This window comes from Diabrotica virgifera, chromosome 5, assembly GCF_917563875.1.
Source record: "Diabrotica virgifera virgifera chromosome 5, PGI_DIABVI_V3a".
Classification (NCBI taxonomy): Eukaryota; Metazoa; Arthropoda; class Insecta; order Coleoptera; family Chrysomelidae; genus Diabrotica; species Diabrotica virgifera.
In genome coordinates this window covers 241814162-242774460 of record NC_065447.1, presented here as the reverse complement: position 1 = coordinate 242774460, position 960299 = coordinate 241814162, and the positions used below count along the sequence as shown (strand labels likewise).

At 33.0% G+C, this 960299-nt stretch overlaps 17 protein-coding genes and 4 long non-coding RNA genes across 28 annotated transcripts; 11 read left to right on the top strand and 10 right to left on the bottom strand.

Annotated features, from left to right (window-relative positions):
- The first annotated feature begins 35888 nt into the window (after window positions 1-35888).
- LOC114325116 (beta-1,4-glucuronyltransferase 1) lies at window positions 35889-68051 on the top strand. Its single transcript, XM_050650960.1, has 5 exons — window positions 35889-36504; window positions 48795-49106; window positions 55005-55271; window positions 62471-62737; window positions 67574-68051. The coding sequence occupies exons 1-4, from the start codon at window positions 36025-36027 to the stop codon at window positions 62708-62710; spliced, it is 1299 nt and encodes a 432-aa protein (XP_050506917.1). The 5' UTR covers window positions 35889-36024; the 3' UTR covers window positions 62711-62737; window positions 67574-68051.
- Window positions 68052-73815: 5764 nt separating this feature from the next.
- Window positions 73816-89580, top strand: LOC114325117 (ribulose-phosphate 3-epimerase). The gene is made up of 3 exons (XM_028273060.2): window positions 73816-74125; window positions 75800-76132; window positions 87141-89580. The coding sequence occupies exons 1-3, from the start codon at window positions 73844-73846 to the stop codon at window positions 87255-87257; spliced, it is 732 nt and encodes a 243-aa protein (XP_028128861.1). The 5' UTR covers window positions 73816-73843; the 3' UTR covers window positions 87258-89580.
- A 12968-nt stretch (window positions 89581-102548) lies between these two features.
- LOC114325120 (putative methyltransferase C9orf114) lies at window positions 102549-106194 on the bottom strand. The gene is made up of 3 exons (XM_028273061.1): window positions 105543-106194; window positions 103076-103342; window positions 102549-103012 (listed from the first exon to the last, which is right to left on the bottom strand). Exons 1-3 carry the CDS (start codon window positions 106079-106081, stop codon window positions 102634-102636), a joined length of 1185 nt encoding a protein of 394 aa, XP_028128862.1. The 5' UTR covers window positions 106082-106194; the 3' UTR covers window positions 102549-102633.
- A 2519-nt stretch (window positions 106195-108713) lies between these two features.
- On the top strand, window positions 108714-141081 carry LOC114325089 (general transcription factor IIH subunit 1). Its single transcript, XM_050650955.1, has 9 exons — window positions 108714-108977; window positions 115410-115582; window positions 116861-117026; window positions 117510-117711; window positions 118032-118263; window positions 124153-124371; window positions 127571-127793; window positions 129703-129878; window positions 135701-141081. The coding sequence occupies exons 1-9, from the start codon at window positions 108824-108826 to the stop codon at window positions 135815-135817; spliced, it is 1662 nt and encodes a 553-aa protein (XP_050506912.1). The 5' UTR covers window positions 108714-108823; the 3' UTR covers window positions 135818-141081.
- Window positions 109317-111999, top strand: LOC126884749 (piggyBac transposable element-derived protein 4-like). The gene is made up of 2 exons (XM_050650954.1): window positions 109317-109392; window positions 109921-111999. Exons 1-2 carry the CDS (start codon window positions 109320-109322, stop codon window positions 111903-111905), a joined length of 2058 nt encoding a protein of 685 aa, XP_050506911.1. The 5' UTR covers window positions 109317-109319; the 3' UTR covers window positions 111906-111999.
- A 2284-nt stretch (window positions 141082-143365) lies between the features above and the next one.
- On the bottom strand, window positions 143366-223189 carry LOC114325121 (lipid storage droplets surface-binding protein 1). Of its 3 annotated transcripts, XM_028273062.2 has the most exons (9): window positions 191621-191796; window positions 186675-186842; window positions 183226-183350; window positions 173904-174089; window positions 169376-169589; window positions 161752-161933; window positions 160892-161149; window positions 154043-154153; window positions 143366-143690 (listed from the first exon to the last, which is right to left on the bottom strand). In XM_028273062.2, exons 2-9 carry the CDS (start codon window positions 186835-186837, stop codon window positions 143553-143555), a joined length of 1377 nt encoding a protein of 458 aa, XP_028128863.2. In that variant the 5' UTR covers window positions 186838-186842; window positions 191621-191796; the 3' UTR covers window positions 143366-143552. The 3 variants fall into 3 exon arrangements, with proteins under 3 accessions (XP_028128863.2, XP_028128866.2, XP_028128864.2); XM_028273065.2 differs by lacking the exons at window positions 186675-186842; window positions 191621-191796 and adding an exon at window positions 222995-223189; XM_028273063.2 differs by lacking the exon at window positions 154043-154153.
- A 7245-nt stretch (window positions 223190-230434) lies between these two features.
- On the top strand, window positions 230435-462484 carry LOC114325122 (cadherin-23). Of its 2 annotated transcripts, none has more exons than XM_050650944.1 (31): window positions 230435-230620; window positions 242401-242457; window positions 255219-255383; window positions 270894-271117; window positions 283445-283549; window positions 304455-304592; window positions 305248-305370; window positions 318764-318845; window positions 322433-322764; window positions 328377-328556; window positions 342578-342774; window positions 345418-345628; window positions 350911-351089; window positions 360609-360790; window positions 372749-372914; window positions 379638-379797; window positions 388737-388869; window positions 391533-391703; window positions 394197-394318; window positions 403498-403734; window positions 407570-407701; window positions 420003-420144; window positions 421986-422089; window positions 425613-426026; window positions 433384-433485; window positions 437946-438174; window positions 443187-443296; window positions 452227-452420; window positions 454366-454566; window positions 456393-456572; window positions 462204-462484. In XM_050650944.1, exons 2-31 carry the CDS (start codon window positions 242403-242405, stop codon window positions 462298-462300), a joined length of 5067 nt encoding a protein of 1688 aa, XP_050506901.1. In that variant the 5' UTR covers window positions 230435-230620; window positions 242401-242402; the 3' UTR covers window positions 462301-462484. The 2 variants fall into 2 exon arrangements, with proteins under 2 accessions (XP_050506901.1, XP_050506902.1); XM_050650945.1 differs by having other exon boundaries at window positions 230466-230494.
- Window positions 462485-465229: 2745 nt separating this feature from the next.
- On the top strand, window positions 465230-600052 carry LOC114325124 (uncharacterized). Of its 2 annotated transcripts, XM_028273071.2 has the most exons (6): window positions 465230-465399; window positions 541247-541503; window positions 542161-542322; window positions 549406-549539; window positions 555670-555878; window positions 599824-600052. In XM_028273071.2, the coding sequence occupies exons 1-6, from the start codon at window positions 465288-465290 to the stop codon at window positions 599826-599828; spliced, it is 879 nt and encodes a 292-aa protein (XP_028128872.1). In that variant the 5' UTR covers window positions 465230-465287; the 3' UTR covers window positions 599829-600052. The 2 variants fall into 2 exon arrangements, with proteins under 2 accessions (XP_028128872.1, XP_028128870.1); XM_028273069.2 differs by lacking the exon at window positions 599824-600052 and having other exon boundaries at window positions 555670-561357.
- LOC114325123 (delta(24)-sterol reductase-like) lies at window positions 470265-507603 on the bottom strand. Its single transcript, XM_028273068.1, has 6 exons — window positions 507315-507603; window positions 490488-490643; window positions 480811-481299; window positions 476241-476384; window positions 474535-474914; window positions 470265-470435 (listed from the first exon to the last, which is right to left on the bottom strand). Exons 1-6 carry the CDS (start codon window positions 507486-507488, stop codon window positions 470282-470284), a joined length of 1497 nt encoding a protein of 498 aa, XP_028128869.1. The 5' UTR covers window positions 507489-507603; the 3' UTR covers window positions 470265-470281.
- LOC114325127 (uncharacterized) lies at window positions 562350-564023 on the top strand. Its single transcript, XR_003651636.2, has 2 exons — window positions 562350-562679; window positions 563565-564023. It is a non-coding gene; the product is annotated as an uncharacterized LOC114325127 (long non-coding RNA).
- Window positions 568298-570088, bottom strand: LOC126884748 (uncharacterized). Its single transcript, XR_007698144.1, has 2 exons — window positions 569623-570088; window positions 568298-568753 (listed from the first exon to the last, which is right to left on the bottom strand). It is a non-coding gene; the product is annotated as an uncharacterized LOC126884748 (long non-coding RNA).
- Window positions 582304-584480, bottom strand: LOC114325125 (uncharacterized). The gene is made up of 2 exons (XM_028273072.2): window positions 584254-584480; window positions 582304-583401 (listed from the first exon to the last, which is right to left on the bottom strand). Exons 1-2 carry the CDS (start codon window positions 584384-584386, stop codon window positions 582638-582640), a joined length of 897 nt encoding a protein of 298 aa, XP_028128873.1. The 5' UTR covers window positions 584387-584480; the 3' UTR covers window positions 582304-582637.
- On the top strand, window positions 584820-590476 carry LOC114331376 (uncharacterized). The gene is made up of 2 exons (XR_003652629.2): window positions 584820-584948; window positions 590358-590476. It is a non-coding gene; the product is annotated as an uncharacterized LOC114331376 (long non-coding RNA).
- An 11357-nt stretch (window positions 600053-611409) lies between the features above and the next one.
- Window positions 611410-653976, bottom strand: LOC114331967 (leucine-rich repeat-containing protein 20). Of its 3 annotated transcripts, none has more exons than XM_028281660.2 (3): window positions 653570-653976; window positions 616378-616689; window positions 611410-615270 (listed from the first exon to the last, which is right to left on the bottom strand). In XM_028281660.2, exons 1-3 carry the CDS (start codon window positions 653733-653735, stop codon window positions 615107-615109), a joined length of 642 nt encoding a protein of 213 aa, XP_028137461.1. In that variant the 5' UTR covers window positions 653736-653976; the 3' UTR covers window positions 611410-615106. The 3 variants fall into 3 exon arrangements, with proteins under 3 accessions (XP_028137461.1, XP_050506900.1, XP_028137462.1); XM_050650943.1 differs by lacking the exon at window positions 653570-653976 and adding an exon at window positions 630731-630957; XM_028281661.2 differs by lacking the exon at window positions 653570-653976 and adding an exon at window positions 630745-630945.
- Window positions 653977-657555: 3579 nt separating this feature from the next.
- On the bottom strand, window positions 657556-732684 carry LOC114331965 (cAMP-dependent protein kinase catalytic subunit 1-like). Of its 2 annotated transcripts, none has more exons than XM_028281659.2 (5): window positions 732344-732684; window positions 720580-720867; window positions 714005-714245; window positions 706543-706761; window positions 657556-657908 (listed from the first exon to the last, which is right to left on the bottom strand). In XM_028281659.2, exons 1-5 carry the CDS (start codon window positions 732654-732656, stop codon window positions 657881-657883), a joined length of 1089 nt encoding a protein of 362 aa, XP_028137460.1. In that variant the 5' UTR covers window positions 732657-732684; the 3' UTR covers window positions 657556-657880. The 2 variants fall into 2 exon arrangements, with proteins under 2 accessions (XP_028137460.1, XP_028137459.1); XM_028281658.2 differs by lacking the exon at window positions 657556-657908 and adding an exon at window positions 693659-693814.
- Window positions 732685-746220: 13536 nt separating this feature from the next.
- LOC114331960 (ATP-dependent helicase brm) lies at window positions 746221-801655 on the bottom strand. The gene is made up of 17 exons (XM_028281653.2): window positions 801503-801655; window positions 800287-800440; window positions 799636-799849; window positions 799311-799468; window positions 798954-799225; window positions 784879-785207; window positions 781009-781420; window positions 778141-778433; window positions 777906-778083; window positions 777488-777730; window positions 774402-774772; window positions 767692-768007; window positions 765568-765801; window positions 764990-765274; window positions 762845-763047; window positions 750885-751011; window positions 746221-749197 (listed from the first exon to the last, which is right to left on the bottom strand). The coding sequence occupies exons 2-17, from the start codon at window positions 800414-800416 to the stop codon at window positions 748763-748765; spliced, it is 4200 nt and encodes a 1399-aa protein (XP_028137454.1). The 5' UTR covers window positions 800417-800440; window positions 801503-801655; the 3' UTR covers window positions 746221-748762.
- Window positions 801656-805453: 3798 nt separating this feature from the next.
- Window positions 805454-820100, top strand: LOC114331961 (kynurenine formamidase). The gene is made up of 4 exons (XM_028281654.2): window positions 805454-805699; window positions 817080-817181; window positions 817811-818030; window positions 819405-820100. The coding sequence occupies exons 1-4, from the start codon at window positions 805594-805596 to the stop codon at window positions 819844-819846; spliced, it is 870 nt and encodes a 289-aa protein (XP_028137455.1). The 5' UTR covers window positions 805454-805593; the 3' UTR covers window positions 819847-820100.
- Window positions 820101-820759: 659 nt separating this feature from the next.
- On the bottom strand, window positions 820760-834528 carry LOC114331962 (uncharacterized). Its single transcript, XM_028281655.2, has 3 exons — window positions 834103-834528; window positions 825365-825778; window positions 820760-820987 (listed from the first exon to the last, which is right to left on the bottom strand). Exons 1-3 carry the CDS (start codon window positions 834382-834384, stop codon window positions 820820-820822), a joined length of 864 nt encoding a protein of 287 aa, XP_028137456.1. The 5' UTR covers window positions 834385-834528; the 3' UTR covers window positions 820760-820819.
- Window positions 834529-834625: 97 nt separating this feature from the next.
- On the top strand, window positions 834626-955321 carry LOC114331958 (ATP-dependent helicase brm-like). Its single transcript, XM_028281650.2, has 19 exons — window positions 834626-834775; window positions 836918-837833; window positions 910129-910376; window positions 911730-912072; window positions 920116-920318; window positions 922678-923145; window positions 923205-923397; window positions 924841-925078; window positions 927348-927699; window positions 927791-927968; window positions 928933-929175; window positions 929243-929409; window positions 931779-931967; window positions 933077-933407; window positions 933467-933697; window positions 944716-945012; window positions 947011-947222; window positions 950289-950415; window positions 951870-955321. Exons 2-19 carry the CDS (start codon window positions 836925-836927, stop codon window positions 952215-952217), a joined length of 5277 nt encoding a protein of 1758 aa, XP_028137451.1. The 5' UTR covers window positions 834626-834775; window positions 836918-836924; the 3' UTR covers window positions 952218-955321.
- On the bottom strand, window positions 837845-890751 carry LOC114331963 (uncharacterized). The gene is made up of 6 exons (XM_050650940.1): window positions 890592-890751; window positions 875566-875693; window positions 848098-848357; window positions 844620-844725; window positions 841281-841432; window positions 837845-838084 (listed from the first exon to the last, which is right to left on the bottom strand). The coding sequence occupies exons 1-6, from the start codon at window positions 890649-890651 to the stop codon at window positions 837945-837947; spliced, it is 846 nt and encodes a 281-aa protein (XP_050506897.1). The 5' UTR covers window positions 890652-890751; the 3' UTR covers window positions 837845-837944.
- LOC126884747 (uncharacterized) lies at window positions 849070-856345 on the top strand. Its single transcript, XR_007698143.1, has 2 exons — window positions 849070-853687; window positions 855525-856345. It is a non-coding gene; the product is annotated as an uncharacterized LOC126884747 (long non-coding RNA).
- Window positions 955322-960299: the final 4978 nt, after the last annotated feature.

The window sequence follows — 960299 nt, the reverse complement described above, 5'->3', positions numbered from 1 at the left end:
GAATTTGGGAACGGTCAACCAGCCACTATCCCCTGTCGTACGCCTCTGGTAGTAGCTAGAAACGTTTATTTATCTTAATTTAGTAGGGTGTACAGTGCCTACACTTTCTGTCAAGTATGATAAGGATACGCCAAATAGTTTTAAAGTACTGGGTACAAATAATTTTTAAATTTTAATCATACTGCCGTCATCATCTGCAGAGAGATCACATTTGAGTAAATGTTTTTGTTTAAATGTCTAGCCGTTGAAAACTATTTAGATTTTTTTTGTTTTCTACTTTATATACATAATAAATATCATAGAATTCATATTTATACATAATATTGGCAAAATATATATTATTTACTCTAAAAACTCATGTTACTGCGTTCTTTCTAAGTATACTACATAAATTAACTTCTTCCTCCTTAGGAAGAATGCAGTACTGCGTTTGCGCTAAGCATTTTTTATTTTATAATACAGTAGACTCGCTCTATAACGAACACGGTTACTACGAGGTTTCGCTTATAACGAGGTACACTAGATGTCCCATGAAATTCCTATTGAACTGAACACCTCTATAATGAGGCATATTTGGATATAACGAGGAAAAATGAAATCGTAAAATATGTATCTTTATTATTCTTTATCTATTTTTAGCGCTGTAATGGCTATCAGTAAAATAAATACCTACCTCAACTAGGTACCGGTATAAAATTCCCAACATCTGTGCGGTTATCGAGGGTAGTGCTTTAATACCCTCCACTCCTTTAATAATCCACCGCCTACCTATAATAAACTTCTTCCTGTTCTGTTTATCTATTGGCCGATACTGAATATTGTAAAAAAGTTAATAGTTTATGATGGCGAAGCCTTATTGTCGAGGAAACAATATTTAGCATTTTATATTGATCCGAATTGCATTACTATAGAAAGTTAATGGGGTTTTCCCGTGGGTAAATAAATAAATAAAATAAATATTTTAGACAACTATATATTATGTAATGTATGCACAATATTATTGTTGTCTGATATAACGAGATCCGCGTATAACGAGGTAATTAGTCTGCCATTTCAGTTCTCGTTATAGAGGGAGTCTACTGTATAATAAATACAATATAACGATGAAAAAGGAGAACAAAAAACATTTTTTATAAAGTGTGTCATGAAAATGGACAAAAAAAGTGCTGGATATAATTTTGGAATTAATAAGTTTGCCGCTAAACGATTAACATTTACGATTAAGTTTATTTTTAATTATTAATTATTATTGACATTGATTTAACTATGTATGTACTTTTATACCACATTTTTTATTTGAAAATTCTACGACCTACGGCGACCAAATTACTTCGTACCAAAATTCGTATTTCGAACAAACTTTATATTTGCGCTGTTTAAAATGCCTGATGTAACATAACATAATAATACAATGTCGCAACAACAACAATATACATGCACATAGGAAACTCCGCTATACCTCAGGAAACTTCACATTTAGTGAAAGTATTTGTCTCACTTAGTAGTACCGCATTGTTTTTAGAACCACACATTATTTCTTGATCACCAACAACTCAAACATATGTGTTTAGATTTTCTGTTGATAAAGAAAAAATAGCCTTCTGCAGTATTAACTTTGTTCTATTTGACATATTTAAAAAATTATATCAAACAACGGTTCTCGTTGAAAAATGGCAACAAACTAACCTTATTAAAAATTTTACGCATTCTGTAAAAATCTGTCAAATGCTTAGGCAGAACGCCGCTTTTTCTAAGTATTTTTCAGATGACGCATTTATTCTAAGTATCCATGAACATTTTTGCAGATACGGCATAAAATGCGTTGTGTTTAATGTATTTTGGCTTAACTTACGTCATTTTTAGTAAGCAAATAAGATAGATATGCACATTTGGGTTAGAAAAATGTATAAATCTAATTTTTTCAGATTTTTGCAGATACGGCGTTTTCGCTAAGCACGGCAGCATATGAATCATATTATCATAAATTAATCAAAATAACTGTGCCGTTTCATATTTAACTTCAAATATCAATATAGTGTCCAAAAATTTTTTATTAAATTAAATTATTTGACAAAAAAAGAAGTAGAAGGACACCCTGTATAAATAATTATGTAAATGTTTACATTACTGAATAGAGAATTGAAGAACCTTTCAAATGAGCTACCACACGACCCCTATTCTCATTTAAAAAAATCATCGACTACGTCATCACGCCCAGACGGATGACGTCACTAGTATACCATATATGTCACAATATCATAACTTAAAAATAAAAATCGACCTGTTTCGGGATTTTTCCTTAAAGTCGCCGGTTTACGAAATAACGAATTTATTCCTTTCATTTGCACCATACTGTCAGTGGAAAATAGTGTCGCGCAAGCTTGATTAGCAATTAAAAAACAAAGGAGTTTTGAATATTGTATTGCAAAAAAACTCTTCGGGATTTCATCAATTGATGTTTAAAGAATATCTACCTACCTTGGCAACATTCAAATTTTCAGTTTTTCACATAGTTTTTGAGGGTTAAAAATGGCCGATTTCGCAATTTTTCAATTTTTAATCGCTTATATGTCGAAAACTATCAACTTTAAAGAAAAGTCACTAAAGACCTTTTCTGTTTGGAATGATCCAAAAAACTTTTTTTCATGCAAAACAAATAATTTTAGGAAAAAAACAAAAAAAAAGTTTAAAAAATTTTTGACCACCTTTTGGTCCTGGCAACATGCAAATTTGTTAAAAGGAGTCCTTTTTGAGTAAGATTGTGCAAAAAATCCGAATCAGAATATTTTTCCCAGCGGATACGCAGTGGCTTTCTGGACTAATATTAGAATTTAGGTATAGGAAACATTACACAAAAAATATCCAGTATTTCTTAAGGACTTCAAACCTCCTCCTAACATGCTCCTCGTAACATTCAACGTGTTGGTTTGTTTATTTCTATTATAGTGAATCTTTATTATGATTTTAGTATAGGCTAAGAATAAAAAACCGCTAAACGCCGTAAAAATGAGTGGCGCATACAATATTCCAGCTACAAACGAGCTGATATGAGTTTTACGTGGCGCGAAACTGTATTTTCATTTTGATGAAAATAAAATTCTAGTTATATTTTAAAAGATTTTTTCCATAATATTGCTAAATTCGAAATAAAACGCGCCACAAAAGAGTAACTTTGATACAGTTTGTATTTTGAGGCTCTATTGTGTCGCATTTTACTTTAAATTTAGCAAACATTATGGAAAAAATCTTTCAAAATAAAACTAGAATTTTATTTTCCATCAAAATGAAAATACAGTTTTGCGCCACTTAAAACTCATATCAGCTCTTTTGTAGCTGGAATATTGTATGCGCCACTCATTTTTACGGTGTTTAGAGGTTTTTTATTCTTGTATCAGGAGCTTTTCAAAGTTTTTTTATAAATTAAATGTATGAAGTTGAATGTAATGTTTTTCGATTACACGTTAAGCGTTATAAATGGTCGCCTTTGTCGCATTCTCTCCCAAATGATCTAGTAGTTTCGACACCAGACTTGTAATAAGACAATCCGAGTTCATATCCCAGCCATCCTAATAATTATTATGGCCGGCAAATGAACTCGTATTGCACGATTACTCTTAGCATCGTAACTACTACAACTACATAAACCATTTCGGCGATAATGGTTAAATGGATTATACTTTTGCACTTCGATTACTTTTGAACGGCTTAACCGATTTTGATCATTAAACATGAGTTTTAAACGTATTGACAAGTAGTATCTGATGCATGCCAGGTCAAGTATGATAACTGAAGGTATTACAGGAATTATTGAACTTGAAAAACCGTTTTCCCCATAAGAAATAGATTTGATCGTACTTATCAAGCCTATAACTTAAAAATTCGAATTTTGCCAGATATGAGGTATCCACTGTTAGATGCGTCGAGAGTCCTCCTACAAACGCTCAGTTATTGGCGTAATTCGTAGGTTGAAATTTTGAGTAATTGTCAAAAAACCAAAATTTTCAAAGTTTGGTTTTTTAGTTTTTCGGCTATAATGAGCAGTGTGTATATCTGATCCTAACCGCTTAGGCACTATTTGAAAGCTTAACTCAACGCTATTGATTTAGTGTATTTGCGGTTTTCCTGTCTCGAACCTAAGATATATACGCCCAAAAAATTTTTTTTTGAAATGTTTATTCAGCAATCTGTTAAAAATTCTAACAATAAGCGTCTTTAAGGTTTGAAGTAAAAAAAATTGACGTTAGAGAGGTAAGTCCAATGACTGGACCTCTAGTATGGAACAAACATGACATTCCGATAATATGCTACATACAAACATACGCCCAAAAAATATGCCATTTTATATCTACCAAGCTCTATACTGACATATCTATAGTATAACCGATTTTCAAAATTAGACATGCGTTGGAAAGGTAATGATCAGTACTATCAGAAGCCGCAAAGGCCGGACTTAAATTATTGAAATTTTTGGGAGTTTTGGGGACGAGAACGAAAAACAGACCCTAAATGGGAAGGGCCGTAAAATCCACACCCTTGGACCAAAATTGAGAGTTGACTTATGAACGGGCGAGTCTTTTCCTAGACTTTAAGATGGGATTTGGTCCGATTTTCAAATCAGTCAGATTTAGAAATTATTGAATTAAATTATTGAAATTTTTGGGAGTTTTGGGGACGAGAACGAAAAACAGACCCTAAATGGGAAGGGCCGTAAAATCCACACCCTTGGACCAAAATTGAGAGTTGACCTATGAATGGGCGAGTCTTTTCCTAGACTTTAAGATGGGATTTGGTCCGATTTTCAATTCAGTCAGATTTAGAAATTATTGAAATTTTTGGGAGTTTTGGGGACGAGAACGAAAAACAGACCCTAAATGGGAAGGGCCGTAAAATCCACACCCTTGGACCAAAATTGAGAGTTGACCTATGAATGGGCGAGTCTTTTCCTAGACTTTAAGATGGGATTTGGTCCGATTTTCAATTCAGTCAGATTTAGAAAATCTAAAATTTTGTGTATAGATAGTGTCGCAAGTAGAGGTATTGTGCGCCACTGACGAGAACTGCCGTTCTCTGGTAATATGAAAAATGTTTGTTTTGTGTTTTAAAATATAAACATATAAAATACTATTTAACAGATAATGAAAAATACGTCTGTTTGATAAAAATATTTTTATACAGGGTGTTTCATTAATAATTGTCCATATAGTAACTGGAGAAACCTTAGCACAAAATACGAAGATTTAACCTAAAACACTTTAATAAAATGTGGTTCCTTACTGAGTTACAGGGTGTTTTATCTAAAATATTAAAAATTATTTTTGCTCAGCATTTTAAAAGTATTCGAGGTATCCGTTTCATACTTGGCAGAAAGTGCGAATACTAGACACCCTACTAAATTATGATAAACAAGCGTTTCTAGCTACTATCAGAGGCGTACGACAGGGGATGGTGAATGGTTGACCCTTCTCAAATTCTACGCCACTGGAGGAATTACTATTTTAGTGCGATTTTTAGATTCTCCAATACTTTCTACGTAAATAATATACTCTCCATTGGTAACGATAAAGTCATTAGTTTTCAAGATATTTTAAGTTAAATATGAAATGGCACAATTATTTTGATTAATTTATAATATGATTCATATGATTAAAATTTAAAAATTATTTGTACCCAGTACTTTAAAACTATTTGGCTTATCCTTATCATACTTGGCAGAAAGTGTAGGTACTGTACACCCTACTAAATTAAGATAAATAAACGTTTCTAGCTACTACGAGAGGCGTACGACAGGGGATAGTGGCTGGTTGACCCTTCCCAAATTCTACGCCACTGACGAAATTGCTATTTTCGTGTAATTTTTTTATTTTGCAATACTTTTTATGTAAATAATATACTCTTCATTCGTAACGATAAAATGATTAGTTTTCGAGATATTTGAAATTAAAAATTAAGCGACACAATACATTAATCAAAATAACCGTGTCGTTTCATTTTTAACTTCAAAGATCTCGAAAACTAATCACTTTATCGTTACGAATGAAGGGTATATTATTTTCATAGAAAGTACTGGAGAATCCAAAAATTTAACTAAAATAGCAATTTCGCCAGTGGCGTAGAATTTGGAAAGGGTCAACCATTCACTTTCCCCCGTCGTACGCCTCTGGTAATAGCCACAAACGTTTGTTTAACATAATTTAGTCGTTTGTACAGTACCTTTACTTCCTGCCAAGTATGAAAGGGATACGTCGAATAGTTTTAAAATGCTGAGCAAAAATAATTTTTAAATTTTTAGATAAAACACCCTGTAACTCAGTAAGGAACAACATTTTATTTAAGTGTTTTAGGTTAAATCTTCGTATTTTGTGCTAAGGTTTCTCCAGTTACTATAAGGACAATTATTAATGAAACACCCTGTATATTAATTTCCGTACTTATACAGTGAGCACGTAAAGGTTGGAATAAATTCATTTTCTCGAGAATGACCAATTTTGGAAAAAAATCACTAAACAGGTCAATTTTTATTTTTAAATTATGAGTTTTTGGCGTACGTATCATACTAGTGACGTCATCCATCTGGGAGTGATGACGTCTTTGATGATTTTTTTAAATGGGAATAGGGGTCGTGTGACAGCTCATTTGAAAGGCAATTTAATTCTCTATTCAGTAATATAAATATTTACATAATTATTTATACAGGGTGTCCAAGAAAACATTTTTTTAAATTTAATTTATTGACATAAAAAGAAGAATGCATGTAATTTATTTACTCCAAAATACATTTTACTGCTCTCAGAAAACAGAAAAAAATGTTTATTTGAAAAATATTCATTGCTTTTCGCTTAAATTAAATGTTCAAACTGTCCAGAGGAAGGTGGGTGGCGGCTTTGATATTGAATTTAAGCAAAAAACAATATTCATTTGTCAAATAAACATTATTTCCTGTTTTCTGATAGCAGTAAAATGTATTGTGAGTTAAATAAATTACACACATTCTTCTTTTTATGTCAATAAATTTAATTAAAAAAATTTTTTTTGGACACTCTGTATAAATAAATATATTAATATTTATATTACTGAATAGAGAATTAAATTACCTTTGAAAAGAGCTATCCCACGACCCCTATTCTCATTAAAAAAATTTTAAGATGACGTCATCACGCCCAGATGGGTGACGTCACTAGTATGATACATATGCCAAAAAGTCGTAATTTAAAAATAAAAATTAACCTGTTTTGGGATTTTTTTCCAAAATCGTCCATTCTCGAGAAAATGAATTTATTCCAATCTTTACGTGCTCACTGTATATTCAACTATGTATTATATAAAATATTGCTGTAAAATGAATTTTTAAATGTTTTGAAATACCTATTATTACGCAATGTTATACTATTGAAAAGGCTAACGAAAATAAAATAACAAGACGCACAGAAGAAAAAAGAAACTTAATAGGAGGCAAATAATAAAGTCTATTAAAATTGGATTCGGGAATATGATAACAATAGAAATATGCAAGCAATAACGCTAGAAATGAAAAAATATGGATTACACATAGCTCTCCAGGAAATTCGATATACAGATCAAGGAAAAATTAAGGAACAAAAATTTACCATATTATTATAATATTCGGGAGAATAGTACATAGTACATCCAAGGTTGGTGAAAAATACAGGGGTCAAGAAACCAACGATCATATGGTATTCATTGATCTTTAGAAAGCTACTTATAACAAAAACTGGAACAATGGAGACATGCTCTTGAGAAAAAAGGTTTAAAACTTAGTAGGGCAGAGTATTTGGAATGTTCGTTTAAAGATGGACTTATTACAAACAAACTACAAATAAAATGTTATCTTTGGATAGTAAAATGATTGTGAAAGTGAGAGTTTTAAATACCTAGGATCGATATTACAGAGTAATGCGGAAATAGATGGAGATGCATGCAGTAGAATTAGGGCTGGATGGATGAAGTGGAAAGAAGCGAGTGGTGTGTTGTGTGACAGAAAAATTCCAATGAAGCTGAAGGGAAAATTCTATAAAACAGCCATAAGACCGACTATGATGTACGGCACTGAATACTGGGCAGTTACCAAAAAAGAGGAACAACGAATACCTGTGGTGGAAATGAGAATGCTTAGGTGGATGAGTGGAGTAACAAGAAAGGATACAATTAAGGGGAAATCTAGGGGTGGCACCAATTGATGCCAAAATGAGGAAGTATAGGTTAAGATGGTTTGGGTCATGTTCAACGTCGAGACGTTAATCAATACGAAGAATTGCTGAACTGCGGGTTCCTGGAAGAAACAGGAGAGGAAGACCTGGGGGGAGACGTTCATGACCCAAGATAGAAACTTACTGAGAAAAGTAATTAGGGAAGCTGACTCCGCATAGGTATAATGGCAAAGAGTATGTTGATGATATACTATTTGGGAGAAAACAAACAGGAGAAAATGGAACAGCCTTTATGGTGAATAAAAGAATGAGATAAAAAGTAATACAATACAAAGCAGTTAATGGAAAAATATACTATATCAGAATAGAGAACAAACAAGCAAAACATATCGATACTCAACTGGTACGCCCCTACAGAAGAAACAACCTAAGAAGATAAATTAGCTGTTTATGATATCCTAGAAGCATTTCATTAATACTAAATTATGTTAAATAATCGTTTCTGGCTTCTACCAGATGCGTACGACAGGTGAAAGTGAATGGTTGACCCTTTCCAAATTCTACGCCACTGACGGAACTGCTATTTTAGCATAATTGTATGTCAATACGTTGTATGTAAATAATGTACTGTTTATTCATAGCGATAAAGGATAAAGTCATTAGTTTTTGAGATATGTGAAGTTAAAAATGAAACGGCACAATTATTTTGAATAATGTTTTACGCCACTTCGTTTTTAGTTTCAAATATCTCGGAAACTAATGACTTTATCGTTACGAATGAAGAGTATATTATTTACATAGAAAGTATTGGAGAATGGAAAAATTTTACTAAAATAGCAATTCCGCTAGTGGCGTAGAATTTGGGAAGGGTCAACCATTTCACAGAAACGTTTGTTTAACTTAATTTAGTAGGGTGTACAGTACCTACACTTGCTGCCAAGTATGGCAAGGATTATTGTCAAATGGTTTTTAGTAACTAAAATGAAATGCAAAAAATTGAATTTTGCATCGCACAAACCGTTAAGTTTAGCGAGATGAATGTAGAATACCTTTTTTAAGTAAAATTAATAGTGGAATAAAAGTTTTTATCTCAAAATTATGTACAATGGGGGATAATAAAATTGAACGTAGGTATTAAATGAGCGCTGAAAGACGTATGTGGCGCCCTCTGGATAATATATAATTTTTGGTAGGGAATTTAGGTTTTTCCTCCTAAAAATCTCCCACTTACCGAATTTCGTGTTGATATCCCATACCTGTCAGAAAATATTCAAAAATAAATAAAATACCTAATAGGTACAGTCGGAAAAATAAAAGAATACCCATGAACGATCACATCAATCACTTATTTTGTATAGGGTTTTTCATCGACTGTCATTTGTTTCGAGCTTCTGTCATGTGTCACATAATATTGATATATCTACGCCATACGTCTTTGGTTTGTATCATTGATATATACCGATAACGTATGACGTAGATATATTAATATTATGTGACACATGACAGAAGCTCGAAACAAATGACTGTGAATGAAAAGCCCTATTTGCTAGCTTTTTCTATAACAAACCATAGAGGTATGTATTAACATAGAGGGAGCCTGCCTTCCGCGCTTCCTGACGACAATAGATCTCATGGACTGGTTTGCTGCAACTCTTTCTAACACATTGTATCGAAAATCTATGATGACATCCAGTGTGAATATAGGCACGGAAGAGGAGGAAAACTGTAGCAGCTTTACTATGCGTAAGAGTGAAACAGCACTAATCCAAATAAAAAAGATGGTGTCGTCACTTCGCTCTGAATGACACTCTCTCTATGCTAATATTTAACTCTATGTAACAAACGTGCTTGTTATTTATAGAAAAATACAGCAGATACAAAATAAGTGATTGATGTGATCGTTCAGGGCTTTTCATTCACAGTCATTTGTTTCGAGCTTCTGTCATTTGTCACAAAATATTAATATATCTACGTCATACGTTATTGATATAACCAATGATACAAACCAAAGACATATGACGTAGATATCATAGAGGTATATATTAACATAGAGGGAGCCTACCTTCCGCGCTTCCTGACGACAAGATCTCATGGACTGGTTTGCTGCATCTCTTTCTAACACATTGTATCGAAAATCTATGATGACATTCAGTCTGAATATAGGCACGGAAGAGGAGGACAACTGTAGCAGCTTTACTATGCGTAAGAGTGAAACAGCACTAATCCAAAGAAAAAAGATGGTGTCGTCACTTCGCTCTGAATGACACTCTCTCTATGCTAATATATAACTCTATGGTAGATATATTAATATTATGTGACACATGACAGAAGCTGGAAACAAATGACAATCGATGAAAAGCCCTATTCTTTCATTTTTCCGACTGTAGTTTAACTTTGACAACCTGCATTTCGGTTATTATCAACTTTCGTACTTAGGTAAATTAGCTTAAATCGACTAATTTTAAGCTTAGAAATCTTAAGTTAAGCTATGGCCTATTTATTACCAAACACCCTGTATATAAACTAACAAAAAAAGTTTTAGAAAAATATAAGCTTGTTTGAATTTTTACGAAACAATGCAAGTTTTCGTTCTATGTTGACTCCCCTAAACATATTTCAAAAAGGAACTATGTATTATAATAAATACATTATTGGAAGGAAATTCCAACATATTTCTTGAATAGTTCACTCAGGTATTCGTTGACATATTTACATACATTAATGGAATTCATTTAGTTATATTTATTATCTAATTTTACGTACTATTGCCGTGTTTGTTCTAATAAACATTAACAAAGGGTTTTTGGTATTGTTTAAATCTAGTGAAAATAAATAATTTTACTTAAACAATAAAATCAAGTGTCCGTGCAACAGAAATCTATAAATATTTGCGCTAAAATTGGTTTCTAGAATGTTTCCAAAATAGAATAGTTTTAAAGAAATATTATTCAGGAAGTGAAGTCACCAAATGCCTGTATATTACCGTGCGTCGTGACCATTTTTAAATGTTTTTACTTCATTGGTATTGTAGAAATTTTTGTTTAACCCTATAATCCGCGATTTTCTGCATTTTCACAAAAAATATATCGCTAATCCGGAAAAAAAGTGACCCAACTCAAAAAAATTCATAAATCGAGCTATCTTGTTAATTTGACCTATAATTTTATCAGACAAAATGTCACGTAGATGTTTACTTCCAGCTTCGAAAGATGGCGGTGGTGTCAATTCCTTTGACGGTAAAATGAATAGTTTTATTCCAGAACAATGACACTTTTCAGTTATGATCTGACATTCGACGTGAACTTATCGTTATTTATCACAAAACCGCACGGACCAATATTTTAAAAGAAAAGTGACATAACTCAAAATTTTGATCTTTTTTATCAGTTATATATACAGGGTGCTTCATCTTATTCGCCTCGGTCTCTGTACGGAAAACCACTGGATATTTAAAAAAAATTTCTTCACAGAAATATACAGGGCCTTTAATACTACAACCTAAAAATAATGTGAATTATACAGGGTGTTCCAAAAAAGAGTGGTATATCAAAGTTATATTTTTTCTTACGGAATGCCCTATATCTGACGACATTATTAAATTGACCTTAAAAAATAAGCTATACTTTCATAAGGGTTCCCTATACCTAAATACAGGGTGTTTTGATTTATTTCGATTTTTATAAAAATGTAAGGTTTTAGAAAAAAATAAATATCTACGAATCTAAGAAGCAGTAACAAATTCTTTCTTGGATCTTAATAATAGACTATTTAGCATACTTAAACAGATGCTTATTGCAACAAAATTTCTTACAGGGTGGTCAAAATATGAGATTGTTCTATTAACAAATTCAAGCTGTAATAACTTACTTATTATAAATGGAACACCCTATATCTTGCTAGTCTATCGCGTAGAAAATTTAATTAGCTTTCAATTCTTATTAGGGTTTCCTATACCTATCTCCCTTAATTTTTTAAAAATTTAAAGATTTCCTAATTTGTAAGCTTTAAAAATTAGAATTAAGTACCTATGTCGTGTTTATGTACAACACATCACCAACACCGGCAATATACTTACGACAAGATACTGTCATTAATAAAATTGTCATTGTTATCATGTAATCATCACACAGAGTGTTGTATTATTTTAGTTGATTTTGGGCTACATGTGACATTGAATAATATGTTTATATTAAACTGCAAACCCTATATTAGATGCCGTATTCTGGAAGATATTTAAATTATATTTCATTCCGTATAAATATTTTCCATATCTTAACCCAACGGTTATTAAGTAAATTTAAGAACACCACTTTTTGTTTGAATCTTTGAATCGCAATTACAAACAATTAAATGCAATGGCTACTTTGACGAAAACGAGCCTATTGTACAAAAATATGTAAAAATGGGTATTTACAGAATAACATGGAATTTATATTTACAGAATAACACGTGTATTGAGAATTACATGGAATTCTAGAGATTTTAAATATCTTCCATTATAAAGAATAGAATATCGAGTATGGCATTTAAAATAAGAACACTCTGTGTGATTAAATATTAATAATGTGAATTTTATTAATGAAACTATCTTGACTAAGATATTTAAGTATATTGGCGGTGTTGATGATGTGTTATACATAACCACGACATAGGTATTTAATTCTAATTTTTAAAGCTTACAAATTAGGAAATCTTTAAATATTTAAAAAATGAAGGGAGATAGGTATAGGAAACCCTAATAAGAATTGAAAGCTAAGTAAATTTTATACGCGATAGACTAGTAAGATACAGGGTGTTCCATTTAAAATAAGTAAGTTATTACAGCTTGAATTTGTTAATAGAACAATCTAATATTTTGACCACCCTGTAAAAAATAGGTATAGGGAACCCTAATACAAATTGAAAGCTAAGTAAATTTTCTACGCGATAGACCAGTAAGATACAGGGTGTTCCATTTAAAATAAGTAAGTTATTACAGCTTGAATTTGTTAATAGAACAATCTCATATTTTGACCACCCTGTAAGAAATTTTGTTGCAATAAGCATCTGTTTAAGTATGCTACATAGTCTGTTATTAAGATCCAAGAAATAATTTGTTACTGCTTCTTAGATTCGTAGATATTTATTTTTTTTCTAAAACCTTACATTTTTATAAAAATCGAAATAAATCAAAACACCCTGTATTTAGGTATAGGGAACCCTTATGAAAGTATAGCTTATTTTTTAAGGTTAATTCAATAATGTCATCAGATATAGGGCATTCCATAAGAAAAAATATAACTTTGATATACCACTCTTTCTTGGAGCACCCTGTATAATTCACATAGTTTTTAGATTGTAGTATTAAAGGCCGTGTATATTTCTGTGAAGAAATTTTTTTAAAATATCAAGTGGTTTTCCGTACAGATACCGAGGCGAATAAGATGAACCACCCTGTATATATATATATATATATATATATATATATATATATATATATATATATATATATATATATATATATATATATATATATATATCAGTTCTTCGATTAGAATTTATAAATTTTATCAGTTACCGTTTAAACCTTACAGTTAAATTAAGATCTAAAAAATCTATTTTTGTCTCTCCTGAAAATGTTCTTTTTTGAGTTGGGACACTTTTCTGCCAGATAAGCGATATGCGTGTAATTTGTGTGTTGGGTTCTATATTGAGGTATAAAAAATAATATAAAAAATGTAGCTATTAAAAACCCTTATTAAAAAAAGGATTGTAGTATATGTGATACATAGCGTAGGTATAGCGTTTAAACAAGAATAAAAAACCGGTAAACGCCATAAAAATGAATGGCGCACACAATATTTCAGCTACAAAATAAATATTATGTGGCGCAAAAATTTTCATCAAAATTTTCATTTTGATGGAAAATAAAATTCTAGTTTTATTTTGAAAGATATTTGCTAAAGTACCCCGCACAAACCTTATGGAAATTAGGTTCCAGTGGATTTTGTTCATACTTTATGAAAATACTCTTTGAAGCATCCTGATAAAAAGTTCTCATGGGCACAACTCAATCGTATGAAGGATTTTCAAGATATAGAGACACAAACTCGGAAAATTATAAGATTTACTGGGTATTCCAATTCCCTGAGTTACTGCTTTTCTGGCAACATGTAGAAGTTTACATCAAGGAAAAGTACTAGTAGTCTAGGATTTTTTCCTGGCTATCCAATGGCGACCTTTACTTTGACCTTGACCTTCAACGGACATCATCTTCTAGAGTTTCGAGGGTTTTCAGCATTAAATTGATATAAACAGATTACTCATGGGTTTTTGGCATCGCTAAACACGAATATGCCATCAGAATATTGACCTCCGGAGGACGTGGTCACCAGGGCTACTGCAAGGGACATCATCTTCTAGAGTTTCGATGGTTTTCGGTATTTAATTACAGTTGTAATTAAGTACAGATTTTTTGTTGGCACTGTAATATACTTGCTTATACACTGCATCCCTCGGTAGACCGCAAGCTGTATAGTAGAAACATTATCATATTTATAATATCTTATATTATTATGTGTAATATAAGTTAAGTTGACCGATAGAATATTATGTTTACTTGTATTACAGCTTCAGTATATACGTGGTGTACTAATACATATTTATTATGACGATTAGAACTCTTTCAACTCTTTGAATCGTTGTATCTCAAAAACGGTGGCTCTTACGAAAAAAAGTATTAAGATATTTTTTATAGATAATTATCTAATCTACATTTTTGTTAGAACTAATTTTATGATAAATCTTACTGTTTCGCTGAAAATCGCTAAAAACCATATTTGGTGACCTTTGACCCTGCGTAAATTTTTTAGCTCGGGTCGGATTTATGAGGACTTTTTATATTTTATTTATGATAGTATTTTGAACAATCCTCCCAATTTTCAGCTTGATGGTAATTTTTGTAACCTCACTCCTATTTTTGAGTCTAACTAGACCGGTCTATGGTAGGTGCATGGTAGTTTGGCGATAGACTGAGAAATCAGGACCGTACGCGCTTCGTTTCAACAATCATTACTCATTAATTTAACTGAGTTATATAAGGGAATAAACAAACAAATTAATTCTTGGGTCTTAGAGCGTTAAAAATGTGTTAAAATTCCAAAGTCCTTCATCAATTATTAGTTTAAAAGTTATTTAATTTTTTTTATCCCAAATAACTTTCTTGAAATGCCATAAGTCAAAAACAAATGAACCTACAATGACTTTATGAATAGCATAAGAAAGAGATATTCTATCAAAAGGATTAAAAAAAGATAATAATACAGGGTGTTTGGTAACGAATGTTACCTTAAATTACTGAGGTTAAAATAGGTCGATTTAAGCTAATTTACTTTAATACGAAAGTTGATAATAACCGAAATACAGGGCGAAGTTTAACTTTTATTTTATTTATTCTTGACTATTTCCAGCCAGACATGGAATAACAACGCGAAATTTGGTAAGCGGGGTTTTTAGGACGAGAAATCTAAATTCGCCACCAAAAATGTATTACCCATGTATTACCCAGAGGGGTAATAAAACTTTTATTCCCTTAATACTTTTACTTAAAAAATATATACTACATTCATCTCGCTAAACTAAACTGTTTTCGAGATAAACGCATTGTAAATCTGCGATGCAAAATAATTTTTTGCAGTTACACCCCAATAATATCATTGTAGTTACACCCCAGCAAAAAAGAATGTGTGTGTACTTTGTACGCACGTAAGAAGTTATACTTCTATTATATGATTTAAACGAAATTAATATACTTTTTATTTATATTTTGTTTAAATATTAAACTAATTTATACTTACTACTTCTCAAACATTTTTATTAGAACAGTGCCAAAAATTAAAATAATAAAAGAATAAAACACACACAAACACATTAAACAAGCCACAAATGATATCTGAACATTAATTGTCGAAATTTTTTTTAACTAAATACGTATTTTCTGAAAATACAATTATATAATAAATATACTTACAATCATAAAATGTATTAAAAAAAACAAAAAAGAAAGTTTCTATTGGGACTCGAACCAGCGCTGATAAGAGCGGTTGGTATTGGAATTCATTCGCCTTCTCCGCTTAGCCACGGTCACTATGTGTCATTATTTACGAAGATCGACTAACTAAACGGATTAAACTTGTGATATTTTGAAAATTGATCAAATTATTTTAATTTTGAATTGAAATGATTTAGAATTGAAAAAATACAACAAAACATAGAGTAAAAAAACAATATATTAGGTGAATATTGAAGAAATTTTGATGGTAATCAAATTATATAAATAAAAGTATTACATACTATGTATTTTGGCAGATCAAATAGGTAGGTTTATACCCATGATACATTTACAATTATTACGTACCTGTTGCTTTTAAAAACTATTTAAAAGTCACTACAATATTATAAACTTTTTTGTTTCTGTCCTCACAACAATAAAACTAATATATTATACATTTGTTTACCTTTACCTTTACCTCCAAACCACAGCTGCCATATCGGATAATTTTTGACATGTCATTTGAACATCCAATCAGAACAAATTATAATGCGCATGCGCCGGGCTGATAGGTTTTAACATATAAAAAAATCACCCTCTATCGCCGGTAAAGAAGTATAACTTCAAAAAAAAACTAAAAACCATAATAACTTCCAAAAATGTATTTAAAATTCCTTCAAATGGGATTTGCGATGCAATGACATAAATATGTGAACTTGCACAATTATTATGGTTTCAAGTTTATTTTTCCGGTGTAACTATAATGATATTATGCAAAAAGTTATGATGTATCGCAGATTTAAAATGTGATTATTTCGAAAACGGTTGAGTTTAGCGAGATGAATGTAGTATATCTTTTTTAAGTAAAAATATACGGTGTTCCAGGCTGAAGTTTTTGCTTTGGTGGCCTGCATTGATGAAATAATTGATGAGGACCCTAAAGCTAAGAGAATCAACATTTACACAGATAGCCAATCGGCTATTCTGGCTGTAAAGAACCCTCTCACCAAATCAAAACTGGTGAGAAACTGCAAAGATCTCCTCAATAACCTGGCAAAAGACAACAAAGTGTCTTTAATATGGGTGCCGGGTCATGAAGGGGTGCATGGGAACGAACGAGCAGATATGTTAGCGAAACAAGGCTCGAGAAAAACTTTTGAAGGCCCAGAACCTTTCTGTGGCATCACTAAAGATGCTATGAAAAACGAGGTTCAGAAATGGCTGATAAAGAATCATCAAAATAAATGGAGAACCACTCAAGGGCAAATCCAGACTAAAAAAATAATCAAGAATATTGATAAAAAACTCTCGAACAGTTTGATGAACCTCAATAAACGAGAGATCAAAACGGTCACTGAAATGGTGACTGGACATTGTCGTTTAAGAAATCACCTATACAAACTAGGTAAGGTGAATGAACCATGGTGCAGAAAGTGCGAAATGGAAGAAGAAACTGCCATACACATACTATGCTATTGCAGTGTGCTAGGTGATGTAAGGCAGAACTTCACTGGTCAAATGAGGTTTGAACCAGAAGAGATCTTAAAACTACCAATAAGAAAACTGTTGGCCTTCGTTGAGGCCACAGGACTTATTAAAGTTTAAGGAGAAGAACAGGGTTTGGTACAAAGGTCTTATGACCAAGTGCCAGAGACTAACGAGTCTCGCCTGAGTTAAGAAGAAGAAGAAGAGAAGTAAAAATATTAATAGGATAAAAATTTGGATTCAAATAGTATGTAGAGTGGGGATAAAAAAAATTAAACGTATTAAATGAGCGCTGAAAGACGTATGTGGCGCCCTCTGGATAATACATCATTTTTGCCTATCGAATTTAGATTTTTCTTCCCAAAAACCTCCGTTTACCAAATTTCGTGTTATTATCCCGTGCCTGTTAGGAAATATTCAAGAATAAATAAAATAAAAGTTTAACTTTGACACCCTGTATTTCGGTTATTATCAACTTTCGTACTAAAGTAAGTTAGCTTAAATCGACTTATTTTAAGCTCAGGAATCTAAGGTTAAGTTATAGCCCATTTGTTACCAAACACCCTGTATAAGTAATAAAAATTTAAATTCTTGTATTTTATATAAAATAAAACTTTTAACAAACCAAAAATAATTAAAATTAATAATAACAATTTATAACCAAATAAATTTCAATTAATTTTTAAATTGGTATTTTTAATCAAACAATAAAAAATACAATTGTTACAACAAAAAATTAGTTACGGTCATGGTAAATTAGGTTACGGTTGCCAGCGAAAAGCTGGCATTTTTTTATAAATTAAAAAATTGTCCTACGATAATTATTTGGGACGAAGTTAGTCACTTTTTTTTTAATTGAAAAAGATTGTATGACTTGTACCTACACACTTCTAAGTAGGTCAAACCGGCAAACAGGTGTATGTTCTCAAAAAAATTGATAGTGTGTAAAATTTTTTTTTTATTTATTAGTCAGCTAATTTTAATTAATTAATAATTAATTTATTAATAATTAATAATTAATTTTTATTAATTGGTAGGGGAGCCCAAGCAGGGATTTTTGCAGTTACTCGAGCGTGTCAGATTATCATATGGGGAGAAACCTCGTACCCTGCAGATGTACCTCTACCATATACAGTAGAACCCCGCAAATCCGAATCCCGCAAATCCGAACTTTCGGCAAATCCGAACCAACGGAAAGTGAAAAAAAAATTTTAAAATTCAAGATAAAAATTTAAAAACATGTTTATTATGTGAGAAAATAATTACGTAAGATGCTAGCTACAGTATTAAACACTGCAACACTAATGGGTGAATAAAAGCGTTGAGTTAGACTAAACACAATCAATAAAGGAATGTGCATAATACACATTTCCCATGGTATACTATGAACGAAAACATTGAAAAAGATAAGAAACATGAGAAACATAGTGCAATCAATAACCAGATTACAAATTAAATGAATCATTTACAGGGCCGAATTCCCATGTCCCGTGACGAAACAAAACTACTGGCGTTAGCGATTTAATATTTCAGTAATCTAAATATTTTTCAGCTTTAGAATATTGGAGGCATAAACGTGCGGATAAAGTTTCATAAAGGGGTCGGTGGCAGTCCAAATCTTTTAAAAATCATCTTCGTTAGCTTCTTAGGCTAACTTTCGGATAATCCGAACTTTTCGGAATCCGAACAGGCTGTCCCCCCAATTAGTTCGGATTTGCGGGGTTCTACTGTATTGGCTCTTAACACAGGGGTGTTCGTTAAGGGGGGCCCGAAAAAAGAAATCTATCCTTAAAAATACTCGAAATTGTCAGATTAAGATAAGTTAAGTACATGCAAAAGACTGTATATTTCAAAAATCTGACGATTTGAGCGGGGCTTAAGGAAATGGGCGAGTCAAAAATTTCACAAAAAAAAGCGAATATTTCGCGAAATGAACGTCAGATCCAAAAACTAAAAAGTGCGTTTTCAATATTTTTAAAAAATCTATCGAATGATACCAAACATGACCCCCACGGAGAGGGGTGGGGGTAAATTTAAAATTTTAAATACAAATCCCGCGATATTTCGCAAAATAAATATCAGATCGAAAAACTGCAAAATACACTAATTCAATATTTTTGAAAAATCTATCGAATGGTACCAAACACGACCGCCCGCGGAGGTGGGGTGGGGGTTACTTTAAAATCTTAAATAGGAGCCCCAAATTTTTATTGCAGATTTGGATTCTCTACTTAAAAATAAGCAACTTTTATTCGAAACATTTTTTCGAATTATGGATAGATGGCGCTATAATCGGAAAAAACTATTGTTGGAAATGGAAAATTAAATTAAAAAATGGAAAGTCCCCACTAAAATGGAAAATTTTACTTATAGGTCTGGATCCCGCGTATGAAAAAAAAGTTGATTAATAGCAAGCTGAAAATTTGTTAATTGCTTAAGGGTGTCTACTCGGATAAACTTTGATATATGGGAACACTGGAACAGGGGCAGATTTAATTGTGGAACAGGTTAAAAATTTGGAACGGTCACACCACGAAAACGGCACATTTATTTTGTCCGACAGAACAGACTTAAACTCTCCGAACAGAGATTAAACTGTCATGCAAATAGCAGCTATCACCAAAAGGGCGTTTTAATGAGTGGAACATGTAGAATATGTCAAATGACAGGAATTATGACAAGTGATAAATAGCAGTCTGATTTTTGCATGAGAGTTTAATCTCTGTTCGGAGAGTTTAAGTCTGTTCTGTCGGACAAAATAAATGTGCCGTTTTCGTGGTGTGACCGTTCCAAATTTTTAACCTGTTCCACAATTAAAACTGCCCCTGTTCCAGTGTTCCCATATATCAAAGTTTATCCGACTAGACACCCTTAAGCTATTAACAAATTTTCAGCTTGCTATTAATCAACTTTTTTTTCATACGCGGGATCCAGACCTATTAATTTTTTTTGGTTTTAGGACCTAATAATCACAACCCAATAGGTCCCCACAGCGCTCAAGTGACTGCACATTTAGCATACGTTGCTCCCCTACCATGAAAGTAGCTCCCCTACTTTCAACACATTACGTGCCATCATCAGAGCTTCGTCCTATTATAAATCCTTCATAGAATTGCCAAACAATACATTAAAAAACATAGATACTGGCAAAGCTACAGATCTCGGATATAAAAGCTTCTTAAAATTAATAAATTCACATCTAAATTCTTTCTAGTTTAAAAAAGACAACATGGCTGCGTCAAACCATTGTGAGTTTGACCTTGACGCAGCCAAAAAACTAATAAAAGAAGTAGAACTAATCAAATAATAAAAAGAATGTGTGTGTACTTTGTACGCACGTAAGAAGTTATACTTCTATTATATGATTTCTTAAAAATAAATATACTTTAAACAGTTTGTTTTAATTTTTTTAAACACCAAACTAATTTTCTGCTTACCGCTTTCCAAAAAAAAGTATAGGATTGCTCCGGACTCGAACTCAAGACCTCTCGATCTCTGGCCGAATGCTATACCAAACACGCTACGAGGACTGTGTCTGTATCGGTTCGGACGTACCTAATGACAATTCACGTAACAAACAGACGGAGGTTAGGTATAATAAATATACAATAAATGTTTTAATATTATTCATCTTACTCCTGAAGAAGACAAATCCAAAGACACAAAAATTATAATAAATATATATACTAAAAACACTAATATATTTTTTCACACCTTTTCTTGCACTGATATATTTATACATAATTTGAAAGATTTAGCAACTAAACGCCATACTGTCTGTGTGCGCATGCGCGCAGTATTATGAAATTTTACTCTCAATTGCGCCTAAAGAAGTATAACTTCAATAATTATTTCGCTGTGAACCGAAACAAGAGCCGTCTTATTTTAGTTATCTCTTGTTGGGTTGAAACTAGTTATAGACAAGGCGAAAACGGCGGGTTCGTTGGAAAAAATATTCCCATGAGATTTTTTGCATAATTACATTCGTGAGACATCCCAGAATAAGGTTCAAGAAGTCGCCCACGTGAAAAGTGGGCCAAATTTTTTTAACAATTTTTTTTAATCAAATTGCAAAAATCAATATTTTGGCCTGGCCAATTTTTTTGTAGGTTTTTTGGACCATTCTCGATAAAAAAGATCTCTTATAATTTTTCTCTAAAGTTGATCGTTTTCGAGTTATAAGCAATTTAAAATTGAAAAAAAGGAAAAATGGCGATTTTCAAGGCTTAATAGCTCGGTTAAAAGTTATTATGAAAGTCAGAAAGTGACTAAATCAAAGTTTAATGTCCCCCTACAAGATCCCGAAGAAATTCTTGTCATTATTTTATTACTAAGCTGTTATTTTTAAGTAATAATAGTGAGCGCCATGCACGTGGTAGCCGGCAGTAAATGCCGAGTGCGAGAGAGATGCCACTCCGGCAGTCCAATTGTGCATCTTACTTGCACTCACATTTACGGCCGCCTACCACGTGCATGGCGCTCAATATTATTACTTAAAAATAACAGCTTAGTAATGAAACAATGACAAAAATTTCTTCGGTTCGGGATCTTCTAGGGGGCATTAAACTTTGATTTAGTTACTTTCTGACTTTCATAATAATAACTTTTAACCGAGTTATTAAGCCTTGAAAATTGCCATTTTTCGTTTTTTTTTTTTCAATTTTAAATTGCTTATACCTCGAAAACGATCAACTTTAGAGAAAAATTATAAGAGACCTTTTTTATCCAGAATGGTCCAAAAAACCTACAAAAATATTGACCGGGCCAAAAATATTGATTTTTGCAATTTGATTAAAAAAAAATTGTTAAAAAAAATTTGGCCCGCTTTTCACGTGGGCGACTTCTTGAACCTTATTCTGGGATGTCTCACGAATGTAATTATGCAAAAAAATCTCATGGGAATATTTTTCATGGGCATGCACTGAATGTAAACATTAGTTGACAGCGATATCGTCATCGGCAACTTAAGAGATGGCTATTTCCGTTCAGGTTTTGAATATTTTTGGATGACAGTTACTTGTATAATCGCGTAAATTATTCAAATATTTAATTAATTATATTATTATTTCACTATTATTTTCATGGATTATTTTTTCACTAACTATGTGTTCGGTGACTACAGTAATTTATATACTATACAATAAAATCTAATAATCCAGAAAAGAGACAAAGTGATAACGTGATGTTAATAATATATCTACTGTTATTATGGAACGAGTAGATACGTTTTGAATACGTTTAACAATAGGCTATTGATTATGTATTTTAGAAAGGAACTATAACGTTAACGGGGTTTTATTGTTTCATATAGTCAATGGACCTCTAAATATGAAAAAACCGCGGAGTGCTACCATTTAAATGGGTGCGGTTTTGAGAAAGGGGTGAATTAGTCCCTAGGCACAGGGCGAATTAGGGTGAGTTCTATGCACTTTTGGTACAAACACGTCTACAAAAAAATTGTTCTAGGTTAAATTTACTATCGAAATATCACATTTTAAAGTCAAAAGTATTCTTTTTTACAAAAATATATTCAAAAGAAAAGCAAGAAAAAAACACGAAAGATAGCAATCTTGTTTTTCGCCCCATAACTTTTTTCCACGGGGATATAGGTATAGGCATTGCTTCAGAGAAAAATAATTTTCATGCTTCTTTAAAATGACGTTTGGTAGAAGTTTCTAGGATTTATAGTTTCCGAAATATGATTTTTCAAATTTCGCCGCTTACAGCATTTTTGGGCCATTTCCCCATTATTTCGCAAACATTGTTCTGTAACTTTTCTCTACGTAGATTTAGGTATGTGCATTGTTACATATAGGAAGAAAAGTCAATTTCCTTTAAAATGGTCTATTGCAGAAGGCTGTATAATTATTTTTAAGCAAGATATGGTTTTTCAAAGTTTTATACATTTAATGATTTTTGATATATTTCACGATTATTTTTAAATTTCTCATTATAACTTTTTCAACGAAAACTTTTCGTTTATAAATTCGCAAAAGTGTGTGTGTTATTGCGTTGCCACTCCTGAAATATCTAGAGGCCACCTAGCGATGGATTCCTATGTAGTTTTGTCTTTTGAATCCAAATCTGAAAACGGCATTTCGCTATCTCTAACCATCTTCGAGATATCCGACCTCAAAGTAGTCATTGTGACGTCACAAGCCTCCTTTAAATTGTCATTTTCTTCCGACATAGAAACGTCAACTCTACTTTGTTTTCGTTTGACGCAACTAAACGTCAACATAAAATTGAAATGCCAGATAAACAAATTTTATTTATTTATGTATATGTAATGTTAAATTACACTTCACTATTTTCAAGGAAAACTGTTTATTTTGTATTTATTTATTTTTATTAGATATCAAATCTATATTATACGAGGTATGTCAAAAAATATGAAGTTCGATCAAGATTAAAGTGTCTTTATTTTTCACAATAATATTGAAAAGTGTTATTATAAAAAGTTGTTTGGAGTTAAAATCTATGTTCTAATATGCAATTACTTGTACATCCTTCTAAAGATAAAAAAATATTTGAAAATTTTTCTCAAATTACGAATACCAATATCATTTTCATTCATAACTCTTTTATTATTAATTTTACGAAGAAAAGTTATTCTTCATAAAAAGATATGCATGGTCTAAAATATGTACAAGATACAATCATCAAATATCAAATTTTATCAATTTTATTCGAGGTATGTCAAAAAATATGAATTTCGCTCGAGAGTAGAGTACCTTTATAGTTCACAATATTTAAATTAGGATATAATTGAATATTAAAACATAGCATTTAATACTAAACAACTTTTCATAATAGAAATTTTCCATATTATGAATTTAAATACGTAAATAAACAAAGTTTTCGTTATGATAATGCATATATTTTCGCATTTTCAGCTTGTTTATTGTATATTTAGGTATTATACATTGTACAATAAAAAAGAAAGCTTATTTCTTTACTTTGAAATGATGTATTGTAAAAAATTCTAGGACGATCTTTAAACAAGATATGCTTTTTCAAAGTGTGACATACAGTGCGTCCATAAAGTAACGCATAAATTGATTATTTCGTAAACCAGCGACATTAGTGAAAAATCCCGAAACAGGTAGATTTTTATTTTTAGATTCAGATTTTTTGGTATATATATCATACTAGTGACGTCATCCATCTGGGCGTGATGACGTAATCGATGATTTTTTTAAATGAGAATAGGGGTCATGTGATAGCTCATTTGAAAGGGTATTTAATTCTCTATTCACTAAAATAAACATAACCTAATTATTTATACAAGGTGTTAAAAAACATTTTTTTAAATTAAAATAATTGAGACAAAATGAAGAAGGTCTGTAATTTATTTAATTCAAAATACGTTTTACTGTTGTCAGAAAACAGGAAAGAAATGTTTATTTGAGAAATAAATATTGTTTTTTGCTTAAATTCAATGTTAAACCTGCCACCCACCTGTCGCTTGGCAGTTTGAATATTTCGTTTAAGCGAAAATCAATGTTTATTTGTCAAATAAAATTTTTTTCTGTTTACTGACCGTAGCAAAATGTATTTTGAACTAAATAATTACATTATATTCTTCTTTTTGTCTCACTTATTTTAATTAAGAAAATATTTTTTGAACACACTGTATAAATAATTATGTTAATGTTTATATTATTGGATATAGAATTGAATACTCTTTCAAATGAGCTATCACATGACCCTATTCTCATTTAAAAAAATCATCGGTTACGTCATCACGCCCAGATGGATGACGTCACTAGTATGATATATATGCCAAAAAATCGTAATTTAAAAATAAAAATCGACCTGTTTCGGGAATTTTTCCTAAAGTGACCGGTTTACGAAATAACGAATTTATGCGTTACTTTACGGACGACCTGTATACACATGCAATAGGTCCCACTAAGTTGGAACCATATGGAAAACTTTTTTATTATTAATTTTATGAAAAAAAATTATTGTTTATAAAATGCTCTTCATAGTCTAAAACCTAAGAAGCAATCATCAGATATAAAATGTTATTAATAGTATACGAGGTATGTTAAAAAATATGAAGTTCGCTCAAAAGTACCTTTATATTTCACAATATCGAAAAGTCTTATTAAGAAAAGTTATTTGGAATTAAAAATTATGTTATAATTTGCAATTATATTCTTCTAATTGAAAAAAAAAAAATTAAAATTTTTTTCAAATTACGGATACTCTTGGATATCCTACGGATATCTTGTTTAAAAATAGTCCTAGAATTTTTTGTAATACACCATTTTAAAGTAAAGAAAATAAGCTTTTTTATTCCACAATGTATATACCTAAATGTAGAAGAAAAAAGTGAGGAGTTTAAAAAATAATCCTAAAAAATATCAAAAATCAATAAAAGTATAAAACCTTGAAAAGGCATAACTTTCTTAAAAATGGTCGTATAACGTATAACCCTATACAATAGACCATTTTAAAGGTAATTGACTTCTCTTTCGACTAAATATACCATTGTATATACCTAGATATGCGTAGAACAAAGTTACAGAACAATGTTTGCGAAATAATGGGGAAAATGGACCAAAAATGCTGTGAGCGGCGAAATTTTAAAAATTCTATTTCAGAAACTGTAAATCCTAGAGTCTTCTACCAAACATCGTTTTACAGAGGAAGGATGAAAATTATTTTTCCACCTACCTCTACCGAAAGTATACTTTTCCCGACCTGACTGTAGGGAGCAAAGTTGTACTTTTCCTCCCTAGGGAGGAAAAGTAAAAGTGACGTCATGGTATTTCATTCATGAAATATAACTTATTGACGCCCTGTACAATATATATTTTCTATTACGTGAGTAACTACAAATTTTAACTTTTATTTAAATATACTCTGTATTTTGCAGAATGGTAAAAACAGTAAATTGTTATTCTGATTTAACAATGTTTACATTAATAATTTGACTTACATTTGACAGTTGACAGTTATATTGTATCTACTTGTTAGTTTTAGTTCTAATAATTTTGTTGGTTATTTACATAAATAAATTAAGTAAAAATGAAAAAATGACTTGATATTTGAGGAAGGTGGAAAAACCATATGTATAACATGGGAGTAAAGTGTCTTTTCCTCCCTTGAATGATTACTGCCCTCCGCTACGCGTCGGGTAGTAAACTTCATTCTCGGGAGGAAAAGTAGCACTTTCCTCCCTTGTTATACAAATAGCTATTTCGCTAAAGCAATGCCTATACCTATATCCCCGTGGAAAAATGTTATTGGGCCAAAAACAAAATTGCTTTCTTTCGTGTTTTTTTCTTGCTTTTCTTTTGAATATATTTTTGTAAAAAAATATTTTTGACTTTAAAATGTGATATTTCGACAGTAAATTTAACCTGGAACAATTTTCCTGTAGACATGTTTGTACCAAAAGTTCATAGAACTCACGCTAATTTACCCTGTGCCTAGGAACTAATTTACCCTATGCCTAGTGACTAATTCACCCCTTTCTCAAAAACGCACCCATTTAAATGGTAGCACTCCGCGGTTTTTCAAATTTAGAGGTCCATTGACCATACGAGACAATAAAACCCCGTTAACGTTGTAGTTCCTTTTAGCTCTCTTATTTTGAACATAATCAATAGACTACAACTGTAATCTTTGTTTATATGCACTGCATATCTTATTTGAATTTAGTGTAGAGTGCTTTTGGAGCTCCCTGAATTAACTAAAACAAGATGGCTCTTGTTTCGGTTCACAACGAAATGATTATTTATTACTTAGAAGAATGTTCAAGCCGTGGTTAATTGATCACAAAGAGTTGTAATTTTGTTTCTATTTTTTAACTGTTTCTCAAACAGTTGTCTCTTTTCTTGAGTCTAGATTTTCTTGAAAGTGGCGAGTAAAAGATAACAATTATTAATTTTTCTAGCTATGGACATTTTAAAAAGAAGATCAATATTATTTAAAAATAATTATTATCATGATTTTCTCATGTTTGTTTAATCGGTCCAATTTCATTGAACTGTATCGTTATTATAAAAACTACATGATATTAGGAAAAGTTTATACAATTGGTTCTTTTATTTGTTATACCATTAAGGTCATATTTCAAATACCAAACACAAAAATGTAGGTTGCAATGTGAGTACCTATTTATTTTTTTTTGCAGAATAGTTTATTGTTATGAATTTCTGTTGATGTTATTAACATATCGAATAGTAAACAACATTGTCATGACCGTAGGGACAAGGTATTAGATAAAAAAAAAAAATAAAATAAATTGATAACAATTTTTCTTCTGTATATATTCCAAAGCATTTTAACTTTTACGCGATTTAAAAAAAATCACCTTATAACGACGCAATAGGTACCCGTAGTCCATTTACTCACGGTAAAATATTGCAAAATTTCCAAATTTAAAAAAACCGCTTGGATTGACATGAAATTTGGCATACACATGTCAAAGAAAAAGTTATATTGCGCCAATGCGCGCTTTTGCTTTGGGGGTAAGTATCACCCCTTCTCGGATAGTGAAAAACATGCATTCAAAATAAGCCCAGAAGGGGATAAACTGACTAATTCTAAGCAACTTTTGTTCTAGAGACTTTATTCACTAAGTCAAAACTCTTCGAGTTATTTGCAAGTGAATATGTTCATTTTCATAAAAACACGTTTTTAGACGGTTTTTCGCAAATAACTCAAAAAGTAAGTATTTTATGGGAAAAAATATTCTTTGCAAAAATATAGCTTATAAAAAGTGAAAAAAAAAAATGATGTATGTATGAAGTATGTGGACCCAGTAGAACAAGACTATGAGCTAATGAATATCAAATTCCAAATCGAATATTTCAACGTGAAATAACCAAAAAATGAAGCACTTTTCGTGGAAAAATCGTCAGAACTTTTTTAAAGTATTTATAAAAGCTTTTTTAGTTGTTAACAAAGTTTCTAGCGTCAAAAGTGAGTAAGATACTCTCAAAATAAAGTTGGTCCCTTTTTTTTGGTAAAAAATTGTGAAAATCACTCTAATTAGCATCCCAAAAGAAATTAATCGTTACCGCTTCACAAGTTACTTTAGATGTGCATTGTTTATATATTATCTATAAATTTCATCGGTTCAAAGTGCTTGTTTTTGAAAGGGCTGTAGTTGAAAGAACTTGAACGAGTCACTAATCACATATCTTGACCAGTTTTTGTCTTACAGAAACACAAAAATCCAAAATATTTAGAAAAGTAAAACCTACATTTTTTACTAAGTATTTGAGATTTGTGATACCACTAATAATTTTTAAGTTAATATCCGGGAAAAGTTGCGCTCACTTCTGTCACGTAAGCAGTCGCGCAATTAGATTAAATCTAACAATACGAATTTAAATACGAATTTAAAACAAACTTCTATTTTATAATATTTTTATTAACTTGAGATGTTAAAAATATCTATTTCAAACACTTTTAAAGCTAATTGGTTCTTACCAAAGCCGTAAATTCCAGAAAAAAGAACAATAAAAAAATAAAAAAAATACTTACCTACGCATTACCTTACTCAAGGCACTTACGAGTGGAAAGTTATGTTGCAAAATTTTTCATCAAGTTATCACGGAAAATGGTAAAATGTTTTTTCTAACGGCGCTACTGCTCCCGGGTTAAAAAGGCGTTTTTTTTCAAAATTAAAAAAAAAATACTTTTTTAACCAATTTTTTTTTTAAAATAAGCACTTTGAACCGATAAAACTTGCAGATCATATAAACAATACATAATTAAAGTAAATTGTGAAGTGGTAACGCTTAATTTTATTTAGGGTGCTAATTAGGGTTGATTTTCATGATTTTTTTTCCTCAAAAAGTAGGCTATTGGTTATGTATTTTAGAAAGGAACTACAACGTTAACGGGGTTTTATTGTTTCACATATTCAATGGACCTCTAAATATGAAAAACCCGGAGAGTGCTACCATTTAAATGGGTGCGTTTTTGAGAAAGAGGTAAATTAGTCCCTAGGCACAGGGCAAATTAGGGTGAGTTCTGTGCACTTTTGATACAAACAGGTCTACAGGAAAATTGTTCCAGGTTAAATTTACTATCGAAACATCACATTTTAAAGTCAAAAGTATTTTGTTTTACAAAAATATATTCAAAAGAAAAGCAAGAAAAAAACACGAAAGCAAGCAATTTTTTTTTGCCCCATAACTTTTTCCACTGGGATATAGGTATAGACATTGCTTTACAGAAATAAAACTTCCCTCCTTTCTCTTTAAAATGAGGTCTGGTAGAAGTCTCTATGATTTACAGTTTCCAAAATATGATTTTTCAAAGTTCGCCGCTCACAGCGATGTTGGTCCATTTTCCTTGTTGCTTCTCAAACATTGTTCTGTAACTTTTTTCTACGTAACTTTAGGCAGGTATATGCACTGTTCTGTTAGGAAGAAAAGTCAATTACCTTTAAAATGGTCTAATTGTAGAAGACTGTATGACTATTTTTAAGCAAGACATGGTTGTTCAAAATTTTATGCTTTTAATGATTTTTCATATATTTTACGATTATTTTTAAATTTCTCATTATAACTTTTTTTATTGTATATTTAGGTATATACATTGTACAATAAAAAAGAAAGCTTATTTTCTTTAATTTAAAATGGTGTATGTATTGTAAAATATTCTAGGACTATTTTTAAATAAGATATGCTTTTTCAAAATGTGACATATACACATGCAACAGGTCCCACTAAGTTGGAATAATATAGAAAATTTTTTTATTATTAATCAATAATGAATAACCATTCTCAATTTACATGTTTACTCTGATTGGAGTACGAAGGGAACCATTCTCGTTGGAACTTTACCGCGCTGAGCAGATGGGACGTGAATTATAAATTGTACAATTCCCTCATCTTCGTTAGTCTCAGCATCCGTTATGGCTTGCAAATTGTAGATGCCTCGGAGGTGTAACCAGAGAAGGTTCCCATTGTTTTCAGTCTGGTGGGATGTAGAGTAACATGTTGTTTTATATGCCATTAAATTGAAAACTTAGTCTTTTTTTTATTATTAACTTTATGAAAAAAAATCTTTATACAATGTTCTGCATAGTCCAAAACCTAAGATGCATTCATCAGATATAAAATTTTATCAATAGTGTACGAGGTATGTTAAAAAATATGCATTTCGCTCAAGAGTAAAGTACTTTTATATTTCACAATATCGAAAAGTGTTATTAAGAGAAGGTATTTGGAATTAAAAATTATGTTAGAATGAGCAATTATATTCCTCTACTCTAATTGAAAAAAATAAAAAAAAATTTAAAATTTTTCTCAAATTATGGATACCCTTGGATATCCCACGGATATCTTGTTTAAAATTAGTCCTAGAATTTTTTGCACTACACCATTTTAACGTAATGAAAATAAGCTTTTTTTATTCCATAATGTATATATCTAAATGTACAAGAAAAAAGACATACATATGTCGGTTCGCTAAACTCAGACACAACTGGCTAGTGATGTTAGTAAGTAATTTTGCCAATTTGCTAAAATTGGCAAAAAAAATAATTACTAAATAGTTAATAATTACTAAATAGTTAGTAATTTTACCAATTTTGGCAAAATTGACAAAAAACAAAAAAATTACCTACTAAAATCACTAGCCAGTTGTGTCTGAGTTTAGCGAACCGACAATAAGAAATTTAAAAAATAATCATTAAAAATATCAAAAATCATTAAAAGATTAAAAACTTGCAAAAGTGTAACTTACTTAAAAAGAACCGTATAATCTTATACAATAGACCATTTTAAAAGTAATTGACTTCTCTTTCTACTAAATGTACCATGTACCATTGCATATACCTAGAAATGCGTAGAAAAAGTTACAGAACAATGTTTGCGAAATAATGGGTAAAATAACCCAAAAATGCTGTGAGCGGCGAACTTTGAAAAATCCTATTTCAGAAACTATAAATCCTAGAGACCTTTACTAAACTTCATTATAAAGAGTAAGGTTGTAGGTTATTTTTCCCTGAAGTAATGCCTATACCTATATCCCTGTGGAAAAAAGTTATGGGGCAAAAACAAAATTGCTTTCTTTCGTGTTTTTTCTTGCTTTTCTTTTGAATATATTTTTGTAAAAAAAAATATTTTTGACTTTAAAATGTGATATTTGTACAGTAAATTTAACCTGTAACAACCTTCCTGTACACGTGCTTCTACCAAAAGTGCATATAACTCACCCTAATTCACCCTGTGCATAGGGTCTATTTCACCCCTTTCTCAAAATCGCACCCATTTAAATGGTAGCACTCCGCGGTTTTTTAAATTTAGCGATCCATTGACCATATGAGACAATAAAATTTCGTTAACGTTGTAGTTCCTTTTAGCTCTCTTATTTTGAACATAATCAATAGCCTAAAGGGACAAACTTTATTTTCAGTGTAGGTTGCTTAAATCTTTATAGATCTCTAGTCTTCAGTTCATATTCTATAATAAAACTATCGGTTGATTACTCGGAAAAGATGTTTAGTATTCGAGGAGATCTACGCCACTGTTTCATATAATAAAATATTTTCAAATCCTCGCAATACTTAAACTACTTTAAAACAAATATGACAAAAATATATTTATTTTCTCTCCTTGTAAAATTTGTCTTATAGTTCAAAGTTAATCCCTTAATACTTGTTAAGGAAATAAATACCTTTGTATAAAGGTATTATACAGTGTACAGTGACTTTATACAGCGTGTCTACTTAAGTTGGAAACATATGGGAAACTCTTTTGTTATGCATTTTACGAAAAAAAGTTATTCTTTACAAAAAGTTCTGCATGCTCTAAAACCTAAGATTCAATCATCAGATATCAAATTTTTTAAATATTATACGAGGTATGTCAAAAAATATGAACTTCGTTCAAGAGTAAAGTACCTTTATTTCTCTCAATATTGAAAATTTTTATTATGAAAAGTTGTTTGGAAATATAAACTAAGATCAAATATGTAATTACATGCTTCTAATTGGAAAAAAATATTTTCCAAATTTTTCTCAAATATACAGGGTGTCCAGAAACTCTACCGACAAACGAAGACAGGAGATTCCTCAGGTAAATTTAAGATAATTTAACCCAGTTCACTTAGTCCGAAAATGCTTCTTAAGGGAGCTAGAGCTCTTTGAAGATGGCGTCTTGTAATTAGTTTTTCTTAAATACTTCCAGAACGCTTCTATTTAGAAAAACAAAAATTGGTACGCGTATTTATCTTCAAGATATAAATCTAATCCATACATTGCAAATTTCTAGTACCGATCATAGGAGTCCGTTTTGGGTAGGGCAACGGTTATTTTATCGCATAACTTTTTTATCTTTAACTATTATGCATTTCTGACACTGGATTATTAAATTGTGAAGTATTCTAGTACTAAAAGGTACTCTTGTTTTAAATAGGTAGAACACACCGTTTTCTAGAAAAATCGATTTGAAAATTTTTCACTTTCTGAATTACAAAAAAAAATTTCAAAAAAAAAAACTGTTTAGAAAGACGAAAACTGGTACATTTATTTATATTCCAGAGATAAATCTATTTCATTAATTGCCAATTTCTAGTACTGGTCATAGGCGTCCGTTTTGGGTAGGTCAACAGTTATTTTATAGCATAATGTTTTTGTCTTGAATTTTCGAGCATTTTTGACACTAGATTATTAAATTATGAGGTATTCGAGTACTAAAAGTTACTCTTACTTTATGTTGGTAAAATACTTCGTTTTTTGTTGAAAAGTTCTTTAAATTTTTTTTCAAATTCCAAAAAAGAAAAACTTTAGATCTAGAATACGCCGACGATATCTGCCTGTTAGGACAAAGGTTCCAGGATGTGGCCGACCAATTGGAAACACTATCCACTGAGGCCAATAAAATAGGTTTAAAAATCAATATTGGTAAAACCAAATCCATGAGAATAAATGCAAGGAAAAACACGCTATTTAATATCGACAACAAGCAGATTGAAAATGTGGAAAACTTCACGTACCTTGGAAGTGTCATAACAGAAAGCGGAGGTACAGAAGACGATATTCGTATGAGGACACGAAAAGCTCAACAAGCATTCAGCATGCTTAACCCTGTTTGGGGGTCTGGGGAATATACTACAAGGACAAAGATCCGAATATTCCAGTCAAATGTTATGTCTGTTCTACTCTATGTATGTGAAACCTGGAAAGTGACAAAATCCCTTACACAGACAAATTGCAGGTCTTTGTTAACAAATGTCTACGAAGAATTGTCCGTATTTTCTGGCCAAACACCATCAGAAACGAAGATCTGCTACACCTGACCCAACAAAAGAGGGTAGAAAATGAAATAAAATCCAGAAAGTGGGGGTGGATAGGTCACACACTCCGAAAAGATAGTTCCAGTATTGCAAAAACTGTCCTAGGGTGGAATCCCCAAGGAAAGAGAAAAAGAGGTCGCCCAGCACAAACTTGGAGAAGATTCATTATGGACGAGATAAGAAGTCAAGGAAAGTCTTGGAATGAGGTGAAGGCCCTAGCGCAAAATAGAACCCGATGGCGCGTTTTCACTGAAGCTCTATGCTCCACTTAGGAGTTCAAGACCATTATATATAGGGTGAGGCAGATTAAGGGCCTATTAGAAATATCTCGAGAACTAAAGGTAACTGAATTATGAAAATTGGAATAATGGGGTTTTGAAGACTGATCTATTTAATGAAAATATTTTCATCTACTTGGTACTTCCGGTTATACCGGAAGTTGCTTATAACTTCGTTTTTTTAAATGGGATACCCTATATATTTTAACATTTTTGGATTCTCCTCGATTTCTTCTTTCTTAAAATATAATGTTTTGTAACATTATACAGGGTAGGTTAAAAGATAATTACGTTTTCTTATTAATTTCGTAGCAATATTCACACCCTGTAGGATTGTAGTAGTTTGACATAATAAACTCTATTTATGTTCAAATGATTTTCAATATAGTCTACTATTGTTAGCAATTATTAGTATAGCTAAATTTTTAATTTTAGTATACAGGGTGGGTCTAAACTCGGAATGAGTATTTTCTGAGTTTTCTTAAATGGAACACCCTATATTTTAGTATTGTAATTAAATGATATTTCATGGTACTTTTTTATTTCTTAAGCATTCCCTATACCTTACTGCTTTAATTTGTGCTTAATTGTTAATCGCACCAACAATCTTAACTTCGATGGTATTTTGACAGTTCAACCATTATTGGCAATTTTAAGTATCAGTCTAGATTAATATGTATTTATTTCCAAAAAATTATTTGTGATTGAATATTTTCACGGCCAACCTAAAACAATTTCACATATTTTGTATTGCAATTAATGTTTTGCTTGAATCACCAATAACTCACAAATTAAAGCAGTTAGGTATAGGGAGTGCTTAAGTAATTAAAATGTACCATAAAACAACATTTCATTACAATACTAAAATACAGGGTGTTCCATTTAAGAAAACTCAGAAAATACTCATTCCGTGTTTCGACCAACCCTGTATACTAAAACGAAAAATTTAGCTATACTAATAACTGTTAACAATAGAAGACTATATTAAAAATCATTTGAACATAAATAGAGTTTATTATGTCACACACTAGGGTGTGAATGTTGCTACGAAATTAATAAGAAAACGTAATTATCTTTTAACCTACCCTGTATAATATTACAAAACCTTATATTTAAAGAAAGAAGAAATCGAGAAGAATCCAAAAATGTAAAAATATACAGGGTGTCCCATTTAAAAAAACGAAGTTACAATCAACTTCCGGTATAACCGGAAGTAGCAAAGAGACCAAAATATTTTCATTAAATAGTTCACACCTCAAAACCCCTGTATAACAATTTTCATGATTTTCTTACCTTTAGTTCTCGAGATATTTCTAATAGGCCCTTTATCTGCCTCACCCTGTATATATATAACGCTTAATTTTATTTAGGGTGCTAATTAGGGGTGATTTTCATGATTTTTTTTACCTCAAAAAGGGACCAACTTTATTTTCAGTGTAGGTTGCTTAAATATTTATAGATCATCTCTAGTCTTCAGTTCATATTCTATAATAAAACTATCGGTTGATTACTCGGAAAAGATGTTTAGTATTCGAGGAGATCTACGCCACTGTTTCATATAATAAAATATTTTAAAATCCTCGCAATACTTAAACTACTGTAAAACAAATATGACAAAAATATATTTATTTTCGCTCCTTGTAAAATTTGTCGTATAGTTCAAAGTTAATCCCTTAATACTTGTTAAGGAAATAAATACCTTTGTGTTTAGTAGGTACATTATGTAACATTAACAATTTAATGTTATTAAAAACCCCATTGATAACAGAATATTTGCATATTAACTTTAACCATGAGAAAAACTTCTGTTATAAAGCAGCTCATATTACGCAAGCATAAAATACATTTAATTGCCTTTCTCGTTCTTTTTAGTATTTTCACGTTAACGCATATCGCCGTAACTCACATTAAACCTGCAGAACTAAGGACATTAGTTAAATTAAAATGTCAAAATGTGGTGTTAAAACCGGAAATAGAGTATCGTGGGAACTACGTAGTGTTCAAAAATTTTGTGCGCGCCAAAAAGTCGTTCGACTGCGATGAATCTATCACTTTAAGTGCTCCGGGGGATTACAGGTTTCTGGACAACATTGAACCACTTGTAGAAAGATGGCAAGGGCCTATCAGTGTAGCGCTGTATGCTCCTGGATACGACTTTTACAGTACTTTGCAAAGTATCGCTTATTTGAGAAAGTGCTCAAACAATAGCGCTTTAATTAGTGATTTTGTTACCTTTCACCTATTCTTTGACAATCAACATTTTCCAGAACGGGTAAGATCATTATTATTTTATTAAATTATGTAAGTATATGAATTTTTATTTGACTGGGATTGTTGGGTCTAAGATATTTGATTTAATTTTTGTCCAGCTTTCTTTGACCCCATCACTTTCTATGATCCATAAATTTCACTTGTTTTTAATCCTTTTTGGAAATAGATAACTTTTGAATCAGGCTGCAGGCTTTCAAGTTTTATGTTTGTAGTATTTTCTGCTTTTTAATTTCTATTCTATATGTTCATTTTCTTCTTTGTTCAGAAACCTGGACACTCTTTAACAGTGAGGAAAGATTATTATTTTTATCCAGATTTAGCCATACGGCTCACACTCCCTCTAAGGGAAAATTTCGCTCATTCCAGATACCTACCTACGGCTCAAAGGGATTGAGCTCTGGTGGGAGTCTTCAGGGCCCCCGCGAGGCTGAGCGGCTCCCGCGTGCGGTATATAATTTTAGCGCCCTTAAATCTACTATATCCCCTTCGGAAATAAATCAATATTTCTTTATTTTTTACTCATATGTAATAAAACCACAAAAATTGCAAGAACTATTTTTTTTCTTGAAACTGATTTGCTGATGATGGCAAAAAACATATAAAATATTAATATATTGGTTAAGAGCGTAGTTGCAAAATTCCGGGCCAATGCTTTTTAAATGCATTAATTTTTTTTCGAATCCTGAGAAAACTAATATTTACACATTTTTGAAAAATTTAAAGGCAGAATGAAAGATTACATTATTACCGGGGGCCAAAAGTCCCTGAAGACTTCTATAACGTTTATTTTAATATGCTACAGGGGTGAAAAGTATTTAGTAGGATTTTTATTTTTAAATATCTCATTAAAAAAACTTTTTGTTTATTCTAATGGACTTTGGGCCCTTGATATGTAATAATTTAATCTATCACACCGCGTTTAAATTTTTTCAAAATATTAGTTTTCTCAGAATTCGAAAAAAATTGGTACATTTAAAAAACATTGGTCCGAAATTTTGCGCCTACGCCTACACTCTTAAATCTAGAAAGCGGTACCTTAAATACAAATTGAATTAAATGAGTGTTTTTCTAGATTTGACTGCAGAACATTCTTTTATACTACCTACAAAGTCAATTTTATTGACGAGTTCTTGCTATATAGCTAATATTGTCAAACCAGATAATCTTTCCTCTACCATAGTAGAACTCAAATAATTTTTAATAACTTTAATTTTGAAAATGGTGTCTCACCACAACAGCAACATACACAGTTAAAAGTGAGGAGGATTCTTAATGAAATAGTGATATTTGGTAGAGATGTAGTTAGATATTTTCAAATATAGGTATTTTGATTATTAAGAGTTTTTAGTACTTAGTAAGTACAGTTTTTACTGGATCAATTAGCTTTTGTTGAAGAGCAAGACAGATTTTTTAAAATATCATTGTCACTTAATGTAAAAACATGATCATAACCAAACATCACATCAAATCTACTACTTAACGAACTCAGGACTTGATCAATTACCATCATTCACTACTAAATTTAAGCTACGTGCAGCGAAAGGAACAAAAAAAGCTCGAGGATTATCCTACCCTTGTCATACACGCATATTGGTACCGTTATCATACCCTTGACCTCCCATGTCTTTTATATTTAAATTTTGTAATAATTCAACTACAAAATTAAATAACCCTTCCCCTGTAGTGTCAAATATTAAATAACTAATAATTAATAGCTAAAAAACTCTCTTGTGTTTGACCTTTTTTTTAGAATTATCGTTTAATACAACATAAAGCAAAACTAGGTTTATTTGCTTTGTACGACTTGAATATGGGGTACAATCTATAAAATTATTGAATAATATTTGGAACTATGCACCATACCCTAAATATTATTTTTTACTTTAGAAAACATTAATACTGCAAAACAGATATTCGGATATTATATTGTTTTTAAAAATACAATTATTGTAGTAATTATTTATTAACACCAAATATAAAATAAGGTTTTAATTATTTTTTCAGTAATAACACAATATTTGATTTTTGAGATTTCTCTATGAGTCCATGAAAAAATTAAAATTAAAATTGTATAAAAAATGATCTCATTGATAAATATTTGTATTGTTTACCAAACCTTCGGTTTGGCGCCCTTTCGGGGATGCGCCCGCGTGCGTCGCACGCTCGGTTACGGGGGCCCTGGGAGTCTTTCCATGTTATCGAGCCCTAGGTGACTTGATATGTCGGGGTATCTCCCAAAAATGTTCGTACGCTTCTGGACGTCGTGTCGAAAGTAGCACAGCTTTCTGAATGTTCTTGTACAGGGTTCACTTAGAAAAGTACAATAATAGAAAGTACCGAAGGGTACTTGGTACAATATTGTACTTGGTGTATAAATTTTTTATATAAGTAACAGGAAGGCCACTTGTAATGTAAAATGTAGATCTTTAAGACATACTCCACCCATGGAATCTGAACAATATTCTGATACCACATTTCGAAAGCTTCCATTCGATTCAGACATCTTTTCTTAAATGACCAGCGCATTACACCAAAAAAAAAGTCATAAAGGGATCATAAATCATAAATGGGTAACAATTGGACTCTATTCAATTTTGTCCTCGTCATCATCAATGGCGTTACAACTCTTCGTGAGTCTTTGCCACGTTTACTATTGCCTTCCATGTTTATCGGTCCTATACCACCAATTCCCATTGTCTCACTCCCATTTTCTCCAGATCTTCTTTGACTGCATCTTTCCACCTTTTTCTAGGCCCTCCTACAGATTTTCTTCCATCTGGCCTTTCCCATTGTTTATAAGGCGATTGTCGTTACTGAGTATTACATGCCTATCTGAGTCTATTGGCCTTTATTGTAGGGGAGCCCAAGCGGGGATTTTTGCAGTTACTCGAGCGCGTCAGATTATTACATGGGGAGAAACCTTTTACCCTGTAAATGTACCTACCATGAATTGGCTCTTAATACAAATACAGGGGAGTTCGTTAAGGGGGTCCGAAAAAAAAATCTATCCTTATAGTAGGGGAGGAAAGTATGCTAAATGTGCAGTCACTCTAGCGCTTTGGGGACCTATTGGGTAGTGAAGAGTAGGTTCTAAAACCAAAAAAAGTTAAGTAAAGTTTTCCATTTGAGTGGGGACTTTCCATTTTTAATTTAATTTTCCATTTCCTACAATCGTTTTTTCCGATTATAGCGCCATTTAGTACGTTCTTTAACGGTAAAATATTGCAAAACCTCTAAATTTTAAAGAACCGCTTGGATTGACATGAAATTTGGCATACACATAGCTAACACGTCAGAGAAAAAAAGTGATATTGTGCCGATGTGTGCTTTTACTCTGGGGGTGAGTTTCACCCCCTCTTGGGGGTGAAAAAATACATGTCCAAAATGAGTCCGAAAATGGATAAAATGACTAATTTTAAGCAACTTTTGTTCCATAGAGTTTTTTCGCCAAGTCAATACTTTTTGAGTTATTTGCGAGTGAATATCTTCATTTTTCAACAAAATAACCACGCTTTTAGACGGTTTATCGCAAATAACTCAAAAAGTAAGTATTTTCTAGAAAAAAACATTCTTAGCAAAAATTTAGCCTGTAAGAAATTAAAAAAAAATGGTTTATATGTTAGGACTCTATACCTAGTAGAAACAGAGTTACAGCTAATGAAAAATAGGTTCATATTCGTCAAATTCGAAATCGAATAATTCAATGAGAAATAATCAAAAAATGAAGCACTTTTTGGGGAAAACTCATTTAAACTTTTGTAAAGTGTTTAAAAAAGCTTTATTTCTGCTTTATAAAAAAATTTCTAGCATCAAAGTAAACAAGTTACGCTCAAAATAAAGCTGATGCCTTTTGTTTTGATAAAAAAATCGGGAAAATCACCCCCTAATTAGCATATCTAATGAACTTAATCGTTACCACTTCACAAGTTTTTTTACTCGTATATGTATTGTTTATATGATTTGTAGGTCTCATCGGTTCAAAGTTTTTATTTTTGAAAGGACTGCAGTTAAAAGGATTTGAACGAGTCACTAATCACGAGTGTATGCAAATTTAGAAACACCAAATCTTAACCAATTTTTGTCTTACAGAAAAACAAAAAAATAAAAAATATTCAGAAAAGCATACCCGATTTTTTTTGTTCCTTAAGATTTTTGGTATCTCTGACAATTTTGAAGTTATTATGAAACAAAGCATGTTTTTAAAATTAAAATTTTTTGTAAATTATACTTCAAAACCAAATTTTTTCAAAAATAAGCACTTTGAATTAATGAAGCTAACAGATCATATAAATACAACATAAATAAAGTAAGTTGTGAAGCGGTAACGATTAATTAGGGGGTGATCTTCCCGATTTTTTTTTTGTCAAAACGAAAGGGACCAACTTTATTTTGGGCGTAACTTATTTACTTTTGATGCTAGAAATTTTTTATAAAAAAAATAAAGATTTTTTTAACACTTTAAAAAAGTTGTAATGAGTTTTCCCCAAAAACTGCTTCATTTTTTGGATATTTCACGATAAAATATTCGATTTGGAATTTGACGAATATGAACCTATTTTTCATTAGCTATAACTCTGCTTCTGCTAGGTATAGAGCCATAACATATACACCATTTTTTTTCAGTTTTTTACAGGCTATATTTTTGCTAAGAATGTTTTTTTCTAGAAAATACTTATTTTTTGAGTTATTTGCGAAAAACCATCTAAAAACGTGGTTATTTTTTTTGAAAAATAAACATATTCACTCGCAAATAACTCGAAAAGTATTGACTTGGTGAAAAAACTCTACAGAATAAAAGTTGCTTAGAATTAGTCACTTTATCCATTTCCGGACTTATCTTGGACATATATTTTTTCACCCCCTATAGGTGGTGAAATTCACCCCCATGGCAAAAGCACACATCGGCACAATATCACTTTTTTCTTTGACATCTTAGCTATCCGTGTGCCAAATTTCATATCAATTCAAACGGTTCTTTAAAATTTACAGCAAAAACCGTGAAAGAATGTACTAATTTATGCATAATTCGAAAAAATGTTTCAAATAAAAGTTACTTATTTGTACGTAAGGAATCCGAATTTGGAATAAAAAATGGGGGCTCCTATTTAAAATTTTAAAGTAACCCCCAGACCACCTCCGTGGGGGTCGTGTTTGGTGCCATTCGATAGATTTTTTAAAAATATTGAATAAGTGTATTTTTCAGTTTTTCGATCTGATCTTCATTTCGCGGGATTCGTATTTAAAATTTAAAATTTACTCCCCACCCCTCTCCGTGGGGAGTCGTGTTTGGTATCATTCGATAGATTTTTGACAAATATTGAGCACTTATTTTTTAGTTTTTAGATCTATCGTTCATTTCGCGAAATATTCGCTTTTTTCTTGTGAAACTTTGTGACTCATTTCCTTACGCCCCGCCAAATCGTCAGATTTTTGAAATGTACACTGTTTTGCATGTACTTAACTTATCTTATCTTAATCTGACGATTTCGAGTTTTTCTAAGGATACATTTTCTTTTTCGGCCCCCCTTAACGAACACCCCTGTGTTTAGAGCCAATATGGTAGAGGTACATCTACAGTAGGGTGGGCCGAAAAAATATTTTTTTATCCGATCGAAACGGGGTAGGTTTTAAAAGTTGCATTTGGGGTCCTAAAAGAAAACTGCAAAATATTTTTGCTGAAAAAAAATATCTTCAGTCTGCGCATTTGACTTAAAATTTCAGTTTTTTTGGTAAAAAGTAACTTTTTGGAAATAATTTTGTACACATTAACAAATGAGATAGAATGACCGGGTAGCGTTATATATGTTTGTTAACACTAATAGAATAACCCCAAACAGTTTCATTTGTCTTATGCAACATCTGCAGTGTGCACAAGAACCACCAATTTACGTGATTTTAAGGTTAAATACAATATTTTTATACCACTTACCTTTTCTAATATTTGAAGTCTAGTTGTTTTGAAAAGTCTACAGTCAGCTTTTTTCTGTACATTTGTCGAGGAAAATATATCATCATTTATGCAACTCTTCGCTAGTTCATAATGAACTACCCAGGACTCACCACGAGGAGGTGGTTGCATGTCGAGTCCCACCCGTGCCCTCCCTTCCACCGAACCATGAGAGCACGTTGTTCTTTTTGCTTAGGCTTTGAACTCTTTCTTAGAGTCAAACTTAGGCCGTATTGCTCTGTCAAATAGTCTAGTTCTGATTATTTCATCCTTTTTCTTTTCATCGCACACTTGTAGTGCTGATCGTGTGACTTCTTTTACTGCTTTTTCGACAGCTTCCAGATTTAAACAAAGTAGATTTGAGTATGGATCAGAAATATTTATACGACATATGCAGAATAGTTACTAAAGGGGAATCACCACCAGGATTTGGGGATAGAAGTCCTGGAAAGTTGAATCATGCACGGTGGGTGACAACTGCCAATCGTGTACTCCGATTCATCTAGTTCACCATCAGATCAGTTGAAAGATTTAGCCAAATATGTTGCCTTAGTTTATGCTCCAAGGTTCACTATCAAATGCAATCACAAACTGAAGGATGGTTCAAGCAACCTTTGGAAAATGCTGGACTTTTCATTATATATGTCACACGAACAAAAGAAAGTGATTCATAAGTGCATTCAAAATAATGCATACTTAGCACACCCCGAAAATATGCTTGTGGCAATGCTCTCCGATGACAGGGAACACATTCGTCAGCTTGCGATCAGACGAATATTAAAAGCCAGAAGAAAAAACGACAGAGAAAGAGTTCGACTTTTTGAAATTCCTAAAATAAATTTTTGTGCCAAAGAATACGTAGATTTAATTGAATGGCAGTTTATGGATGTAACTGAGCCCCCTGTTACCATGCATCTATCAGAAGAGGACCTCAACAGAATATTGGTTGACGGCGTGTCAGATATTCTTACAGAAGGTGTGCTGGGAAAATTACCAACACATACTCAAGCTGTCGAAAGAGAAGTAAAAGAAGTCACACGATCAGCACTACAAGTGTGCGATGAAAAGAAAAGGGACGAAATAATCAGAACTAGACTATTTGACAGAGCAGTAAGGCCTAAGTTTGACTCTAAGAAAGAGTTCAAAGCCTAAGCAAAAAGAACAACGTGCTCTCATGGTTGGGTGGAAGGAAGGGCACGGGTGGGACTCGACATGCAACCACCTCCTCGTGGTGGGTCCTGGGTAGTTCATTATGAACTAGCGAAGAGTTGCATAAATGATGATATATTTTCGTCGATAAATGTACAGAAAAAAGCTGACTGTAGACTTTTCAAAACAACTAGACTTCAAATATTAGAAAAGGTAAGTGGTATAAAAATATTGTATTTAACCTTAAAATCAAGTAAATTGGTGGTTCTTGCGCACACTGAAGATGTTGCATAAGACAAATGAAACTGTTTGGCGTTATGCTATTAGTGTTAACAAACATATATAACGCTACCCGGTCATTCTATCTCATTTCTTAATGTGTACAAAATTATTTCCAAAAAGTTACCAAAATAACTGAAATTTTAAGTCAAATGCGCAGACTGAAGATATTTTTCTTTTCAGCAAAAATATTTTGCAGTTTTCTTTTAGGACCCCAAATACAACTTTTAAAACCTACCTCGTTTCGATCGGATAAAAAAATATTTTTTCGGCCCACCCTAATCTACAGTTACTGCAAAAATCCCCGCTTGGGCCATTAGAAAAACTCGAAAAGAGTAAACAGTAGCGATCAACAGGTAGCAACAAAATATAACTTCGGGAGATAGTATCATAAACTTTGGCAACAGTGGTAATCTTTGACATTATCTAAGATTAATATTCTGACAATATCATAGTCTCGCTAAATGGAAGTAATAGAAAACGATTTTATTATTAATAAATAGATATTTATAAAAATTAACCAAAATGGGTGAAAATTTTATGTTAAGATAGGTATTTAGAAAGGTATTTGCATGAAATATCTAATAATAAAACAATAATATATAGTCATTTTTTGTTGTGAAGCGAAACAAATTTCGATTTTCGCATAATTTTGGCTCGGTTTTTAATGGATTTTTTCTTGAAAGGTTTCACTTTATTTTTCGTTTGATTTACTTTTTCCATTTTGTTAAACTATTGATAATATTTTTAGAATAAAAAATTCTCCTAAAACTTTATATACTCGCATTAGAATTCGAAATATTTTTACGTAAAATATACTTACCTACCTTCTTCTTCTTAAGGTGCCTATCCGTTCCGGATGTTGGCGACCAGCATGGCTATCCTAACTTTGCTTGCTGCTATTCTGAATAGTCCGGTTGTCGATGTATTAAACCACTTTCTCAGGTTTTGAAGCCAAGATATTCTTCTTCTCCCTGGTCCTCTCTTTCCAAATACCTTGCCTTGAAGAATGAGTTGCAACAAGCCATATCTCTGTTCATTCCTCATAACATGGCCAAGATATTCTAGTTTGCGCTCTTTGATTATGTTAATAATCTCGCATTCCTTGCCTATTCTACGTAGAACCTCAATATTAGTCACACGATCCACCCACGAAATTCTCAAAATGCGCCTGTAACACCACATCTCAAATGCCTCGAGTTTTCTCAAAGAAGCCTCGGAAAGTGTCCAGGCCTCTACTCCGTATAATAACGTAGAAAATACATAGCATCTGATGATAGAGATTTTGGTAGCAAGAGGTAAATCGTGGCTTCTGAAAAGAGACTTCATCATTATGAACGCTGATCTCGCTTTTCCTATGCGTTGTTTTATTTCACTTGAGTGGTCCCACTGGCTGTTTATGTTGGTACCAAGGTATGCGTAGCTGTCGACCCTGTCAATTAGTTGTTGGTTAACCAAAAGCTGTGTATTTAATATTTCGCGCTTACTGACTACCATATACTTTGTTTTTTTCGTATTGAGATCAAGTCCGTTTTCTCTACTTATATCTGATATGCGCGACATTATTCTTTGCAAACCATCTAGACTGTCTGCAAAAACTACAGCGTCGTCGGCATATCTAATGTTGTTCAGACGCACTCCGTTGACTAATACGCCTTCCTGTAGTTCTCCCAGCGCTTGCTCGAAGATACATTCAGAGTATATATTAAACAGCACCGGGGACAGGATGCATCCTTGCCTCACTCCTCTATCTATGGAGACTGCCTCTGTTAATTGGTCTTCCACTTTAATATTGGCAGTTTGGTTGTAATACAAATTATATATGATTCTCAAGTCTCTATCATCTACTCCCGCTTCTTTCAAGATGTTTATGAGTTTATCATGTTTTACTCTATCAAACGCCTTTTTGTAGTCGATAAAACAAATATACACTTCACAGTCAACATCCCTGCATCTTTGCATAAGCACTTGGACAGCGAATAGAGCCTCTCGGGTGCCTAAGGCATCGCGGAATCCAAACTGCGTCCATGATATCTGTTGTTCGCATTTTTTATATATTCTGCCATGTATCACCTTCAGAAACGTTTTGAGTAAGTGGCTCATTAGGCTAATTGTTCTGTAGTCTTCACATGTTTTGGCATTTACTTTTTTGGGTAAAGTTACGAAGGTCGACTTTAACCAGCTTTGGGGTATTTTTCCAGTTACGTATATTTTGTTGAATACGGTTGTTATCCATTTTATTCCTTGTTCATCCATAAGTTTTAGGAATTCTACATAAAACTGGTCAGGCCCTACAGCTTTACCATCTTTAGTTGTTACCTACCTACATATAACTAAAACTCACAATTAACAAAAATCTATTCTTTCATAGAGGTCAACAACTTATACAACAACAAATATACTATAATAAATTACTATCACTACTTTCCTATAAAACAACAATAACGAATTCTTAACTTAACACACTACTGCACTGAACAGCAGACATCGATAAAGATGACAGAACAGATTAGAGAAAATCTGACGCAGGTTTGTCAAAATGACAGTGATAATTTCTCTATGTTGCCTAATTAGTTATTTAGTTATAATATGTTCGATTTCTTGTTAGAAATAAAAAAATTTAGTAGTTCCAAGATTACACATAATCTAGGCATGAGATAAAAAAGTTTATTTGAAGAAAGTTTATTTTTTTTTCTTCTTAATGGCGGTACAGGCTCCTTTTTTCAATATTTTATTTAGTTATAGAGTAATTTCCACGTACTAACATATTTCTGAAATTGGGCTCTGTACCGCCATTCTTTATTATATTACGAATATGTGTGCCAAATATCTCGACAAAATATTCAAAATTAGAGCCGCAATCTTGGAACGCGTTTGTTGGTACCTGTTGATCGCTACTGTAGCCTCTTAAGATAAGGTAAGTTAAGTACATGCAAAACAGTGTATATTTTAAAAATCTGACGATTTGAGCGGGGCGTAAGGAAATGGGCGAGTTAAAAAGTTTCACAAAATAAAGCGAATAATTCGCGAAATGAACGTTAGATCGAAAACCTAAAAAATACGTGTTCAATATTTTTCAAAAATCTATCGAATGATACCAAACATGGCCCCCACGGAGAGTGGTGGGGGTAAATTTAAAATTTTAAATACGAATCCCGCGATATTTTGCGAAATGAACATCAGATCGAAAAACTGAAAAATGCACGTATTCAATATTTTCGAAAAATCTATCGAATGACACCAGACACGACCCCCACGGAATCTTAAATAGGAGCCACCTATTTTTATTGCAGATTTGGATTCCTTACGTAAAAATAAGTAACTTTTATTCGAGACATTTTTTAGAATTATGGATAGATGGCGCTATAATCGAAAAAAACGATTGTTGGAAATGGACAATTAAGTTAAAAAATCCCCCACTTTATGGAAAACTTAACTTTTTTTGGTTTTAGTACCTACTCTTCACAACCTAATAGGTTTCCATGACGCTCGAATAACTGCAAATTTAGCATACTTTACTCCCCTACTATTATATATCTATCTAGGTTCTCCTTTACGAATAGAGGCTCTAACTCCTTATTGTATCTGCGCCTCTATTCCAGTGGCGTAACTAACGCCAATGCAACCAATGCGGTGCATTGGGCGCAGACCTTAAGGGGGCGTAAAAAACTGATATTCTGGAAAAATTTTAGCAAAAAAACATGTTGAAGCAAAACTCCCTGTAGCATCCCGAAAATAAAAAATGTAAAAAAATATTCGTGGTATTTTATTCCGTTAGCGCCATAACAGAAGGGCGACTGTGGGTGGCCGGGCACTCTGTGGATCCACAAAAATAGATTCCGATGATTAACCGTGGGTTCTTATGTGGCGTGGACGTTGCATCACAGACGAGCAACTGTGGCCTGCCACAAATACCCCTAGTTGATGGTATAGAAAATAACTTATATTTCAACAATAACTTTAAAATTTCATGATTCAGGGTCTCTATTAGTCCCAATTACTGCAGCAGTGGAGCTATGTTTTTATTTTCACGGTTCAAATAGATGGCGCATAAATCGTTTAATTTTCGAAATTTTTTTATGAAAATTATTATACATGTACTTCTTTTTCTAATAAATGCTCATGCAAATTTTCAAAACAATTGGTACAGTTCTTTTTTTTTTAGAAATTAACAAAAAAGTATGTGAATTTCGTACTTTTACACTAGGATAGCCCCTTAATTTTACTTTCAATTAATTTTTTGAATAATAATGTTTTTTAATAATTAATTTAAAATTACTGTTATATTTCTTGGAATAATTAATAATTGTTCTCTGATTGGATATTGCTTGTACAATGTCGTGTGTACTGAAATAGTATCCCCTGAAAATACGGAGAAAGATCGTTAGTTTCGTAGGAGGTTGTGTGGGGGGGGGGGGAATAAGTCTGGGAATAGGGGCGCACGAGGAATACTTGCATAGGGGCGCAGGTCAGACTAGTTACGCCACTGCTCTATTCGTTTGTCACGCTGTCTCTGCAAGGGCCATATCATTCGAAGAATTTTACGTTCCCACACCAGCAATTTATTTACTTCTCTTTTTGTTATTTTCCATGTTTAGCTTCCATACGCGACTGCTGGTCGTATTATGGTCTTATATTATCTGGATTTTTGCACCTCGTGAAAAAAGTTTTGACTTCATTAGATGTTGCATTGCAAAGAAAGATCTGTTTCCTGCCATTATTCGCGTTTCAACTTCTCGCTTTATTTTGTTGTCATTTGTGATTGTTGCTCTTAGATATTTAATTTTTTTGACCAATTCGAAGTCCTTTTGTCCTCGTACCTGATGCATATTAAAATATTTCTAATTAAAATAAATAAAGAACACACACTAACATTTTACCCAACTAATTGTATGCCGTATATTTTTTTATTTTAGAATGGATCGGCTTTGATTGAGGCCTATGCGGATTCTTTTGACTGTTCCCAACGTCCACCATATGAAACAAAGACAGACGAGGACATGTACAAGCAGAAAAACAACCTTTTCTATCCCATCAACGTTGCTAGGAACGTAGCAAAGCTGAACGTGCAGACTCATTTCGTGTTCCCTTCTGATATAGAGCTGTATCCCACAAGAAACTTTATCCCGAAATTTTTTGAATTCATTTCTAGAAGTCCGCAGTATTTTACCAGAGATGCGAGAAATGTATTCGTATTTCCTCTTTTTGAGATATTAGCGGATCATAAGGTAAGTGGCGTATTGTAATTATAATGATTGATTAAAGTATTGTTAAATCAATTTCATTTGATCATGTTTAATCATCCCTTACAATGTTTATTGACTTTTTTTCTGTATAGACCAGGGCGCATCTGTAAAAATGTTAGTACATTTGGACATTGAGAAGTGACTCAAATTTTTTTGCAGAAATTGCTTGAAAATAACTCAAATATTAATATTTGAGTTATCCTCCTTCTCAAAAAGGTCCGGAACATTGTTAAAATAATTAAAATGTCAAAAAAATGGGAAAAATTCGATGTTTTTTCCTTTCTGTAAATTTCATTAAGATCGGTTCAATAGATTTTGCAAAATAAATTTTGCAATTCAGCTTTCGCAAAGAAAATTCATTTTTTCAAAATGTAACAGGACTGAAAATAAAGCAGATAGCAAGTTGAAATTTTTTTGCGTATAGAAGTGTACTGTAATTTTTATTTGCAATTTGCAAAATTAAAATCGATTAACTACCACGGCGTCAGGAATTTTTTTAATAAACATTAATTATTGGTGCTACGCGCAGGACAGCGGATAGTTTGCCCTGATTGGACATTCCAATGACCTTTGATAATGATTGATACATTTTAATTTTTATTACATTTCGATATAAATAAATAAATTTGTTTATTGCAAAATAAAAACACATAATCTATCTTTTGAAATAACACTTTTCTTAGCAAAAACTTTCTTTGTTCATATATTTTAACTTAGAAAATAAAAGTTTATTATATTTAAACATATGCAATTGTTTAAACAATATTTCACAAACAATAATAAAATTAGTTTGATTTTTATGGAATTAAAATATTAAAATAACACAAAATATAGAGTAAGAAAATAATATATTAGATACAGATTTTGGAAGATTTGGAAGAAATTTTGTTGGAAATTAACTTGTGTGAATCGAACACCGCTGTCCTGCGCGTAGCATGTTTATTTGAAAAATTTCCTGACGCCGTGGTAATTAATCGATTTTAATTTTGCAAATTGCAAATGAAAGGTACAGTACACTTCTATAAGCAAAAAAAGTTCAACTTGCTATCTGGTTTATTTTCAGTCCTGCAACATTAAAAAAAAATGATTTTTTTTGCGAAAGCTGGATTGCAAAATTTATTTTGCAGAATCTATTAAACCCATCTTAATGAAATTTACAGTATTGTTTTACGATATCATAAAGCTTTTCTGGGTAAAATATGAATGTCCTAAGTGTAGCGTACATGGTTGAAAAACGTAAAATGCGAATACTTGTTTTTGTATGTTTTTTTTCGCAATTATTGCTATTTTGCAACAAGGGTGACTATTTTTTAAATTTTTAACCAATTCTGTTTTGTAGGAAATTTAATTACGCAACTTTTATGTCAGGTCAACTTTTCTCATCAATGAATAGTTTTAAAGTTATAATCAAAAAACCAATAAAAAAATCAAATTTTTCCTTCATATTTTGACATTTTGATTATTTAAACAATGTTCCGGACCTTTTTGAGTGGGAGGATAACTTAAATATTATTATTTGAGTTATTTCCAAGCAATTTTTGCAAAAAAATTTGAGTCACCTCTCAACGTCCATCTCAAAACAGATGCTCCCTGGACTAGCACTCCTTCCTCCTATTATCTATTCCTGTATTATCTGCCTTAGCATTTCATATCGCTGTCCTCTCATTACTTGTCCCATATATTGTAACTTTCTTAAGTCGACTTTACACTACATGATTTATCATATTTATGATTTGGCCCATGACGAGCCGCATGACAATGCTTATAATAAAACACAATGCTTATGACAAAATCATATGACAAATCACATAGTGTAAACATGTAAATTTCACTCCATGACCAAGTCATATGACAAATCACATGATAAATCATGTAATGTAAAGTCCACTTAAATTTTATCGTGTTTATATTTTCGTATTCTTTACTCATTTCTCGCAATACTTCCGTGTTCGTTTTTTTCTGTGTCCAAGCTTAGACAACACCTAATTTCAAAAGTCTGTAACTTATTTGCGTATTCCTGCTTCGTTGTCCAGCTTTCAAGTCCATATTGCAGTATCGAAAACACGTAGCATCCCAAAGCTCTTACTCTTACTCTCAGTTCTAATCTTAGGTCTTTGTTGCAGAGAAGTGCTTTCATGTTTACAAACGCATTTCTTGCTATTTCTATCCTGGCCCTTATTTCTGTTGTTTGATCATTATTGTCTGAAATCCAGGTTCCTAGGTATTTGTATTTATCAACCCTTTCTATTTCTATCGGTACATTTCCCAAATGTATGCTTGTTTGTGTATTTGTTTTCTTAGTTATTATCATGTATTGTATTTGGCCTTTTTATATTCATTTTTAATTCATATTCTTCACAGAGGCTGTTTGTTTTGTTTAGTAGTAATTGTAGTTGTTCAGCAGAGCGTGCCATAATCACGGTGTCATCTGCATATCTTATGTTGTTAATAGATCTTACGTTAATTACTATTGCTTCACTTTGAGATAGTAATGCTTCCTCAAAAATGGCTTTACTATGAACATTAAATGGTAATGGAGACATACTATACATCCCTGCCTAACACCTCTCCTGATTTCAATTTCTGAACTGGGTTCGTTATCTATTATAATTTGTGCTCTTTGATTCCAGTAAAGGTTTGTTGTTATTCGTAAGCTCCTGTTTTCTATGTTTTTTGTCTTTAGAATTTGGACTATTATTTCGTGTCTTACTTAGTCAAATGCGTTTTCAAAATCAACGTAACAAACATTCACATCCACATTCATATCCATGCATCTTTGAGGTATCACATTAAAAGCAAATAACTCCTCTCTGGCATTCAAGTCCCATAAAAATGTGCAGAGAAAAAACAGATAAGTAAAATGAAGAAGAGCATAAGAAAATAACCAAGAATGGTAGAAACGCTGCGCAAGAGTTTAACAATATATAGGAAGAACAAAAAATTTTAATCTTGAAAAACATTGAAATCCTTAAGGGGATGGGTACGTATTTTCGGCTGCAATGCTATTCAAATGGGGATTCATTTTTTTCGAATCCTGAGAAAACTAATATGTATTTTTGAAAAATTTAAACGCAGAATGAAAGATTACGTTATTAGCGAGGGCCGAAAGTCCTTGAGAACTTCTATGTTTATTGTAATAAGTTACAGGGGTAAAAAACTAAGAGAAAATTTAGTGTGATTTTTAATTTCAAATATCTTATTCAAAATATACTTTTTATTTATTCTAAGGGACTTACTGCCCTCGGTAATAATTTAGTCTTTCATTCTGCGTTTAAATTTTTCAAAAGTATTTATTGGTTTTTTCAGGATTCGAAAAAAATTAATACAATGTCCGTGGTAATATTTTCCAAATCTATCTTTGTCTTACAACGCACTCAGACAGTGACCATCAGTGACAATTTTAAATATTTGACATGGCATCGGGAATATTTTGAGTTGTTGATTAAATACTATTGATATAATATAGTGTATTTGATAAATAATTGATTTAAGAGGTGAACTTTAAAAAGTTATTTATTGTGTATTATTTGTGGAAGATCCAAGCAGAGAATACATCAGGATAATATATTCTGTGATCCAAGTATTTTGTTGTTAAAGTACATAGTACATAAATATATTATTAAAAAATCACTTAACACTTTTCCTCTTTACTCGATTGAGTATTAGTTTTTGTTGTACATATAAATTTTTACAATCACTGAATACATAGGTATTGAAAAAATTATCACATTTATTAACTGAATTAATAATTTGCAATTATACAAATAAAACAGTTGTCCAAGAACATTCAAAAGCCATCTCTTTAAAGTTAATCATGACATTGTCAAGTAGAATGACGTTCTAGTCACAGTATAGGAGAATTGCTCCTATACTGTGTTCTAGTAATGTTTACATATCCATACCAGTGTGAATTTTACCACACGTGATTTGCCTTGTAAAGACAGAAAAAGTAGGGAGAGCTGTAAAATATTTGCGAATTATGTACCGATGGCCTTAAAAAATAATGCCAAACAATAAATAGTTGCTACTTTACATTTATATCTTTAATATCTTTCATACTTTGATTTCCTTGAAAATTTGGATTTAGGTAGTATTTCTAAGCTTTGTTAAAACCGACCCTACGCCAAACCGGGTTTTTGCCCTGTTGGGTGAAAACAACTCCAACTAGGGGATGAAATTTTTTTCAATCGAAATAACTATGAAAGTCTGTAAATTAACCAATTCTGAGTAAATTATGTTCTATAATTTTTTTTGTATACATTCCTATATGTAATTGATACTTTCCAAATTATTGCCGATTGAAACTATGCATTTTTCATTGAAAGAACTAACGTTTTAGAACCGATTTTCATGAATAACTTAAAAAAATTTTAATTTTATAGAAAAAATCACTAAAAATAAAATTGTAGCTAATAAAAAACAAAGAGATTCGCGTCGGAAAGGCCTATGTAAACCTAATAGCGACTGAGTTATTGCTCTTTAAAGGATGGTTATTTTCGAAGAACCTCGAAATGGAGAACCTTTAATCTCAAATAGCTCGAATGTGGTGCAATTTTTTGGAAAAACTTAACAGACATCTTTTAAAGCTCATTAAAAATTAAAAAACCTTTCAAATGAGCTCTGATTAAAGTTTTTGCTTCAGAACTGACTGACTTATGATGAAAATAAAGTCGCTCCCTGCTTTTTTTTAAATGCAACAATTAAACCCTCGTTATTACAATCCTAATAGAAATGATTGGCTTCCCACTTGAAATTAACTTTATTTAGGTACAATTGATACGATCCATGTCATTTGACCGGTTTGGAATGCTTAGTTTGGAAAAAAATAGTTGATTAAATCTAAAATGGCATTTTTATAATTTAAACAAAAAGTCCATTTTCTTAAATAAATCGAAAAGTATTCATAATATGAAAAATGTTTCAAATATTAATTGTAGTATTTTTTAGAAAATTTTGATTTTTTTTTTGTTTTTGTATCATAAATACTTTTAGGTTTATTTAAGAAAAATGCACTCTTTTTTAATTATAAAAATATCATTTTCGATTTAAGCAACTATTTTTTATAAACCATGTAGGTATTCCAAACCGGTCAAATCACATGAATCGTATCAATTATACCTAAATGAAGTTAATTTCAAGTGGAAAGCTAATCATTTCTATTCGGATTGTAATAACAAGGGTTTAATTGTTACATTTCAAAAAAGAAAAAGCAGGGAGCGACTTTATGTCATAAGTCAGTCAGTTCTTATGCAAAAAACTTTTTTCAGAGCGCATTTGAAAGGGTTTTAACGATATTTAAAATATGTCCCTTTAGTTTTCACAAAAAATGCAGCACATTCAAGTTATTTGAGATTGAAGGTTCTCCATTTCGAGGTTCTTTGAAAATAACCATCCTTTAAAGAGCAATAACTTAGTCGTTACTTGGTTTAGATAGGTCTTACCGACGCGAATATCTTTGTTTTTTATTAGCTACAATTTTGTTATTAACAAATTTTTTCTAGAAAATTAAATTTTTTTAAGTTATTCATAAAAAACGGTTATAAAACGTGAGTTTTTTAATGAAAAATGCATAGTTTCAATCGCTAATAACTTGGAAAGTATCAACTTTGCAAAAAATTTTATAGAAAAAAATTTATTCAGAATTGGTCAATCTATGGACTTCCATAGGTATTTTGGTTGAAAAAATTTTCATCCCCTAGATGGGGTTGCTTTCACCCCCTGGACAAAAAACCGGTTGGACATAGGGTAAATTTTGAAAAAGAGGGTCAATCGAGCTTAAATCCAAATTGTCATTAAAACAGGGTTGATTCTCAAAATTCCACGGTTTTACAGTTTTTTACCGCTGATGACTGGTCTATACATATTAGATATTTATTTTAGATTCCAGAAACAAAAACGCAGCTTCAAAGAATGTTAAAAGATAAATCCGCTTTTGGTTTTCACTCCAAAGTCTGCGCCGTATGCCACAATCCACCAAAGATGCAATTGTGGATTGAAAGTAACGAGACCCAAAGCGTTGACATTTTTACGTCATGCAAAAGGCAAGGTCGTCAGAAGATTTGGGAGCCGTTCTTCGTTTGTACACAGAAGGAACCTTTGTGGGACGAGAGATTGAATTGGGAAGGCCAAGGCAATAAAATGTGTCAAGTAAGTAAAAAAAAACCGACAGAGTCATGTCTATACAAAAAGAAGAAGAAGAAGAGGTAACTACCTAATCACTGCTGAACGTAGGCCGCCTCCTCATGTTTCCAACCCCGTCTATCTTGCGTCGCTCTTATCCAGTTTGTATTTTGCCTTCTTAAATCGTCAGTCCATCTTGTAGGTGTTTGACCGACGCTTCTCTTGTGTCCCCTTGGTCTCCATTTCAATAACCTCTTTGTCCATCGCCCATCTGTCATTCTGACTATGTGTCCTGGCTATCCTTTCGATGACACTAGTCGCCTTGGTTCTTCTCCTGACCTCTTCGTTTTTTATTCTGTCTCGAAGAGCTTTTCCTAACATGGACCATTCAATTCTTCTCTGTGTGACTCTCACTTTGGTAGCCGAGGTTTTTGTTAAGGTAAGTTTTTCTGCTCCGTATTTTAGGATTGGGAGGACGCACTGACCAAATACCTTTCTCTTTAGGCATGTGAAAAGCTCACTTTTAAAAGTTTCTCTCAGGTTTCCATATGCTACCCACCCAAGACCGATTCTTCTCTTCAGTTCATGAGTCTGATTATCTCTGCCAATCATAATTTTATGTTCCACGTATTTATATCTATTTACGAGTTCTATTTCTTTCCCACCAATGCCGATATTCTGGTTGGATGCCAAAGTACCCCGCACAAACCTTATGGAAATTACGTTCCAGTGGATTTAGTTCATACTTTGGGAAAATACTCTTTGAAGCATTGTGATGAAAAGTTCTCATGGGCACAGCTCGATCGTATGGAGAATTTTCAAGATATAGATGCACAAACTCGGAAAATTATAAGATTTACTGGGTATTCCAATTCTCTGACTTACTGGTTATCTGGCAACATGTAGAAGTTTGGATCAAAGAAAAGTACTAGCAGTCTAGGATTTTTTCCTGACTATCCAATGGCGACCTTTACTTTGACCTTGACCTTCAACGGACGTCGTCTTCTAGAGTTTCGATGGTTTTCGGCATTAAATTGATATAAACAGATTACTCATGGGTTTTTGGGATCGCTAAACACGAATATGCAATCAGAATTAACCTCCGGAGCACGTGGTGGCCAGGGCCACTGTAAGGGACTTCAACTTCTAGAGTTTCGATGGTTTTCGGCATTTAATTGATGCAAATGAATGACTGAAGGATTTTTTGATGTCGCTACACACGAATATGCCACCAGAACCGACTCCCGGAGCACCTGGTTTCCAAGGTCAATGAAAGGGGCTCCTGGAGTTTCGAGGGTCTTCGGTATTACATTAATGCAAACGAATTAGTTATATACGTATTTAACACAAATACGTGATCAGCACAGACACAGGAGCACCTAGTGCCTAAGACAGGTTATCTTCTGGAGTTTCGGAGGAATCAAATGGATTGCTCTTAGATTTTTGGGGTTGCTGAACATGCATACACTATAAGATCCGACCCACGAATCACATTGTGCCTAAGGCACGTCATCTTCTGAATTTTCGAGACGTTTCGGCATTAAATTGATAAAAACGGATTACTTATGGCTTTTTGGGCTCGCTGAACGCTAATACGCCATCAGATCCGACATACGGAGCACCTGATGCCTACAGTTATTCAGCCTCTCGAGTTTCGAGAATTTTCGGCATTAAATTGATACGAATGGATTACTCATGGCTTTTGGAGTTGCTGAACACGAATACGCCATAAGAACATACACCGGAGCACCTATCGCCTAAGGCACGTCATATTCTGGAGTTTTCGTTACTAAATTGATGCAAACGGAGTGCTACACACCGAGTACTTGGAGGTCTTCTGAGTTGCTGTTCAAAGAAAGCATACAAATTGGTCAAAAGTTTTTTTTTTGCCATTTGTAGATTTTTATTAAAATAACTATGTTGTGCTATTCAATTGTTTTAATTACACTGGGGAACACATTTTTTGTTGAGTTAGATCTGACACTTGTTTTTCACTAATTTTTGGCGTCTGAATCTGAGAATGACCTCAGATTTTCTCTATCACGTCAACTTTTTAAACTACAGGATATCCTCAAAAATCATGCATATAAAGGAACGTAAAATAAAAATCAGTTTACAATACAGTTTACAAATCATTTAATTTAAGTTAAATCGAGTTCATACAAATAAAATTGTTTAATAATGAACATTACTGACAAATTAAGAAAAAAATTTGCGTTTATGGCTTTTTCTGGAGTGTTCAGTTTGTGTACATTCGCGCTTGATGCTCCAAAAATAGTCAGCCATCATATGTACATCCCATCTACCTCGGTACCGTGCTTTCATGATGCAACAGAACCAAATAAATTTCCATTATGGAGGAGAACACATTTCAGGCTCCACTTTGAGCTATCTATAAACAGTCTCGAGTCAGATGCGTTATACATAGTTTGAAATTCCCAATTCTTTCATTAAACCACTTACATTATGGCCAAACACAAATCCACCTTCACTTTGAAAATATTGCAGAAATGCCCTTTCTCGTGTTCGAAAATAGGATACCTTGGCACCCTTTTCAAGCAAGTTTTTCTCATTGAGTCGTGATGCTAAGAGCTCTGAAGCTTTTTTGGATAGTCAGATAGACAGTTCAAACACACTAAGCACCCACATAACAATTTCATGTTCTTAGTAGATTCATAGAACATACTTTTCAGAAAAAGTATATACTTAGAATATGCGTAATTACCATTGCGAATGTGCAGAGCATATACTGAGTATATACTACATTACAGTACTTAAACGTTCTATGTATATACTTAGAATGTACTACCGCACTTCTTTTCAGTATATACCAAGAACATACTTTTTAGAAGATTCTAAGGAGGTGCTATAAACCTTCTATTTATATACTTAGAATGTACTATCGCACACATTTTTAGTATATGGGAAGAATATTCCAAGGAAATGCTATATACCTTCTAGTTACATACTTAGAATGTACTAGGGCACATATTTTTAGTATATGGGAAGAATATTCCAAGGAAGTGCTATATACCTTCTATGTACCTATATACTTAGAATGTACTATCGCACATATTGTTAGTATATGGGAAGAATATTCCAAGGATGTGCTATATTTCTCAGAAGTATGTTTTCAACATCACCCAATCTCATCCTAGGTTCTACTAATATATTATATTTACATATTCTAATTGCATATGAGAATGTATTATTACATTCTACAATATTACGTAAAAAGTAAGTATAAAATATATAAACTTTAGTTAGTTATATAGATACCTATGTATAATAAATATTATATGGGTAAGTAGCCTATATATAAAATATAAGTAATATATTTAGTTATTATGTGCACATCAAAATAAAAATGCTGCTTATATAATTATATAATAGCCAAATATATAATATAATATGTATGTAAATTACTAAAATTTATAGGTATCTATATACATTATACATACTTTTACTTACTAGGTATTTAGGAAATATTGAAGTACCAATATGAATTTATTATTTTCAAGCTGCTTTTATGTTCTTAAAATGTTTTAGTCCTTGTAGCTAGAAATACAGTCGCTTCGTCCTCACAGCGTAGACATAAATGCCTTAGCCTTAACTGTACTGGAAACTATTTTCATATTTTGCCTTTTTGTTACCTAGCCCCTTCCCTTGTGCAGGTATAAAATATGCAATGCAAGGGTCAGAATGACAATGAATGGCCGTTTCCGGATTCCCGAAAATTATAGGTAAAAATATTTTTATGGTATAAACTCAAATCAAAATGGTGTATTCATTTCAATTGAAAACGAAACGAGAATTTCTCATTTTTCTTCAATAGAATTAAGTTTTAAACTTTTTTACCATACAATTAAAACGGTTTAAAAAAATGATGAATTAGATAGTTCAGTAGTACCTACCAAAATACCTAAATTTTATTAATTATTCTTAACGCGAAGTTGATAATCTATAGGCTAACATTATTCTTCTTCCTATAGGTACATACAGTATATTCTTTTTAAGATATTTTAAAAGTATATACAAGTATGTGTTAAGCATATACTTTTGCATATACTAACGCATATACTAAGAATATTCGATTAAGGTATATTCTAAGAATAAACTTTTACGAACATTCCGATATACTACGTACACGAATGTGCTCAGTATATTCGGTGCAAGAATATTCTTCGAAGCACATGCAAAGAACATGAAATTTAGAATGTTTTTTATGGTACATGCTATGCTTGTACTACGCATATACTAAAAAGGATATACTTCGACGAATGTTGGTAGGATATGCTTAGAACATGATGCGAACATCATTGTTATGTGGGCAGTTCTATACACTTCAGTAACAAAATACTAAATACTGCTAACCGAAACACAACGTTTCACCACAATATAACAGACATAACTGAATTTAACAGGCAAGTCTAGAAAAATTGCAGTTATCAGAGCGTCATTACTCCCACCAGGAGCCCCACCCCCATAGAAAAAGAACGTGACGTGATAGAAGAAAACTAAGAACAGTTTTGAAATTAGCATGCCTAATTCTATAGAAAACAGCTAAGAAATCTAACTCAACAGAAATTAAGTTTCAAATTGTTCCCCAGTGTTATTTATAAATAATATCAATCCAATTTATATCTGACAATACTTTGACAATTTATCTGACAATTTATATCTGACAATCGTGGTCACTAGATACTCCAGAGTCTTTTATCTAACTCATATTCGTGTTCAGCAACCCCAAAAACACAAGAGTAATCCGCTTACATCAATTTAGAACGGAAAACTCTCGAAACCCCAGAAGATGACATGCCTTAATTAGGCACCAGGTACCCCGGTATCTGTTCTGATGGCGTATTTGTGTTCAGCAGCCCCAAAAACCCATAAGTAATAGCCATCTGCATCAATTTAATACCGAAACCTGTCAAAACTCCGTAAGAAGACCTGCCTTAGATACCAGATGCTCCGAGGGTCAGATCTGATGGCGTATTCATGTTCAGCAGCCCCAAAAACCTGTGAGTAATCAGTTTACATTAATTTAGTAAAGCTCTCGAATCCCCAAAGCATGCCGTGCACCACCAGGTACTCCGATGTCTGTTCTGATGGGGTGTTCGAGTTCAGCAACTCCAAAAACCTACGAGTAATTCGTTTGCATCACTGTAGTACCGAAGACCGAAGACCCTCGAAACTCCAAGAGCCCCTTTCATTGACCTTGGAAGCAGGTCCTCCGAAGGTCAATTCTGATGACATATTCGTGTTTAGCGATCCCAAAAACCCATGAGTAATCTGTTTATATCAATTTAATGCTAAAAACCCTCGAAACTACATATAAAAATGACGTCCGCTGAAGGTCAAGGTCAAAGTAAAGGTCGCCATTGGATAGCCAGGAAAAAATCCTAGACTTCATGTACTTTTCTTTGATCCAAACTTCTATATTATGTTGCTGGATAACCAGCAACTCAGGGAATTGGAATACCCCGTAAATCTTATAATTTTCCGAGTTTGTGCCTTTATATCTTGAAAATCCTCCATACGATCGAGATGTGCCCATGAGAACTTTTTATCGGGATGCTTCAAAAAGTATTTTCCGAAAGTATGAACTAAATCCACTGAGATCTAATTTCCATAAGGTTTGTGCGGAGTGATTTGTCATTATTTTTGTTTTCGAGATGTTTATATTTAAACATACATTTTCTGTAGCTACGAGTTCTTGTACCATCTCTCTTGCCATACCTAGATCCTCAGCTATTATGACTATAAAATATTATCGACGAGGCGTAAAAGTGTTCTAGCATCGTATTAAAAAGTTTAGGTGACATTGGGTCTCCTTGTCTATCCCCCGTTCTATTTTTATGCGATTACTGTTAGTAGGTATGTAATTTGACAGTGGTTGTTGCCTTCTTCTTCTTAAAATTCCATCTCCTATCGTAGGTTGGATATCATAATGGCTATGGTCACTTTATTGGCTGTTGCTCTGAATAGTTGTAATGAACTACAGTTAAACCATTCTCTAAGGTTATTGGATCATTCGTTGCATAATAATTCTCAGCAATTCATATTTTCTCTTCTGGTTATGTGATCCAAATATTCCAGTTTTCTTGGTTTTATACTGTGTAACTCCTTATTTAAACGTCCGTAGCACTTCGAAATTGATAATTCTTTGAACCCACTGAATTTTCAATATTCTTCTGTAACACCACATTTCGAACAATTCTATTTTTCTTACGTGTTGTCTCTTCAATGTCCAAGCTTCCATTCCGTATAGTAATATAGATAATATGTACCATCTTAAAGCCCTCAAACAAAGGCAACTGAAGGTCTTTGTAAACATTTTTCATTTTTATAAATGCTTGCCTTGCAGTTTCAATTCGTACTTTAAGTTCTATGCTTTGATCATTTTTGTCATCAACCCAGGTTCCCAGATATCTGTATGCCTTTACTTTTTCTATTTGGGTTTGCTCTATCATTAACCTTTCATTTCCATGTTGTATTTTTGAAACAATCATAAATTTAGTTTCTTTCTTGTTTATTTTTAGTCCATATCTAATGCAATAATCGTTAATTCTATTTACCAATTCTTGTAGCGATTCCAGGGTGTCAGCCATTATTACGGTGCCATCAGCGAATCTTATGTTATTTACTATTCTTCCGTTTATAGAGATTCCCTCACTTAGTTCCGCTATCGCTTCCTGAAATATGGCTTCACTGTAACACGTTAAACAGTATTGGCGACAGAACACAGCCCTGTCTTACTTCTCTCTTTATATCAATATTCTCGGACTCTTGTTCTTCTATCTTTACATTGGCCTTTTGATTCCAGTATAGATTGATGATAACTCGTAAATCTCGTGTGTCTATATCTCTGCTTTTCAATAATTCTATTAGTTTTTCAAGTAGGACCTTGTCGAATACCTTTTTGAAGTCGATGAAACAGGATTCATATCTAAGCATCTTTGAGAGAGGACAATAACCGCAAAAAATGCTTCTCTTGTTCCAAGTCCTTTGTGGAACCCAAATTGGGTATCATCCATATCATGTTCTAACTTTCTGTATAATCTTCCGTAAATCACCTTTAGAAATATTTTGAGGGTATGGCTTATTAGTGATATTGTCCCGTAGTGATATTGTCGCCTGTAGTCGTTGTTGTCTGTAGGTACCTAAATAAAAAATTGACTATATGATTTTATTTTTTATTTTATTTTATTATTATTTTTTTTCAGGCTTTCCACTTGTGTATGTTAGATTACGATTTCCAAGTATTCGACAACGCATTTCTGATCCACAAACCAGGAGTAAAAAAGAAGAAAGTTCAAAATGTCAAATACCATGACCAACAAACAGTAAACAATAATATCCTAAAGCACATACAAAAAGAATTGACGTCCATTCTTGGTATAACAGAAAGTACTAGTAAATGTATCGTCCATAATATTGGGGTTAAAACTGTGGGTGAAATCTAGAGACGACTTTCCATAAAAACCAAAAGACTAAAGTCCACTTTACATCAACAATAAATTGGACAAGAAATTGACCAAGTTATTCAAGGCCAAATTTGACGTGTAAAAGCACACTTTGACATCTAAGTTTGTTCGTTATAAACTTCACGTGAAGAAATTGACGAAAAAGAAAATTGTTCTATTTTTTCATTTATTTGGCGTGAATTCAGTGTCACCAACCTGTGTCCATTTGGCGGGAAGTGGAAGTAGAGCTGTAGAGCTTTTTGTTTATTATTATTTGTTGAGGTTGAGTCTTTCATGTTCATGACAACATTGACAACCTAAAAATTTTGATTGGAAAATGCATATAAGATAAGGGGGTGGGAAAATGGAAATTAGTGGCTTTTTTGCAGTTCTGTCTGTTAGTTTTTCTCTGGCTGGGTCTCTTTTGTTTAAACAATTATGTAAGTATTATAAAAACGTTTTCAATTTTCTGTATTCTTTAGGAAACGAATTATTTATGCATATTATTACCTGTAAATAGTAGTACCTATTTCCTATTTCTTTTGATTTTTAATTGTAAAGAATAGAAAAATTACCATTCATTTTAATTTTTTAGAATCAGCTGAAAGTGGTCTACAAAAAAACCAGGAAGGAAACGTATTATAGCCTTGTTGTGGCTATGAAAGGCAAAAGAAAGATACTTATAAAAAGTGTATTGACTAGTTGGAAGAAACTCCACATTGTCGATGCATAATAAGATATTACTTTATAAACAAATATCAAGACCTAGGAATGGAACCTGGATAATATAGTCATCAAGAAGATAGCAGGAGGTCATGAGCAACAACAACTTCATAAGTATGAGAATATTGAGGAAATCCAGCTCCTCGATATCTACTACTGGACAAACTAGAAGATTGAAGAGGACAAAGCCTTTTGAACTAGTTTGAGTGATAGGTGATAGTGAAAAGCAGAGCGTAGTGCTTGTGTGCCTGTGTATGTTAGAATAGTGCACGATCTTGTTAGATTAGATAAGAGACGCTATAGGGTAAGCTCTTCATTTTAAGGAACAGTAGTAATTTAGGTTAAATTAAAATTGCTCATTGGTCAGTTATGACCAGATTGTAATTCTCTGATGTTTGGCAAAAAGGGCTGAAGTCAAAATTGCACATCAATAATGTTTTGATGATTTCTGGACCATAAAAAAAGTGTTGCAGACTTAAACTGTATGTACCAATAAAAAGAGCCGATTTTTCTGGTCCAGAAATCATCAAAACATTATCGATGTGCAATTCTGACTTAAGCCCTTTTTCCCAAACATCAGAGAATTGCAATGTACAATTCAATACAAATGAATCATCATCGTAGTGATGATTATGGAAAAAAATATATATATATAGAAATATATATATTTTGTGCAATAAAAATGTTTATATTTATCAAGGATGTATTATTTGGTATGGCCACATATACTTCTGGTATATCGTCGGTGATGTGACAATACCTCCTATCTGCTTTTTCATGAATTTTGTAGGAGACGAAAAACCATTTTTAGGGTCATCTGTTTTCACATGTAAATTTTGACATGTTTTGTAGTAAATAGATAATTGAATTTACTACAAAACATGTCAAAAAATATCATATGAAAACAGGAGGTGACTGTAAAAAAAGTTTTTAGTCTCTCTTACAAAATGGTTAACAGTTAATAGAGAGACAGATAATCGAGGTTCCACTGTATAGTGAAATTTGGACACCCGACACCCCATACAAATTTTATGGGGGTTTTGTTCGTTTAAACCCCCCCCCCCCCCAAACTTTTGTGTAAGTTACAATTGAATTATTATTGTGGTACTATTAAACACAATGTTTTTAAAACTTTTTTGCCTCTTAGTACTTTTTTGAAGTCAGTTTTTATCGTGATATTTTGAATATTTGTCAAATCCACCACATATTTGTATATGGTTAAGTACGATTGTAGAGACTAATAATATGAAAATTTATTTATGATTTACATTTTTAGGTATATTTTGAACCATTTTAAAAAGAAGCCATATCTTGATAAAAAGAGCTTTATCGAAAAAATAGAAAGAGGTAAAAAAGTTTTAAAAACACAGTGTTTAACTAATGGTACCGCAGAAATAATTTAATTGGAACGTACCCAAAAGTTTGGGGGGGTTAAAGGGAACAAAACCCCCATAAAATTTTTATGGGGTGCACAAATTTCACTATAATTTTTCTTTAAGATGTTACTGCAATAATATTGCTTCATGTCCATTTTCAATAAAAAATCTTTAATAGTTTTCGATATATTCGAAAAAATCGAATTTTCATTTTGTATCTTCAAAGGGCTGTAACTTTTTTTGTGTGCATATTTGTACTAAGGTAAGTTAGGTTCATTCAAATTATTTTTGGTCCCAGAATATGTGATTTAATTTACGACCAATCTTTTCGGGACACCCTGTATAATAAATGGGATTAGCTGGCTTAAAAATTCATAATCTACGTTCTGTAGAAAATATACAGTTTTTGGTTTCTTTTTAACTAGATCTTAATATCTAACCAAGCATTTTAAGACCTTTTTATTATTTTTTCGATGATATATTCATGTTTTTAGTTTGTTCAAAATATTCTAGATGATTGTACACTATAATAGATAGCCAACTAAATAAACACAAAAATTTTATTTTTGTTACAGCCTGTATATAAGTTTACCTATATATACAGTGCATTACGCACCACCTTAAAAATTGGGCATTTTTGATGTCTCGAATTTCCTAAACCTGTTGTCCCATCTAAGTGATTTTTTTATAATAATATAGCCTGAGGCTATAGGTTACTGCCTTATGCTTGTCATGCACGGGGAGCTATACTGTAATATATATTATATCACGTCGCTCTCTATAGTAATGAGTGAGCCTGCACATATGGAACCATTAGTTCCCTGTCTGCAGGCTCACTCATTACTATAGAGAGCGATATGATATAATATACATATATTACAGTATAGCTACCAGTGCATGACAAGCTTAAGGATGTAACCTATAGCCTAGGCTATATTATAAAAAAATCACTCAGATGAGACAACAGGTTTAGAAAATTCGAGACATCAAAAATGCCCTATTTTTAAGGTAGTGCGTTAATTTCTTGGAGAAGTGTATTGTAATTTAATGTAAATAATGTAATATCCAATAATTGTAATTTAATATAAGATGTAATATAAGTTCCTTAAAAATATATTTTTTATTTCCCACCATACATTCTCCACAGGTCTAAATATCGATGCTAGACGTCCACCGGAGGTCCTCTCAGGACGTTAGATGGATGTTCGGCAGCAAGACATTGGACCAAACTGGGACATCCTATGAAGGTCCAATTGACATTCACTGAAAGTCCCCTCGGACGTTAGGTAGACGTCCATTGGACGTTTGGCAACGTGGCATTTGGACCAAAATAGGACGTCCTGTTAAGGTCCAATTTACGTCCCCTAGGACGTCCGATTAAGGTCCAATGTACGTCCCTTCGGACCTTAAGTGGACGTCCAACAGACATTCGGTAGCGCGACATTTGGACCAAAATAGGACGTTCCTTGGACGAAAACGGACCTCCCTAAAGTCTGTGAAGGACATCCTTGTGCTATTAGGGATGTAGGTATATAGTATCTTTATTCTATTATATTCTACTCTATTTCAAACCTATTCTATATAAGTATCTACACATTACACCTATTATCATCATCATCATTCTCTTTGCCTTATCCCTATGCAGTGTCGGCTTCCCTAATTGCATTTCTCCACACAATTCTATCTTGAGTCATATCAATGTTAATCCCCTTTACCAACATGTCCTGCCTTATCGTCTTCTTTGGTCTTCCTCTCCTACTCCTTCCAGGAATCTGCACTTCAGCTATTCTTCGTATTGGGTGATTAACGTCTCGATGTTGAACATGACCAAACCATCTTAACCTATGCTCTCTCATTTTGGCATCAATTGGTGCCACACCTAGACTTCCCCTAATATACTCATATCTAATTTTATCCTTCTTTGTCACTCCACTCATCCATCTAAGCATTCTCATTTCCACCACATGCATTCGTTGTTCTGCTTTCTTTTTCACTGCCCAACATTCAGTTCCGCGCATCATAGCCGGTCTTGTGGCTGTTTTATAGAATTTTCCCTTCAGCTTCATTGGAATTTTTCTGTCACAACACACCACTCGCTTCTTTCCACTTCATCCATCCAGCCCTAATTCTACTGCATGCATCTCCATCTATTTCTCCATTACTCTGTAATACCGATCCTAGGTACTTAAAACTATTGCTTTTCACAATCATTTCACCTATTATATTATATTTTACTTTATTCTATACTATATATCTATTCTAATCTATCTATATATTTCATTTAATCTGTTACATTCTACTCTATTCTGTTTTAAATCAAATACTTTATTAGTAAGTATCTACATATATATTACATCTATTCTATTATATTCTACTCTATTCTATTTCAGTTTATTTTATACTATATATCTATTCTAATCTATCTCTCTATTTTATTTATTTTATTAATCTGTTCTATTCTATTCTGTTTCAAATCAAACACTTTACTCAAACAAAGAAACAAACGACATTCAAAAGCTTCTAATAAAAAAATCATTGCATTGGTACTACTGAAAATATTGACATTTTTACAACATTTATTCCAAGTTCCTTCAATTTTTTTGAGGACAAGAAAATTTTGCTTTCAAGAAATTCACGAATTTATTGGCGTCAAGTTAATAACGAACAAACTTGGATGTCAAATTGTGCTTTGAGAACACGTCAAATTTGGCCTTGAATAACTTGGTCAATTTATTGTTCAATTTATTGTTGATGTAAAGTGCACTTAACTGAAGACGATTAACTAACAACGAAAGAACTATTTTCTAACCACAATAAGCATCTTAGGTAGGATGGAAGAGTGTTCCCCAGTACGACAGAGAAGTAGGCACCTCTTTCGATTAGAAAGACATGCCTACTCTAATTAGAAACAATTTTCTCTGCCGTATTGGGGAACAGTTTCAGCTAACCCCAATTTTTTTCTTCTTTTTGCACCATCTTCTACTTAATATCGTTTTGTGATTTCAAAAAGGCTTCATTGCAACGCTGACGAAATTTACAAATTTTCCCAAAGAAATTTTAACAATCGTTAAAAGTATATTTGGAATTTTATTAATTTCTGAATCATTTTGGGGCTTTTTCCTTGCTTCGGATACTCCTGGTAACCAAAAAGTATTATATAGGTACTCAAAAACTGTAAATTATTATTATATTATACTTTAGGCTAGAATATTTTTATAAATAAAATGATATTTTGTATAATATGTAGTAAGTATTATTATCCTAAAGCACATATTCCTGAAAGGGGTCTGTATATCCTCCAGGGGTCTATTTCAACTTGCAGGGGGTCCACAACATCAAGAAAATAAATTGAAAATTGGAAAGACATAGGTCGCTACCTTTTTGTTCTTTTTGCTAACAGCATCGATGATGCAGCATCGCAACTGGAGAAACTATACCTAGTCTCCTTACAAGTTTGATTAAAAATCAACCGTACAAAAACACAAATCATGACAAATCTTGTGTTAAGCGAAAGGATTTCAGTAAATGGCATGCCTATTGAAGAAACCACCTCTTTTAAGTACTTAGGGCATGAGATAGGACTCACTTGGGTGGCATTCTGCAAGCTGAGCTATGCCCTTAAGTCAGAACTGCCTATGTGTCTCAAAAGAAAAGTCTTTGATCAGTGCGTGTTCTCAGTACTTACATATGGTGCAGAAACTAACAATAACCAAGAAAGTAGAAGTAAAATTTGTGTTACCCAAAGAGCCATGAAACGCTCAATGTTTGGAATTTCTCGACGGAGAACAGGAGTGACGGATGCCATATAAAGAATTATGACCCTAAAGTAGAAATGGGCTGGTCACATAGCTAGAATGTCGGATAACAGATCGACACAGCGTGAATTAATAATACACTGGAGACCAAGACAAGAAGCATATCAAAGTAGAGGTCGTCCGCCAACCAGATGGTCTGATGACATAAAACGGATAGACAAACATTGGATGCAAACAGCACAAAACAGAAATGCATGGAAAAGACTGAGGGAGACCTATATCCAGCAGTGGATAGATCCGGGTTAAATGATGATAATGAGGTCGCTACCATGTTGTTTTTGGCAGAATTCGATCATTCTCTCTCCCCTCTCCAAGTCCGAATTCTCCAATCAATCCAGAAACTTATCATTTAACCAACTTAATTTTAAAGTACCTTAAGATAAAATTTCTTCTTCTTTAAGTTACGCGCCTGCATAGTTCAATTGAACTGCATCCAAACCATTCACGAAGATTGCGTAGCCACCAGATTTTGTGGTCTTCCTAAGCTTCTTATGCCTTTGCTTTTCCCTGCGTTATATTCCTTTCATTAATAGTTCGTATTTTTCACCTCTCATAATGTGTCCCAATTAAGTATTCCAATTTCCTGATTTTTATGGAATTTAAAACTTTGATTTGTTTTCCTAGTTGTTCGAGAACTTATGCGTTTGTTTTGCGATCCATCCATGATATTTTCAGAATACGTCGGCAACGCCACATTTTGATTTCTTTCCTGTTTTTAATGTTGGATTGTTTCGGCCTCAACTCCCTACAAACGGGTGGAGAAAATATAACATCGAAGCATTTCTTATCAGGAGCGTTATATTGATATTGCGATTACAGAAAAGTTTTTTCATTCAGTTAAAAATTGACTGTGCTATTTCAATGTGGCATCTTATTTCTTTTGTCTAATCAGTAGGTATCTTCTGTGATCAAGGGCGGTCATAAGGGGGGGGCCATGGGGGCTATGGCCCCCCCAAAGGTGGCAATGCACCTTAAATAAACTTGTCTAGTAACACAGGATAATGTTATGTTAATATATTTTAAATTATTTACTCTGTAAATTAATTATTTTGAATGGATTCACATACGGATTTTGAAATACCTAGATACTGCAATCTGTAATAATGATAATTAATCATAATGCCTGTCTCTTCAACTCTGGTTACGCCAATGCAAGTGCATCGCCTCCCGCGCGAATCCCGACACCGGCGACGTCCAGTGTAGAAACAGAAACATAAGAATGCCTATGTACATATTTTTTATGGAAGTTATATCGTTGTGTATTGTGTAGAAATTTGAACGTTCTGAAGTATCTATCGTCTACCCGATATACACTATCGTATCGTAGTTATAGAGGTGACATAGGTGCAGTGCACTATATATATTGCCGGATTGTAATCATCATTTTATTCCAGGGTGACAGGTGAGTAAAAATCCATAGATAGGTTAGGAATAATTTTCTGTTTGCTAACGGAACGAATACATCAGCAATGAGTACATAATACTCTGCAGTTTTCTCTCGTCCAGCGCAGATGTTCGCTATATAGGATGCTATTTCGAAATACAAAAGTTAATAGATTCCAATTTGAACGAAAAGTGACTGCAAATTATTATTAGGCTCAAATTAAAAAACCTGGGCATATCCATCTCTCGTTTGGCCGGAATCACAAATGTTCTTTTTTTTCAGAAAATGAAGAGGGCAAACAATACGAATACGTTGAATTCGTATTTTTCTGTTGTTCCGAAGAAAGTAATTAAAGATGTGGGTGATAATGGGTCATCCCGGTCATCTTCCTCATCATCTTCTCAACAGAATCTCGTAGTGCCAGAACGACTTACAACAGTATCAACATTACAAACATCAGTTAATAATGAAAATACTCTAAAGCAAGTCGCTGTAGAAAAGTCCAATGAAGTTAGTAACTACGACATTGGTCGAGTTGTTGATGGTTTGAGTGGTTTGGGAGACTTTCAAAAATATAATTATTTGAAAAATACGTGGGTTCCGGAAAAAAACTACTCATTTCCATTTTCTGAACATAACAAAAATAACAAGTTAGTTAAGCGGTACTTGAGATACGATCATCTCCAAAAATATAACTGGATTGCGTTTTCGGACTTGAAGAAAGGACTTTTTTGTAAGCACTGTGCTATCTTCGCAAATTCAGGTGGTAAAAATAAAGCAACAAGTTTGCAAAGTTTGGTTACCACACCAGTTACAAAATTTTCAAAATTATTTGGAATGGATGGTGTGCTAGATAAACATAATACAAATCGATATCACATTGAAGCGGTTTTATCGAGCGATAATTTTATAAAATGTTACGAAAACCGATCTTTAGATATAAGAAATTTGATAGATAGTGCTCGAGCCAGGCAGATAGAGGATAATCGAAATCGGCTCAAACCAATCATTCGATCTATAATTTTTTTAGCCAAACAATGTATACCTTTCCGTGGCCATAGAGATGACGGGCCATTGTTAGAAGAAAGCAATGTGACAAATAATGAGGGAAACTTCCGAGAGCTTCTTCGATTCAGAATCGAAGCAGGAGACAAAACTTTAGAAGAGCATTTAAGAAACACGTCGTCACGTGCCACATATATTAGCAAAAGAACGCAAAATGAGTTGATTGAATGTTGTAAAGACGAAATTTTGTCTGTTATCGTGAAAAAAATTAGTGATGCTAAATATTACAGCATTATGTTTGACGAAACTACTGACATAGCACATGTTTCCCAAATGTCGATTGTTATTAGATACTTAGAAGGTAACAACGTGCGGGAGGATTTTGTGTCATTCATAGATTGTCATTCTGAGAACTATGAGCTCAGTCCCGAAACGTTGGAACCGGTTTTGAATGGTACTATTTTAGGAAAATCAGTGATAAAACAAGTTCAAAAATTTCGTTTACCATTGGAAAATTGTGTAGGAATTTGTACAGACGGATGCAGCGTAATGACATCAAAACAACAAGGAGCCGTCCAAGAAATTAAAAAAGAAATGAATATAGCTGTACGATGTCCATGTTTCAATCATGCTTTAAATTTGAGTTTGTTGAAATCATCAAACGTTCAATGTGTGAGAAATGCTGTAGGGGTAATGAAGGAAATAATATCTTTTTTCAAAGCCTCTTCTAAACGCAATTATGTCCTCAAACAAACATTGGGTGATCAGCTCTCTGGATTGTGTGAAACGCGATGGGTAGAACGGCACGACTCCGTTCTGCAGTTTAAAGCATCGATTGAAAAAATTTTGCAAGCTTTGAATTTGATTTCCGAATGGAACGAAAGAGAATCTTCCAGTAAAGCTAGGACGCATATACTTGCGATCTCATCAAATTGCAGCTTTATTATCACTTTGTTTTGTCTAAATCAAGTACTCGCAATAACGTTACCTCTGAGCAAATTATTGCAACAAAAAATTTGGCTATAAGCTCTACACAGAATGCTGTTCTAAATACGCTGCTTGTTTTGAAAGACAAACGCAACAATGCAGAAACAAATTTCAATGCTTTGCTTAAAGAAATAATGCCATGTCTAGAAAATTTGAATATAGATTTATGTATTCCAAGAGTGAATAAATTCATGAAAAATCGACCTAATCCAGATATTCATTCCTCCACAGAATACTTTCGAATAACGATATATATTCCTTTACTTGAAAGTATCATTTCCGACATTGAGTGTCGTTTCCAGCAAGAAACCATGGATGTATTTAATCTGCAAATATGTGTTCCTGCTATATTAATTCATTCAAATGAAGATGACATCCATTCCGCCGTAGAAATTTTGATTGCAAAATATGGAAGTTTGTTTGAGACAGTTAGAGACGTGCTGAAGTCAACTTTTATTGCAGAGCTACATTTATGGAAAATGAGATGGAAACACAGCAAAGAATCGGAAATTCCGAGCGATGATCTAAATGCTCTCATACAATGTGATGAAATGATGTATCCAATCATTAATAAAATTTTAAAAATATTGTGTACTCTTCCAGTAAGTGTTGCATCTGCAGAGAGGAGTTTTTCAGGACTGAGAAGACTTAAGAGTTGGCTGAGGGCCAATATGGGTGAAGAACGGTTAACTGGCCTTGCACTAATGCATGTCCACAAGGACATTGTTATTAACGAAGACAATATAATAGAACGTTTCGCTAAAAGTGGAGTGAGCCGAAACATAGAGTTCGTCATGTAGAGTATTAGTTTTTTGTTTATAATTTCATTTCATTCGAGTTATTGTTATTTTCTCTTTTCAATATATAAAACATCCCATTCTGCGTTTTGTGTCTGTATTGAAATTGAGAGCTAATATCTAATTGTACAAAATGGCCCCCCCCTGAATTAAGATATATGACCGCCCTTGTCTGTGATCCATATATCTTCGTAGGTATCTAGCTTATCTAGTACCAACCTACTTATCTATAGTGCTTATATCTAGTACCAGCTTTATTTTGATGTATTTGTGCATTTGTAAATATGTACCATGAACTTGGTTTTCTTCAAATTTATTTTTAGTTGCAATGTATAGGTACTATCCTCCATCTGGGGAGGCACCTGATGGAAAATTAACAACATCACACAGGGAGCATAATAATATACAATAATATATTAATCTAAAAATTATATTAACAAGAGAACTCAACATGTCCGAGAAGAGCGAAGTTGGTAGTTGGTATTGGTGTATTGATACATCCTAGGTATGCATCTTTTTCTCATATTCTCGGTATTTACACAGACAAACACAGATACATTTACATGTGCTGACATCTGTTACGCTACCATAAAAACATCAAAAATCTGTGCAAACTGAAATAAATAGTACCTACTTACAAGCCGACAAGCCAGTGCTGGCGCGTGACCTTGGGCGAAAATACTACATAGCGACAAATGCAGAATACAAGAAGGTCAGCCGCCACCTCTCGCTTGTCGCTCTGTACTACCTACTAATGCCGTTTTATAAAACTTTCAATATAAGCTTGAAAGTGTCTGATTCAGTAAAAAGTAAAACCAATTTAAAAATTTTATGGAATTTCATAAAAATTTTTCTTCGTGTAATAGGAAATCTGTTTATAATGGAAAACAAAAAAAAAGATTAATGTATTTACCTAATACAAGATATTGTTCTCCTTCATAGGCTGTAACTAATTTCTTATACAGTTAGCCGTTTCTTATCATTTTCCAATGTCATTAAAGGTTATTTAACTGATTACATAGAAGAGAAGAAGAATTCAAAATTAAATGGTCAAAGTTCATTCATATCTTTGTAGGTTAGTGATCAACAACATGGAAAATAAATTAAAATGCAAAATAGGGCCTTCAATTTTAAACGCAGATCTATCCCAATTATACGTAGAATCACAAAAATTATTAGATAGCGGAGCTGACTATTTACATTTAGATGTTATGGACGGCAACTTTGTTCCTAACCTAACTTTTGGACACCCAGTAGTAAAATGTTTAAGGAAAAAAATACCAAATGCCTTCTTTGAAACACATATGATGGTTGCGAACCCAGAAAAGGTAGGACCCGTCTGTCTTTATGTTAAATATTTTATCTTTCATCTCCAAATGGTCGAACCTAAGTCTGTTTTCCTGTTTGTTTTGTTTTCAAAGCAGTTGGAGTATATATCTAAAGTTTGCAGATCTAATGTTAGGATTCAACTGCAACACATTTGCTTATTGTATTAGATATTAAAAAGAACTTAGTACTGTTCACAACAGTTTAAAATTGAGATCCTAAATATGACTTCTTTTGTGTCAGAAAAGACCATTATTTGGAAACTGTATTTGAACCAATATTAGAGTATATGAATTAACACATTGTGTGCTGCATCGCTCATATATGAGATACACAGATATTTTGCCAGGGGCCACGTCTCTCATTTTTTGATATACACGTATGACTAACTTCCTTGCTGTCGATATCATTGGCCCCTGAGACTATTATCCCAATTAAAGTGTGGCACGCAATGTGTTAAAGGAATTGCCTTAATCTCAGACATTAATTAACTGTATGCCTAAGTTGACTGCTCATCAGTGACATTCGGTTTCCCTCTCCTGTGTGGTTGTCACCCCTGAACAACATGTTTTTAAAAGGTAAGGTAAAGGCAGCAGGCTTACGTCTCTCCGAAGATGACTCCAATAAGAGTTAAAAATCTTCGGTTCAGAGTACTGGACTGCGCTCCGTATTCTAAGTGAAAAATAAGATTGTTTTGCCTTCACATTGCAACTGAATAAAAATGGTATACATTTTTATTTTTATTAGTATTACTCCTATAGAGTAACTAGGTCCATTTTCCATTGGAACTTTACCAAGCTGCAGACAGGGGTTGTGAATTGCATAGTGTAGAATTCCTTCCCTTTTGTCTTCACTGCAGCATCCATCTGGCTTGCATATTGTAGAAGCCTTGGAGGTGTCACCAGGGAAATGGACCAATAAGTTTTCAATTTAAAAATCTTTTAGTAATATTTTTAATATTTTTCAATATTATTAATGTTGCTATTAGGATTGAAAACTTTACCTTTCAATTGCCAGGTGACACTAGTCACCTAATCCATACATGTCAGTTGCAATGTGGGGATAAGCTTTCATGGTTGGTCACTTCGAGTATGGGGCAGCAGGCCTACACCTCTCCGAAGATGACTCCAATAAAAGTCGAAAATCGTCAGTTCAGAGTGCTAGACTGCGCTCCATATTCTAAGTGAAAAATAAGATTGTTTTGCCTTCGCATTGCAACTAAATAAAAATGGTATACATTTTTATTTTTTTCTTAACATGTTTTTACTTACATTCCAACTGCTGGTGTGAATTCAGCATCTGAGAGAAGTACTTAACAAAATATATGCAGTGAATGTGTTACATAATGATAATAAGAAATACGTAATTTATGTCAGGCTTAGATATAAATAATCTTAACAATCAGTGCAAATATTATTAGAATTGAAGATAAGGATTTAACATGTTTGCTACCAAGGGGCTATTGTTTTGTTTATAGTTATTTAAATTGCTGGTATGTGCACTGCAATCCCTGATTCACGGGTAAGATACTGGTCTATGCGAAAAATCAATGTAGTTCATATACGAGTCACTTGGTAGCGAACATGTTAAACATGTTTTCAAACCCATATTTTTGTTATTTTACATCTGATTGCAGCAAAATTATATACTTATTTACAAAGACATTTTGTTTGCAGTGGATTGAACCCATGGCAGAAGCCAATGTTAACTTATACACATTTCACATAGAACCTGTAATAAATGACGTTATAAAAGTGTGTAGGAAAGTAAAAGAAGCAGGTATGAAAGTCGGTTTAGCATTAAAACCAGGCACAGGAATTGAAGATGTTAGGCAATACATAGACCATGCAGATATCATTTTGGTAATGACTGTGGAGCCTGGCTTTGGAGGCCAAAGGTTCATGAGTGATATGATGCCCAAGGTGCAATGGTTGAGGCATAATTATCCACTTTTAGATATTGAAGTAGATGGAGGAGTTGGACTGAGTACAATAACTGCTTGTGCAGAGGTAGGGTATGCGTTTTTCCTATATATTTACATTAACATGTTCCCTGCTACATTGGTCCCATGAGACATTGCCTAAACGTGCATCATTGGTCCCATGGAACACCTTTTTATTTATTTACTTATTACCTGCATTTTTAAATGCACACTAAAAGATCAATGGGCCTAGAAGATATAATTACATTAATTTTGATAAAATAACCAAGTGGCAAGGCTTTAAATACAAAAAAATTATATATGGTGGCCTGTAGAGGCATATATACAGTGCGCTGGAATAAGTGTCCCCCCCCCCCATAATAACTCATTTATTTATAGCACATAAGCAAAACGCTGGGACAGGTTGATTTTTAAAATAATCATAGTATATTATAGCATCAATGTTTCAAACTTTACCCAATCTCTCTTCAGGTGACAGTCATAACTTTAATTTTTTTTAAATGGGAAAGTACATCAAGCGATACCTCATTTAAAAGCTTCTGAAATTTACAAATTACAAAAATGTATAATACTTAGGCAAAAATTCGGTTAAGGCCGGCCGTTGTATGAAAGAGAGGTCCCCAAATGCCGGCGCAACAGAGAGAAAAGATTCTTTCCCGAGAGATGCTGCCTCTATCGGAGAAATAACGCAATAGATATCTAAGCGAGGCCGCAAACGGCAGAATTTTTAGTGAGTCGATAGTTTAGTTAAGTACAGAGAGTATGCAGGTGCGGCCTCGCTAAGATGACTCGAAATCGTTTTATATATCAGGTGCGAACTTTTAATTTTTTAGTAGGCGGTTTAAGGACGGGGTCTCGCTGAAAATTTTACTTGGATAAATACTGTGCTCGTATCTCGTGGTAAAATCTAAACCAAAACTATTGGAGAAATCTATTTTAGTCCATGTGGTGAGACCGCTCCCGTCTGGGAAAATTTCTGATTCGGTTTCTTTGTGGATTCCTATTCAAACATGTCCCCTCTAAACAAATCTGAAGGGTGCCGGGCGGAATTTTTGGGCAGAAACTGTTTAAACAATTTTTATAAACAAATAGAAAAGATCACGTTTTTTTGCCCCGGAACATATATTTTTAAGTTTAGTGGGTCATTCTAAACAAGAAAGGTATCTTGTAATTTTTTTCAAAAATTGATAGTTTTCGAGTTATAGGCGATTTAAAATCTGAAAAGTGCGAAAATGCTCATTTACGAGGCCTAAAAACTCATATTTAAATTAGAACTTTTGAGGTTGCCAGATTCTTAAATTGAAGTTTAAACATTCAGCTTGAAGATTCTAAAGAGTGATTGTGTCTAACCCTAATTTAAACCGTCGTGTTTTAATTGTTAAATATACATGTCCATCCGATTTTTTTGTCGGTGCGGCGCGCTCTATTTCAAAAATCTCCAGTTTTCCTCCAAAAAATATTTTTTCTAGATTTTTTGGGACATTTTAAATAAAATAAGTTTCTTGACATTTTTCTCAAAAGTTAACAGTTTTAAAGTTATAAGCGATTTAAAATCCAAAAATGCGTTTTGGCATTTTTCGGATTTAAATCGCTTATAACTTTAAAACCATTAACTTTGGAGAAAAATGTCAAGAAACTTATTTTATTTAGAATATCACAAAAAATCTAGAAAAAATATTATTTGGAGGAAACTAGAAGATTTTTGAAATAGAGCTCGCCGTACCGGCAAAAAAATCGGATAAACATGCATATAACAACTAAAAAAAAAACGGTATAAATTAAGGTTAGACGCGATCACTCATATGTGGACCATATAGAACAATTTGGTGTTGCAGGAAAACTTTTACTTCGGATGTCTGGGTTAGGCCTTTTTTGGACCAATTATAACATACTACCTCCGTAACTTTGGAACCGTTCATTTTAGAAGGGTTATGCATAGGACCTTTTTTGTTTCAAATTTAATGTAGAACAATTTTGTATAGAAGGTTGTTCATGCTAAATCGCATAGTTTTAGAAATATTGACGAAAAACGTAAAAAACTACGAATTTACCGATTTCTCCCCCCTCTCCCCCCCAAACCCGACGCTCAAAATGGTGTGACTTTTTTCTGAACATTATGTGGACCATATAGAACAATTTGGTGTTGGAGGATAACTTTCACTTTGGATGTCTGGGTATGGGTCTAACTATACCATACTATATTCCCTAAAATAAAATGTTTCATCATAACGGCTGACCTGAGTAAAAATCACTTATTTATAAGTTAAATTTGAATTATAGGCTTGGATCTCGCGTACAAAAAAGAAGTTGATTAATAACAAGCTGAAAATTTTTAACTTAACTGTGTCTAGTCGGACAAACTTTGATGTACGGGAACACTGAAACAGGCGAAGCTTTAATTGTGGAACAGGTTAAAAATTTGGAACATCAGACTACGAAAACGTTCCATGTATTTTGTCTGACAGAACTTCCAACTGATTTGTTACGATTTCATTAAACTCTTATGCAAAAATCAGACTGGTATTATCACCAACTGGGCATTTTAATAAGTTTAACACGAAGAACATGTCAAATGGCAGGAATTATATTTTTGATAAATAGCAATATGATTTTTGCATGAGAGTTTAATGAAACAGTAACAAATCAATTGGAAGTTCTGTTCGAAAAAATACATGGAGCGTTTTCGTAATCTGACGTTCCAAATTTTTAAACTGTTCTACAATTAAAACTTCTCCTATTCTTCTCCTGAAAAAACTTCTCCTGAAAACTTAGTGAAAACAGAGAAAATTTAGTGAATTGCAAATATTTAATTCAAAAGAAACTTTTTATTTATTCTAAGGGACTGTCGGCCCTCGGCAATAACGTTTTCTTTCATTCTGCGTTTAATTTTTTTAAAAATACTTATTAGTTTTCTCAGTATTCGAAAAAAATGAACACATTTAAAACACAGGAAAATTTTGAGAGGCGACATTTTGCGTCTTTCCCCTTAAATTTTTTTGCAACATGAATGAAGCACCCTGTGTATTAAATTAAAAATATACATTCAAGTAAATAAACAATAATATTTTGTTATATCAAAGTTTTCAAACAAATTTTATATAGGGTGTCTGCATAACTAGCAACCATATGGTTTCATATTAATTTTATTAATTATTAATTTTAATTATTATTAATACATTATTAATTTTACGGGAAAAGGTAATACCCAAGTTAAATACATAATCATAATTCATAGAGTATGTGTTTACTTAAGGGTAATTATCATTAGAGTAAAAGATTCACTTTATAGGAGTAAAACTGCTAAGTTGCGTTATGGGTACTAATTTATGTTTCTAGTCGTCAAGGAGTGTGATTTGATGTTTGATTTTCATATGGCAAGCGTAATTCAATCTATCTACATACTTCAAAGAAAAAAATTAGGAAGGGACAATAAAATGTAATATATTTTAGACGGAGTACGTTCAACATTTCAGGACGGGAATAATAATCATTTTTTCAGTAATAACACAATATTTGATTTTTGAGATTTCTCTAGCTGTTCATGAAATAAATAAAATTGTATATAAAAAATGATTATCTCATTTAAAATAAATATTTCTTATTTACCAATCCTTCGGTTTGGCGCCCCATTGGGGTTACGCACGCGTGCACCGCACGCGTTGCACGCCCGGTTACGGGGCCCTGATATTATTCCAAGTACGCAATAATGAACCACCCGCATCCCTCAAAACGGTATTACTCTCTATACAGTACCGAAATTTCCAAAGGAAAGTTTCAAACGGGCCATACCGCTCCTGAATTTTGCACATGTATATAATATTTTTCGTAGCGCCATCTTATACATAATGGCTACATTAACAGAGCTTAGATTCTTACAGATTCCTATACTGTATTCGTATTATATGTCGAATATTTACGTTTCACATGCCAATTTCTATTAATTTCAGAAATTTATTTTAAAAGTACACCACGCAAAAAGTACTTTATTAATTCACATTTTTTTAACGTTATATCCTTCCATTACTTCTACTGTAGTGCTAAACGGAATTTTATCATGAAATTCATTTAAATACTTAAGTAATTTAGATATAAACGCTCTTATATTTATTGAGAAAAAAGCAAAACTTTCACATTTTTTTATAAACAATACACAACAGGTAGGATAACAAAAATATGGCTGGAACTAGCGACATATATTGTTAGTAGGTTAAGCATTTTTCGGTATACATATATGCTCTAGATTATGAGTGGTGTACTTTATAAAGGTGATGGGATCGGCTATACTTATAACATTACCAATGGCCGGCCTTAAATGCTTTTTAAATGCATTATCTTTTTTAGTACTCAGAAAACTAATGAGTATTTTTGAAAAACTTAAATGCAGAATGAAAGATTATATTATAGGTCTGGATCCCGCGTATGAAAAAAAAGTTGATTAATAGCAAGCTGAAAATTTCTTAATAGCTTAAGGGTGTCTAGTCGGATAAACTTTGATATATGCGAACACTGAAACAGGGGCAGTTTTAATTGTGGAACAGGTTAAAAATTTGGAACGGTCAGACCACGAAAACGGCACATTTATTTTGTCCGACAGAACAGACTTAAACTCTCCGAACAGAGATTAAACTCTCATGCAAAAATCAGACTGCTATTTATCACCTGTCATAATTCCTGTCATTTGACATATTCTACATGTTCCTCTCATTAAAACGACCATTTGATGATAAATAGCAGTCTGATTTTTTGCATGAGAGTTTAATCTCTGTTCGAAGAGTTTAAGTCTGTTCTGTCAGACAAAATACATGTGCCGTTATTGTAGTCTGACCGTTCCAAATTTTTAACCTGTTCCACAATTAAAACTGCCCCTGTTCCAGTGTTCCCATATATCAAAGTTTGTCCGACTAGACACCCTTAAGCTATTAACAAATTTTCAGCTTGCTATTAATCAACTTTTTTTTCATACGCGGGATCCAGACCTATTATTACCGAGAGCCGAAAGTCCCTTAGAATAAATAAATGTTTCTTTTGAATGATATATTGAAAATTAAAAATTATACTAAATTTTCTCTTTGTTTTCACCCCTGTAACTTATTAAAATAAACATTATAGAAGTTTTTAGGGACTTCCGGCCGTCAGTAATAATGTAATCCTTCATTCTGCGTTTAAATTTTTCAAAAATTCTTATTAGTTTTCTCAGGATTAAAAAAAAATGAATGCATTTAAAAAGCATTGGAGCGAAATTTTGTGCAAGTATTATACATTTTTGTAATCAGTATTTTAAAAGCTTTTAAATGAGGTGTACCATGATGTACAGCTGGTTCCTAAAAAAAAAAACTGATACGACTCTTAGTAAGATTTGATCATTTTGAGCAGTGTATTTGATTGGTCTGACATTATATTATATTTATTATGACAGACAAATAATAAAATAAACAAACAACAAACAACTGATTACTTTATGTAATAAATTACTTTATTCATAAATTGTAATAATTATTAATGTCTAAATTTTGATATTATTTTGAATTCCTGCATTTTATAAAGAGTATTAATTGGGACCGTGCAAGTTCGGAAAAGCGACACCTATTTCTACGCTCTGAACTTTTATTCGCAATTTTAATTATATTGGCCAATCATATGGTCCTGGTTACTGGATAATTGTCAAGGCCATAGCCCAAAAAAAATAATAAGAAGAAAAAATAAGATTTAGGTTGTGTTATTCAAATGTAAACAATTGTATGTAGTAAATAAAATTAGTTATTAAAATGCAGTATTGCAAGCAAAATACAATTAATTAAATTTACCTTTATATAATAATTACATATCATATCAATATTGTGGAGCAATATATAATTTTTCTTCTTAAATGACAATATGTATGAAATGTACGTCAATTTGACAATTTCAGTTGACAATATGAATTATTTAAGAAAGTTGCAATATTTCTCTGCTATTCGCGCACGATCGTTTCGCGTATCCCTTCCAAGTATTTGCACACCGCGAATAGGTATAAATGATAGTTTTTACATAAAATAGGGTTGTTGTTATTATTTTTTATTATTATTAAGGAATAAAACAAACGACGTAACTCAACAATATATTAAACCAAGAATTGAATATTTCATCATTAAACAAGATTGAACAATTTTCTCATCTGTAAATATTACCCTGTCTCAAAAATCTTGATTTTGTAGCTGATGGTTTAAAGCAAATATAAGTCTTGATTGCTTCTGTTGTGGTGTAAGAGCTTGTTTTTGTGCTACAGTTCTGAAAGTTGTTGTCTTTCTTCCCGGAAACTGTGACATAATTCTTGGCAGTTTTTGCATCTTCAAAAGGATTCTCTTCTAATCTCTCCAAAAGCATACGATTTTCATGAGCATATGATTTTCATCTTTTATTAATATTAAAAACTGTTGTTCTGCTTACGTTAAAATGGTTCGCTACAGCAGATAGTGACCAACCATCTTCTAATTTCGTTACAATTCTTGCTTTTAGTTCTTTGCTAGCATGTAGAGCCATTTTTTGAGGTTGAACAGAATAAGTTATCTGACAAATGTTAAGATTTGGCAGTGCTAGTGACAGTATGCTTTAAGAAAATACGCTTTAAGAGTCATATCAGTTTTTTTTTAGGAACCAGCTGTACTTCCCCAGTAAAAAAATCAAAGTTATGACTTTCACCTGAAGAGGGAGCGCGTAAAGTTCGAAACATTGATGCTATAAATATGTACTGTGATTGTTTTAAAATTTAATCTGTCCGAGCGTTTTGCTTTCGTGCTAAAAATAAATGAGTTAATGTGGGGGTAACACTTATTCCAGCACACTGTATGAAAACATAGCTGGCAGGGAATGCGTTAACTATAGTTTTATGTTTTACAGTATAATTATTTTATTTGACTTGTGTATATTATTTTAATTATTTCCATGTATAAACTGCAATACTTTTTACTATCCAGTACGAGGTTCCAACTGATTGCAATCTTAGTTTTCTTATGAAATGTATACTACTTAGTTTATCAAACAAACAGTTCTAATTATTTAGTTGTTAATTTCATGTATCTTTTGCATGGTCGTCCAATAATTTTTCTGCTGATTGATGATTTATCTCTTGCTATTTTGACCATATCTTCTTCTTCTTAAAGTTCCCTCTCCTATCGGAGGTTGGATATCATAATGGCTATGGTCACTTTGTTGGCTGCTGCTCTGAACAGTTGTAATGAACTACAGTTAAACCATTCTCTAAGGTTCCTCAGCCAGGAGATGCGTCTTCTTTCTATGCTTCTTCCTTGGATCCTTCCTTGCATAATAATTCTCAGCAACTCATATTTTTTCTCCTCTGATAATGTGACCCAAATATTCCATTTTCTAGTTTTTATACTCTTCATAATTTCTAACTCCTTATTTAAACGTCGCGTCGTAGCACTTCAACATTGGTAATCCTTTGAACCCACTGAATTTTCAATATTCTTCTGTAACACCACATTTAGAACGCTTCTATTCTTCTTATGTGTTGTCTCTTCAATGTCCAAGCTTCCAATCAGTATAGCAATATGGAAAATATGTAGCATCTTAAAGCCCTCAATCTGAGAGGCAACTGAAGGTCTTTGTTTGTAAGCAGTGTCTTCATTTTTATAAATGCTTGCCTTACAGTTTCAATTCGGACTTAAATTTCTTGGCTTTGGTCATTTTTGTTATCAACCCAGGTTCCCAGATATTTGTATGTCTTCACTTTTTTTATTTGTGTTTGCTCTATCATTAACCTTTCATTTCCATGTTCTGTTTTTGAGACATCATAAATTTAGTTTTTTATTGTTTATTTTTAGTCCGTATCGAATGCAATAATCGTTAATTCTATCTAGCAATTCTTGTAGCGATTCCAGGGTGTCTGCCATTATCACGGTGTCATCAGCGAATCTTATGTTATTTACTATTCTTCCGTTTATAGAGATTCCATCACTTAGCTCCGCTAAGACCACCATATCGCTTTCGTGACCGACTGACACGATCGTGAGCTTATGTTTATGTGGGTACCAATATCAAAATAAACATATTTTTACTAGGAAAGATGATATCAATATGTTGTGTCTATCCTGTATTATCAGAGTAACTGAAATTATTTAACGAATTCGCGCTTAGTTTGCAATAGAATACCCTATAAAGATGGCTGTGTATTTTGACGACAAAACCCGTAAAGGTAAGTAAAAGATATTTTGTTTTTTATAAGTGTTTATGTTATTGTAACGGGGTTGTGGTATACAGGGTGTTAGTAAATAAGTATGAAAAATTTTAATGACTAATTCTACATGAAAAATTAATGCCAGTTTGCTCTATAAACATATGTCCGCAAATGCTTAGTTTCGGAGATACGGGGTGTTGAAATTTTTATTTCAGACTGCCAATTTATTTATTGCTCTAAGACCAGTTGAGCTATGAAAATGAAATTTGGTGAGTTTTAGGAGGTAGTTATTACGAATTTTATGACATACAATTAAGAATTTTGTATTCATCATTGGCGCGCCTACGGGAAATGGTCTGAATTATTTTAAAGAAAAAAATAGTACGCCACTGAGATATTTCGAATTAGAAATTATTTTTAAATTTCACGTCTAATTTATGATAAAAAACCTCTCTTGCCTTTTTTTCATATGATGCACCGTTTTTATGCAGAAAAATAAAACATCTTGGCGCATATTTTTCATTTCTTAATACATCATCAAGAACTATCCAATATAATAATACTAAACTAGAACAATAACAGAAAATATTACTAATACCATTTCAACTAGGTGCAAAGCTGCAAGAAATGTTTGAAATGATCTCCTTTACAGGTAACAGAAGAATTTTATATTCATCATTGGCGCGCGTACGGGTAATGGTCTGAATTGTTTGAAGAAAAAAATAGTACGCCACTGAGATATGTCAAACTAAAAATCATTTTTGAATTCCTCGTTCAATTGATGACAAAAAATCTTTCTTGCCTTTTTTTCATATGCGGCGCCGTTTTTATGCAAAAAATTAAACATCTTAACGTTTACAAAGTATTTGAACTTAGTTTCTATGCATATGGAAACTACCTCAAATACTTGGTAAGCGTTAAGATGTTTTATTTTTTTGTATAAAAACGGCGCCTCGTATGAAAAAAAGGAAAGAAAGATTTTTTATCGTAAATTGAACGAGGAATTCAAAAATGATTTTTAGTTTGACATATCCCAGTGGCGTACTATTTTTTTCTTCAAAAAATTCAGACCATTACCCGTACCTATGCGCACCGATGATGAATATAAAATTTTTCTGTTATCTGTAAAGGAGATCATTTTAAACATTTCTTGCAGCTTTGCACCTAGTTGAAATCTTATTAGTAATATTTTCTGTTATTGTTCTAGTTTAGTATTATTATACTGGACAGTTCTTGATGATGTATTAAGAAATGAAAATTACGTGCCAGATGTTTTATTTTTCTGCATAAAAACGGTGTATTATATGAAAAAAAGGCAAGAGAGGTTTTTTATCATAAATTAGACGTGGAATTTAAAAATAATTTCTAATTCGAAATATCTCAGTGGCGTACTATTTTTTTCTTTAAAATAATTCAGACCATTTCCCGTAGGCGCGGCAATGATGAATACAAAATTCTGAATTGTATGTCAAAAAATTCGTAATAACTACCTCCTAAAACTCACCAAATTTCATTTTCATAGCTCAACTGGTCTTAGAGCAATAAATAAATTGGCAGTTTGAAATAAAAATTTCAACACCCCGTATCTCCGAAACTAAGCATTTGCGGACATATGTTTATGGAGCAAACTGGTATTAATTTTTCATGTAGAATTAGCCCTTAAAATTTTCATACTTATTTACTAACACCCTGTAGATAAAGTTTCAACTTTAAGATAATAAACAAGATTTAAGAAATTATTGGTTGTTTGTAGAGATCTTGTCCGGTAATATTTGAATATCACGATAGTGAGTTGCTGTCACACTTTCAATTTTCAATAGCAAGAAATTAAAAATACTAAATATTTATTGGTTTGACTTTTTATTAATTTTTCTCTATTTTAATGATAAAAGTATTTTTTCTAATTACAGGGGTGGCTCTCACCCACGATTTGGCTCTAGAGGTGTTAAATGATGGTAACTAGTCCGAAATAGAAGATTAAGATGGCGAAAATGATGTTGCTTTTGACATTCAAATGTTTAAAAATAACACCGATGACAAGGATATTGAAGAAACTGTATTAGATGAAGAACCTGTATTGGATGAAGAACCTGTTCCTTCAACGAGCTCTTCTTCAGCAAAGAGGCAATGGAAAGACATGACATTTCAGTAAAAAATTTTTGTTCTATTTTAGTTAGTATGTAATAGAATATTAAACAATTATAAAAATAATTTTTATTTGGCCCTAATGGTGTTTTACGTTTAATAAAAATGAATTTTTTCATACACTTACGATCCTGCATTCATAGAACATAAGCCGAGAGCGCATGAACGTGACATATCATTTGTGACAGATTCAAACAATGAATTTTTTTTCTGTATTTTTTACACTCTTTTTTTTGGGTACCATATATCGTATTTATTCAAAGGGAAACTTCATTTTCACTAAAAAAAAAAATTCAGGCCTGAAAGGGATATAGGTCTCCCCATCCTGCTTTTGTGATTATTTCATTCCTTTTTTCCATTTAGTGTCCATTCATGTATACATTGTACTTCTAATGTTTTCACTCCCCTTTCTATCTCTCAGCATGTTTCCTGTAATTCTACTCTGTTAACCCATTCGCTGCCTATTGAAGAGGATGGAACTTGGCTAGGAGTCATTCTGTTAAATGGCACCTGACTGAAGTAACCATATCACTCACTGGCAGGAGAACGGCACCTGACTGAAGTAACCACATCACATACTGGCACGTGATCAGCAGCGAATGGGTTAATGGATGTAAAAACTGAGTAATGATGTAAACTAAAAACTCTAGACAAGCTAGTGAAATGACATTTATTTTTAATAATAACAGCTAATAATTTACTGAATGAATATAATGCCTCTATTCTCATTAATTAAACAAGACATTTTTTTTTTCAGGCGGGTGCAAATATGATAGTATCAGGTACAGCAATAATTGAGTCAATCGACCAAGCGGCAGTGATCGCTAGTTTACGTGAAACAGTGGAAAGCTCAATCCACAAATGCAACGTTTAAGTCTGTGAAAAAAAAATGTGATTCATGTTAAGTTTAATCTTTAAACTGTATTGTTGAACAAGCATTCCCTTTACAAAAAAATTGAACAGTTTCAGAAAGATGGTCTAAAACTATAAAAATTACTTTGATATTCCAAATTTTTATTGTTTATATAATCTGATGAAGTGGTTATATGTACTACACAAAAATTTATCTTACATGACATGACAGAAAAAAATCTGTATGACCTGGAAATCCATAATCAAGTATAACAACTTGAAAGCAATGGCTTTAATATAGCGAAAATAAAATTATTGTATGTAATAATAAGAAAATAAATTGATACTGATAACCTTCTTATCAATATAGCAATAATTACATGCATAATTATATCTGAATTTATTAATGACATTTCTGATCACATGGGTGTAATAGCTTCACATTCTTATTTTACTACTCCCTCAAGACGGTCAACAATTTAAAATGGCATCTTCAATTAAGCCCTTTGTATTAAATAACCCCACAAAAGAAGTATGAAGGGTCGTCAGAGAAATTCCATATCTCTGATCCTTGGTTATAATCACTAACATACAGTGGAACCCCGATAAGTCGGCCCCCGATAACCCGTACCGATTTTCATCAGACAAAAATTTCAACAATAAAAATGTATGTAATATAATATCTGAGTGACAATGTGTATTTGTGTAATTTGAACTGTACGATAGTAAAAATGACTCATGGCACACGGCGGCAGAGCGACGTTCATTGTCTCGGATTATCGGAAACAACAGGCACCTCTATTGCTTTATTTATCTCAAACTGTCTTAGCATTGTTTAAAAAGGCCTAAAAGACTATTTAAAAAATCCTTTTTGAACAATGGTCTTAGTCTCCACTGTTCTTAAATAACATAACATCGTTCCAATTGTGACCGTATTGTGTGTAGTACAGTCGTATTGTTCGCTTCCGTTCTGTAATCATGCTTCAATGTTTGCGTGTTGTTTTGTCTACGTAATGGCAACAAAAGGTAAAAATGTTGTAGTAACAATGGAAAAGAGACTAGAAGCATTAGGTAGGATTGATAAAGACGAATCTTTAAAAACAATTGCAGCATCATATGGTGTCGGTACATCTACAGTACCGGATTGGAAGAAAAATAGAACTAAAATCGAAGAATTTTGTTTCAAAATGATAACAAAAGACAGTTTGGACAATCGGTGCAAAGCTGAGAAAGCTAAAAATGAGACTCTCGGCGACGCTTTGTATGTGTGGTTTTGTGCGGAATGGGAACGTGGTTTACCAGTGTCTGGACCAATTATTCACGAAACAGCACTCAATTTCAACCTGATTTTGAACCAAATTTCACTGGAGTCAAGGTGATGGAAAAAACGTCATTGAATACGCCAACTATCTATCGCTGCTAAGTATACCTTATACCTATTTTATTAATTTTTACCATATTCTCCGGCTAACCCGGATTTTCGATAATCCGGATCGGCCGCGGTCCCGATTAATCCGACTTATCGAGGTTCCACTGTATTATTGTTGTCAATTAAAAAACTTCTTATTACTGTTTAGTATGTGTATTAGTTATTTCAGACCTACAAAAAAGAAGTATTACACAAATTTTCTGCTGAGCAACCATTTGGACATTGAACACTTTAAATATTGACAGCTTGGACTAAGCAGATGGCCAGTTGTAGTCTTCAAATAAGTATATTGAAGAATTGCTATAAGTATTGTAGATTTCCATTACTGTATTACAGTATTTGAACAGGAATCTACTCTACTTTCCCACCACTTTGTTTGGAATTGGTAATAGCAGTCCACCATCAGTAATACTTGCATGTCAATTCATTTTAATAATCATGAATATGTACAAGGACAAAGTATGGACAATGGACTTTGTTAAGTATTGTTTTAAGAATGAAATATAATATGTAGCTGCTTACACATACTTCAGTTCATCCATTAACTCTATGAATGACGAACTGTGCTAAAGATTCACCTAGAGGACCCTGTCTGATTTCTCAGCATGATGGTGTTATACTTAATAATTGGGGAGAGTAGAAGTCACCAATATCGTTTCCAAATTCTAACAGTTTAGACCAACTTTTTCGAACGCAGAAACACTTGTTGATACTTGCATTTCCAGTTTTTGTCGTTGATTACTGACATGCTTTTACATTTTTTTAATTGTGGGTAATTATATACAAATTTTGTTACTTGTTGACTAGAAAAATATTTTTTATATTAATAATTTGTTGGTTTTCTTGTTGGTAGGAACGGGGTTACTTAAGTTCTTTTGCAGACTAAAAATATATAATAAAGGGATATATACAAGAATTTTTTGTGTTTTTTTTTGCCTTCGAACATAGCGACGCTACCTATTAAGAGCTAAAGGTCAGTCAAAACACAAACATAACATTGACAAAACAGTATTTAGACTGTACCTCGGAATTTAGAAATACTGAGAAGCATTAGAGTAGAGTAGAATATTTTTATTTGCATAAACTTTTAACATAATTGAGCAAATAACTTCACATTACTAATAATCACATATTAAAAAAAAAATATTTTCATTACATTAAAATATAAACAATACAAATTACATAATAATATATACTGATCAAGGCTGATATGCCAGGTACTCCACCACGGTATCATCATCATCAAACCAATTTACGTCCACTGCTGGACATAGGTCTCCCCCAATTGTTTCCACACTTCACGGTTTTGTGCTGATTTTTGCCAGTTTTTACTAATCCGCCTGATATCATCTGTCCATCGTGTAGGCGGCCTTCCTCTACTTTGTTTATCTTCTCTTGGTCTCCACTCCATCAGCCTTCGTGCCCATCTTGAATCTTTCAGTCTGGCGACGTGTCCTGCCCAGTTCCATTTGAGCCTGGTGATACGTTCTACAACATCTGCGATACCGGTTGTTTGTCTGAGATCTTCATTTCTTATTTTATCCCGTAGAGTTACGCCCAGCATGGATCTTTCCATGCGCCTTTGAGCAACCCGCATTTTCGACGCTGTTGCCTTGGTTAGAGTCAGTGTCTCTGCTCCATATGTCATTACCGGTAGCACACATTGGTCAAACACTTGTCTTTTTAAACCGATCGGTATACTGCTCCTAAATATGTCTCTCAGAGCTCCGTAGGCTGCCCAAGCAAGAGTTAATCTTCTTTTTATTTCGCATGTTTGGTTATCTCTGCCAATTCTAATTTCATGACCCAAGTAAATGTACTTTTCCACTAGTTCGTGGAAATACCACGGTATAGGGCTCAATAATGTTAACCAGGTGTTGAAAAACCGTTCTTTTAAAAGCCTCAAAGCTTGTTTCCCATTGAATGTCAGATGGTAGACTATTGTAAAATTTAACACACGCATACAAAGGTCTTCTCTCTGTTAGAGACAATCTGCGAGGTGGAATTTTCAAATTAAGGCTTCTTGTGTTATATTCATGATTTGGTAGCAGGTGATAAACAAAGTAAAATTTTTAAAGAGGAACATAATACATTCATATTATATTAGACAGATAGCTGAGAAAGTGAGTATATTGAGTGATTTGAATCGGCCTCTACAGGATTCTCCCGCCTTTAATCCTAAGATCACCCGGACTGCCTTTTTTGGACTATGAAAACAGTTTAGCTATCCACTGCAGCACCCCAGAAGATTATTTCATATCGCATAATAGAATAAAAGTTTGCATAATATACCGATAGTAAGATTCCCTGGTCTAAATAGCTTTTCAAAACTCTTAATGAGTAGCAGGCCTCTTTAGGTTTTTTGTCGCATTTTTTATTTGTTCCCCCAAAGACCAAGAAACCTAACTGATCTAGAAGGTTCTGTGTTTTGTGACAGAAGATTGACTGTATTCAGGAACTGTTCTCGTGATTGGCTGGTTCTAAAGTAAACAAATATTGTCTTATCAGTATTAAGCACCAGCCTATTTCCACTGAACCACTGTTCAGCCTTGTCCAGAGTTTGTTCTGCCACTGTGAGGAGTGTTTCTAATGTGTCTTCCCAAAACAGTACATTTGAGTCATCAGCAAAGTTTGAGGAACCACTAACTACCGCATTTGGCAGGTCATTTATATAGACCAAAAGGAGAAAAGGCCCCAAAACACTCCCTTGTGGTATACCTAATTTTAAGTTGATCGGTTCAGAGTAAACCTTGCATCCCTGTTTCTCCAAGCATACTTTTTGTGATATATCTGTAAGAAATGATTTTATCCATTTCAATGCTGGTCCCTGTTGTGGGGGCCTCTAAAAATCTACCCGATCTTAACAAACCCCCGAGATTCGAAATTAAATAAAAGCCTTTGTACTTCTATAATTAGCTGTAAGTCAAAAGAGTGAACAGCTTGCAAAATTATTAAATGGCGAAAAATAAACAGTATATCTCTAAAATGGATAATTATAACACACCGCATATACTAACACTATAATTAAAGTGTTTGTACCGTAATCCGGAATTTCGACGTGCATTACAGTATCTTCGGAACTTACTTATATTTTACCGGCCGACGCGGAAATATTTCCGATGCTCTTCGTTCGGTATATTGAAAAGTTTTTTTTTTTTTTTTTTTCGTGGAATTTATGGCTTTGGTGAGGACCAATTAGCCAGACTATGTTAGATTGTATAAATAGTTTGTGTAAATTGTTTCATAGTATCAAACTTGAGCATGATGTATTCATTTGTTTTGTTAGTAATATGTAGCATTAGTAAAGTGTAAGGTGTTTAATTTTTTTTTTCCTTCCGCGCTAGAGCATCAACCCGGTTCAACGCCGCGGAGGTTTTAGCCCTCTTTGTGTGTATGTTTTTATTTTTTTTTTTGTTTTCTTTTTTTTTGTTTTCTTTTTTTTTGTTTTTTTTTTTGTTTTTTTTTGTTTTTTTTTTGTTTTTTTTTTGTTTTTTTTTGTTTTTTTTTAATTGGTTCATTTTTTTTACTTGGTTTATTTTTTTTATTATTTTTTTTTATTTTTTTTGTATTCACCTTTTTTTTTCCTTTAATGTTTTACATTTAGTTTGTTTTGCAGAATTGCTTACAAAATTGGTTAGTAATTTTACAATTTTAGTTTACAGTTTATGATGTGTTGATGAAGTACATAAAGTATATTATTATTTCCTGAAAAAATAATACAATTTAGGTCTATTGGAAGGTTTATCTTGTAGTGAATTAAGTTTTTATATAGATTATTAATGTTTACAATATTTATTGGACATTCAAGTAAAACATGTACCAATGTACCCATTTTACCACAACTACACAGTGGATCGTCTGTAATTTTTATTTTGTGCTTATAATAAGGTGTTAGTGCATGGTTTGCACGTATTCGATTTATTGTGGCGACAAAGTTTCTGTTTGGTATTTTGTGAAACCATGGTTTTCTGGGGATCCTTGGCTGGTGTTTACAAAAGTTTGTTCCAGTTGTTGATGCACTGTATAGGTTTTGCCACATCTCATTTATTTTGTTCCTTTGATTTAAGAATAAATCGGACGGGGGTAGTTTAAGATTTAGTTCTTCTCCTGATGTTGGAGCTGTTTTTGCTAAGGCATCCACCATTTCATTACCTGTTATGCCTGCGTGTCCCTTTACCCATAGATATATGACGACTTTATTCTTGATGTGTATCTCATTATGTAAATACAGGATTTTTGCTTCAATATGATTAACTGATCTATTTATTTTAACATTTTTAAGTTTATCTACTGCACTTTTGCTGCCCGTACATATTATAAATTTGTCGTGGTTAGAGCCGAGTACGTATTTCATAGCTTGCACTATTGCTGTTAGTTCTGCAGTGTATATGGAAGCTTCCTTGGGTAAAATAAATTTTTTGTCAGTATTTTCCTCAAAATGGTAAAAGGCACAACTGGTATATTCTTTTGACTTTGATCCATCAGTGAATATAGAATCATAGTTTGGCCAGTATTTGTTTTTTGTTTCGTTGAACTTTGTTTGATTGATACTTGCTACTTCTTCACTTTCAAAATAGTAGGTTCTAATTTCACGTGAAAAAATTTGTTCAGGTGAGTAAATTAAAACTGGAGGGAGTTGGTTGGAATAGAGTATATCTGTAATGTCAGCTATTTCTGAGAAAGATTCTACTATGAGGGGGGTTTTCTTGAAGTGCCAGTATCTATGGGTCAAAACTTGAACTGTTAGTGACTGTACACTATTGAGGTAAGAAGTTTTTTTTGAAATGGTTTTTATCATGAATTTTCTGCTCAATAGTTGTCTTCTTAGTTTAAGAGGAGGTTCCACGGCTTCAGCTTGTATAATGTTTATGGGCGTTGACTTAAGATATCCCAGGCAAACTCTTAAGCATTTATTTTGTTGTATCTCGATTTTATTTAGATGTGTATCTGCTGCTGTTCCATAGAGTTGACTTCCATAATCCATTATTGATCGTACCATTGTTTTGTAGAATAGTAGAGCCGTATTTGGGTCTGCTCCCCACTTTGCTCTACAAAACGCTCTTAGGATATTTATAGAATTACTTGTTTTTTTGATAATTTGGTGGATACAGTCCTTCCATAATAGTTTTCTATCTAGATGCAGACCAAGATATTTTACAGAGTTACTAATACAGAGTTTATATTTTCCTATTGTTAATTGTCTTTGATAGTTGTTTCTGTTTCTAGAGAAAATACATATATTGGTTTTGGACTCGGATATGGAAAGTCCCATGTTGTCTAGGTATTTTTGGATTTTTATAAATTCAGTGTTGATATTTTCTATACATTTGTCCTCTGATTTGCTACTGGTGTAAATAACAACATCATCAGCGTATTGAATAATTTTAGACTTTTGTGATATAACATTTTCTATATCCATTGTGTACAGGCTGTAGAGGATTGGGCTCAGGATACTACCTTGTGGTAATCCAGATCTACATATTCTTGATTCCGAAATTTCTTGATTTATCTTTAAGGAAACTGATCGATTAGAGTAAGCTGATTTTATGAAGTTGGCAAAGGAGGTTGGTAGACCAATATTGATGAGCTTCTCTTCTAGTATATTTATTTGAACATTATCATATGCTGAAGTTATATCCAAAAATGTGGCCAAAGTGCTGTATTTGTGTGTGAATCCTAGATAGATGTCATTTACTAGTATCGTTAGGGGTTCCAAGGAAGATCTTCCCTTTCTAAAAGCATATTGTGAGTCAGGTAATATTTTTTCATTTTCTAGCCAATATTCAAGCCTGTTCTTTATCATTCTTTCCATGGTTTTAAATATACACGATGATAAAGCTATGGGTCTATATGAATCTGCATTTCCATTCTGTTTTCCAGGTTTTTTGATAGGTACTATGATGTATTCTTTCCACATCGGTGGAAAAGGAATCCTATTTATCCAAATCGAATTGAACAATTCCAACAGGGCTTTCTTATGGTCTAAGGGCATTTTATGCAACATATTATATGAAATGTTATCCGCCCCGGGAGATTTATTATTTGTTGATTTAATGCAATGATCGAGTTCCCATAATTGAAATAACGATTGTAGGAAAGAAGTGTTCCTATTTACAGTAGCTATTTGTTGAGTAATGTTGTTTTCGACCCATGGAGGTGAGATTTTTGTGTGGAATTCGCTTATCCAGTCTTCTTTGGGGTCCATTAGGGGTTTATTCGCTTGTTTTCGGTTTTTATATCGGTTTACTTTGTTCCACACTTCTTTAATTGGTGTATTTTGATTTAGATTTTGGCAGTAATTTATCCAACTTTTTTTCTTAGTTTCTTTAAAAGTTTTTTTAGCTACTGCATCAAGTCTTTTATATTCTGTTAGATTATTAAGATTTGGAGCCTGTGTGTAGGTTAAGAAAGCTTGTTTTCTTGCTTTAGCAGCTATGTTACAGGTTTCGTTCCACCAGTCCTTTGAGCAATGATTTCTATTTTGTGCGTTTGATTTTCGTAACGGAATTGCTTTGTCGGCAGCTTTGTTAATATTGTCGATAATGCCCATTAGTGATGATTTTGGTTCTGTTGCTTCAAGGGTAGCGGTGTATACATCCCAATTAGCAGCCTTGAGTCTCCATATATTATGTTTTGTCTGTTTAATTTGCGCAGGTGGGATATTCCTTCCAAATTGTATGTGTATTGGTAAGTGATTAGAGCCATAAGGTTCTTCTAAAGTACACCACGTAATTAGTTGTGTCAGATCCTGTGTACAGAGGGTCAAGTCTACAGCTGACTTTTTATTGTTTGCTAATGTAGGTGATCCGTCGTTTATAATTACTAGGTTGCATTGTTCGATAGCTTCCAAAAGAATTTTGCCATAGATATCGTCATATCCATCGTTCCATGCCTAACTATGTGCGTTAAAGTCGCCCCCAATTATGAATGGTTTTGGAATTTGTTCCAAAAAGTTAATCCACTGTTGTAATGATATTCTAGTTCTCGGTTTAAGGTATACTGAAACAAAGTAAATTTTTTTATGTATATATGGAAAATTTACCGAGATACAAGTATGCTCAAAGTTGATTGTAGTTGGAATTGAGACTTCTTGGTATATTAAGTCTGATTTTAATAAAATGGCAGAGCCGCCGTACCCGTCGTCCCGGTCACAGCGAATATTGTTGAAGCCTTTAAAATTATAGTATTTTTCTGCTTTAAACCATGTTTCCGATAGAAGTGCAACGGAGTAGTTGCCCCTATCTAGTAGATATTCTAAGTTATTTTTATTAGAAACTGCCGAGCGGCAGTTCCATTGAAGGATATTTATTGCATGGTTGAGGTCTGAGAATGTGATGACGTGTTTCCATTTATAGTTAATTTGACTAAGTTTTCGAGTTCTTCCTTATTTATGTTTATACTTTTTGTTACTAAAACTTTTGTGACAATTTCTATAACTAATTCTAATATTGAATTTATCATGCTCAAGTCTGAAGGAGATGCAACTGGATTATTATTAATATTTCCCTTATAGTTAATGCTGTCTAATATTCCTCCCGTAGGTAATTGAGATCTAGGGGAAGATATAATTTCATTATGCAAAATTAATGTTGGATCTGGACTATTTGGTCTCTGTCTTTTGAATGTTCGAGAATTTGTACTATTTGAATTATTATTGTAGAATATATTATTAGTTGACATTTTGTTAATTGGATTTGATGGGAATTGGGTGGGTGTATAATTATTGGGATTTAATGGAGGGAAAGTTTTGAGGCAGGAGAGGTTTGTAGTTTGTTCCGTATTTATGGATGTTACTTTTGCATATGAGTTTCTGGGGAACTGTTTGTTTGCGTCTTGATAACTAATATTATTGGAAGACATAGCGTCTTTAATAAGTTTTTGACGCTGAAATTCTTGACACGCGCTTAAATTTGTAGTAAAATGATCCCCCGAACAGTTAAAACATTTTGGAGTGAGATCGGTCTTTTTACAATCTTTTGAGTTGTGGGATTCTTGACATTTATCGCACCTAGCCTTGCTCTTACACTGCCCACCTGTATGTCCAAATCGAAGACAATTAAAGCATAATAGCACCTTTTGTTTGTATGGTTCGACTTCCTTTAGTACCTTGTTGATTGTTATATATTTTGGTAGCACTTGTGACTTAAAACTAACTACGCATGTTTTTGTTGGAATGTATTGAGTACCGTTTTCATCTACTTGTCTTCGATTTAATCTTGTGACTTGAAGGACTTCAAATTTACAGTGTAAATCGTACATTTTTATTCTGTTTTTAACATACTCTACTGAAAATTCTGTGGAAATATCTTTTATTACGCCCTGTCTAACTAAAAGAAACTTAGGAATGTATATGTCTAGATTATTTTTTATAAATATTGCTTCATTTTTTTTAGATATGATATAGTTAGCCGATTTATAATCTTTAAATTTTATACGTATTTTATTTCTTCCTACTGCGTCAATGCTTACAATTTTTTCATCAATTTCTTTAAAATTTGTGATAATAATGTCACCTATCCTTAACGCGTTTAATCTGCCTTTAAAATCGGGTGAATTATTTTCTAAATACGCGTAAAAAGGTCCTAGGTCGTTTTGTCGGTAAAGAAATTCCTCCCTTTTTGTTCCTACTTCTTTGTTAATGTTATTTGTTATTGAAGTGTGTACATTAGCAAAGTCATTATCGATAATGGGTTTATTATTAACAAGTTTTGTGGTACTTATCTGTGTAACTGGAACAAGATTTTGGAATCCTAATAGCTCCTCCTTTGAAGATGTTGCATGTTCTGTATCCATTTGGGTTTCTAAAACATTTTTATCGGGGGCGTCGCCCCCGCTAACTGCACTCATAACTTTTTAATGTTTTTATTCCGATTTCGCTTTTTTATTTGGTGTAATTAATTTACTTTTAAAGTTCACAAAATATTTATTTAAATATCTAATTTATAGACACCGGTTTTAAAAAACAAGCTTCTTTCCTACGCACGTCTGACTACCACGACGAATGGAAGCTAAGTGAAAAAGTTCTCTTAAAAATATGTGTTTTTATTTACGCGGCTCGGAAAATCCGATCACCCGTATCTTGTCTTGTCTGTTCACATACTCCTACGACACTCTCTTACTCTTTCCCAAATTCTCGTTACACATTTCAAGGGTAAATTCTTCCCATCATATAAGCGATTCTGCTGATTCAACGAAACAATATATGTATCTGATGTAATTATTATCAAAACAAACCGATAAGTGGAAGAAGGTTGCTGTGCCCATATTACAAAAATATTCGCAACACAGCGCTTTTAACAATTCTCCATAACTAACGGTTTTGCGTACAGGGTGCACACAAAACAAGCAACAATTAATATATTTAAAATGGCTCGAACACCTGTATTCCATAGGAGAGCATGATCTAGAATCTAGGCTATCAAAAGCACCTAGTGTTTTTTTGACTCTATACTAGTTTTTCTAAAATTTTTGATATAAAATCATAGGTAGCTGTCTTAACTGACCTCCATGCAAGGAAACCGTGCTGCGAACTACTAAATATGTTGTTTGTAGTAAAAAAGTTTTGTAATCTGGACAGTGTAATTGTAACAAATTGCTAAAAATAGCTTGACACCAATAACGATGAAGCTTGTGTAACTATATTTATCATGGAAACTAGTTCATTATTCCTCCTTCCTGTTCTGGCCAGTCCTTTATTGTATATGTTTCTGTATTTAAGCTGATGATGGCTCGTGCTGAGCCGAAACGCGTCCTTTTATGACCTTTTAATAAAAAACTTTGTGGTTCTTCTTCGAGTTTTTGTACTTAATTATACTTACGTTTTTCTGCCCTGTAAATATCTTTATATTCAACATTATTACTAGATAGTGTAAACAAAACATCAAGCCCAGATTTACAATTTTTTATATCATCATTTTGAAAGCACTGTTGAGATTTTTTTTATTTGCTGTATTTATCTCTTTAAGTGGAAAGCATTTTATAAAAATTTTCCGAACTACATTCATGCAAGCATCCCACTGATCATCTACTTCTAATGTCTCAAAAACAGATACCAGTCAACCTTACTCAACATAAGTTTAAGAAAATCTTTAGTCTTCTTGCTAAATATTCGTTTTTTTGTTATATTTGAGCCAAATTTATTTAATTCAAATTTTATCTTTTGAGCAGTATGATCAGATGTATGAGGATTGAATACAACAGAATCAAATATGTCTAGATTTGTAAAAATATTATCTATACAGGATTTTTTTACCTTGTATGCGTGTATAGTCTTTGATGGAAGGTTTAATATCAAAGGAGCTCAAAAACGTTTTTAATGTACCTGGCCACTGACCAACCTACACCATCAAGCAGCATATCCAAATTAAAATCTCCAGCCAGGAAAATGAGTTCTTGTCAACTAGATCACAGAGTATTTGGTCTAGTTTGTCTATTAAAACTTGTGGCTTTTCGGTTCGGTATATGGACAGCACTATGATCTTCTTCCCATCAATTCACACCTCTGCAGCACAACACTCAAACACTGATCTTTCCGATAAGCTTGAAATGTCTTCCCGGGCTTTTGCAATAAACGGTTCTCTGATATATACCGCACTGCCACCATGTTCCTGTGAACTGCCTCTACAATATGAAGATATCAATATAAAAATTTTGGTCGTTACTTCTTTGAGTAACTAGGTCCATTTTTTGATGGAACTTACCAGCTGAACAGACGGGGTCGTGAATTTTAAGTTTTTTGAATTCCCTATTGTCTTCTTCGCTTCAGCATCCATCTGGTTTGCAAATTTTAGAAGCCATGGAGGTGTTACCAAGAAAATGGACCAATAAGTTTTCAATTTAAAAATCTTTTAGTAATATTTTAATATTTTTAAATATTAATAATATTGCTATTAGGATTGAAAACTACTTCATCTTTCAATTGCCAGATGACGCTAGTCACCTAGTCCATTCACGTCAGTTGCGGTGTGGGGGATGAACTCTCTGAACATTGGGCTTTTCAACAATTCTCATTTGTTTTGAGCTCCTGTCATATGTTGTATAATATAATATTAATATACACAGATTATACAACATATGAGTCGTATAATTCCAATATCTGCCAACTCCACTTTTTGCATATTTTGAATTATCTTTGTTTTTAGACAGTCTGTGCAATTTTTTAAATGTTATGTTCATTTTGTGCCTAAAACCGTCAGCTCCCGACTAAATTTAATAGTAACGTTAAGAATTTTTTCCAAAACCCGCCAGCTCCTTTCCCGCCACCAATCTATTCTGAAGATTTCAATATGGCGTTACAGTTCAAAACTGTTTGAATATTGTTGTCTGTAATTTGCATTTAATAATTAAAATAATGGAAGAAATAACTAAACAAGTTGAAAAAGCATATCCTAATAAAAGCAGAAAAAAGAAAAGTTGTTAAATCCACCTGTACTTATATCCAAAATCCGCTAACCCCACTTACTTTCAAAACATGCTAAATCCACTTTTTTATACATAAGTAAATTTTTATCTTTTGTTCTATTAACCAAATTACGTAAATCAGGGTTATCAACAAATTAGAATTACAGTCCCGAATGGGATAATTTTTAATTCATTTAGACAGGTGCTCTGAAATAATAAATACAGTTTTTTGCTTTTTCTGAAAATTTGTTGCTTGTGGATTTAGCGGATATTGGAATTATACGACTCATATGACAGAAGCTCGAAACAAATGAGAATCATTGAACAGCCCTATTGAAAGACTGGATGATAAAATAAAACTTAAAAACTTTAATACCACAAACTATTCAATAAAATACTAATAGACCAGGGCGCATCTGTAAAAATATTAGTACATTTGGACGTTGAGAGGTGACTCAAATTTTTTTGCAGAAATTGCTTGAAAATAAATCAAATAATAATATTTGAGTTATCCTCCCTCTCAAAAAGGTCCGGAACATTGTTTAAATAATCAAAATGTCAAAAAATTAAGGAAAAATTCGAATTTTTTCTTGGTTTTTTGATTATAACTTTAAAAGTATTCATTTCCGAGAAAAGTTGTACTGACATAAAAGTTGCGTAATTAAATTTACTACAATATAGAATTGACTAATAATTTAAAAAATAGTCACCCTTGTTGCAAAATAGCAATAATTGTGAAAAAAACATAAATAAAACAAGTATTCGCATTTTACGTTTTTCAGCCATTTATGCTACACTTAGGACCTTCATATTTCACCCTAAAAAACTTTATGATACAGTAAAACAATACTGTAAAATTCATTAAGATCGGTTTAATAGATTTTGCAATCCAGCTTTCGTAAAAAAAATTCATTTTTTCAAAATGTTACAGGACTGAAAATAAAGCAGATAGCAAGTTGAAAATTTTTTTGCGTATAGAAGTGTACTGTACCTTTCATTTGCAATTTTGAAAAATTAAAATCGATTAACACCACGGCGCTCAGGAACATTTTTAAATAAACATTAATTATTAGTGCTACGCGCAGGACAGCGGATAGTTTGCTCTGATTGGGCATTCCATTGACCTTTGATAATGATTGATACATTTTAATTTTTATTACATTTCGATATATATAAATAAACTTGTTTATTGCAAAATAAAAACACATACTCTATCCTTTGAAATAACAATTTTATTAGCAAAAACTTTCTTTGTTCATATATTTTAACTTAAATAATAAAAGTTTATTATTTTTAAACATATGCAATTGTTTAAACAATATTTCACAAACAATTATAAAATTAGTTTGATTTTTGTGGAATTAAAATATTAAAATACAACAAAATATAGAGTAAGAAAATAATATATTAGATAAAGATTGGAAGAAATTTTTGTTGGAAATCAACTTGTGTGAATCGAACACCGCTGTCCTGCGCGTAGCACCAAAAATTATTGTTTATTCAAAAATTTTCTGACGCCTTTAATTTTGAAAATTGCAAATGAAAGGTACGGTACACTTCTATAAGCAAAAAAAATTTCAACTTGCTATCTGTTTATTTTCAGTCCTGTAACGTTTTGAAAAAATTAATTTTTTGTGCGAAAGCTGGATTGAAAATTTATTTTGCAAAATCTATTGAACCGATCTTAATGAAATTTACAGTATTGTTTTACTGTATCATAAAGTTTTTCTGAATGAAATATCAAGGTCCTAAGTGTAGCATAAATGGTTGAAAAACGTAAAATGCGAATACTTGTTTTTGTATGGTTTTTTCGTAATTATTGCTATTTTGCAACTAGGGTAACTATTTTTTAAACTTTTAACCAATTCTATATTGTAGGAAATTTAATTACGCAACTTTTATGTCAGTACAACTTTTCTCGGAAATGAATACTTTTAAAGTTATAATCAAAAAACGAAGAAAAAAATCGAATTTTTCCTTCAATTTTTGACATTTTGATTATTTAAACAATGTTCCTGACCTTTTTGAGAGGGAGGATAACTCAAATATTATTATTTGATTTATTTTCAAGCAATTTCTGCAAAAAAAATTTGAGTCACCTCTCAAAGTCCATCTCAAAACAGATGCGCCCTGGACTATAATTCTAGTGGGATATTCAAAGCTGATATACATAAATTATGCTGGACAAGTCACTTTGTAAGAATGGATAATGAAAGAACACCTAGTAGAACAGCTTAATGGAACTATGGTGGGACATCAGTTAGTAGGAAGACCAAGGAAGAGGTGGATAGAAGTCAGAACCTATGCTAACAAGATGTTGAGGGTGGACAATTGGAGGAGAGCAGCCAGGAACAGAGATACTTAAAGGCTAATGCTGGGGGAGGCCTGGGCCCAACTTGAGCTGTAGTACTATAGGAAAGACATGAAGTGCTGTCCAGCCTGCACCACCTCAGTAAATTTGCGCTGTAATGAAAAGAGAGTTAATACCTAATAAAACATATTTTTATTTAAAAATGTACACAATTATAAAACTCATTCTTGATAAAATCACTTTAGAGAATATAAAGATCTAATCAAATCTACTGAGAGGGTCTTCTTCTTTCTCTTCCACCTTAGTTTCCATATCTTCAATTTCCTCATTCTTGTCAATGTCATTCTTATGTATACTTACTGGTTTATTTTCAGGGTTTAACTTGGGTCTTAAGGCAGCCAAAGATATTAAAATAGCCTCCTCAGTTCTGATAGTTTTGGATCCCTGTTCTGGAAGGGTGTTCAGGTAATGGTCAAATAGTAATTTTGGATCATCAATATTCAACACTTGATCATTTTCTAGAGCTGCCTCTATACCCTGAAGACCACCAAACATTACTAATAGATTCTTATAAGCCGGACAAGAAAAATCATCTACTGACATTCCTTTATCTGAGGTTCCTACTGATACATCATATCTAAAAGAAAAAAATTGTATTAAAACCATTTAACAAAGAGCTTCCTTGATTTGTTATACATACCCTTCTTTATATGGACACTGTGAAAATACTTTAGACAGAGAAGTGGCTATTCTTACAGTGTACCCCCAATATACTCCCGTTTCTTTTCTCGGAGTGCTTGGGGAAACTATAACACCTTTAAGTTTTTTAGAGTCTTGCTCACTAGGTAGAACTCTCACTGTGCAGCGAATACCAGGAGTGAGTAACTTATCAACATGGACTTCCTTCAATAGACCAACATTAACAAATGAACCACTTTTGGCAGGCTTATTTAGAACAACGCCCTCCCTACAAGAAATAAAAATAATTATCAATAAACGTAAAATGCAGCTAAATAGTCTATTGAGAATATTTACTACATTTATTATGATGCAGAAGAAGATATAATAATAATAGCATTTATTGTCCAACAGAAAACATTTACAGGACAAAATATTACACAAAAAAAATTAAATGAAATATTAGTAATTCATAACATCAAAAATTTTACAAAACTAAATTTGAACGTAAAGAAATAAATTATTAATCACCTAGGTAGATCTTGGCCATACAAATAAGTTGCTTTAAACTGCAGTTAAATATATCGCAGTAAATACTTAAGGCATTAAAATAGCTGCACATGATGAATAGAGGAGAATTCAACATAAGGTTAGTTCTAGCTTCTGTATTTCTGAATGTAATCGAATTTCTTACTGGATAAGACAGAATGTTAAAATTTATTTGTCGAAGGATATTAGGGCTGTCAATGAGATTATGTAGTAGCTTGTACAGGAATACCAGGGAGGCATTAATTCGTCTAAATTCTAATGATACTACGTCCAAATCGCTACATAACTCATTATTGCTGATACCCCTCCTAGGATATATAGGGTAGGTGGGGGCAAAGGTAGGCATTTTCTAAATTTTCATCTCTAGTGAATCTCCTAATGCTTGAATTGGCACAGAGTATAGATGAATAGATGAAAGTGAAATTGATACATTTTGTAATCATATTAGGCAAATGGAAATTCTTCAATATTATTTTTGTAGTGTTGATAACTTTTTGAAAAAAAAATGTAAATGCGTACCTTTGTCCCACCCAATGGGGCAAAAGTACGCATGTGCGTACTTTTGCGGATTTGAGACATTTTGCAATTGAGACCAAATTAGCTGATAGAATATCAAGCTCAACTTGATATTCACTTTGAAGATTGACTTAAAACATGCATTTGCCAAGTCTACCTCACTGGGGGCAAAGGTACGCACTGCGAACGTTTGCCCCATTTCAATGTTCGCAATGCATACCTTTGCCCCATCCGGCAACCAATAATATATCTAACCTCAGATGAAACTATGCACATATGAACTTCAAACTGTCATGTAGAAGAAGACTTTGAACAAAAAACTTTCAACATGCCTAACCAATAATACTCTGAGTTTGAAAGATTAAGATCAATTTTTAAGAAAAATTAGATCAAAAGGTACAAAAATAATTTTTTTCTCATTTTTGTTGTTGTGTTCACCCTGATTGAGCCAAAGTCTCTCATCCAATGCTACTAAGTAGTACAAACATATGCCACAAGATGTTGTCACCAACATATAAGAAGTTACTGAAAAATGTAAGTGCGTACCTTTGCCCTGTGCATACTTTTGCCCCCACCTACTCTACCATTAATTTTGTAAGACAAAAATTTTAAAAATTTACGCTGTACCTGTTCTATAATTTGGATATGTGCATCATAAAATGGTGACCAAATGATAGAGGCATATTCCAGTTTACAGCGTACAAAAGTGTAAAATAATAATTTAATGGCCTTAGTATTAGTGATATTTCGACTATTTCTAATTATAAATCCATAAGATTTAAGTGCTTCTCTAACCTTTATATTAACATGTTCAACAAAAGTGAGTTTGTGATCAAATATAACTCCAAGGTCTTTAATTTTATTCAAACGTTCCAGCTCATTGTCATCAATAATATAAGGATGGTATATAGTAGACTGTTTCCTGGAATAACTAACTACTTTGTACTTATTGGCATTAAGATTCAGATGATTTTCCTTACACCATTCATGTACGCGGTTCAGTTCACTCTGCAGAGAATGACAGTGGTTAAGGTCGCTTATCAATGAATAAATCTTTAAATCATCGGCATAACATAAACATGGTGCAGAAATAGATTCACACAGATCGTTAATGAATAACAAGAACAATAATGGACCTAGATTAGAACCTTGAGAACCCCTGAAGAAGCTAGGAATATATATAAGATATATAGCTAGGAAGATATATAAGACAATGAATGTTAAAGATAGGAAAGTTCAGTGCAAGGACAGGAAGAAATGGAAAAGAGTCACTACAAGAGCAAGCTATAATTAATGACATAGATAGAGAAACAAACCACCTCACTCAAGAATAGGATTTTGAATGCTATGGCGTAAGCTGTAATCCCTACAGATTGTAATCCTTAATTAATGAATCAATATAAGGCAGATAAGGAGAGACATACCTAAACAAAAATTCCTCTTTAGGTCCCAAATGATGAGGCGCATTTAAAGGATTCAACAGTCCACAAAATTTCAAATCATTATGTATGGGAAAAAAGTGTTTCCTTAGATACTGTGGACACTCCAAATATTGCAGTATTCTTCCCAGCTGTATACAGGAATGTCTAGCTGTTACATTACCAGCATCACTATCTAAATTAGATTTCTTTGCAGAAGCCTCGTCTCCATAATCATCAAAAACAACTATTTCGTCTACTTGAAATATACAAGCTGCTCTAGCAATTTGACCAGCTAGATATGTTCGTAATTCTTGGGACTGAGCGTTTTCTAATATCGAACCTGGTACCGCTATTGAAAGCGTCGAAATATTACCTACAGTTACATTTGACTCTTTTAATTTATTATCCACTGCTTCTTTGCGTTTTTTCTTTTCTAGCTTCTTGACTAAATTTTGCTCTTTCCATTTTTTCTTCTCTTCCTTTTTTAATTTATTAACTTCGCTCCAACTTTGCTTTTTCACAGGTGCTGTGGTTGGGACCATAATTCTCAAGTTAATATTTTAATAAATTAAAAACAATAAATAAATAAAACAGTATTTAACTTGCTTAATATAGTGAGGTTAGTTTAAATTTACGTCAGAACTTAGACATGGAAAGAGACGAACAGTCAGAAGTTAGGAAGAGGAACTGAATAATTACAAATAAAAGACCAAGACCAAATATGTCACTCGATTCTAGATCCTGACCCACAACTTTGCGCCGTGTAATTTGGGTTGCCCACTGCGAACTCTTTACATGTCTTCATGTATTTTTCCGCATTCCACGCACTAATTCTTTCCACACCCAACATTTTCGTTGTCAAGAAAATGAAATACCTACTCAAAAAGCAAACGCAGAACTGTGATCAGTAGAAATGATTGAATCGGAAAATTTATCTAACAGCTTCACTGTTCAATTGGTAATTTATACAAAGAGTCTACATTTCTAGTACCACATATACAATACTATTTTAATAATCATGTAACTGCAGTAAATATCGATTTTTATTATAAATAGTCTTTTCAGCGTTTTTCTAAAAACAATTTTAACAGTCACATATGATCATTCACACATGACATAATTAGCATATAAGCAAAATCACATAATATGATTCATTGAATGCGCTTCTCAATTAAAATCTACACGCTGTGAGCTCGTACGTAGAGGGGATATTTACAAATTCACGAGCGCCAGTAGTGGCAAGTCTGTAAACGTTTACCGGAAATTTGACATAAATGTCAAAGTGATTATTTAAAATTAAAATTAAAAACATTAATTATAAAAAATATTAGTTGGTCAAAGCTGTGGTATATATTTTTACCTTAAATATACTTACGTTTTAAATACTGAATTTAAGTTTTTAAGTACACGATAATTGTAAAAGTATCCGAAGTAAGAAATTCATATTTTATCAAAAGAACGTCAAACTGATTAGCAAAATCTTAAAAAAATCGATTACAATTTAATTACTTTTTTGCGTTGTAAATATTCAGCGATAACAATTAAATAATAAATTTAAAAATTACCGGTGACAGTTGAATTAGTAGTCCGCTAGGAGCGACACCAGCGAAGCTCAGAGCGTATACGCTGTGAGCTTGTACGTAGAGGGGATATTTATAAATTCGCGAGCGCCAGTAGTGGCAAGTCTGTAAACGTTTACCGAAAATTTGACATAAATGTCAAAGTGATTAATTTAAAATTAAAATTAAAAACATTAATTATAAAAAATATTAGTTGGTCAAAGCTGTGGTATATATATATTTTTACCTTAAATATTCTTACGTTTTAAATACTGACTTTAAGTTTTTTTAGTGTTCCGTAATATGTAATTATAAATTAATCTATTAATCTTAGCGCCATCTACACGATAATTGTGAAAGTATCCGAAGTGAGAAATTCATATTTTATCAATAGAACGTCAAAATGATTAGCAAAATCTTAAAAAAATCGATTACAATTTAATTACTTTTTTGCGTTGTAAAAATATTAAGCGATAAAAATTAACTAATAAATTTAAAAATTACCGGTGAACGCTGAATTAGTAATCCGCCAGGAGCGACACCAGCGAAGCTCAGAGCGTTGTCGCAGCCCTAGCTTTTCACCGACCTTCAAGTGACTTTACATCAATTGATTTTGAATTTTGAGTCTATAATATACTTTCCCATTTAATAAAATTTGTGTTTTTTATATTATCTAATCGTTGTTTTATTTAAGTCAAGCATGGCCACAGATCAATCTTTATAGTAATAACGTTTCAGTTTCATTTTTAAGTACATCTAAAAAGGTACTAACTACATAATTTAATTTATTCATGCCTTACAACGTGAATTTTTGAAGTGGTTAGATAATGTAGCAAAGTTTTATTATTTCTAAAATTCTTTCATATAGCATGACTTGCTCGAAAACCATTTAAATACCTTTTTCTTTGTAATATCTATAAATTAATAATTTTCCCATTTCTATTTACAGTAGAGCGTCGATAATCCGAACCCTGGTAATCCGAACGATGGCTAATCCGAACGCAAAAAAAATCATAAAATTAAAAAATATGATCACGGACCGAATTTTTGGATTTAATATGACAATATGGGCAAAATATGACCGCGGATTTTTGTTCTGTTTATGCAGAAATACATACAATATATTTGTTTATTATGCAGGTGTTTTATTCCTTGTAACTAAAACGTATGTGGGTACATAATATGTACTATGTTTATGAGCTTTGTATGTATTTTGAACATATGTTCTATAATCCGAACAATTTGATAATCCGAACTACCCCTGTACCAATTACGCCCGGTTTCATAATCAGTTAAAGTGGACATTAAGTTTTAGGTTGGTACCCTTGTCAATGCAATTCATATGGGTAAATGTCAACGTTAAAGTGGACTTTAGTTAATGTTCACTTTAAGTTAATTATGAAACCGGGCGTTAGTTCGGATTATCGACGCTCTACTGTATATGTAATATTTTTTAAATAATTTAAAGGCCCATTTTACCGATTCAAGTTTATATAGGCAACCTAAATTACACGGCGCAAAGTAGTGGGCCAGGATTTAGACAGAATAAAAAATGTGCACAATTTGACAATTTAAACGTCATACGTCATCAAGTTCTGCTGTCATTCTTCAAAAATTCGCAAGGTGGTGTGAGGTTATGTTTGTTATTTTCTTTGGTTTCTAAACACTTTAGATTTTATAAATAAAAACTAAATATTTTTATAACTTCACTTAAATCCTTAAAAGATGGCCACTTCGATGGAAGATGTTTTGTTACAAGTACCTCAAGTTCGATATAAAAAGGGCGACGGGTCGCTTTTCTTAATGGACCAAAGACTTATTTGGATGGTCGAAAATAAAGATACTGTAGTTGTTTCTCACCCCTACGCGGATATAAAATGTAAGATTCATTTTTATTTGATTTGTTTATTAACAGGTTGACTGCCCATGTATAAATAAAAAAAATTGCCCCATATGCCAAGCACATATTAATATTAAACATGCCTTTCTGAAATAATTACTCTTTATTTAAATAAAAAAAAATTCAGAATAATGAAAATTTTTCAAAAAAACCGTTAGCGGGCGTATGCGCCCGCCCGGGCACAGGCGGCATATTTATGCCCGTGGTGCCAGCGGGCGTCGTACTGGCGGTCGCTTATATTCGAGTCTGAACTTGTCAAACAGAGAAGTGCCACAGTGCCAGACCAGACTACTCAGTATATCTTTGACTGTTGTTTGATGTATGTGTTGTGTAACAATGAGTAAACGAAGCAGAAAAATTGTTGAACTTGCTTTGAGAGATGCTGAAATGTCAGGTAATAACGATATTCATTTTTGAAATAGATATTATTTTTTTGAAATCCACGGATTTTTAATTTTTTTGTTATGGTTCTTTTTATGAGGATTTTTCAGTGCGCCACTAACGATAGAAAAAAAGGTAAGTCCGTGATAATATATATTTTAGTGACATGCCATTTTAGTTAAATCTGACAGTTGTCAAATTTTATTTGCAATTGGGCATAAAAACAAATCAATTGTCTTTATTGCATTTATAATATGGTATTTTCTTTGATTTGTATATTCTTATAAATATAAATTGTACAGATTATATTCGTAGATATATTATATAATTAGTAAATAAATTGTTTTCGATTATAGCGTCATCTATCGACAACTAGAATAATCACAGAACTAGAATAATTACCAAAGTAATCACCGACGTGCCTTTTTTTCTGTCATATACAACTTAATGCGTTAGAAAGTTACCGAAAAACTGTGTCGCACTGAAAAATGCTCATGAGAAAAAGCATAGTTACTATATTTCGTATTTTTTATTATTTCAGGTGACGAATCTGACCCCTTTAGTTCACTTGATTCCGATCTTGATCCCATGTTTTTGCCAACCAGTGATGAAGAAATATTATCCAGTTCAGATTTCTCAGACATAGAAGCATCTTCAGACATGTTTTCTCAGAAAATAACATTGTCCAAACCCAAGTCAAATATTAAACGCAAATTGCAATCATCCAAAATCACTTCAAAGAAATTGTGTACGAGGAATGTTTTGGAACAACCAAGCTGTTCTACATCACTTTTGCCCGATGATGCCTCTGAGGAGGAAGAAGAAGTTGCTGATGCTACAGCCACAATTCCATTTACAGCAACAGACGACAATATGTTATCTAAAAATTTGGAAAGGGAACAGAACAATATTTCATCTGAACAATTGGAAGAATTTTTTGATGTTGAAACTTTAGCTCAAACTCAATTAGCAGATACTGACGATATCCAGGAAAATGAGGTTGGAGCAAATCAAAATGTTCTAGAACATACGTGGACGCAGCCAATTGGAAATCATCACGAATTTGAATACTCTGCGGAAGATGGATTATGTGGCAATTACGCTGCAATCCTTATAAATGATTTATCGCCTTATAAGTGTTTTCGTACTTTCGTTGATGATGAAATAATTGACGAGATTGTAAATCAAACAAACTTATATGCTACTCAAATATTGTGTGATTCCAACGATATTACCAATGATTCAAGACTACAGAGATGGGTTCCGACCGATAAAAAAGAAATGATTAGATTTCTTGGTATAGTTGCTTACATGGGTCTGGTAAAAATGCCTTCTTTGGAAAAGTATTGGAGCAACGACGACCTATATAAAAATGTTATTATACCAAAAACTATGTCCCGAAATAGATTTCAGCTGCTTCTTAGAATGTGGCACTTTTCGGATAATGAAAGATGTCCAGAAGGAGATCGTTTATTCAAGGTGCAGCCATTACTAGAAAAACTTATCAAAAATTTTCAAAAAGTTTATACTCCAGGTCGAACATTTTGTGTAGATGAGTCTATCGTTCCATTTCAAGGAAGATTGATATTCAAACAATATATTCCCCAGAAAACGCACAAATACGGAGTAAAACTTTTTAAATTATGCGGTGGCAATGGATATACATGGAATCTACGCATATATGCTGGAAAGGAAACAAGGGAGGGCAACGCTTCTGTACCAACTAACATTGTCATTAATCTCTCAAAGGACCTACTAAATTCAGGACGAACTATTATTGCTGATAACTATTATACAAGTCTTGAACTAACAAATATTTTGTTGGAAAATAAAACACATTATATTGGTACATTGAGAGCTAACCGGCGTGGAAATCCGAAAGATGTCATACTCAAAAAGTTAAAAAGAGGGGAAGTATTTGGACAGGAAAACGAAAAAGGTGTATGCGTCTTGAAGTGGAAAGATAAGAGGGATGTTCTTCTTCTCACTACTAAGCACACTACAGAAACCGTAGCCATACAGCGACGCAGTGGTGTGGTTCATAAACCGAAGGCAATAATTGAATATAATAAAGGAAAGTCATCTATTGACCAATCTGATCAAATGACCTCTTATAATTCATCGTTAAGAAAATCACTAAAGTGGTATCGAAAACTAGCGATAGAATTCATTCTGGGGACAGCGGTTGTAAATTCTCACATAATATACAACCAACTTGCTAACAAAAAAGTAAAAATTACAGAGTTTCGGGAAGAATTAGTGAGATCCCTGCTAACTTATGATGAGATAAATGATGATGAAAGTGAAACAACACAATCGACGTCAACGAAATCAGCACAAATTCATAAGCTACTTAAAAAAGAAGGGCCTTTTAATAAAGCCAGAAGATATTGTAGAGGCTGTTATGCAAAAAAACTTCGTGGAGAAATATCCAAAAATCGTGTAAAAAAAGTTGTGACCTATTGCGATATTTGCGAGGACAAGCCTCACTTTTGTTTGGATTGTTATAATATACATTCAAAGTAGTTATATTAATTTGTTCATAGTATAATGTAGCCTTTTTTCTTGTGTGTAGTAGATTTACTTTAATTTTTTATTAAAAAATAAAAATAAATAAAAATTGTAGTTTTCTTCAATATTTGTCTAGCAATTCTATAACTCGCATTTATATGCGAGCCTTGTATGCCACAGCGGTCGTATACTGTATCTAAAACCATTCTAAATAAGACCGCTGGCAAATATAGACATACAATTTTGTCGAGTGCATAGCGGGCGTATACGCCCGCCGGGGCATATCGGGAAAATTAGGTAGCGGGCGTATACGCCCGCCCTGGCAGTCAACCTGTTAATCTAGTATATCAAAATAAAAAGAACACTAAAACTAATTGAATAATCAGGACAGAGATCATACAAAGATGATGAAACTTCTGTTAAAAAGCTATTTTGTCCATCTATTAGAACTATAGATGACTAAGTATGTGTGACTACCTGTATGATGGTTTTCCTTTAATGCATGTGTAATTAAATAGTTTTACTTACAATCTTAAATTTCTTGACGAATTAAGTCTAGAATTAATAGTGATTACATTCACTGAGAATTCTTAAGCAAATACAGACAATTTAGACACAACATATATCATAAATAGTGTGATGCTCTAACCTTAGTTGAGCCTAGTAGACCATCCTCAGTTCATTTCGCTAGTAATTTCTGCTCATTGCCAATTTGCTGTATCAATCTTCTTGGCGTTCTCATCCACACTGCCCCCCCCCTTCCCAGTTTTGGCCTTTCTCTACTCATATATCCTAATGATACAGCCAATTAGGTGTATAAGAACATACATATTTAAAATATTAATTTTCTCTGTGATTTTGTTTTACATCCCATTGGTTATACATAATCTCTGTTAATAATAAACCGAGTATAAAACTTATACTGAGAATAAATCAGGTCTAGGCAAAATCACTTACAATAAAGATGGAATAATGTAGATATAGGTTATACCTACTTATACTTGATATAAGAACTTAGTCCAAGATTATACCTACCCACACCCTTGTTTAAGTCTGGTATAACTTATTTTCTGAATATCAAAAATCATCAGAGACAAGAATATATATTATTTTTTGATTTGTTTTGTAAGTAGGTAGGTATATAATAAAAAAATGTGTTTGAGAAGTATTGCGGCTGTAGAGGAAGTTGATAATTTAAGTAATTAACATGAAACATTAACATTGGAAAATACACGAAATAGGAAGAATTCAGAATAAAATATTTCTGTATAGACAAAATCACTAGCAATAAACATGGAATAACGTAGATATAGGTTATACTTGATCTAAGAATTTAGTCCAAGATTATACCTATCCACACCCTTGTTTAAGTCTGGTATAACTTATTTTCTGAATATCAAAAGTCATCAGAGACAAGAATATATTATTTTTTGATTTGTTTTGTAAGTAGGTATATAATAAAACAAGCTGAAAATTCGAGCATTATCCTAACGAACACTTTGTTTATTTGTGTATTTAAATTCATAATATGGAAAATTACTATTATGAAAAGTTGTTTAGAATTAAAAATTATGTTTCAATTTGCAATTATATCATTATAATTTAAATGTTGTGAACTATAAAGATACTTTACTCAAAGTTCATATTTTTTATATACCTCGTATAAAATTAATAAAATTTTATATGTGATGGTTGCATCATAAATGTTAGACCATGAAGAGCTTTTTATAAAGAATAACTTTTCTTCGTCAAATTAAAAATGCAAGAGCTATAAATGAAAATGATGATTTTAAAATAAACCTTATTTTCGTTTTCAGCACCATCAAAACCTTAGGTTAGACGAAAATTAGCCATTCACCACACCGTGGTCAGTATTTTGAGAAATAAGCGTTATTTTAAGAGTGCCACTCGTCTATAAAGTCACATAACTTTTTTCTTATTGCTTACTTTGACTTGAAATTTTCCAAAAAACTTCTTCATGAAGTATATTTTATTCCTGTGTTGGTGAAAATTATAAACTAAAAAGTTTGTCACTCAACTTTTTTAAGTAAACATGAAACTAACGAAATCTGATGACAAAATGTTTAAAAATTAACAACTCCTCTTTTAATTTGTTTAAACAGTTTGAATAAAGCACATTGTTATTTAAATACTTCAAAGATGACACAGTAAAATTTTCAAAAGGAAATATTTACAGCAACCAAAGATACAGCGAGGTATAGTCGAAAAATCATTAAAATTGATTTTTCGCATTTTTGCATCAAATTTTATTTTTTAACATGTACCACCAAGTCTAGATAAACATAAACTTCATATTCAGATTGAGATGAGATGAGGCCGTATACTCGTACAAACCTTTGTTTTTAATACATTATTGCTTTCAAAATATACTCAAATTGTATTTTTAAACATCCTATTTATTTTATATAATAATTAAATTCACTATAAAATGTCATTTATATTTTATTAATAGCTAATTTAAAATTTAGTTTGACATTCACGAAGTGTCAAACTTAAATGTAAATACCAAATATCCTATGCTTTGCTTAACAAATTCAGACTAAAACTAGCCTACTTACTAATAGCAACGATTTCAGAAGACGTTTAGTGTGTTGGAAGAAAATAAAAGGATTGTGATGTCACATTTTAGACTTTGAGGTCGGTTATCTTGAAGATGGTTAGAGATATCGAAATGCCGTTTTCAGATTTGAATTCAGAAGACAAAACTACATAAGAGTCCATCAGTAAATCGGCTCTAGGTATTACAGGAGCGGCGATGCAATAACACACAGACTTTGCGAATTTATAAATGAAAAGTTTTCATTGAAAATGTGTTTGAGAGGTGTTTTACAGCTGTAGAGGAAATTGATAATTTAAGTAATTAACATGAAACATTAACATTAGAAAATACACGAAATAGAAAAAATTTTTAAAGAAACAATAAATCCTTTTTCAAAACAGACTAATAAAGAATTCAGAATAAATTATCGGTTTTCTATAGAAGGTGTAAGGTTTTTAGAAAACTTAATAAGATATTCACTTATTGTGGACAAGCGAGGAGGCAGCTTATATCACACAATATTCTTCAAAATATGCTGAAATTAACATATTATATTGCATTTATAAGCAAAGTAAATAAATTTGTTTACTTTTTCTTCACTTTTTTCTCTTTTATTTGAAGCCATTTTATAAAATACTCAAACTCAACATACAAGATAACAAATAACAATATATTTGGTTTCTCAGTTGCAGAGAAAAATCAAAATTGACATATTTTACCCAATATTTTGTTATTTTATGTATTTGTGCAAAAGATTGCTATGTTTCCAAACTATTATTTCAGACTAAAGTGGGAATACTTATAACTAACTTATACAGAGTTTATTTGTAACAAATTATTTTCGTATTATATCTACCTTATACTTAGGATAACCATTCTAGATATAACTACGGAATAACCTTAGAAGACAAGTATTTTATTAGTAAGGCAGAATATCTATAAGAAATATCAAATTTCAGCTCAAAAAATCTCCCCTGAAGGAAAAGCCAAAGTTCAGTTACAAGTAGTTCTTCACAATGGTGTTTCTTCAACATTTCATTTCACTAATAAGTCTGGGATGCCTGCCCAGTTGGCAGATAGAGATAAAATTAAAGAAATGTTACAATCTCTACTACCAAAATTTAAAAGAAAAGTAAGTGTTTTTTTTTTACAAATGATAGGTACTTATAATAGGGCTTTTTATTCACAGTCATTTGTTTCGAGCTTCTGTCAAATGTCGTATAATCCGTGTATATTATTATTATTAAGCTCCAAACAAATGACAATTGATGAAAAGCCCTATAGGGCTTTTCATTGATTGTCATTTGTTTCGAGCTTCTGTCATGTGTCACATAATATTAATATATCTACGCCATACGTCTTTGGTTTGTATCATTGGTACATAGCATGTATATAGCAATAACGTATGACGTAGATATATTAAAATTATGTGACACATGACAGAAGCTCGAAACAAATGACTGTGAATGAAAAGCCCTATTGAAGGATTTGGTGCAACTAACTCCACTTGCACATTGCATAGTTTTGAGGAAAATGTGCATATATTGATCCTAAGGACTATGTTATTAACATTTTTGGTGCAATAACCGTCCACATTGTTCTACATTGAATTTCTTACACACTACGTGTACTGTTTTTGCTCTGTGCAGAGGTATTTTTGAAGGAAAGAAATGCCATAAACTTAATTTTATCAAAAGTGGTCTTTGACCTGTTATTGCACCAAATCCTTCAATTAGGATATATAAGTTACAGTTCAAGTTGATTATCCAGTTGGAGTTCACTATTTCTAGTTTGAGTCAACTCAAACGGCTGGTTTTAGTAAAAGTTGATTTTAAATTTAAAATGAAGATCTTTATTCAACATTTCCTAGTAAAAGTAGACTCCAACTAGAAAAAGTGTACTCTTTCCAATGCCATTTAGTAACAGTTGATTCTTTTTCAATCATTAGGTCAACATTTACTAGTTAAAGTACACTCCAACTGGGTATGTTCAAATCGTGATAAGTAGTTGAAACAGTCAAAACAAAGAGATGCACAGTCATAAAAAAAGCACACGAGATTCAACATTTACTGAATCGATCCAGGAACAGTCAAGTCAAACTAGTAAGAGTTGATTATCTTTTTCCCACGATCTACTTTCACTAACAAGGGTTAGGAATAGTCTACTTCAACTAGTAAAAGTTGAATTAAATGTTTCAAATTAACTCTTACTGCTCATTTTAGTTTGAGTTGACTCAAACTAGGAATAGTCAACTCTGACTGAGAATCAACATGAACTGTATATACAAATATAAACTATAAATTACAAGTAAAAACTATAAATAAGAAATGTGAAAAATATTCTATGGTCTTTTATATTATATTTTATACTGATAATTTGTAGCAGTTGTATAATTTTATAACAATTTCAGGTAGATAGAGAATTAGAAGAAAAAAATAAGTTACTTTCAACTAACCCTGCCTTACTCCAATTGTACAAAGACTTAGTAATGACTGAAGTTGTAACTTCTGAGGAATTTTGGTCTCAGCATGCACAGCAATATACTCAGAAGCAGAAGCAACAACCCCAAGATATTGGTAATTATATCTTCTATGAAATAGAGTTAATAAACAAATAAAAGTATTTTATTTAAATTTTTAATCTATTTACTATCTATCCATCTGGAGAAGAAAAAAGTGCTCTTCCACCATGACACAGTGCACATACTCTCTTTTGGTCAAATTGCTTGACTTGGGCTATGATCTGCTGCCCCATCTATTGTATTTTTGGTATACCCCGGCGACTTTTTTTGTTTCCAAACTTAAGTCACTCGCCGGGTAGAAATTTGAAGGAAGACAGAGAAGAAATCAGGAGACTGTTCTTAGAAATAAATCGCCACTTTTTTAAAATATTCGTTTTTTTTGTAGACTTTTGTAGACTTATCGTGCTACCCTCATATAGTTACTTCATTATTTTTACTTGTACTTTGAATATTACCAAATAACAATATTATGTTTTATTCAGTTTTTTACTGTTTTTTTTAGGAAAAATTAATATTCACACCCTGATAATTCTTTTAGGTGTTTCTGGAGCATTTTTAGCGGATATAAAACCACAGACAGACGGTTGTAATGGCCTTAAATATAACATTACCCCCGATATTATAGAATGTATATTTAAAACATATCCTGCTGTAAAGAAAAAGTATATAGACAATGTCCCTGCCAAACTTAGCGAATCTCAATTTTGGACAAAATTTTTTCAATCACATTATTTTCATAGGTATGAATTTTAAATAAATAGTATTTATAAACCAATATAGTAGGTATATTAGATAAAACCAATAGTATTTATAATAAAACAGTAATTTTACTTGAAACTGCCACCTGTTGTTCGTCTCTTACTGGATTGCTAGAGGAATAATTCTGGAGCTCATGCATGTTTGAAGTTTGAGATTGGTTCATCAAATCACATGGAATCAATTTTTTAAATTGAAACAGTTTTTAAGACATTATGTCTTTTATCAAGTTCATCTCCTATATTTTACTTAAACTCGTACTACATTTACTTTTACATTAATCAATATATTTGTGATATTTTAGAGATAGGAAATATGCAGAAAGCAAAGATATTTTTACTGAATGCGGAAAGTTAGATGACCAAGAAATGAAAAAAGATATTCAAACCGGAGTTAAAGATCCACTAATTAATATAACGGAATTTGAGGACAAAACGATAGATGAAGGATACGGTTTAACTTCTGAAAAACCCGCCAATAGCACCGGAACAGTAAGTCAAGCAATGATCAAAAGGTTTAACCAACACTCTATAATGGTAAGTGGGATTTTATTTTCTTCAGGACTTGGTTTATATTTCTGTGCATAAATATTATGACTTTTTGGTACTTGTTAAGGTATGAAATTAGCTGAAGGCAATCGGATGCCGTTATCTCATTTATTGAAACACTCAGGGTGTTTTTCGATGTCAGTAGCTTCTCTTATGATCCGAAGTTCCCTCTGTACTGTCGAAGGAGAGACTGTTTTGGAGAAAGTAGTATAAGCAGTAATTATATGCCCTTCTATCATTGAAACTCTCAGTCTTCTTATCTCATTAGCTGCCCAATGATCCATAGCTTGAGAAAAATAAATGCGGGGTATAATTCTGAAGTTTACCTGTGGAGGAATGTTTTTTTCTGTTAACCCTTTCGACCCCCTCGGGATACATATGTCCCACTAAAGTTTAAAAATATTTACTGGCTCAAATACGTCCTGATTTAAACGTAGTTTTGCTTTAGTGGTATTATTAGTGCAAAAGCAAGTAAATAAAACTGAATTGACTACACTGGGTGACTTCCTGAGTCAGTTACAGATTTATTTTCACAAGTTCTACGTCACAGAGAATTTGAAACTAAAGTGGAGGATGAACTATCAAACCGTAACAAAATTCAATCAGGAGTCCCACAAGGTAGTATATTGGGTCCACTTCTTTATGTACTGTACACATCCGATTTACCAACCTCTCCACAAACCACCATTGGAAGTTTCGCTGATGACACAGCAATATTTGCAACTGAAGAGGATCCAAGAGCTGCAGTATTAAAACTTCAAGAACACCTAGACCAAATTGGACAGTGGTTAAAGAAATGGAAGATAAAAGCTAATGAAACTAAGTCAACACATATAACTTTCACACTAAGGAAAGACCAATGCCCAAATATTAGCCTTAATCAAGTCAACATACCACAACAGAATATCGTCAAATACCTGGGGCTTCATCTTGATTCTAAATTAAACTGGAAACAACACATTTTAAAGAAGAAGAAACAAATTGAGTTGAGAGTGAAAGAAATTAATTGGCTTATAGTAGATAATCTCGACTCACAATTGAGAACAAACTGCTGATTTATAAAACAGTCATCAAATCTATATGGACGTACGGTATATAACTATGGAGTTGTGCCAGCAAATCAAACACAAAAATTATCCAAAGAACTCAATCAAAAATTCTACGCACCATCACAAATGCCCCGTGGTACATTTCCAACCAAACTCTTCAGTAATTCAAGAAAGAGCCAACAGACACCACGAGAAATTGGAAGGCCACCCCAACCAATTAATATTACCATTACTGCAGCCACTAAACAACAGAAGATTGCGAAGGCTATGGCCCATAGATCTTCGCTGAAACTGAGGTGAAACCGCTGGGTGATGTACCTCATATCGCCATTTTAGTGTACAATACTACATTGATATAAGTTATTGTACTTGTTATCAAATTAACTCATAGAATATGTAATTCTGATTGTTAATAAATGCTTACAAAAAAAAAACAAGTTCTACGTGAATATTTTTCAGCATTTATATCAGTGATACACCTTATTCTAAATATGGTATAGTATTTTGATAGAAATATTCCTGGGTAGATAGAAATATAAACCATTGGGTTTTTTGCAGTGTCAAAACGAGGGCTTTCTGAAAAGAAACTGCAATTTTCAGCCGATAAGCTTTCAGATATTGAAAGGGAACTGGACCGTTTTGAGACATGACGACAGAGACAAAAACTATGAGACAGAGACAACAACACTTGGACCATTTTTTCATAGGCTACCACTGGGATGTACATGTCCCAGTTAACAATACCACTGGGACACATATGTCCCATCTGTCAATGTCAAATCTAAGAAAAAAATCTTATGAAAACATGTTTGCGTAACCTAATTACATACAAAAAAGCTCAGAAATTATAATTTCAACTCCGTTTATTTAAGTAAAAAAAGTGGGGCTGAAAGGGTTAAACATCCGGATATGTTTTATACAATATACCTCATTGTAAAGGCTGTATGACACTATGCATTTTCTTGTATCGTTTCTAATATCGTTTCTGATAACGTTTCTTGTATACATTTTCTTGTATCATTTCTTGTACGTACATTTGTGTCCTGTATGACACTGCAAGTTCTTGTATCGAAAATTGTATGAAATTCGGCACGTGATTGGTCGAAATTTTGTTTGTCACCCTGTGTCACGTTATGGTAGTACTGCATCTACAGACACAGCTGATTTTAAATATTTTATAAAATTTATAAACTTTTATATAATTAACATTTTAATGTTAACCAGAATTTTACGTTGACTGAGGTTGATTATTTGTGTTTTTATTTTGTTTTGATATTTGTGCTAAAATATTTGCATTAGAATTATCTTCAGTTTGATCCAAATTAGGAACTATTGTATTTTCGTCTATTAAAAAATTATGCACCATGAAACCTAAATTTATAGTTTGAACTTTACTAGGAGCTAAATATATGGTTATTAGTAGAACAGTAGTCCATACCAAACGGTATATTAAGTATCAATAAAAGATTTATAAATAATACCTACAAAAACACAAATAAATTCATCAATACATTATCCCATTTTCATTTCAGCCGCCATTATGAGTAAGTAATTATGACATTTTAGATGTTTTACCAGCAGGTTTTACGTTTTTGCTCTTTGCGCAGAAATTGGCGCAGTTCTTGTACAAGAATCTGTGTCTGACTCAAATTCTTGTATCGTTTCTGATATCGTTTCTTGTATCTGTGTATGACACTATGCATTTTTTTGACATATCAGAAACGATATTAGAAATGATACAAGAAAATGTATAGTGTCATACAGCCTTAAGGCTATAAATAATACAGTATGGTGCAAGTGAAAGGAATAAATTCGTTATTTCGTAAACCGGCGACTTTAAGGAAAAATCCCGAAACAGGTCGATTTTTATTTTTAAATTATGATATTTTGGCATATATTTTATACAAGTGACGTCGTCCAGCTGGGCGCGATGACGTAATAGGTGATTTTTTTAAATGATAATAGGGGTCAAGTGATAGCTCATTTGAAAGGTCATTCAATTCTCTATTGAGTAATATAAACATTTACATAAGTATGTGTACAGGCTGTCCAAAAATAATTTTTTAATTAAATTATTTGAAAAAACAGAAGAATGTATGTAATTTATTTAACTCAGAATACATTTTACTGTTGCCCGAAAACAGAAAAAAATTTTTATTTCAGAAATAAACATTGCTTTTCGATTAAATTCAATGTTCAAGCCAGCTCCCGTCATCCACCTGTCTCTTGGAAGTTTGAACATTCAATTTTAACGAAAAGCAACGTTTATTTGTGATATAAACATTTTTGTCTGATTTCTGACAGCAGTAAAATGTATTTTGAATTGAATAAATTACATACATTCTTCTTTTTTTTTGTTGAATAATTTAATTAAACAAAAAATTTTTGGACACCCTGTGTAAATATTTATATTACTGAATAGAGAATTGAATAACCCTTCAAATGAGCTAGCACACCACCACTATTCTCATTTAAAAAAATCATCGATTATGTCATCACGCCCAGATCGATGACGTCACTTGTATAACATATATGCCAAAATATAATTTAAAAATAAAAATCGACATGTTTCGGTATTTTTCCTTAAAGTCGCCTGTTTACGAAATAACGAATTTATTCCTTTCATTTGCACCATACCGTATCAGGGAAGTCAATGAGGATATTTGGCTCCGAATTCCATCCTACTACATCGATTTACTTGATATTTTCAGAATAAGAAGGGAATAGATCAGGAAATAAAGTCTACCCCATGCCGATGTGAGCTTTTATCTTGGGGTGGTTCCCACCCCTTCTTGGGAGTGGAAAATTTTTTGGTTAAAATAACCACGGAAGCGGCCAGAGAACCTAATTATAAGCAAAAACTGTTCTATAATTTTTTTTTTGAAAACTCAACCCTTATAAACAAATTGATGTACAATTTAAAAAAAAATTATAATTTCAAACGGGTATAACTTTAAAACAAATGAAGATAAAGTAATTTAACAAACTTTGTTTGGAAGCCTATTAATAAAGCTTTAAAATGAGATCTTCTAAGTCTCATTTTCATGCGTAGAAGCCGAGTTATGATCAATAAAAGTTCGAAAAATACTTATTTTGCAATTTGCATTGTGCACTACTTTTACAATATCTTGAGTTATAATTGTTGGATTTAAGTTTAGTAAACGTTTTTTTCTTCGTTTTTTATCAACGAACAAATTTTATTTGAAACATTATTTTTTATCTCTTTTAGTTCATGAGCCAGAGCCTTATAAACAATTTGTAAACAATTAAATTGTTTATAACAATTTTTTGACCACTCGGATCGAAATCCACCCTCGAAATTCGTAATCAGCAGCCAAAAATCCATAAGAAACCGTTGAGTTTGTCCATCAGAATTGAAAATTACACTGTGACCCCTCTGGCGCCTAGACTATTTGATATCTTAAGGGCCGGTTGTTCGAACGCTAATCAACATTGATCACTATCAAATATTTAATTACTGTCACAACTGTCAATGTCAACTTTGGTTGGGTTGCTGAAAACATAGTTAATTATAATTATGAGATTAGTTAAATTATTAACATAATTGATTAACCAATTTCATAATTGTCATCAATAATTATGTTTTCGGCAACCCAACCAAAGTTGACATTGACATTTGTGACAGTAATTAAGTATTTGATAGTGATCAATGTTGATTAGCGTTCGAACAACCGGCCCTTAGAGTCTCAGCTATCTCGAATAATTTTACTTTACGGTCATCCTAAATTATTTTGTGCATCCATTGCGTGGATCGTTCTCAGTGCTCATTTCGTCTCGTTTAAACTTAGCAAACCACTTCTCAGCAGTTGATTTTCCTGGTGCAGAATCCGAATAATGTTTATCAAGCCAAGCCTTACTTTCAACAGTATTTTTTTGCCAAAAAGCAATGCTTCACTCAAGATGGTATTCGCGGTGTGCAAGTACTTGGAAGGGATACGAGGAACGATCGTACGCGAATAGTGGAGAAATCTTGCAACTTTCTTAAATAATTCATATTGGCAATTGAAATTGTCAAATTGACGTATATTTCATACCTACTGTCATTGAAGAAGAAAAATTATATGTTGGTCCACAATATTGATATGATATGCAATTATTATATAAAAGTAAATTTAATTAATTATATTTTGCTTGTAGTACTGCATTTTAATAACTAATTTTATTTACTATATACAATTGTTTATCTTTTAATAACATAACCTCGATCTTACTTTTTCTTTTGAGTCACAAATGTGGATTCTGCTGTGCTAGCCGCGCCCCAAAATTCCACACCATATTGCATAATAGTTTGAAATTGAGCAAAATAAACTATTTTTGCCACACAAAAATTTTTATTTTGTCTAATTGCTCTTATGGCATATGTAGCTCTGCTGAGGGTTTTATTAAGTTCAGTTATGTGGTAACTCCAATCAAGTTTGCTGTCTATGTTTATGCCTAAAAATTTAATTGTATGACAAGAAGTAATGCTTGCTTGATCTACTTTAATAACAACATCTTCCACATTTTGATACAAATTAAAACGGATACTTTGTGTTTTACTAATATTCAGAACCAATTTATTGGCGAGAAACCAGTCTGGTATCTCTTCAACTGTAGTAGCGGCACAGGATGTTAATGTATCAGAACTATCGCCTTTAATTACTATACTCATATCATCTGCAAAAAGTGAAAATGTGGTATTCGGGAAACTAGCTACCAAGTCATTGATATAGATAAGAAACAGTGTTGGTCCTAATAATTTATGTTGTAGCCGACGAACTTTTCATAGGCAGATTAGTCTAATTGGTCACATCCTTAATATTTTCAGGTACTAAAATCTTCCAAAAATGCAGGGAACGATAATTTACAACAAAACGGAGCAGACAAGAGTACAATAAATGCCAATGGTGTAAGTGTTAATGGACAGACGAGTAGTGATGGTCCAGTAAATAAGAGGCAGAGGCTGTTAGAAAAAATTACATATGATGATTTAGAAGATACGAATAATGATAGTAATACAAAGAGTGTTCAATTAAATTTATCAAAAGTAAGTGTTTTCTTTTATTATTATTATTTTTAATGAAATAAAATATTCCAGAAGATTGGAGTTTGGCGTTTATAAGCTCTATCCACAAAGATCAAGCTAAAAAGTACAGAGGTATAAGCGTTATTAGCTCATTGGGGAAGTTATACAGTTGATTGATAAAATAATGAATTGAGGACCAAATATGAGGAAGTAAAAGATCAGAGTGGGTTCCATTTCAACAAATTATATCGAAAAAACCAGCTAGAAATTTACCGTCTCATTTAGTTTGGTTGACTTAGATAACGCCTATGATAAGTGTGATACAGTACAAAAGATTATTTGAAATATTGACGAAGCCAGACCTGAGTAACGCATTCATCAACGCTATAGCGAACATGTACATAAATGCAAAAAGTGCCGTTAAAATGGAGAATAAAATTTCAGACGCATTCCCTGTGACAAAAGGCTTAAGACAAGGATGTTCTTTGTCCCCAAAGAAGCATTCAACATCACGAAGAAAAAATACTCGGGGTAGGAAATATAACTTGGAAACAAAGATATAACAACTTTTCTTCGCAGATGATCAAGTGATTATGGCAAACGATGAGAAAGACATGAATTATATGATTCGAAAGTTAACTGAAGAAAACGAAAATTGAGGACTCACAATTAACATAAAGAACACGGAACATCTTAGAATAAAGAATGAAGCAAGAGACCCACAACTCTCAATCAGAGATATAAAAAATGAAATCTTCTTTCATAAACTATCCAAGGTATTACTGTAACTTCATCATTTTCTGACTTATAGTGTTGCAAAAAAAAATTTGGGATAAACAAATTAAGTAACTTTTAAACTCAAATATGAATTAACCGCATCAGCCGCATCATTATTCCAGTTAAATCAGAGAGTGCAGCAAGCACCTCTACCGGTTTCGAAACTTATTAGTCTCTCATCAGAAGGCACATATGCTGCTCTCTGACCCAACTAGGACAAACCCCGGCGTGCAGTCATGGATTGCAAGGAACGAAATGGCAGAGATGCCCTAGCGGCAACTGCTAGCAAAAGACTAAGTTTTCAATCTAATAGCACATAAAACAACACCAGAAAATGTTGTTCCACATCCTACCAGACTGAAAAAAATGAGAACCTTCTCTGGTAACACCTCCGAGACTTCTACAATTTGCAAGCCATAACGGATACTGAGACTAAGGAAGATGAGGGAATTTTACAATTTATAATTCACGTCCCATCTGCTCAGCGCGGTAAAGTTCCAACAAGAATGTTTGCCTTCGTAATCCAATCAGAGTAAACATGTAAATCAAATATGAATGAACCATTTTCAATTTCGTTTTGCAACGAAATTGAAAATGGTTATTCATTTTTGATTTACATTTATTCTGATTGGAGTACGAAGGGAACCATTCTCGTTGGAACTTTACCGCGCTGAGCAGATGGGACGTGAATTATAAATTGTAAAATTCCCTCATCTTTCTTAGTCTCAGTATCCGTTATGGCTTGCAAATTGTAGAAGCCTCGGAGGTGTTACCAGAGAAGGTTCCCGTTGTTTTCAGTCTGGTAGGATGTGGAACAACATTTTTTGGTGTTGTTTTATGTGCTATTAGATTAAAAACTTAGTCTTTTACTAGCAGTTGCCGCTAGGGCATCTCTGCCATTTCGTTCGTTGCAATCCGTGACTGCACGTCGGGGTTTGTCCTAGTTGGGTCAGAGAGAGTAGCATATGTGCCTCCTGATGAGAGACTAATAAGTTTCGAAACCGGTAGAGGTGCGTGCTGCACTCTCTGATTGAACTGGAATAATGATGCGGCTGATGCTGTTAATTCATATTTGAGTTTAAAAGTCATTTAATCTGTTTATCCCAAATAAATTTTTTTTGCAATACCATAAGTCAGAAAATGAAGTTACAATATTACTTTGGATAGTTTATGAAAGAAGAAGATTTGCACTATTAATTTAATTAAAAAAAATAGGCAGAAAATAATTCTAAATATTGCAAAATTATTTTGCAAGAACATGTGAATTAAAAAAAGGGGGGGCTAACTTCGTCGCTTATTGTCCTAGGACAATAATTGTTTTTCTTTCTAAATGTGTATAAAAATTCAGTCTTTCTAAATATGAAAAAATAATTTTTCTACGGGTAACGGTTAAAAAGTTACTCTAATTGTTTATAAGTAAGCAAAAAATCGACATGTTTTTGCAAAATAATTTTATTGGAAAATAATTTTACACTATTTAAAATGACTTTTTGTCATTTTTTTTAATTAGGTAAGTTAATAGTATAAATGTTCTTCTTTCATAAACTGTCCAAAGTGTTACTTTAACCTCATAATTTTTGGGCTTATAGTGTTGCAAAAAAATGAATTTGGGATAAACAAATTAAATAACTTTTGAACTATTTCACCAATTGCTTTGAAACTTAAAATATAATTTAAGCACAAGAAGTCTCAGCATTCCGTGTAATAAGAAGGTTCTAACTTAATTTTTACACAAGTTATGGACATTTATAAAACCTCAAAATTTATGACTTATTTTGCAATTTTACAAGCAACAAATAAGGATAGACATTCAGCGAACACCATATTGAAGCTTTTTATATGATTTATGAGTTTCTTATTCTCAAATTTGTTTAGAATGCTTTACTTTTTAGTAATAAACTAAAAAAGCGAAAATTTACCGTTTTTTGATCTTCATTTGTTTATAACTATGTATATCATCAAACTCGGCTGCAGGAAACATAATATAGGTTATTAATATAGATGTCCATACTACTCAAAAAATTTGGTTTCGGCCTGAAGCAGGATGTGTCACCAGAAAAATCTTATTTCTCTGGACTAGTAGGTACAATAGAATCCAAATAGCATTGTAATGCGAATGAAAAATGAACAATTGTCAAAACTTTCCTTATATGTCCCATGGAATAGAAGAAGAAGAGGAAGACCTGCACTGGAACGGAGCGAAGGAATCAGAGGAATAGTGAGAGATGGAGCCATAAATGAGGAGGAATGGACCGACCGAAAAAGGTGGAGATTGAAATGCTGAATGCGGCAGAGGCTTGTAGGACCTCGTAGATACATAGAAAGAAGTTTTTCCTTTTATTGTCATACCATACTTATACCGCGATTGTATTGTTTTCTGTGTTGTTATTCTACTGTTCTCTTTTCCACTTTCAGCTCATTCACTTACCTTCTTCATTTCCAGGTCGAAAGATATTTACATGGCCCCATGCCAGATTCTTCCACCGATTATTTAAATCCAAACGAAGCTGCTTCAGTATTAAGGGGAGTTATCCAAGAAACGAGGCAATGGGGAGGAAGACATCCGACGACTTCGCTAGTAACACCTGCAGCTGCTGTCGCAGCTTTAGGGGAACTGTCACCAGGAGGCGCTCTAATGAGGGGATTCCAAGAACAGTCATTAGCTCGTAAGTTACTGTATTGTAGAGATACTTCTTAGTAGTGTAGTCACTGAAAGTGGATAGGGGCTATTATCTCCGCGTTGAACCTCCATCGATTTGCATGAAAATTGGTGAGTGGTTAGAGGATATAAGGACCAAAGGTGACATGGTGCCAACTTGCGCTTTTACCTTGGGGGTGGATGCCACCCCTCCTCGGGGTGAAAATTATTTTATTAAAAATAACCCCACAATTCGATAGAGGGACAAATTATAAGCAAAATTCGTTATATAAAGTTATTAAAATAAATCAAAACTTTTTGAGTTATTAAAGATTAAAGATTTTAATTTTTCTTGAGAAAAATGCATGTTTTTAACCGATTTTTCATAAATAACTCAAAAACTATAAGTTTTTACAAAAAAGTTATTATCAAAATTGAGGCTAATAATAAATCAACTAAACTTCTTACTAGAAAAACCTTTCTATGTTAACTAAGAGTAAGTTATAGGTAATTGAATGTATATTTCTTTCGTCGAGTACCCACATCTAAGTATTCAAGCTTAAATACCGACAAGATGATGCATTTTATAACATAAACTTATTAAACATTTGTCAAAGTTCATAGAAATAGCTATCAAATAAGCCCTCGAACAAGTTGATATCATTAAAATTTATGCAGCAAAAATATTTCAAAATGTATCTTTTAAAAATTTTTCCAAAAAATGTTATTGTTTTTTTTTGTAAATAACTCCGTTAATTTTTAAGATATCAGGTTAACCTAAAAACTAATTAAAAGTGATTTCGAGTGCTATTAAAAATGTCGAAATTAGTCTTTTAAACCTCTCACTTTTTTAACAATAAAAGGTTAAATGGCCCCAGTTAAATGGTTCTTGCAGCAAAATTGAAATTTTATACGTTTCTATCTCGGTTATTTTTTACTCTACGGAAATAGTAAAATGGGCAAAGTATTTGGAACAGAAAAAACTAAAATTTAGTTATATATCATTTTTTACGTAAATGAGTATTTTTGAAGTTATTATCAAAAGAAAATGAAAAGTACGATAATTTTAAAAATTCTGATTTTTTTAAATTGTATCTTTTTTTCAAAAATATGCATTCTAAACCGGTGAAAATTGTTGAAATTATTGACTATGTTAACCTAAAAAAATTCTTGTGAGGATTACTACAAATTTTAATTTTTGTGGAAATGGCGTATGTTTTATTTTTCACTTTTTCCTAAAAAAATCGAAAGGGTTCTCTTATTTTCATCATAACTTGCTTAATTTTGATGCTATTAACTTCTACTGGAGCTCATTTGATAGGTACTCCGAAGTGCTTTACAAGTATATTCTATAAAATGCATCGTTTTCCCGTTATGTAAGCTTGAATACTTAGATTTGAGTACTCGTCGAAAAAATATACATTCAATTACCCATAACTCACTTTGAAATAACATTAGTTTAGTTCTTTAAGTGGGGAGTAATTTTTTTATTATCTTTAATTTTGGTAATAATAGTTTTTTTACAAAAGCTTATAGTTTTTGAGTAATACGTGAAAAACAGCTTTAAAACTTTTTAAAAGCTTTTTTTTTAAGAAAAAAATAAAACTTTTGATATTTAATAACTCAAAAAATATTGATTTATGTAATAACTTTATATAACAAATTTTGCTTAGAAGTTGAGCCTCAATCGATTTCTGGTATTTTTTTATTAAAAAAACTTTCACCCCCGAGAAGGGGTGGCATCCACCCCCAGGGTAAAAGCGCAAGTTAGCATCATGTCACCCTTGTTCCTTGAAGTATCTTCTAAGTGCTCACCAATTTTCATGAAAATCAATGAAGGTTCAACGAAATCGGAGGTGAAAACCTTCAGTGACTCCACTATAGACGTTCTTACCAACCTTCTGTTCTGATAGTATTTAATTATATTTTTTTTTTAGAATTGGTACCACCTGATATAGAAAAGGAAGTCCGAAATTTATACTTGGCTCTTTGTGAACTACTAAAACACTTCTGGAAGTGTTTTCCCCCGACAACTCCGAACACAGAAGCAAAACTAATCAAAATGCACGAAGCATTAAATAGGTTTCATACGGCTAAGTTAAAACCCTTCGAAGTAAGTAAAATCACAATAAAGTTGCACTAGAAATAAACAATACAAGACACGTTGAATGTTATGAGGAGCACTTCCAAATCATGATTTACAATGTATCTTCTTCTTAACGCGCCTTATCAAGTCCTCTTGACTTTGGCGATTAACGTGGCGAAACTGTGTCTCGAGCTATTCTAAATAGTTGTTCTGCTTTCTTTATTCCTGTCGACTCCCTGATATTCTTCAACCAAGAGGCCTGCGTTCTATCAATTCCTCTGCGTCCTTCGATTTGACCCATCATAATAAGTTAAAGAATATTATACCGGTTTCCCCTTGCTATGTGTCCAAAATAAGCCATCTTTCTATATTTGATGTTATCAAGCTGCTCGCGGGCAGTATTTGCTCTTTTCAGGACTGCCACATGTGACCGTGGACCTAATAAATAAATAAAGTGGTTACTCAACGGAATAGTGTTGAATATTTCTATCACCATTATTTTCGTCTTGTCTTTATTAATTTTACGGCAAACTTCCAACTTACCTCTTCTCAAGAGAGCTAGTATTTCTTGTTTGTTTTTAATATGAATAAGTGTTGTGTCGGTCAGATGGCTCAGTGGGTTGAGGCGCTCTCGATCGACAAATCTGGCGGATATACGATCGAGGTTCGAGCCCCAGCCCGGTCATTTGAAAAATAAAAAAACAACGTCGTAGTATAAAATTCAATAGAATCTACGACTTGGTCTGGAATAAATTGGTGTCTGATCGGCCTATGGAGGAGCGGCATGGCAAGGGATAAGGCTTGCAGCTTGGTGATACTCCTCCATAGATCCGTACCAAAGGGCGTTGGCGCCTAATAACCGTGTATATATATTACAGAAGTGTAGCTAAATGATAATTTGATACATAGAGAATTGCAGCTGAATTTTGAAAAATTCGAAGTTAATAAAAACGACATTATCAAGTATCTTGGTTGCAGATAGGTTACGACTTACTTGGGAACAACAAATATGACAGATCTGTCACAAAAACCTCCAGCAGTGGATAAGCTTGGAAGAATCGTTAACTTTAAGTCTTCCTGATCATCATATAGTATAATATTCTTATTATTCTCTAATAAACTCTGTAACGGTTAACGTTACGAAATTAGCTCTTTAATTATTTTTATAATTATTTTCTCTTGATCTCTTAATTAATTTCTCTAATTTTCGCGTAATTAACCATTTCTAATTATTATCTTTTATATTTAAAATTTCGTGCAACGATGCCACACCTAATTATGTTGGTATCACTGGTTGACTTGTAATATACGCACATAGCGGAGAATTTGATTTCGTATTTCGAGTCGGAATTTTGGGGAACAGAGAAATTCTGTGTCACTTGTGGTTGGAGATTCAACAAGCATGGATGGGTGGCGAGTGACAAAATTAGGTCAAATTTAGAGGTTAGACCTCATTTTATAGTTAAAATGTGCGAATTTTGAAGTATGGATCACCAAACTTATTGAGGGAAGAAATAAGGAATTAATACAATGGGATTTCTGCATAAAATCATCATGTTACACGGTAACTAGCGATATCTGTTTTTATATTATTTTTTTATAACTGTCAGCAGCCATTTCATTATGATATATAATTTTCCAATTAAATCTTATGTGTAAAGTTATTCAGTGAATTTAGTAGGTATCTTTTAATTATTCCAATATCTTATAATTAATATTCATTCAGAGAAAATCCTAACCTTAATTTTTATCTATTTATCTGTATCTTTGATATATGTATATTTTATTCCAACATCTAATAAGTAGCCTATAGTTATTTTAAAAGAATCAATATCTATTCTGTATTTAAAATCCTAAACCCACATGTCTGTAATGAGAACTCTCACATAAATTTTTGTCAAGGTCAAGTAGTTCAGTAAGTAGAGGTCTCTTTTTGTGTGTAACTAATGAGTTTTTTACATTACTATCTATCAAAAAAAAAACACTTTCCTAGTTTTTCTTCCTTCTTTTCTTTTCTTTGATTTGTTGAAAAACACCTCGAAACACCGAGACGCCAATCTCCAACCATAAGTCACTGGGAGTATGTCATTGGGAACAAGCTTTTGAAGTGTTCCAGCTCCATTTTCGTCTGGACACTTGGAACTACAGGGGGCATGATTTGGCACCATCCTAGTGCTCATTTTCGAGGATGCAGCAGCAACCTTTAGGAGTCGTTTGGGTTTGTTTTGGGAACATTTAGTGTTGTGCTTTGAGTAACTATTGGTTTTATACAGGGTGGTTCATCTTATTCGCCTCGGTCTCTGTACGGAAAACCACTTGATATTTTAAAAAATTTTCTTCACAGAAATATACAGGGCCTTTAATACTACAACCTAAAAATAATGTGAATTATACAGGGTGTTCCAAAAAAGAGTGGTATATCAAAGTTTTATTTTTTCTTATGGAATGCCCTATATCTGATGACATTATTGAATTGACCTTAAAAAATAAGCTATACTTTCATAAGGGTTCCCTATACCTAAATACAGGGGGTTTTGATTTATTTCGATTTTTATAAAAATGTAAGGTTTTAGAAAAAAATAAATATCTACGAATCTAAGAAGCAGTAACAAATTCTTTCTTGGATCTTAATAATAGACTATTTAGCATACTTAAAAAGATGCTCACTGCAACAAAATTTCTTACAGGGTGGTCAAAATATGAGATTGTTCTATTAACAAATTCAAGCTGTAATAACTTACTTATTTTAAATGGAACACCCTGTATCTTACTAGTCTATCGCGTAGAAAATTTACTTAGCTTTCAATTTGTATTAGGGTTTCCTATACCTATCTTTTTACAGGGTGGTCAAAATATTAGATTGTTCTATTAACAAATTCAAGCTGTAATAACTTACTTATTTTTAATGGAACACCCTGTATCTTACTAGTCTATCGAGTACAAAAATTTACTTAGCTTTCAATTGTTATTAGGGTTTCCTATACCTATCTAGCTTCATTTTTTAAATATTTAAAGATTTCCTAATTTGTAAGCTTTAAAAATTAGAATTAAGTACCTATGTCGTGGTTATGTACAACACATCACGAACACCGGCAATATACTTAAATATCTTAGTCAAGATTGTTTCATTAATAAAATTCACATTTTTATCATTTAATCACACAGAGTGTTCTTATTTTAAATGACATACTCGATATTCTATTCTTTATAATGGAAGATATTTAAAATCTCTTCAATTCCATGTTAACATTCTCAATACACATGTTATTCTGTAAATATAAATTCCCATGTTATTCTGTAAATACCCATTTTTACATATTTTTGTACAATAGGCTCGTTTTCGTCAAAGAAGCCATTGCATTTAATTGTTTGTAATTGCGATTTAAAGATTCCAACAAAAAGTGGTGTTCTTAAATTTACTTAATAATCGTTGCGTTAAGATATGGAAAATACTTATACGGAATGAAATATAATTTAAATATCTTCCAGAATACGGCATCTAATATAGGGTATGCAGTTTAAAATAAACATATTATTCAATTTCACATGTAGGCCAAAATCAACTAAAATAATACAACACTCTGTGTGATTACATGATAACAATGAAAATTTTATTATTACTGACAGTATCTTGTCTAAGTATATTGCCGGTGTTGGTGATGTGTTGTACATAAACACGACAGGTACTTATGTAATTCTAATCTTTAAAGCTTACAAATTAGGAAATCTTTAAATATTTAAAAAATTAAGGGAGATAGCTATAGGAAAACCTAATAAGAATTGAAAGCTAAGTAAACTTTCTACTCGATAGACTAGTAAGCTACAGGGTGTTCCATTTAAAATAAGTAAGTTATTACAGCTTGAATTTGTTAATAGAAAAATCTAATATTTTGACCACCCTGTAAAAAGATAGGTATAGGAAACCCTAATACAAATTGAAAGCTAAGCAAATTTTCTACGCGATAGACTAGTAAAATACAGGGTGTTCCATTTAAAATAAGTAAGTTATTACAGCTTGAATTTGTTAATAGAACAATCTCATATTTTGACCACCCTGTAAGAAATTTTGTTGCAATAAGCATCTGTTTAAGTATGCTAAATAGTCTATTATTAAGATCCAAGAAAGAATTTGTTACTGCTTCTTAGATTCGTAGATATTTATTTTTTTCTAAAACCTTACATTTTTATAAAAATCGAAATAAATCAAAACACCCTGTATTTAGGTATAGGGAACCCTTATGAAAGTATAGCTTATTTTTTAAGGTCAATTCAATAATGTCATCAGATATAGGGCATTCCATAAGAAAAAATATAACTTTGATATACCACTCTTTTTTGGAACACCCTGTATAATTCACATTATTTTTAAGTTGTAGTATTAAAGGCCCTGTATATTTCTGTGAAGAAATTTTTTTAAAATATCAAGTGGTTTTCCGTACAGAGACCGAGGCGGATAAGATGAACCACCCTGTATTTCAGACATTACTTTTTCAGATTTAGATTACCTTTGTTTTTTTATATGACATATTTGTATATTAATGTATTAGGTTCCCAAACTATTGTATCTATGGTAAGTTACTTGTGTGCACAAGGTAATCAGGCCTAGAAAATTAGGGTTTTATACTTTACTATTGGTTTGATATTTATTTTGTAATATTACTTGCTTGTTTCCCAAATATTTTATTGTTTATTCGCTTCATTCCATTTGTTCGGTTAATTCGTCGTCTCGGTATTTATCTTAACTTAATTTCTATAACTTTTATTCATTAATTTTGATTAATTCATTATTGTATTTTCTCTTAGTCAGGCTTGTGCCTATTTATTTGTATTATTTTCGTCTTTGTCGGTTTCAATTTAGTGGTACGTAGCAAACGTACTATAACCATTTGGTGGAAGGGACTCATGTGAGTTGTACCCTATATGTAAGTAAGAGGTACTTATATAATTTTGTAACAGGTAACCTTATTGTAGTTATCTCAAATCTAACTTTTGTATAACTTATGTCATTTTAGAGTCACATGTCACATGATATGCACTTTGTGTAACTCAGAGATTGTCAAACATCTAGTAGTTATTTTTAATACTGATTTAATATATTTAATATTTGACAGCAGTGTAAGATACCTGGGAGAGTGATCGAAGATCATTTTCTTGGCGCCCATGATTTGTTAGTGTTATTTAATTTGTTCTTCTTTATCAATTATTCTTCTCTATCTAATTTCAAAACATTATTCTTATCTTAGTATATACCTTTTCTAGTCACCATTATCTATTTTGAGCTACTGTTCTTCGACAGGCATGCAAACGAGCCGTATCCATCCTTGAGTGTCAAGTTGTTCTCTTGCATCTCTTGCTAGCCAACTCTATTCAGTGTGCCTCTGTCTCTTGCCACTTCTACTTCTATCCCTTTTAATTCCCCCATACTAATACTTCTGCACAAGTAGTATTTTTAATACTTCAGTTTTCCTTAGTATTTTTATGACTACTGCAAAAAGTAGTATTTCCCTTACCACCCCATCTCTTCATTTTGTTCTAATAGTTCCCATCTAGTTAGTATCTTTTTCCTTACTTCTGTTGGAGTTTATCACTCTCTTTACTTACACTCCAACAGAAGTTCTTCTTTTTTGTTACAACTCACATCTCTTGTTTAACTATAATATGAAGCAAGCCTAGTCATAAACAGCTTCTCCTTTTGTGGCGTTACAGAAGACTGGAAAACTTGGATTCACTAGCAATCTAAAGGTTTATAGAAACTTATTAATTAAAGTTTTTTTTATCCAACTGTGTAAGTTTTTTGCGTAATTGGAGGCTACAACTCTCTCTTAACTAACCTTGTATTTTTGTTTCAGGATAAGCTGATCCGGGAATTATCTCCTCTATCACATCACCTCACCAAACACCTAAACCAATTGCTGAATGCAGCATATCAAAAATTCAATAATTGGCAAAAGATCAAAGTGCGTTAGCTACAAAACTGCCCATAAAGTAGTATTTTTTAACAAATTGAATATTGCTATAAACGTTAGATAAACAAATATAAACATCTTGAGATCCAAAGTTGTTTGAAAAAATAATGTAAGTCGAATCTTAGTTTTTTATGGCCAACAAACAGAAGTTTACTAATGTTTTGTATTTTTGATCACAGAATGGAAATGTTGACTATTTTTGGAAAAGTGCCTAAAACCGTGCATAAGTACGTAATATGTATAGCCCTTTAAAAATGTTTTATTTATATTTCTTTAAAACTTCACTCTATAGTCTATAGTATAATTCACTATTGCCAACTATTTTAATTAGAGACGAAAAATAATGTATTAGTTGCTTATTTAAACCTTCAGAATGGTATGGGGCATTATCGAAAACTATAACAGGTGGTTCATGTAAACTTTGAAGCAGTTTTTCTTTCAACCATTTCACAATCATCTTCATCTCCGTATTTATGTTATCGTGATAATCAGCCGATTTTGATTTTGACGAAAAAACAAGATCTCCACCAATAAAACTATGTTCTCCACCCGCATGCAATATAATATGTGTCTCTCCCTCAGTATCGGTGTGTTTTATTTTTATACTCTCGTCCTACCAAATACGTTTTATTCCATCTTTATCAAAAATCCACGTTTCGTCTAAATAAAGAAATGAATCGTGTTCTTTTTTTAAAATGATTATAGTTTCTTAAAAACTCGCTTCTCTTTTGAACGACACTAGTTGTTTCACACAAGGCGTTTCTATTGTCTTCCATTTGAAACCTAAACCCAAACTGTTTAAAAACTCTTCAAAAACTTACCATGGAAATTTCGAATGCATTTCCGTCTTTTCATTTTTTAAACACCGTCTGTACAGAAACGTGTTCTTTCGTATTTCAAACTTACAAGTTACAACTCTGAGGAAGATTTTTAGTCTTAGAGTGTGGTCTAGGTTTATATTGTGTGACCTCTACTTCACTATTTACACTTTTTCTGTTTTTCATAACTGACTTGAGTTTTGTCTCATTAATACACAATGCATCGCACACACGCTTATGTATGGATTGAATAGGGAACTTGCACATTTTTTTATTACATAATAATGTTCAGTTTTGTATAAAAATGAGATTTCCAAAATTTCACGCTTCAAAAACTCATAATAACTTGGAAGTACAAATTTAAAGTCTTCTTTATCTTAAAATAGTTCAAACGACCCGTGACGTCACAGAGTTTGACTATGTGGTTCAGTTTATGGTTATATTTACGTATATTCTTCTTTAGTTTATTGGCCTCCACCTAATTGGGTATTTAGCCAGATCGTCGTCGGGGAATAAAGGAAAAATATTTATATTCTAATGACATTTATCGTATGTCATTGTAATAATATATACCAGTTAGTTGACATTGGAGTTTGATACAGTTATTGAAGGAAAGGAAAGAAGGTTTACTATTGAAAATAAAACCATTTTGTAAAAGTACAAATTTTCTATGAATAGTTCAAATAATCAAAAACATTTGTAACGTCACATAACTGTATTTTCTACTGACGTTTATAATGTCTAATTTAAAATTATATATACAATTGGTGTAGAATGTAAACATACAACCCAGTGACGTCACGACGCGTTTTGGGGTGGCTGGTATAAGTTGAATTTTTAGTCGTCTTTAGGGGCAAAACGAAAGACAAACAAAACTTTTTTATTTTTGATACATGTTTTACATTATGTTCTGTTGTGATTTATACCATTTTCTTCGAATTTAAAATTGTATGGAAGTTCCCTATTGTTGACAAAGGACCTCCATTGACTTTTTCGTAAGATAAGCGTAAAAATAACATATTACTTAATAACTGTGGTCGAAACTACAAAGAATTTGATTAAAATTATAAGAACGAACAATTCATTTTGTATTGTTGGCAAAAAACAAAATTTGTGTTGTTTAGTTGCGCCACGTTTTGGTATATACGACGTTCAGCCAAATTTAAATGCATTTTAAATTTCCTGCAAGTTAGACAAGAGTCTTTGCCACCTTTAGTGGTTTCTTTTTCTCCACTGCTTTGACTGTTCTTTAATTACTGATTCCTTTAAAAATGTTCGAATGGCGGTTTATCATTGATAAACGATTCTGCAAATTTTGGTCAACAATGGACAAATGCAGCACCCAAATCCAAGAGCCCAGCAGATGTTACGTACAAACTATTTTACGCTTAACACCAGCGCCCTCTATCGCATCTTTCAATCATAAATTTAGATTTCCCTGTGTATGGTTGGTACAGTATGAATACCATTGCAGGTCATTGTCTACGTCAGAGATCTAAGTTGACATTGTTGACAAATTACAAAAAGGTTACTGAATGGGCATGGACAAATGCAGCACCCAAATCCAAGAGCCCAGCAGATGTTACGTACAAACTATTTTACCCTTAACACTGGCGCCCTCTAGCGCATCTTTCAATCATAAATCTAGATTTCCCTGTGTATGGTTGGTACAGTATGAATACCATTGCAGGTCATTGTCTACGTCAGAGATCTAAGTTGACATTGTTGACAAATTACAAAAAGGTTACTGAATTCATTTTAAATCAAATATATTACATAATTATTGTAGAAGTGGATTATACATTAAAACAAATTAAGATTCAATGTAAATACATAAATAAAAAAAATAGAAACAGAAAACAAGAATTAAGTAATAATCTTACGTTAAAGGAAAAGGTGCAAAATGTCGCCTGTCAAAATTTTCAATGTATTTTAAATTTATTAATTTTTTTCGAATCCTGAGAAAACTAATAAGTATTTTTGAAAAATTTAAACACAGAATGAAAGATTACGTTATTGCCGAGGGCCTAAAGTCCCTTAGAATAAATAAAAAGTTTCTTTTGAATGAAACAAGAATTTGCTATTAAAAATCACATTAAATTTTATCTATTATTGTCACCCCTGTAACTTATTAAAATATACATTATAGAAGTTTTCAGGGACTTTCGACCTCAGTAATAATGTAATCTTTCCATACTGCGTTTAAATTTTTCAAAAATATTTATGTTTTATCGGGATTAAAAAAAATAATACATTTAAAACACATTGGACATTTTGACAGGCGACATTTTGCGCCTATACACTTAAAGTAAATACATAACAAAAACAATAGATATAATTAAACAAATACTTATAGTAAATAATAAAAACAAATCTGAAGTGTCAACATAGTCCATGTGGTAAGACCGCTCCCGTCTGAAAAAATTTCTGATTCGGTTTCTTTGTGGATTCCTATTCAAAAATGTCCCCTTTAAACAAATCTAAAGGGTGCCGGGCGGAATTTTTGGGCAGAAATTGTTTAAACAATTTTTTTAAACAAATACAAAAGATCACGTTTTTTGCTCTGGAACATATTATATTTGTAGGTTTTTTTGGTCATTTTAAACAAGAAAGGTTTCTTGTAATTTTTCTTAAAAATTGATAGTTTTCGAGTTATACGCGATTTAAAATCTGAAAAATGCGAAAATACGCATTTTCGAGGCCTAAAAACTCATATCTAAATTAGTATTTTTGAGGTTGCCAGATACTTAAATTAAAGATTAAACATTCAGCTTCAAGATTCTGAAGAGTGGTTGTGTCTAACCTTAATTTATACCATTGTTTTTTAATTGTTAAATATGCGTGTTTATCCGATTTTTTTGCCGGTGCGGTGAGCTCTATTTCAAAAATCTCCTATTTTCTTCCGAAAAATATTTTTTGTAGATTGTTTGGAATATTCTAAATAAAATAAGTTTCTTGACATTTTTCTCAAAAATTAATAGTTTTAAAGTTATAAGTGATTTAAAATCCGAAAAATGCCAAAAAACGCATTTTTGGATTTTAAATCGCTTATAACTTTAAAACTGTTAACTTTTGAGAAACATGTCAAGAAACTTATTTTATTTAGAATATTCCAAAGAAACTAGAAAAAATATTTTTCGGAGGAAACTAGGAGATTTTTGAAATAGAGCTCGCCGCACCGGCAAAAAAATCGGATAAACACGTATATTTAATAATTAATAAACAACGGTATAAATTAAGGTTAGACGCAATCACTCTTCAGAATCTTGAAGCTGAATGTCTAAACTTCAATTTCAGTATCTGGCAACCTCAAAAATACTAACTTAAATATGAGTTTTTAGGCCTCGAAAATGCGTATTTTCGCATTTTTCAGATTTTGAATCACCTATAACTCAAAACTATCAATTTTTGAGAAAATTTACAAGATACCTTTCTTGTTTAGAATTACACACAAAACTTAAAAATATATATTCCGGAGCAAAAAAACGTGGTCTTTTCTATATGTTTAAAAAAATTGTTTAAACAATTTCTGCCCAAAAATTCCGCCCGGCACCCTTCAGATTTGTTTAAAGGGGACATTTTTGAATAGGAATCCACAAAGAAACCGAATCAGAAATTTTTCCAGACGGGAGCGGTCTCACCACATGGACTAACAAAGCAATTGTAAAATAGGTGTTACCGATTTATTTATGCCAAAATTTCACCTTTGTGTGGTCACAGTTAAAGTCTGTTCCGGACAAATGTGCTTCATACAAACGCTTTATAATCCATTTATCCATTTATACAAATTTAATGAAACAAGTTGTGGTATATTTCTGAAGTTTACATTAATAGACATTTTCAAAAATATGCTCTACGAGGATATAATAAAATATGTCTATTGGCTGTAATTTCTGTGCACTTGGCTAAACGATTCTAAAAAGGAACATACCTACGACTTAAATATTTTGTGTATGTATCATGTGACGTCACTTGCTATGACGTGGATGACGTGCAACGGTATTTATACTCTATGAACCGTATATTATATATTCTTGATATTATCATTCTGTATTTCTATTTAATTCTGCATGGTGCCAAGACAACTGAGTGGCTGGTTAGTCTTTTTTGTAGGATGCATTTAAAATACATAGTGCGTTTTTTCTTTAACTACAACGATCTATTCCGTTGGTTGTGATATTCTCGACATAAAATCATTCACAATGCGAAAGAAGAGAATAAACAGTTTTTATTAGTCAAAATTCTTTTTATCTTCTGTTAGCAAAAACGAATAAGAAATATAGCAATACTACACAGTTTTGCAGTACCTGTTAGAACCATTACGTATAATTGAGATTTTCAGTTGGTACTGCAAAAGTGTGCTATATTTATTGTAAAGATTTTTAAGGTATTATTTATTTTTGTTGTGTATTGTTATAAAATCAATAAAAATTGGTAATATGTAAACGTGTTTTTATTTAATAATATGAAGGGAACGAAAATAAATGTAGAAATTGCGACATAGAATTTAAGAAGTACTTTTGAGCAGGGAGCTGTAAGAAAATTATATAAAATAATGGAAAAATATACAATAGATATTCTTGCTCTGTAAGAAAAGAAACAACTTGTAAATTAAATAATGAAAATATGAGAGAGCACCCACCCTTTTTAGAAAAGGGAATACAGCAAGAAATGGTCGAAATAGCAAAAGAAGAAAAAGTTAAAGACATCAGGCAAGACTAGACTATAAGAAGTTCATCGTGAATGGGAAGGAATGAATATGAGATGAAAAAAATATCAATTAAAAGAAAATACCAGTGTAAAATTGTTTTACCAACTATTACGACATGACTGAATAGACGGCACCTCTACTTCTTCTTTAAGTGCTTTTTTCCAATTGAAGGTTTGATATCATCATCACTATCTTTACTCTATCTACTGCTGCACTCTCAGTTCTAATCTAAGGTCTTTGTTGCAGAGAATGGTTTTCATTTTTACAAACGCATTTCTTGCTATTTCTCTCCTGGTCCTTATTTCTGTTGTTCGATTATTATTATCTGCAATTCAGGTTCCTAGGTATTTGTATTTATTAACTCTTTCTATCAGTAAATTTTCCAAATGTATGTTTGTATATTTATTTTCTTTGTCATAATCATGTATTTTGTCTTTTTTATATTCATTTTAAGTCCATATTTTTTGCAGAAACTGTTTGTTTTGTCTAGCAGTAATTGAAATTGTTTAACAGAGTAATACATCTTCAAAAATGGCTTCACTATATACATCAAATAGTAATGGAGACACAATACATCCTTGCCTAACTCCTCTCCTGATTTCAATTTCTGGACTGATGTCGTTATCTATATATAGACCTGGATCCCGCCTACCAAGAAAAGTTTATTAATAGTAAGCTGAAAATTTGTTAATAGTTTAACGCTTTCTAGTCGGACAAACTTTGATGTCCGGGAACACTGGGACAGGGGAATTTTTAATTGTGGAACAGTTTAAATATTTGAAACGTCAGATTACAAAAACGTCCCATGTATTTTGTCGGACAGAACATCCAATTGATTTGTTACCCTTTCATTAAACTCTCATGCAAAAATCAGACAGCTATATATTACTAACCAACACTATTCCTGCCATTTGACATGTTCTTCGTGTTCCACTCATTAAAATGCCCAGTTGGTGATAAACACCAGTCTAATTTTTTCATGAGAGTTTAATGAAATTTTAACAAATCAATTGGAAGTTCTGTCCGACAAAATACACGGAACGTTTTCGTAGTCTGACGTTCCAAATTTTTAACCCGTTCCACAGTTAAAACTTCCCCTGTTCCAGTGTTACCATACATCAACGTTTTTCCGACTAGACAACGTTAAACTATTAACACATTTTTAGCTTGGTATTAATCAACTTTTTTTTGGTACGCGGGATCCAGGTCTATTTTAATTTGTGCTCTTTGATTTCAGTAAAGGTTTGTTATTCGTAAGTCCCTTTTGTCTATATACCTAGCACCTGTACAGCCAGATCTATAAGTTATATTTTTTATTTTTACATTCCCCCTTATCAGGCTACATACATACATTTTTTTACAATACTGTCTTTTCATTTTATTTTAAGTGTCTCATTGCTTTAAGGTAATAAATTTTCGAAGAAAAATCGAATCCAACAGTACTAGCGACATCTTCCCTAGTTGGTTAAGAACATTTTCACCTCAGTAAAAAAAGGACAAAACATAAAGGCACTGTTTATATAGGGATAGTTGGTCAGCCCGGTCAGCCCAATAGGAAAATTTGTTTGATTCAAATTGAGACAGTCACCAGATGTCCCCACAGTTTCTGTCAGGGTCGCAACGTCAAAATGCATAGACACCAAGTTGGATACGATCCTATTCATAACACCCCAACTCGCATACATATTAAGAAAAATAAATATATATGGAAGAATATATTTAGAAATTGAATTAATGATGCCATGCTATTATATATATGTATAGTAGCAGACATCACTAATTCAATTTTTAAATATACTCTTCTATATAGTTATTTTTCTTAATATGTGTGCGAGTTGGGGTGTTATGAATAAGATCGTATCCAACTTGGTGTCTATGTATTTTGACGTTGCGACCCTGACAGAAATTGTGGGGACATCTGGTGGCTGTCTCAATTTGAATCAAACATAGTTACCTATTGGGCTGACCAACTATCTCCCTATATAAACAATGATAAAGGTTTAGAATAAAACAACCAAATGAGAATAGTCTGTATATTAGTCTAAGTGTGAGATGATATAATCTGAATCTAGTACTTAAAGCTCTATTTGTTAAGGTATCACTACACCTAAAAATGTTTACTTTTAGTACATTAAGGCCCAAATACTATTATATTATATCTTTTACATAATTCGTTATCATAATATATCAATCAGTAAATTTGTTCTTAATTATTTTCAACGCCGTTTGCGTTTTGCTTGGAGTTGACCAGAGTTGCTTTGGGAGTATTGACAGTTATTTGAGGAACGGAAAGCACAGCTTTGGGTCTTTCTCCTCGTTTAGATAAGTCTTCGGCGATTTGTTCCTGAAAAATAAAAAAAAAATAGTCATAATCAGGTGGATTTATTTAATCTGCACAAAAAAGTAAAATAAATAAGCAACATATTATTATTTAAAAATGAGTTCCGTCTATATAGCCCGATCAAAGAACAATCTGACCAAAAAAAAATAGAGGAAGGATGAAAATTTGGGAATAGGTAGTTGAAATTGTCTATTATTATATAAAAAAAAGTTTACAATTCCACATTTGGAAAAATGAAGGGGAATACCCACCTCTCGAAGATGAAAAAAATACATTCAAAATAAGACCGGAATTGGATAAAATGACTAATTCTAAACAACCCTAATAGCACAAGGACGTCCAATGGACGTCCATTGGACGTCCTTCACGGACTTTAGGGACGTCCTTTGGACGTCCGTTTTCGTCCGAGGAACGTCCTTTATACGTCCTATTTTGGTCCAAATGTCGCGCTACCGAACGTCCATTGGACGTCCATCTAAGGTCCGAGGGGACGTATATTGGAACTTAATCGGACGCAAATTGGACCTTAATCGGACGTCCTAGGGGACGTAAATTGGACCTTAATCGGACGTAAATTGGACCTTAATCGGACATAAATTGGACCTTAATCGGACGTCCTAGGGGACGTAAATTGGACCTTAATCGGACGTAAATTGGACCTTAATCGGACGTAAATTGGACCTTAATCGGACATAAATTGGACCTTAATAGGACGTAAATTTGACCTTAATCGGACGTAAATTGGACCTTAATCGGACGTAAATTGGACCTTAATCGGACGTAAATTGGACCTTAATCGGACGTAAATTGGACTTTAATCGGACGTAAATGGGACCTTAAGCGGACGTAAATTGTACCTTAATCGGACGTAAATTGGACCTTAATCGGACGTCCTAGGGGACGTGAATTGGACCTTAACAGGACGTCCAATTTTGGTCCAAAGGCCAAGTTGTTAAACGTCCAATGGAGGTCCACCTAACGTCGGAGGGGACGTTCGGTGGACGTCATTTGGGCATTCATAGGATGTCCCAGTTTGGTCCAATGTCTTGCTGCTGAACATCCATCTAACGTCCTGGAAGGTCATTCGGTGGACGTCTAGCGACGATATTTAGACCTGTGGAGAATGTATTGTGGGAAATAAAAAATATATTTTTTAAGGAACTTATATTTCATCTTATATCAAATTACAATTATTGGATATTACAGTATTTACATTAAATTACAATACACTTCTCCAAGAAATTAACGCACCACCTTAAATATGGGGTATATTTGATGTCTCGTATTTCCTAAACCTGTTGTCCCATCTAAGTGATGTTTTTATAATATTATAGCCTAGGCTATAGGTTACCTCCTTAAGCTTGTCATGCTGTAATATATGTATATTATATCATATCACTCTCTATAGTAATGTGATATAATATATATTACAGTATAGCTCCCTGTGCATGACAAGCATAAGGAGGTAACATATTCTAGGGCCTAGGCTAGAATATTATAAAAAAAATCACTTAGATGCAACAACAGGTTTAGGAAATTCGAGACATCAAAAATGCCCAATTTTTAAGGTGGTGCGTAATGGGCTGTATATACAGGGTGTAACAAAAATACAGGTCATAAATTAAATCACATTATTCTGGGACCAAAAATAGTTCAAATGAACCTAACTTACCTTGTACAAATATGCACATAAAAAGTTACAGCCCTTTGAAATTACAAAATGAAAATGGATTTTTTCGATTATATCGAAAACTATTAGCGATTTTTTATTGAAAATGGACATGTGACATGTGGCATTATTATGGCAGGAATATCTTAAAGAAAAATTATGGTGAAATTTGTGCACCCCATAAAAATTTTATGGGGGTTTTGATCCCTTAAATCCTCCCAAACTTTTGTGTATGTTCCAATTCAATTTTATTATTGTGGTACCATTAGTTAAATTCAATATTTTTGTTTCTTAGTATTTTTCAGATAAGGCAGTTTTTATCGAGTTGCGACTTCTTTTTTAATATGTCCACGTAAAAATTTTATGGGGGTTTTGTTCCTTTAAACCCCCCAAATGTTGTATGTTCCAATTAAACTATTACTGAGGTACCATTAGTTAAACAGAGTGTTTTCAAAACTTTTTTGCCTCTTTGTATTTTTTCGATAAGGCACGTTTTATCGAGTCTGGCTTCTTTTTTAATATGGTTCAAAATATACCTAAAAATGTAAAGCATAAATAATTTTGCATATTATTACCAAGTCTCCATAATCGTACTTAACCATATACAAATATGTGGTGGATTTGACAAATATTCACAATATTTCGATAAAAATTGACTTTTCGAAAAAGCAATAAGAGGCAAAAAAGTTTTTAAAACGTTGTTTAAATGGTAGGTACTACAATAATAATTAAATTGAAACGTGCACAAAAGCACATTGTTTTCGATACATTGGAAAAAATCACTTTTCATTTTGTAACTTCAAATGAGTGATAAAGGCACAGAGACTTAGATCACGAGGTCACATTGAAAGGATGCCAAAAACGAGGACTCCGAAAAGGGTACTAAACTACACTATAGCTTCAAGAAAGAGAAGAGGAAGACCGGAAAATAGATGGAAGCAAGAGGTCGAAAAAGATTTGGAAAGAATGGTGTTACAGGGTCAGAAAAGAAAAATGAATAAGAGGAAGGAATGGAGAAAAATCACATATCAAGCCAGAGAAGATCTCAGTACATAAAGAAACGTGAAAATGAAGAAAAAACAAACTTTTCAAGCCATGGGCCTCTAAGGCCCTTGGTGCTATTAATATATAACTTCAAAGGGCTGTAACTTTTCTTTTGTGCACATTTGTACTAAGGTAAGTTAGGTCCAATCAAACTATTTTTGGTCCCAGGATATGTGATTAAATTTATGACCTGTATTTTTGTTACACCCTGTATATATATAAAGGTTATATTTGGTTCTTGGGACATCAAAGTATATTTTTTAGACATTCCCTGGATATAGTCACTGATGTGACATACCTCCGATTTGTTTTTTCATGAGTTTTGTAAGAGAGACTAAAAACTTTTTTATGGTTACCTCCTGTTTTCATATATTTTTTGACATGTTTTGTAGTAAATTCAACTATCTATTTACTACAAGACATGTCAAAATTTACATGTGAAAGCAGGAGATGATCCTAAAAATGGTTTTTCGTCTCCTACAAAATTCATGAAAAATCAGATAGGAGAATTTGTACATTACAATTCTCTGATGTTTGGGAAAAAGGGCTTAAGTCAGAAATGCACATCGATAATGTTTTGATGATTTCTGGACCAGAAAAATCGGCTCTTTTTATTGGTACATACAGTTTACGTCTACAACAGTTTTTTGCTGGTCCAGAAATCATCAAAACATTAGCAATGTGCAATTCTGACTTACGCCCTTTTTGCCAAACATAAAAAAAGCAATCTGGTCATAACTGACCAATGAGCAATTTTAATTTAACCTAAATTACTAATGTTTCTTAAAATGAAGAGCTTACCCGATAGCGTCTCTTATCTAATCTAACAAGATCGTGCACTATTCTAACATACACAGCCACATCACGCACTATGCTCTGCTTTTCACTATCACCTATCACTCAAACTAGTTCAAAAGGCTTTGTCCTCTTCAATCTTCTAGTTTGCCCAGTAGTATCGAGGAGGATTTCCTCAATATTCTTGTACTTATTTAAGTTGTTTGTCGGGATTCCTGCTATCTTCTTGATGATTATATCCAGGTTCCATTCCTAGGTATTAATATTTGTTTATAAAGTAATAACTTATTATGCATGGACAATGTTGTTTCTTCCAATTAGCCAATACACTTTTTATATCTTTATTTTGGTTATATCTGGTTTTTTGTAGACCACTTTCAGCTGATTCTAAAAAAAATTAAAATGAACGGTAATTTTTCTATTCTTTACAATTAAAAATCAAAATATTTACAGGTAATACATGCATAAATGATTCGTTTCATAAAGAAAATTGAAAACGGATTTTATAATACTTACATAATTGTTTAAGAGATCCAGCCATAGCCAAAACTATTAGCATACTAAACAGTACAGTTGAGTACAGCAAAAAAAGCCACTAATTTCCATTTTTCACCCCCTTATCGATGCATTTTTTTCCAATCAAAATTTTTACTAAATTTTTAGGTTATCTTATGATGAAAATGAAATAATTGATGACTTGATGACCAATGACCACGCGACGCTACATAGATACTCGCGCGGCAAATTTGAAAATGAACGCAAATTGAATAGTAAATGGCCTCTCTTTAGAGTATGGAAAATTTTACCCCTCCAGGAGGACATTGTACTCTTTTCATAGAATATCTTGTGGTAACTTTCCAGCCATAATTTAATCAGATGTTCACGGAATAGAACTTTGATAGTAGAATTCCTGGAATGTTTTGTTGTTAGGGGAAACTTTTATTTTATTTATTCTTGAATATTTCCTGTTGTTAAACATTGTAACCAATAATTTACAAATAAGATTTTCATTACATTACATGAAATCAAAACATGTTTTGGATATTAAACTATATAGTTTTATAATTGTAATAATTTAGTATACAATTTTGAATTAAGATTTAATCTTTCGATCTAATCGATTTAAACTACAGTAAAACTTGTGTTACCGGCCCCCTGCCAACACCGGCCACCTGTACTAACGGCCAGTTTAAAAATTCCCCACACTAATTACAGTAAAACCTGTCAGTAACGGCCGCTAAAAATGAAAAAGCTATTGGCCGATATAGAAAGGTGACCGGTATTGCCAGTTTTTGTAGTCTAGATATAATTGGTTTGGGGAATTTTTAAACTGGCCGTTAGTACAGGTGGCCAGTAACACAGGTTGTACTGTATATCTAGGCTACAAAAACTGGCAATAACGACCACTTTTCTATATCGGCCAATAGTTCTTTCATTTTAGTGGCCGTTAGTGACAGGTTTGACTGTATTTCATTAACGTAAAGTTAACGCAAGTTAATATTTTATTGAATTATTTTGCTATTTGATCTCGTAATTGGTATAATGTGTCCAATATAAGCGTTCATAAAACGTCCGTATTTCGTCCAGTATGGACGTCCAAAGTCGGACGTCCAAAGGACGTCCATATTTATTCCGTCCGAAGGACGTCCATATTTATTCCTTCCGAAGGACGTCCAACATGGGACGTCCGTTTATAGTCCATGGACGTTAGGACCAAAAATGGACCTATTTTGGACGTCCAAATGACGTCGTGTGCTATTAGGGAATTGTCCGTATTTCGTCCAGTATATATACGTCCATATTTGTTCCATCCGAAGGACGTCCAACGTCGGACGTCCATTTTTATTCCGTCCGAAGAATGTCCAACGTCGGACGTCCAAAGGACGTCCATATTTATTCCTTCCGAAGGACGTCCAACGTCGGACGTCCATATTTATTCCTTCCGAAGGACGTCCAACGTCGGACGTCCAAAGGACGTCCATTTTTATTCCGTCCGAAGGACGTCCAACGTCGGACGTCCAAAGGACGTCCATATTTATTCCTTCCGAAGGACGTCCAACGTCGGACGTCCAAAGGACGTCCATTTTTATTCCGTCCGAAGGACGTCCAACGTCGGACGTCCAAAGGACGTCCATATTTATTCCTTCCGAAGGACGTCCAACATGGGACGTCCAAAGGACGTCCATTTATAGTCCATGGACGTTAGGACCAAAAATGGACCTATTTTGGACGTCCATTGGACGTCGTGTGCTATTAGGGAACTTTTCTTCAATATAATTTTTTCGCCAAGTCAATATTTTTCGAGTTATTTGCGAGTGAATATGTTCATGTTTAACAAAATAAAACATATTTTTGGACGGTTTTTTGGAGATAACTCAAAAAGTAAGTATTTTAGCGAAAAAAATATTCTTAGCAAAAATATAGCCCATAAAAAATTGAAAAAAATGGTGTAGGTATACATGAGATCTGTAGACCCAGTAGAAGCAGAGTTGCAGCTAAAGAAAAGTAGGTTCTTCTTCGTCAAATTTCAAATCGAATATTTCAATGTGAAATAACCCAAAAACGGAGCATTTTTAGGGGAAAATTCATTTTAACTTTTTTAAAATGTTTAAAAAAGGTTTATTTTTGTTTTTTTAAAAAAATTTGTAAGTGAATTAAAAATTAAAAGTAAGTGAATTACGCTCAAAATATTGTTAGTCCCTTTTATTTTTTGTTAACAAAATCGCGAAAATCACCCCTTATTTAGCATCACATATAAATTTTAACATTACCACTTCACAAATTACTTTTGTCTATGTATTATTTATATGATCTGTAAGTTTCATCGGTTCAAAGTGCTTCGTTTTGAAAAAGCTGTAGTTTAAATGGCTTGAACGAGTAACTAATCACGAGTTTAGGCAAATTTTGAACAGCCATAGCATAACCAATTTTTGTCTAATAAGAAAACAAAAAATCAAACATATTCAGAAAGGCAAAACGTACATTTTATTACTCCTTGAGATTTTTGGTATTCCTAATTGTTTTTAGGTTAATTCCATAAACAATTACGATTTTTTTCAAAATTAAAAAAATGTTTTATTTTAAACCCATTTTTTTTTCTAAACTGAGCACTTTGAACCAATGAAACTTATAGATAATATAAACAATACATAAGTAAAGTACCGGGTGTCCCAATAAGAATGGCTCTCGGCCATATCTCAGGAACGGTTTATAGTAGAGCTTTGAAATAAAAAAAATTATAACAAAAGTTGCCTCAGGAAAAGCCTGGAAATTATTTTCATAATTGTCGGTCCACCGCTAGAGGGCGTAATTGAATATCAAAAATTAAAAAATCTAAATTTTACAAAATTTTCCTAATGAAGGGGCACTGGAAATCCGATTATTGTATTCTTCATCAAATTCTGCGCATATTTGATTTAACAAGTTTAACTCTACCTTTGCAAATAAGAGGTGGGGGGGTGAGTGGGAACCTTGTTATGAAAAATGGCTGTAAGTCCGGTTCTGCTAAATCAAATTTTGAAAACTGGATCTTGTTGAAGACAGATCTTTTTCTTCAATGTAAGCGTGATAATTTTTAACCATCCTAATAAGTAATAGGCCAGCTGGGAGGCGTTATTTAATTTTTTTCAGAAATCTAGTTTTCTTTGGAAAATATTAAATACAAGTATGCATTTTTAATCATACTTTATAAAATTAGATTAAATTAGCAATAGAATAGCGAAAACCGCGTGTCGATACCTTTTTTATATCTCAAGATATCTTGAGAAACGTGTAAATTTTATACATAACTGTTACTATCACCGGTAAACTAAGTTAATGAAAAGTAGTGTGCTGTGGAAAAAAACAAAATAAAATTTTCCAGATGTCAACGTATAAAAATATAATTAATTAAAACAAAAATATAAAGAGAAACAATACTATTAAAATTAAATATAACACAGAACAAAAAGAACTACTTAGTGACGACCTAAATATTCAAATTGTTGCCCATCATACACTACTCTAGAATACATTATCCAGAGAATACTAAACGCCATTCAAAGCATATCGAGAGCAGAAATTGAGACTGCTGTTCAATCTACTCTTGAAAGAGTAAATGTTTGCAACGAAAATGATGGGCAAAAATTTGAACGTTTATGTCATCACTAAATAGTTGTTTTTATTTCTTTGTAATAGGGCTTTTCAACGCTTCTCATTTGTTTCGAGCCTCTGTCATATGCCGTATAATCCGTGTATATTATTAATATACGAGATATGAACGAGGCTCGAAACAAATGAGAAGCGTTGAAAAGACCTAATATACGTTGACAGCTGGAAAATGTTTCTTTGTTGTTTCCATAGCACACTACTTTTAATGAACTATTTCGTTTACCGGTGACAGTAACAGTTATGTTTTTAAATTTACACGTTTTGTAAGATATCTCGAGATAGAAAAAAGGTATTAACATGCGGTTTTCGCTATTCTGTTGCTAATTTTGTCTAATTTTGTAATATGGTATTAAAAATGCATGTTTCTATTTAATATTTTCCAAGGAACACTAGATTTCTGAAAAAAATTAAATAACGCCTTCTAGCTGGCATATTACTCAGTAAGTTGGTTCGAAATCATAACTTTTACATTGACGAAAAAGATCTGTCTTCAACAAGACCAAGTTTGCAAAATTTGATTAAGCAGAACCGGACTCACAGCCAGTTTTTCATAACAAGGTTCCCACTCACCCCACCTCTTATTTTCAAAGGTAGACCTAAACTTGTCAATTCAAATATGCCTAGAATTTTATGAAGAATACGACGATCGGATTTCCAGTGCACTTTCATTGGGAAAATTTTGTAAAATTTAGATTTTTTAATTTTTGATATTCAATTACGCCCTCTAGCGGTGGTCCCACAATTATAAAAATAATTTCCAGGCTTTTCCTGAGGCAACTTTTGTTATAAAATTTTTTATTTTAAAGCTCTACTATAAACGGTTCCTGAGATATGGCCGAGAGCCATTCTTATTGGGACACCCGGTACATAACCTATAAATCGGTAACGATTAATTTTATTTGAGAAGCTAATTAGAGGGTGATTTTCTCCATTTTTTTACCAAAAAATAAAAGGGACCAACAATATTTTGAGCGTAACTCACTTACTTTTAATGTTACAAGTTTTTTTAAAAAACAAAAATAAACCTTTTTTTAAACACTTAAAAGTTGTAAATAATTTTCCCCGAAAAGTGCTCCGTTTTTTGGTTATTTCATATTGAAATATTCGATTTGGAATTTGACGAGGAAGTACCTACATTTCATTAGCTGCAACTCTGCTTCTACTGGGTCTGCAGATCTCACGCATACACCATTTTTTTCAATTTTTTATAAGCTATATTTTTACTAAGAATATTTTTTTCGCTAAAATACTTACTTTTTGAGTTATCTCCGAAAAACCGTCCAAAAACATTTTTTTTTGTTAAAAATGAACACATTCACTCGCAAATAACTCGAAAAGTATTGACTTAGTAAAAAAACTCTATAGATTTAAAGTTACTTAGAATTAGTCATTTTATCAATTCCGGACTTATTTTCAACGTATATTTTTTAACCCCCGAGAAAAAATTTTTCACCACGTATTTTCCAATTTTTGTAAAATGAAGGGGATGTAGAATTGTAAACTTTTTCTTATATAATAATAGACAATTTCAACTACCTATTCCCAAATTTTCATCCTTCCTTTATTTTTTGGAGGTTTTCGTAAAATTTTGGGTTCCCTGATCGGGCTAATAGTTGACAATAACAACAAATTTATTCTAAATGAGAACGAAATAAGAAAAGAATGGTAGCTGTATATTAGATATCAGAGTTGTTTGAAGATGAGAGAAACAATAATTACCGAATTTTACCAAAATTGTTCTGACGACCAGAGATTATGAAATCAGAGGTAGAAAACGCTATAAAAAATGTTAAAATTAGGAAAAGTTGTGGTCGTCCAGATGATACACCAACTAAGTTGCTGAAGCTAATAGATGAAGAAAACATAAAATAGTAAGAACACTGTTTATGCAATATATAACACCGGAGTGACTCCCATAGACTGGCTCAAGTCCATCTTTGTTAGAATTACCACAATGTTAGAAAATGCTCAGAATATCGATTAATTAAGCTAATGAGCCACATTCAGATTTTCCTAAGAATACTTCACAACCAAATTACACGCAAATGCGAAGAAGAACTCGAGTATACCCAATTTGGTTTTAGAAATGCTATGGAAATCAGGGAGGCACTTTTTGCACTAAACATCATATTACAAAAATACTGTGACCAAAGAAAATATGTATTTGCATACTTCGTGGACTTCGAAAATGCATTCGATAAAGTATAGCATGTAAAATTAATGTATATGCTAAAGAATATAGGAATAAATGACAGATATTCATGTTATTAAAAATTTATACTGGAATCAAACTGCTACCGTAAAAATTGGACCGACAAAATCTCCATATAACGAGAAGTCAGACAAGGTTGCACTTTGTCGCCAACATTGTTCAATGTTTACTCGGACCAGTTATTTAAAATGGCACTTTACAGACAGCCATATGAAATAAAATCAACGGGGAACTACTTAATGTAATTAGATGCGCAGACGATACCGTAATTTTGCCTGATAATGTTGAAGGTATCCAAATCCTGCTTGATCGTATTCACGAAGTAGGGGAGGAAATGGGCATTAAAATAAACTCAAACAAAACAAAATTTTTGGTCGAATCTTTTCCATCGAATCAATCACTTGTAACGACTATTAACTCAAGATCTGCAATAAGTACTACATCAAATATTTTTCTGTATGACGAAAAAAGGTCTTGAAAACTTACCAAATATTCGCTAATTTGATTATTGACGTTCTTTATAGCAAGTGCCAATACGTGAGCCTGAGCTTTTAAAACAGCCACAACTTTTTCTTGAACATTTTCCATATGGACCGTCTAAAGCAAACAATCAAGTACATTATCTTAGTCAAATAAATAAAATAATTTAAAATAGTCCATTCTTTAACGGTAAAATATTGCAAAACCTCTAAATTTTAAATAACCGCTTGGATTGACATGAAATTTGCCATACACATAGCTAACAAGTCAAAGAAAAAAAGTGATATTGTGCCGATATGTGCTTTTGTCTCGGGGGTGGTTTTCAACCCCCTCTTGTGGGTCAAAAAATATTCGTCCAAAGTAAGTCCGGAAATTGATAAACTGACTAATTTTAAGTAACTTTTGTTTTATAGAGTTTTTTCACAAAGTCAATACTTTTCGAGTTATTTGCCAGTGAATATGTTGATTTTTTCAACAAAATAACCACGCTTTTAGACAAGGTTTTTTGCAAATAACTCAAATAGTAAGTATTTTGTCGAAAAAACATTCCTAGCAAAAATATAGCCTGTAAAAAATTTTAAAAAATGGTGTATATAGCACGTTTTTATACCTAGTAGAAGCAGAGTTATAGCTAGGGAGCGGATTTTATGCTAAATGCATATTGCATGCATATTTCGCATATTTAAGAGCTTTACTAAATTTTGCATATTTTTAAAAAAACATGCATATGTTGTGCCTATTAAAAACATTTAAGTCAAAAAAAATTTTTAATTCGACACAAAATATTTCCCCGCACAGGCTGTTCTATTAATTCGAGAACTACCTGAAGAGAGACGGCTCATTCACTGCCTTTTCATTTTTTCTTAGAAAATACCCGATCTTTACACAAAGTACTTATTTAAGGCAAGCGTCCACAGACCCGCATCGTACGCATCGGACGCATCGTACGCAACGGATTTTAGTTTGCCTTGTACAGAAACTTATGTAACCGCGTCCACTGATCCGCATCGTACGGATCGCATTATCGATTGTCAAACTAAAATCCGTTGCGTACGATGCGTACGATGCGGGTCTGTGGACGCTTGACTTTATAGTACGCCGTTATAAAATGATTGTAGGATGTAAAATGATGAAGGATGGTTTACCGGGAAATCCGAATTTTATTTACTTTTATTATATTTAGCAGGTATTACCTACAATTATTATTCTGGTGATTCTTTTAAATCCCCTATTGTTAAGAGAATTTACACATTTAACCATGACCATAGTTTTACGATTTTCTAACGGGAATTGAAATATTCATGCTTTAGATCAGATCCCGTCTTTAAACAGCTTTAAAACTTTGGAGAACATATTTATGCGAAATCTTTAAGGAAAATGTTGAAACTGATTTTGGTGCAGAATATTCGGCTTTAACAAGTTATTTTAAATACGCCCCCAATTACTTCTATTGATGTTGAAAGGAGTTTTTCAAGTTATAAAAATATCAAAGAAAATGTTTCCTCGTAAAAAATTTGGAAAAACACGTTGTAATGAATTACAATGGAAGATATAACAACAATATCACTATATATTATATAGTGATATTGTTGTTTTATTTTAAATAGGTTACTATATTGGTATCAGTTTTTGTAAAAAATGTGACGAAATTGCATATTATATTTAAAATAATGATTTTATTTGAAAGATAATAAATAATATTGCCGCCCCCTATAAAAGAACCCGCTAGAATAGAATAGAACAGAAAATGTGTTAGTTTCTCGAAATGCGCATTTTTTGAATTTGTTTGCATATCTTGCGCATATTTCGTAATTTTTTACTGCATATATATGCGCATATTTCATCAAAATTGATCGCATATAAATCCGCTCCCTAGTTATAGCTAATTAAAAATAGGTTCATATTCGGCAAATTCCAAATGGAATACTTTAAGGTGAAATAACCACAAATGAAGCACATATCGGGGAAAACTCATTACAACTTATTTAAAGTGATTAAAAAAAGTTTCATTTTTGTTTTATAAAAAAATTTCTAGTATTAAAAGTAAACAAGTTACGCTCAAAATAAAGTTAGTCCCTTTTTTTTGGTAAAAAAATCAGGAAAATCACCCCCTAATTAGTATCTCAAATGAACTTAATCGTTACGACTTCACAAGTTTCTTGACCCGTATGATTTGACTTGTATGTTTCTTGACGTGTATGTATTGTTTATATGATCTGTAAGTTTCATCGGTTCAAAGTCCTTATTTTTGAACGGGCTGTAGTTAAAAGGGGTTGAACGAGTCACTGATCACGAATGTATGCAAATTTAGAAACACTAAATCTTAATCAATTATTGTCTAACAGAAAAACAAAAAATACATAATATTCAGAAAAGCAATGCTGGCTTTTTTGTTTGTCGAGATTTTTGGTATCTCTAACAATTTTGTTACTTTCAAAATAACAAGTTATTTTGAAAAAAAGCATATTTTTCCAAATAAAAATTTTAAAAAATTTTATTTTCAAACCAAATTTTTTCCACTTTGAATAGATGAAACTTACAGATCATATAGACACAACGTAAGTAAAATAATTTGTGGAGCGGTAACGACTAATTTCATTTAAGTTGCTAATTAGGGGGTGGCCTTCCAGATTTTTTTTGCCAAAACAAAAGGGACCAACTTTATTTTGAGCGTAACTTGCTTAAATTTAATGCTAGAAACTTTTTATAAAAACAGAAATAAAGCTCTTTTTATTTCAAAAAGTGTTTAATTTTTTGGATACTTCACTTCGAAATATTCTATTTGAAATTTGGTGAATATGAATCTATTTTTCATTGGCTATTACTCTGGATTTACGAGGTCCAGAGACCTAACGCGTACACCATTTTTTTTACTTTTTTATAGGCTATATTTTTAAGAACGTTTTCTTCGTCAAAATACTTACTTTTTGAGTTATTTGCTAAAAACCGTCTAAAAAATTAGTTATTTTGTTGAAAAATAAACATATTCACTCGCAAATAACTCGAAAAGTGTTGACTTGGTGAAAAAGCTCTGTAGAACAAAAGTTACTTAAAATTAGTCAGTTTATCCATTTCCGGACTTATTTTGGACTTTTTTCGGACTATTTTTTCATCCCCAAGAGGGAGTGAAAGTCACCCCAGGGCAAAAGCACACATCGGCACAATATCACTTTTTTTCTCTGACGTGTAAGATATGCGTATGCCAAATTTCATGTCAATATAAGCGGTTCTTTAAAATTCAGAGCAAAATCCGTGAAAGAACGGACTAAAATAAAAGATTTGCGAAGAATATAACTAAACATTAGAAATAGCAGAAGTAAAAGCTGTAAGTTTAAGAATTTTGTAGTTAGAGTAAAATATTAGATGTGTACTTAATACAGTGTGTGTTCCAACTACAGTGGAACCCCGATAAGTCGGCCCCCGATAACCCGGAAGTCCGGCTAACCCAGATCGATTTTCATCAGATAAACATTTTAACAAAAAAAATGTATGTAATATAATATTTGAGAGATAATGGGTATTTGTGTAATTTGAACTATACGATAGTAAAAATGACTCATGGCACAGACCGGCAATTGCCTCGGATTATCGGAAACAACAGGCACCTGTTACTCCTTTATTTATTTCAAACTGTCTTAGCATTGTTTAAAAAAGACTAAAAGACTATTTCAAAATTTCTTTTTTAAACAATGGTCTGCTTAGTCTCCACTATTCTTAAATAACATAACATCGTTTTGTGACCGTATTGTGTGTATACTAAATTTACAATCAAGATGCAGGAGAAACAAACAAACCAAGACACGTTAAATGCTACTAGAAGCAATCCCGAATCCTAATTTAAAATGTATAAACTTTGGAAATCATGATTTGGGATCTACAATGTATATATGTACCGGGTGTCCCAATAAGAATGGCTCTCGGCCATATCTCAGGAACGGTTTATAGTAGAGCTTTGAAATAAAAAATTTTATAACAAAAGTTGCCTCAGGAAAAGCCTGGAAATTATTTTCATAATTGTGGGTCCACCGCTAGAGGGCGTAATTGAATATCAAAAATAAAAAAATCTAAATTTTACAAAATTTTCCTAATGAAGGGGCACTGGAAATCCGATTATTGTATTCTTCATCAAATTCTGCGCATGTTTGATTTAACAAGTTTAACTCTACCTTTGCAAATAAGAGGTGGGGGTGAGTGGGAACCTTGTTATGAAAAAATGGCTGTAAGTCCGGTTCTGCTAAATCAAATTTTGAAAACTGGGTCTTGTTGAAGACAGATCTTTTTCTTCAATGTAAGCGTGATAATATTGAACCATCCTAATAAGTAATAAGCCAGCTGGGAGGCGTTATTTAATTTTTTTCAGAAATCTAGTTTTCTTTGGAAAATATTAAATACAAGTATGCATTTTTAATCATACTTTATAAAATTAGATTAAATTAGCAAGAGAATAGCGAAAACCGCATGTCGATACCTTTTGTCTATCTCAAGATATCTCGAGAAACGTGTAAATTTTATACATAACTGTTACTATCACCGGTAAACTAAGTTAATGAAAAGTAGTGTGCTGTGAAAAAAAAAACAAAATAACATTTTCCAGATGTCAACGTATAAAAATATAATTAATTAAAACAACAATATAAAGAGAAACAATACTATTAAAATTAAATATAACACAGAACAAAAAGAACTACTTAGTGACGACCTAAATATTCAAATTGTTGCCCATCATACACTACTCTAGAATACATTATCCAGAGAATACTAAACGCCATTCAAAGCATATTGAGAGCAGAAATTGAGACTGCTGTTCAATCTACTCTTGAAAGAGTAAATGTTTGCAACGAAAATGATGGGCAAAAATTTGAACGTTTATGTCATCACTAAATAGTTGTTTTTATTTCTTTGTAATAGGGCTTTTCAACGCTTCTCATTTGTTTCGAGCCTCTGTCATATGCCGTATAATCCGTGTATAATATTAATATACGAGATATGAACGAGGCTCGAAACAAATGAGAAGCGTTGAAAAGACCTAATATACGTTGACAGCTGGAAAATGTTTCTTTGTTGTTTCCATAGCACACTACTTTTAATGAATTATTTCGTTTACCGGTGACAGTAACAGCTATGTTTTTAAATTTACACGTTTTGTAAGATATCTCGAGATAGAATAAAGGTATTAACATGTGGTTTTCGCTATTCTGTTGCTAATTTTGTCTAATTTTGTAATATGGTATTAAAAATGCATGTTTGTATTTAATATTTTCCAAGGAACACTAGATTTCTGAAAAAAATTAAATAACGCCTTCTAGCTGGCATATTACTCAGTAAGTTGGTTCGAAATCATAACTTTTACATTGACGAAAAAGATCTGTCTTCAACAAGACCAAGTTTGCAAAATTTGATTAAGCAGAACCGGACTCACAGCCAGTTTTTCATAACAAGGTTCCCACTCACCCCCACCTCTTATTTCCAAAGGTAGACCTAAACTTGTCAAATCAAATATGCGTAGAATTTTATGAAAAATACGACGATCGGATTTCCAGTGCCCCTTCATTAGGAAAATTTCGTAAAATTTAGATTTTTTAATTTTTGATATTCAATTACGCCCTCTAGCGGTGGTCCCACAATTATGAAAATAATTTCCAGGCTTTTCCTGAGGCAACTTTTGTTATAAAATTTTTTATTTCAAAGCTTTACTATAAACGGTTCCTGAGATATGGCCGAGAGCCATTCTTATTGGGACACCCGGTACATTGTAAACTATGATTCGGGAGTGCTTCTAGTAGCATTTAACGTGTCTTGGTTTGTTTATTTCTACTGCATATTGATTGTAAATTTAGTATAGTATAGTCGTATTTTAATTATAACGGAGTCTATCTGTAAGTATACCGTATTTTATTAATTTTTACCATATTCTCCGGCTAACCCGGATTTTAGATAACCCGGATCGGCCGTGGTCCCGATTAATCCGAGTTATCGAGGTTCCACTGTACTAATAAGAATTCATATTTTAAATAGAGGTATTTAACTAAAAGAAAAGAAAAGATGGTTCAGATTTGATTACGGTACAGATGAGCCTCTACTATGTATGTGCTTATACGTATTTCGAAATAACCGCCGTTTCCTCATCGGAGCACCTGGGTAGAAGCACTGAACTGCAATCAAATCCTTTCATCCTTTCCGGGTAATTATCAAAATAATTACCAAAGATGCTACTAGCACCATCTATGAATCAAAAGTCAAATAAGTCAGGAAATAAAATTCGAAATTATTTATCCTCTGAGCTTTTTAAGTTGGAAAAATAAAGCATAACAGAGTGGTGAAATACTCGACAAGGGAAATCTAAAATTGCTCTTCACGTCCTGTCATTCACCGTGATAATAATTTTAGCGAACTATCTATTAGCCTTGCGACATCCAATATTGGACATAGGCCTCCCCTTCGCTCCTCTAATAGCGAACTATTTCCTTTAATATCCACAAAAGTGAATAAAGTATAAACTAGAAGAAAAGAAAAGATGGTTCAGACTTGATTACGGAAACGTAATTGATATACAATAAATACGTATAAGCACATAGTAGAGGCTCTGTTAATTGAGCGATTAATTGAACGATAAGTCTGTTTGAATTCTATAAAAATCTGATTATATTCCCAATACTTTTCAAACATTCGTCAAATAGTAGATTTTTGATCAATAGTCGATCTTCCGGACTTGAAATGAAAATAAAAATGAAAATAATACAATAAATTATAAATAATTCCGCCGGATTAATAATCAATAAAAAAATAACTATAGTTTCTTGGCTATAGTAAGCAGTTATTTTATCAACACTTAAAAAAAAAAACAAGTACCCTTACCTTGACAGCAGAATCCGTCAGAGCTAAGAACTTGTTGACAACAGCACCGATGGAATATGAAATCCTCTTTGGAAGTGTGCTAATCAAGGTGCTTGAGAAATTAATCAGATGAACAACTCTTCTGGCAGATTCCCTGGTCAAGAGTACAATCAACTGCTCGAGATTTTCTGGCCTTGCCTGGTTCTCCGGTTCGTCTTGGCTCAAACTAGCCCACAAATCTTTTCCTTTTTGGTAAGCCAGGACAGGATCAGTAGCAATCTAAAGGAAGTTAAAAATTATTCAGAGGACACCGCACATATCTTATGAAAAATGTAATGTCACTCAAATACAATAAAATTTATTTGAATATGAAATTATAATCCTTTAATATCATTTCGCCAACTCTGAATTTTGATTAATAGTAGCGTAAATTAAAGGCGTAATTAAAATGGCGTAAATTAAAGTTTATAGAAATCAGAATTTTGAAGTCCATAAAAGCGCCATTCATAAATACTATTAGTCTAGTCGCTATTGAAAACAGCTTAATCCAGCTTGAGCTAAGTCGATTAGATGAACTATATACTTTGGTATAATTGACCAAATTATACCTACTATAATATCTATAAGGTATGAGTAAGCCTCTGCCTTAATACCTGCAGAAAGATTTATGAAGTGCCGATTCACAAAATATCTTATCTCTCTCTAGCTCAGGTACATAAGTACCCATTTGATTATAGAATTATTTATGTCAATTTACGCCATTATTAATCAAAATTCAGAGTTGGCGCAATGATATGAAATGATTGTAATTTCATTGAATTTGAGTGACATTACGTTTTCTATAAGATGTGTGTCCTTTATGCGAATGGATCGAATCTTACCAGTTCTAGAACATATGTGAGAACGTGTACTGCTTCGGCACTTTGGTGTTTTAGGGCTTTGACTTCGGCGATTGTTCTTTGAGTCAAGCGTCTTCTAAGCTTTCTTGAAAACCTGTCAGCGTGATGAATTGTGCTAATCGCTTTTCCTTTAGGACCATCCTCAGTAACAGGAACAGAAACTTCTAAAATAAATAGATATTCATCATCTAGATATACTCAACTGATCAAATTTGAAGTAGGCTCTACAAGGATGGTGGCGACCTCCTAAGCTGTTTTGGGAAGTCACCACCCACTAATTAGGACTACATGTTCCTATCATTTTAATTATTGTTGTTCAATGTTTTAATTTATGTTTAACCAGGCAATTTATTTACGCTAATTCTACAGCTGTGGCAGCTCAGGGAAGAACCTTAAATGAAGTCGAAGTGAAACTGACAGATGCCCTGGGAGACTTGGCTCTATACTACGATAAAAACCATCTGAAACCTAATCCCACAAAAACATCAAAATACCTTGGCGTCCGTCTGGATAGAACTCTGTCTTACCGATACCACTGTCAAGATGTCAAGAAGAAAGTAAGTGCCAGAAATAATATCATCCGCAAGCTAACTAATACAAAATGGGGAACACAACCACACACTCTCCGCACTTCTGCTTTAGCATTATGTTTTTCGGCCGCGGAGTTTGGAGCGCCAGTATGGGCAAACTCTGCTCACGCAAAGAACGTCGACGTGGCTCTAAATGAAACGGTTCGTATAATATCGAGTTGCCTGAAACTGACACCTATCGAAGAGGTATACCCCATATCTGGGATTGCTCCACCACCTATCAGGAGGAAGGTCACGTCAGAGGTAGAACGAAAAAAGCAGGAGACGGGCCGAAGACACCCCTTATATGAGCACCAAACTCAACCAAGCAGACTAAGATCTCGTAAAAGCTTTCTGAAAACATCAAGATCCATCCCCGAAGCGCCAGAGACGCGCCGAATACACCTATGGCAAGCGTCCGCTACCGCGACACATTTTCCTCCCTCAGAGGAAATGACTGCTGGACACAATTTAGCGTATCCGACTTGGAAAGCGCTAAACAGACTAAGAACCGGCGTTTCACGTTGTGCTAGTAACCTGAAAAATGGGGATACCAGGAGAACGATACCTGCGACTGTGGCCACGGTTCTTAGACATTACTACGGTTGCCTAAATCGACTAACCAATGAACATTAAGGGTGCGATTACGTCACGAGAGTGTACTGTCATTTGAATCGTAATATGATTTTTTTCGAATCCTGAGAAAACCAAGTATTTTAGAAAAATTTAAACACAGGATGAAAGATTACATTATTGCCGAGGGCGGAAAGCCAGTTAGAATAAACAAGCAGTTTCTATTGAATGAAATATTTGAACTTAAATATCACACTTCTCTTTTATTTTCAGCCCTGTAACTTATTAAAATAAACATTATAGAAGTTTTCAGGGACTTTCGGCCCTCGGTAATAATGTAGTCTTTCATTCTGAGTTTAAATTTTTCAAAAATATTTTTTAGTTTTCTCAGGATTCGAAAAAAATGAATACAATTAAAACACATTGAGAATTTTGACTTGCGTCAAAATTTTGCATTAACTCAATGTAAAATTCTAAACTGTTGAATTCCAGCTTCCCTAATTATTTTACATCAAAAGACATTAGAAACTAGTAGAGGATTGAAATCTGTATTGAAAACAACTGTTAAAATTGGTCTACGTAATTAAACATTCCAAAATTTTGTAAAAATGTAATACATTTTAGTTTTCAGTCCAAACTTAGACCACATACAATGCAATAATGTTCACATTTTTGAACTGTCAATATTTTTATTTTATCATCTATTGTTTAAAAACAATGATAAGATACCCTCAGTTGCGGAGAAAGTATTAATAATAAAGATTTTTTATTCAGTCAATGGTGTGAGCACTGTCAGTTAAATAGTAACGTGTGGCCTAACTTTTACACGCACACCTGTTGTGGCAAATGTATCATATTTTTAAAAATTTTGGAATGCATTTAAATCGTAGAACAATTTTAACTTTTGATTTTAATACAGATTTTAATTCTCTACAAGTATTTCCTCAAGACTTTTGATGTAAAATAATTAGGGAAGCAGGAATTCAACAATTTAGAATTTTACATTGAGTTTCCTATGGCCCTTTTTACGATTCACCACCCGGTATAAAATAAAATGTGTACTATTTGTCTTATTATTTCATAATAACACAAATAATACACATATATACACAATAACACACATTCAATGATCGAAAATCATTTAAAAATATGGGAATGTGAACTCTTGTGACGTAAAGTCAAAAATATAAGTCTCCCCACCACCGTCGGACAAGGCAACCGTAATAAAGTCTAATAACCGTGGACTGTGGCGACGTTCAGACCAGCCGGCATCTACTATCATGCACAGAGATGAGAGAGACCTGCACAGAAGAAGAATTATAGCAAATGACAGGGCCATCTATGTGGCCAACCATTGGAAATACAAAATTTAAAGTTGTTGGTGTTCCGGACACGAAAAGTAAGTAATGTTTTAATTTGCTCAATAGCAAAATAACAGAAGCTCAACTCTACGTCAACCAAATCCTTTTAGTGTAGAGAGAGTGACGCACTACAACTACCTCGGCACAATAATAAATGAAGAATGGACCAACATCTCCGTATCTGCTAAAAAGATAAGAATTGCTAAACGTAAGATGGAAAGGTGAAATTATAATCTTGGGGGACCTAAACAGTAGAACAGGCAAGAAACAGCACAATAAAGTCATAGGCCAATATGGTGAAGAAGCTATAAATGACAATGGTACTAGGCTAATAGCCTTATGCGAACAAAATGATATGAAAATCACAAACGGATTCTTCTAACACCGAGATATCCATAAATATACATGGACACAAAATACCCGAGGGCTGAAATCAATCATAGACTATACAATCATAAGACAAAAGACTAAATTGATTGTACAGGATGTGCGGGTATATAGAGGAGCCACTTGCGGCAGTGACCACCATCTATTAAAAACAAAGCTCACAATAGGAATAGATAGAGCAAGAGATTTAAAAGAAGCTGCAGCGGAAATAGAAAAATTAACAGAAAAGAAATACAACCTAAACAGCTTAGAACAAGAAAGCGTGAGGGATTTATACAGGAGTAGATTAGATAAAAAGTTAGAAACCATGCAATTTACCAGCAATGAAGAGCATTTGCATTATATAAAAACATGTCTTCAGGAAGCAGCAACAGAGGCCCTCGGACTCCAAATAAAAAACCACAGAAAAACTCCGTATTGGTGGGACGAAGAAATAGAACAAGAGATTAAAAATAAAAGAGAGAAGTATAAAAAATTTCTGAACACAAGGACCGACGCCGATAAGGTAGAATACAAGAGGGTCCAAGCTAAAGTGCGAAAAATGATATGCCAAAAGAAGAATGAGGCTTGGGAGCAAAAGTGTAACATGATTAACACACATTTAGGAGGACGGAGAAGTACAGAAAGTTGGAAAGTATTAAAATCGCTACGACAGGAAAAGAAAAGAGATATAATATCAGCAATCACACCGGATCAATGGGACGAATATTTTGAAAAACTCCTAAATGAGGACAGAGCGGAATTTTTAAATAACAGTGATACCAGCAATGTAAATATCTTAGCCTCACCATTACGGGTAACAACAAAAGAAGTAGAAGAAGTATGTAAGTTTTTAAAAAATAACAAAGCACCAGGACCAGGGAACATACCAGCTGAACTAATAAAATATGGCACAACAAAATTATATGAAAACCTGGCTAAACTCTTTCAAAGATGCATCAACGGAGCGGAAATCCCAGAAGAATGGAAGACATCATGGATATCCACCATACATAAAAAAGGCAGACGGGATCAATGTGACAACTACAGAGGCATCGCTGTAACGAACTCGATCAGCCGAATATACGGAAAACTGATTAAAAATAAAATCGAAAACGAATATAAAGATATAGAAGCTGAAGAACAGGCAGGATTCAGGGCAGGGAGATCAACGGTTGACCATCTGTTTTGTATTACACAGATTATTGAGAAGAAACTGGCCGTCAACCAGGAGGTGCATCTGTTATATGTGGACTTAAGAAAAGCGTATGATAGCATCCCACAAAACAAACTATGGGAAGCATTAGAGAAAACCAATATAAGCGCAAATTTAATAACAGCGACGAAACAATTGTATACCAAAACTGCATCAAGGGTGAAAGTTGGAAGCAGGCTATCGAGAGGATTCCAAATTAGCAAAGGCCTAAAACAAGGGTGCTGCCTTTCACCGACATTATTTAAGATCTACCTCGAACAAACTCTAAAACTTTGGAAACGCAAATGCAAAAACATGGGATTACCGATCAGCAACAATACAATATACACTTTGTCATTTGCAGACGACCAACTTGTACTAGCGCAAGACTACGATGATATAGAATATATGACAAGGAAATTAATAGAGGAGTACAAAAAAGGTGGTTTGGAAATAAACATAAAGAAGACTGAATATATGTGTATCGGTGGGACACAGCAGGACCTTACACTGGGGAATGGCGAAATTATTAAACATTGCGACGCATATAAATACCTTGGTATGACCATCACACAAGAAGGAAGCGTAGACCGGATGATAGAAGAAAGAAACAACCAGGGAAGAAAAGCAATTACCCTTCTCAATAGCATCCTCTGGGACCAGTCAATATCAAACAACAACAAACATAGAATATACAATACAATTGTTAAGAGTATAATCACTTACAGCAGTGAAGTATGGCAAATAAAAGAAAGATACAAGAGAAAACTTGAAGCAACAGAAATGGATTTCTGGAGGCGCTCAGCAGGAAAATCAAGATTGGAAAGGGTAACCAACAACAGAATTAGGGAAATAATGAATGTGAAACACACAATAGTAGATGACATTAGTACCAAACAGCTTAGATGGTATGGACACGTACAAAGAATGTCCGAAGAACGACTCCCGAAACAAATCCTAACGTGGACCCCTCATGGTAGACGAAAAAGAGGAAGACCCCGCCTGAGTTGGAGAGAAGGCATAAATCGAGAAATGAGAGAAAGAGAATTGGATGAAGACCTTTGGATGGACCGAAGTGAATGGCGACTAGGCATCGGAAGACGTAGGAGAACGTTTTAAAACCGATATATATATATATAAGATGGAAAGGTCGATGATTGGTGTGTCATTGCGGGACCATATGCCAAACGAAGAACTACGATTGAGAATAGGAGGCACATATGTTGTATGCCAGGTGGCGAAACTTAAATGGAACTGTGCTGGTCATATGGCCCGTCTGACAGATAAGAGATGGACAAAAAGGTTGCTCGAGTGGAGACCAAAAATCGATACCCAGGCAACCAAGTGACGTCAAGAACGTCGAGGAAACGTCAGTATTTGGTTGAATGTATATATACGTGTTAGAACATTACGTCGTATAAACGTCTTTTGTAGGTGATTTTAAATACGTAAGATTATTGACGTTAAAATACGCCTAAAAACACGTTTTCATTTCAGGCAGCCTAAGTCTGAGAGTCTAACGTCACAAAATTGGGAGGAGCTTAAAGACTTATGATTAAGCATTATATTAAGGCAAAATGCTTATGACTCCAAACAATTTCCATAAGAAGTGTTTCATTTATTGTTTAGGTGCTTTGTGTGGTAAAATAAGAATTTTCATTTAGATATTTAGTTGAAGAAACGTGCCAATTAAGAGATTTTCATTAGTTTTTCTCAAGTGAGTAAGTTTAATACAATAATTCTTCTTGAAAACTGTTTGAGGTTATGTTTTAATTTGTTTTGGTGTTTATTTTCTGTTAATGAACTAATGATGTGTTATCGAGTTTAATTAAATTAACAATAAATTATTTATTAGTTTACCTGTTGTTTCAATCTTGACACAGTAAGTACATATAAAAAGTGAAAATTCTATACTTATAGGTATACTTTGATATCATGTATTTAAAAGGTGATAAAAATGACGTCAATTGTGGTGGGACATATTCACGTGACTTTCGACGTCGAAAAAACGTGATAAACTGGCGTGGTTTGGTGATAATTATGACGATTTTCCAACGTTTTGTAAACGTTATTTGGTTGCCTGGGTAAGAAAAGTAGAGGAAGACCACCCACGCAATGGACGGACGATATAACAAGAATGACCACAAATTGTATTCAAAGCGCCCAGGACAGAAGACAGTGGACGGAAATAGGGGAGGCCTATATCCAGCAGTAGATGAATAGGGCTGATTGATGATGTTGATGATGATAGACCAACAACTAAAAGATAAGAGCGTGCGTCAGAAAATCTAGATACAACTTCAACCGGATGGGGGCCTTCTTCAAAAGAGCCACAACCTATCTCTTGGCACAAAAGAAAGAATGCTGCGATGCTACGTCTTTTCTGTCTTTTTATGGTGTTGAATCGTGGACCTTGAATGGAGATACGTGCAGAAAATAGGAAGCATTTGAGATGTGACAACATCGGAGAATACTTAGAATGCTTGTGACTGACCGAGTCACAAATGAGGAGGTCCTCAGAAGAATGAAGAAGAACCTAGAGGTGCAGACCACCATAAAATCTCGAAAGTTACAATACTTCGGACACATTATGCAAAATAAATCCAGATATTCCCTGGTACCCCGTCAAAATAGCCCCGTCAAAAAAGCTCCGACAAAATGGCCCCGACCTAATATCCCGCACACAAAATAGCTCCGACAAAATAGCCGCGGAATAATAGCCTGCCGACAAAATAGCCCCGACAAAATTTCCCCGACAAAATAGCCCCGACAAAAAAGCTCCCTTCAGAATTCATCATGAAATAATTCCTTAAAAATACATTTTTTCGGAAATGGTAATTATCCTCTATTCAGATGTTTATCTTAACCACATTAATAAGAATGGTCTTTTCAGAGAACTCGAGTCCTGCCTCCCTGCCTCTTGGAAGTTTGAACATTTAAGTTAAGCGAAAATCAATGTTTATTTATGATATAAACATTTTTTTGTTTTCGGGCAACAGTAAAATGCATTTTAAATTAAATAAATTAAATACATTCTTCCTTTTTGTCAAATAATTTAAATTAAAAAAAAGTTTTTGGACACCTTGTATAAATAATTATGTAATTGTTTATAAGAGGCTGTTTTAGCCGGGGCTATTTTAGCCGGTGCTGTTTTGACCGAGGCTATTTTGTGTGCGATCTATTTTGTCGGGGCTATTTTGTTTGCGGGCTATTTTGTCGAGGCTATTTTGTGTTTGGGCTATTTTGACGGGGCTGTTTTGACCGGGCTATTTTGACGGGTCACGATATTCCCTCCTACAAGCCATCCTGCAAGGGAAAATATTTTAAAGCGAGGTCCAGCAAGAAGAAGAACGTCCTGGTTAAAGAACTTCAGAACCTGGTTCAACACAACATCTGTGTAGCTTCTCTGCGTTGCTGCACACAGGATAAAGATTGCCATGATGATCGCCAGCATTCGTCACGGATAGGCACATCAAGAACTACAAGCGCCCATGGTTAAAATACGAACAATAAATTAAATAAAATATTACAAATGGTTATACCTTCTGAAGCTTGATCATCCTGAGCCGGCAAATATTTATCGACGTACTTCTCAGCTACAACTAAAGCGCCGTCCAAAGTATCAGCAGCTATGGCAGTGTATTTGCTGGATAATACACTGTTTCCAATCTGCTTCACTGAATCGGCTCTCTTTAAAACAGGCTGAGCTATCTTCGTTCCGACTTCTTGAACGTACTGTTTCGTGTTCCAGTAAATCTAAAAGTTAGAAAAGTGATATAATTGGAATTTGTCTTTTTATCAAGTGAAATACAAATTATTTGAAATAAGAAAATTCATTAGATTTCCAGGAAAACGAAAGATCTGACAACAATTTAAATACCACCATAATATCAGCCGTGTCACAAGACTCTTACACCAAAATCTATAAAAATGGTGGAGGCCGTTTCCGAGATATTTGAAGCGTGCCATACTTAAACCTCTCCCTGTAGATTGAAAATGGAGAGAACAACACAAGCAATATTTTAAAAGTAGGTATACACAAACTGCTTTATTCTTGTTTTTATTTTTAAAGGTTTGTAGGTGCTTTTGAACAAATTCTATAGTGATTTTAGGTCATGCTATTTTTACACTCCAAAATTACTACATATTATTTCGCTCATTAAATTTTTGAAGTTTTGCAAAAATACATGATTAGGTACCCTCTTTCCGGGCGGCAGCAATATTTTTCCTCCAGATTTAGGTAGTAAAGAATAAAAAAATTAGGTTCCAAGAGTTCCGTCAAAATTCAAAATCAACGTTTTAGTTCACCAAAAAGTGGATCATATTTTCTGTGAAATTGGACATATATAATATAGCAAATAATTCCTAATAATAGAAAAAGGATAATTATTATCAGTAGAAAAATAAATTTTACAGAAATCTACACTATTAGTGTACCCAATCTAGTTTTTTTTACACTAGGTACCTTAAATTAGTAAAATATACAAAATAAAATGAGAGTAAATATGGAGAAAAAATAATCGAAAACATTATATTACCTACCTGAGAAATCATTTCTATTCACTTTCAAAAGTATAATAAGTAGACATTACATTTTTATATATCTACTAAACTCTTTATTTACATATCGATTATCGCACAAAGTTTCAAACGGGTATATAATAATTGTGTTGCAAAGTGCGAAACCATGTACTTAACGATATTTTCTATTAATCACATTGCATTTGTAAATTAGTCATTTTGATAATAATTTGCATAAAAATAACCGGCAAAACATCGGGTACTCGCTAACAATTCCTACAGATATACATATATCTGTACAATTAAGGCATATGCACATGCATAAGAATTGCAGTTTAAGAACTGTATCTAGGTAATATAGGTGTGGTTCAAATGAATTAGGAGAGGTAATTAAACGTTATACAGACTAGTAAGGATGTAAGACTCGTCTCAAACTTATATCTCCAACAAAAAGCAACAGTTCGATTTGAAAATGAACTGTCCGAAATCTTCACAGTCGAAAAAGGAGTCAGACAGGGTTGCATACTGTCACCAGCATTATTTAACATATACTCTGAAAACATATTTAGAGAGGCCTTGGACGAATCAGAAGATGGTATTGCAGTAAATGGACAACTTATAAATAATATTAGATATGCAGACGATACAGTATTGCTGGCAGATAGTGCTCAGGGGCTCCAAAGGATCATGGGTAATGTTGTAGAAGCATGTAACAAATACGGCCTAAAACTAAATTGTAAGAGGACACAAATAATGATTATTAGTAAAAACACCAACATAAACTCCCAAATTACCGTAAACAATACACCCCTAGAGAGAGTACAGAAAATATGCTATCTGGGCTGCAGCATTAAGGATACTTGGGATCATAGCTACGAAATAAAAACTCGTATTGAAAAAGCCAGAAGCTCTTTTAACATTCTTAGGAAGATTCTGTGCAACTTGTCTTTAAGTATCAATATAGGTACGCATAATAATTCTTAGATGTTACGTCTTTGGTGTCCTCTAGGTATGGAGTTGAAAGCTGGAGTCTGACAGAAGATGTCATAAAACGGTTAGAGGCGTTTGAAATGTGGTGCTACCGACGTATGCTGAGGGTCTCATATATACACCACACAACTAATATAACTAGTCTCCAGAGGCTAAGAAAAGATAAAAAAATAAATAACACCGTAAAGAACAGAAAATTGGCTTACTTCGGCCACATTATGCGTAACGATAAATACCGACTGCTACAGATGATTCTACAAGGCAAGATTGAGGACAGGAGAGGCCCTGGACGTAGACGTATATCCTGGCTGGCCAATCTTAGGAAGTGAACTGGTCTAACGTCAACTGATCTATTTCGAGCTGCTGTAAATAGAATAAGATGGGTCAATGTGGTAGCCAACATCTCCAGAAGATAGGCTCCTTTAGAAGAACAGACACTAGCATAATCAGGATTAAAAGAAGGTTTACCAATGTGACTGTTATTTCACTCGCGCATCGGTAGTCGTCACATAGGCAGGTTTCATACGCAGTGGTTTATCTTGTCTGTCTGTCTTTCACGGATACACGTGTACACGTCACAACTAGTTCAAAAGTAGGAAAAAGCGTTTGTTTATTACGAGAGGCGGAATCAGAGAGCTTTGCGATACTTACCACTGCATCACGGTACTGCTTTTTAGCTAGTGAGAGAGGATAGAAGAGCGAAAAAAGCGTCTTTTCTTTCCAGGAATCAGAAGAAGAGAGGTTGCCTGCGGGATTCAAGAGAGATTCGCCGTCTTTTTCCATGTGGTAATTAGTGGTTATCATTAAGAGCTAAGAACAAATCGTGTTTTCTTTATGAGAGTCAAAACCAAAGAGAGAGAGAGAGAGAGAGAGAGAGAGAGAGAGAGAGAGAGAGAGAGAGAGTTATTTTCGTTTTCATCGTCCAAGAATATCTGTATTTCTAAAGGAATGGGTTGAGAATGGGGAATTATTATTAAGTGTTGGCTTAGGATGGTAATTATGGATTTAATACAGCGATTTATCTACTTTTTGTATTTATCAAGAACTTACTATTTATTATTAACTAAATTATGCACATTTTCTGATGATTTTGTAATGATACGCCACGAACACGCACCAATACTAGACAGCTCTGGGCTCCACTACCAGCCAAGCGAGGTGAGCGAGGCAGGCCAACTTGAGCAGCAAGGTGTACCGTGTTGAAGTGATTTGCGGCTCGTAATTAAACGGTAGAAAGCGAAGTGAGCGATCTCCCGATAAATTTATGTATTTTAATCGCGTGACTGTTTTGCAACTTTCACTGAGGTGTAAAAATATTTCGGATTGTTATTAATTTTGCTTTTCTTTTACATATGTCTATCCGGGGGGGGGGGGGGGGGACTTCGCGGCGACAAATTGAATCGTATTTTATTTTTATTTCTTTTTGACCTTTACATAATTACATTGAATATACGTATTTTGTTTTAACCTGTGTTTTACTGAGTCTGTCGTCTTAAAAGAACTACCCATCAAAATTGTATGTATGCTAATAGTAAGAGTAAGTTTTAGGGACAGAGTCTGCGACTGGGGACACCTTTCTTATTGCAAAAGAAATGCTTAGTTGGAAACGGAAATTAGGCAAGACAGTGCTACCATGCTATGCCAAGTCTATGATCTTCCATAGATTTTTCACAACACTTTTCCTCATGTACCCACAAATCATCTACGTCTAATTCAAATACCTACCTAATTAGCTGTTTGTCCATGCACCCACAATATATATCCACAATATATTAGAATTGCTTTTTTGCAGATGTAAAATCGGTGTGTTCTTGCGCATGTAACCGTTAATGCGTGACATCACATGGGAACTTTGATTCGAAGCTGTCAATACTTCTTTTTTCAAAGTTTCTCTCCTCAATGGAAATTGCAAACTCTTCTCTGTCTTCAGCTGTTCTTATTAGCTGTTAGAAATTTAGCCCTGTCCATTGTCGGATATCTCTTAGCCATGATAGTCCTTTCCTTTCTAGTCATCTCTTTATCTCGATCTTCCCTTTAACTATTAGTTGAGCATATTGGTTATTTATTTCTCATTATTATTTCTCATGAGGCCTAGGTAGGATGTTTTTCTAACTTTCTCTGTGTTGAAAAGTTTTCGTTCCTTGCCTATTCTATGCAGCACTTCTTCATTCGAAAGAAGAAGTGGACCAGACCCAGGATTTTGACTTTTTTTTAACAAATTTTCATACCAAATTGCTCACAGAACGAATTGGTCTGTATTATCGACGTATCTGATGCTGCTGATATTCTTTATGCCATTCACCTTAACTCCATTCATGAAATCTTCCAGTGCCTCTTTAAATAATAGAAACTTGGCGTACATATTAAACAGCAATGGTGGAACACATCCTTGTCTAACTCGCATCCCAATTTCTTCTTCTGCGGACGTGGAACTTTCGATCCTAACTCTGGCGTTTTGGTTCCAGTATAAGTTTTTTAGTAATTTGATGTATTTCCTATCTAAATTGATTTTAATCATAAATATAAAAATAATAAAATAAAAATATAAAAATCACTTACCATTTCTGGCGGTAAATTGATAGAAGGTACAGTTTGTTCAACAATATCTAGACTTTTGCAAACAATTTGATCTAGAGACGACAAAGGTCCTTTTAGTAGAATCATTGCCGGTGAAGCAGCTTCGTACACTGACTGAGCCGATTGCTCGGCAGTGTCCAAAGTCCAGTGTATCAACGAATTTGATCTCTAAAAAACCAAGCAGTAAGTTAAGATAAGAATAAGTACAACAATATTTAAAAACAATAGTGTTTGACCAGTGCGTACTCCCAATTCTCATATACGCATGCAAAACATGGACCTTGACCAAAGCAAATATGGATAAAATAATAAAGAAACAAAGAGCCATGGAGAGAGCAATGTTAGGGATAAAATTAAAAGACGAAAAGTAAAACAACTGAATAAGAAATAAAACCAGAGTTAGCCAGTGTAAAATAGAGTTTCGCAGGTCATAACGCCAGACAAACGGACAGTAGGTAGAATTTCACGATACATCAATGGAGACTCTGACAGGAAAGAGAACAAGAGAACGACCCCAGATGAGATGGGGAGATGACATTAGAAAGACAGCATGAACACACTGGAAACATAAAGCACAAAACTGAAGCGAATGGAGGAAACTGGGGGAAGCCTAGTTCAAAATTGGACGAATTAAAGGGCGAAAGAAGAAGTTAAGTTACATATATGATGATAAATGATAAATCATTGATTAAATGAACTGAAAGGAGTAAATCTATTATCTGAAAAATTTTAGAAACGGTAATATGTATGAACAATAATTAATATATTATAAAATATAAAAGATTTAGAAGGACCAGCAATAATATTAGCTTTTTCTTAATAAAGATTCTTATCTTTACCATTCTTATCTTTACATTCATTTCCCTTTTTAGCATTCTTATATTTACTAGCAAAAAAATAAAGGGAAAAGAGCTGTTAACCACAATAAAAACAGCCAAAATTGAATACCTCGGTTACATCATGAGGAACAGTGAAAGATATGGACTGCTGCAACTAATCTTGCAGGGAAAAGTAGAAGGAAAGCGGGGACCAGAAAGGCGAAGGATTTCCTGGCTGAAAAATCTACGTACGTGGTTCAACGCAACAATCACAAATCTTTTCAGAGTAGCAGTGTGCAAAGTACCTACAGATTGTCATGAAGGTCGCCAACATCGGAAACGGATAGGTACTACAAGAAGAAGATCTTTACCATTGCTAGACCCCAGCCTGATAATATTATAGAGGAGAATAATCGCTTAGTTGATAGTTTAGCTATTGCTGGCAGTTAGTATGTCAGGTAGGAGCTGCCAATAAATGTCATACAATATCCTAATCGACATATGTTGGTGATACTAATAAATCCTACCCACGATGGGACAGGTAAAGGCAGGTTTCCAGCGCCTTAAAGCTGGTCACCCTTGGTTAAAGTAATGCAACTATAACAAAATAGTGCCTAGTTCCCGTTAGGTTGAGATATGAGCGTCAAACTAACAAATCTATTCTGTAAAAACAAGGATTGCCACATGGAACATCCGATCTTTATACGAAATCAGGAGCTCTCTAAAATTTTGCTCAGTGAACATAATAATATACAAAAGAGAAGTAACATTTATTCAAGAAATTTGATGGATCAAGACTCTAAAACGAAGATCACATAATATTTTATAGTATTGATTCTACAGACCACAAAGTAGGCACTGGTTTCTTAGCCAACTAAAACAAATCGTCAAAAACAGAGAATTGACTATAGCAATTGAGCGACTACCAATGCAAGAAATACAAAAGGATGCCCGAGAAAAAGTTCTTCAAATAACATTAAAAGGGGCTAAAACGGATCCGAAGAAAAAATATTTCATTAGATAGTGATAGTCCCCAGGCTGCGATCTTATAACCAGTAAAATTATTAAACAACTACCCAGGAAAGGAATTGTGTACCTCACTGAATTATTCAATGTAGTATTAAAAACAGCATATTTCTCTCTCCTCTGGAAAGTCGCAAAAATTATACTAATTCCCAAACCAGGTAAGCCTTTGGAAGATGTCAAATCATATCGACCCATAAGCTTACTGCCGATAGTGTCAAAGATCCTAGAAAAACTGATACTCTCAAGAATTCAACCACTCCTATCAGATCGAGAACTAATCCCTGCATACCAGTTTGGATTCAGATCCCAACACGCAACCATAGAACAGGTTCATCGGATATGCAGAACTGTTAATCGAGCATTGGAAGACAAAATGCACTGCACTGCCGCCTTTCTAGACATCTCGCAAGCATTCGATAAAGTCTGGCACACAGGCCTTCTATACAAATTAAAAAAAAATGCTTCCTCTCACTCCTTCCTAATTTTAAAATCCTACCTCCATAACCGTTACTTTTTTTCAACATAGAGATGAGCGCACGTCTCTATTTCCAGTTGGATCCGGAGTTCCACAGGGCAGTGTTCTGGGGCCAGTGTTATACCTATTGTACACAGCGGACTTACCAAAAAACTTTCAAAGCACAACAGCTACATATGCAGATGACACAGCAGTGATGTCAGTACATCAGGACCCACGGATAGCTTTTCAACTTCTGCAAGCCAGCCTCAACAAAATGCAAACTTGGTTAAAACGGTGGCATTTTCAAACAAATGAAACAAAGTCGGTTCATATTACCTTCACAAACCGTAAAGGTCACTGCCCGCCTGTATATATCAACAACCACCAATTAAAACAGCAAGCAATAGTTAAATACCTTGGAATGCACCTGGACCAAAGATTAAACTGGAGAACACACATTTTTATGAAGCGTAAACAACTTGGTCTCAAATTACACAATCTTTACTGGCTGATTGGTCACAAATCATCACTTTCGATGAAAAATAAAGTACTTGTCTACAAAGCAATTTTGAAGCCAATATGGAGTTACGGGATCCAACTTTATGGTACTGCATCAAACTCCAATATCGAAATCTTGGAGAGGTTCCAGTCGAAGGTTCTTCTAATAATCACAAATGCCCCATGGTATGTTGCAAATAATAATATTAGACGCGATCTAGAAATTGCAACAGTAAAAGAAGAAATTACTAACTTCGCACAGAAATAAGAAGACAGACTGACACAACATACAAATGTACTAGCCAGAAACCTGATGAGACCACCAGTCAGACGAAGACTTAGACGAAATACACCTAGTGATTTACCTTCGCGATTTTAGTTATATGTGCCGTAATTCCCGCAGAGACAAACAATTTTATATCTATGTAAAATATTTACAAAGAAAATCATTAATGAATCATTTTCTCCAAGTCACCTACACTAGTGGTCACAACATTTACTCATTGTAACTTGTTTTACAGATTGTAAATAAATTGGGAGGTTAAAAAAAGATAGTGATTAATATAGCAGCGGAGCAATATACAGGAAATAAAGTGCCGCATAGGAAATGCAAGAACGGACTTCAACAACAAAATGAGTGCCATCTTCAAAAGCCACAACATATCCCTAGATACAAAAATGAGACGTTTGAGACAGTGGCGTACTGGAACTTTTTAAGCGGCCCGGTGATTTTATAGCAAAGCGGCCTCCCATCTATTTCTATTATCAGGATGCTTCATTCGTTAGTTATAAAATTAAAAAAACAAAAATATAAATTATTTTTAAATAGAACATAAAACTTTGAATTCAACGAGTTTTTTAATTTGCTATATTTTTTTATTTAATAATAAGCAATCTTACAAATAATCAATGACATTATATGACAATATTGTATGCAGTAAGGCAGAAATCATCATAAAACGATTTGTCTTGATAAAAGCGTTTTTCGATACTTCCAATAATTCCGTCAAAAATGTGCAAGACGTGTTTCCATTTTTTATTCTACAGAGTTTGAAGGAAATTGGAAAACCATAAATATACTTGTATGTATGAAAATAAATCTGTAGCAATCTATTTATGTATATAGTCTCATTCATTTACTTAATTAAACTGTATTTTACAATTAAAAAAAAATTAAATGGTGTTGAAATGTTTTAATAATACACCCACGGACAAAAATATTGCATTAATATTTTGAAATTAACGTGTGGAATTAAATTTTTGGTGCTGCCCCCAGTGTCACAGAAATCAGATTTCTTTTCCGAATGCGATGTTTTAAAGTATTCTATAAATGGTATAAACGGACTTAAATTTGATGTGGGCTATATGGTGGCCAACATAATTTTTAAATTGAATCTCACCAAGGTAAGTATTCACTCTTCTACCGACATAAAGACCTCCGTTATGGTGCATTAACACGAATTTGTTATCCGATATGGCTGGCAAATGGCAAAACATGATTTTCTAAAATGTTTTTAATGTACATATCAGCTGTCATTAACCCAATTACCTCCACAAGTTCGGTAGTATCTCCTTTCCACGAAATACCACTCCATAGCACTATGCCGCCACAATCAAAATTAACGCTTTGTATGAGGTTACATCTGGCATACCGTTCATTATATGGAAGCAAGATTGACAAAACTTCGTCTACAGAAGAGTTGGTGAACAGTATGCCAGTTGTAACCTCATACAGAGCGTTAGGTTTGGTGGTGGCGAATAGTGCTACGGAGCGTTGAAAGGACATACCGAACACGTGGAGGTGATTAGGCGATGCCAACTGACATGTACATTGGAAACATTTTATTAGATCATATCTTGCCATTTGCAAGCCACTGGATATGACATACTGGTTGTGAGATTCAATTTAAAAATTATATTGGCCAGCATATAGCCCAGATCAGATTTAAATCCGATTATAGCATTTATATGACACTTAAAAAAATCGCATTTGGAAAAATACTATTCCTATGATACTGGGGGGCTAAAGATTTGGGGGGTACCACCAAAAATTTCATTTCACATGCATATGAAATATTTTTGTCCGTGAGTATATTATTAGCAAAATTAACAATCAATTAGAAATTAAATATTTTTTTTGTTACATCTAAAATTTTTTGTGAAAAAATCTATTTGACCGGCCTCAAGAGGCCGCGGCCTCTCGGTGATGGCACCGATTCATTTATATGGCCAGCACGCCACTGATTTGAGATGTTATGTTTTCTTTGTATTATTCTACGGAGCGGAGGCATGGACGCTTACAGACACCACTATTAAAAAACTTGAACCATTTGAGATGTGGCTTTATACAAGAATGCTGAGAATATCATGGACAGCATGGATTATGAGCAAGGAAGTTCTAGGAAGAATGAAGAAGGAACCGGAGATTGTGGTTACCATCAAACGCATAAAATTGGAGTATCTGAGACACGTTATGAGAAATCAGCACCGTTACTCTCTGCTGCAATCCATATTGCAAGGTAAAGTCAAAGGTAAGCGCGGATCCAGTAGAAGTAGAATATCATGGCTGCGGAATTTGAGACCATGGTTTAAGAAAACCTCAACGCTGTGTCTAGGTACACGCTAACGTGTACGCAAATAAAAAAGTTAGGTACACGCCAATTAAACTTCATCAAGCCAGTGACGTCATTATTTAGCGTGCGCAGTGACTTTATATTTTTGTACACGCTATTTTGATATGCTTAGTGTTTGTTGTTTCTTTGATAGAAAATATTTTTATTAAGGGAAGGGGAAGGAAAATAAAACTATTCAGATATTTCAAACTTAATTATTGTAATAAAACAATATTTTTATAAAAGTATACAGGGTGAGTCATGAGGAACTGTACATACTCCTACCTCGTATAGAGGCTCCTATGGAGAATAACAAATGACCATTAAAAAGTGTTTGCTCCCATTGTTTAATAATATACAGGGCGAGTTTCGCATTTTGACAGAAACTTGTATTCGTCATAATTTTTGAACGGTCTGATCGATGTATCTCTTATTTTGGTCAATCGTTACACTATTACCACCCAATCAACTGATTTAGTCAAACTAGAAAAAAATCAGGTCCGGCTTTAAAAAATTAGTTCGTTTGGGTCTTAGAAAAAATTTTACCCTGTATACGCTTTTTGAAGACTCTAATATGAATTCTACAAATAAGACAAATGGGCAATTAAAGTGGCATATTTATTTTTTTCCCCACACGATTACTTAATTTTTTATAAAAAAATCAAATTTGACTATGAATTAAAAGTTTGGTAAAGTGAACCATAGATTAAAAAAAATTAACTTTTATTACAAAAATTAATTTTTTTTTAACAAATATTTAATTTATCCTACCACCCAATTAACTGATTTATTCAAACTAGGAAAAAATCAGGTCCGGCTTTAAAAAATTTTTCGTTTGGGTCTTAGAAAAAATTTCACCCTGTATACGCTTTTTGAAAACTCTAATATGAATTTTTCAAATTAGACAAATAGGCAATTAAAATGCCATATTTATTTTTTCCCCACATGATTACTTAATTTTTTATAAAAAAATCAAATTTGACTATGAATAATTATTAAAAGTTTGGTAAAGTGAACCATAGATTTAAAAAAATTAACTTTTATTACAAAAATTAATTTTTTTTAAACAAATTTTAATTTATGTTACCATCCAATCAACTGATTTATTCAAACTAGAAAAAAAATCAGGCCCGGCTTTAAAAAATTAGTTCGTTTTCGTCTTAGAAAAAATTTCACCCTGTATACGCTTTTTGAAAACTATAATCGGAATTTTACAAATTAGACAAATAGGTAATTAAAATGGCGAATTTATTTTTTTCCCCACACGATTACTTAATTTTTTATTAAAAAATCAAATTTGTCAAAATCGGAATTTTAACCTAAAAATGAAAAAAAAAAAAAAAATGAAATCACGGTAACTTGCTACGACTCTGTTCCAATTTAATATTTTTTTTTCTGAAATTTCTACAGCACATATCTCTTACCATTGTGAAGACTATGAAAATTGTTGTAGACTTTCAGTCTTCTTCTCGTAAAAGTTATGAATTTTTAAAAATAAAAGGTGCAGATTCGTGAATTTAAAAGTTAAATCGCAAAAATTAAGTGAAAAAATTTAAAATTTATCTATTTGATCACGTCTATGTTAAACTATAGAGTCCAAAGAGAAGTGTATGGGGAGTTTTAGATCTAGACGTGTTATATAAAAAAAAAATGGTGAAACTTTTGATTTTAAGAAAAACGTTGTTTATTTTTTTTTATTTTTATGGTATAATTGCGATTTTAACAAATTTGATTTTTTAATAAAAAATTAAATAATCGTGTGGGGAAAAATAAATATGCCATTTTAATTGCCTATTTGTCTAATTTGTAAAATTCATATTAGAGTTTTCAAAAAGCGTATACAGGGTGAAATTTTTTCTAAGACCCAAACGAACTAATTTTTTAAAGCCGGACCTGATTTCTCCTTGTTTGAATAAATCAGTTGATTGGGTGGTAAAATAAATTAAATATTTGTTAAAAAAATTAATTCTTGTAATAAAAGTTAATTTTTTTAAATATATGGTTCACTTTACCAAACTTTTAATTCATAGTCAAATTTGATTTTGTTATAAAAAATTTAGTAATCGTGTGGGGAAAAAAATAAATATGCCACTTTAATTGCCTATTTGTCTAATTTGTAAAATTCATCTTAGAGTTTTCAAAAAGCGTATACAGGGTGAACTGTTTTCTAAGACCAAAACGAACTAATTTTTTAAAGCCGGACCTGATTTTTTTCTAGTTTGACTAAATCAGTTGATTAGGTGGTAATAGCACAGCATAGAAAACGCAACAGCAGTGACACACTAGTAGGCGGGAAAAGTTCGCGCACTATTACTGCGCAGATCTTCGGCCATTTTGTGCGTAGTACCAGACAATGTAGAAAATCGACAGTGTTGCCGATTTGTACATAATTATCAGATTTACTTGACATTCATATTTTTTAACATAATTTTATACGTATGCCTGTGGGAATTATGTCAATAATTGGGACATAACACAAAATATTGACGATGAATGGCGATTGTATTGTTAATCTTTTGCATAAATTCCAGAATATATTCAAAAAGAATCTCTTACGGGCAATAAAGTTGGTGACACTGATGAACCAACACATCACATCACCACTGAGATGTACTACGCGAAAAATGGCGACCCTATACTTTTCAACTTCAAAGGCGGCATCAGGGAGTGTCCTTGCTGGTTTCGTTTATTATGCTGTGGTAATAGTGTAACGATTGACCAAAATAAGAGACACATCGATCTGACCTTTCAAAAATTATGACGAATACAATTTTCTGTCAAAATTCGAAACTCGCCCTGTATATTATTAAACAATGGTAGCAGATACTTTTTAATGGTCATTTGTTATTCCCCATAGGGGCCTCTATACGAGGTAGGAGTATGTACAGTTCCTCATGACTCACCCTGTATATTCAAGTTAGCAAAATAAATATTAGTAACATGATAATAATATATACAAAATGCTGCTAAAATAATTTTTATACGTAAGTTAATTATACCAGTTTATATTGGTGTTTATTTTTGTTGTAGTGTTTATTTTTATTTATACAGGGACTTGAACTTGTTACGATTTTCATAGAAAATTGGTTATAACTTTGTAAATACCCTATATAGCATAATAAACCTTTATATTTTTGTGATATGAAAGTTAAGACGATTTCGAACATAAAATAAAATATAGGGTGTTCCATTTAAAAAACATAAGTTTGGTCTGCCACTATATTATCGAACGTCCTGTAACATTCTAACTAATTTTAGTAATTTTGTAATATGAAGTTCAAAGTTTGCTAAAATTTTTGTTACTAACTTTTATTGCTATCTATTACTATAGCGGATCTACTGAGCTTTATCACACTAATCAATCGCCCGTATATTTTATTGTATTACTTCTGCTACCCTTAATCACGAATTTTTGTCTCTTATCTTTTTCATACTGTTTTAGAATGTTGTTAAACTCATTAAAAGAACTAAATAATTGTTCATACTCCATAGCTAATTTTAAAAAAACACTAAACAAGTAAAAAATAAGGAAACTCTTTACAAATCAATATTAAAGTGTAAACATAACGTGATTAGACAAATTCTAACCACACTTACTAGCGATACTTACAGATACTTAATACCACAACATACACGCGGCTCAAATTAGCGTGTACCAAAAAGCCCAGTCATAGTACACGCTAAATAATGACGTCACTGACTTGATGACGTTTAAGCGTGTACCTAACTTTTTTATTTGCGTGCACGTTAGCGTGTACCTAGACACAGCGAAACCTCAACGGAACTGTTTCCAGCCGCAGCGAGCAAGGTTATGATTGCCAATATGATTTCCAACATCCGAAACCGATAGAAACCAGAAGAAGAAGAAGATTAATATAGAATATTCTATTCACCTTAATTTTCATATAGACTCCTTCGGCATAACTCCATCCTGATTCTACAATTGGTATATGAGAGATTCGTGCTACTGATTCTAGATCATTAATATCAAAAGCTTTCTTCTTATGTATTGACGGCACTACAACAAAAAACTATGTATTAGACTAAATTATCTACAATAGCTATATTATAAAACGGTATTGTGAACAAAAAACCTTTGTTGTTTGTAAATTATTAATTCGTGAAGTATTGATTATTCGTGAAAATGAAAGATAGTTTATGTCTTCATTCGATTCAGAGGCGATGCACAATCTCCAGATAGCTGTTTCTGCCTTACGACGTCCTCAGTAGAGCTGCGTGCACACTTCTGTCGAAACCAAACTGTCGATTTAGGTGGAATTTCAAAAATAGTTTAAAATCCTCTTTTAGAACGCTGTAGTAACATCTCTTAAAGAAAAGAGAAAAGTGCCAGATACAAAATTCATTATTAAAATAATAATAAATAATTATTTAAATCTGAAATTTTTTTATTGGAACTCCTTTCTGGCGACATCCTTAATCTGCGACTTTTACAATTTATAAGACAAGTGACAACAAATAAAGAAAGTGAAAAGGACTCTACAATATGCAGCAGTGCCGGTTTAACCTAACTTCAGGCCCTGGGCGCTGGAGGTTTAGGGGCCCCCTTCATTGCTATTCGTTGTCAGTTTTTTAAAAAGAACACAACTGCATTAACTATGTAGGTTTATTGTAAAATTCATAAAATATTTTTTAAACAAGCAAGAAGAATAGCAAACGTAAAAAATAATCCAAAAAATACATTTAAAAACATAAATAAAAAACAGAAAGTTCCACAAAACAACACATGACAAGCAAAAAAACATATTCTAAAAAATACATAAAGACAAAAATTAGATCACTTTTTTTTCTTGACTTGGCATGCGCAAACTGCCATATAATATTATCACAATTCAGTTTCTCTAGTTCTTCATTCTCTATAATATACAATATTGATAATGCGTCTAGGTTTTCTTGATCTAAATTTGACCTTAAATATATTTTTATTCTTTTTAAAGCCGAAAAAGACAGCTCGCCTGAGGCATTAGAAATTGGTATCGTCAAATAAATTTACAGTAAAGTTAAAATATTGGGAAAAGTTGCTTTTACCTCCTAGAAGAATCAAATTTTTCATAAATTCTATGATGTTTATTCAAATTTTGGCATAACGTTACAAAATGGGTAATTTCATTCTGCAAGTTCTCTTTGGTTTCATCAACATCGTTTTTATGTTTCTCGCATAAAGTATTAATTGGCGCCTTGACTTCTTCTTTATCTCTAGATTAAAAAAACATCTAAAAGTTGATGTTACATTCTTGTAGCATTAAATTCGCGATTCTGAAAACAGCGATTAATTTTCTAGACTCTGGATTTTCTGCGACAGCGATTTTTTTGTCGCTGCGACTACAAATCGCAAGTGGAGTGCTAGCCTTAGAGGCCATTGTATAATGCCAAATTGCAATTTTTGTAACTTAACTTTTGAATGTTTGAAAGAGTGTATACCTATTGTTTGGGTATTGGCATTTTCAAGAATAATCTATTCTTTATCTATAAATTAGATTTATGTATATCTATTTTTGCCTTGCGTTTAACTATTTTAAAAGGACTTATTTTGTTCCTATTTTAAAAGAACTTATTTTAAAGCCGAAAAGTTAGATAAATTTTTATTTAAGCCCCACAATTCAAAAAGAAATTATCAGAAACTAAAAAAACTCCGTTTGTGCGATTATTTTGGATACAATTCGAGACATGGTCATTGATTAATAACCTACACAGTTTTTACCCACTACCTGGGTAGTTTTTAATCAATGACATGGCGAAATCTGACAACTTTCTGAACACGGGGGGTCAAACATTGACACGGGGCCCCTGCGGGGCTAGGCTACGGCACTGTGTATAGGCGTGAAGAGATGTAACAATAGAACAAAGGCGTTTGCAGTGTATTGGCGTATCTGCGTATGAGATTTTTTCGGAGAATATGTAAATTATTTAGCTGATTTATTTTTTTATAATTAAAAGAAACGGGCCCCTCCGGGGCCCGGGCCTCTGGGCGCCCGCCCCAAGCGCCCAGTGGATAAAACAGCACTGATATGCAGTCACATTCCGCTTTCATTCGTCTAGGAAAAAAGTCCGAAAGAAAGTTCCCAATAGTCAAGATCTAAGTAAAGATAAAGGTGAAAATGAAAGACAGTTTATGCTTCCTTTCGATTCAGAGGCGATACACAATTTCCAGACAGCTGTTTCTGTCTTGCGACGTCCTCAGTGGAGTGGAATAAGAAAAGTTTCAGATTTAAATAATTATTTATTATTATTTTAATAATGAATTTTGTAACTGGGACTTTTCTATTTTCTTTCTATTGATTATTTATTTGTCGATACCACAATAAATAATAACTAATAAAAGACATAATAAAAGCTCTGTCTGTAGTTTGTATAAATTTTGTTTCGTTTGAGTTTATTTTAATGCCCATTTCCTACTTGGTGAATACGATCAACCAGAGTTTGTAGATCTTCAATGTATTTTCTGACAGAATTATTGTTGTAGAGAGATAAATATCTCACGAATAATTCTAACAAAATCTTAGCTTTACAAATTCTTTAAAATAGGAAATAACCAACTACGACCTTTATTTATAGATTGGTAAAAATAACAAAACATATGATCACTTGTGTACTTGCGAAAGTAGATCACAAAACGGTGTGCATTTGATGACATAATGGTTTTCTGCTAGTTAAGCAATAACATAATATTATACAATTAAATTTGACATAATGAGAGTGTATAGGGCTTTTCATCGATTGTTATTTGTTTCGAGCTTCTGTCATGTGTCACATAATATTAATATATCTACGTCATACGTATTTGGTTTGTATCATTGGTATATACCAATAACGTATGACGTAGATATATTAATATTATGTGACACATGACAGAAGCTCGAAACAAATGACTGTGAATGAAAAGCCCTATATGTGTGTCATAATCATTTGGTATTTGTGATAAATAAAGAGGACGCGAATAGATTGAGGGAGAAGTTAGTTAGATTTGGGGCTAGCCTGAGAGTGACACCTTGGATAGATTACAGTGGTTACTTTACTGTCATCAACTGAGTACTATCCGTATTATTAAAAATGTATTTGGAGAAACAATAAAATATTGATGCGAAATACAGAGTTCCTAACTAACTAACCCTTATGAAGGTAAATCCACCCTTATTTACCATACTGTGTCTTCCGCATGTTTAACTAGGTACATTAAGAAATTCCCTTTTGATTTTTATTATTATTATTTTTTTAAATATACAGTACCATAATTAAACACAAAAGCAACTACTTGTTTATACTTTTTTTGCTAACAAGCTATGATTCCTTTATAAAAAAAGATATCAAGAAGATTCTAACATACATTCATCTTCAGTCTGTACCCCAACTGTAACATAGCATGGTTGTGCAATAACCGGCTTGGTTGTATTTTGTGATGTAGTAGTCAGTTGTTCCAAAATTTCTTTTTCCAAACGTTTAGTTGCATACGATTTTCTTATTCGATTTCTTCGTTTTCTATGAGCCATGTTACCTGAAATATATAAAAGACTTTTTTATACGATCGTTATATTACAAACGGTATACATTAAATATTACATTGAAAAACACACTTCTCTCAATACATTGACAGGACAACAATAATGAGAAGAACAAAAGATGCGATGGAAAAAACTTACGTCGAATGAAGACAAGGTGCAGAAGGTATAGGGCTAGCAATAAATATAAAATAAGACACAATTTCCGGTTCTGACGTATGGCTCAGAAACATGGACATTAACAAAGGCCAACATAAACAAAATAGAAATAACTCAAAGAGAAATGGAAAGATCCATGTTGGGAATAAAACTTCAAGACAGAAAATGAAACAAATGGATAGGAGAGAAAATAAAAGTAAAAAATGTAACAGAACATATCGTAGGCTTACTGCCAAAACCAACTAACTCCACTTTTTGTCGATTCTGAGTTAAGTACGCCTTTGTACTTAATAATTATCAAAGAATGTACTGATGAAACCAGACACTTCAAAGCAGATTTTAAATGTCGGAAACAGAAGGGTCTCAAAACAACTAATTCCAATGATGACACTTTTATTCAGCCAAAAACAGATATGTGCAGTTGTCTGCACATCTCTGTTTAAATAAAATAGTATTTTATCATTTACAATATTCTAGTTCTGCCAAAACAAGACAAGTGCCTGATTTGGAGGAGAGTGATGTTCAAAGTTACTTAGAAGTTGACAACTTTGTACAGCCAAAACCCGACAAGTGCCGAAAAAAAATGTTTTTTGTACTTTTTTTTAACTTTTACTTCATTTTAATAATTTTTTAACAAAATGTTTCGTTTATAATGTTATTTATTTTAATATTTTTCAGTCATTAAATCATTTTTAAATTCAAACGATTTTTCATTTCAAATTAAAGTTTAAAACGTCGATTCCTCAAAACTTTAAAAAGTGGAGTTAATTGGTTTTGGCAGTAAGCCGACGATATATCAGGGTTAAAATGGAGGTTTGCAGGACACAATGCGAAACAGGAAGATAAAAGATGGAATGCTGAAATACAAAACTGTGGACCGTGGACAGGAAGGAGAAGAAGAGGAAGACCTCAGATGCGATGGAAGGATGATATTGTAAAAGCTACAGGAACACAGATATGGAAAGATTTGGGGAAGGCCTATGTCCAAAGTTGGATAGAAATGGGCTAAAGAAGAAGGCAAAATTAATAACACTCGCTTTCATAGGCTGCTTTAAAATCGACAAAGAGATGGTGTGTATATATGTATATTCTAGTGACTTTCCTAAAATGTGGCTATGTGCGCGTATTTAGTGTATAGTCGACTTTCCCGCAGTAAATCCGCATTTGTAATGTCCAATAATATCCTTTGTAAAGAGTTCGTCTCTCAAAAAGTACATAAAACTGGAGATACTATCAATTTATTATCAATGAAAGCATAGAAAAAAAAATTAAAAAATAGTCATCCTTTGGGATCTTAACGTCATAGTATTTAAGCATAAACCAAAACACAAGAATACCCGGCAAAGGACATAATATGATAGGGGACATAAACTAAACATAGAGCCTCTAGAATAGGCCGGAATATTAAATGCAATAACCACAGGGACATTATGGTAGGGGAGCCCAAGCGGGGATTTTTACAGTTACTCGAGAGCGTCAGATTATCATATGGGGAGAAACCTTGTACTCTGTAAATGTACCCCTACCATATATTGGCTCTTAACACAGGAAAGTTCGTTAAGGGGGGCCCGAAAAAAAATCTATCCTTAAAAACACTCGAAATTGTCAGATTAAGATAAGGTAAGTTAAGTACATGCAAAAGAGTGTATTTTTCAAAAATCTGACGATTTGCGGATATGTCGCGAAATGAACGTCAGATCGAAAAACTAAAAAATACGTCTTCAATATTTTTCAAAATCTATCGAATGGTACTAAACATGACACCCACGGTGAAGGGTGAGGGGGGGGGGTAAATTTAAAATTTTAAATACAAACCCCGTGATATTTCGCAAAATGAACATCAGATCGAAAAACTACAAAATACACTTTCAAAATGTTTTTGAAAAATATATCGAATGGTACCAAACACGACCCCCCACGGAGGTGGAGGTGGGTTACTTTAAAATCTTAAATGGGACCCCCAAATTTTTATTGTAGATTTGGATTCTTTACGTAAAAATAAGCAACTTTTATTCGAGACATTTTTTCGAATTATATATAGATGGTGATATAATCGGAAAAACGATTGTTTAAAAAAACGGAAAATTAGATTTAAAAATGGAAAGTCCCCACTAAAATGGAAAATTTTACTTAACTTTTTTTGGTTTTAGGACCTAATAATCACAACCCAATAGGTCCCTATAACTAGGGGTCGGCAAGACAAGAATTCTTGTCTTGATAACAACTTCTTGTCTTGTCTTGAGAAAAAATCAAGAAATTTTATAAAATCTTGTCTTGACGATTTCTTGACACCTTGTATCTTGTCTTGACTCAAGAAATTTCAAGATCTTGAAATTTCTTGATTACCCGGTCTGGTGATTCTTCGGCAACCTTTTTATTGTGTTGCATGCTAACACTGCTTTCACTGACTCGGGCTTCCGACCCCGGGGAGTCCCTGATCTGCATTTGTTTCCTGACGAACGAAAAATTGATGCGCAGTTGCATGCTTTATCCCTTTTAGTTAAGTAAGGTTAAGATTACAAACTGGTAGTCTGTACCGGTTTCGTTATATTTTTGATGCCAGCTTGTGAATATTAGTGATATATAGTACATTATATTAAAATTATTTCCTATTCTACCATGAGTAACATGGACTCTTCAGTAAATAGTATGTCGGCTGAGTCTCTGATTCTGGCTCAGAATACTTACCAAAAAGCAATAGAAAGAAACGTAAGCGCTACGATTTAAGTCAATATGAAATAATCAGTGAGACTGAATACTGAGAATGACAAAAGTGAAACCAGTGAGCAGTGAGACTGTAATGTCTGCGATAGTGGCAACAAAAGGAAAAAGCAGCAGCATTTACCAATGCAGGATAGTGGTAGTAGTAGTACTAGTGGCGATACTGGCACTACAGGAAGAAAAACAATCTTTTTTCCTCCTGTTTTCAAGTTTTCATTATTAGTCAAGATATTTCAAGATTTCTTGTTTTCTTGACAAGAAATCTTGGTATTGACATACAATTTCCTTTTTGTCTTGAAATCTAAAATTACTTCTTGTCTTGATCTTGTCTTGAAATCAAGACAAGATCAAGACAAGATCTTGAAATTTTCAAGAACTTGGCGACCCCTACCTATAACGCTCAAGTGACTGCAAATGTAGCATACTTTGCTCCCCTACCATTAGTGCATAGCATGTATGGGTAGTTTAAATGGAAAAATACTGAAGCAAAAACTGGAAAAATCTATCTCTATCTGTCTCTAAATAAAATCAGGAATGATCAGGCAGCATTTACTGTAGGAAGGTCGTGAATAGATTACATTATATACATGTACACTCCAACAAATAATTTAAAAAGGAATGTACAAAAAATAGACCGGTACATATGGAACTTATACATTTAAAAAAGTCAAAACATTTTTGAAGGTTATGCATACAAGAACATTCAGAAAGGTGAAGGGGATATGAGTAATAGACGGTTTGGCTTTCGTAATGTCTTCGGAACAGTAGAAGCTCTGTATATTTTCACAACTCTTGCCCAAAAATGTCGATACCGACAAAAATATCTTTTCGTTGCATTTATAGACTATGAGAAAGCTTTCGACAAAGTTAAACATAACATTTTCATGGAATGTCGAAAGCGTAAAAGACTCGAAAAAAATGATATTAACATAGTGAGAAATCTCTATTGGAACCGACAGGCTGTGCTAAAATTAGATAGAAATCGCACGGATGTGCAACAGATAAGTAGAGTGAGACTGGGCTGTGTACTTTAACCATTATTATTTAATATATACTTCGAAGAGTTACTTACACAAGCACTTAAAAAACTGTGAAGAAGGGATCAAGATGAATTGTGAAAATATAAATAACATTCGCTATTCTGACGATACAGTCATTATCGCTGAAAATCAGAAAGATCTGCAGACGCTACTAAACACAATTTGTGGTACTGAGGAACAGTTTGGTTTAACAATAAATAAACATAAAGAAAACAAAACCGTGGTGATCAGTAAGAGGGATAAAGTCATAACAAGAGTCCAGACAAAAAAAGAAGATATTAAACAAGTAGTCAAAATGAAATACTTAGAAGTCTGGATTACGGAAGATCTAAATCCGAAATCAGTTGCATAACCAAAATAAAGTAACTCGGAGACCAAGTAACCACAGACTCAATCTGCAAATACGATATCGGATGGTAAAAAAATGTTATATTCGCTCTATTCTTCTTTATGTGCCGCAGCTTGAACTGTTAATGTCGACTTAATGAGAAAGCTGGAAGCTTTTGAGATGTGGTTTTTTAGGAGAATTTTGAAAATACCGATCATATTACGAACGAAATGGTGTTGCACAGAATGGGAAGAGATAAGAGAACTTGTGATCACCATTAAAAGGAGAAAAACAGCATATTTGGGGCTCATACTTAGAAATGTTGTTATAGCTTATTATGAAGGGTAAAATCGAAGAAAAAAGGGGTTCTAGAAGACGGCAAACATCCTGGCTGAAAAACATTCGCGACTGGACCTGCTTAAACACACAGATGCTTTTAACAACAGAAGATAGAGAAGAAGATAATGAATCTTTGAACGAATAATTAAGTTAATAATTTATTTAAGTTAAAAAAATAATTACTTACCTCCTCTAAAAATATCCTATGTATTTAGTAACCACACAACGATCACTCACTATTAATTCATAAAACGTATCAGCTTTGGAAGAATATTTATCTTAACAAAAATTAGAGTCATTACTTAAATTAAAGTGTTACCTCATTATACTCGTCTTTCTATAAAACTTTGTAATATTGTTTACTTATTCAAACCGGCGATAATACATAAGTCAAAATATTTTCCTGGCGGCTAAAAACATTACAATGAATTTCACAAAAGATTAGATAAACTTTTCTAGATATTTTTAAATTTTGAATAAGCACTTTTTTTTCTTTTTGTTTTATTAGTAACCAATAATAATATATGGCTTCTACTATTTCGGCGACTTTAAAACAGTACTTCCGGTTGCAGCTCAAAAAACGGAAGTCCTAGGTCAAATTTTTTACCTTGAGTACCCTCCTTGGATTATAAGCTTTTATTCGACACCGCATTTGTCATTATTTCTGGTTTAATGACGAAGAAGTTGTGTTTAGAATTTCTTCGCATAATTCAAGGTTTTCACATTTTTTAGAAATGAATGAAAACAATAATACAAAATTTATATTTCATTTACTGTATTAGTAAAGTAATCAATCCTACAGTTGCCAAAAAAACAATCAGATATTATTAGTTTTACTAAAATTCAAAATTTAAATGCATTATTTTTCAAAAATGTTTCATAAAATTATTGGACACTATAGTTGCAGAAAAAAAAAACGACCAAAAACAGGTAGCATTAAATCCGAACCCCGAAAGTGTCGTAGGTTTTCTAAACGTACCCTAAAGGAATATAATTGGTGACCCTGCCTTACGGTGTCGAGCAGTGGCGTGCGGTTACTTTTTCGGAAGGGGAAGCGATTCAATAAGGATATAAAAATATTTTCTTAAGGGTTGAGGGTCGAGCCACTTCCCACCTGATAACACTCTGATGCGCTATAGGGGCTCTCTATCAGCAAAGTGCTTATGTGAGACGTCCTGGGTACACACTAAATCCTACCCCGATCAATGCGTGAGGCACTCTATTCCCGCTATTTCTAGTGACTAGTGACCTATCATTGATCTATATTGCTAGCTCGGGCCTTGAGTCCTCGCGCCGGGCTTTGTTTCCTAAAGAAGAGTTCTATTTAAAAAAAATTATATTCCGAGGCATTTTCCACAACACACAACTTTTAACAATATGACACTTATTTATACTTGAGGTCTATTCTCCTATCAACTTCTGATAATTGTTGAATGCAGTCTTTTTCAATGGATAATAGGGCTAAATTTCGCTTCTTGAATTTCTTTTAAACTCTTAATTTGAAACTTTTAATGCATTTTAATAATGAAAAACTTCGTTCAACTGATGCAGTTGTGGCTGGGATAGTTAGTACCTACCACTTCACACAACTTGACCACTTCACACAGTGACTTGTTTAAACCACTAGTTATCACGAGTTATACCCAGATTTCTGGGTATTTCTTTATCACTAATGTCAGTTGTTTCATAAATGACACTTAACTGAGAATGCAAAGCTGGGATATCAAAAGATTTTCATTATTTAATCGTAGTGAAATAAATTCCTCTGTGGGAAATTTTGATGAATTATAATTAGAAATATTAAGATTATATATAATTCTACAAATTTTAAATCGTTAAAATTTTGAAAGTTAGAATTAATTTGTTATAGAATATTATCAAAAGGTCTCTCTGTTGCCGACATTATCAATCTTCATTATTTTTCTTTCATGTTCAAACCCCATATTTTCAGTTTTATCCCAAATATTTTTAAACTGCTCTCGTTTTTTAGTTATCGTATGTATTAATAAAGTCATCAATTTGTTTTATACAAAATGCAATGTCATTTGACTTCATCTGTAAAATGTCAAATAAAAGATCAGTAAAAGGAAAGATATCTGCATAAAATTTAAATCGAAATACATATTCTTTAAGCGAATGTACATGTACGTACCTAACCACCGCTGCAGCAGTAACAATCGGAAGGCGCTAAGATGCGCTAGGACTATCGCTTCCAGAGAGTACCAAAATTCGCGCGACTAGTGGGTTGCGGTCATTGAACCCTGACCAATTTTTAAACCGGACAACTGCTTAACAAGCGGCGATTTTGAGATGCGCTTCTGTCAGGAATGGACCGAATATGTAGTTGAATTGTGTGCATATTGATTTCGTTAGTACGCGATTAATTTTTAATATTTTTCAATGTGTATGCCTAGGTAATATGTAGATTACTTGGATTAGGGAAAAGTTTTTGTTATTAAATAGGTATTAATTAATAATATATATATTTTCTTATATCGAAGTAGGTATAGGGAAGCGGCGCTTCCCCCGCTTCCATGGACCGCACGCCTCTGGTGTCGAGGTAAGTGGAGAAATCAGACGTCACCATGCCTTTCGGTCAGTAGATAGTCTCTCTGCCTTTCTCTACCCAATATTGCCTGCTTGTCTCTTCGTCGTTTTTATCTGATGTACCTTTCCATACCCTCTTTACAGTTATACGTTCACGCATTCTCGCCGTATGGTCGAACCATGATAACTGTTTCGTTTCAAGTCTTTCTAATGTCATTCCGATACCGCACCTTTCACGCATTTTTTCGTTTCTTATACGATCACATCTGGTCACCCCGGTTACCGCTCGCAAATATCGCATTTCGCATGCTTGAATTTTACTACGAATTTTGTAGTTCACTCTTCAAGTTTAATTTTAACTCTTATTTAATGCATAATATAATTTTGTTGCACTCACTACCCCGCTATTTATTTCTGGTTCTATACAGTCCGAAAAATGAAAGAATACCCATGAACGATCGTATCAATCACTTATTTTGTATTTGCTGTCTTTTTCTATAAATAACAAACGTTTGTTATAGAAAAAGATAACAAATACAAAATAAGTGATTGATGTGATCGTTCATGGGTATTCTTTCTTTTTTCCTACAGTATTTCCTTGTCCATTCATTGTTGATCCTATATATTTGAAATCCTCTATATGTATAATAGTCTCATCATTTAGCCTCACATTAATTTGTATTTTCTTGAGTTTTCGATATTACTAAAGCTTTTGTTTTTTCAATATTTATTTTCATTCCGAATTTCTTAAGAGCTTCATTACAAATAATATTCACATTCACTTGCAAGTATTTTTCTGATGTTGCCACAATTACCAGGTAATTGGTATACCTATATCAACTCTGACACGTATACTTGGTAAAGTAGATATATACACTTCAACCCTAGTTCTGTTTATCTTACACCTACATTCTTTTACAATTTCATCCATTAGAGTGATGAATAAGAAAGGACTTAGGACATCACCTTGTCTTATCCACGTCCTTGTGTAGAATTTAAATACAAGAGGTGATGACCAAAGACTCACAACTGCATGGAATCCAATTCTACAGAAAAATGTATGTTGGCGAACCAGACCCCGCCCACTCACTAACGTACAGAATCAATCACCAGAAGTGCTGGAAGGTATTTAAGCTGAGCGTACAGCAGCCTAGAACGGCCTAGCCTAGAACAATGGTTTTTCTAAAAACAAAAATTATTCAACGCTGAGTCAAACTCGGAAAACCACAGAAATCACATATATACTCCCACGGAAACCTTGAATCCAATATATATTATATACCTTTTATATTTTCGTGGGCCGGATAGCTCAAGCGGTAGGATGTCTGACTTCCTACTCAGGCTTAATGTCTACAGGCCCCAGGCCAACTCAGCCCGAATAAAATTAATATCTTGGGTAAAACCAGGGGTAGCACTGGCCCTGTTACCAGGGTTGCCAGATGATTTTTTTAATTCCCTAGAATTATTGCAAAAATTTCCCTAGATTTCCCTAACAACTTGACAACCATTTTTACCCTAGAATTCCCTATATATTTTCAATATGCGCATGCGCATTACAAAATTGGGCATTGGATAAGGTCGACTTTTTCTATCTGAACAGCCAATGCGCAAGCGTACTGTCTCTGGGTAATTTCAGGATGACCTCCGCGATTAGACCCAGTATTTTTTTGTATATGTTACGAGCAAAGCCCGAAATTGTACAATCCTAGCATTGTACGGAAAATATTGTACACTTCTAGCATTGTACTCCCAAACTGAAAAATGTCCGAAATGGTCAAAATTAAAAATGATCGAAACACTGATCGATTCGAATCGATTATTGTTGACAAGTGACACACCAAATCAAAAATCGAACATTTATGGTTATCTAATAATCTAGTAATATTATTATGGTTAATGGTAGAACCCAATCCCAGAGAAATCTCTTCGTGGATTTTATATATTATGGATAATAATTTAATCCTACAACCCAGAAATCAGAAATCCTGATTAATTATAAATTTATAACATAACCTTATTGATGTTTGTTTGCCCTTGATAACAAATTAATAAATGGGGAATAATCGATAATCGTAAAAATCGATATCTGTCATATTCTCTTCACTTCTAAATTTTGACGCATCGCTGGGATTCCCCGAATTCGCGAATAAAACGATTTTCATGTAGATAATATATGTGCAATTTTATAAAGCTTAAAAAATCAAACAGATTTTTTAAAATCGTCTAACAAATGTTAAGAATTCCCTAGATTTTTCATAGAATTGAATAAAATTTGCTTTTTCCCTAAGCTGGCTCAAAATTCCCTAGGTTTAGGGAAAATTCCCTAGGTCTGGTAACCCTGCCTGTTACCTTCCGTGTATACCGTAGGCTCTAGAGCAGGGGTTCCCAAGCTTTTTTGTACCACGCCCCCTTTTGTTGAAATGAAAGCTTCTCGCCCCCCCTCCCTTTACAATAAATTGTATGCGCCTAAATAGGAACAAAACAAAAACAAATAAGTATTAGCTTGAAAACAAAACATTTATTTATTCTGCCATAAGATACAACAATATCAGTTTCCATAAAATATAAAAATATTAATAAAAGAAAAATAGATTAGGTTGGTTAGTGAGATGGATGTGCTTGCATTTTATTTACTAGTATGCTTATTCGTGGCTCAGTTTTAGTAAGTGCACAGCAGAAGTTACTAGCAACATCAAGTTTATTTCGATACTTTGTTTTAATTGCCACAAGTGTTGAAAATCGGACAAATAGTTTCTTGAAAAAGGCAAATATACATGAAGAGCTTCCCGTGATACACTAAGATACACTTTGAAATATTTTAACCAAAATGAAGGTTTGTCCATTATAACAAAGTATTTTGCATAGGAATCATGCAAAAAATCATTTGGATTTATTTGCAAAGCATCTTCTTGAAGTGATTCAGGCAGGGAGTCTATGTTGACATGGAATGGATCAGTAGACATTCTGTAAATAAAATTGTCACAAGTATTTTGGAAGTATTTCTGAAACTCTTCAATTAGGCTCTCCAAATGGTTTGATATTTGGATTTTCAAAACTTGATCTTTCATAAATGTCCTTGAAGCGTGTTTCTTCTGAGATTGGCTCTACTTTAGGGAAATTTGAATAATTTAAGGAGTTTGCTGATATTTTACGCCTTCAAAGTTGAGTAACTAAGCCTCCATCACAATGAGTAACTACTGACTATAAGTCTGACTGATAAATACTGTCTGACAAATAAGCCAATATTATTTGGGTACAATGTTTTTTTGAAGGTCATGTTTAGCTCAGTTTGCTTTTGATGTTTCAAGTTGATTACTGCATCTCAAAGGTTAAATAATCTTGCCAACATGTTTCCTTCTGAGAGCCATCGTACTTCTGTATGAAGTAGCAGTGTTTTGTGATCACTTTCTAAATCTTTACAAAGAGTTTTAAACAGTCGAGTATTCAACGCACTGTTTTTTATGTATGTAGGTACTTCACTACTTTAATACACAACTTTGAGACAGCCATAAGTTCATTTGAAAGGGTTTTTGCTGTCAAGGCTTGTCGATGTATAAAACAATGTATCCCAATCACATCAGCATTTTTCTCTATTACTAATTGCAAATAGCCTGAGCGAAAACCAAACAATTAACTGATAACATTGTGCTATGTCAGTACTCTCGTCTAGCTGAATAGCAAAAAATGGTGATTATTTTACTGCATCATAAACCTGGTTTTGTATGTCTTCGGTCATATCATTAATACGGCGTTTCACAGTGTTGTCGAAAAGAGGTGTTTGAGGTATTTTGCTTACTCTGCGTTACCAGACACAGTTTAACAAGCGGTTAATTTTGAATTTTAGAAAAATAACTAAATCTATTTTAATGTTCAACTTGTCTCGCGCCCCCCCTGATATGACCTCACGTCCCCCAGGGGGGCGCGCTTCCCAATTTGGGAACCCCTGCTCTAGAGATAGCAGACTTCTCTGCTATAATCCCAAAGCCGCGTCAGCGGTTTAAAACGGGAGACTATTATTATATTATTATTTTATTTTTTCAGTAAATTTTAAAAGTAAAATAAATATTATACACGAATATAATTGATGTTTATTCTATGAAATGAAGTAATTGTAATCAAAACTTATTTGAACTTGGTGTTCTCGGTGTCAGCATTGAGCATGTTTTCAGTCATAACAAATTAGCAGTTTTTATAAACAACTTATTTTATAGTAGTTATCGAATCATAGTTCAAGTTTCAATTTTTTTAACGACTAGTGATTCCGATGTATATTATCACTATGTACTGGATGGACTTTGGAAGCATGATGATTTATGAGCACACAACATTGGTGGCAACAGACAGCAAAGCCGTGGATATTTCCCAAATGACACAGATAACATAACATCCTTAAAACTTTTCTGTAGTAATTAATGTGCCATAATTGTAACATAGTCACAACAATATTTTTTAAATGGACTCTCTTTGATAACTTATGATGCCCGTACACTAATGTATAAAAATATGTTTAATCTATGTACTCTTTTATTTTCATCCTGGCTCCTTTTCCCAGAAACAGAAACAGTTTATTGATTCTACGGAATTCTCGTATAACTTACGAGTTTAGTACCGTTTTAGACATTTGGTACCCGCAACATCAGTATTCGTGGGAAAGAAACAGAACTCGTAGATAGATATAAATACCTGGGACATGAAAACTTACGATTGTCAGGGATAAACAGACTCATGAACTGAAGAGAAGAATCGGTCTTGGGTGGATAGCATATGGAAAACTGAGGGAAACTTTTAAAAGTGAGCTACCTACATGCCTGAAGAAAAAGGTATTTGATAATAAAGGTATTTGCGTCCTCCCGGTCTTGACATACGGATCAGAAACACTTACCTTAACAACTAAAGCTTTGGCTACCAAACTAAGAGTCACACAAAGAAGAATGGAGCGGTACATGTTGGGAATAATTCTGCGAGACAAAATCAAAGACGAAGAAATCAAGAGAAGAACAAAGGTGACTGACGTAATCGAAAGGATAGCCAGGTTGAAGTGGAGATGGGCAGGACACATAGCCAGAATGACAGATGGGCTATGGACAAAGAGCTTATTGGAATAGAGACCAAGAGAAGAAAGAAGAAGCGTCGGTCGACCGCCTACAAAATGGACTGACGATTTAAGACGGCGAAATAAAAACTGGATGAGAGCGGCGCAAGATAGACGGGGTTGGAAACAGGACGAAGAGGCCTATGTTCAGCAGTGGAATTTTAAGGCTGGATGATGATGATTAGAGACTTGATCTCTAAAACGAGACGAACACGCTGAATTTTGCTGAAAATGTCAATTTTGGGACCCCAACAACAGTTGTCACCTAAACTCTGCCATGTAAGGTTCTACCTTCAATTTTCCAACCAATATGGTTGATGTCATGTGATGCCAGGGGTTAATCTGGAAATATTTTAAACATCTTTCAAAATCAGATAATATAATGTAATCCCAACTGTTTAAAATCAATTTAAGGGTTTTTACCCGTACATTTTGGTGTCTTAAAGCATGTAAACCTGTGATAACACTGATGATGGAATATTGATTTCGAAAACGTTTTGTGATACAGCCCTTTTTCGGGATTTTAAATACATATACCTTTTACAAAATAAGCTTTTTATTTTTTTGGAGAAATTAACATGTTAAATTTTCTGATGGTTAAATTAAATTGGTGCAACATACTGGATGTAAAGGATGTAACATTGATATAAAATTTATACTACAGCCAACGGTCAAATGTGAAAATTGGAAGTGTCAGAAGAAATGGATATAAGGAGAAGGGTCAGGCAGGGTTGCATACTGTCGCCGTTATTATTTAATGTTTATTCTGAAGAAATCATAGAAGAAGCTTTGATAAACGAGAAAGTCGGCATGAAAGTAAATGGAAGTTTAATTAATAACATTAGGTACGATACAGTCATAATAGCCGACAACTTTGAAGACTTAGAAAGAATAATAAACAAAATATTAAGATATAGTGGAGAATACCCTCTTAACATCAAAAAACCAAATTTATGAAAATTAGCAAGAACAACAATACAAACAAAATATTAACGGTAGGGGACCAGCAGAGAATAAAAAATATACTTAGGTTCTTGGGAACCATAATCACAGAAAATAACGATTATACTGCAGAAATAAGAAAGAATTGAAAAAGCACGTGCCCTAACAACACAAAACATTTCAGGAATGTACTATCGAAGTTCTATTAATGTTTACATGTCCTGAATATTCAAGGAACATTCGGTGAACATTTGATTAAATTATTGGTGGAATGTTACCACAAGACATTATATGAATATACTACCAATATTTTAAGAGAGGCCATTTACTATTCAATTTGCGTTCATTTTCAAATTTGCCGCGCGTGTATCTATGTAAGGTGGCGTGGTCATCAAATTTCATGACTCATGATAACCTAAAAATCTCTGATTGGAAAATGCATAGATAAAGAATATTGGGAAAATGGAAATTAGTGGGTTTTTTTGCTGTTCCTGTCTGCGTTAGTTTTGCTTTGGCTGGATCTCTGTTGTTTATACACTAACAATTACGTAAGTATTATAAAATCCGTTTTCAATTTTCTATATTCTTTATGAAGCGAATATTTATGCATACCTATTATTACCTGTAAATAGTACCTATTTCTTTTGATTTTTAATTGTAAAGAATAGAAAAATTACCATTCATTTTAATTTTTTTTAGAATCAGCTGAAAGTGGTCTACAAAAAAACCAGGAAGGAAACGTATAGTCTTGTGGCTATGAAAGGCAAAAGAAAGATATAAAAAGTGTATTGGCTAGTTGGAAGAAACTCCACATTGTCGATGCATAATAAGTTATTACTTTATAAACAAATATTAAGACCTGTATGGATGCCCACTATAGGGGTGTATTAGACCAAGTAATATAAAAATCATACAAAGATTTCCGACCAAAATACTGAGAAATATTTTAGATGTTCCTTGGTGTGTGACAAACAGTGATCTAAATAAGGACCTAGGAATGGAACCTAGATATAATGATCAAGAAGATGGCAGGAAGTCACGAGCAACAACTTCATAAGTACGAGAATATTGAGGAAATCCAGCTCCTCGATATACTGGGCAAACTAGAAGATTGAAGAGGACAAAGCCTTTTGAACTAGTTTGAGTGATAGGTGATAGCGAAAAGCAGGGCATAGTGATTGTGTGCCTGTGTATGTTAGAATAGTGCACGATCTTGTTAGATTAGATAAGAGACGCTATGGGGTAAGCTCCTCATTTGAAGGAACAGTAGTAATTTAGGTTAAATTAAAATTGCTCATTGGTCAGTTATGACCAGATTGTAATTGTAATGTACAATTCAATACAATGAATCATCATCGTAGTGATGATTATGGGAAAAAATATATGACAAGATTTTGTGCAATAAAAATGTTTATATTTATCAAGGATGTATTCTTTGGTATGGCCACATATACTTCTAGTATATCGTCGGTGATGTGACAATACCTCCTATCTGCTTTTTCATGAATTTTGTAGGAGACGAAAAACCATTTTTAGGGTCATCTCCTGTTTTCACATGTAAATTTTGACATGTTTTGTAGTAAAAAGATAGTTGAATTTACTACAAAACATGTCAAAAAATATCATATGAAAACAGGAGGTGACTGTAAAAAAAGTTTTTACTCTCTCTTACAAAACTCATGAAAAAACAAATCGCAAGTATTATGTCACATCAGCGACTATATCCAGGGAATGTCTAAAAAATATACTGTGAATGTCCAAAGAACATTCGTAGACATTCATGGAATGTTCCAATAAGACATTCATGGAATGTTCCAATAAGACATTCAGGGAATGTTTAAAGTGTTGACAGAGGACTTTCCTGGGACATTCAGGGGACGTTCTTGTGCTTTTGATGACATTCCAGGAATGTGTTCAATGTCCTGTGTGTACATTCTAGGAACGTACATGTATTGTTTGGTGTTATTAGGGTGAGAACTTCGTGAATATGAAAAATATTTTATGCAGCAAAGATCTAACATTGGCCCTCAGAATAAGACTAAATGTTATGTACACAGTATGCTTTACCATGGAGCTGAATTATGAACATTAAACCGAAATGACGCAAGATCGGTAAGACCGTAAGATCGATCATGACGTACGCAATAGAAACAAGATGTGACACAGTAGAAACCAAGAGGATACTGCGAACATCAGAAATAAGAACGTTGAGGTCAATAACTGGGAAAACACTGAGAGACAGAATACCGAACGACAGAATAAGAGATCTTTGTAACATACAAGATATAGTACGGTGGGGAAGACAGAGACGACGAGAGTGGAATCAGCACGTGACGAGAATGGACAGCGAGAGAATAGCCCGTATAGGCAGGGATTCGAAGCCAACAGGCAAGAGACCAATAGGAAGGCCCTTTAAAAGGTGGCGAGATAGCTGGCAGTCAACATCACAGCTACGAATCAAGCTCAAAATCGGTTAAGAACAGGCAAAGAGGCCTAATATAAGAAAAAAAGACGAAGAAACCGAAATGCATTAAATCGACTTAACGCGTTTGAAATATGGACATTTAAGAAACTGTTAAGGATTTCATGGGTAGATAGAGTCACGAATATAGAAGTGTTAGGAGAATAGGCAGAGAGAGGGAAATTGAAAACACAATAAAAGAAAGGAAATTACAATGTCTCAGATATGTGATAAAAGGTGAAAGATATAACATCTTGAGACTCACAATTCAAGGAAAAAATAGAGGGTAGGAGAAGCGTAGGAAGGATACGCCTTTCCTGGTTGAAGAATCTGAGGGAATGGTTTCGTTTCAGCTCAATGCAATTATTCAGAGCAGCTGCCTCGAAGGTCAGAAAAGCCATGATGATTGCCAATCTTCATCGCGGAGATGGCACTTAAAAGAAGAAGAAGCATACGTTGTAAATCCTCTTCACTTGAGAAATTAGTATTGCATCGTCTGCATAGCAGATTATTTTATGCTGTTTTTCTACCATTTGGACCATTTGGTATCCTTTTTTAGTTCGTGTTTTTTTATTAAGGTATGTGCAGGTAATAACGCCAGCTTGGTAATATCGCCAACTCGTGATTTCTCAGAAAGTACGTTTGCTAAATAATAAATGGCAACATGGATATGTTCCTCATAGTTTTCTAAATCACGTGATCATATTTGCGATGACCTTAGATTCGCCAGCGGTGTTTATGACAGTTGAGTATCAGTGTTCGGTGTAGAAGGAGTACCGTTTATAATTTTACATCTTTTGTGTTTATTAGATTGGAGCGGCGTTATTGATTAGTAATATTATATTTGATTTCAGTGATTTGTACTTTGTTTCCTAAGGAATAAAATGATGCATTCAGATTTTTTAGATAGTTTTGCTTATCTTCGAAAACCACATTACGAACAATTTATGTGCATGTCGGTAATATCGCCAAGTCCAATTAATGGTAATAACGCCTTGGCGTTACCATCCCTTCTTGGAGTTTTGGTTGCCTTGGCAACTTTCTCCAGATACGTCGAAGGTTGGAAAAATTAAAAAGCGCTCTGCCATAGAGTCATCGACAAGCAACAGTGATTCTGATGATATAAAGTTAGGTGAGATGGAAACATCAGATGAAGAAAAACATGACACCTCATTTTCAGATATGCTAACCACTCCAGATTATGGTACAAAAATGTTTTTGTTCTTAAATACTTACTTATTGTTATTTTTCAGCAAATATATAATTTTGAAGTATAATGTTTAATTGTTAGACCGTATTGCATTCGAAATAATAGGTTGGCGATATTGCCAACAAGGGTTGGAAATATCGCCAAAGATGACTTTTTTTTTAAATTGTCCAGTAAAGGTGTAAAAATACCCAATTTATTTTTTTAATGGATTCTACGTAATTTCAAGTAGTTCATTGAACAGCTCAAGTTGTGACATCTCTTTTAATATGACCCACTATCCAACAAAAAATTCTAAACCTTAGCTTGGCGATATTACCTTCAGATACCTTATTTCATCCTTGATCAGGTTGGTCAATAGAGCACTCAGGGAATTTCCCTGTCTTATTCCACTAGCAGCTTTAATTGGGTCAGTTAGTTCTTCTTCCAATTTTAGTTTTATTGTGTTTTTCTGGTAGATATTTTTGATAGTTTGAATTATTCCTCGAGGTATCTCTCTTGCGTACGATAGATGGATAACGTCCTTTAATTTGACCCAGTCAAATACCTTCTTGAGGTCTACAAAACATAAAAATATACCTGTTTGTTGTATTCTAATGATTTCTCTTGAACTTGCTTCATAAATAGATATAGCGTCGGTGCATGATCTTCCCGAACTAAAAGCTTGTTGTTCTTCTGCCAATGTTGTAATCTCATTCAGTTCAAATAGTTATTAAATAAAGAAAATAAGAGGTAGTTATTATAATTTATTTATAAAACATGTCTTAAGATAAGCAAATTGGAAAACAAATGAGCTAAGATAGGTGCTTTTAAATAGTTTGATTATCATCCGAAGCCACGTGATTTTTAATGGTATGGATAATATCAAGGTTTTTGTAAAACGTGAACAACGAAAACTATATTTACAAAAATGTTGCCGAATGATATATGTATGCTTTCACAATGCTGCATTATTTAAATTTAAGATAATTAGTTATTTATTGTTATCTAATTGTAAATGTTTAGGTGCAATGTTATACTACGACCTATAAAATCTATTGGCTATGCTATTCTTTAGTACATTCATATTTTTAAGTATATGAAGTTTTATTTGTATTCACTTTTGTGGATAAAAAAGGAATTAGTTCTCTAAACATTGTTATCACGGTGAATGGCAGCTCGTGGATGCAATTATAGATCCCTCTACCGACTAATTCATCACTCTGTTTTGCCTTATTCTTACATCTTCAAAGGCATCAGATGATAACAATTCGAATTTTGGTTCTTGCCTCTTTTGACTAACTATATTAGATAAGTTATTTAACATTTAGCGAGTGCTGTTCTAGAACGAAGGAAACAGACTCAGTATGAATACATAAAATATAAATGGTTAAGGGGGTAGAAGCAAAATCTTGATCCAATGCTACTTAAATGCATTCATTTATTTCGAATCCTAAGAAAACTAATAAATATTTTTTAAAAATTTAAACGCAGAATGAAAGATTACATTATTACCGAGGGCCGAAAGTCCCTTAAAATAAACAAAAAGTTTCTTTTGAATGAAATATTTGAATTCACACTAAATATCACACTAAATTTTCCCTTTTTTCACCGCTCAAACTTATTAAAATAAACATGGAAGTTTTTAGGGAATTTCGGCTCTCGGTAATAATGTAATCTTTCATTTTTCGTTTAAATTATTCAAAAATACTTATTAGTTTTCCCAGGAATCGAAAGAAATGAATGCATTTAAATAGCATTGGACCAAGATTTTGCGCTTACCCACTTAATCAGTGGGTATAAACAATAAAACGTTGAAAAACTTTTGTTTTCAATATTTACACGAATTTTTTCACAAATTATTGACACTATAGCTGTTTCGGGAAAGTGCGTTTCTCAAGTGATGTGTTTTTACTACGCTTCTACAGTCTATATATATAATCTTTAGTTGAAGAAGTTGAGAAGTGGGAGCTGTTTGTCTCAAGTTGGCCATTAGGAATTCTATATGTATCTTTTAATGTATTAATTTTCACAGATTCTAATAAGGATAGCTTTATTTTAAATATGGAGAATTTGAAATTGGTCAATAAAACAATGATTACGATCTAGACGGTGCAGTGGTTACGTAGAATTTATTTTTGAAGTTATACTTCTTTACGGGCGTAATGACGGTGAAATTTTATATGGTAAAACCTAGCGACCGGGCGCATGCGCATTATAACTTTGTTCTGATTGGATGTTCAAATGACATGACAAAAATTATCCAATATGGCAGCTGTGGGACTGTGGTTTGGTTATAATGTATGCTTGTTGCGTTTTAAAATTTGTAGGAAGAGAAACAACAAACAAAAAGTTAGTTAATGGTTATACTGCCTTTTTAAATAGTTTTCATATTATATTTTTGGACTTATTTACATAGAAGAGATGATTGTTGCATGCCAATGTGAAAGCTCATCAAACTGTGACTAGTAGGTATGAGTGCCGCAGATCTCGCTTATTCAAAGCTAAAGAATCTTTCACTGGTAAGTGTTTTATAAATAGTTGATCAAATTTTGTTATGATATTTGAACATAGCCACTTTGCACGACGCAAGTGATTGCGAAATTTATTAGTCGTTATACGGGCTCCGATACCTACCTTGAACCTACCAAAATACATAAGTAGTATGTAATACTTTTATTTACATAATTTGATTACCATCAAAATGTCTATCAATATTCACCTAATATATTGTTTTATTACTCTATGTTTTGTTGTATTTTTTCAATTCTAAATCATTTCAATTCAAAATCAAAATAATTTGATTTACATAAGTTAAAAATGTCAAAAGGTTAATCTGTTTAGTTAGACGATCTTCGCACATAATGACAAGCTGTCTCTGTGGCGAAGTTTTAATGCGAGTGAATCCCAATACAACGCAAATACCAGCCGCGTGGTAAGTTGGTTCGAATCCCAATAGAAACTTTTATTTTTTTATTTTTTTTATACATTTTATGATTGTAAGTATATTTATTATATAATTTTATTTTCAGAAAATACGTATTTAGTTAAAAATTTTTCCGACAATTAATGTTCAGAAATCATTTGTGGCATTTTTAATGTGTTTGTGTGTGTTTTATTTTTTTATTATTTTAATTTTTGGCACTGTTTTAATAAAAATGTTTGAGAAGTAGTAAGTATAAATTAATTTAATATTTAAATAAAATATAAATAAAAAGTATATTAATTTCGTTTATAATCATATAATCATATAATAGAAGTATAACTTCTTACGTGCGTACAAAGTACACACACATTCTTTTTTTTATTGAAAGACCTTTTGTGTTGTGCTATACGTTTGTTATAGGTAGTACCAGTTTGACCAATGTAAGTTTTTGGGCAGTCACTCATGTACAGTTGTATACACATACACCACTGTCTAAGTGCTTTTTCTTTTGGCTCTTGGTATTCTTAATATAATTGTTTAAGTTTTTGTTTGTCCTGAAACCTGTATTTTTCATTAAAAATCCAATATCTTTATTTCTTTATAAATAATTTCATGCTCATGCATTTACAATAATTTACTCATATAAAGATACATACTAATGTTCTTCCCCTATAACTTTTCCCTTGCGTTACGATTCATTTTCAAACAAATTAAGTCAAAACATAAAGTGAAACGTACGCCGATGTGTGTAGTATATAGTATACAGTATACAAAATGTTTACCTATATGTGGTATGCAATCGGTGTAACACAGAGGTCCCCAAACAATTTTTTCTCGTAGACCACTTTAAAAAATTTACTGGTTTCGGTGGACCCCTGCTGCTACATTTTTAAAATCGCGAATGAATTCCGCCGTTGCGTTAGCCGCTATCTTGATTTTAAAGGAGAACCGTTTTTGCTCAATATCTCTGCGCTTTTTACCTTTTCGACAAAAAGTGTAAGGACTGAAATTGTTGAAAATATGACTTCCTTTAATTGCTTTTATTTTCTGAGTTATGGGGGAAATAGTGACAGTTAGAGCATAATTATTGAATTATCTCGTTTATTTAGTTTTAGAACAAAAATGTATCTATACAAAAATGGAGAGATTTAAATTTTATACAATTTTGATCTCTTTCATTTTGTTGCTAAAATCAATATTTCAGGTAGTATGTATGTGGTAAAGACGCGAGCATAAGACCTGATTGGTTTGATAGCAGTGGTTCTTGTTCAAAATCTCCGTCATTTTCAACTTTTCGACGAAAATAGTAGGAACTAAAATTAGTCCAAATAAATCGCGTTTACAATAATTATTACAATTTTTTTTAACCATTTTTTTCGTACGGTCGATATTTTCTGAGTTAATTGTACTTACAGTAGACACCTATAGTTTTGACTCTGAAATTATTCCACGTATTTTGTTTTGTATTGTAAAACTATACAAATTCTTTTAACCACTTAAAGTTCTGTGTTTTGGCTATCTGTGGTCAAATTTTCAGTCAAATCGAAGGAGATGTATTTTGGCAATGGAGGAAAATGTAAAAAACGGGATTTTAACGTTTTCTTCATTAAAATTTGATGAAGAACTTGTTTTTAATGAAAATAACTTGTTATAATGCGTTATAATGACATTTTTGAGTCCCTACTATTAAAACATAATTTTTTTATTAATATTTTACGATAGAAAATGCAAATTTGTTTAAATAAATACCAAATCCCTATAAAATTTTCGTGGACCCCCACTTACAACTTGTGAACCCCCAGTTTTATTTCACGCCAACGTAGACCCCCATTGAGTTCCTCGTGGACCCCTAGGGGTTCACCTGGACCAGTCAGGGAATCACTGGTGTAACAGATCATTCCGTGAAAAGCCTAGTCATTACATGTATTGCCGACAAACGCTGTATTACAATCATTATTACTTTGTTTGACTGAAATTATGCGTCATTTCAGGAACTGCCGTCAACGGTTTAGGCAAACGGTGATACCGCCCGAATGATTGAACGTTACAACGTCTGACGGTTGTATGTTTAGTCAATTCAGTCGTCGAATTAAGATTTTATCACATATCTAGTTTTAAGTGTTTATTATTATAATATAAATATGGATATCCACAAGAGTGTATTTTATGAAAAAGTAAACCAATATTATCAAGTGAATAAATACCAAAAAGCCGTGGAATTATAATGAAGCGAGTGAGTAAATGGCTGAACATACAACCGTCAGACGCTGTAACGTTCAATCATTCTGCTGGTATCACCGTTTGCCTAAACCGTAGACGGCAGTCCCTGAAATGACGCATAATTTCAGTCAAACGTAATAATGATTGTAACACAGCGTTTGTCGGCAATACCTATAATGACTAGGCTTTTCACGGAACGACATGTTGCCGATTGCCTACCTACGACATAATAAATATCGACGTTCGTTTCACTTTATGTTTTGACTTAATTTGTTTAAAAATGAATCGTGACACATGGGAAAAGTTATAGCGGACGAACTATAATAAAGACTTAATAATTATAGATTTTATTTGTACAGTAAACAAAAACAAAGAAAAATATTTCTGACAAGTAATGATGTAGCTTCTACTTGTACAATAAACATGGCCATTATGAAAAAGTCATACTCAAATGTTTTGGCAACACTGACGTCAGAAATCGTGAATGACGTACGCGTGTTTTTGTAGTAAAAAAACTATATATTATAAAAGTATTTGCAAACTTGCTTAAGTAAACAAAATTAAAATCAACTAAATTTAAAATAGAAATAAAGTTAAATGAATTATCAATTACCACCTATATTGTCAACAATCCTGCCATGGTTTACGTCAGTATAAAATGATACCATTATCCATTATATTTTTTCATTGACCTTGCAATAAAAAAAACAAAGTAGTTTTAATTTTAGATTGTATCAAATCTCAATTGACGTTCTGTGATATTTTTTACTCGTCAAAATAGTGACACGAAGCTCTGAATGGAATATATGAATATGGCAAATATTAGCGTCTCTTTGTAAATACAACAAAGTCGACTTTACTAAGTAACAAGACATTTACTCAAGAGAAACACTACATATTAAACCATATCTGATTGCGAAATCAACTGTATCATACCGATAGCCTTATTTGTCGAGGCATTTAAGCTAAATAAAGAAAATTAGCATTTAAAAAAGGGCCAAAGGAGTTTACAGGGTTGGCCACTCAAAAAACTCAATTAATTTTGAAAAACTTAAAACAATTTGACCACAAATTAAACAAATAATTCAAAAATGATTTTTAATTTGAATAATTTCAGTGGCCTACCTACTATTGTTTCTACTAAATTAATTGAGACCATTACTGCAAAAAAGAACATATTGTTCAAACTACAGGGTATCAAGTATCTTAAATTCACTCTCAAGACTCTATGGAAAAATAATAAAAATATTGAAAAAAATATGACAGATGTAAAAGAACAAAATGTCTGTGGTGAAGGCAGATCATGTATAGATAGCATTTTTCTAGCAGGTTATTTAGAAAAGGTTAGCCGACAACTCTCTTACTCATATATAATCGTTGAATATTTGACAAAAGCATTCGATAGTGTTCCACTTTCAATATTCTGGATAGCAATGAAAAAATAAGGAATAAACAAAAAATATATAAAAGCAGTACCAACACTTTACAAAAAGATGACGACAAATATTAGAAATGTCAACCAGAAATTATTAACCAGAAAAAGTCTCATTAGCAAAGATCCCAGGCTGCTGCCTACTACTTAGACTTCAAAATATCTCTTAATGAGGCACTTTCAGTATGTCGAAGGAAGTGCTGCAATATAGGCATCCCAATTAAAGACCAGATTCCAGCGGAAGACGAAAGTGACATAAACTACATGCTAAGAAGACTGGAAGATGAGTACGCCAAGTGAACAATTAATATACAAAAAGCTTAGTATTTATTAGCAGGGAAAAACCAGAAAGCCTGCAAGCTCAAATGGAAGAACTACATATATAGTAAACTGACACTTCAGATACTTGGGAGTACAAATAACATCAAAAGCAGAAATTAACGAAAAATTTAGAATCCCGGAATTAACATTTCAGGATTCCAGATTCCAAGTAAGATCAGCTACTAGACAGTTAAATGAACCACTGTGGAGTCATAAAAAAGCAAAAGAAAATAGAAGAATTTTTAAAACAACAATAGAAAGTGTTGGGCTATACGTCGCATAACTCTGTGACATAAAGTAATCAAAAATTTAGGTCATGGAAATATTGGAGACGATCTTCACGGTTTATTAGACTTGATCTGGTCAGGAACGAAGATATTAGACACAATTGAGGCCCCTGGAACACAAGGGGTGCAAGTGTCAAGTTCTAGACAAATTTAAAAATCTAGGTACATACTAGTTAGCATGTTTTCAATGACATGTCATTTTTGATCATGCTATTGTTTCCTTCATGTAGAAAGTTTGCAGCCACCATGTTTTCTGTGTTTGGTAGTCCATTTTTGTGTTTATTCCAATTTCCTAAAAATTGTCACTTACACCCCTTGTGTTCTAGAGCGTGACAAGACATCTCGTAACGCGATAGTTCGTAACCGGACAATTCGTAATGGAAAACTCGTAACAGCGACAGTTTCTAACGGCGACACTTCGTAACGCGACAGTTCGTAACTATACAAATTCGTAACTGACAATTCGTAACGTCAAAATGGAATTATTCTGTTTATTTTTGTTAACGTCAAAACTAACTGTTATTACAGTTACAATTAAAATTATGTTTATCAATTTAACGAAATAGTAGGTACCTGGATAAATATGTTAAACGCATTTTATATTTCGTGTTTCAGAATAAGTTAAAAGTCTGTAAACACATACAAACTAAATATTTAAATACATACAAACTTTTAACAATATTTTTAAAAGTTTATCATTCTTATTGCTCCTTAAATTTGCATATACCTACTTAGACAAATGTTTTTCTGAAGCTATTTCCTTGTGGCATTTTTATAATAAAGTATTTTTTTAATGGGAAATAAGCCACAATTTTACAAAAAAAAAAAAAAAATGAATTTATTAACGTTTCGACGCCCAAGTCGGGTGTCGTTGTCAAAATACAAAATAATACTAAATAAACAAAAATGTTGTTGCTTAGTAAAAAATTCTTCTAATAATTTATTTAACTGACTCATTTATATCGGCAATTCAGTCATGTATTATACATTTTAAAGTAGAAAGACTTTAAAATGATATTGCCAATATTGATGAGTTGCGTTCCTGGGACGACTTTACTAAAAGATAGTTCATTCGATTACATGAAATCAACCCCAACTCAAGAATATCCGCCACAAAAAATCATAGCATGTGATCTGTCTTTAAAAAGACAACCAAATGCAAATTTATAACGAAACGTTAATAAATTCATTTTTTTGGTAAAATTGTGGCTTATTTCCCATTAAAAATACTTCATTACTTGGACAAAGGAATAATGAAGTAATTCGTGAAATCTTTAAGCTGACAACCGTCTTTAGACATTCCTAACTTTCTAAGTAAACTTTTTTGTAAGTAAAGTATTTTATTTAAATAATTTTTATTTGCGTGTTTAAATACTTTTATTACATTCTAAAACACAAAATATGAAATACCTTAAAATGTTTATCCGGATACTGATTCGTTAAATTGATAGACATAATTTCATTTATAACTGTAACAACAGTAGTTTCCACGTTAACAAAAATAAACAGCATAATTCAATTTGGACGTTACGAATTGTCCGTTACGAACTGTCGCGTTACGAGATGTCATGGAACCGTTCTAGAGGCCTCAATTAGATTAGAACAATAATAGAAGCCAAATGACTAAACTGGTATGAACACCTGCAGAGAATGCCTAAAAATAGATGGCCAAAAATATAGACAAATAGTAGAAGACAACTAAATACACCAGGGAGGTCCTGGAAAGAAGATTTTGAAGATGAAATAACCGTTAGGGCTTTTCCAATGTTCTATTCGAAGGTCTAATTTAATGTGTGGTTATAATAATTATGTGGACGTGTGTAATATTTATGTGAGAATTTATAAATAGTTTATAAATAAATTTGAACAGATATTGATAACATTTATCTGATGACAAAATAATTAAAATGCATAAAATAAATTTCGACCACGAGTCAGGATTCTGTTAACCGAGTACTATAGTATCAAGCGGCGCCGCTAGGAGGAGCTTCTCCAACAATGCGTCTCAGAATACTTTAAGAACACTTGGTCATTTTGTACTCTAAACCGAGTAAAGCATAAAAAAGAAAAAGAAAATAATCGTTTTCGTTTTGATTCAATTCGAGTCTCTTGCCATCCTCTGACACGGTGTTTCTGGATCTTTATCCTTTATCAAAGAGGCTATTGCAAGTAGACTGAATTGAATCAACTCGAGACGAAGAAGAACTGCATTTATTAAAATATCTGCAGTATATTGTGGTTAGACTGTCCTCTAACGGGGAATGACAAAATAAATAAAATAAATTTCGACCACGAGTCAGGATTCTGTTAACCGATACTATAGTATCTCGGTTAACAGAATCCTGACTCGTGGTCGAAATTTATTTTATTTATTTTGTCATTCCCCGTTAGAGGACAGTCTAACCACAATATACTGCAGATATTTTAATAAATGCAGTTCTTCTTCGTCTCGAGTTGATTCAATTCAGTCTACTTGCAATAGCCTCTTTGATAAAGGATAAAGATCCAGAAACACCGTGTCAGAGGATGGCAAGAGACTCGAATTGAATCAAAACGAAAACGATTATTTTCTTTTTCTTTTTCATGCTTTACTCGGTTTAGGGCCAATTTCTCATATCGAGTTCAACTCCAGTTTAACCTGAACTTCTAGTAAACGTCAGTTTAAAGTCAAAATCGTCTTTCTCAATTCACGATCAACCGATGGCAGTTTAAACTTGAACGATCCTTGAACGGTGGAATTCGGCCGTTCAAAGATTTCAGAACTAAGTTCAGATGATTCCATGGACTACGCATGCGTTGTATTAACACGAACCGCTGTCATAATATAAATATATCCTATTTTATTATATTAAGCCCAACGATAAACGATAACATTATTTTTGTTTTTATAATATTTATTTATAATTATTAAAATGACTATTTGACTATAAATACTTAAAATTTAACTTTATTCAAAAACAGCATAAAAATGGTAGTTCAAAATGGCGACAGTTTTTTACCTTTTGCCATCTATTGGCATTTCTCGAAAACTGTAGAACGAGCGCTGACATGAACGGGCAATGAGAAATGCATTTCAAACAAAACCACAGATCACGGGTGAACCTGGTTCAACTGAACCATAGATTAACGCAGGTATGAGAAATCGACCCTTAGAGTACAAAATGACCAAGTGTTCTTAAAGTATTCTGAGACGCATTGTTGGAGAAGCTCCTCCTAGCGGCGCCGCTTGATACTATAGTATCTCGGTTAACAGAATCCTGACTCGTGGTCGAAATTTATTTTATTTATTTTGTCATTCCCCGTTAGAGGACAGTCTAACCACAATATACTGCAGATATTTTAATAAATGCAGTTCTTCTTCGTCTCGAGTTGATTCAATTCAGTCTACTTGCAATAGCCTCTTTGATAAAGGATAAAGATCCAGAAACACCGTGTCAGAGGATGGCAAGAGACTCGAATTGAATCAAAACGAAAACGATTATTTTCTTTTTCTTTTTCATGCTTTACTCGGTTTAGAGTACAAAATGACCAAGTGTTCTTAAAGTATTCTGAGACGCATTGTTGGAGAAGCTCCTCCTAGCGGCGCCGCTTGATACTATAGTATCTCGGTTAACAGAATCCTGACTCGTGGTCGAAATTTATTTTATTTATTTTGTCATTTCCCGTTAGAGGACAGTCTAACCACAATATACTGCAGATATTTTAATAAATGCAGTTCTTCTTCGTCTCGAGTTGATTCAATTCAGTCTACTTGCAATAGCCTCTTTGATAAAGGATAAAGATCCAGAAACACCGTGTCAGAGGATGGCAAGAGACTCGAGTTGAATCAAAACGAAAACGATTATTTTCTTTTTCAATTAAAATGCATTTTTTTATATAGGTAATATTAAATATATAGTCTAGTCGCAAAATATGGGGTCCCGTGGGCAATTTTAAGTCGCCGCGATTTGATGGTGGTATTATAGGTTTTTTGGGTCGCTGAATCCAATGTAAGTGATCTGGAAGCCCAAATGTGGTGCGTTTAATTGTTATTAACAAATTGTTTGTTGTGTTTAAGGAATTATTAGAAGCCCTGTAAATAAATGGATAGTGTTAAAGTCTTCTCTGGTGTACTTTCGGTCGTTGAATCGAATGCGACTAGTCGCGATTACTCAAAATATGTTCTTATTTTGTTAATAACAAAATAATTGTTTATTCGCCGAAAAGCTCGAAGTGCTATCTACAGCAAGCTTGTAGTCTTTTTCATAGTATTTTTATACGCTTAATCGATTGTCACTAGTCGTCATAGCTTTAACCACGTTCCGACTTTGTTATTAATAAATTATTGCAAAAATAACGGTTATAGTCAGTGGCGTGCTGGAACTTTTCATGCGGCCCGGTGATTTTATAGAAAAACGGCCTCCCATTCTCATTTTACCTTTAAATCAAACATTAAACTTTGGATTCAATGATTTGCTTTTAATTTGTTATATTTTTTATTTAAGAATAAGCAATCTTACCAATAATAAATTACATGTGTGACAATACTGTATGCAGTAAGGCAGAAACCATAATTTCCAGAATAAATATAATATGAATTTGTTGTAATTAAGATAAAGGTAAAATAAAATTTTGAGAAATTTTCAGCTATGTATTAAGTTGAATTTTAGTGAATCAATTATACAAGAGACTACAAATACAAGTACAGTGCAAATACTGCAATTTAACAATATTTAAAATGTTAATACAACGCAATAATCTCAACATTATTTTGCAATTATTTTATAAAATAATTACTTAACTCTTGATCAATAATTTTCGCATTGAAGTAGATTTTTGAGCAGATTCGTGGATTATTTCATCATTTTTAAGCTCATACAAAGCTTCTTTTTCTATAGCCATTAGCATAAATGTTTCCAAGTGATCTTGTGTTAAAGAACTTTTTAACAGATTTTTTATCAACTTCTTTCACAAGATACTTGTGTCACTGAAAGAGTTAATAAATGCTTTTATACTATTTAAATTTGGGTAAGCACACTGATATAAGTCCTTATGCAAAACAGCGTAACAGCAAGCTATACAATCTTTACACTTTTTAGTACCACACGGAGGTGAAGTTTTCACGATATCGACAACATTGTTATTTGTTACTTCGTGTTCATTATCACTTGGGTTAATAATATCACCCTTCATATTTTCTGTAGACTGAACATATTCATCATTAACTCGATCTTTTATAATTTTAGTATTTTGCAAAATCCTATTTTTAATACAATCCATTTATCAGCAAAATCCACTAGTTCTTTTATAATTGCAGTCGCACATATGGTAGGATAGAAATTTCTTAATTTTTCAGTAAATTATTTAAATGCCCTTAAAGGTACACCTACCATTTTTTATTGTATCAAATTTTTTAGTATGTAGAGTGCTTATATTATAACGATTTGTCTTGATCAAATCATTTTTCGATACTTCCAATAATTCGGTCAAAAATGTGCAAGACGTTTTTCCATTTTTTATTCTGCAGAGTACATAATATACATGTTTGAAGGAAATTGGAAAATATACCAATATTATTATTATTATACTTATATGCATGAAAATAAATATTATCTCCAGCAATCTATCTATGCATAGGTATAGAGTCTGAGTCATATACTCAAACTGTATTTTACAAATTAAAAAAAATTTAAATTTTTTTGAAATGTTTTATTAATATTATTGGCAAAGTTAACATTCGATTAGAAATTAAAAAATATTTTTTTTGTTACATCTAAAATTTTTTGTAAAAAAAACCTATTTGACCGGCCTCAAGAGGCCGCGGCCTCTCGGTGATTGCACCGATTCATTTATATGGCCAGCACGCCACTGGTTATAGTACATTCACTCACGGTTTTTGCTCTAGATTTAAAAAAAACCACTTGAATTGACATGAAATTTGGCATACACGTATCTAACATGTGAAGCAAAACAAGTGATATTGTACCGATGTCTGCTTTTACCCTGGGGGTGAGTTTCACCCCTTTCTGGGGGTTGAAAAAATAAACCTTTAAAATAATATAAGGAAGTGGATAAACTCACTAATTCTAAGCAACTTTTGTTCTATACAGTTTTTTCACTAGGTAAGTCAATACTTTTTGAGTTATTTGGTTTTTTTGTTGAAAAATGAACATATCTACTCGTAAATAACTCGAAAACTATTGACTTAGTGAAAAAACTGTATAAAACAAAAGTTGCTTAGAATTAATCAGTTTATCCACTTCCGGACTTATTTTAAAGGTTTCTTTTTTCACCCCCGAAACGGTGTGAAAGTCACCCCCAAGGTAAAAGCACACATCGGCACAATATCACTTGTTTTGTTTGCCATGTTAGCTACGTGCATGCCAAGTTTCATGTCATTCCAAGTGGTTTTTTAAAATTCAGAGCAAAAACCGTGAGTAAACGTACTATAAACCGTTATTTTTGCAATAATTTATTAATAACAAAGTCGGAACGTGGTTTAAGCTATCATGACTAGTGACAATCGATTTAGCGTATAAAATACTATGAAAAATACTACAAACTTGCTGTAGATAACGCATTTCGAGCTTTTCGGCGAATAAACAATTGTTTTGTTATTAACAAAATAAGAACACATTTTGAGTAATCGCGACTAGTCGCATTCAATTCAACGACCAAAAATACACCAGGGAAGACCTTAACACTATCAATTTATTTACAGGGCTTCTCATAATTCCTGAAAAACACCTAATTTTACCATAATTTGTTAATAACAATTAAACGCACCACATTTGGGCTTCCAGACCACTTCCACTGGATTCGGCGACCCAAAAAACCTATAATACCACCATCAAATCGCGGCGACCTAAAAGTGTCCACGGGACCCCCTATGTTGCGACTAGACTAATAGATATGGGATAATATAAATCTAGATAAATGGGTAGAAAATAGATAAATAAATTTAGTATAAAATTTTTTTTGGGATTTTACAAATCATAAAGGAGAAATAAAAAAAAAACAAAAAAAATATAGTCTAGGCGCCAGCTAGGTCTTTTCGCGCGCGTATCTTTTCACTGCGAGTCGATCTTGTGCCAAAAATAAACCTATGAAAATTTTCCCAAGCTCAAAATATTCTTTTGAATTCATTTATCATTACTGTTAAGTAATTTAAGTATAAATAGGTATTGCTTAAATTTGCTTAAAATGCTTATAAACAAATTAATTTTCAAAATTTTTAAGCAAATTGCAACTTTAAACCGGTATAACTTTAATCAAATAAAGATAAACTAATTTAACAAATTTCGTTTAAAACTCTATAAATTAAGCTTTAAAATAAAACTTTGTAAAGCTCATTAGAATGTGTCAAAGCCGAGTTACTATTGAAAAAACTTTGAAAAATTCAAATTTTGCAATATCTCGAGTTCTAATTATTATTGGATTAAAGTTTAGTGAACGCCATTTTCTTTATTTTTATTAAAAGGATAAACTGGATTTGAAAACTTTTTTTTATCTCTTTTAGTTGATGAGATAAGGCCTTATAAAGAATTTTTTAACAATTAAATTGTTTATAACAATTATTGTTTGACCACTCGGATCGAAATCCACCCTCGAAATTCGTAATCCGTAACCAAAAATACATGAAAAACTTGGGTGGACCATTTAGAATTGAAAAGGACACGATGACCCTTATTTGGCGCCTAGGGCCTAGTAGTCCAGGATGTATCGTCGCCCCCGTTAGGTAAATTATTCCGATTCGTTTTTTTGCAAAAACTTACTCAAAAAGAGGTCCTTATAACAAATCCGCAGGGTGCCAGGAGGTATCGCGGTCGGAAAATTGTTTAAATATTTTTTTAAACAAATTAAAAAAATCCATTTTTTACGTTAGACAAACAGTTTTTAGATTCTTTGGGTCATCCTGAGTAAAAAAGGTCTCCTGTGATTTTTCTCTAGAATTGATTGTTGTGGAGTTATACGCAATTTAAAATTTGAAAAACGCGAAAAAGGGCATTTTCAAGGCTTAATAACTCTAGTCCTGTCGCCAGGGGACAGGACTAGTCCTTAATTCAGATGGACTAACGCAAGATTTTTCTATGTATTTTGACCCGTAGAACACGAATTTTTTGGGTAACAGTTGATCCGGATGTCGATAAGACTGTTATAAACAAAGAACTTGAGGAATTACATAACAGCGATTTTTCGCAAAACAAAACATTTTTTTGTATTTTCTGGGTGATTCTCAGCAAAAAATGTTCCTACAAGTTTTTTTGTAGGATGCATAGTTTTCGAGATAAACGCGGTTGAACTTTCAAAAAATCGAAAAAGTGCAATTTTTGAACTCATCTAACTTTTGACTAAAAAATAAAATAGCAATTTTGCTCACTGCATTTGAAAGTTCAAGTCAAATTCTATCGATTTTGATTATTTGCATTGCTAAAAATTAATTTTTTATTGTTAAACAAAGCTATAAACACATAGTGTTTTCCGTGCCTAATGCATGCGTTTTAAGAGGTTACAGTAGCGATCAACAGGTAGCAACAAACGCATTCCAAGATTTTGGCTCTAATTTTGAATATTTTGTCGAGATATTTGGCACACATATTCGTAATATATTAAAGAATGGCGGTACAGAGCCCAATTTCAGAAATATGTTAGTACGTGGAAATTACTCTATAACTAAATAAAATATTGAAAAAAGGAGCCTGTACCGCCATTAAGAAGAAAAAAAAACTTTCTTCAAATAAACTTTTTTATCCCATGCCTAGATTTTGTGTAATCTTGGAAATACTAAAATTTTTTATTTCTAACAAGAAATCGAACATATTATAACTAAATAACTAATTAGGCAACATAGAGAAATTATCAGTCATTTTGACAAACCTGCGTCAGATTTTCTCTAATGTATTCTGTCATCTTTATCGATATCTGTTCAGCGCAGTAGTGTGTTAATTTAAGAATTCGTTATTGTTGTTTCATAGGAAAGTAGTGTTTATTGATAGTTAATTTATTATATATTTGTTGTTGTTGTATAAGTTGTTGGCCTCTTTGAAAGAATATATTGTTGTTAATTGTGAGTTTTAGTTATATGTAGGTCGGTAAGTATATTTTACGTAAAAATATTTCGAATTCCAATGCGAGTATATAAAGTTTTAGGAGGATTTTTTATTCTAAAAATATTATCAATAGTTTAACAAAATGGAAAAAGTAAATCAAACGAAAAATAAAGTGAAACCTTCCAAGAAAACGTCTATTAAAAACCGTGCCAAAATTATGCGAAAATCAAAATTTGTTTCGCTTCACAACAAAAAATGATTATAGGTCTGGATCCCACGTATGAAAAAAAAGTTGATTAATAGCAAGCTGAAAATTTGTTAATAGCTTATAGTCGGATAAACTTTGATATATGGGAACACTGGAACAGGGGCAGTTTTAATTGTGGAACCGGTTAAAAATTTGGAACGGTCAGATCACAAAAACGGCACATTTATTTTGTCCGACAGAACAGACTTAAACTCTCCGAACAGAGATTAAACTCTCAAGCAAAAATCAGACTGCTATTTATCACCTGTTATAATTCCTGTCATTTGACATATTTTACGTGTTCCACTCATTAAAACGCCCATTTGGTAATAAATAGCAGTCTGATTTTTACATGAGAGTTTAATCTCTGTTTGGAGAGTTTAAGTCTGTTCTGTCGGACAAAATACATGTGCCGTTTTCGTGGTCTGGCAGTTCCAAATTTTTAACCTGTTCCACAATTAAAACTTCCCCTGTTCCAGTGTTCCCATATATCAAAGTTTGTCCGACTAGACACCCTTAAGCTATTAACAAATTGTCAGCTTGCTATTAATCAACTTTTTTTTCATACGCGGGATCCAGACGTATTATTTATTATTGTTTTATTATTAGATATTTCATGCAAATACCTTTCTAAATACCTATCTTAACATAAAATTTTCACCCATTTTGGTTTATTTTTATAAATATCTATTTATTAGATAATAATAAAATCGTCTTCTAGTACTTCCGTTTAGCGCGACTATGATATTGTCAAAATATTAATCTTAGATAATGTCAAAGATTACCACTGTTGCCAAAGTTTATGATACTATCTCCCGAAGTTATATTTTGTTGCTACCTGTTGATCGCTACTGTTTACTCTTAATGTACTTAATCTACGTAGAAATTGTCAGTATGCGCGCCTACTCGTTCGATTTCAAAAAATAAGAAATGCATTGAAGACATCATTCAAGCACTATGTGTTTACAGCTTTGTTTAACAATAAAAAAATTAATTTTTAGCAATGAAGATAATCAAAACCGATAGAATTTGACTTGAACTTTCAAATGCGGTAAGCAGAATTGCTATTTTATTTTTCAATCAAAAGTTATTCGGGTTCAAAAATTGCAATTTTTCGATTTTTTGAAACTTCAACCTCGTTTATATCGAAAACTATGCATCCTACGAAAAAACTTGTAAAAACATTTTTTGCTTAGAATGACCCAAGAAATACAAAAAAATGTTTTTCCGCAAATCGCCAGGAAATTTTGACATTCCTGTCAAAATTTCTTGAAGAAAAAGTCAGGACTTCCTTACTGTAAGGAAATGTCATTTCCTTACTGTAAGGAAATGATATTTCCGTACAGTTGTTAGTGTAATGATATTAGTAAAATGATATTTCCATAGTAACCCAAGTAATTTTATTAGGAATTTCAAAGCACCATTTATTTGGGAATAAAATTATCGCGTTTTTTTTTAAATCAATCAATATCTGTCGAATTTTAAACGATTTGCGGAAAAATAGTATGTTTACCTCGTAGGAAAAGCCACATTCCTGGACTCTGTGTTGCTAAGTCTCGGCTTGCGCCTCGACTTAGCAATCTTCACAGTCGTCCAGGAATGTTAAGCTTTTCCTACCCGGTAAACAATGTACTATTGTTTTGCGAAAAATCGCTGTTATGCGATTCCTCAAATTCTTTGTTTATAACAATCTTATCGACATCCGGATCAACTGTTACCTAAAAAATTCGTATTCTACGGGTCAAAATACATAAAAAGAAGTTGAATAACTCCATCTGAATTAAGGAGGCCGTTGTAGTCATTGTTAATAATTAAAATAACAGCCTACAGATGATCCAAAACCCTTTTCTCAGTCCGTCATTAATTTGCCCGACGTCATATATGATCTTAAGAAGGTCACGAATCGCTGCATGACATTTAAGTTGAATTTGACAGTTGTCAGAATATTTGTATTTATGTTTATATAAATATCAATATTTATATAAATATTTGCCAGAATATTAATATTTAAAATATTTTAAGGAAAAATAAATAAATATAGAATACAATTTCACTATGAATGTCCGAATACACCAATGACATAAAATATTTATATTTACGTCGTTGACAAATTTCTAACCTAGAATTAAAATTTTGTCATTTTATCCGTTAACGGTAGATTACTTTTGTTTCAAATTATCTTTATTCGCATCATGGATTGGTTATCTATTTAGAGTATTGTAACTGTCACCAATTATACATCTAGTCGCTTTAATATTATGGAAATATGTACCCTTCAACGAATACATAATTTTCGAAATTGTATGTATAATAATCACAGACGTATGTTTTTTGTCACTTCGAGCTTAATGGGTTAGAGCGAATTCACAAACTATGACGCACTGAAAAAAGGGTTTGGGTATCATCTGTAGGTACCTACTAATAAATTAATGACATACATTTTTTGACTTTCGGATTTTGTAGGAGGGGCTTTAAACTTTGATTTGGTCACTATCTGACTTTCATAATAATAATTTTTAATCCAGTTATTAAGCCTTGAAAATGGCCATTTTCGCGTTTTTTAAATTTTAAATCGCATAGGACTCGACGACAATCAATTTTGAAGAAATATCACAAGATACATTTTTTTCTCGGAATGACCAAAAGAATCCCAAAAAAATTTGATTGAAGTGGAAAAATTGATTTTTTGAATTTGTTGGCACCTCCCGTCACCCTGTAGATTTGTTATAAAGGACTCTTTTTGAGTAAGTTTGTGGCAAAAACCCAATCGGAATAATTTACCTAACGGGGGCGAGCATTTACCTGGACTATAGACTAAGACATTTTAAATAAATAATAAAGTTTAGCCAACTTAATAAAAAATAGACTTACTGTTGCCGGTGTTCACTGCACTATTCAGTCTTAATTACTCACTTGATTTACCAACGACTTGTGGTAACTGAGAGACCTCTTGACTTATGATAATGCTACCCTTTCTAACCTTTCTTATCTGCATTAAAATGATCCGAAGTGAGAACAAATTTTATTGTTGCCTTACGTGAAATTGTTTTTCAAGACAAGAGAGTGCTTGGATAGTGGTCAGGTCGATATGTATACATGGTGGCGCATCGAAAAAGAAACGGACGAGCTTTTGGACACGTAATTAATTTTTAATGACTCGCATAGCTCAGGCGGTAGCATGTCTGATTTCCACGCAGGTACGCCTGGGTTCGAAACCCACCGCGCGCCGGCGAGAACATCTAGATATTTTTAAAATGTCTATAAGCCAAAGGTCGACTCAGTCTGAATAAAAATGAGTCTGAATGTGCTTGCTGCACTCTCTGATTGGACTAGAATATGGTTCGGCTGTATTTTCGTTTTGCAACGAAATTGAAAATGGTTATTCATTTTTGATTTACATTTACTCTGATTGAAGTATGAAGGGAGCCATTCTCGTTGGAACTTTACCGCGGTGAGCAGATGGGACGTGCATTGTAAATTGTAGAATTCCCTCATCTTCCTTAGTCTCATCATCCGTATGGCTTGCAAATTGTAGAAGCCTCGAAGGTGTAACCAGAGAAGGTTCCCATTGTTTTCATTCTGGTGGGATGTAGAATAGCATTATGTTGTTTTATATGCCATTAGAGTGAAAACTTAGTCTTTTTCCTAGCAGTTGCCGCTAGGGCATCTATGCCATTTCGTTCGTTGCAATCCGGGACTGCACGCTGGGGGTTTGTTTTGATTGGATCAGAGAGAGCAGCATATGTGCCTCCTGATGAGAGACTAATAAGTTTCGAAACCGGTAGAGGTGCTTGCTGCACTCTCTGATTGGACTAGAATATGGTTCGGCTGTATTTTCGTTTTGCAACGAAATTAAAATGGTTATTCATTTTTAAAAATGAGTACCTTGGGTAAAACCAGGGGTAATAATAGGCGGTTTAAGCGTAGCACTGGCCCTGTTACCTTCCTTGTATACCGTAGGCCCTAGATATAGCAGACTACCCTGCTATACTCCCAAAGCCACAATAAAACGGGAGACTATTATTATTATAGCAATGCTTTGCTACAATTTAACACCTGTGGCGGACACCGGTGTCAGACACCAATGTCTTAGAGCCCCCGCAAACTGCAGACTTTTTATCGGTCGATAGTTTAGTCGCTCTGGGCTATTAGTGCGCATACCGAGCCAACTAAACAGTCGGGTTGGTGAAGAATAGAATCTCCAGAAAATTGCTAAATGCAAGAATGCAGGGAAAAAGACCTGTTGGAAGACCTAAAAAGAGATGGGAAGTCGATGAGGATGCCAGGAACTTCCTGAGAATGCGTTCATGGAAAAGAACAGCGGTAAATCGAAATGATTGGAGAAGCTTGTTGAAGGAGGCCAAGGCTCGATTTGGGCTGTAGTGCCATTGGATGGATGGACCTTGGGGAAAACCAGGGGTAATACCAGGCGGTTTAAGCGTAGCACTGACCCTGTTACCTTCCATATATACCGTAGGCCCTAGATATAGCAAGCTACCCTGCTATAATCACAAAGCAGTGTTAGCGGTATAAAACTGGAGACTATTAATATTAATTAATTTTTAGCAACGCAGGTACTGGTCCAAAATTGTTATGATTCGAGGAAGGACGTATTCCTATATTTTTATATTACGAAAAGGCGTTTGATCGTGTCCAACACCACAAGTTAATGCAGATCTTCAAGAAACTTGATATAGACCAACAAGACATAATATGCATCGAAAACTTGTACTGGTATCAAAGATCACAATTAAAAATAGCCAATTCTATATCCAAACCCATATATATATATATATATATATATATATATATATATATATATATATATATATATATATATATATATATATATATATATATATATATATATAAGAAGGGGTGTTCGACAGGGATTTGTGCTTCCCCTCTTTTATTCGAAATGTATTCGGAAGACATATAGACCGGTCAAGTTAGACTCAAAAATAGGAGTGAGGCTATAATAATTACCATCAAGCTGAAAATTGGCAGGATTGTTCAAAATACCATCATAAATGAAATCTAAAAGTCCTCATAAATCCGACCCTTGCTAAAAAATTTACGCGGGGTCAAAGGTCACCAAATGTGGTTTTTAGCGATTTTCAGCGAAACGGTAAGTTTTGTCGTAAAATTAGTTCTAACAAAAAATGTAGGTTAGATATTTATCTATAAGAAATATCTTAATAGTTTTTTCCTAATAGCCACTGTTTTTGAGATACAACGATTCAAAGAGTTGAAAGACTTCTAATCGTCATAGTCATAATATATGTATTAGTGCACCAGGTATATACATCACTGAAGCTGTAATACAACTAAACATAATATTCTATCGGTCAACTTAACTTATATTACACATAATAATATAAGATTATAAATATGATAATGTTTCTACTATACAGCTTGCGGTCTACCGAGGGATTGAGGGATGCAATGTATAAGCTGTATTATATTACAGTGCCAACAAAAAAATCTTTACAAAGTTAATGTAACGCGAAAATAATAAGAATTATTTGAATTTTACGGCTTAAGGCTATGGGTACATAATTCGCAAATATTTTACGGGTATCCCTACTTTTTCTGTCTTTACACGGCAAATTACGTGTAGTAAAATTCACACTGGTATGGATATGTAAACATTACTAGAATGTCATTCTACTGAAAATGTCATCATTAATTTAAAGAGATGGCTTTTGAATGTTCTTGGATAACTGTTATTTTTATAATTGCAAATTATTAATTCAGTTAATAAATGTGATAATTTTTTTACTAACTATGTGTTCAGTGATTGTAATAATTTATTTGTACAACAAAAACTAATACTCAATCGAGAAAAGAGGAAAAATGTTAAAGTGATTCTTTAATAATATATTGTTATTATGGAACGCTTACAATTTTGAACATCTTTACAACAAAATACTTGGATCACAGAATATATTATCCTGATGTATTCTCTGCTTGGATCTTCCACAAATAATACACAATAAATAACTTTTTATTAAGTTCACGTCTTAAATCAATTATGTATCAAATACAATATATATCAATAATATTTAATCAATAACTCAAATATTCCCGATGCAATGTTAAATATTTAAAATTGTCACTGATTGTCAGTGTCTGACTGACAATATATGCTGACAATATTATATTCGGCTGAGTGCGTTGTAAGACAAAGATAGATTTGGAAAATATTACCACGGCATTGTGTTCATTTTTTTCGAATCCTGAAAAAATCAATCAATATTTTTGAAAAATTTAAACGCAGAATGAAAGACTAAATTATTACCGAGGGCCGAAAGTCTCTTAGAATAAATAAAAAGTTTATTTTGAATGAGATATTTGAAATTAAAAATCACACTAAATTTTCTCTTAGCTTTTCACCCCTGTAACTTATTAAAATAAACATTATAGAAGTTCTCAGGGACTTTCGGCCCTCGCTAATAACGTAAACTTTCGTTCTGCGTTTAAATATTTCAAAAATACTTATCAGTTTTCTCAGGATTCGAAAAAAATGAATCCCCATTTGAATAGCATTGCAGCCGAAAATACGTACCGATCCTCTTAATCCCAACAAAAATAGTAAATTGATATGTACGGCGTCATTTTGGTCCCAGAGTTACTGTCGTATTTGATGGCTATAATGATTTTACGCGAAATATTAAAGATGCAGAACAACGTCGTAGAACTTTAGCAACATCTTCATCTTCTAATATTGTATTTGATCAATCTATGACAGTATCTACCACTCAACACAAATTTCTTGCAAATACTCACAACAAATCTCCGTTGATATCAATGCTGAAAGATAAGTTTATTGCTGAAAATATATCGGTAAAACAAGCTAATAATGATGCTGACGTAATGATAATTGAAACAGCCATAGAGCAATTCAATTTAACAAATACAACTATTGTTGATGGTGAAGATGTAGACTTGCTCGTATTACTCACTGGTAGAACTCCAATCGAAAAAACTATCTTTTTTTTTAAACCTGGAAAAGCTCAACACCAATCGGAAATATATTCATCGAAAAGTTTATCTACTTTTGCAAAATGTCAAAATCATATACTATTTTTACACACAATAACTGGCTGTGATACGACATCTGTATTTTTCAGGAGGGGTAAAACGACTGTTTTTAAAATGTTTGAAAAACAAGATTTACTTGCATGTGCTGAAGTTTAAAAAAAAACTAATTCAACTCCACAAGAAGTTATTTCCAACGGAATTAGCTTTCTTCTCTCTATGTATGGAGCGCCTAAGAAAACTACGTGCTTAGATAAGTTTCGATATGCATGTTTTTTTTTTAAAAGTACTTGAAACAAAAAACAAGTGCAGTTAATTATCTTGTCTTCCTCCAACCTCAGCGGCTGCTCATCAACATCTTTTTAGGGTATATTACCAAGTTCAAGTGTGGCTTGGTTATCAGCTAGATCCAAAAGACTGGGGATGGAAATTAGTCGACAGTTCATTAGAACCAATTCAAACTTTACTCCCCCCTGCGCCGGAAAATCTCCTCAACACAATTTTTTGCAATTGTAAAAAGGGATGTAGCGCTAAATGTGGTTGCAAAAAAGTTGGACTGTTTTGTTCGGTAGCATGCACTAATTGTCAAAACCGGTCGTGCTCCAATGTTGAATCACCAACAATTGAGGATTCATTTGATTCTATCGAGGAGCCATGCGATGTGTCATTATTAGGACAATTTACTTGCACCCAGGATGAACAAGAAGAAGAAGAAGAAGAAGAACTAGAAGATGAAGAAGAGGAAGAAGAACAATGAGAAGAAGAACAAGGGAAGCAGAAGTATTAGAAAATTATGAACCAGTTTGATAAATTTCCCTTTTTTTAATTTATACCGCTTTATATAACTTTTATCATTTTTAACCCTTGCCAATATCAATTAAATAGCTTTAAAATAAACAGAATCATAACAGATCCGTGGAATAGGCCTACTGGGGAAACCACGTTAAAAAAATCCGCTAAGTACACTACCTCAAAGGAGGTGTTTTAAACGTTTGCGCATATTATGACGATTAGCACTTTTTGAATCATTATATCTCAAAAACGGTGGCTCTCAGGAAAAAAAGTAATAAGACATTTTTTATAGATAATTATCTAATCTACATTTTTTGTTAGCACTAATTTTACGATAAAACTTACCGTTTCGCTGAAAATCGCTAAAAACCATGTTTGGTGACCTTTGACCTAGCGTAAAATTTTTAGCACGGGTCGGATTTATGAGGACTTTTTAGATTTCATTTATGATGATATTTTGAACAATTCTGCCAATTTTCAGCTTGATGGTAATTTTTGTAGCCTCGGATGCGTAAGTTGACCGGAGTAATATTTCAAGAATCTATTAAAGATGCAGAGATGGGAATCATCGTAATGTCATTTTGGAACTACTAAAATTTTTTATTTCATTAGTAGTTCCAAAATTACACAAAATCTAGACATCGGATAAAAAAATTTATTTGAAGAAAGTGTATTTCTTTGTTCTTCTTAATGGCGGTACAGGCTCGTTTTTATAGACAACAGCCGGGTTCCAACTGGGGACCTCTCGATCTGCAGTCTAATGCCATTTAGGCACCATCAATTTGTAGATATCGATTTATTAACGTACTTTAAAATATCATTGCAGTAGTCACATTTTTAAAATAGTTTGAAATTAAAAAAAAAATTATTTATCCATACAGCGTGATTGGTCAGTAAAGCTTTGTAGATCCATTATATTTAATAGATAGTAATAAAAGTTAATAACAAAAATTGTAGCCAACTTTGATTACATATTGATAATCAATAATCGTAAATTGTAAGTTTTAGACAATTATTCAGTCATGGCTTACTTAAAATTTGGAAAGATTTAGACCCGTAATTATTAATAATTTTGCTCTGAAAAATGAAAATATCTCGAAAACTAATAAATTTACACATAGTGAATGTTATACAAAAATTATAGTATGGTAATGGTACTTTTCGATAATGATATAAAATACAGGGTATTCTATTTAAAATTACTGAGAAAATAATGTACTTGCGTTTTGTCTCACCCTGTATTCAATATAAACAAAATTAGCAAAACAAACATTTACGAAAATTTTGACAATAAATAAAAAAATATGACGTCAATAAACCATTGACCTTGTGCTTGCTTTTATTTATACAGGTAGTTAAACTTGTTACGATTTTCATATAAAATTGGTTATAACTTTATAAATACCCCGTATAACATACCAAACCTTTATATTCTTGTAATCGAAAAGTTATGAGGATTTCGAATATAAAATAAAATACAGGGTGCTCTATTAAAAAAAAAAAACAAAAGTTTGGTCTGCCACTATTTTATCGAACATCCTGTAACATTCTAGCTAATTTTGTAATGTGAAGCTCACAGTTAGCTACAATTTTTGTTATTAAGTATTATCGCTATCTATTACTATAACGGATCTACGGAGCTTCACCCCACTAATAGTTAATCACCCTGTATAATGGCAGTTAAATATTGCATTGTTAGCTAGTTCTAAGCTATCCTGAAAATTTCAGGTGTCTAGGTAGCCTAGAACTATTTTTAAAATGGATTACAAAATTTGCGGAGTCCGTGACACCAACCAAGCCAAGTATATAAAAAGATTTTAAATAGTCAGCTATCTGGATCTTTGAGTGTCCCGAGAAAATCCTTATTACCCTGGACTAATGCTGAACGTGAGCCTTCGAGACCACATAACAAACCAACAAATCAGACAAAGATCAGGAGTTCAAGACGTCATCGAAAGACACTTAAGTGGAATGGGCAGGGCCCTTAATAGGCCGGGAACTTAATAGTCAGGGAACTTAATAGTCAATACCACGCCACGGGCCACGGACATTCCACCTCAATGGGCGCCTTGCCTTAGCTTGAACACAAGATGGACGGTGGACATGACGAATCATGGATCGGAGGAGCAGAAACTATAAAAGAAGTCGATGACGTCCACCGACTAGATGGACCGACGACATAAAAAGAGTACCGAGAAACTGGCTACAAGCGGTCCAGTGTAGAGAACACTGGAAATAATTGAGGGAGGCCTATGTCTAGCAGTGTACGTGATTGGCTGATTGATGAGGGGAATCTTAACCTGCGGTTTATCTGGATTTATATTATGCATCGCCTCAGTAAATAAAATTGAAGATAATCAGAATATTTGTTTAATACAATTATTAATTTTGAACATATCCACAAAATACTCTTTATTATCTTATCGAGTTTTTATCGATATAATCACTTTATACTGCATAAATTAATATTGGCACTGGTTATCGACATTTTTGTGTCATCACTTAGAGCATATCGAAAGATAATAAAGTTAATCACAGGTATAAAACTTTTTTCATGAAATCTGTAAAATATTTAGCACTAAACTATTTGTTTTTGTGAGAGTTACAAGTGAGAGGGTGTTTTGTAAATGATGTGGATTGTTTGATACCCTTAAAAAACATCAAGTAAGTATATGAAACATTTAAGATATAAACTGAACCATATTATATATGATATCTCTATTAATAGACTAGATTGTCTCCAAAAAAATGGTCAAAAGGTTGTAAAAAGTTAAATGGTTTATTGTTTCGTATGATACCTTTGTTTCATATCTATCTCTATCTTCGAGCCTTAATCTATCCATCTTTGGACACAGACCTACCCTTCTCTTTTACACTGGTTTCTATCAAGCGTTGTGGTCATCCATCTGAATTCGGCATGCTTTTTGAGGTCGTCGCTCCATCTCATCTGAGGTCTTCTTCTTCCTCTCTTATGTTCCCATGGTCTCCAGTAGATTATTTGCTTGTTCCATCTTTCATCTGATTGTCGGATTGTGTGTCCTGCAAGTTTCCATTTGAGTTTTGCCACCTGTTCCTGAACGTTTTTCACTCTTGTTACTCCTCTGATCCAGACGTTTCTCTTGCGATCTTTAAGTTTTAAGGCTGATTCTCACTATCATGCAAGGCAAGTGCTCGGCATGGGCAAGGCATCGGCTTGGCAAGATACATTTTACATAAAATCTTATGAACTTCACGGGATTAAATTCATTCTATGCGTGCCAGGCAACGGCAAGCAACGGGCTTTGCATGCGACGTTCTTTTCGAAACAATCTTTGCCTAGCATGTGCCGTGAAGGTCACGAGAGTGTGAAGACCTTACCGCCAAGCAATCTGCAATCTTGGTTGTTTAAAATCAGTTTTATAAAGACGATAGAGAAAAGAAGTATTTTGTTTTTGAAGAGTTTCCTCAATATGCGTCAATTTTTCTTCTTCTTTTGGCATCATAACTCTGGATGGGTCTTTACCTGTCTGGCTATGTCCTTCCATTCGGATTTCTCTTGTGTACTTTTTCTCCATTGTCTTATGTTCATGGTTTTCATGTCGTCTTCCACGTCATCCATCCCTCTCGTTCTGGCTCTTTCTTTTTTTTCGCCTTCCTATCGGCTTCCATTGTAATATTTTCTTTGTTGTTTATTCATTGTCTTTTCTCTGCACATGTCCCAGCCATGACAGTCTTTGACTTTTCACAAATTGTACAATATCGTAACCTTCATTCAATTTATTAACCTCGTTGTTTCTACTGATTCTCCATGTGCCGTCTTCTGCTTGCACCGGGCCATATACTTTTCTCAGTATTTTTCTGTCGAATGTACTGAGTTGGGCTTCATCCCTTTTCGTCATTGCTCAGGTTTCACAACCATACGGGTCTAATCAATGTTCTGTAGACAGTCATTTTGATTCTTTTGTCTAATATTTTCGATGTCATCAATCTTTTAATAGCATAGTATGTACGATTCCCCTCTGGAAATACGTGCATTAATTTCGATCCTTACGGAATTCTTCTGATTTCTGTGCCCAGATGTTTGAAGGCATCCACACGTTCAAGAGTATAGTTGTCTATTGTGATATAATTTTCATTGCCAGTTGTTCTTTTGATGGCCATGTCATTCGTTTTTGCTTCATTTATTTAAAGCTCCCTGTTTCGTGCTTCAGGATCAATGTTTTTGAACGCTTCAGTTAGTCGTGTTAAAGTGGAGAACTGCATCGTCTGCATATGCAGTAATTTGTACTGTTTTGGTGTTTCATTGGTTTTTCTGATGGGTGACTCAAGAACTAGGTTGAATATTATGGTTCAATATGCTGCCATAAGCTGTTAAATTCATTCACTGTCATTCGGTTATATTTAAAAAAATTTGTCTGATCGTCTTAAAGTGCGGAGTGTAAGGTTGCAAATTCTCCTTCTTTTGTGCGTTTCTTTAGCATTTTAAGCACCCAACAACGTCTTTATCCATTTCTGCAATATTTGTTTCCATTTTCTGTTTCCTCGTCTAATATTAGAGCAATTTTTATTAACGTTCAATTTCAACTTTGTTCACTACACAAAGCAACCAACCCTGCTTCACGCCTTTCGCAGTGTGAATTGGCTCCGAAAACCTTGCCCGTGCCTTGGCGTTGCCGGTTCGGTTCCTTTCACGTCTAATGAGAATCAGGCTTTATATGCAGCATCTGTCTTTCCATCTTTGCGCTTTTGCCACTTTATCGATATTCTCCTTTGTAAGTGTCCAAACTTGGGAGCCATGTGTGAAAACAGGAAGTATAAACTGGTTAAAAATTCTCGTTCTAAGATATTGGGGGTATTTTTTGTTTTTTTTAAATATTGCTTACGAAGGAACGAAGTTAAAAGGAGAAATTTAAAACATACCCTTATAGTTTATATTCTCAATTATTGTTTTCACTAAATCCAGTGGTATTCCCCTGTCATAATAAAAGTATCGCGTCTCTAATTCCTACTCTATTCATCGCCTAATAATAGATTATTTTCCTTTTTTTTTTTTGGCAGACATAACTCTGACTGTTTTTTTTTCAATACGCTTTCAGTAAGTTGTTCCATCGTTTGGTCGTCTTCCCACTGATCGTATTCCTACAGGGGGACCCGTTTCTCGTCGTCCTTGCTATTCTATTTGTTGTCATTCGGCTTATGTGGTTCCGTTCTACTCGCCTCATCCAGTTATTAATATTCTCCACATTGCATTTCTGTCGTATATCTGTACTTCTAACTCTATCCCATAGATAGAGTCTCTCCATCGATTTTTCGATTAGTTTTCATTTCTGCCATTTCTAGCATTCTTGTTGTCCTCTCCGTATCAGGTATGTCATTATTGGTCTGATAACTGTTTTGTAAATTCTGCCTTTCATTTATTCTCCAATAGCTTTATTTCTCCATATTGTTTCATACAGGCAACCTGCGGCTCTGTTTGTTCTATTCACTTGCTCTTCCACTTCTGTTTCGAGCTTTCCGTAACTAGGTAGTGCGATTCCTAGATATTTAAACTCCTATTCTCTCTCCTATTTAAACTCACTTGTTCTATTACTATTACTTGTTCTATTTTATTACGATACTAATAGCAGAAAATATTATAGATCTACAAATCATTTTAGATAGGTTGTTTCAATGAGTGAAGAATTTGGTCTGCCACTAATTATAAAGAAAACAAAGTTCATGGTTATATAAAAAAAATATTAGAAACGTAGATACACGTATATAATAAGACGATCGAACGAGTTCAGAATTGTAACTTATTTAGTATTGTAACAGAATTTAGCGACAAACATTAATGAAAAAAACCATTATACCAAAGAAATCAGAGTTAGAATAGAAAAGGCCAGAAGTGCATTCAATAATACGAAACAAATATTATGTAGTAGAGACCTCAGCCTAAATCTTAGAAAACGAGTACTAAAGTGTTATGTATTTTCTGTTCTTTTCTATGGTGTGGAGACATGGATCCTTAACCCTTAAACGCCCAACCTTTTTTAGGTTCCATGTACGCCCAAGGGTGGGTAAAAAATGTCCACCTCGAAAATAGCTAATATATTTATTGAGAGTTGTTGGAAATGGATTAAACTTAAGAATCTTATGCTTAATAAACACAGCATCTTCTAAAATATTAATATAAACAATTTACAAACCTTACAACAAAATTACAATGTACATCAAAATTAACATACCAGTAAAAGCCAGTTATTCAGATTTGTCGATTTTCTCCACATTCTTCCTTTCAGCCTCTTCATTGGCGGATAATTATGTGTATTATGTAATTATACGTCGATAATTATGTGGATTATGTTCCTACCAACGAGCATAGAAACCTTTAGTAACAAGTTTTACCAAGTGTGTACTTTTTATGCCCACCCATATTTAACTCAAGATACTACTTTTATTTTCAAAAATATCGGTAGAACCAATTGAACATTCGATAAAAGGCTGTATTTTTAACAATAAATAATTTTTGGAAAATTTTTGAACACGTAATAAACATGTTACAAGGGAATACGCATTAGGTGGACATTTTTTACCCACCCTTGGGCGTTTAAGGGTTAATAAACAATGTCTCAATAGATTGGAAGCATTTGAAATGTGGACATATCGAAGAATGATGAAAATCTCCTGGACAGACAGAATAACCAAGGAAGAAGTACTAAGAAGAATAGAGAACAGCACGGAGCTACTGGATGTCATCAAAATAAGAAAACTGCAATATTTCGGTCATATAACACATGGTGACAGATATGAACTCATAAAATTAATAATGCAGAGAAAGATTCAAGGAAGGCCCTGCATAGGTAGAAGAAAAATGTCCTGGTTGAGAAATCTCAGAGAATGTTTTGGATGCAGCTCAACAGGGATGTTCACAAAAAATTAAAAAGTCATTTCAAACATGTAAAACGATTAAGAAACACCCTAGGAATAATTGTCCAAAATTTCAACAAAATTGAAAAAGCCTTTCTATAAAAAATCTTTATTAGAAATCTAGCAATATTTTAAATTTCAAGAACGCTTCTCTATTGGCCTGACGTCACTAGTTGCATACCCCAAGCGCGCGCCATTCTCATAGTGTTACTGTTTACCTGTTTGACGTTTCAGGTCATTTTATTTTGTTCTCTTCTTGTTTTATCAGGGTTAAAGTGGAGTTTTATAGTGAATTTGTTTAGTTTAAAGTGGATAGACTGTTTGTAAGGACATATTTTGGGTTTTACAAAAATAAACAAATAAAATGGAAGAAGGTTTTCAGAAAGCCGATTCGTATAAACTACCGACTGTAGTGTAGATGTAACAGTGGTGTATGATTTATTGGCATCTTGTAAAAAAATAAATCTACCACAGCTTTACTGAGTGTATATTCCATATAATTTTCCATGTCTTCTTTAAGCTAAAAAAATTAATGCTTAATACTCCACAAAAAAAAAATAGAGAAAGTTTTATGCATGCATTGTACGCATGCATATTGTATACATATATTGGCTGATTATTACTTTACCTTGGTTAGGTGTATTAAAAATTATTTTTATTCTTCTTCATGTGCCTTGTCCGTTGTAGACGTTGGCTATCATCATGGCAATTTTAATTTCATTTGAGGCGTTTCTGAATAACTCGATCGATTTTTGTCCAAATCATTGGCGTAAGTTTTTAAGTCATGGGTGTCTTTTCTTCCGGGTCCGCGTTTGCTCTCTATTTTACCTTGCGTTATCAGTTGGAGTTTACGATATTTATCATGCCTCATGATATGACCGAAATATTTAAGATTTCGTTTCTTAATTGTAAAAGATATTTCTTTTTGTTTTCCCATTCGACGCAATACCTGTACGTTGGTGTGGGTCGCCCAGGATATTTTGAGGATACGTGGGTACACCCACATCTCGAATTTCTCTAGCTTTTTCATTAATGTTTCCATTATTGTCCAGGCCTCTGCGCCATATAGCAAGACCGGAAATAATAACATTTTAGCAGCCGCATTTTTAGTGGGAGAGATATTATGTCGCAATGGGTGAAAATATTTCTCATGCATGTTGTTAAATGTTGCTATTATGTCCTTTTCAACTCTAGATCTTATTTCGGTTGTTTCGTATTTCGAGTTGACAACTGTTCCAAGGTAAAAAATATTTTTGAATTTGGGTATTATACATTTTCATTTCAACCAATCTTTTCACTAAATTAAATATAAAGTCATACCTACATCCACATGTAGTTATTTCAAGGTTTACTTTTACTGTATGTATTATTAGAATCCCGTTTTTAGGAATATCCCAGTTTAAGGAATACAAATTTGAGGTCCCGAAACTTTTTCATTTACTCTTTAAGGGGGTAGGTGCAAAATCTTGGTCCAATGCTATTTAAATTCATTCATTTTTTTCGAATCCTGAGAAAACTAATAAGTATTTTTGAAAAATGTAAATGCAGAAAGAACAATTACATTATTACCAAGGGCCGAAAGTCTCTGGAAAACTTCTATAATGTTTATTTTATTAAGTTAGTTCTTTAAGTTAGTTATTTTAAGTTCTAGCTGCAACAAACCATTTCTTTTTCTGTTTTAAATTGGCTGGAAGGGTAATAAAAATCTTGTCAGAACTGTTTTTTGATGTATTTACACACCCAGGAACAAAACACCACTTATTTGTCATTATTTTTAATAATTAAATACGTAAAAAACTGCGCACATTCAAATACACTGAGTAAATAAGTATACAAAACTAGTCGTCGATCAAAGACGTTACGACTGCTGACGTCACAGACCATAGCCTCGCTGCAGGGTACCGTTTTTCTAGCCTCCAAGAAAATCAACATTATGAACTCATTTATCTTAAAAAATATACATTTTTAAACAGTTTTATGATTGTTACGTTTTTATATACCTTGTAATCTATTGAATTTAACTATATTTAAAAATTAGTGAACATCCCTACTGAACTCTTTCGTGCGGTAGTGTCAAAAGTTAGAATAACAATGATGATTGTCAACCTTTGTCACGGAGATGGCACCTAAAGAAGAAAAATTGTTCTATTATTTGACTCTCCAGCTCTAATTTACGTCTAAGTAATTTGCTCTTATACCATGCATTTTGTCTTTTGTGGGGAAATTAATATGTTAAATTTTTTGGCAGTTACATATATTAAATTGATGCCGCATACGTTGTAAATGATCTTCCCTTTGAGATATTACCTTTGCGTTTTCTGCATAGCAGATTACTAAGTTGTTTTTCTTACATTTGGTATCCTTTTTTAGTTCTTACTTTTTTATTATTTTATCTATGATTAGGTTAAACAATAGAGAACTCATGGAATCCCTCTGTCTTATACCATTGCCAGCTTCAATTGGGTCAGTTAGTTCTTCTTCTATTTTTACTTTTATTTCATTAATACTAGATTTTACTGCTAAATTAAGAGTAGTACAGAAAACATAGTCCTATCCATACTGGGAGTAAATGTATCCAGAACAAAAATAAGAAAAATAACTATTGATGGTATTGATGTTACTGATAGTGCTTTTTCTTTGAACTACTGGTTTATAGTTTTGGAACGACTTTCTAATTAATTGCTCTTGATCTACAGGTTTATTTTTACAGGACTTTTTTTTTTTATTTTTGTGAGAAAAATAATTTAAATTACTAAACAATGAAATATAAATATATAAAAAATCAAGTATATTCTATATTTATCAGTGAGTAACAGATATCTTATCAAAAATGTTTCCTTTGATCTGATACAAATCTTGAAACAAAGATATTTTCAACAATGATTACAAGGAAATAATCTTAAATTGATAGATTAAGTATCCGAATAGATTTTTTATAAAAATCTTAATAAGCTTTGTTTTTTATTAAATCATACATAAAGGGTGTTTTCAAATTATCGTATTCGAAATAAGTTCGGGTATGAATTTGATAAATTTGAAAACTGGGACTAGCAATTTTACGCACTAGTGCCAGTTCTGAGGAAAAAAGAATTGTCCCACGAAACAAAAATTAAAATATATAATACGATTGTAATACCGACGATACTGTATACGAGCGAAAATTGGACTTTACAGAAAAAGCATACCTAATAGTAGGATAAATGCAATTGAGATGGGACATCTACGAGCTATAGCCGGAAAGACCAAATGGGATAGAATAAGAAATGAGGCAATAAGAGGGATAACTAAACAGGAACCAATAATGAATAAAATAATAAAGAGACAATTAAACTGGTATGGACATCTGATGAGAATGAAACCTAGTAGACTAACAAGGAAAATTCACGAAACAAAGAATATTACAAAAAAGAAAAAAGGCAAAAAAATGGATACAGCAAATAGTAGATGCGGGAAAAATTAAACAGAAAACGCTTGAAGAAATGAAACTATTAGCACAAGACAGAAAATAATGGAAGAGATGGGTGAATATGTAGCTAAACTAAACCCAAATCCGACACCTGAAAGGGTATAAGGAAGGGGAGAAAGAAAGAAAGAAAACTGGGACTAGAAATTAGAACCAGAGTATTGAGATGCTACGTATTCTCTGTCATTTTATATGGAGTTAAAGCATGAAAATTGCGGACGCAACTGAAAAAATACTATAAATACAGGGTGTCCCAAAAGTAGTGGAACGGTCGAATATTTCGCGAACTAAACATCGGATCGAAAAACTGAAAAATACGTGTTCAATCATTTTCAAAAATCTATTCAATGACACCAAACACCAACCCCCACTACACCCCCTGGAGATGGGGTGGAGGGTAACTTTAAAATTCAAATGGAAACCCCTAGTTTTTCTTGCAGATTTGGATTTTTTACGTAAAAGTAAGCAACTTTTATTCAAGACATTTTTTCGAACTGTGGATAGATGGCGCTATAATTGAGAAAAACGATTTATCCTGATACCATAGGTAAATTATAAAAACGATCTAATATCTCGAGAAATACACTTCCAAATGAGAAACCAAAAGAAAGATTTTTAATACTTTTCGAAAACCTATCGAATAACACTAAACATTACCCTCCAACCCCCTGGAAGTGGGGTGGGGGGTAACTTTAAAATCTTAAGTAGCAACCCACACTTTTTATTACAGATTCGGATTCGTCATGAAAAATTAAGCAACATTTATTCGAAACATTTTTTAGATTTGTTGATAGATGGCGCTTTAATTGGAAAAATACGATTTATTAGCGCTATCTATCAGCAATTTTAAAAAATGTTTCGAATAATTGTTGCTTAATTTTTCATGACGAATTCGAACCTGCAATAAAAAGTGGGGGTTGCTATTTAAGATTTTAAATTTACCCTCTACCCCGTCTCCAGGGGGTGGGTTGGAGGGTCATTTTTGGTGTTTATCGATAGGTTTTCGAAAAATATTAAAAACCTGTTTTTTGGTTTCTCATTTGGAAGTGTATTTCTCGAGATATTAGACCGTTTCTATAATTTACCTATGGTATCAAGATAAATCGTTTTTCCCAATTGGGCCTTGTTATGCAAAAAGCAACTAACCCACATTTTTGAGGAAAACAAGATAATGTCACATATCGATTTAAAAATGTGTATTCTACATTGTGTAAAAAGCAATCAAGCCATCCTAAATTTAAAACCGTGAAAAATACTACTCCAAATTATTTCTGTTTAATAATAGTTCACTTAAGATTTCGCATAAGACAACCAACCCACTTGGATTGTTTGTGTGACTGAACCAACTGAACATATTATTACATTGCACTGTCGAAAAGTACCAACCAAGTGGGTTGATATTGTTATGCCGATTACGGTTCCTGGAATGTTGCATTTTTTTGTTTTTTTTTACGTGTAGGTCGTACTGACCAATATTAGTTCGTGCTAAAATATTTGTTGTGTTATATCTATTAATATAAACAAATCTGTGAATCTTGAATGTGAAAAATACGTTTAAATCAAAAACTGTCAAAATAATTAAAGCGGCTCGCGAAAGGTTATGTTTATCTTACTTTTTAAATATTATGGTTTGTTGTTTAGGCTGATTATCGCATATTTTTTTCTTTGTATTGATATTATGTTTAATAGTAGAAATTCTACTGTATGGTTTTACCGAGTTGACTGAAATTATTCGGTTTTGTTCATTGATTTTGTGGGTTGGTTGGATTTTACAGATTGCATTTTATTATATTCTAGATCAAGAATTTGCGAATTCTGATTTAATGGAAATGGAATTAAAAATTCACAAGGAAAAAGTTTTCCTGTAGCTGTCTGTATACCATATTATCACAAAAAATTAATTAAAATCCTTTTTAAAAGGTATATGTATATATATTTTATTAAAATTCCCTTAAAGGGTTATGGAAGAAATGCAGAACGTTTTCGATCTAAATATGCTAAGCCACATACAAATTTACAAATAGTTTCCAAAAAGTTAATATTAAAAAGAATATTCGGGGAAGGCCTTATGCTAATGGAACTGTTTATGAAGCTTTGGTACCACCACTATGGCCACAAGGTAAACCCATAGCCCACCCAAAGTTAAAGAACCTTAATGAGATGATCCACCTAATTTCATCTGATTCTTTGGAGTTCTATACTAATCTTATAGGCAGCAACAAAATAATCGAGGATATGTAGATGGCTTTAACACCGAAGAGCTTCATTTTGACATTGAAAAATTGGTAACGTTGATCAGTATAGTATAATAAATAAGATGAAAACTTTATAATTATCTGTAAAATTTTTATTTTTATAAATAAAACATTAAAAACAAAAGTTTTTTCGATAATTTCTTGAACAGCAAAAAGAAACCAACCCTTAATATGGCTATTTTTTTTTGTAAAAATTTATTAGGATAATTTTGATACAGCTATAATAAAATTTCTTTAAAATTAAACTATTGATTAGTGAAGTTATCGTTTAAAAAAATATGACGGAAAATTAAATATTTAGAAAAATATAAAAAGTTAATTTTCTCTTAATTTATAAATTGAGGGTTGGTTGCTTTTTGTTTAACATGGCCCAATTATAGCGCCATCTATCCACAGTTCGAAAAAATGTCTTGAATAAAAGTTGCTTACTTTTACGTAACGAATCCAAATTTGCAAGAAAAACTAGTGGGTTCCAATTGAGATTTTAAAGTTACCCCCACCCCACCTCCAGGGGGTGTAGTGGGGGTTGGTGTTTGGTGTCATTGGATAGATTTTTGAAAATGATTGAAGACGTATTTTTCAGTTCTTCGATCCGATGTTTAGTTCGCGAAATATTCGACCGTTCCACTACTTTTGGGACACCCTATATATAATATACAGGGTGTAACAAAAATACAGGTCATAAATTTAATCGCATATTCTGGGACCAAAAATAGTTCGATTGAACTTAACTTACCTTAGTACAAATATACACGGAAAAAAAGTTACAGCCCTTTGAAATTACAAAATGAAAATCGATTTTTTCCAATATATCGAGAACTATTAGATATTTTTTATTGAAAATGAACATGTTGTATTCTTATGGCAGTAGTATTTTAAGAAAAAAATATAATGAAATTTGGACACCCCATAAAAATTTAATGGGGGTTTGGTTCCTTTAAACCCCCCCACTCTTTTGTGTACGCTCTAATTTAATTATAATTGTAGAGCCATTAGTTAAACACAAGTTTTTAAAAAATTTTTTGTCTCTTAGTAATTTTTTCAAAAGTCAGTTTTTTTCGAGATATTTGAATATTTGTCAAATCCACCACAGATTTGTATATGGTAAAGTACGGTTATGGAGACTTGGTAATAATATGAAAATTTATTTATGATTTACATTTTTAAGTATATTTTGAACCATAATAAAAAAGAAGCCACATCTCGATAAAAGATGCTTTATCAAAAAAATACAAAGAGGCAAAAAAGTTTTAAAACCACTGTGTTTAACTAATGGTACCGCAGTAATAGTTTAATTGGAACGTACACAAACATTTGGGGGGTTTAAAGGAACAAAACCCTCATAACATTTTTATGTAAACATATTAAAAAAGAAGCCGCAACTCGATAAAAACTGCCTTATCGAAAAAATACTAAGAGGCAAAAAAGATTTAAAAATATTGAATTTAACTAATGGAACCAAAATAATAATTTATTTGGAACGGACACAAAAGTTTGGGGGGTTTAAGGGAACAAAACCCCCATAAAATTTTTATGGGGTGCACAAATTTCACTATAATTTTTCTTTAAGATGTTCTTTCCATAATAATGCTACATGTCCATTTTCAACAAAAAACCTCTAATAGTTTTCGATATATTCAAAAAAATCGATTTTCATTTTGTAACTTCAAAGGGCTGTAACTTCTTTTGTGTCCATATTTGTACTAAGGTAAGTTAGGTTAATTCGAACTATTTTTGGTCCCAGAATATGTGGTTTAATTTATGACCTGTATTTTTGTTACACCCTGTATATATAGGTACAATGATTTTTAGTTATTGTTTTTTATTTTTTCTTTTAGAAATGGCTACGAGAAATCTATGTTTATGTATGCTTATTTGGATGCCACTCTTTGAGGGTAAGTATAAAGCATCAGTTATCGACTATAAACGAAATTTTGCCACTCCTACATTTGGGCTTACCCCTAAAACCTTCTCTAGTAGGGGGAGAAAAACGGAAAACATTGATTTACCAATAATCTGTACGCCGTGGAAAAAAGTGTTTCCAACAAAACATGTACTTACTTACTCCCTGGCGTTACAACCCTTCCTGAGCAATCTGCCACCACTCTTCTCTGTCTTGAGCAATCTCCAGTTCTCGATGGACACAAAAAATTATATTAAAAAAATATTCGGATAGCTGGGATATGAACTCAGATTGCCCGATCACAAGTTTATTGTCGTAACCACTACATCATTTCGGCTATAATGGTTTAGTGATTTTTAACTCTTAACGTGTAATCGAGAAACATTATATTCAAGTTTATGTATTTAGTTTACAAACAACTTAAAAAGCTTCTGATACAAGAATGAAACAGCTATGAGTGGCACTCACAATATTCCACCTACAAAAGAGCTGACATGAATATAGTCTAGGGCGCATCTGTTTTGAGATGGACGTTGAGAGGTGACTCATAGTTTTTTTGCAGAAATTGCTTCAAAGTAACTCAAATAATAATATTTGAGTTATCCTCCCACTCAAAATGGTCCGGAACATTGTTTAAATAATCAAAATGTCAAAATATGAAGGAAAAATTCGATTTTTTTCTTCGTTTTTTTGATTATAACTTTCAAAGTATTTACTTCTAAAAAAATTGGACTGACATAAAAGTTGTGTAATTAATTTTCCTACAATATAGGATTGCTTAAAAATTTTAAAAATTGTCATCCTTGTTGCAAAATAGCAATAATTGCGAAAAAACCATAAAAAAAACAAGTAGTCGTATTTTACGTTTTTTACGCATTTAGGCTACACTTAGGACCTTTATATTTTACAGAAAAAAACTTTATGATATAGTAAAACAATACTGTAAATTTGATTAAGATCGGTTCAAAATATTTTGCAAAATAAATTTTGCAATCCAGCCTTCGCAAAAGAAATTCATTTTTTCAAAATGTTGCAGGACTGAAAATAAAGTAGATAGCAAGTTGACATTTTCTTTACATATAGAAGCATACTGTTCCTTTTATTTGCAATTTTCAAAATCACAGCGCCAGGAATTTTTTTAAATAAACATTAATTTTTGGTGCTACGCGCAGGACAGCGGTGTTCGATTCAAAAATTTTTTGGTGTTGATTTCCACCAAAATTTTTTCCAATCTTTATCTAATGTATTATTTTCTTACTCTATATTTTGTTGTATTTTAATATTTTATTTCCACGAAAATCAAACTAATTTGATTATTGTTTGTGAAATATTGTTTAAACAATTGAATATGTTTAAAAATAATAAACTTTTATTCTATAAGTTAAAATATATGAACAAAGAAAGTTTTTGCTAAAAAAAGTGTTATTTCAAAAGACAGAGTATGTGTTTTTATTTTCCAATAAACAAATTTATTTGTTTATATCGAAATGTACCAAAAATTAAAATTTATCAATCATTATTAAAGGTCATTGGAATGCCCAATGAGAGCAAACTATCCGCTGTCCTGCGCGTATTACCAAAAATTAATGTTTATTTAAAAAATTCCTGACGCCGTGGTGGTTAACCGATTTTAATTTTGCAAATTGGAAATGAAAGGTACAGTACTCTTCTATATGTAAAAAAAATTCAACTTGCTGTCTGCTTTATATCCAGTCCTGCAACATTTTGAAAAAATGAATTTTTTGCGAAAGCTGGATTGCAAAATTTATTTTGCAAAATCTATTAAACCGATCTTAATGAAATCCACAGTATTTTTTAACTATGTCATAAAGTTTTTCTGGTTAAAACATAAACGTACTAAGTGTAGCATAAGTGGTTGAAAAACGTAAAAGGCGAATACTTTTAATATTGCTATTTTTCAACAAGTGTGACAATTTTTAAAATATTTAATTAATCCTACATTGTAGAAAATTTAATTACGCAACTTTTATGTTGATCCAACTTTTCTCGGAAATGAATACTTTTAAAGTTATAATCAAAAAACGAAGAAATTTTTTTTTATTATTTAAACAATGTTCCAGACCTTTTTAAATGAAAGGATAACTCAAATATTATTGTATGAGTTATTTTCAAACAATTTCTGCAAAAAAATATGAGTCACCTCTCAACGTCCAAATGTACTAATATTTTTACAAATGCGCCTGGTCTAATATTACGTTGCGCAAAAATGTATGTTCCTTTTGATGGAAAATAAAATTATTAGTCTAATTTTGAATGATACTTCCATAATATTTACTAAAGAAGTAAAACGCGAAACAAAACAGCTTCAAACTGTAAACTTTATCAAAGGTACTGTGTTGTGGCACGTTTAACTTCAAATTTAGAAAATATTATGGAAAAATATTTTAAAATAAATCCATAATTTTATTTTCCATCAAAAAAAACATTTTTCATCACATAATATTCATATCAATTCTTTTGTAGCTGGAATCTTATGTGCGCCACTATTGTTACCACTTTTAGCAGTTTTTTATTCTTGTAGTTCATTCCCACGTAAAATAGTAAATTATAATGGTAATCACCTCTATAGTGAGCCTAGTATTGGTAGATCTATCAAAATAAACAGGCTGCGGTGGCTAGGACACTTTTAGAGAAAATAAATGAGATGGAGCCGTCGAAATACATTTATAACCAAAGACCGGATGGAGTGAGGAGAAAATTCAATCCCAGAGCAGGATATAAGGACCAGATGGAAGACGACTTACGAGTATTAGGAATACTAAATTGTAAAACCAAGGTGAAGGATGCGGGAAGGAATGGAACGTGATTCTGGAAAAGGCCAAGACCCCCATGGGTTGTAGAGCCAATGATGATGATAAATCGCCTGACATACATTGATAAATTGAATATTGATAATACTTTACCATCAATCAATTGTTTTTTTCGAAAAAATAAACAATCATTTTTATTTATTTATTTGTTGGCTAAAGAAAGAATAAGGAATAAAGATAAATAAACATTATCCTTTCGTTGCAAAACGAAACCAAAGCCGTCTTATATTTCAGTTCGCTTAGAGAGCGCTACAAGCACTCTGACCGAACGGTTTTAAAACTCGTTAGTTTTTCATCAGAGAATGCATACCTAGCTATCTCTAAACCAACTGAAATAATTCGGAACACTAGCCTCGAATTGCAACTAACGAAATGGTATGGGCAAGTCAATGTTTTCAATCTAATAAAATATAAAATAATATTAAATTAAGAACCTTATTGATGCCATTTTCCTGGTTACACCTCCGTGACTTCTAAAAATGCAAGCCAAACGGATGCTGTAGCAAAAAAGATGAAGGAATTCACATACACCCATACCTCGCTATACGGCCGCTCTGTATACGTCATTTCGCTATAACGGCCCTGTTCAATTACGGCACGGTTTCGATTTACGGCCTAAAATGTTTCGCTATAACGGCCCCATGTTGTAATTCTCGAGCAAACGCAATCTCGATGCACACTCTTTTCTATTTCCACTTGGTTATGCATAATTTGAAAATAAAACGAGATGAGGCCGCATCTAAAGAATAACATTTTAAAGGGAATTATAGAAAAAGGTGGTTATAAACTTGAACAAGTGTTTAACGTAGACAAAACAGGACTTTGTTGGAAGCAAAGGCCTGATCGCACGTACATTTCAAAAACCGAAAAATCTGCGCCTGCGCCTAAAACCACTTTTAATTTGTCCAAAAATCCAAGGCCTATTACAGGACTAAATAAAAATCATTTACCCGTTATATGGAGATACAATAAGAAAGCTTGTAGTCCTGTCGCCAGGGGGGGTACAACGGCCTCGTTAATTCAGATGGACTTACTCAAGTTTTTTTTATGTATTTTGACCCGTAGAACACGAATTTTTTGGGTAACAGTTGATCCGGATGTCGATAAGATTGTTATAGACCAAGAACTTGAGGAATCAAATAACAGCGATTTTTGGCAAAACAAAACAATATTTTGTATTTTTTGGGCCATTTTAAGTAAAAAATATTTCTACAAGTTTTTTCGTAGGATGCACAGTTTTCGAGATAAGCGCGGTTGAACTTTAAAAAAATCGAAAAATTGCAATTTTTGAACCCGAATAACTTTTGATTAAAAAATAAAATAGCAAGTCTGCTTACCGCATTTGAAAGTTTAAGTCAAATTATATCGGTTTTGATTATTTGCATTGGTAAAAATTTATTTTTTTATTGTTTAACAAAGCTATAAACACGTAGGGTTTCCCGTGCTTTTACATGCGTTTTAACGCATGTAACGTAGAAATAGTCTTGATTGCACTAGTACCTATTCTACCTACTCGTTCGATTTTAAATGAGAAATCATAGAAACATCACTCACGCACTAGTTGTTTGTAGCTTTGTTTAACAATAACACAATAAATTTTTAGCAATGCAAATAATCAAAACCGACATAATTTGACTTGAACTTTCAAAGGCGCTAAGCAGAATTGCTATTTTATTTTTTAATCAAAAGTTATTCGGGTTTAAAAATTGCAGTTTATCGATTTTTTGAAAGTTCAACCGCGTTTATCTCGAAAACTGTGCATCCTACTAAAAAACTTGTAGAAATATTTTTTGCTTAAAATGACCCAAAAAATACAAAATATTGTTTTGTTTTGCCAAAAATCGCTGTTATTTGATTCCTCAAGTTCTTGGTCTAAAACAATCTTATCGACATCCGGATCAACTGTTACCCAAAAAATTCGTGTTCTACGGGTCAAAATACATAAAAAAAACTTGGGTAAGTCCAGCTGAATTAACGAGGCCGTTGTACCCCCCCTGGCGACAGGACTATTGGAGTTTGTAGATTATTTTTGGTTTTTGGAATCTATTATTATTTTATATACCAGTGTATGTGTTTTTTTTTGTATGTATTTTTGATTTATTTAAATAAAATAAACAGATAAAATGCATTTTTAACGACAAACGCTGTAACATATTTAACAGGAACCAATCCCATTAAATTTTTATGAATTTGTATTAGAATAATTGATTCGTTATACGGCATTTCGCTTTGCGGCCATGTTTCGTGGAACGTATCTAGGCCGTAAAGCGAGGTATGGGTGTATTTGCAATTCACATCTCATCTGTCCAGCGCGGAAAAGTTCTAACGAAAACTGGACCCCCATATACTCAGATAGGAGTATCAACTAATAGAAATTAAAATGAATAAACATTTTCATATCGTTGCAAAACGAAACCAAAGCCGTCTTATATGCATTGAAATCCAGATCCCGTAATTTTCTGAGCATTATAAAGTGATGGTCCAAGAGCTGTGAGACATTTTTGAGTAGGTATTTTAGGCAACCTGAAAATTTTTCAGGTGACTCTTCCATGATAGCCTAATACAAAAATGCCGGTCTGGCTGGAGGGTAGCGGTTATTTTCCCCAAAGATCCCCCCCAAAGTTAAAAAAAGGGTAAAAATTGTTATTACAAAAAATATCATTGACGTGACTTTAAAGTAAATTTAAATATTCGAATATAAAGAAAATAAACAGGCCAGGCGATTTGAGGGCGATTTTAACTCTGCAAGATACTTGCATGGGCGCCCCAGGATTATTTTCAGGGGATGCATCTGAACTTCAGAAGATTTCATCTGAATCTATACATACTATTAACGAGTATAAAATATACAACTATACATGCAAAGCTATGCACATTCCTTCCGGACAGGGAAGTACAATTATTATTTTTTGACAGGGTATTTTTTTAATATCAAAAATAAATATTCTAAAAAAGACAGAATTTTTTTTGGTGAAATTTTCCAACTGCCATGTGATCAAACAAATTACGCGTACATATAAATGAAAAGCGCTATAGGTAAGCAGCAGTGTGAGAAAGAGCGTATACCGATAGCTGTTTGCGTTCTCTGTTGTACCTGAGCGAGTCCGTTCGCTCTAGAAAAATCACGTGACCTGGCGATCCCATGTTGTTGTGTCTCGAAACGTTAGAGTAATTATTATATATTATAGTTTTTTAAGTAACTTTTTCTTAATTAAAGGAAAATAATACGTACTATACAATAGATTTTGCAAATATGATCGAAAAAGACAGATTTATTATTATAAATATATAGGTAGAAAAGTATAAAAGTATAAACTAAATTAATTCTGTGTCCGAATCTTGTACTTCTTCTTCAAATTCCTCATCTGTGCTTAAATATTCACTGTCTTTTTCTTCGTCAGACTCCCCTCGAGACTCAGATTCCTCTTCTACATGATCTGTAAATAGTTGTAATATGTATTTAGAATTAATTAAAAATTAATTAGCGATCATTTAATTGAATTACTACGTATTCTCTGTCCTTTTATACGGAGTCGAAGCCTGGACAATCACGGGCGCATCTGAAGAAAGACTTGCCATTGTTGAGATGTGCTGTTATTGAATAATGTAAAAAATATCATGAACACAACACGTAACAAACACGGAAACATTAAGAAAGATGAAAAAGGCAAAAGAAATACTCAACACTATAAAGGAAAGAAAGATGAGCCAAAATAAATATTCATTCTCTTCTTCTTCGTCAGACTCCCCTCGAGACTCAGATTCCTCTTCTACCTGATCTGTAAATAGTTGTAAATATGTATTTAGAATTAATTAAAAATTAATGTATAACTAATACTTAATACTTTTCCTTATATTATAAATTACATCATGTTTTTTATTTCTTAGTATATGACCAAAGTAGCTCATTTTTCCTTCATTCATAGTGTTGAGTATTTTTTTGACTTTTTATCTTTATTAATGTTTCCGTGTTTGTTACGTGTTGCGTCCATGATATTTTTTACATTATTCGATAACACCACATCTCAACAATGGCAAGTCTATCTTCAGATGCGCCCGTGATTCTCCAGGCTTCGACTCCGTATAAAAGGACAGAGAATACGTAGCAACTCAATTAATTAATCACTAATTAATTTTTAATTAATTCTAAATACATATTACAACTATTTGCAGATCATGTAGAAGAGGAATCTGAGTCTCAAGGGGAGTCTGACGAAGAAGAAGACAGTGAATATTTAAGCTCAGATGAGGAGTTTGAAGAAGAAGTACAAGATTCGGACACAGAATCAATTTAGTTTATACTTTTATACTTTTCTACCTATATCTTTATAATAATAAATCTGTCTTTTTCTATTATATTTGCAAAATCTATTGTATAGTACGTATTATTTTCCTTTAATTAAGAAAAAGTTAAAGTAAACACCATCTATCTATCGCCCGTCGGCAAATTCAAACAAAAATATAACTCCAGACCATCTTTGACCACCTTTAGTCCAGACAAATTAATATATGTATTTAATATATTTTTACCACCAAAAATGAGATGTTTTAATCAAATATTGCTTCAAATATAATCTGCAGAATAATTTTGAATCACGTTCCGCTAATGAACTTGCTTTTTTGTCCTTAAAAGTAGAAAAAAGTTTCAATTCTATTGCTTAATATTTCATCTAAATATAATCGTCTAACAATTTTAACTGTACTAATGCCCAAGTATACATTTTCAAGTGTTAAACTTGATTGATTTACAATGAGTAACCCGGTTGTAAAAATACCGGCGTGTGCTTAATCAAAGGGACATTGATTTACTCGAATTTCATAACAATACAAATGTTATCTGTTTGAATTTGCCGACGGGCGAAATATCTATGGACCCGACTTTACTTAAAAAACTATAATATATAATAATTACTCTGACGTTTCGAAGCACAACAACATGGGATCGCCAGGTCACGTGATTTTTCTCGAGCGAACGGACTCGCTCAGGTACAACAGAGGACGCAAACAGCTATCGGTATACGCTCTTTCTCACACTCCTGTTTACCTATAGCGCTTTTCATTTATATGCACGCGTAATTTGTTCGATCACATGGCAGTTGGAAAATTTCACCAAAAAAAACCTGTCTTTGTAGAATATTTATTTTTAATATTAAAAAATACCCTGTCAAAATAATAATTGTACTTCCCTGTCCTGAAGGAATGTACATAGCTTTGCATGTATAGTTGTATATTTTATACTCGTTAATAGTATGTACAGATTCAGATGAAATCTTCTGAAGTTCAGATGCATCCCCTGAAAATAATCCTGGGGCGCCCATGCAAGTATCTTGCAGAGTTAAAATCGCCCTCAAATCGCCTGGCCTGTTTATTTTCTTTATATTTGAATATTTAAATTTACTTTAAAGTCACGTTAATGATATTTTTTGTAATAACAATTTTTACCCTTTTTTTTAACTTTGGGGGGGATGTTTGGGGAAAATAACCGCTACCCTCCAGCCAGACCGGCATTTTTGTATTAGGCTATCATGGAAGAGTCACCTGAAAAATTTTCAGGTTGCCTAAAATACCTACTCAAAAATGTCTCACAGCTCTTATACTATGAGTACAAGGACATATCTACATAATTCTTTTTTTTTTTTTGTAATTACATCTCTAATTTTCCGTACAATTCTCGTAGACTCTGCCGATAAGGTAGAGTGGTGTTGAGAAACTACGGCGTGTCCGTATTTTAGGAGCCCCCTCTTTCATTCTACATGTATTTTAGGGTGATGATCCGAATATGAGGTTTGCGGACAAAATTTCGTGACGCAACATTAAAAAAAAAGAATGTGTGTGTACTTTGTACGCACTTAAGAAGTTATACTTCTAGTATAATATAATTTCAACGAAATAAATATACCTACTTAACAGTTACAATACAAAAAATTAACAATAATTACCAAAAATGAACCAAAACTTAACAATGCCAAATATTAAAAAAAAAAAGAAAAAAGTATGAATCGTCCGGGATTTGAACCCGCAATCTCGCGATTTTTTGATCTCTGGTCCAATGCTCTACCAACAAGGCCATCAAGCCGCATGCTACTTACCTTTCAGATATACATAATTATACATCACGGTGACAAGTGAAATATAAAAATAGATGTTTTATTATTTTACGCCCAAGAAAGACAAATCCAAAGACACAAAATTATAATAAAAAACCTTTTAAACCACCTTTTTCAAATTGCGCAAGTTGTATTATTAATATTAATGTTAATAAATGAAATATAAATATTATGACGTTTCACAATTTGACAATTCACTTTTAACTGCAGTGCCTTAAAAATTTTAAAGCACTAGTGCGTTAAAGTAGCATTTTTAACGCTCCTATGGAGTCCTAAAAATTGCATTTGTAACACGTTTGTAGAAAAATATATTTAAAAACACTAATATATTCTTTAGACACCTTTTCTGGACTGATACATACATAAATTAAAGAAGTATAACTTCAAAAATATAATATGAAAACTATTTAAAAAGGCAGTATAACTATTAACTAACCTTTGTTGTTTCTCTTCCCACAAATTTTAAAACGCAACAACCATACATAACCAAACCATCAACCGTCCAAACCACAGCTGCGCTACAGCTGCCATATTGGATAATTTTTGACATATCATTTGAACATCCAATCAGAACAAAGTTATAATGCGCATTCGCCCGGATCGTAGGTTTTAACATATAAAAATTCACCCTCATATCGCGCGTAAAGAAGTATAACTTCAAAAATCGCGAAAAAAGCGAAAAATTTCTGCTTTTTTCCGTTTTTTTTTGCTTACATCTTAAAAACTATTAACTCTTAGTAAATGGTCTATAAACAGAAATTAAAGTACTTAAAATTCTCTACAAATATCACTATTTAGTTTTTTTCAGACGAACTGTTTGGTCTAAAGTCTAAAGTGTAAATCTCATATGATATGCATTAGCTTCTTTGAAAGCTTTCATGGTTGGTTGCAAGTCTGTCTGCTTCTGCAGGACTTGAAATTTCAGTTACCCCTGATTAAACAATGTAGAAATATGAAGAGAAGTATCCATTCTCAAATGTGGTCTCGAGGTAAGAAAGTAGAAAACTCAAAGAGGTACCACAAAAATGTATATTATAAAAATGTCATACAAGGACGCGTTTCGGCTCTTACCGAGCCATCATCAGCTTGAAATACAGGAGCAAAGTCTAAAACTGTCCAGACCAGGAAGGAGGAAGAATATAATAGCTTACATTGTATTGGGTTCTTTAGGTTTCATTCTAAGTTATAAGTAGTGTATTAGACATTAAGGGTATAAAAATTCATTTTAAGATTTAAATGACTTCCTCTTTGATAGAAACCATCTTGCGAACAGCTGTTCTGTTCGCAAGATGGTTTCTCTCAAAGAGGAAGTCATTTAAATCTTAAAATGAATTTTTATACCCTTAATGTCTAATACACTACTTATAACTTAGAATGAAACCTAAAGAACCCAATACAATGTAAGCTATTAGATTCTTCCTCCTTCCTGGTCTGGACAGTTTTAGACTTTGCTCCTGTATTTCAAGCTGATGATGGCTCGGTAAGAGCCGAAACGCGTCCTTGTATGACATTTTTATAATATACATTTTTGTGGTACCTCTTTGAGTTTTCTACTTTCTTAATGTAGAAATAGTATAACAATCACTCCATGCTCCATTAGGATTTTCTCAGCAACCAGATGGGGGTTGTAGAGACTTTGCAAATTCTTTCCTTTTTCTGCTTACAGAAAAAATACGTCTTGGGATAAGTTCCGAGTCTGTGTGTGCGATGCCATCCATTAACAATTTTCAGTGCTTTATTAAAATTTTGCACAAGTACGCGGTGGTGTGTGTTGTTTTTACGCGGTCCGTAACACTTCCATAAAACCCAACATATAAATAATTCAATAAAAAAGCTTTTGTTTTTTTCCAAAATTTAATGTTGACTCGTTTCCCGTAGTAGACAATATAAATACCTGGGTAAAGAACAGAAAAGAAGAGTGGAATGAGCACATAAGCAGGATGTCTGAATCAAGGATAGTAAGAATAGCCAGGGACAAGTCACCGTTAGGCAGGAGAAGTATAGGACGCCCAAGGAAAAGATGGAATGACAACTTAGGGGCAGAATGAAAGGCACCGTTGAAGAAAAACAGGCAGTACTGCCTATATAAAAGAAGAAGAAGAAGAAGAAGACTCGTTTCCCTGACCAGTCGTTAACCATTGCTTCTTTTTCTTAATAGACGAATAAATTTTTAACATTTCTCCCGCCTAAAAAGCGAGTGTTGCAAAGATCGCTGAAAATAGCCCTTTCTCAACTCGCACTTTAGAGCGAACGGTTTGTCTGAAAAAAAAACTAAATAGTGGTATTTGTAGAGAATTTTAGGTAATTAATTTTAATGGAATAAAAATATATACTATTTTTATTCAGTTGCAATGCGAAGGCAAAACTGTCTTAATCTTCACTTAGTTCAGAGAGCGCAAACCAGCACTCTAAATCGACGATTTTCGACTCTAATTGGAGTCATCATCAGAGGGGCGTAGGTTTGCTGCTCTCTACCCCAAGTGATGAAACTCCGAGAGCGTATCCCCGCATTGCAACTGACGTTTATGGAGTAGGTGTCTAGCGACATCTGTCAACTGGAAGTCAAAGTTTTCAACCTAACAGAAATATTAAAAACATTGAAAAATATTAAAAATATTAATAAAATATATTTAATTGAAAACTTATTGGTCCATTTTCCTGGTAACACCTCCATGGCTTCTAAAAATTGCAAGCCAGATGGATGCTGAAGCGAAGAAGACAAGAGGGAATTTAAAAACTTACAATTAACAATCCCGTCTGTTCAGCTGGTAAATTCCAACGGAAAATGGACCTAGATACTCAAAGGAGTAAAACTAATATAAAATTTTATTTTTATTTCATTTTATATTAGTTTTACTCATTTGAGTAACTAGCTCCATTTTCCGTTGGAATTTACCAGCTGAACAGACGCGGTCGTGAATTATAAGTTTTTGAATTCCGTCTTGTCTTCTTCGCTTCAGCATCCATCTGGCTTGTAATTTTTAGAAGCCATGGATGTGTTACCAGGAAAATGGACCAATAAGTTTTCAATTAAATATCTTTTAGGAATATTTTTAATATTTTTCAACGGTTTTAATAGTTCTATTTGGTTGAAAACTTTGACTTTCAGTTGCCAGATGTCGCTAGACACCTACTCCATAAACGTCAGTTGCAATGCGGGGATAAGCTCTCGGAGTTTCATCACTTGAGGCAGAGAGCAGTAAAACTACGCCTCTCTGATGATGACTCCACTTAGAGTCGAAAATCGTCGATATATTTTTATTTCATTTTATATTAGTTTTACTCCTTTGAGTAACTAGGTCCATTTTCCGTTGGAATTTACCAGCTGAACAGACGGGGTCGTGAATTGTAAGATTTTGAATTCCCTCTTGTCTTCTTCGCTTCAGCATCCATCTGGCTTGGAATTTTTGGAAGCCATGGAAGTGTTACCAGGGAAATGGATCAATAAGTTTTCAATTAAAAATCTTTTAGGAATATTTTTAATATTTCTATTAGGTTGAAAACTTTGACTTTAATTTATGTTGACAGACCATTTACTAAAAGATAATAGTTTTCGAGATTTAAACAAGAAAACGAGAAAAAGGCAAAAATTTTTCGCTTTTTCCGCGATTTTTTCAATGTTGCGTCACGAAATTTTGTCCGCACACGTCATATTCGGATTAAGTACCCTAATATACATGTAGAATGTAAGAAATCAGAACTACCCCAAAACTTTCCTAGTCAAAAACACAATTTAACTGAATTAAGTATAAAGATTAGCCTCTGTTGATTGAAATTTGTAAGTTTTTTGTTTTTGCCTACATTTACTTTTTTAGGCATAGTTGGCGACGTCGCCTTTGGCATTGCACAAATTCCTGGTGGTAAGGCAACAGTAGAAGATTTGAAAAAAGGGAAATACTTACTTAACATGGAAGAAAATAATCATGGCGGCGTAATACCAACTCCACTTTTTACTATTACAGGGGTGGACAACACTGATTGTAAGTAACATTATCTTATACAGGAACTAATTAAAAAACGTATGAAGGTTCGGTCTCACTTATCTGGATCAGTAAGGGAGACCGGGGCTAGTTATCACATTTTTTGGTTCAGGCTCTGTAACTCAGATATTTTTTATTTTTTTTTTAACCAAACTTTCTCCAAATAATGAGTTGGTATGTAGGCTACCCATTCATATTCTTTTAAAATATTAGGTTTCAGCAGTTAAAATGGTAAGATGGTTTAACCTTCGACAGGATTTGTGTGACAATATGCCCCTAGATGGGGCATGTTGTCACAGTAACTGGGGCAAACTGTCACAGTATTACAAAAATAAAGTAAATAAGTTTAACGCGTTTAAGAAGAACAAGTGATAAGAAGAACGGGTTTCCCTCTAGTGCATTTCACAGTAGCTACACAATGCGTGGAATGCCACGATACAACATTGGAGACCTTACCAAAGTAAACGACCGAGAGGAAGACCACAGATGAGATGGGTTGATGATATTAAAAGAGTAGCCGGAACGAATTGGAAATATGTTGCTCAGGATAGAGACCGATGGAAGGAGTTGGGAGAGGCCTATGTCCAAACGTGGACGATAGAAGGCTAAGAAGAAGAAGAAGACACAATGCTTGACGAACGCTAGAAAGAGCTCCTCATTAATCCTTCCCGAGGGATTTGCACCCTCAATGAAGGTGGCGCCATTCCGAGAAAATGCTCCTTAAAATGGGCTTGTGTGAATAGGAAGAGTGGTGGCACAGAATTACCAGTTGGAACCACAGCTACGTCCAATGTAGTAAGTGTATCTCTCTTCGCAGATGTCAAACTTTCAATTTGTCTAAAACCTCGCCTGGCAACTATGCGATTCGGTCTTTGTACCGTGACGATCCCTGTCTCATCCCGGTTATCTATGTCACAAGGATTAAACTTGCATCTGTCCAACACCTTTACCAGGTTGTCAAAAAAAAGGTAGCGTTTGTTCTATTAAAACTTGTAGCTCTAGAAAGACTTGTTTGTGGGTTATGCAATCCGCAATGACAGAGTAGGATGTCTTTTTAGAAAAGCCGAAGACCAATCTATTCTATATTTGTGGTAATGGTTTATTTAGTGCTTCTCCATAATAGTGCTTCAACAATAGGTCTAAAAATGAACATCAGTAAGACCAAATGTATGACAAATTTAGTTCCCAACGAACACCTGACCATCCAAAATCAAGTGGTAGAATTGACAGAAAAGTACATATATCTCGGTCACGAAATCAGAATAGGCAAGGACAATCAGACTTGCGAATTTCAACGATGAATAACACTTGCTTGGGTGGCGTATGGTTCACTAAGAGACATCTTTAAGAGCAACATCCCGACAGCTATGAAACGGAAGACATTTGACCAATGCGTTCTTCCTATTATGACATACGGAGCAGAAACTCTCACGCTCACAAAAACAACAGCACTAAAAAAGCGAGTGGCACAAAGGCGCATGGAAAGATCGATTCTCAGCGTGACAAAAAAGACAAAATAAGGAACCAAGACTTAAGGAAAAGAACAGGTATCACTGATGTCGTTGAACGTATAGCCAAGCTGAAATGTAATTGGGCAGGTCACATAGCTCGACTGAAGGACTCAAGATGGACCAGAAAACTAATTGACTGGCGCCCAAGAGAAGACAAACGCAGCAGAGGACGACCACCAACACACTGGATGGACGACATAAATCGAATATCCAAGAAATGGCAACAAGAAGCACAGAACCGTGAAGAGTGGCGAAGAATGGGAGAGACCTATGTCCAGCAGTGGACAGAAGAGGTTGTATGATGATGATGATGATGATCTCCATAATCATAAGGGAGTTTTCTTACTTCAATAGGTGTTAAACCAAAGTACCTAGGTATCAGAAACTTTTTCAATTATTTTTCGAGTTTGATTTCCTCCCTCTCACAGAACACGAGTCGAGGTTTTCTGTATCCCATTTGGAAAGTTCTATTGGTCTCTGACGTTCTTTTAATTCTCGTTTCTTTACAGAGCGAAAACGTTTTGATTTAATATTTGTAACCCCTTTAGGGGCTTTTTAAATAAATATACCTTTTATATATGTATCGGTTTTAGAACGTCTTTCGACGTTGTCCGATGCCTAACTTCCATGTCCTTCTATCATCCCATTGGCCATCTCTAAGATCCCTTGCACTCATTGCTTTGGTTACCCCTTCTTTCCATGTCTTTTTGGGTCTTCCTCGTTTTTTGCGGTTTGGTGGTACCCACTGCATGATCTTTTTGGGCAATCTTGTGTCTTCCATTCTTTGAACATGACCATACCAAATCAACTGTTTCTTCTCAATGTCTGTTGTTAAGTAGCCATCTATTCCAATTCGTCGTCTTACTTCCTCATTTCGAACTCTTTCACTACGGGATATACCTAACGATCTTCTAAACACATCCATTTCTACAGCTTCTAATTTTTTCTTGTTGTTCTCGGTTATTCTCCAAGTTTCTGCTCCGTAAAGTAGGCTGCTTTTAATAAGTGTTTCATAGATATTGTATTTTCGCTGTATTCCTATTTCGGAGCTCCAAAGTATTCCATTTAGGCAGCCATTTGTTCTTCTAGCTTGTGTTACCCTTTTCTTTATTTCCTCATCGTCTTTTCCCGTTCTATCGAAGATTACTCCCAGGTACATGTATTCACTACAGTATGTGATTTGTTCATTATCCTCTAGTTCGATATTGGATAACTCAGCTCCTATGGGTAGGTATTTAGTTTTTCCCACATCAATTTCCAAGTCCCACTGTTCATATTCCTCCTTTAGTTTTATTGCCATATACTGTAGGTCGTCTTTATCATTAGCCATGACCACTTGGTCATCAGCAAATTGTAAGGTATATAAACAAACCTCTCCGAGGTCTATACCCATACCGTGGCATTTACGTTTCCACTGGTTTAGTGCTTTTGCAACATATATCTTGAACAAAGTTGGTGAAATACAGCAACCCTTGTTAACTATGAACTTTTTAGATAGTGTGTTGCCAATTTTTACTTGTGATGTAGAATTTTCATATAGATTTTTTAAGGCGTTGACTAGAGTGTAGCTGATGTTAGTTTCTTGTAATGATTTCCACAATTTAGTCACAGGAACGCTGTCGTATGCTTTACGGAGGTCAACAAACATGAGATGGGTCTCTTGATTGGTTGCTGATTTTTTTTCAATTAATTGTTTTAGGCAGAAGACATTATCTGTGCAAGTCCTTCCAGCGCGGAAACCAGCCTGTTCTTCTTCTTCTTGTTCCCTATACTCCATCTCAATGAGATTTCTAAGAATGCGCCCGTTATTAAATATACCTTTTACCAAGACAAATTTTCCATTAAATTTACTTGTAATTAATGGTAGACAGCCAGCTGCAGGAAATTTTTCCTTGTAAATGTTCTTTTAATAAATTTTGCTAAACTCCGATTAAATGTATACCAAAATCTCGTGCCGCTTTCCTAATAGATATTACATGTTCCTCATTTCTTACAGCTTCTGCTGCTCTCAAGTAAACATCCAAAGGAGTAACTCGATTGGTCTTTCGCTTGTATGTTCTAACCATCTAAAAGTAATTAGGGATCAAAAGCAATAAAAATTGTTTATTACATTATAAAAATATTAAGTTTTACTGCGCCGCTAACAAAAGCAGAATCTGAGAAATAATTTATCTTATTTGTACACGGATTATTAGTGCAGTCACTGAAGGTTTTCACCTCCGATTTCGTTGAACCTCCATCGATTTTCATGAAAATTGGTGAGTAGTTAGAAGATACCTCAAGAAACAAAGGTAACATGATGTCAACTTGCGCTTTTACACTGGGGGTGGATGCCACCCCTTCTCGGGGGTGAAAATTATTTCAGTAAAAATAATACCAAAAATCGATAGAGGGACAAATTCTACGCAAAATTTGTTATACAAAGTTATTAATATAAATCAATACTTTTTGAGTTATTAAAGATCAAATATTTTATTTTTTCGTAAAAATGCATGTTTTAAAGCTGTTATTCACGTATAACTCAAAAACTATAAGCTTTTGCAAAAAAGTTATAATTACCAAAATTACAGACAATAAAAAATTGAATACAATTCCTATTTAAAGAACTACACTAATGTTAATTCAAAGTGAGTTATGGGAAATTGAAGGTATATTTTTTTCGATGAGTCCGCAGATCTATGTATTCAAGCTTAAATAACGGGAAATGAAAATATCTCGAAAACTAATAAATTTGGGCATAGGGAATGTTATATAAAAATTAAAGTACGTTAATGTTAGTTTTCAATAATGATATAAAATACAGGGTGTTCCATTTAACATTACTGAGAAAATAATGTACTTGCGTTTTGACTCACCCTGTATTTGATATAAAGAAAATTAGCAATATTAATAATTCTTAAAACTTTTGACAATAAATAAAAAATATGGCATTAATAAACCATTGCTGTTGTGCTTATTTTTATTTATACAGGGAGTTGAACTTGTTACGATTTTCATATAAAAGTGGTTATAACTTTGTAAATACCCTGTATAACATTACAAACCTTTATATTTTTGTGATGCAGTTTATAAAATATACCTACTAAGCACTTGTCAAAGTACTTCGGAATACCTATCAAATGAGCTCCAGAAGAAGTCATCAAAATTAAGCAAGTTATGATGAAAATAAAAGACCGTTTCGAATTTTTTTGGAAAAAATGAAAAATAAAACATACGCCATTTCCACAAATATTAAAATGTATACAGGATGATTGATTAGTAGGGTAAAGCTCAATAGCTCCGCTATAGTAATAGATAGCAATAAAAGTTAATAACAAAAATTTTAGCCACCTTTGAGCTTCACATTACAAAATTAGTTAGAATGTTACAGGGTGTTCGATAACACAGTGGCAGACCAAACTTATGTTTTTTAAATGGAACACCCTATAATTTATTTTAAATTCGAAATCCTGTTAACTTCTCCATCACAAAAATATAAAGGTTTGTTATGTTATACAGGGTATTTACAAAGTTATAACCAATTTTATATGAAAATCGTAACAAGTTCAACTCCCTGTATAAATAAAAATAAGCAAAACAACAATGGTTTATTAATGCCATATTTTTTAACGTATTGTCAAAATTTTCAAGAATGGTCGATATTTCTAATTTTCTTTATATCAAATACAGGGTGAGTCAAAACGCAAGTACATTATTTTCTCAGTAGTTTTAAATGGAACACCCTGTATTTTATATCACTATTGAAAATTACCATTACCGTACTTTAATTTTTAGATAACATTCCCTATGTCTAAATTTATTAGTTTTCGAGATATTTTCATTTTTCAATGGACCAGTAGCGTGGCCACCCAAATCACCAGAATTTAATAAACTGGACTGATATTTTTGGGGTTACGTTAATAATGAAGTTTATAAAATGCGTCCAACAACAAGGGATGAGATGAAAAATAGAATACAAATTGTATTTTGATGTGTTAATTTACAAATCCTCCGTAGAGTAAGTAGCTCATTCAATGATCGTTTTTAGGCGTACATAAATGTGTTAGGAGATAATTTTGAACACCTTATGTAATTAAATATTAAAAATATTTTATTAAAAGTAGCTTCTAATTTTTTCAAACATGTTTTTTTGCAAAATGTATTACTGATAAATTTGTTTTGTTCTTTATTTGTTACATTGTTACATTTACATAAAAAGTAGTGTTTAATTGTCTTCACAAAATATTGTATTTTGTGTTTGTGTTTTTTTGTAAAATTTATTACTAATTTTCTTTGTTTATTTGTTGCATTTACATAAAAAGGTAGTTTTTAATTGTTTCAAAAATGTTGTTTTTTTGTTTGTTAAATGTATTACTAATAAATTATTTTTATTTCTTTATTTGCTACAGTGTTACATTGATTACCGGATTGATAATCGGTAATCTTCAATTGTCAATTCAGTCATGGGTTACTTAAAATTTAGATAAATTTAAACACCTAAAATAATTTGCTCTGAAAAATGAAAATATCTCGAAAACTAATAAATTTGGGTATAGGGAATGTTATATAAAAATTAAAGTACGTTAATGTTACTTTTCAATAATGATATAAAATATAGGGTGTTCTATTTAACATTACTGAGAAAATAATGTACTTGCGTTTTGACTCACCCTGTATTTGATGTAAAGAAAATTAGCAATATCAATAATTCTTAAAAACTCTGACAATAAATAAAAAAATATGGCATTGATAAACCATTGCTGTTGTGCTTATTTTTATACAGGGAGTTGAACTTGTTACGATTTTCATATAAAATTGGTTATAACTTTGTAAATATCCTGTATAACATAACAAACCTTTATATTTTTGTGATGGAGAAGTTAACAGGATTTTGAATTTAAAATAAAATATAGGGTGTTCCATTTAAAAAAACATAAGTTAGGTCTTCCACTGTGTTATCGAACACCCTGTAACATTCTAACTAATTTTGTAATGTGAAGCTCAAAGGTGGCCAAAATTTTTGTTATTAACTTTTATTGCTATCTATTACTATAGCGGAGCTATTGAGCTTTACCCTACTAATCAATCACCCTGTAGAACTCCTTACCTTACATGAATTTCTTTATATTAGCCTAAGTAATGATTTCAACAATTTTGGCCAGTTTAGAATGCATATTTTTGAAAAAACTATATAATTTTAAAAAATCAGAATTTTTCAAATTATCATTTTTATTTTCTTTTAATAATAACTCCAAAAATACAAAAATATAAGAAAAAAATAACATAACCAAACTTTAGTTTTTTCTGTATCAAATACTATTTGAATTTCACCTCCTTTACTATTTCTACCCGTGTTGAGCTGGCCCCCCCCCCCCACTTGCAAAAATCAAAAAACAAATAGCCCTGATTTATGAGCTATTTATGAGCTCTCATATTCCGCAAACTAAAAATTTTGAGCTCGTTCCACTGAGCAGGAATTTGATACCTCAGTGGGGGGGGGGCTGTGAGTCAGCCCCCCCCCCACTACTTAAAAATAGGAATATTGAATCGGTGTTTGCGGCAGAATTACGAGCTATTTATGAGCTCTTGAAATTATATAGTTTCGATTTTTGAGCTCATCCCCTTCACCCCCAAACAACCCTTTAATTGATTTAACTTAAGAGAAAAATGCTGAGAAAACTTAAAATATATCGTATTGCGGATATAATTTCTATAGCTTATATACTCTAAGAATAAACTATTAAATCACGTGCATTTCGATTATTGAGCTACAACCCCTTCGCAAGAAAACCACCCTATCTTTCCGGCTTAAGAGAAAGTTGTACTTAAAATGCATTAAACTATTATTTGCGACTACATATCATTGAATAATTTATAAGCTTCCAAATTACGCGCATTTAGATCAGTAAATTGCAATTTATTGTGTATAGTGCAGTCACTAAAGGTAAAAATCAACGATTATCTTCAATTTCGGTGAACCTTCATCGATTTTCACGAAAATTGGTCAGTGGTTAGAGGATACGTCAAGAAACAAAGGTGACATGGTAACACATTGCGCCTTTACCCTGAGGGTGGATACCGCCCCTTCTCGTGGGTGAAAATTATTTTATTAAAAATAACTGCACAAATCAATAAAAGAACAAATTAAAAACAAAATTTATTATATAAAGTTAATAAAATAAGTCAATATTTTTAAGTTATTAAAAATCAAAGATTTTAATTATTCGTGAAAAAAAATGCATGTTATGAAGCGGTTTTTCTAAATCACCGAAAAACTGTAAGTTTTTACAAAAAAGATAATAGTAGTTTAATTCGTATAGCTTATATTCTAAGAATAAACTCTTAAATCACGCGCCTTTCGATTATAGAGCTACAACCCCTTCTCAAGAAAACCATCCCATATTCCCAGCTTAAGAAAGAGTTGTACTTAAAATAATTTAAATTAATTATTTGGCGACTACATCTCATTTAATAATTTATGAGCTTGCAAAATTACGCATCTCAATTATTGAATTGCCATTTTCTTTCTATAGTGCAGTCACTGAAGGTAAAAATCAACTATGACCTTCGATTTCGGTAAATCTTCATTCATTTTCACGATTAACAATAACAACTTGGGGTTTTAACCTGGGGTATATGTCACCCCTTCTCGGGGGTGAAAATTACTTTATTAAAAATAACCCCACAAATCGAGAGAGGGACAAATTGTAAGCAAAATTTGTTATAGAATGCGATTAAAATAAATGAATACTTTTTGATTTATTAAAGATCAAATATTTTAATTTTTGTGAAAGAAATTGCATGCTTTAAAGCGATTTTTCATAAATAACTCAAAAACTGTAAGTTTTTACAAAAAAGTGTTCATCACTAAAATTGAAGCTAATAAAAAATATAATAAATTGCTTACTTGAAAAACCCTTTAATGTTAATTTAAAGTAAGTTATTGGTAATTAAATGTATATTTTTTTCTGCGACTGTTCAAATCTAAGGATTCAAGCTTAAATAACGCGAAAGAGATGCATTTTATAACACTTAGGTACTAAATACTTGTCAAAGTACTTAGAAGTACCTATCAAAAATTAGCTCCAGAAAAAGTTGATAGCATCAAAATCCGCTCACCAATTTTCGTGAAAATTAATGGAGATTTACCGAAATCGAAGGTCATAGTTGATTTTTACCTTCAGTGACTGCATTATAGAAAGAAAATGGCAATTCAATAATTGAGATGCGTATATTTTGCGAGCTCATAAATTATTAAACGATATCTAGTCGCCAAATAATTTATTTAAATTATTTTAAGTACAACTCTCTCTTAAGCCGGGAATATGGGATGGTTTTCTTGCGAAGGGGTTGTAGTTTAATAATCAAAAGGCCGTGATTTAAGAGTTTATTCTTAGAATATAAGCTAAACGAATAAAACTACTATTAACTTTTTTGTAAAAACTTACAGTTTTTCAGTGATTTATGAAAAACCGCTTCAAAACATGCATTTTTTTCACGAATTAAAATTTTTGATCTTTATAACTTAAAAAGTATTGACTTAATTTAATAACTTTATATGATAAATTTTGCTTATAATTTGTTCTTTTATAGATTTGTGCAGTTATTTTTTATAAAATAATTTTCACCCCCTAGAAGGGGCGGTATCCACCCTCAGGGTAAAGGTGCAAGGTGGTACCATGTCCCCTTTGTTTCTTGAGGTATCCTCTAACCACTGACCAATTTTCGTAAAAATCGATGAAGGTTCACCGAAATTGAAGGTAATCGTTGATTTTTACTTTCAGTGACTGCACTATACAAAATAAATTGCAATTTACTGATATGAATGCGCGTAATTTGGAACCTTATAAATTATTCAATGATATGTAGTCGCCAAATAATTAATTTAATGCATTTCAAGTACAACTTTCTCTTAAGCCGGGAAGATAGGGTGGTTTTCTTGCGAAGGGGTTGTAGCTCAATAATCGAAATACACGTGATTTAATAGTTTATTCTTAGAGTATATACGCTATAGGAATTATATCCGCAATACGATATATTTTAAGTTTTCTCAGCATTTTTCTCTTAAGTTAAATCAATTAAAGGGTTGTTTGGGGGTGAAGGGGATGAGCTAAAAAATCGAAACTATATAATTTCAAGAGCTCATAATTAGCTCGTAATTCTGCCGCAAACACCGATTCAATATTCCTATTTTGAAGTAGTGGGTATCCTAAGGTATCAAATTCCTGCTCAGTGGAACGAGCTCAAAATTTTTAGTTTGCGGAATATGAGAGCTCATAAATAGCTCATAAATCAGGGCTATTTGTTTTTTGATTTTTGCAAGTGGGGGGGCCAGCTCAACATGGGTACTATTTCTGTAGGGTACAAAATAATCGAGATAGAAACGTTTAAAGCTTAAATTTTGCTGCGAGAACCATGTAACCGGGTCCATTTAACCTTTTATTTTAAAAAAAGTAAGGGGTTTAAAGATTAAATTCAACGTGATTTAAAAGCCCTTAGTTTTAGCTTTCAAATGGTTTTTAGGTAAATCTGATATCTCAAAATTATAGGAGTTATTAAAAAAAAACAATAACATTTTTTGGAAAAGATTTAAAAAAATAATTTTAAAAATTTTTTGGAGCATAAATTTTAATGCTATCAACTTGTTCGGGAGCTCATTTGATAGATATTTTTAAATACTTTGACAAATCTTTAATAAGTTTATGTTATAAAATGCATCATTTTCCCGTTATTTAAGCTGGAATACTTAGATTTGGGTAGTCGCCGAAAGAAATATATATTCAATTACCTATAACTCACTTTTAGTTAACACTAAAAGGTTTTTCTGGTAAGAAATTGATTTCATTTTTTATTAACTTCAATTTTGGTAATAATAACTTTTTTGTAAAAACTTATAGGTTTTGAGTTATTTATAAAAAATCGGTTAAAAACATCCATTTTTTTCACGAAAAATTGAAATATTTAATCTTTAATAACTCAAAAAGTTTTGATTTGTTTTAATAACTTTATATAACAAATATTGCTTAGTGTTAGTCCCTCTATCGAATTGTGGGGTTATTTTTAATAAAATAATTTTCACCCACCAGAAGGGGTGGCATCCACCCTCAGGGTAAAAGCGCAAGTTGGCACCAAGTCACCTTTGTTTCTTGAGATATTGTCTAACGACTCAAAAATTTTCATTCAAATCGATGAAGGTTCAACGAAATCAGAGGTAAATAGCTCATATCCACCTTCAGTGACTGCACTATATAGTCTCAGAACGGCAACACTATTGTTGTGTAAGCAAGTAGGTATAGTTCGTCCGATATAACTTTTCCCATGCGTTAAGATTAATTTTCAAACAAATTAAGTCAAAACATAAAGTGAAACGAACGTCGATGTGTATATACATTTTGTATACTGTATACTGTATACTATATACTACACACATCGGCGTACGTTTCACTTATGTTTTGAATTAATTTGTTTGAAAATGAATCGTGACGCTTGGGAAAAGTTACAGCCGACGAACAATACCTGTAGAACAATCATTTATGCCCGATTTCACCAACGATACCTAAATATTTAAGAATTACCTAAGTGGGTTTAGGTACTTCCTAACTCTAAAACGGATTTCCCCATACGATAAGAATTGCCTAAACCGCTTAAGCATTACCTTACGTTAGGATACGGATTTCGATCTCCCTAAACTTCAGGTATTACTTATCGTTGACAGTCGGGTTATATTTTTACAATTTTGACTAATGTACTTGTGACGTTTGTCAATAATTTGCTTCTTACCTTAATTTTTCTGTTATTCTGTAATATTAGGTATATTATTAGTTGTAATTTTGTATTTTCTTTTATATTATTAATATAATATGTGTTGTAAAATATAGAAAATCCTTTGGAGTTTTTTACAGGTCTGTTGACAAAATTATGTAGATATTCTTGTTCTCATGATCATTTTTCAGTGCGTCATTAATTATGACGTCATATACTGTATTGGGTGTGTCGAGACTTATTTCATGTAATTATTGACAAATCTGACAGATGCTAGAATCGTACTTAGCCATAGGTGAAAAGCTGGTGGAATTAAACTAATTAGTAATTTAGTATATTTGATTTTTCACAATATGTTAAGAGGATCGGTACGTCTTTTCGTCTGCAATGCTATTCAAATGGGGATTCATTTTTTTCGAATCCTGAGAAAACTAATAAGTATTTTTAAAAAATTTAAACGCAGAATGAAAGATTACGTTATTAGCGAGGGCCGAAAGTCCCTGAGAACTTCTATAATGTTTATTTTAATAAGTTACAGGGGTGAAAAACTAAGAGAAAATTTAGTGTTATTTTTAATTTCAAATATCTCAGTCAAAATAAACTTTTTATTAATTCTAAGGGACTTTCGGCCCTCGGTAATAATTTAGTCTTTCATTCTGCGTTTAGATTTTTCAAAAATATTTATTGGTTTTTTCAGGATTCGAAAAAAATAGACACAATGTCCGTGGTAATATTTTCCAAATCTATCTTTGTCATACAACGCACTTAGTCGAATAGAATATTGTCAGTCAGACACTGACAATCAGTGACAATTTTAAATAATTATTTGACATGAGTCGGGAATATTTTTAGTTGTTGATTAAATAATATTGATATAATAGTGTATTTAATAAATAATTGATTTAAGAGGTAAACTTTATAAAAAGTTATTTATTGTAAATTATTTATGAAAGATAGAAGCAGAGAATACATTAAGATATATTCTGTGATCCAAGTATTTTGTTGTTAAAGATGTTCAAAATTTTAAGCGTTCCACAGTAACAATATATTATTAAAAAATCACTTTAACACTTTTCCTCTTTTCTCGATTGAGTATTAGTTTTTGTTGTAGGTACATATAAATTATTACAATCACTGAATACATAGCTAGTGAAAAAATTATCACATTTATTAACTGAATTAATAATTTGCAATTATACAAAAAATAACAGTTATCCAAGAACATTCAAAAGCCATCTCTTTAAGCTAGTTATGACATTGTCAAGTAGAATGACATTCTAGTAATATGTACATATCCATACCAGTGTGAATTTTACTACACGTAATTTGCCATGTAAAGACAGAAAAGGTAGGGATAGCCGTAAAATATTTGCGAATTATGTACCCATAGCCTTAACATGTAGGTATTTTTTATAAAGGGGAATCAAATTAAAAAGTAAACAATACTGTTAATTAAATTTATAAATATGGAAACATTAAAAAATGACACAAAACTATCTATTAATTGTGTTTTTATCTCCTTCTCTAGGTGCTATCTCCGCTTCAAAAGTTGGCAGTCATCAGAGCGATCTTTATTTCTGAAACCGCGGCTCTAAATAATTCATTGTTATTACATCCAAACCAGTTCCTAAGGTTCTTCAGCCATGAGTTACGTCTCCTTACTATAGATCTTTTTCTTGCATAATGACCTGGAGTATTACATATACATCTCTTATCACATGTCCCATATATCTCAGTTTTCTTCTTATTTGTTAGTTCTTCTCGTTCCTTATGCGTAAGTCTCATTACCTCCACGTTGGCTATTCTATCTACTCATGAGATATTTAGCACTCTTCGGTAGATCTCAAATGTCTCTAGTCTCCTCACGCCAATGACTAACTTTTAACGAACTAAATTCTAAACCAAAACACAAAAAAATGCACAAAGACGTTGTGAAACACAAGGGAAGTCGAATTCGAAATTTCAAAATGACAGGTACACAAAATACTGACCTGAATAATAACCGTCACTTGACTCTTTGACACTTCTAAAAAATGGCCAAAATGAACGAAGTTTTCGTCAAATGTTCGTAAGTAATAAGTGTATTTGATTGGCTAGAAAAAACGCGCATTCTAAATATCAACGAATCAAACGTAGGTTAGGAATAGACATCTTATGTATATAACCATTGTAATGCTGCATTATTTTTGTGTTTAATCACGGAGCTACCGCTTTTTCCGTCTCATCTAACTTAATGCATTAGAGAGAAATCGAAAAACTCTGACGCACTGAAAAATGATCATGAGAACAAGAATACTACCTAACAAATTAGTGTTGTGTTTCAAAAACCCATTCATGATATAACTAAAAGTGTGTCATTAAAAAATTAATAATAAAAAGCAATTTTCAACATATATTATTTATTTTAATATTATTTCATTAATGACAATTCAACTAACTTCAATTTTTCGTCATATGTGAAATTTACAACTCTTTTCTTTTCCTCCATTTCACTGTACATATACAAATAACATACAAGACTATAATTTATTATATACGAACTTCGTGCATAAATAACTAACTACTAAATAAAATAACTATAACAGTACAAAACTCAATAAAACCGAATTGTCAAACAAACAATAATGACAAATAATCGAAAAAGTAAGGAAATGTCATCTTATTCTTCTTTTTATTTATCAAAAATTGTTCAAACGTACCCTAGGTAATACCTAGGAAAGCATTTCCTAGATAAGCAGTTCTTTTAGTTGTGAAATGCGATTATTCCTAAGTATTGACTTAAGAAGTTCTTATCGATAAGAATTACTTAATAAGGCAACTGTTTAGGTATCGTTGGTGAAATCGGGCATTAATCATGTAGGTTTTAAATCGATTTTTTACAAATACGTTTACTTTTGACAAATTTATAAATGATTTATCCCGTATTCTGCAGGAATCTAACTTGATTTTAATACAATCCAAAATCATTTCAACAGATTTAAATGCTGCGGGGCAAGTTGTCACAGTGACATCTTGCCCCGTGTAATTTGTGACAACTAGCCTCACATAACCTTACGTAATTGAATGTCATATAAAAAATATATTTTGCTGAGAACGTTAAAAGAAAAAGAGCTGTTAACCACAATAAAAACAGCCAAAATCGAATACCTTGGTCACATCATGAGCAACAGCGAAAGATATGGACTGCTGCAACTAATCTTGCAAGAAGAAGTAGAAGGAAAGCGAGGACCACGAAGGCGAATGATTTCCTGGCTGAAGAATCTACGTACGTGGTTCAACACAACAACCACAAATATTTTAAGAGAAGCAGTGTGCAAAGTACAGATTGCCATGATGGCCGCCAACATCGAAAATGGATAGGCACTACAAGAAGAAAAAGAATAGATGCTGAATTCAATATGTTGCTATTAATCTAAGAGCTGGGAGCGGATTTTGTGCGTGATAAGTAATATAGAAAAACTATACGTGGATATGTTGAATTAGTTGTGTACATGACTTTCACCAACGGCCGGAAACCAGAGTGGGGGCCGAGGGTAGTTATAAGGGGTAAAAGTCGCGGTTTTTATTATTTTTTTTATGACGCTCATGATCGAGATAGTGCACCAAAATTTGGGAATAAGTAGGTTATGACGTACCTAAGTAAAATCTCTAGGATCATGGTCTGCTTATTCCCAAATTTTGGTCCACTATCTCAATCACGAACGTCGCAAAAAACCCTTTATATTTTTTATATTCACCCCTACCCCCACACGTTTGTCGGCTACGCAGCGTTCCGCCCCTAGAGATTTTACTTAGTTACGTCATGACCTACTTATTCCCAGATTTTGGTGCACTTGCTCGATCATGAGCGTCATAAAAAATAATAAAAACCGCGACTTTGACCCCTTATAACTACCCTCGGCCCCCACTCTGGTTTCCGGCCGTTGCGTTAGTAAAAGTCATGTACACAACTAATCCAACATATCTCCGTATAGTTTTTCCATATTACTTATCACGCACAAAATCCGCTTCTATCTCTCCGACTATATCAGAAACCATTAATATGCTTTATTTGAAAACTATAAATTTAGCTGATTTTTAAAATGAAAGAATTAAATGTTGTTTTTTGTTTTGTAGATGTTTTCATAATAGATAAGAGTTCTTGATATTTTTCGTAACTCATTCTCAGATAAATTTAGTCTTGGTGATCGATTAAATTAGAACTAAATTAAATTTTGATTAAAATTAAATTTTATTTAACTAACTGAATATTTTTCAGGTCCTAACTTGAATGTTGAATTTACTCAAGGCATGAAGTTTAAGTTTTCGATTAATGAAAGTTGTATATTCTATGCTGAACAGACATTTGACTACGAATCGAATGAAAGATCATACAATTTCAGAATTTCAAAGTCCGTAAATGACGAGATAGATATTGCATTCAGTATCAAAAATATCGATGATGAACCTCCACAATTAGGAACGTTTAAATGCAACTTTAATGTAAGTACCACTTCTGTAAGATATATACATACGTTACACATTGTTATCATTTTCTTTGACTTTATTCATAGGCAAATACGCCAGGGAAATAAGGCAAAAATATACCATGTTCCCGACACTTGAGCAGCCAGGTTGCAAATAGGTTTTTTGGGTACTATACAGTGCTAGTCAAAAGTCCGTACCCCCCCTCGTATCTTTTGAACGGTTATACTTATAATAGTGAAATTTAGAGGGAGGAAATAAACGGATGTAGGCGTCTTAACTAGTCATGACAGGTGACGTAATAGTGACAGATGACGTTGCAGCGCCACCATGACAGATAATTTTAAATGGGACCTTATGGCAAGTGATACCTCGTTTGAAAGGTATTGAAAATACCTATTCAGTAATACTAATTTTGTTTGAGTTTAAGCTAATTTTGATGAATAAATGAAATAATATAAAATTGTAGTTTCGCATTTAATTAATAAAAATTCAAACCTCCGCCTATGATTACTTGTCAAAAGGGTTGACGTTGACGTAAAAACTATTAGAGAACTGGAAAACGTGAACTTTTTTAACAAAAAAACCATAGGCGGACATTTGAATTTTTATTAATTAAATGCGAAACTACAATTTTATATTTATTTCATTTATTTACCAAAATCAAAATCAATTTATATCCGAAAAAATTAGTATGGCTGAATAGGTATTTTGAATATCTTTCAAACGAGGTATTACTTGCCATAAGATCCCATTTAAAATTATCTGTCACAGTGGCGCTGTAAAGTCATCTGTCACTATTACGTCACCTGTCATGACTAGCTAAGAAGCCTACGTCCGTTTATTTCCTCCCTCCAAATTTCACGATTATAGGTATAACCGTTCAAAAGATACGAGGGGGGTACGGACTTTTGACTAGCACTGTATACCTAATATATTATAAATACAAAAATGCCCGTCACAGTTCGGACGAGAATTTTAGTTCTTAACAAATAAGTGTCAAAAATGGCAGTTTTTTCGTTTAAGTCGCCACAGGTAAAAATACGGTAATTAAATATCTTATTTATAGTATCTTTCTTTTAGTAGATGAGCAAATATTAAAAATGGCAGTTTTTGAATTTTGTTTTGATCATTTCTTCATTCGGAAATTTCAAAATAAAACTAAAATTTACAAAATAAAAAATTTGCTTTAACTTTTGTGAAAATGGCCTTAAGACTTTCATATTGCATGAAAAGTTGAGTCAAATAGTCCATATAATGCACAAAAAAGTTTAAACGATTCGTCAATTAGTTTAAATTTTATTCAATTTGTTTATTCCAAAGAGCTTTTTTTTGCAATATTATTGTTCAGAAAATAAGAATTATATAGCAGTTCTGTGGAAACCACGTGAAATAAGAATAGTTATATTTTCAACGAATTTAAAAAAAATCAATAAAAAGTCGTTTTTATCATTCTGAAAACATTTTACTAAAGTAGAGTCATTTTTGGCTTATAAACAATTTGAATAACTTTGTTAATATTGACTATATTTTTGACTAAAAACTACTTTTGGATTTAAAAAGCTGGTATTTTTACACGAATTTTCAAAAAAAACTTTTTGCCTAGGTGAATTACGGTCAAAGATAGCCACTTTCTTTATTTAATTCACAGCTACTTTGTTTATAACAACTAAGCAACCTAACTAGCGCCATTTTGAAGCTTAAGATATATAGTTTATTTGTAAAAGTTTGAATAAACTTTGAATTTCAACAAAGTGGTTAATAAAGCTTTAAAATTACGTAATAACGAAATCGATTCGTGGACGGTGGAGGGGAACTATTAAAATCCGTGCACTCAAAAAATGAAATTTATTCTTCAAACATATGCTGCGATTAATATCTCCGATTGATTGTATCTTGTTGATTGATTTTGATCATAATTTTTTCAATTTGTATTTACTCGTAGTCTTGTAGAGTACGTTATGTACACATATCCCCACCTAAAGTTACACAATGTTAGGGGGATCCCCTTATCACTCAGGGATATCAAAAATAGATTACGACCGATTCTAAGACCTACCGAATATTCATATACCGGGTGGTGAATCGGAAAACGGGCCATAGGAAACTCAATGTAAAATTCTAAACTGTTGAATTCCTGCTTCCCTAATTATGTTACATCAAAAGTCATGAGAAGTTATTTGTAGAGGATTGAAATCTGTATTAAAAACAGAAGTTACAATTGTTCTACGATTTAAACACATTCCAAAATTTTGAAAAATATAATGTATTTACCGCAGTAGGTATGTGTGGGTATGTTAGGCCACACGTTACTATTTAACTGACAGTGAGCACATTATTGACTGAAGAAAATATCTTTATTATTAATATTTTCTCCTTAACTAAGGGTATCTTATCAACTTTATTGTGTTTTAAACAAAAAATGATAAAATAATTAAAAAAATTGACAGTTCTAATTGTTAATATAATAAATTCATTGTCAACAAATGCAATCTTATACACATTATTGTATTGTGTGTGGCCTAGCTTTGGCGTATTACTCTGAAAATTGTATTATATTTTTACAAAATTTTGAATAATTATTGTTCATAGAACAATATTAACAGTTGTTTTCAATAGAGAATTCAATTCTCTACAAATAGTTTCTGATGACTTTTGATGTAAAATAATTAGGGAAGCAGGAATTTAACAGCTTAGAATTTTACATTGAGTTTCCTATGGCCCGCTTTCCAATTCACCACCCGGTATAATTTCATAAAAATTGGTCAAGCGGTCTCAGAAGAGTATGGCATTTAACACTGTGACAGGAGAATTTTATAGAAGTCAATATATAGATGGCTATTAAAAAATGGGGGTTGGTGATAGAAGAGTGAAAATTAAGGGTTGTATTGATTTTTCAATTCTACACGATAAAAAATTAAAGTAGACAATTTTGTCCAAAAAAAATTAAAAAAAATGTCAGGGGTGCTACCCCTCTTATAATTTATGGGTATGAAAAATAGATTAAAACCTACTCTCAGTCCTACAGGATATACGTGTAAAATTTCATAAAAATCGGTCTAGCCGTTTCGGAGGAGTATGGTAACTAACACTATTACAGGAGAATTTTATGTATATAGAAGTAACTGTGAATTAAATAATAAAAGTGGCTAACTTTGACCGCATTTAACCTAGACGAAAAGTTTTTTTTTGAAAATTCGTGTAAAAATACCAGCTTTTAAAATCCCAAAGTAGATTGACTCTACAGTCAATATTAACAAATCTGTTCAAATTGCTTTTAAGCCAAAAATGACTGTACTTAAGTAAAATGTTTTCGGAATGATAAAAATGACTGTTGATTGATTTTTTTAATTCTTTGAAAAGATAAGTGTTCTTTCATGTAGTTTTCACAGAATTGCTCTATCGTTATTAATTTCTGAGCAATAACATTGCAAAAAAGCTCTTTGGGATAAACAAATTGAATAAAATTTAAGCTAATTGACGAATCCTCTTGAAATTCTTTGTGCATGATATGTACTGGTTGTCTCAACTCTTCGTCCAATATCAAAGTCATAAGTTCATTTTCGCAAAAGTTATAGCAAATTTTTTATTTTCGAAATTTTGGTTTTATTTTGCAATTAGCGAAGCAACAAATGATCGGACCAAAATTCAAAAACTGCCATTTTGAACCTTTGCTCATCTACTAAAAGATGAATGTTCTAAATAAGCTATTTAATTACCTGTAACGATTTAAACAAAAAACCTGCCATTTTTGACACTTATTTGTTAATAACTAAAATTCTCGTCCGATCTGTGATGGGCATTTTTGTATTTATAATGTACAGTGGAACCTCGATAACTCGGATTAATCGGGACCACGACCGATCCGGGTTATCGAAAATCCGAGATAGCCGGAGAATATGGTAAAAATTAATAAAATACGGTATACTTACAGATAAACTCCGTTAGAATTGAAATAACATGAAATATTTTTGAAATTGAAATAACATGAAATATTTTTATAAATATGCACAGTACATATTACCTACTCATTACAATTCTAAAAAAAACCAAACCCAAACAATACAAGACACACAATACTAAAGACCATTGTTTATAAAATAATTTTTTAAATAGTCTTTCCTAAACAATGCTGACAGTTTGAAATAAAAAGGAATATATACTGCAGACAGCTGGCTGTTGTTTCTGCGGCGTGTACTATGAGTAATTTTTAATCTCGTGTTCAAATTACACACATAAGTACACGACACAGAGAGTCTAGACACATTATCTCTCAAATATTATATTACATACACTTTTATTGTTGAAAGGATTGTCTGATAATTAACTATTTTGATTGGAAATAAGCCACAATTAAATTGAAAAATACAAAATATTGAAAATCAAAATGTTTATCTGATGAAAATCGGTCCGGGTTAGCCGGACTTCCGGGTTATCGGGGGCCGACTTATCGGGGTTCCACTGTATTAGGTATATAGACCAGGGCGCATCTGTAAAAATATTAGTACATTTGGACGTTGAGAGGTGACTCAAATTTTTTTGCAGAAATTGCTTGAAAATTAATCAAATAATAATATTTGAGCTATCCTCCCTCTCAAAAAGGTCCGGAACATTGTTAAAATAATCAAAATGTCAAAAAATTAAGGAAAAATTCGATTTTTTTCTTCGTTTTTTGATTATAACTTTAAAAGTATTCATTTTCGAGAAAAGTTGTACTAACATAAAAGTTGCGTAATTAAATTTCCTATAACATAGAATTGGTTAAAAATTAAAAAAATAGTCACCCTTGTTGCAAAATAGCAATAATTGCGAAAAAACCATACAAAAACAAGTATTGGCATTTTACGTTTTTCAACCATTAATGCTAGACTTAGGACCTTCATATTTCACCCAGAAAAACTTTATGATACAGTAAAACAATACTGTAAATTTAATTAAGATCGGTTTAATAGATTTTGCAAAATAAATTTTACAATCCAGCTTTCGCAAAAAAAATTCATTTTTTCAAAATGTTACAGGACTGAAAATAAAGCAGATAGCAAGTTGAATTTTTTTTGCGTATAAAAGTGTACTGTACCTTTCTATTGCAATTTTGCAAAATTAAAATAGATTAACACCACGGCGTCAGGAATTTTTTTAAATAAACATTAATTATTGGTGCCACGCGCAGGACAGCGGATAGTTTGTGTGATTGGGCATTCCAATGACCTTTGATAATGATTGATACATTTTAATTTTTATTACATTTCGATATAAATAAATAAATTTGTTTATTGCAAAATAAAAACACATACTCTATCCTTTGAAATAACACTTTTATTAGCAAAAACTTTCTTTGTTCAAATATTTTAACTTAGAGAATAAAAGTTTATTATTTTTAAACATATGCAATTGTTAAAACAATATTTCACAAACAATAATACAATTAGTTTGATTTTTGTGAAATTAAAATATTAAAATACAACAAAATATAGAGTAAGAAAATAATATATTAGATAAAGATTGGAAGAAATTTTGGTGGAAATCAACTTGTGTGAATCGAACACCGCTGTCCTGCGCGTAGCACCAAAAATTAATGTTTATTTAAAAAATTTTCTGACGCCGTGGTAATTAATCGATTTTAATTTTGAAAATTGTAAATGAAAGGTACAGTACACTTCTATAAGGAAAAAAAAATTCAACTTGCTATCTGCTTTATTTTCAGTCCTGTAACATTTTGAAAAAATGGATATTTTTTGCGAAAGCTGGATTGCAAAATTTATTTTGCAAAATCTATTGAACCGATCTTAACGAAATTTACAGTATTGTTTTACTGTATCATAAAGTTTTTCTGGGTGAAATATGAAGGTCCTAAGTGTGGCATAAATGGTTGAAAAACGTAAAATGCGAATACTTGTTTTTGTATGGTTTTTTCGCAATTATTGCTATTTTGCAACTAGGGTAACTATTTTTTAAATTTTTAACCAATTCTATATTGTAGTAAATTTAATTACGCAACTTTTATGTTAGTACAACTTTTCTCGGAAATGACTACTTTTAAAGTTATAATAAAAAAACGAAGAAAAAAATCGAATTTTTCCTTAATTTTTTGCCATTTTGATTATTTAAACAATGTTCCGGACCTTTTTGAGAGGGAGGATAACTCAAATATTATTGTTTGATTTATTTTCAAGCAATTTCTGCAAAAAAATTTGAGTCACCTCTCAACGTCCATCTCAAAACAGATGCGCCCTGGACTAATATAGTACCCAAAAATCCTATTTGCAACCTGGCTGCTCAAGTGTCCCGACAAAAACCTTATTTCTCTGGACTAAAAATCGCCTTCCCTAATTACATTTTTTCATAAGTTTATATCTTGGGTCGTACCAATATCAGTACCCTTTACCGATATGACCTGCGTAATCGTCTTCTCTCAAGTCTCCTTTGGTATTTATCTCTTACTCCTCCCAGGTACCCGCAGATCAACAATTCCTCGTATTTGGTGATTAAAGTCTCGACGCTGAACATGACCAAACCATCCTAAACTATGCTCCCTCATTTTGGAATCAGTTGGTGCCACCTCTAGACTTCTCCTAATTTACTCATTCTGAATTTTATCCTTCTTTGTCGCTCCACTCATCCGTCTAAGCCTTCTTATTTCCACTATATACACCAGTTGTTTCTCTTTATTTTCAACTCTCTTCAAATCTCATCAAAACCTTAATAAATATACAGGGTGCGCCAAACCTCTGGTCTTCTTTGATTACGGCTAAACTATGAGATATACAAAAACATGTTTATAACAAAACTAATGTGTATCAAAGAGGTCTATAATTTAAAATTATTTTCATTTATACAGGGTGAGTCAGAACGACGGTATGAACCAAAGTTGTATTTTTTTAAATGGAACACCCTGTATATTAAATCATTTTTGAATATATTATTTAAAAATATGAAAAATTTGTATAAGGTCTTATAGGCCTAAAGTTAATAATTTTCAAAATATTTACATCTTTATTGAGAAAAATGGTAATATTTATAGGGTTGTGGATTATGTTTCCAAGGAAATAAAAATTTAGGTGATAGGTCAAAGTTTTTAAAATACAATGTTATTTTTAAATAATTTAATATTTTTTACTTTTAGCCATAAAATATACAGTGTGATCACTATTTGAAAATACAAAATTTTCTCATTTTTTTTAAATGGGACACCCTGTATATTAGTTTTGCGTTTGGTAGTAAATATTACAACCTTTCTTTTGGTATGAGGTTTATGTACCTAGCGTGTTTCGTTTTGTAGATATTTTAAAAAAACTATAGATTTTACGTTTTTGCGGATTTTCTATTTAAAAATTTTTTTGCAAAAAAAAAAATTATAATCTGGTTTTAGAAACATACACTAAAATATAAAATATGAAAATAAAAACGTAATTAAAGATTAAAATAAATCGTATGCTAGTACAATTCAATTGAATTTAATAACTTTAAATTATTTTACAAAAAATATTTTACCTTATTAATGAATACATAAATTAGTTACTAAATTAAATAAACAACCAAATTTTAAATCAATCGTAGTAATTCTTCTACCGCAGCAACTTTCCTGTACCAAATTAATTGTTAGTTATATTGTATTTACGAGTAAGATCAGTTAATAACTTTTTAATTTAACTACATCTTGAGAACGTATAAAGTATGCTTTGAAACAAATGAACGTTATGGAAGTATATTAAGAAGTAAATAGTATCTATGTACCTACTCGTGTCACAAAAGCTGGTAATAATTTCTAATGGTTTCGCCCAAAACAAAAGTCATATCCAAAAATTTTTCGGTTACAAAATTAAAATTTAAAATATAAAAAATTGTTACAAAAATTTCAACTACAAAAGTATTACCAGTTTTTGTGACACCAGTAAATACTATTTATATTAATAAATAATTTGGATGATACATTTAACATTCATTTGTTTCAAAGCATACTTTATAATAATTTTTATATTCTCAAGATGTATGTAAGTAAATTTAAAAGGCAAATTAAAAGTTTAACTAAATACAATTTAACTAACAATTAATTTGGTACAGGAAAGTTGCTGTAGTAGAAAAATTACTACGGTTGATTTAAAATTTGGTTGTTTATTTAATTTAGTAACTAATTTATGCATTCATTAATATGGTAAAATATTTTTTATAAAATAATTTAAAGTTATTAAATTCAATTGAATCGTACTAGCATACGATTTATTTTAATCTTTAATTACGTTTTTATTTTCATATTTTATATTTTAGTGTATGTTTCTAAAACCAGATTATAATTATTTTTTTTGTAAAAAAAATTTTAAATAAAAAATCCGCAAACACGTAAAATCTATAGTTTTTTTAAAATATCTACAAAACGAAACATGCTAGGTACATACAACCTTATACCAAAAGAAAGGTTGTAATATTTACTACAAAACGCAAAACTAATATACAGGGTGTCCCATTAAAAAAAATGAGAAAATTTTGTATTTGCAAATAGTGATCACACTGTATATTTTATGGCTAAAAGTAAAAAATATTAAATTATTTAAAAATAACACTATATTTTAAAAACTTTGACCTATCACGTAAATTTTTATTTCCTTGGAAACATAATCCACAACCCTATAAATATTACCATTTTTCTCAATAAAAATGTAAATATTTCGAAAATTATTAACTTTAGGCCTATAAGACCTTATACAAATTTTTCATATTTTTAAATAATATATCAAAAATGATTTAATATACAGGGTGTTCCATTTAAAAAAATTAAACTTTGGTTCATACCGTCGTTCTGACTCACCCTGTATAATTGTAAATAATTTTAAATTATAGACCTCTTTGATACACATTAGTTTTGTTATAAACATTTTTTTGCATATCTCATAGTTTAGCCGTAATCAAAGAAGACCAGAGGTTTGGCGCACCCTGTATAGATTCGGGTTAGAACGTCCTGTGACCTTGTCCGATGCCCAATTGCCACCGCTTCCTATCATTACCTATCTATATCATCTTCTAACTCCTTCCATCCACGATTTCTTTGGTCTTTCTTGTTTAATGTGTTCCGGTGGTATCCATTTTGTTACTTTCTTCGGTAGCCTTTCTTCTGCCATTCTTTGTCATGCCCATAACTTGTAACCTGATTTCTCTCTATTTAGTCAGTCACAGTTTCTTTTAGACCCATTTCTTCCTTTATTGTATTGTTTCGAACCCTATCAAGTTTCGTTTGTCTAGCTGCTCTTCTTAATGCATTCATTTCTGTGGCTTCTATTTTCCTTATTTGATATTCTTTAAGACGCCATGTTTCAGATCCGTACAGCAGTGTGTTTTTTATCATTGTGTCATATATTCACAATATTATTTGCTTTCCTATTTCAGTACTCCGTGATATTCCATAGATTTAATTAATTTTCTAGCTTTATTTATCCTACAGTTTATCTCTGCGTCATCCGTTCCTTCTTTGTTATAATTTATTCTCAGGTATTTAAAGTCTTCACATCATTTTATTGTTTTATTGTTTTATTGTTTTTTTTAGTTATAGGTCAGTAGTTTCCTGACCTACGCAGAGGTTCAAACAACGTCTTTTCTATGTTCACTATCAGGCCCCACTTTTTAAATTCCTCATTCAATTTTCGTGTCATGTACTCGAGATCCTTTGTGTCATTTGCACATATTACTTGATCATCAGCAAATTGGAGGGTATACAAGTAAGTGTCATCGTCCACCTGTGTGCCCATTCCTTTGCATTTCAATTTTCACTGTTGGAGAGCTTTACCAACATAGATTTTAAAAAGTGTCGGTGATATGCAGAATCTCTGTCTTACGCCTTTATTGACTCTGAATGGATCCGATATTCTGTTGGCTAATTTTATCTGGGCTTCCATGTTGTATATATTCTGAACAGCCTTTATGACTGTATGATTGATTGAAGTTTCCTGGAGTATCTACCTACCTGCCATAGTTTCTGGTTAGGGATGTTATCATATGCTTTTTCTAAATCTATGAATGTAAGGTGTGTTGATATTTTCCGTACTAGTTTCTTCTCTATAATTTGTTTTAAGCAGAACACGTTGCCTGTGCAAGATCTACCAGCTCGAAACCCGCATTGCTCTTCTTCTTCTTCTGGGTTTTTGTATTCCTCTTCGATCACATCTGATTATTCTTCCATATATACCTCACCGTTTTCGTTTTACTGATAGCCTTCGGTAGTTATTGCAGTCTAATTTGTTACCTTTATTATGTATCGAGGTTATGACAGCTGTTTTCCATTCCTCTGGGATGTTTTCTCCATTGACGTATTTTTTGAATATGTATGCAAGACATCTAAACAATTTCTGCTTTCCGTTTTTTATTAATTCTGCTGATATTCCGCCGGGGCCTGGGATTTTCCATTTTTAAGCTGTTTTACTGCTTTAGTCACTACTGCTACATCAATTAGTTACTTGTTCACCTTCTATATTTATTTCATTTTGTGCTTGTTCTTTGTATTCTGTTATTTCGGTATGTAAATTCTTATAATGATCTATCCATTTTATTGTTGGTATTAGCTGCATTGGGTTGTAGGATTTTTTATCAACTTTCGCAGTGTTAATGAATATCTATGCTTCACTGCATTGTCTACCTCCGATAGAAGTATCTATGTACAGTAGATTCGCGATTATCCGAGGTATCTGGGACCGTGACTACCTCGGATATCGAAAAATTCGGTTAACACTGAGTTTGGTTATGATGATAGAAAAACACATAAATAACCATAACTGTGGATATTTTAATCACAAAACTAATAACTTTTACTGTCTGTAAAAGATAAAAACATTTACCTTATCAATATTACTGTTTAAAAAAATATTTGATTGATTTTTGCGTAAGCTTCATTCCTGTTTCCTCATTAAATTTTCGTGTCGAGTACTCAAGATCCTCTTTGTCGTTTGCACATATTACTTGATCATCAGCAAATTGGAGGGTATACAAGCAAGTGTCATCGTCCACTTGTGTGCCCATTCCTTTGCATTTCAAGTTCCATTGTTAGAGAGCTTTACCAACATAGATTTTAAAAAGTGTCACACAGCACTCCTTTCGTACGCCTTTATTGACTCTGAATGGTTTCGATATTCTGTTGCCTAATTTTATCTCGGCTTCTATGTTGTATATATTCTGAAAAGCGTTTATGATTGATTGAAGTTTCCTGGAGTACCTGTCATAGTTTCGACTTAGAAATGTTATCATATGCTTTTTCTAAATCTATGAATGTAAGGTGTGTTGATCTATTCCGTGCTAGTTTCTTCTCTATAATTTGTTTTAAGCAGAACACGTTGTCTGTGCAAGATCTACCAGCTCGAAACCCGCACTTCTCTTCTTTTTCTGGGTTTTTTATTCTTCTTCGATCATATCTCTGATTATATTCTTCCAAATATTCTACTCACCTTTTTCGTTACTGATAGCCTTCGGTAGTTATTGCAGTCTAATTTGTTACCTTTTTTATGTTATGTTATGAAAGCTGTTTTCCACTCCTTTGGGATGCTGTCTTCATTGACGTACTTTGTGAATGTGTTTGTAAGTGATCTAAACAATTTCTGTGTTCCGTTTTTTATCCATTCTGCTGATATTCCGCCGGGGGATTTTCCATTTTTAAGCTGATTTACCGCTTTAGTCACTACTGCTAAATCAATTAGTACTTGTTCGCCTTCTGTATTTACTTCATTTTGTGCTTGTTCTTTGTGTTCTGTTCTTTGTTCGGTAAGTAAATTCTTATAAATAATCTATCCATTTTTTGTTGGTATTAGCTTTATTGGGTTTTATGGTACAATTTTTTTTCAACTTTATATAATATATACTAAGGATTTCCACAGTTTTCACTGTATTCCTTCACTCAACCGTTCTCTCCAGCTCTTTCTGTCTTGCCAGTCCCCTTCCTGTAGATTTCCTCTCTCCATTGCTTCGTCTACTTCATCTCTGAAGGATCTTCGGGATCTGCCTTTCTATCGGCTCCACTCTGTTATTCGGTTTATCCAAGATTTTGGTCTGCTCTTCTGACATGTCCGCACCAGGTTAACCTCTTCTGTTCGATGTAGTCTATTATGTCTGAGTTCACTCCCATTCTTCTCTTTATATCTATGTTATTTATTCTATCTCTTCCAGTTTATCAACTTTTAACTTTCCCAGTGTTAATGGATCTCCACGCTTCACTGCATTGTCTACCTCCGATATAAGTATCTATATCTTTATTCCATGTTTCTCTTTTTCCTCGCGTATTTCTTTGGTCTTGTGTATTTTTCTTTTCTTTGGATTTTTTGAGATTCTCACCTTAATATATGTAACTTAATATTCATTATTTATATTTTTTAGGAACAATTAGACTATAGTCTTGATGACACACCATGCAATACTACATTGCATGATCCCGACGGATGGCTGGCACAAGAGAAAATTTTAATATTCATCGACACTAAGGTTAGAAAGGTTTTTAAATGGTGTTTTTGTGGGTGGCATGTTTAAGTTATTTTGCATTTATGTATATGCGATTAAGCCACATTTTTTAAAACGTTTTTATATATACTTGGTTTAGTGTTTGTCACTATGTCACTATGCCCACAAATTTTTTAATCCATTTTAAACATAGTTTTAGGCTACCTAGGCACCTGTAATTTTCAGAATAGCTCAGAACTAGCTAACAATGCAATATTTAAGTGCTATTATATGGATACATCGATTTTTTTAATTTCAAACTATTTTAAAAATGTGACTAATGCAATGATATTTAGATTCCATTTTAAAGTAGGTCAACAAATCGATAAAAACGAATTGATGGTGGCTCAGTGATAGAGCATTAGACTGCAGATCGAGAGGTCCAGAGTTCGAAACCCGGTTGTTGCGTATCTTTTTTGAATTTTTTTAATAAATAATTAAAAGTTAATATACTTAAAATTCATAATAAGTCAATTATTATATAAATATTATAATATACAGTGATAATCGCGCTAATAATTGGCAAAATAACGCAAAAGATGGAATCATAATACATTGCGGAACAAAAAGAGATGAAACTAGTGGAGGTGGAAACTATCGTTATCAACGTATAAATAATTAACATTACATTACATAGTTTCCCACCTTTAAGGTAGAATTCCGCACCAAGCGACCGAGATAGGAGACCGCGACAGGCGACAGATAGGCGAGGTCTCCTCACGACTGCTCTCAATGCAATTATATTAGGGTAGGTCTGCAGCCCGCGACCGAGACCAGCGACCAACTATCGCCTATCGCGACCTATCTGTCACCTGTCGCGGTCTCCTGTCTCGGTCGCTTGGTGCGGAATTCTACCTTTAGACGTGGGAGATGAAAAGAGATGAAACTAGTGGAGGTGGAAACGTTATCGTTATAAACGTATAAATAATTAACATTACATTACATAGTTTCCCACCTTTAGACGTCTGTGACAGGTATTTTATAAAATTCTACTGTCACAGTGACAGTTTTCATACTCCTCTGATTTGTCTAAAGGTGGGAAACTATATAATATAATGTTACTTTATACGTTTATAACGATCATTTCCACCTCCACTAGTCTAATCTCTTTTTGTTTCGCAATGGATTATGTTTTCCATCTTTTGCGTTATTTTGCCGGTTATTAGCGCGCTCATCAGTGTATACCATTTTAAATATTTTTTCTATGGATGCTATAAAATGTGCAACATCTCTCACTACTTAAATATATTCAAAACGAACAATTTCTCACGCAATGAGAAAAGTCGGCCATTGCAGTGAGAAATATTTTTTCTCACGGGTTCTCCTACGGTTTCCATACATATGATCACCGTTTCCATGATAACATGCACAATACAAACACAATTATTAATGTTGTCAAACAAAATGTGTCGAAGCAAAACTTACCAGGAATTACCTTTCATAACTACTCGAAAATAACTGTTAACTGGAATTTTAAATAAATAACGTATATAAATTTTAAGAATATTAACCACCTACTTGTATTTTAATTCAATTTATGCATATAATATACCTAAGAGCACCTAAATTATTTAATTTTGAAGTTTTAACTCTTAACAAAACCGCATCCACAGAAAAAGTACAGTCTACAACACATGAGAAAATGACATATTTCTCCCTCGCTTGATTTGCGGCCCTTGCCTCGTGCCTCGGCTCGTGCCAACAAACTTCTGCGCTCGTGAGAAATATGTCTTTTTTCTCACTTGTTGTACAATATACTATTCTTTGATTTATATGAGTTTAAATTCGCTAGTGAAAATTTGTCTCTAAAAAAGTCGATTACAAAATTCTTTCATCTAATCTATGTCATATTATGTATAAGGTTTTAGTTTGTGAAAACTGTCATTATAGATAGCAGTGCGTGAAGCGTTTAAAGTGTGCGTGAAGTAACAATGTATTTTAAATGGGATTTACTTTTTCGCACACTTTCAATGGGTTTTTTGGCACACTTTCATATAATCAAATAATATCCTTAACTTTCGCGTTGTCATGGTGATGACAATATGAGCAATGACTTACAACAAAATTTTTGACAGTTTTGTGGTTTGAAGGATTTTTAAATGTCAAAGTTCTAAAAATTGTAGAATAGAAAATTCCAGTGACGAATAGTTACAGTTTTTTTACTTGTTTATCGTAGAAACAAATATTGTATGGAACTGTGCGAGAAGTACTTTTTGCGAACTTACGCGATGTAAGCACTCGCTCCGTTGTCGCTCGTGCTTTAAACATCGCGTGCGTTCGCAAAAAGCATACTTCACGAACTGTTTCATAAATAACTATTGTGACATAGAAATTGAAACAACAAAATTGTTAATAATTTTATATTGGGTCCTATAAATAATGAAAACGTTTTATTATAAAAAGTTCTTTTTATAAAAGTGTAATTATTCTATTTCTTTACTGCAATTTACAATCTACTCAACATGTTTACAAGAGTTTACAAATAGTCGAGGAAATGAAGCTGAAAAAATGGCAAAACCTCGCAATTTTTTCGTCCAGCATAGATTTGTACAAAAATTTGGGATTAGGCTCATTACACCCTCTAGTTCATTTTCTATATTGAGCCGTTATACGCTTTTGGTTTTTTAAGGGTGAAAACTACCCCTAATCGTAAAAAATTATAAAATAACATTTTAAACTTTATATTGTCAACATTTGGTTCTTACTAGTTACATAATGATTGTTTTATGCTTTAAGATATACTATCATAATATTTCAACCTTTAAAACCAACCTTGTTGGAGCTATATATAAAAAATTTACTTATCCTAAAAGAATAATTTCGTCTTGCATCGATTTACATAAAAATTTGGGATTAGGATCATCTCACCCTGTACGTCATATTCTATATCATGCTTAAGGGCGTTGATTACACTGGAGAACAATTTGAGACTGAATTTCTGTTGAGTTAGATTTCTTAGCTGTTTTCTATAGAATTAGGTATGCTGGTTTCAAAACTGTTTTTAGTTTTCTTCTATCACGTCAGGTTCGTTTTCTATGTGGGTGGGAGGAATGACGCGCTGATAACTGCAACTGGTCTAGACATGCCTGTTTCTGTTCAGTTAGGTCTGTTATACTCAGTTAATATTGTGGTAAAACGTTGTGTGTCGGTTAGCAGTATTTAGTATTTTGTTGCTGAAGTGTATAGAACTACTTAGTGTGTTTGAACTGAATCGTTTAATTATGGCTACCTCTGCTCCTACACGTCGTAAGTGCGAAAACAGGCCCCATTCGTTTTGTTATATATGTGGCAGTTTTACCATTCCCAGTCAAAGGACAAACATCAGTACATTTGTCAGACAAGCATATTTTGCCTATTTCAAACTGAAACCTGATGATCAAGATAAAGCATCGGAACCTCATAAGTGAGATAGGGGCACTCAATGGGCACCTCAGTTTAAAAAGTTGACGTGATAGACAAAATCTGAGGTTATTCTCAGATTCAGACGCCAAAAATTAGTGAAAAACAAGTGTCAGATCTAACTCAACAAAAAGTGTGTTCTCCAGTGTTATTTTTAGGGGTGTAAACTACCCCTTATTGTCAAAAATTATATAAAAACATTGTAAACTTTAATATGGGTAAAGTTTGGTTTGATTGGTTAAATAATGATTGTTTTATACTTTACGATATAATATCATAATATTTAAACCCTTAAAAACCACCCTTAATAACATTACAGTTTTTATAAGTAGATATTTTAATAGATCTATACAGAAAAAAAGTAGAATTAAAGAATTACAAATGCATTTATTTATACAAAAATATGAATTTACAAATATGTAAAAATACAAATACAAATAGTTTTTTAGTCATCTTCCAGTATACGAACCGGTTCTGTGGTATTATAAATATATTGAAAATTATCCATAAGCGAACTATCCGAATTTTTCGAAAAAAAAATTTTGTTTTATAAACATAGCTCCTTTATTTTTGGCAATAAGAAGTTTTTTCAAAAATGACTTTGTAGGATTTTTGAAGAGTTATAAGATTGTGTAAGACTAACTAAATTCCGTAAGATCCCTTAGTTTTTAATTAGGGTGGGTTTAAATTGCTCGAATAAGGGGATGTTTGCTCGTAAATAGATGTTTTAAACAGCTATATCTCGCTAACTGTTTACTGTAATGAAAATCTATGCACAAGTAATTTTTAGTTATTAAAAAAGCTACAATTTAGTAATCTTTAATTTTTTTAATCAAGTATATTCAAATGGTACATAAGCCACAATTTTACCTAAAAATGATTTTATTAACGTTTCGACGTTTATTATATATTCCCATTTGAATATACTTGATTATAAAAATGCCACAAGAAAATAGCTTCAGAACAACATTTAATTTTTTTTGTATCTCCAGTATTTTCGAAGATATTTTGAAGTAAAAGGTGAAAAAATGGGAAATTCCAAAAATTAATGTTTCTTTAAACTCCAATTTTTCTAAAATTAGGCCTTTTAAATAGATCAAACTTCTTGGGTGTATTGATAATACAAATATAAAAGGAATTACAGACAGGTAAAGACCAATTTTTACTTAGGAGGGTAGTTAGTGGGTCGTTTCACTGATTTTTTTCATAGAGAAAAGCAGGTAGGTACCAACCTTTTTTTGATCATAAGTCGCTTAGTTTTCAGGCTAGAAACTTTTATTATTATTTTTTGAAAGGCCTAACTGTATACTTGAAAAAATATTATTTAAGTTTTCCTCGAAAAATGCAAAGTTTTTCAGTTATTTTACTTTGAATGTTTCAAATTATGCATTTGACGAAAAAAGCTAACTTTTAACATGCCGTATCTCGGTTTGTATTGGTCTTAAAGATGTTACAGAAAAATAGTTTGGTTTTTGTTACTAAAAGATACAATTTTGATATCCACAGTTTTATTGATTAAATGCATATTTTTCGAGGTATTCTCAAAAAACCCTCTAAAAAAGTAGATTTTTTCATCGAAAAACCGTTACTTTCAAGCGCGAATAACTAGAAAAATATTAGTTTTACGAAGAAAATGTAAAAAACATTATTTTCTTAGAATTACTTTTTACATCCATTTACACGGTTAAAATGTAATAAAAAATTTCCACCCCCCGAGATGGGGTGGCAACCACCCCCAAGGTTTTAGCGGATCCTTGGACTATTCCCTACCTTCTGTGAAAATTTCAAGTAAATCCATGCTGGACGAAAAAATTGCGAGCCAAAATGCTTCATTTCCTCGACTAAAACTACTCTTGTAATAGGCAAATTAACGAAGCACTAAAAAGCCCAAAACCTAGGAATTTTGTGCAGTAAGATGAATCGTCATGCAACTTTTTGCATTCGATTCGAGAGAGTGTCAGGAAATTTTGTGAGCTAAATTGATCTCCGGGAGACTAAAATTGCATTTTGTGCAAAATGCATTTTCAAAGTACATCTTCAAGAGATGGAAAATAAAAAATTTAGAACTCGGGAAATATGACGGAATGAGTTCAATTTTTATCCTCAAGGGTTTTGGAGGTCGCTGAACACGAATTTGATGACGGCGCTGGTCTCCGAGTTACCTGGTGCCCAGGGTGGGGTTCGTTGCCTGAAGTTTTATGTTATAATCATTCAAAATCAGTCAATAACCATAACTCGGGAGTTTTCGGGGTCGCTGAGCACGAATTTCATGACAGCGATGATCACCGAGGTACCTGGTGCCAGGGTGAAATTCGTCACCTGGAGTTATATACCACCAGCTCAATAAGAAACAACAAACCATGGTTTTGTCAAGAAGTCAAAGAACTCGCAGAACAAAAGAGAAAATGCTATCTGTGTTACAAAAGCACTGGAACGCAGGAACAACGCACCATCTATGTAGAAACAAGAAACAGAATAAATTCGCGAATAAAAGCAATAAAAAGAGAGCACTGGAGCAAGTTCACAAGTGATATGGATCACGACATCTATGGCGCACAGAGGAAAGTTTGAAAAATGCTAAAAAACAGAAAAAAACCAGTAACTGAATTTGTACAGGCAAAAGGGATACCAACTGAAACATCTGAAAAATATTTCAGAGAACTCTACAAAGGTGAAGACTCCAATGACGAACACGATTACAATACAGAAGACGGGTATATCACTAAAGAAACTGAAGTAGAAGCGAGAATGAAGATCTTAAAAAATAGACGATCGCCAGGTACTGATAGAATACCTAACGAACTGCTGAAATACGGCGGTCAGAAACTCACTAATTATCTCACAACATTGTTTAACAAAATCTTAGACAGAGCAGAGATACCACAAGGTTGGCACACCAGTATCACAATACCGATTTTTAAGAAAGGACAAAGATCATGCCCGGACAACTACAGAGGAATAACTTTCTTAAATACGACAATGAAGTTATTCATAGGCATACTCAAGGATAAATTAGAATCACAGATAAAGAACAGAGAAGAACAGCAAGGCTTCAGAAAAGACAGGTCGACGATGGACGCAATATTTGTCATGAAACAAGTGAAAGAGAAGTCGATAGAATATAACAAACCTGCATATTATATTTGCTTCGTAGACCTAACGAAAGCATTTGATAGAGTAAGACTTAGCGATATAATAAAGAAAATTAAAAAAAAAAGGATACCGGAAAAAATGGTTGAAGTGATAAAACTAATGAATTAATTATTTATATGGGAAATAAGCCACAATTAAAATGAAAAAAATAATTTTATTAACGTTTCGACGCCCAAATCGGGTGCCATTGTCAAAATACAAAATATTACTAAAATAAACAAAAGAGTTGTTGCTAAGCAAAAAAAATTCTTCTAATAATTTATTTAATCTCACTCATTTATATTGGCAATTCAGACATATATTATACATTTTAAAGTAGAAGCCCTTAAAATGATATTGCTAATATTTATGAGTTGCGTTCCTGGGACGACTTACTGAAAGATAGTTCATTCGATTACATGAAATCAACCCCAACTCAAGAATATCCGTCATAGGCCTGGATCCCGCGTAAGAAAGAAAAGTTGATTAATAGCAAGCTGAAAATTTGTTAATAGCTTAACGGTGTCTAGTCGGACAAACTTTGATGCACGGGAACACTGGAACAGGGGAAGTTTTAATTGTGGAGCATGATAAACGTGCCGTCCTGACAAGTTTATGATTGTGAAAAATAGCAACTTGTTTTTAAGTTTATTCGATAGCCAACGTTATGTTATATATGCGAAAATTTTTGTCCGACAAAAATGTTGGGCATTTTAACGAGTCCGACACGTAGAACATGTCACATCACAGGAATTATGTTGGTGATGAATAGCAGTCTGATTTTTGCATGAGAGTTTAATGAAAGGTTAAAAAAGCAATTGGAAGTTCTGTCCGACAAAATTAATGGGAAGTTTTCGTAGTCGGACATTCTAAACAAGTAAGATATAGACAAAAATTCTGGTGATAAATAGCTTTCCGACAAAGATGAAATTTAATTAAGTAAATTATTCCTTACCAAGAATGACTGTTGTCGGAAAAAAATAAGGGGTAGATTTTGTAGTCGGACAATTTAAAAAAATAATTTTTGAAATTTCAATAAGGGGTGATTATTCTATGTCAAAAGTACCTGCAATCAATTACAATCGATATCTTTCGATTTATCTCAACATCATTTAGATATCTCACTGTAATACATTTATAGTAGATCAGGCAAATTATATTATGGATTAAGTGGTCTAGCTATCTTTGTCTGCCACATGCGCGGGATCGCTTGGTTAAAAGATATAGATAGACCACCTATCGACTTTTTGCACTGTATTCCCTGTCTACCCTTATGTCTATGAATACATTTCCATTTAAGAAAAACTGTCACTTTTGACAATAATTCATAATAAATTGCAATCGTAATTTCAAATTTAAACTAATCGATTTATTTTGGCAGCAAATTATTTCTTGTCATGTGACATATTAATTACATTATTATTTCATTTGTAGAAAGTTGAGAAAAATTACGTTATACAATTTTAATAATAATTTATTTAGGTACCCTTTTTCAATCAAGCAAAGCATTATAGCACGAAGAATGATATTCAAAAGAACTTTCACAATTATCTGGCAACTGAACCTCATTGAATTGATGACCAAGTATTTTACTAACTTTGTAAAATGTTCGAAAATTACTCAAAAATGTTACGTTGAATGGTTTCACTTTCGATCTGGCGACTTAAAATTTAAACTGTTGACACTCAAAAATAGACACAAAAACACTCCATAGTTAATATAAATTTTATTTTCCAACACACGTGGCAAACAGAAACTCAGAGACCATGTACCTTCAAATACTACTTTGTATAGCACAAAGTGTCACAGTGACAAATGCAGCCTTCTAATACATACTTCTAAGCATAATGTGTCATATTTACGTCTATTCTTATAAGCACCGAAGTTTTAGACTCTTCACATTTTTCAATGTCGTTTACAGGGTTAAGATTTGAGTATGGAAAAAAATGTATACAACGTTTTTTGTAGGAAATTTTCCGTACTTTCTGATGCGCCTAATTAGAAAACTCTAAGAGATTGCTTTCACATGTTCTTTGACATTTTTTATTGTCATTTTGAGAATATCTAGAACAAACTCCACCCAAAAAAATAATTCTTTTGCAATATATATGTTACAGTTCAAGTTGATTATCCAGTTGGAGTTGACTTCAACTAGTTGGAGTCGACTCTAACGGCTGGTTTCAGTAAAAGTTGATTATAAATATAAAATGAAGATTTATATTCAACATTTACTAGTAAAAGTAGACTCCAACTAGGAAAAGTATACTCTTCCCAATGCCATTTAGTAAAAGTTGATTCTGATTCACAAAAACAGCCGATTCTAGAAATTAAATGTTACTGAATATGTTCAAATTAGTCTAGGCTGTATCGTCGCCCCCGTTAGGTAAATTATTCCAGTTCGATTTTTTTTGCACAAACTTACTAAAAAAGAGGTCCTCTTCGACCAAATAACGAATCCACAGGGTGTCAGATGGTACTGTGGTCGAAAAATTGTTTAAACAATTTTTTTAAACAAACTCACAAAAAAAATTTATTTAGGACAATTTTCTTTACATCATTTGGGTCATTCGGAGCAAAAGAGGTCTTTTGTGATTTTTCTGTAAAATTTTGTTGTTCTCGAGTTATACGCGATTTAAAATTTGCAAAATACGAAAATCACCATTTTCAAGGCTTAATAACTCAGTTAAAAATTATTTGCATTTTTAACACTTTTTAGCACTTTTTAGCACTTTTAACAAATTTGCATGTTGCCAGGACCAAAAGTTGGTCAAAAATTTTTTAAACGTTTTTTTTTTTGTTTTTTTCCTAAAATATTTTTTTTTCATGGAACAAAATTTTTTTAGGTTTTATGGATCATTCCAAACAGATAAGCTCTTTAGTGACTTTTCTCTAAAGTTGATAGTTTTTGACATATAAGCGATTAAAAATTGAAAATTTGCGAAATCGGCCATTTTTAACCCTCAAAAACTATGTGAAAAACTGAAAATTTGAATGTTGCCAAGGTAGGTAGATATTCTTTAAACATCGATTGATGAAATCACGAAGAGTTTTTTGCAATAATATATCAAAAACCCCTTTGTTTTTTAATTGCCAATCAAGTGTGCGCGACACTATTTTCCACTGTTGCATGTGTATGCAGTATGGTGCAAATGAAGGGAATAAATTCGTTATTTCGTAAACCGGCGACTTCAAGGAAAATCCCGAAACAGGTCGATTTATATTTTTAAGTTATGATATTGTGACATATATGGTATACTAGTGACGTCATCCATCTGAGCGTGATGACGTAATCGATGATTTTTTTAAATGAGAATAGTGGTCGTGTGCTAGCTCATTTGAAAGGTTCTTCAATTATCTATTCAGTAATATAAATATTTACATAATTATTTATACAGGGTGTCCAAAAATTTAATTTTTTTGTCAATTTGCCAAATGATTTAATTTAATAAAAAATTTTTGGACACCCTGTATAAATAATTATGTACATGTTTATATTACTGAATAGAGAATTGAAGAACCTTTCAAATGAGCCAGCACACGACCCGTATTCTCATTTAAAAAAATCATCGATTACGTCATCACGCCCAGATGGATGACGTCACTAGTATACCATATATGTCACAATATCATAACTTAAAAATAAAAATCGACCTGTTTCGGGATTTTTGCTTAAAGTCGCTGGTTTACGAAATAACGAATTTATTCCTTTCATTTGCACCATACTGCATACACATGCAACGGTGGAAAATAGTGTCGCGCACGCTTGATTGGCAATTAAAAAACAAAGGGGTTGTTGACATTGTATTGCAAAAAACTCTTCGGGATTTCATCAATCGATGTTTAAAGAATATCTACCTACCTTGGCAACATTCAAATTTTCAGTTTTTCACATAGTTTTTGAGGGTTAAAAATGGCCGATTTCGCCATTTTTCAATTTTTAATCGCTTATATGTCAAAAACTGTCATTTTTAGAGAAAAGTCACTAAAGACCTTTTCTGTTTGGAATGATCAAAAAAACCTAAAAAAATTTTGTTCCATGCAAAAAAAATAATTTTAGGAAAAAACAAAAAAAAAACGTTTAAAAAATTTTTGACCAACTTTTGGTCCTGGCAACATGCAAATTTGTTAAAAGGGGTCCTTTTTGAGTAAGATTGTGCAAAAAATCCGAATTAGAATATTTTTCCTAGCGGATGCGCAGTGGCTTTCTGGACTAATTATGAAAGTCCGAAAGTCACCAAATAAAATTTTAACGACCCCCCTACAAGATACTGAAGAAGTTTTTGTTATTATTTTATTACTAAGCGGTTATTTTTAATTATTAACAATGAGCGCTAGGAGCGTATTGATGCAGCTATCAATGTGAGTGCGAGTGAGATGCACCATTGCACCATTTTGACATTTAAAAATTCAAACTTCTGTCAAACCACAAAACTGTCAAAACTTTTTTGTAATTTATAGCTCACATGTCATCACCATGACAAGTCGAAAATTCTTCTTCTTGTGGTGCTTTCTCCTTTAGTGGAGGTTAGCGACTACACTGGCAAATCTGTCTCTGTCCAATGCGGATCTAAACAAAGATGTTGAATCAAGGCCGGTCCAGTTTCTGATATTTCTAAACCATGAAATCTGGCGCCTACCGGGACCCCGTTTTCCTTCACTCTTACCCTGGATGATCAGTTGTGTGAGGCGGTACTTTTCGTTTCTCATTATGTGTCCCAGGTAGCTAACTTTTCTGACTTTAATGATTTTTAGCAGTTCCCTATCTCTACCTATTCTCCTCAGAACATATTCGTTGGTGGTGTGCGTTGTCCAAGGTATTTTCAAGTCTCTTCTATAAAGCCAGAGTTCAAAGGCGTCCAACTTGTTCATCAGTGTTTTGTTGTGTCTAGGCCTCCGTTCCATACAAAAGTATTGACCACACATAGCAATGCAGAAAATGACATCTAAGGCTGATATTAATGCTACTGTTACAAAATAAGCTTTTCATTTTGATAAACCCCTGTCGGGCTACCTCTATTCTCGTTCTTGACTTCTTGTTTTTAATCAAGTTGATTGTTGAACCAGCAACCAAGATATTTGTACTGGCTTACGTATTCAAGCTGTTGGTGTTTCACATATTTATTGGAAGAGGTAAATTTTTGTTCCTTGATATTCTTATAACTTTGGTTTTTGCAGTATTGATCTTCATCCCCATTTTTTCACAACTCTCAGTAACCCTATCCAACAGTATCTGCAGACTATGGTCCGAATCAGCCATTAATACTGTGTCATCTGCATAGCGGATGTTATTTACTCTCTCACCGTTTATCCTAATTCCTTCTGAAGGGTGCGATAAAGAGTTCGCAAATATTACCTCAGAGTAGACGTTAAAAGTATGGGTGATAGCAGTGCCGGTTTAACCTAACTTCGGGCCCTGGGCGCTGGAGGTTTAGGGGCCCCCTTCATTGCTATTCCTTGTCAATTTTTTAACAAGAAAACACATGCATTAACTATAATGGATTATTATAAAATCCATAAAGTAATTTTTTTAAACAAGCAAGAAGAATAGCAAACGTAAAAAATAATCCAAAAAATACTTTTAAAAACATAAATAAAAAACAGAAAGTACCACAAAACAACACAAAACAAAACATGGAAAGCAAAAAAACATATTCTAAAAAATACATAAAGACAAAAATTAGATCACTTTTTTTCTTGATTTGGCATCTCGCAAACTGCCATATAATATTATCACAATTCAGTTTCTCCAGTTCTTCATTCTCTATATACAATAGTGATAGTGCGTCTAGGTTTTTTGATCCAAATTTGACCTTAAATATGTTTTTATCCTTTTTAAAGCCGAAAAAGACCGCTCACCTGACGCGTCAAATAAATTTGCAGTTAAGTTAAGATATTGGGAAAAGTTGCCTTTACATCCTGGATGACATCAAATTTTTCATAAATTATATGTTTATTCAAATTTTGGCATAACGTTACAAAATGGGTAATTTCATTATGCAAGTTCTTTTTGGTTTCATCAACATCGTTTTTATGTTTCTCGCATAAAGTATTAATTGACGTTTTGACTTCTTCTTTATCTAGAGTAAAAAAACATTTAAAAGCCAAATTTTCTGCGACAGCGATTTTTTTTGTTGCCGCGACTACAAATCGCAAGTGGAGTGCTAGCCTTAGAGGCCACTATATAATGCCAAATTGCAATTTTTGTAATCGCTTTACTCTTGAAGGTTTGAAAGAGTGTGTATGAAAGAAGTACACAATATGAAAGAGGTACACAGTGGAAGTATGAAAAATAGTAAGTATGAAAATATGAAAGGAAGTGTGAAAGAGGTACACAATAGTGTACCTATTGTTTGGGTATTGGCATTTACGAGAATAATCTATTTAGTGGAGTCACTGAAGGTGGATATGAGCTATTACTTCCGATTTCGTTGAACCTCCATGGATTTGCATGAAAATTGGTGAGTGGTTAGAGGATATCTCAAGGAATAAAGATGACATGGTGCCAACTTGCGCTTTTACCCTGGGGGTGGATGCCACCCCTTCTCGGGGGTAAAAATTATTTTATTAAAAATAACCCCATAATTCGATAGAGGGACAAATTTTAAGCAAAATTTGTTATATAAAGTTATTAAAATAAATCAAAACTTTTTAAGTTATTAAAGATCAAAGATTTTAATTTTTCTTGAGAAATATGCATGTTTTTAACCAATTTTTTATCAATAACTCAAAATGTGTAAGTTTTTACAAAAAAGTTGTTATTATCAAAATTGAAGCTAATAAAAAAAGAAATAAACATCTTACTAGAAAAACCTTTTATTATTAACTAAAAGTGAGTTATAAGTAATTGAATGTATATTTTTTTCGGCGAGTAAAAAACTCTAAGTATTCAAGCTGAAATAACGGGACATTGATGCATTTTATAACATAAACTTATTAAACATTTGTCAAAGTACTTAAAAATATCTATCAAATGAGCCCCCGAACATATTGATAGCGTTAAAATTTATGTTCCAAAATTTTTTCAAAATTTATCTTTTAAAAATTTTTCCAAGAAATGTTATTGTTTTTTTTTTAATAACTCCGTTCATGGTTACGATATCAGGTTTATCTAAAAACTGTTTGAAAGCTAATTCCAAGTACTATTTAAGCACGTTAAACCTAATCCTTTAAACCCCTTATTTTTTAAAAATAAAACGATAAATGGCCCCGGTTGCATGGTTCCCACAGCAAAATTTAAGATTTAAACGTTTCTATCTCGGTTAGTTTTTACCCTATAAAAATAGTGAAACAAGTGAAATATTTGGCACAGAAAAAACTAAAATTTGGTTATATATAATTTTTTACGTATATTGAGTATTTTGGAATATTATCAAAAGAATATGAAAATTACAATAATTTTAAAAATTATGATTTTTTAAAATTATATCTTTTTTTCAAAAATATACATTCTAAACCGGTCAAAATTATCGAAAACATTACCTATGCTAATATAAAGAAGTTCTTCTAAGGATTACTATAAATTTTAATTTTTGTGGAAATGGCGTATGTTTTATTTTTCACTTTTTCCTAAAAAATTCGATACGGTTCTTTTATTTTCATTATAACTTACTTAATTTTGACGCTATTACCTTGTTCTGAAGCTCATTTGATAGGTATTCCGAAGTTCTTTGACAAAAGTTTAACAGGAATATTTTATACATTGCATCGTTTTCCCGTTATTTACGCTTGAATACTTAGATTTGAATACTCGTCGAAAAAAATACACATTCAATTGCCAATAACTCACTTTGAACTAGCATTAGTTATTTCTTTATGTGAGGAATGTATTCAATTTTTTATTATCTTCAATTTCAGTAATAACAACTTTTTTGTAAAAGCTTATAGTTTTTGATTTATACGTGAAAACCCGATTTAAAACATGCATTTTTTTAAGAAAAAATAAAATTTTTGATCTTTAATAACTCAAAAAGTATTGATTTATATTAATAACTTTATATACAAAATTTGGCTTAGCATTTGTCCCTATATCGATTTATGGTATTATTTTTAATAAAATAATTTTCACCCCCGAGAAGGGATGGCATCCACCCCCAGGGTAAAAGCGCAAGTTCGCATCATGTCACTTTTGTTCCTTCAGGTATCCTCTAATTACTCACCAATTTTCATGAAAATCGATGGAGGTTCAACGAAATCGGAGGTGAAAACCTTCAGTGACTGCATTAATTCTTTATCTATAAATTAGGTGTATGGATATCTATTTTTGAATTTCGTTTAACTATTTTAAAAGAACTTATTTTGTTCATATTTTAAAAGAACTTATTAGAAAATAAGAAAATCTACGGTTTCGTTTTAATTCAAATCTGTCTCCCTCCATCGAAATTCATTTCACTTATTTTAAAGCCGAAAAGTGAGATACCTATTATTATTTAAGCCACACAATTCAAAATGAAATTATTAGAAACTAAAAAACTCCGTTTATGCGATTATTTTGGATACAATTCGAGGTATAGCTAAATCTGGCAACTTTCTGTAGTTTTTGGAAAAGGGCCCCGCCACAAACACTGACACGGGCCCCTGTGAGGCTAGGCTACGCCACTGTGTATAGGCGTGAAAAGATGTAACAATAGAACATAGGCTTTTGCAGTGTATTGGCGTATCTGCATATAAGATTTTTTCAGGTAATATATTTTTCGGATAGATTATTTAGCGTATTTATTTTTTTATAATTCAAAGGGACGGGCCCCGGGCCCCTGGGCGCCCGCCCCAAGCGCCCAGTGGATAAACCGGCACTGGGTGATAGCACACAAACCTGTCTAACACCTCGTTGTATTTCAATTGGCCTTGACGTATTACCATTGGTCTTTATGATTGCTGTCTGATTCCAATAAATGGCCTCTATAATTTTAGAATCTCTTTTGTCTACTCCGATGTCATTCAATCTTTCTATCAAGGTCTTGTGCTTCACCCTATCGAACGCTTTCTCAAAATCTATGAAACAGATAAAAAGGTCTGCTTGCTGATCTTTGTATCTTTGTGCCAGAGTTTGAAGACAGAATATTGCTTCTCGTGTCCCCATACCTTTCCTGAAGCCAAATTGTTCTTGACCGGTGACCTCATCACATTTTTTATAATATATTCTGTTCTGTATGATACGCAAGAAAAGCTTCAGAATGTTATTTAATAGACTTATAAGGCGGAAGTCCTGGCATAATTTGGCGTTCTTCTTTTTAGGCAGTGGTATGAAGACTGATTCAAGCCATATTTTAGGGATAGTCCCTGTATTGTAAACAGTATTAAATAGTCCAAGAAGAAGGTCTAAGTTTTCCTCGTTGATTAACTTCAATAGCTCAGCTGGTATTTCATCTTTTCCTACAGATTTGTTGTTTTTTAGTTGACGTAGAGCATATTCCAGTTCGGACTTTAGTATTGGAAGACCTTCGTCGTTTTCGGTATTTAATGTAGGAGGTTCTCTGATGTCATAGAAGAGTTCCTTTATATAGTCTTCCTACATGTTTATTTGTTCTTCAGGGCTTGAAATCAGTTTGCCTTCTGCGTTGATTAGATTATTTGGTCCTTGTGAGTATGTCGTGCCTGTGAATTCCTTATACAGATGGAAGTCATCATGTTTTTTATATAAGTTTTCGATTTCTTCACATTGTTCCGTTATCCATTTTTCTTTTGCAATTTTTATTTTTTGTTTAATGGTTCTATTTAATGCTTTGTACATTGCTTTGTGCTGTTTGCATTTTCTTCTTTCATCCATTAAATCCAATATTTCCTCTGTCATCCATCTTTGCTTCCGTGGTCGCTGTTTTGTGAGCATTTCAGTTGCCCTTGTAAGGGCGTGTCTGATTTCCTCCCGAAGGCGAAAGTTAAGGATGTTTAATTATATGACAGTGTGCTAAAAAACAGTGCGAAAAAGTAAAACCCATTTAAAATACATTGTTACTTCAGACACACCTTAAACTCTTCATCTACTGCTATCTATATTTACAATTTTCACACAATAAAACCTTTACATTTTTACATAATATGAGATACAGTAGATAAAAATTATTTTTGTGAATTTGGTTAACAAAAATTGGTTAAACAATTTTTCGACCGCGGTACCGCGTGTGTATTTGTTATAAGGATTGTTATACGGGTGTATTTCTTTGAGTAAGTTTGTGCAAAAAATCGAATCAGAATAATTTACCTAACGGGGGCGACGTTACAGACTGTACTAATAAGTAGTTGAAACGGTCAAAACAAAGAAACGCACACTCATCAAAAATGCACTTGAGATTCTCGTATAATCAACATTTACTGAATCGATCCAGGAAGAGTCAACTCCAACTAGTAAAAGTTGATTTAAATTTTTAAAATCAACTTTTACTGCTCATTTCAGTTGGAGTTGACTCCAACTAGTTGGAGTCAACTCTAACTGAGAATCAACTTGAACTGTAACATATACATGCATTGATACTTACCTTACTGTTTTTGGAGTGAGCATGTATATATATGCACATGCAAATATGTGAATATAAATAATAATATACAACCAAAATAGCTTTATCAATATGTGACTAAGTCATTCTGAATAAATGTTTTTTGTTTATTTCCTTCGATTTGCCCAAACTTTTTGTCCGACATATAACTTTTTGCGTTACAAAATATAATTTCTACATAAACAAATCAAAATTAGCTTGCTATTTATCACCAACATTTTTGTCTATATCTTACATGTTTAGAATGTCCGACTAGGAAAATTTCCCATTCATTTTGTCCGACAGAACTTCCAATTGCTTTTTTAACGTTTCATTAAACTCTCATGCAAAAATCAGACTGCTATTCATCACCAACATAGTTCCTGTGATGTGACATGTTCTACGTGTCGGACTCGTTAAAATGCCCAACCTTTTTGTCGGACAAACATTTTTTCATATATTATATAACGTTGGCTATTGAATAAACTTAAAAACAACTTGCTATTTTTCACCATCATAAACTTGTCAGGACGACACGTTTATCATGCTCCACCATTAAAAGTTCCCCTGTTTCAGTGTTCACGTGCATCAATGTTTGTCCGACTAGACACCGTTAAGCTATTAACAAATTTTCAGCTTGCTATTAATCAACTTTTTTTTCTTACGCGGGATCCAGGTCTATCATAAAAAATTATAGCATGTGATCTGTCTTTAAAAAGACAACCAAATGCAACGACAGTAAAATTCTCGCGTTAAAGACTTCATAGTAAATCACAAGGGAAAACCAGGAAAAACCCTGTGATACTATTCCGACATCGTAAGTATTTGGTCTTACATTAATTTACTCTCAAAAAATAATACCAAATTCTGACTTGTAACATGTTTAAATAATAAATAATATTAATAATACTAGATATATAAGTAATACTAAAATATAAAATATGTACTAGCTCGATATTATTGACTTACTAATCTTGGTATTTTCTTTCTATTGACTTCCTCTTTCAGTATGGGTAACATTATATAACATTATATAACATTCAGTATATTTTTCTTATATATCTAGTATTATTAATATTATTTATAATTTAAACATGTTACAAGTCAGAATTTGGTATTATTTTTTGAGAGTAAATTAATGTAAGACCAAATACTTACGATGTCGGGATAGTATCACAGGGTTTTTCCTGGTTTTCCCTTATGATTTACTATGAAGTCTCTAACGCGAGAATTTTACTGTCGTTGCATTTGGTTGTCTTTTTAAAGACAGATCACATGTTATAATTTTTTATGACGGATATTCTTGAGTTGGGGTTGATTTCATGTAATCGAATGAACTATCTTTCAGTAAGTCGTCCCAGGAACGCAACTCATAAATATTAGCAATATCATTTTAAAGTCTTCTACTTTAAAATGTATAATATATGTCTGAATTGCCAATATAAATGAGTGAGATTAAATAAATTATTAGAAGAATTTTTTTTTGCTTAGCAACAACACTTTTGTTTATTTTAGTAATATTTTGTATTTTGAAAACGGCACCCGATTTGGGCGTCGAAACGTTAATAAAATTATTTTTTTCATTTTAATTGTGGCTTATTTCCCATATAAATAATTAATCATAAAGATGCCACAAGGAAATAGCTTCAGAACAACATTAAAAAACTAATGAACAATAACAACACGACAAAAATTAAAACAAACGACACCACTACGGCCAACATACCAACACCAGAAAGAATCAGGCAGGGAGACAGCCTCAGTCCATTTCTATTCAATATGCTAATGGATGAAATAATAGAAGATGTGGAATCGCTACAACTAGGATACAGACTCGGCCACAGTAGAATCAGTATAGTGTGCTATGCGGATGACTCAGACCTGATGGCAGAGAACGAGGATGACCTACAAAGACAACTTTATCGATTCTATCAAGCATGTCGACGACTCAACATGAACATATCCACGCAGAAAACAAAATGCATTACCATTGCGAAAGACCCAATTAGATGCAAGCTAGTGGTAGAGGGGAAACCCATAGAACAGATAAACCAGTTCAATTATCTAGGCGTAGAGTTATCAAGTTATCATAACCCAGCGAGAGACATAAGAGGACAAATTAACAAGGCCGCTGTCTTGTCCGGATGTTTGAGAGATTTGGTCTGGAATAACCCATATATGAGAATGGACAGCAAAGTTAGAATTTATAAAACTTGCATCAGACCTGTTATGACCTACGGCATTGAATCAATAGAAGACAAACATAAAACCAAAAGCATGCTACGAACAGCCGAAATGAAGACACTAAGAGCAATAGCAGGGAAGACAAGAAGAGATAGAATACGAAACAACATCATCAGGGAACAATGTAACGTGCAAGATGTAGTCAGATGGGGCAGGCAAAGACGAAGAGAATGGTTCAGTCATGTAAAAAGAATGGAGGAGCACAGACTACCAAGAATTGCTCTAGAAGGGAAACCAGCAGGCAAGCGTCCACCGGGGAAACCACCAAAAAGATGGACAGATAGCTGGCAGTCTACCTCTCAAGAAATACTTCAACGTCGGAATTAACAGATCGACAGATTTACAACAAGTATAAGAAGAAGAAGAAGAAGGAGTTTTATGGCATTCGAAATCCTGAGGTACCTGGTGCCAAGGGTGAAACTCGTCACCTGGAGTTTTATGTCATTCAAAATCAGTCAATAACCATTACTCGAGGGGTTTGGAGTCGCTGAGCACGAATTTCATGAGATAGACTCCGAGGTACCTGGTGCCCAGTGTGGAACTCGTCGCCTGTAGTGTTATGTTACACTCATTCAAAATCAGTCAATAACCATTACTCGGAAGTTTTGTGGGTCATTGAGCACGAATTTCATGACAGAAAAGAATTTTTAACAAATGACCAGACGATTTTTCTCTGGATGTAAGAGATTTTTTGATGTCTGGAGATAAAGTGACTTATTTATGATGGATTTGGTTGTTTTTTTAGCTAGGCAGTGGGATCGTTTGGGACGCGTTTGTATTCTGTAGAATTGAGAAGTTTGAACATGTTGTCGAAATAATTAGAAGAGTTGATAATGACGGTGCATTACCTTTGTCAGCCGGAAGGATAACAATGTCTGGGTTGGAAGGAAGATGAAAAATACCTTCTTCAGTTTGACAAATAATTTTCTCAGTTGGGATCAAAAGTGGAGTGACGGAAAAATTGCAACCTTTTGAGAGAGCTTTGGTGGCTGGATTGGATATGTGAATATCTGAGAAATTACGTACAACAGTAGAAGGTTGTTGATTTAAAGGGGCTGTAGATTTTGCTGAGAGATAAGTTGGGCCAGTTTGCGTTTATGGGTTTGGGTTTTGATGTCAGAAATGTGTTGGGCTTCTTGGTGAGAAAGGCGATCGAAAGTGTTCCATAATAATGGATGCATATTGTGAGAATGGATGTCATTATAGGTTTTGAAAAGTCGGGAATTTGTTGTGTCTATGTTGCATCGGGTGGAATGAATTGATTTTCGGAAATGCGAAAAACCAGTTCTAAGAATTTTGAAAATGAATGTGTGATGTTTAACTTGAAGAGATTTTGGAATGACTTGATTGTCATGACATGATTTGAGAAAAGCAAGGTCACAGAGAAGACGGTATTTGCGTGTAAGAAGAGTAGAAAAGGATTTAGTAATAATGAAAATTTCCTCCCCGTAGAGCGAATGAAATGTTCGGAAAGGTTTTCGCGGTCAAATGAATAAAAATTACTAAGTTCTCGGGAACAACCGCGTTGAAAATTTAAAACTCGACGTTTCGGCACCCATTTTTATATATTTTATATTTATTTAAGTTTAAATTATGCCAACTAAACAGAAGGTTTGACAAAATAGATAATTTTAAATTAATCTTTTTAGGATGAAGATATATTCGCAATTGATTTGCGAAAGCCTCTACCAAATGATACTGAGACAGACACCTACGTTTTTATGTATCTCTTAAAGCAACTTAATTATGAGGATACCAATTTTTATCAGTTTACAGTGCAAGCAAATGTAAGAAATATTTTTGTATATTATCTAATCAACACTTTTAACTACAGTAGACTGTCTCTATAACGAACACGGCTATTACGAGTTTTCGCTTATAACGAGGTACACTAGACGTCCCATGAAATTCTTACTGAACTATAACCCCTCTATAACGAGGCATTTTTGGTTATAACGAGGAAAAATGAAATCGAAGAATATGTTTCTTTACCTGTTTTTGGCGTGGTGATGGCCATAAATAAATACCATAACTGCCTGTATATAGGAATGTCCAACATCTGTGTGCTTATTGAGACCCGTGCTGTAATAAATTCCACCGCCTGTAATAAACTTCTTCCTTCTTGTTATCTATCGACCGATATTGAATATTGTAAGAAATTTACAATTTACGATGGCCAAATTTCATTGTTGAGTTCGACCATAGATACCGAATAAACTACGTAAGAGGCACCAAAACATTTCAGTGGTGGTGGTGCGCACAATATTATTGTTGTCTGATATAACAAGATCCGCTTATAACGAGGTAATTAGTCCGCCATATCAGTCCTCGATATAGAGGGAGTCTACTGTATTAAGTTTTCACCAAATTTCGAAATTTTTTCATCTTTCTGTATCTCTGTTAATAATAAAATTGTATAAATTTATTTTTTTTTATTTTTAGGATTCTGGAGGTAATCTTTCACCACAAGAAAGTGCTGTGGTAAATGTTATCAACATTAGAAGTAGACCTCCAAAATGGTCAAAAATAACATTATTTGATCAATTTGACGAACTGACCGAACAAGTAAGTTACAATCAATATACTGATTGATCCTCAATTAAAATCATCATTAGATTTAAAAATACATATTATATCCAATATATCTATACAAATACACACATCAAAATGGTCTAGGCAGGGGTGGGCAAAGTGCGGCCAGCGGGCCGCATGCGGCCCTTTAGACATTTTTTTGCGGCCCTCGGAAAAAAGTGAATTATTTTTATTTAAAGATTCTTTTTTAATTATTCCTAATATTGTCTTCTTCTTCTTCTTCTTCTTCTTCTTCTTCTTCTTCTTCTTGTAATAGGACTATGTCCTGTTTCTTCTGTTACAGTCTTTGCTGCGATCCGGAGCTCCAACTCTCGTACCATCGTTTTTTGGGTCTTCCTATGGGTCGCTTGGTGTTGGGCTTCTGTGTTTTCGCCCAATGCGCCATACGTTCAGGGTCCATCCGATCTACGTGGTCTCTCCACATGCGTCGTCGCGCTCTTGTCCATCTCACTACGTCTTGAACGCCTAGCTCTCTCAATGTGTCTTCGTTTCGTATTCTATCTCTGAGTGTGATACCTCTTATGGATCTTAGGGTTTTCATCTCTGTTGTTCTCATTATTTGTTTGGTCTTTGTTTTCTCGGCCCTTGTCTCAGCTGCGTATGTCAGTACGGGTCTAACACATGTCTTATAAATGCGGACTTTGCTTTCGGTGCTCATATATTTATTCCGCCAGATTATATCCCTCAGGAAACCAGATATTCTCGCTGCTTTCGTTGCCTGCTGTTTTGATTCTTGCCACAGATGCCTGTCGCTAGATATTTCCACACCTAAGTATCTGCAATCCATTACCTGTTCGATTATATGGTCGTCCACTACTAATTTACATCTATCTACTAATTTACATCCTAATATTGTAATATTGATAATTAAATATACTTAGATAGATAATGCAGATATTAATGAACACTTTCGCAGCGGGTGATTTTTCCGCAAACTTTCAACATAACGCGGACAATTATTTGGGTTCTTGGCACAGATTTGTCGGCTCATCCATGAAATTTTAACAAATGGAAATCATATTTTTGAAGTAGTCAGGAACTGTGTGGAAAATTTTAAATTAACCCTTAACGACCTAGTAAGTGTAACAACTGACGGAGCACCAAATTTTAAGAGGAACAAATATTGTAATGTTGAGAAAACTTCAAGATTACGTTCTTGAACAATTTCCAGAACATGATTTATTATTTTTTTACTGCATAATCCATCAGCAGACTATGATTTTTTTTGTGGCGGATATTCTTGAGTTGGGATTGATTTTATGTAATCGAATGAACTATCTTTTAGTAAAGTCGTCCCAGGAACGCAACTCATCAATATTGGCAATATCATTTTAAAGTCGTCTACTTTAAAATGTATAATACGTGTCTGAATTGCCGATATAAATGAGTCAGATTAAATAAATTATTAGAAGAATTTTTTACTAAGCAACAACATTTTTGTTTATTTAGTATTATTTTGTATTTTGACAACGACAACCGACTTGGGCGTCGAAACGTTAATAAAATCATTTTTAGGTAAAATTGTGGCTTATTTCCCATTTGAATATACTTGATTATAAAAATGCCACAAGAAAATAGCTTCAGAACAACATAAAGAACATTTTCACCCGTAAATAACTCGAAAAGTATTGACTTGACCACTTCGACGGTGACACCGAAAATTACACGGTATCGCCGTATTTTACGTTCATTTATGGGGGCTATAACACATATAAGTTTTTGATACACAAGTCGTATTTCGTAATTGGGGGTCCATTTAAAGGGGCCCCCATTTCCAATTCTGCGGGGGGGGCCCCGACGGAGTTTGTTACGCCACTGCTCGCTATGTGACCTGCCTAATTTCATTTCAGCTTGCCTATACGTTCGACGACATCAGTGATACCTTATTTTGTCTTTTTTCTCACGCCGAGAATCGATCTTTACATGCGCCTTTGTGGCACTCGCATTTTTAGTGCCATTGTTTTTGTGAGCGTGAGAGTTTCTGCTCCGCATGTCATAATAGGAAGAACGCATTGGTCAAATGTCTTCCGTTTCATATCTATCGGGATGTTGCTCTTAAAGATGTCTATTAGCGTTGATTGAGGTATTGGAGGGCCAATACCTCAATCCTGTATGTGTGTCCAAGAAAAGCCAACAACTTTAGTGTAAAGCAACTCATAATTTATTGTGGCCATTAAAAAATATGTTTCGAAAATTTGTTAAGAATTTCATGAAATATAAAACATGTGTACACTATTTCAATCGAGGATTGTAATTAATGTAGACTCTCAAATAAAACAAACGCAAACTGGAATCCGCTCAGTTTATGTAATCGTTGATTAATCGATGGAATTTTGAATCGAATGACAGTTACATTATATCAAACTACAAAAAAGTTGTTTTCAACAATGTAACTAATGTAAACTAACTTAGTACCATATTTGGAATATAAGCTTTCATTTGACACCTTATTTGTCATTCTACCTGGTATAATGACGGAGGACTTACGTTCGCGGCCGGGACAGACAGACAGACAGCCTAGGTCAAATGTCTCAATTTTAGTACCATCCTTGAATTATCAGCTTTCATTTGACACCTCATTTGACATTCTAACTGGTATAGTGACGAAGTAATTATATTCGCAATCACACGGACAGACAACCATGGTCAAATTTCTCACTTTTAGTATAATAATCCTTGGATTATAAGCTTTCATTTGACACCTCGTTTGTCATTCTACCTGGTATAGTGACGGAGGAGTTATGTTCGTGGTCGGATGGACAGACGGACAGAGAGCCTAGGTCAAATTTCTCACCATTAATACCTTCCTTGGATTATTAGCTTTCATTTGACACCTCGTTTGTCATTCTACCTGGTAAAATGACGGAGGAGTTATATTCTCAATAGGACGGACAGATGCACAGACAGCCTAGGTCAAATTTCTCATCTTTTTTACCATCTTTGGATTATAAGCTTTCATTTGATACCTCGTTTGTCATTCTACCTGGTATAGTGACGGAGGAGTTATGTTCGTGGTCGGATGGACAGACGGACAGAGAGCCCAGGTCAAATTTCTCACCTTTAGTACCATCCTTGGATTATCAGCTTTAATTTGACACCTCATTTGTCATTATACTTGGTATACTGACACAGGAGTTATATTCGCGGTCTGATAGACAGAGAGCCTAGATCAAATTTCTCACTTTTTGCACCATCCTTGGATTATAAGCTTTCAGTTGACACCTCATTTGTCATTCTACTAGGTATCATAACGGAGGAGTTATATTCGAGGTCGGACGGACAGACTGCCTATTAGGTCAAATGTCTCACCTTTAGTACCATAATTACTGAAGGTAATCCTTCAAGGTAAAGTATTCGGAAAGCGAGGAATTGGGAGAAGAAGAATATCATGGTTAAAGAACCTGAGGAAATGGTTCTCCACAACAACAACTAATCTATTTAAAGCATCAGTTAATAAAATAATTATAGCCAGAATGATCGCCAATATTCGAAACGAATAGGCACTAAAAGAAGAAGAAAGTACCATAATTGGATTATAAGCTTTCATTTGACACCTCATTTGTCATTTCACCTGGTATAATGACGGAGGAGTTATATTTGCGGTCGGACGGACAGAGAGCCTAAATCAAATTTCTCACTTTTAGTACCATCCTTGGATTATAAGCTTTCATTTGACACCTCATTTGTCATTCTACCTGGCATAATGACGGAGGAGTTATATTCGCGGGCGGACGGACAGACAGACAGACAACCTAGGTCAAATTTCTCACCTTCAGTACCATCCTTGGATTATAAGCTTTCATATGACACCTCATTTGTCATTCTACCCGGTATAATGACGGAGGAGTTATATTCGCGGTCGGACGCGGTCAGACAGATGCACGTGGATAATTCAAAGTTTTCACATTTTTTCAATATTGGTGCAAACAAAAATCGAATGACAGTTACATATATATGAAACTATAAAAATATTGTTTTAAACAATTGAAGGGGTGGGTGCAATAACCAGGCAGCTCCACTTTTTTACGAAAATGAGATTTTTAGTGATTTACTCTTAAAAAAATCGGCCGATCGTTCCCTGCAACAATCGGGTATCTCTTAATAACGGCACATAAATGGCAACGATATTTGGAGCTACCTTGCTTTCGGTTTGTAGCAAGAACCGGGCAGTTCCTGGAGCTGCCTGGTTCTTGCACTTAACTGTTGGCAAAATAATATAATAGAAAATATAGAAAAGATATAAAAATATGCATGGAATATAAAAAATAAGTTTGATATCTTCATGTATTTGTTTAGTTTCTTTTGAATTTTATGTAATAATACAATAATTTTAATATTTTTTTTAATCTTTCTATAAAGATTTAAGAGAAAAAACTGCTTTGGCTAAGGAAGATCCCAGAGTTGAAGTCATGTCATTTGATTTTGAACAAAACATGCCCTTGCCACATGTTTCTTCTGATGACGTGTTCTACAAGCGCCAGTTGTGGTTTTATCCATTTTGCATCCATAAGGGCAGCGTTTCGAAGAGTTACTGTTATGTTTTCGATGAAATAACGGGTCGGAAATCTCCAAATGAAGTGATAAGTTGCTTACACGATTTTATTAATAACTACATTGATCCGCAGGTAACAACCCTTTACGTTTTTAGTGACAACTGTGCTGCGCAGAACAACTCCGTTCTTGTTCACTTTTGGCAATCTCTTCTATTGCATGGAAGATTCAAGAGGATAAGACATCGTTATCCCGGACCTGGGCATAGTTTTTTGCCCTGTGGCAGGTCGTTTGCTCTGGTGGAAAAAGAAAAAAGAAAGACAGAAAGAGTTTATCTGCCAGAGGAATGGAGTCGCATGATAGCAAATACCAGTAAGAAGTTTATTGTGAAAACTGTTAAACAAGATATGATTCTAAACTATAAAGAAGTTCTGGAGCCATTTTTTAAGAAAAGCAATATTAAAAATAGATTTGGTGCAAAATTTACCATATCGAAATATAAAGTTATCGAATTTAGTGATGCACATAGAGAGACTGTTATGTGCTCAGAGTCAGCGAATGGTTTTGTGACTGAGGATTTCGTTCTTCTAAAGAAATCTTGTGTACTGATTTTTCCACAAGTACACAATACGGTTTATAATGCCCCGTTGGCTTTGAAAAGGGATAAGCTATTAAATGTCATGGAATTGGCCAGACAGTATGTTGGCGAGGCTGAAATGTGCTACTACCAACAACTTGTTTCTGTAGAGCCAGAAGAATGCCAAACTTCCGAAACTGAAGATGAACACTAGTAACCTAAGAAGAATATTACCTGTTTTTTAAGTTTTCATATTCCACTGATTAGTTTGTATTTTGATAATAATGTAATAAGGACATTTTATTTAGTTTCTTTACTTTTTGTATCCAAATAACATATAAATAAACCTAAAACTATTTTTTTTTGTATATTTTTGGCAAAGCAGCTCCATTTTTTTTTATTTTATTAAAGTATGATATTAATAATATTTACAAAAACTACGTAAAAACTTTATCTTTACATGCTTTCACCGCAGGAAAAAAAATAATCAAAAATAAACTAATTTTGAATTTTTAGGAGGTTTTTTTCGATTTCCCACAAGTTTTAAAATATGGAGCTACCTGGTTATTGCACCCACCCCTTCAATTGTAACTAATTTTTTTGAAATACATAACAAGGCCATTATTCATATTTCCTTGAGGAATATTTCCAAAACATTTAGAACTGGCAACGCTGCCGAGGAAGCTTTTGATGCCGCGGAAGCGAGGAAGTTTGTAGCGTTTTGTGGTCAAATCCAAAAATAATTCGAGTAGAATGTTAACAGATTTCTTTATCGTTCTAAGGGTAAGAGATTCACATATCTGTTCACTAGGTGGCTTTTGGCCTGCCATCTATGAGGCGAAAATAGCAAAGGCCTCGTTTTCTTGGGTAGCATGAGATATCTTTCCTCCAATACCCCAATCAACGCTATTAGTGAACCATACGCCACTCAAGCAAGTGTTATTCGTCGTTGAAATTCACAGGTCTGATTATCCTTGCTTATTCTGATTTCATTACCGAGATGTAATATGTACTTTTTTGTCAATTCAACCACTTGATTTTGGATGGTTATAGTCTAAGAGCTAGTGAACCCTCCGACTAACGGTCGTTCTGTAAGGCTAGAAATTTGTCTAGTGATAATTCATAGCACACCAAGGCTAAAAACCATGACCTGGCAGGCATCAGCCGTGCACGTGTATCTACAAGGTGAATCTAAAAGTGCAAATTTAGGGGATAAAATAAACTTTCTCCTGTAAAGTTTAAATTTAAGTAAGTGTTTGAGTAACTGTTGAGAAGAAATGTGTAAAATGACAGACGATTCTGAAGAGCATAAGACCTTGCCAGGCGAGGGGAAAGATTAGGGGTTTTTCCTAAAATTATTCTTTTTACATTGAAAAATTTTTTTTTAGGTTTTTTGAATCATTCCCAACAGAAAAGGTCTTTAGAGATTTTTCTCTTAAGTTGATAGTTTTTGTTATATAAGCGATTGAAAATTTTGAAAATAACGAAATCGGCCATTTTTAACCCTAAATCGGACATTTATCTAAAAATTTCAAAGTTGCCAAGGTAGGTAGATATTCTTTAAACATTTATTGATGAAATCCCAAAGAGTTTTTTGCAATAAAATATCGAAAACCTCTTTGTTTTTTTAATTGCTAATCAAGCGGGCGCGACACTGTATTATAAATGGGGACGTTTGAGTTGGCATAAATTCATTATCTCGAGAATGGGCAAATTTCAAGAGAAATCCTCAGACAGGTCGATTTTTATTTTTGAATTAGGACTTTTTGGCATATATATAATACTAGTGACGTCATCCATCTGGGCGTGATGACGTAATCGATGATTTTTTTAAACACGAGTAGGGGTTGTGTTATATCTCATTTGAAAGGTTATTTAATTCTCTATTCAGTAATATAAAAATTAACATAACTATTTATACGGGGTGTACAAAAAAGATTGTTCTTCTATTTGTCAAATTTAATCAAAGTTAATTTAATAAAAAAAAAATTTTTGTACTCCTGTATGAATAATTATATTAATGGTTATATTAGTGAATAGAGAATTCAATAAACTTTCAAATGAGCTATAACACAACCCCTACTCTCATTTAAAAAAATCATCGGTTACGTCATCACGCTCAGATGGATGACGTCACTAGTATTATATATATGCCAAAAAGTCCTTAGTTAAAAATAAAAATCGACCTGTCTGAGGATTTCTCTTGAAATTTGCCCATTCTCGAGATAATAAATTTATGCCAACTCAAACGTCCTCACTTATACTACAGTGTCGCGCCCGCTTGATTAGCAATTAAAAAACAAAGGGGTTTCCGATATTGTATTGCAAAAAACTCTTTAGGATTTCATCAATCAATATTTAAAGAATATCTACCTTGGCAACTTTGAAATTTTTAGATAAATGTCCGATTTAGGGTTAAAAATGGCTGATTTCGCAATTTTCAAAATTTTCAATCGCTTGTATAACAAGAACTATTAACTTAAGAGAAAAATCACTAAAAACATTTTCTGTTTGGAATGATTCAAAAAACCTAAAAAAAATTGTTCGATGCAAAAAGAATAATTTTAGGAAAAACCCCTAATCTTTCCCCTCGCCTGGCAAGGTCTTATGCTCTTCAGAATCGCCTGTTATTTTACACATTTCTTCTAAATGACTTACTCAAACACATACTTAAATTTAAACCTTACAGGAGAAAGTTTATTTTACCCCCTAAAGGACATCGCACACATCTCATGGAAAATATAATGTCACTCAAATTCAATAAAATTTATATGAATATATTCGTTTCAATTTAACGATCAATTCTTATCATTGCGCCAACTCTTAATTATGATTAATTACGGCGCAAATTGCAATTAAAGTTTATCGAAATCACATTTTTGGAGTCTATAAACGTGTCAGTTATAATCACTATTGCTCTGGGTGCTATTCAAAACAGCTTAAACCCCGCTGGGCCTAAGCGGATTAGTGAAACTATTATAATAAGATGCTTAAGAGCTCGAGAAGATTTATGAACTAACTATAATTTGGGTATTTTAAAATATTTTTTCTCTCTCTAACTTATGTACCTACCCATTTGATTTCAGATTGATTTATATCAATTTCTGCTCTTATTATTGAAAATTAAGAGTTGGCGCAATGATAAGAATTGATCGTTAAATTGAAACGAATATATTCATATAAATTTTATTGAATTTGAGTGACATTATATTTTCCATAAGATGTGTGCGATGTCCTTTGCACTTTTCGATTCACCTGGTAGATACACGTGCACCGCTGATGCCTGCCAGATCATGGTTTTTAGCCTTGGTGTGCTATGAATTATCACTAGACAAATTTCTAGCCTTACAGGACGACCGTTAGTCGGAGGGTTCACTAGCTCTTAGACTATTAGGTTTTCGCTGGGAACTAAATTTGTCATACATTTGGTCTTACTGATGTTCCTTTTTAGACCTATTGTTGAAGATACGTTTTCTAATAATTCTTGTAGCATTTGTTGTGCTTCACCCAGATCTTCGGTAATAAGTACTATATCGTCAGCAAAACGCAGATGAATGTTCAATTATCTGCATAATGCTGAATCATAGGTTGGACATATCTTATCATAATTTACTATATCGGTTTGTCTCTTTGTTGGTCTTAAAAAAAAGGTAAATTTTTTGAAATTGATCTATTCAACTTAAAAGTATATTCAGTACAATTTTTGCTGCAAGTCTAGTTAGAATTTTTTTTTATTGTTGTTTTAACTAAGTTGATATAAAGAAAAAACAACTAGATCCGGAAACAGAGCTACGAGCTACGAGATATTGGTATGAAACCGATGAACATGCGCGACGTGGTAGAAGCTGTGCATTCTATCACAAGTACTGTAGGACGGTTATGGCAGCGTTTTCAAGAAACTGGTAATATAAGGAAAGATACATTGGTCCAACAAGAGCAACACAACCGGTACATAACACAAGACAGGTTTGTTCGCCTTAAGGCATTAAGGATTCCCAATGTTGCTGCTAGCCAGCTAAGAAGTGAGCTTCAAAATATTCATGGCGTTAATGTATCTGCCCAAACTGTTAGGAATAGGTTCTTCTTCTTCTTAAAGTTCCATCTCCTATCGGAGGTTGGATATCATAATGGCTATGGTCACTTTGTTGGCTGCTGCTCTGAACAGTTGTAATGTACTACAGTTAAACCATTCTCTAAGGTTCCTCAGCCAGGAGATGCGTCTTCTTCCTATGCTTCTTCTTCCTTAGATCCTTCCTTGCATAATAACTCTCAGCAACTCATATTTTTCTCCTCTGGTAATGTGACCCGAATATTCCAGTTTTCTTGTTTTTATACTGTTCATAATTTCTAACGCCTTTAATAAACGTCGTAGCACTTCAACATTGGTAATCCTTTGAACCCACTGAATTTTCAATATTCTTCTGTAACACCACATTTCGAACGCTTCTATTTTTCTTATGTGTTGTCTCTTCAATGTCCAAGCTTCCATTCCCTATAATAATATAGAAAATATGTAGCATCTTAGGGCCCTCAATCTGAGAGGCAACTGAAGGTCTTTGTTTGTAAGCAGTGTCTTCATTTTTATAAATGCTTACCTTGCAGTTTCAATTCGGACTTTAATTTCTTTGCTTTGGTCCTTTTTGTCATCAACCAAGGTTCCCAGATATTTGTATGTCTTTACTTTTTCTATTTGGGTTTGTTCTAGTATTAACCTTTCATTTCCATGTTGTGTTTTTGAGACAATCATAAATTTAGTTTTTTACTTTATCGTACTATTACGTAGTATATATAGTATAATAGATAAAGTTATAGGATCGTGCAAAAAAAATTTTTCAGATTTCACTTTTTTTTGACGTTTTGAGTCCCCCTGAGTCTAAAAAGCAAATAAAAAAACATGTCGGAAGTATGTACGTACGTACGTACGTATGTACATACGTACGTATGTCACCACCGCTCAGCAAAAACTACCGGACCGATTTTGATAAAATTCGGTATGAGTAAGTTTAAGAGAATTTTGTCGTGAAACTAAGCTTTAAAAAAAAAACCTCTCAAAGGGGGGCCGAAATAGGGGGGTTATTTAGGGCCCATTTTTGCAAATTTTGACCGAAATGAATGAAATTCAACTCAAAGTAAGCTCATCGATAGGTAAATAAAAATACGGAATTTGACAATTCCAAATTCAAAATGGCGGCCAGCATGGCCGACCGCCCACCCGACACATTTCCCTACCTATCTAAAAACTTGTTTAAGATAAGTTTAATTTGAAAAAGTCGTTATATAGCCTAAAGATGGGGCTATAAGAAGGATGTTATCGTTTTTTAGAGAAAGTTACGGGTTGCCTATATTTAAGGGGTCAAAATTTGACATAAATTTGAACTAGATTTTCTCAAAAATGGCTCCAAGGAATTTTTTTATTTTTTGCTATGTTTTTGATATCCTCTCAGTACATTGAACGACATTAGTCAGATTTCTTAACTCCCCATAGGAGGGGAGTTATGAATTTTTTATAAATAAATATTCGAGTGCCCGTAACTTCCTTCTTAATATAAACTAAAATTTCAAATTTGGCAGACATATATGGTACTTTATTATCTATTATTACAATAATTATCTTTCCAATGACATAAAATTCATTGCTGTAGCTCAAAAACTCGAAAAGTTACGGTAAATAGAAATTTTGTTATAATCTTATGTGTGTCCTCTCTCACGCGATCATAGCAGAGCATTATTATTGTAGGGCAGTCAATGAGGGTATTTGGCTCCGAATTCCATCCTACTACATTGATGTACTTGATATTTTCACAGTAAGTAGGAAATAGCTCAAGAAACAAAATATACCCTATATGCTATGGCGCTTTTATCTTGGGGCGGTTCCCACTTCTTCAAGGGGGTGGAAAATTTGTTAGTCAAAATAAGCACGGCAGTGGCTAAAGAACCTATTTCTAAGCAAAAACTGGTCTATACTTTTTTTTGAGAACTCAATACTTTTTGAGTTATGCGTAGTTGAAAATTGGCCATTTTCATTGAAAAATGACACCTTTTCGGACGGATTTTTTGTGAATACCTTAAAAACTATGAATCGAACTAAAAACATTATATAAAATATTTTTGTAGCTTATAAAATAACAAAGAGATTCGTTCCATCATGAATCTTTTAGTTATAATACAAAAAGAGATATGGTAGGTGAAAATAGTTTGTTTTTTGGTGCATGCTCAAATTGGTGTATTCAACTTGAAATAACAGAGGAACGGTAGGTTTTAGGTGTATAATGCTACCAACACCTTTTGTAGTGTTTGAAAAGGCCCTTAAAACGAGCACCGTTAAATGTCGGTTACATACAAACTAAGCGAGATATGGTGCAAAAAAATATATGAATAATGTACTTTAAGGAAAAATGAAAAGTATATACATTTAACTCCCCATCCACCATAATTTAAATGCATTGTTTTTCTTTTGCAATACCTTTTAATATAGTGTTATTTCTACTTTCAAAAAGTTGAACGGGTTTAAAATGAATGAATGGTAGAATGAATTTTTAAATTTTCTTAAAAATCTTCCTTTTTCTCCATGTAATTCGAAAATAAAAATATTTCACCCCTGAGAAGTGGTGGGAACCTCCCCCATGATAAAAGCGCCATAGTATATATATATAGGATAGACTTTGAATTAGGAGATTGGGCTACTCCCAAAATTTCATTACAATCCATGCAGTAGGATAGAATTCGGAGATAATATCTTGTTCTTAATCTCGCGCATTGACTGGCGTAATCGAAATAGAATGAAATGCAAATATTGTAAACTATTAATTTCTCAGAAAAATTAACTAATTTGAAATGAAAGTATGACTATAATATTCTATTGATTTATGCAATAATCTATACATCTATAGTGTGTCCCCGAAATATGGCATCGAACATTTACTCAAATGCAGGAATTAATGATGCGTAGAACCATAAAATACTTTCAAGTACAGAAGGTGTTTCTAAAATATCAAAATAACGAGTAACTTTGTTATTTTTATAGAATGCCAGTATCTAGTATCATAACGATAATTAATAGATCGGTACGATAAAGTTCTCGGGCGGCCCTTCCGTCCAGCGTTTTTCTTGTTTATTTTGAGTCCATATCGAATGCAATAATCATTAATTCTATTTAACAATTCTTGTAGCGATTCCAGGGTGTCTGCCATTATAACGGTGTCATCAGCGAATATTAGGTTATTTACTATTCTTTCGTTTATAGAGATTCCATCACTTAGTTCCGCTATCGCTTCCTGAAATATGGCTTCACTGTACACGTTAAACAGTAGCGGCGACAGAACACAACCCTGTCTTACTCCTCTGTTTATATCAATATTCTCGGACTCTTGTTCTTCTATCTTTATATTGGCCTTTTGATTCCAATACAGATTGATGAAAATTCGTAAGTCTCGTCTGTCTATATCTCTGTTTTTCAATAATTCTATTAGTTTTTCATGTCGGACTCTGTCGAAGGCTTTTTCGAAGTCAATGAAACAGGAATAAATATCCAGGTTCATATCTAAGCATCTTTGAGAGAGGACATTAAACTCAAACAATGCCTCTCTTGTTCCAAGGCCTTTGCGGAACCCAAATTGGGTATCATCCATATCATCTAGATTTCTGTATAATCTTCCATGAATCACCTTTAGAAATATTTTGAGGGTATGGCTTATTAGTGATATTGTCCTAGAGTCTGAACAACCTTTGGCATATATTGTTTTTGGTATTGTTACAAAGGTGGACACCAACCATTCCTGAGGGATTTTTCCGGTTTAATATACTTCATTAAACAGATCCAGTAGTACAGGTAGATGAATAGGTTGCATGAGGGTAATCTTCACGCTAGACGTCCCATTTGAGTTCCAGTATTCTTCCGAGGGAATCGCACAAGGAGATTAAAATCAGTCTAATAACATTAAATTTGGCAAGAACGAGAATGGGCAAACAATATGTTAACCGATGGAACCAGGTTTGGTTTACGACCCGGTTCACGGAGATCGAGGGCGTGGCGAACACGTGGCTACGCATCTCGCTTGAAAACCGTTCAAAAAGTTGACAGACATCAACGAGGAACTTTGATGGTTTGGACTAAAGTTTCAATAAGTTTTGAATGAATATCATATTCTTGAATCTATTGTTTGTCCATATACTTCACAACTCGAACAAAATTTGTTATGCCAAAGACCAATGCCAAGACTCTTTGATAAAAATTGAAATGATTACATTTCTATAAAGAAGACTTTTCATCAGTTTGTATTCATTTACGATTTTTTGCAGGATTACGATATACAAGCTTTAGATGGAGATACTGGAATTCATGCAGATATTTGTTATGCAAAACTAGGTGAAGATTTACCAGGTGAGTAAGTATACCTACTAAGAAGGAACAAAGTATTTATGTTTCGCATTTAATAATTAATATACCTAAGCACTATGGTAACTATAAGCAATTTAAATATTATGTTTATCTATATAAGTATTTACCATTAAGTATGTGTTTATATTAACTAAGGCTTCCACAACTCCATTCCTTCACTCAACCGTTCTCTCCAGTTCTTTATGTTTTGCCAGTCCCTTCCTGTAGATTTCTTCTCTCCATTGCTTCGTTCACTTTATCTCTGAAGGATCTTCGGGGTCTGCCTCTCTTTCTTCTTTCTATCGGCCTCCACTCTGTTATTCTATTTATCCAACGATTTTGGTCTGCTCTTCTGACATGTCCGTACCAGGTTAATCTCTTCTGTTTGATGTGTCCATAATATCTGCGTTCTCTCCCATTCTTTTCTTAACATCTATGTTATTTATTCTATCTCTTCTTGTTCCTCTGCAGCTTCTCCTTAGAAATTCCATCTCTATTGCTTTTATTTTGTTTTTGGGTTTTTTGTTAATTGTCCAATTTTCACACCCATAGGTGGTGATACTTCTTGTAGTGGAGTTATATATTCTTCTTTTTGTTTTTATGCAGATGTTCTTATTGCACAGTAGGGGGTTAAATTTTCGTATGCAGTCTCTTGTTTGTCCAAGTCTATTTTTTATACCTTTTTCCGTTGTCCCTTTTTTGATATTATAAAATCTAAATACTTGTACTTGTCTGTTTCTCTGTTTTGTTTACCTTCGTCTATTCCCAGCTGTTTTATTTCTGTATTCTCCGTTGTTGGGTATTCAGTTTTCTCTAGGATTCTTTCCATCACATTCTTTGTATATTCCTCTTCCAGTTTTATCATCATAAAATCAAGGCCATTGTTTTAGTTTATGATTTTTTCTGTCTTTTTCAATATCTTCCAGGTTTTCATTTAACCAGTCATCTTTCTTCTTTTTATCTGTTGCGCTAACTTTGTTTTTCGCTATTTTGTAGACGTGAAAGAGTGATAAACGCTATTAATGTTTTATTTTTAACTTCTACAAATTATGATCATTTTATATTTTTTATAGAAATTACATAAACGTCACTATGAATAAAACCACCAAATTAGGCCATATACACGTTAATCCCATCGATAGAGATAAGGATGATCTTACACTATAGCATTTCAATCTTTCTGCCCATGTTTGTGATGCCCCAGAGTATTTTACTGTAAATAATCATCATCAATGGTGCTACAGCCCTATGAAAGAGCCTCGACATTCCCAAGTCTATTACGCCAGTCAGTCCTATCCATTGCCAACCGTTGCCAGTTTGATGCGCCTATTTTTCTCCCATCCTCATCTACACCATCTTTCCATCTGAGTTTTGGCCTACCCCTATTTCTACTTGCCACAGGTTGTGACATAATGATTCTTCTAAGAGGGTCGTTCTGCTCTGATCTTGCTAGATGTCCTGCCCATCTTAGTCTTCCTATTGTTATAAGAGATACTACGTCTTTACCACCAAATATATGTTTATATCTGTGGTATACCTCGTAGTTGTACCTCCTCCTCCAAACACCATTTTCACAGATGCCACCGAATATTTCTCTCAGGATCCTTCGTTCAAATATAAGCAGAAGGTTTTCATCTGCCTTAGAGATCGTCCATGTCTCCGATCCATATGTCAACACTGGTTGTATAAGGGTTTTGTATATGATTATTTTTGTTGTTTGGCTTAAGTTTCTGCTTCCCATATGTCGACTCAGTCCAAAATAGCATTTGTTTGCTAGGATTATCCTTCGCTTGATTTCTTTCGTCATGACGTTCTCCTTGGTTATCAGGGAGCCTAAACCGGTGAATTTGTCCATCACTTCAAAGGTAAGGTTATCAACCATGAATTGGTGACCGATGTTTCTGGCTCTATTGTTGGGTGTTGATGCCATCATCTTAGTTTTCTCCTCGTTTACTTGCAGGCTCATATTTTTTGAGGCATTTGAGAAGATGGTATACATTTCTTCTAGCTTGCGTGTTGTGCAGGCAACTAGGTCCACGTCATCTGCATATGCTAAAATTTGGGATGATTTATTAAAAATATTTCCTCTGTTGTCTATTCGGGCATCTCTGACCGCCTTTTCCAGAGCTGTGTTGAAGAGGAGACACGCCAGCGCATCTCCCCGTCGCAGCCAAATATGCGTTTCAAACGCCTGTGATTGTTCGCCCTGTATTTCGACTTTGTAGCCTTAACCAATCTTATCAATTTATAAGGGACGTGGAATTCATCCATGGGTTCATACAATTTATTTCTTAGGACACTATCATAGGCCGATTAAGAATCCACGAAAAGATGGTATGTGTCGATATTGAATTCATTGGGTTTTTCCAGTATTTGCCTTAGCACTTTTGTTGATCGACCAGGTCTAAAACCACTTTGATATTCTCCAAGAAGCTCCTCTAAATGTGCACTTATGCGACCATATAAGATACTCGAAAATATTTTGTATGCTGTATTAAGGAGGGTTATTCCCCTATAGTTTCTACATTCCAATTGATCACCCTTTTTGTGTAGCGGACAAACTATTCCAATACACCACTCTTCCGGGATTTGTTCCTTATTCCAGGCTCTCAGTATTATTATATTTTATTAGTCAGTTTGTGGTTGTTTTAGTTTAGTTTATAATTTTTTCTGTCTTTTTAACAGGTTGACTGCCAGGCGGTCGTATACGACCGACAGTTCAATAAGTACTTCATGCCACGGCGGTCGTATACGACCGATTTGATACAGTCTGTGATATAGTTCCTGTTTTGCCAGAGGTCGTGTAGAGAAGCGGATTTATTGTAGTATTCGACCGCTGTGGCATACAGTCGTCCCATATACATGTATCAGTTTTCATTTTGGCACTATAGGGGAGATTGGATGATATCGAAATTTTCACATGTGTTTATTTTGAGTAAAAAATATAAAAATGTAAAAAATATTAATTATTCCAAACTAAATAGCATAAAAAAGTTAAATAGAACATGAAAGAAATTAAAAATTATCAGTTATTTGGAATGTTTGTTGAAACAATGGTAAGTGTCACAGTAAGTTACTACTTTTTTGACCTGATTTTGTGTTGCATTTCCCCGAATCTTCTCTTTATAACAAGCATTACTGTATTTTTCATTTTATCATATGGATTTTTCACCAAAGTATGAATTTGCATAGATCTCGAAACGAACAGAACGACCGCCTGAACGACCGCTTGGCACCACGGGAATAAGTATGTCGGCTATGCTCGCCGGCGGTCGTATTCGACCGCTCACATATTTTTTAAAAAATTGGGACTAATTAATAAAATTAGCGAAACATTAATAATGGAAATATTTCAGTTGGTTTCCAGATGCACTTTTTTTAACTTGACAGCATGAACTTTTTTTAAACATTTATTGTGGCAGTCAAACTGTTATATCTCTCAGTTTTTCATTTAATCAGTCATTCTTCTTTTTATTTGTTGCGTTGGCTTTGTTTCTCCCTATTTTGTATTCTTGAAAGAGTGTTAAATGCTATTGTTTTTTTTTATTTTTGATTACTACAAATTATGATCATTTTATATTTTGTTATAGACAATTACATAAACGTCAGTACCGATAAAACCAATAAAAAAGGCCATATTCACGTTAATCCCATTGATAGAGATAAGGATGATCTAACACTATACCATTTTAACATTTCTGCCTATGTTTGTGATGCCCCAGACTATTTTACTGTAAATACAGTGCAGTATTACATCATCGATATTGACAATAATCCTCCCAGGATAGTTGAAAATGTTGGGGATGACGGAAAGAACACAACATTTGACGATGATAACGACCATAAAAATGTTACACTAAGTTATTTGGAAAATTATTCGAGATCGTATAATTTTAGCACAACCATTACAGATAGAGATACGGTAAGTAGATATAGTTGTGCTAGCAACCTAAGAGAGTAATTAATATACAGCTCAGTGGAGTACTATTCATGGAAATGTGTACTTAAATAAACAAGGGATTATTCCATATAACAGGTAGATCCCTTGTTGATAGAATTTCACACCATGAAGAATAGCACCCCGCTGAGCTGAATATTAATGAACCTTTTATATACAGGGTGAGGCAGATAAAGGGCCTATTAGAAATATCTCTAGAACTAAAGGTAAGAGAATCATGAAAATTAGAACACAGGGGTTTTGAGGTGTGAACTATTTACTATCGAACAAGCGAGACGTGGCGCGTGACCTTGTCGTATTGTGCATTTATCGCTGTGTATTTTCGGGCAAGGTCAGCCGCCAGGACTCGTTTGCCAGATAGTAATGAAAATATTTTGGTCTCTTTGCTACTTCCGGTTAAACAGGAAGTTGATTGTAACTTCGTTTTTTAAATGGGACACCCTGTATATTTTTACTTTTTTGGATTCCCCTCGATTTCTTCTTTCTTATATTATGAGGTTTTGTAATATTATACGGGGTAGGTAGTTTAAAAGATAATTACGTTTTCTTATTAATTTCGTAGCAACATTCACACCCAGTAGAATTGTAGGAGTTTGACATAATAAACTCTATTTATGTTCAAATGATTTTTAATATACCTAGTCTACTATTGTTAACAATTATTGGTATAGTTAAAATTTTCATTTTAGTATACAGGGTTGGTCGAAACTCGGAATGAGTATTTTCTGACTTTTCTTAAACTCGGAATGAGTATTTTAGTATTGTAATGAAATGTTATTTTATGGTACTTTTTAATTTCTTAAGCATTCCCTATACCTAACTGCTTTAATTTGTGAGTTATTGGTGATTCCTGCCAAACATCAACTACAACACAAAATACGTGAAATTTTATTAGGTTGGCCGTGAAAATATTCAATCACAAATAATTTTTCGGAAATAAATACATATTAATCTAGACTAGACTGATACTTAAAATTGCCAATAATGGTTGAGCTATCAAAGTACCTACGTAGTTAATATTGTTGGTGCGATTAACAATTAAGCACAAATTAAAGCAGTTAGGTATAGGGAATACTTAAGAAGTAAGAAAGTACCATAAAATATCATTTCATTACAATACTAAAATATAGGGTGTTCCATTTAAGAAAACTCAGAAAATACTCATTCCGAGTTTCGACCCACCCTGTATACTAGAATTAAAAATTTAGCTATGTTAATAATTCTTAACAATAGTACACTATATTAAAAATTATTTTAACATAAATAGAGATTTTGATCTCAAACTACTACAATTCTACAGGGTGTGAAAGTTGCTACGAAATCAATAAAAAAACGTAATTATCTTTTAAACTACCTACCCTGTATAATATTACAAAACCTCATATTTTAATAAAGAAGAAATCAAGGAGAATCCAAAAATTGAAAAATATAGGTACAGGGTGTCCGATTTAAAAAAACGAAGTTATAAGCAACTTCTGGTATAACCGAAAGTACCAAATAGATGAAAATATTTTCATTAAATAGATCAGTCTTTAAAACCCCTTCATTCCAATTTTCATGAATCAGTTGCATTTAGTTCTCGAGATATTTCTAATAGGCCCTTTACCTGCCTCACCCTATATAGTTCTGCTGAGCTGCGTGCCATTGTCCGAGTTGTGAAATTATATAAAAAAAAAAGGTTTAATTTTATGAAACAGGTAATAGATCCATTGTTTATGGAATTTCTCAACTCTGACAATAGCACCCCGCTCAGCTGAATATTAATGACTTTCTTAAATAGTTAGCCAGACTTTACTTCTGCATTTCGTCAATCACTTATATAAGCCCTGACGACTATACAGGGTGTTTGGAAACGAATGGGCCATAGCTTAACATTAGATTCTTGCGGTTAAAATAGGTCGTAATAAGCTAACTTACTTTAGTAAGAAAGTTGATAATAACCGAAATACAGGGTGTCAAAGTTAAACTTTTATTTTATTTATTCTTAAGTATTTCCTGAGAGGTATAGGATAAAAACACCAAATTTGGTAAACGGGGGTTTTTTGACAAGAAAGCTAAATTCGTCACCAAAAATTATGTATTACCTAGACGGCGTCACATACGTCTTTCAGCGCTCATTTAATACGTTCAATTTTTTTTATCTCCCACTCTACATACTTTTTGAATCAAAAGTTTTATTCTCTTAATATTTTTACTTAAAAAAGATATAGGTACTACATCTATCTCGCCAAACTCATCCGTTTCCGAGATAAACGCATTTTAAATCATCGATGCAAAATAAACCATAATAATTGAAGACCCTGGTGCAAGAAGGGGATAAGTACCAAATTCTGCCAAAGCGAGATAGGTGCTTTTTTAGGTTGAAAAGTAACTGTTCTTGACTGGCGCAAGTATAGGAGATGTACAGGTAATATATACTGAAATTATAAGAGAAAACTACTTATCCCCTGGTATGGTCGGGTGCAAGAACGGTATAAGAAATGTGTAACTTATCCCGTTCTTGCAGCAAATTTTGAATTACTTTTTATATGTGTGTTATTCGTTATTCTGCCCACTATTGCACCGGTGCGCGGTGGCTTGCCGCGATTGGGTAAGGTACCGGTATCTGCACGAGCCACGAACGCGATCTAAGTCACGTAGTCACCGAGAAACTGTTGGAGAGTTAACATAGTGCTAGTACGAGAGGTACGGTTTAGTAAAATATCGAGGATTTTTTTATTATTACTAGATCATAGGATATTATTATGAGTTCAAATAGTGAGGATGAACCATTTCAAAGTTCGATGATGAGTCTGATTAATTAATTTTATTTTATTAAAACGTTTATAATGGATACCTGTTTGTATAAGAAATAGACTTTCTGTTAAAATTTGCGTTGCTTTATTTTATATTCATTTTTATTAATAAGTAGTTCACATTTAATAATAAAGTATTTCTTCTGAAAATGGGTTTTAATGTAACTTATCCCCTTTTTGCACCTGCTGTAAACTACAGTACAAAAATGGCTTAAACATATCCTATTATTGCACCAAATTTTTTTTTCCTTAATAGCATTGTTGTTTGGCTGTAGAATGGCGGCAAAATCATTTATACCTGTTGTATTAGTTCGGCCCTACTTCATGAACAACATAAATTTTAAATTAAAAAATAAAACTTTTTTTGCTTCTCCTGTAAAATTTACATCCCATTTACATTTATCCCCTTCTTGCATCAGGGTCTTCAATTTCCAAAAATGTATCGCAAATTCCTTTATAGTCCAGGAACCGAAGCTTTTCACCTCGCAATTTTTACACAATGGATCGATTTGCTTGAAGATTTGCGAATAAGTAGTGGATAGTCCAAGGATCAAAATCTATATGATACCGAAAGGCGCTTTTACCATGGGGGTGGTTGCCACCCTATTTCGGGGGTGGAAATTTTATATTATATTTTGACCGCAAAAGCTGATAAAAACGTTCATTCTAAGCAAAAAAATGTTCTATAGATTTTTTTGATAAAATTAATAGTTTTCGATTTATTCGCTATTGAAAATGTTAGTTGTATATCGAAAAAATCAATGTTTTCGATATACTCATTTACGATTCATAGGTGTGGATCCCGCGTATGAAAAAAAAGTTGATTAATAGCAAGCTGAAAATTTGTTAATAGCTTAAGGGTGTATAGTCGGACAAACTTTGATATATAGGAACGAAGTTTTAATTGTGGAACAGGTTAAAAATTTGGAACGGTTAGACTAAGAAAACGTCACATGCATTTTGTCCGACAGAACTTTCAATTGATTTTTACCCTTTCATTAAACTCTCATGCAAAAATCAGGCTGCTATTTATCACCAAATGGGAATTATAATGAGTGGAACACATAGAATATGTCAAATGACAGGAATTATGACAGGTGATAAATAGCAGTCTGATTTTTGCATGAGAGTTTAATGAAAGGGTAACAAATCAACTGGAAGTTCTGTCGGACAAAATACATGTGAAGTTTTCGTGGTCTGACCGTTCCAAATTTTTAACCTGTTCCACAATTAAAACTTACCCTGTTCCAGTGTTCCCATATATTAAAATTTGTCCGACTAGACACCCTTAAGCTATTAACAAATTTTCAGCTTGCTATTAATCAACTTTTTTTTCATACGCGGGATCCAGACCTATCACTCAATTTTTGCCGTAGACAAAATTTTTTCAAACCAAGTTCTTGGGAATTAAATAACCTACAATTTCATATTGAAACATTTTTTCGTATCTCTGATGCTAATCTTTCTATTCTGAAGAAAATGTCATTTTTTACCAAACTACAAAAATTCGTTATTCGCTTTTAACTCCAATTTTTTTAAAAACTAATCATTCTAAGCCAGTCAAACTTCTAGAATCCATTAATAATATAATACATATATAAAGAAGAATGAATAAGGCCAATGACTAAAAACACCGCTAACTTACATAATTATGCTTCCAATTGGATTTCTCCTTTTTTTTTTCAAAAAAAATATGTTAATTTTTTAACCCGTAACTTTTTATTTTTTATCTTAGAAAGTTTGTTAAAAAAGAATTTTGTATTTTTTACAAGATCTATAAGCCTATAGGTATTAAATCTTTTTAAATTTCTCAGTCGCAGAAAGAGGTGACTTTGAAAGGGTTGGTAAAGGTGGTTTTTGCATGTTATTACAAGTTTTAATTGTCAATAGCTCACTCAATTTTTGCCGTAGAAAAGATTCTTCCAAACCGGTTTCTTGGGAATTAAATAGGCTACAATTTTATATTTTAACATTTTTTCGTATTTCTGATGGTAATCTTTCTATTCTGAAGAAAAGGCCATTTTTCCAAACTACAAAAATTCGTTATTCGCTTTTAACTCCAGTTTTTTTAAAACTAATGAATCTAAGCCGGTCAAACTGCTAGAACCTATTAATAATACATAAATAAAGAAGGCCAAATAAGGTCAATGACTAATTTGAATTAGGGGACTGACATTCTTTTCATTATACCTAAGTCACTTAATTTTTGAGCTAGAGACTTTTTTTATTTCTGGAGATAGATATTTTTAAATACTTTAAATTAGTTTGAACAAGTTTTCCTCGAAAAATGCATAGTTTTCCCGTCTTTTGACTTTGAAACTACAATATTTAGCATTTGACGAAGAAGAGCAAACATATAATAAGTATAGCTCGATTACTATTATTGGTCTTGAAGAAAACTAAAAAAAAACGGTTTTGTTAATTTTTTCAAAAGGTACTTTTGATTTTTTCGATATAAAACTAACACTTTTGATAGCGAATAAATCGAAAACTATTACTTTTATCAAAAAAATGTATAGAACGTTTTTTGCTTATAATGAATGTTTTTACCAACTTTTGCGATCAAATTATAATAAAAAATTTCCACCCCCGAGATGGTAAAAGCGTCTTTCGGCATCATATAGATTTTGATCGTTGGAGTATCCACAACTTATTCTCAAATTTTCAAGCAAATCGATCCATTCTGTAAAAATTGCGAGGTTTTGTCCTATTTTAAGCTTCATTACTTGGACTCATAATCTTGTTTAATAAATTATTAATACATTTTTCTATTAATTTTAGGGCGAAAACGCGCAATTCACTGTAAGTCTCGAAAATGTTGAGGGTTCTACGGTTGATTATACACAACCCTATCTAATAGTACCGGACAATGCTTACAAGACAGGATCATTCATAATAAGCGTGAAAAATAAGACCTTCCTGGATTTCGAGAACGACACTTGGAAAAAGCATTCCTATTATGTAAGAAATTCTATAATTTAGCATATATTATGGTGTGTCTCATATACAGGGTGTAACACAAAGGTAGGTCATAAATTGAATCACATATTCTAGGACCAAAAATACACTGCGGTGCAAGAAAATCGGTCCACTAAAAATTTGGTCATTTTTGATGTTTCGAATTTTCTAAACATGTTGTCCGATTGAAGTGAATTTTTACCACGTTATAGTCTTATTCATTGACAATATATCTGTAATAATATTGTTGCTAGACAGTCAAACTATCATTGTATACCGGGTGTACGAATCAAACTGTATTTTTTTCTCAAAGTTCGCATCACCCTGTGGGCTATTCTAGCATTTATAAAATACTGAAATTAAAACCCAACTATAGCCTCAAGTTCTATTAACATTTTGCCTTTCGATTCATTCGCTTATGTTGGATAATAAAAAAGTTAGGTACTTTAACAACTGGCCATGTTCGTCATCAGTACAGGGTGTTTTTAAAATATTTGCGCAAAACTTTAAGGGGTTATTGTACATGAGAAAATAATGACAATTTGCTTTATAATCATATGTCCGCAAACGCTTCGTTTCCGAGATAAGGGATGTTCAATTTTTTTTACAAACTGATGATTTACTTATTGCTTTAAAACCAGTTGAGATATGCAACTCAAATTCGGTGGGTTTTAAGACGTAGTTATTGCACATTTTTTGACATACAATTAAGAATTTAATATTCACCAGTGGCGCGCAAACGGGTCCCAGCAAACAGACTTGAGCCCAATTACGTGATAATTACGTTAAATTTACGGCAAATTTCAACGAATACGTAACTCGGTGATTTATGACGGGAAAAAAAACGTATTTCAGTGCCAAATCATACACCTATATATTAGTGCTTTCTTTATACATGTTTGACATTAGAATAATATAAAATCATAATGACGAATATAGTACATGTTTTTTATAATATTTGTGAATTTTGGTTACATCGCAAAGGTACGTTTATTTCACGTAATAATCACGAAACAGAAATAACTTCCGTTGGTTAAATTTTGAGAAATATTTTGGAAACAAAATTTTACAACGGTGTTGGTTAAATACGTATCGCTTGAATTTTACTCATTGTATTTTATGGACGTCGAAAAATTAGATGTATTTCACGTAAAAGTAATGTAAATAACACCAATATTTAAACAAAAAGTTTATGATTTCGCTTTTAAGATCATTTAGCATAACTATTTCAATCCAACCTTGATTTGAAGCTATTTTTTTCTTTAAAAATATCACAGGAGCTAAAATGATATTGAGTCTTATTTTCAAATCGCGCGCGGTGATGAAGTACTACCAAGCCTTTCTCCTCCTTTAAATACCATCACGTGACTATAACATAGTTGGTTCGAAAACTAAATTAATCGATTTATCGAATAATAGATACGTTTCGATAGGATTATTTTTTTATATTATTCTGGCATTGAAATAGATTTGTAGTAAGACCAATTAGTTAATAGTAGAAGAAATTTAAAAACAAAAAAAATTCGTAATACTAATTTAAAGTAAGTAGAATAGTTTAACTGTAATTTAAAAATAATCGATTTTTATAATCGATGATCATTACCTCTAATATCAGCTTCTCTGGCTTCTCACATTCACAGCAGACCCCCACAGGGGTGTGCTGTGCTCACATTTGTCACAACAAAAAGTGAAACGTGAAGAGCTTTACTTCCCTCGTTTTATTTTGGGCGGGTTTATTTATAATAATGTCTTTCGTATTAACGTTTACCTCACTGCTCGAGGGTTGAAGTGCCATGATGTAATTAGAAAAAACAAGAAAGTGTCGAAGTGTCCTCCTCGAAATAAAAAGTGACCTGTGTTGTGTTTTGTGTTGGCAAATTTTTTAATGTGTCTTTAGGTCGGTACCATTTTTGGTTCATTATCTTGTATAATAATTATACAGGACAAATGTTTTAAAGTCTCTAAATTCTACTAAATAAATACATTGTTAATACTTTATATGCTTGTTTTATTTATATCATATTATGAGGATAATAATTACGTGATTCATAAGTTAATTAAGGTCGAATTATTTACGTGAACCGAGGACGTATCTTTCACGTGAATACTAATATATACATTCCCTAAAAGATACGTTAATCAACACGTATTTGCAACGTGAATTTCCCGAAAGATTTTATTGCTATTTAAGGTAAATAACACGTCTATTGAAGACGAGTTATTCACGTAATTTAAAGACGTATTTTCAATGTGACATTCCAACCAAATTTTCACGTAAAATTCACGTAAGCAATTTACGTATATTGGTGACAAATGTACCCAAAATTCACGTAATTAACACGTCGGTCTGTTTGCTGGGGTATTATGACCGATAATATTACCCGTACGCACGCCAATGGTGAATATAAAATTCTTAATTGTATGCCAAAAAAATGGCACTACGTTTTAAAACCCACCGAATTTGATCTGCATATCTCAACTGGTTTTAAAGCAATAAATAAATCGTCAGTTTGTAAAAAAACATTGAACATCCCGTATCTCGGAAACGAAGCGTTTGCGGACATATGCCCCGAAAATTACCCCTTAAAGTTCGTCGCACTTATTTAGAAACACCCTGTACTGATGACGAACATGCTCAGTTGTTAGTACCTAACTTTTTTATTATTCAACATAAGCGAATGAATCGAAAGATAAAATGTTAAGAAAACCTGAGGCTATAGTTGGGTTTTAATTTCAGTATTTTATAAATGCTAGAATAGTCCACAGGGTGATGCGAACTTTGAGAAAAAAACACAGTTTGATTCGTACACCCGGTATACAATGACAGTTTAACTGTCTAGCAACAATATTATTACATCGATATTGTCAATGGATAAGGCTATAATATGGTAAAAAATCACTTAAATCGGACAACAGGTTTAGGAACTTCAAAACATCAAAAATGACCAAATTTTTAGTGGATCGATTTTTTTGCACCGCAGTGTAGTTCGATTACACCTAACTTACCTTAGTACAAATGATCGCATAAAAAAGTTACAACCCTTTGAAGTTACAAAATGAAAATCTATTTTTTTCAGTATATCGAAAACTGTTTTTGAAGTTATACTTCTTTACGCTCGCGAGTGAAATTTTATAATGCCGGGCGCATGCGCACACAGACAGTATGTAGTTCGTTGCTAATCTTTCAAGATATGTATGTATCAGCGCTGTCAGCGCAAATAAGTCATTAAAAGGATATATTAGTGTTTTTAGTAAATGTATTATTTATTATAATTTTTGTGTCTTTGGATTTGTCTTCCTCGGGAATTAGATATTTTATAATATTAGTAAGTATATTATAAATATAAGTATTTTTGTAAACTTCAATTATTGGTCCATTTAATTTGTCAGTATGTATGAGAAATCTTTTAACCTGTCAAAGCAAAGGTAATATAGCTCAGTGGTCGAGCGTGTGATCGGAGATCGAGAGGTCCCGGGTTCAAATCCCGGACGATTTATATATTTTTTTTTAATTTTTGGTAGGTAATATTTTTAATAAAATTTTTTAAGAAGTGGTAGATAAGAAAGTTAGTTTAATATTTAAATAAAATACAAATAACCTGTTAAGTATATTTATTTCTTTGAAATTATATAATAGAAGTATAACTTCTTACGTGCGTACAAAGTACACACACATTTTTTTTTTATTGTTGAGATTTTATATTATTATTGAAAATGGATTGTGGCTTTCTTATGGCAGGAACATCTTAAAAAAAAGAATGTGTGTTTGTACTTTGTACGGACGTAAGAAGTTATACTTTAGGCCAGGGTAATAAGACAAAAATATACCCTGTTCGTGACACCTCAGCAGCCAGGGTACTGAAGCGTTTTTTCAACAAGTAATACCTATAGGAACAAATTGTAACTATTTCCTGCGTAGGATCTGGCGGCCATTTTTATTTATAAACAATTAACTGTCAAAAAATGGCATTTTTCCCTTTTTTTTTCAAATCAATGGAAAACAGTGAAACTTATGATTTTTTTAGTACAAATATCTTTGAGATTATGGAAAAAGCTTTAAAATGACATATTACAAAGTTTGATATACTCATTTATTGTTAATATAATTGCGAAAAAAGGTCGGAATTGCAAAAAAAATTATTTTCGCAATAACTGCTGTAAAAATTAGTGTAGGTACAGGTTTGAAATTTTTGTCAAATGAGGGTAATTTGGTGCTTAATATGTGATAAAAATTTCAAAGCGATTCATTCAATTGTTTAAATTTTATTCGAATTGTTTATCTCAGGGAGCATTTTTTTTGCAATAACATAAGTCAGAAAAAAATGACGTTAGAACCATTCCACAGGTGTCAAATGGAAGAGCATGAGCTATATTTTCAACTTGGTTTAAAGAAAGCGAATAAAAAATGCATTTATTAGTAATAAATAATTATGCAAAAGTATCGTAAATCTTTCCTTATAAACTTTTTGAAAAACTTTTTTCAAAAAAATTAACTTTTTCACCCTATTTTAAGTCCACAACTACCAAGTAATGTTATTTATATCATAATTGATAATAAAATGTAATTAATATATATAATTTCTTATATAACAAAATAAAAAGTTGATAAGGAAAGATTTACGATTCTTTTGCATAATTATTTATTACCAATTTTATTCGCTTTTTTTTAAACCAAGTTGAAAATATAGCTCCTACTCTTTCATTTGACACCTGTGGAATGGTTCTAGCGTCATTTTTTTCTGACTTATGTTATTGCAAAAAAAATGCTCTCTGTGATAAACAATTTGAATAAAATTTAAACAATTGAATGAATCGCTTTTAAATTTTTATCACATATTAGGCACAAAAGAACCCTTATATGACAAAAATTTCAAAGCTGTACACTAATTTTTACAACAGATATTGCGAAATTAATTTTTTTGCAATTCCGACCTTTTTTCGCAGTTATATTAACAATAAATAAGTATATCAAACTTTGTAATACGTCATTTTAAAGCATTTTCCATAATCTCAAAGATATTTGGTCTAAAAAAACTATAAGTTTCACTGTTTTCCATTGATTTAAAAAAAAAAGGGAAAAATGCCATTTTTTAACACTAAATTGTTTATAAATAAAAATGGCCGTCAGATCCTACGCAGGAAATAGTTACAATTTGCTCTTATAGGTACTACCTGTCGAAAAAACGCTTCAGTACCCTGGCTGCTCGAGTGTCATGGAAAAAACCGTATTACCCTGGACTACTTCTATTATATGATTTCAACGAAATAAATATATTTCGAACAGTGTATTTATATTTTATTTAAAGATTAAACTAATTTTAATACTTGCTACTTTTCAAACCTTTTCAAACATTTTTATTAAAACAATACCAAAAATTTAAAGAAAAAATAGAAAACACCCGGATTCGAACCGGGGACCTCTTGATCTCCATTCAAACGATCTACCACTTAGCTATACTCCTTTTATTTGTGCGGGTGCGGACTACAAGATTTCTCAGACATAGTGTCAAATAGACCAAGTGAAAAATAAAAATTCTTTAACTTTAAATATTACTTATTATCTTATTTCCGATAGCCGATAGGGGAGCCAATGCTGATTCGGATCACATTTTGGTGATAGGCGACATGACATTGAAGATACTTAAAGACAAAAACGACAGAAAGAAAATAAAGAGGTGGAATAGGTCAAAACTAAACACAGATAATGCAAACAGAAAATTCTGCACTAAGTTGTAAGAAAAACTACTAGTCCTAAAACCATCGGACATAGATGAAACATGGGAAGACATAAAAGATAGTATTTTAACAGCAGCAGAGGAGACGATAGGACTAATGAAAGACAATAAAAGAAAATATTGGTACGATGAAGAATGCGAGCAAGCTAGTAAAGGCAAGGACCAAGCAAGACACAGGTGGTTGGCCACAGGGAAACAAGAAGATCTCCTACACTATAAAGAGAAAAAGAAAGAGTCAGACAAATGTTGCAGAACTAAAAAGAAGAAATGGATTGAAGACTTACTACTGGAACTCGAATCTAATAGTAACGATAATGCAAGACTATATAAACACAAAAAAGCACATAATAAGAAAAAGATACCGGCACATATTGGAAAAAAGGAATGGGAAGCACACTATAGAGATTTGTTCAAAAAGAAAGGCGATGCTAAAAATGCAGAAAATGAAGAACAAACAGAAAATAGGAATGAAGAACAATCAGAGCCTCCCTCATACAACGAAGCATTGGCGACCATAAACAGATTAAAGACAAGGAAAGCAGCAGGACCAGACGACATTATAAATGAGTTCTTCAAGAAAGGGGGAGAGGAACTAGCCCACAGAATCCACAAGCTGATAGAACGAATATGGGAAGAAGAACGCATGCCGAACGACTGGAATTGCGGTCTGATAACACCAATCCCTAAAAAAGGTGACAAGACGAAATGCACTTACTACAGGGGAATCACGCTATTAAATACAATGTACAAAATATTAACTAATTTGATCAGACAAAGAATAGAAAAAGAAACGAGAACAAAAATAGGTGAATACCAACATGGATTGAGAGAAGGTAAGTCAACAATAGATGCAATACAAATTGTAACGCAAATCGTCGGAAAAAGTTACGAGCATGGAATAGATCTACATATACTGTTTATTGACTACAAGCAAGCCTTTGACAGTGTAATAAGGGAGGAGCTAATTAATCATATGAAGCAACTAGGCATTCAAGAAAAACTAGTAATAAGTCTCACGAAAATGACGATGAAGGAATCCAATGCACGAATCTTAACAAGGGAAGGCCCGTCAGATGAAGTACAAATGGAGGTAGGTGTCAGACAGGAAGACTCCCTATCAACAACATTATTTAACATTGTCATAGAGGGTGCAGTAAGAGCAGCCAAAATTAGGGGAACAATTATCGAATCGTCAGCCCAACTGATAGCGTATGCAGACGATATTGCACTGGTTACTAGAGATTTAAAAACCATGCAGAATATAATATTAATACTAGATAAAGAAGCAAAGAAGAGAGGGCTAGTAATAAACCAAAGCAAAACGAAATACCTCAAGTGCTCAAGAGAGAATACGAACATCGAGGAAGAAAGTTAGCTTGGAGCATATACATTTGAAAGAGTACACCGTTTCAAATATTTGGGAGTGATGGTGAATGACAGAAATGATAGAACGGATGAAATATATGAACGTATCCTACTGGGTAATAAAACCTATTGGAACTACCAAAAATTCTTGAAAGAAAAACACATTAGTAAGACAACCAAATTAAAAATTTACAAGACTGCAATCAGGCCAGCGATCACCTATGGTGCAGAGAAGATGTGCCTAACATAAAAAGATGAAATGAGATTAGAAATCTTAGAGAGAAAGATAATTCGACGAATAATGGGACCGGTGAGGATAAGTGTAGGCTAATTTAGAAGATTAACAAATGAAGAAATTAAAGAAGTTATCCAGGGTGAAGACATAATCAAGTTCGTGAAGGCGCAGAGGCTCAGGTGGCTGGGACACACAGAAAGAGCTAACCCAGACTCTACGCTAAAGCGAATAACTGGCTGGAGACCAACAACAAAGAGACCAAAGGGAAGACCCAAAACAAGATGGGGAGATCAAGTCTTAGGAGACATAAAGAAGCTGAGAATCTACAATTGGAAGGAGCGTTGTAAGGACTGGAAAGAATGGAGGAAAGTTGTAGACAAAGCCAAGTCACACAGGCTGCTATAATAATAAAAGACAACAGCGGACTGATTCTCCGCAACAAATAAATCAGAGAGCACAAAAGGGCGGCAAACACTCCGCCAGGAGTGAATAAGCCATGATGATGATGATGATCTTATTCCCGAGGTAGACAAATCCAAAGATACAAATATTAAAATAAATATATTTACTGAAAATACTACTATATTGTTTTCACATATTTTTTGGACTATAATACATACATAGTAACTTAAAACATTTAGCAACGAACTCCATACTGTCTGTGTGCGCATGCGCGCAGAATAATAAAAATTCACTACCAATCGCGCCTAAAAAGTAACGGCGAAATTTATGCACCCCATTAAAATTTTTGGGGGTTTTGTTCCCTTAGACCTCCCTCCCAGATGTTTGTGTACGTTCCAATTAAATTATTATTGTGCTACCATAAGTTAACAATGTTTTTAAAACTTTTTGCCTCTTAGTAATTTTTAGGTATGCCAGCTTTTATCGAAATGCGGCTTCTTTTTTAAAATATTTCAAAATTTCTGAATACCTTGCAAAATGTAAATTTAAATAAATTTTCGCACTATTACTAGGTCTCTTATTTAACTATTAATCTATTTAATATCTATTTAATAATCTTACTTTACTATTTACAAATTTGTGGTGGATTTTACAAATTTTCAAAATATATCGATAAAAACAGTTTATGATATATTGTAAAAAATCGATTTGAATTTTGTAACTTCAAAGGGCTGCAACTTTTTTATAATAAGTACACATAAGGTAAAGTAGGTTCAATCAAACCATTTTTGATCCCAGATTATGTGATTTAGTATATGACCTACCTTTTTGTCTTTTTTTAAGATGACTGCAGGTCTGATTTTTTATTTTATGTATTTTATCAAAAAATATATTTCTGCTTTTTTACAATTATATTCCCCATTTCTCCAACTATTTTTTGGAATTTTCCCCATTTTTTAGACTTTAAAATAGATCAAATCAAGGTTTTTTTTTATAGGTTATATATTATAGGTATATAGTTTGAAGTAAATGAGATTTATGTATATAGGAGAAACAGAATGCATAAAACTAAAAGGATAAATTCACCAAGGAGACTCGCTCAGCCCATTGATATTCAATATCAGTGGCGGCTGGTCTGTAAGTGAAGGGGGAGGTCATATCCGGTGGTTCAAGATTTTTTTGGAAAAACAAGACCTACAAATCCCATTTTAAATAATTTCTTATTCCATCATCTGTATTGGTTTCTTATAACTTATTTTGCAATATGTTGTTTAAATTTAAGCGTATCTTTATTTGACAAATAAATATGAAATAAGTAAAAGGAACAAGTCTTCATTACTAATTTTCAAATAAATCAGATAAATAGTATGATATAATATGTAATTATAACAGCCAGAATATCAACAAACTACTTAAACTCAAAACCTAAAATAGATAAAAACTTACATTTTTATGCGGATTTAAAAAGTAAATCGATTCTTCTGGCCTTAGATTTTGCGAAATGATCGATCACTTGCTCGTTGAAATTTGTGATCCTTCGAATTAAAGATTTCTCCATAGTTACCATAGCTAAAGCACACAACCTGTCCTCTCCCATAGTATTTCTTAAAAACGTCTTATGCGTTTTAACGTAGAAAAGCAACGTTCACTTTCCACTGTAGTCATCGGCAAAGTACATAAAACGTTCAATAATTTTACACATTCAGAAAAGGTATCACATAAATTGTTATTTATGAGTAACTGTAGAATTGAAATAATCCCTCTGTTTTTATCAAAATCTTCACGATCATACATCACTTCAAACGTTCATTAAAATTTAATTTCATTTGGCGTTGGAGTTCATTTATACTAACCACTACCGACATTTTATAAAAATCTATAATAAAATAATATTAATCTCACGAACGCACTTAACTTAACTTTGTAAATTCCGAACTAATCTTACTCCCTGCGTAGATAGTCACGTCTCAACCGTAGATAAGATAGAAACTGAGAGATTTTAGTCTCAACAACGAAAACGATACCTACGGTCTACGGTCAATGACCACGATTTGGTACCAACTTGCATATAAGTGCGTATTTTCGTGAACGTTCGGATTCCCAGTGCTGTATTCTCACAGTGAGGTCAATAAATTTCTTGACCATCGTGAATGTTCGTATTTAGCTGTTTAAGAGTAATATTGCGGTAGTTTCAGTCAAAGATAAATTTGGCTTTTCGGTACCGTCAAACAGCTCGTATTTCATGTTTATTTATGGGTAATCTTTTGGCGGCATCTTTGTCGCTATATTTTACAACAACAAAATGACTGAAAAGTCAATACAATAAAAGCAAAATTTAACTTTGAACGATACTATTGTATTCCGAACATTTTTAACACAGAAAATTTTCTTTTTTTAAGGAAATAATTGTATTAAAATCGTTTGATTGTACAATTATTACAGGGAGGTCATTGACCAATTGACCTAAAGGGATAACCGCCACTGTTCAATATGGTGATGAATCAAATAATTCACGAAGTAAGAAAACGACATGGATACCACATGGGAACGCATAAAATCACGATATTATGCTTTGCCGATGATCCAGTACTAATTGCTGATAATGATGATGACCTACAAAGGAAGGTCAACATCTTCAATATCACAGCACAAGCAGCAAAAGCAGCAAGAGTAAATGGTTGCCTCCGAGAAACCAAATGGAGAAACAAATATCGGACCACGGAAAGCAAACTAAAATTATACAAGATAAGAGTATGGCCAATCCTAATATGTGCAGCGGGAACAAAGACCGATATAAGAGAGACGAAACAACAAATCAACAATATCGAAAGCATTAAGATCAATAGAGGGCATATCATTAAGTGACAGACAAAGCAACAGAAGTATACACGAACAATGCAAAATTCAAAATATTAACAGGTGGATAAAAACAAGAAAAAAAACTTAAACGAACACGTAAGCCGAATGGGACCAAATAGATTAGCGAACATCTGTAAAAACAACAAGCCATACAGCAGAAGGAAGGCCGTTGGAAGGCCGCCGAAAAGGTAGAAAGATAGTATACAGTCAACAACAAGTGAAACAGAATAAGAGGCAGACAAACAGGAGTAATCCTAGTCGCACGAAGAAGAAGAAGACCTTCGATAGAAGATGAAACTTAAAAAAGAAGCAGTAAAGAAGAAGAAGAAGAAGAAGAAGAAGAAGATGTTGCCATGGTAACTTTAAAACACTCGCGTTTTTGAAAGTTGAATTTAAATACGCTGAGGCGTACGTTAAATAAGCAAAATGGGTTAGGTACCAATAAAAAATAATATAGGTAATACACTCTTAAATGCCGTGCTGTTGCTAAAAATTTGTAAGTGTAAAAAGTGCTAAAAGTTGAGTTATAAGTTTTTTATGCCTGGTTGCACCAACAAATCTTAGGCTCCAGCTTAGCTAAGCTCAGCTTATAGATCCATAATTTTCGATTTTTATCTAAGCACGTTTTAACTGAGACGAAATATAAGATGCAATCCACGTGATTGATCTTAGGCTCAATGGTGCAACGCATATGTTTAGTAAGCGGAGCTTAACGCCCGTCTTAAGTTTAAGATATGTTGGTGCAATCAGGCATTAGTTATTCAAATTTTTCAAAAGTTGGAATTGCCACCGCACATCTTGATTTTTGAAGTTATTCTTCTTTTGGCGCGGTTGAAAGTAAAATTTTATAAATCTGCGCGCATACGCACACAGACAGTATGGCGTTTAGTTGCTAATCTTTCAAAATAGGTATTGTTATGATCTGCTTTCTATTACTTTTATATTAATTATTATTTACTTGATCAATTATTTAATTAACGCAAATCATACATAAAAATTAAGAAAGAATCTCAGGGTGCCTTTTTATAATATAAAAAAAATATCTAAATTATCTTATATTATACTTATCTTCTCTCGTGGTTTCAGTATCTCTTAGTTAATCCTTATGGGGATAAAATAGGAAAAGGAAATAAATAGAAAAATCATAAATAAAAACATACAATTACCTTTATTATCAAAAGCAATGTTCTGTAAAGGACATCGCACACATCTTATGGAAAATATAATGTCACTCAAATTCAATAAAATTTATACGATTAGATTCGTTTTAATATAACGATCAATTCTTATCATTGCGCCAACTCTTAATTATGATTAATTACGGCGCAAATTGCAATTAAAGTTTATCGAAATCACATTTTTGGAGTCCATAAAATGTTAGTTTACAATCATTATTGCTCTGAGTGCTATTCATAACAGCTTAAATCCCGCTGGGCATAAGCGGATTAGTGAAACTAATCCGCTGATTTATGGAGTACCGAAAATCTGGGTATTTTAAAATATTTTTTCTCTCTCTAACTTATGTACCCACCCATTTGATTTCAGATTTATTTATATCAATTTCTGCTCTTATTTTTGAAAATAGAGAGTTGGCGCAATGATAAGATTTGATCGCTAATTTAAAACGAATCTATTGGTATAAATTTTATTGAATTTGAGTGACATTATATTTTCCATAAGATGTGTGCGATGTCCTTTATCAATTAAATTCTGTGGGCATAACTTTCCAAAAGAAACTTTTACCATATAAATTAATCTAATTCAAACAAATATTTATCGCTTTGTTCTTGATACCATTAATAAACCCAGCTAAACAAACAAATTTGGTATTCGCAAAATTACTTACACTTCCTATTAAATTTTTGAAATGTTGGAATCTTAAATTCATATGATTTTACGTAAAAAAATTAACTTCTAATTATAAAAGAAATCTATCACATAGGTTATTGACTGACCTTTTTGATTCACACACAATGATGTCTCCTCTTGACCCAAACAGCTCCTCCTTGTTGATTATGTTAGGCTACCAATCAAAGCCCTCTCCGTTCTCAGCAAACAATCCCGCAGGAAACCAGCAACTATTTCTCCAAAACACAAGCCAGGCTTCCTTTGACCAGGACTCGTTCAATAAACTCCAAATCTCTCTCCTCTCTTTCTCTCAACAATAATCTCCTGAGACCCAAGTATCTTTTTTACTTGGTGTCACAAATAATTTTAATAACGATAATTCTTGTAACTTACTCTCTTGGACTTTACAGAATCAAAGAGGTATTTCTTCTCGATTTGATTTGTCTCTCTTTCCACTTTTCAGCTACTCTCACTTATCAAACACAACCACTAGTACTTGCTTCTGAACTACTCACGAAAACTTTTGACTGCTCCTCTCGGCTGCCGGTAACACAATGATCTTTTCTTTTCCAAACTGTCTCAACATTCCAACAAAACTTTCCCCATTCCAAATTTCCAAGCCAATCAGAAACATTTCTCTCTCCCCATTCTTTTTTTCATTCGAAACACCCACTCATAATTTCAAAAATATTCCTACCATCATAACAAATTTCTTTCGGGAAATTCTACAAAATTTACTCGGGGTTAAACAAAAAGAGATTAAAATTCCAAACTTTCTTTACCTTAATTTTCTAAGAACTAATAATTACATCTACCTGTGGTTCTACATTTTCCGTAAACAATCTGTTTAAAATAATAATCCTAAATAACTTTCACTTCACTTTTATTTACAAATGTTTTTAATATTCTTCTTGGAAAGATTCATTAAGGAGAAACCACCTTGCGTGAAAGCTAACTTCTAATAAATATTTACAAATCAATATACAGGGTGTATCAAATTTATGTGCCGGCGATATATTAAAAAATTAGATTTTTATTCTATCTTTGATTGCCAAATTGATACACAATAGTATGTATGTATATTATGTAGATATCAGCGCAAATAAGTCATTAAAAGAATATTAGTGTTTTTAGTAAATCTATTTATTTATTATAATTTTTGGATTTGTCTTTCTCAGTAGTAAGATAATAAAATAAATTATGCAGGTATAACATTTTTATATGTCTATTTGTCACCGTGTTGTGTAATTATATCCGAAACTTACATGTCCCTTCAAGTGGCTCGCTGGCGTAGTTGGTAGAGCGGTGGGTCAGAGAACGGAAGCACACGGAAGGTCGCGGGTTCCAATCCTGGACGATTCATATTTTTTTTTTTAATTTTTGGTTGTTTTAATAAAAAATTTTTGAAAGTAGTAGATAAGAAAGTTAGTTTAATATTTAAATGAAATACAAATAACCGGTTAAGTATATTCACTTCGTTGAAATTATATAATAGAAGAATAACTTCTTACGTGCGTACAAAGTACACACACATTCTTTTTTTAATTTCACTTATATTAATTGAAATAAAATATTTTTAGGTTGTTTCCAATGGAAAAAAAGACAAATCAAAGACTGACAGAATGTTAATATCAGTCTCACTAGAAGACTATAACGATGAACTTCCTATTTTCGAGAAAGAATCATACACAACAGAAATAAATGAGACTGTTGCGAACGGCACTCAAATACTATACACCCATGCAACAGACAGAGATGCAGAAGATTTCGAACTGAAGTAAGTATTATTTTGCAATGTCAGCTATTCCCTGTGAGCTTCGCTGGTATCGCCACCTAGCGGATGACTAGTATAACTTCGGTTGGAAATTTAAAGACAAATGTTGTTCTGAAGCTATTTTCTTGTGGCATTTTTACAATTTTAACTATTTATAATGGAAAATAAGCCACAATATTATTAAAAAATGATTTTTATTAACGTTTCGACGCCCAAATCGGGTGCCGTTGTCAAAAATGTATTTTGACAACGGCACCCGATTTGGGCGTCGAAACGTTAATAAAAATCATTTTTTAATAATATTGTGGCTTATTTCCCATTATAAATAGTTAAAAGTTTAAAGACAAAATAAAAAAAAGCAAATAATTGTTTCAAACTTATTATTTAATTCGTATCGTGTAATAATTTACAACGCAAAGGAGTAATTAAATTGTAATCGATAATTAAAGTAAGTACAGACTTTTTTTTGGCTTGGACTATATTATTATTCATTATGATTATTTTTAAGATTTTGCTTATCGTTTTGAAGTTATGTTGCAGCTAATATCAGAAAACATTTATTCTGCAAAAGATTATAACAATTTAACAGAATAACAGTATGTATAATACTTACATAAAAATTAAATTATCCACTTATTACATTTAAATAAACAATTAAGAGCGTAAACGTAAAAAATTTGACCAACGCTTTTTTAATGCATTAATTTTGCTTCTCTCTGAAAACTTCTATAATGTTTATTTTAATAAGTTATAGGGGTGAAAAAGACGAGGAAATTGAGTGTGATTTTTTATTTCAAATATATCTTTCAAAAAAACTTTTTGTTTATTCTATTTCAGCCCTCGCAAATAATGCAAATTGTTTGCTTAACGACAGGAAATCTGTAAAATACACAGTTACTATTGTAACCAGTATTTTAAGACTGTTTAATACAACAACTTTCGTGAGCCACTTAATAAAAATTATATGCAAATCTTAATGCAGCAGAACGTCAAATTTCCAATAAAAGTTCACTGACTTGTCACTACTGGCGCTCGCGAACTTTTAATTATCCCCTCTACCTACGAGCTCACAGCGGAGAACAGTCAGATATGGTTCGTACAGTATAAATTCCGATGCACGTCATCCGCGTCGTAGCAAGTGACGTCACAGGATACCAACAAAAATAATTATTTAAGTCGTAGGTCTGCTTCTTCTCAAAATCTTTTAGCCAAGTACATTAGAATTACAGCCACTAGGAATATTTTATTATAGAAATAATATTTGAAGATTTCTATTGATGTAAACTTAAAGAAATACACCATAATTTGTTTCATTTAATTTGTATAAGTGGACTGTAAAGTGTTTTTATAAAGCACATTTGTCCGGATCACACCTTCACTCTGATCGAACGAAGGTGACATTTTGGGTTAAATTGGTAAGGCTTATTTGACAGTTGTGGTATTGATACTTTAGGGGCCGGTTGTTCGAACGCTAATCAAAAATGGAATCAACTGATCATTATCAAATATTTAATTACTGTCACCAACTGTCAATGTCAACTTTAATTGGGTTGCTGAAAACATAATTGATTACAATTATGAGATTAATTGATTAGTTAATCAATTATGTTAATAATTGTTATGTTAATTAATAATTAATAATTGATTACAATCAACTGATTGGCGTACGAACAACGGATTTTGTTATTTGATGATTGTTAAGGAGACTTGATCAACTTCTTGATTAGCTTTCGAACAACCGGCCCTAGGTTTGTTTTTCTTATTATATCTAATTATATCGTTTCTATCTATATATAATTATAACATATTTTTTATAATAATATAAATATAATATGCAGTAAGCATCATGCTACTAAATACATGGGTAGGTACCCGTACCCATATGGACTAATCCGGTCCGTTCTCAGATGTGACTTTCATCCCTTTCGTGTTACTGTCAAGAAACTATTTAAAATAATTGCTTTTCTATACAAAAAATACATTAATTAATAGTATTGCTACTCTGCTTTAAAATAACTTTATTCAAACACCAAGAATATTATGTACATTACTTTAAAACTTCTAGGGCCGGTTGTTCGAACGCTAATCAAAAATGGAATCAACTGATCATTATCAAATATTTAATTACTGGCACCAACTGTCAATGTCAACTTTGTTTGGGTTGCTGAAAACATAATTGATTACAATTATGAGATTAATTGATTAGTTAATCAATTATGTTAATAATTGTTATGTTATATAATAATTAATAATTAATTAATCAATCAATTATGTCAATTATCATAATGATAATTAACATAATTAATTACAAGTAACTGATTGGCGTACGAACAACGGATCTTGTTATTTGATGGTTGTTAAGGGGACTTGATTATAATCAACTTCTTGATTAGCGTTAGGACAACCGACCTAAACTTTTACAACTTTAACAAAATGACAACTATAAACGTCAAATACAGCTGATTTATTATTTGTCAACTTTCTATGTTAATATTCCGTTTATATATGTACATTTTCTTACGTTCTAAACGTCACTAGACATAAAAATATACATTGCAACAAGTGAAGGGTCCAGGACTGTAATAGCTCAATGTTCCTGTGTATCTAGTAGGGTGGCGGTTACTGTACATATATTTTTCTTTTTAGAATGAATATAGTTGGAACTTATGCTGAGAATAGGCTAAGTATTGATAAAGATGGAAATATTAAAGTAAAGGTAGTCAATGCCTTCGATTACGATGTCTTAAATTCTGTGTATTTCCAAGTAACCGCAACAGATAAGGTTAATCATGTGACTAGAGTACCAGTAACGATTAACATTTTGGATGTTAATAATAAAGCTCCCGTAATAAATCAAGTAAGAAATTAATGAAACTACCTAAAAAATTTATCTATCTATCAAGCTATACGCTCCCGAGGAAACTGAAGCTGTTTTCACTTGAAGATCTTTTTGTGGGGGATCATCCCATTCTGAGTTTAGTTTTACACCGGCGGAAATGAGGTCAATTTTGTTACTCGGGGGTTTTTGGGTCGCTGAAAACGAATATGACATCGGAAGTGATCTCTAGAGTACCTGGTGCCCAGGGTACCTACTGTTTACCTCGTCTTCTGGAGTTTTCGGCAAATTCATTAAAAAAATTAGTCAAAAATCATTACTCAGGGGGTTTTTGGGGTCGCTGACGACGAATAAGACATCTTCGGTGTACCTGGTGTCTAGGGTACCTACTGTTTATCTCGTGACTTATGATTTTTGACTAGTTTTTAACCCGCCGTTACACGCGTCTTCTATTGTGACGTGGTTGCACGCGTATGAGCGTCGCCCTCACCTACATAAGTTCGACTTATTTCGAGGAAGAATGAATGTCAACATGTATAATATAAAATGGGTTGTACTCTCATATTATAGAAAGTCTCGTAAACCAATTTTTTTATTAATTTAACAAAACAAAAGTAAAAATAATATACATAGATCAAAAGCAAGTTTTCTTAATTTTCAATTTCAGCAAGCCACTGAAGAAATTAACGTTCTTTACGCGAATTCATTTTACTAAAAATACAAATTAAAATTAACAACTGTTCTGAAGCTATTTCTTTGTGGTATTTATGTAATTAACTATTAATATTTTATTATTAATATTTATTATTATTTTAATATTAACTATTAATTATTAATATTTTGTATTTTGATAATGACGTCCGAGGTGGATTTCGAAACGTCAATAAAATCAATTTTTCAAGTTAAATTGTGGCTTATTTCCCAATTAGAATAGGTAAATTTAAAAATGGGTTCTTAACCAGTGGCGCACCTAGAATTTTCCTCTGGGGGGGAGGGGGGTTAGCTTGGGAACCGAAAGTTTTTTGTATTATTTGTGAAAGACAAGTTACATTTTCCTACTTTCTTTTATATATATTTCTATATGCTCTGGGTGGGATTTTAACCCCCAAACCCCCCGCTCGGTGTGCCACTGTTCCTAACCTAATTCAAACAATAATATTTTAATTAAACCTACCTAAATATTAAATAAAAACCTAAAAGTTTCTTTGAGATAACAGAAAAAGTGATTTCACCGTGATTGCACGCGCAGTGAGGAATTCCCTCACTTAAAGAGTCTCTTCTTTCAACTATCACACAGCACACTGACCGCCTGAAATATTCTATAACTATTTCATACCCTCTCAGGAACCATGCTAAAGGCATTCCTGGGTGCTTAAGGTTATCGTATTAGTTTACACAATTTCATTGGTTATAAACAAATATGGTGAGGGATTCCCTCATAGCGCGTGTAATGGCGGGTTAAATACATTTGCCGAAAAGTCCAGTGTACGAGGTAAACAGTAGGTTCCGTGGGCACCAGTTACTCCAGAGATCACTTTCGTCAGAGACCCCAGAAAGCACCGAGTAATGAATTTTGACTAATTTTTTTAATGAATTTGTCGTAAACTCCAGAAAACGAGGTAAACAGTAGGTACCCTGGGTACCAGGTGCTCCGTAGATCACTTCCGATGTCATATTCGTCGTCAGCGACCCAAAAACACCCGAGTAATGATTTTTGACTAATTTTCTAATGAATTTGCCGAAAACTCCAGAAGACGAGGTAAATAGTAGATACCCTGGGCACTAGGTACTCCGGGGATCACTTACGACATTATATTCGTTTTCAGCGACCCGAGAAACCACTGAGTAACAAAATTGAACTCATTTGCGCCGATAATTGACGAGTTCTAAATTTTTTTTATTGTCTCTTTGAGGTGCACTTTAAGAATTAATTTTTTGTATGCAGTTTTTCAATATTATCTCATGGCTAGGGATCACAAAGTTTCCTGGCGCATTCACGAATCGAATGCAAAAAGAATTATTAATATCCGTCTTGTCGTTTTTTTTCGGAGGTAAGGCTGATTTTAGTGCTTTATTGCTTCGTCTATTAATTTTCAGTTATTTTATGTTAAATCTCTTTCTATTAATATACAGTGTGTCCACGGTTGGGGTGCCCAAGAGGAAAAACTTTTTTATTTTCAATTTTAGCGAAAAATGTCATTCTTCATAAAAAGTTTTGCTTGTTTTAAAACGGCATAAAATGAAATAAAATTCAAGATTTTCAAAATCTGCTTAATTTTGTAGCCAATTTTATCTAAATCCCTATAAATTTTTGCACTAAGTTCGAAATAATAACAATAATCTAGTGATGCCAAGCTACAATGTAGGTTAGTAAGTTATCAACTCCGATAAATTATTTGCAAATTGTCATTTCTTTGACAGTTTTAAGCGTTCAACAAAGAATTTATCTTGTGAACTATCATTATTGATCAATAGTCTAGTAAAATAAAATTACACTACATGTAAAACAAAATGTAAATTCGTACAGGTTGAAACAAATTTTATATCAAAGTTTAGGTGGGTACAAAAGATATTTTCAAGAAAGTATCCAAATCACACAAGGGGATCATTCTTTAAATAATTAAAAAGGGGTCATTTTTGCAAAAAAATTACTTTTTTAACTGCTGAGGCCATTAAATTACTAATGAAGGTCTATAGGATTATAGTCCGCAAAGTTGAAGGGTTAGTCTTTCACATATAACTTACTAAATTAAATTTGACCCCCTATTTATTTAAATAATTATACATGAAAATTTAAAAACAAATTTGCAAAAAAATATTTTTAGCCTTTTAAATAAGCACTATAAAATATCTTATTTTACAGGAGAAGTTGCACTATGTTATCAGTATTAACCAAAAAAAAATTAGTCCAAAAATATTTAATATTTTTTGAGATATTGAATTTGTTTATTAAATGTTACTCTATTTTCAATTGCAAAAACGCGGTTGTTGCCAAAGAAATATTCACCTGTATTAAATCTTATTAGTTTTATTTTTATATATGTTTTCGATAAATGTATTGATAAATTCAAATTTCAATTAAACTTCCCCCTAAAATGACATTTGAAAATTATTCAAATTTGTTTATAATTTGTTTTTTTAATGACGTCGCGGGGATTAAATATTTTGAAATGCCGTTTCGATAATTCGGTTTCTGGGAATTTTTCACTAATTAACAAATTTTTTTGTCTTTTTTTCCTCTTCTTTTTTTTCATGGAGTTATATTACTACGGGCCCTTTTAGGGTTAAGTTTCATTAAGAATGTCGAATCTCTAAGTTATAGATTCTAGACCTAAAAATATTAAGATTGGTCTAAAATCACTTAAATAAAATGTGGCTGGTTACTGAGTTACAGGGTGTTTAATTTAAAAATTAAAAATTATTTTTACCAAGTACTTTCAAACTATTTGACGCATCCTTATCATACTTGTGGGTACTATACAGTCTACTAAATTGTGACAAATAAAAGCTTCTAGCTACTACCAGAAGCGTACGACAGGGGATAGTTAATGGTTGACCCTTTCCAAATTCTACGCCACTGAGGGAATTACTATTTTAGCGAAATTTTTCGATTCTCCAATACTTTATATGTAAATAATATACTCTTTACTGGTAACGATTAAGTCATTAGTTTTCGAGATATTGGACGTTAAAAATGAAACGGCATAGTTATTTTGATTCATTCATTCATTCATTTTAAACTTCCAATATCTCTCAAACTGATGACTTTATCGATACCAATAAAGTTATTTACATACAAAGTATTGGAGAATCGAAAAATTTTGTTAAAATAGTAATTCACTCAGTGGCGTAGAATTTGGGAAGGGTCAATCATTCACTATTCCCTGTCGTACGCCTCTGGCACTAGCTAGAAACGTTTATTAATCACAGTTTAGTAGGGTGTATAATAGCCACACTTTCTGCCAAGTACGATAAGGATACGTTAAATAGTTTTAAAGTAATTGGTAACAATAATTTTTAAATTTTTAAATAAAACACCCCGTAACTCAGTAAGTAGCCACATTTTATTTAAGAGATTTTAGTTAAATCTTAATATTTTTAGGTCTACAATCTAGATCTCATAGACTCGACACTCTTAATAAAATTTAACCCTAAAAGGGCCCGTAGTAATATAACTCCAAGGAAAAAAAGAAGAAAAAAAAACGACAAAAAAATTGTGTTAATTAGTAAAAAATTCCCAGGAACCCAATTATCGAAACGGCATTTTAAAATACTTAATCCCCGCGACGTTATTAAAAAAACAAATTATAAACAAATTTGTATGATTTTCAAATGCCATTTTAGGGGGGAGTTTAATTGAAATTTGAATGTATACAATTGTCGACAATATACATAAAAATAAAAATAATGAGATCTTAAGCAGGTGAATATTTCTTTGGCAACAACCGCGTTTTTGCAATTGAAAATATAGTAACATTTAATAAACAACTTCAATATCTCAAAAAATATTAAATATTTTTTGACCAATTTTTTTTTGCTTAATACTGGTAACATAGCTCAACTTAGTCTGTAAAATAAGATATTTTATAGTGCTTGTTTAAAACGTTAAAAATAATTATTTGCGAATTTGTTTTTTAAGTTTTATATACAATTATTTAAATAAATAGGGGGTCAAATTTAATTTAATAAGTCTTATGTGAAAGATTTACCCTTCAGCTTTGTAGAAAAAAATCCCATAGAACTTCATTGATAAGTGAATTACCTCAGCAGTTAAAAAAGTATTTTTTTTTTTGCAAAAATGACCCCTTTTTAATTATTTAAACAATGATCCCCTTGTATGATTTGGATACTTTCTTGAAAATATCTTTTGTACCCACCTAAACTTTGATATAAAATTTGTTTTAACCTGTACGAATTTACATTTTGACTTTTTTTTATTTTATTAGGCTACAAGATTTTGCTTAACATTTTCGAAAAAAAAATGACAATTCGCAAATTCTTTATCGGAGTTGACAGTTATTAAGGTACATTGTAGCTTAGCAACACTAGATTATTGTTATGATTTTGAACTTAGTGCAAAAATTTATAGAGATTTACATAAAATTGCCTACAAAATTAAGCAGGTTTTGAAAAACTTGAATTTTATTTCGTTTTATGGGGTTTTAGAACAAGCAAAACTTTTTATCAAGAAGAACATTTTTCGCTAAAATTGAAAATAAAAAAGTTTTTCCTCTTGGGCACCCCATCCGTGGATACACTGCATTTGTAATACGTGCAGATAAGACGCTGTCATTTATTTTTAGGTGGACCATATACAAATCGAAGAAAACCAACAAAACGGTGTAGTGCTAAATGTAACAATAACAGCTACGGATGTAGATACCACGGCTAATCTGACTGCTACTATAAATTGGGAAGATTCCAAAGTTACCAAAACTAATGGTGCTGTAGTAAAAACTGACGCTGTAATAAAAGCTATGCAGTAAGTCTATTGGTTGAAGGATTAAAATTTCAAAACATAAATATACAGTTGATAAATTTTGTCATCATCATCGGGACAAATCGGGATTTAGGGTTGTAGATCGGGACAAATTAACAACAATATCCCAGTAAATGACCGTTCTGGAGTGTAATTTTCATAGTCAACTCCGAATTGCATGAAAATCTAGTTTTAGGTTCTATTTACTGTCTACTTCAAAGTTGAACTTGTACCATTGGTTGCTTTTACTTGGGGGGTGACAGTTACAGTTAACCCGTCTCGGGGATAAAAAACCGCGCGTTTAAAGTAAGTCCCAAAATGGATCAACTGATTAACTATAAGAAACAAGTCGATACTTTTGAAGTAATTTTATCGAAAAAAATATTCTTAGCAAAAATGTAGCTTTTAAAAAAGCAAAAAAAAATTGATTTTCAGAAAGTCTATAAAACCAGTAAAAGCAAAGTTGTAGCTCATCAAAAGTACGTTCGTATTCCTCAAATTCCAAATCGAATTTTTCAACTTGAAATAACCAAAAAATTAAGCAATTTTCAGGCAAAACCAATTAAAATTTTTTAAATTTTGTTTTATATAAAAGTCTCTAGCATTAAACTAAGCGAGTTGCTCTCAAAAATAAACATGGCTTCTTAAAAAAAAAATCGTGAAAATCTCCCCCTATTTAGCACGATAAATAAAATTAATCGTTACCGCTTTACCATTTACTTTATTTATGTATTGTTTATACGATCTGTAAGATTTACCGGTTGGGAGTGCTTAGTTTTGAAAAAAATTGGTTTTATAGTAAAAAGAGTTTTCCTAAAATATTGGAAAATGCCCTTTTTTCAAAATAACTTAAAAAGTATTAGGGATACTAAAAATCTCAAGGAGTAAAAAGAAGGTAGGTTTTGCTTTTATAAATATGATAGATTCATTTTGTTTTTCTGTAAGACAAAAATTGGTTAAAATATGGCTGTTCATATTTTGCATACACTCGTGATAAGTGACTCGTTCAGGCCCTTTCAATCGTGTAAAAAATACATAAGTAAAGTAAATTATTTGTAAAGCGGTAACGATTAATTTCATTTGGGGTGCTAAGTAGGGGGAGATTTTCACGAATATTTTACCAAAAAAAAAGGAGTCTACTTGATCTTGAGCATAAGTCGCTTAGTTTTGATGCTAGAAACTTTTTTAAAACATAGAATAAAGCTTTACTAAAAAAGTTTTAATTGGTTTTTCCCGAAAAGTGTTTAATTTATTGGTTATTTCACGTTGAAATATTTTATTTGGAATTTGACGAATAAGAACGTATTTTTCATGAGCTACAACTTTGCTTTAGCTGGGTCTATAGACTTGACAAGTTCACAATTTTTTTCATTTTTCTATAATATGTTCCATTTTTGCTAAGAATATTTTTTTCGATCAAATACTTTTTGATTTATTTGTGAAAATCGCCTGAAAAAGTGATTTGTTTGTCGAAAAATAAACATTTTCAATCGTAAATAACTCGAATTAAAAGTATTCGAGTATTAACTAAGTCACAATTCTATAGAACTAAAATTGCTTAGAATTAGTCAATTTATCCACCTCCGGACTTATTTTAAACGCGCGGTTTTTTACCCCCAACTAGGGGTGACTGTCACCCCCCGAGTAAAAGCAACCGACGGTACAAGCCGACCAAATTTTCATGCAATTCGGAGTTGATCCTGAAAATTACACAGTATCGCCATGTACATAATAATAATAATCAGACGAAATTACAAAAAAAAAATCGTAGATTAAGTAAACTATTTTGCCGCTTTTATGAGTGCCTTGTTTTTATAACATAGTTATAAAATTCACTGCAAGTCCACCTGAAATTGGTTTTCGTGGGTGAAAATCGGGACATTTAGTGTCCCGATCAGGTACAAATCGGTACGCGTCCCCAGACCCCTGAAAATCGGGACGTCCCGCGCAAATCGGGACACCTGGTAACGCTACCTGTCATTCACTTGATGTCATCAGTCCATCTTGTTTGAAACCTGCCTCTACTTTTTTTGCTTGCCCTTGGTCGTCATTCGAGAACTGGCTTCTAGTCTAGGCGCCAAATAGAGGTCACCGTGTCCTTTTCAATTCTGAAGGACCAATTCAACGGTTTCTTATGGATTTTTGGCTGCTGATTACGAATTTCGAGGGTGAGTTTCGACCCGAGTGGTCAAAAATTGTTATAAACAATTTATTTGTTTATAAGGCTCTGGCTCATAAACTAAAAGAGCTAAAAAAGAATGTTTCAAATAAAATTTGTTCGTTAATAAAAAACTAAAAAAAAAACGTTTACTAAACTTAAATCCAACAATTAAGTAGCTCACTTTCAAAATTCGTTATGTCCAACAATATAAAAAAATGAGATAAGTTTGCCATTTTGTAGAGTAATTCCAGAGGAACATTTTAGTGTATTCATTTGACTGCAAAGTCCGCTAAAACCAAAAGAAATAAATGAGGAAAATCTACAAACCGCTGCAAAACTCGTTATGTCACTCTCTCAGGCTGCCACAAAACTCGTCATGTCCATTTCCACAAAACAGCTTCAAAACCCGTCATGTCCTATTCAAATGTATCCATCATACAAGGCAACTGCATCAGAACTCGTTTAGTCCAATAGTTGTCAAGATTTTGTTTTTCAGATATTTTGTAGTTTCATACCTATTTACTAGCCTAAAAATTATACTATGTTGGTAATACAACATAACAGCTGTAGTTTGCAATGCAGATGATGCGGAATATTTCGTATTCTTCTCTGATAACTGAGAAGAAGAATCTATCCTCTTATTCGTGTTTATTCCCGGTGTTAGTTGCAATAATCAATTATTAGCATTATAGTTAAATAATGAACCCATTAACTGTTCAACCAGTTCCTTCAGGATGTGGAAGAAAGAAGAGCAAAAACGTAGAAAACTGTAAAAGAACTAAAGCTAAAGTAGCAAGGTAGCATGTCCAATACTGCTGCAAAACTCGTTAACTTCTCTAAACTGCTGCAAATATCGTTATGTCAAAAAGTTTATTTGCTTTTTTTGCTAAACCTTCAATGTGAGATTTGTGCCATCAAGTACTTATAATAAGCTATTTTTAACACTTAAAATAAAAATAAATTCAAAATATTGTGTGCTAAAATAAACTAGCCACAGTTTTTTGCAGTTTCTCAAACTTTTGTTTATACGGACATAACGAGTTTTGAAACTGAGCTACTCAATTAGAACTCAAGATATTGTAAAATTAGTGCACAATGCAAATTGTAAAATACGTATTTTTTGAAGCTTTATCGATCGTAACTCAACTTCTACGCATGAAAATGAACCATTTTAAAACTTCATTAATAGGCTTCCAAACAGAGTTCGTTAACTTACATGATCTTCATTTGTTTTAAAGTTATACCCATTTGAAGAAATAATTTTCTTAAAAAAATTGTACATTAATTTGTTTATAAGGGTTTCAAGCAAATTTAAGCTATAAACATTTATACTTTAATTAACAATAATAATAGAAGAACGTAAAAGGAACATTTTGAGCTTACGAAAATGTTTGTAAGTTTATTTTTGGCCAAGATATCGATATTTTAATAGTACGCTCCGAGGCGCAAGATCGGCTCACCGCGCAAGTTTCATGCGCTAACTTATCGATGCAAATAATAATTTCTATGTATATATACATTATCTTCATTTTTCATTTTTGAAGATCCTAATAAAATTTTATCCTATAATTCTTATAATTAAATCATCATACTGTAACCTCGTAACACCTTTCATTCTATTTACTTTGTCTTCTATTTTTTTGTACTAAATGAGAAAAAAACATTAAAAACTAATATTTCAGATATAGAACTACAAAGTAAGTTGATATTATTTACTAATATGTACTATTTTTTACAAACTTTTTGTTTCATGCATCTGAATCGAGATATACAGGGAGTCAGAGCTTTTTTACATCTGCATAAGTTCTTAGAGCAATTTTTACAGTTACATTGTGGTACTAAGTCTTTTCTTGTACGCAGTAAAACTAAAACTTTCTGGGGCTTCAGAGTCTAATTATTTATATGATATAGATATAATCTATATCATGTAGATATCCAGTGGATAGTGGATAGTGTCCATATAAAGTGGATCTATTTTTTTTGCAGCATCATCAAGGCACGTCAATTGTGTGTATGCCGCCACAACATAAATGCTCGTTTTATATGCATTGATGAAGCTGCAAAATACCTAGATCCATTTTTATATGAATATCACATTTTGGCTCATTTGCATGCGTAGAAGCCGAGTTACGATCGATAAAGCGTCGAAAAATACTTGACTGTGAGCCGATGTTGCGCCTCATAGCGCGCCATTAAAATATCGATATCTTAACCAAAAATAAACTTACAAACATTTTCTGAAGCTCAGATTGTTTCTTTTGAGTTCTTCTATCATTATTGTTAATTAAAGTATAAATGTTTACAGCTCAAATTTACTTGAAACCCTTATAAACAAATTAATGTACAATTTTTTAAAGAAAATTAAAACTTCAAACGGGTATAATTTTAAAACAAATGAAGATAAAGTAACTTAACAAAGTTTGTTTGGAAGCCTATTAATAGAGCTTTAAAACGAGATCTTCTAAGGCTCATTTGCATGCGTAGAAGCCGAGTTACGATCGATAAAGCTTCGAAAAATACTTGTTTTCCTATTTGCAATTTGCATTGTGTACTAATTTTACAATATCTTGAGTTATAATTGTTGGATTTAAGTTTAGTGAACGTTTTTTTCATCGTTTTTTATTAACGAACAAATTTTATTTGAAACATTCTTTTTGTCTCTTTTAGTTTATGAGCCAGAGCCTTATAAACAATTTATAAACAATTGTTTATAACAATTTTTTCACCACTCGGATCGAAATCCACCCTCGAAATTCGTAGTCAGCAGCCAAAAATCCAAAAGAAACCGTTAAGTTTGTCCATCAGAATTGAAAAGAACACGGTGACCCCTCTGGCGCGTAGACTATTCGTCCAACGGTTGTCTTCCATTCTGCCTATGTGTCCTGAACAGTTCCATTTTAACATGACAATCTTCTGGATCACATCTGTTACTTTTGACCGTCTTTTTACTCTTCATTCGATTTGTGATCACTGAGCTTTCACATGTTTAGCATTTCTCCATTTCAGAGCTCTCTCAGTCACTTGAAGTTTGTAGACTACGCTGTTGTTAAAAGCCCATGTTTCAGTTTCATTTCAGAACTGGCAATACGTACCTTCTGATTTAAGGTTTTTGCCTTTAAAGTATTTGGAAAGTTTGATTTAAATACTGTTTGAAATCGACCAAATGCTGCTCATGCTAAGGAACATCTATTTAAATCAGCCTTTAGGTTAAGCTTTGACAGTTCTGTTTTTTGTCGTAAGCATAATATATACGACTCAACCTTCCATATATTAATATTGTGTAGAGTTATATTCTCAGTTATATCTAGAGATTCGTTGGTTAGATATTTAGCTTTTGCTGGATTTATTTTTAACCTTATTTCTTTTGATTTAGTAAGTACGTGTCTAATATCATTTCCTGCAATTCTATGTATTTTGCTATTAGCATAACATCAGCGGCAAATCTCAGATGGGTTGAGGTTTTCGTCGTCTATTGTCACTCCTTTATTTGTCTATTCCAAAGTTCGAAACATAATATATTATCTTCTATAGCTAAAGTAAATGGTTTGGGTGAGATATAATCTCCTTGTCTAACTCCTCTTTGTAGTTTTTTTTGTATTATGTATTTTTCCCTGTACCACTTTATAGTGGAGTCAATGAAGGTGGATATGAGTTATTACCTCAGATTTCGTTGAACCTCCATTGATTTTCATAAAAATTGGTGAGTGGTTAAAGGATACCTCAAGGAACAAAGGTGATATAGTGCCAACTTGCGCTTTTTGCATTTTAGGGGTGAAATACACCCCTTTTACAAAAATTATTTTTTAGATTTCTGAAAGTGCAGTAACTGTAACTTTTCACTTCCTATTTTGTTGAACCTTCATAGATTTTCATGAAAATCGGTAAGTAGTTAGAGGATACCTCAAGCAATAAAAGATATATAGCATCAACTTGCGGTTTTGCATTTTAGGGGTGTAATACACCCCTACTTTTTAAATTGTAAAAATTGCAGATTTCCGCATTATGGCGCAAGTAATCTCGTTTAATTAAGAAAAATAAATATTTTTTTTATATTTATGTGCATGAATTACATTTTTTTTAATTTTTCAAACCTTATAGCAACCAAAAATCCGAAAATTAACAAGTCGAAAATCACGAAAACCTTATTCTTCTATATTTCTGAAAGTGTAGTCACTGAATGTTTTCACCCACGATTTCTTTGAACCTTCATCGATTTTCATGAAAATTGTTGATTAGTTAGAGGATATTTCAAAAAACAAAAGTGATATGGCACCAAGTTGCGCTTTCTGCATTTTAGGGGTGAAATCCACCTTTTTTTTTAATGATAAAAATGCAGATTTCAGCATTCTGGCTCGAGCAATCTCGTTTAATTAAGTAAAATAAATATTTTTTTACATTTATGTGCATGATTTATAATTTTTATTAATTTTTTAAACATTATAGCAACCAAAAATCAGAAAATTAGCAAATCGACAATCACGAAAAAAATTAATCTTTTATATTTCCAAAAAGGCAGTCACTGAAGGTTTTCACCCCTGATTTCGTTGAACCTCCATCAATTTTCATGAAAATTGGTAAGTAGTTAGAGGATACCTCAAGAAACAAAAATGATGTGGTACCAACTTGCGCTTTTATCCTGGGGGTGGATGTTACCCCTTCTCATGGGTGAACACTATTTTATTAAAAATAACCCCATAATTAGATAGAAAAGTAAATTCTAAGCAAACTTTCTTTTATCAAGTTTATAAATTTTTTATTTAAATAATATTTCATAATTTAATAAAATATTATTGGTACAGTAAAACCTGACAATAACGGCCACTAAAAATAGAAAACAATTGGCCGTTATAGAAATGTGGCCGCTAATGCTAGGTTTCCTTTTCCATAAATACATAAACTATAATTGAAAATTTATTTATTTTAGTAATTAAAGCAAATCTAATTAAATATAATTCTACAAACAAACGAAACATACTAAAACTAAATTCAATTTACTACAATATAAAACAATATCTATACGAAAAAACAACTACAAGAAAAACAGAATTTTTGTTTGTTTTACATTTTTTTAGATAAACGAAACATACTAAAACTAATTTAATATAGGTAATACATAATATAAAACAACATACTATAGCTACTACGAAAAATACGCTTATCACTAAAGTATCGTCGTGCTTCCATGCTATATTCAACAAAACCAACTTGGTAGGGCCTTTAATTAGATATCGCAAATCACTTTGGCTGATTTTGTCTGCATATATATTATGTTTGAGGAATCCCTTTTTTTTTGTGAGACTGGATATAGGTCATTTCTCAAGTATGAATTCACATTCATGGTATATCGTTGCTATACAGGGATAATAATCTGTGCAATTATGGTACAGGCTACGTTAAATATGAAGTAAATGTGGAAGATATACGCTGGTTATTCATTTCAATTTAATTTGATTGTTTTTTAATCGTTTACAATATTTAAAATAATTAATGACATAAAGTTAGGGATTTCAAAAATAAATTCAGTTCTCACTAGCAGGGTGGGAAATAATAAAGTGCCATACAATAGCATTTCATTACAATGCTCATTACAGGCATTACAGGCTGCTCCGTTTGAGAAAACTCATGCTCTCAAACTTTGAGAAAACACTCATTCAGTTTCGACCAACCCTCTATTAGCTAATATTAAACGTTTTGCTAGATTAATAATTTTTAACAATAATAGATTATATTAAAAATCATTTTAACATAAATTGATTTTCTGATGTTAAATCACTACAATTATACAGGGGGTGAATATTGCTATGAAATTTGAAAATAAAAACGTAATTATCTTTTAAACTACTTCGTATAACATCACAAAACCTGATATTTTAAGAAATAAAACATAGAGGAGAATCCAAAAATGTAAAAATATGTTCCATTAAACAAAAGATAATTTTGTTTCACCCTGTCAATATGGGTGGCCCTGTATATTTGGAAATGTATTTAAATTCGGATATTATCTATGCCCCAATCTCACCTAAATAAACTTTTTTCGTATCTCCTACAACAAACGACTAATTGGACTTCCCACAACCTGTATACATACAAAATCTCCGCTATAAAAGTTTTTCAAAGAAAATGTTATTGGTTTTTTTAAAATAACTCCGTTAAATTTTGAAATATGAGATTTATCCAAAAACCATTACAAAGCTAAGTAAAAGTTCTATAACACTGTATTAAACATAATTTTCTAAATGCTTTATTTTTTTTTTAAATACAAGGTGAAAGGGCCCCGGTTACATGGTCCTCGCAGTAAAATTTAGGATTTAAATGTTTCTATCTCGGTTATTTTTTGTCGTAAAAAAATATTAAAAAAAGAAAAAGCTTAAATAAAGTTAAAACTAAAATTTTGTTCTCTACCATTTTTTAAGTATATCGAGTATTTTTGGAGTTATTATCAAAAGAAAATGAAATTCACGAAAATTTGAAAAATTCAAATTTTTTTTAATCGTATTTTTTTTTTAAAACTATGCATTCTAAACCGGTCAAAATTGTTGAAGTTATTACTCATGTTAAAATAAATAAAGTTTTAAATGGGTTACTATAAATTTTAATTTTTGTGGAAATGAAGTATGTTTAATTTTTCATTCTTCCCTAAAAAATCTGAAAGGGTCCTCTTATTTCCATCATAACTTGCTTAATTTTGATGCTATCGACTTCTTATATAGCTTTTTGATAGTTACCTTTAAGTACTTTATTAAAATGTTTAATATCTATATTTAACAAAGTGCATCGTTTTCCTGTTATTTAAGCTTGAATACTAAGATTTGAGTACTCGCGGAAAAAAATATACATTCAATTGCATATAACTCACTTCGTATATGTAATAAAGGATTTTTCGAATAAGGAGCTTATTTATTTTTATATTATCTTCGATTTTGGTAATAACAACTTTTTTGAAGAAACTTATGGTTTTTGAGTTATTTATGAAAAACTGCTTTATAACATGGATTTTTTTCAGGAAAAATCAAAACTTTTGATCTTTAATAACTCAAAAACTATTGATTTATTGAAATAACTTTATATAACAAATTTTACTTATAATTTGTCGCTCTATCGACTTATGGTATTATTTTTAATAAAATAATTTCCACCCCCGAGAAGGGGTGGCATCCCCTCCCAGAGTAAAAGCGCAAGTTGGCACCATGTCACCTTTGTTTCTTGAGGTATCCTCTACATACTTACCAATTTTCATGAAAATCGATGGAGGTTCAACGAAATCGGAGGTGAAAACCTTCATTGACTCCACTATTTAATTTTAAATACCAATAGTGTATAGGTATAGTTTAACTTTTCTCTATATTTATATTATGTTTTAGATTTTTAGAGATAGAAAATACACAAACAGATGACGGTCTGGAAATGAAACTAAAGGTAATAAATAATAATGACGATAATCCAGACAAGCCAGATTTTGAAACTTTCGATACATTGTATTTAAGTATAGTTGTTGAAGACCGTAATACTGATCCTGATTTTGAACAAAATCGATATACAGAAGGTAAGTAAAGTCTGGCCAACTATCTAAGAGAGTCATTAATTTTCAGCTGAGCGGGGTGCTATTGACAAAGTTGACAAATTCCATAAACAATGGATCTACCAGTTTTTTTTAAATTGAACCTTTGGCTATATAATTTCAGAACTTGGACAATGGCACCCCACTCAGCAGAACTATACAGGGTGTTTCATTAATAATTATCCATATAGTAACTGGAGAAACCTTAGCACAAAATACGAAGATTTAACCTAAAACGCTTACATAAAATGTGGTTCCTGACTAAGTTACAAGGTGTTTTATCTAAAAATTTAAAAATTAATTTTTGCTCAGCATTTTAAATCTATTTGACGTATCCCTTTCATACTTGGCAAAAAGTGCGACTACTATACACGCTACTAAATTATGATAAAAAACTTTTATAGCTACTACCAGAGACGTACGACAGGGGATAGTGGATGGTTGACCCTTCTCAAATTCTACGCCACTGGAGGAATTACTATTTTAGTGCCATTTTTAGATTGTCCAATACTTTCTACGTACATAATGTACTCTTCTTTGGTAACGATAAAGTCATTAGTTTTCGAGATATTTGAAGTTAAATATGAAACGGCACATTTATTTTGATTAATTTACAATATGATTCATATGATTAAAATTTAAAAATTATTTGTACCAAGTACTTTAAAACTATTTGGCGCATCCTTATAATACTTGGCAGAAAGTGTAGATACTGTACACCGTACTAAATTAAGATAAACAAACGTTTCTAGCTACCACCAGAGGCGTACGACAGGGATATTTTAGTGTAATTTTTTGATTTTCCAATACTTTTTATATAAATAATATACTCTTCATTTATAATCAAATTATTCGTTTTTGAGATATTTATAATTAACAATGAAGCGACACAATACATTAATCAAAATAAACGTATCGTTTCATTTTTAACTTCAGATATCTCGAAAATTAATGATTTTATCGTTACGAATTAAGGGCGTATTATTGGAGAATCCAAAAATTGAACTAAAATAGCAAATCCGCCAGTGGCGGAGAATTTGGAAAGGGTCAACCATTCACTTTCCCCCGTCTTAAACGTTTGTTTAACATAATTTAGTAGTTTGTACAGTACCTATACTTCCTGCCAAGTATGCAACGGATACGTTGAATAGGTTTAAAATTCTGAGCAAAAATACTTTTTAAATTTTTAGATAAAACACCCTGTCACTCAGTAAGGAAGCACATTTTATTTAAGTATTTTAGGTTAAATCTTCGTCAAATTTCTATCAAAAGTACCCCGCTGAGCTGAATATGAATGACTCTCTTAGTTTGCTAGCACAACTATACTATTAGTTTTTTTTGATGTTATATACAGAGTGCGTCAAACCTCTGGTTTTCTTTTGTTATTGCTTAACTTTGGTATATAAAGAATGATTTTAACAAAACTAATGTATATCAATGATTTCTCCAATTTAAAATTATTTTACAATATACAGAGTGTTTGGTAAAGAATGGACCATATCTTAACTTCAGATTCCTGAGGTTAAAATACGTCGATTTAAGCTAACTTACCTTAGTACGAAAGTTGATAATAACCTATATACAGGGTGTCAAATTTAAACTTTTATTTTATTTATCCTTGTATATTTGCTGACGGGCATGGGATAATAACCATATTACGACGAGAAATCTAAATTCTCCACCAAAAATGATGTACAGTAGAACCCCGATTATCCGTGTGCGGATTATCCGGGCTGCGGATTATCCGTGCTATGATTTTTTATTACTCAAATTGCATTTTTGAGGTTTTATCAAAGTAGCGTGACATCAAATCACTCGATTTAAACCCTATACGCCGAGATGGAGACTCATAATGAAAGATTTATTTTTTCTGTTATCAATTTATGGTAGGTACTTAAGGATGTATATATACAGTCCCTGGCCATATTATGACCACCCATGAATTTTTACAAAAATCAACTATTCCACTAGGCCTGTTTTGTTTAAAATATGATTTTTACATTTAATTTTGTTATGTAATGTTAATGTTGTACATTAACTATGTACATTAACTATATTATATTTAATAATAAACACCAAAATATTACATGTTTATATACTTTTAATAATCTGTTGAACTTCTGACCTTAATCAGATGAAACATATTTGGGAGCTTAAATCGAGAAATTTTCGATGAAAAGGTCACTAACGAAATTGTTTTGATTAAAGGACTGACATATCATTGAAACAACAATGACAAATTAAAGCAAAAAAATTTAACTGCATTCAAAATATGCCAAGACGGATACAAGCGGTATTCAAAGTTAAAGGTGACTCAACAAAATATTGAAAAAATAAAAATATGTTATATTTTTATATGTTTTATTGGTATTTATTATTAAATATGATACATTTAACAATAAACAACAATAAACCATTCGAAAATATCACTTATTTTTATTTTTTTAATATTTTGCTGAGCCCCCTCTAACTTTTGATTGCTGCTAGTACCCGTCTTGGCATACTTTAAATGCAGCTAAATTTTTTTTGCTTCAATTTGTCATTGTGGTTTCAACGAAATGTTAGTTCTTTAATCAAAACAATTTCGTTAGTGACCTTTTCATCGGAAATTTCTCGATTTAAAACCTCCCAAATATTTTCCATGATTAAGGTCATGTAATATTTTCGAATATTTTATTGCTGTTTATTATTAAATATATTATAGTTGTGTGTGTGAGAGAGATTCTGGCATCAGACAAAATTTATTTGCCACAAAACATGTAAATTCTTAATTACATTAAATGATTTCATATTGTCTATTTCTAAACTATACCGCTATTTTTGAATTTCTGATAAAATTAATGATGGAATCTAGTACCATCATTAATTTTATCAGAAATTCCAAAATAGCGGTATAGTTTAGAAATAGACAATATGAAATCATTTATAATATAATCATATATTATAGTTAAATAGTTAATGCTTAACATTAACATTGCATAACAAAAACAAAATTAAATTTAAAAATCATATTTTAAACAAAATCTACCTAGTAGAATAGTTGATTTTTGTAAAAATTCAAGGTGGTCATAATAATATGGCCAGGGACCAGTGCTGGTTTAACCTAACTTCGGGCCCTGGGCGCTGAATATTTAGGGGCCCCCTTAATTGCTATTCGTTGTCAGATTTTTTACAAAAAAACACATTCATGTATTTATACCCGTAAAATCCATTCACAATTTTTAGCAAACAAGAAGAATAGCAAACGTAAAAATATTCCAAAAAATACATTTAAAAATGTATAAAAAAAACAGAAAGTTACACAAAAAAAACACATGACAAACAAAAAAATATATTCTAAAAAATACATATGACAAAAATTAGATCACTTTTTGCTTGACTGCTTGATTAGCAATCTGTCAGATAATACTATCACAATTCAGTTGCTCCAGGTCTTCATTTTCTATAATACAATAGTGATATGCGTCTAGATTTTCTTGACCCAAATTTGACGTTAAATATATTTTTGTTCTTTTTAAAGCCGAAAAAGACCGCTCACCTGATGCATTAGAAGTTGGTATCGTGAAATAAACATGCAATAAAGGTAAAATATTGGGAAATGTTACCTTTAGGTACTACAATCTTTATATCCTGGATGATACCAAATTTTATAAATGTTTATTTAACTTTTGGCATAATGTTATAGAATGAGTAATTTCATTATGCAAGTTCTCTTTGGTTTCATCAACATATTTTTTATATTTCACATATAAAGTATTAATTGACGTCTTGACTGCTTCTTTATCTAGCGTAGAAAATCATCTGATGTAACATCTTTGTAGCATATATCCTCGTCTTCGCAAAAAAATATTTTTGGTTCTAGTTCAATTTCGCTTGACATATTTTTTACGTCTTCAACAAATCTCAAAATAGATGTCATTATTTCTACTCCAATTGACACGTTTAAGTCCACAGTTTCTTCACGTTCACGTATTGCTTTTGCATTAACTTGTTCCAAAGTTTTTGTCCAAATCAGTGTCAATACAGCTGTCTCAAAGATTTTATTCTGCAGTGCCTTGGCTTCATTATTTATTGCTAATTTTTCGTCTCTGTTATTGCTTAACTGGAAAAAATAGGTTTGATGGATCCCTAGTTTTGAACTAAAGCATTTACAGCGTCAAAAGTTTCTACAAGCTTTGATTTCATTACTTCCAAAAATTCATTGCAAATTTGGTGAGACAGATAGCTAACTGAATCTTTTCATTTATTCGCATTCCGTTGTAAATGCTCAGCTAAGAAGTAGTCAAATTTAGCGAAGTATACAAGACAACTGTAGTTTCCTTTATGGCGACTCGTTAAATCCTCATTGCATCAACGGAAAGGTAGTCCTTGAGAAGCAAGTCATTTAGTAGTGACAATAACTCTTCTTAGGACGTTTATTCAATAGTTAGCTTAGCATTTTACTTGCTCTTTCAAGACAGCGTCTATAACTCCAATCAATGATGATCTTGTTATTAATGTAACCATAGAGTTCAGAGGAAATTTACTTTCTTCGTGAGATTTGAGCTAAATATTCAAATGTTTCCAGTGGATCCATCCAAACTCAGTTAAACTATATTTTCAATTGAAAATAATTTGCACGGGTAACAATAAACAGCTTTAACACTTGCGCCGTATATTAGCCAATCTCTCTTTTCTTTGAATCCATTGGGGTTTCCTCTATAAAAGTTGCTTTTATTTAATCTTCTATAATAAGCTTTTTCTCCATCTTCAAACATTTTTTATAACGTTCTAAGAAATCACTTTTTGGTTTAAAAGTTTGCAGTTTTTATAAAGTTATCAGTCTTAAAATCAGACCATTTCGAAATCGCAGGTATTTGGTCGTTTTTTTTTCTATTTTGGAAAATACGTAGATTATTTAGCGGACTTTACTTTTCTATTAGTATCACTTAGGAATAGAGGTGAAAATAAGAAATGCTCACAAGCTAGGCGAAAAAACATGTCTAATTGAATTAGAAAACCAAGAGGAAAAAAGAAAAATAATGGAAAAAAAGTACAAGCTAAAAGAAATTAAAGAGCACAAGGTATATATCAACGAAGATACAACCATAAAAGAACGAGATATACAGAAAACAATTAGAAACATTGCCCAGGAAGAAAGAAATAAAGGAAATGAAGTCAAAATTGGAGTAAAAAAAATATGGGTAAATAACATCGAATGGAAGTGGAACGACAAAGAGGGCACAATGATCAAAACAGCATCAAAAAACTAACAAATAACTGTACCATAGGAATAACGTTGACGAAACAAGCACAGAAAAAGGATAGTGATAATACAAAAAAAGGAAACAAGAGGAAAAAAACAAAAACCGGACCAGTGGTGTCATGGCAAAATTAGCAGTGCCGGAACGCACTGCTAATTTTTGTTTACAAAACCTAAATTCTATATTTCTTTTTCTTTCTTTTCTTAACCAGTGTGGGAACGGCGTTCCCACGCGTTCCCACACCATGACACCACTGAACCGGACCAAAAAACAAGAAAACATGTCGAAAAGAATACTTACTTTTAGGAACATGGAATGTAAGAGGCACATATGGCGAAGGTAAACTTAAACATCTTGCGAGAGAAATCGAAAAGTTCCAATTTGACATAGTAGCCTTGCAGGAGACGAAACAGCTGGGAAATGATATATTAGAAATAGAAGATACATTGTTTTTTAACAGCGGTGGAAAGAATCGAATATTAGGCACAGGTTTTATGATAAGAAAAGAACTAAAAGAAGCAATAGTAGAGTTTAAACCGATATCAGACCGCATATGTACTATCAGGATCAAAGGAAAATACCAAAAAATCACCCTCATAAATATTCACGCTCCATCCGAAGAAAAAGATAATGATGTTAAAGAATGTTTCTACAGTGAACTAAACAGAACAATCGAAAGTATACCCAGATATGATATGAAAATTATTTTAGGCGACGCTAATGGCAAAATAGGGAAGGAAGAAGTGTTTAGACCGACAATAGGAAAGCATAGCAAACACAATGAAACTAATGAGAACGGACAATTTCTCATAGATTTCGCAAGAGAAAAAAATATGATCATAATGAGCACATATTTTGAAAGAAAAGAAATACATAAGGAAACATGGATATCACCAGATAGAAAGACTAAAAACCAAATAGATCACGTGCTGATTGAAAAAGAAGAACAGCAATGTATAAAGAAGATAAGAACATACAGAGGACCAGATGCCGACTCTGATCATTACATGGTGGGCATCAAAATGAAACAACTGATACCAGAAAACAAAAACAAAATAAAGGTAAAGAATTATATAAATAAACCAATTCGATTAGCAACAAAGAAAGAGCAAGAAACGTATGGGGAAACAATGGAAAGAGAACTAAAAAAGATACAAACAGAAGAACGAACAGAAAACAACTGGGACATCATAAAGCAAGTAATGAACAAAGCAGCAAAAGAGTGTAATAAACAGGAGAATAAAAAGAGAAAGGAGTGGTTCGACATAGAATGCCAAAACGAAATAGAACTAAGAAAATCATTAAGGATGGAAATGATAATGAAAGAAACGACAGAGACGAAGAATAAATATATAGAGCAAAGAAATAAAGTAAAGAGATTGCTGAGAGAAAAGAAGAGAAAACACGTAGAAAATAAGCTAAAAGAAATAGAAGAGAACTACAGAAATAAAGAAATAAGAAACCTGTATCAAGGTGCCAGAAATGAGAAAAGAGGATACCAACAAAAACCAATATTCGTTAAAAACAAAGCGGGGAATAATATAAGCGGTGAAGCAGAAATAGTAGAGAGATGGAAAGAGTATTTTGACGAGTTACTAAATGGCAAGAATAAGTCAAACCAAAGAGAATACATGGAAGCAGAAGAAGGAAATGAAAACTTAGAAGACATAGAAGATAATTCACCCAGCAAAGAACAAATCGAGGAAATCATAAAAGATTTGAAGAATAACAAATGTCCTGGAAGCGATAATATAACAGCAGAGATGATGAAATATGGTGGAAAATTGCTACACGAGTGGATATACAAGATCATAAAAGAGATATGGAGAATAGAACGGATATCAAAAGATTGGAAGGAAGCAATTATTTGCCCATTACACAAAAAAGGAGACAAAACAGAATGTAGTAATTACAGAGGAGTAGCATTACTAAATACCATATATAAAATCTTATCAAAATCCATAAAAGATAAACTTGAAAAAGAAGCGGAAAATATAATAGGTGAATATCAGTGCGGATTTAGACGAGGAAGAAGCACAACGGACCAAATATTCGTAATCAGAGAATTACAAGCAGAAAGCTATGAACACAACCTACCAACGATAGCGCTATTCATCGATTTCCAGCAAGCGTACGATAGAATAAAGAGGAAGAATTTAAAGCAGGCGCTTGAGGAATTGGGAGTTAGCAGAAAGTTACGCAACATGATACATATTACGTTAGAAAATACCGAAAATAGAGTCAAAATAAACAACCAATCATCAGACACATTTATAGTAAATGAAGGAGTAAGGCAGGGCGATCCTTTGTCATCATTACTCTTTAACTTATGCCTAGAAAAAATAATGCGAGAAGCAAAAATCAATAGAGAAGCACTCCTATATCAAAAACGACACCAAGTTTTGGCATTTGCGGATGATGTGGTGTTGCTTGCAAGAGGAACAAAAGAGCTACAGGAAATAGTACAGAGAATAGTAAAAGCAGCGAAGAAAATGGGACTCCACATAAATGAAACTAAAACAAAATGTATGGAATGGACAGATGGTCAGTTCAGGAATGGACAAAAGCTTAAAGTAGAAGTAGAAGAAGGAACATCATACGAATTCGAAATGGTAGAAAGATTTACATACCTAGGAGCAATAATATCACGTAAACCGAATATTAAAGAAGAAATACAAGCTCGAATAATGGCAGGCAACAAAAGTGTACATGCGCTTAATGGAATGCTGAAAAGCAAGTTTTTATCAAGAAAGGCAAAAATACAGTTATACAAAACAACTATCCAACCAATAGTAACATACTGCAGTGAGACATGGACAATGACAAAAAATGAACAAAGTTTACTGGAGATCTGGGAACGGAAAATCCTGAGGAAGATATATGGAGGAATAATAAGGGACGGTTTATGGTTAAGAAGATCAAATAATGAGTTAAAGGAATTATACAATCAACCTAATATAATAGGAGTGATAAAGGCACAGAGACTTAGATGGCGAGGTCACATAGAAAGGATGCCGAACGCGAGGACTCCAAAAAGGGTACTAAACTACAACATAGCCTCAAAAAAGAGAAAAGGAAGACCGAAAAATAGATGGAAGCAAGAGGTCGAAAAAGATATGGAAAAAATGGGGTTAGAAGGTCAGAGAAGAAAAATGAATAACAGGAAGGAATGGAGAAAAATCACATACCAAGCCAGAGAAGATCTAGGTACCTAAAGAAAAGTAAAAATGAAGAACGAACAAACTTTTCAAGCCATGGGCCTCTAAGGCCTTTAGTGCTATTATATATATATATATATATATATATATATATATATATATATATATATATATATATATATATATATATATATATATATATATATATAAAAGGAACGGGTCCCTACTCCCTACGGGCCCCTAGGCGCCCGCCCCAAGCGCCCAGTGCATAAACCGGCCCTGCCAGGGACTATACGTACATAGAATATGAGAAATAAATGTTTGGATTATCCGTGCATTTCAATTATCCGTGCCAACGTCCGGTCCCGAGGAACACGGATAATCGGGGTTCTACTGTATTACCGAGAGGGCGCCACATACGCTTTTCAGCACTCATTAAATAGGTTTAATTTTTTTTATTACGAACTCTATATAATTTTTGAATCAAAACTTTTGTTCTCTTAATATTTTTACCTTAAAAGGGTATACTAAAATGTATCGCAAATTTCTTCAAATGGAATTTGCGATGTAATGACATAAATATGAGAACTGGCTCATTTATTATGGTTTCAAGTTTATTTTTCGGGTCTAACTAATACAATGATATGCAAAAAATGATGTTGTATCGCAGATTTAAAATGCGTTTATCTCAAAAACAGTTAAGTTTAGCGAGATATTTGTATTATACCTTTTTTAAGTAAAAATATTAAGAGAATAAAAATTTTGATTCAAAAAGTATGTAGAGTGGGTAATAAAAAAATTGAACCTATTAAATGAGCGCTGAAAGGCGTATGTGGCGCCCTCTCGGTAATACATCATTTTTGGTGGCGAATTTAGATTTCTGATCCCAAAAAACCCTCGCCTGCCAAATTTCGTGTTGATATCCCATGCCCGTCAGGATATATTCAAGAATAAATAAAATAAAAGTTTAAATTTGACACCCTGTATCTCGGTTATTATCAATTTTCGTACTAAATAAGTTAGCTTAAATCGACTATTTTAAGCTCAGGAATCTAATGTTAATCTATGGACCATCTTTATTAAACACTCTGTATATGTAGGTCAGACAGAACAGCGTAATGAACCAAAGTTATTTTAAATAGAACACCCTGTATTTTAAAGCATTTAAAGCATGTTTTTTTTTAATATAAAGAGTTTGTAAAAGGTATTTATCATCGGTCTAAAAATACTAATTTCGAATTATTTTCACTTTTATTGAGAAAATAAGGGCAGTGAATTAGGTTTATGGGGTAAAAAAATGTAAATGACACATCACAGTTTTTTTAATGTAATATCATTTTTAAATAATTTAATATCTTTGACAACTACCCATACCATATAGTCCAGAAAGCCACTGCGCATCCGCTAGGAAAAATATTCTGATTCGGATTTTTTGCACAATCTTACTCAAAAAGGACTCCTTTTAACAAATTTGCATGTTGCCAGGACCAAAAAGTGGTGAAAAATTTTTTAAACGTTTTTTTTTTGTTTTTTTCCTAAAATAATTTTTTTTGCATCGAAAAAAGTTTTTTTAGGTTTTTTGGATCATTCCAAACAGAAAAGGTCTAGTGACTTTTCTCTAAAAATGATAGTTTTTGACATATAAGCGATTAAAAATTGAAAAATTGCGAAATCGGCAATTTTTTATTCTCAAAAACTATGTGAAAAAACGAAAATTTGAATGTTGCCAAGGCAGGTAGGTATTCTTTAAACATCGATTGATGAAATCTCAAAGAGTTTTTTGAAATAGAATATTCAAAACTCCTTTGTTTTTTAATTGCTAATCAAGCGTGCCCGACACTATTTTCCACCGTTGCATGTGTATACAGTATGGTGCAAATGAAAGGAATAAATTCGTTTTTTCGTAAACCGGCGACTTTAAGGAAAAATTTCGAAACAGGTCGATTTTTATTTTTAAGTTATGATATTGAGGCATATATGGTATACTAGTGACGTCATCCATCTGGACGTGATGACGTAATCGATGATTTTTTAAATGAGAATAGGAGTCGTGTGCTAGCTCATTTGAAATGTTCTTCAATTCTCTATTCAGTAATATAAACATTTACGTAATTATTTATACAGCGTGTCCAAAAAAATTTTATTAAATTAAATTATTTGACAAAAAAAAGAAGAATGTATGTAATTTATTTAATTCAAAATACATTTCACTGCTTTCAAAAATTAGAAAACAAAGTTAATTTCACAAATAAACATTGTTTTTCGCTTAAATTAAATGTTCAAACTTCCAAGAGGCAGGCGGCAGGCGGGAGCTGGTTTGAACAAAAGCAATGTTTATTTGTGAAATAAACATTTTTTTAGTTTTCAGGTAACAGTAAAATGTATTTTGAATTAAATAAATTACATACATTCTTCTTTTTTTTCAAATATTTTAATTAAAAACTTTTTTGGACACCCTGTATAAATAATTATGTAAATGTTTATATTACTGAATAGAGAATTGAAGAGCCATTCAAATGAGCTAGAACACGTCCCATATTCTTATTTAAAAAAATCATCGATTACGTCATCACGTCCAGATGGATGACGTCACTAGTATACCATATATGCCACAATATCATAACTAAAAATAAAAATCAACCTGTTTCGGGATTTTTTCTTAAAGTCGCCGGTTTACGAAAAAACGAATTTATTCCTTTCATTTGCACCATACTGTATACACATGCAACGGTGGAAAATAGTGTCTCGCACGCTTGATTATCAATTAAAAAACAAAGGAGTTTTGAATATTGTATTGCAAAAAATTCTTCGGGATTTCATCAATCGATGTTTAAAGAATATCTACCTACCTTGGCAACTTCAAATTTTCAGTTTTTCACATAGTTTTTGAGGGTTAAAAATGGCCGATTTCGCAATTTTTCAATTTTTAATCGCTTATATGTCAAAAACTATAATTTTTAGAGAAAAGTCACTAAAGACCTTTTCTGTTTGGAATGATCCAAAACCTAAAAAAAACTTTTTTCCATGCAAAAAAAATAATTTTAGGGAAAAAACAAAAAAAAAACGTTTAAAAAATTTTTGACCACCATTTGGTCCTGGCAACATGTAAATTTGTTAAAAGGAGTCCTTTTTGAGTAAGATTGTGCAAAAAATCCTAATCAGAATATTTTTCCTAGCGGATGCGCAGTGGTTTTCTGGACTAATATACGGTGTGATCATCAATATTTTCAAATGCAAAATTTTGTAATTTTTTAAAATGGGTTACACTGTATATTAGTATTGTATGTTGTAGAAAATATTTTAGCCTTTATTTTGGTATGAGGTACATATTATTTTATATAAACATGTAAATCTATTACATCTTTATAACAGTTAAAGGGTTTTCACCCATATATTTATTTTGGTGGCTCATGAGCACGTTGAAGCAGCACTGATGAAGGAATTTTTATTTCGAAAACATTTTGTGGTGTACCTCGAAAGGGTCTTTTTATTATAGATATATCTTTTATAAGGGATTTTCATTAATTTTTCATTTTTATTAGGTCAAATTGTCATCAATATCCTTGATGTTAACGATAATCCACCATATTTTCCACCTTCTAATGATGACACTCGACAGGTCCAGGAAATGTCTCTGAAAGGAGTATCGGTTGGCTCCATAAAAGCTGTCGATGTTGATTTGAATTCAGAAATTACCTACCATTGCACGTAAGTATTAATAAACATTGCAAGTAAGAAAACAAGAAGTTAAACAGTAATCTAGAAAAATAAACAAATAAGTTTCCAAATGAAGGGAAGGACTCAAAGCAGGGTACCTGGTAAAATCGCAGAGAAGAGGATATGGGACTACTGACGAGGGTAAAAAAATACCCGAAACCGGTATAGACTCACCCGTGTTGAGCTGCCCCCCCCCCCACTTGCAAAAATCAAAAAACAAATAGCCCTGATTTATGAGCTCTCATATTCCGCAAACTAAAAATTTTGAGCTCGTTCCACTGAGCAGGAATTTGATACTTTAGTGGGGGGGGGGGGGGGCTGAGTCAGCCCCCCCACTACTTAAAAATAGGAATATTGAATCGGTTTTTGCGGCAGAATTACGAGCTATTTATGAGCTCTTGAAATTATATAGTTTCGATTTTTGAGCTCATCCCCTTCACCCCCAAACAACCCTTTAATTGATTTAACATAAGAGAAAAATGCTGAGAAAACTTAAAATATATCGTATTGCGGATATAATTCCTATAACTTATATACTCTAAGAATAAACTATTAAATCACGTGCATTTCGATTATTGAGCTACAACCCCTTCGCAAGAAAACCACCCTATCTTCCCGGCTTAAGAGAAAGTTGTACTTAAAATGCATTAAACTAATTATTTGGCGACGACATATCATTGAATAATTTATAAGCTTCCAAATTACGCGAATTTAGATCAGTAAATTACAATTTATTTTGTATAGTGCAGTCACTGAAGGTAAAAATCAACGATTACCTTCAATTTCGGTGAACCTTCATCGATTTTCACGAAAATTGGTCAGTTGTTAGAGGATACGTCAAGAAACAAAGGTGACATGATACCACCTTGCGCCTTTACTCTGAGGGTGGATACCGCCCCTTCTCGGGGGTGAAAATTATTGTATTAAAAATAACTTCACAAATCAATAAAAGAACAAATTAAAAGCAAAATTTATTATATAAAGTTAATAAAATAAGTCAATACTTTTTAAGCTATTAAAGATCAAAGATTTTAATTATTCGTGAAAAAAATGCAAGTAATGAAGCGGTTTTTCGTAAATCACTGAAAAACTGTAAGTTTTTACAAAAAAGTTAATAGTAGTTTAATTCGTAAAGCTTATATTCTAAGAATAAACTCTTAAATCACGCGCCTTTCGATTATAGAGTTACAACCCCTTGGCAAGAAAACCATCCCATATTCCCGGCTTAAGAGAGAGTTGTACTTAAAATAATTTAAATGAATTATTTGGCGACTACATATCGTTTAATAATTTATGAGCTTGCAAAATATACGCATGTCAATTATTGAATTACCATTTTCTTTCTATAGTGCAGTCACTGAAGGTAAAAATCAACTACGACCTTCGATTTCGGTAAATCTCCATTCATTTTCACGAATTAACAATAACAACTTGGGGTTTTAACCTGGGGTATATGTCACCCCTTCTCGGGGGTGAAAATTACTTTATTAAAAATAACCCCACAAATCGAGAGAGGGACAAATTGTAAGCAAAATTTGTTATACAATGTGATTAAAATAAATTAATACTTTTTGAGTTATTAAAGATCAGATATTTTAATTTTTGTGAAAGAAAATGCATGTTTTAAAGCGATTTTTCATAAATTACTCAAAAACTGTAAGTTTTTACAAAAAAGTGTTCATCACTAAAATTGAAGCCAATAAAGAATATAATAAATTGCTTACTTGAAAAACCCTTTAATGTTAATTTAAAGTAAGTTATTGGTAATTAAATGTATATTTTTTTCTGCGACTGTTCAAATCTAAGGATTCAAGCTTAAATAACGGGAAAGAGATGCATTTTATAACACTTAGGTACTAAATACTTATCAAAGTACTTAGAAATACCTATCCAAAATGAGCTCCAGAAAAAGTTGATAGCATCAAAATCCGCTCACCAATTTTCGTGAAAATGCATGCAGATTTACCGAAATCGAAGGTCATAGTTGATTTTTACCTTCAGTGACTGCACTATAGAAAGAAAATGGCAATTCAATAATTGAGATGCGTATATTTTGCGAGCTCATAAATTATTAAACGATATCTAGTCGACAAATAATTAATTTAAATTATTTTAAGTACAACTCTCTCTCTCTTAAGCCGGGAATATGGGATGGTTTTCTTGCGAAGGGGTTGTATCTCAATAATCGAAAGGTGCGTGATGATTTAAGAGTTTATTCTTAGAATATAAGCTATACGAATAAAACTACTATTAACTTTTTTGTAAAAACTTACAGTTTTTCAGTGATTTACGAAAAACCGCTTCAAAACATGCATTTTTTTCACGAATAATTAAAATTTTTGATCTTTAATAACTTAAAAAGTATTGACTTATTTTAATCACTTTATATAATACATTTTGCTTATAATTTGTTCTTTTATAGATTTGTGTAGTTATTTTTTATAAAATAATTTTTCACCCCCGAGAAGGGGCGGTATCCACCCTCAGGGTAAAGGCGCAAGGTGGTATCATGTCACCTTTGTTTCTTGAGGTATCCTCTAACCACTGACCAATTTTCGTGAAAATCGATGAAGGTTCACCGAAATTGAAGGTAATCGTTGATTTTTACTTTCAGTGACTTATATAAAATAAATTGCAATTTACTGATTTAAATGCGCGTAATTTGAAAGCTTATAAATTATTAAATGATATGTAGTCGCCAAGTAATTAATTTAATGCATTTCAAGTACAACTTTCTCTTAAGCCGGGAAGATAGGGTGGTTTTCTTGCGAAGGGGTTGTAGCTCAATAATCGAAATGCACGTGATTTAATATTTTATTCTTAGAGTATATACGCTGTAGGAATTATATCCTCAATACGATATATTTTAAGTTTTCTCAGTTTTCTCGTTTTTTAATTTTTGCAAGTGGGGGGGGGGGCAGCTCAACACGGGTTATAGACTCTTCCTGAACTCTTCGATTTAACTAGACGCAGGGGTCGGCAACCTTTTTCGGATGGCGGGCCATGTTCAAAATAAAACCTTTTATGCGGGCCGCATATTCAAATATAACTTAAATAGTCTTCGTCTTCTTCAGTCTTTTTGTATCCACTCCTGGACAAAGGCCTCCAATGAGTTCTTCACTTCTCTCTGTTTTATATTATTTAGTGTCAGTTACTTGTGCTTTGATATCGTCTAGCCATCGTTGTTGTGGTCTTCCACTACTAAGACTTGCTCGTCTGGTATCCGATGTATAATGTTTATCGTCCACATTTCGTAGTTTTGTCATGTCACGTGTCCTACTAGTTTCATTTCATTTGCGCAATTCTTCCAATTACATCCTCCACCTTCGTCCTGCTTCATATGTCCTTATTTTCGTATATGTTTTTCCAAAGAAACTCGTAAAATAGCTCATTCGATGGACCTGTGTTTTTCTTACAGAGTGAGTTTTATGTATGGAACGCCTCAATTATCTTGGAAACGGCTTGCACGATTTTTATAAATTTTGGTATGTAGTAAGGGTCTTGTGGTACGGCCGATATTATGGTGGTATTTACATTGTTTTCGGATCTTCCATTTTTCTGAAAATCTAATGAACTTTCTTATTTGAAATGGGACACCCTGTATATTTTTTGCGTTTTGAAGTCCTTAAGAAATGCTGATTATTTTTTATGAAATATTCTCTATACCTAAATGCCATAATTTCGTCGTTATTGCTATTTTTATTTAACAAAAAATTTAAAACAAGTTATAAAAATTAATTTTCTCGGCCCGACCAGACATTATTTTAGGTTCTTTGGACCATTTTAAATAAAAAAGGTCCCTTGTAATATTTCTCTAAATTCGATCGTTTTTGAATAGTTATAAACAATTTTATACTGAAAAAACGAAAACTGACGGTTAACAAGGCTCAAAATCCCAAGTAAAAAATATTACTTTTGTAATTACAACCTAAATTCAAGTTCAAACCTTATTATAAGCAGTTTGGGCTTATTTCATTTTAAAAGATTGTTTTTTAGTTAATACATCATGATCGCCCGTTCTCTCATAAGCGATTCATTTAAACTCTTCTTAAAAAATAATATCTTAGAATAAAACATGCCAAAAATTCTCATGGGAAGCTGATAGAAGAAGTCTTTAAATTTAATTTAGGCTCTTCGTGATTTCAAAAATGTTTTTTATTTATGTTTTTGAGCATTGAAAATCGTCATTTTTCGTTGTTTTCAGTATTAAATTGTTTATAACTCAAAAACGTTCAAACGTACAAAAACGTTCATTGTTTTCAGAATTAAATTGTTTATAACTTTAGAGAAGGATTTTAAAGAACATTTTTTGTTAAATAAATGTAGCAATAACTCCGAAATTTAGCATTTAGGTATAGGGAATATTACATAAAAAATAATCAGTTTTTAAGGACTTCAAAACGCAAAAAAATGTGTCCTATTTGAAATAAAAAAAGTTCATCAGACTTTCAGAAAAAACGGAAGATCTGACAACAATGTAAATACCACCATAATATCGGACGTATCACAAGACCTTTACATACCAAAATTTATAAAAATCGTGCAAGCCGTTTCTATGATAATTGAGGCGTTCCATACATAAAACTCACTCTGTATATTCATTTTTCATCTGTTTTAAGACATTTATAACTTCCTCGTTAGTAATTTTGGTAGTGTAATTTCAGATCCTACATTTAATGTTTCCATACCGTGGTTTTGCTACGCTGAATGAGTAGGTATAATTCTGTATAAATAGTAATCTTCAACAATATTTTTTATTATCTTATTTTTGTCCTTTTAGTGATTCCATTTTTATCTTTTATCTATCTATTTAGAGTTTTTAACACTTTCAAACTCTTGTTTTTCTCTATAATATTTTCGATTTGTTCGGTATTGTTGTCCCTGATGTTGTCTTGTCTTATTCTTTTTCTTATTGCCTTATTAAGTTTTTTATATTCTGGTTAATTTCGGTCCATGCAACTTCTGTCCTTAATCGTCTGTTGTGTTTTTGTCTTTAATTTTTTATTTTTCCTAAATTTGTTGATTTTTCCTAAAATTGTATTAGTGCTTTGGCGGGCCGCACAAAAAGTTGCAAAGGGCCGCATGCGGCCCGCGTGCCGCAGGTTGCCGACCCCTGAACTAGAGTATAATGCTGTTGCACTTTCGGATTGCAAATAATTTGAAAATGTTTATACAGTTTTAATTCATTTACTCTTTTGTTGAGTACTAAGGACTCTTTCTTGTTGGTACTTTTACCACGCTGAGCTGATGGGACGTGAATTATTTAAAATTCCCTCATCTTAATTTCCTCGGCACCCTGTATGATTTATAGTTTTTGAAAATCACGGGAGGTTGTAACCAAAGAAAGTATTCCACCTGTTGTCAATCTGGTGGTACGGAGGCGATATTTATTGTCGTTTTCGGCGCTACTTCAATTGATAACTTATTTTAAAATAAGTTTCCGTTTGACATAACTATTCGCTCCGTGCGTGACCATGGTGTCACGCACGGATATCTATATAGAAAAAAAACTTCATTTCTTTGTCATTCCCCCCCCCCCTTGGTCATCCGTGTAACAAAAAAAGGTTGGTCATCGGAAGGTTAAATCATATCCTAAATTTCAAAGCAATGGTGAAACAGTTTAAAAGTTATTTAATTTGTTTATCTCAAATGAATTTTTTTTGCAACACTGTGTCAGAAAATAATGAAGTTACAGTAATACTTTGGATAGCTTATGAAAAAAGAAGATTTACACTATTAATTTAATTAAAAAAATGACAAAAAATAATTCTAAATATTGCAAAATTATTTTGCAAGAACATGCGAATTAAAAAGGGGGGGGCTAACTTCGTCCCTAATTGGACGATTGGACAATTGTTTTTCTTTCTAAATGTGTGTAAAAATTCAGTCTTTCTAAATACGAAAAAATAATTTTTCTAGGGGTAACGGTTAAAAAGTTATTCTAATTGTTTATAAGTAATCAAAAAATCGACGTTTTTGCAAAAATTTTACACTGATTAAAATTACTTTTTGTCATTTTTTTTTAAATTAAATTAATAGTATATGTTCTTCTTTCATAAACTGGCCGAAGTATTACTGTAACCTCATCATGATTTTCTGACTTATAGTGTTGCAAAAAAAAATAAATTTGGGATAAACAAATTAAATAACTTTTAAACTATTTGACCAATTGCTTTGAAATTTAAAATATAATTTAAACACAAGAAGTCTCAGCATTCCGTGTAATAAGAAGGTTCTAACTTAATTTTTATATAAGTTATGAAAATTTATAAAATCTCAAAATTTATGGCTTATTTTGCAATTTTCTAAGCAACAAATAAGGATAGACATATTCAGCGAACGCCATATTGAAGTCTTTTACATGATTTATGAGTTTCTTATTCTAAATTTGTTTAGAATTCTTCACTTTTTAGTAATAGACGAAAAAAGCGAAAATTTACCAGTTTTTGATCTTCATTTGTTTATAACTAAGTATATCATCAAAATCGGCTACAGGAAAGATAAAGATTATTAATATAGATGTCCATACTACTCAAAAAATTTGGTTTCGGCCTGGAGGGAGAAGTGTCACGAGAAAAATCTTATTTCTCTGGACTATTTTTGCCTGCTGTGAATCGAAATATTTTGTTACCATGTATATTTTAAAGAAATTAATATTATGTTTTATATCAGAGTTTACATATTTTTGGTTTCTATGTAGTAGCTTATTTTTAGGCCCGAATATGAAAAGTTTGACTGGGTCGATGTAAATCTTACAACTGGCGCCATAACTGTAAAGAACGATAAACAAGTTGACGCAGACACAGACAAAACGTATTATTTCAACTATACTTGTTGGGCTCATGATGGTGTGTTCTTTTCCAAACCGTTAGACGTAAGTATTGTAGCTTTTTTATTAAATAAAGCTATCGGTTCATTTAAGTATATCATCATCATTTGTCGCATTCAAGAGACGAAAAAGTGACGGAGCGGTTCCACAACTGTTGGAAATTCGTTCTCTGAATGTGGCGCTACTTGCGGAACGTGTTACGGAACGGTCCCCATGACAGTGAGTGAGCTCATTTTAATTCCGTTACGTCTGTCCAACGTATGCTACTTTTGTAAATTTGTCAATGGACTTGTTGAAAGATGGGGTCAAAAGTCAAATACTAATTATCAATTGGAAAATAGCGCAGACTGACCGCAGACCATAAACAACCAATGGTGTTTGGTTTGACCATGATTATGAAGTAAAATACTTCAGTATGAAGTCAATACGTTAAAAGACTTTAACGCTAAAGTTGGACAAAAGATGACACAAAACATCACCGGAAAATTTGGCTTGGGAGAGAGAAACAAAAAGGTGAGCGTCTAATAGAATTCAGCCAAGAAAATGACTTCGTCATTACAAATACATGGTTTCAACTTCCAGAAAGACGTCTCTACACGTGGAAATTCCCTCAAGAGACATCAAGGTAGAATAGTACGGAATCAAATAGACTACATCCTAATAAACCATCGATTTCGGAACAATATTAAAGATGTAAATACTTACCCCAACGCTGATATAAACTCATAATTTACTCTGGTCCAAAATACAAATCAAATAAAAGAAACTAACAAAGCCAACCAAGCCTAGTAAGATATATCTCGACCCCCTTAAAAACCCCCAAACGCGCGAACACATATCACAGCAGATAAATAGTAAAATGCACAGAATGTCAAATATGCCAAACGAAAACAGAACTGCTGGCAAAAAATGTTGGCAAAAAATGACTGGATGAACCAAGAAATTCTAGACCTGATTGAAGTTCGACGAAAATACAAAAATAAAAATATTATCAAAAACTGCGAAATCAACAAACTCATAAAAAGAAAAGTTAGGGGTTAAGTGGAAGAATTGGGGTTAAGTGGAAGAATATTTTTGTTGTGTCTTTAGAACACAGCAAAAATAAACTTCGACCTCTACTTTAGAGAATGTACAGTTTGTTATACTTATTATTTTTTGGACATAAAAGTCGGTTTATTATTATTATCCAGATTTAGCTATACGGCTCACACTCCCTCTAAGGGGAAAATTGACTCATCCCAGATACCTACGGTATCAAAAGGATTGAGCTCTGGTGGGACTCTTTCCGTGTTATCGAGCCCTAGGTGACTTGGAATGCAGGTGTATCTCCCAAAAATGTTCGTACACTTCTGGCCGTCGCAAGTAGTACAGCTTTCTGCATGGTCTTATAAAGATGTTCATTGAGACCCAGCTTTTTTATGTTTTCGAGGAGGGTCTTTGGAATGACTCCAGTAGTAGACATAACAATAGGTATCGTCTGGGTACTTTGCATTCTCCATTGTCTCCGTATTTGAATTTCCAGATCTCTATACTTGGCGATCTTTTCAGTAAATTTACTACGTAGATTATTGTTGTTAGGTATCGCCACATCAATTAGTGTTGTTTGTCTTGTTAATTTATTATCTAGTACGAGATCTGGTCTATTATGTGCCACTGTTTGGTCTGTGAGCACACTGCGGTCCCAGTATAGCTTGTAGTTGCCATCCTCAAGCATACTCTCAGGAACGTATTGATAATATGGGAGATGGTCCGTTTGGAGAAGTCCCAACTTGTTAGCTATCTCTTGATGAAGGATTTTTCCCACTGCGTCATGCCGTTCCTTGTATTCAGTTGCAGCAAATGCCTGGCAGCCCCCTGTAATATGTTGGATGGTTTCTTGGGCTTAACATCCATATCGGCATCTGTCGTTTTGAACCTGAGGGTCTTTGACGATATATTTCAGGTAATTTCTGGTTGGTATAACCTGATCCTGAATGGCCAGTAATGAACCCTCCGTTTCAGGGAACATCTTTCCTGATGTCAGCCAATAGTTCGACGCTGTATTGTCGACATAGTCTTGGCTGACCTCATTTGGATGTCGCCCGTGCAGAGGTTTACCCATCCAGGCGCGCAGTTTTTCGTCCTTAGTAAGGTGGTTTAAGCGCATTTCTGGTTCCCTCAGTTTGATCGGTGTTGTGTCATCTACTGCGCAAATTGCGCGGTGTAGAGTAGATGTCTCAGCCTGCATCTGAAAATAAGTTCTTAAATTAGCAATTTGTTTATCTAATTGCTCACCTATATCCATAAGTCCTCTTCCTCCTAAATACCGGGGTAATGTCGTTCGTTCTACTCCACTTTTAGGGTGGTGTTTTTGTGCCATTGTGAGGTGTGTTCGTACTTTTCGCTGAAGATTTTCTATATCCGTTTTTGTCCACTTAATACCAAATTAATAGCTAACCGCGGAACAAGCGTAGGTGTTTAGTGCCTTAAACAAATTTTTACTGTTAAGCTGTGAACGAAGCAGCTGTTTTACCCTTCTTATAAACTCAGTAGTTATCTCAGTTTTCATTTGCTTATGGTCAATTTTCCGCGCCTGCTTTACTCCAAGATATTTGTACATATCGTTGTCGCCCATAGCCTCGATGTTCTGGCCATTTTGCATATCGAATCCACAATTATTATTATTAATATTATTATTATTATTAAAAATTAAACAGGTCAAGGAATCCTGGCTCGAGAATTCATGTAAAGAAATTGAAGACCTCCAAAAAAGAATGACAGTTTCAACCTCCACAAGAAACTTAAATATACCTCCGGAATTAGGAAACAGAAAAATGCTCACGTACTTAAAACCGCAGACGGAAATATTTGTGATCACGAACAACAGTGCAAAGAATGGGAGATACACATCAGTGACGTTTTTGACGATGCTTCTCGAGAAAATGCTCCAAATACTACCTGTGACAACCAATGAGATAGAGGTCCCACTATTTACACTGAAGTCGGAAGTCATAAAAGCAATACCACAAGCCAAAAACAATAAAGCACCTGGGCCAGATGCAATCTCTGTTTAGCTACTTAAACTTTTAGATGAGGAAAATATTACCTACTTGACTACATACTTTCTTCAACAAAATTTACGACAAAGGAAAAATACCAGATGATTGGTTGGAGTCACTGCTTATAACATTACCAAAGAAAAGCAGGCCCGCCAAATGTAGCGATTTTAGACTAATCAGTTTGATGAGTCACACACTTAAGATACTTTTACGTATTATACAAAACCGAGTATTCCTTCTATGCAAAACTAGAATGGGTAATAAGCAATTTGGATTTAGAAATGGTATAGGAACTAGAGAAGCACTGTTTTGTATGCGCGTTCTCTTACAAAACAGTTGTGAATTCCGAAAGAATGTTTATGTTTGTTTTATCGACTTCGAGAAGGCATTCGACCGAGTCAAACATGATACACTTTTCGATTGCCTGCAGGCAGCAGGCAGCCACTACGATATAAGACTGCTGAAATACTTATATTACAATCAACTAACGTCTATCCAAATTGGAGACAGTCGTACTGAAAAACTACCGATAAAACGTGGAGTACGACAAGGTTGTGTTTTATCACCCACCCTTTTTAATCTGCACTCTGAAGAAATCTTTAGGGAGGCTTTGGATGACAGACAAGAGGGAGTAAGGCTAGGCGGAGAAGTAATCAACAATATTAGATACGCTGACGATATACAGCCATTCTTGCTGAAAATTTACAAGTTCTTCAGACCCTACTAAATCTAGTCAGTGAAGCAAGTTATCGGAAAGGCCTTAAAATCAACATTTCAAAAACAAAGTGGATGGTGGTTGAAAAGATTAATATAGATCAAGGTCAGCTTTCTCTTGATGGAGAGGAGTTAGAACGGGTTAATCATTTCAAGTACCTTGGCAGCTGGTTAAATGTAAATTGTGACTCTGATGAAAAGATAATAACTAGGATCGAAATATCACGAAATGCTTTTATGACCTGGAAACCAGTTTTATGTAACAGAAACCTGTCGATGAATATTCGAAGGAAAGTCCTGAAATGTTATGTGTGGTCTATCCTATTGTATGGTTGTGAGACATGGACGTTAAAAACCACAATGCTAAACACAATAGAAGCATTCGAATTGTGGTGCTATCGACGAATCCTAAAGATATTCCACACTTCCAATAAATATGTTCTTCAAATCATGAATTCGGAACGTCTGCTCATAAGCATCATAAAGAGGAGAAAAACAGAATACTTCGGCCATATAATTCGAGGACCTAAATACCATCTGCTTCGCCTTATAATACAAGGAAAAGTGGAGGGAAAGAGATGGATTGATCGAAAGAAACTTGAATGGCTGCGTAATATTAGACAATGGTGTGGCTGCACAGTAGAAGAATTATTTCGCGCAGCAGCCGATAGAGAGAGGTTTCAGATAATTGTAAACATGATAACGGTCAACGTCTGAATCATACACGGTACCTAAAGAAGAAGATGAAGTAAAAAACAATTTATTGTGCCGAGGCAAGTATATAACCTCACAGATATAAGAAAGTGATAGACTGTCACGAATTTAGGAGGCGGAGCGTTCACAAGATGAAACACAATCGTTACTGCTGCATTGGGAACTGCTCCCTCACTTTTTTGTTTCCTGAATGCAATCATTGCCTCTACAACCCATGGGGGTCTTAGCTTGTTCCAGAATCAGCTTCCATTCCTTCCTATCCTTCGCATCGGTTTTCCAATTTCGTACTCTTAATACTCCTAAGTCACATGAAGAGAAGTATCCATACTTACTCAAATGTGGTCTCGAGGTAAACCAATTACAAAAAACTCGAAGATGTACCACGAGTACATCTTCGAGTTTTTTGTAATTGGTTCACTCCTAAGTCATCTTCCACCTGGTCCTTGAATCGTACTCTGGGCCTGCCTCTTCTCTTCACTTCATCCGGTCTTTGGTTATAAATGTGTGTTTCGACGGCTCACCTCATTCATTCTCTCTAATGCTGGGTCCAGAGTAACGTCTAATGCCGTTTATTAACGCATTATTTGCATTACAGAAATGACAAATAATGCGTTAATAAACGACATTAGACGTTACTGTGTTTCAGCATTATAGTGGAGTCAATGAAGGTTTTCACCTCCGATTTCGTTGAGCCTCCATCGATTTTCATGAAAATTGGTAAGTATGTAGAGGATACCTCAAGAATCAAAGGTGACATGGCGCCAACTTGCGCTTTTACCCTGGGGGGATGCCACCCCTTCTCGGGGGTGGAAATTGTTTTATTAAAAATAATACCACTAATCGATAGAGGGACAAATTATAAGTAAAATTTGTTATATGAAGTTATTCCAATAAATCAATAGTTTTTGAGTTATTAAAAGTTTTGATTTTTCCTGAAAAAAATCCATGTTTTAAAGCAGTTTTTCATAAATAACTCAAAAACCATAAGTTTCTTTAAAAAAGTTGTTATTACCAAAATCGAAGATAATATATAAATAAATAAGCTCCTTATTCGAAAAATCCTTTATTACATATACAAAGTGAGTTATATGCAATTGAATGTATATTTTTTTTCCGCGAGTACTCAAATCTTAGTATTCAAGCTTAAATAACAGGAAAACGAGGCACTTTGTTAAATATAGATACTAAACATTTTAATAAAGTACCTAAAGTTAACTATCAAAAAGCTATATAAAAAGTCGATAGCATCAAAATTAAGCAAGTTATGATGGAAATAAGAGGACCCTTTCAGATTTTTTAGGGAAGAATGAAAAATGAAACATACGTCATTTCCACAAAAATTAAAATTTATAGTAACCCATTTAAAACTTTATTTATTTTAACATGAGTAATAACTTCAACAATTTTGACCGGTTTAGAATGCATATTTTTGAAAAAAAAATACAATTAAACAAAATTGGAATTTTTCAAATTTTCGTGAATTTCATTTTCTTTTGATAATAACTCCAAAAATACTCGATATACTTAAAAAATGGTTGAGAACAAAATTTTAGTTTTAACTTTATTTAAGCTTTTTCTTTTTTTAATATTTTTTTACGACAAAAAATAACCGAGATAGAAACATTTAAAACCTAAATTTTACTGCGAGAACCATGTAAACGGGGCCATTTCACCTTGTATTAAAAAAAAATAAAGGATTTAGAAAATCATGTTTAATACAGTGTTATAGACCGTTTACTTAGCTCTGTAATGGTTTTTGGATAAATCTTATATTTCAAAAATTAACTGAGTTATTTTAAAAAAACCAATAACATTTTCTTTGAAAAAATTTTATAGCGGAGATTTTGTATGTATATAGGTTGTGGGAAGTCCAATTAGTCGTTTGTTGTAGGAGATACGAAAAAAGTTTATTTAGGTGAGATTGGGGCATAGATAATATCAGAATTTAAATACATTTCCAAATATACAGGGCCACCCATATTAACAGGGTGAAACAAAATTATCTTTTGTTTAATGGAACACCCTGTATATTTTTACATTTTTGGATTCTCCTCTATGTTTTATTTCTTAAAATATCAGGTTTTGTGATGTTATACGAAGTAGTTTAGACGATAATTACGTTTTTTTTTTCAAATTTCATAGCAATATTCACCCCCTGTATAATTGTAGTGATTTGACATCAGAAAATCAATTTATGTTCAAGTGATTTTTAATATAGTCTATTATTGTTAAAAATGATTAATCTAGCAAAACGTTTAATTTTAGCTAATACAGGGTTGGTCGAAACTGAATGAGTGTTTTCTCAAAGTTTGAGAGTATGAGTTTCCTCAAACGGAGCAGCCTGTAATGCCTGTAATGAGCATTATAATGAAATGCTATTGTATGGCACTTTATTATTTCCCACCCTGCCAGTCAGAACTGAATTTATTTTTGAAATCCCTAACTTTATGTCTGTAAATATTTTAAATATTGTAAACGATTAAAAAACAATCAAATTAAATTGAATGAATAACCAGTGTATATCTTCCACATTTACTTCATATTTAACGTAGCCGGTACCATAACATTGCACAGATTATTATCCCTGTATAGCAACGATATACCATGAATGTGAATTCATACTTGAGAAATGTCCTATATCCAGTCTCACAAAAAAAAGGGATTCTTCAAACATAATATATATGCAGACAAAATCAGCCAAAGTGATTTGCGATATCTAATTAAAGGCCGTACCAAGTTGGTTTTGTTGAATATAGCATGAAAGCACGACGATACTTTAGTGATAAGCGTATTTTTCGTAGTAGCTATAGTATGTTGTTTTATATGATGTGTTACCTATATTAAATTAGTTTTAGTATGTTTCGTTTATCTAAAAAAATGTAAAACAAACAAAAATTCTGTTTTTCTTGTAGTTGTTTTTTCGTATAGATATTGTTTTATATTGTAGTAAATTGAATTTAGTTTTAGTATGTTCCGTTTGTTTGTAGAATTATATTTAATTATATTTGCTTTAATTACTAAAATAAATAAATTTTCAATTATATTTTATGTATTTGTGGAAAAGGAAACCTAGCGGCCACATTTCTATAACGGCCAATTATTTTCTATTTTTAGTGGCCGTTATTGGCAGGATTTACTGTACCAATAATATTTTATTAAATTATAAAATATTATTTAAATAAAAAATTTATAAACTTGATAAAAGAAAGTTTGCTTAGAATTTACTCCTCTATCTAATTATGGGGTTATTTTTAATAAAATAGTGTTCACCCATGAGAAGGGGTAACATCCACCCCCAAGATAAAAGCACAATTTGGTACCATATCATTTTTGTTTCTTGAGGTATCCTCTAACTACTTACCAATTTTCATGAAAATTGATGGAGGTTCAACGAAATCAGGGGTGAAAACCTTCAGTGACTGCCTTTTTGGAAATATAAAAGAATAATTTTTTTCGTGATTGTCGATTTGCTAATTTTATGATTTTTGGTTGCTATAAGATATGAAAAATTAATAAAAATTATAAATCATGCACATAAATGTAAAAAAATATTTATTTTACTTAATTAAACGAGATTGCTTGAGCCAGAATGCTGAAATCTGCATTTTCATCATTAAAAAAAGGTGGATTTCACCCCTAAAATGCAGAAAGTGCAACTTGGTGCCATATCACTTTTGTTTTTTGAGGTATCCTCTAACTAATCAACAATTTTCATGAAAATCGATGAAGGTTCAAAGAAATCGTGGGTGAAAACATTCAGTGACTACACTTTCAGAAATATAGAAGAATAAGATTTTCGTGATTTTCGACTTGTTAATTTTCGGATTTTTGGTTGCTATAAGGTTTGAAAAAATTAAAAAAAATGTAATTCATGCACATAATTATAAAATAAATATTTATTTTTCTTAATTAAAGATTACTTGCGCCATAATGCGGAAATCTGCATTTTTTACAATTTAAAAAGTAGGGGTGTATTGCACCCCTAAAATGCAAAAGCGCAAGTTGATGCTATATAACTTTTATTGCTTGAGGTATCCTCTAACTATTTACCGATTTTCATGAAAATCGATGGAGGTTCAACGAAATCTGAGGTAATAACTCATATCCACCTTCATTGACTCCACTATTAGTGTTTTTTATTGACCTACCAATACTAGGTTCACTATATTACTACTACATGTCGGTTTATAACGTTCTCAACCGTTTTCCGACTTACAATCGCCACTTCGTCCGGTTGTTCCATAGGTCCTCTTTTATGGCCCTTTCACTCAACTCTTTATTTATTCCTTCGCTCCAACTTTTCTCGGTCTACCTCGTGTCTCTTTCTTTCTGGTTGCCACTTTAATATTTCCTTGTGCTCCGGAAAATTTTCCGAAAATTTTGAAAACTGAAATTTTGCGCCTATACTCTTAAAATTTTTGTCTAGGAGTACATTTTCTATTAACATTCTAAAATGGTTAAGATGAATTATTAACAACTACAAATATACTGATGTATATTTCTACATTTATATTTTAGATCTCAATCTATGTCATCGACACAAACAACGAAGTACCTGTAATAGATTTTCCAAATGAAGTACACGTAAAGGAAAAATCACTTATAGATACAGTAATTAAAAAGATTGTTACAAGTGATTTAGATAGAGATGGTAAGAACATATACCTATTATATACACACAACCATAGTTATGTGGAGTCACCTTATATTTTTTATTATTTTAAGCGAAATTTAATTTTTTTTTCATTGCACCTTTCCGGAGCCTAACTACATAGTAGGGGAGGAAAGTATGCGAAATTAACAGTTATTTGAGCGTTATGGAAACCTATTGGGTTGTGAAGGGCAGGTCCTAAAACCACAAAAAGCTAAGTTAAATTTTTCATAAAGTGGGGTATTTTCCATTTTTTAATTTAATTTGCAATTTCAAAAATTCGTTTTTTCCGATTATGGCGCCATCTATCCATAATTCGAAAAAATGTACCGAATAAAAGATACTTATTTTTACATAAGGAATCCAAATCTGCAGTAAAAATTGGGGGCTGCTTTTTGAGATTTTAAAGTAACTTCCGTGGGGGGTCGTGTTTGGTGCCATTCGATAGATTTTTGAAAAATATTGAACACGTATCTTTTAGTTTTTCGATATGACGTTCATTTAGCGAAATATTCGCTTTTTTTGTGAAACTTTGTGACTCACCCATTTCCTTACACCCCATTCGTCAGATTTTTGAAATATACACTGTTTTTCATAGACTGACAGATTATCGGAGAATAGGCCATTTTTGGGAAAAGTTATTTACCAGCAATTTAATTGCTGGAATCGAATCTTATGACTGTATATATTAATAATATAGGTATGCAAAGTCCGCAGATAGTGTGCTACTTTTTTTTATAAACAAAATGGCGCCCGAAAATCGTATTTTTTTCAATTTTTGCTCTATCACTCCCAAAGATTTTAACTTTACACCAAAAACACCCAAATAAAAATTCACCGTAATTAAATTCTGCATAGAGACGTGTTTTTCCCGATTTACTTCGACGAAAATTTTCCCCGGAAAATGCGGGTTTTTCCAACAAAATCTTTAATTTTCAACAAAAATTTTAGATAAGTATTTATTTATAAATAATTAAACAACTTGGTAATATAAAAGCTCTTCTTGCATAGATTATAATTCCAGAAGCCGATGGAAATTGAATTAACAGTTTAGCAAAAATTTAATTGTTAATAAAAAATTTACGGTCGCTATAATAACCACAATAATTATGATAAATAAGGATAGCTATGATTTTTGTTTGACAAAACACTGTACCTATCTAATGTACTTTACAGAATTAAACTTGGACTATTTAAGCGGCCTAAGGATTATTTTAAAATTATAAACAATTTTTTGGCTTATAAACAAATAGAATATCTCGGGAAGTATTAACTTAAATTAAATCATCAAAACGGTGTTGAAAAAAAAAAAGTGGCAGGACGCTTCTTATAAAAGGAAAAACGTTTAATTGTGATCAGGGATCCTGAGATACAATCGGTCAAAGTTGACCGGCTTTTACGGCAAAGATATAAACAATAGGATCATAAGTTTTGAACCATCACCTGTTTGTTTTTGTCCTTTTTCTCCCCATTAATTTTCATGTCTTTAAAATACTCATAACATATATTATTATAATAAAAACTATCGATATTACGAGTGAAAATTGCCAAAAATAGCAAAATTCCAATCAAAAATTAGGTTGGAGAAAATGTAATCTCAAAGTTCAAAATCGGTATACGTTAAAAAAATGCATTCTCTCGGCTTCCCATGGAGCAATTTTCTTCATTCTTTTTTTGTTCCCAAGTAACTCGAGTAGAACCATCTAACTAACGCATTATTAAATGTCAAACTTGCTTTTCTTTTGTTATAATAGATTAATTTATTTATAAGAAAAGAAAACTATAAACTTTAAGACTAGTTGTACCCTAACATTTGTAAACTGTGTGTCAAATTTGAACAAAAAATATTAAAAGGTGCTTGAACAATGGACTAAAATCATTTTAGAATATTTGTAATAAAACACTCTGTATCTCGGTAAGCAGGAATATTTTATAAGTGTTTTAGGTTAAATCTTCGTATTTTGTGCTAAGGTTTCTCCAGTTACTATATAGACAATTCTTAATGAAACAACCTGTATAAATATGTACAAGGTTGTATAAACGACACTCTCGCTCTATCAGCAATTCTAGTTATATCGCGGTCACCTGCGTATGTGACCTATCTCAATAAGTAGTACCGTAAAAGAAAATGGGAAAAATTTAAGTTTGTTTTTTCGGGGAAACTCAAAGTAGAACTAGTGTCCTCTTTGCAACCCCCAACGCCACAGGACAGGGCTAAGAAACATAGGAGACCTAATACACAATGCAAGGGATAGAGAAAAATGGTGAAACGTGATCGAGAACATAAATAATTAGTGAATTGCATAAGAAGACGAAGAAGAAATATAGTCAGAGTTTTAACCCAGGGTGATCTACTTGAAGGTCTCTGGGGATATGGAATAATAATGGTGTTAAGCGAATAGAGCTCAAAGTACATCCAAAGGGGGCGGGGGGTTAACCCCCAAAACCACCCCCTGCTTACGCCTATGAATATAGTAGGGAATATATAATATGATTTGCCATTTCACAGACAATACTTATACTGATACTTATGTATCAGTATAATCAGTATGTATCAGTATAATTATGTACTTAGCGAAGTACTTAGCAATAAAACTGTTTAACAATTTTTTTTAATAATTTTTTTTAATATTATATTACTGACTTTTTTTTTAATATTTCAGAGCCGTTTCGTACTGTAAACTGTAATTTTGCAAGCGATACTGATCCAGACTGTCAAATAGAATTCTATATTGATACCAATGTTCTTAAAGTGAAAAGAAATAAAACTCTTGATCGTGATAAGGGAAGAAAAACATATCCTTGTCTATTTGAGTGCTTGGATAATCCTTTAAGTAAGTGTAAATGCAATATGAAGTGTTCAGTTCAATTTTGATATCAGATAAATTCCATTACAACCGACCACACATTTAATTTATCTGATATCAAAATTTTAGATACAGAAAATAACTACACAAAACGATTATTTCTCGAAATGTATGGTATAAATAAAACTAAGAATTCAATTAATTACAAAACAGATACCAACAGTTTGAGTGATATTTACTGCAATATATTACGATTGTAAAAATAGCAAACTACTTAACAGCTGGTTTGATAATAGACTTGTTGGCCTTTTAACACACATTGGAAAAATATAGCTCTGTGTCCTATTAGCGCTCGTGAAAACGATGTATGTTTCGAAGCCACCTTGCTTTATTATTAGAATAGATTAACATTTCGTAAGTCGTATTATTTCAATATTATAATAGTATCCGATTGTTAATTAATTTTGTAATTTGTTCCTGAGGAAGATGAAAGAAATAAATAATCATCGAAATATCGAACTTAACAGAAATAAATCTAGTTTCAATCTAAGCCACAGACGGAAATTTTCGATAATTGAACACTATTCTGTAGTGTTTTACAATATACAGGGCGATTGATTAGTAGGGTAAAGCTCAATAGCTCCGCTATAGTAATAGATAGCAATCAAAGTTAATAACAAAAATTTTAGCGACCTTTGAGCTTCACATTACAAAATTAGTTAGAATGTTACAGGGTGTTCGATAACACAGTGGCAGACCAAACTTATGTTTTTTTAAATAGAACACCCTATATTTTATTTTATATTCGAAATCTTGTTAACTTTTCCATCACAAAAATATAAAGGTTTCTAATGTTATATAGGGTATTTACAAAGTTATAACCAATTTTGTACGAGAATCGTAACAAGTTCAACTCCCTGTATAAATAAAAATAAGCACAACAGCAATGGTTTATTAATGCCATATTTTTTATTTATTGTCAAAATTTTTAAGAACTATTGGTATTGCTAATTTTCTTTATATCAAATAGGTACAGGGTCAGTCAAAACGCAAGTACATTATTTTCTCAGTAATGTTAAATGGAACACCCTGTATTTTATATCATTATTGAAAAGTAACATTAGCGTACTTTAATTTTTATATAACATTCCCTATGCCCAAATTTATTAGTTTTCGAGATATTTTCATTTTTCAGAGCAAATTATTTCAGGTGTTTAAATTTATCTAAATTTTAAGTAAGCCATGACTGAATTGACAATTGGAGATTACCGATTATCAATCCGGCAATCAATGTAACACTGTAGCAAATAAAGAAATAAATATAATTTATTATGATAGTAATACATTTTACAAACAAAAACACAACCACTATATGCAACATTTTTGAAACAATTAAAAACTATATTTTTATGTAAATGCAACAAATAAACAAAGAAAATTCGTAATAAATTTTACAAAAAAACACACAAACATAAATACAATATTTTGTGAAGACAATTAAACACTACTTTTGTATGTAAATGTAACAATGTAACAAATAAAGAACGAAACATAATTTATCAGTAATATATTTTGCAAAAAAACATGTTTGAAAAAACTAGAAGCTACTTTTAATAAAATATTTTTAATATTTAATTACATAAGGTGTTCAAAATTATCTCCTAACACATTTATGTACGCCTAAAAACGATCATTGAATGAGCTACTTACTCTACGGAGCATTTGTAAATTAACACATCGAAATACACTTTGTATTCTATTTTTCATCCCATCCCTTGTTGTTGGAGGTATTTTATAAACTTCATTATTAACTTAACCCCAAAAAAATCAGTCCAGTTTATATTATTAAATTCTGGTGATGTGGGTAACCACGCTACTGGTCCATTGAAAAATGAAAATATCTCGAAAACTAATAAATTTAGATATAGGGAATGTTATCTAAAAGTTAAATTACGGTAATGGTACTTTTCAATAGTGATATAAAATACAGGGTGTTCCATTTAAAATTACTGAGAAAATAATGTACTTGCGTTTTGACTCACCCTGTATTTGATATAAAGAAAATTAGCAATATCGACCATTCTTGAAAATTTTGACAATACGTTAAAAAATATGGCATTAATAAACCATTATTGTTTTGCTTATTTTTATTTATACAGGGAGTTGAACTTGTTACGATTTTCATATAAAATTGGTTATAACTAAATACCCTGTATAACATAACAAACCTTTATATTTTTGTGATGTAGAAGTCAACAGGATTTCGAATTTAAAATAAAATATAGGGTGTTCCATTTAAAAAAACATAAGTTTGGTCTGCCAGTGTGTTATCGAACACCCTGTAACAGTCTAACTAATTTTGTAATGTGAAGCTCAAAGGTGGCTAAAATTTTTGTTATTAACTTTTATTTCTATCTATTACTATAGCGGAGCTATTGAGCTTTACATATGCTGTATACATATGTTCACATTTCTTTTAAAGATTAGTTTGGAAGATTAAGCTAAAATTTAATTTTTCAGATGTTCGATCCCAAGGACAAAATAAAGCCAATAAAAGCTTTACTATAATATTGGATGATATAAATGATCATGCACCTGTGCTTATGACGAAGGACCTACAATGTTCTGAAAATTTGAATAAGGTATGTGCGTATTTCTTAAAAATAATTAATTCATACCATGTCGATAAACCAGCTGATAACACTTATTTTTTCCAAATTTTAGTCCAAAACTGTATATAACCAGCTTAAAACATACACACATTTTAATCTCGTATACATTATTTTTTACCTAGTGATTGCCGGTATAAGCAGTTATTTATTTTTTGCACGATTGATCATTTTTGACTGTTTACCGTGACAGATTTTACGTCAGTAGGTGACATTTACTAGCAACTCAACGGTAAGTAATCCAACTCGACGGTAAGTACTCCAACTCGACGGTAAGTAATTCACTTACCGTCGAGTTAAAAAATCTCTTAATTTTAATTTATTTTTATAATTTATAATGGTATCAATCGTGCAAAAAACGTTATAAGCATGTCGAACGTTAAGGGTAACCGATCTCAGACAATAATTGGAGTCGTCGCCCTGCTCCTCCTCCAAACAATTGTCTTCGATCGGTATAAAACCCTTACCGTTCTCCATACTTAATATACTATTATTTATCGTATGGCATAGATACAATAAGAACACATAATTTAAAAAAGTTATTAAAACGTTACATTAAGTATCGCATTCCTCAATAATGTGGCGGACGGTCTGTCGTTGCGCACCACAGTCACACTCAGGAGTAACGGCCTTTCCCCATCTATGCAAGCTGTCAGCACATCTACCGGTCCCTGTCCTTATTCTGTTCAGCGCCGTCCATGTATTGCGGGGCAGTTCAAAGCCTGGCGGTTTCTAATCGATACAGGCCATTTGGTGTGCTTCCTGTGAGTCGCTCTCCCATTGTCTTCTCCAAGCGTTAGTGAGGTCAAAATGTTCCTGATGTAGGGAGGTGGCCCTTAACAATGGGGGATATCTGGAGCGCAGTCTGTTTATTTCGATATCAAGCTTATCATAGTGGATGGGTAGTTGATGGTTAGCCTCGATTTTTCAATATTCTCTGAGAAGAGAATGACTTCTTCTTAGTTTCGGCGGTGGAATGTGACTTAGAATGGGAAGCCAATAGTTCGGTGTTGGTCGAATTGTACCTGAGATCATTCGCATTGTCTGGTTTAATTGGGTGTCAATGATCTTTGTGTGTTTGCTATTGAGCCATACCGGCGACGCATATTCAGCCGCCGAGTACGAGTATACTAGTCCGACATCGGATGATCTGAGTACGGAGTCTGAGGACTCCCATGTGGTGCCACATAGCTTTTGAATTATATTATTTCGCGTCTTCAGTTTTCTCTGCCGTTCTTTGTAGGTGTTCCTTAAAACTTAGAGTTCTGTCAGGAGTCACTCCAAGATATTTTGGTGTTGAGTTATGAATGAGTAATCTGTTTTCAAAGTGAACGGAAAGTTTTTTGTTGGCTTAGCATTATTCAGATGGAAACAGCATACTTCGGTTTTCGTTGCATTGCGCCGTAGTCTCCATTTGCGAAAATATTCACCCATAACAGCAAGGTCATCCGTCAGTATTATTTCTGTAACATTCATGTTATTATGTCTTGCTGCAATAATCCAATCGTCAGCGTAGCCAAATTTCTTCGAAGTTGTCCTAGGTAGGTCCGCGATATATAAATTAAAGAGTAATAGTGCCAAAACAGATCCCTGCGGCAGTCTATTGCTGAGCTTCATTTGGACACTTCTTAAGTTGCCCATTGTGACGTGAAAAGGTCTGTCGGTGAGCATGCTATCAATGAGTTTGGTTACCTTTTGGCATGGGATGGCACGAATCAGTTTGCAGATTAGTCTTTGTCTCCAGACGGTGTCGTATGCAGCTGATAGGTCAATGAAAGCAACGGATGTTTTTTGCTTTCTTTGAAAACCTGCTTCAATATGTGTTGTTAGGGATAGGATCTGATCTGTGCAGCTGCGGTTAGGTCTGAACCCTGCTTGCTCAATAGGTATCACCTCAAATATGTTGTTACTAATTCTGTTGTGGATTAAGCGTTCCAACAGTTTATAGCCACAGCTCAGCAGTGCAATCGGCCGGTAGTTTTGGGGTTGGTCATTTGCTTTTCCTGGTTTCAATATGGCTATAATGGAGACTTTTTGTAGTGAATGGGGGATTTCTCCTGATTTTAAGATATCTGTGTAGAAATCAGCCAGCCATTTCCTAGCATATTTGCCACAATGGAGTAAAAATTCTGGATGTATTTTATCGGAGCCGGGTGCCTTTCCAGACTTAATTTCTGATATTGCTGAGGTAATTTCTTCTGGAGTAAACTCGTCAGAGTATTCAGATGAAGGCGGGCATGCAGACTTTAGTATTTTTAGTTCTTGTTTTACTTTGGTGGTGTGGTCACGATCTCTAGGAATTGTATAAGCAGTACAATAGATTAACAATAGATTACTTTCTACCTGGACCGGAAACATAACCACACCATTCAAAAAAATTGACAAAAAATGACTGTAATAAATTTACATTAAATTGTCTCAAATATCTTGATATGAACTATACTGGCCAACGGTTCGGGCGGATGAGTTGTAAGGCACTCTTTTTTTTTTACTAAGACTGGGCAACTGGCCCTAAAGGAGGATGTACCGATCAGCGGCGTAATGATATAGCAGGAAAGGAGAAGAAACTTTGTGTCATTGGATATTAGAAACATTAAAGATTCAAAGGATATCTCTTCTGGGAACATCCAAAAACTACGTCGTTGAAAAGGGGAAGGGGGTCTTTGCTTATTATGACGGTACTATTAGTGCCCATCCGCCCATAGTGCGGTATTAGTGCACATCCGACGTAGTTTGATGTTCACGAATATAAAAAATTACCCTATTTTAGAATTAAAAAGGATTAGTAGGTATATTACTTTTATCGCATACTTTTCATTTCGTTTTTATCACTCTAAATTGAAAAAATTAATTTTATTAACGTTTAGACGCCCAAATCGGGTGTCCTTGTCAAAATACAAAATACTACTAAAATAATACTAATACAAAAATAGTATTTTGTATTTTGACAACGACACCAGATTTGGGCGTCGAAACGTTAATAAAATTATTTTTTTTTTCAATTTAATTGTGGCTTATTTCCCACCTAAATAGTTAATTAAGTAGGTAAATAAACTTTAAAAAATTCAGAAATATCATGGAATTTAAAAAAAAATCACTAAAAAGGTTGCAATTGCTACGTCGGTATGAGGGGGGGGGGGCTCAACTGTAAACGACGAGGTTCATGAGTTGCAATTGCTACGTCGGTATGAGGGGGGGGGGGGCTCAACTGTAAACGACGCGTTACCACGGAAAGGGTGGAGGGTATTAAAAAGTCCGAAATTTTTACGACGTAGTTTATGGATGTTCCCTCTACGTCTATCATTGCTATAGTTTTAAGAGTGACCATGTATATCGGAGTGCATAACATAAGAATGCCGTGGGGCCTCCCAGATCGTTCTCTCTCTCTCTCTCTCTCTCTCTCTCTCTCTCTCTCTCTCTCTCTCTCTCTTATGGCGCTACAGCCCAAGTCCTCCCCCAGTCTTCTCCTCCAAGTATCTCTGTCCCTAGCTGCTTTCTTCCAGTTATTCACCCTCAGTATCTCTGTAGTATCGATTGTCACTCACTTCCTCTATCCACCTCTTCTTGGTCTTCCTCCTGGTGGACGTCCCATTATAGTTCTACTATTTTGTTATTATACATTCTTATAAGGATAAGGTAATCTTACATGTCGTTAGCAAGCGAAACCCTCAAGTGAAATCATGACCATGATCAATATAACAATTCCCGTATGAACCAGTAGTACGGAATCCGAATCTTGGTCGATTTTCACCATCTGTTTACCGGATGAAATATTTTTCTATTAGACCAAGGCGGATCTGTTTTGAGGTGGATGTTAAGGTGGCATTCGGATTTTTGCAGATAAAGTTAGGTGACAATTTTAATAATTATAATTGACTTATGCTCCTTTTCAAATATGCCCGGAACAATAATAAAAAAATTTAAATATTTAAAAAGTAGTTCGAAAAATATCGATTTTTTTTTTCTATTTTCATTGCTTATAACTTTAAAACGATTCATTTTGGAACAAAGTTGTACAGAAAGAAAATAAATATAATTGAATTTTGTATAATATACGACTGGTTTCAAATGTTTTAAATTATTACCCTTTCTGCAAAATAGCAATAAATAGAAAATAAGGAGGGAAAAAAGACTGTTTTTATTCAATGTTTTTCAACCACTTTGGTTGCACTTAAAACCTTTATAATTCGTTTAAAAAATTCTTACAATATACTTAAACCGTCCACCAAATTTCATTAAAATCGACCTAATAGATTTTGCATAATAATTTTGCAATCTAAATTTTTTAAAAAAGTTCAAATTTTTTAAAAACTTTTTAAACAAAAAGTAGACCATTTAGAAGTTTGATTTTTTTTTTCATATAAAGAGGTTATCTACCTATCTAATACACTTTACATAATTAAAATCGGATTACTTAAGCGGTCTCAGCACTGTTTTAAAGTTATAAACAATGTCTTGGCTTATAAACAAATACAGTGAGGACGTTTGAGTTCAGGAATAAATTCATTTTCTTGAGAATGGGCTACTCTGGAGATAAATCCCGAAACAGATCGATTTTTATTTTTAAATTATAATTTTTTGGCATAAATGTTGTCGTCATCCATCTGGGTGTGATGACGTAATCTAAATATTGGAATTAATTTAATTCAAATTTTTTTTTAATTCAAACCCTGTATAAATAATTTTGTTAATGTTTATATTAGTGAATAGAAAATTGAATAGCCTTCCGATTGAGCTATCACACGTTACCTATTCTCATTTAAAAAAATCATCGATTACGTCATCACGCCCAGATGGATGACGTCACTAGTATGATATATATACCAAAAAATTAGAATTTAAAAATAAAAATCGACCTATTTCGGGATTTATCTCCAGAAACGCTTATTCTCGAGAAAATAAATTTATGCCAACTCGAACGTCCTCACTGTATTTGTTTATAAGCCAAAAATTGTTTATAACCTTAAAACAATGCTGAGACCGCTTAAATAATCCGATTTTAATTCTGTAAAGTGTATTAGATAGGTAGAGAACCTCTTTATATAAAAAAACAAGCAATGCAAAAAAATGAGCAAACTTCTAAATAGTCCACTTGTTCTTCAGAAAGTTTTAAAAAAATTTGTACTTTTTTAAAAAAATTTAGATTGCAAAATAAGTCTTTAAAATCTATCAGGTCGATTTAAATGAAATTTGGTGATCGATTTAAGTATGTTGTAAGAATTTTCTAAGCGAATTACGAAAGTTCTAAGTGCAACCAAAGTGGTTGAAAAACATTGAATAAAAACAGGCTTATTTTGCCCCCTTATTTTGTATTTATTGCTATTTTGCAGAAAGGGTAATCATTTAAGACAATTTTTCTTATTAATGTTCCGAACATATTTGAGAAAGACCATAAGTCAATTATTCTTGTTGAAGTTGTCACCTAACTTTATCTGTAAAAATCCGAATGCCACCTCGCACATCCAAAAATAGACGTTTCTTCACAGATCCGCCCTGGTCTATGTTGCATTTCATATATAGACAAATACGACTTAATATGGGTTGCCTCGTTGCCTATCTAAGTATGGTCATAGCTATCCTTAAGGTGGGGATGTATGGTTTGAAATCCCGAGAAGAGGTGGTACTTACCCCCAGAGCAAAAGCACACATCGGCAGGCGTGGATACAGGGGGGTCAATGGGTCCATGGACCCCCCTATTTTATTTAGTCTATAAGTATTTTTTTATTATTTATTATTTTTTCTATTAACTCTAAACTTTAAGCCATCAGTACAACACTAAATTACACCACAACCACTTCCAAAGAATTGAAGGAAGCCATAAAATCTAATAAAACACCCTTCTCTGAAAAATAATTTGCAGGCGCATTTGTTTGGGTACCGATGGAACCATAAACAATGGAAATATTTTTCTCAATTCAAAGAATAACAAAAATGATATTTTAAAATGCTAATACATTACACTGGGTATACAGTCGAACCCGCTTATTGGAATAGCCTTTGTGCAAGGCAAAAATATTCTTATAACCGGGATATTCTAATAACCGATCATTGGTGGCTAGTCGAAATAAGTGTTACCGAATATAGGTAATAATATTATTTACATACTATGCCAGTGTGTAGTTTTACATACTATGCCAATATTATGTAGTTTTATTACATACTATGCCAATATGTATATCATATATTTATGTACCTACATAATCAGTGTATGTAAATGGTTTTAGGTCTTTTTACGTCAATAATACAGTAGTGTAACTAGTACTTATCTATGTATGTGTTAAATACCAAATTACATTACATGTATGTGAATGAATACATTAGGTAATTAATATGAAATGTATGCAATATGTAGATATGTAAATATTTTCTTATTAAAATGCGTATATAACAAAATTACTTTTTTTTCTTGAGAAATTATTGGTAATTATAGCTTTTTCGTTGTTAATCCGTGTGGTCATCCTTAATCCATTGGTTGAATAGAAGTTTTATTGGCGTCAAGAAATGGATTGTTACATTCTTGTTCTTTTCTCTTCTTTTCAATTTAACAAAGCCATAATTTACATCTTGCAAACAGGTAGGTACTCTCTGAGTGAATTCTAAATAAACTGCTTCTAACAATTTTATAACAGGCAACAGTGCCTTTGTGTAGACAAATAAAAATTATTTTATGACCCATGCATTTGTCGGCCATGCTAAAGATCGAATTGGTATTCGTAACAAAGTAATAAATATTTATTACCCTAATAATATCTAATCCAGCACTACAGGCCGTTGACGACAAACCATAATACCAAACATAATTTAAATTTTTCGTAAATTGTAAAAAAAAAATATTCTTTGAGCTGCAAAATATGCTAATAAGCGGTATTATCTAGTTAGATCCTATTCCAATAAACAGATAAATTTATTAAGGAGTAAATGGAAATGTTTCGGGAACTTGAATTTATATTCCATAAACCGGGATATTACTATAACAGGGATTCTAATAAGCGGGTTCGACTGTAAAACTTATCTCATGGAAAGTCACGTTTCAAATTTGCGATACAATAAAGATATAAAAATTTGTATTTTACTAGATATTCCATGCGTACCTACCCATTGATGGTAGAAAGGTTAATCTTTCGGGAAAAATTTCGGGAGACTGCTCATATTTTTTCGGTAGAAATCGTCAAATTTCGGTAGATTTAATTTTTTACTATTTTCCTATCACATTGCAAAAAAATGATACTTTAGGTACGAGTATTCAAAAATAAACTACATTCATCATCATAATGATCAATAATCACCATTCATCATAAAAATCATTCAAAGTTCAAAATCGGTATACCTTAAAAAAATGTATTTTCTCGGCTTTCTAGGTACCTATTATAGAGCAATTTTCTTCATTTTTTTTAATCCAAAGTAACTCGAGTAGAGCCGTCTAACTAACGCAATACTATTCTTATAACCGGGATATTCTAATAACCGATCATTGGTGGCTAGTCGAAATAAGTGTTACCGAATATACGTAATAATATTATTTACATACTATGCCAATGTGTAGTTTTACATACTATGCCAATATGTAGTTTTATTACATACTATGCCAATATGTATATCATATATTTATGTACCTACATAATCAGTGTATGTAAATGGTTTTAGGTCTTTTTACGTCAATAATACAGTAGTGTAACTAGTACTTATCTATGTATGTGTTAAATACCAAATTACATTACATGTATGTGAATGAATACATTAGGTAATTAATATGAAATGGATGTTCAATACTAAATATCAAGGATGCTTTAGTTTTGTTATAAGGAATTAATTTATTTATAATAAAATAAAACTGCATATTTTTTCCTGTTGTAGACTTAAAAAAAAATACCACACGTGTACCTATTAACGTCCAAAATACAAATATTCTTATTTGAGAGCTGTATAATTGTTTAAACAAGTTAAAAAAATTTGTTATAATAAATAATAGTTATGAGTTATTAACTTTTATAAATTACTGCAAAAATAAGGGTTTTTGGCAATTATCTCCAATTGTTTATGGTTTATGTATTTCAAATTAGAGACTATTAAGATCTAGAATATTTATTTGAAACATTTTTCTCTAAAATCTACAAGGAATGTTTTATAGGCAAAAACATGATTTTTTTACACTTTATAATCGTTTAAAAACAAAACAATATCGGATATTGATGCAATTGAGAACGAGAAAATTTTTTAAAGTTCTTTAGTTATGTCGAAATACTGTAAGTTAAAAAGGTGCAAAATAAATTTCTCCGGTTTTAAGATTTTAATATAAATATTATTTTTAGTTTGGAATTATCTTCTATATCAGCGGTTCTCAATATGTGGTACATGTACCACTGGTGGTACATTTCATTTTTTGAGGTGGTACACAAAACGCAAAAACAGCCAAAATCAGCACCACTATTATCGTTAATTAGATCACCTAGTTAGATATGCATTTCAGTTAGGTGGTACCAAAAATAATTAAAAGTATTTGGTGGTACATGACACAAAATATTGAGAACCGCTGTTCTATATCAAAATAAGCCACAATCCTTCAGTATTCACTATTCAGATTCAGATAGATACATTTTACTCCCAAAATCATAATATAAAAGGACAAAGGACTGGTCATAAAATTGATATCGGTAAATCCGTATCTGCTGGTTCGCACATTGTGTCACAATCTAGTAAAAGCAATTCAAGAATTCTTGAAAATTGACTAAACTCTGTTGCCAAATCTATCCGCTAAAATAATTTTTCTAATAATTTTGATTTTTCGGTAGAAAAAAATCGGCAGATTAATTTAAAAATTAAGAATTTTGATTTTTCGGTAGAAAAAAAAGGAGAATTAGGCAGATCGGTAGATTTGGCAGGTATTCGGTAGATCTACCGAAAAATCGGTAGATGTGGCATCACTGTATTTGAGGTAAGTCTGCCCCCCCCTATTATGAATTTCTAGATCCGCGCCTGCACATCGGCACAATATCACTTTTTTCTTTGATACGTTAGCTATATGTACCTATGCCAAATTTCGTGTCAATCCACGCAGTTCTTTAAAATCCTGAGCAAAAACCATGAGTAAATGAACTAGGTATTCATTAAAAAAAATAAAAAAACCGTTTTAACCTAGTTATTTTTTTTTTTAGGACGGCGAAGTAGGAGAGGGCATAATAGGAGAAGATATTGATGATGGTGATAATGCTAAAATAGATTTTTCTGTGTTAAGTATCGTTGATAAGGAAACCAAAAATGACATTCAAGAATCTTTTAATATTTCTAAAATTGATAGTGATTATGTATTGAACGATACATTGAAGAAAGTGCATCTTATAGCCTTCGAAGATCTCAAAGGAAAATATGGAACGTATGAAGTCACTTTACACGTAAGTTTTTATTGTAAGTTATGTGTTTATTTTTATTGTAAGTTCATTGTAATTTTATTGATTTTTTAATCATTTATAAAATTTAAAATAATCAAAGATTAAAAGTTAAGTATTAAAAAAAAACAAAAAAATTCTCACTGGCAGTGATTCGAACTCTGGTCATTCGTGGAAAACGTAAAAAATAAGGCAGGCTGCACATCAAAGAAACATGAAACGTAAATTACGTTTCATGGAAATAAACCACTGCTAAACAAATATATATCCGGCCATTTATGAAACTCTCCGAAAATAAAAATGTGTCATGAGCATGAATCACACTCATTTCATTGGTAGGCGGACTTTGAGATTTGTTTAGCAGTGTTTTCTTTTCATGAAACATGTTTTTCGTTTCATGTTTCATGTTTCTTTGGTGTGCGGCTTGGCTAATAGACGCGAAGATAGCAGCAGTTTTAGTGATGTCAATCTATGGTCATAGCCCGATTAATGAACACATAACTTTTTGAAAATCTCCAAAAAATAAAGGAAGGATGAAAATCTGGGAATAGGTAGTTGAAATTGTTTATTATTATATAAGAAAAAGTTTACAATTCTACATCCCCTCCATTTTACAAAAATTGGGAGATAGGGGTGAAAAATATTTTCTCGGGGGTGAAAAAACATATGTTCAAAATAAGTCCGGAATTGGATTATATAGGTTGTATAGAGTTTTTTCACTAAGTCAATACTTTTCGAGTTATTTGCGAATTAATATATGTTCATTTTTAACAAAAATAAAACATGTTTTTGGACGGTTCTTCGCAGATAACGCAAAAAATAAGTACTTTAACGAAAAAAATGTTCTTAGTAAAAATATAGCTTATAATAACAAGAAAAAAATGATGTATGCTTGAAGACTCTAGACTCAATAGAAGCAGAGTTGTAGCTAATGAAAAGTAGGTTCTTATTCGTCAAATTCCAAATCGAATATTTCAACATGAAATAACCAAAAAAATGGAGCACTTTTCGGGGAAAACTCAAACTCAACTTTTTTAAAGTGTGTAAAAAAAGGTTTATCCTTGTTTTTTCAAAAAACTTAAAGATTAAAAGTAAGTGAGTTACGATCCAAATGTTGTTGGTTTCTTTTATTTTTTGGTAAAAAAATCGCGAAAATGATCTCCTAATTAGCTCCCCAAAATAAAATTAATTGTTACTGCTTTACAGCTTATGTACTTTACTTATGTATTATTTATAAGATCTATAAGTTTCATTGGTTCAAGGTGCTCATTTTTTGAAAAAATTGGTTTTAAAATAAAACATTTTTTTTTAATTTTGAAAAAAAATTCCAATTTTTTTCAAGTTAACTTAAAAATTATTAGTAATATCAAAAATCTCAAAGAGTAATAAAATGTACGTTTTGCTTTTCTGAATATTTTGGATTTTTTGTTTTCTTCTTAGACAAAAATTGGTTATGCTCTGGCTGTTCAAAATTTGCCTAAACTCGTGATTAGTTACTCGTTCAAGCCATTTTAACTACAGACTTTTCAAAAATAAGCACTTTGAACCGATGAAAAATACAGATCATATAGAGAATACATAATTAATCAAAGTAATTTGTGAAGCAATAACGATTAAATTTATTTGTGGTGCTAATATTAAGGGGCGATTTTCGTGATTCTTTTTACCAAAAAATAAGAGGGACCAACAATATTTTGAGCGTAACTCACTTACTTTTAATGTTAGAACTTTTTTCGAAAAACAAAAATAAACCTTTTTTTACACACTTTAAAAGAGTTGTAATGAATTTTTCCCGAAAAGTGCTTCGTTTTTTGGTTATTTCACATTTAAATATTCGATTTGGAATTTGACGAAGAAGAATCTACTTTTCATTAGCTACAACTCTGCTTCTACTGGGTCAATAGACTTCATGCCTACACCATTTTTTTAAATTTTTTATAAGCTATACAGGGTGTCCAGAAACTCTCCCGACAAACGAAGACACGAGATTCTTCAGGTAATTTTAAGACAATTTAAGCCAATTCACCTAGTCCGAAAATGCTTTCTGAGGGAGCTAGAGCTCTTTGAAGATGGCGCCTGGGAATTAGTTTTTCTTAAATATCTCCAGAACACTGTTATTCAGAAAAACGAAAACTGGTACGCTTATTTACCTTCCGGAGATAAATCGATTCCATCAATTGCGAATTTATTGTACCGGTCATAGGCGCCCGTTTTGGGTAGGGCAACTGGTATTTTATCGCATAACTTTTTGTCTTTAACTTCTAAACCTTCTTGACAATGGATTATTAAATTGTGAGGTATTCTAGTACTAAAAGGTACTCTTGCTTTAATGCGATAGGATGCACCGTTTTCTAGAAAAATCGATTTGAAAATTGTTCGTTGATTAAATTTGAAGAAAATTTGAAATTTCTTGTCAAAAAAAGATGGTGTATTTTACTGATTTAAATTAATAGTAACTTTTAGTACTAGAATATCTCATAATTTAATCATCACGTGTCAAAAATGTTTAAAAATTTAAGACAAAAAAGTTGTGAGATAAAATAACCATTGACCTACCCAAAACGGACGCATATGACCGGTACTAGAATTTCGCAACTAAGAAAATCGATTTATCTCTGGAAGATAAATAAACGTACCACTTTTCGTTTTTCTAAATAGTTTTTTTTTGAATTTTTTTTTTAAATTCATCAAACGAAAAATTTTCAAATTGATTTTTATCGAAAACGGTGCATCCTACCGACTTAAAACAAGAGTACCTTTTAGTACTAGAATACCTTACAATTTACTAATTCAGCATAAAAAATGCTTAGAAGTTAAAGATAAGAAAGCTATATGATAAAATAACCGTTACCCTACCCAGAACGGGCGCCTATGACTGGTACTAGAAATTCGTATTTGATGTAATTGATTTATCTCTGCAAGATAAATAAGTGTACCAGTTTTCGTTTTTCTAAGTAGAAGCGTTCGGGAGATATTTAAGCAAAACTAATACCATGACGCCATCTTTAAAGGGCTCTATCTTCCTTAGGAAGCATTTTCGAACTAGGTGAGTTGGGTTAAATTGTCTTCAAATTATATGAAGAATCTGCAGTTTTCGTTTGTCGGGAGAGTTTCTGGACACCCTGTATTTTTGCTGAGAATGTTGTTTTCGATGAAATACTTACTTTTTGAGGTATTTGCGAAAAACCGTCCAAAAATATGTTTTTTTCTTGTTAAAAATGAACATATTCACTCGCAAATAACTCGAAAAGTATTGACTTGTGAAAAAACTCTATAAAACAAAAGTTGTTTAGAATTAGTCATTTTATTCAATTCCGGACTTATTTTGAATGTATATTTTTCAACCCTGAGAAGGGGGTATCCCCTCCATTTTTGTAAAATGGAGAGGATGTAGAATTGGAGATTTTTTCTTATATAATAATAGACAATTTTAACTACCTATTTCCAAATTTTAATCCTTCCTTTATTTTTTTTTTGGTCAGATTGTTCTTTGATCGGGCTATCAATCTGAACAAGCATAACATAACTTTTTGTATATGATATGGGTCGGTTGAATAAAAAGAAGTATTTGCTTTTACTTCCTCGTATTTAAGTATTTACTTAATAGTAATTAAATAAAGCATTAAAGAAATGACTTTATTCAATTACTATTAAGTAAATACTTAAATACGAGGAAGTAAAAGCAAATACTTCTTTTTATTCAATAGAACCAATAACATTGTTGTTTTTAGTATTTACTTTACAATTTTATCACATTAATAATTACGAAATAAATAAAGTCGTATATAAATACGAACCGCTCGTTTTATTTAAAACTTTACAGTATGACTATTTGTTTTAGATGCATGACGAAGGAGATCCAATGCAGACAACAGATCCGGATCCAACTTTAACACTTACAATTGAAAAATGGAATTACCAAACACCAAGTATAATATTTCCTGAAAACGATCAAACATACATTGTCCTATCGGTAAGAAAATTAGTTGAAAATTTTAAACTTGACGTTTCGGCACCCATTTTAGAGCCATTACCAAGAAGGATATGGTTCCGTTCGAGTTCTGGGTCTCAGTCTGCCTACTCGCTTCACTCGTGACGTACCAATAGTATCTTGTTCTCTACGAAGACGGTCAAACGGTATAGAGGTCGCAATCTGCCTACTCCTCAGTGTGGGGTAACGATCTGTCGTGGATCTGTCTTTCTGTGACGCTACTACCATTGTTTGATTTGCGTGTATAGATTAAGTGCTATGTGGAAATGCGTTCAATGATTGTCCCCGTTTAGGATTTTGTCCTCTTCAGGGTTTGTAGTGAATGTTTAGTGTTGGCAGCAAAAGCAAACAGTCCGAAAAACGCACTGGGGCAAGCGCCGTGTCCTGGTGTTTTTGGATCCTGTGGTGCCGGACGGTGGTGTCCAGAAGGCTAAGAAGACAACAGAGAAGAAAGTTTGTGGATTGTTGTTGGTTCCATAGACATTTACGTGTACTGTCCGTGCTTTGCTCTCGACCAGTCTCCCTAGAAACCATTGTACAACGACAGGCGAACCTGCGTCCCTCGTCGGCGGTCAGGAGGTGGCTTTGAGCGCAGCGTGGACAGTGTGAGTTCGAGTGGAGAAAATAGTTGCGGCTATTTTCTTGGGACGAACAGGTATAATTGTGCAATGAAGTTGGGAAACCGCAAAAAACCAACTTCTCCCTGTTCGGGGTAGGGAAGAGGAGATGTTAAAGGTAGGTACGGTAGGCTAACGGGGTAGCCTCGAGGATGTTTTCGTACTCTACCGGGAGTTCGTCAATGCATGTTTGCATTAGAGCGGACGGTAAATGAATCTTTTTGCGTTTGGGCTTTCGGTAGAGTACGTGGCCGGAAGATGAACAGGAACATTTGAGAGATTCTTGTGTGTCGGAGGGGGGGCCATTGATTACTTTGATTGTGAAGTTCCTGTTCAGAGAGTTTATTCTCTCGGTGATTTTGGGGATGTTCGAGATGTTATGGATTTCGTTTGAGGGATATCGCCAGTGCTCATAGTTACATCTACGCAAGATTCGACGTTCAGCGCTCAACAACCACTCTTGTTTTGCTCTAGCGCAGAGAGAGTAAAGGTAAGATTTATACTCCATGACGGGTCGAATAAAGGTCTTGTAAGTGTGAATGAGAGTCTTCTTGTGTGTCTTGCCAATTCGTCCAGAGAGAGAGAGTTGAGAAGTCTGGCCCTGTTCCTTACCCTATCTAAAGTTGCCTTTAGATCTGCGTTCCAGTTAAGAGTCCTGGTGAACAGAACTCCTAAATAGTTCGCAGTCGGGCTAACAACAAGCCTTTCTCCCAACAGTCTCAGAGGATATTGGTCGTCTTCATTAATTATGATTCTATGTGACACAGAAGGGGCGCGAAACACAATTGTTGTTGTTTTGTTCGCGTTCAGCGTGACTCTCCACTTACAACACCATTCGCCGACACCGTCCAACAGAGCCTGGGCTCTTCTGAAGAGGAGTCTTGGGTTGTATCGAGAGGTTGTTGTGAGCAGAGCCGTGTCGTCTGCATAGAGAAACAGCCGAGTGCCTGGGATATTTTGGTTGGTGATATCGCTGTTGTAGATGATGTATAACAGCGGTGCTAGGACTGAACCCTGGGGAACTCCAGCTTGTGGAGTGAAGGGTGTGGACTTTTGATCACTTATTTTCACTCTGACAGTTCGGTTGTGGAGGTATGAGTGTACAATTTTGATAAATTGTAATGGTAGCCCGATGTCCAGAAGCTTCCGAACAAGTCCGTCATGCCAGACCTGATCGAAAGCCTTCTGCACATCAAGGAATGTGGCTATGGCGAATGAACCATCGTTGATGGTTTGAGTAACTTTAGTAGTGAAATCAGTTATTGCATGTTTGGTAGATTTACCTGACTGGAATCCGTATTGAAATTTTGGTATGATATTGTGGTTTTCGAGAAAGTCATTGAGCCTCTCTTTTAGGATTAGCTCAAGAACTTTGCCCAGAGTGTTGATTAAAGAAATTGGTCTATAGGATTCCACGTTGGTTGGGGGTTTGCCTTTTTTCAAAAGCATGATGGTATTGGCCACTTTCCAAGGAGTAGGGAAGTGGCTGTTTTTGAGACATGCATTGAATATTTTAGTTAGAAGAGGGATGATACTCTCTGGAAGTTTTTTGAGGCATCTTCGGTCTTTCTGTGACGCCTGTGTAGCTCCTTTTATCAGTGTGCGCGGGAACTGTATGTGTGGGAGAGGCCTGAGTGGGATCGGTTGGCGCAAGGGGTCGCTGAAGCAGCGGTCGCCAGACTGCCGGCTGCTGCCACGTGCCACCTTTTGATATTTTGTCTGTTTATTGTTTGTGTTGTAATTCTTGTTGTAAGCTTTTCCTTCACGAGGAAATGGTCCGTGTCGCTATCTGGCTCTCTTATAGCTTTTACGTTTATTATGCTACTAGGATATCTCCCATCAGTCATTATAATATGATATATTTGATTATTTGTTCTTCTAACGTTTGATCTTCGTGTTGCCTTGTGGATATTTTTTCTAGAAAACTGTTGACTTTAATGACTAAGTTGCAGCCTGTAGCAAAATCGATCATTTGTGATCCATTACCATTTGTAACGTCATGTAGAGTATATTTTCATGCCACCAGTATTAATTTACCTACCTTTGCGTTTATGTCACCTAGTAATATTTTGATATCATGGTCAGGAACTTCTATGTATAGCTGATTTAGAGAGTCGCAGAATTCATCTTTATCATCCTTCAAGAAAGTCAATGCAAAAAGATGCGAATATCACAGACTCATTAGACTGATTAGTAACACTTTAAACATATTCTTAAATATACTACATCAAAGATTATACAAAAAGTGTGAATGGGACATCAGTGATTCTCAGTTCGGGTTTAGGCAAGGTTTAGGAACAAGAGAAGCAATAGTAGCAACACAGGTGCTGGTCCAAAATTATTACGATCAGATAGACGGAGAGACAGCGCTGAAAAATCTATTTGAATTTACTAAAGCTAGATTTTTCACAGTTGATTACTGTGATTGTGTTGTGAAACATACTGCGGTCGGTCAAGCGAAACGTAGAACAGGGGTTACTGAGAGGGTATCAAAGATGCTTTCCTACGAAGGTAATTATTTCCATTTACTAAGGCTGAAAATCAGTACACGCATTTTAAATTAAATATAAATAAAAGTTATTATAGTCGGTCAGCTGTATGACGGGACAGAGACGGTCGGTCGGCCCCAATAGTCGATTGAGGAAATGAAGCATTTTGGCTCGCAATTTTTTTGTCCAGCATGGATTTATATGAAATTTTCATAGAAGGTAGGGAATTGTCCAAGGATCATTTTATATATCTCGGGGGTGGGAATTTTTTATTACATTTTAACCATGTAATTCGATGGAAAAAGTGATTCTAAGAAAAAAATGTTTTTTACATTTTCTTCGTAAAACTAATATTTTTTGAGTTATTCGAGCTTGAAAATAACAGTTTTTCGACGAAAAACTCGACTTTTTTAGAGGGTTTTTTGAGAATACCTCGAAAAATATGCATTTAATACAAAAACTGTAGATATCAAACTTGTATCTTTTAGTAACACAAATCAAATTCTTTTCCAATAATATCTTTAAGACCAATTCAAACCGAGATACGGAATGTTAAAGGTTAGCTTTTGTCGTCAAATGCATATTTTGAAATATTCAAAGCCAAATAATGGGAAAAATTTGCATTTTTCGAGGAAAACTTAAATACTCTTTTTTCAAGTACATAATTAGACCTTTCAAAAAAACATACTAAAAAGTTTCTAGCATGAAAATTAAGCGACTTATAATCAAAAAAACGTCGGTACCTGCTTTTCTCTACAAAAAAAAAATGAGTGAATACAACCCCCTAACTACCTTCCTAATTCAAAATTGGTCTTCACCTTTCTGTAGTTCCTTTTATATTTATATTATCAATACACTCAAGGAGTTTGACCTATTTAAAATGCCTAATTTTGGAAAAATATTATATATCTCACTGTGTATTGATTTTCAGCCTTAGTAAATGGATTTAATTACCTTCGTAGGAAAGCAACTTTGATACCCTCTCAGTAATGAGACCCCTCAAAAATGATTTTGTAGGATTTTTAAAGAGCTATAAGACTGTGTAAATTAAATTCCGTAAGATGCCTTAGTTTTTAATTGGGGCGGGTTTAAAGGGCTCGAATAAGGGGGTGTTTGCTGGTAAATAGAGGTTTTAAACAGCTATATCTGGCTAACTATTCACTATAATGAAAATCTATGCACAGGGTAATTTTAGTCATTAAAAAAGCTACAATTTAGTAGTCAATAAGTTTTTTCATATCTTCAGTATTTTCGGAGATATTTTGAAGTAAAAGGTGAAAAATACCAAATTACAAAAAATCAATTTTTCTTTAAACTCCAATTTTTCCAAAATTAGGCATTTTAAATAGGTCAAACTCCTTGAGTGTATTGATAATATAAATATAAAAGGAAATGCAGAAAGGTGAAGACCAATTTTGAATTAGGAAGGTAGTTAGGGGGTTGTTTTCACTGATTTTTTCGTAGAGAAAAGCAGGTACCTACATTTTTTTGTAAGTCGCTTAATTTTCATGCTAGAAACTTTTTATTTTTTTTTTTGAAAGGTCTAATTGTATACTTGAAAAAATATTATTTAAATTTTTCTCAAAAAATGCAAATTTTTCGCATTATTTGGCTTTGAATATTTCAAAATGTGCATTTGACGAAAAAAGCTAACCTTTAACATGCCGTATCTCGGTTTGAATTGGTCTTAAAGATATGTATTATAGGAAAAGAATTTGGTTTGTGTTACTAAAATATACAATTTCGATATCTACAGGTTTTTTGATTAAATGCATATTTTTCGAGGTATTCTCAAAAAAACCCTCTAAAAAAGTCGATTTTTTCGTCGAAAAACTGTTATTTTCAAGCGCGAATAACTCGAAAAATTAGTTTTACGAAGAAAATGTAAAAACATTTTTTTCTTAGAATCACAGTCTCCGTCGAATTACATGGTTAAAATGTAATAAAAAATTCCCACCCCCGAGATGGGGTGGGAACCACCCCCAAGGTTTTAGCGTATGATAGCGGCATGATATAGAAAATGATCCTTGGACTATTCCCTACCTTCTGTGAAAATTTCAAGTAAATCCATGCTGGACGAAAAAATTGCGAACCAAAATGCTTCATTTCCTCAATCGAATATTGGGGCAAACCGACCGGCTCTGTCCCGTCATACAGCTGACCGACTATAATAACTTTTATTTATATTTAATTTAGAATGTGTGTACTGATTTTCAGCCTTAGTAAATGGAAATAATTACCTTCGTAGGAAAGCAACTTTGATACCCTCTCAGTAACCCCTGTTCTACGTTTCGCTTGACCGACCGCAGTATGTTTCTCTACACACTCACAGTAATCAACTGTGAAAAATCTAGCTTTAGTAAATTCAAATAGATTTTTCAGCGCTGCCTCTTAGTCCAAGAGGAAGGACGTGTTTCTATGCTTTTTAGATTACGAAAAAGCATTTGATTGTATCCAACACCATAGGTTAATGCAGATCCTCAAGGAACTTGATATAGACCAAAAATACATAAGATGCATTGAAAACTTACTGGTATCAAACGGCACAATTAAAAATAGACAATTCTGTATCTAAACCCATACATATAAGAAGGGGTGTACGACAGGGATGTGTGCTTTTCCCTCTTTTATTTAACATTTATTCGGAAGCCATATTTTAAGAGTCTTTGGAAGATGCAGAGATGGGAATCAAAGTGTATGGAGTATTAATAGTCTGGGCTGATTATCGGAGAATAGGCCATTTTTGGGAAAAGTTATTTACCAGCAATTTTATTGCTGGAATCGAATTATAAGATCCTATATATTAATAATATAGGTATGCAAAGTCCTCAGATAGTGTGCTACTTTTTTTATAAACAAAATGGCGCCCGAAAATCGTGTTTTTTTCAATTATTGCTCTAGAACTCCGAAGATTTTAACTTTACAACAAAAACACTCAAATAAAAATTCACCGTGATTAAATTCTGCATAGAGATGTGTTTTTCCCGATCTACTCCGACGAAAATTTTCCTCGGAAAATGCGGGTTTTCCCAACAAAATCTTTAATTTTCAAATAAAATTTTAGATAAGTAATTATTTACCAATATATAAATAATTTGGTGACTTAAAAGCCTTCTTGGTTTAGATTATAGTTCCAGAAGCTGGTGAAAATTAAACTAATATTTTAGCAACAATTCAATTGTTAATTAATAATTTACGGTCGCAATAATAACCAAAATAATTATGATACACTGATCAAACTTTGAAATCTTATGAGATGCCTATTTAACATTTTGTCGACAAAATATAAATTTTTTATTTTTTTGCATAATCTTTAAATGTTTAAAAAAAATAGTTATAAACAAATTAACGTTTCTCAGAAAGTTTTTATTATATTATAATTTCAAAAAATAGCTAAAATGCGCATTTCAAATATCTTGAAAATGAATGCTTTAAAACTTTTTTGCAACCATTTGCAAAAAAGTTATGAAACAGCAAAGTAAACATACGATTACTACGGTGTTAATAATTTTTTTTAATTCTTTCAAAGCGTAGAAGTGAGTTTAAAGTACAAGATAATTATTTATAAAACAATATCGATTATCAGCTTAATGGTTATATTTTAATTAAAGATTATAAATATATTTTTTTGTAATTTACACGCGCGAAAGTAGAATAATACAGTACCGTAGCTACCCGCCCACATACACAACTCGAGCGAGTTTAAGCGTAGTGTCAGCCGCTTCTAGTGAACATTTTATCTCCGGCTCTGTATCAAGCCTACTTTCGCGCTAAAAATTACAAAAAAAAGTATTTTTTATCTTTGATTAAAATATAACCATTGCACTAATTTTTGACATTCTTTGTGAGTAATTAGATTGTACCATAGACTCACTTTTAAGCTTTGAAGCAATTAAAACAAATTATAAACAATGGAGATATCGTATATTTATTTTGCTGTTTCCTAACTTCTTTGCAAATAGTTGGAAAATTTTTTTAAAGCATCCATTTTCAAGACCTATGAAATACGCATTTTAAGTATTTTTTAAAATTAGAATATAATAAACAATTTTTAAGAAATGTTAATTTGTTTATAACAATTTTTTTTAAACATTTAAAGATTATGCAAAAAAATGAAAAATTTATATTTTGTCGACAAAATATTAAATAGGCATCACACCTTTATAATCTTTCTAAGTTTGATCAACGTCTCATGATTATTTTGGTTGTTATTGCGACTGTAAATTGTTAATTAACAATTGAATTGTTGCTAAAATATTCGTTTCATTTTAACCAGCTTCTGAATTTATAATCTATACCAAGAAAGCTTTTATTTCACCAAGCTATATAATTATTGATAAATAATTACTGGCCCAAAAAATTTATTTGAAAATTCGAGATTTTGTTGGGAAAACCCACATTTTCAGAGGAAAATTTTCATCGGAGCAAATCGGGAAAAACGTGCCTCTATGTAGAATTAAATTGGAGTGAATTTTTATTTGAGTATTTTTGGTGTAAAGTTAAAATCTTCGGAGTTATAGAGCAATAATTGAAAAAAATACGATTTGTCGGCGCCATTTTGTTTATAAAAAAAGTAGCACACTATCTGTGGACTTTGCATACCTATATTAATAATATATAGGATTTTATAATTCGATTAAAGCAATAAAATTGCTGGTAAATAACCTTTCTTTGTACTTTACTAATTAGACCAACGTATTATAACTATTTTTTTTTCAAAATTTAAAGATTATGCAAAAAAAAGAAAAATTTATATTTTGTCGATCAAATATTAAACAAGCATCTCATCTTTATAATCTTTATAAGTTTGATCAATGTATCATGATTATTTTGTTTATTATTGCGATCGTAAATTGTTAACTAACAATTGAATTGTTGCTAAAATATTCGTTTAATTTTCACCGGCTTCTGGAATTACAATCTCTACCAAGAAATCTTTGATGTCACTAAGTTATTTAATTATTGATTAATAATTACTTACCTAAAACTTTATTTGAAAATGATAGTTTTTGTTAGGAAAACCCGCATTTTCCGAGGAAAATTTTCGTCGGAGCAAATCGTGAAAAACATATCTCTATGCAGAATTTAATTGCGGTGAATTTTTATTAGGGTGTTATTGTTGTAAAGTTAAAATCTTCGGAGTTATAGAGCAATAATTGAAAAAAATACGATTTTTCGGCGCCATTTTGTTAATAAAAAAATAGCACACTATCTGCGGACTTTGCATATCTATATTATTAATATATAGGATCTGATAATTCGATTCCAGCAATAAAATTGCTGGTAAATAACTTTTCCATGAATTTTGCTAATTAGCCCAGAGTATAATCAATAGCATACGATATGCTGATGATGGTGTGCTTAATTTATGACAACATAGTCTATCTTCAACAACTTGTCACTGAATACCAAGTCCATTGAAAGAGTAACCAAATTTAAAGATCTGAGAACGTGGCTTTTTGAAGACTGGGCATCGGACAGGGAAGCATAAAGGGAGGATAAAATTGAAAGCAAGAGAGGAATAGGACGCAAGAAAATGTCCTGGCTCCGAAACTAAGGCAATGGACAGCAGTGGCGGCTCGTATCACTTTAAGTAGGTAGTGTCAGAATTCGGGCAGCTGTCTAAATTTTTAGTGACGGTTCACGATATTGTCAGAAAAGGTATAATAGGTACGGATACTTTTACATTATGTAGGTATATACCATTTCTGGAGTGTCAAAAAATTTAAACATTTAAAATGCATTCAGTGATTGATTAATTGCATAATATTGCATATATTCAATACAATATACAGTACTGGTATAATACCGCAAGCATGGTTGCTGTCTACGTTTGTCACCATACCGAAGAAAACTAAGGCAATGCAATGTTCAGATCATCGAACAATCTCCTTGATGAGTCACCTGCTTAAAATATTTCTTAGAGTCATCCACAACCGAATCTATCAAAAACTAGACATCGACATTAACGATACACAGATGGGATTCAGAAAAGGATTAGGTACAAGGGATGCTCTCTTTGCCTTGAACGTTCTAACACAGAGATGCCTAGATGTTAACCAAGAGGTACACGCCTGTTTTCTAGACTTTGAAAAGGCCTTTGATAAAGTACGCCACAGTAAACTCAAAGAAATCCTGGAGAGTAAGAACATTGACACCAGAGACATACAAATAATATTAAATCTGTACTGGAATCAGCGAGCTAATATAAAAATAGAAGAACAAACATCGGACGAAATAGAAATACGTAGAGGAGTACGACAGGGTTGTATATTGTCACCGCTCTTATTTAATATCTACAGCGAACAAATATGCCAAGAAGCTCTCTCATATGCAAACGAAGGGATAATAGTCAATGGAGAAGTTATCAATAACATTCGATATGCTGACGATACTGTGATAATGGCAAGAACAGCGGAAGATCTACAACATTTAGTTGAAACTATGAATGAGATATGTAATAACTACGGCATAAGGATGAACGTCAAAAAAACCAAATATATGACCTTCAGTAAGAATCCAATAAATGACACTAGTATCACAATAAACGGTACCCAACTTGAAAAAGTAAACGAATACAAATACTTGGGAACCCTTATCAATGAAACAGGTGACCAAAATCACGAGATAAAAAGACGTATTGAAATTGCCAGGTCTACTTTTATAAAAATGAAAAAATTATTTTGTAATCGTGATATTAGTATTCATCTACGAACTAGAATGTTAAAATGCTATGTATTCAGTACTTTGCTCTACGGTGTTGAGTCATGGACTCTTAAACAGAGGAATATTAAAAATCTTGAAAGCTTTGAGATGTGGTGCTACCGCCGTATACTACGAATAAGTTGGGTGGATAAAATTACAAATGAAGAAGTAATACGCAGAATAAATAACGAGCCAGAAGTTCTACGGAGTATAAAAAAGAGAAAACTTGAATACTTAGGCCACCTGATGAGAGGACAAAAGTACACATTCCTACAAAATATAATGCAAGGAAAAATCCAAGGACGAAGAAATCCAGGCCGTAGAAGAATGTCCTGGATGAGAAATTTGAGAGAGTGGTTTGGCTGTACCACTAACGAATTGTTCAAAACAGCAGTAAATAAAATTAGAATCGCCCTAATGATATCCAATCTCCGATAGGAGAGGCACTCAAAGAAGAAGAAGTGATTGATTTGACATCATGTCCGTCCAACAAGTAAAATCTCCAAAATCTCTCAACTTGTCGCCTTTTACACAAATATCGGAAAACTATAACTAACTGAAATTCACCAGCGACGCAATGTCTGTCGTTTTATCGGCAATCACTGCAACACAAAGATAATTTTCAATTTCTTTCCTTATTTCCTCGTGATAAACATCTAACATGCACTGAAGGAGTTCATTTTGTGTTGTTTTGAGGTAGGTACATACTTTTAAAAGATTTGGAACTATGAATATGAACCTAAGTCGTTGTCTAATTCGGCTAACATTGAACAGTTCCATAAAGATGCCACTGTTTTCTGAATTTTCCTTTTCGTCGTGATTTTTCAAAACTAACTCGAAAGCTCCACAAAACCAAATAGATATAATTTTTAATTTTATTTAAAACATATCGATTCTTATCCACTTCTTGTTCATTGTGTTTAATTAGACTATCACGATATACTGAATTTAACTGCGGTTTTATTAAAAACTAAAAATTTTTAAATTATTTAAAAATATGATAATTTATAATTAAAAATGTTATAATTATAAATACAAAAACGAGCGAGCGAGCGCGTAAAGAAACTCGAAAATATAATGTACTACCCTGTACGAGAATCTTTTTGGTTCTACGATCCACTATTCACTATTATGATAGTAAGAAATATTGGATCCTCTTTGTCGAGCCAGGCACGAATAGTCTCATTTAAACGTGTATTAAAAGTGTAATATAGCTCAATCTCTGTCACTTACATAGAATGCCCGTAAAATCTTTCTCTTTTCAGGCGAGCCATCTAAGATTTTGGCACGATCATCCCGTCCGCTGTGAGTGGCGAGGGTTGTATTACACTACACCGTTGCCAGATTTTATATAATTTATAAAGAGGAAAGAAATTCGCACAAAAAAATGAACGGGCATTAAAACGGTTAAAGATAAAAAAAAATATGTTTCTGTATAAAAATAAGGTAGTGCCATGGCTCCTCAATGGCCGCCACTGATGGACATGGATTAAAGACATACAATCTCTGCTACATATCGCCAGAAACAGAGAGTTAATGGAAAATGTAATCTTTAACATCCATTAGTGGATTTGCATCTGAAGAAGAAGATCCTCTAATGCTCCTTCGGTTGGTGTATTATTTCTGTTGCTCTTGCGAAGACATGCTCTTTGTGAAGACAGAGAAATCAACTCAACCACCCACATACACGTGGTAGAGTCATATAATGCTGTGAGGTATATCTTTTTCATTTTCACCCATCGCCAGGGTTTAACATAATACACGCCAATGTAAGACTTTTGGTCGGCGTTTTAAGGGTTTTAACCTATGTATTTTTGGTGGCTTAGCATGTAGAGCTTGTAAGTATAACCTAATTTTTTATCTTGGTCAACCTTTAAATTTTTTTACTCTTGTCTTCACTAATTATGGTTGTACTTATTTTAGGCTTAGAACACTGATGATGCTCTCTTTAGAGCGAAAACGTTCTGTCTTTTAATGTAGCCCTTTATTGGGGTTTTAATAAATATACCTTTTACACAGAAGTCTTTCTTTAATTTTTATTATTTCAGACCCTGTCCTACGCATTTCTTAATGGGTAGGTACTACATTATATCTCAGGTCTTCTAGTTGCTTTATCGCTCTCACGGCGATTCCAGGTCGGTACCAGCTTAATACGTTCTATGTTCCTAATAGAATATTCTTTGTCCGTAGCTTTCGTCGTTTGTAGTGATAATCTGTTCTATTCCGAGGCAATAATATTCGTTTCGTAGCATTTGTGTTTTTATGTATGGATCGCAGGTCCGTAGCAAAACCTTCTTTTCGGACGACCATATCTCCCTTCCTCATCTGCCCTGACCCTGCCTTCCATTGAGATTGGTTACACAATCTCCAGCAATGTTTCTCAGGTTCAGTATCCAACCTTTTTATAAAGTTCTCGGTTTTCCCCAGGAAAATGCGACAAAAAATCGGGAAATAATATTAAACTATTTTTAGGATCAACAACCTGGTCAACCATTGGCACTGTTTAACAACACTGGAACTTCAAATACTTTGCCCGATTTTAGTGCAACAGATGGTGAAACGAAGGACTGTTCTAAGTGGGATGTGAAATTTTCTTATACGCAGACTAATTATGGTAAGTTGTATTTATATGTAGTTATATCCATTGACTATAATAAAGCGTTCGACAAAGTACGACATGAATAATTACTGAATGTCCTGAAATTAAAGAAGGACTACAATGACACTCAGGATTATATCGAATTTATACTAGAAGGAACGAGAAAAAGTAGGTGTTAACGATCAGCTATCAGAGGAAATTGAAGTCAGACGTAGAGTGAGACATGGATGCGTGTTATCGCCAATTCTTTTTAATGCCTACTCGGAAGAGATCTTGAAAAAAGCTCTTGAGAGTGAAACAGCTAGAATAAAGGTAAATTAAGTTCCCATTAACAACATTAGATATTCGGATGACACTGTCATCTTAGCCAAAAATATTGGGGATCTTCAGAGGCTGGTGACCAGAATATCGGAGTTTGGACAAGAATATGGTCTAACAATAAACGTCGAGAAGACAAAGTTTATGAGAATATCGAAAACTCAAAGAGATAACGAGAATCTCTTCATAAACGGATCCAATGTCGAATGAGTTGACCAATATGCATAACTTGGAACAATGATCAAGTCCACAGGAGATTACTTACAGGAAATCAAAATCAGAATAGAAAAGGCTAGAGCAAATTTTAACAACGTGAGAAAAATGTTCTGCAATATTTGAAGTTGGAGCTAAGAGTTAGGTTGTCTACAGTTGAGTCCGCGAGTCTTTACCCGTGCGTCATTAATACCTGGCGAGATAAAACACATACTTTTTATCTAGCATCATTCTCTTCCATGCATGAAACTCATGACAAACCAGCTGCCGTTTGTTATTAATTAAAAACACATGTTATTTTTATGAACCATCTAGACTCAGTCAGTTAAATTTTTTGAGGTTTTTGTCGAATTTTTGCGTTTTGAAGTTTCTTTATATTACACAAACAGTTGTTTTCACAACTAATTTTATATTGGGCTTTGATATTTTAAGGTAAATAATTCTATTTTGGCAATTAATATTTAAAACATACAAAGCTAACGTCATTCACACAGTAAAGAAATGATTGTGTTTAGATCTCCGTCAAAGTGAATAAAATAACAAAAATAAAATATGTTATTGAATTTTTTTATAAATTGTTTATTTATTTATTAATCAATAATAAAATAGAATTTATTAAGCTACTTCAAATGTAACTGTAATTCTGCACAAAAATTTTGAAGCAAAACTTACATTTGACATTCTATATATTTGATAACGTCAAATTTTATAATAAAACCTGTAATCGGAACAGTAGCCACTTTCTGTCAGTTGTTGTTGCGTGAAATAGATTTCCGACTTATTTCATATGCTTTAAATGATGACGCACGGGTAAAGACTCGCGGACTCAACTGTAGGTGCTACGTTTTCTCGACTTTGTTGTATGGAATGGAAGCTTGGACCTTAAATGCTGCATCAATGAAAAAACTAGAATCATTCGAGCTGTGAGTGTACAGAAGAATTCTGAAAATATCGTGGACAGAATACGTCACAAACAAAGAGGTTCTAAAAAAGATGAATAAACAAGTGGAAAACTTAAATACCATTAAATCAATATAATTGGAATATCTCGGACAAATTACACGTGAAGAGAGATTCAACTTACTTCAATAGATTATGCAGGGAGAGATTCAAGGAAAAAGAAGCATAGGGAGCCGCAGAACATCGTGGTTGCGAAAGACAGCAAAAATAGCTGCGGGACGGGATGCATGACAGGATGCAGAACGGAAAAGGTAAAAAAGCGCGGGACACGGGACGGTACAAGAGCTTGTCCCGCTGTTATGTATTTGTATATGTCATGTTTAATAAGATATTCATGTACTTAATGCGTTGATTTATATTTTTAGAAGATGATAAAATTTTCGTGATAGACCATATACAGCCGTGCGTTTCTCAACTACAAGTCAGCAAACATTTCAACTCGGATCTAGTACGAAGTAAAAAGTATAAGGTAATATTATAACTCATTATTATAAGTATTATTTTTATCAGAAAAATACAATATCGTCAGCTTACTGTTGAAAATGCATTAGTCCAAAATATTCACTGCGTTCACTCTTATTAGAGTATAGGTCGCTCAAATACTATGAGCTCTTTTAATCCATTTCATGCGGTGGATTAGTCAGCAGTTTCCTTTAGGTCATCGTTCATAGGTTGTGATGTTTTTTGCCTTCTCTACTATCTTCCTCCACTCTCTTCGGTCCTGACTCTTTTCTCTCCAGCTTGCAATTTCCATCTTTGATATATATTGCCGTCTAGCAGTTGATCTTCCCATCTTATTTTTGGTCTTCTTTTGGTCTATTTTTTACTGATTTCCAGTTCTTTATCTTCCTGATCAGTTCTTCTACCCCTCTTCTTTGTGTGTGCATAAACCATCTGAGCATTTGTGCTTTAATGAATTTCACTATATCTTCTCCTTCAGTTATATTTATTATTTCATGTTTCATCATCTTTCTATATTCTCCTGTTTCTGCCTTTACGGTGTCATGTATTCTTCTCATATTTTTTTTCTGAATTATTCTTAACTTTTCTTCGTCTTTTTTCGTAAGGCACATTACCTCTGCTCCATATGCTATCACTGGTCTACTTGCTGCTGTATATATTTTTGATTTTGTTTTTTCGCTCAGGTTTTTGTCCTTAAGTAGCCGGTGATATTTCCAATATACTTTATTACTTGCTTTAATTCTTTCGTTTATCTCTATACTCCTTCCATTTGCCGTCCACCATCACCCCCAGGTATTTGAAGCAGTCACCGTATGGAACCCTCTGGAATGTATTTTCACCTATTTTTATTTCTGTTATTCTGTTTACATTGTCTCTTGTGTTTATAAGGTATTTTGTTTTATTCTTATTGATTATTAATCCTCTCGTCTTTGCTTCTCTTACCAGGGTTAAAAGTGCCTTTCCTAGTCTTTTTATCTTGTGCTATCAGTCCCAGGTCATCCGCATTTCCTATGATCTGTATTGAGCTTTGAATAGTTGTGTTTTTCACCCTGTGTCCCTGATTACTCGTTCTAGAGAACGATATTAATGGACCAACGTCGGAAAAAAAATATTTTAAGACAACTGGTTCTTTAATATATTATTCCCTATGCTTCCTCGAACACCGTACTGGTCATCTGGCTGCTGATACAGGATGCGTTCATTACTGTGCAGCACATTTGTTCAGGTAAACATATCGAATTTAAAAATATTGTAAGACGAAAAATTATTTTGTCATTACTTTTTAAACATTATTAGAAATATGAACTATAATTTCCAGACATTTTTTGTGGTTTAAAAAGTAATGACAAAAAATGTTTCGTCCTAAAATAATTTAAATTCAATATACAGGGTGATTGATGAGTGTGATAAAGCTCAGTAGATCCGCTTTAGTAATAGATAGCAATAAAAGTTGATAACAAATATTGTAGCCAACTTTCAGCTTTACATTATGAAATTAGTTCGAATATTACAGGGTATTCGATAACATAGTGGCAAACCAAACTTATGTTTTTTAAATGGAACACCCTATATTTTATTTTATATTCGAAATTCTCTTAACTTTCCCATAACAAAAATATAAATGTTTGTTATGTTATATAGGGCTTTTACAAAGTTATAACCAATTTTTTATGAAAACCGTAACAAGTTCAGCTCCCTGTATAAATAAAAATAAGCACAACAGCAATGGTATATTGGTGCTAAATTCTTTTGTTGATTGTCAAAATTTATAAAAATGGTAATAATTTAAATATTGCTAATTTTCCTTATATCGAATACAGGGTGAGTCAAAACGCCAGTATACATTCTTTTCTCAGAAATTTTTAATAGAACATCCTGTATTTTATATCACCATCGAAAAGTATCATTACCGTACTTTAATTTTTGTATAATATTCCCTATGCCTAAATTTGTTAGTGTTCGAGATATTTTCATTTTTCAGAGCAAGTTATTAATTAAGGTGTTCTATTTAAAATTACTGAGAAAATAATGTACTTGCGTTTTGACTCATCCTGTATTCGATGTAAAGAAAATTAGCAATATTTACCATTTTTATAAATTTTGACAATCAACAAAAAATATGGCACCAATAAATCATTGCTGTTGTGCTTATTTTTATTTATACAGGGAGCTGAACGTATTACGATTTTCGTAGAACATTGGTTATAACTTTGTAAATACCCTGTATAACATAACAAACCTTTATATTTTTATGATGGAGAAGTTAACAGAATTTCGAATATAAAATAAAATATAGGGTGTTCCATTAAAAAAAAAACATAAGTTTGGTCTGCCACTATGATATCGAACACCCTGTAACATTCTAACTAATTGTTTAATGTGAAGCTCAAAGTTGGCTACAAGTTTTGTTATTAACTTTTATTGCTATCTATTATGGATATATTTACGAGGTAATATTTGCGAACGCTTTATCGCACTCTTTAGAAGGAATCAGGATAAACGGTCAAAGAGTAAATAACGTCCGCTACGCAGATGACACAGTATTAATGACTGATTTGGACAATAGTCTGCAGATACTGTTGGATAGGGTTACTGAAAGTTGTGAAAAAATGGGGATGAAGATCAATACTGCCAAAAACCAAAGTTATGAATATATCAAGGAACAAAAGTTTACCTCTTCCAATATATGTGAAACACCAACAGCTTGAATACGTAAGCCAATACAAATATCTTGGTTGCTGGTTCAACAATCAACTTGATTATAAACAGGAAGTAAGGGCGAGAATAGAGATAGCCCGACAAGGGTTTATCAAAATGAAAAGCTTATTTTTTAACAGTAGCATTAGTATCAGCCTTAGATGTCGTTTTCTGCATTGCTATGTGTGGTCAATACTTTTGTATAGAACGGAGGCCTGCACAGTCAACACAACACTGATGAACAAGTTAGAAGCCTTTGAACTCTGGCTTTATAGAAGAATCTTGAAAATACCTTGGATAACCCACACCACCAACGAAGATGTTCGAGGAGAATAGGTACATATAGGGAACTGCTGAAAATCATTAAAGTCAGAAAAGTTAGCTAACTGGGACACATAATGAGAAACGAAAAGTACCGCCTCGCGCAACTGATCATCCAGGGTACGATTGAAGGAAAACGGGGTCCCGGTAGGCGCCAGATTTCATGGCTTAGAAATATCAGAGACTGGACCGGCCTTGATTCAACATTACTATTTGGACCGGCCTATTACTATAGCGGATCTATTAATGTTTATCACACTAATCAATCACTCTGATTTTGTATTTACCTGTACAGGTGTGCTGCGAAGTAATGAACGCAACCTGTATCAGCAGCCAGATGGCCGGTACGGTGTTCAAGGAAGCATAGGGAACAATATATGAAAGAATCAGCTGTCTTAAAAAATAGTTTCCCGGTAACGTTACTAGGTCTTAAACCATAAATACTATCGTTGACAGCCTCGATACCGCTTATTTACTTAGGTATAAAATTTTAATCTTTGCTCAATTTTCAGCTAACTATTACAGCCAGTGTTAAGGATGGAGCAGAACAGGAAGGTGAAGCAGGTTACTCGACATCAGCAAATATAAGTATAGTTTTCCTCAACAACGACGCTCAGCCGATCTTTCAAAATAGTGACTGGAGTGTATCATTTGTTGAATTCAATACAACACAACCTGCGAAACCTTTGGAAGAACAGGCTGAGTATGAGAACACGAAAGGAGGACTTCCTATCTATTACCATTTCTATTCCGAAAACCAGACCCTTTCCAAATATTTTGAGGTTGATGAGACGTCCGGTGATTTATCGGTTATAGGAAATCTTACCTATGATTATGATCAAGATATATCGTTTCACATAGTTGCTTCGAATGACTCACAAGTCAGAATGTTGGATCCACGATCCAGTCTAAATGTTACTGTTAATGTAAGTACTGTTCAAAAATTTATACATTATTAGTAGGGGAGAGTCGGCTATTGGTGCGCACCTAAGGCAAATTCAGGATATTGCAAAAACTTGAAACATCTCAGTTTCTAACTTATTTGGAGATATAAACTGCTCGTCAAAAGTTAGGGATATAGAAAATTATGCTCATTTTCATAGCTGATTTTTTTGAGAACAGATTAACGGGTTCCACTAATTTTTTTTTATTATTTTAGATTTTTCTTTAGTATTTACACAGTTGTGCAACGGTTTACTCAAACTTCTTTTTTGTACTTATACCGGGTGGAAGAAAAGACATGTGTTTCTTATGTTAAGTTTGAGACGCCCTGTAGGGGGGACCAGGTACAAATGTGAGTATTCATCAGAATCTAATTATAGCCTTATGTTTTGTGAACATTTTGCTTTTTGAATGTCCCTGATATTTAGAAACAAAGAAAATAGAAGGTTTTGTAGTTTAACATGTGTTTTAACCGAAACAGAAGTTTGAGACGCCTTGTAGGGAGGAAAAGAGGCAAAGGTAGGTATACATCAGTATTATGTTGTAGTCTCATATTTTGCGAATATTTTATTTTTTTAATTTCTCTGATATCTTTAATAACAAAGAAACTAGACGGTTTTATTCTTTAGTATGTGTTTTTACTGACGACATGCGATACGCGAAAAGGCCATGTCTTGTCATACCACTAAGATGAAATTAGTTTCTACATATATAGTGCGAAAGGAACAGAGTGTTTAAAGAAAAAAATATGTGTAATGTTCCTCTCGCTATTTAAAGAGCCTCCAAGTAGACACCAAATCTGTATTTATTCTAAGGGAAATTTCCGCCCCAAAACATCACAGGGCCTCCATTAAACAATCTTGTCTCTCTTATATTACGCTGTGCATACCGCTTACCTGGTCGACAAATAACTCTTATAGGTGTCGATAAGAATTGTTTATCTTATGTTCCTTTCTGTTTTTAAAGTTTTGTTAACTGCTATTTTTTATTGTTAATTTAGTTTTGTTTCAATTAAAACACCTGTTAAAGAATAAAACCACCTATCTTCTTTGTTTCTAAATATATCAAGGACATTCAAAAAAGAAAATGTTCACAAAACATTAGACTACAATACGATTTCGATGTATACTAATATTTGTACGTCGTCCTGCCTACAGGGTGGCACAAACTTAACATAAGAAAAATATTTCTTTTCTTCCACCCAGTATAAGTACAAAAAAGAAGTTTCAGCAAACGTTTGCATACCTGTGTAAATACTAAAGAAAAATCTAAAATAATACAAAAAAATAGCGGAATCCGTTAATCTGTTCACGAAAAAATCAACTATGAAAATGAGCATAATATTCCATATCCCTAACTTTTGACGAGCAGTTTACTTCAAGGGCCCAGGTATATTGGTAGAGACCGCATTCAATGAATGGTTGAACAGTAGAATAGCAAACGGCAAAATTACCAATTAGTGTAACGCGCATAGTTACTCTAGGTATTCGGCTAATGGTGCGCATATGTCAGATAAATGTGCGCAATAATAGAACTTAAAAATGTCCTCTGATAATGTGGTTTATTAAATATCAATATTAAAGGAACAAGCAAATATACGGAAAAAGGTAAGAAACCAAGTTACAGATATATTTTAAAAAATCTGAGCATCGAAGAAGTCACAAATATATCCTTCTGGACTATCCTCTCCTGTACACATGGTATGAGCCCATTGACAACATATCGAACAGGTTCCATACTCGTCTTTTGCTACCATTTTCACCATCACCACATAATACACAAAAGTTATTTTCTTCTGACATCATCACTTTCAGCATCTGACAGTTCACTTTTTAAAATATTTCGGAACTGCTGTTTTCAAAAATCTTCCTTTTTGTACCTTTTTCTCAATTTCGTGGTTTTCTCTTTGCCCCTTTTTCTATTTTGACGCTTGTTTAAACGGTATTGCTTTTCTTTTCTTTTTTAAATTTCCATCTCAAGGTTTTCCCTTTTAGGCGTTTCTGTTAATATCTGTGATTTTTGTTTTTTTTTTCGGCAATTCTTTTTTGTTTGAGGTGGTTTCGGAAGCTGACTTAGATTTTAGACCAGGAAGCATCTGTAAAAGTGTTAGTACATTTGGATGTTGAGAGGTGACTCATATTTTTTTGCAGAAATTGCTTGAAAATAACTCATATAATAATATTTAAGTTATTCTCCCACTCAAATAGGTCCGGAACATTGTTTAAATATTCAAAATGTCAAAAAATGAAGGAAAAATTCGATTTTTTTTTTGGTTTTTTGATTATAACTTTAAAAGTATTAATTTTCGAGAAAAGTTGTACTAACATAAAACTGGCGTAATTAAATTTTCTACAATACAGGATTGGTTAGAAATTTTAAAAATTGTCACCCTTGTTGCAAAATAGCAATAATTGCGAAAAAACCATAAAAAACAAGTATTCGCCTTTTACGTTTTTAGACCATTTATGCTACACTTAGGACTTTCATATTTCACCCAGAAAAACTTTATGATATAGTAAAACAACACTGTAAAATTCATTAAGATCGATATAAAAGATTTTGCAAAATAAATTTTGCAATCCAGCTTTCGCAAAAAAATTCATTTCTTCAAAAGGTTGCAGGACTGAAAATAAAGCAGTCAGCAAGTTGAATATTTTTTTACATGTAGAAGATTACTGTACCTTTCATTTGCAATTTGCAAAATTAAAATCGATTAACTACACCGACGTCAAGAATTTTTTTAAATAAACATTAATTTTTGGTGCTACGCACAGGACAGCGGATACGTTTGCTGTGATTGGGCATTCCAATGACCTTTGATAATGATTGATAAAGTTTAATTTTTACTACATTTCGATATAAATAAATAAATTTGTTTATTGCAAAATAAAAACACATACTCTGTCCTTTGTAATAACACTTTTTTTAGCAAAAACTTTCTTTGTACATATATTTTAACTTAGAGAATAAAAATTTATTATTTTTAGACATATGCAATTGTTTAAACAATATTTCACAAACAATAATCAAATTAGTTTGATTTTTATGGAATTCAAATATTAAAATACAAGAAAATATAGAGCAAGAAAATAATATATTAGATAGAGATTGGAAGAAATTTTGGTGGAAATCAACTTGTGTGAATCGAACACCGTTGTCCTGTGCGTAGCACCAAAAATTAATGTTTATTTAAAAAAATTCCTGACGAATTGATACATAACCGCTTTTAATTTTGCAAATTGCAAATGAAAGGTACAATGACTGCGTTCACCAGATGCAAACACATTCACAAATGTTTGCGCTTTGATTCTAAACTTGTTGACAGCGAACTGAACGGTTGGTTGTTTAGGTTAAAATTTGACATTTTGCTTGCTTGGTTTGAACGTAACCTAAAATAAATTTTCTCAATAAATACGTTTTTGAATTTATTTTTTTTTATTAAAGGAAAAAAGGAAAATTTATTTAATAGATAATAACGTAGCAGAATGTCTTCAGTAGCCTTTATTTTATATATAAAACCCTTATCAATATATTTTACAATATATACAATTTAAATTCCCGCCACATTTCAACACGTTTGCAAAGTTCAACTTAAATATCTTATGTTTGCAAAAATGGCGACCGCTTTCCAAACATGTTTGACTTTAGCAAGTCGTTCAGAACCATAAAGCGCAAACTGATTGCCAACGTTTGCATCTGGTGAACGCGCCCAATATTACAGTATTACGGTATTACAGTATACAGAAAATACTTAACTTGCTATCTGCTTTATGTTCAGTCCTGCAACATTTTGAAAAAATGATTTTTTTTGCGAAAGCTGGATTGCAAAATTTATTTTGCAAAATCTATTGAACCGATCTTAATGAAATTTACCGTATTGTTTTATTATATTATATCATAAAGTTTTTCTGGGTAAAATATGAAGGTCCTAAGTCTAGCATAAATGGTTGAAAAACGTAAAATGCGAATACTTGTTTTTTTTATGTATTTTTCGCAATTATTGCTATTTTGAAACAAGGGTGACAATTTTTAAGATTTTTAACCAATTTTATATTGTAGTAAATTTAATTAAACAACTTTTATGTTAGTGCAACTTTTCTCGGAAGTGAATACTTTTAAAGTTATAATCAAAAAACGAAGAAAAAAATCGAATTTTTCCTTCATTTTTTGACATTTTGATTATTTAAACAATGTTCTGGACCTTTTTGAGTGGGAGGATAACTCAATTATTATATTATGAGTTAATTCCAAGCAATTTTTGCAAAAAAATATGAGTCACCTCTTAACGTCCATCTCAAAACAGATGCGCCCTGGACTATTTTCCAAAATGCTGCTGCTGGGTGTACTAGGAACTGCAGCATCATTATTTCTTGTATTATTATACCATGTTGGCTAATTGAGATCAATGCGCACCATTAGACGACCTTCCACTTCACCATCATTATCATCATCATCCAGCTTTCTGCATCCAAAGTTGAACATAGACCTCCCCTAATTTCTTCCAGTTTTGTCGATCTTAAGCTTCCTGCAACCAATTCCCAGCAATCCTTTTGACGTCGTCTGTCCATCGTGTAGGTGGTCTACCTCTACTTCTTATGTCTGCCCTTGGTCTCCACACTGTAATTTTTTGGATATCAATGTGGAGATAAAGTGGATTTCTCCACTTCACCACATAACACAAAATTGGATAAAAACAAAAAAGAATCGGGCAAAACTAACTATACCAATGTCTAAAATGGTAAATAAATAACATCATCATCATCATCATTTGGCTCTACAACTCTATGTGAGTCTTTGCCGCGTTTACTATTTCCCTCCATTGTTGTCGGTCCTGAGCAGCTATTTCCCATTGCTGTACTCCCATTTTGCGTTGATCACTGGCTACTGCGTCCTTCCATCTCTTTCTTGGGCGACCAACTGACCTTCTGCCATCGGGCCTCTCCCAGAATGTGGCGTTCAGAAGTCTTTCGTCACTCGATCTTAGCACGTGACCAGCCCATCATATTCGGTTTACTTTGATGTAGCGTACTATGTTTTCATCTCCATAAAATAAATAACGTGCACACCTATGTAATTTTTAAACAATATTTTTATTAGTAGTCCAGAGAAATAAGATTTTTCTCGTGACACATCCCCCTCCAGGCCGAAACCAAATTTTTTGAGTAGTATGGACATCTATATTATTAACCTATATGTTTCCTGCAGCCGATTTTGATGATATACATAGTTATAAACAAATGAAGATCAAAAAACGCTAAATATTCGCTTTTTTCGTCAATTACCAAAAAGTTAAGCACTTTAAACAAATTTGAGTGTAAGAAACTCATAAATCATATAAAAAACTTCAATATGGCGTTCGCTGTATATGTCCATCCTTATTGGTTGCTTAGAAAATTGCAAAATAAATCATAAATTTTGAGTTTTTAAAAATATTCATAACTTATGTAAAAATTAACTTAGAACCTTCTTATTACATGGAATGCTGATACTTCTTGTACTTAAATTATATTTTAAATTTCAAAGCAATTGGTCAAATAGTTTAAAAGTTATTTAATTTGTTTTTCCCAAATTCATTTTTTTTGCAACACTACAAGTCAGAAAATTATGAGGCTACAATCATACTTCGGACAGTTTATGAAAGAAGAACATTTATACTATTACCACTATTAAAAATAAATGACAAAAAATAATTTTAAACAGTGTAAAATTATTTTGAAAAAACATGTCGATTTTTTGCTTACTTAAAAACAATTAGAATAACTTTTTAACCGTTACCTGTAGAAAAATTATTTTTTCATATTTAGAAAGACTAAATTTTTATACACATTTAGAAAGAAAAACAACTGTCCTAGGACAATTAGGGACAAAGTTAGCCCCCCCCCCCATTTATTTAATTCACATGTTTTTGCAAAATAATTTTGCAATATTTATAATTATTTTTTTGTAATTTTTTTTTTTATTAAGTTAATACTGTAAATTTCCTTCTTCCATAAACTATCCAAAGTATTACTGTAGCTTCATCATCTTCTGACTTACAGTGTTGCAAATAAAATAAATTTGGGATAAACAAATTAAATAACTTTTAAACTATTTGACCAATTTCTTCGAAATTTAGGGTATGAATTAAACACCATAAGTCTCAACATTCCGTGTAATAAGAAGGTTCTAAGTAAATTTTTACATAAGTTATAAATATTTATAAAAACTCAAAATTTATGATTTATTTTGCAATTTTCTAAGCAACCAATAAGGATAGACATATTAAGCAAATGCCATATTGAAGTTTTTTATACCGTTTATGAGTTCCTTACTCTCAAATTTGTTTAAAATGACTATTTTCTTAGTAATAGACGAGAAAAGCGAAAATTTACCGTTTTTTGATCTTCATTTGTTTATAACTATGTATATCATCAAAATCGGCTGCAGGAAATATATAGGTTATTATCATAGATGTCCATATTACTCAAAAAATTTAGTTTCGGCCTGGAGGGGGTTGTGTCACCAACAGGCTATTTTTTTCCTTATTTCTCTGAACTATAGGAAAAAACTTATCGCTTATTTTCTCAGACACACCAACTATAACATACCACGCGAAAATATGTTAACGATAACTTCTTCTTTAGGTACCGCCTCCTCTAAGGAGGTTGGTAATCATCACAGCTATTTTCACGTTTGAGATTGCAGCTCTGAACAAGTCGACGGAACTGCAATGATTGATACCACTTTCTCAGATTGTTGAACAAGGAGATGCGTCTTCTTCCAATACTTCGTCTTCCCTGTATTTTACCCTGCATTATAGTTTGCAGCAACACATATATTTATCCGCTCTTCTAACGATAACTGCCAACCGATAAAGTATCTCCCGAAGTTCGTTTGTCTGGGATAGATCTGACAGTTGCTAATAGATGACGCGACAATATAGTTTTTACATTCATTAAATAGAAGATTAGAAACAATGATGCGCACAATTACCCGACTCGCACCATTAGCCAACTCTCCCGTACACTCCAACCTATTTAGGAATAGATGTGAGCTGCGCACAAACCGAAGAAGGGATGCATAATTCATTTGGAGCTGAAATTACAGAGTTGCCACGGTTCTTACAAATATTGACTGATTTCTTTTAAAATTTTGTTTACACGAATCATTATTTATAACGGGTTGCATGTAATTATTTCAAATTTTTAAATTTGAACTCGCTCACTGCCGCCTCGGTCAATGTGACCGAGAAAGTAGCTTTCACACAAGCCAAGCGCGGTCAATATGACCGCGATTTTTTTCATTTCCACGCCAGAGACACAAACTAACTGACCAGGATAAAATTATTTTGTTGATTTTTAGTTTCTTCCACGTAACCGCAGAGCTCCTCAGTGGAAAAGTACCAAATTCTTTGGAGCAGTTATGCCTACATTCGTAACTGGGAACCTCATAGTCACCGCTCAAGTAAGTATACTTTTTTAAGTAACTAAGTAATGAAATTACAGATAGGTAATGAAGCACTAAAAAGGCCAAAACCTAGGAATTTTGTGTAGTAAGATGAATCGTCATGCAACTTTTTGCATTCGATTCAGGAGAGTATCAGGAGATTTTGTGATTTAAATTGATCCCCGTCTCTCCATCTCGAAGTGATGGAAACTGAAAAATTTAGAACCCAGGAAATACTGACGGAAATTAGTTCAATTTTTTTTTACTAGCGGGTTTTGGAGGTCGTTGAACACGAATTTTATCTCGGCGATGGTCTCCGAGATATCTGGTGCCTATGGTGGAATTCGTCGCCTGCAGTTTTATGTTATAATCATTCAAAATCAGTCGATAACCATTACTCGGGTGTTTTGGTCTCCGAGGTAGCTGTTGCCCAGGGTTGTACTCGTCGCCTAGAGGTTTATGTTATCATTCAAAATCAGTCAATAACCATTACTGGAGGTTTTGGGGGTCGCTGAGCACGAATTTCATGACGGTCCTGGTGTCCAGGGTGGAACTCGTCACCTGAAGTTTTATGTTATAATCATTCAAAATTCGTGCTCACCGACCACTAAAACCCCCCGAGTAATGGGTATTTACTGATTTTTGATGATTTAAACATAAAACTCCAGGCGACGAATTCCACCATATGCACCAGGTATCTCGGAGACCATCGCCATCATGAAATTCGTGCTCAGCGACCACCAAAACCCCCCGAGTAATGGTTATTGACTGATTTTGATTATAACATAAAACTATAGGCGACGAGTTTCACCCTACCCTATCACCAGGTACCTTGCAGACCATCGCCGAGATGAAATTCGTGATCAACTACCTCCAAAATCCCCGACCATAAAAATTGAGCTCATTTCCGTCAGTATTTCCCAAGTTCTAAATTTTTCATTTTCCATCTCTTTGAGATGCAATTTGAACGCATTTTTCTTATGAAATTTTCATCTCCCGAAGATCAACTTAGTTCACAAAATTTCCTTACACTCTCCTAAATCGAATGCATAAAGTTTCATGATGATTCATCTTACTGCACAAAATTCCTAAGTGTACTGCTTTGTTGCCTCGCCTGAGAGGTTCTCACAATCATTTATTTACATGGGACGACCGGCTTCGCTGTCTACAGTTTGCACAGCACCATCAGGTCTCCGGTTGAAGTAACCTGGGGGGAAATGGGGGCTAGTCTTAAACCTTACCTAGTATCACCAAGGGAGAGAGGGGTTTAAAAAATGCAATGGGTCAAAAAACAACACGTGATTAATGGACATCCATCATCATCATCATCATCATCATCATCATCATCATCATCATCATCATCATCATCATCATCATCATTATCATTAGAGAGCGGAATATATGCAACACAACATTACCAAAATATGCACATATATATGCGTTACTTTTACTACAAATATGCAGGTATTTTTTCTAAATTTGTCTAAATATGCAAATGCATATTAAAAATACTCAAAAATAAAACAATATATTAAGTCGTAAGATCTTCAGAAAAGTTGCCTTCAAAAATACGTACAACTTTCCTCAAACAATCGAAGCCCTCATTTTTTTCTATAAAACATTTTTAAATTTATTTCTAATTGTAATCCCTGTATTTCCGGGAATTTTTTGACAATGAGCAGAAAAAGTGTTAACAAGATTAACCGAATCACTTAATTGTAAATTCCTTTGTTCTAATGACTTTATTAGATCTGGTAAAAAACTAAACTTAACTTTTATGAACATAAGTTCTTTAGCAATTTGTACGTTACTTAAAGAATAAAGTACGTTACTTAAGCTGAAGAACAAAAGCGGAATTGTCTACAATTTGATGGATTTTTGTATTTTGATGCTTCTCTCTATGTCCGTCTTTATAGAAGTAAAAGCGAATTTGTCGAATAAAAACACTCTTTCCAGAAAAATTCCTCATTTAAAAAATGAAATGTGAAAATGAATGTAACTTACGATTTTGGAACAGGCCTTGCAAAATACTTTGTCTCCACTTAGCTTTAACTCGGGAAAACACTTTATCCAAGCACTTTTTTGAATGGTAGACATATTTAAATTTAATATATACCAATCACTTCAAAAACACTAAATATGATACAACGTTTACTTTAAACAAATGTTGGCCGGAAACTGACAAAATAATTATTAGACCCTTAAAAGCAGGTAGGTACCTACGACTTGCTACGCTAATAAAATAATATTTTTCTGGGAATGCCCATAATTGTTAAATTCAGGTAGTAATGGGAAAGTCCAGATGAGCGATAGATAGATAAATAACGAGCTCGTTCATATCGAAGTTATAAAATTCCAACTAAGAGGAAAATTTTAAACTTTTATATAATTTATTTTTAAAATAATAATATGCAAAATAAATCGTGTTTAGCTTAAATATGCAATGTTGTGTTTGTTGTCTGAAAATATGCAATATATGCATCTATATGCACTTTGCATATATTCTGCTCTCTAGTGATCAACTACCTCCAAAATCCCCGACCATAAAAATTGAGCCCATTTCCGTCAGTATTTCCCAAGTTCTAAATTTTTCATTTTCCATCTCTTCGAGATGCAATTTGAACGCATTTTTCTTATGAAATTTTCATCTCCCGAAGATCAACTTAGTTCACAAAATTTCCTTACACTCTCCTAAATCGAATGCGTAAAGTTTCATGATGATTCATCTTACTGCACAAAATTCCTAGGTGTACTGCTTTGTTGCCTCGCCTGAGAGGTTCTCACAATCATTTATTTACATGGGACGACCGGTTTCGCTGTCTACAGTTTGCACAGCACCATCAGGTCTCCGGTAGAAGTAACCTGGGGGGAAATGGGGGTTAGTCTTAAACCTTACCTAGTATCACCAAGGGAGAGAGGGGTTTAAAAAATGCAGTGGGTCAAAAAACAACACGTGATTAATGGACATCCATCATCATCATCATCATCATCATCATCATCATCATCATCAATGGCGCTACAACTCTTCGTGAGTCTTTGCCGCGTTTACTATTGCCTTCCATGTTTGTTGGTCCTGTGCCACTAATTCCCATTGTCGCACTCCCATTTTCTCTAGATCTTCTTTGACTGCATCTTTCCACCTTTTTCTAGGCCGCCCTACAGACCTTCTTCCATCTGGCCTTTCCCAGAACACATTATTTATAAGGCGATTGTCGTTACTGCGTATCACATGCCCTGCCCATCTGAGTCTATTAGCCTTTTATATCTGACTAGATTTTCTTTTCCGAATAGAGACTCTAGCTCGTTATTGTATCTGCGCCTCCATTCGTTTGTCACGCTGTCTCTGCGTGGGATATCATTCGAATGATTTTACGTTCCCACACCAGCAATTTATTTACTTCTCTTTTTGTTAGCGTCCATGTTCCGCTTCCATACGCGACTGCTGGTCGTATTATGGTCTTATATATCCGGATTTTTGCACCTCGTGAGAGAAGTTTTGACTTCATTAGATGTTTCATTGCAAAGAAAGATCTATTTCCTGCCACTATTCGCGTTTCAACTTCTCGCTCTACTTTGTTGTCATTAGTGATTGTTGCTCCTAGATATTTAAATTTTTTAACCACTTCGACGTTATAATCGTTTATAGTAATATTTTGCCTTATTCGCCGTCGTTCTTGTTTTGAGACGACCATGTATTTTGTTTTGTCTTCATTTATTTTTAGACCGATGTTTAATGCAGCTTCTTCAAAGCTCGAGAAAATATCCTTAATTTCTAATGTTGATTGTGCTACTGCGTCTACGTCATCGGCAAAGGCTAGTATGATTTTTGCTCCCCGAGCAGTTATATCTGGTTTGAGTTTTGGATAAATTTTTCGCATAATATATTCTAAGGCCAGGTTAAACAACAATGGGGACAACGGATCTCCCTCTCTCAGTCCAGAATTTAATGGACATCCCCTTAGTTTTTATGTTGTTAAAATAGTTATTTATGAAACAATTCGTGAAGTATGCTTTTTGCGAACGCACGCGATATCGCGTAAGTTCGCAAAAAGTAGGTACTTCACGCACAGTTTCATACAATATTTTATCTACGATAAACAAATAAAAAAACTGTAACTCTTCGTCACTGGAATTCATTTCTATTCTACAATTTTTAGAACTTTGACATTTAAAAATCCTAACTATTTTCACACCACAAAACTGTCAAAAATTTTGTTGTAAGTCATTGCTCATATTGTCGTCACCATGACAACGCAAAAGTTAAGGATATTTGATTATATGAAAGTGTGCCAAAAACCCATTTAAAAAGTGCCATTGAAAGTGTGCGAAAAAGTAAATCCCATTTAAAATACATTGTTACTTCACGCACACTTTAAACCCTTCACGCATTGCTATCTATAATGACAGTTTTCACAAACTAAAAACTTATACATAAGTAATATGACATAGAGTAGATAATATATATTTTTTACTTCCAGGCTCATGACGACGATTATATCGATCAACAACGCGGATTAACGTGTTCTATATCTAGTGAGATTAACCGAATTGGGGAAGGATTAGATAAAATAATAGGCGAACCATTTTATTTGAGCACTGAAAATGATGCCGCCAAAATATTTTTGGACTTTACAGTGCAGACTACAATGACCGGTCGATTTGAATTTAAAATCAAAGTAGAGGACAATAGAGATGACTACGGCAATGGTAAGAATTATCTGAATTATATTTCTAATTTTTTTCAATTATATATATAGTCGAGGAAATGAAGTGTTTTGGCTCGCAATTTTTTCGTCCAGCATGGATTTACTTGAAATTTTCACAGAAGGTAGGAAATAGTCCAAGGATCATTTTCTATATCATGCTGCTGTACGCTAAAACCTTGGGGGTAGTTGCCACCCTATCTTGTTGTGGTAATTTTTTATTACATTTTAACCATGTAAATCGATGAAAAAAGTAATTTTAAGAAAAAAATGTTTTTTACATTTTCTTCGTAAAACTAATATTTTTCGAGTTATTCGCGGTTGAAAGTAACAGTTTTTCGACGGAAAAATCGACATTTTTAGAGGATTTTTTGAAAATAACTCGAAAAATATGCATTTAATCAAAAAAACTGTAGATGTCAAAATTGTATCTTTTAATAACATAAACGAAACTGTTTTTCTATAATATTTTTACGACCAATATACACCGAGATACGGCATGTTAAAAGTTAGCTTTTTTCGTCAAATGCATAATTTGAAATAATCAAAGCCAAATAACGGGAAAACTTTGCATGTTTCCAGGAAAACTTACATGATGTTTTTGCAAGTATACAATAAGATCTTAAAAAAAATAATGAAAAGTTTGTAGTATAAAAATTGAGCAACTTATGATCAAAATAAAAGTCGGTACCTGTTTTTCTCTACAAAAAAAACAGTGAAAACAACCTCCGAACTACCCTTATAACTAAAAATTGGTCTTCGCCTTTCTGTAATTCCTTTTATATTTATATTATCAATATACCCAAGAAGTTTGACTTATTTAAAAGGCCTAATTTTAAAAAAATTGGGGTTTAAAGAAAAATTTATTTTTTGCAATTTTGCATTTTTTATGATTTTCTTCAAAATATCTCCGAAAATACTGAAGATACGATACGAAAAAATAATAAACTACTAAATTGTAGCTTTTTAATAGCTAAAATTTCCTTATGCGTAGATTTTCATTACAGTGAACAGTTGGCGAGATATAGCTGTTTAAAACATCTATTTACAAGCAAACATCCCCTTATTCGAGCCCTTTAAACCCACCTCAACTAAAAATTCAGGGATCTTACGAAATTTAATTTACACAGTCTTATTACTCTATAAAAATTCTACAAAACTGTTATTGAAAAAACTTTTGATCGCCAAAAATGAAGGAGCTATATTTATAAAACTAATTGTTTTTTTTTTCGAAAAATTCGAATAGTCCCCTTATAGATAGAGCATTTTCAATGTAGCTATATAATACCACAGAGCCGGTTCGTATACTGGATGACTAAAAAACTATTTTTATGTGTATTTTTATATATTTGTAAATTCGTATTTTTGTGTAAATAAATGTTTTTGTAATTATTTAATTCTACTTTTTTTTCTGTGTAGATCTATTAAATTGTCTAGTTATAAAAATTGCAATGTTATTGAGGGTGGTTTTTAAGGGTTGAAATATTATATTATATCCTAAAGCATAAAACAATTATTATTTAATCAGTCAAAACCAAATTTTACCTATATTAAAGTTTACAATGTTTTTATATAATTTTTGACAATAAGGGTAGTTTACACCCCTAAAAATAATCAACGCCCTTGAGCATGATATAGAATGTGAAGTACAGGGTAAGATGATCCTAACCCCAAATTTTTATGTAAATTGATGCCAGCCGAAATTATTCTTTTAGGATAAGTAAACTTTTCATATATAGCTCCAATAAGGGTGGTTTTGAGGGTTGAAATATTGTGATATTATATCTTAAAGCACAAAACAATCATTATGTAACTAATAAGAAGCAAATGTTGACAATATTAAAGTTTAAAATGTTATTTTATAGTTTTCCCCCTAAAAAAACCAAAAGCGTACAACGGCTCCATATAGAAAATGAACTAGAGAGTGAAATGAGCCTAATCCCAAATTTTTGTACAAATCGATGCTGGACGAAAAAATTGCGAGGTTTTGCCATTTTTCCAGCATCATTTTCTCGACTAATAATAATAATTGGTCGAATAGCTCAGACGATAGGATGTCTGACTTCCACGCAGATCAGTCTGACGCAGGTCAGATATGCTCGCTAAGAGCGGTTCCAGACCCGTCGGCTGGAGAAAGAGGAGGTGGGTTTAGTCGGTAGGCGGCTCGTGATACAGAGAGGGCGGGCCGAATTCGACACACCTGGGACACCTTCCCAGACGGTCTTAAGAAGATTCACACCTCGAAAAAAAAAAAAAAGACGATAGGATGTCTGACTTCCACGCAGAAGGCAGGAGATCGAATCCCAGTAGTAGCGAGAATATCTAGATATTTTTAAAAAGGTCTACAGGCTCCAGGCCGGCTCAGCCTGAATAAAATGAGTACCTTGGGTAAAACCAGGGGTAATAATGCGCGGTTGAAGCGTAGCACTGAACCTGTTACATGCTCACTTTGACCACGCCTCCATTCCATATAACAAAACCGGAAATACATAACATTTGAAAAGTCGGATTTTGAGAGGTAGGGTGAGGCTATTAGAGGTGAAATTTGCTTCATGCTACTGAACGACCCTCTTGCTTTTTCTATTCTTATACGTATATCCTTTGCTTGATTCCAGCTTGAATTAACTGTTGTTCCTAGTAGTCCATTCTTTCACGGTTTTTGCTCTAAATTTTAAAGAACCGCTTGGATTGACATGAAATTTGGCATGCGTATAGCTTACATGTCAAAGAAAAAAAGTGATATTGTGCCGATGTGTGCTTTTGCCCTGGGGGTGACTTTCACCCCCTCTTGGGGGTGAAAAAATATATGTCCAAAATAAGTCCGGAAATGGGTAAATTGACTAATTTTAAGGAGCTTTTGTTCTATAGAGCTTTTTTGCCAAGTCAACACTTTTCGAGTTATTTGCGAGTGAATATGTTCATTTTTCAACAAAATAACCACATTTTTAGACGGTTTTTCGCAAATAACTCAAAAAGTAAGTATTTTGTCGAAAAAAACGTTCTTAGCCAAAATATAGCTTATAAAAAAGTAAAAAAAATGGTGTACGCGTTAGGTCTCTGGATCTCGTAGAACCAGAGTTATAGCCAATGAAAAATAGATTCATATTCACCAAATTTCAAATAGAATATTTCGACGTGGAATATCCAAAAAATTAAGCACTTTTTGGGGAAAACTCATTATAACTTTCTTAAAGTGTTTTAAAAAATCTTTATTCCTGTTTTTAGAAAAAGTTTCTAGCATTAAATTTAAGAAAGTTACGCTCAAAATAAAGTTGGTCCCTTTTGTTTTTGCAAAAAAAATCGGGAAGACCAACCCCTAATTAGCAACTTAAATGAAATTAATCGTTACCGCTCCACAAATTATTTTACTTATATTGTGTTCATATGATCTGTAAGTTTCATCGATTCAAAGTGCTTATTTTAAAAAAAATTTGGTTTCAAAATAAACTTTTTAAAAATTTAAATTTTGAAAAATATGCTTTTTTTCAAAATAACTTAAAAATTGTTAGAGATACCAAAAATCTCGAAGAACAAAAAAAGTCAGATTTGCTTTTTTGAATATCATGTATTTTTTTGTTTTTCTGTTAGACAAAAATTGATTAAGATTTGGTGTTTCTAAATTTGCATACATTCTTGATCAATGACTCGTTCAACCCCTTTTAACTACAGCCCTTTCAATATTAAGGACTTTGAACCGATGAAACTTACAGATCATATAAAGAATATATACACGAGTCAAGAAACTTGTGAGGTCGTAACGATTAAGTTCATTTAAGATACTAATTAGGGGGTGATTTTCTCGATTTTTTTACCAAAACCAAAAGGGACTAACTTTATTTTTAGCGTAACTTGTTTAATTTTAATGCTAGAAATTTTTTTTATAAAACAAAAATGAAGACATTTTTAAACACTTTAAATAAGTTGTAATGAGTTTTCCTCGAAATGTGCTTCATTTTTGCTTATTTCACGTTAAAATATTCCATTTAGAATTTGACGAATATGAACCTATTTTTCATTAGATATAACTCTGCTTCTACTTGGTGTAGAGACGTAATGTGTACACCATTTTTTTTTAAATTTTTTACAGGCTATATTTTTTGTTAAAATGTTTTTTCGACAAAATACTTACTATTTGAGTTATTTGCGAAAAACCGTCTAAAAACGTGGTTATTTTGTTGAAAAAATGAACATATTCACTGCCAAATAACTCGAAAAGTATTGACTTAGTGAAAAAACTCTATAGAACAAAAGTTACTTAAAATTATCCAGTTTATCCCTTTCCTGACTTTGGACGACTATTTTTTCACCCCCAACAGGGGGTGAAAACCACCCCCAGGGCAAAAGCACATATCGGCACAATATCACTGTTTTTCTTTGACTTGTTAGCTATGTGTATGCCAATTTTCATGTCAATCCAAGCGGTTCTTTAAAATTTAGAGTTTTTGCAATATTTTACCGTTAAAGAACGGACTATAGGTAAGTGTACGAATCTACGTGTTCAATTCTTTCATTGTCTAATATCAGTTCTCTTGCTCGTTGTTGGTTTTTGCTTACTAGCATCCATTTGAGTTTTGTGATGTTCAGTTTGAGCCGATTTTTTGCACTTGTTGTTTGTATTTTACCTATCAGGCAACTCAGCCTTTTCATGCTACTGGCGAGAATCACAGTGTCATCAGCATACCTTATGTTATTAATTATTTCTTCATTTATATTTATGCCCTTTGTACTTTCAACTAAAGGCTGTCTTAAATACTTCTTCCGAGTATATGTTAAAGATAATAGGAGGCAAGTAGCAGCAACGTTCCCCTTTATTGATTTCAATAGGTAATTGTATTGGTCACTGTGGATCCTACTTTCATTTTGGCTGTTTGATCCAATAGAGACTTCTATTCTGTTCGAAAATCTCTGTAGTCGATTCCGATTATATAGTCCGATATATCTCTGATCAGTAGCTTTACATGATATTTGTGAAAAATCGAATTATTGTTTTTTACATTTACGAATACTGTATTTTAGGTCCATTTGAAAGTGAAGCTGATACAACAATATTTATTATTACTAAAGACAACACCGTTGATTTTCAATTTTACAACGATATTGAGGATGTTCAGGACAGAGAAACACCGGTATGTATTTAAAATTTTGTTAACCAACTATGTATATACAGTCGAACCCGCTTATTAGAATAAGTACCGGTTATAGGAATATTCCAGTATAAGCAATAAAAATTTGAGGTCCACAAAACGTTTCCATTTACTCCTTAATAAATTTATCCGCTTATAGGAATACGATTTAGTAAATTAGTACCGCTTAATAGAATCTTACTAAGGTAAAAGAAAAAGTTTTCATGTACAATTTCCTACATATTCAAATGATGTTCGTTTTAAAGGGTCTGTTAGGTAATAAATACTTTATTGCTTTATTATGGATACCAATTCTACTCTTCGCCAAACATTCACAGATCATAAAGTACTGTTTCATTTATGTAGAAATTTTTATTGCACACACACTTCTTTGCCCGTTAATATCATTCATCATCATCATTCTCTTTACCTTATCCCTATGCGGTGTCGGCTTCCCTAATTGCATTTTTTCGCACAATTCTATCTTGGGTCATATCAATGTTAATCCCCTTTACCAACATGTTCTGCGTTATCGTCTCCCCCAGGTCTTCTTTGGTCTTCCTCTCCTACTCCTTCCAGGAATCTGCACTTCAGCTATTCTTCGTATTGGGTGATTAACGTCTCGACGTTGAACATGACCAAACCATCTTAACCTATGCTCTCTCATTTTGGCATCAATTGGTGCCACATCTAGACTTCCCCTAATATACTCATTTCTAATTCTAACCTTCTTTGTCACTCCACTCATCCATCTAAGCATTCTCATTTCCGCCACATGCATTCGTTGTCCCTCTTTCTTTTTCACTGGCCAACATTCAGTTCCGTACATCATAGCCGGTCTTATGGCTGTTTTATAGAATTTTCACTTCAGCTTCATTGGAATTTTTCTGTCACACAACACACCACTCGCTTCTTTCCACTTCATCCTTCTTCTTCTTCTTATGGTGCCTATCCGTTACGGATGTTGGACACTAACATGGCTATTCTGACTTTGTTGACTGCTGCCTGAAAAGTCCGGTAGTGGTTAAGTTAAACCATTCTCGCAGGTTATGCAGCCAGGATATTCTTCTTCGTCCTGGACCTCTTTTCCCATGCACTTTACCTTGAAGTATGGTCCGAAGTAGGTCATATCGTTGTTCATTGGGCATTATATGGCCCAGGTATTCCAGTTTGCGACATTTTATGGTTACGACTAGTTCGCGCTTTTTACCCATTCTATGTAGAACTTCTTCGTTGGTAACTCTGTCTATCCAGGAAATCCTCAACATGCGTCTATAGCACTACATCTCAAATGCTTCGACTCTCTTCAGTGATGCTTCAGTTAAGGTCCATGACTCCACGCCATATAAAAGAACCCACTTCATCCATCCAGCCCTAATTCTACTTCATGCATCTCCATTTATTTCTCTATTACTCTGTAATACCGATCCCAGGTACTTAAAACTATTGCTTTTTACAATCAGTTCACCATCCAAAGATACCATTTCATTTGTAGTAACTCCATCTTTAACCCGGCACCTGCCACGTGGCTTTGCAAGGCGCCAACTGCCACGTGGGATGCTCACAGCACCCTTTAAAAATTTTCTGTGATATACTTGTTTAAAAAACCAAATAATATGTTGAGTAACACAAGAATATAAAAAAACATGTTTTAGTGACTTATTAGCCACTAATATGTTATAAAAGTTAAAAAATAAAATGAAAAAGGTGTCATAAGCAAATTAGCAAGTACCAAGCCATAATAAATGAAGTCAAGTAAAATATCTAAAAAAATTAAGATTTAGTGAGTATATATTTTATATTGATAATTTAAATCATTTATTTCAATAAAACATGTAAATTTGACCTGTTTATCAAAAATACAAAAAAAATTTAAAACTTAAAGTGCCAGATAATGACACCCCAATTCGATTTTAGAGCTATAAGTTCAGAATGACACTAAATAACCACTTCAAACACTAACACATCTATGCTATATAATATTATAGAAAGCTACTATGACACACAGCTCCGTTACCAAACTTGAAATACTAAATATTTGATAAAAATGTGTTATGGGGTGCTGGTAGCACCCCACGTTGCAGGTGCCGGGTTAATGAACATTCCAAATACTCTGTCTTGGTCCTATTAAGTTTTAAACCTTTTTCCTCCAGAGCTCGTGTCCACTGTTCCAGTTTTTGTTCTAAGTCTCTTTCACTATTTCCTACTAACACGACATCATCAGCATACATTAAGCACCATGGAAGGTTACCCTGTGGTTTCGCTGTTATCTGGTCCAAAACTAATGAAAATAAATACGGACTAAGCAGAGAGGATTGGTGAAATCCTACTTTCACATGAAATTTATCAGTGTCAGTGAAAGTTTTTTCACCAAGTTAATACTTTTCGAGTTATTTGCTAGTGAATATGTTAATTTTTCTACAAAATAACTACGTTTTCAAACGGTCTTTCGCAAATAACTCAAAAAGTAAGTATTTGGTGGAAAAAAAATTCTTATCAAAAATTTAGCAAGTAAAAAAGTGAAAAACTTTGTGTATATATTAGGTCACTGTATCTAGCAGAAGCAGAGTTATAGCTAATGAAAAATCGGTTCATATTCGTCAAATTCCAAATTGTATATTTTAACGTGCCATAACCAAAAAACGAAGCACTTTTTTGGGGAAAACTCATTTTGTCTTTTTTAAAGTATTTAAAAAATGCTTATTTTTGTTTTTTAAAAATATTTTTAACATCAAAAGTAAACAAGTTACGCTCAAAATAAAGTTTGTCCCTTTTTTTGGTAAGAAATCGGAAAATCACCCCCTAATTAGCATTTCAAATGAACTTAATTGTTATCACTTCACAAGTTTTTTACTCGCGTATGTATTGATCATACGATCTGTAAGTTTCATCGGTTTAAAGTCCTTATTTTTGAAAGAGCTGTAGTTAAAATGGGTTGAACGAGTCACTTATCACGAGTGTATGCAAATTTAGAAACACCGAATCTTGACCAATTTTTGTGTTACAGAAAAACAAAAAAATACAAAATATTCAGAAAAGTAAAGCCAACTTTTTTTATTGTTTAAGACTTTTGGTATCTCTAACAATTTTTAAGTTATTTTGAAAAAAAAGCATTTTTTTCAAAATTAAATTTTTGATATTTTACTTTAAAACCAATTTTTTTTCAAAAATAAGCACTTTGAATCAATGAAACTTATATATCATATAAACACAACATAAGTAAAGTAACTTGTGAAGCGGTAACGATTAATTTCATTTAAGTTGCTAATTGGGGGGTGATCTTCCTGATTTTTTTGTCAAAACAAAAGGGACCAACTTTATTTTGAGCGTAACTTGCTTACATTTGATGCTAGAATTTTTTTTTATAAAAACAGAAATAAATATTTTTTAAAAACTTTAAAAAAGCTGAAATGTATTTTCCCCAAGAATACTTCATTATTTGGATATTTCACATTGAATTATTATATTTGGAATTTTTCGAATATGAACCTATTTTTCATTAGCTATAACTCTGCTTTTGCTAGGTATATAGGGGAGTGCATTTAGATTTTCACTTCGGAAAAAATCAAACAAGATAAAACTTTTTGTAATTTCATTATGAAATGTTTAATAAACAACATATCAAAAAGTTCTACTCGAGAAGTGGGTGCTTCATTTTTTATTAAACAAATGAACAGCGAAGTTAGATGTTTTTTTAAATAACTCCGGAAATATAATTTAAAAAAAAAACTGACATGAACATTGAAAAACTCAGAAAATTTTACAAAAAAAACCTTATATAAAGATTTTTCTAAAATTAAATCTCTAGCTTCTGTAATTTTTTATTTATAACGCTAAAGTCACCCTTCTCACACACATCGGCGCACTGTAAACTAGCGTTGAAAGAAGTGCACGGTTAAGATTTGTTAATGTAATTCTTTAACTAATTGATCAAAAGAAATTTTACAAATTGGACATAAAAGAAGATGAAATAAGCTATCTTATGGTTGTAATAAAAAGAAATAAAATGTATGGACATAAGTACCGTGTGGGCGGAAATTGAGCCTTACATGAATTTTGTTTAAAAATGATTTAAAAATGTGTAACTAATACAATTTTACTTATAAAACTCTCAAATTTGCACAACTTACCTCTTAATCATTTTACTAAACGATGTTTCGTTCAAAAAAAATCTCAAAAATTTAATTCAAATAATACGATGTCTCAAAAAGTTTAATTTTTGAAAACTTCGTAGTTTTACAGAATTCCCACCACTTTAAGACGGTATTACTCAAGTTTGAATAAATATAATACAATTTTGTTGCTATTTTTTTAAAGCTTGGGATGAAATCTTTAAAAAACACTGAATTATTTTAGTTTAAAAATGAAATAAACAATTTCTTTTTGAGAAAACTAAGAAAGATAACAAAAATGTAATACAAAAACCGAAAATTACCAGCTGAAAAAATGTATATACAGAGTGATCAAAACTTTTTTCTGTAAAACTTACCTAAAATACATTTAATAATAAGCTTCAACAATAATAAATGTTCAATAAAAAAAATTTTTTTAGCTCTTATACAGTATGTCTGCGTAACTTGGAACCTATTGATAACTTTTTTAATATTAGTTTTACGAAAAAAAGTTATTCTTTATAAAATACTCTGTATCATATATAACATGAGATGCAACCATCAAATATCAAATTTTTTTAATTTTGTACGAGGTATGTCCAAAAATATGAATTTCGCTCAAGAGTAAAGTACCTTTATATTTCACAATATCGAAAAATTTTATAAAAAAAAGTTGTTTGTAATTAAAAACGATGTTCCAATATGTAATTATATCCTTCTAATCGAAAATTTGTTTTTTTTTAAATATTCTTTCTAATACATCTTAATTTTTAATATTATTGTGAAAATTATTTGTTTATCTTTTTTTTAAGAATGAAATTCCATATTTGTTTGATTGTATTCTACTTGTTTTTCATTTAAATATCCGCCATTTTGGATCCGCCATTTTCAATTTAAATTTTTAATCTTTAATTCAGATTCAACAAGACAATAAATGTTTTAGAAAAATGTTCTTTTTTATGTTCTTTTTAGAAAATCCGCATTTTGGATCCGCCATTTTATAGTTTATAATGTTAACATTTAAGTTAGGTTTATCAAAGCTCTCAAAAATAAATATATGTAGAAATAAATACATTTTGTAAAGAAATTATGATTTTACAACTATTTTTTAAGTTATACGCCATTTTGGATCTGCCATTTTATAATTTATAATCAAAATTTGATTCAGGTTCAGCAACCTCTCAAAAATATCCACATTTATGTAAACAAACACGTTTTATAAAAAAAATTCAGATTTTACAACTACTTTTTAAGGATTTTTAGAAAAAAATCCGCCATTTTGAATCCGCCATTTTGAATCCGTCATTTTGAATTTGCAAATTTTAATGTCAGATTCGGGTTCAGCATAATCAAAACTAAATTAAAAACATTTTTTATCAAAATAAAATGTTGAATTCACCCATATTCTTAACATTATTTATACAAAAAAATTGTTATTGTTTAAACAATTAATAAACAATTAGCGGCGAAATTTGTGAGTAGAACTTTTTACTTTAACATATTTATAAACTAACAAAAAAGTTTTAGAAAAATATAACCTTGTTTGATTTTTTCCGAAACATTGTATCTTTTCGTTCTAATTGCACTCCCCTCATAGGGACCTAATATATACACCATTTTTTTCACTTTTTGGTAGGCTATAGTTTTGCTAAGAATATTTTTTTCGACAAAATGCTTACGTTTTGAGTTATTTGCGAAAAACCGTCTAAAAACATGGTTATTTTATTGAAAAATGAACATATTCACTTGCAAATAACTCGAAAAGTATTGATTTGGTGAAAAAACTGTATGGAACAAAAGTTGCTTAAAATTAGTCAGTTTATCCATTTCGGAACTTATCTTGAACATATATATTTTCACCCCCGAGATGGGGTGACACTCACCCCCAGGGCAAAAGCACACATCGGCACCATATTACTTTTTTTCTATGACATGTTAGCTATGCGTATGCCAAATTTCATGTCAATCCAAGCGGTTCTTTAAAATTTACAGCAAAAACCGTGAAAGAAAGGACTATACGTATCCGTCTTTCAATTACTCTTTTTCATATTTTCATGGTGTGGCTAAGTAGTTTTATAGCCCTGTAGTTTGTACATTGTTGTATATCTCCCTTGTATTTGTAAACAGGTACCAGTATACTGCTTCTCCATTCGTCTGACATTTGTCCAACTTCCATAATTCTATTAAATAGGCCTGCTAGCTACCTTGTTCCTGTCTCTCCCAATGCTCTCCATACTTCCTCAGGAATATCATTTGGTCCTACCGCTTTTCCTTTCTTTATTTTTTTAAAGCGCTTGAGCCACTTCCTCGTTTGTTATTTTGGTTTGTTAATATATTTTTAGACATAGTTAGTTTAGAAGTCATAACCGCTTGTAATATTATAAGAAATTTTCTGGAGAACCAATATCATTTTTTGAATAATAATTTAGAACAACAAGTGACTATAATAAAGATAACAATCTTTTGCGAACTATCACGATGAACGACAGGTCGTGGATAAAATTACAGATCATCTTGTCGACTAATTCATCACTCTGTATTGATTTATATTTAGGTACATCTTAAAATACACTTAGAGGATAACAATTCGAATTTTAGTTCCTGACTCTTTGAGATAACTGTTCATAGATGGTACTGTTGCATCCATTGTAATTATTCTAATAATTACACCGAAAAGATGAAAAGATTTAGCCAAAATGCCGACAGCCAAAATCCCGACAGCCAAAATCCCGACGGCCAAAACACCGACACGCCAGAATCCCGACAAGCCAGAATCCCGACGGGCCAAAATCCCGACATGCAACAATCCTCGCATAAGTAAAAATTCCGACTTTTGTTTAATACTTTTAATATAAAATACTTTTGTTTAGTAACAAAAAATAAAAAACAGATGGCCATAAACAAAAAACAAGAAATAAATGTAATCCCTAATAACAAAACATTACAGGAATGTTCCTAGAAGGTACACACAGGACATTGAAAACATTCCTGGAATGTCCCTAAAAGCACATGAACGTCCCTGGAAAGTCCCAGGAAAGTGCTGTGTCAGCATTTTAAACATTCCTTGAATGTCTTGTTGGAACATTCCATGAATATCTACGAATGTTCTTAGGACATTCAAAGTATATTTTTTAGACATTTTCTGAAATATATCGTCAGTGATGTGACAATACCTCCTATATGTTTTTTCATGAGTTTTGCAGGAGACGAAAAACATTTTTTAAGGTCATCTCCTGTTTTCATACGTAAGTTTTGACTTGTTTTGTAGTAAATAGATAGTTAAATTTACTACAAAACAAGTCAAACAATATATGAAAACAGGAAGTGGTCCAAACTTTCCTCTCCTACAAAATTCATGAAAAAGCAGATAGGAGGTATTGTCACATCACCGACGATATACCAGAAGTATATGTGGCCGTATCAAATAATACATCCTTGATAAATATAAACATTTTTATTGCACAAAATCTTGTCATATATTTTTTTCCATAATCATCACTTCGATGACGATTCATTGTATTGAATTGTACATTACAATTACAATCTGGTCATAACTCTGACCAATGAGCAATTTTAATTTAACCTAAATTACTACTATTCCTTAAAATGAAGAGCTTACCCCATAGCATCTCTTATCTAATCTAACGGGCACACAAGCACTATGCTCTGCTTTTCTAACCGCACTAGTCTAACATAAACAGGCACACAAGCATTATGCTCTGCTTTTCACTATCACTTATCACTCAAACTAGTTCAAAAGGCTTTGTCCTCTGCAATCTTCTAGTTTGCCCAGTAGTATCGAGGAGCTGGATTTCCTCAATATTCTTGTAGGTACTTACGAAGATGTTGCTTGTGACTTGCAACTTTGATCCAACTTTAAAAACAAATCCAGCTGTAAAATATTTATGTGCCTGAAGGCTTTTGTATGCTTTCATCTGCTGTCTGCTGCTTAGAGTAGTAACTGCAAGACTCCACCAGATATGTATAAATATCTATAATAGTAATTTGGTGGAATGAACTTTATGGTAAAATCCAATTCTGACTGAATTGTATATGGATCTAAATCTCCAATTATTTTCAGCTTCAATAAATATCTAAAATAATAAAAGAAATAATGTTATTGCTTGCAAAATTCATCAATATTGATAAATATCAGAGAAAAATAAACAGTAAATAAAAATTGTTTCCCCTACCTTTCTCCAAACATCTATATTTTGCAATAATTTCCTTAAATAATCACTTTGCAGTGTGGTAAAGTTTATAAAGTTCACAAAATACAGCAAACAAAATCCAAATGAATCCAAAATAGACAAAATACGAGGATAAACAATGAAATGAAATGATATTACAAACATAACCTCTGTAACCTGTAACCTATGCCAACCAGAATCAGAAGTCACGTGGTTTGGATTGCCTAAATACATAATATACACGCGCCGCAAATTTGACCATGAATGCAAGTTAAATAGTAAATGGCCTCTATTAAAATATAGAACATTGGTAGTATGTTCATAGAATGTCTTGTGGTAACATTCCACGAATAACTTAATCAGATATTCACCGAATGTTCCTTGAATGTCCAGGACATTCAAACATTAATAGAACTTTGATAGTACATTCCTGGAATGTTTTGTGTTGTTAGGGATTATATTTAAAAAAAAAATTTCAAACCTGTCGGGATTCTGGCCTGTCGGGATTTTGGCCTGTCGGGATTCTGGCGTGTCGGGATTTTGGCCGTCGAGATTGTGGCTGTCGGGATTTTGGATGTCGGGATTTTGGAGTAGACCCATAATACATTTATATAAAAACTACTTTTTCCAGATGTTAAAAATAATATCCGATATAGTGGGATATGATGCATATCGTCAAAATATAGATACAGTAACAAATAGCGGTCTCGTTAGGACCAGAGCAAGGCTTTATTTCATTGACAGTAAAAGCAGCCGTCGGTTGCAACGCACTAAAAGTCCCGCAGACAGTGGATTCGAACTGGTTAATAGTGAAACAATATTAAAGTTAGTAACTTATTCCTTATTTTTTAAAACGTTTTTATATATACTTCACTTGTTCTTTGTCTGTTTCTTTGTCACTGTATCACAGCATAGAAAACGCAACAGCAGTGAAACACTAGAAGGCGAGAAAAGTTCGCGCACTATTACTGCGCAGATCGTCGGCCATTTTTCGCGTAGTACCAGACAGTGTAGAAAATCGACAGTGTTGCCGATTTGTACATAATTATCAGGTTTACTTAACTTTTATGACATTCTTATAATAAACATTTTTTAACATAATTTTATAAGTATGCCTGTGGGAATTATGTCAATAATTGGGACATAATACAAAATATTGACGATGAATAGCGATTGTATTGTTAATCTTTTGCAGAAATTCCAGAAAATATTTAAAAAGAATCTCTTAGGGGTAGTAAAGTTAGTGCAATAACTGATACTGCAGTCATGCAGAAATAAAAAAATCACGTTTTCTTAGATATCGTTGTCTGTCGACGTTTAAATGCGATCTGTAAGCAAATATTAAATTAGTGTTAGCAAAAGTGAAGGAGTAAAAGAATGTTACTCCTTTCAAACAGACAAAAAATGTTAAATTATTTTAATCACATAAACTCTTCATTTTCACAAGATGAGGATGAGGAAATTTTATTTGAAAGCATTCCAGATGTAGTTTTATTATAGTAGGTATAATATATTACATATAATTTTGTTACAAGTATTTTTGAATTAACAAGTTGAATAAAATAACTTTTTTCTTAATGTATTTTTATTACCCTTAAAAACTTTTTTTTTCTCTGATTCTGGTGTTGGTTTAGAACTAGAACCTTTAGCCACGTAATTGTATAACTTATCACTAACTCAGGTGTAATGTGTAGTGTGTGTGTTGAGTAAGTGTCTTATTACTTTGCAAAGAGACGCTAATTGTATCCGAACGTCTGCGGTCCCTCCGGTGAGTATCCTTAGAAACTACCAAGATCAAAAATTTTAACATAATTTTTGGTAAAATCTGATCATTTTAGCAGTGGCTTAATACAATTTCATATAGTGACATCGGCAACACCGATGAACGAACACATCACATCACCACTGAGATGTACTATGCGAAAAAATGGCGACTCTGTACTTTTCAACTTCAAAGGCGGCATCGGGGAGTGTCCTTGCTGGTTTCGTCTATTATGCTGTGACTCATAGGCGTAACCAGGATGATCCTAAGGGGGGGGTTACAACTACCTAAAAGGGGGGGGGGTTACAACTACTGGAAGGTCTCTGAGGGCTATGGTGTTAAGCGTATAGAGCTCAAAGTACATCCCAATGGGGGGGGTTACAACCCCCAAAACCCCCCCTGGTTACGCCTATGCTGTGACTGTATCCGGGAAATCTTGTAATCGATTCTAAACATAATTTTCGACTAGTAAACATCTGAAATTTTCAGAATAGCTCAGAACTCGATGACAATATAATATTCAACAGCTTTTACATGGATGCATTTAGTTTTATTTTGAATTTTAAGCCAATTTAAATGCAAATAATGCAATGGCATTTAGATCCCGTTGTAAAGTAGGTACGTTAGTCAACAGCAGATATAGCTCACAGCTCAGTGCTACTAGATCTTGCGACTGCTGATCGAGATTCCCCCGGTTCAAACCCAAGTGATCAATATTTTTTGTGTTTTTTTTAGTTTACTTGAATTATGTAGCAAGTTATTATAATAAAAATTCATATTTTATTAAGTTAATATATTATTAGATATATCAATGTATATATCACAATAATTATTCTTTCGAAAGATGTTTCATGGTTTTTTTACTATTTTAAACATTTTCTTTCATTTAAATGTTTAAAATCGATTACGAAATTCTTTTGTGACATAGGAACTGAAACAACAAAAATTGAAAAATATTTGTTACTGATTACGAAATTTTGTTAATCTTTTGGCTTAATATATTTTCAGCATAGTGACCAATGTGAACACCTTCCAAAATCTGGCCAGCACCTTGAGAAGTGAACAAAAACTGAACCTCGACAGCTTTGAAACGAATTCCAAATCCGGCAACAGCGAAGCAGCACTAAGAGCTTGGTTGATCGGAGTGTCCGTGGTCTTGGGGATCTTGGTCTTGCTTTTACTAATCACTTTAATACTAAAAACCAGACAGTAAGTAACTTAGTATTTTACGCTTCTTCTTTTATTTTTTGCCTACACCCTTGTTTGTTTGTGGCTGCTCTTCTCCACAGACGGATTCCTAAAATGGCTTATGCGTCGCTTTTTACTGTGTCTTCCCCAGCGATTTCTTGGCTTTCCAACCGGTCTCTCTCCCTGCATTCTAGCGTTCAGTGCTCTTTTTGGTAGCCTATCCTCTCTCATTCTTATCACATGTCCGACCCATTGCAGTCTTTGTAATCTAATGAAGTCTGACATGGTTTAACTGTAGTTCATTACAACTATTCAAAGCAGCAGCCAACAAAGTGACCATAGCCATTATGATATTCAACCTCCGATATGAGATGGAACTTTAAGAATAAGAAAAAGTATGGCAGGGTTTTTTCCTTATAAAGTTGATAAAGCTCGTTGCTGTATCGACTTCTGAAGATTGCGTTTTCCTCACAGGTCCTAGTATTCTCCTCAGTACTTTCTTTTCGAATGTGTCGGATTTGTTTTTGGATATTTCTTTCAGGACCCATGCTTCACTGCCATATAGCATGCTACTGGTCGAATTTAGGTTTTATAGATTCTCATCTTTGTATTTCGGTGGACACTTTTAGACCGAAATATATGGAAGAGGGCAAAATAAGCTCTATTTGCCTGCATTATTCTCTTCCGTATTTCTCCATCTTCTGATCCGTCGACATTATATTTCTACTCCCAGATATGTAAACTTTCTAACCGTTTCAATGCCGTTAATGTAGTTATCTCCAATTTTTACGATATCAGTTTGATTCCTATATTTTTTAACATCTGCATTAATTTTACATGCTGTACTTAACTGAATACCTTTTCGATGTCCATGAAGCATGTAAATATGTAAATCTTTTAAATTTTCCCCGGTCTTTTTTTTTAGATATGCGTTACCCGTTTTCTTTGCGTATTTGATCGTTTCTCAAGCTGATTTATGTAATTTATATCCTTTTTAGCTTTTCTAACCTTATAACCCTTCTCCTGTAATCGGACTTGTAACTGACACTTAGTTACTGAACTACCCAATCCACCCAATACATACCAGAGTCATATTTTATCTGAATATACTGCTTTTCATCTTCTGTAAGTCCAATCTCCCATCGGAGGTTGGATATCATAATGGCTATGGTCACTTTGTTGGCTGTTGCTCTGAATAGTAGTAATCTCAGCCATCAGAATCTAAGATTCCTCAGCCAGGAGATGCGTCTTCTTCCTATGCTTCTTCTTCCTTGGAGCCTTCCTTGCATAATACTTCTCAGCAACTCATATTTTTCTCCGCTGGTTATGTGACCCAAATATTCCAGTTTTCTTGTTTTTATACTGTTCATAATTTCTAACTCCTTATTTAAACGTCATAGCACTTCAACATTGGTAATCCTTTGAACCACTGAATTTTCAATATTCTTCTGTAACACCACATTTCGAACGCTACTATTTTTCTTATGTGTGTTGTCTCTTCAAGTCCAAACTTCCATTCCGTATAGTAATATAGAAAATATGTACGATCTTAGAGCTCTCAACTTGAGAGGCAACTGAATGTGTTTGTTTGTAAGCATTGTCTTCATTTTTATAAATGCTTGCCTTGCAGTTTCAATTCGGACTTTAATTTCTTTGCTTTGGTCATTTTTATCATTAACCCAGGTTCCCAGATATTTGTATGTCTCTACTTTTTCTATTTGGGTTTGCTCTATTATTAACCTTTCATTTCCATGTTCTGTTTTTGAGACAATCATAAATTTAGTTTTTTTCTTGTTTAGATATACAGTTTTTAAAAACCAAAAATAAACAAAAATAAAAAATTTCAGGTTAAGTAACAGAATTAAAAAACTAACTACCCCCCAATTTGGTTCTCAAGAGTCTGGACTTAACAGGATGGGCATAAATGCACCCACCACCAACAAGCATGCCATCGAAGGAACAAATCCAGTATACAATAATAACGAAATCAAGAAGCCAAAAAATATGAACGATTTTGATACTCACAGGTAAGTTTCTTTGCTAATTTTGCTAATCAGCTCTTTCTTAAACTTTTTTTAAGAGCGCAGGCATAAAATTTCGGGCCAATGCTTTTTAAACGCTTTAATTTTTTTCGAATTTAGAAAACTAATAAGTATTTTTGAATAATTTAAACGCAGAATGAAAGATTATTACAGAGGGCCGAAAGTTCCTGAAAACTTCTATAATGTTTATTTTAATGAGTTACAGGGGTGAAAAAGAAGTGAAAAGGACCCCGCACAAACCTTATGGAAAATAGGTCCCAGTGGATTTCGTTCATACTTTGGAAAAATACACTTTGAAGAATCCTGATAAAAAGTTCTCATGGGCACAACTCAATCGTATGAAGGATTTTCAAGATATAGAGGTCCAAACTCGGAAAATTATAAGATTTACGGGGTATTCCAATTCCATGAGTTACTGGTTATTTGGCAACATGTTGAAGTTTGGATCAAGGAAAAGTACTAGTAGTCTAGGATTTTTTCCTGGCTATCCAATGACGACCTTTACTTTGACCTTGACCTTCAACGGACGTCATCTTCTAGAGTTTGGATGGTTTTCGGCATTTAATTGATGCAAATGAATTACTGGAGGGTTTTTTGAGGTCGCTAAACATGAATATGCCACCAGAACCGACAGCCGGAGCACCTGGTTTCCAAGGTCAATGAAAGGGGCTACTGGAGTTTCAAGAGTCTTTGGTACTACATTGATGCAAACGGATTACTCATAGGTTTTTGGAGTTGCTGAAAACGAATACCCCATCAGAACAGACATCGGAGTACCTGGTGCCAAAGGCACGACATGCTTTGGAGATTCGAGAGGTTTCAGTACTAAATTAATGTAAACTGACTACTCACAGGTTTTTGGGGCTGCTGAACGTGAATTCGATATCATATCCTATCCACGGAGCACCTGGTGCCCAAGGCAGTTCTTCTTCTGGAGTTTCGACAGGTTTCGGTATTAAATTGATCAGATGGGTATTACTCATTAGTTTTTGGGGCTGCTAAACACAAATACGCCATCAGAACAGACACCAAGGTACCTGGTGCGCAAGGCACGTCATCTTCTGGGGTTTCGAGAGTTTTCGGTACTATATTGATACAAGCGGATTACTCTTGTGTTTTTGGGGTTGCTGAACACGAATATGACTTAGACAAAAGACTCTGGAGTATCTAGTGGCCACGATGAATACCACTATCAAAATAGAATGTAGTAAATCGATATTAAAATAAATGAAGGAAAAACATTGTCAGATATAAATTCAGTTTATATTTTTTATAAATAATTAAAACAATTGAGTACTTAAGTTACTCACTTAGCGAGTACACACACCAAAGAATAGTCCAAAAGAGCAACCTCAAAAACCTAAGAGTAATCCATTTGATTCCTCCGAAACTCCAGAAGATAACCTGTCTTAGGCACCAGGTGCTCCTGTGTCTGTGCTGATCACGTATTCGTGTTCAGCCACCCCAAAAACCTATGACTAATCCGTTTGTATTAATGTAGTACCAAAGACCCTCGAAACTCCAGGAGCCCCTTTCACTGACCTTGGAAATCAGGTGCTCCGGGAGTGGGTTCTGGTGGCATATTCGTCTATAGCGACCTCAAAAAACCCTCCAGTAATTCATTTGCATCAATTAAATGCCGAAAACCATCGAAACTCTAGAAGATGACGTCCCTTGCAGAGGCCCTGTCCACCACGTTATCCGGAGGGCAATTCTGATGGCATATTCGTGCTTGCTCCCAAAAACCCATGAGTAATCTGTTTATATCAATTGAATGCCGAAAACCCCCAAAACTCTAGAAGATGACGTCCGTTGAAGGTCAAGCTCAAAGTAAAGGTCGCCATTGGATAGCCAGGAAAAATCCTAGACTACTAGTACCTACTTTTCCTTGATCCAAACTTCTACATGTTGCCAAATAACCAGTAACTCATGGAATTGGAATACCCCGTAAATCTTATAATTTTCCGAGTTTGGGTCTCTATATCTTGAAAATCCTTCATTCGATTGAGTTGTGCCCATGAGAACTTTTTATCAGGATGCTTCAAAGAGTATTTTCCCAAAGTATGAACGAAATCCACTGGAACCTATTTTCCATAAGGTTTGTGCGGGGTCCTTTAGTGTGATTTTTAAATTTAAATATTTCATTCAAAAGATACTTCTTGTTTATTCTAAGGGACTTTTGGCCCTCGGTAATAATGTAATCTTTCATTCTGCGTTTAAATCTCTGGCAACATAACTAGATACATATACAGATAAATGACTAGACAACATTTGGCCAGTTAGGTTTGATTTAAACACCAATCTAGTTATTCCTTCTTAACCCTTAATACTTTTTTGTCTACAGAGTATAACACAATATAACAAATAATAAAAAAGTACGAACAAACAAAGGGAAAAACAAGAATAAAACTTGTTGGTCGCTATGCAGATGACGCAATACATACTAATCTCTCAAAGAGAAGATGATTTACCACGAAGCTGCACCAATTTAATATAACTGCCAGAGAACTTAGCATAATTTCTCCAAAAAGGACCAAATGCATGGTTATGACAGCAACTTTCCTAAGACGTAAATTGGAGCTGAAGGGTCGGATAATAGAATAAATGATGAAGTTAAAAAAACGAATAAAATCCTTTATAAAAGGTATATATTTGTTAAAATCCGTAAAAAGGGCGACATCACGGAACTAGTTTTCGATCGGATGACCGATCATCATCAGTGCTTACCTAAAATGCGTATAACCTGATACGATAATGCAAAGTTTTTAAAACTTTGACTACGGTTTTTAAAAAGTTATAGGTTATACTCACCTGATTCTAACATGCTAACCACCAAAATACAAAAATATATGGGTAAATACCTACCCTTTAAAATTGATCCGTCATGGAAACATAGATAAAACATGCGAACTTAATCAGTGATGTTTAACCTTTAACTACCCGCGCATCAAGTTATAACATAACTACACGCGTGGCGTACTTTGTACGCCACAAGAAAATACACTTAAAAACAGCGGATTTGTTTAATTTTTTTTTTTTGAAAAAATACACTTAGTTGTTTGTTATAAACCTTATTCGGCATCAGTGAATACTTGAAGCTCCTTTTCAGTAAGCCAATTGGGATTTATAACTGGAATCATGGAATAACTGTATTCCATGATAAATAAAATTACTAATAAAAATTTTTTTTAAATGTGATTTTTTACAGGAGAAAAAGTATTGTTTACAAAGAAAAATTTATTTTTTTTTGCCATAATGACTAAAAAACAATTAAAATATGTACTTATATTACGACTTATAGTAATATAATCCTGGGGTATATTTTTCACCACCGGAAACAACAAATAATAAAATGTAAATTACGATCTTTCCAGAACGCCGATTATAGGCGCGTTCCAAGTGACATGAAAACCGTCCTTCGTACTGCCCTCGTCATGCGCATTATAAAAAATGCGTTCCAAGCGAACATGAACGATGATTCGTATCGTACACTGTGTTGTTCCATGAGATCCATGTACCGCTTCGAAATCGGTAACTGAACGGTCCTTTTGATACATGCCTTCAAGCAGAAACCATTTGTACTGACTTGCGCAGTTAGGATTGTTTTCATTTTTACTGGTCACTGCTATGAGATCAGCTGATGATTCAATAATAGAATAATCCACAATTTACGCTATTAGTACCTGTGAATCTTGATTTCCGTTTAAATAATTATTAATTCTTTTTTTTTTCAAATTAATCTTAAAAATATTTAAAGATAATTTATATTTTTTTCATAGAAGACAACGATTTTATGTCAGATATCGATTCTGAGGAAGATTTTGAAGTTGAAGTGATGTTTAATGAACATGTTAGAAATATTAATTTATAACCATCTATCAAACTACTAGTGGGTCTGTGGTACTCGAACTGAAAATGACTCAGGCGCAACTCGAACTTGAAATGGTACACAAATACCCACAAATACGTTCCAAGAGGGTTACGTACCGGTAATCGGTTCGGGATCGAAAGAAAACCGTTCAAGGGCGATTCTGCGCATTAAAACAGTCCAATCGATTTCGTGGCGGTTCAAGAGATCGTACAAATGTGTCGTCTTGGAACGAACCTTATAACGAAACTAAAACCAAATTGTAAAGCACATTCCAGTGATAGGTTAGAAAAATAAGCAAGGTCAAAAATTAAATTTTTAAATATATTTCCAGTAGAATTCTTATATCTGGCGTACAAAGTACGCCAGCGCGTGTAGTTAAAGGTTAACATATCCAATGTATTATGCCCCGGGTACCATTTGAGCTCCAAATTGACTTAATAATAAAGACTTTATATTCATTTGGTATGTAAAAAAAATAAGCATATAGTTACAGCACATTGAAGAATATAGAACAAAAGCAAAAAAGTTAAACCCTATTGGGATAACATCTGGCGAAGTCTAGCTAAAGCTACTCTTACTTAACCAAATGTTAATCCCCGACGCTACTAGTTAATCTAAAAATAAACCTAAACCATTGATTATAAACTTACCCATGTGTTTATTAATCAATGCCTAAACTAACTAATTAAAAAGAAACGTAACTTCAAAAAAAAGGTGGGGAAACAAACTAAATGTTAACCAAGTACTCAAAAAAAATATTTTTTTCAAACTTATCATTGAGAAAAAAAAAATTCTTTCAAAACAGCCCAACCAAAAATATGTCCATGCAGCTCAATGCACAAGATAATTGTTAAGCAATGTTATTGCTTATCAAAAAGATATAAACGAAATTTATACTTGAATTGATTAATTGAATATAGTTTAATATTATGAGGAATTGAATTATACAGCTTTACTGCGTTGTAGGTAAAACTCCTTTGGAACCAAGCTGATCTATGTTGTGGCATTGTGAAAGTGTCTTTCAATCTCACGTCTCGCATATGAATTTCCTTTCTTCGGACGAGCTTTTGTTTAAGGATAGTGGAGGTGTTTGGCATCAGAAGTAACTTGTGAATAAAGTTACCTAGATGATATGTGCTTCTATTTTTCATATTAAGCCAACCGCATTCTTTTATTTTATGTGAAATGTGGTCATATTTTCTAATCCCGTAAATCAATCTACAACAGGAGTTTTGCATTTTCTGTATCCGGACAAAATACCTGACTACATTTATCGCAGTGTTCTCAAGTTACTGTTCTCAATTTAACAAGCTTTACACTTTATTCTACATAACTAACAGGTAAATTTTTAACCTTCCTGTGGAACTGTCATTTCTGTCATGTCATCGTTCGGGATGAGGACGTGTGTTCATTATTTCCAGTACTTCTTCATTTGTAGTTCTGCTGGTCCAGCTTATTCTTAACATTCGGCGGTACATCCACATTTCGAATGAATTCAGTTTGTTGATGTCATACTGTTTTAATGTCCAGGTCTCACAGCCATATAGTAATAGAGACCACACATAACACTTTAGTGTTCTCAATCTTATTGTGACTAATAGCTTGGGGTTACAGAGCATTTTACGCATGTTCATGTTCATTTCAATTTATCCTTAATGTTCTTATAATCTAAAATAATGTTTCCAATAACATTTTTTGTTGTTTTTTTTTCACTTGACTTATACTTATTTTCGTAATATTTTTAGCATAAGAAGCGGTGATTCTGATTTGGTTGGAATAGAAAACAACCCAGAGTTTGACTACAACTTCAACACTAACGAGGATAAAACTACATATCTCTAAACTATTTTTATAATAATCTTATGTCTAGCTTAAGTTGGTCTTAATAGATATTAATGTAATCTGATTTAACTATAATTGTATTATAAGTATTAAATATGTATAAAATAAACACTTATTAGATACAACTATTCAAAATAGATCTTGTACCACGTATTACTAAAATTAATATTATAAAATATAATAATATGTTGTTTCATTGTCTCAAATAGAAGCTAGCGCTAGAAGAAAAATTTACTAGAAGTAAAAGAAAGGAGATCGAAGGATATATCCAAAATGCATTTGAAAGAAATAAAACCACATAGACGACTATACAGGGTGTCCCAGACTAATCTATTCAGGCTATATCTCTTAAACGAATAGAGTTTTTTGAATGGGACAAAAACTGATCCATTCCATTTCTAATACACTTTAATATGGCGTAAAAAAATCATCCCCTAAATATTCATCCCTTAGTTACATCGTTTTTGTCCCATTCGAAAATGTCTATTCGTTTAAGAAATATAGACTGGATAAATTAGTCTGAGACACATACATACCTAATTAACAAAAATAAACTGATATTTTCTTGATTACTTATGAACCGATTTTATTTTTAAAAAATATGTTGAATAGACGATAGAAGATCACATCGAAAACTATAAAAAAATGCACAGGGTGCTATTAAAAAAAAATTAAAGTTTTAACTTTAAAGCTATTAAATAAAAAAAGCTATTAAAAAATTCACATATTGGGTAATTAATAGTTTAACAGAAAATCTGTGTGTCTGCGACAGCGGTCTATATGGAATGTGCATAATACACATTTCGCACAGTCACGGTGTGATATTAACGAAAACATGGAAAGAAATTAGAAACTTGGGAACATAAATATATACTGTAATCGACACCCAAAATGACAAATTAAATGAATCATTTATAATACTGCAAAGAAACTCATATCAGCAAGAAATCCGATCTTTGACCGATAAAATCACTAATGAGCCATTTGTCTTTGAGAACTGGCACTATAAAGATAAAGTGTAAAATCTGTGAAGTGATTATATTTGTTTTCTATATTAAGTTTTGTGTACACCGAATAGAACCATCTTCCTAAGCAGAAATAAATTCATATTGAAAAATAATTTTTAAAATTTATAGTCAAATTTTAGTTTGCAAAAGTATTTTTTTAGTAAGTAGATTATTTTTAAAGTGTACATTATGATGAACAGAACAATTTTATTTAAATGAAAAACAGGTGATCTTTCATGACCAATGAGTGTTACATAGAGGGTGTCCCAAAAGTAGCGGAAAGGTCGAATAATTCGAGAAATGAACATCGGATCTATGCGATGACAAAATCTATGCAATGACATAGTCCACCACTTCAACCCCTTTATGTGGAGCGGGGGGTAAATTTAAAATCTTAAATAGCATCCCTAATTTTTGTTGCAGATTTGTATTTTCCTTGTAAAAATAAGCAAATTTTATTCGAGCCATTTTGCGAATTGTGGATGGATAGCGCTATAATCGGAAAAAACGATGTACATATCGTGATACCATAGGAAAATTACAGAAACGGTCTAATATCTCGAGAAATATACTTCCAAATGAAAAACTAAAAAACACGTTTTTAATATTTTTCAAAAACCTATAGAATGACACCAAACAGGATTTTTCATTCCACACTCTGGAGATGGGGTGAGAGTTAACTTTAAAATCTTAAATAGGAGCGTTTTTTATTGCAGACTGAGTTTCCTCTCCAAAAAATAAGTAACATTTATTCAAAACTTTTTTTTAGAATTGTTGAAGGATGGCGCTATAATCGGAAAATGCGATTTATTTGCGCCATCTATCAACGATTCTAAAAATGTTTGGCATATATGTAACTTATTTTTCATAAGGATTCTAAATCTGCAAAAATAAAGGGGGCTCCTTTTTAAGATTTTAAAGTAAAAACTTGGTTCGACACATACTCATGGTTAGTCTACTCGCCAAAGTTGAAGGCAGGGCTTTGGAAGCATTGTATTATTTCAAACGGGTTTTAAAGAGAGGCGCAACTTTTGTGGTACCCATGATATTTCCATTTAAAAACTTGGTCTAGTTCTAGTATTTAAATGTATGAATAATTTCTCACAACAGGGTTCAAACTAGGTTTTTTAGGTGGTTTAAACTACAGTAGATTCCCTCTATAACGAGAACTGAAATAGTGGACTAATTATCTCGTTATAAGCGGATCTCGTTATATCAAACAACAATAATATTGAAATGTTTTGATGCCTCTTACGTAGTTTATTAGGTGTCGATGGTCAACCTAAACAGTGAACAATGAGACTTCGCCGTCATAAATTGTAAATTGTCTATAATAGTCAATATCGGTCGATAAACAGGCAGAATTTTATTACAGGTGGCCGAGTTTATTACAGCACTGGCCTCGATAATAAAACAGATGTTGGGCATTTCTATGTACAGGCCTTTATTTATTTATGACCATTACAACGCTAAAAACAGGTAAAGACACGTATTCTTCGATTTCAATTTTCTCGTTGTAGCCAAATACCTATGCCTCGTTATAGAGCGTTATAGTTCAATAGGAATTTCATGGGACACCTAATGTACCTCGTTATAAGCGAAATCTCGTTATATCCGTGTTCGTTATAGAGAGAGTCTACTGTATATATTGTCATCCGAAATATACAAAATGTAATGTGTAACATCTTCACGTTTGCCCCCCCCCTAAAAATTTTTATACGGGTGCCCTTGTAAATATATGATAATAACAAATAAAACTTTACAAACATACAATTGTGGAGTCAATTTGAGATAGAATCAGTAAAATACTCAAATTGATTAAAGAAAATCTAACCTTCTAGAGTCTTAGTATACATAGATATTGCCAAACTCTCACTGTAGAGATTTTAGACAACAGTAAATCGCTTGCTGTTCATAGATAAGATAACTGTTATCTAACACTGATAAAAGATTCAGGTTACCTTCGAGTCAGTATAAAAAATGCATCGATATTTACATCTCTGTGTTTTTCTTTCATTTGTAAACGGTGTCCTTTTACTTTGTGATGACAGCGAGTTTGTGCGAATACATAACCGGATAAATACAGAGAAAGGTATGTGCCTATATAATCATTTATTTATTTTTTAACATTCAACAAAATACTTTGGTTCATGTCATGTAAAATATAAATTTTTGACAAGCTTTAAACCTGCTGCAAATACGTCATCATCATTCTCTTTGCCATTATCTCTCTGCGGGGTTTCTCATTATCTCGGCTTCCCTAATTGCATTTTTCCATAAGTTTCTATTTTGGGTCATATCAACGTTAATCCCCTTGACTGACATGGTCTGCCTAAGCTTTTCCACCCAGGTTTTTTTTTGGTCTTCCTCTCCTGCTTCGTACAGGTACTAGGAGTTCAGCAATTATCCTTATTGGGCAAGATCTCGACGTTGAACATGACCAAACCGTCTTAACCTATGCTCCCCCATGTTGGCATCAATTGGTGCCATCCCTATATTTCCCCCAATGCTCATTCCTAATTTTGTCCATTTTTGTTACTCAACTCATCCATCTAAGCATTCTTATTTCCGCCGCATAATTTCGCTATTCCTCTTTCTTTTTAATTGCCCGGCATTCAGTTCCGTACATCATAGCTGGTCTTATGGCTGTTTTAAAGAATTTTTCGACGAAACCACGAGACATCACCGTAATCCTAGGTGATTTTAACTCAAAAATTGGTGAAGGAAAAAGTGGCAAACATGTAGGAGAATACGGACTCGGTAAAAGAAATGAACGAGGTGACAGACTGCTTCAATTCTGTCAGGAGAATAACATGATTGTATCTAATACATTCTTCAATTTACCAAAGAGAAGACTTTATACGTGGAAATTACCCCAGGACAATGGCCAAAGAATAATTCGAAACCAGATTGATTTTTTACTGATAAACGAACGATACAGAAACTCCTTAAAATCCGTTAAGGCTTACCCAGGCGCAGATGTCTATTCCGACCATAACCCTCTAATAGCGCCAATGAGTATTAAACTAAAAAGATTGGAGCAGAAAAGAAAAGCAAACCAGATAGACGTCAGTCATTTATGTAACCTTTAGGTAAAGGAGGAACTGCAAAGATGTATTAATAATAATTTGAAAATACTTCATGAAAAAGAAACATCTCAGCCAACGAACAACATTAGATCAAAAATGGCAAAACGTAAAAATGGCGATAATAAGTCCTGCGAAGAAAATTCTGACTAAAGAAAAACTAAAAATAAAGCAAATATGGATGACTGATAAAATCTTTCTTCTCATGGACAATCGGAGAATAATGAAAGGAAAAAACGAACAAAGGTATAAACAAATACAGAAAGAAATCAAAAAAGAAATCAGAATAGCAATGGAAGATTTTTATAAAAGAAAATGTGAAGAAATAGAGCAATTGCAGGCAAAACATGATATTTTTAATGTACATAAAAAAGTGAAAGAAGAAAAAAGTACACAAAAACGTAATCAGCCAAATATCCTGTATAATGTCAACGGAAACATATTAACAGAACTAGAAGAACAGTTGAAGACATGGAAAAACTATGTTGAAGAACTCTTTGCAGATGATAAACAACAATCTGAACTAAGTAACATACAAGGAGACGAAGGTCCAGAAATAACGTAAGAGGAAGTAATGTACGCACTAAAAAGAATGAAAAACGGTAGAGCCCCAGCTCCAGATGAAATACCAACGGAAATCCTTAAACTGATAGAAGAAGACTCGATCAACATTTTAGTTGAACTTTTCAATAGCATTTATACATCAGGAAAATACCACAAGAATGGTTTTTATCCACCTTTGTTGTTATACCAAAAAAGATGAATGCTGAATATTCCTGAAAATTATACACACTAGGGTACACAGAAAACTGGAAATGGATATTAATGATACCCAGTTTGGATTCCGAAATGAACTCGGAACAAGAGAGGCGTTGTTTTCACTGAACGTTATGTCTCAAAGATGTCTTGACATAAATCAAGATGTATTCATGTGTTTCATAGATTATAACAAAGCCTTTGATAAAGAGCGGCATGATCATCTAATCAGACTCCTGGCAGAAAAGAATTTAGATAAACGAGACATCCGACTAATAGCAAATATGTACTACAATCAGAAAGCAGTAGTAAGAGTAGAGAATAATACCACTAAAGAAATTGAAATAAAGCGAGGTGTGAGACAAGGGTGTATAATGTCACCAACCCTGTTTAATCTCTATTCCGAAGACGTAATGAATAGAACACTCTCTGAGCAATCCATAGGTATTAAAATAAATGGTGTTAGATTAAACAATCTGAGATTTGCCGACGACACCGTTCTGATCGCAGAAACACTTGAAGAGCTACATAGACTATCTTTGAACATAAAGAAAACTAAATTTATGGTAATATCGAAATCAACACGAAATGTCCAAACAACACAATGAAATTATCGATCGAGTTAGCAAATACAAATATTTAGGCACTTTAATAAATGAAGACAAGGATAGCTGAGCAGAAATCAAAATAAAAATAGAAAAAGCCAGATCCATATTCACTAAAATGAAGAGAGTGTTCTGTGGAAGAGATTTAAGCATTGAAATGAAATTTCGCCTGATGAGATGTTACGTACTTTCTGTCCTGTTCTACGGAATGGAGTCATGGACGCTGAAAAAGATTGATACCAAAAAATTAGAGGCATTTGAACTGTGGATGTATCGCAGAATCTTGAGAATATCATGGACGGAGAGAGTCACAAACGTCGAGGTCTTGAGAAGAATGAATAAAGAAAAGGAAGTCATATTTACGATCAAAAAACGAAAACTGAAATACTTGGGACACATTACAAGAGGCGAAAGATATGAACTGGAACTTCTTCGAATAATTATGCAAGGGAAGATAGCAGGAAAAAGTCCATAGGAAGAAGACGAAACTCCTGGCTAAAGATTCTAAGGGAACGGTATAGCTGTAGCAACAACGAATTGTTTCGGTTAGCAGTTTCGAAAATACGTATAGCCCTGATGATCGCCAACCTTCGGAACGACGATGGCACTTGAAGAAGAAGAAGAAAGAATTGTTCCTTCAGCTTCATTGGAATTTTTCTGCCACATACCTAACACACCACTCGCTTCTTTCCATTTCATCTATCCAACCGTAATTCTATTGCATGCATCTCCATCTATTTCTCCATTACTCTGTAAGACCGATCCTAGGTATTTAAAACTCTCACTTTGCACAATCATTTCACCATCCAAAGAAATCATTTTATTTGTAGTAACTGCATCTCCAAACCAACATTCCAAATAATCTGTCTTTGTCCTAATAAATTTTAAACCTTTTTCCCCGAGAGCTTGTCTCCACTGTTCTAGTTTTTGTTCTAAGTCGACTTCTCTATTTCTCACCAACACCACAAAATCAGCATGTTGCAATGTAGTTTTGCTGTTATAAAATCTAAAACTAATGAGAATAAATAAGGACTACGCATCTACGCACCGAGCCTTGGTGCAATCCTACTTTCACATGAAATTTATCAGTCTCTTACGCACCTCTCTTAACACTAATTCTTACTCCCTCATACATATTTTTCACCAACTTTTACATGTTCACCGGGAACTCCTTTCTTATTTAGTGTCCACCACACAATCTCTCAAGGAACTCTATCATGCATACGCTTTCTCAAGATCAATGAAGACCATAATATGAGCTTGTGTTTCTATATTCCTGTATTTTTCCATCAATTGCCTTATATATAATGAAAATTGCATATGTGGTTGATCTGGCCTGCATAAAGCCAAATTGATTATCGGATATTTCGGTTTCTTCACGTATCCGTCTATTAATTACTGTTTCATATATTTTCATGGTGTGACTAAGTAGTTTTAGGTTAGTGTAGTTTTGTAAACATGTACTGCTTCTCCATTTTTCTGGCATTTGTCCAACTTCCATAATTCTATTGAATAAACCTATTAACCAAACTTGCTCCTATCTCCGCTAATGCTCTCCACACTTCCCCAGAAATATCATCTCGTCCAACTGCTTTTCCTTTCTTTATTTTTTGAAGTGCTTGAACCACTTCCTTATTTGTTATTTTGTTGACCATTGCTGTTACTTCTCCGTTAACTCAACTGGATTTCTGTCAAATTTCATTTAATAGATTGTCTAAGTACCTATTTTTTCAGTCTCTTTTTGACATAGGTACGTGATACTCATCATTTTCATGCAGGTTTTTAAGTCTGCAGAAACACATATACTAAAGATATCTTTAATAGTTATTTAACCAACAAGTGTATTAATAAGGGCGATTAACAATTGAGATATTTTAACGCGTGAGCGGTGCGAGCGCGTTAATGTTCGAGATTGTTAATCGCCATTTTAATTCACGAGTTCGTTACAAAACTTTTCCGTCGACCGTACTTTTTAGAATAAAGATATATCCATCTTTTGATTTTTCAAATACACAGAATTTTAAACAATAAAGTAAATAATGACATACAATGACAGATAGTACTAACAGCGGCTACTTGATTTTAATTTTTTTTTAGTGGGAATATAAATAGGTATATGTTTGGTTGCCTACACCACAGGTCACTGCCAATCACAGAGCGTTTAATTAATTTATGCAAGCAATGTATGTTGTGTTGCCTATAATGAAATCGTTCAAAAATCATTCATTAATAGGGGGTCATTATTCAATGATTTTGACGGTGTTAAAGTTAAAATTGATCATAAATGGACGGTCGACGGAAAAGTATGTTACTTGTTCTCCGTCATATGCATATCATTATGTCCTCTATTTTAGATCCCCCCCCCCACCCCCATCTGGTTGAAGGTGGACCTAGCTATTCCAATGTGCGCTCTTACCTCTTGGTTCCATTCTTCCTTTATTGTGGTATCGAGGTAGTCGTAGTGCTTCACTCTTTTTATAGGGATTTGGTTGAGTTGCAAAATAAAGAACTAAACAACATATCTTTATTAATATCTAGCTTGTTTGGATACTTTATCATATATTTCAGGGAATGCATCCTCACACTTTAATTGTTCTCTTAATTTGTCGTACAAGGTATGGTCAAACATTTTTCGGAATTCTTCTTTGGTCATATATGTGTCGGCGTACAGCATCTGAAAGCTAAACAAACACAGGATTAGAGGAACACAATATATTAGAAAAGCTCGCAGTGAAATAGGTCAGAAACCACCTCATCAAATATATCTATATATCTACTACTGTGAAACGTTGATGGATGTTACTTGAGTCAAGCTCGGCCTCTTACAGTATATCAATAATTACTTTGCGTATAAGCTTGTTCAATTGAAACATATCTTTGGTCAGGTTAACCTTGGAATCAATTGATTCCAATTCCAAGGATAATCACTCAACTGACGTTCTGAAAGTTATGTTTGTGCACCTCACACTGATAAGTTCCGTAAAATGGGGTGAATAGGAACGGTTTTCAACTTTCAACTGAAAAAATGTCACTAACACATGTTGCAAACATAAAACTTATACATTATTATTTGGGTCTTACCTTCCTCTTTTGATATTTACATGTTAAAAAATTAGAAAGTTAATACTTTAATCACAAAAAAATCAAAACCTGGTGTTCCTATTCACCCCACCAAGCGGGGTGAATGGGAACACCTATATTAAAAACTATTGTGTTCCTATTCGTTCATTTGTAGGGTCAATAGAAACAGGTAAAAAGTGTCTAAGGTGTAAAGTAACATACACATATAAATATAAAGTTTGTGTTGTTGGAAAAATATATTGTTGAAATGAAAAATATTTTTTAAACTCTGATTTCGCATTTTTCTCTGAAAGGCTATTAACCAGTTTCTTTAATAGTCTAGGAAACATGTCTTTAGCTATTGCGGATTCATTCCTGCCTGGTCCTGTTTTCCATTCCTCAACTATTTTGCGCCACATAATCTTCATAGGTCTTGTTGCGTCTTGACATATATTTAAACTTTTTGGACAGCAGTCTGATGATTGCAGAAAACCGTATAAATATTTATTTCAAATTTACGGAATCCACATTTGGTCCTTCGAGCCGAATGCTGATAATTAGTGCCCATAATAATTGGAAAAATTGTGTTCATTAGTACCACGCGTGGTTGAGAACCCTCGTAGAAATTTGATTTTGATTGGAGACGATAGCTAACCGCTAGAAACACGTTTTGCAAGGTATGGTTCTTTCTATTCTCTTTGTGTGGATCAATATAATATGTGTAATTTGTCCTTAGACGAGATATTGTTTCGTTTGGTCTTACTCTATGGAGATATTAGATAAAAAAAAAGGAATTTCTAATGTATGGAGTGAATGGAACACGGTAAATATTATGTTCCTATTCACCCCACATATCTCAAATTCGTGACGTGGACAGACATACTTGTTGTTAACAAAAAAAATTAAGAGCTAAATCAAAATACAATTATGTTTTATTGTTGTAAAGGTTAGAATAAACAAAAAAATGGTATCCTTCAATCTATTTTGACAGAGATTTTTTACTTACTGAGAAAGTTTTTTAGGATAAGAAATAATCTCAAAATTATCGACTTTGTTTGCACGCCGAGAACATAGTAACCAGTGACGCCAACAACACAAACCTAAATTTCTTAAAGCCATATCACGTTAGCCAACTTGAAAAAAATTAAACAGCCCAACGAAAGTAATATATATGTTTAGGAAGACTATTGTTATTGTTAAGTGAAGTTTTGTTCCTATTCACCCCATTTTACGGTTCCTATCCTTTATATTTGACTACTATTTTAAGTATAGTGACTACTATTTTAAGTATAGTGACTTCAAAATGGCGTTTGTTGTTAACAATCCGTTCAAATATAATCAGCGGGTGGCCATACCAATTTCAATCTTCTGCGGGCAAGGTCATGTTAACATGTTTTTGCCACAATGAAGGACCCTTGCTCATGGAATTTTCGGAACCTAGAGTGCATATTAACGAAAACCTTTGTAGGGAAACATTAAACAAGGTTTATCAAGCAATATGACCAAAACGTACAGAAAGCTTGTCATTCTTCTGCACGACAATGCCCTGCTTTATGTCGCCGAAGAAGTGAAAAAATCTACAACGAAAGAAATAGAGTGACAATTTATCGCTCTACGATTTCCACATCTTTGGGCCACTGAAAATGGCGTTAAAAGATAATCGTTTTCAGATCGACGAAGAAATATAAAATGCCGTTAAAGAATTCTTCAACCTACAGCCACAAAAATTATTTACAGGGTATGCATCGGTTGGTGGAACAATGAAATATATGCCTTAAATATAGAAGTAATTATTATTTGTAGATATGTTTAACAATATTTTTTTTCTGGATCAAAGATACGTTTCAATTGAACAAGCCTTTAAAGGATTTATATTAGCATCCTAAAAATAACAGTTAATCCATATCGATTTAATTTTTAAAAGTCTTAAGCAAATATTATTTACATGTATTGTTTGGATTTCGTAAATGGGTGACATTGGTTTTGTAATCTAGGCCACGCATTTTTAAATACCGAAGTCAGCAATTATACTGCTATTAGTAATTCACGGTCACAGTCAAGTATGGTCAATCATAACAAATAATTGCGATTTATTTATAGATACGTAGAAAGTAAAGAAAGAGATTATTCATTATTCAGAAACCGACGTGGTTAGAGTAGAGACGTTATACATCCCTTACACCAACTAGTTACTGTCGTACATGGTGACTTAAATAAATATATTCCGGTAATTAGTGTTTCAACTTAATCAACCCCATCATCGGGGGTACCAACCTCTGTACCACCATATGGCGATCTAGACCACTGAAAACCAACGGAACTATTCGCACAGAGGATATAGACAATTTAACAACCAAACGTACAGAGGAAACCAGAGAGGAGGACGTAACAGGAACGTAAGGCTACTAGAGTTAGAGGATATAGCCAAGGGGAACCGGAAAATCCGCAGTTGGGGTTTTGAATGAACGAGACAATGGAAATACACAGTCAGAACTGAAATATAATATTTACATCTGCGACTTAAACTTAACGAATTTTGTACGAATGAAAACAGGAATCCTAGAACAGACTAAAATGCTCACAAGATTTTATGAAGGAACATGTGAAACCAAACACAAAGGCGAAAATAAAAGGAGTAACTAAAGGAGAATTGCAAACAATGGGAGAAGTTGAAACAACGCTAGAAGTAAAAGGAAGGCAGTTCGAGCATATCTTTCAATTAGTTAAATCTAACTTTCCCATTCCAACAGACGGAATCATTGGGAGAGACTTTATTTCAAATTTTCAATGCATATTGGACTACCCTAACCTTAAAATGCACATTAAAGGTGACGATGATTGTTATGTTGGTACGAACATTTTAGATAACATAGATAATGACAGGATAATAATACCGCCTAGACGTGAAATTTACAGAGTAGTAAAAAATTTTCAAACACCGAAGAACGACAGGATAGTGGAACAACAGGAGATACAACCAGGAATATTCATAGCCAGAGCAATTATTTCAAGCAATAATCCGTTCATCAAAATCTTGAACACAACCTACGAAACAGTAAAAGTAGAGACAAACACAATCAGAACATTAAACATTAAATTGTTCAACATATATAGACTGATCAATGACAGTAAGGATCAGATTAGATTTAGAGGAATACGATTTCGAAATATTAGAGTATATAACAGGGAAAAATAACTACGCAGACAGTCTTTCAAGAATAACATTGCATCAACTAAAGAACTTATACATAGACAACACTCATATACTAGCTATAACACGAGCTCAATCAAGAGAAAAGGAAAAAGAAGCAAAGCAAACGGAAGCAGAAACTAAACTTACATTACAGCCAGAAGCCCCCAAATAAGCAGTAAGAAAGGTACTGAATAATTTAGAGGCGCGTAGACTACCAATTTTGTCATTTGGAGCAGAACTGATCTCACCAACTATTCATCCCTTACACCAACTAGTTACTGTCGTACATGGTGACTTAAATAAATATATTCCGGTAATTAGTGTTTCAACTTAATCAACCCCATCATCGGGGGTAACAACCCCCGTACCACCGTAAGCCTAGAATTTATTGAGTAGGTACATTGTAAATTGCAATAAATAAATTCTGATGTGTAGCAAGAGAATCCAGATGACGGAATAATATGAAAACTTCAAACTAGAATACTAGAAAACAAATAAAGTGATCAATAAAATAAACAAATACAGACCCATTAACGTTCCTGACGTGTTCTTCAATTCTTCTCGTACTCTCCCTCGGATTGAAGTGATTTACTTGAGGAGTACCATAGAGCCCAACGTCAACATACAGTTGCTCACTTTTTCCCTTCCTACCATTCAGCATACCAGGATTGTGCGGCAAATTAAAGGGACACAACCATATGGGATACACTTTAATACAATCGTTCATTACGTCCAGAGACTCTTTTAGTTTGTGAACAGGTACTAACATATCTTGGATGACGTGGTGATTTTCGTAAAGCTTTTTGATAGCTTTTGTTTGAGTCAGCTTTAGTAACGATACTTTTGGCGGGACTAGCCAACCAAAGAGTATTCTAAAGACGATGTTGTTGCCAAATGGAATTATATCCTAAAAATCATACATGTTCATAGTCGTCAGTCAAACATCGTTCTATCAATTAAATAGTTTACTCTGTATCTCTCTCTTTCTTTTTTTCTCTCTTTCTTTTTCGCTCTCTCTCTCTCTCTCTCTCTCTCTCTCTCTTTAATTAGTAGGTACAGTGAAACCTCGATAACCCGATCCGGGTTATCGAAAATTAGGGTTAGCAGGAGAATATGGTAAAAATTAATAAAATACGGTATACTTACAGATAAACTCCGTTATAATTGAAATAACATGAATTATATATGCACAGTACCTACACATCTAAATTATTAAAAACACGCAAACACAAACCTAAGCAAACGGAAGCAAACAATACAAGACTGTACTACACACAATACAGTCACAATCGGAACGATGTTATGAACAGTGAAAACTAAGACCATTATTTAAAAAATAATTTTTTAAATAGTCTTTTAGTCTTTTTTAAACAATACTAAGACAGTTTGAAATAAATAAAGGAATGACAGGTGCCTGTTGTTTCCGATAAATCCGAGACAATGACCGTCGCTCTGCCGCCGCCGTGTGCCATGAGTCATTTTTACTATTGTATAAATGGTTCAAATTACATAAATACACATTATCTCTCAAATATTATATTACATACTATCCCTAGCAAGATAATTCGGATGGAATTCCCCAGATTAAGAGACTGGGCCGATATCAAGCACAAAATAATCTGGGGAATTCCATCCGAATTATCTTGCAACGGATAGTACATTTTTATTGTTGAAATGTTTGTCTGATGAAAATCGGTCCGGGTTAGCCGGACTTCCGGGTTATCGGGGTCCGACTTATCGGGGTTCCATTGTACCTAATAATTTTTTAAGCTAAAATTAAGATATACCTATTGATCAATAATGATTTCTAATATGATTTGACACGTCGCCTACACTCTTGTCAAGATGACATGGGGAATTAAAATAAAATGTTTTGCGACGTCATACGTACAATTATGACTGAAGTCAACTACGTATAAGAAAACGCTTTATCTCTTACTGTCGTTACTTTGCCGGTTATTAGCGCACTCATCACTGTATACCACTCTCTCTCTCTCTCTCTCTCTCATACTCTCCCACTCTCACTCCCTCTCTCTCCCTCCCTCCCTCCCTCTCTCTTTCTCTCTCTCTCTCTCTCTCTCTCTCTCTCTCTCTCTCTCTCTCTCTTTTTTTTTCTATATCTCTCTCTTAATATCAAATAAAGTGTAGGTTAAAATGTAATAAATAAATAAGAATGCAGACATATATTTTTAATGGAATATTTACTATATTTTCGTTTTATTAACAAAATTACCTGGAGTTCCCAAAATAGTGATCTGGTGTGCCTGTGATAATAGTCTCTTAAAGGAATACATTCAACAGTTATTTCGTCCGATTTTAATTTTGTTTCTACATGTTTAAAAAACCACAGTTTATACCATCGTCCAATATTGTTCACCTAAAAAAAGACAAAATGTTGTCATGATTCTCATTTGCTGTGAATATAATATATATGTTTGCAAACAGATTATGATAGAGGAGCCCAAGCGGGGATTTTTACAGTTATTCGAGCGCGTCAGATTATCACATGGGGAGAAACCTTGTACCCTCTAAATGTACCTCTACCATATTATTGCCTCTTAATAAAGGGGAGTTCATTAAGGGGGGCCCGAAAAAAATTTATGCTTAGAAAAACTCGAAATTGTCAGATTAAGATAAGGTAAGTTACCTAAATACATGCAAGACAGTGTATATGTAATTCAAAAATTTGACGATTTGAGCGGGGCGTAAGGAAGTGGGCAAGTAACAAAGTTTCATAAAAAAAACGAATATTTCGCAAAATTAACGTCAGATCGAAAAACTAAAAAATAAGTGTTCAATTTTTTTCAAAAATCTACCGAATGATACCAAACACTACCTCCTACGGAGAGGGGTGAAGGGTAAATTGAACCCATTTTTTTATCCGCGATATTTCGCGAAATGAACATCAGATCGAAAAACTGAAAAATACACGTACGTATTCAATATTTTTGGAAAATCTATCAAATCACACCAAACACGACCCGCAAGGAGGTGGGGTGGGGTGTTACTTTAAAATCTTTAATAGGAGCCCCCATTTTTTATTGCAGATTTGGATTCCTTACGAAAAAATAAGTAACTTTTATTCGAGACATTTTTTCGAATTATGGATGTATGGCGCTATAATCGGAAAAACGATTGTTGGAAATGGAAAATTAAATTTAAAAAATGGAAAGTCCCTCACATTATGGAAAATATAACTAAACTTTTTTTGGTTTTAGGGCCTACTCTTCACAACACAATAGGTCCCCATAACGCTCGAGTAACTGCAAATTTAGCATAATTTCCTCCCCTACTATTAGGAATTAAAATCCTGATTGTAAAATAAACAGTCATTAGGAGGACGTCTATTAATCACGTGATGTTTTTGGCATTTTGTAACCCCCTCCCCATTGGTGATATATGGTGAGGCTTAAGAATACGCCCTAACTCCCCCATATCACGTGTATCTTTTAGTATCTAAAAAAATCTTATTTTTATTTAAATACATATTCATAAAATGCAGATAAATATCATGTAATTTTATGATAGAAATTTTAATTCTTAAATAAAAAAAATATGAAAAAAATATTTTTAAGAAACGCTTTTCTTTAGTTACGAGTGACTAAAATTAAAAATATTATAAAAAAATCAACTAAAATGCAAAAAATAAAAAAAAAATTGAAAAAATCTAACACATCCGTCAAAGAAAAGCGTGGCGCGTGTTCATCGAATAAACGGTTTTCGCCCCACGCTTTTCTTTAACGAATGTGTTAATTTTTTCATTTTTTTTATTTTTTGCATTTTAATTGATTTTTTTATAATATTTTTAATTTTAGTCACTCGTAACTAAAGAAAAGCGTTTCTTAAAAAAATTTTTTTCATATTTTTTTATTTTTTACTTTTTAGTCTTACACTTTTCAAACATTTAAATATATCGTTATGTTTATTAAAATATGTATAAAACATATGATGTAACTTGAAAAGTAATCCGAATCGGCAAAAAATTTGAAACTTAATTGTTTATTAATGAGGCATAACGTAAACACTTAACGTAAAAAGTGAAATTATGTATTGTTCATATCATTAGCTATACAATCCGTAAAAGTTTCAAGTTTTTACGTTGTAAAAAACAAGAGAATTTAAGCGTTTTCCATTAAAATCGTTTTTTTTTTATTTAAACAATTAATAAAGCATGAAAACAATTTTTTTGACTATTCGTGTATTGTTCCCGCAAATGCATATGGCTGCAAATTTTCATTCATTTGCATTGAAGAAAAGGCAGTCAAATTAACGTCTAAAGATTTGACGCAAACTATTGAACTAAATAAAAGCGTTTAATTAAAAAGGATAATGAATGGGAGAAAAACAACTTAAAATAATCTGCTATTTAGACGATGCAATACTAATCTCACAAAGTGGATATGATTTACAACGTATGCTGCACCAATTTAACATAAATGCCAGAAAATTTAACATGTTAATTTCCCCCCCAAAAAAAAAAAGAATGTGTGTGTACTTTGTACGCACGTAAGAAGTTATACTTCTACTAAATACATATTATGTGATTTTTAAGACAATACCAAAAATTTAAAAAAATAAAAGAATAAAACGCACACAAACACATTGAAAAATGCCACAAAGAAAAAATTATTTCTGAACGATAATAATTGTTGGCAAAAATTTTAAATACGCATTTTCTGAAAAAAAAATTATATAACAAATATACTTACAATCATAAAATGCATAAAAAAAATAAAAAAATAAAAACTTGCATCGGGAAGCGAACCCGTGAATTTCGGGGCGCTTTGATTCGTAATCGAAGCCTAGACTCACTCGTCCAATTCCACATTATTTGTCATGTGGAAAAATAGGGTAACTGAACGTTTTACTGTTTGACAGTTGTTTTGAATATAATTAAATTATGTAGTTTAAATTTTGTGGAAGAAAATATTAAAATATAACAAAACAGTAAGAAAACAATATATTAGATGAAGATTGGTAGAACTTTTGTTGGTAATCAAATTAAGTATGTAAATTAAAGTACTACATACCTACTAGATAAATAAATCTACGCCAAAAATCATAATTTCAAAATAAAAATCGGACCTAATTTGGGATTTCTCTCTAAAATCTCCATTCTTGAGAAAATAAATGTATGTATTCCAAACTAATCCAAATGTATAATTACAATATGATTATAATAAAAACTACTTACCAAATTAGAATGAGTTTTCCTTGTCCACAATAGTCCAAAAGTCCAAAAATATAGGTATATGAAAACTATTTAAAAAGGCAGTATAACTATTAACTAACTTTGTTTCTTTTCCCACAAATTTCAAAACGCAACAACCATAAATAATCAAACTACGTACAGCTGTGCCACAGCCGCCATATTAAATAATTTTTGACATGTCATTTGAACATCCAATCAGAACAAAGTTATAATGCGCATGCTCCGGGATCATAGGTTTTAACATATAAAAATTCACCCTCATATCGCCGGTAAAGAAGTATAACTTCAAAAACAAAATGGATGGTTATAACATCAAATCCAATAAGATGTAAATTGGAGCTGGAGGGTCAGATAATAGAATAAGTGATGGAGTTTAAATATCTAGGCATCACACTATCTAGCTACGGAAGAATCGAAACAGAAGTGGAAGATCAAATGAATAGAACAAACAGAGCCGAAATTTGCCCGAATGACACAATATGAAGAAATAAACTATCGGCAAAGAAATGAAAGGCAGAATTTACAAAACAGTCATCAAACCAATAATGACATACGCGGCAGAAACACGACCCAGAGAGGACAAAAATATTGCTTGAAACAGCAGAGATGAAAACCCATCGAAAAATCGATGGTAAGACTATATGGGACAGAACTAGAAGTACAGATATACGACGGAGATGTAAGGTGAACAACATTAATCACTGGGTAAGAAACAGAAGAATAGAATGGAATGACCACATAAACCGAATGACAACAAATAAAGTAGTAAGGACAGCGAGAGACGGTTCTCCAATAGGAAGACGATCAGTGGGAAGACCACCAAAACGATGGAACGACAACTTACTAGAGGCACATTGAAAAAACAGACAGTCATGTCTATAAAAAAGAAGAAGAAAATTTTAGGATTACAATAATATCGTTTAGACAGAAAGGTCGAAAGACAGTATCCTCGGACCACGGAGTAGCAAGACTTTCTTCAACGCCAATAACTGGATAAGCATCTTGCAAGTCAGTACCTAGTTGTACCAAACAGAGAATCTCTATCGATCTACCGTTCGATCGTCACGTGAGGATGCGGGAAGAACCAACATTGTGCATCTCTAGACTATTATTGCTCGGATTCAGTTGCTTTTGCGCCAAGAATTCACGTGTCTTATCTGATGATCCTTCTGCAGACTAGGGCAATACAGGCAATAAAACAATTTGCCGATACCTTCATACGTTGGAGTGATTTCAAGAGACTGACGAAGAAGAAATGGAGCAAACTTATTGCCATCATGCTATGGAGGCTTTGGAATACAGGCAACTGAACGACGGCAAAATCGGGACAGAACGTATAACGAAGCTTTCCGAAAGAATGGAATGGAAAAAATAAATACATGTAACGCCGCTTTTCGGTTGACTATCGCGCATTTGCCGAAAAAATAAATACAAGTGATATATTACTACACCACTCTCCCCCTTGTAATATTTCGTGTTTTTTTATGGAACCATTTCCCCCTTTCTAGCCACACGTTATTAATGAACAGCTCCTAATGATTTTGCCTATAATTTCTTAGAAGGTACATTTTATTGAGCTTCTATAACTTACTTTTGATGAAAAAGCATTGTCTATTTGTACACCAGTCATTAAAACAGCCTCAGACTCGCTAAACATCAAAACCTCCACAAATTCGTTGGATTTGTTACTGCTGGCTTCTATCAATTTCTCTACTATATTATCCGGACCTCGCACTGGCTCGTATTCTAGTTTGACGTACTTTTGAGCAGGAATCAGGCGAATCTCTACAGCAGTCAAGATCCCTAAGGTTCCGTATGACCACGGCACAGAATAGAACAAGTCAGCTTCTTGATCCGCGTTACAGGTTACCACTCTACCGTCAGCTAGTACCAATTCGTAAGAGATGCAGATGTGCTGGAACAATCCATAGATGTGTGAGGATGACTCTACGCCGGTTCCCATCACCAAACCACCAACTGTCAAGTCGTCTATTTCTGGCAAAACTGGAATGGTCCAGCCTAAGGGATTTAACGTTGCTGTGAGTTGACCCATGGATACTAATGGTTCAACTTTAACTACCTAAAACAATTTTTAAGAGTATATTAAACAAATTTTGAAAAATTTGTAACGTCATAAACGTCAGATGTTTGTTATAGTCCAAGTAATGAAGCTTAAAATAGGACAAAACCTCGCAATTTTTACAGAATGGATCGATTTGCTTGAAAATTTGAGAATAAGTAGTGGATAATCCAAGGATCAAAATCTATATGATGCCAAAAGGCGTTTTTACCATGGGGGTGGTTGCCACCCCATGTCGGGGGTGAAAATTTTTTATTATATTTTAACCGCAAAAGTTGGTAAACACATTCATTCTAAGCAAAAAATGTTCTATACATTTTTTTGATAAAATGAATAGTTTTCTATTTATTCGCTATCGAAAGTGTTAGTTTTATATTAAAAAAATTAATGTTTTTAATCAGTTTTCTGCAAATAACTCAAAAAGTTTTTGTTTTATCAAAACAACTTTGCTTAACAAAAATGTACTTTTTGAAAAAATCAACAAAACCGTTTTTTTTAATTTTCTTTAAGACCAATAGTAATCGAGCTATACTTTATTATATGTTAGGTCTTCTTCGGCAAATGCTAAATATTGTAGTTTCAAAGTCAAAAGACGGGAAAACTATGCATTTTTCGAGGATCACTTGTTTAAACTAATTTGAAGTATTTAAAAATATCTATCTTCAGAAATAAAAAAAGTCTTTAGCTCAAAAATTAGGTGGCTTATAATGAAAAGAATGTCAGACCCTATATTTTTCAGCGAAAAAGTGATGGAAAGCAAACCCCTAATCACCACCCTGATTAAAATTAGTCATTGACCTTATTGCGTCCTCTTTACTTATGTATTATTAATAGGTTCTAGAAGTTTAACTGGTTTAGAATGATTAGTTTAAAAAAAAATGGAGTCAAAAGCAAATATCGAATTTTTGAAGTTTGGTAAAAAATTCCCTTTTCTTCAGAATAGAAAGATTATCATCAGAGATACAAAAAAATATTTAAATATAAAATTGTAGCTTATTTAATTCTCAATAACATGGTTTGCAAAAATTTTCTCTACGGTAAAAATTGGGTGAGCTATTGACAATTAAAACTTGTAATAACATGCAAAAATCACCTTTACCAACCCTTTCAAAGTCACCACTTTTTGCGACTGAGTATTTTAAAAGGATTTGGTATTAATAGTCTTATAGATCTTGTAAAAACCTACAAAATTATTTTTTAACAAACTTTCTAAGATAAAAATTAAAAAGGTTACGGTTAAAAAATCAATATATTTTTTTCAAAAAAAAAAGAAATCCAATTGGAAGCATAATAATGTAAGGCTACGGCTCCACGGGCTGGAAATTGACGCTAGCAGTAGCAGTAAAATGAACTTAAGGTTCCGCGGAACGGAATGGGAATGGCCGAACTGAACCGACTACCCACAAGTCCTGTAGTCGGTACAGTTCGGCTATTCCTATTCCGTTCTGCGGAACCTTAAGTTCGTTTTGCGGCTACTGCTAGCGTCAATTTCCAGCCCGTGGAGCCGTAGCCTAAGGTAGCTTTGCTTTTAGTCATTGGCCTTATTAATTCTTCTTTATTTATGTATTATTAATAGATTTTAAAAGTTTGACTGGTTTAGAATGATTAGTTTTTAAAAAACTAGAGTTAAAAGCGAATAACGACTTTTTGTAGTTTGGTAAAAAATGCCATTTTCTTCAAAATATAAAGATTAGCATCAGATATAAGAAAAAATGTTTTTATATGAAATTGTTGGTTATTTAATTCCCAAGAACTTGGTTTGAAAAAATTTTTTCTACGGCAAAAATTGAGTGAATGGTAAATGAGTATATATCGAAAAACATTGATTTTTTCTATATATGTAAAACTAACATTTTCGATAGCGAATAAATCGAAAAGTATTAATTTTATCAAAAAAATGTATAGAACATTTTTTGCTTAGAATGAATGTTTTTATCAATTTTCGCAGTCTAAATATAATAAAAAATTTCCACCCCTAAGATGGGGTGGCAACCGACCCCATGGTAAAAGCGCCTTTTGGCATCATATAGATTTTGATCCTTGAACTATCCACTACTTATTCTCAAATTTTCAAGCAAATCTATCCATTCTGTAAAAATTGCGAGGTGAAATGCTTCGGTTCCTGGACTATTATTATTCTTCAAAAAATTATTTTATTACCACTTATTTTAATTCTGTTTTATTTTACGATTTGTCTTCTAAAAAATAATTTTCAATCATTTCAGTAGAATCGTCACGACTTTTAATATATGTATCATCTAAATTTTTCAGTAGAAAGCAAAATTACTAATATGCAATTCTTTCTCAATAGTAGTATATTTGCGCTGAGCATTTATTAAAGCTTTTTTAAAATAAGCATTAGGGTGTTATAGCATAGAGTCACGGTGAAATTAAATCCAGGGTAGAAGCAAACCAGAGCCGCTTTTAGAAGGATGTCCAAAGTATTTGTAACACTAATGTAACATACACCTAAAATTGGCATAGAGGAGTTGCTTACTTCGCTGCTACATGTTCTCGGTCTTAATTTATGGTGTGGAGTCTTGGACTATGAATAAAATCGATCTAAATCGCTTGAGACTTTCGAAATGTGGTGCTATAGAAGAATTTTATAAGTTTCTTGGATGGAGAAGATTCGAAACTCCACAATACTAGAATGCCTCAACAAGACTATTGAGATTATAAAAAGAGTATTCCGGACATGTGATGACAGATCCCAAATATGGGTTGCTACAAAATATTATGCAAGGGAAAATAGCAGGCCAACGCAGTCCAGGACGAAGAAGAACCTCATGGTTAAGGAACTTGCGAGATTGGTATTGTGTTGATCCATCCATCCATCCAATGGCACTACAGCCCAAATCGAGCCTTGGCCTCCTTCAATAAGCTTCTCCAATCATTTCGATTTACCGCTGTTCTTTTCCATGAACGCGTTCCCAGAAAGTTCCTGGCATCCTCATCGACTTCGTCTTCCCATCTCTTTTTAGGTCTTCCAACAGGTCTTCTTCCCTGCATTCTTGCATTCAACAATTTTCTGGGGATTCTACTCTCATGCATGCGGACCACGTGCCCTGCCCACCGTAATCTCTGCAGTTTAGTGTGTTGTGCTAGAGTTGGTTCGCTATATTGCTCGTATATTTCTCTATTATACCTAATTCGCCAGTTGTTATTTTCACTTATTGGGCCCAGTATCCTACGTAATACTTTTCTTTCAAACACATCTAATGCATTGGCAGATTTTTGTGTCACCACCCATGTTTCGCAGCCATAACTTACTATGGGCCTGATTATTGTTTTATATACCCGGAGTTTTGTTTTCCGGTGTACGTCTCGCGATTTGAATATAGTCCTGTCGCCAGGGGGGGTACAACGGCCTCGTTAATTCAGATGGACTTACTCAAGGTTTTTTTATGTATTTTGACCCGTAGAACACGAATTTTTTGGGTAACAGTTGATCCGGATGTCGATAAGATTGTTATAGACCAAGAACTTGAGGAATCAAATAACAGCGATTTTTGGCAAAACAAAACAATATTTTGTATTTTTTGGGCCATTTTAAGTAAAAAATATTTCTACAAGTTTTTTCGTAGGATGCACAGTTTTCGAGATAAACGCGGTTGAACTTTAAAAAAATCGAAAAACTGCAATTTTTGAACCCGAATAACTTTTGATTAAAAAATAAAATAGCAAGTCTGCTTACCGCATTTGAAAGTTTAAGTCAAATTATATCGGTTTTGATTATTTGCATTGGTAAAAATTTATTTTTTTATTGTTTAACAAAGCTATAAACACGTAGGGTTTCCCGTGCTTTTACATGCGTTTTAACGCATGTAACGTAGAAATAGTCTTGATTGCACTAGTACCTATTCTACCTACTCGTTCGATTTTAAATGAGAAATCATAGAAACATCACTCACGCACTAGTTGTTTGTAGCTTTGTTTAACAATAATACAATAAATTTTTAGCAATGCAAATAATCAAAACCGACATAATTTGACTTGAACTTTCAAAGGCGCTTAGCAGAATTGCTATTTTATTTTTTAATCAAAAGTTATTCGGGTTTAAAAATTGCAGTTTTTCGATTTTTTGAAAGTTCAACCGCGTTTATCTCGAAAACTCTGCATCCTACTAAAAAACTTGTAGAAATATTTTTTGCTTAAAATGACCCAAAAAATACAAAATATTGTTTTGTTTTGCCAAAAATCGCTGTTATTTGATTCCTCAAGTTCTTGGTCTATAACAATCTTATCGACATCCGGATCAACTGTTACCCAAAAAATTCGTTTTCTACGGGTCAAAATACATAAAAAAAACTTGGGTAAGTCCATCTGAATTAACGAGGCCGTTGTACCCCCCCTGGCGACAGGACTAATATGTGGCCCATCGCGAAATAGGCTTTATTTGCCAGCACATGCCTTCTATTTATTTTCGGTTCTTCTTCATTGCTTGCAAACCAGATCCATTCCTAGGTACGTGAATCTATTCACATGTTCTATATCGTCAATAAAGTGTTGTTGCGCCGGTCTATTTGATCTGGTTTGTATGAGTAGTTTTGTTTTATTTGTGTTTATTGCTAGCCCTACTGCTTCTGCACTCTGTTTCAACTCAACGTAGGTTTCTTCCGCTGCATTCATTGTTCTGCTCATTATGTTTATATCATCCGCGTATGCTGCTAATTGGGTAGATTTGTTTGTAAGTATGTTATTTCCGCTTACCGTCAACCGTCTAATTACATATTCAAGAACAAGATTAAAAAGCGTTGGAGCCAGTCCGTCGCCTTGTTTCAGTCCTTGCGTTATCGTAAACGCATCAGTGATCTGTCCTTGAATACATACTTGTGCTTCTGTTTCTGTCATTGTCACTTGCACTAGTCGTATTAATTTTGATGGTATGCCAAATTCTTCCGATATACTAGGTAGAATTGTTCTATCTATTGAATCATAGGCTTGTTTAAAATCTACAAAGAGATTGTAAACGTCCATGTCATATTCCCATGCTTTGGCTAGTATTTGTTTAACTGTAAATAGTTGGTCAATGGTAGATCTATTTTGCCTAATTGTGTTGATACAAGCATCCTATTTAGGGTGGCAGTGAATAAAATTAAGATAGCTATGATGGCAACCAACGTTCTGAAAGGGCATGGTACATGAAGAAGAAGATGTTCTAATCGATCATCCTTTTGAAATAAGACACCTCTCACACCAGCGCACTTGCATCATAACGAAGATAGAAATGCTTGGAAAAGTCAGAACTTGCAATAACAGGAGCTGTTATAATAACCTGTTTAATTTTATGGAAAGCTTCATCAGCGTCAGGAGTCGAAGTAATAGGTTGAACTTTCCTTCTGTTTTTTAGTAAGTCAGAAATGGGACTACAAATACCAAAAAAATTGTTTAAGAACCTACGGTAGTAACCAATCAAGTCTATCAACCTATAGGTCTAGCTAAACTGGCATTTCTCAAAATTAACAGTGATATTTGCATCTTTCAAGCGTTTGAATCGCATCTTTCAAGCAGATCAGTATAGCTATCTACATCATTTAAGTAACCTTTTCGGAGATGAACAGAAAAGTTTAGTGTACGAAACCGGTCGTCCAAGGTACAAGAAATTGATTGTAAGACTAATATTTACTTCTTTATCCTTGTTAAATTACACGTATATGTAGAATTGTAAATATTTTACCTTATATTTTTAAATTCCCCTGTATATAATTTTTCTTAATTATTATTACGAAACCGAAATCAGAGTCTCACACATATGGACCTACGTTGGCCCAGATGGGTGGAACGAATTGGGATTAGTACGGTGAGCCGGTCCGAAATACTGCTAACGTTGAATCTTTAAGGCCTAATTAAGTAAGAATAACATTCGCAACTTTGAATCAATTTTAATAGTTTGGTTCTCATGGGAAAACGGAAAAGGGAGATTAGATGTATTTAAGAGAATTTGTTTTAGCGTGGGGGTTGTATAGTCAGTCGATTTTGATATTCTGAGGAAAGAAGTTGTATTTGGCAATAATCGAAAGGACGCGCAGTTTAAGACGTATTTATATATTGACAAGCCGGTCATATAATAAGTAGATAAACGCGATTATTTCAAAGACATTTTCGTTTGTGAGAACTCGTAAAATTTTAGTCGCAATTACACAAACACTTTTACATTTCGTCAATTTAATAGTATCTATAATTTAGTTATCTATTTTACAAGAATAAAAAACCGCTAAACGCCGTAAAAATGAGTGGCGCATACAATATTTCACCCACAAAAGATCTGATATGAATATTACGTGGCGCGAAAATGTATTTTCATTTTGATGCAAAACAAAATTCTAGTTTTATTTTAAAAGATTTTTTCATAATATTTGCCCAATTTGAAGTAAAACGCGCCACAAAAGAGTAACTTTGATACAGTTTGAATTTTGAAACTCTTCTGTGGCGCGTTTACTTCAAATTTAGCAAATATTATGAAAAATCTTTTAAAATAAAACTAGAATTTTGTTTTGCATCAAAATGAAAATACATTTTCGCGCCACGTAATATTCATATCAGATCTTTTGTGGCTGGAATATTGTATGCGCCACTCATTTTTACGGCGTTTAGCGGTTTTTTATTCTTGTATCAGGAGTTTTTCAAAGTTATTTATAAATTAAATGTATAAAGTTGAATGTAATGTTTCTCGATTACACGTTAAGCTTTATAAATGGTCGCCTTTGTTGCATTATCTTCCAAATGATCTAGTGTCCATCGAATGTACACTAGATTTTTTTCTATTCGAAATAGATTGAAAAAAATATTGGGATGGCCGGTAAATGAATTCGGATTGCCCGTTGCCAGATCAAATTAGCGTCGTAACCACTATAACTACATAAACAATTTAGGGAATCATCGTTAATTGGATTATACTTTTGTAGCTTAATATCTTCTGAACGGCTTAACCGATTTTGTTCACTAAACATGAGTTTGAAACGTATTGACAAGTAGTATCTTATGCACCTAAGGTCAAGTATGATAAATGAAGCTATTACAGGAAATATTGAGCTTGAAAAACGGTTTTTCCATAAGAAATTTATTTGAATATACTTATGAAGCCTATAACTTAAAAATTCGAATTTTCCTGGATATAAGGAATACACCGTTAGATTCGTCTAGAGTCCTTCTACAAACGCTCAGTTACTGGCGTAATTCGTAGGTTGAAATTTTCAGTAATTGTGGAAAAACCAAAATTTTCAAAGTTTAGTTTTTCAGTTTTTTGGCTATACTGAGCCGTGTGTATGTCTGATCCTGACAGCTTACACACCATTTGAAAACTTAACACAACGCTATTGATTTGGTGTATTTACTGTTCTCCTGTCTCTTCTTGAACCGAAGATATATACCGCCAAAAATATGCCGTTTTGTACCTACCAAGTCCTATAGCTGGCTTATGGGTAGTCAAAACTCACAAACTACACCGGTTCTAAATCGGCCCTCACCCCCTCTTCAAACACAGAAAAAAAATACAGATCGGTTTAACTTTTCCACACAAATACATACATACATACATACATACATACATGCATACATACATACATACATACATTTTCCCTTTTACATACATACATACATACTTTCCCATACATACATATCCACAAACATTTTCCCTTTTTTAAATAAAAATTGACTCATATTTCTGAGCTCGGTAACTTTTGAACGGTATAACCGATTTTCAAAATTAGACATGCGTTGGAAAGGTAATGATCGCTTCTTTAGATTAGAAGCCGCAAAGGTCGTAGTTAAATTTTCGAAGATTTTGGGAGTTTTGGGGACGAGAACGAAAAACAGACCCTAAATAGGAAGGGCCGTAAAATCCACACCCTTAAACCAAAATAGATGGTTGACATATGAATGGGTGAGTCTTTTCCTGAACTTTAAGATGAGAGTTGGCCCAATTTTCAATTCAGTCAGATTTAGAAAATCGAAAGTTTCGTGTATATATAGTGTCGCATATAGGGGGTGTAGGTGTGCGCCACAGGCGAGAACTGCCGTTCTCTGGTAATTAATTAAAACTGTTAAACATCACACGGACTTTTATTACGATTGTCTTTAATAAATCCTATATATAGTTTATTATAATAGTCCCACTACAAACAAGTTAAAAAATTGTGACAGATACCACGCTTTACATTTCTATTTCCAATCAGCTAAGAAAAATTGTCCCAAAAAGAGTACAAAAAGAGGCATTAATAAAGAATATTGTTTTATTTAAAATAGAACAACTATCTATTATTGGTGTTCAAATTTTTCACATTATTTTTTTCAAATAATCTTATATTTTTTACTGTCCGAAATTCATAATTACAACCTTTAATTTGAAATAATATTTAAGTCAACCCTGTCCAATTGTACCGAGTTATTTCTTCCCATCGTTACCCATGCAGACAATTAATTCTGCTTAAACATCGCGAGAGAGTGATCAGTTTCTCTTCTATAGTACTGCCCGTCTAAAGGTAAACTCCTAATTTTGAGTGCCACTCTCCGCTGAGGATACATCAATCTCTTCTTCTACTGTTGACCAGCAAAGGGAACAGAAGAAAAATACATAAGCCTTTCCTTTGCTCTAAATCTCAGTAAGAAAACGAACATTGTGATTAGTAATCTCTCTCTCTCTCTCTCTCTCTCTCTCTCTCTCTCTCTCTGTCTCTCTCTCTCTCTCTCTTTCTCTCTCTCTCTGTCTCTCTCTCTGTCTCTCTCTGTCTCTCTCTGTCTCTCTCTGTCTTTCTGTCTCTCTCTCTCTCTCTCTCTCTCTCTCTCTCTCTCTCTCTCTCTCTCTCTCTCTCTCTGTGTGTCTCTCTCTCTCTCTCTGGTGTGTTAGCTTTCGTTTGGCAACACATCTCCGCAAAATAAGACAGCAATCCGATATAAAATAAACGTTATACCGTTAAGAACAATTATTTGTTCTGTGAAACGGCATATAGAATAGAACGAGAATCAAAACGCGATTAGTGATTATCGACACAGGATTTTGCTAAGACTTTTTATAAACTTGTAATATTGTCTGTTTATCATAACTCCCACTATAAAATTCCACTTGAACCAGCAACATAACCTCATACAGTCCACACACTTTGAATTTATATTAATAATTTCACATATGTACATGCCGTTATCGTACAATTGGCATATATTGAAAAATTTAATTAGATTCGACTTACCCTTCGGTCGTTGTCGATTTCCAAAACATCTACTAGATTTACTTCTATGTTTGTCAGCTGTTTTTTGTAGAGCGGTCGTCTGAAAGACATTGTTTGCCAACCCGGTCGTGCTGTACACATTCGTGTCTTTCGTCCATCTTTATTCCACTGTAAAATCTAGAAACAAAACTGTATATAACTCATTTATTCCAAACATAGAAAAAATCAATTTTACATAGGAAATACCTAACTTTAATCAAAGATAAAAATGAATGTGTGTGTACTTTGTACGCACGTAAGAAGATATTCTTCTATTATATAATAGGTAATTTAAACGAAGTAAATATACTTAAAAGATTATTTGTACTTATTTTATTTAAAAATAAAACTAACTTTCTTATCTACCACTTTCAAAAAAGAAGAATATCTTCAAAAATTATATAATAATTACTTACAATTATAAAATCTATAAAACAAATATAAAAATAATAACTTGCTTGGGGCTCGAACCCACTTCACGTGTACCGCGCCGTACGAAAGTTGACGGCATTTCAAACTGCACCAAATTCTCGTATACGTCATGTGGGAATATACACAAACTAAACGTTTACACCATAAATTTATATGAATTTAATAAAATTATTAGTTTGATGTTTGTCGAAATAAAATACAACAAAATATAGAGTAGGAAAACGATATATGAGATGAAGATTTGTAGAAAGTTTGTTCGTAATCAGATTATGTAAATTAAAGCATTGCCTACTAATAGGTAACTACATTATTTTGTTTACATTTTCCAAATAGATAGGTATTGAAACTATTAGGTATTTCCAACTGAAACATTTAGAATTACGTACCTGCGGCTTTTCAAAACTATCTAAAAAGTCACTATAATTATAAATTTGATTTTATTTCTGTCCACACATCAATAAAAACTAATATTATACAATATTTTTGTTTACCGATAACCTCCATATTGAACAATTATTGACAGATCATTTCAAAATTTCAACACCCAATCAGAGCCCGTATAACCACTAATACCCTACTGTCGGTGTGCGCATGCGCGGGGATCAATCAAATTTTACCCTCAATCGATTCGCCGCTAAAGAAGAATATCTTCAAAAATAAAAAATTAAAAGCTTAATAATTATATAAATACATCAATAAGTCTATTTGTACATAATAAGTCTAATCGTTGATTAAAGTAATAGTAATTTCAATCAACAGTCTAATTCAAATCGAACAAGCAGGTTTTAGACCAAATAGAGATTGCACCGACTAGATCTTATCTCCCTGTATTTACATAAAAAAAAAGAGTTTTGCTGCTTTCGTAGATCTGTTACTAGCTTTCGACACAGTCTGGCGATAAGCAATGATTTACCTATAAACTCTTACACACTATTTCCTGCCAATTCACCGCGAGAGAGACAGAGTAGGTATTTCAGGGAACTTGCATAAATTTTTAAATTCAAAAAAAATGTTATAAATCACAACAGAACATAATTTAAAACATGTATCAAAGATAAAAAAGTTTTGTTTGTCTTTCGTTTGGCCCCCTAAAGACGATTAAAAATTCAAATTAAAACAGGTGGTCCAAAATGCGTCGTGACGTCACTTGGTTTTACATGTACATTTTTCCAATAAAGTAAACAGAATTTTAAATTAGACGTTATAAACGTCAGTAGAAAATACATTTATGTGACGTTACAAGTGTTTTTGATCGTTAGACCTATTCATAGAAAATTTGTACTTTTACAAAATGGTTTTATTTTCAATAGTAAACCTTCGTTCCTTTCCTTAAAAAGCAGTATAAAACTACAATTTTAACAAACTGGTATATATTATTACAATGATATACGATAAATGTCATTAGAATATAAATATTTTTGACTTATTCCACGACGATGAGCTTGCCAAATACCCAAGTAGGTGGAGGCCAATAAACTAAAGGAGGAGAAGAAGAATATACCTAAATATAATGTTGTGTCTAGGTATACGCTAACGTGTACGCAAATAAAAAAGTTAGTGTCAGTGATTTCTTATTTTTTATTTGTTTAGTGTTTCTTTTTAAATTAACTACGGAGTGTGGACAATTATTTAGTTCTTTTAATGAGTTTAAGAACATTTTAAAACAGTAGATACGAAAAAGATAAGAGACTATAAATTAATATATATATTTTTTTAGTTATAAATGAAATAGTATTACCGTAAAAGATTAAAATATAAGGAAGACCTAAAGCTTTCAGAATAATAATTAACTTGTTTTGAAGCTATTATCCTTGTGGAATTTTTGTAATCAACTATTCTAAATGAGAACTAAGCCACAATTTAACTAAAAAATTGATTTTATTAACGTTTCGACTTCTAAACCGGATGTCGTTGTCAAAATACAAAATATTATTAAAAGTAACAAAAATGTTGTTGCTTAGTAAAAAATTTTTTCTAATAATTTATTTAATCTGACTTATTTTTGTATTTTGACAATGACATCCGATTTGGACGTCTAAACGTTAATAAAATATTTTTTTTAGTTAAATTGTGGCTTATTTTGCATTTAGAATAGTTGATTATAATAATTCACTTACGTATAAAAATTATTTTAACAATATTTTGTACCTACATGTCATAAACTAAATACATATAATTATTTTGCTAACCTAAATATTTACTTTTATATTATACATTGATTTATTACAATTAAGTTTGAAACATCTGAATAGTTCTGCTTCCCTTCCCTTAACAAATATGTTTCTATCAAACAAACACTAAACATATCAAAATAGCATGTACCAAAATATATAGTCACTGGCAAGCTAAATAATGACGTCACTGGCTTGATGAAGTTTAATTCGCGTCTACCTAACTTTTTTATTTGCGTACACGTTATCGTGTACCTAGACACAGCGAAATATAACCATAATAAAAACTAATGCAAAACTATGTGACGTCACGGACCGTTTGAACTACTTTATACCGCAGAAGACTTTAAATATGTATTTCCAAGTTATTACGAGTTTTTGAAGCGTGAAATTTTGGAAATCTCATTTTTAAACAAAACTGAACATTATTATCTAATAAAAAAAAATGTGCAAGTTCCCTATTAATTATGGCCAAACTGGCAACAGATTCATGTTCTCAAATAACTTTGATAGTGTGTAAAATTATTTATTAGAATCAGCTAAGAACTTTCGGCAAGTCACATGCCATCTTCAGTGTTTGGTGTTATAGGTTATAAACGCCTCATAGAAGAGTAATTGTCGAGATAAAAGATATTAAAAGCAATTAGAGGGCCAAAACCTCTGTTATTAGAGTAAAAAACCCTTTACAACAATCAAATTGGCTAACTAACGGCACTAGGAACAGCTGTTGCAATAAATATAATTTATTGTATCCCAATGCCATACTGATCATTACCTTAACAACGCATGTCTAATTATGAAAATCAGTTATACCATTCAAAAGTTACCGAGCTCAGAAATATGACTCAATTTCTATTTAAAAAATGGAAAATGTTTGTGGATATGTATGTATGTATGTATGTAAGTATGTATGTATGTATGTATGTATGTATGTATGTATGTATGTATGTATGTATGTATGTATGTATGTATGTATGTATGTATGTATGTATGTATGTATGTATGTATGTATGTATGTATGTACCTATGTATGTGGAAAAGTTAAACCGATCCGATTTTTTCTCTGTGTTTTTGAAGAGGGGATCAGGGCCGATTCAGAACCGGTGTAGTTTGTGACTTTTGACCATCATAAGCCAGCTATAGGACTTGGTAGGTACAAAACGGCATATTTTTTGGGGATATATATCTTCGGTTCAAGAAGAGAAAGGAGAACCGCAAATACACCAAATCAATAGTGTTGAGTTAGGCTTTCAAATGATGTTTAAGCTGTCAGGATCAGACATACACACCGCTCAGTATAGCCGAAAAACTGAAAAAGTAAACTTTGAAAATTTTGGTTTTTCGACAATTATTCAAAATTTATAAAGCTTAACGTGTAATTGAGAAACATTACATTCAACTTCATACATTTAATTTATAAATAATTTTGAAAAACTCCTGATACAAGAATAAAAAACCGCTAAACGCCGTAAAAATGAGTGGCGCATACAATATTATTCCAGCTAAAAAAGATATGATATGAATATTACGTGGCGCGAAAATGTATTTTCATTTTGATACAAAGCAAAATTCTAGTTTAATTTTAAAACATTTTTTCATAATATTTGCTAAATTTGAAGTAAACGCGCCACAAAAGAGTTTCAAAATTCAAACTGTACCAAAGTTACTCTTTTGTGGCGCGTTTTACTTCAAATTGGGCAACTATTTAAAAAAATCTTTTAAAATAAAACTAGAATTTTGTTTTTGCATCAAAATGAAAATACATTTTCGCGCCACGTAATATTCATATCAGATCTTTTGTGGGTGAAATATTGTATGCGCCACTCATTTTTGCGGCGTTTAGCGGTTTTTTATTCTTGTTTGGTTATTCAGTACAAAAATAGGTAGATATTAGTCTCATTACCGAAGACTACAACGTCACTTTAGCAAATAAAAAATTGTACGGTATAATAACTCACTTATGTAGCTTTAAATGGTAAATGGTATGGATAATGACGATATCGTGTATTATTTGTTGTTTTCGTGACGGTAAATTACGGCCGACTGCAAATCTATTATTAATGACACAAGCAAGTCCAAAGGTTGGAAAAGTCAGTTAAAATTGTGTTCCCTGATTTTCTCTGTACTAAAGAATCAAATTCAAACCATATAGTCCAGGTTGTAGGCCGCTCCTGTAGGAAAAAAGTTTCTGCTTTGGTTTTTTTGCGGATTCCTGTTCAAAAATATCCGCTTGAAACAAATCTGAAGAGTGCTTTGTGCTTTTGAGCAGAAATTGTTTTATCAATGCTTTTAAAAAAATTTCAAAACTCACCTTTTTCTGCTCCACATCACATTTCAAGACTGTAGCTTATTTACGTGTTCTTGCTTCAATGTCCAGTTTTCAATTCCATGTTGCAGTATCGAAAACGCATAGAGTATCAGAGCTCTTATTCTCAGTTCTAATCTAAGGTCTTTGTTGCAGATAATTGTTTTCATTTTAACAAACTGTTTCTTGCTATTTCTATCCTGGCCCTTTTTTTCTGTTATTTGATCATTATTGACATGCTGTGAAAATGCTGTAGACATTGTAACTCAAAAACTACTTGACCGACCCACCTTGAATTTTGTATATATTTTCTTTAGGCATTCCTTGAAGTAACGCTGTCGAGATATTTTTTGTTGTATGCTTATTTTTTATTTAACAATAATAAATTTGTTAATTTTCACCCTTTTGCAAAAAAAAATTCGTTGTTTTGACTTTTGAGTGATATTAAAAAGTCAAAATTAGATCAAACCAAAAAACTCGACAGCATTACCTCGAGAAATTCATAAGCTAATAAAATCTTTTTGAACTTTTTGTTTACCATGTAATGCACCGCAAAATTCATTATACCTATTTTGAGGTGTCTTTTAAAAATTTGCAACGGTTGGCTTATTTTTTAGTATTTTTCCTTAAATTTTTTCTTGAGTAATATCTGAATTGTACTGAATATGCCTGTTTAATTTAAAAATAAAATATTTCTACCATACTTTAAAAAAAATGTGCTTGAAATATTGATTTCAACCTAACTATACAGAATAAGAAATACGAAAATAAATTACACTAGTAAAGAAAATATGCAACAAATAATTCCTAAATTGAATTTAAAAAATCCATTTGCATTTTGCTTGTGAAACTTTGGGACTCACATATTTCCTTACCGCTCAAATCGTCAGATTTTTGAAATATACACTGATTTGCATGTACTTAACTAACCTTATCTTAATCTGACGATTTCGAATTTTTCTAAGGATAGATTTTTTTCGCATCCCCCCCCCCCCTTAACGAACTCTCCTGCATTAAGAGCCAATATATGATAGAGGTACATTTTCAAGGTACAAGATTTCTCTCCATGTAAAAATCTGACGCTCTCGAGTAACTGCAAAAATGCCCGCTAGGCTCCCCTATCATTGTTTATAAATAAAAAATGACATTTAATCTTCTGAATATTTTGTTTATTACAAATTTCATCACCAAATATATCAAAAGCAGTTGTTAAACATATGTATCAAAGACTGTCACCAAAAAGGCTTATATTTAGCTAATTTCTCTGGTCTATTTGTTGTATTTTTGAACAAAGCACTTTTTACTATCCAAATGGCGTGCTTCCCTTAAGTTATTCTACTCACTTCCAAATGACAATTTCCTCTTGACTCTTGATGTGACGATAGTGACGAGATATTTTTTGTATTTACTGCATTGTGTAAATATTCCATTTTTAAGATATGTACTTATATTATAATAATATGTAATATGTTTTTCGGAAGCTTCGCCGTATTAATACTCACTTACATATTAAAATTTTTTAAGGGAATTTTAAAAGGTAAGAAGACCGCGCAAAAGATGGAGTGACAACCTTCCATAGAGGTATCAATCCGTCAATTAACAAACAGAATTGCTTATAAAGATTTAAGTTACAAATTGCATGACGCATTGCCTACAATAGTTATTTATGATATAAGTGTTAAAAGTACACGTTTAAGGCACGCATGTGAAAGTTTGCAGAATGAGCGAAAGCGAGTTCTCCAATTCACATGAGTTCCTTAAAAATGTACTTTTTAACACGCATATCATACAATATTTTTTCTACAAACGTAATTACAGGACAATATCTGCAAAAACTTTTACTTGAACTTGACTGACATTCCATTTTTATATTTTTTTGACATTACATCAAAATTGTCTACACGGTCAATACGAACTGCAGTGCCTTACAAATTTTAAAGCACTAGTGCCTTAAAGTAGCATTTTTAACGCTCGTATAGAGTGCTAAAAATTGCATTTTTAACACGGTTGTAGAAAATAGTTATTTTCCTAACAAGTGCAGAAAGTCATACTTTTCCGCACGCGACTGCAGTTTGCCGAACGACGCGAAGCGGGAGTTCGGCAAGCAGTCGAGTGCGGAAAAGAGACTTTCTGCAAGCGTTAGGAACAATATTTTTTCTACGAGTCTTTAAAAAATGACCAAATCTTAATCAATTAATTTAATTAATATGAAAATACATACACAAATTAATTCTTTGACAAGGTTGTCAAAACCAAACTTTCAGCATAATTGGTTAGCATGACGACGATTCAAAACCACTGTTATTGTCTAATGATTTGACTTTCGAATATTATGTCAAAATTATTTTATTTCATCGAATTCTCGCATTAATTTCATTAAAACATGAACACAATAAGATATACAAAAATAGACGGTCCCGTTTTGTTTTAAATCTATCTCCTGCCATCCCCCGATAGCGCTATTTCTAGGTCTACCCGTTGTCAAGGAGGTTAGGCAAGAAGACAAATTTACATCAAAACTTCCGTAGTTCTCGGTATACAATAAAACTATTTATACCGGAGTAAGGTTAGAACGCCCTCTAACGAGGAATAAGTGAAATAAATGTCGACTCGATTCTAGTTTTCTGTTGACCCAGATATGAAAATATCAAAAGGTACCGCTAGGAAAATATTCCAAAAATGCGGTTCAGAGAAACTATATGAAACGAGTCTTTGTACTCTCATACCGGGTAGACCTAGAAATAGCGCTATCGGAGGATATGGCAGGAGACAGATTGAAATCAATATTTTTGTATTTTTACTAATGCCATACTCTGTATGAGAGTACAAAGACTCGTTTCATATAGTTTCTCTGAACCGCATTTTTGGAATATTTTCCTAGCGGTGCCTTTTGATATTTTCATATCTATATTTTCATATCTATTTTCATAAGATATAAAATATTTGAAATAAATTAGTAAATAATATCTAAATATTAGTTTATTGCATGTATTATAATTACTTTAAGGCCATATTAACATATCTAAATTAACACGCGTGCGGAAAAGTAAAACGCGTGCGGAAAAGTAAAACGGTTGCGGAAAAGTAACACGCGTGCGGAAAACTAAAACTTTCTAAACTAAAACGAGTTCGCGAAAGTAGACATTTTTGCACGCTCGTAGAAAATAGTATATTGTGCAACAAGTGCAGAAAGGTACTAATTTCTCACGAGTTTGAAAAGTTGCGGTACGAGCGCAAGCGAGTGCCGCAATTCAAACGAGTGAGAAATTACCTTTCTGCACGTGTTTCACACTATACTTTTTCTACAAGCACAGTTTTTCCTAAAAATAAAAATCACAATTTCCAAACGATGATTAATTATAATAGGTACCTATGTGATAAATTTTAAACTGTATTTAATTAATACCTACTAATCAATTTAAATTCCTTATACCTAAATAAATTGCACAGAAATCAGTTAAAAAAGTAATGCACTGCCTTAATTTGTTTAAATTTAAACAATTATTACACATTATTGACATTATATTTATGCAGTCACGGATTTACACAAAACCTACTTCATTCGACGTCTCTTGCACAGGTTGCTAAATCCTTATTGGCTATTTGATAATTATAAAATGTTTAATAAGAATAAAATTGTAAAATAAAACAGTTGTAACATCCATAATTTAGTTTCTATGCTATAGTTAAATATAATAATTGTCTTATAGGTTATATATTTGTCTAAAGTTTTATCCACGGATGTAAACAGAATATAACGTTACTCAGAATGCGGTAGTCCACGGATGTAAACAGAATATAACGTTACTCAGAATGAGGTAGTCAACTGTGCAGAAAAGAACTTTGCGGCACAGAAACGTCACTTTGCGGCACAGAAACGTCACTTTTCTGCACACTAATGTCAAATATCTTATACTGTGAGAAAATATCAAGTTTGCTAACATAAAACCGTGCAGAAAAGTGCACTTTGAATAGTGGTTGTAGAAAAAAATATTTTCGATACATCCTAGGTATAATATACCCAGGGCCGCCGCTAAGGTGTTGGCCGATCGTGTGCAACTTAATATTTGCCGCCCTCTTCCAATTTCAACACTTTAGAAAAATGTACCTTACTAGTATTTAAAGTGTTGAGTAAATGGCTTGTTACTTTGAAAAGTCGACTTCATTGTCTTTCCAAAGAGACGCTAATTGTATCTGAACGTCTGCTGTCTTTCCGGTTAGTACCGCTTCCACAAGGATAGAAACTCTTTTCACCTATTATTTTTAATAAATGAAATGTCTGTCTGTCTCTTCTCCCTCTTTTCTCTTCCTGTTCTCTTTCTTTCTTCCTCTCTCTTGGTTTGCTGTTTCTCTCTTCCTTCCCTCTTGTCCCTGCACTGGTTCTAGATCCGATTAACTCCTTTTCTTCAATTTCTCGCCTCCAGCTTTTCTAACCTCGAGTTTCGTTTATTCCTTTTTCCCTTCCTGCTCTCTCTTCTGCCTTTATTGTTTTTCTTTTTAATTGTCCCATTTTTCTTTCCACGAGTTGGGTCGTGCTGATCGGTTCAGTGGGGCAGTGCGCCCTTGCCCCTCCAAGGCTATTTTCCGCTCGGGTTCGCCATCTCCCTTAGGCATCGCGTGTAACCCACTATGTTACCCCTGGGCCATCACCCCTTCGGCATGAGGGTGTTACACCTTGAGGTTGGGGTGGCGGTATAATAAGATGATACATAGCCGTCATCCCTATGCATATCCGTTTGTTTTCAGTGGTGTCCTCCACTGGTTTCAGAGGTTTTCTCCTCGGGTATAGGTTTAGGTATCGGGACGTGTGCCTATGATGGGTAGGGGTGGATGTCGTATGATAGTTGGGAAAACTATCACACAGGAACAGGTTAGGAGCTTGGCTAGAGGAGAGCGGACAGCTGCTCCAATTTGTTGCCTTTTACGATGATCAGGGGAAGCTGGAGGTATTCTACTTGGGCGGACCGCCTCCACATGGGAACGAGAAAAATTTCTAAAAGTCCGAAAGCCGCCAGCCGCTTTGAATGAAAAAGTATTCCCAGAACTGCTTTATGACTATACTTGCAAAAGGGCAGTGCATACAATAAATAATATTTTTTGATATTTTTGTTTAGATTAGAATGAAAAAAAAGAACTATAAATGATAAATGAAATGCATTTTAGTATTATCAGGTAATAATAATAAAAGTTTAAAAAATTATCTGAATCCTTACTATTTAATTATTTGAATTTATTTTCGTTTTAAAAAAAGTATTATTGCTTTTGGCCGCCCCTATTGTTGGCCGCCCGTGTGCGATGCACACTTAGCACACATGGTAGCGGCGGCCCTTAATATACCTAGGTATAATAAAGTTTTTTATTTAAAAGTGAATCATAAAATACAGTAGAATTTGATGTCGGTATTGAAAGAAAGTCAAATGCTTAGTATGACTATAATATCGTAAGGTGAGGTTTTTGTTGGCTTTACTCATGATTTAGATAGGTACAATGGAATTACTAACAAAATTTATTGGCTGTAATGAGTCGATATTATGGAATGTGTTATTAGTTTGAATGGTTTTGTTTCGTTCTCGTAGTTATAAAACACATTTTTTAGTAAACAAATTATTATAGCTTAACGTCATTGATGATTATTCAAAAATCATGATTATTCCAGGCTTTCACGGCTCTTTTTAAGAATTCTAAATACCCTATCGATTTCATTTATTTGATCCCTTTTTACCTTTCCAACACCTCCAAAATCGCCCCCGGATCTTTCAGATGTTTAATTTATTTTTATATAAGGCATTACTATTTTATATTACACAAGATTGCCCAAAAAGATTATGCAGTGGGTACCACCAAACCGCAAAAAACGAGGAAGACCTAAAAAGACATGGAAAGAAGGGGTAACCAAAGCAATGAGTGCAAGGGATCTTAGAGATGGCTAATGTGATGATAGAAGGACGTGGAAGTTAGGCATCGCACAACGTCGAAAGACGTTCTAAAACCGATAAATACATACATTACTATTTACTACTACCACCTACCCCACCTTCCACTTTCCATGATAAAACTTTAGATAACAATGTTTCATCTTTTACTGCTAATTTTACTGGTGTAATAAATAGCCAACATAATAATTATTGAGATACTTAGTAGAAAACGTGGATATTTTGCCCTGTAATATTGATTTCGATAAATAAATAATGTTCATCGATTTGTCATTAATAAAATAGTTTTGTGGGATAAAACGATTATTTATTTAGTGATTTGTTATTTAGATAAAAAGTTATTTGTTGGGCCTACCATTCAGGAAAAACAAACAGTTCTGTTATTGGTCAAGGCGAGATCTGTCGAAATAGTACATTGTTTACCGGGTAGGAAAAGCTTAACATTTCTGGACGACTGTGAAGATTGCTAAGTCGAGGCGCAAGCCGAGACTTAGCAACACAGAGTCCAGGAATGTGGCTTTTCCTACGAGGTAAACATACTATTTTTCCGCAAATCGTTTAAAATTCGACAGATATTGATTGATTTAAAAAAAACGCGATAATTTTATTCCCAAATAAATGGTGCTTTGAAATTCCTAATAAAATTACTTGGGTTACTATGGAAACGTATTGAGGTTGAATTGTCAAACTTGACGCTTATAAATTTAATTGCTGGTGTTCTCGAAAGTAAAATGATAAGTGATGATGAAATTTGCATTCCTGGGACTCCTCCAGAGCTGGTTGAGGCAGTGAATACTGCTTCATTAGAATTATTGCCAAAGAAATCAAGAGAAAAGTACGAAAATGCATACAGACGTTTTATGAATTATTAATAATTTTCTATCATTTATGTAGAACACTAACAACTGTACGGAAATATCATTTCCTTACAGTAAGGAAATGACATTTCCTTACAGTAAGTAAGTCCTGACTTTTTCTTCAAGAAATTTTGACAGGAATGTCAAAATTTCCTGGCGATTTGCGGAAAAGGACATTTTCCATAGGAGTCTACTTTTTGCTTGAATTACCTCATTATGTTTTATGTATTGTCCAAGTAAAAAATACTGTGGAATAGCTTTAAGCCGGTGAAATATGATATTCTTCAAATATAGATATTAGGTCAAACGTTTAAGAAGCGGCCCTTTGAAAGCATCTGTGTTTTTACGGTCAGACCTCCCGCATATCTATTCACAAGTTTCGTGCAAAATCTTAGTTTTAGTTCGGTAGCTAGCAGTGTGTTAGTACTGGAGTGTACGTGTGTTAAGTGATACGAGTGTTTTGTTGCTGTAATTATTTTGAATATTGGTTTAGTATTTCGTTTGGAGAGTGTCAAGTGTTATTTATTGTAATTTAATTAATGTGAATAGTGATGTGGCGCCCGTGGGATAATGTAAATATCGCGTACGATAACGCTGATATTGTAGAAATTGCCAGTGCTAGTGTGAATGTAATTACTAAAAAAAAGAGCTCGTAAAGAAGATTCGAATGCATTTAAATGCAGAAACACAGCAAGTATGTTTGAATGTATACAAAAATCTACGTAAGAAATTCGGCTTCGATGAAACACTATTGGCACAAGCCATCTCTGATTTAACAGAAAGTCCACTTTCTAATGTATATAAAATAGTTAAAAATGAACCCCATCATTGCAAGAAACGATGTGACTACAAATTTTCAAGAGCTTTAAATCCTTCACTCGTAAAACTATTCAAAACCACAATGTACGACTGCTACAAAAGCAATGAAATACCTACAATAGAAATAATAAGAAAGAAATTGGAAACAACCGGTCGAAATATGAACTGCTGTGAGAAAACTCTTCAAAATTGGATAAAAAAATGGGCTTTAAGTTAAAAAAAATAAATAAACGTCAAGCAATTATGGAAAGCCAAAGAATAGTCAACAGACGTAATATGTACCTAGAAGAAATTACTAAATATAGGCAAGAAAATAGGAGAATTTATTATTTAGATGAAACTTGGTATGATACCCACGATACAGTAAAGAAAGGATGGACAGATGGTTCAAGCATGTGCATACCAGAAATGCCTGCAAATAAAGGCTCGCGGCTAATTATTGTACATTGCGGAGGAAGTGAGGGATGGGCTCCGAATGCTTTAAAATTATGTGGGAAGAAAATGGAAGATTGTAACGTTGACTACCACAAGAATATGGAAGCTGACATTTTTGAAGATTGGTTTGAAAACTCGCTGATCCCAAACTTGGAGAAAAACAGCGTAATAGTGCTTGACAACGGTTCCTATCATTCCTGGCAGCTCACTAAAATACCTAATACATCTTCAAAGCTGACCTGCAAAATTTTTTAATAGAAAATTATTTTTATTTCGAAGATTTTTACACAAAAAAACAACTTATTGAAGTTCTACACACGAAGCAATTTAGAAAATTATACGGTCTAGAGAGTATTGCCGAAAAGCATAGACACACTATATTGAGACTTCCCCCCTACTTTTGTGTTTTCAATCCTATTGAGTTAATTTGGGGACAATAAAAACCAAGTATAAGGCGTTCAAATACATTTCCTAAATTTGACAAAAAGGTAATTGAGATAATTAAAAAAGAAGTAGCCAATATTACCAAAGTAGACTGGCAGAAAAGAATCGCCAAAGTGATCAAAGTAGAAGAATATTATAAGAAGATTGGGCACTTCCACATTAATGGTGGAAATAAATTTATTATTGAATTGGGCGATGATAGTGACGAAGAAAATACGGAAGAAGGAGAAAATGAGTTAAGTGTATCAGTATTTTAATTGTTGTGTTGTGCAATTCATTTTCCAAGCATAAGTGTACTAATGAAAAGACTCGGTTAAAAAAATATTTTTAGATTTTGTATTTTTAATAAAAAAAGAGCGGGGACATACTTGCATTTTGTGCTGAATTTTAAAAGTTTTGAACTGTATACCTAAAGTAATTTTAGATCTAACTGTGTTTTTATAAAGTTCTTTTAGTATCAGTAATTCTAAAAATAACAAGATTAATTATAAAAGCTATTCTACATCAGTTATTAATGCAAGCATGCGGTAAGAGGGAGGTCCCTGTGAGGTTAAATGTTATTAAAAAATTGATAAAATTAATTTTAACACAATATTATGTCCTGCTTTAACGGTATTTACCTAAGTATAAATAAATATTTTTAACTACATATTTAATTACCAGAAAACACCAGCTGCCGGCTTAATATTAAAGACTAAGAACAACCCAAAGCTACAATAATCTTACCCATTACACTATATAGATTGCTTGAACAATACCTTGTATCAATAACCGGGCAGTATCGTGCCCCCGCTAGCGAAATCAAAATTATTCCGATTCTATTTTTTTGCACAAACTTACTCAAAAAGAGGTCCTTATAACATATCCACAGGGTGCCGGGCGGTGCCGTGGTCGAAATATTGTTTAAACAATTTTTTTTAAACAAATTCACAAAAATAATTTTTTTACTTCGAACAATTTTTTTTAGATAATCTGGGACATTCTGAGCAGAAAATGTCTCTTGTGATTTTTCTCTAAAATTGATTGTTGTTGAATTATACGCGATTTAAAATTTGAAAAATGCGAAATTAGCCATGTAACTCGACAACAATCAATTTTAGAGAAAAATCAGAGGAGACCTTTTTTGCTCAGAATAACCCAAATTATCTAAAAAAAAATTGTTCGCAATGAAAAAATTATTTTTGTGAATTTGTTTAAAAAAATTGTTTAAACAATATTTCGACCACGGCACCGCCCGGCACCCTGTGGATGTGTTATAAGGACCTCCTCTTAGTAAGTTTGTGCAAAAAAATCTAATCGAAATAGTTTCGCTAACGGAGGCGACGACGAGTAATACTATAGCGCTAACTGTTAATAATTAAAAATAGCAGCTTTGTCATAGAATAATGGCAAAAATCTCTTCAGAACCTTGAAGAAGGGGTTTGAAACTTGATTTGGTCATTTTTTAAATTTCATAATAATAATTTTAATCGAGTTATTAAGCCTTAAAAATGGCAATTTACGCATTTTTCTAATTTTTAATCGCATATAACTCGACAACAATCAATTTTACTGAAAAATGACAAGGGACCTTTTTTGCTCAGAATGACCCAAATTATCTAAAAAAAAATGTTCGAAATGAAAAAATTATTTTTGTAAATTTGTTTAAAAAAATTGTTTAACCTTCGGATGACCAAGCGGGGGAAATTTGGACCCCAGCGTATGTTTTTCTTTAATAAATTCAAAAGTATTTTCAATTTTTAACTCATTATTTTTTATTTGACTTTAATATCATTCTAGATATCCTCATATTTTGAAATAAAAAAAATTCCCTATATTTTACGAATAAAAATATATTCTGAAGTTGATGTTTAGTAAAATACCGTCTATTATGTGTAATTCCAAGTAGTTTTACGCTAATGACGTCGACTTTGCAAAGTAACAAGACACTTACTCAACATACACACTACACATGACACTAATATTCATGTTGTGACTGGCTGAATGATATAAAGTCCATGCCATAGAAAAAAAACTTCATTTTTTTGTTAATTGTCATTTTTGACATTTTTGACCTGGGGTCATTTCCCCCCCCCCTCTTGGTCATCTGTGTAACAAAAAAAGGTTGGTCATCGGAAGGTTAAACAATTTTTTGATCACAGCACCGCCGGCACCCTGTGGATATGTTATAAGAACCTCTTTTCAAGTTTGTGCAAAAAAATCGAATCGGAATAATTTCGCTAGCGGGGGCGACGATAGTGCCCGGGTAATAAGCATTGATTATAGACACCGTGTCTATAATTAATGATATAAGCCAGTCGCAAACCTTGTGCTTAGTTTTTTATTTAATAGAATCTGAAAAAAATCGAAAATGTTTACTTTTTGCACCCATATTTTCGCCTATAACTCGAGAGACATTGCTCATACAAACAAATTATGGAAGGTAAAAATTTTGTTTTTTAATTTTACATAGATAACATATAATATGACTATAGCTTAAAAATTTAATGTTTATTGATTAAAAAAAGCAAAAATTGGGGAAAAAGTAGAAATTTAGTTTTTTTTTTAAATTTTTTCGACCCCTGAACATAAAACGTCTTTACGCGAATTTATATAAAACACAATATTTTTTACAATTTACAATTTGTAAGAAACGACACAAAATACACCTTAAGGCCTTTAAAATCCGAGTTGGCCTTTTTTTGAAAAAAAAATCACCTAATGTTCAAGTTTTGACAAATCAAAAGTCCTTTTCGCAAAAAATTAATGAACTAGTAGGAGTCAAAAATTGTTTACAATTATGTAATTTTTACAAATTTGAGAAAATTGCTGTAAGTATGTAGGCACTTACAAATAGCATGTGAGACATCATAATTATATAGGAATAACAATCAAAGAAGAAACAAACAGAAAATTGTTTATCAAAGCAATAACAATTTAGTAGTTTAAGAAAATTATTGTGTTTCTACTACATGTACCTGCTTTTGAATATATCCCAATTTTGGAAAAACATAAGAGCCGGATAAATGCAATGGAGATAAGACACTCAAGAATGATGGTTAGAAAAATAAAATGGGATATGGGATAGATTAAGAAACGAGACTATTAAAAGAATGGCCAGTCAAGAACCAATAATGAATAAAATGGCAATGAGACAAATGAACTGGTATGGGCATCTGATGAGGATGGAACTCAACAGGAACCTAACAGAATTACAAGAAAAATCCACGAAGCAAAGAACATCGTAAAAAGAAATAAATATAGACCAGGAAAATAATGGATACAAGTGTATCCAAGAGGGAAAAGTTAAACAAAAATCAATCGAGGAATTTAAAATAATCGCAGCCCAAATAGCCCAAATCCGACACCCTAATTGGGTAAACGGAAGGGGAGAAAAAAAGAAAGAAATTATTGTGCTTCTCCTATGTACCTACCTGGTTCTGCACGTATTCCACCTTCTTCTGATGTTGTCCTGGAGCACTACTCAACTTAAAAACTACCCAACTCCGAAAATAAGTCCAAATGTTATAAAAGAACGAAATCGGCAAGAGGAACAAACACACGAAAACCCACCTATAGTTCACTAGAATATGCTCCACATACCCCATCACTAAACGGAATAAACGAATGTGACATAAAATTGCAGAATAAGTAGTAATTTCCGCGTGAGGCTTGAAGCATAGCCGCGCACGTTCTGCCACAGGTCGCCGGCTTCAATCCTTCGACAATAAAATTGGCCTTGAATGCCGCTACCCGTTACTTACGGTAGGTCCTTATGGTTATACTCCAGGGAAATAAGGAAAAAAAAATTATTGAAAAATCCTTTGTAAAAGGTATAAAAACTTTTATTAAAATCCCTTTAACCTTCGGATGACCAACCTTTTTTTGGACCGTCCAAGTATTATGTAACGCAGGTTAGGGGGGGGGGGTCAAAAATCTTCAAAAATTGCGTTACGCAATAGTTAAACTCCCATAAGAGTGCGTTACGTAGGGGGGGGGGTTAAAAATCTTCAAAAATCGCGTTAAGTAATACTTGAACGCTCCCTTTACACGGATGACCAACGGGGGTCAAAAATGACCCCCAATCAAAAATGACAATTGACAAAAAAATTAAGTTGTTTTAAGAAATAACATAATGTATTCGTAATTTTAATATTACTATTGTATCAATAAATGATAAATAAACATTAGTAAAACATATTTTTAATTACAACTGAAGAAAAACAGGAATCATCGTTCTGAACTTAGAACTAAAGACATTTTAAAATATACACTAATTTACGTCTCCACAGGTTTAAAAAACATTTTTTTTTTTTAATATTGGAATGTTTCTTACATACAATTCCACGTAATAAACGGTACTGACTTAATATAAAATTGGAACATTGAAGCAGTGTTGCCAATCGGCGGATAATTATCCGATTTGCGTATCTTTTTGAGAGTTATTGTCGTATCTTCTTCGTATCTTTAAATAAATCGGATATTTGCGTATCAGTGTATCTACCAATCTACTACAACAGACTATTAACAAAAATAAACTTAAAAAAAAATCCGCTTCCCATTCATATATTCCCAACAACACATTCATTTTCTTTGGTTCCTTCCAAACTTCTATAAATAACCTATATCTTGGATGAATGTTAGCGACATCCGATACTTTTCATGGTAATTATCTAAGACAGATAAGAAGAGACAAAACGACCTGTGCGAATTGTTTTGTTTAGAATTTGAATGCACAAAAATGTTTCAACTTAAGGCATCCAATTTAAATTTCAAAAACAGGGATTCTGCCGTCCGATTTTATTTATGGGTTTTTAGTCTTTAAACTTATGATAGCTACTACACGATTTAGTTTTATTTTTATTTTATGTAGTGCAGTGCTTAAGTAAACGTCTGTTGAAATAAGTTTTGGTTTGTGAAAATACTTTTTTATAATGGATAAATGGTGTTATTAAAAAATGAAGCTAATATGTATTTGTTTCCTAATTTAAAAAAAGTATTTTTATTGCTATTCGTTCTACCATTTTCAAACGCTAATGTCAACGGTGTAATCAGGAAGACCCTAAGGGGGATTACTACTACATACTGGAGGGTCTCTTGCTAGGGGAATGCTGTTAAGCGTATATAGCTCAAAGTACATCCATTGGGAGGGGGTTACAACCCCAAAAACCGCCCTGGTCACGCCACTGGCTAGTGTAGAAAGAGTTTTCAGTAATGTATTCAATATAAAAACAGATAAAAGAAACCTCTTAAATACATCTACAATTAGGGCTTTATGTATTGGCGACAAAAGGTAGTGTCGGTAATACTGGTTGTGTAAAATTTACAACCCCCCTGGTTACGTCTATGAGCATACCTTTTCGTGACAAATAGGATCTTTTTCAAGCGATCATCGGATAATCTAGAGAAATGCGGTTGGCAACACTGCATGGAAGGCCAAGGGAGTTCATCTTTGACCCCAAATTTAGAAAATATTTTTTTTTCGTAAAATTTAGGAAATTTTTAATTGCATAGAGTGATATTAAAGTCAAATACAAAAATAATTAGTTTTAAATTGAAAATATTTCTGAACTTATTAAATAAAACCATGTATTGGGGTCAAAATTTACCCCCTTGCTCATCAAAAGACTAAGGGCTACATCACAACAGAACGTTTTCAATTTTTAACAAAATGATCATCAGTGTTTAGAACAGGTTAATTGAGGGGATTAGACGCTAAGGGGTACAAGTGACAAAATGGTTTAGTTGAGAAAAACGAAGTCAAAGTTAATTTTAAATAGTAAATTCTACAGCGAATTAATCACTTATGGACTTATTTTGAATTAATTTTATGCATTTTATTTATCTAATTGTGAAAGCTTTTTTAAAGTTAGTATTTATTTTCATTCAAAGTACTTGAAATTAAAAAAAAAACGTTTGCACTTGTTCCCCTCTGCTTCAAATTTTGCACTTGTTGCTCTTAATACTTTGTCACCTTTTAATATTCAATACCATACAGACAAAGGGATACAAGCGTAGTTATACCTGTTTGCCGCAAACTCTTTTTAAACATTTCGAAAATAGTCAAACTAGAACTTGCGGAATGTCGCCACCAGTAGTTTATTTCACAAGTATCTCTTTGCCACTAAATTTTTAGTACTATCTAATCTAGTATTATTCTGTGCACGTAACTCATTTTACAATATTTTGTCACTTGTACCCCTTAGCATTTAATCCTCTCAATTGCAAGCTGAGGCCCCAAAGAAATACCAGGATGAGAACCCTTTAAATGGTATAAAGTTATGTTATTATCGCATATTTGCTTAAAATTCCATAGGATGGATAATATTTATAAAGAATTATGCCCTTGGGCGCAGTATAACTTTCCCATCACGTGAGTTGCAAAGCGAGTTGATGTGTCTCTACATGACGACAGTTAGATGGGCAAATACTGTGCCCAAGGGCATAATTCTTTATAAATATTATCCATCCTAGGGAATTTTAAGCAAATATGCATTATAACATAATTTTATACCATTTAAAGGGTTCTCGCCCTGGTATTTCTTTGGTGGCTCAGCTTGCAATTAACATGTTCTTTACACTAATGATGATTTTGTTAAAAATCGAAAATTTTCTGTGATGTAGCCCTTAAAGAGGTTTTAATAAAAAGATTATATACACTGAAAAAAGTATTGTACATAGTATCAATGAACGCCAATCATTGACTTTTTTTACATTGATTCAATGAAAATTTCGTTAATACTATAAACACGTAGTCATTAAGTAATGACCATATTCATTATTACAATGTAATTCTATTCATTAAAAAATAATTAATAGAATCAATAATCCAAGGAATCGTTTTATCTATCCAATGACTTTTTTCATAATACTAATAATTTGTTCATTGTATATATGAAACTATACATCAGGATTATGCGGTTAAATTAATGAATATAGAACGTTGCAATAATGTACAGTGTTCTTTAAATTACGAACTCATTCATTGAATCAATGTTTTCGTAACATTAAATCAATGTTTTCGACTTTGATTAATAACTCGATACATTGTTTTGATGTAACGCAATCATTGTATTAATGTAATATACCTGAATCAATGATCAATACATTGTAGCAATAATCTTGTACATAAACCGATACATTTCATAAAACTCTATAAGTGTTTTTATTGGTGTAAAAAAAACGTGACAACAGTTGCAGCCTCCTAGCAGACAGTCACCCTGCAGACTCTGAGGAGCGGTGTTTGGCACTAGTGATTTGGTTGATTTTTCTAAGGTATGTATTTACATATATTTTTAACTATTTATGAATTATTTTGTTGGATTTCTATAAAAAAAGTTGTACTTCTATTTCCACTTTTGCAGATTGATATGGACTTTGGAGTGGCATTTGGAAATGGAAATGGACTTATTGATGGATGGGACAGCAATTTCGAAAGAATTATCTCCTTTCTTCGGTGTGAAAGTCATATCAAGGATAAAACAAATAAATTTTTATTTGAAAAGATTACCCATGAAGACATTACGGAATGTAAGTACCTATTTCATTATTCAATCCTGCATATCTAGTATTAATTAATTTTTGTTCTCTGTAAATTTTTTCAAAAGCTAATTCGACACATAGGTAAAAGAAAATAGGAACCATTCGAAAATATTTCTAAATGGTATAATCTTATAAAAGATTAGTAAATTAAATATTTAGGTGATTAAACCGTAAATAATTGAAAAATATTATTAACTCTTGCAGTCGGTAGTATCTATCAAAGTAAAAATAAACATCTCAACATCTAGCAATTTTTTTCATGATAAATTAAAATATTTCTATAAAAAAAGTGATTCCCAAAAATACAAAACTATGTTCACTATTTAGATTTATTTTTTTTATAATAATTATTAATATAAATTTTAGATGGCTAACATGCAGCTTTTCTTTGAGTTCTACATCGATATTTTGTACGAACTGATAAAATGGTTAAAAAAAGATCTTAATGGACAACCAAATATATAATAAAATATACCATCAGAGAATTCTAGTAATCACTCTTACATCGGGAAGACCCAGCAAAATGTCGAAGATCATATTAGATTTTTGAAATCAAAGAGTTGCCATTCAACCATTTGTTTTTTGTATAGGTGGTGATAATTAATCCCAGAGAGATGTTGTATTTATGAAGATGTTATTGTAGATGTATTTATTTTCACGATATCAGGTATACATTTTTGATATAATATAAATATATATATTTTTATATATTTTATAAGAACAATCAATTTCTGTTATACTCAGTTATTCAGTTTTTTCCAAATTACATTATAAAAAGTTGTTTATGTTAATTAAAAATGTATGTTTTTTTTTCTTTATACTTATAGATACTTAACATTAGTTTGAGAATCGGCAAAAAATCGTTGATTCAACACTTCAACCTATATTTGTAATATTTATGTAGATATTAAGTCGTCATTTTGTTTACTTATTAACTATTTGTATGTTATATACAAATATACATGAAGATGACATTCACTGAACCAAAAAAGTACTTAAATATAATAAAAAAACATTGATTCAAAAACGGGGAGCATTAATTTTCGTCCAAAGATCAGTATCGTTGGTCCAATGTAAGTAGATTAACTATTGCTCAAAAACATGAACTTCTATGAATTAGTACGTTCATTCAATGTACTTTCTAGTTAATAATTAATGTACCGATACATTGATTCAATGTACCGATCCATTGATTCAATGTACCGATCATTGATTCAATGTACCGATACATTAATTCTTAACTAAAAAGTTCATTGAATGAACGTACTAATTCATAGAAGTTAATGTTTTTGAGCATTAGTTAATGTATCTACTTACATTGGACCAATGACACTGATCTTTGGACGAAAATTAATGCTCCCCGTTTTTGAATCAATGTTTTTTTCATTATATTTACGTACTTTTTTGGTTCAGTGTACCTTTTACAAAGAATTTTTCATTACAAAATTTTGTGATTGATAGTATACAGCCAGCTACAGAAAAGTTCTTTCTTTTCTTTGTGAATATTTAAAAAAAAAAGATTCTTTTAGAAACTTTTAATAATCCTAGAAAACCTACCTGCTTGCTGCCAAGAGTTCACAATTTAGTGCAAAAATCGCGATTTTTTCAATATTTTTTTCACCCCAATAAGCTAAATAGTTGACATAAAATTGCAACATTTGATTTTTTAGAACATTGAAATAGCTTCAAAATAATTACGATTTTTGAAGCTTAAAAAGTCAATTTGTACAACTGTTTTTCTATTTGTTCGGTCTTCCATCAACCTAGGATCAAATGGAATGTTCATTTTCCGGAGATCTGCTTGGATGTTATCTCTCCATCGCATTCTGGGGCGTCCGAGTGGTCTTTTGCCTGTAGGAATCTCCTCTCATACCAGTTTTACAAGTCTCTCGTTATGAAGTCTGTGCACGTGGCCTGTCCATCTAAGTCGCTGTGATTTAATTTCTTGGGCAATATCGGTGTCATCGTAGAGTGCTGTTAATTCGAGGTCCAAAAATTTTTCGAAGTATTTTTCGTTCAAAACGTCTGAGCTTTTCTTCGTTTGATTTGGTCATGGTCCACGTTTCGCATCCATATGTTAGTACAGGTCTGACGATGGATTTATAGATTTTGATCTTGGAACTTCTTGTAAGATTTTTTGATTTTATAAGCTTATCCAGTGCGAATAGACAGCGATTTGCCGATTGGATTCTGTCTTTTATTTCTTCAGTAACATCGTTGTCAGCTGTGATCACGGTCCCTAGATACTTAAAACGTTGTACTCTTTCGAAATTGAAGGTGTTGACCGTCACATTTTGTCCTATCCTGTTTCTTCGTGTCGTTCTATTTGGGAAAAAAGAATGTGTGTGTACTTTGTACGCACGTAAGAAGTTATAATTCTATTATACGATTTCAACGAAATAAATATACTTAAAAGTATATTTGTATTTTATTTAATTAATAAACCAATTTTGATATTACCACTTTCAAAAATTTTTTATTAAAACAACACCAAAAATAAAAAAAAAGGATAACAATCGTCCGTGTCAGGATTTGAACCCGAGACCTTCGCGTTATGTAGTCGAATGCTCTACCAATAACCCATCAGGGTTTTGTTTTTACGGCTTCTGGGACGTAATTACAAACGAAGGTGACAAATAGATCAAGTGACGTATTAAATATAAAAATGTTTAAAATACTTATTATCTTACTCCCAAGGAAGACAAATCCAAAGACACAAAAATTATAAAAAATATATTTACTAAAAACACTAATATATTATTTTCAAACCTTAGTTGCGCTGATACATACATAACTTGGATGCTTTAGCAACTAACAACATACTGTCGGTGTGCGCATGCGCCAGGGAATGTAAAAATTCACCCTCGTGCCTAAAGCAGTATAACTTCAAAAATAAAATAAAAAGGAAAACTCGTTATTTGTTAATAACTATTATTAAAATTAACCTAGAACATTGATTAACTAGTTTTGATGGGAAATAAGCCACAATTTTATTAAAAAATGATTTTATTAACGTTTCGATGCTCAAATTGGGCGTCGTTGTCAAAATACAATATTTTTTGTATTTTGACAACGACACCCGATTTGGGCGTCGAAACGTTAATAAAATCATTTTTTTAGTAAAATTGTGGCTTATTTCCCAAATGACGTAATATTTTTAAGCTTTTTCATTGTTCTAAAAAATAAAATTTTGTGATTTTCTATATACAGGGTGGGGCATTAGTGTGACAAAGTCCAATTAATCGTTTGTCGTAAGAGATACGAAAAAAAGTTATTTAGGTAAAAATTGGGGCACACATAGTACCATAATTTAAAAATATTTTCAAATATACAGGGTCGTCTGTATTGACAGGGTGACACAAAGTTATGTTTTTTTTAATGGAACACCCAGTATATTTTTACATTTTTGGATTCTTCTCGATGTTTCCTTTCTTAAAATATATGGTTTTATAATATAATATTATACGAGGTAGTTTAAAAGTTAATTACGTTTTTTTGTTAATTTCGCAGCAAAATCTACACCCTGTAGAATTTTAGTAATTTGACATCAAATTTTTATTTTATGTTCAAAGGATTTTTAATATAGTCTACTATTGTTGGACATTAACAGTATAGCGAAATGTTTAATTTTAGTATACAGGGTGGGTCGAAAACCGGAATGAGTATTTTCTGAGTTTTCTTAAATGGAACACCCTGTATTTAAGTATTGTAATGAAATGATATCTTATGGTACTTTTTTATTTCTTAAGCGTTCCCTATACCTAAGTGCTTTAATTTGTAAGTTATTCGTGATTCTTTAAGCCAAACATTAATTGTAAGAAAAATTACGTGAAATTTTAATAGGTGGCTGTGAAAATATTTAATCAAAAATAATTTTTGGAAAAGAAAATACATCATAATCTAGTCTGATCCTTAATTTATTACTATTGGATGAAATATCCAAATAAATTCGTAGTTAAGGTTGTTGGTGCGCAAAATATGAATAAAAACATACAATATTCTACCTAGTCGGCTATGACACTAAATTTCCTTAAAAATTTGACATTATACTATTTTTATAGATCCAGTTGCTTTGTTACCATTACTAATATGTATTTTTCTTATGAGAAACTGATTAATAAGATTTTGGTGCTAGTGGAATATAACAAAAATGTGCCAGTAGCAATAAGAATTTTTCATCAGAAATTCCCTGATAGACGACAACTAAGAAGAGAAACGTTTAAAAATATACTAGAACGGTTTCAACGGACTGATCACTTAGATTATGATAAATCTGCTCGAATAAAAACTATTGTAAGTGAAGAAAACAGCAATTAAATGTAATCCTTAGTGTCACTGAGGATCTGCATATTGGTACAATCGTTCTTACAATCTAAGTATCTAGTCTGTTGAAACCGTTTTAGTATACTTTCAAAAGTTTCTCTTTTTGGTTGTCACTACTTGGCAAGTAGCTAATTTTTGTTATACTCTCCTAGCACAAAGCCATTTTAATCCGTTCCTCATTAGAAAAATTAATATTAGTAATGGTATCAAATCAACTGGAACTATATAAATAGTATATTGTCAAATGTTTAAGCAAATTTTGTGTCATAGCCAACTAGGCAGAATTTTGTATGTTTGATTCATATTTTAAGCACCAACAACCTTAACTACGAATGTATTTGGATATCTCATCCAATATTAATAAATTAAGGATCAGGCTAGATTATTATGTATTTTTTTCGAAAAATTACTTTTTATTGGATATTTTCACGGCTACCTAATGAAATTTTACGTAATTTTTGTTGCAATTAATGTTTGCTTAAAGAATGAAGAATAACTTACAAATTAAAGCACTTAGGTATAGGGAATGCTTAAGAAATAAAAAAGTACCATAAAATATAATTTCATTACAATACTAAAATCCATTTAAGAAAACTCAGAAAATACTCATTCCGAGTTTCGACCCACCCTGTATACTAAAATTAAACATTTCGCTATACTATTAATGATTAACAGTAGTAGACTATACTAAAAATCGTTTGAATGTAAATAGAAAATTTGATGTCAAATCACTACAATTCTACAGGGTGTAGATTTTGCTACGAAATTAACAAAAAAACGTAATTAACTTTTAAACTACCTCGTATAATATCACAAAACCATATATTTTAAGAAAGGAAACATCGAGGAGAATCCAAAAATGTAAAAATATACAGGGTGTTCCATTTAAAAAAACATAAGTTTGTGTCACCCTGTCAATACGGACGCCCCTGTATATTTGAAAATATTTTAAAAATCTGATACTATGTGTGCCTCAGCTTTTACCTAAATAACTTTTTTTCGTATCTCTTACGACAAACGAGTAATTGGACTTTGTCACACTAATGCCCCACCCTGTATTAGCTTTTTAAAGAGGTGCAAAAAATCGAAAAAATAGCGTTTTTTGCACTAACTTGTTAATAATTAAACAACGGCTAAGAACTATTGACAGAAAACATATAGCTTCTGTTTCTATATGTTTACAGTAACCGTCAGTAACGAAAAAAGTTATCAAAGACCTGGATTATTCAAAGTTCCGAGACAAATCCTATTTGCCTGGACTATTAGTCTTCTCCACATATTATGGCATAATCTTAACTGTGGTCAGGCGAAAATTTACGATATATCAAAAACATCGGACGAGGCACAATAGAAACATTTCTACCCCCAGCCGCCAGTTTTGGCTGTGATTTTACCTGAGAAACTCAATCCCAAAACATCATGTATTATCCCTGACTATAGATGGGATAAGCTCACATTGTTAGAAACGTAAATACTGGTGTACACTGTAAATACAATTTACAAAAATGACTAAGTATAAAAATAAATCTTTGAAAATTTCTTATACTAAAAAGTTTTTTATATAGGGCAGGTGGGGCTAAAAGACCGCTGTCTTTGTTTATAAGCAATATTTCTTACACTTTTGTCGCAGTATTATACACTTACAGTCCCTGGCTATATTATTATGACCACCTATGAATTTTTTTAAAAATCAACTATTCCACTAAGTACATTTTGTTTAAAATTTATTTTTAAATTTAATATTGTTATATAATATTAATGTTATATTTTTATATATAATATATAATGTTATATGTTTATAATATTTTTAATAATAAACAGCAATAAAATATTTGAAAATATTACATATTTACATATTTTTTAATATTTTATAGAATTCCTAACCTTAATCACATAGAAAATATTTGGAAGCTTTTAAAACCAGAAATTTCCCGTGAAAAGGTCACAAACAAAATTGTTTAGATTGAAGAACTAATATATCATTGGAACCACAATGACAAATGGAAGCAAAGTAAATTTAACTGCATTCAAAGTATGCCAGACGGGTACTAGCGGTAATCAAAGTTAAAGGGGGCTCAACAAAATATTACAAAATATATAAATATGGGATATTTTCAAATATGTTTTATTGCTATATATAATATATTTAATAATAAACAGCAATAAAACATTTGAAAATATCACATATTTATAGTTTTTTAATAAATATTTTGTTGAGCCCCCTTTAACTATGATCACCACTAGTACCCGTCTTGGCAAACTTTAAATGCAGTTAAATTCACTTTGCTTCAATTTATCATTGTGGTTACAATGATTATTAGTTCTGTAATCAAAACAAATTTGTTGGTGACCTTTTCACTGGAAATTTCTTATTTTAAAAGCTCCCAAATATTTTCTATGGGATTATGGTCAGGAATTAAATAAATTATTAAAAAATATATTAATATGTAATATTTTCAAATATTTGATTGCTGTTTAGTATTAAATATATTATAGTTAACGCATAACATTAACATTACGTAACAAAATTAAATTTAAAAATAATTTTTGAACAAAATGAACTTATTGAAATAGTTGATTTTTATAAAATTTAAAGGTGGTCATAATAATATCGCCAGGGATTGTATATGCAGTGCATTTGTATTTGAGTAGTATCGTTAAATTTCGAGTAGTGAACATCTATCTATCAGCGAGGTTCCTACAGCCTCTGCCGCTTCTCGCATTTCGACCGCCATCGTTTTCTGTCCATCCATTCGTCTTCTTTGATGGCTCTATCTTTCATGATGTACCGTACATTTTCTTCCCAGGCAACTGAAGGTCTTCCCCTTCTTCTTCTTTGGTGTGGTATGTAATTTAAAGCTTTCTTTGGCCATCTATCTTCATTCATTCGTTTCACGTGACCATACCACACTAGTTGTCTAGTTTCAATTTTATCTACACTGGAATATACAGTATGTGTCCTCCTTCTAATATCTTCATTCCTGATGTGATCTTTTTTAGATATACCACACGCTCTCCTTAGATAATCCATTTCTACTACTTCTATTCTTTTCCTATCTTTTTTTGTCAGTAGTGAACATACTAACTAAACATTTTGTTGGAATTTAGTTACGTGGTTTTACAGGTTAATTAAACTTTTAATATTAATAAATATATTGAATTTTCTCGTCCTCCAATAAAAAATGGGACCTAAAAGTGCAAGAACTCCAAGCCATAAATCACTTTAAATATGTAGATGTATTAAATTGGAGAGTTCCGTCGTAGATTTACATTCTAGTAACAAGTAATAAAAGAAAAGGAAACAATTTATATAATTCAATTTAGCAGTAGATAAAAATAGATCACTTTTTCTTTCAATAACAGCGAAGAACAGGGCCTATTTTACCACTAGGCCCTTGGGGCTCCTTCCTCGGGCCTGCATCAAAAAAAAATTTATTGTAATAACAAAATAAATTTTCAAAATTCTTTCATTTTACGAACAGGAAATGATAAATGATAACAATAAAAGTTATATTCATAGACTATAATTCGTTATCATTTTTTTTAAAGGACACGTTTTACAAAATCTTCAAAGTATGATGACCTTTTTGATTGAAAATAACACCATATCGATATATTTACAAATGTAGAAACGTTGCTTAAAATTTATGTATGTATTTACCAGTGGCGGCTCGTCTTAGGGGGCTACCGAGCTATGGCACTGGCTCTGAAAAATATACATATCGGAAAATATAATGATGGATAAAAATACTTTTATTTTTACTATGCTTTTTTTAATATCAATGCATTATCTACATACATTATTTATCATTATGTAATTTATTCTCCACGAAAATACAAATAATTCCTGTGAGTTGCTCTCTACCCGAGCACCATTCCGTATGGCTCGAGATTTGACTTAAAAGGGATACCTTCTCACTTCTCACTCCAAACAAGGGATACCTTCTGCTTCAAAGATGTCTGTAGTCACTCTAATGGTATGTAGAGGTCCATTATCATGCAATAAAATTAAATTTTCTCCTGTTGCACCTCTCCAGTGCCTAACTACAGGTTGTCAACATACCAGTGAGCAGTTAAAGTTGATTGGATGTGGATGAAAATTAAAGGAGTTTTATTACGGATTACAATTCCTCTCCAGAACATTACACTTCCCCTTGTATATTTGTGAACAGATCTGACAGTTTTCGTTCTTGCTTGTCTTCCTCAACCTCTAAGTACACGATTTCGTGGGTCATCTGATTTTACACAAATCCTGACTTTTTTGGAAATAGCACATTTTGTCAATTCCCAATGTTCCAGTTTTGGTGGTGAAGGATGAAAAATTAAGGCAATTAAAAGAAATTATCGGGACGTGAGGACGCAGGACTGGAAACTACTCCACTGCGAGAAATCTGGTCCAGGATATATCTGGACTTTCTCAATAGAAAATCCATCCATAAAGGCCTTGAAAAAAATTTAACTTCAGATCCCCCCTCGAATTTGGTCAGGTCATCATCAGACCAAAGGATGCCAGGAGAAAGGAAACATTTTCTTCCTCTGACCAATCAAGGCCGAAGAAAACGTAAACAAGGGGAGAGCGTTCAAACTCTCCGAAAAGTTTAAGCGGACCAGCCAAAGTCCTCTTCTTCTTCACAAGTTCGGCAACCGCGAATACGGAATGATAGGCAGTTGATAACACCTCTAAAGTAATTTGAATACTTAGCAAATCTAATAAGAGAGTTCTTTATTCTATCGGTTAGCTTTTTTACATTTATTAATTCAAAAAAAAAAGAAAAAGTTTTTTGCCGAAGTCGCTAATCGCATATTTCAAAATCAGTATAACAAATGAATAAAAATACTAATATGGCATTATTAATGCCATACTCTGCATAGAGTACAAAGACTCGTTTCATATGGGCTCTCTGAACCGCAAAGTGAAAAGTTTTCCTGGCGGTGCCTTTTGGTATGTTATACCTGGGTTAAGCAGAAAGCTTGAATTGAGTCGAAATTCATTTCGCTTATTCCCCGTTAGAGGGCGTTCTATCCATACTGCGATATAAATTATTTTAATTTATATCGACAATCTACGGTCGGAATGGTAAAAATCTGTCTTCCTTAGAGCCTCCTTGACAACAGGTGGACCTAGAAATAGTACTATCGGGGGATGGAGGAAGACAGATTTTAATCAAAACGAAACCGTAGATTTTCTTATTTAATAAAAATACTCGTATTATACTAAATAGTCCAGAAAGCCACTGCGCATCCGCTAGGAAAAATATTCCGATTCGGATTATTTGCACAATCTTACTCACAAAGGACCACTTTTAACAAATTTGCATGTTGCCAGGTCCAAAAGTGGGTCAAAATTTTTTTAAAGGTCTTTTTTTTGTTTTTTTTTTTCCTAAAATTATTTTTTTGCATCGAACAAAGATTTTTTGGGTTTTTTGGATCATTTCAAACAGAAAAGGTCTGAGTGACTTTTCTCTAAAGTTGATAGTTTTTGACATATAAGCGATTAAAAATTGCGAAATCGGCCATTTTTAACCCTCAGAAACTAATGTGAAAAACTGAAAATTTCGATGTTGCCAAAGTAAGAATATATTCTTTGAACATCGATTGACGAAGTCCTGCAGATAGTCCGTTCTTTAACGGTAAAATATTGCAAAATCTCTAAATTTTAAAGAACCGCTTGGATTGACATGAAATTTGGCATACACATAGCTAACAAGTCAAAGAAAAAAAGTGATATTGTGCCGATATGTGCTTTTGCCCTGGGGGTGGTTTTCACCCCCTCTTGGGGGTGAAAAAATATTCGTCCAAAGAAAGTCAGGAAATGGATAAACTGGCTAATTTTAAGTAACTTTTGTTTTATAGAGTTTTTTCACTAAGTCAATACTTTTCGAGTTATTTGGCAGTGAATATGTTCATTTTTTCAACAAAATAACCACGCTTTTAGACGGTTTTTCGCAAATAACTCAAATAGTAAGTATTTTGTCGAAAAAACATTCTTAGCAAAAATATAGCCTGTAAAATTTTTTAAAAAATGGTGTATATATCACGTCTCTACACCTAGTAGAAGCAGAGTTATAGCTAATGAAAAATAGGTTCATATTCGTCAAATTCCAAATGGAATACTTTAACGTGAAATAACCAAAAATGCACATTTCGGGGAAAACTCATTACAACTTATTTAAAGTGTTTAAAAAAGCTTCATTTTTGTTTTATAAAAAAATTTCTAGCATCAAAAGTAAATAAGTTACGCTCAAAATAAAGTTAGTCCCTTTTGGTTTTGGTAAAAAAATCGAGAAAATCACCCCCTAATTAGTATCTTAAATGAACTTAATCGTTACGACTTCACAAGTTTCTTGACTCGTGTATATATTGCTTATATGATCTGTAAGTTTCATCGGTTCAAAGTCCTTATTATTGAAAGGGCTGTAGTTAAAAGGGGTTGAACGAGTCACTGATCATGAATGTATGCAAATTTAGAAACACCAAATCTTAATCAATTTTTGTCTAACAGAAAAACAAAAAAATATATGATATTCAGAAATGCAAATCTGACTTTTTTTTGTTTTTCGAGATTTTTGGTATCTCTAACAATTTTTAAGTTATTTTGAAAAAAAAAATGTTTTTCAAAATTTAAATTTTAAAAAATTTTACTTTGAAACCAAATTTTTTCAAAAATAAGCACTTTGAATCGATGAAACTTACAGATCATATAAACACAACATAAGTAAAATCATTTCTGGAGCGGTAACGATTAATTTCATTTAAGTTGCTAATTAGGGGGGGTCTTCCCGATTTTTTTTTGCAAAGGCAAAAGGGACCAACTTTATTTTGAGCGTAACTTACTTAAATTTAATGCTAGAAACTTTTTGTAAAAACAGAAATAAAGCTTTTTTTAAACACTTTAAAAAAGTTATAATGGGTTTTCCCCAAAAAGTGCTTAATTTTTTGGATATTTAACCTCGAAATATTCTATTTGAAATTTGGTGAATATGAATCTATTTTTCATTGGCTATAACTCTGAGTCTACGAGATCCAGAGACCTAGCGCATACACCATTTTTTTTTACTTTTTTATAAGCTATATTTTTGCTAAGAACGTTTTTTTCGGCAAAATACTTACTTTTTGAGTTATTTGCGAGAAACCGTCTAAAAATATGGTTATTTTGTTGAAAAATGAACATATTCACTCGCAAATAACTCGAAAAGTGTTGACTTGGCGAAAAAGCTCTATAGAACAAAAGTTACTTAAAATTGGTCAGTTTACCCATTTCCGGACTTATTTTGGACATATATTTTTTCACCCCCAAGAGGGGGTGAAAGTCACCCCCAGAGCAAAAGCACACATCGGCACAATATCACTTTTTTTCTTTGACATGTAAGCTACACGTATGCCAAATTTCATGTCAATCCAAGCGGTTCTTTAAAATTTAGAGCAAAAACCGTGAAAGAATGGACTAAGAGATTTTGCAATACAATATCGAAAACCCCTTTGTTTTTTAATTGCCAATCAACGGGCGCTTGATTGGCAACCGTTGCATGTATATTTATGTAACATGCGTAAATATATGTATGTGCGGAAAAATGGTTCGATTCAATTTTGTTCACCATCTTGCTTGAAAATATTCCCTCTTAACAAATTTGTATGTTGCCAGGATCAAAAAGTCTAAAAATTTTTAAACGTTTGTTTTTTGTTTTTTCCTAAAACTAATTTTTTTGCATCGGACAAATTTTTTTAGGTTTTTTGGTTCATTCCAAATAGAAAATATCTTAAGTGACTTTTCTGTAAATGTGATAGTTTTCGAGATATAAGCGGTTGAAAATTTAAAAATTGCAAAATCGGCCATTTTTAACCCTCAAAAACTATGTAAAACACCGAAAATTTCAATAATACCAAGGTACGTAGATATTCTAAAAATATCGATTGATGAAGTCCCGAAGAGCTTTTTGCAATACAATATCGAAAACCCCTTTGTTTTTAATTGCTAGTCAAACGGTCGCTTCCTATTTTTAACCGTTGCATGTATTAAGTATACAACATTGTAATACGCGTAAATATAAGTGCGGAAAAATATTCTGATTCAATTTTTTTCACCATCTTGCTTAAAATGGTTCCCTATTAACAAATTTGCATGTTGCCAGGGTCAAAAATGTATCAAAAAAATTTTAAATAATTTTTTTAAACTTAAAATGTTCTCCGATTACATATACACATGCAACGGTTGAAAATAGTGTCGCTCCCTCTTGATTAGCAATTAAAAAACAAAGGAATTTTCGATATTGTATTGCAAAAAGCTCTTCGGGATTTCATCAATCGATATTCTTAGAATATCTACGTGCCTTGGTATAATTGAAATTTTTGGAGTTTCACCGTTGATTGAAATATTAATACGGGTATTAATATTTCAATCAATATTAATACGGGTATTAATATTTCAATCAACGGTTTCAATAGTTTTTGAGGGTTAAAAATGGCCGATTTTGCAATTTTTAAAATTTCAATCGCTTTCTCGAAAACTATCACATTTACAGATAAGTCACAGAAAAGGTCTTTTCTATTTGGAATGATCCAAAAAACATAAAAAACTTTATTCGATGCAAAAAAAATAATTTTAGGAAAAAAACAAAAAAAAACGTTTAAAAAAATTTTGACCCACTTTTGGACCTGGCAACATGCAAATTTGTTAAAAGGAGTCCTTTTTGAGTAAGATTGTGCAAAAAACCCGAATCGGAATATTTTTCCTAGAGGATGCGCAGTGGCTTTCTGGACTATACAAAATAAACGTTTTTCTGGAAATATTAAAAAATATATAGGAAGTAACGGAAACACCGGAGATAATTTACTATTCTAATTAGGAAATAAGCCACAATTTAACTTGATTAATATTTTGTATTTTGACAACGGCGTCCAAAGTGGAAGTCGAAAGGTTAATAAAATCATTTTTCAAGTTAAATTGTGGCTTATTTCTCAATTAGAATAGTAAATTACATAGATGCCACAAAGAAATATAGGCCAGGGAAATAGGACAAAAATATACCCTGTTCGTGACACTTCAGCAGCCAGGGTACTGAAGCGTTTTTTCTACAAGTAATCCCTATAGGAAAAAATTGTTAGTTACAATTTGCGTACGAACTGCGTAGGATCTGGCGGCTATTTTTATTTATAAACAATTAAGTGTCTAAAAATGGCATTTTTCCCTTTTTTTCAAATCAATGAAAAACAGTGAAACTTATGACTTTTTTAGTACTAATATCTTTGAGATTATGGAAAAATCTTTAAAATGACATATTACAAAGTTTGATATACTCATTTATTGTTAATATAATTGCGAAAAAAGGTCGGAATTGCAAAAAAAATATTTTCGCATTAACTGTTGTAAAAATTAGGGTACAGGTTTGAAATTTTTGTCAAATGAGGGTTCTTTGGAGCTTAATATGTGATAAAAATTTCAAAGCGATTCATTCAATTGTTTAAGATTTTATTCGAATTGTTTATCTCAGAGAGCATTTTTTTGCAATAACATAAGTCAGAAAAAAATGACGTTAGAACCATTCCACAGGTGTCAAATGGAAGAGCATGAGCTATGTTTTCAAATTGGTTTAAAAAAAGCGAATAAAAAATGCATTTATTAGTAATAAATAATTATGCAAAAGTATCGTAAATCTTTCCTTATAAACTTTTTGTAAAACTTTTTCCAAAAACATTAACTTTTTTACCCTGTTTTAAGTGCACAACTACCAAGTAATGTTATTTATATCATAATTGATAAGAAATTGTAATAAATATATATAATTTCTTATATAACAAAATAAAAAGTTTATAAGGAAAGATTTACGGTACTTTTGCATAATTATTTATTACTAATAATTGCATTTTTTATTCGCTTTTTTTAAACCAAGTTGAAAATATAGCTCATGCTCTTTCATTTGACACCTGTGAAATGGTTCTAACGTCATTTTTTTGTGACTTATGCAGTGGTGTCATGGTGTGGGTGGGAACGCCGTTCCCACACTGGTTAAGAAAAGAAAAAAAAATAAATAGAGAATTTAGGTTTTGTAAACAAAAATTAGCAGTGCGTTCCGGCACTGCTAATTTTGCCATGACACCACTGGACTTATGTTATTGCAAAAAAAATGCGCTCTGGGATAAACAATTTGAATAAAATTTAAACAATTGAATCAATCGCTTTGAAATTTTTATCACATATTAAGCACCATAGAACCCTTTGTTTCTAATTCCATTGGCGACATACACCAAATTGAACAAAGCTCGTCTCGAAAGCTAAATTATGAAGATTATTTATCTCCAGTTAACTGTCATTTAAGTAATATTCGTGCGACAGACTTCCTTACTAAAATAGACCACCTTCAGTGTGTACAAAAAAACTGGGGGAGTTATCAGAAATTATATACGGATGGTTCAAAAATGGAAGGAAAAGTTGGATATGCTATATATTACCCACAAAAAAGTATAAAAATAAACAACAGATTACCTGATAAAATGACAATTTTCACAGCTGAACTCATTGCAATCAAAGAAGCATACAAAATATGTATTAATCAACAAGAACTCAATTATGTTATATTTACAGACTGCCAAAGCATTGTAAAGACATTGAAATATAATGTACATAATTTTGCAGAAAATTATATCATCAGTGACATCATAGCAATGAACAGTGAAGCTTTGAAATCGGGCAAAAATATAATATTGTGTTGGATAAAAGCACACATTGGTATAAAAAACAACGAAATAGTAGATGATCTGGCTAAAAAAGCAACAACGAAGGAATCCACTCTGCATACTTATCAACTTCCTATGGGAGACATAATTTCTATTATGAGATCTATCAAACGGACGAAATGGCAGGAACAATACAATAATTCAGACAAAGGAAATTATTACAAAAAAATCCAGCCTACACTTCCCATCAAGACATGGTTTAATCAAGTTTCCAACAAAGGCTTTATCAAAACTATTTGTCGAATAAGAAGTAATCACTGTCTGACTCCAGCCTACAAAAGAGAAATAGGACTTGTAGATAATGATGAATGTTTATGTGGAGAGCTAGCTGATCTACAACATATGCTATTAGAATGTCCTTTACATTTTATTGAAATATCAAACTTTTTTGCCAATCTAGTTCAAGTTAATGTACAATTTCCTTTTAATCTTATATACCTTTTACAATCAAACAATCTAGATGTTTATAAAATTTTGTACAACCATGTTAATTGTTTAAAATTAAAGCTCTGAGAAAAAAAAATAAAAAAAAAATAAAAAAAAAAATAATTAAATAAAATAAAAAGTTACTAAGATCTAAACCTCCGCGAGGTTGAATCGGGTTTAGGTCTTAGCTCGATATAAAAAAAAAATAAAAAAAAAAAAAAAAATGTAATAAAAAAAATGTTAAAAAATATAATAAAAAAAATAATAAAAAAAAACAGAGTAAAAAAAAACAGTAAAAAAAAAAACAGTAGTACTAATAGTTTTAAATTTAGATACTAAGCATATATTTTGTAAAAGAGAGAATTCAAAACACATTGACTGGCCAGTTGGTTGCTTAAACCAGTGCCAATAAAACATAAACACACACACATAGAACCCTTATATGACAAAAATTTCAAAGCTGTACACTAATTTTTACAATAGATATTGCGAAATTAATTATTTTGCAATTCCGGCCTTTTTTCGCAATTATATTAACAATAAATGAGTATATCAAACTGTTTAATACGTCATTTTAAAGATTTTTCCATAATCTCAAAGATATTTGTACTATAATAACCATAAGTTTATATAACTGTTTTCCATTGATTTGAAAAAAAAAGTGAAAAATTCCATTTTTTGACACTTAATTGTTTATAAATAAAAATGACCGCCAAATCCTACGCAGGAAATAGTTACAATTTGCTCTTATAGGTATTACCTGTCGAAAAAACGCTTCAGTACCCTGGCTGCTCGAGTGTCAAGGGAAAAACCTTATTACCCTGGACTAATAGCTTCTGAACGATACCAGAGATAATTACACTAAACAAAAATATTATTATTTGTTAATAAAAATGAACTTCCAGTAATAATACTTCTAGTAGTAATTATTGGGTCATTGCTTTTTAAGATTGTTTTGCAAACTTTTAACGATAGTATTGCAATACGTTCTTATCACCAAATAACAAGCATAAAAGTAGTTAATTGATGTATTTCTGAGTCACTGTGCTTTACGCACCATTACCGTTGTGTTCAAGTAAACAATACAATACAATAAATAGTACGTAAAATATATTTTTATTAAACAGGGGTTTTAGACCAGGGCATTTAGCACTAAAAACACCCGAATTAATAATTTTTTAAATACAGCACCTAAAGACATGCAGTTTTTTGCATTATGTTCAGGATGACGTCAGGAAAAAAGTCTACTATTCAAAAATGGGTGGAAATGCATAATTGCATTGTAAAGTGCATAAAATGCATCCAAAATTGCATAAATATAAAAATAAAGTCAAAATCAGTATACTAAGGAACAAAATTTATTATTTGGGGGGTTTTTGGGGTCACTGAATACGATTACGCCATCAGAACTGATCCCCGGTGCCCAAGGTCAGTGCAAGAGACGTCATCTTCTGGAGTTTCGATGGTCTACGGCATTAAATCGATGCAAACGGATTACTTCCGTGTTTTAGGGGTCACTAAGTACTAATATACCATCAGAATTGACCTAGGGAATACCTGGTGCCCAGGGTCGCTACTAAGGCATGTCATCTTCTGGAGGTTCGAGGGATTTCGGCACTAAATTGATGTAACTGGATTACTCGGGGGGTTTTTGAGGTGGTTAAACACGAAGATGCCATCAGGATCGTGACCCGTCAAAATAGCCCGGTCAAAACAGCCCCGTCAAAAAAGCCCCGTCAAAATAGCCCGAAGACAAAATAGCCTCGACAAAATAGCCCGCAAACAAAATAGCCCCGACAAAATAGATCTCACACAAAATAGCCCCGGTCAAAACAGCCCCGGCTAAAATAGCCCCGGTTAAAACAGCCTCTTATAAACAATTACATAATTATTTATACAAGGTGTCCAAAAACTTTTTTTAATTTAAATTATTTGACAAAAAAAAAAGAATGTGTTTAATTTATTTAATTTTAAATGCATTTTACTGTTGCCCGAAAACAGAAAAAAATGTTTATATTATAAATAAACATTGATTTTCGCTTAACTTAAATATTCAAACTTCCAAGAGGCAGGGAAGACAGGACTCGAGTTCTCTGAAAAGACCATTTTTATTTAATGTTGTTAAGATAAACATCTGAATAGAGGATAATTACCATTTCCGAAAAAATGTTTTTTTAAGGAATTATTTCATGATAAATTTTGAAGGGAGCTTTTTTGTCGGGGCTATTTTGTCGGGGCTATTTTGTCGGCGGGCTATTATTCCGCGGCTATTTTGTCTACAGGCTATTTTGTCGGAACTATTTTGTGTGCGGGATATTATGTCGGGGCTATTTTGTCGGAGCTTTTTTGACGGGGCTATTTTGACGGGGTACCCATCAGGATAGACCTTAGGATCACCTGGTGCCCAAGGCCACTGTAAGGGACGTCATCTTCCGGAGTTTCGAGGGCTTTCGGTATCAAATTGATGCAAACGGATTACTTGCGCGTTTTTGGGGTTGCTAAACACGAATATGATATCAGAATTGGACTCCGGAGTATCTGGTGACCAGGATCGCTATTAGGCACGTCATCTTCTGGAGTTTCGAGGGCTTTCGGCATAAAATGGATGCAAATGGATTACTCGGGGTCTTTTTAAGGTCGCTAAACACGAATATGCGATTAGAACAGACCCGCGGAGCACCTGGTTCCCAGGGTCACTGCAAGGGACGTCATCTTCTGGAGTTTCGAGCAATTTCGACACTAAATTGATGCAAATGGACTACTGAGGGGTCCTTGAGGTCGATAAATACGAATATGTCATCAGAACCCAATCCCGGAAAACCTTGTGCCCAACGTTATTGCTAGGGGCGTCATCTTCTGGAGCTTCGAGAGTCTTCGGTACTAAATTGATACAATCGGATTACTCATAGGTTTTTGGGGTTGCTGAACTCGAAGACGCCATCAGATCTCACCCTCGGAGTACCTGGTGCCTAATGCATGTCATCTTCTGTAGTTCCGAGGGTTTTCAGCATTCCATTGATGCAAACGGATTACTTACTAATCCGATTTTGGCGTTGTTGAACACGATTACGTCATCAGAACAAACAGCAGAGCCCCTGGTAGCTAGAGCACGTCATCTTCTGGAGTTTCGAGGGTTTTCGGTACTTAATTGATGCAAATGGATTACTAATGCATTTTTGGGGTTTCTGAATATAAATACGCCATCAGAACAGACACCGGAGCACCTGGTGCCTAAGGCACGTTATCTTCTGTAGTTTTGATAGTTTTCGGTACTAAATTGGTGCAAACGGATTACTCTTGAGTTTTTGGGGTTGCTGAATATGAATATGCCATCAGACCCAACCCACGCAACATCTGGTGCTTAAGGCAGGTCATCTTCTGGAGTTTTGAGTGTTTTGCACTTGTCTTGTGTCATCTTGCAGTGACACTGGGCAGCAGGTTCTACGATAATCTGTTTTGATGGCATGTTAGTGTTTACCTACCTCAAAAACCCCCGAGTAATTTATTTTCCTCAATGCCGAAATTCCTTAAAACTTCAGAAGATGACGTCCCTTGTAGTCACCTTGGACACCAGGAGCACAGGTGTTGTTTGTGATGGTATATTCGTGTTTAGCGACCTCAAAAACCCTCCAGTAATCCATTTGCATCAATTAAATGCCGAAAGCCCTTGAAACCCCAGAAGATGACGTGCCCTAGTAGCGACCCTGGGCACCAGATATTCCGAAGTTAAATTATGATGGCATATTCGTGTTTATCGACCCCAAAACCCGTAAGTAATCCGTTTGCATCAATTTAATACCGAAATCCCTCAAAACTCCAGAAGATGACGTCCCTTGCAGTGACCTTGGGCACCAGGTGATTCGGTGGTCTGTTCTGATGGCATATTCGTGTTGGGCGACCTCAAAAACCCCGGAGTAATCCGTTTGCATCAATTTAATACCGAAAGCCCTCGAAAGTCCAGAAGGTGGCGTGCCTTAGTAGCGACCCTGGGCACCAGGTATTCCCTAGGTCAATTCTGATGGCATATTAGTACTTAGTGACCCCTAAAACACGGAAGTAATCCGTTTGCATCGATTTAATGCCGTAGACCATCGAAACTCCAGAAGATGACGTCTCTTGCACTGACCTTGGGCACCAGGTGATCCGGGGTCAGTTATGATTGCGTAATGGTATTCATTGACCCCAAAAACCCCCCAAATAATAAATTTTGTTTCTTGGTATACTGATTTTGACTTTATTTTCATATTTATGCAATTTTGGATGCATTTTATGCACATTACAGTGCAATTATGTATTTCCACGCATTTTTGAATAGTAGACTTTTTTCCTGACGTCATCCTGAACATAATGCAAAAAACTGCAAGTCTCTATGTGCTGTATTTAAAAAAAATTTTATTTTGTGCTAAATGCCCTGGTCTATTTTAATGAATTTCTAAACTACATTTTATAAATTTTTGGGAATTTTTTTTTTAAACTATAATAGAATTACTTTATTATTAAATTAAATAAGCATATTCAGAACAATTCAAAGATATTTTCAGGGCAAAATATAGAAAAATAATCCAACGGTGGCAAATTTTACAGACAGCTCCAAAAAAATGGATTTTGCGTTGGACATCATAATTTATCATTGGATGATGTGAAACAAAAAATTCAAAACGATTTCATTAGCTTATGAGTTTCTCGAGGTAACGCTGTCAAGATTTTTAGTTTTAAGAATTTTTGAGTTTTTGGTACCATTTAGAAGTCAAAATAACGAAATGTTTGGTAAAAAAAGGTGAAAGCCAACATATTTAATATTGTTAAAGAAAAAATAAGCATAAAACAGAAAATATCTGGACAACTTTACCTCACGAAATGTCTAGAGAAAATCTATGCAAAATTTTAGGAGGATCGGTCAAGTATTTTTGAGTTACAAAGTAAATAAATTTAAATAAATATTTCATTATAAAATAAACTCAATAAATTAAAATAAACATCCTTTTGAATTTATTAAAATCGTTACCCTTTTTACTCCTTTATTATTCACATTTTATAGCGGTAATTTTTTATTGTCTTTTTAAATATTGTAATCGTTTAAATAAATTCAGACACTATATCTGTATCAAATTATTGCTAGTTATAATTCCAAATACATTTTAAAAATACGTTAGAGACGTTTCATTATCATCAATTATAGGCCAGGGTAATAAGACAAAAATATACCATGTTCGTGACACTTCAGCAGCCAGGGTATTGAAGCGTTTTTTCGACAAATAATACCTATAAGAATAAATTGTAACTATTTTCTGCGTAGGATCTGGCGGCCATTTTTATTTATAAACAATTAACTGTCAAAAAATGGCATTTTTCCCTTTTTTCAAGATCAACGAAAAACATTGAAACTTATGATTTTTTTAATTCAAATATCTTCAAGATTATGGAAAAAGCTTTAAAATGGCGTAATAGAAATTTGATAATACTCATTTATTGTTAATATAATTGCGAAAAAAGGTCGGAATTGCAAAAAAAATTATTTTTGCAGTAACTGTTGTAAAAATTAGTGCACAGTTTTGAAATTTTTTTCAAATGAGGGTTCTTTGGTACTTAATATGTGATAAAAATTTCAAAGCGATTCATTTAATTGTTTAAATTTTATTCAAATTGTTTATCCCAGAAAGAATTTTTTGTGCAATAACATAAGTCAGAAAAAAATGACGTTAGAACCGTTCCACATGTTTCAAATGAAAGAGCATGAGCTACATTTTCAACATGGTTTAAAAAAGTGAATAAAAAATGCATTTATTAGTAATAAATAATTATGCAAAATTGACGACACAATTTTTCTATATAAACTCTTTGAATAACTTTTTCCAAAAAAATTAACTTTTTTAACCTGTTTTAAGTGTACAAAACTACCAAGTCATGTTATTTATATCATGATTGATAAAAAATTGTAATAAATATATACAGTGATGAGCGCGCTAATAACCGGCAAAAAAGCACAAAAGATGAAAAACGTATTCAGTTGTGAGATAAAAAGAAATGCAACTAGTCGAGCTGGGAAATTTAGCGATATTAACGTTACATTATGATTGTTTTCCACCTTTAGACGTATCGGACGAGTTTGGCAACTGCCATTGTCACAGTGACAGTTTTAGTTGACATACTCCTCTGATACGTGTAAAGGTGGGAAACAATCAATGTAATATGAATTTATATGTTAATATCGCTAAATCTCCCAGCTCGACATCTTTTGCGCTATTTTGCCGGTTATTAGCACGCTCATCACTGTATACATAAGTGTTACAAAAAATGTTAATGTGGCAGATAATTTTTATATTCATTTAAATAGATACCTATTGTGTAAATAACTTTTTTATTTTATTTATATGCACAACTGGCCTTTAAGACCTATTTTAGGGCATTTTTTTAAAACAATCATAATAAGATAATAACAATCATAATAATTACAATAATTATTTTAAAGAAAACAACTATACAGTAATGAGTGCGCTAATAACCGGCAAAAAATGGAAAACATAATACATTGCGAAACAAAAAGGGAGGAAACTAGTGAAAGTGGAAATTATCGTTATAAACATAACATTTCATTACATAGTTTCCCACCTTTAGACGTATAAGAGGAGTATGACAACTGCCACTGTGACAAAAGAATTTTATAAAATACTCCTGTCACAGACGTCTAAAGATGGGAAACTATGTAATGTAATGTTAATTATTTATACGTTTATAACGATCATTTCCACCTCTACTAGTTTCATCTCTTTTTGTTTCGCAACGTATTATGTTTTCCATCTTTTGCGTTATTTTGCCGGTTATTAGCGCGCTCATCATTGTATAATTTCTTATATAACAAAATAAAAAGTTTATAAGGAAAGATTTACGATATTTTTGCATAATTATTTATTACTAATAAATGCATTTTTTGTTCAATTTTTTTAAACCAAGTTGAAAACATAGCTCATGCTCTTTCATTTGACACCTGTGGAATGGTTCTAACGTCATTTTTTTCTGACTTATGTTATTGCAAAAAAAATGCTCTCTGGGGTAAACAATTTGAATGAAATTTAAACAATTGAATGAATCGCTTTGAAATTTTTATCACATATTAAGCACCAAAGAACCCTTATTTGACAAAAATTTCAAAGCTGTACACTAATTTTTACAACAGTTATTGAGAAAATATTTTTTTTGCAATTCCGACCTTTTTTCGCAATTATATTAACAATTAATGAGTATATCAAACTTTGTAATACGTCATTTTAAAGCTTTTTTCATAATATCGAAGATATTTGTACTAAAAAAACCATAAGTTTCCCTGTTTTCCATTGATTTGAAAAAAAAAAGTGAAAAATGTCATTTTTTTACACTTAATTGTTTATAAATAAAATGGCCGCCAGATCCTACGCAGGAAATAGTTACAATTTGCTCTTATAGGTATTACCTGTCGAAAAAACGCTTCAGTACCCTGGCTGTTCAAGTGTCATGGAAAAAACCTTACTACCCTGGACTATTATCATGCTGTTGGCATAGGAGACAGGACCTCGATTTTTGACCCTTCACTTCGTTATCGATCATTCGCTATCTGTACACTAAACAGATACGAAGCGAATACGTTCGATAACGAAGCGAAGGGTCAAAAATCGAGGTCCAGAGTCAATATACTTTGGCACATTATTTAAATTTTTCTGTCTAGCATATCGCTACTGTGGATGTGACTGAGTAGCTTATAGTTATTTTTCTACAACCACTATTCAAAGTGCACTTTTCTGCACGGTTTTATGTTAGCAAACTTGATATTTTCTCACAGTATAAGATATTTGACATTAGTGTGCAGAAAAGTGACGTTTCTGTGCCGCAAAGTGACGTTTCTGTGCCGCAAAGTTCTTTTCTGCACAGTTGACTACCTCATTCTGAGTAACGTTATATTCTGTTTACATCCGTGGACTACCGCATTCTGAGTAACGTTATATTCTGTTTACATCCGTGGTTAAACTTTAGACAAATATATAACCTATAAGACAATTATTATATTTAACTATAGCATAGAAACTAAATTATGGATGTTACAACTGTTTTATTTTACAATTTTATTCTTATTAAACATTTTATAATTATCAAATAACCAATAAGGATTTAGCAACCTGTGCAAGAGACGTCGAATGAAGTAGGTTTTGTGTAAATCCGTGACTGCATAAATATAATGTCAATAATGTGTAATAATTGTTTAAATTTAAACAAATTAAGGCAGTGCATTAATTTTTTAACTGATTTCTGTGCAATTTATTTAGGTATAAGGAATTTAAATTGATTAGTAGGTATTAATTAAATACAGTTTAAAATTTATCACATAGGTACCTATTATAATTAATCGTCGTTTGGAAATTGTGATTTTTATTTTTAGGAAAAACTGTGCTTGTAGAAAAAGTATAGTGTGAAACACGTGCAGAAAGGTAATTTCTCACTCGTTTGAATTGCGGCACTCGCTTGCGCTCGTACCGCAACTTTTCAAACTCGTGAGAAATTAGTAGGTACCTTTCTGCACTTGTTGCACAATATACTATTTCCTAACAAGTGCAGAAAGTCATACTTTTCCGCACGCAACTGCAGTTTGCCGAACGACGCGAAGCGGGAGTTCGACAAGCAGTCGAGTGCGGAAAAGAGACTTTCTGCAAACGTTAGGAACAATATTTTTTCTACGAGTCTTTAAAAAATTACCAAATCTTAATCAATTAATTTAATTAATATGAAAATACATACACAAATTAATTCTTCGACAAGGTTGTCAAAACCAAACTTTCAGCATAATTGGTTAGCATGACGACGATTCAAAACCACTGTTATTGTCTACTGATTTGACTTTCAAATATTATGTCAAAATTATTTTATTTCATTGAATTCTCGCGTTGATTTCATTAAAACATGAACACAATAAGATATATTTGAAATAAATTAGTAAATAATATCTAAATATTAGTTTATTGCATGTATTATAATTACTTTAAGGCCATATTAACATATCTAAATTAACACGCGTGCGGAAAAGTAAAACGCGTGCGGAAAAGTAACACGCGTGCGGAAAAGTAAGACTTTCTGAAGTAAAACGCGTGCGCGAAAGTAGACATTTTTGCACGCTCGTAGAAAAAAATATTTAATCGGGATTTAGAAAAAATTGACGGAGAAAGTTGGCATGCAAATTTATTTAATTTCTACTTCTTCCTGTTTATAAGCAATTCTGCTTGTTCATTTGCGGATTGATACCTCTATGGAAGATTGTCACTTCATCTTTTGCGCGGTCGGCCGATACTTACCACTACTTTTTTGGACATCTTGGCTATTAGTGCACCCTAATATGTCTGTGTAGATTTTGGCATTGGATCCGACCATCACTTGTAACACCGTTGCCGTATCCTCTATTTTTTCATACTATCACGTTACAATTTTTTGTGATATTATACACCCTCAAAAAAACGCTTAGTTTTCGAGATACTGACCACGGAGGGGTGAATGGCTAATTTTATTCATACTTTATATTTTCGAGGGCGTTGAAAACGAAAATGAGATTTATTTTTAATTTTATTTGGGGGAACATTATCAAAATCGCAATTTTAACCTAAAAATAAAAAAAAAATGAAATCACGTTTTTTGCGTTTACCTCGCTACAACTCTGTTCCATTTTAATATTTTTTCCTGAAATTTTTACAGTATATAGCTCTAACATTTCTGAAGACAAAGGTACCTACTTCAAGTTTTTATTCTTATCATAATAAAGGTTATGTTATGAATTTTACAAAGAAAAAGTGCGGATTTGTGTATTGCAAAGTTTAATCACAAAAGTTGTGTGACGAAGTTTAAAATTTAGCTTCATAATCACATTTATTTGAAAGTAGAGAGTACAAAGAAGTTTTCTGGTAAGTTTTAGATCAAAATGTTTTATAGAAAAGAAATAGTGCAACTTTTAATGTCGACATTAGAAATCCCCAATATAACGCTTATTTTTTGAGGGGCAGACAATCTAGGTGTAATTTCTTACCTTTAGTACTATCCTTGGATTATAAACTTTCATTTGACACCTCATTTGTCATTCTACCTAGTATAATGACGGAGAAGTAAACGTTCTTATTCTATTATTCTTGTAGGTACATTTAACATTGATTGAAATTATGAAAGAATGGCATGGCAACACTGTGCAGCACAAACATAAGATTCAGCTGTGCGTTCCATAGGGTGCACTAATATCCTAGATGTCCACTTTTTTCTAGGTACCGATTGGTGATTTACCTCTTGCTATTTTGACCACACATGTCTCCCACATTCTGCTTATGCGGTTATTCCATTCTCTTTTTCTATTTAGTGTCCATTCATTTATACACTGTATGTACGTTACATTGTCTGCTAACGTCTTCAGTATTTAGCATAATAAAATAAAAAAAAACAAAATGTAATTCCGTACAGGTTGGAATAAATTTTATATCAAAGTTTAGGTGAATACAAAAGATATTTTCAAAAAAGTATCCAAATCATATGAGGGGATCATTGTTTAAATAATTAAAAAGGGGTAATTTTTTCACAATATTTACTTTTTTAACTCCTGAAGTAATTTACATTTAATGAAGGTCTTTAGGATTTTTTTTTCTACAAAGCTGAAGGATAAATATTTTACCTAAGACTAACTAAATTAAATTTGACCCCCTATTTATTTAAATAATTATATATAAAATATAAAAATCAAATTTGTAAAAAAATATTATTTGCGTTTTAAATAAGCACTATAAATTATTATTGCGCTTTATTATTATAAATTATAAATTATTATTGTTGCGCTATGTTACCAGTATTAGGCAAAAACTATTGGTTAAAACATATTTAATAATTTATTAGATATTTAATTTGTTTATTAAATGTTACTATATTTTCAATTGCAAAAACGCGGTTGTTACCAAAAAAATAGAAATCTGTGTAAAACCACCGTACTTTTATTTTTATGTAGATATGTTTTCGATAAATGTATTGATAAATTCAAATTTCAATTTTACTCCCCTGTAAAATGGCATTTTAAAATTGTTCTAATTTGTTTATAATTTGTTTTTTTAATAACGTCGCGGGGATTAAACATTTTCAAATTCTGTTCAGATAATCGGGATCCTGGGAATTTTTCACTAATTAACAAATTTTTTTGTCGTTTTTTCTTCTTCTTTTTTCCTTATAGTAAAAGATATATTATGTAGTTTTGCTTATAGAGGGGGTTTCATTAAGAATGTCCAATCTCTGAGTTAGAGATTCTAGACCTCAAAATTTTAAGATATAACCAAAATCGCTTAAATAAAATATGGCTCCTTATTGAGTTACATGGTGTTTTATTTAAAAAATATTTTTGCTCAGGATTTTAAAACTATTTGACGTATCCTTTTCATACTTTTGGTAGAAAGTGTAAGTACTATACACCCTATGAAATTATATTAAATAAGGGTTTCCGGCTATTACCAGAGGCGTACGACAGGGGACAGTAACCTTCACAAATTCTACGTCACTGGTGAAATTGCCATTTAAGCACAATTTTTAAATTCTACAATACTCTCTGTGTAAATAACATCCTCTTTACTCGTAACGATAAAGTCATTAGTTTTCGAGATATTTGAACATGTAACGGCACAGTTATTTAGTTATTTTTATTAATATATTGTGTAGCTTAATTTTTAGTTTCAAATATCTCGAAATCTAATGATTTTATAGTTAAGATTGAATAATATACTCTTCAGTCTTAACGATAAAATCATTAACTTTCGAGATATTTAAATTAAAAATTAAGCGGCATAAAATATTAATCAAAATAACTGTGCCGTTATATGTTTAACTTCAAATATGTGAAGAGTACGGTAATTACATAGAGAGTGTTGAAGAATCTAAAAATTGCGCTAAAATGGCAATTTCGCCAGTGACGTAGAATTTGGGAAGGGTCAACCATTTTCGTTCCCCTGTCGTACGCCTGAAACCTGTAATAATAAACCTGCCTGGTAATAGCCTGAAACCTGTATTTAACATAATTTCATAGGCTGTGTAGTACATACACTTTCTACTAAGTATGAAAGGGATACGTCGAATAGTGTTAAAATACTGAGCAAAAATAATTTTTAAATTTATAAATAAAGCATTCTGTAACTCAATAAGGAGCCATATTTTATTAGGGTGAATTTGGTTACATCTTAATATTTTGAGGTCTAGAATAGACAACTTAGACATTCTACATTCTTAATGAAACCCCCTCTATAAGCAAGACTATATTATTGAAATAGAGAATGTGGAAAAATCCCCTTACGAATAATTCACACATCCACCATTTCGGGCTGGGAAAAATTTTTTGAATAGAATCAAAGATCCAAACACCAGTTCTTAGAAATGTGTTTCGCCCTCTTCAACCTCTCTGGGCTCACCAGTGAAGATAAGAGGTTGAATATCTTCAGACACATTCCAATCACAAAACAACATTCGAGTCCTAGACATAGCAGGAGCGTAAATCTACGCCCAACCTGACAATGACAGTCTCAAGTTTTAATTCCCTAATTACTTAAAGTAAGATAATGTTTATGAAAAAACAAAAGATGTAGATCTTTGAAACACACTCAGTGATCAAAAGATCCACAGGTACTGGTTTAACGACCACTCGTACGAAATCAAACAAATGAAATAGAGAATGTGGAAAAATCCCCTTACAAATAATTCACACATCCACCATTTCGGGCTAGGTATGTGAATGAAAAAACCCAGCCCGAAATGGTGGATGTGTGATTTATTCGTAAGGGGATTTTTCCACATTCTCTATTTCATTTGTTTGATTTCGTACGAGTGGTCGTTAAACCAGTACCTGTGGATCTTTTGATCACTGAGTGTGTTTCAAAGATCTACATCTTCTGTTTTTTCATAAACATTATCTTACTTTAAGTAATTAGGGAATTAAAACTTGAGACTGTCATTGTCAGGTTGGGCGTAGATTTACGCTCCTGCTATGTCTAGGACTCGAATGTTGTTTTGTGATTGGAATGTGTCTGAAGATATTCAACCTCTCATCTTCACTGGTGAGCCCAGAGAGGTTGAAGTGGGCGAAACACATTTCTAAGAACTGGTGTTTGGATCTTTGATTCTATTCAAAAAAATTTTCCCAGCCCGAAATGGTAGATGTGTGAATTATTCGTAAGGGGATTTTTCCACATTATCTATTTCATTTGTTTGATTTCGTACGAGTGGTCGTTAAACCAGTACCAGTGGATCTTTTGATCACTGAGTGTGTTTCAAAGATCTACATCTTTTGTTTTTTCATAAGACTATATTATCGTTTACTATAAGAAAAAAAAAAGAAGAAAAAACGACAAAAAAAGTTTGTTAATTAGTGAAAAATTCCCAGTAACCCGAAATATTTAGTTATCGAAATAGCATTTCAAAATGTTTAGTCCCCGCGACGTTATTAAAAAAAACAAATTATAAACAAATTAGAACAATTTTGAAATGTCATTTTAGAGGGGAGTTAAATTGAAATTTGAATTTATAAATACATTTATTAAAAACATACATAAAAATAAAAGTAATGAGATTCTAAACAAGTTTATATTCTTTTGGTAACATTTGATAAACAAATTAAATATCTCATAAATTATTAAATATTTTTTAACCAATTTCTTTTCGCTTAATACTGGTAATATAGCGCAACTTCTTCTGTTAAAGAAAATAATTTATAGTGTTTATTTAAAACGCAGAAAATATTTTTTTGCTAATTTGATTTTTAAATTTTGTATATAATTATTTAAATAAATAGGGGGTCAAATTTAATCTAGTAAGTCTTAGGTGAAATTTTTGTCCTTCAGCTTTGTAGAAAAAAGACCTCAAAGACCTTCATTAAAATGTAAATTACCTCAGCAGTTAAAAAAGTAAATATTGTGCAAAAATGACCCCTTTTTAATTATTTAAACAATGATCCCCTTATATGATTTGGATACCTTTTTCAAAATATCTTTTGTCCTCACCTAAACTTTGATATAAAATTTGTTCCAATCTGTACGAATTTACATTTCGATTTACATGTAGTGTAATCTTATTTTACTAGACTAATTACTTAAATTATTGAAATATAATCTATGCAAGCCAATTTTCTTAATTGCTTATATGAATTCTCGAAAAAACATTCGGAAAAAATGCATCAATAAAAAATTTAGCAATAGAGTGATTATATTTATCAATTAGTCAATAACTATGACCATGACAATTTCCAGTAATTAATGTTTCTCTTTAATTGCGTTTTAAAACACTTACACCTACTGATTAATTTCTTTTTTTTTTTATTTAATTTTAGAAAACATTGGCAATGAACTATTGGACCATTACGATGTACTTGATGAATTAAAAGAGTTAGTCAAGATCCTGAGAAAGCACATAAACGAAGCAGAAGACAAACTAAAGGAATTAGAAACAAATAACAATAATGCAATTAACAAGATCATTGGATTAAACAGTACCGAAGAAACACTGTTTGAAGAATTAAAAATAATCAAAGATTATCTAGATAAACTTAATACTCCTGATATAAGTATCACTGGTGTACAGAACAATGTAAGTTTTGTATTATTGATAAATTCTAACAGAGTAAATTTAATAAAATCCTTAATAATACAATCCTTAATAACCTCCTGTTTACATGGATCAGTTATTAAACAGATATTGGATCCTCCCCCAAGATCTCCAGATCTTATACCACTTGATTTTTTCCTATGAAGTTATTTATAAATCAAAAGCTTACATTAATTGATTACTTACAAAATTTAAAAAATATAATTAGATTGACAATTCGTAATATAAATCCAGAAAATACCAGGTTCAATACCTGCTAACAGGCAGGTGGACAGGACAATATGAACATTTAGTTTAAACCAAAACAAATTTTATTAATCCAATAAACATTTTTTTGTTTTCTATCAGCAGTAAAAAGTATTTTGTATTAAACAAATTATAAACATTATTGAAAAACGTAATAATATATGGTCACCCTGTACAAATAATTATGGTAATGTTGATATTACTGAATAGAGAATTGAATAACCTTTTAAATAAGCTAGCACACGCCCTCTATACCTATATACCAAAAAATCATAATTTAAAAATAAAAGTCGATTTGTTCCGAGATTTGTCTCCAAAAGTGCCTATTCTCGAAAAAAACTAATTTATTCCATAATTTTGCCTCTCACTGTATATAATTTTTACCTATTTTAGACTGACTCGGTGGAAAATATTTTGAAAGAGCTTAATATTCTGGAAAAAGATGTGGATAATTTAGTTGAAAAATACGATCTAACAAACGTAACTAGAAAAATTATGAATATACCCCATAGTGTTGCAGAGGATCTCTCTATTTTAGAAAAAGTAATTTCTGAGGTAAGTACGAGATATAGAATTAGTTTTTACGTATAGTGTACAAGAATAAAAAACTGCTAAACGCCGTAAAAATGAGTGGCGCAAACAATATTCCAGCTACAAACGATCTGATATGAATATTACGTGGCGCGAAAATGTATTTTCATTTTGATGCAAAACAAAATTCTAGTTTTATTTTATAGACCAGGGCGCATCTGTAAAAATATCAGTACATTTGGACGTTGAGAGGTGACTCAAATTTTTTTGCAGAAATTGCTTGAAAATAACTCAAATAATAATATTTGAGTTATCCTCCCCTCTCAAAAAGGTCCGGAACATTGTTTAAATAATCAAAATTTTAAAAAATGAAGGAAAAATTCGATTTTCTTCTTCGTTTTTTGATTATAACTTTAAAAGTATTCATTTTCGAGAAAAGTTGTACTGACATAAAAGTTGCATAATTAAATTTCCTACAATATAGAATTGGTTATATATTTAAAAAATAGTCACCCTTGTTTCAAAATAGCAATCATTGCGAAAAAAACATACAAAAACAAGTATTCGCATTTTACGTTTTTCAACAATTTATGCTACACTTTGGACCTACATATTTCACCCAGAAAAACTTTATGATACAGTAAAATAATACTGTAGATTTCATTAAGATCGGCTCAACAGATTTTGCAAAATAAATTTTGCAATCCAGCTTTCGAAAAAAAAATTCATTTTTTCAAAATGTTACACGACTGAAAATAAAGCAGATAGCAAGTTAAATTTTTTTTTTTCTTATAGAAGTGTACTGTACCTTTCATTTGCAATTTGCAAAACTAAAATCGATTAACCACCACGGCGTCAGGAATTTTCTTAAATAAACATTAATTATTGGTGCTACGCGCAGGACAGCGGATAGTTTGCTCTGATTGGGCATTCCAATGACCTTTGATAATGATTGATACATTTTAATTTTTATTACATTTCGATATAAGTAAATAAATTTGTTTATTGAAAAATAAAAACACATACTCTATCCTTTGAAATAACACTTTTTTTAGCAAAAACTTTCTTTGTTCATATATTTTAACTTAGAGAATATAAGTTTATTATTTTTAAACGTATGCAATTGTTTAAAAAATATTTCACAAACAACAATAAAATTAGTTTGATTTTTGTGGAATTAAAATATTAAAATACAACAAAATATAGAGTAAGAAAATAATTATAGTAGATAAAGATTCGAAAAAATTTTGGTGAAAATCAACTTGTGCGAATCGAACACCGCTGTCCTGCGCGTAGCACCAAAAATTAATGTTAATTTAAAAAATTTCCTGACGCCGTGGTAATTAATCGATTTTAAGTCTGCAAATGAAAGGTACAGTACACTTCTATAAGCAAAAAAAATTTCAACTTGCTATCTGCTTTATTTTCAGTCCTGTAACATTTTGAAAAAATGATTTTTTTTTTTGCGAAAGCTGGATTGCAAAATTTATTTTGCAAAATCTGTTGAACCGATCTTAATGAAATCTACAGTATTGTTTTACTGTATCATAAAGTTTTTCTGGGTCAAATATGAAGGTCCTAAGTGTAGCATAAATGGTTGAAAAACGTTTAATGCGAATACTTGTTTTTGTATGTTTTTTTTCGCAATTATTGCTATTCTGCAACAAATGTGACTATTTTTTAAATTTTTAAACAATTTTATTTTGTAGGAAATTTAATTATGCAACTTTTATGTCAGTACAACTTCTCTCAAAAATGAACAGTTTTAAGGTTATAATCAAAAAACCAATAAAAAAATCGAATTTTTCCTTCATATTTGGACATTTTGATTATTTAAACAATGTTCCGGACCATTTTGAGTGGGAGGATAACTCAAATATCATTATTTGAGTTATTTTTAAGCAATTTCTGCAAAAAAATTTGAGTCACCTCTCAACGTCCATCTCAAAACAGATGCGCCCTAGACTATTAAAAGATTTTTTCATAATATTTGCTAAATTTTAAGTAAACGCGCCACAAATGAATTTCAAAATTCAAACTGTATCAAAGTTACTCTTTTGTGGCGCGTTTTACTTCAAATTTAGCAAATATTATGGAAAAATTTTTTAAAATAAAACTAAAATTTTATTTAGCATCAAAATGAAAATACATTTTCACGCCACGTAATATTCATATCAGATCTTTTGTAACTGAAGTTTTTCAAAGTTATTTATAAATTAAATGTATGAAGTTGAATGCAATGTTCCTCGATTAATGTAATGCAATGTACATTGTACATCGTTAAGCTTTATAAATGGTCACCTTTGTCGGATTATCTCCCAACTGATCTAGTGTCCGTCGACTGTACACTAGATTTTTTTCTATTCGAAATAAATTGAAAAAAAATATTGAGATGGCCGGTAAATGAACTCGAATTGCCCGTTGCCAGATCAAATCTAGCGTCGTAACGACTAAAACTTCATAAACCATTTGGGGAATAATCGTTAATTGGATTATACTTTTGCAGCTTCTTAATAACTTCTAAACGGCTTAACCGATTTTGATCAATAAACATGAGTTTGAAACGTATTGACGAGTTGTATCTGATGGATCTAAGGTCAAGTATGATAACTGAAGCTATTACAGGAATTATTGAGCTTGAGGAACCGTTTTTCCCGTAGGAAATAGATTTGATCATACTTATGAAGCCTATAACTTAAAAATTCGAATTTTCCCGTATATGAGGTATACACCGTAGATAGATTCGTATACACCGTAGGTATACACCGTTGAGTAATTGTCGAGAAACCAAAATTTTCAAAGTTTACTTTTTCAGTTTTTCGGCTATACTGAGACGTGTGTATGTCTGATCCTGACGGCTTAGACACCATTTGAAAGCTTAACTAAACACTATTGATTTGGTGTATTTGCTGTTCTCCTGTCTTTTCTTGAACCGAAGATATATACCCCCAAAAAATATGCCGTTTTGTACTTACCAAGTCCTATAGCTGGCTTATGGGTGGTCAAAAGTCACAAACTACACCGGTTCTAAATCGACCCTGACAGCCTCTTCAAACACAGAAAAAAAATCAAATGGGTGTAACTTTTCCACACACATACATACATATCCACAAACATTTTCCACTTTTTAAATAAAAATTGAGTCATATTTCTGAGCTCTGTAACTTTTGAATGGTATAACCGATTTTTAAAATTAGACATGCGTTGGAAATGTAATGATCAGTACTATTAGAAGCCGCAAAAGTCGGACTTAAATTTTTGAAGTTTTTGGGAGTTTTGGGGACGAGAACGAAAAACAGACCCTAAATAGGAAGGGCCGTAAAATCCACACCCTTGGACCAAAATGGATGTTGACATATGAATGGGTGAGTTTTTTCCTGAACTTTAAAATGGGAGTTGGCCCAATTTTCAGTTCAGGCAGATTTAGAAAATCGAAAATTTCGTGTATATTTATATAGTGTCGCGTTTAGGGGGGGGAGTGGCTGTGTGCGCCACTGGCGAGAACTGCCGTTCTCTGGTAATAATAATAGCCCCGTAATGATTGTTGCTAACATTGTCAAGACATTCCTCTACGTTGTCCATATAAAATCAATCAATCGTTTCCCTTCATTTCAAAATTCATCACCATTACAATCCCTAGGGATTATAGCTAACGGCGCTAACACCATGGCGTTTAAAATCCTCTTCTTGGGTGAGGTGGATTACTCCTATCTGTATGTCATTTATATTCTAGCTTGCTGTGTATCTTTGCTGCTGTCATAACTCTTTTCCGTTTCTTCCTGTCCTTGCACTGACTTTCCAGTCTTTAACATTAATTGCTCTCATATCTTTTTCTATATCATCCAGCCATCTTCTTCTAGGCCTTCCTCTATCTTTGGATCATATTGGTAGATATCCAGTTAGTTATCCTTCTCAACATATCTGAGTGTAGGCGTCTCTTTATATGTCCTACGCATTCTAAGCGAAGAGATTTTATGCATCTCACTATATTTTCTCCCTTTAATTCTTCAATTTGTTTTCCTTGTTATCTCTCCCTCTTTTGTTACATTGTCACCCAGTATCATTCTCATTATTTACTTTCAAATTTTAGAAATTTCAAAAGGATATCTTCCTCTTTTGGTTAATCGTCTATGTTTCCATCCCATATTATCTAATGACAAGTCTTATTAAGGTGATACAGTAGCGATCAACAGGTAGCCAAAACGCGTTCCAAGATTGCGGCTGTAATTTTGAATATTTTTTCGAGATATTTGGCACACGTATTCGTAATATAATAAAGAATGGCGGTACAGAGCCCAATTTAAAAAATATATTAATATGTGGAAATTACTCTGTAATTAAATACAATATTAAAAAAACGAGCCTGTACCGCCATTAAGAAGAACAAAAAAATACACTTTCTTCAAATAAACTTTTTTATCCGATGCCTAGATTTTGTGTCATTTTGGAACTACTAATGAAATAAAAAATTTTAGTAGTTCCAAAATGACACAAAATCTAGGCATCGGATAAAAAAGTTTATTTGAAGAAAGTGTATTTTTTTGTTCTAATGAAATAAAAAATTTTAGTAGTTCCAAAATGACACAAAATCTAGGCATCGGATAAAAAAGTTTATTTGAAGAAAGTGTATTTTTTTGTTCTTCTTCATGGCGGTACAGGCTCGTTTTTTTAATATTGTATTTAATTACAGAGTAATTTCCACATATTAATATATTTTTCAAATTGGGCTCTGTACCACCATTCTTTATTATATTACGAATACGTGTGCCAAATATCTCGAAAAAATATTCAAAATTACAGCCGTAATCTTGGAACGCGTTTTCGCTACCTGTTGATCGCTACTGTTTCCTCTTAAGGTCCTATACGAAAAAATGGCTAATAAAATAAAAAATAGTAAAATTGGCGAAAAGATTTAGTGTTGGCAGTCATATAAACCCAAATAAAGAACAACAAGGTACTATATAGGTTCATCTTTCTTTTCTTACTTAAAGTCTTGCTTCTATATTCATTCCATATGTTTTTTGCCTTTCAGAATGATTTCCTCTCTTTTCCGGTTTTCCCTGTTATTACTCCCAAGTATCTAAATGTGGATATAGTGTCTTATGTTATGGTTCTGTGTCATTAGATATTTCTGAGTTGTTGTGTCGTCCTTCCCCACCGTCATGTATTTTGTTTTGTGCTAGTTTTATCTTTAGCCCTATTCTCCTTGCTTCCTTATCTGATCTTTCAACTGCTTTCATAAGTGTCATCTTCGCCTTCGCTATGATGACTAGATCATCTGCATATGCTACTACATACTTGAAGTTGATCTGTAATAATGTTTTTGTTTGCAAAGTTTGTCCTCCTTAGTATTGCTTCCAATATCAGGTTAAACAGTGTCGGAAAGATAGAGTCACCTTGTTTGACGCTTTTGTTTACTTTTATCTCCTTAGAAGTTGTTCCGTTGAAACTGATCTTTGCTGTGGTGTTCTTTAGGCTTACTTTTAGCACATTTTAGAATTACTCAAAGTGAAATGCTTTTCGTTATCTAAAATAATGACTTTTTCATTGGAAAAACGTACTCGCCCCAGTTGACGATAGCATCTTGGTCTATGAAGAAGTTGCGGTTGGGAGTATTTGGACTTAGCTTTCTTTCAATATTCAAGACCCAATTCCAACGATATTGTAGTTTTAGAAGATCTGTATTGACGAATCAAATATTGTATTTTGCTCTCTCTGACCTCTGTAAGGTAAATGCATGTGGTCTCCAACTTGTTGGCAGATTCAGACACGGTTTTACTTGCTCGCTATTGTTCTGTAAAGGGTTCTGCGTGAAATGTTTACTTGTGGTTACTTTCTCTTAGAATATCGAAAAGTAAATAATACTTATCTATACAGAGTGTCCAGAAACTCTACCGACAAACGAAGACAGGGGATTCCTCAGATAATTTAAAGAGAATTTAATCAAATTCACCTAGTCCGAAAATGCTTCCTAAGGGAGCTAGAGCTCTTTGAAGATGGCGTCTTGTAATTAGTTTTTCTTAAATACCTCCTGAACGCTTTTAGTTAGAAAAACGAAAATTGCTACAGATATTTATCTTCTAGAGATAAATCGATTCCATCCATTGTGAATTTCTAGTACCAGTCATAGACGTCCGTTTTGGGTGGGGCAACGATTATTTTATCGCATAACATTTTTGTCTTTAACTTTTAAGCATTTTTTGATACTAGATTATTAAATTGTCAGGTATTTTAGTACTAAAAGGTACTCCTGATTTAAGTCGGTAGGACACACAGGTGTAAAAAAAACGGTGTATTTTACCAACTTAAAGCAAGAGTAACTTTTAGTACTAGAATACCTCATAATTTAATAATCTAGTGTCAAAAATTCTTAAAAATTAAAGACAAAAAGTTATGCAGTAAAATAACCGTTCACCTACCCAAAACAGATGCATATTATGACCCGTACTAGAAATTTGCAATTAATGAAATTGATTCATCTCTGGAATATAAATAAACGTACCAGTTTTCGTTTCGCTAAATAGTTTTTTTTTTCAATTTTTTTTTTTTTTTTGATATTCAAAGAACGAAAAATTTTCAAATCAATTTTTCTAGAAAACGGTGTATCCTATCGACTTAAAGAAAGAGTACCTATTAGTACTATAATACCTTACGTTTTAATAATCCAGACTCAAAAATGCTTAAAAATTAAAAATAAAAAAGTTATGCGATAATATAACTGTTGCCCTACCCAAAACGAACACCTATGACCAGTACTAGAAATTTGGAATGGATGAAATCGATTTATCTCTGGAAGATAAATATGTGTACCAATTTTAGTTTTTCTAAATAGAAGCGTTCTGGAGATATTTAAGAAAAACTATTTATCAGACGCCATCTTCAAATAGCTCTAGCTCCTTTAGGAAGCATTTTCGGACTAGATGAATTGGGTTAAGTTGTCTTAAAATTATCTGAGGAATCTCTTGTATTCGTTTGTCGGTAGAGTTTCTGGGCACCCTGTATACAAGAAAATATTTATTATCGAAGGCAAACGTTAAAAACGTTATTTAAAAAACGAATAAATTACAAAAAAAATTGTTTTGCTAATTTGTATCTACCGTTTTTTAGGACGACAATTCCGAATGCATGAAGGGAATGGAAGAAGATCTTAAATCATTATTTAAAGAATTGGCAACTTTACTAGACTTTCAACATATTTTGCAAGATATTGAAGAATTAAAAGAAATTTCTTATAATGTTAGGTGAGCAGCTTCATTCAACTAGATGTGGTCGATAGCTCCTTCTTCTTCTTTATCATCATAATCCTGGATGAGTCTTTACCTGTCTGGCTATGTCCTTCCAATCAGATCTCTCTTGTGCTCTTCTCCTCCATTGCCTTATGTTAATTCGTTTATTGATCGTCTTCCATGTCATCGAACCATCTCGACCTGGGCCTTCCTTTTTTTCACCATCCTATCGGCTTCCATTATAATATGTTCTTTGTTGTTTTTTCATCTTCATGTCTCTGGACATGTACCAGCCGTGAGAGTCTTTGACTTTTCACAAATCTTACAATATCATCATCATCATCAGTAGCTCGACAACCCTTTGTGGGTCCTGGCTTGTTCTAGGATTTTCCGCCATTCTGTTCTGTTCCTTGCTTTGTTCTTCTAGTGGGTAATCTTAAGTGTTTTCAGATCTTGTTCCACTTGTTCCATGTATCTAAGTCTGGGTCTTCCCTTTGACCTTCTCCCTACTGGTGTTTGCTTCATTATATGTTTTGGTGTTTCGGTCTCCAACATTCGTTCAACATGGCCCATCTAGCGCAGACGTCCGATCTTTATGGATGTTATGACGTCGGGTTCGTTGTATGCTGCGTATAGTTCAAAATTATATGTATCTAAGGATTTTTCGTTCAAACGTACCTAATAAGTTCTCATCGCTTTTCGACAGTGTTCATGTCTCTGATCCATCTACAAGGATCGGTATATTTTGCATTTGGTTTTTCTCGTGATGTTGTTAGATCTTAGGTGTTTAATGAATCCATTATATGTTTTATTAGCAATATGTATTCTTCTCTTAACTTCTTCGCTGACATTGTTATCTGCGGTAACTAGTGAACCGAGATATGTAAAAAATTTCACGCTTTCGATGTTATAGTCTCATATTGTCAGATTCTGTAGGTTTCTTTGGCCTGTCGATTTGCTGGCTTTCATGTATTTGGTTTTTATTTCATTAATATTTAGGCCACTGTTTTGTGCTGCTCTTTCTATAGCATTAAATGCTTCTATCATTTCTCTTTTGCTTCTAGCTATGATATCAACATCATCTGCAAATGCCAATATTTGTACACTTTTTGTTATTATTGTTCCTCTGGTGTTGACTTTTAACTCTCTAACTATTTTCTCTAATGTGATGTTGAATAGAATACAGGATAGGGCATCTCCCTGTCGTAGGCCGGTTCTAACATGGATTGTATATGTTAGTGCGTTTTGAATTCGAACCCTGCTTTGTACTTTAAGTGTTTCTTTTACTATATCAATGAGATGAGTTGGAATATTAAACTCTTTCAGGGCGTTGATCAGAAATTCTCGATGAATACTATCATAGGCACTCTCAAAGTCAATGAAGAGACGATGATGTGTGATGTGTTTCTATATTAAATTCACTAGTCTTTTCCAAGATTTGTCTCAAAACGAAGATCTGATCTATTGTGGACTTCTGCCTGCAGAAACCACATTGATATCCCCCAACTATTTGTTCCGCATATGGTCTCAATCGCTCATAAACAATATTTGACAGTATTTTATATGCCACAGTCAGTAGCGTTATTGCCCGGTAGTTTTTACATTGAAGCTGATCTCCCTTTTTATGTAGTGGAATGATTACTCCGGTATTCCAGTCTTGTGGCAGTTGTTTATTGTTCCATATGTTCACTATAAGTTCGTGTATCGCATTCAATAGGGAGTCTCCGCCTTCTTTTATTAATTCTGCGCTGATGTTTCCGCGCTTGTTTTTCAGTCTGGTAACTGTTTCTTGCATTTCAGCTACTGAAGGGGGGGGGGTTGTTTCTCTGGTATCCGTTTGATCCAGTATAATTTCATCGTATAGTGGATCTCCGTTTTGTTCAAACTTTTCTTTGAAGAATTCAGTCCATCTTTGTAGTATTTCACTCTGTTGAGTTACTATATCTCCTTCTTTGTCTCTGCACATCATTGTTCTTGGTTTAAATTCTTTTCTGCTTTTGTTAAGTTTTTGGTAGAAGTTTCTGGTTTCTGTTGGTTTATTTAATTCTTCAATGTCTTGGAGTTCTTTTTCTATGTGTTCTCTTTTCTTTCTGCGGTGTATTTTCTTCTCTTCCCTCCTTAGCATTCTATATTCCTCCTCTGCCTGTCTTGTTCTATGTCGTTGTTGTAGTCGTTGATATGCATTATTTTTTCTCTCTGTTATGTTACGACACTCTTCATCGAACCACTTATCTTCAGTTGATTTGACCTTTTTTTTTTTGTAGAACCAATGTCTCTTTGGCAGCGTCTTGTATGATGTTTTTATACGCTTCCCATTCTCTGTTTAGATTCTCGTGCTTTTGTCTGTGTTCTAGCCTTCCTTTTATATATTCTTTGTATTTGGCCCTTTTGCTGTTGTCTGTTAAGTTTTTTATTTAATATTTTTCAATTTTGGATCCCTCATACCCTTCATTAAATTCGATAACCTCGTCGTTTCTCTGATTCTCCATGTGTCGTCTTCCTCTTGCACCGGGCCATACACGTTTTTAATAAATAACGGCCTAAATTAATAGAAATAGATCAAAAATCAAATGGGTATTTACATAAGATAGAGAGAGAAAAAAGATTTTGTGAGAAGGCACTTCATAAATCGTTCTACCGGTATTAAGGTCTCTTATCTTATAGATAATAAATGTCAACGCACTTCCAGTAACATAACGCAAAATAAGAGTCAGCCGCACGCTGGGTTAAGCTGTTTTGAATAGCGATAATTAGACTTAGGCAAATATGCAAATTGCATATTTTGCATATAATGCATAAAAAATGCAAAAATGTCAAATTTTGCATATTTTTATAAAAGTGAGCATAAAGTGCATATAATTTGAATTTGGTGTTAACTATATATTTTTATATTCAAGCTTACAGATAGCATGAAAATGCCAATATTTGATTTTGTTTTATAATCACTTGGTATTCAAATTCTTGGTATAGTAACTAATAAAGGACAGCGGCTTATAGTTTTGTCACGTTTTGTCCTGGAATTAATGGTTTGTGTTTGCCAGTTTATGTCTCTAAGTAAAAATTTTTATTTTGACGGTCAGTTTCACTTGGTTTCACTTTTGTTGTAAAATTGGAGGCCTAAACAACGAGTATTTCTAATTGTGAATAATTATTGTGCTTTGAAAATGCCGAAAATAAGCAATGTTTCAACTTGGATAAAACCTTACAAAGTTTACCAAAATAAAACCTTATGGATATGGATAAAGTTTATTGCTCATGTTGTGGCAAAACCGTAATTACATACGTATTAGTTTTTATTTTACTTTAAAAATTTACACGGTGGTACAAACAAAGATTTTAAAATTGGAGATTATGTTTAAGAAAAGTACCGACACAAGGCTAGTTCGCAATAAATCGATGTATTTTTTCTTTTTTCAAGCATTTTTTAAACTCCTTGCGATAAAAAATAGGATATCTATTTAAAATTCAAATCATTCAATAGTCTACTGAAAGGTCGCTAACATTTTTTTTAGCAATAGCATAGTTTGCTTTAATTTTTCTAAAACAAGATTTACTTTATGCTCACAGTATTTTTTCTTTAAATGTAAACAGAAAAGACCAAGAGCTTATTGTAAATATTTGGAGGTTCTTCCTTCTTGCACAGTCATTTCTTGACATTTTCAAGATTACTACACCGATTTTTATTTGATTTAATTTAAATATTTTAATTGTTATGCAAAAACTGTTCATTTTAGTTTATTTCTACAATCTTAAATTTTAAAAATGGGTACAACTATAGAATATTTATATTCTTTTTTAGATTTCATCTGAAAAAAAATTTCAAATAGATCAGCATGTCAGTACCGCGAAACATTTAGCTAAAAAAGTAAAAACCACATCCGGTGAAAAATATCAACCTTCAGTGTCCAAGTGCTTTCAGTCAAGTTCCAAAAACAAACCGATAACCGAACAAGAAACTTTTAACAAAGACTTGTGTCGTGCATTAGTATCTTCTAATATACCGCTTTCAAAATTATCTAATGAAAACTTTAGTTCTTTTTTAAAAAAATATTGCAAACAAAACATTCCCAGTGGACGAACTCTAAAGAGAAATGTCAATTTGTTATACTCTTCAGTTATCCACAACATAAAAGCCGAAATAGGTAATAATTACTTTTTCCACCTACCTCTACCGAAAGTATACTTTTCCGGACCTGATTGTAGGGAGCAAAGTTGTACTTTTCCTCCCTAGGGAGGAAAAGTAAAAGTGACGTCATGGTATTTCATTCATGAAATATAACTTATTGACACTTCAATAAGTTATTTTGTGTACAATATCTATTTTCTATTACGTAAGTATCTATACATTTTAACGTTTATTTATAAAACACCCTGTATTTTGCAGAATAGTAAAAAATAGTAAATTGTTATTTTGATTTAACAATGTTTACATTAATAATTTGACTTATATTTGACAGTTGACAGTTATATTGTACCTACTTGTTAGTTTTAGTTATAATAAATTTTGTTGGTTAGTTACGTAAATAAATTAAGTAAAAATGAAAAAATGACTTGTTAACTGAGGAAGGTGGAAAAACCATATGTATAACATGGCAGTAAAGTGCCTTTTCCTCCCTTGAATGATTACTGCCCTCCGCTACGCGTCGAGCAGTAAACTTCATTCTCGGGAAGAAAAGTAGCACTGTCCTCCCTTGTTATACAAATAGCTATTACATATGTGTCGACGAGACTACTGACTCGTCCGGAAGATACATTGTGCACTTATTGATTGGTGTACTTAGCGATGAAACCTTTCCAAAATCATATTTAATTTCTTGTAAGCAAGTAGAAAAAACCAACGCTTTAATAATATCACGGTTTCTACAAGAAGCATTAGCAAACTTCTTTCTTCCTGCTGCTGTGCCTAATGATAAATTGTTGCTTATTTTATCTGATGCCGCACCATATATGGTGAAAGCAGGACAAAACTTAAAAATATTTTATCCAAACTTAATACATGTCACTTGTTAGCGCATGGAATAAACAGAGTTGCGAAGGAAGTAAGAAAAAAATTTCCACTAATTAACGTATATACAAAGGTATTCTGGAACTGCCACTGCCACCGCAACCCATTTTAACACATTGAGGAACATGGTTGGAAGCAGCTAATTTCTATGCTGATCATTTTGTTGATTTAAAAAAATAATTAGGTAACCTTTTAACGGATGATAGTTGCCAATCTTTATTGGAAGCTAAGCAAGCCTTCCAAAACAACATTCTCCAACAGCAACTGTCATTCATAAAATCAAATTATAGTTTTGTTCAGAAAACTGTAACTCAATTAGAATCCTCCAAATTATCATTGTTAGAGAGTACAGTTTTAATAAAAGAATTTGAGCCATTGTGTCAAAACGTTAAAGGTACTATTGGAAAGGAAATTTTTCAAAAATTTAAAGTAACCATGGAAAAAATAGTGGTTACCAGGTTCTTTCTGAAGTGGTTCAAGTACTAGCTGGGACATTTTCCGAACCACTTAATTTAGAACCATCTATTATAGTAAATTTGAAAAATGCCCCAGTTACATCAGTTGTTGATGTCGGAAGAAGTTTTTCTATTTACAAATATATGTATTCAGATAGAAGCCATAAGTTTATATTAGAAAATTTTGAACATCATTTGATAATCTATTGTTACCACAATTCAAAATAATATTTATATGTTAAAATAATTGTATATGTTATGTATTTATAATATTGTAAGTATTTTTGTAAATAAGAAAATATTGTAAATATTTTTATTACATGCATATTTTCTAGATAAATATGCATATTTTGCATAAAATACTGCATATTTTTGCATAAAATACTGCATATTTATGCGCATATTTCATACTTTTTATTTGCATATTTGCCCTAGCGATAATATATTTTAGACTAATAGTATTTATGAATAGGACAGTTTTATAGACATCGAAAATGTGATTTCCATAAATTTTAATTACAATTTACACCGTTATTAATCAAAATTCAGAGTTGGAGCAATAATATGAAATGATTGTAATTTCGAGACCAATATATTCATGTAAATTTTATTGTATTTGAGTGACATTCAATTTTCCATAAGATGTGTGCGGTATCCTTTACTATTTTTTTTTTATTTATTTTAGTATAACAGCGGCAGAAGAAGTAGAATTCGTTCATGACCTATTACTGGAAGAAGAACAGGCTAAAGTCCTTAAAAAGCTCGCAAAAACATATCAAGACTATGAAGAGGAGTATAACTATATCATGAAAGAATTGGAATCCGAAAACTGCGTAGATGTGGAGCAGTGTATTACACAAACCGAAAAGGACATTACGGAGTATACAGGCAGAAGTAAATGTATTTCTATTTTTTTAAATAATTGTTATGTGAAGAAACCTTCCGAAAGTAATGGACTGCATAAATGTGTGAAGAAAGGAAACGAGTGTTGGTTTTCAGCCATATAATTGATATACACTCACCGGCAAAATTAATCGCCCACCTTGTATTTCTTTCAATTTGCAGAAATTGTCAATCTTGGATCACATTTTATGAAAGATATGATGAAAGCTACCTTTAAGGATAAAATTATTGAAAAAAAGTCCTTTATCAAGGCATGCCTAACCAAAATCCAATGTTTAAAATTCTTCGAAGAAAATTCAAACAAACATAATTTTGAAAATCAGAGTCTATAATTAAAAAAAATATGAGTAATAATAATGGATATTGCCCCCTTTGGCCCTTAGGACTTCTTGGAGCCGATTCGGCAATCCATTCACGATATCGTGGATATCCGAGTGGGGATATTGTGCCACTCCTCTACTGCAGCCGTCTTCAGCTCTCGGAAGGATCTAGGGGCAGGTACTCTTGCTCTTACCCAATTTTTGAGGTTGTCCCAAATGTGTTCAATTGAGTTAAGATAGGTACTGCGTGCAGACCCGCCGAGAGGGCGGTACAGCAGGTACATTTTACCGGGGCCGGCGATGTAAGTGGCCCGGCGTCGACCAGACCAAAGACGTAATTTTTCCCGTTTTTTTTTGCTCTTCACTTTATGTACATAATGCGGTTAATCAATACGCGGCTATATTTAATATGACCTTCTGAACCTCTATTTTAACATACATTTAATTGCCAATTAGTTGCTAGCAATTATAGAAAGTTGCTAGCAATTATTATAAATACAGAATTTACACCAAATAAAGAAAATCGGCGCAAGAAACCTGCTAGATTTTTGGATGATTTGCTGGGCCCAGTAGTGACAGTGACTCGACTGATAATTTTGAACCCGGAGCAATATTTCACTATGAAATATTTAATATTGTCATAGATTGTATAATATGCAGTTTAACCAGAAGATGAAATGTGGCAAATGAAATAATTCATTCGGTATTTAAAATTTTATGGACATTTCGAGATGAAGATGACGACAATATTAAGAAAACAATAATAATTGATATATTGGGCGAGTTTTATAATAATATAGTCATCAGTGAAGAATTGACAATAAAATTTTTCATAATCTCAACTTTCTCCAATAGATTTACTTAATGAAATTAAACATCTCAAAGTGGAATCATTATTCCCTAACGTCGTTATTGAGTTAAGAATATTTTGCACATTAACGGTGACAGTCTCATAAAAAGATCCTTTGGTTGCCTCATAAAAAGATCCTTTGGTTGCCTTTCTCGCATATGAGATCTACAATGAAACAGTATCGGCTAACTGGCCTAGCAACTTTGAGCATTGAAAAGATTTGGTGAAATCATGAGACTTTTCCATAATTGTAGACATCTTTGCCGATCAGAAAACTCGAAAAGCATCTGTATTATAAATATTTTCAGTATTATGAACACATATAATCAAAATTTAATAAAATTTACATTTGAAACGTTTCTTTCTATTTATTATTGATAATTTTATTTTGATAAAAATAACTAATTTTTTTCGCTGTTCACTTTTTGCCGGAGCCCGCTATTCACTTCTTACCGGGGCCCGCTCATCCCTTTCAGCGGCCCTGACTGCGTGCCGCCCATGGTAAAACTTGAATCCCGACCTCATTAAGATACTTACGGGCAGTGTTCTCAGACCTCCTGAAATTTCAGGAGACCTACTGATGGCGACCCTCGCCTACTGATCTACTGATGGCGTCCTTAAACCTCCTGATGAAGTGATGAAATTCTGAAAATCATCTGGTTTTGTTCCAACTCGATACAAAACCGTTCTTGAATGATTACGAGGATGCGCAGTAAGAAAAAATGTGTTACTGCGCAGCATTATTCGTCATTGCGCATGCGCGTAACGATTCAAGAACGGTTTTGTATGGAGTTTGAATTTTTCAGAATTTTATCCTATTTCATTTTTTTTTATTTTTATGCTTTAGCCAACATCTAGCGTTGCCACAGCCGTCCCTTACAGATTTTATAGAGTTGCATGCCTACCTATAAACGTAAAAATACTCCACAAACTGATTCTACTGATTTTTCGTGGCGACATCTAGTTGCCAATCTATAAACGTAAAGACTGAAACTACAGAATTCTACCAATTTTTGAGGCGAGCGAGTCTCCTGAAATCTCCTGATCGTTCGTGGCGACACCTCCTGATCCTCAAAAAAGTCATCTGAGAACACTGCTTACGGGTGAATCTTGCGGTATGGCAACGTGCATTGTGATGCATTAATCTAAAGTTATCACCAATGAATGGTGCGAAAGGCATTATATGGTCTTGAAATACTTTTTTCGCGTATCTTTAACACGTTGACGGACAGTGCGTCAAATGTATAAGCAGTGTTGTGACACTAAGGGCCGGTTGTTCGAACGCTAATCAACATTAATCACTATCAAATACTTAATTACTGTCACAACTGTCAATGTCAACTTTGGTTGGGTTGCCGAAAACATAATTATTGATGACAATTATGAAATTAGTTAATCAATTATGTTAATAATTGTTATGTTAATTGACTAACTAATCTCATAATTATAATTAACTATGTTTTCAGCAACCTAACCAAAGTTGACATTGACAGTTGTGACAGTAATTAAATATTTGATAGTGATCAATGTTGATTAGCGTTCGAACAACCGGCCCTTAAATGTATTTTGCAAAGTAGAATAGGGAAAAATGCAACGTCTATAGACGTTGTGTCACATTATATCAATGGAAATTAGACGTATATAGATGTTCTGTCCGTCAACGTGTTAAGCATTCCCACTGCCTATATCTATATCGAACGCAGCAAGATTGGTACGGTACGAGCTTCGTACTGTATGCTTAATGAAGAAGTAATGCGAGAAACTCTGGAAGATGAAACAGTCGGCATAAGAGTAAATTGAGTCTTAGTTAACAACATCAGATATGCAGATGATACAGTAATAATAGCCGATAGTTTACAAGACCTGCAAAGACTCATGAGTAAAATAGTAAGGTGTAGTAGGGAGTACGGACTCTCTCTCAATATCAAAAAGACGAAGTTTACGAAAATTAGTAAAAACAACCATAATACTAACGAAATCTTGATAATAGAGGGACAGCAGATCGAAAGAGTAAAAAAGTACACTTACCTAGGAACACTTGCAACAGAAAATAATGACTACACTGCAGAAATCAAAGTCAGAATCGAAAAAGCACGTTCTAATTTTATGAAAATGAAAAAGGTCCTATGTAGCAAAGATTTAACATTAGCTATTAAAGTACGCCTAACAAAATGTTACGTTCACAGTGTACTATACTATGGAGTGGAATCATGGACGTTAAATGTATAGAAAATGAGGCGACTTAACGCCTTTGAAATGTGAACCTATAGAAAAATTATGAGGGTTTCCTGGGTAGATAGAGTTACGAACAACAAAGTACTAAGAAGAATAGGTAAAGAGAAGGAAGTTGAACTTACAATTAAAGAAAGAAAACTACAGTTTCTCGGACATGTGATGCGGGGCGATGCAAGGAAAGATAGATGGCAGAAGAAGCATCGGAAGAAGACGAATTTCATGGCTGAAGAACCTGCGAAAATGGTTTGTATGCAGCTCAAAACAACTATTTAGAGCTACTGCCTCAAAAATTAAAATAGCTATGATGATTGCCAACCTTCATAGCGGAGATGGCACCTGCCCAGCTAGCAAGATAACGTTACATTAACGTTATCTTGCGTATACATTGTTACGTAACATCTATCAAAAAATGACGTTACTCATATGAAATTTTAATACGTATATTATACGTATTAATTTATTCGTTTCTGAAACGTGGCTCTTTGGTAGGTTTTAATGCGTATGAATTTATTCGTCTCTAACACGTGGATTTTTGGTAGATACAGACACGTATAAGATCTCGTTTGAGATTGCCGCGCCATCGCGTATTTATTTTGAACCTTTCATTAAACCTTACATTTCCGTGATTAAAATCGTGCTTGTTTTTATCGAGTATGCAGTTATGTAAAAAAAATCGAATTATTATTATTGTGTGCCTCAATGTGATTCTTGGATAAAGCGTACCTAATAGTCATTTATCGTTTCATTCTTTCCCTAAATAGGATAAACAAAATAGAATTCTATTCAATGACAGTTTTGAAAAACGAAATGTATGGAAATCTCTTTTAAAAATGGGGAAGCAGCCTAGTCCTTATATGAAAGTGTGCAGTTTACGAATGAAGATTACTTCAAGGGTATGTTTATGTATTGTAATATAAAGTATAATAATTTTGTCTCTTTCTCTCACATAAAAGTCAAATATATAATAAATATTTATTTCAAATATTTAATAAATGTGTCAGCATCACGTATGTGGTTTTATTTACACAATAATTTTAAGTCCTATTTATAAATATCATTTATACCGAAAATTCTCCTAAAAAGTGACGTTTTTGTGACGTTAAAAAGGTTACGTAGAAATAACCTAAAATTGTTACGTAACATCGCTGTGACTTTTTTACGTATATTTTAGGTAAAATTTGATGTAACTTTTGTCGTAACTTCTCCCAAAATGTTGACGTTTGTTTGACGTTATATATACGAACACTGTTAGCTGGGTGAAGAAGAAGAAGAAGAAGAAGAGCTTCGTAAAAGATTCCTCCCCAAATATTGACGCTCTTCGGTAAGCCACTGTTTCTGTTATAGTAAATAGAACAAACCTTTCATTTTGACGCCTGTAGACACGCTGAAGTTCATCTGGACCTTTTAGAACTATTCTGCTCTAATCTGAGAACACTATGTTCTTCCATTTCGCCTCAGACTAGTCACCATATTCTCGCGCAAGACGGACGGGAAGCCCCCAAATTTCTTTCTTCCAATTTTCTTTTAATGATTCACTCACACTATCATTTCTTACCTCAAAAAGACGCGTACGAGCTTCAGGAGCGGTGCAAAAGCGATTCCTCAACACGTTGCTGACAATGAAGCAGCCATCTAGCATCTAGAATACATCTCCAATGTAGTCCATCGATGTCGGCGTTGATCTGGCTTACGGGTATAATATGAACCTGTCTCCCGAAATCGTCTGATATCATCCCGTACCGTAGTTTGGCCCCTAGAGTATGATTTTCAAAATAATGTTTGTTTGAATTTTCTTCGAAAATTTTTAAACATTGGATTTTTGCTAGGCATGCCTTGATAAAGGAGTTTTTTTCAATAATTTTATTGTTTTCTCTTTCTCAATGCTCAAGGTAGTTTTTACCGTATCTTTTATAAAATGTGGTCTAAGATTTGACAATTTCTGCAAATTGAAAAAAATACAAGGTGGGAGGTTAATTTTGCCGGTGAGTGTATGTAAAATGTTATAATTTATATTTTTTTTATCAGTTTACTAGCACTAGATTAACATTAAAATATTTCTTCATAATACGATTTTTTGTTCTGGAGCTATTTTCTTGTGGGAAGAAATTTAATCTGTCAATAACTCCATTATAGCTGATACATTTAGTCTTGTTCTAGGTGCCACTGTATCAATCTCTAATTTTGTTTTGACTATTTTTAAAATCTTATCTGACGACACATGATTTAAATTAAATTTAATATTCAATAATTTACTTAAAAAATGTTGTGTATTCCTTATAAATGTGTCATTAGTATTTGCAAATGGTTATATTATAATATTTAATAACAATTTTAGCATTTCACTATAAGAAGAATTCATGATAAAATACTACAAATAGGTCTAAAACCTAATTAATATTATTTAATAATTACAATTTATGTTTTCTCTGTATTTTTGTACGAAGCGGAGAAATGGACGCTCACAGACACCACTATTAAAAAACTTAAAGCATTTGAGATATGGCTTTATAGAAGAATGCTAAGAATATCATGGATGGACAGCAAGGATCACGAACAAGGAAGCTCTAGGAAGAATGAAGAAGGAACCGGAGATATCCATATTGCAAGGTAAAGACAAAAGTAAGCGTGGACCCGGTAGGAGGAGAATACAATCGCTGCGGAATTTGAGAACATGGTTTAAGAAAACCTCAACGGAACTAACTGTTTCGAACCGCAGCGAGTCTACGGCACATTTGTAAATAAACCGTTTATTACAAAACTTACTAAAATATCATTTAAGTTAAATCCAATATTCGATCATTTATTTAAAAAATGTAATTATTGTTCTTCTTCAGGCTCCTATCCGTTTCGGGCGTTGGAAATCATATTGGCAATCATAACCTAGCTCGCTGCGGTTCGAAACAGTTAGTGCTAATCATTTTGACGTTCTATTGATGAAATATTAATTTCTTACTTCGGATACTTTCACAATTATCATGTAGATGGCGCCAAGATTAATTTATAATTACATTACAGAACATTAAAAAACGCAAATTCAGTATTTAAAAAGTAAGTATTGGGATAAACCGTAATCGTACCCCTTCCTAACTGCCAAAGTGTCATGGCCGCCGTCGGGACCTATTGTGCTGACATTTACAATGTTTACATATAGAAAAGTTTGTTTTTTTCTGCTTATAATGCCGTTTTCTAAAGATATTAGTGAACAAAATCGATTTGCTAACAATATTTAATATATTTTAAATGTGCTAAAATTGGATTCAACAGCAAAAGTCGCATAAATAACATATAAATGACGAATTTGTTTACCTATTACAAATGGGGTTATGTGGTTGTAACTGTTTATTTTGGGAATAAAATGAAAATGATCAATTAAACGACTGGAAAACTGTAAGTATTACAATTAAAACATGTTTATCCTATCACAAGAGTTCACTTCATTTTAAGAAAGCTAATTATTATTATACAATAGACATTTATAAACTGCCATGTACTTTTAAGGTTACTTTTGATCTGTTTTCAAAGCTTATGATTAAATGTTACCTCTTTATTAATTAGATTTGCCAACAAAAGATGCATGATTAAGGCCAAATGCAATTCCTTTGCTAAAGTCATAAAAAAAGTACAAATACAGTTAAAAAAATTATTTTAAAAAGGTCTCTCAAAAGACATGAAAATTATACAACAACTCAAAAAACTAGAGAATGTAAAGAAAGCCAGGTTATTGGAAATGGAATTCCTGTTTAATTGAAAGCCAGTAAACTATCCAAGACTTTTCAGAATCAAAATGTGTCAACTTGTAAAACGATTCTTCTGACATTTTTAGTAAAAACCAGATTATCCTCAAGAAAAATTCTGTTTTAAGTGAAACTCAAAGTCATATATATAAATATAATTTTGTGAATGTGTCATCTTTGAATGAAACAAATTTTTTACCTAAACAAATAAATGTTTGGATCTAATTAAAAACAATGCTGAATCAAGTACAGTAGAAATACAATCCTTTGAACTTCTAAATGTGATTGTTAAAAGTGTCGAGATAGCTACCTACTGCATAGGGATTCGAAAGGGATAGACTTGTTATGAACGCACTTGATCATGTACTTCTTACTGTTATAAAGTTGAAACAAAACTTATTTTATGCTTTCTTATCAGTCACTTTTAATTGTGTATCAACTTTACGTGGTACATCGTGCAAAAATTGCTAAAATGCAAACATTATATTTATTTTCTGTGTTACATTGGATACTATGATTGAATGTCTTCCTCTTTTAGATAGTGAAGTGAAGAACATCTTGAAGTTCCAATGATGTTTCAAGATGAGATAAATCGAAATAATGGTTGTATGTTAGAAGGACAGAGAATACGAAGAAATGTTATTGCTGCATACTTAGTGTAGTGAAATACAAACTTCAAACATTATAATATATTTTTTTATTTCAAACATTTCATATGATTATGAAAGAACATCTTCCTCTTTAAAACAATGAAGAAGTGAAGAACATAATAAAGTTCCAACGAAAATGATTCCAGATGAGGAAAATCGAAATAATGGTTGTATGTTATGTGTATAGAGAATACGAAGAAATGTTATTGCTGCAAACTTAGTGTAGTGAATTAAAAACTTATTGTCAAATACAAATCAATTTATTTCATACTTTTATAATATATAGTGGTACAATTTTATATGTGTTCAAATAAAAATATTAATAAATAAAATACAATAAACACAAATCATGTATATCTTACAATGAATTACAAAATCAAAAATTAATTACAAAAATATCAAAATAAATCTAAAATATTAAAAAGTAACCCATAATTTTTATAGTACCTACATACTTTGGTTGGTACTCTAATAATTTGGAAATCCATTAAAGTTTGTAGATGGAAATTGCAGGTATCTAAAAAATATATAAAGTAACTCAACAATCTCTTTTCAATTAGGGTTGCAGTTGATAAAGATGAATGACCCTTGCACGGGAAATCAAATGTATCTAAAAAAAATTAAGTAACAGCTTTCTAACAAAACAATCTTAGCACTAAACGGAAACAAAGATACTGGTAAGTATTAAAACATTTTTTGAAAAATCTTTCTGAAAGTGAAAATAAAGACTACTCTCTATGGAAACAACTAAAACTGGGTATGCTTTACAAAAAAATGTATCCAGAACAAACTTCTTCTCTATAAGGCAATACTACTACAAGTCTGGATGTACAGGATTTAATTCTGGGGAACTGCCAGTAACACATAATATGCAAAGACTACAAAGATTCCAATCCAAAGTCTTTCATGATGTCCGATTTTTTTAGTACCACTACCAAATATCACGCTAAACTTAAAATTCTTACAATGAAGATAGCTAAAGCTTGAGTACACATAGATAGATCCAACCAAATAAATAAAAACAATTAATGTATGTAAAATGTATGTTAGTCTTCTTCCACTTGCAGAAGATATTTTCAGTTGTTTGTGCCACTGTGAACTTAAGATCTCTAATATTAACCGATGATAAATTTATGAAAACTGATTTTAAATATTAAAAACTTTCAGAGATATTTCAATTTTCGAAACATCTTATAAAAGAGTGAAAAATATTCAGAGACACCTTACAGCCATAAACCAGTAAAACTAAAATATTTAATGTTTTTGTATAAATTATTATTAATATTTATGAACTTTTTAAATATATCTTTAAAAATTTTATGATAAATAAAATGTTTTTGAGTAAAGGCAATATTTTTTTTGTATGGTAATAGAAAAGATTAATATTTGAAATCATATACAGCATCACATTTTATAAATTATAATCTTTTTATTATAAAAATAGTAATACCGTGTGTCTACGGATGGGGTGCCCAAGAGGAAAAACTTTTTTATTTTCAATTTTAGCGAAAAATGTCATTCTTGATAAAAACTTTTGCTTGTTCTAAAACCCCATAAAATGAACTAAAATTCAAGTTTTTCAAATCCTGCTTATTTTTATAGCCAATTTTATGTAAATCCCTATAAATTTTTGCACTAAGTTCGAAATTGTAACAATAATAACTTGGGAGAACAACCCTTTCACTTCTCTGGATTACGAAGCCAGACTTTGTCGTTCTCCTTGAATCATCCAATTATTTATTAATTAAATAATTATTAATACAACAATTTTAATAATGAAATTTATCACAAGATAAATTCTTTATTGATAGCTTAACATTGTCAAAAAAATTGACAATTCGCAAATTATTTATCGAAGTTGATAGTTACTAAGCTACATTGTGGCTTGGCAACACTAGATTATTGTTAAGATTTCAAACTTAGTGCAAAAATTTACATAAAATAGGGATTTACATAAAATTGGCTACAAAATTAAGCAGGATTTAAAAAACTTGAATTTTATTTCGTTTTATGGGGTTTTAGAACAAGCAAAACTTTTTATCAATAATGACATTTTTCGCTAAAATTGAAAATAAAAAAGTTTTTCCTCTTGGGCACCCCAACCGTGGACACACTGTATATAATTATAATACTAAAATCACAATAAAGATGCACTAGAAAGAAACAAACACAAGACATGATGAATGTTATGAGGAGCACTCACAAATCATGATTTACAAAGTTTATACATTGTAAATCATGATTCGGGAGTGCTATTTGTATCATTCAACATGTCTTGGGTTGTTTATTTCTGGTGCATCTTTATTGTGAGTTTAGTATAAGAGAATTACAAGTTTTATGTTAAATCTTCTGAATCAAATTTTTGTTAGGTATCATGTCACTCTTACTAATTTTATCCCATAAACACTTTGAAATAATACATTTTTTAGTTCCATGACTGTTATCAATTGTTGGATATCATATTGGCTACCATATTCGCTATTGTGGCTTTATTGACAGCAGCTCTAACTAATGATGATGGAGTCAATTTTCCATACTATGGTCTTAGATTGTTCAGCTATGATTGTGAGATTCTACCAGAACCACATTTACCTTGGATCTTTCTCTGAATTATCAAATGCAAAAGTTCATATTTTTTAGGGTGTTTCATACCTAAGTATTATTGACCTAAGTATTCCAGCTTGTGTCTCTTTAGTCAAATGGAAATTATTATATGAAACTCTACAAGAACACATTCATATTATAATCAATTAAGTATATTAATTTTAATCACAAATGTTTATTGGTTGAGAGAGTGACTTTTTTACTTATGCTCAATCAAATATTTTTACTATTTTCTGTTAGTTTTTTAATAGTTATTTATGATATAAGTGTTAAAAGTACACATTTAAGGCACGCATGTGAAAGTCTGCAATTCACATGAGTGCCTTAAAAATGTACTTTTTAACACACATATCATACAATATTTTTTCTGCAAACGTAATTACAGAATAATATCTACAAAAACTTTTTTCTACAACCGTGTTAAAAATTCAATTTTTAGCACTCCATAAGAGCATTAAAAATGCCACTTTAAGGCACAAGTGCTTTAAAATTTTTATGGCACTGCAATTCGTATTGACCGTATAGACAATTTTGATGTAATGTCACAAAAATATAAAAATGGAATGTCAGTCAAGTTCAAGTAAAAGTTTTTGTAGATATTGTCCTGTAATTACATTTGTACAAAAAATATTGTATGGTATGCGTGTTAAAAAGTACATTTTTAAGGCACTCATGTGAATTGCAGAACTCGCTATCGCTCATTCTGCAAACTTTCACATGCGTGCCTTAAATGTGTACTTTTAACACTTATATCATAAATAACTATTACTTGAACTGACATTCCATTTTTATATTTTTTTGACATTACATCAAAATTGCCTATACAGTCAATACGAACTGCAGTGCCATAAAATTTTTAAAGCACTAGTGCCTTAAGGTAGCGTTTTTAACGCTTGTATAGAGTGCTGAAAGTTGCATTTTTAACACAGTTGTAGAAAAAATAAATTTTATGTATATTTTATCTAAAAAAGTATTTAAGCACTTAAATATTTTTTCAAAAATAGAATATTTTTATGAACTTCTTTAATTCTTTTTTATTTTAACTTTAATGCAATCTATTATCATTATAACAATATGACAGATATAAAAAATGACACAGTGGGAACTACACTCAGGGGTGAGAACTCTTTACATATTTATATTAATTTAGTCTACATTACCATATTTCTGACTTTTTTACAAATTAGTAACTACTATCTACTTCCCAGTGGTGTAGAGATCTGTAACTTTTCTTAACCCTCTAGTGCCCTAGTTTGCCTCAAGGCGGACCATAATAAAAATTTCCATGCTTACTATTTAAGTATTTTATAGCTGCAATACCGAAACCAGCCTCTGGACTAGATCAGATAAGCATCCAGCTTTTAAAAGTTTGGGTGATCAGACAGATTTTTACCCTATAATTTTCAGTTTAGCATGATATTTGGTAGTGGTACTAAAAACATCGGACATCATAAAAGACTTCGGATTAGAATCTTAATAGTTTTTGCATATTTGTATTACTGGCAGTTCCCCAGATTTAAATCCTGTACATCCAGACTTGTCGTAGTATTGCCTTATAGAGAAGAAGTTTGTTCTGGATACATTTTTTTGTAAAGCATGCCCAGTTTTAGTTGTTCCCATAGAGAGTAGTCTTTATTTTCACTTTCAGAAAGATTTTTCCAAAAATGCTTTAATACTTACCAGTATCTTTGTTTCCGTTTAGTGCTAAGATTGTTTTGTTAGAAAGCTGTTACTTAATTTTTTTTTAGATACATTTGATTTCCCGAGCAAGGGTCATCTTTATCAACTGCTACCCTAATTAAAAAGAGATTGTTGAGTTATTTTATATTATTATATTTTTTAGATACCTGCAATTTCCATCTACAAACTTTAATGGATCTCCAAATTATTAGAGTACCAACCAAAGTATGTAGGTACTATAAAAATTATATGTAACTTTTTAATATTTTAGATTTATTTTGATATTTTTGTAATTAATTTTTGATTTTGTAATTCATTGTAAGATATAAGTACATGATTTGTGTTTATTGTATTTTATTTATTAATATTTTTATTTGAACACATATAAAATTATATCACTATATATTATAAAAGTATGAAATAAATTGATTTGTATTTGACAATAAGTTTTTAATTCACTACACTAAGTTTGCAGCAATAACATTTCTTCGTATTCTCTATACATGTAACATACAACCATTATTTCGATTTTCCTCATCTGGAATCATTTTCGTTGGAACTTTATTATGTTCTTCACTTCTTCATTGTTTTAAAAAGAAAGATGTTCTTTCATAATCACATGAAATGTTTGAAATCAAAAAATATATTATAATGTTTGAAGTTTGTATTTCACTACACTAAATATGCAGCAATAACATTTCTTCATATTCTCTGTCCTTCTAACATACAATTATTTCGATTTACCTCATCTTGAAACATCATTGGAACTTCAAGATGTTCTTCACTTCACTATCTAAAAGAGGAAGACATTCAATCATACTATCCAATGTAACACAGAAAATAAATATAATGTTTGCATGTTTAGCAATTTTTGCACGATGTACCACGTAAAGTTGATACACAATTAAAAGTGACTGATAAGAAAGCATAAAATAAGTTTTGTTTCAACTTTATAACAGTAAGAAGTACATGATCAAGTGCGTTCATAACAAGTCTATCCCTTTCGAATCCCTATGCAGTAGCTATTTCAACACTTTCAACAATCACATTTAGAAGTTCAAAGGATTGTATTTCTGTAACTGTACTTGATTCAGCATTGTTTTTAATTAGATCCATACATTTAATTGTTTAGGTAAAAAAATTGTTTCATTCAAAGATGACACATTCACAAATATGACTTTGAGTCTCACTTAAACAGAATTTTTCTTGAGGATAATCTGGTTTTTACTAAAAATTTCAGAAGAATCGTTTTTACAAGTTGACACATTTGATTCTGAAAAGTCTTGGATAGTTTACTGGCTTTCAATTAAACAGGAATTCCATTTCCAATAACCTGGCTTTCTTTACATTCTCTAGTTTTTTGAGTTGTTGTATATTTTCATGTCTTTTGAGAGACCTTTTTAAAATAATTTTTTTAACTGTATTGGTACTTTTTTTATGACTTTAGCAAAGGAATTGCATTTGGCCTTAATCATGCATCTTTTGTTGGCAAATCTAATTAATAAAGAGGTAACATTTAATCATAAGCTTTGAAAACAGATCAAAAGTAACCTTAAAAGTACATTGCAGTTTATAAATGTCTATTGTATAATAATAATTAGCTTTCTTAAAATGAAGTGAACTCTTGTGATAGGATAAACATGTTTTAATTGTAATACTTACAGTTTTCCAGTCGTTTAATTGATTATTTTCATTTTATACCCAAAATAAACAGTTACAACCACATAACCCCATTTGTAATAGGTGAACAAATTCGTTATTTATATGTTATTTATGCGACTTTTGCTGTTGAATCCAATTTTAGCACATTTAAAATATATTAAATAGTGTTAGCAAATCGATTTTGTTCACTAATATCTTTAGAAAACGGCATTATAAGCAGAAAAAAACAAACTTTTCTATATGTAAACATTGTAAATGTCAGCACAATAGGTCCCGACGGCGGCCATGACACTTTGGCAGTTAGGAGGGGGTACGATTACGGTTTATCCCAATATTTAAGGTAAAAATATAAACCACAGCTTTGATCAACAAATATTTTTTATAATTAATGTTTTTAATTTTAATTTAAAATTAATCACTTTGACATTTATGTCAAATTTCCAGTAAACGTTTACAGACTTGTCACTACTGGCGCTCACGAATTTATAAATATCCCCTCTATGTACGAGCTCACAGCGTATAGGACGATCTGTTATTGAAGGTTGAATCTCTACGAATTAAGGTCGATTCGCACACATCCGTGACGTGACCGTAACGGTACAGTGCCGTATCAGTGCTTCGCCGAACCGTGATTTCGACTGTTTCACTTCGTGTTCACGCAGCACAATGCCGTGACGTAAAGGTTACCAGAATGGCGGTATTTTCCGACAGAGAACTATTGATGATTGCAATGATCTTAGATGAAGAAGAACAACAAGTTTTTTGAATATTTCTGAATGTCTCGGAATTCATTCATGTTATTGTTGAGTAAAGTAGAAGTATATATCTAATTAAAAAGCACATCATCATCATGCAACCTCTTCCGCACACTGCTGAACATAGGTCTCTCCTTTTTTCGCCACTCTCCACGGTTCTGTGCGTCTTGTTGCCATTTCTTGGACATTCATTTAATGTCGTCCAGCGAGCGTGTTGGTGATCGTCCTCTGCTGCGCTTGTCTTCTCTTGGGCGCCAGTCAATTAGTCTTCTGGTCCATCTTGAGTCTTTTAGTCTCGCTACGTATATATATGTACTAAGGATTTCCACAGTTTTCACTGTATTCCTTTACTCAATCGTTCTCTCTAGCTCTTTCTGTCTTGCCAGTCCCCTTCCTGTAGATTTCTTCTCTCCATTGCTTCGTCTACTTCATCTCTGAAAGCTCTTCGCGGTCTGCCTCTCTTCCTTTTTCCTATCGGGCTCCACTCTGTTATTCGGTTTATCCACCGATTTTGGTCTGCTCTTCTGGTATGTTCGTACCAGGTTAATCTCTTCTGTTCGATGTAGTCTATTATGTCTGAGTTCACTCCAATTCTTCTCTTAATCTCTATGTTATTTATTCTATCTCTCCTTGTTACTCTGCAGCGTCTCCTTAGGAATTCCATCTCTGTTGCTCTTATTTCATTTTTGGTTTTCTTATTTATTGTCCAATTTTCACACCCATAAGTGAGGATACTTCCTGACATGGTATTATATATTCTTGTTTTTGTTTTTATGCTGATGTTCTTATCCCACAGTATCGGGTTCAATTTTCGTATGCAGTCTCTTGTTTGTCCTAGTCTATTTTTTATATCTTCCTCAGTTGTTCCTTTGTTTGATATTATAAAACCTAAATACTTGTACTTATCTGTTCCTCTGATTTGTTTACCTTCGTCTATTTCCAGTTGTTTTATTTCTGTATTCTCCGTTGTTAGGTATTCAGTTTTCTTTAGATTTATTTCCATCCCATTCTTTGTATATTCCTGTTCCAGTTACCTCATCATAAAACTGAGGTCATCTTCGTCTTGTGCGATCACTATTTGGTCGTCAGCAAAACTTACCATGTCAAAAATACTGGGTATATAGATATTCATTCCTTACTGGTATACACATTCCTTCGCACTTTCTTTTCCATGGTTTCAGGATCTTTTCCAGGAATATTTTGAACAGGGTAGGGGATGTGGAGCAGCCCTGTAGTAGTCCCTTTGTCGTCTTAAATGGACTGCATATTCGATTGCCCATTTTGAGAGCTGCTGTGTTATTTTTGTAGAGTGCTTTTACTGCTTTTATTAATCTTCGTGGGATTTCGATGTCCATTGCTTCACATAGCTTGGTTCTAGGTATCGAGTCATACGCCTTCTTAAGATCTACAAATTCCAGATGGACGGATCTATTTTTGGCCATTCGTTTTTCTATTAGTTGTTCGACCGTGTAAATATGATCCAGGCATGCTTTCCCCGCTGTGAATCCTGCCTGGTCTTCTCCGATTTTATCCTGTATATATATATATATATATATATATATATATATATATATATATATATATATATATATATATATATAACAGGTATATAATCTTTGCTGAACAGTTAGGAAACAAAGTTGAAATATTGGGGTAGCAGCAATCTCAAAGAAAACTCTTTATAATAATTCCAAGCTTTCGATAATGTTTATTATCATCTTCAGGGAAACTACAAATATAAATATACAGTATTTAACAATTAGTCTAACTAAAATCAATAAAAATTGTTATCTTTGTGCCTACAAAAATCCAAAACACCATAGTTTTCTCTCACTAAACCAGGTGTCTAGGATTAGTATTAGCTCTGCATTTCTCAGAGCAATATTTTGTTATTTTTGTGTTTCTGGGGATCCTAGACACCTGGTTTAGTGAGAGAAAACTATGGTGTTTTGGATTTTTGATGGCACAAAGATAACAATTTTTATTGATTTTAGTTAGACTAATTGTTAAATACTGTATATTTATATTTGTAGTTTCCCTGAAGATGATAATAAACATTATCGAAAGCTTGGAATTATTATAAAGAGTTTTCTTTGAGATTGCTGCTACCCCAATATTTCAACTTTGTTATATATATATATATATATATATATATATATATATATATATATATATATATATATATATATATATATATATATATATATATATATATATATATATAGAACTGGATTCGAAATCCGATGTATTTATCGACCGTGCAAGTATATTCTATAACACTATAAAACAGTGTTGAAATTATCGGGAAATGCGGTCTGTGGCTTAGATTGAAACTACATTTAATTCTGTTGAATTCGATATTTCGATGAGTATTTATTAAATGAGTATTTAATAAATACTCATCGAAATATCGAATTCAACAGAATTAAATGTAGTTTCAATCTAAGCCACAGACCGCATTTCCCGATAATTTCAACACTGTTTTATAGTGTTATAGAATATATATATATATATATATATATATATATATATATATATATATATATATATAAATATATATATATAAATCCTAGAACATAGAACATAACATTTAGGATTACCGCTAATTCATTTTAATTTCAAGTTTTTTTTTTTTTTGTACAAAAAAAGTACTGGTTGTACCTACCTGATGTTTTGGTTTCTTAAGATTCAAAAAAGATTTTAAAACTTAATTTATTTTTTTAAATGTGCATTGTTACAGTTTTTTTCATTTAAATGTTTTGTTTTTTCTTGTGTTTTTACAATTTTAACATGTTTGATGTTTCCCCTTTTGGAAGATTTTTTACAAAAAAATTTTAACCATAGAGCCGCAATCTCAACTTTGTAAGTTTAATAACATTTTTAATTATTTCACAAAGCAACTCACTTATAACACATTTGTAGCAATCACTGATGATGGTATAAAGGCAATACCGAAATATATTTGATATTGAAAAAAGAGTACTCTTGGCTCCGTTATTTCAGCTGCTTACCCATTAATCCTTTCCATTTGTGTTATATATATATATATATATATATATATATATATATATATATATATATATATATATATATATATATATATATATATATATATATATATATATATATATATTGTGTATCATGCGGAATAGCATTTCCGATCCGTTCTTTATCAATTCAATTGGTATTCCTCCGGGGCCTTCTGCTTTTTTGTTCTTTAGTGTTTTGATCGTTCTTTTTACCTCAGCTAGGCTTAATTCGATTTCGTCATGTGTATAGATATCTATTCCGTTTCTTTCTACTTCTTTGAATTGGGGGCGACTTTCGGTTAGCAATTTTTTAATAGTATTCTTGCCACTCGTTTTCTTTGATTTGACCGATCTTGATTTTCTCTGTCTTATTTATTTGGAGTGACTTTAAGATACGCCATAACTCTGAATTTCTCGTTCCTCCTATGTGTTGTTCTATTTTTGTGCATGTTTTTCCCATCTTTCATTTTTTTCTTTTGCTACTTTTCTTTTTACTTCTTTATTTTTTTCCCTGTAGAGTTCCAAATCCTCATAGTTTTTTGTGTTCAGGTATTTTATATGGAGTTTCTTCTTCTCTTTTATGCATTTCAGTGTGTCTTCGTTTAATTTTGTATTTTGGTGGGTGTATTTTTGGTCTTTTTCTCCAAGAGCTATCTCGTGACTCGCTACGTGACCTGTCCAATTCCATTTCAGCTTGGCTATACGTTCGACGACATCAACGATACCTGTTCTTTTCTTTATGTCTTGGTTCCTTATTTTGTCTTTTTTTGTCACGCCGAGAATCGATCTTTCCTTGCGCCTTTGTGCCACTCGCATTTTTAGTGCTGTTGTTTTTGTGGACGTGAGAATTCTGCTCCGTATGTCATAATAGGAACAACGCATTGATCAAATGTCTTCCGTTTCATAGCTATCGGTATTTTGCTTTTTTTTGTGTACCAAGAAACCGATTCCCCCGATTCATTCGATTTCACTACCTACCTATACTGTAAAATATATGCCGTGATTTTAGTGTTGTCAGGTTTTCTCCATGTCGCCTTACTTAACTGACTTCAATGATACCTATGCCATTTTACTTTGGACATCTCGATTTCCATTTCGGTGACTTTATCTTCAGATAATAATGTTCTGGCATTGTAGGTACAGATAAAGAATGTTAAAGGTTTTTTCGTCTTTCGCGTCTTCAGTTTGTCCCCCCTCCACCTCCCCCACCCCCAGATTCCTTTGGACAGACTGATAAATCAATGTGAGATTTTCGATTTGCTGTTTGAAGCCGCCCGCTCAGGGTCAGACGCTTCTAGGATTGTGATCTTATACTATCTCTAAAATCAAGGGTTGCCAACACCGCCAGCTTTGCCGTACCTATAGCACAGTATAAAGAGGGACAGTAAAACCTCTCCTATGTCGGCACTTTGATCTCAAGAAGTAATACCGGCAGTAAGCAATTGGTAATTCACCAGTGGTGGATGCGGGTTTTCCCTGTTAAAACCCGTACGTTTCTACGCGACTAGCAATTCAAGAGTGGTGGTCTAGCGACTGGGAACCTTGCGCGGTCGCCATGCACGTTGAAAGATTTTACTTCCATTTTTTCGGAGAGTACTTCTACTGTTCCTCTTTATACTGTGCCTATAGTATTCTTCGTCGCCTTGGATGCCGTTCTGGACTTCATCCGTGACCCTGAACAACGGACCCTTAGCAGGTGCTAGCTTCCCGGGTCAAGAATCTCCTGGAATCTGCAGAGGCAGGGATTGGTTCACTTTCCCTGATAGGACTATCCAATAGAATCCAAGGGGCTCTAACGAAGTTCCTACCTGCTACCCGTATTAAAAAGCACACACTGAATAAAAGCTATCACACAAGTAAAACGGCTTGCCATTTGTTTGAGGTAAGTGTTTTGGTAAATAAGTTAAGTAAACTAATGGAAAAATGTTTATTTTATGTACTAATAGTTAACATCATAATAATACAAAATAGTATAAAAAAAGCAATTAAAATAAGTTACATAATACAAAAGAACTTACTGAAGGTATAGTACAAACGGACTTCGGTCAGAATGTGCAGACGTTATTTTGGCTTTTAATTCCTGAGTCATATTACCAATGACAGCGATGAATGGAAATATTAAAGGTAGGGAATTATAAGCACAATTTATGAACATAATTGTTTCTATAGAAGAGGATGTAAGTACTAAGAAAGTATAATGTTTAGTCTGCTAATCACTTTACCCGAATTGGAACCATTGTGTTCTTCACACATTGGTGCCAAACGAATTTTGTTATTTTCGGTTTAAATTATCTAGCCCAATTCCGAGTCTACTATAACACAAACAAACAAGGTGGTATAAAAAAATTATTTTGCTTGGTTAAACCATGGCAAAACTTTCGATCAACATGTTAACATCGATTTATTTAAGATTTCGAAGTCTGAAAAATATCGTCGCACTAAAGTTATGTTTTGCCCGGTAGAAATAGTCGTTTCCTGTAGGCTTTATAGACCCAACGTATAGACCAGGTCATATAGAACAGAAAACACCGGAAAAAATCGATTTTTAGATACAGCACCAGAAGAGAGTAACTTGTACTCTCTTTTACAAAATTTGTATCTGGCTGTGTGGGTTTTACCTTAAGGAAAAAAAATACAGCACCCACCTATCGACTTACAACTTTTTGCATTGTGTCCAGGATGACGTCAGGAAAAAAGTCTACAATAGAAAAATGGCTGGCAAGGCATAAAGGCGTTTCAGAGGGCATAAAATGCATACAAAAGTGCATAAGAATTTCAAAATCAGTATATTAAGGGCCAGATTTTATTATTCGGGAGGTTTGTACAGTCACTAAACACGAATATGCCATCAGAACCGAACCACGGAGCACTTGGTGTCCCAGTTTCGAGGGTTTTCGGTATTAAATGCATGCTAGCAGATTACTTGAGGGGTTTTTGGGATTGCTGAACACAAATACGCCGTAAGAACCGTAGCCCTGAGCACTTGGTGCCTAGAGTCACTGCTAAGGTGCGTCACCTTCTGGAGTTTTGTGGATTTACACATTGCTTGGGGGGTTTTCGGGTTGCTGAACACGAATACGCCATAAGAACCGACAGCCGGAGCACCTGGTACCTAGAGCCACTGCTAATATACGTCATCTTCTCTAGTTTTGAGGATTTTCGGCACTAAATTGATGCAAACAGATTACTCAGGTAGGATTTTTGGCGTTGATAAATACGAACATGCCATCAAAATCCACACCCGGAGCACCTGCAGCCTACGGTCACTGCTAAGGCACGTCATCTTTGGTGTTTCGAGGCTTTTTAGGGTCGCTTAACACAAATACGTCATCAAAACCGACCCCCGGATCACCTGGTGGTCAGGGTTACTGCTAAAACACGTTATTTTCTGGAGCTTTGAAGGTTTTTGGGCACCAGTTGTACCGAAGGTCTGTCCTGATGGCGTATTCTTATCCGACGACCCCAAAAACCCCCCGAGTACACTGCTTGCATCAATTTAGTGTCGAAAGCCCTCGAAAGTCCAGATGACGTGCCTTAGCAGTTACCCTAGGCAACAGGTACCTACTCCGGTGGTCGTTCTGATGACGTATTCGTGTTCAGCGAATTTTCAGCAGATTTTAATATAAAGTTTATGCATTTTAAAATGCAATTATGCATTTCCACCCGTTTTTCTATTTTACGTTTTTCATGACGTCATCCTGAACACAGTGCAAGGTAAGCTTTTTTTTTCCTAAAGGCCCTGTCTATTCCCTAATAGCACAAGGACGTCCAATGGACGTCCATTGGACGTCCTTCACGGACTTTAGGGACGTCCTTTGGACGTCCGTTTTCGTCCGAGGAACGTCCTTTATACGTCCTATTTTGGTCCAAATGTCGCGCTACCGAACGTCCATTGGACGTCCATCTAAGGTCCGAGGGGACGTATATTGGAACTTAATCGGACGCAAATTGGACCTTAATCGGACGTCCTAGGGGACGTAAATTGGACCTTAATCGGACGTAAATTGGACCTTAATCGGACATAAATTGGACCTTAATCGGACGTCCTAGGGGACGTAAATTGGACCTTAATCGGACGTAAATTGGACCTTAATCGGACGTAAATTGGACCTTAATCGGACATAAATTGGACCTTAATAGGACGTAAATTTGACCTTAATCGGACGTAAATTGGACCTTAATCGGACGTAAATTGGACCTTAATCGGACGTAAATTGGACCTTAATCGGACGTAAATTGGACTTTAATCGGACGTAAATGGGACCTTAAGCGGACGTAAATTGTACCTTAATCGGACGTAAATTGGACCTTAATCGGACGTCCTAGGGGACGTGAATTGGACCTTAATCGGACGTCCTAGGGGACGTGAATTGGACCTTAACAGGACGTCCAATTTTGGTCCAAAGGCCAAGTTGTTAAACGTCCAATGGAGGTCCACCTAACGTCGGAGGGGACGTTCGGTGGACGTCATTTGGGCATTCATAGGATGTCCCAGTTTGGTCCAATGTCTTGCTGCTGAACATCCATCTAACGTCCTGGAAGGTCATTCGGTGGACGTCTAGCGACGATATTTAGACCTGTGGAGAATGTATTGTGGGAAATAAAAAATATATTTTTTAAGGAACTTATATTTCATCTTATATCAAATTACAATTATTGGATATTACAGTATTTACATTAAATTACAATACACTTCTCCAAGAAATTAACGCACCACCTTAAATATGGGGTATATTTGATGTCTCGTATTTCCTAAACCTGTTGTCCCATCTAAGTGATGTTTTTATAATATTATAGCCTAGGCTATAGGTTACCTCCTTAAGCTTGTCATGCTGTAATATATGTATATTATATCATATCGCTCTCTATAGTAATGTGATATAATATATATTACAGTATAGCTCCCTGTGCATGACAAGCATAAGGAGGTAACATATTCTAGGGCCTAGGCTAGAATATTATAAAAAAAATCACTTAGATGCAACAACAGGTTTAGGAAATTCGAGACATCAAAAATGCCCAATTTTTAAGGTGGTGCGTAATGGGCTGTATATACAGGGTGTAACAAAAATACAGGTCATAAATTAAATCACATTATTCTGGGACCAAAAATAGTTCAAATGAACCTAACTTACCTTGTACAAATATGCACATAAAAAGTTACAGCCCTTTGAAATTACAAAATGAAAATGGATTTTTTCGATTATATCGAAAACTATTAGCGATTTTTTATTGAAAATGGACATGTGACATGTGGCATTATTATGGCAGGAATATCTTAAAGAAAAATTATGGTGAAATTTGTGCACCCCATAAAAATTTTATGGGGGTTTTGATCCCTTAAATCCTCCCAAACTTTTGTGTATGTTCCAATTCAATTTTATTATTGTGGTACCATTAGTTAAATTCAATATTTTTGTTTCTTAGTATTTTTCAGATAAGGCAGTTTTTATCGAGTTGCGACTTCTTTTTTAATATGTCCACGTAAAAATTTTATGGGGGTTTTGTTCCTTTAAACCCCCCAAATGTTGTATGTTCCAATTAAACTATTACTGAGGTACCATTAGTTAAACAGAGTGTTTTCAAAACTTTTTTGCCTCTTTGTATTTTTTCGATAAGGCACGTTTTATCGAGTCTGGCTTCTTTTTTAATATGGTTCAAAATATACCTAAAAATGTAAAGCATAAATAAGTTTGCATATTATTACCAAGTCTCCATAATCGTACTTAACCATATACAAATATGTGGTGGATTTGACAAATATTCACAATATTTCGATAAAAATTGACTTTTCGAAAAAGCAATAAGAGGCAAAAAAGTTTTTAAAACGTTGTTTAAATGGTAGGTACTACAATAATAATTAAATTGAAACGTGCACAAAAGCACATTGTTTTCGATACATTGGAAAAAATCACTTTTCATTTTGTAACTTCAAATGAGTGATAAAGGCACAGAGACTTAGATCACGAGGTCACATTGAAAGGATGCCAAAAACGAGGACTCCGAAAAGGGTACTAAACTACACTATAGCTTCAAGAAAGAGAAGAGGAAGACCGGAAAATAGATGGAAGCAAGAGGTCGAAAAAGATTTGGAAAGAATGGTGTTACAGGGTCAGAAAAGAAAAATGAATAAGAGGAAGGAATGGAGAAAAATCACATATCAAGCCAGAGAAGATCTCAGTACATAAAGAAACGTGAAAATGAAGAAAAAACAAACTTTTCAAGCCATGGGCCTCTAAGGCCCTTGGTGCTATTAATATATAACTTCAAAGGGCTGTAACTTTTCTTTTGTGCACATTTGTACTAAGGTAAGTTAGGTCCAATCAAACTATTTTTGGTCCCAGGATATGTGATTAAATTTATGACCTGTATTTTTGTTACACCCTGTATATATATAAAGGTTATATTTGGTTCTTGGGACATCAAAGTATATTTTTTAGACATTCCCTGGATATAGTCACTGATGTGACATACCTCCGATTTGTTTTTTCATGAGTTTTGTAAGAGAGACTAAAAACTTTTTTATGGTTACCTCCTGTTTTCATATATTTTTTGACATGTTTTGTAGTAAATTCAACTATCTATTTACTACAAGACATGTCAAAATTTACATGTGAAAGCAGGAGATGATCCTAAAAATGGTTTTTCGTCTCCTACAAAATTCATGAAAAATCAGATAGGAGAATTTGTACATTACAATTCTCTGATGTTTGGGAAAAAGGGCTTAAGTCAGAAATGCACATCGATAATGTTTTGATGATTTCTGGACCAGAAAAATCGGCTCTTTTTATTGGTACATACAGTTTACGTCTACAACAGTTTTTTGCTGGTCCAGAAATCATCAAAACATTAGCAATGTGCAATTCTGACTTACGCCCTTTTTGCCAAACATAAAAAAAGCAATCTGGTCATAACTGACCAATGAGCAATTTTAATTTAACCTAAATTACTAATGTTTCTTAAAATGAAGAGCTTACCCGATAGCGTCTCTTATCTAATCTAACAAGATCGTGCACTATTCTAACATACACAGCCACATCACGCACTATGCTCTGCTTTTCACTATCACCTATCACTCAAACTAGTTCAAAAGGCTTTGTCCTCTTCAATCTTCTAGTTTGCCCAGTAGTATCGAGGAGGATTTCCTCAATATTCTTGTACTTATTTAAGTTGTTTGTCGGGATTCCTGCTATCTTCTTGATGATTATATCCAGGTTCCATTCCTAGGTATTAATATTTGTTTATAAAGTAATAACTTATTATGCATGGACAATGTTGTTTCTTCCAATTAGCCAATACACTTTTTATATCTTTATTTTGGTTATATCTGGTTTTTTGTAGACCACTTTCAGCTGATTCTAAAAAAAATTAAAATGAACGGTAATTTTTCTATTCTTTACAATTAAAAATCAAAATATTTACAGGTAATACATGCATAAATGATTCGTTTCATAAAGAAAATTGAAAACGGATTTTATAATACTTACATAATTGTTTAAGAGATCCAGCCATAGCCAAAACTAGCATACTAAACAGTACAGTTGAGTACAGCAAAAAAAGCCACTAATTTCCATTTTTCACCCCCTTATCGATGCATTTTTTTCCAATCAAAATTTTTACTAAATTTTTAGGTTATCTTATGATGAAAATGAAATAATTGATGACTTGATGACCAATGACCACGCGACGCTACATAGATACTCGCGCGGCAAATTTGAAAATGAACGCAAATTGAATAGTAAATGGCCTCTCTTTAGAGTATGGAAAATTTTACCCCTCCAGGAGGACATTGTACTCTTTTCATAGAATATCTTGTGGTAACTTTCCAGCCATAATTTAATCAGATGTTCACGGAATAGAACTTTGATAGTAGAATTCCTGGAATGTTTTGTTGTTAGGGGAAACTTTTATTTTATTTATTCTTGAATATTTCCTGTTGTTAAACATTGTAACCAATAATTTACAAATAAGATTTTCATTACATTACATGAAATCAAAACATGTTTTGGATATTAAACTATATAGCTTTATAATTGTAATAATTTAATATACAATTTTGAATTAAGATTTAATCTTTCGATCTAATCGATTTAAACTACAGTAAAACTTGTGTTACCGGCCCCCTGCCAACACCGGCCACCTGTACTAACGGCCAGTTTAAAAATTCCCCACACTAATTACAGTAAAACCTGTCAGTAACGGCCGCTAAAAATGAAAAAGCTATTGGCCGATATAGAAAGGTGACCGGTATTGCCAGTTTTTGTAGTCTAGATATAATTGGTTTGGGGAATTTTTAAACTGGCCGTTAGTACAGGTGGCCAGTAACACAGGTTGTACTGTATATCTAGGCTACAAAAACTGGCAATAACGACCACTTTTCTATATCGGCCAATAGTTCTTTCATTTTAGTGGCCGTTAGTGACAGGTTTGACTGTATTTCATTAACGTAAAGTTAACGCAAGTTAATATTTTATTGAATTATTTTGCTATTTGATCTCGTAATTGGTATAATGTGTCCAATATAAGCGTTCATAAAACGTCCGTATTTCGTCCAGTATGGACGTCCAAAGTCGGACGTCCAAAGGACGTCCATATTTATTCCGTCCGAAGGACGTCCATATTTATTCCTTCCGAAGGACGTCCAACATGGGACGTCCGTTTATAGTCCATGGACGTTAGGACCAAAAATGGACCTATTTTGGACGTCCAAATGACGTCGTGTGCTATTAGGGAATTGTCCGTATTTCGTCCAGTATATATACGTCCATATTTGTTCCATCCGAAGGACGTCCAACGTCGGACGTCCATTTTTATTCCGTCCGAAGAATGTCCAACGTCGGACGTCCAAAGGACGTCCATATTTATTCCTTCCGAAGGACGTCCAACGTCGGACGTCCATATTTATTCCTTCCGAAGGACGTCCAACGTCGGACGTCCAAAGGACGTCCATTTTTATTCCGTCCGAAGGACGTCCAACGTCGGACGTCCAAAGGACGTCCATATTTATTCCTTCCGAAGGACGTCCAACGTCGGACGTCCAAAGGACGTCCATTTTTATTCCGTCCGAAGGACGTCCAACGTCGGACGTCCAAAGGACGTCCATATTTATTCCTTCCGAAGGACGTCCAACATGGGACGTCCAAAGGACGTCCATTTATAGTCCATGGACGTTAGGACCAAAAATGGACCTATTTTGGACGTCCATTGGACGTCGTGTGCTATTAGGGTTACCTACCCGGCAGGATTTATTGTTTCCTGTTTACATAACTCGTTTGATGATTGCAACATGTGTAACTCTTCTGAGTCATTTATGTGACTACTTTCAGTAGGGGATGGTAGAGGTTCATCAGAGAAGAGAAGAGGAGCCGAAAATTGCTGATTGTCCATGGCCATCAGTTCATACTTTTGCACTGTAGCAAATAGTTCGCCTTTGGCGTAATGCCAGTAACGTGGCGTCATCTTTTTCAAAGCTGGAGCAATCCCTGCTAAGAAAGCGTCAACCTCATTTGACGGCGTAGAAGGGGAAGCCATGAATTCTTTTTGTCTCACAATATAGTCCAGAACAGCAGTTGCCGTAATCTTGCTTGGAGTCGTAATTTGCTGGAACTGTCTTTTTTTCCTCCTGGGACTCTGAGTATATGATATAGGTGTAGCGCCGTCCTTTGGCATTCTGCTGGGACTCTGCTTATATGATCTGGATGTACTTGGTGAAGAGTGGCTATGTGATACTTCACATAATTGACTAATAACTGCCGATGTAGTGGCGGCCTTTTCTTCACCGACTTCGTCATGATCCATGGAATCTTGGTTTGTTTCTGAGTCAATGTTGGTTATGGTGTCCATGTCTTCAAAAAAATTCGTTAAAAAACTCAAATGCTGAGAAAATTTGTACGGCCTAGCTGCTTTCCCCTTCTGGACACTCACAGTTTTATTCTTCTTCAAGGATTTTCTATAATTGTCTCTAATATTATTCCATCTACTTTTACACGAAGACCCTGAAACATAAACAAGAATAATTAAAATATTAAAAAACAAACAAATTCATGCAAAAATATGTTACTATCTATGTAAATAATATACTCTTCATTCGTAACGATAAAATCATTAGTTTTAGATATTTGAAGTTGAAAACGAAGGGGCATAATAAATTAATCAAAATAACCTTCAACTATCTCGAAAACTAATGACTTTGTCGTTACGAATGAAGAATAGGTACATTATTTGCATAGAAAGTATTGGAGAATTCATTAATTTCACTAAATTAGCAATTTCACCAGTGGCGTAGAATTTGGGAAGGGTCAACCATTCATTTTCTCCATCGTACGCCTCTGGTAGTAGCCAGAAACGTTTGTTTAACCATAGACTTAAATAATGATAGACGAAGTGTCATTCAGAGCGAAGTGACGACACCATCTTTTTTCTTTGGATCAATGCTGTTTCACTCTTGAGCATAGTAAAGCTGCGACAGTAGTCCTCCCACAATGTGCTAGCAGGAAGAGATACCGCAAACCAGTCGAAGGGATATTGTCGTCAGAAAGCGCAGAGTGTATGCTGACTCTATGTTAATATATACCTCTATGTGTTTAACATTACCTACACTTGCTGCCAAGTATGGCAAGGATATGTTAAATGGTTTTAAAGTACTGGGTACAAATAGTTTTTAAATTTTTAAATAAAACACCCTGTAGCTCAGTAAGGAACCACATTTTATTTAAGTGATTTGAGTTAAATCTCAATATTTTGAGCCCAATAATCTACAGTTGAAATATTTCCAATTATTAAAGAAACACCCTGTATGTGTGCACCCCAATGCTCTACTACTAGGCGCCGCCACTGGAATTACTTACCATCCATTTTCATTTCAATGCCGATTTTGTTCCATATCCCATTTTTATATTCAGTGTCCATATACTTAGGATTCGACAAATCAAAAAGAGCCGAATTTTCACTCACTAATTCAATTAACATCTCGTCATTCATTTTGAAAAATGCACCCGTGGTCCGTCAGTGAAAATAAAAATATGTCGACGAGAAATCATAAATATGGTACGGTCACGGTCACGTCGTCGCCAACTATCTACTCACTGTGCGGGGTAGGTAGGAGTATTTTTACGTCGCCGGAGAAGCACGTCCCGTTCACGTTCACGGTACAGACACGGAGCAAGTTTTTCTCTTTTTGATGTTACAAATTATTTAAACATAATATGCATATAGTTAAGTTATATTTAAAATGTTATAAGAAGATTAAAAATGGTTTAAAATACATTTTTCTTATAATACATACATTTTACTGCACGTTAGGCAACTTCTATTATAGGTTTTCGTAATTGTAGTTGCGGGCCTGTCATAAGTGACATTGACAGTAACAGCTGTGACTTTCAATTTTCAAATATGTCAATCACAATCACAATGTCAACAAAATAAATATATATACTTCTGTATGAGCTTTCGTAACGTTCGGTTGTGTGACAGTTCAGTGTGGAAGTGATAATTCAAAAAAAAACGCAGGCGACAAAAACAAAATAGGAACTACATAATAGAGGTAACTAACAAATTTCCTATCTGTTGAATTCCTAAATTTCCTGTACTTTCTTTGAATAAAATAAATTATACATTATCTAGTTAGGTAAAAAAGAGACAGCTTTGCATTACAGGGTTAATTATGGGGGATACTACCGGGGGGGCTAACCCCCCCGGTGATGAGGAGATGTTAGATAATATAGAAAACACTGAAAATAATAGTAGTTTAAAGAATACACCATTACTTGATAGCAATGCTAATTCAATCACTAATAATAACAATGAAATAAAAAAAGGAAAAAAACATTTCTATTATCAGTACACTGATACCGGTCCCTTTGAGGTATTTATGGAGTCAAAAGGCGATAACGTCGGTAATTATAGTTTTTTGAAATTAGCAAAATACATAAATGACAAAAAAATCGAGAATGTACTTAAACTTAGCAAAAAAGGAAAAAACCGAATTAGCGTTGCTTTCAAGAAATGGGAGGATGCTAATAAATTTGTTTTAAATGACGTGGTCAGAAATGATGGATATGAATTGTTTATTCCGGCAAATAACGTAACATGTAGGGGAGTCGTTAATAATGTAGATACTAGTATATCGGATGCAGATCTAATCAAATTTTCGGGATTGGCTTCGGCCAACATTAAAGTACTAGAAATAAGACGATTTAAACGGAAGTCTAAATATGACACGGAGAAATATATTGATACAGAAACGGTCGCATTTACCTTTTCGGGAAAAGTAATCCCGAAGGAAGTGAATATATATGGGATCCCTTTTAGGGTAAAACCATACATGATACCAGTGGTTCAATGTTATCGGTGTTTTCTTTTTGGACACACAAAAAATCTTTGTAGAGGGGGAGAAAAATGCAAAAACTGCGCGGAAAAAATACATGAAGGGGATTGTTCGATGAAATGTTTACATTGTAATAGCAGCTTTCATATAAGTACCTATGAGGAGTGTCCAGAGTATGTGAGACAGCGGAATATTAAGGCTGTCATGTCTCTGGACAATCTTTCATACTACGAGGCATGCGAGAGATTTCCTTATGTTTCTACTAGAAAATCGCAAGAGAATAATATATTCAGAATGAGCCAGGAGGAATTCCCAACATTACATAAAACTCAAATAAATAATTTAGAGACAATTCCCATCAATATGCGATGGATAGAAAATGTAAAGAGTAACCCTGAACACCTGTTTAGTAGAAAAATGGAGAATAACTCAAACAAAAATAAAAGAAAGGCTAATGAAACAAATAAGACATACAATAAAGAAGTACACAATCAATATTTATTATCTCCAAATGGGAGAAGCGAAGAGAGAGCTCGTGCAGTAAACAATGAGACTCCTGGATGTTCCCGTACAGAGCAACTAGAGAGGGACACAGAAAAAACACTGAATGCGATATTAAAAAAACTAGATTGGAAACATAAGGAACATATAATCAATTACTTGAACCAGCTATTTATACATGAAAGCTCATCGAACCAAAAGTTGCTAGATTTAGATGGATATCAAGAATCCACTTATTATCCAATGGAACATAAAAAGTTTAAGCAGTAACTATAACAGTCTGAAATATTTCATAAGCGAACATAGACCCAAATTAATTCTATTAAATGAAACTTGGCTAAAAAATAATCATCACTTCTATCTAAGAGGATATGAAATACATAGGTTGGATCGAGGGGATGGTTATGGTGGCCTAGCTACTGTGGTTCATAATAGTCTGGATCACAAAATAGTATATAGGTATAATAATAATGTTAGTAAAATTCAAATTTTAGCAATAAAAATAATAGATTGGGACATTACAGTTATTAACATTTATATCCATCCTAGGGCAAAAATAAATTTAAATAGTTGGGTTGGACGCATAAATAAAATCAGGGGAAATAAAATTTTAATGGGGGATATGAATGCACATAATGCACTTTGGGGAAGTCAAGTGTCTGTTAATGTTAATGGAAGAATAATTGCTGAATCCTTAGAGGATTTGGATCTAGTTTGCTGCAATGATGGGAGACCCACGCGGATTACCCTACCTGGACAGAATGCCTCAGCGGTAGACCTAACACTAATTTCCTCGGAAATTGCAAATATATGCCAATGGGATGTGTTAGAGGATTCTGGAGGCAGTGATCATTTTCCAACTTCTTGCAAAATCGCAATTGTAAATGAAAATATAGTAACACAAAAAAGTCATAAAAGAAATACAAAGAATGTCAATTGGGAGAATTATGCTTCAAAAATGGAAGACTTGATGAAGAATGGGTGTGAAGACTATAATTCATTTACACAAATTATGGAAATGGTGAGTGATGAGGAAATACCTCTCTTGAAAACAGAAAAATCTATAAGAAAAAAGAAAAGCCCTCCCTGGTGGGATAAGGAATGCTCTAATTTAATAAAAACAAGAAAAGAAAAAATTAAAAAATATAAGGAAGAAGCAAGCAATGAAAATTATATTGAAATCAAAAAAATATTTGCATACAGTAAAAAAATATTTAAAACAAAAAAAAGAAATAGCTTCAAAAGCTTTTGCAATGGATTGACAAGGGACACTCCTCTATCTGAAATATGGCGAACAGTTAAGCTATTCTCCACATATCAAAATGCTGTAATCCCTGCTAAACTTCCCAACAAAAACATAGCTCAGAACATATTAAATAATTTGGCAATTGACATAACAGATCCTGAGTTCATGGTTACCCTAACTAACGAGGATGTGGAGGACATTTCAAGGCAAGAAATAATAAGTGTCATAAATAAAAAGGATAAGGCTACTGGCTTAGATCTTGTAACATATAGCATGATAAACAGACTTCCCCTGGTGGCGCTAGATACATTGTCAAAAATATTTAATCAAATAGTTAAAAGAAACACAGGTTTTCCACAAGAATGGAAAAACACCCTTGTCATTCCCTTTTTAAAACCCAATAGAGACCCTTTATGTGAGGATAATTATAGAAACATAGCTCTAGAGTCATGTGTAGGCAAAATTTTGCAAAATATAATTAAATTAAGAATAGAACAAATAACGGAAAAAAAATCGATACTAAGCCCTAAGCAGTTAGGTTTCAGAAGAAACAAAGGGTGCAACGATAACTTAGCTTTAACAATTAATTATATTAGAACTGGATTTAGTAAAAATTTAAATACAATTGGAATTTTTTTGGATATCAGTAGGGCATATGATACAGTCAATATATATTTGCTATATAAATACTTATTAAAGTATGACATCCCAATAACTTATGCAAACTTGATCTTGCAATTTTTGCTCAACAGAAATATCTACGTTAAAGACAAATCAAATAATATATTAGGCCCAATGCAAGCATCCACTGGATTGCCTCAAGGGTCTCCACTCAGTCCAATATTATTTAATCTCTATACTAGATCCCTACATGATTTAATAAACCATGAGATGGAGTGTTTTCAATATGCAGATGATTTTGTAATTCTGGTGCAAGGATCTGATATATACAAGCTAATTAATTCCTTAAATACCCATATAATAAATTTACAGGAGTGGTTTGAGAAACACAACTTTAAAATTTCAGCACACAAATCAAAAGCAATAATATTTAGAAAAAGAAGTCAGGCTTATAACTTCCCACATTTGATATATCAAAATATGGAAATTCCATGGAAAAATGAAATAAAGTATCTGGGATTTCATTTACAGTGCAATTTGAATATGACAATTCAAATTAACGACATGATAACTAAAGCAAACAAAGGAATAAATGTCATGAGAGCAATTTGTGGTACAAAATGGGGAGCTGACCCGAACATTCTTTTGAGTTTATACAAAGGAATAGTTAGATCTCATTTAGATTACGCAGCCAATCTTTTAAACCCCTGCAGTAAAAGTTTGATGATGAGGTTGGAACAAGTACAGAATGTTGCCTTGAGAATCGTAACGGGTTGTCTACGTTCTACACCCATCTTAATATTGCAAGCAGAATGTTCAGTAACAACGTTACAAGTTAGAAGGGAGATACTAGCACATAAATATATACTCAAACAAATGCCGGAAAAAAACAATATCATAGTAAAGAGTCTAAATAAGCTAAACGAAGCAATAAATGCAAACAATAGATTCTGGAGGAACAAGGTCATACCTGATTACTCACTAGCATATACAAATATACTCAAAAAAACAAAAAACATAATTAGATATAAAATCAATCCTATATATGAGGTAGAAAGAAAAACTCTTCTATACCCCATTACAATTAAAAGTCTAGAATTTGAAAAATATGAAATTGAATCGAACGAAAGGTTCATAGCTAAATATGGTGGAATATATAATAATCATACCCACGTATATACAGATGGATCAATAGACCCACAAACAAATCAATCGGGATTTGGAATTTACATCCCAAGCATCAATTATAAATATTCGTCACGACTCCATAACTACACACAAATCTGCACAACTGAAATAATAGCGGTATACAAAGCCATGTCGGTATGTATTGAAAAGGAAATCATGAAAGCAGTGATCTTTGTAGATTCAAAAAGTGCCTTATCCAAAATATCTAGTCACAAATGGGACCAAATGGATTATGTAACTATAATGACCAAAAAACTACTGGTAGATGCAAATAATATGGGATTTTCAATAGGATTAGAATGGGTACCGGGACATCAGGGGATTAAAGGCAACGAGGTGGCAGATAGCTTGGCCAATATTGGGAGAGAATTAAGAGTACCATATGATGTAAAAAACATCAGCACAGATATCTTTTGTGTTACAAAAAAGAACATCTTGACTCAATTTTACAATAACTGGTATTCCCAAATTAAAGGTAAATATCCGGACTATTATGGACTGCAGGATAGTTTCCCTATAAAACCTTGGTATAACAAATGTGGATATTTGGGTAGGAACAATATTACTAACCTTAATCGTTTACGAAGTGGACATTGCAAAACTCCTTGTTATCTCCACAAAATAGGCAAAACGGAAACACCGATATGCGAATGCGGTACTATGGGAACATTGGTACACATCATCTTTGAGTGCCCCATAAATAAACATAAAGATATGGATTTGTATCTAGAACTAATAAAAGCTGGAACAGACAGTCCAATATCTTTACAGAGCATTTTATATAAACCCTCGAATAAAGTTATTAAGATAATCAATAAATTTATCAAATTTTTTCAAGTAGATCTATAGAATTTTGAAAAAATAATAATAATAACAATAACAATAAATAAATACTTCAGAAAATACAGGGAATCTCCTAAAATGTCAAAAATTATATTTGTATCCTTAAAATCCTTAATCCTAACCGAAGGTAGCCAGCCCTAAACCTATGTGAAAATGTTTGGAAGCTACCCCCAAACGAGAAAAGTCTTAAGTTAACCTTAAATGTTGTAACACTTTTCCCCCTCTAGCTACAGAAAAACAAGAAGAAGGACAAGGACCACATAGGACCAAAAAAAAAAAAATAGATCTGAAGTTGACAGGACACCTGGTTGTGCATTGCCTTGAGCAAGACGCGCATAACCAACAACATGTACTGGGTAAATGATTAAAAAAAAATCGAAACCCAAAAAAAAGGAAGAAGAAGAAGAACAAAATAAATATATTTCTCAAGAATCTCAAGTAGAAAATACAAAAGACCATTGTTGAATGATTTTAGGTTGAAATTGTTTATAGAGGCTACATTTATCAATCCATGTTCGATACTCAAATAGCTAAGAAATGGTGATGCACAGGGCTTTATTCACCTGGTTTATCCTGCTAGTATTCTTCATACTCCTGTGTCTACGTTTAGAATCCCGTACCCACTGGAATTGGTTTCTTATATTCCTCCCCTTATGGGTTTATGACCTTATCCTTTTCATTGATGCCCTGTTCAATATCTTCATTAGATGCAAACAAGACACCATAAGAAACTTATTTAAAAACAAGAATATTCTTCTGCTCCTTGTGGTTATGTTGAAGGTTGCTACTCAAGTTTTACTGTGTTTGAAGCTGGAATATATATCTCTGAATCTCCAAGTGTATCATGTGCTGTTACCGCTTTGGATCTTACTACCTTTGCTGATTGTCGATATATCAGTTACACTGTTTAAGAGTACATATTACTAAACGGGTAAGTTTTTTTTATTATTTATTTAATTAACAATGCATTTTAACTTAAACTATTACTGTACTTACGTATTTTTTATGGGAAATAAGCCACAATTTTACTAAAAAATGAATTTATTAACGTTTCGAAGCCCAAATCGAGTTTCGTTGTCAAAATACAAAATACTATTGAAATTATAAAATATAAATTATAAATTATAATAATAAAATTATAAATTACAAAATACAAAATACTTCGAAACGTTAATAAATTCATTTTTTAGTAAAATTGTGGCTTATTTCCCATAAAAAATACGTAATTATAAAAATGCCACAAGGAAATAGCTTCAGAACAATATTACTGTACTGTCCCCTAGGTATTCCCATGCATCGGTTCACCTTAGAATCTAATGATTATTGTTGCACACTTTACTGTTTAAAAATTTAAACTGACATTTATACATTTATCACCATGAAATGAGTTCAAAAGGTTTGGTATTTTTGAGCCTGCGGACTAGGTCTTGATTATCTAAAAGTTGTAACACTTCCATATTTGTATGGTTGTTGAGTCGGTTTTCGTGACCCTGAGCAATCTCCTTTGTTTCTTCTTTAATTGTTGTTACACAAAGTTCTCGATGTAGGTCTTTCTTACAGATATACTATGGAGTGTTGACTCTATGTTTCTTAGTATTCGGTTTTGGACTCTTTAAAGACACACATAGTTACTCTCACTAGTACAGTCCCATAAATGTAAACCATAGGGCCATACTGGTTGGAGGATTTGTTTATAAACGAATACCTACCTTATTTTTGATTGTAAGTTGTGAGCTTCTATGTAATGACCAATATAACTTCTTGTATTTAAGTTTTAATTCTGCAGCTTTGAAGAAATGGGTAAGTAGAACTTAATTTATTTTTTAGTATATTTTAATGAATGAATCCTGACAATAATGAACACCTGATTATGCCTTGTAAATACAAGATTTTGCTGATAATCGCTGACCTGAAGAGATAGCACAACCTAGGAGTAGGAGAAGTAAAATTTAACACGTTGAATGCCACACGAGTCTTATACGATTCATGCTTATTTTACTTACAGGGCCGTGCGAATAACACTTGCTTCGCAGTGACTGCTATACTGTATGAACCACGAATAAGTCGGCCCAGAGAGCCGTAATATTATATACATTGCGGCGTTCAATGTGTTAAGAAGGTATCCTGAATTCTTGATTATATGAGGTGGCTTTAAGATGAGTCACTTTAACAGAGTTTTTTTCTTCTTCCTCTTTATAAGCCATTCAGCTTGTTCATTGGGTTTGATACCTCCTTGAAAAGTTGTCACTTTCCATGCTTGCATGGTCTCTGTAACAGAGTATTTTTACTTCTTTATTTACCATTCTCTATCCTCTTCCTTTGTTGGCACTGTTGATAATTTCATCCGCCATTGGCAGTTTATAGTAAAGCAGTTTATAGTGTACAATAAAAATGTGCATGATTATGCTACAAGGAATATGGGGAATATTTACATTGCAAAAACAAATTATAGAATGACAATGAATTCATTAGTATTCAGGGGTTTTAATGAGTTTAACGCTCTACCAGGTGAATTAAAAAATACTTTACTTACTTTACTTAATCAGTAGACCCATTAGTACCTTTCGGTGTAGGGCCATTTATAATACAATTCATTAAATTACAATTCAATAAATTACAATATTTTACAATCTTCTGAATTGTCCTAGCTCTTAACGAACTTTCTCCATTCCTTCCTATTGGATGCCATCTGTGTTGCTTCCTGCCAAGTCTTACCCTTACTCTGCAGTATCTGCGAAATGTCACTGTTCCATTCTTTGATGGACCTTCCTCTTCTATTCTTACCTATTGTTTGGCTTCCCACACTCTTTTCACTTGTCTATCATTGTCCATCCGGGTTAGATGTCCGAACCATGCCAATTTTTTCTTCTTGATTGAGTCGAGTATCGGCTTGATTTTGAGTCTTTCTCTTATTTCTTCATTTCTGATTCTATCTGTTCTTTTTACTCCTATCGTTCTTCTGAGGTATTTCATCTCTGCTGCCTGTATTCTGCTCTGGTGTCTTTTGTTTAATATCCAATTTTCTGCTCCATATGTCACCGTAGGTCTATATATTGTTTTGTATATTGTCATCTTGGTCTTTGTTGATATTTCTTTGTTATTAAGGAATCCTCTATTTAGTGCTTGGAATAGTTTTCCTGTGTTTTCCATTCTGTTGTTAAGATCGTCCTCTATGTCTCCTTTGTTGTTGATTACTGTTCCTAAGTATTTGTATGAATTTGTCTGTATTAATTGATGTTGGTCTATCATTATTTCTATTTGATCTTCCGTCCCTTGTTTCCTTGATATTTTCATTATCTGAGTCTTCTCTTTGTTTACGTTTAAGTTGTATTTGCTTGCTTCTAGGTTCCATTTCTCTAAGTTGTATTTCAGTTTTTCTGCTGTTTCCGCAATTAGTACTATGTCGTCTGCAAATATACACATCTCAGCGTTTATCATTTGCATTCTGTTCCAACCGATGCAGTATTTCTTGAAAGTTTTCTTACATTCTTTCACTATCTCATCTATTACATTTATGAATAGCACTGGGCTGAGACTTCCCCCTTGTCTAACTCCTTGAGTTGTTTCAAATGGTTCTGACTGTATATTTAACATTCTTACTGTATTTGTTGTTTTCATGTATATACTCTTTGTTGCTTCTATCAGTTCTTCGCTTACTTCCTTCTTCTTTAGGCTTTCCCATATATATCTTTTCTTTTGACTGAGTCGAAGGCTTTTTCCATGTCTATAAAGCTCAGGTATATTTCTCTATTTTTCTTTAATGCTTTTTCTATTACTTGTTGCATGGTAAATATATGGTCTTGTGTGTTGTGTCCTTTCCTGAATCCACTTTGTACGTCCTCTAATTTATGTTCTATTTCTTTTCTGATTTTCCTTTCTATTATGGTTTCGTATACTTTTGCTGCTACACATAGTAGTGATATACCTCTATAGTTCTTACAGTCTCTTGTGTTTCCTTTTTTGTATATAGGTATAATTACTGCATTTGTCCATTCTCTGGGTATTACTTTTCTCTTCCATATTAGGTTATATATGTATAACAATTTTTCTTTTGCTTTTATTCCTATATATTTCATCATTTCTGGTGCTACTTCATCGCTTCCTGGTGCTTTTCCAATCTTTATCTTTCTTATTGCTTCTTCTAGATTAAAAAATACAATGTCACTAAAATCTTTTAAAACCAAACTTAAGCTGTATATTAGAAACAAGTGATGTAATACTTTATTATGTTAATTTTTATGGGTGGGTATTGTATGGTATTATATGTTGTAAATTTATTTAAAGTTTGTTTAATTTCATTTGATGTTGCTTAGTTATATTTGATTTTTGTAAATGATTTGTAATATCTATTCTCTACATTTATTGTATATTAGGGTAACCTATTTAAATGAATTAAATGAATAAATATCTATCTATCAAATTGACAAGCAGTTGGCTCAATGGACCCCCTTGTCTTATTCCGCTGCCTATGTCTAAAGGTTCTGTAAGTTTTTATGATATTTAGACGCACTTCCCTACTATACAAAAGATGAATTACATCTTTGACCCTTACTCTGTCAAATTCTTACAAGTCAATCATACACAGAAATGCTGGTCTGTTATACTCTAGCGATTTCTCATAGTACATTCTTTCACGGTTTTTGCTGTAGATTTTAAAGAACCGCTTGGATTGACATGAAATATGGCATAGGCATAGCTAACATGTCAAAGAAAAAAGTGATATGGTGCTGATGTGTGCTTTTGTCCTGGGGGTGAGTTTCACCCCATCTCGGGGGTGAAAAATATATGTCCAAGATAAGTCCCGAAATGAATAAACTGACTAATTTTAAGCAATTTTTGTTCTATACAGTTTTTTCACTGAATCAATACTTTTCGAGGTATTTGCAAGTGAATATGTTCATTTTTCAACAAAATAACCACGTTTTTTCGCAAATAACTCAAAACGTAAGCATTTTGTCGAAAAAAATATTCTTAGAAAAACTATAGCCTATAAAAAGGTTAAAAAAATGGTGTATATAATAGGTCTCTGTACCTAGCAAAAGCAGAGTTATAGCTAATGAAAAATAGGTTCATATTCGAAAAATTCCAAATAGAATAATTCAATGTGAAATATCCAAATAATGAAGCATTCTTGGGGAAAACACATTACAACTTTCTTAAAGTGTTTAAAAAAAAGCTTTATTTCTGTTTTTATACAAAAAATTTCTATCATCAAATGTAAGCAAGTTACGCTCAAAATTAAGTTGGTCCCTTTTGTTGTGGCAAAAAAAATCAGGGAGATCACCCCTCAATTAGCAATTTAAATGAAATTAATTGTTACCGCTTCACAAGTAACTTTACTTATGTTGTGTTTATATGATCTGTAAGTTTCATCGATTCATGGTGCTTATTTTTGAAAAAAATTGGTTTTAACCTTCGGATGACCAAGCGGGGGAAATTGTGACCCCCTCGTATGTTTTTCTTTAATAAATTCAATAGTATTTTCAATTTTTAACTCATTATTTTTTTATTTGACTTTAATATCATTCTAGATATCCTCATATTTTGAAATAAAAAAAATTCCCTATATTTTACGTATAAAAAATATATTCTGAAGTTGATGTTTAGTAAAATACCGTCTATTATGTGTAATTTCAAGTAGTTTTACGCTAATGGCGTCGACTTTGCAAAGTAACAAGACACTTACTCAATATAAACACTACACATGACACTAATACTCATGTTGTGACTGGCTAAATGACATAAAGTCCATGCCATAAAAATAAAATAAAAAAAAAACTTAATTTTTTAGTTATTTGTCATTTTTGACATTTTTGACCTGGTCATCCTTTTTCCCCCCTTGGTCATCTGTGTAACAAAAAAAGGTTGGTCATCGGAAGGTTAAAGTAAAATTTTTAAAAATTTTAATTTTGAAAAAGTGCTTTTTTTCAAAATAACTTAAAAATTTTTAGAGATACCAAGAATCTTAAACAATAAAAAAAGTCGGCTTTACTTTTCTGAATATTTTGCTTTGTTTCTAAATTTGCATACACTCGTGGGAAGCGAATCGTTCAAGCCCTTTTAACTACAGCCCTTTCAATAATAAGGACTTTTGAACCGATGAAACTTACAGATAATATCAGGAGCTTGGAGGAGTAAGGGCGAACCCAAAAAATGGTCATTTCAAAAATAGTCTCATCTTTCTCACATACTTTTAAAGAATGCGTCTGTATATTATAACAGCATGTTTCGCCCTTCATACTCCTAAAATTTCGTAAGAAATACTATACCAATCCATTCATGTCAGAAACTGAACTGCATAATCGTCTAGAAGAGTAAGGGCGAACCCACAGGCTTTCGTTGTGTTTCCGTTCAAGGTTCGACCCTTCTCCTCTGTTAACGCGCCGGTGTTTCTGTAATTCTGTAGCTTAGTAGCTTTAATTGGTGAGATACAGAAGACGAACAAACCGTAGACAATGAAAATCAAATTGAATTCAATTGAAGCTTTATTTTTGAATTTTATTAAAAACACTAGGGATGTTTATTTTTATAGAATAAAAAGTATTAAACCTCTTTTTTTATTTCATAAAAATCTTACAAAATCCTCGTAAGTTTTTAAGATCTACCTGAAGGATTTCCATACCGTAGGAAAAGATTAGGGTGTAATTTATATAATAGTAGAGAAACTAAATTTGCATAAAGTTTATTGTATATTGTAATTTTTATTAGTACTTGGCGATAAACTTTCCGCTTACAAAGACGCTGTTACAGAATAAAAAATTACTGTGAAGGTACAAGAAAATTTACTACTCAAAAGTGCCAAAAAAATTTAAAGCTCCGGCTTTGAAACTAAAATTTCACTGAGACCTCTTCAATCTTCAAGGGGAGTATTCTCCTAAGGAAATTGCTTCTTTCTTAGGAGGTTCGAAAATGAATCATCCACCAATAAATACTCTATAGGGCGCCAGGTATTCACTTACTTATTACAATAACTGTACCCTGGGAATACCATCAAGGTACCTACTAAAAAAACTAAATAGCAAAACCCAAACAAAAAAGAAAGAGTATTTACGGTGTATGGATCACCATCGAACAAGATACGTCCTGGGGTGTATTAAATAAAACATAAAATAAAACATAAAATAAAACAACGTACCTTCATAACCAAATCTAAGAATATATTTATTGAAAGAAAATAAACTCTATTTTATTTTATATAAATTCCTGAAGGATCAATCAAAAGTTACAAAGAAAACATATCAAATAATTTAATTCAAAAATTTACAAATCTTTCTATACTAACGAACTTAATTACAAGGTTGTTCGTTATAAATGTATCTTGGACCTTTGAATCGCTTGTTAATGACCAGGAAAAAAATTATCGGATAATTTCTCGCCTGGTCACCCGATACAAAAAATTAACTTAATAAGAAAAATGTACCACTATGCTTAACGCATCTAGGGCCCAGAACAGCTATAAATATTTAAAATAATTTGTAGTCGAATTCAAGTTAAATTCCCAAATAGTTCTTAAGATTAAAACACTATGTACTTAACTTTGACATTGCCATACTCCAAACAAAAAATGTGAACTCGTCCAACCATAAAATACGTGCTCACTCCGGAACTAGACCATGAAGTCCATATTCATCCTAATAACCCAAATCCTACGGAACGTGCTCCTCTATATCGGGACACCGGGAATAAACCAAACCAAAAATCTGACATCCTATGAAAAGCTCCAGAAATCCTTAATAATAAGGGTTTATCTTAGACTACTTTGATCAGTAACATCCAGAGGATTAGGCAATTTAAGCTTTAATTCAGCCTCAAAAGATAGGCCACACGCCCTAACCTGATTGGCGATTTCTCTAAAAGAAAACGAAAGAGAAAAAATTACCTTAATGAAGGAAAAACGAAGCAGGAAGTAAGTACTTACAATCGCCTTTGAGCAGCTAACACATACTGAACAACTAAAGCTCAAAATAAAATTGTTTAAAATAATTTATTTCGATCTATTTACGGAACCAGTTAATCGACGAAAATCGGCCGTGCCTATTATGCCGACAACGGGTAAATAAAATTTGAAAATGTGACAAATATTTTGAGAAGTTTGAAATTAAACTTAAACACAAATTATACATGTTACATTAATGTTTACATTAATTGTAACAACGCCTTTCATTATTATGTTCAACGCTTCTGAGAAAAGGTTGTAGTGATGAGCCGATGTACCGATAGAACGTGACACCGACAAAAACCATCTTTACAAAGTGAATATAACGCATAAATAAGAAGGATTATTATAGTAATTTTACAAGTTAATACTTTACTGTATCAATTTACTATTTTAGTTGGGAACAAGCCGTAAAATTAAAATAATAATTCCTAAGATTTACACGTTTTATTCACTTTGTTAAGATTTTTGTCGGTATTGTAATACATATTATACACAGTATTCCTCGGTAGACCGCACGCTATAGTAGAAATGCGACGATAAACCGCATAATGTAGTAGCATCACTTGTTCGCCCTTACTATTCTAACATGTTTGTAAACTTTAACTCAGTTTTCCCGAAACATCGTTTTTGCAGTTCGCCCTTACTCCTCCAAGCTCCTGATATGATCAATACATACACAAGTAAAAAACTTGTGAAGTGGTAACAATTAAGTTCATTTGAAATGCTAATTAGGGGGTGATTTTCCCGATTTCTAACCAATAAAAAGGAACCAACTTTATTTTGAGCGTAACTTGTTTACTTTTGATTCTAAAAAAAATTTTTAAAAAACAAAAATAAGCATTGTTAAACACTTTAAAAAAGTTAAAATCAGTTTTCCCCAATAAAGTGCTTCGTTTTTTGTTTGTGGCACGTTAAAATATTCGATTTCAAATTTGACGAATATGAACCTATTTTTCATTAGCTATAACTCTGCTTCTACTAGGTATAGTGACCTAATATATACACCATGTTTTTCACTTTTTTACGTGCTATATTTTTGATAGGATTTTTTTTTTTCGACCAAATACTTACTTTTTGAGTTATTTGCGAAAAACCGTCTGAAAACGCGGTTATTTTGTAGAAAAATTAACGTATTCACTCGCAAATAATTCGAAAAGTATTAACTTGGTGAAAAAACTTTATAGAACAAAAGTTGCTTAGAATTAGTCATTTTATCCATTTCCGGACTTATTTTGAACATATTTTTTTCACCCCCAAAAGGGGGTGAAATTCACCCCTAGGACAAAAGCACACATCGGCACAATATCACTTTTTTTCTTTGACTGGTTAGCTATGTGTATGCCAAATTTCATGTCAATCCAAGCGGTTCTTTAAAATTTAGAGGTTTTGCAATATTTTACCTTTAAAGAATGTACTATCAGTAACTTGCTTCATGATGAGTATTGCATGTGTACACAATCTTCCAATATGAAAACCCTGTATTCATCTGCTAAACCTATCCTCCGATTCATTAGTTCTTGTTAAATTTTAGTTGTAAATTTTATGGTAGTAGCTAACAAGTTTATACCTCTTTAGTGTTCTGGCAGTTTTTTATCTCCTTTTTTTGAATAATAGAATTAGTTTGAACATTCTCCATTCTTCCGCAAATCACATTTTCTGACAAATCACATTGATATTTAAGTACCTACAATAAAATATATGATTATATCTTAACAGGTTTCAAGTATTAAACATTGAGTATACTGAGTTTTTAGATTAAATTGGAATAAGTGGAGGAAGCATACAATATGTTACTAACTAAAGAAGAAATGGCGTCTGAAAGATATATCTTTGTAAAATGATGTCTGGATTATCAAACCATGGATTTTGCTGCCTTACGAAAGACGATAAATTAAAGCAGAAAAAATGTTGGGCCAGTTTTGGTCTGTTATCTATAATGTGTAATGGAATTACAGTAATTAATAAATATATATTTTTATATTTTGTCTTCGTTTTTTTAATTATGCCGTAAATGAATTTATCAGCACTACTGCCATTTATTCAAAACTAAGAAAAATCACATGAAATGCCTGACCACTGATCATAAAAGAATAGCAGTAGAGAATAGCGTAGGGTTCTTGATGATTATTCCAATCTCATCATCATGGCATCCACACTCCTAGAGGAGTGATTACCACCCTCTTTGCACTCTTTTAATTCATTTGTCACCAGGAATCAGTCTGCATTAAAAATTGGTTGTGTCACTTGGCGTCTTCTACAATTTTTCTCCATTCGTTCCTGTTGTTTGGCTATGTTTTCCATTCTCTAGCTCCCATCTTCTTAAGGTCCCCAGTTATCTGGTTCTCCTATCTCGTTTTCGGTCTTTTTCGTGGTCTGCCTGATACTGCATTTGGTGATTTTCTTAATAACTGTTTCTGAATTTGTCATTTATATATTATCTATCTTAGTCCAGAAAGCCACTGCGCATCCGCTAGGAAAAATATTCTGATTCGGATTTTTTACACAATCTTACTCAAAAAGGACCCCTTTTAACAAATTTGCATGTTGCCAGGTGCAAAAGTGAATCAAAAATTGTTTGAACGTTTTTTTTTTGGTTTTTTTCCTAAAATTATTATTTTTGCTTCGAACAAAGTTTTTTTAGGTTTTTTGGATGATTCGAAACAGAAAAGGTATTTGGTGACTTTTCTCTAAAGTTGATAGTTTTTGACATATAAGCGATTAAAAATTTCGAAATCTGCCATTTTTAACCTTCAAATCCTATGTGAAAAACTGAAAATTTCAATGTTGCCAAGGCAGGCAGATATTCTTTAAACATCGATTGATGAAATCCCGAAGAGCTTTTTGCAATACAATACCGAAAACCCCTTTGTTTTTTAATTGCTAGTCAAGAGGGCGCGACACTATTTTCAACCGTTGCATGTATGTAATATGCGTAAATATACAGGGTGAGTCATAACTATAGGGACATAGACTAAGGACAGGTTATTTGGACCAAAATATGGCTATTGGGCCAAATATGCCTTAATAAAATGTTGCTGAGGAAAAAGATACAGGGTGTTAAAATTAATTTTTGTTTTTCGTTTTTTGCTAATTGTTTCCCTGTATATTTATAAATTGCTATCAAAATTGGCACAGAGGCATAATCTTAGAAAAGAAATAGTATTTTATCTACAATTTTACGTTTTGTCATAGAGGGCGCCACGTGGATCATTCCTGATGATCAAATTGAGTCTAAACTTTTCCTGGTGAAACTTTTTAGTAATTTTTATTAGAAAATATGACGTAAACATAATTTTTACGTAAAATTGGTACTCTTGTTTAAACATGATAATTTCAACCGTTTTCCATAAAAACGCAGTCGAACTGCTTATAGTCTTAAAAAAGGATTTCAAATATTATTTCATTTATGAAAAGTATGCTTTGGACTGTCAGATAATTGTTGTTGGTAAATGTCATTTGTTCAGAGTAAATTATTTTTGATGTGACAGTGTAGTGTAGTGTTGCATTTTTTTAAAAGTAATCATTACTTTTTTGATTGAAATGCCTCGTCACAATCATTTCAGTTGCAACTTTGTTTATTAGTTTGGTATTTGATATCCCCTTCTGAGTTCCTGAAATCTTCAATTGCGTTTTTATCGAAAACGGTTGAAATTATCATGTTTAAACAAGAGTACCAATTTTACGTAAAAATGATGTTTACGTCATATTTTCTAATAAAAATTACTAAAAAGTTTCATCAGAAAAGTTTAGACTCAATTTGATCATCAGGAATGATCCACGTGGCGCCCTCTATGACAAAACGTAAAATTGTAGATAAAATACTATTTCTTGTCTAAGATTATGCCTCTGTGCCAATTTTGATAGCAATTTATAAATATACAGGGAAACTATTAGCAAAAAACGAAAAACAAAAATTAACTTTAACACCCTGTATCTTTTTTCTCAGCAACATTTTATTAAGGCATATTTGGCCCAATAGCCATATTTTGGTCCAAATAACCTGTCCTTAGTCTATGTCCCTATAGTTATGACTCACCCTGTATGTGCGGAAAAATATTCTGATTCATGTGTTATATGTTAGACCGCCCTGAACTTGGCACCCTTAATGATAGCACCCTTCCAAATTTTTAGAGTTCTGAGCTCTTTTTGAAGAGTTCTATAGTTCTCGCCGGGGTGCAGAAAGAGTTCTGCAGTTTAAATGCCGCTTTTTTTTTAAAAACAAATTTTGGGGTGCCAATTTCAGGCCGCACCCCTTTTGTGCGGAAGGGTAGTTCCAGGTGCACAATTTGGAAGAAAATAAAGAGTTGTAGAGTTTTCAATAGTTTTTTTTAAGAGTTCCGTCATAGTACGCGAGTTAGGGGCATTTGAAAAAAAGCGAGGATTTGCCGCCGCATGCGTATTGAACGATACTTGAGAATTATTATAGTTTAATATTATTATAGTATAATATTATTATAGACTAAAAATAGCTTTTCATGGAGCAAATCGAATCAAAAGGAGCAAAAAAATTTGTAAGACAATATTAACATTTAAACAATCGATGCATATTCCCTTTTTTTATCAAAGTGTACTAAAAATTTAATGTATATTGAATCTCGAATTAGTAATTATTTACATTTTTGTCTTTAATTATACAAGTTTATGAATAATTTATTCATAATTCATAAACAATAAATTAGAGTTGTTATATTTTTGTTAACCGCCCTGAGCTTGGCACCCTTAATGATAGCACCCTTCATGAATCAAAGGATTATTATTAACCATTAAACTATATCTGCATATGTGGTTCATCTTTCTTAAAGATAAAATATTTTTTGCCTCCTTTTTATTTATTAAATAAATAACTACAACTAATTGTAAGAAAAAATATTTTTTGCCTCCTTTTTATTTAATAAATAAAAAGGAGGCAAAAAATATTTTATCTTTAAGAAAGATGAACCACATATGCAGATATAGTTTAGTGGTTAATAATAATCCTATGATTCATTTTCCATGAAATCTGTGTCAGAAAAATTTTCTGAAGCCGTTCCCGGGATTCGAACCCGGGACCTCCGCGACAACTGAAAATAGCGAAGCGCGCTACCCACTGTGCTATTGAAGGCACATGAGAAATTCCGTAAAAACTTACAGTTTAAGTTTTGAGCTTGAGCAACGAAAAAATATTTCAATTCACTATTTTATTACCTTCAAAAATCGTCATTTTGTAATAATTAATATTTGTGAAAATGTCGCAAGTTGTGCTAGCTCAAGATAAATTAGGAAGGATGAAAATCATGCAAATGTAAACGAAAACGAGCATGTAAAAAATATTAGAATCGATTTTTACTGATGAGCAATCGATGCACAACATATTTATTTATCTATTAAACTGGTTGTAATAGCTTTATATTGCGCTAGAAAAACCTCCTTGAAAAAAGATGCTGGTTATGCAAACTCTAATATCGATAAACAGAAATACAATATTATACTAAATATTTGCAAATCAATAATAGATAATGCATTTTTTTGGTTTATTAAACTCATTGTACTTCTCATTAAAAAGAATGCTAAATGAGCGAATTTGAACTAAAATGAGCACTACTTTACGAGTAGTAGAGTCATTATTCCCAAATGACCAATCGACGTGTAACCTGTTTTCTATTTTTTATTTGTTATACTAATTGCACTGGTTTGATATTAATCTCGAACAACCTCGTTAAAAAAGGATGCTGAAACGGATCAAATAAACTCAAATATTTCATAAAATAAGTTTCAATGCATTTTATTAATATATTCATATTTCTGCAGAAATCTGAAGTTAAGAAAACAGTTTTATACTTATTCACGCTTATAACCTTTAAACAACATTTTGCATAAATTTGTAGAAAGTATATCTACGTTCTTTGACAATAACAATCTACACTATCTTTTGGATACATCACAGCGTAGTATTTCAGTCATTTTGTTTATCCGATGCCAAGTCACAAAATTTTTGATATCGATTCACTGACATGAAACATTAAAAAAATATTGAATCGATGGCATGACTATTTTCTTAAATATTACGTTTTTCTTAACCTAAACAGTTTTTGTCTATTTTCTTAAATATTACGTTTGTCTTAACCTAAACAGTTTTTGTCTATTTTCTTAAATAGTACGTTTTTCTTAACCTAAACAGTTTTTGTCTAATACATTTGTTGCGTCTACTTATTCTTATTCACAGCTTTCATAGATCTTTAGAGTATACTTTGCGCAGAAATATTAACTGAAAATAAAAGTAAAGAATCCAATAATCCTAAAATAGACATAGCTCTGCTATAGAAATCACTTACAATGCTGTGCATAAATAAGTTGACAAAAAATACTTCAAAGTGAACAATACTACTCATTGCCATCTAACATTTGTTACTATGAACTTTGCCCAGAATGCGGCGACAAGTCTTGTCTACTTGAGAAACTCTGACGTAAAGTACCAAATGTGGTATAATGGCTCGAGTTGGTTTGTGAGTAGTACGCTTATTACCAAGATCGTCGTACTCGTACCAATTTTGACCGTTATAAAAATAGGCTGTGTAATGACCTACGACATTTTCACCGTATGATATATAATGGACAGCTCCTATGAGTCTGTACGTCTCATTTCCAACTTGTAATTTTGTATCAATTGACTCTAAGGTAAATGGCACTCGTTTTTCGAACCTGAGTCCGATCATACTAACCAAGGACATGTCAATGAGGAAGATGGGACCGAAATTTCTCTTTTCAAGAATAGGTTTGGAGCATTTGGGACCCTTACATGTTATGTCACGAAGATCGTCGATCGAAGATTGGAAGCGATTTTCAAGATTGCCAATTGCCGCAGCTGAATCGATTGGTACATGAGTATACGATTTCTTGAAATTGTACCCACAAGAGCAATCTTTACTCATTGAGTAAGAGAAAAGCATTGGGGAAGCAGATGTTCTGTCAAAACAGCAACATTAGCGGCGAAATCGTATGACTGATAATGTCGAGTTCCAGTTTGTGATTTATATATTGAAAGTTTCGAAAGAATTTCAAATCTTTTAATATAATGCTCACGTAATATCTTGCCCGATTTCAATAGATTGACTGCGAACGATCCCAATTCATCGTTCAATGATTCAACTAAATTTTTCAATTCAGCACTTTCTTGCATTCCCTGGAGAAACAAAATGAAAAAAGAGTCGAATGCACAGGTGTTTTTCACTGAAACCCTTGTTTTCTTGAAGACAAATGATTCTGACAAATTTCCATTTATCATAATAGGTATATTCATTGAACTTACGGAAGTTGTCATATCCCACTCCGGAAATGCAGATAAATATGATTTTTTCGATGACTTTGTTTTCAATTTTGTTTTGTCACTTGTTTGTTGCTGAGCGGGTTTAGGAAAATTAATGAAAGTACTGCGATGTGAAGCTACTGTCGCTTTTTGATTGACCATCAAATCAACACTTCCATTACTATCACTTTCAATAGATATCAGAGGCATTGAAAGAATCGAATTGTGCTGTTGCTCTACGCAGCTATTCGAGCCATCAAAACTCGAATAATTTGAGGGAACACCATTTAGAAAAGAGGACATTTGAAGAGGTGAACTATCCAACTTCGAATCTGTGTTCGCTGAATTGCTACCCACTGAACCAGAGTCACTATCAGGCAACTCAGCGGATACATTTTCGAGATTGTTACTAACGCAAGAAACCTCTTCTGAATTTTTCGTCGTGTTGAAAGATACAGAAGAAGGTTGATCATGCGAAATGTCTTCAGTTACTCTGGAAGAATCAGTGACTGAAGAGTTGGATTCTTCAAATGTTGGAGAATGGCCTGTGTTTTTTCCCTTCCAGTTTTCTAATGTAGACAGCGATTTGGCCAAGAAACGATTTTCTGCGTCCACGGACTTTTTCAACTTCTTTTTTGAATTTTCAATTTTTGGAATGTTCGAAACAACTAATTTCAGTTCCCCCTGCAACCATTGAAGATGTTTCACAACGAATCTGTCAACTCTCAATGGGAGTTTGGGAAACACAAGATTCTTAAGTCGTGAAAATTCCGACTCGATAGTTGAAGAAGATCTTACATCCGTATTAACTTTACAAGATTGATGCATGATACGTGTCCACAATGGAAGATAGTACATAAGTTCCTTTATCTTTTTGGCAGCGCTTGGTAAATAAAACGGATTCAGGTTCAGGACAGAGTCGTCATCTGTACTTTCACCGATTTTTTTTGCATCTTCATAGAGATTTTTGGCCCAAGATATCCAGTCTTTTGAAGATTGATCGTCTGAGTTGAGCAAACACAATTAAGAAATGTTATTTGAAAAAATGCATTAATCAATATCAAACAAGTTTTTCAAAGGTAAAAATACTTTGCTTTTGTCTTGGGCGTGAAATAAACAAAAAGTAGCGAATTCCACTTTCCTTTTGTAAGTATTAAATTTCGGCACGGTGTTGTGCGAATCAACTACCCCTTATGTAGTTTCGGAGCACTAATGGACGAGACAATGGAAATTTTGCAAGAAAATCGCGATTGGACGCTGGAACTCATCAACACCCTCCAAAACTCATGTGATTCATCACAAACATTACTTTCAAACTTTAAAGCTCAAAAGTTCTGTGCAAATGAACATCCCCTATGTAGTTTTAGAGCACTGTGGAACGAGATGGGAGAAATTTTGGAAGAAAATTGCGATTTGGCGATGAAAATCATCAGCACCCTCCAGAACTCATGTAATTCAGTGAAACACAATAACTTTTAACACTCATGTGATTCATGTGTAACACAATAACTTTCGAGCTTCAGAACTCAAGGGCTCTGTACGAAAAACAACCTCCCTGTAGTTTTAGTGCATTATTGGACGAGAACATGGAAAATTTGCAAGAAAATGGTGATCGGACGCTAGATCTCAGTAGCACCCCGCAGAACTCTTGTCGTTTGTCAATAAAATCACTGTTAGGTTTTAGAATGCGAGAATGTCTTACAAAAAAACTACCCCTCATGAAACTTCAGAGCAGTATTTGACGAAAAAATTAAAATTTTACAAGAAAATCGCGATTGGGCGTTGAAACTCAACAGTACCCTCCAGAACTTGATTGATTTATCAACAGAATAACTCTCAAACTTCATAACCAAGGGTCGCCATGTAAATAAACCCCTGTGTAGTTTTCAAGCGCTTTCAGACAAAAAATTAGAATTTTGCAATAAAACCATGATTAGACGTTAAAATTTGACGGCACCCTGCAGAACTCTTGTGATTTATCACAAACATCACTTTTGAACTACAGAACTCAAGGGTGCTGTGCAAAAAAAACACCCCTTATGTAATTTCAGAGCGTTACTGGACGTGAAAATTAAAATTTTGTGTTTTAAAACACGATTGGACGTTAAAACCCAGTACCACCCTGCAGAATTCTTATTATTTATTAATTATGTCGCTTGTTAACCTCAGAACTCGGGGGTGCTGTGCGAAAACACCATCGCTCATGTAGTTTCATAGCGCTGTGGGACAAAAAACTGGCAATTTCGTCGTTTAAATGGTGATTGGACATTGGAACTCAGCAGCACCCTCCGGAACTCTTTTTAAAAATCAAATATGTCACTTTTGAACATGAGAACTTGGGGGGTGCTGGGCGAAAGAGCCACCCCTTATGTATTTTCAGAGCGCCATGGGACAAGAAAATGGCAATTCTGTCGTTTAAATCGCGATCGGACGTTGGAAATCAGCAGCACCCTCCAGAACTCTTGTTATTAATGAAACATGTCACTTTTGAACATGAGAACTCGGGGGTGCTGGGCGAAAGAACCACCCCTTATGTAGTTTCAGAGCGCCATGGGACAAGAAAATGGCAATTTTGTCTTAATATTTATTTCCTGTTTATTCATGTTGAAATTCGCGCAATTAGCATCCTGTTTCAATGAATTTATGCTAGCTCAATATTAAGCAAGTACAATGAATCAGTTCAATAAATAAAGAAGGAGGGTACACGTTGATTGTCAATCTGTGAATGTGGACTATGCTACTCTGCTTCTGCTGCGTTTCGGTTTAAATTCGCTTATGCAGCATTTCTTATTAATAAGAAGTACTATTAGTTTGATAAAAAAAATTTCTTCATATTACTGATTTATAATTATATTGACTTTAATATTTCATTTTTCCATCCATGTTGAAATTAGCATAATTTAATAAATGATGCTAATATAAGGCTATTTTTCATTTTAAACTGATTCTGCTGGCTTAAATTTAGGCTGACACAAATTCATTAATTAATGCTGTCAATTAAGCGAATTTAAACCGAAACAAGCAGAATAAGAATATCAAAGTCATATTCACAGATTGACAATAGATGAACTTTTTTTCATTTTAATATGATTCTGCTGGCTTAAATTCAGGTTGGCACAAACTCATCCAATAAAAATGCTCATAGAAAAGTAATTTTTATATTATCAAGCTAAAATTCATCGACGTAGCACAAACAGTTTCATAAAAAACAAAAATTGTGCATTGTTTTCTGTTCTATAAATAATGACTTCAATATTAATTGTTTGTTCATTGATGTCAAAATTCGCGCGAGTAGCATCATTTTTTCACGAGTTTGTGCTAGGTTAATATATAACGAATTTAATGAATGAGGTCATTAAATAAAAAAAGAGGACACACGTGGATTGTCAATCTGTGAATATGGATTGTCAATCTGTCAATCTGTGAATATGCTCTTACTACGTTTTGGTTTCATATTTTACCAATAAGGAGTACAATTACATAGTAAAAAAAATAGTCTATTGTGCACCGTTGAGGGAAAATACGAGTTTTGCGTTTTATGGACAAAGTTGAACTCCGAGGCGAAGCCGAGGTGTTTTCAACCTTGTCCAAAACGCAAACGAGTATTTTTCCTCAAGGTGCACATACGATTCTGTCGACGGGAGAAAATACGAGTTTGAGCGGAGCGAAAACGAGCGTTTTCGATCCGGAGGCGTACAAAAAATATTGCATTAATTTCTGATACTTAATTAAAATTTTTTTCTTTATATTTTTTATAATTTCCAGTATCAGCATCCTTTTTTAATGAGGTTGTTCGAGATTAATATCAAACCAGTGCAATTAGTATAACAAATAAAAAATAGAAAACAGGTTACACGTCGATTGGTCATTTGGGAATAATGACTCTACTACTCGTAAAGTAGTGCTCATTTTAGTTCAAATTCGCTCATTTAGCATTCTTTTTGATGAGAAGTACAATTAGTTTAATAAACCAAAAAAATGCATTATCTATTATTGATTTGCAAATATTTAGTATAATATTGTATTTTTGTTTATCGATATTAGAGTTTGCATAACCAGCATCCTTTTCCAAGGAGGTTTTTCTAGCGCAATATAAAGCTATTACAACCAGTTTAATAGATAAATAAATATGTTGTGCATCGATTGCTCATCAGTAAAAATCGATTCTAATATTCTTTACGTGCTCGTTTTCGTTTACATTTGCATGATTTTCATCCTTCCTAATTTATCTTGAGCTAGCACAACTTGCGACATTTTCACAAATATTAATTATTACAAAATGACGATTTTTGAAGGTAATAAAATAGTGAATTGAAATATTTTTTCGTTGCTCAAGCTCAAAACTTAAACTCTATGTTTTTACGGAATTTCTCATGTGCCTTCAATAGCACAGTGGGTAGCGCGCTTCGCTATTTTCAGTTGTCGCGGAGGTCCCGGGTTCGAATCCCGGGAACGGCTTCAGAATATTTTTCTGACACAGATTTCATGGAAAATGAATCAAAGCATTATTATTAACCACTAAACTATATCTGCATATGTGGTTCATCTTTCTTAAAGAAAAAATATTTTTTGCCTCCTTTTTATTTAATAAATTTAACTATTTAACAAATAAAAAGGAGGCAAAAAATATTTTTTCTTTAAGAAAGATGAACCACATATGCAGATATAGTTTAATGGTTAATAATAATCCTTTGATTCATGAAGGGTGCTATCATTAAGGGTGCCAAGCTCAGGGCGGTTAACAAAAATATAACAACTCTAATTTATTGTTTATGAATTATGAATAAATTATTCATAAACTTGTATAATTAAAGACAAAAATTCTTATGTAAATAATTACTAATTCGAGATTCAATATACATTAAATTTTTAGTACACTTTGATAAAAAAGGGAATATGCATCGATTGTTTAAATGTTAATATTGTCTTACAAATTTTTTTGCTCCTTTTGATTCGATTTGCTCCATGAAAAGCTATTTTTAGTCTATAATAATATTACACTATAATAATATCAAACTATAATAATTCTCAAGTATCGTTCAATACGCATGCGGCGGCAAATCCTCGCTTTTTTTTCAAATGCCGCTAACTCGCGTACTATAACTCTAAGAACTCTAATAACTAGAACTCTTAAAAAAAACTATTGAGAACTCTAGAACTCTTTATTTTCTTCCAAATTGTGCACCTGGAACTACCCTTCCGCACAAAAGGGGTGCGGCCTGAAATTGGCACCCCAAAATTTGTTTTAAAAAAAAACGGCATTTAAACTGCAGAACTCTTTCTGCACCCCGGCGAGAACTATAGAACTCTTCAAAAAGAGCTCAGAACTCTAAAAATTTGGAAGGGTGCTATCATTAAGGGTGCCAAATTCAGGGCGGTATATGTTAGTTATAAAAAGTAACAGAATATCTGCTTAACTGGGTAATATTTTGTGATGAAATAGAGTGATGAAAAAACTTCTGGTGTCGAAATAGTACGAAAGTCAAACAATCTGTAATAGAGTGATAACAGCCATTGGTAATGTAGGGTTATGGGTAAAGATGAAATTCATAGAACTGCTCATAGAGTGCAGTACCTGTCAAGTCCCGCTACATTTAAATACTTTAACTGTCTCATAGTGGCCCATGTCTTATTGTGGTCCACTCTACCCTAGGTACATTTTTGTCGGAAAACTAATAATAAACGGGATAATTAAATAATTATGACCTAACTGTCACTATTTTCCCATAACTCGGAAAATTGACCGCACGAAAAAAATTGTAATAAAAGAAATTTATAGAAAATCACATTTTCAACAATTTTAATTCTCATACATTGTGTTGAAATAGCGAAGATTTTTAGCAAAAACGATTCTCTTTTAAAAGAGACGGATCTCTTTTAAAATCAAAATGGCGGTTAACGCAACGGTGGAATTCCGTCGAGATTTTAAGTTTACACTTCTATTGACCTCCCCTAAAGATTAGAAAAATAAAATTTGGGGCAGCTCGGCATGCGTGGTTAGGCCTGTTATTCGTCTAACACCCGACAGGACTAAATGTTATTTTAAAAAAAAAGACTGTTTTACTAGATCTCTTTATTTGACAGTTGTAAACAGAGCATCCAATCACTAAATATAGAACCATATCACAATATATGACTAGATGGTAACCATTACCAATGTCAAATAGTACATTATTACAGTTCAACAGGAAGTCAGTACAAAAAATATTCACACATAAGTACTTCAAAAATAAGTACCTGAAAAATTAGTCATTTTTAAATTATCTACTATAAATACCTTTATATAAAAATACAAATATCTTGACAAAACGTTGTCTAGTAAGTAGACCTAGATATGCAGCACCATATAGAGAGCATTCCTAGCTTGTGTTCCTTCAGATGTATTTTGTCAAATTTCTAATATCTAGGACCTATTGTTTAGATAAAAATGCTTTTATTAAAGCAAAACTTTCGCTTGTCTTTAGCAGATGTCGCCACGACATCCACACCATCATGTTATTTCGTTGTGAATCGATACTGGCAGCCGGAATTTTAATTTGTACAGAGATAATCAAATATGCACTCTCTGATGATATCATAATGAGGATTGAATCCGGTCAGGGTGCTGAAGCTCTCTGAACAAACTGAAATATAAGACGGCTCTTGTTTCGTTTTACAACAAAATGATTATAAAAAAAAACTGTTTAAAATCTGTAGGTATGTCACATAACACTATGTAGTGTTTCACTAATTCAAGAAATCAACTTTTTTCTTTCTCTGGTATATTATTTTTCTGTCCATAATCTTAAAAATATTTCAGGACAAACATATCTCTTTCAGTATACTTATTTCTGTAATTTGTTCGATAGTTTCCTGATTTAAAACCTTTACTTTTAATATGTTTTTCACATAGGTATTTTATAACAACTGGCAGAATGAATATTCTACAATTCATCATCCATTATTATTCATTCTTAGCAATTTTGAGTCCACTGCTGAACATAGGCTCCCTTAGTTAATTCTGTTGCTTTCGGTCTTGAGCACTTTGAATTAATCCAGTGGTTCTTGATGCACTTGATGTTGTCCGACCATCTTGTAAGGAAATCCTCGTTTACGATAAGCATCGTGTCTAGATCTCTATACTAAAATTTTCTTGGTCCATTTTCCATCTCTGTGTCTGGTAACATGGCCTGCCAGTTCCATTCCAGCATTTTAGTTCAGTTAACTGCGTCTATAACATCAGTTTTTCTTCTATTTGATTTGAAAATGTATCTATGAGAGATATATTCAACATTATCCTCTCCATTGTTTTGGCCCTCTGTGCTACTTGTATTTTATTTATTATTTTTCTGGTGCACATGGGAAAAATCTTTCTTTTCAAGCACATGGGAATATCTGATTTAAACACTTCCCTCAGTTTTCCATAAGCTACCCATGCTAGTCATACTCTGTGTTTATGTGTTGTTGTTTGTATGTTGTTTGGTTGTCTGTTCCTAACATGATATATACTAAATTTACAATCAAGATGCAGTAGAAATAAACAAACCAAGACACGTTAAATGCTACTAGGAGCACACCCGAATCATAATTTACAATGTATATACTGTTAAATAATTTTTATGGGGAGAATTTAGAGAATTCATTTTGTGTTAAAGACCACGAGATCGTAAATTTTTATCGCCTTGTATATGACCCAAATTTGTAAATAAAATAATTTAGCCGTAAGCAGTGTTTCGTGGAAGAGTCAAAGTCTAGTGGTAAAGTTTCTACGAACAGATTAATACATTTCAAAACAATGAACTAGAAAACGGTAGTTTTAGAAAGTTAATGTGCCGCTTTGGAATGGACAATAGACCATGTTTCTAAATGGTTTCGTAGAAAGAAACAATTGTAAACAATTTTGTTTAGTTTAGAATGGAGGGTTTTTCTAAAATGTAAGTAAAATTTAATTTTAGTATCTCCTGGAAATTGACAAGACATAAAATTTGTACACAATACTATTTGTTCTTAAGAAAAAAAGTAGTGATATGATGTATGGAGAATGCTTGTGATTGGCGAGGAGACCGATGGAGGGAGAATAGAGTGGTTGATTTTCGGATTGATGAGGAAAGCAAGCAAAAGAAATTACTGTGTAATTAAGATCGGAAGCAACCAGTCCAGTTCGAAAGTAGTATTTTTGTGTAAAGTGGTTAATTTGGTGGCCGTGGAAGCAGATTCATGTTGAGATGAAATCGTGATCAAGTCGAGAAGTACAAACTCCTTGTGTCCGAATAGATTCCAGTTTTTGTCTGGAACGAGTGGCCGGTTTATATCAACTTGCACGAGATATCGAGCTGAGAGAAGAAATCTTGGAATTATAAAGATTGATATTGTTTGTATCGAGTCAGAGATTTAATTGAGGAGAGAATTCGAACGAGTGCTGTTTTTGTTTGCTAACAGTTTGAAGGAGAAGGACAGTCGGAGCATCCGAGGAGCACGTTGTGGGAGAACCGAGGACATCACAATCCATGAGAAGAAGTAAAGAAGATAGAAAAGGTTAGTCAGATTATTTGTGAACAGAGAGAGTTGTTTTATATTACACACCATATTTGTTTTTGTCAACTGAACAGTTTTACAGCATAATTTATTCATTCGTAAATTCATAGAAGATATAAGTAATCCATTTAAAAAGTGAAAATTAAATTTTGTTTTTTTATATAATAATAAGAACAGTCTACCGAATCATTTAAATAAGTTTTGGTTCAAAAAAGGAGATAGTAGAATTAAAGATTTTTTTATTAGATAAGAAATGTTTACAACAGAATAAAGTTTAGCATACATTTTGAATCGTATATTTATGGTATAGTATATAAATAAATAATAGTTATAAAAAATTTATATGATTTTGAGTATATTTATTTTCCGTGTTTTGTCCTGGATAAAGTAAGCAACGAGAAATACTAGAAGCCACAAACTAAAGGTAATACATTAAAATCAATTAGCACTGAGAATATTTTTATTGGAAAGTTTTATTAAATTTTGGTTTCGTTTTCATGAGTAGCAATTTAAATAATTCATTAATTAATAGAATTAATAAGATGCTGATCTAATGAGAGCTTAATAATACATTGTAAATCCCAAATCATGATTTCCAAAGTTTATACATTGTAAATTATGATTCGGGAGTGCTAATAGTAGCATTTAACGTGTCTTGGTTTGTTTATTTCTACTGCATCTTGATTGTAAATTTAGTATAAATAGTGGCCCAGAAATGTATTGGTAAGAATACACTTGTTCAATTGGCGTGCCATATTATGTTAAAATGTTTTTCTTCTTGTAGGGCCTATCCGTTTCGGATGTTGGCGATCATCATGACAATCTGTACTTTGCACTCGGCATATGTACACCTCAGCAATTTTTAATGCAACATCTAAAAAACCAAAAGAGTTTACAATCACTAGACATTTTTATAATATAAAAAAATACTGGGCGCTGAGACTTTTGATGTACCTTTTGAAATACTTTTTATTAATTACCAAAGAAATAAGTATTCACTGCAAGTAATTGAGATTAAAGACTACAAAAAAGGGAGATTATACCTTTGTATATTTTGTAACATATTATTTATATGTTGCATTACATTATTAGTCATAATTCGACTACATACTCTGATCTACAGCTACAATCGAGATACGTCTCTGAGGGAACACAATTTAGGAAGTAGTCCGCTATAACTGAACCTATCAATTAGCTGTCTTCAGTCTATAGCATTTGCCACAAAATATATTACGTAAATATTAAATGGTGAGATCTTCCCAATCTTCTTTCTCTCTGGGAGTGAGCAGTATTCGGAGATCTGATAATCTAGATAATTGTTCATATATTCTCGGTGCCAATGGGTTATTTGTTAGGTCTACTGATTCTAACGATGGTGCATCTTTTAAACAATCTACATCTAAATCTGAAACAAAAAATTTACGATTAAGATCATACAAAAATGTAGATTACTTTACAAAACAACTAATAAAATCAGACAGGATCTGACACTACCTATATATATATATTATATCGGTTTTATAGCGTTCTACGCCTTTCCGTTCCTAATCGCCACTCGTTTCTATTGTATAAGTCTTCCTCTCTTAGATTTATTTCAGACATCGCCTTGGAGATGCCCTTTATCCATGTAGCTGCTGGTCTTCCTCGTATTCGTTTTTCTATGGGGGTCCATTCTAACACTTTTTTGGGAATTCTCCTTTCGTCCATTCGTCTTACGTGTCCGTACCAAACTAGCTGTTGTCTTTCGATGTCATCTATGATTGTTCTTTCTATTTCCATTTGTTGTCTAATGTCGTCGTTTCTTATGTGTTCGAGTCTAGATCTTCTTGCTGACCATCTCCAAAAATCCATCTCAGTGGCTAGTAATTTATCTTTGTACTTGTTGGTTAATTGCCAGACCTCAGCTCCATGGGTTAACACTGGTTTTAGTATTGTGTTGTAAATTCGTTTTTTTTTCTGTTCTTATATTTTTTTGCCACAGTACCGAATTCAGGGCTCCTATCACCTGTTTTCCCTTTACTATCATTTCCTTAATATTTTCTTCGTTTCGTCCTGTACTAGTTAGTTTTATTCCCAGGTATATGTATTCATTGCAGCTTGTAATTGTCTCCTGTTTCAGGTTTAGGTTCTCCGTTTCTTCCCGTCCTACGCATAGATATTTTGTTTTTTTGGTATTCACCTCCAGGCCCCATTTTCTATATTCCTCTATTAGTTTCCTTGCCATATATTCAATATCTTCCTTGTCCTGTGCAATTACAATTTGGTCATCTGCGTAGTGCAGCGTATAGAGTATCGCATCTCCTATCGGTAGTCCCATTCCATTGCACTTCTTCTTCCATTGTCTAAGGCCTAAGGGCTTCATCAATATATATATTGAATAATACTGGCGATATACAGCATCCTTGCCTTAGACCTTTAGTGGCCAGGAAACCTTTTGATATTTTATTTCCGCTTTTAACACTGACACTACCTACCAGACTATAATATTTGGGTTATAAAAAACAATACTTACCAACTATACTATTATTGCTGGCATTAAGATGCCGTAATTTGGGAATTTTGAAAATACAATCGGGCAATTCTATGAAGGTGTTGTGCGATATATCCAGTCTCTCAAGCGCACCTAGGCTTACGCATTCATCAGGCAACTTCGACACTTGATTGTGAGATAAGTTGAGCTCTGTGATTTGGTTGAATTTGGCGGCAAACTTTGGAGGTATTTTTGTAATGACGTTGTCACTGAGATCACAGGTTTTGAGCTCGGTGTGCCTCATCAGGTGGTACACTGCATCAGGAACTTGCATTAACTGGCAATCGGATAAATCTGAAACAATAAAAAATAGTAAGTAACTAAAATTAATTTCGTTCTTTCTAGAAAAGTAAATAGTTTTACTACATTGCAACTTTTTAATGAAATCTACTGATACATTTTTAGAGTGTTGAAATATAGAGGGTAGATGGATTCGACATAGAAAGAGCTAAAAAATAATAAAGCTCCAGGATACGACAATATTATAACAAGCAAGTATTTATAATATTATAACAATCCCAATACTATAACAGAGCTATTTAATAGTTCCCAGTGATTTCCATACTTTGGTTCTCTGTGTCAAGGTTCAGGAACTTGGCCTATACGGCTTCACGGGCGAGAAATTGACGCTAGCAGTAGCCGTAAAACGAACTTAAGGTTCCGCGGAACGGAATAGGAATAGCCGAACTGAACCGACTACGCACAAGTCCTGTAGTGGGTACAGGTCGGCTATTCCTATTCCGTTCCGCGGAACCGTAAGTTCGTTTTACGGCTACTGCTAGCGTCAATTTCTCGCCCGTGGAGCCGTAGCCTTAGGTAGATATTTTATATTCTTGGATTTTTTCTATCCTATTGCCATTTATAGTCATACATCTGGGGTCCTCTGCAAAACAAATTAATTTAAAACAATTTAGAATTCATTTTGAAGGTTTTTCTATCTCTTAACAGTTACATTGGAATATTGGGCAAGAGTATTTTTATTTTTAAGTCATGTATCATGTCTTCTCTTGAGCTTGTTTCTTTTCTAAACCAACTCTGCGCTATGCTTCATGTTAAACACGAACTCGATAGAAAATAATTGTCAATATTTGTTGCATGACATTTTTCCGCATTTTTCCATAAAACTGTCTCGAATCTCCCAATCTCGATTTATAATTTTCTATTAATAAATAAAACATATTTTCGCAAATCCTCGAATTAATTCTTATAGTTATCTTATGTAATAATAAATTCTTACTTCACAAAACTATAATACTTGATGTAACTAATTAAAGCGATGAGAAAGTTACCTCCATATGGTTAATGAGGAATACCAACGATTTGTTTCCTACTTTTAACGTTATAATTACGTGCAAGAAGTAAAGCACCGGAGATCTTTTGAAACAGACGAACATGTTGCATTGCGATGGTTCATTTAAAATGCTAAATTTGTTCTTAATTCTGGCAACAGAAGTAGCGGAAGTTGTATAATAACATGGTGGATTCTTTAATACCAATTGTGTTTATGAATACACACACCCAAACTTTATGGAATCACCATGTATTTCAAAGCAATATTTATTTCTTTTGAAAAAGCTTGTTATTGTTGCGAAGAATACAGGTTTTTATTGAAAATAAACAAATTGATAAGACAATCAGATAGTACAGGTCGGTACGGTATAGGTTATTTGCTTGAGTTGTAAATTGAACGAAAATAAATAAACTAACTTTTGCGTCCAAAAACGAAAATATGCCTCATGTGGGGTTATAGAACTTACAACGGCGAAAGATATTGGTCTTGTGGAGAAAGTAATGTTCTCAGAGGTACATAGCTGTAGAGCTATGCGTAACACAGGGCGTTCTGTCCAAAACCTATGCTAGGTAACATGAACTAGGAAAGCTTAAAAATAAAGCAAGGGGACGATTGTTTAATTGCCCAATCAGCTGGAAAACACCCAACCATTTCTTACCTGCAGCTCAAAAGGCAGCTTTTGGAAGCTACAGGTGTAAGTTTTTCAGTTAAAACGATACAAAGAACAGTTCGTGCCAAGAAGTATACAGCAGGAGACAGTTACGAGTTCCCGAGTTATCCAGACAGCACAAGATTGTTCGCCTAAATTGGTGTCTTCACCACCAAAACTGGAACATTGGGAATTGATAAAATGTGCTGTTTTCAGAAAAAGTCAGGATTGGTGTAAAATCAGATCACAAAATCAGGTCACGAAATCGTGTACTTATAGAGGTCTAAGAAGACAAGCAAGAACGAAAACTGTCAGATTGTTCTGGAGAATGTTCTGGAGAGGAATTGTGATCCGTAGAAAAACTCCTTTAATTTTCATCCAATCAACTTTAACTGCTCACAGGTATGTTGATAACCTGTAGTTAGGCTCTGGAGAGATGCAACAGGAGAAAATTTAATTTTCATGCATGATAATGGACCTCCACATACCATTAGAGTGACTAGAGACTAGAGACATCATTGAAGCAGAAGGTATCCCTTGTTTGGAGTGGACTGCTTGCTCACCCGAGCTTAACCCTATAGAGTATTTGTGGAATATGCTTAAAAGAAAAATTAGAGCTCGCCGGGATAATCCACAAAACACCGCACGGCTAGTATAAGCTGCTTTTGAAGAATGTAGCAACCTACCACAACAAAATGTTAAAATTGCATTAGGAGCGTGCTCACGCAAACTGAAGCTTGCATAGGACTAAAGGTGATAATACTGACTACCAAAAAAAAAACAATTTAAACATTATTTTACATTGAAATTTTTTATTCTATTGACTTTAAAACAACTAGTTTTAATTTGTTTGTTAAATACTTTATTGTTTTATTTAATTGTTACGTATTTGTTATTAAATTGCTTTAATAGTTATTTATGATATAAGTGTTAAAAGTACACGTTTAAGGCACGCATGTGAAAGTTTGCAGAATGAGCGATAGCGAGTTCTGCATTCACATGAGTGCCTTAAAAATGTACTTTTTAACACGCATATCATACAATATTTTTTCTACAAACGTAATTACAGGACAATATCTACAAAAACTTTTATTTGAACTTGACTGACATTCCATTATTATATTTTTTTGACATTACATCAGAATTGTCTATACGGTCAATACGAATTGCAGTGCCATAAATTTTTTTTAAAGCACTAGTGCCTTAAAGTAGCATTTTTAACGCTCGTATGGAGTGCTAAAAATTGCATTTTTAACACGGTTGTAGAAAAAATAAATTATGTTTGACTTCGTGTGTCCGCTTTTTTTTTAAATTCGCACGAAATAATAAGCAATATCAGATGATTCCATATAAGTTTGGGTGTATGTATATGTACGAGTATATGAATATGGGTAATATATAAATGAATATAAAAACTGGTAGACCAGTGGCGTGCTTTAGCAGTGACACTGGGCATCAGGTGCTCCGGGAGTCAGTTCTGATGGCATATTCGTGTTCAGCGATCTGAAAATTCCCCTAGTAATCTATTTAGATGAAAACCCTCAAAACTCCAGATGGCGTGCCTTAGCAAAGACCAGGTGCCAGGTGCTCCGGGTGTCAGTTCTTATGGCGTATTCGTATTTAGCGACCTCAAAAATTCCCCGAGTAATCTGTTTGAATCAATTTAGTGCCGTAAAGCCTCGAAACTCCAGAAGATGACTGGTTGTGTATATTCATCAAAGGAGTATTTCTGGTTTTTTTTTAAGATAAAAATTAGATTTCAGTTGGTTTATTAAAAACCTTCATAGAAAATAAAATGATTCTATTCATTTATTTTACAACATACTGAAAAATCCATAGGGCAAATATACGAACCCAACTGCGTTGTTCTTTACCAATTCTATAACAGCACTCAAAAAAATTGTCCAATAGATGGTATACAGGGTGTTTGGTAAAGATTGGGCCAAAGCTTAACCTTAGATTTCTGAGCTTAAAATAGGTTGATTTAAGCTAACTTACCTTAGTACGAAAGTTGATAATAACCGAAATACAGGGTGTCAAAGTTAAATTTTTATTTTATTTATTCTCGAAGATATCCTGACAGGCATGGGACAACAATACGAAATTTGGTAAGCGGGGGTTTTTTCGGATGAGAAATCTAAATTCGCCAACAAAAATGATCTACTGCCCAGAGGGCGCCACATACGTTTTTCAACGCTCATTTAATACGTTCAATTTTTTTTATCCCCCACTCTTTCCCCCACTCTATCTTTTTGAGTCAACATTTTTATTCTCTTAATATTTTCACTTAAAAAAGGTATACTACATTCATGTCGCTAAACTCAACTGCTTTCGAGATGAAAGCATTTTAAATCTGCGATTCAACATAATTGTTTGCATAATATTGTAGTTAGACCCGAAAAATAAACTTGAAACAATAATAATTGTGCCAGCTGTCATATTTATGTTATTGCATCGCAAATTCCGTTTGAAGAAATTTGCGATACATTTTTGTAAATTTTTATGGTTTTTAGTTATTTTTCGGGTGCACTACAATGATATTATGTCTAAAATTATGTTGCCTCGCAGATTTCAAATGCGTTTTTCTCGAAAACGGTGTAGTTTAGCAAGATGAATGTAGTATACCTTTTGTAGGTAAAAATATTAAGAGGCTAAAAGTATGTAGAGTGGGTAATAAAAAAAATTAAACCTATTAAATGACCGCTGAAAGGCGTATGTGGCGCCCTCTGGGTGATACATCATTTGTGATGGCGAGTTTACATTTCTCGTCCCAAAAAACCCCCGCTTACCAAATTTCGTGTTATTATCCCATGGCTGTTAGCAGTGGCGGTTGGTATATAAGTGCTGCGGAGCTGCAGAACCACCAAAATAATCCAAACAAAATTACTTTGAAAATTAAATAAAAAATATCACTACTTATAAAATCTAAATTCATTTAGATGGTTTTCGTGCATGGCCGCCTTTATTTTAATCTGTCGTCCGTCGCATCTCATGGCGATAGCAAGTCCCACTTATTTGACCGGACCGGTGCTACTCCGAGCTGTGAACTGTTAAAGATATCCCCGATAACACCCGCTCAACCCTCGCCTACACTTTTCAGGCGACGACTGAAAGCAATATTTGAGCTGCATTTGTCGCAGTTCGAACTAGTGTGTAGAAACCTACGTTTATTGTAATTTTAAATAATCGGTGATCGCGACGCGACGACTGTTAAAATAAGTTGTCCTGCACGTAATTCGGTATTTATATTAAGTATATGAGAATAAAAGTGCTGTTCAGGATGGATGTTATTTATAATTTGATTAATGTTAAGAGATTCTTTAAATATTCTTATGACGAAAAACTAGAATTAAAATGCAAAGGACGTCCTTTGCCGGATATTAAAATCGAAAAAGAAGGATCAAGCCTAGGGAAAAATTACAAACGACAATTTAATTGCGATATTTATACGAGAAATAGTTGGATATGTGGCTGCAACAGAAAAAACGCTCTTTTCTGTTTTCCTTGTGTACTCTTTGGAGGTGATAAGTCATGGACGCAAGTTGGTGTAACAGACTTAGTACATTTAAGTGATAAAATAAAAAAGCACGAAACTTCTAAGCATCATTTGCACAATCAAATGGAATATGCTTTATTAGGCTCCGTGAATATTAAAGAACAGTTAGATTCTGCATACTGGATAAATATTCAAAAATTCAATGAAGCTGTAACAAAAAATAGGTATGTTCTCTCAAAAATTATAGACTGCATAAAATTTTGTAGTGTTTTCGAATAGGCGCTTCGGGGACACGACGAGACACAAACATCCGACAATCCTGGTATTTTTCGCGGCCTCATAAATTTTACTGCTGAATTGGATAGAACTTTAGCACAACACTTGGAAGAATCGACGGTTTTTAAGGGCATTTCTAAAGAAATTCAAAGTGATATTTTGGACTGCATGTTGGAATTATGCCAGGATAAAATTTTGGAGGAAATTCGGGAATCTCCATATCTAGCTGTCATGGCCGACGAGACTACAGACATTTCAGCAAAATCACAAATGGTTGTAGTATTTAGATATTGTCGAAATGGAGCACCGGTAGAACGATTTTGGACATATTTGGTACCTTCAAAATTAAATGCAGATACTTTAAGCAAAAACATTTTCAGTGTTTTGGATCCTATCCTGGAAAACTCAAATAATAAACTAATTGCTCAGAGTTATGATGGGGCAGCGGTCATGTGTGGACAGCACGCAGGAGTTCAAGCCAGAATCAAAGAAAAATATCCATTTGCTCATTTTGTACACTGTTACGCGCATCAATTAAATTTAATAATGTCTAAGGCTTGTTCCGAAAACTCTCAAGTTAGACTTTTTTTTGGAAATTTAAATGAAATCCCTACCTTTTTTAAAAATTCGCCACAACGAGTGGCAGTTTTAGATAAAATCGTCCAAAAGAAAATTCCTCATGGCGCTCCAACTCGCTGGAACTTCAATATTCGAACTGTTAATGTTGTGTTTGAACATCGATCTTCTTTTATCGAATGTATGGAAGAAATAGAAGAATCGTTTGATAAGGCAGCTGTCTGTAGTTCAGCGTCTTCCATTCGAAGAATACTAGTGGATCAAAATTTTGTTTTTTGGTTAACATTTTTCCATCGCATAATGCCACAAGTAGACGTTTTGTATAATGCCCTTCAAAAGACTAAAACGGATCCTTTGGAAATCAATAAAAAGGTGACAGATTTCGAAAGATACATGAATTCAGTTAGAAATTCAATAGATGATACCATTGACCAAGGTTCTAGTTTATGCGTTGAACCATTACCAACTAAAAGGTTACGGAAGGATAACAGTCCAGTAGATCATCGGAGAGCATCTATCGAAGTTTGTGATGTAATCATAAATTGTGCAAATGATAGATTTGCTTTTAAAAATCACCTACTTGCAACTTCATTGCTTTATCCTGAGCAATTTGATAATTATTGTGCTAATTTCCCAGATGATAATTTAAGCCTGACTTGCGCGTCATATCCAAATTTAGATAGGGAGCGCTTGAAGACTGAATTATCTGTTATTTATTTTAGAAGAGACTGTAGAGACATTAATGGGGCAATACCTTTTTTAAAATTTTTAATTGAAAATAATTTAACAGAGCCTTTTCAAGAAACTGTAAAACTGCTTCAAATTCTAATTACAGTGTCCATGAGTACGGCAGAAGCTGAAAGGTGCTTTTCGAGTTTAAAACGGATTAAAACATTCTTGAGAAATTCCATGACTGAAGACAGACTTGTAGCATTAACCATGTTGTCAGTAGAAAAAACACTTATAAAAGAAATACCAAACTTTAATGAAAAAGTTATAGACAAGTTTGCTTTAAAAAAAAATCGACGAATCGAGCTTATTTATAAAAAAAAATAATATATTTGGCTCTGTTGTCGTTAGTTCGTAAGACCCTATAATGCAATTATTGTTGTGGCGATTTTGTTTGTAGTGTTTTTTCGTTTGCATTCCTTAGTTTCGCGTATTTATCGATAAAATTCTACTAAAAACATAAACTATAAAACAATTACTAGTGTGCCATAATGTACCATTGCTATTTTTGATATAATTGGATTTATCTTCAATTTGAAAAGAAGAAAATCGGTAAGTTCTTTATTATTTTTTAATATATATATAATGAATAAATATATGGTGTAAAATATCAAACTAAAAGCCTCGTTGTAAAATACAACGATTAAAAGATATTGAATTAAAAAAAACCAAAAAATACTGCAGAACTACCAAATTTTTGAGTCACCAGCCGCCACTGGCTGTTAGGAAATATTCAAAAATAAATAAAATAAAAGTTTAACTTTGACACCCTGTATTTAGGTTATTTTCAACTTTCGCACTAAGGTAAGTTAGCTTACATCTACCTATTAACCTCAGGAATCTGTGGTTAAGCTATGGCCCATTCTTTACCGAACACCCTGTATATGGTACTACAGTTCTATTGTGTTCATCAATTTTACAACATTAAAATGTGAAAACCTTGAATTATCCATGTCTGTCTGTCCGTCCGTAAACAGAATTCTTCCGGTATTAGAACATATAGAACGACAAATGAGGAATGAGAGCTTATAACCTAAGGGTGGTATTAAAGTTGAGATTTGACCTCGGACTTCCAGTTCCAGAGTTGCAAATGGAACTAGTGTTTTAAGGTCGACGAAATGGTACAAGCGATATTTTATTCGACGCGTCTTAACAAGACGAGAACAAACATAATTTCGGTTTATTTATTTTACTTTATATCGCTTCCGGTTAAAAAGTTGAAACCGGAAGTTTCACTTTATAGTCGCAGAAATAGTACCTACATGTGATAAATATATCAATGACACGTATTAATAAAAATCGAGCTCGAATATTTAGTTTCGGTTTTGATGTGGCTTCCGGTTAAAAAGTTATGACTAAAAATTTGACAAAAATTAGTAAAATCGTATATCAATCTAAAAGTTACACGAAGAGTTCAAATATTGACTTCCGGTTTTACTTCCGGTCACGTTGGGTGAAAAACTAGGACTAGAGATTTACAATTTCCGAAAAAATTGACCCGTGTTGAGCTGGCCCCCCCACTTGCAAAAATTAAAAAACAAATAGCCCTGATTTATGAGCTCTCATATTCCGCAAACTAAAACTTTTGAGCTCGTTCCACTGAGCAGGAATTTAATACCCTACTTAATGCACTACTTAAAAATAGGAATATTGAATCGGTTTTTGCGGCAGAATTACGAGCTATTTATGAGCTCTTGAAATTATATAGTTTCGATTTTTGAGCTCATCCCCTTCACCCCCAAACAACCCTTTAATTGATTTAACTTAAGAGAAAGATGCTGAGAAAACTTAAAATATATAGTATTGCGAATATAATTCCTATAGCTTATATACTCTAAGAATACACTATTAAATCAAGAGCATTTCGATTATTGAGCTACAACCCCTTCGCCAGAAAACCACCCTATCTTCCCGGCTTAAGAGAAAGTTGTAATTAAAATGCGTTAAACTAATTATTTGGCGACTACATATCATTTAATAATTTATAAGCTTCCAAATTACGCGCATTTAGATCAGTAAATTGCAATTTATTTTGTATAGTGCAGTCACTGAAGGTAAACATAAACGATTACCTTCAATTTCGGTGAACCTTCATCGATTTTCACGAAAATTGGTCAGTGGTTAGAGGATACGTCAAGAAACAAAGGTGACATGGTACCACCTTGCGCCTTTACCCTGAGGGTGGATACCGCCCCTTCTCGGGGGTGAAAATTATTTTATAAAAAATAACTGCACAAATCAATAAAAGAACAAATTAAAAGCAAAATTTATTATATAAAGTTAATAAAATAAGTAAATGCTTTTTAAGTTATTAAAGATCAAAGATTTTAATTATTTGTGAAAAAAATGCATGTTTTGAAGAGGTTTTTTGTAAATCACTGAAAAACTTTAAGTTTTTACAAAAAAGTTAATAGTAGTTTAATTCGTATAGCTTATATTCTAAGAATAAACTCTAAAATCACGCGCCTTTCGATTATTGAATTACAACCCCTTCGCAAGAAAACCATCCCATATTCCCAGCTTAAGACAGGGTTGTACTTAAAATAATTTAAATTAATTATTTGTCGACTATATATTGTTTAATAATTTATGAGCTCGCAAAATATACGCATCTCAATTATTGAATTGCCATTTTCTTTCTATAGTGCAGTCACTGAAGGTAAAAATCAACTATGACCTTCGATTTCGGTAAATCTCCATTCATTTTCACGAAAATTGGTGAGCGGATTTTGATACTATCAACTTTTTCTGGATCTTATTTTTCATAGGTATTTCTAAGTACTTTGACAAGTATTTAGTACCTAAGTGTTATAAAATGCATCTCTTTCCCGTTATTTAAGCTTGAACCCTTAGATTTGAACAGTCGCGGAAAAAAATATACATTTAATTACCAATAACTTACTTTAAATTAACATTAAAGGGTTTTTCAAGTAAGCAATTTATTATATTTTTTATTAGCTTCAATTTTAGTGATGAAAACTTTTTTGTAAAAACTTACAGTTTTTGAGTCATTTATGAAAAATCGCTCTAAAGCATGCATTTTCTTTCCAAAAATTAAAATATTTGATCTTTAATAACTCAAAAAGTATTGATTTATTTTAATCACATTATATAACAAATTTTGCTTACAATTTGTCCCTCTCTCGATTTGTGGGGTTATTTTTAATAAAGTAATTTTCACTCCCGAGAAGGGGTGACATATACCCCAGGCTAAAACCCCAAGTTGTTATTGTCAATTCGTGAAAATAAATGGCGATTTACCGAAATCGAAGGTGATAGTTGATTTTTACCTTCAGTGACTGCACTATAGAAAGAAAATGGCAATTCAATAATTGAGATGCGTATATTTTGCAAGCTCTTATACGATATGTAGTCGCCAAATAATTAATTTAAATTATTTTAAGAACAACTCTCTCTTAAGCCGGGAATATGGGGTCGTTTTCTTGCGAAGGGGTTGTAGCTCTATAATCGAAAGACGCGTGATTTAAGAGTTTATTCTTAGAATATAAGATATACGTATTAAACTACTATTAACTTTTGTGTAAAAACTTAAAGTTTTTCAGTGATTTACAAAAAACCTCTTCAAAACATGCATTTTTTTCACAAATAATTAAAATCTTTGATCTTTAATAACTTAAAAAGTATTGACTTATTTTATTAACTTTATATAATAAATTTTGCTTTTAATTTGTTCTTTTATTGATTTGTGCATTTATTTTTTATAAAATAATTTTCACCCCCGAGAAGGGGCGGTATCCACCCTCAGGGTAAAGGCGCAAGGTGGTACCATGTCACCTTTGTTTCTTGACGTATCCTCTAACTACTGACCAATTTTCGTGAAAATCGATGAAGGTTCACCGAAATTGAAGGTAATCGTTGATTTTTACCTTCAGTGACTGCACTATACAAAATAAATTGCAATTTACTGATCTAAATGCGCGTAATTTGGAAGGTTATAAATTATTAAATGATATGTAGACGCCAAATAATTAGTTTAATGCATTTTAAGTACAACTTTCTCTTAAGCCGGGAAGATAGGGTGGTTTTCTGGCGAAGGGGTTGTAGCTCAATAATCGAAATGCTCTTGATTTAATAGTTTATTCTTAGAGTATATAAGCTATATGAATTATATCCGCAATACGATATATTTTAAGTTTTCTCAGCATCTTTCTCTTAAGTTAAATTAATTAAAGGGTTGTTTGGGGGTGAAGGGGATGAGCTCAAAAATCGAAAGTATATAATTTCAAGAGCTCATAAATAGCTCGTAATTCTGCCGCAAAAACCGATTCAATATTCCTATTTTTAAGTAGTGGGGGGGGGCTGACTCAGCCCCCCCCCCCCACTAGGGTATTAAATTCCTGCTCAGTGGAACGAGCTCAAAATTTTTAATTTGCGGAATATGAGAGCTCATAAATAGCTCATAAATCAGGGCTATTTGTTTTTTCATTTTTGCAAGTGGGGGGGGGGGCCAGCTCAACACGGGTAAAAAATTGGGTGCAGGAAAAAACCTGTTTTTTTTTCAGAAAAAAACAGGAAAAATACGGAAAAATTGACGTTTGTTAAAATACTAAACAAATTCTGCATCCCGTATCAAAATCGGTAAATTTAGTAGAATTCGATAGATCTATATTATCAGAAGTGCCTGTTGTCTTTAAGTAGGTATATAAAAGACACAATATTAAAAAATATTCCCCAACAAGTTAACCAGACTAGTTCTCTTATCGAAAGCTTGCTAAAATATGTACATATGTTGAAAAACGCTACGAATTTTGTTCTAAGCTGATTCACTTTGCAGCCTGTTGATGCTCGCTTTAAAGAAGAATAATTGGATGAAGACCAACTAATGGAAGCCATAGACTTCATTTCTGAAATGGCTTGTTCACTTTCCTGACTTGGAGGTCTTTTCACCTCCCAATAACTAGTTATCGGGAAGTTTATTTGACAGATTACACGTAATCTGCCGGATAAATTTCCCGATAACTATTTATTCGGAGGTGAAAAGACTGGGCCTAGACCTAAATGTAGGAAAGGTGGTGGCAAATCTAGCCCAATTTAGAACAAAAACTGGATTTTTTAGTAGAAATTTTTTATGGGATAGTGCAAATATGTAGTACTAATCCCGTTATATTATGGTAGCAAGGTTTATTTATGTACATTGCAGCCACGTATGCCAATTGCTTCCCGAATTTTAAATGGACCTCCATCTTCCACCTCTTCAGAAAGAAACTGTTTTTAAAACTTACAATGGGTTATATCTCTCGAACAAATGCTGATATAGAAAAATGCTTAAAACCGTTTCTAGGATAGTAAGGGGGAACTAAAATGACATGAAAGAGAATTCCCCCATATCAACCCCCTAGGCCCCACCCACCACAACCCAAAAAGTTTAAATTGCAAACCCCTACTTGTGATACATCATTGAAAAGGCTATAAAAAATGCTATCAAATGGTATAAATAATAATTATAAAGGGTGTTAACATCAGCCGGCTTACTATGACTTTTGTATTATTGTAATGCTATCTCCCGGACTATTATTTTGAATGATAAGTGTACGTCGGTACTTTTTTCTCTTAAATAAAAACTTAAGTTGAAAACATCTTTTTTTTGGGCTTTGTCAGATTCAATAATTTTTGGTTTATTTGAGACTTTTAAATTAATGTCATTAGTTTTCATGATTTGTACGATCGGTACTGTCATTCAGCTGTAGTTGTTGTCACGATGGTTTATAGTATACCTGAAAGCGTGGAAATCATTTTCATATTTGGCTTCGAGAATTTGTGTTATTTTTGAGCAGCTCAAATATTTAACGAAAGGCATTTACGACCAAGGCAACCTAGCTCTAGACGAAGATTTGCTGCACTTCCAACAAGATAGAACACCTCCTCGCTATGCAGCTCCAGTTAAGCACTGGTTGGATACTAATTATCCGAACAAATGGATTGGAAGGACAGGTCCTATTGAGTGGCCACCGAGGTCACCAGACTTACCGCCACCTGACTTTTTTCTATGACCTTAAGTCAGTTGTTTATAAAACTCAACCTGCGTCACTTGGGGAATTGCGAGAAACAATTACTCAAGCATGTCGCGCTATTACTGGAACAATATTTGACAAAGGTCGTGCGGAATTTGCAAATAATCTGTATTATGGTTTACAAAACAATGTTTACAAACTTTGAATATTTATTTAATTGACAGTTTTAACAATTTTGTAGTTCAACAAAAACCTCATTAAATTTTCCATTTAAGCCAAAGTTTCACAGGTATTGCTTCACCCTGTATAATTATTATCTATATCATTGGATAGCATTTTTTACAGCCTTTTCAATGATGTATCACAAGTAGGGGTTTGCAATTTAAACTTTTTTGGTTGTGGTGGGTGGGGCCTAGGGGGTTGATGGGGGTGAGTTCTCTTTCATGTCATTTTAGTTCCCCCTTACTATCCTAGAAACCGTTTTAAGCATTCTTCGATATCAGCATTTGTTCGTGAGATATAACCCATTGTAAGTTTTAAAATTGACACACTGTATACAAGCAACAAAAATATGTTATCACAGGATAAAATTTATAAGTTGTTGCTATTCATTTAAATTTGGTTATAAACGAAAAACAGATATTTATTTACGATACTAGACCAGATTCACTTTTAAAAGAGACTGACAAAAATCATGTTGTGTTATCCGTTCAGGATGGTGAAGTGGAGATCGAGTCTGAATCAGATGCTTGGTCTGAAGGTTCAGATTCAGACTCAGATAAAAATATACCACTGAGTAATTTGGTTAAATAATGTGCTTTCTACCTTTGAAGTTTCGGTTTTGACACTTATAATTAAAGTCTCTTAGTTTAAGTACACTTAAGTCTCAATTAAAAAATATTTTCAAATTATCCCATTTCTTCCAATTTTTCCAATGGTCTGGAAAAAACGGAAAAAAACCTGTTTTTCCCAATTTTTCCGATATGTTAATTCTCTAGCTAGGACTAACGAAGTCCAATTGCTTATATTGACAAGTAGGTAATTGTATCCAGTATATTTTTTTCCTAAAGGAAAATTACACATTGGTATTTAGACGATATTAATAATAAAAAAAATATAACGGTGTCTTATAATCTCCCTTGCAACAATATTGTGCATGTGCCTTTAATAACAACTACAATAGAATATATTATTAGCATAATCTGCAGATAATAATTTGTAACAATTTCAGGAAATTTGATAACATAGCAAGAAAGCTGAAGCCATCCCTGTCATGAATAAAATTAAATCGCAGGAATATAAAAGTAATGCAAGCATCTTATGTTAGTTTTTTTTTTACTTTTTACCTTCCATTTCCTACCTAAACTTTCAGTTTCTGTAGCAGTTTCACATCTATGAATCACTCGTGTTACAGCGGAAGCCATGTTGTTTATATAGCAAACGAAGGAGGACAGTCAATTATTTACTTTTATTTTAAAGACTAGAGATATCTGATCTGATGTGCTGTAATAGTATTATCTATCGCTGCGCAACTTTGAACACACGAATACAATCGGATCGTACCTCGTACCCGTACGCGAATGAGAATGTGAATGTGACGGAGCGATTTGCGAATGCGTTTGTTTAAAATATTCCGCATTCAGGGGCGTGCCTTAGCGGAGTAATAAGGTTTACTACTGATTTATAATCTTTAGTGAATTATGCAAAAATACGAAGAACGCGCTGGGCAGGTCACCTTATAAGAATGGAATATAATACCTAGTAGAACTCTTAGCGGAAATATGGTGGGACGTCGGTCGGTAGGAAGAGGTGGATAGACGAAGTGAGAACAGATGCTAAAGAGATATTGAGGGTGGATGACTGAAGGAGAGCAGCCAGGAACAGAGATACTTGGAGGCGGATGCTGCGGGAGACGAGGGCCCGACTTAGGCTTGGAATATGTACCTATATACAGGGTGTCCCTGACTAATTTATCCAGACTATATCTCTTAACGAATAGAGATTTTCGAATGGGACAAAAACTGATCTATTCCACTTGTAATACACTTTAATATGGCGTAGAAAAAAATCATCCCCTAAATATTTATCCCTTAGTTACAACCCCTAACTTTAATTTTTTTAAATAACACTCTGTAACTAAGGGATGAATATTTAGGGGATGGATTTTTTCTACGCCATATTAAAGTGTATTACAACTGGAATAGATCAGTTTTTGTCCCATTCGAAAATCTCTATGAGTTTAAGAAATATAGCCTGGATAAATTAGTCTGGGACACATAATTAACAAAAAATAAATTTATATTTTCTTGATTACTTACGAATTGATTTTATTTTTAAAAAATCTGTTGAATAGACGATAGAAGACACATCCAAAACTGTAAAAAAATGTGCAGGGTGCTATTAAAAAAATTAAAGTTAGGGGTTGTAACTAAGGGATGAATACTTAGGGGATGATTTTCTCTACGCCATATTAAAGTGTATTACAATTGGAATAGATCAGTTTTTGTCCCATTCGAAAATCTCTATTCGTTTAAGAGTTATAGCCTGGATAACTTAGTCTGGGACACCCTGTATATTATTATAATTTCTTTCCTCCACGGACGTAACTATTTCATTTTACTGCCATATATGTGTGCCATATAAAGTGAATACATCACTATTTAGTCTTTATACAGTCAATTTTTCACTATCAATTATTGTTTGTACACATACTGACATGCTTTCACGTTTTGCTTTTCGAAGTTATACTTCTTTAGGCGCGATTGGGGGTGAAATTTTATTAATCTGCGCACACAGACAGTATGGAGTTCGTTACTAAATGTTTTAATTTATGTATGTATCAGTCCAGAAAAGGTATGGAAAGGATATATTAGTGTTTTTAAATATATTTTTCTATAAACGTGTTAAAAATGCAATTTATAGCACTCCATAGGAGCATTAAAAATGCTAATTTAAAGCACCAGTGCTTTAAAAACTTTAAGGCACTGCAGTTAAAATAAAATTGTCAAATTGTGAAACGTCAAAATATTTATATTTCATTTATTAACATTAATATTGATAATACAACTTGCGCAATTTGAAAAAGGTGGTTTAAAAGGTTTTTTAAATTTAATTTAAACTGTATTATTGCATTTTTAACACTTTTGTAGAAAAAAACTATTAAAATTTGTTAGAATATACAAAAATAAAAGTAGATGTTATTCTATAGTTGTTATGATTTACGTATTGACAGTATAGGCAGTTTTGATGTAATGTCAAGAAAAATATAAAAATGGAAGTTCAAGTAAAAGTTTTTGTAGGTATTGTCCTGTAATTGAGAATGAATAAATTATAATTGTTGATATACCTATAAGACGTTTGTAGAAAATTAGAAAAAATATTGTATGATATAGGTGTTAAAAAGTACATTTTTAAGGCACTCATGTGAATTGCAGAATGAGCGAAGCGAATCTTTCACATACGTGCCTTAAAATTGTGCTTTTAACATTTATATCATAAATAACTATTATTATAATTTTTGTGTATTTGGACTTGTCTACCTCGGGAATAAGATAATAAGTAATATTTAAAGTATTTTATAATTCACTTCGGATGTTTGTCACTATGTCTGAGAAATCTTGTAGCCTGTATAAACAAAAGGGTATAGCTCAGTGGTTGGGCTGGAGATCAAGAGGTCCCCGGTTCAAATCCTGGTGTTTTCTAATCTTTTTTTAATTTTTGGTATTGTTTTAATAAAAATTTTTGGAAAGTAGTAAGTAAAAATTAATTTAATTTTTAAATAAAATACAAATAAACTGTCCGAAAGTATATCTATTTCATTGAAATCATATTTAAAAGTATAACTTCTTACGTGCGTACAAAGTACACACACATTCTTTTTTGTACTAGGTACTTCTTTGTTTGTTTACTCAGTTTAGTGTTGTATTGATAAGGTTTTGAAGTAAGGAAATTCGACTTCAAGCATATTTTTGTGTATTTTTTTAAACCGTTTGTAGAGTTATTTTATTTTTAAATTAAATAACCATAGTCAGTATAATTCACAGAATATTAAAAAAAAATTCAGGCAAAATATTGAAAAATAAGAGCCAACGGTGGAAAATTTTTACAGGCACCTTAAAAAATGGATTTTGCGATGGATATCAGATTGAATAATGTGAAACAAAAAGTTCAAAAAGATTTTATTAGCTTTTAAGTTTCTCGAGATAACGCTTTCTCGAGATAAGTCAAAAAAACGCAATTTTTTGTAGAAAAAATATAAAACAAAAAATAAGCATAAAACAATAAATATCTCGACAGCGTTACCTCACGAAATGTCTCTAGAAAAGCTATGCAAAATTTAGGTGGATCGGTCGAAAAGTTTTTGAGTTACAATGTCCACCGACTTTGAAAACGGCAGTTTTGAGAAAAACGCGTATAAAGTTTTGACAACTTTTATTTTCAATTTTTTTTTTGTCTGTCGAATCGTAAAGTGGTGCAGACCGAAATATGTTTTTGAATCGCGGAGTAATTTACAAAAGAGAAGGGAAACAGCTGTTGAATGTTCCTCACTACGCTCAAGCGCGCTGGCGCGAAGCTCCTGCAACGCCTGTCGAAGGTAGGGATAGTCAACATGTTGTATTTTCGGCAATTCTGCTCTGATTTATCTGAAATTGTCAGAGAGTATTCTTGAAGTTAATGTACTTTGATTTAAAATAATTTTAAAAATCGAAAATTTCAAAAATTTTTAAACCATAGGTACCCTTCCCCCTACACCCTCATAACCTTTAAAGCGATTCTTTTTTAAAACCCCTTTGAAATCTCTCTATCAGCCGGTAATGCTCGGATTATATTGCATTGCCCAAAGGACGCCACTGACTTAAGCTTTCCTTGTACTTCTATTTTTAAATGGCTCGTTTGATTGGCATTAGAGAACCTTGTTGTCTTTAAATATTGAAATCATTTTTTAAATCTCTGTATTTGTATTTCTTTACGCAATGCACACTTTGAAATCCACATGCATCAATATTATTTTTTCTATAGGTTATGACATTGGAATAATACAGCACGGGGATTTTAAGTTCAATGTTACTTATTTTTATTGTTCTAAATTTCAAAATTCAGATGCATTCCTAGTAAAATATTTAATTTAGTAGAAACAGGTACAACACAACTAGTCAATATAAGAAAGAAACGCAAGCTGAAATACTTCACATTATGGGACATCCTGAAAATATGGTCTTTTACATATGATTATTCAGGGAAAGATTCCAGGTAAACGTAGTAATGGTAGAAGAACTTCATGGCTGAAAAATATAGGGCAATGATACGGAAAATCGACTACATCGTTATTCAGAGCTGCTGTTAATAAAATTACTATAGCGAATTTGGTAGCCAATATGATAACCAACGAACGATAACGGTCATGGAACTAGAAGAAGAAAATAGATTGAGCCAACAGTATAAGTTGCTGGATATCGAAGTAAAAAGTGAAGCAAAACCAAAATATCGGAAAGGGCCCCAAAAATCAAGTGGTGGATGTTAAAAGACGAGAAAGAAGCTCTATTTAGAACATAAATAATAGAAAAAATGAGCCGGATGATGAAAGGAAGTCCTAATGCAATCTAGAGGAATATGGCTAGATTAGTGATACTGCTATTGAAATGCTTGGAAAACCTCAAGGCAAGAAGTTTGAAAATAAAGAGACCTTAGTGGTGGTCAAGTGAAGTTCAAGAAAAAATAAAGGAGAAGAGAAAACTATACAAACAGTGAGAAAGAAATAGACTGGACGCAGATGTTCAAAACTATAAGGTCGCCAAAAAGTGAAAGTAGCAGTAAAAGCTAAAGCAGAAGCATATACAAAGCATATAGGTACGATAAACTTGATACCAGGGAGGGTGTATGGTTATGAGGGAGTAACAACTCGTGTTCCATTATTGGCCTTTTCTACAAATCAGAAGAGAACTAGAGAACGGTAGTCAGCAACTACCCATTCGGTCAGCCCTAGTCGCTCGTGATGTGAAGACGTATCCTTCGGACGTGAGCAACCCACGCGAGGAGTCCTGTGATGCTTGGTGCTATATCTAGAACAATTTCAACCATCACTTATAATTAAACATTCTTCTTCTTCTTCCTTCTTGTATGTAGGCTTTAAAGCCTGTTTATTCTTCAATATTAGTCTCCTAAATTGTTTAAGTTATCGCACCATCTTGTTCTTGGTCTGCCAATACTTCTTCGTCCATTTGGTGACATATCTCATGCTACTCGTACTATCCTATCCTCTGCCATTCTACTAATGTGTTCGTTCCACTCCTGTTTCCGTTTTGTCACCCATCCATTTATGACTTCTACATTGCATGATCTTCTTATGTTTTCGCTTCTCTCCCTATCCAACAGACTTTTCCCTGATATTCGTCGGAGTGTTTTCATCTCTGTTGTTTCTAATAATCGTCTAGTTTTAGATGTGTCAGGTCTTGTCTCCGCCGTGTATGTCAGTATAGGTCTAATTGCTGCTTTATAGATTCTTGCTTTTGTGTCTTGTCTTAGGTGTTTGTTCTTCCAGATTGTGTCATTAAGAGATCCCGCCGCTTTACTTGCTGTTAAGCTTTGTTGTTTTACTTCCCCTTCAACATCTCCGTAACTGGTTATATCTATTCCCAGATATCTAAACCTTGCTTCCTGCTTTATTATTTTCCCATCAATTTCGATTTTACATCGTAGTGGGTATTTAGATGTTGTCATACATTTGGTTTTTTCCTGCTGATATTATCATATTGTATTTCTTGCTGTTCTATTGAAGATGTGTGTTAATCTTTGGAGATTGTCTTCTGTCTCGGCGATTAATGCGGCGTCGTCTGCATAACATATTTGGATTTCTTTGTTCCTCATTCTGTAACCATGAGCTTTACGTACTGCTTCTATTATTTCGTCCATTATTATATTAAAGAGCAGTGGGCTTAACGAGTCACCTTGTCTGACTCCGCTTTGTACTGGTATAAACTGCGTTAGTTTTCCTTTTATCTTTGCCTATATTCGATTATGAAAGTAGATGTTTTCGATGGTTTGTATAATATTGATTGGTATGTTTCTTCTACTTATACAGTAAATGTAAGACGTATTCGACCTGGATGCGATCGAAACCTTTTGTGAGGTCTATAAAACATAATATGTTTTATATATATTATATATGCTATAACCAGCAAATATGTTATGTATGCTGGTTTATTGTACTCAATAGCCTTTTCTGTGATTTGTCTCAGTAGACCAGGGCGCATCTGTAAAAATATTAGTACATTTGAACGTTAAGAGCTGACTCAAATTTTTTTGCAGAAATTGCTTGAAAATAACTCAAATAATAATATTTGAGTTATCCTCCCTCTGAAAAAGGTCCGGAACATTGTTTAAATAATCAAAATGTCAAAAAATGAAGGAAAAATTCGATTTTTTTCTTCGTTTTTTGATTATAACTTTAAAAATATTCATTTCCGAGAAAAGTCGTATTGACATAAAAGTTGCATAATTAAATTTCCAACAATATAGAATTGGTTAAAAATTTAAAAAATAGTCACCCTTGTTGCAAAATAGCAATAATTGCGAAAAACCATACAATAACAAGTATTCGCATTTTACGTTTTTCGACCATTTATGCTAAACTTAGGACCTTCATATTTTACCGTGATAAACTATATGATACAGTAAGACAATACTGTAAATTTCATTAAGATCGGTTTAACAGATTTTGCAAAATAAATTTTGCAATCCAACTTTCGCCAAAAAAAATTTATTTTTTCAAAATGTTACAGGACTGAAAATAAAGCAGATAGCAAGTTGAAATTTTTTTGCTTATAGAAGTATACTGTACCTTTCCTTTGCAATTTGCAAAACTAAAATCGATTAACCACCACGGCGTCAGGAATTTTTTTAAATAAACATTAATTATTGGTGCTACGCGCAGGACAGCGGATAGTTTGCTCTGATTGGGCATTCCAATGACCTTTGATAATGATTGACACATTTTAATTTTTATTACATTTCGATATAAATAAATAAATTTGTTTATTGCAAAATAAAAACACATACTCTATCCTTTGAAATAACACTTTTTTAGCAAAAACTTTCTTTGTTCATATATTTTAACTGGGAGAATCTAAGTTTATTATTTTTAAACATATGCAATTGTTTCAGCAGTATTTTTACAAACAACAATAAAATTAGTTTGATTTTTGTGGAATTAAAATATTAAAATACAACAAAATATAGAGTAAGAAAATAATATATTAGATAAAGATTCGAATATATTTTGGTGGAAATCAACTTGTGTAAATCTAACACCGCTGTCCTGCGCGTAGCACCAAAAATTAATGTTTATTTAAAAACATTTGCTGACGCCGTGGTGTTTATTCGATTTTAATTTTGCAAATTGCAAATGAAGGGTACAGTACTCTTCTATAAGCAAAAAAAAATTCAACTTGCTACCTGCTTTATTTTCAGTCCTGCAACATTAAAAAAAATGAATTTTTTTTGCGAAAGCTGGATTGCAAAATTTATTTTGCAAAATCTATTAAACCGATCTTAATGAAATTTACAGTGTTGTTTTACTATATCATAAAGTTTCTGTGGGTCAAATATGAAGGTCTTAATTCTAGCATAAATGGTTGAAAAACGTAAAATGCAAATACTTGTTTTTGTATGGTTTTTTCGCAATTATTGCCATTTTGCAACAAGGGTGACTATTTTTTAAATTTTTAATCAATTCTATATTATAGGAAATTTAATTACGCAACTTTAATGTCAGTACAACTTTTCTCAGAAATTAATAGTTTGATAAATTAAAGTTATAATCAAAAAACCAATAAAAAAAATCGAATTTTTCCTTCATATTTTGACATTTTGATTATTTAAACAATGTTCCGGACCATGTTGAGTGGGAGGATAACTCAAATATTATTATTTGAGTTATTTTCAAGCAATTTCTGCAAAAAAAATTGAGTCACCTCTCAACGTCCATCTCAAAACAGATTCGCCCTGGACTACAGTACAAATACGTCGTTTACGCAGGATCTTCCGGATCTGAATCCTTGTTGTTCATCTGATAAAGTTGTTAGTTTATTGATTTTGTTGGTTAGGACTTTTGTGGTTAGCTTAAATGCTAACATTATAATTTTGTGGTTATAATTAAACATAACAATGAATGTAAATTTTTCATAATTGTACCACTTTTAAGGGGTTTTACCCACATATTTTGGCGGCTCAACATGTTATAATCCTGTTTTAAGCACTGATGATGATCTTTTCAGCGAAAACGTTCTGCGATTGTGAACGTAGCCCTTTAAGGGACTTTTAATAAATATATACCTACCTTTTATAAAGGATTTTACTAAATAAATTTTTTGTGATTAACGGTATACAGCCAGCTACAGGAAATATTTTCCTTGTTGAATTTTTTTTTAATTTGCAGTAAACTTGTATATTATTGTATGAAAGGGCGCTCAAAACCCTAGAAAAAGCCTTGGGCACATGTGTAAACCTGCGTAACCAACTGAACTGATAATGTTGGGTGGCTACCTGGTAGCTAAATTATATCATTTAAGGAAGTTGATACAAAAACTGAATCATTATTTAAACATTAACCGATTTGGAAAACATTAACGAATAATTTCTAAACTCTTTCACCGTGACAGAAATATTCACTTCAGTGGTCAACAAAAACGAAAACAATGCTTGACTAAGAGGATGATCACGGTGACAATTTCATTGTTTACAATATTTTCTTTTTTGTTACATTTCTCTACGGGAAATAAACTTTCTTTACTATGTTTTTACCAGGCTTTTTCAATTCATGAGTTTGCAATGAAATCAAGGACATTGGTGTAGATTCAAAAATGTCTTTATTGTATTAGAAAAAATTACACTTTTATAAAAAATAACTTTTTTATAATAAAATGTTTTTATTATTTATAGGAGAGAATATAAAATAATTTGACGATATAAAATGCTTAAAATTCCAAAAATTACACTATGTATAATAAAAAAGTACTTTTTATAATAACACGGTTTTGTTATATACAGGGCATAACATGTTTCGAAAGAATAAAATATGAATTTTTAGTAGATAGGTGTCTTAACTGTTAAAATTATAATTCCAAAAATTACACTAGTATAAAAAAGTACTTTTTATAATACCACGGTTGTTTAAAATGGTAATTAACTTATAAAATATGAATTTTAAGTATATCAACTTTTAATTATTTATTAAAAAAATAAAAAAAGATACGCAACAGCCGTGTTCGAACTAGGGAACTCTCGATCTGCAGTCTAATGCAACTGAACCACCATCAATTTGTAGATATCGATTTATTATATCATTACTTTAAAATATCATTGCATTATTTACATTTTTAAAATAGTTTGAAATAAAAAAAATCGATTTATCCATAGAGGGTGATTGATTAGTGGGGTAAAGCTCCGTAGATCCGTTATAGTAATAGATAGCAATAAAAGTTAATGACAAAAATTGTAGCCAACTTTGATTACAGATTGATAATCTAATCGTAAATTGTCAGTTTTAGACAATTCAGTCATGGCTTTCCTAAAATTTGGATATATTTAGAGCCGTAATTAATAATTTGCTCTGAAAAATGAAAATATCTCGAAAACTAATAAATTTAGACATAGGGAATGTTATGTAAAAATTAAAGTACGGTAATAGTACTTTTCGATAGTGATATAAAATACAGTGTGTTTCATTTAAAATTACTGAGAAAATTATGGTTTTCGATAGTGATATAAAATACAGTGTGTTTCATTTAAAATTACTGATAATAATAGTTTCGATCGCCAGGTAAAATAAATACATTATTTTAAATGCGAGAATTCACGAATATGACGAGTACGATACCATGCTCTAGGCTAGGATACCATCCTTTTGTCTCCGTAGTGAGCAAACCCTTACTCTAAATAATAGAAGACATCAACAAAGATTCAGAAACTAAAGTCAAAGCACGAGGATTAGCAAAAAATATTAAAAATTATAAATTTATATGCGGTGTAGTTCTTTGGCATATTTTATTTCTTATAAATTCAGTCTCGAAGATATTGCAACATTTAACTATAAATTTGTCAGATTATGCAAAACTGTTGTACGAAACTATAGAAAAAAAGTTACAGACAATCTGGCTATGACCAAATGAAAATTACTGCTAATGAAATTGCAGAAAATGTTGATATAAGTCCCGAATTTTCAGCTGAAAATGAAACTCGAACCAGGAGAAAAAAGCGTCAATTTGATTACGACAAAACTGTGGATGAGTTACTTAATAGAGGAAGATAAATTTAAAATAAATTTTTTGATCTATATTTTAGACATTGTCATTAATTCTTTGATTGATCGATTTGCGCTTCTAGAAATTCATAATAAAATTTTAAAATCTTTACATGATATTTTTAAAGAGAAATAGACGATAAAACGCTAGAAAATATTGTATGAATCTTCATTCAATATTTTCAATAGAAAAAGATAAAAAATCGGCTACAGAGACAAATGATCTTCTAGAAGAATTAATTTAATTTAATTTCATTTAATTTAAAGTATGTTTTATTTTTAAAATAAAAGTTATCATTCATTTTGTGTAGTTTCATTTAATAAAAATAAAAGTTAAGTTTCGATAATATTTGGGGTGGCATTTCGAATATTTACATCAGATTGAAAAGATGTACCGTACGGCTCTGCAATTACAATTACAATTTACTCCGTTATTAATCAAAATTCTGAGTTGGCGCGACGATATGAAATGATTATAATTTCGAGACGAATCTATTTATGTAAATTTTATTGTATTTGAGTGACATGAAATTTTCCATAAAATGTGTGCGGTGTCCTTTGTAAAAAATTATGCAGAACTTGTATTACGCAAGGCAGGTAGCATACAAAAATATAATGATCCATGTGGAAAAACGTTTAAGAAAATTTTTCTTTGTATATTCCACCAAACGGAACAGTATTTTTAACTCAATTACGTCGGGTTTGAAAACATTTTAAAAATAAATCGTTTAGTTGGCAGGACCAGCTGTTCAACAGGCTTACTGCTATTTAAAATTTAAAATAACTTTTTAATTATAGATAGGTGGGCACTTGAGGCATTCGGTCAATCATTCAATCACTTCCGTAGTCTGTAAGTAACTGAACTTTGAAATGAAAATAAATAGTGTGGTATATTTTCGAGAAAAAATTATATATGCATCAGAACATAAGTTTAGCAGATGAGCAATAGGATTTTCGTACTGGAAAATCGTGTACAGATGCAATATTCGTCATAAAATAAATGACTGAGAAATGACTAGAGTACGATAGACCAGCATTTCTGTGCCTGACTTAAAGAAAACATTGATAATTTACAGAACCTATAGACATAAGCAGCGGAATAAGACAGGGCAACATAAAAGCAACATAAAAGCAACAAAGAAAGAGGATACAGAATGGGAGACAAAAATACTCTGTTATACAGACGATGCAATATTAATAATCTGCACAGATGAAGATAATCTGCAAAGACTAGTCCTCAGATTTAACATAAGAGAAAAAGAATTTAATGTGATAATCTCATCTCAGAACACTAAAACAATAGTACCTAATCAGCAAAGAACCAATCAGATGTAAAATAGAAATTGACTACACTCTGTTTTTAAACCAGGAGGAGTAATTCAAATTTACCGCGCCGAAATGCTTGTGAGTAATTGGTCCAACCACAGGCAAGTTTACTCCACTGTTATGAAATTTTGACGCTATTGATATTTATGCAATTTTGACACTATTGGAATTTTATAGGTTAATTAAGTCATATCGGCGATTTTTTGTGTTTACAAAGTTATTCCTTTAATTTTTAGATTTTTAGTTTGCTTTTATAAAAGCAGTTGTTGTTAGAACTCTTTAGCGACGTATTAGTATAATATAATTTATGGATTACCGTCGAAGGCCGACATGATCAACCAAAAAAGAAGATATATTTGGTGATTTTTCTAGTCACTTTCTTGGGTGTAGATCTGTCTTTTTAGTTTACTCCTTCTGGTTTAAAAACAAAGCACAGTAATGAAAATAAAATAAATATTGTAGTAAAGAAAAGAGAGACGTTCTCACAAACAATTTATTTTACCACTGATGACCGGTTTCGCTGTTTACAATTTGTACAGCATCATCAGGTCCGGTTTAAGTAAAATCAAATGCTACAAACAACAAAAAACCAGAGTTAGTTAGGTGGTCTGGTTTAAATAAAATTTAATGATACAGAAAATATCAAAGTACATATGTTCATGCATGTACATGAATACCCACATGTATGTGCGCATGGTGTACAATCCTCATACTCACAAACATGCACGCATTCATGTGCAGTGGCAAGCAAAAGTATGTCAAGTATAAGATATATACTTACTTTCCGGTATAAGGGAAGAATGTAGTAGTATTCAATATCATACTTTTCTGTGCACTTTGCTAGAGGAATGGTTGGTGAAGGGAAAGATTTCAATGTAATATATTAACTAAACATCGGTGGGGTCTTGAGGGGTTTAGTAGGGAAATACGACATTAAACCGATAATCTAATTTGTTAGTTATATATAGTGATGTTATTTTAATTTAATTATATATGATGATGTTATGTTAATTATTAATGTAGCTTTTAATTATATATGATAGTTAGATGTTGTGCTGGGTGTGCGACTTTTAGAACAGATTGGTCGTTTATGTAATATATAATATCTATTACATAAACGACCAATCTGTTCTAAAAGTCGCACACCCAGCACAACATCTAACTATCATATATAATTAAAAGCTACATTAATAATTAAAATAACATCACCATATATAATTAAATTAAAATAACATCACTATATATAACTAACAAATTAGATTATCGGTTTAATGTCGTATTTCCCTACTAAACCCCTCAAGACCCCACCGATGTTTAGTTAATATATTACATTGAAATCTTTCCCTTCACCAACCATCCCTCTAGCAAAGTGCAGAGAAAAGTATGATATTGAATACTACTACATTCTTCCCTTATACCGGAAAGTAAGTATATATCTTATACTTGACATACTTTTGCTTGCCACTGCACATGAATGCGTGCATGTTTGTGAGTATGAGGATTGTACACCATGCGCACATACATGTGGGTATTCATGTACATGCATGAACATATGTACTTTGATATTGGCTGTATCATTAAATTTTATTTAAACCAGACCACCTAACTAACTCTGGTTTTTTGTTGTTTGTAGCATTTGATTTTACTTAAACCGGACCTGTTGATGCTGTACAAATTGTAAACAGCGAAACCGGTCGTCAGTGGTAAAATAAATTGTTTGTGAGAACGTCTCTCTTTTCTTTACTACAATAGTATGGACTCACACATGCAACCCATTCATTATTTTTTTTTTATAAAATAAATACTTTGGAATTACACTGATCAGCTATGAAGACTTGGACAAAGAAGTGCGAGTGAGAGATCGAGTACAAAAGCAAATATACTGGCATAATGCCTCAGTGGCGGATACATGGGGAGGGAAAACGGGGAAATTCCCCCCCAAACAAGGTCCAAACATTCCAGGTATATTCCAAATAGTATTCAACCCAATAAACAATATTGAATCTCTCAGGAAACACCCTGAGAGATCTAAAGAGAGGAGAAGACATTAGAAAAAAATGTAACGTATAGTGTATAAACGAATGGACACTAAAGAGAAAAAAGAATGGAATAACCACATAAGCAAAATGGGGAAGGTCCCTGTCGTCAAAATATCAAGAAATAAATGACCAATCGACAGAAGAAGTATCGGATGACAGCGCAAAAATGGAGTGACAATATTCCATAGATGTAGCAATCCTTCAATGAATATAAAGAGGAAGACGATGAATATAAAGAGGAAGAATCCTTCTTATAAAGTGTAAGAAGAAGAAAAAATCCGATCAAAGAACAGCAGCGCTAGCAAAGATGATGCCAAACGTACCAGGTCCTAGGGATGGGAAAAACCTACCGGTTTTAACCTAAAACCGGTATTTTTACTTCGCAATAACCGGTTTTACCGGTTGTTTTTTTGTCCCGGTTGGTTATAACCGGTTTTTTCTTTTTAAAGTAAAAACCGGTAATAATATTTTTACGGTGATTGGGATTAGGTTAGGTATTATTTTGGATCCCAGTCATAATTATTATTCTCAAGTAATTATTCCAAACAAAACCATAATTCAAATTTTATTTTATAAATTATACAAATATACAAACGTGTTAAAAGAAATACATGCATAATACATTTTTTTGATGGTAGTAAAAATAAAAGGTAAATTGCATTATCCAATTTATTTTTAAGTAAAATATTTATGTTGATATTATTTTTTTTAAATCCCATTTGAAAGAGTCTAGGAAATTTTTTATAAGTTGAAATGGTTGGGTTAAATTGTATATTATGTATATATTAATCTTACGCTATATTATATTTAATAATAATCAATAAATATATATGTAATAATAATAAAATAATAAATAAATAAATATAATAATTAATAGAATAAAATGGTTTAATTAAAAATTGTGTTTTATTTATATTGATATTGATGTTCTTTCGATAGTACTAATTTTGATCATATTGATATCGAGTATCGAGTCGAGTGGAGTATCGCAAATTAAAGTGCATTGTAAATGTAACATTGTAAGCTATTGGATTAAAAAAACCAAAAGCCGGTTTTTGGAAAAACCGGTTTTTAGGCCGGTTTTACCCGCCAGGTTAAACCGTAAGCAAAAAAACCGGTATAACAGAAAACCGGTGTTTTGTCAAAAACCCCCGTCCCTACCAGGTCCATGGAGAGGTAGAAGAAAAATTCTTATGTAGGTAAGTGGTCTACTCTACCATAATGGAAGTGAATTGTTTGAGAATTAAATCATTATCTCCGGTTCACATTATTCCAGTGCAGCATTCCACTAGAGCGGTGGAATGCCAACGGAATATTATGAACCTGCACGGGAATGAATAATTCCAGTAATCAATCCAGTCCAGTTGACTGGAATGACGGTCCATTTTCCATTCCAGCTCACGCATTCCAGCGCCACTGGAATAGTGTGAACGGCCAATCCAGTGCTTAATTATGGCATTAAAGCATTGTCACAATAGTGTTACCGATCTTACAGCTTTTGAATGACTGGAATAATGTGGACGATATGATTTAAGGCAGGTTTACATGTATCCAGTAACTGGCGCCAATCGCACTGGTCACTGGCGTACCTGTGAAGAGTAAAAGTGTCAGTGTTTGGATTTTTAATAAGAGTGCCAGTAAAACTGGCGCCAGCTACTGGATACCGCTGTTCTAGTTAAAAAAAACTTGCGCCAGCTACTCTCCAGCGCTATCCTAGTAAAGCACTGGCATATCAGAGAGACTGGCGCCAGTTACTGGATACGTATAAACGTGCCATTAGTCCAGCAATGTACTGGATTAACTCACTGGATTACTGGACTGGAATAATGTGATCCGGGCATTAAGAATGGAGAATGGTTGAAAACAGTAAATACCCAGTAGTCCAGGAACCAAAGCTTTTCACCTCGCAATTTTTATAGAATGGATCAATTTGCTTGAAAATTTGAGAATAAGTAGTGGATAGTCCATGGATCAAAATCTATATGATGCTGACAGGCGTTTTTACCATGGGGGTGGTTGCCACCCCATCTCGGGGGTGAAAACTTTTTATTATATTTTGACCGCAAAAGTTAATAAAAACATTCATTCTAAGCAAAAATTTTCTATACATTTTTTTGATAAAATTAATAGTTTTTGATTTATTCGCTATCGAAAGTGTTAGTTTTATATCTAAAAAATCAATGTTTTTCGATGGTATACTCATTTACGATTCACTCAATTTTCGCCGTAGAACAAATTTTGTCAAACCAAGTTCTTGGGAATTAAATTACCTACAATTTCATATTCAAACATTTTTTCGTAACTCTGATGCTAATCTTTCTATTCTGAAGAAAATGACATTTTTTACCAAATTGCAAACATTCGTTATTTGCTTTAAACTTTAGTTTTTTTTTTTAAACTAATCATTCTAAGCCAGTCAAACTTCTAGAATCTATTAATAATACATAAATAAAGAAGAATAAATAGGGCCAATGACTAAAAACACCGCTAACTTACATTATTATGCTTCCATTTGGATTTCTCCTTTTTTTTTTCAAAAAAATATATTGATTTTGAACCGTAACTTTTTTATTTTTTATCTTAGAAAGTTCGCTAAAAAAGAATTTTGTAGATGTTTAGAAGATCTATAAGGCTGTTAATAATAAATCCTTTTAAAATTCTCAGTCACAAAAAGAGGTGGCATTGAAAGGGTTGGTAAAGGTGGTTTTTGCATGATATTACAAGTTTTAATTGTCAATAACTCAATAAATTTTTGCCGTAAAAAAATTTTTCCAAACCCAGTTCTTGGGAATTAAATAGGCTACAATTTCATATTTAAATATTTTTTCGTATCTCTGATGCTAATCTTTCTATTCTGAAGAAAAGGGCATTTTTTACCAAACTACAAAAACTCATTCGCTTTTAACTCCATTTTTTTAAAAACTAATCATTCTAAGCCGATCAAACTTCTAGTACCTATTAACAATACATACATAAAGAAAACTAAATCAGGTCAATGACAAATTTTAATTAGGGTGGTGATTAGGGAGTTGTTTACGATCACTTTTTGCTGAAAAAAATAGGGACTGACATTGTTTTCATTATCAGTCACTTAATTTTTTTAGCTAGAGATTTTTTTTATTTCTGGAGATACATATTTTTAAATACTTTAAATTAGTTTCAACAAGTAATCCTCGAAAAATGCATCGTTTTCCCGTCCTTTGACTTTGAAACTACAATGTTTAGCATTTGACGAAGAAGAGCCAACATATAATAAAGTATAACTACATTACTATTGGTCTTAAAGAAAAAAAACGGTTTTGTTTATTTTTTCAAAAGGTACATTTTTATAAAGTGAAGTTGTTTTGATAAAACGAAAACTTTTTGAGTTATTAGCAGAAAACTGATTAAAAACATATATTTTTTTGATATACCTAAAAGTAACACTTTCGATAGCGAATAAATCGAAAACTATTAATTTTATCAAAAAAACGTATAGAACAATTTTTGCTTTTATTTAATGTTTTTACCAACTCTTGCGGTCAAAATATAATAAAAATTTCCACCCCCGAGATGGGGTGGCACCCACCCCCATGGTAAAAGCGCCTTTTGGCATGATATAGATTTTAATCCTTGGACTATCCACTACTTATTCTCGAATTTTCAAGCAAATCGATCCATTCTGTAAAAATTGCGAGGTTTTGTCCTATTTTAAGCTTCATTACTTGGACTACAGTAAATAAGATAATAGCGAAATACACAACACAAACAAGAACAGATAGATAAAGGATTTTTGAAATTAATGATGTAGGAAACAAAATTAAAATAAATCAAGAAAAAATAAAAATAAAATCGCTAAAAAAAATTAAAACAATATATTATATTTTATACTCGTAATAAAAACCTCTTAAATAGATGAATTAAAACAACTTGTGGACATAATTTAATAATTGTTAGATACTACCGTAAACTATAACGAATAAAATAGTTAAACCTTGTTGACCTTTCCATCGCCTAAAAAGGAAATCGTTCCCATTTAAGTACTAGCAGGAATATAAATGAAAAAAATGTATGTCTGTATTATTTTAGTCTATGTATGGCGAATTCAGGAAAATACCTTGAGATGATGAGGCACGTATTGTATAGGTTCGTCATATTACGGAAGTACTATGATAATGAAAATATGGTATAGAACAAACATAAAGACGTAGTCTATTGATTATGAACTTTAGAAAGGAACTACAACGTTAAAGAGTATTGTTTCATATATGGCCAATGGACCCCCAAATATGAAAAATCCGCTGAGTGGTACCATTTAAACTCAAATATTCAATGCACTTTTCGTACATATACAGGGTGTAACAAAAATACAGGTCATAAATTTAATCACATATTCTGGGACCAAAAATAGTTCGATTGAACCTAACTTACCTTAGTACAAATGTGCACATAAAAAAAGTTACAACCCTTTGAAGTTACAAAATGAAAATGGATTTTTTCCAATATATCGAAAACTATTAGATATTTTTTATTGAAAATGAGCATGTGGCATTCTTATGGCAGTAGTATCTTTAGCAAAAATTTTAGTAAAATTTGGACACCCCTTAAAAATTTTATGGGGGTTTTGTTCCTTTAAACCACCCCAAACTTTTGTGTACGTTCCAATTTAATTATTATTGTAGCACCATTAGTTAAACACAATGTTTTAAAACATTTTTTGCCTCTTAGTACTTTTTCGAAAAGTCAGTTTTTATCGAGATATTTTGAATCTTTGGCAAATTCACCACATATTTGTACATGGTTAAGTACGATTATGGAGACTCAGTAATAATATGAAAATTTATTTTTTCTACGAGCGTGCAAAAATGTCTACTTTCGCGCACGCATTTTAGTTTAGAAAGTTTCACTTTTCCGTACGCGTGTTACTTTTCCGCACGCGGTTTTTACTTTTCCGCACGCGTGTTAATTTAGATATGTTAATATGGCCTTAAAGTAATTATAATACATGCAATAAACTAATATTTAGATATTATTTACTAATTTTTTTCAAATATGTCTTATTGTGTTCCTGTTTTAATGAAATTAACGCGACAATTCGATGAAATAAAATTATTTTGACATAATATTCGAAAGTCAAATCGGTAGACAATAACAGTCGTTTTGAATCATCGTCATGGAAACCAAGATCGTCGTCATGTTAACTAATTATATTGAAAGTTTGGTTTTGACAACCTTGTCAAAGAATTAATTTGTGTATGTATTTTCATATTAATTAAATTAATTGATTAAGATTTGGTAATTTTTTAAAGACTCTTAGAAAAAATATTGTTCCTAACTCTTGCAGAAAGTCTCTTTTCCGCACTCGACTGCTTGCCGAACTCCCGCTTCGCGTCGTTCGGCAAACTGCAGTCGCGTGAGGAAAATAATGACTTTCTGCACTTGTTAGGAAAATAACTATATGATTTACATTTTTAGGTATATTTTGAACCATCTTAAAAAAGAAGCCACATCTCGATAAAAGGTGCCTTATCGAAAAAATACAAAGAGGCAAAAAAGTTTTAAAAACACTGTGTTTAACTAATGGTACGGCAGTAATAGTTTAATTGGAACGTACACAAACATTTGGGGGGTTTAAAGGCACAAAACCCCATAAATTTTTTATGTAAACATATTAAACAAGACGCAGCATCTCAATAAAAGCTGCCTTATCGAAAAAATAGTAAGAGGCAAAAAAGTTTTGAAAATATTGAATTTAACTAATGGTACCACAACAATAATTTAATTGGCACGTACACAAAAGTTTGGGGTGGTTTAAGGGAACAAAACCCCATAATTTAATAGTTTTCGATATATTCGAGAAAATCGATTTTCATTTTGTAACTTCAAAGGGCTGTAACTTTTTTTATGTGCATATTTGTACTAAGGTAAGTTAGGTTCATTCGAACTATTTTTGGTCCCAGAATATGTACCTTAATTCATGACCTGTATTTTTGTTACACCCTGTATATCTAGAGAAAAAATAATCAAAATTAAATTTACTATTGAAATGTCACATTCTAATTTCAAAAATATTCTTTGACAAAAATATGTTCAAGAATTGAAGCAAAATAACACGAAAAAACGTAAATTTATTTTCCCCTTAATTTTTTTTTCTACGGGGGTATAGGTATGGGCATTACTTCACAGAAAAAAGTCTATCCTTCCGCTTCAAAATGACGTTTGGTAGGAGACTTTAGGATTCATAGTATCCGGAATATCGTTTGTCAAAGTGTGTATATACGGGTTTAACTGAAATAACTAGATAAACTGAGGTATAATCCAACAATCATTTGAAGAGGGTGACTCATTGTCAAAATGTTGTCACCGATGAATGTTGGACAATTCCTGTGGCGTTGTTATTTCATTTTTTTTAAGAGTAAATTATTTTATTAGAAATTAATTCCATAACCACAATAATTACAATGAGAATTACATTTTACATTTGATTTGTCGATTTGCAATACGGAAATCTTATTTTATCATTTTTTTTTAATTTCTGTTTGACAACTATTTCCGAAAATGGTAACCTAGATTGAAACATAGATTTATTTTGGCCGAAGAAAGGCCCCTGTTGAATTTGGTGTAACAGGTCACCAAATTTTGCAGATTACTTCGTAGAGAAAGGACAGTTTCTTGAAACTTGTAAACTATAATATGTGTAGTTTAAAAGTTTCAGTATTATGTTGGACTAAGTATATCATAGTCCAGCGAAATAAGGTACCCTGCTTTGGATTTTGAGCCGGCTAGGTTTCTAACAAGTTTTTTGAACGTTGTGTTATGGCCTTTATAGCAAATTATTAACAATTTACCTAAAGCCAAAAATGCATCATTAATGCCTGGCTGCACCAACAGATCTTAAGTTTAAGACGTGCCATAAGCTGAGCTTACGAAGCATATGCGTTGCATAATTGAGTCTTAGATCAATTTTCAGCTTGGCACAATGGATTGCCACGTGGATTGCATCTTAAGCTTCTTCCCAGTTAAGACGTGTTTACATAGATAAGAATCGAAAGTTATGGTGCAACGTAAGTGAGACTTAATGCTACCCTATCTATAAGCTGAGTTATTAAGAACTTTCGTTAACCAGTAAAGATTAAAGCATTTTGAACTTTTCTGGAGGTAATTGTTTGATAAAACAGGATTAAAGCTAGTAGGTACATATTACTTTTGTTAATATAGTAGATACATAACTAGGCATAATTTGTTAAGGTGGTTTGAAAAAATTAAAAAGAAGAAAAAAAAAATATAAAAAATAATATATAAAAAACACATAGTAAAATAATAACAAAAAAAATAAAACAAATAAAAAAGAAAAGAAAAATAAAAAAAGAAAGTAAAAAAAGTGTTTAGCACAAATTAAAATATATATTAAAAAAACACAGTAAAATAATTAAAAAACAAGGATTAATGCTTTAAAATGGCGATCTTTTAATAATGTTGGTTCACCAAATTTCTTGCGTATAAATCTGTAAAAACCTAAGAATTTTTCTACGCATAACATAAACAAGAGAGATAGAGAGAGTTGAAAATAACGATTTCCAACATTGTAAGACCTTTTTTGTTTATAAACAATTTGAATAACTATTTTACCATTGTCCAGGGAAAAATATTTTTCATATTCAAAAAGCTGCCAAGTTTAAAAAAAAGTTGTCCAGCGATTATTTTGGACGAAGTTATTCCTTTTTTCAAATCGGCTATATCGAACAATGAAATATGAAGCTCAAACTAGAGCTATAAAATATCTACAGTCCTTGGTGAAGGATTTTGACGTTTCTTTTTATAATTTCTATGTAATTATTGCTTACTTTACGAATATGCTGTTTCTTAATAAATTTAGTATTTAATTAACCTTGTAAATTGTTTAAATATTTTTTCTACAACCGTGTTAAAAATGCAATTTTTAGCACTCCATAGTAGCGTTAAAAATGCTACTTTAAAGCACTAGGGTCTTTAAAAATTTTAAGGCACTGCAGTTAAAAGTGAATTGTCAAAGTGTGAAACGTCAAAATATTTATATTTCATTTATTAACATTAATATTAATAGTACAACTTACGCAATTTGAAAAAGGTGGTTTAAAAGGTTTTTTAAAATTTAATTTAAACTGTATTATTGCATTTTTAACACGTTTGTAGAAAAAAACTATTAAAATTTATTAGAATATACAACAATAAAAGTAGATGTTATTCTATAGTTGTTATGATTTACATATTGACAGTATAGGCAGTTTTGATGTAATGTCAAGAAAAATATAAAAATGGAGTGTCAATCAAGTTCAAGTAAAAGTTTTTGTAGGTATCCTGTAATTGAGAATGAATAAATTATAATTGTTGATATATAAGACGTTTGTAGAAAAAATATTGTATGATATACGTGTTAAAAAGTACATTTTTAAGGCACTCATGTGAATTGCAGAATTCGCTTCGCTCATTCTGCAAACTTTCAAATGCGTGCCTTAAAATTGTACTTTTAACACTTGTATCATAAATAACCATTTTTACTCTTTTCTAAAAAACAAATTATTAAATCAACATTTGAAAATTTTAAACGTATTCTATCAAATAATTACTTCCAAAATCGTTCAAAATGCTTTGCTTTTTACTGGTAGACGAAATTTCTTACAATGGTGCAATTTTGGCCTTGAATTGTTAATGATTTAAAAGTCAAAAAGATATATTTTTTAAATTATCATAATTAATCAATATAAAAAAATCAGAAAAATTATAGAGGCTAGATATTCGATTAGATTTAAGAAATATGTAAAGTTCTTTGGCACTTCGTTATATCGAATTATTTTTTATTGGCCCCATTTTATAAAAAATAGTTTTATGCTAATTTGATACGAATATATGGGTGTTTCACATAAAAATATTTCTTAGTTGAACTATATTAATCTTGTTTAAGAATACACAATATATTGTATAGAAAAAAGATTAGCAGAATATAAAGCAGAAAAAGTTACTAGAAAAAGAAAAGAAATATAAAAAAGGAGAAATACATTCCAGAATTTTCGATCAACTTCGTTATATTTTTTTTCCAAAAAAATATGTTTTAAGTTATCTTTATAAAGAAATACTATTTGTGTTAATTTAAAATGATTTACGAACAAAAGAGAATAATATGAAGGGCTTGGGAACCCATGTTATAAAAAATTAAAGGTTGTACGTTAATGAAACATGTAAAATATATTATTATTACCAAAGAATACCCCAACCAACTATTTGTTGGGTGTGTATTCTTTGTCATTACTATTACTTTTGCAAACGATGTAGGTATAATAAAACACATTGTTTGCAAATTTATATCTATAGTTTGTCAATTGAAGTATTGAAGATTTGGGATAATATGTAAGATAGTTTTAAATAAGGATAATATATATATTTTTTTTATTGTTTAACACCCATGTATCACCTGATTAGCATCCAAAATAATCCAGAAGGTATCACAATTTCATAACACATGTCACAATAAGCACAACTCGTTCACAAAGAATCCTTATGACACTCACCAAGATTTTCATTTTCTTTAGCATCGTTGCACCTTCCGATGACCCTGATGACAGCCCTTCCAGCCAGCCTGGTGCAGATCATCATCGCCCCCATCCTGGGGTCGGGTTCACTTTCGGCCTCGGCCTCTTGGGCGATATCTTGGGGGTATTGTGTAGGAGGGCGCATCTTTTCGTCACAAACTGATCACCAACGAGCGGAATAATGCACTTTTGGTATCACTTTTGCTTTGGAGCGGTTTAGAATCAAATGTTTTGTTATTGGACGCGCAGAGAGGTTTTTATACACTCTCGTTGGCTTTGTTTATACTTTCCCCTTGCCCCGGGGGGCGCCGTTGCGTCTGACCTGAGACGACGGTGCGTCGCGGTAGAGACGCAAAAAGCAGCGCTAGCGAGGAGCAACGTGCGGATTTCGAACAGATCACCGCGTGTTTTTGTTTTTGATCTAGCTTTAATTTATTTTTTAAGTGTTTTATTTTTATTTGTTTTTTAAAATACATGAGTGGAACTTTCCTTTTACTAAAATAAACTGACATTTTTACATTAAAACGTAAGAAAAAAAACTTTATTTATTAATTTATTTCTATTATATTATTAATAAATTTATTATGATATAGTAGTATGTAAGAAGTCAAAATTTTCTGGATGAGAAGAAAATTGATATTATGCTTGTATCAGAAGCTCATCTAACAGACAAATTATATTAAAATTCCAAAATACATTGTCAACTACACAAATCATCCAAATGACAAAGCACACGATGGCACATCTATCATTATCAAATCTAATAATTCAGTGAAAAGTACCTACAATCAACTAACATTGTCATTAAAAACTGGTTAGGAAAAGTTACTTTATCTGAAGTCTACTGTCCCCCTGGCCAATCCGTCAATAAACCATCATTAATACCTATTTTAGTTTTCTTGGATACAAATTCATAGCAGGAGAATACTTTAACTGCAAACATCACCACTGGGGCTCTAGGGTAATTACAACGAGGAATAGAATCCTGTTGGAAGCTCTCGTCAGACCATTCTCCCATCCTAATTGACTCTAAACTCATATTCAGAAATAAGCCTCCAGTCCTAACCAATAACACCAACAAATTTTAACATATTTTTATGTGTACTAACAAAACAAATATTAACGAACTTGACAACATCTTACTACTTCGATAGATAAGACGGGATAAAGTGCTATCCCTGAACAAACAATATGGAAGGAAAGCATTAGAGAAAGTGGCAAAATACACGCACACACCTATTGACAGCAAACCTAAACAGAATCACTAGAAGACGTAAAAATCTGTTAAAAAAGAAAAAAAACGAGAGGATCCAAACTTCTTTAGAATATCTGATGTCGTTCAAAGATACAAACTGTTCTTTATAAAAGTCGACGAAAATAATAAGGGCCACAAGACGCTATACTTCCTTTAAAAAATGCCAAAGCTAAATGGGCCAGAACAGATACAAAGGAAGTCGAGACATTCGCAGAATATCTTTCGATGGTATTTAGTCCATTTACCAGAGTAGTCACTCTAGAACAAGAAGAACCATTTCATCCTTTTCTTGACAATTCATATCAAATGGAACTACCAATCTCCAAGTTTAATATTAAGTAAGTAAAACAGATAATAAATAATCAGATACAAACTAATACGACGCCGGGATATGACCTTATGACGGGTAAGGGCAGTAAGGTCTTTCAAGAACTAACCCATGATTGCTACAGAATAATCACTATAGGTAATCATTAAGCTATGTTAAGTCTGCATTATTTCCCTTTGTAATGGAAAGTGGCACATATTATACTCATTAAAATACCTGGTTAGGCTCCTACGATGTTATATCGTCTCAATATTGTATTACGGAGTTGAATCCTGGACACTCACTGAAGCAATGGAGAAAAACTTGAAGCCTTCGAGATGTGGCTATACAGGCGAATCCTAAGGATATCATGGACGGACAAGATAACCAACGAGACCGTATTACGAAGAGTGGGCACAGAAAGAGAGGTGATGTATACCATTAAAAGGAGAAAGTTAGAATATCTCGGACATATAATGAGAAACGGAACAAAATACAGATTACTAAAGGTAATCCTTCAAGGTAAAGTATTCGGAAAGCGAGGCATTGGGAGAAGAAGAATATCATGGTTAAAGAACCTGAGGAAATGGTTCTCCACAACAACAACTAATCTATTTAAAGCATCAGTTAATAAAGTAATTATAGCCAGAATGATCGCCAATATTCGAAACGAATAGGCACTAAAAGAAGAAGAAAATACCTGGTAAAGATCCAAAAGATGTCAACTCATACTGAGCGATTAGTCTGCTCCAAGTCATTTCTAAGGTTTTTGAAAAACTTTTAGTGAGAAAAATCAAACCAGTATTTGACAAAAAGGGTTTCAAACCTGACTATCGTCATGATACCAACATGAGACAATAGAATAAGCTCACAGATTATACGCAACAATAAGAACTAGCCTAAGCAATAGATGCAGCCTTTTTAGCTGCCTCTCGAGCTTCCGTCAAGGTGTGGCACATAAGATTTATGTACAAGTTAAATAAAAACCTACCTTACCCTCCTTTCAGACTGCTTAACTCATACGTTATAGAAAAGAGATATCTCGTAAGGTATAGTGAAGCCTGTACAAAACAGCCTATCCTATCTGGTATACTCTTTAGTGTAGTGTGCTTGCAGCGATCTTGTACCTGATATATACTATATACGGCTGACTTAGCAACAAGCAATAAACTAATGCTTGCAAGCGTTATTGTAAATTATACTGCTTTCTTATAACCTCTAATAGTATTCCATTAATAGCATCACAAATACTGCAACTACATGTAAACAAAACTAATGCATTTTATTCAGAAAACTTTACTGGATGCTGGTAAAAAACTCATACCTATCTATCAATCGACAACAAGCTGCTGATATACAATACAAAGTAATTATCATATGACAACACCTCTGGGGATCACCTAGCAAATCTAATGTTATGAAAATACAAAGATTTCAATCTAAAACTCTAAGAACAACCGCTTTATCCACAATAGCGCCTTACATAGAGATCTGCAAGTACAGACTGCTGAATTAACAGACTCTGAAAAGTGCAAAAAAATTTCTGAACAATATCAAAATAGGTTAAGGGTGTATGTATCCTAATACTCTGGTATACAATCTTCTTAACAACCAACAAGCGAAGAGATTGAAGCGATATGCTCCCTTGGAACTACCTAACCGATGCTGGCAGTGCCTACGGTTGTGAAAGTTACGCCTTCAACAGCGACCAGCCATTGTATTTTGTGCAGTTTTTTACTCGCGTATCTGTGTATGTGCTCATCCCACCGGTAAACAAGCCAATATAATGTTCTGATGTTTTGGTCACTGGATCTTACATCTCCCTGACATTGTAAAGACAAATCATCATCATCAATCAAATGGCGTTATAACTCTTCGTGAGTCTTTGCCGAGTTTACTATTGTCTTCCATGTTTGTCGGTCCAGTGACACTATTTCCCATTCTCTCACTCCCATTTTCTCCAGATCTTCTTTGACTGCATCTTTCCACCTTTTTCTAGGCGGTCCTACAGACCTTCTTCCATCTGGCCTTTCCCAGAACACATCGTTTATAAGGCGATTGTCGTTACTGGGTATCACATGCCCTGCCCATCTGAGTATTGGCCTTTATATATACCTGACTAGATTTTCTTTTCACGTTTGTCACGCTGTCTCTGCAAGGGCCATATATCATTCGAAGGATTTTACGTTCCCATACCAGCAATTTATTTACATCTCTTTTTGTTAGCGTCCATGTTTCGCTTCCATACGTGACTGCTGGTCGTATTATCGTCTTATATATCTGGTTTTGCACCTCGTGAAAGAAGTTTTGACTTAATTGCATGTTGCATTGCAAAGAAAGATCTGTTTTCTACCATTATTTGCGTTTCAACTTCTCGCTCTATTTTGTTGTAAAGACAAACAATTTTACTTATTATCTTTATTGTGAAACAGATTGTAAAATATCTTAGATGTTAATAATAAAAAAATATTATTGAATTCAAAAAGTTAAGAAGACATACATAAATTAGGAGAATTACATGACACGGTATATTAGCAATTAACGAGAGTAGATAGTGAAGATTGCTCGAGATAAATCGTCGCTAGAAGTATTGAATTTTTCTTCTTTAGAGCACTGAACTTGGTGAGCTTTAGCTTAAATTAGAAGGTTCCTACAGCGTTTCCTATTCAGTGCTAGTCTTATTCATGTCCTTATTCCTAGTCATAGTCTTATTATAATTTAAGTTTTTTTATTTCTCGAGACGTGGGTGTGTTTGCCTAGAAAAATAAATAATATTAGTGGTTTTTTGTTATTTCTATTATTACATTCATAGTATTTTACGACTTTTTTATTTTTATTATATTTTTGTTAACATTTTATAAGTCTTCTTTTTAATATCATGTTGGATAATAGACTAACATAGACATGAGATGTTCAGGTGTAGTTCAGATCAGAGGTAAAGAATGCCAATAAAAACTACAAGACAGACAGAAAAACAACAGAAAGTTGCATCACGACTAGAAACAAGAAAAAAAGAAAAATTAGAGAGAGAAATATGAAATACGAACGACAGTAATAAGAAGAAATGGAAAGGAATAGACAACAGTCAAATAGTCGATCATTTTACAAATCAGTGTCAAACAAAAAGAAAGGCTTCAGACCTAACTGCGGGTCTGTACTCAGGAAAAATAATGATGAATAAATTCAACTAAGATGAGCTGCTCCAAACATGGCAAGAATATTTCAAAAATTTACTAAACATAGATTAAGATGTAATGTAAAATGTAAATTAGTAGTGGACGACCATATAATCGAACAGGTAATGGATTGTAGATACTTAGGTGTTGAAATATCTAGCGACAGGCATCTGTGGCAAGAAACAAAACAGCAGGCAATGAAAGCAGTGAGAATATCTGGTTTCCTGAGGGATATAATCTGGCGGAATAAATATATGAACACCGAAAGCAAAGTCCGCAATTGTAAGACATGTGTTAGACCCGTATTGACATACGCACCTGAGACAAGGGCCGAGACAACAAAGACCAAACAAATAATGAGAACAACAGAGATGAAATCCCTAAGATCCATAAGAGGTATCACACTCAGAGATAGAATACGAAACGAAGACACGTAGTTCAAGACGTAGTGAGATGGAGCTCCGAATCGCAGCAGAGACTGTAACAGAAGAAACAGGACATAGTCCTATTAAAAGAAGAAGATTAAGATGAAGAATCCTTGGGTGGACCTATGCCGAGATCAAACTGATATATATATATATATATATATATATATATATATATATATATAGGGCTAGCAACGTAGTCCAAGATCTTAAATACCAACGTCAAGATGGGCTGGTCATTTCCATAGACGCCCTAATAACTGCCTTACAGAGTTAATCTGGGAGAAATCCCGACAAGGAGAAGGCCGTTAGGACGTCTACCAATGCGATGGAGAGAAAAGATCTGGTGAGATTTAAGAACAATCTGGGTTACCAACTGACCAAATATCATGGAAGACCGTTCGAGATGATAGCGGGTTGTCCAGTCAGCCAAGATCCACCCTGGATTATAGTGCTACGAGAAGAACAAGAAGAAGCGCCAACATTTAGAAACTGCATCCCAACTTCAAAGACTTTTAAAGATTTTTGAAGTTATACTTCTTTAGGCACGAGGGTGAATTTTTACATTCCCTGGCGCATGCGCACACCGACAGTATATTAGTCAATTATCGTTATTTATATGACAGTATATTTAGTCGCTCAAACGTTATGCGGGATCGTATTGGGTGTTAAAATCATCTGTCAATAATTGTTGGAGATTATGGAGCAACAAATGTTGTGTATATTAGTTTATATTGTTGTGATGGCAGAGAAAAAAGCAAGTTTATAATTGTAGTGACTTTTTAAATAGTTTTTAAAAGCGACAGGTACGTAATAATTGTAAATATTTCAGTATCCTAATACAATTACATAGGTACCTACCTATTTGGAAAATTTAAAATGAACCTATCAAAATAGCATGTAATGCTTTGATTTGCATAATTTGATTACCATCAAAATTTCTGTCAATATTCACCTAATATATTGTTTTCTTACTCTATGTTTTGTTGTATTTTAATATCTCAATATTTCAATATTCTACAAAAATCAAAATAATTTGGTTAAATTCAGAACTGTCAAAAGTTTAAACCGTTTAGTTCGTTGATCTTCCCACATGATGCAGATGTCTCCGTGGGTAGAAGTGTAAGGTGAATGAATTCCAATACTAACTGCGCAAACATAAGCGGGTTCGAACCCCAATTGAAACTTTAATTTTTTGTTTTTTTTTATACATTTTATGATTGTAAGTATATTTATTATATAATTTTTTTTCAGAGAATACGTATTTAGTTAAAAAAATTTCCGACAATTATTATTGTTCAGAAATCATTTGTGGCATTTTTCAATATGTTTGTGTGTGTTTTATTCTTTTATTTTTTTAATTTTTGGTACTGTTTTAATAAAAATTTTTGAAAAGTAGTAAGTATTAAAATTAGTTTATCTACTATTTAAATAAAATATAAATAAAATTTTTAAAGTATATTAATTTCGTTGAAATCATATAATAGAAGTAGAACTTCTTAGGTGCGTACAAAGTACACACACATTCTTTTTTTTTTACCTCAAAAAAAACAATTATTATTAAAAAGCCAAATAAACTATGATATATGCGATTAGGATTATGAATGAAAAATAATATTTTTAATAATATACGTGTAAAAATGAAATGATTAATGTTATCAATTACATATTATATGTATCTATGAATCACAATAATTATTCATTATGCTTAAAAATTTTTCCAGAAAATGTATAATGTATTATATCTTTCGTAGGTGATAAAACCTTTGTGGTTATATGAATGATGTCAGGTTTTTGCAAATTTTTATTACATATAACGAAACCGATGAATTAATTTTTCAAACTAACGCATTGTGAAATTACACAATTTGTAGGGAAAATACAAACGCAGACAATTAAATAGAGAAAAAAATTCATCTAATATTCGTAAAATAATTACACAGAGGAACTTGCACATTGATGAGAAAGGAAACTCATTTATTCGTAGAAAAACAATTAAATTTTATCTTATCAGTAATCTGAATCATCATTATCTTTGTCTTTATCCCTTTACGAGGTCAGCTTCCCTAATTACGTTTCCCCATAATAGTACGTTCTTTAACGGTAAAATATTGGAAAACCTCTAAATTTTAAAGAACCGCTTGGATTGACATGAAATTTGGCATACACATAGCTAAAAAGTCACAGAAAAAAAGTGATATTGTGCCGATATGTGCTTTTGCCCTGGAGGTAGTTTTCACCTCCTCTTGGGGGTGAAAAAATATTTGTCCAAACCAAATCCGGTAATGGATAAACTGACTAATTTTAAGTAACTTTTATTCTAGTCGTATAGAGTTTTTTCACTAAGTCAATACTTTTCGAGTTATTTGCCAGTGAATATGTTCATTTTTTCAACAAAATAACCACGCTTTTAGACGTTTTTTCGCAAATAACTTAAAAAGTAAGTATTTTGTCGAAAAAAACATTTTTAGCAAAAAGATAGCCTGTAAAAAATTAACAAAATGGTGTATATATCACGTCTCTATACCTAGTAGAAGCAGATTTATAGCTAATGAAAAATAGGTTCATATTCGTCAAATTCCAAATGGAATACTTTAACGTGAAATAACCAAAAATGAAGCACATTTGGGGGAAAACTCATTACAACTTATTTAAAGTGTTTAAAAAAAGCTTCATTTTTGTTTTATAAAAAAAATTTGTAGCATCAAAAGTAAACAAGTTACGCTCAAAATAAAGTTATTCCCTTTTTTTGGTAAAAAAATCGGGAAATTCACCCCCTAATTAGTATCTCAAATGAACTAAATCGTTACGACTTCACAAGTTTCTTGACTCGTCTACAGGGTGAGTCATGAGGAACTGTACATACTCCTACCTCGTATAGAGGCTCCTATGGGGAATAACAAATGACCATTAAAAAGTGTCTGCTCCCATTGTTTAATAATATACAGGGCGAGTTTCGCATTTTGACAGAAATTTGTATTCGTCATAATTGTTGAACGGTCAGATCGATGTGTCTCTTATTTTGGTCAATCGTTACACTATTACCACCTAATCAACTGATTTATTCAAACTAGAAAAAAATCAGGTCCGGCTTCAAAAAAATTAGTTCGTTTGGGTCTTAAAAAAAATTTCACCCTGTATACGCTTTTTGAAAACTATAATATGAATTTTACAAATTAGACAAATAAGCAATTAAAATGACATATTTATTTTTTTCTCCACACGATTACTTAATTTTTTATAAAAAAATCAAATTTGACTACGAATTAAAAGCTTGGTAAAGTGAACCATAGATTTAAAAAAAAAATAACTTGTATTACAAAAATTAATTTTTTTTTGAGCAAATATCTAATTTATGTTACCACTTAATCAACTGATTTATTCAAACTAGAAAAAAATCAGGCCCGGATTTAAAAAATTAGTTCATTTTGGTCTTAGAAAAAAATTCACCCTGTATACGCTTTCTGAAATTTCTAATATGAATTTTAGAAATAAGACAAATTGGCAATTAAAATGGCATATTTATTTTTTTCCCCACACGATTACTTACTTTTTTACTAAAAAATCAAATTTGTCAAAATCGGAATTTTAACCTAAAAATGAAAAAAAAATGAAATCACGGTTTAACTCGCTACAACTCTGTTCCAGTTTAATATTTTTTTTCTGAAATTTTTACAGCACATATCTCTTACCATTGTGAAGACTATGAAAATTGTTGTAGACTTTCAGTCTTCTTCTCATAAAAGTTATGAATTTTTAAAAATGAAAGGTGCATATTCGTTAATTGCAAAGTTAAATCGCAAAAATTAAGTGAAAAATTTGAGAATTTATCTATTTGATCACGTCTATGTTAAACTATAGAGTCCAAAGAGAAGTGTTATGGGTTTTAGATCTAGACGTGGTATAGAAAAAAAAATGGTGAATATTTTAATTTTAAGAAAAACGTTGTTTAATTTTTTTTTATTTTTATGGTAAAATTCCGATTTGGACAAATTTGATTTTTTAATAAAAAAATAAGTAATCGTGTGGGGAAAAAATAAATACGCCATTTTAATTGCCTATTGGTCTAATTTGTAAAATCCATACTAGAGTTTTCAAAAAGCGTATACAGGGTGAAATTTTTTCTAAGACCAAAACGAACTAATTTTTTAAATCCGGGCCTGATTTTTTTCTAGTTTGAATAAATCAGGTGATTGGATGGTAACATAAATTAAATATTTTTTCAAAAAAAAATAATTTTTGTAATAAAAGTTATTTTTTTTTTAAATCTGGTTTCTAGTAAATATGATTCACTTTACCAAACTTTTAATTATTCATAGTCAAATTTGATTTTTTTTATAAAAAATTAAGTAATCGTGTGGGGAAAAAATAAATATGCCATTTTAATTGCCTATTTATCTAATTTGTAAAATTCATATTAGAGTTTTCAAAAAGCGTATACAGGGTGAAATTTTTTTTAAGACTAAAATGAACTAATTAATATTGGTATAAATCAGTTGATTGGGTAGTAACATAAATTAAATATTTGTTGAAAAAAAAATTAATTCTTGTAATAAAAGTTATTTTTTTTTAATCTATGGTTCACTTTACCAAACTTTTATATTCATAGTCAAACATTTTTTTATAAAAAATTAAGTAATCATGTGGGGAAAAAAATAAATATGTCATGTTAATTGCTTATTTGTCTAATTTATAAAATTCATATTAGTTTTCAAAAAGCGTATACAGGGTGAAATTTTTTCTAAGACCCAAACGAACTAATTTTTTTAAAGCTGGACCTGATTTTTTTCTAGTTTGAATAAATCAGTTGATAAGGTGGTAATAGTGTAACGATTGACCAAAATAAGAGACACATCGATCTGACCGTTCAAAAATTATGGCGAATACAAATTTCTGTCAAAATACGAAACTCGCCCTGTATATTATTAAACAATGGGAGCAGACACTTTTTAATGGTCATTTGTTATTCCCCATAGGAGTCTCTATACGAGGTAGGAGTATGTACAGTTCCTCATGACTCACCCTGTATGTATTGTTTATATGATCTGTAAGCTTCATCGGTTCAAAGTCCTTATTTTTGAAAGGGCTGTAGTTAAAAGGGGTTGAACGAGTCACTAATCACGAATGTATGCAAATTTAGAATCACCAAATCTTAATCAATTTTTGTCTAACATAAAAACAAAAAAATACATGATATTCAGAAAAGTAATGCTGACTTTTTGTGTTTTTCGAGATTTTTGTTATCTCTAACAATTTTTAAGTTATTTTGAAAAAAAGCATATTTTTCAAAATTTAATTTTTTAAAAATTTTACTTTAAAACCAAATTTTTTCAAAAATAAGCACATTGAATCGATGAAACTTACAGGTCATATAAACACAACATAAGTAAAATAATTGGTGGGGCGGTAACGATTAATTTCATTTAAGTTGCTAATTTGGGGAAGGTCTTCCCGATTTTTTTTTTTGCCAAAACAAACGGGACCAACTTTATTTTGAGCGTAACTTGCTTAAATTTAATGCTAGAAACTTTTTATAAAAACAATAATAAAGCTTTTTTAAACACTTTAAAAAAGTTATAATGGGTTTTCCCCAAATAGTGCTAAATTTTTTGGATATTTTATGTCGGAATATTCTATTTGAAATTTTTTGAATATGAATCTATTTTTCATTGGCTATAACTCTGGTTCTACGAGGTCCAGAGACCTAACGCGTACACCACTTTTTTACTTTTTTATAGGCTATATTTTTGTTAAGAATGTTTTTTCGGCAAAATACTTACTTTTTGAGTTATTTGCGAAAAACCGTCTAAAAATGTGGTTATTTTGTTGAAAAATGAACATATTCACTCGCAGATAACTCGAAAAGTGTTGACTAGGCGAAAAAGCTCTATAGAACAAAAGTTACTTAAGATTAGTCAGTTTACCCATTTCCGGACTTATTTTGGACATATATTTTTTCAATCCTAAGAGGGGGTGAAAGTCACCCCCAGGGCGAAAGCACACATCGGCACAATATCACTTTCTTTCTTTGACATGTAAGCTATGCGTATGCCAAATTTCATGTCAATCCAAGCTGTTCTTTAAAATTTAGAGCAAAAACCATGAAAGAATGTACTATAAGTTTCTATCTTGGGTCTTATCAATATCAATTCCGTTTACTGACATGCCCTGCCTAAGCGTCTCTTCCAGGTCTTCTTTGGTCTTCTTTTCCTACTCCTTCCAGAAAGCCGCAGATCATAAATTCTTCTTATTGGGTGATTAACGTCTCGACGTTGAATATGACCAAATCATCTTAACCTATGCCCCCTTTTTGGCATTAGGTATTGGTGTCATCCCTAGAGTTCCCCTAATATACTCATTCCTAATTTTATCCTTTTTTGTTACTCCATTTATCCATCTAAGATTCTCATTTCTGCCACATGCATTCGTTGTTCATCTTTCTTTTCAACTGTACATTATAGCCGGTTTTATGGCTGTTTTATAGAATTTTCCCTTCATCTTCATTGGAATTTTTCTGTCACACAACACACCACTCGCTTCCTTCCATTTCATCCATTCAACCCTAATTCTATTGCATGCATCCCCATTACCTTTGAGCAGAAAGAGACAGTGGAAGTTGCCTTGCTATCTAAGATATATAACCTTGCTTGATTATGACCTGGTAAATATTAATAGATCACTGTTGTGTAACAGACGCTTCTACGTTGTGCTAAATGGAAAGAAGACCAGATGGAGAACCCAAAAAGATGGCCTATCTCAAGGAAACGTTCTGACGCCGTCCCTATTTAACATCTACACCAACGACCAACCAATGCACCCCAGACTGAGAGGTTTATTTACGCTGACGACCTTGCTATCGCCGTAAAGGGGAAAACACTCACACAAGTAGAGTCGACAATGGAAGAGGCTTTAAACATGATGTCAACTTACTACAAACAAAACTCATTAAAGCCAAATCCTACTAAAACCCAAGTATCTGCATTCCATCTCAACAACCATCTGTTGCATGTAAAAAAAACTGAATGTTTATTGGGAGGAACAACGCTTGGAACATACTGATAGGCCCAAATATCTTGGAGTGATACTAGACCGGGCACTAACATAAATTTTACTGTAAGAGCACAAGACAAAAGGTTTCTACGAGAAACAACCTTTTCCGGAAACATATAGGAAGCAAGTGGGGTGCGGACCACCAGGTCTTAAAGTCAACAGCTGAGGCCTTATGTTTCTCAACAGGGGAATATGCTTGTCAGCATTAAAAGAAACATGTAGAATAACTACCGGTTGTATGAAGCCTACCCCTCTATCCATACTGTAGCGGGCACCTGGATTCGCATCAGCAGACGACCATAGATGCGCCTCACAATATGTGGAGAAGTTCAGGCAAACTTTCGATGAAAGGCACCAATTATACGGGTTTGACGAACCGGCAGGAACCAGCGGACTTAAATCAAGGAAAAGATTTATGAGAAATGTCAGCTTCGAACCACCCGAACTGTTCCCCCTACATCCAGAACGACCTAATGGAATGAACCTGGACTGGATAACTAAGCGGACACTCAATCGCATATACGCATAGGTGTTGCCCCTGTAAAACAGAACCTCATTAAATGGGGCATCAAGACAGATAACGACGCACTTTGTGAATTTGTGGAAATACAGAATGTGGAACACCTGCGAGTATGCAGACTTTGCCCATCACAGTGCACCCTCGATGATTTATGGCTCGCAAATACAAAGGGTGTAGACATAGTACTGGGCAGAAAAACTGTAGTCGGATCTTCTTGTTCTTCTTCTTTCTTATATGTAGGCTTTAAAGCCTGTTTCTTCTTCAATATTAGCCTCCTAAATTGTTTAAGTTATCGCACCATCTTTTTCTTGGTCTGCCAATACTTCTTCGCCCATTTGGTGACTTATCTCGAGCTATTCGTACTATCCTATCCTCTGAAATTCTACTAATGAGTTCGTTCCACTCCTGTTTCCGTTTTGTCACCCATCCATTTATGTCTTCTACATTGCATGATCTTCTTGTGTTTTCGCTTCTCTCCCTATCCAACAGACTTTTCCCTGATATTCGTCGGAGTATTTTCTCTGTTGTTTCTAGTAGTCGTCTCGTTTTAGATGTGTCAGGTCTTGTCTCCGCCGTTTACCCATGTCAATATAGGTCTAACTGCTGCTTTATAGATTCTTGCTTTTGTGTCTTGTCTTAGGTGTTTGTTCTTCCAGATTGTGTCATTAAGAGATCCCGCCGCTTTACTTGCTTTTAAGCTTTGTTGTCGTACTTCCTCTTCAACATCTCCGTAGCTGGTTATATCTATTCCCATATATCTAAACCTTGCTTCCTGCTTTATTATTTTCCCATCAATTTCGATTTTACATCGTAGTGGGTATTTAGATGTTGTCATACATTTGGTTTTTTCTGCTGATATTATCATATTGTATTTCTTGGCTGTTGTATTGAAGATGTGTGTTAATCTTTGGAGATAGTCTTCTGTCTCGGCGATTAATGCAGCGTCGTCTGCATAACATAATATTTCGATTTCTTTGTTCCCCATTCTGTAACAATGACCTTTACGTACTGCTTCTATTATTTCATCCATAATTATAGTAAAGAGCAGTGGGCTTAACGAGTCTTAAATTTTCTGTGATTTGTCTCAGTAAAAATACGGCGTCTACGCAGGATCTTCCGGATCTGAATCCTTGTTGTTCATCTGATAAAGTTGTTAGTTTATTGATTTTGTAGGTTAGGACTTTTTTGGTTAGCTTAAGTGCGGTGTTCAGTAGATTTATACCTCTATAATTGTTGGGGTCTTCTTTGTCTCCTTTCTTGAACATTGGTATCATTATGCTGTTTCTCTATCCTGTAGTCGGATCCAGACACGAAAAAGTAAAAGTTCCTATTACCCTGTAATACCGATCTATAGGCACTTACAACTCTCTAGGAACATGGTTATTTAAATTTAAATACAGGGCGAGTCATGAGGAACTAACTGTACATACTCCTACCTCGTATAGAGGCTCCTATGGGGAATAAGAAATGACCATTAAAAAGTGTCTGCTCCCATTGTTTAATAATATACAGGGCGAGTTTCGCATTTTGACAGAAAATTGTATTCGTCATAATTTTTGAACGGTCAGATCGATGTGTCTCTTATTTTGGCCAATCGTTACATTATTACCACCTAATCAACTAATTTATTCAAACTAGAAAAAAATCAGGTCCGGCTTTAAAAAAATTAGTTCGTTTGGGTCTTAGAAAAAATTTCACCCTGTATACGCTGTTTGAAAACTCTAATATGAATTTTACAAATTAGACAAATAGGCAAGTAAAATGGCATATTTATTTTTTTCCGCACACGATTATTTAATTTTTTATAAAAAAATAAAATTTCACTATGAATTAAAAGTTTGGTAAAGTGAACCATGTATTTAAAAAAAATAACTTTTATTACAAAAATTAATTTTTTTTTGCACAAATAAGTAATTTATGTTACCATCCAATCAAATGATTTATTCAAACTAGAGAAAAATCAGGTCCGGATTTAAAAAATTAGTTCGTTTTTGGTCTTAGAAAAAATTTCACCCTGTATACGCTTTTTGAAAACTCTAATATGAATTTTACAAATAAGACAAGTAGGCAATTAAAATGGCATATTTGTTTTTTTTCCCACACGATTACTTAATTTTTTATTAAAAAATAAATTTGTCAAAATCGGAATTTTAACCTAAAAATGAAAAAAAAAATGAACTCACGGTTTAACTCGCTACAACTTTGTTCCATTTTAATATTTTTTTTCTGAAATTTTTACAGCACATACCTCTTACCATTGTGAAGACTATGAAATTTGTTGTAGACTTTCAGTCTTCTTCTTGTAAAAGTTGCAAACTTGTAAATCGCAAAAATTAGGTGGAAAATTTTAAAATTTATCAATTTGATCACGTCTATGTTAAACATATAGAGTCCAAAAGAAGTGTTGTTTTAGATGTAGACGTGTTATAAAAAAAAATGGTAAAACTTTTAATTTTAAGAAAAACGTTGTTTTTGTAAATTAATTTTTGTAAAAAAAGTTAATTTTTTTAAATCTATGCAAAAACTTTGCCAAACTTTTTATGCATAGTCAAATTTGATTTTTTAATAAAAAAATAAGTAATCGTGTGGGGAAAAAATCAATATGCCATTTTAATTGCCTATTTGTCTTATTTGTAAAATTCATATTAGAGTTTTCAAAAAACGTATACAAGGTGAAATTTTTCCTAAGACCCAAACAAACTAATTTTTTAAATCCGGGCCTGATTTTTTTCTAGTTTGAATAAATCAGTTGACTGGGTGATAACATAAATTAAATATTTGTTCAAAAAAAATTAATTTTGGTAATAAAAGTTAAGTTTGTTAAATCTATGGTTCACTTTACCAAACTTTTAATTCATAATCAAATTTGATTTTTTTATAAAAAATTAAGCAATCGTGTGCGGAAAAAAATAAATATGTTATTTTAATTGCCTATTTGTCTAATTTGTAAAATTCATATTAGAGTTTTCAAAAAGCTTATACAGGGTAAAATTTTTTCTAAGACCGAAACGAACTAATTTTTTTAAAGCCGGACCTGATTTTTTCTAGTTTGAATAAATCAGTTGATTAGGTGGCAATAGTGTAACGATTGACCAAAATAAGAGACACATCGATCTGACCGTTCAAAAATTATGACGAATAAAAATTTCTGTCAAAATGCGAAACTCGCCCTGTATATTATTAAACAATGGGAGCAGACACTTTTTAATGGTCATTTGTTATTCCCCATAGGGGCCTCTATACGAGGTAGGAGTATGTGCAGTTCCTCATGACTCACCCTGTATGCAAATATTTTCAGACAATATTTTTTCAAACTCAAGCAGCGGATATTTTCCTGTAGAGTAATTAAATTCCCAAACAGTTTAGACCAAGTATAGACACAAATAAACATTCTCAGAATAAATCTTGGCATCGGTTCAAGTCGATGTGAATTGAGGTCGGCGATTGCTTAGCACCTTTATACCAAATTGCGCAGTTTTGCTTTTGGAATTTCCCTTGATACACAAAAATACTTTCTTTGTTGATACTTGCCAAACAGATTATTTTTAGCCTGATTTTCCCGAGAAAAATCATAAAACATCGATGAAATTCGTGATCTGTTCTAACGACTGTTATTATAATTCAAGTTTTGATTGCGTCGTATGGGTGCGTATTATGTATATAGAAGACAAAACAATATTGTAACCCAAAGGTTGGTCCAGACTCTATTGACACTGCTACTGCCAAGGGAGTGGCAACAAAATTAAATACATAACAACAATCATGTCTTGAAAAGATATTATCATCATCATCAATGGCGTTACAACTCTTCGTGAATCTTTGCCGCGTTTGCTATTGGCTTCCATGTTTGTCGGTCCTCTGGGACTAATTCTCATTGTCTCACTCCTATTTTCTCCATATCTTCTTTGACTGCATATTTCCACCTTTTTCTAGGCCGTCCTACAGACTTTCTTCCATCTAACCTTTACCAGAACACATTGTTTATAAGGCGATTGTCGTTACTGCGTATTACATGCCCTGCCCATCTGAGTCTAGCCCCTCTCTGAGCCTTTATATATCTGACTAGATTTTCCTTTCCGAATAGAGACTCTAACTCGTTATTGTATTTGCGCCTCCATTCGTTTGTCACGCTGCCTCTGCAAGGGAAATATATCATTCGAAGGATTTTACGTTCCCACGCCAGCAATTTATTTACTTCTCTTTTTGTCGCTTCCATAGCGCTGTTTCACATTATAAGAATTTAAACGTGCGAGGTTTAGAACGCACGACGACATTCCAATGGTGGCTTATGTAATCATATGGAGCCTCTCTCACTAGACGGTGGTTGGAACGTTCGGTCGCCGTGTTTAAGCCGTCCCTCGCTTACAACAACAGACGGCAGCCGTGCCGTCTTTACGCACCCAGTAATATAACAGACTTACTGCATACTTTCATATTTATGATACTGTCGTTCAGTCGCACGAAGGTAGTTTCCTTGGTTGTTTGGTACATTATTTTCATTTACACTTTGTGGCTGTTTGAAGTAGGTGCATATATTTTATATTATGATGTCTTAGATTGATAGTGAAATATTAATAACATTAATTGAAGCGAGACCTGTTCTTTGACACAAAACAATAGAAATATTTAAAGATATAAACTTGACGAGAAATGCTTGGAATGGTATATGCCGTGAACTTAACAGTGAATTTGACGAATTGGTGATAAAAAAAACACATTTGGTAAGTACAGCAAAATTATTTAAATGATACTGATAACAACAATAATTAAAACTGCTAAGTATATTATAATAAACTTTATTTTACATAGTTGCAATTAACGTTGAGTATAGAGGGTGTTCCATCAATATGTGTGAATATAAAAATATATAAATCGTATCTTTTTGCGTTAATAGGATGGACCCAATGAATTCGGTTCCTCTTATTTCTCTTTCTTCGACGATAAAGTAACCACAAAGCTATAATTTGATTTCGGTCCGTATAATATAACTATACCTTTTATTTTACGAAATTATATTTAGTTTTATAGGGTAAACGACTCGGTGAAGACTGAAGTAGGGCGGCGGTCACGTCTTGTGTGAAATTATCTAAAAGCAAAATTTAAAACGAGGGAAACAACGTTTAAAAATGAGTGGATGACATAGGATCTTTTAAATTCTGTACATGAAAAACATAGATTGTAATGTTGTTGTGAAGCTGTTTCCTTGTAGAATTTTTGTAATAAACTATTCTAAATGGGAAATAAGCCACAATTGAACTAAAAAATAATTTTATTAACGTTTCGACGCCCAAATCGGATGTTAAAACGTTAATAAAATCATTTTTTTAGTTCAATTGTGGCTTATTTTCCATTTAGAATAGTTTATTACATAGATTGTATGAGCTAATTACATGAGTTAATCCAAGATCCCACAAATAACTTAGTAGAACAACGATTATAAAAACAAATTAAGACTTTTAATTAAAAACAATATGTTCTGACAAAATAGAAATTGCAAATGAATTAAATACGCATTACAGTACATTAGGACAAAAGTATGGACAAAAATACCCATTTGTAATGATACATACCTGACATCGTATCATGTACCTGCCTCAGCCACAAAGTGTAAATAAAAATAATATACCAAACAACACAGCAAAATATCTTCGTGCGACTCAATTTTAATTGTGTGAGAAGGATAGGTGCGTCAAAACTACCGCACGAGAAAACCCTCGCACGTTCAAAATTTAATGTGAAACAGCCTTATACGCGACTGCATACGTCGTATTATGGTCTTATATATCTGGATTACCCGTGAAAGGAGTTCTGCCCTTATACCGACTAACGAAGATATTACCGATTAACAAATATAATTTTCAATAATTGTTTTAAGGAAATTAAGAAGACTCCTCTTTGAAGTCATATCATTTCTTGTCGAAGATTGAGCTATCCAACTTAACTTAAGCTTTAATATATCGACATTGACATTCTCTAATTTTAGTTTATGATCACTAGATGGTCTTCTTCTTCGTGTGCTTGATCCTTTAAGAACATTGGCGATCATCACTGCCCATTTTACTCCGTCTGCAGCGGTTCTGAAGAATTCTATTGTTTTTCCACTCCGATGCTTTAAATTTTACAATCAGGACGTGCGTCGTCTCCTTGGTCTTCTTTTTCCTTCCACTTTTCCTTGTACAACCAATCGCATCAACTCATTTTTTAATTTCTTACTATATGGCCATAGTAGCTGAATTTTCTTTCCTTCATGGTGTTGAGTATTTCTTTTTCAGCTTTCTTAATGTTTCCGTATTTGTTATGTATTGTGTATATTATATTTTTCATATTCTTCGATAACACCACTTCTCAAAGCTGGTAAGTCTTGTTTCAGTGGCGTCCGTAATTGTCCAGGCTTCAACTCCATATAAATGGACAGAGAATACGTATATATCTCAGTCCTCCTCCTCCTCTATCTATTCTCCTTCGTAAGGATGTAGTGCCGTCATATAAGTCGTTTGACTATTTCTGCCCAATTCTCTCTCTCTCTCTCCTGTGCGTGTTGTTTTGCTTCGGCGAATGAGTAACCAGTCATGCCCTTTATTTGGTCCGACCATCGTAATGGAGATCTTCCTATGGATCTTCTGCCCTCTAAGTTGCCTTCAACTATCATTCGTTCCATGCCTTCTCTTCTTCTAGTTATATGTCCAAAATATCTCAGTATATTTTGGTTGATAGTTGTGCTGAGTCTAGTTTTTATGTTAAGTTCGGCTAATATTGAATTATTTGTGCGATGTGCGGTCCATGGTATGCGCAACATTCTCCGGTAGACCCACATTTCAAATGCCATTATACGTTTTGAATCTGCTTTTTTGATGGTCCAAGTCTCTGAAGCGTAGGTGGCGATAGGAAATATTAACGCTCGAACAAGGCGTAAGTTTTTTTTTTGTAATGTCAGTATTCTGCGGTTACGTGGAAGAGCGCTTCTTAGCTGGTGTTTCTAGGAACATCATCTAAGAGAGCGAACGTCGCCTTTTGCTTTATTATAATTATTACTGTTTGTCTAGTTTGTATTTTTTTTGAAAAAAAGCAATAAAGTCATTATTATTATCCAGATTTAGCCATACGGCTCACACTCCCTCTGAGGGGAAAATTGACTCATCCCAGATACCTACGGTATCAAAAGAATTGAGCTCTGGTGGGACTCTTTCCGTATTATCGAGCCCTAGGTGACTTGGAATGCAGGTGTATCTCCCAAAAATTTTCTTACACTTCTGGCCGTCGCAAGTAGTACAGCTTTCTGCATGGTCTTATAAATATGTTCATTGAGACCCAGCTTTTTTATGCTTTCGAGGAGGGTCTTCGGAATGACTCCAGTAGTAGACATAACAATAGGTATCGTCTGGGTACTTTGCATTCTCCATTGTCTCCGTATTTGAATTTCCAGATCTCTATACTTGGCGATCTTTTCAGTAAATTTACTACGTAGATTATTGTTGTTAGGTATTGCCACATCAATTAGTGTTGTTTGTCTTGTTAATTTATTAACTAGTACGAGATCTGGTCTATTATGTACCACTGTTTGGTCTGTGAGCACACTGCGGTCCCAGTATAGCTTGTAGTTGCCATCCTCAAGCATACTCTCAGGGACGTATTGATAATATGGGAGATGGTCCGTTTGGAGAAGTCCCAGCTTGTTAGCTATCTCTTGATGAAGGATTTTTCCCACTGCGGCATGCCGTTCCTTGTATTCAGTTGCAGCAAATGCCTGGCAGCCCCCTGTAATATGTTGGATGGTTTCTTGGGCTTGACATCCATATCGGCATCTGTCGTTTTGAACCTGAGGGTCTTTGACGATATATTTCAGGTAATTTCTGGTTGGTATAACCTGATCCTGAATGGCCAGTAATGAACCCTCCGTTTCAGGGAACATCTTTCCTGATGTCAACCAATAGTTCGACGCTGTATTGTCGACATAGTCTTGGCTAACCTCATTGGGATGTCGCCCGTGCAGAGGTTTACCCATCCAGGTGCGCAGTTTTTCGTCCTTAGTAAGGTGGTTTATGCGCATTTCTGGTTCCCTCAGTTTGATCGGTGTTGTGTCATCTACTGCGCAAATTGCGCGGTGTAGAGTAGATGTCTCAGCCTGCATCTGAAAATAAGTTCTTAAATTAGCAATCTGTTTATCTAATTGCTCACCTATATCCATAAGTCCTCTTCCTCCTAAATACCGGGGTAATGTCGTTCGTTCTACTGCACTTTTAGGGTGGTGTTTTTGTGCCTTTGTGAGGTGTGTTCGTACTTTTCGCTGAAGATTTTCTATATCCGTTTTTGTCCACTTAACAATACCAAATGAATAGCTAAGCGCGGAACAAGCGTAGGTGTTCAGTGCCTTAAACAAATTTTTACTGTTAAGCTGTGAACGAAGCAGTTGTTTTACCCTTCTTATAAACTCAGTTGTTATCTCAGTTTTCATTTGCTTATGGTCAATTTTCCGCGCCTGCTTTACTCCAAGATATTTGTACATATCGTTATCGCCCATGGCCTCGATGTTCTGGCCATTTTGCATATCGAATCCACCGGGCTGTACCTTTCCTCTGACTGTATTCAAAACACGGCACTTGTCTAGACCGAACTGCATACTAATATCATTAGAGAATGTTTCTACAGTTTTTAGCATCTCTTCTAGGTGTTCTCGAGTGGAAGCCATTAATTTCAAATCATCCATATACAACAGATGATTGAGCTTCGCTACTACAGTATTATTGCTTTTAATGCTAAAACCTGAGTCAGTGGAGTTTAATAGCTGGGAAAGGGGGTTCAAAGCTAAATAGAACCACAGTGGACTCAACGAGTCTCCTTGAAACAGGCCCCGGTTGATTGCGATATTTTCGGTTTCGATATTGTTTTCACCAGGAATTTGGAGGTGAATTTTAGTCTTCCAATCTCTCATTATATGTCTTAAAAAGGTCACTATGTTATCATCGACTTTGTATATTTTCAATATATCTATTAGCCATTCATGCGGTACTGAATCAAAGGCCTTTTTATAGTCAATAAAAGCAGTAAAAAGGTTCCTTTTTTTAGTGAATGCCTGGTTAGAAATGACTGAGTCGATGATAAGCTGTTCTTTGCAACCCATGGAACCCTTAGCGCATCCTTTCTGTTGAGGCTCTATGATATTGTTTAGAGCACAGTGTTGGTAGATACGCCGGGTTACACAGGATGTGACCAATTTATACAAAGTTGGAAGACAAGTAATTGGGCGGTACTTGGATGGATCTTGGGTGTTATTTTGATCCTTGGGTATTAAATAAGTAGTTCCCTGAGTTAGAAATGATGGTAATTCCTGCGGATTAGAAATAACATGATTAATTAATGTTGATAAGCACTCATGAATACTCCAAAACTTTTTAAGCCAGAAGTTCTGAACTCCGTCTGGTCCAGGAGATTTCCAGTTATGAAGCTCTTTGATGACATTTGAGACTTCTTCAGTCGTGAATGGTTCGTAGTTAGCAGTGACGTAGTGGTGACAGTTGTACGTCGTATCTTCTATCCAGCCAGCATTGTTGTTAAAAGCATCTGGTGTGGAAAGTTGATTTCCCCAAAACTCATGAATCTCTTCTTGGCTTGGGTAAGACTTGTCGACGCTTTCTACGGTAGAATTGAGTTTTCGGTAGAACGCCTTCTCAGAGTTCCCAAAAAGTGCGTTGTCACATTTTCGGTTGTTACTAACTTTATACCTTCTTAATCGTCCTGAATAGACGGAGAGTTTTTGTTTTAATGTATCCAGACACTGTTGGGCTGTGTTATTTTCCGGATCGTATCTCGAGTGTCTTGCAGTGCTCCGCATTATTTCTTCAGCTCTCTTAATGACTTTTCTACTTGTTACACCTCTTATATATTCTGTGACTTGACCAATATCCCTACGCAGTAATTCAATTTTTCCGAGAAGTCTTTTTTTCCAGGGTGCAATTCTGTTACCAGTCCTTCCGTTATTAGTACCCCGTCGTGTTCTGATCTTAACGCCCATTACATTAGCAATTGCTGTTGCTGCACAGTAGATTAGCATATGCAGATACTTCAATGTGTGGGCTTCGTGTGAGCTACGACATAGTTGGGTAGGACTTCAGTGTTCACAATTTGTAACAGCGCACCTAGTTTCTTACAAGAGTTTATTCGTGGTAGCGGTGGTCTGCTTAGTGGATTTGTTCCATTAAACTCTTGTACGGCACGAGCCATTTCGTTTGCTAGACTATCGCGCAACTCGTTGTTTTCCTGCTGTGTATTGTCAGGTTGAGCCTCTGGTATGGGAATCTCAGGAATCTGCTCATCAAGGATTTCATTAGGGACTTGATCTAAAACTAGCCCTTGGTTGTTAATCTCCCGTTCGACTTCGCTTTTGATCGTATTGCGTCTAGCCTCTGGGATAAGGTTGTTTCTTATGATTACCCGGTATTGATCTGATACTCTTTGCTCCGATACTTGAATATCTGGGTACTCCCTGCAAAATTCGGCATGCAGCTGTTGTCTGTAGCCGATCGTTTCTTGACCGAGGTTTGTCACCTTATAATAGAAGCGCAAAATGCTTTCGTTAATGGACACAGTCCATTTCATGCGCTGCCTCGGTCGTCCCGCTTGAGTGAGCGCCAGCTGATGTTCCAGCGCAGCACCTTCAGCGAGTGGAGCTCTTGCTGTTGTTTGGCTCGCTTGTGGTTGTTGTTGTTGTTGGGCTGTAGCTGGTTGTGTGACAGGGGCCCGCCTCCTCAACACCCTGCCACCGACGTCCCGCATGCTGTCACGTCCAGCGCCGGCTCCAGACGTGCCCTGGCGATCCCCAGGCAGTGATCCTAAACATAAATCAGAATTCTCCATATTAATGGGTGTGCATTTTATACCTACTGCCAGGTGTCAGTTTTTGTTCCACGGCAGGTATCCCTGCTACTCTCTGGGTATTGGCGCTACGAATACCCAGAAAGCATCCCCCATTCGCAGGGGGCCGCGCCTGATAGAAGAACTGACAAAAACTCCCACAGGTTATTATTATTATTATCCAGATTTAGCCATACGGCTCACACTCCCTCTGAGGGGAAAATTGACTCATCCCAGATACCTACGGTATCAAAAGGATTGAGCTCTGGTGGGACTCTTTCCGTGTTATCGAGCCCTAGGTGACTTGGAATGCAGGCGTATCTCCCAAAAATTTTCTTGCACTTCTGGCCGTCGCAAGTAGTACAGCTTTCTGCATGGTCTTATAAATATGTTCATTGAGACCCAGCTTTTTTATGCTTTCGAGGAGGGTCTTCGGAATGACTCCAGTAGTAGACATAACAATAGGTATCGTCTGGGTACTTTGCATTCTCCATTGTCTCCGTATTTGAATTTCCAGGTCTCTATACTTGGCGATCTTTTCAGTAAATTTACTATGTAGATTATTGTTGTTAGGTATCGCTACATCAATTAGTGTTGTTTGTCTTGTTAATTTATTAACTAGTACGAGATCTGGTCTATTATGTGCCACTGTTTGGTCTGTGAGCACACTACGGTCCCAGTATAGCTTGTAGTTGCCATCCTCAAGCATACTCTCAGGACCGTATTGATAATATGGGAGATGGTCCGTTTGGAGAAGTCCCAGCTTGTTAGCTATCTCTTGATGAAGGATTTTTCCCACTGCGTCATGACGTTCCTTGTATTCAGTTGCAGCAAATGCCTGGCAGCCCCCTGTAATATGTTGGATGGTTTCTTGGGCTTGACATCCATATCGGCATTTGTCGTTTTGAACCTGAGGGTCTTTGACGATATATTTCAGGTAATTTCTGGTTGGTATAACCTGATCCTAAATGGCCAGTAATGAACCCTCCGTTTCAGGGAACATCTTTCCTGATGTCAACCAATAGTTCGACGCTGTATTGTCGACATAGTCTTGGCTAACCTCATTGGGATGTCGCCCGTGCAGAGGTTTACCCATCCAGGTGCGCAGTTTTTCGTCCTTAGTAAGGTGGTTTATGCGCATTTCTGGTTCCCTCAGTTTGATCGGTGTTGTGTCATCTACTGCGCAAATTGCGCGGTGTAGAGTAGATGTCTCAGCCTGCATCTGAAAATAAGTTCTTAAATTAGCAATCTGTTTATCTAATTGCTCACCTATATCCATAAGTCCTCTTCCTCCTAAATACCGGGATAATGTCGTTCGTTCTACTGCACTTTTAGGGTGGTGTTTTTGTGCCTTTGTGAGGTGTGTTCGTACTTTTCGCTGAATATTTTCTATATCCGTTTTTGTCCACTTAACAATACCAAATGAATAGCTAAGCGCGGAACAAGCGTAGGTGTTCAGTGCCTTAAACAAATTTTTACTGTTAAGCTGTGAACGAAGCAGTTGTTTTACCCTTCTTATAAACTCAGTTGTTATCTCAGTTTTCATTTGCTTATGGTCAATTTTCCGCGCCTGCTTTACTCCAAGATATTTGTACATATCGTTATCGCCCATGCCTCGATGTTCTGGCCATTTTGCATATCGAATCCACCGGGCTGTACCTTTCCTCTGACTATATTCAAAACACGGCACTTGTCTAGACCGAACTGCATACTAATATCATTAGAGAATGTTTCTACAGTTTTTAGCATCTCTTCTAGGTGTTCTCGAGTGGAAGCCATTCATTTCAAATCATCCATATACAACAGATGATTGAGCTTCGCTACTACAGTGTTATTGCTTTTAATGCTAAAACCTGAGTCAGTGGAGTTTAATAGTTGGGAAAGGGGGTTCAAAGCTAAACAGAACCACAGTGGACTCAACGAGTCTCCTTGAAACAGGCCCCGGTTGATTGCGATATTTTCGGTTTCGATATTGTTTTCACCAGGTATTTGGAGGTGAATTTTAGTCTTCCAATCTCTCATTATATGTCTTAAAAAGGTCACTATGTTATCATCGACTTTGTATATTTTCAATATATCTATTATCCATTCATGCGGTACCGACTCAAAGGCCTTTTTATAGTCAATAAAAGCAGTAAAAAGGTTCCTTTTTTTAGTGAATGCCTGGTTAGAAATGAATGAGTCGATGATAAGCTGTTCTTTGCAACCCATGGAACCCTTAGCGCATCCTTTCTGTTGAGGCTCTATGATATTGTTTAGAGCACAGTGTTGGTAGATACGCCGGGTTACACAGGATGTGACCAATTTATACAAAGTTGGAAGACAAGTAATTGGGCGGTACTTGGATGGATCTTGGGTGTTATTTTGATCCTTGGGTATTAAATAAGTAGTTCCCTGAGTTAGAAATTATGGTAATTCCTGCGGATTAGAAATAACATGATTAATTAATGTTGATAAGCACTCATGAATACTCCAAAACTTTTTAAGCCAGAAGTTCTGAACTCCGTCTGGTCCAGGAGATTTCCAGTTATGAAGCTCATTGATGACATTTGAGACTTCTTCAGTCGTGAATGGTTCGTAGTTAGCAGTGACGTAGTGGTGACAGTTGTGCGTCGTATCTTCTATCCAGCCAGCATTGTTTTTAAAAGCAGCTGGTGTGGAAAGTTGATTTCCCCAAAACTCATGAATCTCTTCTTGGCTTGGGTAAGACTTGTCGACGCTTTCTACGGTGGAATTGAGTTTTCGGTAGAACGCCTTCTCAGAGTTCTCAAAAAGTGCGTTGTCACATTTTCGGTTGTTACTAACTTTATACCTTCTTAATCGTCCTGAATAGACGGAGAGTTTTTGTTTTAATGTATCCAGACACTGTTGGGCTGTGTTATTTTCTGGATCGTATCTCGAGTGTCTTGCAGTGCTCCGCATTATTTCTTCAGCTCTCTTAATGACTTTTCTACTTGTTACACCTCTTATATATTCTGTGACTTGACCAATATCCCTACGCAGTAATTCAATTTTTCCGAGAAGTCTTTTTTCCCAGAGTGCAATTCTGTTACCAGTCCTTCCATTATTAGTACCCCGTCGTGTTCTGATCTTAACGCCCATTACATTAGCAATTGCTGTTGCTGCACAGTAGATTAGCATATGCAGATACTCCAATGTGTGGGCTTCTACGACATAGTTGGGTAGGACTTCAATGTTCACAATTTGTAACAGCGCACCTAGTTTCTTACAAGAGTTTATTCGTGGTAGCGGTGGTCTGCTAAGTGGATTTGTTCCATTAAACTCTTGTACGGCACGAGCCATTTCGTTTGCTAGACTATCGCGCAACTCGTTGTTTTCCTGCTGTGTATTGTCAGGTTGAGCCTCTGGTATGGGAATCTCAGGAATCTGCTCATCAAGGATTTAATTAGGGACTTGATCTAAAACTAGCTCTTGGTTGTTAATCTCCCGTTCGACTTCGCTTTTGATCGTATTGCGTCTAGCCTCTGGGATAAGGTTGTTTCTTATGATTACCCGGTATTGATCTGATACTCTTTGCTCCGATACTTGAATATCTGGGTACTCCCTGCAAAATTCGGCATACAGCTGTTGTCTGTAGCCGATCGTTTCTTGACCGAGGTTTGTCACCTTATAATAGAAGCGCAAAATGTTTTCGTTAATGGACACAGTCCATTTCATGCGCTGCCTCGGTCGTCCCGCTTGAGTGAGCGCCGGCTGATGTTCCAGCGCAGCACCTTCAGCGAGTGGAGCACTTGCTGTTGTTTGGCTCGCTTGTGGTTGTTGTTGTTGTTGGGCTGTAGCTGGTTGTGTGACAGGGGCCGGTTATTATTATTATTATTATTCCAGATTTAGCCATACGGCTCACACTCCCTCTGAGGGGAAAATTGACTCATCCCAGATACCTACGGTATCAAAAGGATTGAGCTCTGGTGGGACTCTTTCCGTGTTATCGAGCCCTAGGTGACTTGGAATGCAGGTGTATCTCCCAAAAATTTTCTTACACTTCTGGCCGTCGCAAGTAGTACAGCTTTCTGCATGGTCTTATAAATATGTTCATTGAGACCCAGCTTTTTTATGCTTTCGAGGAGGGTCTTCGGAATGACTCCAGTAGTCGACATAACAATAGGTATCGTCTGGGTACTTTGCATTCTCCATTGTCTCCGTATTTGAATTTCCAGATCTCTATACTTGGCGATCTTTTCAGTAAATTTACTACGTAGATTATTGTTGTTAGGTATCGCCACATCAATTAGTGTTGTTTGTCTTGTTAATTTATTAACTAGTACGAGATCTGGTCTATTATGTGCCACTGTTTGGTCTGTGAGCACACTGCGGTCCCAGTATAGCTTGTAGTTGCCATCCTCAAGCATACTCTCAGGAACGTATTGATAATATGGGAGATGGTCCGTTTGGAGAAGTCCCAGCTTGTTAGCTATCTCTTGATGAAGGATTTTTCCCACTGCGTCATGCCGTTCCTTGTATTCAGTTGCAGCAAATGCCTGGCAGCCCCCTGTAATATGTTGGATGGTTTCTTGGGCTTGACATCCATATCGGCATCTGTCGTTTTGAACCTGAGGGTCTTTGACGATATATTTCAGGTAATTTCTGGTTGGTATAACCTGATCCTGAATGGCCAGTAATGAACCTTCCGTTTCAGGGAACATCTTTCCTGATGTCAACCAATAGTTCGACGCTGTATTGTCGACATAGTCTTGGCTAACTTCATTGGGATGTCGCCCGTGCAGAGGTTTACCCATCCAGGTGCGCAGTTTTTCGTCCTTAGTAAGGTGGTTTATGCGCATTTCTGGTTCCCTCAGTTTGATCGGTGTTGTGTCATCTACTGCGCAAATTGCGCGGTGTAGAGTAGATGTCTCAGCCTGCATCTGAAAATAAGTTCTTAAATTAGCAATCTGTTTATCTAATTGCTCACCTATATCCATAAGTCCTCTTCCTCCTAAATACCGGGGTAATGTCGTTCGTTCTACTGCACTTTTAGGGTGGTGTTTTTGTGCCTTTGTGAGGTGTGTTCGTACTTTTCGCTGAAGATTTTCTACATCCGTTTTTGTCCACTTAACAATACCAAATGAATAGCTAAGCGCGGAACAAGCGTAGGTGTTCAGTGCCTTAAACAAATTTTTACTGTTAAGCTGTGAACGAAGCAGCTGTTTTACCCTTCTTATAAACTCAGTAGTTATCTCAGTTTTCATTTGCTTATGGTCAATTTTCCGCGCCTGCTTTACTCCAAGATATTTGTACATATCGTTATCGCCCATGGCCTCGATGTTCTGGCCATTTTGCATATCGAATCCACCGGGCTGTACCTTTCCTCTGACTATATTCAAAACACGGCACTTGTCTAGACCGAACTGCATACTAATATCATTAGAGAATGTTTCTACAGTTTTTAGCATCTCTTCTAGATGTTCTCGAGTGGAAGCCATTAATTTCAAATCATCCATATACAACAGATGATTGAGCTTCGCTACTACAGTATTATTGCTTTTAATGCTAAAACCTGAGTCAGTGGAGTTTAACAGCTGGGAAAGGGGGTTCAAAGCTAAACAGAACCACAGTGGACTCAACGAGTCTCCTTGAAACAGGCCCCGGTTGATTGCGATATTTTCGGTTTCAATATTTTTTTCACCAGGTATTTGGAGGTGAATTTTAGTCTTCCAATCTCTCATTATATGCCTTAAAAAGGTCACTATGTTATCATCAACTTTGTATATTTTCAAAATATCTATTAGCCATTCATGCGGTACGGAATCAAAGGCCTTTTTATAGTCAATAAAAGCAGTAAAAAGGTTCCTTTTTTTTGTTAATGCCTGGTTAGAAATGACTGAGTCGATGATAAGCTGTTCTTTGCAACCCATGCAACCCTTAGCGCATCCTTTTTGTTGAGGCTCTATGATATCGTTTAGAGCACAGTGTTGGTAGATACGCCGGGTGACACAGGATGTGACCAATTTATACAAAGTTGGAAGACAAGTAATTGGGCGGTACTTGGATGGATCTTGGGTGTTATTTTGATCCTTGGGTATTAAATAAGTAGTTCCCTCCCAGATAGCACAAGTACGTTTTATGGACATCCAATGGACGTACATCTGTGTACATTGGAACGTCCAATGGACGTCCCGCTAAGGTACAATGGACATCCGATGGACGTCCAACGAATGTCCAGAGTTCACAAAATTGGACGTCCATAGAACGTCCGCTACAAACGTACATTGTACGTTGTATTGAAGCTTTCAGTGTACACCTTATGTACATTCAATGTACGTCTTATGGACATTTGTAGGGCACTTTTCAGAAAGAAATCTAGTATCTATAATTTTGTGAATACATAGCAAAAAGTCTTTATAGGAAATAGTTCCTTATAATACATAAACTTATACTTAAAAATATTACACAAAAGACCTTTTTATTTCTCTTTACTGTAACTTCATTATAATATATACTTTATTATAGGAACTAGGAACTTCATTAATGCACGACTGCACTTGCACGATAAACAGAAAACACAAATATATCACAGGATGTATTTTCATAAAAACGAGATTCAGATAATGACGCCCTAGGAAGCATGCACATTAAAAGAGGTTTAATCTCTGTTCTGTTTCTGTTCCAAACTATTTTTAGAGTCAGTACCGTTGTTGTATATTACAAGCGCGTTTGCCATTCTGTGAATTATCATAAATAAACCATCCTTCAGTATTCCACAACAATTAACAGCGATAATCCCCTAAAAGTACCTGTATAATACTACCTTTCACGACCGATAGCGCGAAGAGCGACAACGTTGTCAAGAAGATTCTCATTTAGTTTGTATTGGGACTTAATATAATAGTCGCGTTTTGTGTAAAATATCCATGGACCACAAATGGATGTCCAATGTACGTTGAAATCCAACGTCCAATGGACGTCCCGTAATGTACGTACATAGTACGTCCAGTTTTGGTCCATGGACGTTTGGACTTTAAATGTACGTTATATGGACGTACATCGGACGTTGTGTGCTATATGGGCTGAGTTAGAAATGATGGTAATTCCTGCGGATTAGAAATAACATGATTAATTAATTTTGATAAGCACTCATGAATACTCCAAAACTTTTTAAGCCAGAAGTTCTGAACTCCGTCTGGTCCAGGAGATTTCCAGTTATGAAGCTCTTTGACGACATTTGAGACTTCTTCAGTCGTGAATGGTTCGTAGTTAGCAGTGACGTAGTGGTGACAGTTGTGCGTCGTATCTTCTATCCAGCCAGCATTGTTGTTAAAAGCAGCTGGCGTGGAAAGTTGATTTCCCCAAAACTCATGAATTTCTTCTTGGCTTGGGTAAGACTTGTCGATACTTTCCACGGTGGAATTGAGTTTTCGGTAAAACGCCTTCTCAGAGTTCTCAAAAAGTGCATTGTCACATTTTCGGTTGTTACTAACTTTATACCTTCTTAATCGTCCTGAATAGACGGAGAGTTTTTGTTTTAATGTATCCAGACACTGTTGGGCTGTGTTATTTTCTGGATCGTATCTCGAGTGTCTTGCAGTGCTCTGCATTATTTCTTCAGCTCTCTTAATGACTTTTCTACTTGTTACACCTCTTATATATTCTGTGACTTGACCAATATCCCTACGCAGTAATTCAATTTTTCCGAGAAGTCTCTTTTCCCATGGTGCAATTCTGTTACCAGTCCTTCCGTTATTAGTACCCCGTCGTGTTCTGATCTTAACGCCCATTACATTGGCAATTGCTGTTGCTGCACAGTAGATTAGCATATGCAGATATTCCAATGTGTGGCCCTCTACGACATAATTGGGTAGGACTTCAGTCCTACTTAACAGACTTATTATTATTATTATTATTATTATTATTATTATTATTATTATTCTTCCATATTTTTGTGAGAGTGGCTGTTGCCGATCTGACCATTATGACGCGATTACAGATCTCGTCTTCGCATCCTCCACTGTTAGTAATAACGGAGCCTAAGTAATTAAATTGTCTGACCGCTTGTCTCTTATCTCCGGTTGGTTGTTTCTGATTCTATTGATAATCATTACTTTGGTTTCTGTATATTTATTTTCAAACCATATTCCGTACTCACTGTTTCTAGCCTATTCATAATTTCTTCCAGTTCTTCTGGTAAAGACGCCAAGCTATCTTAGTACTCTAGTTCTAATTTCTATTCCCAATTCTCCATTGCATAATACTGTTTTCATCTTACTTCGTTTTATTTCAAGGCTGCGGTGCCTTTGTTCATTTAGCTCACATCGCAAGTAATTAGATCTAGGTACTCCGTTTAAAGCTTTTCCTTTAACGTAGATTGTTTCATCTTCAATCTTATTCTTACTGACAATAGTGACAATCATGGTTATTGTTTTTTTTTTGTTCACAGCCATTCCATATCTCTCGCAGTAGGTACTGCGTATTGCGATCAACCCAAATGTGCAAGTCTCTGCTGTCCGCAATGAGTATTGTACTAGATGGTATCAACAAAAAACCCAAAATTATCCAGAAATAGTTAAATAGTGCACAGTACCAAAAATAGCTGAAAAAAAGGCAATTGAACGGAAATAGTAACATGATAGGCATTCTTCTAATTGCAACAAAGATTTTTGAGAACTAAAGTAACTTGAAACTTCAGTAACTAATTCAGTGGCAACCCTCTGAAGTTCAGATGCACCCCCTTAAAATAATTCTGGGGGCGCCCATGCAAGCATCTTGCAGAGTTAAAATCCCTTGAAAATCGCCTATCTTGTTTATTTTCTTTATATTTGAATATTTAAATTTACTTTAACGTCACCTCAAAGATATTTTTTGTAATAAAAAGTTTTACCCTTTCTTTAACTTTGGGGGGATTTTTGGGGAAAATGACCCATACCCTTCAGTCAAACCGGCATTTTTGTAGGTATTAGGCTATCATGGAAGAGTTACCTGTGAAAAAGTGAAAAAATTTTATATTGCCTCAAATAATCTAATAGTCTCCCGTTTTATACCGCTGACGCGGCTTTGGGATTATAGCAGGGTAGTCTGCTATATCTAGGGTCTACGATATACAAGGAAGGTAACAGAGCCAGTGCTACGCTTCAACCGCCTATTATTGCTCCTGGTTTTACCTTCTTCTTCATCGTCTAGCCATTCACGTCCACATCTGAACATAAGCCTCTTCAAGTCTTCCTTTCAATTGTATTTTGTTGTACGCTACTTGTAGCCAATTTTTTCCGGCAGTTCGTTTCAGATCATCTGTCCATCTCATAGCAGGTCTGCCTCTGGGTCTTTTGTGTTGGTATGGTCTCCAGTTTAGAATTGTTCTGTGCATTTGTTTAGATCGCTCCTAGCTACATGTCCAGCGTATTCCCATTTCAATTTTAATGATTTTTGTACCACATCGGTGACTTTGGTTTTCTGTCTTATCCATGTGTTTGTTTTCCTGTCCTTAAGTGATATGCCAAGCATTGCACTTAGGTTTTTTGACAGGTTTTACCTAAGGTACTCATTTTATTCAGGCTGAGTAGACCTAGAGCCTATACCTAGACATTTTAAAAAAATCCCTTTTTAAAAATGTCTAGCTGTTCTCGCCGGCGCTGGGGTTCGAACCCCGGCATACCTGCATGAAACTCAGACATCCTACTGCCTGAGTTACTCCGTCCCCTATTTTGCCCCCTTGCCCCTCCCCCTATTATTGCCTCAAATGCCTACCCAAAAATGTCAACAGCTCTTGTGCTAAATATTAATGACATTATTTATAATTTGTATTATATCTGGCTGCTTATATAATTATTTTATCAGGTTTTAGAAGGGAATTGCCTATTTTCATTATCCTCATTAATAAATCATTATAATATCCGATCCAAAATTACAATTATTCTTCATGTGTTTCGTAAAACAAGATGGGTAGCGCACAAATATGTATCAGTCTATTTAATTGATTAAATAATATTATTATGAACACCGAATTCGTCTGTGTTAACCCAAATTCGATTAATAAATATGCAGCATTTCTGTGTAAATAACGATTACACGCTATTGCAAAAACGAGAAGCTCCAGTGGTTAAATGAGTCAAAATATTTGTTTCCTGAATAAGTTTTCAGTTTTGTTTGTATAAAATATTGACCAATGACTCTAAAGCTAAAGGAACCAGCCGGTTTACGCTAATGCCCGTTCTGCATTGACCTTGCTCCATTTCAATTCCTAAGATATTATACAAAAAGGGGAAAAACAAGAATTTTCTTATCCAATGTTTTTCAACGACTTAGATTGCACTTAGAACCTTCATAATTCGCCTAAAAAATCTTTATAATATAGTAAAACAATCAACCAAATTTCAATAAAATCGATTCGTTAGATTTCGCGTATTGATTTTAAAATCTAGATTAAAAAAAATTAATTCTTTATAATCTTGTCCAACAAAAACTTAACCATATAAAAGTTACCTATCCAACGTACTTCATAATATAATTTAAATATCATTATTTGGGTGACCTTAGGATTTTTAAAAACGGTAAACAATTTTTTGGCTTATAAACAAATAGAATATTTCGATACTATTAGTTTAAATTATATTAGTTTAAATTATAAGAGGACGGCTATTAGTAAGTAAGTATAATATTCTGAAAACGGAGCTGGAAAGGACTCGAAAGGACCGTTCTGTAAAAGAAAAAAGTTTAATTATAAGCAATGGTTGCTAAGATACAATCGATCAAAGTTGACCGACATTTGCGACGAAGTTATAACCAATAAAATGGTAATCTTGAAATCATGTCGTTTCTCTTTCGGAGCTCTTTCCCTATCAAAAAATTGTCTTATCATCATATCTTATAATACCAAAAAAAACTAGGTTGAAGAAAATTGAATTTCAAAGTTCCAAATCGGTATAACTACGTAAAAAAATGTCTTTGAACTGTTTGAATGAATCTGTTTTTCTGTTATTGAAAGCCCTTTTGTGTTCTGATATGAGTTTGTCAAAGGTTCTGGCAGTTTGACCGATGTAAGCAGACACGTAGCCAAGGGTGGGGTCCATGGGGTCCGGACCCCTCCCAAATCTGTCTCGGCTTTGATAGCAAGACAGCAAGTTTATCCCCAAGGTATTAGGTATTATTGTTTTTTGAAAAAGTGAACGAAATTATTATTTTTTACTAGGATTATTTCTATTTTTATTCAGTGTCGGATCAACTTATATCCAATTTAAACATCTGATTTACCAAAAACGAAAGTATTCTATCAGCATTTCAAATTATTTTACCTTTTACTTTTTATAGAAGATCAGGTGTACTCTTTTGTATGGAATCCTATATTTCGGTAGTAGTCACTAACATCGTCAGGGACGCTAAAATGATATTAAAGATACAATGGTGAAATTAGGTATTAAAAACAACTTACTAGGGTGAGATTGTCGTCATATATGGAGATGTTATATCCTACTCTAGTTTTTAATACCTAATTTCACAATTGTAGCTTTATTTTAGCTATATTTTAGGATTCCGTTCTACATTCCGATTCCGTACATTCTATCTTGCACTTAGTAAAAGTAATTTGAAAAAAATTTTAAATGTAAGTTTTACATGTTTAAAATATTTTAAATTTAAAAATATTTGTCCGCAGATTGCTCGTTTACACTGTACACAAAAGTTTGTCGTCATTCTTCTAGACGGCTAAGGCACAGTATATAGAGGTTCCACAGTAAAATCACTCCTCTGTCGGCGCTTTGATCTCAAGAAGTAATACCGGCAGTACGCAATTGGTAATTCACCAGTGGTGGATGCGGGTTTTCCCTGTTAAAAGCCGTACGTTTCTATGCGAATAGCAATGCGAGAGTGGGGCAAAAGCGACTGCCAACATTGCGCGGTCGCCATGCGCGACTACATATTTTACTTCCCATTTTTCGGAGAGTGGTTCTACTGTCCCTCTTTATACTGTAGCTAAGGCATAAGGAGCATACTGTCCGTTTTCTTTCGATAGGATTATTCGGTTGGGAAACTGATTGTATATAGTTAGAATTTCGTTTATGTCCTGTCGAATATTGCACCGTAAATTTGATATGTTTAATCTTTTGCGCATATATGACTCAATAAGGCTTTTGCCCAAATCAAACATAAACTGAGAGTGGAAAACAGGCTTCCTATTTGTTTTGTGCGAATTATGGCAGTATATACGATTGATAGTATATACTTATGTTTATCATTCCTTAAAAAACACACAGTATCCATGGTAATGTTACGGTTGCTACCATGGTCCTCTGGTATCGAAGTTTTTGCCAAGATAGGGGCTGGCATCAATCATGTATTTGGAGAATGAATCGCAAAGCATATTAATCTTTATGCCTGAACATAGACGGCTTATGTTACTGTCGTTAACACTAAAGCATCGTAATATTTACGACAGGATACCTAATTCACACACTTCCGCACAAAATTTAACTGACGTTTATACACCAACGTTTACCTACTAAAGAACTGTGGAACCCAAGTTCTGGGGATTTTTCGTTGCTGAGAAATTTCGCAAAAAATAATTTCAGCGTCGTATATTTTATGATTATGGTCTCAATAAACAACAATATCTATAATTTGCAATTTACTTTCGTTCTTCATATTTTGCATAGTAAAATATTCGTTGTCGCGATAATCCAAGAGGGTCGTATATTCGTGGAATGGGGTATATTAGTATTCTAGGGTTAAAATAGATTTTTTTTTCAAATTTTGCATATGGATCTAAAATTTATTCTGAATATTTTTTTCAATACCTTACCGTCTAATTAACAAAATATTTGAGTTGTGTTTGGACCCACCTCAAGCACATTTCCTGGCTACGTGCCTGGATGTAAGTTTTTGGATAGTCACCACATGTCAGTTTGTATACCTAAACCACTCTTTAATTGCTTTTCCTTTTGGCTCTTATTGTTCTTAATGTATTTACCTTAATAACTTTTATATTGTTTTAAATAGTAAGTATGATCTATCAACATAATAACACTTATACAGTGATGAGCGTGCTAATAATCGGCAAAATAATGCAAAAGATGAAAAAATTAATACATGGTGTAATAAAAAGAGATAAAACTAGTAGAGGTGGAAATTATTGATATTAACGTATAAAATAATTAACGTTACATTACTTAGTTTCCCACCTTTAGACTTTAGACGACTGTAACAGGAGTATTTTATAAAATTCTCCTGTCACAGTGACCAGGAACGCTTTATCCATTAGGCAATATAGGCAGTTGCCTAGGGCGTCACATTATGATAGGGCGGCAAAAATACTGTACAAAAAATATTTGTATGTAAAAATTATGGATCTGGCTTTTGTCATTAAAGAGTATGAAGCTCTTTCAAATTAATTTACTGCAAGGAAGCCAAAACATTGTGCCCAAATAAAACATACAAATAAATAAGAAAGAGAAAAAGAAAAATTCAATATGATGAGAGGGTCGATGATAAACTAAACTTTTCAGCTAGTGATGAGATGAAAATCCAGACATTCTATATTATAATCGACACTCTGATAAGAGACCTGAATAGACGTCTGGAATCTTATCGACTTATTTATCAACGTTTTCGTGTTATTAACAGATTTGCCAAAATTAAGCAATGAATAAATTATTAAAGAAGCTGAAAATCTGATACAAAATAAAGTCGACCAAGATACAACATTCATACATGAATGCATTCACATAAAGGGTCATTTGGATACCACAATAAAATCACCAATTGGCATATCTTAATATTTAAAGAAGAGTTAGTGCAGTCACTGAAAGTGGATATGAGCTATTACCTCCGATTTCGTTGAATCTCCATCGATTTGCATGAAAATTGGTGAGTGGTTAGAGGATATCTCAAGGAACAAAGATGACATGTGTCACCTTGCGTGTCAACTTGCGCTTTTACCCTGGGGGTGGATGCCACCCCTTGTCAGAGGTGAAAATTATTTTATTAAAAATATCCCCAGTATTCGATAGAGTAACAAATTCTAAGTAAAATTTGCTACATAAAGTTATTAAAATACATCATAAATGTTTTATTAAAGATCAAAGATTTTAATTTTTCGTGAGAAAAATGCATGTTCTTAACCGTTTTTTCATAAATAACTCAAATACTATAAAATTTTACAAAACAGTTATTATTACCAAAATTAAAGCTACTAAAAAATAAAATAAACTCCTTACTGGAAAAACCTTTTAATGTTAACTAAAAGTGAGTTATAGGTAATTGAATGTATATTTTTTCGGCGAGTACCCAAATCTTCAACAGTAGTATTCAAGTATTCAAGCTTAAACAACGGGAACATGATGCATTTTATAACATAACCTTATTAAACATTTGTCAAAGTACTTAGAAATATCTATCAAATAAGCCCCCGAACAAGTTGATAGCGTTAAAATTTATGCACCAAATATTTTCCAAAATCTATCTTTTAAAAAATTTTCCAAAAAAGTTATTGTTTTTTTAAAATAACTCCGTTAATTTTCACGATATCAGGTTTGTCTAAAAACCATTTAAAGTTACTTTTAATGGCTATTAAACCACGTTGAACTTAATCTTTTAAACCACTTACTTTTTAAAAATAAAAGGTTAAATGTCCCCGGTTACTTGGTTCTCGCAGCAAAATTTAAGTTTTAAACGTTTCTATCTCGGTTATTTTTTACCCTACAGAAATAGTAAAAAGGTAAAATATTTGATACAGAAAGAACTAAAATTTGGCTATACATCTAACACTTTTTACGTATATTGAGTATTTTTGGAGTTATTATCAAAAGAAAATGAAAATTACCATAATTTTAAAAATTCTGATTTTTTTAAATCATATCTTTTTTCACAAATATTCATTCTAAACCGGTCAAAATTGTTGAAATCATTACTTATGCTAATATAAAGAAATTCTTCTAAGGATTACTATAAATTTTAATTTTTGTGGAAATTGCGTATGTTTTATTTTTCACTTTTTCCTAAAAAGTTCTAAAGGGTTCTCTTATTTTCATCATAACTTGCTTAAATGTGATCCTTTTAACTTCTACTGGAACTCATTTGATAGGTACTTCGAAGTACTTAGCAGGTATATTTTATAAAATGCATCGTTTTCCTAATATTTAAGCTTAAATACTTAGATTTGAGTACTCGTCGAAAAAAATATACATTCAATTACCAATAACTCACTTTGAAATAACATTATTTTAGTTATTTAAGTGAGGAGTGTATTCAGTTTTTATTTTCTTCAGTTTTGGTAATAATAACTTTTTTGTAAAAGCTTATCTATAGTTTTTGAGTTATACGTGGAAAACAGCTTTAAAACATGAATTTTTTATGAAAAAATAAAATCATTGATCTTTAATAACTCACAAAGTATTGATTTATATTAATGACTTTATGCATATAACAAATTTTGCTTAGAGCTTGTCTCTCTATCGATTGATGGTATTATTAAAAAAAAATTCACCCACGAGAAGGGGTGTCATCTACCACCACCGTAAAAGCGCAAGTTGGCATAATGTCAAATTTGTTCCTTGAGGTATCCTCTAACTACTCACAATTTTTTATGAAAATCGATGGGGGTTCAACGAAATCGGAGGTGAAAACCTTTAGTGACTACACCAAGTGGATTGAAAGATATTTTCCCTAATTTTGACATTGCTTTGCACATTTATTTGTGCATCCCAGTTGCCAACGTGTCCGCGGAAAGGTCATTTTCGAAAATGTCAAGAATTAAAAATAATTTCCCATCAAGTATGACGCAAGAAGGTGTTAGCAATTTGTCGATTTTGTCAAGAAAAAAAATTTGTTTGAAAAGAAACCTCTGATGTGATCGAACTGGAATGACAATTTTCTCTGTTATAGTTATATCTATAAACATCGTAGTTTAAATGCATTTTTAATGTATTCTTATTTAAATAAAAATTTCACCAATTTTTTTCGCAAAAATGGTACATGTTTGAAGGGCGGCTACTAGAGAATTGCCTAGGGCGTCAATTAACCTAAACGCGGCCCTGACAGTGACAGTTGTCATACTCCTCCAATACGTCTAAAGGCTGGAAACTATGAATGTGAGGGTAATTTATACGTTTATATCGATAATTTCCACCTCTACTAGTTTCATCTCTTTTTACTCACAATATATTATGTTTTCCATCTTTTGCGTTATTTTGCTGGTTATTAGCGCGATCATCACTGTATTTTAAAAAATAAAAGTTTATAAAAATTTCGCAAAAAGTCAGTAAAAACTAACAACGTTCTTTTTCGTAACACTGACGATTAGTAAACACTTAAAATTTATGACGATAAGTTATTAGGGTCTGCTCAAAATAACTAATATCGTTTACACAAGCATAATATTTATTATGTACAGTATATCAAACAAATTTAGAAAGTTGGGTAAACAAGTTTCTCATTATGTTTCTTTATACATATCAATTTGTGTAAGAAGTAATAATAAGAAAATAATCATAGATTGAAATCATTAAAAAATTACAAAGTTAGAAATTAAAAAACATTCAGTGTAGGTACTTATAAACTATATTCTTAAACTTATTTGTAGTTCTTCACTTCTGAGTCTAGAAACTGGGGGCTCCATGGAGCTGGATCATCTTATGTACCGAAGATTAGACTATCACTTTAACACAAGCCAAGCCAGCTGCAGCTCAGCTTCAGAACGAGGAATTCTATTACAGAAATATTCACAAAATAAATATTATTTCCCCGAAATGTATTTTTAACAATCCTTATGTTAAGTTAAACCATTAAACTATCTGCTAACCACTTAAGATTACAATTATTCTTAATCTATAAACGCAGGGAATATTGACTTGTCTTCTCTACTAATATAAAATGTAATAACTAATGTAAAGGGTACCCCCCAGTAAGATAGGCAAAATGCCCTTTCTCCCAGAATTTATATTATTTTCATTTTTTTAGGTTCTATGTTATTAAAAATAAGGCACAGCGCTCCTCCACCACACTCTCTCCTTCCCCAACTATCAAAAACGTCATTTTTTCGTTTTTATTTTTTTTTTAGATGGGATTCAATCAATTAAAATATTTCAAAAAATTCACAGGCATAGTTGAGACTTTTGCAAAACATGTCTATTTGTATAGACCCTTAGGTTTAGTGTACCTAACCTCGAAATGCATTTTTATTATTATTTTTTTTTTTTTTAAAAACGTAATTACTTTTTTTGGGGATTTTGCAGATCTATTTTTTATTTTGTTTATATTACCAAAACTTTGTTTCTAATTTAAGTGCGCCATCTTCAAAAATCCAAATAATTATTTTTTGGGGGTTTTGGGATTTCCCCATTTTATAGACTTCAAAATAGATGAAACCAAGGTTTTTTTTATAGCTTATACATATATAATTTGAAGTAGTTCAGTCCTGTAGGACATTCAAAAATGGGAGAAACACATTCAAACCCACCAATAACGTGGAAGGTTTTTGGGGGTTTGAACGTGTTTCTCTCATTTTTGAATATCCTAAAGGACTGCTGCTTCAAAATATATATACATAAGTTATAAATGTAGGTTTCTTTTAAAAACAATCGTAATAAAAGTCCGTTTGATGTTTAATAGTTTTAATTAATAAAATAGATGTCTAAATTATTGTTACTATTAAATTATCGAAATATAAAAGTACTTGTGTAATTGCGACCAAAAATCTTACATGTTCTTACTCTTACAAAAGGGAAATGTATTTATAAATAATTTGCGTCTAATCAATATAATACCCGTCTAAGTATTATCCCTTAACCTAAGAACATAGGTCCGTCGCGTTTATGATGTTATCATCGACTAAATGTATTCGTTCCCACACAACCAAAATTCCCTTACTGCTAATCTTCCCATTTTCATGGTTTAATTCGCTTTCGCGGGAACTAGCCTATTAGTAATAAAAATTGGGTCAAAGGGCTCTATTTTGTTATTTTTATGTCTTAAAAATAAACAGAAACTGCTCACTTAAACTACCCCTCGATTAGATACGCCCACCCATCTGTGCATTTTAGAGCCTCGCCGACAACCGCTTGTTTCGTGTTTGTAAATACGAATAATTAAAGAAATATTATATACAGGGTATCTTAAAAATTAACATAAAATATTTACAATCCTACATAAATAAAACCTTGGTTTGATCTATTTTGAAGTCTATAAAATGAGGAAATTCCCAAAAAAAAATTTTTTTATTTTTGAAGGTGACGCACCTTACGGAAAATTTTAAAAAAATTAGAAATTTAGTTTTTGATAAAATACACAAAATAAAAATAGACCTGCAGCCATCGTGAAAAAAGTTACAGGCTTTTAAAAAAATGCATTTTGATGTTATGTATACAACCTACGGGTCTGCAAAAATAGACATGTTTTGTAAAAGCTTAAACTATGCGTGTGGATTTTTTAAATTTATATTTATTAAACGCTTTTCTTTAGTTCAATAGTTTGCGTCAAATCTTAAGACGTTAATTTGACTGCCTTTTCTTCAATGCAAATGACTAAAAATTTGCAGACGTATGCATTCGCGGGAACAATATACGAATAGTCAATAATTTTTTTTGTGTTTATTAATTGTTAAATAAAAAAACACGATTTTAATGGAAAATGTTTGTTTTTTAAAATGTAGAAACTTGAAACTTTTACAGATTGTCGCTAATTATATGAACTATACATAATTTAACTTTTTACGTTAATTGGTTACGTTATGCTTCATAAATAAATAATAAAGTTTCAATTTTTTTGCCGATTCCGACTACTTTTCATTTTTTTGTACATCATGTTTATAAACATCCTAAGCGGCGAAGATTTTGAACGCTCATATCTTTGTTTATATCTGTACCACAGAGCTAAACTGTATTAACTCACGAAATTGAAATTTTACAGGAGAGCAGTTTCAAAGAAATAAAAAGAGTCAATTTTAAATACAATTTTTATTTCTTTTCCTTCAAATATGTGATAAACATTATTTGGTAAGTATAAATGGTACCTTATATTACTGTTTTCGTTATTTCTATACCTCTTTAATTTTTTGAAAAAACATGGAGTTAATACTGTTTGGCATGAAAACAATTGAAATAAATGGCGACTCGATTCTAGTTTTCTGTTGACCTAGATATCAAAATATCAAAAGGCACCGCTGGGAAATATTCCAAAAATGCGGTTCAGAGAAACTATATGAAACGAGTCTTTGTACTCTTATACAGAGTATGGCATTAGTAAAAATACAAAAATAGACGGTTTAGTTTTGATTTAAATCTGTCTCCTGCCATCCCCCGATAGCGCTATTTCTAGGTCTACCTTTTGTCAAGGAGGCTATGCAAGAAGACAAATTTAAATCAAAACTTCCGTAGTTCTCGGTATACAATAAAACTATTTATACCGGAGTAAGGTTAGAACGCCCTCTAACGGGGAATAAGTGAAATAAATGGCGACTCGATTCTAGTTTTCTGTTGACCTAGATATCAAAACGGGGGAGGGCAGGAGACAGATTTAAATCAAAACTAAACCGTCTATTTTTGTATTTTTACTAATGCCATACTCTGTATAAGAGTACAAAGACTCGTTTCATATAGTTTCTCTGAACCGCATTTTTGGAATATTTCCCAGCGGTGCCTTTTGATATTTTGATATCTAGGTCAACAGAAAACTAGAATCGAGTCGCCATTTATTTCACTTATTCCCCGTTAGAGGGCGTTCTAACCTTACTCCGGTATAAATAGTTTTATTGTATACCGAGAACTACGGAAGTTTTGATTTAAATTTGTCTTCTTGCATAGCCTCCTTGACAAAAGGTAGACCTAGAAATAGCGCTATCGGAGGATGGCAGGAGACAGATTTAAATCAAAACTAAACCGTCTATTTTTGTATTTTTACTAATGCCATACTCTGTATAAGAGTACAAAGACTCGTTTCATATAGTTTCTCTGAACCGCATTTTTGGAATATTTCCCAGCGGTGCCTTTTGATATTTTGATATCTAGGTCAACAGAAAACTAGAATCGAGTCGCCATTTATTTCACTTATTCCCCGTTAGAGGGCGTTCTAACCTTACTCCGGTATAAATAGTTTTATTGTATACCGAGAACTACGGAAGTTTTGATTTAAATTTGTCTTCTTGCATAGCCTCCTTGACAAAAGGTAGACCTAGAAATAGCGCTATCGGGGGATGGCAGGAGACAGATTTAAATCAAAACTAAACCGTCTATTTTTGTATTTTTATGAAAACAATTACCACGTTCGGGAGATACTGTAATGGTAAGTTGACACACGTGAAAAAATAATCTGGAGATAATACGATACATAAGACAAAATTTAGTCAAAACATTTCTTTTTTTAATTAAATGAAATAAACAATAGATATCTATAAAACAAAATGAGTAAACAAAACTAACGAAAAACGAAACTTCAAGTATCATGAGTGTTGTTCACTTACAATTATTTTGGAAAAATTTTATAAATCCTCATCTACTTTATCGGTGTGGGATAAATTTTTATAAAAATTATGAAATTCCTTTGGCTTATCGTGAATCACAGGCAGGGCCGCAGGAAACATAACACGTCTAGGATTTCTGTTAAGATCAACACACTCAACGAAAAAGGTACGTAATATCAATAAAAATGTTAATTCAGACAACAAACGCAATTGTTAAAATTTGTCCAATTCTTGGTTTTATTGGAACAACAAAGCGATGTTCATCAATTCATTATTTTCGTTAGTTGAGCCAATGTATTACGTTTATTAAATGTATGAACATTAATTATGTATACCATAATATCACTTTATTGATATTACGAACTCAGTTCATTGAGTCAACGAACACTGTTTATTGAAACAACAACGTCGTTAATTGACCGACGAAGACCATTCGTTGTGCCAATAACAGTGTTATTTCTCCTAACGTATTTCGTTTATTTCTACAATTATTTCCGTTTATTGTTACAATTAATTCCGTTCATTCCCACAATAAATACGGTTATTCTTACAAGCAATTCTATTCATTCTTACAATCAGTTTCGTTCATTCCTACTATGAACGTATTTTATATTAATAATTACTGAATGCATTAGCCCAATGTATCATATTAATTGATTAATAATAATTTTTTAAATCCCCTTTTTTGTCCTTAACCTTTAGGACTTTACACTGTGTGATTTCTCATAATTATTATATCGCTTATACAGTGCACTGGAATAAGTGTTACACTCCCCCCCCCCCCCTTATTAACTTATTTATTTTTAGTACATAAGCAAAACGCTCAGACGGGTCGATTTTTAAAATTATCTAAGTACAGTGGAACCTCGATAACTCGGATTAATCGGGACCGCGGCCGATCCGGGTTATCGAAAATCCGGGTTAGCCGGAGAATATAGTAAAAATTAATAAATAACCTCCATTACAATTACAAAAACATGAAACACATATGCACAGTACACATCTAAATTACGTATAGTTGTATAGAGTGTAGAGTTTTGTTCATTTCTTGGTAAAAAACTCAGTCATACTGTAGAGATGTACCGACACCATAATATGGTAGGTCTGGATCCTGCGTACAAAAAAAAATTGATAAATAGCAAGCTGAAAATTTGTTATTAGCTTAAGGGTGTCTAGTCGGACAAACATTAATATATGGGAACACTGGAACAGGGGAAGTTTTAACTGTGGAACAGGTTAGAAATTTGGAACGGTCAGACCACGAAAACGGCACATGTATTTTTTCCGACAGAACAGACTTAAACTCTCCGAACAGAGATTAAACTCTCATGCAAAAATCAGACTGCTATTTATCACCAAATTGGCGTTTTAATGAGTGGAACATGTAGAATATGTCAAATGACAGGAATTATGACAGGTGATAAATAGCAGTCTGATTTTTGCATGAGAGTTTAATCTCTGTTCGGAGAGTTTAAGTCTGTTCTGTCGGACAAAACAAATGTGCCATTTTCGTGTTCTGACCGTTCCAAATTTTTGACCTGTTCCACAATTAAAACTGCCCCTGTTCCAGTGTTCTCATATATCAAAGTTTATCCGACTAGACACCCTTAAGCTATTAATAAATTTTTAGCTTGCTATTAATCAACTTTTTTTTCATACGCGGGATCCAGACCTATGGTAGCATAATATCATATTATGATGCTGCAATACATTTATTTTAAAGATTCGTCTTTATCAATCCTACCTAATGTTTCTAGTTTCTTTTCCATTGTCACTGCAACATTTTTACGTTTTGTTACCATTACGTAGACAAAGCAAACACAATCTGAAGCACGATTACATTACAGAACGGAAGTGATTAATAGGCTGTACTACACACAATACAAGAATTTTTAAATAGTCACGTCTTTTTTAAACAATGCTAAGACAGTTTGACATAAATAAAGAAAAAGGAATACAGACAGGTGTCTGTTCTTTCCGATAAGCTGAGACGGTCGCTCTGGCTGCCGCCGTGTGCATGAATCATTTTTACTATTGTACTTATGTGTTCAAATTACACAAATACACATTATCTCTGAAATATTATTTGGCCTACATACATTTTTATTTGATAAAATTGTTAAATTGTTTATTTGTTAAATTTTTGTCTGATGAAAATCGGTCCGGGTTAGCCGGACTTCCGGGTTATCGGGGGCCGACTTATCGGGGTTCCACTGTATATTATAACATCAATGTTTCGAACTTTACACGATCCCTCTTCAGGTGACAGGCGTAACTTTGATTTTTTTAATGGGAAAGTACATCATGTGACAGCTCATTTAAAAGTGTTTGAAATGGTGATTTCAAAAATGTATAACACTTTAATCATTTTTGAGAGCGCAGGGGCAAAATTTCGATCGAATTATTTTTAAACGCATTCATTTTTTTGGAATCCTGAGAAAACTAATAAGTATTTTTGAAAAATTTAACCGCAGAATAAAAGACTACATTATTATTGAGGGCTGAAAGTCCCTTAGAATAAACAAAAAGTTTCTTTTGAATAGTATATTTGAAATAAAAAAATCATACTAAATTTTCTATTTTTCACCCCTGTGACTTATTAAAATAATCATTATAGAAGTTCTCAGGGACGTCAGACCCTCGATAATACTGTAATATTTTATTCTGCGTTTAAATTTACAAAAATACTAATTTTTTTTTTTTTTTTCATTCAGGATTCGAAAATTCATTTTCAGTTCATCTTATAAATAACATCACAAAACAATATTAAAAGTAAACATAAGACACTGACAAGTTTATTTTTAATTAGAATGTTCTCCCGTATTTACCTTATCAGAAAAAACTTACTTTTATTCAAATATAAAAAATAAGTAATATCTTATCCTTATCTTCCTTCTACTACGGACTACACTTGGAAACAAAATGCAATTATTATTCGGCACTTTCAAGGAAAAGCCGTTACATTTCAAATGGTCAAGAAAAACATTTATTGTCTCAACAACCACGATTATTGTCACAATTAACGCATTGATTGTGGGAATTAAAGGCAGTAGTAGATTAATTAATGCATTCGTTGGCACAACAATCAGTGTACATCTATTCAATAATCATATATTACTCTATATTAACAACATTTGTACATTGTTTTAATGAAATCTGTACATTGTCACGATAAACCAAGGTAATTGCTTGTCATCTACGAAATCAAGAAAGTGAGTTGCTGCCACAATTAACAGTATTTATTAAATATACGAAACTAAGTTATTGGCTGAATAAATTGAGTGTTATTGATTAATGTACTCTAGTTATTCTCACAATTATTATTCAATCATTGTGACAATAACCAAGTACATTCGTCAATGTCTAAAAGTTCGTTGAAACAAAAAAAATAAATTGTTGTGAGAACGAAATACTATTCAATAATCACTGTTAATCAATATTACGAACTAAATTTTTTTGAGTGCAGATGAGAATGTTTCCGAACTAAAATTAGTTTTGAAAAAAGTAATCCTAAATTATCGCTACATACTTCCAAGTGGACAATATCTGACATACGAAAGTCTATATTCTGCTGAGTTTTCTTCCTTATAATAAAAGGTAAACAGTTGTTGTAAAGAGTCTTAAAATCCTTGAAGTCATTTAGTTCTACTTCCATTTATTTTCCACAGAATACTAACTACGAGTAGCACATCGCTGTTACATCGTTCCATGGAGTTAATACTTCTTACAGGTGCAAGTGATATTAACTCCACTAATACTACTGATAATACTTTTATTTTGCTGAGTATTAAGTGTAAACGACTGTTTAGCTCGGACCTACGAAGGAACTTAATACACTTTAACATTGGCTATCTTTGGTACCACATTAAATAGGATTTAATATCGTATCGCATATGAAAGATGTGAAGTCTGTTACGTAGAAAGTAAATAATACAATTTTTCAAAAAAATGGAGTTAATACAGTTTAGCTCTGAGGTACAGATATAAACATCGGCGCTTATTCGTGTCAAATTTCAATACGATACGAACAAAACTTCAACCAAAACTGGAATTCAAAAAATTCGTGAATTTATCGTAGTCTTAGAAAAACCACCAGTAGAGAGGTTTCATGCTACTATTAATAGGTCTGGATCCCGCGTATGAAAAAAAAGTTGATTAATAGCAAGCTGAAAATTTGTTAATAGCTTAAGGGTGTCTAGTCGGACAAACTTTGATATATGGTAACACTGGAACAGGGGAAGTTTTAATTGTGGAACAGGTTAAAAATTTGGAACGGTCAGACCACGAAAACGGCACATGCATTTTGTCCGACAGAACAGACTTAAACTCTCCGAACAGAGATTAAACTCTCATGCAAAAATCAGACTGCTATTTATCACCAAATGGGCGTTTTAATGAGTGGACCATGTAGAATATGTCAAATGACAGGAATTATGACAGGTGATAAATAGCAGTCTGATTTTTGCATGAGAGTTTAATCTCTGTTCGGAGAGTTTAAGTCTATTCTGTCGGACAAAATAAATGTGCCGTTTTCGTGGTCTGACCGTTCCAAATTTTTAACCTGTTCCACAATTAAAACTGCCCCTGTTTCAGTGTTCCCATATATCAAAGTTTATCCGACTAGACACCCTTAAGCTATTAACAAATTTTCAGCTTGCTATTATTCAACTTTTTTTCATACGCGGGATCCAGACCTATAACATTAGAATTCGTAATTCGCGAGAAATTAACAGGGTAACATTAGGATAACATTATCTACACCATGCAGTAATAAAGCATTAAAGAGACTGCGAAAATTGTAATACCTAGGTGTCTATGTGTAAATAATGATTTTGATTTAAGAAATGTATGAAGAAATTACAGAAAATGTACAATGTAAGTATCAAATGTTGAAATAAATGCAAAAAATGTGTCTATCATATACATCCTTTTTTTAAACATGACGATATATTTTAATGTTTGAATAGTGTATGACTAAAAAGTAAAAAATAAAAAAAATATGAAAAAAAATTTGTAAGAAACGCTTTTTTTAAGTTAGGAGTGACTAAAATTAAAGATATTATAAAAAAATCAACTAAAAAGCAAAAATAAAAAAAAATTCAAACTCGAAGGATTATTCGAAAAAAACTATTAGACAGATAAATAGACAGATAAGATTAAATATACAAAATCTCACACATTTGTTAAAAAATTGAAAAAATCTAACATATTCGTTACAGAAAAGCGTGGGGCGCGTCTTCATCGAATAAACGGTTTGAAGATAGATACTTTTTTTAGTTTTCGCGCCCCACGCTTTTCTTTAACGAATGTGTTAGATTTTTTCAATTTTTTAACGAATGCGTGAGATTTTTGTATATTTAATCTGTCTAACAGTTTTTTTCGAATAATGCTTCGAGTTTGAATTTTTTTTTTTTTGCTTTTTAGTTGATTTTATAGTATTTTTAATTTTAGTCACTCGTAACTAAAGAAAAGCGTTTGTTAAAATTTTTTTTTCATATTTTTTTATGTATACATATATTTTATATTTTAAATCCTTTGTGTTTAAATAGCTACAAATTATATTTCCGCTTATAAAAACTACGACGACGATACAGATTTAGCCCATACGTAGGGAATTCGCAAAAAGATGTAAATCCAAGTTATATTTAAGCTTGACCTCAACTGGTAGATTTCCAAATTATACTTTTGTTGCCAATTTACAAGCGCAACCAGCAATAAAAATAGAAATTACTTCCTTTAAGTATATATTAAAATATGTCTATTTTTAATAAACTAAAATAATACAATAATATGCATACCTATGTAAAACGAGCAATTCGTTCCTGATACAATGTTTTTTATGTTGAGGATAAACAACTTGTTAGTGAGCTTTGGCTACAGAGGTACTATGGACAAACTGTAAACAAAGTAATATGGGAGTGGTAGACTAATACAACCGAAACCCGAAAATGGTACTTATACAGGGTGTTTCATTGGGAAAGTAACATACGTTAACTGTAGAAAGAGGACACTTAGGTGGTCTCAAAAATACCATACTTAATGGGTATTACTTCACTAATTACAAAGATACTGGGTGTTTTATCTATTTTGCCATTTTCTTATTTGGTTCATAACTTTTTAACCACACTGTATATTTATTTTATATTTGGCACGCAAATATCCTTTAAGGTGTACAATAAATTAATTTATTTACAATAATTGTAAAAAATCCAGGTCCGGATTAAAAAATATTGGAAAAATGTTCCGACCCAAAAACAACACCCTGTACATTAATTTTTTTAAAATGGATTTTTCAGTTGAAAAGAGGATGAAAAACTAAATTTAGTGGTATACTTTAAATTTTCGGTAAAATGATTTTTCTGGTCAAATTTTGAGTTTGAATTCTGAAATTATGTGAATTGCGAGAGCTCTAAGTAGAAAAAAATTTAAATACAACTTACAACTTGTTAACCGCACTGTATATTTATTTTATGTTTAACACGCGAATAGTCTTTTAGATGTCCAATCAATTAATTTATTTACAATTATAAAAAATCCAGGTCCGGATTAAAAAATATTGTAAAAATGTTCCGACCCAAAAAAACACCCTGTATATTAATTTTTTTTTAAATGGATTTTTCAGTTGAAAAGAGGATGAAAAACTGAATTTAGTGGTATACTTTGAATTTTCGGCAAAATGAGTTATCTGGTCAAATTTTGAATTTGAATTCTGAAGTTATGTCAATAGTATCTGAAAATTATAACAAGACAGCGAAAATTTGCAGCATAATAACTATTCAAAACTAAAGTACTTATTCAAAATTACCACCACCAAAAATTATTATGTATCAAAATGTTAATATTTTACCAATTTAGATTAAATAATGGTATTAATTAAAATTAGTTCATATTTTTTTTTAGTTTGATAATTTCAGAATTCAAATTCAAAATTTTACCAGAAAAATCATTTTGCCGAAAAGCCAAAGTATACCACTAAATTTAGTGTTTCATCCTCTTTTTAAGTGAAAAATCTATTTTAAAAAAAAAGTTAATATACAGGGTGTTTTTTTTGGGTCGGAACATTTATACAATATTTTTTAATCCGGACCTGGATTTTTTATAATTGTAACTAAATTAATTGATTGGACACCTAAAAGCATATTCGCGTGTTACATATAAAATAAATATACAGTGCGGTTGACAAGTTGTAAGCTGTATTTCAATTTTTTTCTACTTAGAGCTCTCGCAATTCACATAATTTCAGAATTCAAATTAAAAATTTTACCAGAAAAATTATTTTGCCGAAAATTCAAAGTATACCACTAAATTTAGTTTTTCATCCTCTCTTCAACTGAAAAATCCATTTTAAAAAAATTTAATGTACAGGGTGGTGGTTTTTGGGTCGGAATATTTTTCCAATATTTTTTAATCCGGCGGACCTGGATTTTTCACAATTGTAAATAAATTAATTTATTGTACACCTGAAATGATATTTGCGTGCCAAATATAAATATACAGTGTGGTTAAAAAGTTATGAACCAAATAAGAAAATGGCAAAATAGATAAAACACCCAGTATCTTTGTTATTAATGGAGTAAGACCCATTAAGTATGGTATTTTTGAGACCGCCTAAGTGTCCTCTTTCTACAGTTAACGTATGTTACTTTCCCAATGAAACACCCTGTATGATAAAAAGTAGCTTTCAGAACAATAATTGCAGGACACCTCTCACGCAGAAGATCGAAAAAGTATTAGTAGCATTGCAGATCAAGAATCTTAGCAGGGTTAACAACCCCATGTCAAGTTGTAGTTCCTACAACGTTAAATGTGTTTTATTATTTTATGAGAAAACTGTGTAGTGTTATCATAAAAACGCGATATTTTTGTTCCATAACATTTTCCATGGGGATATAATATGTAGGTATAAGCATTGCTTCATAGAAAAAAAAACTTCTATCCTTTTGCTTTAAAATGACGTTCCGTAGAAGTGTTTAGGATTTATAGTTTTCGAGATACAATTTTCCGAATTTTGCCAGAAAAGAAGCAAAAAAACCATAACTCTTTTCCACGGTGATATAGGTATAGGCATTGCGTCACAGAAAAAACTTACATCCTTCATAGAAGTCTTTAGGATTTATAGTTTCCGAAATATGATTTTTCAAATTTCGCCACTCACAACATTTTTGGGAAATTTTCCCTTTTATTTCGCAAGCATTGTTCTGTAACTTTTTTCTACACAGATTTAGGTACCTATATGCAATACATTTTGTAGAAAGAGAAATCAATTATCTTTAAAATGGTCTATTGTAGAAGGTTCGTGGACTAATTCTAAGCAAGATATGGTTCTACAAAGTTTTATATTTTTAATGATTTTTACTAACTTTTACGGCTATTTTTTAAATTTCCCATTACAACATTTTTTTTCTACCAAACGTCATTTTAAAGAGGCAGAATAGAAAGTTTTTTTTGTGAAGCACCGTGTAAAAAAGTTATGGGGCAAAGAAATCGCGTTCTTTCGTGTTTTTATTGCCTCGATTGTTGAATATAATTTGTCAAAAAAAATATTGTTGACTTCAGAAGTTGACATTTCGATAGTAAATTTAATTTGGAACAACTTTTTGTAAATATATATCTACGAAAAGTGCATAGAATTCACCCTAATGCACCGTAGTGCTTACGAAATAATTCTCCTTTCTCAAAAACACGCCCGGTAAATGGTAGCACTCCGCGGTTTTTTCATATTTGAGGGTCTATTCAACATATGAAACAATAAAACCCATTTAACGTTGTAGCTCCTTTTAGCCTTTTTTTGACATAATCAACAGCCTGTAAACTCAAAGTCAAAAAGATCAGTACAATATTTTTAGAAAATATGTATAGACAATTAGCAGCCGAAATAAAACTCAAATAAAATTTATATTTTTTCATAAGAAATAATAATAGTAGCCTTATGTACAAAAAAAAACATGTATACGGAAAAAATAAAAACAAAAGAATCACCTAAGTGTGAACGACTTAAATTCTTCTTCGTATTCATTGAAGGAGCCTTCACGGAGTTTCATTTCTCCGTATTCGTCGAAGAACTTAGTGTCCCCTTGGCCTTGTACAGGAGGTACAAAGAGAGGTTTGTACTTTCTGGCAAATATCTGATCGAAGTCAACAGTTTTGAACCATTCGTGGCCTTTAATGTCTCTCGAACCTCCCTTCATCACACCAAATCTGCAAGAAATAACAATTTGGAGGCTTTGAGCTTTATTTTGTTCAATATAGTATATAGTCCAGGAACCGAAGCTTTTCACCTCGCAATTTTTACAGAATGAATCGATTTGCTTGAAAATTTGAGAATAAGTAGTAGATAGTTCAAGGATCAAAATCTATATGATGCCGAAAGGCGCTTTCACCATGGGGGTGGTTTCCACCCCATCTCGGGGCTGGAAATTTTTTATTATATTTTAACTGCAAAAGTTGATAAAAACATTCATACTTAGCAAAAAATGTTCTATACATTTTTTTGATGAAAATAATAGTTTTCGATTTATTCGCTATCGAAAGTGTTAGTTTTATATCGAAAAATCAATGTTTTTCGGTATTATATTCATTTACTATTCACTCAATTTTTGCCGTAGAAAAAAGTTTTCCAATCCAAGTTCTTGGGAATTAAATAAGCTACAATTTTATATTTAAATATTTTTTCGTATCTCTGATGCTAATCTTTCTATTCTGAAGAAAAAGGCATTTTTTACCAAACTACAAAAATTCGTTATTCGTTTTTAACTCCATTTTTTTTAAATAATCATTCTAAGCCAGTCAAACTTCTGGAATATAATATTAATACATAAATAAAGAAGAATGAATAAGGCCGATGACTAAGAACACCGCTAACTTACATTATTATGCTTCCAATTGAATATCTCCTTTTTTTTCAAAAAAATATATTAATTTTTTAACAGTAACTTTTTTATTTTTTATCCTAGAAAGTTTGTTAACAAAGAATTTTGTAGGTTTTTACAGGATCTATAATGCTATCAATATTATATCCTTTTAAAATCATCATTCGCAAAAAGAGGTGACTTTGAAGGGGTTGGTAAAGGTGGTGTTTGCATGTTATTACAATCTTTAATATTCAATAGCTCACTCAATTTTTGCCGTAGAAAAAATTTTTGCAATCCAAGTTCTTGGTAATTAAATAAGCTACAATTTTATATTTAAGTATTTTTTCCGTAAATCTGATGCTAATCTTTCTATTCTGAAGAAAAGTTATTTTTTACCAAACTACAAAAATTCGTTATTCGCATTTAACTCAATTCTTTTTAAAAACTAATCATTCTAAGCCGGTCAAACCTCTAGAACCTATTAATAAGACATAAATTAAGAAGACCAAATAAGGTTAATGACCAATTTTAATTAGAGTGGAGAGTAGGGGGAAGTATCCGATCACTTTTTTGCTGAAAAAAATAGGGACAGACATTCTTTTTACTATAAGTCACTTAATTTTTGAGCTAGGGACTATTTTCTTTCTGGAGATAGATATTTTTAGATACTTTAAATTAGATTGAACAAGTTATCCTCGAAAAATGCATAGTTTTCCCGTCTTTTGACTTTGAAACAACAATATTTAACATTTTACGAAGAAGAGCTAACATATAATAAAGTATAGCTCGATTACTATTGGTCTTAAAGCAAACTATAAAAAACAGTTTTGTTTATTTTTTAAAAAGGTATATTTTTGTTAAGCAAACTTGTTTTGATAGAACGAAAACTTTTTGAGTTATTAGCAGAAAACTGATTAAAAACAATGATTTTTTCGATTTAAACCAACACTTTCAATAGCGAATAAATCGAAAACTATTACCTTTATCAAAAAAATGTATAGAACGTTTTTGCTTAGAATGAATGTGTTTACCAACTTTTGCGGTCAAATTAAAATAAAAAATTTCCACCCCCGAGATGGGGTGGCAACCACCCCCATGGTAAAAGCGCCTTTCGGCCTCATATAGATTTTGATCCTTGGACTATCCACTACTTATTCTCAAAATTTTCAAGCAAATCAATCCATTCTGTAAAAATTGCGAGGTTTTGTCGTATTTTAAGCTTCATTACTTGGACTAATAGTATAGTTGAACCAAAAGATGGCATAACCCAGATATCCAAAGTGAAAGTTATCCTTTAACACTAAATTGTTTTATATGGTCCACACAATGTCCAGAAAAAAGTCACACCATTTTGAGCGTCGGGTTTGGGGGGTAGAGGGGGGAGAAATCGGTAAATTCGTAGTTTTTTAAATTTTCGCCAATATTTCTAAAACTACGCGGTTTAGCATGAACAATCCTCTATACAAAATTGTTCTACATTAAATTTGAAATAAAAAAGGCCCTATGCATAATCTTTCTAAAATGAATGGTTCCAAAGTTACGGAGGTAGTAAGTATAACTGGTCCAAAAAAAGGCCTAACCCAAACATCCAAAGTAAAAGTTTTCCTCCAACACCAAAATGTTCTATATGGTCCACATATTGTTCAGTAAAAAGTTACACCATTTTGAGCTTCCGGTTTGGGAGGGAGATGGGAGAGAAGCCGGTAAATTAGTAGTTTTTTTAAGTTTTGCGTCAATATTTGTAAAACTATGCTTTAGCGTAAACAATGTTATATACAAAAATGTTCTACATGAAATTTAAAACAAAAAATGTTCTATACATAATTGTTATAAAATCAACGGTTCCAGAGTTACGGAGGGTGAAAAGTCGAGGTTTTCGATACTTTTTATATTTTTTGGGCAATATTTATGATATAACTATACCAAAAATCCAGACATCCAAAGTGAAAGTTATCCTCCAACACCAAATTGTTCTATATGGTCCACATAATGTTCACAGAAAAAAGTCACATCATTTTGAGCGTCGGGTTTGGGGGGGGGAGGGGGGAGAAATCGGTAAATATAAAAAGTATCGAAAACCTCCACTTTTCACCCTCCGTAACTCTGGAACCGTTGATTTTATAACAATTATGTATAGAACCTTTTTTGTTTTAAATTTGATGTAGAACATTTTTCTATAGAACATTCCTTACGCTAAAGAATAGTTTTAGAAATATTGACGAAAAACGTAAAAAAACTACTAATTTACAGACTTCTCCCCCATCTCCCCCCCCCCCAAACCGGACGCTCAAAATGGTGTAACGTAACTTTTTACTGAACAATATGTGGACCATATAGAACAATTTGGTGTTGAAGGAAAACCTTTACTTTGGATGTCTGGGTTTGGGTCTAACTATACCATACTAATAGTTTCAACTGTAAGCGTTAACAATTTGACAAAAAAAAATAGAATAAAATGAAATGAGAAATAATTAAGTGTGTAATAGCAAATCCAATATAAGTGAACCACCAATAGCTTGAATATTTACACGAATACAAATATCTTGGCTGCTGGTTTAACAATCAGCTTGACTATATAGACGAATCAACGAAGCACTAAAAAGCCCAAAACCTAGGAATTTTGTGCAGTAAGATGAATCGTCATGCAACTTTTTGCATTCAATTCAAGAGAGTGTCGGGCAATTTTGTGAACTAAATTGATCTCCGGCAAAAAAATTTGTGCATGAGAAAATACATTTTCAAAGTGCATCTTGTAGAGATGGAAAATGAAAAATTTAGAACTCTGGAAATATTGAAGGATATAGTAATATATGGGGGTTTTGGAGGTCAGTGAACACACATTTCATGACGGAGATGGTCTCCGAGGTACCTGGTGCCCAGGGTGGAGCTCGTCGCCTTGGCCTTGGATGATCGAATAATTCGCGGGACGATCGAAATGATGATTGGATCGAAAAACTGAACAATACGCGTTTAATATTTTTGAAAAATCTATCGAATGACACTAAAGACGATCCCTCACTCCATCCCCTGGAGGTGGGGTGGGGGTAGCTTTAAAATCTTAAATGGAAATCCCCATTTGTTATTACAGATTTGGATTGATTACGTAAAAATAAGCAAGTTTTATTCGAGAAATTTTTTAAACGATAAACGAAAAAACGATATATCGTTATAGAAACGGTCTATATATATCCTTCCAAATAAAAGACCAAAAAATACTTATTTAATATTTTTCAAGAACCTATCGAATAACATCAAACACGACTCTCCACTCCACCCCCTGGAGGTGGGGTGGGGGTTAACATTAAAATCTTAAATCTTAAATTCATGTTTTATTGCAGATTTGGATTCCTCGTGAAAAAATAAGTAATATTTATTTGAAACATTTTTTAGAATTGTTAATAGATGGCGCTAATAAATATTGTTTTTCCCATTATGGCGCCATATATCCATATTTCGAAAAAATGTCTCGAATAAAAGTTACTTATTTTTACGTACGGAATCCAAATCTGCAATAAAAAATGAGGGCTCCTATTTAAGATTTTTAAAGTTACACCCCACCCGTGTTTTATGTTATTCGATGTGTGTTACCTGTGCTCACTTATGGATCGGGAACATTAACCCCCAAAAAAGTAGTGAACAAGATTCGCGTAACTCAGAAGGCTATGGAGCGCCAGATGGTGGGTGTCTCTCTGAGATCTTCTTCTTAAAGTTTCATCTCCTATCGGAGGTTAAATATCATAATGGCTATGGTCACTTTGTTGGCTGCTGCTCTAAACAGCTGTAATGAACTACAGTTAAACCATTCTCTAAGGTTCCTCAGCAAGGAGATGCGTCTTCGTCCTATGCTTCTTCTTCCTTGGATCCTTCTTTGTTCCTTGCATAATAATTCTCAGCAACTCATATTTTTCTCCTGTGGTAATGTGACCCAAATATTCCAGTTTTCTTGTTTTTATACTGTTCATAATTTCTAACTCATTATTTAAACGTCGTAGCACTTCAACATTGGTAATCCTTTGAACCCACTGAATTTTCAATATTCTTCTGTAATACCACATTTCGAACGCTTCTATTTTTCTTATGTGTTGTCTCTTCAATGTCCAAGCTTCCATTCCGCATAGTATAGAAAATATGTAGCATCTGAGAGGCAACTGAAGGTCTTTATTTGTAAGCAGTGTCTTCATTCTTATAAATGCTTGCCTTGCAGTTTCAATTCGGACTTTAATTTCTTTGCTTTAATTATTGTTGTCATCAACTCGGATTTCCAGATATTTGTATGTCTTTACTTTTTCTATTTGGGTTTGCTCTATCATTACCCTTTCATTTCCATGTTGGTATTTTTGAGACAATCATAAATTTAGTTTTTTCCTTGTTTATTTTTAGTCCATATCGAATGCAATAATCGTTAATTCTATTTAACAATTCTTGGAGCGATTCCAGGGTGTCTGCCATTAAAACGGTGTCGTCAGCGAATCTTATGTTATTTATTATTCTTCCGTTTATATAGATTCCATCACTTAGTTCCGTTATCGCTTCCTGAAATATGGCTTCACTGTACAAGTTAAACAGTAGCGGCGACAGAACACAACCCTGCCTTACTCATCTATTTATATCAATATTCTCGGACTCTTGTTCTTCTATCTTTATATTGGCCTTTTGATTCCAATACAGTTTGATGATAATTCGTAAATCTCGTCTGTCTATATCTCTGTTTTTCAATGATTTTTTATGTTGGACCCTGTCGAACGCTTTTTCGAAGTCGATTAAATAGGAATAGATGTCCAGGTTCATATCTAAGCATCTTTGAGAGAGGACATTAAACGCAAACAATGCCTCTTTTGTTCCAAGTCCTTTGCGGAACCCAAATTGGGTATCATCCATATCGTCTTCTAGCTTTCTGTATAATCTTCCATGAATCACGTTTAGAAATATTTTGAGGGTATGGCTTATTAGTGATATTGTCCTATAGTCCGAACAATCTTTGGCATATATTGTTTTTGGTATTGTTACAAAGGTGGACACCAACCATTCCTGAGGGATTTTTCCGGTTTTGTATACTTCATTAAACAGATCCAGTAGTCTGGATCAAATTACCAGACAACCGATGGACAAAACGTATTGTCGAGTGGAGTCCAAGAAAAGAAGCACTACGGAGCCGAGAATGAGCACCAATTACGTGCACTGACGACATGAAGCATGTTAGCAGTAACTGGATGCAAGCCGCACAAGATAAATACAGAGGATGACCTAAGTCCAGCAGTGGAAACGTACAGATTGATGCTGATTTCAATTTCTGATGATGTAGATTACTTGGTTCGATGGAAGTTAGAAGTAGACTTCCTGTAAATGTGAACTTAGTCTGTGTTTCTGATTTAATTGATATTCTTGTAACGATAGGTCTCATATCACTAGATACAGAGTGAGTTTTATGTATGGAAACCCTCAATTATCTCGGAAAGGGCTTGCACGATTTTTATAGATTTTGGTGGATAAGGGTTTTCTAATGCGGCCGATAGTATAGTGGTAATTACATTGTTGTCAGATCTTCCGTTTTTCTTAAAATGTAATGAACTTTCTTATTTCAAATGCAACACTCTGTATATTTTTTGCGTTTTGAAGTCATTAACAAATACTGATTAGATTTTATATTATATTCCCTATACCTAAATGCCATAAGTCAGGAGTTATTGATACATTAATTTTAAAAAAATTTAAACAAATTATAAAAATTAATTGTTTTGGCCCGAGTAGACATTATTTTCGGCCCGAGTTATAAACAATTTAAAACTGAAAACAATCGAAAAATGACGATTTTCAAGGTTCAAAAACATAAGTAAAAAATATTATTTTTGAAACTACGAAGTACTTAAATTCAAGTTAAAGCCTTATTTTATCAGTTACCGATAAGTAATTTGAGCTGGTTTCATTTTAGAACATCGTTTTTTAATTGTCCGTCCTCTCATATGCGCTTCATTAACAATTAAAAAGTAATGTTTTAGAATAAAACGTGCCAAAAAATCTTATGTCGAGCTGATAGAAGAAAGTTTGAGCTTGAATTTAGGTACTTTCTAATTTGAAAAATTATATTTTTTGTCTGTGTTGTTGAACCTTGAAAATCGTCATTATTCGATTTTTTTTTTCAATTTTAAATTGTTTATAACTCGAAAACCATAACTTTAAAGAAAAATAATAAAAGAAATTTTTTGTTCCCAATGATCCAGATAATGTAAAATAATGTCTACCCGGACCGAAAAAATTGATTTTTGTAATTTGTTTAATTTTTTTTAATAAATGCAGCAATAACTCCCAAGTTATGGCATTTAGGTATAGGGAATGTAACATGAAAAATAATCAGTATTTCTTAAGGAGTTCAAAAGCTAAAAAATATAAAGGGTGTTCCATTCGAAATAAGAAAGTTTATTAGATTTCCAGAAAAACGGAAGATCTCGGCCGTATAATATCGGCCGCATTAGAAAACCCTTACCCACCAAAATCTATAAAAATCGTGCAAGCCGTTTCCGAGATAATTGAGGGATTCCATACATAAAAGTCACTCTGTATAATTCCTTTTAATATAAAAACAAACGTCTTACCTTTTACTCCTGTCAACTTGTAAAATATTGATGACCAAATCCTTCACTGCCCTGGAAAAGTGAGGAGGACAGGTGAACTTTCCAGTAACGATCCTCTCGTATAGTTTCATGTGATCTTTGGCATAAAACGGAGGAAAACCTGCGCACATTTCATATATTAACACGCCCAGAGACCACCAGTCCACGGAAAAATTGTATCCTTGACTTAGAATTATTTCAGGTGCTAAATATTCGGGAGTACCTAAATAAAAACTCTATCATATTAATCCATAAAGTTCCTTTATAGGAATCGTTGCACAAGTATGTTGAAAGACGAGGACAGCTAAAAGACAAAAGACCTTACGATTGCGCAGACCCGGATTAAGAATCTTGAGGCAATTTTGGTTTCTGGTTCTTTAACTTCTTGAACTGGAATATAACTGTCGTTACATGTTTTTTCATCTTCTTTAGTTACGAAGGTTATGCTTCCCTCAGTAATTTCTATTTCATCACGTGTATATTCATTGGCTGCAGCTTCACTAGCTATGGATTTCTGTGTGAAACTGAGTTTGAATAAGTTTTGCTTCTGTTTTAGATCTTGCTTAAGGATCTTTTCTTTCTCCTGCTTTTTCTTGCGTTTTCTGCTCCACCCTCGAATTTTTTTCTTATTTCCATCTGTAATACTGTTTCTTCTACCAAAGGGCATTTATTAGTGATTTATTCCCACAGCATAGACTTTCTATGTGAATAAAAGTAGGCATTGTAATGTAGTTTTATACGTCCACCATCACTTTTATGGTGTTCCGCGATATTTGAATTTTTTAACATAACTATGATTTATAGTTCTTATTTAATTCTAATTATTATTATTATTTCCCCTAGGCCCCTAGGCCCCTAGGCAACTGCCTACTTTGCATAATGGTTAATCCGGCACTGCGATTGCGAAATGGATAAATGATCTTCATAAGCAAATCTGCTTGTTCATTGGCGGATTGATACCTCTATTGAAGGTTATCACTCCATCATTTGCGGGGTCGGCCGATACTTCTACCGATTGGTGATTTATCTCTTGCTACTTTGATCATACAGGTCTCCCCCAATCTGCTTATGTGGTTGTTTCATTCTTTTTCTATTTAGTGTCCTCTCGTTTATACACAGTACGTTACATTTTCTTCTAATGGCTTTTACTTTATCCTTCTTTCGAGATCTCAGCGTATTTCCTATAATTCTTCTCACTACTATCAACTCTGCCGTTTCCAAGTTTCCAGTAGTCTTTGTGTTGTGGCTGTGTCGGGTTTTGTTTCTGATGCGTATGTTATTATTGATCTTACACTGGCTTTATAAATTCTTGACTTCATCTTGGTGTTAATATGTCGGTTTCGCCATATAGTGTTATTAAGAAATAGGTCCAGATGCGGTCGTTGCATATGCGGTCAAGGTAATTTTCGTTGCAAAAGCGGTCAATCCAAAATATTTTGGCAGGTAACGTTGCACTTGCGATCAGACATTTTACTTAAAAGCTAGAAATGTAAAAAGGTCGTAAATTAGTAACCACCCGAGTTATTAGCAGGCCCGGTGGACCCTATTGAAATATTTTAATCCTTATCTATATTTCGAACAATAGGTAATGAAAACAGTAATGACTAAACCACAATAATCCTCTCATTACGGATTTTTGGAGAGTTTGTATTTGCCTAATTATAAAGGTTGGGGGGAGAATTACCAAAATCTAAATATAAAAACAAATGCATATTATTTGTATATTGTTAGTTTGAGAGATTGTTTAGTGCAGTACGTAACAACTTATAATAATGGAAAATTTTGAAGTGATTGAAACCACCAAGGGAAAACCTTCTGCACTTCACGCTGGATATCATGCAGTATCGAAAATATAGGAAGAATAAGGAAGATGTTGTAACTTGGGTATGTGTAAAAGAACGTCACCACAACTGTAAAGGGAGGATGAAGACAAAACTGACGGAATTACTCGAAGTCAACCAACACACTTGTGTTCCCGATGTAGCTCTCTTAGAAGTAAAAAAGGCTACGTACATTTCAAAAAAGAGAGCTCGAGAAGAAGACACTCCAACCCCAGACATTTACAGGGAAGAGTTCGAAAAGCTTTTTACAAAAGGACTCGATTTTGTAAGTGAAATTCCTTTGTATGCGTCACGTAAGACGTAAGTCTACACTTTGTCGTTCAAGACATTTACAAACTGGTGTCGGACCAGAACCAGCGTCGTCTATTGAAATAGATATCCCACTGGAAATGTTGACATTAGAAGATGGTCAGAGTTTTTTGTGTTTTGACGACACTGAAGAAGGAGAAAGAATTTTATGTTTTTCGACTTCGAAAGCAAAGGAAACGTTAGCAACAAAAACAGGGCCCGGATTACGTACACTCGATACGCATCGTATCCGCCATGTTTTACTGTAGCGCCTTATGGGAAAACATGGCGGATACGATGCGTATCGAGTGTACGTAATCCGGGCCCAGATTTTTTTTGTCGATGGTACATTTAAGAGCTCCTCCAAACAGTTTACACAAATATATACCATGCATGTTGACATGGGCAGCACTGACGACGAAACAAGAATTGTTCCTGTGTTGTATGCGCTTCTACCAGACAAAAAATGAAAACGTATAGAGGGCTGTTTACAATACTGACAAAAAAACTAGGCGGATGGAAACCAAAAACAGTGACGCTTGCTTTTGAAGATGCTGTTATTCAAGCTCTCAAAACTGTTTTCCCAGATGTTAGACTGGATGGATGCAACTACCATTTTAATCAGTCGCTTTGGAGGAAGATTCAGTCGATCGGACTGACAACACAATACATTAACGACAATAACGTTAGACTTCATTTAAGAATGTATTCTGCATTGGCATACTTACCTTTGGAGCAAAAAGAAGACGGGTGGCTAATTATTCAATCTGATTCTCCGGAAGATGAAAATTTCACAAAATTTTATGATTACTTCGTTAACGAATGGCTATAAAATCCAGTGATTAACATGAATATGTGGAATTGCCATGGCCTCCGACACCGAACAAATAATGCTGTGGAAGGATGGAACAACCGGTTAAACAGAATGTTAAAGAAACCTCATCCAAACATATACATTCTCATAAAAAATTTAAGAAAAGAAGCAGAATATTTCGATTTCATATTAAATAGAATGGACTTAAACCTAGAAAATAAGAAACGAAAGAAAATGTATATTCAACTGGATAATAGGATAAAGAGTGCAACAGAACTATTGCAGCGCTCTTGTGATATAAAATTATTTTTGGTGTCCGTGGCAAATATTCAAAAATTTCACTAAATAAAAACATTAAAATAAAAAAAAATGACAAAAAAACAAAGATAAAACAACAGAAAAAATAGATAAAAAAAGCTAAAAAAAGATAAAAAAAAACAAAACAAAAATTAAACGTGCCTATGATTCATCATAGCCAGTCCTAAGCCTGGATAAAATGTGAAGGATTTTTTAAAATGTTTGTACTTAACTAATACACATTAAATATAAAAAGACATGAAAGCATCTTAGGGAAGTTTTTAAATTTATAATACTTTTTAACATTTGACACAAACAGTAAGGTAGCCAATTTATATAGAATTAATCAACAATTCTCTAATATTTTATTTAGGTGACACTAAGGTTTATTAAATCAACTATCTTCATTTTTTTTAATTAGTGCACATAATTTCACTAAATTCTCAAAAGAAGCAAGTTTTTTTATATCAAAACACTTTTTGCCGTAATAAAATTATTAGTAAGCATTTTCTCCTCTTATCAACGTCTATGGTAAATATTATTTAAATCTTACAAAAATTTGGTTATAGAATTATTCATGTGATAGTGGTAGAAAAAGGTAAAAATATTATTTGTTTATTAGGCAATGACCGCACATGCAACGATAAAATCAACATATTTTTGTATGACCGCAAATGCAACGATAATAGCCGTGATCGCAAATGCTACGACCGCATCTGCAACGACACCGTTATTAAAGCATCCTGTCCGTCTATTTGCTTTTTGTACTTGATTTTTCACATCTTTGTCCAGATCTTCATAGCTGGACAGTGTAATACCAAGGTATTTTATTTCCATCACTTGTTCAATATCGACTGATGCCATCAATTTCTATTTTACATCTGGTTGGTTTTTTGCCGATTACTACTATTTAAGTTTTCTGACATGAGATTGTCATATTGAATTCTTTTGTTCTTATGATAATCTGTGGACCAATTTTTGCAGACTTTTTTCATCTTTGGCTATCAATATTGCGTCGTCTGCGTAACAGAGCATTTTTACTTCTCTGTTTCTTATATTGTATCCTCTTCCTCTGTCTTATTCCGTTGCCTATATCAATAGGTTCTGTAAGTTGTCCATCTATTCTGATTTCCATTTTGTTGTAGGGGAACTTCTCCATGATACAGAACATGGATTAGATCTTTGAGTTTTATTCTGTTGTCAATCAGACATAGAAATACTGGTCTATTATACTCTAGTGATTTCTCAGTAATTTCCTTTATGATGAATATTGCATCTGCATCTGCAGAAAATTATGCATCTGGTCTATTATACTCTAGTGATTTCTCAGTAATTTCCTTTATGATGAATATTGCATCTGCATCTGCAATATTCTGTTATGATAATGATAAATGATCTTGTCATAAATAAATAAGTAGTCATAATTTCACATACAGACTATTGTATACAGGGTGTTTCATTAATAATTGTCCATATAGTAATTGGAGAAACCTTAGCACAAAATACGAAGATTTAACCTAAAACACTTAAATAAAATGTGGTTCCTTACGGAGTTACAGGGTGTTTTATCTAAAAATTTAAAAACCATTTTTGCTCAGCATTTTAAAACTATTCGACGTATTCTTTTAATACTTGGCAGGAAGTATAGGTACTGTACAAGCTACTAAATTATGTTAAACAAACGTCTATGGCTATTACCAGAGGCGTACTACGGGGAAAAGTGAATGGTTGACCCTTTCCAAATTCTACGCTACTGACGAAATGGCTATTTTAGTTTAATTTTTGGATTCTACATTCTACAATACTTTCTATGAAAATAATATACTCTTCATTCGTCACGATAAAGTCATTAGTGTTCGAGATATTTGAAGTTAAAAATGAAACGACGCGGTTATTTTGATCAGTGTATTGTGTCGCTTCATTTTTAATAATTTCAAATATCTCGAAAACTAATCATTTTATCGTTACGAATGAAGAGTATATTATTTACATAAAAAGTATTTCAAGATCAAAAAATTACACTAAAATAGAAATTTCGTCAGTGACGTAGAATTTGGGAAGGGTCAACCAGCCACTATCCCCTGTCGTACGCCTCTGGTAGTAGCTAGAAACGTTTATTTATCTTAATTTAGTAGGGTGTACAGTACCTACACTTTATGCCAAGTATTATAGGGATACGCCAAATAGTTTTAAAGTACTGGGTACAAATAATTTTTAAATTTTAATCATATGAATCATATTATCATAAATTAATCAAAATAACTGTGCTGTTTCATATTTAACTTCATATATCTCGAAAACTAATGACTTAATCGTTACCAATGAGGAGTATATTATTTACGTAGACAGTATTGTAGAATCTAAAAATGGCACTAAAATAGTAATTCCTCCAGTGGAGTAGAATTTGAGAAGGGTCAATCATTCACTATCCCCTGTCGTACGCCTCTGGTAGCAGCTAGAAACGTTTGTTTATCATAATTTAGTAGGGTGTCTAGTAGTCGCACTTTTTGCCAAGTATGAAAAGTATACGTCAAATAGTTTTAAAATGCTGAGCTTTTAAATTTTTAGATAAAACACCCTGTAACTCAGTAAGGAACCACATTTTATTTAAGTGTTTTAGGTTAAATCTTCGTATTTTGTGCTAAAGTTTCTCCAGTGACTATATGGACAATTATTAATGAAACACCCTGTATAACAAAAGCATTAGCATATCCTGAAGAAAAATCTATAATCTATCTGTCTATCCAAAAAAGGATAGAAGGGTTACAGAAAGGAGATATAGAAATAATAAAGGAGTTGCAAAATACTAAAAGAAAAAATAAACAAATTTTCTGGAAAGACATGTTTTTAATTTTAAAGAAGCTTACTTATTAGACTACTAAGCCTTGTTTTTAAACCAGGAGGAGTAAACTAAAAAGACAGATTTGCATCCAAGGAAGTCACTAGAAAAGTCACCGCATATACATCTTCTTTATAGTTGATAATGTCGATCTTCGAAAGTAATCCATAAATATTATATTATACTAATACGTCGCTAAAAAGTTCTAAAAACAACTGTTCTCTAGACTAAGCAGACTAAAAATCTAAAAATTAAAGGAATAACGAGGAAAACTCAAAAAATCGCCGATATAACTTAATTAACCTATGAAATACCAATATTGTTAAAATTTCATAAATGTCAATAGTGTCAAAATTTCATAACAGTGGAGTAAACTTGCCTGCGATTGGACCAATTACAAACCACCATTACGGCGCGGTAAATTTGAATTGCTCCTCCTGGTTTAAAAACAGAGCATAGTAACTGATAACTGATTTACCACACAATGTATATGTCCTCTGACTGTCGATCTTCTTGCAAAAGCCTAAATCGGTGATCTTCAAGTATCCCGTCGAGTCTATCAAAATATTTTCTGGCTTCAGGTCTCTGTAGACAACGCCCATATGATGCATGTATTCAAAGGCTAACGTAACCTGAGCTGCGTAGAATTTAGAGAGCGTTTCGTCGAATTTCTTGGTAGATCTTAAGTGGTAGAACATTTCTCCGCCGTTGATGAAAGGCATGACGATAAAGATGTAGACGTTATTCTTAAAAAAGTACTGTAAATCTAAAATAAAAGTATTAATAGAACGACACGAAGAGACAGGATATGACAAAATGTGACGGTCAACACCTTCAATTTCGAAAGAGTACAACGTTTTAAGTATCTGGGGGCCGTAATCACAGGTGACAACGATGTTACTGAAAAAATAAAAGACAGAATCCAATCAGCAAATCGCTGTCTATTCGCAATGGATAAGCTTATAAAATCAAAAAATCTTACAAGAAGTTCCAAGATGAAAATCTATAAATCCATCGTCAGACCTGTACTAACATATGGATGCGAAACGTGGACCATGACCAAATCAAACGAAGAAAAGCTCAGACGTTTTGAACGAAAAGTAGGGGAGAGTTGGACAAAACCGGGTACCACTCCAAAAACCGTCCGTATCTTTTGCTATGTGAGAGTAGCAAATGTTTGCTGCAGATTGAAATATTCTCAAATGACTTAAGTTTGATATGCCAATGCCAATTTTTAAGAATATTCTTAGATTTTTAGTTTCTTTTATTTTTATGAAAATATTGCAAAACACCCGGTTTTGTCCAACCGGTATGATAAAACCGGGTAGTAACTTAATTACCATGTAAAAATACTAATGGGCAGAAAATAAAATATTTATTAAAAGTATGTGAACAAAAGTCGAAAATATATGAACAGAAGTCACAAATAAAAACTTCATTTACATCATCATAGGCACTACAGACGTCATAAGCCCATTTTGTGCAAGACACACATTTTATCCAGCCTTCCTTCGCATTATAATTTTAAAGAGTTAATTGTAATATAGACACGCATCGTCATTATTACTTTCTTCCTCCAAACTCTCCAAAATTTTGTTTTTGGTGCAGCCCTTTTTACCACGTTTTTTCTTTTTTTTGTCCAGTTCATTTAGTTTTATTCTTTTTACGACTGGAGATTTTTTTACATTTTTCCTACTAGCTTTCTTACTGGCTTCTTCAACAGAAGAAGCCACACGTTGTAGTTAAATAAAAGCAAAAAAACCACTGCAGAAACTGGAAGTAACAAGAGGTCTGATAAAATCGGGTACCCGGTTTTGTCGAATTTCGGACTACCCGGTTTTGTCAAACTCGTAAACAAGACATTAAATGTTATTTAAATTTTTAAATTATGATATAATATTAAAAATTTTTGGCCAAATTAAAGATAATATACTAGGTTACATGTATTAAATTTTGAAATGGCCATTAGTTATTCATTAGAGGAGAAAACAGCTATTAAATTACCTTAAAAATCGAGTTTCCTGCATCAAAAAACAGGTGAGGTCTTACTGCTCCGGCACAGATTACTCAAATGAGGTAGAAATGAATACACACGACTGTTGGTGGTAAAGGGACACTAATTTTAACATTGTCTAATAGATAGCAGCAGACAGTTAGAAGAATTAAGGGGTACCCGGTTTTATCAACCTACCCGGTTTTGTCCAACTCTCCCCTACTTAAAAAAAATTTTCGGACCTCATCACGACATTAACACAAACCAGTATCAGAACCAACATCGAATTAAAAGCACTCTACAATGACACCGATATTGTCCAAGAAATTAAATCATAGCGACTAAGATGGACAGGCCACGTGCACAGACTTCATAACGAGAGACTTGTAAAACTGGTATGGGAAGAGATTCCTACAGGCAAAAGACCACTCGGACGTCCCAGGATGCGATGGAGAGCTAACATCCAATCAGATCTCCGAAAAATGAACATTCCATTTGACCCTAGATTGATGGAAGACCGAACAAATTGGAAGAAAGTTGTACAGTCAGCCAGGACCTACTCAAGGTTGTAGCGCTACATGATGATGATGAACTAAGGTTTCATAATTTCTTTAGGCTGATTTTGAACAAAAATTTTTGATTATTTATAAAGTCAAGCCAATTCATGATATTCTTAATTTAAAAATTAAGAGTTTTATGATTCGAGTGTCATATATTATTTAATAGTCTCCTAAACTTTTTCCGGCCCTCCCATTATTCGTGCCGAGATGGAGTACGCTATAAAAATAGCAAAACTGAGCAAATCCCTGAACTGGACAGCATTACTACGGAAGCCTTAAAACTGTTTGAGTATGCCAACATTGGCATGCTGGTAACAATTTTCAATGCCATATATGTATAACACCGGCCACACTCCAACGGATTGGCTTTGTTCAACCTTTATAATGATCCCTAAATCACAAAGAGCGACAAGGTGCAAGGACCACAGACTCATTAGTGTAATGAGTCATTTGCTTAAAGTATTTCTTCGCATACTCCAAACAAGAATGTTCAGAAATCTAGAAGAGCTAAGCGGCGATACACAATTTGGTTTCAAGAACGGACTCGGGACACGCGAAGCAGCATTCTGCTTGAATACACTTGTACGAAAGAAACAACGAAAGGATATAATCATCACATTCCTCGACTATGAAAAAGCGCTTGACACCGTAAAACACGACGCAATGATAAAAATGCTGGACAATGATAATATTGATGAGAAAGATATAAGAGCTATCCAGAATCTCTATTGGAATCAAAAAGCACGAGTGAGGCTGAACAAATCAACGAACAAAGAGGATTTTGAAATTTTAAGAGGGGTGCGACAGGAGTGTATTTTGTCTCCTGTGCTGTTCAATCTCTATGTAGAGAATGATATTGCAGAGGCACTTGAAGGCACTGACTGTGATACCTATAAAGGTCAACGGGTACGCGATAAATAACATTCGTTATGCCGACGACACCGCGATAATCACAGATAACGAACATGATATCCAGTCGATGATAAATAAAATAGATAAATACCCGCAGGGAAAACATATGGCTTGAAGATAAATGCTGGAAAAACTAAATGCATGGCAATAAGAAAGGACGCACTTTTAAGAGTACAACTGCAAGTAGATAATGCTCCAATCGAACATGTGAAAACATTCAAATACTTGTAGACCAGGACTAATCTGTAAAAAAACGTGTATTTTTGGATGTGAGAGGTGGCATTCGGATTTTTTGCAGATAAAGTTAGGTGACACCTTCAGTAATAATAATTGACTTATGATCCTTCTCAAATATGCCCGAACATTAATAAAAAAATTAAAATATTTAAAAATTTCGAAAAACATCGATTTTTTTCTGCTTTCTTTGCTTATAACTTTAAAACGATTCGTTTTGGAACAAAGTCGTACAGAAATAAAATAAGATAATTGAATTTTGTATGATATACGACTGGTCAAAAATGTCTTAAGGTATTACCTTTTCTGCAATATAGCAATAAATACAAAATAAGGAGGCAAAATACGCCTGTTGTTATTCAATGTTTCTTAACCACTTTGGTGACACTTAGAACCTTAGTAATTCGCTTAGAAAATTCTTATAATTAAACGGTCTACTAAATTTCATTAAAATCGACCTAATAGATTTTGCATAATAAATTTGTAATATAAATGTTTTTAAAAAAGTTCAAATTTTTTAAAATCTTTCTGAACAAAAAGTAGACCATTTAGAAGTTGGCTAATTTTTTTACATATAAAGAGGTGCTCTACCTATCTAGTACACTTTACAGAATTAAAATCGGATTATTTAAGGGGCCTCAGCAATGTTTTAAAATTATAAACAATTTTTTGGCTTATAAACAAATAGCTTTGTTTAATAATAAAAAAATTAATTTTTAGCAATGCAAATAATTAAAACCGGTATAATTTGACTTAAACTTTCAAATGCTGTCAGCAGAATTGCTATTTTATTTTTTAATCAAAAGTTATTCTCGTTCAAAAATTGCAATTTTTCGATTTTTTTAAACTTCCACCGCGTTTATCTCGAAAACTATGCATCCTACGAAAAAACTTGTAAGAACGTTTTTTGCTTAGAATTACCCAAGAAATACAAAAAAATGTTTTATTTTGCGAAAAATCGATGTTATGTAATTCCTCAAGTTCTTTGTTTATAACAATCTTATCGACATCCGGATCAACTGTTACCCAAAAAATTCGTGTTTTACGGGTCAAAACACATAAAAAACTTGGGTAAGTCCATCTAAATAAAGGAGCCCGTAGCACCCCCTCCTGGACACAGCACTAATAATTTGTTTATAAGTCAAAAAACTGTTTATAACTTTAAAACATTTCTGAGGCTGCTTAAATAATCCAATTTCAATTCTGTAAAGTGTATTAGATACGTGGAGTGCTTCTTTATAATAATATGTAAAAAAATTGACAAATCTTTGCATGTTCTAGTTTTCGTTGTGTAAGATTTTAAAAAATTTTAATTTTTTAAAAAAAGTTTAGATTGCAAAATTATTATGCAAAATCTAGTCAGTCAATTTTAATAAAATTTGGTGGACGGTTTTAGCACATTACAAAAATTTTCTAAGCGAATTAGGAAGGTTCCAAGTGTAACCTAAGTGATGGAAAAACATTAAATAAAGACAGGCTTGTTTTGCCCCTTATTTTATATTTATTGCTATTTTGCAGCAAGGGTGTTAAATTAAGACATTTTTAACTAATCGTATCTGATAGAAAATGTAATTATCTTTGTTTTATTTCTATACGACTTTGTTCCAAAATGAATCGTTTTAAATTTATAAGCAAAGAAAGAAATATTTTTTTTTTATTAATGTTCCGGGCATATTTGAGAAGGAGCATAAGTCAATTGTGTTTTTTTTGAAAAATGGCTTTGGCAAAGCCAATTAGCCAGACTTGTTTGTGATTGATTGCAGATTCACAGTCATAAATTTCTTATAAACATAAGTACATTCTACAATATTATTTTTATAGATAGGTACATTGGTACATTGTGTAGCTTTTTTATTTTGTTTTTTTTTAATTATTTTACTGTTTTTTTAATATATACTTTATTTTGTGCGAAACACTTTTTTTTTTAAGTCAATTGTTATTAACGAAGTTATCACCTTACTTTATCCGCAAAAATCCGAATGCCACCTCTCACATCCACCTAAAAACAGATCCTTCCTGGTCTATTGGGAATGACGGTAAATGGCCAATGGGACCCTCAACAAGAAATAAAATGGCGTATCGAACAAGTAAGACAATCTTTTATTAAATTTAAACCTCTACTTTGTAACTGCAATCTTTCCTTCAGTCTCCGTTACAGAATGGTTAAGTGCTATGTATGGTCCATATTCTTGGTGTGCTATTCGGCATGAAGACATGGTTGTTGAAGAAAATATCTTCGACAGGGGCGTCATTTGATAGGGTCGGGGGGCACTTGCCCCCCCCCCTCGACCCTGAAAATGACTGAAGTTTACAAAAAATACATCAATTTTTATCATTACATCATATATAATGTATTGCATATAATGCTTGCCCCCCCCCAATCAAAATTTCAAATGACGCCCCTGATCTTCGATTAATAAGTTGGAGACCTTTGAAATGTGGACCTCACGAATCATGTTCCGCATACCATGGACAGATAGGCTGAGAAACGAGGAAGCCTTAAGAAGAGCACATATTGAGAGAGAATTGCTCAACTTGATCAAGGCACGAAAAATTGGATACCCGGGCTATATCCAATAAGAGGGGGGAAATACGCAATCCCTCAACTAATCATCCAAGGGAACTTTTACATGCCGCAAAAGACAGACTTCTGATTCAAAATATTTATTTATAAATACATATATACAATGTTATGTTTCAATTAGTTTCCACATACCTATATTATACATTATAAATCTATCAGTAGAATAATTAAAAAGAAATTAACAAAATTACTTAGCTGTTGTTGTTCGTAAAAGTTATTGATCGATCGCTCAAATTACATATATACCCCAGGCTGTGGGGTATTTGTTAATTGTTAATTGTTAATTTGTTAAATTTGCAATTTTTAATGATTTTTAATTTTGCAGCTTAGGATATTGATTTTAGAGAAAAACTGTTTTATAGAAAGTTGTAGTAAATTAAAAAACCTACAATTTGAGGTATAGTAAGTTTAATTTCGTTAATTGGTTATTGCAAAACAGCCTGCGAAAGGTGCAAAATGGCCGTTTTTTACAATTGCATTATTTATTGTACAAATATTTTTTTTATTATTTTTTAAAACTTTAAAATAGAGATCTTTCAATTCTAAACATAAAAAAAATTGTAAAACCAGATTAATGAATTTGTTGCTTAGATATTATAAATTGTTTATCCCAAGAGGTCAAATGTCGAAGGCTATAACTTTTTGAAAAAAAATCGTAGAGAGTTGGTGAAACATCCAATCTCCTTCTAAAGAGTTATATTTTCATATTCTGATGTAAATAAATGCGTAAAACATTTTTAAACCTCTAATTTTTGGGTCTGAAAATAAGGGGGCAAATTTCGTTATAAACATTTAGAGCTGAAGCGGCCCTGTACATCCTATGAGTTTCTAACTTACAGATTATTATTGCTGAAGACAACACGAAGATTTATAAAAAAATAAAAAATTTCTACAACCAACTGAATACTAGAGATAATTTTTTTTATTTCTTAAATCGTAGTGCCTTTGACTAAAGAAAGACTTATATTATCTTAAAATAAAAATTATTATTAAATATAATTACATTTAATTATTAAATTTTATTTTTAAAATCGGTGCTTTTGCAAGCGGCCGAATTTTGCAAATCGCCCGGCTCGCTTCAAATCCGCGCGATCGGAAAATTTTTACGTAACTTGTATTAAATTTTGACAGAAAACAATTTAATAATATTATCACTAGTAATACCACTAGAGGTCAAATTATTTCCGGAAATTTTTTTGAGATCATGAATATTTTGAAAATTTCCCGAGTCGCAGACGAGGGAAATTTTCTAAAAATATTCATGATCAAAAAAAAATTTCCGTATATTAATTTGACTTCGCGTGGTATTCGGTAAGAAAATTCCACACCAAATTTTCATTTGAAAATCCAAAGCTGCATGAACAGATTAATAGCGCGCCATAGCTTTGTCAGCAATTATTTAGGCTTTCAAATTCGTAATTTCTACTCATTGTAGTTGCATGGGAATACCATTTCAAGATAGAAAATAGTATATTCTTTAATTTTACATAAGTTTTGAGTAATTACAAGTGATAGAAAATGAATCAAAACTAAATTATGTAAACAAATAAAAACCAGTCTGTCAAAAATGTTCTGTTATTGTAAACGTCAAAAAATTTCCACTATAATTCGCTGTTGGGTACCCCACGAGCAAAAAATTTCCGATAAAATACCTCCGTTGCCATGGTGATCTGTCAAAATAACGTATTTTGATTGGTTCAAAATTACAGGTGTGGAATTTTCATTATAATATACAGTCTATTTACCACTGTATTTGTTTTTCTTGATAAACTTTTATATGTGAAATCCAAAACGAATAGTTTTGACCCCTAATTATTTTTATTAGATAATTATTTATTGATGATAATTTATTTATTAAAGTATACCTTAACTTTTTCTATTATTAATAACGATATTAAAAATTATTTTTTCAAAAATGATTTAAACAAATTAGACTGTTTGTTAATTAATACATGTCTAGACAAATTGCATATTTGTAATGTACAGGAAAATTACATACAAATTAAAAAAAAAACGATCAAACTATATTCAGTAGATCCCAAGATATAGAAAATGATAGTAGTTTTAAGTTGCCTTTTTTAGTTTTTTGAACTCGTGCATTTGTCGGCTCCCAGCTCCCCCTTCACTTACCACGACTAGTCACCAATTGAACTACATTTTTAAAAATTCGTGTAAAATACCCGCTTTTCTAATATGTAAAATGATATTTTCTACGGACAATATTTTTAAAGTTTTTCTAAATTTTTATAAAATACAAAATTTCACAAATTTGGCATTAAGATTTTTGACTATATTTGAAAAAATTTTTAATCTTTTTTTCAGTTTTCTACTTTCATTTGGCATACGCAGAATTGCCCTATCTTTATTATTTTCTGTCTTATGTTATTGCAAAATAAAGGTTTCTGGGATAAACAATTAGAATAACTCTTAAACTAATTAATGGATCGGTCTCAAATTTTGAGGGTTTAAGTACCCCAATACCCAACTTTGGGTGAAACATTAAAGTTCTAAGGTAGTTTTAGTAAAAGTTATTAACAAATAACGATTTTCACTTTGCAGTTTGCGTAGCAACAAATTTACTTTTTAACTTTCAAAAATCGGCATTTTGAAGGCATTTATGATAAATTTAGTTTCCAGCAAACACCTAACCATCCAAAATCAAATGATCGGATTGACAGAAAAGTACATATATCTCAGATATATCTCAGATAATCAGATTTTAGTAAAAGTTATTAACAAGTAACGATTTTCACTTACTTTGCAGTTTGCGTAGCAAAAAAATTTACTTTTTAACTTTCAAAAATCGGTATTTTGAAGGTTTTTTAATGTTCTAAAAAATTAAATTTTGTAATTTTATGTCAACTATTTAGCTTTTGAATGGGGTGCAAAAAATCGAAAAAATCGCGATTTTTGCACTAAATTGTTAATAATTAAAAAACGGACGCGAACTCTAGGCAGGAAACAGGTAGGTTTTCTTCCTATAGATCTACAATAACTAAAAAAGTAGTCAGCTACCTGGATCTTTGAGTGTCCCGAACATGGTCTATTTCTAGATTATTACCCTGGAGTATAAGGGCAGATTGGCTAACGACGGTTTCATGATTCCCGTCGAGCCGGCCATTTGACCCAGGTACCGGAAACCGTCCACCCCGTCTACTGCGGGAATTTTCCCACCGCAGACGGAGTAGTCCGTGTCCGACTGCACAACTGATTTACCCTGGAATGATATCGCTGAGACTGCAGAACACTTTGCGGGGTTGATGGCCATACCTCGCGATTTTAAGAATTCCTCAGTGTCCAGCAGTTTCATCGGTACCCTTCGAGAGTCGTCTTCTAGGAGGACGATGTCATCGGCGAAAGCCATGGCGGTCACCATTGTACCCTCGCCAACCAAACCGCCACCCCGGCCACTTAATTTGTCCAGAAGGTCGTCGATCACTATGTTGAACAGAAGAGGACTTAGAGGGTCCCCCTGTGTCACTCCCCTATTGACTTTAAATTCTCTAGTCCATGCACCTCCAGATCTGATTAGTAGTGGTTGTCGAGATTTGTTTTGTGATATACTTGATAAGAGGGAGCTCTACACTATCTATCTTAAGATAATTCGCCAACGCACTAGTGGTGGATGGCACCATAAGAAGAAGTATCCAATAATAGACCGATCCAGGATCATTTCCCTTACGCTCTGTCTCAGTACCGATGCTGCAATTTAACAGAGTAGAATATGGGAAGGGAAACTTTGGTAATTAGGTGGGATAATGGGTTTAGACCATAATTTCTCCCAGGTACCATAGGACACTCAATGAGGGTATTTGGCTTCGAATTCCATCCTACTACATCGATTTCCTTGATATTTTCACAGTAAGTAGAGAATAGCTCAAGAAACAAAGTCTACCCTTTATCCTATGGTGCTCTTATCTTGGGGGCGGTTCCCACACGTTCTCGGGGGTAGAAATTTTTTTGGTTAAAATAACTACGGAATTATCTAGAGAACCTCATTCTAAGCAAAAACTGTTTTTTAACTTTTTTTTTGAAAACTCAATATTTTTTAAGTTATTCGCGGTTGAAAATTGGACATTTTCATTGAAAAAAGACTCCGTTTCGGACGGTTTTTAGCGAATACTTTAAAAACTATGCATCTAACTAAAAAAACTATATAAAATATTTTTGTAGCTTGTAAAAACACAAAGAGATTCGTTTCTTCACAAATCTTCTAGTTGTAAAACAAAAGAGATATGGTAGGTGAAAAAAGTTTATTTTTTTGTGCATGCTCAAATCGGTGTATTCAACTTGAAGGAACAGAGAAACGGTCGGTTTTAGGTGTATAATGCTACCTATACCTTTTGTAAGTTAAAAAGACCTCTAAAATGAGCAATATCAAATGTCGATTACATTTAAACTATACCCCATTCCACGAATATACGTCTATTTTGGATTATCGCGACAACGAATATTTTACTGTGCAAAACATGAAGAACGAAAGTAAATTGCAAATTATATTGTTGATTATTGGAGTAATTATTAGAGCTAAATACTTTCGTACTTCTTATGTTGCACACTAAAATATTCGTTGTCGCGATAATTAAAAACAGACGTATATTCGTGAAATACACCATAAGCGAGATATGCTGCAAAAAATATTGATGACTAATGTATTTTAAGAAAAAATACGAAGTATATTTAACCCCTCATTCACCAGAATTTAAATGCATCATTTTCCTTTTACAATACCTTTTATTATAGTGTTATTTCTATGTATATGTTCAAAAAGTTGAATAGTTTTAAAATGAACAGTTTTTGAAAAAAATAAGATCAAATTATAGAGCACATTTTTAAATTTTCTTAAAAATCTTCCTTTTTCTCCATGTAACTTGAAAATGATAAGATACGAAAAACAATGCCATACATAAATGTAGACCTTTTAAGACAAAAATGTTTATTCAATTATTATTGATCTTATTTTTTTTTCAAAAACCATTCATTATAAACCCGTTTAATTTTTTTAACATAAAAATAATACTGTTAGAAAAGGTATTGTAGAAAGAAAACGATGCATTTAAATTCTGGTGGATGAGGGGTTAAATAAACTTCTCATTTTTTCTTAAAATACATTAGTCATCAAGTTTTTTGCAGCATAACTCGCTTAGTTAGAATGTAATCGACATTTAATATTGCTCATTTTAAAGGTCTTTTCAAGCACAACAAACAGTATTGGTAGCATTATACACATAAAATCGACCGTGTCTCTGTTATGTCAAGTTGAATACACCGATTTGAGCATGCACCAAAAAAAAAAACAAACTCTTTTCACCTACCATATCTTTTTGTGTTACAAGTAGAACATTTGTAAAGAAAAGAATCTCTTCGGTTTTTTTATAAACTGCAAATATGTTTTATATAGTTTTTTTAGTTAGATGCATAGTTTTTAAGGTATTCGCAAAGAACCGTCCGAAAAAAGTAATTTTTCAATGAAAATGGGCAATTTTCAACCAAGAATAACTCAAAAAATATTTAGTTTTCAAGAAAAAGTCATAGAACAGTTTTTGCTTAGAATTAGGTTCTCTAGATAAGTCCGTAGTTATTTTAACCAAAAAAATTTCCACCCCCAAGAAGGGATGGGAACCGCCCCCAAGTTAAAAAGCACCATAGTATATAGGGTAGACTTTGAATAAGGAGATAAGTAGAGGCTATTTCCAAAATGTCATTAAAATCCATGCAGTAAGATAGAATTCGGAGGTAATATCGTGTTCTTGATCTCATTGACTCAATTGACTGGCGTACCAGCAGATTGGGATATCATTATAGCTCTCGTAGGCAGGGTCACATCCCTGAAGTAGATCTATCTTCTACCCGGAACGTAAAAGAGTATCTACCCGCTACCACCACAAAATTATTATATTTGTAAAATTATAATTATAAAATAATTAGAACTAGTGAATTGCGAATTGAATCTACTTACTTATTATAAAAGGAAACTTGAAAGCGTCTAAAAACTTAACCTCGGAAATTGTATGCACAATTTGCTTAGTCCTCACAATATTAACTTTCTCCATAATTTTCATCGCATACAGCTCTTCCTCATCTTTATATTGGCACAACACCACTTTCCCAAACGAACCTGTACCCAGAATCTTCATAGGTTTGAAATCTTCGAACAACGTGGATTGATCAATCTTGTCTTGAATTTTGGTTTCAAAATCCTTTTTGCATCTTCTGAGGTAAGATTCGAATGTTAGATAGTGTTTCTGAAGTCGGTCATCTCCAGATTTCATAGTATTTTGTAATGGTTTAACTGTCAGGTTGATTGTAATGACATTATGTCATTATGCTTAAAGCAACATAGTCCATTAAAATATTACATTTTTTAGGCATTAGCGTGCCTCTTACCTTTCAGAGGACGCAAGTTTTTTTGATATATTGGGTATCTCGTAAACTAGCAATCCTACAGAAAATTTTATGATACATTATTTGTAGCAAATTTAATTTTCTACAGTTTTATTTCTATTAATCTTTCTCGTAAAATGGAAAATAAAAAGTTATAAAAAAAATAACTAAAAATGTTTAAACAAATTTTTGTTTGGGGCTTTTAACTTTTTTTCTAGTTATTTTCCAATAAAAGAACATTAGAACAATATTATAGAGTATTTTTCAGAGGGTACAGGGTTTTTCAACGAATAATTTTCATTACTTTGTTTAATTTCATTTATTTTTCTGGATTTTACAGCGGTGCGAAGTTGACGGGTTTCTTGAGTTGAGTAGTCGTAAGACTACGATAAAAACGAAACATTAGGCTTAGTTTTCTATCATATATTCCTTATTCATATAATTTATCATTTTCTTAACATTCATAGGTCATTACCTATTAATTTATTATCAACCGTTTTCCCGACCATGGTATCTCCATTTGGCCAATTGCTTACCAATTATTGTTTTTCATTTTCTTTGATGGCCCAGGCTGCGGTTCAGGATCTAATTCAGTATCGGAAGTGACTTTCAAAACCATCATAAAAACGGAAATAAATCAATCGGTTTGATTCTAAAAACAGATAAAAACAGGTGCGTCGAATAATATATCGCTTGTAGTATTTTAGCTACTTTATATAAGTATAAAAAAGTTTGATTTCTACCAGCCCCGAGAATAAGCTGGCTTCCACTCAAAATTCAGAACAAACGATCACCTACAAGCAGTAAAAACCTTTATAGAAAAATCGAAAGAATATAACAGATCACTGGTACTTATCTTGTAGACTTTCACAAAGCCTTCGACATTGTGGAACTAAACAGCATTATAACTGCTCTGAACAACAGTATAATAGACTACTGCTTTATAAAGATAGTACAAACATTGTACCATACCAGAATGCCACAATAATGTGTGTAAAACTACAAAATACCACCAAAGAAATACATATCAAGGGAGGTGTGAGACAGGGCGACACTTTCTCACCTAAATTATTTATAACTATCTTTGAATACGCCTTTAAAATGCTAAAGTGGGAAAATAGAGGAATAAAAATAGATGGGGAAATGCTCAATCATCTGCGTTTTGCGGACGATATAGTACTTAGGTATCACCGAAGATCTAGGTGAAGCACAACAAATGCTACAAAAATTAGAAAACGTATGTTTTATGACAAATTTAGTTTCCAGCTAATATGGCATTCAAAACAATGGCCTGAAGACTGGACAAACTCTACAATAACCACAATTCATAAAAAAGGCAGCTTCCATAAATGCGACAATTATAGAACTATTTCTCTTATATCACATGCCAGTAAAATAATGCTACATATAATCAACGAGAGACTAAAAACATTCCTTCAAAGAGAAATTCCACAAGAGCAAACTGGATTTACCAAAGGTAGGGGTACTAGAGAACACCTGTTAAATATAAGACGGATAATCGAAAAATCTAGGGAATTCAATAATCCACTGTACATATGCTTTATAGATTATCGTAAGGCGTTCGACAGGGTCAAGTGGAGACACTTATGGTAAATACTAAACGAAGTGGGCGTACCCCAACACCTTATTTCGCTTATAACTGAACTATATGAACACACTACTGGATCAGTTAAAGTGCTTGACACACTTTCAAACGAATTTCATCCAGAACGGGGTGTCAGACAGGGATGTATACTATCGCCACAATTATTCAATATATATGGCGAGCATATTATGAGAAGAGCACTTGAAGAATGGGAAAAAGGCATCTCAATAAATGGTCATAAAATAAACAACCTACGTTTCGCAGATGACACAGCCCTTCTTGCAAATAGTCAAGCAGAGCTGACTGATCTTATACGACTGGTTGAAAACGAAAGTCAAATATTTGGTCTGCAATTAAACATATCAAAGACAAAGATCATGATAGTGGATAGACTACATAACAATCATCCACATATAACCACAATTGATCAGTTTGAGGTTGTGAACTCATACTTATATCTGGGATCATTAATCACAAACACAGGGTCACTACAGGAGGAAATAAAACGTAGATGTGATCTAGCAAAAGTCGCCACAGCAAAAATGACCACAATATGGAAGGACTGTCAAATTTCAAGAGCGTTAAAGACGCGGTTGATCAACTGCTTAATATTCCCAATACTGACTTACGGATGTGAATCTTGGACCCTGAGAAATTCGGAAAGAAGAAAGATAGACGCCACTGAAATGTTCTGTTGGAGACGAATGCTACGAATCCTTGGACCGACTATAGAACAAATAATTCGATTTTAAGAGAGCTAAAAGTTAGCCAACGACTCTCCAGTAAAGTCCATATCCAACAATTGAAATACTTTGGACATGTTATGAGAGCCAACACAGAAAACATGGAAAGACTCATTATACAAGGAAAGGTGGAAGGCCGAAGATCACGAGGAAGATCCCCAACAAGATGGATCGATCAGACTACAGGAATATGTAAAAGACCTATGCATGAGTTAAAAGAAATGACCAGAGACAGAGATCTTTGGAGACGGACAATACACGACATCACGTCGACCACTACACTCCCTCCGGGGGGTCAGGATTGAAGAGAGAGAGTTTCCAGCAAACACCTAACCATCCAAAATCAAATGGTCGAATTGACAGAAAAGTACATATTTCTCGGTCAAGAAATCAGAGCAAGGATAATCAGACCTGTGAATTTCAACAAGGAATGACACTTGCTTGGGCGGCGTTTGGTTCACTAAGAGACATCTTTAAGAGCAACATCTCGATAGCTATGAAACGGAAGGCATTTGAGCAATGCTTTCTTCCTATTATGACATGACATACGGAGCAGAAACTCTCACGCTCGCAAAAATAACAGCACTAAAAATGCGAGTGGTAGAAAGGCGCTTGGAATGATCGATTATCGTCGTGACTTGAGGAAAAGAATAGGTATCACTGATGTCGTCGAACGCATAGCCAAGCTGACATGGAATTGGACAGGTCACGTCCCAGGCAACCAAGTGACCTCAATAACGTCGAGGAAACGTCTGTTTTTGGTTGAACATATACACGTGTTTGAACATTACGTCGCAGAAACGTCTTTTGTAGGTGATTTTAAATACGTAAGATTCATGACGTTAAAATACATTTAAAAACACGTTTTCATTTATAGCCTAAGTCTGACGTCACAAAATTGGAAGGAGCTTAAAGACTTAGGTAATGCTTATGATTCAAACAATTTCCATAAGAAATTTTTCATTTATTGTTTACATGCTTTGTGTGGTAAAATAAGACTTTTCATTTAGATATTTAGTTGAAGAAACGTGTTAATTAAGAGATTTTTGTTCGTTTTTCTCAAGTGATTTAGTTCAATGCAATAGTTCTTCTTGAAAACTGTTTGAGGTTATGTTATTTGTTTTGTTTTGGTGCTTATTTTCTGTTAATGAACTAATTATGTGTTATCGAGTTTAATTAAATTAATTTGTTAATAAATTATTTATTAGTTTATGTGTTGTTTCAGTTTTGACACAGTAGGTAAGTATATATATAAAAAGTGAAAAGTCTATATTTATTGCATTGAGGGTAGTATTGTAATTCTTTACATTTTAGATAGTCTTCCATTTGGTCTTACTTTCAGAATATGGGCTAAATTTAAATCAGTTAAATGAAAAATTGCAATACCAACAATGCCCATACGAATAATTGTTGTATTTTTAAAACCATAAAATGAAAAATAATCGAAAAAACGACATAAAAACTACGTTATTGATATCACGTAAGTTAAAACATGATAAAAATGACGTCAATTGTGGTGGGACAAATTCACGTGACTTTCGACGTCGAAAAAACGTGATAAACTGACATGGTTTGGTGATAATTATGACGTCTTTCCAACGTTTTGTAAACGTTATGTGGTTACCTGGGGTAGCGAGACTAAAAGACTCATGACTCATGATGGACCAGAAAACTAATTGACTGGCACCCAAGACTCCCAAGAGAAGACAAACGGAGCAGAGGACGACCACCAATATGCTGAATACAGTACCGTGGAAACAGAACCGTGGAGTGTGGCGAAAAATGGGAGAGACCTGTCCTACAGTGTACGGAAGAGGTTGCATGATATAAATTGTTCCGGTTGCAAAGCTGAAAGCGGAAGTCCTAGGTCAAATTTCCCTCCTTAATACCATCCTTGGGTTATAGGCTTTCATTCGACACCTCATTTGTCATTATATCTGGTCCAATGACGAAGGAGTGGTGTTTACGAGCGGACAGACAGAAGGATGGATAATTCAAAGTTTTCACATTTTTGTAAAATTGATGAAAACAAAAAACTGAAACATACGTAGTAATTTTGTTTTATTTGCAGTAAATTTCGTTTTGTTTTGAACATTTTTCCTCTAAAAATACAATAATGTAATTGTTTGCGTTAAAACTCACTAATATTTAAGTAAATATTTCAACAAAGAAACAACACGGAAGAAAAAGCGATCATCTCGACATGTGATACAAAATACGTTCGTTCCTTCGACCTTGCGGATGTCTAGAAATAGCTCAAACTCAACGAAAAGTCATTCCTAACTGCGCTCAAAACTCAATATTTTAACATCCGTGAGTCGGTTATTTAGGAAACGATAATAAATTCGACGTTTGGACTAAAATCAAAGCCACGTTTTAATAATAAACTCGCAGATGTATCAAAACAAACCTCATGTTAGTTTAAACATAGAAAAAAGAACCAGAAATTCTATGTTATTTTTGAGGAGATTACCCATAAAATAAAATAAAAACATAAAATAATTCGCTATAAATTTAAGACCTCTCTTAATTTCGTTTTACAGCGAATCATTTTATATTAAAAGACTAAGTTTTCAATCTCATAGCACATAAAACAACACCAAAAAATGTTGTTCCACATCCTACCAGACTGAAAACAATGGGAACCTTCTCTGGTAACACCATCGAGGCTTCTACAATTTGCAAGCCATAACGGATGCTGAGACTAAGGAAGATGAGGGAATTTTACAATTTATAATTCACGTCCCATCTGCTCAGCGCGGTAAAATTTTAACGAGAATGTTTCCCTTCGTACTCCAATCAGAGTAAACATGTAAATAAAAAATGAATAACCATTTTCAATTTCGTTGCAACACGAAACTACAACCGCATCATTATTCCAGTCCAATCAGAGAGTGCAGCAAGCACCTCTACCGGTTTCGAAACTTATTAGTCTCTCATCAGGAGGCACATATGCTGCTCTCTCTGACCCAACTAGGACAAACCCCGGCGTGCAGTCACGGATTGCAACGAACGAACTGGCAGGGATGCCCTAGCGGCAACTGCTAGCAAAAGACTAAGTTTTCAATCTCGTAGCACATAAAACAACACCAAAAAATGTTGTTCCACATCCTATCAGACTGAAAACAATGGGAACCTTATCTGGTAACACCACCGAGGCTTCTACAATTTGCAAGCATAACGGATGCTGAGACTAAGGAAGATGAGGGAATTTTACAATTTATAATTCACGTCCCATCGCGGTAAAATTCCAACAATAATGTTTCCCTTAGTACTCCAATCAGAGTAAACATGTAAATCAAAAATGAATAACCATTTTCAATTTCGTTGCAACACGAATGACGAAACTACAACCGCATCATTATTCCAGTCCAATCAGAGAGTGCAGCAAGCACCTCTACCGGTTTCGAAACTTATTAGTCTCTCATCAGGAGGCACATATGCTGCTCTCTCTGACCCAACTAGGACAAACCCCGGCGTGCAGTCACGGATTGCAACGAACGAACTGGCAGGGATGCCCTAGCGGCAACTGCTAGCAAAAGACTAAGTTTTCAATCTCGTAGCACATAAAACAACACCAAAAAATGTTGTTCCACATCCTATCAGACTGAAAACAATGGGAACCTTATCTGGTAACACCACCGAGGCTTCTACAATTTGCAAGCATAACGGATGCTGAGACTAAGGAAGATGAGGTAATTTTACAATTTATAATTCACGTCCCATCGCGGTAAAATTCCAACAATAATGTTTCCCTTAGTACTCCAATCAGAGTAAACATGTAAATCAAAAATGAATAACCATTTTCAATTTCGTTGCAACACGAATGACGAAACTACAACCGCATCATTATTCCAGTCCAATCAGAGAGTGCAGCAAGCACCTCTACCAGTTTCGAAACTTATTAGTCTCTCATCAGGAGGCACATATGCTGCTCTCTCTGACCCAACTAGGACAAACCCCGGCGTGCAGTCACGGATTGCAATGAACGAACTGGCAGGGATGCCCTAGCGGCAACTGCTAGCAAAAGACTAAGTTTTCAATCTCGTAGCACATAAAACAACACCAAAAAATGTTGTTCCACATCCTATCAGACTGAAAACAATGGGAACCTTATCTGGTAACACCTCCGAGGCTTCTACAATTTGCAAGCCATAACGGATGCTGAGACTAAGGAAGATAAGGGAATTTTACAATTTATAATTCACGTCCCATCTGCTCAGCGCGGAAAAATTCCAACGAGAATGTTTCCCTTCGTATTCCAATCAGTGTAAACATGTAAATCAAAAATGAATAACCATTTTCAATTTCGTTGCAACACGCAACTACAGCAACTTTCGATGCGGCTGTAGTTTCGTGTTGCAACGAAATTGAAAATGGTTATTCATTTTTTATTTACATGTTTACTCTGATTAGAGTACGAAGGAAAATAATACGACGATAATATAAGGCTAAAAAGAAGGAGGCCAATAAACTAAAGACATATATTTACATATATATTTTACATATATATATATATATATATATATATATATATATATATATATATATATATATATATATATATATATATATATATATATATATATATATATATATATCCCGAAATGGTGGATGTGTGAATTGTTCGTAAGGGGATTTTTCCACATTCTCTATTTCATCTATTTTATATATATATATATATATATATATATATATATATATATATATATATATATATATATATATATATATATATATATATATATATATATATACCGGGTGGTGAATTGGAACACGGGCCATAGGAAACTCAATGTAAAATTCTAAACTGTTGAATTCCTACTTCCCTAATTATTTTACATCAAAAGACATTAGAAACTATTTGTAGAGGATTGAAATCTGTATTGAAAACGATTGTTAATATTGTTCTACAAACAATAGTTATTCAAAATTTTGTAAAAATATAATACAATTTTCAGAGAAATACGCCAAAGTTACGCCACACACACTGCAATAATGTGTATAAGATTGCATTCGGTGACAATGAATTTATTATATTAACAATTTGAACTGTCAATTTCTTTATTTATTTTATCATTTATTCTTTAAAACACAATAAAGTTGATCAGATACCCTCAGTTAAGGAGAAAGTATTAATAATAAAGATATTTTCTTTAGTCAATAGTGTGCTCACTGTCAGTTAAATAGTAACGTGTGGCCTAACATGCCCACACATACCTACTGCGGTAATTACATTATATTTTTCAAAATTTTGGAATGTGTTTAAATCGTACAACAATTGTAACTTCTGTTTTTAATACAGATTTCAATCCTCTACAAATAACTTCTCATGACTTTTGATTTAACATAATTAGGGAAGCAGGAATTCAACAGTTTAAAATTCTACATTGAGTTTCCTATGGCCCGTTTTCCGATTCACCACCCTGTATATATATATATATATATATATGCAAAATAATATACGGGAAATAAATATTCTCACCCTCGTCTGTGCTGCCATCTTGAGAACGTTTTCGCTGTCTACAGCTCATCAGTCAAGCTCTCAGAACAGACGAAGATGTAGAATATTCCTTCCGTATAACCGCGGCCGTAAGACAGCCATGCAGTCCTTATGGGACTAGCGCAATCTGAGTTAGCTAGAAGCAACCTACCTTGCTCGTTTCGGTACGAAACCGATCTGTGCTTCCACTTTGAAGCCACTAGATGTCACCTCGTATTTATTTAAAAATACCTACGGCGTCAAACAAGCAGGAAATAATCGTAACTTTCTACTTTTCAAAAGTATGAAAATAATATGCAAAATAATATACGGGAAATAAATATTCTCACCCTCGTCTGTGCTGCCATCTTGAGAACGTTTTCGCTGTCTACAGCTCATCAGTCAAGCTCTCAGAACAGACGAAGATGTAGAATATTCCTTCCGTATAACCGCGGCCGTAAGACAGCCATGCAGTCCTTATGGGACTAGCGCAATCTGAGTTAGCTAGAAGCAACCTACCTTGCTCGTTTCGGTACGAAACCGATCTGTGCTTCCACTTTGAAGCCACTAGATGTCACCTCGTATTTATTTAAAAATACCTACGGCGTCAAACAAGCAGGAAATAATCGCAACTTTCTACTTTTCAAAAGTATGAAAATAATATGCAAAATATTACGGAGTTATACGGAAGGAATATTCTACATCTTCGTCTGTTCTGAGAGCTTGACTGATGAGCTGTAGACAGCGAAAACGTTCTCAAGATGGCAGCACAGACGAGGGTGAGAATATTTATTTCCCGTATATTATTTTGCATATTATTTTCATACTTTTGAAAAGTAGAAAGTTGCGATTATTTCCTGCTTGTTTGACGCCGTAGGTATTTTTAAATAAATACGAGGTGACATCTAGTGGCTTCAAAGTGGAAGCACAGATCGGTTTCGTACCGAAACGAGCAAGGTAGGTTGCTTCTAGCTAACTCATATATATATATATATATATATATATATATATACATTTATAATATATTTACAATATATTATAGCCTTCTTTCTTCTTCGATCAACGTTCGGCTTCTGCACCGCTTACTTTGTGGGACTGCATCCTCTTCGGGTAGCTGCATTTTTCTGTGGGTACTATTTCTGGCACAGTACGTATTTCCCTTCTTGGTTGTCTTCGGCAACCACCTGGCTAGACCCTGATTATACGGTTAATCAGTTTATGGTTTTCACGATGCTCTGCACTCTGTTTCTAGCGAGAATATATCTGGTCTTACAGAGTCTTCTTGTGGCCTGGTGGCAGAATATTCTGGTCCGGTTCACGGTCACCTCCCTCAGTGTTGTGTACTGAATCCTTTCTTGGATGGTTGTGGTTGAACTCCATACTGTGACTGCATATAACATCACCGCTCTAACGTAGGCCTGGTATCTTCTTCTTGGCATGTGATAGAAAACTGGTCCTGTATACGTAGGGTTGAATCAATCTCTTCTCCACTAGTGCCTTTTTCTTGAATTCCTGGATGTGTTGTGTAAAGTTTAATCTCTTATCGAGATGAATCCCTAGGCACTTCACGACCTTTTCTTACTGGAATCTGTTTCCCCTCATCATTAATTCTTCTTTGGTTGGTACGGTCTGCTGTACTTTGTCAAATACTTTTTCCATATCTAGAAAAGCTTTGTCTTTTGTCCTCTCGAAATCCTTTTGTTGATTAGTTCATTGATCGTAAAATATATGATCCTGCTTACATCTATATTGGATCTGAAACCACTTTGGAATTCATTTAGTGTTGGTTCTATTATACCACTCGCAGTTTATTTTTTAATATTTGTTCATACATTTTCTTAACCGTGTTAAGCAGTCTAATCCATCTACAGTTATTGCAGTTCTTTTTATTGCCTTCTCCAGGGTAGTTAAAGTCAAACTTATTTCTCAATCTGTAGGTACTTGTCCGTCTTTCCCTGCTACACTGAGTAATTCCAGTAGTTCTTGTTTTCGTTTGTCACCACTTTTAAACATTTCTGCCGTAATTTTATCATGTCCAAGTGCCTTTCCTTTTTGTAATTATCTTGCTGCATATATCAATTCTTCATAGTAGTCTTCTCGTTCTTTATCGACGTTACTTCTTTGTTTTTATTACCTCTACACCTTTTATATAACCTTTATAGAATAGTTTTTGGTTGCTCATGCTGTCTGCTTCTAGTTTGTCTCCACAATCTTTCCAGGATCGTTATTTTGCCTCGAATATTATATTTTTTACTGTTTTCCCCTGCTCTTTATATTACTTATAGTTTTAATTTTCTATAGTTCTCATTTTAATTGTATTTGACGCCTAATTTCTTCGGTCCAACATACATTCATTTTATTTTTACTGTTACTTTTGTTTTCACATGTTTTTCTGCTGTATTCAGTCTTTCAATTCTTCTTTAGCTCATTTCTATCCAACTTTGGATATAGGCATTCCCCAAATCTTTCCATTTCCGTCTGTCCTTGGCTGCGCTTTTCCAGTTAGTTCCTGCAGCTTTTACAATATCGTTCTTCCATCGCATCTGAGGTCTCTTCTTCCTGTCCACGGTCTCCAGTTTTTTATTTCAGCATTTCATCTTTTATCTTCCTGTCTCGCATTGTGGCCCGCAAATCTCCATTTTAACCCTGTTATATGTTCAGTTCGTGACCAGACACCTCGTAACGCGACAGTTCGTAACCGGACAGTTTGTAACGGACAATTCGTAACGTCCAAATTGAATTATTCTGTTTATTTTTGTTAATGTGAAAACTAACTGTTATTACAGTTATAATTGGAATTATGTTTATCAATTTAACGAATCAGTACGGGGATAAACATGTTTAACACATTTTATATTTCGTGTTTCAGTGTACCGGGTGTCCCAATAAGAATGGCTCTCGGCTATATCTCAGGAACCGTTTATAGTAGAGCTTTGAAATAAAAAATTTTATAACAAAAGTTGCCTCAGGAAAAGCCTGGAAATTATTTTCATAATTGTGGGACCACCGCTAGAGGGCGTAATTGAATATCAAAAATTAAAAAATCTAAATTTTACAAAATTTTCCTAATGAAGGGGCACTGGAAATCCTATCGTCGTATTCTTCATAAAATTCTACGCATACTTGATTTGACAAATTTAGGTCTACCTTTGGAAATAAGAGTTGGGGGTGAGTGGGAACCTTGTTATGAAAAACTGGCTGTGAGTCCGGTTCTGCTTAATCAAATTTTGCAAACTTGGTCTTGTTGAAGATAGATCTTTTTCATCAATGTAAAAATTATGATTTCGAACCAACTTACTGAGTAATATGCCAGCTAGAAGGCGTTATTTAATTTTTTTTCAGAAATCTAGTGTTCCTTGGAAAATATTAAATACAAACATGCATTTTTAATACCATATTACAAAATTAGACAAAATTAGGAACAGAATAGCGAAAACCGCATGTTAATACCTTTTTTCTATCTCGAGATATCTTACAAAACGTGTAAATTTAAAAACATAACTGTTACTGTCACCGGTAAACGAAATAATTCATTAAAAGTAGTGTGCTATGGAGACAACAAAGAAACATTTTCCAGCTCTCAACGTATATTAGGTCTTTTCAACGCTTCTCATTTGTTTCGAGCCTCGTTCATATCTCGTATATTAATATTATACACGGATTATACGGCATATGACAGAGGCTCGAAACAAATGAGAAGCGTTGAAAAGCCCTATTACAAAGAAATAAAAACAACTATTTAGTGATGACATAAACGTTCAAATTTTTGCCCATCATTTTCGTTGCAAACATTTACTCTTTCAAGAGTAGATTGAACAGCAGTCTCAATTTCTGCTCTCGATATGCTTTGAATGGCGTTTAGTATTCTCTGGATCATGTATTCTAGAGTAGTGTATGATGGGCAATAATTTGAATATTTAGGTCGTCACTAAGTAGTTCTTTTTGTTCTGTGTTATATTTAATTTTAATAGTATTGCTTCTCTTTATATTGTTGTTTTATTTAATTATATTTTTATACGTTGACATCTGGAAAATGTTATTTTGTTTTTTTTCCACAGCACACTACTTTTCATTAACTTAGTTTACCGGTGATAGTAACAGTTATGTATAAAATTTACACGTTTCTCGAGATATCTTGAGATAGAAAAAAGGTATCGACATGCGGTTTTCGCTATTCTGTTGCTAATTTAATTTAATTTTATAAAGTATGATTAAAAATGCATACTTGTATTTAATATTTTCCAAAGAAGACTAGATTTCTGAAAAAAATTAAATAACGCCTCCCAGCTGGCTTATTACTTATTAGGATGGTTCAAAATTATCACGTTTACATTGAAGAAAAAGATCTGTCTTCAACAAGACCCAGTTTTCAAAATTTGATTTAGCAGAACCGGACTTACAGCCATTTTTTCATAACAAGGTTCCCACTCACCCCCACCTCTTATTTGCAAAGGTAGAGTTAAACTTATTAAATCAAATATGCGTAGAATTTGATGAAGAATACATTAATCGGATTTCCAGTGCCCCTTTATTAGGAAAATTTTGTAAAATTTAGATTTTTTTATTTTTGATATTCAATTACGCCCTCTAGCGGTGGTCCCACAATTATGAAAATAATTTCCAGGCTTTTTCTGAGGAAACTTTTGTTATAAAATTTTTTATTTCAAAGCTCTACTATAAACGGTTCCTGAGATATGGCCGAGAGCCATTCTTATTGGGACACCCGGTACATTAAAAGACTTTAAACACAAACAAATATTTAAATACATACAAACTTTTAACAATATTCTTAAAAGTTTATTCCTCTTATTGTTCCTTAAATTTGCATATGCCTAGACAAAGGTATAATGAAGTACTTAATTCCTGAAATCTTTAATCTGACAACCGTCTTTAGACATTCCAAACTGTTTAAATAAACATTTTGTAAAGAAAAGATTATAATTACCTGTTATTATAATAAACCTTGTGATTGGTAATAGCTTTGGGGCATTCAATCAACGGTTATAGTTGATAAGAGGGATGGCTTGTAATACTTTAATACTTGGTTTAAATAGTTTTATTATATTCTGAAACACGAAATGCCTTAATGATTCGTTAAATTGATAAACATAATTCCATTTATAACTGTAATAAGTTAGTTTCCACGTTAACAACAATAAACAGAATAATTCAATTTGGACGTTACGAATTTGTATAGTTACGAAGTGTCGCCGTTACGAACTGTCGCTGTTACGAATTGTCCGTTACCAACTGTCCGGTTACGAACTGTAGCGTTACGAGATGTCATGGAACCGTTCAGTTACATTTTTTACTTTTGTTTTCTCTCTTATCCATTGGTTTGATTTTCTGTCTTGTAGTTTTATTCCCAACAAGGATCTTTCCATTTTTCTTCTGAGTTATTTCTATTTTATGTTGGCCTTTGTTAATGTCCATGTTTCTGAGCCATACGTCAGAACAGGAAGGATGCACTGGTCAAATACACGGGGTTTTTAGGTAATTTAGGTGTCTTTCAGTATTTGCCATATATTCTCCACATTTTGTTTCTCCCAGTCTCTTATTTACAAAACAAACTTACCACGTCAGGAGCCCTTAAAGGTTGAGGAATAATAAAAAACACAAGATTCTTGTTTTGGAATCTATTATGTATTTCTATAAAGGACAATAAATAGTCGTATAAAACATACAGCTTACGAAAACGAAATGGTTCAGTCCACAACCTATAACTACGGATAGATTCTAAATGTCATTACACAGCAATACTGTTATAAAAAAATGTATACAACTTACTACTCTTATACGAAACGCTACTCTTTATTATAAACATGATCAACAGGGATACATTTTGATGTTACTGTAATTCGAGGATTGGTTGCAATTATTCAGCTAAAGTCGCCCGAGTTCTAAAATTTCAAATATGTTCGTCATTATTCTCAGACGAGATTTTTATTTTCAATCAAATGTAAAATATTCTATTTAAACTGACAACTAAGTCATCGAAATATGAAATATTGAAAACGTAAAGGAATGTGTGATATACTGGGTTTAGGTTATTTGTATTTCGCGCGGTGTCAATGCTCATTTTGACGTTGTTGAGGTTGAATGTCATGCGCGTAACGTCTGTGCTGCTCCTCATTTTCTGCTCTCTGCGTCTCTGTAGTTTCCCATTTCCTTGGAGTCTGCGCGTTGCTCCAACGTCGCTGCGCATCGTACCTTCGCGCACCTTCGTACACCTTCAGAGCTGACGTGGTTAAGAGGTTCTGACTTAGGCTTAACCCTTATCATTTCCTAGTGGATTTCTCTGGCAGCCATCTTGGAAGCTGCTAAACTGACTATATTTTCGAGATCGTCGCTTGCATCTTCTTCCATAAGCCGGTCCAACACGGGTCACTTGCCGAAACCGAACAAAAATCTGTCTCTTAGACATACTTTTCACTCGCTGTCGAATTCACAGCCTACCTCTAATCCTCTTAAGCGTGCAGCCCACTCACTCGCCGATACTGTCACGTCTTTCTGTGCACTGTAAAATTTAAATCGCGCTGCAAACGGACTCTGCTGTAGTTTGAAATACCCGTCCAATGTGGCAAGAAGCTGATTATACGTTGTTTCTTCTGGTTTTTCAGGACTTACCAGATCGAAAATAAGCTGATATGCGTTCTCCTCTAAAGCGTTTAATAAAATAGCTCTCATCTTATCTGCGTCCGTATTGTCTTTGACACCGTTTGCTGCGAAATAGTTTCCTAGCCGCGCTTTGAAAATTGACCAGTCTGAACTCTTCAAACAGAACTCGCGTAATTGACCACATACCGATTCCGCCATTTTTTACACTTTTTTCACTATGTTTTGCTGATAACATCTGATCATTTGCCCCATCTTGTAAAAAATGTTTTCATGTTCGTCAATGTTTTCTTTGTTTTCCTCATTCCTTGAATGAACGATATACTCTCAGTAGAGAGTACGAGAATCGTATTTCTCAGTAGGTAGCTATTTTGTATAAAGTAATCATTTTTTACAGTATTCGTTACTTTGATTACTATGATTACTTTTGTTACTTTTGTATTTGAATACCGGTAATCATATCCAGAATCGTATTTCTCAGTAGGTAGGTATTTTGTATAGTTTTTGTATATTCCGATATAACAACTACAATAGTCGTAGTCGTTACTCGTTCTGATACGATTGGTACGAAGTAATCAGAGTAATCAAAGTAGATACAATAGTCGTTACTCGCTCTGATACGATTGGCACGAAATAACGAACTAATCAGAGTAATCAAACTAGATACAATAGTCATTACTCGCTCTGATACGATTGGTACGAAGTATCGAAATAATCAAAGTAATGAAAGTAGATACAATGGTCGTTACTCGCTCGAATACGATTGGTACGAAGTAATCAGAGTAATCAAAGTAGATAGAATAGTCGTTACTCGCTCTGATACGATTGATACGAAGTAATCAGTGTAATCAAAGTAACGATTTGCCTCTCTGTATAGTAATCGTTAGTTTCGGTATTTGTAAGTAACGAGTACTTTGTAACGAATAGTTACTTTGTGAACATCACTATCAAGCACATTATTTCAGCACCATATTATGTCATTACTTGTCTAATTGCTTCTCTGTAAATTGAGGAAGACAGACATGGAGCTATATAAAATGATATCTCAATGACTGACAATAGTAATAGTGAATGTGCGTGGTAAAAAAATAAATTGTAAACATTAATTTGATCATTTTGTACATTTGAGGTTTAACTGAATTTCATTTGCTTATAACTGTTGACTCTCGGATTATCTACCACACAACGAAAGAAGGACAGGAAAAAATAATTACAATATGCTATAATAAAGATAGTAATATTAAAGTTAATAAATATAATCTCAAAACTTATCTAAATAACTCAGATGCTTTTCTAAATCATTTAGGTAAGCTGCTATTAATGGTTGTTCAATAAACTGAACAATACAGAAAACAAATCAACCAAAACGTAAAGGTCTGGATTATTTTATAAATATACTTCATCTGAACGTCAACATTCATACGTCAAAATATCCGTTGTAAAAGCATTACCCGTTGTAACTCGGCGAAAATGTATCTCCATTGAACATGTACATCTTTTCTATATAATATTTCTTTTTTGCCTTTTTGTTTCCGGTTGCTCTATAGATCATGTGCTTGTGGGAATCTCCTCCATGTTCTCGATTTCGGCTTCTTCCCTAGCTTTGGCTTCCTCCCTTGCTTTCGCTTCCTCTTTGGCTCTCTGAGATGCCTCCTCCACCTTAGATCTAAGCTCTTCCGCCTCAGCTTGAGCTCTCAGCTTCGATGCCTCCTCCATAGCTTTCTGAGCCGCCGCTTCGGCCTCGATCTCTTCGGGTCTCTTGTGTTTTCGAGGTCTACCACGAGGTCGTTTGATCTGAGCCACCGCCGGTCCATCGGCGTTGTCGTCGTGGTCTGAGGTACCGTCGATCTTTTCCCTCGCGCTTCTAAACACCTGTCGAAGAACGAGGCTGTCCTCGTAGATCATGGAGTCTTCTTCGTTGTATTGTTGGGCGTTTTGGCACAGCAAGTCGAAATCTCTTTCCAAATCGTGCATCGTGAAATACTAAAATAATAAATTAAGGCAACATTACTTACGAAACAAATTACATTGTTAATAAAAACTTAAGTGATCTTTATAGCGGTTTAACCCTAAAAAGACGCTTAGAAACGGAAAGTACCGACAATTTTTTGCATATCTACCACCCCAAACCTTTTTTTATTCGACTCTACATATTTCTCAAAGTTTAAATGTATTTTTTGAAGTTATACTTCTTTAGGCGCGTTGTGAGTAAATTTATATGTGCGCGAATTCATCAAAATTCTTGGTCCTGAGCGCAGCTTAAACGTTATACGTGCTCTGATTGGGTAATTACAATCAACTGTCAATAATTGTTCAATATGTCGGTTATTGGTAAACAGATGTTGTGTATATTACTTTTTATTGTTGTGAGGAAAGAGAAAAGGCAAGTTTATAATTGTAGTGACTCTTTAAATAGTTTTTAAAAGCAACAGGTACGTAATTATTGTAAATGTTTCAGTATGTATTGATAAAAAATTACATAGGTACTTACCTATTTGGAAAATGTATGTACCTATCTAGTAGGTAATGCTTTGATTTACATAAATTGATTACCAACATAATTTCTACCAATCTTCATCTAATATATTGTTTTCTTACTCTATTTTTGTTGTATTTTAATTCCACAAAAATCAAACTAATTTGATTAAATTCAGAACTGTCAAACAGTAAAACGTTTAGTTGGCCTATCTTCGCACATGACAGGTACGTGTCGGTGGCAAAATGAGTAGAGGCTTCGACTTCAAATCCTAAGCACTCGAATAAACGCGGGTTCGAATCCCAATGCAAGTTTTTATTTTTTTTTATACATTTTATGATTGTAAGTATATTTGTTATATAATTTTTCTTTTCAGAAAATGCATATTTAGTAAAAATTTTTGCCAACAATTATTGTTCAGAAATCATTTCTTTGTGGCATTTTTCAATGTGTTTGTGTGTATTTTATAGTTTTATTTTTTTAATTTTTGGTATTGTTTTAATAAAATTTTTTTGGAAAGTAGTAAGTATTAAAATTACTTTAATATTGAAATAAAATATAAATAAACTGTTTAAAGTACATATTAATTTCGATGGAATCTATAATAGAAGTATAACTTCTTACGTGCGTACAAAGTACACACACATTCTTTTTTTTTTATTTTTCGAAGTGGGCCGAAAATTGTTAACATAATTTATAAAAAAACAATTTCCTGAATTGCTTTGAATAATTTTTTTAGGCGTATCTCATCGAAATAAATACTTTTTCTCTCTTGATATTTTTTCAAAAAATGGTTTCTTTTTGAGTTATTTGCAATTTTTCTTGAAAAAATGTCTTAATTATTGATTTTGGGATTTGTTTTTCTAAAAAAACTACTGAATGAATTGTAATTCTACAAAAAACTTTATAATCCTTAAACCTTCATGTACAAGTAAGAATATTTTCAAAAGGATAAATTGTTTTTGTCTTTCTGAAAACATGGACCCAAAAGATTTTTTATAAGTTATTTGATAATAACTATTACGGGCCCACTTGGAAAAATAAAAAAAATACATTTGAACTTTGAAAAATATATAAAATCGAATATGGTTAATGGTTGGTGGGGGTAAACCGCTTACTTATAATATTCTCCCGATAGGATCAAGAACTTTGAAGAACTGATCATCTACGGTTGTCTGTTGTTTTTTTACTCACTTTTCCTTCTTCTACGTTGGCAACGACTTTTTCAATATCAATAGGTTTCTTAATCGTATCGTAATACTCAGGTAACTCCTTCTTTGATGGAAGTTTCATAAACGGTTCGCTCAATACTCTACCATCCCTGAAACAAACAAGTGACCAGATTTAATAAAAACTAATGAAGAGATAACACATTTAAAGGGGGTATGGTTTAAAAAATTTAAAATTTTCGATTTTTTTTTATTTTAAATGAAAGTACGTAACTTCAAGAATACTCTCAATACTCTTCTAAAAATTTCAGATTGATCGGAGCAAAATTACCGAAAATACAGCATGTTTAATATCCCTATCTTCGACCCTTACAGAATCATCGCACCAACACGCTTGAGCGCAGTGAGAAACGTTTAACAGCTGTTTCCCTTCTCTTTTGTAAATTACTGCGCGATTCGTAAACGTATTCCGGTGTGCATCACTTTACGATTTGATAGACAAAAAATACATTTAGTTCAGAGAAATAAGGAAAAAAATAATAATAACAGCCGATTTTGTTGATTTACATAGTTATAAACAAATAAAGATCAAAAAACGGTAAATTTTCGCTTTTCTCGTGTATTACCCAAAAGTTAAGCATTTTAAACAAATTTGAGAGTAAGAAACTCATAAATCGTATAAAAATGGCGTTCGCTGAATATGTCTATCCTTATTGGTTGCTTAGAAAATTGCAAAATAAATAATAAATTTTGAGTTTTTATAAAAATTCATAAATTGTGTAAAAATTAACTTAGAACCTTCTTATTACACGGAATGCTGAGACTTCTGGTGCTTAAATCCTACCCTAAATTTTAAAGCAATCGGTCAAATAGTTTAAAAGTTATTTAATTTGTTTATCCCAAATTACTTTTTTTTGCAACACTATAAGTCAGAAAATAATGAAGTTACAGTAATACTTTGGATAGTTTATGAAAGACGAAGATTTGCACTATTAATTTAATTTAAAAAAAAATGACAAAAAATAATGCTAAATATTGCAAAATTATTTTGCAAGAACATGTGAACTAAAAAAAAGGGGGGCTAACTTCGTCCCTAAGTGTCCTAGGACAATTGTTTTTCTTTCTAAATGTGTATAAAAATTCAGTCTTTCTAAATATGAAAAAATAATTTTTATACGGGTAACGGTTAAAAAGTTATTCTAATTGTTTATAAGTAAGAAAAAAATCGACATGTCTTTGCAAAATAATTTTACACTGTTTAAAATTACTTTTTGTCATTTTTTTTTTTTAATTAAGTTAATAGTATAAATGTTCTTTCATAAACTGTCCGAAGTATTACTATAACCTCATAATTTTCTGAGTTATAGTGTTGCAAAAAAATTAATTTGGGATAAAGAAATTAAATAACTTTTAAACTATTTGACCAATTACTTTGAAATTTAAAATATACTTTAAGCACTAGAAGTCTCAGCATTCCGTGTAATAAGAAGGTTCTAACTTAATTTTTACATAAGTTATGAACATTGATAAAATCTCAAAATTTATTACTTATTTTGCAATTTTCTAATACGCCAGTCAATGGGAGCAAGATCAGGATATTACCTCCGAATTATATCCTACTGCATGGATTTTAATGAAATTTTGGGCCTGGCCTCTACTTATTTCCTAATTCAAAGTCTATCCTATGCCGATGTGTGCTTTTATCTTGGGGTGGTTTCCACCCCTTCTTAGGGATGGAACATTTTTTGGGTAAAATGACCACGAAATTAGCTAGAGAACCTAATTCTATGCAAAAACTGTTCTATAATTTTTTTTGAAAACTCAATACTTTTTGAGATATTCGTGGTTGAAAATTGGCCATTTTCATTGAAACATAATACCTTTTTGAACGTTTTTTTGCAATACCTTAAAAACTATGCATCTAACTAAAAAACTATATTAAACGTTTTTGTAGGTTATAAAAAAACAAAGAGACACTTGCCTTCATAAATTTTCTAGTTATAATTCAAAAAGAGATATGGTAGGTGAAAATAGTTTGTTTTTTGGTACATTCTCAAATTGGTGTATTCAACTGGAAATAACAGAGAAACGGTCGATTTTAGGTGTATAATGCAACTAATACCTTTTGTAGTGCTTGAAAAGACCTTTAAAATGAGCTATATTTATCTGAAAAAACCCTACTTTTTTGTGTGGTATCTTTTTTTCGTATCTCTTATCTTTTTCGAGTTACATGGAGGAAAAGGAAGATTTTTAAGAAAATTTAAAAATGCGCTCTATAATTTAATCTTATTTTTTTCAAAAAACATTCATTTTAATCCTGTTCAACTTTTTGAACATAGAAATAACACTATAATAAAAAGTATTGTAGAAGGAAAACGATCTATTTAAGTTCTGATGGATGAGGGGTTAAATATACTTCTCATTTCTTCTTAAAATACATTAGTCATCAAATTTTTTTGCAGAATATCTCGCTTAGTTTGAATGTGGTAAACATTTGGTATTTCTTATTTTAAAGGTCTTTTCAAGCACTACAAAAGTTATTAGTATCATTATACACCTAAAGTCGACAGTTTCTCTGTTATTTCAAGTTGAATACACCAATTTGAGCATGCAGCAAAAAAAAAACAAACTCTTCTTACCTACCATATCCCTCTTTGTGTTTAAATAGAAGATTTATGAAAAAACGAATCTCTTTGTTTTTTTATAACCTACAGAAATATTTTATATAGTTTTTACTTTATCGTACTACATACGCAGTATGAGTATAATAGATAAAGTTATAGGATCGTGCAAAAAAATTTTTTTCAGATTTCACTTTTTTTCGACGTTTTGAGTCCCCCTGAGTCTAAAAAGCAAATAAAAAAAAACATGTGGGAAGTATGTACGTATGTACGTACGTATGTCGCCACCGCCCAGCAAAAACTACTGGACCGATTTCGATGAAATTCGGTATAAGTAAGTTTAAGAGAATTTTGTCGAGAAGCTAAGCTTTTGAAAAAAACCTCTCAAAGGGGGGCCGAAATAGGGGGATTATTTGGGGCCCATTTTTGCAAATTTTGACCGAAACGAATGAAATTTAACTTAAAGTTAGCTCATCGATATTTAAATAGAAATACGGAATTTGACATTTCCAAATCCAAAATGGCGGCCAGCATGGCCGACCGCCCACCCGATACATTTCACAAGAATCTACAGGTCGAGCAAGTCTCGTAAATTTCACGATTGCGAGCCACGCTTCACGCAACCGTGTTTGCGTACTTGTGTTTCGAGTTGCGTGGTCGTGCGGAGTTATATTTACCAAATTTAAATGCCGTTCCAACATGCTGTCAAAATTAAATCAATATGGCTACTGGGTGTAAAAGATAAATTTTATTCTATCTGTTCTTAATGAGTTTTAGATAATTTTAGTTGTATTTCTTTGTAATTTTGTGTTGTACAAAGATTAATTTAACATTTTCTCTGGAAGTATTAATTTAGAAAGATAATATGCTTCATTGGTGTTGTGTTTTGAAGTGTGAAATGCAAAGTAATTAAAAGATAAAGTAAAAAGTAAAAAGTAAAAAGATGCAAAGTAATTAAAAGATAAAGTCAAGATAAAGTTCACTTTTAAACTGAACTAAATAAGGTATCTGAGAGACAACAATGGTTAAATGCAATACAATGTACAGGTTTTACTAGCGAAATGAAAATTTTCCTGTCCTGTCTGCTGTAATCATTTTATATCTGGTAAGTTACAATTACAACAGTAATGATTTTTGAAGATGTTAACATTTTAATCTTATAGGAAAACCAGCCGACTTAATCGATAATAACAATCTCCAGATTGGGTTCCTTCAATAAATATGGGCTATAAACACAATGAAATAAGTTCCCCAAAATCTAAAATGGAGTGGTATCAAAGGAGAATTAAAGGAAAAAATATTCATATTGAAATTATTTATAAGGCACTGGACTGTCTTAAATTCTACAATAATACTAGGTGGGTAAATGATTTTAGACATTTTTCATTAAGAGTAGATTAAGATTAAGTAGATTTTCATTCAGTAGATTTAAGACTTGTTTACACGGGTAGAGTAATGATGCAAGTACTTGATAGAGTAGAGTAACTCTACCTGTAAAAATGCTCAGCACAGTAGAATAGCTGGTAGAGTGTATAGTTGGAGTTAAAGTAGAGTGACTAGCAACCTATGGCAAAGTAACTACTCTATGACTACCACTACTGCCAAAATGTCTACTCGGCTGCACACTCTACCCATGGAACACGCTCAATTATGGCAGAATAGAGTAGGTAGGAGAGTACATGGGGGCGCTGTCATTCTGGCTGGAATTGTGTAAATAGTGAAAATGAAGTTCACCGAAGATGAAACTTTAAAACTTGTAGAGCTATAATACGGCGAATACCAGTGTTTATGGAATTTAGGTAGTGTATACTACAGAAATAAAAGTTTGCAGCAAGCTGCGGAGGATGAAATCGTCGAAAGAATGGCAAAGGGGGCTTTGGAGTAAACGAGCTTAAGCAAAAAATTAAGAATTTAGGGTGCACTTATAATCAAGAGTGTTTAAAAATACAAAAATCGGTTTCACTATACTAGCATCAGTACTATACTTGTACTCTCCTCATGTGAATGGTATCAAGCCATTTTTGGTAGAGTACTACCGCTACTCTACTCTCCTCAAAACTCTACCCATGTAAACAAGTCTTTAGAAACGGTGGAAAATGAGGTAGCTAGTAGAGTAGTAGTAGAGTAAAATATACTGGTTTAGCAAATTACAATGTTTTAAGGTAATACAGTAGCGATAAACAGGTAGCCAAAACGTGTTCCAAGATTGTCACTGTAATTTTGAATATTTTTTCGAGGCATTTGGCACACGTATTCTTAAAAAAATAAAGAATGGCGGTACAGAGCCCAATTTGAAAAATATATTAATATGTGGAAATTACTCTGTAATTATACAATATTTAAAAAACGAGCCTGTACCGCCATTAAGAAGAACAAAAAAATACACTTTCTTCAAATAAACTTTTTTATCCGATGCCTAGATTTTGTGTAATTTTGGAACTACTAATGAAATAAAAAATTTTAGTAGTTCCAAAATAACACAAAATCGGATAAAAAAGTTGTATTTGAAGAAAGTGTATTTTTTTGTTCTTCTTAATGGCGGTACAAGCTCGTTTTTTTTATATTGTATTTAATTACAGAGTAATTTCCACATATTAATATATTTTTCAAATTGGGCTCTGTACCGCCATTCTTTATTATATTACGAATATGTGTGCCAAATATCTCGAAAAAATATTCAAAATTACAGCCGCAATCTTGGAACACATTTTCGCTACCTGTTGATCCATACTGTTTCCTCTTAAGATAGTTTTAATAGTTATTTATGATATAAGTATTAAAAGTACAATTTTAAGACGCGCATGTGAAAGTTAACTTGAAAAAATAATTTTATTAATGTTTTGACTTCCACATCAGATGTCATTGTCAAAATACAAAATATTCATTATTATTAGGTTTGTTCTAGCAAACAGTCAAACTAGTCAAAAACCACATCAGCAAACAGTTGGTCAGTAAAAGAACATAATACAGTCACCAGTGCGATCCCCTCTACTCGCGCTGGTCCACTATTCGCTGATGGTTTCAAACTGATGCTAGAACAAACCTATTATTATTATGCATATCATTATCTGTAAATAATATTTCTTCTGATTGTTAATTGTAAAGGATAGAAAAATTACCATTTATTTTATTTTTTTTAGAATCAGCTGAGAGAAGTGGTCTACAAAAAACCAGGAAGGAAACGGAATATGTGGCTACGAAAGGCAAAAGAAAGGTTTACAAAGCAAATGTGACACATTTTTTTGAAATATTTAGGAATATCAGTAAATTGCATTAAAAAAATGTATGAAAAGATTTTGTTCAATAAAAATGTTTATATTTATCAAAGATGTATTATTTGGTATGGCCACATAACGTCATTGATGTAATAATACATCCTATCTGTGTTTTCATGAGTTTTGTAAGAGAGACTAAAAACTTGTCTTAGGGTCACCTCCTGTTTTCATATATTTTTTGACTTGTAGTAAATTAAACTATCTATGAACTACAAAACAAGTCAAAACTTACATATGAACACAGGAGGTGACCTTAAAACATGTTTTTCCATCTCTCATACAAAACTCATGAAAAAACAGATAGGAGGTATTGTCACATCAGCAAGGATGTACAGTGATGAGTGCCCTAATAACCGGCAAAATATGGGCAACACATTTAGTTGTGAGATAAAAAGAAATGAAACTAGTCGAGCTGGGAAATTTAGCGAAATTAACCTTTAAATTTATGTTATATTGATCCCACCTTTACACATATCAGAGGAGTATGTCAACTAAAACTGTCACTGTGACAGTGGTAGTTTCCAAACTCGTCTGATACGTCTGAAGGTGGTACACAATCAATACAATCTAAATGTATAAGTTAATATCGCTAAATTTCCCAGCTCGACTAGTTTCATGTCTTTTTATCTCACTACTTAATACATGCCTTTTGTGCTATTTTGCCGGTTATTAGAGAGGTCATCACTGTATTTCTGGTATATCCAGGGAATGTCTACAAAATATATTTTGAATGTCCAGAGAACATTCGTGGACATTCATGGAATGTTCCAATAAGACATTCAGGTAATGTTTAAAATGCTGACACAGTATTTTCCTGGGATGTTCAGGGAACATGTTTTCGGGGATATTCCAGGAATTTTTCAATGTCTGTGTACCTTCTATGGACCTATATGGAATATTTTGGTGTTATTACCGCCGCACTCCACTTGCGATTTGTAATCAGGAAGATTGAACACATTGTTTCAAATACAAGTCAATCCATTTGTGACTAAATAATCATGGATTGACTTCTATTTGAAAGAATGTGTTCAATCTTCACAACTACAAATCGCAAGTGGAGTCCGGCGCTTAGGACTACTTCCTCTTCGGTATTATGTATTATACTACAGAAATCAGGAACTTTCCTTCTAAATATATGTATGCATCTTGGCCATCAAACATATTCTTCCAAACATTTTTTTAAGGGGTTACATAGGTCTTGTGGGTAAAAAAAGTGACTTTTTAAAAAACTTATATCTCGAAAACTAAAATTTATTTTTATTTATAATTGGAACATGTAAAAGTATAGTACATAAGGTATTCTCAAAAAAAGTTTCCAGTCCTCAAAAAACAAGTCCAGTCTCATCTGAAATCAAAAAGTTTCTTGTAGTTTATACCTCTGGCTAGAATATGAACGAAGGAATTAAAAAAAATGAAATTTGAAGATTTTACATAAGTTTAAACACATTTTTGACCCCAATTTTTCTCATTTTTAAAGTAGTTTTTTTTATAAAACAAAAATGACCTCAGCTAATAAAAAATCCTTTGTTCATTCACTAGCCAGAGGTATAAACTACAAGAAACTTTGATTTCAGATGAGACTGGACTTGTTATGCTGCTCACCACAAAAAAGGGCTGTTGTCGAAAAATTGCAGTCAACTCTACAAAAATGAATATTTTTGGCTGAAATTTTTTGAAAGTACTATACTTTTACATGTTTCAATTATAAATAAAAATAATTTTTAGTTTCCAAGATATAATTTTTTTAAAAAGTCACTTTTTTTACCTGCAAGACAACAACTTAACAAATTGTTGATTTCAAATTGTAACAGTTGTTTTGCAAAGTATGCTGCCCTCTTGTATTTTCTGTGTTATCTTCAAAAAACACAAAACAAAAAAAAAATAAAACAAAGGTTTAACCACCTTCACACCACAGAATCAAGCAATCAAGTTACACAAATTTTCAAACACGTCACCTGACACAGCGTCTCAAGTACGATTGCGCGAATTGGTAAATATAACTCCGCACGACCACGCAACTCGAAACACAAGTACGCAAACACGGTTGCGTGAAGCGTGGCTCGCAATCGTGAAATTTACGAGACTTGCTCGACCTGTAGATTCTTGTATACATTTCCCTACCAATCTAAAAACTTGTTTAAGATAAATTTAATTTGAAAAAACATTTATATAGCCTAAAGATGGGGCTATAACAAAAATATTATCGTTTTTCAGAAAAAGTTATGGGTTGCCTATATTTAAGGGGTCAAAATTTGACAAATTTAAACTAAATTTTCTCAAAAATGACTCCAAGGAATTTATTTATTTTTTGATATATTTTTGATATCCGATCAGTAAATTGAATAACATTGGTCAGATTTCTTAACTCCTCATGTGAGGGGAGTTATGAATTTTTTATAAAAAAATATTCGAGTGCCCGTAACTACCTCTGTAATAGAAACTAATATTTGAAATTGGGCAAACATATATAGTACTTTGTTATCTATTAGCACAATAAATTTTACCCACAATATGGCTTCCGGTTTAACCGGAAATGAAAAAAAAATCTTAATTTTTTACATACGCCCTGTATATTTTTACATATTTTGAAAGAATGTAAAATTATTTTTCCAATGACATAAAACTCGTTGCTGTAACTCAAAAACTCGAAAAGTTACAGAAAATTGAAATTTTGCTAGAATCTTGTGTGTGTCCCCTCTCACGCGATCATAGCAGAGCATTATTATAGGGCAGTCAATGAGGGTATTTGGCTCCGAATTCCATCCTACTACATCGATGTACTTGATATTTTCACAGTAAGTAGGGAATAGCTCAAGAAACAAAATCTACCCTATATACTAGGGCGCTTTTATCTTGGGGCAATTCCCACCTCTTCAAGGGGGTGGAAAATTTATTGGTCAAAATAAGCATGGAAGTGGCTAGAGAACCTATTTTTAAGCAAAAACTGACCTATACTTTTTTTGAGAACTCAATACTTTTTGAGTTATGCGTAGTTGAAAATTGGCCATTTTCATTTAAAAATGACACGTTTTCGGACGGTTTTTTGTGAATACCTTAAAAACTATGCATCAAACTAAAAACACTATATAAAATTTTTTTAAATTATAAATAACAAGTGGTGAGAACCGCCCCCATGATAAAAGCGCCATAGTATATAGGATAGACTTTGAATTAGGAGATTGGGCTTTGGGCTACTCCCAAAATTTCATTACAATCCATGCAGTAAAATGCAAATATTGTAAACTATTAATTTCTCAGAAAAATGGACTAATTTGAAATGAAAGTATGACTAATATTCTATTGATTTATGCAATAATCTATAGTGTGTTCCCGAACATTTTCTCAAATGCGGGAATTAATGATGCGTAGAACCATAAAATATTTTCAAGTATACAAGGTGTTTCTAAAATATCAAAATAACGAGTAACTTGTTATTTTTATAGAATGCCAGTATCTAGTACGATAACGATAATAGATCGGTAAGATAAAGTTCTCGGGCGGCCCTTCCGTCCAGCGTTTTTTGTTAGATGCATAGTTTTTAAGGTATTCCCAAAAATCTGACCGAAAAGTTGTAATTTTTCAATGAAAATGGCCAATTTTCAACCACGAATAACTAAAAAGTATTGAGTTTTCAAAAAATAATTATAAAACAGTTTTTGCTTAAAATTAGATTCTCTAGCCTTTTCCGTGGCTATTTTAACCAAAACATTTTTCAGCCCCGAGAAGGGGTGGGAACCACCCCAAGATAAAAGCGCACATCGGCATAGGGTAGACTTTGTTTCTTGAGCTATTCCTTACTTACTGTGAAAATATCAAGTAAATCAATGTAGTAGGATGGAATTCGGAGCCAAATACCCTCATTGACTGCCCTATAAGCAACAAATAAGGATATTCAGCGAACGCCATATTGAAGTTTTTTATATGATTTATGAGTTTCTTATTCTCAGATTTGTTTAGAATGCTTCACTTTTTAGTAATAGACGAAAAAAGCGAAAATTTACCGTTTTTTGATCTTTATTTGTTTATAACTATGTATATCATCAAAATCGGCTGCAGGAAACATATAGGTTATTAATATAGATGTCCATACTACTCAAAAAATTTGGTTTCGGCCTGGAGGGGGTCGTGTCACGAGAAAAATCTTATTTCTCTGGACTAATTGAAAAGAAAAGTTGTCAAAAACTACTTTTTTTAAGGAGAAGGACATTGTAACTCAAAAACTACTTGACCGATTCACCTGAAGTTTTGCATAGATTTTCTTTAGATATTTTGTGAGGTAACGCTGTCGAGATATTTTTTGTTTTGTGCTTATTTTTTGTTCAACAATAATATATATGTTCAACCTTTTTACAAGAAATTTTGTTATTTTGACTTCTGAGTGATATGAAAAACTAAAAAATCGTTAAAATGAGAAAAAAAAAACTCGACAGTGTTACCTCGAGAAACTCATAAGCTAATAATTTTTTTTTGAATTTAGTGTCTCACATGATCCAATCACAAGTTCAGATGTCCATCGTAAAATTTTTCACTGTTGGCTTATTTTTCAATATTTTGTTTTGAATTTTTTTTTGAATATTCTTTTAATTATAGAAATATCACAAGGAAAAATTCCTGTACTGGCTGTATACCATAAATCACAAAAAATAAAAACCTATCTTGTAAAAGGTATATTTAAAATCCCTAAGAAGGGCTGTATTACTACAAAACGTTTTCGGAATCAATATTCCATGATCAGTGTTATCACCGAAAATAAGTATAACTATATAAGTAAAACAAACGTGAGGTTAAATTTTGACAAAGGTAAAAAAGTGAATAGATAGTTATACTCACAGGTTTACATGCTTTAAGCCACCAAAATGTACGGGTAAAAACCCTTAAATTGATTTTAAACAGTTGAGGTTACATTATATTATCCGATTTTAAAGGATGTTAAAAATATTTCCAGACTAACCCCTGGCATCACATGACATCAACCATATTGGTTGGGAAATTGTAGGTAGAACCTTACATAGCAGAGTTTAGGTGACAACTGACCAGAATGGCCCTCTGAAGGATGTCAGCACTAGATTGACATCGTACCTTGACAGAATGTAATAATATGTGTAGTTACTTCAGCCAAAAGAATTTAAATTTTATGTTAATATTTAAAATGATAACAGTAGTGAAAAAATTTGTTGGGATTAAAATTAATCTACCCTGAGCAAGTATGATAGATAAAAGTTAAAAATTATAGAATCAAACAGAAGTGAATTAATACTTTCTTTAGAGTAGGCAATTATCATTACACAAGATTGCAAATTATAAATATGTAAATACAGGTTGTACTTTTCTAAGATATTAGTTAAGCTGAAGTTATGAGCTTAATATTTACTGTGATATATTAAAGAAGGATCCAACAAAATAGATAAAAGATGATATACAGGGTGTCCCGAAAAGATTGGTCATAAATTATACCACAGATTCTGGGGTCAAATATAGGTTGATTGAACCTCACTTACCTATATACAATAGTGCACACAAAAAAAGTTACAGCCCTTTGAATATGCATTACTAGATGTGAATGTAAATAAGAAAAGTAGTAATGAGGAGACTGGGTCCTAGCCCCAACTGTTTAAAATCAATTTAAGGGTTTTTACCCGTACATTTTGGTGGCTTAAAGCATGTAAACCTGTAAGTATAACTATCTATTCACTTTTTTACCTTTGTCAAAATTTAACCTCAAGTCTGTTTTACTTATAGAGTTATACTTATTTTAGGTGATAACACTGATGATGGAATATTGATTCCGAAAACGTTTTGTTGTGATACAGCCCTTTTTAGGGATTTTAAATATACCTTTTACAAGATAAGGTTTTTATTCTTTTAATTGTGCTGTTTATATAATTTAAAAATATGTAAAATCATGTTACCGTAGTTTAAAATAAATCACACAAATGTAATTGAAATGTTGATTTCAAACCATACCCCCTCCCCTTAATAAAGTGTTAATGCTAGTGCAAACTTAAATTTCTACCCATGGGATTGTTGTAGATAAAAACTAAGATAAGCAGCTCAGAATGAAATAATTGATTGACAAAAACAATAAATACCTGTCCCTGTAGTTCACAACAACTTCCATAAGCCTCTTCATCTTTTTCTTCATCTTGATCTCGGCTAGATGCACCTTTCTTCTCTTAATTTGGCTTGCCTCTTCGTCATCATCGCGCTTCTTCCTCTTCCTCCCTCTTTTCTTTCTGAGACCTTCTTTATCACCTTCTTGTTCTTCCTCAAATTCTCCCTCTTCGTCAATAGCCTACAAATTATGATAAAATGAAGATCGAGATCCTATGCTTTTTAATATTGTTCTGAAGCTATTTTCTTGTGGCATTTTTACAATTTTAACTATTTAGAATGGGAAATAAGCCACAATATTATTAAAAAATGATTTTTATTAACGTTTCGACGCCCAAATCGGGCGCCGTTGTCAAAATACTATTAAAAAAATAGTATTTTGTATTTTGACAACGGCACCCGATTTGGGCGTCGAAACGTTAATAAAAATCATTTTTTAATAATATTGTGGCTTATTTCCTATGCTTTTTAGATTACGAAAAAGCGTTTGATCGTGTTCAACACCACAAGTTAATACAGATCCTCAAGAAACTTGATATAGATCAAAAAGGCATGAGATGCATCGAAAACTTGTACTGGTATCAAACGGCACAATTAAAAATAGACAATTCTATATCCAAACCCATACATATGTTCCGTTGGTGGTTCACGGAACAATTAACTTAAATTAAAATAAGTGTAAAACAACGAACAGTAATATATTTATTTATTTTTTGGTTAAAAAAAGACGTGCTTATATCTCGTAACAGGGTTTGTTATTGTTTGGGCCCAGCGAGGGTTGTATGACCGACCGATGCCTGCTGGGGTTGTGTATCGACTGATGTGCTGAACTAAAAACACATGTCTGTAGTTTTACGTTGAACACTAACTTATCGACATAAAGAGGCTGGCCCTTTATCTGGTGTTTTAAAAGCTGAAAACACTTCTGTAGTTTTAAGAAGCGTCTTCGAATGCATTTAAAAAGTGATTTATTGACATAAGGTCTGATAAGGTAACTAATTAACGGGGAATTTGTTTCCGAGAAAAAAAAAACATTAATTTTATACAATCTGGTTTTGTATTTTAGGAGCAAAACACAGGTGAATTTTAAATGACCCATATTATTTTCGTTTAGAAAAGAAAGTTAATATTTAAAATTAGCAATTAAAAAAATAATAAATGAAGCGTGTCGCTATACATATAAGAAGGGATGTTCGACAAAGTTATGTGCTTTCCCCTTTTATTTAACATTTATTCGGAAGCCATATTTAAAGAGTCTTTGGAAGATGCAGGAATGGGAATCAAAGTGAATGGGGTATTGATCAACAACATACGATATGCTGATGATGGTGTCCTAATTTGTGACAACATAGTCGATCTTCAACAATTTGTCACTATAATCGGAGAATACAGGAAGCGAATGTGATTAGAGATTAAAACCAAAAAGACCAAATTCATGATCATCTCCAGAAACTTGATAACACCATAACACTGAATACCAAGTCCATTGAAAGAGTGAGCAAATTTAAATACCTGGGAAGGTGGCTTTTTGAAGACTGGGCACCAGACGTGGAAGTAAAATGTCGCATTGAGCAAGTTTGACGAGCTTTCGTAAAATTCAGGAAGATACTGACCTGTTCAGAGTTCGATTTTCAACTGAGACTAAAGTTTACTAAGTGTTACGTATGGTCGGTACTGCTATATGGCGAAGAGGGCTGGACACTCAAAACGAGGGATATAAACAGATTAGAAGCCTTCGAAATGTGGCTTTATCGCCATATCCTGAAGATACCATGGACGGCGAAAGTTACAAATGTAGATGTCCTTAAGAGACTCAACCAAGAACGCCTTTTGGAAACCTTAAAAAAAGGAAAACCGCGTATCTGGGTCACATCACGCGAAACGAAAAATAACAGTTCCTTCAACTTATAATCGAGGGTAAAATTGAAGGCAAGAGAGGAATTGAACGCAAAAAAATATCCTGGCTCCGAAACATAAGGCAATGGAAAGGGATGATCGACATACAATCTCTGATATACATTGCAAGAAATAGAGAGTTAATGGAAAATGTGATCGCTAACATCCATTAAAGATTTGCATCTGAAGAAGAAGAAGATCGAGATTTTTTTAAATGATGATTTTACCTTAAGCCACTCTTTCTCCGTCAGGCTGTCAACATAATCAACTTCTTTTCTTTGCCTACTACCCCTTCCTAAAACAGCATCTGGATCATCAAGGCCCCACGAGTAGATTTCATCGTCTTGCTTCAACAGCCATTCGGGCAATTCGCTTTCTTGAATAAGTCGCGACTTTCCGGTCTTTTCATCTTCTTCCTTTCTTTCCTGATCCATCTTCTGGAAAAGCTGAAATTCGTTTTCCCTTCGGGCCAACATCTGGTTCACTGTTTCGTCATCAGGAACTTCGTTTTCCTACAAAAAGAATGGATAAACATGTAAACAAAAGTATAAAAAGGAAATTATTTATATTTATAAACCAAAAACTCCCCACAAATCATCCCTGGACAAAAATCCTTGGACAAGAAATTCCCACAAAAAATTCCGACAAATAAACCCCAGAAATTTTTTGGACAAAATATCCCGACAAAAAATCCCCAAGAAATATTTGCTGAAGAATAGTTGTATGTATCAAAACAATTGAAATTTTTTTCGAAATTTGAAAGAACGTGACAAAAAATAATTTATAATAATAATTTATATCATACCTCTTCTTCGTCGCTTCCGTCATGGTGTAAAATACTCTGCAAAAACTGATGTCTCTCTGAGCCTGTAGACTTCTGATCGAACATACCAGCTTGGATTACTTTCTCGTCCATTATAAGTTTGTATTTAGCTGCAGCTAAGATTCTTTCTTCCACTGAATTAACTGTCATTAAACGTAGGACCCTGACTTCATTTTGCTGGCCTATACGATGGGCACGATCTTGAGCTTGTAAATCCTGCAATTAAGAAAACAATAAAAATTTGATTTTCATAGATTTTCAACTAAAACACCATATAGGGCAGTCAATGAGGGTATTTGGCTTCGAATTCCATCCTCCTACATCGATTTCCCTGATATTTTCACAGTAAGTAGGGAATAGCTCAAGAAACAAAGTCTACTCTATATCCTATGGCGTTTTTATCTTGGGGGTGGAAAATTTTTTGGTCAAAATAACCACGGAAGTGGCTAGAAAGCCGATTTCTAAGCAAAAAGTGTTGTATAATTTTTTTTTGAAAACTCAATACTTTTGATTATGCGTGGTTGAAAATTAGCCATTTTCATTGAAAAATGACACTTTTTCGGGCGGTTTTTTGCGAACACCTTAAACACTATGCATCTAACTAAAAAACTATAGAAAACATTTTTGTAACTCATAAAAAAAACAAAGAGATTTGTTCCTTCATAAATCTTCTAGTTAAAATAGAAAAAGAGATATGGTCGGTGGAAAAGTTTGTTTTTTTGGTGCATGATCAAATCGGTGTATTCAACTTGAAATAACAGAGAAACGGTCGATTTTAGGTGTATATTGCTACTTTGCTACTAATACCTTTTGTGGAGCTTGAAAAGACCTTTAAAATGAGTACATAATATTAAATGTCGATTACATTAAAACTAGGCGAGTTATGCTGCAAAAAATTGATGACTAATGTATTTAAAAAAAAAAAGAGAAGTATATTTAACCTCTTATCCACCAGAATTTAAATACATCGTTTTCCTTCTACAATACCTTTTATTATAGTGTTACTTATATCTTCAAAAAGTTGGATGAGTTTAAAATGAATGGTTTTTTAAAAATGTAAGATCAAATTATAGAGCCCGTTTTTAAATTTTCTTAAAAATCTTCCTTTTTCTCCATGTAACTCGAAAATGATAAGAGATACGAAAAAAGATACCGTACAAAATGTAGGGTTTTTTTTAGATAAAAATTTTATTTTTATTTTCTCTTATCATTTTCAAGTTACATGGAGAAAAAGGAAGATTTTTAGGAAAATTTAAAAATGCGCTCTATAATTTGACCTTATTTTTTTCAAAAACCATTCATTTTAAACCCGTCCAACTTTTTGAACATTGAAATAACACTATAATAAAAGGTATTGTAAAAGGAAAAAGATGCATTTAAATTCTGGTGAATGAGGGGTTAAATATACTTCGTATTTTTTCTTAAAATACATTAGGCATCAATTTTTTCTGACAGCATATCTCGCTTAGTTTGCATGTAATCGACATTTAATCTTGCTCATTTTAAAGGTCTTTTCAAGCACTACAAATAGTATTGGTAGCATTATACACATAAAATCGACCGTTTCTCTGTTATTTCAAGTTGAATACACCGATTTGAGCCTGCACCAAAAAAAAACTCTTTTCACCTACCATATATCTCTTTTTGTATTATAACTAGAAGATTTATGAAGGAACGAATCTCTTTGTTTTTCACTAAGCTACAAAAATGTTTAATCAGTTTTTTTAGTTAGATGCATAGTTTCTAAGGTATTCGCAAAAAACCGTCCGAAAAGGCGTCATTTTTCAATGAAAATGGCCAATTTTCAACCACGAATAACTCAAAAAGTATTGAGTTTTCAAAAAAAAATTATAGAACAGTTTTTGCTTAGAATTAGGTTCTATAGTTACGCCCGTGGTTAATTTAACCAAAAAATTTTTCCAGCCCCTTGAAGGGGTGGGAACCGCCCCCAAGATAAAAGCGTCATTGTATATAGGGCAGACTTTGCATTAGGAGATAAGTAGAGGCTATTCCCCAAAATTTCATTGGATAGAATTCGGAGGTAATACCCTGTTTTGGCTCTCATTGACTGGCATAATAGTGAAATTAGCTCTTGCACATATGTACCTGGTGAGGATTCCAGTCAGAATCAAAGATGATAACAGTATCAGCACTTTGCAAGTTGAGTCCAAGACCTCCTGCTCTTGTTGACAATAGAAACACAAAATATTCGCTTTGTTTGTCATTGAACTTCTTGAGTAGTTCCGCCCGATCTTCCGCTTTTACCATACCATCCAGACGAAGATATTTGTAACCTCTCCAAATGAAGTAGTCTTCCATGATGTTCATCAACGTCGTCATTTGACAGAACAGTAGGACTCTGTGGTCAGTCGCCTTGAGCTTTGGCAATACCCGATCCAGAAGTTCAAATTTACCAGAAGATCTAAGAATAGTATATAAATATAATAACTGTGTAAATACATAAATAAATACATAACTCAAAGTTTTCTTTCCGGAGAAAGAAAATTTTTAATGAGACCAGGTTTTCTGGTTACACCTTCCTGGTTTCTATTACTCGCAAATCAAGCGAATGTTGAATTAAAGAAGACGCGGGGAGGTCTATAATTTGCACCTCAGTTCCTCGTCTATTCAAGGTGGCAAAATTCCAACGAAATCATGATCTCAATAGGGTTGTTCGCCAAAATAAGCGGCATATTGTGTAACTCACTTTTTTCTTAAGTCCTTTACATACTCAGCCTTATTAATAAAAATTGCTTAGTTCGACGTTAGTCTCGGACTACTTAGTTCGAGATTAAGCGAGTACTAACTTCATTTTAAGATTGTCATTAATAAACACGGACTAAGCTCGGACTAACTAAACCTTCCTTAGTCCTAGTTACAACAAATTTATGTTGGTGACCCTTGCGAAAAAGAAGAGAAATGGAGAGAATTTTGCGAAAAAGAAGAAAATGTAGAGGATTTAACCTCTCTTTCCTCTAAACCGAACAGCTGTTCGGTCGGTGCCATTTCTGCATAAATTTTAGTTAATTTTTGTTGGACTTCGTTCTGAGAAGGTGCTACCTGGTGTTTTATATTTTATATTAGTGTATTATTGTTTTGTATTTCATATTAACTGCTGTACCTTTTGAAAATCGGTATTTGACTTTAAATTTACCTTCTAATTCCTCTAAACTAAAGATTTTTTTATAATTTTGTATATTTTGATGTGACTCACAAGAGGAATATCGTTCCGCTGATTTCTATCCTCATTTAATTCGTCTATTAATTATCTTAAATCATTAATAAAATAATATCTCTCCATTATCAATAATAACAATGCATTATACATGCAAGCAAAAGCAAATAATGAATTTAGCAAGTTTGTAAGGTTATGAATACAAAACGTCAAGTTAGTCTCGGTTTAAACCTACTATTACCTCGGATTAAATTTTAGTCCGAGACTAGAGAGGGTTTAGCTTAGTCCATCGTTAGTCGCTGTTTATTAATAGGGAAAATGACTTAGTCATCGGACTAAAGTTAGTCGGGCGTTAGTCCGTGTTTATTAATAAGGCTGACTGTGTTTCAAATTATGTTGCCAAAGTTAAGCTATACAATAGATGAATGTACGCCACTTAACATTAATTAAAAAGATAAATGTACGCCACTTAACATTAATTAAAAAAGTATTTTTACAAGCATTTTATGCAATTTTAATGTCAAAATATCAACAATTAAAAAAAGTATTTTTACAAGCATTTTATGCAATTTTAATGTCAAAATATCAACTCCGAGGCTGTAACTCACCTTGTTTTTTGATCTGTTTTATAGTATTACACACTGAAAAGTTACAACAGTGCAGATTATTTTACCAATAATTAATTAAAAACCCAATGTAATTTAAAACTGTCAAATTAATAACTTTCATTTTTAAAATTAAACCATAAAAATATACTACTAAAAACTGTAACCAACTTTATGCATCAACACCGAGGCCTCATGAAAATATATGAAAATTTAGGCCAAACTGCACTATACAGTAAGCCAGGCAGCTTGACAAGAGAGGAACGCTTCAGTCTAACCCAAATTGTGGAAGAAAGTGGACGAACATGATATCGTTAAGCGATAGAAAATTTTTCAAGGTGTCTTAAGGTAAGTGTATGTTTTTATATAGTCAACACCGAAGCCTTCGTAAAAACTTAATTTTGCTAATTTTTTAATATGTTTTTCTTCTAATTATGCGTTATAAAAGTTTTTTGACACTCAATGAATAAAGCAGAATTATTTTTAATATTTGTAGAAAGTAGAATTAAAAATGTATGGAATCATCAACACCGAAGCAATCAACTCCGAAGCCCAGTCGTGCCTCGGAGTTGACGAACGTGCCTCGGAGTTGTTGAAAGTGTGTGAGTGGTCATTCTTAAACTAAAAAAATACAATTTAAATTTAGTCTGATATAGGAAAAGGGTTACTGGGTAAGCTCTCAAGATGTTTCGGCCGGTTTGGTGATATTATCTTATTTTTATAGAAAATGGCTTTTATACACTGGAGTACGACGGAAAAATGAAGGCGAAAACCCCCAAAATCGTTAAATAAAGATTTTATGAAAGAAAGTAATATTTTATAGAACTATGCTTATTTCTGTAAGAATATACCATTTTGGGTAGTCTTCTCTAATGTTGATAAAACAGACATCTGTCTATGTAGGTACACTATGTGAAAACATGGAGTTCATCTGTGGAAGCGGATAACAAATCACTATGTTGCGGAGAAAAGATAGAAGAATGTATAGAAAGGAAATGCCAAGATTGCGTTCAAAAGCAGATTAGACTTTTTAAGTTTAACGGAGAAGACATTGCTACATATTGGAAAGTTTTGTCAACACGAAGACCGGTCTAAATCAACTCCGACGCAATTGATATTTTACCTATTTTTCATGTTTTTCTGTAGTAGTTTATATCAAAATGGTGTTTTGTATAGTTTTATTACATACCAATTTTTATTTAATTGTTACGATCATAAATTTCAATTAACAGAGAATAGGGAACTTGCATAAAATTTTAAATTCGAAAAAAATGTTATAAATCACAACAGAACATAATTTAAAACATGTATCAAATATTAAAAAAGTTTTGTTTGGCTTTCGTTTGGCCCCTAAAGATGATTAAAAATTCAAATTAAAACAGGTGGCCCAAAACGCGTCGTGACGTCATTCGTTTAAATTATGTTTACATTCTTCCAAAAAAGTAAACAGAATTTAAAATTAGACATTATAAACGTCAGTAGAAAATACAGTTATGTAACCTCACAAGTGTTTTTGATCGTTTGAACTATTTTAAATGTCATTTAATAGTGTCAGTGTCAAAACGAATGCCAAACCTAATAGGGAACTTGCACATTTTTTTATTGCATAATAATATTCAGTTTCCTTTAAAAATAAGATTTCCAAAATTTCACGCCTTAAAATCTCATAATAACAAGTACAAATTTAAAATCTATATATATTTTTTTGTTTTCTGGCCTTGGTTTAGAGAACCTTTAGTCAATTTAAAATAGTTCAAACGATCAAAAGCACTTGTGAGGTTACATAACTGTATTTTCTACTGACGTTTATAATGTCTAATTTGAAATTCTGTTTACTTTTTTGGAAGAATGTAAACATAATTTAAACGAATGACGTCACGACGCGTTTTGGACCACCTGTTTTAATTTGAATTTTTAATCATCTTTAGGGGCCAAACGAAAGCCAAACAAAACTTTTTAATCTTTGATACATGTTTTAAATTATGTTCTGTTGTGATTTATAACATTTTTTTTCGAATTTAAAATTTTATGCAAGTTCCCTATTACGTCAACACCGTGGACACTTAGTCAACTCCGAAGTCACATTTCCGTTTTTCGGAAAATATTTAAAAATGATCTCTGCTGGTATCATGGCTAATAGGTCTGGATCCCGCGTATGAAAAAAAAGTTGAATATTAGCAAGCTGAAAATTTGTTAATAGCTTAAGGGTGTCTAGTCGGATAAACTTTTATATATGGGAACACTGTAACAGGGGCAGTTTTAATTGTGGAACAGGTTAAAAATTTGGAACGGTCAGACCACGAAAAGGGCACATTTATTTTGTCCGGCAGAATAGACTTAAACTCTCTGAACAGAGATTAAACTCTCATGCAAAAATCAGACTGCTATTTATCACCTGTCATAATTATTGTCATTTGACACATTCTACATGTTCCACTCATTAAAACGCCCATTTGGAGATAAATAGCAGTCTGATTTTTGCATAAGAGTTTAATCTCTGTTCGGAGAGTTTAAGTCTGTTCTGTCGGACAAAATACATGTGCAGTTTTCGTGGTCTGACCGTTCCAAATTTTTAACCTGTTCCAGAATTAAAACTTCCTCTGTTCCAGTGTTCCCATATATCAAAGTTTGTCCGATTAGACACCCTTAAGACAATAACAAATTTTCAGCTTGCTATTAATCAACTTTTTTTTCATACGCGGGATCCAGACCTATAAGTTGAATAGCTCATTTTATAAAAAATATTTAAAAATGAACTAATTCTAAACCATGTTTTAAATTCAATTTCTCTACCTCGAAATTGCCGTCTATTTTGGTGAATCACCCAATACTCAGTTAGGAGCAAAACTAATACAAAAGAATTTGCCGTGAAAAGAAAACAAGAGACGTATTATAAACTTACGTGCATAGAAATCGGCACACTTAAAAATTTGGTAATTTTTTATGTCTAATATTTCCAAAACCTGTTGGCAGATTTAAGTGATTTTTTGAACATGTTATAGCCTGATTCTTTAACAATACCACTGTAATAATATTGCTGCTAAACAGGTAAATTTTAATTGTATACCGGGTGTACCAATCAAACTGTGTTTTTTTCTCAAAGTTCGCATCACCCTGTGGAATATTCTAGCATTTATAAAATACTGAAATTAAAACCCAACTATAGCCTCAGGTTTTCTTAACATTCTGTTTTTTGATTCATTCGTTTATGTTGGATAATAAAAAGTTAGGTACTTTAACAACTAGACATGTTCTTCATCAATACACGGTGTTTCTAAATAAGCGGGACAAACTTTAAGGGGTAATTCTGCATGAAAAAAGAATGACAGTTGGCTTTATAAACGTATGTCCGCAAATGTTTTGTTTCCGAGATACGGGATGTTGAATTTTTTCTTACAAACTAACGATTTATTTTATTGCTTTAAAACCGGTTGAGATATGCCAATGCAGTTTGGTGGGTATTAAGACGTAGTTTTTGTACATTTTTTGACATACAATTAAGAATTTAATATTCACCATTAGCGCGCATACTGGTAATATGACCAATCATATTACCCGTATGCACGCTAACGGTGAATAAAAAATTCTTATTTTTATGTCAAAAAATCCGCAATAACTATCTCTTAAAACGTACCAAATGCCATTTGCATATCGCAACTAATTTTAGAGCAATAAATAAATCGTCAGTTTGTAAGAAAAAAATCAACATTCCGTATCTCGGAAACGAAACATTTGCGGACATACGTTTATAAAGCCAACTGTCATTATTTTTTCATGCAGAATTACCCCTTAAAGTTTGTCGCACTTATTTAAAAAACACCGTGTATTGATGAAGAACATATCTAGTTGTTAAAGTACCTAACTTTTTTATTATATAACATAAACGAATGAATCAAAAAACAGAATGTTAAGAAAACCTGATGCTATAGTCGGGTTTTAATTTCAGTATTTTATAAATGCTCGAATATTCCACCGGGTGATGCGAACTTTGAGAAAAAACACAGTTTGATTGGTACACCCGGTATACAATGAAAATTTACCTGTTTAGCAGCAATATTATTACAGTGGTATTGTTAAAGAATCAGGCTATAACATGTTCAAAAAATCACTTAAATCGGCCAACAGGTTTAGGAAATATGAGACATCAAAAATGACCCAATTTTAAGTGGGGCGATTTCTATGCACGTAAGTTTATTTCAGTTCGTTCAGAGAGCGCCATAAGGGCATCAGACCATCTAGTATTATAATTATTATTGTTTATTTATTGAATCAACTATTAGGGTGTTTCAAAAAAGGTAACCCCGTCTCTAGGGTAGGTAAAAAACTGAAAACTAATTGGGGTTTGCTTAGTAAAAAATTTTTGTAACGTCATCCGCTTTCAAGATACAGGGCGTTGAAGAAGAAAAAATGTTACGCATTTTTTATGATTTTGCCGAAACTACTGGCAACATTGTAATGAAATTTTATACGAATATGTTTTGGAAGCTGATACATCCCATGAATTTGTTTTTATATCTGATTCTTATAGAGGGCGCTAGTTACACGGATCGTACTAAGTATTAGTCAATATAACTTTTTTAAGAGTATAATTATTAATCAAAATTTCAAGTAAACTTAAACATCATTCAATTTTACACGAAAAAGGTACTCTTGGTAAAACTCGATACTGTGTACCGTTTTCGGAATATTTTGATTTGAAAATTATGAAGTAATAATAATTGATGCTGGTAGTAATGATAAAGTTCTAATAGGTATACCTCTATTTTCTCCAAGTGTGCCATGGAAATCTGACATTTATTGATTGTTATGACGATAAATCAACAATAATTAGAGTTTTTAAACCTTGTTTCAATTTTTCAATTTTCAAAAATGCGTAAATTTTTTTTTCTTCAACGCCCTGTATCTTGAAAACGGATGGCGTTACAAAAATTTTTTACTAAGCAAACACCAATTATTTTTCAGTTTTTTACCTACCCTAGAGACGGGGTTACCTTTTTTTGAAACACCCTGTAGAGAAGCCAATTTTCTACAGTTACCTGTATATATCCGGCCCTGATGTGAGTCCCCCACCCATGCCTACATATTCACAATACTTTTCTTCGATCATTTGGAACATGAAAGGATGATTACACAGCTTCCGCAGTTGCATGATGGTATTCATGATAGCCTTAGCTCCACCTCGGCCCCTATTACCCTTTTCGGACCCGTCGGTGAGCAGAACTCCCTTGCTCTGCATGTGTTGGTACAACACTTTTTGCAAACCGGACATCTCGCATTTGATAATGTATTCGACTTTGTCGGGAAGCTGAGACTCTACTTCCTTTTTGAGACGTCTTAAGAGGAAAGGTCGCAGGACTTTGTGAAGACGTCGGATGATAAGGATGGTTTCTTCTTCGTTAAGTTCAACCTAAAAATAATGCACATTTTTCAATTTGCTTCTTTTGAACTCAAAATATAGAAACACAAAATTTGAAAAATTTGTTAAGCAAATCCTTTAAACAATAACACAGAAAAAAATTAGACAGACAACAAAAATTTACAATTCGAAAATAAAAATCGACCTTTTTTGTGTTTTTTCTAAACTCTATGAGGAACAAAATTAGAAATTGGATCTTGCTTAATTATAGACCAGAAAGCCACTGCGCATCCGCTAGGAAAAATATTCTGATTCGGATTTTTTGCACAATCTTACTCAAAAAGGACCCCTTTTAACAAATTTGCATGTTGCCAGGACCAAAAGTGGGTCAAAAATTTTTTAAACGTTTTTTTTTTTGTTTTTTCCCTAAAATTATTTTTTTTGCATGGCACAAACTTTTTTTAGGTTTTTTGGATCATTCCGAACAGAAAAGGTCTTTAGTGACATTTCTCTAAAGTTGATAGTTTTTGACATATGAGCGATTAAAAATTGAAAAATTGCGAAATTGGCCATTTTTTACCCTCAAAAACTATGTGAAAAACTGAAAATTTGAATGTTACCAAGGTAGGTAAATATTCTTTAAACATCGGTTGATGAAATCCCGAAGAGTTTTTTGCAATACAATATTCAAAACTCCTTTGTTTTTTAATTGCTAATCAAGCGTGTGTGACACTATTTGCCACCGACAGTATGGTGCAAATGAAAGGAATAAATTCGTTATTTTGTAAACCGGCGACTTTAAGGAAAAATCCAGAAACAGGTCGATTTTTATTTTTAAGTTATGATATTGTGGCAGATATGGTATACTAGTGACATCTGGCCGTGATGACGTAATCGATGATTTTTTTAAAATGAGAATATGGGTCGTGTGCTAGCTCATTTGAAAGGTTCTTTAATTCTCTATTCAGTAATATCAACATTTATATAATTATTTATACAGGGTGTCCTTCTACTTCTTTTTTAGTGAAATAATTTAATTTAATAAAAATTTTTTGGACAACCTGTATAAATAATTATGTAAATGTTTACATTACTGAATAGAGAATTGAAGAACCTTTCAAATGAGCTACCACACGACCCTATTCTCATTTAAAAAAATCATCGATTAGTCATCACGCCCAGACGGATGACGTCACTAGTATACCACATATGCCACAATATCATAACTTAAAAATAAAAATCGACCTGTTTCGGGTTTTTTCCTTAAAGTCTCCGGTTTACGAAATAACGAATTTATTCCTTTTATTTGCACCATACTGTATACACATGCAACGGTGGAAAATAGTGTCGCGCACGCGTGTTTAGAAATTACAAAACAAAGGAGTTTTGAATACTGTATTGCAAAAAACTTTTCGGGATTTCATCAATCGATGTTTAAAGAATATCTACCTGCCTTGGCAACATTTAAATTATAAGTTTTTCACATAGTTTTTGAAGGTTAAAAATGGCCGATTTCGCATTTTTTTCAATTTTTAATCGCTTATATGTCAAAAACTATCAACTTTAGAGAAGTCACTAAAGACCTTTTCTGTTTGGAATGATCCAAAAAAACTTTGTTCCATGAAAAAAAAAAATAATTTTAGGAAAAAAAAAACGTTTAAAAAATGTTTGACCCACTTTTGGTCCTGGCAACATGCAAATTTGTTAAAAGGGGTCCTTTTGAGTAAGATTGTGCAAAAAATCCGAATCGGAATATTTTTCCTAGCGGCTGCGCAGTGGCTTTCTCGACTATTAATCATTTAACGAAAATGTTTCGTACGTGAATCCACACGCATCATTAGTGCGTCTAAAAGTAAATTAATAAGCTTACAACTATGTATTTAAGTCGGTAAGATTATTTCATGCATAAAACTGTATTTTTAAAACATTTTAACTAATATTTTATTGATATCTTCGTCTGAATATTTGCTAAACTTGCTCATGTTGTTCTCTTTGACAAGTTGTAAAACATTAATTGTGATTAATGTTACTGAATGTTTATTTAGTTTTAAATTTGCGTAACAATCTGGGACATCTGTCGCTCTACTTGACGACGGGAAATAAAAAAAATTATCGGTATTAATATCATAAGGCAATTTTTCGAAAACTTGTTGCCTGGCAAAAGACACGAGAGCCCGCAGGATATGAGACATATTTCTCTTGGTCAAAATATCTATAAATGAAATATAATTGTAACCCTATTGATTTGGTTTCCGAAACGTTTTCATTAAATTATGAAATAATAAGATCCTTTGTTTCCTTCTCCACTGTTGTAACCGATAATGCTCCCACAAGTAATTTTGTGAAATAAATTTTGTATTTAAATTGATAGTTTCTCTCATGTCCGTTGGTCCAAAATGGCGCAGTCATTCAGATATAAGGTCTGTTCGTAGTACGATCCAAACGATCAGCAACCGTTGCCAACCATCAGACGCATGCGCAGTTAACAGTTAGCGCTGCGCAGTTAACAGTTAACATTCATTGACTACGAATGCGCATGCGTCTAATGGTTGGCAACAGTTGCTGATCGTTCTACGAACAAACCTATAATAAACGCCGCTTTGTAAAAACAATGAACCCGACATTACACAGTAACAAGGTAATTTATTAACACATACACTACACAAAACAGAAAAGAGACACGAACATCTGAATAAGTTCTAGTGCAGAAAGGTTGCTATGTATAAATATCATGAATCTAAGGTACTTAGAATTTAGATATCCTACCTTTTCTCCCGTGGTTGCGAAAGGGGCGTTGAACCATTGCTCGAAAGTGGAACAACTCTTGAAAATAGACGGAAGTAAGAAGTTAAGCAACGCCCACAGTTCTGGTAGTTTGTTTTGTAGAGGAGTACCGGTTAAGAGAAGGCGGAAAGGAGCTGCGTAGTGAGTGTTCAAAGTCTGGGTCAACTTGCAATGATGGTTCTTCATTCTGTGACCCTCGTCCACGATCATATACTTAAACGGTACCTAAAAAAGGTTGATATTAAAATACAACAGTTTTAAATCTTCTAAATCTTGATCGAATGATCGTCGAATGATACGATCTGGAGCTGGCAGTAGTTAGTTGAGTTTCAAAACATATTGATTATATTAGGTCACTAGTTTTGAAAAGAGTTTATTTTTAAAATATGCAATAACTTACTTTTGAAAGAATTCCCTTATCTTTAATGATATATTCATAAGTAGTAAGAAGAACATTGAATTTTGCTGACTTCATCTGACCCTGAAGCAATTTCCTGTGACCAGGTGAGCCTTTGTAGGAGACGACCACAACAGAAGGAGCCCATTTTTCGAACTCCAACATCCAATTAGATATAGTGCTAAAATTAAACAGTTTTAGGGCTAAATTTAAAAGCGATGTTACTAAGATTACTCACGATAACGGCACAATGATCAAAAATGGCCCATTCAACTTTTTTTTCTCCATCAAGTAGGTGATCAGGCCAATGGTTTGAATAGTCTTACCCAAACCCATCTCGTCTGCTAGGATACCATTAAGATTGTTGTTGTACAAGGATACCATCCATTCCAGTCCTTTGACCTGGTACTCTTTCAGTTCACCGTTTATCATAATGGAGGCCTGTTCTGATACTGACTCGCTCACTGTATGTGCAATACCGTAGTACGTCTGTTCCTCTGTGGCATTCTTGTGATATTCGTCATCCTCAACCTACAAAACGAACCAATGTTACAGTATGCAAACTTTATTTAATAAAATAAACAATATACAAGTTATGCTCAAAATTATACCAGTTTATGCTCCAACCGTGGACAAACCAGAAAGCGATATCAAGACATTCTATGAAAACAGACAATATTTTAAAATTCTTTAAACGCAGGAGGTCACAATAATTATAACGAAAGATTTTAACACAAAGGTTGGGCAGAACAACAGTAGGTTTGGTAGAAGAACAGGTTGTACAGGAGGATACAGTCTGGGAAACAGAAACGAAAGGGGTGATAAGCTTCTCGAATTTTGGCAAAACAATAATTTTGTTACAGCAAATACCAGTGGAATACTAATGGAAGTCACCCGTAGATCAAGAAGAGAGACTTGTAAGAAAACAGACTATACTATTAGTTAGAAAAAGATACAGGGGTGCAGTTATATCAGCAAAAACATCTGAGTGCCGATATGAGATCAGACAAAATAGTGACAAAAATTAGGCTCAAAATGAAAATAGTAAAACAAAAAACAACAGATGCATAAATCGATACAAGTAAATTAAGGAACCCACTCATAAGACAACGTTGGACAAATGAGATTAATGTGTGAATGTTAAAGAATAAATTCTGCAAAATACTGACATGGATAGAAAATGGTTATTAATAAAGACAGAAATAGATCAAAGTCAAAAATAAATTCTAATACCAACCAGATACAAAAAGAAACAATGGACGTGAGAGGAAATTTTAGATTTTAATGCAAAAAGGACATCCAACATAAAAACAAAGAAAATCAGGTGTACAAAAAAGTGGTCTCTATTCTTGAACACTTCTGGGTGACTAGCACCACCTGCCAGGATATTGAATACCCAAGCAAATTTGACTATGTGATGTACATCTCTAGAACGGTTTTGTATAAGTATTTAAATCCTGTTTGTGGATTTTAAGAAGCAACTATATATACAGGGTGTTAGTAAATAAGTATAAAAAACTTTAAGGGGTCTTTAAAACTTTAACATAAACGTATGTCCGCAAATGTTTCGTTTACAAGATATGGGGTGTTGAATTTTTTTTTTTTCAAACTGCGAATTTTTTTATTGCTCTAAGACCTTTTAAGCTATGAAAATTACATTTGTTAATGGTTTCAAGAGGTAGTTATTGCGCATTTTTTAGCAAACAAATAACAATTTTATATTCATCATTGGCGCGCCTACGGGTAATGGTCTGAATTTTTTTAAAGAAAAAAATAGTATGCCACTGAGATATTTCAAATTAAAAATTATTTTTGTATTCCACGTTTAATTTATGATAAAGAACCTTTCTTGTCTTTTTTTCATATGGTGCACCGTTTTTATGCAAAAAAATAAAACATCTTCGCACGTATTATTCATTTCGTAATACATTATCAAGAACTCTCCAATACAATAATGCCAAACTAGAACAATAACAGAAAATATTTCTAAAAAGATTTTAACTATGTGCAAGGCTACAACAAATGTTCAAAATTACCTCCTTTAAAGGTGAGAGAGTAATTTTATATTCACCATTGGCGCGCGTACGGGTAATGGCCCGAATTTTTTAAAGAAAAAAATAGTACGCCGCTGAGATATGTCATATTAAAAATCATTTTTACATTCCTCGTTCAAGTTACGACAAAAAATCGTTTTTGTCTTTTTTTCATATGAGGCGCCGTTTTTATGCAAAAAAATAAAATATCTTAACGTTTACAAAGTATTTAAAATAAGTTTCTATGCATGGAATCTACCTCGAATAATTTGTAAGCGTTAAGATGTTTTAATTTTTTATATAAAAACGGCGCCGCATATGAAAACAAGACAAGAATGATTTTTTTATCGTCAATTGAACGAGGAATTCAAAAATTATTTTTAATTTGACGTTTCTCAGTGGCGTACTATTTTTTTTCTTTAAAAAATTCAGAGCATTACCAGTACAGGCCCCAATGGTGAATATAAAATTATTCTGTCACCTTTAAAGGAGGTAATTTTGAACATTTGTTGTAACTTTTTACCTAGTTAAAATCTTTTTAGTAATATTTTCTGTTATTGTTCTACTTTGGTATTATTATATTGGAGAGTTCTTGATAATGTATTAAGAAATGAAAATACGCTCGAAGATGTTTTATTTTTTCGCATAAAAACGGTGCACTATAGGAAAACAATACAAAAAAGGTTCTTTTTCATAAATTAAACGTGGAATAATTTTTAATTTGAAATATCTCAGTGGAGTACCATTTTTTTCCTTAAAAAATTCAGACAATTGCCCTTAGGCGCGCCAATGATGAACATAAAATTGTTATTTGTTTGCCAAAAATGCGCAATAACTACCTCTTGAAACCCACCAAATGTAATTTTCATATCTCAACTGGTCTTAGAGCAATAAAAAAATTCGCAGTTTGAAATAAAAATTTTAACACCCTGTATCTCGGAAACAAAGCATTAGCGAACGTACGTTTATAAAGCAAACTGCCATTATTTTTTCATGTAGAATTATCGCTTCAAGTTGTTCATACCTATTTACTAACACCCTGTATAAATAAAAATTATAGTAAATTGTTTTACCTTGGCTTTCTGAATGATTTCTGTAGCATCGACTTGATTATTTTCTTCATAATCGTCCATTCTATATTCGTCATTCTCGTCCTCGTCTTCTGTATCTATCATCTCCCAACCAGGATGAGTCTGTAACCATTCAGGAAGTTCCTGGACAGTCGGAGCGTTTTCTCCACTAACCTTATTCCCAGTAGCCATTTCGATAACTGTGACTTTCCTGTCAGGCTGCTGCATTTTGTCTTGCCTTCTCTTCCGTCGTTCTTCTTCCCGCTTCTTGTTACTTTGTTCGACTTTGTGCATTTTCACCATCTCTGTTAAGTTACTGATATATTCATCTGTTTGGGAAAGCAAGAACGCTAGACGTTTGTCTTTCTTTTGATCGATCAACTGTCTATAACCTTCTTCATCTTCTGCCATCAATCTAAACAAAAAATCAATTAAGTACTGTCTGTAAATTACCTAGTGTGACACAATTATGTCACTCAACTATTTTCAGCTCCCGGACTAACAGACGCCGAAGGTGTTTACCAAGAATCTTTTTTTATACAATGCACCTGTGGTTGATTGATTTATGAGGGACCCTAATTTAAAAAAAGATCTCAATCGAGTTTGTTTACATACCTTTTTCTAATAATTGCTCTTTTGTTATTGTACTAGAAAAATCGATTTTATGTGCTTTAGGGGGGGGGGGGTATGGTTTGAAATCAACATATCAAGCACATTTTTGTGAATTTTTTTCGAAGCTATGGTACAATTATTTTATTTTTAAATTAAATAAACATGTTAAGTACAATTCAAAAAATATTTAGAAAAAAATTCAATCCAAAATATTGAAAAGTAAGCCATTGGTGACAAATTTTGACAGGCAGCTCACAAAAAAATGGATTTTGCGGTGGACATCAGAACTCGTCACTAGATCATACGAAACAAAAAATTCAAAAAAATTTAATTAACTTATGAGTTTTACGAGGTCACAACCTCGAGTTTTTTTATTTTTAACGATTTTTAAATTTTTGGCATCACTCAGAAATCAAAAAATTGAAATTTTTGGTAAACATTTTGTGAAAATCAACAGATTTATTATTGTTGAACAAAAAATAAGCAAAAAAAGAAAAATATCTCGACGTTGTTACCTCATGAAATGTCTCAAGAAAATGGCCAAGTAGTTTTTCAGTTACAATGTCCACCGCATTTGAAAAAGTAGTTTTGAGAAAAATGCGTTTAAAGTTTTGACAACTGCATCTTCATCTTCTTATTTGTCTGCCAAATCGTAAAGTGATGCACATTGAAATATGTTTTTTGAATCGAGGAGTAATCTACAAAAGAGAAGGCGAACAGTTGTTTAACGTTTCTCACTACGCTCAAGCGTGCTGGCGCGAAGTCGCGGCAAAGCGAGTCGAAGGTAGGGATATTCAACACGCTGTATCTCTGGTAATTTTACTCCGATTATTTTGAAATTTTCTGAGAGTATTCTTGAAAGTATGCACAAAAAAATAAATATTTCAAACCATACCCCCCTCTAGAATGTCTGGCTTAGCATACCTACCTAGAAAGCCGGGGAAGGGATCATTTTGGCCCCACGTTCTTTAATCAATTAAAACTCAGTTTAAAGAAATTAAATCAACTCTAGACGGTAGAATCTAATTTTATTTTTTACTTTTATTGTTCGCTGCCCATCAAAAACATTCGGAACACCATACAATTTGCAATTTTTGATATTTGCCACACATTGCCTTGTTACAACCGTGGCAATCATTTGAAGTATGATTTCCTTTACAAAATATTTTCAACTGATATTTTTTTCGTTTTTGGATAGTAACAGTGATAGTTGTTGGTAGACCTGGTGTTGCTAGACGTAGTTCCAGATTTCGGGAGACAAAGTATGGGGCCCATAATTCTTCACACAGCCGAAGAATAAACTTACGGAAACTGAGTCTACTTCCAGTTATTTCTTTATAAATAATCCATGCATTTATTGCTTCCAAGTCAAGAGTATGATAAAACACGTACATAGGCCATCGTCTTGAAGTTGCTTTTGTAGTATAAAGACGCGTCATTTGGTCCTCTACACCAACAATTGCATCTTTGTGTTCACTTGTGTTCGCCAACAATTGTATCTTTATTACGTAGATGATCAGTTCCAGTATAAGGGTAACCATTTACAATAAACATACATAAATATAATTTTATAGACAAGGCGGAAACGGCGGGTTCGTTGGGAAAAATATTCCCATGAGATATTTTTGCATAATCACATTCGTGAGACATCCCAGAATAAGGTTCAAGAAGTCGCCCACGAGAAAAGTGGGCCAATTTAAAAAAAAAATGTTTTTTTAATCAAATTGCAAAAATCAATATTTTGGCCCGGACTAATTTTTTTATAGGTTTTTTGGACCATTCTGGACAAAAAAGGTCTCTTATAATTTTTCTCTAAAGTTGATCTTTTTCGAGTTATAATAAGCAAGTTAAATTTTGAAAAACGCGAAATTGGCTATTTTTAAGGCTTAATAACTCGGTCAAAAATTATTATTTTGAAAGTCAGAAAGTGACTAAATCAAAGTTTAAAGTCGCCGTTACGTGATCCTGAAGAAATCTGTGTCATTAATTTACTACTAAGCTGTTATTTTTAATTAATAACAATGAGTGGTTGTATCGTGTTGACGCTGCTGTAAATGTGAGTGCGAGTAAGATGCACAATTGGACTGCTGGAATAGCTTCTCTCTCGCACTCAGCATTTACAGCCCCGCACACGTGCATGGCGCTTATTATTATTACTTAAAAATAACAGCTTAGTAATAAAATAATGACAAAAATTTCTTCAGGATCTTGTAGGGGGGGCTTCAAACTTTGATTTAGTCATATATTGACTTTCATAATAATAACTTTTAACCGAGTTATTAAGCCTTGAAAATCGCCATTTTTCGTTTTTTTCAATTGTAAATTGCTTATAAGTTGAAAACGATCAACTTTAGAGAAAAATTATAAGAGACCTTTTTTGTCCAGAATGGTCCAAAAAATTAAAGGAAAAATTGTTCGGGCCAAAAATATTGATTCTTGCAATTTGATTAAAAAAAATTGTTCAAAAAAAATTGGCCCACTTTTCACTTGGGCGACTTCTTGAACCTTATTCTGGGATGTCTCACGAATGTGATTATGCAAAAAAATCTCACGGGAATATTTTTCCCTTCGAACCCGCCGTTTTCGCCTTGTCTATTACCCATTCGACAGGAATTTGAAAGGAAGGATCCGAATTTACCAGAAAACGATAATAACTTAAACGGAGCCAATTTGGCCCCTTTAGACTTCTATAGTAGATTTGTTAAAAAACCATTAAATAAATTTAGTAAACAATATTTTTTTGTTTTAAATAAGGCTTTGTATCAAAATATTAAAAGTCATAATATATGAAAATATTATTGCCTCAAATAAAAAAACTACAATAACTTTAAATCGCAACAGGGGCCAAGTTGGCCCCTCCGGCTTTTAGTGTTAAGTTATTATGTAAATAGTCGTTTATTCTGGATTATTCTTTTGTATTCAAGATGATTCAGCATTGTATAAATAAGAGGGATTTTGAAATTAGCAGTTAGTTGTGAATTTGAATACGTCGGTGTACTGTGATATATATCGAGCGTGATATATTTTTGTAATTGTAATTATGTAGATAAATTGTTGGATTTGGTGTAATTACATAAATTAGATATCGTAGTTTGTAAAATAAAAGATATAAATTCAGTGTCTTTCATTTGTTTAGAAGTAAGTTATTAAAAATAAATAAAGTCAACTAAAATTAAACTTAGTGCCTAAAAACATAAATAATAAAATAGTAAAGTCAACTGCGTAAAGTCAGTTTTGTAACACTAGAAAAATTTTACTTACTTCTTCATACGTTCCTTTTCTCTTCTCTCTTGTTCCTTCTTTTGTTCTCTCTCCGCATTAGCGTGATAAGTAAGAATAGCTTTATTAAGTTTAGAAAGTTTTGCTTGGTTCTGCCTGTGGAATTCTTTGAAATCTTTAGCGTGTGCCATCACATTGTTTAAGAACTCTTGGTTCTTCTGGCGTTTCTTTCTCTCTGCTTCCAGCTTTTGTTGTTTCTCAAGTTTTTCTGTTGCTCTAGCTTCTCGAAGACCTTGACGTTTGGTCCGTTTAAACGCTTTTACATTTACTGCTGTTTCTAATGTTGTGTCCCGTCGAATACAGCTCAAAACCTATAAATATAGAAAAATTAGTTAATTTTAGTTTAAATTTGTTTTATATTATCATTTTAGTCCTTTAGCTTAAACAAAATTAAACAGCTTAAACAAGCTTTTGATAGTCTGAAAAGAGACAAAGTGCTGGAAGACCTTCATAATCCAGGTATACCAAAAAAATATATCAGCCTCGTAAAAATGATGTTGCAGGATCCAAAAGATACAGTTAGAGTAGATGAAGAGCTGAGTCCCCTATTTGACATCAACATGGGAGTGAGACGGGGAGGCACACTTTCAACCATGCTATTCAACTTAGTTCTTGAGCCAGTCATCAGAAAAACCATGTAACCAGCCATATAAATACCAAAACAGTACAAATTGCTACGTCGTCTGCATATGCAGACGATGTAGCTATTATTAGTAGGAGCAAGCCACAACTAATGGAAGCGTTCAAGGAAATTGACCCTGAAGCACGAAAAAGAAGGCTTAAAATAAACGAAACAAAAACTAAGTACATGACCATCAAAAGAACACCTGACAATGAAAATAATATCGCAATACACAACCATACTATTAAGTTGGATTTAATCACATATTCTGGGACCAAAAATAGTTTGATTGAACCTTAACTTACCTTAATACAAATGTGCATATAAAAAAAGTTACAACCCTTTGAAGTTACAAAAATCGATTTTTTCCAATATATCGGAAACTATTAAAGATTTTTTATTGAAAATGGACATATGGCATTTTTATGACAGTAGCATCTTAAGAAAAAATTATAGTGAAATTTGGACACCCTATAAAAATTTTATGGGGGTTTAGTTCCTTTAAACCCCCCCCCCCCCCCCCCAAACTTTCGGGTACGTTCCAAATAAATTGTTATTGTAGTACCATTACTTAAACACAATAATTTTAAAACTTTTTTGGTTCTTAGTACTTTTTCGAAAATTCAGTTTTTATCGAGATATTTTAAATATTTGTCAAATCCACCACATATTTGTATATGGTTAAGTACGATTATGGAGACTTAGTAAAAATATGAAAATTTATGTATGATTTACATTTTTAGGTATATTTTGAACCGTATTAAAAAAGAAGCCATATCTCGATAAAAGTTGCCTTCTTGAAAAAATACAAAGAGGCAAAAAAGTTTTAAAAACATTTTGTTTAACTAATGGTATCGCAGTAATAGTTTAATTGGAGCGTACACCAACATTTGGGGGGTTTAAAGGAACAAAACCCCCATAAAATTTTTATGTAAACATATTGAAAAAGAAGCCGCAACTCGATAAAAACTCCCTTATCGAAAAAATACTAAGAGCCAAAAAAGTTTTAAAAATATTGAATTTAACTAATGGTACCACAATAATAATTTAATTTGAACGTACAGAAAAGTTTGGGGGGGTTTAAGGGAACAAAACCCCCATAACATTTTTATGGGCAGCACAAATTTCACTATAATTTTTCTTTAAGATGCTCCTGCCGTAAGAATGCCACATATATATTTTCAATAAAAAATCTGTAATAGTTTTCGATATATTCGAAAAAATCGATTTTCATTTTGTAACTTCAAAGGGCTATAACTTTTTTTATGTGCATATTTGTCCTAAGGTAAGTTAGGTTCATTCGAACTATTTTTGGTCCCAGAATATGTGATTTAATTTATGACCTGTATTTTTGTTACACCCTGTAGTTTGACGTAGCGTAGACGTAGACGTAACGGAGACGGAAGAAACGGGCAGGAGGCGTAAGAAAATAATATGCCAATTTATAAATCGACGTAGCGGAATTTTTGCGCATGAGTAGAAAGAGTAAACAATGACTTAATTCTAATTCAACAACATAGCCTATAAATTATACGAACAGTAAACAAACTTTGTGATTATTTATTTATACTTATACTATTATTTATCTGTTTTGTGTGTTACATGGATTAGGAAATAAACGAAGGTATTGTCCTTTTCATGATCATTTTTCAGTGCGTAACAAATGATAGGAAAAATGGTAAGTCCGTGATAATACACATTTATGACATTTATTCTAACATGACATTTTAGTTAAATCTGACAGTTGTCACATTTTATTTTCAATAAGGAATATAAACAAATCAAATGTGTTTCTTGCATTTATAAAATGGTATTTTCTTTGATTTGTATAGTCTTATAAATTATACAAATTATATTTGTAACATTATTATCTAATTAAAAAAAATTATTTTTTTAACCTAAAATAATCACTGAACTAGAATAATTACCAAAGTAATCACTGACGTGCCTTTTTTTTCTGTCATATACAATTTAATACGTTAGAAAGAAATCGAAAAACTGTGACGCACTGAAAGATGATCATGAGAAAAAGAATATGCTGTGGGATTTCCAACTATGTATTTTGTTTCATTTCCTGGTCTTTAAAATGTTAATTGGATTTACCTATCGTATAATATGTGTGGATAACCCCGAATTAGGCTAATAAACAACTCATATTTATCTGAAATATTAAAATGACTCTATGATATATTTTTATTAAATTAATAACTTAACATCCACTGTATTAACAAATAACTAACAAAATTCGAATATGTTGATAAACAACTTCTTTACAAAATTTATGAGGGCGTGTCCACTTTGGCTGACAGAACAAAATTTTTCCTTTTGATTGGCCAGACGTAAGAAACGCACTGTTAAAGATGAAAGTTGGTGAACTCTTCCGTTCCGTTACGTTTCTCTTACGTTCCGTCAGGAGCTTGCGTTCATTTATAAACACGAGTACACAAAATTCGGTGTTGATGTTTTCCAGTGCGTCTCCATTGCGTCTACGTCTACGCTACGTCAAACTATAAATCCAACTTTATTGTTCTGAAGCTGTTTGTTTGTGGCATCTTATACAATTTACTATTTTATTTAGAAATAGCCCACAATTTAATTTAAAAATGAAATTTATTGACGTTTTGACTTCCACTTCGGTATTCCACTATTATCGAAATACAAAATTTCTATTTCGATAACGATCTCCGAAGTAGAAGTTGAAGCGTCAATAAATTTCATTTTTAAATTCCGAAGTGGAAGTTGAAACGTCAATAAATATCATATTTAAATTAAATTGTGGCTTATTTCCCAATAAAATAGTAAACTATACTATTGAACGTGTGGATGCCTTCACATATCTGGGCACAGAAATCAATCAGAAGAATTTTGTAAGTAGCGAAATTAATGCACATATTTCCAGTAGGAATCGTACATACTATGCTAATAAAAGATTGATGACATCAAAATTATTAGACAAAAGCAGGGTTGGAAAAAACCCAGGTTTTTTTAAAAGCCCAACCCGACGGTTTTTTTGGGTTTTTAGGGTTTTTTTTGGGGATTTTCAGTTTTTTATTTAGATTTGATATATAGTTTCTGCTCTATCAAAAGTTTTACAAAAAGTATGAATTTTATTGCAAAAATAATAAAATAACAAAATATGCTTACAAAATAAAGCAACTTGACATAAATAAATACATTTGGCATCACTGGCAATCAGTGCATCAGCACCTGCACTACGTCATTTGCCTCCACGCCAACTCCTCTTAATTTTGTCAATTTTAACTGTGCGATGCATTGATATGTAAGTGCGTTTTGCCGTGGCGTTCTGGAGTTGTGAAATTACATCATTCTGAAATTATGGCAAATAACAGTAGATGTGGAAGAAAATTAGATTTCAGTTGGGCAGACGTTAACAAAATTGAAACGGAAGGAAAGCTTAAAGCCGAATGTAAACATTGTAAAATTTTTAATAGCAGCACAATTGAAAGAATAAAAGCACACTTGCAGAAATGTGCGGTGCTAACTAAAAAAAGAGTGGCTGAACGAGCTGACGGGGACATCAATAGAATGAGTGAAATAGAAGGTTGTAGTAGTGGTGGTGGTAGCAGCAGTTTTTTTGAAGAAAGTGCATCAACGAATGTACCTATTAAAAGAAAAAGACAGGTAGGTATGGTAAAATTATTAAATCATTCATTATACTATATTCTATATTTGAGAATTAATTACGTCAATTCAATAAATTCTCCGTAATTTAAATTTAGTAATTTAAAATTTTAAAATTTAACCAACGCTAACCAATTGTTATTTTTATTATTTCCTCAATTTTGATATTGGATTCAATCTATAATATATGGATAGAGTGGTCTAACTATTTGGCAAAACTTCAAATATCTAAAATCAATAGAAAATGTCAAAATAACTAATAAGTATTAGTATACTTTGTCATATATCGAATTATCGAAATCATAAAGGGGTGTCAAAGTTTGTCAATTATTGCTGTAAAGTGTTTTCGCCGATTTTTATGTAACTTCCAGTGGCGTCGCAGAAAGTGAAAACATCATATTATGTTTATGCTACTGATTATGCATGAGCATCAAGTTAGCTAAACACCTATCACAAATCGATTCGAAAGTAGGTGGATAATTTGCCGCTAATTAGTCGTTAATTAGTTGTGAAAATACCGATTTTGTCGTTTCTTTTTTTTTTTTATTTTTTTAGGTGCTTTGCTAACTTGATATAAAGTTAGCAAAGCACACCTCCGAAAAATGACTTTAGAGCGTTCGTAGGAGAATCGGAATAGGATTAGTTTTTGCCGCTAATTAGTCGCTAATTAGTTGTGAAAAAATTAATTTTCTAAATTAATTTTTTTTTTTGTTTTTTTGGGTGCTTTGCTAACTTGATATAAAGTTGGCAAAGCACGCTTCCATAAAATGATTTTAGGGATTTCGTAAAAGAATGAAAATAGAATGAGAATTTGCCGCTAATTAGTCGCTAATTAGTTGTGAAGAAATGAATTTTCTAAATTAATTTTTTTTTTGTTTTTTTGGGTGCTTTGCTAACTCGATATAAAGTTGGCGAAGCACGCCGCTATAAAATGATTTCAGAGTTTTCGTAAGGGAATGAAAATAAAATGAGAATTTGCCGCTAATTAGTCGCTAATTATTTGTGAAGGAATTTTATTCAGAAAATTTTTTTTTTTTTTGTTTTTCACGGTGCTCCGCTTACTCGATATAAAGTTGGCAAAGCACGACTCCATACAATCATTTTAGGGTTTCCGTAGAAGAATAGCAATGGAATAAGAATTCTTTGCTAATTAGTCGTGCATTAGTTGTGAGAATACCAATTTTGTCGTTTTTTCGTTTTTGACGGTTCTTTGCTGACTTGATATAAAGTTCGCAAAGCATGCATCCATAAAATGATTTAGGTTTTTTTTAAGAAGCATGGAAATAGGATCAGAATTTGCCGCTAATTAGTCGCTAATTAGTTGTGAAGAAATTAATTTTCTAAATTAATTTTTTTTTGTTTTTTCGGGTTCTTTGCTAACTTGATATAAAGTTGGCAAGCACACCTCCGAAAAATCATTTTAGGGTTTTCGTAGAAGAATAGGAATAGAAAAAAAATTTGCCGCTAATTAGTCGTGAATTAGTTGTGAGAATACCGATTTTGTCGTTTATTTTTTATTTTTAGGTGCTTTGCTAACTTGATATAAGGTTAGCAAAGCACACCTGCAAAAAATGACTTTCGAGCGTTCGTAGAAGAATGGGAATAGAATGAGAATTTGCCGCTAATTAGTCGCTAATTAGTTCTGAAAAAAATAATTTTTTTAATTAATTTTTTTTTGTTTTTTTGGGTGTTTTGCTAACTTGATATAAAGTTGGCAAAGCACGCCTCAATCAAATGATTTAAGGGTTTTCGTAAAAAAATGAGAATAGAATGAGAATTTGCCGCTAATTAGTCGCTAATTAGTTGTGAAAAAATGAATTTTCTAAATGAATTTTTTTTTCGTTTTTTTGGATGCTTTGCTAACTTGATATAAAGTTGGCAAAGCACGCCCCCATAAAATGATTTTATGGGTTTCGTAAAAGAATGAAAATATAATATGAATTTGCCGCTAATTAGTCGCTACTTAGTTGTGAAGAAATGAATTTTCTAAATTAATTTTTTTTTTTGTTTTTTTGGGTGCTTCGCTAACTTGATATAAAGTTGGCGAAGCACGCCTCCCTAAAATGATTTTAGTGTTTTCGTAAAAGAATGAAAATAGAATCAGAATTTGCCGCTAATTAATCGCTAATTAGTTGTGAAGGTATTTCATCCATAAATTCTGTTTTTTTTTTGGTTTTTACGGTGCTTCGCTTACTCAACATTAAGTAGGCAAAGCACGCATCTTTAAAATGATTTAAGTTTTTTCGTAAAAGCATGGAAATATGATGAGAATTTGTCGCTTATTAGTCGCTAATTAGTTGTGGACGAATTTTTTTAGCAATTTTTTTGATATTATTTTTGTTGTTTCAGGTGCTCCGCTAACTCGATGTAAAGTTAGTAAAGTACACGTTCAAAAAATGACTTCAGAGCGTTCGTAGGAGAATGGGAATAGGATTAGTTTTTGCCGCTAATTAGTCGCTAATTAGTTGTGAAAAAATTAATTTTCTAAATTAATTTTTACGTGTACTTTACATTTTTATTCTCACAACTAATTCACGACTAATTAGCGGCAAATTTTTTTTCTATTCCTATTCTTCTACGAAAACCCTAAAATGATTTTTCGGAGGTGTGCTTGCCAATTTTATATCGAGTTAGCAAAGCAGCCAAAAAAACAAAAAAAAAATTAATTTAGAAAATTCATTTCTTCACAACTAATTAGCGACTAATTAGCGGCAAATTCTCATTCTATTCTCTTTTTTTCACGAAAACCCTTAAATCATTTGATTGAGGCGTGCTTTGCCAACTTTATATCAAGTTAGCAAAACACCCAAAAAAACAAAAAAAAAATTAATTAAAAAAATTATTTTTTTCAGAACTAATTAGTGACTAATTAGCGGCAAATTCTCATTCTATTCCCATTTTTCTACGAACGCTCGAAAGTCATTTTTTGCAGGTGTGCTTTGCTAACCTTATATCAAGTTAGCAAAGCACCTAAAAAAATAAAAAATAAAAATAAACGACAAAATCGGTATTCTCACAACTAATTCACGACTAATTAGCGGCAAATTTTTTTTCTATTCCTATTCTTCTACGAAAACCCTAAAATGATTTTTCGGAGGTGTGCTTGCCAACTTTAATATCAAGTTAGCAAAGCACCCGAAAAAACAAAAAAAAATTAATTTAGAAAAATAATTTCTTCACAACTAAGTAGCGACTAATTAGCGGCAAATTCTGATCCTATTTCCATGCTTTTTCATAAAAACCCAAATCATTTTATGGATGCATGCTTTGCGAACTTTATATCAAGTCAGCAAAGAACCGTCAAAAACGAAAAAACGACAAAATTGGTATTCTCACAACTAATGCACGACTAATTAGCAAAGAATTCTTATTACATTGCTATTCTTCTACGGAAACCCTAAAATGATTGTATGGAGTCGTGCTCTGCCAACTTTATATCGAGTAAGCGGAGCACCGTGAAAAACAAAAAAAAAAATTTTTCTGAATAAAATTCCTTCACAAATAATTAGCGACTAATCAGCGGCAAATTCTCATTTTATTCTCATTCCCCTACAAAAACTCTGAAATCATTTTATAGCGGCGTGCTTCGCCAACTTTATATCGAGTTAGCAAAGCAGCCAAAAAAACAAAAAAAAAATTAATTTAGAAAATTCATTTCTTCACAACTAATTAGCGACTAATTAGCGACAAATTCTCATTCAATTTTTATTCTTTCACGAAATCCCTAAAATCATTTTATGGAAGCGTGCTTTGCCAACTTTATATCAAGTTACCAAAGCACCTAAAAAACAAAAAAAAATTCATTTAGAAAATTCATTCCTTCACAACTAATTAGCGACTAATTAGCGGCAAATTCTCATTCTATTTTTATTCTTTCACGAAATCCCTAAAATCATTTTATGGAAGCGTGCTTTGCCAACTTTATATCAAGTTACCAAAGCACCCAAAAAAACAAAAAAAATTAATTAAAAAAATTAATTTCTTTACAATTAATTAGCGACTAATTAGCGGCAAATTCTCATTCTATTCCCATTCTTCTACGAACGCTCGAAAGTCATTTTTTGGAGTTGTGCTTTGCTAACCTTATATCAATTTAGCAGAGCACCTAAAAAAATAAAAAAAAAATAAATAAACGACAAAATCGGTATTCTTACAACTTATTCACGACTAATTAGCGGCAAATTTTTTTTCTATTTCCATTCTTTTACGATAACCCTAAAATGATTTTTCGGAGGTGTGCTTGCCAACTTTGTATCAAGTTAACAAAGCACCCAAAAAAACAAAAACAAAATTAATTTAGAAAATCAATTTGTTCACAACTAATTGGCGACTAATTAGCGGCAAATTCTGATCCTATTTTCATGCTACTACAAAAAAACCTAAATCATTTTATGGATGCGTGCTTTGCGAACTTTATATCAAGTCAGCAAAGAACCGTCAAAAACAAAAAAACGACAAAATTGGTGTGTTCACAACTAATGCACGACTAATTAGCAAAGAATTCTTATTCCATTGCTATTCTTCTCCGGAAACCCTAGAATGATTGTATGGAGTCGTGCTTTGCCAACTTTATATCGAGTAAGCGGAGCACCGTGAAAAACAAAAAAAAATTTTTGTGAATAAAATTCCTTTACAAATAATTAGCGACTAATTAGCGGCAAATTCTCATTTTATTCTCATTCCCTTACGAAAACTCTGAAATCATTTTATAGCGGCGTGCTTCGCCAACTTTATATCGAGTTAGCAAAGCACCCAAAAAAACAAAAAAAAAAATTAATTTAGAAAATTCATTTCTTCACAACTAATTAGCGACTAATTAGAGGCAAATTCTCATTCTATTTTCATTCTTTTACGAAATCCCTAAAATCATTTTATGGAAGCGTGCTTTGCCAACTTTATATCAAGTTAGCAAAGCACCCAAAAAAACAAAAAAAAAATTAATTTAGAAAATTAATTTTTTCACAACTAATTAGCGACTAATTAGCGGCAAAAACTAATCCTATTCCGATTCTCCTACGAACGCTCTAAAGTCATTTTTCGGAGGTGTGCTTTGCTAACTTTATATCAAGTTAGCAAAGCACCTAAAAAAATTAAAAAAAAAAAGAAACGACAAAATCGGTATTTTCACAACTAATTAACGACTAATTAGCGGCAAATTATCCACCTACTTTCGAATCGATTTGTGATAGGTGTTTAGCTAACTTGATGCTCATTGATTATGCCCAAACTAACCCAAACTTTGACAGGATATACAGGATGTATATGTGTATATCTATATATTTTCTACCCACCCTGTGTCTGGTCTACTATAATAAGAAGAAATTTCAAGAAAAGTAACAAACATAATTAATTTTATGTAAATTGTTTTAGGTATTGAAAGCTTTGTCATGCAGACTTCCGCAAGTGAAAAGCAGAAATTGGATATTAAAATAGCCAAATTTTTTTATGGCTGTAACATAGCATTCAACATTGCTGATAACAAATTATTCAAGGACATGATCTGCGCATCGAGACCTGGATATTATCCACCTATCCGCAAGAAAGTATCAGGAGAGCTGTTAGATACAGTTTATAAGGAAATAGAAGAAACCCTGAAAAGTGAATTCAGTGCTGAAGACGTTAGCTTCACAATGATGCAGGATGGATGGTCCAGTATTAAGAATGACCCTATAATTGCTACGAGTATTCATACTGGCGAACATAGTATATTGATTGATGCTGTGGAGCCTTCTGATAAAAAAAACTGCTTTATATTGTTCTGAAATAGCTAAAAAAAATATTGAATATATTAAAGAAACATATAATAAAGATGTTTTTGCTATATGTACCGATAATGAGGCAAAAATGGTCAATATGAAAGAAGGAAACTTATCCAAATTTACTAACATATGGGTGTTCCTCTCATTTAATGAATTTATTAGAAACATTATGTTACACCCAAAACAGTTACCCAGCACATAATTGAGGTCCATAAATATTTTAGAAATAAACATTTACCACATGTGTGGCTTAAAGAAAAAAAGGGTCTAATGCCTCAGCTACCCAATGAAACCCGTTGGAAATCACATGAAGCCTGTCTTGCAACATTTATAAGCAACTGTCACATATATGTTGAAATTAGGACAGAGAAGGAGCAAGAATTTGATAAAAATATCTCCAAAATATTAGATAATGTCGCCATATATAGAGAGGCTCTGTATTTGCAAAAACAACTTGCCGTTATTGTGAAAGCTCTAGACAGATTCCAAAGCGATTCTGTAAACATTTCTGATGCAGTAGAAATATGGAAAGATGCCCTCGACCATGATTTGTTACAGTCATACAGACAAGAAATAAAAAAGAGATATGACTTTGCCATTCAACCATTTCACCTTTTTGCAAATACTATGGATCCCAAATACATGGGAAGACGACTTACAGGGGAAGAAGAGGAAACAGTCGAACAATGGGTTGCATCGAATCTTTCTGATGAGTTTTTGGCAGTGATGTTATCATTCAAGATTAAGGATACAGATATGTTCCCCGCAACACTTTTCAAAGAAGAACTTGTCAAAAAATTCTCAACAAAGAAATGGTGGAAGCTGATATCAATAAAAAATAAAAAAACAAATAAAATACCAGATGAATTTTGTATTTATATGTTATCTTTGTTCTCATGTCCAGCTTCAAATGCATCTATTGAGCGGATTTTTTCTTCATATGGATTAATATGGACTAAGCTTCGCAACAGATTAGGTGCCGATAGAGCTGCAAACTTGGTAAAAATATATAATCATTTAAGAACCGAGTCCTCGTCCTCGACCGAGTCTAACGAATAACGAATGGGAATTGGGAATGTGACAAAAATACAGATTCTGATTTTCCTGATAACTAATATGCTTTGCTGATGCTTTGTTTAACAAGAAACTTGTTTATTTTTTTATTTGTCTATATACCATATTTAAAATAAGTGTTTTATTAGTTTAGTTTCAGTTTCTCTCGTTTTGTATTCACCTACTACTTACTTCATGGTATTTATTTATTTACTAGTTTTTCTTTTTATTCAGAAATAAATATATGTATATGACATTCATTCAACTGAAAATTTGCTATTTTTGAAAAAACCCCAAAAAACCCAATAATAGTGGGTTTTATCAATTGAAAAACCCCGAAAAAACCCACTGGGTTTTATAAGATGGGGAAATTCTATGCCAACCCTGGACAAAAGAACCAAAAAAATATACAGGATATTGATTAGATATTGGGACTGTGCAAGTTCGGAAAAGCGACACCTGGTTTCATAGCTCGGCAACTTTTTTCGCACTTTTTATTATATTGGCCAATCATATTGGTCCTGGTTGCTGGATAATTTTCAAGGCCGTACCCCAAAAAAAATTATAAGAAGAAAAAGTAAGATTTAAGTTATGTTATTAAAAGGTAAACAATTGTATGTAGTAAATAAAATTAATTATTAAAATGCAGTACTGCAAGCAAAATACAATTAACTAAATATACTTTTATATAATAATTGCATATCATATCAATATTGTGAACAACATATAATTTTTCTTCTTCAATGACAGTAGGTATGAAATATACGTCAATTTCAATTGACAATATGAATTATTTAAGAAAGTTGCAAGATTTCTTCGCTATTCACGCACGATCTTTTCTCGTATCCCCTCCAAGTACTTGCACACCGCGAATAAAGACATAGCCAGACAGGCAAAGATCCATCCATGGTTATGATGCCAAAAGAAGAAGTCCTTCAGGTATCCCAAAGTATGTACCACCTAGACAAATAACACACTAGCTGGTAGAGCAGTCCTTAAGTAGTGGTCGTGCATTTTACAGAAAAATATTACCATGTAGAACATAACATTGAATTTTTGTTATATTGATTGCAATGTTAGGGCACGACTCTTTATAATGGCAATGGAATAATGGATGACTTTACATATTGAGACTTCTTGTATAATCCTAGGGCTCAGTGGAGGCTGTTCTTCAGATATATTCTCGAAGATATTTGAAAAATGTCTTGTTCCTCAGTTCCCAGTTGTGTCTTGTTCCCTGAGTTCCTCAGGGCTCTGTGTTGGGTCCCTTATTATTCTTGATATACATCAATGATTTACCACTTTCATGTCAAACTGCGCATTTCACTCTCTTTGCAGATGACACAACAATCTCATCCTGCAGTAAGGATTTGGTAACAGAAGTGGGGAGTTTGTGGGGTTCAGTGTCGGAGGCAGAACAATGGTTCCATTCTAATAGGCTGTTTCTCAATACAACCAAAACACAGTCCTTACTTTTTTCAACTAGAAATATTCCTGATGAACTGGACAATGCATCCTGTGCTAAATTTCTTGGTGTTCTGCTGGACCCTGGTCTGATATGGGATGCTCATACCACCTCTTTAGTGGCAAAGCTATCATCAAATACATTTTTGCTTCGTGGACTTTCATCCTGTGTTTCCGCTTCCATACTAAAGCAGGCATATTTTTCTTTGTGTCACTCACATATCTCCTATGCTATTCTCGCATGGGGCCATAGTGCAGGAGCGAAGGATGTATTCAGACTGCAGAGAAGGGCCATTCGCATTGTCGCAGGCTTGCCATATAGAGCCGATTGCAGACAAGTTTTTATAGATTGGAAAATATTAACATTACCTTGCCAGTATATATATATATATATATATATATATATATATATATATATATATATATATATATATATATATATATATATATATATATATGATAATCTTATATATGTAAAATGTAATATGCATAAATTCCAGACTCATGAACAGATTCATAATATTAACACACGCTTTAGAGGGAACCTTGCCCCAAAGTTTCGTAGGCTGGAGAGGTGCAGAGATGGCCCATCATGTCTGGCTATACATTTCTTTAATAAATTACCCCTAATAATTCGGGAACTGCCCTTAGATACATACAAAATAAAAATCAAAGAACTTCTTTTGGTGGGTGCTTACTATTCTCAGGAGGAATATCTCGGGGCTACCCTGTTGTGATAGTCCTACAGCTCTCTTAAATGTTCTGTGTGCTCTTGTGTTTTTATGCTAATATTCTAACTTTGTGTTAAGTATTTTGACTAGGTGATAAAATTTTATAGACTTTACTTATTAAGTGTTAGCTTGCCAATGTATTTCAATGATGCATTTTAATTTCAATGATGCATTTTACCAGACTTTGACTTATGTAAATACTTTGTATATTAACATCAATAAACTGAATTGAATTGAGATAAGGGAAACATCAATAGCGATAAAAGAATTTATTTATAACACCGACAGTATGGTAATTACCCCGGGAGAACTTTGAGTATTGACTTGTTACTTGTACATGTTTAGTTGAAGACTCTAATGATACTACATAGTGATTGAAGTTAAAGGCACCTCTGGCCTGGTTGAAGTGATTCTTGAGAATGATTCTAAATGTGTATTCTTTCTCAGCGATGGCACTTAGTATTGGTGTCAAGCCACGCGCTGAGTATGTTTACAAACTATTGAGAACAAAGAAATATAGTCGATCATCAAATTAAATAATGCAATTGCCCGAATTATTGTTTACAATTTACAATTCGTGAACTAAATTAGAAACCCGTACATGTATTATACCATAACAAATTGGCTCATGTGATATACGGGGTGATAAAAATATACTGTTCAATATCAGATATGAATAATGAATGTTTGATATTGGACACTTCTAATACTAACAACCACATACTATACCTACAAACATCTCAGTTATGGACACTAAAACAATAGATTAATTAATAAAATACATACCTCACTACGAAGTTGTCTCTGGAGGTTTAGACATCTCAAAGCTCTGAGTTCTATTTGTGCCCGAATACGTAATGCCTCAGACATATCAGTCGGCAGATTACTGACTTGTTCAATCCTCGCTGCTATACGAGCTGCTACCCTGTTTTCTCGTTCTTGTAATAGAACAACAGGGTCTATGGAAGATGGTTTAGATAAAGTAGTGACTCTTGGTTCTCTGTTGACAAGCTGAGCCTCAATTGGTTTTGCTGGCAGCTTTTGTGGTGTTCTAGGAGCTAAATGAATAAAAAATATTAATAAAGAAGAGGTATAATAACAAGAGGTAAATGTAGTTGTAGAAATAAACTAACGATTTCTTACCTACAGCAGCAGCAGAACTTGTTGAAGGTCCTGGATCGCCCCCATTAGGTACTTCTTGAGGTTGCGGTGGAGGTACAATATGTGGAACTTTTTCAGGAGTTTTTCCATGCAAACCTAATACTAAATTGTTTGGAACAGGTTGATTTCTTGCCAAACACCTAAATTAAATGCATATACAAAATAGATATACAGCTTATGCATGAACAGTATGTATATATTGAAAAGTATGAGAAAAAAAATTTTTAAAGAAATTTTTTAAGCTATTTTAAAATAAAATGACAAAAGTTATTTTGCCTCCTTAACTAACATATTTATGATTACATACCTGTAAGCCATTATTTGGTTTCTTAATTGCTTGATTTGGTTGTTTGAGAAGGGAGAACCATTTTCTTCTGCCCCAGGAATGCTAGCTCGCAATGCAAGTAACTGTGAATATCTAGGATCAGCTTGTAAGCCCTTCTCTTCCATAGTTTCAATGGCCTTTTGAAGAGAAGCCAAATGGTTTGGATTTGATTGGTGACTGGGGCCTTCTTTAACATCTTAAAAAAATAGAAAGTAATACAATAGATTTTGCACTGTTTATTCAAGTAAATATTCATTTATAAGTAAATTAAGAGTACAGTGAGACCAAATGGGTGAATGAATCCCCCTCTATATAATAGTACATACAGTGAGGATGTTTGAGTTTGCATAAATTCATTATCTCGAGAATGGGCAAATTTGAAGAGAAATCCTCAGGCCAAAGTTAGGACTTTTTGGCATATGTATATATAATACTAGTGACATCATCAATCTGGGTGTGATGACATAATCAATGATTTTTTTAAATAAGTGTAGGGGTTGTGCGATAGGTCATTAGAAAGGTTATTTAATTCTATATTCAGCAATATAAACAATAACCTAATTATTCATACATGGTGGAAAAAGTATTTTATAGTATATAATTTTATAAAAAAAACATTTCAATTTCACTTACCTTGAGGAGTATTTCCTGGTGGAACTGTAATCTCTTTAAATTTTGACTGAATGTTTTGTTGTGAGTTGGTAGGTAGGGCTTTGCCACCAATAGAAGTGAAAGTTTTGGGTAATAATGAAGCACTGGCCATTTTCAATATTTAACTGTCTCACACCTAAAATTTATTTCAAATTATTACTGTGCATACAGGGAAACTAACCTGTATTGGGAAATATTTGGTGTTCAACACGTTGAGCACCATGGGAGTACCTAGGGACTACTATAGGAAGTAGCTCATATGCCATGGAGGTCCATAGGGATCTCTGTGTATTGACAAAATTGCTACTTAGCCCGGGAGGCATTTTTTTCAATATTTTGTCTAGTGCTTAACATATTAAATGCTTTTCAATAAGCTTCACTTCTTAGACTTATCGTATGCTATATTGATTAGGATCAACTGGAGTTATTGCTATATAATATGTAGCCTACATAATGTAGGTAACATAATATGTTGGAATGCTATATAATATGTAGGTAAATCAACTCAAAGAGTTAAACTAACTGGTAGCTAGAGATATGTAGGGATGATACTGGAAGATAAGAGCAGAATAAACTATTAAATACACAACATAATTATTAAAGTAGTGAATACAATAATCGAAACGTTAAGACAAGAAGGTAAGTACCAAAAAAACATAAAAAAACCTTATACAGGAGGGTAATGATTCATTAAACTTGGAAAAGTGCGAGTACAAGGAAAAGAATGCAAAAATAGGCTAGAAATAACAAGAATGATTAAATGAATAGCTCAAACAAACATTATGTACAGTAAAATGGCTTAAAACTAAAAATAACAATAAGTAGAGATTCTTAACTTATTCGTAACACTTTTATTCTCATTGTAATTGCTCTGGAATCCTTGGAATCCTCAGGGTCTTCAAAAATTACTGACCAAATCGTAAAAAACCTTATAAAAGGGGTTAATGATTCATTAAACTAGGAAAAGTATGAGTAAGAAAGAAAGAACACAAAAATAGGCTAGAAATAAGAAGCATATTGCAATGAATAACTCAAACCAGCATCTTGTACAGTAGAAAGACTTAAAATTAAAAATAACAATAAGTACAGGCTCTTAACTTATTCAGAACACTTCTATGGTTGCATGATAGTACTGTTTGAGTAACAGCATACATATTTGAATTATTCTCATATTGCACAATCAGGAAACGAAGCTTACCCTTTATTGTTATCCTAAATTAAGTAGATGGATACGAGGAAACGTATCCTACATTTTATAATACATGAATTTGTTTTAAATGCAAATGAAACCTTAAAATGCTACTAGAAATTCGCCTCTTCCGTTTTATCAAAACACAACCTTAAACATATTGACAGATGACAGTTTCAAAGTTTAGAAGCTGTCAAAAATAATTCATCTGTCAATAAAATCAATTTGGAAATTACCCGTATCGGTCTTGTTGTCGAAAATACGTCTGACGTCATCATTTTTGGGAAACCGCATTATTTAAATATTTTAGTAGAAAATGTAGAAAACTATAGAATATTTATTGAAAATGAAAAGTTATAATAACTCATCTGTTATAAAAAAAAGTAGTTATAATGTTGAAGAATGTTTTGTGATATCAAATTTAAAAACAACACAAAACTGCTCATTGAAAAAATAATCATGACTTAAAAGTATGCCATTAAAAATTATAAACATCATTAAAAGTATATCATTATAAATTAATATTTCTATATTCTATTTCTTACAACTAGGTTTTATACACACAATTTAGAGATGTAGGTACACTGGAGAGTAATCCAATTGCCAGTTTCAGTTCAGTTACCTAATGATGGAGCAAAGTGTCGTAAATTGTCTTGTCGGGCATTGTAGTGGAAGTGGGAGGAATGTACCTACTGTTAAAAATTACTTCAGTACAGTACAGTTAGCGAATGATCTTTATCAAAATTATAGATTACATACCCCGTCTGTCCACCTCAGTTTTGGTCTATCTTCTTCTTCTTCATGTAAGTACCATATGTCCTTTAAGAATGTTGGTTACCATCATAGATATCTTAATTTTATTCACTGCCACCCTAAATAGCATGCTTGTATTAATATCATCATAATCTCACAAGTTCTTTAACATGAAGTCCTTCTTGTCCTGGACTGCGTTTGCTTGCCATTTTACCATGCATAACATTTTGTAGCAACATATATTTGGGACCTCTAATTACATGTCCCAAGTAGTCCAGCTTTCTCTTTTTGATACTTTTTATAATCTCACTAGTCTTGCAGAGAATTTCTAGCACTGTAGAGTTTCGAATCTTCTCCGCCCAAGGAACTTTTAAAATTCTGCTATAGCACTACATTTAGAAAGCCTCAATAAGATCACTTTTATTCACAGTCCAATACTTGATACCATAAATGTAAGATCGAGAACACGTAGCAGCGAAGTAGGGGGATCCTCAATGCCAATTTTAGAGCTCTGTTACATAGTACCTTGGACATACTTCTAAAACATGAAACATGCTCTAGTCTGCTTAATTCTGCATCTACTTTAATTTTGATCTATCTAGTCTTCTTATTGCCACTGGCTGCGCTGTTCTGAATCTTTTTATCAGGTTCGATTCTGGGGCCCTTTGTTTTCTGCAGTTCAAAGTTATATCCACGCCTCCATATTCCCATTTCAGAGACCGCTCCGAATATCTTGTGTAGTATCTTTCTTTAAAAAATCGCTATAGAGGGTTTGTCTATGTTGTAAGACGTAAATACACTAACCAAACACTAATCTTATAAGAGAATAGTCAACTGCTCATTATAGGGCTCAGACATGTAGTTGACAAATAAAAAAATGGAAAGCAGAATAAAGGCAATGAAAATGTTTTTTTGTAGAAGAAGCTACACTAACGGACAAAGTGAGAAATGAACGAATCAGAGAACTAAATATGAAGAAGACACTAAATGACGAAATAGAAAACCGAAAATTACTCTGGTATGGACATAAGCAAAGAATGGACGAGACAAGACTACTGCTGAGAACTTGGAAAAGGAAACCAAATAGAAGAAGGAAAAGATCCTACATTACAGTGGAACGGACAAATAAAAACAGAAATGGAAAAAACTGACCCCTGTGAGGAAGAAATATATGACAAGAATTGCGATTGGAATGTGGTAAACGGCAAACATAATATGTTGCGTAAAGTCACGGATAAATAAGTAAGTAACTTTCGATAGGTTTCGTTGGGTTCCGAGGCTTTATATCGGTTCTTTGAGCCTTGTTTTCTTTTACAATGGGTAGGATGCTAACCTGGCTCATCAACTCTACTCTTTTATCCGGGCTTGGGAGCGGCTGTCAGTGTGAACGCGTCTTCTGAACTACTCAATCCACTCAGTCTTCGCGTTCATAACCCCCAGGCAAAGAAAACCCCAACAATTATAGAGGTATAAATCTGCTGAACACAACTTAAGCTATACTTAAAGCTAACCACAAAAGTCCTAACCAACAAAATCAATAAACTAACAAATTTATCAGATGAACAACAAGGATTCAGATCCGGAAGATCCTGCGTAGACGCCGTATTTGTACTGAGACAAATCACAGAAAAGGCCATTGAGTACAATAAACCAGCATATCTATGTTTTATAGACCTGACAAAGGCTTTCGATCGCATCCAAGTCGAAGACGTCTTACATTTACTGTAAAGACGTCTGTACTTACCAATCAGTATTATACAAACCATCGAAAACATCTACCGAAAACTAACGCAGTTTATACCAGTACAAAGCAGAGTCAGACAAGGTGACTCGTTAAGCCCACTGCTCTTTAATATAATAATGGACGACATAATAGAAGCAGTACGTAAAGGTCATGGTTACAGAATGGGGAACAAAGAAATCCAAATATTATGTTATGCAGACGACGCCGTAATAATCGCTGAAACAGAAGACGATCTCCAAAGATTAACACACATCTTCAATACAACAGCCAAGAAATACAATATGATAATATCAGCAGAAAAAACCAAATGTATGACAACATCTAAATACCGATGTAAAATCAAAATTGATGGGAAAATAATAAAAGCAGGAAGCAAGTTTTAGATATCTGGGAATAGATATAACCAGTTACGTAGATGTTGAAGAGGAAGTACGACAACAAAGCTTAAAAGCAAGTAAAGCGGCGGGATCTCTATGACACAATCTGGAAGAACAAACACCTAAGACAAGACACAAAAGCAAGAATCTATAAAGCAACAATTAGACCTATATTGACATCACAGCGGAGACAAGACCTGACACATCTAAAACGAGACGACTACTAGAAACAAGAGAGATGAAAATACTCCGACGAATATCAGGGAAAAGTCTGTTGGATAGGAAGAGAAACAAAAACATAAGAAGATCATGCAGTGTAGAAGACATAAATGGATGTGTGACAAAACGGAAACAGGAGTGGAACGAACACATTAGTAGAATGGCAGAGGTTAGGATAGTACGAATAGCATGAGATAAGTCACCAAATGGACAAAGAAGTATTGACAGACCAAGAAAAAGATGGTGCGATAACTTAAACAATTTAGGATGCTAATATTGAAGAAGAAACAGGCTTTAAATCCTACATACAAGAAGCAAGAAGAAAAAGAACTTTCGATAGTTAACAGACAAAGAATCAATCCTGGATTATAATCATCCAGGATTGATTCTTTGTCTGTTAACTATATTGTTGATATTGTAGTCACTTGTATGGATCAGCGGCACATATTTTAAACTACCTTGTATAATATTACAAAACCCTATATTTTATGAAAGAAGACATCGAGGATAATCCAAAAATGTAAAAATATACAGGGTGTTCTATTTAAACAAACATAAGTTTGTGTCACCCTGTCAATACGGGTGGCCCTGTATATTTGAAAATATTTTTAAATTATGGTCCTATGCTGTGCTCCAACTTTTAAGTAAACATTTTTTTTTTCGTATCTCACAAACGATTAATTGGATTTTGTCACACTAATGCCCCACCCTGTATATGATCATACAAGCTAATATGAAAAAATCATAATTAGGTAGGTAATTATCGAACTTACAGATATGTTTTTATTACAAGTGTACAGTATACATTATAGTGTATTACCCCACTTTCCCACTTGTAACTTAAATCTTAGATATTAGATGGCTTCCGACCTCATATGATACGGACCCGAAACAGAGTAAACAATATGTATACAGAGTACCTATACATACGGAGTAACAGACACAAACATATTCATATAAACAGCAGAATATAAATGATCGTTTGTTTTCTTTATAAATAGAAACAAATGTTTCCGAATTCGTATTTAGATCATCTCATAAATCCATCCTTTTGGTCCCGTTCTTCTTGCGGCGTAGAAAGATTAGTAAAACATGTGGAGTTTATCGAAAAACGTAAGTAAATCAATAGAGAAAAAGATAGTGTAATGTTGTTATCTATTTTAATCACAATAAGATTCTTCCAAATATGAATAGAATATAATTTATTTGTTCAATATACTACAGAATAGTTTTGTATTTGACACGTCAAAAGAAATTTTTGATTTTTTGAAGTGAAAACTTCTTTAGGGACGTTGTGCACTTTCTTTGGATAGGGGAAAAAGCATAGAATTCGCGACCGTCATCGCGACCGTCATTGCGACCGTCACTGCGACCGTCATCGCTCATGCTATATATTATGTGTATGTATATATACATTGTGTAGACGTATTTAAATTTATAATAAATGTAAAACCTATTTTACGATGGGGAAAAAAGATTAATTTCGCGACCATCATAGCGACCGTCACCTCTCCGGCGAAATAAATTTTGTAGGTACATATATATATTTTATGTGTATGTACATATATACATATAAATACATTGTGTAGAAATATTAAAATTGAAAATAAATATAAAACCTATTTTACGATGGGGAAAAAAGATTAATTTCGCGACCATCATAGCGACCGTCACCTCTCCGGCGAAATAAATTTTGTAGGTACATATATATATTTTATGTGTATGTACATATATACATATAAATACATTGTGTAGAAATATTAAAATTGAAAATAAATGTGAAACCTATTTTTGGATGGTGAAAAAGGATTTATTTCGCGACCGTCATAGCGACCGTCATCTCTTCGGCGAAATAAATTTTGTACGTTTATTTATTATCTGTATGTATACATAAATTGTGTAGAAGTATTTAAATTTAAAATAAATATAAAATCTATTTTAGAATGGGGAAGGATTGATTTCGCGATTATCATCGCGACATCGCTTCGACGAAATAAATTTTGTACGTATATTATCATAATATACGTATAAAAATAGTAATATTAAATAAAAATAAATGTAAAATAAATGTAAAACCTATTTTAGGACGGGGAAAAAGATTTATTTCGCGACCGTCATAGCGACCGTCATCTCTTCGACGAAATAAATTTTGTACTTTTCTATATTATGTGTATCTATACATAAATTGTATAGAAGTATTTAAATTTAAAATAAATGTAAAACCTATTTTTCGATAGAAAAAAAAAGGATTTATTCCGCGACCGTCATCGCGACCGTCATCTCTTCGGCGAAATAAATATTGTGTACGTATATGTATTGAAGTTAAAACTTCTTTAGGGACGTTGTGCACTTTTTGGATGGGAAAAAGTATTAAATTGGCGACCGCCGTTGCGACCGTCATCGCCTCGAAGAAATAAATTTTTGAAGTGAAAACTTCTTGAGGGTCGTTGTGCACTTTTTGGATGGGGAAAAAGTATTAAATTAGCGACCGTCATCGTTTCGACGAAATAACTTTTTGAAGTGAAAATTTCTTTAGGGACGTTGTGCACTTTTTAGATAGGAAAAAAGTATTGAATTAGCGAACGTCATCGCGACCGTCATCGCTTCGGCAAAATAAATTTTTAAAGTAAAAACTTCTTTTGGGGACGTTGTGCACTTTTTAGATGGGGAAGAAGTATTGAATTAGCGACCGTCATCGCTTCGGCGAAATAAATTTTTGAAGTGAAAACTTCTTTAGGGACGTTGTGCACTTATTGGATGGGGAAAAATTATTAAATTTGAATGGGGAGAAAGTAATAAATAAGCGACCGTCATCGCTTCGACGAAATAAACATTTGAAGTGAAAACGTCTTTAGGGAGGTTGTGCTCTTTTTGGATGGAAAAAAGTATTAAATTATCGACCGTCATCGCTTCGATGAAATAAATTTGTAAAGTGAAAACTTCTTGAGTGACGTTGTGCACTTTTTGGATGGGGGAAAAGTATTGAATTAGAGACCGTCATCGCTTCGAAGAAATAAATATTTGAAGTGAAACTTCTTTAGGGACGTTGTGCACTTTTTCGATGGAAAAAAGTATTAAATTAGCGATCGTCGTCGTTTCGATGAAATCAATTTTTGAAGTGAAAACTTCTTGAGGGACGTTGTGCACTTTTTGGATGGGGAAAAATATTAAATTAGCGACCTTTATCGCTTCGACAAAATAAATGTTTGAAGTCAAAAATTTCTTTAGGGACGTTGTGCACTTTTTGGATGGGGATAAATTACTAAATTAGGGACCGTCATTGCTTTGACGAAATAAATATTTGAAGTGAAACTTCTTTAGGGACGTTGTGCACATTTTGGATGGGAGAAAAGTATTGAATTAGAGACCGTCATCGCTTCGATGAAATCAATTTTAGAAGTGGAAAGTTCTTGAGGGACGTTGTGCACTTTTTGGATGGGGAAAATATTATATTAGCGAACCTTCATCGCTTCGACGAAATAAATTTTTGAAATGAAAACTTTTTGAGGGACGTTGTGCACTTTTTGGATAAGGAAAAATTATTGAATTAGCGACCGTCATCGCTTCGACGAAATAAATTTTTTAAGTAAAAACTTTTTTAGGGACGTGCACTTTTTGTATGGAATGAAAGTATTGAATTAGGGCCGTAATCGCATCGACGAAATAAATATTTAAAGTGAAACTTATTTAGGGCCGTTGTGCACTTTTTCGATGTAAAAAAGTAATAAATTAGCAACTATCAAGGCTTCGACGAAATAAATATTTGAAGTGAAAACTTCTTGAGGGACATTGTGCACTTTTTGGATGGGGAAAATTATTAAATTAGCGACCGTTATCGCTTCGACGAAATAAATTTTTGAATTGAAAATTTCTTTATGGTCATCACTTCGCTGAAATAAATTTTGTACATATATAAATTATGTGTATGTATACATAAATAGCATAGGGCATACGCATCGCGTATATCGTATATGATATAGGTACAGCACTTCTTTTAGGATGGGGTAAAAGCATTGAGCTCGTAATTTATATACTATAAGAAGTTTTCACTTCTGTCGGCACTCCCACGAGTGCCTTCATTTTTTTTTATTTAATCACTTGGATTGCTTGATCACTTGGAGATTTATTTACATTATATATTTTATAAAATTTAAGTAGGTAACATGTTATCGAATTTAAATGTTATAATAAACAGTCAAATATTTAATAATAATAGCACTTATTAGCACTTCGAGCCAAGCAGGCTAATGGCTTGGTTTACAATCTTCGTCCATTTCCTGTTTGTTCTTCGCTTTTTCTTTCCAATAGCTTAGTACATTGAGATACCTAAGGTCGTCATTACGTTCATGACTCCAGCTGGTCCTAGACCTTCCTTTTCTCCTTTTACCACCTATTAACCCTAAATATTCAAATATTTCTGTTTAAATTTATACATTTTTCCTTCATCCACAGTCATCATTAAATATTGTCCCTGTTTAAATTCCTTGTCCGTCCTTCCATGTACTTAGTTTTTGCTTCATTTATATAGCGTCATTTTTCTCGAGCTACGTATTTTAGTTGTTTCACAACATTTTTGAAGTTATGTTTCTTATCGAGAGTGAAATTTTATAATTCTGGGCGCATGCACACACAGACAGTATGTAGTTCGTTGCTAATCTTCCAAGTTATGTATGTATCAGCGCAAATAAGTCATTAAAAGAATATATTAGAGTTTTTAGTAAATGTATTATTTATTATAATTTTTGTGTCTTTGGATTTGTCTTTCTCGGGAGTAAGATAATAAAATATCTATTATAACATTTTTATACATACTTCACTTGATCTATTTGTCACCGTGATGTGTAATTATATCCGAGACGTCACACGTAGACGGGGCTTGATCTGCCAAGAAGCAGAAGTAAAATATTGAATACTAACAATTTAACAAACGACAAGCATACTAAATAAATACATAAAAACATTAATTATTGCTATAATAGACCGGTAAATACCCCAACCAAACTAGCACTATTGTGTAAAAGCTGTACTGTACTCTGAAGAAATCTTTAAGGAGGCTTTGGACGACAAACAATCAACAATATCAGATACGCTAACGATACAGCCATTCTTGCAGAAAATTTACAAGATCTCCAGGTATTATTAAATCTAGTCAGTGAAGCAAGTTATCTTCTTCTTCACGTGCCATCTCCGCAACGGAGGCTGGCAACCATCATGGCTATTCTGATCTTAGATGCTGCTGCTCTGAATAGTTCGGTTGATGTACATCCGTACCATTCCCTCAAGTTACGCAACCATAAGATTCTCCTTCCTACACTTCTCTTGCCCTGGATTTTCCCCTGTATAATCAATTGAAGTATGTTGTATCTCTCATCACGCATAACATGCCCCAGGTACTGCAGCTTTGGTGTCTTGATGGTTTCCAATATTTCCAGTCTTTCGCTGACTCTTCTCATGACTTCATTGTTGTTATATGCTCGGTCCATATTTTCAGGATTCTTCTATACACCCACAGTTCAAATGCTTCCAACTTTTTAGTAGTCGACGCGTTAAGTGTCCATGCTTCTATCCCGTAAAGCAGAGTCGAGAAAATATGACACCTTGCCAGCCTAACTCTCAAGTCTAACTTCAGTTCTCTTGCACAAAGTACCTTTCTCATTTTATTGAAATTTCTTCTTGCTTTCTATATTCGAACTTTGATTTCTTTGGAGTAATCGTTTGTGTGATTAATTATTGTGCCAAGATAGTTGTAGTTTTCTACTTGTTCTAAAGTTTTACCTTTAATTGTCAGGCTTTCATCATTATTTTGGGTTTTTGACATCCTCAAAAATTTAGTTTTCTTGATGTTTATTGATAATCCATATTCTTCTCCATACTCAACTATCTTGTTAATTAACTTTTGGAGGTCTTTAAGGTTGTCTGCTATTATGATAGTATCGTCCGCATATCTAATGTTGTTAATTGGCGTTCTATTTCCTTTATTCCAGCTGTTTCTCTCTCAAGAGCTCTTTTCATAATTTCTTCAGAGTATGCATTGAATAGTAGTGGTGACAATACACACCCCTGTCGCAATCCTCTTTTAATTTCGAACTCTTCTGATGTGTGTTTGTTAATGCGTATGTGTGCTTGCTGTTTATATTATAGATTTGTTATAATTCGAAGGTCATTGTATTGTAATTGTTTTGCTTTGAGGACGTCCATTAGCTATTTGTGGCGGACTTTATCGAAAACCTTATTGTAATCTATGAAACAGACGTACATATCCTGGTTCACGTCCAAGCATCTCTGGATTAGTACGTTAAATGCAAAGAGAGATTCACGGGTACATAAGCCTCTACGGCAGTGATTCTTAACCGGTGTTCCGCGGAACACAGGTGTTCCGCGAATGTGTTGCAAGTGTTCCCCGAAAAATATATGTTAATCTCGCAGACCGACGTGAAATTGTGTCGCTTCCAAGAGATCGGGAAGATCTCTTGGAAGTGTTAGATCAAGTAGTGGGAATGGTCAATTACAAAAAATCAAGGCCATTAAAAACACGCCTTTTTAAACAGCTTTGTTCTGCAATGGAAGCACAACACGAAATTTCGCTTTTGCATACTGAAGTTAGGTGGTTAAGCAGAGGAAAAGTCTTGAATCGAGTTTTAGAGCTTAAATGCGAATTGTTAGCATTTTTTTTAAGGAGAAGGTGCAGCAACACAGGGGCGTAACAGAGGCCCCCGCAGCATGAAGCTTGCGGGGGGCCCCAATCGATCAGGGGCCCCATCTTGTCGTCTCATATTATGTAAAAATCTGTTATATATTATTTTACGTGTGTATATGTATATATCCTTTCCGGTCTCTCGAACTTTTATAGTGACGATAAACTATAATGCTTTGTACGTGACCATTGAAAGATTTGAGGATTGCAATTTGCCAAATTTTAGAACAATATTTCTAAATCTAGAAATGGGTTTCCTCTTTAATCTCTACCCACGTTTAGTATTTCGATACATACAATTATTTAGAGGCGTAACAGAGGCCCCCGCAACATGAAACTTACGGGGGGCCTCAATATGTCAGGGGCCCCATCTTTCGTCTAATATATGTAAAAATGTGTTGTTATATTATTCGCATACATACGTTTTTTAAGCAGTGCAGTATTGAAAATGAACTTGCCCATCCGAATTAATAAAATTGTAGAATTCGCTGATAGTAGTGCACGAAGAAAGTTGTTCTTCTCATAGAATAATACTATGTACTAATGTAATCATTTAGTAATTTTGTTCTATTTTATTCTATACCGATAAAGATGAAAAATGTAAGTCGTCATAAATAATAAAACAATGCATGAATACACCAATAGTTCAGTAAATCACAGTTTTGGAGTGAAATTATCAGAGTCACGACGGACGTATTTGCTTGACCATTTGGATCTAGGTTCTAGTTACACTCCACTTCAAAATTGGTCTTATACAGTTGGTTGCTTTTACTACATCGGGGGGTGACACCACTTCTTGGGGTCAAAAACATACGTTTAAAATAAGTTCGGAAATGTATAAATTGACTAATTATGAGCAGCTTTTGTTCTATGGAGTTTCTTTATCTATGTTAATACTTTTTAAGTCATTTACGAGTGAAAATGTTTATTTTTCAACAAAAAAATCACGTTTCAGACGGGTTTTTCGCAAATAACTCAAAAATAAGTATTTTATCGAATTAAATATTAGATATCGAAAAATATTTGTAGCAAAAATGTAGCATATAAGATAAAAAAATGGTGTACTTATTTATGAAGTCTATCGACACAGCAAAAGCACAGTTGAAGCTCATGAAAAATTATTCTTATTCGTCCAATTCCAAATCGAATAGTTCAACCTGAAATAACCAAAAAATAAAGCACTTTTCGGGAAAAACTCATTAAAACTTTTTTAAATGTTACAAAAAAAGCTTTATTATTATTTTTTATACAGTTTCCAGCACCAAAACTATACAAGTTACGCTCAAAATAAAGTTCCCTTTTTTGGTAAAAAAAAAATCGTGAAAAAAAAATCGTGAAAATCTCCCCCTATTTCGCACCCCAAATAAAATTTATCGTTAGCGCTTTACCATTTACTTTAAATATTTATTGTTTATATGATCTGTAAGTTCGACCGTTTCAAAGTTCTTATTTTTGAAAAAAAAAATGATTTTGTAGTAAAAAAGGTTTTTTCTATTTTGGAAAAATGCCTTTTTTCAAAATTACTTAAAAAGTATTAGTGATACGAAAAATCTCAAAGAGTAAAGAAATGTAGGTTTTGCTTTTATAAATATGTTGGCTTTCTTCTTTAAGACAAAAATTGGTTAAGATATGGCTGTTAAAAATTTGCATATACTCGTGATTTGTGACTCGTAATATAAATATTTTTACTTATATAACTCGAAAGGTATTTGTAACACATGTCGCATTTAGTAATTTTTTAAAGGGGCCCCACTTCCAATTCTGCAGGGGGGTCCCGACGGAGTTTGTTACGCTACTGCAGCAACAGATCAATTTGCAGTATATTTAGAAAATAATATTTGGCTTGCCAAATTAGGATATTTGACTGACATTTTTAAATACCTTAATAATATTAACACGAGTGTCGCAAGGAAAATCTGAAAATGTTTTGTCTTGTACTGACAAATTATCAGGGTTTCAAAAGAAAATATCTCTTTGGAAAATATCGCATATTAGAAAAAGGTACATTGGATATATTTCCCAGTATTAGCGCAAATATTGAAGAGATGAAATCCGTTATCATTGAACATTTGACGCTATTAGAAGAAAAAATTGTTCACTACTTTCCTTCCCTAAATACAGATAATTACGATTGGATTCGAAATCCTTTTATCTCGATTAATATGTCGAAATACCAGCTATCATTCCAAGAAGAAGAAGAGTTAGTAGGCTTGTCAACGGATCACACTCTGAAACTAAAGTTTTCTGAAATGTCACTTGAAGAATTTTGGATTTCTGTGCAAGCTGAACACCCACTTCTTTCTACAAGAGCATTAAAGGTATTACTACAGTTTGCAACTTCATACTTGTGTGAATTGGGTTTTTCAACCTTCACAAACATAAAAACAAAGAAACGTGAAAGATTTGGGAATATTGATGAAGAAATGAGGGTAGCGCTATCGCATATTAGACCGGACATTGCTAAAATTTGCAAAAGTCATCAGGCTCAAGTGTCGCACTAAATTTGTGTAATTTTTATGTTATTATGTTAGTTATGCCCATACATCTAATTGTAAAATAAAATGTATTTACTAATCTACATTTTTTGTTAATTTCTATTTTTAGAATATGTTTTTATTCTTATATTTTGTTTTTGCATGTATTTGCAGTTAAAGAACGTGTTTTATTTACATTTGCACCCCTTATTTACTGTTTCCTATAAAATAACACAATGGTGTGTTCCGCGACTTTTTCAAAATTTGTCAAGTGTTCCCCAGCTTTGAAAAGGTTAAGAACCACTGCTCTACGGAATCCAAATTGGGTTTCTTCAATATCCATATCAAGTGTTTGGTAAATGCGTTTATGAATAATCTTTAAAAACATTTTAAGTGTGTGAGAAATCATGCTTATGGTACGGTGGTCGGTGCATTAGCAAGCAAGTTATCGGAGAGGCCTAAAAATCCATATTTCAAAGACAAAGTGGATGGCAGTTGGAAAGATTAATGCAGATCAACGTGTACTTTCTCTTGATGGATAGGAGATAGAACGGGTAAACCATTTTACCAAATACCTTGGCAGTTGGTTAAATGTAAATTGCGACTCTGACGAAGGGATAATAATCAGGATCGAAATATCACTTAAGGTTTTATGACCTGGAAACCAGTTTTATGTAATAGGAACCTCTCGATTAATATTCTCAAGAAAGTCCTGAAATGTTACGTCACACATAACAATTTCATGTTCTTAGTAGATTCATAGAACATACTTTTCAGAAAAAGTATATACTGAGAATATGCGTAATTACCGTTGCGAATGTGCAGAGCACATACTGAGTATATACTACATTACAGTACTTAAACGTTCTATGTATATACTTAGAATGTACTACCGCACTTCTTTTCAGTATATACCAAGAATGTACTTTTTAGAACATTCCAAGGAAGTGCTATAAACCTTCTATTTATATACTTAGAACGTACTACCGCACATATTTTTAGTTTATACCAAGAAGGTACTTTTTAGAATATTCCAAGGAAGTGCTATAAACCTTCTATTTATATACTTAGAACGTACTACCGCACATCTTTGTATGGGAAGAATATATATATTTTAAAGAATATTCTAAGAAAGTGCTATCAAGTGCTATATTGCTTAGAAGTATGTTTTCAGCATCACCTAATCTTATCTTAGGTTCTACTGGTTCTACCAAATACCTATTATTTACATATTTTAATATTGCAAATGAGAATGTAGTTAGTACCTACATTCTACAATATTACTTAAAAAGTAAGTACCTACATATTTATAAATTTTAGTTATTTATATAAATTATTATATAATATTTAGCTACACTAAACTATGTACCTATAAGTAACTAAAATTTATATATACTATGTACTTACCTAGATAACTACTATTTAAGTAATATTGAGTTATCAAAATAGATTATATGTATTTTGAAGCACCGCAAACAAAATAAGGAGATTATGTATGTTCTTTATTCCTAATACTTTATCATTCGTCTTCATTCTTAGCACTGCATAGATACAAATAATGCCTGTTAGAAATAATTCGCTTTCATATTTTAGCGTTGTTTCCTCTGATCCATTCAGGTAAGAAATGGTCAGAATAGGACGGGAGCGGGGGATATGTATTTTGTGGAATAATAACATCGGTGGTTAGTGTTGCCAAACGGAGGGAAATTTCCCTTTTTGCGGGAATTTTCAACATAAAAGGTGATAAAGGGAATAAGTTAACTCAAAAGGGAATTTTTGTTCCGGTCCAAATTGTAAAATATTAAGAAAAAATCCAAATTTTTCAAAATAATTAAACATATCTTCTCAGATTTTGTAAACAGGAGGGAAGTTTTTTTATACTTAAAAGTGGGAATTTTTAAGGCAAGTTGACGGAAAAAGCTTATTCGACGGTTGGCAACACCAAAGCTTTTGGTTGTGGGTTTGGCACGTTTTGGTTCTGCGGAATGGCCGAATGACCCATATTGAATTGAATGTATGTACCTAAATTCAAATTCCAACGATGTAAAAATACTCATGATAAACTCGAAATTGTAAAATCATTTCAATTATGAAAACGAATTTTTAATGGTACCTATGTAAACGTTAATACAATTAATGTTTAAACTTTTTTACCATACAACAATTTTGAAATGAAATTCGTCCAATACTACCTACATACATAAATTTTATTAATTATTCTAAAAAATAACGAAGTTGATAATTTATAAGGCTAATATTATACTTCCTATACATACATATTATTTTTAAGATATTTTAAAAGTATCCACTTATAAGTATGTGTTAAGAATGTACTTATAAGTATGTGTTAAGAATATTCGATAAAGGTATATTCTAAGAATAAACTTTTACGAATATTCCGAGATCCTACGTACACGAATGTACTCAGTATATTCGGTACGAGAATATACTTTGAAGTATATGCAAAGAACATGAAATTTAGAATGTTTTTTAAGGTACATGCTATGCTTGTACTACGCATGTACTAAAAAGAATATACTTCGACGAATGTTGGTAGTATATGCTTTGAACATGATGCGAACATCATTGTTATGTGGGTGTGATCTATCCTATTATATATATGTGAGACTTGGACGTTTAAAACCACAATGCTAAACAAATTAAAAGCGTCTGAATTGGGGTGCTATCGACGAATCCTATAGATATCGTAAATTTCGCACACTTCCAATGAAGATGTTCTCCAAATGATGAATTCAGAACGTCTGCTCATAAACATCATAAAGAGGAGAAAAACAGAATACTTCGGCCATATAATTAGAGGGCCTAAATACCATCTACTTCGCCTTATAGTACAAGGAAAACTGGAGGGAAAGAGATGGATTGGTCGCAAGAAGCTTTCATGGTTGCGTAATATTAGACAATGGTGTGGTCACTGGCGGACCCAGAAATTTTTTTTGGGGGGGGGGGGGTCATGGATCTTGATTACTTTTCTCTGATGCAAGGTCACTTTTAGTCTTACCACCAATAGGATAAGTTTTCAAATATTTTGAGGGGGGCATGACCCCGTGACCCCCTCTGGATACGCCAGTGGGTGTGGTTCCACTGGTACCCAAACATACCTAAACGTGCCAAACGGCACCTAAAGAAGATATATACCCGTTAGGTAACTTTATTTTTGTAGGTTTCAGTTTGGTACATGCATTCGTTTTATTATGGGGTCTGGAGGAGCTCTATTCCGAGGCTTTACGGAGCACAGGGTCTCCGCGCAGCACACTTTGAGTAACGCTGTACTTGATATGTTATTTATTTCCCTTTTTCTTTTTAGATAGCAAAATAGTTCTAGAAAATACTCCTCATGAACTGAACGTTCCCTATGGAACCGAGTCACGGGAAATTTTAAACATAATTGGAACTGATTTACCCGAGGGTAAGTATAGAAAAAAAATATCTTCATTTATGAGATACATAGTATAAAACTTCAAACATATAAGATAGGGAAAGATAGCTTTAGATTTATTCGGGATCCACCACCATCGGCTGACCATGGTTTCTGCTTTTCAGCGTCTTCAGAGTCGCTTGTGGTGTATTCCGAAGCGAACTAAATCTGGCTGTTCCACTAAGCAAAATAATAAAATATTATTTGCGGACGGACGCGTTAGACATCTATCGAAAGAAAGAGAAAATTCTCTATAGGTTGGAATGCAGAATCCTTGGTGGCAGTCTATTGCCTGATATTTTAATAATAAGCTCAGGCAATGGATTGTCACCAAGGATTCTAGAGAATTTTCTCTTTCTCCAAAAATAAGGTTTAGTAAACTCACATTGTTTCTCCTCGCGTCTCATAATTAAGAACCAAGTCCTTAGTTTAGATTATGGGTCCATAAGACCCCTCTTGCCAAACATATATTACACCCTTATTCGGCCGTCATTATATTAATCCTTGATAATAGCTGCGCAGTTAAGGATGAAACGTCAGGAACCTTCAACTGAACCTATAAATACCGATAACAAATTTACTGAATAACTTTCAACGTGTTAACAACTGCTCTGTTTCAGGTTCTCCCATTTTTATTCATGTTCATGGTGGGTATTGGCAGGAACAATTAGTAAGGAGCGACAATGGCATTTTTATCGCAAAAAATTTATACTCTAATGGCATAAAATCTATTTTTGTAGGCTATGAACTCTGCCCAAAAGTGACACTGGAGAAATTAGGTCTAAACATCGAAATTGCTTTGAAAAAATGTTTAGAATACGCAAAAAAGCATGGAACTAGGTACAATACGTATATTTAAAATAATATGTAGGTTATGTCTCGTATTTTTGTATTTTGATAGAATTTTTGAGTTTTTCAATATCTATGTTTCACTAGCCGCAATGGCTGGTCTATCTTAGTGGACCATCCAGCTCTTATATGCTGCTTGTAAATGTAGTAACATTGTCTTGCTAACTTGATTTTATATTTAGTGAGATGCCCCGCATTTGTCGTTCCATGGCTCTTTAAATTATTTTCTAGCCTTCTCTAAATTTGGTTTGTACCTTAAGACACGGAAAATCGTGGGCATACGACATTGACGTCCACAACATATTCATAGATTTCAAAGAGGTCTACTCGTGCGTTGAGACTTTCCCCGGTGAGAGGCAGGACTTGACTCAGTCCATATCTCGTTAGGAGATAGAGATTCCAGGGGAGGGGGTAGTGCGCTCTGGAAGTTTGAGGGATTGTTTATAACGCAGAACACATTATGTACATTGCTGGATAGATACTGAATAAGATGCAAAATTGCATCATTCGCGGTTGAAGTGGACATCGAATGACGGATGTCTTCTGGCATTGACTGCCACATCTCCAGTCTACGGCACTGCTTACACCGCCGACGCATGGTCAACTCGACCCCATATTGTCTATTAGATGTATTTATCCTATACTATGAGTACAACCAAGAAAAGGTTATTCCTCCTTCATGCTAAACATAAATCCCTCAACATACACGGTAATTGTACTTTGTCCAGACCTACATATGGCAGTTGTGTGTCTAAATTGAACTGTCTCAAACGGTCTACTGGGGGAAACAGGCCGCACACCCTTTCATTTTAGGAGTTATACCTCCCGTGCTCGTGGGATCAATATGTGTGCATGGAAACACTCCCGAGAAGAAACCAACAAAAAAGAACAGAACTGCTGCTGCCTTTTCTAAAGGGTTCAGTGGCAACTACACAGCTACTCTTACTGGGATAAAGACTGAGTAGAAGGTAGTGAAGGGCTAAGAACTTCAAGAATCCATGCGCGTACTTATGTACCTTCCAGACTCTAAAATGAGGATCTGAAGGTTCCATTGTCACAAATTGGAAAACAAAATCCTGGACTCAGGATTCTGGTCTCCAAATCAAAAGCAGACGGAGGACTGCATATGAGTCTTCGGAATAAGGAGTCAGAGGTCAAAAGGCTGCAATGGAAGCCTTATTACCTTTTCCAGCTAGCTAGATTTATCTCTTTGCAAGAGGGCAAAATAAAACAGGCGGAAGACTTTGAGGAACCAAAGTCTGTAACCATATATTTCCATGTTCCATGTACAAAATATTTAGGTTAATTAAAAAATCTTATGTTGTTTTAAAATCTTATATACTAACAAAATATTGAATTTTTCAGTGGCATTTACCTTGCTGGCCATTCGGCAGGAGCTCAAATAATCAGCATGCTGTTCAAATCTTTTATTCCAAGTCTTTCAAAGGAAGACCAATCTTTATTCAAGGCAGCGTTTCTTATAACAGGAGTATACGACGTAACCGCAGTATTACACACAAACCTCAACGACTTACTTCACTTGGATCAACAAACCGCTGTCAATGCTAGTCCCTTATATCAAGACTTAAGAAACACTAATTGCCACATGGTAGTAGTGACGGCAAAGTTTGATACTCCTAGGTTAATCCTACAAGGAGAAGACATGTATAAATACCTTAAAGGTAAAGGTTTTTCTACAGAGTATATATTTTTGGACGATCTAGACCACTTTGATGCTATAGAATGTTTATATAACAAGGAGAGTGAGTTGACTAAAAATATGATTAAATGCTGTACGACGAAGTAGAAATAACTGCTTATACAGGGTGGCCAAATGGAGCCGCTATCAGGCAATGTGCCAAAATTTTAGAAAAACGCAAGTAGTGTAGCTGGTGAGGTACTGGACCACTTTGGTAACCATTTCATCAGAGTCTGCCGCTCACGTGCGTTTATCTGAAATAGTGACGTAGTTGGTGATGGTAACTATGTGTAGTTTTCCATTTGGCCATCTGTATACAATAAATCTTCTATTTTGGGTTAAGAATAAAGATATAAGCAAATGATATGTTTTATTTTTAGTTTATAAAATGATTATGTCTAAATTCCTTACGATATGTACCTACCTCTTATTTATGCACTTCATTAAGTATGTCACTGAACACCCAAGTCCTTTTCAACGTATTTCCTGATAAAGGGGAACTTAATCACCACTATTATTATCATAGTAGTCTAGTGGAGAGAATATTCGGACATACCTTGTTTGGTCAAAATAATAAAGGACCAATAGTAATAAGAAGCAAGCAAGATAAAAGAAATTACGTAAATGATATGCTGAATATGTCAGAAAGAGCAGCTAAAGAAAACGACCTGAGAACACAATACACCATTGTGTAATAGTCAGAGAGCCTACCTTTGGATCCAAGGGTCGTGAGTTCGAATTCTGGCTGGGTGAAACATTTTCTTTATTAAAAAATAAAAATAATTTCTACCCTTGTGGAATCGGTATTCACCTGAGGGACAGCAGACGATCGGACATAATAAGCATCTATTTGTAGAGAAAATGAAGTCAACTTTACTAAGTATCAAGTCAACACAGACACTACACATTACTCATTACTACGTGGCTAAAGGTTCAATATCAAGGCCAGAAATAAAAAAAATGATGTTCTATCGATCTAAAGTATGGACATTATTAGTTTAACAATAAGAAAAACAAAAAATTAAAAAAACACATTTTTATTAATATAAAAATATAAATACAAACAGCATAATAATTCTAACTATTTTTTTGTTATTGCGTTTAAAATTCTTAAAATACTAGATACTTCAATATGTAGACTTCTTAACATTTGACGATGAGCTTCAGAATGTTTTCGATCCGAAGGTTTTGCCAAACATTCCTCATTGTTGTTGAAAAATTCCTGAATTGTTTTAACGTCTTTCAAATACTGAAAAAATAAGTCCCAATTCAGCACTACACATTGATTACGAGTTTTTTGGATCGCTATATCTATCTCTCTCTCTCTCTCTCTCTCTCTCTCTCTCTCTCTCTCTCTCTCTCTCTTATAATCCTTCGTCGAAAATTCTTTTCACTTTACTGAATTGTTTAAAAAATACCCTATCTCACCCTCAAACATTCTAGTAAGTTTCGTTTCACTCTTACAAACTCTCCTATAGACAAAACCTTAAACATTCTGGAAACTAATTACAGTAACCAGCAAGACTACTTATCTCTCATTAAACATTGATTGTCCAGCACTTATTTCATATTTAAAAACAATTCTGCAGACAAATAAATGGTGCTCCAATGAGATCCTCACTCTCGCCAGTAATTGCCAAGGTCCTTATGGAAGATCTCAAGACCCGAGCACTATCCACATCAATGCGCAAACCCACATGTTGGCTACGATATGTTGACGATACATTCGTAATTTGACCCCACGACAAAGATGCTTTAGTATCTTTTCAAACCCATCTGAACGGTATACATCTTAGCATCCAGTTCACGATGATGATGGAAACTGGTTCATTCCCACCGTCTCTCGACTTTTTCATAAGGAAAAACCGATCCCTAGGTTTTCATCACCCTGTTTACCAACAACCCACCCTTACCAACCGCTACTTGCATGCCAACTCTTATCACTCACCTTTACAAATTAATTCAGTACTTAATACCATTGTCTTCAGATCAATACGCCTCTTTGCGATGATAGGGATTGTCCATTACATTACGTGATGTTTTGGCATTTTTTAACCGCCCTTCCCTACATGGTAAGGTTTAAGACTACCCCCCACCCCCCTATATCACGCGTATTTTTTAGTATCTAAAAAAATTTTTTAATTTTTTTTAAACAGTTATAAAACACGGATACAGATAAATTAATATCATCTATATTTAGCATAGAAAATTAAAGACTACAATAATAATGTTTAGAGGTAGACAGAACGGTTGCAGGTTGTTTTTGACTGACAAAAATAATGAAAGAAATGCGAAAAACTTTTTTGTACTAATATAATACATGAACAATATTTAATATACAGGGTGATTGATTAGTGGGGTAAAGCTCAATAGATCCGCTATAGTAATAGGTAGCAATAAAAATTAATAACAAAAATTGTAGCCAACTTAGAGCTTCACATTACAAAATTAGTTAGAATGTTACAGGTTGTTCGATAACACAGTGGCAGACCAAACTTATGTTTTTTTAAATGGAACACCCTATATTTTATTTTATGTTCGAAATCCTGTTAACTTCTCCATCACAAAAATATAAAGGTTTGTTATGTTATACAGGGTATTTACAAAGTTATAACCAATTTTGTATGAAAATCGCAACAAGTTCAACTCCCTGTATAAATAAAAATAAGCACAACAGCAATGGTTTATTAATGCCATAGTTTTTTATTTATTGTCGAAATTTTCAAGGATTATTGACATTGCTAATTTTCTTTATATCAAATACAGGGTGAGTCAAAACGCAAGTACATTAATTTCTCAGTAATGTTGAATGGAACATCCTGTATTTTATATCATTAATGAAAAGTAACATTACCGTACTTTAATTTTTAGATAATATTCCTTATGTCTAAATTTATTAGTTTTCGAGATATTTTCATTTTTCAATGGACCAGTAGCGTGGCCAAATTGACAATTGACGATTACTGATTATCAATCCGGTAATCAATGTAACAATGTAGCAAATAAAGAAATAAAATTAATTTATTAGTAATACATTTTACAAAAAAAAAAAACAACCACAATATGCAACATTTTTGAAACAATTAAAAACTACTTTTTTATTTAAATGTAATAAATAAAGAAAGAAAGCTAGTAATAAATTTTACAAAAAAACACACAAACACAAAATACAACATTTTGTGAAGACAATTAAACACTACTTTTGTATGTAAATGTAACAATGTAACAAATAAAGAACGAAAAATAATCTATCAGTGATACATTTTGAAAAAAAAACATGTTTGAAAAAATTAGAAGCTACTTTTAATAAAATATTTTTAATATTTAATTACATAAGGTGTTCAAAATTACCTCCTAGCACATTTATGCGCGCCTAAAAATGATCATTGAGTGAGCTACGAAGTATTTGTAAATTAACACATCGAAATACACTTTGTATTATATTTTTCATCTCATCCCTTGTTGTTGGAGGTATTTTATAAACATCATTATTAACGTAACCATAAAAAAATCAGTCCAATTTATTAAATTCTGGTGATTTGGGTGGCCACGCTACTGGTCCGTTGAAAAATGAAAATATCTCGAAAACTAATAAATTTAGACATAGGGAATGTTATCTAAAAATTGAAGTACGGTAACGGTACTTTTCAATAGTGATATAAAATACAGGGTGTTCCATTTAAAATTACTCAGAAAATAATGTACTTGCGTTTTGACTCACCGTGTATTTGATATAAAGAAAATTAGCAATATCAATCATTCTTGAAAGTATTGACAATACGTAAAAAAAATATGGCATTAATAAACCATTGCTGTTTTGCTTATTTTCATTTATACAGGGAGTTGAACTTGTTATGATTTTCATATAAAATTGGTTATAACTTTGTAAATACCCTGTATAACATAACAAACTTTTATATTTTTGTGATGAAGAAGTTCCATTTAAAAAAACATAAGTTTGGTCTGCCACTGTGAGACCTTTTTAATACAAAAATGTATGCAACTAGATAAGACCACTGGAAATATAGTATGAAACGTATGATAAGTCGAGATACTGAGTTCCCTAAGAGAACGGAACGAGGGCGCCACATAAGGTTAGCTTGAGAATGGGAGAGGAGTGAACAAGAAACAAATTATATACAACACATACAAGATACAATAACCTGAACTACTTAAAACATCACTCACTATTTACCTTGTCTTGCTATATAATGTACTGGTCAGTAGGAACTGAAATAAAAGAAAATTTTTGCGCACTACGCAGAGCATCTCTCTCGATCTATAAGATGCGGGAAGGACGAACATTGTGCATCTCTAGATTATTATTGCTCGGATTAAATTGATTGTGACAAAAATTCACATGTGGTTTAGGTTTTTTATTTGTACAGAAGTACAATGCACACTGCTGACATGTCCTTTCCAAAAGTATCTGATGATCCCGGAATGGGACGTTTCATCGCCGCCGGTTCATCGCCGCCGGTTCATCGCCAGTCCATTTCATCGCCGGCCGTTTCATCGCCAGTTAGTCAGTTGATCTTGTATTATGGGAGATGACACGACACGACGTTAAATTCAGTTCAAAACTTATAACAAATAAATAGATAAAAAATATTATTATATTAATTTACTGTTCTATTTCTACTTCCCCTAAATTTGATACTAAACAGTACTTATTAAATTTGTAGTGTTAAAATATATTTTATATTATAAAAGTTTAAAAGTCTATTAGAAGATTAAGTATGGCAACGGGAATGGTCATATCTCGCATTTCCTAGAATTCCTAATTAATACTAAAAATAAATAATAAATGTAACTGTCGAAAATTGGTCGAAAATTAGGAAATATATCAGTTAGCGATTAACTGACTGGCGATGAACCGGCGGCATCGAAACGGCCGGCGATGAATCGGCCGGCGATGAACTGGCGGCATCGAAACGGCGGCGATGAACTGGCGGCGATGAAACGTCCTAGACCCGATGATCCTTCTGCAGGCTAGGGTAATTCAGGTCATAAATCAATTTGCCGAAACCTTTATACGTTGGAGTAATTTCAAGAGACTGACTCAGAAGAAATGGAGCAAACGTCTTGCCATGATGCTCTTGAGGCTTTGGAATATCAGCCACTGGACCACTGCAAAATCTGGTAAGGAGGTATAACAATGTGTTCCAAAAGAATGGAATAGAAAAAATAAATACACGTAACGCCGCTTTTCGGTTGAGTATCGCGCGTTTGCCTAAAAAATATTTACACGTGATATATTACTAAACCCCCCTTGTGATATTTTGTGATTTTTTATGGACCCCTCTACCCTAAGTAGATCCGCTAAGCTCTGCTCTAAAAAAAAAGCCCTCATCCAAAATGGTTATCGCGCCAATCATATCAATAGGAGCATCCATAGGCATCAATCTCACACTCAATCTCTACCCAAAGACTCAGGCCCTTATCATGCGAAAGCTTTTGTTACATACATCAAAGATGTTACTGATAAAAATAACAAAAATCCTCAAATCAAGAGGAATAAAGTCAATATTTACTCCCTGCCATCCCCCGCCCAAAATCTTTCATCTCATGTCCGAACAAACAAACCGACAAGAAATTACCAAGAATTAAGTAAAATTATACTAACCTGATTAATTTTTCTTAAATAACTGCTACATTTTTTAACAACTTTCTCGACTTCATCGTTTCTTTGTAACAATATATCGCTATTCGCATCTTCATCTTTCTGACACTCTTTGACAACTTTCTTTAAAATAGGCAAATGCAACTGCACATCTGCTAAAAGCTTAGTAATATCGGCGTTGTTCGATGTTTCGAATGGATCTGCTGCAGATTCTTGATCTTTGACATTGTTTTCGGTAGCTGCTGATACGTTTTTTTCTTGTGTTAAAATTTTAATTTCACCGTACTGAGGGAACAGATTTAGATTCTTGTTAAAAAGATCATCTATGTCGGGCAATGTAATGTCTTTAAAATCCAACTCAGGTTTAGGTTTTTTTATTATATTCATATAAATAAACATCTTCTGCAAAATCTCAAACTACAAATAAAGAAAAATATTAATAGAATACGAGAAAACATTACTTATAAATTTTTAGTCCTTAAAAATTTGCTCTACTGACATGTCACCACGAAGAAAAAACAAAGAAACTGTACCAGGGAACATCTAAATAACTGACCAATAAAGTCGATACCATTTGAATGGTTTACATCAAAATGAGGAATCTTTGTTAAAAGAGACTAACAGAAAAACTTAATGAAATACATGATATCATTAGCATCTAAATATTGAAAACATTCACAGAAGTGCGAGTACCTTTATAAGGTTCTCACTGAAAATAATACTGAGTGATCGCAATTCAAGAAACGCATGTGGAAAATGAAAGCAATTTCTTGCTAGAGGAAGAATTCATAGTTATGATTTATTGGGTGCAACCTACCATCCAGTAAGGTAGCAACCTATGTTCGAAACAAAATATAAAATGCTCACATATGTTCTACATTAGACAGTTATCAGGCTTATAGGAACTTATGCATCAGACATGGACATTAAGTAAAAAAAGAATGTGTGTGTACTTTGTACGCACGTAAGAAGTTATACTTCTATTATATGATTTCTTAAAAATAAATATACTTTAAACAGTTTGTTTTAATATTTTTTAAACACCAAACTAATTTTGTGCTTACCGCTTTCAAAAAAATAAAAAAAGTATAGGATTGCTCCGGATTCGAACTCAAGACCTCTCGATCTCTAGGCGGATTCTATAAAAATTCGGTACGAGGACTGTGCGAGGACTGTGTCTGTATCGGTTCGGACGTACCTAACGACAATTCACGGTAACAAACAGACAAGTATAATAAATATACAATAAAATGTTTTAATAATACTCATCTTACTCCTGAGGAAGACAAATCCAAAGACACAAAAATTATAATAAATATATTTACTAAAAACACTTACTGTCGATTTTTGGCGCAGTAAGACGGATTTTAATGCAGTTTGGTGCGTTGGATTCGTGAGAATGTCAGGAAATTTTGTGAACTAATGTAATGAATATAAAATCTGAAATTGCATTTGTGCATAGGAAAAATGCATTTCAAAAGTGCATTTTGAAATAGGCAATTATTATAAATTTGCAACTCGGTAAACAGTTGGGCAACATGTCGATTAATTATTTTTAATCGTAAGTCCATATAATAGTCCTAGGGCCAGTTGTTCGAACGCTAATCAAAAATGATCATTATCAAATATTTAATTACAATTATATTTGATTAAGGGTACTTCTGACAGATGTCACATTTTGAGGTTATGTTGACATTGTTGACTGATTTATTTTATTATTTTGGTTTTAATCTAAAATAAACCATAATTAAACTCTTTCTGATGTTAATTTCTTGTTTTTACTTACAAATCAATAATAATAATAAGCAATTTTTAATAATTTAACAGCTGCGGCTATATATTAATTACTGTTTTACCTACAATCAATGAATGATTAGTGTTTTACATGTATGTTTGATGTCTAGATTTGATTCCCATCAAGAAAATTGATTACTATAAACTGATTGATTATAATCAACTTCTTGATTAGCGTTCGAACAACCGGCCCTTAGAGCCAGTTGTTCGAACGTTAATCAAAAATGGAATCCACTGATCATTATCAAATATTTAATTACAATTATATTTGATTAAGCGTACTTCTGACAGATGTCACATTTTGAGGTTATGTAGACATTGTTTACTGATTTATTTTATTATTTTGGCTTTAATATAAAATAAACCATAATTAAACTATTTCTGATATTATTTTCTTTACAAATCAATAATAATAATAAGCAATTTTTAATAATTTAACAGCTGCGGTTATATTTTAATTACTGCTTTACCTACAATCTACAATCAATGAATGATTAGTGTTTTCCATGTATTTTTGATGTCTCCATTTGATTCACATCAAGAAAATTGATTACAATAAACTGATTGATTATAATCAACAATGATCATTATTAAATATTTAATTACTGTCACCAAAACTGTCAATGTCAACTTTGTTTGGGTCGCTGAAAACATAATTAATTACAATTATGAGATTTATTATTAATTATGTTAATAATTATTGTTATATTAATTGATTATAGTCTCAGAATTGTAATTAATTATGTTTTAACAATTGACATTGACAGTAATTAATTATTTGATAATGATCATTGTTCGAACGCTAATCAAAAATGGAATTAACTGATCATTATCAAATATTTAATTACTGTCACCAACTGTCAATGTCAACTGTGTTTGAGTTGCTGAAAACATAATTGATTACAATTATGAGATTTATTAATCAATTATGTTAATAATTGTTATGTTAATTAATAATTAATTAATCCATCAATTATGTTAATTATCATAATTATAATTAATTAAATTGATTACAATCAACTGATTGATGTACGAATGAGGGATGTTGTTATTTGATGGTTGTTAACCCGCCATTACACGCGCTATGAGGGAATCCCTCACCATATTTGTTTATAATCAATGAAATTGTGTAAACTAATACGATAACCTTAAGCACCCAGGAATGCCTTTAGCATGGTTCATGAGACGGTATGAAAAAGTTATAGAATATTTCAGGCGGTCAGTGTGCTGTGTAATAGTTGAAAGAAGAGACATCCCTCTTTAAGTGAGGGAATTCCTCACTGCGCGTGCAATCACGATGAAATCACGTTTCTGTTATCTCAAAGAAACTTTTAGGTTTTTATTTAATATTTAGGTAGGTTTAATTAAAATATGATTGGATTAGGTTAGGAACAGTGGCACACCGAGGGGGGTTTGGGGGTTAAAATCCCACCCAGAGCATATAGAAATATATATATAAAACAAAGTAGGAAAATGTAACTTGTCTTTTACAAATAATACAAAAAACTTTCGGTGTCCAAGCAAACCCCCCCCCAGAGGAAAATTCTTCTAGGTGCGCCACTGGTTAAGAACCGATTTTTAAATTTACCTATTCTAATTGGAAAATAAGCCACAATTTAACTTGAAAAATTAATTTTATTGACGTTTCGAATTCCACCTCGGACGTCGTTATCGAAATACAAAATATTAATAGTTAGTTACATAAATGCCACAAAGAAATAGCTTCAGAACAGTTGTTAATTTTAATTTGTATTTTTAGTAAAATGAATTCGCGTAAAGAACGTTAATTTCTTCAGTGGCTTGCTGAAATTGAAAATTAAGAAAATTTGCTTTTGATCTATATTATTTTTACTTTTGTTTTGTTAAATTAATAAAAAAAATTGGTTTACGAGACTTTCTATGATATGTGAGTACAACACATTTTATATTTATACATGTTGACATTCATTCTACCTCGAAATAAGTCGAATTTATGTAGGTGAGGGCGACGCTCATACGCGTGCAACCACGTCACAATAGAAGACGCGTGTAACGGCGGGTTAAGGGGACTTAACCCTTAAAAAATAAAACAAGTACAAAGACTAGTAAAACACTACTAAGAAAATTAAAGATATTGCTCTGCTGCATTTCTAGACATTGGTCAGGCCTTCAACAATGCATGGCATGCTGGTATCCTATTTAAGCTAAAGAAAAACCTCATCCCCATCTTCTCTACCAAATCCTAAGACGTTTTTTATTTCCGAACGACATTTCTTGGTCAAGCAAGATAATGAATACACAAGCCAAAGACCAATAAAAGCCAGAGTACCACAAGGAGTTGTCCTGGGATCGATATTGTACTTGCACTGCACTGGTGACCTACTGACACGTAACAGAACATGGTGTACCTACAATTTTTGCTTAAGACAACACTGAACTAGCCTCTCTCCATGATCCAATCAAGGCATCCTGAACCCTTCAAAAGTACCTTAAGAGGATCGGTACGTATTTTCGGCTGCAATGCTATTCAAATGGGGATTCATTTTTTTCGAATCCTGAGAAAACTAATAAGTATTTTTGAAAAATTTAAACGCAGAATGAAAGATTACGTTATTAGCGAGGGCCGAAAGTCCCTGAGAACTTCTATAATGTTTATTTTAATAAGTTACAGGGGTGAAAAACTAAGAGAAAATTTAGTGTGATTTTTAATTTCAAATATCTCATTCAAAATAAACTTTTTATTTATTCTAAGGGACTTTCGGCCCTCGGTATTAATTTAGTCTTTCATTCTGCGTTTAAATTTTTCAAAAATATTTATTGGTTTTTTCAGGATTCGAAAAAAATAAACATAATGCCGTGGTAATATTTTCCAAATCTATCTTTGTCCTACAACGCACTCAGCCGAATATAATATTGTCAGCATATATTGTCAGTCAGACACTGACAATCAGTGACAATTTTAAATATTTGACATTACATCGAGAATATTTTGAGTTATTGATTAAATATTATTGATATATATATATATATATATATATATATATATATATATATATATATATATATATATATATATATATATATATATATATATAGTGTATTTGATAAATAATTGATTTAAGACGTGAACTTAATAAAAAGTTATTTATTGTGTATTATTTGTGGAAGATCCAAGCAGAGAATACATCAGCATAATATATTCTGTGATCCAAGTATTTTGTTGTTAAAGATGTTCAAAATTGTAAGCGTTCCATAACAATATATTATTAAAAAATCACTTTAACACTTTTCCTCTTTTCACGATTGAGTATTAGTTTTTGTTGTACGAATAAATTATTACAATCACTGAATACATAATTAGTGAAAAAATTATCACATTTATTAACTGAATTAATAATTTGCAATTATAAAAATAACAGTTATCCAAGAACATTCAAAAGCTATCTCTTTAAATTAATGATAACATTTTCAAGTAGAATGACATTCTAGTAATGTTTACATATCCATACCAGTGTGAATTTTACTACACGTAATTTGCCGTGTAAAGACAGAAAAAGTAGAGATTCACGTAAAATATTTGCGAAATATGTACCCATAGCCTTAACAATATCCAATGATGGTTTAAAAAATGGAAGATAAAGGAGGATGAGAGTAAATCCACCCATGTAACTTTCATCATGAAAAAACAAACATATCCAACTGTAACTATCAACGAAACACATCTCCCACAAGCCAATACTATTAAATGCCTAGGAATCCAGAGATTAACTTGGCAAAAGCACATTTTCACAAAAAGAAAACAACTATACTGCATTCCACGGTCACCTTTCAGTACAGACTCTTATGAAGAACAGTGTTGCCAAGAGATATTAATATTTATATTAAATAAATTTTAAAGTATTTTTATACCTCACTTGGTCTATTAAATTTGTCAGTAAGTATGTATGAGAAATCTTGTAAGCTGTCAAAGCAAAGGGAGTTTAGCTCGCTGGTAGCGCGTTCGACCAGAGATCGAGAGGTCCCTGGTTCGAATCCATGTGTTATCTAACTTTTTTTGAAGATATTCTTCTTTAGCGGCGAATCGATTGAGGGTAAAATTGTACATTTACCGCGCGCCTGCGCACACTGACAGTATGTAGTTCTGACAGTATGCAGTTAATTGCTAATCTTTCAAGATAGGTATGTATGTATCTGTAACCGTGCAAATAAGTCATTAAAAGAATATATTAGTGGTTTTAGGAAATGTATTATTTATTATAATTCTTGTGTTTTTGGATTAATAAAATATTATGTAAGCATAACATTTTTACACTATATGTCGCCGTGTTGTGTAATTATATCCGAAACTTACATGTTTATTTCTAGTGCCTTGATGGAGTAATTAGAAATGCGTTAGCACTGAGATTGGAAGGTTGCGGGTTCAATTCCCGGGCGATTCATTTTTTTTTTATTTTTGGTTGTTTTAATAAAAAATTTTTGAAAGTAGTAGATAGGAAAGTTAGTTTGATTTTTAAATAAAATACAAATAACCTTTTAAGTATATTTACTTCGTTTAAATTACCTATTATATAATAGAAGAATATCTTCTTACGTGCGTACATAGTACACACACATTCTTTTTTTTTATTTTTAGTATTGTTTTAATAAAAGTTTTTGGGAAGTAGTAAGTAAAAATTAGTTTAATCTTTAAATACAAATAACCTGTTGAAAGTATTCGCGGTGTTCAAGTACTTGGAAGGGAATTGAGAAACGATCGTGCGCGAATAGCAGAGAAATATTGCAACTTTCTTAAATAATTCATATTGTCAATTGAAATTGTCAAATTGAGGTACATTTCATATCTACTGTCATTGCAGAAGAAAAATTATATGTTGCTCCACAATATTGATATGATATGCAATTATTATATAAAGGTAAATTTAATTAATTGTATTTTGCTTGCAGTACTTCATTTTAATAACTAATTTTATTTACTACATACAATTATTTACGTTGTAATAACATAACCTGAATCTTATTTTTTCTTCTTATTATTTTTTGGACTACGGCCTTGACAATTATCCAGTAACCAGGACTAATATAATTGGCCAATATAATTAAAAGTGCGAATAAAGTTGCAGAGCGTAGAAATAGGTGTCACTTTGACGAACTTGCACGGTCCCAATATATTTCGTTGAAATCATATAATAGAAGTATAACTTCTTACGTGCGTACAAAGTACACATGTCACATGTTAAAAAGTACATTTTTAAGGCACTCATGTGAATTGCAGAATTTGCTTCGCTCATTCTGCAAACTTTCACATGCGAGCCTTAAAATTGTACTTTTAACACTTATATCATAAATAACTATTAAATATAATATTAATCACAGGCTAATTATAATTAATATTCAAATGATATATCTTTAATATCGTATAAATATCTTTCATAGTACCTATCTATGAATTATTTAAAAATAATAAAACCCACAGATTTTCAAATCAAGATGTTTTGGACTTCTGGAATATTCTATTTAGACGGACTTTAAGTTTGTCTGCTTAAAACCGGCAACACTGAGCTGCAAGGTTCCATAAGTTTTATATTGGGATATGCTGCCCATACTGCAAAGTGACTGCAGAATGTAGAATACAGTAGAACGTCAATAATCCGGATTAATTGGGACCGGACCCCATTCGGATTATCAAATTATCCGGATTATCGAAATTACCTTTAAAAAAGGTCAGCATACACATTTAATTACAACAAACATTAAAATTTTTTATATTTTCTCTTATAGTGTGAATGGTCTAGAGGTGAAATTAATCAAAACATTTTTTTATGTTCAAACACTGTATTATAATTAATTTATATTTTGCAACATGTGTACAGTGAAAACATCAGACACTATTTGAGCTTTAAAAAAATGTGTAATAGGATTTTGAACTGCTGTAGTGGTTCGTTTTTTCGTAGCTAAGTCCTTAATTATAAACCTAGATACAAATCCGGATTATTGACTGTCCGAATTTTTGACGTCCGCATTATCGACATTCTACTGTAGTAATAAAATTATGAAAAATGTACTGGATCATCTGTGGTAAATCTCAATTAAGTATCCCTTGAAAACAAACTACTGATAAATAAACCCATATTAAAACCAGTGTGGACCTATGGGATCCAACTGTGTGGGACAACCCGTCACACAAATCTACAAATACTGTAGAGATTCCAGAATAAAGTCCTTAGACCAATGCTGAATGCCCCTTGATATGTGCATATGTGCCAAATTATGTGACAGTACCAACAGAATATTATAAAAAATATTCTAAGAGACTATACTACAATCCCAATAAAGATGCACAAGAAATAAATAAACCAAGACACATTGAATGTTAGGAGGAGCACTCCCAAATCATAATTTACAATGTATATACATTGTAAATCCCAAATCATGATTTAAAAAATACATTGTAAATCATGATTTGGGAGTGCTCCTCGTAATATTCAATGTGTCTTGGTTTGTTTATTTCTACTGCATCTTTATTGCGATTTTAGCGCTGATGATATAAATTGGATATATCGTCGCCTCAAAACAACAGTAGGATATGGCATATCCTACTGTTGCACGAGTGGACTGATCAACCAGTTAAGTGATATTGGACCGATGTGATGTGTATGTATATATGGTGTGCACATGTGCAACAGTAGGATAGAACATATCCTACTGTTGCTTTAAGGCGACGATATATCATTACAATAATGGTCTACAATGCTTGAAGAGGTTCAAAATAGTGGACAAATTTTAAATTTTCAGTCAAATAATTTACCTTTTGTTCTTAGTTAAGAACAGATTGTAAATGTTACAAAAATAAAAAATCTTGTTGAACAAATTGTCTTAAATTGGCCATTAAGAAAAAATTATTACAACCCCTTTTGCTGAAAACAGATTTAGTTAATTGTTTGTTAGGTTAAAGAAGCATTGAAACTTACCTGGCCCGTGGGAGACATAAACCCATTCATAAAAGAATCTGCTTGATCTTTTGTACAAAACCCATTCTCATACATCATGTGTCCTAAAAGCTGGGGATTATCTACAGTAACAATAGCTTCCTCATAAGTCCCCAAAAGTTTTATCATCCAAGCCATTAAAAAGGGCCTGTTGGAAGCTTTGAATATATCAGCTAATTCCTCATCAGTCATCGTGTTGGCCAAAGGATATTCATATTTAAGAATATTATTTTTAATTTCTTGCAAAACCTCAGGGCGAACCATTTTTAAATACCGTACCCAACCGTCTCTCACAATCAAAACAATACAGTTGTTGATGCTTATTATATTCCAGGGAGTAATTTTCTCTGCCACCTATCACAGAATTTAAAATAAAAACGTGTTATTAAAACAAAAGCCAATCAGGAGCAAGCGTCGTGCAATTTTATCGTTTTTCTCTTTCTATACTTATAAAATGAAAAGAGAAAAATATTAATCAAAACAAATTAATTCGGGGTGCAGGGAAGAGCAGGGGTCAGATTAGAAAATGGCGAGTGTTGTGTTTTATTAAATAAAGTGCAAAAATGAATACATATTTTTAATAATATAAACAAATGCGGTCGGATTTGGATTTGTCCCGTTAAAACATCGCCGGCTTCAGTCATATTCGGATAAGGTAAAAATCCTTTATTTTAAACTTATAAATTTGATTTAGATGTTAAACAAAGGTCACAATACATTTAGGAAATAATTTTAATATGACAATGTTTTAAATTAAATTGTCCGTTAAGTGCATTCCTTAAGATATTTTGACAGTTGTCTTAGAAGATAACCTGCAATAAAATTGGCCGCTTAAATTGAGTGAAGCTATAAATCAATGTAATATTTATGTCATCCAGTAGGCGCTACGATATGTTGGTTGCCTAATTTGACGGTTAGTGTTTATACATGGTGACCCATAAAATAATAGTCGGTTCGCTAAACTCAGACACAACTGGCTAGTGATTTTAGTAGGTAATTTTTTTGTTTTTGGCCAATTTTGGTCAAAATTGGCAAAATTACTAACTATTTAGTAATTATTAGGTAACTATTTAGTATTTATTTTTTTGCCAATTTTACCAAATTGGCAAAATTTCTTACTAAAATCACTAGCCAGTTGTGTCTGAGTTTAGCGAACCGACTACAGTCGAACCCGCTTAATACAATACCTCTTATAGGAATATCCCGCTTTAAGGAATAGAAATTTGAGGTTCCAAAACTTTTCTACTAGCCACCAAAGATCTGTTATTAGAATATCCCGGTTATAAGAATACTTTTTCTTGGCACGAAGGCTATTCCAATAAGCGGGTTCGACTGTATATTATATTTTATTATTTAACAAATAAGAGTACTTATACCTTCAAATTTCGAAATTTTTGTTTGAACTTAAAAGCAAAAGTAGGTATATAAAAAATTAAGCATTGTAGATAAAAAGGTTCAACAGACAACTCTTTCTTGAAAATACTTGCTCTTTAAAATGAGACTTTCAAACTTATAAAATGTTTATAAGCAAAAAAGTTATTGCAAATTAAACTCAAAAGAAGCATTTTTTTTTCAACTTTTAAAGTGAATACTTCTTATCGCAGGGCTGTCTTTTTTCATGGGCCTAAAATCCTATTTGGCGTCATTCGAAAAATTGAGACGCGTGTTTCAATTGAGGCGCGTCAAAAAAAAGCTTTTCAAAAAATATGTAGTGCGGCACATATTTTTTATGGTAAAACTAAATATAGATTCCCAATTTTCTACGATTGGCTGGCTTCGGGGTGGTTTCAACCCTATAGTGGTTGATTTGTTCAGTTTTTCAAAAAATATATTGCGACACATGTTTTTATTGTAAAACTAAGTATAGATCCCGAATTTTATATTATTGTTTAGGTTCGGCGTGGCTTCAACCCTTTGCTTCGTGGTTTGTTCAGTTTTTGAAGTGAATACTTCTTATCTTGAAAGCCTATTCAGCGTCATTCGAAAAATCGAGACGCGTATAGTAATCTTGCGGTATACAATCGTTACGCGCATGCGCAATAACGAATAATTATACGCAGTAACACATTTTTCGTTACTGCGCATACTCGTAACCGTTCAAGAACAGTTTTGTATCGAGTTGGAACAAACCTATAAATCCAATAATATGTATACATAAATATACACTCATTATAATTTTATATCGCTACATATTTTTTTTTATTTTAAAATATTTGTATAAAATGAAATAAAACAAATAAATATAATTATTATATAAAATTCAAATATTTATAAAATATAATTAAACTTTTATGGATTTTTTAAACTGACTTATGCCATATAAAATCAAAATTGATTTGCAGATTTCGAAACTACTTGCTTTAAGCTTTCATCTCATATTTTTTGTTTTTTTTTTTTAATTTGATGTTCAATCCAATGAAGAATGGCCTCGAAAAACGTTAAAATTGGCTTTTTTTTTCGGAATTTTTAGTTGTTAATTTGCATGTTCTTAAACAAATTATTATTAAAAAAACTGGCTTTGAAGCAAAAAAGCGATTTTTTAATAATTTGTTTAAAAATTGTTAAGTATAAACAAATATGATCAGCATCATAATCTATCGATATAAACCAGTTTTAGCTTTTGCGTATGAAACCGACATTTTTGATAAAAGCCACCAGCTTATTTTTTAATTAAGACTTTTTCAAAATGATTTCAATTCAAATCAAATAATTTTTAATAACATTTAACTCATTTAGTTGTTAGGTACTAATGTCATTCTAATGTATCTGTTTTTTACTTTTATTTTCCTTTTTCCAGTTAAATAATGACAAGTCCATCTCCACAGAATAGTCCCATGCCACCACCACAAGCTCCAAGCCCCATGGGACCCCCTGCACAAAGTCCTGTCCCTCCTCACTCCCCCCACAGCCCTTACCAGTCACCAATGGGCCACATAAATGGCCCACATGGTTTACCTCCTATGTCTACATCAGGTCACTCAATGCCTCCTACTTCAATGTCAAATTCAACCCACGTTTTACCACCTCATATGTCACCTCACGGACCACCACATCATCCCCATAGTGGTCATCCTCCTGGTCCTTCCGGATCACCTGTTGGCCCTCCTCATGGGCCTCCTCATGGACCTCCACACGGACCACCTGGAGGTCTACATGGGCCACCTGGCGGTCCATATGTACCTTCAAGTGGTCTTCATGGGCAAGGTGGTGGACCACATGGACAAGGAGGTGGTCCCCATGGGCAATCCAATGTTTCACATGGACCACCTAGTGGTCCCCATTGTTCTCCTCATGGTGTACCTCATGGACCACCTGGTACATCTCATGGCCAACCTGGAGGACCTCATGGTCAACTTGGAGGATCCCATGGCCCTCCACATGGTCCACCTTTGGGACATCATGGACCACCAGGAGCTTCTACACTTGGGGTACCTAGCGGATCATCACATGGACCATCTGGGGGACAATCACATGGTTCACCAAGCGGAGGTCCTTCAGATGGACCTTCTCATGCATCTCCCCATCATGGAGCACCACCTACTGGGCCTCATGGTCACCCTGGACCTCCTATACAACCTGGTGGGTTATCACAAAGTCATCATGGACCACATGATATGTCACTTATGGGATCTTCACATGGAGGAAATGTACCGCAACAGAATTATCCAGCCCATCCTTCTCCTGTGTCTCTTGGACATCCTCAGCACAGACAGGTAAGAAACAATTATAGTAAAAAAAATAGTTTATTGCAAAAACGTTTCACTATACATTTTTGTTCTAATAACTACATAAAAAATTAACTTAATTTATATAATACGTAAACGTTAAGGTTGGAATTTATCACCATTTTTCATGTCCCTCAAACGTTCGTCATCAGCTTTTCGTTCAATCTCCATGAATTTATCTGACAATTCTTTTGTGGACGTTGCCAAAAAATTTGGATCCATCAGATTGAATTCACAACCTAAAACATGTTTAAAACGTAGTGGCCATGAAAATACTTATTTTAGAGACATAATAATTGAAAATAAATGTCGACGACGATTCAAGAAAGCTGTTAACCCAGATATATAGGGTGAGTCACCACTAACGCGACGGAAGATTACAGCGAAATGGTAAAAGATTTGAAAAAAATTTAAATTGAATAGTTTGTAAGTTGATAAAAGCTACATTTTAAAATTATCTTGAAATATACAGGGTGTCCCAATAAATGGCGGCGTACCAAAGTTATATTTATTTCTATGGATCACCCTCTATTTTATTGAATTTTTTAATTTTCCGCAAAAAATAAGGTCTCGTTTCATAAGGCTTCCCTATACCTATGTACAGAGTGTTCTGAGTTATGATGACTTTTCTTAAAATGTAAAGTTTTAAAAGAAGGCTTATTATCAAGTTATTTACGAAATTATAAAAACATTACTTTTACATCTAAATAGTTGGATATTGGTTGAATGTATTCCATGATTAATTATTACACATTTGTCTACAGGGTGTTCAAAATTTACAGTTTCATTAGTGGAGTATTCAATGTGTCATATGATGCTTATTTTAAATGGAACACCATGAATATTAATAAATAATTATACTAAACAAATTTACCTCTTTCAAATGGTATATGGATGTCCTATACCTAGGTGTCATAGTTTTTGCGTAATTTACAATTATTTAAATTCTTAATCTGTAAATCTATTTTAAAACAAAAGATGAAGTTAATTAATGTCATTGTATGACATTGTCAGTTTATGACAGCACGGTCTCGTAATTATCAAAAATCAAAACTATAAACATCGGTGTATGATATTCAATTTTTTTTTACTTAAAAATGGCTTTGGCAGAGCCTATTACATTCAAATTTAATTGTTCCTAAAAATGAATAATTACGATATCTATGAAAGAGTAGACATGCTACTTTTCATTGGGGAATATTTAAAAATTATCTCTTAGCTTCTAAAGTTTTCTCTTAAAGGTATCCTGATAGAAGACACCCAAAAAGGACGTTTTTGAGAGATTTCTCGATAGATTCCGTGCTACTGGGTAATGTTGCATAGGTACGAAAAGTTAAATAAAAATAAACCATTTATACGGAAACTGTTACGGAAACAACCTTTCTGTTACGGAAAACGCAAATACTAGTACGTGAAAAATTTCGAGTCAGTTGGAAATCAGTCAAACGAGTGTATGTAGAATAGGTACATAAGAAAAACCACTATCATCCGTATAAAACTCAACTACACCAGCATTAGACAGAACAGGAACGTTAAACTTTTCATTTGTAGCCTTAAGAATTTGGAGAAGATCCTGCTTTTTTTTAAGAATGTATTGTGTACAGACGAATGTACCTACTTTTCATAATAACCGTCTAGTTAATAGACATAGGTTTCATTTTATTATGATACAGTAAACAAACATTTCACTATTGATCACCAACACGTTGACGAAAATCTGAATAGAGCAGCTTTTTTTAAATTTCTTAAAACACGTTTTTTGGATCCTTCTTAAAACCTTCCACTTAGCCTGCGAACAAACATGTGGCTCCAATTTTACGGAGCTCCTGCTTATTTTTGACGTGATGTTAAGAACAACCTCAACATAAAATTTAGAGATAAATGGATAGATAGATTCGGTCCATATATTTGGCCACCTAGGTCACCAGGATTGACCAAGATGAATTTTTTTAAATGGGGTTATATTAAAAATATTGTAAATGCTACACCTGCTAATTCCTACCCTACTACTTCAGGTGATATTTTTATGAAATTAAGAATTTTGAACGCTTTTGCGTCTATAACACCAGCTATGTTAAATAATATAAACAAATAATTTAAAATCGCTTGTTGTATAAACATTTTGAACATGTATTACATAACTGATAATTTTTTACTTATAGTAAGTTGTGGTTCATTTTGTATTTAGTTATTTTATTAATATTATTACTTAATAACGAAAAAAAGCAAATAAAAATATATCTACATATTTATTTACAACTACACTCTATAACAACTATGCCAAGATGATGGGTTTAAAAATCGAGAGTGACTATAAATATTTTTAATATCGATGTACCGTTTAAGAAAATTGTAAATTACGCAAAAACTATGACTCCTAGTTATAGAACATATACCATATAGGTACCATTCGAAAGAGGAACAACCTGTGTTTAGTATAATCCTTGATTAATATAGGTACATGTGTTCTAATAAAATAACCATCATATTATGCTACATTGAATAACCCAATAATGAAACTGTAAATTTTGAACACCCTGTAAATAAATGTGTAATAATCAAGCATTGAATGCATTAAGATAGTTACCAGACCGTATTGTCATAAAATGACAATGTCATACAATGACATTAATTAACTTCATCTTTTGTTTTAAAATCGATTTACAGATTAAGAATTTAAATAATTGTAAATTACGCAAAAACTATGACACCTAGGTCTAGGACATCCATATACCATTCGAAAGAGGTAAATTTGTTTAGTATAATTATTTATTAATATACATGGTGTTCCATCTAAAATAAGCATCATATGACACACTGAATACTCCACGAATGAAACTGTAAATTTTGAACACCCTGTAGACAAATGTGTAATAATTAATCATGGAATACATTCAACCAATATCCAACTATTTAGATGTAAAAGTAATATTTTTATAATTTCGTAAATAACTTGAGAATAAGCCTTCTTTTAAAACTTTACATTTTAAGAAAAGTCAACATAACTCAGAACACTCTGTACACAGGTATAGAGCTTTTATCAACTTACAAACTATTCAATTTAAATTTTTTTCAAATCTTTTACCATTTCGCTGTAATCTTCCGTCGCGTTAGTGGTGACTCACCCTGTATAAATACCAAACGGACGACACTCAGGAAAAAATATTCTATCGATGCATCTCAGCTTGCCTATCTGAATCGTTATCATTTTTGTACTCATATACTGAGTAAAGTGTAAAAACAAAATAAACGGTTTCGTTTTGATTCAAATCGAGTCTCTTGCCATCCTCTGACACCGTGTTTCGGGGTCTACCCCTTATCAAAGAGGCTTCGCAAGAAGACTGATCTAAATCAAAACTCACCGAGAAGATGGTGTAATAATAATTCTGTACTATATTTCTGTACATTTTATTTATAATGTGGAAGGATTATTACCTCTAGAGTCGCAAACTGTGCCTCCAGCTTCCCTAACTATCAAAACTCCAGCTGCTGCATCCCAAGGATATAATCCATCACACTGGTAAGCATCTACTCTGCCTGAAGCTACATAGCACAGGCCCATCACTGCTGAACCCAATGAGCGAAAGCTAAAAAGAAATAATTAGTTAAAAGACTAAGTTTTCAATCTAATAGCACATAAAACAACACCAAAAATGTTACTCTACATCCTACCAGATTGAAAACAATGGGGACCTTCTCTGGTAACACCTCCGAGGCTTCTAAAATTTGCAAGCCATTACGGATGCTGAGACTAAGGAAGATGAGGGAATTTTACAATTTATAATTCACGTCCCATCTGCTCAGCGCGGTAAAGTTCCAACAAGAACGGTTTCCTTCGTACTCCAATCAGAGTAAACATGTAAATCAAAAATGAATAACCATTTTCAATTTCGTTGCAACACGAAACTACAGCCGCATCATTATTCCATTTCAATCAGAGAGTGCAGTAAGCACCTCTACTGGTTTCGAAACTTATTAGTTTCTCATCAGGAGGCACATATGCTGCTCTCTCTGACCCAACTAGGAAAAACCTCGGCGTGCAGTCACGGATTACAACGAACAAAATGGCAGGGATGCCCTAGCGGCAACTACTAGCAAAAGACTAAGTTTTCAATCTAATAGCACATAAAACAACACCAAAAATGTTACTCTACATCCTACCAGATTGAAAACAAGTTTCTCATCAGGAGGCACACATGTTGCTCTCTCTGACCCAACTAGGACAAACCTCGGCGTGTTGTCACGGATTACAATCACTGCCATTTCGTTCGTTGCAATCCGTGACTGCACGCCGAGGTTTGTCCTAGTTGGGTCAGAGAGAGCAGCATCTGTGCCTCCTGATGAGAAACTAATAAGTTTCGAAACCGGTAGAGGTGCTTGCTGCACTCTCTGATTGAACTGGAATAATGATAGGCTGTAGTTTCGTGTTGCAACGAAATTGAAAATGGTTATTCATTTTTGAAATAGTTAGTTACTTTCTAACTTATTTACTAATCGGTGTAAATCACGATGTTGATTTTAATTAGCCTTTTTTTACAAGTTTACTACTTTTTCTTTGTATTAATGCCATTGTTTATGCCTCTTCTTTGTATCGAAATGACACATCCCACTGTGTTTAGTTTGAGCTTGTCTTGAATCTGAACACACAATTGGTAGGTAGGTTGGTCATGGACAGTATCTTTTGCTATCAGATAGAAAAGGTACCGTGATCCATCTCGGAGTTTCAAAACTTTCCGGGAGCTGGCAGTTGGTATTGAAGTTCCACAACTCGACAAAACTTCCTTCGAAAGACGGATGCCAACCCTTTTAAATATTTAATACTGGCCGGGATAGTATGTGTGAGTAGTCATCGGGAAGTGCGAACAGATCTTGTTTATCTTCAGTGGTAACTGCATGTCTTGCTTTACCGGTACCTCCATCAGTGGCGGCTCGTCAGAAGAGGCAACGGAGGCTTAGCCTCCCCATAATTTTTTTACACATTTTATGTCATATCTGGGACATAATATTTCTAGAATTATTGATGAAATGTCACTGTTTTGTTTATTTTGAATCACGAGAAACAACAAGCGCTCGTACTAATAGAAAGTGTAAATTATTGCACACTTTTGTAACTAAACGCATCTGGAATGCATCAATATGCCCACCTGTATGCTGTGAGCAGCTCCTCATATCCCTACCAAGGGAGGTAGAAGCCAGACTCGACTCCGTTGTGTTCTAAGTTACGACAAACGTCTCGAAACCAGCGATATAGTTTCCTATGCGTACAATAATACTCGATAGAGAAACGTAATATTATATCGCTTCACGTCAAACTACCCAGAAATATAATATATATGCCAAGGGAGGCAAAACCAGAATTAGGCTCACTTGTGGTTTTACTTATATTCTATAAGGAAGTTAATAGTCAGGGTATTTCTTGGTGTGATTTTATCATTTTATTTCTTTTAATTAGTGTTTGGTGAATTTTTGTATTTCATATATTTTTATTTGTGTTGTTATTGGCTTGGTAAGGTTATTTTTACAATTTACGTACCGTTGTTTGTTTATATAAAATGTATATAAATTAATAATTTTAATACTTTAAGTATATTATAATAAAGCTTATATTATTAAAACCTTAGAAAGACCACAGCCAAATTTAACTATTATTAAATCCTCAGGTAATCGTCAAAATCGTGCATTTAATATTAACTCGTATAATAAATGGGACTGGTTAACCGGGTCTATTAAGAGGGAAAAAGTTTTTTGTGTAAATTAAAACTTTTTGCTAAACAAAATATAGTAACTGCTTTAGATACGGCTCAAAAAGAGGCCATAATTACTTACAATAATCAGGTTTTGGAGAATAGGATGAATTTAAAAAAGCTTATCGATATAACACTATATTTGGCTTCGCAAGAATTAGCTTTTCGCAGACACGATGAAAGTGATGATTATTCCATTAATCGCGGCAATTACAAGGAACTTCTATCGTTGTGGGGTAATTATGACTCAAAATTCGAAAAATTTCGTTAATTTTAGATTTAATCCTGTTTTTATAAAGTTCTTTTAGTAACAATAATATTATTATTAGTTACAAAAGCTATTCTACATCTCAGTTATCAATGCAAGCATGCGGTAAGGGACCGTTCAAGTATTACGTAACGCAGGTGGGGGGGGGGGGGTTCAAAAATCTTCAAAAATTGCGTTACGCAATAGTTAAACGCCCATTAGAGTGCGTTACGTAGGGGGAGGGGGGGTCAAAAATCGCGTTACGTAATACTTGAACGCTTCCTAAGAGAGAGGGTCCCCGTAAGGTGAAATGTAAATAAAAATGGTCAAAAACAAATGGAGCCTTAAATTACTTTTTTTGGTGCATTTTTTTGCTAGTGCAAATTTGTCTAGATTTTTTATAGTTAGAGCCTCCCCTATTGTAAAACTCACGAGCCGCCACTGACCTCCATGGATGTATGGAAGGCATTAATTCAATTAAGAAAGCACGTGTTGGAGTCCAACGTGCAAAAGTTAGCCATGCCAAAGTTAAAATGCCGCCAATTAGACTGAAGTCCCCTGCCACTTTTATACAACTGGAAGTTGTAAAAGAGGGTCTAGTTGCCGATACCAGCATCCAGTTCCAGGAGGAACCATCTTTTAAGGAGGGGACAATGTTACGCTCCCAACATCCGTCTCAGTAAATCTCTAGAAATGACAGGACTGGCATCCGTGATGTTGGGAGCGTGACGCTATCTTATTTTTATTCATTGATGCAAAATTATCTTAGTATCTTATACTCACCCATTGATAATTTGGATCAGATGTTTCAATCTGTACATATACAGTTCATAGTATTTTGGATTTCTAGCTAGGGAGACTTCATAGTTAAATATTGCCTTCATTATATCTAAAACAGCAGTTATTTAAAAAAAAAAGTAAAGTATACCTCGTCCAATTTACTTACCGTTGCACGTCATCCGCGCCATAGCCTGTGACACGATACCAACACGAAATATTTAGGCGGTGGGTGTGTTCTTTTTTAGAATCAAAATGATTCTAAAGGGGAACACACCTACCGCCTAGATATTTCGTGTTGGTATCGTGTCACAGGCTATGGCGCGGATGACGTGCAACGGTAAGTAAATTGGACGAGGTATAGATACTTAGAGGTGTGACAGATGGCCTCAAAACTACCCAGAAAAATTAAAGTGGCCGTCTAGAAAAACACATCTGGAGCAGAAATAGAAGGACCAAGAACAGCTCAAACTTTTCAAGCGAATAATCCTAAGAAGAATATATAGAGGAATAAAATGGCAAGGTTTGTGACTCAGGCGTTGCAACTTTGAGTTGTATAGAAGTTTTGGGCAATCTGCCGTTATAAAATTCATTAAGGTAGCACGCTTTAGATGTATAGGGCCAATCAGGCGAGAGGAATGTGCAACAGTCAGAAAAGTTTTTGACCGAAGAGGGCCGATTGGACAACAAGCCAAAGGAAGACCGATACTTAGGTATCAAGACAACTTAAAGGATGATTTAAAATCTATTGGAGTTAGAGTATGGAGAGAAGAGTTGCCAGAGACAAGGGTGAATGAAGGATTGCTCTGAAGAAGGCTTTGGCTCATATGGAGCTGTAATGCCGCTGATGATGGTGATGACGGTGTTACGTGGTGATCCAACACATAATACGAAACGCAATAAGAAATTGGAAAGAGTTAAATTTCTACTTCTTGCAGATGTTTACAGATTATTGGAGTAACTTCTTAAACCCATCAGGTTTCCGGGTTGAACCGCGTCCATATTTACAGGGCCGAGCTTTCGACGTCTTCTCTGACGTCATCTTCAGGACTTTCGGAGAACTGCAAGAGACTGCGACCCCGGAAGCCCTGAAGATGACGTCAGATAGACGTCGAAAACACGGCGGACGATATTCACTGCGCCTGGTAAGCCTGGTAAGTTTAATATTGATATTAATTCTTGTAATAACTTTTATTAATAGCCCGATCAAAGAACAATCTGACCCCAAAAAAACTAAAGGAAGGATGAAAATGTGGGAATAGGTAGTTGAAATTGTCTATTATTATATAAGAAAAAGTTTACAATTCTACATCCCCTCCATTTTACAAAAATGGAGGGGAGTACCCCCATCTCGAAGGTGAAAAATATACATTCAAAATAAGTCCGGAATTGGATAAAATGACTAATTCTAAGCAACTTTTGTTCTATAGAGTTTTTTCCCTAAGTCAATACTTTTCGAGTTATTTGCAAGTGAATATGTTCATTTTTAACAGAAAAAAACATATTTTTGGACTGTTTTCGGAGATAACTCAAAAAGTAAGTATTTGAGCGAAAAAATATTCTTAGCAAAGATATAGCTTATAAAAAACTGAAAAAAATGGTGTATGCTTGAGGTCTGTAGACCCAGTAGAAGCAGAGTTGTAGCTAATGAAAAGTAGGTTCTTCTTCATCAAATTCCAAATCGAATATTTCAATGTGAAATAACCCAAAAACGGAGCACTTTTCGGGGAAAATTCATTTCAACTTTTTTTAAAGTGTTTAAGAAAAGGTTTATTTTTGTTTTTTAAAAAAACTTAGAACATTAAAAGTAAGTAAGTTACGCTCAAAATATTGTTGGTCCCTTTTATTTTTTGGTAAAAAAATCGCGAAAATCACCTCCTAATTAGCATCACAAATAAATGTTATCATTACGACTTCACAAGTTACTTTGCTTATGTATTATTTATATGATCTGTAAGTTTCGTCGGTTCAAAGTGCATATTTTTGAAAAAGCTGTAGTTAAAATGGCTTGAACGAGTACAGCCATAGCATAAGCAATTTTTGTCTAACAAGAAAACCAAAAAGCAAAAATATTCAGAAAAGCAAAACGTACATTTTATTACTCTTTAAGATTTTTGGTATTACTAATAATTTTTAAGTTAATTCCATGAACAATTCCATTTTTTTTTTTTCAAAATAAAAAAAATGTTTTATTTTAAACCCAATGTTTTTCAAAAATGAGCACTTTGAACCAATGAAACTTATATACAAATATAATATATAATATATAATAATATATAATAGATAATATAAACAATACATAAGTAAAGTAACTTGTGAAGCGGTAACAATTAATTTTATTTGGGAAGCTAATTAGGGGGTGATTTTCGCGATTTTTGTACCAAAAAATAAAAGGGACCAACAATATTTTGAGCGGAACTCACTTATTTTTAATGTAATAAGTTTTTTTTAAAAACAAAAGTATACCTTTTTTTAAACACTTTAAAAAAGTTGTAATGAATTTTCCCCGCAAAGTGCTGTTTTTTGGTTATTTCACATTGAAATATTCGATTTGGAATTTGATGAAGAAGAACCTACTTTTCATTAGCTACAACTCTGCTTCTACTGGGTCTGCAGACCTCACGCGTACACCATTTTTTTTTTATTATTTATAAGCTATATTTTCACTTAAAATATTTTTTTCGCTAGAATACTTACTTTTTGAGTTATCCGCGAAAAACCGTCCAAAACATGTTTTTTTTTTGTTAAAAATGAACATATTCACTCGCAAATAACTCGAATATATGACTGTAAAATTAAGTTATAGAATGACTAGATTAGGCTTGTAACCTTAAATGATGTCTTTCCTTTTGATTGCCTACATGCCTGCCTTACCGTGTGGGGTGGGTATATAGGTAATCAATAATTATTAAGAAAAAAAACCCTTGAATGAGAAAAGTGTGACCCTTGTCCTTATCCCATAATTTTTATTAAGATTAATTTAGCAAAAATTCACTTTGAAAATAAAATGTTTATTATATCTATTCTTAACAAAAAGGTCGGTCAGACTTAGATAACCTTAACTTAGATTAGTAATTAGATAGTTTAGATAAGATATATATTATGTTTATGTATGTACTGTTTACTTTGTTTCTGGCCGCATGGTCTAATCCTAAAGCCAATAAAAAAAATAACGCGAAAAGTATTGACTTAGTGAAAAAACTCTATAGAACAAAACTTGCTTAGAATTAATCATTTTATCCAATTCCGCGCCTAGTTTGAACGTATATTTTTTCACTCCCAAGAAAATATTTTTCACCCCGTATTTCCCAATTTTTTTTTTTAAATGGAGGGGATGTAGAATTGTAAACTTTTTCTGATATAATAATAGACAATTTCAACTAGGTACTTACTTATTCCCAAATTTTCATCCTTCCTTTATTTTTTTGGAGGTTTTCGTAAAATTTTGTGTTCCCTGATCTGGCTATAACAGCAAATCGCTTACTTGTTTCTTTGCTGACATATATTCGTTTTCCATTGAGATACGCTCCCTGGCCCTTAATAGCCGTATACAATTCATTTAAAAAGGGATTGAACACTAGACCCATTGTTTGTACTTTGTTTATCACTAATCCTACTGAAACGCAGGAATCTTTTAAATTTCTCACGAAGTTTGCAGTGCCATCTATCGGATCTATGATCCATGTTGGGTTATCCGTTAAGGTTCCGATGCCGTTTATATGCGATTCTTCTTCTCCAATGAAACTGAAAATAATAAATCGTTTAGGAGTATACAGGGAACGCCACAACACTCTATTAACAAAAGTAATCAACAAGATAAAGTTTTACTTTTCAATAAAATTAAAAATAATATTAAAATAATGTTAGAATAATATTAAAATATCTTAAACTTAATATCTTAAACTTTTATTGAAAGCAATTTTCTGGTAACGTCTTCGCAGTTTCTTTAATTTGCAAACCATACGAATGCTGAGGCAAAGAAAGCTAGAGGAACTCTAAGAATTGCATCTCACTTCCTGCCTGCTTAGGGGACAAAAATTATAACGAAAAATTGGTCCCACACACTCTGTTAGAAGTAAACTTATAATAAATAATAATTCTGCTGTAAAACGAAAACTAGAGACGTCTTTTTGTTTTTTGAAATCATGCTTCCATAAGGTGAATGGTATGCCAGTTGTATCCTCATACAGAGCGATAATTTTGGTCTTGGCGGTATAGTTCTATGGAGTGGTATTTCTCGGAAAGGACATACTGAACTTGTGGAGATGATTGTGTGAATGGTAGCTGACGTGTACATTAAAAACATTTTAGAAGATCATGTCTTGCCATTTGCCAGCCATATTGGATATGACAGATTCGTGCTAATCTACGATTACGCAATAATAGAATAGTGAATACTTACCTTGATGAGAGTCAATTTAAAAATTATATTGGCCACCATATTAGAGATGTTGAAAAAGTATCTATTCGTTACAAAGTACTCGTTACTTACGAATACCGAAAGTAACGATTACTATACAGAGAGGCAAATCGTTACTTTGATTACTCTGATTACTTCGTTACTTCGTACCAATCGTATCAGAGCGAGTAACGACTATTGTATCTACAACCAGTACACTTGATTACTTTCTACCAATCATATCCCAGCGAGTAACGGACGGGACCGGTATTTTACGAGTGTTATCGAATATCGTTATCGGTATGAAGCGTTTTAAGGGTGTGAGGGTGAGGAGAAGATAGAAGATGAACCAGATGGAGGTATAATGGTATACGTAAAATATGTAATGTATGTCATTAACAAAGATCGAATGCGAGAACCCTATATTTTTATCTAGAGTAGTAGAGATATGAGAATCTGAGATCCAAGATGGCGGCCAGCTTGATGGCTAGGATGGCGTTGAGGCCGTAGAAGTAGCCTCTGGTGATGTACAAGAAGTACACCCTGTCGTTATAAAAGAATCCCTGTCGTTAAGAAGTACACCCTGTCGTTATACAAGAACCCTGTCGTCATAGGGGTGAGAAGTAGACGTGTTGCAATGAGGCGGCTAGGATGGCGTTGGGGCCGTAGCCTCTGGTACAAGAAGAACCCTGTCGTTATAAAAGAACCCTGTCGTTATACAAGAAGTACACCCTGTACAGGATGGCGTTGAGGCCGTAGAAGTAGCCTCTGGTGATGTACAAGAAGTACACCCTATAAAAGAACCCTATCGTTAAGAAGTACACCCTGTCGCACCCTGTCGTCATAGGGGTGAGAATTCGTGTTGGCGGCCAGCGGCGTTGGGGCCTCTGAAGAAGAACCCTATAAAAGAACCCTGTCGTTAAGAAGTACACCCTGTCGCACCCTGTCGTCATAGGGGTGAGAAGTAGACGTGTTGGCGGCCAGCGGCGTTGGGGCCTCTGAAGAAGAACCCTATCGTTATAAAAGAACTCTAAGAAGTACACCCTGTCGCACCCTGTAGGGGGTGAGAATTCGTGTTGGCGGCCAGCGGCGTTGAGGCCTCTGAAGAAGAATCCCATAGGGTGGGGCCTCCGGGGGCGGTAAAAATTGCGTTATGTAACAAAATTAGGCAATGTAGATACGCAAGCCAAAAAGCAACGATTTTTTAGTATTATAATTTCATACAAACGAATGCACCCCGCCTGCATTCTACAATGTGCTTTTAGAATTCAAAGAAAAATACGTGAGTACCTCCAAGTAATAAAAATATATTGCAATGTGGACGCAACGGCAACTATAAATATTATATGTCGTTCCCACGAGTGAACCGGATACATCCACATTCCAATGATGTCATACGTTAATGCACGTGTGGCGAAATGAGTGAACCGCGGGAAATACGCTGACAGTAACTATAAATATTATATGTCGTTCCCACGAGTGAACCGGATACATCCACATTCTAATGATGTCATACGTTAATGCACCAACTATAAATATTATATGTCGTTCCCACGAGTGAACCGGATACATCCACATTCCAATGGTTTGCAAATTACTAGTTAAAGGATGTACAAATTCTATAAATATTATGCACATGTCGTTCCCACGAATTAAGTGCAAATGTTTTTTAATCGTTTGCAAATTACTAGTTAAAAGATGCAATTAAAACGTGAATGTGTTCACGAGGCATTTCCGGAGTAACTACTATTTAAACTGAAATCGGGGGATAGCCATTTTATAGAGTTTCTGTCAGTCACAAACTACACCAAGTAATCGTTTTGTGAGTGTGATCAATACAACTAAAAAAGTAAGTAAATATTTTTGGTATTTAATTATTTGCTACTTCAGAAGTCTTACGTCTTCTTTTATGTTTTACTGTTGCAATTTTACCTTAAAGACCTGGAATGTACTAGCCTATTTACCTGTAAATGCTTTTTGTTTCAAGTCTTCTTGTGTATATTCTTATGTAATTTTTGTAAGTTATGAGTGTGGTTTGCGTCCTGGTCCACGTTTATCTTCTATTACGAGCTGTAGAAACTAGTAATGAGTTCCGTGTGCGTCCTGGTCCACGTTTACTTTCTATTACGAGCTGTAGAAACTCATACGTAATGCATCCTATTATATTACTATGATGTTGTAGTTTCTACTGTTTCATCATTTTCATGTTTTTTCATATTTTATGTTTTACTGTTGCGATTTTACCTTAAAGTTCTGAAATCTACATAATAGCGTATTTGTCGATAAATGCTTGTTTGCTTCAAGGCTGTGCATATTCTTAAGTTATGAGTGTGGTTTGCGTCCTGGTCCACGTTTATCTTCTATTACGAGCTGTAGAAACTAGTAATGAGTTCCGTTTGCGTCCTGGTCCACGTTTACCTTCTATTATGAGTTGTAGAAACATCCTATTGTATAACTATGATTTTGTAGTTTCCGCTTTTCTACCGGTAAATGCTGTTTGTGTTTCAAGCCCTCATGTGTGTATATTTAGTTATGAGTTGCGTGTGCCTCCTGGTCCACGTTTATTACGAGTTGTAGAAAGGCGTACGTAATGCATCCTATTATTATAGAATAATGATCTTGTAGTTTCTGCTTTTTCATCATTTTAATGTTTTACTGCTGCGATTTTACCTTAAAGACCTGAAATCTACATAATAGTGTATTTACTGGTAAATCATTTTTTTCAAACCTTCATGTGTGTATATTCTTAAGTTATGAGCGTCGTTTGCATCCTGGTCCACGTTTACCTTCTATTACGAGCTGTAGAAACTCGTACGTAATGCATCCTTAAAATCTTTTTAAAATTTCCCGAGAATCTGGGGAAAATTGATTTTCTATCTTACGCTAATACACAGGCTCTTATGGGAGGCGCTGTTGCCAGATGTTGTGAAAGGCTCAGTTTTGCAGTAGATCTGGGGAAATTTTATTTTTGTGTGCTCGTTCCTGTATCGCCCTTATACTATGATTATGTAGTTTCTGTATGTTTACCAGTTTAATGTTTTGTAATATTTTATATTTTACTGTTACAATTTTACCTCAGCGTAATGCATCCTATTATATTACTATGATGTTGTAGTTTCTACTGTTTCATCATTTTAATGTTTTTTCATATTTTATGTTTTACTGTTGCGATTTTACCTTAAAGTTCTGAAATCTACATAATAGCGTATTTGTCGATAAATGCTTGTTTGCTTCAAGCCTGTGCATATTCTTAAGTTATGAGTGTGGTTTGCGTTCTGGTCCACGTTTATCTTCTATTACGAGCTGTAGAAACTAGTAATGAGTTCCGTTTGCGTCCTGGTCCACGTTTACCTTCTATTATGAGTTGTAGAAACATCCTATTGTATAACTATGATTTTGTAGTTTCCGCTTTTCTACCGGTAAATGCTGTTTGTGTTTCAAGCCCTCATGTGTGTATATTTAGTTATGAGTTGCGTGTGCCTCCTGGTCCACGTTTATTACGAGTTGTAGAAAGGCGTACGTAATGCATCCTATTATTATATAATAATGATCTTGTAGTTTCTGCTTTTTCATCATTTTAATGTTTTACTACTGCGATTTTACCTTAAAGACCTGAAATCTACATAATAGTGTATGTGCCGGTAAATCATTTTTTTCAAACCTTCATGTGTGTATATTCTTAAGTTATGAGCGTCGTTTGCATCCTGGTTCACGTTTACCTTCTATTACGAGCTGTAGAAACTCGTACGTAATGCATCCTTAAAATCTTTTTAAAATTTCCCCAGAATCTGGGGAAAATTGATTTTCTATCTTACGCTAATACACAGGCTCTTATGGGAGGCGCTGTTGCCCGATGTTGTGAAAGGCTCAGTTTTGCAGTAGATCTGGGGAAATTTTATTTTTGTGTGCTCGTTCCTGTATAGCCCTTATACTGTGATTATGTAGTTTCTGTATGTTTACCAGTTTAATGTTTTGTAATATTTTATATTTTACTGTTACAATTTTACCTCAGTTTTAGTTTTTTATCATTTCAATGTCATCTTTTATGATTTACTGGTGCAATTTTCCTCAGACCTGCAAGAGACAGCGTAGCGTGGTATTCGTGTGTACATTCTTAAGTTATGACTTTCGTGTGTATCCTAGTCCACGTTTACCGGCTATTATGAGTTGTTACAACTCGTATGTAATGTATCCTATTATATAGACATGATTTTGTAGCCGTAGCTTTTTATTACGTCAATGTCTTTTTTCATATTTTCACTGTTGCAATTTTATTATAATTTACTTCAAAATCATGTAATTTTTAATAATAGAATCTGCAATGTAGCAAATGAACTTACATTCGCAATTATTTCAGATGGATCTAAACAAACTAAACAAAGTTTCTGTTGTTAAGAAAGAAGACAAACCGATTACAAAACTACAGCAACTGGAAGTTGACAAACCATATAAAATAATAAACAGTAAAATCGTCAACACTGCATTTGGTCAATCGGTGCTTCTAGAATTAGAGGAAAGTGTGGTGTTCCTACCGAAGCGGGTTACCGAGGACTACGCCCCCTATATAGATCAGTTGAGGACAGAAAAGTACGCTGTCGTATTCAGAGGCCTGGTGAGCACGTCGAGCAAGCTAAATCCTGCAGCGTCATTCGAAATAATTGAAATTTAAAAAACTGTAAGTAGATTTTTCATATCCAAAATTTTGAAAAATGAATTCTGAGGAAATCGCTATTCTTAGTAGTGAGATAATTAAAAAATTTGATAAAACTGAAAAATTACTTTTTTTAAAAAAGCGTTGTTCGGATAGAGAAACAAAAAATTTAATAAAACAAGTTAAAAAACATATATGTTTATGCAATTTAGCTATTAAGGATGGCGATTTAAGTATAGGGACGCTACGAAAACTTCAAACCAATGCAGGGATCCTTAAAAGATTTTTAATTATACTTCAAAATTTAAATTCCGTTGCAGGCGGTGGGTTAAATAATATACGTAGAAGTAAAGCAAAGGTTGTATGGAGAAATATAGCATCAATTTTTCAAAGTAGAGTACAAACAGGAATAATTATTAACAAAGAGCATAAAGATATTTCACAGTTTTTTGCCGATGCTTTTAAAATGTTTCAAAAGAAAATTGAATACAACTTAAAAAGAATGGGCATGTTAAAAGTAAACACTACATTTTGTGGGGAATTTATCAAAAAAGCTGAAGAGGTGGAAATTTTAGAAAGAAAATATTTTAATACTAAAAATGAAGTTATTGATGTGACTACCGATTTAAATTATTGGTTTGAAGTTTACGTTAAAAATATTGTTTTGACCGATTTATCTGAATTCGAGGAATCTCAGAGTGGTTGGGCACTGAATCAAATTATATCTTTAGAAATAAACATTAATAAATTTGAAATGGCTAAAGGAGCCTCATAGTATATTCAATTGCATCCTAAAGTTACCAAAAAACGAGCTTGTATCAATGTTAAGAATAACGACCAGGCTTGTTTTGCTTGGACCATTGTATCAGCACTATATTCAGTTAACATAAACGCTAACAAAACTACTTCATATCCTCATTACTTCACTGTCCTTAATTTAAAAGGTCTTACATTTCCAGTAACTCTAATAATAAATTACTAAGCGAGTTACAGGTAAATCGACAAACCATAAATGATAATAGGATTCATGATCTTGAGCAATGGCAGAAAAGCATTCGATATGAATCAGATATGAGATCTTTACTAGATAGTAGAGTATCAGAGCTCTCAAAGACTTTGTATGAGTTGGATGAACGTTTATCTTCAGCAGTAAAAGAAATCCAAGATACACTTGCTATATTTAACACATATTTACACCCTTTACTTCAAAGAGTTAAAGCTTTAGAAAGTAGAAATGACGTCGTCCATGGAAAAGGTCCAACTAGTTAACGAGCTACACACAAACCTACTCGAAAAAATTATCCAAGACGATGTACAATAGTCAATAAATTGCTTTATATTGATACTGATGGATTGATTTATGAAACTGAATGTAATGATATATACGAGGAAATGATTAAGCCTGACATTCATAGATTTGATACAAGCGATTATCCCCAAAATAATCCTTGGAATATTCCTTTAGTAAACAAAAAAGTGCCAGGTCTAATGAAAGATGAGAATAACTCAAAAATCATGACTCACTTCGTTGGTCTTCGTTCAAAGCAATATACATATAAAGTGGCTGGGGAGAAAGATGTTAAAAAGTCGAAAGGGGTTAAGATGAATGTTGTAAAGATGAAAATTAACTTTGATGATTATTTGAATTGTTTGAAAAGTTTTCGTGAAACTGCCGAAACAAAATCACTTTTTTATGCAACACAGCGTTGTATACAATCTAAATTACATGAAGTTTACAGTATTGAGCAAACTAAAATAGCCTTAAACCCTTTTGATGACAAACGGCACTTACTCTCCAACACTTTTGATACGTTGCCCTGGGGCCACTACAGTATAACACATAGGTGAATTCATTTTTCAGATGTGGAAGATGGAAAGTCTACAGAATTTATGCATAAGCTCTATTATCGAAAACATACATGAAATTTCAAAATTTATTAGTAAATCGCCTTTACCATGGGTATTAACGGAGGAAATAGTTCAAAAATTTAGTAAAATTAAATGGATGCAAATTAAAACTAATCCCGTTCCTTATGAACATTTTAAAGTTTGTGACTTTGAGAATCATGATCTAGAATTGAATATTTCACCTGAACTTCGTCAGGCAATTATAGAGTGTCAGGATTTTGAAACTTTTGCACTTAATGACTACTATTGCTTATGGTTTAGGTATTATCAAATACCAAAATATAATTTGCTACTCTGTCGACCATGTTACAGGGTATTTAAAATAATTTTCTCTGAAAAACAAAAATGTCTAAAAGCTAAATCTGATAATTTTCATGTTAGTTGTTTAGCTTCAGACTTACATTTGATATTTAGAAAAAAATCATCCTGGTGTCAAAATGGTTTTTGTGAGGTACTCTTTGAACTAAAGGATAGATATGATTGTGAGGAGGACTTACACAGGAATCGTAATAAAAAAGTAAGATTCTCAGATATTTAAGATGCTAATAAAATTTAAACCTTTTGGTAAAGACGATCTGTATATTTGTATCATTTTCGGTAAACATATTTTGTACGTTTATACCTGTAAAATGTAAAAAAAACTTTCTTGTAAAGTAATTACTTACCTTTTAGTTGTATTGATCATAATCACAAAACGTTACTTCGATTAAACGAATACGATTTGCGATTACGATTATCGATTACTAATAACGAATAAAAGACTTTCTTGTAAAATATGCTTTATTTACCTTTTCCCCATACAAAATCCCCAGATCCCCAGATCCCCAGATCCCATTGATGATGGACCCCCAGACATTAATTATTCATAAAATAAATTTACTTTAGATAATAAGGATTTCAGTTGTTTTATTAATCCATTATCAGGACAAGGGATCCCCAACATATTCCAATTAAAAGTACCTTTTTCAATGACACTTCTTGTAAATTCATTAAACTTGTAATAGACGTTGTGCTTTAAGAAATATATATGTCCATCGATGTAATTAAATGCTGATGTAATATCATTTGGTATTCCTGGAAAAACGTCACTTATGCGTCCTCTTGAGATAATGTCTTTATCATTAAATTCAATAAATGAACCATCAAAACAAACAAATTTTTTTCCTGAATTTGTTTGGAATAAACCGTTAATACTTCTTGCGTTATTGATTTCAGGTACCATGTTATCTGTATGAATTCTTAAGCTAGGAAATGCTGCTGCATATATACGATTTCTGCTTACACCAATCATATCTCCATTGGAACTTTGAAAAACATGTGTCACGTTCGTAATTCCCCTTGGAAAGTATCTTATAAATTGTTCAGCATTGGTGGGCATCTTTTCATTATTTAAGTCATATTTCCATACCAGATCCTTACTTACTATATACATTCGGTATGTTGGAAATGATGGAGCATACGCTAAAAATATTAAATCTGGATATTCCAATTCACATACATTCGTTATTATATTTTGCTTTGATTTATTAGTCCTAGCTGCTGTGGTTGTCCTAGATCTTTCTGTTGTAGTTGGTGAACTACTCCTAGGTTGAGTTGGAATAGATGCAGATTTACTTTTATGTCCATATAACTTTTCTAATCCTCTTTTATCATCATCAGTTATGTGAGAAGGAAAGGTTTCATAAAAGGGATACATTACAGCCTTCTTATCGCTACTGTGTGCTAAACCTAAAGCGTGACCAACTTCATGGAGAAGGACTGCAAAGAAATTTGTTCGACCTTCTGCTGTAGAATTTAAACTGAAATCCCATGTTAGATTGCTATTCATATGAATTTCTATGCACCCAGATGTAGGTGGAAAATAAGAATGTGCTAATATACCACTTGTAAATTTAAAAGGACATTCGTCGTTACCCTGACAATTGTATCGAAAATAGTGCTGTTTTGGAACTACTGTTATAGTTATATCCGGATTTGGATCTGGGATTCTCAGATAAGTAAACTTAAATTTTGATGCTTCTTCCCATATTTCAAATACTCTTTTAGTGACTGTCAAAGCTTGAGGGGTTGCTTGTGGAAAATACCATTTTATATCAAATTTTTTCCATGCTGATTTTACAGCGTAAGCATTGTCTCCTTGTGTACATCGTGGTTTCTGCATTAACTCCATCGTTTCTTTATTTAATTTCCCATCTACCGGTAAATTATATCTTTCTTGAAACTGTTCTAGTGTTTCAGTAATATCAGTACTGGCAGTTTCACTTGTGCTGATGTAACCATATTGTTCTAGCCATGACACTGCATTTGTCTCAGTAAAATTTCCACCTAAGCAAAAACTTATGCTGGTTGCGATGAGCAGAACAACTTTATTGATATGCATCTCGAATGATACTAGTTCAAATAAGAAAACATCACTGTGATATAAATAAACCCCACCAGTCAATACTCCTCTTGTAATTTATTTTCATGAAATAAAACAACAGAGATATATTTTACAAGCTTTATTAAATTCTTTCAAGATCATTAGCGATCCTATTTTTACAGAAAAATATAAGTTGCCCTAACGCTATATGTTGTAAAGTATTTCCTTCCTGTGTAAATGTATACAATTTTTGAATTGCGTCTGAAAACGTATAATTATGACTACTAAAACTATTTCGAACAATATTAAGCGTATTATAATAATAATGTGGAAATTCAATAGTCTCTAGCATGGACATATACGGTGTTAAAAGTTCACTATTTGCTTCCACAAGGGTGTTCACTTGCACTTCTGAGAGGCAAAAGTTAATGCCGTGCTTGATTATTTCGAGGAATTTCATGCTGTTGTAGGTTATTTGTCGAATTATGCAATATTCACCACACTGAATTTCAACAGGATCATCAGAGACGGTCACGTTTTCGTGGAAAAAACTTTGCTCATTGAGTTGGGTAATTAATTGTTCCCATTCATAGGCACTGAAAGATATTTTCTGCCATGGCGATTTCCACATAATTACAGCTGGAGTATATGTTCTGGCTGGACTTAGACCACAACCAAGTTGGTATGATCCATTTAACAACTGTGTGTACAGCAGATAATGGGACTCGTTCTTAGCTGCTTCTTCATACTTCTCTAGAAGAGCATCCAGCTCATGATCGTAGTCTTCACATACAGTTGATGTTTCAGATGATGGTGAAAGGGTGACATCATACTCGCTGCCGCTTGAGTATTCAGTATCTTGGGAATACATTTTTACTAGCTAACTGACTGCAACACACTGAGAACGAAAAACGTGTTTCTGCTAATTTTTCAGAATTCCCCCCCCCCCACCTTTTTAGATGACAGCATCATTATCGATCCAACTATTATGTTTTACATCAAGGCCAAGCCATTTGACGTACATTTTTTTACCTTTACGACGTAAAACTTTTTCAACTAAGTAAATATCAGGATTGGCTGTTTTCTGTAACTCTTCATCGTAAAAGGCTCCTTTGATCGGTGCACCTTGCATGTCTTCGAGCATGTACGTTGCAGGGTTGGTAATATTGATTTTGGTAACTTTGAATAATTCTGTTGTCCAACTTGGAACATATCCCTTGTCGAATAACATTTCGGTTTTGCTGATGCGTACAATATCGCCGACTTTAAATTTTCGGGGACCTGCGATTTTTAAATGCGTAAATTTGTTTTTTAAAATCTCCTTTTCATTGGTTTTGTTCACTTGTGATGGTTTGTACCCCGTTTTTGAATGCTTTGTATTGTTGTATTCAGCCGTAACTGTGGGCAATATGTCAATCCACTTGTAAGTACCGTGTAAGCTGAAATACTTGTAAAGTTTGGATTTCAACGTTCTAATGACGCGTTCAGCCATGGCTGCTTTCATGGTAGTGAAAACAGAATAGTGATTTATTTTATGTTTTTTCATTAAATTTTGAAACTTGTTATTGTAAAATTCAGTTCCCTGATCCGACTGCAGATTTTTCGGTGTTCGTTTGCTGTGTGCGAGGATATCCGAAAATGCTCGAGTCAGCTCCTCACCCGTCTTTGTCTTTAATGGACGAGTCCACAGATATTTCGAAAAACAATCAATAACAACTAAAATTAATTTAAAATTTCTATTGTTATGAGAATGAGGTCGCATTTCAGCCAAGTCCATCTGCCATAAATCGTCTAAGCCTTTGACTATTGTACGTCGTCTTGGATAATTTTTTCGAGCAGGTTTGTGTAGCTCGTTAACTAGTTGGACCTTTTCCATGGACGACGCCATTTCTACTTTCTAAAGCTTTAACTCTTTGGAGTAAAGGGTGTAAATATGTGTTAAATATAGCAAGTGTATCTTGGATTTCTTTTACTGCTGAAGATAAACGTTCATCCAACTCATACAAAGTCTTTGACAGCTCTGATACTCTACTATCTAGTAAAGATCTCATATCTGATTCATATCGAATGCTTTTCTGCCATTGCTCAAGATCATGAATCCTATTATCATTTATGGTTTGTAGATTTACCTGTAACTCGCTTAGTAATTTATTATGTTTTCTGCCTTTCACCTTTTTTGCATCAGACATCTTCACTCTACCTAAACTGTTTACGTTCTAACGCAATATTCTTTGTACAATAGGTTTTATGCAACTCGTCCATCAATTGACTCTTTAGACAATTTTATTATTTTCGACGTATTCTTCTACTACCTTAAGACGATTTTCTAAATCATGTGAATTAAGATCCGTTGTTTTAATCTTTTTTTCCATTTCCAACGATTTCAACATATTTTGTGCGCTTTGGTGAGCAGCATCTGTAACGTTCTTATTCATTTCACGTTTAAATAAATCTAGGTCATTTCTAAACTCGTGTACTTGTTTCGACAAATCGGATATTTTTGCAGCATTCACTTTGTTCTCATCAAGCAACAAATTAATTTTTTTATTAGAATCACTTTCTACTTTACTTATGGTGTCTGAGATTTTTTGTTCAAGTTGAACATGTTTTGCATTATATTCTTTGTGCAACAAATTAAACTCTTTTCTTACAAAAGACTTGACATGAACAATGCGACTATCTACGAATTTCTTGTTGGAAAGATCTGTATCAGCTACAGGAGGATTCCGTTGCATATCCTTCTTTACTGCATGTATTTGGTTTTGTACATCCAAAATAGATTGTTTTAAGCCTTCACGTAGCTTTTTAACAGCTTGTTCATTAGAACGATAATGATGGCGACCAAACTTGTCAACATTCATATTGGAAATGATGCTACAATAATCTGATCTAACGTTAATATATAATATCTGCTTCACGTAATTCGTTGATAATGGCAACAATTTCGTTATTGAGGGATGCGGTGTTTCCTGCTTTTTGCTCAGCCATCAACAATTTGAGGCGCTCACAAAGTTCGTTTGGGTCATCCCAATACACATATTGCACATGATCATCGCTGTCTTCCCAATGTGTCGGTATTCCTGAGCCAACCTCCTCCCTACCAGATACTGTATTACGACGAAATGATTTATTCAGGTCAGGTTTAAGAAGTGATTTATTAAGATTAGGTTTAATAATTTCATTCCACTTATAGGTTTTGGTTCCCTTTAGTGTACCATTCAGTTTTTTATGAGCATTGGTTAATTCCAGCAATGTAATATATCGTTTCACATCGTCCTCAGTGTAATAATCAGGTTCTTTGTAAAATATTAATTCATATAGCCCGCGAGTTCCAACAACATAGTCTCCTTTCGCCACAATCCAACCATTATGGGCGAAATCAATAACAGTTTTTCCAAGTTTCCATTTAGAGGTTACGGGGTCATGAGTAGGACCGTATACTCTATCTATTTTATCTGAATACTGCCAATGGTCTTTCACATAAGGATGAATTAGATGATGGTATTTTTCTAGGTAATCTTGAAATTCTTGTTCGGATACCTTATCTTGCGATTGGTTTGTTTCTATGCTATCTTCGTATTCTTCATCGGATTTATCGCTGAATACCTCTTCATCGCTGATAAATGATGTATTTTTTATGGTGCTGATATCTTCTTTTTTAATTTCTTCTTCTTTTTCCATTGGTTCTTCTTTTTTAATCGACTCCGTTTTAACGTTAGCATTGTATTGCGATGTTTTTAGAACACTGGTTATGGGTTTAAACATTTTTTTCAAAGTTTCATCCTCCTCCGATTTACCTAGTTTTAACGCTAAATACTTTTTGCGAATAGCTCTAGCTAATTCCGCAACTTTGCGCTTGCGTAGAAGCACTTGTTTGTCCAACATGCTTTTATATAATGCAGGTATCTCAGCCACGTCTAAACTTTTATAAACTTGTCGAAACCTTTACGATAGCGTCCGTTAGAAATATCAAAATCCTTAACAATAACAAATGTACCATACTTGTCCTTCCAACATTCAGAACAAAATTGTTTAAATTGCTCAAATGTCATGTCAGGAGAGACGTGATCGTCAAAGACGTGTTTTAAATTGAGCTCATCCTGTTTAAACAATACAATAAGGTTAGCATTATCACGTAGGAGTTGTTTGCCTGCTCGACTGTAGGATTGACATAGGTATGCACAATCGATATTTTTATGTCTCCCCATACAGTAATATTCACGTATTGTTTGTTGCGGATCCGTTGATACATCATCAAATATGAATACAGAATTTGGTTTGGCTTTACCAGGACTTATTACGGCATCATTATCTTTATATGGGAAATAGCCCACCTCCTTCACAGATGCTAACACTTCCTTCAAAAATTGATACTTGGGTTGAAACAACGATTTTGAATAAACGTAAACATTTTGAAATTTAGCGCCATTCGGGTCAAACAATAATGCCAACATAGCATTAGTCTTTCCACATCCGCTTGGGCCGCATATGATAGCACGAAAAGAATGTGGTAGCAATGCACCATGTTTACTGGTTCTTGTCACGTTATCGACAAAATCTAAGTTTTCCACTGCTAGTGTCTTGTCTTGTTGAACAACCTTCATCTTGTGATCGAGATGAATTTTATGCACTTGGTTATATAAAAAGCAATTTTGTGTGAAACGATTCATTTCAATGTTGGTTGTTCAAGGTGAAGGAGTTTTAAATTCTATAATCAATAGTCTACCATTTGAATTGCACGCTCCTGGCTACCACTATCTAGGACCTGGAACTAAATTACAGAAACGTCTAGCACGAGGAGATCCTGGGATAAATCCATTAGATCAGGCTGCGAGAGATCACGATATAGCATACTCTCAAAGTAATTCCTTAAAAGATCGACATAAAGCAGATTGGGTGTTGGAAAATAAAGCGTGGGAACGAGTTAAAGCAAAAGACGCATCTTTGGGTGAAAAAACCACTGCCTGGTTAACTACTACAGCGATGAAAGCCAAACGAAAACTAGGTATGGGTGTGAAACGTGGTAAAGGCGTTAGATCATTTAAGCGACACGTGCTGCAACCAATTATCAGAAGATTGAAACGTACTCCTCCAGCACCAAATCTGCGTAAATCAGCCCTACTTGCACTTGCAGCAGCTAGAACGGCCGTTAAAAACGTAGGTGGGAAAAAAAATGTGCGGGTTCCAAGAATTATTCCATTTGAACCAAAATCAGGTGGTATTTTACCTTTAATCCCTATCTTTGCAGGCTTATCAGCTCTCGGCTCTTTAGCGGGGGGTGCGAGTGCCATTGCCAAGACAGTAATCGACTCAAAGAATGCTCAAAAGAAACTGGAAGAAGATAAACGTCATAATAAAGCAATGGAACATCTAGGCAAAGGTTTATACCTACGAAAAAACGCTAAAGGTGGCTTTGGATTATACTTGAAGAAGTCAAAAAACTCCCGCTGAAGCTACCTAATAGACCTCTAACCAATGTGGACTTGAATAAATTTGCTAAACAATTAAAAATTTCAAATTTTCGTGGAGTTTTTATGCGGGACAATTTACCTCAAGCCCCCCGTAAACACGAATGTGCTATTATTAATCTTGATATTTCCAAGAACCCTGGTACACATTGGGTAGCTTACCGAAAGATAAATAACAACATAGAATACTTTGATTCATATGGTTGCTTGAAGCCACCGCGGGAACTAGCATCATATTTGAGTGGTGGACGAATTTTCTATAATAACGACGCATACCAAACTTATAACCAAATTAACTGTGGACATTTATGCTTAAAGTTTCTCTACAATGGAACCATCTAACGACATCTTGAGGCGTGCCACATGCATTTTTATGGAAAATATAACGAGCGGTGTTTGGTATAAACTACCCCACGATATTCGTCTCGCACTAGGAGATCATTTACCTTGCAAGAAAGATCATAATAAACATGAATGGGGTGATGTTTGCGGCAATATGAAATCTACATGTGTATTGTGCGGTGTCTATGAGAGCGGTATCTATAAGCAAAATGTAAATAAGACAAAACCATGTAACAGTATAATAAGAAAAATAAAGAAATTTTTACCATAATATATTGATATTTAACTTACTACACCCTATATTAAGTATCAGTCATGTCTCGATTGTTAACCTTGACAAGTACTACAAACGAATTTTCGTTTACTCCTCAAGTGCCTCTTGTACTTGATCCACTTCAGCAGTATTATGTAGCAGTGTTGGGATTTCATACATTTAATTCCATCCCAAACATCGATGGTGAAAAATTTTATTTCTATGAGCAAAATGACCGTAAAAAGTTGCGTCATATCGACATTCCATCCGGATGTTATGAAATTACCGATATCGAAGCGTACATTCGAAGTGCATTACACACTAAATACAATTCAGTTCAGCAGTTCACTTTAAGACCGAACAACAATACGCTTAAATGTGAAATTTTCTGTCAAGAGCATACCATTACTTTCGAGAAAAATGATAGTCTTGGTAAATTATTGGGTTTCTCCTCAAATAGAATATTGGCGCCAGGTACACTGCATTCTTCAGATCAACCTGTAAACATTATAAAAGTATCGAGTCTACTTTTTGAATGCAACATTACCGAAGGAGCCTTCTACGAGGACAGACCTGCGCACACTATTCTACATTTTCCACTTAGTGTTGATCCAGGGTTTGCTATTGATGAACGTCCTCATAACCCTATATACATACCAGTAAGCAGCAGCATACGTGAAATTACCAAAATTACCGTTAGTGTAGTCGATCAAGAATTAAGACCAGTCAACTTTAGAGGAGAGAAAAGTACTCTGCATTTGGATTTTAAGGAACGATAGATGGGTTTAGATATAAAACACAACTCTACACATCCATATTCATTAGTCTCACACGGATCCTACATGGGACGTGACGTGTCTGCTGACAATAAAGTTTTTCTTGTTTCCATTGGATTACGGCTGAAGAATGCCAAAACGCCACTATATTCGACGCCAGGTTCATCAGCAGGAACCACATATTTTCGATCTTTACCAAAAACCTCGGTTCGACGATACTATTAGAAAAGAAGAATTTCGTACATATACACCTTACATCAAGTCATTTAATAATAGTGATGTTGTCGAGTTTATCATAAATCAATCAGATGCATTTTTTGCGATACACGACACACTTTTAGAAATTAAAGGAAGTATCAAGAAAGCTGGTAATGGAACTGTTTCTCTTGCGCCGAATGCTGGATCCTTCTTGTTTGATACCTGTACATACATCCAAAGTTCACATGACATGGAAATAGTTCGAGATCCAGGTGTAGTCAGCACTATTCGCAGTTTGTTGTGTTATACACCTGAAGATTCCAAATTTCTCAGTACTGCAGGATGGAACTATCCGAATTATCCACATTTAACAGGGGACGCCTTTAGTTTACTGATTCCAATCAAACATATTTTCAACATTTTCAACGATTACACTAAATTAACCTATGGTCGTCAAGTGTTTCGCTTTGTTCGAGCGCGTAATGATAAAGATTGCATTGTTGTCCAAGAACCTACTGGTTCCACGACGGTAACAACAGTATCATTAACCATCTCCAGCATGGAACTCAAGGTCAAACATGTCTTTCCCAATGATGATGTGAAAATCGAATTAATGACTCCGATTAAGAATAATACACCGATAACCATACCTTTCCGTAAATGGGAGCTCAATGAACTACCTTCACTTACGGCAGGATCTCGACGAGAGATATGGAGTGTAAAGACAACTTCAGCTGTTGAACGTCCACGCTACGTTATTGTAGCTTTTCAAACTTCTAAACGAGATGATATTCACGCTGATCCGACGCTATTCGATCACATTAGAATGTCCAGCGTACGAGTGGTTATTAATGGTGACTATTGGCCTAACGAGAGAATGCAATTGGATTTCACAAAAAATGATTACGCTATAGCTCACTACAATTATACTGAATTCTTTCCCAGTTATGCTCGTTCGCTAACAAAACATCCCATCTTAGATTACTCTGCATTTAAAAGATATGCTTTGTTTGTTTTTGACTGTTCCAAGCAGGATGATACATCGTTTAGATCCGGAACTGTCGATGTTAAGTTGGAAATCGAAGCAGATGAAGGTTTTCCAGCAGGTACTCGAGCTTACTGTTTAATTGTTCACGACAGCCTACTCGAATACTTTCCACTAACTGAAGTTGTCAAAAATATAATTTAAATAGGACAATCTACAACTATGTCTTTCAGTATTGATCGCAACATCATGAGGATCGCATTAGTTGACATACAAGGATTCACCGTAGATGGGTGGTTTGTACCCAAAGAGCTTACCATTGAAATTGGCCATAAACGATGCCATTACATATTTACGTCTCCACAACCGTTTGCTACATTGAGTAATAAAGATAAGAAGACTGTATCTTACTTGGAGAGACACCTGCACGGTCTTCGGTATTCCAATGGGGATGTTGAATATTCAAAAATAAATGAAATACTAGAATCTAAGTTGTTGTATGCAGCTGATTACATCTACGTTCGCGGCGAACAAAAAGTGGAATTTTTACAAAAGAAATGTCATATTTTTGGAGTTTTTCCCACCATTATTGATGTTTGTAAATTTGATGATACACCCCTTGATACTGGAAACTTTATTCAGAATGCCAATCCTTGTCACACAACTGGACTATTTTCCTGCACCGAGAGAAATGTGGATCACCTCCGCCAATGGTTTTGTGAAAAAATATTACCTATGTAAATTAGGTTTTTGAATAAAAGATTAAAAGTATTGTTTTAGTTTTATTTAAAAAAAAACACTGCCTTCCTTTTTTACATATTTATTTTAATGCAAGATGATTCACATTTGCGACTTACAAAAAATTTTATAATGATATTAACAGCTAGAAATACATTTATTACTAATATTATTGTTAACAGTATAATCGATGAACCATATTGGACGATGTCATCATCATTATTAGTTTTGCTCCATTTTGAATCACTTTCAGTGTTATTTGGGGATATTAACTTGATCTTGTAGAATGCTCCTCCCGACTTTGGTATCGTTTTGAAAAATACTGGAAGCTGGCCATAATTCACCACTTCATGATCCATTAGAGTCCATTCAGTTCGATTACAATCAGTTTTTACATCGTTAAAACATATCGCTATGTTCTTAACATTGTTTGGAACGTTTGTATAAAGGACATTGTTAACAATAGCTGTGAGAATGATAAACGATGCCGTTAATTGAGACATCTTGCTGGTTGAATTCTTTTTAATGGGTATTGTGTTTTTGGTAGTTTTCTTGTAGACAAATGAAACTCTGCAAATCGTTTTTCAATTGCGGTTCTATCTTCGTACCACTGTATATCCGCTTTCAACTTTTGTATTTTTTCGCAAAACTCTACCAATCTACACTGCACGGAAGACATTGATGAAATGAAGCATCTTTTACTTAAACTAATATATAAATATACATATATATTAATTTTATATTTGTTTGAAATTTTCCTTAGTCCTGACCTGTTCCTAATAAAATATTTATGTGTTAAATAGTATGTGCATCTTAATTGGAATTTCCTGCAAGCGTCATTATATTTTCTGCATCTGTTTATTACTAATTATACAATAAACGCAATCGTGGGAACGACATAATATTTATAGAATTTGCTACCATATTGCGTCAGCGTATTTTCCCACATTGCAAGCCTCGTGAACATAAGTTTTAATTACATCCTTTAGTAATTTGCAAACCATTGGAATGTGGATGTATCCGGTTCACTCGTGGGAATGACATATAATATTTATAGTTGGTGCATTAACGTATGACATCATTGGAATGTGGATGTATCCGGTTCACTCGTGGGAACGACATATAATATTTATAGTTGGTGCATTACCGTATGACATCATTGGAATGTGGATGTATCCGGTTCACTCGTGGGAACGACATATAATATTTATAGTTACTGTCAGCGTATTTCCCGCGGTTCACTCATTTCGCCACACGTGCATTAACGTATGACATCATTGGAATGTGGATGTATCCGGTTCACTCGTGGGAACGACATATATAGTTGCCGTTGCGTCAGCGTCCACATTGCAATATATTTTTATTACTTGGAGGTACTCACGTATTTTTCTTTGAATTCTAAAAGCACATTGTAGAATGCAGGCGGGGTGCATTCGTTTGTATGAAATTATAATACTAAAAAATCGTTGCTTTTTGGCTTGCGTATCTACATTGCCTAATTTTGCTACATAACGCCATTTTTACCGCCCCGGAGGCCCCACGTTCACCCTATGACGACAGGGTTCTTCTTGTACCAGAGGCCTCAACGCCATCAAACTGTCCGCAAATCATTGCAACACGAATTCTCACCCCTATGACGACAGGGTTCTTGTATAACGACAGGGTGTACTTCTTAACGACAGGGTTCTTTTATAACGACAGGGTTCTTCTTGTACCAGAGGCTACGGCCCCAACGCCATCCTAGCCGCCTCATTGCAACACGTCTACTTCTCACCCCTATGACGACAGGGTGCGACAGGGTGTACTTCTTAACGACAGGGATTCTTTTATAACGACAGGGTGTACTTCTTCTTGTACATCACCAGAGGCTACTTCTACGGCCTCAACGCCATCCTAGCCATCAAGCTGGCCGCCATCTTGGATCTCAGATTCTCATATCTCTACTACTATCTAGATCTATATCTATACCTATACAAAATACCTACCTACTGGAAAATACGATTCTCAATATAATTACAGGTACTCAAATACAAAAGTAGCAAAAGTAATCATAGTAATCAAATCATTTTTATCCCTAAAACAGATCGGTGAAGGTCGTTGTTATACCGGAATACCTATACAAAATACCTACCTACTGAGAAATACGATTCTCGATATGATTACCGGTACACAAATACAAAAGTAATCATAGTAATCAAATCATTTTTATCCCTTAAACAGATCGGTGAAGGTCGTTGTTATATCGGAATACCTATACAAAATACCTACCTACTGAGAAATACGATTCTCGATATGATTACCGGTACACAAATACAAAAGTAATCATAGTAATCAAAGTAACGAATACTGTAAATGATTACTTTATACAAAAGTAACGATTTGGAACGAATACTCGAAAGTACCTATAATTAACATCACTACATCAGATAGCTCATATTAAATTTAAATCGGATCGAGAATTGATGATACTTTAAAATATAGCATTCGGAAAAGAAATCCTATTCTAACACTGGGGGGCTAAGGATTGCAGCACAAAAAATTTCACTTTATATGATAATTTCAAAACCTCCTCAAAAATGAAACAAGAAAGTAATATGCTTTTTCTCATGAGGATCTTTCAGTGCGTCACAGTTTTTCGATTTCTTTCTAACGCATTAAATTGTATGTGACAGAAAAAAACGCACGTCGGTGATTACATTTCGTCGGTGACATTTATAACATTTATTCTAGTTGTCAATAGATGGCGCTATAATCGAAAAAAAAATTTACTAATTATATAATATATCTACGAATATAATCTGTACAATTTATAAGACTATACAAATCAAAGAAAATACCATTTTATAAATGCAATAAAGACAATTGATTTGTTTTTATGCGAAATTGCAAATAAAATTTGACAACTGTCAGATTTAACTAAAATGTCAGGTTAGAATAAATGTTATAAATGTATATTATCACCGACTTACCTTTTTTTCTATCATTTGTGACGCACTGAAAAATCTCATGAAAAGAAGCATATTTTAGATAAATAACGTTTAGAACTTTTGAGGACTTATGCGTGTGACTGGCCTCCACACCATGTAAAACTTTAGAGCCTAGAAACCCCAATAGTGCGGCAGATTCGTGCAAATATAAGAATTGCACATTTAATGATACAAGCATATAATTCGTTCTACATATACTGCACATATAAAGGTTCAAATTTAGATAAGAGGCCATCTCAGATTTTGCCTTTTACAAAAATGGCGGTCATTCAAAATTGGCGACTATACATATGTGACTAATAGCACGATATCTTTTGAATGAAAAGTCCGATTTCAACCAAATTTGGTGCATAGGTTCTTTTTGTGATTTACCAGATCGCTGTCGTGAACTGGAAGAATCGGTTTACCAGAAGTTGTGTTTTTCCTGGTTTTTTATGTAAAACTATTTTATATTATGTAAATAATTTATTTTCAATTTTTTCACCCTGTATATATTAATTTTTCAAAATGGTAATACCACCATTGAAAAGAGCGTAAAAATGTGTTTTAGGAAATATTTTGAACTTTTTAGTTATATTAATTACCATTTAATAAATGCATGACGTATCTTCACATGTACCCATGTGTGGCAGATTCGTGCAAATATTATAAGAATTATTGTTAATTTAACAGTAGAAGTATATAATTTGAACCACATATACTACACATACAAAAGTTCAAATTTAGATATGAGGCCATCTCAGATTTTGCATTTTACAAAAATGGCGAGCATTCAAAATGGCGGCTATACATATGTGACTAATAGCACGATAACTTTTGAACGAAAAGTCCGATTTCAGCCAAATTTGGCATCCAGGTTCTTTTTTTTTATGAATAAGATTGAGGTCTTGAACCGGAAGAATCGGTTTACCAGAAGTTGTGTTTTTACTGTTTTTTATGTAAAAATATGTTGTTTTTTTTCAATTCTTTCACCCTGTATATACTAATTTTTTAAAAAGGTAATACCGCCATTGAAAAGAGTGTAAAAATATTTTTTAGGAAAGATTTTTAACTTTTTAGTTATGCTAATTACCATTTAATAAATGCATAACGTATCTTCACATGTACAGTAGGAAAAATGAAAGAATACCCATGAACAAACATATAAAACATGCTGTATTTTCCTGTCACCGTGTCACACAAAAAATTGGCTAACGCAAGTACATGTAATAATTATTGTTACATGTACTTGCACTGGACAATTTTCTTTGTGACACGGTGACAGGAAAATACAGCGTGTTTTATATGTTCGTTCATGGGTATTCTTTCATTTTTCCGACTGTACCTATGTGCGGCAAATTTATTTTGAATGCCCGCCATTTTGTTAAAAAACAAAATCTGAGATGGCCTCATATCTAAATTTGAATCTTTGTATGTGTAGTGTGTGTGGTCCAAATTATATGATTTTACCATTAAATGCACAATAATTCTTATATTATTTACACGAATCTGCCGCACATGGGTGAATAGGTACATATGAAGATACGTTATGCATTTATTAATTGGTTATCAACATAACTAAAGAGTTCAAAATATTTCCTAAAAAATATTTTTACGCTCTTTTAAACGCCGGCATTAACTTTTTGAAAAATTAATATATACAGGGTGAAAGAATTGAAAAAATAAACAACATATTTTTACAAAAAAAATCTGGAAAAACACAACTTCTGGTAAACCGATTCTTCCGGTTCAAGAGCTCGATCTTACACATAAAAAAAAGAACCTATATACCAAATTTGGTTGAAATCGGACTTTTCGTTCAAAAGTTATCGTGCTATTAGTCACATATGTATAGTCGCCATTTTGAATGCCTTTTGAATGTTTTTACATAAAAATCAGTAAAAAACAACTTCTGGTAAATCGATTCTTCCGGTTCAAGACCTTGGTCTTACACATCAAAAAAAGAACCTATTTACCGAATTTGGTTGAAATCGGTAAACAACCAGTAAAAACACAACTTCTGGTAAACCGATTCTTCTGGTTCACCGCATCCATCTTATAAATCAAAAAGAGAACCTATATACCAAATTTGGTTGAAATCGGACTTTTCGTTCAAAAGTTATGGTATTCATACTATTAAACGCATATGTATAGCCGCCATTTTGAATGCCCGCCATTTTTGTAAAAGGAAAAATCTGAAATGGCCTCATATCTTGATTTAAACCTTTATATGTGTAGTATATGTGGTCCAAATTATATGATTGTATCAATAAATGTGCAATTGTTTCACATATCGGCCGCACTACAACGGACGACCATGGCCCTCCATGGGCTGTCTGTGGTCGCCGGTCACCGATGATGATGATGGTGATAATTTTAAAATATGCAACATTTTTGTCCATATGTGTATAATTTTTGCATGTTCCAATAATTTAAGTCAGATCTCTTGTTTGAAGGAATCACACTGTATGTAGATAATTATGCGTTACAAGGTTGTAAAAATGATGAAATCTTTATCGTACCTGCTTAAATGCAGATGCTAACAGTCGTTTATTGTTAACAATTTGTTACTAACTTCAATAATTATAATAATGATAATTACATTTATCTAAAACCAGTGAAGATCACGAAAGAATACTTACTTATAATCGTGTAATATACAGTAAGCACGTAAAGGTTGGAAAAAATTAATTTTGTCGCGAATGGGCGATTTAACTTTTCGATTTTAACGATTTTTTCGGCATATACATACACTAGGGAGCAAAAAATTTAGGTCACTAGATGAATTATGCACGTTTGATGCCTCGAATTTCCTAAACCTGCTGTCCGATTTGAGTGATTTTTTTAGCATCTTGTAGCTTTATTATTTAAGAATCTCAATCTATTAATATTGTTGCTAGACAGGTAATTGCCATTTTATACCGGGTGTAACAATCATACTGTGTTTTTTCCTTAAAGTTCGGAACACTCTGTGGAATATTATAGCATAGATAAAATATTGAAATTAAAACTCAATTGTAGCCTTAGACTTTCTTAACATTTTCTTTTTTTATTCATTTGCATATGTTGGATAATAAAAAAGTTAGGTACTTTAACAACTAGCCACGTTCTTTATCAATACAGGATGTTTCTAAATAAGTGCGACAAACTTTAAGGATTAATTCTGCATGATAAAATAATGACTGTTTGCTTTATAAATATATGTCCACAAATGCTTTGTTTCCGAGATACGGGATGTTGAATTTTTTCTTACAAACTGACAGTTTATTTGTTGCTCTAAATCCGGTTGAGATATGCAAATGAAATTTGGTAGGTTTTAACCTTCCGATGACCAACCTTTTTTTGTTACACGGATGACCAAGGGGGGGAAAATGACCCCAGGTCAAAAATGTCAAAAATGACAATTAACAAAAAAATGAAGTTTTTTTTTAATTTTTAATTTTTTTATGGCATGGACTTTATGTCATTCAGCTAGTCACAACATGAGTATTAGTGTCATGTGTAGTGTGTATGTTGAGTAAGTGTCTTGTTACTTTGCAAAGTCGACATCATTATCGTAAAACTACTTGGAATTACACATAATAGACGCTATTTTACTAAACATCATCTTCAGAATATATTTTTTATTCGTAAAATATAGGGATTTTTTTTTATTTCAAAATATGAGGATATCTAGAATGATATTAAAGTCAAATAAAAAAATAATGAGTTAAAAATTAAAAACACTTTTGAATTTATTAAAGAAAAACATACGCTGGGGTCACAATTTTCCCCGCTTGGTCATCCGAAGGTTAAGAGGTAGTTATTGCGCATTTTTTGACATACAAATAAGAATTTTATATTCACCATTGGCGTGCATACGGGTGTAAATATTTTAGATACATCCCTTTGCTGAAAGGGCCCTTTATTGAGACCGGATTATAGCAGGTACCATCGGCGCAATCGTCCCCTGGCATTAAAATTATGAAAGTAGCTTTTAAGTAATGTCATATTATGTTAAGATATTAAGAATATTGAAAAATAGTACAGTGCTAGTCAAAAGTCCGTACCCCCCCCCCTCGTAACTTTTGAACGGTTATACCTATAATAGTGAAATTTGGAGGGAGGAAATAAACGGACGTAGGCTTCTTAACTAGTCATGACAGGTGACGTAATAGTGACAGATGACGTTACAGAGCCACTGTGAACAATAATTTTAAATGGGACCTTATGGCAAGTGATACCTCGTTTGAAGATACCTCGTTTGAAAGGTATTCAAAATACCTATTCAGTCATACATACCAATTTTTTTTGGGTTTAAGTTGATTTTGATTTTGGTGAATAAATTAAAAAAATATAATATTGTAGTTTCGCATTTAATTATTAAAAATTCAAATGCCCGCCTATGGTTTTTTGTCAAAAAAGTTGACGTTTTTCAATTCTCTAGTAGTTTTTACGTTAACATCAACCTTTTTGATAAGTAACCACAGGCGAAATTTTGGATTTTTATTAATTAAATGCGAAACTACAATTTTATATTTATTTATTCAAAATGAGCTTAAAGTCAAACAAAATTAGTATAGCTGAATAGGTATTTTGAATACCTTTCAAACGAGGTATCACTTGCTATAAGGTCCCATTTAAAATTATTGGTCACAGTGGCTCTGTAACGTCATCTGTCACTATTACGTCACCTGTCATGACTAGTTAAGAAGCCTACGTATGTTTATTTCCTCCCCCCAAATTTCACTGTTATAGGTATAACCGTTGAAAAGTTACGAGGGGGGTACGGACTTTTGACTAGCACTGTATATTGTAAATAAACACTAAATGCTTTTTCAAACATTATCTAAGTAATTGAATCTTAATTTGTTATTAATAGTCCCTCTATTTAGTAGTTGTGAAGTTGTATACGTATTAAATTAGAAACAAATTGAAACTATATGAACCAATGGAAGTCGTTAATCAATTAAAATTATATTTCGCACTTGCTTGTGGTCCGTGCTAACGTGCATACACTTAGTAGTATGCTTAGTAGGGGAGGAAAGTATGCTAAATGTGCAGTCACTCGAGCGCTTTGGGGACCTATTGGGTTGTGAAGAGTAGGTTCTAAAACCAAAAAAAGTTAAGTAAAATTTTCCATTTTAGTGGGGACATTCCATTTTTAATTTAATTTTCCATTTCCAACAATCGTTTTTTCCGATTATAGCGCCATCTATCCATAATTCGAAAAAATATTTCAAATAAAAGTTACTTCTTTTTACGTAAGGAATCCGAATCTGCAATAAAAAATGGGGGTTCCTATTTAAAATTTTAAAGTAACCCCCCACCCCACATCCATGGGGGTGTGTTTCCATTCGACAGATTTTTCAAACATATTGAATAAGTGTATTTTTCAGTTTTTCGTAAATTTACCCCCCACCCCTCTCCATGGGCAGTCGTGTTTGGTATCATTTTTGACAAATATTGAGTAAGTATTTTTTAGTTTTTAGATCTATCGTTCATTTCGCGAAATATTCGCTTTTTTCTTGTGAAATTTTCTAACTCGCCCATTTCCTTACCCAAATCGTCAGATTTTTGAAATATACACTGTTTTGCATGTACTTAATACCTTATCTTAATCTGACGATTTCTAGTTTTTCTAAGGATAGATTTTTTTTTTCGGCCCCCCCTTAACGACCTCCCCTGTCTTTCGAGCCAATATATGGTAGAGGTACATCTACAGGGTACCAGGGTTCTCCCTATATGATAATCTGACGCGCTCGAGTTACTGCAAAAATCCTCGCTTGGGCTCCCCTACCATAAAGATTATTAACACGAATTCGTTTAACATAATCAACATTTTCTCCCAATGTACGTCATGCATATTTTAATTGTTTTACTTTTTAGTCATTTTTACGTAAACTTATAGAAATGTATAGATATACCTGTGCGAAGGCCACCTTTCCTTGATCTTTTTGATAAGAACCTCTTCAATTCTTCTGTCAAACTCTGTCACCTCATCGTAAATTTCACCTTTGGTTTCTATTTTGTAATTCTTGGCATGCAAAAGCACCTATAAATAGAATGATTATCAAATTATGCAGAAAAGCTATTTAATATAAGATATTTTTCATGTTACCTATTTGTTTTAACAATTGTACCGTTGATTGAAATATATTTCAATCAACGATTGTACTAAGGCAGTTGTTCAATTAAGGCATTATCATTAAGAGAGGAGAACAAAAATCGTCTGTACTCTACGAAGACGAAAATCAGAGAGAATGAAAAAAGTGCCTGCTCAATACGAGAGGCGGAATCAGGGCTCTGATTCTAATTCAAATTTCGACTCAAAACAAGTTAGACAAGGCGAAAACGGCGGGTTCGTTGGGAAAAATATTCCCATGAGATTTTTTTGCATAATTACATTCGTGAGACATCCCAGAATAAGGTTCAAGAAGTTGCCCACGTGAAAAGTGGGCCAAATTTTTTTTAACAATTTTTTTTAATCAAATTGCAGAAATCAATGTTTTTGGCCCGGACAATTTTTTTGTAGGTTTTTTGGACCATTCTGGATAAAAAAGGTCTCTTATAATTTTTCTCCAAAGTTGATCGTTTTCGAGTTATAAGCAATTTAAAATTGAAAAAACGAAAAATGGCGATTTTCAAGGCTTAATAACTCGGTTAAAAGTTGTTATTATGAAAGTCACAAAGTGACTAAATCAAAGTTTAATGCCCCCCTACAAGATCCCGAAGAAATTTTTGTCATTATTTTATTACTAAGCTGTTATTTTTAAGTAAGCGCCATGCACGTAGTAGCCGGCCGTAAATGTGAGTGCAAGTAAGATGCACAATTGGACTACAACAGAGTTGGTCTGTGCCCATTGAATTGGCAAGTACCTAGCATCTTCGAGCAGGGAACCATGGCACCCTTTTAGCATGTGTTCCACTTTATCTATCAACATCGACTTGTAGTCATAACATTTTAATATATTACATTATGTAAACCATATACGATGATGCTAACACTATTTACAGTGTGCTAGTTTCAAAATACTCGGCAGGATGCACTGAAGATGTTCTGTTTAGAACGAAAACGTTCTGCAATCCATGACATTTTATAGTTTTAAATAAACGATTTTATACCAGAATACATCTCGAAGTTTTTACTTCTGTATTGGTTTTTTAAACTATGGTATACAGCCAACTATTGGGATTTTCCCATTGATTTTTTTACAAAAATATAAATTTTACCCACAAGACTCTCAATAGTATTACAGTGGAACCCCTATAAGTCGGCCCCCGATAACCCGGAAGTCCGGCTAACCCGGACAGATTTTCATCAGACAAAACAAACATTTTTTCATTTTGACTGAGTTTTTTACCAAGAAATAAACAATACTGTATAGAACTGTACGTAATTTAGTTGTACTGTGCATATGTATTTCAAGTTTTTGCATTTATAATGTGTGTTTGTTTATTATTTATATGTATTTTACTAATTTTTACCATATTATCCGGCTAACCCGGATTTTCGATAACCCGGATTGGCCGCAGTCCCGTTTAATCCGACTTATCGAGGTTCCACTGTATCTATAAAACTCAAAATACTCAAAAGACTGCACGTGGCCAAATAGGTAGCACCACTGTAAGAATAAGTTAAGTAGAGGGGGACCGACTGCTGTGCCACCTAGGATAAATTGTAATAAGAAACGTAATAGCAGGCAGATATTCAGTTCGGTACGGAAGAAAAATGACGTACGTAACTGCAAAGTTTGCCAATTCCTGTTTATTGCGCAATTACCTTCTAAAATACTATGTAAAGATGATACAAAAAGACCGAACTGTAAAAATGTGCTGAGCCACTATAGGGTAGTTGCGTCGTTACTGAAATACGCGCTATGTTAGACCTTGTTTCAGATGCATAATGACGCAACTGTAGATATGAAACAAACGCCATACCGATGCGCCTGGACGATTACTCTTCATTTTTTTTGCTCTTCTGAAGAATTTTGCATTTTGCGGTTGCGTCATTCTTCTGGACCGGCGAATTTGTCCTCAAACAACTTCTTGGGCCTTTTCTAAATATATGCTTAGGGTTCTAAGTTTTATAGTCGGGAAAAAGGTCAAAAATACATTAATAATAACTAACGCTCGGATTATAGGCAAAATGCCTTTTTTTGCCTATTTTGCCTATTATAATTGTTTTTTGCACTTTTTGCCTTTTTTCGTAAATTCCGCCTATTTGTGCCTTTTTTAAAATTTCATGGTACTACCCATGATATTATTCTATTACTAAACCATTCTATAATAAAATTTTGGGTCAATAATAAAATATCAATGGTTTGTTTATATAACAGATTTCTAGGAAAATGTACCTGATCGAGACTTGAGGGTTAACTATTTGGAAATCCCTAAGCTCTATTAGTTTATTATCAGTTGTACAGTCGGTTACTGTATCAGAGTTTAGTCACAAATTGCTATATCCTAGTTTAGTTTTGTTGAGTATACCGAAAAGCAAAGAACACGTTTTAAAACGTTTTAGACATTTGTGTGAAAAGATGACATCTAAATTAAGGCTATGGATCGCACCTGATTCGAAACTTTCTCTAGAAGGAGATGGAGCATTTTGTAAACCATGCGGTAAATCGGTAAGTTTTATTTTTTCTCTTTTTTTCTTGTCCCACAACATAACTAAATTCTAAAGCGGTTTTAGAATTCTAATTATTTTTTTTAAATTCTCAGATTTCAAGTAGAAAAAAGTACTTTATTGACCAGCATTGTGGAACCCCACTTCATAAACGTAATTTGGAAAAATTAAATTCCTCGAAGTTAGCCTAAATATCTCTGCGGGATAGTTTAAGCAGTCCAAAAAAAAAGGAGGAAGACGCATTTAAATTTGATTTATGCCAGATGATGATTGCATCCAACATTCCTCTATATAAAGTTAATAACCCTAGTTTTAAATGCTTTTTCGAAAAATATCTTAATAAATCCTTACCGGACGAGAGTACATTGAGAAAACATACTGTGGAAAAATGTTATGTGGAATGTATTTCAAAAATTAAGCGGGAGTTAGAGGGCAATTTTTTGTATATTATCGTGGATGAAACGACAGATGTATGCGGCAGGTATATAGCTAATTTAATGATTGGAATTTTGAACGAAAACTTTGCGAGAAAACCTTATTTAGTTGCCGTTAAAGAATTGGAAAAACAAACAATTTAACAATAAGTCGATTTATACAAGATAGTTTAACAAACCTCTTTTTACCCAACCCTATACCAGTGAATAAAATAGTTTTAATGCTTTCAGATGCTGCGGCATATTATATATGTTAAATTTATTATATATGTTAAAAGCTGCTGTTAATTTAAAGATTTTTTATCCTAATTTAATTCATTGCACTTGTGTAGCCCACGGGGTAAATAGAATTGCTGAAGAAATAAGAAATCTGTTTCCGTTGGTAAATAATTTTATAAATTTTATGAAAAAAGTTTTTGTAAAGGCTCCGTTGAGGGTGCAAATATATAAAGAAAGACTTCCCGGTGTCCCTTTGCCACCTAAACCAGTAATTACAAGGTGGGGAACCTGGCTCGAAGCAGTTTTTTTTTACTTTGAACACTGCAATGTACTTGCAATTCGAGAAGCAAAAAAAAATATTAAAAAATCCCAAATTGAAACAGTAACTCGCTTATATCAATGACAATTATAAATTAATAGTTACCACAATTACCTTATTAGAAAAACAAGAGATAAATTTATGTGAGTCAGTAAAATTAATAGATAATTTAAAGACGAAAATTAAATCGGCACCTGGAAGTAACGGTCAATTAATTTAAAAAAAATGAAATATATTTTCGACAAGAATGAAGGTTTTTTCGTTTTTATCTAATGTTGCTAAAGTTTTGAATGGGACATTTTCCGAGGAATTACAAATTATGCCAGATTTATTATCCGCTCTGAAATATGCTCCAATTACATCTGTCGATGTCGAACGTTCGTTTTCAGTGTACAAATTAATTTTAAGTGATCGAAGACATAGTTTTAAGACCGAAAATATTGAAAAACATTTAGTTGTTTCTATTAATGATAAAATTTTAAGTGGTTACAATGTTTAATTATTAATTAACAGTTATTTAGTTACTAGTTTATTTATACTAATGTTATGATTATGATGTGTAAATATACCTGCCTTAAGTTAAGAGGAAACAGTAGCGATCAACAGGTAGCAAAAACGCGTTCCAAGATTTCGGCTGTAATTTTGAATATTTTTTCGAGGTATTTGGCACACGTATTCGTAATATAATAAAGAATGGCGGTACAGAGCCCAATTTGAAAAATATATTAACATGTGGAAATTACTCTGTAATTAAATACAATATTAAAAAATCGAGCCTGTACCGCCATTAAGAAGAACAAAAAAATACACTTTCTTCAAATAAACTTTTTTATCCGATGCCTCGATTTTGTGTCATTTTGGAACTACTACAATTTTTTATTTTATTAATAGTTCCAAAATGACACAAAATCTAGGCATAGGATAAAAAAGTTTATTTGAAGAAAGTGTATTTTTTTGTTCTTCTTAATGGCGGTACAGGTTCGTTTTTTTTAATATTGTATTTAATTATAGAGTAATTTCCACATATTAATATATTTTTCAAATTGGGCTCTGTACCGCCATTCTTTATTATATTACGAATACGTGTGCCAAATATCTCGAAAAAATATTCAAAATTACAGCCGCAATCTTGGAACGCGTTTTGGCTACCTGTTGATCGCTACTGTTTCACCTTAATATTACGTTAATCCACTTTGTACAATAACTAATAAGTTATATTCCTGCCTTTTTTAATAAAAATCTTTGCCTATATAGGCGCCTTTTTCTTCAATTTTTGTTGCCTATGAATCCGAGCTTTAATAATAACATAGGAATGTTAAAATCATAATAAATTATATGAATAAAAAAATAATAAGATAGAAAAGTAAGCCTAACGTTTTGTTTTTATTGTATCCCTATGAGCATTCGAGAATCTGGTCAAGTTAGGAGCGCTGTAAAACCTAGATAAATAAATAGGATTAAACACCTTTATAGTGGAAATTGAGAAACCCTCTACAAAATTGCTATAATGTTATTTTATTGTAAAATTAATTGAAAAAAGTTATAACCTCCAGAAGGAAACTTGTTAAAAAATGTTTAGTTATTTTTGTTTATATCTTTTTTGTTGGTCACTTGACGATAAAAAGTAATAGAAACAAAATTGTAGAAAATTTAATTCGCTACATTTTGTTTTATTAGATTTCCCGTAGGGTTGGTAGTTTACGAGATATAGTGCGAAACCCCATTGCACCCCTTTTCCAAGATGGCGGCCGGTGGACAAGGGTGGCGACCCCAAAAACTCGATCTTAAATCTACTTCTACTGATCCCCCTACACATTAAAAAAAATAAAATTGACTCCTCTAACAAATGCAAGGTATGGCCTAAAAAATGTAACATTTCAATGGACTATTTAGTCCAGGGTAATAAGGTTTTTTCCATGACACTCGAGCAGCCAGGGTACTGAAGCGTTTTTTCGACAGGTAATACCTATAAGAGCAAATTGTAACTATTTCCTGCGTAGGATCTGGCGGCCATTTTTATTTATAAACAATTAAGTGTCAAAAATGGCATTTTTCCCTTTTTTTTCAAATCAATGGAAAACAGTGAAAGTTATGGTTTTTTTAGTACAAATATCTTTGAGATTATGGAAAAAGCTTTAAAATGACATATTGCAAAGTTTGATATACTCATTTATTGTTAATATAATTGCGAAAAAAGGTCGGAATTGCAAAAAAAATTAATTTCGCAATATCTATTGTAAAAATTAGTGTACAGCTTTGAAATTTTTGTCATATAAGGGTTCTCTGGTGCTTAATATGTGATAAAAATTTCAAAGCGATTCATTCAATTGTTTAAATTTTATTCAAATTGTTTATCCCAGAGAGCATTTTTTTTACAATAACATAAGTCAGAAAAAAATGACGTTAGAACCATTCCACAGGTGTCAAATGAAAGAGCATGAGCTATATTTTCAACTTGGTTTAAAAAAAGCGAATAAAAATGCATTTATTAGTAATAAATAATTATGCAAAAGTATCGTAAATCTTTCCTTATAAACTTTTTATTTTGTTATCTAAGAAATTATATATATTTATTCCAATTTTTTATCAATTATGATAATAATAAGATTACTTGGTAGTTGTGCACTTAAAACAGGGTAAAAAAGTTAATTTTTTTGAAAAAAGTTATTCAAAAAGTTTATAAGCAAAGATTTACGATACTTTTGCACAATTATTTATTACTAATAAATGCATTTTTTATTCGCTTTTTTTAAACCAAGTTGAAAATATAGTTAATGCTCTTCCATTTGACACCTGTGGAATGGTTCTAACGTCATTTTTTTCTGACTTATGTTAGTGCAAAAAAAATGCTCACTGAGATAAACAACTCGAATAAAATTTAAACAATTGAATGAATCGCTTTGAAATTTTTATCACATATTAAGCACCAAAGAACCCTCATTTGACAAAAATTTCAAACCTGTACACTAACTTTTACAGCAGTTATTGCGAAAATAATTTTTTTTGCAATTCCGACCTTTTTTCGCAATTATATTAACAATAAATGAGTATATCAAACTTTGTAATATGTCATTTTAAAGCTTTTTCCATAATCTCAAAGATATTTGTACTAAAAAAATCATAAGGTTCACTGTTTTCCATTGATTTGAAAAAAAAGGGAAAAATGCCATTTTTCGACAGTTAATTGTTTATAAATAAAAATAGCCGCCAGATCCTACGCAGGAAATAGTTACAATTTGTTCCTATAGGTATTACTTGTCGAAAAAACGCTTCAGTACCCTGGCTGCTCGAGTGTCACGAACAGGGTATATTTTTGTCTTATTACCCTGGCCTAATTACCTATTAATGCGATATCTTTTGACTAATAATTGGATACCTACTTGTTTTTCGGCTGGGTTCTGTATTTGATATGCAAACAATGATGTCAATTTTCGAGTTCTAGGCGATTTATCATTTTCGTGTTAACAGAGGAAGACTCAGGAAAAAATCATGGAACCAGATAGAAGAGGACATAAAAATAATGAAAATAAGAGACTGAAGGGCAAAAACTAGAAAAAGAAAGTTTTGGAAATGCATAAACAACATTCCAAAGACACATGAAGATTTGAAAAAAGGGACTAAATTAGGGAGCTCTAATTCACATGAAAAAGAGGTTTATAAATGGCGCTTACGATTATATTGCAATTAAAAATTTTATGTATTGTTTACCATATTAAAAACAGACATTAAATGAAATAGATAAACACAATTATAATAATTATCTTCAACAGTTTTAAAAATAAATAAGTTTATTTGTTTCAAAGTAATAGGGGAGTGCAATTAGAACGAAAACATGCATTGTTTCGGAAAAATTCAAACAAGCTTATATTTTTCTAAAACTGTTTTTGTTAGTTTATATACATGTTAAAGTAAAAAGTTCTACTCGCGGATTTGGCCGCTAATTGTTTATTAATTTTTTAAACAATAACAATTGTTTTGTATTAATAATTTTAAAAATATCGATTCATCATTTTACTTTGATCAAATATGTTTCTATTTTGTTTTTGATTATACTGAATCCGAATATGGCATTACAATTTGAAAATTCTTATACAGAAGCTCTTATACAGTATGTCTGCGTAGTAGTCTAAGAGCTAGTGAACCCTCCGACTAACGATCGTCCTGTAAGGCTAGAAATTTTTCTAGTGATAATTCATAGCACACCAAGGCTAAAAACCATGACCTGGCAGGCCTCAGCGGTGCACGTGTATCTACCAGGTGAATCGAAAAGTGCAAATTTAGGTGGTAAAATAAACTTTCTCCTGTAAGGTTTAAATTTAAGTATGTGTTTGAGTAAGTCATTTAGAAGAAATGTGTACAATGACAGGCGATTCTGAAGAGCATAAGACCTTGCCAGGCGAGGGGAAAGATTAGGGGTTTTTCCTAAAATTATTCTTTTTGCATCGAACAAATTTTTTTCAGGTTTATTGAATCATTCCAAATAGAAAAGGTCTTTAATGATTTTTCTCTTAAGTTAATAGTTTTTGATATATAAGCGATTGAAAATTTTGAAAATTGCGAAAACGGGCCATTTTTAACCCTAAATCGGACATTTATCTAAAAATTTCAAAGTTCCCAAGGTAGGTAGATATTCTTTAAACATTGATTGATGAAATCCCAAAGAGTTTTTTGCAATACAATATCGGAAACGCCTTTGTTTTTTAAATGCTAATCAAGAGGGAACGACACTGTAGTATAAGTGAGGACGTTTGAGTTGGCATAAATTCATTATGGTAGGGGAGCAAAGTATGCTAAATGTGCAGTCACTCGAGCGCTTTGGGGACCTATTGGGTTGTGAAGAGTAGGTCCTAAAACCAAAAAAAGTTAAGTAAAGTTTTCCATTTTAGTGGGCGCTTGCCATTTTTTAATTTAATTTTCCATTTCCAACAATGTTTTTTTCTGATTTTAACGCCATCTATCCATAATTCGAAAAAATGTTTCGAATAAAAGTTACTTATTTTTACGTAATGAATCCAAATCTGCAATAAAAAATGAGGGCTCCTATTTAAGATTTTAAAGTAACCCCCCACCCCACATCCATGGGGGTCGTGTTTAGTACCATTCGATAGATTTTTCAAAAATATTGAATAAGTGTATTTTACAGTTTTTCGATCTGATGTTCATTTCGCGAAATATCGCGGGATTCGTATTTAAAATATTAAATTTACCCCCCACCCCTCTCCGTGGGAAGTCGTGTTTGGTATCATTTGATAGATTTTTAAAAAATATTGGGCACATATTTTTTAGTGTTGTTCTGAAGCTATTTTCTTGTGGCATTTTTATAATCAAGTACAGTGGAACCCCGATAAGTCGGCCCCCGATAACCCGGAAGTCCGGCTAACCCGGACCGATTTTCATCAAATAAACATTTTGATTTTCAATATTTTGTATTTTTCAATTTAATTGTGGCTTATTTCCAATCAAAATGTTAATTATCAGACAAACCTTTCAACAATAAAAATGTATGTAATATAATATTTGAGAGATAATGTGTACTTATGTGTGTAATTTGAACGTTACGATATTAAAAATGACTCATAGCACACGCCGCAGAAACAACAGCCACCTGTCTGTCGTATCTATTCCTTTTTATTTCAAACTGTCAGCATTGTTTAGGAAAGACTATTTAAAAAATTCTTTTATAAACAATCGTCTTTAGTATTGTGTGTCTTGTATTGTTCGCTTCCATTTGCTTACGTTTGGGTTTGGTGTTTTTTTTTTTAGTAATTTTAATGAGTAGGCAGGTACTGTGCATATTTATAAATATATTTCATGTTATTTCAATTCTAACGGAGTTTATCTGTAAGTATACCGTATTTTATTAATTTTTACCATATTCTCCGGCTATCTCGGATTTTCGATAACCCGGATCGGTCTCGGTCCCGATTAATCCGAGTTATCGAGGTTCCACTGTATATTCAAATGGGAAATAAGCCACATAAATAAAATATAATAAATAATATTTTTTAGTTTTTCGATCTGTCATTCATTTAGCGAAATATTTTTTGTCAACAAGTCAAATAAAATATAATAAATAATATTTTTTAGTTTTTCGATCTGTCATTCATTTAGCGAAATATTCGCTTTTTTCTTGTGAAACTTTGGGACTCACCCATTTCCTTACGCCCGGCTCAAATCGTCAGATTTTTGAAATATACTCTCTTTTGCATGTACTTAACTTACCTTATCTTAATCTGACAATTTCGAGTTTTTTTAAGGATAGATTTTTTTAACGAACTCCCCTGTGTTAAGAGCCAATATATGGTAGAGGTACATCTGCAGGTACCAGGTTTCTCCCATATGCTAATCTGACGCGCTCGAGTAACTGCAAAAATCCCCGCTTGGGCTCCCCTACCATTATCTCGAGAATGGGCAAATTTCAAGAGAAATCGTCAGACAGGTCGATTTTTATTTTTAAATTAGGACTTTTTGGCGTATATATAATACTAGTGACGTCATCCATCTGAGCGTGATGACGTAATCGATGATTTTTTTAAATGAGAGTAGGGGTTGTATGATAGATCATTTGAAAGGTTATTTAATTCTCTATTCACTAATATAAACATTAACATAATTATTTATACAGGGTGTACAAAAATTTTTTTTTTTTATTAAATTAACTTTGATTAAATTTGACAAATAGAAGAACATTTTTTGTACACCCTGTATAAATAATTATGTTAATGTTTATATTAGTGAATAGAGAATTAAATACCCTTTCAAATGAGCTATCACAGAACCCCTACTCTCATTTAAAAAAATCATCGATTACGTCATCACGCCCTGATAGATGACGTCACTAGTATTATATATGTGCCAAAAAGTCCTAATTCAAAAATAAAAATCGACCTGTCTGAGGATTTCTCTTGAACTTTGCCCATTCTCGAGATAATGAATTTATGCAAACTCAAACGTCCTCACTTATACTACAGTGTCGCGCCCGCTTGATTAGCAATTAAAAAAACAAAGGGGTTTTCGATATTTTATTGCAAATAACTCTTCGGGATTTCATCAATTAATGTTTAAAGAATATCTACGTACCTTGGCAACATTGAAATTTTTAGATAAATGTCCGATTTAGGGTTAAAAATGGGCGATTTCGCAATTTTCAAAATGTTCAATCGCTTATATGACAAAAACTATTAACTAAAGAGAAAAATCACTAAAGATCTTTTCTGTTTGTAATGATTCAAAAAACCTGAAAAAAATTTGTTCGATGCAAAAAGAATAATTTTAGGAAACACCCCTAATCTTTCCCCTCGCCTGGCAAGGTCTTATGCTCTTCAGAATCGCATGTCATTGTACACATTTCTTCTAAATGACTTACTCAAACACATACTTAAATTTAAACCTTACAGGAGAAAGTTTATTTTACCACCTAAATTTTCGATTCGCCTGGTAGATACACGTGCACCGCTGAGGCCTGCCAGGTCATGGTTTTTAGCCTTGGTGTGCTATGAATTATCACTCTACAAATTTCTAGCCTTACAGGACGACCGTTAGTCGGAGGGTTAACTAGCTCTTAGACTATAGCTAGGAACCACATGGAAAACGTTTTTATTATCAATTTTACGCAAAAAACGTTATTCTTCATAAAATGCTCTGAATAGTCAAAAATCTAAAACTCAACCATCAGATATCAAATTTTATCAATTGTATACGAGTTATGTCAAAAATATGAATTTCGTTAAAGAGTAAAGTACCTTTATATTTCAGAAAATCAAAAAATGCTATTATGAAAAGTTGTTTGAAATTAAAAACTATGTTTAAATATACAATTGCATTATTCTAATCGAAAATTGTTTTTCAATTTTTTTCTCAAATTACGGATACTCATCATCATTTTATTACAATTATGATAACTATTTTATTATCACTTTTACGAAAAAAAGTTATTCTTCATAAAATGCTCTCCCTGGTCTAAAATCTAAGATACAACCATCAGATATTAAACTTTTTTAATTTTGTTCGAGGTATGTAAAAAATGCCCTAAAATGCCCTAGAGTGGAATCCCCAAGGAAAGAGAAAAAGAGGTCGCCCAGCACAAACTTGGAGAAGATCCATCATGGACGAGATAAGAAGTCAAGGAAAGTCTTGGAATGAGGTGAAGGCCCTAGCGCAAAATAGAACCCGATGGCGCGTTTTCACTGAAGCTCTATGCTCCACTTAGGAGTTCAAGAACATTATATATATATATATATATATATATATATATATATATATATATATATATATATATATATCAAACAAATGAAATAGAGAATGTGGAAAAATCCCCTTACGAATAACTCACACATCCACTATTTCTGGCTGGGAAAAATTTTTCGAATAGAATCAAAGATCCAAACACCAGTTCTTAGAAATGTGTTTCGCCCTCTTCAACCAACGTGGGCTCATCGGTAAAGATGAGAGGTTGAATATCTTTAGACACATTCCATCAAAAAACAACATCCGAGACATAGACATAACAGGAGCGTAAATCTACGCCCAACCTGAAAATGACAGTCTCAAGTTTTAATTCCCTAATTACTTTAGAATAAGTAAGATAATGTTTATGAAAAAACAAAAGATGTAGATCTTTGAAACACACTCAGTGATCAAAAGATCCACAGGTACTGGTTTAACGACCACTCGTACGAAATCAAACAAATGAAATAGAGAATGTGGAAAAATCCCCTTACGAATAACTCACACATCCACTATTTCTGGCTGGGAAAAATTTTTCGAATAGAATCAAAGATCCAAACACCAGTTCTTAGAAATGTGTTTCGCCCTCTTCAACCATATATATATATATATATATATATATATATATATATATATATATATATATATATATATGCTTTCTGTTGTTTTCCGGGTTTGACTCCGCGTTGAATAATTTTGGTTTTGATAAAAACCATTATTTTGACGACGTTTCGGCAAGATCTCACTTGCCATTGTCAAGTCAGGTAGTTCCGCTTCTCGCTGCTGCTTGAAGTAAACTGAATTTTTACTTCAGTTTACTTCAAGCAGCAGCGAGAAGCGGAACTACCTGACTTGACAATGGCAAGTGAGATCTTGCCGAAACGTCGTCAAAATAATGGTTTTTATCAAAACCAAAATTATTCAACGCGGAGTCAAACCCGGAAAACAACAGAAAGCACATATAGCTCCCGCGGAAACTTCAAGTGTAACATATATATATATATATATATATATATATATATATATATATATATATATATATATATATATATATATATATATATATATATATATATATATGTATATATGTAAAAAATATTAATTTTTTCTTAAGAGTTAAGTGCCTTTATTATTCACAATATTTTAATTAGAAAGATGTAATTGAACACTAAAACAAATTTTTCAATTCGAAACAACTTTTCTTAATTACAATTTTCGATATTGTGAAATTTAACGATACTTTACTCTTGAGTGAAATTCATATTTTTTGACATACCTCGTATAAAATTCATTAAATTTGATATTTGATGATTGCATCTTAGATTCTATACGATGTAGAGTATTTTATAAAGAATACCTTTTTTTCGTAAAACTGATAATAAAAAAGTTATCAATAGGTTCGCAGACATACTGTATAAGAGCTAAAAAAAATTTTTTTGTTGAACATTTATTATTGTTGAAGTTTATTATTAAATGTATTTTAGGTCAGTTTTACAGAAAAAAGGTTTGATCACTTTATATAAACATTTTTTTAGCTGGTAATTTTCGGTTTTTGTATTACATTTTTGTTATCTTTCTTAATTTTCTCAAAAAGAAATAGTCTATTTCATTTCTAAAGTAAAATAGTGCATTTTAAAGATTACATCCTAAGCTTTAAAAAAGCACTTACAAAACTGTAATAGATCTGTTCAATTGTTCAAACTTGAGTAATACCGTCTTAAAGTGGTGGTAATTCTATAAAACTACGAAGATTTCAAAAATTACATTTTTTAAGACGTCATATCATTTGAATTAAATTTTTGAGATTTTTTTTGAATGAATTATCATTTAGTACGATGCTTGAAAGGTAAGTTGTTTAAAATTCAGGGTTTTATAAGAAAAATTGTATTCAAACTGGAACATGAAGTAAAAACCACTTCTATGTAAAAGGTATATTTACTAAAATATTTTTAAAAATCCCAATGGATTCAATAAAATGTGTTCATCAGAACGTTTTCAAACCTATCGGTCCATCATCAGTGAATTTGGATACTTGCAAAATAGCCTCAGAACCAAACAATGGTTGTGATTATAAATAAATCTACATTATGTTAAAATAAAATTAAAAAGGCTAAACGCCGATGTTCAAGGATTCAATCAACCATCTATGGTTGATTGGGTCCTCGGGTAGAGTTTCACCATGTTCCCAGAGGTTTAATCCTTGAACATCGGCGTTTAGCCTTTTTAATTTTATTTTAACATAATGTAGATTTATTTATAATCACAACCATTGTTTGGTTCTGGGGCTATTTTGCAAGTATCCAAATTCACTGATGATGGACCGATAGGTTTGAAAACGTTCTGATGAACACATTTTATTGAATCCATTGCGATTTTTAAAAATTTTTTAGTAAATATACCTTTTACATAGAAGTGGTTTTTACTTCATGTTCCAGTTTGTTTAACTATAAGGTATACAGCCAACCCAGGGAACTACCCCTTTTTAGTAAAAATTGTATTAGTTACACATTTTTAAATCATTTTTAAACAAAATTCATGTAAGGCTCACTTTCCGCCCCCCTCCGTACTTATGCCGATACTTTTTATTTATTTTTATTATAACCATAGGATAGCTTAATTATTCTTCTTTTAGGTTCAATTTGTAAAATTTCATTTGATCCATTAGTTAAAGAATTACATGAAAATAACTCAATCGTGCACTTCGACGTACGCTAGTTTACAGTGCGCCAATGTTTGTGAGAAGGGTGACTTTAGCGTTATAAATAAAAAATTATAGAAGATACAGATTTAATTTTAGAAAATTATTTATATAAGGTTTTTTTTGTAAAATTTTCTGACTTTTTCAATGGTCAAGTCAATTTTGTTCTAAAATTTATATTTTCGGAGTTATTTAAAAAAACATCAAACTTCGTAGTTCATTTGTTTAATAAAAAATGAAGCACCCACCTCTCGAGTAGAAGTTTTTGATATGTTGTTTATTAAACATTTCTTAATGAAATTACAAAAAGTTCTATCTTGTTTGATTTTTTCCGAATTGAAAATCTATATGCACTCCCCTATAACATATGTTTCAAATGTGTACATATTCTAAAAAATATTTTTAATATAACAGTAAAAATTACTTACCTGTCCCGCTTCCTTTATCAAGGGCAACACGAAATCGTAATATTCTTGTACAGAGTCCATTACATCTAACGACTAGATACCTATTACTGCTGTCAAATACTAATTACTAATGTTGAGACAGAACGGAATATTATTGTAAAAATTAATAGCCTTGGTGTAGATTGGAATTGTTCACTTTCAGGATTTTTACAGGGAGATACAAAAAACGTTTATGCTTTTTGGAAATACGAAAAAATATGTAGGTACTAATGATTTGAAAATAAGAAAAAGTTGATATAAATAAACTGACAAAATTATTTAGGAAGCACATTCTTCAACATGTATGTGTATTATCCTTCTTTTTCTTCTTTTGGCATGGGCGGCTCGTGATAGTAGAAGGTGGTGAGGCACACTACACCTGAGGAATTTTATTATGATGGTTAGCTTCTCTTTAATGGCCGGAAGGTCGATTTTGTGACGTCATAACGCTAGGACGAAGCTAGGACAAATAATCCCGGACAAAAATCCCCACAAATTATCCCTGGACAAAAAATCCCCAGACAAATAATCCCCGGACAAAAAATCCCCACAAAAAATCCCGGGCAAATAATTTCCTCCAAATAGCCTCAGTGTATAGAGTTATTTTGAATTCCAATTCCATATCGAAAACTTCAAATTTTACGTAACAAAAGAGTGTGAGTTTTTTCAAAAATCGTGGAAGATATGGGGAATGAGGTAAGGCTGTGAGAATCATATTCCAATATTATTTGCTTAAATCTTTTGCTCACTCTGATTTGAATAACTACGTTCAAAACATTGCCATTGTCCAAAAAAATGTGTGAGGATTATTTGTTCGGGATTTTTTGTGGGGATTTTTTGTCCGGGGATTTTTTGTCCGGGATTATTATTTGTCCGGGGATTATTTGCCGAACCCTCGCTAGGGCGTCTACAGAACGGCGCCGTATTTATTTTAATGCTTGCAAACGGTATTAAAATATTAAATAACAATTTTATTCGCAAAAGAGTAGCAACGAAAGCTCTAAGCCTCCAACAGGTTCACACTCATAGGAGCTGTTTTTTAGCTAAAAATATCATAATCAAAATAGCATATCAAACCAATATGAATCAGATGTTTCGTCCTTCCTTGGTCTCATCAGCGTTGTACAGTCATATTAAGCAAACTTTACATTACATACCTACTACATGACAACAATGGACTACTGATTCTGTTAATATTAATCAGTTGCCAAAATGAAATTATTGTACACAAAGAATATACCCATAAACACGTGATAACTTCATTTTAGAACCAATCTTATATTGTAAATGTATTGAATATAGGGAAATACAAGCAAGCAAGTAAGCAAATTACTGTTACCTATATTATAAGATTGATTTTTATGTTAAGTAAACTAAGGGTTAAACTTCGTTTTTTTGGTACTTTATTTTATGTTTTTTTTTATAAAAAGCGTGCTTATAGAAAATAAATCATTTTAAAAGAAAGCATGATTTCTAAATTTTTTATTTATTTATTTAATTGGCATTGATAAATGCCACACAGCCAGTATGACATTGATAAAATCTTCTAAACATAATCTAAACTAATATAAAACTATGTATATCTAAAACTACTTTACAAAACTACAATACAAGCGTCCATAGCAAATAAGGGAAGCAAGGTCAAGTACTTAACTTCATAACTAAAAAACACATGTTGAGGCATGCCTCAAGGATGGATGAATTTCGTTCCCAGAATTGGTGCCACATTTTTCAAATTTTGCCGCTTTTACTGTCCCATTTTAAGAAATGAGTAAATAAGAAAGATAATTTTAAGAAAATAGTATGCTAGACAAGGAGGTTTAAAGCAAGCCTCATCTGTAATGATTTGAGAAAGTTGGAATGAGATGCATGATGCATATAATACTGGCACGTGGAAGACGGATACAAAGATAAAGAGTCAGGGCCGTACCGATTTTAATTTTTTTCATAAAAATAAAGTTATTTAGGAAATTTCAAAAAACTAAATTATATTTAAAAAACTGATTATGAAATAACGAAATAACGTAAATAGTCGATTGATATACTGGTGAGGCACTGCCTCACTTGCCTCATAGGACAAGCCGCCACCTTTTGGCATCATAACCCTGGATAGGTATTTGCATATCTGGCTAGGTCCTTCCTACATACCATCTCTTACGCCCTTCTCCTCCATTGTCTTACATTCATAGTTTTTAGGTTGTCTTCCACGTCAACCAATCATCTCGTTCTTTGTCTTTCATTTTTTCGTCTTTCTATCGACATCCATTGTAATATTTTCTTTATTGATTTTGTATTTTCTTATCTCTCTGTACAGGTCCCATCATCATCATTCTCTTTGCCTTATCCCTATACGGGGTCGGCTTCCCTAATTGCATTTCTCCACACAATTCTATCTTATGTGATATCAATGTTAATCCCCTTTACCAACATGTCCTGCCTGATTGTCTCCCCCCAGGTCTTCTTTGGTCTTCCTCTCCTACTTCTTCCAGGAATCTGCACTTCAGCTATTCTTCGTATTGGGTGATTAACGTCTCGACGTTGAACACGACCAAACCATCTTAACCTATGCTTTCTCATTTTAAGTTTTCCTTAAAAGGAAATTCCTTAAAAGGAATTTCATTAAAAGTTTTAAACCTTTTTCCTCCAGAGCTTGTCTCCACTGTCCCAGTTTTTGTTCTATGTCTCTTTCACTATTTCCTATTAACACTACATCATCAGCATACATTAGGCACCATGGAATGATACCCTGTAGTTTCGCTGTTATCTGGTCCAAAACTAATGAGAATAAATAAGAACTAAGCACCGAGCCTTGGTGCAATTCTACTTTCACCTGAAATTTATCAGTCTCTCCCACACCTGTCCTAACACTAGTCGTTATTCCCTCATACATATCTCTCACAATCTTTACATATTCACCAGGGACTCCTGTCTTATTGAGTGCCCACTACAGAATCTCTCGAGGAACTCTATCATATGCTTTCTCAAGATCAATGAATACCATATGAGCGTTGGTCTCTATTCCTGTATTTTTCCATCAGTTGCCTTACAATGAAAATTGCATCTGTTGTTGGTCTGCCCTGCCTAAAGCCAAATTGATTATCGGATATTTCGGTTTCTTCACGAATCCGTCTATCAATCTCCCATGTTTTCATGGTGTGGCTAAGTAGTTTTATAGCCCTGTAGTTTGTACATTGTTGTATGTCTCCCTTGTTTTTGTAGACAGGTACTAATATACTGCTTCTCCATTCATCTGGCATTTGTCCAACTTTCATAATTCTATTAAATAGACCTGCTAGCCAACTTATTCCTGTCTCTCCCAATGCTCTCCATACTTCCCCAGGAATATCATCTGGCCCGACTGCTTTTCCTTTCTTTATTTTTTGAAGCGCTTGAGCCACTTCCTCGTGTGGTATTCTGGTAACCATTGCTGTTACTGTCTCCGTTAACTCCACAGGCTGTCTGTGAAATTCTTCATTTAATAAACTGTCAAAATACTTTCTCCATCTCTTTTGACGTCCTTTTCGTGAATTAGTATTTTATTATTTTCATCTCGGATACATCTAATCTGATTAAAATCTTTTGCTTTCTTTGCTCTCTGTTTGGCTATGTTATATATCTTTGCTTCGTCTTCCCTGGTATCAAGTTGATCGTATAGGTTTGAATACGCTTATGCTTTAGCTTTTGGTACTGCTACTTTCGCTTCCTTTTTGGCGACCGTTAAGTTTTAACAAATCTTACAATATTGTGCCCTTAATTCAATTCATTAATCTTGTCATTTCACCTGACTCTCTATGTGCCCATGTATTATCCACTTTCCACTTTATCCACTGATTGCATTTTACCATATTTTTAGAACCGTTATATCAACTTCTTTACGATTCAGTATTCACTGGAAAAGAAAAACAAAATAGTTCCCCTCCAAATTTAATGATATATTTTCGGAATCATTTTGTCATCTTAACGGACGTTTAGTGTCCTGAGATCCTGAGGAATGTACAAAATCCTTTGGTGTTTATTCCTCAATTGGTTTTTCTGCTTTATGTGCCTCATCGACATTGCCGATTACCATAGCGAAGGCTTCAGCCTTCGCCTTCCTATTTGAGAATAAGTTACAGTATCCTGTATCTATTTTTTCCCATTATTGTAGTATTTGATAGGTGTACTGGAGGATAGGTATACTGGTAGGATTCAATACTGAAGTTTCCAGAGAGTTCTGGAAAACAAGTGGAGTTCTCAAGAAAAACGAAAGCAGTCAAATGGGGAAATTCAATTTCCAAAACAAAGCATTCAAGCAATTTCCAAAAATGTGTTGGATCTTATTTATATGAATTTCACATTTTAACTTTAATTTCTGACAAATTAATAAGACTTATTTTAACCAATTTTATTATTAATTATTTACAGACATTCCCTGTATCGATTCCTCGTGAGTTTTCTTTACAACCTTGATCTTGATTTGGCGAACCGCATTCATTTTTATTTATTAAACTTCAATTAGTAATTTTAGCTATTTTTAATTCACAGATAACAGTATGTTCAGATGTAGACTGCGAAACGTTCTGCAATGTTAACAATAAAGAAGAGACCTTGACACACTGCTTTCAAGGGCAGGTTACTTTAGACAGATTTATCACGTGTGAGATAGATGTAAACAATATATTTTATTTGCAGAGTTTTTATTGTAAATAAATGCAATTTGTTTAACCCATAATAACAATAGAAAAATGGTCAGGACGTCACATAAGTGAGGTCTTTGATATATACAATTAAAACAAAAACAGCTACTAATACTAATACATACCTTGGGTAATTGTTTATTTTATTTATATTTTTGTCCTAGAAGATGAATCTTTGTTTAATATATTAATAATTGTTTTTTTTTAAATAAAAATTTTAAAAATTTAAAATAAAAATGGTATACATTTTTATTATTTTATATTAGTATTACTCCTATAGAGTAACTAGGTCCATTTTCCGTTGGAACTTTACCAAGCTGCAGACAGGGGTTGTGAATTGCATATTGTAGAATTCCTTCCCTTTTGTCTTCACTGCAGCATCCATCTGGCTTGCATATTGTAGAAGCCTTGGAGGTGTCACCAGGAAAATGGACCAATAAGTTTTTCAATTAAAAATCTTTAAAAAATATTTTATTTTACAAATATTTTTAGGGTCTAGGACGTTTCATCGCCGCCAGTTCATCGCCGCCGTTTCGATGCCGCCGGTTCATCGCCGGCCACCCGTGTTGAGCTGCCCCCCCCCCCACTTGCAAAAATTAAAAAACAAATAGCCCTGATTTATGAGCTCTCATATTCCGCAAACTAAAAATTTTGAGCTCGTTCCACTGAGCAGGAATTTAATACCCTAGGGGGGGGGCTGAGTCAGCCCCCCCACTACTTAAAAATAGGAATATTGAATCGGTTTTTGCGGCAGAATTACGAGCTATTTATGAGCTCTTGAAATTATATAGTTTCGATTTTTGAGCTCATCCCCTTCACCCCCAAACAACCCTTTAATTGATTTAACTTAAGAGAAAGATGCTGAGAAAACTTAAAATATATCGTATTGCGAATATAATTCCTATAGCTTATATACTCTAAGAATAAACTATTATATCAAGAGCATTTCGATTATTGAGCTACAACCCCTTCGCCAGAAAACCACCCTATCTTCCCGGCTTAAGAGAAAGTTGTACTTAAAATGCGTTAAACTAATTATTTGGCGACTACATATCATTTAATAATTTATAAGCTTCCAAATTACGCGCATTTAGATCAGTAAATTGCAATTTATTTTGTATAGTGCAGTCACTGAAGGTAAAAATAAACGATTACCTTCAATTTCGGTGAACCTTCATCGATTTTCACGAAAATTGGTCAGTGGTTAGAGGATACGTCAAGAAACAAAGGTGACATGGTACCACCTTGCGCCTTTACCCTGAGGGTGGATACCGCTCCTTCTCGGGGTGAAAATTATTTTATAAAAAATAACTGCACAAATCAATAAAAGAACAAATTAAAAGCAAAATTTATTATATAAAGTTAATAAAATAAGTAAATACTTTTTAAGTTATTAAAGATCAAAGATTTTAATTATTTGTGAAAAAATGCATGTTTTGAAGAGGTTTTTTTTAAATCACTGAAAAACTGTAAGTTTTTACAAAAAAGTTAATAGTAGTTTAATTCGTATAGCTTATATTCTAAGAATAAACTCTAAAATCACGCGCCTTTCGATTATTGAACTACAACCCCTTCGCAAGAAAACCATCCCATATTCCCGGCTTAAGAGAGGGTTGTACTTAAAATAATTTAAATTAATTATTTGTCGACTATATATTGTTTAATAATTTATGAGCTCGCAAAATATACGCATCTCAATTATTGAATTGCCATTTTCTTTCTATAGTGCAGTCACTGAAGGTAAAAATCAACTATAACCTTAAATCTTCATAAATCTCCATTCATTTTCACGAAAATTGGTGAGCGGATTTTGATACTATCAACTTTTTCTGGATCTTATTTTTCATAGGTATTTCTAAGTACTTTGACAAGTATTTAGTACCTAAGTGTTATAAAATGCATCTCCCTTTATTTAAGCTTGAACCCTTAGATTTGAACAGTCGCGGAAAAAAATATACATTTAATTACCAATAACTTACTTTAAATTAACATTAAAGGGTTTTTCAAGTAAGCAATTTATTATATTTTTTATTAGCTTCAATTTTAGTGATGAAAACTTTTTTGTAAAAACTTACAGTTTTTGAGTCATTTATGAAAAATCGCTCTAAAGCATGCATTTTCTTTCCAAAAATTAAAATATTTGATCTTTAATAACTCAAAAAGTATTGATTTATTTTAATCACATTATATAACAAATTTTGCTTACAATTTGTCCCTCTCTCGATTTGTGGGGTTATTTTTAATAAAGTAATTTTCACTCCCGAGAAGGGGTGACATATACCCCAGGCTAAAACTCCAAGTTGTTATTGTCAATTCGTGAAAATAAATGGCGATTTACCGAAATCGAAGGTAATAGTTGATTTTTACCTTCAGTGACTGCACTATAGAAAGAAAATGGCAATTCAATAATTGAGATGCGTATATTTTGCAAGCTCATAAATTATTAAACGATATGTAGTCGAAAAATAATTAATTTAAATTATTTTAAGAACAACTCTCTCTTAAGCCGGGAATATGGGGTCGTTTTCTTGCGAAGGGGTTGTAGCTCTATAATCGAAAGACGCGTGATTTAAGAGTTTATTCTTAGAATATAAGCTATACGAATTAAACTATTATTATTTTTTTTGTAAAAACTTAAAGTTTTTCAGTGATTTACAAAAAACCTCTCCGAAACATGCATTTTTTTCACAAATAATTAAAATCTTTGATCTTTAATAACTTAAAAAGTATTGACTTATTTTATTAACTTTATATAATGAATTTTGCTTTTAATTTGTTCTTTTATTGATTTGTGCATTTATTTTTTATAAAATAATTTTCACCCCCGAGAAGGGGCGGTATCCACCCTCAGGGTAAAGGCGCAAGGTGGTACCATGTCACCTTTGTTTCTTGACGTATCCTCTAACCACTGACCAATTTTCATGAAAATCGATGAAGGTTCACCGAAATTGAAGGTAATCGTTGATTTTTACCTTCAGTGACTGCACTATACAAAATAAATTGCAATTTACTGATCTAAATGCGCGTAATTTGGAAGGTTATAAATTATTAAATGATATGTAGTCGCCAAATAATTAGTTTAATGCATTTTAAGTACAACTTTCTCTTAAGCCGGGAAGATAGGGTGGTTTTCTTGCGAAGGGGTTGTAGCTCAATAATCGAAATGCTCTTGATTTAATAGTTTATTCTTAGAGTATATAAGCTATATGAATTATATCCGCAATACGATATATTTTAAGTTTTCTCAGCATCTTTCTCTTAAGTTAAATCAATTAAAGGGTTGTTTGGGGGTGAAGGGGATGAGCTCAAAAATCGAAAGTATATAATTTCAAGAGCTCATAAATAGCTCGTAATTCTGCCGCAAAAACCGATTCAATATTCCTATTTTTAAGTAGTGGGGGGGCTAACTCAGCCCCCCCACTAGGGTATTAAATTCCTGCTCAGTGGAACGAGCTCAAAATTTTTAGTTTGCGGAATATGAGAGCTCATAAATAGCTCATAAATCAGGGCTATTTGTTTTTTAATTTTTGCAAGTGGGGGGGGGGCAGCTCAACACGGGTTCGCCGGCAGATTCATCGCGGGCCGGTTCATCGCGGGCCGGTTCATCGCCAGTCAGTTAATCGCTAACTGATATATTTCCGAATTTTAGACCAATTTTCAACAGTAACATTTATTATTTATTTTTAGCATTAATTAGGAATTCTAGGAAATGCGAGATATGACCATTCCTGTTGCCATACTTAATCTTTTAAACTTTTAGAATATAAAATATAATTTAACACTACAAATTTAATACTATTTAGTATCCAATTTAGGGGAAGTAGAAATAGAACAGTAAATTAATATAATAATATTTTTTATCTTTTTATTTGTCATAAGTTTTGAACTGAATTTAACGTCGTGTCGTGTCATCTCCCATAATACAAAATCAACTGACTAACTGGCGATGAACCGGCGGCATCGAAACGGCGGCGATTAACCGGCGGCGATGAAACGTCCCATTCCGATATTTTTATTAGGTTGAAAAACTTAGTCTTTCATTTAGCAGATGCCGCTACGCACCTACTACCTTCGAGTCAGTTGCAATGGGGGACTAATATGTCGAAAAATGTTTACCTGGAGTAGAGAAAGCAGCCTATGCATTCTCTGAAGAGCCTCTAACAAGAGGTGAAATCGTCGATAAGAGTGCTGGCTGCACTCTCTAATCTAAGTAAAAGTTAAGACGGTTTTGGCTTCGCATTGCAACTGAATAAAAATGGTATACATTTTTTTTTAATTTGTAATAATAATTTCATTTTCTTGAAATACAGAAAAATATGCTAGTTACAGCTTTTAAGCGCATTTTGCGACTTTTACAGAATATAATAATAATACCCCCATATTGCTAAAAAAATAAATAGTTTATTTATGTTGTCTAAAGTCTAAAGTATAAAACCAAACAACAAGCAAGAGACATAAAATTCAACCCCGATTTTAACCCTGCATGCCTTTTTGTGTACTGAAAATGTCATGAGATAAGCAAAAAAAGAGGAAATTTAGTTGAACTAGGTTGGTTTTTCTGAAAATCCAAGCTAAAATTTTTGTTTTCACAACCTGCCGTTATATCTTTTTTTCAGGTTATGTATCCGCGAAAACTAGAAAATTTTTAAGTGACCTGAAGGAGAAAATCACGAAAACTGACCTCTTTAACTTTACATGTTTAGGTCATAATTAACAACCTTAAAGCACCAGTAGCCCGTGTGCCAAAATTTTTAAAAATAGAATAAATACTGCTCTACCAATTCGTAAAATGGATAAAAAAGAAAATCGCCTATGCGATTTTCTTATCAAAACAAAATTCAATTTTAACGTAGAGTTCCCTAAAAAAACCCCACAGTTTTCATACATTTTATCGCCAACCATCACTAAAGTCATTCATTAATTATTGTACTTATTGGCCCTCATTTCATCATTATTCTCTTTGCCTTCTCCCTATGCGGGGTCGGCTTCCCTAATTGCATTTCTCCATACAATTCTATCTTGAGTCATATCAATATTAATCCCCTTTACCAACATGTCCTGCCTAATCGTCTCCCCCAGGTCTTCCTCTCCTACTCCTTCCAGGAATCTGCACTTCAGCAATTCTTCGTATTGGGTGATTAGCGTCTCGACGTCGAACATGACCAAACCATCTCAACCTATGCTCTCTCATTTTGGCATCAATTGGTGCCACACCTAGACTTCCCCTAATATACTCATTTCTAATTTAATCCTTTTTTGTCACTTCACTCACCCATCTAAGCATTCTCATTTCCGCCACATGCATTCGTTGTTCCTCTTGTTTTTGTACATTTTTCAATAAAACTTTACGCGGGACTTGATATTATGTATCTACAACTACTGTAAAAATTTGAACATTCTATCATCTAAGGATCCAGTGATATTTGACACCAAAAGTTAAAAACTAGTATTCGGGAAATCGCAAATACATAAAACATTCGAATAGGCTATAAAACTACAGGTACATGGTAAGTTGAGTGCAGACCTTCAAAAAACAAATAATTTTGTAACCATTTTATACTATAATGTATAATGTGTTATATATCGTTGGAAAGAGAAGATTTCAGAGAATAATTTTCAATCATAACCCAAAAAAAACTTAAAAAATTCAATTTTTGGACTTTGCCTGCCCTTAACATGTATTTACTTTATTTATTAAAAATATTGTACAAAATTTGCGATATTATCAATTCATTTATGTCAAAAAGTGATATTCTGTAGTATTTTGTAATTATTATATTCATATAAAAATATTATCCGTAAAAAAATATTTTCACATAATATATTCGAAAAGCTGGTATTTTACTTTACCGATTTAGTAATTATTCAATATTGACAACTATCGATTAAAAATCGAAAGCGACCATCTTCAAAAACTTATCTGTCATCACTGTCATGAAATTATTATTACGTCTAAAATTTAAAAAGTTCTTGAATTGTAAATTGCAAAACCAATATCAGATTGTGTTGGCGATAAAATTTTGTATGCACCACGTCAGTAAAGACTCTTTATCGAACTCATCTGTTACTCGCCTCGCTCGCTACGCTCGCTCTTCTCTTAATATCAGACTCGTTCGATAAAGAGTCACTTTACTGACTTGGTACATAAACTATTACTCTCCTTGATTTCATCTTTTAGTACTCTGCAAGGCATAAGTGATAACTAAAGCTCGGATTTATAGGCAACAAATATTGAAGAAAAAGGCGCCTATATAGGCAAAGATTTTTATTAAAAAAGGCAGGAATATTAACATTTAGGCAAAATATAGGCAATAAAGGAATATAACTTATTATTTATTGTACAAAGTGAATTAACGTAATATTAACTTAAGGCAGGTATATTTACACATTAGTATAAATAAACTAGTAACTAAATAACTGTTAATTAATAATTAAACATTGTAACCACTTAAAATTTTATCATTAATAGAACCAACTAAATGTTTTTCAATATTTTCGGTCTTAAAACTATGTCTTCGATCACTTAAAATTAATTTGTACATTGAAAACGAACGTTCGACATCGACAGATGTAATTGGAGCATATTTCAGAGCGGATAATAAATCTGGCATAATTTGTAATTCCTCGGAAAATGCCCCATTCAAAACTTTAGCAACATTAGATAAAAACGAAAAACCTTCATTCTTGTCGAAAACATATTTCATTTTTTTTTAAATTAATTGACCGTTACTTCCAGGTGCCGATTTAATTTTCGTCTTTAAATTATCTATTAATTTTACTGACTCCCATAAATTTATCTCTTGTTTTTCTAATAAGGTAATTGTGGTAACTATTAATTTATAATTGTCATTGATATAAGCGAGTTCCTGTTTCAATTTGGGATTTTTTAATATTTTTTTTGCTTCTCGAATGGCTTCGGAAATATCATAATCAAATTCTGACATAACTAATTCTATTTCATTGCAGTGTTCAAAGTAAAAAAAACTGCTTCGAGCCAGGTTCCCCACCTTGTAATTACTGGTTTAGGTCTTTAGGTTAGTCTTTCTTTATATATTTGCACCCTCAAGGGAGCCTTTACAAAAACTTTTTTCAAAAAATTTAAACAATTATTTACCAACGGAAACAGATTTCTTATTTCTTCAGCAATTCTATTTACCCCGTGGGCTACACAAGTGCAATGAATTAAATTATGATAAAAAATCTTTAAATTAACAGCAGCTTTTAACATATATGCCGCAGCATCTGAAAGCATTAAAACTATTTTATTCACTGGTATAGGGTTGGGTAAAAAGAGGTTTGTTAAACTATCTTGTATAAATCGACTTATTGTTAAATTGTTTGTTTTTTCCAATTCTTTAACGGCAACTAAATAAGGTTTTCTCGCAAAGTTTTCGTTCAAAATTCCAATCATTAAATTAGCTATTCGCGGTGTGCAAGTACTTGGAAAGGGAAACGAGAAACGACCGTGCGCGAGTCGCGGAGAAATATTGCAACTATCTTAAATAATTCACATTGTCAATTGAAATTGTCAAATTGACGTATATTTCATACCTTCTGTCACTGACGCAGAAAAATTATATATTGCTCCACAATATTGATATGATATGCAATTATTATATAAAGGTAAATTTAATTAATTGTATTTTGCTTGCAGTACTGCATTTTAATAACTGATTTTATTTACTACATACAATTGTTTACGTTTGCTAAACATAACCTGCATCTTATTTTTTCTTCTTATTATTTTTTTGGACTATGGTCTTGACAATTATCCAGCAACCAGGACTAATATAATTGGCCAATATAATTAAAAGTGCGAATAAAAGTACAGAGCGTAGAAATAGAGGTCGCTTTGCCGAACTTGCACGGTCCCAATATACCTGCCGCATACATCTGTCGTTTCATCCACGATAATATACAAAAAATTGCCCTCTAACTCCCGCTTAATTTTTTAAATACATTCCACATAACATTTTTCCACAGTATGTTTTCTCAATGTACTCTCGTCCGGTAAGGATTTATTAAGATATTTTTCGAAAAAGCATTTAAAACTAGGGTTATTAACTTTATATAGAGGAATGTTGGATGCAATCATCATCTGGCATAAATCAAATTTAAATGCGTCTTCCTCCTTTTTTTTGAACTGCTTAAACTATCCCGCAGAGATATTTGGGCTAACTTAGAGGAATTTAATTTTTCCAAATTACGTTTATGAAGTGGGGTTCCACAATGCTGGTCAATAAAGTTCTTTTTTCTACTTGAAATCTGAGAATTAAAAAAAAATTATTAGAATTCTAAAACCGCTTTAGAAATTAGTTATGTTGTGGGACGAGAAAAAAAAAGAGAAAAAATAAAACTTACCGATTTGCCGCATGGTTTACAAAATGCTCCATCTTCTTCTAGAGAAAGTTCCGAATAAGGTGCGATCCATAGCCTTAATTTAAAACGTGTTCTTTGCTTTTCGGTATACGCAACAAAACTAAACTAGGATATAGCAATTTGTGACTAAACTCTGATACAGTAACCGACTGTACAACTGATAATAAACTAATAAAGCTTAGGGATTTCCAAATAGTTAACCCTCAAGTCTCGATCAGGTACATTTTCCTAGAAATCTGTTATATAAACAAACCATTGATATTTTATTATTGACCCAAAATTTTATTATAGAATGGTTTAGTAACTAATAGAATAATATCATGGGTAGTACCATGAAATTTTAAAAAAGGCACAAATAGGCGTAATTTACGAAAAAAGGCAAAAAGTGCAAAAAACCATTATAATAGGCAAAAAAAGGCATTTTGCCTATAATCCGAGCTTTTGATAACATCGTGACTGAACTTCTATTGAAATCCGACGTCCTATTAATTCTTAAGTTTTTAGACTGAACAATCGCGGTAGATTCTTTCTGCCGCAGAACATTTTTTATCTCACAATAAAACACTGAAAAACGTTTGTTTTTCTATACTTCCACAAAATTTATTACAACTATGTTATTACTACAGCTGTTTCGGCAAAGTGCCTTTCTCAAGTGATGAGAAAGGCACTTTGCCGAAACAGCTGTAGTAATAACATAGTTGTAATAAATTTTGTGGAAGTATAGAAAAACAAACGTTTTTCAGTGTTTTATTGTGAGATTTTTTAAGTTGATTATTATTATTCAGTGGAAGTCGAGGTGTTACTTATTTCTTTACAGAATACCCTGTATTTACAACAAAATAGTAATGTAGACATATTTAATCTCATATAGGCTTTAAAAATGTTGTTGCATTGTTTCAGATAAGAAATGTAAACTGACCATGTAGAGATATTTATGATAATCATTTATTAAAAACATGATATATTTTTTTAAACTATTTTCAAATGTCAACAGTCTGGAAAATGGCGATGACAATACTCGGTAAACTTTAGTTCTTCTCTTCTTCTTCCCCTTTTTGTGTAGACATGACCCTGTCTGTTTTTCGATGTGCCCAGTGGCGTAACTAGTCTGACCTGCGCCCCAATGCAAGTATTCCTCGTGCGCCCCTATTCCCAGACTTATTCTCCCCCCCCCCCCCCAACCTCCAACGAAACTAACAACGACATTTCTCCGTACTTCCAGGGGATACTATTTCAATTTCAGTACACACGACATTGAACAAGCCATATCCAATCAGAGAAAAATTATTCAAAGAAATATAACAGTAATTTTAAAGTTAATTATTAAAAAACATTATTATTCAAAAATTAACTGAAAGTAAAATTAAGGGGCTATCCTAGCGTAAAAGTACGAAATTCACATACACATATAGTACATTCTTTCACGGTTTTTGCTGTAAATTTTAAAGAACCACTTGGATTGACATGAAATTTGGCATACGCATAGCTAACATATCAAAAAAAAGTGATATAGTGCCGATGTGTGATTTTGCCCTGGGGGTGAATTTCACCCCATCTCGGGGGTGACAAATATATGTCCAAGGTAAGTCCCGAAATGGATAAACTGACTAATTTTAAGCAACTTCTGTTCTTTAGAGTTTTTTCACCAAATCAATACTTTTCCAGTTATTTGGAAGTCAATATGTTCATTCTTCATCAAAATAACCACGTTTTTAGACGGTTTTTCGCAAATAACTCAAAACGTAAGCATTTTGTCGAAAAAAATATTCTTAGCAAAACTATAGCCTATAATAAAGTAAAAAAAAACGGTGTATATATTAGGTCTCTATACCTGGCAAAAGCAAAGTTATAGCTAATGAAAAATTGGTTCATATTCGAAAAATTCCAAATAGAATATTTCATTGTGAAATATCCAAATAATGAAGCATTTTGGGGAAAACACATTACAACTTTTTTAAAGTGTTTAAAAAAATATTTATTTCTGTTTTTATAAAAAAAATTCTAGCATCAAATGTAAGCAAGTTACGCTCAAAATAAAGTTGGTCCCTTTTGTTTTGGCAAAAAAGAATCAGGAAGATCACCCCCTAATTAGCAAATTAAATAAAGTTAATCGTTACCGCTTCACAAGTTACTTTACTTATGTTGTGTTTATATGATCTGTAAGTTTCATCCATTCAAAGTGCTTATTTTTGAAAAAATTTGGTTTTAAAGTAAAATTTTTAAAAATTTTAATTTTGAAAAAAATGGTTTTTTTCAAAATAACTTAAAAATTGTTTTAGAGATTTCCAAAAATCTTAATCAATAAAAAAAGTCGGCTTTACTTTTCTGAATACTTTGTATTTTTTTGTTTTTCTGTACGACAAAAATTGGTTAAGATTCGGTTCTTCTAAATTTGCATACACTCGTAATAAGTGACTCGTTCAAGCCCTTTTAACTACAGCTCTTTAAAAAATAAGGACTTTGAACCGATGAAACTTACAGATCATATGATCAATAATTACGCGAGTAAAAAACTTGTGAAGTGGTAACAATTAAGTTCATTTGAAATGTTAATTAGTAGGTGATTTTCCCGATTTCTTACCAAAAGGGACCAACTTTATTTTGAGCGCAACTTGTTTACTTTTGATGCTAAAAAATTTTTTTTAAAACAAAAATAAGCATTTTTTAAACACTTTAAAAAAGTTAAAATGATTTTTCCCCAAAAAAGTGCTTCATTTTTTGGTTATGGTACGTTAAAATATTCGATTTGGAATTTGACGAATATGAACCTATTTTTCATTAGCTATAACTCTGCTTCTGCTAGGTATAGTGACCTAACATATACACCATGTTTTTCTCTTTTTTACGTGCTATATTTTTGATAAGAATTTTTTTTGACCAAATACTTACTTTTTGAGTTATTTGCGAAAAACCGTCTGAAAGCGTGGTTATTTTGTAGAAAACTTAACATATTCACTCGCAAATAACTCGAAAACTATTAACTCAGAGAAAAAACTTTATAGAACAAAAGTTGCTTGGAATTAGTCACTTTATCCATTTCCGGACTTATTTCAAACATATATTTTTCACACCCAAAAGGGGGTCAAACTCACCCCTAGAGCAAAAGCACACATCGGATATCACTTTTTTTGTGTATGCCAAATTTCATGTAAATCCAAGCGGTTCTTTAAAATTTAGAGGTTCTGCAATATTTTACCTTTAAAGAACGTACTAATACTTTTTTGTTAATTTCTAAAATAAAAAGAACTGTACCAATTGTTTTGAAAATGTGCATGAGCATTGAAAAAAATATTGAAAATTAAACGATTTATGCGCCATCTACTTGCACCGTGAAAATAAAAACATAGCTCCACTACTGCAGTGATTGGGACTCATAGAGACCCTGAAACATGAAATTTAAAAGTTAGTATTGAAATATAAGTTATTAGGGGTTATATAGGGGTATTTGTGGCCGCCCACAATCGCTCGTCTGTGATGCAACGTCCACTCCACATAAGAACCCACGGTCAATCATCGGAAACTATGTATTTTTGTGGATCCAGAGAGTGCCCGCCCACAGTCGCCCGTCTGTTATGGCGCTAACGGAATAAAATACCACGAATGTTTTGCTTCAACATATTTTTTTTGCTAAAATTTTTCCAGAATATCAGTTTTTTGCGCCACCCTAAGGCCTGCGCCCAAATGCACCGCATTGGTAGCATTGGCGTTAGTTACGCCACTGGATGTGCCTCCACTAAGTTTTCATCGTTTCCGTGATCTCCCAGTGATCGTCTTTCTGTTGGGGAACCGTCTCTCGCCATCTTCAATAGTCTATTTGTCATTTGGCTTCTATGATTATTCCGTTCTACTCTTCTATTTCTTACCCAGTCCTTGATGTTTTCCACCTTGCATCTATCCCATAGTGTCTTACCATCGATTTTTCGCAATATTTTCATCTCTGCTGTTTCTAGCATTCTTTTTGTTCTGTCTGTATTAGGTCGTGTTTCTGTCGTGTATGTCATTATTTGTTTGAAGACTGTTTTGTAAATTGTGCCTTACATTTCTTTCCCTATATTTTTATTTCTCCACATTGTTTAATTCAGGCAACCTGCTACTCTGTTTACTCTATTTATAGTCGAAGAGCTAGTGAACCCTCCGACTAACGGTCGTCCTGTAAGGCTAGAAATTTGTCTAGTGATAATTCATAGCACACCAAGGCTAAAAACCATGACCTGGCAGGCATCAGCCGTGCACGTGTATCTACCAGGTGAATCGAAAAGTGCAAATTTAGGGAGTAAAATAAACTTTCTCCTGTAAGGTTTAAATTTAAGTATGTGTTTGAGTAAGTCATTTAGAAGAAATGTGTACAATGACAGGCGATTCTGAAGAGCATAAGACCTTGCCAGGCGAGGGGAAAGATTAGGGGTTTTTCCTAAAATTATTCTTTTTGCATCGAACAAATTTTTTTAGGTTTTTTGAATCATTCCAAACAAAAAAGGTCTTTAGTGATTTTTCTCTTAAGTTAATAGTTTTTGTTATATAAGCGATTGAAAATTTTGAAAATTGCGAAATCGGCCATTTTTAACCCTAAATCGGACATTTATCTAAAAATTTCAATGTTGCCAAGGTACGTAGATATTCTTTAAACATTAATTGATGAAATTCCGAAGAGTTTTTTGTAATAAAATATCGAAAACCCCTTTGTTTTTTTAATTGCTAATCAAGCGGGCGCGACACTGTAGTATAAGTGAGGACGTTTGAGTTTGCATAAATTCATTATCTCGAGAATGGTCAAATTTCAAGAGAAATCATCAGACAGGTCGATTTTTATTTTTGAATTAGGACTTTTTGGCATATCTATAATACTAGTGACGTCATCCATCTGGGCGTGATGACGTAATCGATGATTTTTTTAAATAAGAGTAGGGGTTGTGTGATAGCTCATTTGAAAGGTTATTTAATTCTCTATTCAGTAATATAAACATTAACATAATTATTTATACAGGGTGTACAAAAAAATTTTCTTCTATTTGTCAAATTTAATCAAAGTTAATTTAATAAAAAAAAATTTTTGTACACCCTGTATAAATAATTATGTTAATGTTTATATTAGTGAATAGAGAATTAAATAACCTTTCAAATGAGCTATCACACAATCCCTACTCTCATTTAAAAAAATCATCGATTACGTCACCACGCTCAGATGGATGACGTCACTAGTATTATATATAATATGCCAAGAAGTCCTAATTTAAAAATAAAAATCGACCTGTCTGAGGATTTCTCTTGAAATTTGCCCATTCTCGAGATAATGAATTTATGCCAACTCAAACGTCCTCACTTATACTACAGTGTCGCGCCCGCTTGATTAGCAATTAAAAAACAAAGGGGTTTCCGATATCGTATTGCAAAAAACTCTTTGGGATTTCATCAATCAATGTTTAAAGAATATTTACCTACCTTGGCAACTTTGAAATTTTTAGATAAATGTCCGATTTAGGGTTAAAAATGGCCGATTTCGCAATTTTCAAAATTTTCAATCGCTTATATAACAAAAACTATTAACTTAAGAGAAAAATCACTAAAGACCTTTTTTGTTTGGAATGATTCAAAAAACCTAAAAAAAAATTGTTCGATGCAAAAAGAATAATTTTAGGAAAAACCCCAAATCTTTCCCCTCGCCTGGCAAGGTCTTATGCTCTTCAGAATCTCCTGTCATTGTACACATTTCTTCTAAATGACTTACTCAAACACATACTTAAATTTAAACCTTACAGGAGAAAGTTTATTTTACCCCCTAAATTTGCACTTTTCGATTCACCTGGTAGATACACGTGCACGCTGATGCCTGCCAGGTCATGGTTTTTAGCCTTGGTGTGCTATGAATTATCACTGGAAAAATTTCTAGCCTTACAGGACGACCGTTAGTCGGAGGGTACACTAGCTCTTAGACTATTACTTGATCTTTCACTTCCGTTTCGAGCTTTCCGTAGCTAGATAGTGTGATGCCTAGACATTTAAACTCCATTACTTGTTCTATTATTTGACCCTCCAACTCTAATTTACAACTTGCAACTAAGTAGATTTGCTGTTATAATCACGCATTTTGTGTTTTTGGGAAAATTAACATGTTAAATTTTTTTCGATCATATTAAACTGGTGCAGCATACGTTATAAATCTTCTTCACTTTGAGAGATTAGTATTGTATCGTCTGCATAGCAGATTATTTTAAGTTGTTTCTCCCATTAGCATTAGCTATCCTTTTTTTGTTCTTACTTTTTTATTATTTCATACATGATCAGTGTATTCCTAGGGATATCTCTCTTGAGTATAATATCATTCTTTAATTTGACTCTGTCAAATGCCTTCTTAAGGTTGTTTAGAATCCATTATTACATTTTTATGTCATACTTTTGCTATCATACGTAAATATACATTTTGCTATCATGCTTTTAAAAGAATTCAGAATATTTTCATTTTACAGACTCACTCTACATCTCCGGGCCCTCCAGGATCTCTTGGACCTCCGCTTCCGCCAACATCCAGTTCGGGACCTTCAGGACCCCCTCCACCTCAAGGCCAAGAAAACTTAAACGCTCTACAGAGAGCCATCGACAGTATGGAAGAAAAGGGCATGCAAGAAGATCCCCGTTACTCACAACTGCTGGCATTGAGGGCCCGAAGTAACGGAGCGAATAACGTTTTTACGCAAAGTCAGATGTCACAACTACGGTAAGAAATTAATTTAAATATATCAAAATTAAAGGTTTATATCTAACTGTTTTTAAAACTTATCTACCGATACCAATTGGATATGCCGTTGGAGAGAACTGAAAGCGAACTGTTCACTTATGTTTCTTCGCCAAGGTACCCTTCTCACTATAGTGCGCGTGCGGCAAGTCTTTACTAAATAATCAACTGTAACAATTGGTATCTATCTCGTCGTGTATAATGTCCAATATACTGTAAATAAGCTGTACCGTAAAGTATTGCTTATTTTTTAAGGACAACTCAAAAATGTCATCAAATATAGAGTGTTTTAAGAAAAATATATTTAATATACCACTCTTTTTTGGACCACCCTGTATAATGCATATTATTTTAAATTATATTGTTAATCGCTCTGTGTATGTTTGTGAAGAAAATAAATTTGGATATTAAGTATTTTTCCGTAAAGGTCATGCTTACAGAATGGGGAACAAAGAAATCCAAATGTTTGGACGCCATATTAAATGACGACGTCGCATTAATCGCCGAGACAGAAGACGATCTCCAAAGATTAACACACATCTTCAATACAACAGTGAAGAAATATAATATGATAACATCAGCAGAAAACACCAAATGTATGACAACATCTAAATACCCACTACGATGTAAAATCGAAATTGATGGGAAAATAATAAAGCAGGAAGCAAGGTTTAGATATCTGGGAATAGATATAACTAGTTACGGAGATGTTGAAGAAGAAGTACCACAACAAAGCTTTAAAGCAAGTAAAGCGGCAGGATCTTTATAATGACACAATCTGGAAGAACAAACACCCAAGACAAGACACAAAAGCAATAATCTATAAAGCAACAATTAGACCTATATTGACATACACGGCGGAGACAAGACCTGATACATCTAAAACGAGATGACTACTAGAAACAACAGAGATGAAAATACTTTGACGAAATATCAGGGAAAAGTCTGTTGGATAGGGAGAGAAGCGAAAACATAAGAAGAGCATGCAATGTAGCAGACATAAATGGATGGGTGACAAAACGGAAACATCAGTGGAACGAACACATTCGTAGAATGGCAGATGATAGGATAGTATGAATAGCACGAGATAAGTCACCAAATGGACGAAGAAGTATTGGCAGACCAATAAAAAGATGGTGCGATAATTTAAACAATTTAGTAGGCTAATATTGAAGAAGAAACAGGCTTTAAAGCCTACATACAAGAAAGAAGAAGAGTTCTTGTTCCTTACAGAGACCGAGTCGTATAAGATGGTCCACCCTGTATATGTAGAAATAATGTATATTTGTTCTATCAAATAAAAAATATATTGTGCTAATTTCTTTTTCCTTACAGAAATCAAATCATGGCTTATCGATACATAGCAAGAAACCAACCAGTACCATCCCAAATTAATTTATCGCTACAAGGAAAGCGATCGGATAGTTCTCCGCAGTGTCCAACTCCACCTCCAAGTGCTGGTTTTTCCCAAGGCAATGTTGAAATGCATCAACGAGCTCCTCATTCCAACGAACCTTCAGAACCTGCCGTTCCTGAAGTTGGCCCGCCACCAGTTCAGTCGCAGCCGCAGCCACCTCTGAGACAGCCGATTCCTCCATGTCCTCCTACTTCACAGCCACAGATGATGCAGAGTCATCCGCCTCCTCCTCAAGTCCCCATGCCCGCTCAATCACCACAGGTAAAATTAAAGATTTCAGGTACTTATAGAAGAACGAAGAAACATAAAGCAAAAGACCTGAATAATTTCCTACAGATAAATTCAGGGAAACATCAGAAAGAAAATTCGAGAGGCAATAGAGAGGTAGTTCTTCAACAAATACAAGGATATAGAGAAGATCTGTATTGAAGCGTTTTACATGTCTGCTCTAATGGGATCAAGGAAAGACTATCTACTAAGATACTGGGGGGTCGAAATGGGGCTAGTAGAAGGAACAGACACATAAAGCTTTATGCGAACGACAGCTCATTTTTTGTGCGGTGGCGGGTCGTAGATTCGTTGGGAGGGGTAAGAGGGTTTAAAGAAGACTAACTACATAACCAAATAAGCAAAGGATACTTACACAGACTTGAGGACTTTCCTACTATTTAAACAAATTGGGACGCCGTTTGAAAAATCCTCAAAATTCTCATATCGAGTACTTACTGGAAACCAACTGGGGGGACATTCATCGTAGATTCCTCGTTGGGGTTATACTGGGCTATCATTTACCTTTATTGGCTTCTATGCCATTACATTTTCTTCTATTCTAAAACTTAATTCGCTTGTATTAGATATCTGTTAATAATTTTCTTGAAGAAAGAGGTTACATAAATAAAAATGTGTACATTTTATAATGTTTATTTAAACCTTTATACCTTTATTATGAGAATAAACATATTCTCAAACAAGAAATGAATAATAAAAACAAATACATGGTTTTACAATTCTTAACCTTATTTATTTTTAGCAGTGTACCAAAACAAAAATTTGACTTATGGCTGTCAAAAGTCACTGCCATTAAATTTACTTTACATAAAACTTTCCAAGAATCCATGTTGAAAACAAATTATTTAAATATGTAAAACCTTTACCAAATTAATATCCACTTGTGAATTATTTAAAATAAACATTATCCATACCTTAAAACAAAAATCCATGTCACACGTTCAAACACTTATCCAAAATTTTCCATTCTAAGCGGGGCTGGGAGGGAAGACATTCAATTTTGAACCAAACAGGACACAGGATAAAATTGATACCAAATCAAATATAATCGGGATACTTCAATACAGGAATGTTACCATAACATCATAAAAACAGGAACCAGGAACCACGCACTTCTTTTTTACCGGCAAATCAAACTGCATAACAATAATAGTGTTTCACAAGAATATATCCATGTAAATGTTGTGAAACTATTGTAATAATATTCCTTGACATTTACTGGACAAACTGCCAGTCCTTCACTTCTTTTACCATAAAAAGAAAACCATTTTAAAGCCGGCAAAGTGCGTTTCTTTGCGAGTCTGTTGAGTTCTAACAAAAAAAGATATGTTCTACTCGAACATACTTTCAGAACTACAGTACTTTTAGAACTAAACCTTATTTTCAGCGGCGTACGTACCGCGTACCTTTTCTTCCCAAAATTCTCCTACGCTTCAAGCCGATCATTCTTTCGGTTTGACATTTGACCAATCGGCGGAGAGAACTCGACGATCTTTCAAAATTCTGACCAATAATATCATAGGGTTTTTAGCGCTCAAAACTTAAGGGAAATATACTGGGATTTTTCAACCGATCCTTCCAGAACAATAAATGTTTATACAAGTAAACAGGAAATTTCCTATGATTTTACTATGTTGCGAAACAAACAGTATTACTCATAAGCAGGGACGGCTTAGAATTTTTAATGATATATTAACTCACAAAATATATTAGAAAAATAAATATTTTTCTTGGGATAGGATTAAAATTAATGGATATTTTTTATAAAACATTGTAGTAGAAATCCATCTGCTACAGTATAAGAAGTATGACATATTTAATATTTTACACAAAAAACCCCAAGAAATTAAATATTTAGAAACAATACAAGAACGAAGGAACGAACGGAAAGGTTGCTGCAATAACCCACATAACAATTTCATGTTCTTAGTAGATTCATAGAACATACTTTTCAGAAAAAGTATATGCTGAGAATATGCGTAATTACCATTGGGAATGTGCAGAGCAGATACTGAGTATATACTACATTACAGTACTTAAACGTTCTATGTATATACTTAGAATGTACTACCGCACTTCTTTTCAGTATATACCAAGAATATATTTTTTAGAATATTCCAAGGAGGTGCTATAAACCTTCTATTTATATGCTTAGAACGTACTACCGCACTCTTTAGTAACTGGGAAGAATATACTTTTAAGAATATTCCAAGGTGCTATATTGCTCAGAAGTTTGTTTTCAGCATCACCTAATCTCATCTTAGGTTCTACTGGTTCTACCAAGTATCTAGTTGTTACATATTCTAGTTGCATATGAGAATGTAGTTAGTAGATTCTAGAATATTACTTAAAAAGTAAGTACACTGACGGGCACAAAAAACGGCCACCCCACAAAATGGGTAATTTTTGATGTCTTGAATCTCCTAAAGCTGTTGTCCGATTTAAGTGATTTTTTTAATATTTTATAGCTTTATCTTTTAACAATATTGTATATTCACCATATTACCCGTATGCGCGTCAATGGAGAATATAAAATTCTTAATTGCATGTCAAAAAATATGCAATAACTGTATCTTAAATCCTACCAAATTTCATTTTCATATCTCAACCGGTTTTAGAGCAATAAATAAATCGTCAGTGTGTAAGAAAATAATGCAACATCCAGTATCTCGGAAACGAAGCATTTGCGGACATGTGTTTATAAAGCAAACGGCCATTATTTTTTCATGCAGATTTACCCCTTAAAGTTTGCCGCACTTATTTAGAAACACCCTGTATTAATTAAGAACATGGCTAGTTGTTAAAGTACCTAACTTTTTTGTTATCCAACATAAGCGAATGAATCAAAAAACAAAATGTTATTAAAACCTGAGGCTATAGTTCAGTTTTGATTTCAGTATTTTATAAATGCTAGAATATTCCATAAAGTGTGGTGAACTTTGAGAATAAAACACAGTTTGATTGGTACACCCGGTATACAATGATAGCTTACCTGTCCAGCAAGAATATTATTACAGAAATTTTGTTCAAGAATAAGGCTATAAAATATTAAAAAAATCACTTAAATCGGACAACAGGTTTAGGAAATTCAAGACATCAAATATTACCCATTTTTGGGGTGGCCGTGTTTGTGCCGGTCAGTGTATATATAAATTTTAGTTATTTATATAAATATTATATAAGATTTATCTAAACCACAGAATAACTAATCACACAGAAACGAATCTTACTGTCCTTTCCATTGATTTTGTGGGGACCGAAATATTTGACCTTGAGCACCAGTTACAGAATAGAACTTGATGTTCTAATCTAAGGAATAGACCATTAAAAATGATGTGATATTTTTGACAAGTAGTTATTAATTAAATATGAAATATAAAATTTAACTATAAATATAAATAAACTATAAAATAAAACATATATAAATATAAAATTTAACTAAAAACAATTGTCACTGTCAGTCGCAAAAGTGAGGTTGCACCAGTTACGTGACGCATGAGCATGAAATTTATGTTACCGTTTTCGGCCTGAGTTTCGCTTTTGTATGGTTAGTTATTCTGTGTCTAAACTAACCGATAAGTAACTAAAATTTATATACTTAACTATATGTACTTACCTACTATTTAAGTAATATTGAGTTACCAAAATGAATCATATTTTGAAGCACCGCAAACAAAATAAAAAGATTACGTATGTTCCTAGTCCTAATCCTTTTAGCATTTTATCGTTCGCCTTCATCCTTAACACTGCATAATTAGACACAAATAATGTCTGTTTTCGTTTTCATATTTTACCGTTGTTTCCTTAATCCCTATCCCGGTAGGAAATTGTCAGAATGAGACTGGCCGTTTGCAGTTTGGTTGGTTGTGGGTTTTGGCACGTTTTGATGTCGGAATCACGTCGATATAATTCCGATCCGACTTTTATAAATACTTGCTTTTACGATCTGGTGATAAAAATGGTAGATGGTGTATTCTTTCAATTCTTTGTAACTGAATGTACCTAATCCAACGATGTAAAAATAATTACTCATGGTAAACTCGAAATGGTAAATTCATTTCAATTATGAAAACGAACATTTTTGTTTCGTTAATACAATTAATTTTTAAACTTTTTTACCATCCAATTAAAACAATTTTTAGAAATTAATTCGTCCAATACTAACTACACACATAAATTTTATTAATTATTCTAAAAATAACGAAGTTAATAACCTATAAAGCTAACATTATTATATAATATTTTTAAGATATTTTAAAAGTACTTATGGTAGGGGAGCAAAGTATGCTAAATGTGCAGTCACTCGAGCGTTTTGGGGACCTATTGGGTTGTAAACAGTAGGTCCTAAAACCAAAAAAAGTTAAGTAAAATTTTCCATTTTAGTGGGCGCTTGCCATTTTTTAATTTAATTTTCCATTTCCAACAATGGTTTTTTCCGATTATAGCGACATCTATCCATAATTCGAAAAAATGTTTCGAATAAAAGTTACTTATTTTTACGTAAGGAATCCAAATCTGCAATAAAAAGTGAGGGTTCCTATTTAAGATTTTAAAGTAACCCCCCACCCCACATCCATGGGGCGTCGTGCTTGGTGCCTCTCGACAGATTTTTCAAAAATATTGAATAAGTGTATTTTACAGTTTTTCGATCTGATGTACATTTCGCGAAATATCACGGGATTCGTATTTAAAATATTAAATTTACCCCCCACCCCTCTCCGTGAGAAGTTGTGTTTGGTATCATTCGATAGATTTTTAAAAAATATTGAGCATGTATTTTTTAGTTTTTCGATCTGTCATTGATTTCGCGAAATATTCGGTTTTTTCTTGTGAAAATTTGGGGCTCACCCATTTCCTTACGCCCGGCTCAAATCGTCAGATTTTTGAAATATACACTCGTTTGCATGTACTTAACCTACCTTATCTTAATCTGACAATTTCGAGTTTTTTTAAGGGTAGATTTTTTTTTTCGGGCCCCCCTTAACGAACTCCCCTGTGTTAAGAGCCAATATATAGTAGAGGTACATCTGCAGGGTACCAGGTTTCTCACCATATGCTAATCTGACGCGCTCGAGTGACTGCAAAAATCCCCGCTTGGGCTCCCCTACCATTATAAGCATATGTTAAGAATATACTCATATATATTTTTAAAAAATATTCGATAAAGCTTCTAAGAATAAACTTTTACGAATATTCCGAGATACTACGTACACGAATGTGCTCAGTATATTCGGTACGAGAATATTCTTTGAAGTAAATGCAAAGAACATGAAATTTAGAACGTTTTTTAAGGTACAGCTGGTTCCAAAAAGCTGATACGACTCTTAAAGCGTATTTTGTAGAAAATTGAGCAGTGTATTTTGAAGGATAAATATTTATTATTTACATACTGTCACTGTCACTGCCAAATTTTAAAATTTGTCAGACAACTTCTGTTAAACCTTAAAAATGGCTCCAGATGCTAGCAAAGGACTAAAAGCAAGAATTGAAACGAAATTAGAAGATGGTTGGTCACTATCTGCCGTAGCGAACCATTTTAAAAGATGGAGAGAACAAGAAACTCCCGAAAGAAATCAAGGTTCTGGAAGACCGAAAATGTCTACCGCTCATGAAGATCGTACGCATTTGGAGAGATTAGAAGAGAATCCTTTTGAAGATGCGAAAACTGCAAGAATTTAAAATAATATCAAAATTTAGACCTTCATAATTATTACAATTTATTAATTATTAACATGTAATCAGTTGTTTGTTGTTTGTTCGTTTATTTTATTATTTGTCTGTCATAATAAAGATAATGTAATGTCAGACCAATCAAATACACTGCTCAAAATGATCAAATCTTGCTAAGAGTCGTATCAGTTTTTTTAGGAACCAGCTGTACATGCTATGCATGTACTACGCATATACTAAAAAGATTATACTCCGACGAATGTTGGTAGTATATGCTTTGAACATGATGCGAATGTTACGAGAAGTAATATTAAAAACACAATAGATAAAGCTACTGGACCATAATATATGTGCCCATTAACTTATGAATATACGTTAAAGAAAAGAACTTATTAGAGAAATAATGGGAATCAAACGAACAATCACGGATGACTTATCGACAAATCAACTTACCTGGTTCAGACATGTACATACAAAGAAATAGTAAATTGGTAACCAGAACGAAAGGGGAAACGAGTAGGCCGAGAAAAAGTTGGAGCAAAGGAATCTGCAAAGAGCTAAGAGAAACAAACATAGAAGAGGCAAAAAAAATTATGGAACAACCGGACGAAGTGGCGATTGGTAGTCGGAAAACGACTTAGAACGTTATAAACCGAAATGAAGTAGTAGTCTTTCTTCTTTAAATCTAAAATTTCGTCCGTCATCCATTGCTTCTTTATGTGTCTGGTTGGTGTCAGAATATCTTTTTAACGTTGATCTACTTCTGTCTTTTTTAATAACCATTTTGGTTAACTTCCACGTGCATAGTTTTCTCTTTTGCAATTTGAACAATGTATTCGCTACAACAAAATTATTGTTTTTGGCAAAACCCGATAAGCCTATCACCCTTCTCGTTTCTGTTTCTCATACTGTATCCCCTGTACAGTCTCCTACTTTTTGCCCCCAATTCGCGGTGTGCAAGTACTTGGAGGGGATACGGGAAACGATCGTGCGCAAATATCGGAGAAATCTTGAAACTTTCTGAAATAATTCATATTGTCGATTGAAATTGTCAAATTGACGTATATTTCATACCTATTTCGAAGTACATGAAGGTTTTACATGACGTATATTTCATACGTGAAGCGTTTTACATGTCTGCTCAGATGGGGTCAGGGATAAAACTAACTACATAGATACTGGGGGTCGAAATGGGGCTAAAGTAGAAGGAACAGGCACTCAAACCTTCTTTTGCACGACGGTAGCTCAGGGGTTGTTCGGTGGTGGGTCATAGGTTCGTTAGGGGGGATAAAAGGGTTTAAGAAGACTAACTACCATAACCTAATAAACAAAGGATACTTACACATACTTGAGAACTTTCCTACTATTAAAAATATGACGCCGTTTCTAATAAATCCTCAGATTCACTACTGGGTACTTACTGGACACGTTACGGTACTTACGAATACCAATTGAAGGGACATTTATCTGAGATTCCTCTTTTGGGACAAACTGGGCAATCTTTATAACATCTTTCTTGGCTTCTTTGCCATATTCCTTTTCCTTTACTCTTTTCAAAATAAACATCTCATTATCACATACGTCACATTGCACTACTTAACCAAACTTTCCATCCAACACGGGAAGGGGGGGCAGCGGGGCTTCTTATGACGAAAACAGGCTTCTAAAATGGGACAGGACAAAACAGGAACGAGACTACGAGACCAAACATCTCATCGGGGCTTCAATACGGGAATTTCAAACAAAAAATAGACCACACACTACCATACCGGCTCAACTGCGTTACATTATTTGCACTGCGATTTTCACCTTTCAAATCCAACATTATGGGGTGAAACTTTTCACGGGTGTTCTTCAGTGGTCATAGAAAAAAGGATAAACCATCCACTTGATCTAATATAGCGACAAAAGACAATTTTAAGCCGGTAGGAAGCTGTCTCTGGAGCTCCACTGCTGGCTGACGTGTTCTAAGAGGGTACCATGGAACTGACTCTCCGCGCGGCAAAATCCTTCACCGCTGCGAACCTGCTGCGTACTTGTAAGCAAAATTCGTCCTTATCGCCGCAACATCAACAATTCTTGGGACCAGTCCAATACGTTTTTTCAAGGGGAAATAGGTACTTTCTCAATGTTGCGAAACACTTTGAAACATTTCTAACAGGAGCGGCTTAGGATATTTTAATGATAAATTGTTTCACAAAATAAATCAGAAATTTAGGTATCTTTTTGGGGATAGGATATAAAACCAATGTTGGGTTTTTTCAAAATAGTAGTAGTAGTAGATGTGTAATAGCTTTTACAGTTCTACAGATACTCTTAAGATTATTTTACTTTTTAATATTTCAGGCGCCTATGCCTCCCTACAAACCTCACCCTCAACCTCCACCGCATGTACCAACTCCGCCTGCGAGGCCGCAACCAGTGCACCATCAGCAAAGTCACCACCAACCTCAACCTCACCACCAGAGTGTAAAGCATCACAGAATCAGTTCGCTGCCTAAACCGTGCGGAATAGATCCTCTGGTTCTCCTTCAAGAAAGAGAAAACAGGTATTTTCTCTAAAGAATCTGACACGCTTGTAGGTATTTTTATTTTACTTGTTCTTTTGTTTACTGTCAGTACTTGAATTGTTATTTTCAACGAAAACTTTGTTTTCGTTTATACATTCGCAGTCCTTTCGTTCGTTTTTTTGTGCGTCTCCGCCCCTACAATACCTGGAGCCGATCTACCGATGGATACGAAAAGTCTAAAAATCGAATTTTCCACTTAAAGCATAATAATATGCTATATCAATTCAATGAGACTTCTTACGTAGATTATGAATATCATATTGCTAGTTCGATATCTCGAACCAAATTCGATATATCGAATAAGTGAACAATAAATTATATTTGGTAACCGCAAACAAAGTTTTTGTTATGATAATGCTCGCATTTTCAGCTTGTTTTGCTTAGGAAGATGTTTTAATGAATGTTTAATACAATACTGTCGGGATTCGTTAAGGACAATCGTAATAAAAGTCCGTTTGACGTTTAACAGTTTTAATTAATAAAATAGATAACTAAATTATTGATACTATTAAATTGACGAAATGTAAAGTGTTTGTGTAATTGCGACTAAAATTTTACGAGTTCTTGTTCTTACAAAAAGAAATGTATTTAGAGATAAGTAATTGCGTCTAAACAATATTATAACCGGCTTGTCATAATATAAGTACGTCTTAAAGCGTCTCTTTACGTCTTATCCCCAATAACACGACTGTCGCGGTTCTCATCTTAAAATCACTCGCATCCCTACGCTAAAATAAATTCTCTTAATACCTCTAATCTACTTTTTCCGTTTTAACTTATTAAGATTGGATCAAATTATGTACTGACTTTTTCCCAATAAACGAAAACTATTCAAATTAGTCAAGGCGACTACTTGCCCATCTTGCGTCTTTGATAACTCCGATTTCAAATCCCCAAGCCAATCCGCACATGTGTTCGGATGCTTGAGACTCTTATTTCGTTTTCGTAATAACAATTAAGAGAAAAAATATATACAGGGGTCTTAATAATTAAGGTAAAATATTTACAATTCTACAATACGATACATTAATTTCAATTGAATTAAAAAAGTTAACAGTAGGATTTACAGTATAATGCCAATCGATGGAATAAATTCAGTATTTCAGACACAGACGACTTTTAAAAAAATCTTAAAACACGTTAATTGCTATATACGTATTGGACATTACATAATCAATGTTAGCCTAATGACGTAATCGATGATTTTGTTAAATACAAACCGAATTCACGGGACATCTCTTTTGAAAGGTCTCCTAATTGCTTTTGCAACGATGTATCATTAGAATGTTTGTTTCTACAGGGTTAACCAAAATTATGTACTTAGTTAAAGTAAAATAAAATAAAAATAAATATTCACTGATTTAAATTACAATAATGCCTGGTTGCACCAATTGATCTTAAGCTCCAGCTTAGTCCAGCTCAACTTATAGATAGAGCCGCCTCGAGTATCACTTACGCTACACCATAATTTTCGATTCTTACCTTATATTATATATATTATATATAATAGTCTAAGATTCCACTGCAGAATCACTATGTATGTTTATAAGAATGGGAGAGAAGGTTAAAAATAGGAGAATACATTGATAACATGTTGCCAGTCAAAAAGTGGCCGCAAACAGTTTTAATTAAATTAATAGTAATTCATTTTTGAAACAAAATTTCGTTTATGACGTTATTCTATTTTTTTGTATCAAATTAAAGCTATTTTTTTTCTAATAGATACGGTGATATAAGGTTGACTGTGAATAAATAGCCGCAAATTAGGGTTTCAGCTGTTAAAAACGCGAGATATCAGAGATAAAGTGAAAGAAAGCAGGCGCGCAACGCCACTGGTTGCTGGAGGTACGAAATTATTTAAATAACGTTTTCCCACGTAGGTGGATAAGTATAAGGCGATCTAGCGAACAGCAACCAAGATCTCCAGGTTTAACTCCAGGTTACAATTTTTTTATCGGTGTAGAAGAATTCAAGGAGCGCATCAAACGTAAATTGCACAATAGCTACGTAACACAATATCATTGCTGAAGGTTTGCAACAGTTTTGGTTAAATCAGTAGAAATAAATATTCAAATAATTGTAATTTGTAATTGTAATATACGACTTATTCAGCCCAAAACAGATACTGCTTGGTCTAAATTGTTTTTGTTTTACTTTTATCAATGGCTCATAGATAGACCAAATATTATGCAAAATGTATTTTGTATAGCGAAACAAGTATTAACTGTAATTTAATACATCTTCTGTAGTTACTTTATTTTTGTCTGTGTTGATTTCTATAAAATATTGTGTGTATCTTCACTTTACCTCTATAATTCATATGACTATTTTGCTTCAGAGTTGCAGCTAGAATAGCATCCCGCATGGAGCAACTGTCCAACTTACCCACAAATCTTTCAGACGAAGTTCGAATGCAGGTCCAGATAGAGCTTCGAGCTCTGAGATGCTTGAACTTCCAACGGCAGCTCAGAAGTGAGATCATAGCGTGTACAAGAAGGGACGTAACGCTAGAAACAGCTGTCAACGTGAAGCAATACAAAAGAATAAAAAGACAAGGACTAAAGGAAGCCAGAGCGACTGAGAAATTGGAGAAACAACAGAAGTTGGAAGCTGAAAGAAAGAAGAAGCAAAAGCACCAGGAGTTTCTTAATTCTGTTTTACAGCATGGAAAAGATTTTAAGGAGTTTCATAGAAACGTGCAAGGAAAGTTGTCTAGGTTAAATAAAGGTATTATGAGTTATCATGCAAACGCGGAAAGGGAGCAGAAAAAGGAGCAAGAAAGGATTGAAAAGGAACGAATGAGAAGGTATGTCGATTAGTATTCATCTTTTATGTATTATAAAACTCTTTATTATATTTACTAAGATTGATGGCAGAAGATGAAGAAGGATACAGAAAGCTTATCGACCAAAAGAAGGACAAACGTCTAGCCTTCTTACTTTCTCAAACGGATGAATATATAAGTAATCTAACGGAGATGGTCAAACAACATAAGTTGGAACAAAAGCGAAAACAGCAAGAGGAGGAAAACAAGAAGAGAGCAAGTGAAAAATTGAAGGTAAATCATGATAATAAATATTAACTAAAATTTTCTATATTTGTCCAATTAAGGCACCGAATATGTCTCTCTGGGGACTCCTCACATCACAAAATATTAGTCGGTTTAAGAATGCACTGCTTTTCTAGAAACCCTTACTAAAACCCTTTGAAACTATCATCAACAAAGCCAGTATTGCCCACGGTTCTTAGACATTACTACGGTTGCCCAGATCGACTAACCAATGAACATTAAGGGTCGATTACGTCACGAGTGTACTGTCATTTGAATCGCAATATGATTTTTTTCGAATCCTGAGAAAACTAGAAAAATTTAAACGCAGATTGAAAGATTACATTATTACCGAGGACGGAAAGCCCCTTAGAATAAACAAGCAGTTTCTTTTGAATGAAATATTTGAAATTAAATATCAGACTTCTCTTTTATTTTCAGCCCTGCAACTTATTAAAATAAACGTAGAAGTTTTCAGGGACTTTCAGCCCTCGGTAATAATGTAGTCTTTCATTCTGAATTTAAATTTTTCCAAAATATTTATTAGTTTTCTCAGGATTCGAAAAAAATGAATACAATTAAAACACATTGAGAATTTTGACATGCGTCAAAATTTTGCAATAACTCAATGTAAAATTCTAAACTATTGAATTCCAGCTTCCCTAATTATTTTACATCAAAAGACATTAGAAACTATTTGTAGAGGATTGAAATCTGTATTGAAAACAACTGTTAAAATTGGTCTACGAATTAAAACATATTCCAAAATTTTGTAAAAATGTAATACATTTCAGTTTTTCAGCCCAAAATTAGGCCACACACAATACAATAATGTTCACATTTTTGAACTGTCAATATTTTTATTTTATCATTTATTGTTTAAAAACAATACAGTTGATAAGATACCCTCAGTTGCGGAGAAAGTGTTAATAATAAATTTTATTCAGTCAATGGTGTGAGCACTGTCAGTTAAATAGTAACGTGTGGCCTAACTTTTACATGCATACCTATTGTAGCAAATGTATCATATTTTTCAAAAAAAATTTATGCATTTAAATCGTAGAACAATTTTAACTTTTGATTTTAATACAGATTTTTATTCTCTACAAGTATTCTCTCATGACTTTTGATGTAAAATAATTAGGGAAGCAGGAATTCAAAAATTTAGAATTTTACATTGAGCTTCCTATGGCCCGTTTTACGATTCACCTCCCAGTATAAGATAAAATGTGTATTATTTGTCTTACTATTTAATAATAACACAAATAATATACATATATGTACACAATAACACACATTCAATGATCGAAAATCATTTAAAAATATGGGATTGTGTACTCTTGTCACGTAAAGTCAAAACTATAAGTCTCCCCACCACCGTCGGTCAAGACAACCGTAATAAAGTCTAATAACCGTGAGTATTGCCTACATCATATATGGTTTAATTCTTAGAAAAAGAAGAAGAAGCTTGGCCTTGACGGTTCCGTGAATCCTGAAGGAGATGATGGTTCACAAGATTCTGACCGACCGATAACTGTTATTGAAATAACTACTGGGAATAAACTGTCTGGAGAGGAAGCTCCGATGTTAAGTCAGTTACAAGAATGGTTAGCTCAAAATCCGGGATGGGAAGTAGCCGATACTGATGACGAAGACGAGACTGATTCGGATGAATATGACGACGAGGATAGTAAGTATGGAATCTTCTTTTTGCTTCTACATTGTATTACTATGCTAGTTAATCAGTATTGAAACAAAATATTGTTTCAGTCAGCCAATAGCGTCTACTACTGGACATAGTCCTCCCTCAGTTCCTTTCAGTGTTCTCTACACTGGGCCGGTTGTAGCCAATTTCCCGCTACTCTTTTCACGTCGTCGGTCCACGTCTAGTCTATGGTCGTCCTCGGCTTCTTTTATAGTTTCTGCTCCTCCGATCCATGATTCGTCTTGTTCATCATCCATCTTGTGTTCTAGCTCTGCTAGAACACAATATGGATGGTAGGATCTGCCCAGTTCCACTGATTCTTTGAACAGAGATGAAAATACTTCGACTGTTGGATAGGGAGAGAAGCGAAAACATAAGAAGAGCATGCAATGCAGAAGACATAAGTGGATGGGTGACAAAACGGAAACAGGAGTGGAACGAACACATTAGTAGAATGGCAGAGGATAGGATAGTACGAATAATAGCACGAAATAAGTCACCAAATGGACGAAGAAGTATTGGTAGACCAAGAAAAAGATGGTGCGATAATTTAAACAATTTAGGAGGCTAATACTGAAGAAGAAACGGGCTTTAAAGCCTGTTTGTCGATTCTGTTCCCCTTTTATAGTGGATAATGTTGCATGATTTTAGTTTTGCCGTCATTTTCTCATCTTTCCATAAGGTTCTTACAATAGGTAATTATACACAGCGTTTATCGGTGCAGCCTCCTATAACCTGGGGATATTTGGCACTCTTTACTCGCTGTCCGTGAATTCTACCTTGGTTGATGTAAAACTCGCAATATTTGCGGTTTATTGCAGGAACCAAAGAAGATAGGTATTTCACAATAAAACACTGAAAACTTTTGTTTTCTATACTTCTACAAAATTTATTATTTACAACTATGTGACTACAGCTGTTTCGGCAGAGTGCCTTTCTCAAGTGATATAATTTACAATGTGTTTGCTTTTTTAAGTCTCAACTGAAGAGGTTGAGGAGTGGGGAGCTGTTTGCCCCGAGTTGGTCATTCAGAATTATATCTGTATTTTTCAGATTATTAATTTCCATAGATTCTAAAAAAGATAGCTTAATGCCTTTATTTTGGATATGCAGAATTTGAAACTCTTCATTGAAATAATGATTATGATCTAGAAGGTGAAGTGCGTATGTAGAAGTGTCTGTTTTTCTATTGTTGAAAGCCCTTTTGTGTTCTGCTATCCGTTTGTCAAAAGTTCTGCCAGTTTGACCGATGTACGTTTTCGAACAGTCACCACAAGTTAGTTTGTACACACCACTCAGTTGCTTTCTCTTTCGGCTTTTATTATTCTTAATATATTTGCTTAAGTTGTTGTTAGTTCTGAAAGCTGGTATTATTCCTTTCTTTTTTATGTATCTGGCTATTTTTGTTGTTATCTTGCCAGTATATGTGAGAGAGCAGAAGGTACTGGGTTCTTTCTGTGATGGTGGATACACTAATTTCAGGGTTTCTTATGGAGTTTTTGATTTAAAATTTTGTTAACTGTTTGTTCGTTATAGCCGTTGTTTACTGCTATTTGTTTAATGATGTTTAGTTCTATCTAGAAGTTATTTTTTGTCATGGGAATTTCTGTCAGTCTATGTATCATGCTATGGTAGGCTGCTAATTTGTGTTGTGTGGGATGGGATGATGAATTGTGTATAGTTGTGTCAGTATGGGTAGGTTTATGATATACGGAGAACTCATGTTTGTTGTGTAGTCTGGTAATCGTTACATCTAGAAAATAATCATTCTTTCAATGAAGAGTTTCAAATTCTGCATATCCAAAATAAAGGCATTAAGCTATCTTTTTTAGAATCTATGGAAATTAATAAACTGAAAAATACAGATATAATTCTGAATGACCAACTCGAGACAAACAGCTCCCCACTCCTCAACCTCTTTAGTTAGAGACTTAAAAAGGCAAACACATTGTAAATTATATCACTTGAGAAAGGCACTCTGCCGAAACAGCTGTAGTCACATAGTTGTAAATAATAAATTTTGTGGAAGTATAGAAAACAAAAGTTTTCAGTGTTTTATTGTGAGATAAAATGAACTTCCATCAAGTAACGGTCGAATCCATCAATTAGATAGGTATTTATCGTAATGATGGTAGTTGTCACTCTTATTGGCAAAGACGCAGGCACATTTTTATAATAATGTTTACTGTGTTTTACTGTTTTTTATTGTTCTCTGTTTAGAAGCCTTCTATTAAGAAAATCACATTCTGTACAGATCCCAAAGGTCGCAAATCCGAGGAAAGCAAAACCAAAGACGTAATCAAAAAGGCTCGGGTGGAAGACGACGAGTATCACAAGAATTTCAACGAAGAACAAACTTACTACGGCATAGCCCACACCGTCCACGAAATGGTCAGCGAACAACCAACCATCATGATCAACGGACAGCTCAAAGAGTACCAAACCAAGGGTCTCGAATGGCTGGTGTCACTTTACAATAATAATCTCAACGGAATCCTTGCCGACGAGATGGGTTTAGGCAAAACCATACAAACTATAGCTCTGATCACACATCTTATGGAGAAGAAAAAAGTTAATGGTCCGTATTTGATAATTGTACCGTTATCGTAAGTATGATATTGTTCTCAAACTATTTTCTTGTGGAAATTTTTACTTTATTTAATGGGAATTGACCACAACTTTTTCAACTACTTTCAGAACTTTGTCCAATTGGGTACTGGAATTTGAAAAATGGTCGCCTTCAGTTATTGTAGTCTCGTACAAAGGTTCACCGGCCGGGAGAAGACAGATACAGAGTCAAATGAGGTCTACGAAATTCAACGTACTTCTTACAACTTATGAATACGTCATAAAAGACAAAGGAGTATTGGCAAAGGTTAGTGGTAGTTACCGTATAGTTCAAAACAAAACCTTCTTTCAGTGCGTCACAGTTTATCGAATTCTCTCTAACGCATTAAGTGGAAAGTGACAGAAAAAAGGTTTGTCCGTGATTATACACATTTATAACATTTATTCTAGTTGTTGATAGATGGCGCTATAATCCAAAAAAGAAAATAATTTACCTATATCTATACGACTATAATCTGTACAATATTTGCGACTAGACAAATCAAAGAACAGAACTTTTTATAATACAATAAACACTATTGATTTTTTTTTATATACCAAATTGCAATAAATTGGGACCGTGCAAGTTCGAAAAAGCGACACCTGGTTTCATAGCTCGGCAACTTTTTTCACACTTTTAATTATATTGGCCAATCATATTGGTCCTGGTTGCTGGATAATTGTCAAGGCCGTAGCCCAAAAAAATTATAAGGAGAAAAAGTAAGATTTAGGTTATGTTATTAAAAGGTAAACAATTGTATGTAGTAAATAAAATTAGTTATTAAAATGCAGTATTGCAAGCAAAATATAATTAATTAAATATACTTTTATATAATAATTGCATATCATATCAATATTGTGAGCAACATATAATTTTTCTTCTTCAATGACAGTAGGTATGAAATATACGTCAATTTGATAATTTCAATTGACAATTTCAATTGACAATATGAATTATTTAAGAAAGTTGCAAGATTTCTCCGCTATTTGCGCACGGTCGTTTCTCGTATCGCCTCCAAGTACTTGCACACCGCGAATAAGAATGCAATATCTTTTTATATTTGACTGATTACGATTCTGACAACTGTCAGATTTAACTAAAATGTCATGCAATGATTCGCTACATTCTTAGAATGATACCTGTATGACATCAAAATTAATGACGCACTTAAAGAAGGGTTTGGTTTGAACGCTAGTCAGATAGTTTTTAAAACGTTTTCTTTTTCTTTTAGTTGCCGTGGAAGTACATGATAATCGACGAAGGCCACAGAATGAAGAATCATCATTGCAAACTGACGCAAGTGTTAAATACTCATTATCTAGCTCCTCATCGGCTGCTTCTTACTGGAACACCGTTACAAAACAAACTCCCAGAACTATGGGCACTTCTCAACTTTCTACTACCCTCCATTTTTAAAAGTTGTTCCACTTTTGAACAATGGTTTAATGCGCCTTTTGCAACAACTGGAGAAAAGGTAAAAAAGTGTTAAGTCGTCGTGGAAGTGCCAATAGTTCGGTGAAAATAATTAAAATTGATTTCAGGTTGAATTAAATGAAGAAGAAACTATTCTTATTATTCGTCGTCTTCACAAAGTACTCCGACCGTTCTTATTGAGACGTTTGAAAAAAGAAGTGGAATCTCAACTTCCCGACAAAGTGGAATATATTATAAAGTGTGACATGTCAGGCTTACAAAAAGTTTTGTACAAGTAAGTATATGCTAGGGACTGTTGTCACCAAAAGCAACTGGCGACCGCAATGCAACAGCAACGAACTCAGCGCTAATATTTAAATACACTTGTTCCCACCTAAAGCCGAAGATACACATACCTGTTAATAGCACAATGGCATACCAGTAACTAGCAAGCGCCAGCTACTGTACCCAAACTGGCAAGTGTGAACGTTTACTAGCATGCTACTTTCTGACATGCTAGCTAATCGCAAGCAATTTGATTTTTCGTGCCAGTAGCGTGCTGTAGAGATGTTGAAAAAGTATCTATTCGTTACAAAGTACTCGTTACTTACGAATACCGAAAGTGACGATTGCTATAGAGAGAGTCAAATCGTTACTTTGATTACTTTGATTATTCTGATTACTTCGTACCAATCGTATCAGAGCGAGTAACGACTATTGTATCTACTTTGATTACTCTGATTACTTTGTTACTTCGTACCAATCGTATCAGAGCGAGTAACGACTATAGGGCTTTTCATTCACAGTCATTTGTTTCGATCTCCTGTCGTATGTTGTATAATCTGTGTATAATATTAATATACACGAATTTTACGACATGACAGAAGCTCGAAACAAATGACTGTGAATGAAAAGCCCTATTGTATCTACTTTGATTACTCTGATTACTTCGTACCAATTGTTATCAGAGCGAGTAACGACTATTGTATCTACAACCAGTACACTTGATTACTTTTTACCAATCGTATCCCAGCGAGTAACGGACGGGACCGGTATTTTACGAGTGTTATCGAATATCGTTATCGGTATGAAGCGTTTTAAGGGTGTGAGAGTGGGGAGAAGGTAGAAGATGAAACAGAGGGAGGTATAATGGTATACGTAAAATATGTAATGTATGTCATTAACAAAGATCGAATGCGAGAGCCCAATATTTGCATCTAGATCTACGCCATTTGCCGATCTAGATTAAATAGTAGATCTTGTTATATCGGAATACCTATACAAAATACCTACCTACTGAGAAATACGATTCTCGATATGATTACCGGTACTCAAATACAAAAGTAATCATAGTAATCAAAGTAACGAATACTGTAAATGATTACTTTATACAAAAGTAACGATTTGTAACGAATACTCGAAAGTAACTATAATCAACATCACTAGCGTGTTGTTTGATGCAATACGCATGCGTAGAGAGTACACAGGCATGTGTAAACACACGTAACAGCTACTGGTATGCCAGTAGATTTTGAAGTTTTAATTTCTTTTAAGTTTTTTTCATATTCGAGATATACATAGGATATTCGAGGTGGTTGGTCAACTGTCATCAATACGCCTAACACTCCAAATACTTTTTTTTATTTTTGTTTTAAGAAATATCTACCGCAACTGTTTTTGCCTTGCTAGTACATGCATGCTAGCTGCTGGCATGCCAATTACTCGCAAATGTGTTTTGTGCATGCCAGCTACTGGCTTATGCCAGCAACTGGCAGGCCAGCTACTTTCCGAATTTACAGGCATGTGTGTACCCGGCTTAATAAATGGCAACTCAACTGCTTCTCTACCAGTTGTTCGTGAGTTGCTGGCAGCGCTGCATACCGTGTCGCAGTCGCCAATTGCCCCCTATAGCTGCTTAGAATAGCTTAGTCATCGCGGACGAGACAGCAAGAACTTTGAATTTTGTGGCCCTTGTCGAGCACAAGAGACGTCAAAACAGTTGATTTCAGTAAGTACACAACAGTAACTCAACTGAAGTTGTCGACGCCGGTTGCTTTGGTGAGAATACGGCCTTAGAGAATATATACCTACTTTTTAGTACCTAATATTGTAGAATGTACTAACTACGTTCTCATTTGCAATTAGAATATGTAAATCTAATATATTAGCAGAGCCTAGGATGAGATTGGGTGGTGCTGAAAACATACTTCTGAGAAATATAGCATATCCTTGAAATATTCTTCCCATGTACTAAAAATATGTGCGGTAGTACATTTTAAGTATATAAATAGCAGGTTTATAGCACTTCCTGGGAATGTTCTAAAATGTATATTCTTGGTATATACTGAAAAGAAGTGAGGTAGTGCATTCTAAAATATAGTAAGTATATAAATAGAAGGTTTATAGCACTTCCTTGGAATGTTCTAAAAAGTACATTCTTGGTATATACTGAAAAGAAGTGCGGTAGTACATTCTAAGTATATAAATAGAACGTTTAAGTACTGTAATGTAGTAAATACTCAGCATCTGCTTTGCACATTCGCAATGGTAATTACGCATATTCTCAGCATATACTTTTTCTGAAAAGTATGTTCTATGAATTTACTAAGAACATGAAATTGTTATGTGGGTTAAAACTCTGGATAATATCAAATTCTATTTTAGGCACATGCAGAGCAAGGGAGTACTTCTGACCGATGGTTCTGAGAAGGGCAACAAAGGAAAAGGTGGAGCCAAAGCTCTTATGAACACAATTGTACAATTGAGAAAATTGTGTAATCATCCGTTCATGTTTCAAAATATTGAAGAGAAGTTTTGCGATCATGTTGGAATTGCAGGAGGTGTGATATCTGGGTAAGATTACAGCTATTTTGAAAGAATCACGTTTTTTGTTTCCCTTCTTTTTCTTAAGATCCTACATCAAATGAACCAAGAAGTTTCACTTCTGAAGAAGTCTACCGACGTTTTACTAACTACCATATAATTAGTTTTTAAGTCTTAAGCTGCATTCTTCTCATTCTCCAGCAACACATATTTTCCTTGTTTCGTATACTTTATTTAAAATGCTAAGTGATTATCCCCGGTACCCCGTCAAAATAGCCCCGTCAAAAAAGCTCCGACAAAATAGCCCCGACATAATATCCCGCACACAAAATAGCTCCGACAAGATAGCCTGCAGACAAAATAGCCGCGGAATAATAGCCCGCCGACAAAACAGCCCCGATAAAATAGCCCCGACAAAATAACCCCGACAAAAAAGCTCCCTTCAGAATTCATCATGAAATAATTCCTTAAAAATACATTTTTTCGGAAATGGTAATTATCCTCTATTCAGATGTTTATCTTAACTACATTAAATAAAAATGGTCTTTTCAGAGAACTCGAGTCCTGTCTTCCCTGCCTCTTGGAAGTTTGAACATTTAAGTTAAGCGAAAATCAATGTTTATTTATGATATAAACATTTTTTTCTGTTTTCGGGCAACAGTAAAATGCATTTTAAATTAAATAAATTAAATACATTCTTCCTTTTTGTCAAATAATTTAAATCAAAAAAGTTTTTGGACACCTTGTATAAATAATTATGTAGTTGTTTATAAGAGGCTGTTTTAGCCGGGGCTATTTTAGCCGGGGCTGTTTTGACCGGGGCTATTTTGTGTGCGATCTATTTTGTCGGGGCTATTTTGTTTGCGGGCTATTTTGTCGAGGCTATTTTGTGTTCGGGCTATTTTGACGGGGCTTTTTTGACGGGGCTGTTTTGACCAGGCTATTTTGACGGGTCACGATTATCCCCTTCATTTTTAAGTATTTTAAGTACCTATTTATGTTTTTCACCTTGTCCTGCAGCTGTTTTTGTTTCTGGCTACTGTATCAGAGAAGAATGGTAAATATTTATCTTATTAGTTATATTAATTCATACTGTTGAATTGATGGTGCACTATCTCACATAAAAGTTTTTCTTTCAGACCAGATATATACAGAGCGTCAGGAAAATTCGAACTTCTAGATCGAATTCTGCCAAAACTGAAAGCCACCAACCACCGAGTGTTGCTCTTCTGCCAAATGACTCAGCTGATGACCATAATGGAAGATTATTTAAGTTATAGAGGCTTCGGCTATCTCCGATTGGACGGAACTACCAAAGCAGAAGATAGAGGCGACTTACTTAAGAAATTCAATGACAAACAGAGTGAATACTTTATTTTTCTTTTATCTACTAGAGCTGGAGGTTTGGGTTTGAACTTACAAACGGCTGATACCGTGATCATATTTGATTCAGATTGGAATCCTCATCAGGTTATACATTATATCATATTTTCTTTCTTGTCCTATATATAATCTCATAACTTTTACAGGACTTGCAAGCTCAGGATCGTGCTCATCGTATTGGACAACAAAATGAAGTTCGAGTTTTGCGTTTGATGACTGTTAACTCTGTGGAAGAACGCATTCTTGCCGCAGCCAGATATAAGTTAAATATGGATGAGAAAGTTATCCAGGCTGGTATGTTCGACCAAAAATCAACGGGAACTGAAAGACAACAATTTCTTCAGCATATTTTACATCAAGACGGAGATGATGAGGAGGTAAATTCTTTTTTCTTCTTTCGGTGGTATATTAAGACCCCCCTAACGTTGGCGAGTTGTTCACAATCTTCAGCTAATCGGAATAGTTGTTCGGCACTGCTGTTATGAGAATTTCACACTCTTTTCCCATTCTACGCAGGACTTCCACATTGGTAATTCGGTCAACCCAGGATATCTCGTAAGGTGCGCCTATAACACCACATTTCGAAAGCTTCGAGCCGATTCATAGATGCAACAGTTAGTGTCCACGCTTCCATTCCGTAGAGCAGAACTGTGAATATGTAGCATTTCAACAGACGGTATTTTGTTTTTAATGTGTATGTCTCGACTGTTGAAAATGGGTCTCATTATAACGTATGCTGCTTTCGCTTTTATTATTCGCTGTTTAATTTCTCTTAAGTGGTCCCATTGGCTATTTAAATTCGTGCCCAGATATGTATATTGCTCAACTCTTTCGATATTCTGTTGGTTGGTTGTAAGTTGAGCGTTTAATATTGTTTTTTTACTAATTGTCATAAATTTGGTCTTCTTTATGGTTAGAGCTAGTCCGTATCTGTTGCTGACTTCTGTTATACGATTTGTTAATATCTGTAAATCATTCAGATTATCGGCAAAAACTATGGTGTCATCTGCATATACAGAGTGAGTTTTATGTGTGGAAACACTCATTTATCTCGAAAACGGCTTGCACGATTTTTATAGATTTTGGTAGATAGGGGTTTTCTAATGCGGCCGATATTATAGTGTTAATTACATTGTTGTCATATTTTCCGTTTTTCTGGAAATCTAATGAACTTTCTTATTTCAAATGGAATACCCTGTATATTTTTTGTGTTTTGAAAGTCCTTAAGAAATACTGATTATTTGTCATGTTATATTCCCTATACCTAAATGCCATAATTTCGGAGTTATTGCTACATTTATTTAAAAAAAAGTTTAACAAATTATAAAAATACATTTTTTTTTTGGCCCGGATAAACACTATTTTAGGTTGTTTGAATCATTGGGAACAAAAAAATCTTTTGTAATTTTTCTCTAAAATTAATCGTTTCCGAGTTATAAACAATTTAAAACTGAAAAATATCAAATATGTAATGACGATTTTCTAGGTACAAGAACACAAATTAACAATTTTTTTTTGAAACTGCGAAGTACCCAAATTCAAGCTCAAGTCTTATTTTATCAGTTACCGATAAGTAATTTGATATTGTTTCATTTTAAAACATTGATTTTTAGTTGTTAATGCAGCCCGATCGCCCGTCCTCTCATAATATGCACTTCATTAAAAATTAAAAAGCAATATTTTAGAACAAAACGAGCCAAAAAATCTTATTCTATTAGAAGAAAAGTTATACTTGAATTTAGTTACTTTGTAATTTCAAAAATTATATTTTTTACTTGTGTTTTTTAACCTTGAAAATCGTCATTATTCGATTTTTTTTTCAGTTTTAAATTGTTTATTACTCAAAAACGATTAACCCGCGAGTAGTCGCGCCGTTAGATAAAATCTCACATTGTATCCTTTTTCGCGATAACTTGATGAACAATTTTACAATTTTGAAAAAATTTCGTAAGTGCCTCGAGGAAGGGTGTAGTAATGCGTAGGAATTTTTTTTCTTCTTCTTCTTTTTGTGGAATTTATGGCTTTGAGAAGAGCCAATTAGCTTTAATAATTGTTAGAAATAATATTTCTAACATAACAAGTAAATAAAAATACTATAAAATAAAAATTTGTTGAAAATTCGTATTTAAATTCGTATTTTGAGATAGAATCTAACACGCGACTATTCACATTACAGAAGTGAGCGCGACTACTCCCGGGTTAACTTTACAGAAAAATTACAAAAGACCTTTTTTGTTCCCAATGATCCAAAGAACCTAAAATAATGTCTACCCGGGCCAAAAAATTGATTTTTATAATTTGTTTAATTTTTTTTTTTAATAAATGTAGCAATAACTCCGTAATTATGGCATTTAGGTATAGGGAATATAACATGAAAAATAATCAGTTTTCTTAGGGACTTCAAAACGCAAAAAAATATATAGGGTATTTCATTTGAAATAACAAAGTTCATTAGATTTCCAGAAAAACGGAAGATCTGACAACAATGTAATTAGAACTATAATATCTACCGCATTAAAAAAACCCTTACCTGCCAAAATCTATAAAAATCGTGCAAGCCGTTTTCGAGATAATTGAGTGTTTCCATACATAAAACTCACTCTGTATAATAGGTTTGTTCTAGCAAGCAGTCAAACTAGTCAGAAACCGCCAGCAAACAGTTGGTCGGTGAGAGAACATAATATGTGCTATCCCCTCTACTCGCGCTGGTCGACTATTCGCTGATGGTTTCAAACCGTTTGAAACTGATGCTAGATAACAAACCTATTGTTATTCAACCATTCACCATTTATTAATACTCCCTTCGCACAACCGTCTGAAGCTTCCTTAAATACCTATTCAGAGTAAATATTGAATAGTAGTGGAGATAAAATACAGCCATGTCGTACTCCTCGTTCTATTGCAATTTTATCAGTCAACTGGTCTTCTATTTTGATCTTGGCCGTTTGATTGTAATAAACGTTTCTGATAATTCTCAGATCTTTGTTGTCAATTCCAATTTCTTTCATTAGAGTTATATTAATTTGTCATGTTATTTCTTATTTTAATAGTTTTCAATAACTCACGAATTGCGTTTGCTCTATTTAACTTTTAATTTAGCTTCGTTGGTCTGCCTAACTCTCCCAGAGTATTCGTAGCATTCTTCTATGCAACCACATCTCAGATGCCTCTAGACGATTTCTAGTATTCTAGAGCTTAAACAGGATTGCAAGTTAAGTGTAATGGGACACTAAAGGTTTCAGAGACCGGTTTAACCCGGGAGCAGTCGCCCCGCTAGAAAAAATCTAACATTTTATCATTTTCCGTGATAACTTGATAAACAATTTTGCAACATAACTTTCCACTCGTAAGTGCCTCGAGGAAGATTGTAGTAATGCGCGGGATTTTTTTAATTTTTTTTTGTGGAATTTATGGCTTTGGTTAATATTTCCTATCGCCTATTCCTATTTCCTAGCGTTAATATTTCCTATCGCCACCTACGCTTCAGAGACTTGGACCATCAAAAAAGCAGATTCAAAACGTATAATGGCATTTAAAATGTGGGTCTACCGGAGAATGTTGCGCATACCATGGACCGCACATCGCACAAATAATTCAATATTAGCCGAACTTAACATAAAAACTAGACTCAGCACAACTATCAACCAAAATATACTGAGATATTTTGGACATATAACTAGAAGAAGGGAAGGCATGGAACGAATGATAGTTGAAAGCAACGTAGAGGGCAGAAGATCCAGAGGAAGATCTCCATCACGATGGTCGGACCAAATAAGGGACATGACTGGTTACTCGTTCTCCGAAGCAAAACAACACACACAGTAGAGAGAGGGTTGGATAGAAATAGTCAAACGACTTACATGACGCCACTACATCCTTACGAAGGATAACAGATAGAGGAGGAGGATGGCTCTAGTCCTGTCGCCAGGAGGGGTACAACGGCCTCCTTAATTCAGATGGACTTACCCAAGTTTTTTTATATATTTTGACCCGTAGAACACGAATTTTTTGGGTAACAGTCGATCCGGATGTCGATAAGTTTTTGAGGAATTACATAACAGCGATTTCTCGCAAAACAAAACATTTTTGAAGTTATACTTCTTTACGCGCGATATGAGGGTGAATTTTAATAGGATTAAAACCTTTGATCCCGGCGCAGTCGCATTACAACTTTGTTCTGATTGGATGTTCAAATGACATGACAAAAATTATCCAATCTGGCAGCTGTGGCACAGCTGTGGGACTGTGGTTTGGTTATGTATGGTGTATGGTTGTTGCGTTTTAAAATTTGTAGGAAGAGAAACAACAAACAAAAAGTTAGTTAATGGTTATACTGCCTTTTTAAATAGTTTTCATTATATTTTTGGACTTATTAACATAGAAGAGATGATTAATGCATGCCAATGTGAAAGCCCATCAAACTGTGACTAGTATGAGTGCCGCAAAATTACTGATAAAAAACCTATTAGCTCGAAGGCGTAGAGAACTGTGGATAACAACAATCAACCGGGACGATCTACAATCTCGCTTATTCAAAGCTAAAGAATCTTACACTGGTAAGTGTTTTAAAAATAGTTGATCAAATTTTGTTATGATATTTGAACATAGCCTCTTTGCACGATGCAAGTGATTGCGAAATTTATTAGTCGTTATACGGGCTCTGATTGGGTGTTGAAATGATCTGTCAATAATAAATAATTGTTCAATATGAAGGTAAACAAATGTATAATATATTAGTTTTATTGTTGTGAGGACAGAAACAAAAAAGTTTATAATTGTAGTGATTTTTAAATAGTTTTTAAAGCAACAGGTACGTAATAATTGTAAATGTATCATAGGTTACCTATTTGAACCTACCAAAATACATAGTATGTAATACTTTTATTTACATAATTTGATTACCATCAAAATTTCTATCAATATTCACCTAATATATTGTTTTCTTACTCTATGTTTTGTTGTATTTTTTCAATTCTAAATCATTTCAATTCAAAATCAAAATAATTTGATTTACATAATTCAAAAATGTCAAAAGTTTAATCCGTTTAGTTAGTCGATCTTCGCACATAATGACACACTGTGTCCGTGGCGAAGCGTTTAATGCGAGTGAACCCCAATACAACGCCAATACCAGCCGCGCTGGTAAGTTGGTTCAAATCCCAATACAAACTTTTATTTTTTTATTTTTTTTATACATTTTATGATTGTAAGTATATTTATTATATAATTTTATTTTCAGAAAATACGTATTTAGTTAAAAAATTTTCCGACAATTAATGTTCAGAAATCATTTGTGGCATTTTTAATGTGTTTGTGTGTGTTTTATTCTTTTATTATTTTAATTTTTGGCACTGTTTTAATAAAAATGTTTGAGAAGTAGTAAGTATAAATTAGTTTAATATTTAAATAAAATATAAATAAAAAGTATATTAATTTCGTTTATAATCATATAATCATATAATAGAAGTATAACTTCTTACGTGCGTACAAAGTACACACACATTCTTTTTTTGTATTTCTTGGATTATTCTCAGCAAAAAATGGTCCTACAAGTTTTTTCGTAGGATGCATAGTTTTAGAGATAAACGCGGTTGAACTTTCAAAAAATCAAAAAAGTGCAATTTTTGAACCCGAATAACTTTTGATTAAAAAATAAAATAGCAATTCTGCTTACTGCATTTGAAAGTTCAAGTCAAATTCTATCGGCTTTGATTATTTGCATTGCCAAAAATTAAGTTTTTATTTATTAAACAAAGCCATAAACACATAGTGTTTCCCGTGCCCAATGCATGCGTTTTAATGTACGTAATCTACGTAGAAATTGTCTGTATGCGTGCTTACTCGTTCGATTTCAAATGGGAAATGCATTGAAAACATCATTCAATCACCATGTGTTTATAGCTTTGTTTAACAATAAAAGAATTAATTTTTAGCAATGAAAGTAATCAAAACCGATAGAATTTGACTTGAACTTTCAAATGTGATAAGCAGAATTATTTTATTTTTCATTCAAAAGTTACTCGGGTTCAAAAATTGCAATTTTTCGATTTTTTTAAAGTTCAACCGCGTTTATGTCGAATACTATGCATCCTACGAAAAAACTTGTAAAAACATTTTTTGCTTAGAATGACTCAAAAAATATAAAACAATGTTTTGTTTTGCGAAAAATCGCTGTTATGTGATTCCTCAAGTTCTTTGTTTATAACAATCTTATCGACATCCGGATCGACTGTTACCCAAAAAATTCATGTTCTACGGGTCAAAATACATAAAAAAAAACTTGGGTAAGTTCATATGAATTAAGGAGGCCGTTGTACCCCCACTGGCGACAGGACTAATATTTTTAACATAACAAGTAAATAAAAATATAAAATATAAAAGACTAAGTTTTTCAACCTAATAAAAATATTTGTAAATTAAATATTTTTAAAAGATTTTTAATTGAAAAACTTTATTGGCCCATTTCCTGGTGACAACCTCCAAGGCTTCTACAATATGCAAGCCAAATGGATGCTGCAGTGAAGACTAAACGGAAGGAATTCTACACTATGCAATTCACAACCCCCGTCTGCAGCGTGGTAAAGTTCCAACGGAAAATGGACCTAGTTACTCTATAGGAGTAATACTAATATAAAAATAAAAATGTATACCATTTTTATTCATTCAGTTGCGGTGCGAAACCAAAACTGTCTTAATTTTTACTCAGATCAGAGAGTGCAGCCAGCACTCTTATCGACGATTTCACCTCTTGTTAGAGGTTCATCAGAGACTGCATAGGCTGCTTTTCTCTGGCCCAGGTAAAAACTTTCGACATATCCATCTCCCACCGCAACTGACGAGATGGTAGTAGGTGCCTAGCGGCATCTGCTAAATAAAAGACTAAGTTTTTCAACCTAATAAAAATATTTGTAAATTAAATATTTTTAAAAGATTTTTAATTGAAAAACTTTATTGGCCCATTTCCTGGTGACAACCTCCAAGGCTTCTACAATATGCAAGCCAAATGGATGCTGCAGTGAAGACTAAAGGGAAGGAATTCTACACTATGCAATTCACAACCCCCGTCTGCAGCGTGGTAAAGTTCCAACGGAAAATGGACCTAGTTACTCTATAGGAGTAATACTAATATAAAAATAAAAATGTATACCATTTTTATTCATTCAGTTGCGGTGCGAAACCAAAACTGTCTTAATTTTTACTCAGATCAGAGAGTGCAGCCAGCACTCTTATCGACGATTTCACCTCTTGTTAGAGGTTCATCAGAGACTGCATAGGCTGCTTTTCTCTGGCCCAGGTAAAAACTTTCGACATATCCATCTCCCACCGCAACTGACGAGATGGTAGTAGGTGCCTAGCGGCATCTGCTAAATAAAAGACTAAGTTTTTCAACCTAATAAAAATATTTGTAAATTAAATATTTTTAAAAGATTTTTAATTGAAAAACTTTATTGGCCCATTTCCTGGTGACAACCTCCAAGGCTTCTACAATATGCAAGCCAAATGGATGCTGCAGTGAAGACTAAAGGGAAGGAATTCTACACTATGCAATTCACAACCCCCGTCTGCAGCGTGGTAAAGTTCCAACGGAAAATGGACCTAGTTACTCTATAGGAGTAATACTAATATAAAAATAAAAATGTATACCATTTTTATTCATTCAGTTGCGGTGCGAAACCAAAACTGTCTTAATTTTTACTCAGATCAGAGAGTGCAGCCAGCACTCTTATCGACGATTTCACCTCTTGTTAGAGGTTCATCAGAGACTGCATAGGCTGCTTTTCTCTGGCCCAGGTAAAAACTTTCGACATATCCATCTCCCACCGCAACTGACGAGATGGTAGTAGGTGCCTAGCGGCATCTGCTAAATAAAAGACTAAGTTTTTCAACCTAATAAAAATATTTGTAAATTAAATATTTTTAAAAGATTTTTAATTGAAAAACTTTATTGGCCCATTTCCTGGTGACAACCTCCAAGGCTTCTACAATATGCAAGCCAAATGGATGCTGCAGTGAAGACTAAAGGGAAGGAATTCTACACTATGCAATTCACAACCCCCGTCTGCAGCGTGGTAAAGTTCCAACGGAAAATGGACCTAGTTACTCTATAGGAGTAATACTAATATAAAAATAAAAATGTATACCATTTTTATTCATTCAGTTGCGGTGCGAAACCAAAACTGTCTTAATTTTTACTCAGATCAGAGAGTGCAGCCAGCACTCTTATCGACGATTTCACCTCTTGTTAGAGGTTCATCAGAGACTGCATAGGCTGCTTTTCTCTGGCCCAGGTAAAAACTTTCGACATATCCATCTCCCACCGCAACTGACGAGATGGTAGTAGGTGCCTAGCGGCATCTGCTAAATAAAAGACTAAGTTTTTCAACCTAATAAAAATATTTGTAAATTAAATATTTTTAAAAGATTTTTAATTGAAAAACTTTATTGGCCCATTTCCTGGTGACAACCTCCAAGGCTTCTACAATATGCAAGCCAAATGGATGCTGCAGTGAAGACTAAAGGGAAGGAATTCTACACTATGCAATTCACAACCCCCGTCTGCAGCGTGGTAAAGTTCCAACGGAAAATGGACCTAGTTACTCTATAGGAGTAATACTAATATAAAAATAAAAATGTATACCATTTTTATTCATTCAGTTGCGGTGCGAAACCAAAACTCTCTTAATTTTTACTCAGATCAGAGAGTGCAGCCAGCACTCTTATCGACGATTTCACCTCTTGTTAGAGGTTCATCAGAGACTGCATAGGCTGCTTTTCTCTGGCCCAGGTAAAAACTTTCGACATATCCATCTCCCACCGCAACTGACGAGATGGTAGTAGGTGCCTAGCGGCATCTGCTAAATAAAAGACTAAGTTTTTCAACCTAATAAAAATATTTGTAAATTAAATATTTTTAAAAGATTTTTAATTGAAAAACTTTATTGGCCCATTTCCTGGTGACAACCTCCAAGGCTTCTACAATATGCAAGCCAAATGGATGCTGCAGTGAAGACTAAAGGGAAGGAATTCTACACTATGCAATTCACAACCCCCGTCTGCAGCGTGGTAAAGTTCCAACGGAAAATGGACCTAGTTACTCTATAGGAGTAATACTAATATAAAAATAAAAATGTATACCATTTTTATTCATTCAGTTGCGGTGCGAAACCAAAACTGTCTTAATTTTTACTCAGATCAGAGAGTGCAGCCAGCACTCTTATCGACGATTTCACCTCTTGTTAGAGGTTCATCAGAGACTGCATAGGCTGCTTTTCTCTGGCCCAGGTAAAAACTTTCGACATATCCATCTCCCACCGCAACTGACGAGATGGTAGTAGGTGCCTAGCGGCATCTGCTAAATAAAAGACTAAGTTTTTCAACCTAATAAAAATATTTGTAAATTAAATATTTTTAAAAGATTTTTAATTGAAAAACTTTATTGGCCCATTTCCTGGTGACAACCTCCAAGGCTTCTACAATATGCAAGCCAAATGGATGCTGCAGTGAAGACTAAAGGGAAGGAATTCTACACTATGCAATTCACAACCCCCGTCTGCAGCGTGGTAAAGTTCCAACGGAAAATGGACCTAGTTACTCTATAGGAGTAATACTAATATAAAAATAAAAATGTATACCATTTTTATTCATTCAGTTGCGGTGCGAAACCAAAACTGTCTTAATTTTTACTCAGATCAGAGAGTGCAGCCAGCACTCTTATCGACGATTTCACCTCTTGTTAGAGGTTCATCAGAGACTGCATAGGCTGCTTTTCTCTGGCCCAGGTAAAAACTTTCGACATATCCATCTCCCTGCAGTCTTCACTGCAGCATCCATTTGGCTTGCATATTGTAGAAGCCTTGGAGGTTGTCACCAGGAAATGGGCCAATAAAGTTTTTCAATTAAAAATCTTTTAAAAATATTTAATTTACAAATATTTTTATTAGGTTGAAAAACTTAGTCTTTTATTTAGCAGATGCCGCTAGGCACCTACTACCATCTCGTCAGTTGCGGTGGGAGATGGATATGTCGAAAGTTTTTACCTGGGCCAGAGAAAAGCAGCCTATGCAGTCTCTGATGAACCTCTAACAAGAGGTGAAATCGTCGATAAGAGTGCTGGCTGCACTCTCTGATCTGAGTAAAAATTAAGACAGTTTTGGTTTCGCACCGCAACTGAATGAATAAAAATGGTATACATTTTTATTTTTATATTAGTATTACTCCTATAGAGTAACTAGGTCCATTTTCCGTTGGAACTTTACCACGCTGCAGACGGGGGTTGTGAATTGCATAGTGTAGAATTCCTTCCCTTTAGTCTTCACTGCAGCATCCATTTGGCTTGCATATTGTAGAAGCCTTGGAGGTTGTCACCAGGAAATGGGCCAATAAAGTTTTTCAATTAAAAATCTTTTAAAAATATTTAATTTACAAATATTTTTATTAGGTTGAAAAACTTAGTCTTTTATTTAGCAGATGCCGCTAGGCACCTACTACCATCTCGTCAGTTGCGGTGGGAGATGGATATGTCGAAAGTTTTTACCTGGGCCAGAGAAAAGCAGCCTATGCAGTCTCTGATGAACCTCTAACAAGAGGTGAAATCGTCGATAAGAGTGCTGGCTGCACTCTCTGATCTGAGTAAAAATTAAGACAGTTTTGGTTTCGCACCGCAACTGAATGAATAAAAATGGTATACATTTTTATTTTTATATTAGTATTACTCCTATAGAGTAACTAGGTCCATTTTCCGTTGGAACTTTACCACGCTGCAGACGGGGGTTGTGAATTGCATAGTGTAGAATTCCTTCCCTTTAGTCTTCACTGCAGCATCCATTTGGCTTGCATATTGTAGAAGCCTTGGAGGTTGTCACCAGGAAATGGGCCAATAAAGTTTTTCAATTAAAAATCTTTTAAAAATATTTAATTTACAAATATTTTTATTAGGTTGAAAAACTTAGTCTTTTATTTAGCAGATGCCGCTAGGCACCTACTACCATCTCGTCAGTTGCGGTGGGAGATGGATATGTCGAAAGTTTTTACCTGGGCCAGAGAAAAGCAGCCTATGCAGTCTCTGATGAACCTCTAACAAGAGGTGAAATCGTCGATAAGAGTGCTGGCTGCACTCTCTGATCTGAGTAAAAAATTAAGACAGTTTTGGTTTCGCACCGCAACTGAATGAATAAAAATGGTATACATTTTTATTTTTATAAAATATAAATTTGTTTTAGTTTCGAGTTTAAATTATGTTTTCGAGTTTAATTTCGTATTGTGAGATTTTTTCTCTACGCGTGACTGCCTACGTGACAGCAGTGAGCGCGACTATTCCCGGGTTAAGGGTTAAATATGTCAGATATAAAAAAATTGTTAACTCTGTTCTTCATTTGGTTATTTCTTTTATTTTTAGGAAGAAAACGAAGTTCCTGATGACGAAACTGTTAATCAGATGATTGCTAGGTCTGAAAACGAGTTCGAACTCTTCCAGAAAATGGATCTAGAAAGAAGACGAGAAGATGCTAAACTCGGATCAGCCAGAAAATCTCGATTACTGGAAATAAGCGAGCTACCTGATTGGCTAATCAAAGAAGATGACGAAGTGGATTGCTGGAACTATGAAGATAATGACAGTATCTTGGGAAGAGGAAGTAGACATCGAAAAGAAGTGGATTATACGGATAGTTTAACGGAGAAAGAATGGTTAAAGGTAAAACTTAGTTGCACATACTGAATAGGGCACAAATCTGTAATAGAGAAATTTACCGACACAGCTAGAATTCGATATGTTTTGATAAGAGTGTCCTATGGACAAAAATCAAAATGGTTTTTAACGGTGAAAGGTGCAGTTATTGTAAGCAATTTTTCATTTTGTTGCAAATGAAGTCAGTTTCTATAAAGCTGTTAAATTTACCACTTCCATTGACCGCGGTCACTGTGTAATTTCCATTGTTAGAACCTAATCTTCAAAAAATATAACATGTAATTTCGATTTTGAGTTTTGGAAATAAATATGAGTTATTTGAAATATGCCTAAAAACGCAGAATTTAAACTTTCACATTACAAACGATCTAAAACGTGTAAACGGGCGTATTTTCGATTGCACAAGTACGTTTTTCGAAATTACACAACTTTATCTACAAATTTCACCCAATGCCGTCTTCGTGGAAACATTTCTCGTGACGTAAGATCGTTTATAATGCGAAGTTTAAGTTCAGCGTTTTTTATCTCATATTTGTTGCCGATGCTGTCCTTATCGCCGATTCTGAAGACAATCTCCAAAGGCTACTGCATGCATTTAATACTAAAGCTAAAGAGATAAATATGCTCATCAACGCCAAAAGACTAAGTGCCTAGTAATTTCCATGTAACCGATAAGATGCAAATTGGAAATTGACTCCAAAACATGGAAACAGGTGAATCACTTCAATATCATGGAGCCGAAATAACAGGCTATGAAAATCTCTCAAAAGAGGTCAGAGGACAAACAATGAAAGCAGCTAGAATCACGGGATGCCTGAAAGAAATCGCATGGAAGAACAAATATCTAAATACTGAAAGCGAAGTCAAAATATATAAAATAACAATAAGACCGTGCGAGTTCGGCAAAGCGACCCCTATTTCTACGCTCTGTACTTTTATTCGCACTTTTAATTATATTGGCCAATTATATTAGTCCTGGTTACTGGATAATTGTCAAGGCCATAGTCCAAAAAAATAATAAGAAGAAAAAATAAGATTCAGGTTATGTACAGAAAACGTAAACAATTGTAAGTAAATAAAATTAGTTATTAAAATGCAGTACTGCAAGCAAAATACAATTAATTAAATTTACCTTTATATAATAATTGCATATTATATCAATATTGTGGAGCAATATATAATTTTTCTGCTTCAATGACAGAAGGTATGAAATATACGTCAATTTGACAATTTCAATTGACAATATGAATTATTTAAGATAGTTGCAATATTTCTCCGCGACTCGCGCACGGTCGTTTCTCGTTTCCCTTCCAAGTACTTGCACACCGCGAAGCATATGCCGCGGAAACAAGACCAGACTCAAATAGAACGTTACAAATGATGAGAACAGTTGAAATGAGAACACTAAGAAATATACAAGGCAAGACTCTACGTGACATGACAAGAAGTGAAGACATCAGACAAAACTGTGGAATACAGGACATAGGAAGGTGGGTCAGACAGAGACGAAGATATTGGAACAAACATATAAAGAGAATGGAGAACAGCAGACTCGTTAAAAGCGCAAAAACGAATAACCCTGTAGGTAAAAGACCACAGGGTAGACCACCAAAACGATGGCGAGATGGCTGGACCTCATCGTCTGGTGAAGACTTAATGACAATGAACAGGCAGTAACCTACTACATGATCTATCATACTAGAAAGAAGAAGAAGATATTTGTTGCCAAAACTCAAAAAAAATTCATAGTAAAAGTTTCTGTAAATATAAGTGTCATAGACAAAAGTTACTTTTCCTTAGACAAAATATTTTAATAGGTTTATTGCTCAATTTTTCTTAAATATTAATAATTTTAGGCTGTAACCCACACTGGAAACGAAGAAGATGAGGAAGATCAAAAGGTGAAGAAAGCTAAAAAGAAAATTAACAGCTTATAGTTCGTTTTGAACATTTAATAGATCTATTATTATGGATACAGTTTTCTTAAATGTTAATAATTTGTAGGCAATAGATGATCCTGGGGATTACGAAGAAGAAGACGAGGAAGAAGAAAAGGTCAAGAAAAAGAAAGGTCGGAAAAGACGAAAACGTGGCGATGACTCTGACTGTGAAGTAGGTAATATCGTCAAGAGAAAAACTAAATTACAAATTGGCGATACGAAGATTAAGAAACAGATGAAGAGGTTGATGGCGATAGTTACTAGATACAAGGATAGGTAAAGTAATCAATTTGGTTCGAGAATATACATATTTATTATTACTTTTTCCGTTGACTGTGCGTTTATGACCTAAAAAGTACTTACACAATAAACAATAAACACACAATTCCTTTATCATCATCCAACCAATTCACGTCCACTGCTGAACATAGGTCTCCCCCAATTGTTTCCACATTTCACGTTTTGTGCTGATTGTGGCCAGTTTTTACTAATCCGCCTGATATCATCTGTCCATCGTGCAGGCGGCCTTCCTCTACTGCGTTTATCTTCTGTTGGTCTCCATTCCATCAGCTTTCGTGTCCATCTTGAATCTTTCAGCCTGGCGACGTGTCCTGTCCAGTTCCATTTGAGCCTGGTGATACGTTCATAACATCTGCGATACCGGTTCTTTGTCTGAGATCTTCATTTCTTATTTTATCCCGTAGGGTTACACCCAGCATGGATCTTTCCATACGCCTTTGAGCAACCCGCATTTTCGACGCTGTTGCCTTGGTTAGAGTCAGTGTCTCTGCTCCATATGTCATTACCGGCAGCACACATTGATCAAACACTTGTCTGTTCAAAGCGATCGGTATACTGCTCCTAAATATGTCTCTCAGAGCTCCGTAAGCTGCCCAAGCAAGAGTTAATCTTCTTTTTATTTCGCACGTTTGGTTATCTCTGCCAATTCTAATTTCATGACCCAAGTAAATGTACTGTTCCACTAGTTCTATTTCTTGTTCACGTATAATCAGCTGTCCGCTACGAACCAGATTAGTCATAAATTTAGTTTTAGAAAAGTTCATTTTCAGGCCTATTTTCCAGCAGATAGCGTCTAACTCATTTAGCATTTCCTTTACTTCTCCTAGGTCATCGGTTATAAGGACTATGTCATCTGCAAAACGAAGATGATTTAACTTTTCTCCATCTATTGTGATCCCTTTATTGTCCCAGTTGAGTATCTTAAAGGCATATTCCAGAACAGTTATGAATAGTTTTGGCGAGAGTGTGTCTCCTTGTCTTACGCCGCGTTCTATGCTTATTTGTTTGGTCTTATCATGTAACTTAACACTCATTGTTGACTCTTTATAAATATTATATATGAGTGTACTGTAACGATAGTAAAGGCGGCATTCATTTAGAGCTTCTAAAATACTATCCAGCTCTATCGTGTCAAAAATCGTGGCTTTATGAAAATCCACGAATGCTAGGACAAGGGCCTTATTATATTCTATTGACTTTTCAATTAGTAACTTTACTGCCTGCAGATGGTCGTTTGTTCCAAAGTTTGATCAAAATCCAGCTTGTTCTTTTGGCTGGTAAAATCTAGCTTCTTTTCTACTCTTGATGTCACTACTTTTGTAAAGAGTTTGTATAAGTGGTTTAGCAGGCTAATGGGTCTGTAATGTTCTAGGTCTGTCTTATCTCCCTTCTTATGCAAAAGTATTGCTATTGCGTTTTTCCATTTTTCAGGTATCGACTTTTGATGAAGGCATAAGTTAAAGAGATTTTTTATTTTACCTATAAGAATGTAGCCTCCGTTTTTAATGGCCTCTGTTACGACTCCATCTTCACCTGGTGCTTTTCCATTTTTCATTTTTCTCAGTGCTTGATGGATTTCGCTAGTGGTTATCTCTGGTAGTATTTCGGAGCCTTGGTTTATTATTTTCTTTGAAACCGCTTCCCTCAGATTATTTTGATTTAGCCTTTGGCTCCTATATAGTTCCAAATAAAATTCTTTTACGGTATTTAGTAAATCTTGTCTATTTGATCTTATTCCGCCCTTTTTATTTTTGAATTTATGTATTTCGCATTTTCCGTTGTTCAATTTCCTTCGTAAAACTTTCAAACTTTTGTTTTCTTCTATGGTTTTCTGGATGCCTTGAGTTTTAAACTCCCTTAGATCTTTTCTGATTTCTTTTGACACTTTCTTGTTGATGTCTGTTAACGCACTTTTTTCAGTATTTTCGCACAATTCCGTTGCTATACATAATATAAAGGTACGATTTCGACATCAACTGCAGACGGCAGTTACAGTTGTTACCATGACATACGTGTTTACTTTGCACTATTAATTTGTGTAATTATTAGCAACTGACGTTCTGCCGGACAGTAATTGCAGTTAGATGTCGGAATCAGTCTCATACACATTAATAGTGCAAAGAATTAGTGTAAAGCCTTCTGCCGCCTGCAGTCGATGTCGGAATCGTACCTTAAGAGTATACCAATTAATTAATTTTAAGTCATTTTACTAAAAACACAATCATCGGAAAAGTTTTGTAACTAACTTATGCATTAAAATTGTAGTTAATCTCTTCATGTCCTATATTTGTCACATTTCATTGCGTTGGGTTTTTGGGTGTTGCGACGAACTCAGATATTAGCAATTCTTTTTGTATCTCCCTGGTATAGTAAGTTTCGTTGAATATTTCTACTATTATATCCATGAGTTTCTCTGTTACTAGTCTTAAAATTTCTGTAGGTATTTCATCCGGTCCCATGGCTTTATCACTTTTTATACCTTTTAATAGCTGTTTAATATTTTCTTCCCACCTATACATTTTCTCTGCACTTTCAATTATTATTTTGTTGTTTTTGTCTACTATGTTTCCAATACCTTTTTTTGTATATGCCAACTGTTTCTTTAATTTTTCTGTATATTTTAAAGCTGTCATGTTGTTTATCTAATCTTTCGATCCCTGCACATTTTTCTGACAGCAACAATGCCTTCGCTTCTTTGATTTTATTATTCTTTTATTTACGTTTTTGTATTGTTGTTATAACTGTAAGGGCCGGTTGTTCGAACGCTAATCAACAATGATCATTATCAAATATTTAATTACTGTCACCAAAACTGTCAATGTCAACTTTGTTTGGGTTGCTGAAAACATAATTAATTACAATTATGAGATTTATTATTAATTATGTTAATAATGATTGTTATATTAATTGATTATAGACTCCACAGACTTTTTAACAACCCAAACAAAGTTGACATTGACAGTAATTAATTATTTGATAATGATCATTCTTGATTAGCGTTCGAACAACCGGCCCTTAATATAATAACTGTTGATATTTTAGTGATGGTAGATTGTTAAGCGAACCCTTTATTAAACTACCACCGAAAAAAGATTATCCGGATTATTACGAAATTATCAAGAAACCAATTGATATAAATAAAATACTAAATAGGATCGAAGATGGCAAGGTGAGAAGGTTTTATTTTATAAATTGTTTAGGAATTTATTATTAACAATATATTTTATTATTTAAGAGCATACCTAATGTATGCTCTGTACCATACAATGCAGGGAAAGATTAATACCGCATTTATACTCAGTCCTCTTGGACAGGAAATTGGACAGGGAAGTGGGCAGCGTGAATGTGTAAATAGCTCACTCGCGCTGCTGCTCGTCATGCTACTACCATTGCACCTACATACCCTAAGAGTCGGTTTTTGTGGCGGAAGTCAAAGGAGAGGCAGCGCGAATACGAGTGGGTATTTACATTCAGCTACTCTCTCTCTCTCTCACTTGCCGCCGGCGAAGCCGGCTCTCACTTGCCGGCAAGTGAGTAAGGGAGCAAGACGATGCTGTTGTCACATTCCTTTGTTATGAGTCGTTCGGTAATGAGTTGTGAGGACATTGGCGAGGAACTGATGTGAACACCTCACTCGCGTCGATATCATATTTCGGGCAATATTTCCGTCAACGGCAGCAGCAGTGGCAATCTCTCTCTCCTGTCGTTTCCCCATTACTGAGGATCGTGATTTCTTCCAATATTCCTAACAATGTTTCTCCATTGGTCTCTATCTTCAGCTGCTCTAAGAGCTGCGCAGAATGAGTTTCCAGCTGAATGCTTTATTTGGTCAGACCATCTAGTTGGTGATCGTCCTCTTGATCTTCTCCCCGGAACGTTTCCAGAAACAATTAATCTCTCCAAACTGTCGTCACCTCTGCGAACGGTAACTCTGCAGTGGCAATAGCTGAGTATAAATCCGGCATAAAGTACGTAGGAATCAGGGCCGTAGAAGTATGTATGTCCTGGATGAGAAATCTAAAGAATTGCTTTTAACAAAGTAAGACCTAAAAAATAAGTCCAAGTTCTAAAGACAAAAAACAATAACAAAACTGGGATAAAGAACCCAGTTAAATTTCAACGAAGGATCCTGAGAGGAATATTCGGTGGCATCTGTGAAAATGGCGTTTGGAGGAGGAGGTACAACCACGAAGTATACCACAGATATAAACAAAAATTTGGTGGTAAAGACGTAGTATCTCTTATAAGAATAGGAAGACTAAGATGGGCAGGACATCTAGCAAGATCACAGCATAACAACCCTCCTAGAAGAATCCTTATGCCATAACCTGTGGGAAGTAGAAATAGGGGTAGGCCAAAACTCAGATGGAAGGATGGTGTAGATGAGGATGGGAGAAAAATAGGCGCAGCAAACGGCAACGGTTGTCAATGGATAGGACTGACTGGCGTAATAGACTTAGGAAGGTCGAGGCTCTTTCATAGGGCTGTAGCGCCATTGATGATGATATTATTTTTGTACCAATGCTAATCTCGCTTAATTTTAACGGCCACTTTCCCCCCTTTGATATGTATATCATATATTTATCATTATTATCATTATATATTATTTAATTTCTTTTTTAGTACACGGACTTTGCAGACCTTGAACGAGACTTCATGCTGCTTTGTCAAAACGCTCAAATCTACAACGAAGAAGCCTCTCTGATTCACGAAGACAGCATCGTGCTTCAGTCGGTGTTCTGCAACGCTAAACAACGCATCGAAATGGACGGAGGCGAATCGGAGGCAGAAGAAGAGAAAGAGGAATCTAAGTCTGACACCGAGCCAGTTGTGAAAAAGCCCGAGGCCGAGTCCACGGTGAAGATGAAGATTAAGCTCAAGAGCAGAAAGCTCAATAGTATCGGTGCTAGTAGTAGGAGGAAACGTCAGAGAAAGTATATTTCTGATAACGAAGATGAAGAAGACGATTAAATCTTTTTCACTTTTTAGGTGTTACAAATTTTAGTGGAATAAGTTGATACATTTTAGGGAGATGGAAGTCAGTTGCTGATTAATATTGAGTTTTATGTACAAATTGGTAATGTAAAGCTGATAACCTTGAATCCAAAATACAAAAGCATAATAACCTTGAATGTAAAATAACGACAGCTAAGAAAAACTAGCAAACTCTTCAGATGTATGTTTATAAAATTAGGATATACTGCAATAAGCGATAATAGCATCACAAGGGTTAGTGCATATTCCACATAATATATTATTATATTGTATGGACAAACAAAATGACAAGTACAAAGAGCAAGAATAGAATATTGTTGCGGCTATTTGCTTAGAGCATCTTAATGTATTTTTCTTGGAAATATGCCGCAATTTAACTTCAAAAAAAGCTTGCAGAATTTGACAATAGATGACGCTAATATTGAGGTAGTAAAACAGCTGTAGGTACTACTGTAGGTAATAGATGACAAAGACATCAAATTATCAAAAAACTTGTACTGGAACCAAAGCGCCCGAGTTAGGATCGAAGGTTCCACATACGCAGAAGTAAAAATGAAGGGGAGTTAGACAAGGATGTGTTCTGTCGCCTCTGCTGTTTATTTAATCTTTACTCTGAGTTTCCATTTAAAGAGGAACCGAAGGATTCAAAGGATGGGGTCAAGGTGAATAGCGTAAATATCAACAGCATCAGATACGCCAATGATACGTTGTTGATTGCGGATTCCGATTTGAGCCTGCAACGTTTCATCGACAAGACCAACTCGACCTGTGAGCAATTTGGTATGAAAATAAACATTAAAAAAACCAAAGTGATGTCAATCTGAAAAAAACCAAAACGTACCTCAACCTTGCACAATAAATGGGCAAGTTTTAGAACAGATCAATAGATTTAAGTACCTGGGATGTTGGATCGATAGCAGCCTAAATCCTGATCTAGAAATAAGATCGATAATAAAACAGGCCAGAAAATCTTTCGAAAAAATAAAAAACTTTGTGATTCTTGAATAAAACTCGAAATTCGACTGCGTTTATCAAAGTCTGGTTGACTCTTCTCTATGCAGATGAGACATGGACCCTTAAAAAATCAACCCTAAATAAAATTGGAGGCTTTTGAAATGTAGATCTACCCAAGAATCCTCAAAATTTCATGGACATCGCATATATTAAACGAATGAGTTCTGCATAGAAAGTTCAAGGAAAGAGGACTTTTCAACACAGTGAAAGTTAGAAAAACATCATATCTAGGCCACATACTGAGAAATAATAAGTACCAATATGCTTAACTTATAGTGAAAGGAAACATCGAGGGAAAGAGAGAACTATGAAGGAAAAGACTGTCGTGGCTCAGAAACATCCGACAATAGACAGGGCTGAATTTTCAACAACTAATAAGAACAGTTGAAGACAGGGAAGAGTTTGCAATTGTATTAGCCAACCTCCATTGAGGAGAGAATACTCTAAGAAGAAGAAAATAGCTCACATATATTTGGGCGTATAGGACGGCAGCGAGGAGTAGGAAACACAGAAACAAATAATGCTTACTAATAAAGCATACTTCTCTCTGCAAATAAAGCATACTCTAAAGTAAAGTTTAAAATATATAAAACCATCATACGACCAATAGCAACATATAGTATGGCGTAGAAACATGGATCATGAGTAAAAAGACAAGGAGGGTATTGGGACCCAATTGCGACAATGTTATATAGAGAATAAGGTTCGGCCACGAATTCAACCAATATTACAAAGAATCCTCTATTCGCGGTGTGCAAGTACTTGGAGGGGATACGAGAAACGATCGTGCGAGAATAGCGGCGAAATATTGCAACTTTCTTAAATAATTCATATTGTCAATTGAAATTGACGTATATTTCATTCCTGCTGTCATTGAAGAAGAAAAATTATATATTGCTCCACAATATTGATATATGCAATTATTATATTAAAGGTAAATTTAATTAATTGTATTTTGCTTGCAGTACTGCATTTTAATAACTAATTTTATTTACTAAATACGTTTACATTTTAATAACATAACCTGAATATTATTTTTTCTTCTTGTTATTTTTTTGGACTATGGCCTTGACAATTATCCAGTAACCAGGACTAATATAATTGGCCAATATAATTAAAAGTGCGAATAATGTTGCTGAGCGTAGAAACCAGGTGTCGCTTTGCCGAACTTGCACGGTCCCAATAGCAAATTATGCAAAAATACAACAATTGATAATGACAAAACACCTAGTAGAACGCTTAGCGGAACTATCGTGGGACGTCGTCCAGTAAGAAGACCAAGGAAAAGGCGGAGTGAGAACTGATGCTAAAGATATATTGAGGGTGGATAATTGGAGGAAAGCCGCCAGGGACCGAGATACTTGGAGGCGCATGCTGGGGCCCGACTTGAGCTGTACCGCCATAGGGGAGAGAGATAATTCAAGGATTTAGACGAATGATGTATACTCTTTAATCAGAGGCTGACTTTCGCGTTAAAGACGCGTACAATTTTACCTACCTAAGGTATTAAAAAAATTTCTGGTTGTGCTAATGTGATATTTTTTAATTAGTTTAAGTGGATGATCTTCTAATATATTTCGATATTAAAATATCATTTGTTGGACGTGGTTGCCTCTAGAGTGTATCAACGTTGTACACGAGTTAAATGTAATGTTTTTAAACTCTCAGCTCAAAAGCTTATGTATGATTCTTGGAATTCTTGTTCCGATTTTATGGTATTTTATTTATTTCTATCGCAACAATTAGATATATGGTAGTTTAGGAGATTTTATCGATCGTTGCTGGTTTACAATTACTTTTATTAACGTACTTTAACTATTAACCTATGAAATCTACAAGGAAATGAATTTCCTGTATAGTCCAGAAACCGAAGCTTTTCACCTCGCAATTTTTACAGAATGGATCGATTTGCTTGAAAATTTGAGAATAAGTAGTAGATAGTTCAAGGATCAAAATCTATATGATGCCGAAAGGCGCTTTTACCATGGGGGTGGCTGCCACCCCATCTCGGGCGTGGAAATTTTTTATTATATTTTGACCGCAAAAGTTGATAAAAACATTCATTCTAAGCAAAAAATGTTCCATACATTTTTTTAATAAAATTAATAGTTTTCGATTTATTCCCTATCGAAAGTGTTAGTTCTATATCGAAAAAATCAATGTTTTTCGATAATATACTCATTTACGATTCATTCAATTTTTGCCGTAGAAAAAATTTTTTCAAACCAAGTTATTGGGAATTAAATAACCTACAATTTTATATTTAAACATTTTTTCGTATCTCTGATGCTAATCTTTCTATTCTGAAGAAAATGGCATTTTTTACCAAACTACAAAAATTCGTTATTCGCTTTTAACCCCAGTTAAAAAAAAAATAATCATTCTAAGCCGATCAAACTTCTAGAATATATTAACAATACATAAATAAATAAGAATGAATAAGGCCAATGACTAAAAACACTGCTAACTTACATTATTATGCTTCCAATTGGATTTTCCTTTTTTTTTTTTCAAAAAAATATATTGATTTTTTAACTGTAACTTTTTTTATTTTGTATCTTAGAAAGATTGGTAGAAAATAATGTCGTAGGTTGTTACAAGATCTATAAGCCTATTAATATTAAATCTTTTTAAAATCCTCAGTCGCAAAAAGAGGTGACTTTGAAAGAGTTGGTAAAGGTGGTTTTTGCATATTACTAAAAGATTTAATTGTCAATAGCTCACTCAATTTTTGCCGTAAAAAATTTTTTGCGAACCAGGTTATTGGGAATTAAATAAGCTACAATTTCATATTTAAACATTTTTTCGTACCTCTGATACTAATCTTACTATTCTGAAGAAAAACCAATTTTTTCCAAACTACAAAAATTCGTTATTCGCTTTTAACTCCATTTTTTTTAAAACTAATCATTCTAAACCGGTCAAACTTCTAGAAGCTATTAATAATACATAAATAAAAAAGACCAAATATGGTTAATGACTAATTTTAATTAGGGTGGTGATTAGGGGGTTGCTTGCGATCACTTTTTCCCTTAAAAAAAATGGGAACTGACATTCTTTTCATTATAAGTCTCTTAATTTTTGAGCTAGAGACTTTTTTTTTATTTCTCGAGATAGATATTTGTAAGTACTTTAAATTAGTTTCAACAAGTAATCCTCGAAAAATGCATCGTTTTCCCGTCCTTTGACTTTGAAACTACAATGTTTAGCATTTGACGAAGAAGAGCTAACATATAATAAAGTATAACTCGATTACTATTGATCATCATCATTCTCTTTGCCTTATCCCTATGCGGGGTCGGCTTCCCTAATTGCATTTCTCCACACAATTCTATCTTGGGCCATATCAATGTTAATCCCCTTTACCAACATGTCCTGCCTTATCGTCTCCCCCCAGCTCTTCTTTGGTCTTCCTCTCCTACTCCTTCCAGGAATCTGCACTTCAGCTATTCTTCGTATTGGGTGGTTAACGTCTCGACGTTGAACATGACCAAACCATCTTAACCTATGCTCTCTCATTTTGGCATCAATTGGTGCCACACCTAGACTTCCCCTAATATACTCATTTCTAATTTTATCCTTCTTTGTCACTCCACTCATCCATCTAAGCATTCTCATTTCCGCCACATGCATTCGCTGTTCCTCTTTCTTTTTCACTGCCCAACATTCAGTTCCGTACATCATAGCTGGTCTTATGGCTGTTTTATAGAATTTTCCCTTCAGCTTCATTGGAATTTTTCTGTCACACAACACACCACTCGCTTCTTTCCACTTCATCCATCCAGCCCTAATTCTACTGCATGCATCTCCATCTATTTCTCCATTACTCTGTAATACCGATCCTAGGTACTTAAAACTATTGCTTTTTACAATCATTTCACCATCCAAAGATACCATTTTATTTGTAGTAGCTCCATCTTTAAATGAACATTCCAAATACTCTGTTTTTGTCCTACTAAGTTTTAAACCTTTTTCCTCCAGAGCTTGTCTCCACTGTTCCAGTTTTTGTTCTAAGTCTCTTTCACTATTTCCTACTAACACGACATCATCAGCATACATTAAGCACCATGGAATGTTCCCCTGTATTTTCGCTGTTATCTGGTCCAAAACTAATGAGAATAAATACGGACTAAGCACAGAACCTTGATGCAATCCTACTTTCACATGAAATTTATCAGTCTCTCCCACACCTGTCCTAACACTAGTCGTTACTCCCTCATACATATCCCTCACAATCTTTACATATTCACCAGGGACTCCTTTCTTATTGAGTGCCCACCACAGAATCTCTCGAGGAACTCTATCATATGCTTTCTCAAGATCAATGAATACCATATGAGCGTTTGTTTCTTTACTCCTGTATTTTTCCATCAACTGCCTTATAATGAAAATTGTATCTGTTGTTGATCTACCCTGCATAAAGCCAAATTGATTCTCGGATATTTCGGTTTCTTCACGTATCCGTCTATCAATTACTCTTTCCCATATTTTCATGGTGTGGCTAAGCAGTTTTATAGCCCTGTAGTTTGTACATTGTTGTATATCTCCCTTGTTTTTGTAAACAGGTACCAGTATACTGCTTCTCCATTCGTCTGGCATTTGTCCAACTTCCATAATTCTATTAAATAGACCTGCTAGCCACCTTGTTCCTGTCTCTCCCAATGCTCTCCATACTTCCCCAGGAATATCATCTGGTCCTACCGCTTTTCCTTTCTTTATTTTTTGAAGCGCTTGAGCCACTTCCTCGTTGGTTATTTTGGTGACCATTGCTGCTACTGTATCCGTTGACTCTACAGGCTGTCTGTCAAATTCTTCATTTAATAAGCTGTCAAAGTACTTTCTCCATCTCTTTTTGACATCCCTTTCGTGAACTAGTATTTTATTATTTTCATCTCGGATACATCTAATCTGATTAAAATCTTTTGCTTTCTTTGCTCTCTGTTTGGCTATTTTATATATCTTCGTTTCGCCTTCCCTGGTATCAAGTTGATCGTATAGGTTTGAATACGCTTCTGCTTTAGCTTTTGCTACTGCTACTTTCGCTTCCTTTTTGGCGACCATATAGTTTTGAAGATCTATGTCCGATCTGGTTTCTTGCCACTTTTTATATAATTTTCTCTTCTCTTTTATGTTTCCTTGTACTTCATTTGACCACCACCAAGTCTCTTTATCTTCAAACTTCTTTCCTGACGTTTTCCCAAGTATTTCAATAGCCGTCTCTCTAATAATATTGGCCATTTTTCTCCAAATTGTGTTAGGGCTTCCTTTCATGTTCCAACATATTTTTTCTACTATTCTTTCCCTGAATAGACCTTCCTTCTCATCTTTTAGCATCCACCACTTGATTTTTTGTGGTCCTCTCCGATATTTTTGTTTAGTTTCGCTTTTTACTTCGATGTCCAGAACAAGCAGCTTATGTTGTTGGCTTACTGTCTCACTAACTATTACCTTGCAGTCCTTGCATTCACGTATGTCTTCTTTCCTTATCATGAAGTAGTCTATTTGGGATTGATGTTGTCCACTTTTGTAGGTAATAAGTTGAGTTTCTCTCTTTTTAAAGAATGTGTTAACAATCGCCATATCCAATGCTGTTGCTAATTCTAGCATGTCATCTCCAGCTTCATTTCTAGTTCCAAAGCCTAATCCCCCATGTATTGTTTCATATCCTGTCTTGGCTTGGCCCACATGTGCATTGAAATCACCTCCTATTATAACTTTCTCCTCCGCTGGAATATCACTCAGTATGTCTCCCAATTGATCATAGAAAGCTCTTCTTTCATTCTCACCCAGACCTGTTTGAGGAGCATACACACACACAACATTCAATACCTCTTTATCAATTACAAATTTCACTGACATCATTCTATCACTCGTTCTTACAACATCTACTACGTTATCTTTCATTTCACTATCAGCAATTATACCAACTCCATTTCTAGTGTTACTACTCCCTACATACCACAATTTATATCCATCACCTAGTTCTTTCGCCCTTTGTCCTTTCCACCTAGTTTCTTGAATACAAGCAATTTGAACTCTTCTTCGTTTGAGCGCATCCACTAACTCCAGACTCTTACCTGTAAGACTACCAAGATTCCAAGACCCTATCCTGATTTTTCTAACCTGCAATGGTGTTCCCCCTGAGATAGTCCTCACCCGGAGATCCGAATGGAGGCTCATTTTACTTCCGGAACATTTTACCTCAGGAGATGCCATCATTTCAGTATAAGTTTTTATTTCGTTTGGAGAAGGTCTTTTCATTATTATGGCCTGAAAAGATTTTTGGATATTTGATGCCTGAATGCCTTTTCTATCAGCACCATACCCTGCCCTGTCCTGCACGTTTAGCCAATACACCACCAATGCAACCAAAGTGCAGTATTACCCCACACCCGCCTGCATTTTTCTGTATAGGCCAGGATCCCTACTGTAAGGACTGCCCTATAAGCCAATGTATTGTTGCCCGTATCCCGCCACTAGGAGGCACGTACTTCATTCGGGATACAACTCGATTACTATTGATCTTAAAGAATATTTAAAAAAACGGTTTTGTTTATTTTTTTAAAAGGTACATTTTTGTTAAGTAAAGTTGTTTTCATAAACGAAAACTTTTGGAGTTATTAACAGAAAACTTATTAAAAACATTGATTTTTTCGATATAAAACTAACACTTTCGATAGCGAATAAATCGAAAACTACCAATTTTATCAAAAAAATGTATAGAACGTTTTTTGCTTAGAATGAACGTTTTTACCAACTTTTGTGTTTAAAATATAATAAAAAATTTCCACCCCCCGAGATGGGGTGGCAAACACCCCCATGGTAAAAGCGCCTTTCGGCATGATATAGATTTTGATTCTTGGACTATCCACTACTTATTCTCAAATTTTCAAGCAAATCAATCCATTCTGTAAAAATTGCGAGGTTTTGTCCTATTTTAAGCTTCATTACTTGGACTAAAAGACGGGCGATAGAATAAAAAAAATCATAAAGTGGTTAAGCTTTGGATGAAAAATGAAGAACAAAACCCATGGCGAGATGGCA

Excerpts from the sequence above, each read along its gene's own strand:
- LOC114325116 (XM_050650960.1), top strand. The coding sequence starts at position 36,025 with ATGAGAAAAACTTCTGTTATAAAGCAGCTCATATTACGCAAGCATAAA. Across the intron at positions 36,505-48,794 it reads ATCAACATTTTCCAGAACGG|AATGGATCGGCTTTGATTGA; the intron begins GTAAGATCATTA and ends TTTTTATTTTAG. Across the intron at positions 49,107-55,004 it reads AGATATTAGCGGATCATAAG|ATTCCAGAAACAAAAACGCA; the intron begins GTAAGTGGCGTA and ends TATTTATTTTAG.
- LOC114325117 (XM_028273060.2), top strand. The coding sequence starts at position 73,844 with ATGGTCAAAGTTCATTCATATCTTTGTAGGTTAGTGATCAACAACATG. Across the intron at positions 74,126-75,799 it reads TGGTTGCGAACCCAGAAAAG|TGGATTGAACCCATGGCAGA; the intron begins GTAGGACCCGTC and ends TTTTGTTTGCAG. Across the intron at positions 76,133-87,140 it reads CAATAACTGCTTGTGCAGAG|GCGGGTGCAAATATGATAGT; the intron begins GTAGGGTATGCG and ends TTTTTTTTTCAG.
- LOC114325120 (XM_028273061.1), bottom strand. The coding sequence starts at position 106,081 with ATGGTCCCAACCACAGCACCTGTGAAAAAGCAAAGTTGGAGCGAAGTT. Across the intron at positions 103,343-105,542 it reads AAAGAGGAATTTTTGTTTAG|GGAGGGCGTTGTTCTAAATA; the intron begins GTATGTCTCTCC and ends TATTTCTTGTAG. Across the intron at positions 103,013-103,075 it reads CAGTGTCCATATAAAGAAGG|ATATGATGTATCAGTAGGAA; the intron begins GTATGTATAACA and ends TTTTTCTTTTAG.
- LOC114325089 (XM_050650955.1), top strand. The coding sequence starts at position 108,824 with ATGGCCACTTCGATGGAAGATGTTTTGTTACAAGTACCTCAAGTTCGA. Across the intron at positions 115,583-116,860 it reads TACCAAAATTTAAAAGAAAA|GTAGATAGAGAATTAGAAGA; the intron begins GTAAGTGTTTTT and ends TAACAATTTCAG. Across the intron at positions 127,794-129,702 it reads CCAAGAACAGTCATTAGCTC|AATTGGTACCACCTGATATA; the intron begins GTAAGTTACTGT and ends TTTTTTTTTTAG.
- LOC126884749 (XM_050650954.1), top strand. The coding sequence starts at position 109,320 with ATGTGTTGTGTAACAATGAGTAAACGAAGCAGAAAAATTGTTGAACTT. Across the intron at positions 109,393-109,920 it reads GAGAGATGCTGAAATGTCAG|GTGACGAATCTGACCCCTTT; the intron begins GTAATAACGATA and ends TTATTATTTCAG.
- LOC114325121 (XM_028273062.2), bottom strand. The coding sequence starts at position 186,837 with ATGGCTCATAGAAAACGAAGAAATCGAATAAGAAAATCGTATGCAACT. Across the intron at positions 169,590-173,903 it reads TCAATTTACCGCCAGAAATG|ATTTACTGGAACACGAAACA; the intron begins GTAAGTGATTTT and ends TCTAACTTTTAG. Across the intron at positions 143,691-154,042 it reads ATCAAATTAGCGAATATTTG|GAACAAATCGCCGAAGACTT; the intron begins GTAAGTTTTCAA and ends TTTATTTTTCAG.
- LOC114325122 (XM_050650944.1), top strand. The coding sequence starts at position 242,403 with ATGGCTACGAGAAATCTATGTTTATGTATGCTTATTTGGATGCCACTC. Across the intron at positions 420,145-421,985 it reads TTATACGCAGACTAATTATG|AAGATGATAAAATTTTCGTG; the intron begins GTAAGTTGTATT and ends TTATATTTTTAG. Across the intron at positions 456,573-462,203 it reads AACGATTTTGATACTCACAG|CATAAGAAGCGGTGATTCTG; the intron begins GTAAGTTTCTTT and ends TAATATTTTTAG.
- LOC114325124 (XM_028273069.2), top strand. The coding sequence starts at position 465,288 with ATGCATCGATATTTACATCTCTGTGTTTTTCTTTCATTTGTAAACGGT. Across the intron at positions 541,504-542,160 it reads TCACTGGTGTACAGAACAAT|ACTGACTCGGTGGAAAATAT; the intron begins GTAAGTTTTGTA and ends TACCTATTTTAG. Across the intron at positions 542,323-549,405 it reads TAGAAAAAGTAATTTCTGAG|GACGACAATTCCGAATGCAT; the intron begins GTAAGTACGAGA and ends ACCGTTTTTTAG.
- LOC114325123 (XM_028273068.1), bottom strand. The coding sequence starts at position 507,488 with ATGGGGTATGTGGAGCATATTCTAGTGAACTATAGGTGGGTTTTCGTG. Across the intron at positions 481,300-490,487 it reads AAATCGACAACGACCGAAGG|GTAGTTAAAGTTGAACCATT; the intron begins GTAAGTCGAATC and ends AAATTGTTTTAG. Across the intron at positions 470,436-474,534 it reads CACGTCAGGAACGTTAATGG|CTTTCAGATGCTGTACGCCG; the intron begins GTCTGTATTTGT and ends GTGTTTGTTTAG.
- LOC114325125 (XM_028273072.2), bottom strand. The coding sequence starts at position 584,386 with ATGAATGACGAGATGTTAATTGAATTAGTGAGTGAAAATTCGGCTCTT. Across the intron at positions 583,402-584,253 it reads CATTGAAATGAAAATGGATG|GGTCTTCGTGTAAAAGTAGA; the intron begins GTAAGTAATTCC and ends TTTATGTTTCAG.
- LOC114331967 (XM_028281660.2), bottom strand. The coding sequence starts at position 653,735 with ATGCGCCCTCCTACACAATACCCCCAAGATATCGCCCAAGAGGCCGAG. Across the intron at positions 616,690-653,569 it reads TAAAGAAAATGAAAATCTTG|ATTTATCCGATTGCCAGTTA; the intron begins GTGAGTGTCATA and ends TTATTGTTTCAG. Across the intron at positions 615,271-616,377 it reads CAGCAATAATAGTATAGTTG|ATTTAGATGTAGATTGTTTA; the intron begins GTAAGTATTGTT and ends TTTTTGTTTCAG.
- LOC114331965 (XM_028281658.2), bottom strand. The coding sequence starts at position 732,656 with ATGAAATCTGGAGATGACCGACTTCAGAAACACTATCTAACATTCGAA. Across the intron at positions 720,868-732,343 it reads CAAGTTTCCTTTTATAATAA|ATTTACAGTACTTTTTTAAG; the intron begins GTAAGTAGATTC and ends CTTTTATTTTAG. Across the intron at positions 714,246-720,579 it reads GAGGACATATACATTGTGTG|GTACTCCCGAATATTTAGCA; the intron begins GTAAATCAGTTA and ends GTTTTTATTTAG.
- LOC114331960 (XM_028281653.2), bottom strand. The coding sequence starts at position 800,416 with ATGGCCAGTGCTTCATTATTACCCAAAACTTTCACTTCTATTGGTGGC. Across the intron at positions 799,469-799,635 it reads AACCAAATAATGGCTTACAG|GTGTTTGGCAAGAAATCAAC; the intron begins GTATGTAATCAT and ends CATTTAATTTAG. Across the intron at positions 749,198-750,884 it reads CCAACGTAGAAGAAGGAAAA|TATTTCACGATGCACGATTT; the intron begins GTGAGTAAAAAA and ends TTATTATTTTAG.
- LOC114331961 (XM_028281654.2), top strand. The coding sequence starts at position 805,594 with ATGTTTCCGAATTCGTATTTAGATCATCTCATAAATCCATCCTTTTGG. Across the intron at positions 805,700-817,079 it reads TGTGGAGTTTATCGAAAAAC|ATAGCAAAATAGTTCTAGAA; the intron begins GTAAGTAAATCA and ends TTTTCTTTTTAG. Across the intron at positions 818,031-819,404 it reads GCAAAAAAGCATGGAACTAG|TGGCATTTACCTTGCTGGCC; the intron begins GTACAATACGTA and ends TGAATTTTTCAG.
- LOC114331962 (XM_028281655.2), bottom strand. The coding sequence starts at position 834,384 with ATGGTTCGCCCTGAGGTTTTGCAAGAAATTAAAAATAATATTCTTAAA. Across the intron at positions 825,779-834,102 it reads TTATGTCTCCCACGGGCCAG|TTTGAGATTTTGCAGAAGAT; the intron begins GTAAGTTTCAAT and ends CTTTATTTGTAG. Across the intron at positions 820,988-825,364 it reads ATTTAAGAAAAATTAATCAG|TATTTGAAAGACGTTAAAAC; the intron begins GTTAGTATAATT and ends TTATTTTTTCAG.
- LOC114331958 (XM_028281650.2), top strand. The coding sequence starts at position 836,925 with ATGACAAGTCCATCTCCACAGAATAGTCCCATGCCACCACCACAAGCT. Across the intron at positions 925,079-927,347 it reads TGAATATGACGACGAGGATA|ATCCCAAAGGTCGCAAATCC; the intron begins GTAAGTATGGAA and ends CATTCTGTACAG. Across the intron at positions 933,408-933,466 it reads CAGATTGGAATCCTCATCAG|GACTTGCAAGCTCAGGATCG; the intron begins GTTATACATTAT and ends TAACTTTTACAG.
- LOC114331963 (XM_050650940.1), bottom strand. The coding sequence starts at position 890,651 with ATGGACTCTGTACAAGAATATTACGATTTCGTGTTGCCCTTGATAAAG. Across the intron at positions 875,694-890,591 it reads TGATAAAGGAAGCGGGACAG|GTGCTTTTGCATGCCAAGAA; the intron begins GTAAGTAATTTT and ends TTCTATTTATAG. Across the intron at positions 838,085-841,280 it reads CACAGTTTGCGACTCTAGAG|GTTGTGAATTCAATCTGATG; the intron begins GTAATAATCCTT and ends AACATGTTTTAG.